This window comes from Hyperolius riggenbachi, chromosome 5 (genome assembly GCF_040937935.1).
Source record: "Hyperolius riggenbachi isolate aHypRig1 chromosome 5, aHypRig1.pri, whole genome shotgun sequence".
In the NCBI taxonomy this organism is placed as follows: domain Eukaryota; kingdom Metazoa; phylum Chordata; class Amphibia; order Anura; family Hyperoliidae; genus Hyperolius; species Hyperolius riggenbachi.
Window position 1 is genome coordinate 55,684,434 of NC_090650.1, and position 1,023,866 is coordinate 56,708,299.

Here is a 1,023,866-nt window from a genome sequence, read left to right on the forward strand (position 1 = left end):
ATATGTTTGAGCAATTTATTTCATTGTTTCAAGTTGTACAAGTCTGCATTTATTTCATTGTTTGAAGTTTTATAAGTCTGAAGAATTTCAATCAATCTCATTACAGCATGGTAGTGTAGCAAATCATAGCCCCCTTATCTTGCAGCACTGGAATTGTATCATCTTGGCCAGGACACTGTTTGCTATTAGCATGGATTTTGTATATTCTCCCTGCGTTTGTGTGAGTTTTCCGTGGGCTCTGTAGTTTCCTCCTCCATCCCCAAAACATACAGATAAGTTAGTTGGTTAAATCCCCCATCCTCTCTTCAGGGTCCTCCTCTAAGACCCCTGTCTTCATCTGCCTCCTGCATGTTGCTAGAAGTCTTCAATGTCCTTCTGTGGGACTCCTCTATCCATTTATCTCCCACATGGTTCTAGATGTCTTCAGGGTCCTCCTTCAAGACCCCTGTCTTCATCTGCCTCCTGCATGTTGCTAGAAGACTTCAGCGTACTTCTCTGGGATCCCTTTCTTCATCTGCCTCCCACATGTTGCTGGAAGTCTTCTGCACCCCTCTCCGGGATCCCTGTCTTCATCTCTCTCTGACATGTTGCTGGTAGTCTTCAGGGTCCTTCTCCAAGACCACTGTCTTCCTCAGTCTCCTGCATGTTGCTAGATGTCTTCATGTCCTTCTCTGGAACCCCTGTCTTCATCTGTCTCCCACATGCTGCTAAAAGTATTTAACGTCCTTCTCTAGGACCCCTCTATCCATTTGTCTCCCACATATTGCTAGATGTCTTCAGGGTCCTCCTCCGAGATCTCTGTCTTCATCTGCCTCCTGCATGTTGCTAGAAGTCTTCAGCATTCTTTTCCGGGACCTCTGTCTTAATCTGTCTTCCGCATGTTGCTATAAGTCTTTTGCATCCTTCTTGTCTTCATCTGTCTGCAACATGTTGCTGGAAGTGTTCTGCATCCTTCTCTGGGATCCTTGTCTCCATCTGTCTTCTACATGTTTCTGAGAGTCTTCAAGGTCCTTCTCCAAGACCACTGTCTTGCTCTGTCTCCTGCTTGTTGCTAGAAGTCTTCATGTCCTTCTCTGGGACCCCTGTCTTCATCTGTCTGCAGCATGTTTGCTAGAAGTCTTCAGCGTCAATCTCTGGAACCCCTGTCTTCATTTGTCTCCCGTATGTTGCTATAAATCTTCAACAATCTTCTTCAGCATCCCTGTCTTCATCCGTCTCCTGCATGTTGCTAGAAGTCTTCAGTGTACTTCTCCGCGAGCCTGTCTTTATCTACCTTCCACATGTTACTATGTCTTCTGCATCCTTCTCCAGGATCCCTGTCTTCATCTATCTGCCACATGTTGCTGGAAGTGTTAAGGGTCCTTCTCCAGGATCCCTGTCTTCATCAGTCTCCCATATTTTGCTACAAGTCTTCAGCCTACTTCTCCGGGATTCCGTCTTCATCTGTCTCCTGCATGTTGCTATAAGTATTCTGCATCCTTCTTCGGTATCTCTATCTTCATCTGTATCCCACTTGTTGCTGGAAGTCTTCAGGGTCCTTCTCCAGCATCCCTGTCATCATCATCCAACTTCAGAATGCTGCTAGAAGTCTTCAAGCTCCTTATCTGGAACCTCTGTCTTAATTTGTCTCCCGCATGTTGCTAGATGTCTTCAGGGTTCCCTGTCTTTGTCTGTCTCCCACGTTACTGTTTTCTTCAGGACCCCTCTTAATGCATCTACCGAATTTTGCTAGAAGTCTACTATTTTGGTAGAAGTCTGCTTCTACGGTAATTTGCTTGAAGAATCTTGTCATATTCATAGAAACCTTTTCTCTTCTGTTTTCTATTTCACATGACCCACAAAAAGTCTGTTTGACTTTCCCACATCCCAAATGTAATCATAAACAAAGAAAGCAAAGTTCAAAGGGACTTTAATGGGGTATTAGTCAATAAACATTTTCAAGAAATAGGGTTATAAAAAAAATGAAAATGTTATTAAAAATTATGAATAGACAAATATATGGTCTGCTAACAATACTCTCCTTTCTTCCTCTCTGGTCACCTCGTCACACTCCTGCTTACAACACTTCTCTTGATCTTCTTCCCTCTTCTGGATCTCCCTCGCTTAACACATCTGCCACTCACCCACACTTACATTTTTTTTCGGCACAACCTGAAAACTCAACTCTTTAGACAAGCATACTATTTCACTTGGGACACTTTTGGTTACTAACCATCTCAAACACAACTTCCTTTCCCATATGGAACTATCCCTTAACACGTTAGAATGTAAATGTGGCCATACATCTGTAGGTTTGGTGGCCAATCGATTATCCAATTCAATAACTTTCATTGAAACGGATGAAAATCAGTGCTGCCAAAAGCATGTCCGATCAACAATGCAACCAATTTCGGGCCAAAATAGGTTGCATGTATCGATGGACATGCTGGAAAATCTGGAGCCGACCTGCTCAATCGGGTGCGCTGTGGTAACAGCGTGCAATAATCACGAACGTTGAATGTAACAGAAGCCCCTAGTGTACATGTACACCCTGGTGCACCATGCAGTTATACCTTTCCAGTGTCTGCAGCTGTGTCCGCACTCCTTTTCCGGATTCCATCCCAAGTGGTTTCCGGCGCTTTGCACGCGGGGCACGTGTGTGACTCCACTGTAACAGTGGCAGCCACATGGGGCTCGATTCCAGAAGAGGAGTGTGGACACAGCGGCAGGTAAAGTATAACTGCATAGTTGTATACAATGAACAGAGGCGCCAAAAGTATAAAATTAGATGAAATGAGCTTAAAAACCAACTCAAATGGCAAAAATGAAGGAGGAAGTGGTGGTCTTATCTCCCTCAAGCAGACACGACAACGACTGCGATTCAGAGACAGTCAAACACATTTATTAGAAACTCAAAAACAATTTTGCAACATGTTTCGCATGCTCAATCCAGCTTCATCAGGCAATACAGGGAGGAGTATCAAGCGATCTGCACAAGGATTCAAGTTAAGCACCTCACATAGGGCAAGCAACGAATACGTTTCGAGAGAGGCCCTCTTAGGGCATATGGACTTGATAAAGAGAGGCTCTCCTCTCAAAACATTGTCATTGCTTGACCTATCTCCTGTTTTTGCCTTGAAGACTGTGCTGGCTAGGTCCCTTCTCTTCACATTCCAACTGCCAAAATATTTCACGCTGAAATTGATCGAGAATCGGCCTGTGCTTTATAGCGGCCAACAGATTTCTCTCTGATCAGATTCGATCAGAGGGAGATCTGTCTATTTGGCTACTGGCACCAAAATCGCTAGATGTATGGGTACCTTAACCACTTCGCCGCCCGGGTACAGTATATCTACGCTCCTTTGGACTTCAGTTCCCCGCCCGGAGCGTATATATACGCACCCCCCGCCGCTACCGCCGCTGTCCGCGCGCACTCCCGCGATCGTGCACGCCGCCGCCCACTCGCTCGGAGATCAATGAACGGGAAAATCCATTCCCGTTCGTTGATCTCTGCCCCTGCAATGATCGGCATGCTTCTATGAGAAGCAGCGCGGCCATTGTGAAAAAACTCAGTTTCCCAGCCTCCCTTCCTGCAAGCGTCCTTCCGACGCTTGTAGGACGCCTGCAAAAAAAATGTGGCCATCTTGTGGCCAAAAAGTAATACTACACCCAAAAACATTTTTCACATACACATACATTATTTTCACTATTAATTTTAACTCATTAACTCCCACACTCCCCAATTGTTACCAATATTTTTTTTTGTAATATTAAAATAAATTAAACAAAATTACAATAAAAAAAAACTTAAATAGTTACCTTAGGGACTGAAATCTTTAAATATTTATATCAAGAGGGTATAACACTGTTACTTTATAAATTATGGGCTTGTAATTAGGGATAGACACAAAACAGAAAAAAAATGCACCTTTATTTGCAAATAAAATATTGGCGCCAAACATTGTGGTAGGGACATAATTTAAACGGTGTAATAACTGGGACAAATGGGCATATAAGTTACATGGATTTTAATTATAGTAGCATGCATTATTTCAAAACTATAATGGCGGAAAACTGAAAAATAATGTTTTTTTTTCCAAATGTTTTCCTATTTTCCCATTAAAACACATTTAGAATAAAATAATTCTTGGCATAGTGTCCCACCTAAAGAAAGCCTAATTGGTGGTGAAAAAAACAAGATATAGTTCATTTTATTGTGATAAGTAATGATAAAGTTATAGGCGAATGAATGTAAGGAGCGCTGAAAGGAGAAAATTGCTCGGACGCTGAAGGGGTAAAACCCCTCAGTTGTGAAGTGGTTAAAGGAAACCAGAGTCAGTGATAGCTAAAGATCTGATACTTACCCGGGGCCTCTTCCAGCCCCATAAGCACATCTGAGTCCCTTGCCGTCCTCTTGCGGTCTGCCGTTCAGCCGCAATCAGCCCCGTAACAGCTCAGTCACGTCAGCCGCCTTCTGCGTTATTGTACAGATTTAATTAGACTTCATGGACATATACCAGCACTCCCCAAAAATATCGTAGGTGGAGGGAAATTTCCCTGAACTTTCTATGTAGATACTTAGTAATTAGCCTACTAATTTTTACTCACAGTACTCACAACAGCTTTTAAACATCAACCCTATGAAAATGTTTGCTTTACTTTTAAATAAGAGAGTGGTATTTGCACCTGATCCTTTCTCACCGCTCTGCAGAAGGCTGGGGTACTAACAAACCCAGGGACCCTGCCCAGTGCATGTCATAGAGAGGTCATTGCAGGACTTTTGTGAGTATTTGAGGGTGGTTTCTGTTTTTAGGTAACGGGAAGTAAAAATCTCTCGGCCATCAGCTTTAAACGTTTGACTATTTGGAACCTATTTTGGAGCCGCCTGACTTAGCACTTGCTTTGTCCCCGTTGTGTTGGTATGTGAAAACCGCTGCTTTCTGCTGATCCTAATTGCTGTTTTGTGCTGTGGCCAATGTAAATGTGACTCTAGCAGCATTCCACTTCATTCACGCCTCTCTAGTAACTTTCATGGACAACACATCTCTGTAGATCAAAGCAGCACATTACAACTAAGTGGCTGTTATAGAAGAGCAGTGTATTTATTTTCAAGCACACCTAAACTAATACTTATTTAAGGGCTTAGTTTCATGAGTCAGGTAATAATAATTCTCAGAGTATATTTAGCCTCTTACCTAATCATTTTTCACCAAGGCATCCTCTTGCCCAGAATGAAGGATACCATTTTGCTCGGTGTGTAGCTTGCTCAATGAAGATTTTCACAGTAATGAACAAGCAAGAACTGGGCGGAGCTGGCATCAGAATTTTCAAGGCTGCATACTAGGTAAACCTCTGGGACTCAATCCGCAACTCATTCCCTGCTACTATTAAGATAGCCGTACATCACTCGGTGTATGGGCAGATTGACTAGATTGACTATGAGATACATCCTTTTCTGATCAAATCTGATCAGAGAGGGATCTGTTGTCTGCAGGGGCGTATCTGGGTACTATAGCACCCATTGCAAACACTAAAACTGCACTCCCTCCTTTCCCCCCACCCTCCAAGTTTATTAAGTGAAAGAGTGTTAAAGGACAACCAAGGTGGCAAGTGACATGAGGAGATAGACATGAGTATGTACAGTGCCAAGCACACAAATAACTAGGCCGTGTTCCTTTTTTTCTTTCTCTGCCCGAAAGAGTTAAACATCAGGTATGCAAGTGACAGTTTCTGACTGGGTCGGACTGGGTCAGACAATAGCATAACCCTCACTGATAAGTAATTACAGCCTTAAAACACTTTCCTGTCAGCAAATGGCTTCTGAGAGCAGAAAAGAGATAAAAAGATTCAATAATTCATAGATTTTAGCTCTGGCATATTTCAATGAAGGTGTCATTGAGCAGAGACAATGAAACAGTAAAAACTTAAAAACTAGACTTAACCTCTTCACCTCAAAGGGTTTTTCTGCTCAAAAAACCAGAGCAGTTTTCACCCGTCAGCGCTCCTTCCATTCATTCACCTATAACTTTATTACTACTTATTACAGCGAAACAATCTATATCTTGTTTTTTTTGCCACTGTATAGGCTTTCATTGGGGGGTACTTTTTGCTAAAAATTATTTTCTTCTAACTCAGTTTTAATAAGAAGAATAAGAAAAAAATTAAAAAAAAACATTATTTCTCAGTTTTCAGCCATTATATTTTCAAAATGAAACATGCTACCGTAATTAAAACCCACACATTTTATTTTCCCGTTTGTATCGTTTATTGCAACGTTTAAACTTTTTCCCTAGTACAATGTATGGCGCCAATATTTCATTTGGAAATAAAGGTGCATTTTTTTAAGTTTTGCGTCTATCCCCAATTACAGGCCCATAATTTATAAACTAATTGTAGTATACAGTTTTTGTATACATATTAAAAAAGTTCAGTCCCTAAGGTAACTATTTATGTATTTTTTTTTTTTATTTTGTAATTTTTTTTTTATTAAAAAAAATAAATTAAAAAAAAAATGGTAACTTTAGGGGAGTGTGGGAGGTCAGGGGTTAATAATAATAATAAAAAAGGTAACTAGGGATAAAAAAAAAAAAGGGGGATGTAATATTACATTTTGGCCACAAGATGTCCTCAGTAGTGACTTCAGCTCCGTACTGTTTGTACGGAAACGGAAGCACTACGCATACGGAATGAATGAATGGCCGAGCCGTCTGTATAGACGGCTGCAGCCATTCACACGGGGAATTAGATCAATGAATGGGATTTGTTTTCCCATTCATTGATCTAGCGGCGGGCGATCGGCGGTAATGAGCGGTGGTACCGAGCGCGGGGTGGGCAAGTGGGGGGGGGGCGCAGCGGGAGGGGCGTAGTACCTACGTCCCTGCACAGAGTTATGGCAGTTTGCAGGGACGTAGTTACTCGTCCCGGGGGAGGGGAAATGGTTAAATATAAAATAAAAATGTAGGATTTCTAAAAAAAAAAGGTAATTTTTAGGAAAAGGAGGATAGATACAATTGTGTTTCTCATCAGTTTATTTTCACCTTGGATGTCCTTTAAGGCAAGTTGGAATATCTCAGTCCAAAATGCAGTGGGAAACCAGAATTCAACACTACCAGAGAGACAGTTTAATTTTTATCTTTAGGCCACACTGCTGTTGTAACACAGTTGTGTTGTCTCTAGATACAAGAATTAAAGAGAACCCGAGGTGGGGTTCTGACAATGCTATCCACATACAGAGGCTGGGTCTGTTTATATTGCCCAGCCTCTGTTGCTATCCAGATCCCCCCTAAGCCCCCCTGCGCTCTGCTATCCCCCATAAATCACAGCCGCGCTGCCGACACGCAGTGTGTCACAGCGGGCTATGTTTACCTCTGTACTATCAGTCTCTGTGCTCCCCCGCCTCCTGCATAGCTCCGGTCCCCGCCCGCGTCCCTTCCCTCCCCACTGATTGGAGGGAAAGGCCGGATTTGTGCTCTTTACCGCCCTAGGCCACAGTCACCAGCCGCCCCCCTTTAGTATAGGTAGCGAGATGACCCCTCCCCTTCCCTCTAGCATAGGTAGCCTGATGACCCCCTCCCCCCAGTATAGGTAGCCAGATGACTCCTCCCCACTTTCCCTCCAGTACAGGTACAGGTAGCCAGATGCCCTCCCCCTCTTCCCTGTAGTATATGTAGCCAGATGACTCCTCCCCCCTCCCCCTTTCCTTCCAGTATGGGTAGCCAGATGACTCCCTTTATCCCTCCTCCCCCCCCCCCTTTCAGTAAAGGTATGTAAAGGTGTCACTCATTTCGTCTTGTCTCCAGTGCCAAAGCTTCCTGTTCCCTTCCATCTCCAATGCTGTCCAAGTCCATAGCCGCCGGCCACAATGCAAACGTGCACAGAAAGCAAGGTGGCTGCTGCATAGGCAGCTAACAGCAGAGTACCGCGGGTCTCCTGCATTGCACCAGCTTAGCCTGCTGCTTTGGTGCCCTTGCTCCTGTGGTGCCCTAGGCCATGGCCTAGGTGGCCTTGGCCTAAATCCGGCCCTGGATGCACGCACAGTGCGGCTGTGAATTATGGGGGATAGCAGAGCGCAGGGGGAACTTACGGGGGATCTGGATAGCAACAGAGGCTGGGCAATATAAGCAGACCCAGCCTCTGTATGTAGATAGCATTGTCAGAACCCCACCTCGGGTTCTCTTTAAGCAGCTGGGTTACCCAAATAACAGAGTTTAATATGCCTCCGGTTACATAAATTGAGAAGCCATGGTCCCCTAGATATTCAAATTAAGTAGCTACGTGCTTCACAATTAAATTAATAAATAGTCACATTGTTCCTGATAAAAGAAAACTTTTGTCACATGCTTCCAGATTAAAGAATCAAATAGTACCATGCCTCCAGATAAAAAAAATGAAGCAGTCACATGGCTCCAGATAATTCATCAAGTAGTCACATGTCACCCAATAAAAATATTAAATTGTCACAATCATCCAGATAAAATAATGAAGTAGTCACACTCCTCCAGAAAAAGTAATCAAGTAGTCACACTCCTCCAGATAAAGTAATCAAGTAGTCACACTCCTCCAGATAAAGTAATCAAGTAGTCACACCTCTCCAGATAAAGTAATCAAGTAGTCACACTCCTCCAGATAAAGTAATCAAGTAGTCACACTCCTCCAGATAAAGTAATCAAGTAGTTACACTCCTCCAGATAAAGTAATCAAGTAGTCACACTCCTCCAGATAAAGTAATCAAGTAGTCACACTCCTCCAGCTAAAGTAATCAAGTAGTCAGGTGTCTCAAGATAAACAAAATAAATAGTCAGGTGAGTAAAGATAAAATGATTAAATAGCCAAGTGTGCCCTGTATACATAAACTAAGTAGCCATGTTCCCCAGATAACAGAATTATTCTGATCTGAGGTCTGAGTGATGGGGATAGACGGAGGGCATTTCAGTGCAGCCCAGGGGCAGGCAAGACCTCCATGGTGCTGTGGTGCCAATGGCACGAGCCATGCCTGCACCCCTCTAGATACGCCACTTGTTGCCTGCCCATATACTGTAGACCAATTTCTGATAGACTTCAGCATGAAATCTATCAGAAATTGGCCAAGCACTGCCACCTGCTTGGCTGCCCCCCAAGAGTCAAAGTGTCCCCCCAGGTGCCTGTGCTCAGTAAAGTTTCTCCTGTCCGATTCCTAGCCTTCTTCAGTGTCACCATAAGCGCCTCTACCAAGTGGCACTAGGCACGTGGTACAGTAAAGTTACACAGGCGCCTGGTGCCGATTGTTAAAGGGGCTCGTGGTGACGGTGTGACTCATGGTGACGGACATTGTGGCGGAGAGCAGGTGAGACTTTTACACTACACACGGTCACAGGGGAGAGACACTTTTACACTTGGGGACAATAGCTGGGGGTACGTCAGTCGTCGCAATATCAAACACCATTAAAGCCACGCACCCAATCAAGCACTTGCAACCGAGATTGTCCAGCATGTTCGATCAATCCACTCGAACGGTCAAATATTGATTGAGAGATCTATCTGGTGGCCATGTTGCAACACAGATTATCGAATTGAAAGATCAATCAGGACGCAATATTTTGGTGTTTGGCCACCTTAGTGGTGTATGGGCACATTAGCGTCAAGCACACACCACACTAGGTATACCTAAACTGAGAGGTATATGGAGGCTGCCATTTTAAATTCCTTTTAACCTCATTGCCGTTCCAATTGTGTCGGCAAGGGGGCGGCGCAGCACTTTTTTTAAAAAAATGTTTTTTTTTAATTCATGTAGCTAGCCTAGCGCTAGCTACATGATAGCCGCTGAGAAGCGGCATCCCCCTACCTAAACCGATCGCCGCCAGCGCTCTCTGAAAGCAGGAAATCCCGTTCAGAATGGGATTTCCTGCTGGGCTTCCCCCATGGCGACGGGGCGGGATGACGTCACCGACGTCCGGACGTCAGAGGGAATCCCGATCCACCCCTCAGCGCTGCCTGGCACTGATTGGCCAGGCTGCGCAAGGGGTCTGGAGGGGGAGGGCGGCGCGGCGGGTAGCTGCGAATCGGCGGGCGAGCGGCGATCGAAATATGCACGCAGCTAGCAAAGTGCTAGCTGCGTGCAATAAAAAACAAATTTGTGAAAATCGGCCCAGCGGGGCCTGAGAAATCCTCCTGCGCAGGTTACCCCGAGCTGAGCTCGGGATAACCGACAAGGAGGTTAAACAATACCAGTTGCCTGGTCTCCTGCTCATCTCTTGGGCTACAGTAGTGTCTGAATCACACACCTGAAACAAACCTGTGGCTAATCCAGTCAGACTTGAGTTAGAAACAGCTTGTTCAGGGTGTGTGGCTAAAAGTATTAGAGGCAGAGGATCAACAGGATAGTCAGACAATTTGTATTGTTTAAAAGGAAATCAATATGTCAGACTCCATATCCTTCTCAGTTTAAGTGTACTTTAAGGGACAACAAATCATTTAAACTCTTAGCCTTCAATTCACCTTCCCTCCCAATAACAATGAGTTCTGGGTCACCATGACCTTGCTGGTTAGTCTGTGCCTCTATTATTTCCTCAGGGGAAATCACATCTGACTTGTGCTGGATACACACCATGCGTTTCCGCATTCGATGCGGCCGTCGATACGCGTCGATTCGATTATTTCTGACATGTCCGATTCAAGCTTCGATGGATCGTTAGGTAGATTTGCCATACTTTACATGGCAATCGAAATAAAAATCATCGAAATTCGTTCGGAAATGCTCGGAAATAATCAAATTGACGCGTATCGACGGACGCATTCGACGCGGAAGCTCATGGTGTGTATCCAGCATTGCCATTGGGAAGTCATTAGCTCTATGAAGCAATTACTCAATGACCCGGGGAACATTCTCATTTTCTACCAACTCTCCACAAAATACAATATTCTTATACCACACTTCAACATTTGGTCAAATGAAATACTTTATCACCCATACAGTAGGGCTATAAGGCGCTATTAATTCACTTTCTTTCCATCTTACTATATACTCTCTTCCATGTACGCATCCCAGAGGGACCAAACCTCCTCCAATGACTAGAGTTGGGCCGAACGGTTCGCCTGCGAACGGTTCCATGCGAACTTCAGTGGTTCGCGTTCGCGTCCCGCAGGCGAACGTTTGCGGAAGTTCGGTTCGCCCCATAATGCACATGGAGGGTCAACTTTGACCCTCTACATCACAGTCAGCAGGCCCAGTGTAGCCAATTAGGCTACACTAGCCCCTGGAGCCCCACCCCCCCTTATATAAGGCAGGCAGCGGCGGCCATTACGGTCACTCGTGTGCTGCCTGCGTTAGTGAGAGTAGGGCGAGCTGCTGCAGACTGTCTCTCAGGGAAAGATTAGTTAGGCTTAACTTGTTCCTGTCTGGCTGCATACCTGTTCTGTGAACCCACCACTGCATACCTGTGCTGTGAACCCACCACTGCATACCTGTGCTGTGAACCCACCACTGCATACCTGTGCTGTGAACCCACCACTGCATACCTGTGCTGTGAACCCACCACTGCATACCTGTTCAGTGAACCCACCACTGCATACCTGTGCTGTGAACCCACCACTGCATACCTGTGCTGTGAACCCACCACTGCATACCTGTTCAGTGAACCTGCCACTGCATACCTGTTCTGTTCAGTGGACCCGCCACTGTATACCTGTTCATTGAACCCACCACTGCATACCTGTGCTGTGAACCCACCACTGCATACCTGTTCTGTGAACCCACCACTGCATACCTGTGCTGTGAACCCACCACTGCATACCTGTTCAGTGAACCTGCCACTGCATACCTGTTCTGTTCAGTGGACCCGCCACTGTATACCTGTTCATTAAACCCACCACTGCATACCTGTGCTGTGAACCCACCACTGCATACCTGTTCTGTGAATCCACCACTGCATACCTGTGCTGTGAACCCACCACTGCATACCTGTTCAGTGAACCTGCCACTGCATACCTGTTCTGTTCAGTGGACCCGCCACTGTATACCTGTTCATTGAACCCACCACTGCATACCTGTGCTGTGAACCCACCACTGCATACCTGTTCTGTGAACCCACCACTGCATACCTGTTTAGTGAACCCGCCACTGCATACCTGTTCTGTTCAGTGGACCCGCCACTGTATACCTGTTCAGTGAACCCGCCACTGCATACCTGTTCTGTTCAGTGGACCCGCCACTGTATACCTGTTCAGTGAACCCGCCACTGCATACCTGTTGTGTTCAGTGAACCTGCCACTGCATACCTGTTCTGTGAACCCGCCACTGTATACCTGTTCTGTTTAGTGAACCCGCCACTGTATACCTGTTCTGTTTAGTGAACCCGCCACTGCATACCTGTTCTGTTCAGTGGACCCGCCACTGTATACCTGTTCAGTGAACCCGCCACTGCATACCTGTTCTGTTCAGTGGACCCGCCACTGTATACCTGTTCAGTGAACCCGCCACTGCATACCTGTTGTGTTCAGTGAACCTGCCACTGCATACCTGTTCTGTGAACCCGCCACTGTATACCTGTTCTGTTTAGTGAACCCGCCACTGTATACCTGTTCTGTTTAGTGAACCCGCCACTGCATACCTGTTCTGTTCAGTGAACCCGCCACTGTATACCTGTTCAGTGAACCCGCCACTGCATACCTGTTGTGTTCAGTGAACCTGCCACTGCATACCTGTTGTGTTCAGTGAACCTGCCACTGCATACCTGTTCTGTGAACCCGCCACTGTATACCTGTTCTGTTCAGTGAACCCACCGCATCAGTGCGCATACCTGTGCAGTTAAGTGAACCCACCTACCCACGTGAGTGCACGCAGTGTGATATACCACTCCGTGCATACCCGATATGGACAAAACAGGTAGAGGAAGAGGTAGTGCCAGAGCCAGAGGAAGGCCACCCGGCAGGTCTGCGCGAGGTCGTGTAAATGTAATTTCGTGTGGACCTGGCCCACAGTACAGTGCTCGGAAGAAGGCACGTCCCATCACCTCCCAAGATTGTCAGGACGTGGTTGAGTATTTAGCGACACAGAACACCTCATCTTGCTCAGCCACCAGCGCTACTACTAGCACCACTTCCGCTGCATTTGACACTTCGCAAGAATTATTTAGTGGTGAAATCACTGATGCACAGCCATTGTTGTTACAGCCAGATGAATTTTCACCAGCTCATATGTCTGAGTTACGCGGCAACACTATGGATGTAACGTGTCAGGAGGATGAAGGACCTACTGATGGTGCAAGTTTGGATTTGTCTGAGGCAAGTGAAGCTGGGCAGGATGACTACGATGATGACGGTAATAGGGATCCTCTGTATGTTCCCAATAGAGGAGATGAAGAGGGGGACAGTTCAGAGGGGGAGTCAGAGAGTAGTAGGAGGAGAGAAGTTGCTGAAAGAAGCTGGGGCAGCTCTTCGTCAGAAACAGCTGGTGGCAGAGTCCGGCACCATGTATCGCCACCTATGTACAGCCAGCCAACTTGCCCTTCAGCATCAGCTGCTGAGGTCCCCATAGTGCCCACATCCCAGGGTGGCTCAGCGGTGTGGAAATTTTTTAATGTGTGTGCCTCAGATCGGACCAAAGCCATCTGTTCGCTCTGCCAACAAAAATTGAGTCGTGGAAAGGCCAACACTCACGTAGGGACAAGTGCCTTACGAAGGCACCTGGAGAAAAGGCACAAACAGCAATGGGATGGCCACCTGAGCAAAAGCAGCAGCAGCACACAAAAGCAAAGCCACCCTCCTTCTCCTCTTCCTCCTCCATCAGGTGCATTATCTGCTTCTGCCGCTTTCTCCCTTCCACCTTCACAGGCACCCTCCTCCACTCCGCCTCTGCCCTTGAGCGGTTCCTGCTCCTCTGCCCACAGCAGCAGTCAGGTGTCCGTGAAGGAAATGTTTGAGCGGAAGAAGCCAATTTCGGCCAGTCACCCCCTTGCCCGGCGTCTGACAGCTGGCGTGGCGGAACTGTTAGCTCGGCAGCTGTTACCATACCGGCTGGTGGACTCTGAGGCCTTCCGTAAATTTGTGGCCATCGGAACACCGCAGTGGAAGATGCCAGGCCGCACTTATTTTTCGAGAAAGGCCATACCCCAACTGCACCGTGAAGTTGAGAGGCAAGTGGTGTCATCTCTTGCGAAGAGCGTTGGGTCAAGGGTACACCTGACCACGGATGCCTGGTCTGCCAAGCACGGGCAGGGCTGCTACATTACCTACACAGCCCATTGGGTGAACCTGGTGGTGAACGATGGCAAGCAGGGCGCAGCGCACCAAATTGTGACACCTCCACGGCTTGCAGGCAGGCCTCCTGCCACCTCCTCTCCTCCTGCTACATGCTTTTCGCTGTCCTCCTCCTCCTTGGCTGAGTGGCAGTTCTCCTCTCCAGCTACACAGCCCCAGCTCCGCAGGGCCTATGCTGCATGCCAGGTAAGACGGTGTCACGCCATCTTAGACATGTCTTGTCTCAAAGCGGAGAGTCACACTGGAGCAGCTCTCCTGGCTGCTCTTAAGAAACAGGTGGATGAGTGGCTGACCCCGCACCACCTGGAGATAGGCAACGTGGTGTGCGACAACGGCAGCAATCTGCTTGCCGCTTTGCATATGGGGAAGCTGACACACATACCCTGCATGGCACATGTCATGAATCTAGTGGTTCAAAGATTTGTGGCAAAGTACCCTGGCTTAGCGAATGTCCTGAAGCAGGCCAGGAAGTTCTGTGGGCATTTGAGGCGGTCTTACACAGCCATGGCACGCTTTGCGGAAATTCAGCGCAAAAACAACATGCCGGTGAGACGCCTCATTTGCGATAGCCCGACTCGCTGGAACTCGACCCTGCTCATGTTCTCCCGCCTGCTAGAACAGAAGAAAGCCGTGACCCACTACCTCTACAACTACAGTAGAATGAAACAGTCTGGGAAGATGGGGATGTTCTGGCCTGACAACTGGGCACTGATGGAAAATGCATGCAGGCTCATGCGGCCGTTTGAGGAGGTGACCAACCTGGTGAGCCGCAGTGAGGGCACCATCAGCGACTTAATTCCCTACGCTTACTTCTTGGAGCGTGCTGTGCGTAGAGTGGCGGATGAAGCTGTGAATGAGTGTGACCAGGAACCGTTACGGCAGGAACAGGCATGGGACCAATTTTCATCAGACCCAGCTGTTTCCTCAACACCTGCGGCAGCACAGAGGGGGGAGGAGGAGGAAGAAGAGAAGTCGTGTGCAGAAGACGAGTCAGACTCAGAGGATGATGAGCAAGGTGTTTCTTTGGGGGAGGAGGAGGAGGAGGAGGAGGAGGGGACAGCGGCAGGAGAACAACCTCAGCAGGCATCGCAAGGGGCTTGTGCTGCTCAACCTTCCCGTGGTATTGTTCGCGGCTGGGGGGAGGAGGTTGACTTACCTGACGTCACTGAGGAAGAGCAAGAGGAGATGGAGGGTACTGGATCCGACTTTGTGCAGATGTCGTCTTTTATGCTGTCCTGCCTGTTGAGGGACCCCCGTATAAAAAACCTCAAGGGGAATGACCTGTACTGGGTGGCCACACTACTAGACCCTCGGTACAGGCACAAAGTGGCGGACCTGTTACCAACTCACCGGAAGGTGGAAAGGATGCAGCACATGCAGAACAAGCTGTCAACTATGCTTTACAATGCCTTTAAGGGTGATGTGACGGCACAACGCCAGCAAGGTACCACTGCCACTAATCCTCCTCCCGTGTCCACGCAGTCAAAGACAGGACGCTCCAGCGATCTCATGGTGATGTCAGACATGCGGACGTTCTTTAATCCAACGCCTCGCCGTAGCCCTTCCGGATCCACCCTCCACCAACGCCTGGAACGGCAGGTAGCCGACTACCTGGCCTTAAGTGTGGATGTAGACACTGCTGTGAACAGCGATGAGGATCCCTTGAACTACTGGGTGCGCAGGCTTGACCTGTGGCCAGAGCTGTCCCAATTTGCCATCCAACTTCTCTCCTGCCCTGCCGCAAGCATCCTGTCAGAAAGGACCTTCAGCGCAGCTGGAGGCATTGTCACAGAGAAGAGAAGTCGCCTAAGTCACAAAAGTGTTAAGTACCTCACCTTTATCAAAATGAATGAGGCATGGATCCCGGAGGGCTGCTGCCCGCCCCAAGACTAAGTCAGTCCCCGCACACACAGCATCTCTGCCTGCACGCCGTGTGACTGGCTGCCTGGCCTGCCCCAAGAAGACTAAGTCGCTCCCAGTCCCTCCACACAGCATGTCTGCCTGCAGGCCGCTTGACTACCTTCTCTGCCACCACCAACAGGGTGCGGGACTCCAGGCGGATTGCTGAATTTTTTAGGCCGCTGCTAGCAGCGGCCGCTGTAATAATTTTTCTGGTGCGTGTACATGACTGCCTAATTTTTCTGGCTGCACTGCGGGCAGCTGCAACAACAAAAGAAAAGGCATGTACATGCGCCCATTCCCCTTCGTGATCATTACCTTGCCGTGGTGAAGGGGCTTGCGTATCACAATGAAGCAATGACCGGCGCCTAGATGAGTGTCTCGGGGGGCACACCCACGATAATAAGGTCGTTGCCTCATTGTGGTCAGACCAAATTTGATCAGCTGGACAGTCACTGTTCTGTCATTCAGCTACATCAGCCAGGCGACCATATGGGCTGTAAAGCCACCAAAACCTGCACTCTCGCCATGGTGCGCACCAGTCCAGCACGGCCGTCACTACACAAACAGCTGTTTGCGGTGCGTTACACGGTGAGTTTGGTGTGTCAGTGTGAAGCAGTACCTTAATTACACTACCTGATTGATGTATACACATGCAAGATGTTTGAAAGCACTTTAGGCCTGTCATTTAGCATTCAATGTGATTTCTGCCCTTAAAACGCTGCTTTGCGTCAAATCCAGATTTTTCCCCGGGACTTTTGGCATGTATCCCACTCCGCCATGCCCCCTCCAGGTGTTAGACCCCTTGAAACATCTTTTCCATCACTTTTGTGGCCAGCATAATTATTTTTTTTTTCAAAGTTCGCATCCCCATTGAAGTCTATTGCGGTTCGCGAACTTTAATGCGAACCGAACCTTCCGCGGAAGTTCGCGAACCTAAAATCGGAGGTTCGGCCCAACTCTACCAATGACCCATAAAAAATGGCCAAACCTAAATGACTGACTGTTGGGAACACTTATTGTTAATTACAGGTTGCTGCATTGTTAAACATGTCATTAAAGAGGCACTACAGCGAAAAACTGTAACATTTTAAATATGTGCAAACATAGACAAAATGGAAGTACAATAGAGTACAATAGAGTAAAATGAGCCATACATTACTTTTCTCCTATGTTGCTGTCACATACAGTAGGCAGTAGAAATTTGACAGAAGTGACGGGTTTTGGACTAGTCCATCTCTTCATAGGGGATTCTCAGCAAGGCTTTTATTCTTCATAAAGATATTCCCGAAGAATGATTGAAACAATGATGCTGGCCAGCCTCCCTGCTCATTACACAGTTTTTTGGCAGTTGGACAGAGCAACTGCCATTCACTAAGTGCTTTTGAAAATAAATATATCCCTGAGAATCCCCTACAAAGAGATGGACTAGTCCAAGACCTGTCACTTCTGTCAGATTTCTACTACCTACTGTAAGTGACAGCAACATAGGAGAAAAGTAATTTATGGCTCGTTTTATTCTGGAAAAAATTTACTTCTTATTTGTATATGTTTGCACATATTTTAAATTTTACAGTTTTTCGCTGTAGTGCCCCTTTAACAAGGAATTTAGAGAGAGAGGCAATTAAAACTGATGCATGGGACACGAGTCTCGACTCCCTATTAATATTTCTCATTCTGACAAATATTCCCCCAGACTAATGAGTTGAGTAAAATGTTTCAATCCTACACCGAACCCTGATCTTGTCCTGTCATTCACATGATATGGCTATCCACACTGGCTTGGCTGAAAACCTATGACCTGAAAACGCTTCAAGCTAAAGGAGGGCCGGTTCTAGACTTTTAGGCCTTATATTATGCTTTGCTATTTCTAGTGTGTGCCAGCCCTTACTCTGATTGCACAACTACTTGCAGAAGCGTAACTACAATTCATGGCCCCCCCAATGGTCACACCCCTTCCTTTTCCTCCTATTGGTGACCCTCACAGCCTTGGGGCCCATATTACAAGGATCACAAAACAAGTGTAGCCTTCCTGATCTCCACACCCATCACAAGTGTAGCCACAAAAACACCTGATCAGAAGTATAGCTCCCTGTATCAAAGGAGTGAAGAGTAGTTGAACAGCTCTGGGCTCCCTGCTATGCAGGTGCTCCTCCCCTCTAGTTACGCCCAGGACTACTTGATGCTTCACTTGACACTATGGGCCCGATCCAATTCACTTTTTCTCCTAAGTTTTCTTCTAGGAGATCATTTTCACCTGCATGATATACAGTAACTTTTGCACTCTGCAACTGAAAAAGTACCCGAAAAGTACTATTAAAATTTGTTGTATTATACTGATTTTATTATTATTATGATTTAGTATTTATATAGCGCCAACATCTTCTGCAGCACTGTACAGAGTATATTGGGCTTGATTCACAAAAGAGTGCTAACTGCTAGCACGGCGTTTTCGCGCGAATTTACGTGTTTGCGCGCGATCGCGAATTTTTGCGTGCAATTAAACTTTTCGTGTGCAAACGAACATTTTTGCATAAAATCGTTATCGTTTTCGCACGCAAATTCACAATAACAATTTTGCGTGAAAATTCGCGTTTGCGCGTGAAACCGTTTAATTGCGCGCGTAAATTCGGGATCGCTCACAAATGCGAAAATTGGTGCGAAAACGGCCGTGCTAACAGTTAGCACTCTTTTGTGAATCATGCCCATTGTCTTTTCACTAACTGTCCCTCAGAGGGGCTCACAGTCTTATCCCTGCCATAGTCATGTGTCTATGTATGTATTGTGTACTGTATGTATCATAGTCTAGGGCCAATTTAGTAGGAAGCCAATAAACTTATCTGTATGTTTTTTGTATGTGGGAGGAAACCAGAATGCCTGGGGGCAGGGCCGACCTTAGGTTTCACAGTGCCCTGAGCGTAACCAGATTTTGGTGCCCCCCCCCCCATTCATCCTCTTCACACACACACACGCATGCGCACGCACACACACACCTGCCCATGTGCAAGATCTCCTTTAGTGTATATAGCAGTGTTGCCAACTCATCCCTTTAATTACTGACACATATGAATTATACAGGTTTCGTGGCTAGGTAGATGCAGTTAAGGCAATGATTATGTGTAAGTAGCCCCAGAACCTGTATAACTTAGATGTGTCAGTAATTAAAGGGATGAGTTGGCAACACTGGTATATAGGCAGAGCCCCCCTTTCACTGGCGCACGCAGGGCCGGATTCACTATAAGGCACTGTAGGCACGGGCCTACAGGCGCCTGATGTTGGAAAGGCGGCTCACTCTCCTCTCTGAGTGCCTCCCTCCTTCCCTATGCAGAGTCCTGCTGAGAGTATAAATGAGAGGCTACTCACCCTGCTCTCTGCATTCCACTGGCGAGATCTCCCTTCAGTCAGGGGCACCTCTAGCTACTTAATACTGAGGTTCCTCTAGCTACCTAATACTAAGGGACATCTGACAGCCAGTACACTTGCGTTGTGGTTCAGTGGGGGTTTGTAGGTTCATGAAGGGCAAAGTTTACGGCGCCAGGACATCTGTGCCTATAGGCTCCTGTGAGGTAAATCCGGGCCTGGGCGCACGGAAGGGGGTGTTCCGGGTGTCTGGAACCACCCCCTCGCACCTAGACCGGAATTGCCTCCGGAATCTGAGCAGCGGCAGCCACTGAATGTTATAGTGCAGCTGCCGCCTGCTCGTGTGTGTGCGCAGCAGGGGGGTCCGGGGCCCGCCAGCCGTGTGGGGGGGAGTGCTGTCACCCTCCCGATTGAGGGACCCCCCAGCCAGATATACTACTTCTTCACCGCAGCCCCGCAGTCTCCCGGAGGCAGAGCAGGGCTACGGCAAGATGGCTGCCGAAGCCCTGCTCTGGAGACTATTTGTGTCTCCAGTACAGGGCTTCGGGAGCCATCTTGTCATAGCCCTGTCAGCGCGGGAGATATGCTGCAGGAGGATCGTCGGGGAGCTGTGTGCCAGATGCCAGGAGAGGAGAAGACTTCTGTCAGGTAAGCGAATTGTGTTTTTTTCACAGGTACATTTTTTTTTTCTAGTTTCTGCTGCCTACATTGTGATTTTCAGGTGTCTGCTGCCCACATTACGATTTTCAGGTGTCTGCTGCCCACATTACGATTTTCAGGTGTCTGCTGCCCACATTACGATTTTCAGGTGACTGCTGCCCACATTGCGATTTTCAGGTGTCTGCTGCCCACATTGCGATTTTCAGGTGTTTGCTGCCCACATTGCGATTAGCAGGTGACTGCTGCCCACATTGCGATTTTCAGGTGTCTGCTGCCCACATTACGATTTTCTGGTGACTGCTGCCCACATTGCGATTTTCAGGTGTCTGCTGCCCACATTGCGATTTTCTGGTGACTGCTGCCCACATTACAATTTTCAGGTGACTGCTGCCCACATTGCGATTTTCAGGTGTCTGCTGCCCACATTGCGATTTTCTGGTGCCTGCTGCCCACATTGCGATTTTCTGGTAACTGCTGCCCACATTGCGATTTTCAGGTGTCTGCTGCCCACATTACGATTTTCTGGTCACTGCTGCCCACATTGTGATTTTCAGGTGTCTGCTGCCCACATTACGATTTTCTGATGACTGCTGCCCACATTGCGATTTTCAGGTGTCTTCTGCCCACATTGCGATTTTCTGGTGCCTGCTGCCCACATTGCGATTTTCTGGTGCCTGCTGCCCACATTGCGATTTTCTGGTGCCTGCTGCCCACATTACGATTTTCTGGTGTCTGCTGCCCACATTACGATTTTCTGGTGTCTGCTGCCCACATTGTGATTTTCTGGTGCCTGCTGCCCACATTGTGATTTTCTGGTGACTGCTGCCCACATTACGATTATTTTCTGATGACTGCTGGCTGCTGCCCACATTACGATTATTTTCTGATGGCTGGTGCCCACATTACGATTATATGTATACACTGGCTGTATGCAGGGGGATCTGGCTATATACACTGGCTATATGCAGGGGGAGGCATCTGGCTACATACAGTGGGTATATGGGTATATACAGGGGGGATCTCTGGCTATATATACAGGGGATCTGACTATATACACTGGCTATATATACAAGGGGGATCTGGTGAAATACAAGGGGGAATGTACTGAACGGGGAGTTATCTGGCTATATACTATAAATGGGGATCATGTGGTTACTTATCCTAACTGGGGGGGGGGGGGCTCATCTGGCTACCTGTGTGATAAATGGGGGTCATCTGGTCACCTATACTAAAGAGGGGTGGGGTTTTTTCGTTATCCATAATAAAGGGGGGTTATCTGGCTACTTAACCACTGCCACATTATATATATTTTGGCGAAACACTACTGCATCATGTGTATTTTGTAGGGAAACACTGCGCATTGTCTGTATTTTGTGGAGAAATGCTGTGCATCATGTGGATTTTGTGGGCAAACGCATGCGCGGTAGTGTGCGGCTTGCCAAAAGAGACCTATCAGGAATCCCCCCCTTGAAAATCCTGGATTTGCCCCTGCCCTTTTGGTGTATATGGGCAGATTTCCCCCTTTAGTGTATAAAAGCAGTTCCCCCTTTAATGTGTGTGTGACACACACACACACACACACACCACATACACATGCAGATCAATTACACACTCAGATCACACAGACGCAGACCACACACACAGACGCAGACCACACACAAAGACACAGACCACACACAGAGACAGACCACACACACACAGACGCAGACCACACACACAGACGCAGACCACACACACAGACGCAGACCACACACACACAGACGCAGATCACACACACAGACGCAGACCACACACACAGACGCAGACCACACACAAAGACACAGACCACACACAGAGACAGACCACACACACACAGACGCAGACCACACACACAGACGCAGACCACACACACAGACGCAGACCACACACACACAGACGCAGATCACACACACAGACGCAGATCACACACACAGACGCAGATCACACACACAGACGCAGATCACACACACATCCGCAGATCACACACACAAACACACATGCAGGTCACACACAAGCAGATCACCCCTCTCGCAGAACGTCTCCCTGGAGTCAAATAAGAGGCGCCTGCTGCACCTCTTCCCTCCCTCCAATTAAAATATCTCCCCCTGGCACACAGCTTCCTTCCCTCCGATAAAACTGTCCCCCAGTGACTCAGCTTCCCTTCCTCCAATAAAAGTGTCTTCCCCGCCGCACAGCTTCCCTCCCTCTGATTAATGTCCCCCGCTCTGAGCTCCTCTCAGTTCCCTTCCCTCCCTCCCTCCGATCAGGGCCGGTTCTAGCTACAATGGGGCCCTGGGGCAAAAGTAACCGGGGGGGGGGGGCCCCTGACCCCCGCCTTCCCGGCAGCAAATTCACCCCCCAGGGTCCCCAAACTGGCTGTTGAAGTGCCCCCTCTCCAGGCCTTCTGATCCCAGGGCCCACTGCAAAGTTTTTGGCAACACAGCAACTCACTTGTCTCTGTAGGTGTGCTGCTCTATTAGTCCGAGCTCTCGTCTTCATCCTCGCAGGGACGCCTCTTCTCAATGGCCTGGCGCATGTTATTACATAATGACATGTCACATGTGCCAGGTCACTGAGAAGATGCATCTAATGAGGATGAAGACATGTAGCAGGGAAGAGAAGCTGTGCGGCGGGAAAGCACTTATCGGAGGGAGGGAAGCGATGCCTTAAGTGACTCCAGGGGGATGTGCGCCCCCTGGAAACCGGCGCCCTGAGCGACCGCTCCGGTCGCTCAGGTCAAAGGCTGTCCATGGGGGAAACCCACACAGACTCTGTCTGTAAGAACATACAAACTCCATGTAGATAGTGCTCTGGCTGGAATTCAGACCGATAACTCAGCACTGCAAGGTGGCTGCTAAGCAGGAATAGTGGTAATGTAACTTGTAGGAGCGTAACTATAGGGGAGTAGTCCCTGCGACTACAGAGGCGTCTAGAGCTGTGGAGTGGGGGGCCAACTACTCTCCATCCATCCCTCTGATACAGAGGTCCATCCTCTGAGCCACATGTTATGCATACCTACCAGCTTTTTGAGATCAGAAAGAGCCACACCCCTGCCACACCTCTAATCACACCCCTAACACACCCTTAGTCACGCATACTATAAAGATGTTATAAGAAAAATATGTATGTTTTAGATTTCATACCACATTGGTCTTTTCTATCCTTGTTCTTTTCCCTTCATATTAACACTTGCAAATAAGAGATATATCAAACGGACCTGAACTCAGAACTCCTCTCTGCGATAAAAGATACACAACAGCATAATAACCGTTAAACAAAAAACATTTCTTTGTTACAGCTGATACAAATCCTAACATAAATCTGCGCTGTTTCTACTTCCTGCTTCGTGGAAGCAGACATATTGCTAACATCCTGTGCTTTCATATGGGCTTATCTGTCTTATCTGCCACAGGCAGTCATCATGACACAGAGGGAGATCAAATTACAACTAGTGATTAGGCACAAATGAGGGGGCATTAAACAGGCTAAACTCTCTAAATACATACAGGGTGCATTTCTGTTATGTTTTCCTTGTGTCCTGAGTTCAGGTCCACTTTAAAGGCTGGGAATAAACTAAGTTTTCAGTAGGAAAATATATTTACATACATATGTACATCAGTCCTGAAAGAGGGACAAATACAGAAGAAATAGGGACAGAGGGATTTGGTTCCCAAAGAGGGACAGTTGTGAGCAGTTGTGAGCTATGGACTATGGCTGTAGAGATCCTGATGTTCACGCTTGTATTATGACTCTTGAAAGATGTTCCCCCAGGCTCTGAAGGTCATCAAGGGGAGGCAAGGGGAGGGGTGTGGACATGAGGGCAGGGCCGGCGCTACCATAAAGGCAAAGGAGGCAGCTGCACCAGGGCCCCAGAGCTTGTAGGGGCCCCGAGTGGCTACAAGAGGAAAAACATTTTTTTCAAATCGACCTTATAGTTCTTGAGAAAATCGATTTTAAAGTTTCAAAGGAAAAAAAATACACATTTAAAAGCCAGGCGACTTTAATGGTTAATAACAAATCCACCTTAAAATCTAGAAACCCTAAATTCGCAGGATATGTTAAGGAGATCATTGGGAATAAGAGGAAAAAACAATTTTTCAAAAAGACCTTATAGTTTTTGAGAAAATCGATTTTAAAGTTTCGAAGGAAAAAAGTATACTTTTAAATGCGGTAAATGTCACTTTTAGTAGCAAACCTAACGGTAGTGTCATTTTACAGGTATCAAAAGAAAGCGCAATACATTTCCAGATGGGGTTTCAAGGGGGTCCATACGCAGCCGCAGCACTTTGGCCAGGGATCGCTGTACAGCCGCAATATGGCTGTATGAAGATCGCTGGCATTTTTTTCCTATTTTCCCCCCAAAAAAAGAGTGTGGAAATTTTTTTTTAATTATGTGGGGTCCTCCCTCCTGAAACTTTTTAACCCCTCGTCCCCCTTGCAGGCCGGGGTAGCCAGAATGTGGAGCTCCGACCTATTGGGGCTTCAAACCCTGACTATACCAGCTGCAAAAAAGGTCCCTTAATGCCAAATTTTTGCTCCGGAGTATCTGTCGGGGGGGGGCAGGTTTATTTTGCCCTGGGGCCCCATTGTTGCTTAAACCGGCCCTGCATGAGGGGAGGGGGGGCATCGAAGGTTTGCAGTGGGACCAGTTGTTTAAAGCTACTCCCCTCACCATGTAGTAGTTTTGTTGTACTTTCACTATGCTGTTGTGGGCATTGTTGAACTGTCTCAGTGAAATATGTCCCACTCTCTCACCATTATATAATGCTTGTCTACAGTAACTTGTCTGCGGTCTACAAAGATTTATGATCTCAGTAAAACATTTCTTACAGTCTGACCGTTGAGACAAACGCTTGCAAGTATAATTTCTTTAAAGGTTTTCTCCTGCCTAGATGCCTTATATTTCACAAATCACATCACTGCTCTATAGATGTAAGAATTTTCATTCTTCTGATAATTTATTCCTACAAATAAGGGGCAGTGGAATGCCTGGCGCATGATCATCCAGCAGCATAAATCTAGTGGGGTGATTGAGAAGGTTCCTGTTGAAACCTGATATGTTATCAAGCGTCGCAAAGAAGTCATACATTAGTGATCTTGTCAATATCAGGAAACTATCAATCATTTACCTGATCAACAAGAAAACACATAGTGCATGGCAGGCGCGTCAGTGACGTCACTAGGAAGAAGAGATCTAGGGCACGGGCCCTGAATCTCAGTAGTGGTGCCCGACCCTTCCATGGGGCTGGGCGGTGGTGCCTGATCCTTCCACGGGGCTGGGCAGTGGTGCCTGATCCTTCCACAGGGCTGGAGAGTTGTGCCTGATCCTTCCATGGCGCTGAGCAGTGGTGCCTGATCCTTCCACGGAGCTAGATAGTGGTGCCCGATCCTTCCACGGGGCTGGGCAGTGATGCCCGATCCTTCCACGGGGCTGGGCAGTGGTGCCTTATCCTTCCATGTGGCGTGGCTGAGCAGTTGTGCCCAATCCTTCCACGGGGCTGAGCAGTGGTGCCTGATCCTTCCACGGAGCTAGATAGTGGTGCTCGATCCTTCCACGGGGCTGGGCAGTGGTGCCTGATCCTTCCACGGAGCTGGGTAGTGGTGCCTGATCCTTCCACGGAGCTAGATAGTGGTGCCCGGTCCTTCCACGGGGCTGGGCAATGGTGCCCGATTCTTCCACGGGGCTGGGCAGTGGTGCCCAATCCCTCCACAGGGCTGGGCAGTGGTGCCTGATCCTTCCACGGGGCTGGGCAGTGGTGCCTGATCCTTCCATGGGGCTGGGCAGTGGTGCCTGATCCTTCCACGGAGCTAGATAGTGGTGCCCAATCCTTCTACTGGGCTGGGCAGTGGTGCCCGATCCTTCCACTGGGCTGGGCAGTGGTGCCTGATCCTTCCTTGGGGCTGGGCAATGGTGCCTGATCCTTCCACGGAGCTAGATAGTGGTCCCCGATCCTTCCACAGGGCTGGGCAGTGGTGCCCGATCCTTCCATAGGGCTAGACAGTGGTGCCCAATCCTTCCATGGGGTTGGGCAGTGGTGTCTGATCCTTCCACATGGCTGGGCAGTGGTGCCTGATCCTTCCACAGGGCTGGGCAGTTGTGCCTGATCCTTCCACGGGGCTAGAGAGTTGTGCCTGATCCTTCCATGGCGCTGAGCAGTGGTGCCTGATCCTTCCACAGAGCTAGATAGTGGTGCCCGATCCTTCCACAGGGCTGGGCAGTGATGCCTGATCCTTCCACGGGGCTGGGCAGTGGTGCCCGATCCTTCCATGGGTCTGGGCAGTGGTGCCTTATCCTTCCATGTGGCGTGGCTGAGCAGTTGTGCCCAATCCTTCCACGGGGCTGAGCAGTGGTGCCTGATCCTTCCACGGAGCTAGATAGTGGTGCTCGATCCTTCCACGGGGCTGGGCAGTGGTGCCCGATCCTTCCACGGGGTTGGGCAGTGGTGCCCAATCCCTCCACAGGGCTGGGCAGTGGTGCCTGATCCTTCCACGGGGCTGGGTAGTGGTGCCTGATCCTTCCACGGAGCTAGATAGTGGTGCCCGGTCCTTCTACGGGGCTGGGCAATGGTGCCCGATCCTTCCACGGGGCTGGGCAGTGGTGCCTGATCCTTCCACGGGGCTGGGCAGTGGTGCCTGATCCTTCCATGGGGCTGGGCAGTGGTGCCTGATCCTTCCACGGAGCTAGATAGCGGTGCCCAATCCTTCCACTGGGCTGGGCAGTGGTGCCCGATCCTTCCACTGGACTGGGCAGTGGTGCCTGATCCTTCCTTGGGGCTGGGCAATGGTGCCTGATCCTTCCACGGAGCTAGATAGTGGTCCCCGATCCTTTCACAGGGCTGGGCAGTGGTGCCCGATCCTTCCATAGGGCTGGACAGTGGTGCCCAATCCTTCCATGGGGTTGGGCAGTGGTGTCTGATCCTTCCACATGGCTGGGCAGTGGTGCCTGATCCTTCCACAGGGCTGGCCAGTGGAGCCTGGTCCTTCCACGGGGCTGGAGAGTTGTGCCTGATCCTTCCACAGGGCTGGGCAGTGATGCCCGATCCTTCCACGGGGCTGGGCAGTGGTGCCTGATCCTTCCATGGGTCTGGGCAGTGGTGCCTTATCCTTCCATGTTGCGTGGCTGGGCAGTGGTGCCCGATCCTTCCATGGGGCTGGGTAGTGGTGCCTGATCCTTCCACGGAGCTAGATAGTGGTGCCCGATCAACAAGAAAACACATAGTGCATGGCAGGCGCGTCAGTGACGTCACTAGGAAGAAGAGATCTAGGGCACGGGCCCTGAATCTCAGTAGTGGTGCCCGACCCTTCCATGGGGCTGGGCGGTGGTGCCTGATCCTTCCACGGGGCTGGGCAGTGGTGCCTGATCCTTCCACAGGGCTGGAGAGTTGTGCCTGATCCTTCCATGGCGCTGAGCAGTGGTGCCTGATCCTTCCACGGAGCTAGATAGTGGTGCCCGATCCTTCCACGGGGCTGGGCAGTGATGCCCGATCCTTCCACGGGGCTGGGCAGTGGTGCCCGATCCTTCCATGGGTCTGGGCAGTGGTGCCTTATCCTTCCATGTGGCGTGGCTGAGCAGTTGTGCCCAATCCTTCCACGGGGCTGAGCAGTGGTGCCTGATCCTTCCACAGAGCTAGATAGTGGTGCCCGATCCTTCCACTGGGCTGGGCAGTGGTGCCCGATCCTTCCACTGGGCTGGGCAGTGGTGCCTGATCCTTCCTTGGGGCTGGGCAATGGTGCCTGATCCTTCCACGGAGCTAGATAGTGGTCCCTGATCCTTCCATAGGGCTGGACAATGGTGCCCAATCCTTCCATGGGGTTGGGCAGTGGTGTCTGATCATTCCACATGGCTGGGCAGTGGTGCCTGATCCTTCCATGGGGCTGGGCAGTGGTGCCCGATCCTTCCACTGGGCTGGGCAGTGGTGCCTAATCCTTCCATGGGGCTGGGCAGTGGTGCCTGATCCTTCCATGAGGCTGAGCAGTGGTGCCTGATCCTTCCACGGGGCTGGCCAGTGGTGCCCGATCCTTCCACGGGGTTGGGCAGTGGTGCCTGATCCTTCCATGGGGCAGGGCAGTGGTGCCTGATCCTTTCACGGGGCAGGGCAGTGGTGCTTGATCCTTCCACGGGGCTGGGAAGTGATGCCCGATCCTTCCATGTGGCTGAGCAGTGGTGCCCAATCCTTCCATGGGGCTGGGCAGTGGTGCCTGATCCTTCCACGGGGCTGGGCAGTGGTGCCTGATCCTTCCACGGGGCTGGGCAGTGGTGCCTGATCCTTCCATGGGGTTGGGCAGTGGTGCCTGATCCTTCCACGGAGCTAGATAGTGGTGCCTGAACCTTCCACTGGGCTGGGCAGTGGTGCCCAATCCTTCCACGTAGCTGGGCAGTGGTGCCCGATCCTTCCACAGGGCTGGGCAGTGGTGCCCGATCCTTCTACGGGGCTGGGTAGTGGTGCCCGATCCTTCCACGGGGCTGGGCAGTGGTGCCCGATCCTTCCACGGGGCTGGGCAGTGGTGCCCGATCCTTCCACGGGGCTGGGCAGTGGTGCCTGATCTTTCCATGGGGTTGGGCAGTGGTGCCTGATCCTTCCACGGGGGTGGGCAGTGGTGCCTGATCCTTCCACGGGGCTGGGCAGTGATGCCCGATCCTTCCACGTGGCTGAGCAATGGTGCCCAATCCTTCCACGGGACTGGGCAGTGGTGCCTGATCCTTCCATGGGGCTGGGCAGTGGTGCCTGATCCTTCCACGGGGCTGGGCAGTGATGCCTGATGCTTCCATGGGGTCGGGCAGTGATGCCTGATCCTTCCACGGAGCTAGATAGTGGTGCCCAAGCCTTCCACAGGGCTGGGCAGTGATGCCCGAGCCTTCCATGGGCTGGGCAGTGGTGCCCGATCCTTCCACCGGGCTGGGCAGTGGTGCCTGATCCTTTCATGTGGCGTGGCTGAGCAGTGGTGCCCAATCCTTGCACGGGGCTGGGCACCATGGACCATCAATGGACTATCAATCATTTCCCTGATCCACAATAAAACACATAGGGCTTGATTCACAAAGCCGTGCAAACTGTTTAGCACGGGTGTGCTAAACAGTTAGCACGTGAAGTGCCGTCCGCGACACTTTGCGTGCACAAAAGTCCGCGAACGGCACTTCACGTGCTAACTGTTTAGCACACCCGTGCTAAACAGTTTGCACGGCTTTGTGAATCAAGCCCATAGTATGTATGGTGACATTGATCAACAGATTCTGCACCTTAGGCCCCCTTCACATTAAGTAACGCTGTTGCGATGTGTCGTGATTTTTTGGGCATTTGCGGTTTGTGATTCTCATCCAGTGATTGAGAATTGTGACACAATCGCATGGAAAATGCTACATGTGGCACGCTTGCAACCATCGGAAATCGCAAATGTGCAGCAATCACTGCAGTGTGAGTAATCCCATAGGATTACTCGGGCAGCAGCGCTTTGCTGCTCACCGACAATCAACAAAGCAGGCAAAAGGCGCCGAAGTGAGAACTTATCCTTAATACAAACATCCCCAAATCCTACCTATCCCAGTCCCTATATGTGACATTGAGCTCAGATAATTATTACTGATTCTGCTGTTTCCATCTCCTGCAATATGTTATCTTTTGCATCCTTTTGTGCAGAATGACAGTAGTGCTGCTGGTGGCTCTTGCTTTCCTAAGCCTATTTTGCCATCTAGTGGTGATGTTGGGAAATGCATTACTGCAATACAGTGTACTGTAGTATTCATAAATATGAATCACACTGTTTTCGGTGTATTGCATTACTGCAATACAGTATATTCAGAATAAGAATCGCACTGTTTTTGGTCTTTGATTTAGACTTTCTTTCCACGTGTTTCCACTCCAGGCGAGTCAATTTGTGTGCAGACACACATGTCCGCCCCCCAACCTAGTTAAACAGCATAAACCCCAAACAACATAATAATAACCTTGCTCCCTTAAGCAACATAATTATACAATACATCCACCAAACATCATAGTAAGGCAACACCATGTAAACAAAGTAGCATGAGTATGCTCTCCCCCCCCCCCCCCACCCCCCCACAACATAATTAGACAGCATAGACCCCAAACAACATAGTTAGGAACCTTGTTCCCCTAAGCAACATAATCAGACAATCATAGTAAGACAACCACAAGGCTGCATACTCTCCAATCAACAGACTTAGGCTGTTTGTAGACTTTAATAATATAATTGGGCAGTATGCACCATGTTCCTCAATAATATAAATCAGGCAGTGTCCTCCTTTACATAATTAAGCTGTGTGACACATGCCTCCATATTACTGGAGTTGTAATGGGCAGTCAGCCTTTTAATTCTCGGACAATATGAGTTTTTTCTTGAAGGGTATTCAGTATTTAGCATCTTTGGTGTAAAATTGCTGATGCATATTGTACTCTTTCGCTACCAACACTGCTCATACAGCCAGCTTCCTTTCCATGGGCCGGCCGGCATCCCCAGAGGCCACGCCTGCATGGCCCAGCATCCCTTTAGAGAGGGCAGCTGCTCATCCCTCTTATGCCCTGCAACAGCGTTGTTAGTGTCTGGAGGTGGATATTGAAGTGGCCAATAGGCCACTCTGTTTCTGAAGCAGCCAATAGCTGCTGGGACTTGTTGCACCACATGATTGATCCTGCCCATTAACATTTGCCCTAGCTGGTCCTTTGACCAGCTGTTCCAGCCACCTGGACTGACCTTTGCTATTGAACCCAACCTGATCTTATCTATCCCTCTGGATAACATGGTTTGTTTGATCCCCTGTGTATGACCCTGGCTTGTCACTGGATTGGCTTCCACTCTGTATTTGGTACTGTGCTGTGCTGAATAGCCATTCCTGACTTGGACTTTACTGGTGGAGGCGCCCGGTATCTCTATAGCAGATCTATAGCTACAGTATATACTATATAGTTCCATGGAAGGTATAAAGAGATAACTGCTTACCTCTCTAGAAGATATGACATCGGTAAACTGGAAAAAGATTTATTCAACACAAAAGATAAGACACCGGTCGCGTTTCATGGGTACTCACTTCCTCAAATCAAAAAAGTTGTGCCTGTGTATATAGCAGCAGTGAGCATGAGTGCATCTGAAAGAGGTAAGTGGTTACCTCTTTATACCTTCTATGAAAATGTATAGTATATACTATAGCTATCAGGCCCACCACAGTAACCAATCTAGTTCTAGACCCCCAGAGGAGGTATTTATAGCTTTACAGTTGTTAACTATAAAGTCTTGTAGGAGTGCGGCCATTCAGCAGCATCCAGTTCCACATGGACAACCGAGTGGGGTCTTTTTTTAACGCAAGCCTGTATGGTGACATGTGCTAGGTGCCACGTGACATGTGGCAAGTTCCACGTGCCACTTGACACATGCAAAGTGCCAATTGCAACGTGCCACGTCCGGCATGCTCCTGGCACACATTACACCTGCTGCATTGCCCTGCTCCTGCTGCCTGTGCAGCCCCCACTGCCATGCCAGGGTGCCACAGGCCACTGATACCATCTATATTTAACCCAAAACACAATTGCGGCATAATTTTTTGGAGGTGTCTTGGCTGAAAACTGCCATGTCCCAGTTGTGCGGTTGGACTTTGGACACAATGTGGGCTGCATGACCGCTGTCTGGAACCTAGGCCTAATGTAAATTGACAGCCATTTTTTTTTTGGGGGGGGGGGGGGATTTTAAGTCCCCATATCATCAATTAGTGTTCCCCTTTACAATATAATGATGCTACTTGCCTCATATACCCTAAAAAACGTTTTCCCAGATACTAGGGTCGAATATCTGATTCGGATTGGAAAATTTTAAAATCGGATATCCGACCCGGATCGGATATCTGGGTATCCGGATCCGGGTCAATACGGATTTTGAAAAGGGTATCCGCACAGCACTGGTTAGGGTATTCCAAGTTGTCTCCCTCAGAGAAACTTAGAAAACATCATGAAGGGTTGTGTATGTACTGTGGTAAAAAGGGGTATTTTGTTCAAAATTGCTCAGCAAAAAGGAAGGCGGAAAACTTCCGCGCCTAGGTGTAGTTGGGGAATCTCACCTGGGCGAGCAGATTCTTCCCCTTAAAGGGATACTGTAGGGGGGTCAGGGGAAAATGAGTTGAACTTACTCGGGGCTTCTAACGGTCCCCCGCAGACATCCTGTGTTGGCGCAGCCACTCACCGATGCTCCAGCCCCGCCTCCGGTTCACTTCTGGAATTTCAGACTTTAAAGTCTGAAAACCACTGCGCCTCCGTTGCCGTGTCCTCGATCCCGCTGATGTCATCAAGAGCGCACAGCGCAGGCCCAGTATGGTCTGAGTCTGCGCAGTACACTCCTGGTGGCATCAGCGGGAGCGAGGACACGGGCGCACAGGCGCAGTGGTTTTCTGACTTTAAAGTCAGAAATTCCAGAAATGAACTGGAGGCGGGGCCGGAGCATCGGTGAGTGGCTGCGCCAACACAGGATGTCTGCGGGGGACCATTAGAAGCCCCGGGTAAGTTCAGCTCATTTTCCCCCGACCCCCCTACAGTATCCCTTTAAAGTAAAAAAAAATATTATTGCCAGTAACTATTTTTTGGAGTAATCAGTCTAGTTCTGCTCAGGTCTTTGTTGATTCTGGGGTGGTGGGTAATTTTATTGTTTTTGTTTTATTGATTCTGAATTTGACGCAAGTTTAGGAATTCCAGCCTTGCCATTGCTGAGCACACTGTATGTTACTACCATAGACGATTCTCCTCTGCATAGTGGTCAACTCATTGCTATTACTCCTGAGGTTTCTCTACAGATTGGAGTGTTTTATTCTTAGAATGCCGTCTAGTCCCTTGGTTCTAGGACTCCCGTGGTTGCAGACACACAACCCACACATTGATTGGTACTCTGGTCAACTTACCAATTGGTCTTATCTGTGCTCCGAGAATTGTCTAAAAACGATTCCACTACATTACGTTGAGATCGTGTCTGATCAGTTACCATGTCATTATACATTTTTTTCTGATGTTTTTTATCCTCAGTCTGCTGACAAGTTGCCGCCTCACAGACCCTATGACTATGCCTTCCCGGGGACTTTTATATAACCTCTCTGGCCCTGAAAAACAAGCTATGAGAGAGTATATTAAAAAGAACCTCGACAACGGTTTTATTTGACCTTCTACCTCCCCAGCTGAGGCAGGTTTTTTCTTTGTTGAGAAAAAAGATGGTGGATTATGTCCGTGCATAGATTACAGGAGCCTGAATGAGATTACTGTAAAAAACAGATATCCGTTACCTCTTATCAATGATTTGCTTTCTCAGGTATCTGGCGCAAGAATTTTCAGTAAATTGGACTTAAGGGGGGGCATATAATTTGATCAGGATATGTCAGGGTGATGAATGGAAGATGGCTTTTAACACCCAGGATGGACATTACGAGTATCTCGCAATGCCCTTTGGCCTATGTAATGCTCCAGCCGTCTTCCAAGACTTTGTTAATGATGTATTCAGAGATGTTCTGGGCAAATATGTCGTGGTTTATTTGGATGATATCTTAATCTACTCTCATTCATTGTCAGAACATCGGGAACACGTTAAATGGGTTCTTCAGAGGCTTAGAGAGAACTCCCTGTTTGCAAAACTAGAAAAATGCCTTTTTGAGGTTACTCAGGTACCTTTTTTGGGGTATGTGATTTCTGACTCTGGTCTGTCTATGGATAAGAAAAAAGTATCCACAGTTTTGGATTGGCCTCAGCCCGGAGATCTTAAAGGTAACCTTAACTGAACGGGGGTAAAGAGTTTCAATTACCTGGGGCTATTACCAGCCCCCTGCAGCAGTCCTGTGCCCTCGGAGCCGCTCTGGAATCCTCCGGTCCCCCGCTGTCACTTAGTTTCGTTTTTGATGACTCACCAGTCGGCCGGCCACCATGCGTATTATTGGACGCATTCCCTACTGCAAATAGCGCTGTTGCGGGCCGCAATGCGTACAAAAATACGTGTTGCCGCATATCTACGCATGCGGAATGTGGCAACGCGTATTTTTGTACAAGTTGTCTGCAACAGCGCTAATTGCAGTAGGGAATGCATCCAATAATACGCATGGCGGCCGGCCGACTGGTGAGTCGTCAAAAACGAAACTAAGTGACAGCGGGGGACCGGAGGATTCCAGAGCAGCTCCGAGGGCACAGTACTGCTGCAGGGGGCTGGTAATAGCCCCAGGTAAGTGAAACTCTTTACCCCCCATTCAGTTAAGGTTCCCTTTAAGGCCTAGCAACGTTTTCTAGGTTTCGCCAATTATTATAGCAAATTTATTAGGAATTTCTCCACCTTGGTGGCACCTTTGACAGACCTGACTAAGAAAGGAGTTGATCCTTCTAATTGGCCAGTTTCGGACTGTGAAGCCTTTGTTACACTGAAAACAGCTTTTTGTTGCACTCCTATATTGACGCACCCTAATGTTTCATTGCCTTTCTGTGTGGAAGTTGGTGCTTCTGAAGTGGGAGTGGGGGCCGTTCTCTCACAGTATTCGGGTCAGCCAGAACATTTACACCCCTGTGCTTTCTTTTCTAAAAAGTTTTCACCGGCAGAGTGCAATTTTGATATAGGGAACAGGGAACTCTTGGCAGTCAAAATGGATTTTGAAGAATGGTGGCATTGGTTGGAGGGAGCTGAACATCCCGTCACGGTTTACACCGATCATAAAAACCTAGAATATGTAGGAAAGGCCAAGAGACTCAATCCCAGACCGGCACAATGGGCATTGTTCTTCTCACGTTTCAATTTCACCATCACTTATAAACCAGGAAGTAAAAAAGTGAAGGCCGATGCTTTATCCAGGTGTTTTGATTCTGAAATTTCGCAACCTAAGTCTCCTGTTTCTATTATACCTAAGCACTGTGTGGTCGCCGCCACAGACACTCAGGATTCCTCTGATTTGTCTGGAGTATTGTCTTTTTTCCAGGAGGACTGTCCACCTGGAAAACCTTTGAATGTGTACTATGTACTGATTTATCTTCGTCTACAGGTGCTTCAGCAATTCCATGATACCAAACTGGCAGGGCACTCTGGCGAGGCGAAAACTTTAGCATTACTAACTCGTCATGTATGGTAGCCTACTGTAAAGAAGGACTGTAAGGTTTTTGTTGATGCATGCAGCATCTGTGCCAGAAGCAAAGTCTCTAGGAACGCTCCTAGAGGTAATTTGATGCCTTTACCCATTGCTCAGGTCCCTTGGACCCATATTTCTATGGATTTTGTGGTCAATTTGCCTTCCTTTGTTGGGAAAAGTGTAATCTGGGTGATCGTGGACAGGTTCAATAAGATGGCTCACTTTGTCCCATTGTGAAAATTGCCTTCTGCCAAGGAGTTGGCAGAATTATTTATAGAACATATCTTACATGGTATTCCAGAAAATATTGTGTCTGATAGGGGAGTTCAGTTTATCTCCCAATTCTGGCGGTCCTTCTGTTCTCGTTTAGGTATCTCCTTGTCGTTTTCATCTGGTTTTCATCCTGAGACCAACGGTCAGATTGAAAGAACCAACCAATCCCTGGAGCAATATCTCTGGTGTTTCGTGTCTGACCAGGAGACCTGGCTGCAATTTCTACCTTTTGCTGAATTTGCATTCAACAATCTTCCAAGTTCTTCTACCAAGTTGTCACCCTTTCAGGTGGTTACTGACCAGAGTCCTAAGTTCTCCTCATTTTCCAGTTCACATTCTATTTTGGAAGATTGGATTTCTCTTATGCAGTCGGTCTGGTCTCAGGTCAGGCAGAATGTGCAAAAGGGGGTTTCTCAACAAAAAAAATCATGCTGATCATCATCGAACCCCTGAGTGGGAATTTACACCTGGAGATCTTGTTTGGGTTTCGACTCGTAACATTCCTCTGCACCAGCCTTCTGCCAAGCTGGGGCCCAAGTACACTGGCCCTTATCCTGCTTCAGAATAAAATAATGAAGTCATTTATCGAGTAACCTTGCCCCAATGTAAGTTCTTTTCATGTGTCTTTATTGAAGCTGGCGGCCAATGTTTCACTGTCATCCGCCCCTCCACCTCCGATTGAGGTGCATGGTTAACCTGAGTATGAGGTGGAAAGAATTCTCGACTCCCGGAAAGTTTGTAACTCTCTGCAGTACTTGGTGGACTGGAAAGGTTATGGGCCTGAGGAGAGGAGTTGGTTCCATCACGGCAGGTTCATGCCGACGATTTAGTTCTGGAATTTCATTGTCAAGATCCTGATAAGCCAAGTAAGGAGTGTCCGGAGTCCACCCCTTGAGGGGGAGGGATAATGTAACAAACTTATCTGGTGTTGTCTCTGGAGGCTGCTCTGACAATGTTGAGCAGCTGCAAGAAGCTTCCTCCTCATATTTGTTCAGATGCATCCCCAGCTCCCCTGTAGATGTGAGTCAGCCTGTTGTTTCTGGCAGTCTCTCTAGGAGGACGCGCGCAGCTCAGAGCTGCCTTTATAGGTTAAGGAGGCGTGTCTGAGGTGTGTCAGCTGATTCCTGATGTCAGCTGACACTTGCTGTAGGGATGTTGCTGATTGGTCTGATTCTCCTGGGGGCTTGGTCTGTGATTTATTCCTTCTATTTAAGCACTGTGCATTCAGTTACTTGCTGTCCGTTATAGCTATCAGTTCGCTGAGCGATGGACCTTGCTTTGCTATTGTGCCTAAGTCAGCTAGTTTTCAGAGCTATATATATATATATATATATATATATATATATATATGCTGACACTGCCGATATATATGTACTCTAGTTAGATCAGCCTTGTATATTGTATATTCTCCTGTTTGTTTTCCTGTGTATGACCCGGCGTGCCCATCACTCTGTCTTTGCCTCATCCTTCCTGTACTGCAGATATCTGATACTCGGTTTTGACCTCGACCTGTTGTGTTCTACTCTGTCTCTGCCTCATCCTTCCTGTACTGCAGACTTCTGATACTCGGTTTTGACCTCGGCCTGTTTACGACTCTGTCTCTGCCTCATCCTTCCTGTACTGCAGACATATGATACTCAGTTTAGACCTCGGCCTGTTAACGACTCTGATTTTGTCTGACTCCTGGTACCTCTGTTTCTGATACGTGTATAACCTTTGGCTATCCCCGACTTCTCGATTTCTATATAAATGCTAGTATTTAGTGCCCAGGCATTACAAAGGCCTTAAAGCTCTTGTGGGCCACATAAAATGGCTGTGGATTGCATGCATTAAGTTTGACACCTTTACTGCTGGTACAGTGACAGCCTCTGCCAGCAAATCTCGTTTGGCTGCCTAGTGCAGCCAAATCAGTGCGTGGCAGTAAGAAGTTATATTTACCTGCTCTGGATGGCTTCTTCTCTTCCTCCACCGGTGGTTCTGAACTTCCGTCAGGTCTTCTGGGTCCCGATCACATGATATGACTTGTGATCGGGATCCAGGAGACCGTGTCAGCCTTACAGCACCACCTGGTGGTGGAAGACACTCTTCTGGCGCTGTAATTCGAACATGGTTTCCTGGATCCTGATCACGTGATCTGATATCATGTGAACAGAACCGAGAACGTAAGAGGAGTGAATCGCCGATATGGTGAGGAGGAAGAAGCTGAACCAGCCATCTAGCCAAGTATGTAAGAGAGCTCCCTGCCACCACATACCCCGCCGAGCCTGCCAGGCAGGGAAAGGCACACTTACTCGACGGCAGGAAAATTTCGACCTTGCAGCCAAATAAAGAGGAACTGTAACCAAGGATTGAACTTCATCCCAATCAGTAGCTGATACCCCCTTTCCCATGAGAAATATTTACCTTTTCTCAAACGAATCATCATCAAGGGTCTCTGTATGGTTGATATTGTGGTAAAACCCCTCCCACAGTGGGATGTCAGCACCAGGGCGTTTTTTTTGCGTCTGTGTTTTTTTTGCGCCTGTGTTTTTCCATGTGTGTTTTTATGTGTTTTTCATGCATTTTCATGCATTTTTGTTTGCATTTTTTCATTAATATTCATTTTAAGTAAAAATAAATATTTTTTTAAATTAGTTTTACCTTATTTGTGCAATAACGCATCAAAAAAAATTTTTTTTACCATAGGAAAGTATAGCATGCATGCGTTCTGCATACAGTATGCAGAAAGAATGAACTTGTTGAGCGTTTTAAAAACGTATCGAAAAACACTTTAAAAAATGCATACCCATGTTTTTTTTTTGGGGGGGGGGGGTTGCTGCCCTTAGACTATTATTATGTGCATTTTTTCATGCATTTTCTAAAACGCATGCGATTCAAAAAAGTGTGACCCTGCCCTTATGCATTTTTCGTGGACATTTTGTCAGTTTTCTAAATCAATTACATTAGCTGCTATGAAAAAATGTGTGGGTTTTTCTGCATACAAACACTCAGGGCCCATTCTCACCTGAGCGGGAATTGCGTGATTCCCGCTCATGGCAAAACGCTAGCGGTTTTACGAAAACCACTACACATAGTAGCAAGTGGCAGTGTTCTGACTGCTGCGTTTGTGGTTAGCGATAACCGCAAACGCGCTGCATGCAGCGGTTTGGCGGCGATTTGCGATCGTGATTAGCGCGATCGCTCCAAAACCGCCGCAGTGTCCTGTGATTTTTCCAGGTTAATCGAGGGAAAATCACTACCGCAAAGCGCGACATTTTGCGATTATAAGTGTGAACGGGCCCTCATGGTGTTTAGAAAACGCATGCAGAAAAGTGCAGGCAAAAAACTTAAGGATGTGTTTGTCCCCTGACTTACAGTAAGTACTTTAGAAAAAAATCTGATCAAATGCACCTTGATTTACAATAGACTTCATTAAGATTTTTGAACTCCAGGTGTGACATTTGTAATTGTAATTGTTGGAAGTTTCAGCTTTGGCAGTTTGGCAGGGAGCGCTTGTTTCAAAAGAAAATTCAGTGTGAGCACTAGAGGGCAGTGTTGCCTGCTGAAAATCTAATGGTTACATAAAAATCTGCTGTACATATGAGATTCATCAAAAGGATAAGGCTACCTTCATAGTGAGCATGTGAGAGTCGCACCACATGTTATCCATGCCGTATGAGGAACTAAAGTGAAAATAACATAATTAATTAACTCAGAGTGTTTGCTCATTGTAAAATCTTTCCTCAGCCTGATTTTACACATCTGAAATGTATCGTTGGTGATGACATCTTTCGTCCTGCCAGGTGATGTCTGTGCATAGAACTCTCAGTAAACGAACATTCTGCAAAGGGAGATAATGCTTGCATGGCAGTTGGAAATTGCCGTTATTTCCCATAATTCAATGAGGTTCACAGACAGCAAACTGTCCTGACATCACACTGTGGGTGGGGTGGGGGGTTGTATCAGCCACACAACCACCCCCCCCCCCCCCCCCCCCCTCCCTTGATGATCTATTCGACAAAAGGTACAGATTTCCTGTAGGAAAGGGGGTATCAGAAACTGATTGGGATGAGGTTCATTCCAAGGTTGAAGTTCCTCTTTAAGATGGTCTCATGCAGGGCAATATATTTCTAGAAGTTTCAGAAACTTTATTAATTGCTCTTGGCTGTAAATTTTTGTGCAGGGGGTGGGGTTCAATCAAGCCTCTGGCTGGGCGCATGCTTAGGATGTGCAAAAAATGCAAATGTTTTGTTGAAACAGCATTTTTCAGTGTTTGCGTTTTCATGAATGAAGCCCCACCTCCCACAGGTGTTCAATCACTTACTTCTGCTGAATATGTGCAGCAGCAGGATATTCAGTGTTCTGAAGAGCAGCAGCATTGTCCCAGGAGAGCAGACATCACAAGGTCCGGATAGTGCAGGTTGCAGGCAGCTTCAACTGTGTCCCTCTGTGCCACCTCTCCCCCCTGTGCATCCCGCTGTGCCTCCTTCTGTCCCCTTTTGTGCCTCCTTCTGTCCCCCTTTGTGCCTCCTTCTGTCCCCCTGTGCCACCTCTGCCCCCCCCCCCCCCATGTTTTCCTCTGTCCCACTGTGCCTTCTTCTGTCCCCTTGAGCTTCCTTATATCCCCATTGTCAGGGCCGGATTTGTACACTTTACTGCCCAAATGCCTGGGATGCAAAGTCACCAACCTTTGACACTGCTCCAGATTTGCCAGAACTAGTTGTGCGAAGTTGCAGCTTCCACGATTTTCACCTACCAGTATTTTACAAATTATTGTTTTTCTGCAAAACTTAAAGAGACTCTGAAGCGAGTCTAAATTCACTTTTTAACATGCAGTTATGTTAAAAACTATAATCCCTGCTAAACCGCCGCCATCCCGCGGCAAAATGAGGGGTTTATACCGCCAAATCCCCTCTCCTACCTCTGGGGAGCGCTTCCTGATGAGGCAGAGCTTATAGTTGTAGCTCTGCCTCTCAGCGCGTCAATCCCCGCTGATCGCTGCCTCTCCCAATCTTCCTTCACAGAGAGGGGCAGGGGAGAGGCGTAGATCCACGAGGCGATTGAAGCGCATGGAGGCAGAGCTGCAGCTGAAAGCTCTGCCTCCATGAGCAGCAAAATCCACGACCAAGAAAGTCGTGGATTTTGCAAGGGGGATTTGGGGGGTATAAACCCCTCGTTTTGCCGCGGGATAGCGGCGTTTTAGCAGGGGTTATAGTTCTTAACATGGCTGCATATTAAAAAGTGAATTTAGACTTGCCTCAGAGTCTCTTTAATGAAACTTATCTATAAAGAAAAGTTTATTTTTACTTTTTGACTCCACAATTTTAATTTTTTTTAATTTCATGTTCCATAAAACCATAAACAATCATATACTCATTTATATTACACAGACCAAACATGGGACTAGGGTTAGGTGCCCTCAGGGGATCAGGGGAGGGGTGGTTTAGGTTAGGCACCACGGAGGGGGGGGGGGGGGTGGTAACGTTAGGGACCACCATGGGTGGGTTAAGGTTAGGAACAACCGGGGGGGGAAGTGTTTAAGGGGGGGGGGGGTTAAGGTTAGGCACTACCACTATTGGTAAATTAAATGATAATTTTACAGTGAGGAATAGTAAAATATCAGTATTATAAACTATATTTTATGGCATATCCTGGCACCCATTTTACTGACAAATATCTTCAATATTGTTTTTACCTGGTTTATATCTTGTGCCTTCTTAACTGCAGCTTTTTTTATATGCACACCTCCGGCTCCTGTAATGGTTTTTTCTAAAGTCTTCCACAGCTCTGCACAGCCCCGCCAGCATCTGTGGCCTAATTGGTAGCTGCCAAGCTGGGGGCGGGCCACGGCAATGCAGGTGAAGGTGGCCAGTACTTCGGAAGACTTCTGAAAAAATGGCGACTACTTTCTTCTTGTCCTCAAGGCCCACCAACAGTTCATGTTTTCTGGAAACTTGAGGCCTAAATGACATAGCTAGTCATAGTGACTTTTTGTAAAAAATCTGCTTGCCGAAGCTCTGGCCACGCCCACCTGCGTGACTGTGGCCATGTTTTTGTCAGTCTTCAGAAACATAGCCACAGCCACAATGTCTTGTACCCCGAAGCCTTCAGAACAGGTACATATTTAACCTGCAACCTTCCCTCCTCCCCTTCCATCCTCATTAAAACAGAGCTTGTCATTTACTGTCTCTTTAATGAGCATTCTTGAGACCCTGGATTAATGATCCCCATTTGTGAGTGTTTGTAGTCTCCTTGAGGACAGGGTTAGGAAATATTGGTACTGTCAGGAGCCACCTGCAGTCAGAAATAGGAATTGATATCCTACTTCCTCACAGGCTGAAAACAAGCACTAGATGTTTAAAACACACCTGTCTTGTACAGCAAAAGAGGAAAGAAAGAAATGGGAGAACAAACTACTGTAGTACAATAAAGTCAAAAATCTGTTGAAGTATAAAATTAAGCAGAACTACTTGCCTGGTTACAGAGCTGGAAGTTAGGCAACCACGGTGTGTGTGTTGCAGAAACCATTGGTTTGTTTAGTGGCACTTTCACTGATGTACTGCATGCTTGTAAGTAGGGATGATCGGAATGAGCAAATTCTGTTCTGCCGGAAATCACGGATTCCGTCAGTGTTAAATTCCGTCGCTATGAAGAGCAGCAGCATTGTCCCAGGAGAGCAGACATCACAAGGTCCGGATAGTGCAGGTTGCAGGCAGCTTCAACTGCGTCCCTCTGTGCCACCTCTCCCCCCTGTGCATCCCTCTGTGCCTCCTTCTGTCCCCCTTTGTGCCTCCTTCAGTCCCCCTGTGCCACCTCTGCCCCCCCCCCCTCCACATGTTTTCCTCTGTCCCACTGTGCCTCCTTCTGTCCCCTTGTGCTTCCTTACAGTATATCCCCATTGTCAGGGCTCGATTTGTACACTTTACTGCCCAAGGCCACTGTCACCAGCCGCCCCCATTCGGTATAGGTAGCGAGATGACCCCTCCCCCTTTCCTCCAGTATAGGTAGCCAGATGACTCCTCCCCTCTAGTATAGGTAGCCTGATGAACTATGTCGCTATGAAAATTCTGCCGGATTTGTACGAAATTCTGCGGAATTCCGAATTCTGTTGGAAAATTTGAAATTATCGCTAAAGTAACCTTGTTTGTCCTATATCGTAGCCCATAGCCCCTATTAACCCTTACTCCCTTTTCCCTCCTCCCGGTAGTTAACTCACTTAACCACTTCAGCCCACAGGGTTGAGAATTTTTTACATCTGAGCAACTTTCACCTCCCATTCATTTGCCAATAATTTTATCACTACTCATCACAATGAATTGATCTATATCTTGTTTTTACCGCCACCAATTAGGCTTTCTGTGGGTGGTACATTTTGCTAAGAGCCACTTTACTGTAAATGCATTTTAACAGGAAGAATAAGAAAAAAACTGAAAAAATTCATTATTTCTTAGTTTTCAGCCATTATAGTTTTAAAATAATACATGCCTCCATAATTAAAACTCACGTATTGTATTTGCCCATATGTCCCGGGTATTACACCATTAAAATTATGTCCCTATCACAATGTATGGCGACAATATTTTATTTGGAAATAAAGGTGCATTTTTTCAAATTTGCGTCCATCACTATTTAGAAGCCCATAATTTAATAAATCATATTGATATACTCCTTTGACATGAATATTTAAAAAGTTTAGACCCTTAGGTAACTATTTTTTTTTATTATTATTATTGTAATTTTTTATTTTATTCTTTATTAAAACTTGTATGTGGGTATTTTTTGGTGTGGGAGGTAAACAGGGGATTTTACATGTATAAAAATGTATTTTATTCAATGTAAGGTGATTTTGGTGTAGTTTGCTATTTGGCCACAAGATGGCCACAGTCAAAAAGTCCTGGGAGCGATCGAGCTCGCTCCTAGGAAGAAGATAGACCACAGGGGAACTTTTTGATCTTAGAAAAGCAGCAGCGTCTGAAGAGACGCTGTCGGCTTTTCTCCGGGGGGGGGGTCCGATCAGTGAAAGGGATTTATAATCCCTTTCATTGATCTCTGGGCTAACGGCCCCCAGCGGGAGCGCGCATGGGGGGGCCCGCGGGAGCGTGCGCGACCCGCGGGAGTGCGCGCAGCCTAACTGGACGAAAATTTTCATCCAGTTTATGCTTAAGTGGTTAACCACTATACTACCACCAACACTACATGCCGACGCCAGCCTAGCATGAACCATTGTGATATACCCAAGAGAAAAATGATCTCTCTCTCTCTCTCTCTCTCTCTCACACTCTCACTCTCACTCTCTCTCTCTCTCTCTCTCTTTCTCTCTCTCTCTCTCACTCTCACTCTCAGGCGGCTGGGGGGACCCTCTTTCGCCGCTGCTCGCGGCGGATCGCCGCAGAGCGGCGGCGATCGGGCAGCACGCGCGGCTGGCAAAGTGCCGGCTGCGTGTGCTGCTCTTTATTTCATAAAAATTGGCCCAGCAGGGCCTGAGCGGCACCCTCTGGCGGTAATGGACGAGCTGAGCTCGTCCATACCGCTAAGGTGGTTATAACCATAAACGGATACCGGCAGAATTTCACAGGCAATTTCGGAATTCCGCCAGATTGAAAAAGCAATTCTGTTCCGACCATACGACAAATGACCAATTTCCTCCTAAAAATTCAGGAAAATACAATTCTGTGGAAAGCGGTGACCATCCCTACAAAAGAGAGAGAGAGAGATTAATCTACCTGGCTATCTGGGGTTCTCTTCGGACAACTGTTGAACACAAAAGGCAATGCCATGCCTGGGTGGGCTTGAACCACCAACCTTGCAGTTAACAGCCAAACGCGCTAACCAATTGTGCCACACAGACTGTGTACCACAAAGACAGTGCATGCAGTTGCTGTTGAATGATTTTATGGTGATGTATGTGTGTCTTTTGGAGGGAGGTAGTAAGTCTGCTCCAAGAAGTTTTAGCATGTAGTGTTGGTGGTATAATGGTTAGGATAGCAGCCTACAGAGCGGTAGGCCTGGGTTCTATTCCCAGCCAATGTGAGTTGGCTTTTGACATGCTACAAATCCTTAAGCAAGCTATTTTTTCTCTTGGATATATCATAATGGTACATGCTAGGCTGGCTTCAGCATGTAGTGTTGGTGGTGGTATAGTGGTTAAGTGAGTTACCTACCACACACTTAGACCTGGGTTCTATTCCCAGCCAATGTGAGTTGGCTTTTGACATGCTACAAATGCTTAAGCAAGCTAATTTTTCTCTTGGATTGATCATAATGGTACATGCTAGGCTGACTTCAGCATGTAGTGTTGGTGGTGGTATAGTGGTTAAGTGAGTTACCTACCACACACTTAGACCTGGGTTCTATTCCCAGCCAATGTGAGTTGGCTTTTGACATGCTACAAATCCTTAAGCAAGCTAATTTTCTCTTGGATTGATCATAATGGTACATGCTAGGCTGGCTTCAGCATGTAGTGTTGGTGGTGGTATAGTGGTTAAGTGAGTTACCTACCACACACTCAGACCTGGGTTCAATTCCCAGCCACGGTATGTAAGCTGGCTTTTGAAATACTACAATTCCCTGGAAGACGAGACGAAGGGAGGAATTAGTTAGATGAAGAAGTAAATTTTAATTCCGTAAAATTCCGCAGAATTCCGTTTTAGAGCTATAGCAATTCCGTTCCGTTATATCGGAAACGGAATCACCAAATTCCAGCCGGAATCACGGAATTTACAATTCCGCGGAATCCAGCGACCATCCCTACTTGGAAGGCCTGACAGGTTATGTCCCCAATCAGTCTCTATGCCCCAATCTAGTGCCGTAGCTGTGAGCTCGGCCCCCGTCTTCACCTATAGATAAGTCCCCGCTTGAACAAGACACTGAATATGTCTCCTGACTTTGGTTACCCCCAGGTCTTAATGTGCAAGGCATACAGACTGAAGTAGAGAGGACAACAACCCGCCAGAACCTAATGAGGCTAGTAACACAGTTCAAATAGTTCATAAGTATCATACAGGGCTATTAACTTGATTCAGGAGGATGGGGCCCTCAACGTCAATTGCCAGTAATGACAGATGTACCAGGAACAGGCAGTGAGGGATCCAGGCAGATATGAGAGAGTTCATACAAGGTCCATATGCAAGGTTATTCAAGTTGCCATGAATGATCCAGGCAAGGAGAGAGTTCATGCAGGATCCAATGCAAAGTTATTCAACAGGCAGTGAATGATCCAGGCAATGAGAGAGTTCATGTAAGGTCCACATGCAAGGTATTTCAACAGGCAAGGATTAGTTCAAGCTTACTTAGAGTGTCCGGTAACTTAGCAATGGTCGGTCCAGGCAGCATGCAAGAGAATGTGCGGCCTGTGTCTCAGCAGTAGCGACACCAGCTGGGAACAAGCGCCGAGACCCAGAAGCAAGGATTCCGCCCAGGTCTCGGTAGAATCATCATCAAGAGCAGGCAGATTCCTTATACTGCTGCTCCTTTAAGATACAAGGTGTGTGTGATAGCTTCTACAGTACTGAGTGTCCATATGCAGTTCCATGGAGGAGAATATCCCTTGATATTTTCACCAAAAAGCCCACACATTGGTTGAATTTACGTTGATGGACAACCAACCCTTCCCATAGACATGTTTTTATTTTAATCCCTAGTTTGGGCTCATCACAAAGAAAAATTACATTGAATCCAGACTTGGAGCAATTATTAAACAGAAATATGTATGATGTTTATATATAATTTATTTAACAGGATTTAGACACAAATATTTTTAACAACCTAGTTCAGCCACCCTTCTTTGAATGCTTATGAAAGTAATTTTGCATGAATTAGTAATACACAATCTTTTGCACATTGTAGATTTTTTTTTCTTGTTTGTTTGTTCGTTTTTTTTCAAAAATATATTTACCACACCAGGCTGGATCAGTCCTGTAGCTTAATTTTCCTATTGAAAGCTGTCCTGGCTCCTCCTTTATCCCATCATCATCCATACAAGAAGGAGTTGGAGGGATGCTGGGAGGAGGAAGCAGCCAATCTCACTGAGTGCATAGACCAACTGACCTCTACCAACCACTCTCTTCACTGGGAAATAAACTCTTTGTAGCCAGCATTGCAGGCTCAGCTGTGCCTTTTAACCACTTGCCGGCCGCCTACTTCATATTGGCGGCGGCAAAGTGGCAGCCCCAGGACCACGTAACGCAGCGCATCCGCCGGCAATAGGCTCCGCCCACCCGCGACGTCAACCCGCCGGCCAATCGGAAGCGCCGGCGGGTTGTTAACCCGACGATCGCCGGATAGGAAGCGTATAATACGCTTTGTAATGTTTACAAAGTGTATTATACAGGCTGCCTCCTGCCCTGGTGGTCCCAGTGTCCGAGGGACCACCAGGGCAGGCTGCAGCCACCCTAGTCTGCACCCAAACACACTGATCTTCCCCCCCCCTGCCCCCTGATCGCCCACAGTACCCCTCAGACCCCCCCCTGCCCACCCCCCAGACCACCGTTTGCACACAATCAACCCCCTAATCACCCATCAATCACTCCCTGTCACTATCTGTCAACGCTATTTTTTTTTTTAGTCCCTAAACTGCCCCCTGCTCCCTCCTGATCACCCCACACCCCTCAGATTCTCCCCAGACCCCCCCAGACCCCCCCCCCTGTGTACTGTATGCATCTATCCCCCCTGATCACCTGTCAATCACCTGTCAATCACCTGTCAATCACCCGTCAATCACCCGTCAATCACCCCCTGTCGCTGCCACCCATCAATCAGCCCCTAACCTGCCCCTTGCGGGCAATCTAATCACCCACCCACACCAATAGATCGCCCGCAGATCCGACATCAGATCACCTCCCAAATCCATCGTTTACATCTATTCTCTCCTCTAAACACCCACTAATTACCCATCAATCACCCATCAATCACCCCCTATCACCACCTGTCACTGTTACCCATCAGATTAGACCCTTGCGGGCACCCAATCACCCGCCCACACGCTCAGATTGCCCTCAAACCCCCCCTTATCGATTCGCCAGTGCATTATTTACATCCGTTCTTCCCTGTAATAACCCACTGATCACCTGTCAATCACCCCCTGTCACTGCCACCCATCAATCACCCCCTGTCACTGCCACCCATCAATCAGCCCCTAACCTGCCCCTTGCGGGCAATCTGATCACCCACCCACACCAATAGATCGCCCGCAGATCCGACATCAGATCACCTCCCAAATCCATTGTTTACATCTATTCTCTCCTCTAAACACCCACTAATTACCCATCAATCACCCATCAATCACCCCCTATCACCACCTGTCACTGTTACCCATCAGATTAGACCCTTGCGGGCACCCAATCACCCGCCCACACGCTCAGATTGCCCTCAAACCCCCCCCCCCTTATCGATTCGCCAGTGCATTATTTACATCCGTTCTTCCCTGTAATAACCCACTGATCACCTGTCAATCACCCCCTGTCACTGCCACCCATCAATCACCCCCTGTCACTGCCACCCATCAATCAGCCCCTAACCTGCCCCTTGCGGGCAATCTGATCACCCACCCACACCAATAGATCGCCCGCAGATCCGACATCAGATCACCTCCCAAATCCATTGTTTACATCTCTTCTCTCCTCTAAACACCCACTAATTACCCATCAATCACCTCCTATCACCACCTGTCACTGTTACCCATCAGATTAGACCCTAATCTGCCCCTTGCGGGCACCCAATCACCCGCCCACACGCTCAGATTTCCCTCAGACCCCCCTTTATCAATTCGCCAGTGCAATATTTACATCTGTTATTCCCTGTAATAACCCACTGATCACCTGTCAATCACCCATCAATCACCCCCTGTCACTGCCACCCATCAATCACCCCCTGTCACTGCCACCCATCAATCAGCCCCTAACCTGCCCCTTGCAGGCAATCTGATCACCCACCCACACCAATAGATCGCCCGCAGATCCGACATCAGAACACCTCCCAAGTGCAGTGTTTACATCTCTTCTCTCCTCTAAACACCCACTAATTACCCATCAATCAGCCCCTAACCTGCCCCTTGCAGGCAATCTGATCACCCACCCACACCAATAGATCGCCCGCAGATCCGACATCAGAACACCTCCCAAGTGCAGTGTTTACATCTCTTCTCTCCTCTAAACACCCACTAATTACCCATCAATCACCCCCTATCACCACCTGTCACTGTTACCCATCACATTAGACCCCAATCTGCCCCTTGCGGGCACCCAATCACCCGCCCACACCTCAGAACGCCCTCAGACCCCAGCCCTGATCACCTCGCTAGTGCATTGCTTGCATCTATTTCCCCCCTCTAATCACACCTTGAGACACCCATAAATCACCTCCTGTCACCCCCTAGCACACCTACCCATCAGATCAGGCCCTAATTTGCCCCGTGTGGGCTCCTGATCAATCGGCCAAACCCTCAGATCCCCCTCAGACCCCCTTCCGATCACCTCCCCAGTGCATTGATTGCATCTATTTTCCCCTCTAACCGCCCCCTGAGACACCCATCAATCACCTCCTGTCACCCCCCTAGCACTCCTATCCATCAGATCAGGCCCAATACATCCTGTCATCTAAGAGGCCACCCTGCTTATGACCGTTTCCACAAAATTTGCCCCCTCATAGACCACCTGTCATCAAAATTTGCAGATGCTTATACCCCTGAACAGTCATTTTGAGAAATTTGGTTTCCAGACTACTCACAGTTTTGGGCCCGTAAAATGCCAGGGCAGTATAGGAACCCCACAAGTGACCCCATTTTAGAAAGAAGACACCCCAAGGTATTCTGTTAGGTGTATGATGAGTTCATAGAAGATTTTATTTTTTGTCAAAAGTTAGCGGAAATTGGATTTTTATTGTTTTTTTCACAAAGTGTCATTTTTCACTAACTTGTGACAAAAAATAAAATCTTCTATGAACTCACCATACCCCTAACGGAATACCTTGGGGTGTCTTCTTTCTAAAATGGGGTCACTTGTGGGGTTCCTATACTGCCCTGGCATTTTAGGGGCCCTAAACCGTGGGGAGTAGTCTAGAAAACAAATGCCTCAAAATGACCTGTGAATAGGACGTTAGGCCCCTTAGTGCACCTAGGCTGCAAAAAAGTGTCACACATGTAGTATCGCCATACTCAGGAGAAGTAGTATAATGTGTTTTGTGGTGTATTTTTACACATACCCATGCTGGGTGGGAGAAATCTCTCTGTAAATGGACAATTGTGTGTAAAAAAAATCAAAAATGTGTCATTTACAGAGATATTTCTCCCACTCAGCATGGTTATATGTAAAAATACACCACAAAACACATTATACTACTTCTCCTGAGTACGGCGATACCACATGTGTGACACCTTTTTGCAGCCTAACTGTGCTAAGGGGCCCAAAGTCCAATGAGTACCTTTAGGATTTCACAGGTCATTTTGAGACATTTGGGTTCAAGACTACTCCTCACGGTTTAGGGCCCCTAAAATGCCAGGGCAGTATTGGAACCCCACAAATGACCCCATTCTAGAAAGAAGACACCCCAAGGTATTCCGTTAGGAGTATGGTGAGTTCATAGAAGATTTTATTTTTTGTCACAAGTTAGCGGAAATTGATATGTATTGTTTTTTTTTCACAAAGTGTCATTTTCCGCTAACTTGTGACAAAAAAAAAAACCTTCTATGAACTCACCATACCCCTAACGGAATACCTTGGGGTGTCTTCTTTCTAAAATGGGGTCACTTGTGGGGTTCCTATACTGCCCTGGCATTTTAGGGGCCCTAAACCATGAGGAGTAGTCTAGAATCCAAATGCCTCAAAATAACCTGTGAATAGGACGTTAGGCCCCTTAGCGCACCTAGATTGCAAAAAAGTGTCACACATGTGGTATCGCCGTACTCAGAAGAAGTAGTATAATGTGTTTTGGGGTGTATTTTTATACATACCCATGCTGGGTGGGAGAAATCTCTCTGTAAATGGACAATTGTGTGTAGAAAAAATCAAATAATTGTCATTTACAGAGATATTTCTCCCACCTAGCATCTGTATGTGTAAAAATACACCCCAAAACACATTATACTACTTCTCCTGAGTACGGCGGTACCACATGTGTGGCACTTTTTTGCACCCTAAGTGCGCTAAGGGCCCAAAGTCCAATGAGTACCTTTAGGATTTCACAGGTCATTTTGCGACATTTGGTTTCAAGACTACTCCTCACGGTTTAGGGCCCCTAAAATGCCAGGGCAGTATAGGAACCCCACAAATGACCCCATTTTAGAAAGAAGACACCCCAAGGTATTCCGTTAGGAGTATGGTGAGTTCATAGAAGATTTTATTTTTGTCACAAGTTAGCGGAAAATTACACTTTGTGAAAAAAAAACAATTAAAATCAATTTCCGCTAACTTGTGACAAAAAAAAAAAATCTTCTATGAACTCACCATACTCCTAATGGAATACCTTGGGGTATCTTCTTTCTAAAATGGGGTAATTTGTGGGATTCCTATACTGTCCTGGCATTTTAGGGGCCCTAAACCGTGAGGAGCAGTCTTGAAACGAAATTTCTCAAAATGACCTGTGAAATCCTAAAGGTACTCATTGGACTTTGGGCCCCTTAGCGCAGTTAGGGTGCAAAAAAGTGCCACACATGTGGTATCGCCGTACTCAGGAGAAGTAGTATAATGTGTTTTGGGGTGTATTTTTCCACATACCCATGCTGAGTGGGAGAAATATCTCTATAAATTGACAATTGTGTGTAAAAAAAATAAAAAAATTGTCATTTACGGAGATATTTCTCCCAACCAGCATGGGTATGTGTAAAAATACACCCCAAAACACATTATACTACTTCTCCTGAGTACGGCAATACCACATGTGTGGCACTTTTTTGCAGCCTAACTGCGCTAAGGGGCCCAAAGTCCAATGAGCATCTTTAGGCTTTACAGGGGTGCTTACAATTAGGCACCCCCCAAAATGTCAGGACAGTGAACACACCCCACAAATGACCCCATTTTGGAAAGTAGACACTTCAAGGTATTCAGAGAGGAGCATAGTGAGTCCGTGGCAGATTTCATTTTTTTTTGTCGCAAGTTAGAAGAAATGTAAACTTTTTTTTTGTTTTGTTACAAAGTGTCATTTTCCGCTAACTTGTGACAAAAAATAAAATCTTCTATGAACTCACCATGCCTCTCACTGAATACTTTGGGATATCTTCTTTCCAAAATGGGGTCATTTGGGGGGTATTTGTACTATCCTGGAATTTTAGCCCCTCATGAAACCTGACAGGTGCGCAGAAAAGTCAGAGATGCTTGGAAATGGGAAAATTCACTTTTGGCACCATAGTTTGTAAACGCTATAACTTTTACCCAAACCAATAAATATACACTGAATGTTTTTTTTTTATCAAAGACATGTAGCAGAATAACTTTCGCGCTCAAATGTATAGGAAATTTTACTTTATTTGAAAAATGTCAGCACAGAAAGTTAAAATAGTCATTTTTTTGACAAAATTCATGTCTTTTTTGATGAATATAATAAAAAGTAAAACTCGCAGCAGCAATCAAATAGCACCGAAAGAAAGCTGTATTAGTGACAAGAAAAGGAGGTAAAATTCATTTAGGTGGTAGGTTGTATGACTGAGCAATAAACCGTGAAAGCTGCAGTGGTCCGAATGGAAAAAAAGGCTCTGGTCCTTAAGGGGTTTTATGACTGCAGTCCTTAAGTGGTTAATGATGAACACAAGGGTTTTTTTTTGGAGGAGCCCAAAAAACATCCATATAGTGCAATAATTAAAAATGAAATAAAAAGAGATATCTTACCTCTCCAGATGAAGAAACCCCACAGAAAAAGGGGATTTTTATCTTAGAAAGAGTTATTCAAGCACAAGTTAAAAGACAACGAATTTCATGGGTCTCAGTCCGCTTCCTTAAGTCAATATAGTCAATACAACAAGAAGTACGTGTGTTGTGTATGTTGTATAGAGCAGTAGTATTGTGCTACCCCCAACTGCAAAGGAATCAAGGAGCATGACCATCCAGTTCCAGTACAACCTGGACTACCGACACAGTAATTTCCCCACAGGCGATATATAGTGGTTGCAGGAACTGCAGCCCACCTTTGTGAGTTTAATCATTAATAAAAATTAGAGCATTATCTAACACCCCACGGTACTGCACCATTTGGCTCCTGGTCTCTCTGTATTGCATAAGTGACTATAGATCCTCCCTGAAGAGAAACCACAGTAACCTCTTATACACCATAATGATAAAATACCATTTAGCTGCAGTGATGCTTACATGCCTAATCTCTCAGCAGTACAGGGAGGAGTCACTCCCCTGCCAGCTCTATGCCCGCTGGAGAGAGCTATGAGTCACATGACTGCCTTTTCCAAAGGGAATTTCTCTAGAATAGTTGCATCAAATATGAAAATTGTGTGAAAAATGGCATATTCACCTACATAGCTTTATTAGCAATGAAACATCAGGACAGGTGAACTAGTGCCTTTCAGGAATCCAGCTAAGCCTATTGGGACGCGTTGTTCCCCGTCAGTAGATGACATACAGTATGACTGCTTCTGCTGTAATGTGAGGCTGATAGAAGCAGTCCTGAAATAACCAAATAACCTGTGATGTCATTTTCTCCTGATAGTATTCAGTTGTCTGCGCATTGAACAGCTCGAGGCTTCATGCTGCTGAGTAGGTAATGAGAAGAAGCAGCGGGGTATTATAATGTAAACAGTTTGCTTCCAGCGCTCGCCCATGTCTCATCACACTTCTACCAAACAGGCAAAATTGACTTGGTTAATTTGTTTCAAGCACATCTCAGGGTAAGCGGGACGGAACATTATCCATGCAGAGGCATTAAGAAAAAAATACCGAACATCACTTAACATTTCAGAAAATGTAGATGTAGGCTTTAATATGCAATTTCAATGAAATAATATGTTGAGACACTTGTTCAAATAACTGCAGTATGATGTGAAAATACAAGAGACCGTGAAATTGCTACAGAACCAAGTAGCAATTTGACTTGCTTTTCTTGTACTGCTAGTGTGCTGCCTATTGCCTGAAGCCACAAGACGTGTTGGGCATGAAGAAGAGTCTCCCAGGCTTGAGAATTTTTGTAGGACATAAGTGATTCGGAAAACCTGGACTGGATTTATTAAAGCAATAGGGACGGCCACACTATCCCAGGAAAAAAAACATATATAAGTAGATAAATACTTGTTCTTCTTACATAACATTTCGTATATATTGTACTGTCCACGTTTTGATTTCAGTAAATTTTATATAGTATATAAAAAGACAACTGTTCCAGGCATTTTCCAGTTTTACTTCTTCTGATTGAAGCCAATCCTGATGTCATTTCCTCCCTTACTCTTTTTTTTCTCCTAGAAACTTCACTGTTATATTTAGCTTGCTTTGTAAACACTGTAAGCACAGCATAGATCATATTTCAGCAGCTTCTCCCTTCTCAGCCTCGAGTGTCACTGAACTGCCCAAAGCCAATCAGTGAGGAGCAGGAAAGGGGGTGGGGAGATGACAAGCTTCCTCTCATTGGCAATGGCAAAAATTTAGAGCCAGGCTGACTGAAATAAGATTCATGTGAGTAGAAACCGTTATGATTAGATTGGAGTGCTTGCAATGCAGGGTGCATAATAAACACAGAGCAGTGGTTCAATGGAATTTGTTTTTGTGGCTGACAACTGCCTGATATTGGGTGGCACAAGTTTTCAGCCCTTGATTGATAATTTTGTACCATACTGAGAGTTTGCTGCAAACCTCAGTACCCATGAAGTGAGATAATATATGGTGGATTAACCCATGTAAGCAAGGTTACCTGTAGTTTTAAATATCAAACCATGCTTGTTCTTTCTACCATGACTATTTTTCCCTCACATTAACATTTCACAACAAGAAATATATTAATTTAAAGTGGCCCTGGCCAGGATTGAATGTCATCCCAATCAGTAGCTGATACCCCCTTTCCCACAAGAAATCTTTACCTTTTTTCTAAAAGATCATTAATACTCTGTACGCAAAATTAAAGTGCACCCGGATGTCCAACCAGTGTGTCAGTCATGACAAATCGGCTATAGTCCACAAGACACCACAAAGTCCACTGCCTCTAAGATCCTCAGTTGCTAAGACAGTTAAAGAGCAAAAAGATAAAAGTAAGACATATACTGATCTGAAACGCAGTACTAGAGAAGTCCACTTTCAGCCTGGATTTCTAGTTAGAGTTAAGAGACCTGGAATATTGAAGCAGGGACAATACAAATTTTCTAACCTACTTAGGGTGTCAAGGAAATGAGGACCCTACACCTATGAACTGTGTGATATGGAATGCCAGTCATCTTGCACTTGTTAAAGGAATACTTAAGGGGGAAAAAAATGATCTTTACTCACCCGGGCAGGGCCGGATTTAGGCCAAGGCCACCTAGGCCATGGCCTAGGGCAGCACAGGAGGAAGGGCACCAAATCAGCAGGCTAAAGTAGTGCAGCATTTGCAAACTTGTTAATACTGCAATGCAGGGAGATCAGGCGACTGCCTGACCGTGGTACTCTGCTGCCAGCGGCCACCTTGCTCCCTATGCTGGACAGTGGCTGGATAGTGTAATGGTTAAGGGCTCTGCCTCTGACACAGGGGACCTGGGTTTAAATCTCAGCTCTTCCTTCCTAAGCCAGCACCTATTCAGTAGGAGACCTTGGGCAAGACTCCCTAACACTGCTACTGCCTATAGAGTGTGTCCTAGTGGCTGCAGCTCTGGTGCTTTGAGTCCGCCAGGGAAAAAAAAGTGTTTGTATGTGTTTATGCACATTTGCATTGTGGCCGGTGTCTATGGACTTGGGCAGCAATGGAGATGGAAAGGAAGAGGAAGCTTCTGCACTGGAGATGAGCGGAGAATTAAGTGGCAAAGATGACTACTGCAGTGTGAAGGCGAGCTGGCTACCTATATGAACGGTGGGGGGGGGGGGGTTGTAAAAGGAGGGATTAATGGAGTCATCTGGCTACCTGTACTGGAGGGAAAGGGGGAGGAGTCATCTGGCTACATATACTAGAGGGAAGGGGGAGGGGTCATCTTGCTACCTATACTGGAGAGAAAGGGGGGGGGGTCATCTGGCTACCTATACTGGAGGGGGAATCATCAGGTTGTAGAAAAAGGTGCTGAGTCGGCACTGCTGCAAATCGTGTTTTAATCCACAAGTGGTGATACATCACATAGCGTATATCAAAAAAGTTGTAAACATACCATTTGATGGAGGCTGTTATTGGTGGGCTGGTGGTGGGTGCTGGGTGCGGATGAAGCCTGACGTCCCTTTCGCGCTATCTGAGCGCTTCTATGGAGGCGGGTGCGGATGACAGCCACCGTAGAAGCGCTCAGATAGCGCGAAACGGCTGTCAGGCTTCATCCGCACCCAGCACCCACCACCAGCCCACCAATAACAGCCTCCATCAAATGGTATGTTTACAACTTTTTTGATATACGCTATGTGATGTATCACCACTTGTGGATTAAAACACGATTTGCAGCAGCGCCGACTCCGCACTTTTTTCTACACCTATTGACTCTTGCCATATTCAAGTCAGAGCACGCTGCATGGCGTACGTACAAAAAGGGCGCCTGGACAAAAAGGGCGCGGGGTGTAAACTCTAAATAATAATTAATCATTAATAGGGTTTATAAAAATAGTGTGCTATATTTCGTTTACAAATAAAGTTTAACAAAATTATAAATCATTAAATAATGTTTATAAAATCGGAAATTGTGAAAACGTTAATCTTCCCTATTTGTAAAGTTAAACTTATAATTACGTTTATTAAAAAAACAATAATATATGTTTAATTGTTATAATTGTATATTATTGTGAATAACCTTCATTTATGGTTTGTTCTTATAATAAAATCTGAAAATATTCTTTATAACGATGATATAAATATAAGTACATTCGTAATAAGTGTTGTAAAACATTAGTAATTATTACTAAAATTTTACTAAAACTATACCTAAGCCTACTCTTACACAGAACCCTCCCTGTACCTATCCCTAACCCCTAGACCCCCCTGTTGGTGCCTAAACCTAAGACCCCCCTGTTGGTGCCTAAACCTAAGACCCCCCTGTTGGTGCCTAAACCTAAGCCCCCCCCCCTGTTGGTGCCTAAGTAACCCTCCCTGTACCTACCCCTAACCCCTAGACCCCCCTGTTGCTGCCTAAACCTAAGACCCCCCTGTTGGTGCCTAAACCTAAGACCCCCCTGGTGGTGCCTAAACCTAAGACCCCCCTGTTGGTGCCTAAACCTAAGACCCCCCTGTTGGTGCCTAAACCTAAGACCCCCCTGTTGGTGCCTAAACCTAAGACCCCCCTGTTGGTGCCTAAACCTAAGACCCCCCTGTTGGTGCCTAAACCTAAGACCCCCCTGTTGGTGCCTAAACCTAAGACCCCCCCTGGTGGTGCCTAAACCTAAGACCCCCCTGTTAGTGCCTAAACCTAAGACCCCCCTGTTGGTGCCTAAACCTAAGACCCCCCTTTATTATGTGGATAATAATGTTTTACTAATTATGGATGCAAAAAATATTTTGCAATTTACGTAACGTACTGATCGCTTTATTTTGTGAATAATAATGTTTTTTATTATGTGGATAATAATGTTTTACAAATTGTGACTCCAAAAAATATATTCCAATTTACATTACGTACTGATCGCTTTATTTTGTGAATAATGTTTTAAAAACAGTAAGGGATAAAACTTTAAATAAAAAAATATACTGCAATTTACATTACGTACTGATCGCTTTATTTTGTGAATAATGTTTTAAAAACAGTAAGGGAGAAAACTTTAAATAATGTTTTAATTATTTAAATAAGATAAATACCGGTATATTTAGTATTTTCATAAACGTTATTCGGCACGGGTGCATTTTATAAACGTAAATCAACACAAGCTCAGTTATAAATCATTAAACAGCTCCGGGCGCCGTTTGTAAACTTTATTTAGCTCCGGGCGCCGTTTGTAAACTTTATTTAGCTCCGGCGCCCTTTTTTCCTGCTCGGCGCCCATTAAACGTTATTTATTATGGGAGTGAATGGCGGCGCCCTTTTTGTCCACTAGCTGCCTGCGCCCTTTTTTCCAAGCTCCCGCTGCATGTGCCACAAAAGAGACTTGCTGTAGCCCCGCTGGTCCTCCGCATTGGATGTGGATCCCGCTGTAGTGCCGACCTCCCCTCTTCCCCCTTTCCTCTACCAGTGCTCTTCTTTGGAATCATCAGACTACCTATACCGCGGGGGGTTATCAGGCTACCCATACTAAAGGGGAGGGGTCATCTCGCTACCTATACTGAAGTGAGGTGGCTGGTGACAGTGGCCTAGGGCGGTAAAGAGTACAAATCCGGCCCTGCACCCGGGGCATCCCTCAGCCCCATGAAGCTGGATGGTGCCCTCGCAGCCCCGCGCCGATCGTCCTGTCCCCGCCGGCGGCTACTTCCGGGTTCGGCGACAGCTGCCGACAGGCTGGGAGCGCGGGTGATTCTCCGCGTTCCCAGCCGCTATATCACCCTCTATGCTGCTATAGCATATATATACGCTATAGCTATATACTATATACGCTATAGCAGCATAGAGGGTGATATAGCGGCTGGGAACGCGGAGAATCAGCCGCGTTCCCAGCCTGTCGGCGGCTGTCGCCGAACCCGGAAGTAGCCGCCGGCGGAGACAGGACAATCGGAGCGGGGCTGCGAGGGCACCATACAGCTTCAGGGGGCTGAGGGATGCTCCAGGTGAGTAAAGATATTTTTTTTTTCCCTTAAGTATTCCTTTAAGCAGAAGTTGTTTGATGTTTCATTTGATGAAGAACATGGACATTTCACGACTGATGATGACCAAGTTGGAGAACCATCAACAGAACTAACCAGATCTACTCAAAGAGTCAGAGGATAACCTGTGTGGACAAAGGACAATGTGATGTAATTACCTTGCATAATATTGCTTTGTGTTATAATTAAATATTTGCATAGTTGACATTGGCTAATGGCCCATACTCACGAGGGACTTTTGTCGCCTCAACACACGGCGCGCGCGTGTTGCGGTGACAGGTCGCCCGTGAGTATGGGCCGTTGCACGCGCGCGCACCCCGAACTGTCGCCCGTCGCTCATGTCGCCATGCGATTGAAAGTTTCAATCGCATGGCGACAGTCGCCGCCGCACCCCCGCCGCAACTGTCGCTAGTCCGCGTGAGTACGCGGACTAGCGACAGCAACCTCCATTAAAGTATATGGAGCTTCTGGCGGAGGGAGGAGGAATGTCGGCGACAGCTTCCGCCTCGCCGCTGGTCCCTCTTCCGCGTGTGTACGCGGAGGGACCTGGCGAGGAGCTGTCGCCGGCCTGTCGCCCACACGCTCACGTGTGCTGGCGACAGGCAACATTTGCAGCCCGTGAGTACGGGCCATTACAGAAGCTTTTGTAACAAGAGAGGAAATGTGGTGTTCAATACTTCTGGCCTGTAGATGGCACTTGTGATACTGCACGATTGCATGGGAACAATCTGGGCTGTTCTAGACTAAAGTTATACATACATTAATTCAAATTCCTGCTGATATACAGCAGATTCGATTACTGTGATCAAATCTGTTGTGAAATCAATAACGCAAATGCTGACCGATTGCCATCTGACATTGATCGATTCAGTCGATCGGTCCGGATGGAAAATTTTGATCAATGGACGGTGGGTCGGGAGCGCATCACTAGTTGCGTTCGATTCGGTGATGACCGACGCAGTATAGCGGCAGCAATATTACCTGTCTGGCGGAAACGAGTCCCTGGGATCCGTTCAGTCTCAGTTCTTCCGGTTGGCCTTCTTCTCCATGTCCTCTTCACTTCCTGCCACATCCTGTGACAATAATGTGCGTAATTCATGTAGCGCTATAGCGTTATTCACTACCGCTGTTTAGTGAGTCAACCCCCTTGTGTCCAATGTCAACCAGATGTAAAAGGATACCAATCCGACATCAAGCCCAATTGTCAATATAAATGCAGCAAAATACATTTGCATCCACTTTTTTTCCTGGCACTTCTCCTGGCATCAGGATGACAACCAAAAGCTAGCATTTGCCACCAATGTAAACTAGACCTTACTTAAAAGCAGAATTAAACTCTGTTTCAAATAAGATAAAAAAAATAAGGGCTACTTCACAGTGCTTAGTTGTGTTGCAGAAATATTCTGCATGTCCAATCGAGAGCTGGTCCACACTAGGTCCGGAAACGTATCCGTGGCTGCGTTTTTCAAACCTGATGAAAAACGGAGTCCCGGATACTAATGTTTAAAATAGCAGCCAGCCTCACCCAAGTAAAAAACGGATCCGTCTGCGTTTGCGGGGACCCGTTTTGAAAACCTGAACGGAAGGTCCGGATCTGCTGCATTTTCACGCAACGGATCAGGACCACGGATACACGCAGGGGTAGTGAAAGCAATGAGAAAACGCATCTCCAGCTCCACAGGCAAAAAACGGATGTGAAAACGGATAGCCTGAGCTTTATGATTGGCCCAAAAAATCCTCCCACTCCTTCCTAATGATAGAGACGTTTTCTGTCAGGGAAAAACCTGAACGGAAACTGATACAAAACTGATGCAAAACTGATGCACTTTCATCAGTTTGCAGTACGGTGGGTACTTCCCCTGATCCGGACTGCAGGGTCCGTCCTGCAACCGGGTCTAGTGTGGACCCAGCCTTACTGCCCATACAATTCCATGGGCCTGCTCACAGTACTGTGTTATAACAGATCACGTTATTCAGGCTTTGTATTAAAGTCTATGTCCAGTCTCCATTAAAGTTCACATTCATTATAATGTGTGCATTATGCAATAGACCACTGTGAACCTAGCCTAATTCTACATTGATTAAAATGTAAATAAATCATTGCCCCCCCCCAATAAATCATTATTACACAGTCAGGAGAATGTACCTGTTTGAATCTGCAGTCCTTTATTTCTGAAGCCGAGAAAGAGGAAGTCGTTTTTTTCAGCATTTGCGATTTGGGGTGCGGTTCTGATTTGCCAATGCGGTCCCCTTTGTCAAGGCATTAGCAGACTGACAAAGGGGACCGCATTAGCCCCGAAACGATCGTCGGTGTAGACGACTGTTGATGTCTTACATGTGTGCATATGGAACAATAAACACAGTTTGTTCCTGAAGTCTGTGTGCGGATCCCTCTTTGGATTACTGCAAGCTCAAGATGAACGCTCAGCCAGGATGAATATAGAGAACAGAAAATAATTTACCATGATGCCAGGCAGGCTTCAAGAGAACCCGAGGTGTGTTTAAAGAATGTCATCTGCATACAGAGGCTGGATCTGCCTATACAGCCCAGCCTCTGTTGCTATCCCAAACCCCACTAAGGTCCCTCTGCACTCTGCAATCCCTCATAAATCACAGCCATGCTGTGAGGCTGTGTTTACATCTGTAGTGTCAGTCTCAGCTGCTCCTCCGCCTCCTGCATAGCTCCGGTCCCTGCCCCCGTCCTTTCCCTCCAATCAGCAGGGAGGGAAGGGATGCAGGCGGGGACTGGAGTTCTGCAGGAGGCGGGGAGAGCAGCAGACTGACACTATAGAGATAAACACAGCCAGCTCTGACAAGCTGTTTGTCAGCAGCGTGGCTGTGATTTATGAGGGATTGCAGAGTGCAGGGGGACCTTAGGGGGGTTTGGGATAGCAACAGAGGCTGGGCTGTATAGGCAGATCCAGCCTCTGTATGCAGATAATATTCTTCAAACCCACCTCGGGTTCTCTTTCAGATACAGAAAAAAAGATGTTACAGGTATACTAATGTCCAGCGCTGCGTAATATGTTGGCGCTTTATAAGTACAATAAATAAATAGTGCATTTATTGTGAGGGTGCCAAATTATTATTTTTTTTATTTATCATGTGTAAGTTTAATCCTGTTTTAAAGAGAAGCATTTTTGTAAAAAAAAAAAAAAATGTTACCTGATCCTGTAGCATTAATTACCACCGCTTCTGTGTCTCTAAATCACCAATTTTCCATAAAAAAAACCCCAAACACATAGCCACGACCTCTGAGGTCACGATGCTGCCAGCTCTTGCTCTGTGTGTCTCCGCACAAAGCAGGGAGGTGGGGTAGCGGCGGGGAAGAGGCAGAGCAGGCCAATCAGAGTTGGGGAAGGGGCATTCCTAATGCCAGAGTGGGCATTTTGCAGGAGTGGCTCTCCTGCAAGGGACACCCTTTCCCCTCAAGAGCAGCTTGTCGCCAAATTTGGGGGTGACAGCGCAGTGCAGAGGGGGCTGAGAGCGGCGCATAGGGAACACAAAGGCATGGCATAGAGCAGGGAACATGTCCCATCTGCCCCCCCTGCGCCCACTTTAAAACCATAACAGAGAAAAAAGGGCAATTGGATCTCACCATCCTCAGGCCAGGTACCAGATTGTGAGGAGTGGTGATGTTGGTTTCCACAGTAGACATCATTCGATTTATTTTCCATAAATGAAATGTTTCATTTACATTAGACTGAAGGGGAATATGCTAGAGCTGCATGCAAAACTCACCGTTCCCTCAAGTTCCATAAAGAGCTGGTTTTACTGTGTAATATTTCTATAACTTTAAGAAATCCAGACAGGTTGAGAATTTGAAAGACATGCCAAGTGCTTCCCGTCTGATCTCTATTCCCCGTAGTTCGCGAGCCCTTGATATGGAGATTAACCTTGAATGGGATTTCCATGGCGTTTCATTAGGAGTGAACAGTATCACATCTGAGCAGCTTGCGGCACAATCAAACGAAGAACGTCCCAGTCCTGTAACATTATGTAAGACGCGCTGAAGGATTAAAGCCCACAACAATAGACCAGGCTGCTGCTGTGCGAATATAAACATGATGCTGCAAACCTGAATGTATAATACAATGGCTTGCTAGTATAAGGTTTAATTTAAATGATTGTGTGGCCAATTTAACATGGCCCCCGAGCAGAGGATTAACATCAAAATCTGAACTCACCTGGGGCTTCCTTCAGCCTTCCGCAACCCGCGAGGTCCCTCATCATTCTCTAAGTCCCCTCTATGCTCCCGCTAGCAGCTCTGTTAAATAGGCGACTTAGGCTGAAGTTGTGCGCAATTGCACATGCACGGCTCATCTGCACACCCAGCCCAATCATGCACCAGTCGCCGTAAGCGCTATGCGCAGGCATGGTTCATTCTTTTGTGAACTTTGCATGCGCAGGATGCTTGCGGAGATGGGCGCATGATTGAGCCAGGGGGACGGACGCATGACTTTGGTCGAAGTTGCACACTTAACAAAGCCAGCGGGACCAGGGAGGGGTCCCAGAGGACGTCAAAGGACCTCGTGGGCTACAGGGGGCTGGTGGAAGCCCAAGGCAGTGTTGCCAACCGCCCGTAAATTTACGGGCAGCCTGTAAATTTTGATACAAAATGAGCTGCCTGTGAATTCCGTAAGGAATTCAGCACCGTCCGTAAGGGCGGCCAGACGGCCGCCCACCCTGTTCCAGGAGGACAGCAGCGCAGTGGAGGAAGAGCTGTCGGCAGCGGTGGAGAAGGGGGGCAATCTCCCCCCCCCCCCCCCCCTTCTCTCACCTTAGTGCTTTCCCTCCCTCGCTGACTGTCCCCTCCTGATCTAAGTGCGGAGTGGCATTTGGCAGGGGGCGGGACTTACCTTCCGTCTCGCTCCTGCGCCGGAAGTTCTGCTGCTCTGGTCTGGAACAGACCAGAGTAGCGGCAAATCATCCCGCGCCGGCGACGAGACGCAGGTAAGTTCCGCTCGCTGCCGCCTGCCAGCCACTCAGCACTTACATCAGGAGGGAACAGTCAGCGAGGGAGGGAGAGCACTAAGGTGAGAGAAGGGGGGTAGATTGCCCCCCTTCTCCACCGCTGATGCCACAGCTCTCCCTCCACTGCGCTGCTGTCCTCCTGCTGGGGGGGTCACCTGGCTACCTATTGTGGGCACATAAACCTCTGGCTACATATACTGGGCACATATAACCCTGACTACATATACAGGGACATATACCCCTGGCTACATATACTGGGCATATATAACCCTGGCTACATATACCTGTGACTACATATACTGGGCACATATACCCTGCCTACATATACTGGGCACATATACCCTGCCTACATATACTGGGCACTTATACCCCTGGCTACATATACTGGGCACATATAACCCTGACTACATTTACTGGGACATATACCCCTGGCTACATATACTGGGCACATATAACCCTGGCTACATATACCTGTGGCTACATATACTGGGCACATTTACCCTGCCTACATATACTGGGCACATATACCCTGCCTACATATACTGGGCACATATACCCCTGGCTACATATACTGGGCACATATAACCCTGACTACATATACTGGGAAATATACCTGTGGCTACATATACCGGGCACATATACCCTGCCTACATATACTGGGGACATATAACCCTGGCTACATATACTGGGCACATATACCCCCTGGCTACCTATTGTGGGCACATATACCTCTGGCTACATATACTGGGCACATAAACCCTGACTACATATACTGGGACATATACCTGTGGCTACATATACTGGGCACATATACCCCTGCCTACATATACTGGGGACATATACCTCTGGCTACATATACTGCGCACATATATCCCTGGCTACATATACTGAGGACGCTGGCTGTTTGCCATTATGTGCATTTACTGGTGAAAAGCTGTCTCTTATTATGTGCACTTACTGGTGAAAAGCTGTCTCTTATTATGTGCATTTACTGGTGAAAAGCTGTCTCTTATTATGTGCATTTACTGGTGAAAAGCTGTCTCTTATTATGTGCATATACTGGTGAAAAGCTGTCTCTTATTATGTGCATTTACTGGTGAAAAGCTGTCTCTTATTATGTGCATTTAATGGTGAAAAGCTGTCTCTTATTATGTGCATTTACTGGTGAAAAGCTGTCTCTTATTATGTGCATATACTGGTGAAAAGCTGTCTCTTATTATGTGCATTTACTGGTAAAAAGCTGTCTCTTATTATGTGCATTTACTGGTGAAAAGCTGTCTCTTATTATGTGCATTTACTGGTTAAAAGCTGTCTGTCATTACGTGCATTTACTGGTGAAAGGCTGTCTCTAATGTGCATTTACTGGTGAAACGCTGTCTCTCATTATGTGCATTTACTTGCCATGCCCTGCTTTGTTGCTGCAAATTTCCTCGAATATGTTGCCCCTACCCATTTGACTGCCCCCTCGTATGTGCCAGTCTAGAACCGTCCCTGTACCCCTGCCTACATATACTGGGCACATATACCCCTGGCTATCTGTTCTGGGGACATCTATACCCCTGGTCACCTATTCTGGGGACACCTATAGACCTGGGGCTACCTATTTTTGGGGAACCACTGCTGTCAGATTAAATGTATTTTGGGGAACTGCTGCCAGATTATGTGTATGTTGGGGGAATCGCTGCTGCCAGATTACATCTATTTTTTGGGAACCACTGCCATATTGTCTGTATTTTGGAAGAACCTCTGCCAGATTACGTGGATTTTTGGTGAAATGCTGTAAGATTACCGTACATGTATTTTGGGGGAAGGGGGGAAAACACTATGGCAGAGCTCAAACTTCCCTGGCAGACCTTTTACAGCAATACTAAAATCATGTATATTTGGCCCCACCCATTACCACACCCACATTCTGTTGCGTGACCACGCCCATTTTTCGGCGCGAGATTTTGTCAGTAAAAAAAATCTTTTGTCAGTAAATTTTTAGGTATTTGTCAGTAAAAAAATAACATGAAAGGTTGGCAACACTGGCCCAAGGTGAGTTCAAACTTTGATTTTAATTCCCTGCTCAGGGTCCCTTTAAAGAGATGTTGGCAAATCAATGTAAATTCACCCGTTTGCATTATCCCAAGTTCACCTGTAATTATAGTGTAATTATAGCAAAAGTTCCTGATGAATGCGGGCAAGCCCAGCAATTGGCATGTGGAGAAAATGTAATAGTAATGGCGTTTAAAGCGTTTAAAGCACACCTGAAGTGGAAATACATTGATGACATAAACAATTGTATCTAGAGTCCTAATCCTAAATGAAAGTTTCCGAGAACTCCGTGCTTTTAATTTGGTTTTAAATGCAGCAGATAAATGATGATGTTTATTCAGAGGCCACATAGACAGATCTTCAATGACTGAACTTTGTATCTACTTTTTCCGGAATTTAAGACACACTTTTTCTTCCCCCAAATTGGGTGGAAAAATGAGTGCGTCTAATATTCTGAATATACAACAAACATAGGTGCAGAGTGTGCAGGGAAGCACTTACCCATCCGGCCACCGCGCTCCACTCCCCCTCACTCCAGCAGCTGTAAATGGGATCCTCTTCTCCGCGATCATCTGCTGATCACTTCAGCCGCCCTGTTGCTGCCACTGTACACGTCTGTGTCCTTCATTCCTCGTGGCCTCCTCTGTACTTCCTGCTCATGCCCTGGGATGTGCGCTGCACGGCGCTCGTGCGCTGGATCAAGGAGGCACACATCTTGGTCAGCGCTGTAGTGCCCGACTTAGCTGAGGCGCGGACTTTACCAGGCCGCACAGCAGATCAATGAAGGGACCAGGAGGACAGCGCGGGACCTACAAGACTGCAGGGGCCGGAAGAAGCCCCAGGTAAGAAAAAGCATAATCTTTAACTACAACTCGGCTCTCCTTTAAAGGACCCCTATCGCGAAAAATATAGGCAGTTAAAATCTGACAGAACCGACAGGTTTTGGGCCAGTCCATCTCTTCAAGGGGGATTCTCAGGGTTTTCTTTGTTTTCAACAGCATTTCCTAAACAGCAGTAGCACAGTCTAACTGACAAAATAGTGTGCAAGTGAGTAGGGAGGCTGGCTGGTATCTTACTATTTTGGCAGTTAAACTGCTGTTCAAGAAATGCTGTTGAAAACAAATGAAACCCTGAGAATCTCCCATGAGGAGATGGACTGGCCCAAAACCTGTCAGTTCTGTCAGATTTTAACTGCCTACTTGTTTCGCGATAGTAATCCTTTAAGGCTGAGTTTTCATTTGTGCAATTACCATCCGTTTCCCGCTCACAAATTCAAATACAAAATTACAGCACATTGAAATTAATTAGCTGCTTCCAAACTTGCATGTGGGGAAAAAGTTGGAGAGTCTGCTGCATTTTCTCGGACTTCGCATCTGAATCCCTGTAGCCATACATGCCATTTTGCATCAGCACAGGTGCCGTGTCTGATTCAAAAACACCCTAGCGGAAACATAGCCGTAGGTTCCACCTTCATTAGCTTGATGCTGAGCGCGGCCTACAATAATCCTTAGTGATGTCTGTGTACAGTAGGGGTGACCAATTTTTCCATACACATTCTCCTTAATAATAATTCTTGGAGAAGCATGTGATCAATCTGGTCAAATAACTGTCTTGCCAAGGCTTTGCCAAGTTTTTGATTGGCATGATCACGAGACTATGACTAGCCTGTCGGCTAATGTATGAATCAACAGCAGGGCATTATCCCACGATCAAGGCCAGCTGTTCAGAATCTCTTAAATCAGTCACTTTATCATATCACCAGATGAGCCCCCTCACTGATCTAATGTTACGCACAATCAGGGGCATAACTAAAAAATCAAGGGGCCCCAAACAAACCTTTTATGGGGCCGTCCTTAATGCTCACAATCATTCCTTGCCTCCCATTAGTGACACAAACAGCCTGGGAGCCCAGGGGTGTAACTAGAGGGGAGCAGCACCTGTCATCGCAGGGAGGCCCAGAGCTGTGGGGGGCATCCAACTACTAACCTTCCCTTCCTCTGATTCAGGGGACTGTACTTCAGATCAGGGATGGATCTAGACCAAGTTGCGCCTGGGGCAAGGTCAGGTTTTGGCGCCTAAAGGCCAGGTTTTGGCACCTAAACTGCCATTCCCCATCCAAATTTTGCAGCCTTTTTAAGAATTCAACAAACTGCGCCCGGGGCAAGGGACCCGCCTACCGACCCCCCTAGATCCGTCCCTGCTTCAGATCAAGTATTTTTGTGGCTACTCTTGTTATGGGTGTGAAGATCATCATGGCCATTGTTTTATGACCCTTGTGAGATGGGCCCTAAGACTGTGAATGGGCACCAAGAGGAGGGCGCAATGGAAGGGGAGTCAATAGTGGATAGCCCCATCAAAGTTTTGCATGGAGGCCCCAAGAATTGTAGTTACGCCACAGTGGGGGCCCATCTTACAAGGCTCATAAAGCAAGTGTGGCCATCAGGATCTTCACACCCATAATGTGTAGCCACAAAAACACGTACAGTTAAAAATGGCGCTGAGTGAAAAATGGCGCACCGTTCTGCCGATCATAAAACGATATTTACCGTTTTAATGTAAATACATTAAAACAGTAAATAGCGTTTTATAAATCATTTATTAGCGGAACGGTGCACCTTTGAAAATGCAGGGGGACTAGTGAGGCAGCGAGGATCGGGGTGGAGAGACAGTGGGACACTAGGCAGCAGGGGGGGGGGGATCGAGGAGAGAGGCAGCGAGGTGGAGGGGGGATTAGGTAGCATTGACATACATTACCTTGTCCCGGCCGGCGATCGCTCCTTCACTTTATAGTTAGCTTGCAGGAGTCCTTCATCCAGGCAATCACCATGCACCTTCAGTTTCCACATGGTGATTGGCTGGATGAATGTTAATTTCTGCGGCGCCATTTGTATACTGTTGGTGCAGTGCGCCATTTTTGCCTGTTCCGACAAAAACGCCTGGAGTATCGAGAAAGGGTAGGTAAATATCTGTCCCCCCACCCACATCTCTGGACCCCCCTAGTTACGCCCCTTTGCACAATGATAAATTCTACAGCTAGGACATTGCTGAACAGTTAACTACCACAAGTGTCCTACAAGTTATTTGGTATTTAAGTAATTACAAAAAATGTATGAATCATATAACTGTATTAAAAACATAAAGCTTTATTTAAAACTGATTTAGAAAACAAATCAGCAAAGGATCACATTTAAAATCAAGACACGCTGGCAATTATAATATGCAAACATCCTGATTAGCAGTCTACAACACTGTTTAGCTTCTGACACATATGAGCCCCAGAGATTAAACATAAATGGGGGGTGATCTGCCCAACAAATAAGAGATTAAATCTCAGCTGTAGAAAAAATAGTTACAAAAAGGTCACGGAAGGTAATTAAAAGAGCCGTGATATGCAGTATTAATGTTTGTACTAAGTTGAAAAGATGCAGTTATGATATGTAAAATGCTCGTTCCAACATTTGTCTTAGCTAGAGTTTAAGATACTATAGATACCTTTATTCTTATTCTTGATCATATTATGTGTTTATATAGCAATGACAGCACTTTACAGAGTACACTGAATAAGTCAGGTGTCACTAACCTTCACTTCACTTTCATTGAAATCGCAGTAAATCGACGCGATTAAAGTGAATGGGAGCGATTTTTAAAAAGTGCTCAGAAAGCACTAATCAATCACAAGAGCTCAGAAAAGCACTTAGTAGTGGCTGAGCCCTAAGAGAAGCTCAAAGTCTAATGTCTCTACTGCATTTATAGACTAATATCCCTACCCTAGTCTGTTTGAGGAGGGAAAAGGGGGGGGGGGGGATTTTGGGGGGAATATATGAGAAAGCAGAGTGCCCAGAGGAACCCCTGTTCTGTTGCTATGGATGGGGGAGCCGATGACGTGGTGCATGATGGAGCAGGCAGGAAGTGAAGGAGATAATTCCTTTGGCTAGCGCTTAGGGCCTGAGCCCACTATAGTAGTTGTATCCACTTCTGTCTGCTTTTCAGCATCTGTAAAATTGATGTGTTGCTGAAAAGCGGACACAACTGCACACTCACTGATGCAGTTTCATAAAAAAAATGTTAACAGGGGCATAACTAGACTTAATAGGGCCCCCCCTGCAAAAATTATAGCATGGGGCCCCTTAGTCCCCGAACCCCATGAGGGGAATGTGATCGGGAGTCGGCGAATGTTCTGCTGTGAAGCAGCTTCTGGAACCAGAAATAAAAAATTACAGCTCTCTATTCTGCATGGCGGGATGAGGTGGCAGGGAATTTGTTTGAGCGTACGGGAAGTTTTTTTGCTAATTGGCTGCACTTGCGGTTGAGGAGAGGGAGGAGGAGGGGCCCTGCAATGGCAGGGGTCGCAGAGGTAATTGCTACACCCATGAATGTTAACTTGTACACACACTACATGTCCTTAATGGCTAGCTCTGTTGAGTTTAACCACTTGAGGACCACAGTGGTAAACCACCCTAAAGACCAGGCACATTTTTAATAAAATGGCCACTGCAGCTTTAAGGCCAAGCTGCAGGTCCGCACAATACAGCACACAAGTGATTTCCCTCCCCCCTTTTCCCCCACCAACAGAGCTCTCTGTTGGTGAGGTCTGATCACCCCCCAGTTGTTTAATTTTTTTTGTAAATATTTATTTTATTTTGCTATTATTTATTTATTTTTTATTTTTTTTTCCCACTCAACCCCTTCCTCCCCCCAGCTGGCCAATCACAGCAATCGGCTGTCATAGGCTTCTGCCTATGAGAGCGATCGCTCTCTTGTCCCTCAGGGGGACAGCCGTGACACACGGCTGTCCCCAGTACAGCGCTGCTGCTGATCCCAGTGCTGTACTAACAGTAAAGATGGCAATCGCCGCTCGAAGACTGAAGGCGGGGCGGAGCTCCGTCCCCCCGAGCAGGAGATGTGCGCGCAGCCTGCGCGCAATCTCCTGCAAACGGCAGCCCCAGGACTTGACGCCGATCAGCGTTAGGCGGTCCTGGGGCTGCGGCCATGGCCACGCCCATCGGCGTTAGGCAGTCCCCAGGAGGTTAATGCAGCATGCGTACATGCATACGTATGAAATCGCTGTCGGAGAGTTGGGCACAGGATACAGCCGATATATGGCTGATCCTGCTGCTGCACATGTCCCGGTGCTGTTAATTATTATTCTCCCTCCAGGTCCACGTGGATGGTGGGGAATGGTGTAATTCAGCTTCCAGCTATTGCTGGCGGCCGACTTACAGTGTTTTAAAAGTAACTTCAGCTCCGTCTTCTGATGGCGCCGAAGTTACTCACTGTGCGCTGTTACAGCAGTAATTCCTATTACAGTCTATGGTGGAACCGGCTACGCACAAATCTCCTGCGCTGGATTCAACGTGCTTGTGTGTACATAGTTCAAGGGCAATCTGGGGGGGAGGGGAGTAACAGTGCCCCTTATGATGACATCACAGGAAGCACTGATACCTTGAGACAGGAAGCTCAGAACTAAGGAGAAAGAAGGATATGTGGCGAGTGGATCACGGGAGGTGAGTGCTCACCCACCTGCCCCTCCTTGCCTACCCAAGAGTGGGGCTCTCTGGCTTCCCAACAGTGGGGCTCTCTTTCAACTTAAATGGGGGGACTCTCTGGCTACCAAAGGAAGAGGGTGGCTCTCTGCCTACCCAATAATGAGACTCTCTGACTACCTAAATGGGGGGACTCTATGAATACCAAAGGAGGGGGGTGGCTCTCTGCCTACCCAACAATGAGGCTCTCTGACTACCTAAATAGGGGGACTCTCTAGTTAATAAAAGGGGGGGGGAGTTGGCTGTCTAAAGGGAGGAGGCTCTCTAGCTATCTAAAAGGGGGCTTTCAGGCTACCAAAAGGGGAGGGGTCTTGCTGGGTGCCTAAAGGGGGCGGGCTTTGGCTACCTAAAGGGGGGTGGGGCTCTCTGGCTAACTAAGGTTTGGCTCTCTGACCTAAACAGGGACTCTCTGGCTACCTACAGTGTGTGTGGGGTGGGGGGCTACATCTGGCTAAATAATACTGTAGCCTCTGGGTGCTACCTAATACTGGGGCAAGCCTCTGGATGCTTGATTGCAACAGTGTGCATGAGTCTGTATTTGGAATGGGGGGGGATGGGGAGGCGCAATAAATATATCCTCGCCCGGGAGCTGTAAGGCCTAGACACTGCCCTGCCTCTACACAAAACATAAACCAGCTATGTAATGGAGAGCCAACATAGTACTAGGAAAGCATTTACGCCCGCAGTGGGCTTAATAGATGGAATATCTAAATGGCACTGACCTGAAATCCTCCAGCGAGATATTTGGCCACTGACTGACCCTCAGGGACACAGATTACCTCCTGCTATATTTAGCTGGCTGTAACACAACACTACACAAAGAAGGGCACACATGAAAAGAGAAATCCCTTTTGATTGCTCTGTGTACAATTCTGTTGTTCTGGATTGGCTGCTTCTCTGTAACAGGTCTTTCCAGAAAGAGAAGAAATACCACCTGAAAGTCAGTGTAACTAAGGTATGCACACACGGACTATTAGGCTTTCCACATTGGTCCCCACTGCTGCAGCTCATGGACCCCTGGAACATATTCAACAAGAGCTTGTCAGATATGTTAGTATAGCAAAATTCATCAGCACACCAGTCTCCTTTCAAAATGCAACGCACATTTTATTGTGCACTAATCCACATGGAAGAATCGACAATTGTTTCGGGGGCCACGCAGGGTCCCCCTTTCTCAAGGCAATGTGGCATAATGTAAATATCCAAACACAAGCAGTATATATAACCAACAAATAACACCCAGGTGCCGCCCAAATCCCATAGTCCATGACATCACAATTGATAGACGCCTCCCAAAATTGTATATAAACAAAGCCCTTGATATGCCAATTTCAGACAATCAAATACATAAATAGTATGCATAACATCATCATATCTTGATTCCGTTCTGTACCTTTAAATTCTGGGTAAGTGATTCCTCTTATCTTGCTTGGGTGCGGAGTGGTGGCTCCTACGTGCCTCCTAATGTCCGTTGCCGCCTGAAATCTAAAGTCCGTTGCACGGTGACTGACAGTCACCTCAGCCGGTGGGAGACACATTGTTCCAGTGTCCTGCCTCCCAAGTGAGACGTAACGTTACTGTATGGCCAGGGGGTGTGGCTACGCCGCTATGTATCAAGCGTAGCGTTGCTGAGCAGCCGGGGGGCGTGGCTGAGCTGCTATGCGTATCTATTGATAGGCACATCTATTGATAATAAAATGTGTGTTGCATTTTGAATGGAGACTGGTGTGCTAATGAATTTTGCTATGCTATGTTCCTAAGGTGACGTTGCCTGGTCACCAGATCAAGCACCCAGAACAGGATGGTGTGCCCGCTTTACTCTTTTTTGAACTACAGTCTTTTGGATAAATATCTATTTTTTATTCTTCGCGCAGTTCTACTGCACAGTTGCAGAACCCTCCCAGCCATGGTAGCGCGATAGGGGAGCGCGTATGGCTAGACCAGACATGGGCAAACTTGGCCCTCCAGCTGTTGAGGAACTACAAGTCCCACAATGCATTGCAGGAGTCTGACAGCCACAGTCATGACTCATAAAGGCAAATGCATTGTGGGATTTGTAGTTCCTTAACAGCTGGAGGGCCAAGTTTGCCCATGCCTGGGCTAGACTGTACCTGCCCCTACTGGCCCCGACTGAAGGAGTTTCAGGGCCAAATTACAGAGGATACAAGCGGCGCTGGGGGACGGTGAGAGAGTGATCAGCCTGGAGGGGGCTGGATGAAGTCCCAGATATGTAACATTTTTTTTTATCCCCTCGAGGCAGAGCAGGATCATCCACCAGGCAACCTAGGCAGGTGCCTGGGGCCTAGTGGGTTTGAAGGGGCCCACCTGCCACCTTCTCTGACCTCTCTCCACTTCAGCTTACCAAAAAGATCACAATGGTGGTGCTTAGGGCCCCATTACATCTTAATGCATCTCTGCCCCCAGGTACACTTTAACCTCCCCCTTTAACATTAATCCATTTCTGATGCCTAATCCTAAACTTTCCTCTCCTAATCTTAACCCCTTGCTGATTCCTAACCCCAACTCCCTTTCTACACCCCCCCCCCCCCTCCAGTTTAACCTATTCATCTATATCTAACCCTAATCTGCTGACAGAAAGCATTACTCAATATTGCACGCCCATTGACCTTCCAATTTGATAATTTTATTGAATCGGAGGAAGAGAATTGGTGGTACAACATGGCCATCTGGCCAACCTTTCGATCGACTTCTGGTTCGATCGGGAATGCTGGAAAATCTTGGTCACAAGGGCTGGATCAGGTGTGTAGTGGCAATGGCGCTTGATAGCACCACCAACAATAGACCAACTGCCCAGTGTCCCCCCAAGTGTATATGTATTTCCCCCGAGCCCGTGTGCAGTGCCCAAGGCTCACCTGCCAAGCCTTCCATATGTTTATCACGGCACTGATTCCAATCAGAGCAGGATCATCCACCAGGCAACCTAGGCAGGAGCCTGGGGGCTAGTGGATGTCAAGTGGCCCACCAGCCACCTTCTCTGACCTCTCTCAACTTCCAATTACCATAAAGACCACAAGAGGGCCGCAAATCTATTACCTTGCCTGAGGCCCCATTACATCGTAATCAATCTCTGATTCCAGTTGTTGGACGATACATATATACAGCCAAACATGAGTACCGAAAGCAACTTGCAAGGTCCGATATACAGGGAGGCAATTATTCGCCTCCATGTATAGCTGAATACCGATACCCAATTTAACCACTTGGAACCAAAGTATGAGGTACCAGAGCTCCGACTTTGTGTATCTGTATGCCAATGCCCTAATTACGTGCCTGGGGCCAAAGAACTGTCAGCAACCAAATTAAGCATCTAGGGCTAAGTGCCTTGTATTAGCTAACCCACAGCCAAGTGCTGACACCAAAATGGACTACCCCAAAATAAACTGGTTTGCACTCCTACCTTCTAAATTACTTCTTTATTTCTCCCACTTAGCATCTCCTCCCTGGCCTGTACTGCGCCCCACCAGGCACAGATTTGTACTTAAAATAAGACTTTGTTCGTTCTTCTCAAAAAAAAAAAAAAGGGGGAAGAAAGGAGAAAAGGTGACCCACAAGGCAAGTCTGTTCTCCATCACTTTCTCATAACGCTGTATAATCACAGCTGAAGACATGGCGTTTGTCTGACGTTCTATAAATATCGTTGTCACTTGCCAGTGAATGAAACAAGCAAAACCCTCAGCTATGAACAAAGCTCCACTCAATGCGCTCTAATTTCTCCTTATTATAAAACTCATTTATGACTTCCATAAAAGCATTATTGTTAGTAGGGGCCTTTCACACAGATAGGCTTCTGTTTCCTCTCATCACATCAGCCCCAGTCCTCCTCGCACAATTTCCACAAGTGAACTTCAAGAATTAAAAATAATCTGCAGAGGCCGTACCCTAGGAAATGTCCTGGTGCCATGGGAAATGGTCACCGCATGAGGGAAATGAATGCGGAGAGTATTGTGTCTGCTTGCTTAAAACAAATTGAATTACTGCAAGATTGTTGACTTCTTGAGCACATTAAAGCCTAAGGCCTCGTTCACATCAGGGCCGTTTCTGTGCGCTTTTTACAGCGCACTGCCCTGTGCGATCAGCAAGGTATTTACTTTCCCATGTAACTAAATGTAGCTGGTTCACATCTATGCGCTGCGCTGCGCTGAGCAGCGTTACAGAAACGTAGGGTTGCATGCATTTCTGTGCGTTGAGCTGGAAAGCGCACATCAATGCAAGTGAATGGGTGCGCTTTTTTAGCGCATAGGAGCGCGTACAAGCGCATAGAAGCGCATGCGTTTTTTACCCCTAATTGGAGAAAAAAATACATTTACATACAAAAACAAAGTTTTATTGACAACTGCTGCTGGTACAACAAGCAAAATGTGCTTTAAAGAAGCGCAGCGCAACGCACAGAAACGCACACTAAAGCGCGCACAAGCGCATGCGTTTTTTACCACGCGCTTTCATGCGTTTTTCAGCGCAGCAGATGTGAACGAGGCCTAACTCCCGGCACTGTTCCATCTGGTGGCTTAGTAAGGCGAACTCTTAAATGTTACCTTTTTGTGTCAAACAAAGTTGTTTGGCCCATGACCAGAAACCTTTCTCCGGTAGGATAGTGCTAGGAGGCGCACAAAGGTAAAAAGAGCCAAATTAAAAGGCTATATAAAAAAACTCACAAGGAGTGTCTCTATAAAAACATTTTTAAACTTTATTTCATAAGCACTCTGACAACGCGTTTCTCAGCAACAGCCTCTTCCTCAGGTCAAGTCTGTGGTCAGTAAGCCCGAGGTTTAAAGCCTGTTGACAGGGGAAGCGCATGATTTGACTCATGAGCTTCCCCTGTAAAATACCCTACATTACTAGCCAGCCAGACTTGCTAGGGTTAAAACTTGGTGTTAGAGCACGCATAAATTTCCTCAGGTAAGCATTACTAGGGCTTGTACCACACAATTTAATTGTGAGATGCAATCTTTTTTGGAGCAGTGACCTATCCTCTACACCTGAGACCGAGTGGAGATGGTATATCTCTACATGCCCTTAAGCACCCATTCACACTGGAATCGCTTTTCTGAACGTTTTGCGATTGATTAGCATTGTTTCAAATCGTCGCATTCACTTTCATTAAAATCGCGGTAAAAATCGTGATCGCATACGCAAAAATCGCAGTGATTTTTCCACGCTTTTAATGAAAGTGAATGGGAGGTAACCCACACTTGTGAGTAAATATTTGTACCATTTATTCTCACCCTACACAATTAAACAATACTACACCAGATTGGGCTCCCAGTGTACCAGTGTCTCCCTGTTTTTACAAATACAAATTTTCTCCAGTAAGACCCAAAATGCATAAGCTTGTTTCAGATCAGTACATATTGATGTGTACAGGGGGTAAAGTTATGAACCATAAATTCAAGACTAAACAGGTGGCTTTTCAGTTTGACTTTAAACGAGTCCAAGGTTGGCGCTCTCTTGATTATGTTTGGAAAGGCATTCCACAGGGTAGGGGCAGCATGACAGAATGCTCTGGCTCCAAAGGTTTTTAGTTGAACTCAGGGGGTGGTCAAGTTATAGGATCCTTTTGATCTGAGGTTATGGGAGGTGTGCTGCATTTGTTGCAACAAATCCTTCAGGTATCTAGGGCTAAGGCCATGTACGGATTTGAATGTTAGCATGTCAGTTTTGAAAAGGATTCTCCATTTTATGGGTAGCCAGTGTAGTGAGAAAAGGATTGGTGTTATGTGACTATGACAGGGTTGGCTTGTTAACAGTCTTGCAGCAGCATTCTGTACTAGCTGCAGGCAGTGTAGGTCTTTATGTGGAAGGCCGGTGTTATGTCTGATTACGCTGCCTGTTAATTTGCGCTGCCCCGCATGCGCAGTAGGAGACTGTGCGGCCACAGTTCCTATTTAATTATGCTGCTGGTGGTAAAATACTAAATATCTCTGTTTCCTCACATCCTACACTCCCCACATTTTCAGGGTAAGGATGGGACCCCTTAAACGACCTCTATGCCAAATTGCAGCCCCTGAGCCCCACTGCTTCCCGAGATGGGTCTCTCTAATCTATCTCCTGAACCAGCGGGGCTCGGGGGCTGCAATTTGGCATAGAGGTCGTTCGGGGGATCCTCTCCCTACCCTGAAAATTTGAGGAGTGTATGATGTGTGGAAGCGGAGATATTTATTATTTTACCATCAGCTGCATAATTAACTTCACACTGAGCATACGTGCTACTCAGTGTGGAAGGGAGCATCCGGGCAGCGCAATCAGACACACCAGTATAGAGAACATTGCAGTAGTCCAGCTGTGATGTGATGAAGGCATGAACTGGGGTTAGAAGATCCTCTGAAGGAATGAGGTGCTTAATGTTTGCAATGTTCCTTAGGTGAAAGGAGGAATGTTTCACAACAGCTGAAATTTGATTCCTGAAACGACTAAAAAAAGTTAGTGTAATTACCGGTATTATTATTATTTCAACCTACTGACAAAAACATTGAGAGCAGTAAGTCTGCAGCCTTTAACGCGGACCTGAACTCAGAACTTCCTCTCGGCTCTAAAACATAAGCAACAGCATAACTTTTAACACCCCATTTCCACTAGAGGCGAATTCGGCCCAAATCTGCAGCGTTTCCCCGCAGAGGAGTGGCATGGGGAAACACTGCCTATTTGGCAAATGACTTGGCATCCAGATCGCATGCCATTGCAGCCAAATCCCTATAGCCGTGTATTGCTTGCCTTAGCGATTTGGCCCGTGTCTTCGCAGCAGTAAGAAGCCGAATCAGAAACGGATGTGGCTCCTAGTGGAAACCGGCACTTTAGAAAAACATTTCTTCGTTACAACTTATAGACATCTTGCATAAACCTTGCAGTGTTTCCTTCCTGATATCCTGGGAGCACAGAAAGGGTTAACCGCCAGTGTTTACATATCAGCACAACACAATGGCCTCAATTCACTAAGATTTATCAAACCCTTTATCAAACGTTTGATAATTTACCTCATGTGTAAAATCTAATTTTGAATTCACTAAGGTATTATAGATTATTTGAACGTTTTAGTGATAAAACATTCGATAAATATATAACATTTTAGTGAATTCAAAATAAGATTTTACCCATGAGGTAAATTATCAAACGTTTGATAAAGTGTTTGATAAAGCTTAGTGAATTGAGGCCACTGACACACCACAGCACTTCTTACAGCCCTGATTTAAACTTGCTGATTACTTGCATATAAGGGAGAATTTGACAGGCTGTTTTCTCTAAACACGCACAGGGTGAATTTCTCAACAACTATATGTGTGTTTCCCTGTCTGCTGTGCAAGAGTTTAGGTCTGCTTTAAAGGGGTATTTACGTAAAAAAAATGATTTTAACTTATCTGGGGCTTCTTGCTGCCCCCTGGAGTCGTCCTGGGCCCACCATGTCCTCCTGATCACCTCCGGCCAGCAGCGTCGGCCCCTGCAAAGCTGCCCTGTCGCTGCCAGTTGCTGGTTCTCAGTTTAACACTGCAGAATGGGGGGGGGGGAGGGGGTGGGCATTTAAACAAATAAAAATAAATAAATAAATCTAATAAACTGGCCCATTGTTTAAAATGTTTGAGGACCCCTGCTTTAAACATAATATATTGGACCTTTACCCTAGCAAAATATGAATGAGGATTGTGTAACAGAAATCAAAGCAAAGGAAGTTCTGCCTCCGTACATGAAGGCTTTTCCACGTGCCGTGCTCATTTACTCCCGTGTTGGCGCTCAGGAACTCTGACACAGATACATTTTGGTCATCCTGGCTTAAGCTGAAAATTAATCTACTGTATGTTTATGTATTTTGTAAAAGCAGAAAACTTTCACTCTAGACTTAATCTTCTAAAAATAATCCCTCTAGTTAAACAAGAAAATTAATGACTGGCTCCGGCCACACTTTGTATAGCGGCTTACAGGATTTGGGGATATCCTGACAAGTTCTCTCTGAAAATCCTGTGAAAATAAGACTCTCTGGAAGGGAGTCAGAAGCATGCAGGAGCGTAATTTGTAGCCATAATTCCCGGTCACTGACATCCCGGGATAGGCATAATATAGACTACCGGTCTGGCCGCTCACCGAGAAAACGGCTCAAGCATAGCCAGGAAAACCAGGTGCTTCCTCCTCTGTCACTTTAGATGCTGTTATGACATTATTTCTTAATGAAGGAATCTCTAGGCATTACAGCTGGTAATTAAGTAATAACAGTCTACCTAATATTTATACCGTTATTAGTATTTATAGTGAAAGGTTAGCTACTGGCTTTCAGCCTCTGTTATTGTAAAATATAGCAATGCCTCCTTGAAACAGAAGCTATTTGCATGTCATCCTCTTCATTGCAAATCTAAAAGGCAGGTTATTAAAACTTTAGGCAAGGACAAGGGGAACCTTGCAAGTCATTGCTTTGCAGTCCTGTTGTAACGATCGGTGAAGCACAGAGAGGTCCTATTACCGGTGATCTGCAGTATCACGGGAAATACAGACGTATACCAGATTATAAGTGATCTGCAGTATCACCGATAATCCGATATACTAGCTAACCTCTGTTCACCTGAGTAGAGTGTAGTGTTTTGGTGTAACAGTAACACTTTGAGGACGAGCCTCAGCGCAGTCAGAAGCAGGGGCGGACTGACAACTCATGGGGCCCCCGGGCAATAGGAGAATATGGGGCCCCCATACCAGTGTTTCCCACCTTTCACGTTATATTTTTACAGACTAAGATATAATAATTTATTGACAACAGTAAATATGTTATATTGTGATATTGTACACTGCCAAAAACCCCTGCGCCGCGCGTAGCGCGTCGCGCCAAAAAATGGGTGTGGTCACGCAACAGAATGTGGGCGTGGTCATGGGTGGGGCAAAATATACATGACCTTAGCAGTGGTGTAAAAGGTCTGCTGGGGAAGTTTGCACTCTGCCATAGTGCTTCCCCCCAAAATACATGTAATCTGACAGCATTTCACTAAAAATCCATGCAATTTGGCAGAGGTTCCTCCAAAATACAGATAATATGGCAGTCGTTCCCCCAAAATAGACGTTATCTGGCAGCAGCGGTTCCCCCAAATACACATAATTTGGCAGCGGATCACCAAAAATACATGTAGCAGCAGTGGTTCCCCCAAAATACACAGAATCTGAAAGCAGCAGCAGGTCCCCCATTATACACAATCTGGCAGCGGTTCCCCAAAAATACACATAATCTGGCAGCTGTTTCTCAAAATACACTTAATCTGGCAGCAGCAGTTTCCCAAAAATAGTTAATCTGGCAGCAGTTCCCCCAAAATAGGTGCCCCCAGTATAGGTAACCAGGTCAAAAGGTATCCCCAGTGGAAGTATCCAGGTCTATAGGTTTTCCCAGTGCAGGTATCCAGGTCTATAGGTGTCCCCAGTATAAGTAGCCAGGTCTATAGGTGTCCCCAGAATAGATAACCAGGTCTATAGATGTCCCCATTTAAGATAGCCAGGTCTATAGATGTCCCCAGTTAAGATAGCCAGGTCTATAGGTTTCCCCAGTATAGGTAGCCAGGTCTACAGGTGTCTCCAGAATAGGTAGCCAGGCCTATAGGTGTCCCCAGTACAGATAGCCAGGTCTATAGGTGTCTCCTGTATAGATAGCCAGGTCTTTAGGTGTCCCCAGTATATGTAGCCAGGTCTATAGGTGTCCCCAGTATAGCCAGGTCTATAGGTGTCCCCAGTATATACAGTCAGGTCTATAGGTGCCCCCAGTATATACAGCCAGGTCTATAGGTGCCCCCAGTATATGTAGCTAGGTCTATAAGAGCCCCCAGTATATGTAGTCAGGTGTATAAGTGCCCCCAGTATATGCAGCCAGGTGTATAGGTGCCCCCAGTATATGCAGCCAGGTGTATAGGTCTCCCCAGTATATGCAGCCAGGTGTATAGGTGCCCCCAGTATATGCAGCCAGGTGTATAGATGCCCCCAGTATATGCAGCCAGGTGTATAGGTGCCCTCAGTATATGCAGCCAGGTGTATAGGTGCCCCCAGTATATGTAGCCAGGTGTATAGGTCTCCCCAGTATATGCAGCCAGGTGTATAGGTGCCCCCAGTATATGCAGCCAGGTGTATAGGTGCCCCCAGTATATGCAGCCAGGTGTATAGGTCTCCCCAGTATATGCAGCCAGGTGTATAGGTCTCCCCAGTATAGCCAGGTGTATAGGTGCCCCCAGTATATGCAGCCAGGTGTATAGGTGCCCCCAGTATATGCAGCCAGGTGTATAGGTCTCCCCAGTATATGCAGCCAGGTGTATAGGTCTCCCCAGTATAGCCAGGTGTATAGGTGCCCCCAGTATATGCAGCCAGGTGTATAGGTGCCCCCAGTATATGCAGCCAGGTGTATAGGTGCCCCCAGTATATGCAGCCAGGTGTATAGGTGCCCCCAGTATATGCAGCCAGGTGTATAGGTCTCCCCAGTATATGCAGCCAGGTGTATAGGTCTCCCCAGTATAGCCAGGTGTATAGGTGCCCCCAGTATATGCAGCCAGGCTTGTAGTGTTTCCAGGAGGGGAGACAGCCAGTGAAGGAGGGCGATGGGCACAGCAGCGGAGAAGGGGGGAAGTCCCCCCCCCCCTTCTCTCACCTTGGGGCCCCCCTTCCTGGCTCTCCCCTCCGTAATCTGCAAAGTGCAAACAGCTGGAAGCGGCTGACAGCGGGCGGAAACTTACCGCTGTTCAGACACCGGAGGGAGCGCTGATCTGTGTGCCGCTAGTCTGGGCTTCTCAAGCCCACACTAGCTGCACACAGATCAGCGATCCCTCCAATGGCTGAACAGCGGTAAGTCTCCGCCCGCTGTCAGCCGCTTCCAGCTGTTTGCACTTTGCAGATTACGGAGGGGAGAGCCAGGAAGGGGGGCCCCAAGGTGAGAGAAGGGGGGGGGGAAACTTCCCCCCTTCTCCGCTGCTGTGCCCATCGCCCTCCTTCACTGGCTGTCTCCCCTCCTGCTCAGGGTTCTCTTGCGGGTGGCGGGCCCCCCCTGACCACGGGCCCTCGGTCCGTGCCCGAGTGCCCTAATGGTCAGTCCGCCCCTGGTCAGAAGTACTACGCAGATTCCTTCTGCAGACCTGAGCTCTCCAAGATGGGAGGAGTCAGACTGACAGTAGGAAGGATTGTCTGAAAGTGACACTCAGGAGGAGGTGCCACTGACAGGACGGGGAACCGCCTCCAATAGTGAGGTCGGTTCTCGAGGTCGGACAAGCCAAGTCGTACACACACGGACAGATAAAGTACAAGATCAGGAGGCAGAGGCGGAGTCAAAATACAAGCAGGGTTCGGCAACAGAGTATCAGAAATATCGAGGTACAAGATCAGAAGGCAGAGGCGGAGTCTAAGTACAGGCGGGGTTCGGCAACAGAGTATCAGAAATATCGAGGTACAAGATCAGAGTTTCAGGTGGATGGTCAGGCAGGCAAATAGGTCATAACAGATAATCACAGTCAAACTAGTACTTTAGCTATCAACAAAATCTAGCTAAGTGTAGGATTACAGCTCCAGCTGGTCCCGGCACACTTGCGGATCTGACTACGGATCTGGGTGCTCCCACGTATGTGATCGCAACGCCAGACACCAAAGGAATGACCAGGTGGTAGTATATGTACCCAGGTGTCCCCCCAGCACCTCCCTAAGTGCTGGACCAATGACGAGTGGAGCTAGAGTCAGCTGACCAGCCTGGTTAGCTGACTCCTTCCTGGGTGCCATAAATCTTCTGCTTGAGTGCGCGCGCGCGTGTCACTCTAACACCAGAGGGACTACGAGTCCCAGCCACAGCAGCCCCGCTCTGCGGTGTCTCCGCAGCGGGGGTATGCGCGCTAACCGCCGCGTCCAACGCGGCGGTTTCTCCGCGCTCCATGGGTCCCTGCACGGAGACAGCCGCCTCATGCTGAGAGGACGTGGCTGCCTCTCCGTGTGTGGAAACACCGTGCACGGAAAGAGCCGCCTGCCGCTGGCTCATGGCGGCGGCTCCTCCGCGTTTTCTTACACCTGTAATGGGTGGATTTATAGCTTTGGCTTCCCTTCATTAACTTGCTGGTGCCTACGGAACTCAGCTATTCCTGACTATGAAACTCCATGACTCAGGGTTACCAGGGATGGATTTAGGCCAAGGCCAACTAGGCCACGGCCTAGGGCACCACAGGAGCAAAGGCACCAAAGCAGCAGGCTTAACTGGTGCAGCAATTGCTAGCTTGCAAATGCTGCAGTGCAGGGAGATCAGACAAGCGCTTGACCGCGGTACTCTGCTGCTAGCCGCCTGTGCAGTGAATGCCCTGCTCTTTGTGCATGTTGGCATTGTGGCGGGTAGCTACAGACAGGCAGCACTGCAAAGTAGCAAAAGGAGGAAGTGCAATAGCAGATGCCAGCCACTCACATCTCCGCTTGTCTCCAAAGTAGAAGCTTCTATTCCCCTCTGACTCACTTGTAACAGGCCGATGAGTCAAATGTGAGAGATGCCGATTGGAGGGATAGATGCACAGCGGCTGATGGAAATGGAGGGGAAGAGGAAGCTTCTGTGCCGGAGATGAATGGAGATGTGAGTGACACTGATGGCTGCTGGGGTATGGAGGTGAGCTGGCTACCTATACTGAAGGGGGGGGGAGTGGGAAAAGGAGACATTAAGTGAGTCATCTGGCTACTGGGGCCGGATTTGTACTCTTTACCGCCCAAGGCCCCTTTAGTATAGGTAGCCAGATGGCCCTCCCCCCAGTATAGGTAGCCCGTTGACCCTTCCCCACCCACCTCCAGTATAGGTGGCCAGATGACCCTTCCTCTACCCTCTAGTATAGGTAGCCAGATGACCCTTCCTCTACCCTCTAGCATAGGTAGCCAGATGACCCTTCCCACACCCACCTCCAGTATAGGTAGCCAGACGACCCGACCATATAAGTAGTCAGATAACCCTCCTCTAGTTTAGAGTGCCTGATGATCTTCCCTTCCCTCCAGTATAAGAATCCAGATGACCCACCCCCCCCCCTTTCCATATATGTATAGCTTGATGACCCCCCCTTCTCCCAGTATTGCCTGCTGCCCAACCGCCCTTGATCCTGTGGTGCCCTAGGCCATGGCCTATGTGGCCTTGGCTTAAATCCGGCCCTGCTGGCTACCTATACTGGAGGGAAGGGGGAGGGATCATCTGGCTACCTATACTGGAGGGAAAGGGGGGAAGGGTCATCTCGCTCATTCTCTAAGTCACCGATAGGGCAATCCCTGGGGCCGTGACCTGGTGACTATTAAGCAGTAAAGATATCCCTTGCGGGCTGATCTGGTGAAGACTCATAGCCGCCTAGACTCCACGGCTTGGGGGAGCCCATGCCTACCACTGGTGGGGAAGTCAAGTGTGCCCGTGAATCATAACACTCCTGTAGCAAGTGTATTCATGCCTGTCATATAACAAGAATCTACATAGTGTACCCTGTAACACATGCAACCGGGGTCCCCTTTTAATAAATGTTGCCATAATCCTCCCTTATACCAAGTGCAACCTCATAACTCCAACTAAAGTCATGGCTACAAAACAAACCCAGGTTCACCCATACGAAGTGCCATCATTCTGTAGTTCTAATTCCACACTGCTCTTCCACGCTTACCTTTTTTTTATCTTCTTTTTTCCCCATCTACGTCTCTTGGTCTTCTTCTTTCCTATATTCCTCCATAGATATACAGATCTTCATGATGTGAAGAAGGAATGTAAACATTTGTACAGCTCCCAGGCCTGGTTATTGTTCTGGATTGGTTTACAAGATGCTCCTGCACTGATGTTTGTAATATTGCCTTAAAAATGTTGCCAATAAAAACTTCCATGAAAAAAGAAACAATGATTTTGGCTTATGAATTCCTCATAATCATCTTACATGGACATGTTGTTGTGTTGGGGTAAGGAGGGAAGGGAATGTCCTTTGCCTAAATAATTTTACAGTGAAAAGTGTCCCTCTTTCCAATTTCAAAAGTTGGAAGGTATATTACTGGCAATTAACTTACTTGCAGCTACTAGGGCAGGCAGGTGCACAAGATGAATGCTGGATTAGCAAGAGTTTCAAGTAACTATAACCTTAAAGAGAACCCAAGGTGGGATTTCATTATGTTAGTGGGGCACAGAGGCTGGTTGGGCACACTAACACCAGCCTCTGTTGCCCCATGGTGTGCCTCCATGTCTCCCCTGCGCGCCGCTATACCCCCGCAGTGCTGGCGACACGCAGCGTGTCGCCAGCACAATGTTTACCTAAGTGCTGTCAGTCAGCGCCACTCCCCCTCCTCCTCCGCATCGGCGCTACCCGCCCGCGCCCCTTCCCTCCTGCTGATAGGAGGGAAGTGACGCGGGCGGGTAGCGCCGATGCGGAGGAGGCGGGGGAGCGGCGCTGACTGACAGCGCTTAGGTAAACATTGTGCTGGCGACTCTCGCTGCGTGTCGCCAGCACTGCGGAGGGGATAGCGGCGCGCAGGGGGGACATGGAGGTACACCATGGGGCAACGGAGGTTGGTCTTAGTGTGCACAACCAGCCTCTGTGCCCCAGTAACATAATTAAATACCACCTCGGGTTCTCTTTAAGGGGCCATCAATCGATCAATCAATTCTATAGAATTGATCAATCAGAAATTGATTCTTTCAAATCTATCGATCGATCGATTTGTGTCCGATTTCGATGGATTTGATCTATCTGACAGGATGGAAGATCTAGGTCGATCTGCTGCTGGTAGCAGAGCCATGGCCCACAGAGTTGCATTGGATCTAATGTTCCAATAATGCATTTAGATAGATTTCCAATAGATTTCATTCTGAAATCTCTTGGAAATCTGTTCCTAGTGTGTGGCACACATCAGATACATTCCTGTCAGATTCGACTTGACAGGCATCTGACAGAAATCTATTTGATGGTCGAATCTGCTGCAAATCTATAAGTGTATGGCCACCTTTAGTCTAATCCATCAGCCAATTTAAAGAGGAACTTTAACCAAGGATTGAACTTCATTCCAATCACTAGTTGATACCCCCTTCCCCATGAAAAATACTTATCTTTTCTCAGCTAGAAAATGGATGGGGGGGGGGGGGGGGGGGGGAGGGGTCTTTGTGGCTCATATTGTGGTGAAATCCCTCCCACAGTATGATGTCATGACCATGGCAGGGCCGGTTCTAGGTGACGGGGCCCTGGGGCAGAAAAAGAATAGGGGCCCCCTAGATGACAACCCTCCCCCCCCCCCCCCCCCCCCGCCTGCACACATCAACATGTTATTACTATAACATACATAGAGGATTGCCTGACTGACTTACCATTAAGATTTACGAGTCAGTCAGGCTCCGGACACAGACAGGCTCTCCGCACGCTGATGCCGCCACTCCAGTGATGACGCTGAAGACGTCACGTGACAATGTCCTCTCCTCTTTCCTCGCAGGCATGGACGTCCACACACTGATGTCCATGCCTGCGTCTGATGTGCATCCAGGAGGTGGAGCCGGCAGCGCTGAGTGGAAGAGAGGACGGCTCAGGAGTCAGGACGCCAGGTGGTTTCCATGGAGACCCGACGCTGGAACCGGCGGTAGCGGTATGTATCTCTTCCTTCCTCCCCGCTCCCCAGCTCTGGCCAGGCTCAAGTTTTATAACTCGCGGTCTCCGCAAAACACCCGGCCGGCACCCACACACCCAGTCAGCAGCCCAGGACACAGGCAGCAGCAGCAGGCATGATGCACAACGCACAGCACAATGTCCCAGGCTGCGCAGATTTTTTTATGTTTGCTGCCAGCGGGGGCCGGGGCCCCCCAGGCGGCCAGGGCCCTAGGGCAGCTGCCTTCCCTGCCTTAATTGTAGCGCCGGCCCTGGACCATGGTCCTGACAGTTTGCTGTCTGTGAACCTCATTGCATTGTGGTAAATATCAACTTTTTCCAACTGCCAAGCAAGCAACATCTTCCTCTGTGCATAGAACTCTCAGTAACGAACATTTCATACAGATCATCTGGCAGAGCTAAAGCTGACTCCACTAGTGATAACATTTCAGAAGGTAAATCAGGGAGAGGGAAGATTTTACAATGGGCAAACACTGACTAAATAATCTATAAATGAATATTGTAAACTATAAGCAATTTTATTTATTACATTATTTTCCTCTTTAAAGTGAATGGGAACCGCATTTAAAAAAATGAGACAGATACTTACCCAAGGAGAGGGAAGGCTCTGGGTCCTATAGAGCCTTCCGGCTCCTCTCCTGCTCCCCTCGTTCCGGTGCTGGCTCGCCTGGTAGCAGTATTTCACTAATTTAGTCAAATACTGCTTTACCCGGCCGAAGGAGGCTTCAGTAAGCCAGAGTGCTCCTGAAGAAGGGCGGCCCTGTGCTGCGCCTGCGCAAGCACGCTCTCTTGCACGCTCACGCCTGTGCAGTATGGAGCCGCACGTCTTCGGGAGGACACGGCTCCCGAAGACTTCCAAATACCCTTTCGGTGGGGGATTGAAATGGGGGGGAGCAAGCACAGGATAGAGAGCACCGAGAGAGGAGACGGAAGGCTCTATACAACCCAGAGCCTTCCCTCTCCTTAGGTAAGTATTTGCTTCATTTTTTTAAAATTGCGGTTCCCATTCACTTTAAATGCAACATATTCAGTCTGCTTGCAGTGTAACATAGCACCGGACAAATAAAATCTTTGTCACTCCTATGCGTGATATGTCTTTAAAGCCTTAATATATTATGTGTTTACTACTTTGTTGACTAAAATACAGTGGTGTGAAAAACTATTTGCCCCCTTCCTGATTTATTATTCTTTTGCATGTTTGTCACACTTAAATGTTTCTGCTCATCAAAAACCGTTAACTATTAGTCAAAGATAACATAGTTGAACACAAAATGCAGTTTTAAATGATGGTTTTGATTATTTAGTGAGAAAAAAAACTCAAAATCTACATGGCCCTGTGTGAAAAATTGATTGCCCCCCCTTGTTAAAAAATAACTTAACTGTGGTTTATCACACCTGAGTTCAATTTCTGTAGTCACCCCCAGGCCTGATTACTGCCACACCTGTTTCAATCAAGAAATCACTTAAATAGGAGCTATCTGACACAGAGAAGTAGACCAAAAGCACCTCAAAAGCTAGACATCATGCCAAGATCCAAAGAAATTCAGGAATAAATGAGAACAAAAGTACTGTAATTGAGATCTATCAGTCTGGTAAAGGTTATAAAGCCATTTCTAAAGCTTTGGGACTTCAGCGAACCACAGTGAGAGCCATTACCCACAAATGGCAAAAACATGGAACAGTGATGAAACTTCCCAGGAGTGGCCGACCGACCAAAATTACCCCAAGAGCGCAGAGAAAACTCATCCGAGAGGCCACAAAAGACCCCAGGACAACATCTAAAGAACTGCAGGCCTCACTTGCCTCAATTAAGGTCAGTGTTCACGACTCCACCATAAGAAAGAGACTGGGCAAAAACGACCTGCATCGCAGATATCCAAGGCGCAAACCACTTTTAAGCAGCCTTACTAAGATGTTAAGAAAAACAAAAATTTGCTTTCCTAAAACAGAAAGAATTTGCGATAATTCAGGTTGGAGTGAGCTCGAGATGTCTCCCAGAGCACCACTGCTGAATATATGCAAATTAACCATTGTACCCTTAGAAGCTAAACACACCTCCAGAACCGCTGGATTGCAATGATGTGTCAGCTTGTTAAATTGTACAGAGCCATAATAATCCAACATGCATACAGACTGTTTCGGATTGTTTGATCCTCATCAGTGCATGGCATGGATTAATTTATGGCTCTGTACAATTTAACAAGCTGACACATCATTGCAATCCAGCGGTTCTGGAGGTGTGTTTAGCTTCTAAGGGTACAATGGTTAATTTGCATATATTCAGCAGTGGTGCTCTGGGAGACATCTCGAGCTCACTCCAACCTGAATTATCGCAAATTCTTTCTGTTTTAGGAAAGCAAATTTTTGTTTTTCTTAACATCTTAGTAAGGGGGCTTTTAGGACCATTGTAGTCCCTTACACACTCCAATGAGTTCTGGGTCACCATGAGCTTGCTGGTTAGTCTGTACCTCTCGGTTTACAAGCCCTACTCCATAGAGCCAAATTAATCCATGCCATGCACTGAAGAGGATCAAACAATCCGAAACAGTCTGTATGCATGTTGGATTATTATGGCTCTGTACAATTTAACAAGCTGACACATCATTGCAATCCAGCAGTTCTGGAGGTGTGTTTAGCTTCTAAGGGTACAATGGTTAATTTGCATATATTCAGCAGTGGTGCTCTGGGAGACATCTCGAGCTCACTCCAACCTGAATTATCGCAAATTCTTTCTGTTTTAGGAAAGCAAATTTTTGTTTTTCTTAACATCTTAGTAAGGGGGCTTTTAGGACCATTGTAGTCCCTTACACACTCCAATGAGTTCTGGGTCACCATGAGCTTGCTGGTTAGTCTGTACCTCTCGGTTTACAAGCCCTACTCCATAGAGCCAAATTAATCCATGCCATGCACTGATGAGGATCAAACAATCCGAAACAGTCTGTATGCATGTTGGATTATTATGGCTCTGTACAATTTAACAAGCTGACACATCATTGCAATCCAGCGGTTCTGGAGGTGTGTTTAGCTTCTAAGGGTACAATGGTTAATTTGCATATATTCAGCAGTGGTGCTCTGGGAGACATCTCGAGCTCACTCCAACCTGAATTATCGCAAATTCTTTCTGTTTTAGGAAAGCAAATTTTTGTTTCACTTTTAAGCAAAAAGAACGTTAAGGCTCGTCTCAATTTTGCTAAAAACACATCTCAATGATTGCCAAGACTTTGGGGAAAATACCTTGTGGACCGACGAGACAAAAGTTGAACTTTTTGGAAGGTGCGTGTCCCGTTACATCTGGCGTAGAATTAACACAGCATTTCAGCAAAAGAACATCATACCAACAGTAAAATATGGTGGTGGTAGTGTGATGGTCTGGGGTTGTTTTGCTGCTTCAGAACCTGGAAGGCTTGCTGTGATAGATGGAACCATGAATTCTACTGTCTAACAAAAAATCCTGAAGGAGAATGTCCGGCCATCTGTTCGTCAACTCAAGCTGAAGCGATCTTGGATGCTGCAGCAGGACAATGACCCAAAATACACCAGCAAATCCACCTCTGAATGGCTGAAGAAAAACACAATGAAGACTTTGGAGTGGCTTAGTCAAAGTCCTGACCTGAATCCTATTGAGATGTTGTGGCATGACCTTAAAAAGGTGGTTCATGCTAGAAAACCCTCAAATAAAGCTGAATTACAACAATTCTGTAAAGATGAGTGGGCCAAAATTCCTCCAGAGCGCTGTAAAAGACTCGTTGCAAGTTATCGCAAACGCTTGATTGCAGTTATTGCTGCTAAGGGTGGCCCAACCAGTTATTAGGTTCAGGGGGCAATTTCTTTTTCACACAGGGCCATGTAGGTTTTGAGGTTTTTTTCTCACTAAATAATCAAAACCATCATTTAAAACTGCATTTTGTGTTCAATTATGTTATCTCTGACTAAAAGTTAATGGTTTTTGATGAGCAGAAACATTTAAGTGTGACAAACATGCAAAAGAATAATAAATCAGGAAGGGGCAAATAGTTTTTCACACCACTGTATGTCACTTTTTTGCTTGATTTCATGCCAGTGATTGTACTTGTGTCTGCTATTATATTCTAGGTATTGATGTGCTATATAGTCCTCACGAGTTTTCCCAGCATACACCTGATGTGATCCAGTCACCTGACACCTGTGAGATCCAGACAGGACAGCTGTAACAGAACACTGTGTTTTCTATACTGCTATGCACACCTCTGTTTCTCATGTGCTGGGCCTATACAGGAACAAAGACACAGAAATCCAGGGGATGGGAGTGGCAAATTGAAAGAGAATAAAAGTAAAGAAAATCAAAGTGTTAGGACTGTTTACCACTGGCTGTGATTTGCTGCATTTTTGCAGATTATTTGTGATTCGTAAAGCGCAAGAACACTTTTGATGCATATGAGGCATATTGTATTGTACTTAGCACTTTGTATGTTTTGATAAATTATTTGGCTTGCATCACTAAGACAAATAGCATGTTTTATCAGAGCTAACACACCTTATCCAAGTTAACACGCCTTATCAGTGTTAACATGACGTATCAAAGTTAACACACCCTATCAGAGTAGCATAGCGAGCGCTACAAACGTATGCCTGCTAATTGGTAATGATGAGAGCCCAAAAGGCTGCCTGTCACTTGACAGGAAACTTCACAGGCAGCCTATTGGGCCAATCAAAGTGCAAGGATAATGTCCTTTAAAGGAATTGGACCCGCAGGGGCTCAGGGCAGGACGAGTGGAGCTTTCCTCATTGCTAATTAGCAGGCATAAGTTTGTAGCGCTCGCTATGCTACTCTGATAAGGCGAGATAACTTTGATAAGGTGTGTTATCTCTGATAAGACATGTTAATTTGGATAGGGTGTGTTAACTCTGATAAGGCATGCTATTTGTCTTAGTGAATCAAGCCCATAGTCTGATACAGCCTCCTCCATATCTCTTTCACATCAGGTGTGTTTTAATCTTTCCTACCAGTCCCAGGCAGCTGCATCACCCTCTGACCCAAATCCTCCCCAACCATCAAGAAAGGAGATGAGGGAACTGAGCCGTAGACATCCGCTGTCAGCTCTCCACATAAGCAGCCTAGCCTGCTTCTCCCCAAATGATATACTTTCTGGTTAAGTTGCTTGATTACAGCTGTTTTCATAAGGAATATAATTCCCTGTACTGAGACAGGAGACTCCTGGAACTGTGTTCCTATTATGCTGCAGCTGTGAGTAATTCCCAGTGCAAAATCGCTAAGATTGTGATTAATTATCTAAACAAATACAGTTCTAATCCAGGCACTTGGCAGAAGAAAAAGCAAAGAAACCCCCCTGACTTCAGATGTATGTAGGCACAGACAAGCGCAGCTTTATCATCATTATTAATACATATAAACAAATGGAGCGTTATTATTATTGATGAATGGCATGGTACAAACTAAGGATGAGAAAGAAGGGTGAGGAAATACAGATTGCACACGAAATGAAAGGGAACCTAAAGGGAAAAAACTGCCAGATTTTCTGGAAAGGCCAGGGCTTTGGGCAGCTGCAGATTGTGGGGCAGCTGGATGTCAAATAGGATGAATGAGAAGGCTGCAAGTGGGGAGCAACACATGAAAAAGGGAAGCTGATATCCAAGCGAGCTGTACATGAAAGAGGGGCTACAGTACATGGATGATACACATGGAAGAGGGGGCTGCACATGGAATGGGAGGGGCGCTGCAAATGGAAGGGAGCCCCAACATACTGGGCCTCAGGGCGAAAAAAGTATAAAGCTGGCCTTGACTGGGATACTTAGCTCAGTAGAGGGAAGCCTCTGAGTCTGGATGATCCAGAGGCTTCACCTGTCAGTCCACCTCCCCATTCCAGCAATGGGACCCTCGTAGCTTGTCGACAAGGGCTTGTTAATGGATCTTGGCCTCACTAGCACAGTAGCACAGAGCCAAACACAGAGCACAGAGCTAAACAGACACAGTTTTTTCCGCTGAGCCCAAGCAGCAGTTCCTTGCTACTGCACATGCGTGAGCTGTCCTGCATCTGCGCAGTGCAGCTGTGCTTGTTCACGTAAAGAACATAGCCCTGAGCTTCCAGAGGATCCTGGCGCCCAGCTATGGTTTGAAGGAGGACGTGGGGAGCCTCTAGAGTTTTCAGAAGCTTCCCTCTACTGAGGAAAGTTTCTAATTTTTAGCCTGGTTGCACACTTAAAGAGAATCTGAAGCGAGAATAAATCTCGCTGATTCTCTTATATATAGCAGGGGCATGTTTGCCCCTGCTAAAACGCCGCTATACCGCCGCTGAACGGGGGTCCCTTACCCCCCAAATCCCCTCCATGCAGCGCGGGGATCACTTCCTGGTGAGGCAGGGCTAACGGCTATAGCCCTGCCTCTTATCACATCTGTCAGCGCTGATCGCTGCCTCTCCCCGCCCCTCTCAATCTTCCTTCACTGAGAGGGGCCGGGAGAGGCGGAGATCCGCCGCCTGATAGACGAGCTGAGAGGCAGAGCTACAGCCATTAGCTCTGCCTCCAGCAGCAGCAAAATCCACGACCAAGTTGGTTGTGGATTTTGCAGGGGAGGGGGGGATTTGGGGGGTAAGGGACCCCCGTTCAGCCGCGGTATAGCGGCGTTTTAGAAGGGGCAAACATGCCCCTGCTATATATAAGAGAATCAGCGAGATTTATTCTCGCTTCAGATTCTCTTTAAAGTGAACCAGAACTGAGTAAAGTTATTTAAAATAAACACATGAGGTAACATCAAATGAGCCTTACATAGTTACCTTGCTATCAGTTCCTCTCAGAAGCTTACCATTTTCTTCTGACAACTAGTAAAAAGGCCCACCCGTTAAAAAACGGGCGCTAGGTCACAGCCCCCACCACTGTCTGAAGTATATGTACACAGGGAGCTGCTTGCTTGTTGGCAGTTGGAAAAAGCTGTTATTTCCCACAATGCAATGAAAACCTCTGTGAACCACAGACAGCAAACTGTCAAGTCCGGCCCTGTGTCCTAACTGCCCTGGCTGCGCACATGCTCAGTACAAAAAAGCCAGGGACACACAGCCATTCAGTTGATGACGCAAGGACACTTGCATTTTATTGTATAGGATGATCCTTTAAAGGTCTGACAACATTTTGTCAGAACTGAAATATATCAGTTGCTGTCAGTTATATATCAGTTGTTGACAGTTATAGCTGAGAGGACAACTGATGTGCCAGGTAATGTCCATGTTTCCCTATGGCTCAAGTGGGCGATGTTACAGTTTAACAGTGTGCTGACCTGAAAGCTGTTATGGGGTAATGGCCATTTTCAAAATGGAGGACGGAGAATTCCTTTGATCACAGTGGACAAACAGGTCGCGGGAGAGGAGAAAGAGATTGATGAGACTACAGACTACACGGGAGGTAAGTATGACTTGTGTATGTTTATTTTGACTTTTAATTTTCAGTTCAGGTTTTCTTTAAGATTAGCAGTGCGATGCGCATCGTACCACAGAAACCAGCCGATATATGATTCTGAGCAATGGTGCGGCGTGCATCAGGTCCCTGGTCACAGTGTGTGTGTGCGTGTGTATGAGTATGCCTACAGTCCTGTGTACAATGTACCATATTTTGATACTTGTGTCCAATTAACTGTTCCGGAGATAATTGGCAAAGGCCATGGTCTCACTGGGATTTCACTCCAGACCAGTACAGAGCTCCAAAAGTTCCTCAGTAATTTCCGACATGAGCGCCATACAATAATTGGCAATACGTCAACAGGCTCATCCGGGGTAATGACCCTATGGTGAAATATCCCAGTGAGTATAATGCATGCCGATTGCTGCGGGCAACTATTGATTGTTCTGTTGGATTGCCAGTTGTTGCATGGCGCTCATGCTGGAATATTCTCAGGACCGTTTGGAGATCTGTTCTTTTATGATTATAGCTGGCAGGGGCAAAAATGAACAACGCTATAAGCACATGCTTTTCTGCTACGTTATTGTCCTTCCTGGACACTACTCTGGCTTGTAGCTATCTGCCATACTAACCCTGTGTGCATTATCTTCTCTCTTCCCCTCTTGTCTATCACAGATCATGGCCATGATCTAAGTGTGTGAGGTGATATATGACTGCTGCTTGAGGTCGACCTTTATGATCTTAGTTGCACAATTTTAATTGGCTTTAATGTGTGTTGTATTCAGTGGATATGCTGTTCCATACCTAAACACGGAACATATAGCAATAACGTTTTTCTACTTTTTTCTTACCCATTTAGAGGCTAGGATTCAAATATCTTTTCCTTTATAGTAAGGGCCCTTTCATATAAGCAGTTGATAGGCAATGAAAAGACTGTCGAACTCTCACAACTGCTTGCTGCTGCCTGGTAAATGCTCACTACTGCTTAGTAACTGCTCACTGAAAGAGCCCTAAGTGTCAGTCAGCCGTCATACCAATCCTGCCATGTCCAGCCTGTCAGCCCTGTCACACCAGCCGGTCAGTCCTGTTATACCAGTCCTGTCACGCCAACCTGTCAGTCAGTCCTATCATACCAGTCCTGTCATGTCCAGCCTGTCAGTGAGTCCTGTCACACCAGCCTGTCAGTCAGTCCTGTCATACCAGCCGTTCAGTCCTGTCATACCAGTCCTGTCATGTCCAGCCTGTCAGTCCTGTCACACTAGCCGGTCAGTCCTGTTATACCAGTCCTGTCACGCCAGCCTGTCATACAAATTCTGTCACGTCCAGCCTGTCAGTGAGTCCTGTCACACCAGCCTGTAAGTCGGTCCTGTCATACCAGCCGGTCAGTCCTGTCATACCAGTCCTGTCATGTCCAGCCTGTCAGTCCTGTTATACCAGTCCTGTCACGCCAGCCTGTCATACAAATTCTGTCATGTCCAGCCTGTCAGTGAGTCCTGTCACACCAGCCTGTAAGTCGGTCCTGTCACACCAGCCGGTCAGTCCTGTTATACCAGTCCTGTCACGCCAGCCTGTCAGTCCTGTCACACCAGCCGGTCAGTCCTGTTATACCAGTCCTGTCACGTCAGCCTGTCATACAAATTCTGTCACGTCCAGCCTGTCAGTGAGTCCTGTCACACCAGCCTGTAAGTCGGTCCTGTCACACCAGCCGGTCAGTCCTGTTATACCAGTCCTGTCACGCCAACCTGTCAGTCAGTCCTGTCATACCATCCGGTCAGTCCTGTCATACCAGTCCTGTCATGTCCAGCCTGTCAGTGAGTCCTGTCACACCAGCCTGTAAGTCGGTCCTGTCATACCAGCCGGTCAGTCCTGTCATACCAGTCCTGTCATGTCCAGCCTGTCAGTCCTGTCACACCAGCCGGTCAGTCCTGTTATGCCAGTCCTGTCACGCCAGCCTGTCATACAAATTCTGTCACGTCCAGCCTGTCAGTGAGTCCTGTCACACTAGCCGGTCAGTCCTGTCATACCAGTCCTGTCACTCTAGCCTGCCAGTAAGTCCTTTCATACCAACCAGTCAGTCTTGTCATACTAGTCCTGTCACACCAGTGACAGTCAGTCCTGTCACACCAGCCGGTCAGTCCAGTCATACCAGTCCTATCCCCCCAGCCTGTGAGTCAGTCCTGTCATACCAGTCCTGACACACCAGCTTAATTGCTAGTTGCTTATGCAGCAAGACCGGAATTTTCAAGCAGACTGTAACGATCGGTGTCAGCACACAGAGAGAATCTGATCATTGATGATCTGCAGAATCATCAATAATACAGATGTATACTTGATTATGGATGATCTGCAGAATCACCAATAATGCAAGTATGACTAACCTCTGGACACCTAATAAAGTGTAAGTGTTTGGTGTAACACCAAACACGGCTATCTCCCGTGAGGCGGTAGATACAGGCAACTCCGCCAAGAACCACCTGAGGGGCAGGTGGCCCTGGTGAGTGCTGGAACTATCTCCTTGAGAGAGGAAATAGTGAGAACCTGGCAACCAGGGATATCTGGAGATCAGATAATAGACTGTACTGCAGCCAAGGGACTCCAGGGGAAGAGGCCACTGGCTGCTAACAGGCCGGACTCTCTGAGGAGCAGGAGTCCTAGCTGCAACTGACACTTGGTGGAATTGTGTCTCTGCTAGTACAGATAGACTGAGCATTTAAGGAGTGAGTGACAGTGTAACGATTATGCCACTACTCAGATGACTGAATGTTGGTGATCTGCGGAATAATGGTTTTACAGGACCTTACCACAGGAGTTGGCAAGGAACACTCAGGACACCAACAGAACAGACCAGACACAAGGCCCCTCAGTGGGGCTGGAAGGTACAGACAGATAAATACGGTTCTAACGGTCACCTGTGGAGCAGGTGATTCAGACCTTACTGCAGTCTCAGAGATACAAATGACGCGGCTCTAATGGTCATCTGTGGAGCAGGTGATTCAGACCTTACTGCAGTCTCAGCGATACAAATGACACGGCTCTAATGGTCATCTGTGGAGCAGGTGATTCAGACCTTACTGCAGTCTCAGAGATACAAATGACACGGCTCTAATGGTCATCTGTGGAGCAGGTGATTCAGACCTTACTGCAGTCTCAGCGATACAAATGACACGACTCTAATGGTCATCTGTGGAGCAGGTGATTCAGACCTTACTGCAGTCTCAGCAACAAGTTCCTTCCGTAGTCTGGACTCTCCACGGGGAGGAGTCAGACAGGGAGAGGGAAGGACAGAACGTGAGTGACACCAGATAGAGGGTGTCACTAACAGGTCTGGCGTTCTGTAACGATCGGTGTCAGCAACCAGAGGGAATCTGATCCTTGGCGATCCGCAGTATCCCCAAGAATACAGATATACCCGATTATTGAGGATCTGCGGAATCGTCAATAATCAGATATGTCTAACCTCTAGACACCAGGGAGAGTGTAAGTGTTTGGTGCAACAGTAATGTTTTGAGGGCTGCACCTCAAGAGCAGGTACAGGGCAGCAAGGAGTACTGCGCAAGTACAGATTCCTTCTGAAGGCCTAGACCTCCCCGAGGGAGGAGTCAGGCTGAGCGCAGGAAGGACAGAGCGTGAGTGACACCAAAGGTAGTGTCACTAACGGATCTGGGAACTGCCTCTAACAGTAAGGTCAGTTCTCGCGGTCGGGCAAGCCAGGTCGAAAACACACGGACAGACAAAGTACAGATTCAAAAGGCAGAGGCGGAGTCTAAAGTACAGGCAGGGTTCGGCAACAGAGTATCAGAAATATCGAGGTACAGAATCAGGAGTGCAGATGCGGAGTCTAGAGGCGAGCCGGGGTTCGGCAACAGAGTATCAGAATAGCAAAGTACAAGATCAGAGTTTCAGAAGAATGGTCAGACAGGAAAACAGGTCATGGCAATAATCACAATCAAACTAGTACTTTAAACTATCAACAGAATCTAGCTAAGTGTGGATCCCCGGCTCCGGCCGGTTCTAGCACACTTTGGGATCTGACTATGGTCTGAGTGCCTTCACGCAAGTGTTAGCAATGGCAGACAACCAGCAACTGACAAGCAGCAGAACATATAGTTGCTGGACTCTGCTGCCCCGCCCGAAACATTCAGCCAATCATGAGTCCTGCAAGAGTCAGCTGATCTTCCTGATCAGCTGACACTTCCCCTGCTAGTATAAAGGTCCTGCATTCAGGCCCGCGCGTGCATAGCTCTCCATCTGTTTAGGTGTACTAACAGACCCAGCCACACCAAGCACACGCTGCCGCATGCAAACAGCCGCTTTGCTGTCAAGACATGCGGCGGCTTTTCTGTGTTCCACCACACCGCCAGACGCGTGCAACCGCTGCGTAGGACGCGGAGTCAGCCGCCTAGCGCTTGGCACATGCGGCGGCTTTTCCGCGTTTCCTCACAGTACCCCCCCCCTGAGGCGTGGACTCCGGACACGCCCCAGGAGACAATGATAGCGACGTCCTCATCTCATACCCACACTCTTCACCTGATCAGATACCAAAGTCGAGGACCGTCCTGTGTCAGATTCAGAATTTTGGAACAAGGTATAAATGTAACAGTCACTAAATTTCTCGCATTCCGAACTTAAATAAAAGCTCTCACAGGTGCGAAATTTCTCATGCGTGACAACCGGTACATCAGGCGAAAAACATTTCCCACACTCAGAACATGAATAAGTTTTCTCATCAGTGTGAGACTTCCAATGACTGAGAAGTTCAGTGTTATTTACAAAACATCTTACACACTCAGGAGATGAATAAAGCTATCCCCCGCAGTGTGAGTTTCTACGATTGACAAGATTTATGTTATGTTTAAAACATTTCCCACACTCAGAACATTAATGTAATTTCCCATCAGTGTGAGACTTCCCATGACTGAGAAGTTCTTCCTCACATACAGAACACCAGTACAACTTCTCACCAGTGTGAGATTTCCCATGAGCAACAGGTCGCAGTTCAGGTACGAAAAAGTCCCCACACTCAGAACATGAATATGATTCCTCATCAATGTGAGACTCCTCATGACTGAGAAGTTCTTCCTCACATACAGAACACCAGTACTGCTTCTCACCGGTGTGAGATCTCCCATGGGCTACAGGCGGTAGTTCGGATACAAAAGGGGCCCAGCACAGAAAACATGAATACTTTTTCTCATTGGTGTGAGACTTCCCTTGACTGAGAAGTTTCTCCTCACATACAGGACACACGTATAATTTCTCACCTGTGTGAGATTCCCCATTAGTCACAGGTTGTCCCTCAGGTACAAAAGAGTCCCCACACTCAGAACACGAATATATGTATCCCTTAAAGTGGGGCCTACTATGGTTGACAAGATCCAAACCATGCTCAGAACCTGAATGTGGTTTCTTGTTACTTAGAACCTGGTCAGATGATGGAGCTGAAGACTGTACGGTTTCAGACTCCTGAACTCGATTTGCTGCAATAAGCAAGCTTGACCCTTGCACAGCAGATTCATGACTATAGATAGAGCCATCACTCTCATAAAGTTCGGAAATGTTATCCGCATAATAGCTCTCTATCTGTTGTTCCTCAAAACTAATCTCTGATCCCAGTGAGGTCGCACTTCCCCTATACGAGTTCTCATCAGAATGCAATTCCTCAGGAATAATAGGGGGTGCAAGATGTACGTGGGACTTTCTATGATTGAGGAGATCTGCATAATATACAAAATCCTGTTTACACTGTGAACACGGAAAAGATTTTTCAGACGGACGGGAGATATCTAAATCGGGGTGATATTTAAGCGACAGATTTCCCACCATAAGTTTAGTTACACCAACACATGGTTTCTGGAGGCCAGGATCTGAACTAGCACCAGAACCTATATTTCCCGGGGATGGCGCAGCAGACTCCTTAGAACTCGGGCCTCTCACCGTCCCCCAAAAAATTTTTCTTGGCTTTTTCCTGCAATTTCGTACCCAGTGGTCATGTTGTCCGCAATAGAAGCAAAGACCCTCTAGGCGTCTTCGCGTCCTCTCTGATTCAGATAACCTAGAGTGGTGCCCTACGAATTTCCCTGGTGAGGGTACTCTAGATTGAATTACAGAGGGGGGTGACACTGATGCAACAGAGTTTAAAATACACTTAATTGACTCAGTCAGTTGGTTAACCTGAGTCTGTAATGTATCAACCGTTTCCCTAACCTCCTTAAAGGGATACTGTAGGGGGGTCGGGGGAAAATAAGCTGAACTTACCCGGGGCTTCTAATGGTCCCCCGCAGACATCCTGTGTTGGCGCAGCCACTCACCGATGCTCCGGCCCCGCCTCCGGTTCACTTCTGGAATTTCTGACTTTAAAGTCAGAAAACCACTGCGCCTGCGTTGCCGTGTCCTCGCTCCCACTAATGTCACCAGGAGCGTACTGCGCAGACACAGACCATACTGGGACTGCGCTGTGCGCTCTTGATGACATCAGCGGGATCGAGGACACGGCAACGCAGGCGCAGTGGTTTTCTGACTTTAAAGTCAGAAATTCCAGAAGTGAACCGGAGGCGGGGCCGGAGCATCGGTGAGCGGCTGCGCGGGCACAGGATGTCTGCGGGGGACCATTAGAAGCCCCGGGTAAGTTCAGCTCATTTTCCCCCGACCCCCCTACAGTATCCCTTTAAGAGTAGCGGTTAACACATCGATCCGTTCATCAAGTGTCACCATGTTTTTTGGTTCTGCCATTCTGTAACGATTATGCCACTACTCAGATGACTGAATGTTGGTGATCTGCGGAATAATGGTTTTACAGGACCTTACCACAGGAGTTGGCAAGGAACACTCAGGACACCAACAGAACAGACCAGACACAAGGCCCCTCAGTGGGGCTGGAAGGTACAGACAGATAAATACGGTTCTAACGGTCACCTGTGGAGCAGGTGATTCAGACCTTACTGCAGTCTCAGAGATACAAATGACGCGGCTCTAATGGTCATCTGTGGAGCAGGTGATTCAGACCTTACTGCAGTCTCAGCGATACAAATGACACGGCTCTAATGGTCATCTGTGGAGCAGGTGATTCAGACCTTACTGCAGTCTCAGAGATACAAATGACACGGCTCTAATGGTCATCTGTGGAGCAGGTGATTCAGACCTTACTGCAGTCTCAGCGATACAAATGACACGACTCTAATGGTCATCTGTGGAGCAGGTGATTCAGACCTTACTGCAGTCTCAGCAACAAGTTCCTTCCGTAGTCTGGACTCTCCACGGGGAGGAGTCAGACAGGGAGAGGGAAGGACAGAACGTGAGTGACACCAGATAGAGGGTGTCACTAACAGGTCTGGCGTTCTGTAACGATCGGTGTCAGCAACCAGAGGGAATCTGATCCTTGGCGATCCGCAGTATCCCCAAGAATACAGATATACCCGATTATTGAGGATCTGCGGAATCGTCAATAATCAGATATGTCTAACCTCTAGACACCAGGGAGAGTGTAAGTGTTTGGTGCAACAGTAATGTTTTGAGGGCTGCACCTCAAGAGCAGGTACAGGGCAGCAAGGAGTACTGCGCAAGTACAGATTCCTTCCGAAGGCCTAGACCTCCCCGAGGGAGGAGTCAGGCTGAGCGCAGGAAGGACAGAGCGTGAGTGACACCAAAGGTAGTGTCACTAACGGATCTGGGAACTGCCTCTAACAGTAAGGTCAGTTCTCGCGGTCGGGCAAGCCAGGTCGAAAACACACGGACAGACAAAGTACAGATTCAAAAGGCAGAGGCGGAGTCTAAAGTACAGGCAGGGTTCGGCAACAGAGTATCAGAAATATCGAGGTACAGAATCAGGAGTGCAGATGCGGAGTCTAGAGGCGAGCCGGGGTTCGGCAACAGAGTATCAGAATAGCAAAGTACAAGATCAGAGTTTCAGAAGAATGGTCAGACAGGAAAACAGGTCATGGCAATAATCACAATCAAACTAGTACTTTAAACTATCAACAGAATCTAGCTAAGTGTGGATCCCCGGCTCCGGCCGGTTCTAGCACACTTTGGGATCTGACTATGGTCTGAGTGCCTTCACGCAAGTGTTAGCAATGGCAGACAACCAGCAACTGACAAGCAGCAGAACATATAGTTGCTGGACTCTGCTGCCCCGCCCGAAACATTCAGCCAATCATGAGTCCTGCAAGAGTCAGCTGATCTTCCTGATCAGCTGACACTTCCCCTGCTAGTATAAAGGTCCTGCATTCAGGCCCGCGCGTGCATAGCTCTCCATCTGTTTAGGTGTACTAACAGACCCAGCCACACCAAGCACACGCTGCCGCATGCAAACAGCCGCTTTGCTGTCAAGACATGCGGCGGCTTTTCTGTGTTCCACCACACCGCCAGACGCGTGCAACCGCTGCGTAGGACGCGGAGTCAGCCGCCTAGCGCTTGGCACATGCGGCGGCTTTTCCGCGTTTCCTCACAGACAGCCTGGAAGGTCGGGCAGGCCAGGTTGGCAACACACGAGCAGATAAGGTACAGAGACAGAAGGCTGATTCGGTAACCGGGTACAGGCAGGGTTTGGCAACAGGTAGGCAGATATGCAGAGGTACCGAATCAGAAAGCAATATAGAGGTCGACAGAGCAAATAGTCATAACAGAAATAGAGCAGAGTCCTAGTCTGAGGTGTGAGGTCCTTGGTCTCGACACCCAGGAACTAGTCTAAAGTATAACACAGCAATGACACAGTAATCCTAAGCTTGGGTGTGAGGTCCTTGGTCTCAACACCCTGGAACTGGTCTAAAGTATAACACAAGCGTAATCTGGCTAAGTGTGAATTCCCAGGTCCACCTGGTTCTAACACACTGTGGGATCTGACTGAGGTCTGAGTGCTCACACGTAAGTATTCGCAACGGCAGACAACCTGAGAATGACCAGCGAGATCTATATATAGTGCAGCGCTCCCCAGCACCGCCCAGAGCCGCTCAGCCAATCACTAACTGCGCTGGGATCAGCTGATCGACCTGATCAGCTGATCCCTCTCCTACTGGCATAAAGGTCCTGCCTCCCAGCGCGCGCGATCGTAGCTCTCCATCTGTGTGCACTAGAAGGCTCAGACAAACCAGACGCATGCTGCTGTGCGGAAACCGCCGGTCTGAATGCGGAGACAGCCGCCCCGCTGCCAATCCATTACACAGACCATACTTCTTAGACAGAATAGCTGCTTAAAAAGGTCAATTTCTGCTAATAGTCACATTTTGGAAATCCAACATGACTTTTAAGAATATCTAGTTATAAAAAAAGAAAAACACTTAAAAAAACCCCTATTTTTTTAAATACTAAAATTAAGGTGGTAATAAATCTCACAAATTCCTCACCAGAAACAGAAGCACCTATTAATAGGTGCAACTGGTGTTTTTGTTTCCTTTGAGGAGTTTGTGAGATCCAATTTAAGAAAACATTTTACACTGTACATTTTACATTGGTTATTTCTTGCCTTTGCCAGTAACAGAGGAAGAGGCTGCTATCTTAAGTGTGCTGCTGATAAAATATAATTGCATAGAGGAAGGAGTGTCAAGCAGAGCCACCCTGATAAAATCTTCCCAGGAGTAAGCAGGAATGGCCCTGATTTGTAGTTTTATTCAGGAAGAAATTCAATGAAATGGTCGCGCATCTAACCAAGATGCACCAGACAAACACTCACTGCATCGGGCTAATAAGCCTCACAAAGCCACTACTGTGCTCATTGCAGTAGAACAGGTGCATCAAGCAAATGTATGCATTGCACATTAATACAACATAATACAGCTTATTATTGGGGAACCTTATCCTTCTCTTTTGGGGAGAGAAATCAGTCCCACGCGACAAAGCATGTTAGCAGGGGCACTGCTCGTGCGATTCTGGACAGAATGCTGCAGTTTACCACTGCATGCATCTAAATCCCTATTGCCATGCTGGCAGGCTAGAGCGATTCAGCTGCGGCTTCAGAGCAGCATGGATTCTGCGTTCAATTCAGAAACGGACGTGGCACTTGAGTTAAAATAGACCCTAAGGCAGGGTCTCTTCTACATATTAAGTTTATTAACACAACACAGGTTTTTAGATTTTCATTTTTTAGAGTTTAAAGTACCTGAGATGAAAATAAACTAATGAGATAAACTACTCCTAAAAATGACTTTCTTAGCTATTTCATGGCTTTATTTCATGTATTGTAATGATCTGCTCAGCTGCCTGTGCAGGCAGGCAGCTTTTTGACCATTGTTTAGGTTTGCATGCTGCAGGACTCTGGAAAGAAGAGCTTCTGTCAGTTTTGCAGCTTGTGCTTGCTGAGGAATTTGAATACGTTGTCATGCAAATTGCCTGGCCACATTCATTGGAGGCGTGTACTATAAGTACTATGTGTTTCCCACAATGCTTGGCTGTTCATAAGGAGTCTTCCTGTGAAACACTCTGGAGAGTGTCAGCCCTGCTCTTTGTTTGAAGATCAGCTTAGAGTAATTCCTGGAAAACTGCACTAGGCAGGTTTCCTTAGTGCAGTTAGGATTGCTTATCTGTTTGTTTGTTCTGTTGCTATTGTCCTGTCCCAGCGGTGGTCGACAGGAAATGGTTCTGATCTCTGTTCTTGGAGTATAGCTGGTGCAGCGGTTGCTACCAGCTATCTCTTCTGTTCTGTCTCCTTGGATCGCGCTAGCTACTTTTCGCTAGCGCTGTGGATCCTTCTGTTCTGTCTCCTGGGATCGCGCTAGCCACTTTTCGCTAGCGCTGTGGATCCTTCTGTTCTGTCTCCTGGGACCGCGCTAGCCACTTTCCGCTAGTGCTGTGGATCCTTCTGCTCTGCTACTCTGTACCTGGATCGCGCTACCCACTTTCGCTAGTGCTGTGGATCATATCTCTCGCTTGTCCCTGTTTTCGTGTGTCTGTCTTGTCTGCTACGAACGCTTGCTGGAGGCTCGGTGAGGTAACCGTTAAGCAAGCGCTCGCGTCCTCTGTTACATGTTTGTCTTGTCTTACTTAGTTAGGCGTGCTTGTCTCTATTGTGCTTATCACGTGGAGACCGCGCACGAATGCGTGCACTGTTGCGAATGAGTGCGGTGTTCGCATTCAGGTAGCGTTTGTTATTTCCCTTGTTATTCTCATTGTATTATTTGCTGTGCCTTTGCTAACCTCGTATTCTGTTCTGATCTGCCTTGTGTCACGTCTGGCGATCGCACCTCTCCCGATCGCGTTCCTATTTCATGTCTGCTGTTGTGTGTGCACTGTCGCGGGGTGGCGACTAGGTTGGTGCGCACACACATACAACCTGTCCCTTTGCTCGTTCTCATTCGCAATCGCTTCTCTTGCGATTGCGTTCTGCGCTTCGTACAATTCCTGTCTGGCATTTGTGGAGGTACAGAGGATTGGTTCCTCTGCACTCCCCAACACCATCTGCCGACAGGAATTTCCCTCTACGGTGCGTAGCACCTTTTGCTGGGTTCCTGCAATTATACGCTTGTGGAGGATTTCCGCCGTATCAGTGCACGCGTTGTGCGCTGATCACGGAGGAAGTTCCACAATCGTTACATGTATAAACATTTACAAAGCAGATTTAATGTTTTATAGTCTCTGCTCAATTGCAGTGTCTCAGGAGTCAAAGGAAAGATATCGCAGTCTTAGAGCAGATGCAGAGACGAGCAACAAAATTGATGCGTGGGATGGAAGGTCTCGCTTACCAAGAAAGGTTAGATAAACTGGGTTTATTTAGTCTAGAGAAAAGACGCCTTAGAGGGGATCTAATTAACATGTATAAATACATCAGAGGGCAATATAATAGCTTGGCGGATGAGCTTTTTGTCCCTAGGCCTTCTCAAAGGACTAGAGGATATGATCTGCGCATGGAGGAAAAACGTTTTAGCCATTTATTTAGGAAAGGGTTCTTTACAGTAAGAGTGATTAAGATGTGGAATGCATTGCCACAGGAAGTAGTTATGGCAAACTCTATACCTGCATTTAAAGGGGGCTCAGATGCTTTCCATGCGTTGAAAGACATCCATGGCTACAATTACTAGGTAATGCCTAATGATGTTGATCCAGGGATTGTATCTGATTGCCATCTGGAGTCGGGAAGGAATTTTTTTTCCCTTTTGGGGCCAATTGGACCATGCCTTGTAAGGGTTTTTCGCCATCCTCTGGATCAACAGGGATATGTGAGGGAGTAGGCTGGTGTTGTACTTTCTTCTCTGGTTGAACTCGATGGACGTATGTCTTTTTGGCTGGATAGTGTACTGGTTAAGGGCACCGCCTTTGACATGGGAGACCAGGGTTCAAATCCTGGCTAGGTCAAGTACCTATTCAGTAAGGAGTTCAAGGCAAGACTCCCTAACACTGCAGGGTGGCCTCCTGAGCGCGTCCCAGTGGCTGCAGCTCTTGAGTGCTTTGAGTCCGACAGGAGAAAAGCGCTATAAAAATGTTTGGATTATTTGGATTATTTTTTTCAACCCAAATAACTATGTAACTATGTAACTATGAGTCCCAGAGTGAAAATACATAAACAATTTACCTTTTTATCTTTCCCTTGCAGTTAGAAGCCCAGTTGTCTACTTAGGAAAATGCTTTATAGCTGAATTTTGCTATCAGTGAGCCCTACTGGGTCTAGACTGGAGAAAAGCTGTCAGGTGCAAAGCTGAATATTAACTCTTTCAGGCAGGAAAAAAAAGAAAAAGAGCATAGCATAAATGTATGTATGCTTGCCACTGTATATATTACGTATCTCATCATGTCACATGTCATCTCCGGTACACTTTAATACCACTTTAATAGGTAAAGATGGCAGTTCTGTTTTTGAGAACCAGTTTAAGAGAACCTTACCACCAGCTTTTAGTTTCGTTTCAAAGAAAAATTAAACTAAATCTCTTGAAAGTCAAAATATGAATAAAAGATATAAGTATATCTATGGTATCCCCTTAACATCCATAATGCATATATATAGTAATGTACCATTTATTTTCTCTTTCATATGCTGTAGGCTTTAGCGGCCACTTCTGAAAAAAATTGTCATCTAGAGTAATCTCCCTGCATACATTCTCAGCCTTGTTCATTCTTACATCTCAAAAACCTTCTTCATCTCACCATCAAAGGCCAAGACTCCGCCACATACATTATAGATTACTCCGCAGCAGCTCCTGGGTACATTCTGTTCTCTGGTTAAAATTCTACAGAGAACCTGGCAGGCTGTGACTCTCTGGGTGCCCTTACACAATAACCCCTCCATCCTTGTCTAGGTGACCCCAGAACATCTCTGGTTAGTTCTGTTATGTTTTATTTATAAAGCATCAGCATAGCATGCATCATCGGACATTAAAGGATCACTATCGTGAAAATTAGTCAAATTTAAAATACACGTGTATTAGTTGTACATTTGTCACAGAGTAAAATGTACTATAACTGCCCGGCGATTAGCATGCGATTACCGCTAATCGCCGAATCACGAAATATTAAGTATATGGCAGTGATCTCACTGCTGCGATTGCCGCCGATCGCCAGCAATTCGCGATGAGCGGCAATTGCAAAATGCGCTACATGCAGCATTATACCGTAATTTTTAGAGCGATCGCGATTAGAATGCTAATAAGCGCTGTAAGCCTATGGTCCTGAACGGGTTAATAGAACAGGAAGTGAGTGAATCTAGGCAGTAGTAGTGTAGGCTGCAATAAAAATCTGATAAAGGCTGTAGCTAGTAATCAACACTATTAAAGTGTGTGTTTTATTGCTGTCAGTATTGCCAAACCAAATAAACCTGTCTAAAAAAAAGGAGTAAGGAGTTCTACAAGAAACTTTACTGAATGTAACCTGATTATTAAAATTTTGCGTTATTCATTTATAAATGATTTAGTCATGTTTACCTATTTTAAAATCTTTCCTCACACTAGTTTAATTTATCACAGATGGCGACACCTTTACTGCTGCAAAGCAGAATCTCTGCGGAATGGTTGTGGAGTGTTCTGAAGTGAGCAGAAACAACACCTTGTCTCCCAGAGTGCTCTGGGACAGAGGGCTATGTGACATCATATCCTAGGCTAAACACGTACCTCCCAACATCTGGAGCCAGCAAAGAAGGACACTTAGCCACAACCCTTCCACACCATTAGCCATGCCCTAATTTTACACACGGGTGCCCCTCTCTCCCCCATACAGTGATTCCTGACTCCGCAAAAAGTTCGGTTCGCACGAACTTTTTGAACCGCAGTAGACTTCAATGGGGAGGCGAACTTTGAAAACTAGAAACATTTATGCTGGCCACAAAAGTGATGGAAAAGATGTTTCAAGGGGTCTGACACCTGAGTTTTTGCATGGGGGAGTGGGATACACGCCAAAAGTCCCGGGGAAAAATCTGCATTTGACGCACAGCAGCGTTTTAAGGGCAGAAATCACATTGCATGCTAAATTGGAGGCCTAAAGTGCTTTAAAACATCTTGCATGTGTATACATCAATCAGGTAGTGTAATTAGTGTACTGATTCACACTGACAGATCAAACTCACTGTGTAACGCACCGCAAACAGCTGTTTGTGTAGTGACGGCCGTGCTGGACTGGTGCGCACCATGGCCAGATTGCTCTTCCTCAGCGATATCAGGTAATGTCTGACTGCCTTATCAACTTTTGATGGTTCTTTCTCTACCATTGTTAAAGGATACCACAACCGAATGGTTGTGGTAAAATTGACTGCAGCACTGTGTAAGGTATAAGGAGTACATACCTTCTGTGCCTCCAGCCCCCCTCCGTCTGCCGCTGTTCTTAGTTTATAAATGCCGGTGTCCGGCGACTTTTCTCACCCTTACCCCGGACATACTGCGCCCTGTGTGCGCAGTATGTCCTTCCCCCTTGCTTCTGGCCAGCGCATAGTGCGAGGCTCAGAAGCACGCTGTCCCCTTTCTGCTGCGTGTGCGCTCCATTACACCGAGCGTCACATGATTAGCATGTGACGCTCGGTGTAATGGAGCGCACACGCAGCAGAAAGGGGACAGCGTGCTTCTGAGCCTCGCACTATGCGCCGGCCAGAAGCAAGGGGGAAGGACATACTGCGCACACAGGGCGCAGTATGTCCGGGGTAAGGGTGAGGAAAGTCGCCGGACACCGGCATTTATAAACTAAGAACAGCGGCAGACTGTGGGGGCTGGAGGCACGGAAGGTATGTACTCCTTATACCCTACACAGTGCTGCAGTCAAGTTTACCACAACCGTTCGGTTGTGGTATCCTTTAAAGCTTACATCTGTTTTTTTAATTTACATTTTCTGCTGGCTGTTCAGTACCTTTAACGAGAATCTGTTATGGAGGGCAAGTCTGCCATTCATTGAATTGTGTGAAACTTTCGATTGTACTTTCTCAGTACCATGGTGACCACGGGTAATGGCCGGGGAATCAGGGTTCGATTTCGGTCCGGAGTGGAAGCCTGAGAAACGTCTACCACCACACACCCAAGGAAGGACCCATTGTGCTGTATAAGTAATGTACCTGCCCTGACCGTGCTTTGCAAACCAGGCACCTGTGGTCACATGGACCCTTGACCCAACGCTGTGTGCCAGAGATGACACCACTTGCCTTTAATGAGAATCTGTTATGGAGGGCAAGTCTGCCATTCATTCAACTGTGTGACTAATAAACAAGTTTCCATATTACTTTCTCAGTACCATGGTGACCACGGGTAATGGCCGGGAAATCAGGGTTCAATTCCAGTCCGGAGTGGGAACCTGAGAAACGTCTACCACCACACATCCAAGGAAGGCAGCAGGCACGCTGTGGGCAAAGGAGCAGGAACGGCTACCACAAGGGTTGCTCGTCGGATTCCGCGGAATGGAGATTTCCACGATTCCGGTCGGAAATTGGCAATTCCGTTCCAGTGAGCCAGAACGGAAAAGCTATAGCGGTAATCGGAAATAGCGAAATTTCTATGCAGAATTCTGTCTGAATTTAATCAGAAGCGTGTAAATGTTCTGGTCATGAGGAACCTGGCCACTACTGGTGCTGCTGCCACTAGCTTCAAGTTCCTCACACTGGGTAGAGGGTTCCTGATCGAAATAATCAACTACTCTGTTCGCCTGCTGCTCTGTCAAAATTTTCCTGCGTGCGAACAAAGGGAAGACATCTCTGATCAGGGCGGAGCGCTTTCTGCTGCTGCTGCCACCCTCAACCTGATCACGTACTTCACGTGATCCACCAACACCACCATCACTCCATTTTCTTTTAGGAGTGGCAGGAAATTGCTGCTGCTCTCGCTCCATTGTTTTGGGGCCAAAAACTTTATTGGGGAAGGGGTATGAGCGACAGAACCAAAGTAAATTAAATCCACCTAACTTGAAATAAAAAACAGATAAGAAAATAAGGGAGTGAAATAAAGAAAGTAAATCAAAAACAAAATAAAGAAAAAAAAATGAACTTAGAAAAAAAAAAAACTTGCAGTACACTCAACTAATCAACCACCTAACTCTCTCACTTTTACAGCTTCTGAACTGTCCCCTTGGTCATCATGTCTAAAAGGATCCTAGCTGTCACACATGTGCAGTTAACAGGTATGCACGGACTGGTATATTAACCCTCCTAGCGGTCTATTAAAAACCGCCAGGGGGCAGCGCAGCAGTTTAAAAAAAAATTAAATTAAAATCATGTAGCGAACCCAGGGCTCGCTACATGATAGCCGCTGTGCAGCGGCATCCCCCCGCACGCTTTGATCGCCTCCGGCGATCTCCGATCAGGAAATCCCGTTTAAAGAAAGGGATTTCCTGGAGGGCTTCCCCAGTCGCCATGGCGACGGGCGGGATGACGTCATCGACGTCGTGATGTCATTGGTCATTGATCCACCCCTCAGCGCTGCCTGGCACTGATTGGCCAGGCAGCGCACGGGGTCGGGGGGGGGGGGGGGGGGGCGGCGCGGCGAGCGGCGGGTAATCGAGGTTACCGCCAGGAAGGTTAAACAGCATGCGGTCACACAGGTACTGCGAACAATTATGCAATGACTAGTATTACAAATTTGCAGCTGTCACACACACAGGTACCGTGAACAGGTGCAGTATATAACACTGCATGTGCCCACATAGGTAGGTAGGTGCACTGAACAGGTGGGTATGCAGTGATTGGTATTACAAATGTGCAGCTGTCACACACACAGGTACCGTGAACAGGTGCAGTGACTGGTGGTATATAACACTGCGTGTGCCCACATAGGTAGGTAGGTGCACTGAACAGGTGGGTATGCAGTGACTGGTATTACAAATGTGCAGCTGTCACACACACAAGTACCATCAACAGGTGCAGTGACTGGTGGTATATAACACTGCGTGCGCTCACGTAGGTAGGTAGGTGCGTTGAACAGGTGGGTATGCAGTGATTGGTATTACAAATGTGCAGCTGTCACACACACAGGTACCATCACCAGGAGCAGTGACTGGTGGTATATAACACTGCGTGCGCTCACGTAGGTAGGTAGGTGCGTTGAACAGGTGGGTATGCAGTGATTGGTATTACAAATGTGCAGCTGTCACACACACAGGTACCATCACCAGGAGCAGTGACTGGTGGTATATAACACTGCGTGCGCTCACTTAGGTAGGTAGGTGCACTGAACAGGTGGGTATGCAGTGATTGGTATTACAAATGTGCAGCTGTCACACACACAGGTACCGTCAACAGGTGCAGTGACTGGTGGTATATAACACTGCGTGCGCTCACGTAGGTAGGTAGGTGCGTTGAACAGGTGGGTATGCAGTGATTGGTGTTACAAATGTGCAGCTGTCACACACACAGGTACCGTCAACAGGTGCAGTGGCTGGTGGTATATAACACTGCGTGCGCTCACGTAGGTAGGTAGGTGCGTTGAACAGGTGGGTATGCAGTGATTGGTATTACAAATGTGCAGCTGTCACACACACAGGTACCGTGAATAGGTGCAGTGACTGGTGGTATATAACACTACTTGCGGTCACGTAGGTAGGTAGGTGCACTGAACAGGTGGGAATGCAGTGATTGGTATTATAAATGTGCAACTGTCACACACACAGGTAAACACTGAATGTGCTGGGCCTGGCAGTGGCACAGTAGGAATTACCAAGGGGCCAAGGTCCAGCAGCTGCGACTGACTGACAGGGCTGTATATGCAACACAAGTGTCTGTGGGACACACACACAAAAAAATAGATCACAAGAACAGCATTAGCTCTCAAAAGAGCTGTTGAGGATGAGGAGTGCTTTTTAGCAATAAGTATCAGCAAGAAGGAGCAACCTAACAAGCCTGACACAAGAGCCTAACTAAGCTTTCCCTGTGTCAGCAGGTTCTCCCCCTTCTCTAATTACTGCTGCCACACGAGTGAGTGCCTACCCCTGTGTCTGCTGACTGTGATGTAGAGGGTCAAAGTTGACCCTAATGATGTAGTATAGGGGGTGGGTCGAACTCGCATATAGTTCGAGGTTCACCGTAAACTCGAACCACCGAAGTTCGCGCGAATAAGTTTGGGCCATCTCTACTCTCTCTCTCTCTGCCCGGCATCAGTCTCTTCACATGTAATCACGCAGGAGGAGATGCTTGGCAGTAGAGCAAGAGGTCAGAGGTGTCGGGAGTTTGTAAATCCCTGGAGCCCGGCTGTAGGGGGTTAGAAAAGCCTGGCTAACTCTGCAATCTGCCCATACAGCATGGAAGCAGCATGTCGGGACACAGGACTAGCTGCACAGGACCGCGGGACATCTCTCCCAACCTGTGAAACTCCAGCTCAAATCAGGATGGTTGTGACCTATGTAAACATAACTGGGAGGGTGGTTTCCATACTAATATACATAAATATATAGATACAGGAAGTATTTAGGATGCTGAAACCAGGATACTGTAATTAACATAAAATTGGGTATCCCGAATAATGTATTACATTCTACTATATTTTTTTTGCGGTGCCTGTTTAAGATAGTTACACATATGATGTAGGGAGAGAAGCACATTGACCAAAACTGGTTTGTAATTTAAGAGGTTGGGGATGAAATATACAACAAGTATGGGTGGTGGTAGCAGTTGTAGGTATTGGAAATTACCTGGGGGGAGGGCGCCAATTAAAGAGGAACTTTAACTAAGGATTAAACTTCATCCCAATCACCTGCTTTTTGGTACTTTTTCAGCTGCAAAGTGCTGAAAAGTTATTTTAAACAGAAGATGAAAAATTATCTCCTAGTAGATAAAGTGAACTGCATATGGCCCCCAATACCAGGTAATAGACTAATCCATCACAAATAAACTATTCGAAAGCACACTTGTTTCAGCAGAAGAATGGTAGCTGCCATTGCTAAACTCTTAAAAAATGCTTGATTTTGGATTGTTCAAAAGGTGGTCATGTGACCATGTGCCAGTTGTTGCTGATAAAGTGTGCACAAGAGAGAAAGTGGATGACGGAGAGTCAACCCACTATGGGGGCAACGGTGGGCAAGCAAAGCGATCGGTTTTTAGTGATCTGAACTGATGGGTCAGTAATGATGTCACCAACAATGCTGTGGACATCTGTACCGATGATAGATTCTTGCCTGAGATGGTCACCAATGGTTTTCCTGAGTGATGAAAAGCTAATACAGCAAAGTCCCAGGTATTCAGCACAGGCGGGGTTTGCCCGATTCTGGATATATGTGTGCGTGACAGTTGCAACCGGCCCTAAAATGACACTAACTTGCCCTTGTGCAGAGCGATGTCCAGCAGATATGACTTACAAAGTCTCTGGGTGCCATCGCCTGCACTTCCTGCAGCTCTGGTGATGTCATTACTGATCCATCAGGTCAGATCACCAATGACTGATCGCTTTGCATGTCCATTCTCTTCCTCTCCTGTGCCCTGCAAAACAGGATCTCTTCTACCCCGCATTCTCCCCTCCCCCATGCATGCCGGTTGGTAAAGACAGCCAGATGCCTGGGTTCCGGATAGCCGGGACTTTACTGTATCTAAATTTATTGAATGTTCTCTACAAATACAAAGAAGAAACTAATCTGAGGTGATTTGCAAAGGCACCAAAATACAACTTAGTTGTAACGATCGGTGTCCGCACGCAGAGAGAATCTGATTATTGGTGATCTGCAGTATCATCAAGAATACAGATCTATACCTGATTATGGATGATCTGCAGAATCACCAATAATACAGATATAGTGCTAACCTCTGGACACCTCTAGATATGTATGGTGAGTGTTTGGTGTAACAGTATGACTTTGAGCAACCCACCTGATGAACAGGTGACCCTAAGCAGTACAGAAGATACTGCTATGGAGAGTACAGAAACCTTCCAGCAGCCTGAGACTCTCCAAGGGGTGGAGTCAGGCTAAAGGTAGGAAGGACCAGAGAGTGAGTGACACCTGAAGGTGGATGTCACTGACTGATCTTGGAGACTATGGCCTCAATTCACTAAGATTATCTCCTGTCTTTAATAACTCTTCTAGAGTTGTTACCATGGTGATAAGGCATGTAGTACTCAGGAAACATTTTACCTCAGGCAAACCTAAAGTTAACTCTTCTGTCTTTAAGTTAACTCTTCAATCCTTAAAATAACTCCAGAGTTAAAGACAGGCTGTTAATTAACTGCATGTGAAAATAACTACAGAGGAGGTAAATTAACTACAGAGGAGGTAAATTAACTACAGAGGAGGTAAATTAACTACAGAGGAGGTAACTTAAGGAACTCTCTTGCCTTATTATCTCCAGCATGATCTTAGTGAATTGAGGCCAATCTCTTAAGTGGAGAGAGATAGCTCTCGAGGTCGGGCAAGCCAGGTCGGCAACACACAGACAGATAAAGTACAAAGACAGAAGGCTGATTCGGTATCCAAGTCAGGCAGGGTTTGGCAACGTGATATCAGATATGCGTGGTACCGAATCAGAAAGCAGAGGGATAGTCTGGAAAGCAACAGGTCATAACAAATATCAAACAATGCCTAGTCTTGGGTGTGAGGTCCGTAGTCTCTACACCCTGGAACTAGTCTGATGTATAACAGAATGATAACACAAGTTCCCTAGTCTTGGGTGTGAGGTCTGTGGTCGCTACACCCTGGAACTAGTCTGATGTATAACAGAATGATGACACAAGTTCCCTAGTCTTGGGTGTGAGGTCCGTGGTCTCTACACCCTGGAACTAGTCTGATGTATAACAGAATGATAACACAAGTTCCCTAGTCTTGGGTGTGAGGTATGTGGTCTCTACGCCCTGGAACTAGTCTGAAGTATAACAGAATAATAACACAAGTAATCTGGCTCAGTGTGAATTCCCAGGTCCTCCTGGTTCAAACACACTGTTGGATCTGACTAAGGTCTGAGTGCTTCCACGTAGTGATCGCAACGGCAGACAACCAGAAACTGACAAGCAAGCTGTATATATAGTTGCAGGACTCTGCCGCCCCGCCCGAGCTACTCAGCCAATCAGGAGTCCAGCAGGAATCAGCTGATCGTCCTGATCAGCTGACACATCTCCTGCTGGCATAAAGGTCCTGACTTCTGGCGCGCGCGCGCGCGCGTAGCTCTCCATCCAGGTGCACTAGAGATCACAGCCGACCCACACATGCGTTGCTGCGCGGTAACTGCCGCGCTGGACGCGGAATCAGCCGCCTTGCCGCCAGTACACGCGGCGGCTTCTCCGCGTTTTCTCACATTAGTATTACGGTATATAGCCAGCCTGTAAACAACCAATACTGAACACATAGCTTCCATCTGTCCCTCTTTTGGAGGGACAGTCCCTCTTTGGGAGCCCAATGCCCCGGGCCCTCTTTCTTCCTCTTTGTTCCTCTTTCAAGAGTGATGTACAGATCTGTGTAGATATTTGTATTTTTCTACTGAAAAATGTGTTTACTTGACTCTAAACTTTATTCCTCTCCTTTAAATTTATATATTTTTTTATTTTCAAATGTTAATATGGAGGAAAATGAACCAGCATTGAAAGGACCAGTGTGGTTTGAATTGTAAAACAACATATTTTTCCTATGAACTCTTTACGATATGCATGACTAGAAGTGTGGTTAGGGGTGTGACATGGGTGTGGCTTAAGTGTCCCTCTTTCTTATCTCAAAAAGTTGGGAGGTATGTGCATATACGTGACCAAAATCTGTTCATGTAATTTCAGCCACTACTGTAGTCTCAGTGGGAATCTCTGAATCCTCCATCATATGCCAGCCACATTCTGCTGATTTGTATTCTTAGAACACATATTTGCATTAGCAAATATGAATTTACATAATGGTCATTCCCTCCTCGGGGCTAATAACCTCTTCTGTCTGTAAGGCCAGGGAGAGAAGAAGTCCACGGAAGATAAAAAAAAAAGCAACAGACTTATATACAAAGGGTGGTTTTCACAGGCGTCTAAATACGGCAGTTGTGGCACCTGTTGTTCAAAAGTAATCAAGCGCTGTTCATTCAAATGAACAGAATCGCTTTTTAAATGAACATAATGGCTTTTTGCATTGTTCATGTAAAATGTAGCATTAGATACTGTCATCTTGTCTCGTCCTGGAAGCTACATGTAGATCGGCTATGTTCATGCTTCTGTGTCCTCTAAGGCAGGGGCGGACCTACCATGATGCAGTCTGAAGCTCCTGCTTTAGGCGGCATATTACCTTGGGGCGACACAGTGACAGTCCATACAACAGCAACAATCCACAAGGACTCAACCCTCCAGAAGTGTAATACAGCGAAGTATTTATTTTTATATAGCGGTGATACAGCACACTGAACAGCACAACGTTTCGGGCAGAGGCCCTTTCTCAAGTGCTCAAGTCATCTGGTCACATCTTACAATTATATAAAAAACATAACTTACACTCCACACCCAAATCAATTAGAGGGGCGGGCACATGCTTAAAGTTACATTAACCCTTCCAGAGACAGAGAGCGGCAAAAAATTCACAAGAAGCATCTAAGACTAAAATCTTCGTTAAGGCCATAGGGTGACTGAGTCCCCAGTTTTTCCATCCACCACGCCTCACGTCTTAGTAGGGTGGACCTGCGATCCTGGCCCTCATAGAACTGCACAACCTCCAAAACCAACCATCTCAGCTGACTCACCCTATGTCCAGCTTCCTTAAAATGTCTTGCTAGGGGGGAATCCTGATTTCTTTCCTCCTCCCCCCTTTTTTTGGTTTTATTGGGGTTCTGTATATTGCTCCTATGTTCGTTAAGTCGAGACTTCACGTCTCTCTTAGTCTGCCCTACATAGGCCAGTCCACAGGGACATTTGATATAATATATCTCCCCTTTAGTGTCGCATGTCGCATAATTTTTAAGGGGTATTGGGGTACCCTGTCGGGGATGTCTCACCTCTGTCCCCCTGATGATACCATTACAATTTTGACAATGCAGACAAGGAAAAGTACCCACTCTTGGTGGTCCCAGGAACATTTGTGTGGGCCCCCCTGTTCTCCCTATGTCAGCACGGACCAAGTGGTCCCTAATGGATTTCCCCTTTCTGTATACAAATCTGGGTGGGTTCCTACAAATGGTGGATAACTGGGGATCGGCCTCAATCACCGGCCAAAACTTAGATATCGTGTCTCGCAAAATCATCGACTCTCTACAAAAAGTAGTCACAAAATTAACTTCATTTCTCTCATCCTGTTTTTCACTATTATATGTTCTTAATGCTTCACGATCCAATCCTCCCACCTCTGCTGCTATTTCCTCACATCTTTCTTTACTGTAGCCCCTTTTAATAAAATCCTGCGTTAGGAGCTGTGCCTGTTTAACATACAGTTCATCTGAGGATGTGATCCTCCGTACTCTAACGTATTGGCTCTTAGGGAGCCCATTCACCAGTGGCTTAGGGTGACAGCTACTAGCCAATAGATATCCATTTTTATCGGTCGCTTTCCTGTATAAATCGGTTGCTAAATGTCCCGACTTTTTCCTCACCTCCACATCAAGAAAATGCAGTGAGTGGGCATTATACTCCATTTTAAATTTAATAGTTTCGTGTACGCCATTCACTGCACTGAAAAACTGGCAAAGCTCCTCCTCTGTACCTGACCATCCGAAGAAAAGGTCGTCAATAAACCTGCAGTAACCCCTGATGCCAGTGGGGGCCCCAGCACCAATGAAATGTATTCTTTCAAAATCCGACATTACCAAATTAGCTACACTAGGTGCATAAGGGGCCCCCATTGGCACCCCGAGGATCTGCAGGTAAAAATCGTCCCCAAACCTAAAATAAGAATGGGAGAGGCAAAATTCAAGCAAAGTTACAATGAAAACGAGCATCTCATTCGTTACCCTGCAATCTCTCTGTAGCCGATTTTTCACAGATGTCAAGGCTTCCCTATGGATGATGTTATTATAGAGATTCACCACATCCATGCTCACCAGAAAATCCACACAATCCGCATCAATCTGATCTAACATCTTAAGAAAATGAGTTGTATCTTTGAGGCAAATTTCATCAGCTTTCACAATTGGTTGCAACCATGTATCTACATAGATCCCTAATGGTTCGAGCAAAGAATCCACCGCCGACACGATCGGTCTGCCGGGGGGGTGAAACAAATCCTTGTGCACTTTCGGTAGGGTGTAAAACACTGGGACCCTTGGTGATTCCTTTATTAAGACCACCATCAGATCTCTGCTGATAATACCTGTATCAGCCGCGTCTTTCAACAATTCATCAATTTCAACCTTAAAGCGTCCTGTGGGGTCATTTGGCTACCACCTATACATATTCTGATCACTTAATTGCCTTTTGATCTCATCAACATAATCTGTACGATTTTGTATAACGATGGCCCCCCCCTTATCCGCCTTTTTTATAATCACTGCATTGTCGTTCTTAAGTTTATTTAATGCTAATTGCTCTACCCGGGACAGATTGAACCGCTTCTCCTTTCTTTTTTCCACCTTTGTCTTAATGTCCCTCAGCACCAATTTTTCAAACAGTTCCAATGAACTACTTGTAAATGGTGGATCTGCTTTACTCCGTGGTTTAAGTTTACTGGGGATCTCTTGGATACTGATGTGTGGCACTATATCCAGGTTCCCTACTGCCTTTGTAGGTCTATTCAGGCTGTGCCACACTTTAAATAAACTTAAGAACGACAATTCAGTGATTACAAAAAAGGCGGATAAGGGGGGGGGGGGGGGGGGGCATCGTTATACAAAATCGTACAGATTATGTTGATGAGATCAAAAGGCAATTAAGTGATCAGAATATGTATAGGTGTTTGCCAAATGACCCCACAGGACGATTTAAAGGATACCACAACTGACATGTGGCATACTGAGATAGACATGGGTATGTACAGTGCCCAGCACACAAATAACTATGCTGTGTTCCTTTTTTTCTTTCTCTGCCTGAAAGAGGTAAATATCAGGTATGTAAGTGGCTGACTCAGTCCTGACTCAGACAGGAAGTGACTACAGTGTGACCTTCACTGATAAGAAATTCCAACTATAAAACACTTTCCTAGAAGAAAATGGCTTCTCAGAGCAAGAAAGAGATAAAAAAGGGGGAAATTCTTATCAGTGAGGGTCACACTGTAGTCACTTCCTGTCTGAGTCAGGACTGAGTCAGCCACTTACATACCTGATATTTACCTCTTTCAGGCAGAGAAAGAAAAAAAGGAACACAGCATAGTTATTTGTGTGCTAGGCACTGTACATATCCATGTCTATCTCATTATGCCACATGTCAGTTGTGGTATCCTTTAAGGTTGAAATTGATGAATTGTTGAAAGACGCGGCTGATACAGGTATTATCAGCAGAGATCTGATGGTGGTCTTAATAAAGGAATCACCAAGGGTCCCAGTGTTTTACACCCTACCGAAAGTGCACAAGGATTTGTTTCACCCCCCCCGGCAGACCGATCGTGTTGGCGGTGGATTCTTTGCTCGAACCATTAGGGATCTATGTAGATACGTGGTTGCAACCAATTGTGAAAGCTGATGAAATTTGCCTCAAAGATACAACTCATTTTCTTAAGATGTTAGATCAGATTGATGCTGATTGTGTGGATTTTCTGTTGAGCATGGATGTGGTGAATCTCTATAATAACATCATCCATAGGGAAGCCTTGACATCTGTGAAAAATCGGCTACAGAGAGATTGCAGGGTAACAAATGAGATGCTCGTTTTCATTGTAACTTTGCTTGAATTTTGCCTCTCCCATTCTTATTTTAGGTTTGGGGACGATTTTTACCTGCAGATCCTCGGGGTGCCAATGGGGGCCCCTTATGCACCTAGTGTAGCTAATTTGGTAATGTCGGATTTTGAAAGAATACATTTCATTGGTGCTGGGGCCCCCACTGGCATCAGGGGTTACTGCAGGTTTATTGACGACCTTTTCTTCGGATGGTCAGGTACAGAGGAGGAGCATTGCCAGTTTTTCAGTGCAGTGAATGGCGTACACGAAACTATTAAATTTAAAATGGAGTATAATGCCCACTCACTGCATTTTCTTGATGTGGAGGTGAGGAAAAAGTCGGGACATTTTGCAACCGATTTATACAGGAAAGCGACCGATAAAAATGGATATCTATTGGCTAGTAGCTGTCACCCTAAGCCACTGGTGAATGGGCTCCCTAAGAGCCAATACGTTAGAGTACGGAGGATCACATCCTCAGATGAACTGTATGTTAAACAGGCACAGCTCCTCATGCAGGATTTTATTAAAAGGGGCTACAGTAAAGAAAGATGTGAGGAAATAGCAGCAGAGGTGGGAGGATTGGATCGTGAAGCATTAAGAACATATAATAGTGAAAAACAGGATGAGAGAAATGAAGTTAATTTTGTGACTACTTTTTGTAGAGAGTCGATGATTTTGCGAGACACGATATCTAAGTTTTGGCCGGTGATTGAGGCCGATCCCCAGTTATCCACCATTTGTAGGAACCCACCCAGATTTGTATACAGAAAGGGGAAATCCATTAGGGACCACTTGGTCCGTGCTGACATAGGAAGAACAGGGGGGCCCACACAAATGTTCCTGGGACCACCAAGAGTGGGTACTTTTCCTTGTCTGCATTGTCAAAATTGTAATGGTATCATCAGGGGGACAGAGGTGAGACATCCCCGACAGGGTACCCCAATACCCCTTAAAAATTATGCGACATGCGACACTAAAGGGGTGATATATTATATCAAATGTCCCTGTGGGCTGGCCTATGTAAGGCAGACTAAGAGAGACGTGAAGTCTCGACTTAACGAACATAGGAGCAATATACAGAACCCCAATAAAACCAAAAAAAGGGGGGAGGAGGAAAGAAATCAGGATCCCCCCCTAGCAAGACATTTTAAGGAAGCTGGACATAGGGTGAGTCAGCTGAGATGGTTGGTTTTGGAGGTTGTGCAGTTCTATGAGGGCCAGGATCGCAGGTCCACCCTACTAAGACGTGAGGCGTGGTGGATGGAAAAACTGGGGACTCAGTCACCCTATGGCCTTAACGAAGATTTTAGTCTTAGATGCTTCTTGTGAATTTTTTGCCGCTCTCTGTCTCTGGAAGGGTTAATGTAACTTTAAGCATGTGCCCGCCCCCCAAATTGATTTGCGTGTGGTGTGTAAGTTATGTTTTTTATATAATTGTAAGGTGTGACCAGATGACTTGAGCACTTGAGAAAGGGCCTCTGCCCGAAACGTTGTGCTGTTCAGTGTGCTGTATCACCGCTATATAAAAATAAATACTTCGCTGTATTACACTTCTGGAGGGTTGAGTCCTTGTGGATTGTTGCTGTTGTATGGACTTCATGGTGAGGTGTGATGGGCCTCTGACTGCATTGGAATCCCCGTGTGAGCAAAGATTCCTCTGTGGCCGGCAGGTACACTGTGTTCTAGGACACAGTGACAGTGCCATCGGGAGCGGGGGAGCGGGCTTGGGAGGGGTGATAACCGCCTGGCAGAATAAGGAGGGGGGCTGCCGGCATCATACCTCCCTCCGTCTCCATGGGCCCCCATCCTGTGTCCCCTTGCAAAGCATGCACAGCTGTGCATTTTTGTAAATCTCTCACCTGTCCATGCAACGTGTCCAGCCGTCCATGCTTCTCGGCAGCCAGCTCCTCTCTACTTCCTGTTTCCCTACGTGTCATGCAGGGAAACTAGAGTGACCAGACGTCCCGAATTCGGGGTCCGCTGTCCCAGGCAGCATGAGGTCCCGGAAAACGTCCCGCTTTCAGCAGCGGGACGTCCCGGCCTCGGGACTCTGGCCACTCTCTCCTCGTGAACTGGCAGCGGCGTCTATAGACGCCGTGCCAGTTCATTGCCCGCAGCCCCGCTCCAGCCTCCTGCTTCTTCCGGTGTTTTGACACCGGCTGGCGAGCAGGGCTACGGCAAGATGGCTGCCGAAGCCCTGTACTGGAGACCTATTTGTGTCTCCAGTACTGGGCTTCGGGCGCCATCTTGCCGTAGCCCTGTCAGCGCGGGAGACCAGAGAGAGCAGGAGGAACAAGACGGTCCCGGGACGGAGCAGCGCGCCAGAGGAGGACTTCTGCCAGGTGAGTAAATGTTTTTTTTTTCAGGTGTACTTTGCCCGCATTGCGTTTCATTTGTGGTGAAATGTTTGCCCATATTATGTTTCATTCCTGGTGAGATGTTTGCCCGCATTGCGTTTCATTCCTGGTGAAATGTTTGCCCGCATTGCGTTTCATTCCTGGTGAAATGTTTGCCCGCATTGCGTTTATCTTCTGGTAAAACGTTTGCCCGCATTGCGTTTCTTGTCTGGTGAAATGTTTGCCCGCAGTGCGTTTCTTGTCTGGTGAAATGTTTGCCCGCAGTGCGTTTCTTGTCTGGTGAAATGTTTGCCCGCAGTGCGTTTCTTGTCTGGTGAAATGTTTGCCCGCAGTGCGTTTCTTGTCTGGTGAAATGTTTGCCCGCAGTGCGTTTCTTGTCTGGTGAAATGTTTGCCCGCAGTGAGTTTCTTGTCTGGTGAAATGTTTGCCCGCAGTGCGTTTCTTGTCTGGTGAAATGTTTGCCCGCAGTGCGTTTCTTGTCTGGTGAAATGCTTGCCCGCAGTGCGTTTCTTGTCTGGTGAAATGTTTGCCCGCAGTGCGTTTCTTGTCTGGTGAAATGTTTGCCCGCAGTCCGTTTCTTGTCTGGTGAAATGTTTGCCCGCTGTGCGTTTCTTGTCTGGTGAAATGTTTGCCTGCAGTGCGTTTATTTTCTGGTGAAATGTTTGCCTGTATTGCGTTTATCTTCTGGTGAAATGTTTGCCCGCAGTGCATTTCTTTTCTGGTGAAATGTTTGCCTGTATTGCGTTTATCTTCTGGTGAAATGTTTGCCCGCAGTGCATTTCTTTTCTGGTGAAATGTTTGCCTGTATTGCGTTTATCTTCTGGTGAAATGTTTGCCAGCAGTGCGTTTCTTGTCTGGTGAAATGTTTGCCCGCAGTGCGTTTCTTGTCTGGTGAAATGTTTGCCCGCAGTGCGTTTCTTGTCTGGTGAAATGTTTGCCTGCAGTGCGTTTATTTTCTGGTGAAATGTTTGCCTGTATTGCGTTTATCTTCTGGTGAAATGTTTGCCCGCAGTGCATTTCTTTTCTGGTGAAATGTTTGCCTGTATTGCGTTTGCCCGCAGTGCGTTTCGTGAACATTCGTGAAATGTTTGCCCGCAGTGCGTTTCTTGTCTGGTGAAATGTTTGCCTGCAGTGCGTTTATTTTCTGGTGAAATGTTTGCCTGTATTGCGTTTATCTTCTGGTGAAATGTTTGCCCGCAGTGCATTTCTTTTCTGGTGAAATGTTTGCCTGTATTGCGTTTATCTTCTGGTGAAATGTTTGCCCGCAGTGCATTTCTTTTCTGGTGAAATGTTTGCCTGTATTGCGTTTATCTTCTGGTGAAATGTTTGCCCGCAGTGCGTTTCTTGTCTGGTGAAATGTTTGCCCGCAGTGCGTTTCTTGTCTGGTGAAATGTTTGCCCGCAGTGCGTTTCTTGTCTGGTGAAATGTTTGCCTGCAGTGCGTTTATTTTCTGGTGAAATGTTTGCCTGTATTGCGTTTATCTTCTGGTGAAATGTTTGCCCGCAGTGCATTTCTTTTCTGGTGAAATGTTTGCCTTATCTTCTGGTGAAATGTTTGCCCGCAGTGCATTTCTTTTCTGGTGAAATGTTTGCCTGTATTGCGTTTATCTTCTGGTGAAATGTTTGCCAGCAGTGCGTTTCTTTTCTGGTGAAATGTTTGCCCGCAGTGCGTTTCTTTTCTGGTAAAATGTTTGCCCGCAGTGCGATTCTTTTCTGGTGAAATGTTTGCCTGCAGTGCGTTTCTTTTCTGGTGAAATGTTTGCCCGCAGTGCGTTTCTTTTCTGGTGAAATGTTTGCCCGCAGTGCGTTTCTTGTCTGGTGAAATGTTTGCCCGCATTACGTTTATTTTGTACTGACATGTTGCCCGCATTGCGTTTATTTTGTACTGACATGTTGCCCGCATTGCGTTTATTTTGTACTGAAATGTTTGCCCGCATTGCGTTTATTTTGTACTGACATGTTGCCCGCATTGCGGGTTATTTTGTACTGACATGTTTGCCCGCATTGCGTTTATTTTGTACTGACATGTTGCCCGCATTGCGGTTATTTTGTGCTGACATGTTGCCTATTGCGTTTATTTTCTGGTGTCCGGGGTAACTGTTACTGCACTTATTATTTAATGGTCATAGATGGCTATGTTTGCTGTTTTGTGGTTACGGTATACTATTAGCATCACACAGTTTCTGCACACCCATGATGCAAAGTCTCGTTTGTCCACATCATGGTGTAAACACTGCTTTCTTATGCCTCGCTGTTACATCATTACGTTAGCTCCGCCCATACAATGTCATGGCCACGCCCATTTTTCACCGCGGCGCACTATGCGCGCCACAGCCTCCCTCCCAGTCTTCGTCGCTGCGCGCTCCTCAGTCCTCCCCACTTTTCGCCGCCGCCCCCCACACGCCCCCCTCCCCGTCCCAGGTTGGACCCACAAAAATATGGTCACTCTAGGGAAACAGGAAGTAGGGAAACGCCGGCTCCTGAGAAGCATGGACGCGACGCATAGACAGGTGAGAGATTTACAAAAAGCACTGCTGTGCCCGCTTTCAGAGTGCCTCCCTGAGGAGCAATTTCTGATAAACATCTCTTCCTCTTTATCATAAATTGCATTCTAGATCATGCTGCTAGAATTTCGTATTCCAGATGATTTAAATGCGAGGTGGGATTTAAACCTGATCTTTTGATCTATGGGTTTATTGACCTTTTTGCTCTTTTTCTATTATCTACAGCATTTTAATTTAACCTACCTGGCGTTCTGGGTAATGCGTACATAAGTACGCTTTACCCTTTTTGTTAAATATTTTTTTTCTGCTTGCTGTAGCTAGCGTATTGCTAGCTACAGCAGTACGCCACACCGTCTGCGTCTGCATCCACCCTCCCAATCCCCACCGACCATACTTACGCGTCCGAGATCCCGCGAGAAGCGTGACTTCCTATCGTCACTTCTCCCGTCGCCATGGTGATGATTGGACATGACGTCATCGACGTCATGACATCATGGGGAGCTCCGATCCTTCCCATTGCGCAGCCTGGCAGTGATTCGCTAGGCGGATCGGCGGGTAGCGTCGGCGATTGGACAGAACATGTAGCTAGCAAAGTGCTAGCTTCATGTTCTGAAAAAAAAGTAAGTAAAAAGACCCTCCAGGGGCTGAGCAATCCTTCTTGGCGTACATGGACGAGCTGAGCTAATACCTTGCTTAATAAATTTGATTTTATCTTTTGTACTTATTCATCTTTTGTATCCATATTAGCATTGATAAAATCTTGATCTGTCACTTTAAAATGTTACAAGATGTGTAGGACACACCTCCAGAGGGTGTGTCTTAGGATACTTAAAGGACTCACGAGGCGAAATACTCAAAAAAAGTTAAATACCTGCATGACATTTTAATGCATGGAGGACGCCATCCGCGCCCTCCGTGCCATTCCGCCGGGTTCCCGCTGCTCAGAAGCCCCCCGGGCCGGCTCCCGACCCCACAGCCTGGGTTGGGCTCTCCTGCCTCCATTAAAATGGCCGCTTGAGCTGGCTGTGACTGCGCAGTCCGCACAGACGCGAGTGCGGCTGCGCAGCTTTAGGGCCTCCCCTCGATCCACGCTACAAGCTGTCTCCTGTAGCGTGGATCAGGGGAAGGCCCTAGAGCTGCGCAGCCGCACTCACGCATATGCGGACTGCGCAGCCGCGGCCAGCTCAAGCGGCCATTTTAGTGGAGGCAAGAGAGCCCAACCCGGGCTGTGGGGTCGGGAGCCGGCCCGGGGGGCTATTGAGCAGCGGGGACCCGGCGGATTGGCACGGAGGGCGCGGATGGCATCCTCCGTGCATTAAAATTTCAATCAGGTATTTAACTTCTTTTGAGTTTTTCGCCTCGTGAGTCCTTTAAAGTGATCTAAGCAGCTCCTGGCTTCAAATAGCTGAAACGGCTGCCATGTTTCAGGAGTTCAAAAACCCCTGCTGCTTTTATACTGTCTTATCCAGGGCAGGCTAGGTGTGAAATTCTTCAAGTGCGTCTTATGTTTTCTGTTTGAAGTACAATGGGGAAGGCTCAGGGTTTGTTTGTGGTCAATTAAGTCTAATGAGGTGATTTCTTACCAGCCTTCCATCATCTGTTGCTCTCCGTCCGCACGGATGCAAGAAGTGTGTATTTTAACCCTTAAATGTAAAAAGATGAGGCAAAATGAAAGGTTTTTTTAAATAATAAACCACATTTTTAGAATGCATTTTTAATTTGCTATAGAGCTGCACTGGGTGTTAAAAATGATGCTCCGTTCACTGTGAGCAAATGTTGTAAAGTTGGGCAATGAATAAGGACACCTTGGTCCGAAACATGTCAGCCTTTTACCTCTGTCTTGTGTTTGCTAAATAAAAGCGCTTGGATGCCACCCGTTGGTGAGTGCGGATGTCTTTTTTCCTCATTGATACTTTTTCACCAACTTTTAGGTAATTTTCAATTCTAAAATATTTAAAAATAATTTCAAAGAGAATATGAAAACTATCTCCTAGGTGATAAGTCAGAAGAAAAGGTTAATTGCATATGGACCTATATGAGAGAGTTGTAAGCAGAGTAAATAGAATGTTTTTTTACTTACCACTATTCAAAACACATAAGGCTGTGACCAGGGGCGTAGCAATAGGGGGTGCAGAGGTAGCCACCGCATCGGGGCCCTTGGGCCAAAGGGGCCCCGAAGGGCCCTCCCTCAATTACAGTATTAGCTCTCTATTCCTCCTGTGCTCATAAGAATCACGTCTATAGATACTTTGAATAGTAGGGATCATTAACAAACAGCTCCCCATCCCCTTCTTGCACCTCTGACACTGTAGTTGCCATTGGGAGGTTTTGGTGTTCCGTATCAATTGTTATGTATATAGTGCTTGGGGGGGCCCCATTGTAAAACTTGCATCGGGGCCCACAGCTCCTTAGCTACGCCACTGGCTGTGACCATTACCCCTACAGTAATATAGAGCTAATGCAGCAGCTGAATGAGGACACCATGTGTGGCCATCTGGTCTAAGGGCCTTGGTGCGGTCACAACCTCTGCATCGCATATGGCACCGTTTCCTGGTTTCTCCTTGGATGTAGATAAAATCCTTTTAACAGAACAGAAGAAAGTGCAGACCACCTATACCATAGCTCCCAACTGTTCCTCTTTTGGAGGGACAGTCCCTCTTCGGGACCCCTGTCTCTCTTCATTTGTCTCTCTTTCAGGACTTAGTGCCTCTTTTTATGTAAATATATATATTTCTCTACCAAAAATGTGTTTGCTTGACTCTAAACTTAATTCCCATCCTTTAAATTGATATATTACTGATTTTAAAATGTTAATATGAAGGGAAATGAACCAGGATAGAAGGACCAGTGTGGTTTGAATTATAAAACAACATGTGTGACACGGGGTGTGATGGGGGCGTGATCAGGGGTGTAATGGGGCGTGGCTTAAGTGTCCCTCTTTTTCATCTCAAAAAGTTGGGAGGTATGCCTATCCAGTGGCATAGCAATAGGGTTTGCATAGGTCTCGACTGCACCGGGGCCCGCAGGGCCCTCCCTCAACTGCAGTATTAGCTCTTTATTGGTCCTGTGCTTGTAATGATCACTTCTATAGATGCTTTGAATGATATTAATCCTTAACAGACTGTTCCCCACCCCCTTCTTGCACCTCTGACACTGTGTTGTCTTTGGCAGGTTTTGGTGCGCCGTATCAATTGTTATGTATAGAGTGCTTGGGGAGGGGGCATGCAAAATGCGCACAAGGGGCCCATGCAAAATGCGCACACAGGGCCCATAGCTCCTTAGCTACGCCACTGCACCTATCTGACAATATGAAAGAGAACCTCAGCCTTATGGTGCCTGAAAAAAAATTCTTTGTGGTGAATTTGTAAACATTTATAATTGATATTGCTCCAGAGGCTACAGGGGTGCAGGTATTGCATATGCCATGGGCGCCTCTTACTGGGGACGCTGCTCTGTAGCATCCTTGGTGTTCTCCACACAGATTCTAATTTGTATGTGGGGGGCATGCTGCTGCCTGGTTAAATATATTTGTGGGACAAGCTGCCTGTTATTTGGGGGATATGTGTAGGCTAGCCTATTGCAATATTCTGCTGTTAAAGTTCAGGCTTTATTTCAACATGAACACAACCAATCCAACCGAGACTACACATTAAAATATTTGGAGGGGTGTGTGTGTGTGTGTGTGTGTGTCCCCCCCCCCCCCCCCCTTCCCAGGGGCAAATTTCAATGTTTGCCATAGGCGCTGTTTTCCCTAGATACGCCTCTGTATTGCTCTTTTCCTACAGGTAAACCAAAAGCAGGTAACTTTTATAAAGTGATGAAGATGTTGTAATTCCTGTTGGTTGCTAGGGGTTGCTACATGGTCCGATTCCTGCAAGGACACCTGGAAATGCTCCATTGGAGACAGGCAACTCCATGCAAAAAAATCACCTTAAAGGGAACCTGAAGCGAGTAAAATTATTTTAAACAAACCCATGACATAGTTGCAAATTAATATTACATACTAACCTCACCGTCAGTTTCTCTCAGAAGCTCACTATTTTCTTATTACAGTGATCCCTTCCAGTTCTGACAATATTTTGTCAGAACTGAAATATACCAGTTGCTGTCAGTTATATACAACTGCTGTCAGTTACAACTGAATGTGCAAGGTAATGTCCATGTTTCCCTATGGCTCAAATGGGTGATATTACAGTTTAACAGTGTGCTGACCAAGATGCTGTTATGTGGTAATGGCCATTTTTAAAATGGAGGACAGAGAATTTAATTGAATACAATGGACAAACAGGATGCAGGAGAGGAGAAGGAGATTAAGGAGTAGACAACACAGGAGGTACGTATGACATGTGTATGGTTGTTTTGACTTTTTATTTTCAGTTCAGGTTCTCTTTAAGGACCCTTGCACATGAGCAATGGATGCAAGGTGCAAGTCTATGGAGCCCTGCACAGTTAATGATGTCCATTGCGATTCACCAGAAGCTGCCGATTCGACTCAAGGGCTGCAGCGCATTACAGCAAGCACCATACTCAATGCATGTAGCCTGCTGTAATGCAAGTCTATAGGCGACATAGGAAGTGTGCAATGTTAGCGCGCTGCAAGGTGTGGTGGCCGTGTTCCCTGTAAGCTAACCTCCAGAACCGCTGGAATGCAATAGCCCCTTAAACACTCCTAGGAGTTCTGGGTCACCATGAGGTTGCTGGGTAATCTGTAACTCTCTGTGTTACAAGCCCTACCCCATAGAGCCACATTAATCCATGCCGTGCACTGATGATGGTCAACCAATCCAAAACAGTCTGTATGCATGTTGGATCATTGTGGCTCTGTACAATTAACAACCTGACACATCATTGCATTCTTGCGGTTCTGCAGGTGTGGTTATTAACAGGGACAACAAATGATGATTTGCACATACAGCGCATTCTTGTGCGGGGTGGGTACATGCCCATGCATGCGCAAAAGACGCTTCTTAGAGGCTGCCAGAAGGACACTGGAGAGGACCGGAGAGGTGTCAAAGGACCCTAATGACTTGTGTGGCTGGAAGAAGCTCCAGGTAAGTAAAACTGCATTTCTTTAGTCACCTCGGAAGTCCTTGAATTACTTCATGCTATAAGCTGAAGGGTTCAAATGCCTGTGCACTTTATTGGAATAGTTGGACTTTTTTAAACGTCCTATTAGCTCCCACTGTAACTTAGCACTCTGTACTACTTAGCACCCCCTGCCACTTGGCACTCTATCCTACTTAGCTCCCACTATAACTTGGCACCCAATGCTGCCAAGTAGTGCTCTGTGCTACTTGGCACTTGCACACATTGCAACTTGGCACTCTTTGCTACTTGGTACCGACTACAACTTGACACTCTATGCTACTTAGCACCCACTGCATCTTGGCACCCTATGATACTTGACACAAACTGCAAATTGGCACTCTACGTTACTTGGCACTATATGCTACTGAACATGCTCTGTAGTTTTGCTCCCAATGCTACTTGGCATCCATTGTTGCTTAGCACCCACTGCAATGTGACACTCAATGCAACCTAGCACCCACTGGTCTTTGGCACCATTGCTTCACACCCACTAATATACTTGGCACTTACTTCTTGTCCATCCCATCCTGTCACCTACAGCCTAACTATCACTTCTCACCTGCCACTTGAATCGACTGATCACTACTTGCCTGCTACTAGAATCTACTGATTGCTACCTGGAGAGGGAAGACTCTGTGTCCTTTAGAGCCTCCCCATTCCTCTCATGGTCCTCTTGCTTCAGTGCTGTCGTCCACGTTTCAATATGTGGCACAAAGGCTTCAGAAGCCCAAGTGCTTCTGTAGAGCTACCTGTCTTCGGGAACACCCAGGCTCCCCAAGTCGGCTGTGTGAAGTTGGCCCCCCTACAATCAGCACAAATAAAAATTCTAGCATGTTTGGTTAGTGCTACGTGTGTGCCCATTTGTGCTGCAAAAAAAAAAAAAGATTTGTGCTGCTTTTGGTTTGAAGTTAATAGCTTTTATTTTTTTCCCAGACGATGACACCACCCAGCCCCCCTACAACAGTGCATGGGCATGAAAATGGTGTGGTTGGTTAGCGCTGGGTTTGTGCCCGTTTGTGCTACAAAAATCACTGTTCTACCTGTTATCGTTTTCGAGATATTAAAGGTTTTTTATAAAGGTCAAAAGTTCACCCAGCCCCCCTACAACAACACACGGACACAAAAGTGTTTTTGCAGCACAAACGGGCACAAACCCAGCGCTAAACAACCACACCATTTTCATGCCCATGCACTGTTGTAGGGGGGCTGGGTGATGTCATCGTCTGGGAAAAAAATAATTGCTATGAACTTCAAAACAAAAGCAGCGCAAATCTTTATTTTTGCAGCACAAATGGGCACAAACGTAGCACTAACCAAATACGCTAGAATTCTTATTTGTGCTGATTGTAGGGGGACAAACTTCACACAGCCCCTGAAACCTCCTGTGGCGGCAAAGAGCAAAATTTGACCTACTTAAAGTGAAGGTCCGAGGTGATTAAAAAACAAAAATCAACTTACCTTGGGCTTCCTCCAGCCCCTTGCAGTCGTCCTGTGCCCTCGCCGCAGCTCTGTTCCCCGCCAGTGGCCCAGGGTCCCATCCGGTACAAGAGGCCTACTTGCGCTCCAATGTGAGGCTAACGTAGTCACGCTGACGTCATCTGGACTGTACAGCGCAGGCGCAGTACAGTCCGGATGACGTCAGTGCAACTCAGGGAGCGGCATGATGAAGCACAAGCAGATGCCGACCTGGCGAGGTCGGTATCTGCACCGGAGGGGACCAGGACCCACCAGAGCTGCAGCGAGGGCACAGGAAGGCTGCAAGGGGCTGGAGGAAGCCCGAGGTAAGTAATTTTTGTTTTTCAATCACCTTGCACCTTCACTGTAAGGGTTATGCAAACCCATGCAGCTTGAAAATTGACCTATTGAATCCCATCAAGGTAGAACTTGATTGCTTGATTGGTCCATTTTCTAGTTGCATACATTTGCAAATCCCAGCATCAAGTCAGAATTAATTGCGTATCATTGACCAACCATACCGATTTGGGAAACAACGTGCAACTGGTCCTTTTTTAAGGATGACCAATAGGATGCAAATTTCTCCTTGCATTCACGTTTCATGCAATGGTAGGACCAATAAAAATTGTTAGGAAGCGTATTGATCAAATTTCGAGCAGCATATTATTTACAAAAAAAATTTAATGCAACTGTTTGCATCTCAAAGATCATCCCATTTTTTTTCTTCTGTTCATTTCATAATAGCATCTAAAAATATAAAAGACATTTCAAAGCGTGTACAAACAGTCTAGCATAGTGAATGTGTGTACATTCATTCATAAAGATAGACGAAGGATAACTGAGGAGGGGAAGGGAGGACAGAGCGAGGGCTGCGCAGGGATCTGGTGTGACAGGTGCAGCTTTCTCCTCTCTCCGCAGCCTAGTCTCCACGCGGGGGACCACTGGAGCCGGCCCGTGACGTCGGCTTCCCTGGGAAGGCGTGGCCCTCCAGAGAAAGAGTAATGCTCGGCGTGGTGGGCGTGTCCAGGCTGGAGCAGCCAGTGTAGGCGGCTATGGCGCTAGGTGGGCGTGTTTAGCAGCAGAGGGAGTGACGCAGCGTGTTCTGGCGCCGCCCGCTTTCCGCGCTGTGTGTCGCTGCGGGATCCAGGATCGCACTGTGGGCTGCTCGGTGCTCCGGTGAGTGACTGGCGTGAGGGGGATGCGCGGCGCTTCCCCGGGACGCTCGTGATAGGTGCGCGAGAGGCGGGGCGCCCCGGGCGGTGACAGGTTCCTGGCTGCGGGGATGGAGGTGAGAGATCACAGATCAGGCAGGATCGTGTTTACTGGGTGTCAGCGTGTGGTCACGTGACCCCGCCTGCCTGCCGGTCTGCCAGTCCAGCTGCTGCCACTGCACACATGGGGCACCCCGGCCACCTCCACCGGCAATATTGCAGCCACTGCTTCCCTGCATTATGTGCTGACTGTGGGTACAATGGGCGCCCTTACTATGTGCTCTATGCAAATGTACAGTGTGTGTGTGTGTGTATATATATATATATATATATATATATATATGCACACCTAAACCTATTTGCATATATATTATTTATACATGTATATACAGTCTGCTAGGTCCTGTTACAGCTGCATTTTATTATGGGTTGTTTATTATATTGTAGGACTTGTGAGGATCTAGTAATTGGTACTTGTGTGCTGCATCCATTTGTTTTTCCAGGGACAGGTGCTCTGTGCTCATCCCTGTAGAGGGTGAGGATGCTGCAAGGCATCGCTCTGACATTTCTGTGCTTGTCTTGTGTGGGACGTCTACCTTTCTTTTATTCCGCATCATTGGGTGTTCTATTCAATTTCTGGACAGATACACAATGTATTCACTTGCCTGAATCCAAGTAACGTACAGATGTGTCTATTATGATGATTTGTGAAAGGAGTTTTTGGGAATGCAGAAATATTGGCTTTGATTTAATGGATTAAACTTCACGTTTATCGGTGCTAGTGTGCTGGCTCCTTGCTTTGGCCTTACTTTACAGTGCCAGTCCTGAGGTGCACCGTCGTACATGAGTGGGCAATGTTTTGTTTGCAGAATCCATGTATTTATTTTCAGTTACATAATAGGACATGTGCATGTCTACATTGCTGCTGTTCTTCCTAATATAGATGTATATTGTTTATGCATGTAAAGTATTATCCATGAGTAGTGGCATAGAAATAAGGGAAGCAGAGGTAGCGGCTGCACCAGGGTCTTTGGTTCAGAGGGGCCCACCTTCAACCACAGTATTAGCTTTCTATTGGTCCTAAGCACTTCTATAGATGCTTTAAATAGTAGTGATCGTTAACAAACTGTTCCCCATCCCTTTCTTGCACCTAGAACACTGTGGTTGTCTTTGGCAGTTTTTGGTGCGCTGTATCAATTGTTATGTATGGAGTGCTTGGGCAGTCAACTGTAAAATGTACACTGGGGCCCATAAGAATATTTGTTCCTGCTATCTATTTTACTGCTTAATAAATGAAAATACTAAATTGAATAACGAATTTGTATGTCATTACTTTATTATGGAATTTCTTTGGAAATATCATTCATGCAAATTGCTAACTTTGTATAAACAAGAGTGACATTAAATAAATCCAATAGTGCTATTATTTTCAACGAAGTGTCTGTGAAATGTATGGATCACAACAAAATTGTGTTTAGGTTTCGGAGCCAGTATGGTTGAGGTGAGCCAATGACAAAGTCCACAGGGAACAGTTCTCCAATTACAGCAACGTCTACAACGTATGTAGAGGGAAGCCTTTGGATACCAGAGAGCCTTCCTGGTCTTCGGTCCTTCCCATCGTTCCAGAGTCACTCCCCATGGAAGTTACGCGACTGACTGTGTTTTCGGTGCACCTCGGCAGCCTTCAGAAGTACTTGTGCCCCCGTGCACTTCTGAAGAATTGTATAGAGGTGGCTGGCACTTGGTGCTGGGTACCATCCAGCAATCTGTCCCATGGGATCGTAGTGTGCTCCAACTAGACGTTTCATGGGTAAACCGCGATTACCTGTGAAACGGCTGTAAGACCTAACTCTCCCTTTGCATAACCTTGTACCTGTATCTGTCTAAATAAATCACTAGTAGCAGACGTCTTGGTGTCCAGCGCTTTTTGAATCTACCTTTGGCATTTCTGAAGAAGGGGGCATCGATCTTGCTGCTGTTGGTGCCGCAGAATCCAGGGCTTTGGAGTCTGTACAAAATTCATTTAAAGCGGATCCGAGATGAAAAACTAACTATAACAAGTAACTAGTCTATATATCTTATCTAAAGTTTAGATAGTTTACACAGCAAATCTAGCTGCAAACAGCTTCAATAGAATATGATTATTTCTTCCTGTGATACAATGACAGCAGCCATGTTGTTTGTAAACATTACACACAGGCAAGTTTATCTGCATCGTCAGCACTCAGCCTGTGAAAAAACCTAATTCCCCCACCCCCCCTGCTCCTGCCTCTGAAATCTCTGGCTAGTAATACCTCCCCCTCCTCCTGCCCAGACTGAGCTCCCATGAGCACTTGCTACTGTCTGAAAATGCAAAGGCAAGCACGCGTCCCTTCCTGCTAGGCTGGTGTAAAGACAGGGAACATCACGTACTAGCGCAGTGTTCCTTGAGTGTCTGTTTCTGGTGGTGCGATGCGGTGGGTGTGATGCACTGCATCGCTGCTGCCAGTTTGCAGTGTGAAACCGGCCTCAATCTAATGCTTACCAGGGCTGTGGTGTTGCTACAAAAATCATCAGATGACTCAGTTTATGAAACTACCAACTCCGACTTCAGGTGCCCAAAAATTGCTCTGACTCCGCAGTAGCAGGTTTGAAGTACCTGCGGTACTTGGGAATACTTTCAAATTTTCTTTTATGTCAGAATAGTTACTGACATTTTAGTTTGGGGCGTATAACCCAACTTTAAAAGGATATTTGGTTGAGCAGTGGTCTCATTGTATTTGCAGAGGCTGCCATTTTAATTTCCTTATAAACCATGCCAGTTTCCAGGCTATCATGCTGAGCTTTTGGCTTCAGTTGTTTGAGTCACATGCACCTGCAGTACGCAAGAAGCCACGGAAGTCACACCAGAATCAAAGCATGTGTTCTGTGCTTATTCTGAGCCACCTGCTGCCCCCACATCCACTTGTCCCTGCACTTGGTTTGATAACCCGGTGCCATTATATCAATCATATTGGGCTCTATTCATAAAAGGTTACCGCAAGTTTTCCGCTCAAAACAGCGGATTTTCCCGTCCATTTAGCAAAGTGGGCATTCATAAAAGCTGTTCCCGCATGAAAATCTACAATCCCCCAGCAGAGCGAGAAATTTCCGCCTTCTCCAGTGTTTTTCTAGATTTATCTAGAAAAAAGTAACAAAATGGCCATTCATAAAGATTAGAGGAAGCGGTATGTGGACGGGAAATACCGCTTCCTCTGATTTTGCGGATTACATACAAGTGAATGGGACAGACCTCCCAGAGAGAGCAGCGCACGGAGGGACTCTGCCGGCTGAAGTGTTTCCGCATGCCTTCCGACAGTTTACCGCCAGCCTTCAGCGGGAGATCTCCGCACTTGCATCGCAGCTGGCAAGATTTTTATGAATGACCACCCAGAAGTGTAAGGCCCGGGTCACATTAGCGTTCGCTATCCGGATTTTCCGGATCTGATCCGGACCGCATACTGTACAAACGGAACGTACGTTCCGCATAGCAATGTAAAGTCTATGCGGACGTTCACACGTGTCCGTTCCGTACAGTACGGAGCTGGATCGGATCCGGACTCCGGACTCTTTTCCAACATGCGCTATTTTTGTGGGTCCGGCTCTCCGGCCCACGCACCCGGACCGGAGCCGGACCTGAGCCTGACAGCGCCATCAGGAACACAGAAACCAATGGGGGAACGGAAGGCACAGAACACACTGCCTACAAAAACCTGACGTTCTACCCCACTTGCTATGCGTATCCAAGCGGGCCATTTTGGATGGGGACACATGGGCCAAGCATGTCTGGAGTAGAGCAGCAGTGACAGACGTGCTGGAGCTGTTTGGCAGAATGTCGGAGGTGGAGGTGAGGCCTACAGCGGAGGAACCTGATTCTACAGGTGCACCAGGTGCACCTTCTGCTGACCCCAACGTTTTTTTTTTTTAATTTCGCTATTTTTTGCCCACGGATCCAGATGGCAGCCTGATGCATGCCTGATACAAACGGACCGGATCCGGATCGGAACCGTACGGTTCTGATCAGGTCAGGATCAGGTCAGGATCTGGTCCGTTTACTTGCCAAAACGCAAGTGTGAACGGGGCCTAAAATACCGCTGCGGTATTTTACCTCTACGAGTATTTACGCCACAAGTTTTTTATGAATAGAGCCCATTGTGTCTTCATTTTTATCACTTTGTATTGTTGCTTGTAACTGGTGTATGCTATTTTTAACTAAAGTGACATATTAGAGTAGACTTGGACCTTCCTGTAGCTCCTAGCGGGGTCCCGCATCCTTGCACGGCAGGCCATGTGACCCAATGCGGGTCAGGTGACACCCGGGAATCATGCATGGAGGACACCAGAAAGCTGCCAGGAGTGATAGGAAGGTGTTGGATACTGGAGACTTTGCTGTATTATACTTTACTGTGTATGTTGCTACTGGCTGCTTTATTCCTTCTTGGATGAATGGATGCATGTACTGTGTATTCATTCTGATATCTCTTACATCAGCACTCTCTATTCATGCTTGCCATTTTGCATTGCATTGGTAAACAGCATTCCTTCTATGATTGTAATCTTACAGCGCTTGCTGTGTGGAAACTCCTCTTCTTTTTTACCAGTGGCAACCTACTAACTTCTAGCTTCCAACAGATTGCAAGATTGAAGTGAGAGGGGGTATGGAGGCTGCTATATTTATTTTATTTTAAACAATGCACATTGCTTGGGGTCCTGCTTATCCACTGCCTCTAATACTTTTAGCCATAGCCCATGAACAAGCATGCAGCTCGAATATTTGATTCAGGGTTGACTGGCTTTGCTGTGTGCTTGTTTCAGGTGTGTGATTCAGACATTGCTGATGCATGACAGATTAGCAGAATGCCAAACTAGTATTGTTTAAAAGGAAATTAATATGACAGCCTCCATATCCCTCTTATATTATCTGTTGTTTAGATATGGAATCTGGTTTCTATGGGCAGCAGTAGCATTCTTCATTTAGGGCATAGTTTATACAGACAGGTGTAAGCAGTAATGACCTGTAGGAACTCTTAGCAGCCAATTAGATTTCACCATGCTTGTCTTATACCTTTAATATAGGGCTGACAGTTTTCTGCAGTGCTATTTAGAGGATTTTCATCTATTCATATAGTGCCTGTGGCCAAAGGAACTTGCACTTTAAAAGCATTAATGCTGTAATGCACAAAGGTAGAATTTATGTAGGGCTACAGACACCCCTTGGTGCAAGATGATTGGCTTGATCTCTCATGATCTCAGGTGCACACAAGCAAGGGAAGCTATACTCATCCTTTCAAGGGTCCAGGAATTACATGGGAAAAGCGGTGCTTAGGGCAGTGCTTAGGGGAGTGGCCAATATACCTACAATAGTTACCACTTGCACGCAAACATTCACAACAAGATGGAACTCAAGTAATGATATAAATGACTTGAATACAAATTACATTCTGTTGCACTAAATTTACTTCCAAAATGATTTGCATGCAAAAGCATTCCGTACTAGACCCTTTCACCAGCGTTGAGGTTTCTCCAAGTTGAAAGGTCCCCTACTCTACCCACATCACAGGTGAAGATGACTATTGTTGGATGGAACAGCAACTATTTGGAGAGTTTAGCAGACATTTCCTAATCATTGTTGTATCTCTTGGAGTGGTAATGTTTGCTCCCTATTCATTATTTTTTTGCTTTCCATATAACTATTAATGCTTCTCCAAGTCCAGTCCAAATCCAATGCATGGCTAGTGTTTTGGGCTGCGGCTACACAGCAGAATAGGAGTTGCATCCGAAACAGAAATGACCGCAGCTCTTAAGGGTGAAAATAGGCCCTAAAGGTTTGACTATCTCAGGGACTGGTAAGAAGGTAGTTTTCTAAACATAGATTTTAACCTTTAGATACAAAATAAGGGCTAGAACCCAGTACAGCTATTTTTTTATTTTTTTTTTGCGTTTTCCCTAAATGTTCAGCTAATGTTAATGGATGGGCCAAATTCCATTGGAGTGATTACCAAAATCACAAACGGAGGACATGCAGCATTTTTTGAGCATTATCATTTACACTGTGGCTGGATAGTGTAATGGTTAAGGGCTCTGCCTCTGACACAGGAGACCTGGGTTCAAATCTCGGCTCTGCCTGTTCAGTAAGCCAGCACCTATTTCAGTAAGGAGTTTCTTGGGCAAGTCTCCTTAACACTGCTACTGCCTACTGAGTGCGCTCTAGTGGCTGCCTCGCAAGCGCTTTGAGTCCGACAGGAGAAAGGCGCTATACAAATACTGCCATTATTATTATTATTATCATTTGCGTTTCTGTAATGTAAAGTCTATAAATGCTGGTGTAATCGTTTATGAATCGCTATGCAGAGCGATTTGCTAGCGTTTTTAAATTACTGCACACTGTAAAACAAAAAATTAAAATTAATTGAAAGGACCAATCAGAATTAAAAACGCTAATTGCAGATTGCTATCGCAATCGCTGGCAAAAAGCTTACACTTTTTCAAATCGCTACCAAAATCGCCAGAAACCGCTCATGAAATCGCTTACAAAAAGCTCATTAAAAATGCTAACGATTGCGATTAGCGATAGCGCTTTGTAGTGGGTTCCAGGCCTACGACTGTGAGATTCTAGGAGACTCCTGTTTAGGTTTATGACTTTAGAAGCAATTGTTTATCCCAAGTTTTCTTTAAAGGGAACCCAAGGTGAGAGGGGAATGGAGGCTTCCATATTTATTTCCTTTAAAGCAATACCAGTTGCCTGGCTGTCCTGTTGATCCTCTGCCTCTAATACTGTCAGGTGTATATTTTTCCATGATCTCTGGTTATTTACAGCCTTGTCAGCGGTGCATGTATTCCGCACACGGATATCTTATGTTTATGGTTGCTATTTCCATAGAGATGTGTTTTGAGTGCCAGTGTCGTTTTTCTTGCCTGGTGCAGAATGAGTGCATTGCCTGCTACAGTGTTTTTATTTATAGTGGCCTGTTATTGATTTCTTTCAGTGTTCTTGACTCAGGGCTCAGTTTGTGCTGAAGCTACAACTCTGTCGTAAAACCAACGATGTCAGTTCAACCTGCATTCTTCTGCCTGAAAGCTGCACTATTTATGTTGCTCGCAGCAATTCATTGTATTTTCTTTTGGATGTCTTCGGAGCTTGCGAGTGAGAAGAGGAACTTGCTTCCGGCAGGCAGCACAGACCGTTCTCCTTGCAGCTATGTTTCTGCAAGGTGACCAGGGCTGTGTAGTCGGAGTTGGAGTCAGAGTCGAGGAGTCGGAGTCGGGGCAATTTTGGGCACCCGGAGTTGGAGTCGGAGTCGGCTGATTTCTGTACAAAATCCACATCCCTGTTAAGTATTAGACTAAGGAGTCGGAGTCGAGGAGTCGGAGTCGGAGTCAGAGCTATTTTGGGTACCCGGAGTTGGAGTCGGAGTCGTGATTTCATAAACTGAGGAGTCGGAGTTGGAAGATTTTTGTACCGACTCCACTGCCCTGAAGGTGACTGAGCTATATGTGATGTTTAGGGACGGTCTGTGAGTTGCTAATGAGCTTTGCTTGATTGCAGATTTAAAATAAACCTGTAAGGAAAAAAAAAAGTGCCCCTATGGGGTACTTAACTCTGCAGGGCGAAGCCTCTGGATCCTAATAAGGCTTCCCCCATCCTCTTCAGCCTCAGGGGTTCAGCTCTGACAAGCCCTGAAAGCATGCAGGCGCAGTAGGAGTGCGCAATGCACACACCTGCTCAGGAGCAGTACAAGCTTTTCCTAGGGCCCCATCAGAAATAGCTGAGCCCGATCGGGTCCGCTCTTCTGCGCAGGCAACTCACGTCTGTCCAGTAGAGCGGACCTGATCAGGCTTGGCTATTTCCGAAAGAGGACGGGGTAGCCTCATTAGGATCCAGAGGCCTCCCCCTCCTGAGGGAAGTACCCCCCCCACGTGTACTTTTTTCCCTTACAGGATTACTTTAAAGGAAACCCGAGGCGAACCTTGGGTGAAAGATCAAATACTTAACTAAGAGGAGTGAAGCCTCTGGATCCACCAGAGGCTTCCATCGCTTTCCTCCGGACCACCGCCACTGCCTGGGACCCTCCGGAACATTGGAGGCCACGCTACTCTTCTGGTATGTGCGTGGCCATTGAGCGGCTTACTGCGCAGGCGTAGCAGTACTTGCGCAGCCGCAGTATGGCCGCGCTAATGACTTAATTGCAGTATGTCCTTTGTTCATTACAACAAGCCCATGTCGGAATTTTTCAAAAACATTACCTGATGCATTTAGTCTTCTGGGTCACAACCTACCGCTTTTCGCCCTTCTCCGCTGCTCCGTTCTTGAGATAGGCATTATAAACAAAAGAAAAAATCTTTGTAAAATAAAAATGGCCACGACCCCGGAAGCACTTCCGGGTCATATCACGTCTTCATGTCTCGGCTCTCTCTCCTTCAGAGCCGAGATGCTGTCAGCCTCTTTTTTTTGCCTTCTAGGTCACCTGGAATATGTGAAGGGGCAGAACAGAAATGTATGTTCCGGCAGCTGCATTTTGCGCAAGGTAATCTAGGACAATATAACAAATATATTCCCCTACTGATTACCTAGCCTACTCTCAGTGGTGTAATTCTCGGTCCATATAACACCGTCACCTGAATTACAGAGTTTTTGTCTTTCTACCTGCACTGCTATAGCCGTAATTAACATTACGGTCTATGCCGGAGCCCAAGTCAGACACGGAGCAGGCGCCGCAGCGACCAGTCTTGCAGAAATGCACCTAATTTTTACTTATTTCTTTTTTTTCTTTCTGGTTGAACTTGATGGATGTGTGTTTATTTAAGCAAACTATCTACCGTATGTAGCTGGGTCCCTATAGAAGACTAGGAGACTACTGTGGCGGTGAAGTGTAAAACACCATGTAACTTCCACTTACTTAATGCTCAGGAAGTGTTGTACATTGATGATCTGCAGTGTTCTCCCCAGAGATTTTTGTCCTACCGGGTCACATAAAAAAAAGTAGCCAGGTGTGGCACGACTGGGGAATGCAGGGACGGCACAACTCTGCTTTCAGCATAGGAGGATGAGGAGGCGAGCCGATGACAGCCGGGTGCTGTCCAAAATTAGCTGGGTGGAGCACCCGGCTAAAAGAGCCTGGGGAGAACACTGATCTGGCTATAGACAGGTTGCTAGGGTGACAGTCATCTCACGTATGTAGGTGCCTCCCACAGCTTTTTTTTTTTTTTTTCTCTCTCCCCCAACTTTGACTCACAGGACATTTGGATGCAGAACACACAGGCTAGAAAACCATTCTGCTGATGGCTTATGGCTGTGCAGGTTTTCAGTTGCCTGGGAGCCGTAATAAACGCCTCTACACATACAGGTGCTCATTAGAGCTTCCTTGTTAATCCCCGCGCTACCTAATGATGGGAGCTGGAAGCCATCCGATGGCGTGTGAATATCAGGCTGCGTATGGCGGCTCATTAAAGCGAGAGGGATGAGAGGAATATGGAGGAGGCCATTTGCTCAGTTTTCAGTCTGATCACCAGGGATTTTTAACCCCTCCCCTCCCCCCCACCCCTTTTGTGATGACGCTATCACTTTATAAACTCTCGGTAACGGCTGTAACACCATCCAGTATTCCTTCAGTACACAAGGGGAGCTATAATCCTCCTGCGTAATGTTCTCTTTTACGGTACGATCTTCCAACCGATCAACTATACGATCCATTAGATCAGGTGCAGTTAATGATGCGAATTGATGACAAATGATTGTTCCATAGGTCCGAGTTTCCAAATAGTTCTTTTAGTCTGATTGCGTTGGTTGTCATGTTCCCCTTTGTTGGTTTGCCCAAACTATCATTTCAGGGATATCGCAAGGATCGGATTAGACAGACCAACCTTCAGAAAATCTGTTCCTTAATGGACACCTTAAGGGAAACACGAGGTGACAATTAAAGCGGAATATAACCCTGCATTTCAACTTTGCTCTAAAACATTATTTACAGTATATTCTATGCAACCAGCATTTTTTTTTTTTTACTAGACCAGCATTGGAAGGGTTACACAGAGTTTTAAAGTTCCTGGAGATATCTGCAGATGCATCCGAAGCTGAAATAGATACATTTTGTTTACATAAATGTATCTAAGTGTTGAATGTGACTCTCTCTCTGACTGAGCTGGAGGACAGCCAAAGTGTGTAACATTCAACACTTAGATACATTTATGTAAACAAAATGTATCTATCTGAGCTTTGGATACAGTTCTTTCCAGGAACTTTAAAACTCTGTGTAACCCTTCCAATGCTGGTCTAGTAAAAAAAAAATGCTGGTTGCATATAATATACTGTAAATAATGTTTTAGAGCAAAGTTGAAATGCAGGGTTATATTCCGCTTTAGCTGATGAGATAAACAATTGTGTGTATCCTTCTTCTCCTAAAAACGACTTTTTAGGTATCCCACATTTTTATTTTATATTTAAATCTACTTTGTAAGTTTTTACTGCTTCATTGCCTAGGCTCAATGACATATTTATTGAAGTCTGCCGGAGCTAAAATCTATGAACTATTAACCCACTTCTCTCTTTCCAGCTCTAAGGCCTGGTGCACACTGAGCGGTTTTTGAAGCGATCCGCAAACCGGTTCCGCCTTGGAAAACGCTTGGCTAATGTATTTCAATGGGATGGTGCACACCAGCGATTTGCGTTTTTAGAAGCGTTTCTGCCTCAATGTAAAGTATAGGAAAAGCTCAAATTGCTATTGAAAACGCCAGATCAGAGTGGTTTTCCAGGCGGTTTTGTTACAGAATCTGTTCAGTAACAGCTTTACTGTAACAATATTTGTAATCTGCTACACAAAAATGCTCCCAAAAAACACTAGGCAAGTTTAGAAAATGTCTCTAAACATGCCTAGAATTGCTCTGAAATCTGCTCCAAAAACCTCTAGCGGTTTGATGGGCCCATTTCCACTAGAAATCGCTAGCGATTGCGATTCAGCAAAGTCCTTTTTTCCCCCCCGACTATTGCGATTTTGCTATGCACTGCATAACATAGCAAAATCGCGGCAATAATCGCTCCGCGGCGCGATCGCATTTTTGTAAAAATCAAATCGCGGTAGTGGAAATGACCTACTGCGATTCCTATGTTATTTAGCAAACCCTAGTGATTTTAAAATCGTTAGCGATTTGCGATTCAGCAATCGCAAACGCTCTAGTGGAAAAGGGCCCGATCTGCTAGCGGTTTTGGTGTGCACTGGGCCTTAGAAGCCATTTACTGCTAGGAAACTGTTTTATGGCTGTAATTCCTTATCAGTGAGGGTTACTCTATATCCGACCCTGACAGAAACTGTCACTCCTGATGTTTAACTTTTTCTGTCCGAGAAAGAGGGGAAAAAAAAAAAAGGGAACACAACATACCGTTTTTTTCGGACCATAAGGTGCACCTTTACTCTCCCAAAAGTAGGGGGGAAGATGTCAGTGCGTCGTATGGTCCGAATAAGATGATTTGGACCAGTGCAAAGTTGTCCCCCCACCAGTGCCATCCACCATAACCCAGCTGTTCTGGTCCCCATGTCCTCTTCTAACCCTCCTTAAAGGAAACCAGAGATGAAGACTAGTGAAAGTTTTATATATAGCTGGGCCTTCCTCCTGCCCCATCTGCACAGAACGCTTCCATGCCGCAGGCCTTAGCCTTATCCAGATCCGGAACGGGGTCCCGTAACTTTGGCAAGTCGTGGCCAGTCTGAGCATGCAGAGAATCTCTCTCTCCGGCAGAGAATCGTACTGTGCAGGCGCAGAACTGTTCTCAGCCAGAGAGAGATGAAGAGAGCACACTGTGCATGCTCCGACTGGCCGAAGTTACGGGTACCGGTACACTTTAACTGCTCGGAATACTTGCAATCTGTGTCCTGCGTTCGTGGCTCTGTCTTCTTCTTCTGAGCAGTGTACAATTGGGCACGCCGCGGCTCCATCTTCAGCGTCTAGACAGGAGTGGCCAATCAGGCGCCTGCTTGCATGTAATTAGACCCGCTCTGCTTGTTAACTGGAGCTGACTGTTTCGGAGGCGGGACCATCAGCCCCATTGACAGAGCCATGGTCCCTCCTCCTAAACCGTCGGCTCCAGTTAACAAGCAGAGCAGCAGCGATGGGTTCAGATACCCGTGCACGAGTTTCCGTGGTGCTCTGACACTTTTTAGTTGAATGCTATTACACCCTATTTGCATTAAAGGTGCACAAATTGCATGTTTATAAATATACATTTTGCAGGAAGTTGTTAAACACAGCATTAAACTAATAAAAATAAAAATAAAAAAAAGATTTGACTGATTTTCAAGTTTCTGAAAGGGTTGATACTCAAACTTCCATTTCACCCAGAAGCAAACTGATGAGATCGCCATTGCTCTGGACAAAATAATCAGGTTATGTTGAGCTGGATACAATAGGGACCCAGACAACTTTCTCTGTTTTATTTCCTCTGTGATTAATTACAAGACGATATGATAATTTGTCCTGCAACAGGCAATGTTCTCAATTAGCTTCTGTAAAGTGTAGAGGCGCGCACACACTTTATACTTTTGCAAACGATGGGCCTGTCAGATCCTACCGTGGAGTGGGCCTTCTGTCGACAGTTGCACGTGAGTACTACCTGTCGGCAGACTTATAAGACTGTTTTTGACTGATCCAGTCTTATCAGTCTGCCGACAGCTTGTACTCGCGTGCAACTGTTGGCAGAACGAACGCCCTGCGGGAGGGTCTGACGGACCCCGTCGTTTACAAAAGTACGGCGTGTGTATGCGTCTTATGCTGGGTACACTCTGAGATTTTATGGTCGATTTACTGTCAAATCGATTTGTTCAAACAGGTTCAATTTGCTTTCTGATGAATTTCCGATCGATTTCCGTTAGCTGTAATAGGAAATACATCGGAAAATGCTCGGAAATCGATCGGAAAGCAAATCGAACATGTGGGAAATAATCGATCTGACAGTAAATCGACCATAAAATCTCATAGTGTGTACCCAGCATTAAAGCCACATACACACGCTCAACAGCGGTTTTTTATCCTTTTACTACTTATGTTGTGAAACAAGTTGAAACAGCTAAAAAAAAAGTACAGTATTTTGCTATTGTTCAAATAGCTGATAAGAAGTCACTCCAACTGTTGGATTGACTTCTTATCAGTCTTATCAGCTCTTTGAACAATAGCAAAATACTTTTTTTTTTTAATAGGTGTTTCACTACAAAAGTTGTGAAAGCATTAAAGACGTATGAGGCTTAACTGTGCTTTCCAATTCATTAATACCAGTATTTCTTTATTGCCTGATGGTTTTATGCTGTTTTAATGTTCTAGTGCAGAAATGCAGTTACTTATAAACCATATCTAACTTAAACTGCCTCTTTTGTTTATCTGCATTGGTGCATCTGTCTTGTTGGTGCCAGCAGCACTGTGCACAGAACAGGTAGAATCCTGTGCATTTGTAGCCTTTGTGCACAGTTACAGTACCTAAACCAGGTATCTGACAGTGTTTACAGTCACAATAGGTAGAATCTTATTACTCTTTTGTTCCTAGAAAGGAGAGTTAAATCAGTGGATCACCTTTCATTGGCTGCAAACTAAATATACTTACAGATGCATGCTTTTCAGGAAGGTTTGAAATCTCTTCTAGTACTTTAAGAGTGAAATGCATTAAAGTGACACTGAAGTGAAAAAAAAATTATGATATAATGAATTGGTTGTGTAGTATGGATAATTACTAGAACATTAGTAGCAAAAATACTCTCATATTTTTATTTTCAGTTATATAGTATTTTTTTTTTTATAACATTGTATCATCCTCTAATATTTGCAGTTTGCACACTACTCAGCTTTCTAAATGATTTTACAGAGCAGGCTAGTGAACTTTTGAACTGTGTTCTGCAGAAAAGCAAACAATACAGACAGAGCTCTCTGCCACTTTGAAAGTTGTGGAGCTCAATGGCTCTTTTGCATAGATAACTGGAGTTTCTTAACTCTTCCTGTAATGTAAACAATATTAGACTTATGTGTCTGCTCCTAATGTTTTATTTCTTAGCTGTGCTACACATACAAATCATTATATCATCATTTTTTTCCCCGCTTCAATGTCTCTTTAACCACTTCAGCACCACAGGGTTTTTTGCTTAAAAACCAGAGCAATTTTTTACATTTCAGCGCTCCTCCCATTCATTCACCAATAACTTTATTGCTACTCATCGGATGTAAATGATCTATATCTTGTTTTTTTCGCCACAAATTATGCTTTGTGAGGGTGATATTTGCTTTTAGTAATTATGTTATTATCTGTGCATTTTAAAGGGAAACATTAGAAAAAAAAAAGAAAAAATACACTATTTCTCCATTTCCATCCACTATAGTTTTTAACCAGCTGAGCGGTCTGGACGAGCTCAGCTCGTCCAACACCGCCAGCGGCTGCCGCTCAGGCCCTGCTGGGCCGATTTTGATTAAATAAAAAGCAGCACACGCAGCCGGCACTTTGCCAGCCGCGTGTGCTGCCTGATCGCCGCCGCTCTGCGGCGATTCGCCGCGAGCAGCGGCGAAAGAGGGCCCCCCTAGCCGCCTGAGCCCTGCGCAGCCGGAACAAAAAGTTCCGGCCAGCGCTAAGGGCTGGATCGGAGGCGGCTGACGTCAGGACGTCGGCTGACGTCGATGACGTCACTCCGCTCGTCGCTATGGCGACGATATAAGCAAAACAAGGAAGGCCGCTCATTGCGGCCTTCCTTGTTTATTCTGGGCGCCGGAGGCGATCGGAAGATCGCCTCCGGAGCGCCCTCTAGTGGGCTTTCATGCAGCCAACTTTCAGTTGGCTGCATGAAATAGTTTTTTTTTTATTTAAAAAAAACCCTCCCGCAGCCACCCTGGCGATTTAATCAGAACGCCAGGGTGGTTAAATAAACAATGTTACCATAGGTTAAACCCACATATTGTATTTGCTAATTTGTCCTGGTTATCTCAACATTTAAATAACGTTCCTAGTACAATGTATGGCGATAATATATTAGTTTCTGGTTTGTGTTTTTTGTTTTCTCATTGTACTCAATCAGTAATTAAAAGCCCTTATCTTCATGATTAACAGTAATACACTCTCATGGCATACATATTTTAAAAGCTAAGTCCCTAGGGTAACTATGTATTCTCTTTTCAATGCTGTCACTTGTTTTTTTTACAAATATTTATTTAGGGGTATAGAGTACATGAAAATAACAGTTTATTGCTTTTCATTCAGTTTTCCGGTGAAAAACAATCACATGACTTAGCTCTCAGTTGTCAAACAACACAAAATCTATTCTCTCACTTGTCACGGTTAAAATGATACCCTATATGCATAATCAGATAGCTTATTGGGCATACAGCACACTGTTTACCACAAGTACGCATATTTACTCCCCTGAGCTTCAGATGAAGTTTTGTGGGGAGTAGATAAGCGTAGCAAGGGATTCAAAGTGGTTAATGATCTTCCGAGGCAGATCTCAAGAAGAAAAAAAAGTGTTTAAAAATGAATTATGATATCTCTTATAACTTGGCGGATGCTTTTATTTAATGCATCATTAAGTTTCCCTGTAATAGTTTTTATTGGGGGGCCTTGTGAGAGTTCTCCAGTAGCAGCTGCTTTGATTGTTCTGCTCTCTGATGTGAATTTGCGTCTGGCTTTCGTATTGCATTTTCTGTGTGTGTCCTGTGGACAGATACCGGAGGGGCGGGTCTCCCGTGCACCTGCTGCTCTGTGCTGGGGACAATCTGGGCTCTCTGGGGACTTATTAGCCTTGCCATTTACTAGCTGGTGTGTGGCAGGCACATCTCTCTGCACAGTCATTTGTGTTTCTGCCTTTGCCATGCAGTATACAGTGTTGTGTTATGTACAGCATTTGTTTTGCTAGACTTTGATGCCTTGTATTAAGCCCAATCTACACGATACGATTCTTTGTGGGATTTGATTACGATTCTATTTACGATCCGATTAAATCCAACATGTCCGATCAGGATTCGATTCAATTTGATTTGCCATTGTTTTTCAATGGCAAATCGAATTGAATTGAATCCCGATCGGACATGTCGGTTTTAATCGGATCGTAAATAGAATCGTAAACTAATCGCACAAAGAATCGTATCGTGTAGATGGGGCTTTAGGTTTAGGGAAGTGATTTCATTGTACAGCTGTTCATCTTGGTTATGCTAATGGAATAGCAATCTGCAGAAGGCATAAGATATAGCTGTGTGTATCAGATATAGAGAAATTGAAAGCATCAGTTGACCATCCACTTCAGTACCAGGAGTCTCTGTCCCTTTAAGGATCAGAGACCGTTGGTGGGAAATACAGAACATACTGACATCACACTGCACGGATTTGCCACTAAAGCCAATCGCGACACTCTCCCCTCGCTGAAGCTCACTCACTCTGCTGTCCCTATGACAGCAGAGCTCTGTGATCCTGTCAGGAGCCGATTTAATTGGCTCCTGTCCAATGCGAGCCAATGAGAGCATGTAAAACAAATAACGTTTTGGCGGGGAGCACGCTTTACAGAATCGCCAGCATTTTTTCAGGCGTATGGAAAATGTATGCGATATCACACAATTGAAGTAATTTGGCCCCATGGTAAAATACATATCTCTGTGTTTTCCAGTGTGCGGTTTTAAAATGCGCAACTTGCTTATTTTTGCTTCTGTGTACAAATTTGCGTTTCGCATGAATTTTTAATCAAATCAATATAATACTGTATTTTTTCTCTATTGAGAAAAGGAGAGTACTGTATTGAATAAACGCAAACGCACAAAAAATGCATGAAAGATGCAAAAGCGTACAAAAACTCACAGTGAAAACACACAGAAATGCGCAGACAGGTTTGCTCTCAGCCTCAAGGATATATAAGATAAAAGTTGTGATGGTAATATGGCCCTGTATAAATCACTGGTGAGGCCACATCTGCAGTGTGGGGCTCAGTCATGTTTGAGCATCATGTCACAGGAAATTCAGTGTGAGAACCCAGTGTGTTGAAGATCCTACTTAGGCCTGGGACACACCAGAACGTTTTTTTCGAGCGATTTTAGAGCTTTGAGGATCCCCGGAGCTTTTAAAAACGCTTTGCTAATGAAAGTGTATGGAGGTGAGAGCAATTGTGATTTTGAACATCACTATCGCAGGACATACAGCATTTTGTGAGTGCTTTCGCTTCAATGCAAAGTCTAGGAGTGCAGGCAAAGCATGCATAAATCGTAAATGTAAGCGATTCATGTGATTTTTAAAGCGCTGTAACTGCCCAGGGGCACAGTGCATTTTAATCCACCAATCAAATTGAGAATCGCAAATGCTATGAACAGAGCTGTGGCATCGGTACAAAAATCATCCAACTCCTCAGTTTATGAAACCACTGACTCTAACTTCAGGTACCCAAAATAGCTCCGACTCAGACTCCTTAGTCTAATACCAGGGCTGTGGATTTGGTACAAAAATCATCTGACTCCGATTGCCGACTCCTCAGTTCATGAAACAACCGACTCTTAAGTACCCAAAATTGCTCCAACTCTAACTCTGACTTCACAGCCCTGGCTATGAAACCGCTGACACTCTTGCCAAATCGCTACTTTTATCGCTGGAAGTTGCAGTTGCCTGAAAAGCACTTACACAAAATGCTAGCGATTGCGTTTCGCAATTTCTAGCGTGTCCCAGCCCTTATAGAGACCCCCCCTGCCCCCCCCCCCCCCCCACAGTCTATGGGCACCTTAAAGTGATCTGAAAGTCAGCATTTCTACTTTGCGCTTGAAAGCTACTGTCCAAGAATTTTTCTTTTTAGCAGAACATCACTGAAATGGCTAAACAAAGCAGTTTGTCCTGCTATTTAGCTTCAAATCCGCATCCAAACTGAAGATAACAGTATCGTTGTTTGCATTCCAATGTTTACACTGTGTTTACACACATGTATCACAAGTGAAAATGAGCTCTCTGTGAAGTTCTCTGTGCTTCAGGCACACACACTTCAGAACAGCTAATTAGAAGATGTTAAAATATAATAAAAAGCAGTTTGAATAAAATGCAATGGCAGGTTTCAGGGCAAGATAAACTACACTTTGGAAACTTGTAGTTTGTAAACAGACAATATTATGCACAAAAGCAAATATAACTGTATGAGTAATAGAAAGTAGGAAAACACATTTTTATTGAATGTTATGTCAGAGTTTCAGACCACTTTAAAGGACCACTATTGCAAAATATTGTAAAATGTAAAATACATGAAAATTCATAAATAAAAAGTAAATTTCTCCTGGAGGAAAATGAGCCATAATTATAATTTATTTATTATTTAGTGTTTATATAGCGCTGACATCTTCTGCAACACTGCACAGAGTATGTTGTCACTTAACTGTCCTCCAGATGGGCTCACAGTCTAATCCCTACCATAGTCCTATGTCTGTCTGTATCCTGTAGTTTATGTATCGTAGAGTAGGGCCAATATAGGGGGAAGCCAATTAACTTATCTGTATGTTTTGGGATGTGGGAGGAAAATGCAGTGCATGGACGAATACACACTCCTTGCAGATATGCCCTGGCTGGGGTTCAAAATGGGGACCCAGCGCTGTAAGGCAAGAGAGCTAACCACTACGCCACCGTGCTGCCATGAATTACTTTTCTCCTGTGTTGCTGTCACTTACAGTAAGTACTGTAGTAGAAAATTGACAGGTTTTGAACTAGCCCATCTCATGGGGGATTCTCTAGGTTTTCTTTATTTTCAAAAGAACGTAGTGAATGGCAGTTGCTCAGTCCAATCGCCAGAATAGTGGGCAAGCAGATGGGGGTGGGTGGGGGGACTGCATGTTTGTATAGATACTTTGCAGGGTGTGCTTTTGTAAACAATCAAATGGTGAGAATCGCCCATGAGAAGAGGAACGAGTCAAAAACCTGTTAGTTCTGTCAGATCTGTCAGATTTCTGCTAACTACTGTAAGTGACGGCAACATATGAGAAAAATCATTTATTTATTGCTCATTTTACTCTGGAAGAAACTTAGTTGTATGTGTTTACATGTATTTTACATTTTTTTTGCATTAATGTTCCTTTAATGAAAATACGTCTGTGGTTGTCATAAAGTCAATTGATCATTGATTCATTCTTTAGTGTGTGTGTGTGTGTGTGTGTGTGTGTGTGTGTGTGTGTATATATATATGTGTGTGTGTGTGTGTGTAGCAGCATGCGATCAAGAACTGCATAATTTTATCTCCATCAAACCTGAAACCCACTGCAAAACGCTATCACTAATCGCAAGCGCTAGCATTTTGTATGAGCAGTTTGTCAGCGGTTTCATGAGCGTTATAGGAAGTGATTTTACAGTGTATCAATTTGCCAGCGATTTTGTAGCAATTAGCGTTTTAAAGTCTGATTGGTCCTTTCAATTAATTTTAATTTTGTTAGTGTGTGGTAACGTTAAAACGCTAGCAAAATCGCTTCATGCAGGTTCTGATGAGTGATTACGCCAGCGTTTATATACTTTACATTGAATCGCTAAGGCTCCCAAAATGCTGCATGTCCTGCGTTTACGATTTGAGGAATCGCAAACGCTCCAGTGGAAGTTGCCCCATCCATTTACATTAGCTGAGCGTTTTGGCAAAACGCTAGCGTTCTGTAACGCTCTAAAAATGCTCTCAAAATGGCCCTTGTGGGTTCCAGCCCTCAGACAGTATAAAGCTTGTCACTGCAACAGTGCAATTGATGAAAGACATTTCTGTTATCTTGTGCAATATCTACTGGTGCAATGTGGTAGACCAAGTAAACAATATCCAGAAATATCGATTGTAATATCAATTGTTTACCTGATTTACCCCCATTGTATAGTTAATGTAGCTCAATATAGTCGCTAACATCTGTATATGCCGAATCACGTTTTTATTATTTTCCAACACCCTCGGTAGTTCTGTACGCAGTGCTGTGTAAAGTCGCTACTCTGTAACTCATTCAGGATGTGAGGGCTTAGCTTCTGTTTTTTGTGGATTGTGCCAATGTTCCATTTATAAATAAATAAGGTCTGCAGTGATGAACTGATACGCTGGCGATAGCGGGATCCGACAGGGCAGCACAGCGGGGACGGCCTCGTATTGAAAGCTGAGTTTCCATTGTTTTCTTAAGCAGAATTTATGATAACAATTATGCAGCGATCAGACTTTGTTATTGTTTGACTGTCTGGATGAGATTTATCCCTTTGTGCAGCCCTGTTGGCAGGCCGAGCCGCTGTACTGAGGTTACAGCTGTGCTAATGGCTGCAGTGAATCGCTGCTCACCGGTGATGACTTTGTAGTAGGTAATGGCTACTGAATATAGATACAGAATTTCATTTCTTCAGAGAGTGCAGTCAAAAGCAGGGCTGTGGAGTCGGTCCAAAAATCCACCGACTCCGACTCCTCAGTTTAGGATTCCTCCGACTCCGACTCCTCGACTCCGACTCCTCTAATTTGCATATTACAATTTTGTTGATTAAAAGTATGTAACATGAAATTCGTCTCTTAACTGCCAACGCATAGGAATTTTACAAGACAACTGAAGTGAGGATATGTAGACTACTATATTTATTCCCTTTAGACTAAAACTAGTCCTTGGTAAGAGTACTTGTAAAAGGTACAAACCGGAACAAAGAACATCTATCAGGCCCTAGGCAATGTAAGTGTGGGTACATGTAAGAATGATGTGCAGGTACTCTGCAGGGGAATGAGGAGATTGTAAACAGACAACACCTGTGTTCAATGTGCACAGCATTCTCAGTGGATTCCCTGCAGCTCTGTGGGGAGTGCATATGTAGAGTATAGTACTACTGTGTAACAAAGTAAACCTGAGACAGATGAAATTAAAGTTTTATACATACCTGGGGCTTCCTCCAGCCCCCTTCAGGATAATCAGTCCCTCGATGTCCTCCTCCACCACCTGGATCTTCTGCTATGAGTCCAGGTACTTGAGCCAGTCTGGCGTAGTGCACATGCACACACTCCGCTGCCAGGAGCATACTACACCTGTGCAGCACTATTGCGCAGGTGCAGAATGTTCCTGGCTGTGGGAGCGGCATGCGGCCGGACAGCGCTGACTGGCTGAATTACCAGGACTCATAGCAGAAGATCCGGGTGGTGGAGGACAGCAAGGGACTGATTAGCCTGAAGGGGGCTGGAGGAAGCCCCAGGTATGTATAAAACTTTACTTTTCATCCGTCTCAGTTACCCTTTAATTTGTAGTCACCAAACCAAATTTTAATAACATATCAAATTATTTGATTTCATCAGCAAAGAGAGTGCATACATTTGCATAAATCAGCATCAATGCAGAATAATTTCCATCTCGTTGACCATCTCTATTAGTGACACAGCTACACATCAGGCTTTATTCTTACAGCATAGATGTTATTTAGTATATATGTTACGGCCAGAACCCGAAGTGTGGCCACTTCTAGTTCTGGCCGGCCACTTCGGGTTCTGGCCGGCCAATATGCGAAGTGGCCGCAGCGCAGCGGCCAATGTGAGAAATGGAATGTTTACGGCCGTCTCGCCGCGGCCAAATTGATGACAAACTTGCTTAATTTTAATGAAATGTAGCCGGCGGCAATGTCATAGAATAGATGAAGCCGCCGGCTTTCGCGCACTGCCTCTCCCCGATCCCCACTCCCTCCTCTCCCCGCCTCCCATTACAATACGTAGCAGCCGGCGGGGACATGCAGCCGGAGAGTCGTTCGTCGCAGCAGGGGGCAGCAGAGCGGGGGAGGCTGCAGACATCGCTTCTGCCAGCACCCGCTCTGCAGGAACGGCAGGATTCCCCTGCCGCGACGAACGACTCTCCGGCTGCATGTCCCCGCCGGCTGCTACGTATTGTAATGGGAGGCGGGGAGAGGAGGGAGGGGGGGAATCGGGGAGAGGCAGTGCGCGAAAGCAAGTTTGTCATCAATTTGGCCGCGGCGAGACAGCGTCAACAAAACATTTCTCACATTGGCCGCAGCGCTGCGGCCACTTCGCACATTGGCCGGCCAGAACCCGAAGTGGCTGGCCAGAACTAGAAGTGGCCACACTTCGGGTTCTGGCCGTAACATATATAAGAGATTCCTGTGTACACATCATATATACAGTCACAATCAGATATGTATATCTGACCTTAAAAATACGGGGACTGCTTTATTGAAGCAGCACAAGTAACTAATTTTAAATGGTTTATTTCATTTTTGTGGACTGAACACAGCTATTACTGTGTATATACTGTATATATACATTATTTTTAATGACTATTATCTGAGAAATAGAACATTTTATCATATTTTCTATTTTAATTACAGTTACAAATTCATTAGGAGTCGGTGCATTTTTTCCCGACTCCGACTCCAGGCACCCAAAATTGCCCGACTCCGACTCTCCGACTCCACAGCCCTGGTCAAAAGCACATAGTATGTTACAGCTCATAAAAATAAGTAGCTGAACAGTGATGGTGACAGCAAAATCTCCAGCACACTGCAGATCAATGTTCATAAGTTAAATCTTAGTGACACTAAATACACACAAACACATACGGTATAGCCCTATTAAGAAATTATCTGAAGTTCCTTTCTTTCCTTTGTTTTGCAGTACAGCAAGAGTTTGTCGACAGCTTTTCAGTTCAGTCAGGTTTGCTGAAAAGTGTGAGGGAGAAGGAAGATAATAAAGTTTTACTGCAGGAAAGTTCAAGAGGTCATTACTTTTGTTTCTGTTTCAGCTTAAAAGGCAGAGTGTGAATTCTAAATCGCAGTAGTGACAGACGGATGCAATCGTAAAAATAAAGCTTTAAAGCTGAAAATAAGAGTCTCTTTTCTATATTACTAATAACGTTCTATTTATTATCCATGCTACAAATAGAATTCTTTATCACATATGATTATTTTTACTTAAGGTTCACTTTTAAAAAAAAAAAATGTCAACAATAATGCTGTCTTTAAGGGCTTTTTCACACTGCACGCAATTTCCAGTGTTTTGCGATCTGTTACCAATCTTTTACAGATTGCTAAACTAAAGGGCGCTGTCTTTGTTAATCACATGGGTACCTTCCCATAAGTGCAAGATCTAGTCCAAGTGACCCAAACTCTTGATAATTCCTGCCCTTAACCACTTCACATCCAGACCTTGTTTCCCATTTATGGACCAGAGCAGTTTTGACAGTTTAGCTATGTCTTTATTTAATCAGCAATAACTTTATCCCTACTAATCACACAGAAATGAAATGTATATTGTGTTTTTTCAAGACAGACTAGGTATTTTTTTTCCTTGGACAATTTTGTTTTCTATGAAGTTTAATGGGAAATCAAGGAAAACATTGAAAAAACACATTACTTCTCAGTTTTACCAATTCCAGTTTAAAAATAAAACTGCTACTGTAGATAAAAAAACACAAATTTTGTTTCACTATTCTTACCGCTTATCACAATTTATGGTGAAGATAATTGATTCTGAAATAATGCTACAGAGTGTAATTTTTCACAATGAACTGAGAAAATAAAAGTATTTTTAATGGTAAAAATCAATCTCATTAGCTCAGGGAACATATATTCCTGTTCACCAATTAGTACTGCATCAGATAGTGCCAGAAATATGCACACGAGCAAACTCAATCCTGCACAGCACTGCTTCTGCTACAAGACGTATATCTACTGACTCGTGGCTTAGATGAAGTCACAGAGGACGTAGATAAAGTGGTTAAGCAGAGAGCCGCACAACATAATGACTGGTTATCTTTAACCCAAAGCTATGTACAGATACCCCATTACTTTTTCCAGAAGCGATTTTAGGTGATAGTTTTAGGTGTCCGTTTAGAAGCAGGTGATCTTCAAACACGCCAAGCATCCCGCTCTGTTGTGTGGAAAAAGGAGGGGTAACAACATTTTCTTGTGCATATGTGTAACAATATACCATGTGGCCCGTTCAAGCATAGCTTTGTTGGGGCCCATCTGTGTTCACACCTCCTACCCTCTATGGTAATCTTCATGATGAGGGGACCATTTGGCACAGGCCATGTAACAAATTTGGGCACTATAATTGTACATCTATGAAAACTGTTTTGCCACGACAATACCTGCTTTGGAGGGGGTTACCATGATGGGGTCCCCAACTGCCCAGCCCCCCGTAACTCCATAACTTGCGCTTCCAGCAGTTGTCATGTTATCTGATTCAGGGCAAGAGCCTAGACCTGTCAGGTGTCATCTGTAGAGAGGGGAGGAGCTTGGACACATGGAAGCAAAGAGGCCAGGTCTCAGCAAGTCATGAGGGGTTAGAATAGGTGACCCAAATGGCACAGGAGGATCAGACACTTCTTGAGCATCATGAGTTAAGGGGGCAGAGCTTATTAAATTATAATTATTTATTGTAAGTAAAACAAGGTCTATACTGTACAGTGTTGTAGTAGATAAGTTTCACTTAGGTGGTCTGCCACCTTGCATCACTAGATACTGGAGATGATTTCAGGGCCCACTCACACGAGAAAGTAGCAAAACTATCTACCGATTTGCGCAGGTGATTTTACCGTGATTAGCTCTGTAAAATCACTGTACACTCTTGCGATTCCCGACGATTGTGATCAGCGTTTTATAGGCACTGTATCGCGATTGCTCCAGAATCGCGTGAAAATGCTGTAGGCAAAACGTTTTGCGAATGCCTTTAATTGCGAAAATCTCACGATCTGCGGCAATCGTGGCAGTGAGATTACTGTGATAGGGTTACAATTGCGTTAGCGCTTTGGCGATTAGCGGCAATAACCCGCTAATTGCTCTAGTGTGCATGGACCCTAAGTGTACGCTTCTTATTTCCACCCTGCTAGATTGTAAGATTGCAATGACCGGGTTCTCCCTTTTGTGTCACATAGGTTGCTGTCTATTTTGTTAATCACTACAGAACTGTCACTATAACTTATTATATATTGTCTAACAGGGGCGTAACTCCAAATCATTGGGCCAAATGATGGTCAGTCCTGTTGATCTATTTGGCTGCAGTAGTGACTGTATCACAGACCTGAAACAAGCATGCAGCTAATCCAGCCACAGCCCCTGTTGAGGGGCTGTGGCTGAAAGTATTAGAGACACAGGATCAGCAGGTGAGTCAGGCAACTGGTATTATTTTAAAAGGAAAAATCCATATCCTTCTCAGTTTAGGTTCCCTTTAATGTTCCCAACCCTTCCTTTGCCCACCTTGGTGACCCTCAAGCCAGTTTCACACTTTATGTGGTTTGTGTGCTGTGGTGTGATGATCGCATTCGGAGATGACTGCGGTAATCTCCCTTCTGGCTGCAAGCAGGAAGTGAGGGTCTCTAGCGCTCACTTCCTGTGGCCGAAATTAGAATTGCGCGGAAGTGTATTTAAAAAAATTACGCTTCTACGCATGCGTGCAACACTATCGCCAGACTGTTTGTAAAAAGCTGCATTGCCAAAGACTATTTCCTGTCACCGCGCATGCTGACCCCTACCATGCTGTTGCCCGCACATCAAATTGGAGCCTTCCAGCGCATTGCCAGGTATGAAATGCCCCATAGACTTGCATTGGTTTAGCGTTACCCGACGGCTAACAGGATCACGCAATGCGTTAGAGTAAAAGGGGCATCACAGCCTAGGAGCCCATCTTACAAGAATCATAAAGTGTGGCCATCAGGATCTTCACACCCACAACCAGCATAGCCACAAAACCACCTGATCTGGAGAAAGGGAAGGTTAGTAGTTGGAGGTCCCCCACACCTCTGGGCCCCCCTGCAGTCGCAGGGGCTGCACCCCTCTAGTTATGCCCCCGGTTGTATACCATTTTTATAATTCATACCAAAGTCTGTATGTTTATATACACCATTTTATGAATCATGTTTGTTTTTGCTCAGTACAACGCCTTGAAAGATGCTATATAAACTAACTATAAGAATACATTTTCTCTAATATTGATGACCGTTTCAATGCTGCACTATGCAGTACAAATCTGTACAAATGTCAATTTTGGGCTAGTGCTCCCACTTGTGGCTGCCTGTAGACCTGCCAACTACAGCCGTCCTGAGAATGGGCATGTCTGATAAACAGTGAATATCATACATCAAAATACAAACACATTTTGTATAGTTTATGATAGACCAAATAGTGTCGCCATACATTGTATTAGGGACATTATTTAAACGTCGTTCTAACTGGGACATATGGGCAAATAAAATGTGTGGGTTTTATCCACAGTAGCACGTTTTATTTGAAAACTATAATGACTGAAGACCAAGAAATCATTTATTTTCTTATTACCATTAAAATGCATTTAGAATAAAATAATTCTTAGCAAAAGGTACCACCCAAAGATAGCCTCACTGGTGGTGAGAATACAAGATACAGATCATTCTGATGTGATAAGTAGTGTTAAATTTATTAGTGAATGAATGGGAGCAGCGAAGAAAGGTGAAAATTGCTCTGGTCCATAAGGGGAACACAGCCTGTAGTGGTCAAGTGGTTAAGTATGGGGGGGGGGGGGGGGGGTTTCAATGTACACATGAAATCACCATTTTGCAGATTGTAAGCAATAATTGCTCGGATCCACTCTACAAGAGAATGGACAGGCTGCTGAAGGGCTGCTTTTCAGAGTTTGCCCTTTGACCCCATTTATTAGCAGATAACCCGCAATGATTTTGGACTGGTGGCACCACTAGAGAAATCGCATTGCGGTCCCCTGTCACTCATGAGATGTCCATCTGTGGCCTCAGCCGCCTGCCTCTCTGGATTTCAATGGCTGTCGCCACTTTCCTGTTGTCATGGTTTGTTTGGAATTTGTAGACATTGCAATCATTGTTCCACATTCCACTTGTGCTGAGGATGTCGCCCTTTTATTAGTTCTTCAGTGATTGTTTTTCTTTGGAAAGTTGCCTTGGGCACCGTCCGCCTTTGCACATGCCAGCACTGAGGAGAAAGCGCTGTTATTTCACATCAGCATCCCTCCCTTCAGGAAGATATTGATCTGGTACCTTCTAACGGGAAGAGATAACGCTTTGTGAGGAGATAATTAACACAGTATAGAAATACAGCTTCCACCATGGTCTCATCCTACAGCAGTATGAATGTTCAGGGTGCTCACGCTAATGTGTCAGCTTCCCTCGCACCATGCTGGAATACACGTAGAACCTGTTAAATGCATTTGTATCTATAATAAATATGTCGTATTTTCCGCCATAAAAATAATGGTGAGAAAAAGTCCCGGCATCTTATATGGCAAAGGCAGGGAAGCACCGCGTATATGAACCACCAAACCCACGCCACATCATTGCCTGTGTGCCTGACTCCCCCAAGTGTGCCTCCGCTCCCTCCCCATGTCTCCTGCCCACCCCCCTTGTGTTTAGCAGCAGCTGGAATACCTATCTGCCACACCCGTCGGGATTGCAGACATCCTTCTTCTCTATGCAGCGCGCTTTAGTAAACGGCTTGTATTGATGATGTGATCTATACAAGCCGAACACTAGAGGGAGCCAGAGGAAGAAGGATGTCTGCAATCCACACGGGCATGACCGATTAGGTAAGCAAGCTGCCGCTACTGCTGCTACACACATGGGGGTGCCCGGACACACAGGTGGGCGGGGGATGGCGGGGAACCCGCACACGCTGGGACAGAAGCGGACACTTGGAGATCCAGGAGGACACTTTGGGGAGACATGGGTAGGCCTGAACGATAAAATAAATTTAAACCGGAATCGCAATCACCAAGATCATGTTTTTGGAATGGTCAAAGCTGCAATTTCCACGATTGTCATTTCCACGTGCGGCCTGCAGCATCGGCAGTGTTTGACATACCTTACGCACGAGTCCAACGCGTCCGGCCTCTGCTGACTCTTGTGCACCTCATACTTCTTTTTCCTGTATGTCACATGACATACAGGAAGTATGCCATGCATTAGAGCCTGCAGGAGGCGAAGTGGATAGACAGGTATTGCTGGACTCTTGCTGGAAGTCCAGCACTTCCGCAGCTTGTAGGGCAGAGAGACACAGCGGGCACAGAGGAGACACACAATGGGCACAGAGAGACGAAAGGGGCACAAAGAGAGACACAGGAACAGAGAGGCACAGAAGGGGAACAAAGCTTGATTTGAAAGAAATCGGGAATTTAATCGAAATCGCAATTTTAGACAGAAATCGCTCAATTCAATTTTTTCCTAAAATCGTTCAGGCCTAGACATGGGGGATACAGGAGGACACAAGGAGAAGACTTGGAGGAGAACATGTACAAGACGCTCCTGGAACACTGGACGCACCAGGTTTAGTGTATAATTTTTTTCCCACTGGTTTTTGCCCTCTAAGCCTAGGTGCGTCTTATACATCGGCAAATACAGTAATTTTCAGTGCCACCTTGAGGGAAGCTTATTTTTTTCTTAACTTTATTTTTTTTTATTGTTTTAGTTTTATTACACTAGGGGCACCTCCACAGCATCCAGTCACTTGTGATCATTTTGGGTGACTGTAATTGAGCGCCGTCTAGTCCAAGGCTTTACCCTGCATATATTGTGTCCTGGCCGGCAGCTGCTGGAGTAGCGCTTGCTGCTGGAGTAGCGCTCTCACAGTCGTCTCCCCCTGGAGACCGGGGAATTGTCTGCATCACCTGGTGTCATCTGCATGCAGCTTAGGCAGAAGGGATAGATTGGAGATAATTCAGTCCTCCTCAGCGCTTTATTAGATCATGAGGCAGTAAATCACATTATGTCACCAGGTTCTCTGTCACCCGATGAATCAGTGCTGTTATTACCGCTTGCTTCCAGAGCTTCTCCTGTTCATCATGTCCTTTTTATAAGACCAGCAGAGAAGACTCTGCAAATGATCAGAAATTACACTGCCTTATAAACTGCATTGTCTTATATTGATTCTGAAAGGACTAATAGAGAGATAATCAAGTGATTAGCTGCAGAATAGCTTCATCTGAGAGGACAGCCGGCGGGTTAAATGGTGTTCAGGAAACAGCAGGTTTATTAAAGCCGTTAAACAAAAGATGCTTTGATGGGACTTTCGTGTTCTTATTTACCTGTAAACATGACTAGTGCTTCATACACACTTGAGATAAAAGTCTTTGGAAAAGGCAAGATCACAGACCAATTTTACCTCCTTCCATGTAGTATGAGAGCCATACTCTACACAGTCTATTCTATGGAGCTGCACTCCCCATCAAATAAAATCTTTGCAGGATGCTGCACACAAAGATGCTGTACACACTAAAAAGATCATTATCTGCAAATGATCCATTCCTGCAAAATGCATTCATAGTCTATGAGATCTGCAGATCCTCATACACACCCGGTTTAACAGACTTCATCTGCATATCTGACAATCATCTGCAGATCAGATCCACCAGGATGGATTTTCAGATCTGCAGATGATTGCCAGATATGCAGATGAAGTCTGTTAAACAAGGTGTGTATGATGATCTGCAGATCTCATAGACTATGAATGCATTTTGCAGGAATGGATCTATTGCAGGAAGAGATCTTTTGCAGATAATGATCTTGTGAATGTGTACGGGCATCTTTGTGTGCAGCATCTTGCAAAGATTTTATCTGATGGGGAGTGCAGCTCCATAGAATAGACTGTGTAGAGTATGGCTCTCATACTACATGGAAGGGGGTAAAATTGGTCTGTGATCTTTCATTTTCCAAAGACTTTTATCTCAAGTGTGTCTGAAGCTTAATGCATGGTACTCCCCATGCAATTTCCTCTCAGATCGATGGTTCGAAGTGTTCATTTCTGACAGGTCCGATCTGATTTTTGATCATTTTTCTGATTGATTTTGACAGCAAATTGCATGGTGTGTACCAGGCATTAGAGGTTAAAAGGAACCCGAGGTGCGAGACGTATGAAAGCTGCCGTATTGATCTCTGTCCTGCTGATCTTTCTGGTCAGTATGGTCTAAATCGCATACCTGAAACAAGCATGCAGTTAATCTTGTCAGACTTGTCATAGACCTCTAATCTGCTGCATGCTTGTTCAGAGTCTATATAGTATTATGTTGGGAATACACAATGAGTTTTTCACCAGATTTACTGACCGATCAATCTTCTGATCGATTTTCTGACATTTTTGTCATCGATTTCCATTCACCTCCATGAGAAAATCGATCAGAAAAACGATCAAAATCAGATTAGAGCTGTTGGAAATTATCTACTGAGCCATTTATTTGCCAAAAAAACCCTCATGGTGTATTCCCAACATTAGAGATAAAGGAACAGCAAGACAGCCAGGCAATATGCAATAATTAAGGGGAAACAAATGTCAGCCTCCATATCCCTCTCACCTCGGGTTCCCTTTAAGTGTACCTGAGACAATAATAGCACAGGCATTTATACTTACCCAGGGCTTCCTCCAGCCCCCTGTAGTTTAGCATCCTACATGTCCATCTGGTCCCCCTCATTCTGCCGCTGTGGAGGCCGCAAGCCAGCCGGGCTGCTGGCCACTGTGCATGCGTGGTCCCAGCCACTGTGCATGCGTGGTCCCAGCCACTGTGCATGCGTGGTCCCAGCCACGCACCCCCGGTTGCGCTTGCATTGACGTTGGCACTGAGCCAAAACGTTCAATGTACCAAATGCATTTTAGATGTACGCAGCAAAGGAATAGGAGGGACGCAAAAATAGCTATAGATGTCTGCTGCAGGTGGACGTAAGTTTGTGTTAGGCCCCTTTTCAACGAGTAAGTGCAAAGCACCGCGTAGCTATTGCTCCATGAAGCTGTTGGAAACAGAGCGTAATTGCACTAAAAATCGTGCAGGCCTGCAATTAAATAGGAGACACCGAGAGCCCAATATAGTGTAGTATGTATTGGAAACCGTGGATAAATGTAAGTGTGAGATGAATATACTCACAAGCGTGGGTTACCTCTTAGGCAACCACTGTAGATGCAGGTGAGGAGATTAGACCTGTCCTCACTCAGGATTAAGATGTCGCTCTCTGTAGATCAGGAAAGTAGGGGTAGGTCACCCCTCCACCAGGGGTGGACACAGTATTATCGTAAGAGAACAGAGGCGCCAGCAGGATAAAAGGTAATAAAAATTTTATAATTTGCTGGGAGGTAGTGGTGGACTTACCTCCGGAAAGCAGACTCAAAATACTGTCTGAATTAAACAAATACATTTATTATTGGTACCCCAAAAGATGCAACGCGTTTCGCAGGCACAGCCCGCTTCATCGGGCAATAAGGTAGGGGACAAACAGTAGCTCGTCAGTAGCACGAATGGCACCTCTGTCAATACAGAGGTGCCATTCGTGCTACTGACGAGCTACTGTTTGTCCCCTACCTTATTGCCTGATGAAGCGGGCTGTGCCTGCGAAACGCGTTGCATCTTTTGGGGTACCAATAATAAATGTATTTGTTTAATTCAGACAGTATTTTGAGTCTGCTTTCCGGAGGTAAGTCCACCACTGCCTCCCAGCAAATTTTAAAATTTTTATTACCTTTTAACCTGCTGGCGCCTCTGTTCTCTTACGATAATAGGCCTGCAATTAGGATTTGGGCAAAAATGTATCTCACTAATGGAAATTGAGCACTGCGTGGTGATGCTGTGATTTGCAAAATGGCTGCAATCAGCTGTTTGAAGCAGACTGCAGCTAGTGGAAAGAGCCATTAAAGAGCCTCTGTAACAAAAAATACATCCCTTGGGCTTGCCCCTCCCCTGTAGCTGCAGGCACTCCAGCGATGGCTCCCCCGAAGCGTCCAGGCATCCTCCCCCGACAAGCCTCCTAAAAAGCGCTGATTTATTCACCTTCCCTGGCTCCAGCGGGGGAGCTGTTGCGGCTCTTACCGTCGGGTCCACTCTACTACACAGGCGCAGCAGACTTGCGCCTGCGCAGTAGAGCGGCCCGACAGCGATCGCCTATTTCTGCCTAACTCAGAGCAGAGTGCCGATCCTGCGTTGGAGCCGGGAAGGTAAATATTTACATCCCAGATGTTGGAGGGCCACAGCGAGACCGCCGCCGTGGGACACAGAAGGATGAGGGAAGCCTCGATAGGATCCGGAGGCTTCCCCCACCCGAGCAGAGTACCCCCCAGGGGAACTGTTTTTAGTTACAGGATTTCTTTAACGTGTACCCGAGCCGAAGCTGAAGTCGACGTGGAGCTGCATTTCCCCAATGTGGAGGGGGGAGGCTGCGCTCTGCAATGGGGGGCTTTTAACAAGCGAGGGAAGTCTCAATAGGTTCTTGAAGCATCCAGGGACGGATTTGTACTTTTTTCCGCCCAAGGCCAATTATACCATCTGTATGGTTGTTATCTCTTTGTGCCCCAATGAGAATTTGCCTTACTTTCCATCATTGATGTCACAGACAATAGCTATTTTAGTAATATGCGTATAGATTAGAAGTTATATTTTGAAATTTTATGTCATGCTTGCCATCTCATTAATGATGGACCCATTGTGTCACCATGAGAGTTATACTGATGTATACCTGCAGGATAGAGCTAACAGGTCTTGCAGGGATGGCACAAGTACAGGACAGAGAGTTCAAAGGTTAAAGCTGTTCTTGTAGATAGGGATGACTGCATAGAACAGCTTTCCTGCCCCTCACTGAGCCGCCCTTAAACTTCTGGTGCCCTAGGCCATGGCCTATGTGGCCTTGCCAGAAATCCGGCCCTGGAAGCATCCCTCTCTTTTGTAAGATCTTGTTTTGAATCAGAGCTTCGGCTCGGGTTCACTTTAAAAAGCTTTTAGACGTCCACAGAACATATGAAACACAGAAGACAAGACAAAGACAAGACACAGAACACCTATAGACATTGGCGGCAGTCTAAGGGTTAAATTCTACTTGAAAACAGCCAGGCACTGGAGCATCCAGTAAAGACAGACTTCGGTTATATTCCGTTTCTTCTCATCGGGGGTCTCTGTCAGGGCTTCTGTGTGATTCCTTGCAGACAACCTCTCCGTTTCCATTTGCCGTCAGTAAAGGCAGAATGTGCTGACTGGCAGAGATATTAGGACATGTGATATTATGCAGGCTCCGGCAGTCTCCTTCACTGATATATATGAGAGGAGACACCTGAAGGGAAATAGACATTTCTGACACAAGCTCAACTCTTCTCTGTGAAGTTTAGGAGGCTGTTGTTGTATTACAGAGCTGGTGACCGGTTTACAGCTGTATGACCTTTCTCTGAAGTGTGACACCTCTGTGACATGCCGGCCGACTTCATCACGCTGGACAAGTGTAAAGCTAAATACTCGCCTCACGAGGCCGGAAGATGTATGCCAGCAACGCCCCACAACGACGAGCGTTTCCTGATCCATCTTCCTGGCGGTGGGAATACGCAACGACACACGATGGACGCGAACGAGAGTTCAAGAGATCGTGGCACTTTGCGTAGGAGTCGTCAGGGATCCTAGAGATCTGATCTGCCATGATGGTCACTGTCACCGTGTGTTGCCAAACGTTTGCGTAATTGTGAGCCTGTACCCATGTTGCAAGATTGCGAGAAACTAGTGCTCGTCGCTCAAAAATTCGCCGGTGATCGGAAAAATCACATAGTGGGTATGGGCCTCTAAGCCGAGATTCAGATTTTTTTTTTCCCCCTGAAAATATTCAAAATATTTAAATATTTTATCTTTTTGATCCATATAAAATTTTATTTAAAAAGGGACTATAGTGGAAATTAACATAATTAATAAAATTGCTTATTTTTTTACTATAATCATTTATATGTTATTTAGTTAGTGTTTGCCCATTGCAAAATCCTTCTTCTCCCTGATTTACATTCTGAAATTTATAACAGGCGGCAGCTTCTTCAGTCCTGCCAGGTGGTGTCTGTGCATAGAGCTCTCAGGAAGAGCCTATTTCCACTACACACGGATTCTGAATGCAGAAAACTGACTCCAATGAATTCTTGCATCAAGAGAAAAGAAAAAAATGTTGTGTGGCACATCCCAATACAATCAGAAAAAGCAAGCTGATGGTCTACTAGGGCAAAAATGCTATCAGTCGCCCCGCAGCACCTTTTTCTTGTGTAATATGACTGTAGCACTAGCCTCTTTTTGGCTGTTTGTGTGATGGTTAAGGGCTCTGCCTCTGACACAGGAGACCTGGGTTCGAATCTCGGCTCTGCCTGTTCAGTAAGCCAGCACTAATTCAGTAGGAGACCTTTGGCAAGTCTCCCTAACACTGCTACTGCCAATAGAGCGCGCCCTAGTGGCTGCTGCTCTGCTCTGGCGCTTTGAGTCCGCAAGGAGAAAAGCGCAATATAAATGTTATTTGTCTTGTCTTGTCTCTTTAGGACGTGTGCTCCGCTCAGTAGAGGAGAAAGTCACATGAATAGTAGTAATCACAAGAAAAAAAAGGAACAAGCGTGCACCTTCTGTCTTTTGAAATGTACTGGCGTGATATTACAGTCTCAATACACATATACATGATGGACACTTCGAATGCATGCAAACCAAGTGTACAACGGTGTGATGCCGGAAATTTCTTACAAGACCGGACCAAGCAGGTTGGACGGTGTAGGAGGTGGGTGGAGGCTCAAAGCGGTGGAGCACCAGCCGTTTCGCGTCTGAACTGATGCTTGATCACGTGTACCACTGTGGACAGACAGGAACGGTGCCTGTCTATGACAGAGCCAAGCCCTGCCTCTTCCCGGAACCTTGCTGCATTGTGGGAAATAGCTGTTTACAGCTGTTTCCAACTGCCAAAAAATTATGCAGCAGCTACATCACCTGCCAACAGTAAAAATGTCACCATGTAATAAATGTCAGAATATAAATCGGGGATTTAAAAGATTTTACAACGGGCAAACACTGACTAAATTATTTATACATAATTATTGTAAAAATGAAGCACTTTTTTTATTACATTATTTTCACTGGAGTGCCTCTTTAAATGTTCCCTTTCACCAATTAGTACTGCAGCTGGCAGTGCCGGGGCAGGCACAGCAGGGCTACAATGTAAATCTACGTCTTTGTGGCTTTGATGAGGTCACAGAGGACATATATATACTGTATTGGTGGAATAAGTGGTTAACATCTTGAGATTTTATGATAAAAACATAATTAAAAACTTTAGTTCATGGGATAGGAAAATGTAAATAATAGTAATAGAAAGTGATATACTTGGTGTAGCAGTTGCTGGTTGCTGGTTTCCACTGCAAGCTTGTACTTCCTCTTCCATCATTCATAGTTCAGCCTCTGCACCGTCAGTAATTAGGGAGGAATTTGATAGAAGAGCTGCTCTGACCCCACCTTCATAAGTGACTGTAGGGGGCTGAGGTGAGCAGAAACTGCACCTCAGAAGTAAGGAAACCAGCATCAGTCATCTGCCACAACAGGTGTTTTACAGTATCTGAGCCAAAGCTCGGGTACACAATACCAAATACCTAAATAGAGGGAATCCTCAGGACCTTATTGAGCCTTTCCCCGTCTGTTTACTGTCCCCGTTGCTGAGCGCGGCCCCCTGAAGATTAGAAACAATGCATTGTCGCTAATCTTTTCAGGGCCCGTGGCTCTGCTACTGCGCAGGTGGGCTCTATCTTACAATGCACAGCCATGTTTGTGGAAGAGGAGCCGCGCGGCCAGGACTAGGAGGAGGCCGCACTCAGCATGAGGGGGGCTGTGGACCACTGAGGGAAGCCTCTAAAGCAGGCATGGGCAAACTCGGCCCTCCAGCTGTTACGGAACTACAAGTCCCACAATGCATTTGCCCTTATGAGTCATGACTGTGGCTGTCAGACTCCTGCAATGCATTGTGGGACTTGTAGTTCCGTAACAGCTGGAGGGCCGAGTTTGCCCATGCCTGCTCTAAAGGATCCTGAGGCCTCCCTCTCAGAGGGTGATTATTCATTTTGAACCCAAGCTTTGGCTCTGGTTCTCTTTAAACTTGACTGCAGTGCTGGGGCAGATCTGTCAGTCAGCACTGCAATGTGATGCAAAATAGGAAAAGTACTTGCAGTACAGAGCAGCTTTGTGTATGAACATTACATTGTATGCACTATATGGGTCTTAATGTTGAATCACAGCTGCATGGATGGGATGAGTACTCATAGTTGATAGTTTTACTTTGAAATTGCAGTTAATAATGACCTGTCCTCTTACCACACTACTTTATCCCTGTTTGTACTTAACCTCAGGCATTGGGGATACAGTCATCTGAAAAGCAAAATGTTTAGCTCCAGCTGCACTACTTCCCCGACCACTAGGAGGAGATGTTGAGAAGGCAGCAGACCATCTTTCTCTTCATTTCAGTAGAGATGCGGTTTATTTCCTACTGCAAAGTAGACCCAGTGGCCAGGATGGATGTTAAACCAATATCCGGCTGCTTGGATCACTCAGTGCATGGATCACTCAGTCCTTGGTGTCTGCAGGTATGGATGAGGGGGTAGCAGATTCTGGAAGGCTGGGAGGGACTTTTTGGTAAACTTATTTTGTAAGTGCATGTTTGAGAATTATGCCTATCTGTATAGCCAGAAAATTGAGGCGTTCCTCTGCAGTGTCCCTTTCACATGCTCAGTAGTAGGAGGATGCATACAAGTGGGATCTAGGAATGTATGTGTCATTTGATTTCTCATCGGCTGATCTTTTATATCATTTACTTTTAAAGAGGAACTCCAGCCTAAACAAACATACTGTCATTAAGTTACATTAGTTGTGTTAATTAAAATAGATAGGTAATATAATCTCTTACCCACGCTGTTTTAAAAGAACAGGCAAATGTTTGATTTCATGATGGCAGCCATCTTTTTGGTTGAAAGGAGGTGACAGGGAGCATGAGACACAGCTCCAACTGTCCTGTGTCCTGAGCGCCTCTCCCAGTTGCTAGGCAACGTGAATAACAACATAGGAAATCCCATCATGCTCTGCACAGCATCAGGAAAAAAAAGCCCAGGCTTTTTTTCTTTGATGGGTGGAGCTTAGATAAAAATGCAGCTAAAAATGATGCTTTGGTAAGAAAAACAAAGTTCTGATGCTGTGAAACTGTTAAAGAAACCCCAAGCCTTTTCAATTCTGCTGAGTAGATTTTTTAGTCCAGAGGTTCACTTTAAGTGCACGTTCAGCTTTCTCACACTGCTCATTAATCCCGGATTTCCAAAATAAGGTTTTTATTTGGCATAATGAACTATCCATGTTGAAAAGCTGCTCATATTCTCATATTTTCTTTTTTTTTTTTTCTCTCCGTCTCATTTCTAATACCGTATATATTCGCATATAAGCCGCCCCCCCTCCCCCAACTTTTACCCCCAAAACGGGAAAAAATGATTGCCTCGAATATAAGCCGAGGGTACAAAATGCAGTGGCCTTATAGCATAGAACAAAGTCAAACACTAATACAATGAATTATGATGACAGTAATAAATTCGCCAACAAATACACAGTTCAAACGTATACCTAGGAGCGCAACTTAATTAATATATGAATAATGCATTTGTAAACCTTCCCTATAAAGTGCAATGTGCTTTAGCAGCATACATGTCGATGTAAGATGAGAGGCCAATCTCAAACAAACAACAACACATAAGAGGCAGTGATAGAAAGCAAGGTTAAAATGCCAGACCAGAAAAAAGCCCAGTGGTGAAGTTATAGTATAGTTAAGTGCAGCCATACCTTTAATGTGCCCTCTGTGTCCCGCCTGTGTCCATAAGAATAGAGCCCAAGTGGAAGTAAGGAGACAGCATGAGCTTCCAAAGGAGAGAGGGGGGAAGCTCGACTCCATCACCATGGTGACTCACCGCTAAGGAGCGGCTTCTTCTTCCCAGGTATATGCAGAACGAGCGTCCAAAGAAGAGAGGGGGAAGAGCGACTCCTCCATCACCATGGTGACTTGCAGCTAACGAGTGGCTTCTCCCCGACGGTATATGCAGAGCAAAGGTGCGTGCGTATCACTTGCCGGTCTACTTCCTGCTTCCTGTCTATGACACAGTCCAGTGCGCCACTAGAGAGCGTCATTACAAGTAGCCTGCAGCTGGCCAACAGAGGCCTCAATTCCCTAAGCTTTATCAAACACTTTATCATGGGTAAAATCTAATTTTGAATTCACTAAAGTGTTACAGATTTATTGAACGTTTTATCGATAAAACATTTGACACATATACAACACTTTAGTGAATTCAAAATTAGATTTTACCCACGATAAAGTGTTTGATAAAGCTTAGTGAATTGAGGCCAGAGACATCAATACGCAGACCGGCAAGTGATATGCACACACCCTCGCTCTGCATATCCCAACGGGGGAAAAAGCCATTCGTTAGCAGCGAGTCACCCTGGTGACGGAGGAGTTGCAGGTTGCGAGTAATACAGGTACCTTAACCAGCTGGGCGGCATGGAAGTACCGCCGGAGGCTGCCGCTCAGGCCCTGCTGGGCCGATTTTAATGTAATAAAAAGGAGCACACGCAGCCGGCACTTTGCCAGCCGCGTGTGCTACCTGATCGCCGCCGCAGCGCGGCGATCCGCCGCGTGCAGCGGCGAAAGAGGGTCCCCCCTAGCCGCCTGAGCCCAGCGCAGCCGGACCAAACAGTTCTGGCCAGCGCTAAGGGCTGGATCGGAGGCGGCTGACGTCAGGACATCGGCTGACGTCCATGACATCACTCCGCTCGTCGCCATGGCGACGAGGAAAGCATAACAAGAAGGGCTGCTCATCGCGGCCTTTCTTGTTACTTCTGATCGCCGGAGGCGATCAGAAGCACGCATTCGGAGCGCCCTCTAGTGGGCTTTCATGCAGCCAACTTTCAGTTGGCTGCATGCAATAGTTTTTTTTTTTTTTATAAAAAAAAACCCGTCTGGTCGCCAGCCTGGCGATCTTAATAGAACGCCAGGCTGGTTAATGACTCGCATACAAGCCGAGACCCCCACTTTTGGGCCACTTTTTTGGGGTAAAAAATTTGGCTTGTATGCGAGTATATACGGTAAGCTTTATTGGCAATACCAAGAAACACATTGACAGTTGCGTCCTGTGATGTGAGGTAGGGATAGAGCTATGACAGGCGCACAGTCTGTGGTCACTATGCTTTTTAAAGTAAAGCTGTTATTTTGATAAAGCAAACCTGAAGCAAAGATAAACTTATAATGAATTGTAAGCTAAGAAATAGAACATTTGTAGCAAATAAAAAAGTAGCATGTTGTTTTCCACTACAGGAACAGTTAAAAACCCCTCAGTTGTTACCTATGCAAAAGAGCTTCTCTGAGCTATTCGACCCAGTAGGCTGAACTCAGTCCTGTTTTCTGAAGCACTTAAACAGCCAAGAAACAGTGAGTGATAGCTTGAGATAAGGTTTTACTGCAGCAAAGTTTGAAGGGTCATTATTTATGCTGTTTCTTTATAGCTTAAAATACAAAGTATGATTTCTAAACTGCAAATTTGTCAGATGATGCAATAGTAAAAAAAAAATCTATATAACTGAAAATAAAAATATGAAACTCTTTTCTTTGCTACTAATGTTTTATTTATTATCCATACTACACATACAATTCATATCATAAGTTAATTTATTTTTGATACAGGTTTGCTGTAAAAAACAAAACAAAAGTTTGATACTTGCCTCAATAGAAGGAAGCCTCTGGATCATTTTTAGAGTCCTCCTTGAGACCATCTCTCTAGTGCTGGAACCCTCTGGAAGTTTGCAGCCTGTCTTCTATTCTTGAATGAGCGCAGCAGCACTGCAGTAGCACAGAGCTCACTCTGGATTAGTGAAAAAGCCTAGCCCAATCTGCTACATGCTACTGTGCTGGCAGGAGGTGGCCTGTGCAATGAGGCTATGCTCATTCACCGATGGGAACACACACACTCACTCACTCACACACTCACTCACACACACACACTCACACTCTCTCTTTCTCTCTCTCTCTCTCTCTCTCTCTCTCTCTCTCTCTCTCTCTCCTTATCTAAGATGTTGGATGGGTCCCAGTGGAGGTGAGGGTGGTGGTGGAAGCTTCTACTGAGGCAAGTATCCATTTGGGGCACTTTTTTTTCTCTTCCGGTACACATCAAGTTTCTTTGCTTTACTCTGTGGCATGCTAAATATAAATTTACCTTCTTAAAGGGAACCAGAGATGAACGTTTCACACAAAATAAACATATCAGTTGATAGCTTGTAAATAATAAATGCTCTACCTGATAATTTTGCCGCACTGGTGTGCCTTTTTTAGTGTTTTTTATCCATTATTGCTCCAGGAAAAATCAAATATGGCCGCCGGCTCATATCACTTCTGCTTCCAGGTTATGAGGTGTTCTGGATGTGCTGTCTAGGCTATATGAGACTAGGCTGCTATCTAGGCTAAATGCAGCCTTTCATCTATGTGCTTTCATATTGGTATGATCTGCCTGTAGGAAGTGTCACTGATAATAACTGCATTTTCATTCCTATGAGAATCTAGTGCACACAGAGCACACAGGGATCATATTACAGCCACAGAGCTTCTCTCTCAGCAGCAGCCCTTCCCATCTCATCACAGCTCTCAGTATGCAAAGCAGAAGATCTAAGCCAGGAGGGGGAAGGCTTGGGCTTGAAAGGACTTCACAGAAGAGTGACTCAGCTATAATGATTCCAGGTCAAACCTCGACTGAATTGTCGGTGGATTCTTATCACAGTTGCTAATAGACTAATTAAGCAGATAACAATGAAACTAAAAGCAGGGTAGGTGTTTACTGTCATGTTCCCACTGATAAATGTAATAAAATACATGAGGGTGCTTCATCTCTGGTTCTCTTTAAACAGAAGGCATTTGCAATTATTCCTGTGAGAAAGACTGGACTCCCATGAAGCATCATGTCTGCTCAGTGAATGAATATGCAGATCAATTACTTATGACTCTGAAAAGCTAGGCATGCACCCAGTATCGCTGGTGTACAGTGTGAAATCTGGGATTAGTTGGTAGAGACGGTGTCCCTGGTTGTAGGTTTCTTGGGGCGTTGCAGCAGGAAGTGAGCCTCATAGTCAGCCACATAGTCACATAGTTATTTTGGTTGAAAAAAGACATACGTCCATCAAGTTCAACCAGTATAAAGTACAACACCAGCCTGCTCCCTCACATATCCCTGTTGATCCAGAGGAAGGCGAAAAAACCCTTACAAGGCATGGTCCAATTAGCCCCTAAAGGGAAAAATTCCTTCCCGACTCCAGATGGCAATCAGATAAAATCCCTGGATCAACATCATTAGGCATTACCTAGAAATTGTAGCCATGGATGTCTTTCAACGCAAGGAAAGCATCTAAGCCCCCTTTAAATGCAGGTATAGAGTTTGCCATAACGACTTCCTGTGGCAATGCATTCCACATCTTAATCACTCTAACTGTAAAGAACCCTTTCCTAAATAAATGGCTAAAACGTTTTTCCTCCATGCGCAGATCATGTCCTCTAGTCCTTTGAGAAGGCCTAGGGACAAAAAGCTCATCCGCCAAGCTATTATATTGCCCTCTGAGGTATTTATACATGTTAATTAGATCCCCTCTAAGGCGTCTTTTCTCTAGACTAAATAAACCCAGTTTATCTAACCTTTCTTGATAAGTGAGACCTTCCATCCCACGTATCAATTTTGTTGCTCGTCTCTGTACCTGCTCTAAAACTACAATATCTTTTTTGTAATGTGGTGCCCAGAACTGAATTCCATATTCCAGATGTGGCCTTACTAGAGAGTTAAACAGGGGCAATATTATGCTAGCATCTCGAGTTTTTATTTCCCTTTTAATGCATCCCCAAATTTTGTTAGCTTTAGCTGCAGCTGCTTGGCATTGAGTACGATTATTTAACTTGTTGTCAATGAGTACTCCTAAGTCCTTCTCCAAGTTTGATGTCCCCAACTGTATCCCTTTTATTTTGTATGGTGCTAGACCATTGGTACGACCAAAATGCATGACTTTACATTTGTCAACATTGAATTTCATCTGCCATGTATGTGCCCATATAGCCATCCTATCCAGATCCTGTTGCAATATGACACTATCTTCCTGAGAGTTGATGATTCTGCACAATTTTGTATCATCTGCAAAAATAGCAACATTGCTCACTACTGCATCTACTAGGTCATTAATAAATAAATTGAAGAGACCCAGAACAGACCCCTGTGGGACCCCACTGCTAACAGTCTCCCATTTTGAGTACGATCCATTGACCACAACTCTTTGTTTTCTGTCCAGCCTCAACCTCTATGGTTCTCTGGTCAAAATTCTGTCGCAGGCTACACTCCCTGGAATGTCTGTGGCTCCCTGACTCGAATTTCAGGTTGTGAGCACTCTAGACACTCAGGAATTGCCTCTCTTTTTGGATGTTTTCTTAGTATGGTGCCTGTTTATGGTCTCTCTTTAGTGACTGGTATATTGCGAGCTTCTGTGACGGTTTTATTTTGTTGTGTCAGAATTCTTATTACTATTTTGCTCCTCCATGAATCCTGTCCTCTTTTCTGTCTCTCTCTCTCATCCGCATTGGAGCAGGCTGTCTGCATCATCTTTATGGAACATTTTTGCGATTTACTGACCTGGTGATAATTCCATATTATGTGGACGTCTTGAACAAGCGATTGTGTGTTATTGCCGGATGCTGGGTTACATTGTGCCAGTAATCCTTATTACACTACACAACTGGGGGGTGCGGGTGGTTTTCACACTCTCATTACAGTTTGCTTTGAAGTGGCTTGTAAAATTCAAGAAGCAAGGTCCTTTATGGAATATTCTGTCCATATCTCAGCCTGCTGTGGCGGTCTGCTGTCGTGCGGAGAGGGAATTACACAGCGCACAGGCCATGCACTGCAGACAACTAGATCATACTGTTCTAAATTACTGGCCCTCTGAAGACAATGGGAAGCCCATAGATTTGACGAGCTCTATATGGAGCAGTTGTTCTCCCATCTGCCTGGGTGATCTGCTGAGAGGAAGGAACACAATTAGTAATGATGGGGAAATGTTCTGAATGGCCGAACATCTGCCTGGGATTAGACGCATTGATAAGTGTGATATACATAGGGTCTGTTTCTGTGTCAGGCATATACTGTGTACTGTTCTATGGAGAGAAGATAAGTGCCATTAGTAGGAGGAATCCTTACGTACCTTGCTGAGGGGAGATGCAGTAGCAATCAGTTGAACAAATCTAGCACAGTCCCTTAATAAAGAGTCTGCAGCTGATGATGGGCAATAGTAATCGGGCTACTGTCTGTAGTAGTTTTAAGTATTGTGTGTGTGTAGCCAGCTTTGAGAACCCCTCTACAGGAATTAAAAAAGTATTACATTAAAGCCTCGAACATAGGATCGGAGCTTGATCCCTTGGGTGACAATGCAGAGCTGAGGCTGTGCAGTGTCAGGAGTATCTGGGTATCTCAAATCGCCTGTGCCAAATTCACACCAACACTAATTCTCTTCAAATTGATGATAATTTTATGGTGCAGTAGTGGCATGTAATTGGTCTGTTTTCCAACTGCATACATTTGCATAAAATGTGCATGAACTTGGAATTCTTAGCATCTAACAGGCCACCCCTCATATAGGACTATCTCAATGGCACCCCAGTAGACACAGTAGGGGCCACATCTGAGGAACCTCACGGTTTCTACCAGCTGCCTCCTCTTACTCACATGCTGCTGCTTCTGGGTCTCTTTGTATCCTTGAGGGTCCCATTTGTGGGATCCCATCATGTTTTACTTCTCTGCTTTGAGATGTAAAACAGAAGAATAGTGCTGCTCATTAGTGATCCAGCATGACTGAGCACTAATGAATATGTCAATGACTTTGAAGAAAATTTGTGATCGAGCTATATTTTCACCCAAGTTGATCATGATTGTTTTAAAGGACAACTGTAAGGAAAGTGATATGGAGGCTGCCATATTTATTTCCTTTTAAACAATACCAGTTGCCCGGCAGCCCTGCTGATCTATTTGCTGCAGTAGTGTCTGAATCGCACCTGAAAAAAGCATGCAGCTAATCTTGTCAGATCTGACAATAATGTCAGAATCACCCAATCTGCTGCATGCTTGTTCAGGGTCTATGGCTAAACGTATTAGAAGCAGAGGATCACCAGGACAGCCAGGCAACTGGTATTGTTTAAAGGAATACTGTAGGGGGTCGGGGGAAAAATGAGTTGAACTTACCCGGGGCTTTTAATGGTCCCACGCAGACATCTTGTGCCCGCGCAGCCACTCACCGATGCTCCGGCCCCGCCTCCGGTTCACTTCTGGAACTTCAGACTTTAAAGTCGGAAAACCACTGCGCCTGCGTTGCCGTGTCCTCACTCCCGCTGTCACCAGGAGCGCACTGCGCGGGCACAGACCATACTGAGCCTACGCAGTAAGCTCCTGGTGACATCAGCAGGAGCGAGGACACTGCCACACAGGCGTAGTGGTTTTCCGACTTTAAAGTCGGAAATTCCAGAAGTGAACCAGAGGCAGGGCCGGAACATCGGTGAGTGGCTGCGCGGGCACAAGATGTCTGCGGGGGACCATTAGGAGCCCCTGGTAAGCATAACTCCTTTTCCCCCGACGAACCCCCCCCCCCCCACCCCCCTACAGTACTTCTTTAAAAGCAGGGCTGTGGAGTGGGAGCAATTTTGGGTGCCTGGAGTCTGAGTTGGGAAAAATGCTCCGACTCCTAATGAATTTGTAACTGTAATTAAAATAGAAAATATGATAAAATGTTCTATTTCTCAGATAATCATTAAAAATAATGTATATATACAGTATATATACAGTAATAGCTGTGCTCAGTCCACAAAAATGAAACAAACCAATCAAAATTAGTTACTTGTGCTGCTTCAATAAAGCAGTCCCCGTATTTTTAAAGTCAGATATACATATCTGATTGTGACTGTATATATAATGTGTACACAGGAATCTCTTATATATACTAAACAACGTCTATGCTTTAAGAATAAAGCCTGATGTGTAGCCGTGTCACTAATAGAGATGGTCAATGAGATGGAAATAATTCTGCATTGATGCTGGTTTATGCAAATGTATGCACTCTCTTTGCTCATGAAATCAAATAATTTGATATGTTGTTAAAATTTGGTTTGGTGACTACAAATTAAAGGGTACCTGAGACGGATGAAAAGAAGAGTGTTTATACATACCTGGGGCTTCTTCCAACCCCCTTCAGGCAAATCAGTCCCTCGCTGTCCTCCTTCACCACCTGGAACTTCTGCTATGAGTACCGGTAATTCAGCCAGTCAGAGCAGTCTGGCTACGTGCCGCTTCCACAGCCAGGAGCATTCTGCACCTGCGCAATAGTGCTGCGCAGGTGTAGTATGCTCCTGGCGGCGGAGTGTGTGCATGCGCACTACACCAGACAGGCTCAGGTACCTGGACTCATAGCAGAAGATCCAGGTGGCGAAGGAGGACAGCGAGGGACTGATTAGCGGAAGCCCCAGGTATGTATAAAACTTTAATTTCATCTGTCTCAGGTTTACTTTGGTACACAGTAGTACTATACTCTACATATGCACTCCCTACAGAGCTGCAGGGAATCCACTGAGAATGCTGTGCACATTGAACACAGAGGTGTTGTCTATCACCCATAAACCTGGTTCAGATTGTGCATGAAGAATGTGTAATAGAGGAAGAATCTCCTCATTCCCCTGCAGAGTACCTGCACATCATTCTTACATGTACCCACAGTTACATTGCCTAGGGCCTGATAGATGTTCTTTGTTCCGGTCTGTACATATAAGTACTCTTCCCAAGGACTAGTTTTAGTCTAAAGGGAATAAATATAGAAGTCTCCACATCCTTCTCACTTCAGTTGTCTTGTAAAATTCCTAAGTGTTGGCAGTTAAGAGACGAATTTCACGTTACATACTGTTAATCAACAAAATTGTAATATTCAAATTAGAGGAGTCGGAGTCGAGGAGTCGGAGTCGGTGGAATCCTAAACTGAGGAGTCGGATTCGGAGTCGGAGGATTTTTGGACCGACTCCACAGCCCTGTTTTAAAAGTAAATAAATATGCCAACCTCCATATCCCTCTTGTTACATTTGTACTTTAAGTCCGAGTTCCCCAACCCTGTCCTGTCCTCCACCATAGGCCGTAATAGGAATTATGGCTATAGCAGCACACAGGGAGTAACTTCAGCGCCGTCAGAAGACGGAGCTCAAGTTACTTTTAAAGCATCATAATTTGGCTTCCAGCAATGGCTGGAAGCCGAATTATTTCATTCCCCACTATCCATGGCGGCCTGGAGGGGGAATAGTATTTAATACGGCCGGGACTTGTGCGGCAGCAGGATCAGCCATATACCGGCTGAATCCTGCGCCCAAGTCTCCAGCGCCGTTATCTCTCGTACGCAGGATTATCTACCTCTGTGCATTTCCACAAAACATGCACTGTTGGTGGGCCCTGAGGACAAGGTTGGGGAACACTGCTTTAAACAACAACAACAACAACAACAACAAATAACATTTGTAAAGCGCTTTTCTCCCGTGGGACTCAAAGCGCATAAGCATGGCTCCGACCATCGTGGTACAGAGGAAGAATTTTATAAGTCTGGAAATGCCAGGCTAAACAGGTGGCTTTTCAGTCTGGATTTGAATAGCTCCAGGGATGGTGCTGTCTTTACTGGGTGTGGTAGGGAGTTCCAAAGAGTAGGGGCAGCATGACAGAAGGCTCTGTCTCCAGATTTTTTTGAGGTGCACTCTGGGAGTGACCAAGTTTATAGAACTTGCTGATCTGAGGTTGTGAGAGGTGTGGTGCAGCTTCAGTGGTTCACTTTAAAGTGGTATTGTCACCATAAAATCAAATTTCTACAGCAACTGGTCTGTGTATATTAAGTGATAAAGATGCTAATCCTGCATTCAAAACTTGCAAAACTTTTTCTGCTGTTATGGTTTGGCGTTATCACATATTTCAGGAGCACTGGCCCTAGTGCCAAACAGTTGAATGCTGGGAGTTCTTTTTATCTATAATATATTCCACCTCTTCCATTTATTTCCCTGCCTAGCTGCTTATCAGAACCACCCTCTGATTACTTATGTTTACAAGCAAGGCTGAGGTGACTCAGCAATTGGATGTGTAAATAAAAAAAAGACAGTGCAGTTCCTAGTATACACCTCAGTGGGAGTGTCTGAAGACTCTGGGAGGAGGGCAGCTAATGAATACACAATGAGCAAGAGAAAGGAGGGGGGAAAACAAGAGTCGGGGAGGATAGGATGTCAGCATTAGCTTGGCAAGATGGCCACTGCCTAGAATAGGATTTTCTTCTTTTCCTTTATAAAATTCACAGGAATCATTACGTGGATAGCACAATTAATCTGTTATGTAAGTAGAAGTAGTACTTAACTACTTATATATATGTTTTTTATTTCTAGGTTAGCATGGGTTTCACTTGTTCTTTAGGCTGCTTCCACACAGGGACGTTACAGGTGCACGTTAGTACAGCCTGTAACGCTCCCCCAACGCACAGCAATGCAACACAAGTGGGCTGTTCACACTGCCCACGTTGCGTTACATGTAACGCTGCACGTTGTAGTGTAAGTGCAGCATGCTATGCGTTCTAGCGGCTTTAGCCGTGTTAGACTGTTTGCACATGCTCAGTGGGGGGCGGAGAGGAGGCGGGGAGATGCTGCTACAGTAGCCGCGCACATGGCTACTTAATATGCACTGCACTGGCGGCCGCTGATTGGCCGGCGGGACCACGTGATGCGGAGTGTCTCGCTCCGCATCACGTGGTCCCGCCGGCCAATCATCGCCACTCTGGGAGACCTTATGCGGATAGAGCCACCTAACGCGGCTCACTCTACCGTCCTCTCCCGCACCACCATGCGTTGCGTTAGGGGCACGTTATGCGACCGTAACGTCCCCTAAAACGCAACGTCTTGGTGTGTAAGTAGCCTTTAGTGACAAAAATATAGCATCTCTATGCAGCTTTAGCTCAGTTCATCATTGCTTCTGCTCTGCTCCGGAGTTCAGACACAACCAATAAATAAATTAGCATTTTATGGTAAGGGCAGACATGAATAGGAATTAATATAGATAAATATGCAGCGTCTGGTACCGCCCCTGGCAGCCCTTACTCCCTAAGCTGCGACCTTTCCGGCCTCTGTCCATTCTCTCCCCCTCTCATAAATGTCTAGATGTTAGATAGGGGAGGAATGGAGCTTTCCTAGGGATGGTATAGGGGTTGTGCTGACTTTTAAACACCAGAAAGATCGTAAAAACAAAGTATCAAACCAACTTGTAGCATCCTGTAGCTCGGAAATGAGTGCGTTATTGATGATAGAAATTATTTCAGAAGTTACATCAGCAGGACTGAACAGGATTGCAACATGCTGTCCAAGCTCTTCTCCTGCCAAAACACCATTTCAGAAAATGACTGCACAGGACAAATGCAGATCTGGTTTATGAGTGAAGGATGGCTGGTTGGGCAGATGGCTGGAGTGGACAGCTATAAAACTGCTGCATGAGGATAAATAGGCATCTGGTGACAGCTATACTGCCTGAGTCAGGGTACCAGAGATGACCTCATCGCCTAATGACACCATTATCCTGGATCCAGGCACAGATATGGGACTCTGTGAACTATCATTGTGTAATATGTGTGATCTCATGCTGCCCATGCAGGCATGACACCTCAATGCCCCGGCAGTGGGTTGCCTGATCAGTGCCAGATATAGCTCTTGGCAGCAGGCAAGGCATCCTTCCAGGCATGAAGCTTTCGTTAACCAAAGTGATCCTTTCTCATTGTTTTGTGTGACAATCCTGTCGGTACAGGTGACCCTGTTTTCCGCTGTGAACCTGGCTGTTCTGGGAATTACTTTAGTGTTTTCATCAAGCAGTATATCTGTCTGTTGTTTCAAAGAGGATTGATTGGCACATAGGGATGAAGTGAAAGTGGGGCATGGCCAAAATTGGGGCAGGGTTACATGCGCCAAGTGTAATATGCCAACGTTCTAGGGCCTGCAGTAGAGCATTGTGGATCTTCAGTGCCTTCACACTGTTCCACAGTTTCCTAATATCTCCCACAGTGTATCTCCTCTTTCCAGCGCCTCCACTCTCCTGTGGCTCCATATTGTGCCATATCTTTCTAGTGACACCTCCTCACCCCTCCATGTCTCCTCACATGCACAGCTTGCTAGTGCTCCTCCCCCACTGCCTCCACACTGCCACAGCTTGTTAGTGCCCCCAGTGCTTCCACCCTGTCTTAGCTTTCTAGTACCCCTCTCTTTGTGCCTCCACATTGTGCAACAGCTTTCTAGTGTCCCTTCCCCCACAGTGGCACCACAGCTTTCTATTGCCCCTCCCCCACTGCCTCCACACTGTGCCACAGCTTGCTAGTGCCCCCAGTGCCTCCACACTGTGCCACAGCTTTCTAGTGCCATTCGACACTGTGCCACAGCTTTCTAATGCCATTCGACACTGTGCCACAGCTTTCTAGTGCCCCTCCCCCAGTTCCTCCACACTGTGCCACAGCTTTCTAGTGCCCCCCCCCCCCCCAGTTCCTCCACACTGTGCCACAGCTTTCTAGTGCCCCTCCCCCCAGTTCCTCCATACTGTGCCACAGATTTCTAGTGCCCCTTCCTCCCCCCCCCCCCCCCCCCAGTTCCTCCACACTGTGCCACCGCTTTCTAGTGCCCTTCCCCTCTAGTGCCTCCACATTGTGCCACAGCTCTCGAGTGCCCCTTCCCCCCAGTTCCTCCACACTGTGTCACAGCTTTCTAGTGCCCTCCCCCCAGTGCTTCCACATTGTGCCACCGCTCTCTAGTGCCCTTCCCCCTCTAGTGCCTCCACACTGTGCCACAACTTTCTAGTGCCCCTCCCCCAGTTCCTCCACACTGTACCACAGCTTTCTAGTGTTTGACATGGGATCCCCTCTAAAAAGAGTCCATTCTTGATGCCTAACCCTAACATCCCCACAATCATTAACCCCCTTCTGAATATATAGCCTCTTCACTTCCCGCTAACTGAAATTTCTCCTAATCAATGCCGAATATTACCCAGTACTCCCTTACCTCGCTCAATCTGTGACACATCAACTGCATTCATTCACTGCAGTGATCTGAGTCTCTAGTGTAAACATTGTGCTATAATGGGAGCTTACGATTTGGGATGTAACTCTTTAGTGTCTAGAGCAAGTGTTAGATGTAACATAAAAATCTCATAGTAATTTTTACACTTTGCCAGAAGCAAGACCTAGTCAAACAGGAAAATCAGATTCTGCAGATTTGACCGGGAAAATGAAATAGCCTTGTGCACCAGTAAAACTGCTGCTACTGGTATATAGAACATGTCAGAGATGACATTAAGTGGTTGAAAGTACCGGTAAGTGTTAATAACAGTGACTCTGATTACTCTGACTTTTTTTTTTATATCCCTCCGACACTCACCTTCCCCCCCCCCCCCCCCATACACACACACACACACATACACGAAAACTCTTGCCAATAGCTGCAGTAAGTTCCATGTCTGTACCTAGCTGTAGCCAAATTTGACAGATATTGGTTGGATGCCAGATGCTTATGTCATGTCAGGAACAATGAGAGTGGAATGTTCATAATGAGAACTTCATAAACGTGCCAATGTAGCCATTCCGTGACAACATCTTCCTTCCTGTTGTTTTTAGGTTATTCTGGAGATCTGCTATATAAATTGTTAAGTTATCACTTTAATGTGAACGGTCTTATCAATGTTTAATGTTGCTTTATTCTATGTATAGTTTTCACGCAGCGGCACCAGCATGACTGCAACTTTGACACTGAATTAAAGGGGAACTGAAGAGAGAGGTATATGGAGGCTGTCATGTTTATTTCCTTTTAGACAATACCAGTTGCCTGGCAGCCCTGCTGATCCTCTGTCTCTAATACTATTAGTCATAGCCCCTGAACAAGCATGCAGCAGATCAGGTGTTTCAGTGGTTCAGACTTATAAGTCTGATCTGACAAGACTAGCTGCATGCTTGTTTCTGGTTTTATTCAGATACTACTGCAGAGAAATAGACTAGCAGGGCTGCCAGGCAACTGGTATTGATTAAAAGGAAATAAACATGACAGCCTCCATATACCTCTCTCTTCAGTTCCCCTTTAAGAGTAGTGTTCTCGCTTAATTTAGACTCAGGGCAGCGAGTGGTGGACGGGGGTGTTTCTGCCACAGAGCTTAAAGCGGGATTGTCACCATAAAAATCAAATTTCAACAGCATCTGGTCTGAGTGTATTAAGTGATAACGATGCTAATCCTGCATTCAAAACTTGTTCTACTGTTATGGTTTGGAGTTATCACATACCTTAGGTGCGCTGGTCCTTTAATTGCCGTCAGCTGGCACAACAGTTACATGCTGAGGGGTCTTTTTTATCTATAATCTATTCATCCTATTTCCTTTATTTCCCCCTTCTTCTAATGACATAAGACTTCGTGCACTTCCTAGTATAGACCTCAGTGGGAGGGTCTGAAGACTCTGGGAGGAGGGCGGGCAACGAATACACAATTGGCAAGAGGAGAAAAAAAGAGTGAGGGAGGAAATTATGTCAGGATTAGCTTCATTCAAAGGTAACCGAGATGGAAAGTGTCTAGAATAAGATTCTCTGCTTTTCCTTTATAAAATTCACAGGAATCATAACACGGACAGTGCAATACATCTGTTATGTAAGTAGAACTACTATTTATCTACTTATATATGTGTTTTTTATTTCTAGGTTAGCATAGGTTTCACTTGTTCTTTAAAGTAGACCTGAACTCGCAATTAAAGTGAAATTGCATTTTGTTAAAGGAAACCTGTAACTTAAAAAAGGGGCCCTTTCCACATATCCGACGAGTTTGTCAGATATGGTCTTGTGGCCCCTGTGCCATTTGTGTGTGAGTGTGACTGTACTGCACATAGGCGAGTACTGCAGTGACTCCTCAGTAAGCCAAATCCTCTGACTTTGCACGACTGCACAGGTATGACTTTAAACTCATGTGTGCAGTATGGCTTTACTTGTACACGGTAGGAGGAAAAGAAGAGACTCTGGATCCTCCAGAGGCCTCCACCTGGCCGTTCCATTGCTGAGACCCCCGAAGCTTGTGGTTGCCTGCGTAGGATGGCGTGTCCCTGCCCAGTACCATGGTCTTGGCAGAAAAAGCGGAGTCCCTTTGGCTACATGCTGCTGCGCAGTTCAGCCGAGTACCATCAGTAAATCCTTCTCAAGACGCTTTGGGAGGTGGGGGACGCATGTGCCTCTATGCTGAAACAGGGAGGAGGAGGGCGATGGAGGAAGCCTCTGAATTATCCAAAGGCAATGTACCCATTGGGGGGCACTTTTTTTGTTACAGATACTTTAACAGTTGAGCCTCTTGATAAAGCCATAAAGATTTTATTACCTGTCTCTCGTTTCTGTAACTGAAAGATTTCTAGAGTTGTGGTGTAGATCGGGCTGTCTGCTCGGTGCCAGCCTCGGGCTCCTTGCCAAGTTACGCCTCTTGGGTGAGCAGTTCAGGTCATTTCTGGAACTCGCAAGTCTCTCATCTGAACCCCCGAGCTGGCTTGATGGCTCTGAATTATTCAGCAGAGCGGTAGTTAGCATAAGAACGATCCATTTCCACCACCACTTTCCAGGAGAAGGACACAAAGTCACTCGGCAAAGCAGCATTACATTACATGGCTTTTATTTTCTCGCACAGTAATCACCGCTGTGGTCACCCCAAAGCCCTGTGTGCTAGAGTTGGTCTGATGCATAAAAGCAGGCAGATAAAACCCCCACCTGAGCAAGCTCTGAAGCTCAGTCATCCGCCTGTCTGCTGCATTTACTTATCCTAATCCTAACATTTGTATAGCGCTTTTCTCCTGTTGAACTTAAAGCGCTCAAGAGCTGCAGCCACTAAGGATATGCTCAAGGGGCCACCCTGCAGTGTTAGTAAGTGTTGCCAAGGGACTTCTTACTGAATAGGTACTGACGCTAGCCAAGATTCAAACCTGGTCTCTCGTGTCAAAGGCAGAGCCCTTAACCAGTACACTATCCAGCCACTTACTGTATATCAGACCTATACCCAGGAATGGAAGATTGCACGGAGCAGTGCGGGCTGTGGAGTCGGTACAAAAATCTTCCAACTCCGACTCCTCAGTTTATGAAACCATGACTCTGACTCCAACTCCGGGTAACCAAAATGGCTCTGACTCCTCGACTCCGACTCCTTAGTCTAATATTTAACAGGGGTGTGGATTTTGTACAAAAATCACCCGACTCCGACTCCCGACTCCGTCTCCTCAGTTTATGAAACCACAACTCCGACTCCGAGTGCCCAAAATTGCCCCGACTCCGACTCCTTGACTCCAACTCCGACTCCACAGCCCTGCTTTTCGGCACTGCTAGATTTGGGCGCTGCCGGCACCACCATAGACTATAACAGGAATCACAACTGAGCAGCGCTCAGTGAGTAATGTCGGCTCCGTCAGAAGATGGAGCCAAGGTTGCTTAAAAAAACACAACAATTCGGCCTCCAGCAATCGCTGGAAGCCAAATTATATCCTTTCCCCCACTATCCATGGGGCCTGGAGGGGGAATAGTAATTAATATGGCCCTGACTTGTGCAGAAGCAGGATCAGCCATATACCGGCTGCATCCTGTGCCCAAGTCTACCGGCGCTGATTTCAAATGTATGCAGATTGCATATTACATTATTAGCAGCACTAGTTAGCATTTTACATACTTGCTTGCAAATTTATAATGTCCCATATTTAATCCACCACTATAGGTAACATCTAAACTTGTAAGCTGCTGGCAAGTCCCCTGCAGCAGGGCTGTGGAGTCAGTACAAAAATCATCCCACTTCAACTCTGACTCCAAAGTTTATGAAACCACCGACTCACTCCAACTCCAGGTACCCAGAATTGCTTCGACTCCTTGACTCCGACTCCTTAGTCCAGTGATCTGCAAACTTGACTCTCCAACTGTTAAGGAACTACAAGTCCCACAAAGCATTTTTACCTTTATGAATCATGACTGTTGCTGTCAGACTCCTGCAATGCATTGTGGGACTTGTAGTTCTTTAAGTTTGCAGATCACTGCCTTAGTATAATTCTTATCAGAACTGTGGAGTTTGTACAAAAAAAAAATCACACTTCAGTTTATTGAAACCACCGATTCCGACTCCAGGTACCCAAAATTGCTCTGTCTCCACCTCCTTGATTCCAACTCCCTGCCCTGCGGGTACATATACCCTTCATACACAGGTTTATATGTGTGCAGGTGATCCCCTACTTTCAAACAGGCTCTGTTCCAGGAGATCTGTTTGTAAGTTTTTAAGCTGTTTGTAAGTTGAGTCATGTGTTATAAATCGTGAAAACCAGGGCTGAGGCTGAGCAATGTCTGGGTACCTGAATTCGAAGTTGTACAAAAATTCAGTCTCCAACTCCTAATAAATTTATACTGCAGTTAAAAAAAAAAATATGATACAATCAGGGCTGTGGAGGCGGTACAAAAATCATCCAACTCAGACTCCTCCGTTTATGAAACCAGTGAAGCCAACTTTGACTCCAGGTACCCAAAATGGCTCTCAGATTCCGACTCCTCGACTTCTTAGTCTAATACTTACCAGGGCTGTGCATTTGTTACAGAAATCATCTGACTCTGTCTCCAACTCTGACTTCAGGTACCCAAAATTATTATTACTAATAACTAACTTGTATATACAGTAAGAACAGTGCTTAGTCCACAAAAATGAAATAATAAACCAATCAAAAAACAGTTACTTGTGCTGCTGCAATAAAGAAGCCACCATATTTTTAAAATCCGATATAGATATTTGATTGTGACTGTATAACTAATGTATACGTAGGAATCTATTATATGGAATAAATAACAGATCTGCTGTAAGAATGAAGCCAGAGGAGTGGTTGTGTCACTAGTAGGGATGGTCAATCAGATGCTTATAATTCTGTGTTGATGCAAGTTTAAGCAAAATTTGTATGCAAATATATGCAGCTTGAAAGTGGACTTAATTATATTTTACCATTGCAGGAGTTAATTGGCCCATTTTCAAGCTGCATACATTTTCATACAAAATTTGCATAATCCTGCATCAACTCAGGATTATTTGCATGGTGAAATAACAAAACCTCTATTTTCTGGCACAAAAGGTCAGTTTTTAACCTCCCTGGTGTTCAATTTCCCCAGGATTTCTGTGCAAAAAGTGATCCGATTAATTTTCATAACCTTTATTTTCCTGTAACTTGCCAAAATGTGTCAAGCAAGGGTCTAGTATACAGTGCAGGAGAGTAATGATGTGTATGCACATCAATACTGTACACAGCATGTTTTGTATTGGCGTGTATAACGGTCAGTACCGCTAGGGAGGTTTTAAACATGTATTCATGCTACTCTATTATCACTTCTCTTGACTGTGCTGATAGTGTGGAATTTATTTTTACATTTTAGGTGTGCTTTAAGGGTTGGGACCCACAAGGGATTGAAATCGTAAATGATAAAATAATTCTAACGTTTGTATATCGCTTTTCTCCCAATAAACTCCAAGTGCTTGAGAGCTGCAGCCACTACTCTCAGTAGGCCACACTGCAGTGTTAGAAAGTCTCGCCCAAGGATTCATTTCTGAATAGGTACTGCTTTTGACTGCAGATGGAACTATAGCCACGCCCCCATCCTCTGCATTGCCATCCAACCTTGTATTGTGTTAGTGGACGGATGGTTGAAAGGGGGAGTGGGCATACCCCATGAAGCTATGCCACTGCCTGCCCATCTGAGATTCAAGCCAGGTGCTTAGATAAGGATGTGGCTACAACCCTTACAGTACCAGGACATATAAGATCATGTGGGGTCCTGATAGCTATCTACATCCACATTATCTAAAATATGCACTCAAGGGAAGCTTACAGGTTTGACACTGGGTTGCAGTAATGTCCATTTTACTTTTACTGGTAAATTTGAAATTAAGTTGTAAGAAACGTCTAGTGTTTGCAATATGTCCTGCCTATTCCTAAACCCCTATTCTATTGAGGTATGGATGTGGCAAGTATCGTAGCTGGACCTGCCTACCTTTGTATGAGATGGACCAGTAAACACAATCTCCTGGGCTTTTCAGGCTCTCCGCTCTGTTCCTAGCAGTGTTTTATTTGGTCTACCTTCCATGGCAGAGGTGTTCCCAGATAATTCCTTCCTCCCCGTTGAGCTCTGTCATGAAAATGCATAGCTGTCCTTTTGGATTTGTAATGCTTGTGGCTATTGGTATTTGCTTTCTAAATTAGTGTGACATAGACATCTTCCATTTTAGTCTATCCCCTAGCCTTAGGGCAGTTCTGTTGTTCCCTTGTGTAATGACTTCATTTCTTTTGAACATGATGTGGTAGTTATGGAAGGGAACAGGTTAACTTAAAATTACTACTCTAATAAATTGTTACTTATGCAGCAAACAAGATCAAGTGAAGACAAGTCATTAAACTGGCTTCAAAACAAAGCGTCATGAATGCCACACCTAACAGGGTACACAGCCATTCATTCCTGTGCTCCAAAAAGGCATCTAGGAGTATCCTTCAGTGACCCAATAATACATACTGTATATGAAAATGCTAATATAGGTTGTTTGTTGAGAGGTTATTTTTGTGTACTTTTTTTTTTTTTTTATACCACCTATTGAACCCAGGGCTGTGGGTCGAAATCGTGGTGTCAGAGTAATTCTTGGTTACCTGGAGTCGGTGGTTTCATGAACTGCGGAGTCGGAGTTGAAGTCGGATGTTTTTTGTACCCACTTCACAGCCCTGTAAGGTTGAGAAGTCAAGCAATTTTGGGTACCTGGAGTCAGTGGTTTTATAAACTGAGGAGTTGGAGTAGAAGTCGGATGGTTTTTGTTCGAACTTCTCAGCTCTGATTAAACCTGTATGGTTCTTAACTTGGAAAGTGCCAACACCTTAATTTTCGCCTTCTGAAAATGGACTCCTTGCATTATTCCACTAATTTCATTTGAGGGTTTTAGGAAACATGGCAGAAAGACATTTTCTTTGATTGTGTCCATAGACATGATTTGCAGGTATCTCCTGTGAGGATGTTAGGAGATATGGCGAGAAAGCATTTTCTATGTGTGGGGTAAGAGACCTGTCAGGTAGTCATCTCCTGTGAGGCTAAAGAGAGGGGTGGCAGGAAGGCATCTCATGTTATGGCAATGGGAGACAGGGCAGGAAGGCATTTCCTATGTGTGTGTTGGAGGTAAAGGTATTTAGACGTATTTCATGATGGGCTCAGGTGCCATGATTGGTAGACCTTTCCTATAAAGATTGTAGGAGACATGGTGAATAGCCATCTCGTTTCAGGCTTACAGGAAAAAGGACGAGTATTAATTTCCTAAATGTAGTTTTTCCTTCTTAAAACAAAATCTATTTGCAATAATTCAGCTGTAAGTAAGCAAATGGAGTTTTCTATTATTCCTTAGGCAGGGAACACACTTGACTGTTTCCGTGTGTGTTTTCTGCACAGAAAAACTGAGAACTCATGTTAATCAATGGGCTAGTACACACTTAATGTTTTTCGCACGCAGAAAAAAAAATGCGTGCGTTTTCCTGCACAGAAACACACTTAGGCCTCGATTCATAAAAATGAGTACCGTAGTTCAGAGACGGGTGGGAAATTACTGCCAGCAGTAAATGAGAGTTTTTGCAGTGAATTCATTAAAAAATTCAGAGTGTGAGGTGATTGTGATAGCAGTCGGTAAGTGTGTGGTGTGGTGCGGAAAGCTGTCAGTGTCATTAGCTGAGTGCACTAGTTTGCCGCTGACTTCCTAATGATAAGGTGCATGCTGGGTAGAAGTGGGCAGTTTTAGACACACGTGACTATATATATATATATATATATATATATATATATATATATATATATATATATATATATATATATATATATATATATATATATATATATATATTATTATAAATTATCTAACTGTACGATTTCTAAAAACCTGGGTGATATTACAACCACCCTTCCTTCTCTGTATCCTTAAAAGTTCCATTACATTAACCACTTTACCCCCGCCTGTACGAATTTCTCCGTCCCTTTTTCCATCCTTTAACCCCCAGGGACGGAGAAATCCGTACTTTCCGCACTCCCGCCGCTGCCCGCGCTCCCGCTCGCTCTAGCGCGCACTCCCTTGGGTAAACACGCCGCCTGCTGCTCGCCCGGAGATCAATGAACGGGAAAATCCATTCCCGTTCGTTGATCTAAGCCCGCAATGATCCGCTGCTTCTCCGCTAAGCAGCGCGATCATTGTGAAAAAAACCCCGTTCCCAGCCTCCTAGTACTTCCTTGGAGGTCGCATTAAACAGAAAGTTACTGTTGCCATCTTGTGGCCAAATAGTAAAACTACACCCTAAAGCAATTTTCACATACAAATACATTACTTATACACAAAAAATTAACTCATTACCTCCCACGCTCTTTTTTTTTTTTTTTTTTTTTTTTTTTTTGTAATTAAAAAAATAATTAAAAAATGTACAATTAAAAAAAAAATACATAAATAGTTACCTTAGGGACTGAACTTTTTAAATATTTATGTCAGGAGGGTACAACACTGTTACTTTATAATCTATGGGCTTGTAATTAGGGATGGACGCAAAACTGAAAAAAATGCACCTTTATTTCCAAATAAAATATTGGCGCCAAACATTGTAATAGGGACATAATTTAAACGGTTTTATAACCGGGACAAATGGGCAAATACATTTCATGGGTTTTAATTACAGTAGCATGCATTATTTAAAAACTATAATGGCCGAAAACTGAAAAATAATAATTTTTTTCCCCACATTTTTCCTATTTTCCCATTAAAACATATTTAGAACAAAATAATTCTTGGCATAATGTCCCACCTAAAGAAAGCCTAATTGGTGGCGGAAAAAACAAGTTATAGTTCATTTAATTGTGATAAGTAATGAAAAAGTTATAGACGAATGAATGAAAGGAGCGCTGAAAGGTGAAAATTGCTCTGGTGCTCAAGGGGTAAAACCCCTCAGTGGTGAAGTGGTTAAGTTGAAATGGCTCCATTTGTCACCTAAAATTCTACATGCGTTAAATTTCATGAATCCACTATTAACACACCATGCGGTAATTTACCGCTTGGGCGATAACGCATGTGGTAATGCTTTATAAATCAAGGCCAAAGAGGGCATTAGAAGTAATAGGGGTTAAGGTGGCTACTAACGATCCAATTTCTAGCGAAAAATCATTCAAGTGATCAAATAATTCTGATTGGAAGTGAAATTGTTCACTACACCACCAACGAACCAATCTGTGCTTCCTATCTATCCCAACTGACAAGAAAATCCAAATCTTGGTTTGACGAAAATACAATCATTTGTAATCGATTGTGCCCATCAACGGAGATGATTTACAACCAATCTGATCAGAATTTTGGATCACTCTAACTATTTTTCGCTAGAAATTGGACCGCCAGTGGCCACCTCCTTTCTGAGGGTGCTAAACATAGCAAAATGGCATCTCCTGTGAGGTTGTTGGGAGAAATGGTGGTTTGGCATTTCTTGAAATGGTGTTGGGAGACTTGGTATTTCCTATGAAGTTGTGAGGAGATGTGGCAGGTAGGCACATCTTGTGTTAGGCGTAGGTTGTTTGGAGTCACGGTGGGTAGAAATCTCCTTTAAAGGGAACCTGAAGGGAGAAGTACAGTATTTGGAGGCTGCCATATATATTTCCTTTTCAGAAATGCCAGTTGCCTGGCAACCCTGCTGCTCTATTCCCCTGCAATAGTGTTTAACACCAGGAACAAACATGTGGCTAACCCTTAACAATAATGTCAGAAACGCCTGATCTACTGCATGCTTGTTCAGGGTATGTGGCTAAAAGTATTAGATCACAAAAAGAAAGAAACAGTAGTCCCCTTCATATCTCTCATGAATATGATACTCAAGTCATAGTAGTGCAAAAAATCAGTTCCTTATATTTAAACAATGTCATAATTAAAAACAATTAAAAACAATGAGGATCCCCTGACCTCTTGCCAATTGCCATCCATAATTTCCTTCGTAATATAATACAGTATATTTGCAGATCCACTCAGTAGAAGTGGATCCCGGGTGCTCGGTGATCCTAGTCCCCAATAACATATGTTTGTTCCTCACAGGACATGGCTGTCAGTGGATTTGACTAGACAGTGATTTTTGGGCGTAATCTTTTGAGAAAGCTAAAAGTATTAGAGGCAAAGGATCAGCGGGACAGCCGGGCAACTGGTATTGCTTAAAAGGAAACAAATATAGCAACCTCTATATCCTTTCACGTCAGATGTCCTTGAAGACTGGGCACCCACTGCAGAATGCTAAATGTAATCACTTAGCTGTTTTACAAGCGTTTTGTACATCGATTTCTAGTTATTTTAATACTGCAAGACCTGCATTTCGTGATTTCCCTAATCGCAGTCGATCCTATGGGCTCATCTCCATAAACTTGCATTAGCCCAGTACTCTTGAAAACGACGGCAATCACCAGCGATTCCAATGCACGACTAAAAGCACTCTAGCAGGCCACAGCCCTGAGGGTGGTTAAAGTCATGATGGGTAGGAATCTCCTTTGAGGGCTCTTTCTGTGAAGAACAGATTACAAACCAAACATAAGTTAGAAGCTATAAAACTGGAGATGAGGAGGACCCTTCTCAGCTTATATTATAACAGAATTTTCTTCACTCAATATTTTATGACTCCTGACTGAATAATTCAGAAAATACCCAAACCCAGAGCTGAGGGAATGATGGAAAGGGTTTTTATAAATTGAAAGTAGAACTTGGAGTGGTTTCTAAAATGTACTCGCTAAAAGCAAAGTTTATACTCGCCTTGTGTCTGGCAGATTTTACTTCTTGTGTCCCAGGGCGCTCCTCCCAGCCGTCCTTGAGAGATACTGCCTTTCCTCACAGAGAAGAGGAATAAACCATAGTTCTTTTCTCAAAGGGAATTTTTTTTTTTTTTTTTTTTTTTTTTTTATCCTTTCATGTTTTAATATTTCCTAGTGAGATAAATAATGTACTTGTTCATTTAGCATGAGCTCTGCTGGCAATCAGTGGCAGGTGCACCTGGTCTGCACACAGCGATACATTGCCCCTAGTCTGACATAGTCTGCCTAATAGGTCCTGCAGGGATTTGCAGTGCGCTCGCAGTAATACATGTAGCTGAGGGCTGACATGGATGTCTCTTGATCTGCGCAGCTTTATTTTCCCCGAGCAGATGTATTATTAATTCCTGTGACAGGAATGGGCAGCCAGCGTCGATCCAGTTTTTCCAAGTTCAAGCTGAGAAAGTTCTTGTTTGATTGTCACGATACCCTTGTTAATTTGTAACTGAAGTTGTATGCTGTGCTTACCGACTACAATGACTTACAGAGGAACTGTAAACAAAATTATATAATGAATAACATTGCTTATTTTTGTATTTTTACAATATTCATTTATACATAGTTTAGTGTTTGCCTATTGTAACACCTTTCCTCTACCTGATTTACAATGTGAAATTTATCACAGGTGGTGACATGTTTAGTCCTGCCAGGTGATCTATTCGGAATGTTTGTTTACTGAGAGTTCTAAAGCCAGTAGAAAAGATCTTTCAGAATTCAAATGTGTAAACTATTTGAAACTGAAAGTTTATTAGTTGGCCCTGTGGGAGTCATTCAATCACCCCCCCCCCCCACACACCCCACCCTTCCCTTTGCATAGGTGATTATTTGGGATCTTTGTTAGGTTGAAATTAGGAGTAGTATGAGAGTTTGAGGAAAAATATCCTGGAACCAGTCTTTTAACTTAAAGTGGTATGAAACTCAACATTCACTGCTGTAAGAGATTAATTACAGCATAAAAACCCCACTAGGGAAAAAAAAAGTACCAGAATGGCCTTCAAACAATTAAACACGTATTTTCTTCTTCAGTGTGAAGCTTTGCATGCTTTGCTGAGGAAGTGATTACTTGGTGTCTTGTTTGTTTCCTTATCCGCTACAATTGGTCAACATTCCTGGCAGTGCTTTATCTCAGCTGCAAGTTTCACAGAAGCTGGAAAAGGAGAGAAATGGTCACTAGATAGTTTATAATATAAATGCAGCAGTTATGCAATAAATGTAATCCCAGCTTTCAGAACAGCAAAATTGTACTGTGGGAACTTGTAAACATATGAAATTACTTGTACACAAAGGCAAATATGAAAAATGTATGAGTAATAAGTAGGAAATCCTGCTTCAAATTATACTTCAAGGGTACCTGAGATGAGCCCAAACATTTTTATACATACCTGGGGCTTTCCTCTAGCTCCCTTAAGGCTGATTGGTCCCTCCAGGGCTGTGGAGTCTGGAGTTGGATTCGGAGCAATTTTGAGTACCTCGAGTCGCAGTCGGTGGTTTCATGAACTAAGAAGTCGGAGTCAGATGATTTTTTTTTGTACCAAATTCACAGCACTGGTAAGTATTAGACTAAGGAGTCGGTGTCTTGGAGTCAGAGCCATTTTGGGTACCTGGAGTCTGAGTTTGAGTCGGTGGTTTCATAACTGAGGAGTGGGAGTCAGATGATTTTTGTACTGACTCCACAGTCCTTGGTCCCTCGCCGTCCTCCTTCGCCGACTGGATCCTCTGCTATGGGTCCCTGGTTAGGGCTGGTTTCCCCTATCCAGTGTTCATCTTGCAGGACACACGCCTAGTATCCCCACTAGGGATGGTCGGAAATGCCAATTTCCAATTCCGCAGTAAATCCACACTCCGCCATTGCTAATTACCGATTCCGCTTTCCGCTACCAATTTCCGCATTCTGATGCGAAATTTCCGTCGGAAATCGCGGAAATTCTGCCCGACTTTAACATCAAGTTTTCTCAAAAATTATAAGGTCTTTTTGAAAACTTTTTTTGCATCTTGTTCACAAGATTCAGTTTAATAAACCCTGAAAATTTGGTGTTTCTAGGACTTCTAGGACTTACGGGGGCTTACGGGGGCTTTGCTATTAACCGCTAAAGCCAGCGGATTTTTACTGTAATGTGAAATGCAGAAAATAGGCAGATGCAGGGTTTATTAAACTGAATCTTGTGAACAAGAAGCAAAAAAAGTTTTCAAAAAGACCTTATAGTTTTCGAGAAAATCGATATTAAAGTCGGCGGAAATTACCACGGTTTCCGGCGGAAATCCGCCTACCGTGCTTGCATTACTGATTTCCGCATTCCGATGCAGAAATGCAATTTCCGATCGGAATTTCGTAAATTGCATTTCCGCGGAACCCGAATGAGCATCCCTAATCCCCACCCGACTTTCCTGTGTAGATTTGCGCCACATTTGGGCCTAATCGGAAATGGGCCCTAACTCCCTTGTTCATATGTGCACATAAGGCTGGTCTGTACTGTGTTCTCGTTATCATAGTTACAAATGTAATTACTAATATACAAAATATAGAAAAAAGGCGTCTTTTTATCTCCCGTGCATAACTTTCAGACTGATGGTAAAACCCCATGTAGGGGATGCTAAAAATGCACCATCTTCTCTCTGCAGTACTTGTGAAGGAAGATAAAACTCTGTGGTGCATAAACATGAGTGCAAACTGTACTCCAAACAGTATTGTTGCCATGGTTGCAAAGGGGTAATTGTGCTTTCAGGTTGTACATTTGTAGTATTTTCTTTTTTCTCAATAAATAAAAATGACAGAAGAGCTTGTATCGCACTCAGGGCAATGGAGTTAGTCGAGAAGTCGGAGCAATTTTGGGTACCTGTAGTTTGAGTTGGTGGTTTCATAAACTGAGGAGTCTGAGTTGGATGATTTTTGTACCAACTCCACAGCCCTGATCACACTGACCAGTGCTGTATAGCTCTATCTGGACTCTCGAATGGGGTGCAGTGGGCATAACTGGCAACTTCCCATCCTTGCAGTGTTTATACAGGTAGAGAAATTGATCTGGGAATCGTGCCTCCGCTCCGCCACCTCTCACTGTTGAGCGCTTTCATATTTTTATTCAGTATGTGCTGTAATTCAGCAGCATGCAGTTTCTCTGTGACAGATTACCTGCTCTTTCCTAGGAGTGTAATTATTTTGATTGTACTTCTATGACAGCACTATATATAGTCGGTGCCATGGTTACAATGTGCATTCATGCAAAACTGGTTGCACTGTGCGAATTAATAAACCCTCCACCTTTCACCGGCTTTTTTTGAAAGTGTTATTTGTGTTCAGCTGACTGACAGCTTTCCCTCAGAACTCTCTCGGAGCTTTGGAAGAGGCAGTAGTACATCATTATTCTCCTCATCAGTCAGTATGACAAATAAGTTTCTTATGCTGCTCTGCACAGGAAGTCTGTGAAACCTCTCTGGGCAAATCCTGAAGTATTACTTGCTTGAGGAGACGTTATGCCCCCAGCTCTCCTCTTCTCTGCCTTGGATTCCTCTTCTCCTTGGTTATGGGTGTTTAGAATTGTACACTCTGCAGCGGACACCTTGCTTATTATTAGATAACTGTCCTACCAGACAGAGCGGCTCCTATTACCATCCTACAGTTGGGAGAATAGTTGGGTTATGGTATTCATGCAGGGGCGGCGCTAACATAGGGGCAACCTGGGCAATTGCCCCAGGGCCCCAAACAGGCTACAGCCCCCCCAGGTTACCCCCTCCAACCTAACTAGGGCCCCCTGCAGAGTCTTTGGCAAAGTAGCATCTCAGAAGACTCAGCGGGTGCGCTCCTCTGTCAGTCCGTGACTCAATGTGCTCTCCCACCTTCACAGGGGCGCTTCTCTTTCGTGACTCGTCACATATTATTACGGAATAACATGCCATGGGTCACAGATTTCTTTTTTTTTTTTTTAAGTTTCTTTTTATTTCGTTTTTTTTTAGAAACCTACAATCAGAACAACAGTCCCCAAAACAGAAAGGGAATTTTAAACCAATATGAGTTAGAAGAAGCTTACAGTAAGACCACTGTGAATACAAATTGTTGTACATAGAAAGCAGTGAATATAACTGCATCCCATTGCAAAAGTACAGTATCATAAATTACAGTGCATCTACTGAGTGCGCAGATATGAACCATTCTTAATACATTGTTGCTCCCATTCCCTTCCCCTCCCCCGAATGATATAAGCAGAGTATAAAGGCTGTTCCTTCAAATGCACATTTTAGGATGGTCTAGGGTTTATACAATTGATTGTACTTCCAGATTGTACAAAAAGTGAGAAAACCCATTCCCCCTTGTCAAATTTCGTGTATTATTTAGTCTGAGGTTATTCTATCACGATTCTTAGTCCATACACCCCAAACTTTTTGGAATTTGGTGGGACAATGTATGCTGCCTTGTATAAGTGCAGAGATGAATTAAGGGTCCCATACACTGAGCCGATTAGCGGCCGCTCGATTAAAATAGATCGATCGCAAATCGATTGACCAATCGATCGATTTGCAGCCGATTTCAATCGATCTTACATGCTGGAAAATCTAGTTCGATCTGTTGAGATTGCTTATTATTTTGCATTGGGCCTAATGGAAAACTGATGGCAAATACATGCCATCAGATCGGTTTTCAATAGATTTCATACTGAAATCTATTGGAAATCTGTTCCTAGTAAAAAATGTTCCTAAACACATCAGATAGATCAGAAATCTATCTTATGCTCTATCTGCTGCTAATCTTATGAGTGTATGGCCACCTTTAATAAGATTTTTCCAAAACGGGATTGTTGGCGGGTCCTGCTGCTTCCAATGCAGCAGCATTGATTTCCTGTAATAAAACAGCAGGAGACCCAATAGCACTCTTTGGGCTCTAGTTGGGGCTAAGGCTGTTACCTCTCCGAGAAGACAGTGGAGAGGTTCAGGAGAAACCCTTAGTTTAGTTAATTGTGAGATATATTTACGTATTTCCTCCCATTTTGAGACTATCGCAGGACAAAGCCAAAAAATTTGATCAAAATTTGCCAAGTCAACCCCACATCTCCAGCATCTGGAGCCCTCCGAAGATCGAAAGTCTGGAGGGTGTCATATAGGCTCTATGAATTATTTTAAATTGGATCAATTTGTCTTTCGAGGCTATTAAGTATTCGAATGGTTTTATGAGAATGTTTTCCCAATCCTCATCATCCATGGTAGGAATTAAACCAGTCCATGGCTGCATGTAGATCGTGGAATGGGGTTCTGTAAGCAATATAATGTGTTGATATACAGAGGAGAGAGCTTTTTTTAGATTCTCGTTGCAGAGAATATCTTCTAATTCAGAGCTCTGTAGACTAATCCGGACCTCGCTGTACCGGGACTGAAATGCATGTCTCAGTTGGAGATGGCGAAAGAAGTAGTTATTAGGCAATAAGAAGTTTTCTTTAAGATTGTCAAAAGTAGTGAGAGTACTGTTAGAAATAATGTGTCTCACCTGAGAGATGCCTTTCCTTATCCAAACAGGGTCTCGAATAGTATAAAATTGTCCGAGTGTGGGGTTGTTCCAGATAGGGGTGTTGGGAGATACTCTGTTGATTGGGGCTTTGTACCAAGAGTGTACTGTGTTCCAGGCCTCGATTATAACTTTCATATTTGATGTTAGAGGGTAGGGTGCTTTTATACCCCTGTAGAGGATCTGAGCGAGAGCTTCGAACGACCCCAAGCACGCCGCCTCCAGTACCGTAGATGAGTTAGAGTGATCCTGAGGGAGCCACCATTGAGCAGTCACCAATTGACTAGCTAAGAAATATTTGTAAAAGTTAGAGAAGGCAAGCCCTCCCTCTGTCCATGGCCTCTGTAACTTCCTTAAACTAATTCAGGGAGTTTTGTTATCCCAAATAAAGCTGCACATTAATGAGTTGACTTGTGCAAAGTAGTTTTTGTTTGGTCGTATAGGGGAGTTTCTGAATAGATATGTATATTTAGGTAATAACTTCATTTTAATTAAGTTGATTCTGCCTGCAAGAGATAAAGGGAGACATTTCCAACTGGTCAGTTTGTTTGGTTTCCTGAAGTAAAAGCAAGAAGTTTTAAATCAGGATGATACCATTTATTGGCTAACTACAAATGAATAAGAATAAACAAGCTTTCGGCCTTGCAGCCTTCGTCAGGTTTACATCCTGTTAGTTTGCAAGCTGGTGGTACAGACAGCTTATATACATGCAACATCAAAAGGAAAAACAGATATTTTTTTCAAGCATAAATACATCATTAAGATGCCTTAATACAAACAGACCATCTAAATGGGGTAAAATAAGGATCCTTGTTTACTTTATTGCTCACAGACCTGGTATTAGGATTGACCCAGAGGTATCGTAAATTCTTAGTTCACAAGTTCAGCTAGGGTGGCTGAGACAGTTCATGTATCATCAATCTCATACCAATATAGAAAGTTGTTGTCCTTATTCAGACCCTTCTGCACAGCTTTGAAACAATTTATAAATTTTGTTTCTGCTATTAATCGGTCATTTGACGTTTTGAAGCCGCCCTTCAGGGCAGTGACACGAAGATCATCCATGCTGTGTCCGTTGGACCGAAAGTGTGTAGCAACTGGGAGTCCAGATTTGGTATCATTAATAGTGTGCCTGTGTCCATTCATACGTTTGCGCAGAGTTTGTCCAGTTTCTCCCACGTACATAACATTGGGGCATTTAGCACACATGATCAGATATACCAGATTGGTGGACCCACAAGAAAATTTACCTTGTATTCTGTACTCCTGTTGTGAACCTGGTATCGTTACCCTGTCAGTGGAGTAAATGTGTCTGCAGGTCCCACATATTTTTTGTCGGCAGGGTGACGTTCCGTTTTGTTGAGGCCTATTCAAAGAGCTCCTGACAATCATCTGTTTTAGATTGTGTGGTTGCCGATATGACAAGAGTGGAGGTTTAGGGAATATCGTTCTCAGTCTGTGATCCTTGTGTAAAATGGGATGAAGTTCCTTAGCAATCCTCCTTAAGATTTCCAGGTGTGGGTTGTAGGTGACAACCAAAGGGACACGTTCCTCTTTCTGGTTTTGCTTATATTTCAGGAGTTCAGTCCTGGGGATGTTGCTGGCTTTCCTGATTTGGGCCTCAGCCATGGGAGGACTGTAACCTTGTTTAATGAAAGTGTTCTTAAGGTGATCCAGGTGCTTGTCTCTGTCCATCCTGTCAGAACAAATCCGGTTGTACCTTATAGCTTGGCTGTAAATTATAGAGTTCTTAATGTGTAAGGGGAGGAGGTTATGCTGGTAAAAGTCCAAAGTATTATGGGTTATCCAAAGCCCCAAGTATTTAAACTTGCTAACTGAATCTAATGGTGTATGAAGCTGGGAATTCTGAGTAAGAGGAAGTATCTTTAATTTACTCCAGTTAACACATAATCCCGACAGTGGAGAAAAGGAATTGAATATGTCAAGTACTCCATTTATGGAATTGTTAGTCTTTCAGATATAGCACCATATCATCTGCATAAAGGTATACCCTCTCCTCCAGCCCTCCTACACGAAAGCCCCTCATAGAGTTGTTGGCATATTGCCACTGCTATAGGTTCGATTGCTATCACGAAGAGGGCTGGAGAGAGAGGGCACCCCTGCCTAGTGCCCCTTTGTAGGTGAATATCCTCAGATAACATTTGGCCGATTTGGATGTTTGATTTTGGATTACTATATAGCATTTTTAGTCCAGAAATAAATTTGGGACCAAATCCAAATTTGGCCAGGGTCAACCAAAGATACTTCCACTCCATGGAGTCGAAAGCTTCCTGTATGTCAAGAAATGCGAGTGCTCGTGGTACCTCAGTCTCAGGAGACAATTGGATATGTGTGTGTATCCGGCGTAAATTGATATCTGTTGTCTTCTGAGGCATGAATCCTGTTTGGTCAGGGTCAGTTATATTAGTAATGGATTTATTTACTCAGGTGGAAAGTATTTTGGTGAGAAATTTTTGGTCATTATTTAGATGGGAGATTGGGCAATAGGAGCTACATTCGATGGTAATCTTATCTGGTTTAGGCATAAGGATTACATGTGCCTGAGAAAAGGTCTCTAGAAAACAGCGAAAGCCAGACCATGATTGTATAGTTTGGTTAAAGATGGGGCCAAAATTCTGATATATCTTTTATAAAATTCGATGGGGATCCCCTCTGGGCCTGGGGATTTTTTAGAGGGGAAAGATAGTTACTTCCAGTACTTCGTCTTCTGTAATGTCGTTGTCAAGGGTTTGGGAAGTCTCCTCATCTAGTGTCTGGGTCTCTAGTTGGGATAAGAGGTTGGAGGTTTGTGCATCTTCGCCATTGAATTTAGAAGCATACAGATCTGAGTAGTAACAATGGAATTGCATTAAAATCTCAGGCGGATTTGCAATAATAGCTCCTGAGTCAAGTCTAATCTCAGGGATATTTGAATGTTCAGAGGGGTTACGGGCTATGTTTGCTAACAGCTTCACATTTGTATCACCCTGCTCAAAGGTAGCTTGCTGCCATTCTATGAGAGAGGTTTTAGTTAAGTCAGTCATATGTAAATTTAGCAATATTTTGCATTGCAACATTTCACTATAAGTATTGTCATCGGGGTAGCTGCATAAGCACTGGTGGCTCGCTCTTCGCTGTCAACTAGTTTCACTAGAGTTAATTCATATTCTTTTCTACGGGCCAAAATTTGATTAATATATTCCCCAAGAATTGTGGCCTTAAAAGCATCCCAGGTGATTTGTGATGAGGCAGTTCCTGTATTAGTATCCCAATAGTTTTGAATGGAACTAGAGATTGCATCTCCTATGTCCTTATCCTGTATCCACTTGGGGTGAAGCTTCCAGAGGGCTTTATTCTTATAAGCACCAAAAGAACGGGAGATTTCAAGAGGTGCATGGTCAGAAAGTCCACTGGGCAAATATTGAGCTGATTGTATATGCGATAATAGTTCAGCATCCCCAAATGCTAGATCTATTCTCGCAGCTGATTTATGTGTAGATGAGAAGTGGGTAAAGGCAGTTTTCGCTTTGTTTTTCCATCTCCGTATCTCTGTAAAGCCGCATCTACACGCGTAGATGCGACGCCGATGTTGCTTATCAATCGAGCTGCTGATAAGATCCGACAGGACGGATCTTTCCACCGCCGATTCCCTGCTCGCTCCGCGCGAGGGTACAATGGCAGGGAATCGAGCGGAAGATAAGCGGTGCGGCGTGGGGACGAGCGGGAATCGAGCAGGTATTGATTCAAGCGCACGCGCGGCGAGCGGGGATGCAGAAGAGGCGATCCGGCGGCTAATCGAGCCGCCGGATCGCCGCCTCATCTACACGTGTAGATGAGGCTTAAGGGACATAGCATCTGCCCATTGGACTAAGTCAGAACTAGCCATTCTAGGCTAAAAAAGCAATATTATTAATTACATTATTTTCAGTACAGTTCCTCTTTAAAGCAAATCAGTAATGTTGTTCTGTCACACAACGACAATAAAGTGCTTGAATTTAGTGAAGGTAAAGTCAGATACTTACCTGTGGAGAGGGAAGGCTCTGTATAGGAGCCTTCCCATTCCTCCCTCTGTGTCCTGGTTTCAGTGATGTCACCACCGTTCACACACGATACAATAAAATGATCCGATTTTACGGCAATTCAATATATATGATCGGATCTCCCGAAAAAAAACGAACGTTTCTTTTTGGTTCAACTGAAATATCCGATCACATTTCCCGTTTTTGTTCCGAATTTTATAGATCCGGAATGCTGGAAATTTTTCTAAAGATTGTATGGTGTGTGTTAGATTTTCTGTTTATTAATTTACACCCCCTAACAATTTTCTCAGAGTTTCCAATAATTTTTACAATAATTGGGGAAAAATTGAACACAGGTGGGTGGTACATTGGTCATGTTTTTGAAATGTTACAATCAGTCAGAAAAAATGATTGCAATTCTTAAATTGAACAGATATTTAAAAATTGTATAGTGTGTGGCAAGCTTTAAAAGGATCTCATTATAGTAAAACTCTGAATAGTATACTCAGTCCTCAGGTCCCAGCTATACACCTGTATAAATATATAATATATGACCAATTATGATATATTAAACTTCTAATATAGTAAACTACTTTTCCTGGCCCCTTTTAGCTTACTATAAAGGGATTCTACTGTATGTACCCAACACACCTGTAATTGGCTGGTGCAACATTGTATTTGCCTAGCAACACTTGGCAGAGACCTGAACCGACCAATCAGGTATCACCTAGACCTAGCTGACTCAGTCTTTTCCTGTACAGAGGGCTGCAGCCAATCAACAAGGCCCTTACCTCAGAGAGGGAAAGTATGAATTTTACCTCATAAGGGGAAAGGAATTACCTCAGGCAGGATTACCACAGACCCATGGAGAGCCTGCTATTACCCTCAGGTAGGATTACCACAGACCCATGGAGAGCCTGCTATTACTTCAGACAGGATTACCACAGACTCATGGAGAGCCTGCTCTTACCTCAGGCAGGATTGCCACAGACCCATGTAGAGCCTGCTATTACCTCAGATATGATTGCCACAGACCCATGTAGAGCCTGCTATTACCTCAGATAGGATTGCCACAGACCCATGTAGAGCCTGCTATTACCTCAGGCAGGATTACCACAGACCCATGTAGAGCCTGCTATTACCTCAGATATGATTGCCACAGACCCATGGAGAGCCTGCTATCACCTCAGGCAGGATTACCGTAGAGCCTGCTCTTACCTCAGGCAGGATTTCCACAGAACCATGGAGAGCCTGTTTTATACTATACGGCCCTTTTCATTCCGAAGGGTTCTTGGAGGTGTATTTGACCAGTTAGTTAAATAGCTCTAGCAGGGATGACAGCGCTGCAATGAAGGGACTAAGAGGGGACAGGGAAGGCTCAGAAGGATCCATAGGCAAGTATCTGACTTTTTTTTTTTTTTTTTTCCTTTTTTTTATTTACTTCAGTTTAAAGGACAACTGTAGTGAGAAGAATATGGAGGCTGCCATATTTATTTCCTTTTGGGCAATACCAGTTGCCTGGCAGCCCTACGGGTCTACTTGGCTGCAGTAGTGTCTGAACCACACCAGAAACAAGCATGCAGCTAATATTGTCAGATCTGACTAATGTCAGAAACACGTGACCTGCTGAATGCTTGTTCAGGGTCTATGGCTAAACGTATTAGTCAGAGGATCAGCAGGGTGCCAGGTAACTGATATTGCTTAAAAGGAAATAAATATAGCAACCTCCATATCCCTCTCACCTCAGGTTCTCTTTAACTATCATATGAAACTATATACCATGAGGCTGCCTTCAGTGAACTATGTCGCTCTCCTCCCTGCGTTCCCTTGTGACGGACAGGGCAGTGGGTTTAGACTGGCTACAGAGGAATTGATGCAGCGCTATAATTTTTTTTTTTTATTTATTTTACAAAAACCTGTTTTGTTTATTTTTAACAACTTTTGTATGCATAATTAATTTAAATTAATTTTTTCTGAAATGCATATACCAAAACTGCACCTGGAACCAATACTAAGACTCCGTAACAAAAATTGCATCCTGTTTTTTATCATCCTACAAGTTGCAAAAGCTATTCTAATGTGTTCTGGCTTACTGCAGCACATTCTACTGTCACCATCTCTGTAATAAATCAACTTATCTCTCTCTTGTCAGACTTGTCAGCCTGTGTCTGGAAGGCTGCCAAGTTCTTCAGTGTTGTGGTTCTGTGATGCATCTCCCCCCTCCAGGCCCCTCTCTGCACACTGCCTGTGTATTATTTAGATTAGGGTAGCTTCTCTCTTCTCTCTTATCTTTTACAAGCTGGATAAATCCTCCTCTGAGCTGGCTGGGCTTTCACATACTGAGGAATTACATACAGGCAGAGCTGTCTGCACTCTTCCACTGAAGTGTCAGGCTGTTTCTTCCTGCAGATAGCTGCAGGGGGAAAGAAACACACAAATTATCTCTTGAGATTCAAAAGGAAGGGTGTATACAGCCTGCTTGTGTATGGATGTATATTCTATGTGTGGACATACTGTACATCAACCTACTTCCTGTTTTGGTGGCTGTCACGGACGGTTGCGGGGCCGCAGGCGCGTCTTGTAACCGCCCGTGAAGAAAAGCGATCGCACTCGATTCTCTGCATCGATTGCGCTTCAAATCGATACAATCTGGGTTGAGTGTGTAGGGGCAGCTGAAGTCTTCTCTCAGCAGAGAGATAGCACCAGCCCAAGTGCTGGATGGCTCTTTTGATATGCTAATGAGCCTGGGCCCAGAGAGTCCCTGGCTTCAAGCTGTGCTGATGGCCCATCCATCAGGTATAGACCATGAGGGCCCTTTTCCACCAGCTGAATCGCAAAACCGCAAACCGCTAGCGATTTTACAATCGCTACGGTTTGCTTTTTAACATAGGAATCGCGGTAGGTCATTTCCACTACCGCGATTCGCTTTTGTCGGGGACGCGAACGCGCGGCGGAGCGATAATTGCCACGATTTTGCTATGCAGTGCATAGCATAGCAAAATCGCGGCCGCAAACGTCGGGGGAATCGCCGGTTTTGCGATTCAGCAATCGCTAGCGTTCAGCATGAACGCTAGCGATTGCAGGTGGAAAAGGGCCCTGACAGAAGCAATCTAGTTGGGAGAAAAGCCAGACCCTCCGGCTCCCTCCCAGCAGGGGAGCTGACACCTAGCTAGCTGCCCCAAACTTCAAAGAGCCTTTGCCTGGGAATGACCTGCTATCAATCCCAGGGGTATCTCATATTCCATAAACTGCTATATGTATCATATTTTCTGTGTTGCCAGGCTGGCAGACCCTCCAAACTAACAGAGCATGCTTGGCCCTATCTGGTGCTGGTTCTGAAGAAATTTCAGACCATTCTGAGGGAAAGACTGCCAGTTAGGCAGTTCGAAAGTGCCCTGCTGATACCACAAGGGTCCCACCCCTCATGTTTGGTATCAGGCTGCTGGGTACATCGAGGCAGACCTAAAAATATTAGTAAATCTGCCCTGACCTGTACGGTTCTGTGAGATAGAGCCCATATATGGTTAAGGTATGATTTCGGGTTCCCAGGACAAGGGGAGGACTCATCTCATGTTCTAAGGGGGTGTGTGGCTCCCCGCCCTCACTCCCTCCTACTGAATCAGGGGCATAAGAATGGCAGAGGAGCCAAACTCAGTGTCCTCCACCCTGAAAACATCTTGAACTCATCGGTGCCAGCTTGAGGATATGCTGGCATCCACCTGGTCTGAACTCTGAACTTTGATTGAAACCCAGAACTCTGATTTTTCCCACAAAAAGGACATCTTTCCAGGAACTAAGTATTTTTCTCCCTTCTTTTTTTTTTTTTTTTTTTTACTATTAAAGTTTATTAACAGATCAATGAACATAAAGGATGCTTTAACAATAATCTATAAGCGTTAGCGAATAGATCCAAAGTGAGAACTGTAACATGAATCTATACATTTGTTCATTATTTTCATCAGCTCTTGATAACAGACTGTCAGTGTTAAGTATATCATGTCTTAGCGTATTGAGGTATTCTTGAGTGTAGGAAAGCTTAAAAACAAATAAAGGGCAGTTGCAATTGACAGCTTGTATGCAGCATAAGGTAATAGCATATGAGTGGTCACAAGTATCATAAAGCATTAGCCTGTGACAGGACGGTCATAGTTCGGTCTTCCTTCAACTCTGGGTAATAGGTGAGACTAGTAGGAAATTCTAATATCAGAGCTTCTAGAGGGGTTAAAATATAGCGGGGTAAGCAATTTTGTAAAGAGCAGTGAGTATTTGAGGCCAAGTATTATTGACCCATTAGGAGTTTATATTTTTGGGAGACTTGAAATTCGCTCCATAAGGCCCACGTGTAATTGAAGCGATCCATTTTATCAGAGGCACAAGCAATAATCCTCTCCATAGACTCCACAGACTCAACCCTTCCAATCCAATCCTTAACTGAAGGAATATTTGTTTGTTTCCAGAAGGTGGGAATAAGCGCTCTTGCTGCGTTGAGCAGGTGGATTGTAAGTGATTTTTTGTAGGATTTGGTTGGGCCTGGGGTGTCATGGAGGAGAAGTGAAGCAGGTATAAAATCTACCTTTTCCCAGGTTATTTCTTCAATTAGTGAGTGAATCTGTGTCCAAAACCTCTTGATGTTTGGACATTCCCAAAAGATATGTAGGAGTGAACCCTCTTCTTTTATTTTTTATACTGGCTATTACTGTTTTAATAATTGTTGATTTTAATAATTGTCTGTATATATTAATTATTTATATTGCGTGAATAAACGACTTTCTCCAAGTCATTCACTGTCCGCTACCCTGCTTATCAGCACACACAAAACTGATCCCGGGTCTCTGAAGATACGCTACTGTTTGTTTGTTGTTGGCTAGACAGAATACCGTGTGTTTAACCGTTTTATTCGCAGGACTAGTCAGTTAGTAAATCGGGTCCACTGGCCCATACCAGTGGTGGTGGCAGATACCGCGGAATCGTGTGTACGTTGTAATTACCCGTGTCTCACAGGCCCCCTTCTGGGTTGTCTGCGGCTAATTCTTAACGGTTCCTGCTCATTGACTGCGACCAGAGTTCGCACGATCTGTGCGCTGGCACCGTTTAGAAGGCTAAGTGTGGTCAGACCACTAGGGCTCCTGTGACAGTGGCCACTTTGTTTGTTTATAAACACACTTTTTAAAACTGTTTTTTACCACTTTTAATGCGGCGAGGAGCGGCGAAATTGTGACAGAGGGTAATAGGAGATGTCCCCTAACGCACTGGTATGTTTACTTTTGTGTGATTTTAACAATACAGATTCTCTTTAAGTGGTGATTAAGAGCTTGTATCTTTAGAAGCAGGTCAGCTATGCCAGTTCCGGGGGCTCCCATATTTATATTCTGACAGGTTCCCTTTCAGTACAGCAGAGCGAGGTGGAGCCTGGCAGCAGCGTTCTGTGTTCAGCTGTGTGATTAGCGGCTGCTGGTGCCAGGTTTGCACGCTGCTACGAGCTGGCGCTGATGCCAGGTGACGTCTCCTGTGGGCAGAGGCTGGCGCAGGGCTCTGCAGGTGACTGTTCATCGGCTGCATGCTTGAAAAGCTTCCAAAGCAGCACAGGATTTCTGTGATCACTTACATGCCAGGGCTGATATTTAGTCAGTAGAGATCAGGGGAGGGTTGTGTTCTCCCTAAGCCTGCACCTCAGATGGCAGTCGCAGTGTGGTATGTGAAATATGCCACTGCTCTATGGGAATCCTGTATGTCAGGCTTTGTACCGGGTGTTTGTATTGATTGCCCGTGTTGTAATAAGATCTTCGTTTGCAAAGAAAGCAGTGAAATAGAAGGCTGGAACGACGCACGCACGCACGCACGCACGCACACACACACACACACACACACACCTTTCTTTTCCTTTCTTGAAACTCCATTTTATTAAAGGCTCCTGGAAGCTTGCCTTTAGTGTGTGTACATACGTACGGGCATGGCCAAATTTTTCTAAAGGCTGAGAATTCCAGTGTGGTATTAAAGTGGCATGCTCTTAAAAGATTTGTCTTTTTTGTTTTGAATAGTGTGAGAAAGGGTTGCAAACTTTTTTTTCCCCTACACTACTGTTTGTATGCCCATTGGAGTTTTTTTGTTTTTATTTTTACCTCACTTCCTTCCTATGGGACCTCCTGGTTTCTTTTTGTGTTAATGTGGACCTGAACTCTTGCACAGGACAGAAGCAAAACCTAGAGAAATGCACCCTGTATGTATTTGGAGAGTTTAGCCTGTCTAATTCCCCCTCATCTGTGATTAATCACCACCGTAATTTGATCTCTCAAACAAACAAACACAGAACATTTATATCGCGCTTTTCTCCTGGCGGACTCAAAGTGCCAGAGCTGCAGCCACTAGGACGCGCTCTATAGGCCGTAGCAGTGTTAGGGAGACTTGCCCAAAGTCTCCTACTGAATAGGTGCTGGCTTACTGAACAGGCAGAGCCGAGATTCGAACCCAGGTCTCCTGTGTCAGAGGCAGAGCCCTTAACCATTACACCATCCAGCCACAGCTGTGTCCACTCAGGTATCTCCTCTACCATGGCAGAGCAGCTAATTTGTAAACACAGGATGTTGACAATCTATCTGCTTCAATTAAAGCAGGAAGTAGACACACTGCAGATTTATTGCAGGATTTCTATCAGCTGTAGCAAAGAAATGTTTTCTTTAAAGGTTATAATGCTCTTGCTTATCTTTTACAGCAGAGAAGTTGTTCTGAGTTCAGGTCCGCTTTAATAGGAAAACTAGTGAGAAAACGAATGCCTCTGAGGGTGTGTCCACACAGGGCAGTTGGCAGTGTTACTTTCACCACTTATCAGTTGCTTGTGAGTCTGTTAGTCACTTGCAGGTAGCAGCATGGCAGTTATATACAAATGTGGTAATTTGGACACCAGGGGAAACTACTATTGGAATATTGGTAAAATTACCGATATTCCAGTCAGTTGCTAATTACGATATTAAAATATCAGTAATTTTTACAGATATTTTACCAACACCGAACCTAACCCTGTTCACACACACGAGCCCTTCCTCTACCAATGCCTAACCTTAACTGACCCCCAGCCACAAAATCTGCTGATAATTAACACGCAGTTAAAGAGACTCTGTACTGAAATAAACATCCCCTGGGTAGTACTCATCTTGGGAGGGGGAAGCCTTAGGGTCCCAATGAGGCTTCCCCTCCCCTGTAGCTGCTGGCAATGCAGCGCTGACTCCCCCGAAGTCACCCGCAATCCTCGCTCGACAAGCCTGACAAGGCTTGCTATATTTACCTTTCCTGGCTCCAGCGGGGGCGCTGTTGTGGCTCTCAGCGCGGAAATAGACGGAAATAGCCGATCTCTGTCGGGTCCGCTCTACTACACAGAGCAGGAGACTTCTGCCTGAGCAGAAGAGCGGACCGACAGCAATCGGCTATTTCCGCATAATTCCGAGCGGAGAGCCGATACTGCGCCTGCGCTGGAGTCGGGAAGGTTAATATTTACATCCCCGCTGTTTGAAGTGGCACAGCGAGACAGCTGTGGGACACAGGAGGACGGGGGAAGCCTCAATAGGATCCGGAGGCTTCCCCCACCCGAGGTGAGTACCCCCCTAGGGAACTTTTTCCCATTACAGGTTTTCTTTAAGACATTAGTAACATTGATAGTACACTTTAAATCCCAATCGCAGGATTCATTTTTCCTTTTTAATGTGTTTCTCTTTAAGGGCTGGTTCACACGGACGTCTGCATGGCGTCGCGTTTGGGGCGTTGCTGCGGCTGCACGATCAGGCTTTCAGCAGCCTTCGCGTCGCATTCGGATGCGGTGGCGTTTTTTCTTCCCCTAGGGGGACATTAGGCGTCGCGGTTTGCCGCCCCTGGAAGCTACATGTAGCTTCCAGGGCGGCCACGAACGCAAGCGAAAATCGGGACCGGAACGCAGTGTTAGTGTAAACGCGTGTAAAAGCTCGGTGCAAACTCTCCCATTCACTTGAATGGGAGCGTTTAAGGCGTCGTTCCGAACGCTTGCGGTAAACGCTCCGTAAGCGTCCGTCTGAACCAGCCCTAAAGATGCAGCATGTTTTTACATTTCTGGCCACTTCCTCTGATCCCAGACTGCTGGGTAAGGTCCTGCACCTTGGGAGTCTGGGCCCCTCCCCCTCTCAAAAGGTACCACGATGTCCATATCATTTTGTTTGTTTACAATGCTTCTTCTCTTGTGTCGGGAGTGACACAGGGTGTGCTTTAAACAGCGATAAAGTATTTATATCTCCTTACCCCCTCACTTTCTTTCTAAGTTCATCAATGCTGTATCTTGGCTGGCATAGGGCAGTTGGGGGTTTGGTATGTAGGAATAATAAGCCTAGAACTAAGGTTTAACACTGAACTCCAGGCAGCAACTAAATGCACAGTAGAAGTAAAGTATGTAAACCATTGAGTATTTATCACTTACACACACTGCAGTGTTTCGCAGTGCTGTACTTGAAGCTAGAACAATGGGAGATGCTACAGGCAGAACTGTACGATTTATTGAGCCTTCCCAGCTTCCACTACTAATCACTGGCAAGACGAAAAGAGGGTTGTGACATTCACACCTCCAGCTGTATGCATTGATCTGTATGTGGAGTACACAGGCAACCGGATCAATGCCTGTTATTTATGTTATGCATTTGGTGAATACTAATTAACACACATTATAAACGAAGCTGTCTAGTATGGAAAAAATATATATGCTTATAAAGGAAGCACGTTCAGTGAATTACAGATCATTATGCAACTGGTCAGAGTTAAACTATTTAAAGTGAATGGGAACTAATAAATAAAAATCAACCAGATACTCACCTAAGGAGAGGGAAGGCTCTGGGTCCTAATGAGCCTTCCCTCTCCTCTCCTGGTGCCTGCATTCCAGCGCTGGCTCCCCATACTGCTTTCTCTGCCGCCGAAGGGAAGCTTCGTAAGTCTTCCGGAGCCCGAGTGCTCCCAAAGGCGGACAGGTCCATACTGCACACGCGCGAGCGCCCTCTCTTGCGGACTCACGCATGCGCAGTACGGAGCCGCCCGTCTTTGGGAGCACTCGGGCTCCCGAAGACTCCCAAAGCCTCCATCGGCGGAGGATTCAAAGGGGGGAGCCAGCACTTAACGGAGGGGACCGTGGGAGGAGCAGAAAGGCTCTATATAAGACCCAGAGCCTTCCCTCTCCTTTGTTAGGTACCTGGTTTATTTATTTATTTTTTAACTTCCCATTAGCTTTAAAGCAAACCTGTGAGATCATTGGGAAAAATGTAAGATACTTACCTCTGTAGAGAATCTTCCCGACCACCGCTGGACACTGCCCCCTTTCCCCAGTCCCTGGAAGTTTGCGGCCGCGCTCCTATCTGTATATAGTGCGTGGTCGCACTGCGCAGGCACAAGACATCTTGCACCTGTGCAGTAGCACAAAGCCCGTTTTGGAAGAAAAAAAGCCACGCCCGATCAGCTCTGTTCTTCTGTGCAGAGGTCTCAACTGTAAGGATGGTCGATGTGATGCATCATGCAAATAATTTCAAATTGATGCAGGATTATGCAAATTTTATATGCAAAATTTATACAGTTTGAAAATGGACCAAACAAATTTTTCCTTCAGCAGGATTTGACTGGTTAATTTACAAGCAGCATACATTTGCATACATAATTTGCATAATGTTGTACCAACTTGAAATTATTTGCATCTCAATGCATTTCCATCCCTACTCGGCGGTGCCCCTAAATTGTCTTAACTTTTATACTTGTCCTGCGCTTCTCCTCGACATGATGTCACACCTGGCCTGCTACTTACCCTCCATGAGCTCTGTGGGCAGAAGTGCCTGCATGCCCTGAGAGTATGGCATAAAGGATAATCAATGTACAATGCATTCAGTAAAAACACATGGGTTCTTGATATTGTATTATCATTACACAGCTGCACTCAGTGAATGGAGGGGTGAGCTGCACTGGCAGTCAGTGAAGCTCTTCTTCTGGGCACAGTACAGTTATTCTTGGGCTATGGCACTTATTGGCAGAGACTTTGTAGCTGTTGTGTAAAATATGTATATACAGTAACAAGTTGCTCTAGTGTGCTGTAGTTATTAGCAGGTGCATTAGATAAAATTAGCAGCAACCGTTACAAGCAATCCTTTAACCCCGTAACTCATACACTAAACATTAACTGCCGTGTTGTAAAAATAAAAGGTTCATAAATACTTGAAGTTGTTTCGTCTGCACAGACACATGAGCCACACACAGTTTCCTGCTGGGCTCAATTCACTAAGCAGTTTAGACTAGTCTTCAAATGGTTTTTAGTCTACTGATGGTTTGGTGTAATGTTTTAGACCTGTTTTTAGACCTGGTCTAACATTCAGTAATTACACAATTCACAAAGGCGAGCAAGGAGTGACCACGCCCACTTTTTCTGACAGAGATTAGACCAGCTGATTTCTGTCGGTAACGTAATTCTGTGAGGTATTTCTGATGTGAGGATGGACCCTTTTGAATTAATTATGCAGGAGATTAATTGTATCCAGAGGAGAGTTCATCAGAGGAGGAGGATGTCAGTCATAGCTACCTGTTTGTGAATTGCATCTTTTGATAATTTCCCCTGCTTTACCCACCTAATTACTAAATGGTTTAGACCAGGTCTAAAAACAGGTCTAAAACATTTGGTAATAGTAAATTCCCCTTTGATGCAACTGACCAAACCATCAGTAGACTAAAAACCATCAGTAGACTAGTCTAAACTGCTTAGTGAATTGAGGCCAATTCTCCCCATTCCCTTTAAGGTGAGACTCCTATTGTAGTGCTTGCCATCGCCTTTCAGTAGAAGCTGTAGTCTGGGTTCCTGCTCACCCTCCTCCTCTCCTCCTGAAGTGTTTTATCGGAGGATAACAAGGTCCAGGCTGCCACTTACCCTACTCACCCTACCTCCAGCAGTGCCTTCTGGAAAGGATGTAGTCTAAACTACCACTAATCCTACCTGAAGTGTCTTCTGGGAAGGATGTAGTCTGGGCTACCACTACCCCTACCTGCAGCCATGTCTTTTGGGAAGAATATAGTATGGGCTGTCACTTACTCTACCTACAGCAGTGTCTTCTGGGAAAGATGTAGTTTGGGCTACCCACTATCCCTACCTCCAGCAGTGCCTTCTGGGAAGGATGTAGTCTGGGCTACTACTACCCCTACCTGCAGCAGTGTCTTTTGGGAAGAATATAGTATGGGCTGCCACTTACTCTACCTGCAGCAGTGTCTTCTGGGAAGGATGTAGTATTGGCTGCCACTTACCCTACCTGCAGCAGTGTCTTCTGGGAAGGAAGTAGTTTGGGCTACCACTACCCCTACCTGCAGCAGTGTCTTTTGGGAAAAATATAGTATGGGCTGCCACTTACTCTACCTGCAGCAGTGTCTTCTGGGAAGGATGTAGTTTGGGCTACCACTTACCCTACGTGCAGCAGTTTCTTCTTCTGGGAAGGATGCAGCTTGGGGCTACCCACCATCCCTACCTGCAGCAGTGTCTTCTGGGAAGGATGCAGCTTGGGCTACCCACTATCCCTACCTGCAGCAGTGTCTTCTGGGAAGGATATAGTTTGGGCTACCACTTACCCTAAGTGCAGCAGTTTCTTCTTCTGGGAAGAATGTAGTTTGGGCTACCCACTATCCCTACCTGCAGCAATGTCTTCTGGGAAGTATATAGTATTGGCTGCCACTTACCCTACCTGCAGCAGTTTCATCTGGGAAGTATGTAGTATTGGCTGCCACTTACCCTACCTGCAGCAGTTTCTTCTGGGAAGTATGTTGTATTGGCTGCCACTTACCCTACCTGCAGCAGTTTCTTCTGGGAAGTATGTAGTATTGGCTGCCACTTAACCTACGTGCAGCAGTTTCTTCTGGGAAGGATGTAGTATTGGCTGCCACTTAACCTACGTGCAGCAGTTTCTTCTTCTGGGAAGTAAGTTGTTTTTGGCTCCCCACTATCCCTACTTGCATCAGTGTCTTCTAGGAAGGATGTTTCTCTGGGCTACCATTTTCCCTTCCTCCAAAAGTACAATCCAAGGGGTCCGCACAAAGGTAGAATAAAGCCTTGTTTATCCACAAATCAAGACAACAGTCCATTCACAAAAGATTTTGTAAATGGACTGTTGCTACAATATGTGAATAAACATAGCTTTATTCTACTTTGAGTGTGCGGACCCCCTGTATTGTACTATTGAGTACTTTCGTCCAGCACCCCAGGAATGGGGAGCAACTCCTACCCTATTTACTTCCTCCGACAGTGTCTTCTGGGTAGGATGTACTCTGAGCTAACACTATCCCTTCCTTCTGAAGTGCCTTCTGGGATGGTTACATTCTGGCCTTCCACTTACCCTACCTCCAACAGTGCTTTCTGGGAAGGTTGTACGCTGGGCTAACACTATGCCTTCCTCCAGCAGTGCCTTCTGGGATGGTTACAGTCTGCGCTGCCACTAACCCTCCCTCCAGCAGTGCCTTCTGGGAAGGATGCAGTCTGGCCTACCATTAACCCTTCCTCCAACAATGTCATTTGATAGGGTTGTAGACTGAGCTGCCAGAATAAGTATTATTAATGATTCATATAGCGCCACAATCTTTGGCGCTGTACAACAGTAACAATACAAAATAAACAATACAACAGTTAATACAAGACAAGTGTGAATAACAGCTGTGGCAGTGAACAATTTAAATACATATTTTACACAGAGGTGGGAAGTATGTACACCCATTACACAGCATTGTGAGACAAAAGGGGAGGAGAGCCCTGGCCAAAAGGCCTTACAGTCTAATGCTGGGTACACACACGTTTTTTTGTGCGATTTAGCCACCCGATCGTTTTTCGGCACTCGATTTCGTGCTCGATTCTCTTATCTATATTCGTTTTTCTTATCTTTTTCCATTCACCGCTATGAGAAATCGAGCGTGGAAACGATCGGGAACAATATCCGACAATATCTGATCCATCTATCGCACAAAAAAACATAATGTGTGTACCCAGCATAAAGGTTCAAGGTATAGGACAATAGGTAAAGGGAAGCAGTGTATGGGGTGGTAGAAATGGTGGTCAGTGGGCAAAGTGTCCTAGGTAGGAGAGTATGCTTCCCTGAAGAGGGGAGTTTTCAGATTGTGCCTAAATAGAGTGAGGGTGAGTGGTGGATGTTTTGAGAGGGAATGTTCCAGAGGAGAAGAGATGATCGAAAGAAGTCTTGTAAGTGGGAGTGAGAAGAGATGACCAGGGAAGAAGGACAGAAAGCTATTGTTTGTAGAGCGGAGATTGCGTGTAGGATAGTGATATCTGGAAATAAGTTGATTTAGATAGGAAGGGTCAAGGTTGTGAAGAACTTTGTAGGCGAGGATAAAGGTAGCCCTACACTGGTCGATTTGCCATCAGGTCGACCAACAGAGATCCCTATCTGATCGAATCTGATCAGAGAGGGATCGTATGGCTACCTTTACTGCAAACGGATTGTGAATCGATTTCAGCATGAAACCGATCACAATCTGTGAAGCTGAACCAGAACCCCCCCATACATTACCTGATCTGGCCGGCGCAAGTCCCCCGGTCTCCGCTGTCTTCTTCTCTGCACTCGGCTCCAGCTTCACTTCCTGTCCGGGGAAGTTTAAACAGTAGAGGCTGCTCTACTGTTAAAACTTCCTGCCGGGACAGGAAAAAGTGAAGCCTACCAGACTCTGAGCCCAGCGGAGATGGAGCAGCGGTGACAGCGGGAACACGCGCTGGCGGAACAGGTAATGTATTGCCGCTGTATTCTATTGGTCGTCGGACATTCGAACGCTGCTATCGACGCACTCCCGACCCGCGGGCGATCGAGCGAAATCTTCCGCACGGACAGGAACGATGGGAATCGACGGGAACGATAGATTTCGGTTGGAAATCGATCGTTCGGTCAACGTTTGCGCAACGATTTCACAGCAGATTCGATCACAGTGATCGAATCTGCTGTATATCGGCGGGAAAATCGTTAGGTGTATGGGCCCCTTAAGGATTTTAAAGAGTAACTGTTAAGCATAAAATCCAAAACAAGTTCTCAATTAGTAGCTGTTAAATATTGAAAATTGATGCTATCCAGGCAATTCAAAAGCTTAAAATCAATCTAATTTTTTTCCCCAGTAAATTATCTCTGCTCATGCCCCCAAGCTCTTATATCGTATGCACGGCCGCAGAAGGGAAGTTGCAGTGTATACTAACGCAGCTTCATTGGCTGAAACCTCTATGCCTCCAGTTCTCCCCGCCCACATCTCTCTCCTCCTCTCTCATTGGCCGCCTAGTCTCTTTCAGTGGCTGCAGGCAGCCAGCTGCTAGGATGCAGGGGGGGGGGCAGCACCTGTCCTTGGCCCCCTCCTTTAGTGTGCCATGTCTGCCCCTTCTCCGCACTCCAGCCGCATCCGCCTCCCCCGCGTCCCCCATCGGTATCTCCTCCCTGCACTATTACAGAGCTCAGCGGGGAGGAATAAAGGCAGCACACACAGACTCACCTACTAATAGTTCCGCTGGCGGTAGTGCAGAGATTGTAGACCGTAACTCCAGTGCTTGGAACCAATAGTAGGTGAGTTTGTGTGCACTACCTTTATTCCTCCCCACTGTGCTCAGTAAAAGTGCGGGGAGGAGGGGAGATGCGGAGGGGGGAAAGTTTCAGCCTGTGGGACAAAGATGGCCCCTGCCACAAACAGAATTCTCTTCATTTACCATTTTAAATTCTTGGAAATCAAGATGTGGACAGTACAATACATCTGCTATGTAAGTAGAGCAAGCAATTATCTACCTGCCTATGTGTTTTTTTTCCAGGCTATTAGTTGCTGTTTAAAGAGGAGCGGTCAGCCATACGATCTAAGAAAATAACAAAAAATAAGTAGATAAATTCTTGGTGTGCTTATAGAACATGTGTATTGCACTGTCCACGTTTTTATTTTAGTGATTTTTCTACTGTAAAAAAAAGAGAAAACCCTTCTTAGCATTTCCCATTTTAAGTGTGGCTATTTTGAAGCCAATCCTGATGTAATTTCCTCCTTTACTCTACTCTGCCTGATTTGCCCACCCTTCGCTATAGAAAGTGCATTGTCTCAGCATGAGAAATATTGGCCAGAGAGGAGCAGAGGTGTGGGAGGGGAAAACAGGAGGGAAAGAGGCTTCAGCCAATCATGCTGCATTCGTTAAGTCTGAAGGGAAGTAGAGAAGCTAAAGATGACAACCCAGCATGCCTTGCAACTTCCTTTTTGTGTACCAAATAAGAGTCAGGTAAACTGGGGAATGATCATTTATCAACAAGAAAAGTAATAGTGATTTTAACTGTTGGATTGCCTGGTTAGCATCCTTATTACTTGTTTACCAGATAAAAATAAAGAATTGATTTTTGATTTTATGCCCGACAGTTACACTTCTTTAAAGGGGTTCTTTCGCGAAAAAAGTAGGCAGTTAAACAATGTGACAGATGACAGGTTTTGGGCCAGTCCATCTTTTTAAGGGGGATTCTCAGGGCTTTCTTTGTTTTCAACAGCATTTCCTGAACAACAGTTGCAAAATCTAACTGACATAATAGTGTGCAAGTGATTAGGAAGGCCGGCTGGTATCTTGCTATTTTGGCAGTTAAACTGTTGTTCAGGAAATGCTGTTGAAAACAAAGAAAGCCCTGAGAATCCCCCTTAAAGGGAAGGTTCAGGGAGGGTGGGTAAAAAATAAAAATCAAATTCCACTTACCTGGGGCTTCCTCCAGCCCGTGGCAGGCAGGAGGTGCCCTCGCCGCCGCTCCGCAGGCTCCCGGTGGTCTCCGGTGGCGCGCCCGACCTGGCCAGGCCGGCTGCCAGGTCGGGCTCTTCTGCGCTCCAAGGCCCGGAACTTCTGCGTCCCACGACGGCGCTCTGACGTCATCGGACGTCCTCCGGGCTCTACTGCGCATGTGCAGAACTACTGGCCAGGTCGGGCGCCCCACTGGAGACCACCGGGAGCCTGCGGAGCGGCGGCGAGGGCACCTCCTGCCTGCCACAGGCTGGAGGAAGCCCCAGGTAAGTGGAATTTGTTTTTTAGTTTTTGCCCACCCTCCCTGAACCTTTCCTTTAAAAAGATGGACTGGCCCAAAACCTGTCATCTGTCACATTTTTTAACTGCCTACTTTTTTCGCGAAAGAACCCCTTTAAATTGTATCCTTTGTGTAACTGGCAGCCAATGAAGGGACTAAGGGCCCATTCCCACTACAGCGAATTCGCATAGCCAATACAAGTGGATGGGACTGTTTGCACTTGTAAGGATTTCTGAGCATTTTCGTCCGTGTCAAAAATTCGCATGGCAGAGCCATTGAAAAGCACACGGGCACTGCCATGGTTAAATTCGCATACAGCATCATTCATGCGAATTTGCATGAAAATTTGCATACAAACGAATTTTTTCCGCTGCGATTCGCACCGCACAAGTGGTAATGGGCCCTGACAGAGGGGGACTGGGCTGGAGAAGCAGGAGGAGAGGTGGGTGACTCGTGCAGCAGAGTTCATGATGGACTGTAACAGGGCTAAACTGTTAGCAGGGAGGCCACAGAGCAGAGAGTTGCAATAGTCTAGTCGTGAAATAATCAGTTCTAAAAACGGTGTAGGAGGCACCCTAATGGATCTAATAATGGCTTAGTATATATAGTAGTATATAGATCTCTCCTCTTCAAGGATAAACCACAAAGGTAAGTATACTTTTTATCCATACACATTAGACAAAGCGTTTCACGGGTGCTCCCCCGCTTCCTCAGGTCAACACAAAAGGTGCCTTCATAGCAGTATAACACAGAAGTGAATGGCTCTCTAATCTTGGAGGTGATTTCAACCACCAGGATTCACACCAGTGAAATAACCAGGGCATGCACCAGACGTTTTGTAGTGTCCTGTGTGAGAAAAGGGCGGATGCAGGAGATGTTTTTTAGGTGGAGGCGACAAGAGGAGGATAGTTTGGCAATGGGCATTATTCACAAAGCTTTTTCACCTGGTTTCCTCTGTTTTCACCTCATATGTGTTACATTTTAAGCTTCCAAAGAGCAAACATTTTATATTATTAAGGTAAGAAAAGTAATATTGAAATTAAGTTAATCAGGAACAACTTACTTTAGATGATTATTTTGCTTTTAAATGTGTTGAAAGGTTATTTTGATCTATTAGGAGATACATAAGTCATGTATGAGAAGTTTTGTGAATAGAGCCCAATGTGTGGCTTGAATGAGAGAGAACGAAGTCCAATAGTATCCCTATCTCTAGCAGTGCCTTCTTGGACGGTTGTAGTATGGGCTGCCACTTGCCTCCCTCCAGCTGTCCTCTAGGGGAGATGAGCTTGGCATAGGCTGCCACTATTCCTCCCTCCAACAGTGCCTACTGGGATGGGGTGTAGTGTGAGAACAACATCACTGATATGCCAGTACTGTTATGCAATAGGAGTGGTGCAATGATGATAACTTCAGCATAGCGTGAACTGACATGTTTACTTTGGCATTGCTGTATTATTGTTGGAGGCTTTAGATTTACTTAGGAAAATGTGTTTGGGTAGATGGATTGATAAGGTGATACACTGTTTGCACCACCGATCATTTAAAGCTGAAAGTACTTTTGAGAAGGGTGACAAATATTAAGTGCAATTTGTACAATGTCAATCAGAAATACACACAGGTGCATGGACATGTTGGAAATCGATTTGACTCGGTCTATCTGTGAAGAAATTGCATGGTGTGTACCAGGCATAATACTTATAGCCATAGCCCTTGAATAAGCATGCAGATAAGATGTTTGACTGGATCTGCCACATGCTTGTTTCAGGTGTGTGAGTCAGACAGGACTGTGGAGTCGGTTCAAATATCATCCAACCCCTCAATCTATGAAACCTCTGACCAGGGCTGTGGAGTTGGAGTCAGAGCAATTTTGGGTACCTGGAGTTGGAGTCTGAGTCTGAAGATTTTAGTGCTGTATCTAGAGCCCTGGTAAGTATATAGACTAAGGAGTCGGAGTCGAGGAGTGTGAGTCATTTTGGGTACCTGGAGTTGGAGTCTGAGTCGGTAGTTTCATAAACGTCGGAGTTGGAGTCGGATAATTTTTGTACCGACTCCACAGCCCTGCCTCTGCCTCCAGGTACTCAACAATCAACTGACTTCTCGACACCAGAACCCTGGCAAGGCTGTGCAGTCAGTACAAAAATCATCTGACTCCAACTCCCTCTCCTCAGTTTGTGAATCCACAGACTCCAGGTACCCAAAAATTGCTCCGACTCCACAGCCCTGGATTCAGACACTTGTGATGCAGCGAAGATCAGCAGGATGCCAGTAAATGGTACTGTTTAAAGAGACACTGAAGTGTCAAAAAAAGCATCTTTTTATTTAATAAAAGTGTCTAACACTTTACGCTGTACACTATCTAAATCCCCTCAAACTCCCCCCTCCCTCTCCCCTGCAAAATCCACAACTTTCTTGGCCCTGCCTCACATGTGTCTGTCAGTGGCGGATCTCTGCCTCTCCCCCGCCCCTCTCAGTGAAGGAAGGCTGAGAGGGGCGGGGAAGAGGCGGCAATCCGGGTTGACAGACGCGTGTGAGGCAGAGCTGCGGCTCATAGCCCTGCTTCACATGGAAGCGCTGCCCGGATTGCCCCCCGGCGAGTTTGGGGATATTTATTTAGATTAGAGCGGCGGGGATGCAGCCGTTTAGGTAGGGTTATTATGTTAAACCATACATGTCAAACTCCAGCCCGCGGGTCAGATCTGGCCCTCGGAGCCATTAAGTGTTTTCCCCACTTTGCATTATGTTTGGCCCTCTCTGACCACCATGGAAGCCATGTTGGAGGTGCAGCCTTAGAAAACCAGGGAAGTCATATGGGGAAGTAGGGGAAAGCACTGAACACTAGGGAACTGTATAGGAGAGGGCGGGGGTTATTAGACACCAGGGAACTTTATAAGATGGCCACTAGACATAGAGGTTGGCCCGCGACTAGGTCTCAGCGCGCAATTTCGGCCCACTTTGTATTTAACACCCCTGTGTGAAACACTTTTATTAAATAAAAAGATTGTTTTTTTGAGACTTCAGAGTCTCTTTAAAAGGAAATAAATATGGCAGCCTCCATATCTCTATCACTTCAGGTTAGGGCTGCTCAAACCCGGATTCGGGAGACACCCGGATAGTTTGCTATCCGGATAGCTCCCAGTAAACCTGTGCGGGGTGGGCGGGGAGGGGGTTAAGCTTACCTGTCTGACGTCTTCTTCATCCGTCCCTGGCGCCTCCCCCGATGCGGTCCACGCGCACCACATGACTACAAACACCTTCCTCCTTCAACCCAGAAGGAGGAAGTGTTTGTAGTCATGTGACCGCCGCGTGGAACGCATCAGGGACGGACAAAGAAGACGTCAGACAGGTAAGCTTGACCCCCCCGCCCACCCCACACAGGTTTACTGGGAGATATCCGGATAGCAACTATCCGGGTGTCTCCCGGATCCAGATTTGAGCAGCCCTACTTCAGGTATTCTTTAATAGTGGTTGCTGATCTGCTGCTTTGCTTACCTGTGTTGGCAATAGGTAAAATTCTCTGCTTTGCATGGCCTAACCATATAGTGACTGAAGCTTATATCCAGTTGCTTTATTTTTCTTAAAGAGGAACTCCATTGAAAATTATGTAATAAAAAAGTGCTTCATTTTTACAATAATTATGTATAAATGATTTAGTCAGCGTTTGCCCATTGTAAAAGATTTCCTCTCCTTGATTTACATACTGACATTTATCACATGGTGACATTTTTACTGCTGGCAGGTGATGTTAGTGGAAGGAGATGCTGCTTTCTTTTTTGGCTGTTGTAAAACAGCTGTAAACAGCTATTTCCCACAATGCAATGAGGTTCTCAGACAGGAAACTGCCAGGGCCATGGTCCTCACAGTTTCCTGTGGGAGGGGTTTTACCCCAATATCAGCCATACAGAGCCGTTTGTGAAAAAAAATAGATTTCTCATGTAAGAGGGCGTATCGGCTACTAATTGAGATGAAGTTCAATTTTTGGTCACTGTTTCTCTTTAAGTGATTTAAAATATAATATTTTCGTCTTTCTACTGGTGAACTTTAGCATTTAGGGCCCATTCACACTAGAGTGTTTTGCGGTTGATTTTGGCGAAACGCTCAAATGCTACTGCTTTTTAAAAACGCTAGTGTAAAAAAACCCTATGGGCCCGTTCTTACTTAAAGCAGTAGGCAGCCATATTATACCAGAAAAAAACCTACATATAAGTAGATAAATACTTGTTCTTCTTGCATAACTTGTGTTTTGTACTGTCCGCGTTTTGATTTCAGTGAATTTTTTATAGTAAATGAAGAGAAAACTCTTTCTGGCATTTTCCATTTTTACTTCTTCTGACTGAAGCCAATACTGATGTCATTTCCTCCCTTACTTTTTTTCTGTACTTTCATATCTAGCTTGCTTTGCAAACATGTGAGCACAGCATAGTTTGTGTTCCAGCAGCTTCTGCAGAGGGGTGAGGTGTATTTCCCTTCTCAGCCTCGTGTGTCGCACTGAACTGCCCTCAGCCAATTAGTGAGGAGCAGGAATGTGGGAGGGGAGATAACAAGCTTCCTTCTTGTCTACAATGTACCAAGTAGAGCCAGGCTGACTGAGATAAGATTTATTACAGCAGAAACCTTTATGATTAGATTGGAATGCTTGCAGTGCATAGTTGGGCTGCAGGCGGCATAATAAAAAGAGAGCAGTGGGTAAATGGAACTTGATTTTCTGGCTGACAGTCCTGTTTAAAAAGAAAAAAAAATAATTCAAGCAGAACTCGTCCGATCTTAGCAATCGGACAGGACTTTTTTTTTCTTGATGGTCGGGGTTGTGGCTTTATCTATGCGGTGGGGAGGAGGGGAGGTGTTCCTACAGTCTGTGACGCGTCCCCGCTGCTAATGCTGCTCTTCCTGGGGCTCTGTGCAGAGTATTAGTGCAGCGAAGCACTCTGACACTCACCTCTCCAGCTGGTGCACACCTTCCTCTGTGCTGTTGTTATCTCCCAGTGCCCACACTCTGTACTGTCCTGGCATCTCATCTAGCAACTGCACAGCAGCCGTGACCAGGAGAGTTGTGCGCATGCACGGCCACAATTCTTTCCAAACCTTGCATGCGCAGATCTCTCCTGGCCATGGCTGCAGGAGCGTGATCGAGGAGGCACATGGATGGGACAGTGCATGAGCTGGAAAACTGCTGGGGGACAGCAGCATGATGAAGGGGTGGCCAAACAAATTGATGGGCCACTTAAATTATCAGGGGGCTGGAAGAAGTTCTGGTATGAATTAATCTCTGTTTTGTTTTTTTTTTCTTTCTTTTTTTTTCTTTCTTTACTTTAGTTCAGGTGTGCTTTAAGTTGTCTGACTGGTGTTCAGCATTCAAGTCACAGAGGGGAAAACAAGTTTTTCCAGTTGCGTAAATATGTGCGATTACATCCGCTGTGTTGTTAGTAGTACTCTGGGGATTAAGCAGCGAGTCGGCTTTTGTGCTGTGTAAAGTGCGCTCAATTTTTACCGCAGTGGCCCATTATACTGCGTGCAGCTTCGCCGCCTGGTAATAGAAACGCTCTTTATTTAGTGCACGCTCGCAATTAAGTCTGTCTGCAGTAACCCGGGCTATGTATTCTGTCAGTGTTTAAATGGAGAACAAATTATACTTAATGAAGCACTTCAGCTCATTTCATGGCCTCTCTTATATCTTCGTCAGGTTTCATTACCAGCTGCGTTCTCGTGGTGCTTACATGAGCTTTCGAGGGCAGTAAATTGACTTGGAGCTGTGGGTTATTTAAGGTTATGCGTTGTTGTAATATCGACCCCAGTTAAACTTACTGATTGGAGACAGCAGTTAGTAAACACATTACCGTGTTATACAGCTGATCTAAGGGTGGTTGTTAAACATTGAACTCAAGTCACAATGCAAAAAAAACTCCAAAAAACGAAAGCAGGCTACAAGCTATGCTAAACCGATCAATCCCAATCTGATTGGAATTAGATCAGATAGTGATCGAATCTACATCACATGGTGAACTCATTTTTCATAGATTTCAGCAGAAATTGATCTAGCATCAATCAAATTGTAATCAGTGTGGCCATTGATCAGACTCCAAATCGATAAATTGGCAGAAATGAATTGATTGAAAGTGAATTTTTCAGATATTTTTGGTACAATAGATGGTGTAAACTGAAACGACCTGAGTCGATTAAAAAAACGAATACGTCTGTGGGCAGCATTAGTTGTTGTCGTAAAAATGCTAAGCAGCTTCCACTAACAGGACATAGACACACAACATTTATATCGTGCTTTCCTCCTTGTGTACACAAAGTGCAGCCACTAGGGCACACTCTGTAGGCAGTAGCAATGATAGGGAGTCTTGCCCAAGGTCTCCTCACTCACTGAACAGGTGTTGGCTTACTGAACAGGAAGAGCTGAGATTCCCAGGTCTCCTTTGTCACAGGAGGTGCCCTTAACTAGTACACTATCCAGCCACTGGATCAATAGCAGAATTACAAAATATGCCCTGCCCCTTAGCCCACGTCTTGCAATGGTGACCCCATAGTCAGGTGGGCCAAATGCCTGGAATCCTATACCTAGTTCAGTCAATGAATGGCGACCGTTACCGCTGCCAAATACAGTGCCATGTTGCCTTGTACCTCAGCATGCAAAACCACAACAAACGTGGAAAACGGTCTAGGCAACAGTATGGATCCTTTCCATGTGTCCGCCGTGTATATGGTGTCTGCTGCGGTGCAATATAACCAAGCTGGTGTGAACCAAGCATAATCATAGTTTAGTTTTAAATTCCTTGTTAAAGTTAAACTTAAAAAAGAGCTTCAGGTAGTTTAGTTAAATTCGGCATTAACCACTTCCGGACCGGGCTAGTTGAAATCTATGCCCTGTTTGGGACCTGTTATCCCTGCCAGGGCATAGATTTCATTTAACCCGCTGCATCCTCCTGCCGATTCCGCCAAACGCGCCACTCTCTTGTCGCTAAAGCCACTGGCCCTGCTTTCGGTATGACAGCAGAGCTCTGTGTGCCGGTCAGTAGCCAATTTCATTGCTCCTAACCCCGTTATTACTGTGAGCCAATCTCAAGATGTTTGCTTGTAAGTAGGGGGCTGTCTGTAGTTATGTATCACTGACATCTTCCATAGCGGTGTACAGAGTATACATACAGTCCTGTCACTAACTGTCCCTCAGAGGCGGTAACAATATAATTCCTACCATAATCATATGTCCATAGCAGTCTAGGGCCAATTTAGGGGATGCCAATTAATGTATGTTTTAAGGATGTGTGAGGAAAGATGGTTGAAGGGTGGAGCTTAACTCCTTTTAGAAAAGACAACTGTGTGATGGTATTTCAGCAGCTTGCGTCTTTGGAGCTTATTGTTTTCACTGCAGTTTTCTGAAGGCAGCAAGTCAGACGACACTTGCCTTTATATTACTTTTAGTTCTGATCTGATATTGTTTGATTTCTCCTTAAAATAAGAGGGCGAAAGTATCCTGAGTATCCCTGCCCAAGCAAGGAACACCCACATAGGTTAGCTGGCATGACAGCAGGGCAAGGGTGGAAGAGGGAATTTTCATGCCAGGGAGAAGCCAGTGAAAGCTACTGGAGAAGAAGAATCATCTTGCAGTGTCTCCCTGTGTGCTGTTACAATAAGGACACTCCCCTAGTGGTAGCTTACACATTTTGGAAAGTTGGGTACAGCTATTTATTGTTTTGATTTTAATCTAAAACTGTATAAGCTTCAATTTAGCTCATTTACAATGTACTTCATGGGAAGATAGAGCAGCTGGTAGTGTTACAAACTGTCCAGATGATTTAGATGAAGATAGTTGAAGGTAGGACTGCAGTACTACTACTAACCATTAACCATTAGAGTGCAAAGGTGTAAAAAAAAACAAAACAGTGCAGCTAGAATTGTGTGCTACCTCTAAACCTTTTGTCCTTTTCTAAAATTAAAGAACCAGAAATGACTCATTCTGACCGGAGTGCCCCGGGCCATCTGCTATCCTGAAGATAAAATGTGTAAAAAAAAATCACTTGATTCATTACAAAAAAGGCAATGACAGATTTGTTTTCACTGAGTTATATAACCTCTGTTTGGCTCCGTGAAGTTGGCCCCTCTACAATCAGCACAGATAAAAGTTCCACTGTGTTTGGTTAGTACTACGTTTCTGCCCATCTGTGCTGCAAAAATTAAGCTTTGTGCTGCTATAGCTTCAAAGATGATGGCTATTATTTTTTTCCAGATGGTGACCTCACCCAACTTCCCCACAACAGCGTACAGACATGAAACCGGTGTGATTGGTTAGTGCCGCGTTTGTGCCACAGAGATGACTGTTCTATGTCTCTATTTAGAACTCTTCAAAGCAGGATTGTATGCCACCAAAATCAAATTCCATTTACCCACTGCTCTGTGTTTATTATGCATTCTACAACTTGACCCTGCATTGCAAGAATTCCAATATAATCATAAATGTTTCTACTGTAATAAAACTAATATCAGTTAGCCTAGCTCTATTTTGTACATTACCGGGCAGAAGGAAGCTTATCTTCCCTCTCACATTCCTGCTCCTCACTGATTGGCTGAGGGCAGTTCAGTGTGACACAAGGCTCAGAAGAGAGAAGCTGTTGAAATATGATCTGTGCTGTGCACACATGTTTACAAAGCAAACGCAGGTTCTAGGGGGAAAAAAAGAGTAAGGAAGGAAATGACATCAAGTTTGGCTTCAGTCAGAGGTAGTAAAGATGGAAAATGGCTGAAGTAGTTTTCTCGCATTTTTTTTTTGAGGCTTCAGAGTCTCTTTAAGATCCTCACCTACTCTGCACAAAGTACCCCGGGTACATGTGATATCGTATGACGTTGCTTTAAGCTTCCGGCAGGAAGATGGATCGGGGACGTCGCTGGGATCCATCTTCCTGCGTCGTTGGGTGAACATTCAGCTTTACAAGGAAGTCTATGGATTCTGCAGTCTTTTCACTTCATCCTGGCCCCCACTATAGCCACGTGGGGGCCACCATCCTACATTTTATTTTATTTTTGTTGCCAGCAGAAGCTGCTGACAGCTTCTCGGTTTGAACAGGCTTTGCCTTGAGAAAGGCATCCTGTGCGGTCCCGAAACATTGGCTTTATTAACGGTTGGTATGAAGCAATGAAGGTTGTATACGACAGGAGGCGTCGTCCTCCGTGTAGCTGTAGCACTCCTGCAACTAATGACAGCAGCTGATCCATCTGTGAGTGCGAGACAACTTTTGATTATTACATGTAAAGGTAGCAGTCCTCATGCCCACCGCTCCCCTCATTCTTCTCCGCCCCCTCCATTGGCTTGCAAATGCCCCTGTAACTCCTGCCTGGTCAGCAAAGTCCCGCACTACCGCGCAAGTGCTGGCCAGGCGCTGCACATCCTGGATCCCTTCTGCGCATGCACGACATATTGCGCATGCACAGAGTGCAATCAGGGATGTGTGAGGCAGTGGGGCGATTGTCAGCCACATAGCTTTGTATTAGATCAGGCTGGTCACAATTGCAGTGTATTTGGCCGGTTATATAGTCCTGTACATGTCTGCCTCCTATTTAGCGTCTGGCGTGGCGTCCAGCTGCGAGGAAACGGATGACAGATACTCATTAGTACAGAGTATAAAAGGAGATGGATGGATTGTGCAGTAAATGTCCTTGGCGTACAGAGGATCAATAATAATCACAGGCATGGATTTCCCATATTGTTACATCTGCATGCCGTTGTGACTGAACACGTGTATGAGGCAATACCCGCCTCTGCCACTTAATAGAGGCAATTATGAAGTCGGCACTCTGAGCGCAGCTGATAACCTTTATGGCTTGACGTATTCCGAGCGCTCCATGCAGCCACGAAGCCGCGTTAGATAAAGTCTTTCATTATACAAATTGAATTTTGCCTTCAGATTCATCTTCCCTTTCATGTGATTCCGGATGGTATATTGGTCTGTGATTTACGACTCAGCTGTGAATTCCACATAAAGGTGCTCAGCAAAGCTAAGTAGGAATATTCTATTGGTTCTCCGTCCATGTTTTGCTTTTATGATATGGAAATGTCCCTCTGGAGTACACAGGCACCTTATGCAAGAGATTCTTTTCATTTTCAGCATTTAATTAGTTGTCTTGGCCAAATATTAAAACCAAAACCCCCTTGCGGCAGATTCCAGGAGGTTGCTGTCGCGGTTAGAGCTGTGTGTTTAGCTCTGCGGTGGCATCAGGCAGAAACATTATTTTATCTTTCCAGTATGTGGATGATATCTTTATTACTGATGCAATCTGGATCGCTGCAGATGTGTGAAAGCAGCGTTAGGAAGTCATTAGATATCTGTTTTGCACAGTGTAGAGAGGTTAGAACCTGAGGTGTAACTAATAGCTGAGGGGGACGACTTTTTTTTACACTTCCCGTCTCCCTCCCTGCCTACTTTCCCGATATGAAATGTTGCACTGCAATATAAAACCTATGGGACGTTCACAGTGGTGCAGTCTAACGGCAATGCACGCAGTGTGTTACCTCCAGGGCTGTGGAGTCTGAGCAATTTTTGGGTGCCTGGAGTCAGTGGTTTTGTATAATGAGGAGTCCTCCGGGCTGGTGCACACCAGAGGGTTTCCGGAGTTCCGTTTTTAAAAACGCTAACTGTTTGAAAACCGCTTGGGTAATTTAATTCAATGGCTGGTGCACACCAGAGCGGTTCGTTTTTTCCACAAACTCAGGGCTGGTGCACACTGGAGCATTTTTTAAAACTCTTGCAGGGTGAAAACCGCTTGGCTAATAAAAGTGAATGGGATGGTGCACACCAGAGTGATTTGTTTTTTCCACAAAGGCAAACTCGGGGGCTGCAGCATTTTTTTTAGATTTCTGAGGCGGTTTTGCCTCAATGTTAAAGTATAGGAAAGTGGAAAACTGCTCTGAAAAACGCTAGATCAGAGCGGTTTTCCAGGCGTTTTTGTTACAGAAGCTGTTCAGTAACAGCTTTACTGTAACAATATTTGTAATCTGCTACACAAAAACGCTCCAAAAAACGCTAGACATGTTTAGAAAACCTCTCTAAACATTCCTAAAATCGCTCTTAAAATCTGCTTCAAAAACCTCTAGCGTTTAGCGAATCTGCTAGCGGTTTTTGGTGTCCACTGGCCCTCAGAGAAGCATGTGTGATGTTTGTACCCATTTCAAGCCCTGGAAGGGCTGTGGAGTCTGAGCAGTTTTGGGTACCTTGAGTCGGTAGTTTCATAAACTGAGGAGTTTGAGTCAGATGATTTTTGTACTGACATCACAGCACTACAGAGACTTTCTAAGAACAGTGGCAGTAAAAGCATACTTTCCATTAACTTCAGTGGGATGCAAAAATTTGGGCAACCTTGTTAATCGTCATGATTTTCCTGTATAAATCGTTGGTTGTTACAATAAAAAGTGTCAGTTAAATATATCATATAGTGCCTGGATATATGTATGTTCTTATCATTGACCCCTGTGGCTAGGGTCCAATTCGGTGCACTCCCCCCTTCCCCTGTATGTTTGTCAGCATGCAGACAGCTTATGCTGGTGTATGCGCATGGTGCACATGGACACATAACGTTAGCTCGCTTGTGCGATTGGTAAGATGCACTGTCTTTCCCAGGAGAGGAAGTTAGGATGTGTGCTCCTAATCCATTGATAGGTTTGATGCAATGAATGTGTTTGCATGTCTGCACTATGCATGTTACAGGGCCAGAGTTAGGACACCTATGTTTACCTGGGTACTTCTACGCAGTATAGGTGACTAAGCATAAGAATGCATTCTACTGTGAACTAAAACCCTGCCTTTTAATTTAGCTGTAGGGATAACAGTTGTGCCTGGATGAGTAAATATGTGAATGCATTTGTTTGAACATTTGCATGTGAGTGTGCGAAGGGTTAATTGATTTTTAAATATATCATATAGGAGACACACAGTGATATTTAAGAAATGAAAGTACGTTTATTGGATTTACAGAAAGTGTGCAATAATTGTTTAAACAAAATTAGGCAGGTGCATAAATTTGGGCACCCCAAAAAAGAAATTAAATCAATATTTAGTAGATCCTCCTTTTGCAGAAATTACAGCCTCTAAACGCTTCCTGTAGGTTACAATGAGAGTCTGGATTCTGGTTGAAAGTATTTTGGACCATTCCTCTTTACAAAACATCTCTAGTTCATTCAGGTTTGATGGCTTCCAAGCATGGACAGCTCTCTTTAACTCACACCACAGATTTTCAATTATATTCAGGTCTGGGGACTGAAATGGCCATTCCAGGACGTTGTACTTGTTCCTCTGCATGAATGCATTAGTGGATTTTGAGCAGTGTTTAGGATCGTTGTCTTGTTGAAAGATCCAGCCCTGGCGCAGCTTCAGCTTTGTCACTGATTCCTGGACATTGGTCTCTAAAATCTGCTGATACGGAGTGGAATCCATGCGTCCCTCAACTTTGACAAGATTCCCAGTCCCTGCACTGGCCACACATCACCACAGCATGATGGAACCACCGCCCTATTTTACTGTGGGTAGCAGGTGTTTTTCTTGGAGTGTCGTGTTATTTTTCCTCCATGCATAACGCCCCTTGTTATCCCCAAATAACTCAATTTTGGTTTCATCAGTCCACAGCACCTTATTCCAAAATGAAGCTGGCTTGTCCAAATGTGCTTTAGCATACCTCAAGCGGCTCGGTTTGTGCTGTGGGCAGAGAAAAAGCTTCCTCTACATCACTCTCACATACAGCATCTCCGTGTGTAAAGTGCGCCGAATGGTTGAACGATGCACAGTGACTCCATCTGCAGCAAGATGATGTTGTAGGTCTTTGGTGCTGGTCTGTGGGTATACTCTCACTGTTTTTACCATGCATCGCTTCAGTCTATGCAAGATTTTTTTTTTGGTCTGCCACTTTGAGCCTTAACTTGAACTGAGCCTGTGGTCTTCCATTTCTCCAATATGTTCCATAACTATGGAAACAGACAGCTGAAATCTCTGTATCCTTCCCCTAAACCATGATGGTGAACAATCTATGTCTTCAGGTCATTTGAGAGTTGTTTTGATACCCTCATGTTGCTACTCTTCAGAGAAAATTAAGAGGAGGGAAACTTACAATTGACCCCCTTAAATACTTTTACTCATAATTGGATTTACCTGTGTATGTAGGTCAGGGGTCACTGAGCTTACCAAGCCAATTTGAGTTCCAATAATTAGTTCTAAAATGTTTTCACACCCCAGTTTGCATTCTGACATTTATCACAGGTGATGACATCTTTAGTCCTGTCAGGTTCAGCCCTGCGGAATTTTTTCTTCTTCTGAGAATTCCAAAGCCAGTAAAAATGCCAGATCTCCTAGAATGCTGGGGTGGAAAAGGTGCCTTTTTAAAGAGAACCCGAGGTAGGCTCTTGAAATAAAAAAAAAAACAACTAGGCTACCTTATCCGGGGTTTGAGCAGATCAGATGGCTTCCAAAACTGCCGCTCCTGTGGACTGCAATGGCCCATTTTCACTTTCGTGAGCTCTGGGTCACGACGCTGGAATGAAAGGTGATTTATCTTAATCACAGTGTGTAGGAGAATGGGGATCGGCAGGGGGCACGGCCAGGGAGAGAGAGCTGCCCAGTGGCAGTTATAGCAGTCCTGCAAGAACGCCCCTGGCGGGCGTTTTGAACAGGGAATCTCACTCCCCTATGTTTACCTCCGAGATAGCGACAAATATTGTTGCTAACCTCGGGAGGCTATTGCGCGGTGGGGGAGGGGGTGCAGAGAGCGGTGGTTGGGGGACACAGAGGCATGTCATGAGGTGGAGAACATTCCTCTGTATCTTCTCTGCTCCCCCAAAAACCCACCTCGGGTTCTCTTAAAAGGCTTCCCAGCTTATATGCTAATTGCGTGCTGCTTTTTCTGGCATAGTAGCACACACGTTATTTTGGTTTATGTAAAGCTTGGCTTTAGCATTAGGTCCAGTTTAATCTGTCGTCTTGTTAGATGACGGCACACGGGTTATTTACAGCCTGACACGAGAGCCCGATTATCCCATTTAACACTGTAGCTTGTTTCCTGAAACTAAATACCCTCATTTGATTCTATTTCTTTTTAAGATGCTTAAGCTCAGAGATTCCTGATGACTGATGAGCTGTGGGTGGTGGTCAGGGTGTCCCCAGCTGTATGATTGCATAAAGCTTCATGTGTTATTGACATTTGTTCCTTAGCACTGGACTGCTGGTGTCTGCTGCATGGGATTAGCGTTCACCCCACGCTGTCTGGTTTTGTTGTGCGGTGTATAAGCACTCTAATGGCTGATACACACCATCTGATTTTGCCATCAGACCGATAATTTCTTCTGATCTGCTTCCAGTTGAGAAAGGGATCAGTTTTGTTTAGTACTGATCTTAAAGTGTACCAGACATGGTTCACTAGCACTTATTTATATACTTACCCGGGCTTCCTACAGCCCCATGAGCAGCGCTGAGTCCCTCGTTGTCCTTCTCAGCTCCTCCATTTTGGAGCTACGACTCCTGGTAATCTTCTGGGCAGCCGCGGCTCAGCTGTGCGCGCACCCCTCATCGTGCTCCATCCCCTAAAGCTTTCTAAGTCTTAGCGCCGAAACGGAGGAGCCATTGAGGACGACGTGGCACTCAGCGCGGCAGGGGCGTGCATGTGGTCAAGCCGTGGATGCGCAAAAGGCCGTGGCTGCTCAGATTACCGCCAGTCATAGCGCCAGAACAGAGGAGCCAAGGAGGATGACGAGGGACTCAGCGCTGCTCATGGGGCTGGAGGAAGCCCTTGGTATAAATAAGTGGTATAAATAAGCGGTAGTGAACCATGTCTGGTACACTTTAAGCCTCTTGTTTGTGGAGAGGCTTCCCCTGTTCTCCTCCCCATTACAGTGCTGAGACCCCACAAAGGGTGCTTGTGGACACTCGTGCATGCGCAGTAGTCTGGACCCACTCGGGCTCCGGCGGAAAAAAGCTGTACCACCGATCCGATTGGGCTAGGCTTTTTCCGCTGGAGCCTGAGTGGGTCCGTACTACTGCACGTAACAGATTTTTTGCGGGTCTCGGCACTGGAACGGGCTGGCTGAGGAGGATAGGGAAGCCTCTTAAGGATTGTATTAAGTATTCAAATTTGCTGATGGCAAACCTCACATGTTTGTTTTCTCATAGCGCTTTTGTAATTTATCACTGGTGGTGACATCTTCAGTTCTGCCAGGTGATCTGTACAGAATGTTCGTTACTGAAGTCTGTGCGCAGAGGGAGATACTGGTTGCTTGGCAGTTGGAAAAATCTATGATTTTCCACAATGCAATGAGGTTTACAGGTAGCAAACTGTCAGGTCCATGGTTATGACATTAGACTATGGGAGGAGTTTCATGACGATAACAGCCATACAGACCTGGGGAGATGAGCTATTCAAGAATAGGTAAACATTTCTTGAGGGGGTTTGGCAGTATCAGCTACTGATTGGTAGGAAGTTCAATCCTGGGTTAAAGTTCCTTTTTAAATTGGTTAAATTGTTTTGGTAAACTAACAATCCTAGATTGTCCAAAGGAAGCTGGATATAGTTTGTATAGGGAAGCCTTTGTGTAATACGGGTAGCATAGCAAGACCTGCTTGGTGTGTTGTCCAGGTTTTTGTGAACTGCTTTATTCCTACAGAGATATTCAGCTGGCTGGCACACTGACCCTGTCACATTCCAGGCTGTTTGGAATGTAAAGTGGGAGGATGCTTCTTATTAATAAATACTGTCACAACAAGCAGCTTCCAGTGTGCTGTCCCTCGATGTCCCTCACACTGTCTGTGGAGGCTGAGGTCATGCTTAGCATTCTTGCACTCAGCAGCATTACAGCCACCTGTATGACTTTCTTTCTGCACATCACAGGAACTGAACAAAACGTTCAGAGTGTGAAAGGAAAAAGAGTGTGTTTTTCTTACTGGAGAATAGAAATACAGACAGTCACCAGATGAGATGGAGACTGTGGCTCTGTTACTAAATTACATTTGTATGCAAGTCAGAATACTGAACCCCCCTCGCACTGGGTGGTACTGTGTCCACCTTCGTGCCTCCAGTGTCCCTGCACTGTCCCTCTGTGCCATGTCCTTTCATCCTGTGGAAATAATTAAAAAAAACGTCCCATTTCAGATAAGACAAGGACACTATGACCAGAAGGTAGTTGAATGCAAATAATAGAAACTTCACATTTCAGATAAGATAAGGGCACTATGACAAGATGGTAATTGAACAAACTGCCACCCCCTCCCCCCCAAAAGCTTAGACAGTGATGTAAGCATGTTATCTAGATAAAGTTTGCTGTGTGAGCAGCAGTAATATGTAGAATTGGCAGTAAACTAACATTCAGCTGTAATAAATACATAACTAACTTCTAATTGGATGATATTTTGTTATATTTTTTTTCAATTCATCTGGAGTTTTATCCCACTTTAAGGCTTATACACATGCAAGATGGAACTTGGCCGAGGGGGCAGATAACAACCTCCTTTACCGAGAATCCAGCTTGTGTCCAACAAGCCCCCAATGTCCCCTGACCGCTTGGCCAGCATTCCCCTTCAGCTGAGCCTCCGTGAGAAATCACTCCTGCTCATCCTCTCCTACTTACACTGCCTGCACAGTCTCCATATCCTTCTCACATCAGGTCCACTTTAAGTTTGAGCTTGGGTCTCTAAATTTTACTATGTTTCTCCAAGTGAACCTAGAAGGCAGACAGTGCTCTTGATTAGTAAAGCGCCACTACAGTACATAATGAGATTGGCCCTCAGAGAAACTGGTCACTGTTGTCAAAGGGCGTTTGATCCTTCAGATGGTCGTATGGATGAGACCTGGTGATCTGCGGGAGGTAGCAAAGCAGCATGAGGATTTGCATTGCTTTTAGCAGACTGTATATGTCACATCTGTCACACAGTAGAAGTGCTGGCAGGCTCTGGCTAATTATAGGGCCTGTGACACCCAGCTGGTGACAGAGAGCTGCTCATCCTAGGCCAGCTGGAGTCGGTGACATTAGGGCCACTGAGCTTTATTTAACTCTGTGAACTCCTGTAACGTACAGGCCTGGAATGAAAGCTGATCATTTGTACTGGCTGCCCCCAAGACCCCTCCGATTAACAGACTGGCACATGCTGCGGGATCCTCTAAGCTGCTGAACAACCACGCTACAGCTGGTTCCTGTCAGCCCCCCAGGGACCCTGCAGCTCCTGCGCAGCACAAGGGAAACCCTGACTATTCATCACAGAACATTACAAAAATCATACTTGCTTAAAGCAGGGATGTCGAGCTCCAGTCTTCGAGGTCCTCATGCATTTTTGGCACAACTCAAAATAATTGGTGGGACAGGATCGGGAAAGGTGTGGTTCATCAAGTAGAACACGTCTCCATATCTCAGTTCACCCTCAAGGACTGGAGTTTGACACCTGTGCTGTAAAACAATCTTGAATCAGGGGGGGGGGGGGGGGGGGGGTAGTTGATCTTGGAGGCCTGAAAGGCAGCTTTTGGACCCTGGGGGATTTCATGTTGAAATCTATTTGCACAAAGAAGACAAAATGGAAACCAAGAGCTCACAATGGTGTATGTTAATGGCAGAGGACCAATGTTTAAAGTGAATAATAAATTCTCAAAACCACGGGTTCCCACTGAGGCAACCACTGTATAGACAGACGGGGAGATTAGACCTGTCCCAACTCAGATTAAGAAATCGCTCTCTGTAGCACCATAACACCCCTCCACCAAGGGTGGACTAGACAATTAGCTGATTGTAGGAACAGAGACACCAATAAAAGGATGAAATGTACTAATAACATTTCCAAAAAAAGACAAATGCGCTTGGTGTACTATGGATATAATTTAGTTACTCAGATACTTGCTTGATGAAGCAGGATTGTACCTGCAAAACGCGTTGCTTTGTGTTTTACTCTAATAAAGCAAATTGTTGAATAAAATCAACAGGATCGAGTCTACTTTTGGGGAGGTAAGTCCACCTTTTTTTTTTTTTTTTTTTAATATTTTATCCTTCTGTGATCAGATTCCGATCAGAGAGGGATCCCTCTTTTGTGCACTTGGGGTGATGATCTGTTCATCTATGGCTTTCTGGGCTTTCATATTAATCACTGTATAGTATAGTAGTTAGATGGTCTTAAGATCATTTTGCTCCTTGTAATGTCTCATAGTACAGCTTCAGACAGGCGTGATGTTAGCGGCTGGTATAATTGTATGTCTTGATAACGAGCAGAGCTGTAATTACAGGCGGTGTACAGGATGTGTATGGTGTCTGGTGTGTCTGGTGTGCACAGATCTGCAGGCCGGCCCTATAACCGCTTGTTGTAGTTTTGTGCATGATTATACATTTTTTCGTAGCGGATGCTTTCAGTGTCCTTTGCGACTCGTCCCTTCTTAGATGATGATGGTAGGTTATAAATAAGGGAGGATTGCTGGAATTGAAGGATGCACAATCATTCCTAACATAATAATTAACATAAAAGCAAACAAGTCCTCTTCCGATTGAATTTCTGCTATCTTATTATAAGTAGGCGTACACACGCTAGTAGCTGGATAGTGTAATGGTTAAAGGACAGCTGAAGAGAGAGGGATCTAGAGGTTGCCATGTTTATTTCCTTGAACATGAACCCAGAACGTCCTCTCTGCTCTAAAAGATACTCCACAGCATAATAACTTTCAAAAGAAAACATTTATTTGTTACAGCACATATAAAGACTGAAATAAATCTGCACTACTTTCTACTTCCTGATTCTTGGTAGCAGACCTATTGTTAACATCCTGTGCTTTCAAATGAGCTTATCTGCCATCTCTACCATGGCAGTCAAGTGACACAGGGTATAGATCAGATTACAACTTTTGAATAGACACAGATGAGAGGGAGTTAGACAGGCTAAACTCTCTAAATACATACAGGGTGCATGTCCTGTGCAAGTGTTTAGGTCCACTTTAAATCATAATAGTTGCCTGGCTGTCCTGCTGATCCTCTGCCTCTTATACTTTTAGCCATAGACCCTGAACAAGCATGCAGCAGATCAGGTGTTTCTGACATTGTCAGATCTGACAAGATTAGCTGCATGCTTGTTTGGGGTCTGATTCAGACACTGCTACAGCCAAATAGACCAGCAGGGCTGCCAGGCAACTTCCAGGCAAAGAAGATAAAAATGCTAGCCTCCATATACCTATCACTTCAGTTGTCCTTTAAGGGCTCTGCCTCTGACACACAAGACCTGGGTTCACATCTTGGCTCTTTCTGTTAAGTAAGCCAACACCTATTCAGTGAGGAGACCTTGGGCAAGACTGCCCAACACTGCTACTGCCTGCTGAGCGTGCCCTAGTAGCTGCAGCTGAAACGCTTTAAGGCCTAGTGCACACCAGAGCGGTTCGGCAGCGTTTTCAGATCCGTTTGCGGATGTGGAAACGCTAGGGTAATGTATTTCAATGCGGTGGTGCACACCAGAGCGGGAGGCGTTTTGCAGAAACTCATACTCCCGGGCTGCTGCAGATTTTGGATTGCGGAGGTGTTTCTGCCTCCAATGTAAAGTATAGGAAAAACGCAAACCGCTCTGAAAAACGGCAGTTCAGAGCGGTTTTGCAGGCGTTTTTGTTACAGAAGCTGTTCAGTAACAGCTTTACTGTAACAATACATGAAATCTACTACACCAAAAACGCTTCCCAAAACCGCAAAATGCTAGGTGAAACGCTACAGAAAAAGAAGAAAAAGCGTTTCAAAATCTGCTAGCATTTTGCGGATCTGCTAGCGGTTTTTGGTGTGCACCAGGCCTAAGTCTGCCAGGAGAAAAGCGCAATATAAATGTTGTCTTGTCTAGAAGTTATTAGTGGATCCAGAATTAAAAACAATGGTGCATGAGCCAGCCTGGGGCCCCGGGAACTCTCACTGCCCGGGGCCCCAGAACCAGCATCCAACACCATATGTGAGCGCAGCCAAGACCTTGGAGCTGCCACCTCCAAGGCTTGTCTCCTACTGCTCTAAAACTTACCAAACACACAATTGGAGAACCTCACTCCCAAACAGTTCTCTGCTGCTTTATAAAGCCTGCAGGCTGCTTATAAGCCAATGAGAAATGCACACATAATACACCTAGCCTGCAGTGATAATCAAGCAAAAGCTGAGCAAGTCAGCCAATTAGTAGGAGAGGGCTTCAGTTGCATATAGACAATGGCTATATGACCAGCAGGGGGCACCAGCGTGCAGGATATTCCCTCTCATCTGCCCCCCTCCTAACTAAACTGCATGGGATACTACAATAATTAAAAACAATGGTGCATGAGCCAGCCTGGGGCCCCGGGAACTCTCACTGCCCGGGGCCCCAGAATTAGTGGATCCAGAATCTATTGAGAATCTGTTAAACCTAGGTCACGTTTCATGTGATATGTCAAAATGTCCATCGTGTATCATTTGGGAAAAGCCATTCTTTTATCAAGCTGACACCAGTGTGGCTTTCTAGCAGTTTTATACAGCCCAGTACTGCATTGAGTAGTACAAAGCTACGGATGACAGCGGTCAGATGTCTGCACTCAAATGGTTAACAGCGGTAACCAAGAAATTGATATCAGTCAGATATTAATTGTACGCTTGATGTATAGCCTACCTAGCATTGTATGGTGGGCCTGTAGGTGCCCGTGATCTGTGAAACATGCCCCAGCAGATTCGATCACTGTGATGAAATCTGCTGTAGATTGTTGCTCCAAAATATCAACAGATCACAATTTTGGTCCATTTCTAGCAGACCAGAATTACTTAATGGAGATGACACCCCCCCATAGCTGCTCCCAGGCTCCCATGCAGAGTATTAATGCAGCGACGCGCTTTCACACTCGCCAGCGCGTTCCTTCCTGTGAGCTTCTGTTGTCTCCCACTGACCCTGTGAGTGTACGTGAGTGCTGTTACATGCTGCTTGTCAATTCGCTCTACACTTGGCATATATGCTCTACATGTTCCTTTACCAAGGACTAGTTTAGATTTCTATTTAACTATTCTATATTCTAAGTGTCGTTAAAGTGCATCTCTGCTGTACGTAAAAAACACAGAGGTACGCTAATGCTTTAGTGCCCTTTTTCCACTAGCAATCGCAATCACATACGCCAGCGATTGCTTTTTTTTTTAATTTACATTGCAATATACCTCTTAAAATCGCTCCAGAAAGCAATTGCGATTTGTGATTTGCAAATCGAATCACTGTAGTGGAAAATACTTCTCATGACTTCTATGATAAAGTAGCAACCCTAGCGATTTACAAATCACTAGCGATTTGCGATTCAGCTGTGCACTGGAAAAAGGCCCTAAGCATTGCCTGCTTAATTAGATTCTAGAACCCCATATCAGCTGAGTTCCGGTGCATATGTCCGTTGCATATATATAACAAAGGCAGAGACCTTTTTCTGCAAGGTGGCAAGACTGCACACCAGAACCCAGCAGATATGTGGCTCAGGTGAATTTTTTATTTTTTTTTATACAGACCACTTGCCAGGGAATTCAAGTTGACAATGATAGGCTGGGATAGACAACAGGGTAGAGTTTCAACTTCATGGCCAGGATGTTTGCTTTGTTCCCAATAGCAGATGCCATCTTAATATAGTTTTTAAATTCCTAAGCTTTGACAATGATGAAATGCCTTTTTATGTTACATACTTTCAATCAAGAAGATTGTTATATGTAAATTAAAGTGCGTACACACGCACTACTAAATGCAACGACGGCACCGCCGGATCCTCCTGCTGGGCGGTCTTTAGCCGACAGTATGCGCGTGTGTACGCGCTGTCGGCGGACTGATAAGGGGGACAGGGGGAACAGAGGATCATAGAGGATGGCGCGGGACAGGACAGCTGCAGGGGGCCGGTAGAAACCCCAGTTAAACCCAAACCAAACATTTTTTTTAATTAAAAATATTTAGTTGCACCACTCTGACACATACAAAGATAAATAAACACTCCTTCAAACCTATGATCATTTCAGAGCATGCTTTTCACCGTTCTCTTTTCATAGCTAGGGTTATACTGGGGGCAGCCATTAGCAATTCTTCCATTGCCGGACACCATCTACTCCACCAGTTTGCCGGAAAAATCCCGGCAATTTGAAAGGAAGGGAGGGGTTCCTCTAATAAATGTAAAATATTTTACATTTGTCATCATGCAGCCGAAAAAAGGCTGCTATTTATTATTATAATTTAGAAAATAGATTTTATTTCTGAAATCTTGTATTTTTAATTTGGGTCCACTTTAAGTGTCAGTTTTTGTTTTTAAAATACCCTATGGAACCCCTTTAAGTGACAAGACAATATATACTCTCTACAGCGCTGCAGAAGATGTTGGTGCTATATTATTACTAAATAATAATATGTCGATGTTGCTACAGTAGCAGTAAACATTTGACAGCTCTGACAGGTTCTTGTCTACCCCATCTTCTCACAGGGTTTTCTCAGCATTTCATTTATTCTGTAAAAAAGCACTCTATGGAAAGGATTTATATAAGGATGTCGGCCCACCTCCCTACTCCCTTGCATGCTATTTTGACAGTTGAAATGCTGTTCAGTTAGTGCTTTTGAAAATAAAAAAAATCCTAAGAATCCCATGTGAGGAGATGGTCTGGTACAAAACCTGTCAGATTTGTACTGCCTACTGTTAAGGGCCTGTTTCCACTACACGCAGATTGGATGCAGAATGGATGCAGAAAAACTGACTCCAATGAATGCCTATGGGAAAATCTGCATCAGAAAAATCGCGTTTCGTGGAAACAGGCCCATAGGCATTCATTGGAGTCAGTTTTTCTGCATCCAATCTGCGTGTAGTGGAAACAGGCCCTAAGTGACCACAACATGGAATACTAGCAGCACATTTATTTAGGAACAAATGCACATCTTACATGTAAGCATACATATGCATTTTAAATGTTACAATTTTTTTTTCCAGTAGGTCCTTTAACTGATGTATGTTTGGAATGCATTACTTGACATTCCAAAAGGTGAGGAGGCAAAAACTGTATCTCTGAGCAGATTGCAGCCTGTAGCACTGTGGTTGCAGTAAGTCCCCTGTGTCTGGTCTTCCCAGCTAGGTATTTGACTTGATCAACTAATCCAGCAGCTTCTATCCTGGCAAACATAACCTTTGAAATTGAAAGTACGGTACGCGTTTAGTTAGTCAAGCAGATTTATGTAATGTACCAACAAGGATGTGAATGGTGTTTTTACTTGAAATGCTTTAACATTCATGACTGGATTGCATGACTGCAGAATTGCTTTTTGTAGGACCGTATAAATGTGCATTCCTGTTTTTTTTTGTTTTACCCTTTTTTTTGTTGCATTTAAATTGCTTTGCTAAATGTGCTTAACCTCCTGAGGACTGCAGGGCTAACCCATGTTTATTTTTTTTAATAATTAATATTATTGTTCGTGTTTTTTTGTTTTTTTTTTAAAACCTGTTTTTTTTAAAACCCTTCCCTCCCTCCCTCCCCACAGCCGGCCAATTACGTCGATCGGCTGTCATAGGCTTCTGCCTATGAGAGCCGATCGCTCTCTTGTCCCCCAGGGGGATAGCCATGTCACACGGCTGTCCCCAGTGCAGCGCTGCTGCTAATCGCAGCGCTGCACAGTGTAAATAGACGGCGATCACGTCGTCTAACAGTCTGCCGAGCAGCAATAGCCACTCGGGGACTAAAGGCGGGGCGGAGCTCCGCCCCCCAAGCAGGAGATGCGCGCACAGCCTGCGCGCGATCTCCTGTTAAACAGAGCCCCAGGACTTTACGCCAATCGGCGGTAGGCGGTCCTGGGGCTGCCGCCGTGGCCACGCCCGTCGGCGTGACGCGGTCGGCAAGAGGTTAATTCTGCTGTCGAAGGTTGCAAATGTTACCTGCTAAGTGTTTTGGTTTTTTTTTTTTTTTTTTTTAATTAGACCCAGACCAGGTGGACAGGATCTTGTCTTATCTCCCGTCAGGGATGCTCAAATACTGACTTCGGATGAAATCCGAATAGGTGTTATTCGGAGTTCATCCTGCTAATTACATCACCTGTGCGGGTGGGCGAGGGGGGGTTTAAAGCAGGATGAAATCCGAATAACACCTATTCTGATTTCATCTGAAGTATTTGAGCATGCCTGTCTCCAGTATGCTTCAGCCCTAACAAGTCTTATTACATCAGGCCACCACTGTCTATAATGTCTTGGTTTGTAGTAATCTGATCTGGGGAATATCTTGAAGAAAGTTGCTCTGTGCTGGTCTGATCAGGTAGGCTGCACCATGCCGAGTAGGTCAATAGTATCAGATGATGGCGTACAGCACTCGCTGCCAAGGGGTGCGGCTCTGCTGGAAGGACTTAAATGAAACAGATCAGGGTTGTGATCAACGCATACTTTTTATAGACGTGATTATAGAGGGATATATGATAAACCCTGGATATGTAATGATATCCATGCAACAGAATCACTGCTGGAGTGGGCTGTATCCTGGGCTTTAGCTTCCTTCTAACCTTTTCCATTCTGTCCACAGCTAAAATAAACCATTGTGGCTATAACACCACTGAAACGCTACTGGAATATTTATCTAGCATGGCTGGGCAGGGCTTAATGCGGACCTGAACTCAGAACTTCCTCTCTGCTGTAAAATATAAGCAACAGCTTAATAACCTTTAATGAAAATCTGTATAAAAAATGCGCCTGGGGGCTAATCACCTTGGGAGGGGGAAGCCTCTGGATCCGATCAAGGCTTCTCCCGTCGTTCTCCATCCCACGGCAGTCTCGCTAGAGGTCCACAGCGCAGACGCAGTAGCGTCTCTCGGCTTGCAAATAGGCTGAAATAGGCGATCCCGGTCGGGTCTGCTCTACTGCATAGGGAGTAGAGCAGACCCGACTGGGATCGGCTATTTCCGAGCCGATAGCCACAACAGCGCCCCCTCTGGAACACGGAAAGGTAAATATTACACAGCCTGTCAAATTGTCGGCTGTGCATTCCGAGGGCCAGAGCGGCGAGACCACCGTGGGAAGGAGGACAACGGGGAAGCCGCCATAGGATTCAGAGGCTTCCCCCTCCCGAGGTAAGTACCCCCCAGGCGCACTTTTTTTGTACAGAGTCTTTTCAACCACTTCAGCCCGCAGGTGTTTTCACCTTCAGGACAGAATCAATTTTCCCCTGTCAGCGCTCCTCCCATTCATTCACCAATAACTTTATCACTACTCATCAGACGTAAATGATCTATATCTTGTTTTTTTTCGACACAAATTAAGGTTTTGGTGAGCGATACTTGTTTTCAGTAATGAATTTATTTTCTATGCATTTTGAAGGCAAATACGCTCACACACAAAAAAAGAAAAATACTCTATTTCTCCAATTACACCCACTATAGCTTTAAAATAAGCAATGCTTCTATAAATAAAACCCACCCATTTTATTTGCTCATTAGCCCCTGCTATCACAACATTTAAAGAACTGTGTTCCTAGTACAATGTATTTTAGACAATAAATTATTTGGAAATAAAGGCGTAGTTTTTCTGTGGTTTTTTTTTTTTGTGTCCCATCAATTCTAAGCCCTTATTTACTAAAATTAATCGGTGTTCTCCCCAGAAATTTTTTCCAGCCGGGTGGCATGAAATAGTAGCCAGGTGGCATGAAAAAGTAGTTCGGGTGGAGCGATATGAGAGAATGCAGGGCCGGTGCTTCTCTGCACAATTCTGCTTACAGCATAGGAGAAGGTGAGCCGATGACAGCCGGGTGCTCATCAAAACTAGCTAGATGGAGCACCCGGCTAAAACAGCCTGGGGGGAACACTGTTAATATAATTAAATAACTTCCAAAGCCCCTCCCGCCTCCCCCAGTTACCAAGCAAACAATTTAAAATATTTAAAAAACAAACCACAACAAAAAATCCATTAATAGTTGCCTTAGGAACTTATCTTTTTTAATATGTATGTCATGTGGATATTTACAGTTTGTTTTTTTTAATACAAAATCTGTTTAGGGTAATTTCACTTTTTGCCACTAGATGGAGATAAACAATCCTTGGTTTACAATGCAGTGTTTTAACGTTACATTCTTATGAATGGACATGGCCTCTGATCGGGTCATGTCCTTTCATCACAGGAATTGCAATTGGTTCAGAGAAGAGAAGAGCTTTCTTTCTCTTCCCCAATCGCTGGCACCGAAAACCACCGGGGTGCGCAGGCTGCACCCCGCGCACCCCGCAGGTACCACTGTTAGCAAATTTTCGTCCAGTTGGCCTTTAGCTGCGCCTATCTGGACAAAAATACTCATCCGGATAGGCTTAAATGGTTAAGGCCTCCTTCACACATGAAGTGGTAAATCCACACATCTGAGCGGAGGGCAGTGGACAATTCCATTCTTTGGAAGCTTGTGGAATCTGGCCACAGATGGCCATAGCCTGGATCACCTTTGCTAGTAAAGCAATCAGTACATGCGCTCTGTACTTCATCACTGTCATGCAGTTGTTTGGGGTTGGGAAGAGAATGTAGATAGGAGTGCTTGGCACTGGCTTCTCTCTGTCACAGCATCACTGGCAGCTCTTTAGTGAAAGGGGAATCATGTGAGCTTTCTGGAAATGTGCTGCATCAGGAGTGATTTTCCATCGCCTGACAGGTATGATGTTGGCTGGAAACAGAGTTTACATAAGTTGTGCACTGAGAAGTGACTGCTGCGGGCTTCTCTCTCCTCTTGTGGTGTTTGTAATTGTCCACTTATGCAGCCAGCTTTGTGTGGGAACAGCACGTCCTTCATTTCCCTATACAAATATCATGGACCTTCCGTGTATAGCTTAGAGGAAAGACAAGTGGATGTTGATTCTGGCTCATATTCCACTTATGTGCATTGCACTGTTAAAGTCACGTCTTGCAGGTGACAATGAGCTTCAGTAATTAAGCCTCGTACACACATTAGATGGTTCCTGCCTAGGGCAACTGGTCAGCAAGGGGATCAGTTTGGTGAATTGTGTCTGGTGAGCAGAGGCTGAGGGCATTGTTGTCCTGCTCAACCCTCCTGATCCGTGCTTCATTTTATGTGGTGCCGTGGGTCCTCCTCCACCCTCCATAGCAACAAGGCATTGGTAGCCAGAAGACTAGCGACACATCTGTACAGAACTTGGCCCCGAACTGTCATCTGAGAGATCGAGCCTAGATCCCTAGGGGCATCAGTCCCCAAATATGCGTTGATGCTGCTCCCTAATCATTGCTTTAACTATTTCAGCCTGCAAGTATTTTTCACTTTATGGACGAGAGGAATCTTCCCATTTCAGCGCTCCTCCCTTTAATTCGCCAATAACTTTATCATTTCTTATCACAAAGAAATGATCTATACTTTATTTTTTCCGTCACTAATTAGGCTTTCTTTGGGTGGTTTATTATTATTATTATTTATTTATTTATTTATAAAGCGCCAACATATTCCGTGGCGCTGTACAATGTAAGAAAACAAACAAGGGATACATAATGATACAGACAATGATATACATGAAAATATGAACACTGATACAAGATACAGCACTGCTGATTACAATTTGATTTGATTTCTAACAGTGTGCAAGCAATTGAATTAATAACATTCCATGACACAAAAGGGTGAGAGCCCTGCCCTTGCGAGCTTACAATCTAAAGATTGTTATTGTACATTATGCTATTCTAAATGCACTTTAGCCCACAGGTCATGTGACTTTGATGTAGCCTAAAATCCTGTATTTGTTCACACTTTTAGGCTCAGACCCACTTGACCATGCAGAAAATCATGCATTTTAAGGCATGTGCATTTCTACGTTTTTGTCTGTGGCTGTGTTGTTGTGTACATTTTGTAGGTATGTTTTTTTTTGTTATTTTTTTTACTTACCTTATATACTTGCATATAAGCCTAATTTTTCAACACAAAAATGTGCTAAAAAGTTACCCCCTCGGCTTATATGCGAGTCAGTGGAGCAGAACGAATGGATGGTGCAGCAGGATTTGTTACTTACAGAGGAGTGTAAGGTTTTTGCACTAGTGATCCTGCTCTTTCCAGCTGGCAACCTGCTGTGTCCCTGCTCCCCCACCCTCTGCAACATGGTGGCAGAGTGCGCTGCTCAAGACTACCTGTGTCCCCTGGCTTGTGGAGCAGAGCATGCAAGCAACATATCGGCGGTGCAATGATCGTGGATTCTTGCTGTGTGGCAATTGCTGTGTCTCATATCTGTGATACCATCTAGTCGCGTCTTGAGACAAAGCTGTATCATCCTTGGGGCACATCTGGCTACTGGGGAGAGGGGGCTTATACATGAGACAATCACTGTTTCCTGGTTTCTGAGAGAAAAGTGGGTACCTTGGCTTATAGGCAGGTTGGCTTATATGAAAGTATATACGGGTATCTGCCTTTTCAACAAGAGAGAAAAAATACGTTCTATGGGGAAAAAGGAAATTGCTGTATAATTTAAAATGTGAATAAAACCACATTGTGGATTGTGGATTTATGCAATTTCAGTGTAGCCAATAGACTTTCTTTAGATGTCTTTTTGCATGTGTTTCCTCTATGTGATTCAAATACGTCTACTCCCTGCCTTCAAACCTTTATCCTTCTTTTATTATTTTTATGTCAGGTGGACAATTAAAAGTTTGCCTGCAGAATGGATTTGCTAAATATCAAATATGTCTAGATTAAAAAAATGAAAAATGGCAATAGGCAATGGTGTACTATTAACATAAAGGCCTCAATTCACTAAAAGCGGTTAAATAAAATAATTTAGATTGGTAAAATACCGCATTTTATTATTTAGTATTTATATAGCGCCTACATCTTCTGGAGCGCTGTACAATATAGTCTTGTCACTAACTGTTCCTTAGGAGGAGCTCACAATCTACTCCCTACCATGGTCATATGTCTATATTGTGTAGTATATATATTGTAGTCTAGGGCCAATTTAGGGGGAGCCAATTAACTTATCTGTATATTTTTGAGATGTGGGAGGAAACTGGAGTGTCCAGAGGAAACCCACACAGACACGGGGAGAACATACAAACTCCTTGCAGATGTTGACCTGGCTGGGATTCCAACCGGGGACCCAGCGCTGCAAGGCCACTACACCACTGTGCTGCCCCATTTGCTTTTTTCCGCATTACCAAATGCAGTAATGCTTAGTGAACTGAGGCCAATGCCCTTAAAATAATTCCTGACTCTCTAACAATACCTGCATAAGTTTGAGGATAGCAAATCACACATGTGTGATCCCTGCCTAATACTATACGTCACTGGCCCAGGAAAAGAATGCAGATCAGATGCTTTGACTCTGCTCTGACTCCACTGGCGGCATGCGTGTTGCTTATAATGGAATGAGAATGGCAGTCACCATATTCCCCTCACTTTAGGTTCCCTTTAAGGGCCCGTTTCCACTTGTGAAGTGATGCAAGTGCGGTTACCTAGCCGCATCATGTCACTTCCGCGTCTCCCGATGTGGCAGTGATTAGAGGAGACAGAACGCGGGATGCAGCCGTGCGAGAATTCGCAGCATGCTGCAGATTGCAGATTCTCGTATCGCTCCGTACTGCTCAGCATAACCAGCACACAATGGAAACATGCTATGTAGCCACATTGCACTGCATACAGTGGAAACAGGCCCTAAGAGCAGTACCTGGATTTGGGCACTCATTTTCCACTGTTAGTTGCGTCAGGATGCAGTATGTATCCCTCCCTGCTGTGTAATGTGGCGCTGTGAAGGAAGATTATATCACGCCATCCTCCCAGAGTGTTGGTGTGTGTAAATGTAAATAATAGTGTATTTTAAATCTCAACAGCTTAATTTTGCAATTTCCCAGCTATGATTGCCTTTTCCATCTGACAGAGTAACAGAAGTAAATAATGTCTGCTCACACAGCGTAAAGATATTTGATTTATGCATATGATAGTCTTCTTGAGCATTTCATTGCCCTTTAAAAACACCTCGCTACTTGCCTTTAAAGTTAATTTGAGTCACTGATGTAGAATGGAGCGTTGATGATTTTCTCCATTTTTCTTATTTTGGTATTTTGTTTAGTCTTATAGTGTATAAATCACTGAACATTGAAAGCATTGCTTGGTAAAATGACTGCGTAATATGAGTTACAGTGTAACTCCACACACACACCTTCTCCAGAAATGCCTGCTTCCAGTGTGCTTCTGCAATATTACCATAATACTTCCTGTGTGACCAGGGTGAAATCTCACAGCCCGTCACTTGATTTTTCACCACCAATTAGGCTTTCGTTGGGTGGTACATTTTACTAAGAATGTTTATTCTAAATGCACTTTCAATGGGAAAACTAAGAAAAAAATTTTTTCACCCATTTTAGTTTTAAAATAACACATACTGTAATTAAATTACCCCCAAATTTTATTTGCCCATGTGTATCGGTGATTGCAATGTTTAAAATATTTCCTTAGTACAATGTATGGCACCAATATTTTATTTGGAAATGAAGGTGCATTTTTTCATTTTTTTGAGTCTATCCCCATTTTCAAGCCCATATTTTCTAAATTAACAGTAATATACCCACTTGACATGCATATTAAAAATAATTTCATTCCCTAAGGTAACTATGTATTTGTTTTTTCATTGTAATTTGTGTGTGTGTGTGTTTATAATAAGATAATTTGGGAGGTAAGGTGTTCATTTTAAATGTAAGTGTGGGTCTTTTTATTAAAAGAAATGTATATAGGTGTAATTTTACTATTTGGCCACAAGATGTCCTCACGCATTATTTCCTGTTGTCGTACTATACATACGCCAAAAGGAAGTAATGCGTGGACGTGTTACTTCGGAAGTTACAATGGATCGCAACATCTCATTGATGTCGGCGATCATTGACACAGGGACTTAGATTATTCCCATATATTCCACTCCCTTCTAACGATCGGCTGCGAGAATGCGCGTGGGAGCAAGCAGCGGCTGTCGGCTTCAATAGACTATTATCTACGTCCCTGAGCAGGAACTGAAGTACTGCAGGGCATAGATATACAGTCTAAAACCAATGAAGTAGTTAAATAATACCAGTTACCTGGCTGTCCTGCTGATCTATTAGGCTGCAGAAATGTTTGAATCACACACCTGAAACATGCATGTGATAAATGCACTCAGACTTAGATACTCTGGGTCCCAGCGCTCAGGGCTAAGGATGGGGGGAAGCCTCATTAGGATCCAGAGGCTTCCCCCTCCTGAGATGAGTACCCCACTTTTTTATTTAAAGAGACACTGAAGCGAAAAAAAAATGATATTATGATTTGTATGTGTAGCACAGCTAAGAAATAAAACATTAAGATCAGATACATCAGTCTAATTGTTTCCAGTACAGGAAAAGTTGAGAAACTCCAGTTGTTATCTCTATGCAAACAAGCCATTAAGCTCTTCGACTAAGTTAGTCGTGGAGAGGGCTGTTATCTGACTTTTATTATCTCAACTGTTCCTGAACTATTTACTTTTCCTCTGCTAGAGGAGAGGTCATTACTTCACAGACTGCTCTGAAAGACTCATTTTGAATGCTGAGTGTTGTGTAATCTGCACATATTACAGAATGATGCAATGTTAGAAAAAACACTATATACCTGAAAATAAAAGTATGAGAATATTTTCTTTGCTGCTAATCTTCTAGTAATTATTCATAGTACACAACCAATTCACTATATCATATATTTTTTTTTCGCTTCAGTGTCTCTTTAAATACAGATTCTCTTTAAGGCTACTTTCACAGTAAGACGTTACAGGCGCACGTTAGTGCAGCCTGTAACGCATCCCAACTCACAGCAATGATGAATGGGCTGTTCACAGTGCCCACGTTGCGTTACATTGTAACTCAGCACGTAAGTTGAAAGTGCTGCATGCTGTGTGTTATGCGCGGCTAAGCCACATTAGACTGTGTGCACATGCTCAGTAGTGTTGGAGGAGGAGGTCTTCCCTCCTCCTCCTCGGCCAGGCACATGGCTAATTAATATTCACTGCACGGTGTGACGTGCAGTGTTTACTTCCTGGAGCGGCCGCTCCGTGCGGCGATTGGCTGGCGGGACCACGTGATGCCGCATGCATCCTAGAGTACGCATCACGGACGCCAGAGTGAGCTGCACAATGCGGCTTACTCTGACATCCACATCCAAGAGCAACAGGTGTTGCATTAGGGGCACGTTATGCGACCATAACGTCCCCTAACCCGCAACGTCTTGGTGTGAAAGTAGCCTAAATCAAACATCTGTATGCCTGTTCAGGGTCTATGGATAAAAGTATAAGAGGCAGAGAATCAGCAGGACAGCCAGGCAATGTGCATTGTTTAAAATGAATAAATTAAGGCAGGCTCCATATCCCTCATTATTTCAGTTGTCCTTTAATAAAAACACAGATCAGGGGTGATCCTCCCCACATCTTTTAAAAAAGATGTATAGGTTAGAATTAAACAAATGTCGTTTTGCCCTGGTTTAATATATAATGTAGCACCTAGTTCCAAATGCTAGATGGGGTAGTATCCACTTGCCACAATTGGTGTTTCCCAACGGATAATGTGAAGTGTTTCCTCGTGAATCTTGTTTTTTCCAAGTCAGAAACGTGAACGCATCAGTATGTAGTGATCATTATCCTCTGAGCAACCTCCAGTAAGCTAACTAAGTACCCCCAATTAGCGTTATAAGTTTGACTTTGGTAAGGAATAATAAAAACAATACAATATCAGTGCAAACAGTCCAAATCAAGAAAAACATGCAGCCAAATGATTGCTTCTCGACAACAGTTCCATATATAGATCCAGAAATTCAGTGCACAGTTTTTCAAGATATATTTAGATTGCTTTCACCACTGGTGTTTCAGCACATACCAAGTCCGGACCACCGAGGAAAGTCTTAGGCTTACCAAAACAGTGGTGACCCGAATGACAAGGTCCTATTATGTATGTGAATCTCCGTGTGGCTTGGCTGGCAGCATACCGATTAACTTTTCCACCAAGTACTGTATATACTCTCACATGAACCTAATTTTTGAGCATTAAAAATGTGTTGAAAATTACTCCCTTGGCTTATATGCGAGTCAGTGAAGCAAAACAGATGGTGGAGCAGGTTTTGTTACTGGCAGAGGAGCGTAAGGATCGTGTGCTAGTGATCCTGCTCTTACCAGCTTGCACCCTGCTGTGTCCACACCCTCCATCCCCTGCTACATGGTGTGCAGAGTGCGCTGCTCAAGACTACCTGTGTCCCTCGGCTTGTGGAGCAGAGCATGCAAGCAACGTGTCAGCGGTGCAATGGTCAGGGATTCTTCCTGTGTGGCAACTGCTGTATCTATGATGCCATCTAGTGGCTTCTTGACACAGCTGTATGATCCTGGGGCCCATCTGGCTATGAAGAGGGGGGCTGACTTGTACTGGGGGAACATCTGGCTGCTTGGGAGGGGGCTATACTGGAGAGGGGGCTTATACGCGAGTCAGTCACTTGTTTCCTGGTTTCTGAGGGAAAAGTGGGTACCTCAGCTTGTACGCAGGTCAGCTTAAATGCGAGTATGCATGGCACTTGTCAGCATATCCTCTTATAGCATTAGCTCCAAAAATGTCCAGAGGAAAAAAATAAAATGATCGAAGTGTGGTTTTTACTTTAAACACTTTTAATATCTCTTGTTTTTGTCAAAACGTTGAAGATAAAAGGACACACAGAATCTGCATAAAGTCCACTGATAACAGGCCGTTTTGCCCTATCCAGTCGGCGGATCAACCTGCCCAACTAACATGCATGTTGGCCACATGTCTACAAGATGTTTGAACGATATTTTTTTTGGGTTGTGGACATGTTGGTGTGCACGTAGTACTTCAATGAGTTGGTTGTTTAGTTGATTGTAAACAACAAGTCGTGCAGCCGATCATTTTGTGTGGTTGGTTGTGCATTAAGTTGCACATGAGTAGGAGCCATAAGACTATCCTAGGTAGTGGGCAGTTGTTTTGTGCTGTAATGCTAGTGACGAAAGCAATCTATATAAGAATTAGATTGTGAGCTCCTCTGAGGAACATTTAGAATCAGGACTTGTTTGATGTACTCACTGCAGAATGTGTAATTGTTAAAAAACTACACAGTAATAATATGTTTTTTTTTCTTTTTCTAGGTTCAGATTCGGAGTATCTGATGATTCCCTATAGTCCTTCCATAGCTGGCACACATCTACTGTACTGTGGGCAGGTCCAGGTAAGAAGATTACTTAAATCTCTACTAGCTCTTTTGTGATCATATCCAGTTTACTACTTGTTATCTGTTATTTTATTATTTAAAGATAATCTGTACTCTAATATTCTTACAATAAAAAGCATACCATTCTATTCCTTATGTTCTCCTGTGCCCCTCTGTGCTGTTTCTGCCACTCCCTGCTGCAAGCCTGGTTTGTAATTAACAGTTTTAGGCAGTGTTTACAAACAAAAGACTGGCTTCTAACCAGAGTATCATAGGCTGAGAACTAGCTTACTGTGTGACTCATGCAGAGCTTGGAGGGTGTGTAAAGCTTCTGCCAATGACAAGCAGTGCTGCACATTCCACACATTCCAGCCTCAGCCAACAGACACAACAGGGGAAAGGAGATAAGATTTATTACAGAGACAGTGCAACTAGAAAAGGTTGCAGTATGCCAGACCACATTAGAACAGGCATAGGAACTTATAGCATAGAAGAAATAAGGCTCAAAATTGTGTTAGTCTCTTTAATGTGTTTTAGCACTTGTATATTTTACAGCATGTCTTCTGGCTCATGAAACCATTTATATATGTTCCTGAAAGATCTCACTGTGTTAGTTATTTACTTTATTGCCTATACAGTTATCCTGCTTGCTTTTGTACCAAAATAATATAAATTGTGTAAAAATCACAAGGTCCCTCCAGCATAGTATATGGCAGGGCTGGGATCTGCCATTGCAATGGATGAATTATGTCAGATTTGTTCAGAAAACTCGTAAGGTGCTCATACATCAGGCGACTTTGGCAGCCGATAGACCAACCAATTTCGATTACTATTATCGAACTGGTTGAAAATCGGTTCCGCCCATTGCAGGCTCAATCGAGGATACAACCAGTTTTGGGCCAAAATGGGTTGGGTTATTCGATTTCCCCCCCATGCGTTATTCATTAACTGTCTTGTATCAGCCTCTGCGCAGTGTTGGTAACCTCCATACACGCTACATGCACATAGCGTCCAACGTCGGCGCATAGCGCTTGACGTCAGATTTTATGCACCAGTAGTGTGTATGGAGAACCACCCGGAGGGTACAGACACTGTGTTGAAGGCTGCCACAGGACAGGTAATGTATAAATGCACTGGGGGGGCACATTTATACATTGGGGTGCAGCGGCGTGGCGGGCACAGCCGACTCCCTTAAGACTTCATGCTGAAATGGGAATTGGCCTGCAGTATATAGACAGCTTCGACCAACAGACACATTTATCTCTAAACAAATTCAATTATAAATACATTTTTCTCTTTGTTGAATCTACTGATGTATGGGCACCTTTAAGGTGGGGAAAACTTCCTCTTCTTTGCTTACAGTCACACTAAATCCTGGAACAAACTAAACTTCTTTGTTTGCACACCCTTATCAACCAGAGTTAAGGTGCCCATACACTCGTCAGATTGGCAGCAGATAGATAAGAAATGCATCTGATGATCTATCTGATGCGTTTTTAGAACATTTTTTACCAGGATAGAATTCCAATAGATTTCAGTTTGAAATCTATTGAAATTCGATCTGATGGCATTTTTTTGCCATCAGATTTCCATTAAGGCCAATGCAAACTGATAAGCAATCTCATCAGATCGACCTAAATTTTCCACCCTGCAAGTTCGATGGAAATCCATCGAAATCGATCGAAATCGGCCGTCGATCGGTCGATTGGCCAAACGATTTGCAATCGATCGATCGATCGATCGGGATCGATCGGTCGGCCAGAAAATCGGCTGAGTGTATGGGCTGCTTTAGTCATCAAAAAATAATCAGAGAAGCTGTGTAGTAGATTACTGATGAGCTTCTGATGGTTGGCGGTAATAGAATGTGACTCTGAAAATGTTCTCCACACCAGTTCAGTTTGTCAATTAAAGTAGGGATCACGAAAAAAAAATATCGTTTAAGATAATTTTGGAAAAATGCATTGAAGGTTGGTGCAGCACATCACCTGTGTGATAAAGCAGCAAAACATTCTCCAAAATGATTTACATTCCAACATTAACTATAAAGGCAGAATTTATGATGGGGCCAATCCGTTTCATATTCTACTGAGTCCTTTATCAAGCATTTGTAAATTGCAGGAGGTATTCGGTTTAGTCCTGTAGGTCGAAGAAAGCGGAATTCAAAATCGAAAAATGCAGCCCATCAACCTTTTGCAGTAACAATATAAAAATTAATTTTGTCAAAGTTGTTAGGCCTGGGACCCACTAGAATGCTTACAGCTGCACTACACTGATGAAAGCCAATGGTGGTGAACCCATAGGAGCACTTCTCTATTTGGAGATAGTGAAGGCCTATGACTTCGTGTGGTAGTGGGCGGGGCTACACACCGTAAGCCAGTGGAAATTAACCTTGGGGGACCCAGGAAGTAGTTTAAACTTAATCAACACAGGATTCTAAAGTAGAAAAAAAGTAAATCGAAAGCACTGTACAAGCAATTGATTGTACAGGGCTTCCAAAAGCTGGATACATTGCCCTGGAAATTGTTTTAGCAAATGCTAGCAAAGTATTGGCTATCTGTAGTTGGCCCCAGGCCTTATGGTGTGGCTGAGATATTTTGATTACAGGTCCACTTTCAAATGATCTATTGGACAATGATTGTGTTTTTTGGTCCTCTTGATGACCTGTGAAAAACTGATGCTGCTGGTATCATAATGTACTTTGCTGCAGGCACATTTTTGAAAATTGTGGTATGCAGAGATGGCTCCTGATAGCTGTAATGTCTGATTGTTTCAGCTTTTTGTTGTGATGTCGCTACTAGAATGTCCTTTCTTTGAGAAAAGCAATTGTCTGCAGTGGAATTTCTCAGCCAATAGCCTTTTTCCCAACAGCCGCCAACTCTTCCTCTACATTCCACAGGACAGTACTGGGCACCGTAGCAGAGCGTGTATGATTGCCACTGGCTGCTAGCAGAGCGCCAGCTGAAACAAATCAATTCTGCAATAATACTGAACTGTCTGTACACAGCTTTAGGCCTGGTTTACATTGGCTTACAAAATGGAAGGGTTAACGCAGAGTTCCCCAACCCTGTCCTCAAAGCCCACCAACAGATCATGTTTTGCAGAAAACCACAAACATGCCCAGGTGGAGTAATGAATGAGATGATTAACTACCTGTGTAGATTTCCACAAAATATGCACTGTTGGTGGGACTTGAGGACAAGGTTGGGGAACACTGGTTTAGCGGACTGGAACAGAACGGATGCGAATGGATCCGTTCACATTGGTTCGTTTCAACAGATCCGCTCAGCACATTCCGCTGAACAGACAGCAAGTTTGGGTCTGCTGCGATTTTTCCCGAGCAACGGATGCATCACATGACAAAACTGAGGGTCACGGATAGAAAAACAAATTCTTTTTGAAAACAGATCTGTTCCATCCGTGCCACTTTGATGATTGTTTTGCCAATCAGTAAAGCGTAACTTTGTGGGAGCATTCTCACTAAATCCTAATGCCAATAATTTAAAGTGTACCCAAGGCAAAACCTGCAAGAAAAGAGATGCTTACCTAGGTAGAGGGAGGCTTCTGGATCTTCGAGAGCCTTCTCGTGTCCTTGTTGTCCGTACCGCCACCCGGGACCCTCTGTAAGTTCACAGCCAGGCTCCCCTACATACACAAAGTGCCATATGGCCGCAGGGGGTGCACCCATGATAACATATCTGACAAGCACTTGTCGGGTATGTTCCATGTAGTGATGGTCAATGAGATGCAAATAATTTCGAGTTGATGCAGGGTAATGCAAGTGTTGTATGCAAATTAATGCAGTTTGAAAATGAACCAATCAAATTTTACCTCAGCAGGATTTTTGAGGCTGCATAAATTTGAGTAGTGCAGCATCAACTGGAAATTTGCATCTCATTGACCGTGCCTAGTCCCGGGGGTCCAAGCGTGGCAACGATGGGGGGGGGGGGGGGGAGTCGGACACAAGAAGTCTCTGGTGTATTCTAGGTAAGTATGTGTTATTTATAGTAGGTTTCGCTTCGGGTACTCTTTAGGTCTGGTAAGGTGTTTTTTTTTTTTGCTTTTGTTTTTTTTTCTTCAACTAGAGAATGTTTGAGAAGTGCTGGTGCAAATGATTTCCATTCCCCGGGCCAGTCCTCTGACCCAGCAGGAATGAATATGACAGTGTATGCATGCAGCCATTACCTCTGGAATGCTGGGAAATCTTCACGCTACTTAATATACCCCAGAGTAACTAGCACTAGTTCAGCCCTGACCATTGGTCGATATTCCCATCACCTCTTAAGTGTTGGCAGAGGCCCGCCGGGGAATATGAATGCAGCTTTTCAAATCATTTTCAAGTCATGTCATGTATTTGTTGAGCACGCTTGCAAAGCTCTACCGCATAGCGGCTCAGAATAGCCGTGTAATTATAACCCCTCCAGATGTCCAGAGTCGTCATCCACGGGACAATCCTGGTCCCATGTCAGTGTCTCTGAGGTTACACCTCGTCAGTGGTGATACCTCTGCCCTCATTACATCTCCTGCTAATGATATGAATGAGTGATGTATTGACGTGTAGTGGAATGCGTCTTCACAGTACAAGTCAAAGCAAAAGTTGTTTTAGATTTGGGTGGCATTAGAAGGTGAATCATTTTTTTTAAATCACTTTTTGTTCTTGTATTGAGAAGCATTTGAAAATGTTTTAAAGCCTGTAGCAATGACATGATTTTCACGGTGATGTGTCAGAATGTAAATCAGGGGTTTAAAAGATTTTACAATGGGCAAACACTGACTAAATCATTTATACGTAATTATTGTAAAAATGAAGCACTTTATTACATTATTTTCACTGGAGTTCCTCCTTAAGAAGAGATTCAGGGGAAGAACAAACCTACTGTCCCTATCTAGTTAACTGAGGAATTCCTGTTCTCAATACACATAAATATCCCTTAACTAGGACTAAAATGTAACTTTTATTAGTAAAATTAAAAGGAAGAGCTGCTGTATAAAAACATCAGATGTCTGAGTGGGTAACGATATGGGAGGATACTATGGTAAGTATTTAGTCATCAGAGAAATCAATCTCACAATCCTCCTTCCGTTACCCAATTATATATACATTTACACTACCCCCACCATAAAACCCGACATGTTTCACTTCCCGAAGGAAGCTTTTTCAAGGGAAAAGTACATAAGTGCAGAGTGCTAAAAACGTGCTAAGGTGCATATATACACATTAATATTCAATCCGTACATCATGTAGCATAATGGCCATATGATAGCAGCCAAAAAGGCTGAATAAATACCTACCATACTAGTATCCTCCCATATCATTACTCGCTCAGACATCTTTGATGTTTTTATACAGCAGCTCTAAATTTTAATTTTACTAATAAAAGTTAAATTTTAGTCCTAGTTAAGGGATATTTATGTGTATTGTAACCTAATCAGGTCTTTGTTGTTGAATTCCTGTTCTCCTCAGATTCGGACAGATTCCCTTTAGAAACTTTAGAAAGTATCAGCAGACAGTATGCTGGCACTTGTGGTTCCTTGGCAGCTGAGAAGCAGCTGGTCTGCTAGCCCCATTATAATCATGCTTGTGTGGGCATCGTCATGGCACTATCAGGAATTGGCAGTAGCACTAGGAGCAGCAATATGCTGCAGTCTCTTATAAAATTGTGTTTTGAACAAAGCACTATATATTTTCCAGTCATCAAGAGGAAAAAGTGTAATTTTTCTCCCAGATAGAATTAAACGTAGCTGAACAGCAGAATATTTGCTGGCTTCTCTATGTAATCCCAGCGCTTTCACGGCTGGCGGCCCGTAGAATTAATGTAGATTATTTATTTGGCCTTAAGGCAATCCATTTGCCCAGTCGCTCTCAGGCAATGGGTTTTGGCATTCACAAAAGAAATGACACATTTCTCAATACAAATTGCAGCGTCCCTGTAATGTGACTGCCGCCCCGGGCATGAAATGATTGTGTTTTATTTCTCCGGAATGGACTATACAGTGCCTTAGTGGCATATATATACTAGGAGGGTGGCGGAGGATACTTCCAAGAATGCTGTAGTAATAAATGCTATGAATTTCTAATATTTATGGGCCAGTTCCTTGTATATTTTAAAGCCAAATTCCAAAGTTTTATTAAGTAATCCCTCCGCTTCGACCTGTAGCTTTCCTAACCTGTTAAATTGCAGCTTGAAAAAAAATAAGTTTATTTGACTTGTAAAATGTTGGTTATGTGATAACTTTAGCATCCTTCCCTGTAGCCTAGACTGCTATGCTGTTTCCAGTGTTATGTCTGACCGTGCTGCCCGGAAGCTTCCTTCCACACTGCCTTTCACGCATGCTCAGTGTGAAGTTTATTATGCTGCCGGTGGTAAAATACTAAAGATCTCCTCTTCCACACCTCATACACTCCCCAAATTTTCAGGGTAGGGAGGGGAGCCCCCAAACTACCTATATGCCACATTGCAGCCCCCGAGCCCTGCTGGTTCCAGAGATAGATTACAGAAACCTCTCTTTGGAATCAGCAGGACTTGGGGGGTTGCAATTTATAGTTTACTATAGCCAGAGGATTACTATATCAGAGTGTATTATAACGAGATTCTACTGTATATACTACAGGACCTCCCGATGGGCAGTTTAATGACGGGAGATCACAATTACGGCTGAGACCGGAAGTGACGTCAATTGTATTGAGCGGCTCAATCAGCATAAAGAGAGCTTTGGAACAGACAGGACAGTTAGCTGGTACTCCTTGCCGTTAGGCTATGCTTTGATTACAAATGACATTATAAATGTTTTTTTTATATATTGTTTATGCACTGTTGCACTTAGACCACTAGACACCAGGGAACTGTATAGAGGAGGGCGGAAGACCAGTAGACATCAGGGAAATGTATAGGAGAGGGAGGAAGACCAGTAGATACCAAGGAATTGTATAGGGGAGGGAGGAAGACCAGTAGACATCAGGGAAATGTATAGGGAAGGGAGGAAGACTAGTAGACACCAGGGAACTGTATAGGGGAGGGAGGAAGACCAGTAGACACCAGGGAACTGTATAGGGGAGGGAGGAAGACCAGTAGACACCAGGGAACTGTATATATGAGGGAGGAAGACCAGTAGACATCAGGGAAATGTATAGGAGAGGGAGGAAGACCAGTAGATACCAAGGAATTGTATAGGGGAGGGAGGAAGACCAGTAGATACCAGGGAAATGTATAGTGGAGAGAGGAAGACCAGTAGACACCAGGGAAATGTATAGGGAAGGGAGGAAGACTAGTAGACACCAGGGAACTGTATAGGGGAGGGAGGAAGACCAGTAGACACCAGGGAACTGTATAGCGGAGGGAGGAAGACCAGTAGACACCAGGGAACTGTATAGAGGAGGGAGGAAGACCAGTAGACATCAGGGAAATGTATAGGAGAGGGAGGAAGACCAGTAGATACCAAGGAATTGTATAGGGGAGGGAGGAAGACCAGTAGATACCAGGGAAATGTATAGTGGAGGGAGGAAGACCAGTAGACACCAGGGAAATGTATAGGGAAGGGAGGAAGACTAGTATACACCAGGGAACTGTATAGGGGAGGGAGGAAGACCAGTAGACACCAGGGAACTGTATAGGGGAGGGAGGAAGACCAGTAGACACCAGGGAAATGTATAGGGGAGGGAGGAAGACCTGTAGCCACCAGGGAATTGTATAGGGGAGGGAGGAAGACCAGTAGATACCAGGGAAATGTATAGTGGATGGAGGAAGACCAGTAGACACCAGGGAAATGTATAGGGGAGGAAGACTAGTAGACACCAGGTAACTGTATAGGGGAGTGAGGAAGATCAGTAGACACCAGGGAAATGTATAGGGGAGAGGAAGACCAGTAGACACAGGGAACTGTATAAGGCAGGACGGTGGCCACTAGACATTGAGGTTGGACCATGGCTTTATCCCAGTTTTCAATTTTGACCCACTTAGTATTTGAATTTTGCACCCCTGTCCTATGCCATTAGGACACTGACCACTAGGGAAAGTTTCTGTTTAATAGGAACAGGATTCCTGACTTGGTGGCAGAGAGAAAAAAAAATCCTTGCCACCCACTGATGACAGGTTTGCTTTATAAATCAGCTACTGATGAGGTGTTTTTTGGTTCATTTAATACTGTTCAGCAATACGTTGACGATAAAAGACTTTATAAAGTCTATTCATTTAATCCATTATATGAATTAATGTTCAGGCAGTGTGCTAAGCTACTTTTGTCATTAATCCAGGAGGATTTTCCTCTCTTGCTTCACATTACCGACAGCCAACATCAAGCTTTGTACAAGGCTAATTAAATTAGTCCAGCTAATTGATTAATTCCAAAGGTCGCAGGTGTCGGCTTTCCACTTCTTCTATTGAGCTGAAATTTATGAGTAACCTTCATAGCTGGATCAAATAGGAACCTATTCTGTAGCTTTTCCCTATGATGAAATGTCTCCTGGCTGGAGAAATCACGCATTTTGTATTTGCAATGCTGCTTCTCAGTAACTGTTGATTTAAAGCACAGGTGCCAAACACAAGGCCCGCGGGCCAAATGTGGCCCTCCTTGCCATTTTATGTGGCCCTCAAGAGCCTCATATATGCATCATTGTAAGCAGCTAAAGAAAGACCACACACTGCCTTCCTGTCCAGAGCAGAACACCGATGACTGTGGTTCTGATTGAAACTCTGTCAGTTTGAGGCGGGGTGCAGCAACTACCCACAGGACTCCCTCCAGTGAACTTTCTGGATTTAAACCCCCCATGGTTACTGGTAAGACACACACCTTTTCCCCCATCTCCCCACATACAGTAGCAGAGTAGTGCAGCTGAACTGTGTAATATTTACCTGCTCCAGTGATACATTCTCTTCTATTCCTCCTGGCAGTCGCATGCGCTGTCCTTCTACACCTCCTGCTCCTGATCACGTGACCTACCTCAGGAGCCTGTAGAGGTATACAGCATAGTGCATGTGGCTGTCAGGAAAATCAGAGGAGATCTGAAGTAGCATTGCAGAAGGTAAATATTAAACTGTTACAACGGGCTACTCTGCAGAAGGGGGAGGAGCAAACCCCCCTCTCAACCAACCCAACCACTATAGTTACACCACTTGATTTGAGACTGTTCAATAAATGTTAAATCCTAATAAACCATTTGGCCCGCGACTAGGTTTTAGATTTTGGCCCCTTATGTGATCAACTTTGACTCCCATGACTTAACGTGTAAGTGCAGCAATGAGATGCAGATTAATTCAAAATCCCTCCAAATGAGTTGTGCAGCTACATTGCATTGTAGATTTCCGTATCTGGAGCAGGGTGTGAAACTAGCACTTTCCATTGTCTAAATTTTGTCTAGAAACATTTTTTCATATCATCAAATGCCTGCTGGTCTGTTGTGTCTCCATGCTCCACTTTGCCTCTCCTAGTACAGTCTGGCACTCCACTCATAGATGGTCATAGATGGTTTGATTAAACAGCTAGTTATTGTCTGATGCAATCACAGCTATCAAATGTTCTCAAAATCTTCCATTTGATTGAAGCTCAGTCAAGCTTCTAATTGGTTTCCAGGGTCTGCTCATTTGAAATTGTGATTGGATGAATCTGAAAATTTGATTGACTGCTAACCGTACTTATTGTCTCGTACTACATTGAGAAATACACAAAGGATTAGGTGAGCAGCATGATTGGAAGTGAGTGGCATTTTGATTGTCGCACACATGTGTCTTTAATGGCTTGACACACTGAGTCTGCTAAAATGTTGATATGATCCTGGTGAGAGGGCTCCTGAACTCTGCAATATGCTGCACTTCCTGGTACAGAAAAGCATTCGCTGCCTACATTTGTCCCCCTTACCAAGCATCCTACATTGGAGCAGAGTCTGGCTTCATGAATCCACATCATCCACCACCTACCTGACTCAGCTGGGTGGGACATGGCTGTGAGGACAGTGACCACACCCTCATTCCACCTACATCACAGGTGTTATTGCCCACTGAGCCATACTGCAGCCATGTTACATTGTTCAGGAGGAGCAGAGGAGGACACAATACAGGGAGTCCCCGACATTGCGGTTGCTTGGCGGTTTGTATCGGCAGGCGTTCGTAAGTTGGGGACTCCCTGAATCTGGCATATGATGCAGGGACTTTTCCTCACCATTTTGAGTGGAGAAAAAGTGCGTCTTTTATGCCAAAAAATAGGGTAATTGGCTTCCCCCTAAAACTGATACATACATAGACATATGACTATTGTAGGGCCTAGATTGTGAGCCCCTCAGTTAAGTGACGAGACAACATACACTCTGTACAGCGCAACAGAAGATGTTGGTGCAATATAAATACTAAATAATAATATTTAAAAATATTAATTAATAATGATATTGAAAAAAAAAATGAAAAAAAAAAAAGGGAGGACGTTGCCAAGGACGAACAGAAGAAGCAGATCAGTGAGAAGCGGTTTGGTTCTTGGAAATGCTTGTGTCACTGATGAGCGTAGTTTATTCCTTTCCATGATCTCCCTGCTATTATCTTGCAATTGACATGTAATGCATACCTTCCTGCTAGAGATTTCCCAGAATGGATCTACAGGGGATTAATCACCCGCTCTGCCTCAGTGCATTGTGTGGTGCACTCTGTTGTCACTGCATCCCGATTCTAGAACGTTTACAGCAGAACTATAGCAAAAATAGACAGTCTGACAGAATAGGAATGAGAGAAAGCGGTATAGCAAAACTGTGCAGACGTGTTTGGGGACACGGTCCGGGGATGACTGGGTTACCGTATATTTCAAACCATAAGTTGGGAGTAAGTCAGTGTGGCTTATGGACCGAATACAGGGAGTCCCCCACTTACACACATTTGGCGATCCGAACGCCCGCTGACCCATTGCATTTAACAGTCGGGTAGTCCCTTTCCTGTGCTCTTACAGCCCCTTGCAGAGTATAATGGGCAGGGAAGCGTATGTGTGTATCTCACCTGCTCCGGTGCCTCTGTGCAGTGAGTAACGTCTTCTCTCCCTCACAGGGAATGTAATACTGTATATTCTGGCGTATAAGACTACTTTTTAACCCTTGAAAATCATCTGAAAAGTCAGGGGTCGTCTTATACGCCGGATGTCCTTGATGCCGGGTGATACGCCCTATCCTGTTACCGCCTCTCAGATCTCATTGCTGAGGACTGAGTGAAACGGCGCAGACACACATGTGCGAGATCCGAGAGGCAGAGAAGGAGATAAATAGTATACAAGGGCGAGCCAGAAGGGGGAAAGAGGCGTGTTTTATCCATCCAATCCATCCAATCCGCTTAGGGAAAGGGAGAGTTGACCAATCCAATCAGTCAATCCCTTGTAAAGCGTTATATACTGGGTACAACATGCAGTACAGCACCAGTATCTGTTCATAAATAGCACCAGTATATCATTTTTTAAAATTTGTATTTGGTGTGCTTTGGAAGAGCGGTAGTCTTATATGGCGAGTATATCCCAAACTCTATATTTTAACTGGAAAAGTTGGAGGGTCGTCTTATACGGCAGAATATATGGTAATTGGGGTGAGAAGATCTATTCCCCTGCACCATGGACAGACCAGGCTTAGGGCCCTTTTCCACTTGCAATCGCTAGCGTTAGCGCTAAACGCTAGCGATTGTGATTCAGCAAAATCCTTTATTTTCCCGGCGATAGCGTTTGCGATTTTGCTATGCACTGCAGGGCATAGCAAAATCGCAACAATAATCACTCCGCCGCGCGATCGCATTGGTGTAAAAATCGAATTGCAGTAGTGGAAATAACCTACTGCGATTCCTATGTTATTTAGCAAACCCTAGCGATTTTAAAATCGTTAATGATTTGCGATTCAGCAAACACAACCGCGCTATTGGAAAAGGGCCCTCAGTATAGATTTTACTGTCCCATTCCAGCTCAGAACTTGGCTGTCTTTTCTTTTTTTTTTTCTTCAGTATACGGTTATAGGTGCCCATTAGTGGTGCAGTTTTAAAGCAGTCATCAGCCAAAAAGAATATATTTTTGGCTGATGACTCCTAGCGAACAATCTTACTTTCAAGATCATTGACAGAAAAGATTGTATATAATCAATTTACAGCATTACAGAAACGAACAAATATCAAAACAAATTGCAATGGTATCTATGAAAAAATCTGATCGACTAATCCTTTAACCGGATCCGGTCCAAAGTAGGTTGAATCTACTTCCAGCAGGTGGCGCTGCGGCCATGACTGGACATAGGTTCAACATCCCATTAATTGCTCACCCCCGCCATTACCACCGATCTCGCCGCTTTGACCCCACCGCAATTCGCTCGCCCTGCCGTCTCTATGACGGCAAAGCACTGTGTGCAGGTCAGGAGCCGTTTTCATTGGCTCCTGGCCCTGTCATCACTGTAAGCCAATCCCACTGGCTTACATTGATTGACAGGGTCAGGAGGCAATGAAAGTGGCTTCTGACAGGAGCACAGCGCTCTGCCGTCATAGAGACAGCAGAGAGGGGAGCCTGCGGCGGGGACAGAATGGCAGGAACGGCGGATTTTTACACCGATTCATCGGGAAGCTGCGTTTTAGTGTACCAGCAGCCTCTGGTCCTTAAGGGGGCAGAGGCTGTTGGTACCGAAGTGGTTAAAGGACAACTGTAATAAGTATATGAAGGCTGCCATATTTATTTCATTTTAAACAATACCAGTTGCCTGGCAGTCCTGCTGGTCTATTTGGCTGCAGTAGTGTCTGAATAACACCAGAAACAAGCATGCAGCTAATGTCAGATCTGACAGATAATGTCAGAAATATCAGATCTGCTGCATGCTTGTTCAGAGTGTATGGCTAAATGTATTAGAGGCAGAGGATCAGCAGGGATGCCAGGCAACTGGTATTGCTAAAAAGGAAATACATATGGCAGCCTCCATATCCCTCTCACTTCAGTTGCCCTTTAAGGAAATAGATAATGCGATTGTTCAGGATCGATTGGACCTATTTAGCGTCTCTGTTTTTATGGTGTAAGATCTGAAATATCTGATACAAAATTAGATCATTCATGAAAAATTGTACTGTTCATGGGCACCTTAACCACTTGACCACCAGAGCAATTTTCAACTTCAAGCGCTCCTTCCATTCATTTGTCTATAACTTTATCATTACTTATCGCAATGAAATAAACTATATCTTGTTTTCCCAGAACGTCATTGGACAGCACCCCTGGATGAGACTTGTCTCCCTCCCAATCGTGGACAGGAACTGCAAAAGAAAGATTTGCATAACAAATAGGCAGCCATATATAAGCTACTAGCTTACCCTCAGTACTTCAGTTCAGTTTCCTGTCCCGGACGGAATGCAGAGGAGAGGTCTCCAGAGTGCTATCCTTGACAGGTGTTCAGGGGCAACGTCTTTCAGGGCTCCAGTTAGGCTGATTCAGGTGACAGTGGGAGCCCTGCAGCGTGGAGGAGGCTTCTCCGTGCAAGGCAGCGGAGATATAGCGCAGGCGCGCTTGGGAGACAAGGTACTTCCGGGTCTTCCCGGAAGTCGTCACGCGCAGCGTCCAGTGTGACTCAGATCAGGCGGCAGGCGGCCGCGGCGGTCATTGCGGATCAGCATCAGCTGATCCGCTAAGGTAACGGTTTACATGCGGCAGGTGCCGCAGAAGGAGGATAATTATGCTAATACGCTTAAGCAATTAAGCGGCAGGTGCCGCGGCTGGCTAACCTTTGAAAGGCTTATGCAAATGAGAAACATGCTAATGAACTGAGTATTCAGGTGGCTGTTTGCATTTCTTTGTGTCATGTGATGATTATTTAAATCTGTTTCCTGACTCACTCTGGTTGTCTAAAGTGAGCATGGAGGACGCTTCTGGGTCAGCTCCTGCGCAGTCTGCCAGGCCAGCCCAAGATACCTCTCTGGCAAGTACTTATGTACAAATTGTACAGTGTGTATATATGTGTATTTTTATATATACTAGAGAGGGTACTAATGGTTGGTTTGTTATTATGTTTTTTAGCCAGAAAAACATGAAAAGCCTGGAAAACAGGACAAATCTGACAAATCTTCCACACAGTCTAGTGGATCTAGTAAATCTCTGAAGAAATGTGCCATTTGCTCCTCTCGCTTGTCATCCTCTACCTCAAAAAAGCTGTGCCAGGATTGTACAAACAAACTGGTTAAGGATGAATCACCAGTAATCTTTAAGGATCTGATGGGATGGATGCGGTCAGAAATGTCTTCAGCCATCAAGGAAATTAAAGATTCTGCCATTTCTTCTCAGACTGTAGCTCCCAGCCCTGCTGAAATGCCTGGTCCTAGCAATGAGGTTCCTGTTAACCTTAATGTCAGTGGTTTATCTCCAATTCCTTTATCTCGTACTCTTGTGCAGGCTAGGAGAAGCAGAGATAGTGAGGTAGAAGGTTCTCAATTTTCTGAGGGAGAAATTTCTGCATTAGATGAAATATCTGAGGGGGAGGAGATGGATAAGACTGAAAAACCACAAAAGTTTGCTTTTTCTACAGAATTAATGAAGGATCTTTTGACATCCATGCATGAAACAATGGGTATTAAATCAGAGCAAAAACCCTTGTCACCCCTTGACCAAATGTATGAGGGATTGGCGGACCCCCAATCCAGGTTCATCCCGGTCCATTCTACTCTTAAAACTTTGATCAAGAAAGAGTGGCAAAATCCTGAGAAAAGGGCCTTTTGGCCAAAATCTTTATCTAAGCGTTATCCTTTTTCTCCTGATGACCAGGCTTATTGGGGCCCTCCGCCAAAACTAGATCCGTCCTTTTCCAGGGTTTCAAGAAAATCAGACCTTATGTTTGAGGATTTCGGAAACCTTAAAGACCCAATAGACAAGAAAATGGATAATGTTTTGCGTAGGGCTTGGGAGTCTGCTTCATTAACTTTTAAACCGGCAGTAGCATCGACAGCAGTGAGTCGATCTCTGAAGTCTTGGTTGGCAGAATTACAGTATAAAATAGCAAATGGGGTGTCTAGGGAAGAAATCCTTAATGACTTTCCTAAAATCACTAATGCCTCAGATTTTATGGTTGATGCAGCAGACGATACGGTTAAATTAACAGCCCGTACCACCGCACTAGTGAACTCAGCTAGAAGGGGAGTATGGGTTAAGACATGGAATGGGGATAACTCATCCAGATCTAAGCTTTGTGGTATCCCCTGTGAAGGAGATCTTCTGTTTGGGTCTAAGCTGGACGATACACTAGATCGTACAGCAGATAATAAGAAAAATTTCCCAAAGAAGCGCCCCTTTCAGAATAAACGGCCATTTCGGGCCCCCGCTAAAAATGAAACGGATAGTAAATCCTCCAGGGGTAGAAGATGGGCTCCTTACAGGCAACAAGGACCCCGCAATACCGCTACTAATACTAAAAAGACAAACAAACAATGACGCCATCATTCCGGTGGGGGGGAGAATCACCAACTTTTACGAAATATGGCAACAACTATTCACCAATCAATGGTTACTAAACATAATATTAGAAGGTTACAGAATAGAGTTCGAACATCTCCCCCCTCAAAACTTTGTCTTAACACCTTGTCCAAAAGACCCAGCCTTATTAGTAGCCCTCCAGTCAGAAGTAAAGTCTCTTCTTCAGAAAGGAGTAATTCGACAGGTTCCAGCATGTCAAAGAGAACAGGGATTCTACTCCCCAATCTTCCTGGTAAAAAAGCCTCAGGGAGCCTATCGATTGATTCTAAACCTAAAGAAATTGAATCTAAAAGTCAAATACAGGAAATTCAGGATGGACAATATTCGATCTGTGGTTCATCTTTTACAGAAGGACGATTTTTTGGCATCCCTAGACCTGAAGGATGCGTATCTACATCTACCAATCCATTTATCCTGCCAACAATACCTGAGGTTTGCCGTGTGGATGGAAGGAGAGGTAAGACATTTTCAGTTTAATGCCTTGCCTTTCGGACTATCGTCTGCCCCATGGCTATTTACTAAGGTTATGTCTGAAGTATTAGCTCTTCTCAGGTTAAGACACGTTAATATTGTCGGTTACCTTGATGATTTTTTATTATGGGGTTCTTCTGAAAAATCCGTTAATGATCAGCTTTTTATAACTCTGGGCGTCCTCCAGGAGTTAGGTTGGTTAATTAATTGGGAAAAGTCTGCTCTGATTCCTTCCCAGTGTCTAGAATTTTTGGGTTTCAATATTTCTACCAGAGAAGAGAAACTGTTGTTACCTGATAGGAAGATCATTGCTATTTTTAATAGTATTTTCTCATTTCAGAAATTAAGAAGCATATCGCTAAGAAAAGCCATGGCTCTTCTAGGACTTCTAACCTCTGCCTTTCCGGCGATCCAGTGGGGACAGTTCCATGCGAGATTTCTACAAATATGGATTTTGAAATCTTGGAACAGGTCTCTGGTGACTCTAGACAAGAAGATCATCATTCCACAAAGTGTAAAGACTTCCCTTATCTGGTGGCAACGTCTGGATCATCTATCTCCAGGTCATCTATGGAATTATCCACAACAGAATACAATCACAACCGATGCCAGTTTGTGGGGTTGGGGAGCCCACTTCAATTCTCTGCCGGCTCAAGGATCATGGAATATGACAATAAGGTCACAGTCATCGAACAACAGAGAGTTGCAAGCAGTATGGCAAGCCTTACTACATTTCGGCCCCCTAATAGAGAATTCTCATGTCAGAATAAGAACAGACAACAGGAGCGTTGTAGCTTTCCTGAACAGGCAAGGGGGCACGAGGAGTCAATCCTTATGGGAAAAGACGGCAAAGATCCTATTCTGGTCGGAGAGAAATCTTTTATCATTAACTGCGATACATTTAAAGGGAACCTCAAACCACTTGGCGGACTACCTCAGCAGGAGGAAGTTAGACTCGAACGAGTGGTCACTAGATCTGGAAGTTTTTCAGCAAGTGACGTTACAATGGGGTTGCCCAGAAGTAGACCTATTTGCAAGGAGAGCGAATGCGAAATGTCAACAATTTTGTGCCCTGTTTCCAGAGGACCTACCTTGGAAAGTAGACGCCTTCTCGATCAATTGGGGAGAGTTACTGATGTATGCATTTCCTCCAATACCATTGCTACCACGAGTAATAAAAAAGATTATTCAGGACAAGGCTCGAGTAATCCTGATAGCTCCACTATGGCCAAAGAGACCATGGTTCACGTCACTAAGAACACTAGCGGTTACAGATCCGATAGTCTTTCCTCCCATACCTCACTTGTTGTCCCAGGGTCCAGTGTGGCATCCGAGTTTAAACAGCCTTCACCTTTCAGCCTGGAAGCTGAATGGGGCATCCTGAAGTCCAAAGGCTTTTCAGACGAATTATCAGAAACTTTGATACAGAGTAGGAAGAAGGTGACTCGAGTAATATACCAAAAGGCCTGGAGAGTGTTTAACGAATGGTGCTCGGAAAGATCTTGTGACAATACATCACTTAAATCCGTATTAGAATTTCTTCAGTGTGGATACAAGAAGGGGCTTAGTATAAGCACTCTGAAGGTACAGGTATCTGCTCTAAGCGTATTTCTAGAAAGACGGCTGGCAGAAGAAAATCTAATTTTAAGATTCTTCCAAGCTTTAAAGAGACTGAAACCAGCAATCAGGTCCAGAATACCCTCATGGGATTTAAATACTGTCTTACAGGGGTTATGTGAAGCCCCTTTTGAACCATTATCACAGATTTCGGATAAATTTCTTACTCTAAAAACCATTTTCCTGCTAGCTATTACTTCAGCTAGAAGAATAGGTGAATTACAGGCATTGTCTATTAAAGAGCCCTACTGCGTCATTTCTGAAGATAGAATTACGTTACGCACGGATGCAGCGTTTCTACCAAAGGTTGTTTCCTCATTTCACAGGAATCAAGAAATCTTCCTTCCTTCCTTTTGTGAGAATCCTAACAATGACAAGGAAAAGAGACTTCATTGCCTGGATGTGAGGAGATGTCTTATACAATATATGGAGAGAACAGGTCCATGGAGAAAAACTGACGCAATGTTCATTCTATTTGCTGGGAAACAAAGAGGCAACAAGGCGTCCAAAACGACTCTAGCACGATGGATCAGACAGGCTATTACATTGGCATATCAAGCTCAAGGGAAGCAGTTAGGGTCTTCAATTAGAGCTCATTCTACAAGAGGAATATCGACTTCCTGGGCAGAGAGGTCAGGGGCATCAATAGAACAGATATGCAGAGCTGCTACCTGGTCAAGTCACAATACCTTTGTGAGGCATTATCGCCTAAACATCTCAGCCGCAGCAGATTTATCTTTTGGAAGAAAAGTACTGCAGGCAGTGGTCCCGCCCTAGATCTCATATCTGGTACATCGTCTCATCCAGGGGTGCTGTCCAATGACGTTCTGGGAAAGACAACTTTACTTACGGTAACGTCTTTTCCAGTAGTCAGAAGGACAGCACCCCTGCAACCCGCCCTATTTTTGGGTGGAATAATAATTATGTAAGTAGGCATTTATACCGGTCCGTGTCATCTTTTGTATTAACTGAAGTACTGAGGGTAAGCTAGTAGCTTATATATGGCTGCCTATTTGTTATGCAAATCTTTCTTTTGCAGTTCCTGTCCACGATTGGGAGGGAGACAAGTCTCATCCAGGGGTGCTGTCCTTCTGACTACTGGAAAAGACGTTACCGTAAGTAAAGTTGTCTTTTTCCGCCACCAATTAGGCTTTCTTTGGGTGGTACATTTTGCTAAAAGCTACTTTACAGTAAATGCATTTTAACAGGAAGAATAAGAAAAAAACTGAAAAAGTTCATTATTTCTCAGTTTTCGGCCATTATAGTTTTAAAATAATACATGCCTCCATAATTAAAACCCACGTATTGTATTTTGTATATAAATTATGTCCCTATCACAATGTATGGCGACAATATTTTATTTGGAAATAAAGGTGCATTTCTTTAAGTTTTACGTCCATCCCTAATTACAAGCCCATAGTTTATAAAGTAACAGTGTTATACCCTCTTGACATAAATATTTAAAGAGTTCAGTCCCTAAGTTAACTATTTACCGTATTTTTCGGAATATAAGACGCACTTTTTCTTCCCCAAAAATGAGGGGGAAAAGTGGGTGCGTCTTATATTCCAAAGATGCGGTAAATGTGGCTCTGGAATATACTTACCGGCTCCTGTTGCCGCGATCCTCTCCTCTTCGTCTGGCGCTCTTCATCCCAGGACGTCTTGTCATTCATTGTGAACGTCTTCAGAGCCCCAGCTGCCCGCGCGCCTCTTCACTGCAGTCTTCGTATAGACTGCAGCCTTTCGATATACATGTGCTGCCGCCGCCATCCTTCCTAGTTACAGCGTCCTCCCCCGATGTCCTCCCTAGTTACAGCGTCCTCCCCGACGTCCTCCCTAGTTACAGCGTCCTCCCCTGACGTCCTTCCTAGTTACAGTGCCTCTGACGTCACGCGCACATGTGCGTCTCAGATCTACCAGCAGAGGGCACTGTAACTAGGGAGGACGTCGGGGAAGGACGCTGTAACTATCGAGGACGTCGGGGAAGGACGCTGTAACTAGGGAGGACGTCGGGTGAGGACGCCCTAACTAGGAAAGATGGCGGCGGCAGCACATGTATATTGCAAGGCTGCAGTCTATGCTAAGACTGCGGCGAAGAGGACCGCGGGCAACTGGGGCTCTGAAGACGTTCACAATACATGACAAGACGTCCTGGGATGAAGAGAGGAGACTGCAGCTGAAGAGGAGTGCCGCAGCTTGGACCCTGAAGACCTGCATCCTGAATGACGGGCGCCCTCTGATGAAGAAAGCCAGATGGGGGAGGAGAGGATCGTGGCGACAGGATCAGGTGAGATGTTTCATCAGGGTTTAGCTAGTGTAGTGTATTTGGTGGTGGCAGAAGGGGTTGGTTAGTGTAGTGTAGTGTAGTGTAGTGTAGTAGGTGGTTACAGCAGCAGGGGTTAGTAAGTGAAGTGTAGTGTAGTGGGGGCAGCAGGGGTAAGTGAAGTGTGGTGTGGTATAGATGGGCAGTGTAGCTTAGGCCAGTGTGGTGTAGATGGGCAGTGTAGTTTAGGGAGAAAGGGTCCATAAGACGCCCCCTGCACCATAGACGCACCTAGGATTCGTTTTTTTTTCTTTGATTTTTGCCCCCTAAACCTAGGTGCGTCTTATATGCCGGAGCGTCTTATATTCCGAAAAATACGGTATGTATTTTTTTATTGTAATTTTTTTTTCATTTTATTACAAAAATAAAAAATAAAAAAAAAATTGGGAAGTGTGGGAGATAATTAGTTAATTTATAATGTAAAACTAGGTATTTATATATGAAAAATGTTTTTGGATGTAGTTTTACTATTTGGCCACAATATGACCACAGTACTTTTTGTTCATGCGACCTGTAAGCGTCGGAAGTACGTTGGTAAACATTTTTTTTTTCCTCACAATGATCACGCTGCTTCTCATAGAAGCAGCCGATCATTGCTGGGGGCTGAGATCAACGAACGGGAACGTTTTTTCCCATTCATTGATCTCTGGGCGAGTGGGCGGTGGCGTGCACGAGTGCGGGAGCACGCACACGAGCCAGCGGGAGTACGGACAGCGGCGGTACCACCAGGGGTGGTACATGTTTCTATGCCCCTGGTGGTAAAGTGGTTAAGAATCCAGGCCTTGAAATGACCGGTTCTCTGCAATTAAACTGTAGCATGACTCTCACAGTCACACAAATATACAGTGGCACCAGATTAGAGCATATGTTTTTAGTGACTTATTGTAACGGTCTATGTTTTCTTTTCAATATAATAAATTAATAAATATTTTAATACTTTTTTTTTTTAAAACAAATGGAGTGGTGCTTTATATATGGTTGACCTTTACACCTCTACTATCCATCCATGTCTAATATACCCATAGCACACCTCCTTTAGTTGAGTGCGGTGATACACACCCCTCCCACCTATAATAAACTAGTTATCCGTTTCTGCACTCAGATTTATTTTCTCAGCCACACTGAGTTTTGCAGCCTCCAATCTTCTATTGGAGGCTGCAAAACTCAGTGTGGCTGAGAAAATAAATCTGAGTGCAGAAACGGATAACTAGTTTATTATAGGTGGGAGGGGTGTGTATCACCGCACTCAACTAAAGGAGGTGTGCTATGGGTATATTAGACATGGATGGATAGTAGAGGTGTAGAGGTCAACCATATATAAAGCACCACTCCATTTGTTTTAAAAAAAGTATTAAAATATTTATTAATTTATTATATTGAAAAGAAAACATAGACCGTTAAAATAAGTCACTAAAAACATATGCTCTAATCTGGTGCCACTGTATATTTGTGGCACACTAGTGTGTTCAGATGAGAACACGCTGTGTTGTCAGAGCCCAGGTTGCTATCCAATAAAGTGAAAAAACATGCTGTTAACAAAAAAAACTGTGCAATATCATTATAAAAGCCACAAAACACATGACACAAATTTGTTAGCCAAACAACCACTCACATATCAGACCGAACAATAATGAACACAAAATTGTGCTGAAATCTCCCCTGCTGAATAAAGCAGGTGCTGGTGACCATTGCAGGGTCTTTCCTTGATAAAGCGGGGTTATGCCCACGGGAGCGGTGGAACAGTCCACCCGGCATCCTAACTGCTACCTACCCCTCTCCAGCGCTTGGTGTCCTCTTGTCCTACTTGGGTGATGTGTGCACTTCTCATTGCCTCACGCTGTCACCAGCATCTTATTCAATTAACCCCTTGATTGCACCAGCACCTACTTTATTCAGCAGGGGATATTTCTAGCACAATTTTGTATCCAGTGTTGTTCGGTCTGATATGCAGGCTTCTGTCAGCATAAGCGTTGTGGGCCTGCGCAGATGCAGAACACCTCTGGTCATAGGAGCGTGATGGGAGCGAATGCGCAGAGCGCCCCAACTGGCAGCTAGAGTTCATGGGGCCGGTGGTAGCCTCAGGTAAGTATTGATTCTTTACTTGTCTCAGGTTCACTCTCAGGGAGTTTTATATGTCGATACTGAAGTGGTTAAAGAGAACCCAAGGCGGTTCCATGGGGGGGGGGGGAGATGAGACACAGAGGCATGTTTCTCTGCCTCATGACATGCCTCTGTGCCCCCCACTGCCGTGCTATGGGCCACCGAGATTAGCAACATGGGGAGAGGGATTCCCTGTTTAAAACGCCCACCAGGGGTGTTCCTGTAGGGTTTCCAGAGTGGCCACTGGGAAGCTTTCTCTCCCTCGCCACGCCCCCTGCTGCTCCCCGCCTCCCTGTATGCTGTGAATAAGAGACATTCTCTCATTCCAGCGAAAGTAAATGTGGGCCAGTGTGGCCTACAGGAGCAGCGGTCAGCAGCAGTTTTTGCGGCTACCTGATCCGCTTAGCCCCCCGGATCAGGTAGCTTACGTTTTTGTTTTTTTTGTTGTTTTTTTATGAGCCCACCTCGGGCTCTTTTTAAGAACCACAATAACATAATTTTTCCTAAGACGAAACAAAAGTAGTAATAGTAACAGAAAGGGAAACCCAAGAATGCCAGAGAGAATTGTACAATGAACTGTGAAGGACGGACACAAGGGTGGTTAGCGATGATGAATTAGCAGCATGTACCTGAGAAAAGATCCACTGATCTGTGCATTAGTGCAGAGCTGCTGTGAGAGGGTCTAGATGGGCCTGTGTATGCTGGATCTATAAATAATTGTGTGCATCAAAGCCAGAGCGTGCTTTAATGTCCCAGATGATGTATTGCATGGCTCAGGCTCTCTGCGGCGTTCATTCTGAACACAGGCGGGAACGTTTTCTGACAATTATCTATGTACAGCATCGGGGGAACGGCATTTGTCAAGGTTACTCGTCTTTTGTATTCTGTACAAAGTAACAGAGGAGCGCTGAGTGCTGGGTAACCCATTCACAATACAATTTCCCCATATAGTATCAGTGGGACAATGTTCTGGTGATATTCTTACCTTGATGTGCAAACCTATGAATCCAGTGCTTGGCATATGAATGTGGGGATAGTGGCTGGGAAATGATGCCACAATTCTGTGCTATTGAGTTCTCCCAGCTTCCCTACTCTGCCCCACCCTTGCCTAAGGGCTGGTTCAGACGGGCGTTTTTGTGGCGTTTAACGCAGCGTTTCAGACGCAGCGTTTTTTGGGATCTACTGCCATCCCATGCAAGTGAATGGGAGCGTTTAGAGCTGGCTTTTGCAGGCTTTCATGAAAGCCTGGCAGTAGATCCCAGCATTGCATCTAGTCTCAAAAGCAACATGCTGCTTTCAGAGGCAGTAAACACAAGGAAACAATAGCAGAGACCAGAACTGCTAGCCTTGAACGCTTTTCAAAAGCTTTCAAAAGCTAGCTTTTAAACGCTGGCGTTTAAACGCTGGCGTTTGAACGCAATGCCAAGCAAAAGCTCAGCAGACGCCCGTGTGAACCAGCCCTAACACTAATCATGTCTCCTTGCTTATTCCTTACCCCTACCTCCCCCCCCCCTCCATATCAGCCTTAAAGGCAATGCGAGGTGAGACATATGGAGGCAGACATATTTCTTTTCTTTGAAAGCGGACCTGAACTCAGAACTTTCCTTTCTGCTCTAAAAGTTAAGCAAGAGCATTTTAAATATAAAAAAAAAAATCTTGATTACGGCTGATACAGATACTGCAATAAATCTGCAGTTTGTTTACTTCCTGCTTTTATGGAAGCAGATATAGGTTTAACACCCTGTTTTACAAGTTAGCTGCTCTACCGTGGCAGCCAGCTGACACAACTGAGAGATTAAATTACAACTTGTGATTAGTCACAGATGAGGGTAACTAGACAGGCTAAACTCTCTAAATGTATACAGGGTGCATTTCTCTATTTTTCTTCTACACTTGGCATACTTAAGGTCCACTTTAAACAATGCATATTGCCTGGTTGTCCTGCCAATCCTCTCCTAATACTTTTAGCCATAGACCTTGAACAAGCATGCAGCAGATCAGATGTTTCTGACAAAAATCTGACAAGATTACCTGCGTGCTTGTTTCAGGTGTGTGATAAAGACACTAGTGACCAGAAGGATCAGCAGTAGTAATATAGTTAGGAGTATGGTTTTTTTTATATAAAAGAAAAAAAAGCAGAAAAAACTTTAAGTCCTTTTTAAAGGGAACCTAAACTGAAAAGGATATGGATTTTTCCTTTTAAAATAATACCAGTTGTCTGCAGCAGATCCACTTCCCCCCAATGAACTCTATGTATTAATAGAAAGGCACTCTTGTTCTAGCTGCCTGGCTTCTGGTTACTGGTGTTTCTGATGCTCCTGCCATATATTGCCAACAGGGTTAATAGAAAGTGCTTTATGCAGTAGCCTGACGAAGGGCATTGTACGCCTGAAACGAGCATGTCGTTGCCTAAATATTATTGCTGAATGCATTAGGCCTATACTACTACTGATTGGTTATATCCCTGTTCTGGATGAATGTTTATACAGACAAGGATCTCCTTACATAGACTTTTCATGAACCCCTTTGTATTTGTGTCAATAACGATTTGTTATATTTTTGTACCACAAGACCTTGCAAGAATTTGTTTTTTCCTATATTATGGTCTTTTCTATTAACCTTCTGCCGACCGCGTAACGCCGATGGGCACAGCCGCGGCGGCAGCCCCAGGACCGCCTAACGGCGTAAAGTCCTGGGGCTCTGTTTTGCAGGAGATCGCGCGCATCTCCTGCTTGGGGGCGGAGCTCCGCCCCCTCTTCAGTCTCCGAGTGGCGATTGCTGCTTGGGAGACTTAGATGGCGATCACGCCGTCTATTTACACTGTGCAGAGCTGCGATCAGCAGCAGCTCTGCACTGGGGACAGCCGTGTGACACGGCTGTCCCCCTGGGGGACAAGAGAGCGATCGGCTCTCATTGGCAGAAGCCTATGACAGCCGATCGCCATAATTGGCTGGCTGTGGGGAGGGAGGAATAATTAAAGAAACGTGTGTTTTTTTTTTAAATAAAAACAACAATAATATTTAAAAAAAAATAAACATGGGGGAAGCGATCAGACCCCACCAACAGAGAGCTCTGTTGGTGGGGAGAAAAGGGGGGGGGGGGAAATCACTGTTGTGCTTTGTTGTGCGGATCTGCAGCTTAGTCTTAAAGCTGCAGTGGCACATATTACTAAAAATGGCCTGGTCACTAGGGGGATTTAGCACTGCAGTCCTCAAGTGGTTAATACAGAAGGATCAGCAGGACAGCCAGGCAACTGGTATTGTTATTAAAACAAGGAAAAAAATATGTCAGTCTCCATTTGTCTCTTATCTCAGGTTCTTTTTAAAGGGAAGGTCCAAGCAAAAAAAATAAATGAGTTTCACTTACCTGGGGCTTCTACCAGCCCCATGCAGCCATCCTGTGCCCTCGTAGTCACTCACTGCTGCTCCAGTCCCCCGCTGGGAGCTTTCTGACCTCGGAGGTCAGGGCCGAATTGCGTACATTTTTACACATTCCCGCTAGTGCAGGAACATTAACGCATACATTTTTACGCGTTAGTGGTGCAACGCGTAAATTTTTGTTCCTGCACTAGCTGGAATGCGTAAAAATGTATGCAATGGGGCCCTGACCTCCGAGGTCAGAAAGCTGCCAGCGGGGGACTCGAGCAGCAGTGAGTGACTACAAGGGCACAGGATGGCTACATGGAGCTGGTAGAAGCCCCAGGTAAGTAAAACTCATTTTTTTTTTTTTTGCTTGAACCTTCCCTTTAAGGCTCTATTCTCGCTGCTCTTTATCACCTGCTGAGACATTCAAGCTGCCACCTGTAAGTTGGCTGCTGGGTACTGCCCTCTCCAAGCCACCGTATTATGGGATTATTTCAGGCCCCACCTTGTTTTGCCATTGTCTTGCATTCAAAGTGGATCGCACATTGCACATGGAAAAGCGGACCTGCCGAATGGATTCCAAAAACAAAAAAATTGTGAACGGCAAATTGAGTATAAACGCATTAAAATTGCGACACCAATTAAATTAAATGTGCGGTGGTTGCAGTTTGTAAATGTAAAGCCTAAAGTGTGAAGAACCTAGGCACTATGCCACTGTGTCACAGATCAGGTTGCTTGGGTAGCCGTTGCGGCAGGTGTCTCATAGACGCCAATGCAAATATCAGGTAATGGGCACCCAGATGGTGATTTGGGTGCAAAATATGCTGAAAAGTATGTAGCCAATAACATAGAGTAAAATATGGGTTAGTTTCAGCAGCCAATCCGCTTCTAGTCTCTATAGCCAATTGGTTACCATACTTAAGGTGGCCATACACTGGTCGATTTACCATAAGATTCGACCAACAAATAGATCCCTCTCTGATCAGAGAGGGATCGTATGGCCACCTTTACTGCATACAGATTGTGAATCGATTTCAGCCTGAAACCGATCACAATCTGTGGAGCTGCCGCTGCAAACGCCTCCCGCCCCCCCCCCCCCCCTCCCCGCATACATTACCTGTTCCGGCCGGCGCGAGTCCCCCGGTCCCTGCTGTCTTCTTCTCTGCTCCGGGCTCCAGACCGTTCCTGCAGCTACTGAACTTCCTGTCCAGGGGAAGTTTAAACAGTAGAGGGCGCTCTACTGTTTAAAATTCCTGCCGGGACAGGAAGTTCTGTGTAACTGCAGCCGGTCCGGAACCCAGCGCGGAAAGAAGACAGCAGGGACCAGGGGACTCACGCCGGCCGGAACAGGTAATGTATACCCGCTGTATTGCGTCGGTCGTCAGGCATTCGAACGCCGCTATCAACGCACTCCCGACCCGCCGGCGATCGAGAAAGATCTTCCGCACGGACGGATCGACTGGAACGAACGATTTTGGACGGAAATCGATCATTCTGTCAGCGGTGTGCGCAACGATTTCACAGCCGATTCCATCACTGTGATCAAATCGGCCGTATATCGGTGGGAAAATCATTAGGTGTATAGGCCCCTTTATTGTTGTTTAGGCGCCAGTGAGTTTTAGGCAGCATTGGGATGGGTGGGGGGTGTTAGGCACTGGGGAGAGGGGCTAGTGTGAGAATAGGGGCTGAGTAACTCTGTAGTCAAATATTGGAAATGCATATTATCAATTTTTTTAAACTGATTACTCCACCTGCCCAACTAAAACACGGCAATTCGATATGTACTCCACTGCATCACCACCAGCATGCATGCCAGCATGATGCTTTGCACAGTTATATCTCACTCAAAGGACAACTGTAGTGAGATGTATGTGGAGGCTGCCATATTTATTTCCTTTTTAAGCAGTACCAGTTGCCTGGCTGTCCTGCTTTCCTCTGCCTCTTATGCTGGGCATACACGGGTCGAAGCGCCCTTATCAATCGAAGCCGCTGACGGCTCGATTGATAATTTCCGACAGGTCCGATGACCCGCCGGATCGATTCCGCACTCGATCCCCGCGGGCGGACAATAACGGGGTATCGAGTGGAAGATAAGATTAGCTGCATGCTTGTTTCAGGTGTGATTTAGACACTACTGCTGCCAGGCAACTGGTATTGTTTAAAAGGAAATAAATATGACAGCCTCCATATTCCTCTAACTTCATTTGTCCTTAAACAATTTTCTCTGCTGTGTCAGATCTGATAAAGTGAGGTAGATAAACATGTTTGCTATATTCAAGTTAAAAAACAATTTTTTCCAATGTGCAGGTCTGAGAAGGTGAGGTGGAGAAGATTGTTTAGTAGAATAGCGCTGAATATTCCTGTACATTCCAGTATCTAGGCAACCGCTGAATTCTGAACAGGGTCACTACAAGAAATCGCTTGTGTCACAAGGCTGAGTTTAGTTATTATGTATGAGAGAAAGTGAGACATTCTCTGTGAATTTACTAAATGACCCGGGCATCAATTGTTTATTTTATATCATTTCATTTCTCTTTGCCATAAATACCATCTTCAGGCACAGTAGTAAATACACCATATGATGCTTTTAGTAATCAGTCTACAAAGTGTGTGTGTGTGTGTGTGTGTGTGCGTGCGTGCGCGTGCGTGCGTGCGTGCGTGTGCGTGCGTGCTCTCGAGCCCGCAGCACCGATCGTGATTACAGCAGGGCGATCAGACTTACCCCCTTTTTTGCCCACTAGGGGGATGTCCTGCTGGGGGGGTCTGATCGCCGCCGGCTGCTTGCGCTTGCGGGGGGGGGGGGCTCTCTTCAAAGCCCCCCTCCGCAGCGCTTCCTGGCCTCCTTCCCCTTCCCTCCCTCTCCCTCCCCCTGTGAGCGGCGCAGGACGGAATTCCGTCCTGCGCCGGATAGGATAGGCTTCAGCCTATCAGGTGCCGGCCGATCTCTGCCACGGCGCTGCTGCGCAGCAGCGCCGTATACATGTAAAAACCGGGGAAGATCTTCCCCGTGTGTTTACATTTACCCTGCAAGCCACGATCGACGGCTCGCAGGGTGTTCACGGAGACACGCTCCGTGAACTGACATGGAACGGCCGCTCATACGAGCGCACTTCAGGATTCAGGGGCGTAGTTAAGCGTACGCCGAATCCTGAAGTGGTTAAACATTTGGTTGTTTGACGTGAAGCAGTTGAGGTGAAGGCATTAAAGGAAACCCAAGATGAGAGAGATAATAGAGGATGCCATATTTATTTTCTTTTAAACAATACCAGTTTCCTGGCTGTCCTCCTGATCCTGTGTCTCTAATACTTTTAGCCATGGACCTTGAACAAGCATGCAGCAGATCAGATACTGACTCAGCTTTTACCGGATTAGCCATATGCTTGTTCCATGGTCAATGGGGTTGCCAGGCAACTGGTATTGTTTACAAGGAAATAAATATGACAGCTTCCATGTCCCTCTCACCTTGGTTTCCCTTTAAGACTTGGGCAGGGCAATGGCTTCATCTTGGCGTACACTGTTCTGACAAGTGGCAGAAAACATTGGAAGTGTTTGGTGCAGGAAGGAATCCTGAAGTGATCGCAAACTAGTACTGTGAATGACACCCAGGAAGATATAGAAGATATTTGGTTGAATGCAGATACGCAAACAAGAACTCCAGACTACCCCCCCCCCCCCCCCCATTCTCGTTATAAAAAAAATAATAAACACGGGTGATTGCACACATCACCAATGACACAATAAACCATTGGGGTCGGGAGGGTCGATAACATCCGAGTGTGACTTGTGGTACCTGCTTGTAGGCATACATGGCAGTTTGGCACCCAGGACTTTTTGGCGCAGGGTGAGCGAAACAACGGCTCACCCTGCTGCCGCACAAATACCGGGAGGGGGGGGTTGTTGCAACTCAGAGCGAGAAGTAATTTGTGATCCCGCAGTCGCCATATCCCCGAATAACCCGTGCACAGAGCGCGGACTATAGCATTACTGTTATTGCCACACTAAGCTTCGGTGCTACACGTCCGGCTCCAAGAAGCCCTGTTTTGTGCTTTAACTCCCTAAAAGCTGTACTTGCATTGCAGTGGATAAACATGCCAGAAAATTATACCGGCTGTCATTTACCTTCAAATTAATAACTAGATCCGCCAATTGTCATTATCTACTCTCTTTTATTTCTCATTTGTAATGCACATCCTGCTTTTAGGACAATAAAATGGGTCATATGAGAAGGTTGGCTTGTTGTCCATGGGGATTTTGTGTTTGCAAATAAGTGAATTGATGCCTGTTTGTTTAATGACCATTAGAGACCAGTAATGTTCTTCTTGTATGTGAATGATCCCAAATATATTATCTGGGTGTTGCCCCAGCACTGGTTAGTAACATGCTCAGATAGCTTGAGCTTTGTATGCTTGTGTTGGATCCTGCATCTGACTTTGGTAGAGTTTGTTTTCAGATTGGAGTTGAATGGCAGCCTCTATCACGGGCCGTGGCATGTCTGTCTGTTGCAATGCATTCACTTCTTTTAGGATGCAAGATAAAAAGGTACCATAAGCCACACAAAATATTATTGTGTATTTGCAGATATGTGTAACAAATGCCAATGTTTTTAATGACCAGGTTTTTATTTCGGACTTGCAGGGTTGAGCTGAAGTTTTTTCCTTTTTGTATTTGGTTACTCAAGTAATCCTGAGCGAGATAAACTGGGCATACGATTATGTACATAATCCTAGTTTACTTGTAACGAAAATTGCATTGCAAAAGGAATTTTGGTTCTATAGCAACACACCGGTGATATATATCTAAGTTGAACTTTTTCTATGTGACACGAGCTGTTTTCTGGGGCTGGGAGCAGCAGTCCAGTTGGACGCATGCTTTCTTTTGGACACAGTTTATTTACACTACATACGGAGAAGTTAGATGCAATATTACTGCGGGCTTTCCCAGTATCTGGTAGCAGATGCATTGTTTTGTCTGAGGATATTGCATGCTTTTGCCCTGCAGACAGTGTAAGCACCATCAATGTGTCACCAGAGTGGACAGCACATCGGGTACAACGCTTGCTCCTGCTTGTCCATCACAGTGTGACACATATTCACACTTCTTAAATGAACTAAATGTTGTTAATTGTGTGGGCTTTTGCGGGTGCAGCAGGCATTTACTTACCAATTGGGGTGCTGCTCCGTAGCCCCTTGTCTATATGAACGCGGCCACACAACTTAGCAGACATATGAATCTGCCCACTAACAGATTTCTGTGTGTCGTCTGATTGCTGCTTTAGGATTTTTTTTTTTATGAATTTATTTCATTTTTATTAAAAGTGTGTATTTTTTTTTTCTATCACCTCCCTCCCTCCCCCGATGGCCAATCAGGACGATCATCACTCATAGGCATCAGCCTATGAGAGGGGATTGTGTTTGGAGCCGCTCCAGGGGACAGCCAAGTGACAGGGATGACCCCAGTACAGTGCTGCGGTAGATCGGTGCGCTGTACGACAAAAACAAATGGCTGCTTTTTGTTGTTTTTTTTAAGTCTGCCAGAAACAATCGCCACTGGCAGACTGTTGACAGAGCAGATGTCCGTCACTGAAGCGGGGATGCGCGCACATCCGCACGCACGATCCCTGCTAATCTCCTCTCCAGGACTTGATGCCAATCGACGTTAGGCGGTCCTGTGAGAGCCCCCTTACAGCCACCAATCGGCGTTTGGCGGTTGCAAGGAGGTTAAACAGATGAAAACAGATTGCTAGGACTGGGAATACCTCTGACCATGTGATGGGACTGTAAACTTTGTTATGACTGTGAGAACACAATACACAATCCTCTTTGGCTTTGGACTGGCTGTTGGCACTTTGCCTCCCCTTAGAGGCGTTCATAGTGTTGCTGTGGCCAGGTGTGCTCTGTGCACTGCTGTGGGAACAGGATGGTACATTCCCTGCCATGTCTGTGTTTACATAAAAAACAATGGAAAACAACAATTTGCTTTCTTAAAACAGAAAGTATTTGCAATAATTCAGGTTGGAGTGAGCTTGAGATGTCTCCCAGTGCATCACTGCTGAATATATGCAAATTAACCATTGTACCCTTAGAAGCTAAACACACCTCCAGAACCGCTGGAATGCAATGATGTGTCAGCTTCTTAATTTGTACAGAGCCATAATAATCCAACATGCATACAGACTATTGGTTGATCCTCATCAGTGCATGGCATGGATTAAATTGGCTCTATGGAGTAGGGCTTGAAACTTTTTTTTTTTCCATAACATTTTAGTAAGGGGGCTTTTAGGACCATTGTAGCCCCTCACACACCCCAATGAGTTCTGGTTCACTATGAGCTTGCTGGTTAGTCTGTACATAAAAAGCAGTGATCCCTATTCCCAGCTCTGCCCACACTGACCAATGCCAGTTCTGTTGATGCTGATTTAATCACATCACTAACTAATCTTTCCTAGTCAAAGAAATCCTGATAGAAAATCAGAGATTACGCTATTACAGCGTTCTCCTTTATGAAATTGCTTGCCTGAAATACAGGGCTGTGGAGTCGGAGTCGAGGAGTCTGGGCAGTTTTGGGCACTCGGAGTTGTTGATTTCATAAACTGAGTCGGGAGTCGGATGATTCTTGTACAAAATCCACAGCCCTGTTAAGTATTAGACTAAGGAGTCGGAGTCATGGTTTCATAAACTGAGGAGTTGGAGCTGGAGTCGGAAGATTTTTGTACCGACTCCAAAGCCCTGCTGAAATATCTGGTGAATGGACCTGGCAAAGCTCCAAGGATTTGTTATATTTAGAGTAAATGTTAAATACCTGTGATGTATCCCTGTTCTGTTTTGGGATGTATTGGGGATAGTATCAGACATTCTATAGACTTCTATAGACTTCTGGCGCCCTCTGCTGCACAAACAAGAGAGCTGCAGATCTTTATTAGTTACAGTCTCCTGCAGAACCATTTATTTTGAGGCCTTGTTTACATTATAAATCGGAAACGCTGAGCGATTTATTGTGTTATTTTGAAAGCGCTTTTCTAAGCACTTTCAGAGCGATTTCCGCTTAGAAAAAGTGCTTTCCTAAGCTCTTTTATGTAAAGGGGCCCAAAGTCTAATGAGCACCTTTAGGCTTTACAGGGGTGCTCACAACTTAGCCCCCTCAAAATGCCAGGACAGTAAACACACCCCACAAATGACCCCATTTCAGAAAGTAGGCACCCCAACATATTCACTGAGGGGCATGGTGGGTCCATAGATTTTTTTTTTTTTTTTTTTTTGTCACAAGTTAGTGGAATTTTCTATTTTCTAGAGTGTTTGAATTCCTCTAACTTGTAACAAAAAGTTCAATCTTTCTTAGACTCAATATGCCCCTTAGCAAATACCTTGGGGTGTCCTCTTTCCAAAATGTGTTTATTTATGGGGTGTTTGAACTGTCCTGGCATTTTAGGGTCTCTGCAATCATTACGTGTATGGCCAGCATTAGGAGTTTCTGCAAACTCATTATATGGGGCATACGAGTAAGGCCCTGACAAACCTGATTTGTCCATTCACATTGATCGATGTGGATGAAGAAATCGTTGCCATTATTGATGCAAAATGTTTGCTAAAGCATATGAACTCCAACCCCGCCCCTCAGCTCATATTCCTCAGCAAACTATCTTTTTTTTACTGCGGAGGAGAAATCTCGTCCTGCAGCACCGCATGCACTGGCTTTGTGTAATCTGACAGCAGTGCAATGCTTCTGTCAGAATTCTAATGCCCTCAATTTACGGTTCACTTCCAGTTGGCATGCTACCTCTATAGATCATTTAGATATTACTTTGGTGGGTGACCCAATTAGAGGGATAGTACATACTAAAACGTACCGGAAACCCTGTAGTGGGAATACCACCCTCCGAGCCACGAGCTGTCATCCAATGTATACCATTCGCGGGGTCCCCGTCGGGGAGTTTATTAGAGCCCGCCGCAATTGCTCGGAGGCAGCCTGGCTCGGAGAAGAGTTTGGTAAGGTGGAGGTGAGACTGCGTGAGAGGGGGTATCCAGAATGGATAATTAGGAGGGGCAAAATGAGGGCCAACTCTAGGGACAGAGACCAACTTTTGGAGGGTGTGAGCCGGAGTGATGGCAAAAACTCTAAACCCACATTTGTGACAACATATAGCGTCGAGTATAATAGGATCATTTCGATCCTGAAGAAATACCTCCCAATTTTGGAGGGGGATGATGATTTACGTGGTGTCTTACAGCAGGGTGTTCGATTTGCAAGTAGGCGCGCCCCCACCCTGGCCCAATCATTATCCCCAAGTCTTTACAACTCTAGGTCGAGGGTCCCCACTTGGCTTAACACCATAGGCTATTATTGCTGTGATGTTAGGACCTGTCACTATTGTAATGTCCATACCCGGACCCAGGAAGCTATTTCTGCCTCTAACGGCCGTAGGTTCCCCATAAAACAGTTTATCAATTGTGGCACCCGTTATGTTATATATCTGGTTACCTGTAGTGAGTGTGCCCTGCAATATGTAGGGTGCACTACCAGACCTCTGCGTGCCAGAATTGGGGAACATTACTGCGGCCCTGGGTGGCTGGTTTCAAATGTGGCTAAACATTTTCGCCAGGTACATCATGGCGACATGTTCTCCTTCTCCTTTCATGGCCTAGAAAGGATATCTCTGAATGTGAGGGGTGGCGATGCATCCAAACAGCTAAAAAGCCGCGAGGCTTTATGGATTTTTAGGCTGGGTACAAGGCTCCCTCGAGGTCTGAATTCTCAATGGGACTTAGCTCTAATTACATAATATTGCCCATGAGCCCGCTTTTTCTCTTTTTATCTTTATATAAAGTTGATTTTATCATTTTATCTATATATATAAAATCGTATGTATGTATGTGTGTGTGTATGTGCCGCGATCACGCGAAAACGGCTTGACCGATTTGAACGAAACTTGGTATACAGATCCCTTACTACCTGGGATGATATGTTCTGGGGGTCTCGCGTCCCCCCTGCACACCTGAGCGGAGCTACAAACAGCAAATCAGATTTCACCCATTCAAGTCAATGGAAAAAATGTAAAAGGCTGCCATTCTCACAGTAATCAAGCCAGAGTCCCCACACTTGGCACAGTTGGTCACTTGGTGACCGAGGTTACGAATCCAGGAAGAGTGGGAGGAGCATAAAACAGCCAATCAAATTTCAGCCATTCATTTTAAATGGGAAAATGTAAACCGCAGCCATTCTTACACTGGTAATCGCAGGGTTCTCAAACTTGCCACAGTTGGTCACTGGGTGAATACGATTAAGATTCAAGAAAGTGGATGGAGCCTGCAACAGCCAATCAAAATTCACCTATTGATTTTCAAGGGGAATATTAAAACTGCTGCCATTCTTACACTGTTAGTGGCAGAGGCTTCAAACCTAGTACAGTTGGTCATTGGGTGACTGGGGTCCAAATTCACTAAAGGGGCAGGGACACAAACAGCCAATCAGATTTCCTTGGTGGATAAACTGCTTCCATTCACACATTTTTGATGCCAGGAACCTGAAAGCTCACAAACTTGGTCATTGAGTGACTGTGTGTCAAGGTTACAAAAAGTGGGCAGAGCCAAAAATAAAGTTCACTAGGAAAATATAAACTGCAGCCATTCTTACACTGTTTCTGGCAGGGTTCTCAAACTTTGCACAGTTGGTCACTGAGTGAATGGGATGAATATTCAAGAGAGTGGGTGGAGCCTACAACAGCCAATTAAAATTCACCTGTTGATTTTCAAAGGGAATATTTACATTGCTGCCATTCGTACACTGTTAATAGCAGATGCTTCAAACCTGGTACTGTTAGTCACTGTGGTTCAAATTTGGAAAGGGGGCAGAGCCACAAACAGCCAATCAGATTTGTTTAATTTCAATGGGAATATACAAATAACTGATACCAAAAGCCCAAAGCTCATAAACTTGATCATTGAGTGACTGTATGTTAAGGTTAGAAAAAGTATGTGGAGCCACAACTACATTTTATTCCAGGGGAAAATATAAACTGCAGCCATTCTTACACTGTTAATGGCGGGGTTCCCAAACTTGACACAGTGGGCCACTGGGTGACTGGGATTAATATTCAGAAATGTGGGTGGAGCCAACAACAGCCAATCAAATTTCACCTATTGATTTTCAAGGGGAATATTTACATTCCTACCATTCTTACACTGTTAATGGCAGAGGCCTCTTAGCTGATAGGTGACTGGGGTCCAAATTCACTAAAGGGGGCAGAGCCACAAACAGCTAATCAGATTTGTTAGATTGATTTCAGCCATTCTGTTATTGGTAGGGTTCTCAAACGTGACACAGTTGGTCAATGGATGAATGGGATTAATATTCAGGAAAGTGGGTGAAACCTACAACACCCAATTTAAAAGTCACCTATTGATTTTTAAGGGAAATATTGAAACTGCTGCCACTCTTACACTAATAATGGCAGAAGCCTCAAACCAGCTACAGTCGGTCATGAAGTGGCTGGGGTTCAAATGCACTAAAGGGGTGGAGCCACAAACAGCCAATCAGATTACTTTACTGGATAAACTGCTTCCATTCACACAATTTTGATGGCAGAAACCCAAAAGCTAAAACTTGGTCACTGGGATTTTTTGGGATTAATATTCAAAAAAGTGGGTGGAGCCTATAAAGAAAATCAAAATTCACCTGTTGATTTTCAAGGGGAATATTTACAATGCTGCCATTCTTGCACTGTTAATGGCACAAGCCTCAAACCTGGTACAGTTGGTCATTGGGTCACTGGGGTTCAAATTCAGAAAAGGGCTGGAGCTACAAACAGCCAATCAGATTTGTTTCATCTCACTGGTAAATTACAAATTATTGATGCCAAGGACCCCAGAGCTCACAAACTTGGTCATTGAGTGACTGTGTCAAGGTTACAAAAATTAGGCGGAGCCAAAAACAAATTTCACTAGGAAAATATAAACTGCAGCCATTCTTACACTGTTAATGGCAAGGGTTCTCAAACATTGCCCAGATGGTCACTGGGTGACTGATATTAATATTATGGGAAGTGGGTGGAGCCTAAAATAGCCAATCAAAATTCACCCGTTGATTTTCAAGGGGAATATTTAAATTGCTTCCATTTTTGCTCTATTAATAGCAGATGCCTCAAACCTGCTACAGTTGGTCATTGGGTGACTGGGGTTCAAATGCCGGAGAGATGCAGAGCCACAAACAGCCAATCTGATTTGCTTAATTTCTATGGGAATATACAAATTATTGATGACAAAGACCCCAAAGCTCACAAACTTGGTCATTGAGTATTTGTGGGTTAGGGTTAGAAAAAGTGGCCGGAGCGAATACCAGCCAAATACATACCCGGGCAATGCCCATTCATCAGCTATTATTCATAAAAGTGGATGGAGCCTACAAAAGCCAATCAAAATTAATCTATTGATTTTCAAGGGAAGTATTTCATTACTGCCATTCTTGCACTGTTAATGGCACAAGCCCCAAACTGGGTACAGTTATTTATTGGGTGACTGGGGTTCAAATGCAGAAAAGGGGTGGAGACACAAACAGCCCATCAGATTTGTTTGATTTCAATGCAAATTATTGATGCCAAAGACTGCAAAGCTCACACATTTGGTCACTGAGTAATTAAGTAATTGTCTATTACTATTACAAAAAGTGGGCATAGCCATCACCAGCCAAATACATACCCAGGCAATGCTGGGTCATCAGTGGGCGGAGACAAATAGAAAATTCACTGGGAAAATGTAAACTACAGCCATTCTTACACTGTTAATGGCAGGATTCTCAAACTTTGCACAGTTGGTTACTGGGTGACTGGGATTAATATTCATAAAAGAGGGTGGAGCCTACAAAAGCCAATCCAAATTCATTTATTGCTTTTCAAGGGGAATATTCAATTGCTGCCATTCTTGCACTGTTAAGGACACAAGCTTAAAACCTGGTACAGTTGGTCATTTGGTGACTGGGATTCAAAATAAGAAAAGAGGGTGGAGCCACAGCCAATCAGATTTGTTTCATTTTAATGCAAATTATTGATGCCAAACAATGCAAAGCTCACAAACTAGGTCATTGAGTCATTGTGTGTTAGGGTTAGAAAAGTGGGCGGAGCCAACACCAACCAAATACATACCCGGGCAACGCCGGGCAATCAGCTAGTTGTGTATAATATTGGAGTGGGGTTGTTATTTGTTCGTTTTTTGGATATAATCAATTGGTTTGGCATTGAAGCAGATTTTCCACATTTTGCAACCCTATACCCATTTTTTCCTGTTAATATCCCCTCCCTTCTGTGAAGTTTGAGGGCGTATCCCCGGCCATTGGGGCCGCCCCCTTCTCAGGGGGTGGGTATATATGGGTTCTCTGTGTCAGTTTTACTTCAGCTATGATTAAGGACCAGTAGGTCTGAAATATGTCAGCTGCAGATGCGTGATTTGGTGTTTTGATTTCCGATACGTCCATAATAAAGGATTCATTTTAGGACATGTGCGGACCCCTTTCCTTTTGCTACAGATTTTTGGATTTGGCCTTCCTGGTTCCAGCACTGTCCCAGTCTGAGTGAGCGGTGTCCTGGTGCTTCTCTTTTCCCAGTGCTGCAGCTGGTCGTTGCTCCACCTGGAAGGTTAATAGTTGTTAATCACATTACAAAGAAACAGAAACAAAACAAACAAAACAAAAACAAGCAACAATGTATTAACTTCGTAATATTTGAGATTTTATTACATTTGAAACCAATGTTTTTTGCTCACCTGTTTTTTTTTTAACTTTTATTTAACCTTCCAAGGAGAAACCTCTTCTTCCCGATGGGACAATGTGCAAAGCGCAAATCGCACAGAGCTGTGGTGAACTACATTATACACCTTGTCCAAGGTGAAAGGAGAGGTTTCTAGCAGCCCTGTGCGTTAGGGTACCCACCTGTGCAAAGGGCTAGATGTGCCCCTTTGCTCCCTCCCTCCCCAATTTTGCAGCCAGATGTGCTCCCTTATCCCCCTCCCCAGTATTGCAGGTTCAGCTGTGAAGTGAGGCTCTGCCATGCCCCCACTATGCCCCCCTTATCACCCAAACCAGTGCGAGCTCTGCTAATTGCTGCTGATTTACTCTTACAGGTTTGTGTGATGGGCTAGGGCCTGGCAGAGTTTCAAGTTCAGAGCTGAAAAAAATATCACAAATATAATAGGACTTTGACCAAACACCTGAGTTCGCAATATGGAACCCTGGGGCTCCTACCTCTGCAAGCTCAGCTACATTGGTAAATGTGGCTGCCGTGTCATTTCTGAGCCGGATCCACACTATGACCCCACCCTCCCCGGAATCACACAAACCAGCAAGAGTGCACGCTATTGGCTGCTTGTTCAGGTTTATGTGGTGAGCGAGGTGCATAAGAAAACTCTATCTGCAGAGCTTTATTACAAGCCACAAATACAGCAAGCAAAAGCCCAGGTATATGACTTTGGTCAAAGCCTTTAACTCACAAAAAGGGAAACCTCTTAGGGCCGGTTTCCACTAGTGCGGTGCAATTTCTTTGTAAAAAACGCATAAACGAATTTGCATGCGGATGCAAATTTGTATGCACATCTTCATGTGTTTTCGTGTATCTTTGTAAGTATGCAATTTTAAATATATCAGTGCCTGTGCGCCTTTTCATTAATTTTACCGGAAAACGTATGCAAATTTCCTATTGAATACATTACATGCGAATCGCACCATAGCCTTGCAGTGTGCGAATTCTGTTGGCTCTTCAGGTTTTTTCTGAACAGCACACCGCACAGATTTTCTGACAAGTGCAAACAGGCCCATTGACTATTATTGGCTATGTGAATCTGCATGCAGAAAACGCATGCAGATTCTCTCTAGTGGAAACGGGCCCTTACGAGCCTGGGCTGATGTAACTGTGACCAGGGCCTCACCATCACTAGAGGAGGAGATTCCAAAGTGCTGCCCCAAACTGTGCCCACCCCAGTATAGGTAGCAAACCTGCCCCCAGTATTATCTCCCTCCCCAGTATAATAGCCAGCTGTGCCCCCATACAGCATTAGGCAGCCCCTACCCATTAAGGTAGCCAGATGTGCCCACTCCCCAGTATAACAGCAAGATGTGCCCCCTAATCCTCCCGCCCCAATGATGCAGCCAGAGGTGCTCCTTATCCCCCCTCCCTCCCCAGTATTGCAGCCAGATGTGCCCCCTTATCCCCCTCCCCAGTATTGCAGGATCAGCTGTGAAGTGGGGCTCTGCCATGCCCCCACTATGCCCACCCTTATCACCCAAACCAGTGTGAGCTCTGCTAATTGCTGCTGATTTACTCTCACAGGTTTGTGTGATGGGTGAGGGGCTGGCAGAGCTCCAAGCTCACAGCTGAAGAAAATATCACAAATACAATGGATGTGCCCCTTATCCACCTCCCCCCAGTTTTAAAGCCAGATGTGCCCCTTTCCGTCCCTCCCTCCCTAGTATTGCAGCCAAATGTGCTTCTTATCTCCCTTTCCTCCCTAGTATTGCAGCCAGATGTGCCCCATATCCCCCTCCCCAGTATTGCAGCCAGATGTCATACTGGTGTATTTGAACCCCAATCGGAAGCCGTTCTAAGTGAATTTAGTGGGAAACCAGTTTGCGTATAGAATTGTTGTCGCTTCATTTTTTGGCACATATTACCGAAAATTGATTTCCAGCAATATGTTTCTCATATTCCCTCTCCTATTCTCACACTAACCTCCCCCCTCTTCTTGCCTAACTCTAGCCTCCCTTCACTACTCCTAACACTAATGTACCCCCTCAATGTTCCTAACACTAGCCTGCCCCTCTCCTCTGCTAACACCACTCCACAACTAAAATCATATCACAGTCTATGGCGTAGCCGAGAAAACCCATGCGCAAAAAATAACTGGTTTAAAACAACCTGAAAATATATTTTTTTAGGATGTGGGAGGAAACCGGAGTGCCCGGAGCAAACCCACACAAACACGGGGAGAACATACAAACTCCACACAGTTCATGTTCAGGCTGGGAATTTAACCTGGAACTCTAGTACTGTGAGGCAAGAGTGCTAGCCACTATGCCTCCGTGCTGCCCACAGCTGTTGGAAAAAATATTCACTGCAGGAGATGTAGGAGACAACCACTGCAGGAGAGGAGTCACTGCTGGAGATGGGATGAAATGCATGGTGTTTACTGCAGGAGATTGGTTACTGCAGGGAATAAAATGTTAGGTAAGCCGTTCACTGCAGGAGAGGAGCCCCTGTAGGAGAAGAGTTAATGCATACAGCCAGGAGAACCTGGCAGTCGCGGTGGCAGATGTTAGCAGGTGTGGATGAAAATAGTCATTTCAGAGGAAAGAAGTCTCAGGAGCTACATGAGAGGTCAGGAGCTGGATGAGGAATGAGGAAAAATGTTCCAACGCCGACTCATCCACAATATGGAAATCTCTACATGAAATTACAGACTACAGGAAGAAATCTCCCCGGTCACTACACAACCTGCAGCTTGCAAATGAACTGAATACATTTTATTGCAGGCTTGACACTAGCAACAATAGCCAAACACACCAAGTCAGTCTGCATAATTTCCATCTGTATAACAGGCAAACTGAGCACTCCTCCAGCCAGCCATCGTCTCCACCCCCTGCAGTGCCTCAGTATGTACACAACACAGCAGACCAGACACAATCTGCTAACCTGTCCCCAGATGTGCATGCTCTAACAATATGCCAATCAGATGTAAATAGACTCTTCAGAAGACAAAACACTAGGAAAGCAATGGGGCCAGACACTGTTTCTGTGAAATGCTTGAATCTCTGTGCCGATCAATTAGCGCCTGTATTCACAGACATATTCAAAGCATCTCTAGAACTCTCAATTGTTCTTGCCTGTTTTAAAAGCTCAACTATTGTACCAATTCCAAAAAAAACTAAATCTACATGCTTAAATTATTACAGGCCTGTTGCCCTGACATCACTGGTCATGAAAGCATTTGAAAAATTGATAATGACTTATCTGAAATTCATCACAGATCCCCTGCTGGACTCTTTGTAATTCGCCTACAGGCCTAATGGATCCACAGACGATGCCGTGAACATGTGTATGCATTATGTACTACAGCATCTAGACACCTCAGGGACCTACAACAGGATTTTATTTATAGATTTCAGCTCTGCATTTAATACCATAATTCCATCACTGCTGCACAGCAATCTCTCCCAGCTACACATACCTGAACTGCAAATGGATAACTGATTTCTTAACCGACAGAAGACAGCGTGTTAAGACTTGGTAAACTCACATCAAGCTCTCTGACAGTCAGCACTGGTGCACCCCAGGGCTCTGTGCTTTCCCCATTGCTCTACTCACTTTACACCAAAGACTGCATCTCCACAGATCCATCTGTTAAGGTTCTGAAGTTTGCAGACGACACAACAGTAGTTGGTCTCATACAAAACGGGGATGAGTCTGCATACAGGCATGTGGTGGGACAGCTTTCCTCCTGGTGCAGCAGCAACAACTTGCAACTAAACACTCTCAAAACTATGGAGATGATAATAAACTTTAGGAGATCTTCCCCCAAGCACCTCCTCTTAACCATAAATGGATCCACAATAACCCAGGTGGAGTCATTCAAGTTTCTTGGGTCCACGATCTCAAACGACCTAAAATGGGATAACAACACTGCCACTATTGTCAAGACGGTGCAACAGAGAATGTACCATCTACGGCAGCTGAAAAAGTTTTGCCTACCTCAAAATTTAATGGTGCAGTTCTACACTGCAATCATTGAATCCACCATAACATCATCTATGACTGTATGGTTCGGCTCCCGCTCATCATTAGAAAAGGTGAGGCTGCAGCGCATCATCCGATCAGCGGAAAGGATAATTGACTGTAGCTTACCTTCCCTGCAGGATCTTTAGGCTAGCAGGTGCAGAAAGAGAGCGACCAAAATTGCCTCTGACCCCTCTCACCCAGCTCACTCCATCTTCCAGCGCATGCCTTCAGGAGTAAGATTCCGATCAATCACTACCAAAACTCTAGACACAGGAACAGCTTTTTTCCTCAAGCGGTAGCCATACTTAAAGGGAACCTTAACTGAGAGGGATATGGATGTTTCCTTTTAAACAATACCAGTTGCTGATCTGTCCAGCTGATTTCTCTGGCTGCAGTAGTGGCTGAACCACACACCTGAAACAAGCATGCAACTAATCCAGTCTGACTCCAGTCAGAGCATCTGATCTGCATGCTTGTTGAGGGGCTGTGGATAAAAGTATTAGAGACACAGGATCAGCAGGAGAGTCAGGCAACTGGCATTATTTTAAAAGGAAATATCCATATCCTTCTCAGTTTAGGTTCCCTTTAATGCTGAACCACGTTAGAGCTGCTAGGACTTGATAGTAATCAGCACAGAACTGAAAATAACCAATTCTCACATTGCTTACTGCCACTATACTTATGATGTCCTTGACTTGTAATATACACACTGTCTGTCCTTGTACTGTTTTTGTTTGTGTTTGTTAAGCAACTGCCAAGACAAATTCCTTGTAGGTGCAAACTTACTTGGCGAAAATAAATTGATTCTGCTAAGTCAGAGGCTGCAGGAGGTGACATTCATTGCAGGTGGTGGTAGTAATTGAGAAGAATGAAGGGAGTTGGAGGACATGGATTCAGCGGCAGTAGAGGACAATCACTGCAGGATGCAGCAGGAGAGGCAAGACCTGGATCTGAGACACTGATCACAGGTGTAACCTCTTCCTGGTTTCATCAGAATCTTCTCCCTTCTGGTCAGTCTGGAAGCGTGAATGGCCACACCGTGATGGGCCATTCTCTTCCGCCTCCATGCCCGGTGGAACTGCCTGCTCATGACCTAAAACAAAAACAGATAAATATGTTAGTAATTGTAGACAACAGTTTTCGTACACAATTTCTGTAGAGGGAAATGCATTTAAATAGAGAACCACTGTTAATCAATTGGGCTGTTCACAAATGCGGTTTTGGCATGCAGAAAAAAACTTATAGCAGATCAAAATGTTACACTGTGTGCATTTTCTCACTTGCAGTCCAGTACCTCTTATTGTTTATTAACCCCCTTGGTGGTATTCTCAGGTGTAACTTGAGGTTACTTTTCACTATAATTAGCGGTAACCGCAGATACACTCGTGGATAGCGCTAGGAGGGACATGTGCAGAGTGCCCAGGGGAGCTGTAGTGCCACTTATCTCCCTGTGGCCCAGCAGCAACAGTCTGTCTTCTCCATGTCCACCCTGGGGCCCCATCACTATGCAGGGATCGCAGCCTGTTACAGAACAACAGAGAGTGATCTCAGTATAGAGATGCAGCACCCCCTGCATGAGAGGAGGAAGACTTGCAGGATGAGGCTGGATCCTTGGAGGTAAGTGATCTAGGCTCCGCAGCACACTCTGCATAGGAAATGGGGACATTATCTAGTGCCCTGTTCTGAACGGGGAGTGGGGGCACTTCTAACTATACTGTGAGAGGAGGAGAGCACTCTCTGGCTACCTTCACTTGGGGGGGGGGGGGCTCTCTGGCTTACCTGTAAGGGGGGAGCACTTTCTGGCTACCAATAGGGAGGGGGGGGGGCGCACACAGCCTACCAGTATGTGGGTCACTATCTGGCTGCCTAAACGGGCGGGGGAGGGGACTGAATCTGGAAAGAATCATACTGCTAAGGAGGTTGGTCCCTAGGATCACATGTATTGTTAGTGGTGGGATAGTATTTTAAATGCACTTTATTTACAATTTGTAATTATTTTATACTGTATGAGCCCATTTTCATTGCTGTGAATTTGCAGCATTTTCCTGCATGCGATTCAGATGGGGAAATGCAGCTTATTGAAGTCAACAGGCTGCCGTCCGAAGGGCATTGGGGAGGGGGGGGGGGATTTGGACAGCATGCTGCATTTTCTGCATAAAGCATCCGAATCCCTCTAGCTGTGCATGGCGTGACTACAGGGATAAGGATGGGCCTCGCAGCACAGTTGTGCCGGCATCATGTCTGGCAAGATGCACACTATGGGGTAATGTTTAGGATTTAAGCTTTTATACTTACCTGGCGACACTCATCCCGACTGACCCGAGCCCAGAATCCCATGCGCGCCACAAAGGTCCACGAAGCCTCGTAGAAGTCGTCCTTGCTGCTGAAGTACGGGGCGGCGAACTCATAGATGCAGCGGTAGAAGGGCATGTCTTCCTCCATCTTGTTGGCGATGTAGCTGTAGACATAACAGGGTTATAAGGATGTGCTAAAAAACCATAATTGTATGTATTGCTAAGCTGTAATATGTACCTATGTACTCATGTAGTCTTTCTTATATGTGCACGAATTAAGCAAGTAATAATATGTCCGCAGTCTGTCCGTTCACTACAACGTACACAACTTTGGTACTCAGCACTTTCCTCAATCCTGCCAGTCCTCTCTAGCAGTCTCCTGTGCCCTGCCAGTAGTCTCTAGCAGTCTCCTGTGCCCTGATATCAGTCTCAAGCAGTCTCTAGTACCCTGCCAGTATTCTCTAGCAGTCTCCTGTGCCCTGCCAGTAGTCTCTAGCAGTCTCCTGTGCCCTGATATCAGTCTCTAGCAGTCTCTAGTACCCTGACAGTATTCTCTAGCAGTCTCCTGTGCCCTGCCAGTAGTTGATATCAGGGCACAGGAGACTGATATAGGTCTCTAGCAGTCTCCTGTACCCTGCCAGTAGTCTCTAGCAGTCTCCTGTGCCCTAACAGTCCTCTCTAGCAGTCTCCCGTGCCCTGATATCAGTCTCTAGCAGTCTCTAGTACCCTGCCAATAGTCTCTAGCACTCTCCTTTGCCCACATCGTAGTCTCTGGATGTCTTCTGTACCCTGATAGCTGTCTCTAGCCTTCTGCTACACCCCAATAATAGTCTCTATATGTCTTTGTATTCTAGTGTTGTCTCCAGAAATTATTTTAAGTTGGGTGGCATGAAAATGTAGCCAGGTGGGAGAAAATGGGGATATTTGGTGGTGGGGAAAATTGAATGTAAACTATTTTTATTAGATTGAAAAATCAATTCCTCCCAAACCTTATTTCCAGACATAATCACAAATAAATAAATAAAATATATGAAAGGGTTAGGTAGTTAGATGTACCCCACAAATTATTAGATAGACATATGTGCTCTCCAATACTAATAGGTGTACCGGCCGCTTTATAGAGCGAGAGCTGCTTCTGTTTTTAGGTATCCTGAGGTTTCCTCCCCAGTATACATTGCTAGAGTATCCCCGCAGTATAGGTATCCAGAGGTGACCCCCCAGTACAGGTATCCAGAGTGACTTCCCCGGTACGGGTATCCAGAGGTGTCCCCCCAGTATAGGTCCCGAGATGTAACCCCCACTATAGATATCCAGAAGTGTCCCCTCCAGTATAGGTATCCAGAGGTATCCTCCCCAGTATTGGTAGCCAGAGTGTCTCCCAACTATAGGTATCCAGAGGTGTCCTCCCAGTATAGATCCTCAGATGTAACGTCCCAGTTTCGGTAGCAGGAGGTGTCCTCCCAGTATAGGTCCCTAGAGGTAAACCCACAGTATAGGTAGCCAAAGGTAACCCCCCAGAATACATAGTCCCTTGATTGTCAAGTTTGCTCTCTCATCTATGAACTCATCCTTATTATCAATTAGGTCTGATATGCCTAGCTGATCAGTCATGATTCCATTCGATTTTGATTAGATAGGAATTGACTCCTATCACGGCAAGCTCAATTTTAATACATTTCCACAGAAATCTATTAAGCTTAAACCAACTGCAAGCTCTGTATTGCTCGATGCAGGGCAACGCTAGAAGCCTTCAGTCTTTCACCAGTTCTTTCCTCCACAGTGAATTTTGATATTGGAATACCCGCCTATGGCAGTGCCCATTCTTCTGTCACTATCAGGCGTCCATATTTCCTGTGTCTGTCTCCTAAACCCTTCTAGTAACCTCTAGTGTTGTCCTGCCCCCCCCCCCCCCCCCCCCGATACTAGTTACCCCTTTACAGACAGCTGTATGAAAATATACATGAGAAGAGAACGCCATATACTTACAGAGCAGTGTAAAAGTTCCTGATGGTGTATTCATCAAAGGAATGCCCGGCTCTGCTAAAGTAGATAAGCACCATGGCTAGCAGGTACTGTAATGGGAAACAAAAATACAAAGCCGATTAGCATTTACTGATAGGAAATGTTTTTGTTAAGGCTCATATAGATGTACCAACAATCTGTCCAACCATCTTCCAAACTTGTCTGTTGGAAGATAAGTTTGGCATGTGTACTGCTGGCAAACAACCAGATGAACAACTGATAACAGGCTGTTTGCCATATCCAACCGTTGGATCAATCTGCCCAACCATCATGCAGATTGGAACGTGTGTACAAGTCTTTTGAACAACTTTGTTTTTGAATGTGGAGACATGTTGTGCATTTTGTCATTTAGCTTGTATGCATAGTGTGTGTGTGTGTGTGTGTGTACGTGTACGTGTGTGTGTGTGTGTGTGTACGTGTACGTGTGTGTGTGTACGTGTGTGTGTGTGTGTGTGTGTGTGTGTACGTGTGTGTGTGTGTACGTGTGTGTACATACGTGTGTGTGTGTACGTGTACGTGTGTGTACGTACGTGTGTGTGTGTGTGTGTGTACGTACGTGTGTGTGTGTGTACGTGTGTGTACGTGTGTGTGTGTGTACTTGTGTGGGTGTGTGTGTACTTGTGTGGGTGTGTGTGTACTTGTGTGGGTGTGTGTGTGTACGTGTGTGGGTGTGTGTGTGTACGTGTGTGTGTGTGTGTGTGTGTGTACGTGTGTGTGTGTGTACGTGTGTGTTTGTGTGTACGTGTGTGTGTACGTGTGTGTGTACGTGTGTGTGTGTGTGTGTGTGTGTGTGTGTGTGTACGTGTGTGTGTGTGTGTGTACGTGTGTGTGTGTGTGTGTGTGTGTGTGTGTGTGTGTGTGTACGTGTGTGTGTACGTGTGTGTGTGTGTACGTGTGTGTGTGTGTGTGTACGTGTACGTGTGTGTGTGTGTGTACGTGTGTGTGTACGTGTGTGTGTGTACGTGTGTGTGTGTGTGTGTGTGTGTGTGTACACGTACGTGTGTGTGTACACGTACGTGTGTGTGTGTGTGTACACGTACGTGTGTGTGTGTGTGTACGTACGTGTGTGTGTGTACGTACGTGTGTGTGTGTGTGTACGTACGTACGTGTGTGTGTACGTACGTACGTACGTACGTACGTACGTGTGTGTGTACGTACGTGTGTGTACGTACGTGTGTGTGTGTGTGTGTACGTACGTGTGTGTGTGTGTACGTACGTGTGTGTGTGTGTGTGTGTGTGTACGTACGTACGTACGTACGTACGTACGCGCGTGTGTGTGTGTACGCGTGTGTGTGTACGCGTGTGTGTACGCGCGTGTGTGTGTGTACGCGCGTGTGTGTGTACGCGCGTGTGTGTGTACGCGCGTGTGTGTGTACGCGTGTGTGTGTGTACGCGTGTGTGTGTGTGTGTACGCGTGTGTGTGTGTGTACGCGTGTGTGTGTGTGTACGCGTGTGTGTGTGTGTGTGTGTGTGTACGTGTGTGTACGTGTGTGTACGTACGTGTGTGTGTGTGTGTGTGTACGTGCGTGCGTGCGTGTGTGCGTACTTGTCATGTAAACCAGGGCTGTGGAGTCGGAGTCGGAGTCATGGAGTCGGGCAATTTTGGGTGCCTGGAGTCGGAGTCGGGAAAAAATGCACCGACTCCGACGCCTAATGAATTTGTAACTGTAATTAAAATAGAAAATATGATAAAATGTTCTATTTCTCAGATAATAGTCATTAAAATAATGTATATATATATATATACAGTAATAGCTGTGCTTAGTCCACAAAAATAAAATAAACCAATCAAAATTAGTTACTTGTGCTGCTTCAATAAAGCAGTCCCCGTATTTTTAAGGTCAGATATACACATCTGATTGTGACTGTATACATGATGTGTACACAGGAATCTCATAGATACGAAATAACATCTATGCTGTAAGAATAAAGCCTGATGTGTAGCTGTGTCACTAATAGAAATGGTCAATGAGATGGAAATAATTCTGCATTGATGCTGATTTATGCAAATGTATGCACTCCCTTTGCTGATGAAATCAAATAATTTGATATGTTGTTAAAATTTGGTTTGGTAACTACAAATTAAAGGGTACCTGAGACGGATGAAAAATAAAGTTTTATACATACCTGGGGCTTCCTCCAGCCCCCTTCAGGCTAATCAGTCCTTCGCTGTCCTCCACCACCCGGATCTTCTGCTATGTATCCTGGTAATTCAGCCAGTCAGTGCTGTCCGGCCGCATGCCGCTCCCACAGCCAGGAACATTCTGCACCTGCTCAATAGTGCTGCACAGGTGTAGTATGCTCCTGGCGGCGGAGTGTGTGCATGCGCACTACGCCCGACTGGCTCAAGTACCTGGACTCATAGCAGAAGATCCAGGTGGTGGAAGAGGACAACGAGGGACTGATTATCCTGAAGGCGGCTGGAGGAAGCCCAGGTATGTATAAAACTTTAATTTAATCTGTCTCAGGTTTACTTTGTTACACAGTAGTACTATACTCTACATATGCACTCCCTACAGAGCTGCAGGGACTCCACTGAGTATGCTGTGCACATTGAACACAGAGGTGTTGTCTGTCACCCATAAACCTTGTTCAGATTGTGCATGAAGAATGTGTAATAGAGGAAGAATCTCCTCATTCCCCTGCAGAGTACCTGCACATCATTCTTACATGTACCCACACTTACATTGCCTAGGGCCTGATAGATGTTCTTTGTTCCGGTCTGTACCTTTTACAAGTACTCTTACCAAGGACTAGTTTTAGTCTAAAGGGAATAAATATAGTAGTCTACATATCCTTCTCACTTCAGTTGTCTTGTAAAATTCCTAAGCGTTGGCAGTTAAGAGACGAATTTCATGTTACATACTTTTAATCAACAAAATTGTAATATGCAAATTAGAGGAGTCGGAGTCGAGGAGTCGGAGTTGGTGGAATCCTAAACTGAGGAGTCGGAGTCGGTGGATTTTTGGACCGACTCCACAGCCCTGATGTAAACAACTTGTAGTGTGCTTGGTCATGTTGTACGGTTGGCTGTGCATTAAGTTGGACATGTGTCTGAGCCTTTATAGCTGCAGTTAGTGTTTGTAAAAGAAAACAATAAAAAGTCTTAATAATAATTGCCTTATCTGACACTCTCCGGCATCCGTCGTGGGGCAGGAAGTCCCGGATGGAGCGCTTCCCTGTGGTAACACACAAAACAGTCATATTAGAGTTGTGATGTTTTACACATACATGACTTAGTTATAGAGAAGTCTCTACTGGCTATGTTTAGCAGCTCTGAACTACCAGCCTTCCCATATATTCCTCAGAATAGGAGGACTCTTATAATATAAGGCATATCATATGATTATGTGTGATATATGTATCATGGGAATGTAGGTAACCAGATATGGCAATCTATATTCATGCTTAAATGACTGTTTTTCCTCCTTTTCGCGGTGGTGCTGACTTTCCTGACTTCACTTCCTTCTCTTTCTTGCGTTCCAAGGTGGTATCTGCACTCTTTATATGCGTCTGCAGTTCACTTCCTGGTTGTGTGTTCCAGCGTGGCTATACAATTTGCTGGCCAGTTTCCTGTCTCCTGATGTCATTTCCAGGCAGACACACAGGCGTCCTGACTCACGCCCCCCTTTTCTCTTTATTTAAACACCACATAGCCGGTGATCTGACACGGGTGTTCCTCCTCCCCTTGAAAAAGATCCATCTGAGGGGGTCCTCCATCTATCCTTGCCGCACTGCTGACCTGGGCTAAGTGTTCATTAATTCACTATACTTCACTGTGCACTATTTATCTATTGGCCGCTCCACTGTCTCAGCGGAAGAGGTTTTGAATGTATACATGTCACTAGGCTGCACTACTGAACCCTGGGTCACCCACCTGAGAGATCCTGGTTAAGGGCTCTGCCTCTGACACAGGAGACCTGGGTTCGAAACTCAGCTCTGCCTGGTCAGTAAGCCAGCACCTATTTAGCAGGAGACCTTAGGCAAGACTCCCTAACACTGCTACTGCCTATAGAGCGCGTCCTAGTGGCTGCAGCTCTGGCGCTTTGAGTCCGCCAGGAGAAGAGCGCTATATAAGTGTTTGTCTTTGTCTTTGTTTGTCTTTTAGTTTTTCTTTGATCTCACTGTGTGGAGACTATTGGTGAATACATGCAGTGGTATGATTACTATTACATAGGCGATTGGCTATTATCAGCATTGAGATTTTATGGGGAACAATTTGAATATGAATTTAATCATTGAATCATTATGAAGGGTCATTTGTTGTATTTGTTATCAGTGGGACGCATTTACACTGTCAAACAGAATGCAAATTCACGACTCAATCGCCAGACTGGAAATAGAAAATGCTGCACTTTTCCACAACTGTACCACAAACGGCAGACCGCAGACTGGACACAATGCAAGCATATGGGAACAGACCGTGTCCGTTCCCACTAGGCTTCCTGCTGCACAGAAAACGCATACCTGAGAACATTTTCATTGGTTCATATGGACCAACGAGAATCCTCCCTGTTACTAGGCAGGATCCACATTTTTTTTTCTTTTTTTACAAACCAAGAGAAAACCCCATGATTCCTGGTCTCCGGGCGAGCAACAGGAGGGGGGCAACAAGTGGGGATGATGAAAAAAGTGGCAGAAATACCAGGTGAGCCGACTGGTAGCCACACAGCGGTCATTGTGAACGACGTCAGCGCATCCGCTCAAATCCTAAGCAGATGCACTTACCACACCGTTTACAAATGTGCTGCATTTGCATTGCTTGGACTTGATGGACGAATGTCTTTTTTCAACCAAGCTAACTAACTATGTAACAATTACAATGATTTATCAACACAGAATGCAAAGGAAGTAAAAATGGAGTAGCTGCAAATGGCAACCAGTCAGAGCCTTTCTATCAATTAATATTCCCAAAAACAAGCTTTTTGCTGTGGATAACTGCTCCATAGTTGCTCCAGTCATCTTTGCACTGTCTAGATCAGGGGTCCCCAACCTTTTTGAGCCTGGGGCCCACTATCCCGACCAAAATTTTCTCCAGGGCCCCCCTGGGGGTGGGGTGGGGTGGGGTGAGTGGGCGTGGCTAGTGTTAGCGGCAGCAGCCCCCCCTTTTTTCTTAGATTCCACAGTATAGCAAGTACAGTTTCCACAGTATAGCAAGTACAGTTAGCCTGGTATAGCAAGTATAGTTACCCCAGTATAGCAAGTACAGTTACCACAGTATAGCCAATACAGTTAGCCTAGTATAGCAAGTATAGTTACCCCAGTATAGCAAGTACAGTTACCACAGTATAGCAAGTACAGTTACCACAGTATAGCAAGTACAGTTACCACAGTATAGCAAGTACAGTTACCACAGTATAGCAAGTACAGTTACCACAGTATAGCAAGTACAGTTACCACAGTATAGCAAGTACAGTTACCACAGTATAGCAAGTACAGTTAGCCTAGTATAGCAAGTACAGTTACCACAGTATAGCAAGTACAGTTAGCCCAGTATAGCAAGTACAGTTACCACACTATAGCAAGTGCAGTTAGCCTAGTATAGCAAGTATAGCTACCCCAGTATAGCCAGTAGTTACCCCAGTATAGCAAGTACAGTTAGCCTAGTATAGCAAGTACAGTTACCACACTATAGCAAGTACAGTTAGCCTAGTATAGCAAGTACAGTTACCACAGTATAGCAAGTACAGTTAGCCCAGTATAGCAAGTACAGTTAGCCCAGTATAGCAAGTACAGTTAGCCTAGTATAGCAAGTACAGTTAGCCTAGTATAGCAAGTACAGTTAGCCCAGTATAGCAAGTACAGTTAGCCCAGTATAGCAAGTACAGTTAGCCCAGTATAGCAAGTACAGTTAGCCTAGTATAGCAAGTACAGTTAGCCTAGTATAGCAAGTACAGTTAGCCTAGTATAGCAAGTACAGTTAGCCTAGTATAGCAAGTACAGTTAGCCTAGTATAGCAAGTACAGTTAGCCTAGTATAGCAAGTACAGTTACCACAGTATAGCAAGTACAGTTAGCCCAGTGTAGCAAGTACAGTTACCACACTATAGCAAGTACAGTTACCACACTATAGCAAGTACAGTTAGCCTAGTATAGCAAGTATAGCTACCCCAGTATAGCCAGTAGTTACCCCAGTATAGCAAGTACAGTTAGCCTAGTATAGCAAGTACAGTTAGCCTAGTATAGCAAGTATAGCTACCCCAGTATAGCCAGTAGTTACCCCAGTATAGCAAGTATAGTTAGCATAGTATAGCAAGTATAGCTACCCCAGTATAGCAAGTACAGGTAGCCTAGTATAGCAAGTATAGCTACCCCAGTATAGCAAGTACAGTTAGCCTAGTATAGCAAGTATAGTTACCCCAGTATAGCTAGTACAGTTACCACAGTATAGCAAGTATAGTTACCCCAGTATAGCAAGTACAGTTAGCCTAGTATAGCAAGTATAGCTACCCCAGTATAGCCAGTAGTTACCCCAGTATAGCAAGTACAGTTAGCCTAGTATAGCAAGTATAGCTACCCCAGTATAGCAAGTACAGTTACCACAGTATAGCAAGTACACTTAGCCTAGTATAGCAAGTATAGTTACCCCAGTATAGCAAGTACAGTTACCACACTATAGCAAGTACAGTTAGCCTAGTATAGCAAGTATAGTTACCCCAGTATAGCTAGTACAGTTACCACAGTATAGCAAGTACAGTCAGCCCAGTATAGCAAGTACAGTTAGCCTAGTATAGCAAGTATAGTTACCCCAGTATAGCAAGTACAGTTACCACACTATAGCAAGTACAGTTAGCCTAGTATAGCAAGTATAGTTACCCCAGTATAGCTAGTACAGTTACCACAGTATAGCAAGTACAGTCAGCCCAGTATAGCAAGTACAGTTAGCCTAGTATAGCAAGTATAGTTAACCCAGTATAGCAAGTATAGTTAGCCCAGTATAGCAAGTATAGTTAGCCCAGTATAGCCAGTAGTTAGCCCAGAATAGCAAGTATAGTTAGCCCAGAATAGCAAGTATAGTTAGCCCAGAATAGCAAGTATAGTTAGCCCAGAATAGCAAGTATAGTTAGCCCAGAATAGCAAGTATAGTTAGCCCAGAATAGCAAGTATAGTTAGCCCAGAATAGCAAGTATAGTTAGCCCAGAATAGCAAGTATAGTTAGCCCAGAATAGCAAGTATAGTTAGCCCAGTATAGCAAGTATAGTTAGCCCAGTATAGCAAGTATAGTTAGCCCAGTATAGCAAGTATAGTTAGCCCAGTATAGCAAGTATAGTTAGCCCAGTATAGCAAGTATAGTTAGCCCAGTATAGCAAGTATAGTTAGCCCAGTATAGCAAGTATAGTTAGCCGAGTATAGCAAGTATAGTTAGCCCGCAAACAAGCCAGCAAGAGGTGGATCAAAAACTGCACAGAACTATGATCACTGCGTACTTGTTAAGTTGCATGTGTAACAATCCCAGGCCTAAGGCCTGACCTATGCAGCACAGAAGTATCGGAACAGGTAGTGAGGCTAGATTCAAAGGTGGAAAAACGCTGGTATATAGACAGCCGCCTTACCGAGAAGAGAATGTATTTTGAATACGGTCCGCCACGGCCACGCTATCACGGCACGCTATCCCCCTGTCTCGCTGCCTCACACTGCCCGGGAAAAGCGCAGCTGCATAGGCTACACACGCTGACGCCAAGAAAGATGGGATGGGCTGGGCTGGGCGTGACTTCCGGCTTCTGCGGCTGCGCTCTAATGCGTGCAGGCGGAGATGTAGCCGCGTGCACTCGCGGCTAATGAAGGAGGGAGCGGGACGGTAGTCACCAGCAAAAAAATCATTGTGAGGCAGGGGATTTGCCGCGGCCCGGTGCGAAACGCCCCGCGGCCCGGTATTGGGTCGCGGACCGGGGGTTGGGGACCCCTGGTCTAGATAATCACACTTACAAGTTTTCTTGATTGTGAAAACGTCAAATATCTCACCAAGAAGCCTGTAGAAAGCTCGCCTCATCTCAGCCGTGATGGTGGTCCGCTTCTGAGGGTCAAATGGAGCATCGAAGGCCTCTGGTTCAGGGTGGATATCCATCGCCCACGTCACCCTTCTGAAGACAGAAAACAGTCATTAGTCAAAACCGTTAGTCAAAACAATTGCAGTTCATTCATAGTCTTTTCAAATGCATTTATTTCTACATACCGTGCCTTCTTAGGTGGACAAAATGAGGTACGGGAGACATGGTGTGGGGTCTTCTCTGCTGCTGGTGGAGCGGATGGTTCTGCCCCATCTACAGATGTTTGGAGCAGAATTGGAACATGAGGCCCAGACCTGACTTTCTCTCGTGCTTTAGCTGGCTCTGCATGCCGATCTGTGTGCTGAGCAAATGGCAGAACTGAGAAAGCCAGAATGGCAAACTTTTGATCCGCAGAGGATGTAACCAGTGCTGCCGGATCATCAGTTGGTGGTGTTACTGCCACTGCAGAGCCTGCCAAGTGTAGCGGAAAGGGAAGCTCTGAAAAGGCCAGAATGGCAAACTCCTGACCTGGAGATGTTATCTCTGCAGTTGGTGCAGCCAGATCACTGGTGGGTGGTGGAGATTGCCCATCAAACCCATCCAAAGCTTCCGCAAATGGCAAACTTGCCAGAGCAAGGAAGGTGAAGCTATTGTTGGCAGTTGCTGCAGGCACAGCTGGCTCAGCATCTTTAGATATAGGGCATGCAGGCACAGCTAAGTCACGAGGTGGTGGTATGTCAGGCACAGCAGTGACGTCAGTCACTTGCTGTGATGGGATGTTCCAATCCTGGGAAACATCTGTAGCGAAGCCGATGGTGTGTGCTCTGTAAGAGATAATATAAAATAAAACATGCAAGTTATAATCTTAGCATCATAAATTGACAACATCACAGCAATACCATGTCACTATTCATCACTCTCCCTGCAAAGTACTTAGCATAAAGCATAGCTACAAGACTATGGCCTACCACTCCTATCCTGCCCACGATCAACCTAAGGCCCCGTTCACACTGCACGCATTTCCAGCCGCGTATTAGAAACGCGTGCAGGAGGCAGACACGCACGACATCAGACAGTGCATAGAGTGCACTGTCTGATGTTCACACTGCATGCGTTCCGGACCTGTGCGGTCCGGGAACGCATGCTGCACGCATTTTTTGTAAAAACGCGTGGCTGTCCCATTCACTTTTCAGTGATGGGATCAGCCACGCAACGCACACAAACGCGGATGGCGTGCGTTCGCATGCATTGCGTTCCGCACGCATGGCCATCCGCGTTTGTGATGTGAACGGGGCCTAAGTTTATTGTCCTGTCTGATTGATACTTTGAATTTTCCATTAAAGTTGATAGCAGATCTGTCAGATATTTTAAAGGTATCTATTACAAACAAATGAATCAAAATCTGCAGAGAATCTTACTGGAAAATCGATGAGTGTAACCTTAAAGGACAACTGAAGTGAGAGGGTTATGGAAGCTGCCATATTTTTTTCCTTTTAAGCAATACCAGTTGCCTGGCTGCCCTGCTGATCCTCTGCCTCTAATACTTTTAGTCATATACCCTGAACAAGCATATGCAGATCAGGTGTTTCTGACATCATTGTCAGATCTGACAAGATTAGCTGCATGCTTGTTTCTGGTGTTATTCAGACACTTCTGCAGCCAAATAGATCAGTGGGACTGATATTGTTTAAAAGAGAAAATACATATGGCAAGCAGCACCCCTTTAGGTGGTGGGTGAAGGGGGGGGGCAGAGAAGCTAAAAACTTCAGCACTGGGGGGGGGGGGGGGGAGTGCAGTGAGAGGCAGGACCCCTTTAGATAGTGGGAGAAGAGGGAACAGAGAAGCTGACAACTGGCACTACGGGGTGGAGGGTTTACACAGGAGGACAATGAGAGACAGCACCAGCTTTAAGTGGTGGGAGGGGTGGCCAGAGAAGCTGACAACTGGCACTGCATGGAGGAAGGTTTACACACGGGAAGGGCATCAGCACCCCTTTAGGTAGTGGTGGGTTGGAAGGGGGGTGAAAATAGGACAGTGTTGACTGCTGCATATGGGCACATAAGTATACTATACCGCTCCGGTGAGGGGGAAGCCTCTGGATACTAATAAGGCTTCCCTTGTCCTCTTCATATTCTTGGATCCAGCGCTGGCAGCCCCCAAGCAGGGTGCATCAATATTTACCCATCTGCGCTCCTGAGCATGCGCAGTACAAGCTTTCCTGTGGGCTTCGGCGGAAATAGGCGATCTGTCGTGTGATCAGTACAACATTCTTATCAAATATGTCACCAGGAGGGCCAGCCTACACTGTGCATCCAACAAATATGGCAAAATTGTGCTCAGTGTCATTATTTTGTGTGCCTATTACTATTTTCCAGCACTGCCTTAACTCCCTTAACTACTTCCCCTCCCCCGGGACAAGTATCTGCGTCCCTGCAATTTCCCACATAACCTCGCAGACATAGATTGTTTCGTTGTGATAAGTAGTAATAAAGGTATTATTTATTTATTGTATTTATAATGCACCAACATATTACGCAGCGCTGTACATTAAGGTTACAGCCAATATTTAGGGGTGACATACAGCAATAAGACAATACATGAATACATGAAAACGAGATCACGCAGCACAGTATGAGTACAAGGTAATGCTTAGTCAGTCACTGGAGGGGAGCATGGAGATTAGGCAAGTCGAGTTCACTCAGATCCATAGGATGGGTGTATGGTGATGGAGGTGCATGATCAGGTAGCAGACATAAGGAGGAGGACCCTGCCTGAAGGCTTACAATCTAGAGGAATGGAAGGAGCGCTGACAGGTGAACATTGCTCTGGTTTTTTAAGGGGTAAATCTCTTGGAGGTGAAGTGGTTAAGCATGGATTTCACTAGAGCTTCGCAGGTTGCTGCTGGAATCCTATTTCACTTCTCCATGATGACATCAGGAAGCTGTTGGATGTTAGATATCTTGCACTCATCCATCTTTCATGTAACAATGCCCCACAGAGGCTCAATAGGGTTTAGGACATGCTCTGCCAGTCCAGCACCTTTACCCTCAGTGCAGCAAAGCATTGGTCGTCTGCAGCACTCATGCAGCCCCAAACCATGACATAACCACCATGCTTGCCTGTAGGCCAGACACACTTGTCTTTATACTCTTCACCTGGTTGCTGCCCCACACGCTTCCATCTCTTCTGCAGCTGATGACTCATTGTGATCCGGAGCATGGGCAATAAGCCATAGCTCCCAACTGTCCCTCTTTTGGAGCCCTGTAAATATATATATTTCTCTACTAAAAGTGTTTGACGCTAAAATGTATTCACATCCTAAATTGATATATTACTAATTTTAAAAAGTTAACATGAAAGAAAATGAACCAGGATAGAAAGGACCAGTGTGGTTTGAATTATAAAGCAACATGTTTTTCTTACAAAATCTTTATAGTAAACGTGGCTAAGGGTGTGACGGGGGCGTGATCAGGGGTGTGGCAGGGGCATGGCTTAAGTGTCCCTCTTTCTCATCTCAAAAAGTTGGGAGGTATGAATAAGCTACTGGACCACAGGTCATGTTATATGCAAGGAGGACAGCAGTGAGGAAGCTGCCTCCACATAGGTGGGACACATTACTGTGCATGGAAAGCTGCTTCTGACATCACTTGCAGAGAGAGTGAGGGAGTTGGTTCTGGAGGACCAGTGGTTGCAGCACATGGCACTCTCCTAATAGTAAATGATTGCTGCTACCAGCAATCATTCACATAAATGTGGGACAATTAAATAATATATTAATAAAGTGACAGTGAGCCCGTTAAAAAGTTTTTTTTTTTGGTTTTTTTTTTTAACTATCTTTAACCCCTACCAGACTGTTAAACCCTTTGTGTCACCTATAAAAGGTGCCTTAAGGTGGCCATACACTGGTTGATTTGCCATCAGATTCGACCAACAAATAGATCCCTCTCTGATCTAATCTGATCAGAGAGGGATCGTATGGCCACCTTTACTGCAAACAGATTGTAAACCGATTTCGGCCTGAAACCAATCACAATTTGTGGATCCCCCCCCCCCTCGTACCGCATACATTACCTGTTCCGGCCGGCGTGAGTCCCCGCTGTCTTCTTCTCCGCTCCGCCTCCGCTCCGGCTACTGAACTTCCTGTCCAGAGGGCGCTCTATTGTTTAAACTTCCTGCCGGGACAGGAAGTTCTGTGTAGCTCTGGAGCCCAAAGAGGAGAAGAAACGGTCTGGAGCCCGAAGCGGAGAAGACCAGGGGACTCGCACCGGCTGGAGCAGGAAATGTATTACCGCTGTATTGCGTCGGTCGTCGGGCATTCGAACGCCGCTAACGACGCACTCCCGACCCGCCGGCGTCCAAGAAAAATCTTCCGCACGGATGGGTTGACAGGAATCAACAGGAACGATCAATTTCGGACGGAAATCGATCGTTCTGTCAACGGTGCGCGGCGATTTCCCGGGCGGCGGCGTGTTTACTAGCGGCGGGCGGCGTGTTTACGAGCGGGAGCGCGGGCAGCGGCGGGAGTGCGCAAAGTACGGATTTCTCCGTCCCTGGGGGTTAAAGGATGGAAAAAGGGACGGAGAAATCCGTACGGGCGGGGGTAAAGTGGTTAATGATCTATCCTCTTCTTACTCCGCTGGATGCCGCTCACTTGTGCATGGCGCTGTCATCCCTATTCCCTATACACTAAAAAGCACTCGCACCATTTTTATCATTCATTTGTGCTAGCTGGGGCTCAAAGCCTTGTTTACATGGTTCTGAGGGTGGTAATAGACAGCATTTTATTTCCTTCTAACACCAGCAGTGTATTAGCCAATGGGCTTGTAAACCTGTACATGGTTAGGGCAGAAGGAGAGACCGTGACAAAACAATGGAGTGCTGCATACCAAAAATTAGTCAAGACAATCCATTATAGAGAAGCGCAGCAGAAGCGCACACCCAATAAATATGCACTTTATTGCAAAACAGTCCATTGTAGGAGAGCCACAGTAGAGCTACTTTGCTATAGTACCACTTGTAGGAGGAGAGAGTAAGTCGGGGCAATGCTGCCTGTCTCAGGTGGTGAGGTGACATGCAGAATGATTCTGCAACACAACTGAGCACTGTGCACTAGGTCTCAAACATGTGATCTGCAGGCTTGTTCAGGGCTTATGGATAAAATAAGATGTTCAGGGGGAAAGTCAGGCAATGTGCATTGTTTAAAAGGAAACAAATATGGCATCCTCCATATCCATCTCACTTCAGAGGTCCTTTAGAGGAATCAGAGCAGCTGTGAAGTAAAATATATAAAATAAGCATCTTCATACTTCATCTTTAGTTTCATTGCTGCAGTGCCACAGTGGCCGCAGTTATAGCGTGTGGCCCTTACTGCCGCAATGCATGCTGGGAAATTAGTCACATTGGGGTACTATGTCTCCTGGCATGCATTGTGGTGGCTGAGGCTGTGCTCCCTCACTGTGGCCACTATGCGCTGCAGCAGTGACACAGAAGATGGAGACTGAATACACGTGGGGGCTAGGGACAAGGTAATTATTGCTGGCCGCCCCCCACCTTGCTTCCCATTGGCCCACAACATTTATGAAGCTCCCTAATCAAAATATTGCTCTGGCGCCCCATGATCTCCAGCTCCACCCCTGCTAGTAATGATTATCTGTCCCCCACTCTGTGTTCAGGCACCACAGGGAAGCCAGTTCTGTGGGGTGGGGAGGAATGCACAGTGTATCGGGTTGTCAGTGTTAATATTATGGCATTTTTGTAGCATGGCATGGATGGCGAGGCTTTACAGCATGTGACACATAGTGCCGAAGCTTGGCACTGCTATAGCAGTCATGCAAAAAAGCCTCGTGCCAAACTGCAGCAGCAGCAGCAGCTGTGGGGTCTCCTGGGTTCCATCAGGGATTTCTGCTTATCCTCTATCAATAATAAACTTGCTGTGGCTCTGCGCCATCTTTACATGGACTAAAATCAGTAAGAAAAAAAATAATTGTCATTTATCAGAAACCGGCTTTAAAATAAGTATTATAATTAGTATAATTCATTAAACTAACTGTTATAGGCTTAGATGAAAATTGACAAAACTTAGTACAATCAATGTAAAGACTTAGGCAATAAAGGCTCATATACAGGTACCAACGATCTTGTCTGTTGGAAGATAAGTTGGGCGTGTGTACGGCTGGCAAACAACCAGATGACCAACTGATAACAGGTTGTTTGTCAGATCCAACCGGAGGATCAATCTACCCAACTATCACGCAGGTTGGAACGTGTGTACAAGTCTTTTGAACAACTTTGTTGTTTTTGAATGCAGACATGTCATTTTTGTTATAATTCACCTTTTTGCTTCGACACCAGCAACTTCTTAGAGTTGCACCTCACAGACTGTGAGATAACTGACTCTCACACAGCAAGCATTATTGGAGATAGACCGTTCTCTGTCGTCTTCAAAGTACAAGTTGTTTATTCAGGAAACAGATATACAGATACAGTTCGTTACATCTTAGCCAAGCCATTCTCATGCTGCATTACAGCTCTTGACTAACCTTCCTCCTGAATGTTAGTCAGGTTATATTCTTTCTATACTAAGTTACATCATCTAGACCAGGGCTTTTCAATCTTTTCACTAATTGTACCACTTTTATCACCTGAAAATGTACAAGTACCACCCGTGTGCCTGTGCAGTAGAGCGCACCCAATCATGCTCTGCTGTTTCCACCAGAATTCAAGCTGAGAGCTGCTATTGCGTATGCGCGTATGCGGACAAGGAGATCTTTAGGTGTCCTATCACTGAATCCCCTCTACTGTGGAGGAATGGGGAAGCCCCTTTAGCCCCCGAGGTCCTCGCTGTGCTGCCCTGCAGAATAGTTCAGACCTCAGATCAGCAGTAACCCGACTGACACTATGCATCATTCGCCTGGCTGTCTCTTCACTACTGATCTGAGGTCTGAAGTATGCCACAGGGCAGCACAGCGAGGAGCTGAACTTTGTGGAGGCAAGATGGGACCAGGACAAGTGACAGGCAAACCTGAGGTGTACCACCTGGCCACCAGCAAAGTACCACTGGTGGTACGCGTACCACAGGTTGAAAAGCCCTGATATAGACTACCTATGTACAGCATACATCATATCAGAACAGAAATGGATTATATAAAGGTTTAAGCCAGCAGGGACAGGTAGCAAGACAGAAAAAGTGCTACTCCATACTCCGGCTCTGGGTTTTATATGAACCAGAAAGAGTTAAATATGACCCCATCTGATCCATCTACATCTATGATTGGTTCAGATCCCTTGTGATGTCAGGACACACACCTACTCGATTAATATTGTATAAGATATTATGCCCTAGTTGCAGGAATGTTATGTTTTATAAATATGGCCTATGTTGATTGTTCCTGTAGTCCATTTGTTTGGGGCAGTGTAGGCCTAAGACTTTGGACTAGGAACATCTTCTCAGTATCTGCTTGTATCATCTGCTTCAAGCAGACACTGAGATGCTTCTGCCTGCATCACAAAAACCTCTATTTAAAGGGATACTCTGCGAACAAGCCTTTTACCTAAAACTCAGTCCAAATAACTGAGGCTTACTTAAATGATAACAATCCCCCCTAAAATAGCTTGCTCCGCAGATCCCAGCTTCTGAACCCAGCAGTATCTGGTTTCTTTTCTGTATGTTTCACTTTTCGTTGCTCGTGCTCACACAACTTCTCTGCTCTAGGCGGTTATCCCTGGGAGAGAGGGCAAGACCTCTTGGTCTTCCTGTAACCAGGCTATCTGGGAATGCCCTACTTCTAAGTCCCTCTACCCCACATTCTCAGCATTTGCGTCATTGCGTATCACTCACAAACTTGCATGATCACAGAAAAGTGAAACTTGTTTGTCTGTTACACGACGAAGCAGTGCCAGGTGCCTTCTAAAAGAACGCCTTTATACAATCAGCTCCATCTTAGGTACTGCTACACCTATACCCGTAACCCTGTATATCCCTTCATTTGGAAATATTTGTTCAGGAGATTGTTTATGAGGTACCAATCTCTTGACCAGGTTAATTTGTTTTGCGTAATGTAACACCCAACCTCACCTGGATAAGGATGCTCAAAGTTGTCATCCCCATCCCGACGACCAGTGGGTGGAGGAAGAAATTTTGAACTGCAGAGGCCCCGTACGAGTGTCCCTGGAACATTGCCGGAAACCTTTTCCACCAGGTCAGACTGGAACTCACCTGCTTATTTTTGTATTCTACCTCATTAAGATCACCTGTATCATGGTGAAATCTTACCTCTAACTTAGTGTTCTGTTTGTTTAACCATTGTAACAAAGTGTGGTCGTCTTGGGTCAAAACCTGTTCCCAATTGTCCCATTTCGTGTTATCTTCAGTATGGGAACTCCCCCTGAAGTTTTGAACTTTAGAGTTCTCTTAACAATTGGAGGAATGACGTCATCAAACTTTGATGACTTGATCCATATGGGATCTCCGCTCATAAAATAAGCTCCCCTCAAAAAATCTACCTGATCGGAACAATTATGAAAATGTACCTTGAATGTGTCATTAGACATTATGTTTAAAAAACAAACCTTTCCTTCAGCCACCGGAACTATTGGTTTGGCTTCAGGGCAGATCTTTTGAATGGGAGCCGCGCATTCTGTGTTATTGAGCCAGCAGGCTTCTTCACTAAATTTGACTTGCCCCGGCAAACACAGGTACCTCTGTGAGAATTGCTCACATGAGGACAACTCTCCTTGTTTCACTTCCCCGTCTAGCACCAAAAACCGTTGACCTCTCAGGTCATGGTGCAAGACATGTGTTGAGGTGGGAACTAAGGAAGTGGCGGTGCCTAAAGAAGTGTTGCACCCTTTCCATTTGTTCACCGAAACATCTCGAAGCTTCCATGCAAAAGATCCTTCTCCAGAAAAATCGATAAACCTCTCCTTGTCCAATCTCAGTTGTACAGGATCTTTTAGCATCTCCCTGACAAAATATGTCCCCAACTGTCCTGATTGGACCTCTTCCACCCCTTATGTCCTGAGGCAAAATGTGTACCTGAGGTCGGGAAGCCTGTACTCTCTGCAATATTTCAATTAAGAGTACTTCTTCACTTACCCAACTAGCATGAGGATAAGTGGCTGCATATGGACTGTGTAATATTGTCCCCTGTTGTGACCCGTGTAGTGAGAATGGGTTTCCCTGTCTTGGCTTTCCCTCCCTCAGGATCGCTTTCCCCACCCTCTTTGTCACCTGGAAATGTGGCTTGATCTCAATTTTTACTTCTTGTTTCGAGAACCACAAACCCTCGGCTTTCCAGCCTTTACGTCTGTATAGTTGTTTCAGAGCCACCCTCTGTTGGTAATCCCAGAGTGTGATGTTGTCCCCTGCGTCTCTCCTGCAGGAGAATTGACGCCTCCTGCTCGTTCCTCTCCAATCTGGAACCATCTCACTCTGGATAACCAAGACAAGGTACCCCTGAATCACACACCCCACCTTTTGCATGTACCCACAGTGATCTCCCCAGAATTCTTTTCCAGCCGGGTGGCATGAAATAGTAGCCAGGTGAGAGCAGATGAGAGCATGCAGGGCTAGCGCTTTTCTGAGCAACTCTGCTTACAGCATAGGAGAAGGTGAGCCAATGACTGCCGGGTGCTCACCAAAACTAGCTGGGTGGAGCACCCGGCTAAAAGAGCCTGGGGAGAACACTGCCCCATTGTACTGCACTGTACCTTTTAACAAAACTTTTGATTGGTGCATCGATTCTGGGAGTGTGACATTCAAGAGCAGATTTACACTGCCGTTAAATTCAAACTTCCAGCACACCTGACCCTTCAGACCTTTCACCAACATTGTGCCATAAAATTTGTTTCCACCTGGCACGAGTGCTCTCTTCCTCCATCCCTGCTTGGTCCATCTGTGCCAATCAGAGGGAGGTGGGAAAGGATCAGTACCTTTGTCTCCAAACATTAACATGCTTGGGCCTTATGTTCTCATTAACCCCTTATTGTTCATGAGAATGTCCTCTCTTCGGTCTCCTAGGACGAAATGGCAGCCTAGGATCACCATCAGCACGGTACTCTTCATTATAAAAGCACCTCCTTGGGAAAGAAAAACATTAGCAATTTGTTTTATGCTTTGCTCAGTCAGTTTTTTTTAGTCTCTTTCCGATCTCAGGAATCTCGCTGTTCTCCAAACTCGGATTGGCATCTGGAGCCTTTTGCTTATCCGACTGACATCTGTCTCGGCTGCCAGCACCTCAGCTTTCTTGCTTCCATATTGCCAAACTCCTGAAATCGAAATACAAACACATCAATTCTGATTAATGATTTGGGTTTCGCCCTGCGGCTTGTAATCTGTACACTTTAAATTGATCAATATATACCGTAATTGATCTCGTTGCTTTATGGTTCTCATGAACTCTGTTTACTCTTTTTGGTAGATTGGAGTTAAGCTTCTCTACCCTACCTAACTACTATCCTTACCTGTTTAAAATATGCTCCCACGGACTTCACCTTTGGAAGCTCTCACCTCATTGCAAGCTCTCTCCACATCCCCCCTTCTGTACATACGTGGCCGTCGTATGCACAGAGTACGGATGCCACACACCTGTTGCTGCTTTGCAGGTGAGCCTGCAATGCTCTTGCTCATTTTCGCATTTACTTACCTAGAACTTTATTGCGATACCAGCTCTACTAGAAGTCCTGTGTGTTGTACCCTCTGACCAATGTTTGCCGTGCTACTACCCCCAGACTACAAAAAAAATGGCTTCCTCCCTGTAGGAAGGAGCACTTAAACTACACAGGGTGCAGGGCTAAGCATTCCAGCGTCAAATGCCTGTATGCAGATCCCTGAATGCCCACTTGGTAGGTAGTCATATGGCAAACACTGTACTGATACACGGTCACTCAGTAAATGGCAATTCCTTCATCTTTATAATTGCCCCATGAACTGCTACCAGTTCTTGTTCTTTGTGCTACACTTGGTAGGAGCTGGAAAAAAAAATATTTGACCAATCGGTGGACGAGAAAACGCACAAACAGCCCCAGCCCCGCACTGACCTCTTCGTCAAGCTCTGGCCCTGTCCACGACAAAAAACGGGAAAAAACGTTACCACTCTACAGCCACAGCGACGGATACCTGGATTGGTCAACTCCCTTTTTTTCCAACTCCGGCACCCCCTGATGCACTGTCCCCCCTTTTACTCTCTTGGGAACTCATGCTGCACCACCCGTTAAGGTGCCTCACTTAAAGGAATAATCCCATAAGTAACCTAGTACAGATACTTCCCTGATCTGCGCTGCGCTTGCAAATCACTCCCTGGGAAATATCTGACTTCTACGTTTCTCCATGCCCCTAGCTGGGAAACCCTTCCTATCCGTGACCATGCTAGTCTCACAGCAACTGCTTGGTGCACATATTCTGACATTCCTTTCCCTGGACCCAGGCTCTGGGGAAATACTCAGGGATCCGAGATACTCAGTAGAGTGTCTCATTATCTCTACCATCCCTTCCTCTCAGCTGCTCTGCCCGTTGCCGTGAGCACAGCCTGACGTGACGTGGATCCCCCAGCCCCTCCTCCCCCCCCCCCTGCCATGACGTGTGGGGGCCATGACTCGTGGGGGCGGGCCCTCCCCAATGCTGCCATTTTGAGTCCTGAACTGCCAGCTAAGATCGCTGCTCTGCAATCTCCCATAGCAACCTCTTAATCCTATACACATTAGGAAGAAAAAAGAATCAAACGGAACTAACATTTTATGCCTAGCTACACACAGCATATTTACACATTGCAGAACATCAGCATTCCGCTACATACACTCTCGGATGCCTGCAAAAACCTTAGAAAAACCCCAACCCAGCTGTAATCCTAACTGCTTCATACATTAGAATCCCCAGTGACGTGCGAATCTCTCCACAAAACAGCCATCCGCTTACCTCAGACATAACTCAGAACTACTAGAGCGTGCTGTGTCCTCTTCGCACACAAAACCCATTGCTGTATAACTCTAAACAACCCTTAACCGTTACCATCCCAGTTACAAACTTATTCTGAGACGAACATCCATCAGCCGCTACACTCCAACCCCCCCCCCCCCCCCCCGTCCACCTATCTCTGCTGCGGGGGACGCTACACACACATCTGAACTAAAACCCAGCTGGCATCACTCTCAGACCTTCTCTGTGAAGTGAAAGAAAGAGAAAGAAAAAAAAAAACCAGTTAACATCTGACCAGCGACAGAAAACATGCCTGTGACAAATGTGGATATAACCACTATTTAAACCGTAACATGCAACACAGAAACATTAAATCATAAGAAATCCTCACCTGCACATTAAAGCACATAACCTCTGAAGACAGCACTATGTACGCTCTACACCGGAGCTGCAACCGACCTTCTTCCCCCCCCCCCCTCACGGGAGGGGGAAAAAATACGCAGCCTCCAACCTAACATAGCAGCTGCACATAACACAGAATGCATTATCAACTCCTTGTACAACTCCAAATACAATAAAGATAATGCAATATAACAACGTAAACCACACTTGCCTTGTTCAGCGGACTTCTTTCGCTCGCCAATTTGATCAGCTGTAGCAACTTTCCCACGAAACTTCTGATAGGACACACCTGGAGCTCCTGAGCGAGCCCCCCTCCGCTCAGTGGACTGGTTTCTCCCGCGGCAGCTGCCAGCCGGCCTCGGAGCGCTCCCACAACTTGCGATCCTGTTTAGGCTTCTAACTGCATGTGCACCTGCAGCTTAATTTTAACGTCCAAGAGATTCGCCGCTCTTTTCCTCGAACTGCAGCCCGTGTGCTGGCTCACGCACACCACTTATCAGCTTGATAAGCTTTCCAGTCCGCGTCTACTCCGCTTGTTTCGCTGTGGAATGTCACGAAAACTTCGGCCCCTGGCCGTTGTCCGCCTGTTTCACTAGACAGTGAAGCGTTTAACAGCACCACTGTTATAATTCACCTTTTTGCTTCGACACCAGCAACTTCTTAGAGTTGCACCTCACAGACTGTGAGATAACTTCACTCTCACACAGCAAGCATTATTGGAGATAGACCATTCTCAGTTGTCCTCAAAGTACAAGTTGTTTATTCAGGAAACAGATATACAGATACAGTTCGTTACATCTTAGCCAAGCCATTCTCATGTTGCATTACAGCTCTTGACTAACCTTCCTCCTGAATGTTAGTCAGGTTATCTTCTTTCTATACTAAGTTACATCATCTAGACTACCTATGTACAGCATACATCATATCAGAACAGAAATGGATTATATAAAGGTTTAAACCAGCAGGGACAGGTAGCAAGACGGAAAAAGTGCTACTCCATACTCTGGCTCTGGGTTTTATATAAACCAGAAAGAGTTAAATGTGACCCTATCTGATCCATCTATGATTGGTTCAGATCCCTTGTGATGTCAGGACACACACCTACTCGATTAATATTCTATAAGATATTATGCCCTAGTTGCAGGAATGTTATGTTTTATAAACATGGCCCATGTTGATCCCGTAGTCGTGTAAACAGCTTGTTGTGCGGTTGGTTGGGCATTAAGTTGGACGTGTGTATGAGCCTGAAAGCAGAACTGAAGATAGCATAAAACCAAAGTGTACATTTACCTGGCGCTTCTTCCAGCCCCTTGCAGCCTTCCTGTCCCGCGCCGGTCCTTCACAATCCTCTGTTCTCCCGCCGCCTGTAAGTTGATGGCAACTGCACCTGCGCGTCCCGGGCAACACGTATCTTTCTTCGCGTTCCTGCCCGCAATAGCATTCCGCTGTTAGCGCAAGAAGATATTGCGGGCAGAAACGCGAAGGATACGTGTGGCTCAGTGGCATCCTGGCGCAGTTGGCACGTCGGCGGTAACCAAACTAGCTGGCGGTGGAAGAACGGCGATTCGTGGAGGACTGGCACGGGACAGGAAGGGTCTGTCAAAAGCCCGAGGTAAGTTTTAATGCAATCTTCAGTTCTGTTTTAATCAATCATGTATTCAGCAAACTAGAAGGAACTTTCTAAATGTATATGTTAGTCAGATCCTGAAGTTGGGGACTTGGCCAGCCACATTGAGTTCTGGCCAGCCAAAGTCTGCAAGAAGTCTGCGTTTCACATGTTGGCTGTATTAGGCGGCTGTTTCCAGCATTGGCATTACGCCGAGAATGCAGTGCAGTACCTCATAATGCCTACGGTAACCGTGGCAGTGAAACTGTTGCAGCACAAGTATAACGTGCGATGAGACTTTTTCCTCTCATGCGTCGTGATCCTGTTTTTACATGAAACGCACCGCAATGTGTCACTGTGATCATAGCCTAAGGCCCTGTTCACACTTGAAAACGAAATTGCGATTTTGCTTTTATTTTATTTTTTTTAATGATTTTTCATCGTTTTCGTTTTGTGATTTTGATCCTACTGAATGAGAGAGTCAGCCTCACACATAGGTTCTGATCTCCAAACCTAAACTGTCATTGCAGCAGGCTATACAAAATGTTATTGCTGCAAATGTGTGAGTAAATTCTGCACAGCTCTCTAACATCTCATGGCTGTGAGGCTCAGACAATAGGAAATAACTGGGATACAACAGTGTAGTAATGCTAATATAGCCTGGTGATTCACTGCACCATCATATGGTTCTGACCATTAAGAATTTCCTAAAACATTTTCAGTGACTCGCAATTTATTTATTACAGTTCAGAACACTGTGCTACCAGCCCCTGAATAGTGTGCAACAATATTAACCAATCCGCGCTCCTGCGCATGCGCAGTACAAGCTCCCCCTCGGGCTCCGGCGGAAATAGCCAAGCTTGCACCTGTGCAGTAGAGTGGATTTGCAACGACATATACTGTAATTGCGTTCGTGTGCGTAATGCAGGACAAACTGGAAAGCTGTGCAATTTAAAATGCCTGGAATATTGTGAACAGTCACAGCGAGCGTTTCATGAGCGAGGCTATATATTTTAATAGCCTGCAGAGTCGTGTGCATTTTGCTGTCAGCGGAAAAACGGGCACAATGACATCTAGTGTGTTTCTGGCCTTAATCTAGATCGGTTCTCTGATAGCTTTTTAGATATTTAACACTAGTGGTACCCACTGACCATGTAGCCTACAGCGCTCATACATTTAATCTGTCACATCCGTACAACATCCTTATCAAATACAGGGCCAGGAGGCCGGCCTACACTGTCCATCCAGCAAATACAGGGCTAGGAGGCCGGCCTACACTGTCCATCCAGCAAATACAGGGCCAGGAGGCCGGCCTACACTGTCCATCCAGCAAATACAGGGCTAGGAGGCCGGCCTACACTGTCCATCCAACAAATACAGGGCCAGGAGGCCGGCTTACACTGTCCATCCAGCAAATACAGGGCCAGGAGGCCGGCCTACACTGTCCATCCAGCAAATACAGGGCCAGGAGGCCGGCCTACACTGTCCATCCAACAAATATAACTGAATCTCTCCCAAACAAGCAATAAATAACCGCCATGTAGCCCCAGACTCACTAGCTGGGCTATCCTTGCTGACCTTCCATCAGCCACAGCTCTCTGCTGTCCTCTGCTGGCTCTACTTACCGCTCGCTGTCTGGTCCTGAGTGCATCTTGGATTCGTTCAAATGACCAAAAATATGGTAAAAAATACCAAAAATATGGTAAAAAATACCAAAAAATATGGTAAAAAATGTCACTGGATATAGCTAGTCGCTAATAGATCAGTTGTATTAAAGAAAATCGCAGACTGGAAGTCCAAAGAGCAAACTAACAGCAAAAAAACCAGGAGAAAATGTGATAGACTCCCTCTTGGTCAAGAGCTGGTTAGTGAGTGAGGGTCACCTGCCACTGTCATCTCATGGCACCAGCCACTTAGCCCCGCCCCTCAGGTCACCCGCCCAACTGCCAAATGGCTGCAGCAATATGGTTATTTCACTGTACAGATACTGTAGGCCCTACAGTATCTGTACAGTGAAATAACCATATTGCTGCAGCCATTTGGCAGTTGGGCAGTGTAGGGTATTCAAGAGCTTGCTAGTGAGTGAGGGTCACCTGCCACTGTCATGTCCTGACACCAGCCACTTAGCCCCGCCCCTCAGGTCACCCGCCCAACTGCCAACAAGCTGCAGCAATATAGTTATTTCACTGTACAGATACTGTAGGGCATTTCTACTGTTATAATTACATCTAATATGGGAATAAATGAATAATTATGCATCTATCTGGCCTACCTATCTAATCTTTATTCCTGCTGTCTCATTTTTAAGATGTTACAATGTTACATTCTTTAGTTTCTCAGAAAATTGACTACACCTCTCACATTTTTGTAGCTATTTAATTACATCTTACATGGGCAGGGCCGAGCCTGGGCGGGTGCTGCGGGTGCAAGGCACCCAGGCGCCTGCCTCTGAGAGGCGCCGCCCGGCCCCGCTCGCCCGGCCCCGCTCTCCCCCTGTGGCCGCCGCTTCAAGCTCCCTCCCTCTAGCCGCCGCGTCAGACCTCCATCAGGCGGGCGGGCGCTAGGACCTAGCACGCCGCACTGATATGCGGAAGTGACATAACTTCCGCATATAGAGCGGGTGCGTCCGGCGCCCTTTTCCTGGTCGGGTCGCCCGCTGATTGAGGTCTGACTAAGGGCTGCTGAAAGGTGAGGGGGGAGCGGAGGAGGGAGCGGCGGCGGCGGCGGGGCGCGCTCCTGTCCGTCACTAGCTATCCTGGGCACAGATACCACCTGGCTACCTATCCTGGGCACAGATACCACCTGGCTACCTATCCTGGCGCACATACCCCCTGGCTACCTATCCTGGGCACAGATACCACCTGGCTACCTATCCTGGGCACAGATACCACCTGGCTACCTATCCTGGGTGCACATACCCCCTGGCTACCTATCCTGGGCGCACATACCCCCTGGCTACCTATCCTGGGCGCACATACCCCCTGGCTACCTATCCTGGGCACAGATACCACCTGGCTACCTATCCTGGGCGCACATACCCCCTGGCTACCTATCCTGGGCACACATACCCCCTGGCTACCTATCCTGGGCGCACATACCCCCTGGCTACCTATCCTGGGCGTACATACCCCCTGGCTACCTATCCTGGGCGCACATACCCCCTGGCTACCTATCCTGGGCGCACATACCCCCTGGCTACCTATCCTGGGCGCACATACCCCCTGGCTACCTATCCTGGGCGCATATACCCCCTGGCTACCTATCCTGGGCGCATATACCCCCTGGCTACCTATCCTGGGCGCATATACCCCCTGGCTACCTATCCTGGGCGCATATACCCCCTGGCTACCTATCCTGGGCACATATACCCCCTGGCTACCTATCCTGGGCGCATTTACCCCCTGGCTACCTATCCTGGGCGCATATACCCCCTGGCTACCTATCCTGGGCGCATATACCCCCTGGCTACCTATCCTGGGCGCATATACCGCCTGGCTACCTATCCTGGGCGCATATACCCCCTGGCTACCTATCCTGGGCGCATATACCCCCTGGCTACCTATCCTGGGGACATATATCCCTGGCTATATATTCTGGGGACACTGTCTGTTTGTCATTATGTGCATTTGCTGGTGAAAAGCTGTCTTCTTATGTGCATTTTCTGGTGAAAAGCTGTCTTCTTATGTGCATTTGCTGGTGAAAAGCTGTCTTCTTATGTGCATTTGCTGGTGAAAAGCGGTCTCTTGTTATGTGCATTTGCTGGTGAAAAGCGGTCTCTTGTTATGTGCATTTGCTGGTGAAAAGCGGTCTCTTGTTATGTGCATTTGCTGGTGAAAAGCTGTCTCTTGTTATGTGCATTTACATGGGGAAAAGCTGTCTCTTATGTGCATTTAGTGGGGAAATTTTGTCAGTAAAAATAATCTTTTGTCAGTAAATTTTTAGGTATTTGTCAGTAAAAAAATAACGAGAAAGGTTGGCAACACTGGCAGGCTGCGCGGCGCAACAGGAAAGATACAGGCAGCCCACCTCACGCTTGGGCTTGGCGGGGGGAGGAGCCTACGACAGCGAGAGTAGGGTGGCCGCAGGCAGCCATAAATACGCAGTGTGTGACTGCGTCGCACTCGCAGAGCCTCTCAGCCTGAGTCAGTCCAGAGACTAGCAGACTCGCAGGAAGCCAAAGCCAGCCAGGAGCAAGCCCATGGAAGAGGGGTAGGAATGGGGTATCACATGCATGCGGAAAGAGGTGGAAGGTGTGGGTGTGATTAGGCAGGACACTGGTGTGGTTATGTTGTTGGGCGCGGTAAATTTAACCACTCCCATAGGCGCCAGAGAAAATCTTGCACCCAGGTGCCAGGCACCCCAGGCTCACCCCTGTACATGGGACAACACTGAAGATATGACACTTTGATATAATGTAATGTAGTCAGTGTACAGCTTGTATAACAGTGTAAATTTGCTGTCCCATTAAAATAACTCAGCACACAGCCATTAATATCTAAACCAGTAACAGTGAGTACACCCTTAGGGCTTGTTCACACCTAGGGCCTTTCACAGAGTTTTTTTAAGCGCCAGTGATTTTCAAAATTGCCTTAGGAGCGCTTGTGCAATGATTCGCTATGGGACAGTTCATATTGGCGCGTTTCATCCGCTTTCCGCTCAGCAAAGCGCTGCATGTACCACTTTTAGGGCAATTTTGCTAAAATGGAAGGTATAGGAAAAACCTTCAAATCGCTTTATTCTTCGACTGCGTTCACAATTTTAAGAATAAATACATTGTATTTATTATTTTCCAGGTGAAAGCGTTCATTTCCTGACTGACGTCAGGAAGTAAAAAAACAGAATGGCTGTGCAAAAGCGCTTTGTACAAAATCGCAGCGCGCAGTGGAGGCACAAAAAAACGAAAATCGCTGCCATCAGCGATTTCGATTTTAGATGTGAACAAAGCCTTAGTGAAGAATAGGGATGGCCCAGCTTTGGAGAACTCATGGAGAAGCACATGATCAGTTTGATCAGCTGATAGATTTATAAGGCTCTGATTTGCTGGTCATGATCATGTGTTACACCAGGAAGTCATCACAGCAAATCAGTGGCTTACAAATCTTTCAGCTGATCAAACTGATCATGTGCTTCTCCATGATTTCTCCAAGGCATCTCTAGTGATGAATGGCAAAATTGTGCCCATAGTGTCAATATTTTGTGTGGGCACCAATATTTTCCAGCACTGCCTTAAGTGGTTCGGCCTATCTGGACGAGCTTTCTCATCCAGATAGACACTGCTGCTTTGCCTGCGTGGTGCGCGGCTGCGCGCACCCGCCGCTAGCCCCCTGATCAGTGAATGGGAATATAATTCCCAACAGATCTAACTTCCCTGCAGAAATACCGACGCTTTCTATCCAGAGAGCGCGGTATTTCTGCCCCCAGGAAACTTCTCCTCTGATTTTTAGTTCCTGGATGCGAGATCGTTCACATCCAGGACTTTTTTCACTGTGGCCATCTTGTGGCAAAATAGTAAACTGCACCCACATACATTTTTAACCACTTGAGGACCGTGGGCTTTACCCCCTTAAGGACCAGGCACTTTTTTTTCCATTCAGACCACTGCAGCTTTCACGGTTTATTGCTCGCTCATACAACCTACCACCTAAATGAATTTTGGCTCCTTTTCTTGTCACTAATAAAGCTTTCTTTTGGTGCCATTTGATTGCTGCTGCTATTTTTACTTTTTATTATATTCATCAAAAAAAGACATGAATTTTGTCAAAAAAATGATTTTTTTTTAACTTTCTGTGCTGACATTTTTCAAATAAAGTAAAATTTCTGTATACATGCAGTGCGAAAAATGTGGACAAACATGTTTTTGATAAAAAAAAAAAAACATTCAGCCTATATTTATTGGTTTGGGTAAAAGTTATAGCGTTTACAAACTATGGTGCAAAAAGTGAATTTTCCCATTTTCCAGCATCTCTGACTTTTCTGACCACCTGACAGGTTTCATGAGGGGCTAGAATTCCAGGATAGTATAAATACCCCCCAAATGACCCCATTTTGGAAAGAAGACATCCCAAAGTATTCACTGAGAGAAATAGTGAGTTCATAGAAGATATTATTTTTTGTCACAAGTAAGTGGAAAATGACACTTTGTGACAAAAAAAAAAAGTTTCCATTTCTTCTAACTTGCGACAAAAAAAAAATGAAATCTGCCACGGACTCACTATGCTCCTCTCTGAATACCGTGAAGTGTCTACTTTCCAAAATGGGGTTATTTGTGGGGTGTGTTTACTGTCCTGACATTTTGGGGGGTGCTAAATTGTAAGCACCCCTGTAAAGCCTAAAGGTGCTCATTGGACTTTGGGCCCCTTAGCGCAGTTAGGCTGCAAAAAAGTGCCACACATGTTGTATTGTCGTACTCAGGAGAAGTAGTATAATGTGTTTTGGGGTGTATTTTTACACATACCCATGCTGAGTGGGAGAAATATCTCTGTAAATGACAATTGTTTGATTTTTTTTTACACACAATTGTCCATTTACAGAGATATTTCTACCACTCAGCATGGGTATGTGTAAAAATACACCCCAAAATACATTATACTACTTCTCCTGAGTACGGCGATACCACATGTGTGGCACTTTTTTGCACCCTAACTGCGCTAAGGGGCCCAAAGTCCAATGAGTACCTTAAGGATTTCAAAGGTCATTTTTGTTTCAAGACTACTCCTCACGGTTTAGGGCCCCTAAAATGCCAGGGCAGTATAGGAACCCTACAAATGACCCCATTCTAGAAAGAAGACACCCATTGGCATTCCGTTAGGAGTATGGTGAGTTCATAGAAGATTTTTTTTTTTTTTTTGTCATAAGTTAGCGGAAATTTATTTTAATTGTTTTTTTTTCACAAAGTGTCATTTTCCGCTAACTTGTGACAAAAAATATAATCTTCTATGAACTCACCATACTCCTAACGGAATACCTTTGGGTGTCTTCTTTCTAGAATGGGGTCATTTGTGGGGTTCCTATACTGCCCTTGCATTTTAGGGGCCCTAAACCGTGAGGAGTAGTCTTGAAACCAAATGTCGCAAAATGACCTGTGAAATACTAAAGGTACTCATTGGACTTTGGGCCCCTTAGCGTACTTGGGGTGTAAAAAAGTGTCACATGTGGTACCGCCATACTCAGGAGAAGTAGTATAATGTGTTTTGGGGTGTATTTTTACACATACCCATGCTGGGTGAGAGAAATATCTCTGTAAATGACAATTGTTTGATTTTTTTTACACACAATTGTCCATTTACAGAGAGATTTCTCCCACTCAACATGGGTATGTGTAAAAATACACCCCAAAACACGTTATACTACTTTTCCTGAGTACGGCGGTACCACATGTGTGACACTTTTTTGCAGCCTAGGTGCGCTAAGGGGCCCAACGTCCTATTCATTTTGAGGCATTTGTTTTCTAGACTACTCCTCACGGTTTAGGGCCCCTAAAATGCCAGGGCAGTATAGGAACCCCACAAGTGACCCCATTTTAGAAAGAAGACACCCTATGGTATTCCAAGGTATTCCGTTAGGTGTATGGCGAGTTCATAGAAGATTTTTTTTGTCATAAGTCAGTGAAAAATGACACTTTGTGAAAAAAAAAAAACCAATAAAAATCAATTTCCGCTAACTTTTGACAAAAAATAAAATCTTCTATGAACTTGTCATACACCTAACAGAATACCTTGGGGTGTCTTTTTCTAAAATGTGGTCACTTGTGGGGTTCCTATACCGCCCTGGCATTTTACGGGCCCAAAACCGTGAGTAGTCTGGAAACCAAATGTCTCAAAATGACTGTTCAGGGGTATAAGCATCTGCAAATTTTGATGACAGGTGGTCTATGAGGGGGCGAATTTTGTGGAACCGGTCATAAGCAGGGTGGCCTTTTAGATCACAGGTTGTATTGGGCCTGATCTGATGGATAGGAGTGCTAGGGGGGGTGACAGGAGGTGATTGATGGGTGTCTCAGGGGGTGGTTAGAGGGGAAAATAGATGCAATCAATGCACTGGGGAGGTAATCGGAAGGGGGTCTGAGGGGGATCTGAGGGTTTGGCTGAGTGATCAGGAGCCCACACGGGGCAAATTAGGGCCTGATCTGATGGGTAGGTGTGCTAGGGGGTGACAGGAGGTGATTGATGGGTGTCTCAAGGTGTGATTAGAGGGGGGAATAGAGGCAAGCAATGCACTGGCGAGGTGATCAGTGCTGGGGTCTGAGGGCGTTCTGAGGGTGTGGGCGGGTGATTTAGTGCCCTAGGGGCAGATAGGGGTCTAATCTGATAGGTAGCAGTGACAGGGGGTGTTTGATGGGTAATTAGTGGGTGTTTAGGGTAGAGAACAGATGTAAACACTGCACTTGGGAGGTGATCTGACGTCGGATCTGCGGGCGATCTATTGGTGTGGGTGATCAGATTGCCCGCAAGGGGCAGGTTAGGGGCTGATTGATGGGTGGCAGTGACAGGGGGTGATTGATGGGTGGCAGTGACGGGGTGATTGACAGGTGAACAGTGGGTTATTACAGGGAAGAACAGATGTAAATATTGCACTGGCGAATTGATAAGGGGGGGTCTGAGGGCAATCTGAGCGTGTAGGCGGGTGATTGGGTGCCCGCAAGGGGCAGATTAGGGTCTGATCTGATGGGTAACAGTGACAGGTGGTGATAGGGGGTGATTGATGGGTAATTAGTGGGTGTTTAGGGTAGAGAACAGATGTAAACACTGCACTTGGGAGGTGATCTGACGTCGGATCTGCGGGCGATCTATTGGTGTGGGTGGGTGATCTGATTGCCCGCAAGGGGCAGGTTAGGGACTGATTGATGGGTGGCAGTGACAGGGGGTGATTGATGGGTGATTGACAGGTGATCAGGGGGATAGATGCATACAGTACACAGGGGGAGGGTCTGGGGAGAATCTGAGGGGTGGGGGGGTGATCAGGAGGGAGCAGGGGGCAGTTTAGGGCTTAAAAAAAATAGCGTTGACAGATAGTGACAGGGAGGGATTGATGGGTGATTAGGGGGGTGATTGGGTGCAAACAGTGGTCTGGGGGGTGGGCAGGGGGGAGGGGTGTGAGGGGTGCTGTGGGCGATCAGGGGGCAGGGGGGGGGGGAAATCAGTGTGCTTGGGTGCAGACTAGGGTGGCTGCATCCTGCCCTGGTGGTCCCTCGGACACTGGGACCACCAGGGCAGGAGGCAGCCTGTATAATACACTTTGTATACATTACAAAGTGTATTATACACTTTGTATGCGGCGATCCGGGTGCTAGTAACCCGCCGGAGCTTCCGAACGGCCAGCGGGTTACAGCGCGAGGTAGGCGGAGCCAGTCCCCGGCGGCCGATCGCGCCGCCCATGCTCTCAAAAGGACCGCCGCCATTTGTCTATACGACGGTCCTTGCGGGATCCACTTTCCGGCCGCCAATTGTACAGTGGAGGAAATAATTATTTGCCCCCTCACTGATTTTGTAAGTTTGTCCAATGACAAAGAAATGAAAAGTCTCAGAACAGTATCATTTCAATGGTAGGTTTATTTTAACAGTGGCAAATAGCACAGCAAAAGGAAAATCGAAAAAATAACCTTAAATATAAGATAGCAACTGATTTGCATTTCATTGAGTGAAATAAGTTTTTGAACCCCTACCAACCATTAAGAGTTCTGGCTCCCACAGAGTGGTTAGACACTTTTACTCAATTAGTCACCCTCATTAAGGACACCTGTCTTAACTAGTCACCTGTATAAAAGACACCTGTCCACAGAATCAATCAATCAAGCAGACTCCAAACTCTCCAACATGGGAAAGACCAAAGAGCTGTCCAAGGATGTCAGAGACAAAATTGTAGACCTGCACAAGGCTGGAATGGGCTACAAAACCATTAGGGCCCTTTCACACCAGAGGGATTTTTCGGCGTTTTAACGCCACGGCCGAAGTTGGCGTTTTGCTAGGTAAAAGAAAGTCCATAGACTTGCATTTTACCTTTCACATCTAACGCGGCGTTTTGGAGCGTTGCGTTTCAACGCTCCCAGGAGCTTTTTCAGGGCGGTTTACAGCCGAAGTTGGCTGTTGGCGTTTTAATGATAGTCAATGGAAAACGCCAACTTCAGCGTTTTCAAAGCCTTTTCAAAGCGTTTTACAGCTATCTTGTTCACTGATTTTTATAGAAGAAAAAAAAAAGGACGTTTTCATATGGGCTGTAAAACTCTTTCAAAACGCTTTGAAAATGCTTTGAAAACGCTATGTATTGGCGTTAAGCAAAAGGCTGACTTTCAGCCTTTTCTACCGCAGCCTCTAGTGTGAAAGAGCCCTTAGCAAGAAGCTGGGAGAGAAGGTGACAACTGTTGGTGCGATTGTTCGAAAATGGAAGGAGCACAAAATGACCATAAATCGACCTTGCTCTGGGGCTCCACGCAAGATCTCACCTCGTGGGGTGTCAATGGTTCTGAGAAAGGTGAAAAAGCATCCTAGAACTACACGGGAGGAGTTAGTGAATGACCTCAAATTAGCAGGGACCACAAGAAAACCATTGGAAACACATTACACCGCAATGGATTAAAATCCTGCAGGGCTCGCAAGGTCCCCCTGCTCAAGAAGGCACATGTGCAGGCCCGTCTGAAGTCTGCCAATGAACACCTGAATGATTCTGTGAGTGACTGGGAGAAGGTGCTGTGGTCTGATGAGACCAAAATAGAGCTCTTTGGCATTAACTCAACTCGCTGTGTTTGGAGGAAGAAAAATGCTGCCTATGACCCCCAAAACACCGTCTCCACCGTCAAGCATGGGGGTGGAAACATTTTGCTTTGGGGGTGTTTTTCTGCTAAGGGCACAGGACAACTTAATCGCATTAACGGGAAAATGGACGGAGCCATGTTCGTGAAATCCTGAACGACAACCTCCTTCCCTCTGCCAGGAAACTGAAAAAAAATCGTGGATGGGTGTTCCAGCACGACAATGACCCAAAACATACAGCAAAGGCAACAAAGGAGTGGCTCAAGAAGAAGCACATTAGGGTCATGGAGTGGCCTAGTCAGTCTCTGGACCTTAATCCAATAGAAAACCTATGGAGGGAGCTCAAGCTCAGAGTTGCACAGAGACAGCCTCGAAACCTTAGGGATTTAGAGATGATCTGCAAAGAGGAGTGGACCAACATTCCTCCTAAAATGTGTGCAAACTTGGTCATCAATTACAGGAAACGTTTGACCTCTGTGCTTGCAAACAAGGTTTTTTCCACTAAGTATTAAGTCTTTTATTGTTAGTGGGTTCAAAAACTTATTTCACTCAATGAAATGCAAATCAGTTGCTATCTTTTATTTAAGGTTATTTTTTCGATTTTCCTTTTGATGTGCTATCTGCCACTGTTAAAATAAACCTACCATTGAAATGATACGGTTCTGAGACTTTTCATTTCTTTGTCATTGGACAAACTTACAAAATCAGTGAGGGGTCAAATAATTATTTCCTCCACTGTATATATGGCAGTCGGGAAGTGGTTAATTAAAGAATTATAATATTTTACATTTAAAATAGGCAGTTTCCCTCCCACATCAAAAATTACCCACATACATTTTTTATAAAAAAAAAAAAAAATACAATAAGAAAAAAAACAAAAACAACATAAATAGTTACCCAAGGGTCTGAACTTTTTAAATATGCACGTCAAGAGAGTATGTTATTATATTATTTAAAATTATAAGCTTATAAATAGTGATGGACGCAAATTGAAAAAATGCACCTTTATTTCTAAATGAAATATCGGCACCATAAAATGTGATAGGGACATCGTTTAAACTGTGTAATAACCGGGACAGATGGGCAAATAAAATACATGAGTTTTAATTACGGTAGCGTATATTAATTTCAAACTATAATGGCCAAAAACTGAGAAATAATTATTTTTTTCATTTCTTTCTTAATCTTCCTGTTAAAATGGATTTAGAAAAAAATAAATCTTAGCAAAATGTACTACCCAAAGAAAGCCTAATTAGTGGCAGAAAAAACAAGATATAGATCAATTCATTGTGATAAGTAGCAATAAAGTTATAGGCGAATGAATGGGAGGTGAACGTTGTTCGGATGCATGAGATTTTCGGCACTGCGGCGCTGAACCGGTTAAGGAACAAGCGACACCCAAGGTAACCTAGAAATGAAAACGCATATATAAGTAGATAAATACTACTTCTACTTACATAACAGATGTATTGTGCTATCCACGTAATTATTCCTGTGAATTTTACAAAGGAAAAGCAGAAAATCCTATTCTAGGCAGTGGCCATCTTGCCAAGCTAATGCTGACATCATATCCTCCCTGACTCTTGTTTCCCCCCCTCCCTTCTCTTGCTCATTGTGTATTCATTAGCTGCCCTCCTCCCAGAGTCTTCAGACACTCCCACTGCGGTGTATACTAGGAAATGCTCTGTCTTTTTTTGTTTACATATCCAATCATTGAGTCACCTCAGCCTTGCTTGTAAACACAAGTAATCAGAGGGTGTGTCAGATAAGAAGCTGGCAGGGAAAATAATGGAAGAGGAGGAATATATTATAGATAAAAAGAACTCTCAGCATTCAACTCTTTGGCACTAGGGCCAGTGCTCCTAAAGTATGTGATAACTACAAACATAACAGCAGAAAAAGTTTTACAAATTTTGAATGCAGGATTAGCATCTTTATCACTTAATACACTCAGACCAGTTGCTGTTTAAATTTGATTTTTATTTTGACAATACCGCTTTAATAATCTTGGGATGTAGTTCTCTGTAGCGTCACAGGTTACCGCTGGAATCCTCTCAGATCGGAGGGTACATGTGCATTGCTGGTGAAGGTAGGATCTGGGTCTGCAAAGCATTTTTCCAGGCAAGAGCAGAGCTGCTATGATAGTGTGTTGGGGTCACACTTGTGCCATGATACTAGATAAGGCCACAGCGTCTGGCAGCAAGTGATGCTCAGAAGGGCGGCTATTTTTATCATTCATTTGTGTTAGCTGGGCCTCAAAGCCTTGTGCACATGATTCTGAGGGTGGAAATGCCAGGATTTTATTTCCTTCTAACCCCAGCAGTGTATTAGCCAATGGGCTTGTAAACATGTACATAGTTAGGCGGCAGCGGGGTTAAAGTGACACTGAAGCGAAAAAAAAAAAAAAAACTTATGATGTAATGAAGTGTGTGTGTGTGTAGTATGGAACATTAATAGAACATCAGTAGCAAAGAATAGAGTCTTATATATATATATAGAATATATATATATATGTGTGTGTAGCATGCTGCCATATTTGCAATTGCAAACCTCACACTGTATTTTAAACTATGAAACAGTGCAGAGCTAATGATCCTTTGAACTCCCCTGCAGTAAAACCTTATCTGAAGCTCTCTCAGGCCTAGTGCACACCAGAACGTTTCCGCTGCGGTTTGCGATCCGCCTGCGGGTGCGGATCCGCTAGGGTAATGTATTTCAATGGGCTAGTGCACACCAGAGCGGGAGGCGTTTTGCAGAAACGCATACTCCCGGGCTGCTGCAGATTTTGGATTACGGGTGCGTTTCTGCCTCAATGTTAAGTATAGGAAATGCGCAAACCGCTCTGAAAAACGCCTGTTCAGAGCGGTTTTGCCGGCGTTTTTGTTACAGAAGCTGTTCAGTAACAGCTTTACTGTAACAATATATGAAATCTACTATACTGAAATCCGCTGCAACAATCCGCAAAACGCTAGCAAAACGCCATAGAAAAATAACAAAAAGCGTTTCAAAATCTGCTAGCATTTTGCGGATCTGCTAGCGGTTTTTGGTGTGCACCAGGCCTCACTGTTTCTTTGATGTAGAAGTGCTTCAGAAAATAGGACTGTCTCTGACCCAAGGATGCAAGTTGGGTCAAATGGCTCAGAGAAACTCTTTTGTATAGATAACTACTGAAGTTTCTTAACTTCCTGTACTGGAAACAATATGAGACTCTTTTCTTTGTTACTAATGTTCTATTTCTTATCTGTTCTGCACATATAATTCATAATCTCATAAGTTTATTTTCACTTTAGAGTCCCTTTAAGGGCAGCGAGGCAGGTTCTAGGGCCTAGAGATTGTATTTCTCACACATGGTACAGACACGTCCAGCTCAGCTAGAGACGCCTCCACTCTAACTCAGGTGAGGGCGAGTTTTAGTACTCTCTCCTTTTTGTGCGGAGCAGTTAAACAAGCATCAAACTTCCAGTCTGGTTCTTACAGTACTGAGGAATGTGGGGCGATAATATAAAAATCAATATGAATCACTAAAGCAAACAGTATTGTAATAATATTATTCATGATTTGTAATGAACACCTTACTGCACTACAGGGTATTTTTTACTTCTTCCCGGAGTTCTGCTTTAATAGCCGTAAAAGAAAGCTAAGCATACACTATAAACCCGCTCACGTATGGCGTATTGTAGAGATCACACAGCTAGATGGGCGTCACCAGCAACATGGCTTCCTGTCTGCTCTTGTCATTGATTGTTAGAACACCATATAACTTTCATGGCTGAAGTATCTTTATAGATTTTCCAGATCTGAATCCCTCACATATATATATATAGGCAGAATATCAATGCCTTTACTGTCCTTACAGGTTTTAGGATCTTGGCAATGGGATCATGTGTAGTTAATGCTGTCTAGACTAAGATGGAAGTCTCTGTGATTAGGTAGACATGGGCTGTTTCACAGAGGTGGGGGGATTGGAGGGGTCTGCATAGGAGAACATTACACGGTTGCATTGGCGGGTAATCCTGCGAGAGTTTCTGTGGAATCTGCTCTTCACAAAATTATAAAATATGTATCGCTGTATGCAAGTTACATGGATTTCACGATTTCGTTCTCCTTTCTGTTTTTTAAATAGGTACTGCAGTGAAAGTCGCGTAATGAAAAAAAAAGTGCTTAATTTCTCAACAATTATTTAAAAATGATCTAGTCAGTGTTTTCCGTTTTAAACTCTTTCCTCTCCGATTTACGTTTTGAAATTTGTCATATGGGGACATCTTTACTGCTGGCAGGGGATGTCTGTGGAAAGAGTTGCTGCATTTTTTTGCAGTTGGAAACAGCTGTTATTTCCCACAATGCAACAAGGCTCGCACAGTGTGATGTCAGTACCAAGGTGCTGACATCACACTGTGGGAGGGGTTCTGCCGCAATATCCGCCATACAGAAGCCCCCTGATGATCAGTTTGAGAATAGGTAAATATTTCTCATGGGGAAGGAGGTATCAGCTACTGATTGGGATGTGTGAATGGTCTGTGTTTATTAAAGGATATCCGAACTGAAATGAGACATAATGAGATAGACATTGTGTATGTACAGTGCCTAGCACACAAATAACTATGCTGTGTTCGTTTTTTTCTTTCTCTGCCTGAAAGAGTTAAATATAAGGTATGAAAGTGGCTGACTCAGTCCTGACTCAGACAGGAAGTGACTACAGTGTGACCCTCACTGATAAGAAATTCCAACTATAAAACACTTTCCTAGCAGAAAATGGCTTCTAAGAGCAAGAAAGAGGTAAAAAAAAAGGGAATTTCTTATCAGTGAGGGTCACACTGTAGTCACTTCCTGTCTAAGTCAGGACTGAGTCAGCCACTTACATACCTGATATTTAACTCTTTCAGGCAGAGAAAGAAAAAAAGGAACACAGCATAGTTATTTGTGTGCTAGGCACTGTACATACACGTCTATCTCATTATGTCACATTTCAGTTTGAGTATCCTTTAAGGCATCTTAATGACATGTATTTATGCTTGAAAAAAATATCTGTTTTCCCTTTTGATGTTGCATGTATATAAGCTGTCTGTACCACCAGCTTGCAAACTAACAGGATATAAGCCAGACGAAGGCTGCAAGGCCGAAAGCTTGTTCATTCCTATTCATTTGTAGTTAGCCAATAAATGGTATCATCCTGATTTAAAACTTCTTGATTGGGATAAAGTTCAATCCTTGGTTACATTTCCTCTTTAAGCTTCTTTGTAGATTTTTTTTTTGCGTTACAACTAACTCTCCTTCACTTGATCTCATCTATGTCATTTTCTAAATACCTTTGTAATATTGTTTTGTTAAAACACAAGAAGAGAACAGAAATCTGACACTAATGCAGTTTAATGATCAGTTGTATCAAGCAACATACAATGAAAGTGCAGGTGCATGTAAACAGATGGAATATCCTTTTAACTTTCAAAAGGTGCTTATCCGCTACTTATCTTTACAAAAGCCTAAAAAATGATTAAAAAAGTGGAAAATTGAAAAATCTGTCATTTGTGCAAATGCTACGCTTTAATTCCTATTTTTCCTGTCATTTGAGGCAACCCCTGGAAGTAGCAGGTTGCTTTCAGGGTCTTTTACCACCACACCTTCATGTTCCCCTGCAGGGGTGAACAAAGCAGATTGTTGCTTTGAGCTGCCGAAAGCTGCCAAATGCTCTTCTGCATGCTTGCAAAAAAGCAATTCACTGGCTATGCTGCTGATTCACTGCGTTTAATATTTGTAGCCACAGGCCATGAACAAACATGCAAGTCAGATGATTCTGACTCCAGTCTGACTGGATTACCCACAAGCTTGCTTGCAGGTGTGTGATTCAGACACTATTGATGCCAGAAAGATCATCAGAACTGCTAGGCAACTGGTATTGTGTAAAGGTGAACAAATATCGCACCTTACATATCCCTCTCACCTCAGGTTCCGTAACATCCAAAAATATATATGTAAACCATTTTTTGTTTAAACTGGTCCCTATATATCCCCTCATTTTCTTTCCCCCTGGTCTGTGTGCCTTTTATGAACTGTGCCAAACTGTGCAGTGCCAACAGGATTGAGGGAAGTCCTTTTTTTTTCTACTGTAACAAGCTTATTTCAATATGCAAATAACAGAAGCTTCCCAATTCAGATAAGATAAGGACACTATGACCAGTAGATAATTGACTCCCTTTCTACCTTAGAAGAGTTTACACAGTGATACCAGCCTGTTATCTAGGTGATGTTTGCTGTGGGAGGGACAGTAATCTGTAAAATAAGCAGTGATTTACAATTAACACTAAGCTGGGTTTAAAAAAAGGGCAGAAGTGATGTCACTTTTGGCATCAGAGAGAACCAGTAAGATGTAAGCTGCAGAAAAGTTATATTCTTTTTTTTTTTTTTTTTTTTTCCTTTCATATCACATTTCTCTTGAATCTGACAGTGAACACTAAAAACAGCATACGTAACTAAATAAATATTTTTTATTAGATGATTTATGTTATTTAATATGTAATTTTATTCCACTTTAAGAAAAACACACTGATCTATCTCACCAAAAATACATGGTGCCAAGCTGTCGAAAAACCAATCTTGTTTACTAAGGCAGACTTTAGTTGTGCACTTTGACACAGAAGACCGGGGTTTGACTCCCGTCTCTTCCTGTTCAGTAAGCCAGCACCTATTCAGTAGGAGTCCTTGGGCAAGACCCCCTGAACACTGCTACTGCCTACTGAGTGCATCCTAGTGGCTGCAGCTCTGGTGCTTTGAGTCCACCAGGAGAAAAGAGCAATATAAATGTTATTTGTTTTGTCTAGCAGTATTTATGAACTCCACCCTATGGAGCTACCGCACTGAAGGTCACTGAGCTCTGCGATACAACGCCTTGCGCTCCAATTATTTTCCTAAACATACTACATGGCGGTATGGTTGATCCCATGTAGTTAGTGGATGTGGCTGGTACATTTAAAGAGACTCTGAAGCGAGAATAAATCTCGCTTCAGAGCTCATAAATAGCAGGGGCACATGTGCCCCTGCTAAAACGCCGCTATCCCGCGGCTAAACGGGGGTCCCTTCACCCCCAACCCACCCCCCGCAAAAGTGTGTCGTAGAAAAAGTCGCTGGCTGTCTCTTCCTGGAGGCAGGGCTAACGGCTGCAGCCCTGCCTCCAGTCGCGTCTGTCAGCGGCGCATCGCCGCCTCTCCCCCGCCCCTCTCAGTGAAGGAAGACTGAGAGGGGCGGGGAGAGGCGGAGATACGCGCTGACAGACGCGCGTGGGGCAGGGCTGCGGCGGTTAGCCCTGCCCCAACCAGGAAGCGCTCCCCCGGTGTATCGAGGGGGATTTGGGGGTGAAGGGACCCCCGTTAAGCCGCGCTATAGCGGCGTTTTAGCAGGGGCACACATGCCCCTGCTATTTATGAGGTCTGAAGCGAGATTTATTCTCGCTTCAGACTCTCTTTAAACCTTTTAGTCAGTAGGCGTGTCTGTATTCTTTGGATCATGTAACAAGTCAGTGAATGATAAAATATATGCCAATTTTTCCCCCCAATAAACATTTAATTGGACAGTATTACAGAATGTCTTTCCAGCATTACAAAGACATAACCATTGTTTAGGCCGATATGTCCAGTATGTTTTATGACAGGTGCTTTCAGTCGAGGCTCCAGGACAATAAGTTCTGTCTTTTAAAAAGTACCCAAACTATTACAAACAGATGTGATGTCCTTTAAATCCCTGTTTGGAGGCTTGTAGATGCAGCGGCGGGATGGCCATGGCTGCCAGTGTTTGTAATTGTGGATTTAGGACAAATAGCAGGGATTTGTAAAGCGGTTGTGCTTGCTTGGACAAGCCAAGTAGAGCGATGGCTTGCGGAGGCCATTAGATCTCACTAGAGGTGATTCATATGCTTCGTCGGCGGTGCAGTCAGTGTGGAATTGCTGCAATGCTTGGATGCTTTTCAAAAACTTGCTGCCTATTATTTCCTACTTGAGAATAAGAGCGGTCCCGCTACTACAAGTGTGTGGTTCTAGCTGAATAGCAGCAGTCCTGTGGTTTTGGAGAGGCCATCCTTTGTCTAATGGTTGCTTTGGTTCTTTGGAAGGAGACGTTCTTTGGGAAGTGGTTACGCTTTGAAGTTCTGTAACTGAGCCTACCTTTATACTTACATTTTTAATATAATATGTACTCGTGTTGTATGAAGCCATTAAGTAAAAGCATGCAGGGCAGTTTTGTACCACAAAACAATGTGGTCTTAAGAAAAATGGTAATTTACTAACAAACTAGATTCAAAAACCGAAAATATCTTCTGGCTTCAAATCAATATTTTGTTTTCCATTTTTGAAGTTAGGTTTCACAAGCTAGCCAATAGAGAGGTAAAAGACTGCATGCATAAAGAGGGGGTGGGCTGGCCAGTGTCCTGAACCGGGCACAGGATATTATATTATATACCAAATCAGATTAATGCTGAAAAATATACAGTGGTTTGCAAGAGTATTCGGCCCCCTTGAAGTTTTCCACATTTTGTCATATTGCTGCCACAAACATGAATCTATTTCAGTGTTCTCCCCAGGCTCTTTTAGCCGGGTGCTCCACCCGGCTAGATTTAGTGATCACCCGGCTGTCATCGGCTCACCTCCTCCTATGCTGTAAGCACAGTTGCCTGCATTTTCATCTCGTCCCACCCGGCTGCTTTTTCATGCCACCCGGCTACTATTTCATGCCACCCGGCTGGAAAAAAATTCTGGGGAGAACACTGTATTTTATTGGAATTCCACGTGAAAGACCAATACAAAGTGGTGTACACATGAGAAGTGGAATGAAAATCATACATGATTTCAAACATGTTTTTAAAAAAAAGGAACTGCAAAGTGGGGTGTGCATAATTTTTCAGCCCCCTGAGTCAATACTTTGTAGAACCACCTTTTGCTGCAATTACAGCTGCCAGTCTTTTAGGGTATGTCTCTACCAGCTTTGCACATCTAGAGACTGCAATCCTTGCCCATTCTTCTTTGCAAAACAGCTCCAGCTCAGTCAGATTAGATGGACAGCATTTGTGAACAGCAGTTTTCAGATCTTGCCACAGATTCTCGATTGGATTTAGATCTGGACTTTGACTGGGCCATTCTAACACATAGATATGTTTTGTTTTAAACCATTCCATTGTTGCCCTGGCTTTATGTTTAGGGTCGTTGTCCTGCTGGAAGGTGAACCTCCGCCCCAGTCTCATGTCTTTTGCAGACTCCAAGAGGTTTTCTTCCAAGATTGCCCTGTATTTGGCTTCATCCATCTTCCCATCAACTCTGACCAGCTTCCCTGTCCCTGCTGAAGAGAAGCACCCCCAGAGCATGATGCTGCCACCACCTTATGTGACAGTGGGGATGGTGTGTTCAGAGTGATGTGCAGTGTTAGTTTTCCACCACACATAGCATTTTGGCCAAAAAGTTCCATTTTGGTCTCATCTGGCCAGAGCACCTTCTTCCACATGTTTGCTGTGTCCCCCACATGGCTTGTGGCAAACTGCAAACAGGACTTCTTATACTTTTCTGTTAACAATGGCTTTCTTCTTGCCACTCTTCCATACTCCTTCCATTTCTGAATGATCGCTTGAACAGTGCTCCATTGGATGTTCAAGGCTTTGGAAATCTTTTTGTAGCCTAAGCCTGCTTTAAATTCCTCAATAACTTTATCTCTGACCTGTCTGGTGTGTTCTTTGGACTTCATGGTGTTGTTGCTCCCAATATTCTCTTAGACAACCTCTGAGGCCGTCACAGAGCAGCTGTATTTGTACTGACATTAGATTACACACAGGTGCACTCTATTTAGTCATTACCACTCATCAGGCAATGTCTGTAGGCAACTGACTGCACTCAGACCAAAGGGGGCTGAATAATTACGCACACCCTACTTTGCAGTTATGTATTTGCAAAAAATGTTTGGAATCATGTATGATTTTCGTTCCGCTTCTCACATGTACATCACTTTGTGTTGGTCTTTCACGTGGAATTCCAATAACATTGATTGATGTTTGTGGCAGTAATATGACAAAATGTGGAAAACTTCAAGGGGGAGAGTGGCAGGGGGGGGGGGGGGGGGGGGCCTGTCATGGAAGCGGCGATGCTGAGGAGGCTGACTGACAATCCTCAGGTAAACACAGCAGGCTAGCGACAAGCAGATTGTCGCTAGCCTGGCAATATTTTTAGGGGGGGCAGCATAGTGCGGGGGGCTGGCAGCGGCAATAGAATGACACAGAGGCTTGTCATTGTGCATATGATTTTAATATTCCACCTCTGGTTCTCTTTAAGAACCATCCTATGCTGATATGACTATATTAATTTATGGTTTTAACCGCCCTTTCTCACGTACTAACAGGATGAAAAGGCGCCCAGAAAATAATGAAATTAATTTAAAAAAAATAAAATAAATTTTGAGGTGGCTTAGGCTCGGATCACATTAGCTTTTGCCATACGGTTCTGTTGTCCGTTCTGCTTAAGGGACAAAAAAATGCAGCAGGACCCAATTTTCCGGACTGTTTCGCTCAGCAGAACGGAAACGGAAAGTTTTTCAGCTACATAGGAACAAATAGAAAGCTGACAGTTTTTACTTGATCCTGATGGCCTGATCCGTATGGCTGGCTCCGCAAATACCCAGATGTGAACCGGGCCTTACCTCAGTGAAGACATATAAAATAAACTTTAATAGCATCATTTAATAGCAATCTTTTTTTATATGAATTTGTCTTCATTGAGGTACGCCACCTCAAACTTATTTATTTTATTGCTTTTAATTAATTGTATCATTTTCCGTGTGCCTTTTCATCCTGATTGTGCATTATATACCCACCCCCTGCTCAAGGTAGGGGATACCCTCGGACCCCCACTCAAGGGCCTTTTTTTCCTCAAAAAGTGCTACCGCCTCCGGCTAGCCTGGACCCCCGAGTGGAGTTGGGTTTATTGATCTCCATCTGCCTGCAGTGGTTGGTTGCCCCTTTGCAACCTCCCTTTGTGAGTACCCTCTGTTTTTTTTTTTTTTTTGCTTTTTCTATTATTTGTGACGTACTGCAACATTTGGGCTCCTGGTGTGTCTGTGTTTTTTCGTTCCAGGATGACTGTTCACCCTCCACTTTGTCTTTCTCACATACTGCTTACCTATGATATTAAGCCTCTGAAGAAGGGGCCATTCTAAAGACGGCGAAACGTGCGTTAGGCAATTGAATGTGACATGTGTAATAATGACGATTTTTCATATTATGTCATATGTGACCAATTATTAATATTGTAATAAAAGACCTTCTAGTGTTTAAGCCTTGTACACACACCATATATACACGTGTGTAGGTTACCCCCAACTTTTGATCCTCATAAAACCAAATAATGTGGGACTCGCTTATGAACACCTGACTTTTATTATCTCAACTGTAAGTGAACTGTTTACTTTTTCTTTGCCAGAGGAGAGGTCATTACTTCACAGACTGCTCTGAAAGAATCATTTTGAATGCTGAGTGTTGTGTAATCTGCACATATTATAGAATGATGCAATGTTAGAAAAAACACTATATACCTGAAAATAAAAGTATGAGAATATTTTCTTTGCTGCTAATCTTCTAGTAATTATTCGTAGTACACAACCAATTCACTATATTATATTTTTTTTTCGCTTCAGTGTCTCTTTAAAGGGAACCTGAAGCAAGGAAAATTATTTAAAATAAACACATGATGTAGCTGCAAATGAATAGTACATACTAACATCACCATCAGTTCCTCTCAGAAGCTCACCATTTTCTTCTTACAGGGATCCCTTCCAGTTCTGACAATATTTTGTCAGAACTGAAATATACCAGTTGCTGTCAGTTACAACTGAATGTGCAAGGTAATGTCCATGTTTCCCTATGGCTCAAGTGAGTGATATTACAGTTTAGCAGTGTGCTCACCAGGAAGCTGTTATGGTGTAATGGCCTTTTTTAAAATGGAGGACGGAGGAGACGCAGGAGAGGAGAAAGAAATTGGTGAGTAGACTATACGGGAGGTAAGTATGACCTGCGTATGGTTATTTTGACTTTTTATTTTCAGTTCAGGTTCTCTTTAAAGCGGATCTGAACTCAGTACTTCCTCTCTGCTCTAAAAGATGAGCATCAGCATAAGAACCTGTAAAGAAAACCTTTTATTTGTTACAAGACTTATTGGCATCTCCTCGACCCCCGTTATTGGTTAATGAACTGCAAGTTAACTATATGCCAGCTGTGTGATCGACAGCTGTTTAATTGTCCCAATTTATTTTACCTCTTGGGTCAGTGAAATGAGGATGTGTACGAGAGGTTTTTGTTTTTTTCTGTTCCCGGAAGATGATTTAAATCAAATTTTTGTTTGATAGGAACCTAAATCTGGAGGATTATACTGGAAATTTACTAATCCTACCTAAGAACTGCAGGAGCTAATTCAAATTCAGTAACTGCAGATCAGTTGACTGGCACTTGACTTATATTTGTATAACATATACATTTATTCCTAGGTAAAGTGTTCTAAAAATTACTTTTTTCCCCCATGTCGCTCACAATTACAGTAAATTGCCAAAAATCTGACTGAACTGAAGGGTTTTGGACTAGTCCATCTCCCTCATGATGTACCTGCAAATGAATAATACATGCTTAACTCGCTGTCATTTCCTCTCTGGCTGGGAGCACACTAGGCAGTGCAATTTTGTTTTTTTTACTGCGTTTTTGTATGCATTTTTGTTTTGCATCCTAATGCAATTTTTTAATATGTGCGTTTTAATTAACCTCCTTAATGGAATAAAATAGTTACATATTTAAAATAATAAAGAAAAGCATGTAAAAACGCATTCCTCTGCATCACCATTGAGATAGATCACGTGCAAATTATGCAGCAAGTTGTGCATTTTCAAACACCCTCAATGTAAAGCACACATACATTCCTTGGTATTGTAGCCTTTCTCCTCTCAGGCTGCTTATATCTTCCTGGCCACTAGATGTCACAATTACTACAGGAGCCTGACAGGTTACTAAGGGCCTGGTGGAAATTCAACTATGTATCACTGCATTTAATATATCACTGTTTCCACATAGTATACGCCAGAAAAAATCTGATACAGTGTGATATATAGAAGCAAGGAACAACTGGAATAATGAAATTTCAAAAAGAAGTCTTTTTTAAAGGCTGGTTGTAACAATTCTGCAGGGTATTGTAAATGCCTCAGGTGCACTTGATACTGCCGTTACGTTCCTGGCGTCCGCATATAGTTTTTATGGAAAGATGGATTGAAGTTCAATTTAAGAATATTCGGTAATCCCTCTCAGGACATACTGTAACAGCTGCTATTTCTGCGCTGCAGCAAATCGATTCCATACAGCAGTCACTAATACTTGCGACTGGCTTCTGATACAAAATTCCAGAGGGTACTCGACTGGCCGGGCCAAAGAAAACAGCATCATCGACGCAGATATGTAGCCTCATTTGCAGCAATGGAAATACGTCCATTCCAGTCTAGGACTATATTAACATTTCGCGAGCCCCTATTTCATCAGGTCTTTCCTCTGTCTCTGACAAGGGCTTCATTCTGTACGCTTTACAGCAAAACGGTAAAAGGTGCCTCCTTACTAGGCTGCCTCTGTAATCTGCTACACATTCTAAAAGTTGGTGTTGTTGTAGTGTGCTTAAAATAACTTAACATGAGTCTCTGTTTAAATATGCAAAGTATTTGTGTTAAAGGACCACTATTGCAAAAAAAATAATAAAAAAAAAAAAATACATGTAAACATACCAATAAGAAGTATATTTCTTTCAGAATAAAATGAGCTATAAAGCACTTTCCTCCTATGGTGCTGTCACTTACAGTAGCTAGTATAAATCTGACGGAACTGACTGGTTTTTGACTAGTCCATCTCTTCATGGGGATTCTCCCTATTTAATTTATTCTTTACAAAAGCACTCCCTGGAAAGGATTTACTATAAACATGCAGGCTCCCCCCTACCTGTTTGCACACTATTCTGGCAGTTGGACAGAGCAAATGCTGTTCACGAAGTGCTTTTAAAAATAAAGATAACCTTGAGAGTCCCCTATGAGGATATGGGCTAGTTCAAATCCTATCAGATTTTTACTACCTACAGCAACATAGCAGAAAAGTAAATTATAGCACATTTTACTCTGGGAAAATGTGTTTAAAATTTTACATATTTTCACAATACTGGTCCTTTAATGATATTACTTTTGGTGTGAAATACAAGCTTATCTCTGCCAGTGCTTACACTACAAAACTGAGCCAAGAGCAGCCTAATGCTGGGTACAGAAGATAAAATTTCCCATCCGATTGAAGGGATCGGATAATTATTTCAGACATATCATCCTTAAATCGATCCTGTTATGATCAGGAGCAATTTGGACATGTACACACGATACAACTTCCTGTTAGATTACCCGCTGATGGGATGGAAAATTTCATCGTGTGTAAACTGCATTAAAACACCAGTTCTCACTGCTTGTTAAATGTATCACTTCAACAGTCATGCTAGTGTGTTTACTGTTTGCACAGTCTGGGAGCACACTTGTCTGCACAGAAAAGCATATTAATCACTTCTCTACCACAGGTTTTTTTCCCCTTCAAAAGCTCTCCCCATTCATTTGGTAATAACTTTATCACTAATTATCACACTGAAATGATCTATTCATTATTTTTTTGCGGGAAAAACTAGGCTTTCTTTGGGCAGTACTTTATGCTAAGAATAATATTATTTTGTATGCATTTGACAGGGAAGAAGAAGCAAAAAATGAAAAAAGTCACCATTTCTTAGCTTTCAGCCATTGTAGTTTAAAAATAAAATGTGCTATTGTAGATAAACATTTTATTTGCCCATTTGTCCCGGTTATTACAATGTTTAAATTGTGTCCCTAGTGCAATGTATGGTGATATTTTATTTTGGGTTAGGGGTGAAGGCGTTTCAAAAATAATGAAAATGTATTTAATGTTCCTATGGTAAGTGAATAATGGTGTATTTGGAAGTAGTTTTACTTTCTGGCCACAAGATGGTGCTCTACGTACTCAGTTTTTTAAAAATAGAAAACAGAACCAAATATGTACATGTGTTTATAGGTGTTTGTAAACAATGGCGTAGAAAAGCGTTGCAGAAGTTAGGTGGTTAAGGCTTGACGGATCGCTCAAGTCCAGTCTTATCAGCTGAACGACAGACTGTACACACTCAACGTTCAAACGTCCAAACGACGGGTCGCTTGCGAAAATCCGACGTGTGTATGTACCTTAAAGGTGCGTACACACGCACTATTGTAATAAAGATGGGCCCTCCCACTGGGCGGATGTTCTGCTGACAGGACGTGTGTACAGTCTGTCGACAGACTGTATACATGTCCTACTGTCGCTGTCGGCAGAACGTCCGCCCAGCGGGGAGGTTCTGACGGACCCGTCGTTTGTTACAGTAGTGCGTGTGTGCGCACCTTTAGGCTTGTGCATTTCTGCATTTTTCTCTGCATTTGCATTTTTGGTTTTGCGTCTTTGTTTGCTGTTGCATTTTTCATTTGTTTTGAAATAATAAAAAATAACCTACCTTTTTAACAAGAGTAAAAATACAGTACTAGATCTATTTTTACAAAAATGCATCAGAAAATGCATGCCTTTGAGGCTCCATAGGAAAGCATTGCATGTGTCTCTTGCAATTTATATACAGTGTGTGGGAGAAAGGAAACCGCTGTGCTGTTTAACAACACGCATAAAATCACATTGTGAATCGCACACCAATGCGATTTTTTTATGCAGCCCACAGACTTGCACTCTATGAGATTACACATGCGTTTTCTGCTTTGGGGCAAAATGCATGCAATTCTAATAAAGTGTGATCCCTGCCTAAGCCTGCAGGTGTATGTGGCCTGCTTAACACCATGCAATTTTAACTTCAGATCTTGCTGTAACGAGAGGTCAGATCGACATTCAGTTATAACGGCAAAGTGTAAACACATATGCAGTTTTTTCAAATTTTGATAGTTTTTATGATTAGATATCGATAGAGAATTAATCAAGAAGAGAAATGTTACCGGAGTTGGATATGCACATTGAACAATGTGCGATCGGAAGTAAGATCTAAACAGAAAATTGAATGGTGTGTACCAGACCTGAGAAGTGAGGATCATATAAGCAGAGATTAGCTCAGATTGCAGCTAGTTTACTATCAGTATAAGCATAGATTAACACCTTATACTTTACATACTGGGGATGACACCCCTGAATCTAAGAAATGTTATACTATACCTTATAGGTATATTGCTTCATTGATTGATAACTCTTTGTTTTATTTAGAACACACTAAAGTGTAATTATACTAAAACTTTAAAGCTATTTACAGTAAATCTCACATCATTTGCTACAATTCTCTTTCCTTTTCTTCATAGGCCTCTGCTGTGTTTGATATAATTTTTATTATTCCCTTAATTCCATAAAGTATCAGCATATTATGCTGTGCTGTATAATATATGATTTAAAGGGATACTGTAGGGGGGTCAGGGGAAAATGAGTTGAACTTACCCAGGGCTTCTAATGGTCCCCCGCAGACACCCTGTGCCCGCGCAGCCACTCCCCGATGCTCCGGCCCCGCCTCCAGTTCACTTCTGGAATTTCTGACTTTAAAGTCAGAAAACCACTGCGCCTGCGTTGCCGTGTCCTCGATCCCGCTGATGTCATCAAGAGCGCACAGCGCAGGCCCAGTATGGTCTGTGTCTGCGCAGTACACTCCTGGTGACATCAGCGGGATCGAGGACACGGCAATGCAGGCGCAGTGGTTTTCTGACTTTAAAGTCAGAAATTCCAGAAGTGAACTGGAGGCGGGGCCGGAGCATCGGGGAGTGGCTGCGCGGGCACAGGGTGTCTGCGGGGGACCATTAGAAGCCCCGGGTAAGTTCAGCTCATTTTCCCCTGACCCCCCTACAGTATCCCTTTAAGTGGAACTTTTTTCAAATGATCCCCTTTGCTATAAGTTACATCCTAAAAACCTGTAAGGATAAACCGTTATTTCATAAAGTTACCGAGAGGGTTAATAGACTGTGTTTCACTTTGCTGAGGTGGTTATCAGTCATGAGCTGTAGAAGCTGCCACGGAAGATCCCCAGATGGAACACCAGCTGCCACGGAAGATCCCCAGATGGAACACCACCGACAGTTTAAATCTCCCCTCCCACGTTCCTGCTCTTCCTTTATTGGCTGGGGCAGTTCAGTGTTACACAAGGCAGAGACACTTTGCAGAAGTTGCTGAAATACTATCTGTACTATTCTTATATGTGTTTAAAAAGCAAGCTAGATATGACAGTGCAGTTACTAGGAGAAAGAGTAGAAGATAACGTCAGAATTGGCTTCAGTTAGAGGCAGTAAAGATGGAGAATGCCTGGAACAGTTTTCTCTTTATTTACCATTTAAAGTTCACTGAAATCAAAACATGAACTGTACAGTACATATGTTATGTAGGTAGAACAAGTATTTACTTATATATGTGTTGTTGTTTTCCGGGGATGGTATGGATGTCCCTGCTGCTTTGAGCTTTTTAGATGTTCAAGTAAAGTTACTCCAGCTTCCTCCTCCTCCATGTGGTATTGTCACTCCCCCTTCCTCTGCGTTGGTAAACAGCTCAGAGTACAAACCGCTATTGTGGTCAATGACATCATATAGGCTTCACAAATAAAATGGCTTCCAATGTGGACTGCCTGCAAGCATTGAACTAGCACAGTAACATTTCTATTTCTTTAACATATTTTGTAATTAAACACAGATGTGTAAATAGTCACTTGAAAGCAGTGTCCTCCCCCAATTATTTCCCATTTATGAGGCCATAATGCTGTATCAGATATTTGTATATCCGTCAGATTTGACAATGAAAACGCAGTGGGATTTTTTTTCCATCATGAAATGTGAGCACGGCATGCAGCTCTGCTCCGACCGTACAGCCTGTCCTTGGCGCTCCGCGCGGTTTTCTGGACAGAACTCTGGGCCTTGTTCTGTAGGCCTAACAAAGTACAGAAGCCTTTGTCACCTTCCAGTGGTTGCCAGTGGTGCTTCCGACACTGCAGCACACCTTCCTTTCCAGGCTGAGTAACTGCGTTGTCATTGCATGGAGGAAAACAAGCCTTTTCCTAATAAGACTATTCAGGGGAAGCGAAGGAATGAATCACAGGCTTAGTCAAAGTCTATGTGGTTCTTTCCTTGTTGTGTGGCCAAATCGCGTTTACATTGAGTTCCTCCCTTCGTCCTCCAGGACGGCCCCTCCTGAGATTGTGTAAGTCCCCCCTCCCAAATCGGAAACACCTTAAGAGAATTAAAATAATTAATTGATGCAGTATAAATCCCACCTCCTCACAATCTCCCACAGTTTTTTGTTTGTTTCCCAGACCTCACCACGGAAGCACCAGGGAAGGTTGTTCCTTTCAGTAGGGGAGCCTGTTGGCACCTGCTGCACCATTTTTATTGTTTTTTCTTAGTTTTTTTATTTTTTTTGTAAAGTATAATTTAGGCTTGTTACTGGTGTGCGGCCTAGAATAGGAAGCTAAGCAGGAGGTTACCTGTTTTTTTCCTATTTTGAATGAAGGGGACTGGAGAGGTTCCCTCTCTTCATTATACTTTCTGCGGGCATGGCGGCGGTAAGCAGAGATGCCGGATTTTCCGCATGCCCGAATATGACGCAAGTTTGCATGATAGGTCGCATGTATGCATCATTGGATACGCGTGAGCGCGTGGTGCGTACTGCGTCATGCATAAAACGTCATGCGTACTGAGCGTGTTAGACGGCTGAAAGTGCGAGTTTTGTAAACCGCCATGGCCACGCTATACACGCTGACGCTACAGCTCTGAGGGGGTCATGGTGCAGTCAAGTGGGCCCACCACAGAAGCTCAGGAGAGTGCTGCAACTGGTGAGACTGAGCAGTCAGGTCACATCCACCGGTAAGCAAACACATTTCAGTGTTTATTGCAGACTCCTGTCATATTGTTAATGGGTACATGTTAGTAAGACTCTTGGTGTTTGAGTTGTTTTGTACTACAGAAACTCAAAAGCACTTCAAAGTCTAGCTGATGTACTAAATGTGGTTACAAGTTGCCTGAAGGAACCTCTAAGACTTTGTTTGGTCTGTTATATCAAGTCTAAGTCTTATGCTCCTAGACCTGAAAGTACCACAGTAGCTTTATTTGACCTGATGAAACCCATGAAACAGGAAATGGCTACAACTTTCTCAGCTTTCGGGGCAGCTTTACCCTCTTGCCCTATGCAGGCTACACCTTTTTGTTCTGGCAATTCCCTCAAATTCAAGCGTTCATACCACAGGGGAGCAGCCATATACATAATCAATTGCTTGATTGTTGGAATCATTTAAATCTGGGTCTCAAAGTAGATTTTTCCACAATCAGGGATTGTGCATTTTGATTGAAGCATGGCTGATTACAATGAATGGCTGTGGTGCGGATTATGCAAATACATGCATACATATTTTGGTTGGCCATATTATTCTGAAAGCAGTTATACTTTCATGTAATGATTTGTGCACAAATGTTATAACAAGTTTGGGTTTTCTGTTAATGATTTGTGTGCATACATTTTCAGACAATTATATGCATGCTTAGTTTATCTGCCAGCAGGTGTGCTTTACAGATCCTGAATGCAATGCTACTTATCAGATAAGAATTATGTGCAGGGTTTAGCACATGGATATTCTGAATGCAATGGTGCATTTCAGATAGGAGTTATGTTCAGGGATTGGCACATGTTCTGAATGCAATGCAGAATTACATGCAAAAAATATGCACAGAAACCTTCAGTTTGCAAGGCTAATTTTCAGATAACAATGGTGTGTAATAATTATACACAGACATTCTGTTTGCAATAGCAAGTGCTCTTTTCAGATAATGATGCTGGTAGCAGGTGTGCTTTCAGAAGATAATTTTGTGCAGGGAATATGCACAGGAGTCAAGCTATTAGCAGATGTGTTTTTACTTATGTGCAGGGATTCTGCACATAGACATTTGAATTGCAACACTGTTTTTTGCATATAAATAGATGCAAGGTTGATGCATAAGTTATTCTGATGGCAAGTTTGTTTGAAAAAAAAAAAAAAAAATTTTTTTAAAGGGACAGTTGCTAGTGTGGTGGTTAAGGGCTCTACCTCTGACACTGGGGACTGGGATTAGTACCTTAGCTCTCCCTGTTCAGAAAGCCTACACCTGTTCGGTAAGGAGTCCTTGGGCGAGGCTCTTTGGAACTGCTACTGCCTACTGAGCGTACCTTATTGGCTGCAGCTCAGACGCCTTCCGTCCGTCGGGACAGAAGTGCAACATAAATGCTGAGGCAGCAATTCAGGATTCAATCACAAGTCTTTTTCATTTGCAGTCCTGAGTACTTCATTGATGGGTTACAAGTGTTCCCAGGATCTTTATGAAAGAACATGATTTTAATAGCAGCAATCTGAGTATACAGAAGATATTTTCTAGCTTTACCTAGCTGTGAAAATGAAGTAAGAACGAAGATAATATGCAGGTTGTTTTACAACTGTAGAGTATTTAGGATGGATCTGCAGAAAGGATTGGATCAAAAACACTCTGATAGTTTTTCAGAGCAAATGCGGTCACAGACAAGCTATGTCTTTCATTTTGCCTGTATTCCAGTTGTTGCTTATGCACAAGCTGTCTACAAAATATTTCAAACAGCAATTCTATGTCAGTGGTTGGATAGAGAAATCGATCTGGATGTCAGATCCAGTGACACTCTCCCTAAAAATGGACTTCTCAACCAAATCTGCAATCGAATGGATTATAAAATCCATTCGTTATTACGACAGATGCAAGACTATGGAGTTGTACAGAGCATCGGAATCTCAATTAAATGCATGACAGGTGTGCTTCACTGGAGAAAATATTCTCTTTAATCTACTGGCAGTCTGGAGTACTCTCCAGAAATGAGAGAATCGGTTGGAAAACAGATTCGTGAATCTTCACACTGGGAATTACACTTGTGACTCAATTTAAACTAACAAGTGGGACTTATAGTCCACCCATAATCTTAAACTTCCTATGCTCAGACATTCTGCTGGGCAGTGAACAAGGTGCTTCCTTGAGATCAGCTTATCTCAAAGGAAGGGATATTATTCTAGCATGTAGGTTGAGTTGCAAACAACCATTTCAGAACTGGTGTCCAAACAAATATGTTTGACAATTTGCAGCTACCTGGTTTCTGCTTGGAACAATATTGTTCGTTTTTTCTCCAGAGAGTGTGAACACTTTTTTTGCGGCACAGGGGGGAGCATACGTTTTTTCCCCCTTGAAGGGTACTTCGAAAAGGGATGTAGGATCAGACCACAGGTATTCTTTTTGCGTCAGACTGACCAAAACAGGTTTGGCATCTGCTGTAGCCCTACCTTTGGTAAAGGTGCTATTGTTCTTGCAGATCTTGGATGATCTTTGTGAAGCAGGGTCAGGCCATTTTATAGTGGCCTCTCGATATCTGAAGGCATGGTCTGTGTAAGAATTTTATATGCTGGTTGCCATTGGCAACAGCACCACACACCTTTTGCTCCGGCACCAGAAACTCATCAGCATACAGGGGATAGAGCGGAGACAGCCTTCTTCACCTTTCAGAGGGCTTTATTAAGCATTCTTGTGTTGGCATGGGCATGTGACCCACCTCATTAATTAATAAGCCATTGCTTTATAACCTAGTTACAAAGAATGCAATGTTTTGTAAATATCGGCTTTGTTTACGGTGTCCGTCGTCTAACTGTCGGGGGCAGTTAGACCTGATAACCCATTATGTGGCCTTCCAAGAGGGACCTGTTCCTGGTACATGACTGTATCATTTCTCTCCGAGAAACTCTGCTTAAAGAGACCTTGTATCTCAAGTCTTTACTAGACTTCAGTACCTGAGACTAGAATTCAAGTATACTTACATTCCAACAGTCTGCTCATCTTAAAGTGAGGCTGCCATTCGTCTGAATTAGTAAGGCTATCACTATACAGACTTAGTCCTTAGATGTTTGTTGGTGGTGACAGTGGTGGCTAGGTGTATTGGAGAAATACAGGCCCTATACATTTAACCACCATCCATGTCTGTCCTGAAAAATAGAATTGATTTCAGGTTACCGCTCTTATTTCTACGAAACTTAGGTCTGATTTCCACAAGGATCAGGGAATCTTTATCTTTTCTTTATGTGCTAATTTCTCAATTAAAAAAGAGGTAAATTAAGCTCACTGGATATGAGGGTGAAGCTACCGCATGGGCCTCTTATGTCACATTCAAAAAGCTCTATCGTTTTGGATCTACCAAGAAATCAATCCTTGGAGTGGTCCTATCCTGAGAAGAGGTTATATTCTAACTCTCATTGGTCACCTATGGTGGAGGCAAGCAGAAGCCAAAAAGTATGGTTACCGGTAATTAGTTTTCCACGTAGCCTCCACAACAAATGGATATACCCACCTAAATCCATTGCTAAATCTCCTACTGATTCAAGGTAATATTCAATGCACTCAGGATAGGTAGAATGAGGTGGTACTTATATTGCATCTTAGACTTCATGTCCCATTGGGAAGAACCAAGGACTGAAGAAATTCAGCTAACCTTCTGATAGCTTTCGGAGGTTCTAGAACAGGAGTTCAGGTCTCTAGAGCTACGGTGTCTAGATGGATTAGGGAGGTTATTACTCTTGCTTACTCAGAAGCTCAGGTAATAGCACCTGCTCATATTACAGCACACTCGACCAGATCTTTATCGACGTCATGGGCAGAAAGGTCGGGAGTCTCTTTGGAACAGATTGTCGGGCTGCGACATGGTCCAGGCATTTGACATTCGTTAAGCATTACGGAGTTAAACTCCTCTCCATTCAAGACCAATCTTTTGGTTGTAAAGTTCTGCAAGCAGTCATCCCACCCTAGGGTAAATTTCTCGCTAAATCTCAGGAGGGGCCGTCCTGGAGGACGAAGGGAGGAAGTGCCGGCTGCTTACCTGGTAGCAGTGTTCCGGCGAGTCCTCCAGGACGGCCGCCTAGTTCCCAACCCTGACTTTTACCTTTTATTTATAAGGGGAGTGTGGTTCGTTATTCTTCTCTTTGCATAAACTGTGGGAGATTGTGAGGAGGTGGGATTTATACTGCATCAATTAATTATTTTAATTCTCTTAAGGTGTTTCCGATTTGGGAGGGGGGACTTACACAATCTCAGGAGGGGCCGTCCTGGAGGACTCGCCGGAACACTGCTACCAGGTAAGCAGCCGGCACTTTCCTGAGTTTCTTCCCTCATTCCAGCCGTAATTATTAAAGACAGTTTTAAATGCAGAGCGTTTGGGCTTTTACATGATGTCATGTCACACATTCTGTCCTGTGAAGAATCACGTTATTATTCTTGCAAGGCTTAAAAGCGCTGAGAGCACCGTCCTTAGTAACAGATGGGTTTCCCCCGCTGCACGTGTGCCGAAGATAAAGCCTGAATGCTGGAAATGCATCTTGGACACCCTGTGCTCCATTTGTGTTGGGCACTGGTAGAGGAGCAGTATCAGAAGAGGGTTAGGTGTTAGTAAAATATGTGGTCTACCAAAAAGCAGACTGGCACCTCTCCAATCCCTACTAAACTCTGCGGCCCGTCTAATCCACCTCTCTTCTAGATCCTCCGAGGCAGCCCTCTCTGCCAATCCCTCCATTGGCTACCAGTTGCCCAAAGGATCCAGTTTAAACTTCTCACACTTGCATACAAAGCTCTATACAAGCTATCGCCTCCATACATTTCCTCTTTAATCTCCAGATACCTCCCCGCCCGGAACCTCCGTTCCTCACAGGAGACCCTTTTGTCCTCCAGCCTAGTCACCTCGTCTCACTCTCGCATCCAAGACTTCTCACGGGCTGTCCCTCTCCTTTGGAACTCTCTCCCTCAGCCGGTTCGTCATGCCTCAAGTCTGGAAACCTTCAAACGTACTCTGAAAACACACCTGTTCAGACAAGCCTATAATTTGCTATAGGCAGCACTGAAGGCACACTGGCTCACCCACTAATCCTTGTGTTTCCTTCCCTTTTGTTTCCTCCTCACTACCCTCTAGATTGTAAGCCCGCAAGGGCAGGGACCTCCTCCTAGTGTTTCTCATACTGCTGTTATTTTAACATATGCAAGAAGTTTTAAATCAGGATGATACCATTTATTGGCTAACTACAAATGAATAAGAATAAACAAGCTTTCGGCCTTGCAGCCTTCGTCAGGTTTATATCCTGTTAGTTTGCAAGCTGGTGGTACAGACAGCTTATATACATGCAACATCAAAAGGAAAAACAGATATTTTTTTCAAGCATAAATACATCATTAAGATGCCTTAATACAAACAGACCATCTAAATGGGGTAAGATAAGGATCCTTGTTTACTTTATTGCTCACAGACCTGGTATTAGGATTGACCCAGAGGTATCGTAAATTCTTAGTTCACAAGTTCAGCTAGGGTGGCTGAGACAGTTCATATATCATCAATCTCATACCAATATAGAAAGTTGTTGTCCTTATTCAGACCCTTCTGCACAGCTTTGAACCAATTTATAAATTTTGTTTCTGCTATTAATCGATCATTTGACGTTTTGAAGCCGCCCTTCAGGGCAGTGACACGAAGATCATCCATGCTGTGTCCGTTGGACCGAAAGTGTGTAGCAACTGGGAGTCCAGATTTGGTATCATTAATAGTGTGCCTGTGTCCATTCATACGTTTGCGCAGAGTTTGTCCAGTTTCTCCCACGTACATAACATTGGGGCATTTAGCACACATGATCAGATATACCAGATTGGTGGACCCACAAGAAAATTTACCTTGTATTCTGTACTCCTGTTGTGAACCTGGTATCGTTAACCTGTCAGTGGAGTAAATGTGTCTGCAGGTCCCACATATTTTTTGTCGGCAGGGTGATGTTCCGTTTTGTTGAGGCCTATTCAAAGAACTCCTGACAATCATCTGTTTTAGATTGTGTGGTTGCCGATATGACAAGAGGGGAGGTTTAGGGAATATCGTTCTCAGTCTGTGATCCTTGTGTAAAATGGGATGAAGTTCCTTAGCAATCCTCCTTAAGATTTCCAGGTGTGGGTTGTAGGTGACAACCAAAGGGACACGTTCCTCTTTCTGGTTTTGACATATGTACATATTTTAACATATGTACATGTACCAACCACATATCAACTATGTATGTATCTGTATTTACTATATTCAATGTCATGACGGTACAGTGTCTTGTATTTCTTATGTATATTTGTTCTACATTATTTGTTTGTACTATTTACAACGCTACGGAAGATGTTGGCGCTATATAAATAAAAAATAATAATAATAATAATATCAGTAAAAATGACCAATACTTTACTAACAGAATTAGGCCCTGCCAATAGTAAAATATTGGTACTTTTGAAATTAAAGCAGACCCAAACCAAAACATTTTTTTTAATTAAAAATATTTAGTTGCACCACTCTGACACATACAAACATAAATAAACACTCCTTCAAGCCTATGAGCATTTCAGTGCATGCTTTTCACCCTTCTCTATTCATAGCTAGGGTTATACTGGGGGCAGCCATTAGCAATTCCTCCATTGCTGGACACCATCCACTCCACCAGTTTGCCGGAAAAATCCCGGCAATTTGAAAGGAAGGGAGGGGTTCCTCCAATAAATGTAAAATATTTTATATTTGTCATCATGCAGCTGAAAAAAGGCTGCTATTTATTATTATAATTTAGAAAATAGATTTTATTTCTGAAATCTTGCATTTTTAATTTGGGTCCACTTTAAATATCCAATCAATTGCGCTCCCGTGTCATCAAACAAACAAAAAAAAGACAAAAACAAACACTTATATAGCGCTTTTCTCCTGGCGGACCCAAAGCCCCAGAGCTGCAGCCAGTAGGACACGCTCTATAGGCAGTAGCAGTGTTAGGGAGACTTGTCTAAGGTCTCCTGCTGAATAGGTGCTGGCTTACTGAACAGGCAGAGCCGAGATTCAAACCCTGGTCTCCCATTTATCTCACAAGTAACTAAACTACGGGTTCCCCCTAAACCACTTCATTGCCTTCTAGGTGAAGTATCATCCTTAGCTCCAACTAGAGCCCAAAGAGCATTGGTGGGTCTCCTCCTGTTTTATTACAGGAAATCTATATTACTGTCTTGGAAACAGCAGGATCCTCCATCAATCCAATTCTGGAAAAATCTTATCAACTCATCTCTACATTTATACAAAGCAGCCTACATTGCTAGGGGTTGTGCCAATAAATTTCAAAAGGTCTGGGATGTATGGACCAAGAACCGAGACACTTTATCTTCAGAATAAAGTATCCTGCAAAGAGTTTGTATGTTCTCTCTGTGTCTGCGTGGGTTTCCTCTGGGCACTCCGGTTTCCTCCCACATTCCAAAAACATACGGATAAGTTAATTGGCTCCCCCTAAAATTGACCCTAGACTACAGTACTTACACTACATAATATATAGACATATGGCAATGGTAGGGATTAGATTGTGAGCTCCTTTGAGGGACAGTTAGTGACAAGATATATATATACATTGTACAGCGCTGCGTAATATGTCGGCGCTATATAAATACTAAATAATAATAATAAATAATCCTTAACCTCCCTGCCGTTATAAAAAATTGCTGCGCACTGCAGGGAGGGTGTTTTTTGGCTTTTTTTTTTTTTCTTTGCATGTAGCTAGCCTAGCGCTAGCTACATGCTTCCCCCCTCCCTGCGGCGTCCCCCCGAATGCGCCGATCGCCGCCGGCGCATATACCCATCCGGAAATCCCGTTCTGAACGGGATTTCCAGGAGGGCTTCCCCCGTCGCCATGGCGACGGGCGCGATGACCTCACTAACGTCATCGACGTCGTGACGTCAGAGGGAGTCCCGAACCACCCCTCGACGCTGCCTGGCACTGATTGGCCAGGCAGCGCACGGGTCTCGGGGGGGGGGCACCCTCTGATGCGGCGGGTTGCGGCGAATCGGCGCGGAGCGGCGGCGATCGTAAGTTACAAAGTGCTAGCTGCATGTAACAAAAAAAAAAATTATGCAAATCGGCCCAGCAGGGCCTGAGGAATCCTCCGCGGCAGGTTACCCCGAGCTGAGCTCGGGATAACCGGCAGGGAGGTTAAGGTCTGGCTAGGAAGAGTGAGATCTATCTATCATTTTATATATACACCTTAAAAGTATTCTATTACACAAACCATGTACATCTTTATCGTGGCATTAGATGCAACCCCAGAAATAACCTATGTACGCTGTTGGGGTGAGGGAGTGAGGGGAGTCAGCACTGATCTGATATCTAGGTGAGGTTGTTGGTTGCACTGTATTGTACCTTCTTAAATGAGACGATGGTATAATTACTGCTAAATGTTTTGCATCTCTGATGAATATCGACATGTACTAATGACATTCCGTATGTAAGCTTCATCTTGATGTTTTATATGTTGTTATCCCCTTCTGTTTGGGGGAATGTTTTGTTTAATATATGTTTCTAAAATCAAATAAAAAGAAACTTAAAAAAAAAAAAAAAAAAAAACCCTGGTCTCCCGTGTCAGAGGCAGAGCCCTTAACCATTACACCGTCCAGCCACTATCAACATCAACCCTATCCAGTCCAGGCTTGCAGCACTCCTCTTAATATGCTACATGCACATTTTTTGCAATTCTAGTTTTATAAAGTGTGCTTCCTACCACAATTCTCACAAGTCACAGTTCTTATGAAGTTCTTGTGTTCAATTCCAAGTAGCACCCGACACTTCACAAAATCTCTCCACCGCAGAAACCACGATCAAGCGATGCAAAAAACATAAGCGGTCACATAGGAAGGTAGGATAGAAAGGTGCTGGCACTGCAGCTAGGGTTTCAGGGAGGGTTGCAGGGGTGCAGACCAGGTATCCGGTGAGATGCAGATAGACCAGCGTGCTCAGGCTCAGATAGACATAATATGCAGGCAGAGAAAAGGATGAGAAATGCCGGAACTGCTGTAAACTGCTTGTTTATTCATAACACATGGTGCAACATCGTGGATTCAATTGTATGCATATTGAGACGTAACATACCGGTTTGCTGGTAAAGCTGTTAGGTAGGGTAACCACCACCCTATGGGATTCCCAGTGAGGGAAGGTTTTATTGTTGGGCCACCTCCGCCACCCGCTTCTCCACCTTATAATTGGCATGCTCACCTTATGGCAAGGCTGCCACGCCTCACAGACAGCAACCTCACTTTATTATACTCCACTGGATCAACTCCAATCCCCTCAAGATTCGATATCTCAAAAAACATAAAAATTGCGTATCATAGTGCAGAGGTTCTTATCACACCTGAGTATTAAAAACAGAACCCACACAAGCTTCCTTGCTCACCCTCTTCAGCTGCTGCCCACCCTCACAGACAGCTGTATTCGCCTGAATATGTGTGGAAACTCCCCGGTATGTTTGCCTTCTGGCCACCTCTGCATCCACCAATGGATTAATCTACAGACTAAAAGCCTCCAATAGTGTAAACCAGACACTTTATTTTGGATAATAAAAAGTAGTGTACTCACAAATATCAGATAAAAAGCGCTTTGTATATTTAAAACTCCAGAGGACGTCTCCTCCTGCTGCTGGCGATCACTTCCTGCCTGCTCAGCTTGGTACTTTTACTGATATTCTACTTGCTGCTTTCCCCCTGGTGCCCAAATTACTGTGGTGCCCTTTTTAAATGTACACCTCCAAGGATTAGACTTGTGTAACCAGCAGATCCCTCAGACGCTCAGTCAGATGGAGATTTGGAGAATTAGGAGGCCTGTTCCCTAGTACCTAGGTTCTCAACGTGTGGTACGCGTACCCCAGGGGGGGTACTTCTGATGGTTCCAGGGGGTACTCTGGCTTGGTATGCTTAACCAAGAATACAAAAATTTAGAGCTTTAGAAGATGATAAATCTTAGTTAAACAACACCAAATTAGTGTTTTAGCTAATTAAAAACAATAGTAAATACTTGGAAATTGTTTAGAACCAATTATCATGTACGAAGATTAAATATATATTTGTCAAGGGTTACTTGTGATAATGTTTACTATGCTAGGGGGTACTTGGTGAGTACAGGGTTTTAAAAGGGGTACATACCAATAAAATGTTGAGAAACACTGGCCTAGTACACACCATGCAATTTCCTGTCAGATTTCGGGTCAAAACAATAATGTCCGTCGGGTCCAATCTGATTTCCGATCATTTTTCTGATTGGTTTTCTGATCACTTCTGTACAAAATTGATCAGAAAATCAGAAGTCAAATAGGACCTGTCAGAAAATATTGGTTCGTCCTGAAACCTGACATTTCATTGCATGGTGTGTACCAGGCATAAAAAACCTGATTTGTCAGACCAGGGCATCTTCTTCCATTTCTCTGTGGTATGGTACAGTTCTCTTGCGTTCATTGTGGAAGCATTCCACAACGCACAAGATCAGCATGGGCGCATATCGCGGCTGAATTTGATGATAAACAATTCTATGGGTGATGGGAATACAGAATTTTGGTGACCAGAATGTTGAATTTTATGAGCATATCTGAAGAGAAAAAGTGTTCTAATCATCCTGTTTATGGAAACAATCGATAATTACCTTCCGATTTACATTCTACTATATATAGGATGCGACTTTTGGGCCTTAGCAGGGTGTCTCTTAGGCCCCAGGCCCCAAAAGGAATCGCTCCTAGTTAACCTCAGATTGTGTATAAGTGCTCCTACTCAATATACTTCTAAAATATGAGGTTAAAAAACCTCATATCCATATGTCCATGTATACTTATTCTTGGTCCATTATATGGAAAGATCACAAGCTTTAACCAGCCTGGCGGTATGGACGAGCTCAGCTCGTCCATTACCGCCGGAGGCAGCCGCTCAGGCCCTGCTGGGCCGATTCTCATCAAATAAAAAGGAGCACACGCAGCCGGCACTTTGCCAGCTGCGTGTGCTACCTGATTGCCGCCGCAGTGCGGCGATGCGCTGCGTGCAGCGGCGAAAGAGGGTCCCCCCAGCCGCCCGAGCCCAGCGCAGCCGGACCAAACAGTTTCGGCCAGCGCTAAGGGCTGGATCGGAGGCGGCTGACGTCAGGACGTCGGCTGCCGTTCATGAGGTCACTCCGCTCGTCGCCATGGCGACGAGGAAAGCAAAACAAGAAGGGCTGCTCATCTTGTTACTTCTCCGACGATCAGAAGTACGCATTAGGAGCGCCCTCTTTCAGTTGGCTGCATGCAATAGTTTGTTTTTTTTTATTAAAAAAAACCCGTCCGGTTGCCAGCCTGGCGATCTTAATAGAATGCCAGGCTGGTTAATGTATACAATTGTACTTACGAATATAACAATTACTTGTTATTTCTTTTTCTCAAAAACCCAATAAAAATTATTGAAACACAAATTACCTTCCGATTGCTTACAATCCCGCAAATCTGATCAAATGATTGCATCTGAGGAAAATATTTATTGTCCCGTTAATGGGCACCTTTAGACTATGAATATACGAGCGATTCGATTATGGCCTCTCCTGAAGGACAATTAGTTTTTGTCTGTGTATTCTGTAAAGTGCTCTGGAAGATAACGGCGCTAATTAAATAAACCATAATAAAATGATAATAATGATGAATTGTAGTGCTGGACATTCCACTGAAGGTTTGAAACTTTTCCACCCAACTATCGTCCAAACTCGGTGTCTGCTGGACAGTAGTTGGGCACGCATTGTTCTCCCCAGAATTTTTTTCCAGCTGGGTGGCATGAAATAGAAGCCGGGTGGAATGAAAAAGGACCCGGGTGGGGCGATATGAGAGAATGCAGAGCCGGTACTTCTGTGTACAGGTGGTGAGCTGATGACAGCCGGGTGCTCACCAAAACTAGCAGGGTGGAGCACCCGGCTAAAAGAGCCTGGGGAGAAAACTGGGCGTGTGTAAGTATGACAAATGATTATACGAGCGACTGATAATAGGTGGTTTGCCTGATCCAACCAGCAGGTAAACTCACACGACTGTTGGGCTGATATCTTGCAGTAGGCCACGTGTGTACAAGTCATCTGAACAATTTGTTCTCGTTTTGGATGCGGATGCTCAGATGTAATGTGAAAGTATAAATTGCATTATAATTCAAGTGGACAGCGGGGAGGGAAGGGACGCGGGCGGGGACTGGCCCTATGGAGGAGGCGGGGGAGCGGCAGACTGACACTTCACATGTAAACAGCCGTCGCCAGCACGGCGATGGATTTATGGGGCATAGCAGAGCGCAGGGGGGCCTGGGGGGAGACGGTATAGCAACAGAGGCTGGGTATTATATGCAGACCCAGCCTCTGTATGCTAATTGGATTCTTAGAACCCACCTCGGGTTCTCTTTAAGGTACGTACACATGTCCTTATTTTACGCCCAACTTGTCGTCCGACTTGTTGTTTGAACGACAAGTTGGACGTGTGTACGCAATGTTGAGCGACTGATTTATAACAGCCAGTTTGCCCAATCCGCTTGGCAGATCAGTTAGACCAAACGTCGTTCAAACGACTGTCAGGTCCGTATGTGTACAAATGACTTCTAGTCGTTTGTCCAACTAGTAGACATTCAAACATAGTCATTTAATCTAGTCCATTGTTCTATCCAGTCCATTGTCCATTATCAAGTTGGTTAAACCACATATAAATTAGGATATCAGCCACTTTGTTTTATCAGTGAGTACAGGACGTCTGAACGACTTTTTGTTTGCACTTCAAATCATTCAAATGACCAGTTTAAACGACAATCAGGCAGAAAGTTGGATGTGTGTACGCATCTTTAAGAGGATTCTGCATAGCTAAACCGCCTAGGCTTGTCATCACTGGGAGGGTGTGGCTACATACCAATATACAGCAATGTATAGATCATTAGAAGTGTTTCTAATGCTGAAACCAGGAAAAAGACCATAAAAGCTGGTAATCTGAATAATTTATTACATTGTACTATATGTCAGTACGGTGCCTCTTTAACCACCATACGACCGTTCAACGCCAATAGGCGGTCACAAGGTGGCAGCCCCAGGATCACCTAACACCGATAGGTGTCAAGTCAGATGGGGATTAGCAGGGAACGCGCACGAGCATTCCCTGACGAGTCGCAGAGTTCCGTGATCAGCCTGCTAGCTGCGATGGTGGCTAGCAGGCTTTTAGTAAACAAAGGGGAAAAAAAACACACCTTTGTTTACATTTGTACAGCACTGCGATCTAGCGCAGCCCTGTACAGGGGACACTCGGCTGTCCCTCAGAGGGGCTTGCAATGTAAGCCCCCTCATAGGCTGATGCCTATGAGAGGCAGAGAAGAGGACAGATTGCTTTTCCTAGCTCAATTAAGAAGGGGGGGGGGGGGGGGGGGCGCAGGAGAAATGCTCATTTTTTATTAAAAAAAAAAACACAATCGCAGGAGCGATTGGAGACCTCCAAATGCATGTCCTGTGAAGGACAAGAAAAGGAGGAAAGATTCATTTGTATTTAAAATGACATCAGCGCTCAACAGGTCTTATCTGTGTAAATATTCAGTGTATTAACCCACCGTTTGTATCAGCCCTCCAAAAACATTTGTGGCCTATTTACAGCAAGAGATCTCAAGCTCCAATCCTAAATTATTAAAGAGAACCAGAGGTGTGTTTAAAGAATGTTATCTGCATACAGAGGCTGGATCAGCCTATACAGCCCAGCCTCTGTTGCTATCCCAAACCCCACTAAGGTCCCCCTGCACTCTGCAATCCCCCATAAATCACAGCCGTGCTGTGAGGCTGTGTTTACATCTGTAGTGTCAGTCTCAGCTGCTCCCCCGCCTCTTGCATAGCTCCGGTCCCTGCCCCCGTCCCTCCCCTCCAATCAGCAGGGAGGGAAGGGATGCAGGCGGGGACTGGAGTTCTGCAGGAGGCGGGGAGAGCAGCAGACTGACACTATAGAGATAAACACAGCCAGCTCTGACAAGCTGTTTGTCAGCAGCATGGCTGTGATTTATGAGGGATTGCAGAGTGCAGGGGGACCTTAGGGGGGTTTGGGATAGCAACAGAGGCTGGGCTGTATAGGCAGATCCAGCCTCTGTATGCAGATAACATTCTTCAAACCCACCTCTGGTTCTCTTTAAAATCGGAATTAGTATTGCATCAATATACAACCAATTAATGGCCTAGTATCAATGACCCAACTGCTCTACCTAACCTGGGATCTTGTTTTCAGGAACCCTTGAGGCTATGATTGCACAAAATAATTTTTAAGATTTATTTGTGTGCTAAGTTGTATGGCTTTGCAGCTAGCTGTCAAAGCTGCACAGCACTGAATTGTGAAAAAGGGCCTGATCACTAGGGGGGTATAAGACTATGGTCCTGAAGTGGTTAAAGGACAACTGAAGTGAGAGGTATATGGAGGCTGCCATATTTATTTCCTTTTAAGCAATACAAGTTGCCTGGCAGCCCTACTGATCCTCTGCCTCTAATACTTTTAGTCATACACCTTGAACAAGAAACAAGATTAGCTGCATGCTGGTTTCTGGTGTTATTCAGACACAACTGCAGCCACATAGATCAGCAGGACTGCCAAGCAACTGGTATTGTTTAACCATATTCTTCTCACTTCTGGTGTCCTTTAAGCTTTCAAGTAAAGGCCCAGGACCTCTCTAAGATCTTGTTCCTAATCCTTAGTGCTGTGTCTGCAACGATTATTGATACAAAATTAAATATTCCATCAATCTCAGTTTATAAACAAGCAAGGTCGTAATATTTATGTTCACAGGGCTCTTAGTTCTGATACCAAAGCCAAGCATTGATGCCCATTATGCTCTCAGGAATCCATTTCCCTGGCTCTCCTCAGTCCGTGCCTGGCTCGGAATAATGAGCTGTAAGTCAGAGACGGCACGTTTGCCAGAGGTGTCCTGCACCTGGCCTGCTCTGGGCTAGCTTGGCATCTCAGCTCATTCACTTCAGAATTTCTCTGAGCCTGTGTCCAGGCTCCTTACCGGTGATCCCAGGAGATAGTGTACAAACTCCTGGCAGCTCAACATTCTGCTCTGTTCTTTCTCAATCACCAAGTCAATGTTGATGACCAGTGGGAACATCTTGGCCCACTTTTCTACCATTTCTTTTCTTGTTAGCGTTTCAAACCAAGACCGCTGTGGGCATTTCTCATGAAGGTTCTCTAGGCCTGCAGAGCACTAGAGAACTTAAGTGATGCAGAAACTATGGTCTAAATGTTAAAGGGAACCCGAGGTGAGAGTGATATGGAGGCTGCCATATGTATTTACCTGTAAACAATACCAGTGGCCTGGCAGCCCTGTTGATCTACAGGCATGCAGTGTCTGACCCAAAACCCTGGAACAAGCATATGGCTAATCCAGTAAAATCTGAGTCAGCTGAGTCGGAGTATTTGATCTGCATATGCTTGTCCAGGGTCTATGGCTAAATGTATTAGAGACAGAGGGTGAGGACTGCCAGGCAACTGGTATTGCTTAAAAGGAAATTAATATGGTAGTCTCCAGATCACTCTCACTTCTGGTTCCCTTTAAATTTTCTTAAATGAAACCTAAACCAAAGTGTAAAAAAAAGAGTATCACTTACCTGGGGCTTCTACCAGCCCCCTGCAGCAGCCCTGTGTCTGTGCCGTCCTGGAACGATCCTCCAGTCCCCCGCCATGGCTAAGTTTTGGTATCGCCGACTGGCCAGTCGATGGCCACTGCGACTACGTGACCCCGGCCGCGCACGTCCTCGTTCATGCTTCTGTCGCCAGGAGTGTCCTGCACCTGCGCAGTATGCGGAAATCTCGTACTGCACCTGCGCAGGATGCTCCCAGTGGCGGGAGCGTAAACGATGACGTGCATGGCCAGGGCCACACAGGGCAGTGGCTATCGACTGGCCAGTTGGAGAAAAACTAAACATAGCCGCTGCGGGGGACCGGAGGACCGGTGAGTGATGGCGCGGGCACAGGACGTCTGCAGGGGGCTGGTAGAAGTCTCAGTCAAGTGAAACTCTTTTTCTACACTTTGGTATAGGATCACTTTTACAAACCATAGGGATGTTTGCTGAAAGGTTAAGCTACGAACACACACTAGATTTTCGGTGGCCAATGGGATCGTTCAGAAATCTAGTGTAATGACAGGTGACATTCTTGTGGTCACAGAGGTGGATTTACCTCACATCACCACTAGCTTAATAATTTATTAGCTCAATCAGTGACGCGTTTTGCAGGTGCTCATCTTCACTTCATCAGGTTGAAATATTGAGAGCCACAGTGAAGAAAACATACAGGCTCCTTGAGCTCTTTTAAAGTGGTATTGTCACCATAAAAATCAAATTTCACCAGCAACTGGTCTGAGTGTATTAAGTGATAAAGATGCTAATCCTGCATTCAAAACTTTTTTTTTTTTTTTACTTTTTCTGCTGTTATGGTTTGGAGTTATCACATACCTTAGGAGCACTGGCCCTTTAACAGCCATTGCCATTCAGTTGAATGCTGGGGGATCTTTTTAACTATAATATATTCCTTTTCTTCCCTTTATTTCCCTGCCTAGCTGAACCATAATCCTCTGCTCACTTGTGTTTACAAGCAAGGCTGAGATGACTGAGCGATTGGAGGAGAAAAGAAAAAAAAGTTAAGGGAAGAAATGACATCAGGATTTAGCCTCAAACTGTGGGCAAAAGACATGGTTCCCACTAGGAACAGAATTCTGTTAACCTCCTTGCCGGTTATCCCAAGCTGAGTTCGGGGTAACCTGCGCAGGAGGATTGCTCAGGCCCCGCTGGGCCGATTTTCACAATTTTTTTTTCTTGTACGCAGCTAGCACTTTGCTATCTCCGTGCATAACTCTATCGCCGCCGCCGCAGATTTACCGCTACCTGTCGCGCCGCCCCCTCCCCCAGACCCCTTGCGCAGCCTGGCCAATAAGTGCCAGGCAGCGCTGAGGGGTGGATCGGGACTCCCTCTGACGTCCCGACGTCCATGACGTCACCGGTGACGTCATCAAGATCGTCTCCATGGCGACGGGGGAAGCCATGCAGGAAATCCCGTTCTGAACGGGATTTCCTGCTTGCGCAGATCGCCTGAGGCGATCGGAGTGGGTGGGGGGATGCCGCTGCTCAGCGGCTATCATGTAGCTAGCGCTAGGCTAGCTACATGATTAAAAAAAAAGTGCTGCGCTGCCCCCTTGCCGCAATAATTGGAACGGCAAGGGGGTTAATTTACTATATAAAATTCACTGAAATCAAAATGTGGACTGTATAATAGATGTGTTATGGAAGTAGATTAAGTATTTTCTACTTATATATGTGTTTTTTTTCCCCTGGCATAGTATGGCTTATCCTCCTGCTTTAAAAATTGGCTTTGTGGTGTTATATACCGTAAATGGGTACAAGACCACTTTAAAACGTTCAACCTCCAACATCCATACTCTACAGCAACTCCGGCACTCAAGTGCAGCTTGTTCTTTGTCTTGCCTGACTGGTGCCTGTATGCAGCCCGGGTCTGTAGTTCTGCGGATCGGGCTCCTCCAGACATACTGTACAGGTTTGAGTAGTGTCTATTACAAGCCTGCTGTTTGCTTTGTCAAACGTTAATGTACGGCTCCCATCACGGGGTGTTATTTTAACCTGTTGCTCGAATCGCTGAGCAAATTTTTACTTGTCCATTTAAATTATAACTTTAATGGAGCTAATGCAGCGAACAATCCGGCCTTTGAAGCGAAGTGATTCATTCATTTAGGATGATGATGAATATGCTCGCCTTTGACGTCCCGACAACGAAATGATAAATCAGGCGCTCTATTGAGTGACTGAAAGACGGGGAAAAATTGATCAGCCGACAAGGCTAATTCACTTCGGCCCCTACATTCCTCTTCCCTCCTCGCTGTGTCTGATCCATCCAGTCACACGTCATTTCTCCTTCCTTGATTTAAGTACCTGGACCCAAATGAGATGCATTTCACTGCACACTTACTTCAACAAGATAATTGGCCCCTTCATTTCACCGTGATGTATTTTTCTGTGGGCCATCGAGTCATGGAACCTATAAAGTTTTATAAAGATTTTTGACGTGCCTAAAGAGCTGAGATTTACTGCGTTAACAAGTCACTCTATGTTGTACAAATTATGTCTGTGTTCTCTCTAGGGGAGAGGAATCTGGCCGTCTGAACTGCTGGGCTTCTACCGCTGACTGCTGCCTTGTGACGGTGGACCTGCGTTCCTTCGGTGCTGCGGTACGGAGAGCTTGCCATCATGCCGGCCTTGTCAACGGGAGCTGGAAGCGACACAGGTAAGCAGAGATGCTGGAGGTGGAGTCTAGCAGTTTGATGCCTGGGACAGCACAATAAATCAGCTGAAATTAAGTTAGCGATTACTAGTACTTTTTCTTATCAACCACTTCAGCCCACGGGTTGTTTTCACATTAAAGTGTACCAGAGACCTGGAAAAGTAAAGATTTAATACTTACCTGGGGCTTCCTCCCGCCCCACGCTGTTCAGCCGCTATCAGCCCCGGTACCTGGCTGTTGCGTCAGTCCGGGTCTACTGCTCATGCACAGTCGACACGGACTGACGCGACTGAGCCAGTTACTGGGCTGATCGCGGCTGAACGGCAGACAGCGGGAGGAAGGCGAGGGAAGTGTTTATGAGCAGGGGCGTAGCAATAGGGGGTGCAGAGGTAGCGACCGCATCGGGGCCCTTGGGCCAGAGGGGCCCCGAAGGGCCCTCCCTTAACTACAGAATTAGCTCTCTATTGGTCCTATGCTCATAATAATGACTTCTGTAGATACTTTGAATAGTGGTAATCATTAACAAACTGTTCCCCATCCCCTTCTTGCACCTCTGACACTGTAGTTGCCATTGGCAGATTTTGGTGCGCCGTATAAATTGTTATGTATAGAGTGCTTGGGGGGCCCCATTGTAAAACTTGCTTCGGGGCCCACAGCTCCTTAGCTACGCAACTGTTTATGAGGCGGGAAAAGGCCCCGGGTAATTATCAGATCCTTACTTTTCCAGGTCTTTGGTTTATTTTAAGGACGGAAGCAATTTTCCCCTGGAGCACACCTCCCATTCATTCGCCAATTATTTTATCACTACTTATCACTCCTAAATGATCTATATGTTGGTTTTTGGGGTTTTTTTGCCACAAATTAGGCTTTTTGGGGATGATACTTGCTTTCAGTAATTACTTTATTTTCTATTCATATTATAGGGAAATACAGGAAACAAAACGAAAAATTACTGAATTTCTCCAATTTCATCCCCTATAGTTTTAAAATACACAGGGCTACTATAAATTAAACCCACCCATTTTATTTGCCCAGTTGTCCTGGCTATCACAACATTTAAATTATGTTCCTACTACAATGTATGGTGACGATGTATTATTTGGAAATAAAGGTGTATTTTTAACATTTGTTTCTTTTGGGTAGCTATGAGGGTGGGGGGTTTGCCACTTGTTGACCCAGCCTTTACCCCCCCTTAAGGACCAGCGCTGTTTTCGCTGATCTGTGCTGGGTGGGCTCTGCAGCCCCCAGCACAGATCAAACACCAGGCAGAGCGACCAGATCGCCCCCCTTTTTTCCCCACTAGGGGGATGTGCTGGGGGGGCTCTGATCGCTCCTGCCTGCGTGTGGCTGGCGGGGGGGGCGCCTCAAAGCCCCCTCCACCGCAGGATTCCCCCTCTCCCTCTCCTGCCTCCCTTCCCCAGAGATCGGAGGCTGCACAGGAACGGATCTGTCCTGTGCAGCCTCTAACCGGCTCCTGCCTGTCATGTGACAGCGATCCCTGGCCGCTGATTGGCCGGGGATCGCTGATCTAGTACAACGCTGCTACTGTTAGCAGCGTTGTACAAATGTAAACAAAGCGGATTATTTCCGCTTGTGTTTACATTTAGCCTGCGAGCCGTGATCGGCGGCCCGCAGGCGATTCACGGAGCCCCCCGCCGTGAATTGACAGGAAGCAGCCGCTCGCGCGAGCGGCTGCTTCCTGATTAATTAGCCTGCAGCCGGCGACGCAGATCTGCGTCGCTGGTCCTGCAGCTGCCACTTTGCCGACACGCGTTATGAGTGTGCGGTCGGCAAGTGGTTAATAAGGTTTTATTAAATGTATTTGTTATATATTTTTTTTTTACTTTAACCTTTTGGCCACTAGGTGGCACTATACACTCTCTTGGTAGTTACAGAGAGAGACTGTCATCTCAGGCTCTATCCTAATTATACAGAACTGGGGAGTCTCAGGGTTAAGTACTTGATCTGTACCTAAGCTGTACAAAGCAGCCCATGCCATTCTCTACATTTCTTTAATGACAAATCAATGAATGAATTCAGATGACAGGGTCTTTACTGGGGTTGACGAATCAGGACAGAAGCAAGATCTGGGTAACAACATAAGGGCCCTTTTCCACCGCCTGTGCTCCAATTCAATAATCAGAGTGCTCCTGGTTAGCTGATAGCAATTATCATGTTAATTGCGCTGCCCCATTTCCACCAGTGCAATCGACTCAGAAATTGGGAAAAACACCTGCCACAGTCCCTATTCTGAGTGGGAAAAAAACACATATATCCAGGCACATCTCCGCTAGTTAGGACCTTAAATAAGTTAAGGAAAGGGAGGTGCTGAAGGGGGTGTGGCCAGAAAACTGCAAAAATCTATTAACCCTTCGCACTCTCGCATGCAAATGTTCAAACAAATGCATTCACAGATTCACTCATCCAGGCACCACTGTTATCCCTACAGCTAAATTAAAAGCCGGGGTCTTAGTTCACAGAAGAATGCATTCTTTTGGTTAGTCACCTACACTGCGCAGAAGTACCCAGGTAAACGTAGGTGTCCCAACTCTGGCCCTGTAACATGCGTAGTGCAGACATGCAAACATTCATTGCATCAAACCTTTCTAGGGATTAGGAGCACACATCCTGACGTCCTCTCCTGGGACAGATAGCGCATCTTACCAATCGCACAAGGGGGCTAACGTAATGTATCCATGCACACCATGCACATACACCAGCAGAAGCTGTGTGCATGCTGACAAACACATACAGGGGAAGGAGGGAGTACACTGAATTGTGCATACCCTACTCCGTCCTGTGGTGACTAAGCAAAAGAATGCATTCCCCCCCCCCCCTCGGAATAGGGACTGTGGCAGGTTTTTTTTTCCAATTTCTGAGTCAATTGCACTGGTGGAAATGGGGCAGCACAATTAACATGATAATTGCTATCAGCTAACCAGGAGCACTCTGATTATTGAATTGGAGCACAGGCGGTAGAAAAGGGCCCTTATGCTGTTACCCAGATCTTGCTTCTGTCCTGATCCGTCAACCCCAGTAAAGACCCGGTCATCTGAATTCATTCATTGATTTGTCATTAAAGAAATGTAGAGAATGGCATGGGCTGCTTTGTACAGCTTACATGTTCTTGGATGTTATGGGGATTCTCTGGTTGGTTGAAGCCACACTAGGGCTCTGGGGCAAAATAAATCTGGGGGGCCTCCTGACTAACCCCCCCCCCCCCCTCAACTGCTCCCGAGCCAGCTCTAGGTAACTTCTATAGGTATTTTTATGCGAGTCAGGTAAAAATGGCCCTACCCCGCTGAGGACATTTGGGCGCGCCGCCTTAGGCCGTGATGTGAATAACGGCTATAGTGGAGCTCAGACAGTAATTTGGGCACCAGGAATAGACAGAGCCCAGATTACATAAAAACAGTGCAGTTTGGCAGCCAGCAATAGCTGGAAGCCGAATTGTATCTAACTCCCACTATAAAGAAGGGGAATAGTAATTAACGCCGCCAGGAAATTTGCCACAGCAGGGTGAGACGTTTTTCATCTTTACCCTGCGTCCAAATTTCCCACTGCCCTTTTACATGTATGCATTTTATGTCCCTGTATTCCTGCACCACGGATGACTAAAGGCATTAAGTACAAAGCTCAGATCAGTGCCAACTTGGCTTGAATGTTGAACAGGAACCACTATACTGCTCTCAATTTCAAGAAGAAAAAACTATCCTGGATAGTGTAGTAAAGGGTTAGAACCACTTTTGCATTTTATTATTATTTATTTAGCACCAACATCTTCAGTAGCACTGTACCTATGTCCCTGTTCCTGTCAATTGTAAATTGTCTGTGTTGTGCTTCTTGTCAACCTGTACTATGTCTATGCCATGTGTACCACAACAAATTCCGAATATGGCGCTTGCTGTATTTGGCGAAATAAATCTGATTCTGATTCTGACCTAGAACAAAACTGGTACTTGTTCACATGATCAATTGCATCAGAATCAGAAAAACTAGGAGGCGGTCTCTGCCCTGGCAAGCTTACAATCTAGAGGGTAGTGGGTTGGAAACATTAGGGGAGGATACACAAGAGTATTAGGGGGTGAGGCAATAAACCTTCAACGCTACTTGTAGCAAATTATTGGCTTGTCTGAACAGCTGTGTTCTGAAAAAGTGTGTTTGAGGCAGGGAACACACCAGGCAGAAATGCTAGCATTGCGGAAAATGCTTGCCTTTTTGGCGCTAATGAAAGTCTATGGGCTGAATTTAGAAGAATTTTTTTTTGTGTGTTTTTCAAACGCAAAACTTGCTGCATAATTTTCAAAAACGTATGTAAAATGCATGTAATGTATCCCAATTGAGAGGCAGAGGAATGCGTTTACATGTTTTTGCTGTTTTTTTTTTTTTTTTTTTTTTAAATGGCACAATATTTTATTCTATTGATAGAGGGAAAATATTGAAAACGTGCAAAACCACCAATAACACATGAGAAATGCAAAGTCATCCAAAAATGCACCAAAAAACGCATGAGAAATGCAAACATGGAACGCAATGGCAAACAGAAATGCACCCCCCCCAAAAAAAAACACTCAATGCAGTGCAGAAAACCATGCATTCTCTGCACTGTGTTACCGGCCTAAAGGTTTCCAGGCTCGGAGCATGATGGACTTGGCTGTGGGAGAACGTTCCAAAGGAGAGGTGATACTCCTAAGAAGTCCTCATCTGTGCGCTTTTCTGTTGCTTCCTGTTCAGAAAGGAAGCAGGGAAATCCTTCAGAGAGCTAGGGAGACAATAAATAAAACCTTTTACGTAAAGTGCGGATATATTAGAAATCTTGACTAGTTTTTATTGCAATCTCTCACTTCCTTCCCCGGGACTAGCAGTTTTCACATTAATACCACAAAGCTCGATGGTGGTCTCAGGAACAGGAAGTCAGGGGAAATCTTTTCAATGAGTACACAGATTTCAAAAAAAATACCCCCACATTTTCTAACTCCTTTGCCGACTAGTGAAAACTAAAAAATTAAAAAACAAAATAACTGGATTTGAGCTTTTTTTATTTTTTAAATGGTATTCTTCTTCTATGGTCAGCTTGCTGTAGTCTCTATGCTACACGGCCTAGCTACTAGGATCCAGCTCCTTTGAGGGCGGTCCAGCGATTCTGCCCGACTTTCAGAAACACGGAATCTGGTAACACTGACTTACTTTTGACCAAGTGGAAAAATGTAAGCATTGCTATGTATGCCTTTTTATAAACACTATTAAAGTTTACAGTGTTGTTCTGGGCTGGGGATCTGTGTTCCTCGGTGTTTAATACCCCCAGGTTGCTGTAAAAGGATCTCCGCTCTAGCTGAATGTCGGTGTATCTTACATAAATACAGACAAATATTCAATGAAAACACACAGACCTGTGTTTTATAAGGTAGCCGCTCGGACGGAGCCCTTGCTTTCGGCGCAGGCAAAGTGACGTAACCTCTCAGCCGGTATTTTTAATCATTTAGCAGCATTTTATAGCTTCCACAGACCTGCTCTAATAATGAAGCTATGAGGGATATGACAAGAATGGCGATATTGGGTTTCTCTAGACTAACAGTAAATTTTTCCACTCTGATGTCAAGAATGCTGAGCATCTGGAAAGGACGGAGAGAGTGAATGAATGGCTTGCTGGAAGATGGCTTTTTTTTTTTTTGCTGTTTTTAGAATTCTTTTCACAAAGGAACAAGCAGTTTCGTAGTCTTAAGATTCCTGTGTGTGGCGACATGTTTTGGCTGTACATGTTCCGGGGCGTTCGCAACATTTCATTTATTTATGGTTATCTGCATTTCAGCTGAACTAAGGTCAGGTAAAGCAGACTAGTATAAAGCAAGCCAGCATTCGTACCAATGTTTATAGGACGACTAAAGCAAGAGGGATATGGAGGCTGACGTATTTATTTACTTTTAAACAATTCCGGTTGCCTGGCATCTTGTTGATCTTTCTGGCATCAGTAGTGTTTTAATCACACACCTGAAACAAGCATGTGGCAAATGAATGGTAGATAATAGGTAATAACAGAGGCGCCAAATTAGAATAAAATGGTTAAAAACCGTTTAAAAGGAGGGGGGTAGGTGGACACCACTCTCAGGTATATAATGACCAGCCAGTGAGTCGTTATAAATAAACAATAGAATTTATTACAAGCTCTCCAGGTACGCAACGCGTTTCATGGGTCAATCGCCCGCTTCATCAGGCAATCAAAGTTTGGAGGTACACACTGCTGTATCGGTCAATGGGCCAAGCACCTACTGTCTGACAGTAGGTCTACTGATCTAGTCCACCCTTGGTAGAGGGGTGTATCCCCAACTTTTCCGATTTACAGAGAGCGACTTCTTATACCTGAGTGGGGTCAGGTCATAATTCTCCCCACCTGCATATCCAGTGGTTGCCTTTGTGATAACCCAGACTTGTGAGTATATCATTCTCATACTTTGTGTTATACCCCTTTTTCTTGACATACTACACTATATTGGGCTCTCAGTTTTTCACCTTTTGTATCCCTCCAAGCTATGTGGCAAATGAAGTTCAACTTCAGTCAGAGTACATGATCAGCATGCTTGTTCAGGGTCTGTAGGTGTGTACACGCCTTTCACCTATGTTGTGCGTCGGCGATCAGGACTTGATTTCCTTGGGCAACATCACAGTCCCAGCCTGTACAGATGCATGTTAGCTGATAACGCATTCTGTTGCTATGCGGGAGGGGGTGGAGGGCCAGCGGTGCTGCGTCTCCGTGACATCACACGATGGGCGGAGAAGCAGCATGCACAAAGGATTTGGCCGTCGCCTGGCCATAGTTGATCCGGTTGACAGATCTTTTGCGGAGCCGTGGTCGGGGACTACTGTACACATGTTATCGGCGAACACCGGCGCCACCATAGACTATAATAGGAATTACGGCTATAGAGGCGCACAGTGAGTAACTTCGGCGCCGTCAGAAGATGGAGCTGAAGTTAATTTTAAAGGAGAACTGTAGTGAGAGATATATGGAGGCTGCCATATTGATTTCCTTTTAAGCAATACCAGTTACCTGGCAGCCCTGCTGCGCTATCTGCCTACAGAATCACACCAGAAACAAGCATGCAGCTAATCTTGTCAGATCTGACAAAAATGTCAGAAATACTTGATCAACTGCATGCTTGTTCAGGGTCTATGGCTGAAAGTATTAGAGACAGAGGATCAGCAGGATAGCCAGGCAACTGGTACTGCTTAAAAGGAAATCAATATGGCAGCCTGTATATACCTCTCACTACAGTTCTCCTTAAAAACACTGTAATTCCCTACCATCCACGTTGACCTGGAGAGGGAATAGTAATTAACGCCACTGGGACTTGTGCATGAACAGGATAAGCCGTATATCAGCTGTATCTTGCGTCCAAGTCTCCCTGCAGCGATTTCATCCGTATGCCGTTATCAGCCACCTCAGCGAACTTCAGCCAAGTGTGTGTATGAGCGTTGTTTCTAAAAGTGTTATAGGCAGAGGATCAGCAGGACAGCCAGGCAATTTTGCATCATTTAAAAGGAAATAAATATGGCAGCCTCCATATCACTCACACTTCAGGTGTCCATTAAAGTAATCCTGTTGTGGCTGGCTGTGTACAAAGTTTGAGGCCTGAGTATAAAAGGGGGGGGGGGGAGAAGAATCAATTACTTTCTGATCATAGTGTCCTTATCTTATTTGAAATTGGAAGTTTCTGTTATTTGCATTTTGAGATGAGCTTGTTACTGTAGCTTAAAGAGACACTGAAGCGAAAAAAAAATTATGATATTATGATTTGTATGTGTAGTACAGCTAAGAAATAAAACATTAAGATCAGATACATCAGTGTAATTGTTTCCAGTACAGGAAGAGTTAAGAAACTCTAGTTGTTATCTCTATGCAAAAAAGCAATTAAGCTCTGCGACTTTCAAAGTCGTGGAGCGGGCTGTTATCTGACTTTTATTATCTCAAGTGTTATTGAACTATTTACTTTTTCTCTGGCAGAGGAGAGGTCATTACTTCACAGACTGCTCTGAAAGAATAATTTTGAATGCTGAGTGTTGTGTAATGTGCACATATTAGAGAATGATGCAATGTTAGAAAAAACACTATATACCTGAAAATAAAAATATGAGAATATTTTCTTTGCTGCTAAACTTCTAGTAATTATTCATAGTACACTACCAATTCATTATATCATATATTTTTTTTTCGCTTCAGTGTCTCTTTAATAAAACTTCTTCCCTCTATCCTGTTGGTACTGCATGGTTTGGCCAAGTTCAGCAAAGGCACACAAGCCAGGTAAAAAGGAGGAAAAGTCCTTTAATCTAGCATATGTACAGAGCTTTACAGCCTGCACTGTTTCCTGTTGTGCACTTTGCATTTAAAAGGAATTAGAAATGAGAGGAATATGGAGGCTGCCATCTTCATTCTCTAATAAACAGACAGTTGCCTGGCTGCCATGCTGATGCTCTGCTTCTAATACTATAGGTCACTAGCCCAGAATGAGCATGCAGATCAGATGCTTTGACTCTGGAGTGACTCCACTTGTTGCAGATGTGTGATTCAAAAACTACTAAAACCCAAAACTCAACACAACAGCCAGACAACTAACATTATTCATGAGGGAATGAAAATGGCAGCATCTGTATTCCTCTCGTTCCGAGAGAATCTGTAAAAAAAAAAAAAAAAAGCCCCTATAGTGTACTTACATCCAGAGAGGTTGCCTCCATATCCTAATGAGACTTCCCCCGTCCTCTTCACCCTTCGGGATCCTGTGGAAGCCCCCGAACAGCGGCAATGTAAATGTTTACCTTCCTGGCTCCAGTGCATTTCCAATGGGCTGCGGCGAGATTGGGTCCGCTCTACAGTGCAGGTGACTTACACCTGTGCATTAGAGTAAACATGACCGGGCTCAGCTGTTTCCGTCAGAGCCCAGCGTAAAGCCGCGCCTGCGCTGGAGCTGGGAAGGTAAATACTGCAGGTGCTGCCACAGCTGAGACAAGCTTGTCACCTGTATTTTCGGGAACTGCCATCGCTGGATTCCGGAGGGTGAAGCGGATGGGAGAACCTCATTAGGATCCAGGGGCTTCCCCCTCCTGAGGTAAGTACCCCCAGGGGCTGTTTTTTTTGTTACCGTTTTACTTTAAAGAGACTCCGTAACGAAAATTGCATCCTGTTTTTTATCATCCTACAAGTTCCAAAAACTATTCTAATGTGTTCTGGCTTACTGCAGCACGTTCTACTATCACCATCTCTGTAATAAATCCACTTATCTCTCTCTTGTCAGACTTGTCAGCTTGTGTCTGGAAGGCTGCCAAGTTCTTCAGTGTTGTGTTTCTGTGATGCATCTCCCCCCTCCAGGCCCCTCTCTGCACACTGCCTGTGTATTATTTATATTAGGGGAGCTTTTCTCTTCTCTCTTATCTTTTACAAGCTGGATAAATCCTCCTCTGAGCTGGCTGGGCTTTCACATACTGAGGAATTACATACAGGCCGAGCTGTCTGCACTCTGCAGGAAGAAACAGCCTGACACTTCAGTGGAAGATAGCTGCAGGGGGAAAGAAACACACAAATGATCTCTTGAGATTCAAAAGGAAGGGTGTATACAGCCTGCTTGTGTATGAATGTATGTTTTATGTGTGGACATACTGTACATCAACCTACTTCCTGTTTTGGTGGCCATTTTGTTTGTTTATAAACAAACTTTTTAAAACTGTTTTTAACCACTTTTAATGCGTCGAGGAGCGGCGAAATTGTGACAGAGGGTAATAGGAGATGTCTCCTAACGCACTGGTATGTTTACTTTTGTGCGATTTTAACAATACAGATTCTCTTTAAGACTTGGATCTGAAGCGGTTCAATGTGTAGCAATTGCGTGTATTGTATCACTTTCTTTGTTTAAACCAGAGCGGGGCTCTTCTTTAAGTTGTAGAAATGTGCTGACGTTAAGTAGGCTGAGATGAAAGCTTTGACAGGCCACTCCATTATAAGTCAAGGCATATGTGTGCATTTCCATGTACCTGCCAGAAATCTTTTGACTCGATGTCCTTTGAGGAGCAGATGAAACATTCCTCTTAATAAGCTGACCTGCATTCTTTCCTACAGCTCGTAGTGATGACGGGTTCACAATCAGTTTAGAGGGATCATGGTTGTCCAGTGAAATGCATACTAGGGGCGGCTGATGGTTTTTGTATGCATATTTTTGGTATGCAGCTGCTTCTGTTAGCGGATTGTCCTGTAGTTCTTTCACTACTTCCATACATCTCTCATGTTCTCTTTAGAATGTGCTTTTCAGTCCTCCGGAAAATGGTATGAGAAATGATTAGGCGTGATTGTAGACTCTGTAGAGCAGTCACTGGCTGTTAGTGTGTAAATTACCTCTACTGGTGTCTGTGTTACGATGGATCTCTCATGTTGTTTCATTTACAGATTGAGAGTTCCTGGAATGTGTTTTGGGGTGAACACACAGGGCTTGATTCACCAAACCGTGCTAACGCAATCAAACGCGTGTGAAGGTTTACACGCATAAAGATTTATGTGCGTGCGCTAACGAAGGTGTTCGTGCGTTAATGCCCGCACTTTACTGCGGTAGCGCGCGCATGTAAATCTTTACGCATGTAAACTTTCACGCGTGTTTTATTGCACGCTAAACGCATAGCACGGTTGGACTGGAGTCCAGTTAATTCACAATGTAATAAGAACTTGTAGTATACTGTAACATGAGGTGTGTATATATATATATATATATATATATATATATATATATGTATATATACACATACACACATATATACACACACACACACACACGATTTTTGTTTGTAAACACTGCCTAAAACTGGCGATTAAAAGTCAGGATAGCGGCGGCGGGAAGTGGCAGAGGCGGCAAAGAGGGACCCAGGAGATCACAGTGACTCGATTGGTATGTTTGTTATTGTACAAATCAGACAGTACAGATTCTCTTGGCGACCGCCCCACGCCAATTGCCGCTCGGGAGACTGTTAGACGGTGAGATCGCCGTCTGTTTACACAGCGCAGTGCTGCGATCAGCAGCAGCGCTGCACTGGGGACAGCCATGTGACAAGGCTGTCCCCCTGGGGGATAAGAGAGCGGTGGAGATAGGCTGAAGCCGATAGCTGTGATAGGCTGGCTGGGGGAGGCAGAGGAAAGTTTTTTTTTTTTTTTGTTTGTTTTTTTAAAGCAAACATAAATATTTATTTGAAAAAAAGAAACAACTGGGGGGCGATCAGGCCTCACCAACAGAGAGCTCTGTTGGTGGGGGGAAAAGGGGGGGGGGTAAATCGCTCGTGTTCTGTGTTGTGCGGCCCTGCAGCTGTGCCTTAAAGCTGCAGTGGCCATTTTAGCCAAAATGTGCCTGGTCTTTACGGGGGTTTACCACTGTGGTCCTCAAGTGGCTAACATTGAGTCTCAAGCAACCAGAAAGCACACTTATCCGGAATCACCCAGTCCCGGCCTGTGCCATATTACCAAGACTCTACTGCACTTTTATCCAGAATTGCATCCCCCCCCCCCCCCCCCAACTTCTTTTTGCTTTTCCCATTCCAGATCTGTGCTACTGCCTGCTTCCATCTTGTCTTTGCCCACAGGCATCGCGGGTTATGTGATGTCCATTTGTTTACTTCAGCTTCACCGCTCCTAGTTCACATAGCCTTATCATGTAATTGTGCGAACAGGAACTGCAATACACTCCACTCTCCCTGCTCTGAGGAGATCTTCTTATATAACTAAGCCCAAAACAGACACAGAAAAATAGCATATTGGGTGCTGAACTGGTTGTCCTCAGATACGCTGGAGATAGTCCACAGCTATTTGCAACCTGTTTGCAGCCATTTATTGAGCTAAGCTGCACTGACTAGCGTGAATCTGAGGTGTTCTGTTTATAATGGCTTGCTGCGTGCTCTGAATCCCTGTGTGAAAGGGTCACATTATTACCGTACATGTTATGGGAAGACATTTTAGCTTATTTCATGGTCTGATCACCTTAACACATCCCCACAGGGCAGCATGCAGCATTACGCTTAAATTAATGAGTTCCTCATGGTACTATGAAGCTAATCCCCGGAAAATTGAGCAGGTCCTGTGGTGAAGTGTGCCGCTCACTTGGGCTTTCTAGTTGCTGCAGTGAATGTGGTCATGGGCTTGACATCATGGAAGATCACAGGCCGGCTGAATCATGACGTCGGCCCGATAATAAGCTTTGCACATGGTGACTTGTCTCACCAAATCATTTTTCCAGAGCCCTCATGGTCGATTATTTCTGCCTGTCTTTCCTAAAGAAGCAGTGATCTCATCGTTACTCAGGACATGCAGACATGAGACCTTCTACACATGGGGTTCTGGGTATTTTGTGCCCATGTCGCTTCTAGTGAACACTAAATACTCAAAAAATTAGCACCACCTATATTTGTCCTGTCTATAGTTCCAAAAAAACATGTATTATAGAAAAGGCACAAAAGGGGATCTGGTCTACAATTAGGGGATGTAAGCTGAACAAAAATATTGTTTATCAAAAATGTTTTAATGGGCCTACCTAAAAGAGAGAAGTGGGGTAGGTTCACACTATAGGTTGAATAGTTTATTTCACAGAATGGACAACAATGGCCAACGAATGTGTAGACCGATCCAGTGGCATAGGATCCATTAAGATGTGCTGACATGTTTGTTACAGTGACGGAACGCAAAGTTACAACCTGCACATTTTTGAGGGGCACCCTGGGCGGAAGTTGGGCATGTCACGGATGGCATGCTATCTAAGAAATGTCCAATCCAATGAACGGAACAGAACTTCTATGAACAATGAATTTGTAGTGGTGCTGTGACAGCTGGATCTTTAAAACACCTGGGCCCATATGCAATTCACTTTTTCTCTTGCCTTTTCTCCTAGGAGATAATTTTTCATCTTCAATTTAAATGAACTTTTTAGCACTTTGCAATGGAAATAGTACCAAAAGGTAGTTGAAAAAGTACTATCAAAATTATTTTGAGTATTCGTTTGTTTGTTGGTGTAAAAGGCATTTTATTTACAATTTAAGAGAGAGAAGAGGCACCCTGGTTGTATAGAAACTTCTAAAAAGAGTTTAAAAGCGAAAGGGATAACGAGGTGATAAATACATAAATAATAATAAATATAAAATAATACATAAATATGTATGTATTTATCTATGCAATGTATATGTGTTTTATACTGAGGAGTCCTCCTTGCTATTATAGGCACTGTTATTGGCCTGAGGAAGCGGGCTCAGACCTGCGAAACGCGTTTCTTGTGCTAAATAAAAATCTTTTGTAATTTACAAAGATTTTGTCATTGAGGTAAGACACCTTGTTATCCTTTTCACTTTTAAACTGTTTCTTGAAGTTTTTATACAACCAGGACACCTCTTCTCCCTCTTAATGAATGTGCATAATACATCCCATACATAACCTGTCCGAGGGGTGGTGACAGTACACCCATGGTTTCCATCACGGTGGACAACTGTCCCGTTTTTTCTTCAGGAAAGCGACCATTTTCAGGACCCTCCGGGACCACCCCGAGTGGAGTTGGGTTTACGGTCTCCACCTGCTTCCTGTGGTCGGTTGCCCCTTGCAACCCTCCTTTGTGAGTAGCAATCTTCTCATTACTTTTACACTATTAATTGACATACTGCACTACTGGGCTCTTGTCTTTTGTCTCCTGTACCTTCATAAGGGGGTGTCTTGGCACCATAGGGTGCTAAGACACCCTCACCCCATTATTTTATTTACAAGCTGTGAAAATATCACCTAGGAAAAACTCAAAAGTGAATTGCATGTGGGCCCTGAAGTGAGAGGGATATGGAGGCTGCCATATTTATCTGTTTTTAAACAATACCAGTTGCCTGGCTGTCCTGCTGATCTTTTTGGCTGCAGTCTAAATCACACACCTGAAACAAGCATGCAGCTAATCCAGTCAGACTTCAGTCAGGAACACCTGATCAGGATGCTTGTTGAGGGTCTATGGCTGAGAGTATTAGTCTGAGGCTCAGCAGAACAGCTAAGCAATCTGCATTGTTTTAAAGTAAATATATATGGCAGCCTCCATATCCTTCTCAGTAAGGCATCTTCGTGTTGCTTGTGTACTGTCATTCATTATTTTCCTAATTCTCCTATACTTACATTATCATTTTCTGTACTTCAAGTTGTTTTTATATACTTCTTCCTACTTCTAAAAAAAGAAAAAAAACTGCATATTTTCAGGCTTCACAGCCCAGCAGACCTAGTACAGAACGGGCCAAAAAATATACATCGTAAAAGGGAAAGAGTGAAAAAAAAATCCAAAAAGCTTTCCAATGACATAAAACTCTGGAATGCAAGGTAACATTTTGGGGGAAATTTAATGTAATATGTGTTGGAAAGCTTGTGAGTGATATTTTATTTCCCCTTCAATTAAAAATGTCTGTAATTTAAATGGGGGATAGTTTATTAACAGGAACACCAGTGCTGGTCGGGTGGATTATAGGTGTTCTTTATAAGTGTAACATGTGTATAACACAGGATGAAGGTGCTTCCAGCTTCCTACAGCCACACTCGGGCGCAGGTGAGCCGGCGTATTAAAAGTACGCTTGTTGTACCCAGATCTGTAGACGATATACGTGCAGCAGATAAAGTGTACCTGAGGTGACGTTTGCAGGCAGCACGGTGGCGCAGTGGTTAGCCCTCTCGCCTTGGAGCGTTGGGTCCGCGGTTCGAATCCCAGCCAGGGCCCTATCTGCACGTAGTCTGCATGTTTCCCTATGTCTGTGTGAGTTTCCTCCAGGCACTCCGGTTTCCTCCCACACCCCAAAAACATACAGATAAGTTACCTGGCGTCCCCCTTAATTGGCCCAAGACTACAATACATACATAGCTATATGACTATGGTAGGAATTATATTGTGAGCCTCTCTGAGGGACAGTTAAGTGACAAGACAATATACTCTGTACAGCGCTGCAGAAGATGTTGATGCGATATAAATACTACATAATAATAATTTGTACAAAGGGAGGGAGCAGGCACGTATGGGCAGCAGTCCTTACGCACATCCCTCCCCCATTCTCCTCCGTCACCCCTCTGTTCCCTTGTAAATACCTCCGTAAACACAGCCAGATCACGCACTACTGTGCAGGCCAGGCGGTGCATGTCCTTGGTCGCGCTCCCGTGGCTGGAAACTCTCTGTATGCGCGCTACAAGTCACTATGTAGAATGCTCCTGGCAAGCTCCTGCGCAGTAGTGCCTGACCTGGCTGTGGGGCATTTCCAAGGAAATGGAGGAGAACGGGGGGAGCTGTGGGCATGGAGGACTGCTGCCCATACATGCCTGCCCCCTCCGTTTGTACACATGGCTTCGCTTCAGGTATCCTTTAAGGGTTACCTTAAGTGACATCTAGCATGATGAGAAAATCACCTGTGTATAGTCCCAATCCTACTTAGAACTAACCTGTGTTGCTTTTTTTCCCCTTTTTTCTCATTGTAAGGGTTGAACATCCAGGACTCTAAATGTCAATCTCTCTGCAGTTGAAACGTAACTAGTTACTGCAAAACAGACATTTTAAAACATCCTTTTTTAGCACATTTCATTGCAAAATGGACATTTAAAAGTTATCAGTTTTGCAGTATGGAGAATCGGAATACATCTGCAAGAGCCGCACATACACGCGACCACTTTCCCCCGCCTATGGGCTGTTGGGAGGTGGTTAAAGTGGAACTGAAGTAATTTTTTTTCTCCTTATAGGAACACTGCTTCCTGCAATTCTGCTGTAAACACTTCAAAAAAAAAACAACTTGTGATTTCTAGTGAATAATCACCAGTGTTTGAAAGCGTTCAAACGCAGCACTTTGCAGCCATCTATCTAAACTAGCCCTTAATGACTTACACAAGAAACAGTAATATTTATATTTTCATGTAAAAATATATTTTTACCTTAAAAAAATTCAAATTTTTAGCTTTGGCCTCCCCCCTTTCTGCATTTCCTTCGTAATATGTTACATGTGTTACACATTGTTAAAAGTAACTACAGACCCTTCATGAGACCATTGACACTTGTGTCACCCAGCTCCACCTTGTGGTAAGCTGGGGAAACAACATATGCTTTCACCTTTGTAACATAAGGGTGATTCTATTACAAATAGTAAATGTGACTGCAAAGCCACTTTAATTTAAAGTTTCGTAAACATGCACAAATTTTGTTTGCCTTCAAGGATCGGGACTTGATCCATTATGTGAGAGTTTGGAATGGAGAAAGAGACAAGTGAAGCATAGGATGTGAAAGGTAGATTAGTGGCAGGAAGGGGGCCCTTTTCCGCTAGAGCGATTGCGATTGCTAAATGGCAAATCGCTAGTGATTTTTTAATCGCTAGGATTGTTACTTAATCATAGAAATCACAAGAAGTATTTTCCACTACAGTGATTCGATTTGGAAATCGCAAATCACAATCGCTTCCTGGAGCGATTTTTACAATGATAATGCAATGCAAATGAAAATCGCAGAATTAATGAAAAATCTCTTGCGTTTGTGATTGTGTTTGCTAGTGGGAAAGAGCCCTAAGCTTTGAGGAGGTCAGTGAGGGTTAGGTAATCAATGCAGTAATTGCTTTGTGTACACTCTGGTTATTGGTCCTTTTTAGATTGGGGGGAAGGGAGGCAGACTGATTGTCAGTCTTTTTCGGTCCCCAGACTAACATTGCAATAGGTGGGGTGGGGTGCGAGGTTCATCTGGGTGTAGATGAGTATTACCTTTTCTCCTATAGGTTAATTTTTAGATTTTTCCCAGAATGTCATTTAATGTAATGCGCAGTTGCAATAAAGAAAAAAATATTTATCAACAAAGTATCTATTTTATGTCTGCCTTGGATAGTTTTCAGTTCACCTTTTTAATTTCCTTTAATCACTCAGTGCAAGTCTGTTCGGAGAACGGAGAACATCATACAAGACCTTATTTATTGTCTGTACACTAATGTGCTATTAAGTGTCCCCACTTGGTTTTTGAGTCTTTCAGCTGCAGCGCCGACGCCCGGGATAACCCGCGTGCCTGGCTGGTGTCTAAACTTTGTCTGCATTTCTGTGTAATTGTGCATGCTTCACATCCATGCATCCATCACAGCATCCATAGGTAAATAGACACACTCAGACATCCATTAAATTTGAAACGCTGGCTCGGTAATAACAAACGGGGCCTTTCTTCCAGATGTTCCTCATCACAGTAAAGATGATTGGCAGGTCACGTATGATTATCCCTCGTACCCAGCTGAATGGATGGCAGAAGACAATAATCCAAGTCATTTGCATGGAATCCACCCCACCATGTCGGACTGATTCCAAACAGATGCCAGGAAAGGCACAGATCATTTTGTGCCATTGATGGAGCTCGTAGGCTGTAAGCTGCCTGACGTGAGGGCAATAAGGATGGCATAAATATTTATGTTCGGTGCAGCAGATGCACTTTTACATGATATCGGTAAACAGGAACGGGAGGCATGTAATCCAACTGCAATTACCGGTGTCTTGCTTCCACCTGTATTCCTACATTAGTATTATTCAGGACAAGTCTAATTTTTGTGAAGCCCTTGCTCAGGATCAGGTTTTTAAAATACCAACTAGAATTGAGACTTAACCCCTTCCCCACCACTTGTAAGCATATTTACGCCCCTGTAAACTCAACAACCAGGGGAGTAGACATGCGTACTCCCTTATTTACCTCGTCGTTCCCGATTGCGGCACCGCTGCCATTTGTTTTCAATGCAATTTCGCTGTTCCGTGATCGGTGAATGCGAACAGCTTGTTCCCAAACCCAGTCACAGTGCCTGTGATGAATAAAAGCTGGTGTCAGCGAGACGCCGGCATTCACTTACGAAGTGAAAGTAAAACTTTTACACATAACACTGTGGGTGGTTTACAGTATCCGGGAATTAAGTATAGTACCATCTTGTGGCTAAAAAGTATAAATGCACCCACATACACTATTACAAGGGTGCCCACACTTTTTCAACTTGTGAGCTACTTAAAATTTGCCGAGTCCAGGAGATCTACCAACATTTACAGTATAAGTAGCTAGGTATAGGTGTCTTCAGTATAGCTAGCTAGTTTTAGGGGCCTTCAGTATAGGTAACCAGGTATAGTATAGTTAGGTATGGGGCCTTCAGCATAGGTAGCCAGGTATAGTATGGTTAGGTATTGGTGCCTTCTGTATAGATAGCTAGGTGTAGGTGCCTGGGTGCACTTACCTCCCTCCAGCGGCGGTGTCTGTGGCTCGTCCTGGTCTCCCCTTCTTCAGCCACGGCAGCCGGCGGCTGAGGGAAAGCTGTGGTGGGCGACAGGCAGCGTGCATGGATGCGTTGTGCCTGGTGCCACCCCAGCCATGATGTCGCGTCATGGCAGAGCCGCCCCTGGCCTCTCCTCTTCAGATTTAATTTCTGCTTTATATTTAATTTCTGCTTTATACAGCTGCCGGCGACAAAATTTTATGTGACACGGCCATATGGCTGCGATCTACCAAATAGGAGGTCGCAATCTATCGGTCCCCTTTCAAGAAAAATGTAAAAAATTACATAATTTAAAGAAAATACATAAATGGTTACCTTAGGGACTTTTTAATATGTTTGTCATGAGAGCATATTATTGTTATTTTTGTAAATAAAGGCTTTTAATTACTGATATAGTATAAAAAAAAACCTTTCCAAATAAAATATTCTCTCCATACCGCCATACGTTGTATTAGGGACACAATATAAATGTAATAACTGGGACAAATGCGAAAAAATAAAACGTGTGGGTTCTATCTATCGTATAACATTTTATTTTAACCACTTAGGTCTATTTGGACGGATATATCCATCCAGATAGCCTGCCCTGCTGCCGCTGCACCGGGCGCGCAATCCTGCTGCCTTCTGTTAGTCCTGAGATCAATGAATGGGAACATGGTACTCATTCATTGATCTAAGTTCCCGGCAGAAAAACTGACTTCCTCTTAATTTACTACAACCTATGTAAAACCTAGCAGTTCGAGGGGGTGCTGTCCACCCAATCACATTAGCGAAATTTCCCTATGAGGATTCCTGCTGGGTCCCCTAAATTAGAATAGCCCACTTTTTAATGAGCAATTGTATTTTTGATGCGCTTATTCAGATCTGCAGAGATGTACAGAGGCGCCAGGAGGATAAAATTCACAAAAAACGTCTAAAATGTTCGGGAGACGGTGGTTGACCAGCCAACCCAAAACAGACACAATGCTGTCGATTTCAGTAGAAAAATATTTATTCACATACTCCCAGAACAATTGGCAACGCGTTTCGCAGGCAAAATCCAGCTTCAGCAGGCAATAAACAAGTAACAGACAGCTAGGGGTCCAATCTATGCTTGGCACCTCTGATCATAACTGGTGGGGATATGATTGCAAGTTAATTTCTTTAGTGGTGTGGGTAGATTAAATATCTGAGTAGTAAATATCTGAGCCAATTGAACAGCGCATTACCATCAGACTTCCATGGTGACGGAATGCATGGAAGTCTATGGACAACTCATACATTTTAAATATGTTGGCGACGGCAATGCGGACCGCATGTGCGGAACAATGCAAATACGAGTGGGAAGCACTTACTGTCCAGCAGGGAGTACGTCACCGGGTGAGGGGTGTGCGGTGGATGCCATGCTTATGACCCTTTTGGCGCACTCTGCCGCAGGGTCATATGAATGTAGTTTTTTGCGAGGGGGGGAGAGCATCACACCGCGATGCTCTAGCTAGGTGTAACACCGGCCTCAATCAGTCCCTCCTTAGAAAAGTGTCTCCTATCAAGAAGACCTAGTGAGTTCAAGCGACTTTTGCTATTAAGTTGTCATGAGATTTCCCTCAAAACATTTCCACTGCAGAATACAGCGTTCCCTAATAGCTGGTTCTGCAAGCACCGTCTCAATATGTGTTTTTTGGGTGCTCTCATTGCCACTGAGACCACAGCTCCACTCGGCAAATAATAACACTGTACACATTTATGTTCCTTTTGGCTAAAAATAAATAAATATCTATTAGTTTGAAAAGCCTTTTCTCTACTTTCAAGGCTCCGACTGTATCATATTCAAAGTTTATGAACAAGATTTTGAGAAGGCGCTTGTGATAAGATCTCCTCTTTGACCTCGGCAAACTAGATTAACCTCAGCGCGCATGTTTACGTATTAGCGAGAGGACCTTTATGTCCCGCGCCAGCCGACGAAGGAAAACTCAAATAAGAACAGTGCGTTTTTATAGCATAGGATTACGTTTTTAATGGCACGAGGAAGGTCGTGAAAGTTTGGCCATGGCATCTCATTAATACAATATTTAGATTAGCCTGCAGAATTTGGAACCGCCTTTTATGACTTATCGTATGACCAAGACTTTTTTTTTCCTCTCGGTCCAAAATCTTGTAAAGCTGCCCTTTTGATGAATGGTAACGGTGATCCAGGCTAAAAATAATGGGAGCATGTAGTGGGAAGCCCTCTGAGAGTTCTCCTGTTTTTGTAGACAGCAGACAGGCCGGGGGAAAAAGAAAACAGATTTGTCCTCTTTACCCCCCAATAATCCCCCTTGGAAAATGAACCATGTGCTGTGAATTGATAGCGGCTCATGGCGTGGTAGCTCCCCGTAGAGCGCTCGCGCAGTCAGCGTGGCTGCATTCCTGGCCTGCAGCATGATAGCTTGTGTGTATGATGGATCGGTTATGCTGTACGCTACTGTAGAACACTGTGCTTCTGTTTGCTTTTTTCAAGCTTGCTCAACGATGCCTTTAATAACCAGTTACTGCAGCATGTTGAGCTAAACTTATTAGCAGAAATTAAATCTAAATGCCAAACAAATATACATTTAAAAAAAAAATGAACTCATTTATTTATTTTAAAGCTCTTTTCATGAATGAATACTGTATATACTTAAAAATGCATACAGGCCAATTCACAGGTAAGCTCAACCTTTCCTTTTATACTTTTCATACAAAAAGAATAAAATCACCCTGGGCCACGGCCAGCTGCTCACAGATAACTCCCCGGGCCCCGGCCAGCTGCTCACAGATAACTCCCCGGGCCACGGGCAGCTGCTCATAGACAACTCCCCGGGCCACGGGCAGCTGCTCACAGACAACTCCCCGGGCCACGGGCAGCTGCTCACAGATAACTCCCCGGGCCACGGGCAGCTGCTCACAGATAACTCCCCGGGCCACGGGCAGCTGCTCACAGATAACTCCCCGGGCCATTGGCAGCTGCTCACAGATAACTCCCCGGGCCACGGGCAGCTGCTCACAGATAACTCCCCGGGCCACGGCCAGCTGCTCACAGATAACTCCCTGGGCCACGGCCAGCTGCTCACAGATAACTCCCCGGGCCACGGCCAGCTGCTCACAGATAACTCCCCGGGCCACGGCCAGCTGCTCACAGATAACTCCCCGGGCCACGGCCAGCTGCTCACAGATAACTCCCCGGGCCACGGCCAGCTGCTCACAGATAACTCCCCGGGCCACGGCCAGCTGCTCACAGATAACTCCCCGGGCCACGGACAGCTGCTCACAGATTACTCCCCGGGCCACGGCCAGCTGCTCACAGATAACTCCTGCTGACAGATAACTCCCCGGACCACTGCCAGCTGCTCACAGATAACTCCCCGGACCACTGCCAGCTGCTCAAAGATAACTCACCAGGCCACTGCCAGCTGCTGACAGATAACTCCTCGGGCCACTGCCAGCTGCTGACACAACTTCTCGGGCCACTGCCAGCTGCTCACAGATAACTCCCCGGGCCACTGCCAGCTGCTCACAGATAACCTGGGCCTCCATATATATAAGTAGTAATATCTTACTGAAACTGCTGTAATAAAAAATTTGTATCCGTCAGGGAATGCTGTATGTCATGATTGTGTTTTTTTTTTTACATGAGCTTCCTTGTTCCCAGTGCAGAATGTCAGATTTAGAGGCTATAATATACATTTAAAGAAAATCTGTAATGAGAGGAAGGTACTTAGCCCAAAACTTTGATCTGAAAGGACTGACGCTGTTCCTTATTTTATCCGGCAACAGTGCCCCTAATGGCAGCCATGTTTCCTGTGTCAAACTATGGACCCATTTTGGAAAGTTCCAACATTTGGATTTGAAAGGGTTAAATACATTTGCCAGCAAAAGTGTGTTTTATTATAATTTTTCTTTAATTATATTGAATAAAAAAAAAATAAGCTCCTCCTCCTAATATTTACTTAGCACTGAAGATCTGTAATTATATTTTTCAAAGAAATACATGCACGCACGCACGCACACGCACACACACACGCACGCACGCACGCACGCACGCACACACACACACACACACACACACACACACACACACACACACACACACACACTTGTTTTTCCCTTTAACATTTTTAAAAGTTTTAACCAATAGAAAAACGTAATAAGCACATGGTTTCACTGCCAAAACTGTATTGAAATTGTGAATTTAGCTGTCTGTCTGGAGTTCAAGTTAAAAAAAAAAAATCATAAAAGTTGCAAATGTGAAAAATTGGAAATAAAAGTCTTACATTTTTACTTTTCTGAAGTGTTTTCATACCTTCCGTCTGTTTCCCCTCCGTATTGTTCATTCCTTGAATGATGCTGTGGAACATATATATATATTTTTATGGGGCATTTGAAAATACAAACCTTAATTGAGCAATAAATTAGGAAGAAAAAAAGTTTTATTTCAAAGGACCTGTAGTCACAGTTCCGCGGACCACCCCATTTGGTTTTTGGAAGTCGTTCTGTTTGGTGAGTCATTTCATTCATTGGCTGGCCTCGGTGGAAATGGAAAAACGATTAAGTCACCAAGTATGTTGTTTAAAAAAAAAATTGAAGTAAATAAAAAAAAAATATGCATCAGACTGATAAAGGTTAGAACTGTTGAGGAAGAAAATATTCTGTGTTTTTGCCTGACTTTTTTACCCAGTTACATACTATATATATATATATATATATATATATATATATATTTTTTTTTTTTTTTTTTTTAAAGAAACGTTTGGTGCTTATGGAGGCTTGCTAGGCAAGCCATTGCACAGAGCTGTTGCTTGAGATTAATACGATTACACTTTCTGTTTTATTTTTTGTTTTATAGGTCTGTATGAGCTCTTGGCTACGCTGCCGGCCCAGCTGCAGCCGCATGTGGACAGCCAGGAAGACCTGACCTTCCTCTGGGATATGTTTGGTGAAAAGAGTCTGCATTCACTGGTGAAGGTAAGCCATGCTGGAACGCCATCCTAGACCCAAAGAACACATTATAAAGGATTATGTTTTGATGGCCTCAGAAGGTTTGAGACATGGGAATAGTGTAGTACAGAAATGACAAATGCACGTTTGTCAGGGCTGCCGTGCCAGCAGTGAGCAAGGGTTTAATACCTGAAGTTTCTACTGAAGAGTGTAAGAGAAAAGTCACCTTACTTGACTGTTGGCAGCTTGGATCATTCTATAGACTGTGGACTGTTTCCTTCTGAAATCTGTTTGGTTTAAAGAGAAACTCCGACCAAGAATTGAACTTTATCCCAATCAGTAGCTGATACCCACTTTTACATGAGAAAAATAATGATTTTCACAAACAGACCATCAGGGGGCGCTGTATGACTGATTTTGTGCTGAAACCCCTCCCACAAGAGGCTCTGGTACCGTACGGTACTCTGGGCAAACTGCCACAATGTAACAATGTTCAGACAGGAAATAGCTGCTTACAGCTGTCTGTTAAAGCCAGACCAGCTACATAATCTGCCCATAGTAACAATGTCACCATGTAATACATGTCAGAATGTGAATCTGGGAGAGGAAAGATTTTACAATGAGCAAACACTGACTAAATCATGTATACATAATTATTGTAAAAATGAAGCACTTTTTTTATTACATTATTTTCACTGGAGTTCCTCTTTAAGAACCGCTCTGTTAAATGAACTGGCTATGCCAAGGGGTGTTTACCCAAATAAACATTTCTTTCTCCTGTCCCCTACACCAGGAAGAGCTTCCAACACTCCAACCACCGCCTCATAACTGACTTATACTATGAGGAAGCACTAGTAGAATACGCTAATAAAGGTAGCTGCAACAAAATATAGGGGAACGTAAAATCACCACGTGACTGAAAAACGTTTTATGATCTGAAATTGTATTTTATGTGTTTATAGAGTGAGACCAGACATAAAGCAACCCCGTGGCCCCTTTTACACTTGCCTTGTGGCAATGGGGTCTAGCATACTTAGTGTCACGTTGCAGCAGAAGTGCCCGATCAGCCGCCGACTCATCTCAAAGTCAATAGTGCGTTACTGGCGGAGTTCCGCGGCGGCATCAGTGCGGTGCACATGCACGGAACAACGAAAACACAACTGGAAAGCTGGGAATCCCAGTGACATGTTTCCTGTCCAGCAGGGAGTACGTTACGCGGCGAGGGGTGTGCAGAGGGGCAGCGGTACATGACCCTGTCAAAGCACTCTGCCACAGGGGCATATGAATTGCCTTTTTTTCGCAATGCGATGGAGGCGGAGCATTGCACTGCAAACGCAAGGACCAGGTGTAAATATGGTCTGAAGCGTGAAAAAAAAAGACTAGATACTTACCTAAGAAGACAGAAGGCTCTTAATCCTACAGAGCCTTCCGGGGTCCTCTCTACATGTCCTTGTTACAGCGCTGTCCCTCTTAGATAAATATCTATTTTGTTTCTGGTCCCTTAGGGTTATTGGAAATCGTTCCCACTGTATTAAGCCCCTCCCATTGACCAACCATCACAATTTAAAGTCATGCGATATTGTTGGCAGGATTAACAGGAACTTGGTACACATCATCTTGAGAGAGGTAAAACTACAGCCCACAGCCACTTGAATGAGAACTTTTTATGTTTATTTCCTTTCACAGCCAGCCATATTTCTTGTTTCATTGCAAAACCACACTGTAGGGTCCTTTCACAGTACACAATACAAAACACTGAAGAAGAATGCAATCTTTTTGCACTTGCTCTTTGATAATGCAATGGTGCAATCTTTTTATGTTGCAATTAAATAAGGCCCAATAAATAAGGCTGAACCACAATCTCACCCAAAGATGCAGCAGTCAGTGCTATACTGAAGCACAAACAATTGGATCGCTGCAGGGATGTATTTGCGAAGCATAGGGCAAATATCAAAATTGTGCCTCCCAAGTCATTACAGCATCCTTTTTCACCTACATTTGTTATGTTGCCTGTGTTTTTTGGCTCAGGATATTGCCAAAGTTACTTTTTTTGAAATATCTCTTCTTATTCCCTCTCCGTACTCTACTCTAACACTAACCTTCCCCTCTTTTACCACCGAACACTAACCTCCCACTCCAGTTATAACCTTCTTCCTTGACTCCTAACACTAAACTCCCCTGCTCTCCACTCCTAACACTAACCTTTCCCCTCACCATTACAGCATCATGATAAACACATTACAGTAAATAGCCTTCAAGATAAAATAATTGAATAGCCAAGTGCCCCCTATATACATAAATTAAGTTGCCATGGTCCCCAGATAACAGAATTTATCTGATGTGAGGTCTGAGTGATGACCAGGCACAGGAGCAAGCATGGTGCCCATGGCACAAGCAACGCCTGTACCCCTCTTGATACGCCACTGGATTACTGCAGCGGGAACTGTGTACCACGATTCATGTTATTGCGCCAGGATATTTGCAGTCAGGAAAGCTGCAACCATTCCAAAAATTGAATCAAAATGATTGCAGTGTGAATGGGCCCTAAGAATAGGTATTTCAGGGGAACCCAACAATCCTTTCCACATACATTGAGGAGGTCAAATATGTGGGACGGACTTCCTGTGTTCTCCAGTGAAGAATTCAATATGTGAATTAGAAGCCCTACAACAGCAGGCAAACCCTTAGTATCACTCATTATATCGGTACTCATATGTAACTTATTAAACACGTTTGATACAGGTTTGCATTAAACAAAGAAGAAACAAAAGTTCTTCACTGGTCTGAATCCAGAATGTGTTTTGTTTTATATGCCTCCTGCAATTCTCAACTCAAAAAGAAAAATCTGTTGTTCTCAGTTTAAAAGTTCTGTAGACCTGACCCTTGGCTGAGCGAGAGACGGGTTAACACGCTACCTCTGACAGCGGCCGCTTATCCTGCGTCTACAAATGTTTGCTTGCCCTTGTTTGGATGACCAACTAGGCCGCTAGCACAGAACATTGCCGACTTTTTTTTGTATGGTTAGCATTAAGAACTTGGAGTTAAGCTTAAATAAATAAATGTTCACAGAGAAAAATTATAAGGAATATATATATGTATTTTTTTGAGGTCCCACATGGCAGTGGTTCAGTAGCCACATTAATTTAAAATAATTTCCTTTAACAAAGTCAACTGAAATTCTAGTAAGTTGTTTCATGTGATGGCTCTATTCCACAAAGCAGAACTTCAGTGTTTCAGGGGACATGAAGAAGAAACATGAACAAGACTGTGGTGTTTCTGTTTTTCTTTGCATGCTTAGTAACATATTTTCTTGTTCTTTTACTTTTTTATTTATTGGAACACTAGTCAAAACTATAAGAGTTAAAGTGTAACTGTCGGGCATAAAATCAAAAATCAATTCTTTATTTTTATCTGGTAAACAATTAATAAAGATGCTAACCAGGCAATGCAAAAGTTAAAATCTCTATTACTTTTCTTGTTTACAAATTATCATTCCCCAGTTTACCTGACTCTTATTTGGTACGTTGCTGCACAAAGGTAGTTGCAAGGCATGCTGGGTTGTCCTTTTTTGCTTCTGTACATTAGTTAAGTCTGGGGGGAAATAAAGAAGCAAAAAAGACAACCCAGCATGCCGTGCAACTTCCTTTGTGCGGCAATGTACCAAATAAGAGTCAGGTAAACTGGGGAATGATCATTTATAAGCAAGAAAAGTAATGGAGATTTTAACTTTTGGATTGCTTGATTACTTGTTTACCAGATAAAAATAAAGAATTGATTTTTTTTTTTTTGCCCGACAGTTACACTTTAAAAAAGGGTAGGGGACACTCACAGGTTTTTATTGTTGTCTGAGATCATTTTAAAAGGATTTAAACTTATTTCCTGTTAGGCTGGTTTCACACTTGAAGTGTGTGTGTTGTGGTGTGATGCCCTGCAACACAAACATATGATCCTGCGGTAGAGTACGCTGACAGTGTCATATGCATACTGCGGCCCTTTGCCCAGTGACGTACTCCCTGCTGGACAGGAAGTACGTCACTAGGATTCCAAAGTATCCCTGTCGTATTTCTGTCGTTCCGTGCATGCACGTCGCTGCTGCCGCCAACCGTTTTTAAAAGTTATGCGTCACTCATTGACTTGATGGCCATGATTACTTCAGCCTCCATGGTAACACAGTGTTGTCTCTGTGTCAGGTGAGCAGCGGATCAGACACTTATGCTTCCGATGGGCCGCAGGAAGTGTGCAAGGTTCCATAGCCTGGAATTGCTTTTACGGCCCCTTGCGTCAACAGAGAGTAACGCAGAATCCTAGATTAGTGCGAAAGGGGACTTAAAGAGACTCCGTAACAAAAATTGCATTCTGTTTTTTATCATCCTACAAGTTCAAAAAGCTATTCTAATGTGTTCTGGCTTACTGCAGCACATTCTACTATCGCCATCTCTGTAATAAATCAACTTATCTCTCTCTTGTCAGACTTGTCAGCCTGTGTCTGGAAGGCTGCCAAGATCTTCAGTGTTGTGGTTCTGCTATGAACTCCCCCTTCCAGGCCCCTGTAATGCACACTGCCTGTGTGTTATTTAGGATTAGAGCAGCTTCTCTCTTCTCTCATCTTTTACAAGCTGGATAAATCGTCCTCTGAGCTGGCTGGGCTTTCACATACTGAAGAATTACAGACAAGGGCAAAGCTGTTTGCAGGAAGAAACAAGCAGCCTGAAACTTCAGTGCATGAGAGCAGAAGGGGGAAAGAAACACACAAATAATCTCTTGAGATTCAAAAGGAAGGCTGTATACAGCCTGCTTGTGTATGAATGTATTTTCTATGTGTGGACATACTGTACATCAACCTACTTCCTGTTTTGGTGGCCATTTTGTTTGTTTATAAACAAACTTTTTAAAACTGTTTTTAACCACTTTTAATGCGGCGAGGAGCGGGGAAATTGTGTCAGAGGGTAATAGGAGATGTCCCCTAACGCACTGGTATGTTTACTTTTGTGCGATTTTAACAATACAGATTCTCTTTAAGGTTACTTCAAACATTTGGGAAGAATGTGAGGGAAAGCTTAAGATTAAGTGTACAGACAGCAATAAAAACCTGAAAGAAGTTTTCTGTTCTCCTCCTGTGGGAATGCACCATATAAAAAGTCAAAATAGCCATACACAGGTCATACTTACCTCCCATGTAGTCTACTCCTCAATCTCTTTTTCCTCTCCTGGGTCCCATTTGTCCACTGTGATCAATGGAATTCTCCGTCCTCCATTTTAAAAAAATGGCCATTACCCCATTACAGCTTCCTGGTCAGCACACTGTTAAACTGTAATATCACCCACTTGAGCCATAGGGAAACATGGACATTACCTTGCACATTCAGTTGTAACTGACAGCTGCTGATATATAACTGACAGCAACTGGTATATTTCAGTTCTGACAAAATTTTGTCAGAACTGGAAGGGATCACTGTAACAAGAAAATGGTGAGCTTCTGACAGGAACTGACGGTGAGGTTAGTATGTAATATTAATTTTTAACGATGTCGTGTTTATTTTAAATCATTTTACTCGCTTCAGGTTCCCTTTAAAGTGGTATGAAGCGCAGCATTTCCTGTAAAGATTATTTTTTACACCATAAAATCTACTATCACAGAAAAAAAATGTGTAGCGGAACAGCATTCAAACAGTTAAACAGAGTACTTTGTTATTCATTGGAAAGCTCTTTGCTTTAGTGGGCAGCTTCTGACCTCATCCGAAGAGGTGATAACATTATCTTTAGTTTACATTCCCTTGTCGGATACATTTGGTAAACATTAACAAACTGCCGAAACTGAGCCATCCTGAGTTGAGAAGCAGAAAGAGTTGAAAAGTAATCACTTTAGATCGATTGTAATATACAAATACAGCAGCTATGCAATAAAATGCAATGTCGGCTTTCAGAGCAGATAAACTGTACTTTGGGAATTTGCAATTTGTGGACAGACCATATTACTTGTGCACAAAAGCAAATATGATAACTGTATGGGTTATAAAAAGGAGGAAACCGCATGTTTATTGAATGTTATGTCAGAGTTTTATCCCACTTTAAGTGAGACCATTCTGGAGATTGCCATCTTTACTCCATTTTAAATAATGCCAGTTGCCTGGCTTCAGTTGTTTTTAAATCACACAGCTGTAACAAGCATGTAGCCAGTGGAGTCAGACAAGAGTCAAAACATTTAAAGGACTACTGTAACGTTGTAAATCAAAAAGTGAGAAACTCACCTAAAATATTGAAGGATCTGGATCCCTTTGAGCCTACCTGTTCCTCTCTGCATACCCTTGTATAGGGGCTATACAAGGGTATAGGTCGCTACAGGTCATTATGGTTTTAAGCTAAAAAAAAACAAAATGATAAATGTATTAGTGTAGCAATGGGAAATCAAGGTGGTGATACACCAGCCAATCGCACTCCACCCCCCCCCCCCCACCACCACCACCACACATGAGGGGCTCACATAGAGTCCTTTTTTTAGTCACTGTAGTAGCTCTTTTTTGGTGCTGTAGTGGTAATGAACGCCTTTTATATGTGCTTTCAATAGTGGTAAACATTAATAAAACCTTTATTTTCCACCTCTTACCCCTCCCTCACACAAAGGCTGTCTTTGGACAGCTGCTTTTGATGGTTTGTATCATGCGATTATTATGGATACAGTGCTAGAGATGGAGACCAATGTAACATTTGCACAGGGGGTCATTTTCTGTAGCCACCTCACTGGCCAAATTATATATAAATGAACCTAAATAAGTATTTTTAGTCACTCAGAAGCATTAAAAAAAAGGTTTGTCTGTGAACCTAGTTGCATTATGGGAGATTATGTATTGTTGCTAACTGCCAACCAAGCAGTGTTTCTTTCTGTGCATATATATATTATAATCCTACCTAATAAAACCTGTGTCCCTGCATCCTCCTCCTGTGTCCGTGCTTTTGCCGAACCGTGAATGCGCGGCATGCGGGCGGCTAGGGGCGGGCGTGTGCACGGGCCATGCGTACTGACATGCGGCAGGAGGGGAGGGAGGGGCTAAGGGAGGCCTAGCGCCCGTTATGTTAAGGGGCCTTAGGTATAGTTGATTGATAAAGCGCCAACATATTCCATGGTGCTGTACAAGGTAAGAAACAAACATGGGATACAAAATAATAAAAACAATGGTATACACCAATAAACAAAATACAGAATTGGCACAAAATACATAATTAGTAATTAAAATGACAAAAGTAACATGCATGATAAATAAAATGTATAATAAATTCTAAGATAAGGTAGAAAATGTTAAGGCCCCGTTCACACTTGCGTTTTGCCATGCAAACGGACCGGATCCTGATCGGATCAGGCATGCATCAGGCTGCCATCCGGATCCGTGGGCAAAAAATAGCGAAATTTAAAGAAAAAAATGTTGAGGTCAGCAGAAGGTGCACCTGTAGAATCAGGTTCCTCCGCTGTAGGCCTCACCTCCACCTCAGACATTCTGCCAAACAGCTCCAGCATGTCTGTCACTGCTGCTCCACTCCAGACATGCTTGGCCCATGTGTCCCCATCCGAAATGGCAGCTTGGATACGCATAGGAAGTGGGGTAGAACGTCAGGTGTTTGTAGGCAGTGTGTTCTGTGCCTTCCGTTTCCCATTGGTTTCTGTGTTCCGGATGGTGCTGTCAGGCTCAGGTCCGGCTCCGGTCTGGGTGCGTGGGCCGGAGATCCGGACCCAAAAAATAGCGCATGTTGGAAAAGAGTCCGGAGTCCGGACAGGGAACGCTAATGTGAACTGGGCCTAAGACAGACAGTCCCTTCCCTTACGAGCGAGCTTACAATCTAAAGATATATATATATATATATATATATATATATATATATATATATATATATCCTTTTATTCTATCACGTAGTTAGTGGGTGTGTTTATGTGTTTGTAGAGGGCAGTTTGTGCTGTCCATTTTTTTTTTTTCATGTCTGCCAGCAGTAAGGATGATCACCTGCAGGTTCACGGTGGGGAAATCAACATGAATGCATTAGACAACAAATATCAATCATTCCTTGATCTATTGTCTACTTTTTTAACTTCTGACTTTACAATGCCTCGATGTCTTGATTCATTTCTTTTTTCCCTACTCCTGTTTTCCTTTCCCTAAATACTCATTTTAAGTTATCTAATCTAATGGAATGGATGTGTGTGTGTGTGTGTGTGTGTGTGTGTGTGTGTGTGTGTGTGTGTGTGTGTGTGTGTGTGTGTGTGTGTGTGTGTGTGTGTGTGTGTGTGTGTGTGTGTGTGTGTGTGTGTGTGTGTGTGTGTGTGTGTGTGTGTGTGTGTGTGTGTGTGTGTGTGTGTGTGTGTGTGTGTGTGTGCCTCAGGGCTTTCCTCCCCATTTAGTAAGAGATGTCACACACACCCCAAAAATAGCCAGATACGCAGCCAACTAGTGATGACGATCCAGTAATGAAGTAATGAGGTCACGCATCCTCTGGTCTGGTTTCGGGGGTGTTGTAGGAGGGCTGCTGAGGCATTGCAGCAATATAGACTTCTTCTGGGCCATAAGGGATGGGGTGTGCCACAAGCTCCGCTCACCATCTAGCTCTAGGACTTAAAGGGTGTTGAGCGGCCATTGCTGAACACTGTGAAGTACTATTCCATGCCTGTTATTTGCTGTTGGTTAATCTCTGGCGGCAGTCGCTCACATGATGGAATTGGACTTGCGTCAGCAGTTAGCAGAAATCCTCCGCAGAATGAAGCCTTTCCTTTTACTATACTAAGCCCTTCACTGTCACCGCCCAGAACTGTTTTCCAGAAGGTTTATTTTTTCCCCTTTGGATTATAAACTTCTGATTGCAAACACAAATTGGCGCTTGTTGCCCAGACCATAAATAATTCGATAGCACGAATTTCACATTCTGCAGTCTGAGCGGTAAAGTCATCACGGTTAACTAGAATGAACTGGCGACAAGGCATTTTAACTACCCATTCCTGCGTATTTGTGTTGGGAGGTGAGCTTGGCGATGAAACAAATTGTCACGTCAGTAATTTAGAGCTTATGTTTTTGCGAATTACTTTTGTAGCTCCCATCTTGAAAGGATATTATCGCATCCCTTTGGCTTGATGCGCTCGCTCTGTGGTCAGCATTGAAATGTGTTCTTTATCTCAGTGCATCTCCCAGGGTTAGATGTCAAGTAATCCTGTGTAAAAGTGGGAAAGAAATAGATAGAGTTACTCGGAGAAGTACAGAGCATTGTTAGGCTGTGTGCTTTGCTAATGGCCTGCTGCCGTCTCTGGGGTATAGTTCGGTCAGAAATTATTTTTTAAAAAGTTACTCAGGATATCCCCCCCCCCTCCCTGGAGTGCGGTTACACGCACTATGCACCACTCCCGGCTTCTGGTGCAAGGTGATCGCAATACAAGGTTTCGAGTTATTATTTGTGGTTTACTTTAAAATTCCAAGTTTGTTGATGGTACTTTTTAGCACAATAATACATTTTCCCTTAAAAAAAAAGAAGTCATTGTATTAAAGAGAACCCGAGGTGTGTTTAAAGAATGTTATCTGCATACAGAGGCTGGATCTGCCTATACAGCCCAGCCTCTGTTGCTATCCCAAACCCCACTAAGGTCCCCCTGCACTCTGCAATCCCTCATAAATCACAGCCGTGCTGTGAGGCTGTATTTACATCTGTAGTGTCAGTCTCAGCTGCTCCCCGCCTCCTGCATAGCTTCGGTCCCTGCCCCCGTCCCTTTCCTCCAATCAGCAGGGAGGGAAGGGATGCAGGCGGGGACTGGAGGTTCTGCAGGAGGCGGGGAGAGCAGCAGACTGACACTATAGAGATAAACATAGCCAGCTCCGACAAGCTGTTTGTTAGCAGCGTGGCTGTGATTTATGAGGGATTGCAGAGTGCAGGGGGACCTTAGGGGGGTTTGGGATAGCAAGAGAGGCTGGGCTGTATAGGCAGATCCAGCCGCTGTATGCAGATAATATTCTTGAAACCCACCTCGGGTTCTCTTTAAAGTTCGCAAACCTTATATGCAAAGTTTATTGACATATGATCTCCCAGAATGCCTCTTATTCTTCCCCTCTACCTGGTATTTTTGGCCCCGCTCACTTTGCACGTGTTGTCGTCCGGATTTGGGGAACGTGTGCAGGAGGCAGACGGGCACGACATCAGAAGTGCATAGACTGCACTATTTGATGTTCACACTGCATGCGTTGCGGACCACTGCGGTCCGCGAACGCATGCTGCACGCATTTTTTGCCCAAACGCATGGCTGTCCCATTCACTACAGTGTATGGGAGTCAGCTATGCAACACATGCAAAAGCAGATGGCGTGCGTTCGTTTGCGCTCCGATCGCGCAGCCATCTGCATTTGATAATGTGAACGAGGCCTTATGTGCGTTTCACAATCATATTTGCTTTCTAGTGGTATGAAACTGAACATCTCCTCTTTGTTCTACAATATTATTTATAGCATACAATCTAATGCCACAAAAAAACACAGCACTTTGTTCTTCAGTGGAAAGCTCCGTGCTTCAGTGGGCAGCTTCTGGCTTCATGGGATGAGGTGATAACGTTATATTTTGTTTACACTCCTTTGTCAAATACGTTTAATAAAAATGAGCAAACTGACGAAACTGATCTGTACTGAGCTGAGAAGCAGAAAGAGCCGTGATCACTTTAGATAGATTTTAATATATAAATACAGCTAAATATAACAGCTATGCAATAAAATGCAAGGGCAGCTTAACTGTACTTTAGGAATTTGTAATTTGTAACAGACAATATTACTTGTGCACAAAAGCAAATATGATAACCAGGTCAGTTTCTAGTCTAAAATACACCCAGGGCGAGGGTTAAAATTGCCCCCCCCCTCCCCGCGAAGCCAGGTATACATGTCTGCAGTGTAGGTTAGCCAGGTCTAGTTGCACTCAGTATAGGTAGCCATGTATAGGTCCCCCCAGTATAGGTAGCCAGGCATAGGTGCCCCAGTATAGGTTAGCCAGGTAGGTGCCTCCAGTATAGGTAGCCGGTATAGTTGCCCCCAGTATAAGTTAGATAGGCAGGTGCCCCCGGTATAGGTTAAATAGGTAGGTGCCCCTAATATAGGGAGTCAAAATAGTTGCCCCCATCCTAGGTTAAATAGGTAGGTGCCCCCAGTATAGGTTAGTTAGGTATGTGCCTCCAATATAGGTAGCCAGTATAGTTGCCACCAGTATAAGCTAGGTAGGTAGGTGCCCCCAATACAGGTTAGATAGGTAGATGCCCCCCAGTATAGGTTAGATTAGGTAGGTGCCCCCCAGTATAGGTTAGATTAGGACAACTTGAAGAAGGGTAGGCCGGCACTCAGAGTAAACTGTGATGGCAATATTGACAGCTGTATGACTCCAGCAAGAACTACGTGCTCAAGACAGAAGTGAAGACATGGCATCAAACACATGGGAGGAAGCAGTTGTGATGTCTGGCACTGTAGTTTAATAAATCAGCAGCAAGTGTACAGCAGTGACAAACAAACGTCCATGAAAAACATGAGTAGATGGTACAAGATGTGGCTATGACGCCAACGAACTTGAACTCGCTATGAACGAGGCCTTGAAAAAAGATAGATCCGATCTGTTTACAAGGGGATACAACTCTAGGCGACCGAAAAATGTTTCGGGGGTCTTCACTTTTGGTTTCTCACCAATGGAGAGAGAGATCAAGAGAGTGATGATCAGAAACTGGCCCATCTTGCTTCAGGATCCAGTTCTTAAAGAATGTTTACCATCAAAACCCTTGGTTACTTTCAAAAGAGCACCTACTATTGGCGATCTCCTTGTCCATAGCGACTTTCGCGAAAATCCACGCCACACATGGCTGGACGATGCAGCTACCACAGGTAATTATCGGTGTGGGGCATGCAAAGCATGCCCACACATGAGGACCGGCAAAGTTTATCAATTGGGTCCCGTTCAATTTAAAGTCCCATTTTTTGCAACCTGTAGGACTAGCTATGTCGTCTATGCCCTTTGGTGTCCATGCCAACGTTTCTACGCTGACATGACTACCAGAATGGTGAAGGACAGGATTCTGGAGCATATCCGCCTGCTGCCGAAAGGCAAGGGATGCCCCAGAGTGGTGGAACACATGGCTACTGCCCATGGCTCCGACCCGAGTCTCTTGTCATTCGCATGCGTGGACCAATGTAATCTTCCACGGAGAGGAGGCAATAGGAAGAAATTGCTCCTCAGGTTGGAATCTAAGTGGATTTTCAAAACAGACGCTATGGGCCCCTTGGGCCTTAATGATTATGTAGACATGGCCTGCTATCTTGAACCTTAAGGGTGTTTGTATAAGATGCCCTGCCTCTACCACCCCTGCCCATGCCTTGTTTTCACATGACCATTTTTGATTCTTTTTCTGCTTTTTACATAAGTTGAACCATTTTTCTATATTAATACATTTTCGCCATTAATATATTATATGATTAAAGTATTTTAACTTTTATTACCATGGCCATTTGATATATGCATGGGCAGGTAGACCCTTATCATGTTACTACCTCTAAGGGTGATCTAATTCCAGTTCCACTTCCCCACCCTCACTCTCTATGAGTCTCTACTCTTAGGACCCGTGTCCCGCTCACCACCCCTTTACCCTCTTCCTCACTTTTACACCCTTCCCTTCCTCACTTCTTCCCCCCCTTCTTTCCCTCCTTTTTCCCCCTTCCCCCCCCCCCCCCCCCCCTCCTACCCTACCTGGGACTACTTGTCAGATGCTTTATATAGCACCTGTTTGAGCAGCAATGCCTTTAGCTAATAAGCTTATGTAGGGGCAATAGACCCCACTTAAGGCACTTAACACATATGGCCCTGTCGACTTCTAGCCCCCCGAGTGCGACCCCGGCTGCTGGACGTCTTCGCCCTATAGCCTCTGTTGCTGCACCGGAGGGCGGATTCCGTCTAGGACTATGGTTGTTGTTATGGAGGTTCCATGGCAACCAGAGCGTGCACGCTCACACCCGCCCTCTCGTCCCTGGGTGGCTGTTGATGCTTGCGCCGCCTCCCGCGTGACTTAGGGGCGGGAGGTGTTGCCATGGTTGCACCTCCCCGCTTTGGTTACAATGCGCATTCAGACAGCGCATACCTACGTACAGCGCTGTCATACAGCGCAGCCTGCTCTGACCAACCAAGTGGCCCCACGTCATAGGGCGTCCGGGCGGGATCCTACACGGAAGTAGGCTATTTTAATGGCCTCCTCACTCCAGTATTTGTGCACGTCAGGCCTCCGAGGAAGATAGGCTCACCCCAAACGAAACGGTCGTAAGGCCGTGCACCCACTGGCGCCCACAGTGCCTCCCACCTCCAGCATAGAGCACGATAAGTACCACATCTTGTACCATCTACTCATGTTTTTCATGGACGTTTGTTTGTCACTGCTGTACACTTGCTGCTGATTTATTAAACTACAGTGCCAGACATCACAACTGCTTCCTCCCATAGGTTAGATTAGGTCGGTGCCCCCCAGTGTGGTTAGATTAGGTAGGTGCCCCCCAGTGTGGTTAGATTAGGTAGGTGCCCCCCAGCATAGGTTAGATTAGGTAGGTGCCCCCCAGTATAGGTTAGATTAGGTAGGTGCCCCCCTGTATAGGTTAGATAGGTAGCTTCCCCCCAGTATAGGTTAGATTAGGTAGGTGCCCCCCCAGTATAGGTTAGATTAGGTAGTTGCCCCCCCAGTATAGTTTAGATAGGTAGCTGCCCCCCAGTATAGGTTAGATTAGGTAGGTGCTCCCCAGTATAGGTTAAATAGGAAGCTGTTCCCCCATAATGTAGGGGGGAGCCCCAGCCGCGGGGAGGGCAGCCCGACCTCTCCCTTCCTCTCCTCTCCGGGCGCCCTCCGTGCTCCCCCCTCCGAGTCTGACTGCACAGGAAGCGCTGCTGTGTACAGAGCGCATTAGCGCAACTCCCCTCCCTCCCTGGTTCCAATTGCCGCCGGTCTCCTCTTCTGTCTTCTCCTCATAGCCGCTGACACGCTGCTTCCGGGTAAACCGGAAGCAGCGTGTGTATGATCAGCTATGAAGAAAAGAGGAGACCGGCGGCGATTGGAACCAGGGAGGGAGGTGAGTTGCGCTAATGCGCTCTGTACACAGCAGCGCTTCCTGTGCAGTCAGACTCGGAGGGGGGAGCACGGAGGGCGCCCGGAGAGGAGAGGGAGGGAGAGGTCGGGCTGCCCTCCCCGCGGCTGCGGCTCCCCCCTCCGTTACTGCGCCCACAGTCCTTCGGCGCCCAGGGCGCCCGCACGGCCCTGGAAACGGGCCTGATGATAACTGTATGGGTAATGAAAAGCAGGAAAACACATCTTTAGGGGAATGCGATTTAAGAGTTTACTCTCATTTTAATGATCACCAGGCAAACTTGGACTTTAGACTGTAGATTGACTTACAGTATTTGTACATTTGCTTATACTTTAACCTCTCTGGCGGTATGATTCTTTCCTGATTTTAGGGTCTAAGAGCGGTACAATATTTTCATTTGCTTTTAGATCCTAAAAGCAAGAAAAAAATCATACCATGAGAGAGCCTGGAGCAGCCCCTGCACTTACTCACCTGTTCTCGCTCCATCCTCCAGGTGGCGCTGTAGCCCTATAGTGAGATTGCCGGCTGTTGTCATGATCACAGTTGGCGATCTGACCAGGGGGATGCAGAGCCTCCGTGGACAGGAAGAGGGATGGCCGCTAGTGTCTGGATCGCCTGGGAAGTGAGTGAAATTGCCCGCTGTGCGCTATGCTCTGCATGGACCTCCCGGCGGCTACCACGAGTGTAGCTCAGGATTACTGCTCTGAGCTGTGGTTTTCCACCCCAAGTCTAGCTTGTGGTTACTGCTGACGTCACAAATGCGTCTTTCCGTTGTCCCTCTGCTCATTTGAAAACACTTACCTGGGGCTCCGACCCGCCGTTTCCTGCCGCTGTCACCGGGCAATTATTAGTTTGACAAGACGAATAAAGTGCGCTGCCGCTCGCGTCATCGGAAGCTTACTGCGCAGGTGCAGTACAAGGTTTTCTTGTACTGCGTCTGCACAGTAAGCTTCCAATGACGCGGGTGGGAGCGAGCAGGCGCGCGGCCATAGTTTGACGGCATGCCGTGCTAGACCGGGGCCGGCGGCGGAGAACGGCGGATCGGAGGAGGACGGCGTGGGACTTTACTGCTACAGGGGGCTGATAGAAGCCCCAGGTAAGTGGCGGTTTTTATCCTCAGCACCCGCCGTCAGAACTCCTTTAAACAGAGAGATGGAGCTGTCCTAATCTGTTGAGGTAAGGAGTTCCATAATGTAGGAGCAGCATGACAGAAGTCTCTGGGACCAAATGTTTTTAGGTGGACTCTGGGTACGACTAGATTATTAGAACATATAGATCTGAGATTACAGGGAGTGCTAAGCAGCTGAAGCATTTCTCTCAAGTATCCAGTGGCCCAGATTATGAAGTGACTTAAATGTCAGTAGGCCGATATTGAATAGGATCCTCCATTCTATAGGTAGCCAGTGAAGGGAGTGCAGGACTGGCGTTATGCGGCAGTGACAGGGTTGGTTGGTTAACAGTCTGGCAGCAGTATTCTGTATCAGCTCTAGGAGGTACAAGTCCTGTTTTGAAAGGCCAGTGTAGAGAGTAGAGTTGGGCCGAACGGTTCGCCTGCGAACGGTTCCATGCGAACTTCCGTGGTTCGCGTCCCGCAGGCGAACCTTTGCGGAAGTTCGGTTCGCCCCATAATGCACATGGAGGGTCAACTTTGACCCTCTACATCACAGTCAGCAGGCCCAGTGTAGCCAATTAGGCTACACTAGCCCCTGGAGCCCCACCCCCCCTTATATAAGGCAGGCAGCGGCGGCCATTACGGTCACTCGTGTGCTGCCTGCGTTAGTGAGAGTAGGGCGAGCTGCTGCAGACTGTCTCTCAGGGAAAGATTAGTTAGGCTTAACTTGTTCCTGTCTGGCTGCATACCTGTTCTGTGAACCCACCACTGCATACCTGTGCTGTGAACCCACCACTGCATACCTGTGCTGTGAACCCACCACTGCATACCTGTGCTGTGAACCCACCACTGCATACCTGTGCTGTGAACCCACCACTGCATACCTGTGCTGTGAACCCACCACTGCATACCTGTGCTGTGAACCCACCACTGCATACCTGTGCTGTGAACCCACCACTGCATACCTGTGCTGTGAACCCACCACTGCATACCTGTTCAGTGAACCTGCCACTGCATACCTGTTCTGTTCAGTGGACCCGCCACTGTATACCTGTTCATTGAACCCACCACTGCATACCTGTGCTGTGAACCCACCACTGCATACCTGTTCTGTGAACCCACCACTGCATACCTGTTCAGTGAACCCGCCACTGCATACCTGTTCTGTTCAGTGGACCCGCCACTGTATACCTGTTCTGTTCAGTGGACCCGCCACTGTATACCTGTTCAGTGAACCCGCAACTGCATACCTGTTCTGTTCAGTGGACCCGCCCCTGTATACCTGTTCAGTGAACCCGCCACTGCATACCTGTTCTGTTCAGTGGACCCGCCACTGTATACCTGTTCTGTTCAGTGGACCCGCCACTGTATACCTGTTCAGTGAACCCGCAACTGCATACCTGTTCTGTTCAGTGGACCCGCCACTGTATACCTGTTCAGTGAACCCGCCACTGCATACCTGTTGTGTTCAGTGAACCTGCCACTGCATACCTGTTCTGTGAACCCGCCACTGTATACCTGTTCTGTTTAGTGAACCCGCCACTGTATACCTGTTCTGTTTAGTGAACCCGCCACTGCATACCTGTTCTGTTCAGTGGACCCGCCACTGTATACCTGTTCAGTGAACCCGCCACTGCATACCTGTTGTGTTCAGTGAACCTGCCACTGCATACCTGTTCTGTGAACCCGCCACTGTATACCTGTTCTGTTTAGTGAACCCGCCACTCTATACCTGTTCTGTTTAGTGAACGCGCCACTGCATACCTGTTCTGTTCAGTGGACCCGCCACTGCATACCTGTTCTGTTCAGTGGACCGCCACTGTATACCTCTTCAGTGAACCCGCCACTGCATACCTGTTGTGTTCAGTGAACCTGCCACTGCATACCTGTTCTGTGAACCCGCCACTGTATACCTGTTCTGTTCAGTGAACCCACCGCATCAGTGCGCATACCTGTGCAGTTAAGTGAACCCACCTACCTACGTGAGTGCACGCAGTGTGATATACCACTCCGTGCATACCCGATATGGACAAAACAGGTAGAGGAAGAGGTAGAGCCAGAGGAAGGCCACCCGGCAGGTCTGCGCGAGGTCGTGTAAATGTAATTTCGTGTGGACCTGGCCCACAGTACAGTGCTCGGAAGAAGGCACGTCCCATCACCTCCCAAGATTGTCAGGACGTGGTTGAGTATTTAGCGACACAGAACTCCTCATCTTGCTCAGCCACCAGCGCTACTACTAGCACCACTTCCGCTGCATTTGACACTTCGCAAGAATTATTTAGTGGTGAAATCACTGATGCACAGCCATTGTTGTTACAGCCAGATGAATTTTCACCAGCTCATATGTCTGAGTTACGCGGCAACACTATGGATGTAACGTGTCAGGAGGATGAAGGACCTACTGATGGTGCAAGTTTGGATTTGTCTGAGGCAAGCGAAGCTGGGCAGGATGACTACGATGATGACGGTAATAGGGATCCTCTGTATGTTCCCAATAGAGGAGATGAAGAGGGGGACAGTTCAGAGGGGGAGTCAGAGAGTAGTAGGAGGAGAGAAGTTGCTGAAAGAAGCTGGGGCAGCTCTTCGTCAGAAACAGCTGGTGGCAGAGTCCAGCACCATGTAGCGCCACCTATGTACAGCCAGCCAACTTGCACTTCAGCATCAGCTGCTGAGGTCCCCATAGTGCCCACATCCCAGGGTGGCTCAGCGGTGTGGAAATTTTTTAATGTGTGTGCCTCAGATCGGACCAAAGCCATCTGTTCGCTCTGCCAACAAAAATTGAGCCGTGGAAAGGCCAACACTCACGTAGGGACAAGTGCCTTACGAAGGCACCTGGAGAAAAGGCACAAACAGCAATGGGATGGCCACCTGAGCAAAAGCAGCAGCAGCACACAAAAGCAAAGCCACCCTCCTTCTCCTCTTCCTCCTCCATCAGGTGCATTATCTGCTTCTGCCGCTTTCTCCCTTCCACCTTCACAGGCACCCTCCTCCACTCCGCCTCTGCCCTTGAGTGCTTCCTGCTCCTCTGCCCACAGCAGCAGTCAGGTGTCCGTGAAGGAAATGTTTGAGCGGAAGAAGCCAATTTCGGCCAGTCACCCCCTTGCCCGGCGTCTGACAGCTGGCATGGCGGAACTGTTAGCTCGGCAGCTGTTACCATACCGGCTGGTGGACTCTGAGGCCTTCCGTAAATTTGTGGCCATCGGAACACCGCAGTGGAAGATGCCAGGCCGCACTTATTTTTCGAGAAAGGCCATACCCCAACTGCGCCGTGAAGTTGAGAGGCAAGTGGTGTCATCTCTTGCGAAGAGCGTTGGGTCAAGGGTACACCTGACCACGGATGCCTGGTCTGCCAAGCACGGGCAGGGCCGGTACATTACCTACACAGCCCATTGGGTGAACCTGGTGGTGAACGATGGCAAGCAGGGCGCAGCGGACCAAATTGTGACACCTCCACGGCTTGCAGGCAGGCCTCCTGCCACCTCCTCTCCTCCTGCTACATGCTCTTCGCTGTCCTCCTCCTTGGCTGAGTGGCAGTTCTCCTCTCCAGCTACACAGCCCCAGCTCCGCAGGGCCTATGCTGCATGCCAGGTACGACGCTGTCACGCCATCTTAGACATGTCTTGTCTCAAAGCGGAGAGTCACACTGGAGCAGCTCTCCTGGCTGCTCTTAAGAAACAGGTGGATGAGTGGCTGACCCCGCACCACCTGGAGATAGGCAACGTGGTGTGCGACAACGGCAGCAATCTGCTTGCCGCTTTGCATATGGGGAAGCTGATACACATACCCTGCATGGCACATGTCATGAATCTAGTGGTTCAAAGATTTGTGGCAAAGTACCCTGGCTTAGCGAATGTCCTGAAGCAGGCCAGGAAGTTCTGTGGGCATTTGAGGCGGTCTTACACAGCCATGGCACTCTTTGCGGAAATTCAGCGCAAAAACAACATGCCGGTGAGACGCCTCATTTACGATAGCCCGACTCGCTGGAACTCGACCCTGCTCATGTTCTCCCGCCTGCTAGAACAGAAGAAAGCCGTGACCCACTACCTCTACAACTACAGTAGAATGAAACAGTCTGGGAAGATGGGGATGTTCTGGCCCGACAACTGGACACTGATGGAAAATGCATGCAGGCTCATGCGGCCGTTTGAGGAGGTGACCAACCTGGTGAGCCGCAGTGAGGGCACCATCAGCGACTTAATTCCCTACACTTACTTCTTGGAGCGTGCTGTGCGTAGAGTGGCGGATGAAGCTGTGAATGAACGTGACCAGGAACCGTTACGGCAGGAACAGGCATGGGACCAATTTTCATCAGACCCAGCTGTTTCCTCAACACCTGCGGCAGCACAGAGGGGGGAGGAGGAGGAAGAAGAGAAGTCGTGTGCAGAAGACGAGTCAGACTCAGAGGATGATGAGCAAGGTGTTTCTTTGGGGGAGGAGGAGGAGGAGGGGACAGCGGCAGGAGAACAACCTCAGCAGGCATCGCAAGGGGCTTGTGCTGCTCAACCTTTCCGTGGTATTGTTCGTCTCTGGGGGGAGGAGGTTGACTTACCTGACGTCACTGAGGAAGAGCAAGAGGAGATGGAGGGTACTGGATCCGACTTTGTGCAGATGTCATCTTTTATGCTGTCCTGCCTGTTGAGGGACCCCCGTATAAAAAACCTCAAGGGGAATGAGCTGTACTGGGTGGCCACACTACTAGACCCTCGGTACAGGCACAAAGTGGCGGACCTGTTACCAACTCACCGGAAGGTGGAAAGGATGCAGCACATGCAGAACCAGCTGTCAACTATGCTTTACAATGCCTTTAAGGGTGATGTGACGGCACAACGCCAGCAAGGTACCACTGCCACTAATCCTCCTCCCGTGTCCACGCAGTCAAAGACAGGACGCTCCAGCGATCTCATGGTGATGTCGGACATGCGGACGTTCTTTAGTCCAACGCCTCGCCGTAGCCCTTCCGGATCCACCCTCCACCAACACCTGGAACGGCAGGTAGCCGACTACCTGGCCTTAAGTGTGGATGTAGACGCTGCTGTGAACAGCGATGAGGAACCCTTGAACTACTGGGTGCGCAGGCTTGACCTGTGGCCAGAGCTGTCCCAATTTGCCATTCAACTTCTCTCCTGCCCTGCCGCAAGCGTCCTGTCAGAAAGGACCTTCAGCGCAGCTGGAGGCATTGTCACAGAGAAGAGAAGTCGCCTAAGTCACAAAAGTGTTAAGTACCTCACCTTTATCAAAATGAATGAGGCATGGATCCCGGAGGGCTGCTGCCCGCCCCAAGACTAAGTCAGTCCCCGCACACACAGCATCTCTGCCTGCACGCCGTGTGACTGGCTGCCTGGCCTGCCCCAAGAAGACTAAGTCGCTCCCAGTCCCTCCACACAGCATGTCTGCCTGCAGGCCGCTTGACTACCTTCTCCGCCACCACCAACAGGGTCCGGGACTCCAGGCGGATTGCTGAATTTTTTAGGCCGCTGCTAGCAGCGGCCGCTGTAATAATTTTTCGGGTGCGTGTACATGACTGCCTAATTTTTCTGGCTGCACTGCGGGCAGCTGCAACAACAAAAGAAAAGGCATGTACATGCGCCCATTCCCCTTCGTGATCATTACCTTGCCGTGGTGAAGGGGCTTGCGTATCACAATGAAGCAATGACCGGCGCCTAGATGAGTGTCTCGGGGGGCACACCCACGATAATAAGGTCGTTGCCTCATTGTGGTCAGACCAAATTTGATCAGCTGGACAGTCACTGTTCTGTCATTCAGCTACATCAGCCAGGCGACCATATGGGCTGTAAAGCCACCAAAACCTGCACTCTCGCCATGGTGCGCACCAGTCCAGCACGGCCGTCACTACACAAACAGCTGTTTGCGCTGCGTTACACGGTGAGTTTGGTGTGTCAGTGTGAAGCAGTACCTTAATTACACTACCTGATTGATGTATACACATGCAAGATGTTTGAAAGCACTTTAGGCCTGTCATTTAGCATTCAATGTGATTTCTGCCCTTAAAACGCTGCTTTGCGTCAAATCCAGATTTTTCCCGGGGACTTTTGGCATGTATCCCACTCCGCCATGCCCCCCTCCAGGTGTTAGACCCCTTGAAACATCTTTTCCATCACTTTTGTGGCCAGCATAATTATTATTTTTTTTCAAAGTTCGCATCCCCATTGAAGTCTATTGCGGTTCGCGAACTTTAACGCGAACCGAACCTTCCGCGGAAGTTCGCGAACCTAAAATCGGAGGTTCGGACCAACTCTAGTAGAGAGCATTGCAATACTCCAGTCAGGATGTAATGAAGGCATGAACTAAGGTTGGGAGATCTTCTGGCGGATGAGGGGCTTGATTTTTGTGATGTCCTTTAGGTGAAAATAGGATGATTTCACCACAGCAGAGATGTGAGTTCTGAAGGTAAGTTCCCCATCAATTAGAACTCCCAGGCTCAGAACTGCATAGATCTGTTCCTCCTATTCCAAGTGGTGAAAACTGCGATTGAAGTTGTTTTGTTGTCATGCATAATGACTGCGAGGGAGTAGGATGACTACAGGATTCTGGAAGAAGCTAAAGGTACGGTAATTTAAATTGGCTACCTTAAGTTCCCTTTAAAATAATTTATTTGGCATCGGCAGACCTGAAAACTTTATACAGGTAGTCCCCGGGTTACGAATGCCCGACTTACGAACGGCGCGCCGATACGAACGCCCGCCGCGATGACGTCACACAGCCCGGGGACTACCTCTTGTGCCCCCTTTCCTAATGCAGCGGAAGGCACAACAAGTCTCACCTCTTCCATGGCGGCTCCGGGCCAATCAGCGGCGTCCTCTCACCCCTCAATGTTCCTCCCAGCGGTTTCCCTAGCGCCGCGTAATGACGCAATCAAGAAGAGCCCCACGGCTCCTTCTGATCGCATCATTACGCGACACTACTAGTGAAGCCGCTGGGAGGAATGGTGAAGGGAGAGAGGACGTCGCTGATTGGCCCGGAGCCTTCATGGATGAGGTGAGACTTGTAGTGGCTTCTGCTGCGCATACTCTGCATTAGGGGGCACGAGACGGCACAAGGAGACACAGAGGGGGGCAGAGATGACCCGGGGGGGGGGGGGGCACTGGAAGCACAGTGGACAGAGAAGGCACAGTGATCCGACTTAAGGACGGAGTCAGGTTAAGAACAAGCCTGCAGTTCCTATCTCGTTCGTTAACTGACTTTTTGATGGGCACTTGTCCCAGATGTTAATGGGTTTGCTTTGCAATAAAGTGCTATTTAAACCCTGGCCCAGAATAGCTGTTGGAGCAGACAGCATCTAGCAGTTGCTGTGATTGAGGTGCCTGGGCAGAGAAGCTGTCTTATAAAATCTAGGAGTAAGCGACGTAGAGGTGTGACTGTAACCAACCAATCAGATTCTGGGCTTCATAATATCAGCTGAAGAAAGCTGAATGGGCTGACCATCAGAGTTTTTGTAAAGCAGTAACATGTACTGTAATCATGCAGTATGTGGACAGAATTGTACTGCCTTCCTCCCATGGCATGTAAACAGTCTATTCGGTATATACAGTCGAGGAAATAATTATTTGACCCCTCACTGATTTTGTAAGTTTGTCCAATGACAAAGAAATGAAAAGTCTCAGAACAGTATCATTTCAATGGTAGGTTTATTTTAACAGTGGCAGATAGCACATCAAAAGGAAAATCAAAAAAATAACCTTAAATAAAAGATAGCAACTGATTTGCATTTCATTGAGTGAAATAAGTTTTTGAACCCCTACCAACCATTAAGAGTTCTGGCTCCCACAGAGTAGTTAGACACTTCTACTCAATTAGTCACCCTCATTAAGGACACCTGTCTTAACTAGTCACCTGTATAAAAGACACTTGTCCACATAATCAATCAATCAAGCAGACTCCAAACTCTCCAACATGGGAAAGACCAAAGAGCTGTCCAAGGATGTCGGAGACAAAATTGTAGACCTGCACAAGGCTGGAATGGGCTACAAAACCATTAGCAAGAAGCTGGGAGAGAAGGTGACAACTCTTGGTGCGATTGTTCGAAAATGGAAGGAGCACAAAATGACCATCAATCGACCTCGCTCTGGGGCTCCACGCAAGATCTCACCTCGTGGGGTGTCAATGGTTCTGAGAAAGGTGAAAAAGCATCCTAGAACTACACGGGAGAAGTTAGTGAATGACCTCAAATTAGCAGGGACCACAGTCACCAAGAAAACCATTGGAAACACATTACACCGCAAGGGATTAAAATCCTGCAGGGCTCGCAAGGTCCCCCTGCTCAAGAAGGCACATGTGCAGGCCCGTCTGAAGTTTGCCAATAAACACCTAAATGATTCTGTGAGTGACTGGGAGAAGGTGCTGTGGTCTGATGAGACCAAAATAGAGCTCTTTGGCATTAACTCAACTCGCTATGTTTGGAGGAAGAAAAATGCTGCCTATGACCCCCAGAACACTGTCCCCACCATCAAGCATGGGAGTGGAAACATTTTGCTTTGGGGGTGTTTTTCTGCTAAGGGCACAGGACAACACCGCCGGAGGCTGCTGCTCAGGCCCTGCTGGGCCGATTTTCTTCAAATAAAAAGCAGCACACGCAGCCGGCACTTTGCCAGCCGCGTGTGCTGCCTGATCGCCGCCGCTCTGCGGCGATCCGCCGCGAGCAGCGGCAAAAGAGGGTCCCCCCAGCCGCCCGAGCCCTGCGCAGCTGGACCAATCAGTTCCGGCCAGCGCTAAGGGCTGGTTCGGAGGCGGCTGACGTCCATGACGTCACTCCGCTCGTCGCCTTGGCGACGAGGAAAGCCAAACAAGGAAGGCCGCTCATTGCGGCCTTCCTTGTTTATTCTGGGCGCCGGAGGCGACCGGAAGAACGCCTCCGGAGCGCCCTCTAGTGGGCTTTCATGCAGCCAACTTTCAGTTGGCTGCATGAAATAGTTTTTTTTTAATTAAAAAAAAACCCTCCCGCAGCCTCCCTGGCGATCTCAATAGAACGCCGGGGAGGTTAAGGTCATGGAGTGGCCTAGTCAGTCTCCGGACCTTAATCCAATAGAAAGCCTATGGAGGGAGCTCAAGCTCAGAGTTGCACAGAGACAGCCTCGAAAACTTAGGGATTTAGAGATGATCTGCAAAGAGGAGTGGACCAACATTCCTCCTAAAATGTGTGCAAACTTGGTCATCAATTACAAGAAACGTTTGACCTCTGTGCTTGCAAACAAGGGTTTTTCCACTAAGTATTAAGTCTTTTATTGTTAGAGGGTTCAAAAACGTATTTCACTCAATGCAATGCAAATCAGTTGCTATATTTTATTTAAGGTTATTTTTTCGATTTTCCTTTTGATGTGCTATCTGCCACTGTTAAAATAAACCTACCATTGAAATGATACTGTTCTGAGACTTTTCATTTCTTTGTCATTGGACAAACTTACAAAATCAGTGAGGGGTCAAATAATTATTTCCTCCACTGTATATCTTTACGTATACTAAAGCGAAATTAAAATCTGGCATGAGATACAATAAAAACTTTTATTACCTATAAAGTTATCCTATTTGCATTTGTCCAGGGTAATGCCATATGTTTTAGAACCACAAGTCCCCCCAGCTCAGAGTACAGCAATGCTAGTAGTTGACATAACATGGAGAAGCAAACTCAGTGCTGTTTACTCAGTGGGGCCTTCCTCCCATCGCTGCATTAGGTTTTTTTTTGGTGATGCAGTGTTAAGGTGCGCGCGCACATTCAGCATTGATTGGTTACTGAATGGCAAGTTTTACCACTTCCAGTTAACGTCAGGGACAACATATTTTGAATACTATGAATATATTGTATAGGTAAGCTCTCCTACTACATTGAAGTGGTAGAATTGCCCGATCACAATTGGATTTGTGTGCGCTCCTTTAGGCTGCTTTCACAATAGGACGTTGCATTTGATGCGACATTAAGGTCGCACAACGCAGCCCTAATGCAACACATGTATACGTCACAGTGCGACGTTAAAGTTGCACGTTAGAAAATGTATTTACTATGGAACAAAAACGGCGCATGCGGAACATTTGAAAAAATGAGAATAAAAACATTACTGAGCGTGTGCAACACGAGTAACGCAGCAGATTCATTGCTAAACGCACAGCATGCAGCACTTTTTAATAACGCTACACGTTACACATTAACGCAACGTGTGCAGTGTGAATGTCGCACAGACTTTCCATTGCTGTGCGTTACTCTGCGGTACAGAATATTATAACGTGTGACTTTAACGTTGCACTGTGAAAGAGCCCTTAAAGAGAACCCGAGGTGGGAATTACTTTTACTATTGGGGCACAGAGGCTGGTTGTGCGCACTAAGACCAGCCTCTGTTGCCCCATCGTGTGTCTCCATGTCCCCCCTGCTCGCCGCTATACCCCCCGCATTGCTGGCGACACGCAGCGTGTCGCCAGCTCAATGTTTACCTTGCGCTGTCAGTCAGCGCTGCTCCCCTGCCTCCTCCGCATCGGCGCACCCGCCCGTGTCCCTTCCCTCCGGCTGATAGGAGGGAAGTGACGCGGCGGGTGGCGCCGATGCGGAGGAGGCGGGGGAGCGGCGCTGACTGACAGCGCAAGGTAAACATTGAGCTGGCGACACAGCCAGCAATGCGGGGGGTATAGCGGCGAGCAGGGGGGACATGGAGGCACACGATGGGGCAACAGAGGCTGGTCTTAGTGCGCACAACCAGCCTCTGTGCCCCAATAGTAAAAGTAATTCCCACCTCGGGTTCTCTTTAATAAGGGTTTCTGATCAATATAGGGATTGATTTTGCAAAGTTTATCATCCGAAAATCGATCCCTTTATCGATCAGGAGCAGTTTAGACCTTTACACACGATACAACTTCCCGTCCGACTACCTGTTGATCAGACAGGAAGTTGTATCGTGTGTACCCAGCATTAGTTGCTGTATCATATCATTATTATGCATACAGTATTAGGGATGGTGTGGAGGCAGAAGGAAATTTCCACTGGGGCCCATGGATTTGCAGCTACACCACTGAGGCAGTGGTCTCACTTGAGTCCATGTAAAACAGCGCATTTCTGCTAACGAAGCTGCAGTGTTGAGAATAGGGACTCGCAGCAGGAAAAAGCACATTACTCCCACTGCAATTGTGCTTTGGGAAGCATGATGTGCCTTTTCCGGTGCATTTTCGCTGTGCAGATAAATGGCTGTGATTTTGGTAAATGTAGCTTCTGCCTGAGACCAAGCATGCACCCAGAGCTATTGGTTAAAGCAGACCTGAACACAGAACTTCCATTCTGCTCTAAAAGATAAGCAACCACATATAACCTTTAACCTCCTTGGCGGTAAGCCCGAGCTACAGTCGGGGCAGAAAACCACAGCTCAAAGCCGTAGCCCCGACCTACACTTGGGATAGCTGCCGGTGGTTCTATGCAAAGCAATGCACGCAGCGGGCGGTTTAACTCACCACCCGGGGGATCCCAACGTCGGCCGCCATTCTTCTTCCTCCTCCGAGGCTCTGCTTCCCCCTGGTGAGATCGCCGTCTGTCATCATAACAGCCGGCTATCTCACTACAGGATTACAGCGCCACCTGGAAGACGGAGGGAAAACTGCAGCGCTGGAGCCCAGGGAGGTAAGTGCTGAGGCTGCTGCAGACTCTCTCTCATGGTATGATTTTTTTTCATGCTTTAAAGGATACCCGAACTGACATTTGACATGATGAGATAGACATGTGTATGTACAGTGCCTAGCCCACAAATAACTATGCTGTGTTCCTTTTTTTCTTTCTCTGCCTGAAAGAGTTAAACATCAGGTATGTAAGTGGCTGACTCAGTCCTGATTCAGACAGGAAGTGACTACAGTGTGACCCTCACTGATGAGATTTTCCCCTTTTTATCGCTTTCTTGCTCCCAGAAGCCATTTTTATGCTAGGAAAGTGTTTTATTGTTGGAATTTCTTATCAGTGAGGGTTACACTGTAGTCACTTCCTGTCTGAGTCAGGACTGAGTCAGCCACTTACATACCTGATATTTAAAGGGAAGGTTCAGGGAGGGTGGGTAAAAAATAAAAATCAATTTCCACTTACCTGGGGCTTCCTCCAGCCCGTGGCAGGCAGGAGGTGCCCTCGCCGCCGCTCCGCAGGCTCCCGGTGGTCTCCGGTGGCCGACCCGACCTGGCCAGGCCGGCTGCCTGATGACGTCAGCGCGCCCGCGTGGGACGCAGAAGAGCCCGTCCTTGGAGCGCAGAAGAGCCCGACCTGGCAGCCGGCCTGGCCAGGTCGGGTCGGCCACCGGAGACCACTGGGAGCCTGCGGAGTGGCGGCGAGGGCACCTCCTGCCTGCCACGGGCTGGAGGAAGCCCCAGGTAAGTGGAAATTGATTTTTATTTTTTACCCACCCTCCCTGAACCTTCCCTTTAACTCTTTCAGGCAGAGAAAGAAAAAAGGGAACACAGCATAGTTATTTGTGTGCTAGGCACTGTACATACACATGTCTATCTCATCATGCCACATGTCAGTTCGGGTATCCTTTAAGGGTCTAAAAGCACATGAAAAAAGTGTACCGCTTTTCGATCCTAAAATCAGAAGGAATCATACTGCCAAGGAGGTTAAAGAAAAACATTTCTTTGCTACAACTGATACAAATCCTGCAATAAATCTGCAGTGTCTATTATGTCTTTCATGGAAGCAGAAGTAGGGTTAACATCTTGTGTTTACAAATTAGCTGCTCTGCTGAGGCAGCCAGCTGACACAGCTGAGAGATCAAGTTACAGCTTGTGATTCATCACAGATGAGGTGGAATTAGACAGGCTAATCTTACTAAATACATACAGGGTGCTTTTCTCTAGGTTTTGATTCCATCCTGTACAAGAGTTCAGGTCCACTTTAAGAGCACACATACAGCCTAAATTTTGCAGAGCAATTTGTTCCATCTTGCACACAGCTGTCACAGGCTTTTTCACTCACCTCAGTGTAAAGTACTTAACACAATCAATTAACTCTGGGGCTTGTGGCAGTAATGTCATAGGGTACGCTATGTTCTCATGGAAAACCACCAGTAGTTTGTAATTATGTCGAAAAAGTCCAGCATGTACCACATGGGAGTCTCCTAGGGCCGGTGCAGTGCAACGTGGGGGAGTCTGCTTTGAAAAATATCCTATGAGATTTACAGATTCTCCTTCCAGTGTCTTATCTGCTTATCAGGCGGTGTATTCCACATAGCCAGGAGTCTGAGATCCCGCAGAATGACCAAATATGGAATTGATGCCTTGATCAAGAAGCCGGATTAATAACAACTTATTTATGACCACCAGAACCGTAACTTATTCCGAGGACTGGAGCCCTTCCCGCTTCCATATCACCACAGTGTAATCCAGTTGTCAGAGTTTGCTACAGAAAAAAAGTCATAAATTAATACTTCCCTTTGAAGTTTTTTCCAAGACGGCCCATTTTTGGAGCAAAGGGCGAGCCGTCTTAGCGTGTTTTTGATAGGAAGTCCTGGAAAACATGTTGAAATGAGGAAAATCGTACAGCATTGGCCTTCTTTTCTGCATATGTTTAGCGCTCCGCACATACTGATGTTACATAATGTTAGAACACTGTGTTCATAATCTAATGAGCCTGACGTTTAGCAGAGCCATCACCAAGATCAAAAAGTCATTGAGAGGACTCTGACGTTAAAGAGAAGTTCAAGTGTAGCTAAAATAAGAAAATGGATATAGAAGGTATTATTGGGATTAGGTGCTTCTGTCTAGCTTTTGTTTTGCTTTTTGCTAGCATAAGCTGTACATTCCTTTATGGCCATAATTTCATAATAAGTGGTCTAACAGAAGCGGTGCGTGGTTTTCTGAGCGCAGGAGAACAAGATGGATGAGGTGATGCTATTAGACGCAAGGAAGAAAAAAATCTATCAAGTGTTGCCAATTGTACCTTGTGCTCCCCATCTGTGTCCTTTGCATGTCAAATTCACATTTGGCGTTCTTGTATATTTATCAGCTGCTTACATTAGCAGTGCAGAAACGTTGTCTATGGACATAAGAGGGTAATAAGAAGAGCAACCTTGATCTGAGTGCCCCAAGGCTGGCTGAGGCTTACGTCCCATTCACACTGGGGTGCTTTTTTTGCAGCATATTAGAAGTGGGACTATCACATATCCTCAAATACAAGTTGACCTCGTGTATAAGTCGTATCCAATATTCAACCCTCTTAAGCTGGAATTTTTTATTGACTCAAGTATAAGTCTACCCAGCAAAGTTAATGGCTGCACTTGGGGCTCAGGTGGGGGTTAATAACTGCACTGCATACAGTATTGCAGCCATTAACCCCCCCCCCCCCCCCCCCCGTCCCTTAAGTGCAGCCTATACCTGATCCAGGCCCCCAAGTGCTGCAATTATTAACTCCCTTTTATGCAGCCCTGTATCCCCCCCCCCCCCCCTTCCTTGTTAATTGTTGTGGCCAGGACTTTCAGACCTGTGTTTTGTTAGCATTTCTTTTCCTCAAATGATCACTTACCACGAAGTACATTGCTGCAAATGGGAATGTCACTATTAGTTCACACATTACTCAGTGTGGTCAGTGTTGCCTGTGACTTGTCTATAACTTATCTGACACCTATACTTTTATGAAGTGAATCGGACCTAAATTTCTAGACTTATTCTCGAGTATATACTCATAAATCACTAACGTACTGCATGTAAAATTGTTAAACCGATTGTGATTTACGTTCCCCGAATGGGAATCACAAAGGGCAATTGCCCAAAAAATGGCCAACAAATCGCTAGGCAAAATTGCAATCACAGGAAGAGGTTAAAGTGGTATGAAACTCAGCATTTCTTCTTCGCTCTAAAATATTATTTACAGCATAAAATCTACAACCACCAAACAAAAATTATAGTAGAACAGCATTCAAACAGTTAAACACTGCACTTCTTCAGTGGGAAGCTCATTACTTTCTGGCTGCATCCGGAGAGGTGATAACGTTATTTTTTGTTTACATTCCTTTGTTAGATACATTTAGTATACACCCAGCAGTGTACCGAAACTGAACTGCTCTGAGCTGAGAAGCAGAGAGAAGTGAGAAATAACTAGAAGATTGTAGTATATAAAAACAGCAGCTATGCAATAAAATGCAATGGCAGCTTTCAGAGCAGATAAACTGTACTTTGGGAGCTTGTAATTTATAAACACACAATATTGTTCACAAAAGCAATTATAGTAACTGAATGGGTAATAAAAAGTAGGAAACACATTTTCATTGAATGTTATGTCAGAGTTTTATCCCACTTTAAGCATAGTTTAATACTTAAAACTCAACTTTTCCTTACCCATATTGGTCAGCCCCAACAGATGATAGTGCTAGTTATTCTAGGTCAAACGTATGAGGAGGCAGGGCCGTGTTTACCATAAGGCACTGTAGGCACGTGCGCACAGGCGCCTAATGAGGATAAGGCAGCTTACGTGCCTCCCTCCCTCTCTCCATTCCTATACAGAGTTCTGAGGGGAGTGAAAATTAATTACTCATCCTACTCTCAGCATTTCACCGATGAGATTTTCCTTCAACTGGGGGAACCTCTATCTACCAAATACTTTGGGTCACCTCTAGCTACTTAATAATGAGGGTACCTCTGGCTACCTAATACTTAAGGGCACCTGTAGCTACCTATGCTGGGCAGGGGAAGTAAAGGAGAAGTGACACCTGGGCCAGTCAGCACACTTGTGGTTTTGTTCAGTGGGGATATTGTAGGTTCATGAAGGCGAAGTTTAGGGTTACAGGACATCTGTGCTTATAGGCTCCTGTAATGTAAATCCAGGACTGTGAGGAGGTACAAGGTTGAGTAGCCATGCTTAACGCAGAACCACACTAGATCTGCTAGGACTTGAAAGCATTACAGCATAGAACTGAAAATGAACACTTCTCAACCTGTTTAATGTCACTATAACTAACATACTGTCCTTAACTTGTAATATATATATTGTCTGCCCTTGTATTGTTTAGTTTGTCTGTTAAACAACTACCAAGTCACATTCCTCGTAAGTGCAAAAGTATTTGGCCAAATAAACTGATTCTGATTTTGAAAACATGAATTACAGTATTTACAGACCACAGATAAAAACAAGGATACCTGGCAAGTCCATATTATCCCCCATTACCTTTATGTATATGCGTTCAGCTTATTACAGACATTTTGACACAGGTTTGCTTTAAGCTATGCGATCAGAAATTCTTTTTTTAAGGGAATTGTTGAATCAAGTCCACACATATAAGCACAGCTCTTAGTGTCATGTCTGGAAAATATTCTTAAAGTGTGAATGTAAATGTATTGCTGGCACAGAGAGCAGACTGGTCTCTCCTCTGCAGTATGTGTAAATATCCACAGGATGCTGCACATGTATTTGGCACAGAAAGCTGCTCTATATTTCCTGGCTTCTAATGCCCTATAAGATGCTCCATCTGTTTTCCTGTTTCTATGGACATCGCTGAAACCTGTGTGGCTTTCCTAATAGGAGAGCGAGCTATGAATCATCCCACTCTGGCTCTGCTGTAATGAGTGCCCGCTATAGTGTACCAGAAGCCGGGGAGCCCAAGTGGAAGAAACAAAAGATTAAAATAGTGGCAGAATTAAAGGAAGAAGTGGGAACTTACCTACCTAAATACTATGCAAGTTTTTTCCTATACCTTCCATTGAGACGGAATCGCCTCAAAAATGGTCCGTACAGCGCTTCTCTGAGCGGATCGGAAACTAACGGCTCAGAAGTGAACTCTGTCATAGAGAATCATTGCACAAGCGTTCTTAGGGCGATTTTGAAAATCGCCCGCATTTGAAAAAAGGACAAAAATGCCCTCGGTGTGAACGAGCCCGTAAAGTGTCATTTTACTCATAAAGATATTGGTAGAAGTTTAGTAAATTAAGGCCTCTTTCACAGTGTGACGTTAGTCGCACGTTAGAAAATGTTTCAACACAGACTAAAGCACAGCAATACTAAAGCTGGCCACTAACGGTCCAATTTCTAGCGAAAAATCGTTCGAGCGATCAGAAATTCTGATCGGACGAAAAATTGTTCACTACACCATCAACTAACCAATCATTGCTTCCTATCTATCACGACCACCAAGAAAATCCAAATTTTCGTTCGACGAAAATTCATTCGGGCGACATTTTTTTTCACTCGTTCATAATCGATTGTGTCCACCAATGGAGATTATTTACAACCAATCCGATCAGAATTTCTGATCGCTCGAACCATTTTTCGCTAGAAATTGGACCGTTAGTGGCCAGCTTAAGTCTGTGCGACATTCACAGTGCACACGTTGCGTGTGTGTGTAACGTGTAGCATTATTAGAAAGTGCTGCATGCTGTGCGTTATACACATTATTAGCTGCATTGGACTGTTGGACTGTTTGCACATGCTCAGTAATGACTTGGAAGCATACTTTTCATTGCCTGTACGCTCTATTGTATGCGACGATAACAGGGCATTAAGTTGCATTGCAACTTTTTGGGGGCGTTGTGTTGTAATTTGCGTTGCGACTTAAACGCAACGTCCTACTGTGAAAGAGGCCTCAAAGTGCAGTCATGTGTGCACACACATGCAGCATCAAATTTTTTTTTTTTTTTAATTGAATGAAGGCTGTCCTGAATTTATCAAACGAGATTCACAATCGCTTCAGAAAAATAAACCATTGAATGCTAAGTAATGCCATGCTGACATTTACCATCTGATGTAAAATCTGTTTCAATTAGCTTCAAAATAAACAGAAATTATCCCTCATGAACTTTTCAGCTCCAAAATGATATAATCGGTGTTTTTTCAGCCAGATAGAAGTGTTTTGCCTTTATTTTCCAAGACAGCTGGTTGAATTTAACCAGTTGTTCCACTGGCTCATTTGCATAGATGAGAGCAATTTTTTTTTTTTACTACTTGCGATGCAGGAAAATGCAGGGACTTAAGATAATTTCTTAGTAGGACTTTTAGGCCTCGTTCACACGTACGTTTTTGTGCGCTTTTCTGAGCGCATTGCACTGTACGTTCTGCAAGGTACTTCCCCATGTAATTTATATGCCTGGGTCACATGTATGTGCTGCGTTGAGTTACAAAAACGTAGTGTTGCATGCATTTCTGTGCGTTGAGCTGTAAAGTGCAGATCAATGCAAATGAATGGATGCATATTTTTAGGGCATAGAACCGCACAGAAATGCATGTGTTTTTTTACCCCTAAATGAAAAAAAAACAAAACACCATTTTCATTTGAAAACAAATCTTTGACAACTGCTGCAGTAAGCAAAACATGCTTAAAAAAAAGTGCACCTCAACGCACTAAAACGCGCACCAACAATGCTTTTTTTAATCATACGCTTTCACACTTTTCTGAACGCACCCAATGTGAATGAGGCCTTACTATATTTACCTATTTTTTTATCCTATCATGTCACATGTTCATTTAGGTGCACTTTTCTCACAATGTACCGGGTTCGGTGAGTAGGGCAACAAAGCCCCCGGCTTACACTAACCACTCTGCCTATGCAGTGTTCACCCCAGAAGTTTTTTCCAGTCGAGTGGCATGAAAAAGTAGATTGGTGGGGTGAGATGAGAGAATGCACGGCCGGTGCTTGTCTGCACAACTCTGCTTACAGCAGAGGAGGAGGTGAGCTGATAACAGCCGGGTGCTCACCAAAACTAGCCGGGTGGAGCACACAGCTAAAATAGCCTGGGGAAAACACTGCTGTGTCCAAGAGATCCAATCGTTGCTGTACACATATTAGATTCTTGACAGAGATTGTCCCAACTGGCCACCTTTGCCGAGAACCATCTGGCAAGTATACATGTGTTCGATCTGATGGTCGATGTATAGTCAGATCCACTATTAGATAGATTCAATTCTGATTGAATCTGATCAGAGGGGGATCTACTGCCTACCATGCACTGCACAGTGATTTCCAATAAATTTTAGCATGACATCTATTGTGTGAGCCCGTGCTGGGTGTTAAATGCTCACCTATCTGCTGGTGTGACTCATGATTTGCTCCTGTGTTCACGTCACTGCAAGCGCCTTTACCCCATGGCTCAGCCGTGTCACGTGGTAAAAGTGCTTGCAGTGACGCCATACACTGGAGGAGGCCAGGAGTCACACCGGCAGATAGGTGAGCCTTAACACTGCATTGGGGGGGGGGGGGGGCAGGGTCACCATAGGGAGGTCCATTGGTCAGCACAATATGGAATGCGGTTACCACTGCTCACCTGATCGAGCCCTTGTGACCGGGATTTTTCCGCCATTCCTGATTGACACAATTGACCGAGAGATTGACAACTGGCCATGTTGCGGGCGTGTATGTTATGGCGCCACCGGTGAGCTGGGTTAAGGGTGAGTCGAATGATGGCTCACCCTGCTGCCACTGAAATTCCCCTCTATTCCCCCTTAAACTCGGAGGGAGATCGAATGATGGCTGAATTATATTTCTCCTCCAACTCGGAAAGAGGTGTAATACGGAGTTTAGCAATCACAGGATCCCCAAATTTCTCTTGCGCAAGGCATGCATAGCAGTAGTGCTTTGATGGCGCTCAGCTTCATCGCTGAGCGTTGAAATAACCATCTTCGATGTTGCGGCACCAGTTATCTTCTGCTTCAGTAAAACTATCGAATCAGAAAGTTGATCTAGGCATATGTATGGGCACACAAAGAGTCTGTGTTGGACAGATACAAAGTAAACAAGATGAAGCTGTAAATCCTAATTAGGTAATCTCTTCTATATAGAACATTTATTGATGTTAACCTTGGCTTATGTGTATTCAGCTTTTTGTCTTACAATACATTTTCTGAGGACCGAGTTGTGCTTTTAGCTGCAACCTTGCTTGTGAGCAGCTGCCATTGATGGGTAGACTTTCGGGGGGAGGGGTCACATGCTTGTCCTGATGATGCAGCAGAAGAGTGAATAAATGAAGGCAGCAGGACGTCTCAACTCAAAACAAGTGTCATTGACTTGTACATGGCATACAGAAGCTGGAATGTCTGCATCATCCTGTAGAAAAGAATAATGTGCAAGTTTACGGGAAAAGTTATGCTAAATCTGTGAAAGCATACCTTACATATTGCCTCTACTCAACCGCCTTTACAATCACTCCAATTCATGTTACTACAGTTCAAGCAGGTTTGTTTATACAGAGCTATGAAAGGAGCACAGTGGCCTGTTTGTATTTCATGAAAGTAACACTAGGTGGCGACCTCTTATCAAAACAATTTAATTCCTAGTTATGTATGTTTATGTAGATGCTGTGGCAGCTCTGCATTTCAGAAGCTGCTTTACACACTAAAATTGATTGATGTATTTAGAACTTAAATATGCTAAGTTGATGCTAAATTGGTGCAGCTTGATAATACAGTCATAATCCATTAGAAATGTTATTTCATAAAGGGAAGATCCGAGGGAAAAAGGAAAAACAAGTTCTACTTACCCAGGGCTTCCTCCAGCCCCTGGCAGCCGATATGTCCCTTGCCGCAGTTCCGGGGTCCCTTCCGTTGCAGATGCCGACTTCATCAGGCGGGCATCTTCTGCACCTGCGTGTTACCGCGCTCATGTGGACTGGAGTGTTCTGCGCAGGCCCAGAAGATGCACCGGAGCTGCGGCAAGGAACATATTAGCTGCCAGGGGCTGGAGGAAGCCCTGGGTAAGTAGAACTTGTTATTTTTCTTCCCTCGATTCGTCTTTATTCCGTTCAAGGCAGTCACTTGTGGACATTGTAATTGCTATATGGGCCCGAAGAATTTTTATTCTTAAAGTGGACCCAATTTAAAAATACAAGATTTCAGAAATAAAATCTATTTTCTAACTTATAATAATAAATAGCAGCCTTTTTTCAGCTGCATGATGACAAATATAGAATATTTTACATTTATTGGAGGAACCCCTCCCTTCCTTTCATATTGCCGGGACAGAATCCGGCAGACTGGTGGAGTAGGTGGTGTCCGGCAATGGAGGAATTGCTAATGGCTGCCACCTGTATAACCCTAATAATGAAAAGAGAAGGGTAAAAAGCATGCAGTGAAATGCTCATAGGCTTGAAGGAGTGTTTATTTATCTTTGTATGTGTCAGAGTGGTGCAACTAAATATTTAGAATTAAAAAAATGTTTGGTTTGGGATCGCTTTAAGTTCTTGAATAATAGGAGTGCACTCCAATCGGAACTTATGATGCTCTATTAGCTTCCACATGTTTTTAGCTACAAGGGGAGTATTTTAATACATTATTGTCTGTAATTTACATATTGATCATTGATTAAAGGTTTTGCAATTGTATTACCTCTGTGCTCCCTATGTACTTTAATTTGTACCTGAAATTTTAATAGGTGAGACGAGGGAAAATTTTAAAAGGTTGATATCACGTAGCTTGTTTTTTGTTCTAATGAAGGTGATGGGCCTGTATAAATGAATAATATTAATAAAGCGGAATATAACCCTGCATTTCAACTTTGCTCTAAAACATTATTTACAGTATATTATATGCAACCAGCATTTTTTTTTTAGTAGACCAGCATTGGAAGGGTTACACAGAGTTTTAAAGTTCCATGGAGAGATATGCAGAAGTTCAGATAGATACATTCTATTTAGTTAAATGTATCTATTGATAAATGTTACACACTCTTTGGCTGTCCTCCAGCTCCTTCTCAGTCAGAGAGATGAGTCACATTCAACACTTAGATACATTTATGTAAACAAAATGTATCTATGTAAGCTTCCGATGCGTCTGCAGAAATCTCCAGGAACTTTAAAGCTCTGTGTAACCCTTCCAATGCTGGTCTAGTAAAAAAAAAAAATGCTGGTTGCCTATAATATACTGTAAATAATGTTTTAGAGCAAAGTTGAAATGCAGGGTTATATTCCGCTTTAAGGTCCCATAATGTTTCTGTGGAGATGGAATGATTCAGCTGCTTTGATATGTAATGTTATTCTTCCAATGGCGTGTTTGCTGTCAGCAGCACCCAGATCATATTGCCTGTATTGCGTTATCATTGCCTGTTGAGAAACGCGCACCTGCTGACAAGATCACTGAACAGTTCCTGCTGTTGTTCGGTCGCACTGTTCTGTGCTGTCGCAGGCTGGGCGGCGATCTGCATCATCCACATGCATGTTGGGGCTTAGCCTGCACTTCAAGCATCTCTTTCATCTGTGTCCACGTTCTGGAGAGAGTGGAATTTCCAGTGATATTATGTAACAGCGACGTTTCGTAATTCCACAGTAAGAACATTGCCACACGCTTGCCATAAGACGAGACACATCTGATGCTGATTGGGGACTATGAACAGAGATCACTCTGTCTTTTAAAATGTGTTCTGTGCTCGATCACGGAATACCATTATTCAAAGTTGTGAAATCAGAAGCACACAGCATCCCTGCTAACGGGCTATGCAATGTGTGGAACTGATGTCTCCCCTAAAAAGTGAAAGGTGAGGTCCCCTTTAAAGGATAACTGAAGCGAGAGGGATATGGAGGCTGCCATATGTAATTCCTTTTAAACAATGCAGATTTCCTGGCTCTTCTGCTGGTCCTCTGCCTCTAATACTTTTAGCCATAGACCCTGAACAAGCATGCAGCAGATCAGGTGTTTCTGACATTACTGTTATATCTAACACGATTAACTGCATGCTTGTTTCATGTGTTATTCAGACACTACTGCAGCCAACTACTGCAGGGCTGCCAGGCAACTGGTATTGTTTAAAGGATACCCGAAGTGACATGTGACATGATGAGATAGACGTGTATGTACAGTGCCTAGCACACAAATAACTATGCTGTGTTCCTTTGTTTCTTTCTCTGCCTGAAAGAGTTAAATATCAGGTATGTAAGTGGCTGACTCAGTCCTGACTCAGACAGGAAGTGACTACAGTGTGACCCTCACTGACAAGAAATTCCAACTATAAAAAACACTTTCCTAGCAGAAAATGGCTTCTGAGAGCAAGGAAGAGATAAAAAGGGGAATTTCTTATCAGTGAGGGTCACACTGTAGTCACTTCCTGTCTTCAGCGCACGTTAGAGCAGCCTGTAACGCAGCCCAACTCACAGTAATGAAAAATCAATAGGCTGTTCACAGAGCCCACGTTGCATTACAGTGTAACGCTGCACGTTCAATGAAAGTTCAGCATGCTGTGCGTTATATGCGGCTTTAGCCGTGTTAGACTGTTTGCACATGCTCAGTGATGTGTATTGTGAGTAGCCACATGGCTAATTAATAATCACTGCACTATGCGGACGTCACTGGCGGGACCACGTGATGCAGAGTGTTCCGATCACGTGGTCTCCAGTCTTTTGCCGCATGTGCCATTTTTGTCCTATAGTTTGCGTCAAAAAGTATGCATCACGAACGCATTAAGAGACGCATAACGCGGCTCTATATAACGTCCATCTTCAAAGCTCACATGCGGTGCGTTAGGTGCATGTTATGCGACCTTAACGTCGCATCTAATGCAACGTCTTAGTGGGAAAGAGCCCTTAAAGCAGTTTTAAACTCTGACAAAATATTCAATGAAAATGTGTTTTCCTACTTTTTATAACCCATACAGTTATCATATTTGCTTTTGTGCACAAGTATTATTATTCATTTAGAAATTATAAGTTCCCAAAGTTCAAGTTCAGTTTATTTACTTTGAAAGCTGCTGGTGCATTTTATTCATAACTGTTGTATTTTTATTTTAAACACAGCCAGTAATGATTTCTGAGCAGTGTTTCAGTTCAGGACTCATTAGCACAAGTTTCTGCACAGTCAGAGAATGTTTACTTAAGGCCCCGTTCACACTTGCGTTTTGCCATGCAAACGGACCGGATCCTGATCGGATCAGGACCTGATCCGGATCGGAACCGTACGGTTCCGTTCCGGATCCGGTCCGTTTGCATCAGGCATGCATCAGGCTGCCATCTGGATCCGTGGGCAAAAAATAGCGAAATTTTAATTAAAAAAATGTTGGGGTCAGCAGAAGGTGCACCTGTAGAATCAGGTTCCTCCGCTGTAGGCCTCACCTCCACCTCCGACATTTTGCCAAACAGCTCCAGCACGTCTGTCACTAATGCTCCACTCCAGACATGCTTGGCCCATGTGTCCCCATCCGAAATGGCCGCTTGGATACGCATAGGAAGTGGGGTAGAACGTCAGGTGTTTGTAGGCAGTGTGTTCTGTGCCTTCCATTTCCCATTGGTTTCTGTGTTCCGGATGGTGCTGTCAGGCTCAGGTCCGGCTCCGGTCCGGGTGCGTGGGCCGGAGATCCGGACCCAAAAAATAGCGCATGTTGGAAAAGTGTCCGGAGTCCGGATCCGGTCCGGCTCCGTACTGTACGGAACGGACACGTGTGAACGTCCGCATAGCCTTTGCATTGCTATGCGGAACGTACGTTCCGTTTGTACAGTATACGGTCCGGATCCGATCAGGCGAATCCGGACAGGGAACGCTAATGTGAACCGGGCCTTATTGTATCAAGTGAAGAATGTAAACACAAGATAAGGTTAACACTGCCCCTGCAGGAGAAAAGGTCAGTCCTGTGATTTAACCCTTTGAATGTTGTTTTACGTAAAAAAAAAATTGTGTTAGTATATTATATGCTGTAAATGATCTTTTAGAGCAAAGAAGAAATGCTGGGTTTCATTCCACTTTAAGCGGCTGTGCAGCCAGTGTCAGTCGGGTGCAACTTAGCAAGATGTGCTGCCATTTCTTTTCTACTCTGTACAAAAATATTATGTAACAGCGACGTATCGTAATTCCACAGTAAGAACATCGCTACACGTTTGCCATAAGACGAGACACATCTGATACTGATTGGGGACTATAACAAGAGCTTGGTTCTGTGCTTAATCACGGAATGCCATTATTCAAAGTTGTGAAATCAGAAGAGATGATGTGACGGCCCGCTGTGTTATTCCCCCTCCGCTGTAACAATGCAGAGGTTGAAAAAAGTGTCTCCAGGGAACATGTAAAATCAATTAGGGAATTGATGATGTTATTCAAGATACGCTGAAACTATGCCAAGGTCAAAAAGTCCCCGCAAAGTAGATCTTAAAGAACAAGCGACGCCCATGCTAACCTTGAAATAAACACATATTTAGTAGATAAATACTACTTCTACTTACATAACAGATGTATTGTGCTATCCATGTAATGATTCCTGTTAATTTTATAATGGAAAAGCAGAAAATCCTATTGTAGGCAGTGGCCATTTTGCCAAGCTAATGCTGACATCATATCCTCCCTGACTCTTGTTTCCCCCCTCCCTTCTCTTGCTCATTGTGTATTCATTAGCTGCCCTTCTCCCAGTCTTCAGGCACTCCCACTGAGGTTTATACTAGCAACTGCACTGTCTTTTTTTTTTTTTTTTTTTCTACTCCAATCGCTGAGTCGCCTCAGCCTTGCTTGTAAACACAAGTGAGCAGAGGTGTTTCAGATAAGAAGCTAGGCAGGGAAATAAATGGAAAGCCCCATCTACACGATATGTTTCTTTCTGCGATTAGATTACGATTCTATTTACGATCCGTTTAAATCCGACATGTCCGATTGGGATTTGATTCAATTTGCCATTGTTTTGCAATGGCAAATCAAATCGAATCCCGAACGGACATGTCGGATTTAATCGGATCGTAAATAGAATCGAAATCAAATCGCACAAAGAAACGTATCGTGTAGATTGGGCTGAAGAGGAGGAATATATTATAGATAAAAATAACTCCCACCATTCAACTGTTTGGCACTGACCACTAAAGGGCCAGTGCGCCTTTAGTATGTGATGACTCCAAATCATAACAGCAGAAAAACTGCAAACGCACCTTGAACCCAAACAGAAGCTCTGCATATACACCAAAAGCAAGGCTGCTAAGTGGGAGCAGCTGACTAAAAATGAATTAAATTAGTACATAGCAAAGAAATGAACAGCGCTACTTAAAAACAGATAAGTGCCTATCTGCAAGAGAGTGCAAGCCCCACTTGTAAAATAAAATACTAACCTATGCATATGCATAGCCTGGGTGCGCTACCAAATAAAATTGAAAATTGCGCAAAAGGTGGATCAGCGCATCACCAGGCGGCCTGGTGATGCGCTGCTGATCCACCTTTTGCGCAATTTTCAATTTTATTTGGTAGCGCACCCAGGCTATGCATATGCATAGGTTAGGATTTAGTTAGTGTTAGGTCCCCTCCCATAGGGGAATGACTTCTCCGCAGTGGGAGGGACGAGTACTTAACAAGTTGCATGCAAGCTGTTACAGAAAACCAACATCCTCCAGTGGTAGACGGGTTATGTGTATGCTAGGCGTGTATTTTATCCCTCAAGTGGGGCTTGCACTCTCTTGCAGGTAGGCACTTATCTGTTTTCAAGTCGCACTGTTCATTTCTTTGCTATGTATTTTAAAAAAAACCTGCGTCGCTACAGACTAACATGACTTCTAGGCCAATGCAGGTTGCCGCGGGTCCCGCATGGTAACATAGTTCTGCGCTAGCATTAAATTGGGCACTTCCGGCGCAGTGTACCTCAACGTTGGAAGTATGAACCCCCCCAATAGGGTTTCATTAGGCTGCGGTAGCAGTGCCGCAATTTGCCGCCCCACACCAGTGGGAAAGGGCCCTTAAACTGACACAATTCTCATTGACGTACCCTGTGTGATTATAGAGCGTGTATGAAAGTTTGTAGCAAAGTATCCTTCAAAGTAAACCTAAAGCCTTAAAAAAAATTTAAAATAAAATAAAGAATACTTGCTACTGTAGAGGGAAATCCTCTGCCGGCCGGAACCCTCTTCCTGTGCACAGCCAGGCTCCCCTCCATATACGAGCATGGCCACACTACGAAGTCGCTGGTAGGGTTTGCCCCTGCACAGAAGTACAAAGCTGCTCGTGCACGTAGAAAGTTGTGCACAATCGGCTCCGTGCTACTGCGGAGGTGCGGTCTGCGCAGTGCAGCCACGCTCCTATATGTAGTACGGCTGCGAGCGCAAAATTCATCATTAATGTTGCATATTTTGGGAAGGTCGCAGAAGAGGAATGGATGGGTGTAGAGCCTCTGGACTATCCACTCTACTGAGGTAAGTATCTATCTTTTGTTTGGTCTGGCTTCAGGTAAATTTTCTTTCCCCCATATTGTTCCTGTTGAAGTGAAATTGTAGTAACACTTGCAGTTTAGTTGTGATTTTTATATTCGAGTTCAGGAATGTTTTATAGGCTGCTGGGAAGCAAAACAAATGTTATCATTGTTGGATCAATGATTAAACCATTGAGCCAAATGACGTCTTTCACACATTCCTAATTCCTTTCCTTTGATAAAACAAACTTAGTTTTACGAGTAGTAAATTATATAAAAAATAAAATCATTAAGAGCTGAATTTTCATTTCAATTAATTTCTTTTTATATTTTTGTGTAACCAACAAGGTACATGTTGAGAATTTTAAATTCCTGATGGTACGCAGGCTTACCTAAACCTACCGTCTATTATAGACTGTAGCAGGATGCCTCTAAATCAATTATTGTAAAGTGGCCAGGTTGAAATACGTTAGGCTTAATATTGGGCACTATGGGTCAGCAGAAGGCCATAATATAATCAGGAATAGTAGTACTGTTCTTCTGATCAGCAATAAGACAATACAGGAATACATGCAAACCAGGTGACGCAACACAATACGAGTACAAGGTAATGCTTAGTCAGAGGAGGTAGGGAGTTCCATAGTGTTGGAGCAGCTCTTGAGAAGTCCTGGAGTCGAGCATATGGGACTGGGTGATGCGGGAGGCGATCAGGCGAAATTCATTGGAGGTGCAAAGCGAATGTCTAGATGTGTACCTCTGAGTAAGAACGGAAATGTAGGTTGGGCAGGTTTTATGGACAAATTTGTAGGCGTGCCACAGCATCTTGAATCTGATTCTGGACTTGATAGGAAGCCAGTGGAGGGATTCACAGAGGGCAGCCGCTGTGGTGGAGCGATGGGAGGAGTGGATAATTCTGGCTACCGCATTCATGACTGCAGCGGGCAATTCGGGTCATAGGGAGACCAGACAGAAGGTGATTGCAGTAGTCAAGGCCGGGAATTATGAGGGCATGATGAGGAGTTTGGTGGTGACAGAGGTCAGGAAAGGGCGGACCTTGCAGATGTTAATCAATATGGCAGCCTCCATATGTCTCACTTCAGGTTCCCTTTAAATTGACTTTCATGTAATGTTTTTATGCCTCCAAGAATGAGGGCCAGTGCACACCAAAAAGCTCTAGCGTAATCGCAAATGCTTAGCACTTAGCGCTTTTTGAAGTGATTTTCCTAGGCGATTCTAGGCATATGCTTAGTGATTTTTGGAGCGTTTTGGTGTAGTGTTTGTTTTTTTTTTGTTGTTGTTGATTCTGTAACAAAACGCTTGGAAAATTACTCTGAACTAGTTTTTTTAGAGCGATTTTCCACTTTCCTATACTTAAAGAGAAACTCCAGTGGAAATAATGCAATAAAAGAAAGTGCTTTATTTTTTCAATAATTATGTATAAATGATTTAGTCAGTTTTTGCCCACTGTAAAAGCTTTCCTCTCCCTGATTTACATTCTGACATTTATCACATGGTGACATTTTTACTGCTGGCAGGTGATGTCACTGCTTGCTTTTTTTTTTTGGCATTTGGAAACTGCTGTAAACAGCTATTTCCCACAATGCAAGAAGGTTCACAGACAGGAGACTGCCAGGACCATGATCCTCACAGTTTCCTGTGGGAGGGGTTTTACCACAATATCAGTCATACAGAGCCCCCTGATGATCCGTTTGTGAAAAGCAATACATTTATCATATAAAAGGGGGTATCAGCTACTGAAGTTCAATTCTTGGTCACGGTTTCTCTTTAGCACTGAGACTAAATCGCCTCAGAAATCAACAAAAATGCTTCAGGACTTGCATTTGGGAGAAAAGCTAATCGTTGTGGAAAAAAGCTCATCGTTCTGGTGTGCTCCATCCCATTCAAACACATTAGCGTGTGCACCAGCCCTGACTTGTAGCTTCTCCCACAGAGTCCAGCCATTCTGTTACTTTTAAACATAGCATAACTGTTCTTGCATCTTCTGACTTTTCAGAGTTGTACAGCGAGCGAAAACTTTTTAGGCCGGTTTTTACACCTGGCCTGTGCGTTTGCAGTGCAATGCTACGCCCCGCAGCATCTAAGTGCACAAAATGTCAATCATATGACCCTGCAGCAGAGTGCAGCAACAGGGTCATATGCATAACACCCCCACTTCCCACAACCCCTCGCCCAGAGATTTTCTCCCTACTGGACAGGAAGTACGCCACTTGGATTCTGGGGCTTCTTCCGGTGCAACGCGGCAATTGGGCTAGGCCAATGCATTGCCAATGCGGTACCCTGCGGTAAAACAGGGTAACGCAGCGCAGCTTTCCAAGACAAGTGTAAAAGGGGCCTAAAGGAAAAAAAATTGTTGTTAAAAGACATCCGATAGTGAAAATAAACTGATGTGAAAAAGATACAATTGTATCTCAATCACACCTTCATTGAAATATGCCAGAGCTTAAATCTATGAATTATTGACCTTGTTATCTCTTTTCTGCTCTCAGAAGCCATTTGCTAACAGGAAAGTGTTTTATGGCTGTAATTCCTTATCAGTGAGGGTTATGCAATAGTCTGACCCAGTCCGACCCAGACAGAAACTGTCACTTGCATACCTGATGTTTAGTTCTTTCAGGCAGAGAAAGAAAAAAAGGAACACAGCATAATTATTTGCTAGGCACTGTACATACACTTCTATCTCATCATGTCACAACATGTCACCTCGGTTGTCCTTTAAAATGAAAACAATTCTATTCCTATTTGGTTATCCAATCCACTGATGCCTCATGCAGTCGGGCCATGATTGTTATGTAATGGGACTGCTGTATGGCTGTGGCTTCCTTTGCGCACCTAGCGGAGAATGTAATTAGTAGCTAACTTTCGTCTTACGTTTAGCGGTCCTTCCGTGGAAAACCGCAGCCAGTAAAAGTTCACAACATGTAGACAGAGTTGAAACCACTCTGTCTGGTAACCCAGAACACATCTGCTTTTACCCCATCTGTGACCAGCAGAGGATTTTTATTAAATACCTGCAGATAGAGCGAGAAACGGAAGCAAATGAGGAAACGCTCCACCGCGTTTAATCCTACGCTCCCGCCACTCGTTCCTTCCTAAAGCAAATGACGCAATGTAATCCGGTATCCAGAAGCCGCGGCGCTCTGTAACATGCAGTGTAACAAGGACACCTGGTTTTCCTGCCCCGTCAGATGGACAAAGCAGACGGCTCGTGATTGCGTTACTTTATCCTCTGTGTTTGGAAATGCCATTTTCCTGCTTTATGGTAACTGCAGTGGGGACATTTATCCCCTGTTTTCCCTCATGGAGGGTATTGTTTCAGATTTATATTAAAAGCAAATCTATCTTACTTGCCTGAAAAGCAATAGCTAGGAAGCTTTGCATCTGATACTCAAAAACAAATAAAGGTGAAACTCGAAAAATTCAAATATCTTGCATAAGTCCCATTCAACTTAAAGTGGACCTGAACTCTTGCACAGGGCAGACGGAAAACAGAGAGAAATGCTCCCTGGATGTATTTTGGGAGTTTAGCCTGTCTGATTTCCCCTCATCTGTGACTAAGCACAAGTTATAGTTTGATTCCTCTGCTGTGTCAGCTGACTGCCACGGCAGAGAGATAATTGGTAAACACAGGATGTTAACAATATGTTTGCTTCCATGAAAGCAGGAAGTAGACACACTGCAGATTTATTGTAAGATTTGTACCTGTAACAAAGTAATTTTTTTTAAATGTTATTATGCTGTTGCTTGGAGCAGAGAGGAAGTTCTGAGTTCAGGTGCGCATCTAATTGTGATGCTCCGTTTATTAAAAAAAAGTTTAAAAAAATTATTAAATATAAAACCAGTTGGTGCTTGACAGCGGATTGGGAGAAACCGATGTCATTTCCCGTCAAAAAATTACTAGCTAGTTGAATAAAAGTAACTTTAAGACAACATTTGCAAGGGGTATGAATAATTATGGGCAGCACTGTAAATACTACATAATAATAATAGATTACTGGTTCAATCAAAGTGATCTAATTTCCTGGAAAAATTAATATGCGTGTTGGGAGCCATACACCAGCCCCATTTAGCCACAATCTGTGAGGACAGCATGGTGGGTTAGTGCATCGTACTCTCACCCTGCACAAGATTGAACATCACCACCAATGTCATTATCGACATAGATTCTGTGTTCTCATGTTTGCGCGGGATTCGTGTGGGTGCAGTTTTATTTTCCCACAATGCTTGTGCTGAAGGGAAGAAACTTCAGATGTCCAAGAATCTCACATCTGGATGCTGACTTTGGATCTATCCTGTGGACACAGGTCATTAAAGTACTTGCGGAGGTCCTACAGAATATACATAGCTGAAGAGTTGTAAGACATGTGTTCGTTTTTTTCCTTCTACCCTATATTGTTTTGTTTTTAGCTTAATTATTTTTGAGGTGTCCATATTCAAGAAGTTACTAAACATTATAGACATAGTGGGCATTACTCACTTGCTGAGACTAATGTATAATGTTATACTGTCCTGTCATACAGTAGTAAGAACAACTGCCTGACTGTATAGCGATTTGCCATGAGGAATTGTGAATCAACCAGCAAGCCTGATGTGGTCCCTTTGTGTGCCTGGCCCCCTCTCTCATTCTGTCCACTCCGAGCCCCTCTTTGTGTGCAGTTCTGTACGACTGTGTTAAACAGCTGCCACCTTAGAAGCGTGCTGGGCCAGTGCGGTTACTAATGTTTCCAAACCGCCCTTGTCAAGGACACTCTAGTCCACAACTGTTGTGCACAGCCCTTCAGGTGCACAATTTATGTGGTGAGTCAGGTGTCTGCGCCATGCTGCCACAGGAGACAGACAACAGCAGCCAGCCATCTTAATCGGCCAAGTGGCTGGCTGCAGTTCTCAAGCTCTTTGTGTCCAATAGGAGAAAAGCTTTATACTAGTGTAACCATTGTATTTCGTTTCAGATCAGTAGATTTTGTCTACCATATGATTATTAGTAGTGAACAGTGTGTATTAAAGAGAAACTGTAAGAGTAAGTTTCCTCCCAATCTGTAGCTGATAGCCCCTTTCCTTTTCACAGACAGATCATCAGAGGGGTCTGTATGGCTGATATCGTGGTGAGACTCCTCCCATAGAGTGATGTCAGCACCAAGGTTCTGACATCACATTGTGGGAGCCTTGTTGCATTGTGGGACATAACAGCTGTACAGCTGTTTCCAAATGCCAAAAAAGCAAGCAGCATCTCCCTCCACTGACATCACTTGCCAGCAGGAAAAATGTCACCATTATATAAATGTCAGAATGTAAATCAGAGAGAGGAAAGATTTTACAATGGGCAGACACTGACTAAATCATTTATAAATAATTATTGTGAAAATTAAGCACTTTTTTAATTACATTAATTCACTGGAGTTCCTCTTTAAGCTTTCCCTTCTACAGCGCACACGATCCCTGGCCAGTGCGCCTGTCCGTCCATCTGTCAGTACCATGTAAAGCCTGCAGACTGTAGCTCACTGCCACCTCAACCATTTACTGCATTACTTTACTCTCCACGCTTTTGTCTTCCAACTTTTTTGCTTTCATTCTTTGTTGGGAAGCATGAAATGCCAAGAAATAAAACTGAGCAGAGAAACTATTCCAGTGCTGTCTAAAAGCAATAAGGAGTGGGATTAATACCCAGTTATTTCACTTTGCGCGGAACCGATAGGAGATCAATCTGAGGCTGCCATCTGTGGTCCTGGCAGGCTCTGGTGATGTAATCCCAGGAACACAGTGCTGTCATCTTCATCCTGTACTTTTCCTAATAAGCTCCCCACTGCCAGACATTAATGAAATCCTATGTGGGCCACCAGCATGCTTTCAGAAATCCATCACAATGGAGTTCTTTGGAACTACATTACAAGTTTAACCACTTCTGATGAGTGTCTGTGCAACTATAGAGTTTGAAAAAAACCAGGCTAGCTGCATGCAGGCCAATGACAGGCGCTGAGAGCACTGGTGAGAGCAATGGCGGAACAGTTGATTCCAGCAACCAATCAGAATCTTTATTTCAATCAAAGCATTGATTCAGCCTCCCGTTATTTAAAATCCATTACATAGTACATTTCCATTGATTTGTTTGCACGTCTGTGCTTTTTCCAGGACATACGGTATATTGAGAGTACCTGGCTGGCTGTGTCCTGCAGCTCCTTCTTGGCATGAGTGTGGGAATTCCTTTTCCACCACAAAGAAAATCACTGGCACAGCCCAACTACTCCCACTGCTGAGAGATTTCTCATCATCAAAAGTACTAAACCGTAATATCAGACCATTTTAGATAAAAAGGGTTTGAGTATTTGTTAGTTTCGCAGCAGGCTGGAAAGTTATTGATAATCTGCAAAAACTCTCCTTTGAAAAAACTAAGGACAGGTTTTAGAATTTTTGCTGCCGCAGGCAAACTTGTGAGGATATCTATCGGGAGAGGAGGGGGGGATTGAGGACGCGCAAGGAGGGGGATCCAGGTGAGGAGGGGGGGGGGGGTCTTTTCCGCCACTGTGCTCTCTGCCCTTCCTTCTTGCTCTGCAATTTCCCCTCCTGCTCATGGCAGGAATGGTGGTGCTCTCTTCTGCGCAAGGCCTGGGGCAATCATGCCACCCTGACGCATGATGCTGCCTGAGGAAGTGGCGTCACTTGGCGTCATGGGTGGTCCGCCCCTGAGGATCCCTTACCCACTACAGAGTGATTACTAATAAGAGTACCCGCCCAGTGGAAGCTCCTCTCTTGTGCTCCGCCTGTCTTACCTTCTCCCCTTTCCATTGAGCAGAACATGCTACTTAACTATAGCAGAGTGTCTGTATAGCACTTGTTTCCAAACTGTTGCCCTTTCAACCACTGCACAGCTTAGGGCAACCATTTTTTTTGTGTGCACATACATTTAGCCTACCGCAAAGCCCATATACAAAAAAATGACATTGTAAACAAGCATAGGTAATCTACGGCCCGTGTGTGCTTTTACAAACGTATACTAAAGCTGCATACACAACTTGGATCTTGCATTGTTGCCTAAAACATTCATTACTGATAGTTTTGGGTGTCAGCTTAGGAATTATTGCTGTACAAATAATCGGGTTGCTGGCTGAGCAGTGTGTTCTGTTCTATAAAAAGCAGTGGGGATAGTGCCCTGCCACAGGAACAACAGTAGTGTTGGCCAATGTATTTCTGTCTTTACCAATCACCGAAGGGGAATCAGCTAACAAGTAACTTGTCTATATATCTTATCTAAAGTTTAGATAGTTTACACAGCAAATCTAGCTGCAAACAGCTTCAACAGTATATGATTATTTCTTCCTGTGATACAATGACAGCAACCATGTTGTTTGTAAACATTACAAACAGGCAAGCTTATCTGCATCTTCTGTGAAAAAAACCTAATCCCCTCTCCTCCTCCCCTCTGCCTCTGAAATCTCTGGCTAGTAACCCCCCCCCCCCTCCTCCTGCCCAGACTGAGCTGCCATGAGCCCTTGCTACTGCCAAGGCTCTCTAAAAAACTGTGGGCGAGGCTTGTTTAGTTTATAGGGAATTAGAGTGTTAAAACAAAAACAAAAAAGCATTTGGCTTGAGGAATGCCCTATAAACAATAGTAAAGGAACACAATTCTACAATGAGTAAAAGTACACCTCGGATCCACTTTAAATTGGTCTGAAAGTCAGCATTTCTACTTTGCTCTTAAAGGTTCCTCACAGCTTTATAAGCTACTATCCCCCCAAAAAATTTTTAAGCAGAACATCACTGAAATGGCTAAACAAAGCACTTTGTCCTGCCATTCAGCATCAAATCCGCATCCAAACTGGAGATAACAGTATCTTTGTTTACATTTCAATGTTGATACATGTGTGTTATAACAAGTAAAAAACACTTCTGAGAAGCTGTCTCTGCTTCAGGCACACACACAGTTCAGAACAACTCATTAAGAAGATTTTAATATATAATAAAAAGCATTTGGAATAAAATGCAATGGCAGCTTTCAAGGCAAGAAAAACTACACTTTAGAAACTTGTAATTTGTAGACAGACAATATTACTTGTGCACAAAAGCAAATATGATATCTGTATGAAGAATAAAAAGTAGAAAAACACATTTTTATTGAATGTTACCTCAGCGGACTCAAACTCTTGCACATCACACACATCACACAAAGTCTTTATTTCACATATAGTTGGTAAAGAAATTCATTTCTCTGTGTTTGTTTAGGCAGATCAACGTGTCTACAGTAATTAGTTTTTATGGGCAACTGTGATTAGACTGCAGGAGAACTCTGCTGTGGCTGCTCTCCATGTGGTTAACACTGAAGCTTAACCCTTTTAGAGTTTGCTGCAAAAGTGAAACCAAGTAAAACTTCAGATTTTTTTAGGATTTCTATAAATTGTAATTATTTTTTTTTCTATAAAGTTTATCCTGCTGTGGCTAATCTCTTAGAGCGGATAGGATGTTCTGAGTTTAGCTCCACTTTAAAGAACAAGCGACACCCATGCTAACCTAGAAATAAAAAAACACATATATAAGTAGATAAATACTACTTCTACTTGCATAACAGATGTATTGTGCTATCCACGTAATGATTCCTGTGAATTTTACAAAGGAAAAGCAGAAAATCCTATTGTAGGCAGTGGCCATCTTGCCAAGCTAATGCTGACATCATATCCTCCCTGACTCTGGTTTTCCCCCTCCCTTCTCTTGCTCATTGTGTATTCATTAGCTGCCCTCCTCCCAGAGTCTTTTTTTTTATTTACACATCCAATCACTGAGTCACCTCAGCCTTGCTTGTAAACACAATTGATCAGCTAGGCAGGGAAATAAATGGAAGAGGAGGAATATATTATAGATGAAAAGAACTCACAGCATTCAAAAGAACTCCCAGCATTCAACTGTTTGGCACTGTTTGGCACTAGGGCAAGTGCTCATAAAGTATGTGATAACTACAAACCATAACAGCAGAAACAGTTTTGAATGCAGTATTAGCATCTTTATCACTTAATACACTCAGACCAGTTGCTGTTGAAATTTGATTTTTATGGTGACGATACCGCTTTAACACCTGTCTAGTTTTAAAGTGGACCTGCACTCAGAACTTCCTCTCTGCTCTAAAAGATAAGCAGTATCATAATAGCCTTTAAAGAAAAACATTTGTTACAGCTGATACAACCCCTGCAGTAAATCTGCAGTGTGTCTACTTCCTGTTTTCATGGAAGGAGACATATTGTTAACATCCTGTGTTTAGGAATGAGCTGCTCTGCTGTGACAGAGGAGATTCCTGAGCTGACACCGCTGAGATATCAAATTACAGTGGTAATTAGTCACAGATGAGGGGGAATTAGACAGGCTAAACTCTCTAAATACATACAAGGTGAATTTCTCTGGGAGGGAACACACTTGTCTTTCAGTTTTGTGCGTGCGTTTTCTGCACACCAAGTGTGTCTCTATGCAGGAGAACACACACATTTTTTCACAGCAGCTGATGTAATTGATACAGAAAACTGAGAAAATGTGCAGAATCATGGTGCAGAATGTCAGTTTTTTTTCTGCGCACGAAAAACACTTTAAGTGTGAATTAGCCCGTTGATTAACATGAGTTCTCCGTTTTTCTGTGCAGAAAACGCACACGAAAACTGTCAAGTGTGTTCCCTGCCTCTATGTTTTTCTTCTGTCCTGTGAAAAAGTTCAGGTCCACTTTAAGTGGATCCACCCTAGTCTTGGCTGGGGATACATTTTGCTAGTTAGAGTAACAGCTTGAGCGGCGAGCTAACTGAAATGACAGAAGGTTGTCTTTAACATCCAGAATAACCTATATCTGGCATATAGTAGTTCAGGATGACATCATCGTCTGCCTGCATGGCAAGTCACACTTTATAATATGAGCAAATACCTCCCAGACTCAAGACATCAGCCCCTTACACCGAACTAATGGAGGTAGCCAAGTGCAAGGAAAAAAAGGCCTGGAAATGAAATAATGGCCCGTTTACTAGGTAAGGTGGTAATCTCCCATAGAAGGTAGAACCATAAAGCCTTGTAGCCTCAGATACTCTCTTGGAAATGATTGCTTTTGCAATATGGTGGCATGACCCAGAGAGCGCTCATATTCCCCATTACTCTAAAGCTTGATGGACATAGCACACATTCCTTCCGCCTGACCTCATCGCTAACACTTCAGCAGACGCTAATGATAGATGGGAGTTGCTGAGCTTCCCATGGTAGATCTCTACCCAGCGACTTCAGTCCTCCAGGGCGGTAGTCCCGCCATATCCAGAATCACATATTAAAATCATCTATAAACCAGGGTGGCTAACTTCAGCGTGGAAAAGTCTCCCTTCATTTTAACAAGAATTCTGCTTTATATTCATTCTCACTTCACTAAAATCCGGAATGGTGGAAGCGAGCGCCGCACGTGAATTTATTCATAGGCTGAATACACCGTAAAGACTCCGATATAGGATGATATATCCCAGTTACATTATGCAGGCCTGTGCTCAGTCAGTCCTCAGTCCTCTCTCAGTCCATCCTAAACACTGGCATGGATCTGGCCCTCCAGTCCTGGAGTTCGACACGTGATTTAGGGTAATTCTGAACCAGATTTGGGCTGAAGATACACTGTGAGCGCTTTCTTACAGCTTTTCTGACTGTCAGCGCTTTATGAGTTGTTGTTTTTTTTTTAAATGCTCCCATTGACTTTCATTAGCAACATGTTCACAACCTTCAGCCTTCCGTGTGAATGAAAAGAAACTGGAGAGGAGGCAACAAATAATATAAAAATAATAGAATAGCTTACCTCTAACAAGGACAAAGCCTGGGTGAGGTAATAAATATGTATTGCAATTCACATACTGATATTATGCATTTTGCATATCTCAGTCCGCTTCTTCAGATCAAAAACAACAGTGTCTTAGTGTACTATATGCAAGCAAGGCCCTCCTTGCTCATATATACGACTTCACTAAGATATGGTTGTAATTAATCTGAAGAAGCGGACTGATATTCACAAAACTCGTAATATCAGTGTCTGGTTTGCAATAAATTTTAATTACCTCACCCAGTCTTTGTCCTTGTCAGAGGTAAGCTATTCTATTATTTTTTTTTAATATTTATTCATTGCCACAAAATTACTTTTTGGAGCGTGACCCACACAACCCAGAGACCCAAGAACCTGAGTGAGGATGGCATTTCCTCACTTGCGATTACACTGTGGTAGTTGGTCTTGCAAACCTCGTTTCTGAGTAACATCCTTACCTTGCTTTAATGCAAACCATCACTTTCAGCATACTCCATAAGGTGCTCCCGGTGTGTCTGTTTTTTCCTAGTCTCCCTTCTGAAGGTTAACGGATCTCTTAGGAGTACTGAACAACGCTTTTGTGTCAAAGACGCCTAAAAGTTGTCTTTATGATTTTTTTTTTGTTATTTCATTGCTTAATGCATTATGATTTATTTTTCTTTCTCCCCTCCAGATTCATGAGAAGTTACATTACTACGAGAAGGAGAACCCACAGCCAGTCATACACAGCGCCACAGCTTTGGCAGAAGATGTGAGTATTTTTATTATTATTTATTGTATTTTTAAAGTGCGAGATCATGCACTGGAGTGAAGGTCTTATAGACCAAGTAATTCAAGTCCAAGTTAGTCTATGGGAAGGGTGCACGATGATATGGGGCCATGATCAAGTTGGATACACTTAGGGAGACCCTTCCAGAGTCTTGCAATCAGAAGGGATGGAGGATAGGGTGCTGCTGAATAAGTTCTCAGCAGAGCAAACTAGGGCATAGGTGTAGCAGGGGGCAAGCAATTTTGGAGGTGGATTTTGAGGCCTTGTTTGAAGATGTTGAACAAGGGGTGAACCAGATGAGTTTTAGAGCAGGTGCAGAGACGAGCATCAAAATTGATACGTGGGATGGAAGGTCTCACTTATCAAGAAAGGTTAGATAAACTGGGTTTATTTAGTCTGGAGAAAAGACGCCTTAGAGGAGATCTAATTAACATGTATAAATACATCAGAGGGCAATATAATAGCTTGGCGGATGAGCTTTTTGTCCCTAGGCCTTCTCAAAGGACTAGAGGACATGATCTGCGCATGGAGGAAAAACGTTTTAGCCATTTATTTAGGAAAGGGTTCTTTACAGTAAGAGTGATTAAGATGTGGAATGCATTGCCACAGGAAGTCGTTATGGCAAACTCTATACCTGCATTTAAAGGGGGCTTAGATGCTTTCCTTGCGTTGAAAGACATCCATGGCTACAATTACTAGGTAATGCCTAATGATGTTGATCCAGGGATATTATCTAATTGCCATCTGGAGTCCGGAAGGAATTTTTTTCCCTTTTGGGGCTAATTGGACCATGCCTTGTGGGGGGTTTTCGCCTTCCTCTGGATCAACAGGGATATGTGAGGGAGCAGGCTGGTGTTCTACTTTGTTCTCTGGTTGAACTCGATGGACGTATGTCTTTTTTCAACCCAAATAACTATGTAACTATGGGGGAAGTGAGTTCCAGAGTAGGGGCTGCTCTAGAAAAGTCCTGCAGTCGCGCTTGGGAGTGAGAAATGCGCTGGACAATCAAAGGAAGGTGATCAAAGGGGGCGTCAGTTATAAATATGTGGAGGAGATCAGAGATGTAGGTCGGACAGGCCCTAGGTACAGACTTGTAGGCCAGGTACAGAATCTTGAAACTGAACCTGCATCACTATATATGCTCATATGCTTATCCCCAACACAAATAGATGTAAGTTGTTCCCAGCACTAAAACTCTGTGCTGCTGAGAGTTCTGCACAACAAGCTGTCATCGCAGCCCGCTCGCTGACACGGCTCTAATTTGTGTCCGCCGCCGTGCAGCAGAAACATGGCACCTCTGGATGCCAGGACGTGGTAGCTGCGTTATTAAAATTACATGTTGCAGTCCCGCAGAGGGGGCCTGAGAACCGACCACTTGCCAGGGATTTGGAAAAAGTCACAGACAAGACGAGTTTTCTTAGAATAATAGACAAATGAGACGTCTGTTTTGCTGACAAGAGAAGAAAAATGGCAGTTAATACAACAGAAATGAGGAATATAAAATCCAGGCGGGGGCTGTCAGAGCCCGCTGCGGAGTGCTGGAGCAATGATTCATGTCAGACGGCTGTCCAAACTGCTGTCATAATCGAGAAGTAGCGTTCAATGATCACGTTGATTGAGTAGTCAATTTCCTGTGACTATAATTCTATTAGAAGAGGGAAAAAAGTGCACCTGTTATTCAATGCGGCTACTTTTTATTACACGTGAGAAAGCGAGTTTGTGTGTTGCTGGGTGCCAGCACTGCGACAGTGGAATGTATAATAGAGTCCGGGAATTAATTTATGTAGTGTTTACAGTGAGCACAGTGAAAAAGTCATTTTGACTCTACATACATCAAGTGTACAGACGTTTCCAAGATGATTTTCATGTGTGCTCCGCTACACTTATATACATATTTGTCAACTATAAAAAAGGTAATATACCTGCTATTTAACTGCTTCAGGACTGACTCAATTGAAATGTACGCCCTGTTTGGGACCTTTTATCCCTGCCAGGGCGTAGTTTTAAATATTTTGGGCCGTACACTTCCACCACTACCGCCGATTATGCCGCTTTCCAGGCCCTGCTGGCCACTCGCTCTGCTGTCACTATGACAACAGAGCTCTGTGAGCCAGTCGGGAGCCAATGCAATCCGCATAGTGAGGGCAGAGCAAGTGGGCCTCAGCGACGGGTGAGCGGCAAGAGTGACGGGTCTGCACGGTGCTGCATTTGTACCAGCAGTTTCTGGTCCTTAAGAGGCCAGAGACTGTACCGACATATTTGATATGTGGCCAGCTTTTTTAAACAAATGCAATAAGAGTGTCTAACAGACTGCAGGAATCACCCTTTCCTCCTCTGTTGTGTGGCAGCCCACTTTGTTAATCTACCTGTGTGGTAAGTGCTGGGTAGATATAGGGCCCATTCACACTTAAAAGTGCAAAACGGTAGCCCTTAGGGCTCATTAAGACTATACGTGCTGCCGTGCGCATTTTGGCAGTGCGCATAGTGTGCGACACGCAAGAACAGTAGAAGGGCATAGAAAGCCCTTCTACCGTTCTCATCATACGATTGCGCGCACAGCCATCTGCGCTAAATGATGTGAACGAGGCCCTAGCACGGTAAAATCACCGTACCCTCTCGCGATTCAGAGCGATCACGATCAGCGCTTTTATAAGCACTGTATTGCGATTGCTCCAGAATTGCGGCATAATGCTGCAGGGAACACGTTTAGCGATTGCCGCTGATCGCGAAACACCCGCGATCGGAGGCAATCGGGGCAGTGAGATCACTCCCATTGGTTAATATTGTGCTATAGGTTTAAAATGCGCTAGCGCTTCGGGGATTAGCGAACAGGCCCATAAAGAGGTGGCAGTAAAACCTCTTTCAGAAGGACTACTGAACTGTGTGCTTGTCAAGCAGTTCAGTCTCCCGCCTGACGCCCAACAGGGCAATATGGGTACTAGCAAGTCTGAATTATTTGCATCTCAATGACCACTGACGAGCAGTCAAAATTGTGCTTTATAATAGAGCTAAAGTCAGTAATGCAAATGTATTTCATTATGTCCCATTTTAAATCGTCCCTAAAGTGAAATTATGTGAAAACCAAGGAGTTATATAGTGCTAGCCCTGCTGAGAAATAGTCTGAAAGAGTACTAAGTGTGAGTTATTAATTGTATTAATATTGTGTATACGTGTATGTGTATGTATGTGCCTGTATGTGTAATTTTACTTATTGGCCACAAGATGGTGCTAGTGAACATTTTCCTGTTTAGGAAGTGTTCACTTTTTTTAATTTAAAATTTTACTGAACTGTGATGGCTTCCTGTTTTATGAATGGACGTGGCCGCTGATCGCGGTCACGTCCATTCATTCCAGTAATTGTGATTGGGTAGAGGGCCTCTCGATCCTCTTCCCCAATCACGGAACATGGAGACCCGACGGGTAATGGCGGCGGGAGCGGCGCCCACACGTGCAGAGCGGCGGCGGGAGCGAGCTTATTAAAATGTCCTGTTGCAGTTAACAGGCTCAAACAGGGTGTTTTAATAAGTCAGTTTGCCATTAACTGGTTAAAGAGAGCCCGAGGTGGGCTAAAGTAAAAAAAAAAAAAAAAGTAGGCTACCGGATAAGGTGGGGGGGGGGGGGGGGGGGCGGCTGAATGGATCAGGTAGCCGAAAATAAAGCTGCTTCTGCGGGCCGCACTGGCCCACTTTCATGACCTATAGAGCACGACACTGCAAGGAAAGACTTTGTGTGTCTTGCAGCGTGAATGGAAGGGGGAGTGGCAGGGGCCGTGGCCAGGGAGAGAGAGCTTCCCAATGGCAACTCTGGAAACCCTGCATTAACGCCCCTGGCGGGCGTTTTGAACTAGCAAGCCCTCTCCCTGTGTTTACCTCTGAGATGGCGACAAATATTGTCGCTAATTTCTGGGGGCTCTAGAGCATTGGGGGGGGGGGGGGAGAGCAGAGAGTGGTGGTGTGGGGGACACAGAAGCATGTCATGAGGCAGAGAACATGTCTCTGTGTCCCATCTGCCCACCTCGGGTTCTCTTTAAGTCATCTTAGTAGAAGTGGTGTAATACCTGTGTAACTAAATATGCCCCTTTTTGGAGCCTGTTAAAGAGGATCTGTAAGAAAAAAAAAAGATCCCCTGGGGTGTATCCCAATCAGATCTGTTTTACTGTGCAGGCAGCGCAGTAGAATGGATCCGACCGGGGTGGGCTATTTCTGCTTGAGTCCAAACGAAAGCCGCTACTGCGCCTGCACAAGGCTCACACAGGATTGCTGTGATCCTGGAGCCCAGCACCGCTGCTCTGTTACATGCTTGGCTCGGGATTTCTACTCGTTCTGTAGTGGCAAAACAAGTGATACCGATATACTGCTAAGGCAGTTGGGGAGGCGTTCTAATAGGTTCCTTGAGGAGCACGTTTTGTTCCATAGGATTCCTTCCACCGACAAACACTTTCTGCATTCTGTATAACTGACTGGTGATAATTGGATTCAAATGAGCAGTACGTGAGTGTGAACTGCAAAATTTCCCCTTCAAACCCAAATTATGTCACAGCTTCCATGAACATTTCTTTATTGTATAAAGCCATGTTGTTCTGTTAGCTAAGGTTTAGGCCTTAAAGTATAGATCTTAATGGAGTATGGGTGATTGTGGTTATGCCTCCTCCCCACATTCTCCGAGATCCCCGTGATGAACTGTGCGTCTTACAGAATGTAACTATATACTTACAGTACTTACAGTACACTGCCCCGAAGCAGATGAAGGCTATTACTATTAAGTCTGTAAGATAACGCCTTGTCTTTCACTCCTATCTATTGCACACGGCATCCAGATCCCTTTCATTTACATTACTTTGGTATCGCTTGACTGGATAAGGCTATACAGGGCTGACTATCATGGAAACCATTTGCAAACACCCCCCTCCCCTTCCCAGTTTCTTGGCAAGAGTTTGGCAGCGTTTAGCGAAAGCGATGATGGTCCAACAGCAGATTAAGAAACAAAACATTATGTACATTAGTGATCATAAAACATTGCAAAAACAACCCCCCCCCCCCCCCATCTCCCAGATGACGACTTTGCACATCTTCTGTTACATGTTCTTAAACCAACACTAAAAAGTGCTGAAGAGTGAGGATTCCGAGCACAAATTGGCCGGACCCGTAGCTCCTGGTCGCAGGCATGGAAATCGACGTTCCTATAGCTAAAGCCTAACCGCTGACATATTTTTGTTTTTATGGCCTGTATTAACCCCTCGTGTAACAGTTGGGGCAACACATCGTGCTTTCGAGCATCTGGTGGTCGGTTAGCTGGTGCTGAAAGGGTCCTTGTTGATTAGGACATTCTAAGAGAGAATGAAGTGAAATTTAATTCATCTGGCATGTAGCGCCATCCCCATTCCTATACAGGAGAACGGAGAAGCAAGACTTTGGATTTTGGAAACCCCAAATAATCCACAATCAAGTAAATTTATGGTTCTGTTCCACTTGCGGTTCCGCTTGTGGTTTTGTCTCAAGCCTTATGATGTTTTCCTTGCAGGAGGTTTTTCTTGTGCACATGTCGATCTGGGTTGTTTAAAGAAAAAAAAAAAAACTGAAAAAAACCTCAGTTTGAGAGGCAGACGGGATCCCAGTGACCCAACGGAAGTAGAGGAAATAGCCACTTTAGGGATTCAGCTTCCGCTGGATTATTATAGAATGTGTATCTATGTGTATCTACACTTTAAAGCCCAACTCTACTAACATTTTACTCGTCTATTATAGGCAGTGTGTGGCAACTCCTTGTTTAGCTGATGACAAATCATTTTTTTTTAAAGAACTTGGCCTTCAACTGCTACTTCCTGTAGGACAGGCTCCCACAGTTGTAGGAAGCAGTCCAATCAGAGAGTTTAGTCTGTTTCTCACCCTCTTGCAGTGCTGAGTAGCATGATTACGCTAAGCTGTGGAGGCGCAGTAGCTGTTGCTGTTTAAGGACACTTTAACTCAAAAGTGTCCAAACTAGTTGAACCAAGGGCCATATAACCATTCTTGAAATAGTTTGGGGGCCAGACTAGTAAAATAAACACAATGTTTGCCAAGTGCCGCTTGGTACATTATGCCTATTGTACAGGTAATCTCTAATTAACGAACTGGGAGCGCGCCAGCCGCTGCTGTAAGTGTGGAGCAGCAGGGGTTAGTGTATGGTAATTAGTGTAACAGGTGGGCCAGCAGGAGTTAGTGCAGGGTAGTTTGGGTAACTGTTGGGGCAGCACAGGAGTTAGTGCAGGGTAGATGGGGTAGCTAGTGGTGCAGCAGAGGTTATCATATGGTAGTTAGTGTAACTGGTGGGGTAGCAGGTTCTCTGAATTTTGTCCTTGATAAATCTTATGGTCCAAAAAATACGGTACTTTATTGTTGTGGAGCGCTTCAAAGTTGCCGCTGGTGAAGGCTTGGCAGGGCCAAATTTGGCCCGTGGGCCAGATTTTAGACACTGCTGCCTTAGCTGGAAGGGAGGGGGAGTGTAGTTACATTTTTGCCTCAGTAGTGGGAAGCCTCTGCATGGTCCAGAGGATTCTTGGATTCTGCTGGAACCCACCGATTCAGTATAAGGACACTCTATACCTGTTCGACTTAGTGCAAGACGAATAGGTTTCTTCCAGCTGTGGACTCTCATATCCCCACTGGGCACGATCGAGTAGAGTCACTTGTCCCTGTGTTATCCTCAGTGCATGTGTGCTTTGTTCTATTGGTGTATGTATGAGGCGTGTACCTCACTAGAGAACAAGAGAAGTGCAGGAGGAGAACAAAAGACTGAAGATTATATTACTTATATTTGTTTAATTTTCAACAAATTTGAATATAACCAGATAAGAATATAACCTGAGCCACTCAAGTAAAAATGGTTATTAGAATTTAGCATTTATATAGTTCCACCATCTTCTGTAGCGCTGTACAGAGTATAATGTCTTGTCACTTAACTGTTCCTGAGAGGGGCTCACAATACCATAGTCATATGTCTATGTATGTATTGTGTAGTGTATGTATCATAGTCTAGGGACAAATTAGGGGAAAGTCAATTAACTTATCTGTATTTTTTAAGGGTATGGGAGGAAACCAAAGTGCCTTAATGAAACCCATGCAGAGACAGGGAGAACATATAAACTCCTTGCAGATAGTGCTCTGACTGGGATTCGAACCAGAGACCCAGCGCTGCAAGGCGGGAGAGCTAACCACTACGCCACCGTGCTGACTTGATTATAAGCAAAGGACTTTTCCTTGTCCACTGTTGCTCCCATCAGCACCACTTCTAATCTTGTGTCCTCACTGGACCCCTTGCTAGTGTCTCTCCCTAACTCTTCCCCAGTCTTGTAGACCTCCCCCCGCCCCCTTCCAATGTTGTTTGGTTCGCAGTTCTGTGTAGAGTGTCAAAGTGCTCACTGCAGGAAACACATATATAGAGATTGATTCCTGATTTGCCTAAAAAATAGCAAGATCCAGCAACGGATATGTCAGTGCCTCAGAATCAGAATATTATGCTCGCTTCTGAAATCCTGGCATGGAGACCTTAGAATCTTTAGACATGTAAAAGGGCCCTTGCTGAAGGTTTTCAGGAATCCCAGCCAAGGATAGTTTAAAGGAATGATAACCATAGAGGTCAACTCAAAGCCAATGTGAGGCCATTTGCCTAATATGTCATGCAGTTGCTTGGTAAATGTAACCCAAAACATCTGTCATCATTTAGGGTGATAGAAGTCTATTAGTATACTGGTATACTGATGTGTGGCCCTTTATGACTTTTGAAATGGTTTGGGAGGTGTGTGTGTGTGTGTGGGGGGGGGGGGGGGGGTAGGTAATGTAGAAAATAAACCAAAAGTCCCACTTTAGTTTTCCATGGGAACTGCTAGAACTGCTTCAGTAGTGGTTGACCAAGAATAAACCAATTTAGCAGATTATTGAATGAGTGGACCTTGACGTTGAGTGACAGCTGTACACTCAGTGGATTGTCGACTAAAACAAGCCTACTTGTTTGAAAGAAAATCCAGCATTACTCTGGAGGACTTCTGTGTCCAGGAAGTCGGCCATCACAGCTTTAAGATGTAGTTTATAGTAGCTTGACACATCTATGTTAGCTGGCATGTATAAACTTTTCTGATTGACCTTGTTTTACACTAACGAGCAAATTACCATGTGTATAAACACAACATAAGGCCCATACAGTATTGCCTCTCGAAGGTTTGCTGTTTCCCTCCATCATTACTTAAATCCCGAACAGCACATCCTCTGTGGCTTATTGGAAGCCCTTCAGCTTTTACCACCTCGTTCAACAAGCAGCTTTCTCTATTGAAACAGACAGTGTCAAAGACAGATCCGCCACTTTTTTACAAGCAGGCCTTTGTCTGCACGCAGGGAGCCATCCCCCTAAGCGAAGTGTACGATTTTGCCCCCGTAGCAATAAATCAGAGTGCAATTTGACTACCATGCTGCCAGATCCGATTACTCAACTTAAAACTCCGCAGAAAAACTGGCTTCCATCAGGTCCGCTGAGGCCGCCTGCAGAGCGCGAGTGATTAATTGTCTGTTTTCGCTCACGCTGGCTTCTGTTTTAAGTACACTGGAAAGCAGCGCTCTCAGACAAGATAGATTCGGGGCTGTCAGTGGCTGCAATGGGTAGAGGATGCATTCAGCTGATGCTCACGCTGTCATTTCTGTCTCTTTCACAGCTGGCTGAGGAACTGCAGAGCAAACCGCTGAACAGCGAGATCAGAGAATTGCTGAAGCTTCTGTCAAAACCAAATCTCAAGGTGAGGACGTGTTACACCTGCGGGAGAGACACGGAGCTGCGCATTAAGCAGAAAACGGGGGATTATTTACTTGGAAAGTAGAACGACACTTTTCAAGGTGCCTTGTGTGCTGTTAGGGTTCCGTGCCAGAAAATATACGGCCTTCGGATTGTAAAAGTGAAATTGTAATGTTGTAACAGCTTGCCACGACTGCAAGACAAAGACGCTGTTTGTCGGTTTTTAGTCCATATGTGAGCGAGCCGTGATGGGTCACCCCAGGTGAAGATGTAGCCCCTGCTGGGATGGAGATAACCTCCATAGCTCCCATTACAGCTTCCATTACAGGTTGCCATGAAGCCACCCATTTATAAAGAAGTCCTGAACTGCTTACACATCTCCACTTTGTTTTTAAACTTAAAAAAAAAAAAAAAAAAAAAAAAAGACCACTCCAGCAAAAAAAGTAAGCATTCAAAGAGAAACTCTGACCAAGAATTGAACTTCATCCCAATCAGTTGCTGATGTCCCCTTGTACATGAGAATTCTATTCCTTTGCACAAACAGACCATCAGGGGGCTCTGTATGACTGATATTGGGGTGAAACCCCTCCCACAAGAAACTGAGGACCGTGGTACTCCTGGCAGTTTCCTGTCTGTGAACCTTGTTGCATTGTGGGAAATAGCTGTTTACAGCTGTTTCCAACTGCCAAAAAAGCATGCAGCAGCTACATCACCTGCCAACAGTAAAAATGTCATCATGTAATAAATGTCAGAATGTAAATTAGCGATTTAAAAGATTTTACAATGGGCAAACACTGACTAAATCATTTATACATAATTATTGTAAAACTGAAACACTTTTTTTTATTACATTATTTTCACTGTAGTTCCTCTTTAAGATCTGAAAGAACCAACAGATTTTGGATTATTTCACCTCCTTTAAAGGGTTTCCTTTGTTTTCAACAGCACTTCCTGAACGGCGGTTACTAAGTCTAACTGACAAAACAGCGTGTAAGTAAGTAGAGAGGCTGGCCGGCATCTTACTATTTTGGCAGTTAGATCTTAGCAACTGCCATTTAGGAAATGTTTTTGAAAACAAAAAAAAAAAACCTTAAAATCCCCATGAGGAGGTGGACTAGTCCAAAACCTGTTGGTGCTGTCATATTTTTACTGATTACTTTTTTTTTTCTTACTGGAGTGGTCCTTTAAACATCCGGTTGTCTTTTGAACATGGAAACCAGAAAAACAGCCCTGTAATCTGCAATACAGTACATCATGGATGATAATAGAACTCATTAAAGTATATCCACTAATATCTACCAGTACATACACTATATTGGGCTCTCGGTGTCTCCATCTTTGTGTTCACCTGTATTTGGTCCTCACAGGGTTTATATTGTGTGAACATCACAGTGAGACAGCACTAATCTTTCTTACGGTGTTTAGTTGACCGAAATGGACAATATCCGCCATTTTGGCCCATCAAACTGCTGTTTCTATTGGTACCTTATTTCTCTACTAGGAGATATCTGAGATGATTCAAAACGTCATGCTTACATCTGAGATAGGTGGCCTTTTCCAGGCATGCGCCATTGCATACCTTGACTGTATTGCTGTGGTTAATTCTACTATTTCGGTATAGCAGATTTTAAACTCTAGAGATTGAAAGTTATGTGTTATTACTGGGATTTAGATTTAAGGCATTTTGCCTTTTTTTCTGTTTTTTCAGTTACACAGTATTTTGCTTTTCATAAAATGCAGGATGATACCATCTCTATTCAGAAATACTAAAAGTGCAACAGTCCATGTAGTCTCTATCAATGGACAACATCCGGTCTGTGCTTTACATGTACAGATTTTTCTCCGACTGAATCAATCATTTTTAAATCTGTTGCACCCAACCTATTCAAGTGATTAACCTTCGATTTAATTCGTACAGTTAATTGATCAAAAGTGTGAATGGGCATGCTGTAAAAATAATGTTTGTGTTTGCCGGTTCTAGCTACAATGGTGCCCTGGGACAAAAGTAACTTGGAAGAGGGGGGCTGACGCCCCCCTTCCAACCCAATCACCCCAGGGCCCCTAAGCTGGCTGCCAAGCCCGATCCAATCCCTTCCCTTAGACACAGTATTATTAGGTGTCCATCATATGTCCCCTAAAAAGTATTTTGGTGTTTCCATTATTCACCTCTTCCTTTTCCTAGACACACAGCACCCCCGCCCTCATGGGTCACCATAGCTAGGGGGGAGGAGGGGCACCTTGGAGAAGCCCCTACAGGCATTGTGGCCCTGGGGCAGTTGCACCCTTTGCATCTATGGAAGCGCAGGCCCTGGGGAATTAATGGGTGCATAGCATTGCTCTACAATACATGGCTTACAGTTTTGTTAAAATCAGTCGAGATAAAGCATGCATTGTGCAGTAGGAGTCTCCCACTATCCAATCCTTTTTTGCTCCGAGAGGGATCGATTGGCTTGGCATATTAGACAGTGATTCAAACGTATATGCCCAGCCTTAGGCTGGTGATGCATGTAACCACCCTGGTAAAGTTCAGCACTCCCGATGACAACATTAAGATCACCTCCAGCGCAACATGAAGATTAACGTCAGGAAATTACAGCAGCTGAGCTGAAACATGTTTTGACAACTTTCGAAGGAATAATAAATGACGGCAGTTATGTGTTTGCCCGGATCTGTTCTTTAAAACAACATCCTAATGGACCACATAGAGATAGACTGGACATTTGATATGAAAGAACAGAACAAATTATCCTGTGGAAAAGGTAACCTATACCTTGCACTTCCTAATAGCCCGCGATGGGTGTTTGGGAGAATTGTGTACACCATTATTTATAGATGCGTAACCCAAGCTTGCATTTTATTAATCTCCTTGTCTATGTGAGGATGAAGCTTTTTCGCTAAATGACATTTTCTGGGCATTTAGACCTCTCGGTCGTGTAGCCGCGGCAGGGCAATCACTGCGTTTTCCCGCAAAATAATAAAAATTAAGCGTATTTTATAGCCGGTGTTCTTGTATACTATTAAAACGCCATTGAGAAAAAAATATCTGGTTACAAACAATTTATTGTGATTTTAATGGGGAGTAAGCAAAAGGCAGTAAACTGTTATGTATGGTAATGTATTTTACTGAGCTGAAGCAGGACTGGCCTGAAGCAGCCATGGTTATTTGCTGGAAGTGGCCAAGAAGTTTGGTTTAAAGTGGAACTAAACTCAGAACTTCCTCTCAGCTCGAATGCTGGCCATTAACCTTCTAGCAGCAATTGGCCACAAGTAGGAATTTTTCCTGCTGCTGGGAAAGTGTGCCTTCCCCAGCTTTGCATGTATGCAGAGAAGGAGGTAGAGAGATTTTGTACTTACTTGTCCGGACGGCTGGTTCTGCTTCTTCTTCCTACACTTTGGTGGTGATGTAACCCCCGACATATCATCTCAGTACCAATTACATGTGATCGTGATCCAGTAGACCGTGTCAGCATTACAGCGTCACCCGGTGGTGGAGTCTCTTCCATCATCCTTCTTCCACCATCTGGTGGTGCTGTAATGCTGACACGGTTTCCTGGATCCCAATCACGCTATATCATGTGATCAGAGCCCAGAAGACTTGTTGGAAGTTTAGAGCTGCGGGTGGAGGAAGAGTAGAAGCAGTCCGGAACAGGTAACTGTAACTGCTCCCTACCGCCCACTCGTTTGGCTGCACTAGGCAGCGTCAGGGATATCACACACTCGCCCATGTTACTCTGGCAACCACGTGGGTTGAGGATGGAAAGTGGAGCCAGCAGCAGCCACAGACAGGTAATGTATACCGCACTGGGCAAAGGGGGGGCACATTGGACATTAGGGGAGACAGCACCGGGGTTTCATCACATTCCTCACTCATCCCAATATCACTCCCAGTTACCAACGCATACCTGATCGACCACAATGGCCCAACATCTTGCAGAATGTCAGATCAACATGCTCAGCCCAAAATTGGTGGCATTGTCAATCGGACGTGTACTTGGCGGCACCAATTTTCATTTGATTCAATAATTTTTTAATCGGATGGCCGATCAGCCGCCAAGTCGATAAATGGATGGGCACCTTAAGAAATTGCTCATGTAGAATGTTCAGGTTTCAGCTACAATCCTGCTGTTAATCCTTCGGTGACACATTTTCTCGTTTACATAGAATAACATAGCTGAATACCATAATCCTACATTCAGCCTCTACCTGAGCGCCTCCGCCTCCTGCTGCTCAGCTGTCGGGATCAGTAAAACTGATTGAGCTGCGGCGGCCCTTACAAACCCCACCTGACTCCCCCGCTGCAGCGTAATGATCCTATCTACACCGTGTGCGTGAACAAGTCTGCACCATGCGAGCGTGAGTTATGGCTCTCCAGAACAAGACATGTGTGGTGAGGAATCACGGAGAGCACATTCCCCCCGCCTTCCCCTCCGCGTTGCCCAGATGCACACCGAGACGTCAAACAATAATCATAAAAAATCAAGATTTCTTGAATGGGATTGGAATGATCCATTAAACACATGTGGAGAGCACGGAAGACTCAGTGATTGGATTTGCAGATCAGGCAGCACTGCCAGAGGTCAGGTATAGATGAGGGGGGGATGCTGTATATTCCAGCCCAGTATCGGGGAAGAGGTCAGAGAGCGTGTCCTCCATTAGAAGAGAGTTGCAGGTTTTATATTCCTCCTGGAAGCCCCATCTAACACCAACAGCGCTGAGAAGTAACTAGTCTGCCTTCTGTTTCTTGCATGATTTACTCTCTCCTCTCTCTTTTGGATGATATTCGGAATAATCCATCCAGCCAGAGCATCAGACCATAAAATTGCACTATTTAAACGAGGAGGTCAGGGTTCAGCTGAATATGAGGTCTAGGAATATGCGCTAAACATAACTGAGAATATTACTGACTCTCTCCATGTAGGTGTCTGTGTTTTACCTGGACCGGAATGAAAGAAAACATAAAATCATTGGGTGAGCTGTTAATCCCGTGCAGGAAACATTGTAACTGTCTTCAAGTTACAAATTGTCTTCAACTTTTTAAATAACTTGTGGTCTTCTCCAACCAGCTGCATTGGGCTTTCAGAGTGGTTCTGTGCAGACCTGCGGCCTCTTGGCTGTCATTCTCCTCTCTGTAAGCTCCTTTCTTCACAAGTGTGAATTATTGAGACAATCTTTTCAGAGCACTTCTTTCCTGCAGGAGTTAGAGTGCGTGTACAGCTAAAGAGAGTAGCCAGGGCCTGATTTCTGGAAAGGCCACAAATGCCCTCTTGTGTGGCTGCAGCCTGAGGGGGCACCTGGACATGAAATAGGGGTTGAAAAGGCTGCAAATGGGGAACAACACATGAAAATGGAAGCTGATGTCCAAGAGAGAGCTGTACATGAAAGAGTGGGGCTGCAGTACAGGCATGATGAAACATGGAAAAGGGAGTGGCGCATTGAATGGAAGGGGCACTGCTGAGATTGTAAGGGGAGCTCCAAATTACTTGGCCTACGGGCGAGAAAAGTATAAATCCGGCCTTGACAGTAGTGCCCCACTTGGAGCATACTCAGTAAGTTACCCTAGTGGGATGTGTATTGCGTGTATCTAAACATACTCCAGTCAGATATCCAAAAAAGCTGGGAGGAAGTGGTGGAGGTAGCACTGCAGTGTGGTGAGGATGGAATATTAACACCGGGAACTTCTGCCTTATCTGGTGTCCTCTGTGGGCGAATCATGAGATGAGAACATTCATAACGACTAGCGGAATGACAGCCCAGCACCACCATAAATAGGCTTGCTCTTAATGCAAAGTCTTCACACTGTTGTTGAGCTAGTTTCTTAACGGGTTTTGCAGAGGAGGGTGTTCATTGGACAGTGGATGTTGCCTTGGAAGAAGCACGTAAAAGCAAGACGGCCATCAGGCTCTCCATTACCTGGCACCCACTGCTCCACTAACTTTGTGGAGCTTGTATTTCCCAACTCCTACCCTTTGAGCCACGTCAGACTATACGTTGCACTACAGAAGTTTAGAGAGGAACTTTAGCGAAAAGGGGGAAAAATAAATCAATACATTGCAAAGTGAGTAGTTAAACATGGAAGAGAGATCAAGAAATGATTGATATCGGCCATGTAATTTCGTCATATTGTTTGATCCACAATTAGCCTGCACGTCATCATCCTTACTACTGGCGGACATGAAAAAACCAGCACCAACTGCCTTTATCTATAACCACACCCCCTAACAATGTTAAAAGGTTGCTTTTTTTTTATAGATATATGTACGCACAGAAAGAGATACTGTTTTTTGGGGGGAGTTGGAAACAGCTGTTATTTCCCACAATGCAACAAGGCTCGCAGACGAGAAACTGTCAGGCCCTAGGTCCCAACTACAAATCAGTTAGACAGACAGTGGTAAGACAAGTCCTGGATTTGCTGGGTCTTGTAGTTCACCGCTGCAAGAAAACCACATGCAGTGTATGGCAGCTGTAAGTTTTCGTGAGCATTTTTATTCTCTGCCCATTCTTGTGTTGCACATTTCTAATGGTACTCAGTGTTAAAAAGCTGCCACTTTAATGATGTTTTTGAAAATACACTCTTTACTGGGCTGCAAAATTGATTGGTTGCTTGTGAATGTACAGTATTTTCGCACATCATTGCCGCCCCTTAGATTAATGTGAGCAGTGTAGTATTACAGCGCAACCTTAATACGCAGCAGGCAAATAATTCACATGTGCTTGTAATATGGACATTTCTATAACTTGGCGGCTTCCACATTATTTTTAAGCAGTGTTTTTTTGTTTGTTTTTTGTCGATTTTATGTTTTGGGGACAGTTCAAACAATAGCTGAACCTGGACTGCAGACATAAGTAGTAATTAAATTTTTACATGTGGATTCCGTCTGTATTACAAAAGGAACTATTTTGCCACCTTGATCCCTCCATTTTTCAGTGGGTTGCCAGCCTCTTTTTGCAAGCTTGTTAGGTGCTTTAAGACAAGTAATAATCAACCACTAATCAAACATTAGTGACCTGAGCACCATTTTTTTTTTACAACCCTCCTGATAATGGTTTGTGCCTTTCGGGAAGGTGTTTTCGAGGGGGGGGGGGGCATCATAACTACCATCCATGGACTACATCTCCCGGCATGCACGTCACGTGACACCACCAGGAGCTACAAAAGCCAGTCGATGCTGCCGGCTAACTGGAGAAGATGGCACATTTTGAACGGGCCAAGGGCCGGAGGAGTTGCACCCTGTAGGTAAGTAGTGATGCTCACCCAACCCCTGATGTTGTTGTTTATATAGGATAATCATTTTCTAAAACTCTAAATTTGTTATACTTCATTAATTACATCAAGCCTTTTCAACGTTCTCCATGTGACTTAAAGGGAACCAGAGATGAACGTTTCACGCAAAATAAACATATCAGTCGATAGCTTGTAAAGAATAAATGCTCTACCTGATAATTTCTCCGCTCTGGTGTGCCTTTTTTAGTGTTTTTTTATCCATTATTGCTCCAGGAAAAATCAAATATGGCCGCCGGCTCAAATCCCTTCTGCTTCGGGGTTATGAGTTGTTCTGCATGTGCTGTCTAGGCTATATGAGACTAGGCTGCTATCTAGGCTATATGAGAAAGGCTGCAGCCTTTCATCTGTGTGCTTTCATTTTGGTATGATGTGCAGCTGTAGGAAGTCTCACTCATAGGAATGAAACTGCAGTCATCATCATTTTCTATGCAGAGGGCACACAGAGCACACAGGGATCATATTGCAGCCACAGAGCTTCTCTCTCAGCAGGAGCAGCCCCTCCCATGTCATCACAGCTCTCAGTATGCAAAGCAGGAAATCTGAGCCAGGAGGTGGCAGGCTTGGGCTTGAAAAGACTCCACAGAAGAGTGACTCAGCTCTAATGATTCCAGGTCAAACCTAGACTGAGCCAGTTGGGGACTCTTATCACAGCTGATAATAGACTAATTAAGCAGATAAGAATGAAACTAAAAGCAGGGTAGGTGTTTACTGTCATGTTCCCACTGATAAATGTAATAAAATACATGAGGATGCTTTGTTTCTGGTTCTCTTTAAAGAGACTCTGTAACAAATTGTTTATCTTTATTTCTTCTATGCTATAAGTTCCTATGCCTTTTCTAATGTGGTCTGGCTTACTGCAGCTTTTCCTAATTGCACAGTAGCTGTGTTATCTCTGTTATATGATCTAATCTTCTCTCTACAGTCGGCACAGTCAGGCTGAGGCAGTCAGACTGGAATGTGCAGGGCTGCTTGTGATTAGCTAGAAGCTGTACACACCCCCTGCAGGCTCTGTGTGACTAACACACTCTGCTTAGCTGAGCCTATTAGAAGCTGGTTAGTTTGTTTGTAAACACTGCCTAAAACTGGCAATTACAAGCCAGGTTTGCAGCAGAGAATGGCAGAAACAGCACAGAGGGGACCAGGAGCACATAATGAATAGAATGGTATGCTTTTTATTGTAAGAATTTCAGAGTACAGATTCTCTTTAAAGCGGACCCAAACCAAACATTTTTTTAATTCAAAATATTTAGTTGCACCACTCTGACACATACAAAGATAAATAAACACTCCAAGCCTATGAGCATTTCAGTGCATGCTTTTCACCCTTCTCTTTTCATTACTAGTGTTATACAGGTGGCAGCAATTAGCTATTCCTCCTTTGCTGGACACCTCCTACTCCACCAGACTGCCGATTTCTGTCCCTACAATATGAAAGGAAGGGAGGGGTTCCTCCAATAAATGTAAAATATTTTATATTTGTCGTCATGCAGCTGAAAAAAGGCTGCTATTTATTATTACAATTTAGAAAATAGATTTCATTTCTGAAATCTTGTTAAGTCCACTTTAACCTTACAGTGTCACTCATCAAGATACCCCATGCACAGATGCACTGCGTTAGTATGTGTCAACCATGCTTCGGGAGACACAAGGGTTAGGGTATTGGGCAGTCATCCAAGAGAATTCACTTGGAATGATGTTAAGTATATTTGTTCAGTTGACAAGCTGGCCGCCCCATCGTATGACACCAGCAAGCCCTTTGCATAGTTACATGAGTGTGCTGAACTGTATAGTAGGTTTCACTAGGATCTGCATGCTAGGTTGAAGCACAGCTTCCCCTTCATGTCAGTGAAGCATTGACAGGGGGTAATTGAAGAGTAAATAGAGTAATTGGACAGTCCTTTGAAGGATTCTTTGCCTCTGTTTTCTCTTTCTGCCATCTCTCCTCTGTTTTCCTGCCTGCGCCGGGCGGCTGACCTGTCGTGCTTGTGGCTTGCTGTATTTCTCCCAAACAAAATAAATAATGGATTAGGAACTACTTAGCTCCTTCAGGCTGAGCCAATTATGTTGTCCTTCTGCTGTTTGGCTTTGGGACAAAATGGAAGTGATTGGCATTTCAAGCTGTAATCACAATTAAAGTTGTTGTTTTTTTATGAGACCGTTTTGCTGCCAACTTTCTGGAGAGAGAAGGGGTTTTTTTTTCATCAGTATCTTGGTTGGGTTCCTACATTACTGGAGAAGTGAGATGGTGTCATACAATCTCTATGGCCAATTTTGTCATTCATTAATTTTGGTTGTCTAATCTAGTCTTGGTGGTATTAATAAGCAAGGGATTAGCAAGCCAAATATTGTATCATCTAGTATGCTATTATGTGCTCTTATAACTTATAAAATGACTATGAACACGATATATATTATTGGGAGGGGGGGATTCTAATCCTGTGAACTTGTTCCTGGACGCTCCACGGCAATTGGTGTGAAGTCCTGGGGGCGGAGACTGCAGAGGATCGCGTGTGCCGATGCGCGCACATCCCCGCTTGAACTCTCCCAATGGCGATCACCACTAGGAGACTTTTCGCCGTCTTTTTATACTGTACAGCGCTGCGATCTATGGCAGCGCTGTACTGGGGACAGCCGTGTGACACAGATGTCCCCGTGGGAGGCACAGGAGCGATCGGCTGTCATAGGCTGATGCCTATGACAGCCGATCGATGTCATTGGCTGGCGGGGGAAAAAATAAATAGGAAAATGTATTTTAAAAAAAAAATATATAAAAAAAACAAAAACCTGCCGGCGGCATTCAGAGGCCACTAACAGAAAGCTCTGTTGGTGGGCAGAAAAAGGGGGGGGATCACTTGTGTGCTGAGTTGTATGACCCTGCAGCAAGCCCTTAAAGCTGCAGTGGCCTGAATTATCTCAACCATCGAAATCTATACTCATTCCAACCTCAACAACTAAAATAAATCATGATGACTGTCATCATCTATTTCGGGGCTGTGCAATTGGTGGCCCACGTGCCGCACTCGCTTGCCCAGACTAGTTTATGTGTGGCAGGCCCCTTCCTCTGGCAGGCCCACCCGGGGCTGGTTCAAGTAACAATTAGGCCCTTCGGCAAAATTAGCCTGGGGGCCCCCCAACAGACACCCCCCCCCCCCGACCAAAAAGCGCCATTAGAGGCCCTTTGTAGCAGCCAAATTTCCCTCCTGGGCCCCTGAGCTGGCTGCTGACCCTCCCCCAATCACCTCCCAACTTAACAGACTCTGCAGAGTCCCTGGGGACCAACAGTTAAGATGGTGGAGGGACACCTTGGGGGTCCCTACAGGCTCTGGGGCAATTGCCCATTTTTTCCTATGGTAGCTCCGGCCCCGGGCCCACCTTTTGTTTGCACTTGGCTCTGCCCCAAAAGCCAGGACATTGATGCTCTGCCCCCTCCGACCGATAAATATGGTGCTAGACACGCCCCCTGACCATAAGGTTGAACAGCATCACTACAAACTAACGTGTCCTATTAAAGTTCTAGTGATTTTGTTATGCAATGATCTAAGATGAAAACTACAGAGCATATCTCAAACCCATTATTGGGCCATATCCTATTAACGAGTTTTCTCCAAGGAGATAATTTTTCATCTTATCTAAAAAAAAATGTAAAAAATCATTTTTCAGTACTTAGCAATTGAAAAAAAAAAACTAAAAAGTACCGGTAGGTAAATGGGTAATATCAAACTCATTTTGAGTACTTTCTTGTTTGGTGTTAGCTCTTAAAGTATTTTATTGATAAGGTTTGAAAATATCTCATTGGAGAAGGATATGGACCATAGCGAGCAAACCACACAAGTGCACAAAATAAAATGTCTAATACACCCCCAAAAGCACAAAATGTTGCCATGTACTGATAAAAACCTTGCTTTGCCCCCAGATGTGTCATAAACATATACACAGTGCCAATATATTGTACATCCATAGGCTGTGTGTTAGAATGCGGAGTGAAGCCTCATACAGTACCATTCCAATTAACATTATATATCTTTGGCTTTTGAGAATTTTGTATTGCTAATTTGAAAACCTCTCAGCATCCCCGATTATGATCTCGATATATGTAAACCAGGTTTGCTGGATTAGTATTCCCTCCACTGGAGATACTTCAGTGACCAATGCCCCGTGCCTCTCGTAATAAAAAAAGCCTGTTTTCCTTTCGGTTAATCCTCCCTACAATGGAAAAAAAATCTCCTGCTCATCTTTTCTTCAAAATGAGTCACAACGTTTTTTTTTTTTTTCCTTCTCAGACGTTTTTGTAAATAGCTTTCATCTGGTCTCGCTTTATTACAGCGTTACTGTTTTGTCTATGCTTTACTTTCCTTAAGTCTTTTTTTTTCCCCTTTAAAAACTCAATTATATTCCTCTAGATTAACTATAAGAGTGTGTGGAAAACATATAGAACAACTGGGATTCTATTTAGAATTGCTTTATGAGAGCAGGACACACACTGCACTGGCAGATTCACTCTTGTTTTCTTTCCAGTTCAATTTTTAAGCTGAAAAACAGGCAGTGTGAAGACCTTTACTACTTATTTTGCTGATGTGTATTTATATGCTACAAAAAATGTCCTTGATTCTGTCTTTATATGGGTTCTGTGTTATTGTACAACTGTATGCATAGTGTAAGGGGGAGGGCCAAACTGTGCACCAGGGAGGCTCCAAGGCATTAAGTACCACTGTTAAGGCTCATTTTCACCGGCTACAGTGGTTTGGGTCACTTCAAGCTGCTTGGTTACTCTGTTGTACTGGTCCAAGCCCTATCCCATACAGCCATATCAATCCCTGCCATGTACTGATGAGGGCCAAAAGTCCGAAACGTGGGGTTGATGTGGCTGTGTATAATTTAAAGCTATAGGATTGCTATACACCAGCGGTTCTGGATGCTAGCTTTCAGGGGCGAAAAGAGATAATTTGCATATTCAATAGTGGTGCATTGTGGGTAACCACAAATGTTCACTTACAGCTGAATTATTGCAAGTTAAGAAGGCTAATCACACCAAGCATTGCTTTTTAGTAGGAGGGCTTTTCGGTCTCTTTTAGCCCCCTATACATTCCTAATGGTTTGGATCACCCTGAGCTGCTTGCTTACTCTGTTAACATGTTTAACAAATTCAATGACACAAAAGGGTGAGAGAGCCCTGCCCTTGCGAGGTTACAATCTCAAGGAATAGGGAAGAAACAAGAGGAGGGATAGTATAAAATAATCATACCTAGAGGTAGTGTGTTTTAGGATATCTAGTAGGAGTGAAACTTGAGCAGAGGTCAAAGAAGGAATGGCCTAAGGTAGAGTGTATGTTTTTTGTAAAAAGTGAGTTTCGAGAGAATGAAGATTGGAGAGTAAATTATGCAAGAATGTGTGTTCAGGTAGTCCACCACTTATAAAGGCCCGACTTATGAAAGACCTGCCGATACAAACATTATGGTTTCTGTGGCAACAAGTACATTTTTTCAAATTGAACCTTTTTTTTTTTTCTTTTTTTTTGAGAAAATTGATTTTAAAAAATTCAAACAAAAAATGGCTTTTAACTTTGTATAAGCAGGTACAGGGGACAGGGTTTGACACTGGAGGCACAGGGAGGGGGGGGGGGGGGCACTGAGGAGGTACAAGGGACAGAGATGGCACAGTGTTCTGGCTTAAGAATGGGTATCGGTTAAAGTGAACCTCCGTACTAAAAATCGACTCAGCAGCACTGAAAAGGCTTGGTGTTTCTTTAACAGTTTCACAGCATCAGAACTTTGTTTCTCTTATACAAGCCTCATTTTTAGCTGTACAGAAGAAAATTGCCCGGGCTTTTTTCCCCTGATGCTGTGCAAAGCAAGATGGGATTTCTGATGTTGTTGTTCTCGTTCTGCTGTTTTGGTGCAATTTTTTTTTTTTTTTACATTTTGAATTTGACATTTGAAGCCTAGCATGTGCTGCTGGGAGGGGTAATCAGGACACAGGACAGTTGGAACTGTGTCTCCTGCTCCTTGTCATCTCCTTTCAACCAAAAAGATGGCTGCCCCCATGACAAAGATGGCAGCCCCCATGAATCACAAACATTTGTCTGTTCTTTTAAAACAGGATGGGTAAGAGATTATATTACCTATCTATTCTAATTTAACATAACTAATGTAACTTGATGACAGTATGTTTGTTTAGGCTGAAGTTCCCCTTTAAGGATGAACCTACAGTCCCTATCTCGTTTGTTAACTATGGACCACCTGTATATTTAAAAAATAGAAATAGTATGTTATGTAATGTGAAAATTATATCTATGGAAAGGGATTGTTGGGTAGGATAATAATAAAATATAACTGTACTGTACTTGGTTTATTTTAATTAATAAACAGGAATCAGTAAGTGGTTGCAGAGGGAAAAAAGTGTATTAAATTACATTTTAGGTAACAATGGTGGTATTGAGTGGTAAATGTAATGCTAACCAGAGAATGATGATGGCATGAGATACTGATAGATGTACAGAGATGTTAAATATGAAAAATCCATGTTTAAAAATGGTATTCAATGTTGTTCAATACAATAAACGTTTTTGCCATATGGCACAGACTAACCAGCAAGCTCATGGTGACCCAGAACTCATTGGGGTGTGTAAGGGACTACAATGGTCCTAAAAGCCCCCTTACTAAGATGTGCCATATACAATCTTTTTTTATGAAATTGTGGCAGTCTCAAACACACGTGTGTTTTACCGTGAACAACGTTCTGGGGACTTTCAATTACCGGTAACCAAAAAAATGGATCAGTTTTGTCGTATAAACCAGGCTATTGCTTTACAGCTTTGTACAGACAGGATAGATGTTTTGAAAAATTATCCATTGCAGTTGTGACATTATGTGAGGTTACTGGCTGGAGGTGTTTTTAATCCACTGTAATGGAGTTCTTTGTTGTTTTGTAGGCCTTACTGTCAGTGCATGATACCGTGGCTCAGAAAAGCTATGATCCTGTCCTGCCTCCCATGCCAGATGACATCGATGATGATGAAGACTCTGTGAAAATTATCAGACTTGTGAAAAACCGAGAACCACTGGTGAGAGCTGCCTCAACTTCTGTCATTATTCCAGAGCTCAAATATCAACCTGTTGCTTTCGTGGTTGTCAAAGAACAGGAAGTGAAGGAATTTCTCTAGAGACCTGGGCCCACATGCAATTCACTTTTTCTCCTTTGCTTTCTCCTAAGTGATATTTTCACAACTTGTCATCTAATGCATTTTAATCCACCAGCGAGCAAAAAATACTCAAAATAATTTTGATAGAACTTTTTCGACAACTTTTAGGTACTTTTTTCATTTGCGAAATGCTTAAAAGTTATTTTAAAGAGAATATGAAAATTATCTCCTGGGAGATAACTCAGGAGAAAAAAATAATTGCATAAGGGGCCATAGATCACAATGTATAGATAAGTCTAAACCTCAGGCTTTTATAATGGTCTGTAACCCTGTGGGAGGCGATTTCTCTCAATTTCGGTGACGTTCATATTTGACAGATCAGACAGGAAATGAAAGAAAATCGTCCTAATTTGGGACACAATTAGCAGTAGTTCACTGATAGGGATTCTAATTATTTCCCACTCTGAGTCTGGGTTCATGCTATGCTGGGCAGATGCTGTATCCATATTGACAGACAGTGGACCAATTGCAGGTTCCGCTGCCATGCGATCTGAGGCTCAAGAAAACGCTTGCACTGGAATTTTTCTACAGTGTACCACAACAGACAACATCCCAAAGAACATATGAAAGGGGAAAATCATAGGCACTTTTTGCATATCCATTTCCATCCATTGTCTGCTGCAGTAAATTGCAGGGCAGTGTACAGACGACAGTGTAAAGTGAGACTGACCAAAACATTGGGGGAGTTTTTACACCTCAATAAACATACTGAAGTTTTTATAGTTTGAAAAAATGAAAAGTCAACTTCCTGCCACTTGCCAGTCCGGTCCAAATGTCTAAAAAAAAACAGTTTTACAGTGAAAAAAACTATACACTCAGTGCTATTGTTTGACTTACCTTAAAGAGAACCTAGGGAATGTGAAGCCCTGCTAATCTATTTGGCTGCAGTAGTGTCTGATCACACCAAAAACAAGCATGGAGCTAATTTTGTCAGATTTTTGTCAGAAACACCAGATCTCCATGCTTGTTTAGGGTCTTTAGCTAAAGTTATTAAAGAGAAACCGTGACCAAGAATTGAACTTCATCCCAATCAGTAGCTGATACCCACTTTTACATGAGAAATCTATTCCTTTTCACAAACGGATCATCAGGGAGGCGCTGTATGGCCGATATTGGGGTGAAACCCCTCCCACAGTGTGATGTCAGAACCATGGTCCTGACAGTTTCCTGTCTCTGAACCTCATTGCAGTGTGGGAAATAAGTGTTGTTTACAGCTGGGTCCAACTGCCAAAAAAAGCAAGCAGCATCTCCTTCCACTGACATCACCTGTCAGTAGTAAACATGTCACCATGTGATAAATCTCAGAATGTAAATCAGGGAGAGAAAAGATTTTACAATGGGCAAACACTGACTTAATCATTTATACATAATTATTGTAAAAATGAAGCACTTTTTTATTACATTATTTTCACTGGAGTTTCTCTTTAAGGCTTGTACACACACTTGACTAAAGTCAATTGGCCAACTGTCCCTAGAGAGGTGCTAACTATTATAGTGACAGCTGGCCAGATAAACTGAATGCTCACCTTGCAACAAAGGAAGATGGATCACAGCGACATCCCACGCTGAGTGCTCCCCGATCCATCTTTCTGCCGGCAGGTATGCACGACTGCACACAATGACCGCAAACGAGACTTCAAGCCATCACAGCACTTTACGTGGGAGTTGTTGATGATCTTAAAGTGGTCTAACACCCAGCATTTCAACTTTGCTTTAAAAGATTGCTTACAGCTTATAAACTATTATGCCAGATTTTTTTTTTAGCAGAAATTCACTGAATGGATTAAACATGACATTTTAGTGCTGCATTTAGCTAGAAATTCTCCTCTGTGCTTGCTTGTTTAGTTACAAATGTATCTATCTACAATGTAACAAACAAACACTGTTCTGAGAGAACAAAGAGGGCTTCCCCGGCAGGCTTTTCAAAGATCTATTTGTATTCCAAAAAAAGATACATTTGTAACTAAAAGATAAGAACGGATGCGGATTCCTAGTTGAATCCAACACTAAAATGTCATGTTTAACCCATTCAGTGAATTTCTGCTTAAAAAAAAATCTGGCATAATAGTTTGTAAGCTGTAAGCAATCTTTTAAAGCAAAGTTGTAATGCTGGGTGTTAAACTGCTTTAAAGAGTTGATCCGCCATGACGGTCGTTGTCACAGCACGATTCTCAATGAAGTCCGCGTGATCGCCTGTACCCATGGTGTGAGATTGCGGAACCGACTGCTCATCTCTCAAAAAAATTGCCGGATGTCAGGGAAGTCGTTGGAAGAATCGTGAGGTGGATACAGGCCTTTAAAGTGGCTTGACGAGGAAGGAAGGAGCGGGCGCAATTTATAACTCTGGCGATAAATAGTTGGACACAGGTTCACTTTAAAGCAGTAGGATCAGCCATAATATGCCAGGGAAAAAAAAACACATATATAAGTAGATAAATACTTGATCTACTTACATAACACATGTATTATACTGTCCACATTTTGATTTCAGTAAATGTTATATAGTAAATGAAGAGAATTCTGTTCCTGGTGGGGGCCATGTCTTTTGCCCACAGTTAAGGCTAACTCGTGATGTCATTTCTGCCCTTTACTTTTTTTCTTGTCTCCTCCAATCGCTGAGTCACCTCAGCCTTGCTTGTAAACACAAGTGAGTAGGGGATTAGGTTTCAGATAAGCAGCTGGCAGGGAAATAAAGGAAAGAGGAGGAATACATTATAGCTAAAAAGAACCCCCAGCATGCAATTCTTTGGCACCGACTACTAAAGGGCCAGTGCTCCTTAAGTATGTGATAACTCCAAATCATAACAGCAGAAAAAGTTTTGAATGCAGGATTTGCATCTTTATCACTTAATACACTCAGACCAGTTGCTGTTGAAATTTGATTTTTATGGTGACTATACCGCTTTAAGACATGTTCCCGCTACCCACACCCAGTCTCCTCTCGCATCCATTGGTCCACTCTGCAAGCCCAGTGTAAGTGTCTGTTTCCATTGTGATGTCTCCACCTGCATTCTGTCTCACAGCACAAACACACAAGGAACATAGATTTATTGTCATACTGTAATTCACTTGCATTATTTAGTCAGCGGAGTCGTAAAAGGAAGTGTCCGCGTCCTGTTTGTAACCTATTCAGCTACATGATTGATAACAGTAATTCTAAGAGACTGGAAGATGCCTGCTGAGTGGAGTAGGTGTATTGTGCTGCAATATCCAGGACCAAAGCTGGCTCAGGCCTGGATCATCATCAGCAGAAAGCTGATAGCAGCACTGGGATATCTGGAAAATGTGAAGAGCAAGAATCAAGCGTATGATATTCCCTGTGTAAACACATTTCCGCAGTCCCCAGCTCAGACGCTCAGTGTGTTACCAGCGCTGTCATCCGCTCAGGAGGATGTTAAGGAATAACTCCAGTTATGTTTTAAGGCAGCACATTGCATTACAAGGAAGCTACTGTGCATTGAAGTACTTTGAATTGAAAACTTTTGAAGAAATCTTAGTGGGTTTCCACTGCTTAAATTGGGTGTACTGTTGTAAAGACATACATTCATTACTGTTATGTATCACTAACACTTTCCACAGTGTCTTAGGGCCGGTTCACATGGTATCGGTGGCTTGTTTTTACTGATGTCAAACGTTTTTTTGGTTCCCGAGACATCACTTCTCACTTCCCATTAGTTTGTTGCCACAACGCGCTTTAAGGCCCCGGGGGCATGCAGCGCCTCAAAAAACTCCCATCAGCCCCGGCGCTTGCGCAATCATTGCTAAACTAATTGAGATGAATGCTCCCATGCAGGACGCAGTGGATCCCGGCAGCAAATGATGTGCACGGACGCCGGCAGACATCCGATTGAACCGGCCCTTTTGATTGGTTCCTGCATAAATCTGTACATTTCCAGTTCTGGCAGTTTTGCATTAATTTACAGTTTTTACCTGACAGGATTGGAACTGTACACCTTTTATGTGTGAACACAGCTATAGAGAACTGATACAAAGCTGACTGTTCTTGACTGAAAATGTATACCTTTTATGTGTGAGCCAAGCCATAGAAAATTCATACAAACAACTGATGTAAAACTGACAGAACTGGACTGGAAATTTACAGATTTATGTGTGAACCAAGCAACAGAAAGAGGCATTTGGCTTGCATACTGACCCTGTTGCTACTACTACGTTTTTTGCCTGATGAAGCAGGTTTACATCTGCGAAATGCGTTGCAAATTTGGAGTGTTATGACAAATTGTTGTTTGTTTAAAATCAACACATTTTTGGTGTCTGCTTGGAGGAGGTAAGCCCACCTTTACCTCCTTTTTTTAAACTTTTTTTAATCGCTATCATACTACTACATAGTATATCATACTACGCTATACTATATAGCGACTTCTTCACCTGAGTGGGGTCAGGTCTAATCACCCCAACTGCCATTACAGTGGTTTCCTTTGTGGTAACCCTTGTTTGTTAGTATAACTTTCTATTGATTACTCCTTATCTCTGTGTGCTCATTTTTCATACAAAACTGATGCCAGCTGTCATAAACTGACAGGACACCTTTTATGTGTGAACCAGTCCTTACAGAGTATATAGTCCTGTCACTAACTGACCCTCAAAGGCTTTCATAAAGTAATCCCTACCATACTCTCCGGCCTGGAACCCACTACAAAACGCTATCGCTAATCTGCAGTTTGTAAGCGATTTCATGAGCGTTTTAGGGAGCGATTTTTCACAGTGTAAACAAATTGCCAGCGGTTGTGTAGCGATTAGTGTTTTAAAGTCTGATTGGTCCTTTTATTTATTTGTAATTTTGTTACAGTGTACATCAACTTTAAAATGCTAGCAAAATCGCTCCATGCAAGTTTTGATGAGCGATTACGCCAGTGATTATATACTTTACATTGAAGCGCAAACTCTAACAAAATGCTGCATGTCCTGCGCTTGCGATTTTTGGAATCGCAAACACTCCAGTGGAAGTTGGCACATCTGTTAACATTAGCTGAGCGTTTTTGGAAATCGCTAGCGTTTTCAAGAGCTCCTTTAATGCTCTGAAAAGCGCTCTTGTGGGTTCCAGGCCTAAGGCCAGTTTTGTGAGCAAACTGATCAGTATTTTTCTGAGATGTGGAAGTAAACCAGAGTGCCCAGAGGAAACCCACTCAGAACAGGAAGAACATAAAAATGCCATGCAGATACCGGTAGTTTCCTGGTTGAGACTCAAAACTATGACTCAAACGCTCCAAGGCAAGAGTTCCATCAACTACACCACAATCCCACCCATATACATTCCTATATTGGCACTGATGATGAAAAATAACCTAAAACCTGTCTTTGAAAGTTGGAGTAAGTGGATTTGGATGTCCAGCCCTGTACAGTTTTCAGGGTAGAAATCAGATCATGCTGGGAAATGTAATTGGTTTCATCTGACCCTGCATTAAAGTGTAACTGTTGGGCATAAAATCACAAATCAATTCTTTATTTTTATCTGGTAAACAATTAATAAGGATGCTAATCAGGCAATCCAAAAGTTAAAATCACTATTACTTTTCTTGTTGATAAATGATCCTTCCCCTGTTTACCTGACTCTTATTTGGTACACGCAAAGGAAGTTGCAGGGCATGCTGGGTTGTCTTTTTTTGCTTCTTTACTTTGCTCTCAGATTTAACTAATGCAGCCTTATTGGCTGACGCCTATTTCCCCCGTCTTCCCCTCCCACACCTCTGTTCCTCTCTGATTGGCCAATATTTCTCATGCTGAGACAATGCACTTTCTGTTGCAGAGCTGGATGGGAGTGCCTGAAGACTGGTAGGAGGGCGGGCAGTGCATACACAATCAGGCAGAGGAGAGTAAGGGAGGAAATGACAACAGGATTGGCTTTAAAGAGACACTGAAGCGAGAAAAAATTATAATATTATGATTTGTATGTGTAGTACAGCTAAGAAATAAAACATTAAGATCAGATACATCAGTCTAATTGTTTCCAGTACAGGAAGAGTTAAGAACCTCCAGTTGTTATCTCTATGCAAACAAGCCAGTCTTGGAGAGGGCTGTTATTTGACTTTTATTATCTCAACTGTAAGTGAACTGTTTACTTTTTCTCTGCTAGAGGAGAGGTCATTACTTCACAGACTGCTCTGAAAGACTCATTTTGAATGCTGAGTGTTGTGTAATCTGCACATATTATAGAATGATGCAATGTTAGAAAAAACACTATATACCTGAAAATTAAAAGTATGAGAATATTTTCTTTGCTGCTAATCTTCTAGTAATTATTCATAGTACACAACCAATTCACTATATCATATTTTTTTTTTCGCTTCAGTGTCTCTTTAAGATAGGCAGAGTTAAAATGGAGAATCCTAAGAAGGATTTTCTCTTATTTTACTATGGACAAATCACTAAAATCAAAACGTGGACAGTGCAATGCATATGTTATGTAAATAGTGCATGTATTTATCTACTTTTATATATACATATATGTGTGTGTGGGGTGGGTCTGAGATAGTATTGCTGATAGCTCCTCTTTAAGGCCTCTTTTAGACGCATGGCTGAACTGTGCTCTTTTTGAGCAGTTTAGTGTTCCGTCTGACAATAACATTCAGGGGCAATTTAAATGCAGCTGCATAGCAGTGGTTGCAACACCACCTGTATCAATGACTTTACCCTTGGTGGCATTACCGGGCAGCAGACAATCACGCCATATCACGCCTGAGCATCGCTGCGCTTAAATGTGACTCCATGGTGGCCTTGCCAGTACCAAACTCTAAAAAACGCCTGGCTGGTGCAGGAGATCAGATGACAGGCAATGAATTACAAAGGCAAACTTATCCATTGGAAGCTAAATCAGGCAAAAAGCTTGAGTGTTAACCCTTTCAGTACCTTGAAACATATTCACATAGTTTTAGCAGTTCATTTTACATTGTGTTTAATGTTTTTAGACCATAGATCAAATTTGAGTACCACTTTAAAAGGATGAGTACAGATCTGGGTTTTCAGAGCACCCCATTACATCGCTACTTAGATGATAACAACCATTTCAGACAATAAGACAACTGACGCAAATATTTCAAAGCCCATAGCAATTAAATTAGTGCCAGTGGTTTGCAGGTGTTTAAATGAAACTATACTGTCAGATTGGGTCACACCTCTTTAGCACCTTCCTGAATTCAGAAAAATAACATACCTGGCCAGTCCAGATAAAAAGAGCTATTTCACACAACTAATGGCAATTGGGGTGATTTTAATTATTTCTCTGTCTGTAGTAAAAATATTAGGATTTGAAGCCAGTGGTTGGCAGGTGCAAGCTGTTAAAACAGTACAACCCCCCCCCCCCCCCCCCCCCCCCCTCCCAAACAATAGACTCTAATGAATGAGACGCACATCTCTGGCCTTAGCATTAACCATTTACTAATCTCCCAGGAGCAGTTTTGTTTTTTGTTGGGGGGGGGGGGGGGGGCAGAGAGCTCTGCATTAACCCTTTAGTAATCTCCCAAGTGTGTGTGTGTTTTCTGCATTCGCAAGCCCTTTAATTGCTGTTTTCTGCTTTATAGGCCAGCAAATATCCTGGAAATGTTATCCGGGTTGTGTAGCGTATTTGTTCTGGTGAGGAGGAAGTGAGAAGTGATGTCTGTGAAGTCACTTTTGGAGCAGCGGTGCGCTGTACTCCGAGGGGGAGAATGCTCGGCCTCTGTGACTCACACAGTGAGAGCTTGTCTCCAGATAGACATCTCTGGCGTCGGACAGCGAGAATCCAGCCCTGCTGTTTACTGAGGGGTTTTATTTTCTCAGCTCCGGGGTGTAGTTAAATGTTGTCTGTGCGGAATCCATGCAAAGAGAAGGTTTTGTGCGCCGGGCTATGAGCTGATGTGTAAAACCGGCACAGGCGCGCTCTGATAATTCATCACTGTAATTGGTGTTCTTCTCCAGAGGAAGCCAAACATGGAAAACATAAGGCATGTTTTTTGGAGAAAACAACGTTGGTCTTTTCATTTTGAATTTGTGTTATGGCTTATTCAGGCTTCCTTATGCTACTGGCTGTGGCGAGTGGTAACATTTAACCTCTTGAGGGCCAGAGTTTTATACCCCCCTAGTGACCAGGTCCTTTTTGTTTACAATTTAGCACTGCGCAGCTTTATTGCTCAGTCATACAACTTGAATTTTCCTCCTTTTCTTCTGAATAGGGCTTACTTTTGGCGAAGTTCGATTGCTGCTGCAATTTTTTTTTTTTAATTAATGAGAAAAGACCTGATTTTATTTTTTTCAAAAGCACTATTTCTTGCATTCTCCCCTTCCTCCCTCCTTAAATTGGCCCTAGACTGCGATCCGTACACTACACTACAGTCTCATAGGCATCAGCCTATGAGAGGGATTAGATTGTGAGCCAATCAGAGGGACAGTTAAGTGATAGGGCTGTCCCTGTACAGTGCTGCGCTAGATCGCAGTGCTGTACAAATGTTTATTTTCCTTTTTGTTTATATTGCAGCCTGTCAGCTCTGATTGCGGCTGGCAGGCTGATGACTGATCCCCGCTTATCATAGCTGCAGGGAAAGGGTGCGCAAGCGATCCCTGCTAACCCCGCCTTTAGGACTTTGACGTTATTCGGCGTTAGGCAGTCCTGGAGGCGCCATTTTCCCATCTGCATGAGGCGGTCGGGAGGTGGTTAAAGGAAATTCCCCTTTTCGCCATAAAATTTCAGTATATGTTGACCTGTACAGCACCCGTTTTTATACAATTTCAATGTTAATAAAAAATATCTTACCATTTCAACCAACAGGCGAGCTTCAGCTTGGGATCATGTTAAAGAGCCTGTACAGTGAAATATAAACTCTTTACCATTCTTCTGTATGACTGTCCACGTCCGTTTCTCCAATGCAATCCCCTAGCCCTGTGTGCACCAACTTCTGGCGCATTGCCCCGCCTCCTTATAGACGAGTGCCATGGCAATTCCATTATATGATATTGAGTGCCACAGAGGCACCACAGCATGTCTCTGGAAGGGGGTGAGGCTACATGCTTGAAGTTGGCACACACTGGGTTTAGGGACTGCATTACAAAAAATAGACCCGGCAAGTCATTGTAACTTTATCTGAAAAGCTTATATTACACTGTATAGCCTTTTTAATCCATTTAGGACTGGCAGGCTCTGGCCCCTTAAAGAGACACTGAAGCGAGACTAAATCTCGCTTCAGCCCTCATATATAGCAGGGGCACGTGTGCCCCTGCTAAAACGCTGCTATCCCGCGGCTAAACGGGGGTCCCTTTACCCCCAACCCACCCCCCGCAAAAGTTGGTCGCAAAGTTGGTCGTGGACTTTGCTTCCTGGAGGCAAGGGCTAACGGCCGCAGCCCTGCCTCCAGTCGCGTCTATCAGACGCGCATCGCCGCCTCTCCCCCGCCCCTCTCAGTGAAGGAAGACTGAGAGGGGCGGGGGAGAGGCGGAGATACGCGCTGACAGACGCGCGTGGGGCAGGTCTGCGGCGGTTAGCCCTGCCCCAATGCGGAAGCGCTCCCCCGCATTACGAAGGGGATTTGGGGGGACAGGGACCCCCGTTAAGCCGCGGGATAGCGGCGTTTTAGCAGGGGCACACGTGCCCTTGCTATATATGAGGTCTGAAGCGAGATCTATTCTCGCTTCAGACTCTCTTTAAAGAGAATCTGTACTCTAAAATTCTTACAATAAAAAGCATACCATTCTCTTCATTATGTTCTCCTGGGCCCCGCTGTGCTCTTTCTGCCACTCCCTGGCTTGTAATTAACAGTTTTAGGCATTGTTTACAAAAAGCTTACTGTGTGACTCATGCAGAGCTTGGAGAGGGTGTGTATAGCTTCTGCCAATGACAAGCAGTGCTGCACATTCCACACATTCCAGCCTCAGCCCGACAGAGCCGACTGAGGAAAGAAGATAAGATTTATTGCAGAGACAGTGCAACTAGGAAAGGCTGCAGTAAGACAGAGCACATTAGAACAGGCATAGGAACTTATAGGATAGAAGAAATGAGGCTCAAAATTTTGTTACAAAGTCTCTTTAAAGACCTTACATTTACTCACATAATAATGTGATTATGTGATAGTAGGTGCTCCGCAGGCAGGCTGTCTCAAGCCCCATCCTAACACCTCTTTCCGGCGTTACCCAGGTGGTGAGAGCACTTGGGGCACTGCTTGTGCCATCCAAGCCCACCACACAGACAATGGAGGTGTAGTTGCGGTTAGGTGAGTGCTTGGGGCACTGCCCCTTCCTTTAGTTAGGGCACTGCCCCTTCCTTTAGTTAGGGCACCTTCCATGATATTTTGTAATGCATGTAAATTGTCTTTCCTTTAACAGATACAACACCATGGCAGTGGGTGTGACTCCATCCACACAACAAATGTTATTGGAGATGATTTAGTGTCATTGTGCACCAGCTTACAGAAATCAATCTAAAGTGTAATACCGGAACATGCATCCTTCATAAAGTGTCCTTTTGTTTTGCACATCACTTTGTTGTCTATTTCAGGGAGCTACAATAAAGAAGGACGAGAAAACGGGGGCCATAGTTGTGGCACGGATAATGCGGGGCGGAGCTGCGGACCGAAGCGGTGAGATTTGTTGCCAATGGAGACCTGCAAAAAATGTAAACAGTAAATCGGGCCTTTTCACCTGATCTGTCTTTGTTCCTCCATTAGGTCTCATCCATGTGGGTGATGAGCTGAGGGAGGTAAATGGAATAAGCGTGGAAGATAAAAAGCCAGAAGAAATCATTCATATTTTGGTAAGTATTGTATATCCCAGAGAATGGCTGGAATTACTTACCTGGGGCATCTTCCAGCCCCCTGTATTCTGTCAGGTCTCTCTGTGTTGTTCTGGTCCCCACGGCTGTGTTGCTGCCCTCATGAAAGATCAGCGTTATGGCTCATACACACGGGGTACGGCTGTCGCCGTGGCACGCGCGTGTTGCAGCGACAGGTCGCCCGTGTGTATGACGAGCGCGACCCGAACCGTCGCTACTCAGAGCTGGCGCCGGGCAATTGACTTGGTCGTGCACGTGTCCCGTATGCGCCAGCGACTAGCCACTTTTGTCCCCCATGTGTATGTAGCCTTACTGCACTCAGCAGTCTCACCAAGAGCATTCTGTGCATGAGCAGTTCTCACAAGAGTTGTATTGCGCATGCCCACAACGCTCATCTCTTTTTCAATAATGCACATTGCTTGGCTGTCCTGCTGATCCTCTGCCTCTAACACATTAAGCCATAGCCCCTGAACAAGCATGCAGATCAGGTGTCTATGGACAAAGCTGACAAGATTAGCTTCATGCTTGTTTATGGTGTGATTCATACACTACTGCAGCCAAAGAGATCAGCTTAGCTGCCAGGCAACTGGTATTGTTTTAAAAGGAAATAAATATGGCAGCTTCCATAGGTCTCACACCGCAGGTTCCTTTAAATAAAAGGAGGTGCATGCAATATCATGGTAGGCATGCCGCATTCCAATTTTTTTAACCCAGTTCCTGGCATTAAAATCAAAGTAATCGTATCTTTAAAGCAGACCTGAACTCAAAACTTCTTCTCTGCTCTAAAAGATACGCAGCAGCATAATAACCTTTAAAGAATAAAACATTTCTTTGTTACAGCTGATACAAATCTTGCAATACATGTGCAGTGTGTTTACTTTATGCTTTCATGGAAGCAGACATTGGGTTAACATCCTGTGTTTACCATTTAGCTGCTCTGCCGAGACAGCCAGCTGACACAGCTGAGAGATCAAATTACAGTTGTCATTAGACAGGCTAAGCTCTCTAAATACATACAGGATTCAATGTTCTATGTTCTCCTTCTATCCTGTGCAAGAGTTCAGGTCCACTTTTTTTTTTTTCAAATAAGTTTTATTGATTTTTACATAATAGGTCCACTTTAAAATAAAAAGAACTCAAGGTTCTCAGTTTTAATATTTGCTTTGTGGTGTTTGGACTATGTTCAGTTGAATATAGAGTATAAATAATTTGTATATCGTCACAATCTGTTATTTTTTTTTTTTACAGAACATCACAACTTTATCAATAGCAAAGTTGTATGCGATACTTTTTTCTATGTATAGAATACTGCTTTACATCCTACATAATACTTTTCATAAGAAAATACGTTTTCTAACTTACTGCTTTGATTTTTGCATATTCCAGGCACAGTCCCAAGGTGCAATTACGTTTAAAATCATCCCTACTATCAAGGAAGAATTGACAAATAATGATGGAAAGGTAATCTATCTTGTAAAAGGGATATGTTTTTAATCTAACTTATAAAAGGGATATTTTTTTTTTTATCCTTTCCAAACCACGAGCAGGAAGTAATTTTCCAGAGAATTGCCTCTAATCTGTGCCTATTATATAACTCGAGAGCAGGATTGTCCACCTAGTAATGCTTACTGTGAAAAAAATGATGTTTCTAACATACATCTATATTAAGATGGCTGCACCTGCAGCAGCAAAAACAGTAAATGCTGAAGAAGGGGGAGGAGGAGCAGATTCCCAGCGACGGGAAAATTCACCATCTTCATCAGATCATGAGAATTCACACTGAGATTCTGACCCTTCAATACGCGGATATGTAGAGGCACTGGTATCATTTGGTGCAAAAATTTAGCACAGGGCCATGTAAGGTCTAGGATGGACTGAGAAATGTGTTGTACTTGATGAACCACGCCTGAAGTAATTCCTGACCCTCACTGATAAGAAATTCCAACTATAAAACACTTTCCTAGCAGAAAATGGCTTCTGAGAGCAAGAAATAGATAAAAAAGGGGAAATTCTTATCAGTGAGGATCACACTGTAGTCACTTCCAGTCAGCCACTTACATACCTGATATTTAACTTTTTCAGGCAGAGAATGAAAAAAAGGAACACTGCATAGTTATTTGTGTGCTAGGCACTGTACATACACGTCTATCTCATCATGTCACATGTCAGTTCGGGTTTCTTTTAACACTGAGCTAGGTTGAAAAAGAAAAGAAAAGTGCAGAAGTGATGTCCCTTTTGACATCACAGAGATACCGTAAAGATGGAAACCAGCAGAAATTATTTTTCTTTTCATCACACATTTTTTTCTTAAATCTGACTGTACAAAAAAAAAAAAGTACATTTTTTTATTGGATATTTGTTTTATTTTTATTAATATGGAGTTTCATCCCACTTTAAAGGGAACCTGAGGTGAGAGGGATATGGAGGCTGCCATACTTATTTTCTTCTAAACAATACCAGTTGCCTGGCAGTCCCTCCTTATCCTGTGTCTCTTATAGTTTTAGCCATAGACCCTGAACAAGCATGCAGAAGATCAGGTAGTCTGACTCTGGTTTTGCTCTATTAGCTGTATGCTTGCTCCAGGGTGTAAACTCGCACTACTTATGCCAGAAGATCAACAGGGCTGCCAGGCAACTGGCATTGTTTACCAGGAAATAAACATGGCAGCCTCCATATCCTTCTCACCTCGGGTTCCCTTTAAGTAGACGATGTGATGCAGGTCATTGGAATAGGAAATGCACGTTGTGTGTCTCACATATTGCAGGCGGTAGTCGCAGCCATATTTATCATGACTCCTTCAGCCACCCTCTACACACCACTGCTTGCGTTTCCCTTTAATATGCTTATGTTGTTGGTGTAATATTCATTGGGATCAGGCATTTTGTATTGATGTTATGAATACTATGCGCAGTTATCATCTCTTGCAGATGTTTGTTAAGGCTCTGTTTGACTACTGTCCTAATGAGGATAAAGCGATTCCTTGTAAAGAAGCCGGGCTTGCGTTCAGAAAGGGAGATGTACTTCAGATCATGAGCCAGGATGATGCAACTTGGTGGCAGGCCAAACATGAAGGGGATGCCAATCCCAGAGCTGGACTGATCCCTTCCAAACAATTCCAGGAGAGGTTAGCTCCGCGATGCCTTTCTCTGTTCCTCCATCTTTCCCCATCTCTCTCTAGTCTCACCTTTCTTTTTTTTTGCTTTCGCTAATGCTTTCTCTATTCTTCTATTCTCTTCTTCCTCTTCCTTCCCCCCCCCCCCCCCCCCCCCCCCCCCCGTTTTCCTCTATTTTGCCATTCTTTCTCATCACTTTTCTATTTTCCCACTTCTTTTTTCCCCTTTGTTTCTTTCTCTATCCCTTTCTCTTCCTTCCTCCCTTTGCTTTTCTTTTTCCTTTTGCAGTTTCTTTTCCCTTCTCTTTCCCTGTTTTCTCCCGATCCCACTCTTTTTTTTTTTTTTTTCTCCCCGTTTGTCTCTCACCCTTTTTCTTTCTTTCCTTCATTCTTACGTGTAATAAAATAAGCAGCTGTAAATATAGTCATGTTGTAGATAGTTTACCAATCCCTCTACGTAAATATCAAAGGGTCGCAAACAGCCAAAAATGAACTTAAAAGCCCCTTTCCCAAATATTTCTGCCTTCCTCGCCTGTCTGGCCAAAAAAAGACTAATGACGGTAAAGGATCGCATTTGTTCTGATCCAGATTGGAACAAGACCATATGGAAAAACAGCACATCAGTATCACAGGCCCATTGATGCACTCTACAGGGATAAGTACTGTAACATTTTGTTGGACCAGTCTCAAAAAACAGAAACTGACGGTAACAAAATATAAAAAACAAAACGCTACGCTGCTGGTTTTATTTCTTATCACAGCCCGGATAGATTATCCAGCGCTTTTAGTTTTTTTGATTTTTCTTCCAAGAGATTTTACAAAATAAAAATAAAGAAATAACAGAGGTCTTTTGTCAGATGTGTTTCATAAAAATCCCTAATCCAGTAATGGAGATGTTGAGTTTCATTGTTTTTGATGTACTCTCTCTTTCGACTGCAGGAGATTTGCACTAAGGAAGCCAGTCGTCTTGACGCAACCACAGAAAACCTCCAACAGAAAATCATGTAAGTTTATTCAGAAGGCAAACAGGATATCGCACAAGTTTTATACCGCTTTCAAATTCCCTGTGGTGGGTTTTTTTCGATTTTATTTTTTTTTATTTGGTCATGTTGTTTATGACAGAGGAATTTCACTTACTGTAGGAGTGATTTCCAGACAGCAAGGAAATATGTTGTGTTTTATAGTTTCATGTTAATGTCATTTTTCGGGGTTATGATTTTTTAAAAGCATTTTTATGCATAGATACATTTGTGTCTCAGCAGGTCTGCAAAATATGTCATGACTTCTTCAAAACTAACATGAACACATTGTTAACTGGCTTGTGTAGGAAAGTCAGACGGCTAAGCACAGAGGAAAGTAACTCATAGAAATTACATCACCCATCTTTTCTCTCTGGTCTGGTTGTAGTAGCTCCGCTTTAAGGGGAACTTAAATCAGAACTGAAGTCTCCCTAAAACAGAGTTTCACTTACCTGGGGCTTCTGCCAGCCCTCTGCAGCCCACCTGTGCCCACGCCATTTCAAAATGATCCTCTGTTCCCCCACCGCAGCTCATTTTTACTTCATGCAGTAGGTGTCCACTCATCCTCATTCATGCTTCCTTTGCCGGGAGCATACTGCACAAAGATGCCCCTGGTTACGGAAACGCTTATGAGGATACGCGGGGCCAGGGCGCAATGGCCGGGAACTTAGAAGTCGGCTTCTACCGCATGAAGAGAAGTGAGCCACGGCGGTAGAACGGAGGATTGTTTTGAAACGGCGTGGGCACAAACTGGCTGCAGGGGGCTGGCAGATACTTCAGTTCCGCTTTAAGCCATCTTGAATAAAAAAAAGTTTCACTTACCTGGGGCTTCTACCGGCCCCCTGCAGCCATTGTGTGCCTGCGCCGGTCCTCTACGATCCTCCGTTCTCCCACTGCAGCTTAGTTTCATTTTCACAAACTCTGAATCGGCGGGCCACTGCGCCTGCGTTGCCCTGGGAACATGTATTCTTGCTCACATTGCTGTCCGGCGCTGGACGTTATTGTGGACGGCAACGTGAGCAAGGATATGTGTTGCCAGGGCTTCGCAGTGACGGGGGACATCAGAGTGGCGAGGGAAGCCTAAATAGGATCCTGAGGCTTCCCTCTCTTCAGGTAAGTATCTTATTTAGATCCCTAGCTCTGGCTTGGGGTCACTTTAACTTCAACGTAAAATTGTTACTGCAGCAGCAGTGCTTGTCAAGCAGTGTTTATCTCTTGGTGGAGGGAGGAGGTGGGTGGAGTCAGGTGTTCTGTGCTTACAGGAAGAGACTGGCTGCTGTTCCCCAACAAGAGTGCAGGTCGTGCTCCTATGTAAAAGAAGCTTAAATGACGGTTTTATTCAGTTAGCAATCACTTTAGTTGGGTTCAGTTTACCCCCTTAGCCCAATTAAATATGATAAAATGACAAAAAATGTAAGCTGTTAAAATCTGATAGAACTGACAGGTTTTGGACTAGTCCATCTCCTCATAGGGGATTCTTATGGTTTTCATTGTTTTCAAAAGCATTTCCTGAAAGAAATAACAAACGAACAAAATAGTAAGATGCCAGCCACCCTACTCACTTGCACAATATTTTGTCACTATTTTGACTTAGCAACTGCTGTTCAGGGAATGGTTTTGAAAATAAAAAAAAACTGATAATCCCTCATGAAGAGATGGACTAGTGGAAAACCTGTTGGTTCTGTCAGATTTTATTTGCTAACTTTTTTCGCTGGAGTGGTCCTTTAAGGATCAGTCAGACTTCCACCCCCACTATTGTTTTATCACTTGAGGTAATATAATGCTACGCGACTATCAATGTCCCATTTGTGCAACAGAAATTTACCACCATTCCTGATCACCCTTGTGACCTTTAACTTGTCCAGAACCTTGTTGGGGATCAGTAAATCACAGACATCCTCAACAAGAGAGAGTGAATGTGCTGGATAGTATATTAGATCCTGTCTGTGCCATCAAGAGGATGGTAGATCAGAGCGGTTTATGACAATTGAGGGAGGTGACAGAAGAAAACCTGCTGCAGAGACTGAACATCTGGAACCCTGCAGGAGAGGTAAGTATCACTCTAGTGCCTTGTCTCAAAGGTAGTCTGCCTGAGACACTCAGCAGTGTGACTGTATTTATAAAGTTTTCCCTCATTGATTTGACAGTAAGCAGCGTGATTCCTTTTGCTAAAGTTGAGTCTTTGTAGTGAGAGCACTTTGTTCTGTAAGTGGCGTTTCTGTACTTCCGAGTTCCACAAGGTTTGTGTTTTTACAAACGGTGAATGAACACCATGGTGCTGCATTACAAGACATTCGAGGTCTAATAAGGATAAAATAGGACTGATTTCATACATTTTATCTGGACAGCTGTTTTTGCTTTAAAGGAAGCTTATGTAAACCGATCTAAGTAACCACCCACTTAGGTTTCTTGTTTGCATCGCTAAACCGGCAGTGTTCTTCAAAACTGCTATGGCAATCTTCTTAATCTAAAATCATTGTGCCTATTTTAATTAGTGGTGGCAGTTAGTTTGAAGCCTGCTTTAATGGCCTTTTGGAGATACGCTCAGAATTCCATTTCCACGGAGAGAAATTGGATTAAGGTGATTGCACTACCACACAACGCAGTCATGCACCAGGAGCTATGACCACTAGTGACTCATCAAGGAGCTGGCGCAAATCCCTTCCGCACTGCAAGCGCCTTCATCTGCAGACAAATTAAGGCTCTTATGAGAAACATATCTTGTTTGTTCATCCTTCCATACAACCACATCTTAAATTACTGGACATGGTAAAAAGATACAGCCCGAGCTGCAGCTTAGGGAGGTTTTCACCAATTTATGTATCCTCCAGGAACACTTGCCGCATAAATGTTTTTGCTTATAACCCGGCTCGTGCTTACGTTAGCAGTAGTGTTTTTCTCTCAGTTTGGAGATACTGTTGGCAGAGATTCAGTCATGTAGTTAAGTGTGAGGAGAACAAAATGGAGGTAACACACCTAATGTCTGTTCGGTGTAGTGAGTAACCCAGCAGAGGTAGCCATGTTACAAAACAACAATTTGGTTGAGAAGCTGCTAAAATTGCTTTTTAAGTGTTGTAAAATATACCATATACCATATATACTATATATCACATACCATATATACTGGAGTATAAGTCTAGAAATGTAGGTCTGACTCTGACTAAATAAAAGTATAGGGTCGACTTATACACGAGTCACAGGCAACACTGAGCACACTGAGTAATGTGTGTACTATTAGTGACATTCCCATTTGCAGCAATTTACCCAGTGGTAACTGACACATTCTTTATAATGGAAATACCAAGAAAGCACAGGTCTGAAAGTCCTCGCTGCAACAATTTAACAAGGAAGGGGTGAGGGGAAAATACTGGGCTGCAGGAAGGGGAGTGAATAATTTCTGCACTTGGCGGCCTGGAGGAATTATTGGTTGCGCTTAAGGGACAGGAGGGGTTAATGGCTGCACTACTGTATGCAGTGCAGCTGTTAATTCTTCCTGGGCCCCAAGTGAAGCCATTAACTTTGCTGGGTAGACTTATACTTGAGTCAATAAAAAATTCCAGCTTGAGAGGGTCAAATATTGGAGTCTACTTATACATGAGGTCGAAATTGTATTCAGTATATACAGTAATTATATTTTAAGTTAAAATGGGCAGGGAAAAAATGCCCTGTAAAGAACGGGATTTAGCATGTCAATATTGAAGTGGTTAAAGCTGAAACCCCTAGAAACACCCTTATAACATGCATTAAAAAAATCAAGGGTAGGTCACTGTCACCAAAGTGGCAGTGCCTTCTGGGAATGTAAGAGGTACTTATTGCTCTCCCCTCCAGAAAAAAAATCATGAGCTGTGGTGATGAGGGTCATGGGAAGTAGCACAACCAACCTTCTTCTCATGTTTCTTCAGGAGCATGTTTGTGAAGGTGTGTGTTTGGGGTGTGGGGGTAGGTGGTAGGGAACCGTGAGCAGGTTCAGAGAGATTCCTAGCTGACGTGCAGTATAGCTTAGCAGCAGCGGTAGGATTCCTGCTCCCCATTAGGGGAGTGCAGCAAACTTTTCTGTGCAAAGGGTCACTTGCAAACTATTGTATTCTTTGATTTTGTTTTTTATGACTTATTTTTCTTTTTCTGCTTTATTTGTATTTATTTATTTATTTGGAGGGGGGTATGTTCCCTTCCTGTCACAGTTACAAGTGTCAGTGCATTAATAGATTGCAAGGCATTACAGACCTTGACAAGTTTTTATGCCCATTTGTGGCACAGCCAGTGAAATGTCATCACATCCTGTCCCGCTTCCTAAACATGTTCTATAACTAGCAATGGAATCCCAAGACTTGCTAAAAGCTTATTTCTGATTGGTTCCTGTTAATGGCATACCATTTCTCTTTTAGTCTGTTGTAGACCTGTATGTATGCTGTGACCTTGCATTCACTCATGTCTGTACTCCTCTTCTGTTCTAGGTCAGGCATGGGCAAACTTGGCCCTCCAGCTGTTACGGAACTACAAGTCCCACAATGCATTGCAGGAGTCTGACAGCCACAGTCATGACTCATAAAGGCAAATGCATTGTGGGACTTGTAGTTCCGTAACAGCTGGAGGGCCGAGTTTGCCCATGCCTGTTCTAGGTACTGTACACCCCCAGGCAGAGAGTTTATTACTTAATTTTGTGTCTCTCTTGCACCTCACCTCCTAGGCAGAGAATTTATTATTGCTACGAAGACTTTTCTGTATCTCTAGCGTATTATGTTATGCTGTACAAGGAAACCGTACGTAATACAAACAGCTTGTACAATTAACAAGCTGACACATTGCATTCCAGCAGTTCTGGAGGTGTGTTTAGCTATCAGGGACAACACAGGGATGATTTGATGCGTTGTGGGAGACCTGAATAATCACAAATACTTTCTGTTTTAAACTTCCTTTTTTGCATAGCATTTTAGTAAGATGGCTTTTTGGTCCTTTGTAGCTCCTTACACACTCCTAGGAGTTCTGGTTCTCCATGAGCTTGCTGGTTAATCTGTAACTCTGGGTGTTTCAAGTCCTACCCCATAGAGCCACATTAATCCATGCCGTGCACTGATGAGGATCAGTCACTCCGAAACAGTCTGTATGTGTGTTGGATTATTGTGGCTCTTTACAGTTAACAAGCTGACGCATCATTGCATTTCAGCAGTTCTGGAGGTGTGTTTAGCTTATGGGAAAAACAGGATGATTTGCATATTCAGTAGTGGTGCATTGTGGGAGATACTGTATCATATACGCTCTCTAGCCTGAATAATCACAAATACTTTCTGTTTTAATCTGAGACAGGTACATAGTGGTCTGTGCATCGCTTTCTGTTGGTCCTGCGAGGCAGGGAGGGTGGAGGTTGTTCTTAGCTTTCTGCTGAAAAGATCCTCTGAGGTGAAGAGAAAGGCTCTGCTTGGTTTTCTACTGAAAAGATCCTCTGCGGCAGGGTGAGAGGGGGCTGTGCTGCTGAAAGGATCATCTGAGACAGGGTGAGAGGGGGCTGTGCTTAGTTTTCTGCTAAAAAGATCCTCTGAGGCAGGGTGAGAGGGGGTTGTGCTTAGTTTTCTGCTGAAAAGATCCTCTGAGGCAGGATTAGAGGGGGCTGTGCTTAGTCTTCTGCTGAAAAGATCCTCTGAGGCAGGGTGAGAGGGGGCTGTGCTTGGCTTTCTGCTGAAAGGATCCTATGAGGCAGGGTGAGAGGGGACTGTGCTTGGCTTTCTGCTGAAAGGATCCTATGAGGCAGGGTGAGAGGGGACTGTGCTTGGCTTTCTGCTGAAAAGATCCTCTATCTGTGGCATTTGGGGAACGTTGTATGTCTTAACTAGTCTCAACGTTTCTAATGCCATAGACACTCCTGTGATGTGGAGTTTGCAATTGCTGGTCCTAGTTCTACAGATGCACCAAAACAGCTCCAATAAAGGCCTTCATGGTTTGGATTTAGATTTGGTTCCTGGAGCCAGAGCAAACCAGGTTTTTAAAGAAGCAGTATGACTTGACACTACATACATTTCGCTGACAAAAGTATTAACAGTATTGAGCTGAGGTCTGGAGCCTGGAGACCTTCTGTGGTCCTCACTGAAGCTCTAGGTTTTTAAGCTATAAAGCAATATAGAGACTGGAACTCAAATGGACCTTCTCCAGAGGTCTACCAATCCTAGTTGTAGAGTCCCTCCTTGTAAAACAGTTTTTATACTATGTTTATTTATTGTAACATTTATATTATAGCAAGGGACATGGGAGCGCCTGTATTGTAGTTGTAGAGATGCTCTGGATTTAACATTGCCTACCTAATGTTTAGAATCTTGTTTAACAATGTTGCAAAGTGTTCTTGCCATTGGAGCCTGATCAGTAAATGCTTCAACAGCACCTGAGTAAATCAATTGTTTAAAGGAGTACTGTAGGGGGGTAGTGGGAAAAAGAGTTGAACTTACCTGGGGCTTCCAATAGTTCAACGCAGACGTCCTGTGCCTGCGAAGCCACTCACAGGTGCTCCGGTCACCGCCTCTGGTTCACTTCTGGAATTTCCGACTTTAAAGTCGGAAACCACTGCGCCTGTGCAGCCATGTCCTTGCTCCCGCTGAAGTCACCAGGAGTTGTACTGCACAGGCACAGACCGTACTGGGCCTGCGCAATACACTCCTGGTGACATCAACAGGAGCGAGGATGCGGTGGCGCAGTGGATTTCCGACTTTAAAGTTGGAAATTCTGGAAGTGAACAGGAGGTGGGGACTAGAACATCAGCGAGTGGAGCAATTTTACTTTAAAGAAATGTGCACAAAATGCACATTGCTTCTAAAATCACTAAGTACTCAGCGATTGTGTTTTGTAGTGTAAACTTAAACCCAGACCCGGTCTGCTCATTTCCAAGTGAGGCGGCTTCCTCAGGCAGCAGAAGTCTGGGGGCAGCACCAAGCAGAAACAGGAAGTGAAGAGAGTGCCTGACCAACCTATACTGGGGGCAACTGTACCTGGCTAACCTATACTGGGGGCATCTGTACCTGGCTAACCTATACTGGGGGCAACTGTACCTGGCTAACCTATACTGGGGGCAACTGTACCTAGCTACCAATACTTGGGGTACCTATACCTGGCTACATACCTATATTGAGGGTGTTTTTTGTGAGGCTCACTGCAGTTATAATGTGCGGTGCACATTTTTGGCAGCTCTGCGATCATTCAAATGTGATCATTCTGATTAATTCTGTGTTACAAGTCAGCTCAGTGTTCATATTCGTTTTGTGACTGGTATGTATGTAGTATATAATTCCTTGTCACTTTTATTATCTTTGTACAAACTCTTAAAATTTACTCACTGACTAGTGGATATTTTTTTTAAAAAGAGAACCCGAGGGTGTGTGTGCGTGGGGGGGGGGGGGGGGGGGGGTTCCTGCATCCAGCATTGTTTGGTAGCTCCTCTACGCACAGCTCCTATAATCCATTGCTTTCAATTCATGACCTTTGGGGTCACGATGCTGGAGAAGCAGTGTCTGTGCTCTTTCTGATTGAATTGGAGGGGGTGGGGGAAAGGCAGGGAGCAAGCAGCGGAGAGCCAGTTAGAAGGCTCTGATGGGCAGGGAAGGGGCAATTCTAGGAGTTCCTATCCTGCATAGGGACCCCCCTTCCCCGTTAGTTTGTTGACACACTGCATGTTGACAAATTCCGGGGGGGGGGGGGGGGGGCAATATAGGCGGGGCACAGGGGGCAGCCGAATCAGGTACACTTTAAGCACTCTCAGGATTTGTAGTCACAACCTAAAGTTTGTCTGTATAAACAGTCACAGTTGTATGAGCAGCCTCAATGCTTGATACCCAAGTGAGAGGAGTCCGGCAGCCATTCTGCACCATACACAGAGTATTGTTTTCCTTGGTATTGTGTAAAACTTGAGTAATAGTGTGTGGAGCCAGTGCTGCTAAGAACAGTAGAGTCATGAAAGAATAATGGAAGATGGGTAATAAAATATATATACCATAAATGCACAGAAAGAAGGCAGTCAAATGGAAACTTGGTATTATACCCTTCCCAGCATGGATTTCCATTGTTAACGTCTTTCTCATAGGTACTTTCTTCCTGTTATTTTTCCTGCATGGGAGTGGCTATCTTGCTGGTGATGCCAGCTCTATGCACACAACAGGGAGAATTCACCGTATTTTAGCGTTTTGTGTGTCACCGCAGTCTGTCATCTGAAATAATGAATTTGTTGCAAAAAATTGAGTTCTTCCACTTGTTTGTACGACTAAGCACGTCCTGAACAGTTTTAGTGTAAACAGAATAGTGGATATAATTCTGAATTTGGCTACACCATACTGCACAGGACTTGAACAAATGTAAGTCTGAACTTCTGTGTAGTTAGTCTGCTAGATTTTTTTTTATCCTAGGTATACAATCAGATGTACAGAAATTTGGTATAAATACATTAAGTTGCTTTTCTTACCTTCTATTCACACGCATTTACATTCAGTGCATTTAAAAATGATGTCTTTTTCTTTTTGGCTGTGCTAAGATGAGGAAACTGTTGAGTATGGTAGGTGGATAGTTTCTGTTACAAATCTAACATTTTCTTTTCTCCACTTTTATCCTCAGCCCATTTAATCATTTCCTTTTCCTTTTTGCCCCCGTTTTTTTTTTTGCTTCTCAGAGGAAATTGAAGGTACATGTACAAAAGTTTATTTGCTTTGCCAGATCACTTTATTCAGGCAACATGTGTTCAGACTCTGATGTAACCGAGACCAGAGACTGCAATAGATCTAGACTTGCCATCTTTCTTTTACGAGGGCAGTCAGTGCTGTCCTTATTTTGTCCTTTCATTTTGGTATATGTAGTGGTGCGTGTCCATGAAGTCTTAATTTTCATTTACCTTTTTTTTCAGGTGTTTTTATTGTTTTCTATTGTGTGTTCTGTTTTTGTGCTGAATGTAGTACTTGTTAAAGTGGAACATTAATCTGCACTCACTGGGGTTTTCATTTGTGGGTTGAACCAATGCAGTATTGTCATAGGGGCCAGTGGCACATAAGTCAGGCACCTACCAATTAACATTGTGAAATAGATCAGTTCCAAATCCCTGTAGGGATTGCAAATTAAAGAGTTAATCCAGTCTGCTAGAAACTCTCCCTTATCCAGCCTGACCCCACCTTAACTAAGTCTACTTTAAGCCTTAAAGGAAAACGACATTTGTGTTTTCCCTAAGAAAAATAAAAACTACTGTGCATACAGCTAGGCTCTGTATATTGCTAGGTTTAATGAACAGCATTTTCTTTGTCTTCTGCTATGTGCAGCCTATTGCTCCTGTAGCAAGGCTGCACTCCTGATGACACTGATCACCGCTTTGGTGGGAGATAGGTTTAGTGTGCTTTAAATTATTCAAAGCCTTTTGGGAGCTATTATGGCTGAGGTGAGCCTTGGCGAAAGACCATAGGGAACAGTTCTCCAATTGCAGCAATGTCTATTTGAAGCTCAATGGAGCAACAGACACTGGCAGTAGATGCAGCTGGCGGTATGGCCCCACACCACTGGTACTACTGAACCGTGCTTGCTGAGGCATACATCCATTCAATAGTGAAAAAGCAGCACTGGATCAGACAATACAGTACACTTATTGGGGTTCTGTGGGTACAGACAACGTGGTATGCAGTGGGGGTAGAGAGAGCCTGACAGCTGTTTTGCGCAGATACGCTTCTTCAGAGGCTAATACATAAGAAGAGTATCTGTGCAAAACAGCTGTCAGGCTCTCTCCAACCCCACTGCATACCACGTTGTCTGTACCCACAGAACCCCAATAAAGGTACTGTATTGTCTGATCCAGTGCTGCTTTTTCTACTTTTTTACTATTGAATGTCTACTTGAAGTATTCTAATTGGACAAATATTGTGGTTGTATTATTGCTACAACCTGTTGGAAACCTAGCAGTTCGAGAGCGCGCTGTCCACCCAATCATGTTAGCGGAGTTTCCCTATGGATTTTCTTGCTGGCGCGCCTCAACCAAACCAGTTCCCACTTTTGCACCAATAATCTATGTAAAGACAGTGAGAAGAATTGATGCTGCCTCCAATTCCCATAGATCCCTTCTGGTTACTACTAATACTCTACTACTGGGAGTACTATACTCTACTATATGGGAGTTTGTCAGTATTGGCTGAGCAACTGGACAACCAACTTTGGTGTAAAGTTAGGGTTGCAACACTGATTCCCAATGGTTGATGTCTTTTTGTAGTTGTGGTGGCCATCGGGTGGTAATAGAAGTAACAGAATTACAGTAACACACTCCTGTTAGCATCCTAACACAGGAAATTGCAGTCATATTTTTTTTAGACACTTTTGGAGGAAAATACAAGGGATGGCAAGCAATAAATATATGTATGTGTAAAATAATTGCTTTTGTTTCGCCTAGAGTTCCACTTTTAAAAAAAAATTGCTATTTTTACAAAGTAAACTAGTAAATTTACTGTTGCCAAAATTCCCATCTTCGCATGTCTTCCTTGTCATTGTCCGACTGGCTGCTCATAACCTTTCTGCTCCTCCCTTGTCAGTCTAAAGCCCTGATAGGCTGTCGGGCAATATGAAGGTGTGGTTTCAGCTGACACAGCAACCCTCAAGGCAACGAGTTGTCCCAGCAGTGTTTATAGCTTTAGACCTGAGTTCAACGATAAAGCCACTTTGTTGTTCAGCCAAATAACATAGTAGTACTGTTTGATCTAGAAATAAACCACACCATCAGGAGAAACTAGCACAAACAGGCAGAGAGCAGACAAATGTAATGTACACTGACCCCTGGTGGGAAGTAAAACCAATAATAGGTAGGTGCTAACCACTCATCCACTGTGTTCATTTTAAATGTGAACCAAGCATCATTTTTAGCACCCAAGGCATCTCAATAGCACATTCAAAATGTATACTAACAAACAATGTGGCACATTATTAAAAAAAACCTTCAATTTTTTTTACCCTTTTTTTTTTACATTTACAAGTTTAGCAGAGGCCTTTTCTTACCTTACTTACGATGCCTGCCCGAGCACCGAAATTTCAGGAAGATGAGAACTGATGTAATTATTTTATTGCACACATAAGCAGAGAGCAAACAAAAGTTTTCATCAGCAGATCGTTTACTATGCTTCAAAGAGTTTAGAGAAGCCACATCTGCTATCTATACATATGCTATCTATACAGGGACTTTTGTTATCATTGGACCGTTGTTCTCTTATGTTTCTGAATATTGGTTTTGCCCACAACATGAATTTCTCCATTGCTTGCAAAACATTGTGTCCACTTTAATGTAAAAACCTTAGCAAAGGGTGCTTTAGTCTTTCCCATCTTCAGCAACAAACAAGCAAATCTATCTTATTGGAACCATAATTCGTACGCAGTATACAAACACTGCATTCATTTTCTCTAAAAACATCAAAGACTTTATCCGAGGATTTTCCTCTTTGACTTATAAAGTCCTGCAGAAAGCGAGTTAAAGCGTAATAAAGGAAATCATTTGGAGCCATATTTTGAGACTTTTCAGCTTGTTTGTCAGGAGACATAAAGACTAAAGCACTTTCCAGCTTCTTTCTACACTTGTCTGTTCTGTTTCAGCTTCCAGTTGAGTTGCAGAGTTTGAGTTACAGCGGAGCAGCAGGCATTACACATGCTGCATACTATACAGTCCTCTCTTCTGCAAGAAGAACTTTTCATGTTATGAATGTAACCGTGCTGCCCCACATCCGCAGCTCTAAGCTCCACCCCCATAGCAAGCCCCTCCCTGGTTTACATGTACACTGGATTTGCTCCAGTGAGGGCCATAGGCTCCTACAACACTCTCTATAGCAAAAAGTGAAGGATTGACATACGGTACGTTGTATAGCCACTATGTATTTGCAGGTCTTAATAATCGGCAGCCAAAATGTACCCAACAGGCAGAGTAGTGACAGCATTAAAAAATAATGATAATACTAATGGCGGCTCATCCATTTCCATCCTGACAGGTGTACTGTAAAGGGAAATTTTGTATTTTTGTTTTTTCTTGTTTTAGTTTGCTATTAAATATATTTTTTTATAAAGTTGCAAAGTAAGGGTTAAGTTTAAAAAATAAAAAAAATTTACCAGGAAAACATTACTACCAAAAATAAAAATGTCATTTTTAAAAAGTAATGCATAAAGTTTTTGTTTGTTTTTTTCGAATTCAAGAAACCATAAACATGACAAATAAAAACATTTATTTAGAGCACCAACTTCTGGTTATTATTATATTATTATAATTGTATTATAGTAATTATAGTAACAATATATTACTATAATTTAAAGGGAACCTGTAGTGAGAGGAATATGGAAAATGACCTATATATTTATTTTTAAGCCATACCAGATGCCTGGCTGTCCTGATAATCCTCTGCTTCTGATACTTGTAGCCATAGACCCTAAACAAGCATGCAGATCCGATGTTTCTCACAAAAAAATCTGACAATATTAGCTGCATGCTTCTTTCAGGTGTGTGATTCAGACACTACTGTATCCAAAATGAGCTGCTGGATAGCCAGGCAACTATTTAAAAGGGAATAAGTATGCCTCCATATCCCTCTCATTTTAGGTGTTTTTTAACAGGGGCCTATTTATAAATGTGTGAACAAGGCAATTTGGGATTTTTTGTTTTGTTTACCTCTCGTGTAAAGATGCTAGGATAGGCAAGTTATCCTCACCGATCTTTTCTTTATACCTTATTTTTTATTGGCGTTCACCATTTCTCAGTTGCCCATTCTTTATCTGTAATATGGTGCATATTGCCATACTTTAAAAAAAATGAAATCATGTTTTTGCGGTGGAGAATAACAAATCTTTATCATCCTAAGCAGGAGAATTTTTTTTTTTTTTTTAACTTCTCTGCCTCTTGCAGATATTTATGCCTTTTAGCCACATTATTTCAAATCATTGGGCCTATTATTCACTTATTTTACAACTTTTTTTTTTTTATCTTCAAGATATTTTAGTGGAGACTCTTTTTTTTGCACTTTACGGTATATATGATACGTATTTTCTCCACTTTTGGCTGACTTCTCATGCAGAAAATCCCCAATTTAGCCTAAAGAACCCCCAACAAGATTTAAAAAAAAAGTAAAAAAAACACCTATCCTTGCACAGATCAAGTATTCTTGAAGAAGGGACCACATATCACAAATTAAATTGCAATATTTACAAAACCTTCTTGTTTGACTTACACATTTGTAAGTATAAAAGAGACCTTTTGTTGCTATGTAGTTATCATATTTGGGGGTTTCAGTTCTAATTTTAGAGATTTAGACCCTGATTTACCAACCTACGTTTAGATTTGCATGCGCAGGTAGGGCACGGTACATTTCCTGTTACTACCACCTACAGCGTAGGGTATGTTGTCTAATTGGCACCTCCCCTATTTACCTAAGTAACATGCGTAGTAACATGCGTTACCCTTGCAATGCTTGCGTTTTGGTAAAACTGCTCTCCCTAATAAGCAATGCGCGCAACACTGTTGGTGGTAGTAATAGTAACATTGCTCACAGCAATCTTACCACAGGTTAGTAAATCAGGATCTTATTTACTACAAAAGTAGCGCAGCCGTCTCCCCTACTGAGCATGTGAAGGTGTGGGAGAAAATTACAAAAAAATTTTTTTTGTAAAATGTCATGTTTGTAATTAGGCATTTTTCTAATTTTAGTTTGTGATCCTATCTAAACTAATTAAAGGACACCCGAGGGGAAAGAAACTAATGAAGTAAACAATTGTATCTCATCTTCCTTCTCCTAAAAATGACTTTTTAAGATATTCCACAGTTTTATTTTATGAGTAAATCTACGTTTTAAGTTTAACTGTTTTTTATTGTTTTTGCTCAATGACACATTCTTTGTAGTGTGCCAGAGCTAAAATGTATGAACTATTGACCCCTTTTATCTCTTTCCTGCTCTCAGAAACCATTTTCTACTAGGAAAGTGTTTATACATGGAATTTCTTGAATGAGGGTCACACTGTAGTCACTTCCTGTCTGAGTCGAGACTGAGTTTCTGTATAGGAGGATCAATGTTGATAAGGTGAAGCCACAAACCAGTAGTCTGATTCCAAAATTTTAGTTTCACACTTTATTATATTCAAAAAATCTTTTTTTCTTCAAAAACGTAAAAAAAGCTTTTTGTAAACAACAATAAAAATTCTTCATGGTACAGACATAAAAGATCAACATATTAAGCAGATCGTAGACACTGTGTGCTTTGTTTGATGAAACGATATGTTTGAGAAATATTAATTCAGGCAACAACACTAGTCCGTTTCGTGTTGTTAACCCTTCGTCAGGCCTTTACAAAGCATAAAGAATATCTTTACCAAAGAATATTCACAGTCTAGAAGACCATAAGTATGTATATTTTTGGGGAATCTGTTCCAACCAGACACAACCCGGCACCTGACTGATGGCTGGCATAGAGAAAGTCAGCTGCAAAGGCACACAGTGTCTACGATCTGTTTAATATGTTGATCCTCTATGTCTGTACCATGAAGAATTTTTTAGTTTGTTTTTTGTTTTACTTTTGTTTATTGAAAGCTTTTGAAACCTACAGAAATTGAGCTTTGAACAGTAGGAAAAAGTCAATTCAATAACGAACAGGATTAATCGCATATACTGTCTTGGGTTCAATAGCAAACAGTTTATGAGTAGTCAGTTGTTGGGAGACACGGAGTTCCATAGAGGTTAGGAGTCTAATGGCATAAGATTAAGATGTATAAATGCCTAACCAAAAAGTGGAACACATGGATATTCCTGTTTAATTTTTTAGGATAGCAAGTATAAAGTACTACAGATCAAATAAACATAATCTGGGTTAATAGGTGAAATGGTTCTGTTAACCTAAGAATTGATGGGCGTGAGGGAGAACTGAGGGGAATCACACTAAGGATCGATGGCTATTGAAGTGTAGTAAGTAAGGGGTAGGAGAAGAACACCAATTGCCTACAGGTGATAAAAAGATTAAGGTAAATGGAAGCAGGGGCTTAAGGGGTAAAAAAAATGGTGAAGTGGAAAGCCTAAAATGTAATGAACCAGTTTCGTCCGTACGATAAAGGGAGGTGGGTGTATCTGATGTAAGTACCATGAAGAATTTTTATTGTTGGTTACAAAAAGCTTTTTTACCTGTTTGAAGAAAAAAGATTTTTTGAATATAATAAAGTGTGAAACTAAAAAAATTGGAATCAGACTACTGGTTTGTGGCTTCACCTTATCAACATTGATCCTCCTATACAGAAACCTGGTATTATTCGGAGCATAGTGGTGTGCTCAAGTGTGGATCATTATATACATACATTTTTTTCCCCTTTCTTTGTTTGGGGCTCATTCCCAATAATATTGAAACACATGAGTCAGGACTGAGTCAACCACTTACATACCTGATATTTAATTTTTTCAGGCAGAGAAGGAAAAAAAGGAACACAGCATAGTTATTTGTGTGCTAGGCACTGTACATACCCATGTCTATCTCATCATGTCACATGTCACCTCGGGTATCCTTTAAGTAAAATAAGTATACAGGGTATTGAAATTTTCAAATTGCAATACCAGTTTATAAGCAGATGGGGGGATATGTCTAGGATACTGTATGAACAGATGGGGTCAGAAACTGTGGTGGCCTTTTTATACTAGATAGCTTCTTTACATGTAGCAAAAGAAAAGGAAAATAAACCATGTGCAGGCCTATTCTGTGTCCTGTTACATATAAATATTTATGGCTGCAGCACAACTAAATCTCTCAGCATGTTCTGCCAACCACTGTACCAAGACTGTTTACAGGACAGAATAATAGACAAAAAAAAGCACACTGTGCTTATACCGGCAACTGTCATACTGGCCACCCTAGCTTAACTTTTTTTTTTTTTTTTTAAGTTTTTTTCTAATAGAGCAATTTCTAAACATTTTTTACTGTAATCACTAGACCGGATTGTGCAGTTGTAGTGAGACTAAATATATTTTTCTTTTATCAGTTGGCAGTGGTATTTGGCACCTTATGCAGGTGTTAAAGGGGCACTACAGCGAAAAACTGTAAAATTTAAAATATGTGCAAACATATACAAATAAGAAGTACATTTTTTCCAGAGTAAAATGAGCCATAAATTACTTGTCTCCTATGTTGCTGTCACTTACAGTAGGTTGTAGAAATCTGACAGAAGTGACAGACTTTGGACTAGTCCATCTCTTTATAGGGGATTCTCAGGTATATAGTTATTTTCAAAAGCGCTTAGTGAATGGCAGTTGCTCTGTCCAACTGCCCAAAAAAATGTGTAGGGGGCAGGGAAGCTGGCCAGCATCATTGTTTAAATCCTTTTTAGGGACTATCTTTATAAAGAATAAAAGCTTTGCTGAGACTCTCCTCTGAGATGGACTAGTCCAAAACCTGTCGCTTCTGTCAGATTTCTACTACCTACTGACCTATCATTGCTATGCTGATGACACCCAGCTATATTTGTCATTCAAACCTGACGTCACAGACCCTACTCCACAAATACACGCATGCTTAGCTGAGCATCAGGAGTGGATGAATAATAATTGGCTAAAACTTAATGCTGACAAAACTGAGGTTCTTGTTATCGAGGGCCAGGGCTCAACAGCAAAGCAGCCCAAGTCTCAACCAACACCGCTAAGGATAGGGAGCTCAGACCTTAACAACTCAGACTGTGTGCGCAGCCTGGGAGTACTGATTGATGGGAAATTAAGCTTCAGGAATCAAATCTCAGCTGTTGTGAAACATTCCTTCTTTCACCTAAGGAATATTGCAAGGATTAAACACCTAATTCCTTCAGAGGATCTTCCAACCCTGGTCCATGCCTTCGTCACATCAAGGTTAGACTACTGCAACGTCCTCTACACAGGCCTGCATAAGAAAGACTTACGCCGCCTGCAATTAGTACAGAATGCCGCCGCAAGGCTGTTAACGAGCCAACCCCGCCATTGCCACATAACACCAACCCTGAGCTCACTCCACTGGCTACCAATAAAATGGAGCATTCTTTTTAAGATTGGCTTACTGACATTCAAATCCTTGCACAATCTGGGCCCTGGATACCTGAAGGACTTGTTGCAACTACATCACACCCCCCACAATCTTAGATCAAAAGGACGTAACACCTTGGTCACCCCCAGAGTCCACCTCAAAACCTTTGGAGACAGAGCCTTTTGTCATGCTGCCCCTACACTTTGGAACTCCCTGCCACACCCAATCAGGACAGCTCCATCCCTGGAAGCATTTAAGTCTAAACTGAAAACCTACCTCTTCAGTCTGGCATTCATGAACATCTGACTATCTCCTCTGTAACAAAACCCCGCCTGCAACCCTGTATTAATCTGAGACACAGCTATGCGCTTTGAGTCCTATGGGAGAAAAGCGCTTTACAAATGTTATTGTATTGTATTGTACTGTAAGTGATAGCATTTATGGCTCATTTTACTCTGGAAGAAACCTACTTCCTATTTGTATATGCACATATTTTAAATTTTACAATTTTTCGCTGTAGTGCCCCTTTAAAGAGAACCAGAGACGAAGCACCCTTGTGTATTTTACCATATATATCAGTAAGAACATTAGCGAAAACACTTACCATGCTCTTTGTTTCATCCTCACTGCTAAAAGTGTCTGGTATCAGCTGTGATAAGAATCCCGGACTGCGCATTCACTCTGGCTTTGCAGGGAATAATTATAGCTGAACTATTATAACAGAGCCACAAGAGGGCAGGCTTGGGCTTGAAAATACACCAGGGAAGACAGACTCAGCTATCATCTTTCCGTAGAAAAGGTAGACTGAGCTCAGTCGGGGATTATTATCAGAGGTGATAACAGTCAGATTAAACAGAGAACAATGAAACAAAGAGCAGATTAGGTGTTTACTGTCATGTTCCTACTGATTTATAAGGTAACATACAAGAGGGTGCTTCATCTCTGGTTCTCTTTAAGGTTGAAGTGTCCCCCTTTTTAAAAACAAAAAAACAGTGTTTATTAAATATGAACATATGGCATGACATACAATTGTTAACTCAGAGAATTAAGCATTCCAATCCATGCAAAAAGCCGCAATCACATTGTGAATTTGCATTATACAATCAAAATGAAAGGCTTCAAAGGCTCTGCGTAAATAGCAAAAGACATCATACAGTATATTAAAAAAAGCATATAATCGGGCACAACGTACAGTGCATGTTACGCACAATTTTATTTATTACACAATTAAGGATAAGTGCCCCACTTTTTAATATCAATATTTCCTAAAGAGAGGAAGATTCAAAACCTTGGTCAAGTTTTTATGGTTGTACAGTCCCCAGCAGGATGGTCACTCCACGCTTCCTGGCCCAGAAACCCAAGTCTGTCGCTGGGAAAGTTATTTTTGTCTGCAGTTCCCGGATTACTGATCAGCTGTAATATTTTGCAGCTCAGCCTAAAAAAGGACATACACAGTAGTAAAATCCTAGCACCGTTATATCCAAAGCAAAAAAAAACCAAAAACTTGTTGTATGAATCACACTTTAAAGCGCTATTTAAGGTTAAAAATGGCGAAGCCTTTAAGGACAGTCTCTGGCTGAATAAATGAGGATGGGGGGGGTTACGGGGTTAAATACCGTACATACCTGTCCTGTGCACAGGTGACACTTCGGCCCCCTCCCCAGCAGTGCGCTGGCCATGTTTCCGAAGACTGACAAAGCTCTTGGAAAATTTCTGCATGTGTGCCTGCCTCTAGCTCGGCAGCTACCAATCAGGCCGAGGCTGTTAAGATTGAGGGCGGGCCATGGCTACGTAGGTGGGCGTGACCAGAGCCTCTGTAGTGAATTTTTAAAAAAAATGGACGGAGTGGAGCAATACCCTTTCCTGGAGGGAAGGACGTCCGAACAGGTATTTAACCCCACAATGCCCTCCCCCCCCCCTTCATTCAGACACATAAAAAAGATAAATAACACAAATGTATACAGAGCATCACCTGCTGGTTTGGCTCGCAAGCTTTGCATGTACAGAATGGCTCTTTTTTTCTACAGTGTAGTGATTTACCCTAAAACATTTTAATTAGTATTTATAGTGCCATACATTTGCGAGGTAAAAATCGGCATACATCCCTTTACCGTGAACCTCTAAGTATAGAAATATGGGAACTAGCATTTTCAATTACTTATAATTCACTGAAAAGGAGATCTGATTGGTGAGCAGAAAAGTAGTGCTTGCAGCAAAGTTTTCTTGTTTGTATGTTTGTTTGTTTTTTCCCCTGTATGTGGGAATCGCACTTATGTGAGCCAGCACATTGATAAACGTGGGCTGTCGCCTCTGAATCGTTCCTGCATGCTGTCGGGCGTTTTGTCAATGTTTGTATAACTTGTTTAAAAATAAATATAAAATCAAAAATGTAAATGTAATGCTCCTGGGAAAATAGGAGGAGCTAAAGATACAAACATACGCCTAACTGTGTGAGCTTGTTTTCCGAGGTTTTACAGTACTGGTTTAAACATGCAAATAAATGTGGACCAATTTATAAAAATATCAATTTAATATCGAATAAATATTACAATATCAAAACAATATAATATTGCACTTTTGATATAAAACAAAACTCATAAGGTCATTCTTATAATAAGCAATGAGCTGGATAATAATTTCAGTAAAACATCAAAATGTTATTATACTTATTCACCAATACAAAAGGCTTAAACCAATTAGCAGTCAACTCAAATACAGTGCAGAGTTATGACTCATCAAATATGGCCGTCGGCCCTGTTACTCAATTTACCACAGGGTCTCTGGAGACAAAATGGATGAATTGAACGACAACAAAATGGCTGTTATCAAAATCAAAATGGCTGCTATCAAAAACAAAATGGTGGCTATCAAAAACAAAATGGTGGCTATCAAAACAAAATGGTGGCTATCAAAATCAAAATTGCGCAGTCCAAAATCAAAAATGCGCTATCCAAAATAAACTGGCTGATGTCAGCTATACCACTCAATATAACAAATTTAGGATGACTCAGTGGATCTGACGACTGGGCGTTGCCCCACAATCGCTATGCAATCAACTATAAATGACAGGAATTTTCCCTCTGTCTACACTTTAACCTCCGCTGGCCTGTGTTACTACACAGAGCAGGCGGGTAAAATACATATAATTTTGGAATAAAATATCTATTGAGTCGTCCTAAACTTGGTTAGGTGTGGCTTGCACATGCTGCGGCAAAGTATCAAAATATCTAGAGGAGGTAGCTTGAAAGGTCTAGCTTTTATCCAAAAAGAAAAATAAGTTATGGATTTCACAGTCAGCGATTCTTGAACGATTGATTGTGTCAATCTAAAGAAAAATATACCCACTGAATGGGTTTTATCAAATATGCGGAATGAGTAATTCCTGTGCACTGGAAGAACGCACTCCCTTTGGCTATAAATGACTATAAACTTAAGAAAGACAATGGTCAATAAATCAAACGTTCAGATATTTGTGCTGTGATAAGCCATATGCTTAAAAAGAAAAATCAGAACTGGTTTCAAATATAGTCACCAAGATGGCCTCTGGGCGTGTTCCTTTTAGGCGTGGTTGCGTTCAGATGGCATGAATCCTCTATGTCCTGGTCTGCCCAGATCTCTTGATGGTCTGATCCTCTCTCATTGAATGACCCCTCTCTTCTTATTCCCCTCACTACCTATGGTCCTGCCCAGGAGATTAAATCTTCTAGCCTATCACTGGGCAGTGGGAGTGACCAATGGGAGCTTTCTGTGACTAATCTTTAACCCAAGTGTAATACTGGCTTTCACCCTTTGTAGGTGCTGTTGGCTAACTAATCACAGACTTACTGGGATATTTGGCAAACTAAAAACAAAAATCATGTTTTATTATAACCCAACAGTGAATAAATCAATGTTATAAACATTTCATATCTTATGGATAGCTGATCTGGATGGGATCACTGGTTATTATTTATTATACAGTGACCTTTTCTACCATATTTAAGATAGATTGGATTTGATCCAAAAATCATAGTGACATATTGAAAACCACCATGGACCTCTCCTTTATAACATTGTTTTTGTTAGCATGGTTTTATATCTCTAACATTATTGTTTAATATACAACACTGGTAACCATATAACATTTCTATACCATTCTGGATATATTCATTCAGGGAATCTTTATATTAACACGTATACATTTTCAATACATTTTCATATTGTTACTGGTTTGCCCAGCTATAAGAAAAATAAAGGTATTTCCTAAGCCTTGTTTTATCCATTAACTAAGGAACCTGTGTTTCTCAGCTGACATTGTCTACCCTTCACAATGAGGACATCTGGATTTACTTGGATTAAGATGTAGACACTCAACACAAAGGGGTTTGAGCAATTGCACACAAAAACTGGTTCATTTATAAACAAAAGTTAGTGAAGGTTCGTCTGTTTTTCATTGTTACTTAACTTCTTGTTTGGCCATTGTTTGTCCTAGCAAGGTACAACCTGATATCATTATTCCTGCAAGTTGCATAGGATTACCTATTGCAAATATTACAGCAGCTGACTGCCTGTTATTCCCAACTAATCTTTCTAGAGGGACACATACTGTGCAATTCAGTATTACTTGGCAATATTATATCGCCATATGAAAATATGCTCTGCCTTTCTCAATGATCAATGTATATATTAACCTGCAATCACCATACATTAAAAAGTCTTTGTCTCCTGTACCTTAGGGGAAGGAAATTAATTAGGTTTTATTTGTATTTGATCATACATAGTTCAGTTTATCGGAAAAACGTTATTTCGCCATATGGAAATCTCGACAATGCGAGAAACCCACATATGATTCCCCCTAGTTTTATCACAGCCTGAGAATTTGATATAACTGCAGTGCTGACAACAAAGAGTTTATCTCTTAAGTAGAGAAAGGAGGTCTGTGCTCTCAGAGAGAAACTGTCACTACAGAGGGAAGGATTTTTTTTTATCATAAATGCATAATAACATTGAAATAGCACTAATATCAGGATTGCTACTTTTTATTATTTTTGAGAATATCAGTTGAAAGCGCAGAACATAACAACTGTAATCGATATTGAAACAACAAAAGAAATGAGCATTACAAAAGAACGTTACTGTTTTTGATTAAATTGCAAGTATTTCTCCGAGCTCCAGTTAGCTAGAGCTGCCATTCCACAATGCCAGTATCCCTCGTCATTTTGTTTGGATATATTGTGTTAATGAATGCTTACATGACATAATATTAAAGTCAGCCAATATTAGAACCATAAAACTGAACAAAGAAAAATAAACCCTCCAGTAGAATTTTCCAACAGGGAAAAGAGTGGTGAGGAAATTACAGGCGGCTTGAAAAACAAAAGTAACCTCAATTCACTTTAAGCTCTTAGGTCATGTTTATACTGAACAATTAAATAAATCACTTCCTCCCTACAAGACTGGCAACTGTGCACGGTCTTCAGTCCAGAGAGTTGTTTTTCTGTTTGTTCATTAGTGTAATGTGACCTCATATCTTCATGTTCCTGGGAGGATTAAATAGTGGAAATTATGAGTGTGAGTACCTGTTACCATACCAAGCAACAAGGATTCAAGTTATGGACTAGATTAGTATTTAGGAAGTTCTGAGTAGTGACAGTTCTAAGATTAGCAGTAGAGTTTGTACCATGTAGGCCAACAGTGAAAGCAAGAAGTTTTGAATCGGGATACCATTTATTGGCGAACGTAAGCATCAGGCCGGTTTCGCACTGCATATCGGCAGTGATTATCGCGCTAATATGCAGTAATCCCCGTCTGGCAGGAGGCTAAGCAGGAATTGACGCTCACTTCCTAAGGTCGAAGCAAAGACATGCGCAGAAGCGTATTGCTAAAATATGCTTAAGTGCGAAGCGTAAAACTTGCGGTGGTCATTTTTAAAAACATGCGTCGCCATAGACTTGCATCACTTCCGGTTCACCACACGGTAACATAGGTATGTGTTTGCGTTAGATAGGTTACTTCCAGCGCAGCGCACCGCATGCCATGTGAACTTCCCCATAGACTGTCATTGCCATAGCGATAGGCTGCAGAAAAATGCCGCACCGCCCCAGTATGAAAGGTCCCTCAAGCTGCATACTCACCTCGTGACCCTGGAAGATGGATCCCAGCGACATCCCACAACGACAAGCACTCCCCGATTCATCTTCCTGCCAACTAGTATGCGCGACGGGGATCTTAATGATCTGTTCCGCTTACACGGTCGTTATGGCTGAGCATCGCTAAACGACGTTTGTGTGATGACATGCCTGTACCCACGCTGCGAGATCACAGAAACGATCGCTCGAAGTATCACCGGTCGTAGGGAAAATTGCGTCGTGGGTAGGGGTCTTAAGAGAAAGAAAAAGAATATTAGCCAAAATTTACTCTTTTTCTTTTAAAGGCAACTAAGCACAGATATTTTTTTTTCCACATTGAACCTCCCTATAAGGGAGGTTTATAACACTGAGTGCCAGGGTAGGGGTGTTAGGAAGAGCACGATTGGTTACCTACGGGGGCTGCTCATGTAGCTCCCCTGTCCCTGTGATGGTGACCATTCCATTCTCAGCCATCCCCACTTCAAAGGACCCACATCTGAAGCTCGTTCCTGGCCACAATGCATGCTGGGAGCTGTATTCCGCAATGCATGCTGGGAGCTGTATACCGCAATGCATGCCAGGAGCTGTAGATGTGTGTGCATCTCCCGCTGGGATGTTATACATATTACAGCTCCCAGCATGCATTGCAGCCAGGAGCAAGCTTCAGATGCGGTGAGATGATGACTATCACAGGGACAGGGGACTACATGAGCAGCCCTGCATAGGCAACCAATCTTACTCCCCTAGTCCCCTTCCATGGCAATCAGTGTTACAAATTTCCGTTACGAGGAGGTTCAATGTCTTTTTTTTTTTCTTTGGACAGTTCCCTTTAAAGAGGCTATTCAGTCTGAAATGGCAATTTCATTTTCTGTAAGACGTCTGTAGGAGAAAAAACTTAAAGTTATGAAAGCTTGCAAGAAAACCATTTACATTTGGTCATTTAGGCCTCTTTCACAGTGCGACGTTAAAGTCGCACGTTAGAAAATGTTCCAACGCGGACTAACGCACAGCAATACAAAGTCTGTGCGACATTCACAGTGCGCACGTTGCGTTGTGTGTAACGTGTAGCAATATTTAGAAGACGCTGCATGCTGTGCGTTTAGCAATACATTTGCTGCGTTGTGTATTGCACATGCTCAGTAATGTTTTTGTTGTTTTTAAATGTAATGCATGCGCCGTTTTCGTTCCATCAGTATGCAACGAAAACGGCACACCAAGAGACACATAACGTAGTACAAAATAACGTCCAATTTTATAACCTACATGCGCTGCGTTAGGGGCACTTTACCGTCGCATTAAACGCACCGTCCCACTGTGAAAGAGTCCTAAAGGCTTAACCCAAATCCGTGTTTGATGGGTTCATCATCAGATCTGCTCTATAACCGACTCCAGATCATACCATTTCAGCCTAATTAGAGGACTATGCCTATGGCATTGTCAGCCCATACCCAACTTATTACTACTTCTCCAGTGACATAAATGGGGTTGCCTGACTGCCCCAAGCTTACGTGTTTGTTGAGTACTCTGTAGACATTTTTTTTTTCCCCTGAGCGAGGTCAAATCATGCTTATCATGTATCCACCCACTTTCTTTAATTGTGAGTACCTTCTTATTGATTGGTGCTCATAGGGATTGTATCATTTGCCAAAGCATAAAGTTCAATAACGCTATTTACCTGTAGAGACACTGCATGTCATATCTGACATTGCTTTTATCCGATCTCAGTAAAACAAGACTACTTTTACATGAGTAGGGCTCAAGCAGAGGTCAGCATTTTACATCAATTGTAGTTTTGGTTTTTATTTTTATGTTAATATTTTATTTAATAAAATTTTATTTTTCATTTCTATTTTTTCACAAGAAAATTCAGGATGTAGCCATATTTCTAATCACAGAGGCCAGCTCTGCTTCTGAGTTTAGGAGCATTAAAGTAAAGGAACAGTCCACTTTATTTACTTTGGGGACATTTCTTTGTGTGTAATCTGATCTCAGAATAGTGGGCAGGTGGCAAATATTTAGGAGAATGTATTTAGCACTGTGGGCAAATGGTAAGTTTTAAATTAAAAAAAAATATTTTTTTCATATTTATTTTAACATATAATTAACCCTTTAGCAGCCATTTTATTTAGAGAATTGCAAGTGCTCCAGTCCAATTTATTTCAACATATTTTTTTATTTCTTACTTGTGACATTTCCCTACTTCTAATTAGTAGTGCTGTAATGTGTATTTATGGCCACTTGTCACTAGGAGGCAGTGTGAGACAATAACAGAGGACTTCTGCTTTCAGTTTCTATATTTTCTGCTAGTAGACAGAGATGAAAGCATTCTAAGAATTTACTGCACAACGAGTTCTGCTGACTGAGGTCAAAAGCAGTGCAATTCTCAAACAAGATAACTCTATTGAAGCTGCTAATAGGATAAAAGGTGAAATAAGTAGTATGAACATGAAAAAATATAATAGTTACATATAATAAAAAAACAAACAAACAAACACAGAACATTTATATGGCGCTTTTCTCCTGGCGGACTCAAAGCGCCAGAGCAGCAGCCACTAGGATGCGCGCTATAGGCAGTAGCAGTGTTAGGGAGACTTGCCCAAGGTCTCCTACTGAATAGGTGCTAACTTACTGAACAGCCAGAGCCAAGATTCGAACCCTGGTCTCCTGTGTCAGAGGCAGAGCCCTTAACCAGTGCAGTTTCCAGCCACTGCAGGAAGGACAACAAATAGTCCCTTTAAAATGCGAGGTGTTTTTTATTTTTGCAAGTCAATGAGCGTCAGTGAGAGAGTATTACACTGATGGCAAACAGAAAAAAGAGATTTCTCATGTGAGTGTATTTTTTTTTTCTTCCCCTTTTTTCTGCTTTCTTTTAGTGTGTGTATGTTGTGCTTTTGTCCTTCAGAATGTCATTTTGTTATGTAAGTTTTCTTTTTTGCTCTTGGGCTGGCCATCTAACTGTTCTGCTTTATTTCTTGGCTTTTGGTCTGTGCGCTTTTATTCCTCATCCAGAAGATGCAGAATGTGCCGCTCATTACTCTGGGACCTATCTAGGTGAGCAAATGGACGCAGCAGATTTTCTTACTTATCATCATTTAAATCCTCTCTTGGTCTTTGTCTTTTTGTTCTCTTTCTTTTTTCCCCCTCCCTCTTCATTTTGCCAATACTTTAGGAGCAGACGGGAGAGAGAAAGGTAGGCCCGGTGGTTTTGTGGCGTGCTGTCATGTCTTGTGTGTGTTAGGATCATCTCATTTCACGCCAGTCACATGTCTGGTTATTGTCTTGGCATTGGAACTGTCGGAATGTTTATGAATAGTACAGTAACTGGAACAGTACTCCTCTATCTCTTGCAGGACATTTGCAATGTTATAAGAGTCAGTCCAACCAAAAAAAACCATTTCCGTTTTATGGATGTCTAATGAAGTAAACAGTAGTTTGACCTCTACATTTCCCAAATCTGTGCACCTGCTGCAGCCATCATGAAGGGCCCTTTCACACTGAAAATCATGATCAGCAGCGCAAACCAGCTGCCAGTTTTGATGTTCAACATTTAAACAGGAACTTTAGCGAAAACATATAGTTTGATCCACAATCAGCCTGAATGTAATCATCTCTACTGCTGGCAGACATGAAAAAGAATAGACAGCACCAACTGCCATTACCTCTAACCACACCTCCTAACAATGTGACAGGCTAAAAGGTTGTTGTTTTTATAGCTATGCACAAAGAGAGATACTGGTTGCTTGGCAGTTGGAAACGGCTGTTATTTCCCACAATGCAACAAGGCTCACAGACACATCACACTGTGGGAGAGGTTTCACTTCAATATCAGCCATAGAGACGATCTATTCGAGAAAAGATAAAGCTTTCTCGTGGAAAAAAGGGTATTAGCTACTGATTGGAGTGAAGTTCAATCCTTGGTTAAGCTATGTTCACATTATAAATAGCAAACGCTGAGCACTTTTGTGTGCGGTTTTTTTCAAGTACCTCCCGGCGTTTTCTGAGCGTTGGGTGATTTTGTGTAATCGTTTTCTAAGCGCTTTTGATGAGTCCCAGTCACAGTCCCTTTTTAAACAAGCTGGTGTTTATCGGCAATATTCTGAAGCTATTCTAAAACCTAATACACACCACAATCGCACAGAAGATGCAGCATGCAGTGCTTTTGCCACTGGGCAAAACATAAATTGTACTGGTGGAAAAGAGACACCACAATTACCTTGTTAAGTGTGGTGCTCTTGTGATCAGCAAATCACAAGAATTCAAAAACACAATTGCAAACATTGAAAAATGCAATGAGAGGAATGCAGACATCTGGGGAAATCAAGCCACTATGCAATATTGCCACAGGGACTAACAAAAAATCTCTTTTTTTTTTTCTTTGCTATGTTCTAATGCATTTATAGCTAGAGTTTCAGTCTAGCCAATCAGCAGGTAGTATGTTTGATGCCATTTAGGGCTGATTAACCAGAACTACTGAGCAATGAGAAGTCAGTATTTTAATGTTGCATGCCTGATATATAGACACCAGGGATGCAAAGTAGAGACTTCCAGATCGAAAAGCACCCGCAGAGGGGGAAGGGGCGTGCTTTCTGAAGCACATTACCTCCATACTTAGACGGCAAGATTTATGATCCCAAAATCTTCAAAACTGGTGTCAAGTTGAATCCATTTATTTTCATGCTGGGCCTACAAGATGGAGCAGAAATTCTTGCATTCAGTCAATGTTTATAGAGGGCATCTTTGAAAAGCGACTTCTATCTCATGTGTTTAGGTGCACCTGGCAAACCTGACCACCAGTAAATGGCACTACTGTTTTGGATGGACTGACCTTTTGAAATAGATGAGCAATCTGAGTCAGAACTTTCAGATCCTCAGGTGCCCACATTTGCATTAAATTGTATTTGTTTTTCCAGCACACTGACACTTGGGTATGATGGAGCAAGACAGACACTTCTGATATCATTTCAAACTCTTTAGTGAAAAAAATATTGTACAATTAGCTTTGAAGGTTTAGCCAAAGCAACATTGACCACTCATGCTTGTAGGCTTAGTAAAAATAACATAGGTTTGGTTATAGTGTTGAGCGGAACATTTGCTCTGATCTGGGACTCCAGGCAGATCTGGACCATTTGGTCATCTGCCAGGTAAACCGACAGCACATTCTGGTAAGGGCAGGAAATCTCATAGATTGACATGTAACCAGAGGATACTCCAGAATAAACACGATAACCTTCAATAACTAGAATCCCTAAGGCTTGGTTCCCACTTGTTCCAGATCACATTTGGCCAGCGGTAGCGGACTGCTCCAATGGCCTGCTGTGGTCCAGTTGAAGGATGGGGCAGATGCTTTACTGCCATAGGCTTTATGGGTATTGCATCTGCTCTTTCAGGATTGTCGTGGACTGCATAGAAGTGTGGGCCGCTTACCGCAGCTGATCCGATGGATCCATTGCAGACCAACAAGTGCAAACAGCTCCTATATATAAAATAGGAGTTGTTCACTGTCAGTTTTGTGAAAAATGGACACAAAAAGTCCGTTCCCAGCAGTGGGAACACAGCCTAAATCAGGGAACATGTTTGAAGGAGGCAGGTTGACTGAACTGGATCCAATGAAAAATCTAGTTATTATTATTATTATGTCAGTATATTTTGTTAATGGCAGTTGATGTTTTAGTAACTTCCAGCTGAATATATTGCAGTAACCAGTATATTTAAAAAGATCTGGCACCTCACGTTGTAGAGTTTTTCGTACTGGCGTCACTGAATGCTTATTTGGGTGTTTCAATGATTATTTTAATGTCTAAGCTTGAATCAACTCCTACATGAACTCATTTCGGGCTCTCAATCCTCTGAACTTTATTTCCACTTGTTTAACAAGTAGTTGGTATGTTAGATGTGACTTTATCCAGTGATACTTCACCTTTGTGTGAACTGGGTCTCTCTGAGTCAGTCGCTAGTTGCCAGAGAGTAGTTTATAGTGTGTGCTGCTCCTCCTCGAAGGTTCCTCGCTGCACTGCCAAACTATTTCACTTTATTTCCAGCACAAGATGCTCGCTAGATCAGAGAGGGATATCAGTGCCAGATTCTGTGCAACACCTACATGAACTGATTTTGTTGTTCTTTCATTATAGGCATTGTTTTATGCATTCTCTTTTATTGCTCTAATGTTACCGAGAGCATGATCAAGAACCTTTACTAGTGTCCCACTACTACAGACTTTGCAGCTTGCTTTTTAGTACAATCTATTGCTGATACTGCCCAATTAGATTTACAGCATAACGTTTTTGGAAATTGTATCAAAAAGATGACACCTGACTGTAAGAGAAAAAAAGATTGAAAGGGCTACAGCCACTTTCCTGACATACATCAAAGTAGACCTTAATAGACTCTTAGGACACACAAAGTCACAAAGGAGGCAATTGCTAAGAGCAAAGCAGCTCAATCTTCCCATAGAAACAATAAAGTCCATAGAGCAGCCAAGCAAAATAGTAGGTCAGCTTTGGGAAATATTGGTATCTCACCAGCTCCTCAAGAAATGCTGTCTCTGGATGTGTATGGCTGGCCAACCGTTCATCTCGGTTCCAACCGCCGCTTGTACATAACTGCTCGGTGCGGGACACTCACTCCTCATTCCTTCGGCAATCAGACTAGCGGAGACATCCCAGGGATTTGCATGTATGGAGACAAGGCATTCGCTCCAGCTGAGCTCTGGCCACCTTCACCAAGCGTTTCACATCCCACAGGACCTTAGATTCGAATAAACAACAGTGCCTAGAGTTTATTCAGTATGGTGCAAAAACATGCAGTAAGTGGCAGTTCTGTGGACAGAAATATCTTGTTGATTAGAGAGGTCAGAGGAGAATGGCCAAACCAGTTTCAACTGACAGGTATGGTAACTCAGATGACCACTCTTTATAACTGGCAGGAACAGAAAAACACCTCAGAATTGTGGCTGGTCCGTCTATTTCAACATTTTTAGACTGTACTGTTGTCCAGTGAAATGTCTGGGAAAACTTAATTTTTGGTAGGACACACGAGGACTAGAGGGCCACTGGGTTGAGTTCAAGTCATAGAACATGATGTTGTCAAATAATGTGACCAATAAATACTCCTTTAACTTCTAGCTTCCTTAGGGGGAGTTTAATTCATTTTGCTTGTTTTGTTAGCACAAAGTTCTGATATTGTTACTTTAAAATTGTCCTTTTAACCCACACAAACCTACAGAAGCATGTTCATCATGTTCCCTTTGCTCTCTGTGGTATCCCTCCTGCATTTCATACTGTGAGGCGACTTTCACTGACCTAAATTGAATATGACAAGAATACAGTAGCTGCTGTTGACATTAGTTTTACTCCATTAATGAGCCAGTGGCCTGGTAGAAGCAAAGTATAGAAGTTAAGAATTTTACAACTGTTTGGCTACATGCTTGTTTCAGTTCAGCGACTCACTAACAAGTAAAAGGTATCCTTTCTGCCTTTGTCCTCATAGGTTTATGTTAATGGGGTTGTGACTAAAATAAGTGCTAGTAGAAAATAAAGACCGAATAGGAACTTTGATAGAACCATGGCTCCTCCACACCCAGGAACCTTCAAAACGTTTTCAAACTTGGCAAACCATGGACTTCATCTGTGGTAAACGTCCAATTCAGAACTTATTGTTGTGTAATTGTTCCTAATATGTACCCATACAGAAAATGAATACATTCTTTGCTCTTGACTAAGATCCTCGGTCAAGCACACAGTAGAGTTCAAATGGGGCTGTGGTCTATAGTAAGTCTATTTACAGGTCATAGAGCTTGGCTTAGACCCGAACCCATAAATAACCAGTATTATTTTCAAACACAAACATTTAGGCTGGTGACTGATGGTAGTAGTATTCAGAGACCCAAATTCAGTACTCTGTTGATAAGGGTATTAAAGTAGGCCAGAAGTTTCCTCATCTTCGCTGTAAGTGTAAAACTGGCCATACACTGGTCGATGTGGCCAACAGATAGATCACTCTCAGATCATCTATCTGAATCCCTCCACACAATGTGCACAGATTTAGCTTTCAGTGTGAAATCCACTGATAATCTATGGCTGCTGCCTGCCGGGTATCCCCATTTTGTTCTTCAAACCCTGTCCGCTGGTGCTTCCTACCATGTCTTCTCCTTGTCTCTTCACTCCTGGGAGCTATGTATTACATGACTAAACACTAGAGGCCAAACACTGGGGGCACCGTGATACATACCTTACGTGGCCACTAGAGGCCTACAGTATTTGTCATGCGACACAGTGCTCACGGGAGTGAAAAGACAGGAAGAAGCTCTGGGGGTGAAGAGAAGACACAGGAGGAAGTGCTAGTGGACAGGTGAATGTAAGCTCCACTTCTGCATCGCTCATTGGGAAATTGAACGCCACTAGTGGCACGCTCCTGACCTGCTGCCGCTGCTCAATCTTTCATTTGGCGCAATCAATTTTCACTGAAAATTGACCTATTGGGTATCTGTACACTGCCAGCCAGTTCCTCCCATCTATGGGGCTGCATGCTTTTTCCGGCTGTATGACTAGGGCAAGATGTACATCTAAGAAGCCTATAGGCTCATAGATAATGCATCTCTTAGCACACTTGCACCTCTAGGCTTAATTTAAAGTTTATCAGAGCTGAAATAATAGCAAGAATCAAAACTTACCTGGGGCTTCCTCCCGTGCATGTGCAGAAGGCACCGACTGACATGTCTGAACCTGTTACTGGGGCTGATCACAGCTGAGCGGTAGACCGCGGGAGGACAGCGAGGGACTTAGACATGCTTATGGGGTTGGAGGAAGCCCCGGGTTAGTATCGTTTCTTGCTATTATTTCAGCTCTGGTTTACTATAAGTGTGCCTAGTGCTGAAGCCCAGGCCTGTGTGTGACTCAAATTTCTAAAGCCAAAAGATCACGATGGCAGCCAGGTAACTTTCATTAAATAAAGGTGTCTGCCTCTATGTGTTGCTCAGAGTTTTGCCTTTCTTTAAGCCTGTTATTAAAAAATGATCTGTAAGCTGATAAAAGGACATTTGTGCAAGAACATGCTCTCATTAGCCAGGTCGTTAGTATAACCTCCCAACAAGAGGCTTTTGTTAACACAGGGCACCCGCGGATGAAACTCATCTGTTTACTGTTCTCTGAGATGTTTTCTTATTCGCTGAAGGCTCATCCAGAAATGTTATTAACACAGCTGAAATCTGCACACTAGGAATTTCTCCAGCAACAAGGGAAGTTTCTGCACTGTGTTTGTGTAGACTAATTTAGGTAAGGAGACATGCAGCTTGGATGTTTGTCTCCCGCTGGGTGGTGGGTAGCGTACACATGAAATGACTGTGACAGGTTAAGCCAATGACTTGTCTTGACTGCATTTACAATGCCTGTAATTTTTTTGTGGATTTGGTTTGTATAATGCAGGGCTGTGGAGTCGGGACAAAAATACTCCGACTCCTCAGTTTATGAAACCACGACTCCGACTCCGGGTACCCAAAATGGCTCTGACTCCTCGACTCCGGCTCCTTAGCCTAATACTTAACAGGGCTGTGGATTTTGTACAAAAATCATCCGACTCCTCAGTTTATTAAATCAACGACTCCGACTCCGGGTGCCCAAAATTGCTCCGACTCCTCGACTCTGACTCCACAGCCCTGGTATAATGTACAATGGCGGCCATCTGCTTATCGTAACAAAGGTCTCTCTCTCTCTCTCTCTCTCTCTCTCCAAGCGCTGCTCTCCATACACTCTGATACACGCTGCTTCACGCTGCTTCCTGTTTAGCCGGAAGCAGCGTGTGTGTGTGTATCAGCATCTATGGAGAGATGAGACTGGCGGCGAGAGAGCAGCGCTTGGAGCCAGCGAGGTGAGTAGTTATGCACAGCGCTTCCCTGCTGCATTACTCAGCAGTCCGAGGGGAGATCGCATTGAGAGCGGCCCGGGGAGAGGGAGGGCTGCCCTTCCCGCGGCTGCGGCTCCCCCCTCCATCATGGGGGGCAGCTACCTATCTAACCTATCCTGGGGGGCACCTACCTATCTAACCTATACTGGGGGGCACCTACCTAACCTATACTGGGGCAGCTACCTATCTAACCTATTCTGGGGGGCACCTACCTATCTAACCTATACTGGGGGGCACCTACCTATCTAACCTATACTGGGGGGCACCTACCTAACCTATACTGGGGCAGCTACCTATCTAACCTATCCTGGGGGGCACCTACCTATCTAAACTATACTGGGGGGCACCTACCTATCTAACCTATACTGGGGGGCAGCTACCTATCTAACCTATAGTGGGAGCATTAACTTATCCAACCTGTATTGGGGGCACCTACCTACCTAGCTAGCTAGCCTATACAGGTAACAACTATACTGGCTACCTATATTGGAGGCACCTACCTAACTAACCTATACTGGGCATCTACCTATCTAACCTATGCTGGGGGCAACTATTCTGGCTACCTATATTAGAGGCACCCACCTAGCTAACCTGTACTGGGGGCACCTACTACCTAATTTATACCGGGGACGCCTGCCTATCTAACCTATACTGGGGGCAACTATACTGGCTACCTATACTGGAGGCACCTACCTGGCTAACCTATACCGGAGGCAACTATACTGGCTCACCTATGCCTGGCTACCTATACTGGGGGGACCTATAGCTGGCTACCTATACTGGGGTACCTATTCTGGGGGAATCTATACTGAGTGCAACTAGACCTGGCTAACCTATACTGCGGGCACCCATACCTTGCTGCGGGGGGGGGGGGGGGGGGGGCGAAATTTTTACACCCCCGCCCTGGGTGCATTTTAGCCTAGAAACTGCACTGCTTGTACGGTGTTAATCAATGTATGTGATTATCCAGAGGCTTCCCCCTCCGCCTCACCAGTGCTGGGACCCATGAAGTTTGCTAACTGAGCTTCGCCGTACTGCGCAAGCATAGATGGCTTGGCTTTTTCTGCTGAGCCCAAGCTGCGGGACTTTACTACTATGCAGGCGCAACCCGTCTTGCATAGTGCAGCTGCGCTCCTTTGCATACAGTAGCTGAGCCGCAACTCTGAGGGTCCTAGTGCTGGATTGATGGTCGGGTGGAGTATGTGAGGATCTAGAGCAGCGCTGGGCAAACTACGCCTCACGGGCCGTATCCGGCCCACGGCCACTGTTACTCTGACCCACCGAGGGGTGGCTGGAACCCTCTCCTTCACCCCTTCCTCCCTGCAGAGTCACAAGTGGGCGGTAACGGGGGAACTTTTAACTGACCCTGTTACCGCCCGCTCGGGACTCTGCATGGAGGAAGGGGGGAAGGAGAGAGGAGGGGTACTATTTCAGGAATGCGGTCCGCAGAATGCAACCTTTGCCCAGCCCTGAACTAGAGGCTTCCCTCTACTAAGATGAGCATCTCATTTTTTCCTGTCTGGACCTGGTTTGTTTTTGATAGATCTAGTACATCTGTTGTCATTTTTTTATCCATTATTGCATGCCTTTTTTTGTCAATTCAAGTTTCATAACAGGTAGCTAGTGATGAGCGAGCACAGTTTTACAAGAAGTTAACTAACTATAACAAGTAGCTTGTCTATATATGTTATCTAAAGCTTAGATCGTTTACACAGCAAATCTAGCTGAAAACCGCTTTAATAGAATATGATTGTTTTCCTGTGATATAATGACAGCAGCCATGTTGTTTGTAAACATTACACAGAGGCAAGCTTATCTGCATCTTGAGCAAAAAAACCTAATCCCCCTCCTCCTCCCTCCCTCCCCTCTTCCTCTGAAACCTCTGGATAGTAATACCTCCCCCTCCTCCTGCCCAGACCTAGCTCCCATGAGCCCTTGCTACTGTCTTATAGTGCCTTGGCTCTCTGAAAACCTGTGGGTGTGGCTTGTTTAGTTTATAGGGAATTAGAGTATTACAACAAAAACTAAAAAGTATTTGGCTTGATGAATACCCTATAAACAATAGCAAAGGAACGCAATTATGCAATGAGTAAAAGTTAATCTCGGATCCACTTTAAACTGTACCCACACGTGTGCTAGGAAAGGGTCGCGGCAAAGAGGCTTTATCTCAATACCTTGTGCCACCATGTTCCATCCTGTCGACACTTCCTCCTTCACTGCTGGAATTTCCGCTGGGAAGGAGGAAATGTCGGGAAGGTGCAGTGACAAGAGGTGGTGATACATGTAACTTACCCCTCTCTGCATTTTACTGTTACTAGCGCAGGAGGAGCAGCAGCTGTTAACCCATTAGTGGTATGTGTGTTACCATGGTACCCCGCCCATTACCATAGAAATGAGCGTGTTAACCTGGTATTGTGTATGCTGCTAATGGATTAATAGCCAGTGCTCCCCCTGCACTAGTGATAGGTAAATTGCCTTGCGCTCCTTGCTAACAGCAACTTCACCTTAAAGCGCAGTAGTGGCAGAAGGGTATCCGGCTCATTGTCACTAGGTCTTGGGTGACATTGTATGAAGTGAGAATGTCTGCAGCCAGTGACTTCCAAGCATCACTGAGGTAAACTGGATGTAAAGCTTGCTGGTTTTGATCTATTCTTGGCTGCAGCTTGATTGTTTTCCACGTCTGTAAGGTGTTTCCCGTTTTTAGACAGCTATAAGTTATTGCTGTGTTTGGGCCCTCTGACAGGGTCCTCTGCATGCATTACTTCATCTTTTCGGCATTCGTCTCTGTTTTGTACTAAAACTGGAATTATCTGTTTTGTTTGTGTTGCATGTGAGTATGACTTCTCTGTGTTCCTGTCCAAGCCGTTTAGGGTTTCCCATAGTTTTCATCTTTTTTTATTTTTTTATTTCTCCAAATGTAAATAATTTCCTCTTGTTCCTTCTGCAAGATGCCACCAAACCTCACAGATGTGGATATTTCCTGCCCGCTTTGCCCGCTCCAGGCCATTACAGTTCATTTACTGCTCTAAGAAAGTGCTTCTGAGCAGCCCAGTTTAACTTCTTTGCCTTTTTTAGTGAGGATTCAAATTGATAACACAGTGACTAGATTACAGAAAGAATTCTTATTATACTGGGTTGATTTGGGAGCTTGGCTCAGTCCTGGAAGGAATAAGATACTGTCAATTCCAAAGAGGCATTGGGAGGGGTCAAGTAAGGATAGGTTAGTACAAGGAGGTCAGTCTATAGTCAGTATAGATGATAACATTTATTTAAATTAATACTGTAGCGTTCTTCATGATTTCACTTACTCTTTAAAACACTAGCTCAGGCTGATTTTTTTTTTTTTTAACAAATCAATTTATTGATTTTAAGCATGAACATTGACAGAAAAGACATTACAGTCATGGACCCAAACACAGGGTCAGCAAGCTGGCATATCAATTAACATTGAAAATTAAATACATCCTAATGTGTCAGGTGCAGCAATGTAACATTGATTCAATGTAGAGTCAAGACAATGAGAGATAAGTTCCATGTAGATCTGAGATACAGTAGTTGACTTGATATCAAAATATGTAGCTAGATTAAGAGTCCAACAACAACAAATAACATTTGTAAAGCACTTTTCTCCCGTAGGACTCAAAGCACATAAGCATGGCTCAGACCAATAACTGGTTGATTGATACAATGAGGTACAGAGGAAGAACTCTATAAGTCCAGAAATGCCAGGCTAAACAGTTGGCTTTTCAGTCTTGATTGAATAACTCCAGGGATGGGGGTGTCTTTACTGGGTGTGGTAGGGAGTTCCAAAGGGTAAGGGCAGCATGACAGAAAGCTCTAGCTCCAAAGGTTTTGAGGTGCACTCTGAGAGTGACCAAGTTTATGGAACCTGCTAATCTTGAGGTTGTGATGGGTGTGGTGCAGCTTCAGCAAGTCCTTCATGTATCCAGGGTCCAAGGGGATTTGAATGTCAGAGCCTAATCTTGAAGAGTAGTCTCCATTTTACTGGTAGCCAGTGCAGTGAGGGAAGGATCGGTGTAATGTGACAGTGGCGAGGCTGGTTTGCTAGTAATCTGGCAGCAGCATTTTGCACTAATTGCAGGCGGTACAGGCCCTTTTTTTGGAAGGCCTGCCTAGAGGGCATTGCATTAGTCCTGCCGTGATGTGATGAAGGCATGAACTAAGGTTGGAAGATCCTCTGGGGGAATCGGATGTTTAATTTTTGAAATGTTCTTTAGTTGGAAGTAGGAAGATTTGACTACTGACGAAATTTGGTTTCTGAAGCTCAATTCCCCATCTTTTAGCACACGGTTGGAGCTGTTTATGTCTGAATTCCCAATCCTGATTGGTGTTGATTTAGGATAGATAAAACAAAGGACACCGAGAGCCCAATATAGTGTAGTATGTATTGAAAAATGTGGAGTAATTAAATTGTGAGAAAAAGATACTCACAAACCAGGGTTACCTTCCAGGCAACCACAGTATATGCAGGTGAGAGGAGATTAGACCTGTCCTCACTCAGGATTAAGAAGTTGCTCTTTGTAGAAAAGGGGTAGGTCACCCCTCCACCAAGGGTGGACAGAATACGATTGCTAGAGGAACAGAGGCACCAGCAGGGTAAAATAATCTAAAAACTCTAAAATTGCTTTGGGAGGCAGTGGTGGACTTACCTCCAAGAAGCAGACACAATAGCTGTCATTTCGAATAGTTATATACATCTATTGTATACTCCCCAAATAGATGCTACACGTTGCACCTATTTGGGGAGTATACAATAAATGTATTTAACTATTCAAATTGACAGCTATTGTATCTGCTTCTTGGAGGTAAGTCCACCACTGTCTCCCAAGCAATTTCTAGAGTTTTTAGATGATTTTATCCTGCTGGCGCCTCTGTTCCTCTAGCAATCTTGATTTAGGATAGAGCTGTTTTTATGCCAAGTGCTGGCTTTGGACAGCAAGGACCTCAGTTTTGTCAGCATTCAGTTTCAACCAGTTGTTATTCATCCACGCCTGTAGCTCAGCTAAGCAAGAATTTATTTTTATAATAATGATCTCAACCACTGGAGGACTGAGCCATTGATGCCACAGTACTCCTGCAGTCTGTTGACCAAGATTTCATGGTCGACTGTATCAAAAGCCGCTGAGAGATCCAACAGGATTAGGATGGAGCATTCCACTCTGTCCCTTGCCATGAGCAGATAGTTGCAGACTTGGATGAGGGCTGTTTCACTGCCGTCGTGTTTCTAAAAGCCAGACTGTCCAAGACTGTATAGAAAAGTAGGAGAATAAGAAAAGGGGGGGGGGGGCTGAAGAAGAAGAGAGAAGGAGGTTGATAAGGAAAAAGAGAGGAGAAGAAAAAATGGCTCTTGGGTGCCACCCCCCAGGGGACCCCCCCCCCCCCCCCGTATATATATACACACACACACACACACACACACACACACACACACACACAGCAACAAGGGGTATTTGACAGGATTAGGTCAGTATGTTGGGCATTAGACTAGTTTACAGTTAGTCCGGATTAAAGCCTGTTGCACTGTTTTTGTACCAGAGGGCCTAGATCTTGTCAAATCTCTGACAGTTTTTATTTTTGTATGCCATTCAATATAGTGGGGGGGCTCTATTAACTGTGCATTTCCAATAGTTAATAGATGGCAAGGTATCTTCTTTCCATACTCTTAAAATGTCTTTACGTGCATAATAACATAAAATTTGTGTAAGATTTTGTTTGTGTTTACCATGCGGTATGTTATCCAGTAGGCCTAACATCGCCACCCTTGTGGAGCATATAAGTTGTGAGTCTAGTATATAATTTATGATCATCAGGCTGATCTGTTTAGTGCATACAGAGTAGAACATATTGTGATTTTTTTTCAATACTGCATCAAATATGAACATTGTGGTAACTTTGGGTTAAGAAGTTGCTCTATGTAGTAGAAAAAGGGGGTATCTCCACTCCACCCAAGAAGGACAGAGTACAGTGAAACAATGGTTAATGGCACCAAAAAGTATAAAATAGACCAGTTTAACCACATAAGGACCACAGGCTTTACCCAAACCCCCCCCCCCCCCACCCCCCCCCCCCCCCCCCCCCAGTGACCAGGCTATTTTTCACAAATTAGGCCACTGCAGCTTTAAGGACTTGCTGCAGGGTCGTACAACACACACGTGATCTCCCGCCACCCCTGTTTCTGCCCACCAATGGAGCTATCTGTTGGTGGGGTCTGATCCCTGCCTGAGTGTTTATTTATTTTTTTAATGTAATATATTTATCTTTATTTTTTAAATAAAAGGCATTTCTTTTTCTTCTGTAGCAAGCCCGCCCTCCCTCCCAGCCCAGCCGATCACCCCTGAGCCTGCCAAGGGACAACCGTGTCAAACGGCAGGCTCCACAGTACAGCGCGGCCTTAGATCGCAGCGCTGTACAGAGTAAATAGGCTGTGTCTAACAGTCTCCTAGCGGCAATCGGCGTTAGTCCGTCCTGGGGCTGCCACCGATTCCATGCCAATTGGACTGGTGCGGTCGTTAAAAAGTTAAATAAAACCAGTTTAAAATCCAAAAAAAAGAAAGGGTGGACTTTCAGTCAGCGATGACATGGCACCTGTGTTGTCAAGCCGCAGCCAAAATCTTACAACTAGGCCATGTTCAGCTGTAGGGATTTAGATGCATGCCATGGAAAGCTGCAGCATGCCATCCAGAACCGCAGCAGCATGTGATTTGGTTGGCATGCAGGGAAAAACTACGTATTCTACGTAGTTAGTATTTTTGCAAGTACACATAATTACATTGCTGGGAGGTAAGTCCACCTTTGCCTCTCTTTTTAGGCTCTTTTACACTACATGCGATTTTGATTTTGATGTGATTTTACATGCAATTCCAATGATGCGATTGCATGCGATTAAAAAACAAGTCCTGCATTATGTTTTTTTTTTCTACGGTTTTCTTCTTGTCTTGCTAGCATCCAGTAAAAAATGGAAATGCAAATCGGAAATTGGAATTGCAATTTGTAGTGTAAAAGAAGCTTAAAGAGAGCCCGAGGTGGGCTCAAATTAAAAAAAAAAGTAGGCTACCTGATCCGGGGGGCTGAGCGGATCAGGTAGCAGCAAAAACCGCCACTCCTGTGGGCCGCACTGGCCCACTTTCACTTTCGTGACCTATAGGTTGCAATGCTGGAATGAGAGATTGATTCTCTCTTCCAGCGTGCAGGGAGGCGGGGGAACGGCAGGGGGCGTGGCCAGGGGGAGAGAGCTGCCCTATGGCACCTCTGGAAATCCTGTAGGAAGGCCCGATGGGCGTTGTGAACAGGGAATCCCTCTTTCTGTGTTTACCTCCGAGATGACGACAAATCATTTTGCCAATATCGGGGGGCAGAGAGCGGCGGTGTGGGGGACACAGAGGCAGGGGCGTAGCAATAGGCCCTGCAGCACCTGCGCCCGTGGGGGGGCCCGGCCCCCCCCCCCTGGGGCCCGCTCGTGGCCGGTTTTTGGGTGCTGGAGGGGTGGCAGCATGAGGGGAAAGCCTTGCCCACAGTCGGCGGGAAGAGGGGAAGTTCCCCCCTCTCACTCACCTCGGGGCTCTCCCCTCTGCGCTCCCCTCCAGCTAGTTAGTGTGTGGGCAAAGGCCAGTGGGCAGCGAGCGGCGGGCAGATACACACCTTCTTCCGTGCGTTCCATCGGAGACTTCTCGCTCTAGCGGCTGACGTCACTTCCGCTTCCGGAAGTGACGTCAGCCGCTAGAGCGAGAAGGCGGCGATGGAACGCAAGGAAGAAGGTATGTATCTGCCCGCTGCCCACTGGCCTTTGCCCACACACTAACTAGCTGGAGGGGAGCGCAGAGGGGAGAGCCCCGAGGTGAGTGAGAGGGGGGAACTTCCCCTCTTCCCGCCGACTGTGGGCAAGGCTTTCCCCTCATGCTGCCACCCCTCCAGCACCCAAAAACCGGCCACGAGCGGGCCCCAGGGGGGGAGGGGGCCCGCTCTGAAAATCTGCAGGGGGGCCCGGTGGGGCCTAGTTACGCCCCTGCACAGAGGCATGATATGAGGCAGAGAACATGCCTCTGTGTCCCATCTGCCCACCTTGGGTTCTCTTTAGGCTTCTTTTACACTGCAGATCGCAAATCCGATTTCAGATTTGCAATTTTTACTGGATGCCAGCAACACAAGAGAAAAAAAACACAGCATGCAGGACTTTTTGTAAATCGAATCAAAAATCAAAATCGCATGTAAAATTGAATAAAAATTGGAATTGCATGTAGTGTAAAAGAGCACTACAGGACTTTAATTGCATCAAAAATCGGAATTGCATGTAAAATCACATCAATCACTGTAAAAGATACCTTAAAGTGGACCCAAATTAAAAATACAAGATTTCTGAGATAAAATCTATTTTCTAAATTATAATAATAAATAGCAGCCTTTTTTCAGCTGCCTGATGACAATTATAAAATGTTTTACATTTATTGGAGAAACCCCTCCCTTCCTTTCAAATTGCCGGGACAGAATCCGTCAAACTGGTGGAGTAGATGGTGTCTGGCAATGGAGGAATTGCTAATGGCTGCCACCTGTATAACCCTAGCTATGGAAAGAGAAGGGTGAATAGCATGCACTGAAATGCTCATAGGTTTGAAGGAGTGTTTATTTATCTTTGTATGTGTCAGAGTGGTGCAACTAAATATTTTGAATTAAAAAAATGTTTGGTTTGGGTCCGCTTTAAACTGGTTCTTTAAGGGCTCTTTTCCACTATGAAATGCGATCGCGATTCTGATCGCAATCGCGTTTTAATTTCCACCATGCGATTGACCTACCATACTCATTATAGTACAGCTCAATCGCATACAAAACGCGGCAGGACGACGATTGTGCTTTGACCAAAATCGCATCGCAATCGGATCGCACAAATGGAAATTGCTGCTGCAGTTTCCATTCGTTTAATGTACCTTGCGATTTGCGATCAGAATCAAATCGCAGGCTAGTGGAAAAAGGCCCTTACACTGCAAATCCTATTTCCGATTTTCACTGGATGCTTGCAACACATATGGAAAAACGCAGCATGCGTTACTTTTTTTCAATCACATCAAAATTGGAATTGCATGTTGTGTAAAAGCCCTTATACATGTTGGCGCGCTGTTTAGCCATTGTTTCATCGAAGAGAATCTGTACTGTCCGATTTGTACTATAAAAAAAAACCCATCGAGTCGCTGTGATCTCCTGGATCCTTCTTTGCTGTTTCCACCGCGATCCTGGCTTTAGTCGCCAGTTTTAGGCAGTGTTTACAAACAAAAAACATGGCCGCTAACCGGGAAGTGATGTTTGTGTATACACACACACACTATGCATTATATATATATATATATATATATATATATATATATATATATATATATATATATATATATAAAAGTAATCATGTTACAGTATACTACAAGTTTTTATAACATAGTGAATTATCTGCACTTCAGTCTGGGATTCTCACAGTTTCTCAGCATGTGAAAGGTAGCTCCCTCCCCCCTCAGCCTCACAAACTGCATCAGGCTAGAAACCCACTAGGAGAGCTTTTCTGATCGCTTTGTGATTTGAAAAGCTCTAGCTAATGTAATGCTATGGGTGTGATCCCACTTGAGTGATGTGATTTTATAAAAATCCCCCGTAGCATTGCATTACCAAGAGCTTTTTCAAATCACTCACGCTTACAAAGCACTCCCAGTGGGTTTCTGGCCTCACAGACAAGCTGAAACTGAGAGCAGAGACGCCGTCTGTGAGGAGTAAACAAAGCACACAGAGCCTGCAGGGGTCGTGCATAACTTGTATACATTACAACAGAGCCAGCCCATTCCTCCCTGGGTTGACAAAGCTTGACAAAGAAAAGATGATTAGATATATTACAGAGACAGGGCAACTAGAAAAGGCTGCAGTAATCCAGACCACATGAGAACATGTATAGGAACTTATAGGAAAGAAGAAATAAGGCTGAAATGTTGTTACAGAGTCTCTTTAAAACAAAATGTATTTTTGCATGAATATTTACCTGCTGATCTTGCAGCAGTGAGCGTTGTTTTGCACTCTATATCTGTTCTCTAGATTCTAGAACATAACCGGCTACGCATAAAGTGTTGTTTTCCAAATAGATCCCAGGTCTCCAGTTGCCTGTTTATACAGCAGTAGCCCTGGATTTCCTTGCACATGATGTCCTCAGTCTGTTGTTTTACACAGCATGTTGTCCTATACCCCATACATTTGTAGAAACATTCACAGGGATGGATGAAGGAGAAGACTTGTTCTGAAGGCATAGCTGCAATTGGTCAGGGCTACTCCCCCCTCAGCAGCACTTGAACTCCTATCCCTAAGTGCTCAGTAATCGGCTCGCATGGCTGCTGTCTGCAAAGGAAGCACTATGTCAGCTCTATAAACGAGGGATTATGTTTGCACATATTTTGTCAGCAAGGCGAAGTGCTTCTGGAAGGATGTCAGAAAAAGTGAGATAAGATCTGTTCTTGTAAATTCAGCCAATTCACAGAATTGCCATACATGCCCCTTCTCAGTCTGCTTGAAATAAAAACCCTGCTCATTTGTATTCATTAAGAAGCAGGGAAAGCGATAGGGCTCTAACGCTATCACTCTTCTGCTGCATGGAAATATTTAGTCTACACTTTATGCTGTAGGAAGCAATGAAATTCAGCACCACCTGCAGGCTGAGTGGTGGTCTTGCACTTGTTTAGTTTTTCAAGGTAGGCAGCAGTTCATCCACAGGTCGTATACTGTTAAAGCGGACCTGAACTCAGAACTTCCTCTCTGCTCTAAAGATAAGCAACAGCATAATAAGCATTAAATAAAAAAAGTTATTTGTTACAGCTGATACAAATACTGCAATCAATTTGCATTGTGTCTACTTCCTGCTTTCATGGAAGCAGCGATATTGTTAGCATCATGTATTTACAAATTAGCTGCTCTGCTGTGACAGAGGAGATTGCCTGAGCTGACACAGCTGAGGGATCTAATTAGGCTTGTGATAAGTCACAGATGGGGGAATTAGGCTAAAATCTCTAAATACATACCGAGTGCATTTCTCTGTGTTTTCCTTCAGTTATGTGCAAGAGTTCAACCGATGCGATAAACAATTGTATCTATAGACCTACTGCTAAATAGGACTTTTCACAGTCTTGTTTCATATTAAAAGGGTTAAAAATCTAATGTTAAAGAAGTAGAGGAGGTAGCACACCATCCAAAGTGTTGATAGTATTATGTGCCAAGTTATCCGGTCACCAGACGGATACACATGTTCCAATAGAACAGGGGTCTCATTTGCCATTTGCGGCCCTCGGTACAATATTTTGTGGCCTGCGTCGGCAAAAGCAAAGAGACACGGAAGCGACACGGAAGAGCCCCCAAATCCCCCGGGCAAACATCCACGACTGCACTGAGGGGCAGAGCTTCCAGCTGTAGCTCTGCCCCTCCTGACGTCAATCACCGCACGGATCTCCGCCTCTCCCCTCTATTCTCTGTGAAGGAAGAGTGAGAGGGGCGGGCAGAGGCGGCGAACCGCAGCGATTGACATCAGGAGGGGCAGAGCTGAAGCTGAAAGCTCTGCCCCTTCCAGGAAATGCTGGCGGATTACCCCCTCCCCCCCCCCCCCCCGGGCGATTTGGGGGCTCTGCAGGCCTCGTTTTGCGGAGGGGACACGGCGGATTACTTGTAATGGGAGCACTGAAGCGAACTATATGGTAGGACGCTTAATGTTCAGAAGAAATAATTAAGACTGTTAATAATGACATTTGAGGACTTTTTTTGTGAAATCCCTTATGTGGCCCAGCCTCATCTTGACTTTGCCTCCTGCGGCCCCCAGGTAAATTGAGTTTGAGACCCCTGCAATAGAAGAAGCCGGCACCATCCCATTGTATTATGCTCTTTTATTGATTTATATAAAAAAGTTTGCTTTCTTAAAACAGAAAGAATTTGCGATAATTCAGGTTTGAGTGAGATTGATTCATATAAACAGACTGTCACGGTAAAACGACGTTTCGGAGCATACCGACAGTCACCAGCTTGAAAAAGGAGCGGTATGCTCCGAAACGTCGTTTCACTGTTATAGTCTGCTTATATGAAACAATAAAAGAGCATAATACAATTGGATGGTGCCGGCTTCTATTGAAAATCTAATGTTAAAGAAATACTAAAGCAAATCTGAAAAAAAGGTTAGAGACTCTCCTATGGAGAGAGAGAGAGAGAAGGCTCTGTATCCCATAGAGTCTTCCTGGTCCTGTCTCTGTGCCCGCGGTCCACCACTATCCATGCGTGAAAGTGGTGGAAACTGGTAGAATATGCCTTTGTGAGTCCCCGTGAAGGCTTCAGAAGTAATTGTATTCTCAAGTACTTCCAGAGATGAGCAGGTGCATAGTACATGGCTACCTCATGCGTATTACTGATGTGCATGTCTTTGGAAGAACTGGGCAATGTGAGTGCTTCTGAAGCCTTCCAAGGACTTTCACGAGAGGGCATGGAGAGAGGACCGGGGATGCTTTATGTAATCTGGAGCCTTCATTCTCCATAGGTGACTATCTAACTTTTTTTTTTTTAAGGTTCGCTTTAGACTTGCAGATTAGATGTTTCTGACAAAAATCTGACAAGATTAGTTACATGCTTGTTTTTGCTGTGTGATTCAGACACTACTGACCAGCAAGGCAATGGGTATTGTTTAAAAGATAATCAATAAGTCAGCTTCCATATGCCTTTCACCTCGGGTTCTTTTTAAAGAGACTCTGTAACACAATTTTTATCCTTATTTCTTCTATCCTATAAGTTCCTATACCTGTTCTAATGTGCTCTGTCTAACTGCAGCCTTTTCTAGTTGCACAGTAGATGTATTATCTCTGTTATATGATCTAATCTTCTCTCCTCTGTCGGCTCTGTCGGGCTGAGGCAGTCAGGCTGGAATGTTCTTTGTTGCTTGTGATTGGATAGAAGCTATCAGGGCAGGGACAAGGTCCTCCAGCACCCAAGGCTGAGACACCAAAGTGCGCCCATCCATCCCTCCCACCCCAGCCGTCCCACACTGATTGCTATTAGAGTAAGAGGGCAACAGGGCCCACAACCTCCCCAACACCTTAATATCTAGTTATCTGGCTTGCAGTCACTGCTATGTATCTCCTTTTCTTATTTCTTTCTGCTTCATACACAATTAGGAATGACAGCTGAATGAATTGTGCGCCCCCTCCTACACTGCGCCCTGAGGCTGGAGCCTCTCCAGCCTATGCCTCGGCCCGCCCCTGGAAGCTATACACACCCTCTTCAGGCCCCCTGCACACTCTGTATGACACACACACTAAGCTACTCTCAGCTTATCACTTGCTAAGTCTTTTGTTTGTAAACACTGCCTAAAACTGGCCAGGATTGCAGCAGGGAGTGGGAGAAACAGCACAGAGGGGCCCAGGAGAACATAATGAATAGAATGGTATGCATTTTATTGTAAGAATTTTAGAGTACAGATTCTCTTTAATGCTGTAAATATGCATAAATACAAAGTGTGCAGTTACAGTTCTGCTTCCCAGTAACTTTGAGGAAGTAAAAAATCTTCACGTTTCCAGATTGCCCCAAAGAGATTTTTTTTTTTTGTACTTTGAAATGGGTTATGTTTCTGAACTTGTATTTGGGTATGTTGTGGTAAGCTTAGATACAGGCAGTGCTTAGCAGAGGTCTGTAGTTTATTATAACACTTCATAGTTTGTTCTTTAGTGGTTACCCCACCCCTCTCTCAGGAGCCTGATAGCTCTGGCAGTTTATGGCAGTGGATGGATGGTGCGGTGTACACAGAGGACATTTTTGCCGTGTACATAACATTCCTTCGGCAGCTGTGTCTATGGAAGTAAATGATCTGACTCCCTTGATTTCCTCCTCTCCCCTCAGAAGTGGCTGTTCTGCTGTGTGCTTTTATTGCTCCTTTAGTATTTTTATTTTTTTGAAGAAATCTGATCTGCTTTGGGTAGACCCTCTTATATAGGCGAAGCATTGGAAGCAACCCCAACCAGTCAAAACACTTCATATAACCTCCCAGATGCATTAAGAGATGTAGAATGCCTGGTGTGTTTTCACCATGACAACATGAAAGCTCCCTTCAGTTTAACTAAACCCTGGGTTGTGCCATTTAGTAATGACAAACCACTGACTGGAACAAAGCATGCTAAGCATTGTACATGTCTGTATTATGGGCAGTGGCCGCCATAATGAAATTACAACCTGTCCCCAACAGCGTCCAGAAGTCCTCTTTCGTCCACATGATCGTCCTTGTGCTTCTGGCGTCTGATGATGCCCTCCTGACAATCACTCTCTTGCATCTAGTGTCTGATGGTGCCATATTGATAATCCTACTTGTGCTCCTGGCATCTGATGGTGCCATCCTGCCAATCACTCTCTTGCACCTAGTGTCTCATGGTGCCATATTGATAATCCTACTTGCGCTCCTGACATCTGATGGTGCCATCCTGCCAATCACTCTCTTGCACCTAGTGTCTCATGGTGCCATATCGATAATCCTACTTGCGCTCCTGACATCTGATGGTGCCATCCTGCCAATCACTCTCTTGCACCTAGTGTCTCATGGTGCCATATCGATAATCCTACTTGTGCTCCTGACATCTGATGGTGCCATCCAGCCAATCACTCTCTTGCACCTAGTGTCTCATGGTGCCATATCGATAATCCTACTTGCGCTCCTGACATCTGATTGTGCCATCCAGCCAATCACTCTCTTGCACCTAGTGTCTCATGGTGCCATATCGATAATCCTACTTGTGCTCCTGACATCTGATGGTGCCATCCTGCCAATCACCCTCTTGCACCTAGTGTCTCATGGTGCCATATCGATAATCCTACTTGTGCTCCTGACATCTGATGATGCCATCCAGCCAATCACTCTCTTGCACCTAGTGTCTGATGGTGCCATATCGATAATCCTACTTGTGCTCCTGACATCTGATGGTGCCATCCTGCCAATCACCCTCTTGCACCTAGTGTCTCATGGTGCCATATCGATAATCCTACTTGTGCTCCTGACATCTGATGATGCCATCCAGCCAATCACTCTCTTGCACCTAGTGTCTGATGGTGCCATATCGATAATCCTACTTGTGCTCCTGACATCTGATAGTGCCATCCTGCCAATCACTCTCTTGCACCTAGTGTCTCATGGTGCCATATCGATAATCCTACTTGCGCTCCTTGCGTCTGATTTTGCCATCCTGACAATCACCATCTTGCACCTAGTGTCTCATGGTGCCATATCGATAATCCTACTTGTGCTCCTGGCATCTGATGGTGCCACCCTGACCATCATCTTAAGGTTTCTGGCATCTGATAGTGCCATACTGGCAATCATCCTCTTGCACCTTGTCTGATGGTGCCATATTGATAATCCTACTTGAGTGTCTGGTGGTGCCATATAGACAATCACATCCAGTGTCTGATTGTGCCATCCTGATAATATGAAGTTTAGAAATTACTCTGGAATTACCAGAACGGGAAACACAAATTCAATATTACAACTTACATCTGGCAAAAAAATAAAGTGTCCCCCCGGCTTAAACTGTATAAAGGGAAGTTCCGCTTTCCTTATAAATTACCATAGCTATACATTGGTGCTGCTCAAGTCTTTTTGCAATTTAGTGCAAAAAGACTTGGGTGGCGTAGCGGTTAGCATTCTCGCCTTACAACGCTGGCTCCCCGATTCGAATCCCAGCCTGAGTGACATCTGCAAGGAGTTTGTATGTTATCCTTGTGCCTGCATGGGTTTCCTCCATTCACTATGTTTTCCTCCCATGTTCTGAAAACATGCAGATAAGTTAATTGGCTTCCTGCCTAAAAAAAGACCCTAGACTATGCTGGGCCTATGACTATGGTAGGTATTAGGTTGTGAGACCCAGTATCAATAACAATGATGACAATGATTATTAATGTAACTGTAGCAGGGCACTGCATTGCTATTTAGCAGTTACGCTGCACATTATGCATCTTTACTACCTGAGCAGTGCTGGCTACTGTCAATGGCACAACTATATACTGCATAAGTATAACTAACCCACACACTTGATGCGCACAAGAATTACAATAAAAGTATTAAACTGAGGATGGCCTGATGTACTGGTGCCTGTGGTTACATTCATTTCGTCATTCCTCCTCATTCGTTTAGTAGATTAATCCTGCTATCAAGTTCTTGGCTAGCTCAACTGTCAGTGCTTTTGCTGTGTTCTTTACCCAGAAGCTGTGCCAGCCTCTCTCCTCTCTCAGCATTATGTCAGCTCCCACTCATTTTCCCTTTTCCAATCAGTTCAGTTGTGCTGTGAGGAGAGAGAGTAAACTGGGCATGACATCACAAAGCCGGTGGAGTGAACTAGGGTGGCACTGAATTTTAGTAGCTTTCCAAGTTTCTGCCCTGACGGTCGCATTTGCCTGCAGCTTACCAAAGGACATAATTCCACTGTACCAAGGAGGAGGGTTGAGGGGGATATAAGTGTAGGCACCCCCTGCAGGGTGTCTTTCTTTGTTTAGTACATTTACCTCCACTTCAGGTAGCTTTTAACAAAAACTGGTGCACCAAGTGATTAGCCTGTCCATCTAATGAATTTAAAAAAGAAAGAAGATCCAGCACTCTCCAAGTGTGAACAAGAGTAGTCCTGTTTCATCAAGCAAGTGCTAAAGTTGTTCACACTTGGTTAGTAGTGACTTTTGTTGGTCTTCCGATTAAAAACTAAAATATCAGTTCTCTATCACTAGTGTCGGTGTTCTAATTCAGCATAGGCATTTCGAAACACCTGAATACTCCCGTCTGCCAATGTTCCGCATCAAACAAGCAGACAGGGTCAGGAGGTGATCACTGTTGGCTGATGGTGTAATGGTTAAGGGCTCTGCCTCTGACACAGGAGACCAGGGTACAAATCTCGGCTCTGCCTGTTCAGTAAGCCAGCACTAATTCAGTAGGAGACCTTTGGCAAGTCTCCCTTACACTGCTACTGCCAATAGAGCGCGCCCTAGTGGCTGCTGCTCTGCTCTGGCGCTTTGAGTCCGCAAGGAGAAAAGCGCAATATAAATGTTATTTGTCTTGTCTTGTCTTGTCACTGGCATGCATGTTACGTTGTGTTTCGCTTGACTCTGATGCTTCCTTCTACAGAAGGAGGAAGAATCAGTCACGTGAAGGGCAACGTGACTTGCAAGCCAGTGACCTCCTGACTTTGTCCATTATGCTTAAAATCTAAATTCTGCATCAATCTGCTTTATTGGTATGCAACTGATTGCATTTCCTGGCTGTATGCTTAAAATCTAAATTCTGCATCAATCTGCTTTATTGGTATGCAACTGATTGAATTTCCTGGCTGTATGCTTAAAATCTAAATTCTGCATCAATCTGCTTTATTGGTATGCAACTGATTGAATTTCCTGGCTGTATGCTTAAAATCTAAATTCTGCATCAATCTGCTTTATTGGTATGCAACTGATTGCATTTCCTGGCTGTATGCTTAAAATCTAAATTCTGCATTAATCTGCTTAATTATAAGTGTTAACAATTGGGGCTTCTTCCTGTGTTACCATTTGCCTACTTCATTTCATTAGTCACAATTTGCATATCTTTAGACTGGCCCTGCCCCTGTGTGGCTAGAGACCAGTGTCTAGTATATTCACAGCTGCAAGCAGTCTGTTTGTTAGCATCTATCTAGTCAGTGGATATATTAGTAGATCATATAGTCAGCATGACCTTGGTCAGCAGGGTATAAATTTAATTGTATAAATTTAAAGGGTATTAATTTTAAGGGTACTTTAGACAAACCGAATTATACCAGAATTGAGCCAGAAGGGAACAGAAGTGAACTAGCACAGAACTCTGGGCTGTTGTTCATCTGCTGATCTTCTACACCCTGCATAGAAGTACCCTCAATACTATATTGAACATACACCAGCTAAACATACAGCCAGCTAAATTTAAGCACTGTACATCCGCTTACCAAACTACTGATGGTTTCACCGTGCCTCACCAACCACACTACTGCTGATCTTCGCTAACTGCTCCACTGCTGAACTCCCTATCAGCTGATCCATCGCCGACCTCCAGATAAGCTACGTCATTACCAACCAGACACCCCATCTACCAATCACACACAGCTGGATTTTTTTTTTTGTGTGCCATCGTTGATGATCTGCGAACTTCACTGCTGATCTCCTGTGGACTGCTCCTTACCAGATTGATTACTGATGCAACTTTGCTGAACCCCCTTCAGCCACATCATTGGTGACATTTATCTCATCTTGGTCTAACTGCTGTCCCCCGTCTATGCTTCCACTCTCCACACCCCATCCTACCTTATCCCATCAGTACAAAATGTTCCCTCCTATTCACTCCCTTACCCCTCCACCATTTCCAAGCTATCTCCCTCCCCATCTCGCTCTCCCCCATCACCCCATGCTGTACCTCCACCTCCTTCTACACCTTGTCCCCCTTCTGTTTCCCCGCACCCTCTCCCCTTTTGTCCTTAGACACTCTCTTTTGGTCCTCAACCCCCATGCACCTCCCTTCCCTCCCCCCCAAACTCTACCCACACACCCCCTCGGCATAACCTTATTCCTATCCATCCTACCCCTAGGCATTCGCTCCCTGTTTCCTGTGGCCTCTGGAATGCCAGACCCACCCTCAATAAGCTGCTCTCTGGAACTCTCTCCCTCCAGCCACCAGACTCGCCCCAACCTTTAATACCTTCACACAAGCTCTCAAGACTCACCCTTTCATGCTCGCATACCCCCCTACACCAGCACCATAATATGTTCTGTTAGACACCCTCTCGCAAACACACCTATTGTCTCCACCCCCACCCTTTAGATTGTAAGCCTCTGGCAGGGCCATCTCCCTTAGTGTTTCCAGCTTGATTATGCAATCTTACTGACAATCACCCCTCTTGTGGACTAGAACAGTCTCTATTTTGACCTATGACACTGTATTATCAAATCATTTGCATGATCTTGTTTTGTTGTGAGTTTCCTGTATGTCCTACCTTGTATGTTAACCCTTTTATCTATTGTGCAGCGCTGCGTAATATGTTGGCGCTATATAAATACAATAAATAATAATAATAATAAAGCTCAACAACGGCAGACCGGAGTATACGGATCCTTATAATCAGTTATGCCAAGTTCGAACAACACTCCCTATCACCACTTCCTACCTGACATCTATCTGCACTTAGTATTGGTGTAGAGAGTAGACAATGACATGACTAGGGTAGAGTACTGCACACTCCATGTAGATATGTAAACCGTTTATTCACAGCATATGCCAGATGTCCATTCAGTAATCAACAACCATTTCGGGGCCACAAGGGGTTCCTGTTTTCAAGATATGCAACAGAATGTTACCATTCTCTTGTATACCTTGACAAAGTGGACCCCTCTTGGCCCTGAAATGATTGTAGGTTATTGACCGGACGTCTGGCATATGCTGTGAATAAATGGTTCATATCTCTGCATTGAGTGTGCTGACTTCCTGGATTTATCAGTCCAGCACCTCAGAACTTTTCATGGTGTGCAATTCCTGATCTGTATTGTGGTCACTAGGGAAGAGGGCATGGCTGGTATGAGTGGGGAGCGTGCCAGAGGTGAGAAGATGCCTAGCACCGGGCAGTCGGACGTTAGGTAGGGTGACTGACTGGACTTCCAAAACAGACGTTTTAGTGAAAGACCTGGACTCACTAAGCCTCATTAAACTTTACAGTCATAGCTAAATACATACACACACCAAGAACAAGTTTCAGTTACCGCAAAGTGGCAGTAAATGTTTTGACACACGTTCTTTAACATTTGATTAATATCACATTAGCTCTGTCTTCACATGTATCTTGTATCAGAGTTAAAATTGACTTTCTTTTACAATGAACTTTTCCAATTCTTGACCTTTTCAGCTGAGTCTTATTTCCCACAAGAGGGGAAATGCCATTTCCCACCACTTGTGTTGAATATCCTAAACTCGTAAACTTCCCCTCAGTAACAGATATTCACCTGGGAGTTGTTTATAAAATTTGATGTTAACAAGTAAGTAAAAGGGGTCTAGACAAATTTATAATTTCAGGGAGATTTGGATCTAAGTGAGACCACATTGGTTTTGACAAATGACAAATATTCTACATGAGTAGTTATGCTCGTCAGTAACTGATCCACATTCCCAGATAACATTTTTACACTGTATTTTATGGAAACTGTAATTCATTTCACTCAGTACGCTAACATTTTTCCATTTCATCTTCTGACAGAATTTTATTTTATTTATTATTTTACTTTTTAACCACTTCACGCCAAAGGCATTTTTGCCCTAACGGACAGGAGCGATTTTCACCTTTCAGTGCTCATCCCTTTCATTTGCCAATAGCTTAATCACTACTAATCACTTGTTTTTTCATCACCAATTTGGCTTTTTGAGGTTGATATTTGTTTTCAGTAATTACTTTATTTTCAATGCATTATAAAGGGAAAAAACAAGGAAAAAATGAAAAAATACACTTTCTCCAATTCATCCTCTATAAATTTAATATAAACAATGCTACTGTGCATAAAACCCACACATTTTATCTGCCTATTTGCCCTGGTTATCACAACATTTTAAATATGTCCCTAGTACAAAGTATGGAGACAATATAGTATTTGGAAATAAATGTGTATTTTTTTTCTTTTGGTGGGTTTGTTTTTCACTATTTTCACGTGCACGCGCGCATGTGCACGCCCACAGCGGCAGCAGCGCTGTCTGACTTATAATAACGTCATGGAGCCATTAAGAGGCCCTAGCAGGACTTTTTTTTATAAGTCAGCTTGTCATTAAGTGGTTAAATTAGGTTGTTTTCTTGATTTGCAGTGCTGCTTAAAACAATCCTAAACTTTAAATTCCAAAATGAAAAAAAAGAGAGACATTTGCTATAATGAGAAATAAAGAATATACACAATATTAATAGGAAAGGCTTTACGTATTTGGCATGTTTCAGTGTTGTTTTAGTCAGTAACCATTTCTGCTCCTGAATACATGGACAAAAATAGCCCTGGGATTCAAGTGTCACTTATTTGGAGCACCTGACTCTCAGGCCAGGGGCCCACTACAAATCACCAGTCGCACAGCGTTTTTGGTAGCGTTTGCTACAGCGATTTCCAGCACAATGCATACAGTGACTTCAAGTGCTGTACAATCTACTGCTGGCAATTATACTGCGCTTCTGATTTGATTTTTTTTTTCTGTTTGTATCCCATGTAAATGAAGCTTTACTTACTCAGCGAGTCTCCTGAGGACAACTTCGGCCTGCTTCGGGTGTGTAGTCCCACCCCCTAGCACAAGAGATCATCGGCGCTTCTTTATCTCCAAATAGGGACGTGCCGATGACCTCTTATGTTAGGGGGCAGGGCTATGTTCTGGAAGTCCGGAATAAAATCATTTATTTTCAAAAGCAATCCCCCCCCCCTTGCTCCACCTCCTCCATTGTGTGCCACACATTATCCCTCTGCTGCCTTCCATAGTAAAAGTCTGGGCCTTCCATAGTGGCAGCTGTCGCCCGAGGAATGGTGTCCCAACCCTTACCCGACAGCAGTAGTCTCAAGGGCTTCAATATGAGGAAAATTAAAATGATAAATGATTATCTTCCAATCCCAGAAACTTAAAGGAAATGTCCGAGGTAGAAAAAACAATCTACTTACCCGGGGCTTCCTCCAGCCCCTAGCAGCCGTACTGTGCCCTCGCCGCAGCTCCAGTGGCTTCCAATCCCCTACGGTGCCGATGATGACCTACTGCGCCTGCACGAGAGCCTCTTGCGATTGTGCTGACGTCATCTGGGGTGTACTGGACGTTCAGCGTCACCTCGAGGAAGTGAGATGGATTGAAATGGGGAGATGACTGAAATAAATACTCGAGGAGCTGGGGATAAATGTATGGCCTACCTGGATTCTAGAAGAAGGAATACTTGGAACAATCTAAAACCTAAGAGTAATGGCTAAGGCTAATTATATGGTGTCATTTTTATGAGTGTTTCTAGAAGCCTTATTTATATTGCTTGATTTTACAGTATCTTGTTTGGGTATTTTTTTCCCACCCTTTGCATAAATATTTTGTAATCTTTTAATGTTAGTTTTTTTACCTTTTTGCAGAAGCTTTTCTTACAACGAAGTCTCTTGGCAACATCTAACCTACCACTAATGCATTGTGGGAAGGCACTGCTGTGTGCATTTTTGTGAATTCCCTATTTAATATAATGAATAGGGTCAGCATCACAGTGGACAGTACCACAGACACGGCCCCCACATTACCCTACAACACCTGACCCGAGGAAAAGCTACCTAATGTAAGCACAGAAGTATGTTCATGCTGGACCTTCATACCTCTGTGCGGTGTCTGTTCCTCTCCTTCTTCCTCTTTGCTTTACTTATGTAGCTTCGCCACAAGTCGGCCTTGTGTTACCCTATTTTACTCCAAGGGATCGCAAAAGCAATGAAAGTCTATGGAGACTTTCACACTTATTGTGGTTCTTTGTGGTGAGCTAGAAGTTTCCAATCTGGCGCCAGGGCAACAGGGCAACAGTGCATTACTGCAAGCACCTCGCTTAACCTAACTCACGGTCCTGGGGGTAATGGAAGACTATGGGCAACACATTATGTGTAAATGATGGAGCGTGGCGTGCCAGTGCGGACCATCAGGAATCCCAGTGAAGTACTTCCTGCAGGAATCCCAGTGAAGTACTTCCTATGCGGGGGCGGCATTATGCACATTCTGCCGCAGGGTCATATGATTGTCAATATTTTTCATTGCGGTGGGAAGCGGCAGGAGCATCCATTCCCACCGCAATGCAAAAATCAGGCGTAAAACCTGCCTAAAAGACTTTCTGCTTCAAATGTAAGCTCTACTCACAAATTACAACCAGGTGAAAATGAAAGGAGGGCAAACATGTATTTGTAATGGTTTTAGTTACATTTTTACTTTCAATTATTTAGGCAAGGCATAGTAAATAATTGAAAGTAAATAGAGGAACAAAACAAATACGCTATGCTAAAAATCTAAACAGGAAGTACCTTTTAATCAGTTTTAGTGGTGCGACTAGACGCTATTTGTATCACATGGAGCTATAGCAATATAGAAACCAGAGCTCCTTCTATGAAAATGTATATATTTAGCTGTACCAAATCTGCCTGTTCATATTTCACCATAAAATTCTTATAAAATCTAGATCTGAGAAAATATGTCCTACCTGCACCATGCAAATGTTTTATGTGTGAGAACAGTTGATGTATCAGCAGCCAAATGTGTTCAAGATGTTGCTGAGCGCACACATCGGGCCGCTATAGGAGGACTCCTGTGATCTGCCAGCAGTTTACATCTATGCATTCAGCCAGGATCTGAAGCTATGCCCATATTCCGCATCTGTAGTTTAAATCTGCTGTGTTGATAGCTGCAGCTTTTTATATTTAGAAAGTCCAGAAAGTTAATTGACATTTGAAGATCAAAAGTGGGAAAGTGAACTTAAAGAGGACCTGTAACAATTCATAGCAGCACATACAAAATTATTCAAGATACAATTATTTTTATGTTAATTATAAAATTATGTTTATATTTATTATCCTGGTTTCAGCATCAGAAACGCTTCTTCTAACTATATATTGCTGTATATTGGTATGTAGCCCCGCCCTCCCAGTGATTTTTTAGCTTAGGCTATGATGTCATGCAGCCCTCTGCCTCAGAGCACCCTGGGTGATCAACTGACATTCCTACTCACTACACAGAAGGGGGAAAAAATATCCAATAGTGATTTACTTTACTGCAGTGATTGGCCCCAATGACAAAGCCCTGGTCCTGCACTGGAGACTGTCGGCTGCTATTAGGAAGGGAGCAGAGAGGGCTGTGATTGGCTGCCCTGGTCCCGCACTGGAGACTGTCGGCTGCTATTAGGAAGGGAGCAGAGAGGGCTGTGATTGGCTGCCCTGGTCCCGGCCTCAAGACCGTGAGCTGCTATTAGGATGGGAGCAGAGAGGGCTGGGATTGGCTGCCCTGGTTCCGCCCTCAAGAACGTGAGCTGCTATTAGGATGGGAGCAGGGAGGGCTGTGATTGGCGGTCTGGGGCAGCACCCCACACCTGATTTGTTGATCTTTTCCAAAGCGTGGCTACTTCCGTTGCCTAAAGAAATTTTAGTGTAACAGCAGTCTTCATTGTAACAGGCGGTGGACAACGCAGGGGACGAGATAAGAGACACTCACTGGAGGGGACAAAGGGGGTGGGGGACAGCAACATTGGAGGGGACAGAGGAGATGGGACAGTGGACACTGAAGGGGAAAGTGGGACAGGCATACCAAATGACAGAAAACACAGAGGGGCAGGGGACACTGGGGGACAGAACGACACAGGGAAACAGAGGACAGGGGGAAAGAGGACACAGGAGGAAGGGGGTCACAAGAGGTTCAAGAAAGGCACAAGGGGGACAATAATTGGTGAAGGTCCACAAGATGCCCCTGCACCATGGACGCACCAGGTTTAGTATAACTTTTTTTTTCACTTCGTTGTCGTCTAAACCTGATTGCGTCTTAGGGCTCGTTCCCACTGTTGCGACGCGATTTCGGCCGCATTCCGACGCTTGTAAAAACGCATGCGGATGAGTTTCCGCATGCGTTTTTACCCGCGATTTCGCATGGCAGGGTGCCATGCGAAATTAACTATGACACTGCCAGGGCTAAATAAAATTGAAAAGGTGCGAAATCGCGGGTAAAAACGCATGTAACAAACGCATGCGTTTTTACTATTAAATACATTAGCGGCGATTCGCACGGATTCCCGACGCAGGCGAAATCGTTGGCTCTTTTGTGCGTTTTTTTTCACGCTGAAAAAAACGCACCTCAACAACGCTACAGTGGAAACAGGCCCATCCACTTGCATTACATGTGCGGATCTGCATGCGTTGGACGCATGCAGATTCGCGATAGTGGGAACGAGCCCTGATAGTCCGGTGTGTCTTATAGTCCGAAAAATACGGTACATCTGTACACCTGCATATACAAAATAACCTAACATTAGCTTTTGACTATATAGCCGTCACTGCAGTAGGTGTTAATAATCTAACAGCTCTGAATCTCATTTTAAAACGTTTGTACTAGCACATTTCCTTATGGGGGATTGTCCGTTCCCTGTATTCTTTCAACCCACTCCCTGAATGGCAGTGGGCGCAGTCCAACTGATAGAAGAGGCAGCAAATAATTGGTAGTTCCTCAATGAGGCTGATAACCATTATATGAGGAGCTTACAAGGCTGTGCTAATAGACAAAGCAAAATTCCCCTCTAGGAGATTGGCCTTGACATCGGCAGAGGAGCTTTAACTCACATGCCTGTTGGTTATGTGACACTAACAGTCACATTTATTTTGGAATGTTGAGTTAGCGGCTGACTATCTGTGAGTTTTAAACCCAGGTCCCCAGAGCTGCGAAGTCCGAGTCAAAAAGTCAGAGCAAATTTTGGGTACCTTGAGTCGGTGTAAACTGAGTAATCAGAGTTGGAGTCAGATGATTTTTGTACCCATTTCATAGCCCAGTAAGGGTTGTGGAGTCAGAGCAATTTTGGTCACCTGAGGTCTGAGTCGGGGGTTTCATAAAACTGAGGGCTCTTTCACACTGACGCAGTGCTGCATTTTATCGCAGCATAGTGCTAGGGCAATGAAAGTTTATGGGGGAGGTTACATTGCCTGCAATGCGCTGCGCTGGAAGTACACTATCTAACGCAGCGCCTAACTACGTTATCATACAGCTTCTGAGGCGACATGCGGCGGACCGGAAGTCATGCAAGTCTATGCCGATTTGCTTGTAGTTTTACGCATCACGCATGTGTGGAAGCATATTTTAGCAATTGCTTCCGTGCATTTGCCCGCTTCGGCACAGGAAGTGAGAGTCATTTCCTGCTTGGCTGGCTGCCAGATGGTATTACCGTGTACTAATGTAGCAATCCTTGAAGGCCTGTTTTTGGTGGTGCGGTGCGACCGCCAAGCTGCATTGGGAAACCCGCCTGGGGAGTTGGAGTCGGTAGTTTTATGTACTGACTCCACAGACCTGCAGGTCCCTTTAAAATTTGCTGTGATAAAATAGTGGCATAAGTAGGCAGGCTGGAATCATTGTACAAGTCCTTGCCAGGAAACAGCATTTGGAAACCAGAAAAGAAAATTGATAATCCCCCATAAGAAGATGGACTAGTCCAAAACCCTGTCAGTATGCGGGTCAGATTTCATAGCAATATGTAGCAAAGTTGGAATATCAGAAAATCACATTACAATGTTGAAGAAGGATGTGTTTTGTACTGATGAATAAGCTTCAGATGAAATATGTTCCTAGGTGTTGGGTATAATGGCTTTCTGGATTTAATTCTGTAATGTTCAGTAAGAACAGTCTGATCATTGTTAGTCCTGCTGAATTTGTAGACCACCTCCAGGAATTGCGCAGAAGAATACTGTCCACGTGTCCCATTTGTCAACTGGATTAACCTTTCCGAGACATTCGTTATTTAGGGAACAACTTGTGATTGTGAGATCACGATTTGTCTTCAGTATTAATCTCCTCTTATTACAACGCTGTGTGAAGTTATTTTTTCCATTGTTTGTCACAATGACAAATAGGCTCAGGATTGCCAGAAAGTTATGCTTTAAAGAAATAAGTAGATGTGATGCTGGAGTCACAAAGGAATGCTGGAGGGCTTGAAGAGATCTTCTATAGTCCATGATGGTGGAACAGTGATAGGATTTGATAGATCAGTTGTGAGCACAGACACCAGTACGGCCCAGACCTCCCACCACAAGGCTTTTTGGTTTAACTGCTTCCAGACCATGGTAATTGAAATCCACGCCCTTTTTGGGACCTGTTATCCCTGCCAGGGCATAGATTTCAATTACCGTGACACATGCTCCCTCCGATCTCCCATCGCTTCAGCACACTTGCTCTTCTATCGGCATGACAGCAGACCTCCCTGAGGCAGTCAGGAGCCGACCCTGTGATTGGCTCACATTGATCACAGGGTCATGAGCCAATGAAATGGGCTCCTGCCTGGATTGTAGAGCTCTGCTGTCATGCCAAAAGCAGAGTGAGTGGGCTGCAGCAACGGGAGAGCGGCATGAACTTGAGAGAGACAGGTCCATGCGGCATGACGTCACTGAGTCCCGTTGTTTGTTTGGTTTTTTTTTACCAAGGAGTCTCTGGTCCTTAACTGGCCAGAGACTTCTGGTACTTGAAGCAGAACTGTAAATTGGAGAAAAATAAACTGTTTCACTTACCTAAAGCCCCCAGCAGCCGTCCGGGCCTGCACGATCTTCCGTTCTGCCACCCTCAGCTCGTATTGTTACCGTCGGCTTGCAAGTCGACGGCAACTGCGCCTGCGCGCCCTAGGCGCAGGACGCTATTGCGGGCTGGAATGCAAAGACCACTTTGCTTAGCCCGGGGCCCGCAGGCACAGTTGCCGTCAACTTGCAAGACGATGGTAACAATACGAGCTGGCGGTGGCAGAACAGAAGATCGTGCAGGACCAGGACAGGACGGCTGCTGGGGGCTTGGGGAAGCCCCAGGTAAGTGAAACAGTTTTTTTTTCCTCCAATTTACAGTTCTGCTTTAAGTGGTTAATATAATGTGGATTCAGCATTTTTGCAAATAACCGATTTGCTTCACACTCTTTATTCGGGTTTATCCTGTTTTCTTGACTATAGAGCCCTTAACTGGTTAACCAGCTATAATGCTCAGCTGGCTTTGGGAAGGACTGATTACTAGTAGGGATGATCAATGAGATGCAAATTGTTCCAAAATTATGCAAATCTTTATGCAAATGTATGCAGTTTGAAAATGGACCAATCAATTTAAACCCAGGTTTAAATTGATTGGTCCATTTTCAAGCTGCATATATTTTCATACAAATTTGCATCAACTTGAAGCAATTTGCATAGTTGTGATCATCCCTAATTACTAGGTGCTCTGACATGTAATAGGCACATGTAAGTAACGATTATTTGCCCAGAAGCAGTTGCTTTGAAAGCAAGACTTGTTAGATACATGTCATAGCCACTATAGGCATGTTGTAGCCAGTGGCGTAGCAATAAGGGGGTGTAAAGGTTGCGACCGCAGAGGGGCCCTCCCTCAACCGCAGTATTAGCTTTGTATTGGTCCTGTGCCGTTAGTAATGACTTCTATAGATGCTTTGAGTAGTAGAAACTGTTCCCCATCTTCTTCTTGCAACTTTGTTGCTGGTTGTCCTTAGCAGGTTTTAGTGCCCCTTGTTAACTGTTGACAAGACAAGACACAGAACATTTATATTGCGCTTTTCTCATAGCAGACTCAAAGCACCAGAGCTGCAGCCACTAGGATGCACAGTATATACAGTAGCAGTGTTAGGAAGTCTTGCCCAATGTCTTCTCACTGAACAGGTGCTGGCTTACTGAACAGGAAGAGCCGAGATTCGAACCCTGGTCTCCTGTGTCAGAATATCTGTTTCATGGGCCAAATGTACCTGGAATTGCAATCCAGCTTGCTTCCTGTCTTCTCTGGATTCAGCTGCTGGGGAGAGTCAGGTGTGTGAAGATGTACTTTCTAGTGTGTTCTTCATGCACAGACCTGGTTTACTAAGCTTGGATAGTCTGTGTGATCCACCATAACTGGACTAACTAAAAATTAGCTGTGCAGTTTTTATCCATCACCTGGGTCATATTAAATAATAGGGAAGTTTGCTAAAAGGTTTGTGAAAATAGCAGTCACGTGCTTGTGCTCATAGTCGTATGCAGTACCTGTGATGCCGTTTGAAACATATAATGTGTAACCACTTCTGGATTTATTACAAAAGCTCTGCAGCTGTATATATTGTACCACAATAGTACATATATATATATATATATATATATATATATATATATATATATATATATATATATATATATATATATATATATATGTAATTGTAGACTAAAATGTATAGGAACATTTTTAAAGCTTGTTTTAACCAAAAACATGGCAAATTCTGCAAGCATGCATGGGGCTTGTTTCACAAAATGGTGCTAACTGTTAGCCCGCTGTGAAAAGTGCTTCGCGCAAAATTTAGCGTGATAAAGTTTTTTCGTGTGCAAAAATTCGCGTTTAACGCAAATTTATCGCGCGTTAAACGGCCGCATTCACACGAAAAAATTTGCGACAACGGTTTTTTTTACGTGAAAACACGCAAAAACCCGTGCTAACAGTTAGCACCATTTTGTGAATCAATACCATATTGTCCGGTTTCAAATATTTATTTTTCCAATGAATTTTCTAATTTAGAAGTCTGTCTTGTAGCGGTGGTTACCTGCAGCTCTAAACTTTTTCATATGGTTGCAAACTCAACTACATTCTACAAAGGGCGGTCAGAAATCTGTCCCGGATGTAGAGCAGGCTGGCCTGTATAGTGATGTCATAAGATCCAGCCAATCCAAAAACAGCTTTATTGGCAGGACCAAATACATTTAGCCCATCTCTAGTGTATGACAGGCAGGGAACGCAGGGCAAGAAGTCGCTTCCGTCCCCATAGTAACCGTACGTGCCACTTTGCTTTACCGAGGGATGCGTCTGTCTGTGCTCATGTGCTCTTGCTCTAGGGATTGGGGTTCGATCTCTAGAGGCAACAGTTATTGATGTTCATTGCGTAATCCTGGGACTTGTAGTCACCTTCTATTATTTTTACCTAGTGTCACTGTTGCTCGGTCCCATCAGAATGCCTCCCCACCAGGTCATTTAGGCACCGGCATTGCTTTGGTAAAATGGGCGTCACATAGACCATAATGGTTATTTTGGCTATAGCAGTGCACCAGCGGCACCCAACAATTTTCATTTTTAGTTGACGCATGTATCGCTGATATTGTATCGGCTGAGAGCTTTTTAGCAGCAAAAGCAGTGCAGATATCTGTGGATGTTGTATTGGGGGTCGATTAAGAGGGTCAAGTCTAGCTGTAGACTAAATTTAGCATAACGTCCATTATTCTACTATCCTATTACCCATTGGCCAATAGTATAGTATCAGTAAATTTACAGCTATTCTACTGATTGCTAAATCCTCGGTGCCCAAATTGCTGCTGCACATTTTTTAGCATGTATGCTCACCATCGGCTGGATTCCTGAAGAGACTGTTGTAACCTCAGCTTGAGTTCTAATCACTTTGCTCTTGTGAAAAAGGTATTTTGCTCTCAATTTCACTTCTTTGCACTCGTTTTTCCTTATTAAAAGGCACTTGTACTCAGAACTTCCTCTCTGCCCTAAAAGATAAGCAACAGAATAATAACCTTTAAAGAAAAACATTTCTTTGTTACAGCTGATACAAATCCTGCAATAAATGCAGTGTGTCACCATCCTGCTTTCATGGAAGCAGACATAGGGTTAACATCCTGTATTTACAAATTAGCCTCTCTGCCGAGGTAGACAGCTGACATAGCGGAGGGATCACATTACAACTTGAGATCAGGCACAGATGAGGGGGAATTAGACAGGCTAAACTCTCTAAATACATAAAGGGTGGATTTCTCTGATTTCCTTCTGTTCTTGTGCAAAGAGTTCAGATCCACTTTAACCTAATTTCTGTTAGATGTTTGCCTTGATCAATTGTACGTTTTAATTGCACCACTACAAAATGATTGTGTAGGTAGCATTTTGTCAAAAAATGTTTTGAACTATTTTTAAGGTTTTGAAAAGAACCAACAAAAGACTAGAAGCATTGTGAGGATGTTATTGCTGTCTGTATCTTTGCAGACAGGAGAGGAAATTCCATCATTGAATATTGTTAGCAGAACAGTTGCCCCAGTGGGAAATTAATTCTCAATTTGTGTTCTAGCAACAGCCTTGCCATTTATAAATTCACCTCATTTTCTGTCTAGAACTAAGGTTATAGTTTAGCATATTTACAGTAGAGTCAAATATTCAGATTCCTTGATGTTCACCCAGCATTTAGTGTTTTTGTATTCTTGTCTTACGTGTCCCATATTTTTTTTCCATCAAGTTATCTGTTCTGTGTTATTACAGCGACATTAAATATGAAATGTATTTCTTGTATAACATTTCCAGTATTAACAGCACTCTTACTACACCAAGGCAGCTTTTTTTTTTTTAAGATCCCTCCGACTTTCATGACAGCAATATTTGCTTTATATTCGCCCCATAAACCCAAAAAAAGTGTGCCTAACCGTTCCATAAGTGCTGCATTTCTATAACCGCTGGCGATTTATAGGCAGCCTTTCAGCAGGCTGTACATGGAGGAATAATCGCTCTAAAACCGTACCTAAGTAAAAGCATACGCGGCCGTGTTTTCTTCAGGCCGCCCCGTAATGGTTTTCTTTGCCGCTACATTTGTTAAAATATTTATGAATATTATATTTATGAAATGGCTGTGCAGACATCCAGGCTTCCCCCAGTTTCTGATTTGAAAAATGTGTTTTCGTTTCAGCCGGGTTTCGGAGAAGTTTTCGTCTCAGCAGGAAGGACAGGAAAACAAATAAATTCATGTACGAATGTAAGAAGAGCGACCAATACGACACAGCAGATGTTCCGACCTTTGAAGAGGTGGCATTGTTTCAACGGCAGCCTAACGAGAAATACAGGCTGATTATCTTGGTTGGTAAGTGCAGGCTTTGTTCAACTTCACCCAACTTTTTTTTAATTTTTTTTTAAAGCTGTTACTCTTGCTATGATGTCAAAAATCCAGTCGTTCCATCTGCTAATAATTTTCCAGCGTTTTCCCAATTTCTGAGTTAAATCGTTCGAACGCCTGAGCTTTCGAGGCTCGGGGTGTTTATACAGCCAACCTAATGTCACGTTGTAACTTGGAAAGTATGGAGTCGACCACAAATAACAAAACGTAAAAACTGATAAGCGGTTAGACAATATGGCTCCTGTTTATTCTGCTTAGGACATGATTAGGTGTTGAAATCTAATCTTGTAATAATAGTGGCATGGACCTCTCACCACAATCTCACTTAGGCTTTCTGGAGACTGTTTCTGAAGGTGGGCTGTGAGCGGGCACGGGTAGGGCTTTATGTCGGCAAGCTGGGGCTGATGTGCTTTAAGAGCAGCTGGATGAGGTTGTAAATAATGGGGACGTCAGCTTCTTAGAGCTGCTTTCAGAGATTAAAAAGAAAAAATTGAATCCAGCGGCTTGAATAAGTTAGTCATCTGTTTAAATACTGGTGACATTTGAAGAACCAAGCTTGGCCTTCACCACTTATTCGTATCTGATCTTACAGGTTTTTGGATATATTTAGGCTTTTTTTTTTTTTTTTAGTTTTGTAATTGGTTTGCAAGGCCAGATGTATACTTTTTTGCCCCAAAGCCAAATATATTAGGGCTCTGCTTCCAAGTTGAGCAGGGCCCCTCCCATTCCATGTGCCGCTCCCTCTTCTATCAGTATCATCCCTGTAATGCAAACCCTCTCTTTCATGCACAGCTCTCTGGGACATCAGCTTCCGTTTTTTCATGTGTTGCTCCCTATTTGCAGTCTTTTCTTTCATATGTAGCAACCCCTATTTCATGTCCAGGTGCCCTTTTGGCCCGCAGCCTTCCAAGGCCTGGGCCTTGCCGGCCTTTCCAGAAATCCAGGCTTGTTGGTTTGTAATCATGATAAATTTATTATGAAAAGCATAATTGAACACAATATCAAAACGTCTCTTCTCCGGTCACCACCGAGGGAACATAGTGAGCTGAATAGGAAGTGCCACCCAGCATGCCCATCCCAGCTCTCTGTGCTCTCGGGGCAGTGATTTCAGCATTGCTCTAGGAAGGTGAGCGCAGGCACGACAAGGGGGTTGATGGTTGTGTTGGGATTGCCAGGAAACAGCAAAGCATGCTTGCTGTGCTGTTCGTCAGATGAACCATTTTGAGCAGTGGGTTGGCTGCCGGCTGACAACTGAAGTGAGAGGGAAATGGGGCTGCCAAATGTACCTTGTTTTAAACAATACCAGTTGCCTAGCAGAACTGCTGAATCACACACCTTAAACAAGCATGCAGAAACTCCAGTCAAGCTTAAAGGGAACCTTAACTGAGAGGGATATGGATGTTTTCTTTTAAACAATACCAGTTGCCTTGCAGTCCTGCTGATCTCTTGAGCTGCAGTAGTGGCTGAATCACACACCTGAAACAAGCATGCAGCTAATCCAGTCTGACTTCAGTCAGAACACCTGATCTGCATGCTTGTTCAGGGGCTGTGGTTAAATGTATTAGAGACACAGGATCAGCAGGAGAGTCGGGCAACTGGTATTATTTTAAAAGGAAAAATCCATATCCTTCTCAGTTTCGGTTCCCTTTAAGTCAAACACCTGAACTACGTGCTTGTTCAGGGTCTAAGGCTAAAAGTATTAGAGGCAGATGATCAGCAGGACACCCAGGTAATTTGTATTGTTTGAAAGGAAATGAATATGGCAGCCTCCATATCCCTCTAACTTCAGGTTCCCTTTAAAGAAAACCTGAACTGAAAATTAAGTCAAAATAAACATAGACAAGTCATACTTACCTCCCATGTAGTCTACTCAATCTCTTTCTCCTTTCCCGTGTCCTGTTTGTCCATTGTGATCAAGGGAATTCTCTGTCCTCCATTTTGAAAATGGCCATTACCCATAACCGCTTTCTGGTCAGCACACAGTTAAACTGTAACATCACCCACTTGAGCCATAGGGAAACATGGACATTACTTGGCACAACAGTTGTCCTCTCAGCTATAACTGTCAGCAACTGATAAATAACTGACAGCAACAGATATATTTCAGTTCTGACAAAATGTTGTCAGAACTGGAAGGGATCATTGTCAGAAGAACATGGTGCTTCTGAGAGGAACTGATGGCAAGGTAACTATGTAATGTTCATTTGAAGATACCTCATGTGTTTATATTAAATAATTTTAGTTTTGCAACTGCTGTTCTGGAAATGCTGTTGAAAACAAAGAAAACCCTGAGAATCTCCTATGAGGAGATGGACTGGCCCAAAACCTGTCGATTTTTGTCAGATTTTAACTGCCTACGTTTTTCGCGATAGTGGTCCTTTAAGAAAATAATAGAATAGAAAATATACTAGGATCCCAGGCAGGTGAGACTGTATTAGATCATTTCTGTGAGGGGATAGTTATTTTTGACTGGTTTTCTTTAAGCCAAGCCAACATTGTAAAATGTTTTATTTCAAATGAAACAATAACCGTTCCACCCCCCTTACAACCGCAACGATAGTGAATCCAGCCCCAGGCAGCATATAATACTCGGGTATTCTATGACATTGCTGTCATTTCACCAGCCCTTTGCTGGCAGAACATTTAGAACCAACATCATTCCAGTAATAAAGGATCCTCGTAACAAAGCAATAGCAAAAAGCAAACACTGTATATTACCACTCAACCCCATTCTATTGGAACATTAGTTTGGTCAAGGACTGAGTTTTTTTGTGGCCAATAACATGGTTTATGCCGATATTACTTAACAGTATAATAACATACGAATTGTGATGATTCCATGCCTATTTTCTGTTATAGAGCAAGGAGTGTGATGAGGTGTTTCATAAGGATCACACACACATACAGATTTTGCTCCCGATGTGTAGAATAGGACGAAGCAGGTCATTTCGGCACTCAGCACAGAACGCTGAGGCTGGTTGCCGCGCTATAGCACTAATCATGGGCGTAACAATAGGGCCTGCAGGCCCTGCTCCCGCGGGGGGGGGGCCCGGGCCCGCTCAGGGCCGTTTTGGGGGGCTGGAGGGGACAGAGCATGAAGGGAAAGCCATGGCCACACTCGGCGGGGAGGGGGGATGGTCCCCCTCTCCCTCACCTCTGGGGCTCCCCTCCAGCATAAATTAGTGTCTGGGCAGCGGGCAGATACATACCTTCCTTGCGTTCCACCGGGAATGTTCCTCTTTCTAGCATCTGACATCACTTCCTGTATAAACAGGAAGTAGCGTCAGACACTAGAGCGAGGAGTATCTGCGGTGGAACGCAAGGAAGGTATGTATCTGCCCACTGCCTGCCGCTGCCCAGACACTAATTTAAGCTGGAGGGGAGAGCCCATGGTGAGGGAGGGGGGTGTCTGTCCCCGCTGAGTGTGGCCATGGCTTTCCCCTCATGCTGTGTCCCAGCCCCTCCAAAACGGCCCTGAGCGGGCCCCGGAGGGGCCATCAGAATCTCTGCAGGGGGCCTGGTGGCTCCTAGTTACGCCCGTGGCACTAATACTATAGTGCGCTCCCTGTGTAAGGGTAATTTGGGGTTCCAGCGATTGCCAGACCCCGAATTACATCTCCCTCTGAGTTGCTATGACTCAGAGGGGGAATAATATTTTGGGCTCACGCTGCCTAAATACTATTCGGCTCACCCTGTGACCAGCGCACCGGCGACCTTACAATACGTACGTGAACAGGACCCCAAGAACTGCTTACCAAAATTGTACCATGTACTGCAATCATTTGGAGAAGCCATATACTGTATAGAACTTTCTTTGCATTTCTTAAAGTTTTGTACACGCTCTAGATTCTCATCCCCCAAACCTATAATTCATCATAATTTTAGGTGAAGTATAAGTGTGAAAACGGGTCCCCAGGGTAAGAAATGTACCATCCGTTGTTTAACTCAACCAACCGCTTTTGTAGTTGCAGCTGCAAGCCTTCCGTGGATAATCTTCTGCTCCTTCTTCCTTTCTTTTGACAGAAAGGGAATCTCAGCAGGGATCTGAGCAGCTTATCAGTGAACTGTCACCCAAATTGATCACGAACAATAGTTTTGAGCAACCTTAATTCTATGTATGTACATAACGATAGCCTTCATGGGCTTCATTCACAGGCATATGGCGTACATATGGAGTAAAGTCTGTGACTGAACCCTCAAAATGCTCCTCGGCCTATTTTTGTGACAGCTTTCTAAAGCATTGTAACTCACCTCTAGAGAATGAGTTAAGCTCTGCCTTGACGCATTTTTGAAAGGTATTTTTTATACTTCAGTTGAGCTGTTTCCAGTTGAGGTTTTGAAATCACGAAACATGAGTCTAGAACATGATTTAGGCAAGAAGAAGATGAGTTTAAGTCTCAAGTCTTGGCAGGTTATTCAAATTGGCATAAAAAGCTCATACAAACGCATGGAAAAATGCTTAAATTGTATTAATTTGCATGTAGAACGCATGCGTAATGTGAATTTAGTTAAATACACACGTTGAAATGGGCCTTAAAGCCTGCAGAGATGTAATCTTAGGAAGGAACGTGATTAGATTATGACAATCAAACCTGAAAAATACAGCATTGCCTTTTTACAGCAGAGGTTTTCGTCATGTCCTCAAATGAGGGTTCACTTCAGGGCAATGTGCAGAAATTTGTTAGCCATTCTTGTATAACTGAATGGCCACTGTTTACACTCCTGATGAGTCAGAGCTAATGGCGAAACGCGTAAAAGGTTTGGGATGTTTTTAAACTTTGAGGGACACACAGATTGGACTTCATAGGTCTATGGAGGCATGGACTATGGGTGATTGTGGGGCACTGCGGGAGCCCAGGCCGGAGGATTGGAGATACAACGGTGATGTACATCCTGTGTTTGTAAGTGCAATCCCATTTTTATCTTTATTAAATTTACTGTTGGGTACCCTATGATCAGCTTTATCTCTCTTTTGTACAGAGACAACTTTTTTTTCTCATTTTGATTCTGTACATCAATGCAATGAAATTTCAATGGAACAACTTAGATGCAGTTGAAGTGCAGGCTTTCAGCTTTAATTCAATGTGGTGAAGAAAGTGATTGCATACAAATGTGAGGCAACTAAAGCATCTTCTTTAACACAATCCCTTCATTCAGGGGCTTAAAAGTAATTGGACAATGGACTCAAAGGCTATTTCATGTGCAGGTGTTGGCAAGTACTTTATGTCATTATCAATTCAGCAGATAAAAAGCCTGGAGTTGTTTTGAGGTGTGGTGCTTGCATGTGGAAGATCTTGCTGTGAACAGACAACATGTGGTCAAAGGAGCTCTCCATGCAGTTGAACGAAGCCACCTGTAAAAAAAACCTGTACTGAAAAAAAGTTCTCCTGGGGGGTACTCCCCTCAGTAGGGGGAAGCCTCTGGACCCTATTGAGGCTTCCCCCGTCCTCCTGAGTCCCACGGCGGTCTCTCTGCAGCCCACGGCTGTGCAATATTTACCTTTTCTGGCTCCAGCGGGGGCGCTGTTGCGGCTCTTCCCACGGAGATAGGCGAAAATAGCCGATCTCCGTCGGGTCCGCTCTACTGCGCAGGCGCAGGAGACTAGCGCGTGCGCAGTAGAGCGGACCGACAGCGATTGGCTATTTTCGCCTATCTCCGTGCAGAGAGCAGATACTGTGCCTGCGCTGGAGCCAAATATTTACATTGCCGCCGCTCTGGGAGGATTTTCGCCGCCACCGTGGGACACAGGAGATCGGGGAAAGCCTCAATAGGATCCGGAGGCTACCCCCACCCGAGGTGAGTACTCCCCAGGGGAGGTTTTTTCATTACAGATTTTCATTAAGCTGTAAAAGCAGAAAAACCCATCTGAGAAATTGCTGCAATAGTACGAGGGGCAAAATCTACAGTTTGGTACATCCTGAGGAAAAAAGCCAGCACTGGTGAACTTGGCAACGCTGAACTCAGCCACTTTGAGGAGTGCGATCTAGCTAGGTCGTGGGTCACTGCGTACGTGCGTCCCGTCCCTGTGTTTGAAGTAGTAGAGGAATACAGGAAGCACTATACTAATACAGGAAGCCCTATACTGCGTTGGCTTCTTAAAACAGAAGCATATTTAAAGTTATGATGATAGACCTTCAATCTGGTGCAGGCAGCATAACCAGATCGGCAGTCACCTTACAAATAAGAATTCTTGGAACCCCAATGTCACTTGTCATAGACAGCCATTGTTATAATGGATTTCGTATGTGCTGGTGGATTTTAATAGGTGACAGAAAACGCATTCGCCTTTGCCAACAGATAATGTTTCATACGGTGCACAGTTCCTTATTTTGAGTTAATTAAAACAAAATAGTAATTGTAACAATGTGCGATCAAGACAAATGAATTTAATGAATTGTTTGTATAGATTAAGGTTAAATTCCGGCCAGAATAATTTCCCCCAAATTGCAAGCTGTTGCCAGCTTGTAAACCGAGTATCTAAAAATGAAAATAATGAAGTTAAGTATATATGACAGGTGTAATATTGCCATTATAGTTTTATTGCGAAGCAGTGAATATCTTAGAACTAAAAAGAAGATAAAAAAAATAATTGCAAGTAAAATAAAAACTGTTCGTATCAAAAAAGGCAAAATGACCTTAAGGACAACCGAGGTGACATGTGACATGAGATAGACATATGTCTGTACAGTGCCTAGCACACAAATAACTGTGCCGTGTTCCTTTTTTTTCTTTCTCTGCCTGAAGGAGTTAAATATCAGGTATGCAAGTGACAGTTACTATCTGGGACAGACTATAGCATAACCCTCACTGATAAGTAATTACAGCCCTTTCCTATCAGTAAATGGCTTCTGAGAGCAGGAAAGAGATAAAGGGTCAATAATTCATAGATTTGAGCTCTAGTATAGGTCTATGAAGGTGCCATTGAGCAGAGACAATGAAACAGTAAAAAACTTAAAAACTAGATTTCCAATATAAAATAAAACTGTGATCTCTAAAAAAAAAAAGTTATTTGTAGGAGAAGCGGCTAGATCAGTTTATTTTCACCTCTGATGACCTGAGATGGTTCACTTGCCCCTATTTATACTTACCTGGGACTTCCTCCAGCCCCATGAGGAAGCCGTGGCTTCCTTCGCCGTCCTGTTCGGCCTTTCCGTTCTGACGCTATGACTCTTTGTAATCCGGACAGTCGTGGGCTTCTTCACATGCACACCGCACACACCCCTCATTGCGCTTCTGCGCCTTGGAGCGTTCTTCGCAGAAGCCCACCACTGGCAGTGACTGACCAAACTACCGGCATTCGTATCGCCAGAATGGAGGGGCCGAGGAGGACGGCGAGGGAGACCACAGTGCTCCTGGGGCTGGAGGAAGCCTCAGGTGATTATAAATAAGGGTCAGTATACCATCTCAAGTACACTTTAAAGCACACCTGCAACAAGGCAAAACTATAAAAGGTAAGCACAGAGGTATGTTCATGCTGTTCTGTGGAAAGGGGGAGAAGAACATGGATTGCAACAGGAACTACCGTAAGAGACGGCCAAGAATTTATTGTTACAGGCAGTGAATATGTAGCATCTTGTACATTAGTTTTCATACAAAAAAAGTCTGCATTCTAGTGGCTGGAGGGAGCTCACAGGAAGTGACATCAGCAATGCGCACATCTGACAGGATTACAACATATCTGGGGTCAAGCACAGGGAGGTTGGGAAAATCCAGGGGCTGTAGGAGATATTCACCTGGAGAAATGGTTTATGCCCACAAAATGCATTAAGTAGTGTTTCAAGCTGACACATCATTGCATTCCAGCAGTTCTGGAGGTGTGTTTTGCTTTCAGGGACAACAAAGAGATGATTTGCATATTCAGCAGAGATGCATTGTGGGAGACACCACATGCTCACTCCAATCTGAATAATCGCAAATACCTTCTGTTTTAAAAAGGCAAGCTTTTGCTTTACATAGCATTATAGTAAGAAGGCTTTTTGGTCCCTTTCAGCCCCTTACTCACTCCCAGAAGTTCTGGCTCACCATGAACTTTTACTGGGCAATCTGTAACTCGGTAGACAATTTGGTTTATCCTCCTTTTTTAGTGAACATTTAAGATGTTATTTTTTTCATTTCCAGAGGGTGCCTCCTGCCTGTGCTTGATTTTATCCATACAGTTCCATTGCAGCAGAGGTAGGGAAGTGTAAAAGTAAGCTGTCTGAGCCATTAACCTATTCCAAAGCTGCTGCTGCTGCAGTGTAACTGGGGCCCTGTTTCCATATGTAGTGCGCGTTTCTGCGCATGTCTTTTGCATGTTTGGCTCTCAGGGACATCATGTGTTTTCGCGTGCGAAAAAAAAAAAAAAAGTTCAAATCTTCCACAGCCATACAAAGTAATTTCATAAGACAAGCGTGCATAGTTTCTGAAAGCAGCCCATTGATTTTACATAGGCTGTCAGTTCTAATGCATTTTTCTTTTTTGCACGCAGAAAAAAGGGCTGTTTTCCATTACTTGCACGTTAATCTGTTTTTTTGGATCACATGCATTTTGCAAATTGCAAGTACACTGGCAAAATAATGTAAATTTTGCTGCCCCTTTTCCACTGCTGCATTTTGTTTTTTTTTGTGCGTTTTAAAGTGACCTTGAACAGACCTAAAAAGTGCAATACTGAACTTACTGGGGTTTCCCCCAGCCCCCCATAGCCTGCAAGGTTCCCTCGGTGTCCTCTGGGTCCCCTTTGTTCTCCCGCTGTCGCCTACATTAGCTGCGCGACTTGGCCGGGAGTCACGCACAACCTCGCATGTTCGTCTGCATGCCCAGCTTGACCATACACCCATCTCCCTGAGCATTCTACGCATGCGTGATTCTTGAAAGAATGAGCCGCGCCTGCGCAAAGAATGCTCATGGCGATGGGTACCTGATCGCGCCAGGTGGGGATGGGCCTTGTATGTGTAGTTGTGCACGATTCTCGGCCAAGTTGTGCAGCTAATGGAGCCGCCAGAGGATGCCGAGGGACCTCTCTGTCTACGGGGGGCTGGAGGAAGCACCAGTTAAGTTCAATATTGCATTTTTAGGTCTGTTTAGGGTCACTTTAAGGAATGCAGCTTACAGTTTACCCTTGTGTTTCAATTGAGTTAAGTGAATAATGTTTTGCGATTTATAGGGGAAAACAGCCCAAACACAGACGGCTGTATAAAGTGGAAACCGGTCAAAATCAGTGCTGCAAGCATATTGCATTTTTCATTTTGGAATCATGCAAAGTAATTGGGTTAACTAAAATTAGATTTATTTATTTGCACTGTCGTTTATTTTTTTAATTAGCTGGCATTCTAATTCTACATACCATAAACATATTGGTCAGGAGTATTATGAAACTTTTTTATTAGTTGAAGGTCATGTTGGGTATTGTATATTCAGTCATGCAGTCTAAGAATATCTTTATTTTATATATCCCGAACGCTTCCATACCTCCGTGGGACCATGGCATGCCGTGATATTTTTTGTGTTCGCACTCTGGTGGTAGGATCAGCTGAGGGGCTCTGGGGAGACTTAAACTTGACAAAGAGGGGATGTAGACAAATGCTGGAACCACTTCATTCTTTACTCCTCCTGTTTAAACAACCTTGAAGAACAACATTGAAAGTGTCAGTGAAGTCTTACAGAACAGCACTCAGCAGTTGGTGAATAGCTCATGTTGTTACATTGATCCCAATGTGCACGTTGTTCAGGGTCACACAGTTCAGACTCATTTTCTGCCTTGTTCTTTGAACATTGTGTTCTACTTCCTTGAATTTCTTCTGCAGTTATGGCTCTTTTTAAGCATAAGTGTAATTTTTGGAATTATTTTAGAATGCTGAATTTTGCATGTATAACAGCAGTTTTAGCCATTAAGCCCTTTCTAAATGTGTTACGTGTACCTGCCACTAGAGGTCACTGTTCGGAGATAAAGAACAGGCTCTTTGTTATTCTAAATAATTGTCCTGTCTCCTAGTTTAGATCTCTACTGAGATCTCTACTAAAATAAATCAGTTTATGATTAAGAAGTTGAGTTTCTTTTAACTTTTAAATGTTTTACTCTATGCATAGCAGGTGAACATCAGCAGTTCCTGGCCTGAGCATGGTCAAGGAAAATCTGATTGGCCAGTGGCCACTTTATAGTCATGGAAATCCAAACATACTGTTAAGAAGATACAGATCAACAGTGGGTGCAGAGCACTGGAGTGAGCCGGACGGCTATGTCTTTCGAGGCTGCCTTGGAAGAAGCACCACTGAAAGAGAAACTGTAACCAAGGATTGAACTTCATCCCAATCAGTAGCTGATACACCCTTTCCCATGAGAAATCTTTTCTTTTTCTCAGATAACAGATAACCACATCACACTGTGGGAGCCTAGTTGCATTGTGGTAAATAACAGCTGTTTCCAACTGCCAAAAAGGAAGCAGCATCTTCCTCCACTGACATCACCTGCCAGCAGTAAAAGTGTCACCATGTGATACATTTCAGAATATAAATCAGGGATAGGAAATATTTTACAATGGGCAAACGGTGACTAAATCATTTATAAATAATTATTGTAAAAATTAAGCACCATATTCATTGTTATTTTCACTAGAGTTGGCCGACAGGCTCACGCTATTGCCTTGCACCCATTGTTGATCTGTATCTTCTCAACAGTATGTCTGGATTTTCATGCATCATTATTATGAAGTGTAATGTACATGTGCCACCTGTTGAATACATTTAAAACAAGCGGTCTAAGCAGTGCCAGGTGTTCATTGCTCTTTTTCACAATCATTATTGATCTTGCTTATCTAAAGTAACGCCAGAGAATGCCCAACACCACCAAGACAAAAAAAAAAAGGGTGCTGTGGGACCAAATCAAGAACCGCTGTAGGCTATGTGAATTACGGTGATAGCGACCCTCTGTGAGTAATTTGAGCTCAGGCAAAATACAGAGCCCAAATTACAATAAAAACAGTGTAATTCAGCCACCAGCAATAGCTGGAATCCGAATTGCATCTTACCTCCACTGTACGATGCCCTGGAGAGGGAATAGTAATTAACGCTGCCAGGAACTTTGCAACAGCAATGTTGCAAAAAAAAAATTCCCCTGCAGCCATCCTGTGCCATCGCAGTCACTCATGGCTTCTCTGGTCCCCCGCTGCCAGCTCGTTTCTTTTTTGCCGACTGGCATACGTTTTTACGCATTCCTGCTGGTGCAGGAAGCTATTGCAGACATCAACAAGTACATTTTTACAGTTCAGGTTCCCTTTAACCGAGTGCCCAAATTTCCTGGCACCCTTTTATATGTATGCCAACACTACGACATTGTGATCACCGTAAATATGACTGTTGCTACCATTTTCTTGGATTGGTGATCTCTTGTAGTGCCTTTTTATTGTTTCTACCTTTTTGATTGTCTGTTGGCTCTTTAACTGGTTCTTGAAGCTCAGTCAGCTGTTGCACATGCTCTCTCTGTTTCTGGTGCTTTCAAGTTTTTGTCTGTGAATTCTTGCTGGGTCTCCAAAAAGTTTACAGTTTAGATTAAAAGCAAAGATAGCTGCCGTCTTGTACCACAAAGACTGTCCAGCTACACAGACACCTGACAACTCTTGCTTTGCAGAGAACATTGAGCAATTCATGTTAGTATCCATTAGTGGACTTTACAATCCAGTGTCTGCATCACACTCCAGGGAAGAATCCATAGACTTAACAACAAAAGTTGTTTAGGTGATACCTTTAATGATTAACTATACAAGATGTCTTTGCAAGCTTTCGAAACCTTAAGTTTCTTCTTCAGGCATGTTTCAGAACTGGATCAGAACCATACTTAAAGTGTACCTTAAGTGTCCCAAAAAAATTGAGTTTTACTCACCTTGGGCTTACCTCAACCCCCTGCAGCTGATCGGTGCCCACGACGAGTCGCTCTGATGCTCCGGGTCCCGCTGGCGGCCACTTCCGGTTTCGCCGTCAGGACCCGTCAGGCCGGGGAACGCGGCTGATACTACGCGTTCCCAGCCAAAATAGCACCCCTATGCGGCCATATGTCCGCATACGGGTGCCTATGCGGGGGCTGAGGTAAGCCCCAGGTGAGTAAAACTCAATTTTTTTGGGACACTTAAGGTACACTTTAAGGTTCTGATTCAGTTCTGAAACATGCTTGAAGGAAAAAATTAGTTTTGAAAGCTTGCAAAGAAATCTTGTACAGTCAGTCACTCACCTAAACAACTTTTGTTATGTTTTCGGATTCTCTCTCCATGATTAAGACTGACCACACGCAACTGACTCTAGGGGAGGTAACTGGTGTGCCCACTATGGATCCATACAAACTCTATGCAGATGGTGTCTTGGCCAGGATGCAGACCTGGGATGTTTTGCTGAAAGGCACTATGCTGGCCCAGTAATAGTCTCTAGTTTTGTGTAAAAAAAAATGCCTTTTATTGAGAAGTATTCAAAAAGTAGTATGAATTATACAGCTGCAGGACACCCTCTTGTTGCTGTAGATGACATACCATGTTAGGGAGGGCCGATGGTTCAAAAATAAGCGTTGTAGTAGAATAAATAGTTCAGTAATTGACAGTCTAATAATATAAACTTCTGTATAACAAGATCAACATTTTTTTTATCATGCCTGTCTCCTTGGATTGGAATAAGTCTAGTATTGTATCTTCTGTCTGCTTTTCTTCTATGAATAATGTATTTAACCCAGAGGTCAGGGCTGTGAGATCCTCCCGGTGGACCATGGAGGAGGTTAAGGGTAGGAAGAGAATGAGATTTAAGACCTACATGCTAAATTTTTTACACACTGGGTTTTGCTGGAAGCTTGCATGCGGCTGCCGTGTTTATACTGAGATCATGTGTGTTTTCCTACTGTAGAAAGTTAGGCCTGAGTGAAGACATTGTTGAAGATATAGAAGAAACTGTGGACTTGACCTCTCCCGACTGTTTACTGTAATGTTTTCAGTCACTTAATGAAGACCGTAATCTGGAGAAAGGTTTCCACAAATAGGTTCTGTGGGGCTTATATGTATTTGTTGCATCTAAAGGTAGATATTAACTTCATCAGTCCTTAAAAGGCTGAACAAAGAGATACAGTTGAAGCCAAGATTATTAGCCCCAAATTATAAAATTACAACACTCTTGATTTCTCCATGAAAATGACCATTTACAACTGTTTAAAAGTGTTTTTTATTTTGGAAACAAATACACTATAAAAAAAACATTGCCTTCTAAGTTTAATTAAATTAAAGGGCAAAAATTAGACATCCAAAATGATTAGTCTCCTGGCCATTAATAGTCAATACTGTGCCCTTTCTGAGCCACATCTGACAACAATCTCTTAGGGCCTGAGCCCACTAACACAGTTGTATCTGCTTCTGTCCGCTTTTCAGCATCTGTAACATTGATGTGTAACTGAAAAGCGGACACAACTGTGTGAGTGGGCTCAGGCCCTTAGTGTAGTTCTTTACTAGGTTGGCACATGTCTCCTAAGGGATTTTGGCCCATTCTTCCTTTGCAAATTGTTCTTGCCGGTCCAAACTGCATGGTTTCTGAGCATGGACATTAACTTTGAGCACCTCCCACAGATTCTTAATAGGATTGCGGTCTGGGCTCTGTGTGGGCCATTCTAGTATCTTGGTTTTGGTATCCTTGAGGAACTCTTGGACTAATTCTGGTGTATGCTTTGGGTCATTGTCTTGTTGGAAGACCCAGCAACGAGCCTACAGTACGAGCAGATTTCTGCATATTCCCCTGCATAAAGTCAACATAATTTTCTTTTTTCATGATGCCATGATACCTGAACGAGGCTCCCTGTGCCTGAGGCTGCAAAACAGCCCCACACCATGATGCTCCCACCACCACCATTTTTAACTGTGGGAAATGTGTTCCTAGGGTTTAAGGCCTCTCCCTTTCTTCGCCAAACATAAGCAACATTCATGTGCTCAGACAGTTCCAGTTTAGTGCCAGACCAAATCACAGACTTCGAAAACTCATCTTTACCTTTCAAATGTCCATGGGCAAACCTCAGTTGGGCTGTGATGTGCCCCTCTTTGAGTAAAGGGGATTTTTCTGGACATTGGTCCTGAAACCCACCACGATGAAGAGCCTTCACAGCTGTGTTCCTTGAAACATCAACTTCAGAAGGAGCCAGGACAGAAACAATCATCTTGGCAGATAACTGGGGCTTCTTACTGATCTCTCTGACTAGAAATCTTGCTCTTACGGCCACGACTAGGTTAGTTTCTTACAAAATGTGTCTCCTTGTACTTGGCAATGATGCACCACAGTTCTAGACACTGTGAATCGCTTGGAAATGGCAGTGTAGCCTTCCCCCTAATTATGGGCCTCTGCTATCTTCTTTCTAAGCTCCAGACTTATTTTCTTTGTCCTTGGCATGATGAGTAACAGTAGTTCCTCTTGTGTGTTCTGGTGCCCTGTTCCTTGGAAACTTTTTTTTTATGCTGATTGAATGTTGGGAAGCCAATTGACTGCAGGTGTTGTTAGGAAGCCAATTGACTGTACAGGTGTGGTTTCAAAGCTGATTGGTTAATTACTGTAACCTTGTGAGGGCCATGATATCCAGTCTTTAAGCACAGCAGAGCCCACAAAAAGCCTAAGAGGTTTGCCTTCACCACTGTGAGTACTGCCGAAGATTTGTTCTGGTTGGTTGAGACTTCTGGTTAGTTGCATTCTGGATAACTGGGACTGCTGTATATCAAATTTAATCATTGCTGTAAACATTGGGAAGAAGTTTAGAAAAATGTTCCATAATTCCTGGGTGGCTAATAATTTTGGCCTCAACTACAAGACTATATTATGGTCTTCACCATTATCAGAGGAGTGTCAGTCACTGTAATGAAAAAGAAAAAGCATACAAACAATCTTGAATTAGATGCAGTGCGAGAGCTGTACATACTGTGCCAGAGCTGTCGCATCCATACTGTACAGATGATGTGTACCACTCAAGATGAAGGGTGGGGAAGAGGCGGAAATGGGAGAGTGATACGAGGGAACATCCCTGCAAGCTTACCTGTCTGTCTGAAATTTTTTTAGGGAGTGATTATGTGGAACAAGGAAAAGAACTAACAATGCACAAAGGTAAGTGGATGCCACAGGAGCATACCTCTGTGTTTACTTCAGGTAGCTTTGCCTCAGGTCGGATTTAAAGGACACCTGACCCGAACTCTACTTTTTAAATTAAGCGCAGTTATGTTCACATAAACGGTACGTACCTTTGTGCACTCTTAGCTGCCCGGTCTTCTCTCCCTGGTCAACATAATCCCCAGCGGAAAAGTCTGACTTTCAGAGAAACTCAAACTTTTAAGCCAGAAGGGGCCGGCTTCCTGGCGTCACCCACTCCCACCCCTGTCCCATCCGACTAAGCTAGCTCCCTAGTCTCCTAAGCAAGCATTTTGATGCTGAAGAAGCACTCACCCCAGGGGAATGTCCAAGGCCAGCACCATTTTCAGTATGGGGATGCCAGATTTATGATGGTTGAGATATTTGTAGGTTAGGTTTAGGAGTTTGAACAGTATTGCCACTCGTAAATATCAGTAAATGGAGAGACGGATTAGTGTAATATAAAAAAAAAATATATATAAATCACATTAGAATAGGAACTAACACTAGTAACTGAGCAAGACAAGTTTTCTTGTGAAGATGAGTTAATATTTGGATGCTTATACAGTATTTAAGGACCACTATAGCAAAAAAAAAAAAGTAATGAGTTCAAATTTGAGAGAACCAACAGGTTTTTGACTAGTCCATCTCCTCATGAGGGATTCTCAGGTTTTTTTGTTTTTTTTTTTGTTTTGTTTTAAAGCACTTCCTGAACGCCAGTTGCTTAGTCTAAGTGCCATAATAATAAGATACCGGCCAGCCTCCCTGCTTGCACGCACACTTTTTGGGCAGTTAGGCTGAGCAACTGCCGGTCAGGGAATGCTTTTGAGCACAATGAAAAACCAGAGAATCCTTCATGAGGAGATGGACTAGACCAAAACCTGTTGGTTGTGTCAGATTTTAACTGCCTGCTTTTTTGGCTGTAATGGTCTTTTAACTGAGGCAGTCATGGCTGTGCCTGAAAAGGTAATTCTATATTTTAGAAAAGTAATGTAAAACGACTGTAGACCTAAAGCAAAATGCTTTCCCGGTGCAAAAACGTCCATTCATATGTTCAGCTGAAGTGTTAATTGAATTAGGTATGGATCAGTTTTATAGCTGAGGCATCCAGCACTGGCTGCCACACTGGGTGAAATTTACTGGTTCACAAGGCGAACCGTGACATTTATACTGTAGCATAGCAGGTCTATTGCGTAGGTGTTATGCCGTCTTATCAGCAGTGTCAATAGACAAGTGCTCCTTTTTTTCCATTTCTTTTGTTTTAAACCTCATTGACTTCATCGCTGCGATACCTCCTCCCCCTCCGAGTCTTTGGCTACCACCATTCCCGAGGTGTTAAATCCAGCCTCATGTGTCTTAAAATACCTTCACAAAGGCCTCATTTGAGTGCAGTTGGTTCCACTTAGCCAAGACACATCTTATGTCTTTGTTCAAACCAACGAGTTCAGACCAACTTGAAGCAGTTACAGGAGAAACTGTTAAATTGCTCATGTTCCCTGGGAAAGTTTGCCACTCACATATTGATCTGTAAGTAAACAAGACTTGATTGCTTTACTTAGTGGAACGGAACAGAGGCACCAGGACCAATAAAATACATTTAAAACACTTTTTAAAAGGAATATAATGGTTGACTTACCTCCTTAAGGTGCGTACATACGCACGACAGCAGCCAACGACGTGTCCATCGGCACCTCCCGCTGGGCAGGTTTTCAGCAGACTGTAGTGCGTGTGTACGCACTGTCGGCAGACTGATCAGGCTGTTCCTGAACGATCCGCCGGGCGGATCATTCAGGAACAGCCTTATCAGTCCACCGACAGTGCGTTAGGGCAAATACAATTACAGCAGAGAATGCAATATCATCTACTATAATAGTTGTTTTTTCATTACTAGGGTGTAATTTATAGTGGTAGCATTCTGAAATTCTCAGTATCTAGGTTTTTTGGGGTGTTTATCAAAGATATATATATATATATATATATATATATATATATATAGCCCCATCTAAAGCGTTTTCTTTATTTACTGCAAAGCCCGACTTGAGAAATGACACAATTGTATGTGTTGGTGAACAGAGAATGGAAGTCAACGTAGTGTCATGGATGAAGCTCTAGTTTAGGCACATTTTTATAGTTTCTTTACATAGGAATTTTGGGATGGACAGCAGAGCATGCTGGGGTTTTTAGCAGCCTGATCTATCCTTGCAATGCGTTCCATTCCCTCCAATCATGTGCTCCAGCCCCCTGTGGCCCCCTACAGCGTTGTCACTGTTCTTAATCCACCAGCATGTTTGTACAATACCAGATGATCGGCAGACAGTGGAGGCCAGGGTACTACTATTGAGAACAGTAGCTGCTATAACTTGAGTTAATAGAGTCGGGCACTACTGTACTAGGAAGCAATAGAGGACACTACAATAGATGGCAACCCCATAACTTAGGTTAGGGCATTCAACAGTTTGTGGTAAGGTCTTCCAGCACAGCCCTGATATAAGCCAATAATTTGTAGGGATGCTCAAGCCAATCAGTGAGGGTGCATGACAACACCCTCTTCTGCCTTCAAGACAATCAAAACATAAGCTGGCTCTTAACACATTAATGTGTTTATTGTTGCAGACCAAGCCAACGTTTATGGCACACAAGTCCCTTCATCGAGGCATAACAAGTCTATCAGTTTGAATCACACTGACCATATCCAGGAAGTCTGTAAAACACACATTGCTTGCTAGCGAGTATTTAGAGACTTGACGGCCTGGATATTGGCCTGTGTGATTGACAAACTTGTTATGCCCTGAGGAAGGGACCTGTGTGTCCCGAAATGTTGGTTTGGTCTGCAACAATAAACACATTCATTTGGGAAGTGACAGCTTATGTTTTGATTGTAATAATTTAGGGCATAATGTAGTCCTGCAACTGTACCTAATTTATGCCTGAATATTATGTACGGTAACCCTCCGCCTAAAGAGGAGCTGTCAGCCTTACTATCTCAGAAAAAACACATATATAAGTAGATAAATACTTGCACTACTTACATAACACATGTATTGCACTGTCCACGTTTTGGTTTTCGTGACTTTTCTACAGTAAAAAAAAAGACAAAATACTTCTTAGCATTTCCCTTTTTAACTATGGCTCTTTTGAAGCCAATCCTGATGTAATTTCCTCCCTTACTCTCCTCTGCCTGATTTGCTGGCCCTTCACTATACAAAAGTGCATTGCCTCAGCAAGAGAAATATTGGCAAATCAGAGAGGAACAGCGGTGGGGGAGGGGAAAGAGGCTTCAGCCAATCAGGCTGCATTAGTTAAGTCTGAAGGGAAGTAGAGAAGCAAAAAAGGACAACCCAGCATGCCCTGCAACTTCCTTTTTGTGTACCAAATACAGTAAGAGTCAGGCAAACTGGAGAATGATCATTTATCAACAAGAAATGTAATAGTGATTTTTAACTTTTGGATTTCCTGGTTAGCAACCTTATTACAGTACTTGTTTACCAGATAAAAATAAAGAATTGATTTTATGCCCGACCGTTACACTTTAATTATCTACTCTCCTAAACCATTTATAATATTTTGAGTTTCTTGTGTTTAAAAGAGGGTTGGTAATCCTTCCAGTGTAAATGTGCACGTCGTACTATAGTGCAAGAGTATCCCTTGTGTTATCCTGGTGGAACCCGTTGCGCTTCCCTGCAACTATCATTGCATCTGCGACACACAATGCAACTATTTTGTGCACTGCGACACCAAAGTGTGAAAGGACCGTAAGTAATTTTGTCTGTCTATCATAATTAAGATGATACATTTCTTTATGGTGTTATAGAGTTCTCTTTTAAATATTTTTCAAGAATTTCCTGCGTCTATTACGTAGTTTTATTATGAGTTTCCCTAAGCCACCTGTTCTGCGCCCTAAAATCACAGTGCATCAAAAATGGCCACATACCAAAAAAACAATCATCGGACACATTACTTGAATTGAATACACACGAGATCCAACTGCGTTGTTAGGAAAATAACTTTTTCTCTGAGTCCATCATATGACTACACGCTACTCTGATCGGCTATCCATTATTATCACGAGGCACCAGCCTCAAATTCACACATAATGGAAACATCCTCCAAAAATTGTGCCATTTATCTTCTTTTACACAAATACCTTCTGTCTCAAGAAGGCAAATTTACAAGGCTATTAAAGGGTCCAAAAAGTAAAGTTACCATCAAGCGATTTTAGCGGCCAATCGACCAAGAGACAGATCTCTCCATGATCTAATCGGAGAGAGATCTATTGGACACCATAAACCGCAGGCCGATTCCCCTACTTCAGCATAAAATCTTGCGGGAATCGCTCTTCTGTCACCGCCTCGCCACCCCAGACCACTGCCCCCCTAATGTTTTATATCCCCCCGCAGTGTATTGAAGTATAAAACGGCAGTATGTTCCCCTGTAGTTTTATACTTTATCTGCCGCCATCTGCGCTGCTGCCATCCTCGTACTTCCCCATTTGCGCCCCCCACGTGGTTGCCAGCGTTATAGCACGTGGGTTGCATGTGTGACCTCAGCCACGGACCCCATGTGCGTTATGCTGGTGGTCACATAGGGCCATAATGCAGACACTAGCAGGCAGGGTGACCGGTAAAGTATGACTGCACGTGGCACCATGTGGGGACATAAAACATTGGGGGGGGGGTAGCGGCTAGGGGTTTCTCTCATGTTCACTGTTCGCAATTATCACACGCTGTTACTGCCACGCACCCGATCAAGCATGTCGGCCCGAGATTTTCTGATCAATACATGCAACCAATTTCAGGCCAAAATTGGTTACATCGTCGGTAGGGCATGCTTTTAGTGGCAATGATTTTCATCCGGTTTGATTATAATTATTGAATATGATGGTCGATCGGCTACCAAGTCGAGTAATCAGCGGGCACTTTAAGAGGGCTTTTAAGTCCCTTATAATATCCTAGCGGTTCTAGGTTACTGTGTGCTATCTGGGTACTCTGCAGTCTACAACGAGTGTGTTGGGAGCAGTACACAAGCAGTTAATGTTGCCACTCTGCTCTACATTAGCTGGAACCCGGTCATACTTTACTGCCGAGGTCTGCATGGTTCTTGCAGAGACCGAAGGCGACAGACAATGTTACTGCGAATTTCTTCCATCACAGTCACTTTCACTTTACAGTCCCTGCTCCACCTCCGAGACAGAAGATATTTATAAGCAGCTCTTCCGAATAGCAGGCGTGGGGTATTTAGGTCGCCACATGCTAATTAGTCCTAATCTGCAAGACACCTTCCAGTTTTGTGGGACGTTTTACAAGCTATTAAATCCAAGTGTCCTCTGAACCACCGCCAGATGTTTGCCTGCACAGCCTATCCAAACAGCTGCACTTTATCCTTCACTCCTCTTTGCCATAGAGAGATTTACAAAGGCCTTTTTCACAAAGAATGTGCAGAGTGCAGTGACTGATAGGAGACAAGTAGAACTCTCCTCTCAACTGACTGCAGACAGCCCAGACTTGATTAGATGCAGATTCCAGTTCGTTAAATTTAGGTCCGCAAAACTGAATTGCGATCACCAGGATTGGATGTGCTTTGTGTTTTTTGTTCTTTGTTTTTCTTTTTTGAGACTATACTGGCCTGAACATACTACCGTAGAATCCCTTTAGAGTAAATTTCAAGGGACATGACCAAGTTGTTTGCTATATCAGAATTGGTCATACATTGTATATTTTGCAAGCTCACTTGCTGAATCCTGCGGATAGAGTTTAGTATAGCCAGATCTTTACTATTTGAGATGATATAGAGATTCTACTGTACAGTTCAATAACATCTGTAAAGTGCTTTTCTCCCTTAGGACTCAAAGTGCATAGATATGTTTCAGATCAGTACAGGGTTGCAGGTGTTACATAGGAAATAGGTGTTCATAAATGCAGACTAAACAGGTGGTTTTGTCTGTTTGGACTTAAATGCTTCCAGGGATGGAGATGTCCTGATTGGGTGTGACAAGAAGTTCCAAAGTGTAGGGGCAGCATGACAGAAGGCTCTGTCTCAAAGGTTTTGGGGGTGACCAAGTTACTAGATGATTTTGATCTAAGATTGAGGGGGGGAGGGTGATGCAGACCATTTTAAAAAGACAGAGCGTTTCACATTTTGGTCAGGAGTTAATTCCATTGGCTCCCGGGCCTATGATTACTGTGAGCCAATCACAGGAATCACAGAGCATAGTAGGGGAAGGAAGACTCTGGTCCTTAAAGAAAACCTGTAATGAAAAAAAAAACCTCTAGAGGATACTTATCTCAGGAGGGGGAAGCCTTTGGAACCTAACAAGGTTTCCCCCGTCCTCTGGTGTCCCAGAAATCCAGCGTGGCGACCCCCAAATATCGGCTACTGCGATTCTGCGCAAACGCACTAGCGGCTCTTCGGGTTAAGGCGGAAATAGCTGAAACCGATCGGATCCGCTATACTGCGCAGGCGCATGTCCTTTGCACCTGCACAGTAGAGCGGATCTGATCGGATTTGGCTATTTCCGCCTCAACCCGAAAGAAGCGGTAGGTAAGTATTGCCTGCACCCTTGTCGAGCTTTGTCGAGGGACTTTTGGAGGAGCCAGCGCTGGAGTCACCTAAGTTACAGAGGACGGGAAAGCCTCATTGGGACCCTGATTCTTCCCCCTCCCGAGGTAAGTATCCCCCAGAGGGGATTTATTTTTTTTTATGTTAGTGGACCCAAATAAAAAATACAAGATTTCAGAAATGAAATCTATTTTCTAAATTCTAATAATAAATAGCAGCCTTTTTTCAGCTGCATGATGACAAATATAAAATATTTTACATTTATTGGAGAAACCCCTCCCTTCCTTTCAAATTGCCGGGACAGAATCCGGCAGACTGGTGGAGTAGATGGTGTCCGGCAAAGGAGGAATTGCTAATGGCTGCCACCTGTATAACCCTAGTTATGAAAAGAGAAGGGTGAAAAGCAGCCACTGAAATGCTCATAGGCTTGAAGGAGTGTGTATTTATATTTGTAGGTGTCAGAGTGGTACAACTAAATATTTTGAGTTTTGGGTTTGGGTCCGCTTTAAAGTGTCTAAGGGGCCAGAGCTGTTCGGTGCCGAAAGGGTTAAACTCCCAATAATAATGAGAAGTCGGTGTTTGCCTTTATGTCTCTACAGTTGCTCTTACAACCTTCCGTATATGTTCCAGAATCCGCTGTATGCTGTATTTCTCCAGGTTTGCTCATTTTTTAAGCACTGCATCCAATGTATGACGTAGTCCTGCAGAACGTGGCAAGGCTTTGTGCAAGTAATAATAATAAAAATAATAAATAAATAACCGCACATAGAATGAAGTCATTTTGGGTAATGTTTCTTCATCTATTCCTTGTGCAGCAGGCAGAGGAATCCCAGCGAGTATTCTCCGCGTTCCCCATAAACCTGAACACCGGTCTGTGATTATACCGTAAGCTTCTTGCCTGACTTTACATGGATTAATAGGGAGTTTTATTTTGCCTGTATTTTTTATTATTTAATTACAGAGCTGAGCAGAGGACTAAATAAAAGCTTTGGAGACATGATGGGAGTCTTTAAGCTCTGCTCTCCGAGGACAGATGAATAGTTAGACTTGGAAGAGATACAGCTTTTAGCTGATGAGCCAGTGGAGCTAATGCAAAGGTTGCTTTATATTCTATTTATAAGCAGGATATTTAAAGCTTCTCTGATTAAAGGAAAAGCCTACTTTGGTTAAATGTATATTTTGTAGTTTTAAATGCAACTCAAGAGCATAAATGTTGCGGTGGGTTGTTGTCCCTAGGCTTGTATGCAGAGATGCTCTCCCAGCTATTAAGAAGCCGTAATCATTCTGACAGTGCTGCACTGACCTGCTAATATTCTCCAGTTCGAATCAGGAAAAAAGGCACTGGAGCCCTTAGCGAAAAAAGGGCACTGCCATAGGCGCTTTTCATAAAGGCCATGATTTGCAGCATCACAAGGGAAATTTGGCACACAGTGGTGCCCGCTATCGAGCACCCCCAGTTGCTGAAATGTACCATCTTTCTTTACCGCAAATCATGGCTTTTATAATGGCCACAATTTGTGGAAATTAGTAAATGTCTGTGCCCTATAGAATGGCGGGCATCAAGGCATATGGATATACAAATTGCAGCAGGTCTTAGGGTTAGGCATCGGTAAAGGGAGGTCTTAGTGTTAGGTATCACTAGAGGGAGGTCTTAGAGTTAGGCATCACTAGAGGGAGGTCTTAGTGTTAGGTATCACTAGAGGGAGGTCTTAGAGTTAGGCATCACTAGAGGGAGGTCTTAGGGTTAGGCATCACTAGAGGAGGTCTTAGTGTTAGGTATCACTAGAGGGAGGTCTTAGAGTTAGGCATCACTAGAGGGAGGTCTTAGGGTTAGGCATCACTAGAGGAGGTCTTAGTGTTAGGTATCACTAGAGGGAGGTCTTGGGGTCCTACATCAGTAGAGGGAGGATTCTGTGTGAGAATAGGGTTAGGTTAAGACATAGTAAAGTATCAGTAAAGATTTCCAATATTTTACCATTGGAATTAAGTAGTAGAATATCAGTAATTGTACAGATATTCTACAAGCGGCAATCCCCTGCACCACTCTAGTTGCTATCCGCACAACTAACCCAGGAAATGATGACCCCTAAATGCAGCCTTTCCTGTTTGTGCCACACTCACTCTACACAGCTGTGGAGAACACAGGATGCTGTGGATGTACCATTTTTTTGAAACCGTGGGGAGGCAGAAAAAGTTAGGTACTTACCTTAGTACTTAAACGTTTCTGGATGATGCATAGTCTTTCGGGATCTTCACAAAAAGTGCAGGGTCCCTCTTTATCTTCTGGCCATGCTTCCGACCATAGATGAGCACATCTGAACTTCACTTTAGTGGGCATACGCGGGGCTTACTTGCACATGGCTGTTTAAATGAGGTCACTCATACACTTCTTTTTTTCCTCTGTGGACACGTGCTTCATTCTACTGGGCATGCATGCACAAACTTAATCCGGATACGCTCATCCACTGCAACACTCCCAACCAGAAGAAACCTATTGGACTACAGAGGGACCCTGCACTGAAACGGTGGGCTGTAGGAAGATCCGGGAAGTTTACCATGTGCTGTAAGAATTGATCACTATCTGACTGCATTCCAGTCAGATAACAATCCATTAGTTTATATCAGTATTATGGTAGAGAACAGAGGCGCCAAAAGGATAAAAACAATATTTAAAAGTTTTAAAATTATTGCTTAGGAGGCAGTGGTGGACTCACCTCCCACAAGCAGACACAACAACTGTGTATTCACAAAAGGGACATTTATTGGTATACTCCAAACAAGGTTGCAACGCGTTTCGCAGGTCAAACCCGCTTCATCAGGCAATTACAGGAAGGAGCACACAACAGCAGTATGTCCAGATAGCACCTGGCGCCTCAGTCTCAGTCCCACTGCAACACTCCCAACCAGAAGAAACCTATTGGACTACAGAGGGACCCTGCACTGAAACGGTGGGCTGTAGGAAGATCCGGGAAGTTTACCATGTGCTGTAAGAATTGATCACTATCTGACTGCATTCCAGTCAGATAACAATCCATTAGTTTATATCAGACTGTAATCAACCTGCATATGTGTATTACCATTTTAAGTATTCAGTAACATCTTAAAATTATTTCATGGCCTGTATGTAGCCATTTTCTCTCTCCCTAAGCCATGGCATTGAGCTGGCCTGGTTTACCAACCACGTCTAATTGCCTCTTATGTAATAGGGGATATAATGCACTTGGTTTCACTTATTATAGGGTTCAGTGGACCCCATTAGTGCTGCCAGGCCATCTCTGCTCTCCCAGGAGCCCCTTGTACACTTAGCTTCTAACTGTTACCATTAATAACCCCGTGTCAGCAAGTGTTAACAGCCTTCCTAGGGAGTCATCCACCAGTCTGCTTCAGGGATGTCTGGCATCTGGGTCAGATTAGCCTTCTTATTTTCCTTTCCATTGTGTCTTCTTCACAAAACCTCTAGAGCTGCTGTCAGTCTGTCCACCTGAGGTCTCCGGGTGATCATCCTGTCTCCGTAAATAATATTCATAGTAAAAGCTCTGGATCTTGGGAGGTTACACATGACTTCACTGCCTGCTACCTGCTGACTTCTAAATCTCTAGAAAGCTTCCCCCTCTTCCCCTGTATTGGGCAGGCAGGGGCTCTTGTCAGGCTACCTCAGCAGTATGGCTGTCACAGCCGACTGATCCATGGCTTGACCTCTGGTAATTACTTCATCTTCAACAGCAGCTTCTTATTTCCAAAGTCATTTATGAACTGTCAGTTTGCACCTATCCAGCTACACATTGATTTGAAGAAAACGAAAAACTAGATGGAATCTAAGCTTACACTGAACTTGACATGTCTGTAAAAATTCCCTCAGTTTTTTTAATCAGTAGTTTATTTTCTGGCCTTGTTTATGGGCTGCAAATCTTTCTCTTTCCCTACCCACCTTGTTCTCCTTCCTTATCTACTGCTCCTGATTGGCTTTTTTCCTTTATTTATTTCCAGGCTTTTTCTCTCATTTTTTTCCCCCTTTTTCTCTTTATTTCTCTTAGTATAAATTTACATGAGAGAGAGGGGCTTGTCATGGAGGAATAGGGCAATCATTTTTTCATCTGTAGTGTACCATTTATTGGCTAATAAGCCTTCTTCAGACTTGATTAATGTATGCTAACAAGATGTTAGAACAGGGAACTTATATACACTGGACATTCAGACTAGAACATTCTTTTGCAAACATAAATAAATGTCATTAAGTATCTTAAAGAGAGTCTGAAGCCAATTTAAATATTTGTTTTTACCTGTTATTTATGTTAAGGAATATGAGCAGTGCTAAAACGCCGCATTCCTGCGGCAGAACAAGGTCTTTATACCCCCAAATCCTAGGGCAAAATTCCACAACTTTCCAGGTCGTAGATTTTGCTGCCTGGCGAGGCAGAGCTTTGTGCTGTAGCTCTGACTCTACTGGAGTCAATCTCTGTGCGGATCTCTGCCTCTCCCTGCCCCCCTCAGTGAAAGAAGATTGAGAGGGGCGGGCATAGGCGGCGATCGGCGGAGTTTGACTCCAGTAGAGGCAGAGCTACATTGCAAAGCTCTCCCTCTACCAGGAAGCGCTCCCCCATTTTTGCCCCAAGGATTTAGGGGGTATAAAGCCCCCGTTCTGCGGCGGGAATGCAGTGTTTTAGCACTACTCATATTCCTTAACATAAATAACAGGTAAAAACAAGTATTTAAATTGGCTTCAGACTCTCTTTAACCACTTAATGACAAACTGACTTACAAAATGTCCTGCTAGAGCCTCTTAATGGCTCCAGGGCGTTTTTATAAGTCAGACAGTGCTGCTGCCGCTGTGCGCGTGCACGTGCATTACTGTGCATGTGAAAATAGTAGGGAAAAAACTACCAAAGAGAAAATACACCTTTATTTCCAAATACTGTATTGTCACCATACTTTGTACTAGGGACATAATTAAAATCTTGTGATAACCAGAACAAACAGGCAGATCAAATGTATGGGTTTTTGTACAGTAGCAGTGTTTATATTAAAACTATAAAAATAGAGTATTTTTTACTTATTTTTTTTCCCATAGAAAATAAAGTAATCACTGAAAACAAATATCAACCCCAAAAAGCTCAATTGGTGGTGAAAAAAACAAGATATAGATCAATTCATTGTGATTAGTAGGGATTAAGCTATTGGCAAATGAAAAGGATGAGCACTGAAAGGTGAAAATCGCTCTTGTCCGTTAGGGTAAAAACACCTTTGGGGTGAAGTGGTTAATTACAATATCAAGAGGGTCTCACAGGGATGCTAGCTAATTTATGACAAATAGATAAGGCCACTTGTTTTCTTAAGCCTCACCTACACGGGTAGATGAGGCTGCGATCCGGCAGCTCGATTAGCCGCCGGATCGCCTCTTCCGCGTCGCCCGCGCCGGATTCGATTCCCTGCTTGTCCCCACTGGCGCCGCTTATCTTCCGCTCGATTCCCTGCCATTGTCCCCTCGCGGGCAACGAGCAGGGAATCGGCGGTGGGGAGATCTGTCCTGTCGGATCTTATCAATCGAGCCGCATCAGCACCTCGATTGATAAGGAACATCGCCGCCGCATCTACGCGTTTAGATGCGGCTTAAAACAACACATACCAGAGAGTCCGGGTGATAACAGGACGTTGTAAATCCAAAGTTCACTTGCAATGTAGGCAGAGTACATACCCATCGTACCAGCACAAGAAATTACATTCCCTGTTTAAACAGATGGGGAGCAAAGAGAAAAGAGTGTGTGTGCGCGCGTGCGTGCGTCTGTGTCTTATTTTCCACTAAGGTTAGGTTCCCACTTGAGCCAGACTCCAACGGCCAGTGGGAGCAGACAGTATTACGCCTGTTCCCATGCTCCATTTGTGGACCAGTTCGAGCTCAGAGCCAATGTGTTTCCACCATAGCCTATATGAGAAATGCATCCGCTCTCCGGGAAAAATCACAGATTGCACAAGAGTGCGTTATGCTTAGCACAATGGATCCACAAGTGTGAACAGATCCTATTTATAAAATAGGATCTGTTCACTATCCATTTTTAATTGCAGTTAAATGTACATAAAATGTCCATTTTCCACTCTGGTGGGATCTGAGTTTCAGGATTGCGGTGTCCGGGTGCGTCTTTTCAGGTGTGTCTCTTCAGACACCGCACCTGTTCGCTTTGTAACATGCTGGTCATCCAAAGCTGTCCATGTTCGTCAATGGACAAACCTCTGTGGCTTCCAGAAAAAGTGACATGCTGTTTTTTGGGGGTCCCCCTCACACAAAGGTGCATTAAAAAAAATAACATGAAGAGAAACGGCTTATTGTGTTTAAAATTGTGTTTAAATGGGCTTTCTGCTCTGACACTTATGTTTCCTGGAAAACTGTGTGCATTTCCATCAGGGCAGGCCAATCAAATTTTGTTTTTAGTCTGTATTGTTATTATTTATTCATAGATCTCCATGACATTGTACAATAGATGGTGCATGACAAGAGATGACTAGATAGAAGAATATAGTGGGGGTTCATTGTCTCTATTCCTTTTTCCCTTTCTTCTTTTACCTTCATTTTTCCTCCTCTCCTCCTATAACCAAACTCCATCTTTCTGCACTGGCACCTCCCCTTCCTGGCACTCTGTCACTTCCCCTTCCTGGCACTCTGTCACTTCCCCTTCCTGTCACTCTCTCCTCCAAGTCACTCTTTCTTCCCTGTCACTCTCTCCTCAGATACAGACACCAGTAAATGCCTACAAATGCAGGCAGTCCCAAGCAGTGGCAGATGGAAGAGAACTTTTATCACTTGAAATTATTTTTATTTTTTTACTTGACCATGTAGTGTCATGATTGCTTAGAAAAACAAAATAAGACGTAAACAATACATACCAGCTTTTGTCTCCGGAATGTGAGTTTACTCTACATATGCCTAACCAGTTAATGACAGACTAGGGTTTTATTATAAAGCAAAGGTTTAAATGATGAAGGCCGCATTTTGCATTCTTTTCATTGCATGGAAGGGTATCTGGCATCCTGTGTGTGCCCAGGATTTAATCCTCCAGTCTGGATACGCAACCGAAATAGAATTTTAGGAGTAAAACCATTTTACAAATTGATGAGAAAAATCTGTTCCTCCATGTAGCGTGCCTTGAAAAAAAATGGTGTTTTAAAGGCGTAAGGAAGATTTTATCCAAATACGCCTAAAACAACATTTAAACAGTGTGGTTTACTAGGAATATATATTGGTTTTCGCTGCAGACCGTCTAATTGCGTGAATATGTCTGAAGCAATTAAAGCGTTTACATCTTTTACAAGCGAGCTACTTCGAATGTTCCTGTTACATTGTGCCTACAGCACATCCCTCCGCTTGTGAAATGACGGGTCCAAATGTACCGCTGGTAGAGAGGAAATGAAATGTAACTGGTGATTGTTTTGGAAAAAAAAAACATATATTGGTCTCATTTAAATGAACTGGAACCTTTTTTTTATAGTTTTTTATTGACTACAGGAAGATTGTCAACAAAATGAGGCTTTTTTTTTCTCTTGTGACGGGAGAGACAGAAGTGAAATCTCGCCAAACAGGACCCAGACAGTAAATAAACAAACAAGCTGAGGTTCTAAATCTCCCCTGTACCCAAAACTAAAGCAAACCTTAACTGAAAATTAAAAGTCAAAATAAACATACACACATCAGTCTCTTTATCCTCTCCTTTTTCCGTTTGTCCACTGGAATTCTCCGTCCTACATTTTGAAGATGACCATTACCCTACAGCAGCTTCCTGGTCAGCACACTGTTAAACTGTAACATCGCTCACTTGAGCCATAGGGAAGCATTGACATTACCTTGCTCATCAGTGTTCCTTCCAGTTATAACTGACAGCAAATTGACTTATAACTGACAACAACTGATATGTATTTCAGTTCTGACAAAATCTTGTCATAACTGGAAGGAATCGTTGTAAGAAGAAAATGAAACGGACGGTGAGTTAAGTATGTAATATTCATTTGCAGGTACATCATTTGTATGTTAAATAATTTGACTCAGTTCAGGTTCACGTAAAGAAAAATAAGTAAAAAAATCATCTTTTGGTTGCAGTGAACTATATTATAGAAGGTATGATTGCTGTCATTATTTTAGAAGATACTACCAGTCACCTCACTCTTAGACCTGGGACCCACTATAGATTGCTGATTGCAATTGATCAGCGTTTTTTCTTGCCTTTTGTAAAGTAATTTTTAGCAACAATTTCAACGTTTTTTGTAGTGCTTTTATTTTTAGTGCTAGTGATTGCAAAAGCGATTGCGATTAGAGATGTTCAATTTAAAATTTTTAGTGGGTGGTTCAGGTAGTGAAATCACGGCAAAATTGCTTTGGTAGGGCGATTGCAAAGCAGTTTTGCAGCGATCCAATACTTAACATTGAATTACAATCGCTAGGAAAATGCTGCAGACAGAGCTATTGCTATTTGGGCAAATCACAATTGCCCCAGTGGGCTAACCTCCATCCACTTTCATTGGCATAGCCTCTATACGCACCCACTTTGCGATTTTGTGCGCATTGCTTCTGACGACCGGTAATGTTTGGAGCGACGAGCGATTGCTTACATCATGCTTACATGATCTCGCAACATGGGTAAGAGATTAAACGGATGACGTTTTGCAACCCATGGTGGATCGGATCTTTAAGATCCCTAACCACTGCTGCGCAAAGTGCAGCGAACGTTAAAACTCTCGTTCGCACCTATCGTGTACTGTCACGTTCCCCCGAGCAGGAAGATGGATTGTGGAACATTAATAGTCAAGGGGACATCGCTGTGATCAATCTTCCTGCATCTTCAGGTGAATATGCAGCTTAAGAAATAGAGCCATATGGTCCTGAGGAGGTTAAATTCACTTAAAAGGAACCCAAGGTGTGAGACTTATGGAAGCTGCCATATTTATTTCCGTTTAAACCATACCAGTTGCCTGGCAGTGTAGCTAATCTTTCTGATCAGTAGGGTCTAAGGGCCCGTTTCCACTAGAGCGAATCTGCATGCGTTTCCTGCATGCAGATTCGCATAGACAATACAAGTGGATGGGACTGTTTCCACTTGTCAGGATTTCTGAACGTTTTTCTGTGCAGAAAAAATCTGCATGGCAGAGCCATCAGAATTCGCATACCGCTATGCGATTCACATACAATGTATTTAATAGGAAATTCGCATGTGGTTTTGGTATGCGAATTTTCATGCAAATTTGCATACGATTTCGCATAGAAACAATGGAAAAGCACACAGGCACTGCCATGGTTAAATTCGCATACATAGTCATCCATGTGAAATCGCACGCGAATTCGCATGAAAATTTGCATACAACCGCATGCGAAATTCACATCCGCGTGCCAATTTTTTCCCCACCGCACAAGTGGAAACGGGCCCTTAATCACACACCTGAAACAAGCTTGCAGCTAATCTTGTCAGATTTGAGCTGATCTGCATGCTTGTTCAGGGTCTACGGCTTAAAATATTAAAAGCAGAGGATCAGCAGGACAGCCAGGCAATGTGCATTATTTAAAAGAAAATAAACATCAGCCTCCATATCCCTCTCACCTTGAGTTCCCTTTAAGGTTCACTGTGAAGAAGAGTATAAAACTGCAGAGGCCTCATGTGATGCAGACAGCATAGCATTTGAGCCCTGTGCTTAGCAATCTGTCAGATGGAATATTTAGGTTTGCGCATGCTGTTGGGCTTTCGTAAGAGAAGGCAGTCCTTCCTGCCAGAGCTGAGCTGTGTAGGTGATGAAGCCTGCATAGAAATACAGCCCGGCACTCTCTGGGGACTTTGTGCATCTGTAACAAGTCAGTATATATCCATGCTGTTGCCACATTCCATATTGAGTTTTCTGTTCCATGTTTCCAGGAGCAGACATGTGCCGGGCATATGTCTTGTACTTACACGTGTTCTCTTGTGTTTATAGGGCCTGTGGGTGTTGGACTAAATGAACTGAAGAGGAAAGTGTTGATTAGTGACACCCAGCATTATGGAGTGACGGTACCACGTAAGTGCTTACCTATGTGAATGACTATTTATTGAAGTCTTTTGTTCAATTTAAGTCGTATAATTACACATGTGCCATACAACCTGGATGTGTGAGACACACTGCTTTCTACATGTAATTAGCTGCAATGTCTGACACATTCCCTGCTGCATAAATGATCTTATGAGGGCAATGGGAGGGGCTAGGGCTACAAAGTGGCAGCTGTGTGCTGTAATTTGATTGGGTAGCCAAGAGGTTTCTGGATGGTAACTAACTTCTACTCCCGCCATATAGATTTGTTTTCAGAACAAAACTACCTAATGTTGCTCATTATACTAGAACAGGAACAGAGACGCCAATAAAAGGATAAAATGCATTAAAAACTGTTTAAAATAGGAGGTAGTGTTGGACTTATCTCCCCAATCAGAAGAGTCAGCTTCTGTTGATTTTTTTGATTAACAACAATTTATTTGACAAAAAACTCCACAACGCGTTTCGCAGGTTAATTCCCGCTTCCTCAGGCAACAATGGGTGCATTTGATCCTGTTATTCGCGCCTCTGTTTCTGTTCCATTATATTGTCTAGTCCCTAGGTTTTCAACGTGTGGTACGCGTACCCCAGGGGGTACTTCTAATGGTTCCAGGGGGTACTCAGGCTTGATATACTTAACCAAGAAAACAAATTTAGGGTTTTAGAAAATTATAACTCTTATTTAAACAACGCAAAATGAGTATTTCAGCTAATTAAAAGCAATAGTAAATGCTTGGAAATTGTTTAGAACCAATTATCATGTACTACAATTAAATATATATTTGTCAAGGGGTACTTGTGATAATGTTTACTATGCTAGGGGGTACTTGGTGAATACAGAGTTTTAAAAGGGGTACATACCAATAAAATGTTGAGAAACACTGGTCTAGTCCACCCTTGGGGAGGGGAGTTACCCCATCTTTTTCTACAGAGAGCTACTTTTGAACCTGAGTGGGATCAGGTCTAATCTCCCCACCTGCCTTTACAGTGGTTGCCTATGCGGTAACCCTGGTTTGTGAGGATACTTTGTCACCGCTTTATATTTGCTCTACCCACCCATAACATACTACACTATTGGGCTCTCGATTTCTTTTTTTAATGTTGCTCTCATTGGCCTAGATACCCCAAACCACCTTGTGAAATGCATTTATCTGTAGTGGGTACCATCATGAGCATCCCCCTGTGCTACCTCACACTCCAGTCAAACAGAAAAGAGAAATTCTGGTTAACGTGGGATTATACTCCCAAAACTAACATTTCAGTAACTATTAGTTACAGTACTTACAAGAACATTTGAAAACATTCCAAGTATTCTACTCAAAGAGAATCTGTAAAAAAAAAAGAGCCCCTATGGGGAGTATTTACCTCAGGAGGGGGAAACATCTCGATCCTTATGAGGCATCCCCCATCCTCTGCAGTAGCCCCGGCCTAGCACTGGGACCCCCGGACAGCTACAGATGACAGTATTTACCTTTTGGAGCCAGTGCAGGGGCAGTACCATCTTCCTCCTCAGGCTCCAGCGGAGGAGCACTATAGCGGACCTGATAGGGCTTGGCTTCCGCTGGACCCGGAAGGAGAAGATGGTAGTGTGGCTGCACTAGATCCAAAAGGTAGATATTGCTACAGGCGCTATTGCACCTGCGCACTTGTCAGCAGACTTTCGGGGGAAGCTGGCGCTGGATCAGAGCTACTGCGAAGGACAGGGGAAGCCTCATTAGGATCCAGAGGCTTCCCCGTCCTGAGGTAAGTACCCCTATTCCCCCCCGCCCTAAACCCCATTCCCCGGGCGCCCCCCGCCGGTTCTTTTTTTTTTTATTACAGATTCTCTTTAAAGCGATAATGTAGGGGGGTCAGGGGAAAATGAGATGAACTTACCCGGGGGTTCTAATGGTCCCCCGCAGACATCCTGTGTTGGCGCAGCCACTCACCGATGCTCCGGCCCGGCCTCCAGTTCACTTCTGTAATCTCTGACTTTAAAGTCAGAAAACCACTGCGCCTGCACGCCCGTGTCCTCGCTCCTGCTGATGTCACCAGGAGTGTACTGCGCAGACACAGACCATACTGGGCCTGCGCTGTGCGCTCTTGATGACATCAGCGGGATCGAGGACACGGCAACGCAGGCGCAGTGGTTTTCCAGAAGTGAACTGGAGGCGGGGCTGGAGCATCGGTGAGTGGCTGCGCCAACACAGGATGTCTGCGGGGGACCGTTAGAAGCCCCGGGTAAGTTCAACTCATTTTCCCCTGACCCCCCTACAGTATCCCTTTAAGGCAGTCAAGCGAATGAATGACCTGTGTATGAGGAGCTCCCAGGACAGGGCATTTAGTTACATACAGCAAATTATAAGCTTCATGACTTTTTACCACTGCTGTATGACGTTTCCTGTATTCTATAGTCTGCATTCTTGTGGTCACGAGTCAGTTATAAGTGATCTTGTGGTCTGTGATGAACAACAAGACAAAGTGTGTGTTCCACATTTCCACTAATTACCGGGCAGTGTGCCTCATTTGATTGGCACTTCCTCCTTACCACTATGATGTGTGTGCCGGCAAGAATAGGGGCGTGCCCAGTATTGTTTTATCCATTCGTCATGTTTCTCTGAACATATTGCCTGACCGTAGCTTTGATGTTCAGATTTTAGTAAGCGGATATGAAAGTTGCTCTTCCAGTGACAGACAGCTGAAGCCTCTTCACCATTTGGAGAACAGCTGTTGTCTCCTTATTTCTAAACATATACAATAGATGTTAAAGCAATCACTCCACAGTGGAGCTCTGTACAGATCAACAAATTAAGAATAGAAATGCATACATCTGATGTATTTTACTAAGTGGAACTCCAAACTCCTCCTAAAATTAACCTGTGGATAAGATAGGTGATAACTTCTCAGGAAAGCTCTCTGGAGACCTCACTGCTTCTCATTTCTTCTACGACTGGTCCATTGTCACCCAACACAGCAGCCACCACATTGAAGGAGGGTTAACACTGGTCTGGGCAGAAAACGCACATGACTTTCGGATACTATGTGCGTTCCCCTGTGTTAAAGGGATCTGAGCAGCTCCTGCTTTCAAATAGCTGAAATGGGTGCCATACACACACACACACACACACACACACACACACACACACACACACACACACACACACACACACACACACACACACACACACACACACACACACACACACACACACACACACACACACACACACACACACACACACACACACACACACACACACACACACACACACACACACACACACACACACACACACACACACACACACACACCTTTCACTGCCATCAATTAGGGTTAGTGTGAAGTTCATCAAGTGTGACTTATATTATCTGTTTGAAGCACAGTCTTCCCCCTCCTCCCTAATGCTGGATGGGTTTGTTTGATCTCAGCTTTTGGGCATTTAAATCTAATTTGAAGGATTTTTATCTGCCTTGTAATTAACCCTTTAATGTAAAAAGATGAGGTAAAATAAGTGTTTTTTTTAAATAATGAGCCACATTTTTAGCATGCATTTTTCATTTCTGATTGAGCTGCCCTGCGAGTTAAAAATTATGCTCCGTTCCCTTTAAGTTCAAATGCGAATTTGCATGTGACAAGTGTGAATCCTGCCTCAAGATCAAGCGCTTCAGAGCTGCAGCCACTTGGGGTGCGATCCACGAAAGGCCAGGATCATTAGGGAGCCTTGCCCAAAGACTCCCTACTGTTTTATATACTGGCTTGAGGCGGGATTCAAACCATGGTCGAAGGCTCCAGCCTTACATCAAAGGGCAATAGCCTTACCAGTACGCTATTCAGCTGTAGCCACACTTATGCGAGGGGGGGGGTTGCCGAGGCAAACTATTGGTGAGGTCACCTTGGCGTGTAGTTATGGCCTCGTTGGATAAATAGCGGTAATCATTATTTAGACATAAATGCTGCCTGGTTGTCAGTTTGTTTGGCTTTTCCCTTCAGCAGATTGAAGTGTCTGCTTGTCTGTTACATAGGAAAGCCCACTCTAGCTCCCACTCTATGGCTTTGAACTGTAGATTAGGCATCTGTGTTCCCCATCGCCCTGCTTGGGCTTCCAGGCGGGAGATGGGCCACAGCTTAAGGTGTAGCGGTCAAGCAGACAGCTCCGGCTGTCCAGTTTCCGCTTACTTTGGAACACTCATTACACACCTTTATGTTTGGTGAACTCGACAGCATTGTCTTTACGGTCCCCACCGGGCCTTCCATGGAATCAGTATTGTCTGCAGCGTTTCAATCCGTGCAAACAAATAAAGCGATCATTTAACACGCCGTAAAAAGATATTTGCTTAACAATGACATTAATAGGCCGGAGGCTCCATAAACCTGCAGATACCTTACATGCAGGCACAGCTGCTAAATGAAAAGGCCCAAACACTTGTTTCCGGATGGAGATATTGGTTTAATATCCTCCTGGAATATTGTCGTTCTCTCAACAACCCGTTTTACAGCTAAACAAGATACTTGCCCCAGCTTCAAAGCTTTCTAATTCCCAGAGCTCTGCGTAGTGAAATATAACTAAATAAAAGTCTGACAATGGCTTGTTTTACTGTTTATTTAAAACAAACCTGGAGTGAAAATAAACATGATTTAATGAATTGTATGCGTAGTACCGCTTAGAAAAAGAACATAAGTAGCAAAAAAGAATCTCATATTGTTTCCAGTACAGCACCAGTTAAAAAAAAAAACTTCAGTTATCTATGCAAGAGCTTCTCGGAGCTCTCTGACCTAACTGATCAAATACAGTCCTTTTTTCTAAAGTACTTAAAGAGGAACTCCAGTGAAAATAATTTAATAAAAAAAGTGCTTCATTTTTACAATAATTATGTATAAATGATTTAGTCAGTGTTTGCCCATTGTAAAATCTTTTAAATCCCTGATTTACATTCTGACATTTATCACATGGTGACATTTTTACTCCTGGCAGGTGATGTAGCTGCTGTTTGCTGTTTTGGCAGTTGGAAACAGCTGTAAACAGCCATTTCCCACAATGCAACAAGATTCACAGACAGGAAACTGCCAGGAGTACCATGGTCCTCACAGTCTCCTGTGGGAGGTGTTTCACCACAATATCAGCCATACAGAGCCCCCTGATGGTCTGTTTGTGAAAAGGAATATATTTCTCTTGTAAAAGGGGGTATCAGCTACTGATTGGGATAAAGTTCAATTCTTGGTCGGAGTTTCTCTTTAAAGAGAAACCATAACCAAGAATTGAACTTTATCCCAATCAGTAGCTCTTACCCCCTTTCCCATTAGACATCTTTTCCTTTTCACAAACTGATTATCAGGGGGCTCTGTATGGCTGACATTGTGGTTAAACCCCTCCCACAGTGTGATGTCAGGACCATAGTTCTAACAACACACTGTGGGAGCCTTGTTGTATTGTGGGAAATAACAGCTGTTTCCAGCTGTTTCCAACTGCCAAAAAAGCAAGCAACATCTCCTTCCACTAATATCACCTGCCAGCTGTAAAGATGTCACCATGTGGTAAATGTCAGAATGTAAATCAGGGAGAGGAAAGATTTTACAATGGGCAAACACTGACTAAATCAATTATACATAATTATGGTAAAGATGTCATTTATACATAATTATGGTAAAGATGTCATTTATACATAATTATGGTAAAGATGAAGCACTTTTTTTATTACATTATTTTCACTGGAGTTCCTCTTAAGTTTTTATTGTTTCATTGTCTCTGCTCAATGACACTTTCATTGAAGTATGCTAGAGTTCAAATTATTGAATTATTGGCCCTTTTTATTCCTTTCCTGTTCTCAGAAGCCATTTACTGTCAGGAAAGTATTGTATGGCTGTAATCTCTAATCTGTGAGGGTTATGCTATAGTCTGACCCAGTCCCGACCAGGACAGAAACTGTCACTTGCATACCTGTTGTTTAACTCTTTCAGCCACAGAAAGAAAAAAGTAACATAGCCTAGTTATTTTTGTGCTAGGCACTGTACATACACATGTCTATCTCATCATGTCACATGTCACTTCGGTTGTCCTTTAAAGGGAGTCTGAAATGAAATAAAATAAAAATAAAAAAATAGATAATCACCTAAGAAGAGGGAAGGCTCCCATTTCTCTCGCAGGCCCCTCGTTCCAGCGCTGGCTCCCCCATTAAATTCCCCTATGGCGGGAGGCTTTGGAAGTCTTTGGGAGCCTGGGTGCATTAGGGGCCCTTTGCTGCTGTTAAATTCCACCACCAACCCCCAGGGCCCCCGAGCACTGCCGAGCTTCCCCCAGGTCTCCCCCTAACTTTATAGAGGTCCCTTGAGCCCCTGCAAAGTTTTCTGCAAGTAGCTACTCCTCTATCAGTGCACTCCTGCACTACTGTCTTCCTCGCAGGGGCACCTGGGTAATGGCATGAACATTGCCAGTGAGTCGGAGCGCATTGCTTCACATTACTGAGAATCACCCGTCTCCAGCCTGGCCACCGACTCATTTCTCTTGATTAGCATCTGCTGCAGCCAGAATGTGAGCTCCACGCATCTCCTGAGAGAAGGAGAAAGAGCGCTTTATGTCGTACATCTTATTTACAGCAAGAGGCCTTTCAGATTAGTGCAGCGTGAGATAAATTACACTCATTTATATTGGTATGTTACACTGGCATGAAATGCGCTCTATGTTGCTGCGTACTGCCCTCCTCTCTCAGTGACATTCCTGTGTGCGACTCTGTAGTGAGCACATCATTCATTCTCTGCAAACTAAACACGGCTGAGGCCAGCCTGAGTGACAGCAGCCTGAAACATGCTGCTTGTGCTAATCATTTTCAGAACAAGGTTCTGATTCTTGCTGAAACAAGCTGCTGTCTCCCAGTTTCCAGCATCCAATATATCAGAGGCTCTTTTTTCTAAATATTTTTAGTGCTGAACATTACAGGTTAGAGGTAAACAACTTTACATTCCCTTTGAAGTGCTAAGTGTACTTATACTTCAAGAGAAACGGTAATGACCTATGGTAGGATGTAATAAATTATTCAGGATACCAATATTTACTTACATGTTTCTGGTTTCAGCAGTAGAAACACTCCTGGATGTGTATATTGTAGTGGTACGGTGGCGTAGTGGTCAGAACTCTCATCTTTTCGAATCCCAGCCAGGGCACTATCTGCATGGAGTTTGTATGTTCTCTCCGTGTCTGCATGGGGTTTTCTCCCACATCCCAAAAATATGCAAATAACGTTTATTGGCTTCCCCCTAAATGGGCCCTAGACCATAAATGTCAAACTCCGGCCCGCGGGCCAAATCTGGCTGTCAGGTGGTTTCTCCACTTTGCATTATGTTTGGCCCAATTTAAACCACCAGGGACGCTATATTGGAGGTGAAGCCCTAGAACACCATGGAAGCCATATGGGGGAGATGGAGGAAATAACTAAACACTAGGGAACTGTATAGGGGAGAGAGGGGCCTCTAGACACCAGGGAACTGTATAGAGGAGGGATGACCACTACACACCAGGGAACTGTATAGGGGAGGGAGGGGAGCCATTAGACAGGGGAGGGATTACAATGTGAGCCCCTCTGAGGCAGAATTAAGTGACCAGACAATATACTCTGTACAGCGCTGCGGAAGATGTTGGCGCTGTACTGTAGATCAGGTGTTGTTCCTGCTCGCTTCATAAGGGGAAAAAAATCCACAGTGATTCACCTTGCTAGCAGTAATGATGCTGGCATGTTTGATACATTTTAAGAATGTAAATCAGGGTGAAGTAAGATTTTACAATGGCTAAACATTTATTAAAGAATTGATAAATGAATAGTGTAAAATGAACAATTGTATTCACTAAAGGAAACCTCAAGTAATTGAAAAAAAGCTAGTTCAACTTACCTGGGGCTTCTACCAGTGCCTGCACCGGTACTAAACGAGCCTATGGTGCCCTTGAACGTGCTCACGGGATCGTCCTACGCATGCGCAGTACAAGATTTTCTCATACTGCGCATGACGGGAGCATTATTTTCGCTTCAGGTTTGCTATGAAGCTTTTATTTCAGTATATAGCTGAGAACTCATACACACGGACCTGTTACAGAGTCTATTTATAGAGGATCTGTAATGGAAAAAAAACCCTCTGAAGGATACTTACCTCAGGAGGAGGTAGTCTCTGGATCCTAACGAGGCTTCCCCTGTCCTCCTCCTTGCCTCCATTAGCCTGCCTGGGTCCCCCAAGGTGCGGTGAGGTAAATATTTACCTACCACAATCCTGCGCAGGCGCACTAGCGGCTTTCTGTTCGGGTTAAGGCGGAAATAGCCAAACCCAATCGGATCCACTCTACTGTGCAGGCGCGAGTCCTTTGGTCCTCTGCAGTAGAGCAGATAGGATCAGGTTTGGCTATTTCTTCCTTTACTCGAAGGAAAAGCCGCTACTGCACCTGCGATGGATCCCGGAGAGGTAAATAAATCTTAGCTTGTCAGGGGAGGATTCGGGGGAGCCAGTGCTGGATTCCTGCAGACTTCAGAGGTCAGGGGTGCCTCATTGGGACCCTGAGGCTTCCCCCTCCCAAGGTAAGTATCCCCCAGAGGGTTTTTTTTAAGTTAGAGAGTCTCTTTAAAATAATGAAGCTATAGGAAGAGTGTGCCAGCCTGGGCACTGGGATTTGTGAAATACTTTTTTAAACTTTTTTTTTTTTTACTGTAGAATTTATTCAAGTAAAACAATTTAAATAACTTTGCCAGGTGTTAAGCTACATAACAGTTATATTAGAGAAAGGAAAATAACAAAAAAATCATAATATTACAATGGTAAAACAATTTAATCAGTTCACTGTGTAGCTATGAAGATTTTCAATACAAACTCATGACTTAGACTCCTGGAAATCTTGAATTCAACCTTCCCATAATTATTATTATTATTGATTTATGCAGCGCCAGCATATTCCGCAACGCTTTACAAATGATATCTTCACACATTGATTTTGTGTTTCCTTGTGATATTTCTCATAGGAATTTCAGTAATGTATCGTTTTCCAGTAACGTATCCGCAGCAATCTTGCTGCAGCCATTATGTGACAAGTCAGAGCTATGTAAATAATTATTAATATTTAACCAATAAGAATAGTTAAACATACACTAACAAGCAGTGCCAATCTAATACAGAAACCTTAAATTCACCAATGTCTCTTGACACCATACAATTGTCCTATGAGTTCGCTGTCGGGGTATCCAGTTGAGTAAAATCAATAGCAAAAGTCCACTGCACTCTCATTCCAGTTAACCACTTGAGGACCTAGGGCTTTACACCCCTTAAGGACCGGCCACTTTTTTTCCATTCAGACCACTGCAGCTTTCACGGTTTATTGCTCGCTCATACAACCTACCACCTAAATGAATTTTGGCTCCTTTTCTTGTCACTAATAAAGCTTTCTTTTGGTGCTATTTGATTGCTCCTGCGATTTTTACTTTTTATTATATTCAGCAAAAAAGACATGAATTTTGGCAAAAAAAATGATTTTTTTAACTTTCTGTGCTGACATTTTTCAAATAAAGTAAAATTTCTGTATACATGCAGCGCGAAAAATGTGGACAAACATGTTTTTGATTAAAAAAAAAAACCCCATTCAGTGTATATTTATTGGTTTGGGTAAAAGTTATAGCGTTTACAAACTATGGTGCCAAAAGTGAATTTTCCCATTTTCAAGCATCTATGACTTTTCTGACCCCCTGTCATGTTTCATGAGGGGCTAGAATTCCAGGATAGTATAAATACCCCCCAAATGACCCCATTTTGGAAAGAAGACATCCCAAAGTATTCACTGAGAGGCATAGTGAGTTCATAGAAGATATTATTTTTTGTCACAAGTAAGCGGAAAATGAAACTTTGTGACAAAAAAAAAAAAAGTTTCCATTTCTTCTAACTTGTGACAAAAAAAAAATGAAATCTGCCACGGACTCACCATGCCCCTCTCTGAATACCTTGAAGTGTCTACTTTCCAAAATGGGGTCATTTGTGGGGTGTGTTTACTGTCCTGACATTTTGGGTGGTGCTAAATTGTAAGCACCCCTGTAAAGCTTAAAGGTGCTCATTAGACTTTGGACCCCTTAGCGCAGTTAGGCTGCAAAAAAGTGCCACACATGTGGTATTGCCGTACTCAGGAGAAGTAGTATAATGTGTTTTGGGGTGTATTTTTACACATACCCATGCTGGGTGGGAGAAATATCGCTGTAAATGACAATTTGTTTTTTTTTACACACAATTGTCCATTTACAGAGAGATTTCTCCCACTCAGCATGGGTATGTGTAAAAATACACCCCAAAACACATTACACTACTTCTCCTGAGTACGGCGATACCACATGTGTGGCACTTTTTTGCACCCTAACTGCGCTAAGGAGCCCAAAGTCCAATGAGTACCTTTAAGATTTCACAGGTCATTTTGCGACATTTGGTTTCAAGACTACTCCTCATGGTTTAGGGCCCCCAAAATGCCAGGGCAGTATATGAACCCCACAAATGACCCCATTTTAGAAAGAAGGCACCCCAAGGTAATCCGTTAGGAGTATGGTGAGTTCATAAAAGATTTTATTTTTTGTCACAAGTTAGCGGAAAATGACACTTTGTGAAAAAACACAATTAAAATCAATTTCCGCTAACTTGTGACAAAAAATAAAATCTTCTATGAACTCACCGTACTACTACCGGAATACCTTGGGGTGTCTTCTTTCTAAAATGGAGTCATTTGTGGGGTTCCTATACTGTCCTGGCATTTTAGGGGCCCTAAACCGTGAGGAGTAGTCTTGAAACAAAATTTCTCAAAATGACCTGTGAAATCCTAAAGGTACTCATTGGACTTTGGGCCCTTTAGCGCAGTTAGGGTGCAAAAAAGTGCCACACATGTGGTATCGCCGTACTCGGGAGAAGTAGTATAATGTGTTTTGGGGTGTATTTTTACACATACCCATGCTGGGTGGGAGAAATAACTCTGTAAATGGACAATTGTGTGTAAAAAAATCAAAAGATTGTCATTTACAGAGGTATTTCTCCCACCCAGCATGGGTATGTGTAAAAATACACCCCAAAACACATTATACTACTTCTCCTGAGTACGGCGATACCACATGTGTGGCACTTTTTTGCACCCTAACTGCGCTAAGGGGCCCAGAGTCCTGAAATTGGAGGAAAGATCCAAAAGCTGTTGTAAACTGCCAATTGAATCAGATAAAAAGACACTTTCTTATACCAGCGTCTTGTTTTCCGGGTAATTAAATAGGGCGCTAACCTCTGGTCATTGAAGTCCACCCCTCCCATGTTGACATTATATTCGTGGACGACAAGGGGCTTTTCAATGACCTTAGTTGCCCGTTGAATTTGGACTGTCATGTCTGTGTGAATGGTGGACAGAAAGTAAACGTCCCTCTTGTCCCTCCATTTCACCGCAAGCAGGTCTTCAGTACGCAAGGCGGCCCTCTGCCCCCGTTCAAGTCTGGTGGTAACGAGCCGTTGGGGGAAGCCCTGGCGACTAGGCCGCGCAGTGCCACAGCATCGGATTCCTTCTAACTTTAAGTGCTGAAAGAGGGCCACACTTGTGTAATAATTGTCCACAAAAAGATGGTACCCCTTCTGGAACAAGGGTGACACCAAGTCCCACACAACCTTTCCACTGCTCCCCAGGTAGTCGGGGCATCCGACCGGCTCCAATTTTGAGTCTTTTCCCTCATAGACCCTAAAACGACATGTATAGCCTGTGGCCCTTTCACAGAGCTTATACAGTTTCACCCCATACCTCTCTTACTTGGGATGTACTGTTTGATGCCAAGGCGCCCGGTAAAGCGTAAGAGGGACTCGTCTACGCAGATGTTCTGTTCAGGGATATAAGCATCTGCAAATGTTGATGACAGGTGGTCTATGAGGGGCTGAATTTTGTGGAGCCGGTCATAAGCAGGGTCTCCCCTTTCATGACAGGTTTTGTCGTCATTGAAGTGCAGGAAGCGCAGGATGGACTCAAATCGTGTCCTGGACATGGCAGCAGGGTACAAGGGAACATGATGTACTGGGCTCGTAGACCAATACGACCGCAATACATTCTGTTTCATTAGTCCCAAGTGAAGGATAAGGGCCAAAAAGATTTTAATGTAGGAAACTTGGACTGGTTTCCACCCGAAAGGCTGGGCATACATGCTCTCCGGGTGCTCTGTGATGAATTGTGTGGCTTTACGGTTGGTCTCAACCACAATTAAGTCCAAGAGAACCTGGGTGATGAACAGCTGCAAAAAGTCTAGGGCCGTTCCTAGATGAGCTGTCGCCACCTGGACTCCAGACTGGGCGGTGAAAGTGGGCACTACGGGTGCGGCGGAATCAGGGGATTGCCAATCTGGTTGTGCCAGCACCTCTGGGAGTCTATGGGTACTACGGGCCCGTCTTCTTCTTGGTAGCTGCGACGGGGGTACTACTGCACTTGCCACCGTACCAGTTTCAACTTCCATGCTGACGCTCACCACTTCGCCAGGGTCTACAGAAGTACTGGTACCAAGTCTAGGAGATGCTGCGCTGCTGGTGCCTGCCTCACCAAGAAAACTATCAACAGCGCTAGCACCACCCTGCTGCCCTTGAGGCGGATCCTGCGCCACCTGCGGTCTAACGACTTGGGGTCTCTAGCCGGGACCAAAGCCTCGTCATCACTTTCGGTCAGGGAACCACTGCAATCGAATACAAGCGCAGCACAAGCGATACAATCACAGCACAGTCAAATACAATGCACTTGGACGGTGATTAGGGGGGGGGGGTCTGAGGGCGATTTGAGGGGGTGGGGGGTTGATCAGGAGCCCTCACGGGGCATACTGAGTCCTGATCTGATGAGAGGCAGACACAGGGGGTTACTGATCGCAGATCAGTTAGTGATTGCTGGGGAGGACAGATGTAAACAAAGAGCAGGGGATGTAATCAGGAGGGGGGTATGAGGGCAATCGAGGGCCTGGGCAGGTGATCGGTTACCCCCGTGGGGCAGTTAGGGTCTGCTCTGATGGGTGGGGGTGCTGAGGGGTGATGGACAGGTGATAGACAGGTGATCAGAGGGGGATCAGGGGGTAAGGTAGCTGTATACAGATGTATACAGTATACAGGGGGGTAGTCTGGGATGGGGTCTGGGGGTGATCTAAAAGTAGGGGGGGGGGAGATCAGGGTGACTAGGAGGCAGTTAGGGACCTAAACTAAGGGACAGCGTTGCTAGTTAGTGGCAGGTGGGGGGGGGGGGGGGTTATAGGGGTGCAAGGGTGCTGGGCAGGGGTCTGCTGGGGTGATCAGGTGGGGTATGAGGCATGGGGTGGGTGATCAGGGAGGCTGACGGCAAAAAAACCTTTGTGCAGTGTATACTCACGAGTGGTTCCTCCTCGCTGGTGGTCTCTGCAACAATGAGACCACGAGGCGAGGAGGAAGCACGTATAAGGCACTTTGTTTACCTAACAAAGTGCCTTATACTTTCTGATTGGCTACTGCAACAGATTCCTCCGCTCGCCGGCGCTGCTAAGTGGCCAGCGAGCAGAGGCAAAATGCCGGGCTTCCGACTCCCGGTGGAGGATCACGTCACTGATGACGCGAACGCTCCGCCCATGCCCATACAAGGACCGCCGCATTTTGTCAATACGGCGGTCCTTGCGGGGTCCACTTCCCGGCCGCCATTTGTCAATACGGCGGTCGGGAAGTGGTTAATATGACCTAGAATTAGAAACAACACTGTACATTGAGTGATACTGCATTCAGGAGGTTCAAGCACTTCAAACACTTCACAAGCCCGTGCAACGTGAATAAACAGTGCCTCCACTCGTGACATCACCACCCGTAATTGGAGAGGCTCACCAGATCCAAAGCACCTCACTTTTTCATGTGGATCTCTCACTTTAGTATTCTGCTTCACTAGGATACATCAGTGAAGCATACCAATATGTTGATACAAGACTTGTTTAATCTCTTCATAAAAGCTTCAATCAAAACACAATAAAATTCTCATTGCGCAACATGCTGTAAAAGTTGGCTCACAAACGCGCTTCTCGCGCCAACTAATTACTCACAAGCTCCACAGTAGCAGATAAAGCATATCAGAGTGGTGCTCCTAGGGCCTTTGTTAATGTCTAGGTGGCTTCCAGTAAGGTGGCATCCAATAAGAATAGTGCTGATTTTTGGTGCTAGTGTTTTTTCGGGATTTCACCTTTAAGGACCGCTATCAAGGAAATTATGTAAAATTTTAAATAGGTTTATAAACATAGACATAAGGAGTACTTTTTTCCCCAGTGTCAAAAGCACCATAAATTCTTTTTTTTTTTTTTTCCTATGCGCCTGTCACTTAGGGCTGGTGCACACCAGAAGAGCTTTTCTGAGCACTCTGTGATTTTAAAAGCTCTTGCTAATGTTATATATGTGTGCACACTGGAGCGATGTGATTTTGTAAGAATCCTCAATAGCATTGCATTAGCAAAAGCTTTTAAAATCTCTAGCATTTAAAAAGCTCTTGTAGTGTGCACCAGCCCTTACAGTAGGTATTATTAATGACCACTATCGCGGAAAATTGAAAAATGTAAAAAGCATGTGTATCAGAAGTAAAATTTTCCCACAATAAAATGCTGTATAAATTACTTTTTTCCCACGTTGCTGTCACTTACTATAAGCATTTAAAATCTGACATATCTGCCAGGTTTTGGGTTAGTCCATCGCCTCATGGGGGATCCCCAGTACCTCCTTTATTCTTTACAAAAGCATTCCCTGGAAATTATCTATAAAAAGTTGTCAGGCAATCACCCTACTCGTTTGCACACTATTTTGGCAGTTGGACTGAGCAACTGCCATTCAGTAAGCACTTTTGATAATAAAGAAAATTTTGAAAACTCACCATGAGGAGATGGACTAGTTCAAAACCTGTGTCAGACATTTACAAGCTTTTATAAGTGACACAACATAGTGAAAAAAAAATTACAGTGTATTTTACTCTGAAACAAATGTACATTTTAGACATAGGCATACACATGCAATTTACATTTTAACATTTTTCCCGATAGTGGTCCTTTATTCTGATGGCTCCAGATATCTTACTGACAGGTTTTGGAATAGTCCATCTCCTCCTGGGGGATTCTCAGGATTCCCTTTATTTTCTAATGCACTTCCTGTAAGGCAGTGGCACGTTCCAACTACCAGAAGAGTGTACAGCAAATAGGCAGGTTGGCCAGCATCTTCGTCTTTTCTTGGAGTGCTTTTTGAAAAGAATAAAGGAAACTTTGATTATTCCCCATTAAGAGATGTACTAGTCCAAAACCTGTCGGTAAGAGGCTTATAGGTGTCAGAATAATCAGAGCAGCTGCATGTGACAGTAACATAGGAAAAAAGTAATAGCCCAAGTTACTCTGGGACAAATGTACATCTTACATGTACATGTGTATTGTTTTTTTTGTATAATTTTTTTTTTATTGAAGTTTTCAAAAACTTTAACAACTTTGTTAACACATATAACAAGCAGGTTCTTATAGATGCTGAAGTTACATCTTAAAGGATACCCGAACTGACATGTGACATGATGAGATAGACATGTGTATGTACAGTGCCTAGCACACAAATAACTATGCTGTGTTCCTTTTTTTCTTTCTCTACCTGAAAGAGTTAAATATCAGATATGCAAGTGGCTGACTCAGTCCTGACTCAGACAGGAAGTGACTACAGTGTGACCCTCACTGATAAGAAATTACCCTTTCTTGCTCTCAGAAGCCATTTTCTGCTAGGAAAGTGTTTTATAGTTTGAATTTCTTATCAGTAAGGGTCACACTGTAGTCACTTCCTGTCTGGAGTCAGAAATGAGTCAGAAACTTGCATACCTGATATTTAACTCTTTCAGGCAGAGAAAGAAAAACAGAAACACAGCCTAGTTATTTGTGTGCTAGGCACTGTACATACACATGTCTATCTCATCATGTCACATGTCAGTTCTGGTATCCTTTAATTGAAACCACAAAGCCTCATCTACATGGCTCGATTAGCCGCCGGATCGCCTCTTCCGCGTTCCTGCTCGCCGCGCGTGCACCGGAATCAATACCCGCTCGATTCCTGCTCGTCCCCGTGCCGCTTATCTTCTGCTCAATTCCCTGCCATTGTCCCCTTGCAGGGAGCGAGCAGGGAATCGGCGGTGGGGAGATCCGTCCTGTCGGATCTTATCAATCGAGCATCAGCGGCTCTATTGATAAGGAACATCGCGGCCGCATCTACGCATGTAGACGCGGCTTTAGACAGCATTGAAAGAACATAGATATAAACTGCAGATAAAAGGCAGGTAAACACATATGATGGAATAACCGTGTTAACTTAAATAGGAACTCCAGTGAAAATAATGTAATAAAAAAGTGCTTCATTTTTATAATAATTATGTATAAATGATTTAGCGGTGTTTACCCATTGTAAAATCTTTCCTCTCCCTGATTTACATTCTGACATTTATCATATGGTGACATTTTTCCTGTTGGCAGGTGATGTCACTGGAAGGAGATGCTGCTTGCTTTTTTGGCAGTTGGAAACAGCTGTAAACAGCTCTTATTTCCCACAATGCAACAAGGCCCCCACAGTATGGTGTCAGAACCATGGTCTTGACATTGCACTGTGGAAGAGGTTTCACCCCAATGTCAGCCATACAGAGCCCCCCGTATGATCCGTTTGTGGAAAGGAATAGATTTCTCATGGGAAAAGGAGTATCAACCACTGATTGGGATGAAGTTCAATTCTTCGTTATGGTTTCTCTTTAAGTTCTAAATATAAAACTTCTTATAGAAAGAGGGCAACTAAGCGAGATAGGCTAGGTCAGATCTGATTTATTTTTTATGACCACTTTAGGCTGAGAAAAGGCCCATTCACACTGGGATCGCAAAATGCCAGCAAAATCGCTAGTGTTTTGTGATGGATTTTTGGTATATTTTTCATTGAACAATTTCACGATTTTTTAACATTTCAATCACAATCGCTGTAAAATCGCAAAAAAACAAAACAAAATATTGCTGAATGAAGCGTGTTGTCGTTTACCACAAAACGCAAATTGCCGGCGATCGCTGCAGTGAGATTGCTGCTATATATTTTTACGTACACAAGTGGTTCTCAAAGAGCTACCGATCGCTGGGGAATTGGGAATCGGCAGTAAACTACGCATTTGGTCAAAATTTGTGGCAATTTGTATGAGGAGGGATTGGAAAAGTTACGTGACCTGATATTACATTCTATTTGAAGGTTGCCTCGTACAAGTGATATCCAGTGTGATCATGCGATTGGTACATGTGTGATTTAAAGTGGACCTGAACTCTTGCACAGGACAGAAGGGAAACAGAGAAATGCACCCTGTATGTATTTATTGAGTTTAACTTGTCTAATTTGTATCAGCTGTAACAAAGAAATGTTACATCTTTACAGGTTATTATGCTGTTACTTATCGTTTAGAGCAGAGAGAAAGTTCTGAGTTCAGGTCTGCTTTAAAGTTTACAATTTTATTCAACAATGACCCTTTAAAATTAATCGAACTTAAATCTAGAGGAAAAAAGATTGCATCTGATAAATCTCTTTTATATAGTATCCCGGTAGTTAATACAACGCAAAGTTTTTATTTTTCAGAATAAGGCTTGTTGGAAATCAATCTTGTTTTTATATGTATAGTCTGGATAACGGGGTATTATTATTCATTTTTAATTCATAATTAAAGAAGAGAGAGAGAACTCCCTTTACTCAAAACCTCTGTGCATTCCGAAAAATGAAAGAATCTCTAACAGCTTCACTGTAAATTAGCATGAACACGGGTTACCGTCTATTGGCTGTGAACTGTAGACAAAACTGTCTGATTTACACAGAACAAATTCAGACAGACACATCTATGATTCTCTCTGAGGTCAAACTGCCGATATTATTACCATCCCGTCATCCTGCAAATAATGTCTTCTATGTTTTCCTGACCGCGTTCCGTGATTAATAAGCCATTTTCAGAATAAGGTCATTAGGTAATTACTTTGCCACATTTGACCCCATCATTACCGTGGTGGCCTCCACTCTGCCCTTGTTGCGTTACCATCACACATGTTCGGTAGTAGTTTAATTTAAAGGTGGAAGTTGACACAGTAAAACGAAACTGGTGTGCATCTCGGAAAGCACATGTGCGCCCGCGCTCTGTTCCGTTAGCGAGCTGTCTGACAGACGAAAACATCTTTAACAGTCCGCCGCGCTCTCGCTCCCATGATGTCCCATGTGTTAGAATGTTCTGTTCGAGACGTACTTATAAAGATGATTTCCTCTCAGGGACTTTTACCTTTTCTGTCCTCCGCAGGAGGCTGAGAGTTTAACGCAGGTTAACATATGTTATCCCATAGGGAAGCATGGTCTCTGTTGTCAATTAGACCCCATCAGCAGACGGCCGGTGAGCACGCTGGAAATCTGTACGGGTGAGAGATGGAAAAAAAATACCTTTTATGACAAAACCAGATTTAGACCATCTAATAAACGCAGGCTTGATTTTCCAAAATGTATACTTTGAAATGGGGTTATGGTGCAGCAGCTGTTCCAGGAACTGTTAAAGAAGCGGGCAGCGCTGCGCGTAACATCTTATCGATTTTTTTAGGCAACTGATTTTAACACGTTGCAGTGTAGGGTAGATGATGGAGGTGTCCAGAAACAGAAGCGCAGAGTCGCCTATCATGGCTTGCCTTTGGATGAGCTGGCCAGTAACCTAGTGGTCAGAAGTTTATAGAGGAACTGCAGTGAAAATAACATAATGAATACAATTTCTTACTTTTTACAATATTTGTTTATGGATTGTGTATTCAGGGTTTGCCCATTGTACAATCTTTCCTCTCCCTGATTTACATTCTGAAATTTATCACTGGTGGTGACATCTTTACCTCTGCCAGGTGATCTGTACGGAATGTCCATGACTAAGGCCTCGTTTACGCTTAATCAGTTGCTCTCAGTTATAACTGAAAGGACAACTGATTTTCAAACTAATGCCCATGGTTTCCTATGTCTCAGTTCACAGTTTAAAGGGGAACTCCAGTGAACATTTTAGTGTTGGCAGGTGATGTAGCTGCTGCATGGTTTTTGACAGTTGGAAACAGCTGTAACAGCTATTTTCCACAATGCAACAAGCTTCACAGACAGAAAACTGCCCAAAAAAGTACGTACTTTTCTTGTGGGAGGGGTTTCTTGTGGGAGGGGTTTCACCACAATATCAGTCATACAGCGCCCCCTGATGGTCTGTTTGTGAAAAGGAATAGATTTCTCATGTAAAATGGGGGATCAGCTACTGATTGGGATAAAGTTCAATTTTTGGTCGGAGTTTCTCTTTAACGCGTTTTAACTGAAATCTTTTTCACAATGCACTGCTATGTAGAAGAAAAAAACGCATACCAACTGATTAAGTGTAAATGGGGCCTTAAGCTGGCCACTAACGGTCCAATTTCTAGCGAAAAATCGTTCGAGCGATCAGAAATTCTGATCGGACGAAAAATCGTTCAGTACACCATCTACTAACCAATCATTGCTTCCGATCTATCACGTCCACCAAGAAAATCCAAATTTTCGTTTGACGAAAATTCATTCGGGCGACATTTTTTTCACTCGTTCATAATCGATTGTGTCCACCAATGGAGATTATTTAAAACCAATCCGATCAGAATTTCTGATCGCTCGAACAATTTTTCGCTAGAAATTGGACCGTTAGTGGCCAGCTTTAGAGTCCTATGCACAGAGGGACATACTGTTGCAGTGGAGAAAAGCCGTTATTTCCCACAATGCAACAAGTTTCACAGACAGCACACTGTCAGGGCCATGGTCATTACATCACGCTGTGGGAGGGGTTTCACCACAATATCACTCAGCCATACAGACCCCCTTGATGATTTGAGAAAAGGTGAAGGTTTCTTGAGGGAAGTGGGGTATCGGCTACTGATTTGAATTAAGTTTTGTCCTTGGTTAACGTTCCTCTTTAACCTCAAAGCTATGGAGCTTTGCTGCATGACTATAAGTGCTCCAGTCTCGCCCCATGTCCCTAAAACACTGGTAGGTTAAAAACAATGGAACCACCCCACCCCTCCCCTGGATGTACTATTATTCAAGGCAGTGGATGGTTTCTAAAGACCGGTGCAAAGAAATCAGGAGTAAAAATGAAGCTGCTGCCCAGAGCAACTAATCGAGTTTCTGTTAAAGTTTCCCAGTGTTCAAACGATGTACTCGCACCATTATAACTTCCCAGATTACAATGTTGTTGTTTTTTTTTTGTTTTTAAACTGTTAGTGTTTATTGTTTAATAAAAGCAATTTTACTTTCCTCCTAGAGCCTTTTTTACGTAGTTGAATTGAAGCTATGCCACTCTATGGCCCAGGGCCTACTACAAGCACTTTTGTAGCACTTGCCAATCGCCAGCGATTGGCAAAAAGCTATGGCAGTGAAACTCTGTGGGGGTGGTTCCACTGTCAAAATCGCCAGTGCTTGTGATCAGTGATTGGGCTACAGCATTGTTGGTGCGATACAGTTTGAGGGAATGCAGGCAAAATAGCATTCCTTCAGCAACGCTTCAAAAATCACTGTTAAATTAAATTGGGATATGCCAGCCCTTTTCTTTTCCTTTGACCTACAAAGCTCATGCAACAAGCTTATTTGTTAAGCAGACAAAAGAAGAATCTTATCTGAATGAATGGTGTAACAACCGTCTTCTGATATCTCATAAAAATGACTGTATTTGCCTTCCTAATTGGGTGGACACTTTCCCTGGAACCCTTTTTGCATGTACGCCTGATACTGACCCCTGCAGTGGTGTAGAGCCCCATGTATGAGCAAGTATGTGCTTCCATAACAGCACATATGCTGTTATGCGCCTTCCATAACAGAAAGTCTGGCCAAGATCAAAGACCCATTAAGGCTCAGTATAGCGCTTTTGTGCTGAGCAGATGGCGTTAATATGATGATGATGCACTTTGTGACCTTACCACCAGTTAAAGTGAACCCAGAAGCATTCTTAGCCCCACCAGGGCATCTCAAAAGCACATTAGAAATGCATGCTAACAATGTGGCTCATTACTTTAAAAAATTCCATTCTACTTCTTCTTTTTACATATAAGTGTGTTAGAGGCTTTTATTACCCAATTTCCATGACCTGCCCTCTGCAGACAGATAAGGACTGCTCCAATTAGTAGTAGCAGTGAGCAAACAAATGCTTTCATCTGCAGGGTGGATAGCGCACTGTGCTTCAAACAGTTCAGAAAAGTCACACTTCATTATATTCACACCTTCCCCTGGATAAATTAGTGCAGATGGAAGGGGAGGGGGGCAATGGCAGCTCCTACAGCTATTAGAAACCAGGACAAACTGTAGAAAAAAAAAAGCTGCTTGGAACCCTTAAAGAGTAACTGTTAGCCCCCAAAGTGAAATTTAAATCTCTACAGCAATGTTTTATTTAGTATTAAAGTGATCCAAAAAGCCAATGCAGAACTTAAAAATCAATATAATTTTGTTACTATGTAGCCTTTTGCCCAAGCTAATGACGCAAAGCCGCATATCTGATACTGATGAGCATGCAGAGCATGCCTATGTCTGCCCGACCCCCTCTCCCCCCCAGGACCAGGTGCCGATCTATTTGCACCACAAACAGCTGACCGCTCTGACAGGGAGAGAGAGCGGCAGCACTTCCAGTGCAGCCACGCAGAGCAGCCGCTGCCGAGTCACATGTGAGACATGTGAGAGAGATGCACGGTGGCAGCTGCTCTGCCGTGGCTGCGCTGGAAGTGCTGCCGCTCTCTCTCCCTGTCAGAGCGGTCAGCTGTTTGTGGTGCAAATAGATCGGCACCTGGTCCTGGGGGGGAGAGGGGGGAGAGGGGGGTCGGGCAGACATAGGCATGCTCTGCATGCTCATCAGTATCAGATATGCGGCTTTGCGTCATTAGCTTGGGCAAAAGGCTACATAGTAACAAAATTATATTGATTTTTAAGTTCTGCATTGGCTTTTTGGATCACTTTAATACTAAATAAAACATTGCTGTAGAGATTTAAATTTCACTTTGGGGGCTAACCGTTACTCTTTAAAGACTGCTATGACCCTCTATATAGGATCCCTTTATCTTTTGTCAAACACTTCCTGTAAGAGACATTTCATTTCTACTTAACTAAAAGTTGGTTATTAAAACTCAGCAATGTTTTGATCATATATGTATTTTCTACTAAACTGTGCTCATCCCAACTTGTCACCCTGAATAACAGATACGACACGTGGGAAGAGGAGTCAGGAGTGTGACGGCGTGGAATACATATTTATTTCAAAGCACTTGTTTGAAGCAGACATTCACAACAACAAGTAAGTTAGTTGGTCCATCTCAGCAAGTTGTTTTCTTATTTTTTCATTGGGATAGAATGTTTTGCAAAACTGACTTTAGCCATTTTGTGTGATTACCTGCTGCTTATTATTTTGTTGCAACTTTATAAAATGAAAAAGACATGGGTCAAATATTTTGCATTTGCTGTTTTCTGAAAAGCTGATAAGTTCACTGCGAGGGATTGTCAATGAGATGCAAATAATTCTGACTTGATTCAGATTTTATGCACATTTTCATGCAACTTGTGCAGCTATAAAATGTACCAAACAAATCCTGGAATAGCTTTATTCTGTTAGCCGCGATCGCCGCTAGCAGGTTGTTTATGTAGCTCCGCTCCGCTCCATAACTCAGCCGGGATATACACGCATCAGCGCGAGCGATCCCTGCTTATCTCTGCCCACGGCTCTTGACTCCGATCAGCGTTTAGGAGGTCCTGGGGCTGCCACCTTCCCCATGCCTATCGGCGTTAGGCAGTTGGTAAGGGGTTAAAAAAACATACCGAAAAGTTAATTTGTTTTATCTCAAATTAGCCATAGGATTAAAATACCTGCTAGATAATTCTCAGGGGAGGTCATCGGTCTGGGCCATCTCTGTAGAGAATCTTGCATATGTAGAGCTTCCCCAGTACATCCAGAGTGCTGGATCATTCCAGCCGAGCACATTGTTCCCCTCCTTACCCATCTCGCCCAATGCTGCTCCATTATACTCTGCACTGTGGTCCAGATCCCACCCTCCATAGCAACAGATTTGTTGCTAGCCTTCAGGTTACCCAACACTTCTGTACAGCACTCTGACCTGAACAGTTGTCTGGGGGATTCATTCCCAATCTCTGCTGGTGACATTTCTTGTGTTTAAATGCACCTTTACGGTAGGACAGGGACACTAGAACATGACTATGGTAGGCAGGGGCATAACTAGGGGGTCCAAAGGTGTGGTGGGAGGGGGGACTATTAACCTTCCCTCCCTTCAATACTCCAGATCAGGTGTTTTTGTGGCTACATGTTATGAGTGTGAATATCCTATTGGACTCACTTGTTTCATGAGCCTAGAAAGAATGGTCTCCAGGCTGTGAGGGACACCAAGAAAAGGCAAAGAAAGGGTTGTGAACATTAAAGACTCTGTAACAAAATGTTCAGCCTTATTTCTTCTATCCTATACGTTCCTATACCTGTTCTAATGTGCTCTGTCTTACTGCAGCCTTTCCTAGTTGCACAGTGGCTGTATTATCTCTGTTATATAATATAATCTTCTTTCCTCTGATGGCTTTGTCGGGCTCAGGCTGGAATGTGCTGTTCTGCTTGTGATAGGATAGAAGCTATACACACCCTCTCCACGCCCCCTGCAGGCTCTGTGTGAGTCAGACTGAGCTTCTCTCAGCCTATCACATGCCATGTCTTTTGTTTGTAAACACTGCTTAAAACTGGCAATTATAAGCCAGGATTGCAGCAGGGAGTGGCAGAAACAGCACAGAGGGGCCCAGGAGAACATAATGAATAGAATGGTATGCTTTTTATTGTAAGAATTTTAGAGTACAGATTCTCTTTAAGGGGCCAAATCAAAATTTTCATGGGTGCATCATGATTTGTAGTTATGCTTCTTATGGTGAAGTTTAGATGGTAAGCTGTTCCAGGGGACAGCCAGTGACATGACTTTGGACTCTGCAAAAGATGTCAGAACTGTATAAATTTGAACCAAAACACACCCAGCTATTTGATCAAATGATCACATGGGTAACAAAGAGTAATTTGAATGGTATTTTGATAACCCCCCAAAGACTCCAGACAAGATGCTAATCTTGATATTGGGAATTAATTTGGGAACATCAATATATACTAGATGAATCCCAGTTAGAATGAATTTGTATTGAGTCAAATCATTTGATAATCCATAAAAACATGCATTTTATTACATCTTAAAAAGCACATAATTGCACTTTTGATTTTTTTACATAAATCATCACAACACACACATATACATTTTTCATATTCTGCCACAGTAACAAGATCATCCAATATGGGTGACTTAATAACGGAAGAAATGTCCCTATATTTCCTCCTAGACCTTACAAGGTCTGCTGGTTGAACCCTGAAGGAACATTAGTGCCCGTATTGCATTCTATTTAAATATTTGTGATATGCCTGTCGAGACCATGAACAAATATTCTCGAGGCGTTTCGTGAACCATAGAGCTAGTATTGTTCACTTCTTCAGGAGTATAGCTTTTTCCCGGCTACTTAAAAGTCGTGCAAATATTTAATGCCCCATTTGTATCCACCTATAGTAAAACCTTTCCCACTTAATTGTTCCATAGAGATAAAACTCAACATAGATGATCAATATAATCCCTCATATCCATAGAGATATCAACTCCCTGGACATGATTAGTCCTGTTCACATATGAATTCACTGGACAGCTGATGTACATCAGAATTTCCCAGCTTCAATAATATTTTTCTTGCCTTGCTATCTGCATGGCAAGATGGCGTGAGTGGATGGGCTTTAGCGTGCGTTTATACTGTATAAACGCATAATAAAATAACTGTAGGTATTCAGGCAAACACAGCTTATGATATTAGTACACAGCAAACCAAAATATGAAAAACTCTTCATTTAAATTTTTTTATTGGTGACTCGTTATCTTTAAAGAAAACCTGTAACAAGAAAAAGTTCCCCTGGGGGGTACTCACCTCGGGTGGGGGAAGCCTCCGGATCCTATTGAGGCTTCCCCCATCCTCCTGTGTCCCACGGCGGCGGCAAAAAAGCTCCCGAAACGAAGTGGGATGTAAATATTTACCTTCCTGGCTCCAGCGTAGGCATAGCATTGGCTCTCCGCTCAGAGATGGGTGGAAATAGCCGATCGCTGTCGGGCTGCTCTATTGCACGGGCACAAATCTCCTGCACCTGCGTTGTAGAGCGGCCCCGACGGAGATCAGCTATTTCCGCCTATCTCCGTGCTGAGAGCCGCAACAGCGCCCCCTCGGGAGCCAGGAAAGGTAAATAAATGTAGCTTGTAAGGCTTGTCGAGGGAGGATTCCGGGACACTTCGGGGGAGCCAGCGCTGGATTGCCTGCAGCTACAGGGGAGGGGGAAGCTTCATTGGGACCCTGAGGCTTCCCCCTCCCGAGGAGAGTACCCCCAGGGGAACTTTTTTTTGTTACAGAGTCTCTTTAAGCTGTTGCCTTGAAGGAATCGTCTTGGAAATACTAATGAGCTTTTAAAGGTCATGCAGGATCATAGGCCTTAGCAGAACTTGGTCGCGTTCCACTCTGGACAGTGCCAGCAATACCAGAGGCTGTAAGGATTCTCTTTATCCTTATGCATTATTTACAGAAATGTTACAAATACACGACTGTTCTAGGCTTGTTTAATGGAATAAGTTGACTTGATGATCTGTGCTCGGGAGGAGAGGGGGTGACTGTGGAGATTATGGGCAAACAGCCGGGTGTTATTTTTCACATTAATTGCACATCCCCGAAAGCTGGAAGTTGACCCTGGCAGCCTCCATTCAGAGCCACTAACAAGTTTCATTATGTGAAACATCAACACAGTTTGTCATTTCTGTCAACAGGACATCAGTATAGATGATCTTATTTTTGTGCAGTGACTCATTGACCGTGGCAAGTCTTGCGGGCTTTACCCTTTGACTTCTGACATTTCAAAATGACTTAAGAAAACCTGTAAAAGGAAATAAGAATAAAAGTAAAAGGGTAGATTTCTAGTTACCTTCTGTTCCTGATTTCGAGGACTGAGTCCTTCGTTTCAGTGACTTGACCCCGGTAGCTTAGAACTTTCCCAGCCAATGCAGTATAACATATTCACCCGCCTCAACTGATTACAGCCAATTTGTACAAAACTGGGAGCATGATAAAAATACACACAGTCAGAGGTGGATGCATTTGATTTTGGCGCCACACATTAGGCCGCCAGCAAAGCGTTACCTCTGTGGGACTATTATCGGCAAAGATTTCATAATTTGTTCCCTGTCATTCAACTATCCCATCCCTGTAATGAAATCCCCTTTCTCAATGCCCAACCTCCCAACATTAATGTTAACCTGTTATTGACACCTTATCCTCACCGTTCCCTTAAAGTGAACCCGAGGTGAGAGTGGTATGGAGGCTGTCATATTTATTTCCTTTTAAGCAATACCAATTGCCTGGTTGTCCTGCTGATTTTCTGCTTCTAATAATTTCAGCCATAGACCCTGAACAAGCATGCAGCAGATCAGGTGTTTCTGACATTATTTTCAGATCTGACAAGATTAGCTGCATGCTTGTTTCTGGTGTAATTCAGACACTACTGCAGCCATATAGATCAGCAGGGCTGCCAGGACACCGGTATTGTTTAAAAGGGAATAAATATGGCAGCCTGCATCTCACTCTTATCACGGGTTCACATAAAGGACAACTGTAATGAGAGTGATATGGAGGCTGCCATATTTATTTCCTTTAAACAATACCAGTTGCCTGGCTGTCCTGATGAGCTACTTGGCTGCAATAGTGTCTGAATAACACCAGAAACAACCATGCAGCTAATCTTGTCAGATCTGACAATAATGTCAGAAACACCTGATTTGCTAATGCTTGTTCAGGGTCTATGGCTAAAAGTATTAGAGGCAGAGGATCAGCAAGGATAGCCAGGGAACTGGTATTGCTTAAAAGGTAATCAGTATGGCAGCCTCCATATCCCTCTCACTTCAGTTCCTTCCTTTAATGTTAACCACTTTAACCCACTCTTGGCACAAAACCCTTATGCTTAGTACACACCATGCAATTTCCCATCAGATTTCAGGTCGAATCGATCATTTCCAACAGGTCCGTTCTGATTTCCTGATTTTTCTGATCATTTCTGTACAAAATTGATCAAAATGACAATCGAAAATTAGATCGGAACTGTCGGAAATTATCAATTCGACCCAAAATCTGACGGAAATTGCATGGTGTGTACCAGGCATTACACCCACCTTTTAACATTTACATCATCCTGATGAACAACTCTAACTGTTAATACCTATCTCGCCCAGCCCTATCGCCTCATCTTCCTAAATGATACCTAATTAATAACCCTGACTGATAATCACCTTTTGTTGACTTTCTCCTCAGCGCTGTATCCAAAAATCTCAATAATTAGCGCTTCAGCTGCTGTATATGATAGTCATGCACAAGTCACCTTATGTTCTTGCAGCAGATAATCCCCTCCCACCAACTACCAAAGCTGACTATTAAGTAGCCATAACCAGGGCCGGTTCTGGACTTGTGAGGATGTGCCTCCCCCGAATTGGAATGATCACACAGCACCCGACAATTTGCCTCCAAAAAACACCCTCAGTATAGGTAGGTAGCCAGGTATAGGTGCCCCCAGTGTTGGGAGCTAGGTACAGTTACCCCCAGTGTAGGTTAGCCAGGTGCAGTTGCCCCCAGTATAGGTTGGCCAGGCACTCTCTTCACTTCCTGTTTCTGCCTGGTGCTGTCCCCAGACTGCCGCCTGAGGAAGTCGCCTCACTTGGCATCATGGGCGGACCGGGCACGGCCAATAACAAGCATGCTCAGACATGACTATCAGATGTAACTGATTGAAGAATCACCTGTCACACACCACCACAAATCCAGCCCTCCTCATGTGTCCGTGTCACCGTACCAGGTGACAATGGCGCATGTTGTGATGATGCTTTATGCGCCAGTGCCACATGGTACAGGCACCTGCTTTTACTCGTGACACTGGGGGATGCCAGGATTCACAGCGACGTGACAGGTGAGCATTCAGCACTGCACATGGGCTCGGGGGGGGGGGGGAGAGGGCACGCATATACACTTGGGAGGACACTGGCCGGCGGTCCGTTGGTAATCGTTGTATCCAACATCCTTGCCACTGCTCGCCCAATCAACCAAGATTTTCCATCATTTCCAAAGTATCCCTTTGATGGATTTAGTCTGGAGATAGATCAAAAAATCAATCCGGATGGCCATGTTGCGGCACCATTTCTCTTTCAATCTGATAAAATTATCAGATCGAAAGGTTGATTGGCCAGCAAAATTGAGTGGTTTATGGGCACCCTAGGGCCAGTCTTTGGTATCGGAGTTTCCACCTATCATTTGTCTCGGTAGAGTCGCAAGGTTCCGCCGTGATATTTATTTGCTTCACTGACCTGCTCATTAAAGTGTACCAGAGACGATTAACAATAAAAGTTTTATACATACCTGGGGCTTCCTCCAGCCCCATAAGCTCAGATCACTCCCATGCCGCCATCCTGAGTCTTCTCCAGCTCTGGTATCAGACACCGTAACTTCAGCCAGTGCGGCCAGTTTGCTCAAGAGAAGTGCGCTCTCTACGTATCTCTCCGTCAGGTATGTATAAAACTTTTTTTGTTAATAGTCTCTGGAACCTGAAGCGAGTAAAATTATTTAAAATAAACACATGACGTAGCTGCAAATGAATATTACGTACTAACCTCAGCGTCAGTTCCTCTCCGAAGCTCACCATTTCCTTCTTACAGTGATCACTTCCAGTTCTGACAATATTTTGAAATATACCAGTTGCTGTCAGTTATATATCAGTAGCTGTCAGTTACAACTGAATGTGCAAGGTAATGTCCACGTTTCCCCATGGCTCAAGTGGGCGATATTACAGTTTAACAGTGTGCTGACCAGGAAGCTGTTATGGGCTAATGGCCATTTTCAAAATTAAGGACAGAGAATGAAATTGATCACAACAGACAAACAGGATGCAGGAGAGGAGAAAGAGATTGATGAGTAGACTATACAGGAGGTATGTATGACGTCTATGTTTATGTTGAATTTTATTTTCAGTTCAGGTTGTCTTTAAGGCTGTGTTCCCACTTGTGCCAGTGTAGTGTCCGCACCGATGGTCCGGCTGTAGCCCAGGACAGATGCGTTATCCACCATAGGCTGTATGGGGGAATGTATCTGCCTGGCCAGGATTATCTCGGCCTGCACAGAAGTGCTGTCTGCTTACTTCACGGATCTGTCGTAGTATGACAAGTGTGAACAGCTCCTATTTATAAAATAGGAGCTGTTCATTGTTCATTTAACAAAATGTCCATTCTCAGCTCAGGTAGGGACACAGCCTTAGAAGCTATGGATAGCTGAGGTCAGAGACCATAACAGAGCTCTTGTTTCCAGCAATGTTCAGAGACTTTTTGCTGGATCTACTGGTTTCATACGGGGCTTCTTGTTTTCAACCTGGCCACACTGACAGCCATGAGCAGAGTTGCCCTTTAACAGCCGCCACCAAGTAAGAGCTTGCCCACCCCTAGGATCCAACACTGGCTTGGCAGACCGCGCTCTGCAGATCATGTGTTTCATATCTTACCTTATCTTGTTTTGGTTTTTAAGCAGCAGATAAGCGTTTATGGCAGATAATCTGCCATCTTCTCTCTGTCAACAGTTCCAAAGCCTTCCCGCTTTACTTGCTGGCAGCCAGAGGCAGCTATACCTCAGCGTGCAATGAAATTTCAGTAGTTTCAATTGTTTAACTTCTCCAGCCTTTTATTGCAGAGCATTAGCTCAGACAAAGAGGTGATGGAAAACATTAGTGGGCTCTTAAGCCGAAGTGTTTTTTCTTTGCCGGTTAACTGTAACACTAGCAGGTGTTACTGATTTTAAAATGTAAAATACAAGGTTTATATATATCTATATATACGCTGAAAAAAGAAGAAAGAAAAAAACTGACACGCTAAAGGACTTGGCAGGGCTTTTTTCTTCTAAAACATGGTAAGATAACATAGAAATCCTTCTGCTTCTAATTTAACTTTATGAAAGATTTAGCAAACTTCTCTTGCCTTTGCTCAGACTAACCGGGTTTTATTTTTCTTCTCGATTCGATAAGGTTTATTGAGTACGGCGAGTATAAGAACAATTACTACGGCACAAGCATCGACTCTGTACGCTCCGTGCTGGGGAAAAACAAAGTGTGCTTACTGGATATACAGCCCAGTGTAAGTATCATTCATGTAATAAATACCTTACTGACTGATGAAAGAATTGCCCAGCAGTTTTGTTCATGAAAAAATAAAGTTTCTGTGAAGAGAAGGGGGGGAAAGCATTATTGGCTATATCAGCCAATTAGAAGTATGCTTTCACGTTCTAATGTACATTGATCAAGTGGAAGTTGGGTTGTGATTGGTTTTCTTGTTTTTTGCCCTTTTCGCACTAAAACCGGAACCACAGTCTGGAATCACATACAATTAAAAATCTGTACCAGATCCTTAGTGACAATATACTGTATTTTTCAGACTATAAGACGCACTTTTTCTCCACCAAAAGTGGAGGGAAAAAGTCAGTACTTTTTACAGTCCTAATAATACATATTCTGACCGACGCCTATGTGTGTCCTCTGTCCCCATGTGTCTTCCGTTTGGGGCCATTCCATGTTTCCTGCCCCCTCCCATGTCCCCTGTCCTCTTTTCCCCTTCCTATTTCCCCCGGTGTCTGTTTCCTGTGTACATACTTACACAGCTCAGATCAAAAGGAAGTAGCCATAGGAGACATCTACCAATCAGGCGGGGGGATGCTTCCCCAGACTGCCAATTACGGCCACTCACTGCTCCTGTCCTAATTGGAACCGTTGGTCTCAATGGCGTAACCATGGCTCCATAATTGGGGCCAATCAATGCACTCCCTCAGTAGCAGAGGAGGACACGGGGGACAAAGGACACAGGTGGACATGGGGATACCAGAGGACAGAGGGGGAGCACAAGGGGGACCTATTAATTTGGGGGGGGAAGGTCCATAAGACGCCCCTGCACTATAGGCGCTCCAGGTTCCGTATATTTTTTCCCCCTGATTTTTGTCCTGTAAATCTAGGTGGGTCTTTTAGTCCAGAGCATCTTATAGTCCGAAAAATAAAGTAGTTATCCTCCTTCCTGCCTTTGACCCAAAGTAATATCAACATGTCACACGCAATAAGCACGTTGCATTAATTCTTTTTTTTTTTCTTGCAATCAAAAATAAACTAACAATCTTTTGTGGCTCAGTGCGCCCACAGATGAGGTTTCCATGGAAATATGAACTGAAATATACTAACCCTCATAGACTTTCATAGACCAAAAAAAAAAAAATGTTTTGTGAACTTATAGTGTTGCCAATCTGTTGGAGCAGAGGAGAATTTTGACTGTAGCTCCACTTTAAAAACCTCCTTCAGGCTCAGTTTTTAATAACATTACTTATGCATGTTATCATGCATGAAATAATAACACACACACGTCCTGGTTAATCATTACCATCAACTAACAGGCACTTATGGGGGCATGCCTCTCTCCCACTAATGGAGAGCAGCGTGCAGTGGAAAAAGCAGGGCGCCAGTCATCCTCACTCCTTGCTCTCCATGCTGTGCTGCATCTTCCATAGGCTCCAGATGTGTGTCATCTGGCCTACATTTGATCATGTGCACGCATTGAGAGCCTATGGAATGTGTGTCATCTGACCTGCATCGGGAGCCTACGGAGGATGCAACAGAGCAGCCGGCAGCTGTATGGAGTGAAGAACGGTGACCGGAGCTGTATGGAGTGAAGAACGGTGACCCGAGCTCCGGTTTATATATACTGTGCTGCATTAGTGGGACAGAGGGGGGGTAAACCACTGATTGCTTGAGTTGTTAAGCATTATATGTGGTATTAGGCAATACCCCCCCCCCCCCCCAATACCAGATAACAGAGAATACAGTATATTGTATGTATGTACCACGTGAGGTATTCTTTCAGTGTAATGTAACCACTTTCGTGTCATGGGGCGAAGGCTTGCATTTGTCAGATTGACTTCTCTCCTTGCACCACTTGTCACATGACTGCAGAATGCCAATTACGGTTTGTTCAATAGCATTAACATGAAGGCCTTGGTCTCTCCAACTATGTGAATCACTGCACTGTGATTCCATGTGATTAAGTCAGGTGTGCTCCTAAAGGCCTGGAAATGGAGGATATAAGGCCTACACAGTGTCATTTTTACAGATGGGCTGGACAGCAAACTCAAAACAGACAGGTTAAGGACAGCAAATATTTTCTGTGAACCAGTTCACAGATAACTCTTCCGGTTTCCTCTGTTACATACTAGCCCAGAAACCTCCTGCTACACATTTTTCTTTCTGGACAGTTCTGTGGAATGGCACACTTTTTGTTTTGAAGCAGGGGTCCACTTAAACATATTACATTTTGAACGATTTAAGACAGGTCTCTTAACTCCTGTGTTTATGTCACATAGGCCTTCAAGGATAAATGACTGAAGGAAGGATCATAGCAAGCCATTGACAATAATGTTATGACTGACAAGCATACACATCGGGGAACATGCAGAGAGAGGAGGGGGCTGTTGAGGTCCCCTGGGGATGTGGGGGTGGGGAGAGCAGCGGTGAGTAATACTAAGGTCACTTAGACGCTCATTCCAGATATAACCTTTTGGCACACCCATGATATTGAATATATTTCACAGCTTTTTATAGGAGGTTCTTTTAAAGACTGAAAGGGAACCAGAGAGGAACATTAAAAAAAAAAAAAAAGAAAAAGCTTTTATACATACCTGGGGCTTCTTCCAGCCCCATAAGCCTGGATCGCTCCCACGCCGCCATCCTCCGCTTCCTGGATCGGCGGTACCGGGTCCCGTCACTTCCGGCGGACGCGGCCAATTGTCCGCATCACAGGAGCTCCCTCCATACCCGTATGCATGCGGCTGCGCAGTAAGCAGCCTCACGCGTACGTATATGGAGGGAGCCCCGTGTGATGCGGACAATTGGCCGCGTCTGCCGGCCGACTGGCGGCAATGACGGGACCCGGTACCGGCGGATCCAGGCAGCAAAGGACGGCGGCGTGGGAGCGATCCGTGCGTATGGGGCTGGAGGAAGCCCCAGGTATGTATAGAATCTTTTTCCTGGGGCCTCTGGTTCCCTTTAACACTCTAAGATCGGAATTTAACTTACCTAGACATGCTCTATTCAGATATTTTCAACAGAGACATGCCATCAAGACACAATTAGGAACGGCCAATGTTGTGCTGACACCTTCAAACTTAAAAAGACTACTCTTAAGTCAGGAAAAATCTAAACAAATCAACACCTTCCTCATGACCCAAGGTAATGATCAAAAAATACAAAACATCAGGGAAAAATGGCAAAAGGCTGACCCCTCCTTGATACAAGAGCATTGGAAAGAATTAGTGGAAATCTTCCCCAAAATAGTCATAACATCTAATGATAGGCTCATCAACATAAAATGGCTACATCAGGCATACATCTCCCCAGCACGTTTGTCCAAAATGAGTCCAATCCACTAAAATCGTTGTTTTAAGTGTAAAGCTCTTAATGCAGACTTCTTGCACTGTGTATGGCAGTGTTCATTGGTCAATAAGTACTGGAAGTAAGTGATACATTTTATTAGAGACTAGTGACCTTAGCCTGTTTAAAAAAGGGCTAGGTCTGTCACTGCGCGCCTGCCGCACGCATGTGCGCACCCGCCCATCGCACACACCTGCTGCGCTTGCACCCGCTGGTCCACTGCACACACGCCCGCCCCGTCCTCCCCTTCAGTTGGGTTTTATTATAGAGGATAAGCTTTCTCTACCAGTTATCCTTGACTTTAAACTTTGCATGTTGGGAATGGTGGAAGATCTGGCCTATTCTAAGAATCAGCTAATCCTGCTAAGAATTTTATTATTTTATGCTAGGAAAAATATAGTCTTGAAATGGAAATTACCATCTCCCCCCTTTCTGGTGGAATGGAAAAGACTAATTAACCAGCCCTACCGCTGTTTAAGCTCATATATCAAGTGAGAAACCAATTCACAAAATTCAACAAAGTTTGGAATAGATGGATTGACGCCTTAGATTCCATGATTCCCAATTTGGATATTAATATTTCAGTCCCAGACTACCAGTGATATAGCTAGAAATGTTAAAAGCTATACTGATTGAATGCATATACTTTGTGTCGGATTTGCCCCAAGAATTATAAATTATATGTCAATATTCCACCTTGCTCAATAACTAGTCAATTGCTAGTAATACTGTACACTTACTATGTCTTTATTGGTCACCAACCGGACAGACTGTAGTTTTTACTTGTTTTATTTTATGTTATGTTCTTTTTACTTATGTGAAAAATACAAATAAAAATTCTCTTATAAAAAAAAAAGGTCACTCAGACGCACCCTCATTGTTAATAGAGACAGTATAGCTGCCCTTTAAGCGTATTCTTGAATGAGAAGTCTAATACTTATGGAAAATGCTGAGGTAGCATGATGTTAATAGTCAATCAGGAATATAGCTCTGGGGGAACAGTGGGATTATTTCTGCTGACTGGATAGAATAGCACAGCAAGTGGCCTGACCTGCCCAGATAGCGAGAACAATACGCTGGGGTTCATCTTGAAATGTAATAAAGGGTGTATTCGGCTTTCTGACTGCAGGTGACACATCATAGTCCTCTTCATCGGCTGCATTTATCTGACAGGACATCAGTATGAATGAGCTCTCCCTGCTGCCGGTATAATGGCTGCGCTCTGAAGAGATGGATAGGCTCAGGCCAGCATTCCACAGGGCTGTAACATTCTGCAGACACTTGCTGCGGTGAAAGGTGTTCCCTCCATATTCTCTCTGTATAGCTTCACCTCATGTCTCACAGCAGCCCAGCCAAGGATCGCATGCTAGTAATGTTATCCAGGACACAGAGTTCCTCTAAGGCAAAACACCTGAGCGATTACAACTTTATCTTTTTCTCTTTGCCTTATTTTCAGTGGATATTAAAGTGGAACACAGAAAATGATTCATGGATACCCACTTTTACGTTAAATAACTTGGGTTCAGCATTAGAAACTCTTCTTATAACTATATATTGCTGTGTATTGGTATGTAGCCCGGCCCTCCCACTGAGGCTTAGCATAGACTATTTTGCTTCTCCCCTCAAGCATTCTGGGAGACCAGAGACCTTTTTTACTGGCTTTAGAACTCTCAGTAAATTTACATTCCGCAGAGATTACCTGCCAGTACTAAAGTTGCCGCTTGTGATACATTTCAGAAAGTAAATCAGATGGAGAAAATATTTTACAATGGATAAACTCTGACTAAATAATTTATTAATGCATATTGTAAAAAAAATTACAATTTTATTAACTATTATTTTGATTACAGTTCTCCTCTTTAAAGTGTGTTTTCAGGCACGGAAGTCCTTATCTGGTCTCCCGTAGTCCTGACCTGGTCTCCCGTAGCCCTGTCCTTTTCTCCCGTAGTCCTGACCTGGTCTCCCGTAGTCCTGACCTGGTCTCCCGTAGTCCTGACCTGGTCTCCCGTAGTCCTGACCTGGTCTCCTGTAGTCCTGACCTGGTCTCCCGTAGTCCTGACCTGGTCTCCCGTAGTCCTGACCTGGTCTCCCGTAGTCCTGACCTGGTCTCCCGTAGTCCTGACCTGGTCTCCTGTAGTCCTGACCTGGTCTCCTGTAGTCCTGACCTGGTCTCTCATAGTCCTGTCCTGGTCTCTCGTGGTCTCCCGTAGTCCTGTCCTGGTCTCTCGTAGTCCTGTCCTGGTCTCCCGTAGTCCTGACCTGGTCTCCCGTAGTCCTGTCCTGGTCTCCCGTAGTCCTGTCCTGGTCTCCCGTAGTCCTGTCCTGGTCTCCCGTAGTCCTGTCCTGGTCTCCCGTAGTCCTGACCTGGTCTCCCGTAGTCCTGACCTGGTCTCCCGTAGACCTGACCTGGTCTCCCGTAGACCTGACCTGGCCCTCTTTAGTTCTTATCTGGCCCGATGTTGTGCTGGTCTGCCACTCCATATTTCTGATCTTATCCTCCTAAGTTCTCATCTGATCCCTCATATCTTTGATCTGGGTCACTGTAATTCTAATAAAGCTCTCTGTAGCCCTGTTGTTTCCCACTGTAGTCCTAATCTGGGTCTCAGTTGTACTGATCTGGTCTTCTGTAGTCTTGATCTTATACCAGTACTGATATCTCTTTTTAAAAATCTTGTTTCACTCTAATCTCAATATAGGCAAGTACCACTTGCGAAGATCTCACAGATGCTGTATAGACACAAAAGATCAGTATCTGCAAAAGATCTGTTCCTGCCACAGATCCGTTCCTGCAAATTGCATTCATAGTCTGAGATCTGCAGATCATCATACACACCTTGTTTAACTGACATTCATCTGCAGATCTGAAAATCCATCCTGGTGGATCTGATCTGCAGATGAATGTCTGTTAAACAAGGTGTGTATGAGGATCTGCAGATATCATAGACTATGAATGCATTTTGCAGAAACGGATCTTTTGCAGATACTGATCTTTTGAATGAGTACAGCATCTGATTGTGCAGCATCTTGCAAAGAATTCTGTCTGATAGGGAATTCAGCTCCATAGAATAGACTGTGTAGGTATGGCTCTCATACTACATGGAAGGGGGTAAAATTGGTCTGTGATCTTTCATTTTCAAAAGACTATGGTCTGATGTGTGTATGAGCCTTTAGGCTCAGAATGCCAAGGCACTCTGGAGAAGCTGTGGGTGTGGTTCGTTTAGTTTATAGGGAATCAGAGTATTAAAACAAAACCAAAAAAGTATTTGGCTTGATGAATAAACTATATGAAAGGAACACAATTATGCAATGAGTAAAAGTTTATCTCGGATCCACTTTAAGAAGTTCCTTGTCCAGCAGGGTGGCATTGGGCAGCACCCTGCTAAGCCTGCTCCCATGTCTATCCATTGCTATATACTCTCCACTGTAGACGCTCTCATTGTTTTAGTGTAGAGGCCTTCAGTAGCCCAAAAAAATTGTGAAGTTTCACATGCAGTTGATACTTCCTTGATTTAAATGTAAACTGAAGTGACAGAATTTGTACAGTGTTGTTTTCATGTTAGAACAAAACTCCTGGCTTTTGTACTGATTCTTTGCTTGTAAAAATGTTTCTGAATTATTTCCTCAGCATGAATGAACGAAGAGTGTGTCCTGACTCCATTGGCTGCTTGCTTCTTCCAGTTGTGACCCAGAATGCACTGCAATAAAAGGATTACCATGACAGCCAGACATTTAACATTTTTAAAAGGCAATAAAGATAGCAACCTCCATATTTCTGGCTTTAGGTTACTTTAATTATAATTAGAGACAGGCGCTCTCGCTTAACACTTAATGCAAGTGACCAGCTGCTCTCCTTCATGTTGCACTTTCTTGTTTTTACACGTTTATATTTGACGAGAGTTTTGCTTTCCTGTGTAGGCCTATCAAACATGAGGCATTGGGCACTTCAGGCACATCTTTCCAGTCCGAGCGCAAGGCACAGAGGAAAACGTGGTTGTTTGGCAGGTGGAGCCGGGACTTGTTTCTCCTCAGCATCTGGAAGGCCTCATGTCACCTGATTGGTTCAGCACCACACGGCTTCTACATTTCCCGTTCTCCTCATACCTGCTAGTGGTTGCTTCTTGTAAATGTCCTCTGTGATCTGTGCTGATCCTTTTATCCCATTTATAAGGTTCTCAAGCAGCTACTCCATAAGAGCTCACTTGGGAGGCTGTTAATTTAGTCTTAGTAAGATTTTATGGCCATTGTAGCGCAATTCCTCAGTTTTATAGTGCCCACCTGACTCAGCGAGTATTGGTCTCCTTGCGCTTACTCAGCAGTATCTCTCCTACTTGCCAAGGTTCTTGGATGGAGTTTTGAAAGTTATCATTATCCGTAGCTTTGAAGTCAGCGGGCGGCCGTCTTTAAAGAGCTGTTAAAGCGCACATCTAGCACGGTTACTGAGGCCTGCCTCTGCTCTGATGTGTGACAGTTCTGCGCTGTAGGAATAACTTGCTTATACCTAACACATATTTCTATGTGCTGAGACTTTTCACCACAGCCTGTAAACCAGAGAGCCCCATCTTTATAATCAGAGCCAGCTTTACATCAGAGGAGCCTGTAGCTACAGAAAACGCAGCACTTTAAAGTGTCCCTGAGGTAAACTTTGGTCATCTCTACTGAACATAAGATGGGGAAGTGCATCATGGGACATTACCACATGTGAAGACTGTACAATAAACTGATTTTGCTTCTAGATCACACATGTCAAACTCTGGACCGCAGGTTAAATCTGGCTCACAGAGCCATTCAATTTGGCACCCAAGAGTTTTCCCACTTTGCATTATGTTTGACCCACTGTAGACCACCAGGGAAGCTATATTGGAGGTAAAGTCCTAGATCAAAAGGGAAGCCATATGGGCAGGGAGGGGAAAAGCAATAGACGCCAGAGAACTATATAGGGAGGAGGGGTCACTACATACCAGGGAATTGTTTAGGGGTGTGAGGTGGGGGACCACTAGACACTAGGGAACTGTATGGGGAGGGAGGGGCCACTACACACCAGGGAACTGGATAGGAGAGGGGCACTAGACACCAAGGAACTGTATAGAGAAAAGAGGTCACTAGACACCAGAGAATTGTTTAGGGGATGGAAGGGGGCCACTAGACACCAGGGAACTGTATAGGGGACGAAAGGGGGCCACTAGACACCATGGAACTGTATGTGGGGGGCATTGAGACCAGGGAACTTTATAAGGGAGGGAGGTGGCCACTAGCCATTGAGGTTGGACCTCAACTTGATACCAGTGTTCAGTTAAGGCCTACTTTGTATTTGAGTTCGACAACCCCTGTTCTAGCTATACTCCCTGGAGATGGCTTCACTGACCAACAGAGAAGCTCAAGAGCTCAGATTACTTTACTCTCAGCTCCACTTACATGCTGCATAATATGTTCGCACTCCAATCTCATCAACTGCTAAAACGTGAGGCATACACATTGAGATTTCCAGATCCTTCCAAAATTGCTCCACAGCCCTGCTAGAACCCAGTCTGGAGGATATGATAGTATCTAAGCTAAATTGCAAAGAAAGGAGGAGTGATTGGCCAGCAGATTTTTTGACAAAATGGAATTCCACCTGAGTTAAGTGCCACAAAGACCCCTTGATTTGCCCATGTAGTCTGACTGTTTGGAACTTTTTTAATCTGAACACAGTTCATTTAGAGCTTGCCTCCACTGGGAGCCGCGGCTGTTTCTGTTTCAGCCGCGGCTCCCGTTCTGCTGCATAGCTCCAGCACAAATCACTAAGCCGTTCTAGGCACAGTTATAGTGATTCAGCTGCGTGCTGCAGAAATCTGCAGTATGCCATCCAGATTGGCAATGTAGTGTGATGTGGATGGCAAGCCACTGAACAGAGAAGCAGCGTTTACCCGTGCAGCTCACAAGCGAGGAAACTATGCTGATCTGATTATAGTGGAAACGGGCCCTTAATCTTAATATCATTTTGTGGTCGTGAATAGTTGTCTTCTTGCACCTAATATAAAGCATGCATTTGAAAGTGGCGTATTTGAGAGTGGTGGGCATGACCCAGTCTCCCTCAGGTTGTCTTTGGCAGAACAAACAGGATTACTGAACCAGCTTATTACGAGGGGAAATTACTGGATAAGGCTTTCTAGTCTTATTACCTTCACCGATGGGCATGAGGGAGTTGTCCAAAAGAAGTCATCACTGACCCCGTGTGCTCCACATGGCACATAGCCATACATGTGAACACTTTTTTTTCCCCTTAAAGTGAACCAGAGATGAAGCACCCTCATGTATTTTACCATATATATCAGTGGGAACATTAGAGAAAACAGCTGCCTTGCTCTCTGTTTCATTCTTCTCTGCTCTGATAAAATCCCTGACTAAGCATTCAGTTTGGCTTTGCTATAATGATTCAGCTATAATGATTCCTGAGCAAAGCCAGACTGAATGCTCAGTCAGGGATTTTATCAGGGCTTATAAGAAGCAGGCTGAGCAGTGAAAGATGAAACAGAGAGCAGGGTAGGTGTTTTCTCTAATGTTCCTACTGATATATTTGGTAAAATACATGAGGGTGCTTCGTCTCTGGTTCCCTTTAACTATAGTTCTGAATTGAGGCATTTCATGAGTGTGTGAAAGTAGAGTTGTACTTTAAACTATACTTTTTTTTTTTTTTTTTTTTACTATTGTAACCACCAAATAATGGTCACATATCTATTCCTCTGCTGTCCAGTTTCCGTTAAAGTTGCTAGTAGGGAATTGTCCCCTCTGTAGTAGCACACCGGGATATTACTGCAGAATAGGAATCCTCTTCTCTTCTCCATCAGATCATTACCAACTTCTTCTGCGTAGCATAATTCCCTCCCCAGTCTTGATTATTTTTGTGTGAATGTGCTTATGTGGGTATTTCCCCCAGTCAGGGGAAATAAAAACACCATCAGATTAGTTAAAACTAGCATGACATTTTTCTGACCTGCTTACTAAAAAACTATTAAAGAGAACCCGAGGTGGGTTTGAAGAATATTATCTGCATACAGAGGCTGGATCTGCCTATACAGCCCAGCCTCTGTTGCTATCCCAAACCCCCCTAAGGTCCCCCTGCACTCTGCAATCCCTTATAAATCACAGCCGCGCTGCTGACAAACAGCTTGTCAGAGCTGGCTGTGTTTATCTCTATAGTGTCAGTCTGCTGCTCTCCCCGCCTCCTGCAGAACTCCAGTCCCCGCCTGCATCCCTTCCCTCCCTGCTGATTGGAGGGAAGGGACGGGGGCAGGGACCGGAGCTATGCAGGAGGCGGGGGAGCAGCTGAGACTGACACTACAGATGTAAACACAGCCTCACAGCATGGCTGTGAATTATGAGGGATTGCAGAGTGCAGGGGGACCTTAGTGGAGTTTGGGATAGCAACAGAGGCTGGGCTGTATAGGCAGATCCAGCCTCTGTATGCAGATAACATTCTTTAAACACACCTCGGGTTCTCTTTAAGTGAGTAATACACAACATATTGCATAACAGAGAACTTGTGTGCAGTGGTGTTTTTTTTTTCTTTTTGCTACAGCCATAGTTCCCAACTGCCCCTTTCTTGGGAACCCAGGCCATCTGTCCCTCTGCCTCATTTGTCCCTCTTTCAGGACTGATTTACAGTTCTATGTAAACATGTATTTTTCTATTCAAATGTGTTTAATTGACTCTAAACTTTAATCCTTTAAATTGATATTTGATATTTTCAAATGTATTATTATTATTATTTATTGTATTTATAAAGCGCCAACATATTACGCAGCGCTGTTAACATGAAGGAAAATGAAGCAGCATAGAAAGGACCAGTGTGGTTTGAATTATAAAACAACATATTTTTCTTATGAAAGGTATGGGTGACTAGGGGTGTGCCGGGGGCGTGGTTAGTGTTTGGGCAGGGGAGTGGCTTAAAGAGAAACTGCAACCATCAGTAGCTGATACCACCTTTCCCATGAGAAATCTTTTCCTTTTCACAAACAGATCACCAGGGGGCTCTGTATGGCCGATATTGTGGTGAAACCCCTCCCACAGTGTGATGTCGGGACCATGGTTCTGACATCACAGTGTAGGTGCCTTGTTGCATTATGGGAAACAGCTGTTTACAGCGGTTTCCAACTGCCAAAAAAGCAAGCAGCATCTCCTTCCACTGACATCACATCACCTGCCAGCAATAAAAATGTCACCTTGTGATAAATGTCAGAATGCAAATCAGGGAGAGGAAAGATTTTACAGTGGGCAAACACAGCCTAAATCATTTATACATAATGTAAAAATGAAGCATTTTTATTTCATTATTTTCACTGGTGTTCCTCTTTTAAATGCCCCTCTTTCTTTTCTCAGAAAGTTTGGAGGTATGTTACAACTTCAGGATTACATGGACATAATTACTTGTCCTGATAGGCTATAAGACTCCAGCCTGGCCAAACAGAAAGCCATGTTGTAAATGCAGGTTGTCTTTACATGTGACTGATACGTACCAGTCATTCAGTCGGAACAAGCTCTGTAACAGAACTCTTGGGTCGCACATACTATTCCTTCACGGTGCTTTTCTTGACCTATTTCAACCAAATTCCACGTAAACTATGTTTCTGCCAGAAGACCAACACCATTAAAAAAAACTGGTTGATCTTCACGCTGGATAAACATCCCAGAAAGGGGAGCAAACACAACTTCTGAATTAAAAATTCTTGGACTTTCTATTCACCGAACGAGAGTGAGATCTAGAGAAAAAAAAAAAGAAAGAAAAATCGGTAAAAATTTCCAGGCCTTTCATTTTAATGTGACTTTCTGTCCAGATATGACATCACCCGGCAGAGTTGAAAGGGGAATTATTAACAGGCAGCAATGGTGGCTGACAGTGAACAAACGGACCCTGGACTTAGTACGAAATGAAAATATCCATTCCGTATGTTTACATAGGTCTGCTTGAAATCTAATTGCCACCAAATTCAAAAAGCAGAGTGTAAGCTTTGGGCATCGGCATGCCCTACTGGCTGTGGTACCCGCAGAGCCTGCCAAGCTGATCAGACTTTCCAGCACTGGCAGGCAGCGTGGAAATTAAAGCCTTCTAACCATTGAAATAACAGCAGATACAGTAAGTGTTTTAATGTTAGCCTACTAGCGTACATATTTGAGACGTGTAATATGTTTCTTATTACTGAATTCCTACGTTTCAAAGAGGGGGGAAAAAACACAACTGATATGTGATTTTTTTTGTCTTTCTGTTTTAATCCTCTGCAGAGCATAAAACACTTGAGGACGTACGAGTTTAAGCCTTACGTGATATTTATCAGTCCGCCATCTATCGAGCGCTTGCGGGAGACGAGGAGGAACGCCAAAGTCATCTCCAGCAAGGACGATCGGGCAGGGTCTAAACACTTTACAGTAAGTGGTGTGAAAATGATAATTAATGATAATAATAATAGTGATAGTACTTACTACAGCAAGCCTGGAGTGAAAAAAAGTATGATATAATGAATTGTATGTGTAGTACGGATAATGACTAGAACATTAGTAGCAAAGAAAAGGGTCTCATTTTTATTTTCAGTTATATAGCTTTTTTTTTTTTTTTTAGATATACATTGTATCGTACCGTACCGTACCGTTAAGCTATAAAACAAAGAAATAATGATCCTTTGAACTTTTTCTGCAGTAAAACCTTATCTCAAGCTGTCTCTTGCTTTTTCTTGGCTGTTTCAGTGCTTCACAAAACAGGAACTGTATTTGACCCAGAGGTTCAAATAGCTTAGAAAAGCTCTTTTGTATAGATAACTGAAGTTTTTTTAACTCTTCCTGTACTGGGAAACAATTTGTGACTCTCTTCGTTGCTACTAATGCGCTTTTTACACCCTGGGGGACGATGTCACACACCCGATCTAGCAGCTTCGACCACGATTTTGCAACATGCTCAACTGATGCATGCATTCAACGGATTTACTTGAATTATTGATTCGACGGACATGTTGCATCACCACTGATAATCATCCTGCAAATTCAGTCAGATAGTCTGATCTGCATGCTTGTTCAGAGTCCATGGCTAAAAGTATTAGAGGCTGAGGATCATCAGGACAGCCAGGCAATTTGGATTAGCTGCTTCTGGACCATGGTAATTGAAATCCACGCCTTGTTTGGGACCTGTTATCCATGCCAGGGCGTAAAGTTCAATTACCTCTCCGCACACTCCTGCCGATCACGCCGCACTCCCGTCGCTGCACACACTCACTCTACTCTCGGTATGACGGCGAAGCTCTGTGAGCTGGTCAGGATTTCATTGGCTCCTGACCATGTGATCACTGTGATTGGATCCAGGGCTGTGGAGTCGGAGCAATTGTGGGTTCCTGGAGTGGAAGTGGGAGTCGGTGGTTTCATAAGCTGAGGAGTCGAGAGTTGGAGTCGGATGATTTTTGTACCAAATCAACAGCCCTGGTTAGTATTAGACTAAGGAGTCGTAGTCGAGGCGTCAGAGCCATTTTGGGTACCTGGAGTCGGTGGTTTCATAAACTGAGGAGTCGGAGTTTGAGTTGGATGATTTTTCTACCGACTCCACAACCCTGTCAGAATCACCGGGTCAGGAGCCAGTGAAATCCATTGAGAGAACCGGGTCCCCTTAAAGGACTTACGAGCCCAAATTAAAAAAAAAAGTTGTGCACCTGTATGAAGGCACGGAGGACGCCATCCACGCCCTCCGTGCAGTTCTGCTGGTTCCCCGCTGCTTAATGGCCCCCCCCCCCCCCTCCCCCTTGGCCGGATCCCGACCCCACAGCCCGGGTCGGGCTCTTTTGCCTCCTCAAAAATGGCCATGGCTGCGCAGTCCGCACAGACGCGACAGGAGACCGCCTGTAGCATGGATCGGGGAGGGAGGCACTAGAGCTGCGCAGCCACAACCTCCACCGGCAGCACTTTGAGAGGAGGCAAGAGAGCCCGACCCGGGCTGTGGGGTCAGAATCCGGCAGGGGGGGACATTAAGCAGCGGGGACCCGGCGGAACTGCACGGAGGGTGCGGATGGCGTCGTCCGTGCCTTCAAAAATCATACAGGTACACAACTTTTTTTTATTAATTTGGGCTCGTAAGACCTTTAAGGGGCCAGAGACTTCTTGTACTTAAGTGGTTAAAAGGAAATAAATATGGCAGCCTCCATATCCCTCTTACCTTTGGTTCCCTTTATGAGCTAATTGTGAGGGATAGAAGCAAGCAGCTCTAAGGTCCTGTCACAATGCCTCCTAACATAACTACATAACCTACAACTATCCAATAATAGTACAACTCCAAGGCCTGAGAATTGCTCTGGTTCCATAGAGAATATAGAAGTAACATCTTAAAAGTCTTGTGTGTGGATGAGGATAATGCAGTCAGATCAGTGGAGGTTGTGTTTGCCTTTCTTTTCCACATTCACACAGAGATCTTTTCATTACTGTGCCTTTCACCAACATAAGTCCATTTTCCCCGCTTCCTAGTAGGATTGAACATATCCAGCCCCCTGAATATAGCAGTGTGAAAAGTAAACCTTTAACGCTGTAAACCTTTAACCTTTAATGTACTCTCTCCATGCCACGGTGGTTGACCTTTCTGCCGGTACACAGATCTCCCCCCGCCTCCTCCCCTTATGGTACAATCCATCGCATTTATCAGAGTAGTGTCTATTAAGATTAAAGTAGCTGCAGATTTTTATGCCACATATTTGTAGAACAAAATGTTATTATTTCATAAAACGTTGTTATCTTAAACATTCTCAAGTCTTGCAATAAAGAGAAAAATGAGCATTTTACAAGTGCAGAAAATGTCCAATTTACTCTGAAACTGGCATTACAAAGGTTAAGCAAATACTCCTTCCTGGATATAGTGCTTAGTATAAAGTATATGGACAGGTTCCCAGCTTCAGCTACTAGTGCCTTCCTTTCGCCCACACGGGGTAAATACTGCAGATTCCATTTGAGATATATATAACTTCTGCTGTTCTTAACACCAGCTTAATTGAAACTGAGGTGCTTGTATTCACAACACAGGATACATGTAGGCTACCCCTAAGAGCTCGTTCCCATATGCATGCTTTCAGCCACGCTTATGGATACACGATTGCAGGGACATCAGACAGTGCATAGACTGCACTGTCGGATGTTTCCATATAGGCAATGTGATTCACCACTGAATCGCAGCGCATGCTTGCACGCATTTTGGGGTGATTGCGCCCGTGATCCCATTCAAGTACTGACGCATGGATCCTGTGCTGTGTAATGGAAATGAGCCCTAATGGTTATTCTTGATCTTTTAAGGTGACTGTCTACTGTGTACATTTTCCTTGATATGCGTTTCCTCCTATACAGCCATTCTCTTCCCTCCCCGCTACATAAAACAGTATATGTTTTTGGAATGTAGCCCAATATATCAATACAGCTATCATTCATTAGGCAGTAGTGTTAAGGACCACAATCGCAAAAAATAAAAACAGATAGAAATAAGAAGTACCTTTACAAGTATGAGTATGGGTAAAATGAGCCATAAATGACCTTTCCCCTATGTTCCCCTATTTTCCCAGAAGTCACTTACAGTAGGTAGCAGAAATCTGACAGAACTGATAGGGTTTGGACTAGTTCATCTCTTCATCATGGGGGATTGTCAAGACTTTTAGTTGTTGATTAAAAAAAGCACTCCCTGGAAAGGATCTGTACCAAGATGCCACTCGACCCTCCTTCTCGCTGCACACTATTCTGACAGTTGGACAGATCAACTTCCATTCACTAATGGCTTTTGAAACCTTGAGAACCCCCCGTGAAGATATGGGCTAGTCTAAAACCTGTCAGATTTGTCATATTTTACTACCATCTGTAAGTGACAGGAACCTAGGAGAAAAGAAATGTATAGCTTATTTTACTCTGGAAGAAATGTTCTTCTTATTTTTTGTGTTTACATGTATTTGAAGTGTTAAGATTTTTTGCAATAGTGATCCTTTAAGGCTTTGATCAGTAATGCAGTGTACCTGTATTACTGATTTTCTTTGAGCTAAAATGCAAGCTTATCTCTGCCAGAACTGAATCGCAATCGCACTGCCCGCTGCATTATTTTATGACAGATTGTGATTCTCTCCTTTTCAGTACAGCAGAATGGTACTTTCCAAACACACCAAAACTCACCTACCAAGTACATAGGAAATACGATTGCATTTTTACTCTGTGTGGAAACCAGCCCTGAGAACTGTGGAGAGAATGTATGCCAGAAAAAAAAACATTGTGTAGGATTACTTATTTTACCATCAACTCTAATAGAGCTGTGACTACTCAGGTTGCGATTTGATTTGGGAACATTAGTTCCACTTTAAGGTTCTGCTATTGTATTTACTCATCGTGGCTTATTTTAGTTTCCTGTCTGTGGATAAACACTCTCATGTAAGCCTGGCCAGTGTGATGACTGCCAGCCTGCTAGAGTGAAATCCCTCAAGCGGAGTCATTTCCTCTGTCGGGGCCCGGCGCTCCCTAACCACTAGCTTGTCCTGGTGAGTCATCCCTTTATTGGCCGAGCTGTTAGTAAACACTGGGAGGTGCCAGCAATGTGGTCTTGTTTGCAGATGAACCCATTGACATAGAGGACATAGGTCTTCAATTAGCTGGTGGTCGTTTGTGTTTGTGCTTTCGGCTTGATTGGTATTAAGTCATTAAATATGGAGGAGGGCACATGACCACTGGTGAATGGAATCTGCTGGAATTAGATGCAGGGAGATGGAAGTAGTTGGGATAATAAACAACTGCCAGTCTTGTTCTGAGATGCCCTTTGTTTGGGGGGTGATGGGGACACTGTACAAGGGATGGGCTGGGAACCTGTTTTCAAGTGCACTGATCCACAAATGGAAAATTGTGTTGTTTTGGATAATTTCGAACAGGGCTGTGGAGTCGGAGTCGAGGAGTCGGAGCAGTTTTAAGTACCTGGAGCTGGAGTCAGATGATTTTGTACCAACTCCACAGCCCTGGTAAGTAGTAGACTAAGGAGCTGGAGTAATTTTGGGTACCTGGAGTCGGAGTCTGTGATTTCATAGAGTAAGGAAGCTGAGTTGGATTATTTTTGTACCCGACTCCACAGCCCTGGTTTAAAATGGAGTCAATTACAATTGTTTTTTTTCTTTTTGGAACCAAAAAACCTTTTTGCACGACCTTGTGAATAGCGTCTGTCTATAAGAATGTTAGAACTCATTTCCACTTTTTTTTTTTATAATCTATACCCTCCCCTCTCCCACCCACTCCTGTAACTTTGTACCCTCCAGAATTCCCCCTGTGCTCACATGAAGGGTCTTCAACTTTGGAGTCACAAAATCCCACCGTCTTGCCTGACAGCCATGAAGCCCTAAACCACTCTGGACCACTTTCGCTTTTATCAGCATTGTTGCCCCTCCCCCAGGATTACTCCATCACTGCCACCTCCCCCATCACACTGGTCTGTATACTAGGGGAGAAGTCAGTGGAGCAAAATAAGATGAGGCCGTGTTTGGAAAAGTAGTGCCTACATTTTGTTAAAAATATTTTATTGCATTTTTGTTAGTGAAAACATACAAATCAATAATAACCCCGCTCTCGCCCAGGAGGCAGTCCGACCCTCCAACAAGAAAGCAGCAGTAGTGCCTACCTTAGTGATAGTCAGGGGGTTGGGAGGGAGCAGTGGACAAATAGAAAATGTCTGGAAATGTAGTCTGGGTTCAAAGTGGAATTGCATGATTTTTCTTTATACATGGGTGTGGTTCCCAGCTCCCGCAGAGTCGACAATGTACAGACACATTGCTAGCTTGCAAGCTAGAAACATGTCATCCTCGGAGCTGCATGGTTGTGATGTCATGCGTCGGGTGGGGCAAGTGGAAGGAACAAAGCTCTTGGCCAAAGCGATCTACCAAGCAGGTAGATGCACATGACGTGACAATGTAGGACGCAAGCACCCGGGCAAGCGCAGGAGCAGTGATGCCCGCCCCAGGTGACCAGAGGAGGGTGTGCGCGGAGCGCATTTAGAAGCAGAGGAGGGGGAGAATGGGCAGAGCAGCAAGCATCAGGACGGCTCCACATACATGCCTGCTCCCCCTGTTTCTCATATTGATTTTGGCTCTGGTATCCTTTACAGAGTTCCCCAACCCTGTCCTCAAGGCCCACCCAACAGTACTTGTTTTGCAGAAAACCACAAACATGCTCAGGTGTTGTAATTAGTGTCTTAGCAAAGCTGATTAACTACCTCTGAGGGTTTCCACTAAACATGCACCGTTGGTGGGCCTTGAGGACAGGGTTGGGAAACACTGCTTTAACACAGTATAGAGATTCTACAACAGAAAAAGTATGCAACTTAAAGTGGCCATACACTATACAGTTCGTTATTTTTTACTTGTTGATTGTATTGTTTGCTATTCAACTTCTTCTAAAAATGTATTAAAATTTTCCACCAAGGACGCTAGATCAAAAGATTGAAAATGTGGGACATTTTTGGTAAAGTTGGGCAAACCTAAACGGAAAATACATTTATGAGATAATTAATTGTATGCGTTTTACTGAAGGTAAATTAAGCATAGAAGAAAGTCTCATGTTTTAATTTTCAATTTAAGGGCTGCATTTTTAAAAATAATTTAAACAGAAGCTGTGAGTGTCTTAATTTAATGTAGCTGCAAAACAAACAGAAGTAATGACCCTTTGAAGTGTTGAGCACTAAAACCTTATCAGCATTGTACCCTCATTCTGACAAAAGTATTTTGCATTCTATTTATTTTTTAGGATTTCTGCATAAATCAAATTTTCTGTGTGATTTCTCGTTTAAATAGATAACAGAACTATTTGTTTTTAACACTTCCTGTACAGAGAAACCGGAACTTATGCCAATTTCTTAGTAGGACTAGTACTATATGTGCCTATGTTTATCTCATAATGTCACTTCAGGTATCCTTTAACCTGCTGATCACTAAATATTCCTTATCGTCCCCAATGTAGGATGAAGACTTTGAAGAGATGATCAGGTCGGCACAAGTCATGGAAGCTCAGTATGGCCACTATTTTGACAGAGTTATCATAAACGATGACCTCACCACAGCATACAATGAACTGAAATCTACCCTGGACAGGCTGGAGACGGATCGCTTCTGGGTCCCAGTATGCTGGCTCCATTCCTGAACCTCTCGGAACACATCTCCAGTACTTTCTATTTTATGTCATTTTTTTAAAGAAAAGAAAATATATCTGTATAAATGACCGGTGCGTTGCTGCAGGAGTTCGCCTGCCCTTTGGTCAAATATGTTTTAAACCCATTTTTGTTTTGTTTCTCCTCAGAGACTGCTTAGTAAGTTTTCACAGCGGAGAATAGCGCCCTGTGTGACTAGTATGGGCTGATCAGATCAAACAGCAGCTAGATGTGGTGGGGTCTGTGTGTTATGTTGTCACAATGTCGTTTGCTCTTTACTGCTTAGTGTGCACCTGCTGCGCGTCCACAATGGACATGCCGTTTTGTTGGCTTCAGGATGCTTACAGGTCGGTTTTTTTTCATTCATGTGAACCTATTCACAATGAAATGTATCCGAAGCTTTGCAGCAAGTCCCCATAGTCATGGTACGCAGAATTTCAGCGTGGATCTAAGAAGCAGTAGACCCGCACACTGAGCCTGCTGTTAACTCCTTCATTTAGGCTGCTTCAGGTTAAATGACCACATATATTTTTTTTAAAAACAGATTTTTAACCCGGAACCTCCGTTAAGTTCTGGGTGTTCTGATGATGAAGTTATTAGATAGTGTACTGTAAACTCTGTCTTGACTCATCTCGTCTATCTCACTGTTCCTTCCGCACTGACCCAGACAATAATATAAATCCTTAGGGACTGTGTCACACACTGGAATAGCCTTGTCCGCTGTAAATCTCCAGCTGAAGTTGCTGCTAATGTTATCCAATGGAATTTCTTCTAACTCGGTCACACTGGTAGCACCTTGTATTGGTAGAGCTTTGTATCAGGCCGCGATACAAGTCAATGGAGTTTCAAGTTGCTACTAGATTGACCGAGTTGTTAGCGACCCCATTAAATAATATTATTAGCCGTTGCCAGTAAAAATTTGTAGTCCTTACACTATTAACTGTAATTTGCACATTAATTGTCTCACTAGTCTTCACCCTCATGTTTAACCCTCACACTTCTGCTACAGACACATTTTGGATACGTGTCACCCTAAACCTTTTGTCATGATCACTTCAGGTGTTCTATTGGGAGGGGTAAATAGAGATATTCCACTGCATCTCACAATGGGCACTACAATAACTGTCTTGCATGTGGCATCTAGCTGGGTGGATCACTGAAGGAGAGGCTGCCATCTTCGAGAGGCCCCTTGTACCTGCACTAGATTCTTACCAATGATCCTTTGTCTGATCACTGCCCAGTGTTTGATAGCTCCAGATTTCTGCACTTCCCTCCTGTAAGCTGTCTGGATTAAGTGAGCTACTACTTTTCTAGAAATTCATAGAGATTCCCCGTGTCCTCACAGTAGTGCACAGTACTGGGTGCTTCTCACTGTGCCCGCACTGCATTGTGGGATACCTGGGAATATGTCTAGACACTGACTTGTTGAATAGCGAGTGTCTGCATATGAGCTCAGGGGCTCCCAGGTGCGCTGCAGCAGTTTTGGAAGGTGCTAGAATCAACTGCATGCACCTGACCGCACTTGAATTCCACTCACAGGTTTGATGCTTTCCCTTTACAGAAGGATTACTATCAAACCCAGTGCAAGGAAGATTGGTCCAAAAGTGGAGCACATGACCAGAAGAAGGATTCTGATTGGTCATCCTGAGCAACTGCTTCACTGTTGCACCTATTTTTCCCCAACTCTCTTTGAACTAATTTTGATCATTCTGCACAATCAAGTGCACTTGATTTTCCCAAAGAGGCATACAATCGGACATTAATTCTGCATGCAAGTTGTAAAAACCAGTGAAGTGTGAACCCTGCCTAATCCAGCTGCAAGATCAGCACTAAAGCATGAGAAGCCCTGTTCCCACTGCATCCTGATTCCTGCATAGCAACTCACTCTTGCAGCTTATTTAGTGGTAATACAGATATGTCAGCCATGATGCTGGTTAGGAGGGTTTTTGTGATATTGCTATAAATCTCTATGCGCAGGCATGTAGAGTTTGGCCAGCTGGGTGGACTTGCAACAGTACACAGAGCACCTTGTTAACTTGTGTAGCTGTGCTTTCTTTCCACATTAGGATGGTCTGCTAACCACTAGGCCGGCCTCGGGCACAACATTCTTTGTTATAAGTGACTTAATTTATTTGTTGAGTGTCGGTGAGCATGGTTATATGTATTGGCTTCACATAACGGCTGTCTGCACACTGTGCTGGAAACACAGCCCTGCAGGAGCACCTAAACAGGAGCACCTCAGTGACGGATGATATGATGATATTGAATAAGCCAGTCACCTCCCCCCCCCCCCAGCCTGCAGGACCACCTAAACAGGAACACCTCGTTGTTGGATTATATTGAATAAGCCTCCTCCCCCCCAGCCTGCAGGAGCACCTCACTGACAGATGTCATGATCTTGAATAAGACACCCCCCCAGCTGCAGGAGCAACTGGTTGAAGAATGATATTGACTAAGCCTGCGGGATTAGTTTAGGCAGTCATACTTACGTTTGTCAATGCTGCGCTTTTGAGTGTGGCCAAGGTCACTATGTATTAACACATCAGCTACATACATAATTTAAAAAAGTCTTCTGAAACAACCATCGAAGATTATGGACATTGTACAGATGCATGGTTTTCTTCTTGGCTAAGTAGCATGTTCTGTTTTTTATGGGGGATGGAGCCAAACAAGTGTCAGAAGTCAAGCAAGTGTCAGTCTACTGTGGGAACTTCAATAGAAGTTCTTGCAAGGACCTCAACTGCCAGTCATTGGTGATCTAACACAATGGGTCACTAAAAGCCTTGCCAGCGGTATTGAGGGACTCGTATACACTCTAGATCAGACTTTCTCAACCAGGGTTCCTTGAGGACTCTGCAGGGGTTCCTTGGCATTTTACCCCATCGTGGGGGAAGTATAATAGAGCACACTATAATAGGTGGTACTGTAACAAAAAGCACTAAATTGGGGGGTCAGGAGACAGTATAATGAGTGGCAGTGTAATAGGAGATAGTGAAATTAGCAGCCTAACCTATTTAAAGACCATGCCTCCTGAAAAATAAATATAGGGGTTCCTCGAGACCAAAAATTGTATGCAGGGGTTCCTTGAGATCCAAAAGTTATTTACAGGGTTCCTCCAAGGTAAAAAGGTTGAGAAAGGCTGCTCTAGATTTATGACCAAGGCAATCACAACGTATCGTTTCTTCAGAGGAAAATGTAAAATGTGTAGATAGCTTTCATTTTTGTTTGTGATCGAAGCTAGTGGTAGTCAATGTTTCACTGACCACTTTGTCCTACACTTCTCGAAGGTCCAGACTGGTTTAAACAAGCTGTGAATGAGAGTTGACCACTGCATTGGGCGTACCTTCTGTGCCTCAGTGCCGGGCAACGCAGCTGCTTTTGGAGAATAGAGAGTCTCGAGTATGTGAGAGTCTATTGATTCAGATTTCATTGCTTGAAAGAACTGCCATGTATTTTAGTGCACTGAAGGTTTCGGGTGCCAGAGGAATAATTGTCAAGTTTTTCTTGGTCAGAGACACTTGGAAGATGGTGCTAGATCCTCTAGGCAGCCAGTAAGTTATTACAAGGAGTTTATACACTGGAAGAAAACTCTACAAATGGATTTGTGTGATGTAATGTTGTTTATGTGCTGATTTTGAAGCAAGTGTTATTGTCCTGCCTGCTGGACGTCATTAAGGAACTCTGTAAGTTGGAAGATTGTTGAAGGCCTTCATCTATATCTTATGAGTAGTTGACTTTAGTTATTTTAATGGGTCTTTATAGCTTCTCAGTTCAGTGGATTGTAGCTCGCTCTCATTGTTATTAGAGGTTCAGTTTTGATGTCCAGCCATTAAAGACAGATATTCGAATCTGAAAACGAATTACTCAGTCTTCATAATGCTGTTAAGGGATTGCTGTATTGTATTGTGCTTACCCTTATTTAACTGGCCTGGAATAGTTATACTTACCTCACCTGAACAATGCTGGTGGGGGTTATTGCTGCTATCTTCTGATGTCTTGGGGAAAAAAAAAAACAAGCACATTCTTCCAGCCACCAGAGGGCACTGTGCTATAAATACATTTTGTTCCATAGGAATTGAAGTAGATACTTCTAATAATAAAACACTTGGAGACCAATTGTTATTCCTCTTGCTATGTATTATAAATACAATTTATTACAAAATACAACATGATCCCTCTTATTGCACCAAACCTTTCTAAAATCCAGGAACAATGCTGTTCAATATGTATAACGAATGTCAGGCTATGCCGGTTCTCTATCAACCTGCTGACTATTGCACAAGTGCAGGCTGTCGCCCTATATTTGGCTAACAGTCTCAGTTCCGAACTTTAATGTCTGCAAAGAACTGTACAAATTCTTCACTGGCCAGCCCATCAATAGAACTCTCGTGCTCCTGTGTACTGGAGGATAAATAAGTTCACGTGGGAGCGGGTCAGAGATGGTTTCCGCCTGAAGGAACTTGTTTATCCACCAGTACAGTACAGTTCTCTGCAGGCATTAAAGTTTGGAACTGAGACTGTTGGTCTCCAAGGGTTTTATTATTAGAGATATGGATTGTGTTATACACAGAAAATGTTAGGTAGTTTTGAAGTACATACTTGTCTCATTCTCTGTGACCTTTGGTAGCCAGAAGATTGTGTGTGTTTGGTTGTTTTTTTTTCAGAAAGTGGGACTTACAGGGCTGGATTTCTGCAAAGGCCACATAGGCTTAGGGGATAGCTGGACAGTTGAAGAAGGGTTGCTGCATATGGAAGACAAGGTTGCAAATTGAAAAGGGAAGCTGCAAATAAGGAGCAACACAAGGAAAACGGGTGATGCTGCTCAAGAGTGCTGTAAATGAAAGAGAGAAGCTGCTGTACGTGGATAGTGCCTATGGAATGGGGATGCTGCACATGGATAAAGGGGTTCTGCTACACATGGAAGGGAAGCAAAAAGAAAGTTGGCCAAGGGGCGCTTAATGTATTCTTACTAGGCCTGAACGATTTATCGTTTTTAAACCAAGATCGCGATCACGGATACGGCGATTCCGTGATCGTTGGAGTAGATTTTTTACGATATCCCGCGCCCTTCCGCTCTGTGTACAAGTCGCGGCTTCTCAGCGACTCTCATTCCCGGCGGTTCGCCTGCAAACCTTTGGCTTCTTCCTCTGCCTAGCGTGTCATCAGCTGGGCAGGCGCCGGGCATCAGACTCCGCCCACAGGCTCTCGTTTTCCTGCGCTGTGCGCCGCCTCTCCTCCGTCATCAGCTCTGCTGGCTTCTTCCTCTTCTTCCTCTGCCTAGCGTGTCATCAGCTGGGCGGGCGCCGGGCATCAGACTCCGCCCTCAGGCTCTCACTCGTTTCCCTCTGCAGGACAGTGGAACATCAGAGCTGCCTCAGGTAGACTTTTGGTGGCTGGAAGAAGCCGGTGCACCGGCAAGTAAAGCTTTACTTTATTTTACCTCAGAGCCTCCACACACTTGTTTTCCCTCTCCCTCCAATGCTAGCTGGGCCTGTCAGTTAAAAATAGTGAGGAAATGGAATTACAGGATCACAGTTCAGCGCCCGCCTCCTTTGCACAGTAGAATTCTGAATGAGGCTTACAGCCTCCTAAAGCTTCATTTGAAGAAAATCGTGGATCGAATCGAAATCGCAATTTCTGACAGAAATCGTGCGATTCAATCTTTTCCTAAAATCGTTCAGGCCTAATTCTTACCATGAGTACTTACCATGAGCTTCCCCCAGTTAGGATGATGGGTGGTATTCAGATGAAGGGATTATGGCTTTTATTTACATAGACCTGTGCCAGTTAAACAAGGTAAAGTCCACTTATCCTTTTAAAGGTTTGTACACACATGCAATTTTGCCACCCAACTATCGTCCAAACTTGGTCTGTTGGACTATAGTTGGGCATGTGTACACTTTACAATTGACTAGATGACCGACAGTCAACAGGCAGTTTGCCTGATCCAACCGATGCATCAACTCACATGACTGTTTCACGTATCACGCAGTCAGTTGTTCTGCTTGCGTGCTTAGTATGCAAATGAGTTGGTCGTTCAGTTGGTTGGTGCAATTGCTTAGTCGTGCGGTTGGTCATGTAGTCTGGTTGATCGTACGAGCCTTGAGTCATAGAGTAGGCCTGTTAAACCCCCCTCTCCCCCCCTCCCCCCCCAACGGTATGATTATTTTTGGATTTTAGGGTCTTTTTAAAAGGTTACAGACCCTAAAATCAGGGAAAAAAATCATAATGCCAGCAAGCAGCCCCTTCTCTCACTCACCTCCCTGGACTCCAGCACTGCAATTTTACCTCCGTCCTCCGGGTGGCGCTGTAAATCTTTGGTGAGATCAATTACTGCGATCTCACCAGAGTGATTCAGAGCATCGGAGGACAGGAAGGAGAATGGCTACAGACGTCTGGATCCCCCAGGAGGTGATAAAAAATGCCTGCTGCACGCTATACTCTGCATAGAGCGACCGGCGGCTAGCCCGAGCATAGCTCAGGATTACCGCCAGGGAGGTTATTCAGAACTGCAATAGATTCTTGCAGTGTGCAGGATTGTTGGTCAGCTGAGAGTGACACAGGGTAGTAGTGCAGAAAGTAAACAAACTATCAGGATCATGTGACCCGCTGCTGTCATGTCTTGTTATCTACAGTACCGTGAAACTCGCTAGGTCAGTTAAAGGAAGAAGTTAACCACACACATTACATTTAGATTGTATGGTCTATAAATTTAGGTTTTATTTTACAGAGATCTTCATTCCAATCAAAATCTGGGGGCTTAGTGAATCTGTGAACGGATTGGTTGCCTGTATACCTTTCAGGCTGTCAACAAATCTTGTTGCTCAGTACACAGCTTAAGTCACAGCTTAAACAAATTTTAGGGAAAAGGTCAATTCACCTAATGTTGTACAAATCAGCTAACTTTTTCACTGCCGTTGTTTTCCCTAATATTTGTTGTTCAGTTCCCTGATCTTTGCCATTATCTCTTACAGGCCCTATCTATACACTTAAATAGTTGGAAAAGGACATTGTTCATTATTCAATTCACTTTTTTCTTCTAAGTTTACTCCTCTGTGAAATTTTTATGTAATGCAATATGCAATTCACCTTCTTACCTGAGTTTTCTCCTAGGTGATATTTTTAAATTTGTCAAAAAAAAAAAATACCCTTTAAGCCACCAGCAAGAAAGAAAATACTCAAAATAATTTTGATAGTACTTTTGCAATTTTTCAGTTGAAAAGTGCTGGAAAATTATTTAAAATGAAAGATGAAAAACTAAACGTAGGAGAAAAGTGTAATTGCATATGGCTCCTTATCCATAAAATGCCCTTTAAGCCACCAGCAAGCAAGAAAACATTGAGAATCATTTTGATAGTATTTTTTCACCTTCTTTCTGGTACTTTTTCAATTGCAGAGTGCTGAAATGTTATTTTAAACAGAAGATGAAAAATTATCTCCTAGGAGAAAACTTAGGAGAAAAAGTACCCGTATATTCCGGCATATAAAACCACTGGGCGTATAAGACGACCCCCCAACTTTTGCAGTTAAAATATAGAGTGTGGGATATACTCGTCATATAAGACTACCCCTCTTCCAACGCACACCAAATAAAAATGATAAAACAGCATATACTGGTGCTATGTAGGAACAGATACTGGTGCTGTACTGTACGTGGTGCCCAGTATACAACAGTATACAGGGGATTGACTGGTTGGATTGGTCAATTCCCCCTCTCCATAAGCGGATTGGTCAGCTCTCCTTGTCTCCATGTTTGTCAGAGTGGTAGGGAAGAATAGATTGCGCTGTGCCCATAAAACACGCCTCTTTCACCTGTCTGGCCCGCCCTTGTATCCTATTTACCTCCTTCTCTGCCTCCCAGATCTCGCACATGTGTACAGCTGCGCCGCTTCACTATAGTCCCCAGCAGCGATATCTGAAAGTCGGTAACAGGATAGGGCATATCACCCGGCATCAATGACACCAGGCATATAAGACGACCCCTGACTTTTCAGAAGATTTTCAAGGGTTAAAAAGTAGTCTTATACGCCAGAATATACTGTAATTGAAAATTCGGCATTGGAAAATTAATCCTATTAAAAAAAAAACAGGCAGCCATACGTAAAGCCTTCTCTAGCCCAAAATGGTTTCTGACATAAACCTGCATTATAGCCCTGAATTGTAACCTAGCTGTAAATGTATCAGACTGTGAACCCGGAAACATTTTTGTGACATATTGTTACACTGTTCTGTCTACTCTTTTGCTTAAAGGACAACTGTAACGAGAGGGATATGGAGGCTGCCATATTTATTTCCTCTTAAACAATACCCGTTGCCTGGCAGCCCTGCTGATCTATTTGGCTGCAGTAGTGTCTGAATAACACCAGAAACAAGCATGCAGCTAATCTTGTTAGATCTGACAATAATGTCAGAAACACCTGATCTTCTGCATGCTTGTTCAGGGTCTATGGGTATTAGAGGCAGAAGATCAGCAGGACAGCCAGGCAACTGTTATGGCTTAAAGGGAACCAGAGACGTTGGGGGAAAGCTGTTATACATACCTGGAGCTTCTTCCAGCCCCATACGCACGGATCGCTCCCACGCCGCCGTCCTCCGATGCCTGGATCCGCCGCTACCGGGTCCCGTCATTACCGCCAGTCGGACGACAGACGCGGCCAATTTTCCGCATCACAGGGGGTTCCCTCCATATAAGTACGCGTGAGGCTGCATACTGCGCAGCCACATGCGTACGGGTATGGAGGGAGCCCCTGTGATGCGGACAATTGGCCGCGTCTGCCTAAGGTGACGGGACCCGGTACCGGCGATAGAGGAAGCGGAAGATGGCAGCGTGGGAGCGATCCAGGCTTATGGGGCTGGAAGAAGCCCCCTGGTATGTATAAAAGCTTTTTGTATTTTTAATGAAGGTTCCTCTCTGGTTCCCTTTAAAAGGAAATAAATATGGCAGCCTCCATATCCCTCTCGCTTCAGTTGTCCTTTAAAAGCTCTTTGAGGGTTACTGGCTCATTTACTGTTCTCTCAGATTGAGTTTTGCACATTGAATTGCTTTTAAAGGGAAATCTTTTTGTATTTTCATTAAGCACTTATTTGAGTTTTTTTTTTTTTAAATAAGTCATTTTTCATGTAACTTTCACATTTAATTTGCTAATTACGTATTTTCTTGCTGGGTTTCTCATAGAGACTTACATAGATACTCCCTCTAGTGGCTATCTGTACGGTCCTGTTGTCGCTCACACTGGGTATAGACAGCAAAGTAATAGGCCAACTCATAATTGATATTTGATATTGATAGCTGACTGGAGTTTTCTTTAGCTAGTTGTATGTCTCCCAAGCACAGTGTTTCCCAATCTGTCCCTAAAGCCCCATTTGCAGTGCATGTTTTGCAGGTAATTTCATGTATACAGTAACGTGAGAGCCTAATTATGTGGCTATTGGCCAAAAGTAATGATAGCGTTTGTAATGCTCTGACTACTGCTTTGCAGCAAATAACTTGAAGAGAAAAACATTAAAAATAGTTTTAACATTATTCTCATTCAGTACCCATCACAATACAGCTTCAGGAATTCCATCTTTAAAGTAAACCTAAGGGCTTTACAGTTCAAGGATTTATACTTACCTGAGCCTTGCCCTTTTCCCCCATCATCACCACACAGAGGCCTCTGCATTGGTGCGGAAGTTGGAGGATGACATCACGTAGGGGCGTGTCCACACTACCACTGCTTACGGAAGGGGATGTGACTGTGCATATATTTTTTTAAACACTTCCACTAAAGCTGCAGTAAGTAAGGCTGACCTTAATTCAACCTTGCTATCATTTTTCATAATTAAAGTTCAGCCTACTTAATTATACCTGCCATTTAGTATCTTTATTTTCTGGGAGCTGGTGATATGTAGCCATGCTTCAGTACTGCAGCTAGTTCCTGATGCACTGCCTTGCTGGAAACTAAGATATGTAACTCACACAAGAGGGGAAAAACATAAACATGAACGGAGCATGGGTGTAACCGATCTCCCATATAGTATGTGTGGATGTTGTTATAATGCAATCAGAGGGAGAATTATTTGTAGTGCATGCTCCACATCAGCGTGGTGAAATAACTCACCCGTTAGCATTTAAGCAGATCGCTTTGCCAGATGTCAACAATTAGCGGCGCTCGCCGTAACGCTGATCCGATCTGACATACGTACACACAGAGAGGAACTCTTAAAACCATTTTGCAGGCAAACCGTCTCGCGCTTTCCTATCAGATATCGGAAACTGTTAAATAGCCATTTACCGCTCACTGTCATCGGAGAAATTGTATTTAAACAGAGATTTATGAGGTCAATAAATATGCATTATCTTTACATTCCATGTATATAAGCTCTGACGGATGTCATGCCGTCTGCACACGCTCACTGACGAGATCAGACCTTTATTGGGGCAGCAGTCTGTTCCTGGATTCATAGCGCAGACTGCCTTATCTAGAGATATAGTTGAGTTATTTTTGTAAATAGCTATGATTGCTTTAGGTATGAATTGAGGACTTGACTGTCTGAAATGTGGTCTCAGGTCAGCAGTTTGCAGGATATTTTTTTTGTGGCATTAAAGGTAAAGGTTGCCCATCTCATCCGCCCATTGCTATTTAGTACTTTTAATTGGTGGGTTAGATACCTTTTTTAATGCTGCATACACACTTGAGATAAAAGTCTCTGGAAAAGGCAAGATCACAGACCAATTTTACCCCATTCCATGTAGTATGAGAGCCATACCTTCACAGTCTATTCTATGGAGCTGCACTCCCCATCAGATAAAATCTTTGCAAGATGCTGCACACAAAGATGCCCGTACACATTCAAAAGATCATTATCTGCAAAAGATCTCTTCCTGCAATAGATCCATTCCTTCAAAATGCATTCATAGTCTATGAGATCTGCAGATCATCATACACACCTTGTTTAGCAGGCAATCATCTGCAGATCATCTGCAGATCAGATCCACCAGGATGGATTTTCAGATCTGCAGATGATTGCCAGATATGCAGATGAAGTCTGTTAAACAAGGTGTGTATGATGATCTGCAGATCTCATAGACTATGAATGCATTTTGCAGGAATGGATCTATTGCAGGAAGAGATCTTTTGCAGATAATGATCTTGTGAATGTGTACGGGCATCTTTGTGTGCAGCATCTTGCAAAGATTTTATCTGATGGGGAGTGCAGCTCCATAGAATAGACTGTGTAGAGTATGGCTCTCATACTACATGGAATGGGGTAAAATTGGTCTGTGATCTTGCCTTTTCCAGAGACTTTTATCTCAAGTGTGTATGCAGCATAAGTGAAGATATTGTAGTCATGTGATTGCTTTGGTGCTGCTTATAGGTCTGTAGCAAGGCTTCACAGAAGCCATCACCTGCCATTATTATCCCTGCATCTAGATATTGGACCTATGGGAATGTGCAGCCCCAATAAATTAAAGCCAGTCCTTTTCCCCCTCACAGTTCCTATTACTGTAAGGGGTAAATTGCTGTCACCATCTTGGAAAAGGAGTCAGAGGAATTGTCACCATGTCATCAGGGAGAAGAGACATTTGAATAAATGGCGATGCAGTCTAAAAATTATCAAGAGCCTTACTAGAGATCTGCTTTAAATCCAGGCTATGCAGGAGTTAATGAAGAGATACATCACAGCAGAACTACCAATTTAGATCCTCCAGAGCCAGGAGAAAGCGAAGGAGGAAATGGCTCCTGCAGTCACTGCTGAATTTGCAGCTGTGTTAACTTCCTCCCTACGTGATGATGCAACAGCTTAGTCACATATTGCGTGTTGGGGGAGAATGGGGTGCATGTTGGAATAGATAACTGTTACACTTTCATGTGTCTACAACTGGACTGCTGGCAGAGTAGGGCCATAGAGGTTGATAGAAGTTAACCAAGGTGCATCTCCCCACCGTATACCGCTAGCGATTTCATTCTAGATACAGGCGAGACCTAATGATCAGCAATAATCCATCATTTGCAGTGGGTGAGCATTGATATGTAGCTGCCCAGGAAACTGGAATACAATCTGCCCTCTACTTTGAAAATACTGCTGTATATTCCTTACATGTAGCCAATGCTGAGCTCTGATGCACGGTTTTGGATGCTATGGTTCCTGGTTAATACTTTTCTGGTATAAGGACAATTTGTAACACTTAAAGGACCACTATCACAAAAAAAATGTAACATTTAAAACACATGAAAACACATAAATAAAAAGTGAAATTCTCCCGGAGTAAAATAAGCCATACATTACATGTCTCCTGTGTTGCTGTCACTTACAATAGGTAGTAGAAATCTGACAGAACTGACAGGTTTTGGACTAGCCTATCTCCTCATGGGGGATCCTCCGAGTTTACTTTGTTTTCAAAAACATTTGGTAAACGGCATCTTTGTGTACATCCTTTCCGGGGAGTGCATTTAGAATAAATGAAATACTGGGAATCCCCCATGAAGAGATGGACTAGTCAAAAGCCCGTCCGTTTTGTCAGATTTCTACTAGCTACTGTAAGTGACAGCAGTATAGAAGAAAAGTAATGTATAGCTCATTTTACTCTGGTTGAAATGTACTTCTTATTTGGATATGTTTACGTGTACTTCACAATTTTTTGCGATGGTGCTTTAATAATTAAGCCTCTACACTGATCCCTAAATAATTAATGCTATGAAAATAAAGGATCTCAATGTTTTATTTTTTTTTACACAAACTGTCTTCCATGTTCCAGTCCTCAGAACTTGCTTGAGAAGCTTGCATTGCAGCAGCTGTGAAAGTGCAAACCGCACTCCAGGCCTTATTTATCAAAGTGCCTGAAATCCGAACTACACATGTTGCTCAGCAGCAACTGTCATTTCCAGATCAAACGCTCAGAAATGATTTTCCAAAATCTAGATGGTCTCTATGCACAGCACAGTGTCTCGGATTAGCAGAGTACACCGTTGGAATAACGCAGATAGGAGGGATATGTAATGGAAACGCCACTACTAGCATTGTTATATTACACAAAAAGGGTGTTATGTTCATTGCACACTTTGTCTTATTTCTGCTCACATCATCTCAGAAGCTTATGCTATCAATTGTAGAGGATTTGTTTTTCTGGTAATGGTCCTGTAATGGAGTTAGAGGTCTTCCTTCCTTATTCGTCCCTTCTAGACAAGCCAATACAGTAACGCTGAAGTGTGAAAAAAAATGTAATGTCAGGTGAGCCTTGTAATTTATCAAAAGGAACAGACCACAAATACAGCGCTATGAACTCAGGCTATCTTCCCTGCAGTTGACCAACAAATTCTCCCCCAGCCTGCTGATTGGATGGTGAAGAGCAGAAGTATGCCAATGAAGTCATCATTCTGCTCCATCCTGTTAGAGGAACAGCTCTGTGAAATGCAGTCAACCCTGATTGGTTCACACTGCTGCTAATCCCTCCCCCGGTCTGAATGATGCTATGCAGGGGACTACGAGAAGCTGATAGAGAGATGGAATCATAAATGTGTACAGGGACAAAGATTAACATACTGTAGTTTTCCACCCACAGAACTAGATTAACAGGTATTTGGTGGTTTTGTTTTTTTTCTGAGTCAAGGCCTTAAGTATACCTATAGCAGAAACAAAGTGTCCCTAGTGGGCACTTACCTCGGGAGGGGGAAGCCTCTGGATCCTAAAGGGGCTTCCCTCATTCTCATCCGCAGCACCATCCCACTCGGCTCTCTTCTGAAAAAGCCGGATCGGGTCAGTGCTTCTGTGCAGTTACAGGGACCTGATAGGCTCAGCTATTGCCGCTGTACCCCGAGCAGGACTGTGCTAGTGGATATGTGCAGGGAGGCCACTCTTCAGGGTTCCCAGTGCTGGGATGGGCTGATGTACGAGGACAGGGCAAGCCTCTTAATCCCCTTCCGGGGTAAATATCTAGATTTGCAGATGACAAAACGAACAGGTTTGCTGTAGGACAACACAGGGTTATCCTTTAATATAACTTTTAACAGCAACAAGTTTGCTTAAAGGACCACTATCCCGAAAATCATAAAATGTTCAATGCATGTAAATACTTTCAAATAAGAAGTACATTTCTTCCAGAGTAAAATGAGCCATAAATTACCTTTCTCCTATGTTGCCGTCACTTACAGTAAGTAGTACAAATCTGACAGAATCGACATGTTTTGAAGTAGCCCATCTCCTTATGGGGGATTCTCAGGGGTTTCTTTATTTTTGAAAAGCACTTAGCGAATAGCAGTTGCTCCGTTTAACTGCCAACAATGTGTGCAGTGAGCACGGAGTCTGGCCAGCATCTTTGTATAAATCCTTTTCAGGCAAAATCTTTATAAAGAATCAAGGCCATGCTGGGAATCCCCCATGAAGAGATGGACTTGCCCAAAACCTGTCAGTTCTGTCAGATTTCTACTACCTACTGTAAGTGACAGCAACATAGGAGAAACGTCATTTATGGATCATTTTACTCTAGAAGAAATGCACTTCTTGTTTGTATGTTATTACATGTATTTAAAATGTTACATTTTTTTTGCAATAGTGGTCCCTTAAAGTGTTTGCAGGTGAAGAAGGTGGCTCTTTCTAAGAGGAGTGATGGTGGTTACCAGGACTAAAGGAATATAGGAGGAATGTCCCATTATGGGCACCATAGACCTGATTTTACTTAAAGGAATACCAAGGTGAAAATACAATGTTGAGATTAAAAATTGTATCTATTCTCCTTCTCCTAAAAATGACTTTTTGAGATATCTCACAGTTTATTTTATGTTTAAAATCTACTGTTTTAAATCTACTTTTTTGATATTTTTGCTCAATGACACAGTCTTTGAAGTGTACAATCTATAAACTATTGACCTTTTTATCTTGTCTGTGCCAGGAAAGAGTTTTATGACTGTAATTCCTTATCAGTGAGGGTTACGCTATAGTCTGACCAGGTCCCAACTGGAGAAAAAAATGTCACTTACATACCTATGTATGTTTGGCACTGTAGATATACATGTCTATCTCATCATGTCACATGTCACCTCAGTATTCCTTTAAGTCCTCCTACACAGGAGAACATAAACCGTTTTGCAAATCAGGCTAGAATATATTATACATTGTCTGCTATTATTAGGTGTTAAGAGTTAATTAACAATGGTTACTGAAATATTGACTTGACAGTTTTGTATGTACTGTACTGTGCTTTAAAGTGAACTTGAGATAGGCAGGAAGGGAAAAAAATATACATACTGGGGCATCCTCCAGCTCCCTCCAGGCTAATCGCTCCCTCGCCGTCCTCCTGCGCTGTCTGGAGCTTCGGCAATTTGCCCCGGTAAGGTGGGAGAGCTATTAGCTTGGAGGGGCTGTAAGAAGCCCCAGGTATGTATATATTTTTTCTCCACTGCCCATCCCAGGTACCCTAAAAAAATCCTTTCTACCAGTAATTGCCACTTAATAGTCAACATTTTTGAGTACCACAAGTCCAGATTGTGTTTCCAGGATCACTAGTGTTTCCTAATCTGGATAACCTTAGTAAATAAGGCCCATGTATCAGATCTAGCCAATGAAGTTAGCCATTGTGACTGCTTGAACAAGATTTTGGACAGACTGACAGATCCTCTCGCAATTAAGTGTTCTCGTTTGAAAATATGGGGAAAGATAATTTAATGTTCACGTTGTCTTTGTAAATAAATACATGGTCGTTTTATTTCTTTGTTGCCTTATTTTTGTTATGGAAATATTTGTTAAAATGTTTTATTATATTTGTGGATGAAATTTTCGAAGAACAAATACTGAAGACACTACCGGCGCTGGTCATACAAAGGGATCTTTGGCTCTCCGCGTGGCCCGACCACATTCGCTTCTGATGCTTTGCGTCCGTCACTTGGTCCTCTGTAGAAATTGTGTGTGAGGTGATTCTAGTGTCTTTGTATAGATTTGTCCTGGTTGTGAAATGCTGTTCCTAGAGCTATTCACTGTTTTTACAATTTAATTATAACAAACAGGAAAAAAAGCTATTTAATTGTAAATTTACTGTTTGCCATGCTAGGACAGTGGTTCGTTCATGTTTTTGTACGGTTGTCTGCATCTCCATACTTGAATTTAATTTACTAGCCAATGGTATGTTTTTAAATTGGAATTCTACTTCTTATACAGGACAATAAATTATTGACTTTACTTACTCATTGTAGCAGACTTTTCTTCCAACTTTAAAATACACCTAACACTAGTTTTTGCGTTGGTTAAAGATGATGTTCAAGTTTTAGGATCCTTATTCGTAAAGGGCTCTTAAAGAGACACTGAAGCAGAAAAAAAAATATGATATAGTGAATTGGTTGTGTACTATGAATAATTACTAGAAGATTAGCAGCAAAGAAAATATTCTCATACTTTTATTTTCACTTATATAGTGTTTTTTCTAACATTGCATCATTCTATAATATGTGCAGATTACACAACACTCAGCATTCAAAATGAATCTTTCAGAGCAGTCTGGGAAGTAATGACCTCTCCTCTAGCAGAGGAAAAGTTAATAGTCCAGGAACAGTTGAGATAATAAAAGTCAGATAACAGCCCTCTCCATGACTAACTTAGTCAGAGAGCTTAAGGGATTGTTTGCATAGAGATAACAACTGGAGCTTCTCAACTCTTCCTGTACTGGAAACAATTACACTGATGTATCTGATCTTAATGTTTTATTTCTTAGCTGTGCTACACATACAAATCATAATATCATCGGTTTTTTTTCGCTTCAGTGTCTCTTTAAGGAATTATTTGTACAGGTGAAGCACGTAAAATTAGAATATCGTGCAAAAGTTCATTTATTTCAGTAATTAAGCTTAAAAGGTAAAACTAATAAATGAAATAGACTCCTCACATGCAAAGCGAGATCTTTCAAGCCTCTGTTATAATGTTGCTGATTATGGCTTGCAGCTTATTAAAAACCAAGAATCAAAATCTCAGAAAATTAGAATTTCACATGAAATCAAAACAAAGATTTTAAATTGAAAAAATGTCGGAACTTTGAAAAATATACAGGTCCTTCTCAAAAAATGTGCACATTGTGATAAAGTTCATTATTTTCTGTAATGTACTGATAAACATTAGACTTTCATATATTTTAGATTAATTACACACAACTGAAGTAGCTCAAGCCTTTTATTGTTTTAATATTGATGATTTTGGCATACAGCTCATGAAAACCCCAAATTCCTATCTCAAAAAACTAGCATATCATGAACAGTGTTGCCAACTCATCCCTTTAATTACTGACACTTCTAAGTTATACAGGTTCTGGGGCTATTTGCACATAATCAGTGCCTTAACTGCATCTATCTAGCCCCCAAACCTGTATAATCCATATGTGTCAGTAATTAAAGGGATGAGTTGGCAACACTGATCATGAAAAGGTTCTCTAAACGAGCTATTAACCTAATCATCTGAATCAACGAATTAACTCTAAACACCTGCAAAAGATTCCTGAGGCTTTTAAAAACTCCCAGCCTAGTTCATTACTCAAAACCGCAATCATGGGTAAGACTGCCGACCTGACTGCTGTCCAGAAGGCCATCATTGACACCCTCAAGCAAGAGGGTAAGACACAGAAAGAAATTTCTGAACGAATAGGCTGTTCCCAGAGTGCTGTATCAAGGCACCTCAGTGGGAAGTCTGTGGGAAGGAAAAAGTGTGGCAGAAAACGCTGCACAATGAGAAGAGGTGACTGGACCCTGAGGAAGATTGTGGAGAAGGATCGATTCCAGACCTTGGGGGACCTGCGGAAGCAGTGGACTGAGTCTGGAGTAGAAACATCCAGAGCCACAGTGTACAGGCGTGTGCAGGAATGGGCTACAGGTGCCGCATTCCCCAGGTCAAGCCACTTTTGAACCAGAAACAGCGGCAGAAGCACCTGACCTGGGCTACAGAGAAGCAGCACTGGACTGTTGCTCAGTGGTCCAAAGTACTTTTTTCGGATGAAAGCAACTTTTGCATGTCATTCGGAAATCAAGGTGCCAGAGTCTGGAGGAAGACTGGGGAGAGGGAAATGCCAAATTGCCTGAAGTCCAGTGTCAAGTACCCACAGTCAGTGATGGTCTGGGGTGCCATGTCAGCTGCTGGTGTTGGTCCACTGCGTTTTATCAAGGGCAGGGTCAGTACAGTATTTGGGTATGAACAACGTGGCAGAGCGAAGTTCAGATTTGTTTTAAAAGTTAACATTTGCTAAAATGAGTCCTGTTTCAAGGCAAATCTGTAAGTTTAACAGAAAAATCACATACTTGTGTTGGTAGAGGGAAGCCTCTGGATCCTTCTGAGGCTTGCAGCATCCTCCTTCAGACCAACTCTTCTCGCCGGGACGGCCTGTGCAGTAGCAAAGAGCTGCTTGTGCTCAGCGGAATAAACTAAGGCCAAGCGGCTCCATGCTACTTCACAGGTGCGAGGTGGTCGTGCTCATTTATGGAGGCGCTCGCGCTCACCCCTCCAACAAGCTCTTGTCAAGGGGGCTTGAGGGGTCCTAGCGCTGGAACAGTGAGGTGGAGAGGGATGGGGGTAGCCTCTCGATTATCCAGAGACTTCCCTCTACAGAACTAAGTACCAATTTATAGGCACTTTTCATCCCCATGGGTAAACGTTAACTGTTTTCTCACAGCAGATGTCTTCTTGTCATATCTACAAAACACTTTTTGAGCACCCAGTAAGTGAAAAAGTAGGTAAGAAAATAGTCTCAGACTTAAAGAGGAACTTTACCATATATAATAATTATTACACTTTTTTTCTTACAAACCATGTTCATTTAGAAATCATATTTTCCTTGGAGGAGTGGCTGTTACAATCATTTTCCTAGTCCCTCTCCCATTCGTTTGTATGGAATGGGGTGTGGCTGGAGCATAAGAAAGATAAGAGCATTTTTGGATGCTACATAGGAAGAATTGGGATACAAAGTTTTGATGCTGTGGGAGCGAGTAATGCTACCATTGCCACTTACCCTACAGCAGTGATGGCTAACCTTGGCACTCCAGCTGTGGTGGAACTACAAGTCCCATGAGGCATTGCAATACTCTGACAGCTCTAAGCATAAATCAAGAAGGCAGAGGCATGATTGGATTGGTAGTTTTGTCACAGCTGGAGTGCCAAGGTTAGCCATCACTGACCTACAGTGTTGGGCTACAGAGGGAGGTGTCAGGTTGGGGGCTGCCATTAGACAGCACAACTGTGGCTGATGTGAGGAGGAATAGTGCAGTATGCTCAGAGGGCAGGCGGACACATCCTGAAATGGATTACTCTATAGGTGAGTTTGAGGTGGGTGTTCGGGGGTCGAACTACCCTACTCTCTGATATGTGCAGGGATGGACAGTGGTCATGGTTTAAAAAATATATATGAATTTGGGTTTCAAAGCAGAAGATCAGCACAGCAGAGGAAGCGGCATTTTCCTGTCATTTCACATTCCCTTAAGCCATAGTTCAGGATTTTAGTTGAAAGTAACATTTAATAGGCCAATACCTCCGACTGATGCTCAGAAATTCATGTCTGAGTGTTAGAAATCCTATAAATTGGTAGTGTCTTCCGTCGTAAAGCGTGGTATAAAGCCCTCGGAGAGGACCTCTCTGGCAGGACATAAATATGAGATATATTCTGAACTCCTTGAACCGGCAGATGCAGCAAGGATGTCCTGAAAGACTACGGCCTGTGAAGAATGATGTAGATACACCACATGTTCATAAATGTGATTAAATGGCTTATAATTGGCCACCTCTGGAGGTTTAGAAATCTGCTCTTTCAATTACCTTGGACAAGCATCAATTATTAATTTTGTGGAGTCCTCAGAAGAAAGGGAGGAAGCTGTAATGTGTGTGTGATGACAGACAGGTAATGGGGTACAGCAGACAGCGGGAATTCTCCAGCTGGATCTCTGTGGACTTCGAGAGACTGCAAGTTCAGCTCACAGTGTTTATTAACTCAAATCGATTCAGCTCATTTAAATAGTGGTAAAAGACGTGAGTCTGAAGACTTGATGACCTGTAGAATTCTCTCTCGGCAACTCAAAAATATTCTGCATGATTCAAATTAAAGGACAACTGTAACGAGCGATTATGGAGGCTGCCGTATTTATTTCCTTTTAAAGTGTACCTGAGGCGACATGATGAGATAAACACGTGTATGTACAGTGCAAAACATATTAATAACCAGGCTGTTTTACTTTTTATTTTGCTGCCTGAAAGAGTTAATTTTCAAGCATAAAAGTGGGAGTGCTTCTGTCTTGTCGGTACCTTGTCAGGAATATAGTTAGCATCACTGATAAGCAAATTACAGCCATAAAAGTTTTCTTGGCAGAATTCAACTTCTGAGTGCAGGGGGAGATTTAAAAAAAAAAAGGGTCAATAATAGTTCATGTATTTCAGGGGCTTAACTAGAAATCACTGGGGCCCCCTGCAAAGTTTTTTTATGGGGCCCCCTCACCTCCCACTTTCTGCGCAGGTAAACTGAGAACCAATGTTATTCAATTGTCCATTACACACTTGAATGTGTTTCCCTATGCAGTTAAAAACAGACAGAAGACCAGCAGTGCACACATTTTCTCTATCGATTACATTAGTTTCTGTGATAAAACGTGCGTGTTTTCACGCATACAGACACACATGGGGCTTGATTTACTAAACTGTGATAACTCCAATATCACACCTTATCGAAGTTAACACGCCTTATCAGAGTAGCATAGCAAGCGCTACGAACGTATGTCTGCTAATTGGCATTGGCACTCGTCCTGTCCTGAGCCCCTGCGGGATCGTAGCGCTCGCTATGCTACTCTTATAAGGCGTGTTAACTTGGATAAGGTGTGATATCTTTCATAAGGTGTGATATTTGAGTTATAACGGTTGTAGAAGTGAATCAAGCCCAAGGTGTGCAGAAAATGCATACAGAAAACTGACAGACGAATATGCTCCCAGCCTCAGCTTATTACACTAACTCTGTTCATCTCTGATGGAGCAGAACTGGCTCTGCAGACTTCTCCAGCATCACTACAGTACACAGCACTTGGGGAGGGGTAGAGAGGGGGGCTGGGCGCTGTACACAAGACAGGAACTGTCTACAAATCTTTGTCTACTAAACTTTGTATGATGCCTTACCAGTAACTGAGTAGATGCAGTCATTACAACAATTGTGCAGAGAGCAGAAAGCTTTTTCTCTCTGTGCCCTTAGTTGTCAGTCTCTTAAGAAAGGGATAAGAAACTTGTCCCCACACAGGGCCCACTGCAGCTTCTGGGGCCACCGTGCGGCTGCATCACTTGCAGGGTCTATTGTTACGCCCCTGATGTATTTTCACTTAGGGACACTTAATAGGGCAGAGACAACAAAACATTCAATCTACTAAGTAAACATTTAAATACAAAATACAACCATGGAATATCTAAAAAAAAAGTGTCAGGAGGATGAATACAACTGTTTAGCTCGTCAGTTTATTTTCACCTCGGATTCACTTTAAGCAATACCAGTTGCCTGACTGTCTTCTTGATCCTCTGCCTCTAATACTTTCAGCCATAGACCCTGAACAAGCATGCAGCAGATCAGATGTTTCTAACATTATTGTCAAATCTGCATGCATGTTTTTGGTGTTATTCAGCCAAATAGACCAGCAGAGCTGCCAGGCAACTGGTATTACTTAAAAGGAAAGAAATATGGCAGCCTTCATATTATTCTCACTTCAGTTGTCCTTTAAACATTGAAGAGGAAGAATGGGTCAAGGTCAGAAGGGGATACAGAAGTTGGGATTGCACAACGGCCCCTGGACCAAAGGGGCCCTCCTTCAACCACTGTATTAGCTCTTCATTGGTACCATGCTGGCAATGATCACCTCTTTGAATAGTGGTTTCAAGCAAAGCTTGAAGTGAGGACATTTAGTACAAGTTTGATACTTACAATGGGGTGCAAAAGTTTGGGCAACCTTGTTAATTGTCATGATTTTCCCGTATAAATCGTTGGTTATTACGATAAAAAATGTCAGTTAAATATATCATATAAGAGACACACACAGTGATATTTGAGAAGTGAAATGAAGTTTCTTGGATTTACAGAAAGTGCGCAATAATTGTTTACACAAAATAAGACAGGTGCATAAATTTGGGGACCACAAAAAAGAAATGAAATCAATATGTAGTAGGTCCTCCTTTTGCAGAAATGACAGCCTATAAATGCTTCCTGTAGGTTCCAATGAGAGTCTGGATTCTGGTTGAAGGTATTTTGGACCATTCCATTTTACAAAACATCTCTAGTTCATTCAGGTTTGATGGCTTCCAGGCATGGACAGTTCTCTTTAACTCACACCACAGATTTTCAATTATATTCAGGTCTGGGGACTGAGATTGCCATTCCAGAATGTTGTACTTGTTCCTCTGCATGAATGCCTTAGTGGATTTTGAGCAGTGTTTGGGGTCGTTGTCTTGTCGAAACATCCAGCCCCGCCGCAGCTTCAGCTTTGTCACTTATTCCTGGAGATTGGTCTCCAGAATCTGCTGATACTGAGTGGAATCCATGCGTCCCTCAACTTTGACAAGATTCCCAGTCCCTGCACTGGCCACACAGCCCCACAACATGATGGAACCACCACCATATTTTACTGCAGGTAGCAGGTGGTTTTCTTGAAATGCTGTGTTCTTTTTCCTCCATGCATAATGCCCCTTGTTATGCCCAAATAACTCATCAGTCCACAGCACCTTATTTCAAACTGAAGCTGGCTTGTCCAAATGTGCTTTACCATACCTCAAGTGGCTCTGTTTGTGCTGTGGGCGTCCTCTGCATCACTCTCGCATACAGCATCTCCTTGTGTAAAGTGCGCCAAATGGTTGAATTATGCACAGTGACTCCATCTGCAGCAAAATGATGTTGAAGGTCTTTGGTGCTGGTCTGTAGGTTGGCTCTGACTATTCTCGCCATTCCTCGCTTTTGTCTATCTTGGTCTGCCACTTCGAGCCTTAACTTGAACTGAGCCTGTGGTCTTCAATTTCCTCAATATGTTCCTAACTGCTGAAACAGACAGCTGAAATCTCTGAGTCAGCTTTCTGTATCCTTTCCCTAAACCATGATGGTGAACAATCTTTGTCTTCAGGTCATTTGAGAGTTGTTTTGAGACCCCATGTTGCTACTCTTCAGAGAAAGTTAAAAGAGGAGGAAAACTTACAATTGACCCCCTTAAATACTCTTTCTCATAATTGGATTCACCTGTGTATGTAGGTCAGGGGTCACTGAGCTTACCAAGCCAATTTGAGTTCCTATAATTAGTTCTAAAGGTTTTGGAATCCATAAAATGACAACAGTGCCCAAATTTATGCACCTGCCTAATTTTATTTAAACAATTATGGCGCACTTTCTGTAAATCCAATAAACTTAATTTCACTTCTCAAATATCACTGTGTGAGTCTCATATATGATATATTTAACTGACATTTTTTATCGCAACAACCAATGATTTATACAGGAAAATCATGACGATTAACAATGTTGCCCAAACTTTCGCATCTCACTGTACCTAAGTAGAGGGAAGGCTCTGGGTAGTATAGACCCTTCCAGTTTTTCCCTCTGGTTTGTCATTGCAGCATTGTTCCTAGTTGTAGCTATTCCACCAAATAGCTGTTCAGAACTCCTCAATGGCAGCACCAGGCAGTCAGCCTGAAGAAGCTGTAGCCCGGCAGGACTAGCACTGGCATCCTGGCCCTCCATGGCCGCGGTAGTGGAGCGCCACCTGTGTAGAATCCAGATGATCTGCGTAGTGCGCACGCATCAGTCTCTTGAGAACGGAGGTGGCTACTTGCATGGAGCCACTGATGTCCGTGTAGGTGGTGGCCGGAGCTCAGCTGATCGTGCTCCTGTTGGTGGTGGTGGAGGTAGCGCTCCGAGACCTGGCATGCCCGGGTCCCCAGGAGGGGAGAAATCCATTCTAGAGATGTCACTCTGATGACAGAGCGGTGAGCCACGCCCCCTGAGGAAACGAGCAGGAAGCTTGTGAAACATGTCGGGGCTATAGCTGGCATCACCGCGTGTCTGCCCGACTCTCCTGCTGCTCGGACCACTTGGACTCCCTCCATGCACACTGGCCCATACGATCTTTAGGGGCTATATACAGCAATATTGCCCCACTGCCAAAAGACACTCTGGAGTCTGGAGATTAACCAAGCACACAGCAACCACTATCAGGACGCCATCTCTAAGGTATTCTTGGATGAGAGACTGCTGTTTACTGGCTGAAGGCATGTATGCTTGTACGGAATGTACTCAACCAATGTATACCTGTACATTGACAGTGCGCCTATGATGCTCAGCTGACATGGATGATGTGATGCTTCTGCTGTTTGCCACTGTTTAACTGCTTGCTGCATCCTTTACCTAGAGGAGATTCCTGTGCTATATGTGCTGCATCTAACCAAGTTCAAACTTGCATGACTCCTGCTGTGACTAATGCTGCTTTGATACTAGTCTGTGCTGACACTTTGTTGCTGCATATGCTTGCCACACAGTCGCTGTTTAGAGGGGGGACTGTCATTACTCTGCAACCATTATAAAAGTGGAGAATTTCAACTTCATCTTGACATGTACCCAATGATCTGGCAATATATGTGGAGGAACTCAAGCGGTCATATGAACTATTTTGACGCATATTGAGGTGCTCCTCATTTATTTGTTAAGGGATTTTTCTGTATGATATGTTGTAGGGTTGCACGATTTTAGGGAAAAATCGAAATTGGGGGGGGGGGGGCTGTTCCGCACTGCCCGGTCCGCTGTCTGTAATACCTTGCTTCTGGCCAGAAGCAGTGAATATGTATGAGTGTTAATGAGCGGGGGGGGGCGGATCCACTCGAGCAAGCGGCCGGGGACAGACAGCATTACTGGCTAGCGATGGAATGACGGCAGCGGTAGGCGGAGCTGTATGCTCTGTACAGCTCCGCCTACCACTGCCGTCATTCCACTGCTTCTGGCCAATCCGGTCCGCACTGCCCGGTTCGCTGTCTGTAATATCTTGCTTCTGGCCTAGCTGTGCGCGGATTGGCCAGAAGCAGTGAATATGTATGAGTGTTAATGAGCGGGGGGCGGATCCACTCGAGCGAGCGGCCGGGCACATACAGCATTACCAATCACTGGCTAGCGATGGAATGACGGCAGTGGTAGGCGGAGCTGTACAGAGCATACAGCTCCGCCTACCGCTGCCGTCATTCCATCGCTAGCCAGTGATTGGTAATGCTGTATGTGCCCGGCCGCTCGCTCGAGTGGATCCGCCCCCCACTCATTAACACTCATACATATTCACTGCTTCTGGCCAATCCGCGCACAGCGGGGCCAGAAGCAATGTATTACAGACAGCGGACCGAAAAACCGGAGGTACTGACGATCAGCAGATCGTCTTGCCACGAACCGCGGTTTCGGTTTTAAACCGAAAAACCGTGCAGCCCTAATATGTTGGATGGATGGATGTAGGGAGCTCCTAGTAGTGGATATAGGGCAGTTCAGGTATTGAGGTTTGGGCAATTTTAAGGATTTGTTGTATGTTGTTCGATACTATTAAAGTTTATACAATTTTTGATAAAAAATACTCTTATGTGCATTTTTGGTATGTATCATCCACCCTGTGGTTCCTTCCTTTAAAGTTTTGCTCCATCCTAGAGAGTAGACCATAGGAAGAAGGGCCGAAGCCCTGTGTGCCGTCGTGGCCTGCTAAGGCACCACCTTGTTACCTGAGCTTCTGCAATGTCACAACATTTCTTTGCATCCAGAGCTGCTGCATTCTTTTTTTTTTTGCCAAGATCTTTGTTCTTCTTCAGCACATTCCAAAGATTCTCAATGGGGTAAGGGGTGGGCAATGTGGTGGCCAATCCACGTGTTAGAAAATGTCTCCTGCTCCCTAAGCCGCCCCGTTCACAATTTACGGCTGATGAATTCTTGCATTGTCATCTTGGAATATGCCTGTGCCTTCAGGGAAGAAGACATTTCACATATGGAATAACTTGGTGTGTTCAGTACATTCAGGTAGTCAGTTGACCTCATTCTTTGTTCACATAACATTGCTAAACCTAGTAGTAATCCAGTGGGAGTCTCTTGCCTATTTGTTAAATGCAGGTGGTGACCTTTTTTAATACAAGCAGTTTATCTGCAAACAGAACTCCTTGAAGTCCCATCCAACGTCTTCTGCCTGTGCTAAGAAGATGAGTCATTAAAGGACAATTGAAGTAAGGGATATGGACACCGCCATTTTTCCATTTTACACAATCAAATTGGCTGTCCTGCTGATCTCTGTCTAATACTTTTAGCCATAGATCCTAAACTAGCATGCAGATCAGAGGTTTCTCACTTAAAGGGAAGATCATTGCAGACTATAAAAAAACAAACTGCGCTTACCTGGGGCTTCTTCCAGCTCCTGGCAGTCGATCGGTGCCCTCGCCGCAGCTCCTCTCCCTCCCGGGGTCCAGCGGGGAAGAAGCCGACCTCGCCAGGTCGGCTTCTGGGTCGGCTTCATTTGCGCTCCACGGCGGGGGGTCACGTGGTGTAAGTGACGTCATTGGGTCTCTACTGCGCAGGCGCAGTAGAGATCCAATGACGACCCTACACCACGTGACCCCCCGCCGTGGAGTGCACGAGGTCGGCTTCTTCTCCGCTGGACGCCCGGAGGGAGAGGAGCTGTGGCGAGGGCACCGATCGACTGCCAGGAGCTGGAAGAAGCCCCCAGGTAAGCGCAGTTTGTTTTTTATAGTCTGCACGAACCTTCCCTTTAAGTTTAGCTGCATTTGCTGCATGTTTGTTTCAGCTGTGTGATTCAGACACTACTGATCCATGAAAGATCAGCAGGATGCCAGTAACTGGTATTGTTTAAAAGGAAATAAATATGGCAGCCTCCATATCCCTCTCACTTCAGATGTCCTTTAATGAGGAACACAGACCTGAAGTTGGTGTCATGCTGCTTGGTAAGTTCTATTCTGACCTTATCCCTCCTTCAAAACATTTCATAAAATAAGGGGGCTAATGTCCCCAAGACTGCAACAGGTGGTACTCTGTGAGATCCATGAAATATACTTTGTATACCTTTTCCATTTAACTAAGATTGAGCTGTGCTTTAATTATTGGGACTTCCAGAAGGAAGCTAAACACGGTTAGATCACATTACCTTTCCATTTCTTTTTTACATCCTTTGATCAATTTGGACACAAATGTTTAGCCGAGGTAAAAGGAAATGAAGGTTGAGTCTTGATTGCTTGGCATTGGATTTCTCAGAGTGCTGTAAGTGAACAATAATCTTACAGAATAGGAGAGTTGCAGATGGATCTGGTGTACTGAAATGAGAAAACAAGAACATTTGTGTAGACAAATAAAATGTTATCCTAGCAGGGCACGGTGTATGTCTGTTAGGGTGGGGAGACTCTGCGTTTATTAAAGGGGTTTCTTTAAAGGGAATCTGAAGCGAGCTGATCGCCGCGAACAACGGCTCTGTACTACTTCTGGGTCACAATGATCCGGAGTAGTACGCCTGCCCGTGTCTGCACCCGTCCTGGCCGCCCAGTGCACGTCGTTGCATCAGGGATGCGCACCGCCGGGCCACCGCATGCGTACTAAATGACGCATGCACATACGTGCGGGCATTCTACTCTGGGACATTGCGACCCGGAAGTAGTACAGGGACAGAATGCCCATAGAGATTCGCTGGCGGGCTGTTCGCTAGCATCTCTACCTGCGGCTTGTCAATCCATCAACAGGCTCCCCCCACCGCCGCTAGCTTCCGATTGGAGCAAGCTAGTGGCGGCAGGGGGGAGGTGGGGCCTGTTAATGGATAGCAGGCTAACGACAAACAGATTGTTGCTAGCCTGGCGGTATTTGGCACTGGCTTTGCGACTCGCCAGTTGCTGAGAAAACGAAACTGAGCCATGGCGGAGGACCAGATGATCGATGAGTGATAGAGTGGGCACAGGACGTCTGCAGGGGGCTGGGGGAAGCCCCAGGTAAGTGAAACTTTTTTTTTTATTACTTCACTTTAAGGCAGGTATAGGCTTATTATAATTTCTGTTTAATGCTTGGAGTATAGAGCTTCCAGGCCTTTGTAGTTTCCGTTTAATGCTTGGAGTATAGAGCTTCCAGTGTGGTCAGTGGCTGACGTCACTAATACACCATTTGGCCAGAGAAGGCTCCATTACACTGCTTGGTAGGAATTGATTACACCATGCTGGTTGGAAGTCATTCGTACAGTACGTATGAACAACTCTTCACCTGGAAATGCAGTCATTAATGAAATAACCAAACGTTTCACTATACAGCCATATAGGATCAGCCACCTGGACTCCTCTTCCACCATGACTCATGCTGGCTCTGTAGAGCACCGAGTGCAGCTCACTGTTACAGGATATTCTATAGAAGTCATGGGAAAGTGACTGCCTCTAGTAGGGGCCAAAGATAAGTTTAGCTCTATTTTCTGTTAAGCTGAAATCTGATTTGTTGATGTGATCACCATGATTAAGCAGTTATTTACTTAAAGTAAACCTGAGATGGGGGGGGGGGGGGGGGTTTGGGAAGGAAGAAACTTGTTTTTTACCTACCCGGGCATCCTCCAGCCTCCCCCCCCCCCCCCCCATAATCTTCCAGCAACCCTGGGCCCCCTTCTTGTGCTGCGGTCAGCCCCGTTAAAGTCCTCTACTGTGCATGCGCTGCCCGGTCCACACGCCTTCTTGATCACACTCCTGTAGATGGGCACATTCCTGCACATGTGCAGTTGCAAACCTATATGAACTGCACATGTGCAGAACGCTTCCGGCCACAGGAGCGCAATCAAGAAGGCACGCGGCTGGGGCAGTGCATGTGCCTTGGTGCGCAACTGAGCCAGTAGCAGACTTTAACAGGGCTGATAACAGGACAATGGAAAAGTCCCGGAGAACACCAACCGAGCTATAAAACTTCGGGGCAGGCAGAAGCCTCAGGCAAGTAAAATACAACTTTCCTCCCATCTCAGGTACACTTTAAGGCAGTGTTTCTCAACATTTTACTGGTATGCAACCCATTTGAAAGCTTGTGCTCACCAAGTATTCCTTGGTATGGTAAAGATTGTCTCAAGTACCCTTGACAGTTATAGTTAGTAGTTGTACTGTACATGTTAATTTTCTAGTAACAGTTTACTAATGGCATGTAAATAGCTAAAATAGGATTTTTGTGTTGTTGCTCATATAGGATTTATTTGACTCTACATTTGCTATATTTAATTAGCTACATCAAGTCCGAGTACCCCCTGGACCCATCAGAAGTACCCCATGAGGTATGCGTAGCATACGTTGAGAACCTAGGCATTAAAGGATACCTGGGCTGGAGCATATTGTAAAAACTGAGGGGGGGGGGAAGCAGGTATGTATAGGAAGCTGTAAAGAGAACTGTGTGGACACTTAAAGAGGAACTCCAGTGAAAATAATGTAATAAAAAAAAGTGCTTCATTTTTACAATAATTATGTATAAAAGATTTAGTCAGTGTTTGCCCATTGTAAAATATTTTAAATCCCTGATTTACATTCTGACATTTATTACATGGTGACATTTTTACTGTTGGCAGGGGGTGTAGCTGCTGCATGCTTTTTTGGCAGTTGGAAACCGCTGTAAACGGCTATTTCCCACAATGCAACAAGGTTCACAGACAGGAAACTGCTAAGAGTACCACGGTATCTTGTTGGAAGGGTTTCATCACAATATCAGTCATACAGCGCCCCCTGATGGTCTGTTTGTGAAAAGGAATAGATTTCTCATGTAAAAGGGGGTATCAGCTATTGATTGGAATAAAGTTCAATTCTTGGTCGGAGTTTCTCTTTAACTGTCCCTCCTAACGGCTCACTATCTGAGCCCTATCATAGGGATATGCCTATGATAGAGTAGTGTAGTGTATGTTACGTAGTTTAGGTCCATATTAAAGGGTAAGAGGGTTATTCCTACTAATATAATAAATGGGAAAGTTCGGATGTTTGGATGTTTGTTACTCGATCACGCAAAAACGGCTGAACGGATTTGAATGAAATTTGGCACACACATAGTACATTACCTGGAATAAAGTATAGGATACTTTTTATTCCCATAACCAAAAAGGGGGCGGAGACAAATACAAATTTCACTGGAAAATGTAAACTGCAGCCATTCTTACACTGTTAATGGTAGGGTTCTCAAACTTTGCACAGTTGGTCGCTGGGTGACTGGGATTAATATTCAGAAAGGTGGGTGGAGTCTATAAAAGCCAATCAAAATTAACCTATTGATTTTCAAGGGGAATGTTTACATTGCTGCCATTCTTGCACTGTTAATGGCACAAGCCTCAAACCTGGTACAGTTGATCATTGGGTGACTGGGGTTCAATTTCAGAAAGGGGGAGGAGCCACAAATAGCCAATTAAATTTGTTTCATTTCAATGCAAATTATTGATGCCAAACACCGCAAAGATCACAAACTTGGTAATTGATTCATTGTGTGTTAGGGTTAGAAAAGTAGGCACAGCCAACACCAGCCAAATACATAAATGGGCAACGCCGGGTCATAAGTGGGCGGAGACAAATACAAATTTTACTGGGAAAATGTAAACAGCAGCCATTCTTACACTGTTAATGGTAGGGTTCTCAAACTTTGCACAGTTGGTTACTGGGTGACTGGGGTTAATATTCAGAAAAGTGGGTGGAGCCTACAAAAGGCAATCAAAAATTACCTATTGATTTTTCAGGGGAATGTTTCATTGCTGCCATTCTTGCACTGTTAATGGCACAAGCCTCAAACCTGGTACAGTTGATCATTGGGTGACTGGGGTTTACATTTATAAAAGGGGGTGGAGCCACAAACAGCCAATTAAATTTGTTTCATTTTAATGCAGGTTATTGATGCCAAAGACAGCAAAGCTCACAAACTTGGTCATTGAGTAATTGATTAATTGTGTGTTAGGGTTAGGAAAAGTGGGCGCAGCCAGCACCTGCAAAATACATAATCGGGCAATGCCGGGTCATCAGTAAGCGGAGACAAATGCAAATTTCACTGAGAAAATGTAAACTGCAGCAATTCTTACACTTTTAATGGTAGGGTTCTCAAACTTTGCACAATTGGTCACTGGGTGACTGGGATTAATATTCAGAGAAGTGGGTGGAGCCTACAAAAGCCAATCTAAATTCACTTATTGATTTTCTAGAGGGAATATGTAATTGCTACCGTTCTTGCACTGTTAATGGCACAAGCCCTAAACCTGGTTCAGAGAAAGGGGTGGAGCCACAAACAGCCAATCAGATTTGTTTAATCTCAATGCAAATTATTGATGCCAAAAACCGCAAAGCTCACAAACTTGGTTATTGAGTAATTGTGTGTTAGGGTTAGAAATAGTAGGCGGAGCCAACACCAGCCAAATACATACCTGAACAATGTTAGGAAATAGGTGGGTGGAGAAAAATACAAATTTAATTGCGCAAATGTAAACTGCAGCCATTCTTACACTTTTAATGGTAGGGTTCTCGAACTTTTCACAGTTGGTCACTGAGTGACTGGAATTCATATTCAGAAAAGTGGGTGGAGCCTATAAAAGCCAATCAAAAACCACCTATTAATTTTTAAGGGGAATATCTAAATGCTGCCATTCTTGCACTGTTAATCACCTGTACCTGGTACAGTTGGCCATTGGGTGATTGGGGTTCAAATTCAGAAAAAGGGTGGAGCCACATCCAATCAGATTTAATTTTTTTATTGCAAATTATTGATGCCAAAGACCGCAAAGCTCACATACTTGGTCATTAAGTAATTGTGTGTTAGGGTTAGGAAAAGTGGGCAGAGCCAACACTAGCCAAATACATACCCGGGCAACGCTGGGCGTCCAGCTAGTAAAAAATATATTTAAAAGAAAAATGATACGTTTTTATTAATTTTAAAAAATCTAAAAATAGCAGCAGCAATCAGAGACCACCAAAAGCAAACTCTGTGAGAAGAAAAGGAGCTAAAATACTTCTGGGTGCTAAGTTGTATGACGGAGCAATAAATCATTAAAGCTGTGAATTGTAAAAAATCACCTGGTCACTAGTGGGGTATAAACCTCTGGTCCTCAAGAGGTTGAAGAATAGTATTTTCAAAGTGTAAAAAAAAAATCAACTCAACCCAAAACATGTCCTGTGCCTGCGCCGGGACAAACTGATCTTCCAGTCCCCCGCAGCGAACCAGTTTTGTTTCAGCTCACTGACCAGCATGAGCATGGATGCAGACGCAGTAGCCTGCCAACTTTCCAGTTGGGTGAAACAAAACTGGCTCGCTGTGGGGGAACGGAAGATCGGTTTGTCCCGGGGCAGGCACAGGACATCTGCAGGGGGCCGGTAGAAGCCCCGGGTAAGTTGAACTCTTTTTTTGGGGGTGCAATTAAGGTTCCCTTTAACCACTTCAAAATGAGAGCAATTTTCACATATCAGCACTGCTCCCATTCATTCGTCAATAACTTTATTACTACTAATCACACCTAAATTATCTATATATTGTTTTTTTCAGGACAAATTAGGCTTTTAGTGTGTGAAAATTTTGTTTAGTAATTATCTTATTTTCTATGCATTTTAAAGGGAAATTAAGGTAAAAAATAGAAAAAAAACACACTATTTCTCTATTTACATCCAATATAGCTTTACAATAAACAGTGCTAACGATTTTATTGATATATATTTTCTCATCCACCCTGGTTATTACAACATTTAGATTATATTCCTAGCACAATGTATGGTGACAATATTGTATTTGGAAATAAAGGTGTATTTTTTAACTCATTGTACACTATCGATGATTATGAGACCATATTTGCAAAAATTATAGTAATGTACCCTCATGGCATACATATTTAAAAAGCCAAGTTCCTAAGGTAACAATACATGTTTTTTTTCTGTTTCAATAAGTTTTATTAACAGGTACAAGTAATAACAACCATTTTGATATTTGTTACAGAAGAGTTTTAACTACAGATGGAACAGTTTAGTTCTAAGAAAGGGGTATCAGGTGTATATATCAAGTCAAAGAAAAAATTACAGATTCTCTTGCAAATTTTTATGATTTTTAGAATCAGTTTAAAAGACAGTAGAATAAGATTATAAGTAATACATGTTTTTTTTTATTTTCTATTCTACACTTTGTTTTCATTTTACAAGTATTTTATTTTGGTACAGAATATGCGAAAATGTAATTGCTTTTAAATTCAGTTTGTGACTAAAAAGAATACACAAGACATGGGCCTCAACCCTAAAACTCAATTCTGCAACTTATCAGGGTTATATCTCTTGTAGTTTTGCTAAGACTTTCCCAAGTTTGATCATAATTTTGAAAATTACTTTTTTTATGTTGTATTGAGTTTGTCCTTGTCCCTACCCATTTTTATGTGACATGCACCCAAGCTTTAAGACACGCCAAAATGTATTCTACAACTCTTCACGGTTACAAAGGTACCACATGTGCCTCATTTAGTAACAAACTTGTGGTACAGTCTCTACAACTACACTGGAAAATAGATTCATCCAGTTAAGCTAAAGTGGTTAAAGAGAGTCTGAAGCGAGAATAGATCTCGCTTCAGACCTCATAGCTAGCAGGGGCACGTGTGCCCCTGCTAAAACACCGCTATCCCGCGGCTTAACGGGGGTCCCTGTCCCCCCAAATCCTCTCCGTAATGCGGGGGAGCGCTTCCTGGTTGGGGCAGGGCGCTGTGAGGCAGGGCTGCAGCCGTTAGCCCTGCCTCTAGGAAGGGATAATCTACGACCAACTTGCGACCAAGATTTGCGGGAGGTGGGTTGGGGGGTCAGGGACCCTCGTACAGCCGCGGGATAGCGGCGTTTTAGCAGGGGCACACATGCCCCTGCTATGTATGAGAGCTGAAGCGAGATTTATTCTCGCTTCAGTGTCTCTTTAAAATCATATCCTCTCAATATTTTTCATAAAATTGCATAAGTGAGGAGCTTGGGGCCCTTTGCGAGTTTTACATAGGGCCCCAAGCACTCTGTTGATATGAAGCCCCAAAGCCTATACACGACAGTTTCATTGTCAGAAAGGTGTAATCAAAGTAAGGGAACGGCTAGTTATTACTAATATTCTATTCACATATAGGTGTGTTTATTACCAACATAACACCAATGAAAAGACCATAAGATGGATGAAAGAGGCCCCCCTCTGGTCCAGGAACCATGGTGTGGTCACATCCAAATCCAAAAAAGCATTATTGGCATGACCAAATCCAGTTAGCATTGCCAAAGCAAAACTTTAGCATTAAAGTGGTCTGAAAGTCAGCATTTCTACTATGCTAAAAGATTCCTCTCAGCTTGAAAGATACTATCCCAGAATTTATTTTAGCAGAATATCACTGAAATGTTTAAACAAAGCACTTTGTCCTGCTCTTCAGCTTCAAATCCACATCCAAACTGGAGATAACAGTATCTTTGTTTGCATTCCAATGTTGATACATGTGTGTAAACACAGTGTAACAAGTGAAAAGGAGCAATCTGTGAAGCTCTCTGTGCTTCAAGCACACGAACAGCTCAGAACAGCTAATTAGAAGATGTTAATATATAATAGAAAGGAGTTTGAATAACATGCAATGGCAGGTTTCAGGGCAAAATAAACTACGCTTTGGGAACTTGTAATTTGTAAACTGATAATATTACATATGCAAAAAAGCAAATTTGATAACTGTATGAATAATAAAAAGTAGGAAAACACATTTTTATTGAGTTTTATGTCGGAGTTTCAGACCACTTTAACATGGGGAGGGGGGGGGGGGGGTACATAAGGGAAGGGTGTAGGGGTACAGTGTGCTATGCCACTACATGCCAGTACTTCTGCTTTACAGGGAACCCAAGGTTAGAGACATATGGAGGCTGACATATTCATTTTCTTTTAAACCATGCAAATTGCCTGGCAGCTCTGCTGACCCACTGCCTCTTATCCTAAGCCTTAGCCCCTGAACAAGCATGCAGATCAGATATCACTGATTAGCTGCATGCTTGTTTTTAGGTGTTTGAATCGGCCACTACTGACCATAAAAATCAGCAGGATGCCAGGCAACTGGTATTGTTTAAAAGGAAATACATATGGCAGCCTCCATATCATTGGGTTCCTTTTAACAATAAATAATTGGTCAGTAAGAGGCCGGCCCTGCCAATAAATATGAGAACATTTCTATAGAGGGTCTCCAGTTTTCACTCTGAATCCCACCGGAGTGCTCAGTCAATAACCCCACTGATGCCATCACTGATGAACCCATCTATTCCTGTTCCAGCCGCAGTCACAGGCTGCGATATTACTTTGCACCTTATCCAGTGGCTGACTAATAGTCTAAGAATGCTGTTATGTGTAACATATATTTCTCCAATCTCACTTTAAACAATGCATAAATCTGAGTGTGATAAAACATGTTAGAGTGTTGATGTAGCATTTATTCTTATTAAGCTACATGAATCATACGCTGATATTGGTGAACACGGGGGGAGCGCTCACTTTTCCAGCTACGCAGATGTTCCTGCGAGTCATTCTTCAGCTCCGCTGTCTTATGAGTCACTGTTCAGCTATAGGGCAGGCAGTGGATTTACAGGAGAACTCTCAGCTTCGCCAATTGCTCAGCTCCAGGCTTAGTGTTACATACACCACCTGACAGATTACTCAGCAGCAGCATCCGCCAGGCAACCTAGGCAGGTGGCTGGGGCATAGTGGGTGTGAGGGGGGGCCACCTGCCACAGTGCCACCTTCTTTAACCTCCTTTCCTTTTCAGCTTATCAAAAGGAGTACAAGAGGGTGGCAACTCTACTACCTTGCCTAGGGCCCCATTACATCTTACTTAAGGACCAGCAGTTTATACCCCCCTAGTGACCAGGCCATTTTTTACAATTCAGCATTTCGCAACTTTAACAGTTTCTTGCTCAGTCATACAAATTAGCAACCAAATGAAATTTGCCTCCTTTTCTTCCCACAAATAGTGCTTTATTTTGCTGGTATCTGGTTGCTGCTGCGATTCTTAGTTATTTGTTGTTTTTTTATTTAAAAAAAATGATTTTTTTTTTCATATTTTTTGTTTCCCTCCCCCTCCCCCCCTAAATTGGTTCTACACTACGATACATACACTACACATTACATACATAGGCGTATGCCTATGATAGGGATTAGATTGTGAGCCCATCAGAGGCATAGCTAAGTGACAACTACATACTGCGTTAGATGGAAGCGCTATATACATACGTTTATTTGTGTAAATAAAGATCACAGCCTGCCAGTGCTGATCAGCTGCTGGCAGGCTGATCGCTGTGCCACGCAATGTTTATTGATGGAAGCTCGCGCTCGTGTGAGCTCCCATCTAATCTGATCTGATGCTCAAGGGAGCTGTTCATGGAAGAAAGGGGCTGCTGTATACAGGTAATACACATGGAAGAAGGGACTACACATGGAAGAAAGGGGCTGCTGTATATGGATGATACACATGGAAGAGGGGACTACACATGGAATGGGAGAGGCTGCTATATACGGATGATACACATGGAAGAGGGGACTACACATGGAATGGGAGGAGCTGCTGTACATGGATGATACACATGGAAGAGGGGACTACACATGGAATGGGAGGGTCTGCTGTACATGGATGATACACATGGAAGAGGGGACTACATATGGAATGGGAGGGGCTGCTGTACATGGATGATACACATGGAAGAGGGGACTACACATGGAATGGGAGGGTCTGCTGTACATGGATGATACACATGGAAGAGGGGACTACATATGGAATGGGAGGGGCTGCTGTACATGGATGATACACATGGAAGAGGGGACTACACATGGAATGGGCGGGGCTGCTGTACATGGATGATACACATGGAAGAGGGGGCTGCGCATGGAATGGGAGGGGCTGTTGTACACGGATGATACACATGGAAGAGGGGACTACACATGGAATGGGAGGGGCTGCTGTACACGGATGATACACATGGAAGAGGGGACTACACATCGAATGGGAGGGGCTGCTGTATACAGATGATACACATGGAATGGGACGGGCTGCTGTATATGGATGATACACATGGAAGAAGGGACTACACATGGAATGGGACGGACTGCAGTATAAGGATGATACACATGGAATGGGACGGGCTGCTGTATATGGATGATACACATGGAATGGGATGGGCTGCTGTATACGGATGATACACATGGAATGGGAGGGGCTGCTGTATACGGATGATACACATGGAATGGGAGGGGCTGCTGTATACGGATGATACACATGGAAGGGGGGGCTACACATGGAATGCGAGGGGCGCTGCTGCACAAGAAAGGGGAGCCAAAACATACTTGGCCTAGAGGCACAAAAAGTAAAAATCTGTCCTTGCACTCGCAGTAGCACAGACTCGATTGGGCTCGGCTTTTAGAAACCATAGCCTGAGAAGATCCATGCTACTGCACAGGCGCAGTGCAGCCACACCCCCGCAATCTTCAGGGGTCTCAGCGCTGGACTGACCTGACAGAGAAGGACTGGAGAAGCCTCAGGGGGACCCCAAGGCTGGCCCCTCCTGAGGTATCACGATGTTGGAATTGCAAACCTAATAGGTTTGCTTTAAAATGTAAAATACATTCTGTACACATACAGAAATCACCCCACAATAAATGAACTGTAAATCACTTTCTTCTTATGTTGCTTTCCCATTTAGTAGGTTTCATACACTCCCTAAATTGCAGTGGCACCGTCTAACTGGCAGAATAGTATACAGGTCAGTAAGGGGGGCAAACGTATCTGTGTATAAGTCCTTGCAAGTGAGTACTTTTGAAAAGCATAAAGGAAATTGTGAGAATCCCACATGAGGAGATAAACTAATCCTGGAACCTACGGGGGCTCCTTTAAAGGGAAACTATAACCAAGGATTGAACTTCATCCCAATCAGTAGCTGAGACCCCCTTTCCCATGAGAAATCTTTACCTTTTCTCAAATAAATCATCAGGGATGGCTGCGTGGCAGTGGCTGATATTGTAGTGAAAGCCCTCCCACATATACTGTATATATAACATTGTTAATGGATATGTTTATAGATAAGGGCAGTTGATGCTGTCTTTTTTTTCCATGCCTGCCAGCAGTAAAGATGATGTCCTGTGGGCTCATGGGTGAAAAATATCAAACAACATGGACAAATTACACAACGAGTATCAATCATTTTGTGATCTATCTTCTATTTTTTTTTTAAACTCCTCCACTTTGCAATGTCTTGATTGATTTTTCCCCCCTACTACTTTCTTTTGGTAAAGTTCCTCTTTAACTACTTCCCGACCGCCGTATGCACAAATGGCGGCCGGGAAGTGCACCCCGCAAGGACCGCCGCATTGACAAATGGCGGCGGTCCTTGTAGGGGCATGGGCGGAGCGATCGCGTCATCAGTGACGCGATCCTCCGCCGGGAGTCGGAAGCCCGGCATTGTGCCTCTGCTCGCCGGGCACTTAGCAGCCCCGGCGAGCGGAGGGATCTCTGGGATCCACCAATCAAAAAGTATAAGGCACTTTGTTAAGTAAACAAAGTGCCTTATACATGCTTCCTCCTCGCCTCGTGGTCTCATTGTTGCAGAGACCACTAGCGAGGAGGAAGCATATTGTAAGTATCCATCACACAGCGTTTTTTTGCCACAGCAGCCCCCTGATCACCCACCCCAGGCCTCATACCCCCCCTGATCACCCCAGCAGACCCCTGCCCAGCACCCTTGCACCCCTATAAAACCCCCACCCCCCCCCCCCACCTGCCACTAACTAGCGATGCTGCCCCTTAGTTTAGGTCCCTAACTGCCTCCTAGTCACCCCTGATCCCCCCCTACCTTTAGATCACCCCCAGACCCCATCCCAGACTACCCCCCTGTATACTGTATACATCTGTATACAGCTACCTTACCCTCTGATCCCCCTCTGATCCCCCTCTGATCACCTGTCTATCACCTGTCCATCACCCCTCAGCACCCCCACCCATCAGAGCAGACCCTAACTGCCCCGCGGGGGTAACCGATCACCTGCCCAGGCCCTCGATTGCCCTCATACCCCCCTTCTGATTACATCCCCTGCTCTTTGTTTACATCTGTCCTCCCCAGCGATCACTAACTGATCTTTGATCAGTAACCCCCTGTGTCTGCCTCTCATCAGATCAGGACTCAGTCTGCCCCGTGCAGGCTCCTGATCAACCCCCCACCCCCTCAAATCGCCCTCAGACCCCCCCCCTAATCACCGTCCAAGTGCATTGTATTTGACTGTGCTGCGCTTGTATTTGATTGTGCTGCGCTTGTATTTGATTGTGCTGCGATTGTATTTGATTGTCCCGTGATCTGCTTCGATTGTCCCGTGATTGTTTGATTGCCTGAGACCCCACTTCCCACCACACCCAACCCCCCCCCCCTCCCCCCCACCACACCCAACCCCACCCTCCCCCCCCCCCCACCACCTTCCGAGTGCATCAGATTTGCTTGTGCTGTGATTGGAGTCGATTGTATTTGATTGTCCCGTGATCGACTTCGATTGCCCCGTGATTGTTTGATTGCCTGAGACCCCACTTCCCGCCACACCCAATCCCACCCTCCCCCCATCACCTTCCGAGTGCATCAGATTTGATTGGGCTGTGATTGGATTCGATTGTGCTGTAATTGTATTTGATTGTCCTGTGATCGGCTTCGATTGCCCCGTGATTGTTTGATTGCCTGAGACCCCACTTCCCGCCACACCCAATCCCACCCTCCCCCCATCACCTTCCGAGTGCATCAGATTTGATTGGGCTGTGATTGGATTCGATTGTGCTGTAATTGTATTTGATTGTCCCGTGATCGGCTTCGATTGCCCCGTGATTGTTTGATTGCCTGAGACCCCACTTCCCACCACACCCAACCCCACCCTCCCCCCCACCACCTCCAACCACCACCTTCCGAGTGCATCAGATTTGCTTGTGCTGTGATTGGAGTCGATTGTATTTGATTGTCCCGTGATCGGCTTCGATTGCCCCGTGATTGTTTGATTGCCTGAGACCCCACTTCCCACCCTCCCCCCATCACCTTTCCGAGTGCATCAGATTTGATTGTGCTGTGATTGGAGTCGATTGTGCTGTAATTGTATTTGATTGTCCCGTGATTGTTTGATTGCCTCTGAGACCCCACTTCCCACCAACCCCAATACCTCTCAAATACTCCCTTTTTGCTAGGTAGGTGCTCTTTTTTTCTGGGTAGTCTCGGAGGAAAACCCCATAAATTTAGCAATCCAAAATGGCAAGAAGGGGGCTTTCCGATGACGAGGTATACAGGTACATGGACCAGTCGGATGAGTTCTTTTGGGAAGAATCATCCGTCGAATCTTCCGGGTCCGAATTTGAACCTGTAGAAAGCAGTGGTTCCCTGACCGATAGTGATGACGAGGCTATGGTCCCGGCTAGAGCCAGGCGTACCAGACCCCAAGTCGTTAGACCGCAGGTGGCGCAGGATCCGCCTCAAGGGCAGCAGGGTGGTGCTAGCGCTGTTGATAGTTTTCTTGGTGAGGCAGGCACCAGCAGCGCAGCATCTCCTGGACTTAGTGCCAGTGCTTCCGTAGACCCTGGCGAAGTGGTGAGCGTCAGTATGGAAGTTGAAACTGGTACGGTGGCAAGTGCAGTAGTACCCCCGTCGCAGCCACCAAGAAGAAGACGGGCCCGTAGTACCCATAGACTCCCAGAGGTGCTGGCACAACCAGATTGGCAATCCCCTGATTCCGCCGCACCCGTAGTGCCCCCTTTCACCGCCCAGTCTGGAGTCCAGGTGGCGACAGCTCATCTAGGAACGGCCCTAGACTTTTTGCAGCTGTTCATCACCCAGGTTCTCTTGGACTTAATTGTGGTTGAGACCAACCGTAAAGCCACACAATTCATCACCGAGCACCCGGAGAGCATGTATGCCCAGCCTTTCGGGTGGAAACCAGTCCAAGTTTCCGACATTAAAATCTTTTTGGCCCTTATCCTTCACTTGGGACTAATGAAACAAAATGTATTGCGGTCGTATTGGTCTACGAACCCAGTACATCATGTTCCCTTGTACCCTGCTGCCATGTCCAGGACACGATTTGAGTCCCTCCTGCGCTTCCTGCACTTCAACGACGACGAAACCTGTCTTGAAAGGGGAGACCCTGCTTATGACCGGCTCCACAAAATTCGGCCCCTCATAGACCACCTGTCCTCAACATTTGCAGATGCTTATATCCCTGAACAGAACATCTGCGTAGACGAGTCCCTCTTACGCTTTACCGGGCGCCTTGGCATCAAACAGTACATCCCAAGCAAGCGCGCCCGGTATGGGGTGAAACTGTATAAGCTCTGTGAAAGGGCCACAGGCTATACATGTCCTTTTAGGGTCTATGAGGGAAAAGACTCAAAATTGGAGCCGGTCGGATGCCCTGACTACCTGGGGAGCAGTGGAAAGGTTGTGTGGGACTTGGTGTCACCCTTGTTCCAGAAGGGGTACCATCTTTTTGTGGACAATTATTACACAAGTGTGGCCCTCTTTCAGCACTTAAAGTTAGAAGGAATCCGATGCTGTGGCACTGCGCGGCCTAGTCGCCAGGGCTTCCCCCAACGGCTCATTACCACCAGACTTGAACGGGGGCAGAGGGCCGCCTTGCGTACTGAAGACCTGCTCGCGGTGAAATGGAGGGACAAGAGGGACGTTTACTTTCTGTCCACCATTCACACAAACACGACAGTCCAAATTACACGGGCAACTAAGGTCATTGAAAAGCCCCTTGTCGTCCACGAATATAATGTCAACATGGGAGGGGTGGACTTCAATGACCAGAGGTTAGCGCCCTATTTAATGACCCGGAAAACAAGACGCTGGTATAAGAAAGTGTCTTTTTATCTGATTCAATTGGCAGTTTACAACAGCTTTGCTCTCTACAGTAAGGCTGGGAGAACTGGATCTTTCCTCCAATTTCAGGAACAGAACATTCTGGACATCCTGTATCCAGGAGGTGCCAGCCCCCCCCCCCCCCCCCCAGATGCAACTAGCCGACTGCATGGTAGGCATTACGCCTATCAGATTCCGTGTGCCCCAGGTCAACGCATCCGAAGAAAACGTTGTCGTGTCTGCAGCAGGACTGGAAGAAGGAATGACACCAGTTTTTATTGTCCCCGCTGTCCTGACTAGCCTGGCCTATGCGTAGGGCCGTGTTTTGAGAGGTACCACGAGCAGGTACACTATTAGAACCTAGGGAACTCCAGACACAGGAGTAGGCACACACTCAGTGGTCTTTTGCACATTGTCGCAGGGAGAGGAGAGGTAAGCTTGAAGACCAAACGGGTAAGCATAAAAGTGGGAAGAAGGATCGGTTTCCATGCTTGATATTGCTGATCTGTCCTGGATTGGCGATATAAGACGGCATGTTTGAATTTCCCTTGAGTGTGGACACCCCCGGTTTATATGTGATTTGGGCCGATGATGATGCTTTAATGCCACACAGAGTCATCTCTATTGGCAGGCATATTGCTGTATCCTACAGGCATAATGCTGTATACTAAAGTTCTGAGGCCCAGTCACATAAGTTGGTGGCTCACCCTGAGTGCAGGGTGGCACGGGGTGTCTCTCTCCTGAGGTTATCACTGCCATTGATGTGGAGGAAGATCTGCCATTGATGTGGAGCAAGGTAAGTTTGCCGTTCATTTTTCCTTTCAGCCCAGAGTGCATTACTTGTATACCCAATATAAGGAGTATAGCAGAAACTCCTAATACTGGCCATACATGTAATGATTGCAGAGACCCTAAAATGCCAGGACAGACTCCACAAATGACCCCATTTTGGAAAGAGGACACCCTAAAGTATTATGTGAGGTGCACGGTGAGTTCATAAAAGATTTTAGTTTTTGTCACAAGTTAGCAGAATTTTTTTTTTTATTTTTTTTTAACAAAGTGTCATTTTCCGTTAACTTGTGACAAAAAATAAAATTTTCAATGACCTCACCATTACCCTCATGGAATACCTTGTTGTGTATTCTTTCCAAAATGGGGTCATTTGTGGGGTTTGTTAACTGTCCTGGCAAGTGGGCGGGGTGCTAAATTGTGAGCACCCCTGTAAAGCCTAAAGGTACTCATTGGACTCTGGGCCCCTTAGAGCAGTTAGGGTGCAAAAAAGTGCCACACATGTGGTATTGCCGTACTCGGGAGAAGTAGTACAATGTGTTTTGGGGTGTATTTTTACACATACCCATGCTGGGTGGGAGAAATACCTCTGTAAATGACAATCTTTTGATTTTTTTACACACAATTGTCCATTTACAGAGTTATTTCTCCCACCCAGCATGGGTATGTGTAAAAATACACCCCAAAACACATTGTACTACTTCTCCCGAGTACGGCGATACCACATGTGTGGCACTTTTTTGCACCCTAACTGCGCTAAAGGGCCCAAAGTCCAATGAGCACCTTTAGGCTTTCACAGGTCATTTTGCGGAATTTGATTTCCAGACTACTCCTCACGGTTTAGGGCCCCTAAAATGCCAGGGCAGTATAGGAACCCCACAAATGACCCCATTTTAGAAAGAAGACACCCCAAGGTATTCCGTTAGGAGTATGGTGAGTTCATAGAAGATTTTATTTTTTGTCACAAGTTAGTGGAAAATGACACTTTGTGAAAAAAACAATAAAAATCTATTTTCCGCTAACTTTTGACAAAAAATAAAATCTTCTATGAACTCACCATACTCCTAACGGAATACCTTGGGGTGTCTTCTTTCTAAAATGGGGTCATTTGTGGGGTTCCTATACTGCCCTGGCATTTTAGGGGCCCTAAACCGTGAGGAGTAGTCTGGAAATCAAATTCCGCAAAATGACCTGTGAAATCCTAAAGGTACTCATTGGACTTTGGGCCCCTTAGCGTACTTGGGGTGCAAAAAAGTGCCACACATGTGGTACCGCCGTACTCGGGAGAAGTAGTATAATGTGTTTTGGGGTGTATTTTTACACATACCCATGCTGGGTGGGAGAAATAACTCTGTAAATGGACAATTGTGTGTAAAAAAAATCAAAACATTGTCATTTACAGAGATATTTCTCCCACCCAGCATGGGTATGTGTAAAAATACACCCCAAAACACATTATACTACTTCTCCTGAGTACGGCAATACCACATGTGTGGCACTTTTTTGCAGCCTAACTGCGCTAAGGGGCCCAAAGTCCAATGAGCACCTTTAGGCTTTACAGGGGTGCTTACAATTTAGCACCCCCCAAAATGTCAGGACAGTAAACACACCCCACAAATGACCCCATTTTGGAAAGTAGACCCTTCAAGGTATTCAGAGAGGGGCATGGTGAGTCCGTGGCAGATTTCATTTTTTTTTGTCGCAAGTTAGAAGAAATGGAAACTTTTTTTTTTTTTTTTTTTTTTTGTCACAAAGTGTCATTTTCCGCTTACTTGTGACAAAAATTAATATCTTCTATGAACTCACTATGCCTCTCAGTGAATACTTTGGGATGTCTTCTTTCCAAAATGGGGTCATTTGGGGGGTATTTATACTATCCTGGAATTCTAGCCCCTCATGAAACATGACAGGGGGTCAGAAAAGTCATAGATGCTTGAAAATGGGAAAATTCACTTTTTGCACCATAGTTTGTAAACGCTATAACTTTTACCCAAACCAATAAATATACGCTGAATGGGTTTTTTTTTATCAAAAACATGTTTGTCCACATTTTTCGCGCTGCATGTATACAGAAATTTTACTTTATTTGAAAACTGTCAGCACAGAAAGTTAAAAAAATCATTTTTTTGCCAAAATTCATGTCTTTTTTGCTGAATATAATAAAAAGTAAAAATCGCAGGAGCAATCAAATCGCACCAAAAGAAAGCTTTATTAGTGACAAGAAAAGGAGCCAAAATTCATTTAGGTGGTAGGTTGTATGAGCGAGCAATAAACCGTGAAAGCTGCAGTGGTCTGAATGGAAAAAAAGTGGCCGGTCCTTAAGGGGTAGAAAGCCCTAGGTCCTTAAGTGGTTAAATTAGACTAGAGTGTTTTCTATAAAAGCTCTCTTGCAATATAAATGATGTTTTAAACCAGAGAGGGGGAATACCCCTTTGTTTCCTAACGCTGTGGGTGCCGCGGAGGTGATGGATTGCGGCAGGCAGGTTTGCCCCCGTGAACCGCCTTTAATAAGAGATGTATCAAAGATTAATGTGACAATTCTATGAAAGGCCATTGTTATGCACCTTATGAATTTTATCCCCGATACAGGATAGGAAAATAAAGGAAAGTTAATTCGTCCTGAATCTGATGAGAGCAACATAACAGCTGGCTTCGTCAGGGACTCTTGATGCATTTTATCTGCTTTCGGCTATAAATCATTTGTGTAGATTAGCCAGGCCTGGCCAGGTTTACTTGCTTTCTTTCCAAAGTGTTTTCTGTGCAGTGCGTAAATCACGCACACTCGCTCAGCATGCGCAGCCCCCCTCCCCCGAACACGAGTATAAAACTCCCATTACGAGAGTAAATGGGGAGATACTGCTGGAGACTACAGTGAGGTCAGACAGTTACGAGAGTCCGGTGAATTGTGAAAACCCGGTTTGATGTACTGTGACATCATCTGACGGTCTGACCAATGTGCCTTGATATTAGATCATTGTCCCAAAAATGTTAAATCCTCGAAGCTCACATGGTAGCATTTTACAAGGCAGATTTTCAGGCAGCAATCCAAACACACACAAACAGATAATAAGTACATGCGCCTTTATCTGCAGTTAAAAGAACAATTCCGCAAAGCATTACGGTACATAAAAATGTAATCAGTTATTGCAATTCATTTTCAAACACATTTTATTCCCTCAGTTATAATCCACTTAAAATGCTCACTTAAATATTCAGTTTCTCAGTTTGAAGAGTCATTGTGTTCACATGGGCGTCCGCAGAAAAATTTCCAGGGAGAGGGGGCAAGTCGATCGGTGTGCCAAAAGATGGATGTGGCCATGGAACGTGGGTGTGGTCATGGGTGGAGCCAAATTTACACAAATTTAGCAATGGTGGGACATTAGATTAGGACTATGGTAGGGATTCGATTTTGAGTGCATGCAACACAGGTGCTGGTGACGGGTGCCCTCCAGTTTAGGTAGTGACAGGGACCACCCTAGTTTAGGTTGTGACAGGTGCCCCCCACATTTAGTGACAGGGACCCCCACCCCACTCACCATGATGTCAGACGTCAGATCAGCGCTGCCCGTCTGCAGTGTCCCATTCCCGCTACCTATCATGTAACAGGCAGCGTCGCTCAGACCTTTGATCAGTCGGGGACCAGTGAGAAGCGGCGCATGGTATCCCTGTGTACACAGCGCTGCACATGCGGAAGTGACATATGACGTCACTTCTGCATACCAGTGCGGTGTCCGCGAGGTACAAGCGCCCACTTTTCGCTGATCGCCAGCTGATCGTAGGTCTCTGTGACGATGCCTGTTACATGATAGGCAACAGGGAGGGGACACAGCAGATGGACACACAAGGTGGCAGCAGTGGCGGTACAGGATGGGGCAGGCATGGCGCCCGAGCCATACCTGCACCCCTGAAGATACTGGTTTGTTTAGCCGGGGGGGGTGATCCTTTTTGCCCTATGCTGCGGACGCCCATGTGTGTGTTGCTGTCAGTTTCAACGGCCAGAAGGCATCTACACTTCTCCATTTGCTAACAAAAAAAATAAAGCTAGTCCTCACAGGCAAAGTCTATTGTTCTTCAGGGTGATTGGACACTTGCAGTAGCCAGACAGGTGAGAGATTTTAGTGCACGGGGGGGGGAGAGGGGTGTTCGGGGTACATGAATATTTGCGGTACAGTGGGTGGTGAGTCCACCATGTTTGTCGCTCGTCCTGATATCAGGACCACGTCTGCCCGAGATTTTCCAGATCCAGTTCTGTATGATGCCTGAAGAAGAAACGTAAAGTTTCGAAAGCTTGCAAAGAAATCTTGTACAGTTAGTCATTAAAGGTATCACCTAAACAACTTTTGTTGTTATGTCTTTGGTTAGATAGTAAATACAGAGTAGTTGGTACTTGAAATGTGATTTTATGGCTGACAATTCCGCTTTAAGAAACACAAAGGACTTGATTCACAAAAGGGTGCTAACTTAGTTAGCATGCCTAAAAGCCCCTTAGCACGCCTAAAGCCCTTTAGGGCGTGCAAAGTTTTGTGCGCCAAGGTTTCGCTGCCCGCAGCGCACGACGCGTCGCACCGGGTGCGCCTAAACCGTTGCATCGTTTGCGCGCTAAGGGCAGCGCTAAACTTTGCGTGCGATCAATAAAAGCTTTAGGCGTGCTAACTGAGTTAGCACCCTTTTGTGAATCAAGCCCAGAGTAATTGTAGACCAGTATATCACACAGAGGCACTTGGCTCTTATGCAGACCTTTACTAATTGTTGCTCCCTTTATTGCCTGATGAAGCAGGATTGAACCAGCGAAACGCGTTGCATTGTCAAGTACATGAATAAATGGTATCATTGTTGAATTTATACCAACTCAGTCTGTGTTTTCTTACACGGGAGATAAGACCAACACTATCTTCCCCCCCCCCCCCCCCCCCCAACATTTTTATCCTACTTTGGCACCTCTGTTTAAAGCTCTCTTCTTACCTGTAGATCAGGGATATTTTATTATCTTAGAAATGCTGTATTTACATTATGCAGGAGGCAGAGAAAGAAAGCAAAGACAGAAACCACTGGGATACTGTCCATACACTTAAAGGGGAACTAAAGAGAGAGGTATATGGAGGCTGCCATGTTTATTTCCTTTTAAGCAATACCAGTTGCCTGGCAGCCCGGCTGATCCTCTGCTTCTAATACTATTAGCCATAGCCCCTGAACAAGCATGCAGCAGATCAGGTGTTTTGGACTTTAAAGTCAGATTTGACAAGACTAGCTGCATGCTTGTTTCTGGTGTTATTCAAACACTACAGCAGCCAAATAGATCAGCAGGGCTGCCAGGCAACTGGTATTGATTAAAAGGAAATAAATATGGCATCCTCTGTATACCTATTACTTCAGTTCCCCTTTAAGTATATAATCCTCTGAATTTCATCCAGGGGAAGATATATATTCAGATTTCTGGGTGTCTCCTTCTATATAGGCTGCACATCCACAGTTGACAAGACATGGATTCTTGTGGTACAGAAAATAATCACCTGGGAGAGATGTAAGAAAACATAACCGAGAGACCCCTGATTTCCATAGCGGCATGACAGGCAGCAGAGGTAGTCCTGACCAATGATTGATCACATGACCTCTTGTCAGGTCCTATGTCTGCAGGCTTCCGCTGGGGGTCACCTCATCAGTGAACCGTACATCTCACTGCTGTATTACCTGTTCTCCTCTGTTACCCGGAATCCCACAAAGTGACAGGCAAACCACAGAGAGAACCTGGAGAGGCTCGTCAGGGACTCGGGAGGCTGGGGGGGAGGTGGGTGGTTGACAAAATAAAAATATGAGCATTGGAAAATACTTGCATGATTTACAACGCTTGCGGTGAGATCCTCTCTCGCTGTCACGGATGTCATGCTGCAGATTTGGAAGAGGAATTGTTGAGATTCACATTGTTTTCATACAGCCCGGTGTGTTAAATCACTTACCAAAGAGACCTGAAAACAACACAATATCTGTTATCCATAAATATTGCACAATCAAATACGACAATCATTTGTGAGACATTTAAAGGTACCCATACATCTAGCAATGAGGGGCAGATTTGAACAAGACAAAATTTCTCTCTGATCGAATCTGATTAAAGAGAGATCTGTCAGCTGCCCATACACCACAGGCCGATTCCCAATCAATTTCATGCTGGAATCTATCTGGAATCGGCCTTGTGACACCGCATCCGCTGCCTGGCCATTGACGCTGTCCCCCTAATGTCTAATACATTACCTGTCTGTGTCCGCCGCTGAGCAACCACGTGGGACGGGTGTTTGAGCACAGCTTGGAGCCAGCAGTGGACACGGACAGGTAATGTATAGTGCACTGGGATTTGGGAGGGGGGAACAATGGACATTATTGGGGACAGCGTCGGGGGGGGGGTTGTCGCTTTGGTCACTCATCCCGATAGCTGTTACCGCCATGCACCAGATAGACCACAAAGGCCCAACATCTTGCAGCATGTCCGATCGACATGTTCAGCCCGAAACTGGTTGCATCGTTGATCAGGCATGGACTTGGCGGCACCGATTTTTATCTGATTCGATAATAATTATCGCTGATTATGCCCAGATACATTGAAAGCCAAAAATCCATGGAAAGCTACACCAGAGAAGCATATCATTAAAAGAATAAAACATCTGGTAGTAGGAGGTGTCTCAAGTACTTAATTACTATTATGGAAAAAAAATAGATGTACTTGTTACAGAAGCCACTACTATCAGAATGCGTTTCTTGGGCTCCCACAGATGCATGTGTTATGACATGTCCATGGAGGTGTTTAGATGCTTTTATAGCTGCAAAGGTAACTAACCACTGGAATTTTAAAATACATATACTGTACCTGAAAAATTACAGCTTCTCCTACTGTTTTATGCCGAAAAACTCATTACCTTGCACTGGAATCAGCCTAATCCGCCCACAGTTGCGGAATGGATATCTTATATAAATAGGGAGCTCCTAATCCTTAAAGAGAACCCGAGGTGGGTTTGAAGAATATTATCTGCATACAGAGGCTGGATCTGCCTATACAGCCCAGCCTCTGTTGCTATCTTAAACCCCCCTAAGGTCCCCCTGCACTCTGCAATCCCTCCATAAATCACAGCCACGCTGCTGACAAACAGCTTGTCAGAGCTGGCTGTGTTTATCTCTATAGTGTCAGTCTGCTGCTCTCCCCGCCTCCTGCAGAACTCCAGTCCCCGCCTGCATCCCTTCCCTCCCTGCTGATTGGAGGGAAGGGACAGGGGCAGGGACCGGAGCTATGCAGGAGGCGGGAGAGCAGCTGAGACTGACACTACAGATGTAAACACAGCCTCACAGCACGGCTGTGATTTATGAGGGATTGCAGAGTGCAGGGGGACCTTAGTGGGGTTTTGGATAGCAACAGAGGCTGGACTGTATAGGCAGATCCAGCCTCTGTATGCAGATAAAATTCTTTAAACACACCTCGTGTTCTCTTTAAGGAGGTATATGAAAAACGAGGTGCAAATAAGAAATTTGAAAAAAATCTGGTTTTGCTGGTTAGATGTAAATGACATTGACCTTAGTTAAAATGTAAACTATCCTTAGTGATACAGCTATGACTGGGTAATTCAACCTCATGTTATCCTTAACTTGGGGGGGGGCTACTATTGTGTTGTTGTATTGTTTATGTTCTTTGCCAACTGTTTCGGCTTTTGTTGTACTATAAAATGTAAAACTTAATAAAATTTGCCTTAAAAAAAAAAAAAAAAAAAGAGAATAGGCGAGGTTATCTTTATTAACGTGACATGTCTATGTTAATAAAGCTTGTTTTAGGAAGTACCGCTAGGTTCCTCTTCATTGCTATCTTACCATTTTCATTATCAATTTAACTATACGCTCTGTTCACAAAGAATATGAGAAATATAAAACTATAGCAATTTTTTTCCTAACCACATTGGCATTGCTTGAAACTCAAAAACAAAGGTTTCAAACAGCAGCAGTTTTACCACCAGGTGGTGTTTTGAGATGAATTAACTAACAGCTGTTTGTGAGGTGACTGGGAAGTGGAATGTGAAGGCATTTGATGTGTTTTATTATAATTTAAAGCTGTTCTGAGGAGAAAAACATCATGCAATTAAATACCTCAGAGTCTCACAGAATACTTCACATTTTTGTAAGCTAAATCTGATTTATCGTTAGGGCACCTCTTTCAACCAGTTGATCTACTGCATTTTTTTTTACCTTGTGTGTTTTTCAGGAGTGTTTTTACACTTCCCCTTCCATTTTCCTGGAGAACAAACATAAAGATCCTCTGATCTTGAATTCCATTTCAAAGATCTTATTTTAGGCAACCTCGATTAGACAGAAAAAGAACACTATCTACAAACACGAACAAGCAATTTTAAACAATTTACATCTACAAAAATACTACTATGATTACACTGAGGTCTGGTTTTCTTCTTGTACTCTTTCTAGCTGAAGGCCTCTGGTAAAAAATGAAGCCTGATTGGTTGCTTCTGGTCACTGCTCCTTTCACATTGAGCTTTGTTCTCCTAAAAAAAAAACCCAAACAGATATTCACATTGAAGGGGCAAAATACATTAAGCTGCTTCATAGGCCTTTTCTATTTTACAGAGCTGTACTGACATTGAAGGAGATGTAAAATAATACATTTCACCCGGCTTTACAACGTATCCAAATATTTTGATCAGACTTAGTTCTACTTTAATGTTCCTAAAGCCACAGTCAGTCAGGGTAAGGCGGCTAGCCCTGTTCTGTGTTCACTTGAATTTGCACATCGGATAGATGTTTGGTTTGTAACGTACACCATACTGTATAAATAAAGTCCCATGGCTAGATTCTAGGCTGGTCTAAAGCTCTTCTTATCCCAGATGCCCCCATAAAAACGTACAGTGCTTACTGATCCGCGGAGTTTAGAAAGTGCTTGTGGAGTTTCAACAGGATTGCGTCACAATGGTTGGATTCGAGAGTGGGGTGGGGGGAAATGTCCTAATCTTTCTAGATCACTTGAGCAGAAAAATATGCTCTCAATGCAACAGCTCTTCAATATTGGCCGGCTCTTTTTGGCAGGTTTTTATATGTCTTCCAATAAAGCTAAAAACACCCCCCAAAAAAGAAGTCTTAGTATACTAGGGAAAATAATGTTAAGTAATGAAGTGTTGGTGCATTAAGGGTCCTCAGATGTGAAGCAAAGCTAGTTTAAAAGCGGGTTTCATTGGCAATCCCATCTGTTCTTCCATTAAACGATGGAGGCAACTCTCTGATTGGCTAACATTAGGCATGTTTACTGGATACTGGAATGTATACCTGTTAACACAGAGCAGTACTTAACCGTAACTGCACTCACAGAAATGGGACTTATCAGCATCTGATGGGACCAGGCTGAACTCCCAAGAATCCATTAAAATGTCATTATTCTCAATAAATGGAAATTGAGGGCTTCTAGACTACCCCTCATACACATTCCCGACCCTTGTTCGATTAGCTTCACTTTATATTTTTTACAAAATTGATTTCACAAATACATAACAATTGTTATGAATATCCTGATGATCCCATAATGCTAATCCCACTGCACTATAATAGCAGCCAGACAGCTCTGTTTGGTTGGGTTGGGGCTGATGCTGCCTTCTGCATCAATTGTCTATTAGACTACACTTCCCAGGATTCCTAGCTGGGACTCATTCCAAAGATCAGAGGAAAACGTTTTTTTTAAACTTCACATTTTTATAAAATTTTTACATTACACATCAATGCTCAGTATGCAAAACAGTGATATCAGAAACAAATATCAAACAATATATGCAGTGTATGCAGAACACAATCAGAAATGGTGAGATAAATGGTAGATTGTACAAGGAACATGCTGTGGCCCGATGTGAAGGGGGCATGAAAAACACTGTCCAAGCCACTTAAGCTTCACAACTACACTCTCAACCAAGTCCCGGGTACCACCCATCAGGTATAAATCCGGTAATGTCAACCTTCTACACTGTAGGATTATTAGTGATCCAAGAGGACCAATTTTCTCAAACCTGTAGATATTTAGTGGGGTGATTTAACCTTTCTGAAGTAATCTTTTTCATCACATAAGTAAACTGAATTCTCCTAAGTAATTCTACACAAGTTGTGGGCGATGACCTCCAGGACCAGATTAAGAGAGCAGCATCAGCAGCATTACAAACATGTGACACCAATGCGTTGTCAGCTTTAGATAGTCCAACCACTTTCTTGTGAAATAAGGCAGTACCAAAGCAACACCAGTTTATGCTCCCCCTGTGTTTGCTACCTAACCTTTTTGGAAAGGAGAGAAATAGAGAAGGGGTTAGAGAGGAGGTGTCATCCAGGGCTGTGGACACCAATCAGGAACTAGGTGTCCTGTGAATGAATGAATGAGCTCTGTCTAGGCAGGAACCATCTCATGGCTATAGCGACACCTCAACTGGAAAAAGGAATATGCGCTCATTGTAGGAAAAGTCAGTGGAGTCCTCGATGTTGAGATGATTTGTGTCCTGTGTTACTACATGTAGGACACAACATTTTAGAATGCCTTCAAAAGCTCTGGTCTCCATATGGAGGGTAGAAATAATGAATTAGACAGAACCAGCCCGCAGCTGCGACAAGCGCCGGCTTAGTCCTAGACCTGCATTGCTGTACACCGCATACCTATTGCCTGATGAAGTAGGGTCATTCCTGCAAAACGAGTTGTACCGAATCTTAAAGTGTATAAATGAATTATTTTGTTGATACAACTTTATTACAATTTTTTGTCTACTTGGAGGAGGTAAGTCCACCTCTGCCTCCTCTATTTTTAAACATTTTACCGTTTTTATCCTACTGGAGCCACTGATAACCTTGGTGGAGTGGTGATACTTCTTTTTCTGATCTACAGAGAGTGACTTCTTAATCCTAAATGGGGACAGGTCTAATCTCCCCACCTGCTTACACAGTGGTTGCTTGGTGGTATCCCTCGTTTGTGAGTATAACAATACTTACTTTTCATTATCTCATCCATAACCATTACATATTACACTATATTGGGCTCTTGGTGTCCTCTTTTCTGTATGCAACTTTGATTTAGACCAATCTAAGCCTGCAAGAAGTGCATGTGACTGATCTGATTACAAGCTGCATACAATTTTCATGCGAGATGGAATTATTACCATTATTAGCATTGACCATGTCTATTCTAGGGTGAAGTTCAGTAATTCAGCTTAGGCTGCACAAATCCCTTTGTTCATGTATGCTTTGAGCTACAACAGGCTGATTCATGTGTAAGCAGAAGCAGTAGGCTAGAGTGAGCAGAGAAATCTAAGCTGCTGGTTATTTCCCACCAGCCAACAGACTAGACAGTTATCCAGTTGGCATTATTTTCATATGACAGGGCTCCATCAGAACCAGACAGCAAGCTTTTCAGCATCAAAGGTAAACTTTTGTTTTCTGTCTATCTAATTGAATTTAGTTGCCCTGAGCATGGAGACTGAGTCATCCGTAAGCATTTAGGTCCATTTTAATAAATACAGGATGTCCTGGATTTATTCAAGGGCTGGTAGGGCGTGATTGAGCCCAATTTAGAACCCCTGGAATTCCCATTTAATCAAAGTTCCAATCTAATAAAAGTTGCAATTGTGAAAGTCTTACCCAGAAATAAGAAACTTTACCTTCAGTTTGCAGAGGAAAAAAAGGAAGAGAAAATTGGTTCTATTTGGTATTATAATTCTAATTTGTCTGGATTCTTCATCTTCTTAGATCAGATCAAGGAAAATGTTCTGGAAGGCGATCCAAATATTTAGAGAAACCGAGACGTCCGTAGACTGAAATTACTGAGCAATCCTGTCAATTTATCCCAGTCAATCAGAGGGCGGCTTACCTTTCTGCTGTCTGTGTATAGTAGAGGAAACACTATACTGAGCTGGAAGCTGGATGTGGTTAATGAGAATAAATAACACTGTGTGATTGGAGCAGTTATGCAGCCCTGTATTAGCCGGATTTGTGCAGACATTGTGACAGGTGGACTGGCAGTGTGTGCCTGGGCTGCCACCAGCAATTACAGGACTGGAAAATCAAAAAAATAGAGTACGCTTCACCATTCAGAAATTTGTATGTTGATGTCTTACAAGCTGTATCACAATTAAATATTTGTGTTATACTGTATTTATCTGTCTGTTAAACAGGGTTGTTCCAGTGTCAGGCCTGGATTACATCACAAGAGTTTATAGGCACAGATGTCCTGGCACCCTAGCAGTGGCGTAACTAAGGCGCTTGGGGCCCCAGTGCGAGCTACAGGTGCCTCTTAGTATTAGGTAGCCAGAGATACCCTCAGTATTAAGTAGCTAGAGGTGCCTCAGACTGAAGGAAGGTCTCTTCAGTGGAATGCCAAGAGCAGGGTGAGTAACCTCTCATTTACACTCTCATCAGGATACTGCATAGGGAAGGAGGGAGGGAGGCACTCGGGGAGGGGAGTGAGATTCCTTTCCATCATCAGGCGCCTGTAGGCACGTGCCTACAGTGCCTTGTAGTAAATGTGTAACATTTCAGATGTTGGCACACTTGGGTTTGGAAGGATGGAAGGTGAGAAGGGTTATTGGCTAGGATTATGATTCTTGTAGTAGGAAACTCTGGATAAATGTGTGATCTGTAGTTACATCCCTGACCCAGTTCTGCCAATGCGTATTATCAATAATATGTGCCTTCTCAGGGCAAGCTGTACTGTTTGGACACAAGCATTCTTAGCTATTGTATTGTGGAATGACATATTGGCTATAATGCTCAGCCTAGTGAGCAGTCTTCTATTGGCCTGTAGAGGGGAGTGCTCAAGAGGCCCCCCCTGCAGTGTTAGGGAGTCTTGCCTAAGGACTCCTTACTGAATAGGTACTGACTCTAGCCAGCCTAGCCAGAACCCTGGTCTCCCATGCCAAAGGCGGTGCCCTTAACCAGTGCACTATCCAACCACTGTCCCACTATCCAGCCACTACACGATACATACATCGCCATGTCACTATGGTAGGGATTAGACTGTGAGCCCCTCTGAGGGACTGTTAAGTGACAAGACTATATACTCTGTACAGCGCTGCGGAAGATGTCAGCGCTATATAAATGCTAAATAATAATCATATTTCTCCAATACACTAAGAGATGAGAGAGTGTGAAGTAGGTGAAGGTTCTACAGCTTTACATTCACATTTCTGGTACTTACGTTCAGAAGTTCACTTATCCTTTAACAACCTTGCAGCGTGTGCTGACAATTGTGACTCAGCCGATATCCCTCATTAGTGATACTTTGTACAGTAATGGTTCCATTCAGTGTCTGCTTTATAACACGGTTTAGTATCAAACACCTGGGGAATAGTTTTTTCAGTTTTCTCTCCCTTGAGCGTTCTTTAAGCCTTTCTGTGTGTTTTTCTAATATGCAGTTGAGACTCTTGCGACACACAGACGTATCAAAGGCTTCCACAGCTGGGCGCCGCTTGATGCTTTTATTTCACAATTTCTCTGGCACAAAAGCGGGAATTAAGAAACACAGTGGATGGAACAGAAGTTAGACTAAATAACGGTGATGTCACCAGAGATGAAGCTGGTTATTCTTTGTCTTCTGTATGATAACAGCTCTCTCTATTATGAATGATGCCTTGAGGCAATAATGCTTCCTCTCTACAATCGCCGGATGACATCAGTATTGGACACACCTGACAAAGAGGTGATTATCAGTATCTGTAGACTGCTATGTTCTAAAGGACCATATCATTTTATAGCTCCGTGCATAGCCGGATTTCAGGCAAGGCCAAAAAGGTCATGGCCTATGGCACCAGGAAAGCAAGGGGCGGGCTGTGGGAAGCAGGGTGGCAGTAGCAGTTAGCCTGCCAAACATTTGTCCTTCTACACAGAGTTTGCACATAGCGATAGGCAGGTACCAACAGCCGGTTCTGCCACACAGCGGATGAAGGGGCAGTGAACGGGCACTTACAGTGATCTCTAAACTGCCTGTCACTCAGCAAATGTGCCAGTCGCCAAGGAGCTTACAATCTAATCCCTTCCTATAACTACACTAACTGTCCCCTAAAGAGCCTACAATCTAATCCCTGCTGTGTTGGGTGGGCGGGGGGAGTTTAGGATGTGGTTAGCCCATTGGAAGCTAGTTATAACGGGCATTTGGGTGGTAAAAAGTACAAATCCGGCCCTGGCTCCTTGGAGTTGACTTGAGTTGGACACCAAATGACACTTCTACATATTTCTGTGTCCTCCAGAAGTCTGTAATATTCCTTAGGCTTGTTTGACTGAGGCTAAGGTGAGAGGAAAAAGCATGGCACTTGCTTAAACATTTATTGCCGTTATATGTACAAATGCAAAGAATCCACTCATTGGTGAAACAGAATGCAGGTACTTATCGTGGCTGGTGCATGGGTGCAGGATCATGGCAGTGGGCGCCGGATGGCATGGCCTGACAACTGTTTCGCTGCTAGTCAGAGCTTCTTCCGAGACGTCAGTGCTCACCCCCAGAGGTGATTCTGCCAGTTAGTTCGGTGGCAGCCGCAGAGGCTCTCCAGATGGATAGGAAAAACTGTTTTCCTGGGAATGGGCACTTAATATACTATTTTAGAGATGTAATGCATGCGTACTTATTTTGAAAGTGTTACTTTTTGCAAAAAAAGAGCAAAATAACAAGCTCAGCAGTTCTCAACCAGACCACCTTAAAAAATAATACTATATTAAACATCTAGAATAGTTTCCTAATAAATACAACAATATAACACGTCCCTGAATTGGAGTTTAACTTGTTGCGGACATCCACAAAACATGCAATAATGGTGGGATTCGATGACAGGTCTGGAATACAAAGTGGAATAACCAATTTTGGGTGGTATTCTGTAGACGCCAGAACCATGAGGAGAAATGTCCTTGGCTGGCTGGGATGTGACAACAACTCTCTCTTCCAGAGCTTCTCAATGCTATTATGGTCGTTCTTTTTCTATGTCTATTAGTATGATTGTTCTTTTATGGTTTCTCCACCGATTTCAAAACAACTTTAATATCTATTGTGCTTTGCCAGAACCGCAGGTGGGCGATCGGAAATTATTTTTTTTGTGCAAAGCAAAGGGGAAAATAAACCAACCAAATCATTCGACCCAAAATGCTTTTTTTTTATTAGCGTTGAGGGTACCTAAATACGGAGTCGACATGAAAATTGTTTTCAGACTCACGTACTCTTTGTGCTGATCTTGTCACCTTGGCTGGGATGATGGAACATTAGCGTTTGTTGGCCATCGGTGGGGAATGAGTTCCATGTCTAGCAGTGCGGAGTTCATAGTGATCTCAGGGACTGGCCTGTGCAGCCTTGTAAGGTGTGATAAGCTTGTGTAAACAGGCCACATTAACGAGCTTACTATCAGATCTTAGAGGAATGGCTGACATCTGGAAGTGCTTGTGGAGGGCTACACACACCAATCCTCCGACCTGTGTGGTCAGATTTTGGTCTTTTTAACGAATAAAACAGCTAATCTGCAGCTCCATATTGTATGACGCACAATTAGCAAATTGGCAGGAGAGGGCCAGGAAAGTGGAAGCAGATGTCATCTGGTGCAGTGTTTGGGATAGAAGTCTTACCTATATTCCAGGTCTTTTTATCGTCCTTGCCCGGAAGTGCTGAACTTGTGTTATTTCCATTCGGATGCCGCTGATTTTACTTTTATCAGCCAACCTCCGCTTAGGTCATAATCACTGAAAAAATAATAGGACCTTTTTTGTTGTTTCATTCCAGTTGGAGTACAGTAACTATGGAGGCCCATTGTAGCAAAAATGTTGACATTCTGCTGGCTTTTTGTTTATTTGTTTTTTTTTATGTAAGGAGGGCTGGTTCTTGGTAAAATGAGGCTTGGGGCAAAGATGAATATGTCCCCCTCCTCATAAATGTAGCATTAGGTGCCCTTCCTATCCAACCCGAATGGCAGAGGTGCAGCTAAGCCCAAGTGAACCAAGCTGCTGCTTAGGGCCTCACCCACAGCAGGAGCCTCCCATGCTGCCAGGCTGCCCTGTCTGTGACTTGTATGGCCACTGCTCATTCTCCGTCTCACACAGACCTCAAATCAGTAGTAATGTGAACAGAGGGGAGAGCGGCGCAGTGACCAAGGAGTACTCCTCAGATGCACCCATTTCCTGCATCTGAAGTGTTCCCGCACAGTTACCATGTACTGCTCTCCTCCTTTTGGATCACTGACTATATGCAAATTTACGAGTGTCAGGGATGGGGAGCCAGAAGAAAAGAATGCTGTATACTCCCACTGACACCAATGCAGGGAGGGGGGGGGGGAGAGGTCACCTTTCACTACTATGGGGACTCCTTGGCTATCTACCTATACTGCAGGACTACCTATCTGGGGGGGGGGGCACCTTTGGCTACCTACTGTAATGGGAGAAGGGGCCTCTGATGAGGGGGAAGGGCAACAGATCATGTGCCGCTTGGGGCCACAATCACCTTAGCAGCACCGAGGCAAATGGAATGCAGTGCTAGATGCCAAAGTGTCCCCCCCTCCAGATAGTGGAATTAGATGGCCCCTTGGTTCCTACCCCCCAGATAGTATTAGGTTGTCCCCCAGGGCCACAGACCAAATTAACACAATTTTCAGGTCTCCCCCAAAACGTATAGTGGTACTGCAGAGTACACGCAACGGAGTGAACTTACTTGCCCAGTTGGTTCCAATCAATGAGGTGACAAGTGGAGAGTTTAATCAATTTTACTAGAACTTTAGGAATTCCTATGCAGGCCAATTCACCTTTTAGAATGTCAGACAACCCATTCCAAAAAGGATATTCCATGTGCTGGGTTGCTCCACATAGTATCACAAGTTCATCCTCGAATCTGGACATGTAAAATTTGAACAGCCGGTGCCCTTTTTGCATAATATGGATAGAGTGCTTTACAGGCACTAACTGGTAATTAACAGGCATTGGCTGTTGCATTTAGAAGGCGTTGACTGTTTCCGACTGGTGTTTTTGCTGATGATTTTCATTGACTTCAGTGAATAACTAGTCAGCACCACCAAAACCAAGACAAATAATAAAAACAGGATGCCAAGTAAATATAAACAATGTAGACAAGCAAAAGTGATGGACAAAATATATATTTCATGGGCCTGGTGTGGTAGCAACCTTTACATCCCCTTTGTCACTGTCTGCTCTCCTACTGCATAGCCTGAGGGCAGCGCTTAGAGTTACCAACTACAGTTATTACTGTCTTGGCAAGTAAAAATCGTTTACATGTATGAACTGCAGCTGTGATGTTTGCCTGTCTGGCAGAAGTTACGCTTAGAAAGGCATCAGGTAATATGTTTAGGCTGGATTTATCAGGGTTGAACTTCGCCATGCAGAACCGTGTCAGTCTTCAGCCAGCTGATGTCATTGTGTACTGGTACTTCCTGTGCTATGTTCCCATTCAGCATTGCGCGGTATGGTCAGAAACAGATCCGCATCACAAGAACCAGCCCTGGTCTGTTTACATTGTAACCTCCAGCCCATGCCGCTAATGCCTTAAAAACCGCCTGAGATGCCGAAGGGGAAACCATGCGCAGAACCAATGTCCTGGTCACAGCGGGCTTTCAAAACCAATTAGCAGAATCCTAAACAACACCAGATCTGATGATTTTTATTTTCATTTACAATGGATAGACTGGAATGTTTGGAATTACTATGGAAAATCTGCGGAGCGCAGGATTCCTGTACGGGGGAACACCTGGTCTGAGGACAGACAGTGTACAAACTCTAAGCTGGTTATAGGAAAGACTGTGGCACTTATGGAACTATTCGAATAAATGTGTTTGGATTCCGCTTCCTATATTTGAGTCTTACGTGTGGCCACATCAGTAATAGAAGAGACAGAAAGCTGTCGGGTTAAAGCAAACCTGAAGTGAAAATAAACTTAGGAGATAATGATTTGCATGTGTAGTATAGCTAAGAAATATAACATTAGTAGCAAAGAGAAGAGTCTAATATTGTTTTCCAGTAAAGGAAGATTTAAAGAGAATCTGTACTGTTAAAATCGCACAAAAGTAAACATACCAGTGCGTTAGGGGACATCTCCTATTACCCTCTGACACAATTTCGCCGCTCCTCGCCGCATTAAAAGTGGTTAAAAACAGTTTTAAAAAGTTTGTTTATAAACAAACAAAATGGCCACCAAAACAGGAAGTAGGCTGATGTACAGTATGTCCACACATAGAAAATACATCCATACACAAGCCGGCTGTATACAGCCTTCCTTTTGAATCTCAAGAGATCATTTGTGTGTTTCTTTCCCCCTGTTCTCTTGCACTGAAGTTTCAGGCTGCTCTTTTCCTCCTGCAAACAGCTTTGCCCTTGTCTGAATTTCCTCAGTATGTGAAAGCCCAGCCAGCTCAGAGGATGATTTATCCAGCTTGTAAAAGATAAGAGAGAAGAGAGAAGCTGCTCTAATCTAAATAATACACAGGCAGTGTGCATAGAGGGGCCTGGAAGGGGGAGTTCATATCAGAACCCCAACACTGAAGAACTTGGCAGCCTTCCAGACACAGGCCGACAAGTCTGACAGGGGAAAGATACATTGATTTATTACAGAGACTGTCATAGTAGAAAGTGCTGTAGTAAGCCAGAACAGATTAGAATAGCTTTTGGAACTTGTAGGATGATAAAAAACAGGATGCAATTTTTGTTACGGAGTCTCTTTAAGAAACTTTAGTTGTTACCTATGCAAAAGAGCTTCCCTGAGCTCTCTGACCCAACTGTCCAATACAGTCCTGTTTCCTGAAGTCTTTATGCATCAAAGAAACTGTGAGAGACAGGTTGAGATAAGGTTTTACTCAAGGGAAGTTCAAAGGATCATTATCTCTGCTGTGTTTCAGTTACATACTGTACATACAGGGTGTTGTTTGTGAACTGTGACAGAATGCAATGTTATAAAAAAAATGATCTCTCCTCATGATGCGACCCTTCCGGACCCCCAAAAAATAGCCCTGAGTGGGCCCTAGAGGGGCCCTGGGCCCTACCGCGGATGCAGGGGCTACAGCCCCTATTGTTACGTCACTGCTAATCGGGATGCCTGAGGGGATAACATGGACTTTGTTTTCAGTGGGTTTTGAGGATATTTAAATACTTTCCAAGCCTCCAGCGATGTGTAGCAGCCTTCCTGCATCACCTAGCAGGCTCCCAGTGGCTTTCGGCATCCGTGCGTGCAAGTCGCGTGTCATGTGACCCGAAGCTGACCACTGACGTGCCAGCTTGCATGCACAGGGAAGCCAGAAAGTCGCAAGCAGCCCGCTAGGTGATGCAGAAAAGCTGCTACAGGTCGCTGGAGGCTCAGTAAGTATTTGGGGGAGGTTTGTGCATTTTAGGCCAGTTGCTCATGCAACCGGCAAGCACATGTTCCCGGCATCAGGCGATCCCTGCTGGTGCCGGATATTAGGAACTCTGCTTTACTTACCTAAGAAGAAGAAAGCCTCTGGATCCTGTAAAGGTGTCCCATGCTGCCCTTTGGTTACCTATCCCGCTCGGGGACCTCAAACATTTCCAAAAAAGGCTTGTCGGAAATCTGATCAGGGCCGCATTCCTCCTCAAACACAAACGCAGCCGTACTGTGCTTGCATGAGTATGGCCACTCCTGCGCAGCCGGATTCGCTGGGGGACACATCTGGCTACCTATTAGTATTGGTGGGGTTTTGGGAGAGCAATTTCAGTATTTGCCATGGGCACTATATAGCTCAGATACGCCGCTGCATAGTTCCTTATGGCTCTTGTCTTAGGTGTTGCTGCATGTCATGTGACAGAAACCCTGGGAGCTGCACGGAACTATGCAACTGCATGCCAGGCTGTGCTGTGAAGAGTGAAGAGCAGATGTAGCCCAGCAAGCCAGTAGCGAACACCACTCTTGGAGCAGATGTGGCCCAGCAAGCAAGTAGCGAACACCACTCTTGGAGCAACTAAGAAGCTGGCACTTCCTGCTGTACCTACTCAGCCTCCCCTGTTGAGGTGTAGGAGGTGTTGTTACACCTACTTTTCTACCACGGCCCCCATGATCTGTTCTGGAAAAAGTACTCCCTAAAAACTGGGTACCTTTTCCTTATTCGTAGCTTCTAACTGGGGCGTAACTATGAATCATGGGGACACACAGCAAAATTTTTATGGGGCCCCTTAATATTCATAACTCTTCCCTTGTTTTCCCTTGGTGACCCTCAGCCTGGAGCACATCTCACAAGGCTCATAAAGCAACTGTGTCCACCAGGATTTTCATACCCATAACATGTGTAGCTATAAAAACACCTGACCTGGAGTATTAGAGAAAGGAAGGTTAGTAGTGCATCCTCCCCCCCCCCCCCCCACACACACACACCCCTCAGGGCACCCCTGCAGCCATCCTAGTTACGCCACCGGCTCCTAAGTTAGGATCAATGCAAGACATGATAATGTTGGTCTCCTGGAAAACAAGGAAAGGAGTTAAATCCAGTCCCAGTGTGTCCGGTATAGTTTAGGTTGGGGATTCTATATCCTGTGCAGAGGTGTGTGCTGTTTTTCCTAATAGCATTTAAGGATGTGTTTCTGGTGTTTTGTGTTAAGAATCCCATAGAAGGACTGTAACTTAAGTGAAAAAAGAAAACACTTGTGCAGTAATTTGAAAATGCAGAGAATAAAGTGTTTAGCAGGATGAGACACACCACTGCGTATATCTGAGCCTCATCCACTCTGCTCACTTCCTGCAGAACCTGTTTCAAGAATTCTCCCAGGAAGCCTGGATTCAGTAACACAAGCATATCGAATGAAACGTTTCAGGAAAAATCATAAGAGTGAAGGTTTCTGAACTTAAAAACATAGGACGCATCCAATTGTTTAAGCAGAATGAGAGGGTCTGTTTTCTGGCGCATGAAAGAGTGCACAGTCTAGCCCTATAGCACAATACAGAGGAATGCACTAGAACAGAGGTGGCAAACTCAAATACACAGTGTCCTGAAACTGAAATATGGGACCAACCAGTGGGCCAATCTTGTTGTCTACCTTCCTTATGCATTTTCCTGGTGTCTAGTAGACCCCCTCCCTCCCCTTTAGAGTACCCTGGTGTCTAGTGCCTCCCTACCTCCCCTATACTGTTTTCTGGTGTCTAGGCCCCCCTCCCTCCACTATACAGTTCCCTGATGTCTAGTGCCCCCCTTCCTCCCCTATTCAGTTCCCTGGTGTCTAGTGGTCCCCTCCCTCCCCTATACAGTTCCCTGGTGTCTAGGTCCCCCTCCCTCCACTATACAATTTCCTCATGTCTAGTGCCCCCCTCCCTCCCCTATAGGACCGGATTTACTATAAGGCGCTATAGGCACGTGCCTACAGGCGCCTGATGATGAAAAGGCGGCTCACTCCCCTCCCCGAGTGCCTCCCTCCTTCCCTATGCAGAGTCCCGATGAGGGTGTAAATGAGAGGTTACTCACCCTGCACTCCGCATTCCAATGACGACATTTCCCTTCAGTCAGGGGCACCTCTAGCTACATAACACTGAGGTTCCTCTAGCTACCTAATACTAAGGGGCACCTCTAGCTACTTAATATTGATGGTACCTCTGGCTACCTAATACTAAGGGGCACCTCTAGCTACTTAACACTGAGGTTCCTCTAGCTACCTAATACTAAGGGGCACCTCTAGCTACTTAACACTGAGGTTCCTCTAGCTACCTAATACTAAGGGGCACCTCTAGCTACATAATATTGAGGGTACCTCTGGCTACCTAATACTAAGGGGCACCTGTAGCTACCTATGACGAGCAAGGGAAATAAGGGAGAAGTGACAGCTGGGACAGCCAGCACATGGTTGCACTGTGGTTGGGTGGGAGTTTGCAGGTTCATGGAGGGTGAAGTCTAAGGCGCCAGGACATCTGTGCCTATAGGCTTCTGCGGGGTAAATCTTGGCCTGCTCCCCTATTCAGTTCCCTGGTATCTAGTGGTCCCCTCCCTCCCCTATAAAGTCCCCTGGTGTCTAGTGCCCCCCCCCCTGCCCTATACAGTTCCCTGGAATTTAGTCCTCACTCCTTCTCCTATACAGTTCTTTGGTGAGATCTAGTGCATGGGCACACCCACGATCTAGTGCATGGGCACACCCATTTTTTGGCACAGCACATGCAGGTTAGCTCCACCCTGGTGCCTCAGATCTTCCAGGATCCTAGTAACAGCCTCACTCTGAGGCAAATTTAAGCCTTATACGTAGGTGTACACATGTATTTTAAATTTTACAGTTTGTATGATAGTCATAGCTCCCAACTGTCCCTCTTTCGGAGGGACAGTCCCTCTTTGGGAGCCCCGTCCCTCTGTCCCTCTTTCCTCCTCATTTGTCTCTCTTTCAGAACTTTTTCCCTCTTTCTATGTCAATATATATATTTCTCTACTAAAAATGTGTTTGATTGACTCTAAACTTTATTCCCAACCTTTAAATTGATATATTACTAATTTTAAAATGTTACTATGAAGGAAAATTAACCAGGATAGAAAGGACCAGTGTGGTTTGAATTATAAAACAACATATTTTTCTTATGAAATCTTTATGGTATGCGTGACTAGGGCCCGTGACCAGGGGTGTGGCATGGGCGTGGCTTAAGTGTCCCTTTTTCTCATCTCAAAAAGTTGGGAGGTATGATGATAGTGATCCTTAAAGAGAACCTGTACTGAGTAAAAATATTTAAAATAAACACATGAGGTAACTTCAAATGAACATTACATAGTTACCTTGCCATCCGTTCCTCTCAGAAGCTCACCATTTTCTTCTGACAGTGATCCCTTCCAGTTCTGACAATATTTTGTCAGAACTGAAATATATCAGTTGCTGTCAGTTACATATCAGTTGCTGTCAGTTATAGCTGAGAGGAGAACTGATGTGCCAAGTAATGTCTATGTTTCCCTATGGCTCAAGTGGGCGATGTTACAGTTTAACTGTGTGCTGACCAGAAAGCTGTTATGGGGTAATGGCCATTTTCAAAATGGAGGACTGAGAATTCCCTTGATCACAGTGAACAAACAGGACGCGGGACAGGAGAAAGTCACTGAGGAGTAGACTACACAGGAGGTAACTATGACTTGTGTATGCTTATTTTGACTTTTAATTTTTAGTTCAGGTTTTCTTTAAAGGACCACTATCGTGAAAAAAATTGTAAAATGTATAATACATGAAAACACAAATAAAAAGTGCATTTTACTTATAAAATGTGCTATAAATTATTGGTACTTTTGTTCTGATTCTGTCACTTACAGCAGGTAGTAGAAATCTGACAGAACTGACAGGTTTTGGACTAGCTCAACTGAGGGCTCATTTCCACTATAGCGAATCCGCATGCGTTGTCCGCATGCGGATTCGCACAGCCAATACAAGTGCATGGGCCTGTTTCCACTTGTGCGTTGTACGGAGCGTTTTTGTGTGCGGGGAAAATCTGCATGGCAGAGCCGTCAGAATTCGCTCCCCGCACACCGCAAAGCGAATCGCATACAATGTATCTAATAGGGAAATCGCATGCGATTTTGGCATGCGTTTTCCCCCGCGATTTCGCATGCGATTTCGCATAGGAGGTGATGTTAATTTACACAGGCAGTGACATGGTTAAAATCGCCCACCTACTACCCTATGCGAAATCGCATGCGAAATCGCGTGAAAAAAACGCATGCAAAATCGCACCCGCATGCGATTTCGTCTGCGGTGATTTCCCGGCGATTCCGCACCGCACAAGTGGAAATGCAGCCTCATAGGGGATTCTCAGAGTTTTCTTTATTTTCAAAAGCACTTAGTGAAAGGCAGTTGCTCATACTGCCAGAATAGTGTGCAAACAGGTGGGGGCATCATCTTTGGATAAAAGATGGAGATAGTCCAAAATCTGTCAGTTCCATGAGATTTCTACCAACTACTGTAAGCAACAGCGACATAGGAAAAAAGAACATACTTATTATTTTTATGTAACTACATGTATTTTAAATTCTACAATTTTTGCATAATAGTCATTTAAATAGTGTAAACACCCCCCTGAAGGGGAAAAAAATGTGCAGTGCTGTTACGTATAGGATCAAGTCAGAAATAAGCTTTCAATAGTGTTGCACGGATTGGCTTGAGCTTCATTATTCCTAACTAGATCACATGGGCTCATGATCTTCAGGACCACCATAGCTGTTCCTTCAAAGGCTGAGCACAGCAGGTCAGCAATGTTGGCTAAAGTGAACCCGTGTTTGGTCACTAGTCCATGACAGGAGGGCTTTTCGCCTTTTCATTAATATGGGAAGCCCCTTTAAAAGGTACCCGAGGTGTAAGACCTGTCTCACCAACAGGTTCCAAGTCGTCAAGCTGAGGGACATCTACTCACGAGAAATGAACACCAACACAGGCGCACCCCAAAGCTGAATTCTGTCTCCGCTGCTGTTCTCCCTTTACACAAATAATTGGAGATCAACGGAAGACTCGGTCAAGGTAATTAAGTTTGCTGACAACACCACCATTGTCAGCTTTGTCACGTCAGGATAATGTCCAGGCGTACTGTCAGCAGGTCACCTCATTACTTATGTTACTTATGTTAATTATGTATTTATACTACAATATAAAGTGTTCACTCAGACTAATGATGTACCACTATTGTTTGCACAATCATATGTACATTGCAGTTCTTTGACATGCTTCCATCTCTGTCATTTGTAGTGATACTCCGTATGTCTATTTCCTGATGAAGCGGGATTGTGCCCGTGAAACGCGTTGCAAATTGTTTGTGGAGTATTTAATTAAATTGTCTTTTCCTCAAGTGACAATTTCGTGTCCTTTTTGGAGTGACCGGTCCACTACCCCCACCCGAATATTTTAAACTTTTTAGCATACTTTTATCCTTTTGGCGCCTCTGCACAGCTTATGATCAAAAATTCCACCCTGGTGGAAGGGTGATATACCCTCTTTTCCTTCTACAGAGAGCGACATCTTAATCCTGAGTGGGGACAGGTCTAATCTCCCCACCTGCCTATACAGTGGTTGCCTATGCGGTAACCAATGTTTGTGAGTATAATACTTACTTGTCAATTATTCTTCTGGTTCCAATACGTACTACACCATACCGGGCTCTCGGTTTCTTTGTTTTATTTGTCAGCAGGTAGAGAGAATATGCCACAGGTGCAAACAGAACAGGCTGGTGCTCAACACCGCCAAAACTGTCGAGCTAATCATAGACTTCAGGAAGTCTGCCCACACCCCACTTCTAATCTACACTGACTGCATTGAGGTAGCTAGAGTACCCTATGCACGACTCCTGGGCACCACCATCTCCAGTGATCTCAGCTGGAAGCCCAACATCACTGCCACCCAGTGGAAAACCCGGAAGAGACTTTTCTTCCTCCGCCAACTGAGGAAGTTCGGTATGGCCCAAGAGATTCTGACAAGTTTCTACTCCACCACCATTGAGTCGACCCTCTGCTCCTCCATCTTGGTCTGGTATGTTGGAGCCACCGCTGGTGACAGGCACAAACTGCAGAGGGTCATCAGGTCGGCAGAGAGGATCAATGGAAAGCCCCTCCTCTCACTTGCCCTTCTATATAACACCAGACTGTGTTCCAGACAGAGCACAGAGGATTGCCAGTGACCCCTCTCACCTAGGTCACTGCTCCTTAACCACTTGCCGACCGCGCACTCATACCGCGCGTCGGCCAAGTGGCAGCTGCAGGACCAGCGACGCAGTATTGCGTCGCCAGCTGCAGGCTGATTAATCAGGAAGCAGCCGCTCGTGCGAGCGGCTGTTTCCTGTCAATTCACGGCGGGGGGCTCCGTGAATAGCCTGCGGGCCGCCGATGGCGGCTCGCAGGCTAAATGTAAACACAAGCGGAAATAATCCGCTTTGTTTACATTTGTACGGCGCTGCTGCGCAGCAGCGCCGTAAGGCAGATCGGCGATCCCCGGCCAATCAGCGGCCGGGGATCGCCGCCATGTGACAGGGGACGTCCCGTCACTGGCTGCACAGGACGGATAGCGTCCTGTGCAGCCCGGATCTCCAAGGGGGGGCCAGGTAGGAGAGGGAGGGGGAGGATTTTGCCGCGGAGGGGGGCTTTGAGGTGCCCCCCCCGCAACACCCGGCAGGCAGGAGCGATCAGACCCCCCCAGCACATCATCCCCCTAGTGGGGAAAAAAGGGGGGCGATCTGGTCGCTCTGCCTGCACGCTGATCTGTGCTGGGGGCTGCAGAGCCCACCCAGCACAGATCAGCTACAACAGCGCTGGTCCTTAAGGGGGGGTAAAGGGTGGGTCCTCAAGTGGTTAAGCCGCTCCCATTGGGCCGGAAGCTCCGGGCTATTTCCACCAGGACAGCTAGACACAAGAACTCCGATTCTCCCTTGGCTGTCGGCCTCCTGAACTCCCTTCACATTCTGCCCCCCTCCCCCCAAGCTGCGGCTACCAGTCAACCTGCCCACAAGGCTAACTGATCAGACTTTTCGTGTCACTTGTGAGAACTGTTCATGAGAACTGTTGTATGTTGTATACTGTTGTTTTCTTGTTTTATTAACTGCATGTGTGCATTTATCTTTCTCTCTATCCCCTACTTGAGCTTTTTTATTTTTTTTGCTAAACCCAGTTTCTGGCAGGACCCAGTCATGCTTGCCGAAAATAAATAATTTTGCTTCTGATATTTATTTCCTTTTAAACAATACCAGTTGCATGGCAGTGCTGCTGATTTTTTGGGTCAGTAGGTTCTAAATCATACACCTGAAGCAAGCATGCAGCTAATCTTGTCAGATTTGTCATAGACCTCTGATCTGCTGCATGCATGTTCAGGCTCTATGGCTCAAAAAGTATTAAGGGGCCCATACACCTAACTATTTTCCCACAGATATACAGCCGTTTCGATCACAGTGATCGAAACGGCTGTGAAATCGCCGTGCCCACACCGCTGACAGAACGATCGATTTCCGTCCGAAATTGATCATTCCCGTCGATACCCGTCGACCCATCCGTGAAGAAGATTGTTCTCGGTCGCCGGCAGGTCGGGAGTGCGTCGTTAGCGGCGTGCGAATGCCTGACGACCGACGCAATACAGCGTTAATACATTACCTGCTCCAGCCGGCGCGAGTCCCCTGGTCTTCTTCTCCACTTCGGGCTCCAGAGCTACACAGAACTTCCTGTCCCGGCAGGAAGTTTAAACAGTAGAGCGCCCTCTACTGTTTAAACTTCCCCTGGACAGGAAGTTCAGTAGCCGGTACGGAGCAGAGAAGAAGACAGTAGAGAGGGACTCGCGCCGGCGGAGCAGGTAATATATGCAGAGGGGGGGCCTCAGCAATGGCATCGGTTTCAGGCTGAAATCGATTCACAATCTGTTTGCAGAAAAGGTGGCCATACGATACCTCTCTGATCATATTCGATCAGAGAGGCATCTATCTGTTGGTCGAATCTGATGGAAAATCGACCAGTGTATGGCCACCGTTAGAGGCAGAAGATCAGCAGGACAGCCAGGCAATGTGCATTATTTAAAAGGAAATAAACATGTCAGCCTCCATATGCCTCTCCCCTCGTGTTCCCTTTAAGCGAGTTTAGTTTGGCTAATTTTGACAAACTGCCTGGGTCAGAGCTGTAAATAGGACATGTCAGTTTAATGTACTACAAATTAGCAGAAGATCAGATGGCGCGATTAAGAAGGAATGACCAGTGGTGGGAGTAACTATGGAAAATAGCATGAATAAATAATTAGAACTATTTAGGTTATTGCTTGTCTTGGGGAAGAGGAGGAAAATATAATCCCATTTACCAGAAAATAATATTATGCTTTGCAGGATTAAATTTAATATATCCACATAATTCTAGCTTAAAATTCACTTTAGAAAGAAAAAAATAGCCCCAAATTCAGCCAAATGGAGTGGAAAATCCAGTGCTATCTGAAACCAGAGTGACACTTCCCAACTCCTGCTCTGTCTAGCTATGCTAGGAAAACCTGACTCCAAAGCCCAGTTTAGCCTATAGGAAAGAATATTATGTAACATTCATAAATGTGTTTACTTACAGCAAGTTTGTGGTTAGGATAAACGACAGTTTTATATTCGACACTATAATGATGTAATACTGCCTATGTATAGCATACCTTCAAACATAAAGATGTTCGCCAGATCTGCGTACTCCTGGAAGGGGTATAGAGGCTGGTTAGTTTACAAGAGGTGAAGAGAGAACCTGTCTCTTACAGGGGAACTGTAACCAAGGATTGAACTTCATCCCAATCAGTAGCTGATACCCATTTAACCACAAGAAATCTTTACTTTTTCTCAAATACAGTGGGATGCGAAAGTTTGGGCAACCTTGTTAATCGTCATTATATTCCTGTATAAATCGTTGGTTGTTACGATAAAAAAATGTCAGTTAAATATATCATATAGGAGACACACACAGTGATATTTGAGAAGTAAAATGAAGTTTATTGGATTTACAGAAAGTGTACAATAATTGTTTAAACAAAAATAGGCAGGTGCATAAATTTGGGCACCACAAAAAAAAGAAATGAAATCAATATTTAGTAGATCCTCCTTTTGCAGAAATTACAGCCTCTAAACGCTTCCTGTATGTTCCAATGAGAGTCTGGAATCTGGTTGAAGGTATTTTGGACCATTCCTCTTTACAGTTCATTCAGGTTTGATGGCTTCCGAGCATGGACAGCTCTCTTTAACTCACACCACAGATTTTCAATTATATTTAGGTCTGGGGACTGAGATGGTCATTCCAGAACGTTGTACTTGTTCCTCTGCATGAATGCCTTAGTGGATTTTGAGCAGTGTTTAGGGTTGTTGTCTTGTTGAAAGATCCAGCCCTGGCGCAGCTTCAGCTTTGTCACTGATTCCTGGACATTGGTCTCCAGAATCTGCTGATACTGAGTGGAATCCATGCATCCCTCAACTTTGACAAGATTCCCAGTCCCTGCACTGACCACACAGCCCCACAGCATGATGGAACCACCACATTTTACTAAAGGTAGCAGGTGTTTTTCTTGGAATGCTGTGTTCTTTTTCCTCCATGCACAACGCCCCTTGTTATGCCCAAATAACTCAATATTAGTTTCATCAATTCCACAGCACCTTATTCCAAAATGAAGCTGTCTTGTCAAAATGTGTGAGGGACCAATCAGCCTGTAGGGGGCTGGAGGAAGCCTCAGGTATGTATAAAACTTTTTTTACTCATCTCAGGTTCTCTTTAAAGCAAACCTGCATTGAAAATAAACTAATAAGATACAGAATGCAATTTTAGTCTAATGCTAAACTGGACTTTCCAGGAATCCCATACTCGGGCCATACAGGTATAGATTGCTACCTAACGGCCCTGATGCCTGACCTCGGACTACTGGCAACATTGCTGTGGGCAGGTGGTAATATTTCTGATACTAATGCCGCCAGAGTACCAGGTGTTATGTGATTAGCGTGACCTGCGGTAAATGGGTAACACCAGTACCTGTATTGCTATGGTCACACTAGTAGTGCACTGCACGGTACTCTGTTGGAATTAGTGCTGGTAATATCGCCCTGACAAAACAATTAATCAGAGAGGAATCAATTCCTATCGCATGCTGTGCATTGATCAAGGCCAGTAGCACTAACAATGGGGCGGCTAGGCAAAATTAACATGCCCCCCCCCCCTACCCCAGCAAACCTGAACCCCTCTTCCCTAAAGCAGTGTTATGCAAAATTGTCCTCAATCCGCCTGCAGTGCCCTCTCTGGTCACCCCCCTCCAAACATAATTATAGTCCACGGAACCCGCACAGAATCTTCTGTAATGTAGCATGTCCCGGTGGGCATGCTGTCTGTTAGTCCATAGCTCTGTGCATTCCCAAGTTCATCCTCACAAAGGTGCCTCTGCTCCCTGACCCATGAGGTACAGACTAACCAGCAAGCTCATGGTGACCCAGAACTCATTGGAGTGTGTAAGGGACTACCCTGACCCATGGTATGATATTATGGCCTCCATTCTGGTAGCTGTGTGAGGTAAAAAAATTATGTGTGAAAAATACCGCAATCTGTATTTTCCGTTTTTTGGGGCAATTCTGAAAGATTTTTCCATATGTGACCATTTTTGAAAATGTTATGAAAATGCGATAAAAAGTGCATCAAAAAGTATGGAAACTTTTGGTATTTCAGCGGTAAGCATGCTGTAAATAATAGTAATAGACTTTTAAAGGACATCTGAGGTGAAAATAAACTGAAACAATTGTATCTGAGAAAAACTATTTTATCTATCCTCCTCCTAAAAATTACTTTTTTTAGATATCCCACAGTTTTATTTTATACTTAAAACTAGTTTTTAAATTTTACTCTTTCGTTGTCTCTGATCAATGACACCTTCATTGAAGTATGCCAGAGCTCAAATCTATGAACTATTGACCCTATTTATCTCTTTCCTACTCTGAGAGGCCATTTATGGACAGGAAAGTGTTTTATGGCTGTAATACTTATCAGTGAAGGTTATGCTATTGTCTGACTCAGTCTGACCTGGTCCCGACCCGGACAGAAACTGTCACTTCCATACCTGATATTTAACTCTTTTAGGCAGAGAATGAAAAAAAAGGAACACAGCTTAGTTATTTGTGTGCTAGGCACTGTACATACATGTCTATCTCATCATGTCACATCGGTTGTCCTTTAATTGTATTCCATTGGTAAAGATTGTTTTTTTTTTTTTTGTTGTATTTGATTATATAGCAACCTATTGAAAGTATATTTACAGGCATCCCCTATAAAAAAAAATCCAGTAAGTATTTGGTGTTTTATTTCTGCTGTTTTATTCTATTACGCAGGAATTCCACTAAAAACTGCAAAATACACACAGATTGACTGATTTACCGCATTCAGCAATTTATGACTAAAATCTATCAGAATTGCAGAATGCATTTACAGAATGTGGTAAATTACCGTGTATGCGGTAAAACGCATGCTAACCCTACCAGAATTGAGGCCTGTGTAATAACATGCAACGGATCAGAGAGGAAAGGCACTTCTGTGAGGATGAAGTCAGGAGTGCACAGGGCCACAGACTGACAGATGAGTGCCCCCACCAGGACAGGTAAGATGCTACTCTGCCAAAGACTCTGTGTTGCCTCCAAGGAACATAATTAAATTGAGGACTGACCAGGGGCCCTGCAGCCAGCTAGAGGCCCTGGGGCAACTGCCCAGGTTTTGTCTATTGTAGCACAGGCCCTGGCATTGATTTTCAATATATTTTAGCAGGAATGTACCCAGGAATGGTTACAGTGGGTTGCAAAAGTATTTGGCCCCCTTGAAGTTTTCCACATTTTGTCACATTACTGCCTCAAACATGAATCAATTTTATTGGAATTCCACATGAAAGACCAAAACAAAGTGGTGTACACGTGAGAAGTGGAACGAAAATCATACATGATTCCAAACATTTTTTTTTTACAAATAAATAACTGCAAAGTGGTGTGTGCATAATTATTCGGCCCCTTTGATCTGAGTGCAGTCAGTTGCCTATAGACATTGCCTGATGAGTGCTAATGACTAAATAGAGTGCACCTGTGTGTAATCTAATGTTAGTACAAATACAGCTGCTCTGTGAGGGCCTCAGAGGTTGCCTAAGAGAATATTGGGAACAACAACACTGTGAAGTCCAAAGAACACACAAGACAGGTCAGGGATCAAGTTATTGAGAAATTTAAAGAAGGCTTAGGCTACAAAAAGATTTCCAAAGCCTTGAACATCTCACGGAGCACTGTTCAAGCGATCATTCAGAAATGGAAGGAGTATGGCACAACTGTAAACCCACCAAGACAAGGCCATCCACCTAAAATCACAGGCCCAACAAGGAGAGCGCTGATCAGAAATGCAGTCAAGAGGCCCATGGTGACTCTGGACGAGCTGCAGAGATCTACAGCTCAGGTGGGAGACTCTGTCCATAGGACAACTATTAGTCATGCATTGTACAAAGTTGGCCTTTATTGAAGAGTGGCAAGAAGAAAGGCATTGTTAACAGAAAGCATAAGAAGTCCCGTTTGCAGTTTGCCACAAGCCATGTGGGGGGCACAGCAACCATGTGGAAGAAGGTGCTTTGGTCAGATGAGACCAAAATGGAACTTTTTGGCCAAAATGCAAAACGCTATGTGTGGTGGAAAACTAACACTGCACATCACTCTAAACACACCATCCCCACTGCCAAATATGGTGGTGGCAGGATCATGCTCTCTTCAGCAGGGACAGGGAAGCTGGTCAGAGTTGATGGGAAGATGGATGGAGCCAAATACAGGGCAAACTTGGAAGAAAACCTCTTGGAGACTGCAAAAGACTTGAGACTGGGGCGGAGGGTTACCTTCCAGCAGGACAATGACCCTAAACATAAAGCCAGGGCAACAATGGAATGGTTTAAAACAAAACATATCTATGTGTTAGAATGGCCCAGTCAAAGTCCAGATCTAAATCCAATCGACAATCTGTCCCAAGATCTGAAAACTGCTGTTCACAAACGTTGTCCATCTAATCTGACTGAGCTGGAGCTGTTTTGCAAAGAAGAATGGGCAAGGATTTCAGTCTCTAGATGTGCAAAGTTGGTAGAGACATACCCTAAAAGACTGTCAGCTGTAATTGCAGCAAAAGGTGGTTCTACAAAGTATTGACTCAGGGGGCTGAATAATTATGCACACCCCACTTTGCAGTTATTTATTTGTAAAAAAATGTTTGGAATGATGCATGATTTTCGATCCACTTCTCACATGTACACCAATTTGTATTGGTCTTTCACGTGGAATGCCAATAAAATTGATGCATGTTTGTGGCAGTAATGTGACAAAATGTGGAAAACTTCAAGGGGGGCCGAATACTTTTGCAACCCACTGTATGTGAGTATTTTGGTCAACAAAGCAACAGCTTGTAGCCTGGAGATGAACCACAGAATTCCTTGGCCTGCAAGGTTCATCCATACATTACCATTTTCCATCTCCTCCTCAGGTCTCCAGCATACTCTTATCATCTTACCATGCTGCTGTGATCTGGGTACCTCCATACATTACCATTTCCCATCTCCTCCTCAGGTCTCCAGCACATTCTTACCATGCTGCTGTGAGCTGGGTTCCTCCATACATTACCATTTTCCATCTCCTCCTAAGGTCTCCAGCACACTCTTACCATGCTGCTGTGAGCTGGGTTCCTCCATACATTACCATTTTCCATCTCCTCCTCAGGTCTCCAGCACACTCTTAACATGCTGCTGTGAGCTGGGTTCTTCCATACATTACCATTTTCCATCTCCTCCTCAAGTCTCCAGCACATTCTTACCATGCTGCTGTGAGCTGGGTTCCTCCATACATTACCATTTTCCATCTCCTCCTCAGGTCTCCGGCACACTCTTACCATGCTGCTGTGAGCTGGGTTCCTCCATACATTACCATTTTCCATCTCCTCCTCAGGTCTCCGGCACACTCTTACCATGCTGCTGTGAGCTGGGTTCCTCCATACATTACCATTTTCCATCTCCTCCTCAGGTCTCCAGCACACTCTTACCATGCTGCTGTGAGCGGGGTTCCTCCATACATTACCATTTTCCATCTCCTCCTCAGGTCTCCGGCACACTCTTACCATGCTGCTGTGAGCTGGGTTCCTCCATACATTACCATTTTCCATCTGCTCCTCAGGTCTCCAGCACACTCTTACCATGCTGCTGTGAGCTGGGTTCCTCCATACATTACCATTTTCCATCTCCTCCTCAGGTCTCCGGCACACTTTTACCATGCTGCTATGAGCTGGGTTCCTCCATACATTACCAATTTCCATATCCTCCTCCTCAGGTCTCCATCACACTCTTACCATGCTGCTGTGAGCTGGGTTCCTCCATACATTACCATTTTCCATCTCCTCCTCCTCAGGTCTCCGTCACACTCTTACCATGCTGCTGTGAGCTGGGTTCCTCCATACATTACCATTTTCCATCTCCTCCTCAGGTCTCCGGCACACTCTTACCATGCTGCTGTGATCTTGGTTCCTCCATACATTACCATTTTCCATCTCCTCCTCAGGTCTCCAGCACATTCTTACCATGCTGCTGTGAGCTGGGTTCCTCCATACATTACCATTTTCCATCTCCTCCTCAGGTCTCCGGCACACTCTTACCATGCTGCTGTGAGCTGGGTTCCTCCATACATTACCATTTTCCATCTCCTCCTCAGGTCTCCGGCACACTCTTACCATGCTGCTGTGAGCTGGGTTCCTCCATACATTACCATTTTCCATCTCCTCCTCAGGTCTCCGGCACACTCTTACCATGCTGCTGTGAGCTGGGTTCCTCCATAGATTACCAATTTCCATCTCCTCCTCCTCAGGTCTCCATCACACTCTTACCATGCTGCTGTGAGCTGGGTTCCTCCATACATTACCATTTTCCATCTCCTCCTCCTCAGGTCTCCGTCACACTCTTACCATGCTGCTGTGAGCTGGGTTCCTCCATACATTACCATTTTCCATCTCCTCCTCAGGTCTCCGGCACACTCTTACCATGCTGCTGTGATCTTGGTTCCTCCATACATTACCATTTTCCATCTCCTCCTCAAGTCTCCAGCACATTCTTACCATGCTGCTGTGAGCTGGGTTCCTCCATAAATTACCATTTTCCATCTCCTCCTCAGGTCTCCGGCACACTCTTACCATGCTGCTGTGAGCTGGGTTCCTCCATACATTACCATTTTCCATCTCCTCCTCAGGTCTCCGGCACACTCTTACCATGCTGCTGTGAGCTGGGTTCCTCCATACATTACCATTTTCCATCTCCTCCTCAGGTCTCCGGCACACTCTTACCATGCTGCTGTGAGCTGGGTTCCTCCATACATTACCATTTTCCATCTCCTCCTCAGGTCTCCGGCACACTCTTACCATGCTGCTGTGAGCTGGGTTCCTCCATACATTACCATTTTCCATCTCCTCCTCAGGTCTCCAGCACACTCTTACCATGCTGCTGTGAGCTGGGTTCCTCCATACATTACCATTTTCCATCTCCTCCTCAGGTCTCCGGCACACTCTTACCATGCTGCTGTGAGCTGGGTTCCTCCATACATTACCATTTTCCATCTCCTCCTCAGGTCTCCGGCACACTCTTACCATGCTGCTGTGAGCTGGGTTCCTCCATACATTACCAATTTCCATCTCCTCCTCCTCAGGTCTCCGTCATACTCTTACCATGCTGCTGTGAGCTGGGTTCCTCCACACATTACCATTTTCCATCTCCTCCTCCTCAGGTCTCCGTCACACTCTTACCATGCTGCTGTGAGCTGGGTTCCTCCATACATTACCATTTTCCATCTCCTCCTCAGGTCTCCAGCACACTCTTACTATGCTGCTGTGAGCTGGGTTCCTCCATACATTACCATTTTCCATCTCCTCCTCAGGTCTCCGGCACACTCTTACCATGCTGCTGTGAGCTGGGTTCCTCCATACATTACCATTTTCCATCTCCTCCTCCTCAGGTCTCCGGCACACTCTTACCATGCTGCTGTGAGCTGGGTTCCTCCATACATTACTATTTTCCATCTCCTCCTCAGGTCTCTGGCACACTCTTACCATGCTGCTGTGAGCTGGGTTCCTCCATACATTACCATTTTCCATCTCCCCCTCAGGTCTCCGGCACACTCTTACCATGCTGCTGTGAGCTGGGTTCCTCCATACATTACCATTTTCCATCTCCTCCTCAGGTCTCCAACACACTCTTACCATGCTGCTGTGAGCTGGGTTCCTCCATACATTACCATTTTCCATCTCCTCCTCAGGTCTCCGGCACACTCTTACCATGCTGCTGTGAGCTGGGTTCCTCCATACATTACCAATTTCCATCTCCTCTTCCTCAGGTCTCCATCACACTCTTACCATGCTGCTGTGAGCTGGGTTCCTCCATACATTACCATTTTCCATCTCCTCCTCCTCAGGTCTCCGTCACACTCTTACCATGCTGCTGTGAGCTGGGTTCCTCCATACATTACCATTTTCCATCTCCTCCTCCTCAGGTCTCCGACACACTCTTACCATGCTGCTGTGATCTTGGTTCCTCCATACATTACCATTTTCCATCTCCTCCTCAGGTCTCCAGCACACTCCTAACATGCTGCTGTGAGCTGGAGTCTTCCATACATTACCATTTCCCATCTCCTCCTCAAGTCTCCAGCACATTCTTACCATGCTGCTGTGAGCTGGGTTCCTCCATACATTACCATTTTCCATCTCCTCCTCAGGTCTCCAGCACACTCTTACCATGCTGCTGTGAGCTGGGTTCCTCCATACATTACCATTTTCCATCTCCTCCTCAGGTCTCCGGCACACTCTTACCATGGTGCTGTGAGCTGGGTTCCTCCATACATTACCAATTTCCATCTCCTCCTCCTCAGGTCTCCGTCACACTCTTACCATGCTGCTGTGAGCTGGGTTCCTCCATACATTACTATTTTCCATCTCCTCCTCAGGTCTCTGGCACACTCTTACCATGCTGCTGTGAGCTGGGTTCCTCCATACATTACCATTTTCCATTTCCTCCTCAGGTCTCCTGCACACTCTTACCATGCTGCTGTGATCTTGGTTCCTCTATACATTACCATTTTCCATCTCCTGCTCAGGTCTCCGGCACACTCTTACCATGCTGCTGTGAGCTGGGTTCCTCCATACATTACTATTTTCCATCTCCTCCTCAGGTCTCTGGCACATTCTTACCATGCTGCTGTGAGCTGGGTTCCTCCATACATTACCATTTTCCATCTCCTCCTCAGGTCTCCGGCACACTCTTACCATGCTGCTGTGATCTTGGTTCCTCTATACATTACCATTTTCCATCTCCTGTTCAGGTCTCCGGCACACTCTTACTATGCTGCTGTGATCTGGGTTCCTCCATACATTACCATTTTCCATCTCCTGCTCAGGTCTCCAGCACACTCTTACCATGCTGCTGTGAGCTGGGTCCCTCTATACATTACATGATCACCATTTTCCATCTCCTCCTCCGGCACTCTTACCATGCTGCTGTTAGCTGCCTGCAGATTATCCTGAGGACAAAGGGTTAACAGAAGGATGAGGTCACTTCTGAGCTATCCTAAAACAAAATTAATGAGTTAAAACCAAGGGGAAAGGAGTGGCAGAATGTCATGTCAGGAAACCTGTTAGGCATAGTTTACTGGAAATAAATCAGGATACAATTAGCAAAATTAACATAAAACAAGAGGCCTGCAATTCATCCTCCCAGATACTGCCCAGGACTGCTGTCTGCTCCGAGACCAACTCTTAAATGATGTTGACATGTCCAAAACACAATCAGGATTAATTTTCAGGGTTTCGTTTTCTCTAGAAAACCTTCGCCGTTAACAATGTATGGCACTTTGCATAATAAATAGACTTCCAGAGTAAAATATCATATTTTGTTGTTATTACACAGAGAGGGTTTATAGAATATGGCAAGTAGGAACAAAATGGAGCTGGTTTGGATCTGCCTGTCATGAACACCTGTTTCCTGGAAGCCCATCGTTCTCCGAGCAAGCTGAAGACTTCACCTTTTTTGGTGCTTTTTAAGGAGTTATTTCAAAAGATTTAAAGGTTTTAGTTTCATCTGCTATTAATATTCACTAACAGAAGACACATTTAAAGTTCACATTACGCAAATTGCTATTCTTAGAGACGTGATTGAGACAGCACTTGTCTAACCATAGGAAAACTCTCTTGTGAAGCCTAAGAGCCTTTGTTTTGCCTTAAATTGCTTTGTCTACTGTTTTAGTTGTATAGTGCAATGCCCTGTTCACCTAAGTGTATATCTCTCCACAGAAGAAGCACATTCAGAAATCAGAATGCTAATGGGAACATCAAAACCTTGGCGGGACTTAATGCTCTCAAGGAAATATCTGGGTATTCTTAACCACTTCCGGGTTTTCAGTATCCCCCTGGAAATTTTACTTGCGGATCAGGGGTGTATATATATATAAAGTTCCTTGTTTCCGCTGCCATGTGCATTCCTGACACGTGTTCCCAAAGCCAATTAAATTGCCTGTAATAAATGGTCATTGGTATTGGTAAAAAAAATATGTAAATTGTTACCTTAGGGACTTAGCTTTTTAATATTTATTTCATGCGTATATATTACTGTTATTTTTAATATGTATGTCATGAGGGTACTTTACTGTTATTTTTCAAATAAGGGTTTGTAGTTACTGATAGAGTACAAGGATAAAACCAAAAATGGATCAACAAGGATATGTGAGGGAGCAGGCTGGAGTTGTACTTTGTACTGGTTGAACTCGATGGACGTATGTCTTTTTTCAACCACAATAACTATGTAACTATGTAACTATGTATTTTCTAATAACATTTACAAATAAAATGTTGTCATCATACATTGTACTAGGTACATAATTTTAATGTTGTAATACCAGGACAAATGAGCAAATAACATTTGTAGGTTTTATCTACAGTAGCACTTATCCAATCCCTCAGACAACATTGCTGGGCTGAGGCTATGCAGACGCATAACTCCCTTGCAAGTGGGCAGAGCGGCGTTAGGGATGACTTTGCGTGGTGGGCGGGGTAAGTGGGGGTAAACAATGCTATCTCCCATTGCTTGGCCGAAGTGATCTGCCAGGACAAATCCCTGACTGAGCTGCCAGGGGGCAATTGGTTTCTCAGGAAAGCTGAGTTTCATCTGGGGTGTGTATGGCCTTTAAATGTCTACCTTTTTGATGGGGTCAGGCAACCACATTTGGTAGACCACATCCACTCCTGTAGATGTCCCTTTTAGAGGTAGCTAGACCAGAGTTTTCTTTACCAGCACAGCATGTAACTGTATGTAACAGGGCCATTAAATGGGGCCAATGCTTGACTGTACAATACCAACAACAGTTTAATAGACATAATGACTTCTCTACAACTTAGTTTTTGGTATTAAACACCCTATTTCTCAATTAGTGGGCTGGTGTCCAGAACAAACCTTTTAAAAATTGGCACCCCTGCTGTCTATAAAAAAAAATCCATGTAAAATGCATAGTACTGAAAATGCTGTAATGACTGTGGCAGTCCCATTTAGTGCTCCTTCAATAAACATTTTTACTATATGATATAAATAAATCACAATGTTTTTAGAATGGTATGCTTTTATTGCTAAATAAATTACATTGATGGGTGTGTTAAATACAAGCTATAAATTGCTATTTATGACTGTGTGCTGTTCTTATATACAAACACATTAGCAAAAAAATAATATAAGCTATAGAAAAAGAAAAAAATATATATAAGTGCTATATAGTTTACAGAAGTAAAACATTTTCTTATGCGGTTACATTTGTGGACTTTACTAGGTCTGTGATGTATGTGAGATCCAAAAGACTAAAAAATGTTAAAGGTTACACATAATAATATACAACAACCTACATAGCCAATGTTTATACAAATAAAGTCAGTTTAATAACAGAATAAATCTCACTCGTACAAATGTAATGGTAAACTCTTCTGCTGGCTGACTGCATTGAAGAAATATAGAATAAAAGAAAATAAAGTAGGGTATAAAAGAAAAATTATAGAAAGGTTAAATGTTCAAGATAAATTATATGTATAATGTAAAAAAAAAAAAAGAAAACACAAAAATCATGCTGTACCCATTTATGAAAAGTTGAATCAAAGTGTTATTGAGCAATGGCTTACCCTGCTCCTGCAAAAGACAATGGCCTCAATTCACTAAACTTATCTCCTGTCTTTAATAACTCTTCTAGAGTTGTTACCATGGTGATAAGGCATGTAGTATTCAGGAAACATTTTACCTCAGGCAAGCCTAAAGTTAACTCTTCTGTCTTTAAATTAACTCTCCAATCCTTAAAATAACTCCAGAGTTAAAGACAGGCTGTTAATTAACTGCGTGTGAAAATAACTACAGAGGAGGTAAATTAACTACAGGAGAGGTAACTTAAAGGGATACTGTAGGGGGTCGGGGGAAAATGAGCTGAACTTACCCGGGGCTACTAATGGTCCCCCGCAGACATCCTGTGTTGGCGCAGCCACTCCCCAATGCTCTGGCCCCGCCTCCGGTTCACTTCTGGAATTTCTGATTTTAAAGTCAGAAAACCACTGCGCCTGCGTTGCCGTGTCCTCGCTCCAGCTGATGTCACCAGGAGTGTACTGCGCAGACACAGACCATACTGGGCCTGCGCTCTGCGCTCTTGATGACATCAGCGGGATCGAGGACACGGCAACGCAGGCGCAGTGGTTTTCTGACGTTAAAGTCAGAAATTCCAGAAGTGAACAGGAGGCGGGGCCGGAATATCGGCGAGCGGCTGCGCGGGCACAGGATGTCTGCGGGGGACCATTAGAAGGCCCGGGTAAGTTCAGCTCATTTTCCCCCGACCCCCCTACAGTATCCCTTTAAGGAATGAAGAGGTAAGATAACTCTCTCACGTGTGGAGGTAAATTTTCTCTTGCCTTATTATCTCTAGCATGATCTTAGTGAATTGAGGCCATAGGCTTCAATTCACTAAGCTTATCTCCTGTCTTTAATAACTCTTCTAGAGTTGTTACCATGGTGATAAGGCATGTAGTATTCAGGAAACATTTTACCTCAGGCAAACCTAAAGTTAACTCTTCTGTCTTTAAGTTAACTCTTTAATCCTTAAAATAACTCCAGAGTTAAAGACATGCTGTTCATTAACTGTGTGTGAAAATAACTACAGAGGAGGTAACTTAACTACAGAGGAGGTAAATTAACTACAGAAGAGGTAACATAAGGAATGAAGAGATAAGATAACTCTCTTACTGTGTGGAGGTATGTTTTCTCTTGCCTTATTATCTCCAGCATGATCTTAGTGAATTGAGGCCATTGTTAATTACTATTCCCTGTCCAGGCCACCATGGCATGACATGCTGGCAGCCGAATTATGCTGTTTTAAAAGTAATTTGGACTCAGTTTTTTAATGGCGTCCAAATTACTGTCTGAGTACTGCTATAGCCATAATTCCCATTACGTCCTATGGTGGCGCATGATGCACCCAAATTTCCCTGCACCGTTTTGCGCTGTTTGGTTGTGGTACCTTGGCTTTTTAGTCTTCCACTATAATGTATAAACTGTAGCAAAAACAACAACAGGCTGCATTTCCTATGTCAGGGCTGCAAAAAGAAAGAACTTATATATGTCTGTTTTATATAGGCCATTATTCCCTAATTGGGTGCTGGGTAGCTTTATATGAGGTGCCCTACTTACCTGTGCAAAAAAACAAAAAAAAGTAGTTTGTTATATGCAGATCCCTTTAGGCTGCTTACACACTAAGACGTTACAGGCGCACGTTAGTGCGCCTGTAACACTCCCCCAACGCACAGCAATGTAACACAAGTGGGCTGTTCACACAGCCCACGTTGCGTTACATGTAACGCTGCACGTTGTCCGGAAAGTGCAGCATGCTACGGCGTTAGACTGTTTGCACATGCTCAGTGGGGGGCGGAGAGGAGGCGGGGAGAGCCAGCTACAGTAGCCGCGCACATGGCTACTTAATATTCACTGCACTGGCGGCCGCTGATTGGCCGGCGGGACCACGTGATGCGGAGTGTCTCGCTCCGCATCACGTGGTCCCGCCGGCCAATCAGCGCCACTCTGGGAGACCTTATAGGGATAGAGCCGCCTAACGCGGCTCACTCTACCGTCCTTTCTTGCAGCACCATACGTTGTGTTAGGTGCACGTTATGCGACCTTAACCACTTGATGACCCACCCTTTACCCCCCCTTAAGGACCAGCGTGGTTATTAGTGATCTGTGCTGGGTGGGCTCTACAGCCCCCAGCACAGATCAGGGTGCAGGCAGAGAGATCAGATTGCCCCCCTTTTTCCCCCCCTATGGGGATGGTGTGCAGGGGGGGTCTGATCTCTGCTGCCTGCGTGTGGCTGGCGGGGGGGGGGGCACCTCAAAGCCCCCCTCCGCGGCGAAATTCCCCCCTCCCTCTCCTACCTGTCCCCTACCCGGTGATCCGGGCTGCACAGGACGCTATCCGTCCTGTGCAGCCAGTGACAGGATGTCCCCTGTCACATGGCGGCGATCCCCGGCCGCTGATTGGCCGGGGATCGCCGATCTGCCTTACGGCGCTGCTGCGCAGCAGCGCCGTACAAATGTAAACAAAGCGGATTATTTCCGCTTGTGTTTACATTTAGCCTGCGAGCCGCCATCGGCGGCCCGCAGGCTATTCACGGAGCCCCCCGCCGTGATTTGACAGGAAGCAGACGCTCTAGCGAGCGGCTGCTTCCTGATTAATCAGCCTGCAGCTGGCGACGCAGTGCTGCGTCGCTGGTCCTGCAGCTGCCACTTTGCCGACGCACGGTATAAGCGTGCGGTCGGCAAGTGGTTAACGTAGCACCTAACGCAACGTCTTGGTGTGCAAGTAGCCTTAAAGTGAGACCATTGACTAAAGACACTACCTTAAATATTGTTAATGTGAAGTAATTTTTCAAACATTTTTTATCTCCTGCTCTTTTATTAAAGTAGACTTTTCACACTTGGAATTATTATTTTTAAGGATTTACTTCAAAGGAGGTTCATATTTTGCTCCTGAAGAAGTGGGTGTTGATGCACAAAGTGCATTGATCTTAGATTTTCTTAAAATTGTTTAAAGAGAGACTGAAGTCTTGCAAAATACCTGTTTTTCTTTTAAAATCATCTTTAATATCAATGCCCTAACGAAACGCTGCATCTCCGTGGCTGAACTCGAACTAAATCACCCCAAACTCCCCAGGGCACACTGCGGGGAATGCTTCTGTGAAGAGGCAGAGATTTGGGCTGTAGCTCTGCCTCTACATGCGTCCATTTGCGCGGATCCCCGCCTCCGCCCGCCCCTCTCATCTTCTTTCACTGAGAGGAGCGGGGGAGAGGCGGAGATATGCACGGATTGACGCGCATGGAGGCAGAGCTATAGCCCCTCTATATTGTTTATTAGTTTAATTATTTAACAGTACATCTGATGATCTTACTCAAGGACATTGCCTACAACAATTTTATTACCATAGATGTATCTATATAGATTGCACAACTTAATCAATCTTAGTCAATAAAGAGTGTTTTTATATCAATACATCCCATAAGTGGTAGCACCTTAGTGACCTTATGACCTTGCAATACTCCAGCTCCAGTTTTCTCTGTGCTTTATATCTATGCCTTCCTTTTTCACACAATGGCCATCAAAACCAAAAAATAAAAAATAAACAACACTAGCCATTGGGATTGTCATTAGTGTATTGGTCATTGCTAGGAATCATGGGAAGTGTAGTTTTTTGTCCAACATTGGAGGAAACAGCATTAGCCACTCCTGATAGCCCTACTTCTAGAATAGTTCACTGGTTCTAGGATGAGAATGTCATATGCAACAAAAATTTTCAAAAGTTTTAAAGCACATCCGAGGTGAAAATAATCTGTTGAAAAGAACAATTGTATCTATCCTCCTCCTAAAATCTTTTTTTTTAGATATCCCACAGTTTTATTTTATATTTAAATTTAGTTTTTAAGTTTTGTTTTATTTTCTCTGCTCAATGACACCCTTCATTGAAGTGTGCCAGTGTTGAAATGCAGGGGCGTTTCTAGGGTCCTTGGAGATCAGTGGCACCTGTGGGCACCAGGCGGGGAGGTACATGCGGCGCGCGCAGCGCGCCGCGGCAAAAAATGGGTATGGCCATGCGGTGAGTGGGCGTGGCCATGGGTGGGGCCAAATGTACATGAACTTAGCAGAGGTGTAAGCTACGGATAAGGGGCCTGCCCATCGAAATATTGGACGGAGCCCCCTGTCCTTTATTTCGATCATTTACAATCAGTATAGGCATAGATCAAAGATGTATACGCACATACAATTTTGATTGGTCAATCACTGACCCCCAATTTCCCACCCCCGTGCAGTAAGTGGGCCAACAGACAATGAATTTTATGAACAGAGCTAAAATTGGCTAATCAAAATTGTATGTGTGTACCAGGCTTTACAGCTAATACTGTACATACTGAAAGTAGCAGGCATCAGCATACAATACAGCTGGTTTACAATCAATAAAGGCACAGAGTAACACCTTACACTGTACACACTTAAGGTAAATCAGCACACAGTGCAAGCACTAGAGAACAGCGTATACTGTACATACTGTAGGCAGCAGAATTCAGCACACTGCAGCTAGCGTGGCAAAAATATGACGATCACGTTGTGCGGCGTGTTTATCGCGCCGCACCAAAAAATGGGTGGGCCATGGACCAGAATATAGGTGTGGTAACGGGTGGAGACAAATTTACATGAACCTAGCAATGGTGGGACATCAGATTAGGACAGTGGTGGCGAACCTTTTGGAGGCCGAGTGCCCAAACTGCAACCCAAAAGTCACTTACCGGTATCTATCGCAAAGTGGCAACAGCAATTTAAACTAAATACTGTACAAACGTTTTAACTCATACATGAACATTATGGAAAATCCAAGTTAAAAATAAACTGTGAAGATAAACAATTTCATCCATCCTACTCCTGAAAAATGTATTCAATTTTTTAGAACCTCCCAGTTTTATTTTCTGTTTTAAAACGCTAAAAAAGTAGGTTTAATGCTATTGTCTCATATGATAAGGATTCAGCTTTTCCCATAGTCTCGCAGTTAGCAATCATGTGACCCCCAACAAGACATATTCAGCAATCATGAGGCCCCCAACAAATCAGGAGGCCCCCAACAAGACAAATTCAGCAATCATGAGGCCTCCAACAAATCATGAGGCCCCCAACAAGACAAATTCAGCAATCATGAGGCCCCCAACAAGACAAATTCAGCAATCATGAGGCCCCCAACAAATCATGAGGCCCCCAACAAGACAAATTCAGCAATCATGAGGCCCCCAACAAATCATAAGGCTCCCAACAAGACACATTCAGCAGTCATGAGGCACATAAATAGACAGCATTTCACATAAATAGGCAGAATGCCCCCTTAATATGGTAGCCCCCCCAAGTTAGGTAGTGAGTGACAGGGACCCCCAGGTTAGCTAGTGAGTGACAGGCGCCTCCAGTTAGGTAGTGAGTGACAGGGACCCCGATAGTGAGTGACAGGGAGCACCTTTAGGTAGTGAGTGAGTGCCAGGGAGCCCCTTTAGGCAGTGAGTGAGTGACAGGAAGCCCCTTTAGGCAGTGAGTGAGTGCCAGGGAGCCCCTTTAGGGAGTGAGTGCGTGCCAGGGAGCCCCTTTAGGGAGTGGGTGCGTGCCAGGGAGCCCCTTTAGGGAGTGAGTGACAGGGAGCCCCTTTAGGGAGTGAGTGAGTGCCAGGGAGCCCCTTTAGGGAGTGAGTGCGTGCCAGGGAGCCCCTTTAGGGAGTGAGTGAGTGCCAGGGAGCTCCTTTAGGGAGTGAGTGAGTGCCAGGGGAGCCCCTTTAGGGAGTGAGTGAGTGACAGGGAGCCCCTTTAGGGAGTGAGTGAGTGACAGGGAGCCCCTTTAGGGAGTGAGTGAGTGACAGGTAGCCCCTTTAGGGAGTGAGTGAGTGACAGGGAGCCCCTTTAGGCAGTGAGTGAGTGACAGGGAGCCCCTTTAGGGAGTGAGTGAGTGACAGGGAGCCCCTTTAGGCAGTGAGTGAGTGACAGGGAGCCCCTTTAGGGAGTGAGTGCGTGCCAGGGAGCCCCTTTAGTGAGTGAGTGAGTGAGTGAGTGACAGGGAGGCCCCCCCTCTAGCCACCGCCGCTCCCCCCCTACCTCTCAGCAGACCTCAGGATCAGCGGCGACCCGACCAGATGTACGAGCGGGCGCTGGACGCACCCGCTCGATATATGGAAGTGATGTCACTTCCGCATATCAGTGCGGGCGCTGGGTCCTAGCGCCCGCACGATTGGTCGCCGGCTCGCCGCCTGTTCCTGAGGTCTGAGACTGTCAGTGACGCGGCGGCTGGAGGGAGCCGCTGAGTCTTGACAGAGGGGGCGGCCGGGCGGATATCCGTGGCACCCCAGGAAAGATTGGGGGCACGTGCCCCCCTAAAACAGGGCTAGCGACGCCCCTGTTGAAATGTATGAATTATTGACCCCTTATATCTCTTTCCTGCTCCAGGAAGCCATTTACTGGAAAGTGTTTTATGGCTGTAATTACTTATCAGTGAGGGTTATGCTATAGTCTGACCCAGTCCCAACTCAGTCAGAAACTGTCACTTGCATACCTGATGTTTAGCTCTTTCAGGCAGAGAGAGAAAAAGGAACACAGCCTAGTTATTTGTGTGCTTGGCACTGTACATACACGTCTCCTCATGTCATATGTCACCTCGGTTGTCCTTTAAAGTGAGCCTAATCAAGGTGCCTGGAGCTCTTTTATAAAGTCCCATGCCAGGAAAAAAAAGGGTTATTGAAAAGCGTGAAAGGGGGTTTTAAAAGTTCCCATCTGTCATTTTCCCTTCATTCCTAAGGCTTGTTTCTTGTGCTCAGGACCACTAGAATTCGAGACAGTCAATGAGATGCCAATAATTCTGTGTTGGATGTAAATGTTATTGCAATTATATGGAAATATATGCAGCTTGGAAATAGATCAATTAATTACAAGCAGCTGCTTGATATGGCATGTGGAGAGGTGCACAGATTGGTAGAATGTAATTATTGCATTGTGTCTGCACACTTGTGAAGAGAAAAAATAGCTTTGGAGGCCACATCTTGCACTACAAGTTGCTAAATGTGAGATATACTGTACTTAAAGTTACCAACATTGAAATTGTAGTTGATGCAGAAGCTGGCACAGGGCAATTCAAGTTCTGATTAAGCCAATCAAGCAGTAAACAAGACACAGATATTGCACTTTTTTTCCTGGCGGACTCAAAGCACCAGAGCAACAGCTCAGGGAGTCTTGCCTGAGGTCTCCTTACTGAATAGGTGCAGGCTTACTGAATGGGAAGAGCCGAGACTTGAACGCTGGTCTCCTGTGTCAGAGGCAGAGCCCTTAGGGTCTGTTTCCACTACACGCAGATTGGATGCAGAATGGATGCAGAAAAACTGACTCCAATGAATGCCTATGGGCCTGTTTCCACTAAACGCGCTTTTTCTGATGCAGATTTTCCCATAGGCAGTTTTTCTGCATCCATTCTGCATCCAATCTGCGTGTAGTGGGCTTAGGCCCTAAACCAGTACACTATCCAACTGCTGCAGTAAGTAATCATAAAAGAACTGGATGAAATGTGGAGCATTTATAATTTGTATTTATGGCTATAATGTAATATTGTATTATACATATGGTGGAGGTAGCAGTAGTTATTGCTGTATCTATACAAATCTCTGCCTTTTCTCAAAAAGATCATTGGGGACATCTGTATGGCTAATATTGTGGAGAAACTCCTCCCACAGTGTGATGTCAGGGCTATGGCCCTGACAGTTTGCTGTCTGTGATCCTCATTGCATTGTGGGAAATAATGGCTTTTTCCAACTGCCAAGCAAGCAGTATCTCATCCTGTGTAGCACTCAGTAAACATTCTGCAGGTATCACCTGGCAGGACAAAAATGTTGCCGCCAGATTTTACAATGGGCAAATGCTTACTAAACAATTTATTAATGAATATTGTAAAAGAAAAAACAAAACAATTTTATCCATTATGTTATTTTCACTACTTTTTAAGGCTGTGCTGAGAACAGGAGAAATGGACAAGCACATGGACCTGAGGGACAAAGACAAATGCCAAATTATTAAAAAACAGCAGGTCTTGTGGGTTGTTGCAGTGGGCGGTGCCCATTAAAATTGGTCCAAGGAAGGACAACCAGAGACCCAGCTACGGGACAGACAGCGGGAATGGTTAGGACAATTCTGAAGGAGAAGTATGTGGTCTGACACATAGGATGGATAGGACAACTTTAAGCAGTGGTGTCCTGCAAGTGTCAGTATTGGGTTCAGTTCTGTTCATTTTCCTTATTAATAACCTAGTAGATTAATTAGAAAGCAGCTTGGTGGAGTAGTGGTTAGTGCTCTTGTCTTGCAGCACTGGGTCCCTGGTTCGAATCCCAGCCAGGGCACTATCTGTATGTTCTCCCCATGTCTGTGTGGGTTTCCTCCGGGTACTCTGGTTTCCTCTGACATCCCAAAAACATACAGATAAGTTAATTGCCTTTCCTCTAAATTGGCCCTAGACTGTGATACATACACTACACGATACACACTATGGTGGTAGGGATTAGATTGTGAGTTACTCTCAGGGACAGTAAGTGACAAGACAATATACTCTTTATGGTAATGTGGAAGATGTCAGCGCTATAGAAATACTAAATAATGATTATACTTATTTCCATATTTGGCACAAAATTATGCAGAATTATCAACGCTGAGCAGGATAGTGACATAATATAGAGGGATCTTGACAGGATGGCTATATGGGTGGGTGAATGTCAGATGAAATTAAATGTCAATAAATATAAGATTGTGCATCTTGGCCATGCCAAAGGCATAGTACCATATAAACTAAATAGGATACAGCTGGGCCTTCAGACTTGAAGTAGGACTTGGAAGTATTGGTTGGTAAGTTAGGCAGCCATGTTCAATGTTCATCAGCAGCTAAAGCAAATACAATTTTGGAATGCATAAAAAGGGAAATAAAAACATGCGGCGCTAGTATACTACTGCCTCTGTATAAATCTCTTGTAAGATCACATCTGGAATATGGAATACAGTTATGGACGCCACATTATAGGCAAGATAGAGTTTTAGAAAGGGTACAAACAAATATCGGTAGGCTACTAAATGAATCAAAGGGATGGAAGGTCTCACTTAGCTTGGAAAACGGACAACTTAGAGGCTATCTAATCAACATATATCAATACATCCAAGGTCAATATAAAAGCTTGGCAAATGGGCTTTTTATTCCACTTGACTAGAGGGAGAGTTTGGAAAGTTGCAGCTAGCTTTTGAAGCAAAGAAACAATTTAAAAAAGTAACATTTACAAATGTTATTCCTGTTCGGTGCCCAAACCAACAACATTTTATAGCGTTTTCCCTAAGACTGATTTGCTATAAATCTGCCTACTATCCTAAAGTTCTGTATTGCGTTCTTACTTTTTGGACACGTGGAGGCGATGACTTGCTTTTGCCTTCCGTGATATGACTTCCAGCAACCTTCAAAAGAACAAGAACACCGGTACATGGAGAGCCCAATATAGTGGTATAATCAGTAGTACATTGTAGATGCAAAAACAATGAGAGGAAGGGTACTTACCAACTTGGGTTTACATTCTAGGAGCCACCATTAGTGCGTGTAGGAAAAACTTGAATAAAAAGATACTCTTCTTGTCCGGTCATTCTTCAAAACAACAATGTTTATGATGAATGGATCACAAAATATTGAGCCTCCCAACAAAGGTTAGAAAACACAACAAAACTCAAGATGGTGCCCAATGAATACCTAAATATTTAAAAACATATGATAATTGTTGAGGTTGTTCTCCAAAGAAGTCATACCTGGCACTCACCAAAATGGACCATTTATTCAGCACAAAAAGACAGCATGTTTTGTGAGTCTTACTGTCTTCCTCGGGTCATTGAATACTCCATGTAATCCCATGGAGTAAAGTGCAAGCTTTTACCTCTGGATTACCATTGGAGGTAAAATAACAGATGGGATCAGGGGCGTAGCAATAGGGGTTGCAGAGGTTGCAACCGCATCGGGGCCCTTGGCCAAAGGGGCCCCAAAGGGCCCTTCCTCAACTACAATATTCGCTCTCTATTGGTCCTGTGCTCATAATAATCGCTTCTATAGATACTTTGAATAGTGGTAATTATTAATAAACTGTTCCCCATCCCCTTCTTGCACCTCTGACACTGTGGTTGCCATTGGCAGGTTTTGGTGCGCTGTATCAGTTGCTGTGTATAGAGTGCTTGGGGGGGGGGGCATTGTAAAACTTGCATCGAGGCCCACAACTACTTAACTACGCCACTGGATGGGATGAAAATCTATATAAGCAAAATGTGTCAATTTTGTAAAATAAAACTATCTTATTTTGTAAAATAAAACTATCTTATCTCAACCAAGAGCATAAGATATTTTATTGGACACTCAACAGGATGCGTTTCACGGGTCTTACCCGTCTTCAGGTCAAGAATAAACAGTGTATTGGCAATGCATTACCGTCCAGATAGGGGTGTTCCTCTGCGACTTTGTCGAATAGTCCACACCTTTTTGGAGGGCGACTGAGAATAATTCTGAAGAAGTCTCATCCATAGATCTCTGTGGATATGGGATTCTCTATTTGCTCATTACCGGGGTTGCCTTTAGCAACATGAGTTTGTAAGTAGTAATTTACTTAACATCTTATCCAATTTATATTGATACTATGTAAGTGCTCCTGGTGTTTTCTGTCTCTTTTCTCTCTGCAACCATCTTAGGAGGTAAGTTAACACTTATTGTGCATTTTTTGTATGCTTCTGTTGTGCTATTGCCTTCTGTTGTAGAGTCGGCACACACCAGGCACACTCCCGGACCATTTTCCAGAGCTAGCAACAGCAAAGCAACTGACATGTAGAATGGATTTTTGTACCTATGCTATCCTACGACTCTTTCACACGGATTGTCTGCACCGGATATGGCAATCCCAACCTGCACCATTATACACTGGTAGTGGATATGTTGCCATATCTGAGAATATGGCATTCTTCTGCCCCATGGTATGAGCACCTCCACTAGACCACCAGAGTAGGTGCAACACATCATGTACCAGTGTGACCCAAGCCTTAGGAAGGTAACACTGCACTAGAGAGAACATGAGAAAAATTCAGCTTACCCTTAGACAGGGCCGGGTCTAGATTTTTTGCTGTTTTGCTGCCTGAGGCAAACATGTGAGGAGGCGCCCCCCACCCAATTTGGAATGATCGTACAGTACCCGACAATTTACTCTGCTTCAATTAATGTTCTCACATGACATGCTGCAGCTCAACACAATAGCACACTGTCTGTCTGTGAGTCTCATTCCCCTACTACTTTTCATGCTGTTAGTGTAAACACAGTACAAAAATTGTGCCCGTCATCTCTGCCACCTGATGCAAATGTTTCACCTTGCCTCATGAGAGAAGCGGCCCTGCCCTTAGACTGCTTGTTTCCTTTTTCTTTCCTCCTTTGCTTAGATTTTTTAATTTGTCTCAGTTTTTGAAAGGTTCCTTCAGCGTTTTAGAGTTTTAAATGTGCCAGCTGTAATGAGAAAGTCCTTTGCAATTGTTCGCATTCCTGTAATAATGTTTATTGTTCCTGACTGAAAGGACTTCTGTGTCCCGTGTAGTGTTTACTAAATTCATTAAGGGAATAATTTCTGTCAGCACGTTCTGAGGAGCCATGGCACAGGCCCACGTTCCTCCTGCATTAGGCAGACTGGGAGCCAAACATTTATTAAGACTGTAATTTTTAAACCTACGGCTCTTATCATCCAATGTTTTTATTAATGGGAATGTAATTTCTTCACATCGCTTGCATCATTGCAAAGAGGTCAGTGTTTCCACTATTGTTTTTCCAAAGAATAGGAGGCGGCCCTTGCCAAGTGTTCCTACATATTTAATTACATATTCCACAATATTTTCCACCTTAGCATGCTCTGTTTTGTCTTTGTCTCTGACTTTGACTTATCACAGGGAGGTTAAGACCCTGGAAGAGTCTACTGCTTGTGCTCTGCTGCGAATATTGAGTCTTGACGGATGTATCAAGGCACATAAAGTGTGTATTTGGCTCAAGCGGTCTATTTTTTATTTGCTGCTGAAAGATGCTTGTGTGCTCTGAGTCTATGGTTTGGAACAGAATGTTAGACAGAGATATTTCCTCTATCTCCTAATAGATTATAGCTTACTTCTAACAGGGAGATAGAAAAAGAGAGAGATAGAGATGAATGTACAGATAGAAAGATCATTTTTGATAGGTAAACTAAAAGATAAATAGGTAGAATATTGAAAGATAGATTACATTTATCTATCCATCTGGTAAACAGAAAGAGATAGATAGATAGATAGATAGATAGATAGATAGATAGATAGATAGATAGATGTGAGGATCCACTCGGCTGCCTGCGCAGGCAGGCAGCCTTTTGACCACTGTTCAGGTCTGCATTCTGCAGGTCTCTGGAAGAGAGACCTTTTGTCAGTTTTGCAGCTTGCTGCTGAGGAATTTGCATACGTTTGTCATGCAGATTGCCTAGCCACATCCTTTGTAGGCCTGTACTATAAATACCATGTGATATCACAGACCTGGGCTGGTCATAAGGGTTAGTCCTGTGTAACACTCCTAAGTGTCAGCCTTGCTCATTGTTTGAAGATTAGTCTAGAGTAATTCCTGGGACTGCACTAGGCAGGTTCCCTAGTGCAGTTAGGATTGCATATCTGTTTTGTTTGTCTGTTGCGATTGTCCTGTCCCAGCGGTGGTCGACAGGAAGTCGTTCTGATCTTTGTTCTTGGAGTCTAGCTGGAGCAGCGGTTGCTACCAGCTATCTCATCTGATCTGTCTTGCCAGGATCGCACTCGCCTTGCGCTAGTGCTGTGGATCCGTTTGATCTCCATCTCTCTTTCTATACTTGGATCGCACTCACCTTGTGCTAGTGCTGTGGATCCTTCTGTTCTGTCTTCCTGTATCGCACTAGCCTCTTGCGCTAGTGCTGTGGATCCTATCTCTCACTTATTCCTGTTTTCGTGTATCTGTCTTGTCTGCTACGAACGCTTGCTGGAGGCTCGGTGAGGTAACCGTTAAGCAAGCGCTCGCGTCCTCTGTTTCATGTTTGTCTGTCGGTGGTTAGTTAGGCGTGCTTGTCTCTGTTGTGCTTATCATGCGGAGACCGCGCATAAACGCGAGCACTGTTGCGAATGAGTGCGGTGTTCGCGTTTAGTTAGCGTTTGTTATTTTCCTTATCTTTTCATTGTATGATTTGCTGTGCCTTTGCTACTCTCGTGCTCTGCCTTGCTGTAGCCTTGTGTCACCTCTGGCAATCGCTTCTCTCGCGATTGCGTTCCTACTTCATATCTGCTGTTGTATGTGCACCGTCGCGGGTTGGCGACTAGATTGGGGCACATACATACATTCTGTCCCTGTGCTCATTCTCTTCCGCAATTGCTTCTCTTGCGATTGCGTTCTCACTTGGTTTCTTCTGTTGTGTGTCCACCGTCGCAGGTTGGCGGCTAGATTGGTGGACATACATACATTCCTCATCTGCGCTTATTCGGTCTTGTGTCACTGTTAGCAATCGCCATCTCTGGCGATTGCCTTCTCACTTTATCTTCATGGTTGTGTGTTCATCGTCGCAGGGTGGCGACTAGTTTGGTGGACATACCCTCTGTCGCTTTGATCTCTCTCTTTCAGGGCTATCTTGCCCTGCGTTTCTTCCCTTCGTGCAATTCCTGTCTTGCGTCTGTGGCAGGGCAGAGGAGCTGTTCCTCTGCACTCCACAGCTCCACCTGCCGACAGGAATTTCCCTCTAGAGGTGCATTGCACCTTTTGCTGGGTTCCCTCAAAGTATACGCTTGTGGAGGATTTCCGCAGTGTCAGCGCACGTCTTGTGCGCTGATCACGGAGAGAGTTCCACAATCGTTACAATAGATAGATACGGTAGATAGATAGTTAGATACGATAGATAGGCATCTTTGTTTCTTCAGATTAATTTTGGGCTGATACAGAATTATGCAAATATACGGTATATGAGGCTTGAAAATAGACCAATCAAAAGCTTTCACTACAAAATGTAATTAGGAAAGAGGGGATATCCAGAGAGCACCAGCACATATCATAAACAATCAATAGGACAAGTGTGCATATTAGGAAATTGAAGTCGTATAACGTAGAAAAAGAGCCTGATAACGCATCAACTGGAAAATATACAGTGCATCCGGAAAGTATTCACAGCGAATCACTTTTTCCAGATTTTGTTATGTTACAGCCTTATTCCAAAATAGGTTAAATTCATTTTTTTCCTTAGAATTCTTTACACAACACTCCATAATAACAACATAAAAAGAAGTTTAATTGAAGATTTGGCAAATTTGTTAAAAATAAAAAAACTAAGAAATCACATTTACATAAGTATTCACAGCTTTTGCTCAATACTTTGTCGATGCACATTTGACAGCAATTACAGCCTCAAGTCGTTGTATATAATGCCACAAGCTTGGCACAGCTATCCTTGGCCAGTGTCGCCCATTCCTCTCTGTAGCTCCTCTCCAGCTCCATTAGGTTGGATGGGAAGTGTCGGTGCAAAGCCATTTTAAGATCTCTCCAGAGATGTTCAATCAAATTCAAATTGAAAAAACAAGCATGCCTACATTGCCTAGCAGGTGATGTGACTTTTCATCACCAACAATACTGTGTGCTACCTAAGGGTCCTTTCACACTGTGCAGTTTGTGTTGCAATACCAGGTGCGACTTTACAGTGAAGCATACAGTACAGTTAAATTCTGCTTCTCTGCCACTGTAAACACAAGTTGTCTGGTAAATGCATAGCATGCTGTGCATTACTGCGAGGGTACCCACCGCACGGCACCCGATGTCAACATACCATAGAAATATCATTACATTGCGTTGGAGTGCGATGATGTTGTCCACTGCGGCAGAACACAACAGATTCAGTGTGAACCGACCCTTAAAGAAAACCCCACTTTTTTTATAAAATTGTTGTGCAAAAGGATCACTGCTTACACCTCATTCTGCAGTTTAATTTTATATAATTAAGTATTCTGTTACAAACACCTAGGTATGACTTATATATGCATAGAAACAAAGTCATCCGGATAAATAACATTTGCCAAATGTCTGTAATAATTAGAGCTGAAGTGAAAGTCCTGAGTTTTTCTTAATAAAAATGGGATTTCCCTTTAAGTTATATGACCACTTCTATTCAAAATCCATCACAATTGATCAGAACCAGATGCTGCTCCTTGCAAGAACAAACCAATGACTTTAATTAAATAAATGTTTTGATAAGGTTACAGCATTATGGAAACTAGAGAAATCTTTAACCCCTTGTGTCTGGAAAATGCAGAATAGTTTGATTTAAAAATTGCAGAAAAACAGAAGAAAAATAAGGTCTAAAAACAGAACTTACCTTAAAGGGAGGGTGCAAGGTGGATAAAAAAAATCAGATCTACTTATCTGGAGTTTCCTCCAGCCTCTGTGTCCCTCCCCGCAGCTCCGCTTCCATCCAGTGACCCGGGGTCCCCTACGTTGCAGACGAGGGACACATAGGCGAGGTTGGCATCTTTTGTGCCGCTCGCGCTCATGTGGCTTGGAGCGTTCTGCGCAGGTGCAGAAGTACTGCACCGAATGCTCCAGACCATGTGAGCATGATCATGAGTGGCTCTGCCACACGCTCCTGCAGGGGCAGAAGATGTCGAACTGGCAAAGTTGCCATCTGCATGGAGTGGACCCCGGGCCACCGGCTGGGAGCGGAGCTACGGCGAGGAACACATGGGCTTCCAGGGGCTGGAGGAAGCTCCAGGTAAGTAGATCTTAGTTTTTTATCCAGATTCCAGCCTGCACCTTCCCTTTAATATGTGTGGCAAACAGCTACCGTAGTTACTTAAACGGAACCTGAAGCACAAGTGATATGGAGGCTGACATATTCAATGTGTAGTTTAGTTTGCCTTCTTAAAATAGAAGGTGCCTGCGATAATTCAGCTTTAAGTGAACATCTGTGGTTACCCACAATGCACCCGCTACTGAATATGCAAATTATCTCTTTATGCCCCTGAAGCCAGGCTTACATCCAGAACCACTGGTGTATAGCAAGCCTATAGCTTTACATTTTACAGAGCCACACCAACTCAACATGCAGACAGCCTGTTTTGGACTTTTGGTCCTCCTCCATGCATGGCAGAGATTGACATGGCTCTATGGGATAGTGCTTGTCCCTGAAGCCCGGGTTACATCCAGAACCACTGGTGTACAGCAAGTCTATAGCTTAGTTGCTTGGTTACTCTGTTCCCCTATACTTTCTTTGTGGTTATGGGTCACTCCAAGCTGCTTGGTTACTCGGTTAAATCCAATGTATGTCGCAGCATTTTTCTATTTGTGCTATTTTTCTATTTTTGCTTTCTCTATTTGTGCCGTGCTACCGGAGACGAAAAAAGCAACACCCCACTGTGAACATAGCCTAATCTTCAAGTTTCAAGTCACAACTGATTTCGCATACCCCCTCCCCCAAATATGGCCACAACAACAGAGGTACCTTTCATAATGGGAAGTTTTCATTGCAGTGCATTACTCTTTTTTACACAGGGTAACGCTAGGGCAATGAAAGCCTATGAGGCGTTTCACACTGGATACAATGCAATGCACTGGAAGTGGCGCATCTGCCGCAAGAGCCTCCATGCATTGTCAGGCAACACATGCGGCAATGTGTGGCGGACCAGAAGTCATGTCAATCTATGGTGACGCAGGGTTTTTTTAAATGGTTTTCGCATCAGCTTTGCGGCGCACATGCGTGGAACAGTATTTTTAAAATACACTTCTGTGCACTTTCTTATTTCCGCCACAAAAAGTGAGTACTAGAGAGCCTCCCTTCCTGGGGGATGTCTGCGTATTAACACGGACATCCCCAAAGCCTATTTTTAGAGCTGCGCTGCAATCATTCGATTGCACTGCTACCACTGGTTTCTAGTGTGAAACCTGCCTTAGGCACCGTCGGATTGCTGAAATTAACAGGTATGTGATTTCAATTCTCATGGTAAAGGGGGCATCAGCTACTGTTTGGAATGAAATTCAATCCATGGTTAAAGTTCCTCTTTAAGAAGTAACCACAGGTGAGAGGTAATATTTTTTATTCAATTTAAAGGAGAATCCACCTTAAACTCCAGGAAACCTGATGTGTTTTACAGCTGGTGAGTGCACAAAGAATATGGAGAAACTAGAGGCAGCCAAACATGTTCTTTAGCCAAAGATTCGTACAACAACAGCCATCAAAATGCACATCTACAGCAATTATTACTCAGAAGAGGGGTCTGGGTCTTGTAAACTGTCTGGCCACGTTCCGAACCTCTCAGACTCGCTAAACTTGCGGTGAGCTTCTGAAATAGTGCGTGGCAGATAAACATCACACACCAAATGGGACCATGAATCAAACACCAATGAGAAGCTGCAGCGGTCAGCTCGGAAAATAAAAACATTTTTCATGTTCGGCTTCTGGAGAACTCAGCGGGGAAATGTTTGGTCTCTTGTTTAAAATTACACAGTAACTTTCCTTTGCGTACAACCAATTCTTTTTATGTAGGACTGAGAACAGGAAGCTGATCTGGGCTGTAAAATCTGTTACCCAATATTTGTGGATAGCCCCCAGAAGGTCAGGGATGTTACAGAGGACACTGCTAGTTCCTTGTGCAACAATGCAAGGTTGACACTACCCACAGAGGGGTCTGGAACCAAGGGCCATATGCAATTCATTTTTTCAACTGATTTTTCTCCTAGGAGATCATTTTTCCTTTTCAATTTAAAATAACTTTCCTGCACTTTTCAACCAAAAAAGTACCGAAAAGTAGGTGAACAAGTTCTATCAAAATTATTTTGAGTACTTTCTTGATTTCTGCTGGCTTTAAAGACACTTTATTGAAAGGTTAAAAATATCACCTAGGAGAAAACTCAGGAGAAAAAGTTAATTGCATATGGGCCCAAGTCTTATGTCCTTTGTGCTCCAGCACAGGAGACGTCAGGCAAGGCGTGACCATCTGCAGAGACATGGCTCAAACATATACACTAGATTATTGATGGTTAGTCGGTATATTATTAGACTGAGAAACATTGATAGGTCAGATGGCAGTTTCCTCTTGCCTGTGGGCAATCAATCAAGACAAGAACCCCTCTGCTGTTTGCAATCTACATGTTACCACTCAGTACAATTTTCCAACAATATGGCCTGACGTACCACTGCTACCCCGATGACACACAGCTATACCTGTCCTTCAAACCTGGTGGAACAGACCCTACTCCAAAAATAAATTCTTGCTTAGCCAGCGATCGCCATCAAAACAGCTCTATCCTAAATCAACACCAATCAGGATTGGGAATTCAGACATAAACAGCTCCAACCTTGTGCGCAGCCGTGGTGTGCTAATCGATGGGGAATTGAGTTTCAAAAAACAGATTTCATCCATAGTCAAATCCTCCTACTTTCATCTGAAGAACATTGCAAAAATTAAACATATGATTCCCCCAGAGGATCTTCCAACCCTAGTTCAGGCCTTCATCACATCACGGCTGGACTACTGCAATGCCCTGTATGCTGGCCTCCCCAAAAAGGACCTGCGTCGCCTGCAATTAGTGCAGAATGCTGCTGCCAGATTGCTAACAAACCAGCCTCGCCACTGTCACATTACACCGATCCTTCGCTCACTGCACTGGCTACCAGTAGAATGGAGAATACTCTTCAAGATTGGACTGCTGACATTCAAATCCCTGCACAATCTGGGCACTGGATACATGAAGGACTTGCTGAAGCTGCACCATACCTCTCACAACCTCAGATCAGCAAGTTCTATAAACTTGGTCACTCCCAGAGTGCACCTCAAAAAATCTGGAGATAGAGCCTTCTGTCATGCTGCCCCTACTCTTTGGAACTCCCTGCCACACCCAGTAAAGACAGCACCATCCCTGGAGCTATTCAAATCCAGACTGAAAAGCCACATGTTTAGCCTGGCATTTCCGGACTTATAAAATTCTTCCTCTGTACCGCTGATGGTCTGAGCCATGCTTATGCACTTTGAGTCCTATGGGAGAAAAGCGCTCTTCAAATGTTATTTGTTGTTGTTGAATTCAGACATAAACAGCTCCAACCTTGTGTGCAAACTTGGCGTGCTAATCGATGGGGAATTGAGCTTCAGAAACCAAATTACATCCGTAGTCAAATCCTCCTACTTTCATCTGAAGAACATTGCAAAAATTAAACATCTGATTCCCCCAGAGGATCTTCCAACCCTAGTTCACGCATTCATCACATCACGGCTGGACTACTGCAATGCCCTTTATGCTGGCCTCCACCTGCAATTAGTGCAGAATGCTGCTGCCAGATTGCTAACAAACCAGCCTCGCCACTGTCACATTACACTGATCCTTCGTGCACTGCACTGGCTACCAGTAGAATGGAGAATACTCTTCAAGATTGGACTGCTGACATTCAAATCCCTGTACAATTTGGGCCCTGGATACATGAAGGACTTGCTGAAGCTGCACCACACCTCTCACAACCTCAGATCAGCAGGTTCTATAAACTTGGTCACTCCCAGAGTGCACCTCAAAACCTTTGGAGACAGAGCTTTCTGTCATGCTGCCCATACTCTTTGGAACTCCCTGCCACGCCCAGTAAAGACATCCCCATCCCTAGAGTTATTCAAATTCAGACTGAAAAGCCACCTGTTTAGCCTGGCATTTCCAGACTTATAGAATTCTTCCTCTGTACCACGATGGTCTGAGCCATGCTTATGCGCTTTGAGTCCTACGGGAGAAAAGCGCTTTAGAAATGTTATTTGTTGTTGTTGTTCTTGTATGGACTCAAAGCCACTAGGGTGCTCTCAGTCTTGCCAAAGGACTCCTAACTGAATAGGTGCTGGCTTACTGAACTGGAAGAGCTGAGATTTGAGCCCTGGTCTGATGACTATGTACGCAGTGCTACTTGGGTAAATACCAGTAATTTTGCTGTATCCTCTCAGTACACAGTACCCAATTGTGTGCCCTTCTACAGGAGCAGGGGCAATTGACACAAACCTTGTTAACCAGCTGGGCGGTATGGACGAGCTCAGCTCGTCCATCACCGCCGGAGGCTGCCGCTCAGGCCCTGCTGGGCCGATTTTCATGAAATAAAAAGCAGCACACGCAGCCGGCACTTTGCCAGCCGCGTGTGCTGCCTGATCGCCGCCGCAGCGGCGAAAGAGGGTCCCCCCAGCCGCCTGAGCCCAGCGTAGCCGGAACAAAAAGTTCCGGCCAGCGCTAAGGGCTGGATCGGAGGCGGCTGACGTCAGGACGTCGGCTGACGTCTATGACATCACTCCGCTCGTCGCCATGGCGACGAGGTAAGCGAAACACGGAAGGCCGCTCATTGCGGCCTTCCGTGTTACTTCTGGCCGCCGGAAGCGATCAGAAGAACGCATCCGGAGCGCCCTCTGGTGGGCTTTCATGCAGCCAACTTTCAGTTGGCTGCATGAAATAGTTTTTTTTTTTATTAAAAAAAAAACCCTCCCGCAGCCACCCTGGCGATCTTAATAGAACGCCAGGGTGGTTAAGGAAAAAAGGGTTAAAGGTAAAGTGATTTTGTAGAACAGATGTCAGGCTCATGTCCCGATGCTTGTGGTGAAAGGCATCTGGTTGTGCATTGAAATAGGTTATCAGTTCAGATAATAGCCCATGGTCTTCCTCTCAGCTTGCTGGTACATAAATGTGGAATGTGCAAAAATCTATGTCCTGGATTGGGCTAAAAGGTACATTTGTCACAGTTTAGCCAATGCATCATAAGCAAAAGAGAAAAAACACACCTTGATTAGGAAATGCACCACGATGGTGTTTAATAATTATTTACTATAAAATACAATCGGTAATAAATTAAAACAAAAGGTGATGTTACTGGTTCCTAGTTCGTTGGGACATCCTCCCTTCCCTATACCAATGCATGCCCCAGAAAGTAGGCAGTAGTCCTCTGGGGCACAGTGTATGCTTCGTTAGCAGAAACGTCTTTGTTCACTGTTTACATCTACAGTTGCTAACCTGTTAAACGTTTATTGGCACAGATTATTTTATACGATGACTTCAATTGCAATATTTGCCACAATTATTTTGATGTTTTCACAATATTGCTGTAAATTTTAAATGACAAAAAATAAATAAAAAACAACTCGGTAAACCTTTTGAAACTCAAATAAAAAAATGTAAATGAAAAAAACAAAACAAAACTCAATAAAACTTTTGAAACACAAAACACAAGGTGATGCCCAAGGCGATTTATAAAAAAAAAAAAAAATTACATAGGTAAAGAGAAACCTCTGGATAGTCCAGAAACTTCCTGCATCCTCCTTGTTCCCACCGTTGCCGGGCACTGACTCACACAACATATCCAACAGGTGAGGTGGGGGATGGAGATAGGGTTAAGCATGTGTGGGAGAGTTAGTTAGGGTTAGGTATCAGTGGCGGGGTTCATTTAGGGTCAGGCATCAGTGGCAAGGTTTGGTTAAGATTAGGCATCGGTGTGGGGGGGGGTCTGTTAGGTTTGGCATCGGTGATGGGTCGGTTAAGGTTAGGGATTGGTAGAGGGAGAGCTCATGTGGGAATAGGGTTAGGTTTAACGACAGTTAAATGCCTATAGTTTTAGTAGATATCCTTACTAGTAGGTATTTCCAGCACCCAAATGTCTACTGTGTCCTTTTTACATGTACACGCCCTCCCTGAAATATTCCTTGAGCTCTATGATATCAAGTTTAGCTATAGAACACCAGTGTCTGATTACAAGTAGAAATTCAATTAAAAAGCAAAAAAACTGTTCTGAGGTTTTTAACCACAGATTCAGGTTTTGCTTTGTCTCGATTACACTATTTTCTTTTCTGTCTTCTCTGTAGCCTGGCATGATAGCCATCATTAAAGTTCTGCAACTGATGAAACCCTGGCATCCGAACAGACAATGGCGATGTGACACGCAGGACATGAAAGAAAGCAAAAATGAAATGATGGGGGAGGGATTAAAATAAAACCAGCAGTAAAAAAGCGTAAACAAAATAGATATTGTGGCATGGCGAAAGAAAAATAATAAGAAAAAGCAAGCATTGTGGAAAATTCATAAAAAATGCTGGTGAGCAACAAAGAAAAATCAAATAAGGAGAACAAAAGAAATATATTTAGGCAACAATGAGACCAAATAAAACAAACCATTATTTTGGTTTGCTGACAATTTTTAATCTAACCAAGACTTAAACCTGAACGCTGGGCTCAGCCTGGGTTACTCTCCCCCATCTATGATTAAATGACTGCATTTTCAGTTTAAATGATTCAAATGTTTTACAGAGTACAAAAATATACTATTCACATCTGTTCCTGTCTCTCAAAGAAACTCACAATTCAATAATAACTATAAGAAAATAAATAATAGATCAACACAAATGATAATAAAATAAACATATATGATATAAAACAATTACATTTAATGAAATCATTTATAGATAGATGTCCCGAGTATGGCCTCGCTTTGCCCCAACACAGCCTCAGTTCTTGATGGCATGGATTCCACAAGATATTGGAAACATTTCTTTGAGATTCTGGCCCGTGCTCACATGACTGCATCACACAATTCCTGCAGACGTTGCAATTGCTACAAATCTCACATTCTGCCACATGCAGAGCCACCATCACCCTGCACTGTTGACCTGTTCAAACTCCCTACACTTTCCTCCAACATCTGCCATCAACAAAGCATTACTATATTGTTCTGAGTGAACTCTGGAGACTGTCGTATGCAAGAATGTCAGGAGATCAGCAGTTGCTACAGAGGCTTTCCAGAACCTTTGCGATCCCACTGCTTCGGAATGCAACCCTGTCCATCCCCATGGCCACGCTTCTATTTGTGTACAACCAGGAAGGTTAGGCAAACCTTTTTTTCAATTAACAATCTGGGTTTATTCAAGCATCAGCAAACTGCAAAAACCAACAATTGTTTCGGGTCCCCTTCTTTAAAGAGGAGCTGTTAGGTATAAGGTCTCAGAGAAAATAAACACATATATCAGTAGCTAAAGATTGGCTGTACTTACATTACATATGCATTTCACTGTCCACGTTTGGATTTCACAGAATTTGTATATAGTATATGCAGAGATAGATGCTCCTGACAGCTCATGGCAGGCTCAATGTTTTTCTGTCAAATGTGTCGTCATGTCCTGCCTGCTTCCTGATCACAGAAAAGCTGGTACTTGAACAACACAGTGTGCAGTGAATATTAATGAGCCATGTGGCTAGGAACAATAGCTGACTCCTGCAGTGTACTCTGCCCGGAGATTTATCAGTGCTACGCGCTGGACTGATTAGAAGCTGCTGTAACGTCTCATTAGCAGCCGAGGGGAGGGCCCCAGAATGCTTTGCAGTTTAGTATGCGGCTTGCGTCCTTATGGGTCTATAACAGCCTTTAAGATAAGCACACATCAAAGGTAACTGAGATTTTTATCTTCACTAATGGCTTTTGGGCTTCCTTCTAAACTGTTTAACACAGGAGAATAGAGGTTTAAATTAGCTTCTGCAGCCTGACAGTTACTCTTTAAGATATGCAAATACGAAAAGCAAAAGTTTTAGCAGGTTCAGGGGCGTAGTCCCTGTACTTGTTATTGCATACCTGCATATCTTTACGAAGGGGACCCTGCAAGGCCCTGAAACAGTTGGTGGTTTTTGCTGAACTCAAATAAACTCAGATTGTTTATTACAAAAAGGTGTGCTGACCTTCCTGGTTCTACTTTATGATTGTAGAGTTTGCCAGTCATCCACCCTAAGCCCCTGGATTGATGGTGTGCCACTGTAAAGAATACTCAGTTTGTCTACAAACTCGAACGTACTGTGCATGCTGCTTCCTGCTACTGGGCATGTGAAAATCATACTCACACATGTGCAGTACCAGTCACATTCATACATGATTGGGAGCACGGCCAAGAAAGAATATTCAACAAGCCTATGCTCAGAGCACATGTGTCGAACTCCAGGCCTGGAGGGCCAGATCCATGCCAGTGTTTAGGATGGACTAAGAAAGAAAGGAATGTGTTCTACCTGATGGACCACACCTATCCTGATTCAGACCCATCAATTCATTTGAGCGCTATCAAAAATGTGTGAGGATCTCGGCCCTCGTAGGACCAGTTTGACATACCTGGCTTAGAGGGATGCAGTGCTGTCCGGGCCACCGAACAATTGGGGAAGCCACTGGACCATCCGGAGTCTTCCCTGTACTGAGGTACGTATCTAAATTAATTTTCTAATTCCACTTCAGGTGCACTTTAAGTCTGTATGAACAGGTGCACTGATACAGGCAGGCTACACAACAGATTCTTGATCTTGATAAGTTCCACCTCAATGGTTATACGTCAAGAGGAACTGATCATGTTCCTATTGGCTCTCTCCTCCTTTCTTTTCATTTATGGGCTATCATACACTGAAGGCATGCGGAAGCTGGTTTTCGCCACATCAAAGTTTCCAGTAATTACCGAACATGTTTCTGGGCTTTACAGCATCTTCTAATCTTTATGAATTGATATTTACTGACTTTACCGCATAAGTCAGTAATTTACCTCACTGGTCGGTAATTTCTGCTTGCCATGCGGTAACAGTCTTCATGAATTGACATTTACTTAAAAATAATGCTTGGTAAAATCAGCTGTTTTCGAATCGAAGCCTATGCAGGAGATAAGTATGACGTGTGTATTGGTGGCCATACATGGTACAATTTTTTCATACAAATTATTCATTCAAATTATCCTTTCAGTGTATTCACTTAACCACTTCAGCCTTCAGTCGTTTTCACTTTATGCATCCGAGCAATTTTCACCTCCCATTCATTAGCCTATAACTTTATCACTACTTATCACAATTAACTGATGTATATCTTGTTTTTTCCGCCACCAATTAGGCTTTCTTTGGGGGGTACATTTTGCTAAGAGCCACTTTACTGTAAATGCATTTTAACAGGAAGAATAAGAAAAAAACGGAAAAAAATCATTATTTCTCAGTTTTCAGCCATTATAGTTGTAAAATAATACATACCTCCATAATTAAAACTCACGTATTGTATTTGCCCATATGCCCCGGTTATTACACCATTAAAATTATGTCCCTATCACAATGTATGGCGACAATATTTTATTTGGAAATAAGGGTGCATTTTTTCCGTTTTGCATCTATCACTATTTACAAGTTTAAAATGAAAAAAAATTAGAAATATTTCATCTTTACATTGATATTTAAAACGTTTAGACCCTTAGGTAAATATTTACACGTTTTTTTTTTTTATTGTAATGGCTTTTTGTTTTTTTTTGTATTAAACATTTTATTTGGGTATTTTTGGGAGGGTGGGATGTAAACCATAGTTTTATAATGTAAATGTGTCTTGAGTTTTATTTTTTTCACTTTTAGTTGTAGTTTTACATGAGTTTGTTTACATGACGTCACTCTAAGCATAACATACGCTTAGAGCAACGCATGGGGGACGTTACAGCCAGAAAAAGCGAAGCTTCCGAGAGAAGCTGTCGCCTTTTCAGCGGGGGAGAGGAATCAGTGATCGGGCACCATAGCCCGATTCACTGATTGCCAGGCTAACGAACCGCGGCCAGGAGCGAGCGTGCACGCGCGCAATCGGCCGCGGTAGCGCGCGGACGCACACATGGCCTCCCGGGCGTAGCTAGTACATCCAGGAGGCCAAAGTAGTTAATTTACCCTTATACTACATAAAAATGGTAAGATTGTATGAAAAAAATTGTACCATGTATGGCCACCATATGTTTATTTTTCCATTCAGTTTGCTTTAATGGAGGGTGTGACGGTTCATTACAAAACAATACACTTTCCCTTACATGAATGACTGCAAGTTACTTTATTTCCTCTGCTTATAACCCAGGGTGAAAAATCTCTAAAACGGTCTGTACTGCCCTTTGTGCCTTAGCCTAAGTTTGAACAATAACGGCTGTGTGTCTGTAATGACAATGATAAGCAGTTTATTCCAGGCAGGGCCTAACATTTCATGATACTGGCCATTTCTCACTCTATCGCCTTTGAAACTCATGGCCAACCATGAAACCGGCCAATCCTTTGAGTCTACCCCTGCCGATCAAGCACTGAAGAAGCTCGTCTGACAGCTTCCAGGAGAGATGACCAGCCAGACACTTTTGAGAACCTTACAAACATCTGCAGCTAATACCTTTCAAAGGACAGAAAAAATACAAATATAAATTACACATTTTATTCTTATTCAGTGTCCAGTCCAGGAAAACTGAAAAAAAGAACTTTACTGAAAATAGAGTAAAATGCTTACTGTATTTTTTTTACAGCATTCCTTTTATAAATTACTGTATGTAGTCAGGGTCTGCCCAATGTAAAATCTTTCCTCACTCTAATTTACAATACATTACAATTAAACTTATCAGTGATCCTGGCATCTTTACTGCTGGCTAGGCGAATCACTGTTGGATGTCTCCCCCCCCCCCCTTTCTGTGTTGTGAGCAGTTGATCTCCCAGAGTTATCATAACTAAATAGCCTAGGCTAAATATCACTGGAAGGGCAGGGTTACTTACCAATATGAAGCAAAGTATATATATAAGAAGTGATTCTGCTTCTACCTACATGATTCTGAAACCATAATAATTTTGTATGTTCTGCTATGAGTCATTATAGGTCCACATTAACATTTTTTTTAAACTGAGCATCCCCTTTAATTCCATTTAACTCATTTCAAATCTATGTTGGACTATGTCTGACATTAGAATTTTCCTCTATAGGCCCAATGTAGGACAATAGTCCATCATAGGAAAAAGTGGCAACCGCTAGACGGGGCTGTTGACGATTAAATCTAACAGCGTCATCCTATTCAGATTGCTTCCAGCCATCACCTCTGCCGCTATGTCATATTAAGTGGGCACATTTGAGACGATCGTAGGGGCGCAGCTGCTATGTGGATCCAGCAGCACGGAGTGCCATGCAATAACGAAATTACGCTGGCAGAGGGGGTGGAGCTACAGCATGCAAGCTGAAGCTGGCCCCGCCCTCACCACTGACACGTCCTCACTCTAGAGTGAAGTGATACAGAGCCTCTGGATCCCTACACCACTGATCCTTTTCCCCTATCACCCATGTCCCGCCATCCATACCCCCCCCCCCCCCCCCGGAAAAAATTAAGTGCTGGAGGGGGCGTGGGTGATCAGGGAAAAACGATTGGAAGGGGTTAAGCTTGCTTGAAGACGTGCTTATAGTAGGGCACATACTGAGGACAGTGTCATAGAGTTGGCTACCTCTACAGGTGAACTTTAATTTAAACACTCCAGAATGCTTTATTCACCCTATAGTGGGCATCGGTCCAAACCACCAGCATGCTGCATATAATCTGTCAGGACTTGGCACGCAGGCCAGCCCATAGTCTGCAGGAGGGTCAGGACTTAGCAAACACAGCGACTAAATCACCCCCCTCTTTCAGCAACAGTAAAAACCCAAGCCTTACATTCTACCTGCTTTTACTACTGTAAATTGCGGAAGCGTATCGCTGTCTAGCTTTCCAGATACAACATTCTTTAATTTCAGTAATATTGACTTAAAGAAAGAGGTCATGTACGAGGGGAAATAGTCTCACACCCCGGGGAAAATAAACATGTTGAAATTCACTATTATAACCTGGCTTACTGCAACCTAGACGCAGCCAGTCCGTAACGGCTTCTGCAGTGGAGATGTGTTTTTTTTTTCTGAGCACATTTTCAGACAGACATGAAAGGAATTCTTATAATCAGTTTTTTCCTCAAGTTAAGTGAGTTTCCTCCCAAAAAGACCCAACAAACTTGTTTCGGTGTTTAGTGGATCGTGTTTAAGATAGGTAAGGCCACATTTACAAAGATGCTGATGGGGCTTATTTAAAGGGAACCTTAAACGAGCAGTAAAAAAAAAAGTTTCACTTACCTGAGGCTTCCACCAGTCCCCTGCAGGCGTCCTGTGCCTGTGCAGTCACTCACCGATCATCCGGTCTCCAACCGAGGCTTTGTTTCGTTTTCGCCGACTGGCCAGTCGCTGAGCGAGCCACTGCGCTGCGCAATGGCTCGCCAAGCGTGTCCTCAAATGCTCTCCCCTCCCTGTGGCTGTCCTGTACATGCAGGAGAGGGAACTCTCCCCAGCTAGTGAACAGCTCACACTACTCACCACAGATCACCTGACTCCACCCATTACCTCCATCTGCTGCTGAGAAATATACTCTTCCACTCTAACACTCCTTCCTGATTCCTGAACCATTTGGGCTGCTAAAACCAGACAGCTTCTCGGGCAATGGCCGGCCGCAAGAAATGGGTGGTCCCACGACATGCACCAACGTGTTCTGGGAGTTCGTTTGGCCGCCTACTAGCCTCTACAGGTATTCCCTCTTTTCTTCTGTCCATCCTTACTTTCTTGGCAACTTTCGCACTGGTATACAGTGCTTCCTCTACTTATACTTCCTATACTTATGCTGATATTATACACACTTATACTTGTTTGGAATAGGCCATTTGCTGCATATCCAGTATATGTGCCCTTTGATGCCAGGGGCTTTTTTATTCACATGCACATTGTCTCTATTGAACTGTAGACACACCCTTCTTCTATATATACCCTTTTATATATATATATTTTTTTTTCATTTGTTCCTCACTTTATATCTTACTTTGACACACTATAGGGATATCCAGGTTGGCCATTATTATGTACATTTAGGAGGTATAGGAATAGTTGCTTTTGTACCTTTGCCTTATTGCTTGTACATTTTTGGGATTTTTACCTGGATGTAGTCTATTACAGCACTATTTATAGGTTATACCACTAATGGATTATTACTGCTGGCCAGATCATTTACTCTTGGTACCCCCGTTTCCACCATTAGGCACATTTTTAATTGATGTTATCATTGATCTTAGGCTGGTTTGGTGCTGTTCTTGAGCTGCTTTTTTGTTTTGGGTAAAAAATGAAAGAGAACACTTAGGGCTGGGACCCACTTGCAATGCAGTATTTTTGTTGGTTTAACATTTCACTACCGATTTTTGAAGAAATACACACTTTTGTGGGATGCGAACCATAGTCTCCTGTGTTACAGGCAGAGCCCTTAACCAGTATAATATCCAGCCACAAGCAATGACAAATTTAGACATTGTAATAAAAAGCAGAGACGTCATCTTGTTAAAAAAGGTTCATATACTGTAGTCAAAGCTATGGTTTTTCCAGTAGTAATGTATGGCAGTGAGAGCTGCCCCATAAGGAAGGCAGAGCACTGAAGAACCGACACATGCAGATTGTGGTGCTGGAGTACACTTTTGAGAATCCCTAAAGGTGGCCACTAATGATCCAATCTTTTCCATCCAATTGTACCAAATCTATGTAGAATAAGGGTAAATTTAATGAATATATTGAATGGATAATTAGCCACTTCACCACTGAGGGGTTTTACCCCTTGAGCACCAGAGCAATTTTCACCTTTCAGCGCTCCTTCCATTCATTCGTCTATAACTTTATCATTACTTATCGCAATGAAATGAACTATATCTTGTTTTTTTCGACCACCAATTAGGCTTTCTTTAGGTGGGACATCATGCCAAGAATTATTTTGTTCTAAATGTGTTTTAATGGGAAAATAGGAAAAAAATCATTATTTTTCAGTTTTCGGCCATCATAGTTTTTAAATAATGCATGCTACTGTAATTAAAATACATGACATTTATTTGCCCATTTGTCCCGGTTATAAAACCATTTAAATTATGTTCCTATCACAATGTTTGGCGCCAATATTTTATTTGGAAATAAAGGTGCATTTTTTCAGTTTTGCATCCATCCCTAATTACAAGCCCATAGTTTATAAAGTAACAGTGTTATACCCTCTTGACATAAATATTTAAAAAGTTCAGTCCCTAAGGTAACTATTTATGTATTTTTTTTTTTAATTGTAATTTTTTTTATTTTTATTACAAAAAAAAACAACAAAAAAATGGGAGTGTGGGAGTTAATGAGTTAATTTATAATGTAAAATAATGTATTTGTAAATGAAAAATGCTTTTGGGTGTTTTTACTATTTGGCCACAAGATGGCCACAGTAATTTTTTGTAAATGCGTCCTGCAAGCCTTGGAAGTACGCTTGCAGCAAGTTCAGGGAGGCTGGGAAACATTTTCTTTTTCACAATGATCACGCTGCTTCTCATACAAGCAGCCGATCATTGCTGGGGGGCTGAGATCAACGAACGGGAATGGTTTTTCCCGTTCATTGATGTCCGGGCGAGCGGTCGGCGGCGTGCATGAGCGAGCGGGAGCGCGGTAGCGGCAGGGGGTGTGTGTATCTACGCCCCTGGTGATCAAAGGGTGTTTAAAGGGGCGTAGATACACGCACCCATGGTGGTAAAGTGGTTAAGGCAGTTCCCTTATATTACATAGAAATGGTAAGATTGGATGAAAAAGATTGGATCATTAGTAGCCACCATTAGACTGTAAGATTCATTCAGTCAATCCTTAACCCTCCTGGCGGTTTATTAAAATTCGCCAGGGGGCAGCACAGCCGTTTATTTTATTTTTTTTATGTAGGGAGACAAGGTCTCGCTACATGATAGCCGCTGCTCAGCAGCCATGGCGACGGGCGGGATGACGTCCTTGACGTCAAAGGGGACTCTGATCCACCCCTCAGCGCTGCCTGGCACTGATTGGCCAGGCAGCGCACGGGGTCTGGGGGGGTGGGGGTTGGGCGGCTGCGGCACGACGGATAGCGGCGGATCGGCGGGTAGCGGCGGCGATCGGATTGCACAAGCAGCTAGCAAAGTGCTAGCTGCGTGTAGCAAAAAAAAATTATGCAAATCGGCCCAGCGGGGCATGAGCGGTGCCTTCCGGCAGCATAGCCCGAGCTCAGCTCGGGCTTACCGCCAGGAAGGTTAAAGAAATGAACCCTGACTGTTCTTTGGATGGAGCAATACTGAAGCTGAAGATTAAATACTTCGGACGCAATAAAAAGGCTGGACTCAAATTGGGCGCTGGAGTTCAGCTATTATATAGCTGAAGCACGACTATCATGCAGCGGATGTGACAATTGGCGCCATAGCTGAACTCCGGAACAGCTTTTGCTGGATTGTTACAGTGCTGACCATAATTATTCATGCCCCTGCCAAATTTTCAAATAAACATAAAACCTGGCGCTCCTCACTACCTCCTTGCTTTCCTCTCTCCTATATCAATCTGGTTCGCTTACTGCATAAAAAGTGTGTGTAACACTCACAAAAATATTAAAAACATAAAAGCAGAGCGATCAACAGTAACATGAACTGCAACACTAATGCTGCTAAGTAATCAATGTCCTCTTTGGCGTAAGCCTAATGCTGTCCAAACAAAGTTCATCCACATTTGATAAGTATAGGCTCTTCACTGTAAAACTTCCTCCAAAAAAATTGATAAATTTCTGTCACAGCGCTTATCACTATACGCTCACCAGATCGGTTGGCCAATCTTTTCAGATCAGCAGTCAGCGTTTTTGGCCTTGCCAGCAAGAGATTCCTCCGATCACTTCACCAGCCTCTCCAGGAATCCGACCATAAGCTCAGAATAAAACAAGGGAAATGCAATAGTGTGATACCATTTGGATAGAGCTTAATACTATCACCAGTGCACCCCTTTTCCAGAACAGTGCCACCAACGTGCTTCCACCATAAACAGATACACAAGGCGCTCACCAGATGCACTGGCCGACCCGCAACAGACCAGCAATATAGCGTGTTGTTATAACTTCAGTTTTTGGGATAAAGGACATCCTAGGACTCAAACAAAGCCGACCATAGCATAATTCCGTTTGATTTTAATAAGTAATAAAAGTAGTGCACTTACAAATTTGCAGTAAAACATGCGCATATAAAAAACGTAGCATATATGCGCATGTTTTACTGCAAATTTGTAAGTGCACTACTTTTATTACTTATTAAAATCAAACGGAATTATGCTATGGTCGGCTTTGTTTGAGTCCTAGGATGTCCTTTATCCCAAAAACTGAAGTTATAATAACACGCTATATTGCTGGTCTGTTGCGGGTCGGCCAGTGCATCTGGTGAGCGCCTTGTGTATCTGTTTATGGTGGAAGCACGTTGGTGGCACTGTTCTGGAAAAGGGGTGCACTGGTGATAGTATTAAGCTCTATCCAAATGGTATCACACTATTGCATTTCCCTTGTTTTATTCTGAGCTTATGGTCGGATGCCTGGAGAGGCTGGTGAAGTGATCGGAGGAATCTCTTGCTGGCAAGGCCAAAAACGCTGACTGCTGATCTGAAAAGATTGGCCAACCGATCTGGTGAGCGTATAGTGATAAGCGCTGTGACAGAAATTTATCAATTTTTTTGGAGGAAGTTTTACAGTGAAGAGCCCTGCCAAATTTTGACTTAAAGTTACTTTTATTCAACCAGCAAGTCATTTTGATGGGAAATGACATTGGCATCTCCCAAAAGATAATAAGACAACGTACAACAGGCATTATTGTGGGGGGAAAAAAAAACCTTTTTTCAGCTTTATTTACACTTGAGCAAAAAGTGTCCAGTCCAAAATTATTCATACCCTTCACAAACTGTCACAGTCTGTGGGTAAATCTAAGGTTCTATACCATTCCAAATAGTCCAAGCTGTTCTAAAACATCCTAATTGCCCTGATTAATTGGGAACAGCTGTTTTAATCAACTCAACAGGTGAAAAACAGCACCTCTGCAGTTGGTTTGTGGACAGTCATGGCTAAGACAAAGGAGCTCAGTGAGGACCTGCGACTGTGCATTGTGGCTGCTCACAAGTCAGGAAAGGGCTACAAGGCCATTTCTAAATGTTTTCAAGTTCCAGCGGCTACAGTGCAAAGTATTATTAAAAATACAAGATGTTCCGCACTTTGGGAAATCTCAGAGGACGTGGTCAGAAGCCAAAAGTGACACCTGTGCTGGCCAGTAGGATAGTGAGAGAGGTGAAAAAGATTCCAAGGATGGCCACCAAGGCTATCCTGGTGAGTCTGGGCTCTGCTGGTGGCAATGTCTCAAGGCAGGCAATCCAACAGACACTGCACGCTGCTGGGTTCCTCAGATGCAGACCAAGGAGGATGACACTTCTCCAGATACGGCACACAAAAGCTCGCTTGGCCTTTGCAAATGCTCATCTGGACAAAGAAGAAGACTTCTGGTCTTCTATGGTATGGTCAGATGAAACAAAAATTTAATTGTTTGGTCACAATGATGTTTCCTTCATTTGGCGTAAAAAAGGAGGAGCCTTCAACCTGAAGAACACCATCCCCACTGTCAAAAATGGTGGTGGGAACCTAATGCTTTGGGGGTGTTTTTCAGCCAATGGATCAGGGAACCTAATCACAGTAAACGGCACTATAAAAAAAGAGCAATTCTCAACGACTACATCAGGCAGTCTGCAGAGAAACTTGGCCTTGGGCAGCAGTGGACATTTCAGCATGACAACGACTCAAAACACACAGCAAAAGTGAGAAATGGTTAGCAGACAAAAACATTAACGTTTTGGATTGGCCCAGCCAGTGTGCTGACTTGAATCCAATTGAGAACCTGTGGAGGGAGCTAAAGATCAGGATGATGGCAATAAGACCCTACAACCTGAAAGATTTGGATCTCATTGCTATAGATGAACGGATAAAAATACCTGTGGAGACATGCAAAAAGCTGGTCTGCAATTATAGGAAACGTTTGATTGCTGCAATAGCCTATAAAGGCTTTTCTATTGATTATTGAGAAGGGTATGAATAATTTTAGACTGGCCTTTTTTTCTCAAATGTAAATAAAAGCTGAGAAATGTTTTTTTTTCCACAATAATGCCTCCTGTACATCGTTGTTTTATCTTTTGGGAGACACCTATGACAATTACCATCAAAAAATTACTTGCTGGTTGAATAAAAGTCAAAATTTGTCAGGGGTATGAATAATTATGGGCAGCAGTGATTGACCTTATCAGTGCATTGTGATTCTATGCATTTGTGTTTTGTATTTTATGGCTAATACCATTCTTTAAATAAAAATTAGTGTTACAAAAAGCGACAAATGTAGCAGCAGGCAAATTCTTGATACTAACAAACAAACAAACAAGCTGCAGCCACTAGAACGCGCTCTATAGGCAGTAGCAGTGTTAGGGAGACTTGCCCAAGGTCTCCTAACTTGCCCAAGGACTCCAAAGTCTTCATTTTGTTTTTCTTCAGCCATTCAGAGGTGGATTTGCTGGTGTGTTTTGGGTCATTGTCCTGCTGCAGCACCCAAGATCGCTTCAGCTTGAGTTGACAAACAGATGGCCGGACATTCTCCTTCAGGATTTTTTGGTAGACAGTAGAATTCATGGTTCCATCTATCACAGCAAGCCTTCCAGGTCCTAAAGCAGCAAAGCAACCCCAGACCATCACACTACCACCACCATAATTTACTGTTGGTATGATGTTCTTTTGCTGAAATGCTGTGTTTCTTCTACACCAGATGTAACGGGACACGCACCTTCCAAAAAGTTCAACTTTTGTCTCGTCGGTTCACAAGGTATTTTCCCAAAAGTCTTGGCAATCATTGAGATGTTTTTAAGCAAAATTGAGACGAGCCTTAATGTTCTTTTTGCTTAAAAGTGGTTTGCGCCTTGGATATCTGCCATGCAGGCCGTTTTTGCCCAGTCTCTTTCTTGTGGTGGAGTCGTGAACACTGACCTTAATTGAGGCAAGTGAGGCCTGCAGTTCTTTAGATGTTGTCCTGGGGTCTTTTGTGACCTCTCGGATGAGTTTTCTCTGCGCTCTTGGGGTAATTTTGGTCTGCCGGCCACTCCTGGGAAGGTTCATCACTGTTCCATGTTTTTGCCATTTGTGGATAATGGCTCTCACTGTGGTTCGCTGGAGTTCCAAAGCTTTAGAAATGGCTTTATAACCTTTACCAGACTGATAGATCTCAATTACAGTACTTTTGTTCTCATTTGTTCCTGAATTTCTTTGGATCTTGGCATGATGTCTTGCTTTTGAGGTGCTTTTTGTCTACTAATCTGTGTCAGATAGCTCCTATTTAAGTGATTTCTTGATTGAAACAGGTGTGGCAGTAATCAGGCCTGGGGGTGACTACAGAAATTGAACTCAGGTGTGATAAACCAAAGTTAAGTTATTTTTTAACAAGGGGGGCAATCCCTTTTTCACACAGGGCCATGTAGATTTGGAGTTTTTTTTCTCACTAGATAATAAAAATCGTCATTTAAAACTGCATTTTGTGTTCAATTATGTTATCTTTGACTAATAGTTAACGTTTTTTGATGAGCAGAAACATTTAAGTGTGACAAACATGCAAAAGAATAAGAAATCAGGAAGGGGGCAAATAGTTTTTCACACCACTGTATTTGTTGCATAGGCCTTTTCCCAGGCAGCCTCTACTCTATGAAACGCATAAAAGTGAATGGGTCAGCCGCGCGTTTTGGTAAGAAATGCGTGCAGCATGCGTTCCCGGACCGCACTGGTCCGAAACGCATGCAGTGTGAACATTAGACAGTGCAGTCTCTGCACTGTCTGATGTTGTGCGTGTCGACCTCCTGCACGCGTTGCCGAAATCCGGACGGCAATGCATGCAGTGTGAACGGGGCCTCAGAAAAAAATAAAAAAAGATACTCTCCTGAGAAGAGGGAAGGCTCTGGGTCTGTTCCCCAACCCTGTCAAGGCCCACCAACAGTGCATGTTTTGTGGAAATCCACAGAGGTAGTTAATCAGCTCTGCTGAGACACTGATTACTTCACCTGTGCATGTTTGTGGTTTCCTGCAAAACATGTACTGCTGTTGTTAGGCCTTGAGGACAGGGTTGGGGAGCTCTGCTAGAGTCTTTCTGTTCTCATGGTCCCCGCTTTCCAGGGCTGGATCCCCCATTAGCAGACTTCCAAAGCCTCCCGCTGCAGATTTGAACCATGGATTCAGCGCTGGACCGTGAGAGGAACGGGAAAGCTCATTCGGACCCAGAGCTTTCACCTTTCCTTAGGTAAGGATCTGTTAATATGTGAATTCACTATATTCAAATGACAGCAATACCCAGGTTAGCCTGTGGCAGAGGTCAGGGACTGAGTTAGGGTATGTTCACAGTGAGTGGTGTGTTGCGGGGCATTGTAACACGCAGGGGTCGAGTGGGGCGTGGACGCGCGTGGATGGCGTCCACTTACTATTTCCCTAGGGTGGACGCCGTCCACGCTGGCTTGAGTGGAGGGAGCAGCGCAGTGGAAGGAGAGCTGTGAGCAGCGGTGGAGAAGGGGGCCATCTCCCCCCCCTTCTCTCACCTCGGGGCTCTCCTTCCCTCGCTCTCCCCTCCACAAGTATGTGCGGGCAGCCGGCAGCGGGCGGGACTTACCTCTCGTCGTTCCGGCGCCGGATCTGCGTGCCGCTGCTCTGGTCTGAACCAGACCAGACTTGCGGCATGCAGATCCGGTGTTCCGACGACGAGGAGAGGTAAGTCCCGCCCCCTGCCGGCTGCCATCACATTACTTGTGGAGGGGAGAGTGAGGGAAGGAGAGCCCCGAGGTGAGAGAAGGGGGGAGATGGCCCCCTTCTCCACCGCTGCTCACAGATCTCCGTCTTCTCTGCGCTGCTCCCCTCCTGCTGGGGGGGACACCTGGCTACCTTTTCTGGCACATATACCCCCTGACTACATATACTGGGGACATATACCCCCTGGCTACATATACTGGGCACATATACCCCCTAGCTACATATACTGGGCACATATACCCCCTGGCTACATATACTGGGGACATATACCCCCTGGCTACATATACTGGGGACATATACCCCCTGGCTACATATACTGGGGACATATACCCCCTGGCTACATATACTGGGGACATATACCCCCTGGCTACATATACTAGGGACATATACCCCCTGACTACATATACTGGGGACATATACCCCCTGACTACATATACTGGGCACATATACCCCCTGACTACATATACTGGGGACATATACCCCCTGGCTACATATACTGGGGACATATACCCCCTGGCTACATATACTGGGGACATATACCCCCTGGCTACATATACTGGGGACATATACCCCCTGACTACATATACTGGGGACATATACCCCCTGGCTACATATACTGGGCACATATACCCCTGGCTACATATACTGGACACATATACCCCCTGACTACATATACTGGGGACATATACCCCTGGCTACATATACTGGGCACATATACCCCTGGCTACATATACTGGACACATATACCCCCTGACTACATATACTGGGCACGTATACCCCTGGCTACATATACTGGACACATATACCCCCTGACTACATATACTGGGCACATATACCCCTGGCTACATATACTGGGCACATATACCCCTGGCTTTATATACTGGGACATATACCCCTGACTACATATACTGGGCACGTATACCCCTGGCTACATATACTGGGCACATATACCCCTGGCTACATATACTGGGGACATATACCCCTGGCTACATATACTGGGACATATACCCCTGACTACATATACTGGGCACGTATACCCCTGGCTACATATACTGGGCACGTATACCCCTGGCTACATATACTGGGGACATATACCCCTGGCTACATATACTGGGGACATATACCCCTGGCTACATATACTGGGACATATACCCCTGACTACATATACTGGGCACGTATACCCCTGGCTACATATACTGGGGACATATACCCCTGGCTACATATACTGGGGACACATACCCCTGGCTACATATACTAGGCACATATACCTCTGGCTACATACAGTGGAGGAAATAATTATTTGACCCCTCACTGATTTTGTAAGTTTGTCCAATGACAAAGAAATGAAAAGTCTCAGAACAGTATCATTTCAATGGTAGGTTTATTTTAACAGTGGCAGATAGCACATCAAAAGGAAAATCGAAAAAATAACCTTAAATAAAAGATAGCAACTGATTTGCATTTCATTGAATGAAATAAGTTTTTGAACCCTCTAACAATAAAAGACTTAATACTTAGTGGAAAAACCCTTGTTTGCAAGCACAGAGGTCAAACGTTTCTTGTAATTGATGACCAAGTTTGCACACATTTTAGGAGGAATGTTGGTCCACTCCTCTTTGCAGATCATCTCTAAATCCCTAATGTTTCGAGGCTGTCTCTGTGCAACTCTGAGCTTGAGCTCCCTCCATAGGTTTTCTATTGGATTAAGGTCCGGAGACTGACTAGGCCACTCCATGACCACCTTAACCACTTCGCGTCCCTGGGGTTTTCCCCCTAAAAAAACAGAACAGTTTTCTACATTTCACACTCTTCCCATTCATTAGCCAATAACTTTATCACTACTTATCACACATACATGATCTATACCTTGCCGGGACCCGGTTCACTCAGCATAGTGAGGCTGACAGCGGGACTACAGGGAGAGGATCGCGATCGGCGCTGGAACAAGGTCAGGTAAAGATTGATACATTGTAATCCTCCATGCTGCCCGATCGCAGCATGGAGGGGGAAGGGGGGTATTACAGAGGATCGGGCGGGGGGTGGGAGGATCAGAGACCCAGGAAGGGATGCTAGTGTAGTGTAGTTAGGGGGAGGGGGGTTAATGAGCCCAGGAGCGTGCTAGCACGCCCGCTGTGCTAGCACGCCCGCTGTGCTCATTAAATGACAGCAACTTATAATCACGTCATGTGGCTTTCAGGAGCCACTTGCAATGACGTGATTATACTGTATGCGGGATGTAAACTGGTTAATGTGCTTCTTCTTGAGCCACTCCTTTGTTGCCTTTGCTGTATGTTTTGTGTCATTGTCGTGCTGGAACACCCATCCACGACCCATTTTCAGTTTCCTGGCAGAGGGAAGGAGGTTGTCGTTCAGGATTTCACAATACATGGCTCCGTCCATTTTCCCGTTAATGCGATTAAGTTGTCCTGTGCCCTTAGCAGAAAAACACCCCCAAAGCAAAATGTTTCCACCCCCATGCTTGACGGTGGGGACGGTGTTTTGGGGGTCATAGGCAGCATTTTTCTTCCTCCAAACACAGCGAGTTGAGTTAATGCCAAAGAGCTCTATTTTGGTCTCATCAGACCACAGCACCTTCTCCCAGTCACTCACAGAATCATTCAGGTGTTCATTGGCAAACTTCAGACGGGCCTGCACATGTGCCTTCTTGAGCAGGGGGACCTTGCGAGCCCTGCAGGATTTTAATCCATTGCGGTGTAATGTGTTTCCAATGGTTTTCTTAGTGACTGTGGTCCCTGCTAATTTGAGGTCATTCACTAACTCCTCCCGTGTAGTTCTAGGATGCTTTTTCATCTTTATCAGAACCATTGACACCCCACGAGGTGAGATCTTGCGTGGAGCCCCAGAGCGAGGTCCATTGATGGTCATTTTGTGCTCCTTCCATTTTCGAACAATCGCACCAACAGTTGTCACCTTCTCTCCCAGCTTCTTGCTAATGGTTTTGTAGCCCATTCCAGCCTTGTGCAGGTCTACAATTTTGTCTCTGACATCCTTGGACAGCTCTTTGGTCTTTCCCATGTTGGAGAGTTTGGAGTCTGCTTGATTGACTGATTCTGTGGACAGGTGTCTTTTATACAGGTGACTAGTTAAGACAGGTGTCCTTAATGAGGGTGACTAATTGAGTAGAAGTGTCTAACCACTCTGTGGGAGCCAGAACTCTTAATGGTTGGTAGGGGTTCAAAAACTTATTTCACTCAATGAAATGCAAATCAGTTGCTATCTTTTATTTAAGGTTATTTTTTCGATTTTCCCTTTGATGTGCTATCTGCCACTGTTAAAATAAACCTACCATTGAAATTATACTGTTCTGAGACTTTTCATTTCTTTGTCATTGGACAAACTTACAAAATCAGTGAGGGGTCAAATAATTATTTCCTCCACTGTATACTGGGGACTACTATACTCATGGCTACTTATACTGGGGACACCTATATACTTGGCTACCTATGCTGGGGGTACCTATTTTGGGGGAACTGCTGTCAGATTATCTGCATTTTTGTGGAACCGCTATTATGTATTTTGGGGAACTGGCTGCTAGATTATGTGTATTTTAGGGGAACGGCTGCTGCCAGATTACGTGTATTTTGGGGAACAGCTGCCAGATTATGTGTATGTTACGGGAACGGCTGCTGCCAGATTATGCGTATTTTGGGGAAATGCTGCCAGATTGTGTACGTTTGGGGGACCACTGCTGCCAGATTATATGTATTTTGGGTGTTCCGCTGCCAGGTTTCGCATATTTTGCGGAACTGCTTCCAAATTGTGTATGTTGGGGGAACTGCTGCTGCCACATTATCTATTTTGGGGGAACCACTGCCATATTATCTGTATTTTGGAGGAACTTCTACCACATTATGTGTCTTTTTGGTGAAATGCTGTCAGATTACATCTATTTTGGGGGGATACACTACGGCAGAGCTCAAACTTCCCCGGCAGACCTTTTCCTTTTACATCACTGCTAAGGTCATGTATATTTGGCCCCACCCATGACCACGCCCATTTTTTGGCGCTACACGCGGCGCATGGGTTTTCTAGGTGAGTCCACTCACTTCTTTTCCCAGGACTAGACCCCTGGTAACACAGCTTTCTGCACTGCAATGCACCATTTACAGAGTGACTGGTGCAGTAGAACAGTGTGCTGCATCTAAACGCAGTGCGCTACTGCAAAACTTGCATGGTAACAGTCATATTTTTCATTCACTGAATGCAACGCAATGCGCGAATCGCGTGCGGCGCAACTAGACCATCAGGATATGCCCCTGCTTCTTTTAACTAGCAGGACAACTCGATATAGTCAGGGGCGTAGCAATAGGGGTTGCAGAGGTAGCGACCGCATCGGGGCCCTTGGGCCAGAGGGGCCCCGAAGGGCCCTCCCTCAACTACAGAATTAGCTCTCTATTGGTTCTGTGCTCATAATAATCACTTGTATAGATACTTTGGATAGTGGTAATCCTTCACAAACTGTTCCCCATCCTTTTCTTGCACCTCTGATACTGTAGTTGCCATTGGCAGATTTTGGTGCGCCGTATCAATTGTTATGTATAGAGTGCTTGGGGGGCCCCATGTAAAACTTGCATCGGGGCCCACGGCTCCTTAGCTACGCCACTGGATATAGTAGCATATTTTGACACATACTCCCAGGGGCATAGCAATAGGGGTTGCAGAGGTTTGCGACCGCATAGGGCCCTTGGGCAGGGGCCTTCCCTCAACTGCAGAATTAGCTATCTATTGGTCCTGTGCTCATAATAATCATTTCTATAGATGAATTGCACCTCTGACACTGTAGTTGCCATTGGCAGGTTTTGGTGCACCGTATCCTGTTGTTTCAGGGTTGCGGGAGAGTCGAGGGGAAGACCTAAACTGTAGCGTTTAGTAGTTATAAGCTGGACACCTCTCCCACAAGGCAACCTATGTTGCTTTTCATAGGCTCCGAGTCCTCGGACCTCTTTCCTGCCTAGAGCACCAGCTACTGCTAATGTACGTCGCTCCACAGCACTGCTGTTCTATATACTGTTCTGGGTGGTCACAGGAGGGTAGTATTCTCTTTCTATCATTCCCCTCTGCACAGTGCACAACAAACGCTTCCACGCCTACAGCTGACCGACCCTCATTATTACTAGAAACCCTCTGTCTGTGCTCAGTGCGCTGCTGCGCAACGCAAGCTTCCCATCAGCACACCATTGGCTGCTGTTCCATAGCCCCGCCCATTCAATAACCGGGCAGCCGTAGAGCGCTGTGCGCATGTACAGGTCTATCTCCATGGTAACCAGTAACAAGCGGTGGTTATTCAGCGTGCAGTACGAGAACCCCGGTGCCATCCTGCTACGTGATCGCCCGTTCTGCCTGGTAGGTGCCCTTCTGACGCCTGCGTCATTACATCGTGTGTGACGTCATTGTTAATGCAGGTGGAACTGTTAACAAAATATACTGGTTTGTGGAACTACAAGTCTCAGCCTAACCAGAGAGGTTAAGGCATTCTGGGACTTGTAGTTCTATCCCAGCTGCTGAGAACTGGTTGGCTTGCTGCTGCAGAACCTCTTGGCCTGTGTTTGAGTTTCACTTTAAAAGTGATATGTTACATTCCTTTTGGGACAAATGTGCTAGCAAAACTTTTTCACTTGCGCCCTGTGTTGCGCTTTCCCCCATCGCAAGGGCCATGCAGGTCTGTGGAGACTTGCACACTTCCACGTGATGCGCCGGAAGTATCCAAAGTGCCGCAACGCCGACGCAGCGTGGTGCGGCATGATCTGTGCCTACCGCAGCAAGGCAAGTCAATGGGCGATGCAGTAAGTGTAAACAACAGGTGTGCAATGCGACACGGCACGCATGCAGGGACTGACAGGAATCGCAGCGACGTTTCACTGCCCAGCAGTGAGTATGTCACTGTGCAGGGGGCGGCGCTATGCATGTGACCCTATCGCCACACCATGGCTCAGGGCCATATGAATACTGATTTCTGCGGTGCGGAGATGCGGTGGCTGGCACAGCGTCGCTAAGGTGTAAAGGGGGCATAAAGAGGAACTGTAACAACATATAGTAAAATGCAGTAAATTATAAAAAATACCTACTTTTAGGGTAATTGTTTTCTTTGTGATGAGCATTTGTATTGTTCCTTTACCAGCTTTATAAAGCAACAAGAATTTCAGCATTGTGGGCCCTTTGCACACTACCGGTATATGCTTTTATGCACTCACCACTGCAGCGCAGGACACATAATGTAAAGTGAATCCATTATTTTAAATTGATTCCTTCACAATGCACAATTATAGTGTGAAAGTGCACACATTTAAGGCGACTGTGTTAAATTGGGCACCGGGTATTGCTGATAAGAAGAATATTAGTAATTTCATATTACCAATATTCTAATATTGGTTTTCTTAACGCCTATGCTAACCCACCCCTCAAACCAAGCCCCCTACCTAAACCCCTAATATTATCCATCCCATCAATATCAATCCCATTCTAAACACCTGCGCAGGTTAGCTGGATTCACAGTAGTCCGTTGCATAATGCACACATTATAATGAGTGTGAACTGCAATGGAGACTGCTACCATAACAAATGAGCCTATTCAATATTAAAGGACAACTGAAGTGAGAAGAACGTGGAAGCTGCCATATTTATTTCCTTTGCATATGCAATAAAGAGGTAGCGCTCAAGGTTTTACAGATATTTATTTCCTTGTAAACAATACCAGTTGCCTGGAAGCCCTTTTGATCTATGTGGCTGCAGTAGTGTCTGAAAAACACCTGAAACAAGCATGCAGCTGATCTTGTCAGATCTGACAATAATGTCAGAAACACCTGATTTGTATATGGAAGCACCAAAGAAATCGTACTTCCCCATGATATACTTACCCGGGGCTCCCTTCAGCCCCTTGCAGCTGACATGTCCCACACTGACATCTACGCTCGCACCCGCTGGCCCGGGCTCCCTGCCTGTGCAGAGGCTGACCTCTTCTACTGTGCCTGCACAAGCACCGCTTTCAATCATGTCCACGTTGTCTATGGCGTACTGCGCAGACACAGCAGTTTTGCGCAGTACGCTGCGGACACTGTGGGCTTGATAGACAGCAGCACTTCACGCAGGCACAGTAAAGACGACCTCGAGGTCGCCCTCTGCACCAGCAGAGACCCCGGGCAAGCAAAGCTGTCAGCGTTGGACATGTCAGCTGCAAGGGACTGGAGGAAGCCCCAGGTAAATATATAATGGGGAGGCACAATTTGCTTGATGTTTCTATGGCTAAACTAATAGAGGCAGTTTTACTATTTTTATACTGGTATTGGAAATAAATATAAATATATGCTATAGTTGTCCTTTAAACTCAAAAACACCCTGATAAGTGCCGCCATGGATAAAAAGGGATACAACCCTAATTATATAGAAAAGTAACAGTGGCATAGCTAAGGAGCTGTGGGCCCCGATGCAAGTTTTACATGGGGCCCCCTAAGCTCCTAGGTGTTTTGCGATTGGCGGCGCTTTGAAGTGCTGTACAGTACAACACTTACAATTGCTGATTTGTACCTTTTTGTACCTGTAAATAAAGTTAGTTATGCTCATCGGGCGTCCCCATATCTGGCTGCCATCTGTAGCTCCGCCCTCTAGCAAAAAAGGTCATAGATGCTTCTCTAGGACCAATCAGAGAGGCGTCTGTGACTTCTTCTGCTAGAGGGCAGGCCGATGGGCAGAGGCCGGACATAGGAACACTCGGTAAGTAAAACTAACTTTATTTTAAATACAAAAGGTTTGGCCTCCAAATCACTGCAAAATTGGTTTGAAAATTCCAATGCGTTGAGCACAGAAACGTGCCCAAAATGTTGCAATGTTGCATGTCTATGCGACTGTAATACATTGGCAAAGCAATTTTTGGAATAGCCGGCGATTGTCGATGATCCAGAGCCGCTGCCAAAATTGCTCTAGTGTGCCCCAGCCCTGTAGTGAAAATAACATAATGAATAAAATTGCTTATTTTTTACAATATTCATTTATAGATTATTTAGTCAGTGTTTGCCCATTGTAAATCTTTCCTCTCTCTGATCTGATTTACAGTGGTGTGAAAAACTATTTGCCCCCTTCCTGATTTCTTATTCTTCTGCATGTTTGTCACACTTAAATGTTTCTGCTCATCAAAAACCGTTAACTATTAGTCAAAGATAACATAATTGAACACAAAATGCAGTTTTAAATGATGGTTTTTATTATTTAGTGAGAAAAATAACTCAAAACCTACATGGCCCTGTGTGAAAAAGAAATTGCCCCCTGAACCTAATAACTGGTGGGGCCACCCTTAGCAGCAATAACTGCAATCAAGCGTTTGCGATAACTTGCAACGAGTCTTTTACAGCGCTCTGGAGGAATTTTGGCCCACTCATCTTTGCAGAATTGTTGTAATTCAGCTTTATTTGAGGGTTTTCTAGCATGAACCGCCTTTTTAAGGTCATGCCACAACATCTCAATAGGATTCAGGTCAGGACTTTGACTAGGCCACTCCAAAGTCTTCATTTTGTTTTTCTTCAGCCATTCAGAGGTGGATTTGTTGGTGTGTTTTGGGTCATTGTCCTGCTGCAGCACCCAAGATCGCTTCATCTTGAGTTGACAAACAGATGGCCGGACATTCTCCTTCAAGATTTTTTGGTAGACAGTAGAATTCATGGTTCCATCTATCACAGCAATCCTTCCAGGTCCTGAAGCAGCAAAACAACCCCAGACCATCACACTACCACCACCATATTTTACTGTTGGTATGATGTTCTTTTGCTGAAATGCTGTGTTACTTCTACGCCAGATGTAACGGGACACGCACCTTCCAAAAAATTCAACTTTTGTCTCGTCGGTCCACAAGGTATTTTCCCAAAAGTCTTGCCAATCATTGAGATGTTTTTTTTAGCAAAGTTGAGATGAGCCTTAATGTTCTTTTTGCTTAAAAGTGGTTTGCGCCTTGGATATCTGCCATGCAGACCGTTTTTGCCCAGTCTCTTTCTTATGGTGGAGTCATGATCAATTTCCTTAATTGAGGCAAGTGAGGCCTGCAGTTCTTTAGATGTTGTCCTGGAGTCTTTTGTGGCCTCTCAGATGAGTTTTCTCTGCGCTCTTGGGGTAATTTTGGTCTGCCGGCTACTCCTGGGAAGGTTCATCACTGTTCCATGTTTTTGCCATTTGTGGATAATGGCTCTCACTGTGGTTCGCTGGAGTCCCAAAGCTTTAGAAATGGCTTTATAACCTTTACCAGACTGATAGATCTTAATTACAGTACTTTGTTCTCATTTGTTCCTGAATTTCTTTGGATCTTGGCATGATGTCTAGCTTTTGAGGTGCTTTTGGTCTACTTCTCTGTGTCAGATAGCTCCTATTTAAGTGATTTCTTGATTGAAACAGGTGTGGCAGTAATCAGGCCTGGGGGTGACTACAGAAATTGAACTCAGGTGTGATAAACCACAGTTAAGTTATTTTTTTAACAAGGGAGGGGGGCAATCACTTTTTCACACAGGGCCATGTAGATTTGAAGTTTTTTTTCTCACTAAATAATAAAAACCATCATTTAAAACTGCATTTTGTGTTCAATTATGTTATCTTTCACTAATAGTTAACGGTTTTTGATGAGCAGAAACATTTAAGTGTGACAAACATGCAAAAGAATAAGAAATCAGGAAGGGGGCAAATAGTTTTTCATACCACTGTACATTCTGAAATATATCACTGGTGGTGGTGACATCTTTAGTTCTGCTAGGTGATTTGTATGGAATGTTCGTCACTGAGAGTTCTATGCACAGAGGGAGATACTGTATACAGTATATTGCTTGCTTAGTGGTTGGAAGAAGCTGTTATTTCTCCCAATGCAAAGAGGTTCACAGACAGCAAACTGTCAGTACCTTGGTCATGACATCAAACTGTCGGAGGGGTTTCACCACAATATCATATCAGCCATACAGACCACCCTGGTTATCTATTTGAGAAAAAGTGAAGATTTCTTGTGCTAAAGTTCCTATTTGAAGGACCTCTGTCGCAAAAATCTTAAAATGTAAAATACATGTTAACATACAGTATAAAAATAAGAAGTACGTTTCTTCTGGAGTTAAATGAGCCATAAATTACTTTTCTCCTATGTTGCTGTCACTTGCAGTAAGTAGTATAAATCTGACATTACTGATTTTGGACTAGCCCATCTACTCATAGGGGGTTCTTAGGGTTTTCTTTATTTTTAAAAGCACTTTGTGACCCATCCAACTACCAAAATGTACGGTGAGCAGGGAGGCTTGCCAGCATCATTATATAAATCTTTTTAAGGGAATGTCTGAATAAAGAATAAAGGTCATGCTGAGAATCCCCCATGTAGAGATGGACTAACCCAATACCTGTCGGTAATGTCAGATTTCTATTAGCTACTGTAAGTGACAGATTTCTACTACCTACTATAGGTGACAACAACATAGGAGAAAAGTCATTAATGGCTCATTTTACTCTGCAAGAAATGTACTTCCTATTTGTATGTGTTTTAAAATTTTAAGATTTTCGGGACAGTTCCTCTTCAAACTTAGTATCTTACTGAATACTGTTTAGGATAAAATACATCTGAAAATATGATACATTCATTAAACGGGAAAGTACAAAAGTTTAAATGCATTGAATGAAGTCGATTGTTTTTAATGTGAAAAGTTGTTTCCATGAACAGCTTAAAAAACCTTCAGCAGGCCAGACATGTCACACAGACCGTATTTTATCTCGGTGTTTCGCTCTTTTGCCCGGGGTTCAGCTTTAATAAAAAATGGTCAGAGGAGGTAGAAAAACAGATGAAAAGTTCAGAAAAGAGAAAGCAAACACCAGCTGAATTATAGCTTGTAGCACTTAAGCTCCAAGTATTATAACAATGTCATAATTTTATAGCAATTTTCCAGCGCTTGGACAATTACATTGGTTTATCTTTTTATATAACTTGGCGGTGTCTTTTTGCCTCTTTTAAAAGGTGACATCCCCGTAAAGCAGCACTTCCAATGGGCGTGGCGCTGACAAGAGCGGCTCAGTGGACCAGCGCTGGTTCTGGAACTGGCAGGCTGGAGATCACACCTCTGAATGAATCTCTGCTAAACGACATCATAAAGTATGTGGAGCCGTTCAGCTCTCGGCATCCAGAAGAGGCGGAGTTTGTCTTCAGAGAGCCTCTGCAATGGAAAACCAATTTGGAACCGTCCGCCTTTGGATCTGGTTATGATATTAGGTGAGGCTAGACCCGGAGAGAAAAAAAAATAGCATTACTTGAAAAGCATACCGATGAATCTAAATTACTGGCATTTTTTCAGCACTGAAATGTCTATGGCATTTAGTACAGCGTTACTATTTCACATGCTGGGGAATAGTGCGAATGTGGGCTTGCTTAAAGGAGAACTACCGTCAAGGTGGAAATGCCAAGTGATAAAGCAAACCTAGGGGGCAGAGGTGTGAGGAAAAACTATGATCAGAGGTTACAGAGAGTAAAAACTGAATAACTAGGATTTTCATGAATTGCGGAGGATAGTGGTGTTGTAATAAAGCAGGTATAACTGAGACTAAGGGCTGGTGCACACCTAGAGCGCTTCTGAGCACTTTTGAAACCGCTATGGCTTTGAAAAGCGATTGGCTAATCTTTTAGAATGGGATGGAGCACACCAGAGCAAGGATTTTTTCCCAAATGCAAAACACGGATCCTGCAGTATTTCTGAGGCGATTGAGCCTCAATGTTAAGTATAGGAAAGTGTAAAATGACTCTAAAAAATGCTAGTATAGAGCGATTTTCCAAGAATTGCTTAGAAAAAGTACTTCTAAAAACAATGAGCATTTACGATTACGCTAGCGAGTGTGCACCAGCCCTCAGATTCCTGAGTTCCGTTATTGGTCTCTGTAGCCATCTATAGTGTTCCCCAACCCTGTCCTCAAGGCACGCCAACAGTGCATGTTTTGTAGAAATCCAGAGAGGTAATTAATCAGCTCTGATGAGACACTGATTACCCCACATGTGCAGGTTTGTGGTTTTCTGCAAAACATGTACTGTTGGTGGGCCTTGAGGACTATAGTATTTAAAGATAACCCAAGGTGAGAGACATATAGAGGAATGGTTTATCCAATTGGTTTATTTTCAGCTTAAAGAGGATCTATAGTGTAAAAAATGGTGAATACTTACCTTGCGAAGGGGAAGTCTCTGGATCCTAATAAGCCTTCCCCCTTCCTCCTCTCTCCCTTGGTTCAAGTGCCAGGGTACCCTGAAGTGCGGCGAGGTAATATTTACCTACCCCAATCCTGCGCAGGCGCAGTAGCGGCTCTTCTTGCGGGTGAGGCGGAAATAGCCAAACCCGATCGGATCCGCTGTACTGCGCAGGTGCAAGTCCATTGCGAGTGCGCAGTAGAGCGGATACGATCAGGCTTGGCTATTTCCACCTAGCCCAAACGGAGAGCCGGTACTGCGCCTGCGCGGGATCCCGGAGAGGTAAATAAATGTTCTCTTGTCAGGCTTGTCCGGGGAGGATTCGGGGGAGCGATCGCTGGATTCCTTCACGCTTCAGAGGTTTGGGGAAGCCTCATTGGGAACCTAAGGCTTCCCCCTCCTGAGGTAAGTATCCCCCAAAGGTTTTTTTTTTTTACATTACAGAGTCTCTTTAAGTTTGCTTTAATATACCAATAGAGAGAACTGAAATGTCATAAGTCTTTCAGGAGTCTCGGGCTGGGTTCACACTGGAGGGATGAAAAACTGATCAGTTTTCCATGGACCAGTTTGTTACATTGGACATCCGTTTTCCTTTCATTCTCTCCGCTCTGTTTCACATTGCCATCGCTTGGTCTTATTCGCTGTCCTCCGCCTCCTCTGACATCACCGCTCGGGTCCACTGCACCGGGTGAAACACCGGTGTACATATTGAAGCCACAACAGAAGCATGGAGCAATAGGCAGTGCCGAATTTACCATAAGGCACTGTGGGCACATGCCTACAGGCGCTTGATGATGGAAAGGCGGCTCACTCTCCTCCCTTAGTGCCTCCCTCCTTCCCTATGCAGAGTCTTTATGAGAGTGTAAATGAGAGGTTACTCACCTGATTCTTGGCATTCCACTGATGATATCTCTCTTCAGTCAGGGGCACCTCTAGCTTCTTAGTATTAGCTATCCAGAGGTACCCTCAGTATTAAGGGGCACCTGTAGCTACCTATTATGGGCAAGAGAAGTAAGGAAGAAGTGAGCAGGCTAGCCAGCACACTTGCTGCGGGGTTTGTGGGTTAATGGAGGGTGAAGTCTGGGGTGCCTGGACATCTGTGCCTATAGGCTTCTGTGATGTAAATTTGGACCTGGCAATGAGAATACTGCCTCAAACCAGGGCGATTCTCATTGGTCTGTTGCAGTCCAATGGGAGCCTGATGCTTCTGATTGGGTTTGAATCTGAATACTGTCGCTTCACCCATGCAGTAGACCGAGCGGTGGTGGCACAAGCAGCGACGGAGGACCAGGATGTGATAGAGTCAAGTGAATGGAAACAATGGTATAACATGACACTGTCCGTCCTCATAGACTTTCATCTATTCCGCCAGCATTCGCTTTATCCGGCTGATCCGGAAAAGGAGTGCAGGACCCATACTTGCCTTCCGTTCCTAACATAATAATGAGAACAGATCCTATTGCTTTGCATAGGATCTGTTCGCGTCCATGCCGGTCCATTCTGTTTAGTTTTACTATACGGAAAGTTTTTATGTGTAGTGTGAACCTAGTCTTGCCAATACTACCACCGGAAAGAGAAAGAATGTTGCAGCTACTAAATTTATATAGAGACTTGCGAGCGGAGTGATTCTGGAACAGAAATAAAGGTGGCATCCATGTGGTGGTGCTACAGTGGAAGTGTAATGCCTGGTACACACCATGCAATTTCTCTGCAGATCGACAAGCTGAATCAAAATGTTTTCCGTCATGTTCGATCTGATTTCCGATTGTTTTTCTGGTCACTTCTGTAAAAAATCGTTCAAAAAATGATCAGAAATCAGATCAGATGTGTCTGAAATTATCGATTCAACCTGTCGAGCTGAAATTGCTTGCTGTGCACCAGGAATAACATACACAATAGCTGTGATGTACTTAAAGAGGAACTCCAGTGAAAATAATGTAATCAAAAAAGTGCTTCATTTTTAAAATAATTATGTATAAATGATCGAGTCAGTGTTTGCCCATTGTAAAATCTTCCCTCTTCCTGATTTACATTCTGACATTTATCACATGGCGACATTTTTACTGCTGGCAGGTGATGTCACTGGAAGGAGATGCTGCTTGCTTTTTCGGTAGTTGGAAACAGCTGTAAACACCCTTTTTTCCCACAATGCAACAAGACTCCCACATGTGATGTCAGAACCATGGTCCTGACATCACACTGTGGGAAGGGTTTCACCACATTATCAGCCACACAGAGCCCCCTGATGATCCGTTTGTGAAAAGGAAAATATTTCTCATGGGAAAAGGAGTATCAACTACTGATTGGGATGAAGTTCAATTCTTGGTCATGGTTTCTCCTTAAAGGACAAGCGAGGTGAGGAAATAAAACTATCTTTACTTACCTTGGGCTTCTTTCAGCCCCTACAAGTCAGGTGTGCCCCTCGCCACAGCTCCGGTCTTTGGGGTCATCGGGAGCATGGGCAGTACACTCCCGATGACGTGGGTGAGTACGCCCACGCATGCGCAGAAGACGCCGACCCATTAGGGGTCGGCGATCTTCAGAGGCTGCCAGCAGAAAACAGGAGCCACGGCAAGGGACACACGTGACTTGTAGGGGCTAAAAGAAGGCCCAGGTAAGTAAAAATCAGGGGCGTAGCAATAGCCATAGCAACTGCTATGGGGCCCTGGAGAAAAGTGGGCCCAGGTAGTACTTGATGTGTTCTCTATTAACTTTCCTTTGATTCTCCACCCTCTGACTTTGTCTCATTGCCCAGGTACTAAACACAGTGTACATTGCATGGAAATGGAAATTGCCCAGTCTACTTATATCCAGGGAGTAGAGGCAGGTGGCATTGCTCAAGTGTCTAAATCAGATGGCCCCATAGTCCCTAGCTACGCTACTGGTAAAGATAGTTTTATTTTCACACCTCGCTTGTCCTTTAAAGCATATTGATATTGGCCATCTATCGTCTTTACACAATGGACACTGTATATCTGAATAATCAATTATGCAAGTACTAGTGGACCTAAGCCCGTTTAAAAACGGGCTAGGTCTGTCACTGTGCATGCACCCACCGCGCACGCACATTGCCACCGCGCACGCCCGCCGGCCCGTCCGGCCCTTCGCCCATCATCGCTCACCATGCGTCACTCAATGTCTCTGCATCCCTACACATGCGCAGAGCGCATGTGGGACACACACAGGGACATGGGACGCAGAGACAGTAGGGTTTTATTATAGAGGATTTTGCATTACTGATCAGGTCTGTTTGAAGCAGCTTTATTTAAAGTAACCCTGAACTAGACTTAGTACAACGGGGAAAAGAGGCGCCCGAGTATGATAAAAGCGTCTAAAATCAGCTTAAAAATGATAAGTAATATGAGGTATCTTACCTCGATGAAATCTCTGTAATTAATACAAAAGATTTTTATTAGCACAGGCAATGCGTTTCACTGGTCTCAGCCCGCTTCATCAGGCCACTAGCAGTGCCAAATAGAAAAAAATCCTTTAGCCTAGGGAGACTCCCTATGCTGGTGGTTTAAAGGGCATTTTATTGACAGGTTGTGAAAATATCACCTAGGAGGAAACTCAAGAGATAAAGTTAATCGCATAAGTTAAAATACATGAGAGTTGAAATACATGCACTATTGACCTTTTTCTATGTCTCCATGCCCACAGAAGTTGTATTTTGCCAGGAAAACTTTTATGTCTGTAATTTGCTTATTAGTGATGTTTAATATATTCCCGACAAGGTACCGGCAAGAGTGAAGCTGTCACTGGCATGCCTGAAAATTAACTCTTTCAGTCAGCAAAATAAAAAAAGATAAACAGCCTGGTTATTCATATGTTTTGCACTATACATACACATGTTTATCTCATCATGTCACATGTCACATGTCACCTCGGGTACACTTTTAAAATTTGCGTAGGAGCAATACGTACATATGTTTTTGCTTTTGTATGTCATATCTGCATGCAACATAAAGCAAAAACAAATATAATTATTTTATAAACATGCCCTGTTACAGATGGTTTATTGCTATTAGTTCTAAAGTTTGTTGTTTATTAATTAAATAGCAAAACTTGTTTTGAATGTAGAAGAAGTTTAGTCTGGTGGCGCTGTTTCAGCTGCCAAGCCTCAGCCAAAGGTTTAGTGGTGATGGTAGGAACTCCATTCACTGCTGTGTAAAATTTGGCTTGAACACCCACTTCTCAGCCAAGAACGATTATTTGCTGGCTGTGACAGCTATTGTACACACTTAAAATAATCAGCCTACTTAGTTGTTACCAGACATTTTGCTCGACCACAGTATCAAATCTGTGGGGAGTTTATGGGATGCAGGGAGGAGAAGGGGTTTCTGGGATGCAGGGAGGAAAAGGGGTTTCTGGGATGCAGGGAAGAAAAGGGGTTTCTGGGATGCAGGGAGGAGAAGGGGTTTCTGGGATGCAGAGAGGAGAAGGGGTTTCTGGGATGCAGGGAGGAGAAGGGGTTTCTGGGATGCAGGGAGGGGAAGGAGCTTCTGGGATGCGGGGAGAGGGAGGAGTTTATGAGATGCAGGGAGGAGAAGGAGTTTCTGGGATGCAGGGAGGAGAGGGAGTTTCTGGGATGAAGGGAGGGAAAGGAGTTTCTGGGATGAAGGGAGGGAAAGGAGTTTCTGAGATTCAGGGAAGTGAAGGAGTTTTTGGGATGCAGGGAGCAGAGGGAGTTTCTGGGATGCAGGGAGGGGAAGGAGTTCCTGGGATGCAGGGAAGTGAAGGAGTTTCTGGGATGCAGGGAGCAGAGGGAGTTTCTGGGATGCAGGGAAGGGAAGGAGTTTCTGCGATGCAGGGAAGTGAAGGAGTTTCTGGGATGCAGGAAGGGGAAGGAGTTTCTGGGATGCAGGGAAGTGAAGGAGTTTCTGGGATGCAGGGAGGTGAAGGAATTTCTGGGATGCAGGGAGGGGAAGGAGTTTCTGGGATGCAGGGAAGTAAAGGAGTTTCTGGGATGCAGGGAGGTAAAGGAGTTTCTGGGATGCAGGGAGGTGAAGGAATTTCTGGGAAGAAGGGAGGGGACGGAGTTTCTGGGATGCAGGGAGGTAAAGGAGTTTCTGGGATGAAGGGAGGGGACGGAGTTTCTGGGATGCAGGGGGGTAAAGGAGTTTCTGGGATGCAGGGAGGTAAAGGAGTTTCTGGGATGCAGGGAGGTAAAAGAGTTTCTGGGATGAAGGGAGGGAAAGGAGTTTCTGGGATGCAGGGAGGCAAAGGAGTTTCTGGGATGCAGGGAGGTGAAGGAGTTTCTGGGGTGCACAAAGGAGAAGGAGTTTCTGGGATACAGGGTGGTGAAGGGGTTTCTGGGATACAGGGTGGTGAAGGGGTTTCTGGGATGCAGGGAGGAGAAGGGGTTTCTGGGATGCAGGGAGGAGAAGGGGTTTCTGGGATGCAGGGAGGAGAAGGGGTTTCTGGGATGCAGGGAGGGGAAGGAGCTTCTGGGATGCGGGGAGAGGGAGGAGTTTATGAGATGCAGGGAGGAGAAGGAGTTTCTGGGATGCAGGGAGGAGAGGGAGTTTCTGGGATGCAGGGAGGAGAGGGAGTTTCTGGGATGCAGGGAGGAGAGGGAGTTTCTGGGATTCAGGGAGGGAAAGGAGTTTCTGGGATGAAGGGAGGGAAAGGAGTTTCTGGGATTCAGGGAAGTGAAGGAGTTTTTGGGATGCAGGGAGCAGAGGGAGTTTCTGGGATGCAGGGAGGGAAAGGAGTTCCTGGGATGCAGGGAAGTGAAGGAGTTTCTGGGATGCAGGGAGCAGAGGGAGTTTCTGGGATGCAGGGAAGTGAAGGAGTTTCTGCGATGCAGGGAAGTGAAGGAGTTTCTGGGATCCAGGGAGGGGAAGGAGTTTCTGGGATGCAGGGAAGTGAAGGAGTTTCTGGGATGCAGGGAGGTGAAGGAATTTCTGGGATGCAGGGAGGGGAAGGAGTTTCTGGGATGCAGGGAAGTGAAGGAGTTTCTGGGATGCAGGGAGGTGAAGGAATTTCTGGGATGCAGGGAGGTAAAGGAGTTTCTGGGATGAAGGGAGGGGAAGGAGTTTCTGGGATGCAGGGAGGTAAAGGAGTTTCTGGGATGAAGGGAGGGGAAGGAGTTTCTGGGATGCAGGGAGGTAAAGGGGTTTCTGGGATGAAGGGAGGGGAAGGAGTTTCTGGGATGCAGGGAGGTAAAGGAGTTTCTGGGATGAAGGGAGGGAAAGGAGTTTCTGGGATGCAGGGAGGCAAAGGAGTTTCTGGGATGAAGGGAGGGGAAGGAGTTTCTGGGATGAAGAGAGGGAAAGGAGTTTATGCGATGCAGGGAGAAGGAGTTTCTGGGATGCAGGGAGGTGAAGGAGTTTCTAGGGTGCACAAAGGAGAAGGAGTTTCTGGGATACAGGGTGGTGAAGGGGTTTCTGGGATGCAGGGAGGAGAAGGGGTTTCTGGGATGCAGGGAGGAGAAGGGGTTTCTGGGATGCAGGGAGGGGAAGGAGCTTCTAGGATGCGGGGATAGGGAGGAGTTTATGAGATGTAGGGAGGAGAAGGAGTTTCTGGGATGCAGGGAGGAGAGGGAGTTTCTGGGATGCAGGGAGGAGAGGGAGTTTCTGGGATGCAGGGAGGAGAGGGAGTTTCTGGGATGCAGGGAGGGAAAGGAGTTTCTGGGATGAAGGGAGGGAAAGGAGTTTCTGGGATTCAGGGAAGTGAAGGAGTTTTTGGGATGCAGGGAGCAGAGGGAGTTTCTGGGATGCAGGGAGGGGAAGGAGTTCCTGGGATGCAGGGAAGTGAAGGAGTTTCTGGGATGCAGGGAGCAGAGGGAGTTTTTGGGATGCAGGGAAGTGAAGGAGTTTCTGCGATGCAGGGAAGTGAAGGAGTTTCTGGGATCCAGGGAGGGGAAGGAGTTTCTGGGATGCAGGGAAGTGAAGGGGTTTCTGGGATGCAGGGAGGTGAAGGAATTTCTGGGATGCAGGGAGGGGAAGGAGTTTCCTGGATGCAGGGAGGTGAAGGAATTTCTGGGATGCAGGGAGGTAAAGGAGTTTCTGGGATGAAGGGAGGGGAAAGAGTTTCTGGGATGCAGGGAGGTAAAGGAGTTTCTGGGATGAAGGGAGGGGAAGGAGTTTCTGGGATGCAGGGAGGTAAAGGAGTTTCTGGGATGAAGGGAGGGGAAGGAGTTTCTGGGATGCAGGGAGGTAAAGGGGTTTCTGGGATGAAGGGAGGGGAAGGAGTTTCTGGGATGCAGGGAGGTAAAGGATTTTCTGGGATGAAGGGAGGGAAAGGAGTTTCTGGGATGCAGGGAGGCAAAGGAGTTTCTGGGATGAAGGGAGGGGAAGGAGTTTCTGGGGTGCACAAAGGAGAAGAAGTTTCTGGGATACAGGGTGGTGAAGGTGTTTCTGGGATGCAGGGAGGTGAATGAGTTTCTGGGATGCAGGGAGGTGAATGAGTTTCTGGGATGCAGGGAGGTGAATGAGTTTCTGGGATGCAGGGAGGAGAAGGAGTTTCTGGGATGCAGGGAGAAGTAGTTTCTGGGATATAGGGGAAGTCGTTTTTGGGATGCAGGTAGGAAAAGGAGTCGGGAGAACACAATGTTGTGTAGCGCTCATATTGAAAGAAAAACTTGGTTCAAAAGGTTAAAATTTAAAAAAACATATATAAACATAAAAAAATATATAAATGATTAAGTAAAATTAACTCTGTAGTAGACCACAATAGCTAACTGTGAGCGCCCTCTTGAAAAGAAGTAGGATAGCAGGCTGGTCTCCACGTCTGGACAGGAAGTCCAAAAATCTCTCCAAAAATTTCACTTATGGACAGGAAGGGCAAAAATCTCTCCCAAAAAAACCAAAAGTGACAAATTAAACATTTTTTTGTAGGGTGCGGAAGAGTTGAAATCAGTGATTAATTTTTGTATCCTGTCCCTGGGACTACCAGTTTTCACTTTGATGCCAGAAAGCTCCATGGGGGTATAGAGAACAAACAGGAAGTAGAAGAAATCTCTCCAACAGGGACACATGCAGCAAAAAAGTCCCCAAAATTTCTAACTTCCTTCCACACTACTCATACGAAGAAACATTTCCTGGAAATGGGCTAATCATTGGTGATTTCTTTAAAATCCATTATGAGAGCTTGAAAGATAACATTACAGGGTCCATTTTATATCAGGGTTTTATGCTGAATATTCAATAAAAAGTTGTCATGCAGTGTGACAGCGTATTTCCTGCTTGGCGTTATTAAAATACCACGAAATACCATGAACGCCTTTTTGGAAGTCTTTGCCAGTACTTTAGCAATCCATATGTGTTTATGTTTATATTTAACGTGTTTACATGACAGAGATCCAGTTTGGACTCCACCATTGTTCCATGTGACCCGCGTCACCCAGACAGCTTCCGGGATTGGAGCCCTCCACCCTACTCGTAAAAAGTACAGGGTGGGAAAGTGTCGGGGTGATTTCAGGGCAGTTAATAAGCATCTTTCTATGTGTTATGTGTTAGGGAGAGACATAGTAATTGCACAATATAGATTCTCGGGATGTAACAGCTGTCATTTATTTCACGGAGAACAATTACTGACTCCAGCTGTTATCCTAGTGACAACGAAGTGAAGTCTGAAGATAAAGACAAAGATGGGATTCCTCTGTTCCTCCTGTCATCATCTATGGTGAAGATCCGTAATTTCAAGCAAATTACACGTTTTCTTCAGGTCGCTCGGGACAAAAAGTTAAAAGAAACACAGGCTTGCCTGGAAGGTCAGTTACAAACAACAACAACAAAACATGTGTAAAGCGCTTTTCTCCCAGAGGACCCAAAGTGCATAAGCTTGTCTCAAATCAGTACATTGTGATGTTGGGTAAATGTTATGTGATCATAAATGGCAGACTAAACAGGTGGCTTTTAAAGCGGATCCGAGATGAAAAACTAACTATAACAAGTAACTTGTCTATATATCTTATGTACAGTTTAGATCAGGGGTCTCAAACTCGCGGCCCGCGGGCCATTTGCGGCCCTCGGGCCATTTGCAGCCCTCGATACAATATTTTGTGGCCCTCGCCGGCAAAAGCTTCCTTATAGTTCGCTTCAGTGCTCCCAAGTAATCCGCCGCATCCCCGCCGCTAAACAAAGACTGCAGAGCCCCCAAATCGCCCGGGGGCAATCCGCTGGCATTTCCTGGAAGGGGCAGAGCTTTCAGCTTCAGCTCTGCCCCTCCTGACGTCAATCGCCGCACGAATCGCCGCCTCTCCCCGCCCCTCTTTGTGAAGGAAGAGTGAGAGGGGCGGGCAGAGGCGGCGATGCGCCGCGATTCGTGAAATTCCTTGTCCTGACTTTGCCTCCTGCGGCCCCCAGGTAAATTGAGTTTGAGACCCCTGGTTTAGATGGTTTAAACAGCAAATCTGTCTGCATACAACTTTAATAGAATATGATTATTTATTCCTGTGATACAATGACAGCAGCCATGTTGTTTGTAAACATTACACACAGCCAAGCTTATCTGCACCATCAGCACAAAACCTTATCCTCCTCCCTCCTCCCCACTGCCTCTGAAATCTCTGGCTAGTAATACCTCCACCTGCCCAGACTGAGCTCCCATGAGCCCTTGCTACTGCCAAGGCTCTCTGAAAACCGTGGGCGGGGCTTTTTTAGTTTATAGGGAATTAGAGTATTGAAACAAAAACAAAAAAGTATTTGGCTTGAGGAATGCCCTATAAACTATAGGAAAGGAACACAATTATGCAATGAGTAAAAGTTCATCTCGGATCCACTTTAAGTTTTGATGTAAACATGTCCAGGGTAGGAGCTCTCTTGATTATGTTCAGCAAGGCAGTCTACAGGGTAGGCGCAGCATGACAAAAAGCTCTGGCTCCAAAGGTTTTTAGTTGGACTCTGGGGGAGGTCAAGTTATTGGATCCTGTGGATCTGAGGTTGTGTGGAGGTGTGACACAGTTGCAACAAATCCTTCAGGTATCCGGGGCTTAGGTCGTGTAAGGATTTGAATGTTAGCATGCCAATTTTGAAACGGATTCTCCATTTTATGGGTAGCCAGGGGTAGTAAGCAAAGGATTTGTGTTGTGTGGCAAGTTAATAAAGTGCTCCCCTATTTTGGCTTAGTATTGTACTACTATCAATATCTTTACAGTGTATGATTACCACCCGAGCTATTAAAAGAGCCAACCAGAGTTCCTGAAGAGCTTTTATGATACCTATTTATAAAGATGGCCATCATGCTGATCACCAGAAATGTGCTGCTATTAGTCCCAGAATAATGACATTTTTCAGAGCACCATATTTCTGAAAGCCATCAGAAAAGTTCTTTATTTTTAGGCTCTGTTGCCACTTGTATTTTTTTGCCAATTTACACAGAAATGTAAATTAAAATATGTGATTGCCATGTTTACAGTGATGATCAGCCACTTTATAGCAGGGGTCTCAAACTCAATTTACCTGGGTGCCGCAGGAGGCAAAGTCAGGATGAGGCTAAGGAATTTCACAATCGCGGCGCATCGCCGCCTCTGCCCACCCCTCTCACTCTTCCTTCACAGAGAGGGGCGGGGAGAGGCGGCGATCCGTGCGGCGATTGACGTCAGGAGGGGCAGAACTGAAGCTGAAAGCTCTGCCCCTTCCAGGAAATGCCGGCGAAGTGCCCCCCGGGCGATTTGGGGGCTCTGCAGCCCTAGTTTAGCGGCGGGGATGCGGCAGATTACTTGGGAGCACTGAAGCGAACTATAAGGAAGCTTTTGCCGGTGAGGGCCACAAAATATTGTATCGAGGGCCGCAAATGGCCTGCGGGCCGCGAGTTTGAGACCCCTGCTTTATAGACTGGCAGAGTAAAGATCACTACTTTCGCTTTGGCATTTTTTCATAGCGTACCTCTGGTTACTAATGAAGTACCCCATTAATACCCAGTCACATTGTGTTTGTAATAAGACTCACCGGATCCTCGTTTCATCCGAGGTCCGCAATATAGCTCCACTTCCTAAAACAAAAAGCCTAAATGCTGGAGATAGCGAAAAGGTGGAGACCTTTTTTCAAGGGGCAGAGCTATGCACGGTGAGCCTTATTACGAACACAATGTGTTGGGGAATTATGAGTCTACTTCATTACAGTATCGTTTTGGTTTTTTTTTTTACCAGAGATTTTGCTTAAACGGGGAACATCAGCCTAAACAAAGATACTGTCATTAAGTTACATTACCGTAGTTATGTTAATAAAAATAGATACAAAATAAAAAAGAACAGGCAAATGTTTGTGATATCATGGGGCAGCCATCTTTTTCATGGGGGAAGCCATCTTTCTAGTTGAAGGAGGTGACAGGGAGCATGAGACACAGTTCCAACTGTCATGTGTCCTGATCACCCCTCCCAGCTGCGTGCGCTAGGCTTCAAATCTCAAATTCAAAATAAAAAAAAACAACAAATTTGCACCAAAACAGCAGAAGGAGAACAACATCATTAGAAATCTCATCATGCTTTGCACGGCATCAGGGGAAAAATGCCCAGGCAGTTTTCTTCTGTGCAGCTAAAAATGAGGCTTGGTTAAGAAAAACAAAGTTTTGATGCTGTGAAACTGTTAAAGAAACACCAAGCCTCGTCAGTGCTGCTGAGTAGATTTTTAGTCTGATGTTTAACAGAGGAACACTGCTGTCTTCCCTGGCAGCCAGCGAATAACGACTCACTGGCTTCTATGTGGTTGGGTGGTCCCAGCACTGCTATTCTATAAGAGGCCGACAATCAATGGGCCGCATCTATAAGTAATACATTTTGTGTGTGTGTGTGTGTGTGTGTGTGGGGGGGGGGGGGCGGTGAAAAAGTCTCAGCGGGCTGAATTTGGGTCATGGGCCATAGTTTGAGGACCACTGCTCTAATCCTTTAGAGAGACTCTGTAACAAAATTTTCAGTCTTATTTCTTCTATCCTATAAGTTCCTATACCTGTTTAATGTGGTGTGTCTTACTGCAGCCTTTCCTAGTTGCACAGTGGCTGTATTATCTCTGTGATATAATCTAATCTTCTTTCCTCTGACGGCTTTGTCGGACTCAGGCACTCAGGCTGGAATGTGCAGCTCTGCTTGTGATAGGATAGAAGCTATACACACCCTCTCCTCACCCCCTGCAGGCTCTGTGTGAGTCACAGACTGAGCTCCTCTGAGCCTATCATATTCTGGTAACAGCCATGTCTTTGTTTGTAAACACTGCCTAAAACTGGCAATTACAAGCCAGGATTGCAGTAGGGAGTGGCAGAAACAGCACAGTGGGGCCCAGGAGAACATAATGAATAGAATGGTATGCTTTTTATTGTAAGAATATTTTACAGATTCTCTTTGGAGTGGATCTTTAGCAAATTGTTTGCAAATCTGTTTTTTGCTTACCCTCATCTTGTATACATGGAAGAGAAGCTTTAAACTTTAGCTTTGCCTCACTGCTTCCCAATGTCCACAAACCAATGAAAGCATCATCATTGGCAGTTGAGTTGACCTGACTGGTTTGTGGACTGTAAGAAGTGGCAGGCAGAGCTGAAGTCCATCTAGTTAGCTCTATAATAGAGGAAATGGGGTCATTTTGTTAGCGGGATTCACTTTGTATCCAATCCAGATTTCTTCACAATTACTACAGTGAGAAAAGTAAGCAGTTAAAATCTAACAGAACTGACAGGTTTTGTACTAGTCCATCTCCTTATGGGAAATTTTCACGGTTTTCTTTGTTTTCAAAAGCATTCCCTGGATGGCAGTTGTTTAGTCCAACTACCAAAATAGTGTGCAAGCAAGTAGGGCAGCTAGCTGGTATCTTAGACTTAGCAACTGCCGTTTAGAAAATGCTTTTGAAAACAAAGAAAATCCTGAGAATTCCCCATGAGGAGATGGACTAGTCCAAAACCTATGAACCTGCTTTAACTGATGATTTTTTTTGTTCACTATAGTGGTCCTTTAAATGTAAAATTTTGATGAAAATCCACTGCTTTATCAACAGCTAACAGAGATCCCATGGCAAAAATCCTGGGTGCAGGTTTTGCCACAGTAGAAGGCGAGGACCTGTCTGTGCTCCGCCTGCTGGACAGAATGAGTCAGAACAAGGACGAGGAGGCCGAAATCAAGATGAAAATTTACCTCCTCTTCCAACAACTCGATATGCAGCTGCTTGACAGTTCTTTAAAACACATTTCACAGTAAGTACATTTACAAACGATGATCTTTCCAGTCTATCAGTGCAAAACCGTTTCCCCTTTTAATGAGCAGCAACATCTGCTCCTTATGGCATAGGAAAAAATAATGACGGGAAGGTGAAAGATATGAAAATCATTACATTGAGTGATTTAAAAACATAGAAGCTGGCAGACCTAATTGAAATGGAACAAAAAGTTGTTTTCCAGTTCTCCGGCGGGATGCAAACTGTGTACATGTGTTTCGTATTTCTGGTTAAGATATAAAATATTTTAGTTGACGTCCAGTCAATTGCCAGTGGCTAAAAAAAGAATCTATTTCCAGTTGTTAAATCAACACCCACCGACTGCCTTTAGTAAGTGTGTGGCACACACTTATTGGGGCATCTTGTGGTTAGTGGCTCCGTAACAGAACATTTGAACATCTCTGAGCGCCGGGTGGTTATCAGTGTGTAAGAATCGTAAGCTGTGCACTGTTCCCACATTGGCTTGGCTGGCTCGCCAGTCAAAAGAACTTTATGTAGAGGCAAGCCAAGGACAGGATATCACTTTCCACTGCCAGAACAGACCTCCTGTCTTCAGCAGTTTAGACTTATACCCACTTAATCAAATACTAATGTTTGGGCTTTTGCTGCTTCATGTGGAATCTGCTTGCTGCATGAAGGCAGACCTAGTACTGTGCTACTAATCTAAAAGTTTTAATTACTTTGGCGCCATATCTTTTATTTATAAAGCACTATTAAAGGACTACTATCACAAAAAAATTGTAAAACAAGCAAACACATAGTAATAAAAAAGTACATTTTGCCCAGAGTAAAATGAGCTGTAAATTACTTTTCTCCCATGTCGCTGCCACTTACAGTAGCTAGTAAGTATCTGACAGGCTTTGGACTAGTTCATCTCTTCATGGGGGATTCTCAGGCTTTTCTTTATTTTTAAAAAATACTTACTGAATAGCAGTTCTTTAGTTTAACTCCCGAAATAATGTGCAAACCGTTAAGGAGGCCAGCCGACCTCTTTGTATAAATCCTTTCAAGGTAGTGCTTTTTGTAAAAGAAATACTGAGAATAACCCGTGAAAAGATGGACTAGTCCAGATGGGTCCAATATTTACTAACTACGGTAAGTGACAGCAACAAAGGAAAAAAAGTAATTTATATCTCATTTTACTCTTAGAGAAATGTCCATTTTATATATTTGTATGCATTTTAAATGTTAAAGATTTCTGCAGTAGTTATTCCTTTAACACTGTAATATTTCAGTACTAAAATAAAATAAAAATAGCATGTGGCAACATAAGAGCAAACATACAGTAGTATACAATATACTGTATAAAATGCTCGTCCTGTCTTTTCTTTGGAGTGTTATTTTCATTCTTACTTGAGATGTTTATAGTGGAACACTTTGAAAAACACATCTGGGACCATATTGTAGTCACTGCTTTTTTGAAATTTTCTCCTAGGAAAAAAAAGGTGATGAAGTACCGTCAAAATTCTTCTGAGTATTTTCTTGCTTTCTGGTGATTTGAACAGCATTTTATTGATACGGTGTAAAAATATCACCCAGGAGAAAACTTAGGAGAAAAAGTGAATTGAATTGAAGGGCCCAGATCTCAAAGGGAGAAAATTATGTTGGCTAACTATTGAAAATCTACATCATGTTTGCTGATTTTTTTTTTTAAAAAAGCAAGAGGTTTGCAGCACTCCAAACTCTTTATTCAGCAGATAAACGGATATACAGAGCAAGCTTTCGGACAATCCCTGTCCTTTGTCAAGCTAATTCAAACAGTGAAACATCAATGTATTTAAGCACACAGCAGGAAATGACATCACACCAATTAAGCATAATAAAGAACCAAAAATTAACCCTGTGGGTACAAAAGTAAATCAATGGACATTCACGCAATCCTGCAGTTTTCCCTTGCAAAATGATGAGTCCATATTCAATCCCTTCTTTCCCTTTCATAATAGTGGCAGAGGCGGACATAGGCCTGTGTAGGCCGTGCAGCTGTACAGGGGCTCCATGCCCTCTAGGGCCCATGCAGCTGCACCAGAGTTAGGACATGATTATTCTGTAGGCTCTTGTGTATTTCTCTCTGAAACCCAGGAGGAACAGTGTCTGAAACCCAGGAGGAACAGTGTCTGAAACCCAGGAGGAACAGGGATAATAGCTTGTGGCCAGTCATACACAAGTATGAAATGTGTGCTGCATTAACACACTGCCTACAGAATGTAACCTAGAGCCATGTACTTTTATGTTATCAACATTATTTGGATCCAACCGTAATCTAATCTGATTTGATCATGGCCACTCCTATGGGGGCCCTTCATTTATTCTGCACAGGGGCCCACTGTTGACTTTGTCCGCCACTGAATAGTGGATCATATCAGTTCAACCTGCAATCAGAGAAACAGATGCAAATCAAAATCACGATTAAGTCCTGTGGGAAAAAGCGTATTCAATTAATTTATCCAAAAAAACCTATTTTCTCTTTAAAGCCAGTTTGCTGATTTTAGTTTCTGACATGGCGTACATTTTCATAGCAGTGGTCCCGCTGTCCTTGTCCCGCAACTTCTCACTCCTGAGTCAGCGAGGGAGCAGGGACAGCTATGAAAATATACATCATGTCAGAAACTATCATCCACAAACACCATGTAGACTTCAACAGCACGGTTAAGGACCGTCAACCTTCCTCTGTCCAGCTCTCCTAGAGTAACTGCCTGTCTCCTAGAATCTCCTCCATGCCCTTGAGACTGTCCTGGGAGACGAGGCAAAACTTGAGGCTATGGAGCAGGAGTTGTACTACCTGTGCAACCTCTGTAGGCTCCAGGTAAAACTCCATGCTACCATTAGTGACAGACTGTAGCCACTTGCAAAATGAGTGAAATAGTAAGATATGACAAGGGAGAAACATCAAGGTTTTGTTTTTTTTAACAATAAACATCTATTGAAAACGCCCAAGAAATGACAGCGGCAATCCTCACAGAAGTTATCATATAAAGTACAGATATCAGAATCAGAATTATTTATTTCGCTAATTACAATTGGGGTTGTACCTGGAATTATTTTTGACACATACAGGTGAAGGTACAATAATCAGCATACAGAGAATATAACATAAGTAAGCAGTTACACAATACATATAATGTCCCAAGGGGGTAATTCGAGCGCTATGTGAGCGGAGCTGCCCCATTCTTGGTATTTGAACTAACTACATGGAATCAGTATCGCTATTAGTCCCCAGTACTTGGGACCGATAGGACCGCATCCGAGCAAAGCATCTCGGTTTATAACACAAATTAATAAGTATAATAAAATAACTAGGATAGACATATGTTCATTTGGCACACATCAGTACCCACTGCCTATAAGAGCAAGTGCGAATAAACCCTATACAGGGTATGTAGTGAATTGAATGTCAAACCATTACATCTCAATACATTGTTGTCTCATACTGTGATTGAGTAAGGAATTACTACACGCTCTGAGAGTATTAATCTTCTAGTGTGAGAGATAAGAATGAAAAAGAGAAAATAGGAAGAAAAGAGGGAGAGAGGATTAAAACAGGGCGAGTGGGGGAGGGGGGTGAGAGAGAGAAGAAAGGAGAATTGGGCATGGGAAGGCCTAGTCCGGCCAAATGGATGTCAGTGGAAGGAGATCTAGTCCAGCCAACCGGATGTCAGTGGAAGGAGATGCAGCTGTTATTTCCCGCAATGCAACAAGGCTCCCACAGTATGATGTCAGAACCATGGTCCTGACATCACACTGTGGGAGGGGTTTCACCACAATATGAGCCATACAGAGTGCCCTGATGATCCATTTTGTGAAAAGATTTCTCATGGGAAAGGGGGTATCAGCAAGTGATTGGGATGAAGTTAAATTCTTAGTTACGGTTTCTCTTTAACACCAAAACAAGTGAAAATATTGACTTTCCCCTCTGCTACTTAAAGTGTACCAGAGCTAATGAAAATAAGAAGATTTATACATACCTTGGGCTTCCACCAACCCCATACGCACGGATCGCTCCCACGCCGCTGTCCTCAGTCTTCTCACAGCTCCGATACCGGGTCCCCGCACTTCCGTCAGTCAGAGCCAGTCTGGCGTAAGAGAAGTGCGCCCTCTACATATCTCACCAGCAGCTGCTTGAGTCACACACCTGCAACAAGCATGCAGCAAGTGTATTCAGACCAGAGTCGAAGCAGCTGATCTGCATGCTCATTATGGGACAGTAACTCAAATTATTAGACACAGAGCATAATTACAGAAGTCAGCAACTGACATTGTTTATTAGAGAATGAATATAGCAGCCTCCATTTTCTCACACTTCAGGGTTCCTTTTACTGACCAGATCAAAATCCCAAAAGTTTCATTGACTTGATGCCATACTAAAAAGTGTTCCTTTATTTATGTATTTTTCGGCAGTTTATGCCTGTAGAGTTTGGGTTTTAATCGCCTACTTTATCCTTTCAGAGACGTACGAGTTACTCCTGCTGCAGTAAAGAACGAGATTGAGCTCATCCAACGTTTCTGCAAAAACGAGGAAAAATCTGTGCTGAAATCAATAGAATATACATCAGGTGTGTAATAATCCTATATACTGTAATCCTATATATAGTAGATATGGTAGATCAATAGCCAAATACAACAACAAAATCAGAGTCAATCTGTAGTGTTGCAAATCATGTCCAAACTAAAAAGACTGAAAGGTTGAAGAACGTTACGGTAACTGGTTCTACCTGCAACGATCGTCACCTTAGGAATCCTCATCTCAGTGAAATACCTGATATTGGATATTGTAGACGGTGTAAGAGCCTTTTTGAGTTTTTTTTCCCCTGTGTCCTCATATGGAGGAATCTCACTGATGTGCCTCATTTCTTATCCCTAGGAGACACAAGGCCATGAAGGTCTCCAAGATAGGAAAGGAGGAAAAATCAATAACACATTTAAAGATGGTTTTAAAGGGTACCCCAGTGTTTCTCAAATCTGTCCTTGTGACTCCCCAATGGTCCATGTTTTGCAGGCAACCTCACCTATTCACAGGTGGGGTAATTAGTGTCTCATCTACATGAAATCCACCTAGCTGCGACACTAATTACCCCACCTGTGCATAGGTTAGGTTGCCTGCAAACCATGCTCCGTTGGGGAGCCACGAGGACAGGTTTGAGAAACACTGGGGAACCTGTTACCTTTCAAAAAAAATAGATACATCAGTAGGGGGAAGGCATCGAATGGCTTTCCCTGTCTCCCTACACCCCTCCTGCACTGTGCTGGGAACCTCTGAACAATCTTTGACGTTAAAGTTGTAGACTGCTCATCTCTGTAAAGAAGCAATGCTGCACTGCACAGGTGCAAAGTATGGCATGCGCCTGCATGGTAGCATGGAGTCGCACAAGTGGCTCCACCCCACTGCGCAGGCATGAACCCACTGGCGCCTGTGCAGTGCAGCTACACTCATACATGGAGGGAAGCGTGGCCGCGGAGATAAGGGGATCATGACCAGCACTGGACGGATCGCGGATGTTCAGGGAAGCCTCTGGATCATCCAGAGGCTTCCACCTACTGATTTAAGTATATAACTTTTTTTTTTACAGGCTTACTTTAATCCCTTTCCACGATATGCAAAAGTAAAGAAAATACTACAGTTGTGAATAAACGGTAGTTCTCAGGATAGGAATGGGTAAGGCTTTGCTCGTTCGTAGACTTTTCTGTGAGGGAGACATGCTGCTGGACTTCTTTTTCCGCGATGCCTAACCCTAAGACCCGCCTGCTGATGCATTACCCTAAAGCCCATACAGCCCCCCAAACTTTGTGTAGTGGGCCACCCGGCTATAAACATAGGTGCCTACGGTGGCGTCCATATTACCTGGGCGCCTCGGCCGCCTGAGTTATCTGCTTCATCCGTAGGACCACATGTTACAGTTATTTGATTTTCTTCAAATCTGGAACACCACAGAATTATTATCTGAGGATTATAGGAAGTACACAGAAGCACTTCAAGGTTCACCCTGGGTCATTACATCATTTATTTATTTTGCTGAATTATTTTAGTAGTATATGCTGCACTTACATCTAACCTGAGCCCTCGAAACCTTTGTACAATTTCCTTTCAGATTATGAATTCTCGAATGGGTGCCGCACTCCGCCATGGCGGCAAGTCCATGGGGAAATCTGCGACGTGATAGTGACACCACACGACCAGGAACCTTTCTGCGTGACGTGCACCACTTCAGGTGCTTTTATGAGCGGGGTAAGCTTGCTCCGCTGGCAGTGGATCACTGAAGCAGGGCAGCTTTACGAACAGTTCATTCATCAGCTCATGTTCTTTGCTTGCAGGGTAAAGTGAAGGACAACGGTGAAATTAACTTTGACGGACAGAGTCAAATGTATAAAGACCTCATCTCATTGTTGAAGGATAAATCACAGCGGTTTGCAGAAAATATCAGCAAGCAGGTAAAGTGTCTTGTCAGAGAGGAGTTTGGTTTATGGTGTGTTTTGACAGTCTGTAATGATGTTGGATGAACGCAGAGCTCCAGGGGTACTGGATCCCTATTTACTCTCCACTGAAGACTTGGTTTTTCATACTTTATCCACAATGCGGCTAAATGTGGCAGTACCATGAACAACAAGCATGTGCAATTATAATGTAATATTTATATAGTGCCAACATTTTCCGCAGTGCTGTATGGAGTACATAGTCTTGTCACTAACTGTCCCTCGGAGGGGCTCACAATCTAATCCCTACTGTAGTCATATGTACATCATAGTCTAGGACCAATTTAGAGGGATGCCGATTAATTTATCTGTATGTTTTTGGGATGTGGAAGAAATCTGAGTGCCCATAGAAAACCTACACAGACATGGGGAGAACATACAAACTTCATGCAGATAGTACTGGGTATCAAACCAGGGACCAAACGCTGCAAGGCAAGAGTGCTGTCCACTTCTACTCCAAGGGACTTGGTCAAGTAGTTTAAACTATCAGAAGTTTACTATATCAGGATTTATCATATATTGCATATTCATACAGGCACATGGTCAGGACCTGGGCCAGCCGCCAGAGTTGACTATAGTCAGAAGCTTACTATATCAGAGTTTACTATAATGAGATTCTGCTGTAGTAATCTGGAAGCTCCCAGTCCCTGCCATGTTAGTGGGCCAGTTCTGTTTACTTCTTGACCCTACCGCTATCTTCCTATCTTCGTCTGTTGTCCTAATGCTAGGAATACACTATACAATTTTCTGGCAGATTTACCTGCCAGATCGATATTTTCCAATATGTCCGATCTGAATTTCGATCGAATCTCCGATCGATTTAAGTTCACTTTTATGGAAATCGATAGGAAAATTGATTTAAATTCAGATTGGACATGTTGGAAAAAATCGATCTGCCAAGTAGATCTGCCAGCCAATTGTATCGTGTGTACCTAGCATTAGGCATGCACTTGCACCTTCAGCTAACTGATACAGTAGAATCTTGTTATAGTAAACTCTGATATGGTAAACCTCTGCTTATAGTAAACTTAGCCCTCAGGTCACAACCTTGTGCCTGTACGAATATGATGATGAATCCTGATATAATAAACTTCTGATAGAGTAAACTAACTGGCCAGGTCTCTTGGAGTTTACTATAAAGGGATTCTACTGTATTGGGAATTTCATACTGTCAGTGGGCTTCTGGCATAACATACTCATGTTGCTGTAAAAATTAATAAATAAAAATAAACCGAATGTGATGATGACTTAGGAAACTGTTTGGGATTCACCTGCAGCTGGGAGAGTCACCGCTAAAGAATATGAGGGGATATAGGGCCTGATGCACAAAAGAGAGGTAATATTGCCGTGCACAGACATCGCATAGCAATATTACTCTTACTACTGGCACTGTGTACCACGAGTTACACTATAAGCGCGACCTCCGATACTCGACTAGTGTGACCATTGCTAAGGTAATGCTACTAACGGTAGCATCCACCAGTAATGCCATATACCATGTTTCCCCTAAAATAAGACCTTTCCAGAAAATAAGACCTAGCTTATATTTCCCCTGAAAAAGAATATGACAGTGTCTTATATTTGGGGTAAAGCGGTAGCTGAGGGGCGGGGGTTGAATGGATAGATGTTTGTGCACCCTCCAGGAAACCATCATCTCGTGAAATGTAGAATTTTGTTTTTATTTTGTTCACTCCTTTTTCTTCTATCAGAGAAGGATGGAATATTTTGCCACATCAATTGGCAATCTATAAGTGTATGGCTACCTTAATCTGCTGTGCTACTCTAGTCAGCGAGAGTTCCACAGCAGGCCACATGTAGGAACAGATACTTAGTAAGTCTACCCCACCTGTCCTTTAAGTAATGTTGATGTTTGAATTCAGGAACATTGTACTGAATTCACCTGAACATCACATTTCACCATCATTCAGCACTGAACTTGCAGACAGGGCCAGGGGGAGTTCACTTACGTGGGTAGAGTAGTAGTGGTGTCTCAGCACCCTAGAGAAAAAGACACAGGCGATAAAAAAACGGGAGCCCAATAGCGCAATATGTTTTCATATACAGAATATCAACAGGTAAGGTAATTGTACTACTCCACAAAGGGGGGTTTCAGAGGGGCAACCGACCACAGGAAGCAGGTGGAGACAACAAGCCTGACTCCACTCGGGGTGGTTTAGCAGGGCCTAGGTGTGGTCACTCTCCTTGGTAAAAGTGACATATTGTCGCTATGGTTTAAACCATGTATAGTGTGTCTAGACCCCCCCAACAGGGTGTGTTGGGGGTACGTAAAGCACAATCTGAGTAAAGAGGCACCCCAGTGTGAATAAAATTGGATTAAACACAAGATAACAGCGAAAAAAAAATGAGCTGGCTTATCTTAATGACGAGATCTTTGTATACACAAATAAATATTTATTAAGCACAGGCAACACGTTTCACGGGTCTAAGCTCGCTTCCTCAGGCCAATAACAGTGCAAATGAAATAGCCGATCAGCAAAGGGAGCCTCTTTACCCAAATTGTGTCACTTACGTGGACTTCACGGCGGGTTTCATGTGACTTCATACTTCCTCATTCCAAAGTCAAAAAGAGGAAGTATCGGAGTCACGTGAAACACGATGTGAAGCGCAAGTAAGTAATCCCCCTCTGACCCTGTCCTTATGTTCAGTGCTGAATGGTGCTGAAGTGTGATGTTCGGGTGAATTCAGAACAATGTTCCAAACTTGATCACCAACACTACTCTTGAGTATAGTGTATGTGAAGATTGGACAGGCAAATAATTGTTCATTATACAGCATCTGTGTCCACTGGCTTTCTCCAAGGTACATGTGGTTTTGTGTCAGTGTACTGAATTCCGGGAAGTATTGACTAATGACTATATGCCTTTATTTTTGTGGAAGCTGTTAGCGAGGCAGAGCATTTTCTGTTGTTTTCAGCTATCTGTCATTTTGCTGATCTCACCCATCACCTAGCCATTATCTTCCTGTCTTACATTTTAAAGGACAACTGTAACAAGAGGGATATGCAAGCTGCCATATTTATCTCCTCTTAAACAATACTAGTTGCCTGGCTGTCCTGCTGATCCTCTGCCTCTAATACTTTTAATCATAGGCCCTGAACAAGAATGCAGCAGATCAGAGGTTTCTGACATTATTGTCAGATCTGACAAGATTAGCTGCATGCTTGTTTCTGGTGTAATTCAAACACTACTGCAGCCAAATAGATCAGCTGGGCTGCCAGGCAACTGGTATTGTTTAAAGGAAATAAATATGGCAGCCTCCATATCCTTCTAGTTACAGTTGTCCTTTTCAACTCAAACCAAAAGCCGCTTTTCCAGCTCCCTCCTAATAACTAATACTAACTGATTACCTAACCACTTCACTTCCTGATACCTAATCCGACCCTCAAAATTATACCTAACCTTAACCTATTCATCTGTGTGATGCATAGTGGAACCTCATAACTCCTAAACCAAGCCGATTCCGCAAAAGAATGTCCAACGCTATCCTACAAAGCTAACCCTAACCTAACCCTAACTTTGCCTAACCCTAACCCACCTATACTTGTCACCTTCAGTTCTGCTAAGTGTTGGTGCCCAACCCACTGGTGCAAATGCCAGTATGTGTAAGATCAAAGCATAGGTGCTGATTTGCTCTCAAGATGGTAATATGACTATTATCTATCCACAGGACTTTACATTTTTCAATGAGCCGCCAGTGTCTCAAACTATGGAACATGTGGATGTACTTGAAGCAGAGGAACCAAGCCAAAATCATTGGTCTAATGAGTATCCCGAGAAGAAAGCTCAGGAGAAGACAAGGCATTCCCTTGTAAAAAGCAAGACTAACAAAGCCAAATTAGAGCCGTCTCTGAAATGGAAGAACCTTAATGGTCACCAAGAGTATGTTGTCTTTTCAGTTCTCATATGCTGCAATTCTCATAGTTTATGGACATTTGAAATTAACTAGAAATATACACAGAGGCCAAATTATTTTCGTTAGTTGCGGTAATTTTGCAAATGGAAAAAATTCAGTGGAAACCTCAGTAAAATTGAAGATTGCGTGTCTTTGTACATTCGAGGAAAGAGGACAGGCAGGAAAGATTATTAAATTCGTCCATGATTTACGTTGGAGTTACAATCCACTAATCTAATAAAGATGAAAAATTAAAGAGGACTGAATTCCTTAAAGAGTAATAAAATACGCTGAAAGCCTACAGATATTTCATTGCCGTATAATTCTGTAGATTGGAGAACATTGGTCTGCAGCTCCCTCTACATTCTAGCTTTTTGGAGAATATTCTTAAAGCCTACATGTAAAATCTATACACTGAATCAACCCATGGTTTTCGTTGATCGGTAATGTAGTTATAATGCTCCTTGAGGCATCTAACAATCACATTGTTGTCTGTTGTTTACAGATGTTCCCTTTAATCAACAGCCTGTACACATGCACCAATTACTGTTGCAGTGTTGCATGCTGGTCACAAGCATTCTCCATGCCTCCACCTACTTTCTGTAACACTCTATCTGCCCCCAACTCCCGCAAAATCACAATTTGTTTTCCATGGATGTGTGAAGTAACATGACTCAAATCTGTGAGCTGTACATCAGGTCTGTTGCTTCTCTCTGTGACCCATTCCCATCCTGTCCTGTCCTATCTGACCTAACATGAAAATCTACAACTATTTAGGTACCCGTATATACTCAAATATAAGTCGACCCAAATATTTGACCCTCTTAAAGAGACACTGAAGCGAAAACAAATTATAAAATTATGAATTGTGTGTAGTATGGCTAATTACTAGAACATAAGTAGCAAAGAAAATATTCTCATATTTTTATTTTCAGTTATAGTTTTTTTTTGTAAAATTGCATCATTCTTTAATATTTGCAGTTTATACACTACTCAGCATTCTAAATTATTTTACACACCTGACCTTCCTCACAGAGGCGCTCACACGCTTTATGGACCTGAACCAGTTTTATATGCTCCTGTACTGCCTGATGAAGCGGGATTGTTGACCGTGAAACGCGTTGCGATTTTTATGGAGCTGTGAATAAATTGTATATTTTTACTCTGCATTTGAGTATATGTCCACTACCAGAGGGAGGTAAGTCCACCTCGACTTCCCTCTTTTTATCATTTTTAGAACATTGTTTTTCTCTGCTTGGCACCTCTGTTCGTACATATTACAGCACGATTAAGTCCACCCCTGGTGGAGGGGTTCTTTCCCCATTTTCCTATCTACAGAGAGCGACTTTTATACCTGAGTGGGGTCAGGTACTAATACTCCCCACCTGCCTGTCAAGTGGTTACCTGATGGTAACCCACCTTTGTGAGTATAAGAACCTTTGACATTACATTATATATTGAGCTTACCAGACAATATTGCACTATTGGGCTCTTGGTGTCCTCTGTTTTGTTTTTACAAGTAAATTATTTTACAGTGCAGGCTAGTGAACTTTTGAACTGTTCTCGGCAGAAGAAAAAACAATACAGTGCCAGGCACTTGAGATAACAAGCTTCAGAATACAGAACTCTCTGCAACTTTGAAAGTCGTGGAGCTCAATGGCTCTTTTGCATAGATAACAACTGGAGTTTTTTTTTAACTCTTCCTGTACTGGAAACAATATTGGATTTATGTCTCTGCTCCTAATGTTTTATTTCTTAGCTAATTTTTTTTCGCTTCAGCGTCTCTTTAAAGGGAACCTAAACTGAGAAGGATGTGGATTTTTCCTTTTAAAATAATACCAGTTGCCTGACTCTCCTGCTGATCCTGTGTCTCTAATATTTTTAGCCACAGCCCCTGAACAAGCAACCAGATCAGGTGCTCTGACTGAAGTCAGACTGGATTAGCTGCATGCTTGTTTCAGGTGTGTGATTCAGCCACTACTGCATCAAGAGAGATCATCAGGAGTGCCAAGCAACTGGTATTGTTTAAAAGGAAACATCCATATCCCTCTCAGTTAAGGTTCCCTTTAAACTGACATTTTGTTGATTACTCAAGTATAAGTCGACTCAGAAAAGTGAGCCATTTAAGGCTTAAAAAAATAAAGGTAAGTTAAAAAAAAATAACTGCCAGTGTGTAGCTTCTGTCCGCTTTATCAGGGAAACAATACAATACAATAGAGTGTTCAAGGAGAGCGACCATCCAGTATCCTGTTTGGCCTGGATAACCGAGCGGGAAAGGTTAATTTCCCACAATCCTACGGTGGTTGCAGGGATCTGCAACCCACCTTTGTGTATATAAATTACATTTTCTGTGATACTATCCTTTACACCTAACGGTACTGCACCATTAGGCTCCTGGTTTATCCATTTCTCTTTAGGGGATCCCGAGTACCCGCCACAAAGATCACCTATACTTAGTCATTAAAAGTCAGTCTGAATTACAAAGATAAATTTACATCACAAATGTATAATCTCTCATTTGAAACATGTCATTCTGCAGACACCAACTAAAAATAAAGGACTGACATTTTCTAAGAGTAATGGCTTTAATTGAAAGACTTAATTTGGCAGAAATGAAATTTCATTGTGAATGAGAACTGTTTTGCTTGTGTCTGACTTCTAGCACACTTTATTTACCCAGATCCATCATTAAAACCAAGGACAATAAGGAAGGAAAATCTGCAGACAAAAAAGATCAGAAGACGGTGAAACCTACAAGCTCTGAGAGTAAGAAAAGGTCCAACTTACTGACCTCTTCACTAAGACGGCATTCAGCATTAAAAAGGTAGGAATAGGTTTACGTATTGTGTTCACATCTCACCAAGGCACATAATGATTATTAACCCTTTCGCACCCATTTTCTTAGATTCCCACAACTCTTACTTTTTTCCGGTTTGTTGGGTAGGGGGGTAATGCAGGTGATTGCGGGAGTGCTAAGTGATGGGGATCTGGTAGGGTCTCTACCTATTCGCAGTAGAGCAAGAAGGCGACTTGGCATCAGCGGGAAGTGAACGGGACTGGCTGGTGACAAAAAGTCCCTTGATCTTTCCCTGCTGTGCAGCTACCGCCCCATTTCTCTTCTTCCTTTTGCCTCCAAGCTCCTTGAGTGTCTGGTTTACAAATGACTGACTTATTTTCTCAACACTAATGCTTGATTCAACCCCTTGAATTCTGCCCTGCTGGCTCCACAGAGACAAAAACCTCACCCTGGCCAAATCGAACAGCCACCATTCCATCCTTCTCCTCTTGGGCCTCTCCTCTGCCTTCAGCACTATTGACCATCCGCTCCTACTCCAAATACTACACTTAGTTGGTATCCAAGACTCAGCCCTGACCTTGATTTCTTCCTCCCTTTTAGATTGCTCCTTCCAGACCTCATATTATGGATCTACCTCCCTATCCACCCCCCTCACAGTTGTAAGTCCCCCAGGACTTTGTCCTCTCCTCCCAACTTTTCTGTACCTCCTCCCTTGGCACACTCATTTCCTAAATTTGCCTCAACTACCACCTCTATGCTGATGAAACATAAGTCTACCCCCCCCCCCCCCCCCACACACACACACACACACACACTTTGGTTAAAATTTCCTCTTGTCTTTCACCACCATCTCCATCTAAATGTCTGACAGATTTTTGAATTCAACCTGGATAAGACTGAAATCATAATCTTCTCACTTCATTGAGTCGTTTCCCCAACCTCTCTATCGCTAGCAATCACACATCCAGCCGCCCTGTCCCTCAAACTCACTGCCTGGGTGTCATCCTTGACTTGGCACTCTCCTTCACCCCCCACATTCAGAATGCCTCGAGGTTCTGCCACTTCCATCTTCACAACGTAGCCAAAATGTGCCCCTACCTAAGCCCTGACAACGCTAATGCTCTGGTCACCTCCTGTCTGGACTAATACAATGTCATCCTGGACTTCCTAAGACTACACTCTAATCTCTGCAATCTGTTTTGAACACAGCTGCCTGACTCATTTACTGCCAATTCTCTTCAACTGCCCCTCTTCACAAGTTCCTTCATTAGTATTAGCTCAATTTCATTGGAGGCAGCTACAAGATGATTTAGCAGAATCCAGATCTGCAACCCAGGTTACATTTCTCCCCCTTCCAAGTGAACATTCTCTCTCCAGCTGGGAGACACAGACCACAAACACTCAAGTTGGTGGAACAGCATCTGAAATCTTTATTTACAGGTCAATCTTATATACGGTACACACTGATATTGGGGGAGAACCAGATTAAACCGGAGTGCCCATGTGAAGTATTTGAGACAATAGCACAGACATAGTACAGACAGCAAAGACAATAGGATTTGTTGTTCTGTAAACACTGGCAGAGGTAGAACTTGTTACATGTGTTAATTGTCAATAGACCAGGTTCTTAACAACAATGCATGAATAGGTCTGAGTCTTCAGATCTCTGTCACAGTGGCTTGTATGGTAATATACCAGGTGGGTATTCAAATACAGGTTTGTCTCCTGTATGGCACAATAATGTGTTTCTGGCCAGACAGAAGACAAAATGAAAATTTGATGTGCTGTATATCTTTTAATATCAGGGTGGTTCAAGCAGCACATTAATAAAACCTTTCAATTAGCTTCCTTTTCCCCTCAGAATTGAATTTAAACAGCTTTGCCTGGCATCTAAATCAATTTACTATACCTTCCCTTTGTACATCTCAGATCTTATCCAGAGATACTCCCCAACCTGCTCTCTCTGCTCTGCCAAAACTATATGGATGTCCACCACTCATATCACTTGATCACTTGTGAGGACTTTCCCAGAGCAGCCCCTTCTATAAGTAACTCCTTCCCCCATCAGGCTCCCCCCCCCCCACACCTTCAACTCATTCAAGCAAAACTTAAAGACCCATCTTTTCACCATTGCTTACCTATCATCTTCATAGCTTCAGCCCCTTCCCTTGGGCACACAGCCCCTCCCCTTATGTGGCCCTCTCCCCAAAACCCTTAGATTGTAATCTTATTTGTCAGGGCTCTCCTACCACCTTCTCCACCACTATCTGGACTTGTCTGCTACATTTATTACTACATTGTTACATCCCTATTTTGTGAGCCATTATTTATCCCTGTGTAACATTGTTCAATGCTATAATGTCTCCCCTATCTATTGTACAGCACTGCATAATATTTTTGCACTTTATATATAAAGTTTAATAGTAAATACAAGTACCACCTGTTTCAAGAAGACACAAATATATTTAGTTACCTACACACAAAGATGCAATAATGGAGTATCTTCCAAATAGCATTGTACTATGCTGGTCATTAGACAAAGCAAATTTTTTGGATTAAAACTGTTATACATACATACATACATACCCAGCATTGAACTGTAAAAGAAATGTTTATCTTTTCTCCAAATGATCATTGGGGGGTGGGGGGCTGGGTAAATATTGTGGTGAAACCCCTCCCATAGTGTGATGTCAGTACCATTGTCCTGTCAGTTTGCTGTGTAATCATGTTGCATTGTGGGAAATAATAGCTGCTTCCAACTGCCAAGCAAGCCATATCTCCCTCTGTGGAATGTTCTTTACTGAGAGTTCTATGCACAGAGATCACCTGACAGGACTAAAGATGTCGCCACCTGTTATAAATTTCAGAATGTAAATCAGGGTGAGGAAAGATTTTACAATGGGCAAACATTGACCAATTTATAAATGAAAATGCTAAAAAAATAAGAAATTGTATTCATTATGTTAGTTTCACTACAGTTCCTCTTTAAGCATGCTTAACCACTTGACCACAGAGGGGTATTTACCCCTGTAGGGCCAGAGCAATTTTCACCTGTCAGTGCTCCTCCCATTCTTTCACCAATAACTTAATCACTACTAATCACAACAAAATGATCTATATCTTGTTTTTTTTCACCACCATTTAGGCTTTCTTTGGGAGGTACATTGTGCTAAGAATTATTTTATTGTAAATGCATTTTAATTTGAATAATAAGAAAAAAAAGGAAAAAAATTACTATTTATCAGGTTTTGGCCATTATAGTGTTAAAATAAAGCGTTCTACTGTGGATAAAGCCACACATTTTATTTGCCCATTTGTCCCGGTTATTGCAATGTTTAAAAAATGTCACTAGTACAATGTATGGCTCCAATATTTTATTTGCAAATAAAGGTGCATTTTTTCAGTTTTGCGTCCATCACTAATTACAAGCCCGTAAATTAAAAATTAACAGTAATATACCCTCTTGACATAAATATTAAAAATGTTTAGTCCCTTAGTTAAAGTGTACTAGAGATGACATGTGACATGATTAGATAGACATGTGTATATAAAGTGCCAAGCATACAGACACTTTGCTGTGCTCCTTTTCTTTTTTCCCTGCCTGAAAGAATTTATAATTAGCTATGGAACTGGCATTTTTTTCTCCAGTCAGGACTCAGTCAGCTCACTGATAACAAATTACAGCTATAAACCACTTTCCTAAGCAGATACCTGGGCTTTTTACTGTAAGAGGAAAAGATAAAAAGGTCAATAGTTCATGTATTTTCAAAACTCTGGGACTCTTGAGACACTGCAATTGAGCAGAGACTATGAAACATTAAATCTGCTTTGTAAATGTTTATACATAAAAGAAAACCTTTAGATATCTAAAAGAGTCATTTTTAGGAGTAGAAGGACAGATCCAATTGTTTATCTCATTAGTTTATTTTCATCTCTGGTTCACTTTAACAATGTAAAGGTACCAGTATATGTTGCAAAAGTGTAGAACTTTCTTCACGTTTCTTTTTTTTTTTCTGCTTGGCGCTAAATGTGATCCACATCTGAAGCGTGTATTTATTTCGGATACCTTATTTTGAGTACTTTCTTGCTTGATGGAAGCTCAAAAAGAATTTTATTGTCAAAGTGCGAAAACATTTCTTGTGGGAAAACCTAGTAAAAAAACTGCAATGAATCAAAGCCTTTATCTTTTTTAACTGGTTAACATTTCTACTGTTTTATACACCCTTTTTAATAGCAATAAAACTCAATTTTTCCTCAAAATAAATAAATATAAGAAATGAAATCCTGTTATGTTTAGTTGAGTGCAGGAATTAGCAGACAAGGTAAGTTATTGAATAATCGTAGTCAACTTGTTCCTACGCTTCATTTATGATTGGATAATGGGATATTTATTTCATATTTAGAGTATTTATGTACAGAAGACTTAAACCATTCATAAAGAGTAAATCCAGACTAAGGATAAGTGGGAGGCTGCCATCTGGATCCATTATTTTGTAGGCATTGGATGTAGCATTTGACTTGACTTGTCCTGATGAACTGGAATATGTCTAGCACTCAGGACTAGACTTAAAAAAACCCAAAACAAAACAAAAAAAACAATATAATGATCCTTGCCCAAAGATTAACTTTGATTGATGTCAACCAAAAACAGATGGTAATAAATCGGACAGATAATGAGCGTCAGCCAGCGATTTGTTTAATTTCTACAGGGATATCGTACTCCCCCTCATGTAAATTTGGAAACTTTAAGATGAAGAAGATTTAAAGAGAAAAGAAAAAAAAACTTATTATTGGTAACAAAGATTGGCTCTTGTTGAGAGGTAATACGGAACAGATGTCGCCTTCATGCTGGTACATCTCCCACATCTAGGTATTCGCATAATTATTTTTCTATCTAATTTCACCTTGAGACGTACCAAGATTTCAATCAGATTCTGCAATCCAACACTGGAAAATAATTGCTCGTGGAATGTGAAGCTGCACCGAAAGCCCTATTTCATGTACTGTCCAGTGTATTCGCTCACGTTGCTTCTGAATCCCCAAGTTATTATATATTTATGTAACACTGACACATTTTCCGCATTACTTAGAATTTATCAGACACTTTGGATCATAAACTGTCTCATTGTAGGGTTCGCATTTAATGTTCCTTCAGCATCCTAGTGCCAATTTGTGGAAGGAAGTCTTGTAATATGCCAATGTGTTTTTAGGTTGTTGTAGGAAGCCCAAATGTCTGGAGGACATGCACATAAAATCGTCTTTATCTTTAATATTAAAAAATTGCAAAATTACATCGATAGTGTCTTCAATAGCGAAAAATATATTCATCCAATAATGGTAATAAACAACTCAAGCCCATTAGGATATAGAAAGATATTAGGCTTGTATTTTTCTTAGACGACAACACCATCTTGTTTTACATTGGATAACCCTTCTTCCGGCCTTATAAATACAATGTATTTCTGAATAGTGCAAAAGCAATACAAGAATGCATCTGGACAAAATAAAACCAGGAAAAGCCATGCCTGAGGATGCCAGCAACTGGATCCGTTATGAAGCGGAATTGCCTTGGTTTACCGTGCTCCCGATGCACCACGTTGGCCCGACATCTTGCAGCATGTCTGATCAATACATTTGACCAGTTTTGGGCTGCAATCGGTAGAATTGTCGATTGGGAATGCTCGTGGTGGCACCGATTTGCATCTAAATCGATAGTAATTATTGAATCAGATGTTTGATTGTCCACCAAGTCGAGTGATATATGGGCACCTTTAGTCGACTGAAATTGAGCAGAGACAATAAAACATTTATTCTACTTTGTAAATGTTTAAATATAAAATAAAACCATGGGATATCTAAAAAAAAAAAAAAAAAAGTATTTTTAGGAGTAGTAGGACAGATCCAATTATTTATCTCATCAGTATATTTTCATCTCGGGTTCACTTAACGGGAACCCGAGGTGAGGGGGAGATGGAGGCTGCCATATTTATTTATCTTTAAACAATACCAGTTGCCTGGCAGTCCTCCTGATCCAGTGTCTCTAATACAGGGCCGTGCCAACACAGAGGCCAGCGAGGCTGGAGCCTCAGGGCGCAGGTCATTAGCACTCTGAGTGGGCGGAACTTGCAGTCTGTGACTCTGCGACGTCTGCATTGCCTTTGGCTGGCCGCCCCCCGCTGCATTCATGCTGCCTGCTGTGCCTTCCGGCGCCCGCTGCCGCTATTTAAACAATGCTGGCTGGAGCAGGAGCGGAGTGTATACATATTCCACTCTCCACTACACTGTTGCCATGGTCACCGGGACGCCTCCAACGTGCGCCGCCGCCAGCCCCTCTCTCTCACACAGAGGCCAATCAGCGTGCGCCTCTCTGTGTGACGTCAGCAGCCTGTGAGTCCCGCCCCCCTGCGGCTGGCTTAACGTGCCTCTCGGCGTCGCGCTGTCTCCTGTCCTGTGAATCAGCAGCTAGGGAGGAGTTAGGCAGGAGACAGTAGTGTGTGGCTGTGTTGACGTGATGGTGGAATTGCCTGCCCTGTGTGGCCCGCGACCTGGCTGTCACTTCAAAACTAAAAGTAAGTGTGACATGTTGAGGCAGAATTATTATGGATATTGGACAATATTATAAAAGCTCCCAATGCCTCCCATAATGCATTCTATTTTAGATATTTTTATTACTTTAATGTGACAAGCACAGCTTAGCTCTGGTCTGTTCTGCATTATGGATAATATTAATAATAATATTAATATAGGACATACTTATGTGTGACAACTGACAAGCACATCTATATCAGCTGCTAATAATACGGTATCCATTTATGGTGCATTATATGAAGGATAATATTAGTGTGTCTGTGCACTGTCTGTCATTAATCATGTCACTCAGGTGTCTGCTATCCATGGGTTTGAACAATGCACCTTATTTTGGTGTTAAAGAAATCATGAGGTAAAAAATTAGCTTTACTCACATGGGGCTTTCTCCGCTCCGCTCTCCGCCACTGTCCCGGGTTCCCCGCACGGTCAATCATGGCCACAATGTCCGCTGCGCAGGCGCAGTAGTTCTGCGCAGTGCGCAGCGGACATTGTGGCCATGATTGACAGCGGCGCTTCACGCAGGCGCAATAAGGACGACCTCCGTGCGGCGAACCCGGGACAGTGGCGGAGAGCGGAGCCCCAAGTGAGTAAAGCTAATTTTTTACCTCATGATTTCTTTAACACCAACATAAGGTGCATTATTCAAACCCATGGATAGCAGACACCTGAGTGACATGATTGATGACAGACAGTGCACAGACACACTAATATTATCCATGATTGACAGGACGATACATCTGATGAACATAATAAAAAATGAGATTCACTTACCTGGGTGGGGCCTTCCTCCGCCCCTGGCTCTGAGCCTGTGTGTCCCTCAGCGCAACTCCGTTTCCAGCCCGCCTCCTGTGGTCCCCTCCGTAGCAGCACACAGCTAATCTGCTTGCTATCATGCTCCCGTCAGCAGGACCATTCTGTGCAGACACAGTACTTTTCCGCCTGTGCAGAATGCTCCCGGCAATGGGAGCTTGATAGCAAGCAGATCAGATGGGCGGCTGCGCAATGGATGCAGGGACGGATTTCTACTTTTTACCGCCCTAGGCCAACTGTGAACCAACGCGCCCTCCCAACGTGTGTGTGCCCACACACACAATACTATACTAACAGGACAGGTCGAGAGTGGGTAGTGAAAAAGACAGGGACACAGAATGAGAGAGGGGGAAGAGGAAGAGACAGGGAACACAGGCTGGTAGAGTGGGGAGAGGAAAAGACAAGGAGCATGGAATGGGAGAGAGGGAGAGGAAAAAACTGAGAACACAAGATATGAGAGGGAAGTGGAAAAGACAGAACACAGGATGGGGGGGGGGGGAATACAGGGAGCATTGAATGGGAGTGGGGGAGAGGAAAAGACATGGAATACAGAATATGAGTGGAAAAGACAGGGAACAAGAACAAGGGATGGGAGGAAAAGACAGGGAACACAGGATAGGAGAGGGGGAAGTGGAAAAGAGAGGGAACAAGGGAAGGGAGAGAGGAAAAGAGAGGGAACATGGAATGGGAGAGAGGAAAAGACAGGGAACATGGGATGGGATGGGAAAGACAGGGAACATGGGATGGGAGCGTGGAAATACAGGGAACATGGGATGGGAGAGTGGAAAGACAGTGAACATGGGATGGGAGTGGGGGAGAGGAAAAGACATGGCATACAGGATATGAGTGGAAAAGACAGTGAACAAGGGATGGGGGAGAGGAAAAGACAGGGAACATGGGAAGGGAGAGAGGAGAGGAAAAGACAGGGAACATGGGAAGGGAGAGAGGAAAGGAAAGGACAGGGAACATGGGAAGGGTGAGAGGAAAGACAGGGAACATGGGATGGGAGAGGAAAGACAGGGAACATGGGATGGGAGATGAAAAAGACAGGGAACATGGGATGGGATATGAAAAAGACAGGGAACATGGGATGGGATATGAAAAAGACAGGGAACATGGGATGGGAGAGGAAAGACAGGGAACATGGGATGGGAGATGAAAAAGACTAAGCTAGTAAGCTGCAGTCAGCCAGGCAACACTACACTACCAGGTCTATCTGCGTAGTGACTCGTTTACTGAGGTGGGGGGAAGGATTGTCTCTGAGGAGACAGAGTGCAGCAGGCAGCTGGGCGGCAATGACTGAGTGTCTGAGCGTGTTGGGGTCAGGTGCTGATCATCAAATCTCCCGCTCTGCTACTCGGCACTCTGCCTCTCCACCCAGTGTAAGAGGGGAGGGGCGGGATGGGTCAGTGCACACAGTGTGCTGTGCATGGGAGAGACTCCAGCAGCAGCAGCAGAACGTCCCTGCACAGAAAGGTGATTGTGGAACAACTGATCTCCTGGCTGCAACACCGCCCCATTTCAAGCTCCGCCCTAGTCCCGTGCCTATTCGGCCTGCCCACAAATCCGGCCCTGAATGGATGCTGACCTGCCAGTTCGGCATTTGCTACAGAGGGAGCCACAATAGATGGGCTGGGAGCGGAGCTGCGCCCAGGGACACACAGGCTTTCAGGGGCTGGAGGAAGACTCATGTTTCTTTTTTAATTTGTCAGATGTATCCTTTAACCACTTGCCGACCAAGTGGTTTCCTAATGATCTGTGCTGGGTGGGCTATTCAGCCCCCAGCACAGATCGTATTGCAGGCAGGGCGATCAGACTTCCCCCCCCTTTTCCCCACTAGGGGGATGTCCTGCTGGGGGGGTCTGATCGCCACCGCTCTGCTGTGCCTTGTGGGGGGCTCCTCAAAGCCCCCCTCCGCAGCGCTATTCCCCCCTCCTTCTCCTTCCCTCCCTCTCCCTGGCTCTGTGGGCGGTACAGGACGGCGATACGTCCTGTACCGCCTCTGATAGGCTTCAGCCTATCAGACGGCGGCGATCCCTGGCCTATCAGAGGCCGGGGATCGCCGATCTCCTTTACGGCGCTGCTGCAGCGCCGTGCAGTGAAAACACTGGGGATTTCTTCCCCGTGTGTTTACATTTCGCCTGCGAGCCGCGATCGGAGGCTCGCAGGCAGTTCACAGAGACACCCTCCGTGAACTGACATGGAACGGCCACTCGAACGAGCGGCCGTTTCCATGGAAACCCGCAGACAACCAGTTTACGCCAATCGGCGTTAGCTGGTCGTCAAGAGGTTAAAGAGACTTTGAAGTCTCCAAAAAATGAGGTTTTTACCTTAAAAACCTCGTTAACATAATTGCCCCTCTTAAATCGCCGCAACCCCGTGGCTGAAAACACCCAAAATTACCCCAAACGCTCTGGAGTACATTGCGGGCTCCTTCCGCATAGAGGCAGAGCATTTGGCTGCAACTCTGCCTCTATGCGCGTCAATCAGCCCGGATCGCCGCCTCTTCCCTGCCCCCTCTCAGTCTTCCTTCACTGAGAGGGGTGAGAGAGAGGTGGAGATATGCGCTGATTGACACGCATAGAGGCGGCAGCAAAATCCACAACCAAGAAAGTTGTGGATTTTGTTGGGCGAGTTTGGGGTGGTTTAGAGTGTTTTCAGCCGTGGGGATGGAGCAATTTAAGAAGGGCAATAATGTTAATGAAGTTTTTAAAGTAAAAACCTCATATTTTGGAGACTTCAGAGTCTCTTTAAACTAAGTACTCACCTAACGTGTCATTAGTCGACAAGCTTGATCGAACGTTCAAGCGATCGTGGTACTTTGTGCGAGTGTCTTTGAGGATCTTAAAGATCTGCTGTGTCTGTAGTTTGAGAATGCGCAATTGCCACAGGGTGGGGGTGTGTGGGGGGGGGGGGGTGCACTTTGGCAGCTCAGCCTCTGTTAACGGTGGACCTTGTCCCGGCTCTGCTCTAATACTTTTAGTTTGAAAACATCTCTTTATTCAGAAGAGGACGAAAAGCAGGCATTGACAAACATGTGCAAAGAGTATATGTAAACAGCGCAGAAATAAGATGATCGACAGCCATCCATCAAATACAAACAATATAGTACAGTTTAAAAGATAACATTGTTGAATGTTAATTTCGACTACCACTGACCTTAGGTGCAAGGCAGTAAGGGTCAAGGAGTTTGATTGCTATTAAAGACCATTGTTTAGACCAAAAGATTCAAGGAAGGACACCCCCTGCTATCCAACCAAGGTGTCCAGGTTTTTATGAAGATTTCAGGTCTATTGGCTAATTTTGCATTGATTTTTTTTCAGATACCATAGTTGAGTCTACACATTTACTAACATTTGTAACAGATAAGACTCTATACTATAATATGTGTCATGGCAGCATTCAGGATGTGTTGCATTAGCTTGTTCTCTGGATGTCCGAGTGATGTCGAGTTATGACCCAGTAGAATCTACCAGGGATCCTTGGATATAGGTTTTTGCAGGGTTTGTGAAATGAGTTGAATGATTTTGTTCCAAAAGTTGGATATTTTGCTGCAGGACCACCTTATATGGACAAGAGAGCCCAGGCCATAGCAACCTCTAAAGCAGCCATCAGACACAGAGCTTGTCAAAGATGTGCAGTCTTTAAGGAGTGAGATAGGTGTGATGAAGAAGTCGAAGAGGGACTTCAATGTGGATGCTATAAAGACTCCCTTTAGCCAGTGTTTCTAAGGCCTCTTCCCAGTTGTCCTGGTCAGGTTCTGAGCTCAAGTCACATCCCCTTTTGGAAATATAGGGGAGCTTGGAGTCTGAGGGAGGATGGTTTTGGTCTGAGTAGAGCTTGGTAATTAGCCCTTTACAGAGTGGATCATGGGCACATGTTGACTCAAACCAGGAAGGGCGAACTTCCAATGGATGAGGTATTATTGACCTAATGAAGTGATATATCTGTAATGCTCGATAAGTCTCTCTTTCTGGAACCTGGAAGGTTGTGCATTGCTGAAGGAGTGTGGGGGTCTTATCATTAACCATCAGATCTTGTAAATTATTCAGTCTATGGGAAGACCACCACTGGAATGCCAAAGGGTCCAGTCCACTAGGGAAGTCCAGGTTGCCCCAGAGATGCAAAAATTGAGTGGGAGATCGGAATGAATATTTGAGCCAAACCCTGCTCCAGACAGTCAATCAGTGGAAAGTTATTAGGGACAATAGCTTGACAGCTTTATGTGCCTTGTTAGAAGCCCAAATAAGGCCCTGCCATGAAAGGTAGAAAACCGAGAGCCCAATATAGTGTAGCTTGTATTGGAGGAGTGCGAATGATAATGATGAAACGTAAGTATTGTACTTACAAACCAGGGTTACCTCCAAGGCAACCACTGAAAAGGCAGGTGGGGAGACCAAGCCTGTCCCCACTCAGGATTAAGACGTCGCTCTCTGTGGATAGAGGAAAAAAAGAGGGTGTACCACCCTTCCACCAAGGGTGGATTCTTGATGTGTAGAGCTGTACAGAGGCGCCAGTAGGATAAAAGTCACTAAAACGTTTAAAACGTTCGGGATGCGGTGGTGGACCAGCCAACCCAAAACAGACACAGGTACTGTCGATTTAAAGGGACTCCGAGCAGTGCAGAAACTATGGAAAGATGCATATCATTTTAAAGCTCTCTTTCTCCTCTCTCCAATGATATATAAACCACCACCCTACGTCTTTTAGTTTTCGCTATTTTCGCGATTGAAATTGCCGCGACCGCGATTTCGATCGCGAAAATAGAGAAAACTAAAAGGCGTAGGGCGAAGATTTAGGTGTCGTCAGAAAGAGGAGAAAGAGAGCTTTAAAATGATATCCATCAAGCCATAGTTATATTGTAATACACAGGCCGACACTTTCCCCAGTGTCAGCAGCTCCATTCTGCTGCATGCAGCTGCTGACTTTGACAAAAAGTTGCCCTGTGTAATACAATATAACTATGGCTTGATGGATATCATTTTAAAGCTCTCTTTCTCCTCTTTCTGAAGACACCTTAATCTTCGCCCTATGCCTTTTAGTTTTCTCTATTTTCACGATCGAAATCGCGGCCGCGGCAATTTCAATCGCGAAAATAGCGAAAACTAAAAGGCGTAGGGCGGCGATTTATATATCATTGGAAAGAGGAGAAAGAGAGCTTTAAAATGATATGCATCTTTCCATAGTTTCTGCACTGCTCGGAGTCCCTTTAAGTAATAAATCATTTATTTATATACTCCAAAGACAAGTTGCAACGCGTTTCACGGGCAAAATCCCGCTTCCTCAGGCAATAAACAACAGGAGTGATACACAGCACGGAGTCCAAAATACGCTTGGCAACTCTGTTGCCATGAGTATGGGGCCAGGAGTCTGAAAATATTAAGGGGAGTTGGGCTAGCTGAGAAGCTACTTTGTACTTGGCTAGGTTTGGTACCGAAAGGCTACCTTCTGACTTATGCCAGTGCATGCATTTAGTTGGGATCCTTGGACGGGCCCAGATAAATGAAAAGATTTATTTCTTTAGGCTAGCAAGGTCTTTCCGAGGGACTGGAATTGGCAGGACTGTAAAAAAGTATATGAGCCTTGGGAGGAGCGTCATTTTGACTGCTGAGATCCTACCTAACCAGGATAGGGAGTATGGATCTCGGATTAAAAGCGGTAATGTTTGGGTGTAATTCCACTCATAGAGGTCCTCATTCCTGTTACAAATATGTACCCATAGGTATCGGAGGTAGTGCGGCTGAAGTTGGAATCCAAAGGTGGACATGATGCGCATCTCCTCTAAATGTGCAGTGTTACAAAATATGGCTTCAGATTTTTGAATGTTAATTTTAAGGCCGGAGACATCGCCAAACCTCGTTAATAAGTTTAGTAGGGCTGGCACAGACATGTGGGGTTGCTGCAGGGTCATAAGAATATTGTCAGCAAAGTCTCTAATACTTTGAGCCATAGACCCTGAAAAACCACCTAACCAAGCATTTTAAAAGTGATTTTTTTTATATCAATTATCCAAGCAGCTGATGCACAGATCAGAAATAGCTCAACTACTAAATGTGCCTGTGCAGTACTAAGACACCATTTTTGCCAGGGAAAGGCTGTTAAAACATGACTACAGCAGGTTAATTGTGTGTTTTTATCTTGTACTATATGTTTTACTGGTACGATCGCAGTTGGGAGTAATAAAACTCAATACACATGATCTCAGGTGTAAGTGAACTACTGTAAGGTTGCTGAAGAATTTCTACAAGATAGCTTCCTGACAGCTACATCTGTCTCTGTTCCCAGCATGCACGGGGGCGCCGCTGCCTATCAGAAACACACTTGTTATCTTGACACCAGACTAATAGCTTGACTTCTCCCTCTGAATCCTCATGTCTAGTCAAATGTATGGCTTTGCCATTACAACTCTTTCTATTAATTCCCTGTCAGACGTTTCAAAGTTAGCAATGTGAAACATTCGAGAAGGCCTGTAACAAGTTTTGTGCCAGACATTCGTTCAAGCTATGTAACTTTTTTTTTGCTATACAATTTAAATGGTTCTAAATATAGTCCTGTCCATTTTATCTGTAGCAAAACACCTGGAGCAAAATCAGAAGAGTTTAGTGAAAGTTCTACAGAGAGTGAAGAAGATGAGGAGCAGCCGGAGCGGCGGCAGGAGGGGAACATGGACCTCCCCACTGAGTATTGGCATATCCAGAAACTTGTTAAATATTTAAAGGTAACTTATATGAGTTTGTGATGTGACTATGTAAGGGCTGGTTCAGACGGACGTTTGCAGAGCGTTTACTGCCAGCGTTCGGGGCTTGGCGTTAAACGCTCCCATTCAAGTGAATGGGAGCGTTTGCACCAAGCTTTTACGCGCGTTTGCACAAACGCGGCGTTCGGGTCCCGATTTTCACTGGCTTTCAAGGAGCCCCTGGAAGCTACATGTTGCTTCCAGGGGCGGTTAACCGCGACGGGTAATGTCCCTCTAGGGGAAGAAAAAACGCGACCGCATCCGAACGCAATGCGAACGCTGCTGAAAGCCTGAACGCATCACGAACGCAACGCCAACGAACGCGACGCCTCCAAACGTCCGTCTGAACCAGCCCTACAGTAGGTAAAGCCCTGCGGAAGGTGTCAGCGCTGTATAAATACACAATAATGATGTTGAGGTCTCTACATGATCTAGAGAAGAAAAATTGCAGAATGTATCCTATTCCTCTTTTTTCAACTCTTCAGTGACTTCTGTCTACTGTAAGAATTCCCTCTCCAGCTCCTATATACAATGCCCTACGTAAAGCAAACCTGTGATAATTATAAAAACAAAAATGAGATGCTTACCTTGGGAGAGGGGTCCTCTGTTGGCTTCCCTTGTTGTCTTCCATCAAGCCCCTCCAGACCATGGACACCGGAAACATGGCCGTACTGTGCCTGCGCAGTATCGCAGACACACTCAGGCCTCCTCCTGGACAGGCACAAGCTGGCATTTTCTCGATACTCCGTTCCCCTATTACCTTGCTGGCCAGCAGTGCAAGGCAGTTGTCTGCAAAGTAGGTAATTTCAGTGCGTGAGGTGCCAGGGAGGTTTGGGCATTGCCATGGTCGCCCATGTTAATAGCCGCAATTTGCAGCTATGACTGGAATTTTGAGTGCCTGATAAAATAGCGAGTGCCAGGGCCATCGGCTATAAGTACCAAACTCATGGTGTTAGCCAAACATCCCCAACGCCTCTGACAAAATGCAAACGACGCCGAAGGTGGTGTGGTTAATGTCAGGGATTGGGGCCGGTTCGGGTAGGGGGGGGGGTCAGCTAGGGTTGGGCATCGATAGAGTTCAAGTAAGAAGGGGGTCAGGTTAGGTGAGTACCAATATTCTACTATCATAATTACGTAGATCCTAATAGTAGAATATTGGTAATTTTACCGATATTCTACTAGTGGTGGTTTCCGGCACCCAAATTAGTTGTCTGTCCTTCCACAATGAATCAAAGATTGCCCATATAAGAGCTGTGGATTGCAGAGTAGAAGTAAAAACAAAACATTTGTAAAGCAAACCTGAAGCGAAAAAAAAACCCCACTGTATGATATAATGAATTGTATGTGTAGTACGGGTAATGAATAGAACATTAGTAGATGTCTCTCACCGTTTCTTGGCTGTTTAAGTGCTTCAGAAAACAGGAGTGTATTCAACTCAGTGGATCGAACAGCTCAGAGGAGCTCTTTTGCATAGATAGCAACTGAGATTTTTTTCTTTGCTACTAATTGTGAGAGATCGCGGAAAAGCCGCCGCGAGTACTACTGAGCAGGCGGCTGATTCCGCGTCCAGTGCGGCGGTTTGCACGCGGAAGCGTGTGTCTGCCGGCAGAGCGGAACGCGGAAAAGCCGCCACATGCAACAACAGTCAGGCAGCTGATTCTGCGTCCAGCGCGGCGGTTTGCACGCAGCAGCGTGCAGCTGGTGTGGCTGAGCCTGTTAGTTCACACAGGTTTAGGGCTACATGCGCTCGCGCCAGAAGTCAGGACCTTTATGCCAGCAGGAGATGTGTCAGCTGATCAGGATGATCAGCTGATTCCTGCTGGACTCCTGATTGGCTGAGTGGTTCGGGCGGGGCGGCAGAGTCCTGCAACTATATATACAGCTTGCTTGTCAGTTGCTGGTTGTCTGCCGTTGCGATCACTACGTGGAAGCACTCAGACCTTTAGTCAGATCCTACAGTGTGTTAGAACCAGATGGACCTGGGAATTCACACTTGGCCAGTTTACTTGTACTGTTATCTGTGTTATTATTCAGACTAGTTCCAGGGTGCTGAGACCAAGGACCTCGCACTCAGACTAGGCATTGTTTGATATCTGTTATGACTTATTGCTTTTCTGACTACTCCTCTGTCTTCTGATTCGGCACCTCGCATATCTGATATACCGTCGCCAGACCCTGCTTGCCTTGGATACCGAAATTGGCCTTCTGTCTTTGTACTTTATCTGCCATCTCTGTTGCTGAACCTCTGCCTGTCTGACCATTCTCCCTTCAGTGGAACGTCTCCCACTGGAGGGTTATCTCTGAGGCTTGCCTCTCCGAGACGCCTGTCCCAAGCAGACGATTACTGCTAGGGGTCGAGATTCCTTACTCTGCCTGGTTAGAGGATCTCACGCACGGGGTTCCCATTCAGAGGTAACCACACCTCTGAGGAATTGCCGTGTGGTGGATATTTCCACACTTCTGTGATTTATATTACTGTCTTTATTGTGTTCTTTTGCTGGTGCCCAGAGGTTAGCAATATATCGGATTATCGGTGATATTGCAGATCATCAATAATCGGGTATATATCTGCATTCTTGGTGATACTGCAGATCACCAATAATCAGATTCTCTCTGCATGCTGATACCGATCGTTACACTAATGTTCTATTTCTTAGCTGTACTACACATGCAATTCATTATATCATAAGTTTATTTTTCGCTCCATGTTTGCTTTAAATATGCCCCCTTTTAAAACCCAACCTTCCTCCGTGAAAAATATGAGGCAACAGGATAGATTTAGCCACTCATCATGATAGTGTTGCATATCTACGACAACATCGCCCAACAACAGATTCACTGCAGCATCTTCACCCAAAGTTTATTGGTTGAAGCAGAGTTAATTTGCTTGTCTTTTACAGGTACTGCCCTACAGACTAGTCTGCAGATGGTAGATTGGCTAAAGGTGCTTAGTTTACTGACCTACAAGCAGCAGACCAAAGATTCAAGATTATGGCCAGCTTTAGGTTCACATAGCATAGCACAGAACTTCGGAACATTGGTTTTTGGACAACTCTTGCGGGATCTAATAATAGTAGGCTATTGAATTTCAGCCTGGCCACACTGAAATCTGTACTATTCCATTTCTGAGACAGGAATTCTATTTTTTGTTTGATTTTCCATCATTTACTCGGTTTCTTGTATGACAGATTTGCGTCACTGGCATCTTGCAAAGAACTATGATAGACTAGTCTGACAAATGAAAGAATCTTTGATTTGTTGCTGTTGTAACCCTTTCCTGTTGCTTTTGCCTAAGCAAATATGTTTAAGCAGAACAGTAGGCTTAAAAAGTAGCCTTTAGGGAGAAAAATAAATACCTCAGCAGGAAGGCTGCTGATAAGGTCCTTGGTCTCCTAACTCAACATTGTTAAAAGGTGTTTGGACAGTGTCCCTGTCCACCGTTGTCCATCTGCCCAGCATCTTCTGGTCTTAAAAATAGTATGCAGGTAGCAGCTCTAGCAATTAGTTTGGCTCTCTTAACTTCGTATGGAAACGTTAAAGAGCAGAACTTTGCACTTATTTTGGAAAACATGGCTAGAAGACCTACACCACTGTCATAGTGGTACTGGGCATCAAGACACTAGAAAAGTAAAGAAGAGGAGAACTGGGACCAGCGGTAGTAGCATCTGATGGAGGCATTTTGTCTGGTGACACCTTTGGACTAGCACTTATGCTAGGTACAATGCAATTTTCTGACAGATTTACTGTCAGATCGACTATTTCCAACATGTCCAATCTAATTTCCGATTTATTTTCCGTTCACCCCTATGGAAAATCGATCGGAAATCAAACCAGACATGTCGGAAGTAGTCAATCTGACAGTAAATCTGTCAGAAAATTGCATTAATGTGCTTACATGGGGGTTTGAATTGGATCCCTCTTGTTCAGGAGAAGATGTGATTAACCATTTTTCCCTAATTACCGTAGTTCTATGGTCTTTATTGAATAAACCTTCCTTGCATTTTAAACAACACTGATATCGCTCATTGAATTATGTGGTAATGGTCACTGTAATGGGTTTTTAATGCACTTTGCATTAGTTCACAAAATAAGCACAGGAGCACTCTAATTATTCAGCTATAGAGGCAATTGTTTTTTGTAGCTGGATGCAAATTTGGTTGCAATTTATATTTTTTAAGCACACTGAAAATTGACTTTTTTTTAAGCAAAAGTGGAATTTTCAGTTTATGCTCCGCCAATGATGGGGCATGGACATTAATGTGCAATTTGGATTTAATTTAAATTTCACTTAGGGGATTGGTAATGAAAAATGAGAATTGGCCTTTGTGGGATTTCTCTACCAATAAGCTTTAAGAAGCAGAAGTTATAATTTTTACACGCGGGCAAAATTGTAGGACATTTTATTTGAGTTTGGATTTCTATGAAAATCTTAATATAAATTGATGCATTAAAAGTTTATGGCCTGGAAGAGTTGAAAGCTGGAAAGTGATTTCTCCTCATTTACATTCCTTCTGCTCACACTTTGTTTTGACATCACTGAGAGGCCTCATTACAATGTCATAAAAGTGCAACAAAAATCAGGGAAGCCAACTGATGCCCAGGGAAAGGTATAACTTATTATTACTTCAAGCTGTACTCTCGACGTCTATCAAATATCATAAAGACAGAAGTGGCGATCAATGAATTCTACAGATATTGTCCTTGAAGAACACAAATAGGATGAAAAGACGCCCAAAGGATAATAAAATGACTTAAAATCTATCAAATAAATAAGGTTTGAGGTGGCTTACCTCAATGAAAAAATAAATTAACAATCTTTAATAGCACTGATAATGCGTTTCCTGGGTCTCCGCCCACTTCCTCTGCCGCGCTATGGTCAGAGCCAGGAATAAGGCGCTCTATTCCGGCTCAGAACATAACGTGGCAATCGATTTGGCCTGAGGAAGTGGGTGGAGACCCACAAAACTTGTTAGCTGCAAATGAATATTACATACTAACCTCACCGTCTGTTCCGCTCAGAAGCTCACCATTTTCTTCTTATAGTGATCCCTTCCAGTTCTGACAAAATTTTGTTAGAACTTAAATATACCAGTTGCTGTCAGTTATATATCAGAAGCTGTCAGTTACAACTGAATGTGCAAGGTAATGTCCATGTTTCCCTATGGCTCAAGTGGGCGATATAACAGTTGAACAGTGCGCTGACCAGGAAACTGTTATGGGGTAGTGGCCATTTTTAAAATGGAGGATGGAGAATTCCATCGATCACAGTGGACAAACAGGACGCAGGAGAGGAGAAAGAGAGAGGTAAGGATGACCTATGTATGGTTATTTTGACTTTTTATTTTCAGTTCAGGTTCTCTTTAAAGTGAACCTTAACATACGAAAAAAAAAAAGGAATTTAACTTACCTGGGGCTTCTACAAGCCCCCTGCAGCCGCCCTGTGCCCGCGCCCAAGCTTCTTATGGGCCTCTAAGTGAGGAGCTGCAGAGGTTACAATAACTTTGGTACATTATTAAAGAGGAACTTAAAGAGAAACCGTGACCAAGAATTGAACTTCATCCCAATCAGTAGCTGATACCCCCTTTTACATGAGAAATCTTTTCTTTTTCACAAACGGATCATCAGGGGGCTCTGTATGGATGATATTATGGTGGAACCCCTCCCACAAGAAACTCTGAGGGCCGTGGTAATCCTGGCAGTTTCCTGTCTGTGAACCTTGTTGCATTGTGGGAAATAGCTGTTTACAGCTGTTTCCAACTGCCAAAAAAGCAAGTAGCAGCTACATCACCTGCCAGCAGTAAAAGTGTCACCATGTGATATATGTCAGAATGTAAGTCGGGGAGAGGACAGATTTTACAATGGGTAAACACTGACTAAATCATTTATACATAATTATTGTAAAAATGAAGCACTTTTTTATTACATTATTGTCACTGGAGTTCCTCTTTAAGCGAAAAGGGGGAAAAAATAAAACACTACATTGCAAAGCTAGAAGTTAAAGCCCCACTATCACAAAAAAAGTAGGCAGATAAAATCTGACAGAACCGACAGGTTTTGGGCCAGTCCATCTCCTCATGGAGGATTCTCAGGGTTTTCTTTGTTTTCAACAGCATTTCCTGAACAGCAGTTTAACTGCCAAAATAGTAATATACTAGCCAGCCTCCTCCCTAATCACTTATGTCAGTTATACTTTACAACTGCTGTTCAGGAAATACTGTTGAAAACAAAGAAAACTCTAAGAATCCCCCATGAGGAGATGGACTGTCCCAAAACCTGTCGGTTCTGTCAGATTTTAAATGCCTACTTTTATCGGGATAGTGGTCCTTTAAAAAATACATCAAGAAATGATTGATATTCACCATGTAATTTGTTAATATTGTTTGATCCACAATCAGCCTGCACAGTAATCATCTTTACTAATAGCAGACATGAAAAAGAAACAGACGCCAACTGCCATTATCTATAACCACACCCCCTAACAATGTGATAGGCTAAAAGATTTTTTTTTTTATAGATATACATATACACCTGCACGTAATCATCTTTACTACTGGCAGACAGAAAAATAAAACAGACAGCACCAACTGCCATTATCTATAACCCCACTCACTAGCAACGTGAAAGGCTAAAAGATTGTTGTTTTTTTATAGCTATAAATATGCACAGAGGGAGATACTGGTTGCTTGGCAGTTGAAAACAGTTATTTCCCACAATATAACAAAGTTCACAGACAGGAAACTGTCAGGAGCTAGGTCCTGGCATTACACTGTGGGAGGGGTTTCACCGAAAGCCATACAGACCCCCTGAGTGATGATCTATTTGAGAAAAGGTAAAGATTTCTCATGGCACAAGGGGTATAAGCTACTGATTGGGATGAAGTTCAATCCTTGGTTAGAGTTCCTCTTTAAAAATATGAAGGACCTCACATTCTTTTTTTCCCAGTGTCCCAGTTTGCCTCAATCTTTCCTCGGTGATAATATTCCACAGATCATAAAGAATTATTATTTTTCCATCTGCAGTACACAAAACCGTGGACTTTCCTAAATGAGACAAGACATACATTGATATTCATAAGATAAAATAGATTTCTGTAGTCTGGTGGACCTGGCTGAGGCAGGTTAGTGCCTTCCGGAACCAATTATTAGGCAGCGCCGTTTGCCATTTGTAATTATGTTCCTCATGGCAGAATCTATACGAGGTGTACTCTCAGAATATTGTTTTTGGTCGGAGTGCAGGAGGCTACTTTAAACTGCACCAGTATAAAGAAACAAAGGATTTTCATCTGTTACTTTCAGAGCAGCAGGAAATTAAGGTGGTCATTTGCACATCCATACTAATATATCCAGATACAAAATATCTGCTGTAAGACATAATATTTAATCAAGTCTGCAATATCGCTGCGTGACTGACAAGCCAGAGGTGGCGTAGAAACTACTGAATGCCGGGGGTGTTCCCTACAAAGGTTTGTGTTGCTCTGCCCCAAGGATACTTGCTCCAGCTTATGTGACGTTGAAAAAGAACTCTACTTCAAACGCCTGAATAAAGGTATCACTCCAGTGGTGTACCTATGGGCGGAGCCAGAGATGGATTGCGATGAAATGGGTCTCTATGCACGGTAGTAGCTTTAGCTTCTCCTTCTGGTAATCTAAGATTGGAGAAGGGTCAGAAGAAGGGGCAGCTGGGCCCCCTGAGCACTCAAAGCTGTTTACTACTACGAACCCGGCACAGTTTACTGACCTGAGGAAGTGTCTGTAAGCTGAGAAACGCGTTGTCATTTTTGTGCAAAATAAAAGTTGGAATTATATGTTCAGTGAAGTCAGTAAGGTAAGCCTATTCTTACCTTCCTTTTCAATTATTTTGAACACTTTCGTTTTTTGGGGGTTTTATCTACTAATCATATAGACCATCCTTATGATAACCACGTCTCTGCAACATTGTTTGTGGATAGTGTTACCCCTCGGGTACTTACCCTATGGAATAGTCCTTTTGAAAGTACTGTAATGAGGTGGATATTTTTCCAATACCCACATGGAGGCATCTATAGATGTCTCTATTCAGTCATGGACATCTGCACCATTACTACACGCCTTTGAAGAAGTGACCCTTCATGGTAACGAAATGCATTTCAGGCTGAGTTCAGTGATATTACCGTGATGTATTTCTTTTTGTATTTGCCTGTCCAATGGATTTTTTTTGCGATTTATTAGATATAACTATGCGCATTGTAAACCCTCAGGTTTGTTTTTTCGATATCTCTTTGTTGATGCACTTGGTTTACAGGTTACAATACACAGGGGGATGTGAAAGTTTGAGCAACCTTGTTAATCGTCATGATATTCATGTATAAATCGTTGGTTGTTACTATAAAAAAATGTCAGTTAAATATATATATATATATATATAGGATAGTGATATTTGAAAAGTGAAATAAAGTTTATTGGATTTACAGAAAGTGTGCAATAATTGTTTAAATAAAATTAGGCAGGTGCATACATTTGGACACTGTTGTCATTTTTATTGATTCCAAAACCTTTAGAACTAATTATTGGAACTCAAATTGCCTTTTTAAGCTCAGTGACCCCTGACCTATATACACAAGTGAATCCAATTATGGGAAAGAGTATTTAAGGGGGTCAATTGTAAGTTTCCCTCCTCTTTTAACCACTTGAGGACCTAGGGCTTTCTACCCCTTAAGGACCGGCCACTTTTTTTCCATTCAGACCACTGCAGCTTTCACGGTTTATTGCTCGCTCATACAACCTACCACCTAAATTAATTTTGGCTCCTTTTCTTGTCACTAATAAAGCTTTCTTTTGGTGCTATTTGATTGCTCCTGCGATTTTTACTTTTTATTATATTCATCAAAAAAGACATGAATTTTGGCAAAAAAATTTTTAACTTTCTGTGCTGACATTTTTCAAATAAAGTAAAATTTCTGTATACATGCAGCGCGAAAAATGTGGACAAACATGTTTTTGATTAAAAAAAAAACCCATTCAGTGTATATTTATTGGTTTGGGTAAAAGTTATAGCGTTTACAAACTATGGTGCAAAAAGTGAATTTTCCCATTTTCAAGCATCTCTGACTTTTCTGACCCCCTGTCATGTTTCATGAGGGGCTAGAATTCCAGGATAGTATAAATACCCCCCAAATGACCCTATTTTGGAAAGAAGACATCCCAAAGTATTCACTGAGAGGCATAGTGAGTTCATAGAAGATATTATTTTTTGTCACAAGTAAGCGGAAAATGACACTTTGTGAGAAAAAAAAAAAAAAAGTTTCCATTTCTTCTAACTTGCGACAAAAAAAAATGAAATCTGCCACGGACTCACCATGCCCCTCTCTGAATACCTTGAAGGGTCTACTTTCCAAAATGGGGTCATTTGTGGGGTGTGTTTACTGTCCTGACATTTTGGGGGGTGCTAAATTGTAAGCACCCCTGTAAAGCCTAAAGGTGCTCATTGGACTTTGGACCCCTTAGCGCAGTTAGGCTGCAAAAAAGTGCCACACATGTGGTATTGCCGTACTCAGGAGAAGTAGTATAATGTGTTTTGGGGTGAATTTTTACACATACCCATGCTGGGTGGGAGAAATATCTCTGTAAATGACAATTTGTTAATTTTTTTTACACACAATTGTCCATTTACAGAGATCTTTCTCCCACTCAGCATGGGTATGTGTAAAAATACACCACAAAACACATTATACTACTTCTCCTGAGTACGGCGATACCACATGTGTGGCACTTTTTTGCACCCTAACTGCGCTAAAGGGCCCAAAGTCCAATGAGTACCTTTAGGATTTCACAGGTCATTTTGAGAAATTTCGTTTCAAGACTACTCCTCACGGTTTAGGGCCCCTAAAATGCCAGGGCAGTATAGGAACCCCACAAATGACCCCATTTTAGAAAGAAGACACCCCAAGGTATTCCGTTAGGAGTATGGTGAGTTCATAGAAGATTTTATTTTTTGTCAAAAGTTAGCGGAAAATGACACTTTGTGAAAAAACACAATTAAAATCAATTTCCGCTAACTTGTGACAAAAAATAAAATCTTCTATGAACTCGCCATACTACTAACGGAATACCTTGGGGTGTCTTCTTTCTAAAATGGGGTCATTTGTGGGGTTCCTATACTGCCCTGGCATTTTAGGGGCCCTAAACCGTGAGGAGTAGTCTTGAAACGAAATTTCTCAAAATGACCTGTGAAATCCTAAAGGTACTCATTGGACTTTGGGCCCTTTAGCGCAGTTAGGGTGCAAAAAAGTGCCACAGATGTGGTATCGCCATACTCGGGAGAAGTAGTACAATGTGTTTTGGGGTGTATTTTTACACATACCCATGCTGGGTGGGAGAAATATCTCTGTAAATGGACAATTGTGTGTAAAAAAATCAAAAGATTGTCATTTACAGAGGTATTTCTCCCACCCAGCATGGGTATGTGTAAAAATACACCCCAAAACACATTATACTACTTCTCCCGAGTACGGCGATACCACATGTGTGGCACTTTTTTGCACCCTAACTGCACTAAGGGGCCCAAAGTCCAATGAGTACCTTTAGGATTTCACAGGTCATTTTTGTTTCAAGACTACTCCTCACGGTTTAGAGCCCCTAAAATGCCAGGGCAGTATAGGAACCCCACTAATGACCCCATTTTAGAAAGAAGACACCCCAAGGTATTCCGTTAGGAGTATGGTGAGTTCATAGAAGTTTTTATTTTTTTGTCACAAGTTAGCGGAAATTGATTTTAATAGTTTTTTTTCACAAAGTGTCATTTTCCGCTAACTTGTGACAAAAAATAAAATCTTCTATGAACTCACCATACTCCGTACGGAATACCTTTGGGTGTCTTCTTTCTAGAATGGGGTCATTTGTGGGGTTCCTATACTGCCCTGGCATTTTAGGGGCCCTAAACCGTGAGGAGTAGTCTTGAAACCAAATGTCGCAAAATGACCTGTGAAATCCTAAAGGTACTCATTGGACTTTGGGCCCCTTAGCGTACTTAGGGTGTAAAAAAGTGCCACACATGTGGTACCGCCGTACTCAGGAGAAGTAGTATAATGCGTTTTGGGGTGTATTTTTACACATACCCATGCTAAGTGGGAGAAATATCTCTGTAAATGACAATTGTTTGATTTTTTTACACACAATTGTCCATTTACATAGAAATTTCTCCCACCCAGCATGGGTATGTGTAAAAATACACCCCAAAACACATTATACTACTTTTCCTGAGTACGGCGGTACCACATGTGTGACACTTTTTTGCAGCCTAGGTGCGCTAAGGGGCCCAACGTCCTATTCACAGGTCATTTTGAAGCATTTGTTTTCTAGACTACTCCTCGCGGTTTAGGACCCCTAAAATGCCAGGGCAGTATAGGAACCCCACAAGTGACCCCATTTTAGAAAGAAGACACCCCAAGGTATTCCGTTAGGTGTATGGCGAGTTCATAGAAGATTTTATTTTTTGTCACAAGTTAGTGAAAAATGACACTTTGTGAAAAAAAACCAATAAAAATTAATTTCCGCTAACTTTTGACAAAAAATAAAATCTTCTATGAACTCGTCATACACCTAACAGAATACCTTGGGGTGTCTTTTTTTCTAAAATGGGGTCACTTGTGGGGTTCCTATACCGCCCTGGCATTTTACAGGCCCAAAACCGTGAGTAGTCTGGAAACCAAATGTCTCAAAATGACTGTTCAGGGGTATAAGCATCTGCAAATTTTGATGACAGGTAGTCTATGAGGGGGCGAATTTTGTGGAACCGGTCATAAGCAGGGTGGCCTTTTAGATGACAGGTTGTATTGGGCCTGATCTGATGGATAGGAGTGCTAGGGGGGTGACAGGAGGTGATTGATGGGTGTCTCAGGGGGTGGTTAGAGGGGAAAATAGATGCAATCAATGCACTGGGGAGGTGATCGGAAGGGGGTCTGAGGGGGATCTGAGGGTTTGGCCGAGTGATCAGGAGCCCACACGGGGCAAATTGGGGCCTGATCTGATGGGTAGGTGTGCTAGGGGGTGACAGGAGGTGATTGATGGGTGTCTCAAGGTGTGATTAGAGGGGGGAATAGATGCAAGCAATGCACTGGCGAGGTGATCAGGGCTGGGGTCTGAGGGCATTCTGAGGGTGTGGGCGGGTGATTGAGTGCCCTAGGGGCAGATAGGGGTCTAATCTGATAGGTAGCAGTGACAGGGGGTGATTGATGGGTAATTAGTGGGTGTTTAGGGTAGAGAATAGATGGAAACACTGCGCTTGGGTGGTGATCTGATGTCGGATCTGCGGGCGATCTATTGGTGTGGGTGGGTGATCAGTTTGCCCGCAAGGGGCAGGTTAGGGGCTGATTGATGGGTGGCAGTGACAGCGGGTGATTGATGGGTGGCAGTGACAGGGGGTGATTGATGGGTGGCAGTGACAGGGGGTGATTGATGGGTGATGGGTGGGAAGGACAGATGTAATTAATGCACTGGTGAATTGATAAGGGGGGGTCAGAGGGCAATCTGAGCGTGTGGGCGGGTGATTGGGTGCCCGCAAGGGGCAGATTAGGGTCTGATCTGATAGGTAAAAGTGAGGTGATTAGGTAAAAGGTGGTGATAGGGGGTGATTGATGGGTAATTAGTGGGTGTTTAGAGGAGAGAATAGATGTAAACAATGGATTTGGGAGGTCGGATCTGCGGGCGATCTATTGGTGTGGGGGGGTGATCAGATTGCCCGCAAGGGGCAGGTTAGAGGCTGATTGATGGGTGGCAGTGACAGGGGGTGATTGACGGGTGATTGACAGGTGATTGACAGGTGATCAGGGGGATAGATGCATACAGTAAACAGGGGGGGGGTGGTCTGGGGAGAATCTGAGGGGTGGGGGGTGATCAGGAGGGGGCAGGGAGCAGGGGGGGGGGGGAATAAAAAAAATAGCGTTGACAGATAGTGACAGGGAGTGATTGATGGGTGATTAGGGGGGTGATTGGGTGCAAACAGGGTTCTGGGGGGTGGGCAGGGGGCGGGTCTGATGGGTGCTGTGGGCGATCTGTGGCAGGGGGGGGGATGAAATCAGTGTGCTTGGGTGCAGACTAGGGTGGCTGCAGCCTGCCCTGGTGGTCCCTCGGACACTGGGACCACCAGGGCAGGAGGCAGCCTGTATAATACACTTTGTAAACATTACAAATTGTATTATACACTTTGTATGCGGTGATCGCGGGGTTAACATCCCGCCGGCGCTTCCGTATAGCCGGCGGGATGTTGCGGCGGGCGAGCGGTGACAGGCGCCGGCGGAGGATCGCGTCACGGATGATGCGATCGCTCCGCCCATGCCCTTAGAAGGACCGCCGCCTCTGTGGGTGAGCCGGTCCTTCAGGGCTCCACTTCCCGGCCGCCCCTGTGCGTTAGGCGGTCGGGAAGTGGTTAAGTTTCTCTGAAGTGTAGCAACATGGGGGTCTCAAAACAACTCTCAAATGACCTGAAGACAAAGATTGCTCACCATCATGGTTTAGGGAAAGGATACGGAAAGCTGTCTCAGAGATTTCAGCTGTCTGTTTCCACAGTTAGGAACATACTGAGGAAATGGAAGACCACAGGCTCAGTTCAAGTTAAAGCTCGAAGAGGCAGACCAAGAAAAATCTCGGATAGACAGAAGCGACGAATGGTGAGAACAGTCAGACTCAACCCACAGACTAGCACCAAAGACCTGCAACATCATCTTGCTGAAGATGGAGTCACTGTGCATCGTTCAACCATTTGGCGCACTTTACACAAGGAGATGCTGTATGCAAGAGTGATACAGAGGAAGCCCACAGCACAAACAGAGCCGCTTGAAGTATGCTAAAGCACATTTGGAAAAACCAGCTTCATTTTAGAATAAGGTGCTGTGGACTGATGAAACTAAAATTGAGTTATTTGGGCATAACAAGGGACGTTATGCATGGAGGAAAGAGAACACAGCATTCCAAGAAAAACACCTGCTACCTACAGTAAAATATGGTGGTGGTTCCATCATGCTGTGGGGCTGTGTGGCCAGTGCAGGGACTGGGAATCTTGTCAAAGTTGAGGGACGCATGGATTCCACTCAGTATCAGCAGATTCTGGAGACCAATGTCCAGGAATCTGTGACAAAGCTGAAGCTGCGCCAGGGCTGGATCTTTCAATAAGACAACGTCCCTAAACATTGCTCAAAATCCACTAAGGCATGCATGCATGCAGAGGAACAAGTACAACATTCTGGAATGACCATCTCAGTCCCCAGACCTGAATATAATTGAAAATCTGTGGTGAGAGCTAAAGAGAGCTGTCCATGCTCGGAAGCCATCAAACCTGAATGAACTAGAGCTGTTTTGGAAAGAGGAATGGTCCAAAATACCTTCAACCACAATCCAGACTCTCATTGGAACCTACAGGAAGTGTTTAGAGGCTGTAATTACTGCAAAAGGAGGATCTACTAATTATTGATTTCATTTTTTTTGTTTGTGGTGCCCAAATGTATGCACCTGTCTAATTTTGTTTAAACAATTATTGCACACTTTCTGTAAATCCAATAAACCTTATTTCATGTCTCAAATATCACTGTGTGTGTATGATATGATATATTTAACTGAGATTTTTTTATCGTAACAACCAACGATTTATACAGGAAAATCATGACGATTAACAAGGTTGCCCAAACTTTCGCATCCCACTGTATGTGGTGCCCCCTCCAGCAGATGTCACCCCAGTTCTCTGCTTGGTTTGCCTGTGTCTGAAAACATCCTTGTGTTCCTACCCAGAGCAACACCTGTTTTGGAGGTATGACTATATCAAAGGGACTGCTCCTCTTAAAGTTACACCTCTGCCCCCCTTTGCCCTAACCACAACTGTTTTATTATTATTCTTTAGTATTTATATAGCTCCAACAATTTCCACAGCCACAGCGCTTTACAGAGTATATAGTTTTGTCTATAACAGTCCATTAGAGGAGCTCACAATCTAATCTAATCCCTACCATGGTTATATGTCCATTGTAGTCTAGGGCCACATTTTAGAGGGAAGCCAATTAGGTTACTTGTATGTTTTTGTGATGTGGGAGAAAACTTGAGTGCCCAGAGGAAACCCACTTAGACACAGGGAGAACATACAAACTCCTTGCAGATAGAGCCCTGGGTGGGATTCATACCAGCGACCCGACGCTGCAAGGCCAGAGTTTTACTGAAGGTTGCAGTGTCAGCAAAGACATTGGTGAAGGAGCGTTGAGTCCTCCCGAGACATGTCCTCCCTGGCAAGGCATGCTGGAATCTGTTGTTCCCAAGCAGCTAAAAATCATGATGCAGTTTTCCACCAGGGGAGCATCTTGTGCTTTCTACATGCTGACCTCAGGTCTGTCCTCAAATTCTAACTTGTTACATTTCTCTAGTTACTGCTACCTCTGAGGCTGACAGATTAATTGAAAATCAAGCTGCTCACATGTGTCATGTTGTGATAAGCTGCTCTAACTAACCCAGCTTCCAAAAATTTCAAAGTGAAAACATAACTTAAGCATTTTGGCCATGCTGGTGAAACTGAAAGCCAGCAGAGCTAACAAGTGTCATGTGTGGCTGGAAAGAGATAGTGCCATACCACAGCCAATCAGGCAAGCTCTATTGATGAACTGTTATATCAGCTCACACATGCTTTTAATTATTTGCTGAGAAATAAGTAAAGCACATTTGCCCAAGCTAACAAAAAGAATTGGCTTGCACGGTGCTGGGAAAAAAAAAACCTTTATGATATATGAAGTTAAAACTTAAGAGCTACTTTAGAGCGACAGCCTGTTTAGCTGCTTATACCTATGAGTAATATAAGAGTGAACAGAGGCGCCAGCAGGATAAAAAGTTCTAAAAGGCTTAAAATCCCTCAGGTGGTGGTGGTGGACTCGCCTCCCCGAAGCAGACAAGATACCGTCAGTTTTATGACTACAGGTTTATTATTAGACTCCAAAACAAACAGTGCAACGCGTTTCACAGTTATGTTACCACTTCCTCAGGCAATAAACAGATAGGAGTACACTGTAAATAGATAAGTTGACTTTTTTACAGATTCTATGTAATCTATAGGATGCGTTCAGACTTGTCCATTGCACCATTAATGTTCCGAATTTGGCATATCAAATTTGGAACACCCGAATACTCCCAAGCACACTTCAGAGCCATTCCAGTAATTAACAAGTGGACAGGGTAAGGGGGAGGTCACTTACTTGTGCTTCATGGAGCATTTCATGTGACTCCGATACTTCCTCCTTCCTGCTTTGGGAGGAGGAAACCTCAGAGTCACGTGAAATGCGCCATGAAGAGCAAATAAGTGACCTCCTCCTGAACCTGTCCGCTTGTTCAGTACTGAAATGGCTCTGAAGTGTGTTCGGGAGTATTCGGATGTTCCAAATCTGATATGCCAAATTCGGACACTAATGGTGCAATGGACAAGTCTGATTCTAAATATTACACAGAATCTGTAAAAATGTCCATTTATTGACCTCTGTTACCGACAACGGTTAGATTTTAAAGAGGAACTCCAGTGAAAATAATCTAATAAAAAAAGTGTTTTATTTTTACAATAATCATGTATAAATGATTGAATCAGTGTTTGCCCATTGTAAAAGCTTTTCTCTCCCAGGTGGAAACAGCTGTAAACAGCTATTTGCCACAATGCAATGAGGTTCACAGACAGGAAACTGCCAGGACCATGGTCCTCACAGTTTCCTGTGGGAGGGGTTTCACCACAATATCAGCCATACAGAGCCCCCTGATGATCCGTTTGTGAAAAGGAATATATTTCTCATGGGAAAGGGGGCATCAGCTACTGATTGGGATGAAGTTCAATTCTTGGTCACAGTTTCTCTTCAAAGTGGATCCAAGATAAACTTTTACTCATTGCATAATTGTGTTCCTTTCATATAGTTTATAGGGCATTCCTCAAGCTGAATAATTTTTTGTTTTGTTTTAATACTCTACTTCCCTATGAACTAAACAAGCCTCGCCCACAGCTCCTTTTGTATCTTGGCACTGTAGCAAGGGATTATAGGAGCTCAGTCTAGGCAGGAGGAGGAGGTTACTAGCCATTGATTTCAGAGGCAGAGGGGAGGAGGAGAGGGGACTGAATTTACATACAGGCAAGCTGATAGCATCTCCAGCCCTCAGCCTGTGACAATGTGACAAACAGAACATGGCTTCCCTCGTATCACAGGAATAAATAATCATAAACTTTTGAAGCTGTTTGCAGCTAGATATGCTGTGTAAACTATCTAAACTTTTCATAAGACATATAGACAAGTTACTTGTTATACTTAGTTTTTCATCTCGGATCCGGTTTAAGTGCAATGGGAACCTAGCCTTTGCATACTTCACCTGCGTCATAACAGATGGGGAGTGAAATAGCAGTTGTGCAGTTGCATTATAATGTACACAACTGCAATGTAAATGTTTTGTCAGAAATACAGGACTACCTAGATATAATGCACAAAATGTAATGGTTAAAGGACAACTGAAGTGAGAGGTATATTGAGGCTGCCATATTTATTTCCTTTTAAACAATACCAGTTGCCTGGCTGTCCTGCTGATCCTCTGCCTCTAACACTTTTACTCAATATCCAAGTAAGTGATTTTCCACTCGATGATCCAGGAATTAACAATCTTTATTGAAGCAGTAAAACACAGCACAACATGTCTGCTAACATGTTTCGAACACACAAGGGGGTCGATTCACTAAAGTTTGATAATCGCTATCACAGCAGTTATCACGTGAGCTACCGTGTGTAAAGGTTTGCGCGTGAACAGCGTTACTTCGCATGATAAGCGAAGGTTTGCGCGTGATCACGTGTGCTTTTCACATGCTATACCTTGCTATAAATACGAACCATTATGTGTTTGAAACATGTTAGCGGACATGTTGTGCTGTGTTTTACTGCTTCAATAAAGATTGTTAATTGCTGGATCATCGAGCGGAACATCACTTAGCTTGATATTGACTGTTCGAGGTTGAGCTGCCTCGTTCCTGCTGTGACTCTGTTGGGTGGTCGGTTGAGCGGACCTCACTTCACACACATAACACTTTTTAGCCATAGATCCTGAACAAACATGCAGCAGATCAGATGTTTCTGACATTATTGTTATATCTGACAAGATTAGCTGCATGCTTGTTTCTGGTGTGATTCAGACACTACTGCATTCAAACAAATCAGCAGGGCGGCCAGGCAAATGGTGTTGTTTAAAAGGAAATAAATATAGCAGCCCCCATATTCTTCTCACTTCAGATTCCCTTTAAAGGGACACTTAAGTCAAAAAAAAAAAATGAGTTTTACTCACCTAGGGCTTCCAATAGCCCCCTGCAGGTGTCCGGTGCCCTTGCCGCCTCCCTCCGATCCTCCTGGCCCCGCCGGCAGCCACTTCCTGTTTCGGTGACAGGAGCTGACAGGCTGGGGACGCGAGTGATTCTTCGCGTTCCCAGAACCATTAGCACCCTCTATGCTGCTATATGGTATATGATATATGCTATAGCAGCATAGATGGCGCTATTGTGGCCAGGAACGCGAAGAATCACTCACGTCCCCAGCCTGTCAGCTCCTGTCACCGAAACAGGAAGTGGCTGCCGGCGGGGCCAGGAGGATCGGAGGGAGATGGCAAGGGCACCGGACAGCTGCAGGGGGCTATTGGAAGCCCCAGGTGAGTAAAACTCATTTTTTTTGTTCGACTTAAGTGTCCCTTTAATGAGATACTACTAATTCTGAATTGCATTCCTGCTGTTACTCTGTGAGCATAGACTAATACATGTTTGAGATGCCAGGGTTGTTTCGGAAACATTCTATTTTCCATTTTGTTAAGGAACATGTTTATAAAATAACCTGCATGTTTTTTTAAAAGCAGCGTTGTTAGCCATTCGCTGGCCATCACTGCTTCCACTGTTCGCATGATAGAGATGGAAGTAAATATCCAATGTACCACCATGGGGCTTGATTTACTAAAGCGTGCTAACATAGTTAGCACGCCTAAAAGCTTTGCACGTGCAAACTAGGGTGCTAAGTAGTTTGCACGGGAAAAGCTGTTACTGATCGCGCACTATTTGGTGCGTGCAAAACGTCGCACCGGTGTGCACGAAACATCGCACCGTCCTCGTGCAAAGCATGCTTATCAGGCTATTGTGCATGCGGACGGTGCAAAGTTTCGCACGCTCCGGTGTAATGTTTTGCACGCAGCGCTAAACTTTGCGCGCGCAAAATTGTGCACGCATATTAGCGCATGCAAAGGCACTTTGCACGTGCTAAGGGGCTTTTCACTGGCGTGCTAACACTTCGCACACTTCAGTGAATCAAGCCCCTTGTGGGAAGTGGACCTACCAGCAGCCCAGTTTTCATTAGCAAATCCAGGTTCAGATTTTTTTTTCCTAATCGAAGATACCCTAAATCAGGCCAATAGTGTGTCAAACATTCGTACCCACCAAAAGTAAAAAAAACGATTACTACTGGAACTTAACTGAACAAACTTTAGTTTTGTGCCAGCTGTGATTTTAGGCTTAGAAGTGACATTCATGAGATTCTTCCATTGAAAGTGAACCTCTGTTTTCTCTCGTCTTTAATCTGAGCACTGACAGATTCATTAATGTGACACATAGACATTTGTGATCCTCTAGATCTTCACTTCTAAACTTTTCTAATAGTGCAGGTTTACTGATTTGGAATAGATCATTTTCCAATTATTTATGTTTTCAGTCACTTTCAGAAGATTCTTTTCCTCATTCTACTAAAGGCTAGTACACACGCCTGACTGCAGCCAACGACGGGTCCGCCGTCAGCAGACAGTACAACGTGTGTACAGTCTGTCGGTGGACTGTTAAGGCTGTTTCTGAACGATCCGTCGTTCAGAAACAGCCTTATCAGTCCGCCGACAGACTGCTGAAAACCCGCCCGGCGAGAGGTGCCGACGGACCCGTCGTTGACTGCAGTCAGGCGTGTGTACTAGCCTTTAGAGCCCAATATAGTGTAGTATGTACTGGTAATGTATAATTGGAAGAGTAATAATATTAATTTAATACTCACAAACCAGGGTTACCAAGTAGGCGCTCAGTGTTGATGATACTGGCAGATGCTGTTTACTCCTATCTGTTATTGCCTGATGAAGCGGGTTTGTATCCCGTGAAACGCGTTGCACTTTATTTGGAGTATCCAATAAAATTGTTTTGACTGAAAATCCACAGTCGTGTGTTCTGCTTGGAGGAGGTCAGCCCATCACTGCCTTGCCTCCTCTATTACCAAGATGGGTTTTTAAGTTCTTTTAGTGTTTTTTATCCTGTTGGCGCCTCTGGGATCCTATTATTTATATCCTTCTTGAGCTAAGTGGGACCACTTAGCTTCACTTTTCAGGAAGAGAAAACATAATTAATAAGACAAACTGTCTTATAATATACAGGGCCGGTTCTCGTATGAAGCATGGTGAAAAATTTGCATCAGGCGCAGAGATTTCAGGGGCAACATTTTTGTATTGCGTGTACCTTCCTGAGGAGGAATGTAGTGGCTGAGGGTGAGCAGTTTGTTTGTCACAGATTCATAGCCAGCCTGTGTGATGGTGTTGAGCTGCAGCATGTCATGTGAGAACATTAAATGAAGCAGAATAAATTATTGGATTATGTGCGATTATTCCAAATCGGGGTGAGGGGCGCATCCTTACAAATTTGCCTCAGGCAGCAAAAAGTCTAGAACCGGCCCTGATAATACACATTTGGCATAAAGTGAATGGCCAGAAATGTATTTCTCTTAGGCATCAACCCAGAATTTCCCTCTTTATTTTAAAGTCCCCTTCATAGTTCCCCTTAAATACTGACTAAGGCCCTGCAAATTGTCCTGCAGTGACATTACACGGATGCTCCTAGCCAGTATATTGGTGTCTTCTGGAGACAGGCCACCTCATGAGGGCAGCAGCCACATTCCTGTGCATATTGCATACATTTTTCGGCAATCATGAATAAAATAATTGAAAGCTCAGAAAAAATTGATTGGAACTGTAGACCAAGTAATTGACAGTCCATCACACACCATACAATTCTTGATAAAGTTGGTCTGAAATTCATAGCTCCCAACTGTCCCTCTTTTGGAGGGACAGTCCCTCTTTGGGAGCCCTGTCCCTCTGCCCCTATTTCCTCCTCATTTGTCCCTCTTTCAGGACTTTATCCCTCTTTCTATGTAAATATATGTATTTATCTACTGAAAAATGTGTTTAATTGGCTCTAAACCTTATTCCCATCTTTTAAATTGAGATATTTCCTATTTTCAAATGTTAATATGAAGGAAAATGAACCAGGATAGAAATGACCAGTGTAGTTTGAATTATAAAAACAACATATTTTTCTTATGAAATCTTTATGGTATGCGTGACTAGGGGTGTGTCGGGGCGTGATCAGGGGGTGTGGCAGGGGCGTGCCTTAAGTGCCCCTCTTTCTCATCTCAAGAAAGTTGGGAGGTATGGGAATTTCCAACATGTCCAATCTCCAAAAATCGTACAAAACCCGGGAAATTCGATCGGATTTATCGATCGAAAACAAAGAAAAGCTCTCGATTTTTTGGGATAACCGTTCAAAATTATTGACCTGGTGAAAATGTGGATCTTTTAATTGTATGGTGCGTGGCCACCTTAAGTTTGCAATCTACACTGTGTCAAGTTAGCTTTGGAGTAGAAGGATGAAGATATGGCCACTGCATCAGGACTCCGGAACCGGAGGGCCTACTTAATTGCGGTGGCTCATCATTAGTGCTGTAGTGTTAATGTTCACCTCCATATGTGCTTTGAATAGTGGTAAAAATTAACAAACTGTTTTCCTCCCTTTTTATAAATACCTCACAGTGAGGCTTCCCCTGAAAAGCAGCTTTGCTGTTTGTATCTTGTAGTCATTGTACAGGGTGGCGCATGAAAGACTGGTCAAGCTGCCTGTCACATGCACAAGCAGCCAGCCGCTCCCAGTGCACCTCTTATCCTTACCGTGTGTCCTCCCTGGATCTATTGAGCTTGTCCTCACCTGCATTTGCTGCCGCATGAGAACATTACCCATACAGCAGCAAATGCAGGAGAAGACAGGTTCAATAAAGCTGGTGAGGACACAGCAGGAATAGAGTAAGAGGTGATCAGGGACCATCTGGCCACTTTCCAGTCCTGTATATCAACGCACGTGGCAGGCAGCCAGCCAATCTTGAGTGCACCACCCTGTATAAAATTCATTGTAAAATTTGCATCTAGGCCCAAATTTGCATTTCTCTTCACGAGGAGATGTTATCTAAAAAACAAATGCGATGAAGGTAGAAGGTGGTCATCCTCAGACCTTCTTACAGGAAACCTGTGGTTGAAATAGCCGGTGTCAGAGAGCATAACACAAGACTTATACAGCAGTTTGTGGATAGCAGTAATTCTAATGAAAACAATAATAGTAGCACAGCAAGGGTGAAGAGGTGCCCAGGATGGATAAAACTTTGTTAAAAGCACAATAAAATAGGAAAATAGGAGGTGCCTTACCTCTCCAATTACACTAACGAGGATTTAACAACAAAAAGATTTTATTTGCACAGGCAACATGTTTCATGGCGATTGCCCACGAGATTAATTTCAGAAAATAATGGCATATTGCGCTATTAGGCTCCCGTTGTCTCTGTGTTTTTTTTCCCTAAGGTGATCCCTCACCTCACCCCCCCCCCTTCCCCCAGTTGACAATTATAGTAGGTTAATGGATTTTATTCCATTCATGTAAAGGTTATATCGATATGGATTTCCCTAGGACTGTCTGTGCCATTGGTTATCCTGCATCATGTGATACAGAAAACCTGGAAGTGTTCAGTGTAATGCCATTGCAACCTTTAGTGACAATCCCATAATTCAGAGCAATCTTCCTATTATATTTGATAAACCATTGAATATTGGCCAGAGAAGAGCTGTTGTCCAGCTACTAATGGAAATCTCCCTTAAAGTGGCGACTGAAGATTACTGCTAAATCCCATTTGTGACTGGTTCTCTTTAGAGAGTGTGCGGAAGTTCATTTTGATGTTTTTGCTTGCCACACCCCTTCTAGCACCTCCCCATTGAATCTGCAAGTGTTTAAATGCCCTAGCTGGAGGTGAGGAGCCTGGATTTTGTGGTTTTTTTTAATTGTATTTGATCCTTTGTAGCTAGAATTTTATCTAGTGCTCTCCCTCTTCCTCTATTAGTGATCCTAACACACACAGCTTGCTGGTGTGTCCGCATAGTACATATGTAGGTACTAGCAGCTCCCTTGCAGGATTAGTTAGATGCACTATCTGTCCCAGGGAGGACGTTAAGGATATGTGTTCCTATTCCTTAGATAGGTTTTGATGCGCTGAATGTGTGCATGTTTTTGCTATGCATGTTACAGGGCCAGAGTTAGGACACAAACGAAACTGTGCTAACTCTACGCGGTGTATGTGACTATGCAAGAGACTTTATTCTTGTAACGAAGATCCCAGCTTTTAACTTGTAGGGACAGCATTGATTGCTGCATGATTTTTGTGAATGGATTTGCATGAGGATTTGCATGAGTGGGTGGAAGTTCATTTTGACTTTGCTGGTTCTCTTTAGTGCTTGAACTGCTTGCATGCTGAAATGTTTGCCTCTGATTCCCTTTTTGAATCCATCTCTGTTCTAGCCTAGGCCTCACCCAGCTTGTTGTGCTCAATAAGTTAATAACTCCTTCAGATTGCTGCCTACACTGGGAATGTGTGTTTTGGTATAGGCTATGTTTTGTCTGTTTGCGCACCAGCAGAAAACGATTTCAGTTGTGGTATTTTTGGGAGTTCTGTTGTCATGGCCGTCTGCCATAGCCTTTACCAAATGACAACCCTCTCCCCCCACAAGGCTTCTACTAAATTTTAAAAAGCGATCAATTGCATGATCAGGTGCCAGGATTTGGCTTCTCTAAGATCGCATTTCCCAGTGTTTAACAACAACAGCATGTCGGCACTGTGGGAATTTAACTGACAGCAAAGTCTTTTCCACATTGAGTAATGTGTGCGCTGTGCCACTTGTACAAGCGGTATGTCCTGAAATGTCAGCGCTAACCACTTGCAGTAGAGACTTTGCTGTAGACTTCATGTTCTATCTAGAACACATGAAACCATTTCATTGTGGTTTGCTTGAAAGTCGAACATTAGGCTTCATAAGCAATTTATTACAGAGAGGAGCAAAAAAAAAATAGATTTACCATTCATTCGATGATTGAAATGCGCTACAATTTTTAGATAGGCATGCAAAAGAAGTCAGCTACAAGTGGATCTCTGAACGGATATTAAAAAATATTATAGTTACGGGCCTCTTCCTTAACCACTTGAGGACCCACCCTTTACCCCCCCCTTAAGGACCAGCGCTGTTTTAGCTGATCTGTGCTGGGTGGGCTGTGCAGCCCCCAGCACAGATCAAACACCAGGCAGAGCGACCAGATCGCCCCCCTTTTTTCCCCACTAGGGGGATAATGTGCTGGGGGGGTCTGATCGCTCCTGCCTGCCTGGGTGTTGCGGGGGGGGGGGCACCTCAAAGCCCCCCTCCGTGGTGAAATTCCCCCCCCCCTCCCTCTCCTCCCTCCCTTCCCCGGAGATCAGAGGCTGCACAGGAACGGATCTGTCCTGTGCAGCCTCTAACAGGCTCCTGCCTGTCATGTGACAGCGATCCCCGGCTGCTGATTGGCTGGGGATCGCTGATCTAGTACAACGCTGCTACTGTTAGCAGCGTTGTACAAATGTAAACAAAGCGGATTATTTCCACTTGTGTTTACATTTAGCCTGCGAGCCGCGATCGGCGGCCCGCAGGCTATTCACGGAGCCCCCCGCCATGAATTGACAGGAAGCAGCCGCTTGCGCGGGCGGCTGCTTCCTGATTAATTAGCCTGCAGCCGGCGGTCCTGCAGCTGCCACTTTGCCGACGCGCGTTATGAGTGCGCGGTCGGCAAGTGGTTAAGGTGGCCACACACCATACAATTTTTTTTAATATCTGTTCAATTTAAGAATTGCAATCAATGTTTCTGACAGATTGTAACATTTCAAAAATATGACCAATGTACCACCACACCTATGTTCAATGTTTCCCCAATTATGATAAAAATGATTGGAAACTCTGAGAAAATTGCTAGGGTGTGTATATTAATAAATTGACAATCTAACACCATACAATCTTTAGTGGTGGCTGGATGGTGTAATGGTTAAGGGCTCTGTCTCTGACACAGGAGACCAGGGTAATCGACGCAAATCACCGTAAACCGCCCAAGTAAGAATGGGCCCATAGGGTTTTATTACACTAGCACTTTTAAAAAGCGCTAACGTTTGAGAGTTTTGCCGAAATGGCAGCAAAACGCTTTAGTGTGAATGGGCCCTAAGGCTCAGTTCATATTGTATGCATTTTTACTGAAGCTTTTTCACAATGCACTGCTGAAACACCTGATCAGATTTGTTTTTTAGAGTTTAATGTGAACAGACCTGTAGTGCCTTCCGATTTGAAAGAAATTTGGATGGCTTGCAGCAGATTTTCATACTTTGCATCTGTTTACCATGTAATCATTGTCAATTAACGCTATATGCATGCAATAATTTGCAGTGAAATAATGCCAAAATTTGCATTCCGAAAAACGTATGTGAAATGTAATACCCTAGTGGAAATCGGCCCTTAGATGTGAAAACGGATACAAAAATTTGCATTGGAATTGAAATTTGCATGCGAGACCATTGATTTTCATGGATCAAAGTTCGCATGTGGGACAGTGCATGGTGCAGAAATCAGCAGCATGCTGTCCATAGTTCTTTGCGCATTTTGAAAAATGCATTAAATAAAAATGACTCCATTGAACTGCTTTGGTTTCAGTGTTAAAGCGGATCCGAGATGAAAAACGAACTATGACAAGTAACTTGTCTATATATCTTATCTAAAGTTTAGATAGCTTACACAGCAAATCTAGCTACAAACAGATTTAATAGATTAGAAATCTAAATGATTATTTCTTCCTGTGATACAATGACAGCAGCCATGTTGTTTGTAAACTTTACACAGAGGCAATCTTATCTGCACCATCAGCACTCAGACTATGAGAAAAACCTAATTCCCCCTCCTCCCTCCTCCCCTCTGCCTCTGAAATCAATGGCTAGTAACACCTCCTCCTCCCCCTGCCCAGACTGAGCTCCCATGAGCCCTTGCTACTGCCAAGGCTCTCTGAAAACCTGTGGGTGTGGTTTATTTAGTTTATAGGGAATTAGAGTATTAAGACAAAAACAAAAAAGTATTTGGCTTGAGGAATGCCCTATAAACAATAGGAAAGGAACACAATTATGCAATGAGTAAAAGTTCACCTCAGATCCACTTTAAGCAGAAATTCCCATAGTGATCAGCTTTCAGAGCAGATACACTGTACTTTGGGAACTTGGAATTTGTGAACGAATGATAATGCAAAAAAAGCAAATATGATAACTGTATGGGTAATAAAAAGTAGGAAAACACGTTTTTATTGCATATTATGGCAGTTTAATCCTGCTTTAATGTGAAATGCAATTTTCGCTAATAAATTGCTTTAAATGTGTATTTTTGACCTGCACAAATGTTTTTGTAATGCAAAGTTACTAAAAAATATGGTAGAGCCATAGTCAAAATATCCCCTCAGCTCCAATAGGTTATCCACACAGCTTATATTCTCTCAAATGATGAACAAACTTGGTTAAAGGAACATTATCAAACCAAGTGTTCTAAAATGACAATATACAAATAATGTCTACGTAGCTGTGTAAACATTTTCCTACTTTTCATGTTAAATTTCAGAGGCAAAAGCTTTAATTCACTGTGTGTAGATTTTGGCTGCATTTGAAATGTTTCATTTGCAAAGGTATGAATCTCTGCAGTCTGAAATGCTAAGAACAGTGTAATATTGAAACAGAGTTATATGAAAAGCCTGTCAGGTTTCACACACACAATTACAAATATTTATGTTGCACATAAGATACATTTGCGCTGCTCTCTGCATAGAGTTCAGTCAGAGAGAGGCAGAGATTTCTCTCACACACACACAAGGTTAACAGATGAAGTGTGAGGGAATTCCCCCTCCCTTCATGGCTCAGTCTGCCGTCAGATTTGCCATTAGAAATGTGCGAAAGGAATTAGAAAACAGTAAACAAGGAGATAAGAATTCAAATGTATACACCATCACTTAGTAGCACTTCCCAAACATTTCCTATCTCAATTGAAAAAAAACATTTTAATCGATAGTGTTCCTTTAAGCACTGTAAGATATATATGGTTGCCTAAAGGTGCGTACACCCCTTTTGACGGATTTCGCCATCGGCGATCAGGAGCTGATCCCTTTGGGCGACACCGCTGGGCCAGGCTGCACACGCGTGTCAGATGTGTAGACAGCTGACACGCATGACAATGGAATTGGCGGAGGATCTGTGTCACTGGGGGTGAGTAGATCCGCTGGGCAGATCACTCGCAAATTGGAAATCAGGGGCTGCACATGCCTGATTACCACATCATACATGCCTGATTACCACATCATACATGCCTGATTAACGTCTAAGGCAATCGTTATGGTCTGCCTCAGCCGACTTAACTCAGACGTGAGTACGGGCCTTAAAGTGAACCAGAGATGAAGCACCCTCATGTATTTTACCATATATATCAGTGGGAACATTAGAGAAAACACCTACCCTGCTCTCTGTTTCATTGTTCACTGATCAGCTTGCTTGTTACCAGCTTTGATAAAATCCCCAACTGAGCATTCAGTCTGGCTTTGCTCAGGAATCATTATAGCTGAGTCTGTCTTCTCTGATGTGTTTTCAAGCCCAACCCTGCCCCCTTCTGGCTCTGCTCAGGAATCATTATAGCTGAGTCATTATAGCAAAGCCACACTGAATGCTCAGTCGGGGATTTTATCTGGGCTGATAACAAGCAAGCTGAACAGTGAAGAATGCAACAGAGAGCAGGGTAGGTGTTTTCTCTAATGTTCACCACAATTAAAATTACTCTTTATGCTAGGTACACTCTAAGTTAGCCAATAAATGGTATCATCCTGATTCAAAACTTCTTGCTTTTACCGATGGCTAACACGGTACAACACTCTACTGCTTCTGCTAGGTACACAGGATACGTTTTTTTTGGTCGATTCTGCAATTCGATCGTTTTTCGATTTGTTTTTTCTCCTTGATTTCCCGCTCTATTCTCTTATCTTTTCTTATCAATTTCCATTCACTTCTATGAGAAACCGAGCGGTAAAATGATCAAAAGTAATATAGGACATGTCGGAAATTATCTATCAAACGTAGAAACATATCATGTGTACCTAGCATTAAACAAAACAGCGATTCTAAGCCCTACAGCTTCTGCATATTCTAAACCTATTTCGAATGTATTGCGTAGGAACTTCTTTGTATAGAAATAATTTGTTCGAGGATGTCTAAAGTGTTTATTGCATCTACCTGCCTGTGGGCAGCACGGTGGCGTAGTGGTTAGCCCTCTCGCCTTGCAGCGCTGGGTCCCTGGTTCGAATCCCAGCCAGGGCACTATCTGCAAAGAGTTTGTATGTTCTCTCCGTGTCTGCGTGGGTTTCCTCCGGGCACTCCGGTTTCCTCCCACATTCCAAAAACATACAGATAAGTTAATTGGCTCCCTCTAAAATTGGCCCTAGACTACAGTACTTACACTACATAATATAGACATATGGCAATGGTAGGGATTAGATTGTGAGCTCCTTTGAGGGACAGTTAGTGACAAGATATATATATATATATATATATATATATATATATATACTGTACAGCGCTGCGTAATATGTCGGCGCTATATAAATACTAAATAATAATAAAATAATAATAAAATACCTACATGATTCCCTTTAGAAAGAAAGGCAAATAATAACATGAGCAGGGCCACCAGTCAGATTTCTCTGTGCATCCGTTTGTAGCACTCAGTAGGATGATAGATGATTGGCAGTTGACTGACTGATATTGGCAATGCTTTCTATAAAGGTTTTGGTCCTCAGTGGAGTTCCTGCCTGTGAATAAACGCAAGCTCTGTTCATAATTCCTGAGTCTTTTTTCCCCCTGCCGTATGACAAGCATTAGCATTTATTAGATAGAACGAGAATGAAACATTTAACCGCAGTCGAGAACAGTTTCCCTTCACTGGGAACGGCTTATTGGACGGCGCACAATGCAAATAGATGGTGGCCACCTGGTTTAGATCTTTTGCGGTGATCGTATGCAAATGCTCCAGCAAAATTACAGTTTCCCATAATGTTTTTCCAAGTTTCTCCATTTTCTTCTATCAGTTTGCACACTGGAAATGTGAAACGTGTGTTCAGTGTTAGATTTGTCAACACATTGTACAGTGTGCGTCTCGCAGTAATAGTTAAATCGCTGTATGTTTCTACTGTGGAGCTGCAAGAAGATTGGAAAACAAAATCACTTGTATAAACCATGGATGCTTGCCCATGTTTTCCTGTTAATGCTCTAATGAGGAGATGGTGACAGCATGTTGGCCTCCAGATTGTCAGCTGTTGGGAAGGGCAGAACTTGCAGGTCCTCAGCCCCATTGCTAATACCTAGTACTCTGTATCGCAATCTCCAACATGATATGTGAACATGATTTGTGACTTGATAAGATCAGATATTCACAGGTGTTAAGTCTGCAACGAGAGATTGGAAATTGGTGGGGAACCCTTTACCAACCAATTTAATTTAGCACATTTTTTTATTTCTTATTTAGATTTACATTTTCTTGCTTCAAATTAGTACTATTGTAATGTGTATATGGCCACTTGTCATTGGGGGGCAGTGTGGGACAATAACAGAGGACTACTGCGTTCACTTTCTATATTTTCTGCTAGTAGAGGGAGATCAAAGCATTCCAAGAATTTACAGCACTACCAGTTTTGCGACTGAGGTCAAAAGCAGTGCACTTATCTCAAATGAGTTAACTCTATTAAAGCTGATAATGGGTTAAATTCACTCTATCTGTACTAACCAGAATGGAGAATTTGAATGAAAGGCAATTTATAGCCTGTATGCTGTATGTACAGAAAATCCACTTACTCCAGACAGCATAATCCAAATTATACAAGTTAAACAGATGTTAAAGGACACCTGATCCAGATCAAAGGTATCTAAGGTATGCACAGAGTTATGTTCATGCTGGCTCCACATACCTCTGTGCGTTGTCCATTCCTCTCCTGGTTTCCCCCTGGTCCTTGTAATTACACCTTGAAAATTTTGACTTTTGGCTGAGGTCAAATATCAGACAGGAAGAGGCAGGCTTGTTGTGATGCTTCTCCCTATAATCCTCCCAATTTCCTTATTTTCCACACCCCATTTTACTCCATTTAAAACAAGGGAATGGGACAGCGATAGGAGGGAACATCGCCAGAAGCCTGCCTCTTCCTGTCTGAATATTTGATTCCAGCAAAAAGTCATATTTTCAAGGAGTTATTGCGAGGACTGGTGATGAACCAAGTTAGGTTTACCTTAGGTAGCCTTCCTCAGGTCAAGTGCCATTTAATTGTCTAATTATACTACTAAAACTAAAATTTCAGTAACTACGCTTAGTCACCTAAAAGAACATTTAAAAGCATTCCCAAGCATTCACTGGGCTCGATTCACAAAGCGGTGCTAACCCAGTTAGAGACTTTAGGCATGACAACCATTGCACCATGCTGGTGAAAAGTCAGTTTAGGCGTGATAAGTTTAGGCATGATAAGTTTAGGCATGCTAAGTTTAGATAAGTTTAGATCGCACACAAAGTCCCGCACGCAAAGCAGCGCCATTAAACTCTATGTGAAGGGCACCAGACTTTGCTAGCGCAAAACTTTTGATCAGCTGTGCACTGCGGTGCTAACCCAGTTGGTGCTTAAACTTATCATGCCTAAACTTATCACACCTAAACTTATCATGCCTAAACTTATCTCACCTAAACTTATCATGCCTAAACTTATCACACCTAAACTTATCATGCCTAAACTGAGTTTGGGCATGATAAAGGGCTTTTCACCATCGTGCTAACTGTTAGCACCGCTTTGTGAATCAGGCCCACTGTGTGGAAAATTGTTTATTTTGACTGCAGAGAGCCGTAGAAGCTTGCTTATCTCTGGTAATCCACAAATGTAATGTGTCTTCATGCTTTCCACTCCATCCGCTGTATGGACACATCGCCCCAGCAACAGCAGTGTCACTTCAGCAGAAAAGAAGGGAAGAGAGTGAAGACACAGGCACGGGGAGATTCTTGCCTTGGTTGCTGATGACAAGGGATATGAAAGCTTCTACTGTTCTCTGCAATGAACATACAATTTTACACACAGGGAATATGTGGGAATGCTTAAAAATGTTATTTGATGTAACTAAGAATAGTTACTGAAATTGTAGTTTTGGGATTATAATCCTACTGTAGAGCACTAGTTTGGGCACATGTTATTCCATGCATATTGTGTGGAATACATCTAAACGTGCAGTACACTAAATTTAGTGTGTTATACATAAACCATTCCTACATTACTGTATTCATTTTTATTATCTGACTGGCTGAGTTCTGACAGTTCCAATGACGTGTTGTGAAGCAGTGCATTATTGGAATGCTGCATAAATTTTTATCCTTGTTGCAACACTGTCCCATTTGATGTCACTGACTGAGACCAGTGCTCCATTGGTGCTGTGCTGGGCTGAATTCACCATAAGGCACTGTAGGCACATGCCTACAGGCACCGATGATGGAAAGGCGGCTCACTCCCCTCCTCAAGTGCCTCCCTCCTTCCTTCCCTAAGCAGAGTCCTGAGTGGAGTATAAATTAAAAAAAAATACATATATCCAGGCACATCGCATCTAGTTAGGACATTAAATAAGTTATTAAGGAAAGGGAGGTGCTGAAGGGGGTGTGGCTAGAAAACAGCAAAAATCTATTAACCCTTCTCACTCTTGCATGCAAATGTTCAAACAAATACATTCAGAGATTCACTCATCCAGGTAAACATGGATACATTACGTTAGCTCCCTTGTGCGATTGGTAAGATGCACTATCTGTCCCAGGAGACGATGTCAGGATGTGTGCTCCTAATCCATTGATAGGTTTGATGCAATGAATGTGTTTGCATGTCTGCACTATGCATGTTACAGGGCCAGAGTTAGGACACCTATGTTTACCTGGGTACTTCTGCGCAGTATAGGTGACTAAGCATAAGAATGCATTCTTCTGTGAACTAAGACCCCGGCTTTTAACTTAGCTGTAGGGATAACAGTTGTGCCTGGTTGAGTGAATCTGTGAATGCATTTGTTTGAACATTTGCATGCGAGAGTGCGAAGGGTTAATAGATTTATAAATTAAAAAAAGGTTACTCGCCCATGTCTCGGCATTCCACTGACCAGATCTCCCTTCAGGTGGAGACACCTCTAGCTACCTAATACCTGGCTCAAGCTACTTAATACTTAGGATAGCTCTGGCTACCTAATACTAGGGGCACCTGCAGCTACCTATGACATGCAAGGAAACTAAGGGAGAAGTGACAGCTAGGCCAGCCAGCACACTTACGCTGCGGTTCAGCTGGTGTTTGTAGGTTCATGGAGGGTGAAGTCTAGGGTTCCAGGACATCTGTGCCTATAGGCTCCTGTGATGTAAATCCGGGTCTGGTGCTGTGCGTTTCTATATAACGCATATCTGCTGACGTTGTGAAGTGATAGTGAGCACTAAGGGAGCTTTTAGATTTGTGTAAAGTACTAACAAAAGCAAACACAAGTTTAAAAAGAAAAGTTAAAAACAAAAGCTCAGTATAATATAGTAAAATTTTAGTTCCTGCTAAAAATGCTCTCAGTACACCCTCTCTGTTACAGAGACCCTTGGAGTCATCTTTTCATGTTCTACCACCGTGTTGTCAGGAACACCTTGTTCATGTGGCTGTAATAATGAAATAAATCAGTAACAATGGAACTTCGGGAAATGTGATTAAGAATAGATCCCGACAACCTTTCAGAATTCCCAGAATCGGCAGTGGTCCACCCCATTATTATTAGTCTATCAGTAAACTGAGATGTATGTAGAGCTTAGCATGGAGAAGGCCTGTAATCAGAGTGGCTATCACATGGCCTTCATCATCCAGCAGGTCTGAGTGACAGAGCACCACTCCCGTAGCTTTCCAGCTCCTGAGACTCAAAATTGCTTAAATGTTCCACTCATTTGGTGCCCAGACAAAGAAAGATCAGCTTTCTTTTTTTAATCATTTCTAATGATCTGTTTGTGGGTGTACCTCCACATTCTTTTCCTGGCTTCTCAATCTTCTTTCCATGCATCTCACTAAGCAACCTGTATTGCACCTCCTGTATAATACTATACAAAGTAATTAGTTTTCTTATTTCTGCTGTGAACTGAAGGCTATGCATTTAAAGTAGGGTGAAACTCAAATTCCATCCATCATCTAAAGCAGTAGTACAGCATAAAACTAGTAGGAGAAAATGTATGAATGGGTTAGAAGCTACTGGAAGGGTTAATGCTCAAACTTCTACTTCCTTCACAAGCTATTTGCTGAATTGATTCCTGTTACTGTACTGAAATTATCTACCCTACCATACCCTACTGAAATTATCAGATTGTGTTCAGCTAATAATCAGCTGTGTTAACAATGCAGAAAATCTTTTGTTGTATCCAGAGGGGAAGTGAAGAATTTTCTACTTTGTATGCTTAGTAATTACTTAATTACAAGTCAATCTAATAATTTGTCCTGCAGCTGGCATTCTTATTAATTAGCTGCAGTTAATTGTACAGGTGCCTTGGAATGACATTGGAACATTGGAACAAGGGTGTCATGGGAAGGACTATTCATGTATAATGCTTAGAAAAACATTACTGGGCATTGCAATGCAGGAGCACTGTACAATTACTAGATAAATGTTGTTGGGGTCCTGGTCACCAAGCTTTGCAAATTCTGGCAAGGAATAGAGAAAGATGCACTGTTTTCCTATTTGTTTCAGTAGAACCATGTGGAACTCTCAGAGTGCAGAGGACCGTAACAGCCCACAATTGTTTATCTACATTATAGCTGGTTGAGGATGGCAGATACATAGGCATCCAACCTAGCAATTATGGCAACAGAAACCTGAGTGCTAACACATTGCAATGCCTTGGCTTGTAAAATCAGGTCCTTAATGTTGGCATCAACAGGTGACAATTTTGTATTTTAACCCTTTCGGGACTGGGCGGCTCTGGGACCTTAAAGGGAAGGTCCAAGCAAAAAAAAAAAATGAGATTCACTTACCTGGGGCTTCTAGCAGCCCCATGTAGCCATCCTGTGCCCTCGTAGTCACTCACTGCTGCTCCAGTCCCCCGCTGGCAGCTTTCTGACCTCGGAGGTCAGGGCCACATTGCATACATTTTTACGTATTCCAGCTAGTGCAGGAACAAAAATTTACGCGTTTCACCACTAACGCGTAAAAATGTATGTGTTAATGTTCCTGCACTAGCGGGAATGTGTAAAAATGTACGCAATTCGGCCCTGACCTCCGAGGTCAGAAAGCTGCCAGCGGGGGACTGGAGCAGCAGTGAGTGACTACGAGGGCACAGGATGGCTGCATGGGGCTGGTAGAAGCCCCAGGTAAGTGAATCTCATTTTTTTTTTTTTGCTTGGACCTTCCCTTTAAGGACCAGAGCCGTTCTTTCCCTATTGAGCCCTGTGATTACTGTGATTGGCTCACAGTAATCACAAGGTCAGGAGCCAATGAAATTGGCTTTTGACTGGGATGCCGAAGCTCTGCGGCCACTGAGACAGCAGAGGGAGTGGGTGCAGGGACAGAACAGCGGTGTGAACGACGACGACAGTGTGAGTGCATGGTGGTGAATAGTTGGAGTCCACATACTGTCAGAGCGGCACAGCCACCAGCAGGATGTAGATTCCAACTATTTTGGACCAAAAGCGGTTAAGTTTTGTAGCTGTCTGGCCTTGCCAGTTAGGCCTCTTTCAGATGGCAGGCTGAGCGCTAGTTAGCGCTTGGTACTGGCGGTCAGTACCAAGCGCTAAACAGCCCTTAGCCGGTGCAAGGGAGAAACTGCAAGTCCTTCATCTGCCCATGTGAACGAGGCCTAAATTTCTCCTTATGTCCCATTTCACTTTACCATCTTAAATATAAATAAATATAAATAAAGTCACCTTAATCTCGTTTTTTACTTCCTACCTTCAGTTTCTCACAGCAGATTTGTTTTTCCCGTAACAGAACAGCCTAGATCACAGTGTACTGCAGAGAATCCAAACACATCTACCCAAAATAACATTCCGTAATTAGGTTATAATAATTTAATTACGCCTAATTGACGCGACTCTTCTGCCGCAACAACTCAATTGTCATTTCATGCGGCCTTGTTTCTTTCTAAATTTTAAATTCTCACAGTTTTACACACGGGGCCTTCTCATGCAGATGCAGCTTTTATTTTACCTCAGTTACTTGAACCTTTTCCTAGATTCCCAAAATAACACAAGTAAGACCTCCTGTACACACGAAATCAAATTAACTGAATGAGCTCATGACACGCTGTGGTCACAGCATGTTCTGTTTAGGTAAGCTGGTATAATTTAGGCTTCCCCACAAACGTTTCATGACTCAATCTGTTTGTTAGCTGCAGAAGGGCTTATTGACAGGCTTATTGAAACCTTAACTGCCACTCTGTGTTTGCTGCACTTTGAGACAACTGTCTTCCTCTTTTCGTTACCTCATAAATCCCCTTCGGTCACGTGACCCCACTACGGGTCAAACAGGGGGCCAGTTTCCAGTGCTCACTTTGCAGATTACTCTCTAGGGTCCCACAACACAGTCTTAATGCTTATTAGACAGTGTGAATTTGATACTGTAAAAATGTTCCCATAATTACACTCAAGCATGTAATTCTCATTCCTGAAGGCTTTATTAGTTAATTTGATATTGTGTTGGTGTGATGCATATAAAAGTTTGTCTAGGCTGAGTAGCACTTAAAAGGATCCTGTAGTGGATGGCATAACTGGAGCGAAGATGGTACACTTAAGGCCCCTTTTACACTAGGCCATTTTCTTTCTGTTGTGTTATCCTTTTTGCATGCAGGGTAACTCAACAGCAAAGAAAGTCTATGGGGCCTTTTACACTTACCCCATAGCATTGCGCCGGACGTTTCCGACCCGCAGCAAAGTCAACAGTTCATTACTTTGCAACGTCCGCTGCAATGTGGTGGCAGAATGCATGGAGGTCAATGGCCATGGCAAAACTATAATTTTTTTGGGTGGAGATGCAGCGCCCATGTGCAGAACGACGCAAATACGACAGGAAGCTGGAAAGCCCAATGATGTACTTCCTGTCCAGCAGGGAGTATGTTACTGGGCGAGGGGCGGTGACGTGGGGCGAAGGGCGTGCTATACATATGACCCTGTTGGTGCACTCTGCCACAGGGTCATATGAATCTAGTTTTTAAGTGTTGCAATGCGATGAAGGCAGAGAAAAGCACCGCAACGCATCTGCCCAGGTATAAAACCAGCAAAAAGTGTGATCATGATGTCTACTAAGTCCCAGGAAAGAACTCCAGATTTGGATGAAAATTTAATTTCTTGACTGTGGGTGCATCCCGAACCTTAGCAAGTGTTCCCTAGTCCTTTGGTTGGATTACCATAGGTTACCATAGCAAGACATTCAGCTGAGTATGAAGAGAGCTTAGTTTAAGGGTAAATCAGTATAGAGATAGTAATGCACATGATGCAACCCTGAACCTGTTATTATTAAATCAACTTCTGAATTTCCTGACAGGTGTCCAGATTGAAAAACACACGATTGGTTCGCACGATGACCAGGGGCCCCGGACCTCTCTCACTGGCCGGGGCCCCAAGGCCAATATGTGATACCTGGAGGGGAGTGCAGGTGGGCCTGGACCACTCACACAGGTGTCCAGATTGACTTAGGATAATTGTCTGCCTGGGTACTGTTCTGCTAATCCGCAAATGTAACCATTGCCAGCCAGGATAAGCTCTCTGCCTAGTCTCTTCACTCTGCTCCCTCTTCCTCTTCTGCTGAATAGACTCATTGCGTGGCAACAGTTGAGTCACTTTAGCAGAGGAGGGGAGCAGAGTGAAGAGACCAGGCAGAGATCCTCTCCTGGCAGGCAATTATTACATTTGCCAGCAGGGCCGGTTCTAGACTTCTTTGTGCCTGAGGCAAATTTGTGAGGATGTGCCCCCCCCCCCCCCATTTGTAGTGATCGCACAGCACCCAACAATTTGCTCTGCTTCATTTAATGTTCTCACATGATATGCTGCAGCCCAACACAGTAGCACACTGGTTGGTTGTGAGTCTGTGCATCTTTCTTCTCCTCCTCCTCTGACTGCATGCTGTTAGTGTAAATACAGTACAAAAAGGCTGTCCCTGTAATCTCTTCGCCTGATGCAAATGTTTCACCTTGCTTCACAAGAGAACCGGCCCTGTTTGCCAGTTGGCAAATGTACAGTAGATCTCTACATTAAAAGTAAAAAATATTACACACAGGGACTATTTTCAAATCTACTTTTATGTACACAAAGCCTGGAATACATATCCAATTTTGATTGACCAATAATTGGCCAAATTTACTTTTTTATGTTCTATGAGAGCCCTCATGCTACATTGACCAATCAACATGACCTGTGTATATACACCCTAAGAGTGGGTATTTAAATTTTAGTTTAGGGAGTTGATTTGTGCAGCGTATAGGATCTGAGGCCAGGGAAACCAATGCAACACCAAAAACCAGAGGAAAAGGTCCAGGAATGAGGCCAAGGTCGTGCACTGGAGGTCACATGACTAATACTCCAAGGGATAGACAAGCTCAAAGTCAGTTACTAGCCAGAGGGCAGCTAAGCAGATAAACCAGGGATGACACGAGAGCGTAGTCAGAACAAGCAGAGGTCAATACAGGCAGTGATGCAAAAATATGGTCAAAGGTACAAGCAAGGTTGTCACACAAGAGCAGTCTGAAATCGCACCCTATCAGGTTAGGCACGCAGCAAATAAATGCTATCATGGACAAGGATGTACTGGATGAGGCAGGACTTTATAGGGGCAATGATTAATCTTGCAAGACTACAAGTCCCAATGGCTGCTCCATTGCCTTTTGGCCACCTGTTGGGCATTTCAATTTAACAACTCTCCTCCGGCAGTTAACAGCAGAGGAAATAAGACACATGCGTGGCTATAGGCTTCCATCTAAAGGGACGTGGACCCATGCATGCAGACAGACTCTAAGCATGATTTTCAACCATGGCAGCCTGAAGAGGAAACAGCTAATTGAGCTGGCTCTCGGAGGAGCCGGAATTTTTGCTGGACCATTGGGTAGGTAAGTTCATGACAGAATGAACATAACATTTTGAGGGAAAGTTGTGTATATAATGTCATGATTATAAAAAACAGAGCAGTGGCGCACGAATGGGCAAAGAAGCAGCCTGGGTTAAAACTCAGGGCCAGTCCTCAAGCCCTATTGTGGAAGTCAATAGTAACAAACTGGAGAACCCGGCGCTTTAAAATATTCAATTCCACAAATCCCACTCAACCAGGAAAAATCCACCATTGTGGTGAAAATGTAAATGACAGTACCTGCATCCAGTGTACAACGTTAGAATGTCACCTCCTAAGTGATGGTCCATTCCCGCTCTGACTGTGTGGCAAGGCTCTCTGGTGTCAGTGGCTGCAAACCGCATGCAATATTATCTCGTGCTCTGTCGGCGAGTTTCCTGGATATAGTGGCAGAGAAGGGACACCGCAATAATGCAGACTGCGCCTATAGTTGACAAACTGCACGCGTACTATGTACTTACTGACAACTGCTTGGTTTATTTGCATATAATAAAAATTCCGATCCGGATTTCAGCTCTCAGCCTTCAGCATTGGATAGCAGCATCATAATATATAATGTCATGATATTGACACCCCACACACTCAAAGATGATTATTAAAACAGTGAACTGGGGTGAATACGACACTAAATGCTCAGCAGTAGGCTACAGTATATATGACATACAGAAGCCAAATTCAATTCAAGACAATATTGAAAATGCTCAAGGACATTCAATAGCATAATAAAATATACCCTTGAAGCAAAGGTACATATACAGTAATTGGCTTGATAAATGACTACAATTATTAACCATCCCTTTGAGGTGGATCACAACCATAAAACACTCAGCCCCTTGCTTGATTGTAATGTGTATGCAAGGCAGGGATGTTGCACCTGTGTTGGCTGGTGGAGAGGGGCGCAACATGGCGGCTCCTAGCATGTGGCATTGCGGGTTGTAGGAGTGGGAGGAGTTAGGGTAGCGCTGGTTGGTGTTAAAGTTGCTCATCGTGCTACATTTCTGTCCTGCTAGATGGTGGAGTTATATGTAAACTCTTGGTGGTGAGTATGTGGATGGGGGGAGTTTTAACAAATTCTGAAAATGACCTTTAAACTGGATTATTTCTTAGAAATAAGCACATTTATTAGACGACTAGAGTTGCAAAACGTTTGGCAACTGTTTATCCAAGTTAAGATTTTTGTTTTCATTTTTAATAGGATTCTTGAAATTCAATTTCATTGTGTTTGCAGCAAAGTAACAGCCTGTGAACCATTGCAAAATCATCCCCTTAGGCTTGGTCCTGTGGAGTTTCTGGAGGAAGCAATGGCCTGCCACTCAATCGAGATTTTTTTTGTGTGGTATTTATGAAAATCCATGGAAATGTGCTATCTGTCTTACTGTATTTTAGTTCCAATAGTAATTGCTTTTCATTACAGTAGATTGTTTTAGCAGCTCAACTCCCCGTGTTGCAATTTTCTGGGTCAAAAATAAAAGTGTTCATTTAGAGGCATTTAACTTCTGGAGCGCTTACAGACTGGAGCAAACAGCCTGTCTGATTGGTCGGGGTCAGAGGACGTACCACACAGAGCTATTTTCTGTTTTCTGTAACTGCCTGAGGTCAGCTAGAGTTTAGGCTTGAGGATCAGCTGCCTGGACTGAATGGTAGGTTTGGCATTTTTGCTTTCTTGCCGGTTCTTTTTTAGCATCAGGAAGCGGACCAGCATTTCAGAAGTAATGCAAGCTGTTAAGGAATTGGACGTTACTAGTAATGTTCAGGGTCAAGAGAGTCTGTATTAACTTGAGAGTGTGTTCTGGACCAACTGCTGAAGGTGAAAAGCAGCTGGCGTTAAAGGAAAAGTCTAAAAAGAAAAATGCTCTCATTTACCGTATTGTACCAGGATATTAATAATAATAATAAATATAATTAGCAGTGGTAAAACATTTGTTTTGCAGATACTATCTTTTGGTTATGCCTAGTTATACATAAAAATACCATAAAAGCATTGATGAAGCCAGATTTTTCATACGATCTCTCTCTTTATCATTTTCTCACCTTATTCATGTAATAGTTTTCAATAGCTAATAAGTAGGAGCGTAGCTATGAATCATTGGGTCTCTCAGCTGAATTTTGATACGCCAACGTTCAAAATCCTTTACCTGTCTCCAGTTGGTGACCACTTTGAAAGTTTTTTTGCCATATTTCATATTTCAAGTGTGGCCATCGTGATCCCCTCCCAACAACCTGCACACACCCTCCCCCCATACACACACACTTTCCATAACAAGTGTGGTCGCAGCAACATGTGATCTGGAGGCAGGCCCCTTGTAAGTAGTTGAGATCCCCCAAAAGCTCAGTACCCCTTTGTCTTTAGTGTAAATTCATGCTTCCTGTTCACTGATAAGTCATATAAATGAGGTGAGAAATACATAAGGTGAGAAATCACACAAGTTGTATACATCAGCACCAATATCGCCTTTTTTTTAGGTTGTGCATTTTTAAATGAGATTGAAAGACAATTGTCGACCATTTATGAGAGAATTACATGATAAGCCATTTTATGTAGACCTTCATCAGGCCATTTGATTTCGGATTGAATAATTGAGAAGACAAATAACTTTTATATTGTGCTTGTCTCCTGGTGAACTCAAATCTCTTCAGGGCTGCATCCACTTAAAGAGGAACTTCAGCCTAAACAAACATGCTGTCATTAAGTTACATTAGTTATGTTAATTAAAATAGATCGGTAATATAATCTCTTACCCACCCTGTTTTAAAAGAACAGGCAAATGTTTGATTTCATGAGGGCAGCCATGTTTTTGGTTGAAAGGAGGTGACAGGGAGCATGAGACACAGTTCCAACTGTCCTGTGTCCTGATCACCCCTCCCAGTTGCTAGGCAACGAGAACAACAACATAGGAAATCCCATCATGCTTTGCACAGCATCAGGGGAAAAATGCCCGGGCAGTTTCCTTTGATGGGCGGAGTTTAGCTTCTGTGCAGCTACAAATGAGGCTTACATAAGAAAATCAAAGTTCTGATCCTGTGAAACTGTTAAAGAAACACCAAGCCTTTTCAGTGCTGCTGAGTAGATTTTTAGTCTGGAGGTTCACTTTAAAGCACGCAGGATCAGTAGGAAGTGTTGCCCAAAAGAAGCCAGTTTTATGTACTGGCTTGAGCTGGGATTCGAACCCTGGTCAAAGGCTCAAATCCTACATTAAAGGCAACAGTTTTATCAGTACGCTATCCAACTGAGCTAATTGATTGTTGTATTGGTTTATTTATAGTACAGACAGTCCCCTGCTTACACAAAGGTTCAGTTCCGGGAGGTTGTTTGTAAGTTGAATTTGTTTGTAAGTTTATTCATCTTGTTACTTTTTCTTTTGGACACCTCTGGATTTAGGCATATAGTAGTAACAATGTTATTAGTTAATGCACTTTCTTTAATGTGATTTGTATTATATCACTTACAACAGTTTATACAATACGGTAGCATGTAACAACAAAAATATTTAATAACAAAACAGTACTGTATGTTTTGTCTGTGGAAACAACTTTGTATGTGTGAAATGTGACTCAAAATCAGTAGTTTCTAGGTCACCTGACTTTGATCTCATCCTCTTCAGCTTATTTTTAGTACTTTTTGTTTTTTGGGGGTTCTAAAAAAAAGTGTTGGGTATATATGAGATGAGAAGACGCTATATAACTCATGAAACAAGCTATTGCTATAGATTGCAAATCAGTATTTCCAAGCACTTTAAAAAAAATGTTTTTGCCATTTTAGGGAGGTAACCAAACTGCCACTGTTATTGCACTGTGCTCCATGAGAGATTTTAATCTTACGCAAGAAACATGCCAGCTGGCTATAAGAGATGTTGGAGGACTGGAAGTGCTCATCAACTTGCTGGACACCGAAGAGATCAAGTGTAAGGTATGAAAAAGAAATATGACTTTGGCTAAGCTGCAGGGTCACGATATACCAGACCAGCTGGAGCAGGTAGCAAACTCATGCACTGTATGAGCTTGATTCACTATACCGTGCTAACACATAGCATGGTCGCGCTATGCGTTTAGCATGCAATGTGACGTGCGCACATGTTTACGCAAGTAAAGGTTGCGCTTACTCGCTAACAAAGGTGCTAACTGTCTTTGCGTGTTAACTGTCGCTTTAACACGCAAACACCTTTGTTAGCGCACGAGCTCAAGACTTTACACACGTTAATAAGTCGCTAAACGCATAGCGCGACCGTGCTATGTGCACGGTATTGTGAATCAAGCCCTACATGTTCCAGTGATCTGCTGCAGGTGTTCACACTATCTAAGGAGTGGAAATGTGCCATATGCTCAGATATGGCAACACATCCGCTACCCACTAATTATCATACAGGTCTGGGATGTCCTCTGTGATATCGCAATGGACATTCCCGTATTCAGTGTGAACGGACTGTATGAACAAGCCCATACCAAAGCATGGATCTGTCTTACATGCACATTGGTACTCTGCCATCCATTCCAAAAATTAGTGTGGCTACCTCACTCTTTTGTAGTAAATATAGTTTATGTAACTAACTGTAGTTTAAGCTCTTGCTAAATCTGTATAATTCTCAGACTGGTAAGAATATCTGGATGGCATCTTATGAGGTGTCCAAATTCCGCCATAGTTCGCCCACATCGGCATGTGTGGAAGTTGTTACCCTCATCTTCTCCTGTCCACAGAATATGGAGATTTACCACTTGTCCTTGACATGGACAAAGATGCTTTGCAAGAATGGATTAAGGATTTCTTTCTCCCGTTCTTGCAGAAGCCCCTAAAGAACAGAACTAAGTTATGTGGGCCACTTATCCTACGAGGAATCTTGACAAATCTGGCCATAGCTGATATCCAGCTATTATAGAAAGCAGTGGAGTAGTCAATCACACCGGGCTTCACATACCTGGGCAGCAAGTGCACTATCATTCTGTGGGTCCCCAGTCCGGAGCTGGGAAAAAAGGGCGCATGCCGCTAGTGGACAAAAAGGGCGCCGCCATTCACTCCCATAATAAATAGCGTTTAATGGGCGCCGAGTAGGAAAAAAGGGCGCCGGAGCTAAATAAAGTTTATAAACGGCGCCCGGCGATGTTTAATGATTTATAACTGAACTTGTGGTGATTTACGTTTATAAAATGCACCCGTGCCGAATAACGTTTATGAAAATAATAAACATATTTATCTTCTTTAAATAATTAAAACATTATTTAAAGTTTTATCTCTTACTGTTTGTAAAACATTATTATTCACAAAATAAAGCGATCAGTACGTAACGTAAATTGCAAAATATTATTTAAAGTTTTATCTCTTACTGTTTGTAAAACATTATTATTCACAAAATAAAGCGATCAGTACGTAACGTAAATTGCAAAATATTTTTTGAATCCACAATTAGTAAAACATTATTATCCACATAATAAAGGGGGGTCTTAGGTTTAGGCACCAACAGGGGGGTCTTAGGTTTAGGCACCAATAGGGGGGTCTAGGGGTTAGGGGTAGGTACAGGGAGGGGTACTTAGGCAACAACAGGGGGGGGTCTTAGGTTTAGGCACTAACAGGGGGGTCTTAGGTTTAGGCACCAACAGGGGGGTTTTAGGTTTAGGCATTAACAGGGGGGTCTTAGGTTTAGGCACCAACAGGGGGGTTTTAGGTTTAGGCATTAACAGGGGGGTCTTAGGTTTAGGCACCAACAGGGGGGTTTTAGGTTTAGGCATTAACAGGGGGGTCTTAGGTTTAGGCACCAACAGGGGGGTCCTAGGTTTAGGCACCAATAGGGGGGTCTAGGGGTTAGGGGTAGGTACAGGGAGGGGTACTTAGGCAACAACAGGGGGGGGTCTTAGGTTTAGGCACTAACAGGGCAATTATAACAATTAAACATATATTATTGGTTTTTTTATAAACGTAATTATAAGTTTAACTTTTGAAACAGGGAAGATTAACGTTTTCACAATTTCCGATTTCATAAACATTATTTAATGATTTATAATTTTGTTAAACATTATTTGTAAACGAAATATAGCACACTATATTTATAAACCCTATTAATGATTAATTATTATTTAGAGTTTACACCCCGCGCCCTTTTTGTCCAGGCGCCCTTTTTGTACGTACGCCCCCAGTCCACCCAATAATCCACTGAAATAGAAATGAAGGAGGCACTGCATGGGCTAGCTAAACTTCAGATACACTACATGTTTCGGGGCTTCCTCCTTCTTCAGATCTACATGCAATATTGGAACACAGCAAACCTATGTACAATAGTGCACCACTTCCATAATAGGATGTCTACCCACAGTGGGTAGTCTTCAGTTATATGTAGTGCCCGGTATGATACAGACTTTTTACCCTTAGGGGGTAACCTGGACTGTGGTGTCACTTTGGTCAACTGACCAAGAGTAGGTCTACCTATTATGGGAGTGGTGCCCTAATTGTACGTACGTTTTCTGTGATCCAATTTTACATGCACATCTAAAGAAGGGGAAACCCCAAAACAGGTGGTCTGTACATGCAGATAGACACCCAATATATCAAGCAAGAACATTTTAATGAAATAAGCGTGCAGAGATTAAATCATACACAACCAACAGATAATGCAGCTTGCTTTGAACAGACAAAGATTACAGAAAATCAAAATACCATAGAGATCGTTGCAACTTAGTACAGACATTGACATCTTGTGGTTGCTTTACTATACTGCAGTTTAGGTAATTCTGTTGATACTGCCCACAGAAACAAGCTACTTGAAAAACTACTTTATACATAAATGCAAGTTTATCTAGCCACCTCCTTCATTTCCATTTCACGGCTTATATGCAGGCCGCATAATGACTTTTGCAGCTTTTTTTCTGTTAGTATTTATATAATATTGAATGTGTTTATTGTTTAATTACTGTAGCTGGTTTTTATTTCTATTCCTACTAGATTGGATCATTGAAAATTTTAAAGGAAATTAGTCACAATTCCCAGATCAGATCTACTATTGCTGACCTTGGAGGGCTGCAGACAATGGTGAACATACTTGACTGCCAGGACAAGGATTTGAAATGCCTGGCAGCAGAGACCATTGCAAACATTGCAAAATTCAGGCGAGCCAGGCGAACTGTGAGACAGTATGGGGGCATCAAGAGACTGGTAAGAACATGCTGGCCTGTTCTGGTAAATTCTGTATAATGACTGTTGTATGGAGGATGACAGGATACGCATAGAAGAATTGTTTCATAACTTTCTATACTGCTCACGAAAAATGTCACTGAACTGTACATTGTCCATCGTAATATACTATTTGGGGAGTTTCTCAAGAACCTTTGTAAACACCCCAAATCTCCATTACCTGGAGTTTAAAGCTTGTATGGATGGGGATCCTTCAGTTTCAGATGCTTGTCCAGTGTTTAAAAAACAGTTGTTTATTTAAGATAATCACTAGTCGTATGGGCTTTCTAAAGTGACAGACTGTATACTATGCTTGCTATGCCACTGTTTTCTGTAGCCCATGTAGGTGAAAAGATATCATGTGAGGCGCTAGGAGATTTTTCTTTCTTTAAATGCTCAAATTGTCCTGAGAAACTTGTTGCAATTTATGAGAGTTTTGTATATTTAGATCAGGGGTCCCCAAACGTTTTGGGTCGAGGGCCGGGTCAATATACTTCAGACTGCTGGGGGGCTGGAGTATACATAAAATGATGTAGAAGTCTTTGCGGACCAGACAGTGAAGCATACCCAGGTGACAACCTGCAGTGGACAGCAGTGTCACCTGATGTGGAATTTGATTGAAAACCAGCGAATTACTGCTTTCTGGCTGCCATGTGGATGGGTGGTGCCAGTACTGCTATTCTATATGCATACCACCAGTATTTAAAGATGTAGCTGACCGCCTCTATTATTAATATATTTTGTGAGTAGGGGCCGGTAAAAAAGCTTCAGGGGGCCACATTCGGCCCGCGGGCCTTAGTTTGAGGACCACTGATTTAGATCAATAAAATAACAGTTCTTAACCATACCATTGAGGTTTTGTTTTTGTTTTTTTGCCTGAGAGGAGGTAAGCTTATCTTTTCCTCCTCAGTTTTTAATAATTTTATTTCACTTTGGCACATCTGAACCACATACATAATCATACCACCTCGTGTGGAGTGTATTTCCCTTTGTTGTTTTGTCCATAACTGCAGAGAGCGACTTTCAACCGTGTGGGGTCAGGTGTGTTCACCCCACCAGCCTACTTTTGTGCCCCTGCCCTGGCACACAAATGTAGGTATAATTATTCACATCAACTTAATCCCTGTGTCCCAAACTTACTACAGTATCTTGGCTCTTGGTTTTCTTCTCCCACATCCCCCTCTCCCCTTTTTTCTACTTTGTGTTTATACAGAGCTGCTCACCATGATTTCTGAATGAATTTGATGAAATACTATACCTGCCAAGGCAGCTAATAATGCTGTTCTGTGAGCTTGGGGAACTTGTGATTTTTTTACATAAATGATGTTACTTGTGAACAAAAGCAAGTAGGATAACTCTATGTGCAATAAAGAGTAGGAAAACTAGCTTTTACTGTATGTTATGCCAGACTGTAATTCTGCGTTAACTTCTATTGTAGAAAATTCTATTTGCCCTCCAACCCCAGCAGCCTCCTCTCTCTGGTGCAAAAAGATATTCCATCCTAAAAAATATAATATAACCTCTATTGCAATGAAAACTTTTCACCCTCTTAACATAGCAACCCCCCCCCCCCCCCCCTACACACACACCCACGCACACCCATACACACACAATAATATTTTCACTGAAAACTTAGCATTACAAGTAATTGCATTGTCAATCAATGGGGCAATCTGGGAACGATTTACTGTATTTGTTATTCCACAAATCCGACTACAGTTTTGGTTATGAGCATAGTAGAACAATGTTGCATTGTTAGCAAAACCAATATGTTCTGGCCAAATATTCCTGAAGCTTTGAAAATACCTTGGTGGTTGGTTTTATATTATTTCAAAGTAAAAAAATACTTAATCTCAGAAGAACTGTAAAGTTTCTATACATTATATAGGGTACAGGACCAATGTTTTTAAGCCCAGTACCACGGCACAACCCTTCTGCACGCGCTCATAAAATTGACAGTACATGTCCAGTCCTACGATTATGTTTTGCCAGTTTTTAAAATTTCTGTTATTTTCATTACATCGGGATTCATGGCTGGCAGATTTATAACTTGTAAAGTTTATGAGCAGAATTAATTAATCATTGACGGCGGGGAAGTATACTGCATTAGCGCAGGCCCCTCCCACTTTTGGCCCAGGCTTCTAGCTTTTCAATAAGTAATTTTCCAGTTCCATAACTCAGCTCCATTTGAAATGCTTTGGAGGAATAAAAAATTCCATTTCAGATCTTTAAAATGAATATCGGGAAGGGGGGGCCGGGGGAGTCTGGAATGTGACTTTCGTGGGTATGTTCAGCATCTGGAAAATGCCATTTGTTTTAGAGACATTTAATAAAAATTAATACATGCCTGATGAGAAGACAGTTGTATTTCATATAAATAAAAACAGCCACTAGTAAGCTTTCTGTGCAACTAGCAGAGACAAAAACAACAACTGTATGTTGAGCTCAGATCTGTAGTTTATTGAGTAATCACTTACAGTTTTTATGTAATACCTATATACATATTACATATAAGTATATATCCAGATTTATCTTACATAACAACAGAATCCCTTCCAGGATTGATATATGCATTCTCAAGATTTTAGCGATTGTCAAGAACTAGAAAACACCCAATCACAGCTCTTTGATTAAGTTTACTTTAAAACATTTAAAAAAATGGATATCGCTCTTTACTTGCAGTGCTAGGGTCCCCGGGTTCATATCTGGGTCAGGATATAATCTGTGTGGAGTTTGTATGTTCCCCCCATGGTTGCGTGACTTTCTTCCGGGTATGCCGGTTTCCTCCCCCATCCCAAAAACATGCAGGTAGATTAATTGGCTCCCCAAAAGAAATTTGCCTGAAACCACAATAGTAACATGAGATAATGACTGTCTATGGTAGAGATTCAAATAGGAGCTTCTCTAAGGGACAGGACTATACACACTCTGGATTGATGTAGCCTGGCGGGGATTGGGACCCGATCCCTCGGGCAACATTGCTGGGCCGAGGCTGTACAGATGCATAGTTAGCCTACAGGCTGACAATGCGTTCTGCAGCAATCCAGGGGGCAGAGGGCCAACAAAGCGGTGCAGACGTGACATCATATGGCAGGTGGGGGAGCAGTTAGAACAAAGCTATCAGCCGCCACTCTGCCAAGTTGAGTCTCCTGGCAGATCGCTGGCAAGGTGGCAGCTGGGGGCTGCTGTACAAATGCCGGATTATCATAAGAGGTGGTCAGTATCGGCCACCTTAACCGACTTTAATCTGGCATGTGTACAGGCCTTTAGTGTGCTGACTTTATACACCATCTAAAGCACTGAGGAAGAAGTACTATACAAATACACAATAATAATAATAAATACATATCCTGATGATATCATCATTATACCCCCACTACACTATCCAAGCAGCAGGGTGATTGGGATTGATTGGATACTATATTACACTTCCAATGGTGCCCAGCAGTGGTTGCGAACCACTGATGCCCTGATGACAATGTTGATTCCCGATGACTGATGTGTCAGTTTTGCTAGTTATCACATAACAAAAAAATAAGTGGAATCACAGTAACTTACTTCCATTGTTGTCCCAAAAATTGTGGCAAAAGTGGACTGAAATGTAAAAGTCTGTTTAAGACAAATTACAAAATTACTGTATTTGTTAGGCTATAGGGATAAGAATTACCGGATTCCGATTTTGTCAGAATACCAACTTTCCATAAGGTTTTCTAACCTATTACAGAGTTTCTTCAATTGAACAAATTAACCTTCTAAGTCAATTGCAAGCACTCAAATATGGCGTTGTCACCAAATTTCATACATATTTCAAAGCCACTTATGGGAATGTCATAATAAAAACAATAAAAAAAAAAGATGCTGCCTTGGTGGCAGGGACTCCTCCTGCACTAGTGTTGGTGTTCGAATTTGGGATCATACATTTGGAAACCCGAATCATGCCGAACACCCCACGTCACCACCCAATCTAATGGACAGGGTCATGCGGAGGTCACTCACTCTACACTTCACATGACTCCGATGCTCAAAAAGAGAAAACACCAGAGTCATGTGAAGGGCGATGTGGACCACAACCGTGTGATCCTGTCCACTAGCTTTCTGTGCTGAATTGCTGTGTTCGGCATAATTCGACTTTCCAAATACAGGATCCGGAATTGAAACACCAACACTATCCTACACATTAAAGTTTTGTCAATTCCAAGTCAATCCCATTGAAGTATAAGGCATTGAAAAATGAATTGCAAGCTCTCAAACATGAAGTTTTGATATGTATGTCAAGGCCACCTTAGGGTATGTCATAATAATAATAATAATAAGACACTGCCCTGGTGGCAGGCACTCCTCTTTCACATTTAAGGTGAACCCGAGGTGAAAATAAACTGATGAGCTAAACAATTGTATGTATCCTCTTGCTCCTTAAAAATTACTTTTTTTAAGATATCCAATGATTTTTTTCATGTTTAAACATTTACAAAGTAGATTGAATGTTTTATTGTCTCTTTGGCAGCCTATTAACTGTCCCAGCGTTAAAATACATGAACTATTGACCTTATTCTATCTCTCTCTGCCCTCATGAGTTATATTTTACCAGGAAAACTTTTATGGCTGTAATTTGCTTATCAGTGAGGCTTTCCATATTCCTAACAAGACTGAAGCTGTCACTCACATGTCATAATTTTGTTTCTTTCAGACAGCAGAAAAATGATGCATGATTTTGGGGGGCAGCATGCATTACTTACTCACAGGGGGGTGCTCTCTTGCCTGCCCCCCATCTATTCACACGTCTCCATCTTGCATCTTGCTACTCGAATACAAGTCGACCTTGTGTATAAGCCGACTCCAATATTTGACCCTCTTAAGCTGGAATATTTTATTGGCTCGAGTATAAGTCTACCCAGCAAAGTTAATAGCTCACTTGGGGACCAGGAAGAATCAACGTCTGTACTCGGGGACCAGGCGAACTTAATGACTGCACTGCATAAAGTATTGCAGCCTCCTGTCCCTTAAATGCAGCCAATAACTCCTCTGGGCCTCCAAGTGCAGCAAAGATTCACTCCCCTTCCTGCAGCCCAGTTCCCCCTCCCCCCACCCTTTCCTTGTTAATTGTTGTGGCCAGAACTTTCAGGCAGGGGTCACACTTGTCTTTCAGTTTCTACACTTTTCAGAAAACTGAAAGACAAATGTGACCTCTACCTTACAACAGCTAATGTAATTTATAGAGAAAACTGACAAATTGCGCAAGATGTCAGTTTTTTTTTCTGCATGCGAAATCTGCATTAAAGTGTGACCTAGCTCATTGATTAATATGAGTTCTCAGTTGAAGTCAGTTTTTCTGTGCAGAAAACGCGTACGAAAGCCGGTAAGTGTGACCCCTGCCTCAGACCTGTGCTTTCTTGGCATTTGCTTTATCAAGTGTCACTTTCCACTGGGTAAATTGCTGCAAATGAGAATGTCACTAAATAGCACACACATTACTCAGTGTGTTCAGTGTTGCCAGTGACTCATGTATAAGGTGACACCTATACTTTTATTATGTGAGTCAGATGTAAATTTATAGACCTGTTGATGTCCTACGTCCCCATGCATGCCAGGAGATGTAGTCCATTAATGTGACTACATCTACTGGCTGTGAGATGTAATCAAAATTATGGACTTAATTTTCTGGCATGCAAAGCAGTGGCCAGTGCTTTGAACTGTGGTTCTGTGGCACACAAAAAGTTGGAAGTTCGTGTATAGATGGGGTTGCTAGAGTGCAGAGCTCGGTAGGGAAGTAAATGTTCCCTGTCCCCCCAACACACACGATTTATGAACCTTCCTTAGGGGGAGTCTTGTTTGATTTCTGTTAAGCTTGGAGGTGTAATCTCCACAGTCAGCATGCAACACATAAGCTGACGTGAAGGAGGTACACACACCAGCACAAGGAATCAGGATATCCCCAGTTTAGTGGAGGAGAGGACTGACTTCAATAGGAGATTGTGGTGCACAGAGCCGGTGCAGATCCGAACAGCCACAAACAACACTTTCGTAATAACGTCTCAGCGCAAAGTAGCGCTGAGCGCATAAACCAGGACTGAGGAGATCAGGACAGGTAGACAGAATGAACGCCTGCTTAACTAGCCACTACTTAGTGACAGCAAGCGTCCACAACAAGACAGACTGGAATGAGGCAGCCAATGCGTAGCAGCGATGGCGTGCCTCACAAAGACAGGACAGGATAGCCAGGAAATAGGAGGATCAAGATAGATGAACGTAACACAGACAAATATACAATAAGTATGTTTTCCTAGCGTATTACAATTACAGCTATCAATGAAACTATTTGTAACGTCTGACTAACATATGTATATATCGGCAATGAACCGATATATGACATAAGCAGGAACACTGACTAGCACTGGAGCAATACAGGGAACAGGACTCAGAAGGATTCGCTATCTCTTCGCAGAGATGAACGCAATCCACAAACGGTAACAGGACAGGATTCAGAAGGATTCGTTATCTCCTCGCAGAGATGAACGCAATCCACAAACAGGACCAGGAGCAGGATACTAGCTCAGCACGGGTGATCACGATACGCGCAAACTACCAAAACGTGCTGGAAGGCTGACTAACTGAACACAGGAAATAAACAGTTCGTGTACGTATATATCAGCGACACTGATGTATCAATGTAACACGAATACAAGGAAAATAACAAAATGCGCAAGTATGCGTATATATTGGCGATGAACCAATATATGACACAAGACAAACAGAGTAACAACTTCTAGAACAAGAGCAGAACTAGGAGGACTCGCTGACCCCTTCGCAGGAGTCAGCGCAGTCCACACGGACTAGGAACGAGGTGGGGCACGAGCAGAGTAACAGACAGAATCTGAGACTATGGTAGCCCATCAAGCATTGCAGGAAGCAGTTCTTTATACTGAGGTCATCCAATGGGAGCAGACCTGCAGATTCCCACACAAGTGAATGGTAATTAATCACAGGCTGACAGCAGGAAAAGGCAGACAATGATATGCAGCCCGCAGGAAAGGGATTGCCCCTCCATTGCAGCAGACAATGTTTGTTTACACAAAAGCATATTAAACTGTCATTAACTTCAGAGCGACTGCAGATGGAATCAGCAACTAGTTTAAGTGCAAACCAAACTATGCAAGCAAATGCATGTAATGACATCAGAACTGCTTGGGTTGCAATACCACTGCAGCCAGCAGTAAACGCTGCAGACATGATCATAACAATTTCTTGTTGGATTCTGTTGCTCAGGTCCGTTTAACTTTATCATCTTGCCTTTAAGGTGGGACTATTGGACTGTGTTCCTATGAGATCCTCTAACCTAACTCCAGAGCAGGAGAAGGATATCGAGGTGGCGCGGTGTGGAGCACTTGCACTGTGGAGCTGCTCTAAAAGCACAAGGAATAAAGAAGCCATTCGCAAAGCTGGAGGAATCCCACTGCTGGCAAGACTGCTCAAATCTCCCCATTCAAACATGTTGATACCCGTGGTGGGCACATTGCAGGAATGTGCTTCAGAGGTAAGTACCTATACTTGCCTGTGCAAGCAGCTTCATTATGACAGATTGATTAATGCGTGTCCTAAATCTTCATTGTGTACTGCAGCAAATGGAAAATGGACTAGTTGCTATGGCTTGGTCCAATTTGCGAATCTGACTATCAAACTTAATTGGCTGATTAAATTATTGAATCTGCACGTTGTGGTTCTTGTTTTTTTTTATATAATATAGTCATAGGTGTCACCACCAGTAACCAATATGCCCTGATATATGGTAGTGCACTTCATGTCTTGCCTTTGGTTTTATTATACCGTATATACCTCTGCATCAAAAGTGGGATGTGTTTATTTCATAAAAACAGTAACAATAAATGAAAAAGAAAGAATTATTTATGGAATTTAAAATGTATATTTAAAAAAAAGTTTTTGTATAATTAACTTCAAAATTATTTGAGAACTTTTAAATCTTGAAAAGAAACCAAATTAATTAATGTAATTTCTGTTCAGGTAGAATATGTATTTTTTTTTTCATTAGATTAAGTGGAAAATATTTTTTAAGGTTTTTTTAAGTTAATATTAAATACTTTAAGGGGAAATGTTAGGATTACAGCAAACCTGAAGCGTAAAAAAAAACCTTATGATATAATGAACTGTATAAGTAATGAATAGAACATTAATAGCAAAGAAAAGATAATCATAGAATAATCATAGCAAAGAAAAAATAATCATATTTTTATTTTCAGTTATATAGCTTTTTTATAGCATTGCATCATTCTGTCACAGTTGAAATGTTAAACAACAGCCTGTCTTTTAAGCTATAAAACAAAGCAGAAATAATAACCCTTTGAACTTTCCTACAGTAAAACCTTATATCAAGCTGTCTCTCACTGCTTCTTGGATGTTTATCCAGTTCACCCCCAAGGGTTTTACCCTAATAGACCAGAGCAATTGTCACCTGTCAGGGCTCCTACCTTTTATTCCCTAATAACGTTATTACTACTTATCACAACAAAATGATCTGTACCTCATTGTTTTCGCCACCAATTAGGCTTTCTGAGGGTAGTACATTTTGCAAAGAATGTTTTTAACCTAAACTAGTAGACCCAGCCCGTTTAAAAACAATCTCTAGGTCTACGGCCGCCGCCGCCAGTGCGCAAGTGCGCGCACACTGCGCACACAACCGCCGTGCGCCCGCACCGCCCACCTTGCTCGGCTGCACCTGCCCACCTCGCACGCCCGCACCCGCCCACCTCGCACGCCCGCACCCGTCCACCTCACTTCACCCGCACCCGCCCACCTTGATCGCCCGTCCAGCTCCCTGGTCCCAGCTGTCAGTTACTGCGCACATGCGGAGTAACAAAAACCCTGGGACACAGGGACAAAACTGCTGGACGCAGCGACAGTTAGCTTTTATTAGGTAGGATGCATTTTAACAGGAAAAATAAGAAAATAATGGAAAAAATTATTTCTTAGTTTTCGGCCATTATAGTTTTAAAATTAAATGTTCTCCTGTGGATAAAACTGACACATTTTATTTGCCCAGTTGTCCCGATTATTAAACTGTTTAAATTATGTCCCTATCACAATATATGGCGACAATATATTATTTGGAAATATAGGCTTTGTTTTTTTTTTGTACGGTCCATAATTACAAGCCCCTATGAAGTAAAGTAAAAGTAATTTTCCCTCATAAAATATAGATTAAAAAAGCTGAGTCCCTAAGGCATCTATTTATGTATTTTTTTAAACTGATTTTTTTTTACAAGTGATTTTTTTTTTGTATGTATGTATGTGCCTGATGTGTTATACTTTTTGGCCACAAGATGGCGCTAGTGAACACTTTCCGTTTGATAGGAAGTGTTCACTTTTTGTTTACATTTAACTACACTGTGATGGCTTCCTGTTTTATGAATGGACGTGGCCACTGATCGCGGTCACGTCCATTCATTCCAGGCATTGTGATTGGGTAGAGGATTGCTCGGTCCTCTTCCCCAATCACTGAACACCGAATCCCGATGGAAACAGGGGTGGGAGTGGCGCGCACACGTGCAGAGTGGCGGCGGGAACGAGCGACTTAATAGAACCTCCTGTTGCCGTTAACAGGCTCAAACAGGACTATTTAATAAGTCAGGATGCCATTAACTGGTTAAGTGCTTCCAAAAACAGGACTGCATTCGACCCAGTTGGGTTAGAGGGCTCAGAGAAGCTCTTTGGCATAGTTAACAACTGAAGTTTTTTAACTCTTCCTGTACTGAAGACAATTTGAAACACCTTTCTTTGCTACTTATGTTCTATTTCTTAGCTGTACTACACATACAATTCATTATGTCATAAGTTTATTTTCACTTCAAGTTTGCTTTAAAATCAAACTTCCAAACAAAAAATGGAAAGCCATCTGACAAAATAAAACATTTTGTAAATACCTTTTTTAAGATGCTTGAGTTGAGTCCATGGTCAGGTGACTGCTGTTGGACTCTCTTCTTGACCCTCTTTAGTTTAGACCACCAGTACACTACACTTTGGTGTTCTTTGTTTTGCTTTTAGTCTGGAGAGCCTAATTAGACGTTCTTTTTTGATTGAATAAAACAGAAAACCAGTGTAGTTTCCACTTAAACATAAAATATAGCCAAAATAACTAAGGTAATCATGTGGTGGAGGGGATAAAGTTTTCTTTTTGATTCTGAAGATCCTATTTAATTGTTTTTCTTTCATTTAAAAATACATAAAAAGGATAGTTTCCATATATAGATTCATTTTAGTCAGATATCAAAATCTGAAAATACAGTATGTGGTCAATAAAGAATGATTAAATGCATTAAAAAACTAGACTATCTCTAATTGTCAACATCATCATGTAATCCCATTCACTAGCTACTCGCACAGTGAGTGAGGGCTTAACTACTTCGGGACGGCAGACTCTGGCTTCTATAAGGACCAGGGCTTTTTGGTTGTTTTTAATCAGTACTTCCTGATCACTGTGATTGGCTAAGTGTAATCAAGAGGTCAGGAACCAATGAAAAGGGCTCCTGACTGAAGAACAGAGCTCAGCTGTCTTTGGACAGCTGAGTTCTGCACCAGCGGGCACACGTGATCGTGTCCTCTGCATGGGTGCCACCGGTGTTAAAACTACACCACATCAGGCTTAGGCAGCCACAAGTGTGGCAGGGTTTTCACATTTGGCAGTCCAGAACCAGTTATAGGACCACAAAAAAATTAAAAATATATAATACATATAAGATGTACATTTCTCCCAGAGTAAAATACTCTATACATTACCATGTTGCTGTCACCTACAGTAAATACTGTATATTCTGGCATATAAGACTTTTTAATCCTTGAAAATTTTCTGAAATGTCAGGGGTTGTCTTATACGCCGGGTGATATGCCCTATCCCAGGGGTCCCCAACTTTTTTGAGCCCGGGGCTCACTATCCCGACCGAAATTTTCTCCGGGGCCCCAGGGGGAAGGAGGGGGGTTGGTATGGGTGTTGGTTTAGGGGGCGTGGTTAGCGGCGGCAGCCCCCCCTTTTTTCCATGATTTTGAGCTTGTATATAGGTAAGTAGGTATCTAGGTATAGTTGCCCCCAGTATAGGTAGCTAACACAGTTGCCCCTGTATAAGGACTATAGTTGCCCCAGTATAGTTAGTTAGGTGGTATACTTACCCCAATATAGTTAGTATAGTTACCCCAGTATAGCTAGTACAGTTACCACAGTATAGCAAGTACAGTTAGCCCAGTATAGCAAGTACAGTTACCACAGTATAGCAAGTACAGTTAGCCCAGTATAGCAAGTACAGTTAGCCCAGTATAGCTAGTACAGTTACCACAGTATAGCAAGTATAGTTAGCCCAGTATAGCAAGTACAGTTACCACAGTATAGCAAGTATAGTTAGCCCAGTATAGCAAGTACAGTTACCACAGTATAGCAAGTATAGTTAGCCCAGTATAGCAAGTACAGTTACCACATTATAGCAAGTACAGTTAGCCCAGTGTAGCAAGTACAGTTAGCCCAGTGTTGCCATTACAGTTAGCCCAGTGTAGCCAGTAGTTACCCCAGTATAGCTGCCCCAGTGTAGCTAGGAGAGGTGACCTCTCCTCCCCCCGCGGCCGCCGCTCCTGTTACCTTATGAGCGGGCGGTCGCTTCCTTCCTTATATTCCCCATAGCTCCTCGTTTCAGCATCTCGTATTACAGCAGTGCTTCCTGAGTGGCTGCTGTAAGGAAGGGAAGGAAGCAGGGCAGCGGCTTCCTGTAGCGGCGATCGCCGTTTCCATGGGAACCACTGCCCTGCCTCCTTCCCTCCTTACAGCAGCCGCACCGGAAGCGCTGCTGTAATAAGAAATGCTGCAAAGAGGAGAGGGGCTATGGGGAATATAAGGAAGGAAGCGGCCGCCCGCTCATAAGGTAACAGGAGCGGCGGCCGGGGGGGGGGAGAGGGAGAAAGACCAGATCCGCCGCGGCCCCTCAGAAATCTGCCCACGGACCACCAGGAGGCCGCGGCCCCCAGGTTGGGGACCTCTGCCCTATCCTATTATCGCCTCTCAGATCTCGCTGCTGAGGACTGTAGTGAAGCGGCGCAGGAGCACATGTGTGAGATCTGAGAGGCTGAGAAGGAGGTAAATAGGATACAAGGGCAGGCCAGACAGATGAAAGAGGTGTGTTTTATGGGCACAGCGCAATCTATTCTTCCATACCTCTCTGATAAATAGGGAGAGCTGACCAATCAGCTTAGGGAGAGGGAGAGTTGACCAATCCAACCAGTCAATACCCTGTATAGTGTTATATACTGGGTACCACATACAGTACAGAACCAGTATCTGTTCATACATAGCACCAATATATGATTTTTTAACATTTTTATTTGGTGTGCGTTGGAAGAGGGGTAGTCTTATATGGCAAGTATATCCCAAACTCTATATTTTAACTGAAAAATTTGGGGGGTCACCTTATACGTCCAGTCGTCTTATACACCGGAATATACGGTAGTTAAAAGCGGAAAGATCTGACAGGTTTTGGACTAGTCCATCTCAGGATTCTCAGGATTACCTTTATTCTTTACAAAAGCACTCCCTGGAAAGGATCTATAGAAAGATTTCAAACAGCTTCCGTAATTATTTGTACACTATTTTGGCAGCTGGACTGATCAACTACAATTCGGTTAGTGCTTTTGTGAATAAACAAATAACTGAGAATCTTCAATGAGCATGGACTAGTCAAAACCTGACAGATTTGTAAATTTTTCACTACCTACTGAAAGCAACAGCGACATAGGAAAAAAGTAATGTATAGTGCATTTTACTCTGGAAGAAATGTACATTTTATGTGAATTATTTTTAATTTTACATTTTTTTGCGATAGTTGTCCTTTAACTGTGAGACAATCATTTTCTTCCTAATTCTGAGTGTGGTCAGTCTTAACAGTGGGAATTTAATTACAAGAGAAGAAAGCAACTTGATGACTAGCACCTCCCACCAGGCGCGTAGCAATAGGGGGTGCAGAGGTAGCGACTGCATCGGGGCCCTTGGGCCAAAGGGGCCCCGAAGGGCCCTCCCTCAACTACAGTATTAGCTCTCTATTGGTCATGTGCTCATAATAATCACTTCTATAGATACTATGAATAGTGGTAATCATTAACAAGCTGCCCCCCATCCCCTTCTTGCACCTCTGACACTGTAGTTGCCATTGGCAGGTTTTGGTACGCCGTATCAATTGTTATGTATAGAGTGCTTGGGGGGCCCCATTGTAAAACTTACATCAGGGCCCACAGCTTCTTAGCTACGCCACTGCCTCCCACCATCAGCCCGGGGGAGTGGCTTTGTCATGTTGGTCATTTGCAAAGCAAGGAAATAAGAAAACACAGTGCTACTTATTCTTGCTGAACCTCCTGGCTTTGTGTTGTAGACTAGAGCCATATAAACCAAAAAAACGACTGTACAGAATTTAAAATCGTTTGGATTGTTATATATTTCACATGTACAATATTTCATATGAACATTTACCTTTCGGCCTGAAGTCCCAAGTTAAACCCGTTACCAAAAAAAAACCCCACCAATACGCATTGTAGACTAAAGCGTAATTTTAAACAGCTTAGCAAATACAAGAAAGTAAAATTTGATTAAAAAGGTCAGATGGGAGCGTAGATTTTAAAATGCTCCTCAAGTTTATATTCATAATATTATTATAGTATAATATCTAGCGAAAACGTTACCTATCAGTCGATTTTCTCTTGGCACAAGTCTAGTGTGTAATTGTGGTTTTATATTTTTATGTTTTTGACTTTTCTTCCCCCTGAAGTGCATAAAACGAGGCTAGTATATTTTTTTACATTAAGTAACCAGGATCCAGCTTTCCACATAAGCTCTAAATGCGGTGTATCGGAAGGTTACCGTCCCCAGATACGCCGAGGATTAAACATCTGTGCAAAATCTAATTGAAACTTCTTCTGTTAAATCCTCCATTAGTATTTATTACGGAATAGCCAGTTATAAGGTTACCAGCCAAGCAGTATGGTCTTCTGATTAACCTTTTGTTTGGTACTTAAATAATTAAACCAGTATGGTGATGTCAGATTTGGACGGTTTTCGGCAGACAATTTCAGCCCGAACACTTTTATTAAGCAATGTAACGTGATAGCGGCTCATACACTTTTTTGTGCCATTAGCATATTATGAACCTATGCTTAATGTGTTAAGATATGTATTTGTATAGTATACATTGGCATGGTTTTTACACAGGGATTTGCCTTAGCTTTATTACCCTACGAAAACAGAACAGAATGAGTTTATTACTATTGATTTATAAAGTTCCAACATATTCTGTGGCACTGTACAAAGTAAGAAAGAAACATGGGGTACAAAATAATACAGACAAATGGTATACACCAATATACAAAATCTAGAATTAGTGACAAAATACGGAATCAATATAGAATTAGTAATTACAGTGACAAAAGTAACCCGATGAATAAAATGTATAATGAATTCCAAGACACAAAAGGGTAAAAGAGCCCTGCCCTTGCAAGCTTACAATAGGGGTGGGGGGGGGAATCAAGAGGTTTTCTTCAAAACCAATAAACGGTAAGGCCTTGTACACAGGGGCATAGCAATAGGGTGTGCAGAGGTTTTGACCGCATCAGGGCCCTTGGGCCAGAGGGGCCCCGAAGGGCCCACTCTTAACTACAGTATTAGCTCTCTATTGGTCCTGTGCTCATAATAATCACTTCTATAGATACTTTGCATAGTGGTAATCATTAACTAACTGTTCCCCATCCCCTTCTTGCACCTCTGACACTGTAGTAGCCATTGGCAGGTTTTGGTGTGCCCCATCAATTGTTATGTATAGAGTGCTTGGGGGGCCCCATTGTAAAACTTGCATCAGGGCCCACAGCTCATCAGCTATACCACAGCTTGTACACACCAGCCAATACTCTACTCACTTCCAACAGAGGCACCATCCAATCAAAATAATAGAACTGTCAATTGACAGGAAGTGAATACTTCTGTTGCCCGCTGAAAAAAGCCAGTGAACTAATTTTTAAAGGTCAAAGGTGGTAAAAGCAAATCAGTCATGCAAATATCATACTATGTTGATGCACAAATAACCAATAAATATAATATGACAGTAACAAGAAATATGGTATATTTGGACGATTGTTCCTTCGTACAGTGGCTGGATAGTGTACTGGTTTGTACTCCCTTTGACATGGGAGACCAGGGTTTCAATCCTGGCTAGGGTCAGTACCTATTCAGTAAGAAGTCCTTGGGCAAGACTTCCTGACACTGCAGGACATCCTCCCAGTGGCTGCAGCTCTTGAGCACTTTGAGTCCAACAGGAAAAAAGTGCAATACGAATGTTTGGATTATTATTATTATAATTATTATTACACAAGTGTACTTTTGGCATTCCCATCTGAGTGGTTATTGAACAGAATTATTGATTGCCTGAAATGTTGGCTGGGGACCTGCTTGTTTTAAAGTACAAAGCCTAGATGCTTTTAACATATTCTTAAAACAGTAACTGTATAATACCCTGGCAAAATAGGGTGCTTAACCACTTCAGCCTACAGCTTCGAAAATCTTATGCATCCGAGCAATGTTCACCTCCCATTCATTCGCGAATAACTTTATCGCTACTTATCAAAATTAATTGATCTATATCTCGTTTTTTCCGCCACTAATTAGGCTTTCTTTGGGTAGTACATTTTGCTAAGAGGCACTTTACTGTAAATGCATTTTAACAGGAAGATTAAGATAGAAATGGAAAAAAATCATTATTTCTCAGTTTTTGGCCATTATAGTTTAAAATTAATACATGCTACAGTAATTAAAACCTATGCATTTTATGTGCAAATTTGTCCCGCTTATTACACCGTTTAAATTACGTCCCTATCACAATTTATGGTGCCGATATTTTATTTAGAAATAAAGGTGCATTTTTTCAATTTGCGTCCATCACTATTTACAAGCTTATAATTTAAAAAAATTTAATAAGAAACTCTCTTGACATGTATATTTAAAAAGTTCAGACCCTTAGGTAACTATTTATGTAGTTTTTTTTTTTTTTAATTGTAATTTTTTTTATTTTTTTTAATACAAAAATGTATTTGGGTAATTTTAGTTTGTGAGGGAAACTGCTAATTTTAGATGTAATATAATGTATTTTTTTATTTAATAAAAGTATGTGGGTGCAGTTTACTATTTGGCCACAAGATGGCCACATTCAAAAAATTCCTGGATGCGAACAATGTCGCATCTAGGAACTAAAATGAAGACAAGAAGTTTCCTGGGGGCAGAAATACCACGCTCTCTGATGAGAAAGCGTCGGTATTTCTGCCGGGGACTTAGATCGGTGAATGGGAATTACATTCCCATTCACTGATCGGGGGGGCAGCGGGAGCGCGCTCGGGCGCGCGCCCGATCGCGCGCACCACACGGCTGCAGCACCACTGCCTATCTGGACGGATATATGCGTCCAGATATGGCGAAGTGGTTAAAGGATGCGCTTATCTACATGCGTTACGATGCAGTAACTGAAATGAAACAAAAAATGTATAAAAGGAATACATAGGCCTCAATTCACTAAGCTTTATCAAACACTTTATCAAACATTTGATAATTTACCTCATGGGTAAAATATAATTTTGAATTCACTAAGGTGTTATATATTTATCTAATGTTTTATCGATAAAACGTTCAATAAATCTATAACACCTTAGTGAATTCAAAATTAGATTTTACCCATGAGGTAAATTATCAAACGTTTGATAAAGCGTTTGATAAAGCTTAGTGAATCGAGGCCATAGTTTACAAGTCCAATCTCACACAAAAAAACCCTAAAAAGAAATACCTCAGACTGCACTTGCCCTTGGTTGTTCTGAACACTGAAGCTGCTCTGCTATTGTTCACTGTTGGTATAGCTCAGGAGTGTCAAACTCAAATACGAAGGGGGCCGAAAGTTAAACACTGGAGCCAAGTCGCGGGCCAACCTCATGGCCACTTACCTCACTTGTAAAGTTCCCTGGTATCTAATGGTCGCCCTCCCTCCCCATACAGTTCCCTGATATCTAATGGTCACCCTCCCTCCCCTATACAGTTCCCTGGTATCTAATGGTCGCCCTCCCCTATACAATTCCCTGGTGTCTATTGGTCCTCCCTCCCCTTTGCAGTTCCCTGGTGTTTATTGATTTCCCCTCCCTCCCCTACACACTCCCCTGGTGTCTAGTGCTTTCCCCCTACCTCCACATGTGGCTTCCCTGGTATTCTACAGCTTCCCGGGTGGTCTAGAGTGGGCCAAGTGGGGAAACCAACTGGGGGCCAAATCTGATGGCTTTGAGGGCCGGATTTGGCCCACGGGCCGGAGTTTGACATGTATGGTATAGCTACATACTGCCAGATACTCTCCTTTTTAGTATGACCAGTGATATCTGCCTTCACAGTCACAGGAATTTTGAGAAGACAGAGTGGTTTTAGTTGAGAAAGCTGCTATCCTCTAACCTTTCCGTGAATTCTTGTGACCAGGTGCAGCATTTGATTAAAGGATAGTTGCCAGGACTCAGAAGCAGCCTGAAGCAGCATATATATGCTATAATGCCCCTTTAAAGCTCCTTTTAGGTATTAATAGCTAGCAGTAAACTAAAATGTAAAGATCACTTTTAATACAACTAATTTACAAAATGAGTTGTGAAGCATTGATACATATCATAGTCCCGTGTAGGCTCGTAGTATCAGAGCTTGGTTTTTTGTCTTTGTTTTTTTTTTTTTGTTTTTTTTTTTATTTGAAAGAGGCTTCCTAAGTGTCTAAGTCCAAATAGCATACTTTGTTGGGAGCCCATACGATGGCTTCTTCCAGTTCCAGCGGTGTTCATTCCTAAAGGCTACAAACGTCTCAGAGGGATTTGGTCTGTGCCTTACCCCTTGCAGTCTAAACAGAAGGTTAATGCCATTCAAACAGAGGTAGCCCCACCCACAGAATCTGCAGTCTGCCTGAGCTCAGCTGCTACTGGTCATGTGATTAAATTTTTAAAGGCAACCTAAAGTCTAATATAAACAAGTCAGTTTTACTTACCTGGGGCTCCTACCGGCACCCTGCAGTCGCCCTGTGCCCGCGCTGGGACTCAACGATCCTCCGGTACCCCCGCCACAGCTCAGTTTCTATTTTGGCGACTGAGCCTGTTGATAAGCACTGCGCCTGCAAGGTCTGTGGCTAAAACTGGCTTTTTTTTATTAATCTTTAGGTTCGGCTTACGTTAGGTAACATCTGAGCACTTTGACTGGCAAAATGTTCAATACTTTTATTAAGCTCTCTGCCTGGAGATGGGCTATAGAATATCCCTTACAGCAATTGATGTGATTAGTTCTATATTCTCTATAAAATGTGACAAAAAAAAGAGAAAAGAGTCAGCATTCCATCATAGTATAAAATACATTATGGAGCCTGCCTGTCTCTAAGATTGTTAGTTGATAACATTTTATGTCAGTACAAGTTTGCGTTAAAATATGTAGAAGTGCAAAACACAAGCCAAGAACCATTATTTTGTTTTTCTTTAACATCTCCGTTTTCTCAGCCAAGTTACAGAATTGCAATTAAGACAGAGAGGATGATTGAAGACCTTGTGAAGAACCTAAACAGTGAAAACCAAGAGCTACAGATGCATTGTGCCAGTGCAATCTTCAAGGTGAGTCTGCTTTCTGGGGCGGATTGTTATAACGCTGCTATTCCCATCCCTGAAGAAGAATAACAGGAATCTTGTATCTCTTGTATTTCATTGTGATGATGTACAGTATTTATTATTATGGAGATTATGGATGTGTGCTGTAGTTTTGCTTGGCTGTGAAAAGTAGCAGCGTGAACTCTGCCAGATGACCTCATAAAAGCAAAAGCTGAAACTTGATTGTTTAAAGGGAGCTAAAATGTATTTAAAAAGAAGAATGGAAAGAAGATTGGCTGCAACTGTAGGGTCTGTTCAAATAAAGGGTTAGTAGCTGATTGTATTAAAGCTCCATGAAGCCTTAAAGTGACACTGAAGCAAAAAAAAAAAAAACTGATATAATGAATGGTATGTGTAGTATTAATAGAACAATAGTAGTAAACAAAAGAGTCTCATATTTTTATTTTCAGTTCTATAGCTTTATTTTTATAACATTGCATCGTTCTCTAATATTTGCAGCTTACAAACTACACTCTGTATTTTAACCTTTTCATCTTGAAGGATTTTTCCTCTCAAAAAACCAGAGCTATTATCACCCGTCAGCGCTCCTTCCATTCATTCATTTATAACTTTATTACTACTTATCACAACGAAACAATCTGTATCTTGTTTTTTTTCGCCACCAATTAGGCTTTCTTTGGGGGGTACTTTTTGCTAAGAATTATTTTATTCTAACTCAGTTTTAATGGGAATAATAAGAAAAAAATTGAAAAAAAATCATTATTTCTCAGTTTTCGGCCATTATAGTTTCAAAATATACTTCAAACAGTCAGGAGCACCACTATAGGCTCCGAGTAGAAGGTATAGGTGTGCCAAGATCCTCACCCCGGTACCCAAGGGGTCACAACATCCGCTTCACATAAAGGACCGGCACCACACCAGGTATTTTATAGCTCTTCAAGGTTTAATCAAACAAACATGTTAGCAACGACAGACTGCTGTTTCGACCCTCCTGGGCCTTTGTCAAGTTGCAAGAATGATTCTTGCAACTTGACAAAGGCCCAGGAGGGTCGAAACAGCAGTCTGTCGTTGCTAACATGTTTGTTTGATTAAACCTTGAAGAGCTATAAAATACCTGGTGTGGTGCCGGTCCTTTATGTGAAGCGGTTATAGTTTCAAAATAAAACATGCTACCGTAATGAAAACATACACATTTTATTTGCCCATTTGTATTGGTTATTGCAACGTTTAAAATTTTTCCCTAGTACAATGTATGGCGCCAATATTTTATTTGGAAATAAAGGTGCATTTTTTAAGTTTTGCGTCTATCCCTAATTACAAGCCCATAATTTATAAAGTAATTGTAGTATACAGTTTTTGTATACATATTAAAAAAGTTCAGTGCCTAAGGTAACTATTTATGTATTTTTTTTTAATTGTCATTTTTTTAATTAAAAAAATAAAAAAATGGTAACTTTAGGGGAGTGTGGGAGGTCAGGGGTTAATAAAAAAAAAAGTAACTAGGGATGATAAACTGAAAAAAAGGGGGGATGTAATACTACAATTTGGCCACAAGATGTCCTCAGTGGTGACTTCAGCTCCGTACTGTTAGTACGGAAACGGAAGCACTACGTGCACGGGATTCATGAATGGCAGAGCCGTTTGAATAGATGGCTGCAGCCATTCACATGGGGAATTAGATCAATGAATAAGATTTGTTTTCCCATTCATTGATCTAGCGGCCGGCGATCCGCGGTAATGAGTGGTGGTACCGAGCGCAGGGGTGGGGCAAGTGGGGGGATGCGGTGGGTGGGACGTGGTACCTACGCCCCTGCACAGAATTGTGGCATTTTGCAGGGGCGTAGTTACTCGTCCTGGGGGAGGGGAAATGGTTAAACTATGAAACAGAGCTGAGCTAATGACCCTTTGAACTTTCCGGCAGTAAAACCTTAACAAACAAGAAACATTGTGCTTCAGAAACCAGCACTGTAGCCGGCCAAGCTTGGTTGGAGAGCTCAGAGAAGCTCTTTTGCATAGGTAACAACTGAAGTTTTTTAACTCTTACTTTACTGTAAACATTATGGGACTCACATCTGTGCTACTAATGTTCTATTTCTTAGCTGTACTACACATACAATTAATTATATCATACATTTATTTTCACTTCAGATTCCCTTCAAAAGTGCTCCTACAGGAGTTTTTGTACCATCTCTTGGCCCATCCATAAAATGTGCTCCCCATATTTGTTGGGCTTCCCAACTTTTTTTGTGAAAGGGTATTTTTATTTATTTTTTGCTTAGAAACAAATTTACAGCAGCGAACAATTGCCGTAACAAAAACAACAGTCCTGGTAACAACTTTACAAGGCATAGCCCCATGACCCTTTCAGAACCGTGGGAGTCCTGGTCTGGTTGCCCCTACTCCCCTTGAAATCCATATTGTCATGTAAACAGCTGTATGATTGTACAATTTAATCGTCTAGCTTCGGCTTATAGGATGAAAGCCACTTAGACCAAATTCTCCTAAACTTTTTGTGGCTTTTACGTTTAGTATGTAGTTGGTTTATTAAGGCTAATTCCTTATGATTGTAGGCTACCCAGTTCTTTTTCAGGGGGCTTCCCAAGTTTGCAATGTGATATCACCAACATCCAAGCAGATCACACATTTCCTATCCTTTAAATGGTATCTGAACTGACATGGCATGATGAGAAAAACTTAAATGTACCAAGCATACATATAACTAGGATGTGGTCCTTTATTTCTCACTGAAAGGGATAAGAATTCAGCTATGCAAATTACAGTTTCTCTCTAGTGGGACCTATAGTGTAAAGGTGGCCATATATCAGGCGACTTGGCGGCCGTTCGACCATCCGATACGATTATTATAATCCAAATCGGATAAAAATTGGGGCCGCCAAGTGCATTTCCCCGATCCACTATGCGACCAATTTCGGGCCAAAATTAGACGCATTAATCAGTCGGACATGCTGCATGACGGAGCAGTTTCTGGTGGGTGGGTTAAGAAGGAGAACAATGTGCTCTGATAGGAATTTGAAACAATGACCATATGTGAGTATGCTAACGCTCTTCTGTATCTGATCGATGTCAGATCTGAATATAGATCTGATCACTTGCTCGAATATTATTATTTAGTATTTATATAGCGCCGACATATTACGCAGCGCTGTACAGTGTATATATATATATATCTTGTCACTAACTGTCCCTCAAAGGAGCTCACAATCTAATCCCTACCATTGCCATATGTCTATATTATGTAGTGTAAGTACTGTAGTCTAGGGCCAATTTTAGGGAGAGCCAATTGACTTATCTGTATGTTTTTGGAATGTGGGAGGAAACCGGAGTGCCCGGAGGAAACCCACGCAGACACGGAGAGAACATACAAACTCTTTGCAGATAGTGCCCTTGCTGGGATTCGAACCAGGGACCCAGCGCTGCAAGGCGAAAGAGCTAACCACTACGCCACCGTGCTGCGAATAGGATCTGAAGTGAAAATTGCATGTTGTGTACCAGTATTAAGACACACATCTGAGAGCTGGTAATGCGTTTAGTACTTCAGGATTTGTCTGTGTTGGAGCTGAATACATTTTAAAAACTGCCATCATTTACCTGAGACTGTCAAAAGTTTAACAAGGATCCGTAATGAAAAAAAGCACCCTTGAGGGTTTCTTACCCCAGGAGTGGGAAGCCTCTGGATGCTAATGAGGATTCCCCATGCTCCTCACCCCCTGGGATCCAGCGCTGGCAGCCCCCCTAACACCAGCGATGAAAATATTTACCTACCGCGATCCAATGCAAACACAGTAGCGGCATTCCAAATGGGTTCAGGTGGAAATAGTGAGCCTGATTGGGTCCACTCTACAGGGCAGGTGCAGGCAGACTCGATCGAGCTTGGCTATTTCTGCCTGAGCCGCTGGAAAGCTGCTACTGCACCTGCGCTGGATCATGGTAGGTAAATATTGCAAGCGCTACTGTGCCACAGCCAACATCCTATTTTTTGTCACAGATCTTCTTTAAGGAGTGGGAAGCCTCATCCTAATGAGGCTTCTCATGCTGTCCTCTGCCACTGCCCAGGACCCTTATGCTGATCAGGGAGTCGCTCTTCTTATGGAATGAGCATGCCCGTGCCTACGCAGTAAGCTAGTGCTGCTCATTCGCGCAGGTGCAGTACAGCTGTGCTCGTGCTTGAAGAGGGGCGCGGCCCCTGATCAGACTAAGGACGAGCCCTTCGTTGGTAATCTCTGGAGGGTCTGCGAGTGCCAACTGGGGACCGGAGGAAGCCGTGAGAAGCCTAATTAGAATCCAGAGGCTTCCCTCTTTATAGGTAAGTATGTGAGTTTGTACCCGAGTTTTGGTTCAGGTATACTTTAAAGGGATACTGTAGGGGGTCGGGGGAAAATGAGTTGAAGTTACCCGGGGCTTCTAATGGTCCCCCGCAGACGTCCTGTGCCCGCATAGCCACTCACCGATGCTCCGGCCCCGCCTCCGGTTCACTTCTGGAATTTCAGACTTCAAAGTCTGAAAACCACGGCGCCTGTGTTGCCGTGTCCTCGCTTCCCCTGATGTCACCAGAAGCGCATGGCACAGGCACAGACCATACTGGGCCTGCGCAGCACGCTTCTGGTGAAATCAGCAGGAGTGAGGACACGGCAACGCAGGCGCAGTGGTTTTCAGACTTTAAAGTCTGAAATTCCAGAAGTGAACCGGAGGCGGGGCCGGAGCATCGGTGAGTGGCTGCGCGGGTGCAGGATGTCTGCCGGGGACCATTAGAAGCCCCGGGTAAGTTCAACTCATTTTCCCCTGACCCCCCTACAGTATCCCTTTAATATTAAACTTTAGAGACATTTTTTTTTTTATGTGACTAGTTTACTCACATCTCGTTTGCATTAACATAAAAACGGGTAGTCCCGGGAACAGGTGTAAAATACAGAAAATAAAACTAGAGCTCTATTTAACAAATAATATTTATTTAAAGGGTTACTTAAAAAAATCAGTTTAACTTACCTGGGGCTTCTTGCAGCCCCCTGGAGTAATCCTTTGCCTACGTTATCCTTCCAAGTCCCTCCATCGAGCAGCTGCGATACCCGCAAAGCAGACCCAGTAGTCCTGCTGCCAGGAGCGCTCTAAGTTAAAGAGGAACTTCAGCCTAAACAAACATATTGTCAATAAGTTACATTAGTTACAATGGCTTGCAAAAGTATTCGGCCCCCTTGAAGTTTTCCACATTTTGTCATATTACTGCCACAAACATGAATCAATTTTATTGGAATTCCACATGAAAGACCAGTACAAAGTGGTGTACACGTGAGAAGTGGATCGAAAATCATACATGATTCCAAACATTTTTTACAAATCAATAACTGCAAAGTGGGGTGTGCATAATTATTCAGCCCCCTTTGGTCTGAGTGCAGTCAGTTGCCTATAGACATTGCCTGATGAGTGGTAATGACTAAATAGAGTACACCTGTGTGTAATCTAATGTCAGTACAAATACAGCTGCTCAGAGGTTGTCCAAGAGAATATTGGGAGCAACACCACCATGAAGTCCAAAGAAGACACTAGACAGGTCAGGGATAAAGTTATTGAGAAATGTAAAGCAGGCTTAGGCTACAAAAATATTTCCAAAGCCTTGAACATCCCACGGAGCACTGTTCAATCGGTCATTCAGAAATGGAAGGAGTATGGCACAACTGTAAACCTACCAAGACAAGGTCGTCCACCTAAACTCACAGGCCGAACAAGGAGAGCACTGATCAGAAATGCAGTCAAGAGGCCCATGGTGACTCTGGATGAGCTGCAGAGATCTACAGCTCAGATGGGGGAATCTGTCCATAGGACAACTATTAGTCGTGCACTGCACAAAGTTGGCCTTTATGGAAGTGTGGCAAGAAGAAAGCCATTGTTAACAGAAAAGCATAAGAACTCCCATTTGCAGTTTGCCACAATCCATGTGAGGGACACAGCAAACATGTGGAAGAAGGTGCTCTGGTCAGATGAGACCAAAATAGAACTTTTTGGCCAAAATGCAAAACGCTATGTGTGGCAGAAAACTAACACTGCACATCACTCTGAACACACCATCCCCACTGTCAAATATGGTGGTGGCAGCATCATGCTCGGGGGGGGGGGGGGGGGGGTGCTTCTTTTCAGCAGGGACAGGGAAGCTGTTCAGAGTTGATGGGAAGATGGATGGAGCCAAATACAGGGCAAACTTGGAAGAAAAACTCTTGGAGTCTGCAAAAGACTTCAGACTGGGGCAGAGGTTCAGCTTCCAGCAGGACAACGACTCTAAAAATAAAGCTAGGGCAACAATGGAATGGTTTAAAACAAAACATATCCATGTGTTAGAATGGCCCAGTCAAAGTCCAGATCTAAATCTAATCGAGAATCTGTGGCAAGATCTGAAAACGGCTGTTCACAAACGCTGTCCATCTAACCTGACAGAGCTAGAGCTGTTTTGCAAAGAAGAATGGGCAAGGATTTCAGTCTCTAGATGTGCAAAGCTGGTAGAGACATACCCTAAAAGACTGGCAGCTGTAATTGCAGCAAAAGGTGCTTCTATGAAGTATTGACTCGGGGCTGAATAATTACGCACACCCCACTTTGCAGTTATTTATTTGTAAAAAGTGTTTGGAATCATGTATGAGTTTCGTTCCACTTCTCACATGTACTCCACTTTGTATTGGTCTTTCATGTGGAATTCCAATAAAATTGATTCATGTTTGTGGCAGTAATGTGACAAAATGTGGAAAACTTCAAGGGGGCTGAATACTTTTGCAAGCCACTGTATGTTAACTAAAATAGATAGGTAATATAATCTCTTACCTACCCTGTTTTAAAAGAACAAGCAAATGTTTGTGATTTCATGGGGGCAGCCATCTTTTTGGTTGAAAGGAGGTGACAGGGAGCATGAGACACAGTTCCAACTGTCCTGTGTCCTGATCACCCCTCCCAGCTGCACGCGCTAGGCTTCAAATCTAAAAAAAAAAAAAAAAATACAATTGCGCCAAAACAGCAGAACGAGAACAACAACATCAGAAATCCCATCATGCTTTGCATAGCATCAGGGGGAAAATGCCTGGGCAGTTTTCTTCTGAGCAGCTAAAAATGAGGCCTGGGTAAGAAAAATACAGTTCTGATACTTTGAAACTGTTAAAAAAAAACACCAAGCCTTTTCAGTGCTTCTGAGTAGATTTTTAGTCTGGAGGTTCACTTTACACTGATTTTTTTTTACACTTCAGATTTCTTTTAAGCATGTCTTATTTGTTAGTTCTGTCACTTTTTTTTCTTTCTTTCTTTTTCTTTCTTTTTTTTTTTTTTTTTTAACTGTAAGGGGTAGAGTTCTACCAGAAGTCAAAATAAAATCCCAAATATACAAGCACAGCTAAGACATCGTAGTTTATAGACAGTGAAGTACAATGGTGTTTTAGTTATACCCAGCAGTTCATGTCCAAGCCAAAATGTTTGCTGAAATGAAACATTTTTTTTCCTCACCTCATTTGGCATACCACTCTGTCATTTTCTCCCTTCCAACCATCCCCATAATGATGTCCGCACATTATGTTTGTTATTTGATTTTGCAACTTACATATGTTGCGGTTTAAGTGACGACAAAAATTTTACTCTCTTATTTCTTTTTTTTTTTTCCAAGACATCTCGGCGTACCGACATCTCGGTGTTTGTCTGCCTTTTCTTATTTATTTTATAGCGCTGCTCCCTTATTTCTTACCCTTCTTAGAGCTTCGGCCTTGTTTATGACATCAGGTTTTCTGATTAATTCTCCTGCCAGCATTCCTCTCTGTTTAACTCATCCACCGTGGACTTTTTATAATTCAAGTGGCAGCAATGATCTTTTTTTATTTCTACATTTTTGTAATTGATGTCATATTAAATGTCCAAGAATTATGAAATGGATCTTATGAACAGAGATGCGTTGGCAGGACTTCAGAAGCCGCAGGCAAGGCATAATCACCAATTCCCAATCCACAAAGGCAATTCATATTACCAAACGCTTGCGAATCTTATTGCTTAAGCGGGTGATTCGCAAACACGAAAAACAATAATGTTTTCTGGAAAATGAATGCTGCGAATGAGACGGTAAAGGGGGAATCTTTCTCAAATGTCTCTCCGTTTGTGATGTATAGTGTGCCGAGGACGAGGAGACCCGCGACTTGGTGAGACAATATGGAGGACTGCAACCGCTAGCCATGCTGCTCAACAAGTTTGACAATAAGGAGCTATTAGCGGCGGTAACCGGTGCCATCTGGAAGTGTTCGATCAACCGGGATAATGTGACAAAGTACGAATAACAGTTTGATTTTGTCTTTTTTTTTATGACGTTGAGTTGATGTGTGTCTTGCATGATCTAAATCCCAGACGGCGATAATGTTCAATTTAAAAGCCGTTTTGGGCCGCTGCTGGCCAGCTGGTAGAGTTGAACGAAGGTCGCGGGCAGAGGTGAGGGATTTCGATCAGAAAAAAAAAAGAGAGAACAAGATGCGCGGGTAATGAAAGTAGCAGGAGGGAGCCGAAATGAGGTCTTTGGCTGGAGGGAAACAAGTGCCTAGACGGCAAGTATCAGATAGATTGACACAATAAGCACCTTTCAGGAACAGTTATATACATCAGACCATCTCAAAGGGAATAGTTGATAGATCAGGTGCGGTGATAAGCAGCTGCTGGCTAAAGAGCGTAGACAACAGACCATCTCCAGTACTCAAATCTTCACATAAATTACTGCAAGCTGACATATTAACTTAGGAAAATATATGGCCTGCTACGTCGTCTGCTGTACAGCTTAGCAGAGAAGTCATCTAATTGGCTTGCTGCTGCTGATGGATGGCGTGGTACATTGCAGATAAAAAGGTAATCTCTACTTAGACAAATAAGTTGACGCCCTGACGATTTAGAGCATCGTACCTTATTTTTTATGGACTTTCATTCTGGGTGTTGGAAGCCTATACAGATTCATGAGAGCCCAATCCCTGGAGAGCCAGTAGCCGAGTGTTTTATGTGTGAGGAGGAACACAGAGAGTTGTGAGTCACCGGATTTCACTCCCCCATATTCAGGCAGCAATTCCACAGGTTCTCTCCATGTAGAATACTTTATTCAATTGATAACTTTACATTGAAAACAGAACCAAGAGAGTCACGTAAACAAAGCAAACCAGCTTACGACAAAGTGATTGTAATAACAATATATAAAAAGTACCTCTAGTATAAAAGACAGAGCCTGCCATGTCAGGCTCTGGGGAGTGATTGGTCATAATTCAGGTGAGTGCTCCGCCTCCCTCTAAAATGCGGTCGTGGAAGGTTTTCTCATACTTCTGCCGAGGCTCTGGACACGGCTCAATTGGTGGCTGCCAAGGTTGGGGCGTGCCACGGCAACACAGGCGGAAGCTTTGGAAACAGGGCCGTGACTGCATTGCCAAGGAGGGGGGTGGAGCATCACATGTGTAAGAATTACAGCCAATCAGGGAAGCAATTGACCCTGAGACACGACAAATTCTGCATCATTACGACAGAGCCTGATATGATATTTAAAGTGTAACTCAATGGCTTCACAGAAAAATTGTTCTATCATGACATATATCACTAAATAATCTATTTTGCAATTAAAAAAGTACCTGAGCTGATGTCACACAATGAGATAAGCATATGTACATATTTTGCCAATCCTACTTACAACTTTCCTGCATTCCATATTTACAGCATTTAGGGCTTGATTCATTAAGCTGCACTACTAAAGCAGCACACCTTAATGTGAAGGAGAGGCCACTATGTACACCTTACATAGCAGTGCTCCCTGCTATGTAGGGAACATGCCTTCCTTAGTAACTATAGTTAAGGCACACTCCTATCTAAGGAAGGCATGCTTCTTACATAGCAGCGAGCACTGCTATTTAAGGTGTACATAGTGGCCGCTCCTTAACATTAAAGTGCACTGTTTTAGCAGTGCAGTTTAATGAATCAAACCGTTATTTAATTGAAAGGCAAGACTTAATAAACCAGTGCTTTGTGCAGTTGGAGAAGTTGAACTGCAGTGGCAACTCTTTTGGGCAGCAATTAGAGGTCACAACACTAGTACTCCAAACAAACAGTCCAGTATTTTATCTTCATAAACGCCTTGTATCTTTGTGAATCAAACATATAATTTTTTGACATCTTTATCAAAGGTTTCAAGAATTCAAGGTCATAGAAACGATGGTCACCCTACTGTCGGATCAGCCCGAAGAAGTTCTTATAAATGTGGTCGGTGCACTTGGAGAATGCGGACAGGAACCAGCTAACCGGGCCATCATCCGTAAATGTGGGGGCATCAACCCTCTAGTTAACTTACTCACCAGTACTAACAAAGCTTTGCTGGTAAATGTCACCAAAGCCGTAGGAGCTTGTGCATCGGAGCCAGAGAACATGGCGTAAGTACCAACTAACATGTAAGAACACCCTTCTACAAATATTGCTTTGCTCTTCAGTCTGTTTTCTCGGTTAGCTGCCATCCCTTTCATTATATAAGCATAGATCTTAAAGGAATACCAAAGGTGGGAAGGGGGGCGGGGGGGCGGTTCAGATGTACTTACCTGGGGCTTCTTTTAGCCCCCCACAGTCTATTTGGTTCTTCTCTGTATTTCCGATCCCCTCCAGGCTGCAGATAACCCCTCCAAAACAGCTGATAATTGGCCAATGTCAGAGACTATTGCGCATACGTGAGCCCTCAGCCCATCCGTGCACCTGCTCGATTGCACTCCAGTGGCCAGGTGACAAACACTTTGGGCTAGTACACCACAAAATTGCTATCGCTTAGCGATTTGTAATAGCAATTTTGTGAAGCGATTTTTAGAGTGATTTTTAAATGAATGAGCTTTTTTGCACATTCATTCAATCTGAATCGCTCCCAAAAATTCTACATGCAGCGAATTCGCGATTTTCAAAAAATCACAACGCAGCTGTGGGAACACCGTCATAGGGTTTCAGTAGCCAAGCACTTTTCAGAGCGCTGGCGATCTGAAAAGCACTGAGAAGCGCTCTTGGTGTTCACCAGCCCTTTAACTGCACATGCACAGAACATTAATGCCCATGATTGAAGAGGCATGTGAACGGGCCTGCGCATACGCAATAGCCAGAATGTTTGGAGCAGACAGCGGTACCCTGGAGAGGATCGGAATTACAGGGAGGGATCTGATAGACTGCAGGGGGCTGGTAGAAGCCCCAGGTAACTAAATCTGATCTCACTTCCCCCATCCCCCCTCCTTGGTTCATCACAGACAGGTCAATTTACCCAGGCTGGACAATGATGGCCTAAAGACCCTAAGTCACAGGAGTCCAAACTTTTTAGGCTAAGGGCCATATTGCCATTCATGAGAGTGCTAGGGGGCCGAACTAGAAAAATTAAACACAATTTTTGCTGATTGCCGTTAGGTACACTACAGTATACCTGTGACATTTTGCCAAATAAAACATTTCCACAGGACATAACCCACATATATCATGTGCAGTTGCAGCTGCTAATCAGTGGTCGATACTGCTGCTGCGGCAGCTGCTAATCTGGTTGTTACTGCTGCTGGCCCCTGCATGCTGCACCACAGCTATGCCCTTCAGGATGCATAGAATTAATAACCGTAGAGACCTTTTGGGGCCACCAGAAATGGCTCTGCAGGCTGCATTTGGCCCCCGGGCCAGACTTTTCACATTCTTGACCTAAGTGATTTTTGTTCTACAAAAAAAGTACCTTGTTACAGTATGGGTATGGTGATGTTTACACTCGTCCTTTTCCATTGATTTGGTGTGCGTGTCTTGTGGGCTTTCCAAACATACAAACCGGACCTTCAAGTTTTTTGGGGGAAATTAGATGTGTTGCTGTTCATCTCATAAATTGGCATGCATACAGTAATAGACCGTCAGAGCAGAACAACATACCTGTACTATTTACATTCCACTGCTCTAGCTCCAATGAGCCTTTTGCCTTATTCAATTAATTTTAATTCTGAGTTTTCTTCCAGGAGTACATTTTCATCTTGTCCACAGCATAATGTTTCAGCACTTCAACTAAGTACAAAAAATAGTTAAAGAAGTAATGTCCTATAACTTATTTTGAGTACTTTTTCTGTTGTCTCGAGGCGTAAAAGTTGTTTTATTGACACATCTTGTGTGAGAAAACTCAGGAGAAAGTTAATTGAATAGAGAGACTCTACCGTGAACCAAGCCTTATATCACAGAATGCACGGAGAAGTGAGTATGCATGCCGTATTTCACACGGAATTCTTTCACTATGAGTTTGAGCTGGACGGTGAGAGGCAAGAAGACAAAAAAGAGGTTCTTGGTACCAAGTTGAGGAATAGCTTTGTGCTAAATATTCCCACAGCCATTCAAATTGTACAAAGGAAAGTATACAAGGGTGGGTGAAACAAATTAGCACCAACACAAGTAACACATTTTTGTTTCTTTCACAAGACTGTAGAAACCTTGATTACTTTCTCTATGTCCATTGTCACGTTAAATATTTTGAAGATACGCCCGTCCTCTAAGGCGTATCTTCATCCTCACGAGGGCAAAAATCATCCGAAATGAACGACAAACTCATTGTTCAGATAGCAAATAGAGCATTAACCGACAGGTTAGATGAATGATCTACAACGTTTCTCATTCTTTTTAACTGAAGTAGGTGGTTTCAGCACCAGTACAGACTAACCAGCAAGCTCATGGTGAACCAGAACACCCCAACGAGTTCTCGTACACCATGAGCTTGCTGGTTAGTCTGTACCTCTGGGTATTTCAGGTCCTACTTCATAGAACCACATTAATCCATGCCATGCACTGATGAAGACCAACCAGTCGGAAACAGTCTGGATGCATGTTGGATTATTGTGGCTCTGTACAATTAACAGCTGACACATCATTGCATTCCAGCGGATCTGGAGGTGTGTTTAGCTTCTAAGGACAACAATGGTTAATTGGCATATTTCAGCAGTGATGCACTGGGAGACATCTCAGAGCTCACTCCAACCTGAATTATCGCAAATACTTTCTGGTTTAAGAACGCAAACATTTGCTTTTCCCAGAATGCTATTCTTTTTATACAGAAGCAAGTTTTTGCTGCACACCAACCGACCTGTACTTCATTTTTGTAGACAGCAAGGAGAGGCCACTTTAACTAGTGGTTAGGGTCCCTTCCAAAGTGATGGCCTCATCGTGGTGGAAGGGTCCAGTACTGAACTGTTAATCAATCAGATGCGGCATGTCCATCTTTGGATGCGCAGCCCTCCCCCTTCCTTCTTGTTTTAACCTGTACTTCATGCTTAGTGTACTCTTGCTGACTGTATTTGCAGAGGTTAAGCCGCTATGTTCTCAGTAGCAGATAAAATCCTTTCCATTTCGGGCTGAAGTCTTTCAAGCTTACTTCATATCTTTTGACAAGATGTAGCTCTGCAGCGTCTCTACACAAAGATAGGTTTGTAAGGGGATATTAGGTTTAGTCTGGCTTGCTGCTCGGTTTAAAGATCTCCGCGGAGCCTGGAGAAAGTTATGATCCCCTTTCTGATTGATGTATAAACACAAGACAGATGGTGCCGTGATGATTCTGATGATAATTCATTCTTCAGCTCCTCCTGAAGATAGTTTGATTAGTGTGTGTTTAAGTAATTATGAGCCAGTATTTAAAGGCGGTCCTGTTAGCGGGCAGCACATGGAAAACAAGTTAAACATTATACATTCCCAACAAAGGATGCTCTGTGGGTTTTATTCGGACGTTTAAAGCTGTATCAGTATTACAGATGGGTTTCCTTCCCCGCAATGTGCCGCGGACATCACCCTCAAGTCCACCAGAATCCGTGCTTCAGAAACCTTATTTAAAAAACACACACATCCTTTTCTAGTAATAATGTCCTGCAATAAATATTTGTTTTGGAAAATGCTTGCTTGTTACGCAGTGACTGGGCCCTTATGACCGAGTGTGTTTGGATTGCATTAAACGTTCTCAGCTAAGGAAAAGACAACCTGGCTTAAAAGGACGAGTAAGCCTGAAATATGTAAAACAGCTCATGATACCATTGGCTAGTATGTATGTAAAAATATTATTACCAACTGTACCCAATTTACAATTTGTTTTTAAACTCCACTAATGAGTTTGTTTTCACAGTTCAGCGTAGCTCTGACTACTTTGGCAATAACTTTTTCACTAATTATTACACCTAAATTATCTATATACTGTATTGTTTTTTGTTTTTTTTCAAGAGAAATTAGACTTATAATACAGTGGGATGGGAAAGTTTGGGCAACCTTGTTAATCTTCATGATTTTCCTGTATAAATCGTTGGTTGTTAGGATAAAAATGTCAGTTAAATACAGTGGGATGTGAAAGTTTGGGCAACCTTGTTAATTTTCATTATTTTCCTGTATAAATCGTTGGTTGCTATGATAAAAAATGTCAGTTAAATATATCATATTGGAGACACACACAGTGATATTTGAGAAGTGAAATTAAGTTTATTGGATTTACAGAAAGTGTGCAATAATTGTTTAAACAAAATTAGGCAGGTGCATAAATTTGGGCACCACAAAAAAGAAATGAAATCAATATTTAGTATATCCTGCTTTTGCAGAAATTACAGCCTCTAAAGACTTCCTGTAGGTTCCAATGAGAGTCTGGATTCTGGTTGAAGGTATTTTGCACCATTCCTCTTTACAAAACATCTCTAGTTCATTCAGGTTTGATGGCTTCCAAGCATGGACAGTTCTCTTTAACTCACCCCACAGATTTTCAATTATATTCAGGTCTGGGGACTGAGATCCACAGCACCTTATTCCAAAATGAAGCTGGCTTGTCCAAATGTGCTTTAGCATACCTTTGTTTGTGCTGTGGGTGGAGAAAAGGCTTCCTCTGCATCACTCTCGCATACAGCATCTCCTTGTGTAAAGTGTGCCGAATGGTTGAATGATGCACAGTGACTCCATCTGCAGCAAGATGATGTTTTGGTCTATGGTGCTGGTCTGTGGGTTGACTCTGACTGTTATCACCATTCGTTGCTTCTGTTTATCCGGGATTATTCTTGGTCTGCCACTTTAAGCCTTAACTTGAACTGAGCCTGTGGTCTTCCACTTCCTTAGTATGTTCCTAACTGTGGAAACAGACAGCTGAAATCTCTGAGATAGCTTTCTGTATCCTTCCCCTAAACCATGATGGTGAACAATCTTTATCTTCAGGTCATTTGAGAGTTGTTTTGAAACCCCCATGTTGCTACTCTTCAGAGAAACTTAAAAGAGGAGGGAAACTTAAAATTGACCCCCTTAAATACTCTTTCTCATAATTGGATTCACCTGTGTATGTAAGTCAGGGGTCACTGAGCTTACCAAGCCAATTTGAGTTCCAATAATTAGTTCTAAAGGTTTTGCAATCAATAAAAGTATAACAGTGCCAAAATGTATGCACCTGCCTGATTTTAATAAAACAATTATTGCACACTTTCTGTAAATCCAATAAACTTCATTTCACTTCTCATATATCACTGTGTGTGTCTCCTATATTTTTAACAATTTATACAGGAAAATCTTGAAAATTAACAAGGTTGCCCAAACTTTCGCATCCCACTGTATATGATATAGGAGACGCACACAGTGATATTTGAGAAGTGAAATTAAGTCAATTGAGCTCTCTCTGCTGTAGAAGCAGAGAGATTAGAAGTGATCACTAAATACATTTTAATAAATAAATTCAGCACCTATACAATTAAATGCAATGGCAGCTTTCAGAGCAGGTAAACTGTACTTTAGAAAGTTGTAATTTTTAGACGGACAATATTCTTGTGCAAAAAAGCAAATATGGTAACTGTATGGGTAATAAAAAATAGGAAAACACATTCTTATTGAATGCTATGTCAGAGACAATCACTAACCAGCTTGCTTGCCAACTCAACTAGTCAGAAGATCAATAGAGAAACATGTTTATTTGTATTTACAAGTTGAAAGATGATGATGTTACTTTCAAACACAATGCTGTATCAGGCAAAAGCCGCATATTAATAACAAGGCAGGAGGCATAATGAAACGCATTCTGAAAGTGTTATGCAAAGGAGCTGGGTGAAGGCTAGTGTTAGAAGAAATCAGTGTTAAGAAATCAGAGGGGTTGGGATAGTATCAGGCTACTGTTAAAGTTAAGGTTCAGTGCAGGCCAGATGGCATGCCTTTTTATAATATTAAATGTTAAAACTTGGCATACATGTGCATTCAGCACAAGATTTCTGAGAAGCAGCTCACCATTGTTTACAAATTTTTGTTGCATTCATCATCCCATCATTTCCTAACCCTATCCAATCCCCCTAATGCCTAATTAAGACGTTGCGTTAAATGCTACGTTAAGGTCGCATAACGTGCGCCTAACTCAACGCATAGTGGGCTAGAAGCTGGACGTACGATCGAGCCGCGTTAAGCGGCTCTTCATGCGTCCTGTGATGCCGTGATGTGTACTCTTGGACGCATGCGGCATCACGTAGTCCCGCCGGCCAATCGGCGCACAGAGCGGCGCACCAGCTCACACCGTGCAGTTAATATTAATTAGCCATGTGGCTGGCCGCGGAGGAGGAGGGGAGACCTCCTCCTCCAACACCACTGAGCATGTGCAAACAGTCTAATGCGGCTTAGCCGCGTAGAACGCACAGCATGCAGCACTTTGTTTTTAGCTGCTGCGTTACAATGTAACACAACGTGGGCACTGTGAACAGCCCATTGATCTTTCATTGCTGTGCGGTGGGCTGCGTTACAGGCTGCTCTAACGTGCGCCTGTAACGTCTCGCTGTGAAAGCAGCCTTAACCACTTTGTCCTCCACTACAGTATATCTACGTCAGCTGTGGCACCCTCCAAGCCACAGTGACGTAGATATACTAACCTCCTTGCAGCCCTGCTGTGCACGGTCGGGTGCGCTTCAGAGCGCACCCTCCGGCACTGTCAGCTGCAATACTAATTGGTGGAAGGGAACATGTTCCCTTTTGGCCAATTAGTATACCCTCCTCCCATGAATGATCGCTGCAGTAGTGAACTGCAGCGATCCTTCATCTGTCCCCCCTCGGCGCACAAATAGTTAAAAAAAATGCACAAGCAAGCAGCCACACTCACCTACCTCGTTCCTGCGACTGTCCTGAAGGCTGATCCTCCGATCACCGCTCTGAAGTCAGCCGCATATTGCCGGAAATCCGGGTCCTGGCTTGATGACGTCATCAAGCCGGGACCCGGGTTACCGGCAATATGCGGCTGACTGCAGAGCGGTGATCGGAGGATCAGGCTTCAAGACAGTCGCAGGACCGAGGTAGGTGAGTGTGGCTGCTTGCTTGTGCATCTTTTTTAACTATTTGTGCGCCGAGGGGGCTGCCTAATGGGGGGGGGGGGTGCATCTAGATCTATAGATTATTGGGGGGAGGGGGGGATATGTAAAGGGGGGGGTGCATATGCACGGGGGGACATCTAAGTAACCAAGGGGAGGGGGGGTTTACACATTTTGCACATCTGGGCACCTGGGGGGCCCATAACTTAATACTGGGGGCACATTTGGTTATAATGGGGGGCAGCACTAATCTTGGGGGTACATCTGACTATAATGGGGTAATCCTGATCCAGGGGACACATGTGGCTATAAAGAGGGGCACTATTCTTGGGGGTGCATCTGTCAATCGATTCTGGGGGTGGCAAACACAGGGGGCACATTTGGCTATGCTGGGGGGGGGGCTGATATTGGGGACACATCTGGCTATACTGGGGGGGGGTGATACTGGGGACACATCTGGATATCTATACTGGCGGGACTTTAACTGGTTGCACAGTTTTTATGTCAATCGCACTTTTTATTTTTAAACAAAAATTTGTCAAAATTGAGAAATGATGCATTTTTTTATTTTTCCCCCTCTTTTTCCCATTAAAATGCATAGAGAGGAACATTTTATTTGGGACCAAATACCCCCCAATGAAAGCTTAGTTTGTCTTGAAAAAAACGATATATAGATCATTTAAGTAGCACGAGTACAGATGAAGTTATTGGTGATTAAACAGGGACACCGCTAAAGCGTCAAAACTGCTCTGGTCAATAAGGGGAAAACAAGAACTGGATGCGAAGTGGTTAAGGAATGCTGTAAGGAGGCTAGGGGAAAAAAGAGTTGAACTTACCTGGGGCTTCTAATGGTCCCCCGCAAGTCGCAAACCCTCTGCACCTGCGCAGTCGCTTCCTCGCTCCCTTTGACATCACCGGGAGCGGTCTGCGCAGGTGCAGTATGGTTTGCGACTTTAAAGTCGCAAATTCCGGAAGTGAACCAGGGGCAGGGGACCATTAGAAGCCCCAGGTAGGTTCAACTCTTTTTTCCCCTAACCCCCTACAGTACTCCTTTAAGCCTTCCCCCTAATGATATCTCCCTTTCTGAAGTCTAACCTAAATTTCCCCTTCTTAATGAAAACCTTCTCTTAGGCCATGTTCACACTACAAATCGCCAGCGCTATCGCAAGCGCTGATGATTTGGTAAACGATTTTCCCTGCGCTTTTCGCTTAGAAAAGCGTTTTTCTAAGCTCTTAGCTCAGCGATTCATTTTTTCACTACCTAATGTCAGTCAGGAAGTGAATTCTTTGACCCTGAAATAAATAAATACAATGGGCTCGATTCAATAAAGCGTAATAACTGCGATCACAACAGTTATCACGCGATCTGCCACGCGCAAGCCCAATGCATTTATTCATTAAAACACTCGGTAAATACCAATTCAAATCGCTTTTTCAAGCGCTTTGCGGTTTCCCTATACTTTCTATTGAACTCAAATGATCAGAAAATGGTGCAGGAGCCGCGTTTGTGATTCAATAGAAAGCGGATTGCTTAGGTGAGAACACTCACATAAGCGACTATTGCACTAGCGCGAAATCGCTCTTGGGGCTTAAGTCACTAAGCTATGATAAATCATATCACAGCCGCGCTAGCTTTTTTGTGTGTGTTTTCGCGTGCAATCACGAATTTCCATACGCAATCGCGAATTTTAGTCCTCAATGTCTAACCATAATGTACTTCATTAATCAAACCTTTCTTAACATTTCTCGATAATACTAACCTGTTCCTGCCCTAACCTTAAAGTGCACCTATACGGAGAGGGATATGGATGTTTTCTTTTAAACAATACCAGTTGCCTGGCAGTCCTGCTGATCTCTCTGGCTGCAGTAGTGGTTGAATCACACACCTGAAACAAGCATGCAGCTAATCCAGACTGACTTCACCCAGAGCACCTGATCTGTATGCTTGTTGAGGGGCTGTGGCTAAAAAGTATTAGAGACACAGGATCAGCAGGAGAGGCAGGCAACTGGTATTATTTAAAAGGAAAAAATCCATATCCTCATTTTAGGTTTACTTTAAACCTCTTTTACAACTCCTCATCCTAACCTCTACTTACTTTGTTATCAACTTCATTTCAGTGGTTTTTGCATAATCTACCCCTGCACTGGTTATTCATCTCAGGCCCAGTGCACACCAAAAACCTCTAGCAGATCCGCAAAATGCTAGAGGTTTTTGAAGCAGATTTCAGAGCGATTCTAGGCATGTTTTCTAAACATGCCTAGCGTTTTTTTGGAGCGGTTTTGTGTAGCAGATTGCAAATATTGTTACAGCTTCTGCAACAAAAACGCCTGGAAAACAGCTCCGAGGCCTGGTGCACACCAAAACCCGCTAGCAGATCCGCAAAATGCTTGCAGATTTTGAAACGCTTTTTCTTAATTTTCTGTAGCGTTTCAGCTAGCATTTTGCGGTTTTGTGAAGCGTTTTTGGTGTAATAGATTTCATATATTGTTACAGTAAAGCTGTTACTGAACAGCTTCTGTAGCAAAAACGCCTGGCAAACCGCTCTGAACTGCCGTTTTTCAGAGCGGTTTGCCTTTTTCTTATACTTAACATTGGAGGCAGAAACACCTCCGCAATCCAAAAAATGCCTCACCCCAGGTGTATGCGTTTCTGCAAAACGCCTCCCGCTCTGGTGTGCACCAGCCCATTGAGATACATTAACCAAGCGTATCCGCAGCCGCAAAAATGCAAAAAAAACCCGCTTGGTGAGCCCCAGCCCTGATTATTGCTTACTGGTACAATGTGTATCACCACCGAATCCCCCCCCCCCCCTTTTTTTTAGGGAATCTGAAGTGAAAATAAACTTATGATATACTGAATTGTATGTGTAGTACAGCTAAGAAATAGAACATTAGTAGCAAAGGTATGAGTCTCATGTTGATTCCAGTACAGAAAGAGTTAAGAAACTTCAGTTGCTATCTGTGCAAAAGAAATACTCTGAGCCCTCCATCTAATTTAGTCGGCTCGAGTGTAGTGTGTAAGCTGTAAATATTAGAAATTGATGCAATGTTATACAAAAAAAAAGCTATATAACAGAAAATAAATATATATGGGACTCTTTTCTTTGCTGCTAATTTTCTACTACTTATCCGTACTACACATGCAATTCATTATATCATAAGTTTTTCTTCACTTCAGTGTCACTTTAGTACTATAGTTACTTACGGATTCTGTGATATTTTGCTGGTCAAACAAACGTGATTCTTTACACTTGCGGTCGTAAGTTCCCGCTGCTATAATCAATGTTTATTTCTTCAACGCCTGCAGGGTAATTGACCGGTTAGATGGAGTCCGTTTGCTGTGGTCGTTGCTTAAAAACCCTCATCCAGATGTTCAAGCGAGCGCGGCGTGGGCCATCTGTCCGTGCATCGAAAACGCAAAGGTGAGAACACATTATAACCCAGACTGCCTGTTTCAGGCATCCAATGTGCTGCTTCTCAGATTGCCTGCGATCCCATGGAAAACAGCGCATGATTTATATAACACTACATTCCACAAACTGCTCTTACATGTGGTTTTCCCCTCAGCGGAGGACTTCTATTTGATATAAAATATAATTAGACAATTATAAAAATTTATAAGCAGCCGAAACTCTACTCAACTAAATAATGGTTTAGTTGCCCCATTCCTGTTTATTATAATACGATAGCCAGACTTTGTTTATAAGGTGGCCGGCATCTTAGCAATCCGAAGAAAAAAAAAAATCAGAATGTTTAATTTTGTTGTTGATTATTTTTAGATTTTTGACTTTTTTGTAATTTCTGCACCTTGCATTCAGCCATTCCATTTTTTCACTTTTTGATTAGATGGAACTGCATTTTGCACCCCATAAAATGCAAAATTAAATTATCCTGGATTTTGTTTTGAATATTTTTTTATTGCTTCGTTTGCATCTTTTATTCAGAGCAGATTTTTATGAAGCGGTAACGTGTGTGTGTGTGTGTGTGTGTGTGTGTGTGTGTGTGTGTGTGTTGGTTATAATTACAGCAAGGTGATTTAATGATGGTGCATGATAAGTGCCTGCTAGCGTAGGGGCATAAAAGAGTGGTGGTCCAGGGTTAAGCAGCAGGGGTGGAGTGGCTGGTTATAATTACGGCAAGGTGATTTAATGATGGTGCATGATAAGTGCCTGCTAGCGTAGGGGCATAAAAGAGTGGTGGTCCAGGGTTAAGCAGCAGGGGTGGAGTGGCTGGGGTTAGGCACCTGTGGGTTTTAGGATTAGGCATAGGTTCAGTGTGAGAGTAGGCATGGCTGTAGGTATACATGACCTGGTACCGGGCGATCGTGTGTCCTCCACTTCCTAGTTAGTTTGCCGCTGTCCTGAAGCGGCTCCAGTCCCCAAATCATGATTGGCTGCAGGATTCCTGCAAACTAACCAGGAAGTGGAGGAGGAGACACATATCCAGTATAGCTCTTCCGGATGTCCCACTCCACCTTCTTCAAAATTCACCCCTTCCCCCTTTTCTACACAGTCATTCACTATATCTTAGTGAGAGGGGGTATAGTGCATGCATCAATTGCCGCCTTCATTTATCAGTGATAGATTGTAGGGGGGCATGGCTATTACAGCTGCCAATCCCACCTCCTATCCTAATCTGGCAGGGGGCATATGGCTTGCAGGTATGAGGGGTTGTGGGGAGAGGTGCAGTCGGGCCAACATTTTAACTCCTTGACAGTGTTCCTTATGAGAGGGAATTTAGGCATAGGATAGGATTAACATTAGAAGACATCTCAGAACTGAGCCCCCCCCCCCCATTTAAAAACACCTGCTTATGTGGGGGCTCATGGGTTTTACCTTTACTGTATGTAGCAGGGGGGGGGGGGTGATTAAAACCTGCAAATTTGGCTTTAGTAAATTCTTTTATGCCACCTTCCGGATCTACAGTTTTTGACGTTTGCACAAACTGTATAAATATGTGATAATATAATTGGAGAGTCAGGGTCTCAACAGGAATTTGTAGCAGTGGAAAAAATATATATTTGTCGCAATGTATATCTATTTAGAAAATGTATATTGTTGCCGGTGATGCTGTAATTCTGAGGATCACTTTCATGAGGTAATTTTTGGATAAACCTCACCAGTGATTGTGTTGTCAGAACAAAAAAGCAGTGACTGGCACCAGCAAAAATGTTTCCCGAAGAAAATGTGTTCACCTTTGTAATTAGGGATTCTGCCACTAACAGCTAAGTACAGGACGTCAGGAAGTCCCCATGTTTGACTAGACTTCCTTGTCAGAATTTTAGCCATGTCCATTAACAGCCTGCCATGCCGTGCCTCCTCCTGCCTATGTTACACTCTCCACACATTACTTCTCCAGCCATCCCTCCTCTTGCCTTTGGTACACCCTGTTTCTCCAGCCATGTCTCCTCCTGCCTATGGCACTTCCCCACTTACTAGCCATGCCTCCTCCTGTGTATGGTACACCCTCCTTCTCCAACCATGCCTCCTTCTGTCTATGGTACACCCTCCTTCTCCAACCATGCCTCCTCCTGCCTATAGCACCTCTTCACTTACCAGCTCTGCCTTCTCCTGCCTATGGTACACTCTCCTCCTTTGCTATGCCCCCTCCTGCCTATGGTACACTCTCCTCCTCCAGCTATGCCTCCTCCTTCTTATGGTACACTCTCCTCCTCCAGCTATGCCCCTCCTGCCTATGGTACACTCTCCTCCTCCAGCTATGCCTCCTCCTGCTTATGGTACACTCTCCTCCTCCAGCTATGCCTACTCCTGCTTATGGTACACTCTCCTCCACCAGCTATGCTTCCTCCTGCTTATGGTACACTCTCTCCTCCAGCTCTGCCTCCTCTTGCCCATGGTACACTCTCATCCTATGGTACACTCTCCTCCTCCAGCTACGCCCCCTCCTGCCTATGGTACACTCTCCTCCTCCAGCTATGCCTCCTCCTGCTTATGGTACACTCTCCTCCTCCAGCTATGCCCCCTCCTGCCTATGGTACACTCTCCTCCTCCAGCTATGCCTCCTCCTGCTTATGGTACACTCTCCTCCTCCAGCTATGCCTCCTCCTGCTTATGGTACACTCTCCTCCACCAGCTATGCCCCCTCCTGCCTATGGTACACTCTCCTCCTCCAGCTATGCCCCCTCCTGCCTATGGTACACTCTCCTCCTCCAGCTATGCCTCCTCCTGCTTATGGTACACTCTCCTCCTCCAGCTATGCCCCCTCCTGCCTATGGTACACTCTCCTCCTCCAGCTATGCCTCCTCCTGCTTATGGTACACTCTCCTCCTCCAGCTATGCCCCCTCCTGCCTATGGTACACTCTCCTCCTCCAGCTATGCCTCCTCCTGCTTATGGTACACTCTCCTCCTCCAGCTATGCCTCCTCCTGCTTATGGTACACTCTCCTCCACCAGCTATGCCCCCTCCTGCCTATGGTACACTCTCCTCCTCCAGCTATGCCCCCTCCTGCCTATGGTACACTCTCCTCCTCCAGCTATGCCTCCTCCTGCTTATGGTACACTCTCCTCCTCCAGCTATGCCCCCTCCTGCCTATGGTACACTCTCCTCCTCCAGCTATGCCTCCTCCTGCTTATGGTACACTCTCCTCCTCCAGCTATGCCCCCTCCTGCCTATGGTACACTCTCCTCCTCCAGCTATGCCTCCTCCTGCTTATGGTACACTCTCCTCCTCCAGCTATGCCTCCTCCGGCTTATGGTACACTCTCCTCCCCCAACCTTTGCCTCCTCTTGCTTATGGAACACCCTCTTTCTCTAGTCATGCTCCCACCTGCCTTTGGTACTCCCTCCTTCACCAGCCATGCCTCCTCCGGCTTATAGTACACCATTTTTCTTCAGCCATGCCTCCTCCAGTGCTGGGATAATGCAGCAGATGAATGGAAAAGTGCGTAGGTTTAAGTAGTGTAGCCCTTGGTCAGATTTGCATCCAGCTATGGGTAGTCCAGTAGGACTCAGTAGCCAGCACTGCAGAGCTAGTTATGGCTGCATGGTTTGCAGATTTACTACCAGACAAGCATGCAGTCATCTGCAACACAGCAGCTATAACTGCACAATAATGAATGATGATAATAGTAATAAAGCAGGCTTCAACCAAAATGCTTCAAACTTTTTTGCTGAAGGGTGATGAGAGAACAAATAAATGAAACTATACCATCAATGACTACTACTAAAACCAAAATGCCACTCATTTGGTTTTATTTTTTATTTTAATCATGTTTATTGAAAACGAATTGCAATGTGAGTAAATTCTAACTGTTTTTTAATAACCTTTTCTCTTGCGCCCACCCCCCCTCCCCCTCCATCTGCCTATTGAGAAAAGAAATTCAGCTATTTTTAGGTCTGTCCTTTAATTTCTAGTGGGAAAATGATGCAGAAAAACAGTACCATTTTTATCACTGTAAAGCATTTGTTGTCAGTTTTTATTTCATATTGTTAAGAAAGTAGAGAAGAAAAACTCCTTTTAGCACCTTCGTGGCAGGGATGCACAACGTTTAACCACTTCAGCCCACAGGGTTGAGATTTTTTTACATCTAAGCAACTTTCACCTCCCATTCATTTGCCAATAACTTTATCACTACTCATCACAATGAATTGATCTATCTCTTGTTTTTTCCGCCACCAATTAGGCTTTCTTTGGGGGGTACATTTTGCTAAGAGCCACTTTACTGTAAATGCATTTTAACAGGAAGAATAAGAAAAAAACTGAAAAAATTCATTATTTCTCAGTTTTCAGCCATTATAGTTTTAAAATAATACATGCCTCCATAATTAAAACTCACGTATTGTATTTGCCCATATGTCCCGGGTATTACACCGTTAAAATTATGTCCCTATCACAACGTATGGCGCCGATATTCAATTTGGAAATAAAGGTGCATTTTTTCAATTTGCGTCCATCACTATTTAGAAGCCCATAATTTAATAAATCATATTGATATACTCCTTTGACATGAATATTTAAAAAGTTCAGAGCCTTAGGTAACTATTTATGTTTTTGTTTTTTTAAATTTTTTATTTTTTTTTATTAAAACTTGTATGTGGGTATTTTTTGGTGTGGGAGGTAAACAGGGGATTTTTCATGTAATGTAATGTATTTATTTAATACAAAGTGAGTTTTTGGTGTAGTTTGCTATTTGGCCACAAGATGGCCACAGTCAGAAAGTCCTGGGAGCGATCGATCTCGCTCCCATGAAGAAGAAAGAAGAACAGAGCTCAGAAAAGCTGCAGCATCTGAAGAGACGCTGTCGGCTTTTTCTCCGGGGGGGGGGTCCGATCAGTGAAAAGGGATTTATAATCCCTTTCATTGATTGCTGGGCTAACGGCCAGCGGCGGGGGCGCACATGGGGGGGCCCGCGGGAGTGCGTGCGACCCGCGGGAGTGCGCGCAGCCTAACTGGATGAAAATTTTCATCCAGTTAGGCTGAAGTGGTTAAAGTGGACCCGAACTCTTGCACAGCACACAATAATTTATTCCATGTATAGTTGCTAAAGAAATTCACTGCACTGTGCTCTCTGTTTGCTTAGCCAGATCAAAGGGTCCAGTTAACTCTCTTCAGCAGCTGTCTCATTAAGGCTTAACCCTTTCAGTGCTTTCAGGAAAATGATGCCAAGTCTTCAGGTTCTTAAGAATTTCCAAACATTTGAATTAATATTTTCTTCCCCTTAAAGGTTATCATTCTGTGGTTTGTCTTTTAGAGCAGAAAGGAAGTTCTGAGTTTAGATCCACTTTAAGGCATAAAAAATGAATAGTAATCCAGAATGAAACTCTTTTTTTTCTCTTGTGTTCTCTCCTCCCTCCTACTCTTTATCTCAAATGGCAAGATGCTTTAATCACTCCCTCAATGGACATCCCTCTCCTCTGTTAATATGACACAGATATAAAGGTGCAGTTAATGCGACCATATCTGAATCGAGAAGAAGAGCATTGAGTAACTGTTAGATAACCTTTAAAATTCCCAAAGTACCTTGTGGATCATCCATGCGGTACTGTAATGTCAGGCTTGGCAAGTTATCAGCTCACAGCTCAGCTCCTATGCTCCAATCTATCCCCACCTTCTTCACCCTGTGTGACGCGTTCCCACTTGAACGGGAGGTGAGGAAACAACACCTGCCCGACTTCGGTTACACCCAGGCCTTGTAGGTGCAAGGTATAGGAGCTGAACGTAGAGTGAACTATGTAACTCACCAGAACCTAACAGGAGATAAGCAGAGTCCAGTAACAATCCGAGGTCATACACGTATAATCAGAAGTATTGAGGTACACAAGGAGCAGGCGAAATCAAGGTCAGGTAATTCTAGGTCAGTCCGGGCAGAGATCAGAGAGTAGTCAGGTAACAGGCAGAGGTCGGTTCTGGCGGCATGCAGAGAGTAGTCAGATTCCATGCAAAGGCCGGTTCACAGGTAATCAATAAGCAGCAAATCACACCCAGCAGAAGCACACAGCCAAAGCTATCATGGGCAATGACAGAAAGCACTCAGCAGGTTTAAATACTTCATACAACCAATCAGCGGTCGACCACATGCACACAGCAGCCAATCACATGCAGGCAATAATCCTGTTTAAGTGTCAGCTGAAGAGATCAGCTGACACAGGTAGCAATACATGTTAGCTGACTAACCACTCAGCTGACCTGCAAAACCTCCTGACTGTGTGTCAGTTATAGCATACGGGTCAAGGGCATCGCCCCCGACGTGAGAGACCAGGGCTCAATCCCGGCCAGGGTCAGCATTCATTATTTTATATTTATTAAATAAACCCCTGCCTAAGTGTCAGCTGACTATCCTGTCAGCTGACACTACCTCTGTCGCCACTTCAGACCATACTATGGCCGAGAGGAGCGAGACATCCACCCACCAGTATGCGCAGAGCGATCCCCAGTGCACGCATCACCAGCGGAGGACGGCCGTCGCCATGCGGAAGTGGAGGACCCAACGCGACTCTCGTCAGGAGCGGTCGCATTGCGGGAACTTCCAGGTGAGTTCCTAACAGATACCAGGACAAGTTCACTGTATTTATTTGGCTCCATTAAGCATACATTTCTTTCTGTGAAAAATAAAGGGTTTCTATTTAGTACATTTTTCTTCTCCTAATGATTCAATATGATAAAATATCTCCTCTTTAACATATCGTAATTGTTCATGCTTGGCACTATAGGGTAGATCAGTTCTGTTGTATGAGAAGCTGTCTATGGTAATTCTCTATTGACACTACTTGCCTTTTGTATCATGAGATGGGGGCATTTCCATTTCCAAGGGCAGGTCTACCTTCTTCTATCTACATTTGGAAATTGTAGTATTTGGTGGGTTTTCATAGTACAAGTCAAAAATCCATTTGAAAAATAGGACTCTTTCCCACACTCTTTGATAATGCATTTCCACCACCGTTTCCTTCCACAATTTTTAAGTGTATTTTAAGTGTATATCCGGACTTGCACATTTTATTCCCCAGGATCCCTCCTCGCCGTTGTGAGGCAATCTCTAGTAGGCCTATATAAAATATTGGCAAAGGGGTAGGTGGCTCATTTAGTTTTTGGTGGGCACTCTTAGTTGCCGTCCAGCACCAGCGATCAATGACCGCATTTTGTCTCTTATCAATTTGGACATTCACACTGCTTTAGCAGAGCGATGTAGACCGTGGATGCTCATGGTCTACATTTATTGGCTTCACTCAGAAATACAAGGTGCTCATGTCATCATCAGTCCTCTTAGTTACAGGAACAAAGCAAGAAGATGAATTTAATTGCAGTTCAGCACTACTAAACTGAGCTACGTTCGGCATCAGGAAGCTGCCATCATAAGTAAGCTAAACAAGGCTACACAAACTAACATACAGCAAAGAGAACGTAAAGTAAAAAGTGAAGTGACGTACTCATAAAACTAGGGATCGATCTTATATAGAGAAAGACCTCACGTTTACCAAGGGTTACTTAGTGACATTCCACTGTAAGTGGGCTAGGAGTGTATTATAGATGTTAATCACATTAGAAGCTTTCTATTGGCTTCCATGATTAAATGATTGACAGCATATACACGGGGCAGGATATGAAATTTCAAGCTATACTTGGAATTGTTCTGGTCCTACCCTGATTTTTTTGTAACTGTTATGGTTCTGAAGGAATCCTGGTGTCTTTCAGATGGCACAACCAGCTAGATTAGAAAACTAACTGACCCTTGACACAGCATGATTGCTGCTTCCACTCCCCTCTTCTCCATTGTCACCAGCATGTTTCCTCCTCCACATAGGAAGATTAGTGCATGAATCTGGCAGTCATAACCTTTTTTAATGGACCTGTCCACAATGATCTACCTGTAATGTCCGTCCTAGATGAGCACCTATGACATTACATACAAGCACCTGGGTTGACTTGTGTCACTATGCACCTCAGTATTGGTAACTGGTACCGATGCTTCAGCCTCTCTGCATATAGGTGGATAATGTCTAGTAACTGTGGATTGTCAACAAACTGCAACTAAGCTTTGGCTACAAACCTCTGTTGGATGATATAACAGTGGATACATCTTCCTAGATCCAATGCAGGTGCACTTTAACAGAGCTGGAAGTGTGAGATCTAATACATTTTATTTAAAGCAGACCCAAATAGCACACTATGCAAATTGTTCATTCCACATATAAATGCTGTGAACTCCACTGCACTGAGCTGTGTGTGTTTGTTTAACTACATCAGAGCTTTATCAGTAGCTGTGACTCACAGCACCCTGGTTCTGCCTGTACAGAAAAAGACTGAGGCTTTAACCCTTTCTGTGCTCCCTGAAAGTCAATCCAATTGAAACTGGAAAAAGTTTTTTTAGTAGTTCCATAAATTGTAATGAAGATTTTTTCCCCCCTAAAGGTTATTACACTGTGCCTATTCTTTTAGAGCAGAGAGGAAGTTCTGAGTTTAGATCCACTGTAAGCTCACATCATGGCGACCAGTCTTTGGCAGGGCAAAATATGCTGTTTATAGTGACCTTTCGCCGCAAGAAGCAAAGAAAAACGTGCTGAAATATAATAGCAATAACCAAGGATAGTTTTGTTTAATGCTGGGCGGAGTCCTCCTTTGAAAAGACATCCATTTGTTTCCCTTGCTTTAAACCCCATTAAACAAATCTTATTTTCTGTTATTGTTAACCATTATTTACAGCAAGCCAGCAATTTACTGTACTTTTAACCGCGATGGCGAAGGAAGGAAACATTTTACAGGTTCTTGCAAATGTAAAAAATCTGACAATTCTATTGTTTAAAATGAGACGACTGAATTTCCAATATATAACAATGTCAGGCATTTTTATTGTCCTTTCTTTCCCCATAGCCAGCATATTGTGTTATTAGACGTTTCATCTGCTAAAAGAGACATGAAATCTACAATACTGGTGAAAGCTTGTCATTTTAATGAATCCATTCAAACTATTAGACTGCATGTGTTAAAATATATGTGTGCATGTATATATATATGTATATATATATATATATATATATATATATATATATATATATATATATATATATATATATATATATATATGCAGGGCCGGATTTGTACTCTTTACCACCCAAGGCCACTGTCACCAGCCGCCCCCCTCCAGTATAGGTAGCCAGATGACCCCTCCCCCCTTCCCTCTTGTATAGGTAGCCAGATGACCCCTCCCTCTAGTACAGTGATTTTCAAACTTGGCTCTCCAGCTGTTAACCACTTCACCACTGAGGGGTTTTACCCCCTGAGCACCAGAGCAATTTTCACCTTTCAGCGCTCCTTCCATTCATTCGTCTATAACTTTATCATTACTTATCGCAATGAAATGAACTATATCTTGTTTTTTCCGCCACCAATTAGGCTTTCTTTAGGTGGGACATTATGCCAAGAATTATTTTTTTCTAAATGTGTTTTAATGGGAAAATAGGAAAAATGTGGGGAAAAAATAATTATTTTTCAGTTTTCGGCCATTATAGTTTTTAAATAATGCATGCTACTGTAATTAAAACGTATTTGCCCTTTTGTCCCGGTTATAAAACCATTTAAATTATGTCCCTATCACAATGTTTGGCGCCAATATTTTATTTGGAAATAAAGGTGCATTTTTTTCATTTTTGCGTCCATCCCTAATTACAAGCCCATAGTTTATAAAGTAACAGTGTTATACCCTCTTGACATAAATATTTAAAAAGTTCAGTCCCTAAGGTAACTATTTATGTATTTTTTTTAATTGTAAATTTTTTAATTTTTTTTTAATTACAAAAAAAAAAAAATGGGGAGTGTGGGAGGTAATGAGTTAATTTTATGTGTAAAAGTCATTTATTTGTATGTGAAAAATGTGTAGGGTGTAGTTTACTATTTGGCCACAAGATGGCCACAGTAACTTTTTGTTTTAATGCGACCTCCAAGCTTCCTTCCGGAAGCTTGGAGGAAGTATAAGGAGGCTGGACACGTGAGTTTTTTCTCACAATGATCGCGCTGCCCATAGGAGAGCAGCTGATCATTGCGGGGCTTAGATCAACGAACGGGAATGGATTTTCCCGTTCATTGGTCTCTGGGCGAGCGGGCGTCGGCGTGTTTACTAGCGGCGGGCGGCGTGTTTACGAGCGGGAGCGCGGGCAGCGTCGGGAACGCGGAAAGTACGTGTTTCTCCGTCCCTGGTTGTTAAAGGATGGAAAAAGGGGCGGAGAAATACGTACGCGCGGGGGTAAAGTGGTTAAGGAACTACAAGTCCCACAATGCATTTGCCTTTATGAATCATGACTGTGTCTGTCAGACTCCTGCAATGCATTGCGGGACTTGTATTTCCTTTACAGCTGGAGAGCCAGATCACTGCGTCTATAATAGGTAGCCTAATGACCCCCCAGTATAGGTAGCCAGATGATCCCTACCCCCATTCCCTCCAATATAGCTAGTTAGATGACTCACTTAATCCCTCCTTTTCCCACCCCCCTTTTCAGTATAGGCAGCCATCAGTGTCACTCAATTCTCCACTCGACTCCAATGCAGAAGCTTTCTTGTCCTTTTAGTCTCCAAAGCTGCCAAAGTCCATAGCCCTTGGCCATAATGCAAATGTGCACAGAGACAAGATGGCTGCTGCACAGGCGGCTAGCAGCCGAGTACCGCGGTCAGGCGCTCGCCTGATCTCCCTGCCTTGCAGCATTTGCAAGTTTGCAAATGCTGCACCAGTTTAGCCTGCTGCTTTGGTGCCCTTGCTCCTTTGGTGCCCTAGGCCATGGCCTAGGTGGCCTAGGCTTAAATACGGCCCTGTATATATATATATATATATATATATATATATATATATATATATATATATATATATATATATATACAGTGGGTTGCAAAAGTATTCAGCCCCCTTGAAGTTTTCCACATTTTGTCATATTACTGCCACAAACATGCATCAATTTTATTGGAATTCCACGTGAAAGACCAATACAAAGTGGTGTACATGTGAGAAGTGGATCAAAAATCATACATCATTCCAAACATTTTTTACAAATAAATAACTGCAAAGTGGGGTGTGCGTAATTATTCGGCCCCCTGAGTCAATACTTTGTAGAACCACCTTTTGCTGCAATTACAGCTGCCAGCCTTTTAGGGTATGTCTCTACCAGCTTTGCACATCTAGAGACTGAAATCCTTGCCCATTCTTCTTTGCAAAACAGCTCCAGCTCAGTCAGATTAGATAGACAGCGTTTGTGAACAGCAGTTTTCAGATCTTGCCACAGATTCTCGATTGGATTTAGATCTGGACTGTGACTGGGCCATTCTAACACATAGATATGTTTTGTTTTAAACCATACCATTGTTGCCCTGGCTTTATGTTTAGGATCATTGTCCTGCTGGAAGGTGAACCTCCGCCCCAGTCTCAAGTCTTTTGCAGTCTCCAAGAGGTTTTCTTCCAAGTTTGCCCTGTATTTGGCTCCATCCATCTTCCCATCAACTCTGACCAGCTTCCCTGTCCCTGCTGAAGAGATGCACCCCCCAAGCATGATGCTGCCACCACCATATTTGACAGTGGGGATGGTGTGTTCAGAGTGATGTGCAGTGTTAGTTTTCTGCCACACATAGCGTTTTGCATTTTGGCCAAAAAGTTCCATTTTGGTCTCATCTGACCAGAGCACCTTCTTCCACATGGTTGCTGTGTCCCCCACATGGCTTGTGGCAAACTGCAAACGGGACTTCTTATGCTTTCTGTTAACAATGCCTTTCTTCTTGCCACTCTTCCATAAAGGCCAACTTTGTACAGTGCATGACTAATAGTTGTCCTATGGACAGATTCCCCCACCTGAGCTGTAGATCTCTGCAGCTCGTCCAGAGTCACCATGGGCCTCTTGACTGCATTTCTGATCAGCGCACTACTTGTTTGGCCTGTGAGTTTAGGTGGATGGCCTTGTCTTGGTGGGTTTACAGTTGTGCCATACTCCTTCCATTTCTGAATGACCGCTTGAACAGTGCTCCTTGGGATGTTCAAGGCTTTGGAAATCTTTTTGTAGCCTAAGCCTGCTTTAAATTTCTCAATAACTTGATCCCTGACCTGTCTTGGACCTGTCTTGTGTGTTCTTTGGACTTCACGGTGTTGTTGCTCCCAATATTCTCTTAGGGCTGGTGCACACCGAGCGGCTTTTTGGGCGTTTTCAGATCCGCTTGCGGCTGCGGATCTGCTTGGTCAATGTATCTCAATGGGGTGGTGCACACCAGAGCGGCAGGCGTTTTGCAGAAACGAAAAATGCCTGGGTGAGGCATTTTTTGGATTTCGGATGCGTTTCTGCCTCAATGTTAAGTATAGGAAAAACGCAAACCGCTCTGAAAAACGCCTGTTCAGAGCGGTTTTGCAGGCGTTTTTGTTACAGAAGCTGTTCAGTAACAGCTTTACTGTAACAATATATGAAATCTACTATACTGAAAACCGCAGCAGCAATCCGCAAAACGCTAGCAAAACGCCTCATAAAAATAAAAAAAAGCGTTTAAAAATCTGCTAGCGTTTTGCGGATCTGCTTGCGGTTTTTGGTGTGCACCAGCCCTGAGACAACCTCTGAGGCCCTCACAGAGCAGCTGTATTTGTACTGACATTAGATTACACACAGGTGCACTCTATTTAGTCATTAGCACTCATCAGGCAATGTCTATAGGCAACTGACTGCACTCAGATCAAAGGGGGCCGAATAATTATGCACACACCACTTTGCAGTTATTTATTTGTAAAAAAATGTTTGGAATCATGTATGATTTTCGTTCCACTTCTCACGTGTACACCACTTTGTATTGGTCTTTCATGTGGAATTCCAATAAAATTGATTCATGTTTGTGGCAGTAATGTGACAAAATGTGGAAAACTTCAAGGGGCCAAATACTTTTGCAACCCACTGTATATATATATATATGTATGTATGTATATATATATATATATATATATATATACACACAATGTATGTGTATGTATATATAAATATATGTATATATAAATATATGTATATATATATATATATATATATATATATATATATATATATACTAATAGGTTGAATTCAAGTGCCAGAATGGTTCCAGGTTCCAAGTCTGTTTTGTCTATGTTTACTTTTGTGCGATTTTAACAATACAGATTCTCTTTAAAAATGGAACTTTAACCAATGTTTGAACTTCATCCCAATCAGTAACTGATACCCCCTTTCCCATGAGAAATCTTTACCTTTCCCCAAATAGATCATCAGGGGGTTCTGTGTGGCTGATATTGTGATTAAACCCCTCCCACAGTGTGATGTCATAACCATGGTCCTGACAGTTCGCTGTCTGTCAGCCGCGTTGCATTGTGAGAAGTAAAGGCTGTTTCTGCCAAGCTAGCAATATCTCCCTCCTGTGCATAGAACTCTCAGTAACGAACATTCCATACAGATCATATGGCAGAACTAAAGATGTCATCAGCAGTAATACATTTCAGAATGTAAATCAGGGAGAGGAAAGATTTTACAATGGGCAGAAAAAAAATTATTCATTATGTTATTTTCACTGCAGTTCTTCTTTAGGTCCGACTCGTGTACAACTCAACCCCTATTTAGTGAGTCAGACCTACATTTCTAGACTTATAGTCGAGAGGCGGCCTTTGGGGGTGGCAAGTGGGGCGATCGCCCCAGGCCACGCACATGAAGAAGGCCCCGCATGTCAAGCCTGCCATACCATGCTAATTTTGGTGGTGGTGAAGGAAAGGTCTACAGAAGTCTAGCTGTATGTGTTCTGAGCAGTGTGTCATTTACAAATACTCAGATTTTCCTATTTTGTTTTACATACCTTATATTTTGCACCGCCCCCTCCCCCCCTTTTATTGCTTAGGTTTTCGTCTTCAGCATGCTTTACTGTACTATGCCGTTTGCATTTTTGTAACGAATTTCTGCACTGACATGAAGCTTGCCAAATGTCAGATTAAGGTAACATGCAAGAGCCTCAGCCTGAGGGCCCCAGGGGCATTTAGGTCAGTCAAGCATGGACTGGAGCTAGAGGGGGCTCAGACTGGAGCTTCCAGACTGGCTGGGGATTGGTGATCGGTTTCATGGGGAGCTAGGGATAGGTAGAGGCTGGCTGGGAAGCTAGGGACAGGTACAGTTTGATTACATTACGTATTGTAATTGTTCCTGTATTGGTTGGCTTAGGGGTATTTAACAAGTTTTTAAACAATAATAAGGCATACTGCTTTAGAGGTGGACAAGCCTGTGACTGTGGTGGTACGGTACATAGCCTTCACTTATGCCTCTAGGCCCCGCATATGACACTCGACCCAGGCCCCGCGTACTCTAAGGCCGGCTTTGAGTCGAGGATATTTATTGGCTCAATTCACTGCCTAAATTTGAAAATAAGATAACAATTTAATCAACTCAAAATGATTAGCTTCTTGTTCACCATTTCGAGCTGCTATGTGTTTTTTTCCCTACTTTCCAGGTTTTTTTTAATGAAATAAGTCAGTTTTTCTTATATATCCTTTCACCCTTATTTGTTCCTAGAGAAGCGGGGGATATCATCTTATAATTTCTTACTCTCTTGAAATTTGTAAAATAAAAAAAAATCCCGTCTTGTACCAAAACAGCTTAATTTTATGGTTGAAATGTTCTAAGCATTTACAAAACAGATTTAACATGAACCAGCTGGTAGACACATATCTAGACATAATAACTTTTATATACCAGCCCTGTTCATTGTGCTCAGATTCCAGCGGTACTTTCTTCCCCAAATTGCTGCAAAGAAGAAAAACATTTCCTCATTTGTAAAGAAGATCAGCTCCACGCTCATTTATCATGAGTGAAGGGCTTTAAAGATGGCACTACTGTTTACGGTGTCATTACTGTACATGGTTGAAATTTGCTGAATATTAAACAATTAGCTATAAAGGAGAACTTTCACTCATGATGAATTTCACATGCCAAAGCACAGCAGTGTAATAATAAACCTCCTAGCATTCCTTTACTGTTCTGTACCTTTATGCTTGTATGCATTTATGTAATGGGAATCTTTTAGTTGCTATTACTAACTTATCTATACTTATTGCTTTTCGACATAGTTACATAGTTTGTTTGAAAAAAAGATATCCGTCCATCAAATTAAGCAGAAGAAGAACGAAATACAGAGGTATTTCATAGGCGTGGCAGAACACGCCAGGCTGCTCTGTCTTTAGCGCTGCTCACTACTTCCTGATTAGCAGGAAGTAGTAAGAGTAAGTAGTGCTGGAGACAGAACATCCCTGTGGCAGTAAACCTTGCGTAGAGCCCAAAAGGTGCTCCCACTGCCTTAAATATTTCTCTGCAATGGAGTGTGGAGCACAGAGGGGAGGGGGGCCCAAGGAGAGGGAGGGAGGATTTGGGCCCCCCTCCCTGTGGCTGAGTCCCAGTGGGGCACTGCTCACCCCTCCATGACTGCGCCGAGTGCACCCTCCTCCCTCACTGCGCCCCAGATGGACAGGCGGCTTGCCCGCCCCTATAAAAAGGCTCTACCTGCACAGGGGTACATTTATTACCGTCACAGGCTGTTTCGGCACAGAGTGAAGCTGAAAGACGGCTCACCCTGTTCCTGTACAAAGACTCCTGCCCGACAACAATTACTATTCCCCTTCTGAGTTGTAGCAACTCGGGGGAGACATGGAATTTGGGCACCAGCTACTGCTTTTCTTCTAGCTAACCTCTGCGGTGCCCGAAGTAATTATGCAGCACTGGCAGCGATATGATTGGTGCAGCGCTGCGTCAAAATCAGCTGCGGAGGGCTGTAACAAGAAGTATTGGCGCTCCCAAGCAAAATCTTTGATGGTGCCTTCCCTACAGTCACACCTTGTTCTTCTGTGGTGACCTCCACAGCCTGGAGCGTATCTGTTTAGTGTGGCTAGCGTAATCCCTTCCCATAAAAGTATGGCTACCATGACTCCCTCCACCCAGAACAAGTGTGGCCACAAAAATACCTGCTATAGAAAGGGGAGCTTCTTACTGAAGTGGAGGTCCTCGACATCTGGGTACACCTCTACTCACTAGAATTTAACCTGGAAGGATCTTAACCTCCTTAGCGGTTATCACGAGTCCAGCTTGGGGTGTAAAAAACGAGCTAGGAGCGGTTATCCAGAGCTGGACTCTTGGTAGCTGCCGGTAGGTCTATGTAGAGCAATGCGCGCAGCTAGCATTTTTCACTCACCTCACGGGGGATCCCAACGTCGGCCGCCATTCTTCTTCCTCTCCTCCGAGGCTCTGCTTCCCCCTGGTGAGATCGCTGTCTGTCATCATGATGACAGCCGGCAATCTCACTATAGGGTTACAGCACCACCCGGAGGACGGAGGGAGAATTGCAGCGCTGGATCCCAGGGAGGTGAGTGAGTGCTGGGGCTGCTGCAGATCTCAATGATGTGTAATTTTTTTCCAGGTTTTAGGGTCTAAAAGCATGCTAAAAAAATGCACTGCTTTTAGACCCTAAAATCCGGAAAGAATCAGACCGCCATGGGGTTAAGCCGCCATTTGGGGCTAGGAAAATCTATTAGGTATATGTAGCTTGAGAGCGCAACTTCTCCTTATGAGTGAGACAATACTCAGACACTTAAGGTACCCATACTAGCCATGTATGGGCAGATCGACCAAGAGACAGATCTCTCTCTGATGCAATCTGATCAGAGAGAAATCTATTGGCTGACAATATATCGCAGGCCAATTCATAATGGATTTCAGCATGAAATGTTTCGGGAATCGGCCTCATGACGCCGCAATCGCTGCCTCTGCCGCTGTCCCCCCAAATGTTAAAGCGGAATATAACCCAGCATTTCAACTTTGCTCTAAAACATTATTTACAGCATATTATATGCAACCAGCATTTTTTTTTACTAGACCAGCATTGGAAGGGTTACACACAGAGCTTTAAAGTTCAGTGGAGAGAAATGCAGACTCATCCAAGTGGTGAATTTGACACACTCTCTGACTGTGCAGGAGCTGGAGGACAGCCAGAGAGTGTGTAACATTCCTCACTTGTTACATTGTGTTTACTTAAATGTATCTATCTAAACTTCGGCTGCTGCAGCTTTTCTCTCCACGAAACTTTAAAGCTCTGTGTGTAAACCTTCCAATGCTGGTCTAGTAAAAAAAAAAATGCTGGTTGCATATAATATGCTGTAAATAATGTTTTAGAGCAACGTTGAAATGCTGGGTTATATTCCGCTTTAATGGGGGGAACAATGCTGAATCGTAATGTGAAATTTCAGGAAAAATCATAATAAATTTTTGTAAGCATAATCAGGTACTGCAATTTCAAACTTTCACGTAATTTTTGCGTAATTTGGTGCCAAATTTAGTGGTTAATAACAAAGCTGCCATACGTGGTCTCATCACCAAAATTTCTACGTATGTTGCGGGGAATAGTAGAAATAAGTAAAAAAAAAAATAATTCAAAAACATCTTGTAGTTTTTGAAATAATTGTTTTTAAAAATACTTAAGAGCAATCATTTTTAACCACTTCAGGACCACAGGCTTATACCCCCCCCCCTCCCCACCCCAGTGATCAGGCCATTTTTCACAACACAGGGCTGTGCAGCTTTGTCAGTGAGCTGCACAGCCCTACAACGTAGCACACAAATTAATCTTACCTCCTTTTATTGTCCTTAACAGGACATTGTTTTGGAGGTGTCTGATCGCTGCTGTGATCCTTTGTTTTTTGTAAATTCAGTTTTACACAGTGTGACTTTCCCTCCCTTCCCCCTCCCTCTCCTTCCCAACCCCCTTCCCTGTCCAGGATTGACTAGGATGGCGATTCGTCCTCTTCTCCACCTCTCATAGGCATCAGCTTATGAGAGGGCTTACATTGCCAGCCGCTCTGAGGGACAGCCGAGTGTCCCTTGTACAGCACTGCACTAGATAGCAGCGATATCGAAGGGGACTTCTTTCCCCTTTCGTTTACTAATGGCCTGCTAGCCGTGATCACAGCTAGCAGTCTGATCACAGGCAGGGAACGATCATGCATGTGCGCCTGCGTTCCCTGCTAAACTACAGCGCCAGGACTTGACGCCAAATCGGTGTTAGCTGGGGCTGCCCCCTTACCGACGCCTGCTGGCGTTAGGCGGTCTGGAAGGGGTTAAATTGTCTAGTTGTTAATCCCACTATTCCCCTTAACATACTTAGCAATGTGTCCTTGTTCCGCTTTCTTATTTATTGTATCTTGATGCCAAACATATTACAAGCATACATACAGTCTTGATACGTCAAACCTGTTGCAGATGTCAGCGCTGAGGTGTGCCAGGGTGTGGGTGACCAGGGTAAGGGGACTGCACAACGCCGTTTCGCGCCTGACTGGCGTTTGTTCACGTGCTGGTATCCTGTGTTCCCTGTGTTGGAACACAGGATACCAGCACGTGAACAAGCGCCAGTCAGGCGCGAAACGGCGTTGTGCAGTCCCCTTACCCTGGTCACCCACACCCTGGCACACCTCAGCGCTGACATCTGCAACAGGTTTGACGTATCAAGACTGTATGTATGCTTGTAATATGTTTGGCATCAAAATACAATAAATAAGAAAGCGGAACAAGGATACAGTTGCCCGGTTTGTTTTGATGTACCATATCCATTTAGACTTTCTTCCCAGTGATTGCACCGGTTGCACGTTCCTTTGCTTTGGTGTACATGTTGCCATATGGAGCGTAGAGGTGAAGAGAAGGGACTTATGCAGGCTGTCTTTCTGTCCTCCCTCAAGAAACAGTACTGAGTGCCGGGTGGTGTGTGTTGCTACAGTGTACTAATACTTAGCAATGTTATCATTAGCAATGTTATCAGAGCAATCAGAGGCGCTGAGATTTGCAGCAGACCTATCTGAGTTTTATGCTCCATCTCTATTGCCTGATGAAGCGGAATATGCCTGCGAAACGTGTTTCACGTGCACTTTCTGGAGTATGTAAATACATTGTTGTTACTTTTGTATATACACAATACTAGTGTGTGTCTGCTTGGGGGAGTAAGTCCACCTCTGCCTCCTCTCATTTTAAACGTTTTAGAATATTTTATCCTTTTGTCGCCTCTGTCTGCTTATACAATAGCAATTTTGGTGATGATAACATGTATGGGGCTTTGCTATTAACCTCTAGAGTCTGCCAATAATTATGTGAACGTTCCATAATTATGCAAAATTACGAATGGCTTACGCGTAATAAATTGAATTTTCTATTTATAGTTATGTATGGCCTTTACTGCCAAAATTTCACGCAATCGTAATGAGCAGATTACAATCATCACTAGCTGTGAGTCAATAAAGAATACACGAATCAGGATTTGGATTGAGAATACTTACCTTAGTAGTGGGAAGCTTCTAGATAGTCCGAAGGCTTTTCCCATCGTTGTTGACCCCACCGATACAGAGCTGAGACCCGCTAAGGATGTATGACAAGAGCTTGCCAGATATGCTCTTGTGGCCACGCTGCCATCTATGTATGAGCAGCATATCCATATTGCACATAGTCCTCACATGCCCGGTAGCATCAAGCTGCTCGTTCACAGCTTCTTCCTCCTGAGCAGCTGCATGCTCTACTGCGCATGCACAGATTGTACTCTTACATTATAGTCCGGCACTCGGACATGAACAAGAAGGGGATCTGCGCAGCAGAGGTGGGGTCGCGGAAATTCTGGGAAGCCTCTGGAGCAGTGGTTCCCAAACGTTTTGGGTCGAGGGCCGTGTCAACATACTTCAGACTGCTAGGAGACATCATAAAATGATGTAGAAGTCTTTGCGGGCCAGACAGTGAAGCATACCCAGGTGACAAGCTGCAGTGGACAGCAGTGTCACCTGATGTGGAATTTGATTGGAAACCAAATTACTGCTTTCTGGCTCCCATGTGGATGGGTGGTGCCAGCACTGCTATTCTATATGCGGACCACCAATATTTGAAGATGTAGCTGACCTCACCTATAAGTAATACATTTTGTGTGTAGGGGGCCAATAAAAAAACCTCAGGTGACCACATTCGGCCCGCGGGCCTTAGTTTGAGGACCACTGCTCTGGAGCATCCAGAGGTTTTCCACTACTGCTACTACTAACTTGTCATATTTTCTTTATCATAGGTTTGCTTTACAGCACACCTGAACTGAGATGGATATGGAGGCTGCCATAATTATTCCCTTTTAAACAATGCAGATTGCCTCACACAGTCCTGCTGGTCTCCTTGGCATCAGTAGTGTCAGAATCACACACCTGAAACAGAAGACCCATGTAGCTCATGGTGACCCAGAACCACAAGAATGCAGCTAATCCAGTCAGACTTCAGTTAGAAACATCTGATTTGCATGCTTGGTCAGGGTCTATGGCTAAAAGTATTAGAGGCAGAGGATGAGCAGGATAGCCAGGCAACTGGTATTGCTTAAAAGGAAATAAATATGGCAGCCTCCATATCCCTCTCAGTTCAGGTGTCTGTTAAAGTTGGTCTTTAAAGGAAACCTTAACTGATAGCAAAAAAAAAAGTTTCACTTAGCTGGGGCTTCTACCAGCCCCCTCCAGTGACCGCGCACAAACCGATCCTCTGGTCCCCTGCAGCGAGTCAGTTTTGATTTGCCAGCTGGCCAGTCGATGGCCACTGCGCGTGTGCGACCCTGGCCACACATGTCTTCCATTACGCTCCCCTCACCGGGAGCGTCCTGCGCATGTAGTATGAGATTTTCTCATACTGTGCATGCACAAGACAATCCTGGCAGCGGGAGCGTGATGGTGCAGTGCCAATCGACTGGTCAGTCAGCAAAAATGAAACTGACTCTCGGCAGGGACCAGAGAATCATTTTGTACCGGTGCAGGCACAGTACGGCTGCAGGGGCTTCTACAAGCCCCAGGTAGGTGAAACTTTTTTTCTTGCTATCAGTTTAGGGTCCCTTTAAGAGTTTAAGGGCTCACATTGCAAGCTATGTAGCATTCATTCAGTTCTTTTGTTTTAATAAAAAAAAAACCTGACACAGAAGCAAGCTATTGTTTCAATGCATTTTGCTTCTTTTAAGCGGTAGCCCCCAGATGATTTTTGTTGATAATCACAGTTTATTTCTACAATCATACCATCACATTTTTGGGCACCAGCGAGCCTTATTGACAAATTGTTTCTGACATTACAAGCTTTCTACAAGGTCCAAAAAACCACCGCGAGTAGATGTCTGAAAACCATTTATCGACGCTGCCCAATGCTCTGTTTATGTAGTTGTAATCTATAAAATAAGAAAAATATTTGGCTTTGGAAACAAACGAGAACCTGATTTAGCTTTGGGATTATTTTTTCCTGGCTGAATTCTGTTTGCTACTATTTTTTTTTTTTTTTTACTCTTTTCAACTTGATGAACTCCACTTTGTCCGGAGAGAGCTGGAGGGTTTCTTTCGCGTTCTGGAAAATAGATCTCTCTAAATTTATTTTCTTTTTAATGCAGAATAAAGTCTTGCTGCTTATCCTGATGCCACATTCGGCCCATTTTCAACCTGTTCCAGATGCCTGAGCACTGCGAGAGCTGAGACAGGCTAGGAACATAAAAGAACGTCGGACAAATCATAAAAAAGTAATACGGGACCGTATAAAATATTAAAGGCGTGATTTGGTACGGTATATAACGCAAATCAAAATACATTTTCTGTAAACTGTTGCCATGTGGCGCTTTTTTGTCCAGTGCAGATTAGAAACAAAGAGGGATTTTTTTCACATTACAAGACAGATAAATGATTTTCAATGGGAGGGCAGCATTTTCTTCCCTGATTATCTAAATGTATATTTAGGGAAATCTCCACTAAGAGAATAATGAGGTTATCATTGCTGATTGCCTTTAAAGTGGACCTGAATTCAGCGCTTCCTTGTTGCTCTAAAAGATAAGCAACAGCATATAATAACCTATAAAAAACATTTTCTTGTTACAGCTTGTACAGCTCCTACAGAGACGTTGCAGTGTACTTACTTCCTGGTTTTCTGGGAGCACAGAAAGGGTTAAACTCCTGTGTTAACATATTAGCTCTCAACTCAGCAGACAGCTGGAAGCTAAAATTACACTCGCTTATTACTTGCAGATAAGGAAGAATTAGACAGGCTGTTCTCTATAAACACACACAGGGGGACACAGTGTGGATTTCTCTGTGTTCTTGTCTCAATTTGACTATAATAAGGGCCATACCCTGCAAGACCCTCTAAGGATCTTACACACAGGAGAAAAGAACACAGAGAAATCCACACTGTGTCCCCTTGTGCGTGTTTATAGAGAACAGCCTGTCTAAGAATTCAGGTCCACTTTAAAGCATATCATAATCCATTCTGTCTTTCTAGCTGCTGTTTTGACTATTCCTTCAGGATCATTGGGGCTTAGTCACTAAATAGCAGTAAAATTACCATAAGCAGGTAGTGCATGACAATTTTACTAGTACTTACGCCACTAACATAGCACATGTTCCACAGATAGAGCAACCTGTGTTACCTAGGTAACACTTGCATTGCTAATGTAATGCAAGTTACGCTATTCGCGTAGCACATGCCATGCTAGCAATGCAGGTGCTACTTGCACTGTCTGCATATTTACCGATATTTAGTGAATATGGCCCATTTACCTGCAACAAGTATGCAGCATGTGTAGTCGGACCATCTGATGAAGATATGCAGTCACAGTCAGTGATCAAAAGGCAAGACAAAGAACATTTATATTGTGCTTTTCCCCTGGTGGACTGAAAGCGTTTCCAGGACTCCAGGCTTCATGGGCGACCAGGATCATTAGGGAGCCTTGCCCAAAAACTCCTTACTGTTTTACGTACTGGCTTGAGATGGGATTCGAGCCTTGGTCATAGGCTCAAATCCTTACCAGCACTGGGTCCCTGGATCAGCCCCCAACCTCAGTTATCAGTATTATGTAATCTTTAGCCCCGCCCCACTCCAATATCATTGTTAGATACCTCTTTTACCTCCCTCTTCCCAAGTCCTAGTTAGTAGTATTGGGATAATATTGTGCCCCACTCCTGCAAGTATCAGAATTAGTTACCTCAATATATGACCAAACAGTTAAAAGTCAGTTCTGCCAAAGACATTTATATATAGCATATCTGCACTTGTTATGCCAGAGCACAATGCCCTTTCCAAGATGCAGGTATCTGAAGACAAGCAACTCTGTTGTTGCAGAGAACTTTTACCCATTATCTTAACAAAAACAAATATTTTTCAATACATCACTGTCTGATAAGGCAAGTAAAAAAGTTTACATATATGAAGATCTCTCTCCTCTCTCTCTCTCTCTCTCTCTCTCTCTCTCTCTCTCTCTCTCTCTCTCTCTCTCTCTCTCTCTCTGTGTGTGTGTGTGTCTCTCTCTCTCCCTCTCTCTTTCTCTCTCTCTGTGGCCCATATGCAATTCACTTTCTCCTGCGTTTTCTCCTAGGTGGTATTTTCACAACTTGTCATAAAATGCTTTTTATGCCACCAGCAAGCAAGAAAATACTCAAAATAAATTTGATAGTACTTTTTCATCAACGTTTGGGTACCTTTTCAATTGTAAAATGCTGAAAATGTAGTTTAAAGAGAAGATGAAAATTATCTCCTAGGAGATAACTTAGGTGAAAAAGTGAATTGCATATGGGCCTGTATCCTCAACACAGTTTATCAGTCCCATATCTCTGCAAAGACACAGTGCATTGGGGTAAAACCATCCTAAACGTTCTTGTTTGACAAATCTAATTTTATAGGTTACAGAGAAAAGTAACAGTGTTATGCTCATTAAATTAATTCAATATGTAAAAAAAAAACCTGTTCGTTCCCATCATACAGTGAAATTCCACCTCTGTTATAGAAAAGTCCTTAAAACGAGCCTGTGTATCTTTTTTTTTTACTGCATGGGTTAAGAATCCAGGGGACATATGCAATTCACTTTTTCTCCTAAGTTTTCTCTAAGGTGATCATTTTTTTTTTCAAAATATTTTTTATTAATTTTTCAAATTAACCCATAACATAGAGATTAAAAACCATCACATTGCTAGCCTCTCAGCATCAAGCCTGCCTAAGCATAGCAATCGACCCTTAGAATAAAAGTAGTTTACTCAGCTCATTACACAGTATAGATTTCCCCTACGTTCCATTGTTTGGTGGGCGGTACTCAAGAGCTCCCAATAACCCTCCAGTATCCTCCAAACAATACCATGAGGTTAATACAAACTTTACCGTTAAATCATTTATTTCAGTAGGCGAAAATGTATCTAAAATATACTTCCTCCAGATTTAAAAAAAAAACCCTTGGCCCTTTTCTCCAGATTTTGCGAGACCTGCAGATTTTCCAAAGTGAAAAGGGATAACCTTTCTTTTCGAAGCATGTCCGTGATCATTTTTTATCTTCTCTTTAAAATAATTTTTCAGCATTTCGCAATTAAAAAGTACCAAAAGTAGTTAAAAAACTAGTATCAGAATGTTTTTGTGTATTTTCTTGCTTGCTGTAGGTTGAAAAGTCATTCTATTGATAAGCTGTGAAAATAGCAACTTGGAGAAAACTAAAGAGAAAAAGTGAATTGCATATGGGCCCAGGGCTCTAAATGACAGTTTCTCTGGGCTTTAGACTCATTGCAAGAGTTAACAAACCATTGCTTTATCTATGCAGTCAGAGGAGGGTCCCTCCCTCCTGGAAACTAATTAGAGACCATAAAACTTCTGTATGGCCTTGCTATAAAGCAGGGGTCCCCAAACGTTTTGGGTCGAGGGCCGGGTCAACATACTTCAGACTGCTGGGGGGCCGGAGTATACACAAGATGATGTATACGTTTTTGCGGGCCATACAGTGAAGCATACCCAGGTGACAACCTGCAGTTCAATTGGACAGCGGTGTCACCTGATGGGGAATTTGATTGGAAACCAGCGAATTACTGCTTTCTGGCTTCCATGTGGATGGGTAGTGCCAGCTCTGCTATTCTATATGCAGACCACCAATATTTAAAGATGTAGCTGACCACATGGATAAGTAATACATTTTGTGTGTGGGGGGCCGGTAAAAAAGCTTCAGGGGGCCACATTCGTTTGAGGACCACTGCTATAAAGGTTGAAACTTCAACACTTAGGCGTTCTTGCTAATGTAATGCTTCTAATGTAATGCCGAAGCTCGGTACTTACCTAAAGAGAGGGAAGCATCAGGATCCTGTTGAGGCTTCCCTCTCTATTCTAATGTCCCCCGTCGTTGAGCGCAGCCCCCCAGAAGATTAGTGACAAGACATTGTCGCTAATCAGATCGGGCCTGCACAGCTCCTCTTCCGTGTACATGACCAAGCAATAGCCGACAGAGCTCGCCAGCGCATGCGCAGTAAGCCAGAGACCCGCAAGCTCTATCCTACTGCACATGAGCTGGCGAGGCTACAGTGCAGCCATTAATATGGAAGTGAAAGTGCACAGCCCCGATTCGGAGGGGGGGGGGGGGCGCTCTGCAACGGGGGTCTGCTGATAGTAGAGGGAAGCCTCAATAGGATTCTGAGGCTTCCCTCTCCACAGGGTAAGAACTTGTTTTGAACCCAAGCTGTGGCTCAGGTTCACTTTAAGGGATGGGGTTTTCGAAGAATTCCCCCATAGCATTACATTAGCAAGAGCTTTTCAAATAGTGTGTCCCAGGCCTTAAAGAGACACTGTAACATCAAAAAGATCCCCTGGGGGGTACTCACCTCGGGTGGGGGAAGCCTCCGGATCCTAATGAGGCTTCCCACGCCGTCCTCTGTCCCACGGGGGTCTCGCCGCAGCCCTCCGAACAGCCGGCGACTGTGCCGACTGTCAGTTCAATATTTACCTTTGCTGGCTCCAGCGGGGGCGCTGTGGCGACTTTCGGCACGGAAATAGACGGAAATACCCGATCTCCGTCGGGTCCGCTCTACTGCGCAGGCGCCGGAAACTTGCGCCTGCGCAGTAGAGCAGACCCGACGGAGATCGGGTATTTCCGCCTACTTCGGCGCCGACAGCCGTCAGAGCGCCTGCGCAGGAGCCAGGAAGGTAAATATTACGTCACCGCTGCACGGAGGGCTACAGTGAGACCCCGGATGGAGGACGGCGTGGGAAGCCTCATTAGGATCCGGAGGCTTCCCCCACCCGAGGTGAGTACCCCCCAGGGGCCGTTTTGTCGTTACAGTTCCTCTTTAAAACAATGATAAATGGATAATGAATAGAACATTCGTAGCAAAGAAAAAAAGTTTCATATTTTTATTTTCAGTTATAAAGCTTTTTTTTTTTTATAACATTGAATCATTCTATAACATTTGCAGTTTACAAACCACACTTTATTTTAAGCTATAAAACAGAGCACAGCTAATTACCCTTTGAACATTCCTGCAGTAAAATCTTATCTCAAGCTGTCTCTCCCTGTTTCTTGGCTGTTTTAAGTACTTCAGAACACAGGACTGTATTCAACCATAGTTGAGTCGAATAGCTCAGAAAAGCTCTTTTCTTTTTTTTTTCTTTTGCTACTAATGTTCTGTTTCTTAGCTGTACTACACATACAGTTCATTATCTCATAAGTTTATTTTCGCTTCAGGTTTGATTTAAAATGGAAATAAGAATCAAGGATTCCAGGAAAGTTCTTTTTAGGATTAGTACTACAGACACAGGTTACTTATCTCATCAGTTTATTTTAACTTCAGGTTTGCTTTTAAGTATAGAGAAGGACTACGCAGAGGCTGAAGTGAAGCACATTCCTCAAATCTGTGAAGTTCATATTTAATCTTCAAACCATAACAAGTCGGCGCTAAGATGAAAAATGAAGTTGAATTTAGTTTATGGACAGCTGCTTGGCGAGCCAGTTTCGTGACCAGACACAGGTTGCATAATAAGAGAGCATGACCGTACAGCGTTCAAATTTATACGAGCATCTTATGAAGTTTGTCCAGTTATTTTAAGATTCATCTGCTGTGAGAGAAAACGTCTATCTGCACTTGTAACAGAGCGCAACAGGAAGAATTACAAGCACATAGTTTACAAACCTATATGAGAAACGTATTGTGTGTAACCAGAGGAACTGCAAATAACGTGCCAGCGAAATTAATCAGCAGAAAACAGCCGTGCAACGCCACAGCGTTTACTAAGAGAGAAATGTGCCTTGATGTGGGCACGCTAATAAGCCGGGGGAAATTGGAGAAGCCTGATCCAGACTTACATTAGGACTATGAACACCTTGTAAGCATTCCTAGAGGAATTTATGATGATCTCGAATAAAAGGCTAATCTCGAGCATGTTCTTTTGGGGAAATAAAACCGTGCCATGAAGATCCCTTGTTCCTGGCTGGGATGAAACACGTAAAGAAGAGGAACATATTATGTTCAGAAGGGATAGAGGTGATAACGTAGTTGTCATGTAGGATGGTGTAAATAAGGAGACTAAAGTTCTACTCAGATCACCATGAGATGCAGGGATGGATTGCTATACTTAAAGGACAACAATTGGAAAAATGTAAAATACATATTTATAAAAAGTACATTTCTTCCAAAGTAAAATGCACTATTCGTGACTCTTCTCCTATGTTGCTGTCGCTTATAGAAGGCAGAAAAATCTGACAGATCTAACAGGTTTTGGACCAGTCCATTTCCTCACAGGGGAATCTCTGTATTTTCTGTATTGTTTAGAAAAGCACTCGATGGAAAAGACTTACAGGTGAAACTCAACAAATAGGAATATCGTGCAAAAGTTATATGAATATATGAAACAGGAGCCGTTTGCAGGTGTTTTGGATGAATTAGCTGATTAGCGTCTGACAATTTGAGCTTAGAATATTGAACCTTTTCACAATATTTTAATTTTATGAGATTTTGATTTGGGGGCTTTCATAAGCTGTAAGCCCTAATCATCTAAATTAGAATTAATACAAATATTTTGCTTTGCACGTAATGAGTCTATTTCCTTTATTAGCTTCCCTTTTTAAGTTGAATTACTGGAATAAATGGACTATTCTAATTTTTCGAGTTTCACCTGTATGTAAGGATGCCGGCTATCCTCTCTACGCGCTTGCATGCTATTTTGGCAGTTGGACTGAGCAACTGTCATTCAGTAAGTGCTTTTAAAAATAAAGAAAGCCCTGAGAAACTTCCATGAGGAGATGGACTAGTTCAAAACCTGTCAGATTTCTATTGCCTACTATAAGTGAAAGCAACATATGAAAAAGTAATTTACAGTGCATTGTATTCTGGAACAAATGCATATCTTCTACATCTGCATACACATGCATTTTACATTTTAAAAAAATTACTTTAGTGATCCCACGCCGCTCAATGCAGCACTCACAGAGCTAGGACAGATTTTTGCCTGGAGAGGGACTTTATTTAAAAATCCATTTAACTCATGGTGGTCTGTGTAAGAGTTTAGTTTCCTTATATAAGGCCCTACGTGATAACTATCCCCTCTATCCCTTAGCAACATAATATGTTCATGTTCTTATCATGTTTCTCCCCAGCCAGGAACAAGGGGCCTGCATGCCAGAGCTTGTTTTTATTTATAAGCTCCTTCAATAATTGCTTGCGGACCGCATCAGTTGAAACCTATGTCCTGCAGGTGGCAGTGCGGCTCTGACAGGAAGTAGATTTCAACATCTTGGCCGCTACCGATGATCGTGCTGCTCTGCACCCGCCACGGGCCCCTCTCTTTGCTGTCTCTATGATGGCAGAATTCTGTGAGCTTGTCAGGAGCCGTTTTTATAGGCTCCTAACCACGTTATCACTGTGAGCCAAGTATTGGTGCACATTGATGGACAGGATCAGGACCCTCCTGACCGGCGCAAAGGGCTCTACCTTCATAGCAACGGCAGAGAGAGGGGCCTGCGGCGATGGGAGAATGGCAAGAGAGAGGCGCGTATGTGCGGCGATTTGACGGTAAGCACCACTTTGTTGTACCAGCAGTCTCTGGGCCTTAAGGGGCCAGAGACTGCTGGTACGCAAGGGTTTAAGCAATTTCCATCATGCTATTTACTAATTTTAATATATGTCCATAGAGCTTCTGTTTATCAATTTATTCATTGACTTAATAAACCATCATCAACGATCCAAGGAATGGATATCGTTAGTGATCCCGCAAACCTGGACTGGATATTTGAATCATAATTATCTGCTATTAAGTGTTAAAGGACTGCAGCTTGGATTTGGCCCTATTAAATACAGCAAGCGATTATTTTGATTGGTCTATTTACAAGCTGAATACATTTGCATAAAATCAGCATAAGCTTTGTATCAACTCAGAACTGTTAACCTAACATTGACCATCCCTAGTGACTGTGGATAATAGCGGGATCTACTGCCCAGATAAAGCTGTGCTCAGTTTATCAAGCGCCAGGATTTGCTGAATCAGGGAGGGGTTGCGTACAATAAAATAGTCCTCAGAGCTTCATTACACTACATTTCTTTGTAGCAGTGAAACGCTAGCGGCTTAATGTAAACCCTGTTACCTTTGGAAGCCCGATCGAGTCCAATTATGGTTTTGTATTAGTACATGCATGTCTTGGATCGACAGGAAAAACATTTGTACTTTCTCATTTGTTCTGTCTGGTTTTGGGTTTGCAATCACTTTGGCTCCGCTGATACAATTCTCTCTGTCAGCTGTGATTTAAATCATCCACATGTATTTTCATAAAGTACTGGTTTTGACAGTTTTTAAACAATGCAATTTTGGAAGCCAAACAAAAAGGTGCTGGAATCCCGAAACTGAAGACAGAGGAACAGCATCAGACTATCCCCGATCAGGCATGAGCTTCCGATTTCCGCGGAAGCAAATTTTCCAAAATTCCGTCGGAATTGGGGTTTCCGTATTGGAATGCGGAACGCGGAAATTAGTAAACGGTAATCGGAATATGCGGAATACCGTCAATTCGGAATCGCAATTTTTTGACCAATCAGGAGATGCGGAATTAGTTGACCAATCATGATCAGCGGAAGGTTACCGCGCTAAAATAACGTTTTTCACATTTGGATTTTACGTTTCACCGTATAAATATAAATACATATATATATATATATATATATATATATATATATATATATATATATACACACACACAGGGCCGCCATCAGAAATTTTGGGGCCCCTCACACATCGTCAAGCCTCCCTGGGCCCATCCACTGGTTGCTGTGCCAGCCCACTAGCCACCCCACCCCCGTGTCCGTGCATGTCTGTGCGCAAAATGTGTGCTGCGGCGAAAAACGTGCATGGCTCCGACACTAAAGAAAGCGGCATGTACAGCGTGATGGTGCAAAAAGTGGGCGTGACCATGACAAGTTGTGGGTGGGTGCTAGCAAAATACGGGTAGTTCCCGATGACTACAAATGAGATAGGGACTTGTAGGTCTGTTCTTATCCTTTATCGGTTCTCTTTTGTCCCCCTCTATTCTTCCTGTACCTTTTTTGTCCCCCTCTGTCTCACCTCAGTTTGTGCCTCTTTTGTGTCCCTCTGTGTGACCTCATGTTCCCGTATCATCTATTTTCTTCCTGTGCCTCTTTTGCCCACCTCTGTTCCCCCTGTGCCTCTTTTATCCCCCTGTGTTACCTCCTGTCCCCTTCTGTCTCAGCTCATCCCCCTGCCCTAGCCAGGTATAGGTGATCCCAGTATAGGTATCCAGGCATAGGTGCCCTCAATATAGGTAGCCAGGTAAAGGTGGTGCCCCAGTATAGGTAGCCAAGTATAGGTTGTGCCCCAGTATAGGTAGCCAGGTATAGGTGGTGCCCTCAGTATAGGTAGCTAAGTATAGGTTGTGCCCCAGTATAGGTAGCCAGGTATAGGTGGTGCCCTCAGTATAGGTAGCCAAGTAAAGGTGGTGCCCCACTATAGAAAGTCCGCTGTAGCAGGCTTATTCATCTGCTCCCCACGTTCAAGCGCTGATGTCACTCTTCTCTTAGTGCTGGAACGAGATGTGCTGGTTAGTGAGCCACAGGCCCGCAGCCAACACATGCGACCCTTCCAGCGCTTTGGGGGGGGCTAGGGCCCCCAGAAGCCCTGGGCCCCTCACTGCAGTGTCAGTTGTCGTCCCCCCCTCCCCTGTAGGCTGCCCTGTATATACACATTAATACACTTACCAAAAAGCTGGAGAAATCACTTGAAATCAATGATGCTGGCGTCGCTTCTGGTCACACTGTTCACTCTCGCCGTCCACGTGTACTCAGTGCTCACTCAGGGACTCCTGGAAGTGACATGTGCGAACTTCCGCCTAGTCCACATTACAAAATAAACGGATTTCCGCAAACAAAGGCGGAAATTTCCGAAAGTGTGTTTTTCACTTTTTTTTTTTGTCAAATTTGAATACAGATCAACTTTATTGACAATAGACTGTAGATCCTCAACAGTATTGATGATCATCTTACAGTGCGGAAACGAAAACGATGTTTCAAATGAGCCTTTGAGTAATACCTCGGAAATTTACGGAAATCCTTTTAAATTTACGGAAATTGTACCATCAGAATGCGGAATAACGCGGAATGCCGCGGCATTCCATTGGAATGTAGCGGTAGCGGAATTTCGTTATTACGGTAGGCGAAATTACCGAGGAATCGGAAATCGCCTCTTCCGACCATGCCTGCTCCCGATACCTTTCAATAAATAACATGGACACCGTTTGTGGATGTTCCAGGTTTAGCTTTAATGATTTTGTGATCACTTTATAAAATTTCAAGGATGCTAGCAAGACAAAAAACTGAAATCCATCCTTTTGGCACGTTTGCTTATTTAATGTAGAGCAGTAAACTAAAACTAATCAGATGTGCAAATAGTACTTGCCCTGTTCTCTTACAAACATATACAATGGCGTATAAATAGGTGATGCATAGTTAGTGACTGCACCAGGGCCCTTGGACCAAAAGGGTCCAGTAGGGCCCCCCCTTCAACCACTTTCTTAGCTTTTTATTGGTGCTTAGCTGGTAATTATCACCTCTATGTGTGCCTTGATTAGTTGTAGCTATTAATAGACTGTTCTTACACCACTCTGAGAGCTCGTTTCCACCATAGCGAATCCGCATGCGGCGCCGACATGCGGATTCGCTTGGTACATTGAAGTGGCCGGGGCTGTTTCCATATGTGCGGCGTGCGGGAGCGATTTGGCGGCGGGCCAAATCTGCACGACGGGACCCACAGAATTCGCCTTCGTCGGGAATCCATGCGAATCGCCGCTAATGTATTTAATAGGAAAAACGCATGTGTTTTTTACATGCGTTTTTACCCGCGATTCGCGTACGATTTCGCACCTTTTTCAATGTTATTTTGCCCTGGCAGAGTCATGGTTAATTTCGCATGGCACCCTGCCATGCGAAATCGCACGCAAAATCGCGGGTAAAAACGCATGCGGAATCGCATCCGCATGCGTTTTTACAAGCGTTGGGATGCCGGCAAAATCGCGTCGCAACAGTGGAAACGGGCCCTTACACTTCAGCTGTACTTGGCAGGTTTGGCGCTTCTTATCAATTGTTATGTATAGAACACTTAAAGGGGGCACCATGTAAAACTCGCACTGGGACCCAGAGCACCTAAGCTATGCTGCTGCACTTTTAGTTATACAAATGTTTGTAGTAGAAAATGACAAGGCCAGGAAGGTACATCCAGAATGGTATTTATTGATTAGGTTGCTTTCTCCCACCCCATATACATAGTGGGAGGGTGACAGCTTTCAATTAAAGAGGAACTGTGACCAAGGATTGAACTTCATCCTCATCAGTAGCTGATACCCGCTTTCCCATGCTTTCCCATGGTCCTGACAGTTTCCTGTCTTTGAACCCTGTTGCATTGTGGGAAATAACTACTGCCGAGCAACCAGCATCTCCCTCTGTGCATATGTATATCTATAAATAAACCACCTTTTAGCCTATCACAATTTTAGTGGGCGTGGTTGTAAATGGCAGTTTGTGCTGTCTAGTTTTTTTCATGTCTTCCAGTAGTAAAGATGATGACTAGCAGGCTCATTGTGGATCAAACAGCATGAACAAATTACATGGCAAATATCAGTCATTTCTTGAGCTCCTATTTTTTAACTTCTCACTTTGCAATGTATTGATTTATTTTTTCCCCTTTCCACTAAAGTTCCTTTTTAATACAGTACAAATACTGTATATAGAAAGGTTATTATTGTTTTTTTTATTTATATAGAATCAACATCTTCTGTAGCATTGTACAATGTACAAAAACATATAATAATGGGGAGCATAGATACATCAGCAGTTCAACATACTATACAATCAGGACAACTTGTGATACTAGTACAGATACATACAACTGATGTGTGCTTTGAAAAACATCAATGCTGATGGATGATAATTTGATAAAATGCAAAAAGACAGGAAACACAAGGGACAGGTCCCTGCCCTTGCAAGTTCTCAATCTAGTGGGGTGGAGACACTCGGGGAATAGACAAAGGGGTTAGCAGATGAGGCAGTGAGCTTTAAATTATAGCAATAGCAAATTATAGGCTTGCTTGAACAGGTGTGTCTTGAAGGTATGTTTGAAAATTTACAGGCTTGTAGCAAGATGGACAGGCTGTGGGAGAGAGTTCCAAAGGAGAGGGGACACTTGTGAGAAGTCTTGGATGAGGGAGTGAGAGGAGGGTGGCCAAGCTGGATGACAAGAGAGTCTCTTGGGTGGAGCAAAGGTTCTGGAAGGGATGATATTTGGAGATGAATAAGGAAATGTATGGAGGGGATAGCCTATGTAGAGCTTTGAATGATAGTGTTAGGAGTTTGAACTGGATCCTTTGGGTGATTGGCAGCCAGTAGAGGGATTGGCAAAGAAGGGTGTTATCAGAGGAGCGAAAGGAGAGGTGAATGTGATGAGCAGCAGAGTTCAGTGCCTGGAGAGGTGCCAGTCAGTTTTTTAGGAAGAGAGTAGCATGTTACAGTAATCAAGATGAGACATGATTAGAGCATGTACAAGCATTTTAGTAGCCTCTTGTGTAAGTAAGGGACAAATTCTGGAGATATTTCTGAGATGGAAGTAACAGGAAGTAACAGGAGGTTGTTAATGTATTAATATGTGGTTTAAATGAGAGCTCCAGAATGACTCCCAGACAGCGAGCTTTAGGAGTTGAGGTTATTAGGGAATTTTCTACATTACTGGTAACTATAGGTGGGGAGCAGAGAAAGACGGAGGAAATTTCACAATCTCTGTTTTGCTCATGTTAAGTTTGAGGAAACAGGATGACATGAATGCAGAAACAGCAGACAGACAGTCAGGTCAGGTGTCCATAGCTCCCTGGAAACTATTTAAGTGACTTTTTTACACACTGTAACTAGGGCTTATTTTTGGAGTAGTGAGTTTATTTCGCACATCCTCAAAAATTCTGAAAAATCCTGCCAGAGCTTTTTTTCAGGGCAGCTCTTATTTTCAGGTAATAATAATATAATGTATATCCATAAACAGTAGCCAGTGCTTCCATACAGGTAAAGGGGGCAATTGCCCCAGGTGCCCCTACTCCCCTCCATCTATAGTGAACCATGACAGTGGGGTTGCTGTGTGTTTACCCTGTATAGGAAAAGAAGAAAGTGAATAATGGGAACACCAAAAATGCTTTTTAGGGGACATATGAGGGACAACTAATTATATTGTGTGGTGGGGGAGGGGTTGGATCTGGTCTGGCACCCAGCTCAGGGGCCCTGTGGGTGATTTGGTTGGAAGGGGGCGCCAGTTACTCCCAAAGTTACTTTTGCCCCATTATAGCTAGAATTGGCCCTGTATAGTACATATCAGACCAACATGACTGATAGCTGAAGAGGAAAGAGCAGACACTGGGAAGAATCTGTACACGCCCTAGACAGTCATCTGAAAAAACATCACAAATTTGTATTTTTGGGGTCAATAAAAGTCTACTGTTTGTATACAATTTTAGTGAATAATGCTCTTACGCTTATAAAATTTAGAAAGCCAAAACTGAACAGGGATTCATTTTCCGTGACTGTAATTGACACGTTGATGGCAAACGCTGCCCCTTTCGTTCCAGCAAACACCTTCCCAATTTCTGGGACAAAGGGAAAAAAGAAGCAGACGCAAATCTAGGTCTAAGTAACAGAATACAGCCCAAATCCCAGCACAGGGCACAGCTGTAAATAAAACAAAAAACCCTCCGGGCACATTATCAATTACACAATGTTGAGTTTCTCTGTAATGCCAATTGTTAGAAATGAAACCAATGTTCGGGAGCTGTAACTCATCCACAAATGTCAACGTTGTGGAACATAACACCCAGGAGAACATGATTCAGCCTGAAACGTTACTCAGATCCCGGCCCAACAAAAATGTAATTTAAGATGGTGGCGATAACATTCTAAATCAAACAATGTTTATGGACCCTGCCTACGACTTTAGTGGAAAAAACATGCTGATAATAACCCAATTAGGACAAGTTCCTAAGCAGATTTGTGCCGTAAGTCTGCGGCAAAATTAGCCATGGCAAACAAAATCTAATTTGGAAAATGTAAATAGCTTAATCCGTTTAAGGCATTGCGGGGCCTGCGTTTGATTATTGCCATTTAGAAACGTAACATGCTAGTTTACAGTAATAAATGAGTTCCCCCAAGATGGAATACTGTAATGGCCTTTGTTATGTCTGCTGGAACGGACAACAAGGCATTTCTTTCAAGGCCGTTCTAAATATGCTTTGATATGATCGCCAGTTATTTGTCTTATGACTATGGTATGGCTGTGTATATAAATTGCTTTTTTATGTGCTTTGCTTTGCTTTGCTTGATGTGCATTCAAACACTCAACACAGCGCTGCAGCCTCACAGAAAATATTGAAGGTTTATTGGAGGTACGGACCAAGTTGTCCATCCTGTCTTTCCATTTAATGTTTCTTCTAGGCTAGGGGGATGAGCTACGTAATCAAAGGGCTGTGCAGCAAAGCAAATGAGTTTGAACATGTAACAGACGAAGCTGAAATACATTGTTCATGATAATTTCAGCTAGAGTAGGAGTGTCAAATTCAAATACAAAGTGGGCCGAAATTGAACACTGCAACCAAGACATGGGCCGACCTCAATGTCTAGTGACCACCTCCCTCCCTCATAAGAATCCCTGGTGTCCAATAGACTCCTTCCTCCCCTATATAGTTCCCTTGTGTCTTGTGGCCCCCTCTCTCCCCTATACAGTTCACTGGTGTCTAATGCCACCCCCCTTCCCTATACAATTCCCTGGTGTGTAGTGGTCTTCCCTCCCTCCCCTATACTGTGGTGTTTAGTGATCATTTCTCCATACTCTTTGCAGTTCCCTGGTGTCTAGTGGTCCCACTCCCACCCCTAAAAAAATCCTTGATGTTTAGTGGGCCCGACTTGCACCCCTGCCAGGGAACTGTTTAGGGGTGCAAGTCGGAACTTTTTAGTATCCGAGTAAACTTGGATATCCGAACCCAATATCCTGGATATCCGGCCGGATTCAGATATCCGGATAGAAAACCGGAAGTGACCTGAAAATGGCTTAAATTGTTTCCGAAAATCTCTTCAAATGGCAAAAAACCTCTCTCTCTCGCGCGCTCTCTCTCCCCCCTCCGAAAGGGATTTTTGCCATTGAGGGTGATCTTGGCTTCTGCTCGGATATCTGGACTAACTATCCGCCCGGATTTCGGATTTCAGGTGGGAGTTTGTCGGATAGTGCTATTCGGATTTAAAAAATATCCGAATTGCTATTTAAAGTTCGGATAGTGGAAAAAGTTTGGATTATCTGGGTAGTTCGGATACCTGAATATTGGATGAGCACCACTATTCGCTGGTGTCTAGTAACCCCCCTCTTTCCCCTAAATAGTATCTATTGACCTCCCCCCGCCCCCATACAGTTCCCTGCTGTCCAGTGCTTTCCCCCTCCCTGTCCCATATGGCTTTCCTGTTGATCTAGGGCTTTAACCCTTTGATCTAGGGCTTTACCCCCATTACAGATTCCCTTGTGGTCTGTAGTGGTCAAAATATAATGTAAAGTGGGGAAGACACTTGTGGGCCAAATTTGATAGCTCTGCGGGCCATTCAGAGTTTGACATGTATGAGCTAGAAGATTGCCAGCAGCTATTGATAGTCCATACTTGCTGTTGATGGAGGAATGGCAGGAACAGTACTATGGAGAGAAGAGGGAAAAAAGCAGGAGTTCTCTCGCTACAAAGTAGTTAGTCTGAAAAGTCTGCTCGTCATCCAGGCTTTGATAGGCATAGAAGGTGGGGGAAGCCTCACAATAAATGATTTTGGCCATTAGATGTCTGACATCTGTGTGTACACAAATGCTAGATTGTATATAAACATCAAATATAATGAAAATCTTATGAAACTATTTCATTTTTATCTATAATTCACTTTCAGTCGATATGTTGACTAAATGTAGAATAAACATGCCTGGTCTTTTGTGCAATTGAAGTGGTTAGCAGCAGTCAGGGGTGTAGCTAGAGGGGGACCCAGAGCTGTTGGAGGGCCCCAACTTTAGTTCTAAGCTTCCCTCTGATATAGGGGTGTTTTTGTGGCTACACTTGTTATGGGTGTGAAGATCACGATGGCCACACTTGTTTTATGACTCTTGTGAGATGGACCCCAAGGCTGCGAAGGGCACCAAGGGGAGATGAGGAAAGGGGTGTGACCATTGGGGATGCCCCATGAAAGTTTTGCTGGCAGGGCCCATGAATTGTAGTTAGGCCAGTAGCAGCAGTGCGCAATTGATGTCTCCCAAAGATCTGTACTGCATTGAGCAATAGAAAGCTAGAGTCTGCAGCAGTTGGACTGAGGCTGTAATTACGAATGATCGTTCTATTGACCGCTCCATCGATCCAAATTTCAGACCGATTTTTTTAGTCTTATGTGTTGATGGGCCCGAACAATCTTTCGGATTGATTGCAATGATAGGATCAGATGGTCGATCGTTCGGGAAATTAAGTTAATGGACATCTTAAAGGACCACTATCGCGTAAATTGTAAAATTTAAAATACTTGTAAACACATACAAATAAGAAGTCCGTTTCTTCCTGAGTAAAATGAGCCATAAATTACTTTTCTCCTATGTTGCTGTCACTTACAGTAAGTAGTAGAAATCTGAGAGGTTTTGGACAAGTCTATCTCCTCATGGGGGATTCTCAGGGTTTTGTTTAGTTAGTGAATGGCAGTGAATGGCAGTTGAACCATACAACTGTTAAAAAGGTGTGCAGCACGCAGGGAGGCTTGGCAGCATCATTGTATAAATCCTTTTCAGGGAATGTTTTTTATAAAGAATAAAAGCCTTGCTGGGAATCCCCAAAGAAGAGATGGACTAGTCCAAAACCTGTCGGTAATGTCAGATTTCTACTACCTACTGCAGGTGACAGCAACATAGGAGAAAAGTAATTTATGGCTCATTCTACTCTGGAAGAAACATACTTCTTTGTATGTGTTTACATGAATTTTAAATTTTTCGCAATAGTGGTCCTTTAAGTGTTGATGGGCCAGAACAATCATTCGGATTGATTGCAACGATAGGATCAGATGGTTGATTGTTCGGGAAATTAAATCATTGATGGACATATTAATATCAAACAGTGCAAAGTAGTGCAATCTGGAAGATATTGATCTTATACCTGATCTACCACTAATCGCATAGTGTATGGACACCAATACAGTGGTGCTTAAAGATTGCACTAGATATTATATTTGTATTTAGCATGCCATCTGCCAGTGTTAGCTAAATTTGACAAAAGAAAATGTGGATTGCCCAGCAAGCTCATGATGAACCAGAAATCCTAGGAGTGTATAAGGACCAAAAAGCCCTCTTACTAAAATGTGATTCAAGTCAGAAGTTTGCCTTCTTAAAACAGAAGGTATTTGCGATTATTCAGGTTGGAGTGAGCATATGATTTCTCCCATAATGCATCACTGCTGAATATGCACACCATCCCTTTGTTGTCCCTGAAAGCTAACCACACCTCCAGAACCGCTGGAATGCAATGATGTGTCATTAATGTGGCTCTATGGGGTAGGACTTGAAACACCCAGAGCTACAGATTGCCCAGCAAGCTCATGGGGTTCCAGAACTCCTAGGAGTGTGTAAGGGGTTGCAAAGGACCAAAAAGCCCTCTTACTAAAATGCTATGCAAAACAGAAGTGTGCCTTTTCTAAACAGAAGGTATTTGCCATTATTCAGGTTGGAGTGAGTATTTGAGGTGTCCCACGGTGCATCATTGCTGAATATGCAAATCATCACTTTGTTGTCCCTGAAAGCTAAACACACCCCCAGAACCGCTGGAATGCAATGATGTATCAGCCTGTTAATTGTTTAGAGCCAGACTAATCCAACATGCATGCAGATTGTTTCAGACTAGTTTATCCTCATCAGTGCATGGCTTGGATCAACAAGGCTCAATGGGATAGAACTAGAATCACCCAGAGTTACAGATTACCCAGCAAGCTCATGGTGAACCAGAACTCCTAGGAGTGTGGAAGGGGCTACAAAGGACCAAAAAGCCATCTTACCAAAAGGAAATTAAGATTTTCACACAGATGACTTTACTTTGGGTCAGTTTACTATACAGTCAATATTGAATTAGGAGACAGATTGTGAAATGTTATGCTATACTGTGGTTCCACAGTGAAGTGAAGCTATTGTTAAACTGGGACTCTTTTCCTCCCTTTGCTTACAAAGGACGGAGAAGAGGAGGAGGTAAGTGCTGGATTTAAAGCATTCAAGTCCTACGAAAGTGTCAAGGGTTTACATTTTAACTGCTAAATTTTCAGGGATTTTTTCTGTTGCTAAGTACAGCTGTCACTATAAGTACCCAAAGCTAGGAGGTCTGTAGCCACAGGTACTATTGAAGTTTGTGCAGCTTAGGCCCCGTTTACACTTAATCAGTTGCTCTAAGTTATAACTGAAAGAAAACTGATTGTCAAAGTAATGTCCATGTTTCCTATGGCACCTTTCACACTTAACGCGTTTTAACTGAAATCTTTTTCACAATACATTGCTATGGAAAAAACACGTACTAACGCATACCAATGCGTACTAACGCACACTAATTGATTAAGTGTAAACAGGGCCTTATTCAGAAGGTCCAGCCTTCTGTCTCCCAATCATCCTGCTCTCAGGTGCGAGACACAGGGAACAGGACAATACTCAGGCTGAATGTTGAGCTCGGCTGCTGAGATTAACAGCCTGGTATTCTGAATAAGCAAAACACGTTTCAGTGTTTCCAGCACATTACATCTGCTCCACACATTAGCCACCACTGTTATGGTCCCTACCTTTGAGCAAGTGATAGTGATAGGGGGGTGGAGGAGTGCACAAGAGGGGGAGGGTGGAGGAGTGCACAAGAGGGGGAGGGTGGAGGAGGGCACAAGAGGGGGAAGGAGGAGGAGCGCACAAGAGAGGGAGGGTGGAGGAGGGCACAAGAGGGGGAAGGAGGAGGAGCGCACAAGAGGGAGAGGGAGGAGGAGCGGACAAGAGGGGGAGGGTGGAGGAGCGCACAAGAGGGGGAGAGTGGAGGAGGGCACAAGAGGGGGAGGGTGGAGGAGCGCACAAGAAGGGGAGGGAGGAGGAGCGCACAAGAGGGGGAGGGTGGAGTAGGGCACAAGAAAGGGAGGGTGGAGGAGCACACAAGAGGGGGAGGGTGGAGGAGGGCACAAGAGGGGGAAGGAGGAGGAGCGCACAAGAGAGGGAGGGTGGAGGAGGGCACAAGAGGGGGAAGGAGGAGGAGCGCACAAGAGAGGGAGGGTGGAGGAGCACACAAGAGGGGGAGGGTGGAGGAGCGCACAAGAGGGGGTGGAGGAGCGCACAAAAGGGGGAGGGTGGAGGAGCACACAAGAGGGGGAGGGTGGAGGAGCGCACAAGAGGGGGTGGAGGAGCGCACAAGAGGGGAAGGGTGGAGGAGCGCACAAGAGGGGGTGGAGGAGCGCGCAAGAGGGGGAGGGTGGAGGAGCGCACAAGAGGGGGAGGGAGGAAAAGGGCACAAGAGGGGGAAGGAGGATAAGTGGGCCACAATCATAGGGTAGCGGGGGCTATTATTATGCCACTGGTCACAAAGGGAAAAAAGGAAGATTACTCCCAGGCATGGTCGGAATAGCCGATTTCCGTTTCCGGCACAATTCCGCATTCCGACATATAGAAATTCCGTTACCGTTCCATTCCGACGGTATACCGGGTCAGTTCCACGGAATTCCGTCGGAAAAATTTTAAAATCTCTCTCTCTCTCTTCCATCCAATGCAGTAGGGAATTGCAGATTTTCAAAACAGCTTATATACCATAGCTGGGATTTGAACCCAGAACCTAGTGTGTAGTAGGTATCTGTCTTACCCTCTAGACCATGACCCACACTACATGCTAAAGCTGCCGGTAGCATAAACCATACTTCCATTATGATCAATTCGATAGAAAAAGTAGCATGATTAAGGATTTGTACTTTTTGAAAAGCATGCTTATTTATATACCATAGCTGGGATTTGAACCCAGAACCTAGTGTGTAGTAGGTATCTGTCTTACCCTCTAGACCATGACCCACACTACATGCTAAAGCTGCCGGTAGCATAAACCATACTTCCATTATGATCAATTCGATAGAAAAAGTAGCATGATTAAGGATTTGTACTTTTTGAAAAGCATGCTTATTTATATACCATAGCTGGGATTTGAACCCAGAACCTAGTGTGTAGTAGGTATCTGTCTTACCCTCTAGACCATGACCCACACTACATGCTAAAGCTGCCGGTAGCATAAACCATACTTCCATTATGATCAATTCGATAGAAAAAGTAGCATGATTAAGGATTTGTACTTTTTGAAAAGCATGCTTATTTATATACCATAGCTGGGATTTGAACCCAGAACCTAGTGTGTAGTAGGTATCTGTCTTACCCTCTAGACCATGACCCACACTACATGCTAAAGCTGCCGGTAGCATAAACCATACTTCCATTATGATCAATTCGATAGAAAAAGTAGCATGATTAAGGATTTGTACTTTTTGAAAAGCATGCTTATTTATATACCATAGCTGGGATTTGAACCCAGAACCTAGTGTGTAGTAGGTATCTGTCTTACCCTCTAGACCATGACCCACACTACATGCTAAAGCTGCCGGTAGCATAAACCATACTTCCATTATGATCAATTCGATAGAAAAAGTAGCATGATTAAGGATTTGTACTTTTTGAAAAGCATGCTTATTTATATACCATAGCTGGGATTTGAACCCAGAACCTAGTGTGTAGTAGGTATCTGTCTTACCCTCTAGACCATGACCCACACTACATGCTAAAGCTGCCGGTAGCATAAACCATACTTCCATTATGATCAATTCGATAGAAAAAGTAGCATGATTAAGGATTTGTACTTTTTGAAAAGCATGCTTATTTATATACCATAGCTGGGATTTAAACCCAGAACCTAGTGTGTAGTAGGTATCTGTCTTACCCTCTAGACCATGACCCACACTACATGCTAAAGCTGCCGGTAGCATAAACCATACTTCCATTATGATCAACTCGATAGAAAAAGTAGCATGATTAAGGATTTGTACTTTTTGAAAAGCATGCTTATTTATATACCATAGCTGGGATTTGAACCCAGAACCTAGTGTGTAGTAGGTATCTGTCTTACCCTCTAGACCATGACCCACACTACATGCTAAAGCTGCCGGTAGCATAAACCATACTTCCATTATGATCAATTCGATAGAAAAAGTAGCATGATTAAGGATTTGTACTTTTTGAAAAGCATGCTTATTTATATACCATAGCTGGGATTTGAACCCAGAACCTAGTGTGTAGTAGGTATCTGTCTTACCCTCTAGACCATGACCCACACTACATGCTAAAGCTGCCGGTAGCATAAACCATACTTCCATTATGATCAACTCGATAGAAAAAGTAGCATGATTAAGGATTTGTACTTTTTGAAAAGCATGCTTATTTATATACCATAGCTGGGATTTGAACCCAGAACCTAGTGTGTAGTAGGTATCTGTCTTACCCTCTAGACCATGACCCACACTACATGCTAAAGCTGCCGGTAGCATAAACCATACTTCCATTATGATCAATTCGATAGAAAAAGTAGCATGATTAAGGATTTGTACTTTTTGAAAAGCATGCTTATTTATATACCATAGCTGGGATTTGAACCCAGAACCTAGTGTGTAGTAGGTATCTGTCTTACCCTCTAGACCATGACCCACACTACATGCTAAAGCTGCCGGTAGCATAAACCATACTTCCATTATGATCAACTCGATAGAAAAAGTAGCATGATTAAGGATTTGTACTTTTTGAAAAGCATGCTTATTTATATACCATAGCTGGGATTTGAACCCAGAACCTAGTGTGTAGTAGGTATCTGTCTTACCCTCTAGACCATGACCCACACTACATGCTAAAGCTGCCGGTAGCATAAACCATACTTCCATTATGATCAATTCGATAGAAAAAGTAGCATGATTAAGGATTTGTACTTTTTGAAAAGCATGCTTATTTATATACCATAGCTGGGATTTGAACCCAGAACCTAGTGTGTAGTAGGTATCTGTCTTACCCTCTAGACCATGACCCACACTACATGCTAAAGCTGCCGGTAGCATAAACCATACTTCCATTATGATCAATTCGATAGAAAAAGTAGCATGATTAAGGATTTGTACTTTTTGAAAAGCATGCTTATTTATATACCATAGCTGGGATTTGAACCCAGAACCTAGTGTGTAGTAGGTATCTGTCTTACCCTCTAGACCATGACCCACACTACATGCTAAAGCTGCCGGTAGCATAAACCATACTTCCATTATGATCAATTCGATAGAAAAAGTAGCATGATTAAGGATTTGTACTTTTTGAAAAGCATGCTTATTTATATACCATAGCTGGGATTTGAACCCAGAACCTAGTGTGTAGTAGGTATCTGTCTTACCCTCTAGACCATGACCCACACTACATGCTAAAGCTGCCGGTAGCATAAACCATACTTCCATTATGATCAATTCGATAGAAAAAGTAGCATGATTAAGGATTTGTACTTTTTGAAAAGCATGCTTATTTATATACCATAGCTGGGATTTGAACCCAGAACCTAGTGTGTAGTAGGTATCTGTCTTACCCTCTAGACCATGACCCACACTACATGCTAAAGCTGCCGGTAGCATAAACCATACTTCCATTATGATCAATTCGATAGAAAAAGTAGCATGATTAAGGATTTGTACTTTTTGAAAAGCATGCTTATTTATATACCATAGCTGGGATTTGAACCCAGAACCTAGTGTGTAGTAGGTATCTGTCTTACCCTCTAGACCATGACCCACACTACATGCTAAAGCTGCCGGTAGCATTAACCATACTTCCATTATGATCAATTCGATAGAAAAAGTAGCATGATTAAGGATTTGTACTTTTTGAAAAGCATGCTTATTTATATACCATAGCTGGGATTTGAACCCAGAACCTAGTGTGTAGTAGGTATCTGTCTTACCCTCTAGACCATGACCCACACTACATGCTAAAGCTGCCGGTAGCATAAACCATACTTCCATTATGATCAATTCGATAGAAAAAGTAGCATGATTAAGGATTTGTACTTTTTGAAAAGCATGCTTATATACCATAGCTGGGATTTGAACCCAGGACCTAGTGTGTAGTAGGTACTGTCTTACCCTCTAGACCAGGGGTCCCCAAACATTTTGGGTTGAGGGCCGGGTCAACATACTTCAGACCGCTGGTGGGCCGGAGTAAACATAAAATGATGTAGAAGTCTTTGCGGACCAGACAGTGAAGCATACCCAGGTGACAATCTGCAAGCCAATTGGACAGCAGTGTCACCTGATGTGGAATTTGATTGGAAACCAGCAAAATTTCTGCTTTCTGGCTTCCATGTGGATGGGGGGTGCTGCACTGCTATTCCATATGTGGACCACCAATATTTAAAGATGTAGCTGACTGCATTTATAAGCAATACATTTTCTGTGTGGGGGGCCGGTAAGAAAGCCTTAGGGGGCCACATTCGGCCCGCGGGCCTTAGTTTGAGGACCACTGCTCTAGACCATCAACCACACTCAGGGCCAGGCTTTAGCATGTAGTGTGGTCAGAGGTGGGACAAGGTCCTTCAGCACCCAAGGCTGAGACAGCAAAGTGCGCCCCCCCATCCCTCCCACCCCAGCTGTCACACACTGATTGCTATTACACTAAGAGGTGCCCCAGCCCCCCCCCCCCCACCCCCAACACCTTAATCTCTACTTATCTGGCTTGCTGTCGCTGCCATGTATCACCTTTTCTTATTTCTTTCTGCTTCAAACACAATTGGGAATGACAGCTGAATGAATTGTGCACCCCCTCCTACACTGCGCCCTGAGGCTGCAGCCTCTCCAGCCTCAGCCTTACTAGTGGGTAAGACAGATACCTACTTCCATGCAGTGTGGTTCATGGTCTAGAGGGTAAGACAGATACCTACTACACACTAGGTCCTGGGTTCAAATCCCAGCTATGGTATATAAATAAGCATGCTTTTCAAAAAGTACAAATCCTTAATCATGCTACTTTTTCTATCGAATTGATCATAATGGAAGTATGGTTTATGCTACCGGCAGCTTTAGCATGTAGTGTGGGTCATGGTCTAGAGGGTAAGACAGATACCTACTACACACTAGGTTCTGGGTTCAAATCCCAGCTATGGTATATAAGCTGTTTTGAAAATCTGCAATTCCCTACTGTGATGGATGGATGGATGGAGGAGGAGGAGGAGAGAGATTTTTTTATGTAATTCCGTCGGAATTATAAAATTTCCGCGGAATTCCGTTTGAGAGGTATAGGAATTCCGATTTGACTACCGGAATCGGAATTGACCTAATTCCGGCCGGAATCACGGAATTTATAATTCCGCGGAATTTTCCGAGCATCCCTAATTACTCCTATAAAAGTACACTGTACATCCACAAATGGTTTAAGCTTTGTACACAGTAAATTATTGGCAGATGTGTCCCCTAGAGGTGGCTGGATAGCATACTGGTTAAAGGGAACCTGAAGCGAGAAGTATACAGAGGCTGCCATATTTATGTTGCCTGGTAGCCCTGCTGTTCTATTTGGCTGCAGTAGTGTCTGAATCACAACAAAAACAAACATGCACCTGATCTGATGCATGCTTGTTCAGGGTCTATGGCTAAAAGTATTAGAGGCAAAGGATCAGCAGGACAGCCAAGCAATTGGTATTGCTTAAAAGGAAATAAATCATTCTCACTTCAGATGTCCTTTAAGGGCACTGCTTCTGACACAGAAGACCAGGGTTTGAATCCTGTTCAGTAAGAAATCCTTGGGCAAGACTCCCTAACACTGCAGGGTGGCCTGCCTGCAGCTCTCAAGCACTTTGAGTCAGACAGGAGAAAAGCGCTATACAAATGTTAACATTATAATTATTACCTATCTAGCATGTGTGCAGTTAGGCACATAGTACAGTTGTTTTTTTTTAGATGCTGGGATGACATGCCAATATCATAAAATGAGTTAGGTATGTATAGCGCAGTACTGTGGTCAGAGCTGTGTTTGCAGGGGCGTAGCAATAGCCGTAGCAGCTGCTATGGGGCCCTGGAGCATTGGGGCCCAGGTGGTACTTAATGTATTCACCATTAACTTTCTTGTGTTTATCCACCTTCTGACTTTGTCTCAGTGCCCATGAACTATGCGCAGCGTTAGTTGCATGAGAATGTAAATTTCTGTAGGGTAGAGAGCAGGTGGCATTGCTTAAGTGTGCCTACATCTGAGGGCCCCATTACATTTTTGCTATGGGGTCCCATGATCTCTAGCTATGCCAGTGTCTATTTAAATACATTTTAAAACCCATTTATTAGAAGTTCACCAACACTGCAGCTAATGCCTCTATTTTCCCATCAGGATGCTGGAGAAATGGTCCGTTCATTTGTTGGTGGGTTAGAACTGATTGTAAATCTGCTGAAGTCTGAGAACAGGGAGGTTCTAGCCAGCGTCTGTGCAGCCATCACCAATATAGCCAAAGATGAGGAAAATCTAGCAGTGATAACAGATCATGGGGTGGTGCCTCTGTTATCTGCACTGGCCAATACGGTAAGTCTCTGTAATTACATGTATACAGAAAAAATGCGCTGTGTAAAGTGCTGCAAGAGGGGAGCAGTTACCCCTATGACATCATGTCTCAATTGTTACTTAACCCCACGGATTTAGATTTAGATGCCCAGTGTGACTGTTTCAGCTTTTGTCCAGTAATCTGTGTACCTGTGCTGGTAAATCATGCCACAAAAGATGCCACAATTTATTATTATTGTTATTATTATTACTGTTATTATTATTACTGACTCTACATCTTCAGGTTAAGTATTAGGCCCCAGTGATGCTCGGATACCCCTTTTTATTATTTGAGTTAGGTCGAATTCGAATAGTAAATTATTCGAGTTAGGTCGAATATTCGAGTCGCATATTTTTTATGTTTCAAAGTTTTTATTGAAAATTTTGAAAATTTTACATTAACAGCGGACAACAAGAGGGTAAGAGGGAAAGCTCTTATAAAACAAGATTTTGTACACAGGGTGATCATAGATAACAAAACGGTCATATAACTTGAAAGAGTCGCATATTTTTTACTATTCGATTCGACCTCGGTATTCGAGCTCACGATTCAAGTCAATATTCGAGCTCATTATTCGAGCTGACTATTCGAATTGGCCTTAAATAGCTTCCAACACTTGTTTTGGGGGTGAATGATGCAAGAAACATCCTTTTTTCCAAGTAACAGCAGCAAGTGATTATGTGGGGATGTTCCTTTAAAAAAACAAAAAACAGTTTGAATGAGAAGGTGTGTCCAAAGTTCTGTTCAGTACTGTATATACTTCTTCTTCTTCTTTATCTTCTATATCTTCTTCTTCTTCTTCTATATCTTCTTCTTCTTCTATATCTTCTTCTTCTTTATCATCTTCTTATTCATCTTCTTCTTCTATTTCTTCTATATCTTCTTCTTCTATTTCTTCTATATCTTCTTCTTCTATATCTTCTTCTTCTTCTTCTTCTTCTTCTTCTATATCTTCTTCTTCTATATCTTCTTCTTCTTCTATATCTTCTTCTTCTATAGCTTCTTCTTCTTCTTTTTCTATATCTTCTTCTTCTTCTTTTTCTATATCTTCTTCTTCTTCTTCTTCTTCTTCTATATCTTCTTCTTCTTCTTCTTCTATATCTTCTTCTTCTATATCTTCTTCTTCTATATCTTCTTCTTCTTCTTCTTCTATATCTTCTTCTTCTTTATCATCTTCTTCTTCATCTTCTTCTTCTATTTCTTCTATACCTTCTTCTTCTATTTCTTCTATATCTTCTTATTATTATTATTATTAATCTTCTTCTATATCTTCTTCTTCTTCTTCTATATCTTCTTCTTCTTCTTCTTCTTTTATATCTTCTTCTTCTTCTTCTTTTTCTATATCTTCTTCGTCTTCTTCTTCTTCTTCTTTTTCTATATCTTCTTCTTCTTCTATATCTTCTTCTTCTTCTTCTTCACTTCTTTCTCTTCTACAGTGGTGTGAAAAACTATTTGCCCCCTTCCTGATTTCTTATTCTTTTGCATGTTTGTCACACTTAAATGTTTCTGCTCATCAAAAACCGTTAACTATTAGTCAAAGATAACATATTTGAACACAAAATGCAGTTTTAAATGATGGTTTTTATTATTTAGTGAGAAAAAAACTCAAAACCTACATGGCCCTGTGTGAAAAAGAAATTGCCCCCTGAACCTAATAACTGGTTGGGCCACCCTTAGCAGCAATAACTGCAATCAAGCGTTTGCGATAACTTGCAACGAGTCTTTTACAGCGCTCTGGAGGAATTTTGGCCCACTCATCTTTGCAGAATTGTTGTAATTCAGCTTTATTTGAGGGTTTTCTAGCATGAACCGCCTTTTTAAGGTCATGCCACAACATCTCAATAGGATTCAGGTCAGGACTTTGACTAGGCCACTCCAAAGTCTTCATTTTGTTTTTCTTCAGCCATTCAGAGGTGGATTTGCTGGTGTGTTTTGGGTCATTGTCCTGCTGCAGCACCCAAGATCACTTCAGCTTCAGTTGACGAACAGAGGGCCGGACATTCTCCTTCAGGATTTTTTGGTAGACAGTAGAATTCATGGTTCCATCTATCACAGCAAGCCTTCCAGGTCCTAAAGCAGCAAAACAACCCCAGACCATCACACTACCACCACCATAATTTACTGTTGGTATGATGTTCTTTTGCTGAAATGCTGTGTTTCTTCTACGCCAGATGTAATGGGACACGCACCTTCCAAAAAGTTCAACTTTTGTCTCGTCGGTCCACAAGGTATTTTCCCAAAAGTCTTGGCAATCATTGAGATGTTTTTAAGCAAAATTGAGACGAGCCTTAATGTTCTTTTTGCTTAAAAGTGGTTTGCGCCTTGGATATCTGCCATGCAGGCCGTTTTGGCCCAGTCTCTTTCTTATGGTGGAGTCGTGAACACTGACCTTAATTGAGGCAAGTGAGGCCTGCAGTTCTTTAGATGTTGTCTTGGGGTCTTTTGTGACCTCTCGGATGAGTTTTCTCTGCGCTCTTGGGGTAATTTTGGTCTGCCGGCCACTCCTGGAAAGGTTCATCACTGTTCCATGTTTTTGCCATTTGTGGATAATGGCTCTCACTGTGGTTCGCTGGAGTCCCAAAGCTTTAGAAATGGCTTTATAACCTTTACCAGACTGATAGATCTCAATTACAGTACTTTTGTTCTCATTTGTTCCTGAATTTCTTTGGATCTTGGCATGTCTAGCTTTTGAGGTGCTTTTGGTCTACTACTCTGTGTCAGATAGCTCCTATTTAAGTGATTTCCTGATTGAAACAGGTGTGGCAGTAATCAGGCCTGGGGGTGACTACAGAAATTAAACTCAGGTGTGATAAACCAAAGTTAAGTTATTTTTTAACAAGGGGGGCAATCACTTTTTCACACAGGGCGATGTAGATTTGGAGTTTTTTTTCTCACTAAATAATAAAAATCGTCATTTAAAACTGCATTTTGTGTTCAATTATGTTATCTTTGACTAATAGTTAACGGGTTTTGATGAGCAGAAACATTTAAGTGTGACAAACATGCAAAAGAATAACAAATCAGGAAGGGGGCAAATAGTTTTTCACACCACTGTATATCTTTTTTCTTTTTCCTTTTATTTTTCTTCCTCTTATTATTATTATTCTTATAATTTATTTTTTTTAAAGAAGTACAGCTATTTTTGAGCGTAATAAATAGCTGGTGGCGCATGGTGGAAACGCCATTGTATGTGCTCCCTGGCAGTGGAAACACACAGACAGCAGGAGGTAAATTCAACAGCAGGAGGAGGAGGAGGATGAGAGTGTGGCAGCAGGCAGTCAATGAGGCAGGCAGCGAGACATAATAGGCTGTGGTACCTAGCGGTGGTACCAGGCCGTTAATACACAGCATGAGGTTCCAGACAGCGGTCGTGAAGCCAACATCATGTCCAATACACAACTGGGACATCACAGTTTTCAACCCGGACACCTCTAAAAATAACTTTAAAACAAAAACATGGAGCGCTCCATAGTGCATTAACATAAAAACTTCTTTATTCCGCAATTTAAAAGTTATACTCACAAGATATGTGATAAAGATTCGCTTATCAGCGGCAAGCCCCTCTGCTTAACTCCCCGGCGGCTAAGACACTCGCACTGTGGCCAGCAGCGCGGTCCGATGGTTTCCGTAGCTCGTCTCTAGGGGGTGGCTTACTCTGGACGTGCTTGTAGCGTCATTACGCGTTTCGGCGCTCTGCGCCTTTGTCAGATCTTCGTCACACACCCCTGAGAGCGGAGCTGAGCCGTGCATTGGAATATAAGGACAGCAAGGATTGGTGGAACTGTTTTGAGACCAGGATTCGAGCGCAGGGGTTTTTTGTGGACCTCTGAAAATAATATCACAAAGTATTAAAAAGTATATATATTTTTTTTTTTAAAGAAATGCAGCTATTTTTGAGCGTAATAGCTGGTGGCGCATGGTGGAAGCGCCATTGTATGTGCTCCCTGGCAGTGGAAACACACAGACAGCAGGAGGTAAATTCAGCAGCAGGAGGAGGATGAGTGTGTGGCAGCAGGCAGTCAATGAGGCAGGAAGCGTGACATAATAGCCCTGGTACCTAGCGGTGGTACCAGGGCGTAAATACACAGCATGAGGTCCCAGACAGCGGTCGTGCAGCACACATCGTGTCCAATACACAACTGGGACAACACAGTTTTCAACCCGGGCACCTCAGAAAAATTAAACTTTTTTTTTTATTTTTTTAAAGGTAAATATACAGGCAGGCAGCTATTGTTAGACGTAATAGCTGGTTGCAGAGTGGCAGCAGAAGGTAATTCTGTGTACCCTGGCAGTGGGAAACACAGACAGACAGCAGCAGCAGGAGGAATGGAGGAGTGTGAGTGTGGCAGCAGGCAGGCAGCGTGACATAATAGCCCTGGTACCTAGCGGTGATACCAGGGCTGTAAATAAACACAACAGGAGGTCCCAGACAGCGGTCGTGCAGCCCACATCATGTCCAATACACAACTGGGACAACACAGTTTTCAACCCGGGCACCTCAGAAAAATTAAACCTTTTTTTTTATTTTTTTTTTAAAGGTAAATATACAGGCAGGCAGCTATTGTTGGACGTAATAGCTGGTTGCAGAGTGGCAGCAGAAGGTAATTCTGTGTACCCTGGCAGTGGGAAACACAGACAGACAGCAGCAGGAGGAATGGAGGAGTAGTGTGAGTGTGGCAGCAGGCAGGCAGCGTGACATAATAGCCCTGGTACCTAGCGGTGATACCAGGGCTGTAAATAAACACAACAGGAGGTCCCAGACAGCGGTCGTGCAGCCCACATCATGTCCAATACACAACTGGGACAACACAGTTTTCAACCTGGGCACCTCGGGAAAATTAAACCTTTTTTTTTTATTTATTTTTTTAGAGGTAAATATACAGGCAGGCAGCTATTGTTGGACGTAATAGCTGGTTGCAGAGTGGCAGCAGAAGGTAATTCTGTGTACCCTGGCAGTGGGAAACACAGACAGACAGCAGCAGCAGGAGGAATGGAGGAGTAGTGTGAGTGTGGCAGCAGGCAGGCAGCGTGACATAATAGCCCTGGTACCTAGCGGTGATACCAGGGCTGTAAATAAACACAACAGGAGGTCCCAGACAGCGGTCGTGCAGCCCACATCATGTCCAATACACAACTGGGACAACACAGTTTTCAACCCGGGCACCTCAGAAAAATTAAACCTTTTTTTTAATTTTTTTTTAAAGGTAAATATATAGGCAGGCAGCTATTGTTGGACGTAATAGCTGGTTGCAGAGTGGCAGCAGAAGGTAATTCTGTGTACCCTGGCAGTGGGAAACACAGACAGACAGCAGCAGGAGGAATGGAGGAGTAGTGTGAGTGTGGCAGCAGGCACGCAGCGTGACATAATAGCCCTGGTACCTAGCGGTGATACCAGGGCTGTAAGTAAACACAACAGGAGGTCCCAGACAGCGGTCGTGCAGCCCACATCGTGTCCAATACACAACTGGGACAACACAGTTTTCAACCCGGGCACCTCAGAAAAATTAAACCTTTTTTTTTATTTTTTTATTTTTTTTTACAGCAACTTACACATATAGCTATTGTTGGACATAATAGCTGGTGGCAGAGTGGCAGCAGAAGGTAATTCTGTGTACCCTGGCAGTGGGAAACACAGACAGACAGCAGAAGGGCAGTACACAGCAGCCCACTGTAGGTGTAAAATGTGTGGCTGCAGGCGACGTAATAGTCAAAATGAACCAGGCTGGCTTAGTGAGCAGGAGCCAGGAGGTGGTAAAGGGTGGTAAGGCATATTAACGATGGTTCCGGCAGCCACTTCATGTCCCCCTCTCGCCGACAACAGGGGCCAGGAACTCGCCTTCCACCCACGCCTGGTTCATCTTGAGAAACATCAGTCTGTCCACAGACTTTTGAGACAGATGTGAGCGTTTCTCTGTGACCACGCCACCAGCTGCACTGAAGCAGCGCTCGGACAGCACGCTGGAAGGGGGACAGGACAGCACTTCCAGGGCGTACTGCGCCAGCTCGCTCCAGATCTCCAGGCGCTTGACCCAATACTCCATGAGATCAACGGGCATCGCTGTCAAGCCCGCTGTAGGACCCCATGTAGTCAGCCACCATGCGGGTCAGGCGCTGGCTTTGACTGGAGGAGGATGCTGCTGCATGCACCTCCTCTCTAGTCACTGCTGGAGCCTCTACAGTCCTGTAGAGCTCGTTGCTGAGAGACAGCAGGTCTGTGGTGCGCTTGCTGCTGGATGCAGGCACCTGCTGCTGCCTCTGTGCTGGCTGGACAGTGGGGGTGGAAGACTGGGGGATGGCTTCCTCCAAGCGCTCAACAAGGGCCTGCTGCAAGCTCCTTATTTGTTGCGCTGGGTCTCCTCCTGCAGGAGGCAGGAACTGGCTCAACTTCCCCTTGAGGCGTGTGTCCAACATCATGCTGATCCAGATACCCTCCCTCTGCTTCATCTGGATCACCCTGGGGTCCCTGCGCTGGCACGTCAGCATGTGCGCTGCCATTGGGAAGAGGCGGGACACGTGTGCTGGCACATTGACGGCAGTGCTGTCCTCATCCTCCTCCTCTGCCTCCTCAGCCTCATCCTCTCTCCACCCCCGCACCAACTCAGCTGCGCTGTGCTGATCCCCCTCATCAGCAGCAAGGTCAGGGACCTCCACCAAGTCCTCCTCCCCCTCAGACGTGGACTGTGCAGCTGCATGCCGCTCCTGCTGGGTCGCTCCCTGTTCCAGCAAAGCATCGAGGGCCCTGTTCAGCAGACAAACCAGGGGCACCCACTCGCACACCATAGCATGGTCCCTGCTCACCATGTTGGTGGCCTGCAGAAAGGGAGCCAGCACTAAGCACACCTGCTGCATGTGTCCCCAGTCGTCATCGGGGACGATGGACGGGATGTTGCTGGTCTTGTCCCTTTTCTGAGCGGCGGACACAGTGGCCAGGGCAAGGTACTGGTTGACAGCGTGCTTCTGTTCAACCAGACGCTCCAACATCCAGCGAGTTGGATCGTCAAGGATCAGCCAATGGCGTGGAAGCTCCAGCTCCTTTTGCACGTCTTCCAGGCTCGCAGAGGCTGCAGGCGAGCGCCGGAAGTGACGCACAACATTCCTTGCCATTTCCAGCAGTTCGTCCATCCCCTGGTAGGTGCGCAAGAACTTCTGCACCACCAGGTTCAGCACGTGGGCAAGACAGGGGATGTGGGTCAGGTTTCCCCTGCCGATTGCAGCAACCAGATTGGCCCCATTGTCGGCCACCACCTCTCCGACTCTGAGGCCTCTGGGGGTCAGCCAACTCCTCTCCTGCTCCTGGAGTTTGGCCAACACATGGGTTGCCGTCAGTTTGGTCTTCCCAAGGCTGACCAACTGCAGCAGCGCTTGGCAGTGGCGTGGCTTCATGCTGCTGCTGAGGCGGGGGCTTTGGCCAGGTGTGCCGGAGGATGGCAGAGGATCGGAGGAACCTGCTGCAGTTCCCCTGACCCTGCGGGGTGGCACCACCCACTGTGTTGCTGCTGCTTCTGTGCTGCTGCTCTCCCATCCTCACCCCCTTCCACCAAGCTGACCCAGTTGACAGTGAAGGACAGGTAGTGGCCTGTCCCGAAGCGGCTGCTCCAGGAGTCCATGGTGACGTGGACCCTTTCACCAACCGCGTGCTCCAGCCCTCGCTCCACATTGGCCATCACAAAGCGGTGCAGTGCAGGCATGACCTTGCGGGCGAAGAAGTGTCTGCTGGGGAGCTGCCAGTCTTGAGCTGCACAAGCAAGCAGTGCACGCATGTCGCTCCCCTCCTGCACGAGCGTGTACGGCAGGAGTTGGGAGCACATGGCCCATGCCAGCAAGCCGTTCAGCTGCCGCACGCGACGGCTGCTGGGAAACAGAGCCCTAACCACCCCCTGGAAGGACTCGCTCAAAAGGCTCTGGCGTCGCCATTTGCTAGCACGGGAATCAGCGGAGACAACAGAGGAGGCCACTGAGGACTGGCTGCCAGAACAGGCCTCAGTGTCGGCGGCAGGAGTTGCAGAGGGGGGAGGAGCAGTGCGTTTCCGCACTCCTGCTGGTGGTGCTGGAGGAGCAGGAGGGCGGGTGGCTGCTGTTGCTGCTGCTGCTGCTGAAGGCTGTGCAGTGGTGGGTGTGGTGCCACTGCCAGCGCCAGATGCCTTCAGCCTCTTGAACTCCTCATGCTGGTGGTAATGTTTAGCAGCAAGATGGTTCAGAAGAGAGGTGGTGCTGTACTTTAAGGGGTCTGCACCTCTGCTCAGCTTCCGCTGACAGTGGTTACAAGTGGCGTACTTGCTGTCAACTGTGGGCATGGTGAAAAATTGCCAGATTGGTGACGTGAAAGCCCCCCTACGGACTGGAGCCGCTGCTGCCTGTCTCCCTGCGGTGGTTGGGGGGGGGGGGCCTTGGGTGTGGCTGGTGGTGGTACTCTCAGATGCTGCTGCTGCTGAGCCTGAGACACCAGCAGGCTGTGGGACCTGCCTACTGCTGCCAATGCTTGCAATGATGCGCCTCCTTGGAAGGCCCACAAGCGCATCCTCCTCCTCCTCCTCAGAGCTGCTGCTGATGACATCCCCAGGAGCTGGTGGCACCCAGTCTTTGTCCGTCACCCTGTCATCATCATCATCCTCCCCCTCCTGAAACATGTCCTGCTGGGATGATAACCCCCCAAACTCCTCTCCTGATGCATGGATGGGCTGCTTGACTGTTGCCACAGTCTTGCTGTCCAATCCCTCCTCCCCAAAGTGCCCATCAGCATCTCCTCCTCAAAATCGCCAACAACAGCAGACAAATCCCTCATGATGCCTGCGGTCAAAATACTGCTGAATGACAGGTCGTCAACTTGTGACGGTGAACTGGCCTCCTCCCCAGGCCCTGCTGGGCGGCTGCTGCGAACAGGGATGGTGGTGGTGGTGGTGGTGAGGGTGGAGGCCTCGGATGCACAGCTGATGGCGGGCTGCTCATCCTCCGTCATCAGTTGCATCACAGTGGCTGCATCCTTTTCCTCAATGGGACGTTTCCGACCCGGCTGGAGGAAAATAGGAGCAGGTACTACACGCTGCTGCTGCGTCTCTGCAGCGTGAGTTGCAAATGGTCCTGCTGGGCACTCAAGGCGTCCACGGCCAGTGGCTATAGGCGGAATGTTAGCCACTGACGCAGCTGCTGCTGCTGCGGAACTGTGCATGGTGGCGCAGCTTGCCACATTGCTGCTCCCTCTCCTCCTGATTCCCTTGCTGCCCTTCCCCTTGCCCAAACCGTGCTGGCTGCCACTTCCAGACATCTTAGATGTTTTTGGCGTAAACAAAAAAGTTTTTTAAAAGGGCGGGTGAAAAAGTGGGGTACTTTAATGGAGTGGGTTGGTGGGTGAGGTGACACTAATCACTAAGTGATTAGATCGCTAAGTGATTACTAGTACAGTACAAATACAAAATACAATAATCAGTAATCAGTGAGTGTGAACAGTGAACAGTGAGTGTGTCCCCTAGTACACTAGTACAACTAGAAAATACAATAATCAATCAGTAGTAATCAGATTCAGTAGAAGGAAATAGAGTGTGTGTACTGTACACTACAGACAGTGCACGCACACACACACGCAGGAGCTATGAACAGTGACAGTGAGTGTCCCTAGTACAGTACAACTACAAAATACAATCATCAGTAGTAAAGGACAAGACAGGGTAGAATACACAGCACAAACACAGGTATAGATGAGAAATAAACAGACGACAGGAGGACAGCTGCCCACACAGGCAAGGCCCTGAGGCCTAAAGCTGTAAGCTTGCCTGCAGCAGCAGCTGTCTCTATGTAACACACAAGCTACTAACTAAAATACAATCTCTATCTAGCTAACAACAATATAGGTGTGTATAGGAGGTGTATGTGAGCAAAAACGCTAGGTGATTGACCACAATAGAGCACTTGCTAAGCCAAAGCACAAAGGAGCAGATCTCTCTCTGTATAAGTCTCAAGCAAGGACGAAAAAACCTGACATGGCGGCCGCTATTTATAGGGTAGGGGCTGGCCAGGGTCCCCCTCTGTAATTGGCTGCTGTCAGAGGGCCTGGAAGCCCTCTGATTGGCTCCAAGGACATCAATCTGGGCTATGACGCTATTCGAGCTCGGTATTCGAGCTCGAATACCGCTGTTTGCTCGAATAGCTCGAATAGTGAATGGGCTATTCGAGTTCACTCGAATAGCCCATTCGAATAGCTGCAGCTATTCGAGCTCGAATACCGAGCTCGAATAGCTGAAAAATAGCTCGAATATTCGAGCTACTCGAATATTCGAGCTCTGCTGAGCAAGCCTGTTAGGCCCCATTCACACTTAAAAGCGCAAAACGCCGGCGATTTTTGCCAGCGTATTGCGGGAGTGATTTTTCCACGATTTCACGTGGAAAAAATCACTGGACCGTGCAGCGATTTCTCCGTGATCGTGTTTGGCGCTTCTATAGCACTGAAACCCGATCACCGGAAATCGCATGAAAATGGTGCAGGCTACGTGTTTGCGTTTGCCGATTTGCATTAATCGCCGGCGATTAATGCAAATTGCCCAAGTGAGAACAGGCCCATAGATTTCTAGTGCACTAGCGCTTGATCGTTTTCCCGAAATCGCCGGCAAAACGCTCTAGTGTGAATGGGCCCTTAAAGAGAAGCTTCAGCCTAAACAAACATACTGTCATTAAAGGGACACTGTAGGGGGGTCGTGGGAAAAGGAGTTGAAGTTACCCGGGGCTTCTAATGGTCCCCCGCAGACATCCTGTGCCCGCGCAGCCACTCACCGATGCTCCGGCCCCGCCTCCGGTTCACTTCTAGAATTTCAGACTTTAAAGTCAGAAAACCACTGCGCCTGGGTTGCCATGTCCACGATCCCACTGATGTCACCAGGAGTGTATTGCGCAGGCCCAGTATGGTCTGTGCCTGCGCCGTGGGCTCCTGGTGACATCAGGGGAAGCGAGGACACGGCAACGCAGGCGCAGTGGTTTTCTGGCTTTAAAGTCTGAAATTCCAGAAGTGAACCGGATGGGGGGGCCGGAGCATCGGTGAGTGGCTGCGCGGCCACAGGATGTCTGCGGGGGACGATTAGAAGCCCCGGGTAAGTTCAACTCATTTTCCCCCAACCCCCCTACAGTATCCCTTTAAGTTAAATTAGTTATGTTAATTCAGTGGTGCCCAACCTTTTTTGGCCCGAGGGCCGAACATTAAATCAAGAAAAATCTCGAGGGCCGGAACACATGCATACAAATTTTCGATGTAAAACTTTAAACGTTTTTCTAGTAACAGTTAACATGGTGTTGGAAATGGAAAGAAAACGACAATATAAGAATTTTTGTACTCACCATTTGATGCACATTTTCTTAATGAGAAGTTTGCGGCTGTTTTTCAGAAACCAATTTCTGGATATTTGGCTCCAAATTTGTAACATTTATTCTTAATACAGAATGAAGATGATCATCTGTGATGCGAGAACGTGAGCCAGTTTCTGTGTGGGGCTGCCCGCTCTGTGTGGGGCTGAGGGGGCTGTCTGCTCTGTGTGGGGCTGAGGGGGCTGTCTGCTCTGTGTGGGGCTGAGGGGGCTGTCAGCTCTGTGTGGGGCTGAGGGGGCTGTCAGCTCTGTGTGGGGCTGCCCTGTCTGTGTGGGGCTGAGGGGGCTGTTAGCTCTGTGTGGGGCTGAGGGGGCTGTCAGCTCTGTGTGGGGCTGAGGGGGCTGCCCTGTCTGTGTGGGGCTGAGTGGGCTGCCCTGTCTGTGTGGGACTGAGGAGGCTGCCCTGTCTCTGTGGGGCTGAGGAGGCTGCCCTGTCTGTGTGGGGCTGAGGAGGCTGTCTGCTCTGTGTGGGGCTGAGGGGGCTGTCAGCTCTGTGTGGGGCTGAGGGGGCTGTCAGCTCTGTGTGGGGCTGAGGGGGCTGTCAGCTCTGTGTGGGGCTGAGGGGGCTGTCAGCTCTGTGTGGGGCTGAGGGGGCTGTCAGTTCTGTGTGGGGCTGAGGAGGCTGCCCTGTCTGTGTGGGGCTGAGGGGGCTGCCCTGTCTGTGTGGGGCTGAGTGGGCTGCCCTGTCTGTGTGGGGCTGAGGAGGCTGCCCTGTCTGTGTGGGGCTGAGGAGGCTGCCCTGTCTCTGTGGGGCTGAGGAGGCTGCCCTGTCTGTGTGGGGCTGAGGAGGCTGCCCTGTCTGTGTGGGGCTGAGGAGGCTGCCCTGTCTGTGTGGGGCTGAGGAGGCTGCCCTGTCTGTGTGGGGCTGAGGAGGCTGCCCTGTCTGTGTGGGGCTGAGGAGGCTGCCCTGTCTGTGTGGGGCTGAGGAGGCTGCCCTGTCTGTGTGGGGCTGAGGAGGCTGCCCTGTCTGTGTGGGGCTGAGGAGGCTGCCCTGTCTGTGTGGGGCTGAGGAGGCTGCCCTGTCTGTGTGGGGCTGAGGAGGCTGCCCTGTCTGTGTGGGGCTGAGGAGGCTGCCCTGTCTGTGTGGGGCTGAGGAGGCTGCCCTGTCTGTGTGGGGCTGGGGAGGCTGCCCTGTCTGTGTGGGGCTGAGTGGGCTGCCCTGTCTGTGTGGGGCTGAGTGGGCTGCCCTGTCTGTGTGGGGCTGAGTGGGCTGCCCTGTCTGTGTGGGGCTGAGTGGGCTGCCCTGTCTGTGTGGGGCTGAGGAGGCTGCCCTGTCTGTGTGGGGCTGAGGAGGCTGCCCTGTCTGTGTGGGGCTGAGGAGGCTGCCCTGTCTGTGTGGGGCTGAGGAGGCTGCCCTGTCTGTGTGGGGCTGAGGAGGCTGCCCTGTCTGTGTGGGGCTGAGTGGGCTGCCTGCTTTGTGTGGGGCTGAGGAGGCTGCCCGAGGAGGAGAGGATCGGGTGGTATTGCGTAGTAAAGTATCGGCGTAGTCCTGCGCATACTTGAGAATGTGCTGGTATTCAGCCCCGGGTAGCGCTGGGATAGTTAGAAAGCCCCGCTCATTGGTTAGTGCAGGAACCTTCCTCCAATAGGAATCAGCCTAATTCCTATTGGAGGAAGGTTCCTGCACTAACCAATGAGCGAGGCTTTCTAACTATCCCAGCGCTACCCGGGGCTGAATACCAGCGTGTATGCGTGGGACTACGCCGATACTTTACTACGCAATACCACCCGATCCTCTACCCCTTCACGGGCAGCCTCCTCAGTCTCCCCCAGCCTCCCCCTCCGCAGGACACCGCCGCGCGGGCCACAGAAACTGGCCTCGCGGGCCACAAATGGCCCGCGGGCCGTAGGTTGGGCAAAGCTGTGTTAATTAAAATAGATAGGTAAGATAGTCTCTTACTCACACTGTTTTAAAAGAACAGGCAAATGTTTGATTTCATGATGACAGCCATCTTTTTTTGGTTGAAAGGAGGTGACAGGGAGCATGAGACACAGTTCCAACCGTCCTGAGTCCTGAGCACCTCTCCCAGTTGCTAGGCAATATGAATAACAACATAGGAAATCCCATCATGCTCTGCACAGCATCAGGGAAAAAAAGCCTGGGCTTTTTTTCTTTGATGGGTGGAGCTTAGCTAAAAATGCAGCTAAAAATGATGCTTTGGTAAGAAAAACAAAGTTCTAATGCTGTGAAACTGTTAAAGAAACACCAAGCCTTTTCAGTTCTGCTGAGTAGATTTTTAGTCCGGAGGTTCACTTTAAGGTTAAATTCTAGGATTTCAAGTCTCTTCTATCCCCCCCCCCCCTCCCACTGAGGGCGTTTTAGAAATCGCCCCAAAAGTGCTTGTGCAATGATTCCCTATGACAGTGTTCACATGTTTTTACTAAAATCGCAAACCTGCTACATGTACCATTTTCTGAGCGCTTTGGCTCAATGGAAGGTATAGGGAAATCGCAAAGCTCTTGAAAAAGCGCTTTGTATAACGATTTCCCGAGCGCTTCTATGAATAAATACATTGTATGTATTAATTTCCGGGTAAAGGAGTTCACTTCCTGACTGAAAAAACATCGCTGAGCAAAAGCGCTTATAAAAGTGCTTTTCTAAGCGCAAAGCGCAGGGAAAAGCTCTTTAAAAAACTCTCAATAAATCACTCAGCGCGTGCGACAGTTCTGGGGATTTATAATGTGAACAGAGCCACAATCCTGTAAGGGAACCAAGTTCAAATAAACCAGATTCTCACTTAAAGTGACAGTGAAGCAAAAAGAAAAATGTATGATATAATGAATTGTATTTGTAGTACAGATAATGAATAGAACATTAGTAGCAAAGAAAATTGTCTCATAATTTTATTTTCAGATATAAGCGGTTTTTTATTACATTGCACAATTCTGTCATATTTGCAATTTACAAACCACACTCTGTATTTTAAACTATGAAACTGAATTTTCGCTTCAGGTTTGCTTTAAGTAGTGGGAAGCGTGGATGCTCCAGAGGGTGTTTTAGTCCCTTTGCTGCTAACTGTTCATAGCCTTATTCCCAGTACTGTACTAGCGCAGCTGTATTGCGCTTGCGAGACAATAGTTCCTGATCGTATCCTCTCCCCGGCTAGAAGGGCCTGCTTCTACCAGTTGCAAACTTGTGTGGATTTGCTGCGCACAAATTTGCATATCAATGCATTTCAATAGACCTGATCACATTATGGGCTTGATTCACTAAACCGTGATATCTCAAATATCACACCTTATGAAAGATATCACACCTTATGAAAAGATATCACACCTTATCAAAGTTAACATGCCTTATCAGAGTAGCATAGCTCTATGGACCCGCAGGGGCTCAGGACAGGACGAGTGCCATTGCCAATTAGCAGGCATAACTTTGTAGCGCTGGCTATGCTAATCTGATAAGACGTGTTAACTTAGATAAGTTGTGATATGTTTTCATAAGGTGTGATGTCTTTTCATAAGGTGTGATCTTTGATAAGGTGCGATATTTGAGTTATCACGGTTTAGTGAATCAAGCCCTATATGCGGAATTCTTATACAGGAAAAATCTGGATAGCAGTTCTAAAAGTTTCTGGATGCTGCATGCGATTGTCACTTACACACAGAGGCGTCCGAGCCATTAGGCAGCTATAAATTTTTGCCTAAGGCGACAGGAAGAGGCAAGGGCGCTTCTGCACTGAGTAGTGAGAGAAGAAATGCCTCTCAGCTGACTCAGGTGTCAGTTTACAGAGCAGCAGCAGCGGGGCTGACTGGACTTCAGCTCAATGATTCAAAGAACCACAGTAATGAATGAGTCAGTGAGAGAAGGCACTCATCCTAGTCAGGGATCCGAGGAGTACAGCATCATCAGCTCCTGAGTCCGACTCCTGAGAATTCAGTCCCTCTCTCTCTGCTACTGGTAACTGCGTGGATGTAGAGACTGTGTAGCAGCCAGGCATTGACTTCCCCCCAGGGAAGTCCTTTCATTCAATGATTTAGGGTTGGTCCTGTGTCTGCTGTATTCAGGTTTGTTGATGTAAGGCAATGTAAAATACTAGGCTAGCTGATAAAAGTGCAATTAGAGGGCAGGCTAGCTGGTAAATATACACAGCATGATGTAGAACTCGTCTGGAGGGTCAGTGGGAAAAAATCTGTCTGGTCTCTCCCCATTGTTATAATGACTGCATGTGCAGATAAGGTCTTAAACAGGTTGAAAAGTTTTGACAGTCCCTAGACTCCAGGAGGGCTGCTTGCTGACTTGTGTAAGAGATTGGCAGGGACAGCAGTCCTATTACCAGCAACTAGTCTCTGTGTAATGTGGGACTGCAATACAGATAAACTGCTCCATCTCAGGCTATTCTCAGTCTCACTCCACTCCTCCTATCTCTGTATGTGTATAGTGTATGTCTACTGTGTGCTGTGTATAGTGTGCTCTGTGTGTGTGTGTGTGTGTGTGTGTGTGTGTGTGTGTTGTGTGCAGTGTGTGTACTGTGTGTATGTTGTGTGCAGTGTGTGTACTGTGTGTGTGTGTGTGTGTGTGTGTTGTGTGCAGTGTGTGTACTGTGTGTGTGTGTGTGTATGTTGTGTGCAGTGTGTGTACTGTGTGTGTGTGTGTTGTGTGCAGTGTGTGTACTGTGTGTGTGTGTGTGTGTGTGTGTGTATGTTGTGTGCAGTGTGTGTACTGTGTGTGTGTGTGTGTGTGTGTGTGTATAGTGTGTGTACTGTGCTGTGCATGTCTAGAGTGTGTGTGTGTGTGTGTGTGTGTGTGTACTGTGTATGTTGTGTGCAGTGTGTGTACTGTGTGTGTGTGTGTGTACACTGTGTGTGTGTGTGTGTGTGTGTGTGTGTGTGTGTGTGTGTGTGTGTGTGTGTGTGTGTGTGTGTGTGTGTGTGTGTGTGTGTGTGTGTGTGTATAGTGTGTGTGTGTGTACTGTGTGTGGTGTGTGTGAGTGCATGCCGCAATAAGTATATTTTATGGTGAAACGCTCTGCTGCATAACAACTATTTTCTGGTGAACCCATGCCGCAATAGGTACATTTTCTGGTGAAACGCTGCTGCATTATGATTTTCGGGGGTCTTGGGGGTGGGGTTCACCACAGGAGTGGTGTTCACCATGAGGGGTGCGGGGTATGGGACTGGGGGCAATCACGGGGGGGGGGGGGGTTGGGTGCCACAGGATTTCTCGCCTGGAGTGACAAAATGGCTAGAGACGCCCCTGCTTACACATTTCCGTGCATATTTTTGTGTGTTTTCGCATGCATCTTCGTTAATGTCAATAGAAAATGAAAAAAGCAGCAATTACACATTCGAATTTGCATCTAAAAAACAGACCTATACGTATAGTGAATTCGCATTGGCATGCAATTTTGCGTCCCAAAAGCAGCATGTGAATTTGCATGTTTCTGGTGGAAACGAGCCCTAAAAGGGAGAAAAAACTTCCAAAGCTCCAGAACCTTCAGCCAATTCATTAAAAAGTCCATCATCAAATTTGTGGCACCAAATCCTCCCAAACCACGCACTGAAGCCACCCTATCCCGAAATGAACGGTGTTCAGATTACACTGAATGCTATATAACGTATATGTCAAACTCGGGCCCGTGGGTCAAATCTGGCCCTCATAGTCATTAAATTTGGCCCACAAGTGGTTTCCCAGCTTTGCATTATGTTTGGCTCACTTTAGACCACCAGGGAAGCTATATTGGAGGTGAAGTCCTAGATCACCAAGGAAGCCATATGGGGAGGTGGAGGAAAGCACTAAACACTAGTGAACTGTATAGGGGAGGGTGGGGGCCACTAGACACCAGGGAACTGTATAGGGGAGGGAAGGAGGACCATTGGATACCCAGAAACTGTATAGGGGAGGGAGGTGGACCACTAGACACCAGGGAACTGTATAGGGGTGGCAGGGGAGCCATTAAACACCAGGGAACTTTTGTAAGGGAGGAATACATATTATATATATTATTGTATTGTATAATGTCAGCAGTACACATTGAGCTTGGTCTGTGAGTAGGTTTCAGTGTTCAATTCCGGGCCTCTTTGTATTTGAGTTTGACACCCCTGCTGTATTATCTTGGTACCCGAGGAGAGATGGGCAGTCTATCTGTGACACTTTTCTTGCGTTTGACACCTTAAAGCTGAAGGGAGCATTGAATCTACCAGGTTTGATCTCAAGGGGATTTGGCAAGTGACTGGTTTGGGAAATTGAGGGGCCATAAGCATTCGGGAAGGCAGGAAGAGAAAACCTATGCTGTGGGTGGGATTTAATTTTGACCACTGAAACTATAGTAAGCAGTGCACTGAGTAAGTGTCAGGACTTGAAGAGAAACTTTTTCATTTTAGCTTTAAATAGTATATATTTTAGAAAACATAGAGGGGCTTGTATGGGGCTCTAAGTTTAGGTGGTACGCTGAATCCTAAGTTAATATGTGAGTTCATAATTGAAAAAGAATCTGCTTGGTAGTAGTAGTGAGGCCACAATGTCTCTAGCTCCTATCACTCCCATGACACCTGGCTGCTAAACACTGTTTAACAAGTCAACCTCTTCATCCCCGAATGGATAGACAACAAGCTGCAAACAGCTATAAAAGCTAAGATAACATTTCACTTCTCGGAGTTTGATGGCACCCTAGTTCCAGCAAACTTTTCTTTCCTGGTCATGGAACGCCAACAACATAAATACCTTCTTTACCGCAGTCTGTAAAGCGCTCCATACTTTTTAAGCATTATACCAAACATCAAGGGACCTTTTAAGCAAAATATAACTTTAAAAAAAGAAAAAAATGTAAAAGTCTCTTGTAGGTTCTCGAGCCCCCGAGCAGCTTTTAAAAAACTCACCTCTCTTATTTTCTACAGACAGATGACAAGTTGAGACGCCATTTGGCAGAAGCTATTTCACGGTGTTGCAGGTGGGGGAATAATAGGGTGGCTTTCGGAGAAGCCAATGCTGTGGCCCCTCTTGTACGGTACCTGAAGTCCAGCCACCCGGCGGTCCACCGTGCAACGGCGCAGGCCTTGTACCAGCTGTCTGAGGACGCCAACAACTGTATAACAATGCATGAGAATGGAGCAGTGAAAGTAAGTGATGATGATCTACACAGCTCCCACACAGGGCTTTGTGTTGTGAGAAAGATATATTCAGTAGTGATGAAGTTGATATAATAGAGCCAATCAGAAATACATTTTCATAAAAGGACCACTATCCTGAAAAACTGTAAAATTTAACCACTTCCTGTCCCTATGACGTGAAAATAAGTCTCTGCACTCTCTTCCCTGCAAAATCTTAGATAACACTGTTTATTTATCTCTGACCTGATAACATCACTACAGATTTGAAAAGGAATTACAGCAAACCCCTCTCTTCCTCTCCGGGAATTCAATGGCAGAGTTCATTATTAAACAAGTTTAAAATACACCTTCCCAGGAGCAGACAGTAGCAGACTGTATACATTACTTAAGGCTGCCATACACTGGTTGATTGCCACCAGATCAACCAACAGTCTGATCAGAGAGGGATCTATTGGCTGCCCATACACTGCACACAGATTTTGAATCGATTTCAGCATGAAATTGATTCACAATCTGTGGAGCTGCCGCTGCCTTTGCCTACCTCGCCTCCCTCCGGCCAGCAGCAATACATCACCTGTCCACCAGCATGAGTCCCCGGGTCCATGCTGTCCCTTTCTCTGGCTGGCCATCTTCTCTTCACTTCCTATCCAGAGCGGAAGTTCAAACAGTAGACGGCGCTCTACTGTTTGAACTTGCCCTTCTCACAGGACGGGACAGGAAGAGAAGATGGAGAAGAAGGCCAGCCGGAGAAAGGGAGATCACAGACCCGGGGACTCGAGCCGGCGGACAGGTGATGTATTGCTGCGCCGGTAGTTGGCGAATGGCGAATCGAACGCTGCTAACAACGAGCTCTGGACCCGCCGGCGATCGTGCAAAATTTGTAATCTGCACTGAATCGATTTCGGATGGAAATCAGACGATCGGTCAACATTTGCATTAATTTTACAGCAGATTCGATCACAGTGATAGAATATGCTTTATATCGGCAGGAGATCAACGTAGTGTATGGATACCTTTAATTGTTACATCTAATTCATTATCAAAACAAATGAACTGTTTAAATAAACAGGAAGGATAGACAATTAAAATGTTTGGGTTTAATGTACAATAGAACTATTTACATTTAAGCTATAATGTATGAAAGTGGATAAATTGTGTTATTTTGTCTCCTTATTTTCCTTTTAAAATGCGTAGAAAATAAGGTAATTACTAAAAACAAATAGCCACAAAAAGCCTAATTTGTCCTGAAAAAAAATAATATATAGATCATTTAGTTGTGATAATTATTGATAAAGTTATTGCCAAAGTAATCAGAGCTGAGCTGAACGGGGAAAATGACCAGGGTAGGCAAGTGGTTAAAATACATGTAAACACATACAAATTATAAGTATGCTTCTTCTAGAGTAAAATGAGCTATAAATTACTTTCCTCCTATGTTGCTGTCTCTTACAGCAGTTAGTAAAAATTTGACGGAACTGACAGGTTTTTGACTAGTCCATCTTTTTATGGGGCTTCTAGGCATTTAATTTATTCTTTACAGAAGCTCTTCCTGGAAAGGATCTATACAAAGATGCTGGCCTGCCTTGCTACCTGTGTGCACGCTATTTTGGCAGTTGGACTGAGCAATTGCCGTTCACTACGTGCGTTTAAAACTAAAGAAAAGCCTGAGAAGCCCCATAAAGAGATGGGCTAATCCAAAACCTGTCATTTCTGTCAGATTTCTAACACCTACTGAAAGTGACAGCAACATAGGAAAAAATAATTTATACCACATTTTACTCTGGGAGAATTTTTTAAATGAATTTTATATACATTTTTTTTTTTTTTTGCGATAGTGGTCCTGTGTGTGTCTGGTTTTCCGTAATAAGTGAACTTTGACCACCGCCTCCCCCTCCCCCATTTACTCAACCTCTTTTCTTCAGTTTTACTGTAGTCTACATTTTCTTTCTTTCAATGGCCCTGTTATAGTCATAATTAAGCGTTTTCTTATTTTGTGGTGGCGAACAGAATATATTATTATGTGCTGTTTATATCTGTTTGATGTTAAAGTGTACCCGAGGCGACATGTGACATGATGAGATAAACATGTGTATGTACAGTGCAACACATATTAATAACCAGGCTGTTTTATTTTGCTGCCTGTTGGAGTTAATTTTTAGGCATGGAAGTGACAGCTTCTGTCTTGTCGGTTAGTGATGAGCAAATCCGATCCGGATGCTACTCGGATAGTAGCTATCCGGATTTCTCCCAGTAATGCACTGCGGCCTGGGCGGGGGATTTAATCCTTACCTATCATGACGTCTTCTTCGTCCGTCCCTCGGCGCCTCCCACGATGCGTTCCGCTCTGGCGTCACGTGACTAAAAAACACTTCCTCCTTCTGGGTTGAAGGAGGAAGTGTGCAGTCACGTGACGCCGGAGTGGAACGCATCGTGGGAGGCGCTGAAGGACGGACGAAGAAGACGTCATGATGGGTAAGGATTAAACCCCCCGCCCAGGCCGCAATGCATTACTGGGAGAAATTCGGATAGCTACTATCCGAGTAGCATCCGGATCGGATTTGCTCATCACTGTTGTCGGTACCTTGTCCGAAATATACCAGTAGTAAACATGATAAGCAAAGTACAGCCATAAAAGTTTTCCTGGCAGAATACAACTTCTGAGAGCAGGGTGAGATAAAAAAGGTCAATAATTCATGTATTTTCATTTAGGGACACTTAATAGGCTGCCACTGAGCAGAGATAACAAAACATTCAGTCGGCTTTGTAAATATTTAAATATAAAATAAAACAATGGGATATCTAAAAAAAAAGGTCATTTTTAGAAGTAGGAGGATAAATACAATTGTTTATTTATCTTATCAGTTTATTTTCACCCCAGGTTCACTTTAATGTTATCTCCGTATCTATATTATTTAATACTAGCGCGTTGCCCGGGTATGTAATTGGCTAGTGCTAGCTCTGTCCACTTTTTCTAATCCTAACACACAATTACCTAGTTTATGAGCTTTGCGGTCTTTGGCATCAATAATTGGCTGTGGCTCCACTACTTTGAAAATCAATAGGTGAATTTTGATTAGCTTTTGTAGGCTCCACCTACTTTTCTGAATATTAATCCCAGTCACCCACTGTGCAAAGTTTAAGAACCCTGCCATTGACAGACAGTGTAAGAATGGCTGCAGTTTACATTCTGGCAGTTAAATTTTTATTTTTCTCCACCCACTGATGTCCGGATGTTTCCCGGGTATGTATTTGGCTGCTGTTGGCTGTGGCCACTTTTTCTTATCCTAACACACAATTGTCAATAGTCAATGACCAAGTTTGTGAGATTTGTGGTCTTTGGCATGAATAATTTTCATTGAAATGAAACACATCTGATTCGCTGTTTGTAGCCCCACCCCTTTTCTAAATATTTAACCCCAGTCACCCAATGATCAACTGTACCAGGTTTGAGGCTTGTGCCATTAACAGTGCAAAAATGGCAGCAATTAAATATTTGCCTTGAAAATCAATAGGTGAATTGTGATTGTTTTTTGTAGGCTCCACCCACTTTTCTGAATATTAATCCCAGTCACCCAGTGACCAACTGTGCAAAGTTTTAGAACCCCACAATTAATAGTGTAAGAATGGCTGCAGTTTACATTTTCCCAGTGAAATTTGTGTTTGTCTCCGCCCACTGAAGACTCGGCATTGCCCAGGTATGTATTTGGCTGGTGCTAGCTCCGCCCACTTTTTCTAACCCAAACACAAAATTACTTAATGACCAAGTTTGTGAGCTTTGAGGTCTTTGGCATCAATATTTTGCATTGAAATAAAATAAATCTGATTGGCTGTGGCTCCACCCCTTTTCTGAATTTGAACCCCAATCACCCAATGGCCAACTGTACCAGGTACAGGTGATTAACAGTGCAAGAGGCTTGTGCCATTAACAGTGCAAGAATGACATCAATTAAATATTCCCCTTAAAGATTAATAGGTGGATTTTGATTGGCTTTTGTAGGCTCCACCCACTTTTCTGAATATTAATCTCAGTCACGCAGTGACCAACTGTGCAAAGTTTGAGAACCCTACCATTAATAGTGTAAGAATTGCTGCAGTTTACATTTTCTCAGTGAAATTTGTATTTGTCTCCGCCTACTGATGACCCAGCATTGCCCGATTATGTATTTGGCTGGTGTTGGCTGCACCCACTTTTCCTAACCCTAACACACAATTACTCAATTATTCAATGACCAAGTTTGTGAGCTTTGCGGTCTTTGGCATCAATAACCTGCATTAAAATGAAACAAATCAGATTGGCTGTTTGGGGCTCCACCCCCTTATATAAATTTAAACCCCAGGCACGCAATGATCAACTGTACCAGGTTTGAGGCTTGTGCCATTAACAGTGCAAGAATGGCAGCAATGAAATATTCCCCTGAAAAATCAATAGGTAATTTTTGATTGTTTTTTGTAGGCTCCACCCACTTTTCTGAATATTAACCCCAGTCACCCAGTAACCAACTGTGCAAAGTTTGAGAGCCCTACTATTAACAGTGTAAGAATGGCTGCTGTTTACATTTTCCCAGTAAAATTTGTATTTGTCTCCGCCCACTTATGACCCGGCGTTGCCCGCTTATGTATTTGGCTGGTGTTGGCTGTGCCCACTTTCCTAACCCTAACACACAATTAATCAATTACTCAATTACCAAGTTTGTGAGCTTTGCGGTGTTTGGCAACAATAATTTGCATTGGAATGAAACAAATCTGATTGGCTATTTGTGGCTCCACCCCCTTTCTGAAATTGAACCCCAGTCACCCAATGATCAACTATACCAGGTTTGAGGCTTGTGCCATTAACAGTGCAAGAATGGCAGAAATGTAAATATTCCCCTTGAAAATCAATAGGTGAATTTTGATTGGCTTTTATAGGCTCCAACCACTTTTCTGAATAATAACCCTAGTCACCCAACGACCAACTGTGCAAAGTTTGAGAACCCTACCATTAACAGTGTAAGAAAAACAAAAGTTTGCTTTCTTAAAACAGAAAGAATTTGCGATAATTCAGGTGGGAGTGAGCTTGAGATGTCTACCAGTGCATCACTGCTGAAAATATGCTAATTAACCATTGCTACCCTTAGGGCTCTTTCACATCAGAGCTTGCGTTGGAGAACGCTCAAAGCATACGTTTTGTTGTATGCCTTTTACTGCGTTTTGATATGCGTTGCACTGCAGTGAGTGTGCGTTTTTAATCCGTTTTCAATCCGTTACTGCACATAGAAAAACGCAGGTAATTTTTTTTTCTTTTAGTTGTCAACTTTCTACATTGTTCCTCTGTTGCATTCTGGGACTGATTGCCTGCGTTAACGGATTAAAAACGCGCATAGTGTGCGTTTTACATTGACTAACATTGTAACGCATAAAGCTAGCGTTGGCCAAAAAACTGCGCCTGGGTGCAGTGGAACGCAACGCACAAAAAGGCTGCGTTATATGTGAAAGCTAAAATGAAAGTCTATGGACTTTCATTTCACCTTGGGTAACGCAAACTTTATCCTTTGCGTTGAAACGCAGAAAATCTGCCCTAATGTGAAAGAGCCCTAAGAAGCTAAACACACCTCCAGAACCGCTGGAATGCAATGATGTGTCAGCTTGTTAAATTGTACAGAGCCATAATAATCCAACATGCATACAGACTGTTTTGGATTGTTTGATCCTTATCAGTGCATGGCATAGATTAATTTGGCTCTATGCAGTAGGGCTTGTAACACCGAGAGGGACATGCTACCCAGCAAGCTCATGGTGACCCAGAACTCATTGGAGTGTGTAAGGGACTACAATGGTCCCAAAAGCCCCCTTACTAAGATGTTAAGAAAAACAAACGTTTGCTTTCTTAAAACAGAAAGAATTTGCGATAATTCAGGTTGAAGTAAGCTTGAGATGTCTCCCAGTGCATCACTGCTGGATATATGCAAATTAACCATTCTACCCTTAGAAGCTAAACACACCTCCAGTGTAACAGTGTATGGCTGCAGTTTACATTTTCCAGTGAAATTTGTATTTGTCTCTTTTTGGTTATGGGAATAAAAAGTATCCTATACTTTATTCCAGGTAATGTACTATGTGTGTGCCAAATTTCATTCAAATCCGTTCAGCCGTTTTTGCGTGATCGAGTAACAAACATCCAAACATCCGAACTTTCCCATTTATTATATTAGTAGGATTTGTTGTTATTGGACTTAGAATGCATTTGGGGGGGGAAAAACAGCAGAATTTTGAAACATAAAAGACTCATTCAGTCATCTCTGCTCTGATTCAGAAATTAAAAAGTACTAGGAGGAAAACCACCGGCAAATCTCCGGATCACAAAGAATTTTTGTCTTGTCTCCTAGCGACACGTTAATTACGACCAATTACTAAAAAGCCACAGTTTCTTTTTATAACTTCTAGAAGCGAGGACATTGTGGCTGCACAGTGGCAAGAGGAGCGTAAATTAAGGTGACGTCTGTCAGTTGATATTAATTAGTCGTTCTTTATGCCTCCGAAAACAGAGCCGCTAGTTAATCCATCATCCGCAGAGAAAACACCTCGGCTGGACTTTTCTGCAGCGGCCTCGGCTAGTGCATCAATCATATCACACTCAAGAAAAGTTCACCCAGACAAGAGACCAAATGAAACTCCCTCCCACTTCTTAGCCTCTATTTGTTTTAGGAAGGGGCTACTGTACTGTAAAAACTTTTAAGCGTAATTTAAACTGTGTTTAACTGGGTGTCAGGTGCGAACGTTTTCTCAAAGTCTAAAGGAAATGGCAAAGTGAACCTCAACGCACAGAGGGCTTCGTGGCGAGAGCGCTGGAAGAAAATATGTGTTGCTCAAGGCGGCCAGTCAGATTCCACGCTGTCATTATGCTACAGAAATTTAGAAAAATGCATATTCTCCCATTGGGGGGAAATCTTGGCGAAGCACATGATCAGTTTTATTCGGGGGTGTGGAGTTGAGGAGTTGAAACAATTTTTTGGTACCTGGAGTCGGTGGTTACATAAACTGAGGCAGAGCCGGGACAAGGTCCTCCAGCACCCAAGGCTGAGACACAAAAGTGCGCCCATCCATCCCTCCCACCCCAGCCGTCACACACCGATTGCTATTAGACTAAGAGGTGCCCCAGGGCCCCCAACACCTTTATCTCTAGTTATCTGGCTTGCAGTCACTGCCATGTATCCCCTTTTCTTATTTCTCTCTACTTCAAACACAATAGGGGAATGTTAGCTGAGTGAGTTGCGCGCCCCCTCCTACACTAGCCCCCTAGGCTGGAGCCTCTCTCACCTCTGCCTCGGCCCAGCCCTGAACTGAGGAGCCGGAGTCGGATGATTTATGTACCCACTCCATAGCCCTGAAAGGGCTGTGGAGTCGGAGTCAAGAAGACAGAGCAATTTTAGGTACCTGGAGTCAGAGGTGGTGGTTTCATAAACATCGGAGTTGGATGTTTTTTGTACTGACTCCACAGCCCTGGTTTCATCACATGATGAGATTGATACTACACTGGGCATGATCACAGTTTTAGTGCACAGGAAGCAGAACTGAATAATCATCACGTGATCATGTCCAGCCAGTCAGAGACTTATAAGTCTAGCACTTGATCAAATCGATCTCGTATATTTCCATGATTTTTCTCATATAGACATGATCTGATACTGAAAAAACATACAGGAATTGAGAACAAATAAGGCATATTTGCCAAAAGCTTATTTGTTTTCTTTTAAGTTAGCCAATAAAAGGTATCATCCCAATTCAACTTCTTGCCTTTACTTAAAAAAGGAGATTGTTGTCATTCTTGAAAGCTCATTTGCACAACAAAACAAGTTACTGTTCCATCTTTCCCTACCCACACAAAGAAGGGCACCTCATTTCTTATAAACAGCCTCATGCTCACTTACAAAACATTACAAAGCTCCTTAACACACACACTCACACACACACGCACACACACACACACACACACACTCACACGCACGCACACACACACACACGCACACACACTATTGCTGCTTACCACACCAGGGCTGGGTTTGGGCCACACCTCCTTTTAACCTGCTGCACACCACTTCCCAGAGGCCCCCACACCACGGCCACACCCACTCTAGTCTCAGCAAGTGAGTGAGTATCACATGGCCCATAGAGATGGGAAGTTCGGATCTTTTCAATGATCCGGATGATTCGAATCGGATCATTGAAGAGATCCGGATCTTTGATCCGAATCTCGGATCATTTTACTACCGGAAGCATTCGGGGGTGAAATGAACAGCAGGACAGGTCTGTGGACAGGAGAAGGGGAGGGAGTGGACACACAGAGAAGGGGAGAAGATGGACAGAGGGCAGGGAGTGGACAGAGAAGGGAGGAGGGACGAGCAGAGAGCAGAAATGTTTGCACGTAATACCCACATGCTGCAATCATATGCATTACATGTATTTCACCTATATGTTCATCTGTATACTTTGAAAGAAAAGGTCCCACAGTGAAAGAAAGCATTCCCCCAAAGTATTCCCAGAAGATAAGTGCAGCTGTTTAGTGCCCAGTGCAGGAGGATCAATCATACTGTCTGCAAAGTTACTGAGCTGTGCTGAGCCAAAAGCTTCCCATGTGTTCACTGTGCAGCACTAAGGAACAGACAGCCTATAATGAGCAGCACATTATAGCCAGTATGTGTGCTCTACACATATCTGGCAGTGGCACCCATGTCCCCTCTCTCCCATCTACCTGTCTCCCTGCAAGGCTGCCTCCCTTCCAACAGAGTGATCCATCTCTGCTCTGCTTCCAAGACCCCGCTGCCCGCTGGGAGGGGGCGTGTCGCTCCTGGCCCCGCCCCTTTTGCGATCCGAATCACTCATTTTGATGATTCGGATGATCGACTCATAAAATAGATTCGGATCAAAGATCCGAATCGTTCATGATCCGGACAACACTAATGGCCCACACCTACTCCCTGAAGATACTATGAGAGACCAAGCTACTGCTATGGTGCAGAGGACTTCCTCCACTAAATATTAGAGCCTTTGCTGAAAGCCCTTAAATAATGTCTTTTCTGGAGCTTTGGGAAGACCCTTTTTGCTGAAGTACCAAGTTTTGTGTTAGGGCAAGAAGTAGGGAGGGAAAGTACATACACTTTTTTGTGAATGAAGCTTTAATGCAAACTTTACAGCAGACTGCTAGTGAGAGAATGTAGTAACTACTACAAACCCATGTAAATTTTTTTTACATGCCATGGCCTTTTGCCTGGGCCCTCGAGTCTCACAGTGCTGAGAGCAGTTGCGCTGTCTGCATTCCTTGTTACATTTCTCATAGTTTTGTAGGCAAGCCCCGAGACACTTAATTTGACCCTAGAACTGTCATTTTGTTTGTTTCTTATGCACAGTGTACATAAAACGATTCATCTTTACACGTGACCGGTGACCATGTCTGAGGGTCTTTTCCTCAAGGGCTGCTGAGTACTTAGTGCTATGTCATCCACGGTAGTGTTGTCCTAATCTGATCTGGATTGATTAGAACCCGCTTGCAACAGAAACAAATTCAGTTGTTGTATAAACCTGCCAAGTGGGAAAATGTGTTTTCATACATTTTTTTCCTGCTGAGGTCAAACAGGCTTGGAATCTGTGTGTATTATACGTCTGACTGGGGGTTCATTTTTCAAAAACTAGAGTAAGACTATCAGATTACTTGGCGTTTGGAATACACAACAAGTGCTGCATTATACTTTCTCTAATCCCATCTGTGGAAAACCTCAGCAAAGGTAGACTGGCTTATCTTTCCCCAGCAGCAAGACATCACATTTATCATTAGTTGGATCCCCTACTGGCTGGCTGGCAAGAAAGCCTCGCTTTGGCATTCGTCAGAGCATATAAAGAGAAGCAGGAGCTCGTACTATGAAGCTGGTGAAACAGCCTTTTTTTTAACAAGTTCCCCATGAATCCATTCCATGAAGTAATGAGCCAGTTCTAATTAAAAGCTAGGCACTAGTCACAAAGGAGAGTCATTATACAATACGCATAGACATATGCAAATATGCTCTTGATCGGGTTCTTGGTGGTAACTGGTAAGACGGAGCAGCAATCCTTTGTCCTTACAGACATGGTTGTAGCAGTGCAACATTGCACAACTGTCTAAAATTCTGACTTCTGATTTATTTTTCTGGAGTAACTAGATTTTGTTTTTGATTAGGATAAAGAATAGATTGTTATTACCATTGTGTATTTATAGAGCGATGCCATCTTCTGTTGCACTTTATAGAGTCCATTGTCATGTTACTAAGTGTCCCTTAAGGTAGCCATACACTGGTCGATTTGCCATTAGATCGACAACCTGACAGATCCCTATCTGATCGAATCTGATCAGAGAGGGATCGTATGGCTACCTTTACTGCAAACAGATTGTGAATCGATTTCAGCCTGAAACTGATCAGGTGGATCAGGATTTACAGAGCGGTGCAGCGTGGAGAAGATGCCCTGGAGCCAGCGTCAGGTAATGTATATCTGTTTCGGATCGGCCGCCGCTAGCGACGCGCTCCCTACCCGCGGGCGATCGACGGTAATTTCCCGCACGTCGCGATCGACGGACCGATCCGATTTCGGGAGGAAATCGGATCGGCGGGTGAGTTTAGCACGAACGATTGGCAGTAGATTCGATCCCAGTGATCGAATCTGCTGTCGAAACAGCGGCAAATCGGGCCAGTGTATGGCCAGCTTTAGAGGAGTTCATAGTCTGATCCCTACCATAGTCCTAAGGTGGCCATACACGTATAGATTTACAGCAGATTCGACCATCAGATAGATTTCTGTCAGATGCCTGTCAAGTGCCACACACTTGGAAGAGCCACACACTAGGAACAGATTTCCAATAGATTTCAGAATGAAATCTATTGTAAATCTATCTAAATGCATTATTGGACCATTAGATCCAATGCAACTCTATGGGCCATCGATCTGCTGCCAGCAGCAGGTAGACCTGCTTTAGATTTCTGATCGATTCTATAGAATCGATCAATCAATGGCTAAAATCGACCAATGTATGGACCCCTTTAAAGTGACTCTGTAACAAAAATTACAACGTTTTTTCTACCATCCTACAAGTTCCTAAACCTATTCTAATGTGTTGTGGCTTACTGCAGCACTTTATACTATGACAGTCTCTGTAATAAATCAATGTATCTTTCCCCTGTCAGACTTGTCGGCCTGTGTCTGGAAGGCTGCCAACTCTTCCGTGCAGATCTGTTCCTCTATGCACACTCCAGTGTGTGTGTTATTTACATAAGCCAGCAGCTTCTCTGCTATCTTATCAGTGATAGAAGAGAGCTGGATAAAAATCCTCCTCTGGAGGCTGTGAAAGGAGCTGGTCTGTCACATACTGAGGAATTAACCACATAGGCAGAGCTGTCTGCAGGAAGCCTGTCACTTCAGTGGGTGAGAGCTGAAGGGGTCAGAAGGTAAACACACACAAGTGATCTCTAGAGATTCAGAAGTAAGGCTGTATACAGCCTGCTTGTGTATGGATGTATTTTCTATGTGTGGACATACTGTATATCAACCTACTTCCTGTTTTGGTGGCCATTTTGTTTGTTTATAAACAAACTTTTAAAAACTGTTTTTAACTACTTTTAATGTGGCGGGAAACGGCGAAATTGTGACAGAGGGTAATAGGAGATGTCCCCTAACGCACTGGTATGTTTACTTTTGTGCGATTTTAACAATACAGATTCTCTTTAAGCTGGCCACACACCATACAATTAAAGGATCCAATTTTATACCAATTTTATAAATACGATCGGTTGTCCCGAAAAATCAAAAGCCTTTTTTTTTGTTTTTGATCGAGAAATCCAATCAAATTTCCTGTTTTTTTTCTCGATTTTTTGGAGTTTGAACATGTTGGAAAATTCAGACCAATTTTATCAAGAATTGTATGGTGTGTGATGGATTGTGAAATTGTATTCAACCAGAAAAAAATGATGTAATGATATGTAACTATTCAGTAACTATTTTTCTAACCAACCATTTTTTTCCGAGTTTACGATCTTTTGTCCTGAAATTGCAGCAATCTAGAAAATATGTGTGTGCTACCTTGAAAATTCTGATCGAAACTTCCAATCAATCAGAAAATTGGATTAGGATGCCCAAATCGAATCAAAATAAGAAAACATGTATGGTGTGTGGCCATCTTAAAGGATCGGATTTTTTGCACAAATAAAAAAAAGCTTTAGATTTTTCGGGACAGCTGATCATTTTCACCGAATTGCCCTAAAATCGGATCATTTTAATGTATTGTGTGTAGTCATCTTTACGCCAATTTTTGGAGAAAACCAATTAAATTAGTATGTTTTTAGAATGTGGGAGAAAGCTAGAGTACCCAAAGGCGACTCACACAAGAACAGGGAGAACACGCAAATGGCATGCACACGGTGTCCTGACATCAATGTGTTTAAAGGAATACTATCGATGTATGCATTTATTTTTAAATGCTGTATGTTGTAGCACACATTAGGGCAAGTACTAGGAGCAATTTGATTCCTCTCACAGCTGTTCCTCTCAGCTGTAAAATCCTCCGTCAGTTTTGGCGTCAGTGTTGGATACAAAATGTATCTAATACTGAGCTCCCAGAGGGCTAGACCATATCCTCTGCACAGGGGAGTTGCTATCAACTCCTCAGTTTATAGTTTAATTATCACCTTGCTGAAAGAATCTTGTTGATATGGTGGTAAGGGGTTAAAGATTCTAGCAATGTGTGTTTATTATCTTTGCTTCTCTTTACTGATAAAGATACTAATAATGCTAATTGTAGACAGTGGTCTGCCCCTCTCAGCAGCTTGTAAAGTGGATGTAGCCTGGAGTGAATCACCTCAAGCAGACAGCCAGTCTGAGTGTAAACACAGACTCCTGGTATAGCTAGTTATATTCCAGCAATATTCCAGCTCCTTTAGTTACCTGTTACCACCTCAGATCAGCCTATTTCTCCTCATGTCTGCTGCATTCTGTGAGTGACACAGTGAAATATATTTGTGAGCTGTGTGACAGAGTAACCAAGCAGCTCAGGGTGACCCAAACTACTATGAGCTGTGTGAGAAATAAATTTTTAAGCAGGGATAGTGAGAGAGAGACCTGGGTGAATAAATAAAGTGCCCCTAGCACTAGTGGTAATGTGTACACTAATATAGAGTATTAAAAAAAAAAAGTCGTTTCAATCGATAGTACTCCTTTAACTCCTCTTGTTGCATTGCCACATTGACATGAATGGGGATTTCTCAAAAGAGCATTTTGAGAAGTTTATAGCATGGCATTTAAAGGCCAGGAAAGCACGGGGGAGTAGGCAGAATTTTGGTGGGAACATGGCAGTACTTGCTGGGGATTCAGAACAGAGAGGAGCACATGGTAATGTTAATGCTGGTGACATGGCTATACTAGTGGTGGAATATGGCTATACTTATTTATACTTATTGGTGGACATAGTGCCTGTACTTGTTGGGGAACATAACAGTACTTGTGAAAGTGATATAGTTGTACCTGTTGGTGAAAATGGCAATACTTATTTCGGGGGCATGCTAATTCTTATGTGTGTATATGGGGGGCATAGCTATTCTTGTTGGGGGGACATGGCTACACTAATGAATAGCAGATCCATATCCTTGTTTGGGAACATGACTGTACTTGTTGGAGAGTATGTCAATATTTTCAAGGGTGAAATGGCTATACTTGTTTAGGAAAATTACTGCACTTGTTGGGGAATTTTGCAATACTTTTGTAGGAACATGTCAATACTTTGTGTATGTGTGTGAGTGTGTGTGAGGGGGAGCATAGTTATACTCGTTGGGGGGATTTGGCTACACTTTTTTGAATGGGAGACACCTATGCATGTTGTGGAACATGTCTGGAGAGCATGTCAATGCTTGTGCGGGTGACATGGCTATACTTGTTGGGGAACATGGGTAATCCTGTTGGGAATTGTGGCAGTGCTTGTGGGGTATAGTTATGCCTGTTGGGGGGGACGTAGTTATACTTGTTGGTGTTACATGGCTACATTTATGTTGGGGACATACCTATACTTGTATGGGATCATAGCTTCACTTTTGGAGGAACTTATAGGGTATATGGCAAACTTGCTGATGAGGAACACAACTATAATGGTTTCTTGTATCAAAGTCAAAATTCTCAAAGTTTGTAGGTTAAAAGGATCAAATGCTAAGGAGCTGGCTTATACTGAGAGTTAACTTTATTTATTATGCATGACAGTTTGCAAAATTGCCACAAATGGGTGCTCACTTGAATAGAAGGAAGCCTCTGGATAATCAAGAGGCTTCTCCCGTCCTCCTCCACCATTCCCATTCCCCGCTGTCCCCTCTGCAATACCGTCAACAAGCCCTTATTGGTGGGATGTGCCATAGCTCAGTAGCTCAGTCTCAGTCGAGCTAGGCTTTTCCCCCCGAAGTCTGAGCAGGTCCCTACTACTGCACATGCGCAAATCATCAGTGCCTGCACACAGTAGCATGGACCAGCTTGGGCTCTGCTTTTTCCACCAAAGCCCAAGCAGGTCCGTGCTACAGCCCAGTTCGGCCACGTGCCCCACGATTTTCAGGTGTCTCAGTACTGGAATGGCCTGGCGGAGGAGAACGGGAGAAGCCTCTGGATCCCCCTGAGGTAAGTATTGATATTTTTGGTTTGCACAACTCACAGGTTTGCTTTAATGCCTTGCAGAGTCCTTTTTTAAAGCATTTCTAGACTTCTGTGTTTTTTTTCTTATCGATATTTTCAACAAAGCCATAACTGAGTTTTAAAGGAAGTGATGGTGTTCCTTTAAATGAAACATATAAATAGGCATGCTTAAATATGCGCAGCTCAATTTAATGGAAAAGATTGCTACCGCGCTGTGTCTGCCAGCTCCACGCTGCGCCAGAAGAGAGGAATCTGGCACTGTCCGCAGCAAGCAACTTCATCTTTCATCTGCATTTCTCTCTCTGTATTTATCTTGCTGCAAGAAAATTCAGAGAATGTCTTTTCCTTCCGACTTGGCTCCCCTAACAAGCCACAGCAATACTCTGAGCAACGTCTTGCAATTGTTCAGCTTTATGTTCAGAACACGGCATGGGCTTCTGCTTTATAACAAATGTATATTTAATTTGACAGCAATAAAACAAAAAATAGAGCACTACTAAAGGCGTGTTCCTGCGTAGCGTAGATACATAGCGAGGCTCTGATTCCCAACTTCAATTGTCTGGATGACCTCACTCTGAGGCCTGCTAATGTTCAGTTTTTCTTGTTATTAAAATGATTACAGCATCAAGCATTGCTGTCCTGAACTGTATGTTTCAGTGTTGTCTAGTCTTTATACAAAGAGGCTATTGCCATTAGCAACCAGAAATTGGCCTCAATTCACTAAGATCATGATGGTGATAAGGCAAGAGAAAACTTTCCTCCACACATCGATCTTGCCTTATTAAGGTGTAGAAATAAGTTTTCACAGTGAGAAAGTTATCTTATCTCTTCAGTCCTTAAAGAGAAACTCCGACCAAGAATTGAACTTTATCCCAATCAGTAGCTGATCCCCCTTTTACATGAGAAATCTATTCCTTTTCACAAACAGACCATCAGGGGGCGCTGTATGGCTGATATTGTGTTGAATCCACTCCCACAAAGAAATTCTGAGTACGTACTCTTGGCAGTTTCCTGTCTGTGAACCCTGTTGCATTGTGGGAAATAGCTGTTTACAGCTGTTTCCAACTGCCAAAACAGCAAGCAGCAGCTACATCACTTGCCAGCAGGGCTGCCATCAGAAATGTTGGGGCCCCTCACACATCATCAGGCCTGGGCCCCCCCTCTTTGGGCCCACCCACTGGTTGCTATGCCCGACCACTAGCCACCCCACCCCTGTGTCCGTGCACTGCGGCGAAAAATGTGCATGGCTCCGACACTGAAGAAAGCGGCATGATGCAGCAAAAATTGGGAATGACCATGGCATGGTGTGGGTGGAGCCAAATACTATCAAAATACAGGTAGTCCCCGGTTAACAAGCCAAGTATAGGTGGTGGCCCAGTATAGGTAGCCTGTAGCCAGATATAGGTGGTGCCCCAGTATAGAAAGTCCCCTGTAACGGGCTCACTCAGATGATGTCACTCTTCTCTCACTGATGTCACTCTTCTCTCAGTGCTGGAACGCGGTGTGCTGCTTAGTGAGCCACAGGCCCGCAGCCAGCACATGCGGCCCTTCCAGCGCTTTTGGGGGCCCAGGGCCCCCGGAAGCCCTGGGCCCCTCACTGCAGTGTCCGTTGTGCCCCCCCCCCCCCCCCCCCCGATGGCTGCCCTGCTTGTCAGCAGTAAAAATGTCACCATGTGATAAATGTCAGAATATAAATTAGGGATTTAAAATATTTTACAATGGGCAAACACTGACTAAATCATTTATACATAATTATTGTAAAAATGAAGCACTTTTTTTATCACATTATTTTCACTGGAGTTCCTCTTTAAGTTTCCTCCTCTGTAGTTATTTTCATATGCAGTTAATTAACAGCCTGTCTTTAACTTTAGAATTCTGAAGTTATTTTAACCACTTGCCGACCGCACGCTTATACCGTGCGTCGGCAAAGTGGCAGCTGCAGGACCAGCGACGCAGTACTGCGTCGCCAGCTGCAGGCTGATTAATCAGGAAGCAGCCGCTCGCGCGAGCGGCTGCTTCCTGTCAATTCACGGCGGGGGGCTCCGTGAATAGCCTGCGGGCCACCGATGGCGGCTCGCAGGCTAAATGTACACACAAGCGGAAATAATCCGCTTTGTTTACATTGTACGGCGCTGCTGCGCAGCAGCGCCGTAAGACAGATCGGCGATCCCCGGCCAATCAGCGGCCGGGGATCGCCGCCATGTGACAGGGGACGTCCTGTCACTGGCTGCACAGGACGGATAGCGTCCTGTGCAGCCCCGATCACCGGGGATGAGCAGGTAGGAGAGGGAGGGGGAAATTTCGCTGCGGAGGGGGGCTTTGAGGTGCCCCCCCCGCAACAAGCCTGCCCACCAGAGCGATCAGACCCCCCCTGCACACCATCCCCATAGGGGGGAAAAAAGGGGGGCGATCTGATCGCTCTGCATGAAACCTGATCTGTGCTGGGGGCTGCAGAGCCCACCCAGCACAGATCACAAAAAATAACGCTGGTCCTTAAGGGGGGGTAAAGGGTGGGTCCTCAAGTGGTTAAGGATTGAAGAGGTAACTTTAGAGATCTTGCCTTAACTTAAAGACAGAAGAGTTAACTTTAGGTTTGCCTGAGGTAAAATGTTTCCTGAATACTACATGTCTTATCACCATGGTGATAACTCTAGAAACGTTAATAAAGACAGGAGATAAGCTTAGTGAATTGAGGCCATTGACACTTTACTACACAGAAGTAGATATGTTACTCTTGTAAGGCCATCACCCCCCCTCAATTTAATTAGGATCTATTAATCATTTTTGACATTCTGGATTTTGCCACAAACTTACGAGGGGCTTTACATACCGTAATTAAAACGTGTAGTGAATTATGGTGATTAAGGCTCAGCTTCGGATGACGTAGTTATTGTGAAAGTTAAGGCCAAAATGGGCAAGACGAAAAATGTAAGTGACTTTGAACGAGGAATGATCGTTGGTACAAGAAATGCTGGTGCTAGCATCTCTGAAATGACTACTATTTTAGGATTTTCTCGCCCAACAGTAACTTGTGTGTTTTCGGTTAAAAAAGGCTGGCGAATGAGAGAGGTGAAAGGCAAGTAGCATGCATAGTCCGCAGCGACAGAAGGGCAACAACACAACAAATTACAGCTGAATTAAATGCTGGTGCATCACTAAGCATATCCCAATGCACAACAAGATGGACTTTGCAAAGGATGAGCTTTACCAGCAGGAGACCTTCAAGAGTGCCTTTGGTGTCACAGAAAAAGTAGGAAAAGACACCTGTTGTGGACCCTGTTCTCGATCAGTCTCAAATTGGTTTGAGGAACATCAATCAGAATGTAACCTGCTTCCATGGCCAGCTCAATACCCTGACCTTAATCCTATTGAGGATTTGTGGGATGAAGTCAAAATGACCAGGTGGCATGTACGTACTCTTATAACACCACTGGGACACAAAATATGGGCATCGGGAGATGTTGAAAGGATGCAGGATGGAGCATGCCAGTTGGACAGGTGAGTGGTGAGAGCGTTCCACTGCCACTAATACTCTGCGGGGCCCAGGGGAGCAGTATTAGCTGGGGGAGACCTGGAACCGAGTCACTGGCCCTAGGTCTGTGGCATACTTACCATTATTCAACCACAAATTTATTGTCCTGTCCAAACTATACTTTTAACCAAATTCAGCCAGAAATTGAAAATTACGATCGGGTGGCCATGTTGGGGCATCGATCTTTGTAGAATTTGATCACAGTGATTAAATCTGCCGTGGAAAATCAAATTTACAGACCCATTTTGAATAGGAAACCCACAGATCTAAGAGAGGGAGAGATTACTTAATTTGCTGGATGAATGAATTGTCTGCTTACTACTTCATGCAAATTTCAACTTGCAAAATCCATGAGCAAAATTACTCATCTGTATTCCTAACTCGTCCCCACGGTCATATGGGGTTTTGCTTGGACCTCCACTATACACAAGTGATAGAAAAAAACAACATCTACCTGTGCTCCATCACCTGATTTTAGTAGTCAGCTAGTGGGTGGATGATGGACATGATTAGGACTGCTCATAAGGGTTGCTGTGAGACACTTGTGTTCAAAGCAGCATTTTTTGCAGTTATTTGATTGGGTGAGATCTGCACTCAAACAATTATCATGAGTCTCCATTCTCACAGAAGGTTTGAGGGGTTAGTTTTAGTTTAGCAACAGTTTAGGGTTTACTTAACTTGACTTAATTCCTATGTCTCCCACTGGAGCAAAGGGCCTCAATAAATGCTTTCCACCGTGTCCTGTCCTGAGCATTCTTGCCTATCTTGGTCCATGATGTCTTTGCATTCTTTATTTCCTTCTCTACACTTCAACAGGTTGCTTTTGGTCTTCCTCTTTTTCTTCTAACTTGGGGATTCAACCTTAAGACTTCTTTCGCAGTGGTGTTTTTTTTTTTTTGAAGAGTGTGGCATATCCAACCCCACTTTCTTCATTTGATCTGTAAATCCACTGGTTCTTCTTTGGCTCGCTCCCACAATTTGTTGTTTCAAATTATGTTTGGCCACCAGATATTAAGTATTCTTCTAAGGCTTCTTGTTATATTCATTCTTGTTATATCGATTGTCACCTTTCATGTCTCACAAGTTAGGGTTAGACTAATAGTTTGAGTAAAGTATGGGGTGAGGTTAGTTATAGTGATACAGCAAGAGGTTGGCTAGGCATTGTTTAAGGGTTGAAGATCAGAGTTATGTTAAAAGTTAGACTAATGATAGACATATGGGAGAGAAGGTGTTAAGATTAGGTGTAAGATTAACGTGGGCGCTTAATTATAGACAGGAGGAGAGGAGGTAGGCATTGGCTATGTAGGGAGGTTGGGGACAGGAAAAGTCATTGAAGGACTAGTCCGGGGTAATGGTAGGTCAAGGTTAGGCCGGAGAGTCATGTGGGGGCATGAGGAGCTCAGATGTCTCAGTTGTTCTGCTTCCCTGAAGTCTCATGGTGAATTAGACAATTCAGTGTATGCTGGTAGCTTACTTCTTTCTCAGCCTGCTAACCATGTCCTTATATGTCCCTCGTGTAACCTGGAATGCGCAGATTAATTTAGAATCTCCCTAACACCTCCACTACTGAGAATACACCTGAAAATGCACTTTTATCTCGGCAGTCCTGGGATGTCAGACAAAGCCCATGTCTGCCTTCAATTTATTCCTGTGTTCAGCAGTTCAGGACTCTGGGCTGTGTTTTAGCCATAAAGAAACTATGCAGCTGGGCTGAGTGATAACAGATTTCCTTGTGGTTATCAGCCACATTGTCAGTATGAGTAGATCTGCCGTGTTTTATCGCAGAGGAAGACTTTCACCGGAGCACTTAACATAAAAGAATGTTTACGGCGAGATTCAACAGACCTGTCATTGTCAAACGCCATCCAAATATTACCTTTTTGGACAGTTTCAGTGAATTCCATTATGGTCTTTCAGTAGAGAAGGGACTGGTCCAATCTTTCATTTGTTGGCTTGCCTTTGTTGCCTACTGAGAAAAACGCCATCTGGGATTTAACATATTCCTGTTAGTCATCCAGCCAGAGTTAATATTATAATATTGGTTAGATGCCTTCTTTTGTCCACCTCTAGAATCACCTCCTCCCATTCATTTACACAAGATTTTGCATGCGCTTCACCCCTCCGCTAACCATCCGTCACTCTCCAATCTTTGATATCTTTAAACGTGCCCTCAAAACTCACTTTTTCCGTCAAGCATACGCTCTACCTTAGGCCATTTCTCCTTGTGACCTCTGGCCAAGTTGTACTCCTACTAGATATCCTACAACATACTGCCTCTAGGTATGAATATTGTATACTACACCACCTCTTGTTTCCCCCCTATTCCTTTAGATTGTAAGCTCGCAAAGGGCAGGGCTCTCCTCCCCCCCCCCCCCCCCCCCCCCCATTTTTTACACATTTATTCATATTCATTTTAAATTCATATTTATATTGCCAATGTAATTACCAATTCGGTATTTTGTACTGAATCTGTATTTTGTACCAACTTGTATTTCATGTATTGATGTACACCAATGTCTGTAATATTTTGTACTCTATACTTTGTACAGCACCATGCTATATGTTGCCGCTTTATAAATGAATAATAATAATGTCACTTACGATTCACTTACTGCGCCTGAATTATTATGACGGTGCTAGGAGTCCATGTCCTGAGTCGGGAAAAAATCCTGAATAGACTTCCGAGAACCTTGCACTCCTTATTGGATACAATACTTAAAAATGTAGCATATATTACAGCACCTCCAAAGTCCCAAAAATGTAATTAATCCAGATAGTGGATTCAAGAAATTAGTAGTACCACATGCTGCACTATGGTGGGACAGCAGACAGATGGACCAATCAGAAGCCGCCTCAACAAATACAAATATGCTGATGCAGGAGCTCCTGGTTGGCTGAAGAAGGGGATTGCAGTGAGTACAGGCGGGGCAACGTTCTTCAATCAAGCAAGAATATGATTGATGAAGAAAAAAAAAAACAGATGGGGAAAAGAATACTGAAAAATAGGCACAAATTATGACGATTGATTTAATAAAATGTTATGCCAATTTCATAAAATATTTTTACATTGCAATTGACAGAGTAATAACGTACTCTTATACCATGTGGTGTAAATCTTGTTTTCAGCAGTAGCTCCTGTGTATGTATTTCAGAATCTTTTTTTATGGGTAGCACGGTGGCGTAGAGGTTAGCACTCTCACCTTGCAGCGCTTGGTCCCCGGTATGAATCCCAGCCAGGTCAACATCTGCAAAGAGTTTGTATATTCTCCCTGTGTCTGTGTGGGTTTCCTCCGGGCACTCAGGTTTCCTCCTACATCCCAAAAACATATAGACAAGTTAATTGGCTTCCCCCTAAATTGACCCTAGACTATGAAACATGCACTACATGATACATACATAGACATATGACTATGGTAGGGACTAGATTGCGAGCCCCTCTGAGGGACAGTTAGTGACAAAACAATATACTCTGTACAGCGCTGCATAATATGGCTATATAAATACTTAAATAAATACAAATAAATCTTATACAGTTTACACACGCCCCACTCTGAGGTGCCCTGAGGCATTGCAAGTGCTGCTGGGAAAAATACATCATGTGGGTAGTGTCACATGGACACGATGGGACATGTTGGAAATTCGAAAGGAAAACTGGTTGATGACGGAAGAGTCCAACCACCACTCCTATTCTGCGAACTCTGAAATGGGGATAACAAATGTTTTTACACTACCAGGAAGGGAACGTAATTGCAAACGTTAAGCCTAAATACCATCGGACATCATTTTTTTATTTTATAGCTTAGGCTGACTTTAGCCCTTTATGAGAAATTTCCAGGCGTTATAATATTGTTATTATTATTGTAATAATTATTATCATTATTGATATTATTATTATTTAGAAGTCAGCTGAGCTAACATAAAATGTCACCTTATTCATTAATTTTACTCACAGGTTAAGACCTTTTTGCAGCGCATTAGGAGTAATTATGGGGTTGATTTACTAGAGAATGTTAATTTTAATGTTTCGTAGCGACTTACGCAAATTGTGTAGCACACTATATACATGTGCTACAAGCTGACACATCATTGCATTCCAGCGGTTCTGGAGGTGTGTTTAGCTTCTAAGGGTACAATGGTTAATTTGCATATATTCAGCAGTGATGCACTGGGAGACATCTCAAGCTCACTCCAACCTGAATTATCGCACATTCTTTCTGTTTTAAGAAAGCAAACTTTTGTTTTTCTTAACATCTTAGTAAGGGGGCTTTTAGGACCATTGTAGTCCCTTACACACTCCAATGAGTTCTGGGTCACCATGAGCTTGCTGGTTAGTCTGTACCTCTCGGTGTTACAAGCCCTACTTCATAGAGCCAAATTAATCCATGCCATGCACTGATGAGGATCAAACAATCCGAAACAGTCTGTATGCATGTTGGATTATTATGGCTCTGTACAAATTAACAAGCAGACACATCATTGCATTCCAGCGGTTCTGGAGGTGTGTTTAGCTTCTAAGGGTACAATGGTTAATTTGCATATATTCAGCAGTGATGCGCTGGGAGACATCTCAAGCGCACTCCAACCTGAATTATCGCAAATTCTTTCTGTTTTAAGAAAGCAAACTTTTGTTTTTCTATACATGTATCACTTACGTTGCTTGAATAACATGCAACTCAAGTGGTGCATTTATATAGCGCAATATGCAGTTTGTCTAACTCTCTATTAAAATTGGGTAAATTCTAGTAATCTTAATGTGAGCTTTCTGCACACGTTAAGATTAACGTTCTTTGGTGAATCAACCCCTATATGCTTAGTCAGTGTGTGAAGCAGATAAGAGTAATTCTGGAGAAATATGTTGTAGAAAAACGATGGTCTAAGCAGGGTAGGCAAATTTCTTCAGATGACTCAGAGTCTGCATTGCTAACTACAGCCCTTGCTCTCTGCCAATCCTCCTGGTATTGGAAAAAAATATGCAAATGTGTAACCTTGTGTACAGGTGAAACACGAAAAATAAGAATATTTAGCAAAAGTTCATTTATTTTACTATTTCAACTTAAAAGGTGAAACTAAAATATGTATATAGCTATTGGTCTGACACTAACCCACATTGGATATACATCCCTCCAAGACTGTTGGAACAAAACAATTGATAATATGGTGTGGTATATGGGGTACAAATATAGTGGGGCCATTCTTTATCAATGGAAACCTCAAGGCCACTGGATATAGGAAATTGCTACATGATGATGGGTTTCCCTCTTTATGCACTGAAGCTGGCACGTTCCCTGTGTTTTTTGAGCAAGATGGTGCACCACCACATTATGGTTGTCAGGTCTGAGCATTCCTAGATGAAAGTGGATTGGTCGTCGTGGGCCAGTTGAATGGCCCCCAAGGTCTCCCGATCTGACCCCCTTAGACTTTTATCTTTGGAGTCATCTGAAGCCAATTGTCTATGCTGTGAAGATACGAGATGTGCAGCACCTGAAACTACGGATACTGGAAGCCTGTGCTAGCATTTCTCCTGCGGTGTTGCTATCAGTGTGTGAAGAGTGGGAGAAGAGGGTTGCATTGACAATCCAATACAATGGGCAACACGTTGAACACATTTTATAAGTGGTCATAAACTTGTAAATAACTCATGAAAGAATAAAGTTACATTAAAACCAAGCACACCATTGTTTTTCTTGTGAAATTCCCAATAAGTTTGGTGTGTCACATGGCCCTCTTCCTATTGAAAAAAACAAAAGTTGGATTCAGAATGGCCGACTTCAAAATGGCCGCCGTGGTCACCACCCATCTTGAAAAGTTTCCCCCCTCACATACTACTCATACTAATGAGCCACAAACAGGAAGTTACTATCACCAACCATTCCCATTTTATTAAGGTGTATCCATATAAATGTCCCACCCTGTGTAACTGAAAGCAACTGCTATATTTCTTGTCAGAACTGGAAATGATCATTGTCAGAAGAAAAGAGAGAGCTTCTGAGAGGAACTGACTGTGAGGTAAGTATGTAATACTCATTTGCAGGTACATCATGTGTTTATGTTAAATAATTTTACTCAGTTCAGGTTCACTTTAAGCTTATCCATTTTTTCTGCTTCCAACAAATCACCTTCAATAGCTGATGGTTAACTGACTGTTTAATATATCACGGCTCCGTGAGGACGCCATTGCTAATAGATCAACAATGTTATTTACTTCACCTGTGGTTTGACGTTGTGGTTGATCTGTGTAAGTCCCTAACTTTACATTTCCCAACATTATATCCCAACATTATATATCATTTGCCACTTAACAGTCTGTCCTGCCAATTCTGCAATCTTTTGTACAAAAATAATATCTGATGTAAACTGTGACCTGCCTATAGCAGCTCAGTTAAACTACAGAACCTAAATTGAAAAATAATTTCACAGTCTCTTAAAAAATCTATTTGCGCACTAAAAGATGTTTTTTTAAATGTATTTTTTTTCTATTTGTCCAGACTCGTGTTGCGTTTTAAGAAACCTAGTTATTAGTTATTCCAGAACTTCAAGTCTTGTCACGTACAGTCTGAATGCCTCCATTTATTTAGAAGTTGGAATAGATCTGCCAAAGGTTACTTTTTTCATTGTAATTCTTTTTATTGCGTTCTTAATGCGCATAGGGGCGAGCAAAGCATAGTTGTTTAACTTGCTAAATGCAATAAGATGAATTTCATATACTGAGACAGTATTTAAATAGTAATTCTGCCCCACAGACTTAATCTCATTAGACCACGCTGGCTTTGAGTTACACTTCAGTTGAGTTTTTACAATCTCTGTGCTCAGTAATTTTGTGGTGGAAAAGCAGGCATGCTGCATATTTACATGATAACATAGCTGGTGAGGTAAAGCAGAACATGAAGCCACACTTTATACTGGCTTCTATTCATAAAGGAGCAGCTATAGTATTCCCCACGTCAAAACAAACTACAGTTAAAAAAGGAAACAGAAACAATACAAGCTCTAACTCGCTACAAGTAGGCCCGAGTGTTTAAACTCTATTTGGTTCAGTCCACCCAAAAGCCATATTTCATTTTTGTGGTGCAGCATGGTGTCCTGGTCCACCCTCTGATGTCTTGGACCTCTTGGAGATTCTTGGGCTAACATCAGGCAGCCATAGTTGCTGGATGTGTTCCCACCTACTTTGATGTATTGGGTGTTTCTACATAGATTGTTTCTCCTCAAGTTGCATTCTTCAGGAATACATTCTGGCCAGGCAGTTTAGCAAATATTTAAAAAAAAAAGGTGTGGAAGTAATCTTATATTACCTCTATACTTCTTCTTGCAGCTTCCTCTTTTCTGTGTTGATTACTGATTCTTTGTGCATGCCTTTTTAATTAACATTATATAGTGCTGACAGGCTCCTCGGCAGAGGATCCAAACACTCAAACCCCCTACAGGAGGACCGAGTTAGCACAGCTCACTGGAACATATGCAAAAAGAAGGTCCACAAAGCTCAGATGAGTACTAAAACCCAGTTACTTTATTTCTTCAAACGGACACAGGATAGCAAAGGCATCCACAGAAACAAGTGACACACAACTATAATGCAACTATATATCCCAAAGAGCGTTCAGGCCAATCACATCACTAAGAGGTTAAAACTTGATCTTTATTATCATTCCATAAAAGTATTTTGGCTTACAATGCCACCATCAAGAGAGCACGACCAAGCAATCAGATTGCCAGAGCAGAACAATTCAGAGGTGCAAAGGAGGCTGACGATTGTTTGCACTATAATAGGGGCTTTCTCAAGATTGCTTCAACTTCTTGAGAAAGAAGAAATAAAACAGCAGCAGTTGCTATTGCCACCATAGTTGTTGCTACACTCCTGAGGTGAAATTATCTTTCAGAAAATGCATCCAAGTTTTAGTATTAGTCTTAATCCTTCTGTTTTGAAGAGTCCATAGCCCAACATTAAATCTAAACAACGATGATCCCCCATTTTTTTTGTTCTCTTCATTGCATCAAATGATCGCAGAATAAACTTACAAATACATACAGGATCTTCTCAAAAAATTAGCATATTGTGATAAAGTTCATTATTTTCTGTAATGTACTGATAAACATTAGACTTTCATATATTTTAGATTCATTACACACAGCTGAAGTAGTTTCAAGCCTTTTATTGTTTTAATATTGATGATTTGGGCATACAGCTCATGAAAACCCAAAATTCCTATCTCAAAAAATTAGCATATTTCATCCGACCAATAAAATAAAAGTGTTTTTAAAACAAAAAAAGTCAAGCTTCAAATAATTATGTTCAGTTATGCACTCAATACTTGGTCGGGAATCCTTTTGCAGAAATGACTGCTTCAATGCGGCGTGGCATGGAGGCAATCAGCATGTGGCACTGCTCAGGTGTTATGGAGGCCCAGGATGCTTCGATAGCAGCCTTAAGCTCATCCAGAGTGTTGGGTCTTGCGTCTCTCAACTTTCTCTTCACAATATCCCACAGATTCTCTATGGGGTTCAGGTCAGGAGAGTTGGCAGGCCAATTGAGCACAGTAATACCATGGTCAGTAAACCATTTACTAGTGGTTTTGGCACTGTGAGCAGGTGCCAGGTCGTGCTGAAAAATGAAATCTTCATCTCCATAAAGCTTTTCAGCAGATGGAAGCATGAAGTGCTCCAAAATCTCCTGATGGCTAGCTGCATTGACCCTGCCCTTGATAAAACACAGTGGACCAACACCAGCAGCTGACATGGCATCCCAGACCATCACTGACTGTGGGTACTTGACACTGGACTTCAGGCATTTTGGCATTTCCCTCTCCCCAGCCTTCCTCCAGACTCTGGCACCTTGATTTCTGAATGACATGTAAAAGTTGCTTTCATCCAAAAAAAGTACTTTGGACCACTGAGCAACAGTCCAGTGCTGCTTCTCTGTAGCCCAGGTCAGGCGCCTCTGCCACTGTTTCTGGTTCAAAAGTGGGTTCATGCTTCCATCTGCTGAAAAGCTTTATGGAGGTGAAGATTTCCTTTTTCAGCATGACCTGGCACCTGCTCACAGTGCCAAAACCACTGGTAAATGGTTTACTGACCATGGTATTACTGTGCTCAATTGGCCTGCCAACTCTCCTGACCTGAACCCCATAGAGAATCTGTGGGATATTGTGAAGAGAAAGGTGAGAGATGCAAGACCCAACACTCTGGATGAGCTTAAGGCTGCCATCGAAGCATCCTGGGCCTCCATAACACCTGAGCAGTGCCACAGGCTGATTGCCTCCATGCCACGCCGCATTGAAGCAGTCATTTCTGCAAAAGGATTCCCGACCAAGTATTGAGCGCATAACTGAACATAATTATTTGAAAGTTGACTTTTTTTGTTTTAAAAACACTTTTATTTTATTGGTCGGATGAAATATGCTAATTTTTTGAGATAGGAATTTTGGGTTTTCATGAGCTGTATGCCAAAATCATCAATATTAAAACAATAAAAGGCTTGGAACTACTTCAGTTGTGTGTAATGAATCTAAAATATATGAAAGTCTAATGTTTATCAGTACATTACAGAAAATAATGAACTTTATCACAATATGCTAATTTTTTTAGAAGATCCTGTATAACAGCGCAAGCTAACTATCTAATCTGCTGGCCTGAATAGTAAAGCTACAATGCCATGGTTTCACCAGTAAGTTGCATTGCAGGTGAAATTTTAACCTGAAACGCCTGCTCTTGGGTAACAGGAAGACTTTGTGCTGCCGTAATGCTGCACTGAATGGTCAAAATTAAGATCGGTTGTAAAGTGAAAAGCTGCAAAATGTTTAAATTCAATTGACACAATTCTTGATCCCAGAACAGATTTCAAAGGGCAGAAGAAGAAATGTTAAAATGTATCATTTAAATTTGCTTATTAAGGCTGGATTCACAGTGGTCAGTTGCATAACGCATGCGTTAAAATGTGTGTGAACTGCAGTGGAGACTGGCCATAGACTTTAATGCAAAGCCTGCTTGCAGCAAGTTAGAGTAACATGATCCATTGCTGTGAACAGGCCCATAGAATTGTATGGGCAGTAAGTTGACACGCAGAATTTTTCTGCAACGCAACTGAGCACTGAACCTAGCCTAAAGGAATGATGTATGGTGTTTTAAGCCCTGTTTTATTTTTATGTCACTCTGTGCTGCATATTATGGAGAGATCACATTCTTGTACATTAGATTCTTAAATGTCATGATTGGTGTTTTTCAGCTCTTGATCGACATGGTTGGCTCCAAAGATGACCTTCTTCAGGAAGCTGCGGCTGGATGTATAGCCAATATTCGGCGACTGGCTCTGGCTAATGAGAAAGCGCGATATGGCTAATGCCGAGGAATGAGTTCCATCGTTTGATCAATCTTCATTCACAATGCTCTATTAAATAAAATAGACTTTGTCCAAACATCTTGTGTGGAGATGTACGTATGTGTGTGAATGCTAAGTACTTTCTTTTCCTATCCGCTAATTCGGTACTTTACTGCAAATACACACCAGGCCAGACATATAGTAAAAAATAAAACTTATAAATAATCACACATCACTAATTCTGGACCATCGTTTTGGGAAAAATTGTCTCATGGTGGAAGATCAGCCCCAGTCTGACATTGTGGATGTTTTAGTGGGCTAAATATTCTAAAAAAAAACAAAAACAAAAAAAACTTAGGACATTAAAATTGAAAAGACAGTCTGCTTCAAAAATCATTGAAAAAAAATTGTGGTTGAGGGGGTGTGGGGTACAAATAACTGTATGTTTTTGGAATTTGGGTGGAAACCAGAATGCCCAAAGGAAACATAGGAGAACATACTAAAGAATACCCAGGAAGATCATGATGACCCAGAACTACTAGGATAGTATAAGGGGCCAAAAGAAACCAAAAAGCCCTCCTACTAAAAAGCAATGCTGAATGTAATTTTGCCTTCTTAAAACAGAAGGTATTGGAAATAATTCAGCTTTAAGTGAGCAAGTGTGGTTTCCCATGATGCATCATTCCCAAATATGCAAATCATCTATTTATGCCCCTCAAAGCCAGGCACACATCCAGAACCTCTGGTGTATAGAGAGCCTATAGCTTATACAATTTACAATCCACCATTTGTACAGCCTGTTTGGCACTTTCTTGTCCTCATCAGTGCTTGGCATGGATTGATATGGCTCCATGTGATATAGGGCTTGGACTAGTGCTACAGAATACCTAGGCCCAGAACCAACTAGGAAAGTATACTTTCCTAGTGGTTTTGGGTCACCATGAGCTATTTGGGTATTCTGTAGAACTACTTTAATGTAACTGTCAGGCATAAAATAAAAAATCAATTATTTATTTTTATCTGGTAAACAAGTAATAAGGATGCTAACCAGGCAATCCAAAAGGTAAAATCACTATTACTTTTTTGGTTGATAAATGATCATTCCTTAGTTTACCTGACTCTTATTTGGTACACACAAAGGAAGTTGCAGGGCATGCTGGGTTGTCCTTTTTTGCTTCTGTACTTCCCCTCAGACATAACTAATGCAGCCTGATTGGCTGAGGCCTCTTTCCCTCCTGTTTTCCCCTCCCATACCTCTGTTCCTCTCTGATTGGCCAATATTTCTCATGCTGAGACAATGCACTTTCTATAGTGAAGGGCGGGCAAATCAGACAGAGGAGTGTAAGGGAGTAAATGACATTAGGATTGGCTTAAAAATAGCCAAGAATAGCCAATGCTAAGAAGGATTTTTTTTACTGTAAAAATATCACTAAAATCAAGACGTGGACAGTTCAATGTATAGGTTATGTAAGTAGAGCTGCAGTAGACAGTGGGATGTGGGGAGATGGGTGGAAAAACAAGGGGTGGGGGAGAGCGCACTCAGGTTGTCATTCAATAAAAATGGCCAGCCGGCCGTGGAATATTCTCACCTGGATCTGTGGCTGACTGTCCCATACGGGGTGGCCAGCAGAAAGGCTTTGTCCCACTTGGACCGGGGACCAAGTCTTGGCAGAAGTCCTCCTCCACAAGGCTTGAAGACAATAGCCTCTTTCAGAGCTGTAGTAGCAGGCTGCTGTTAAGCGATTTGCCAGTGCAAGTGTATGCAAGTAGGAATTAGACGGCGGCTGCCGTGTAAATCAAAAGTAAAAACGTTTATTGTAGCTAAGCAACGCGTTTCAGAGGGCCTGATGAAGGAGGGTTGAGCCCTCTGAAACGCGTTGCTTAGCTACAATAAAAGTTTTTACTTTTGATTCACACGGCAGCCGCCGTCTAATTCCTACTTGCATACACTTGCACTGGCAAATCGCTTAAACTCAAATTTCTTAACCCACCCACGACTGCCTGACAGTGCAGCCGCCTATAGTGGCTTTCTTAACCCACCCACGACTGCCTGACAGTGCAGCCGCCTATAGTGGCTTTCTTAACCCACCCACGACTGCCTGACAGTGCAGCCACCTATAGTGGCATCACAGCACTCAGGCTAGGTGGAAAATATACCAGAACAGCAGCCTGCTACTACAGCTCTGAAGGAGGCTATCGTCTTCTTGTGGAGGAGGACTTCTGCCAAGACTTGGTCCCCAGTCCAAGTGGGACAAAGCCTTTCTGCTGGCCACTCCGTATGGGACAGTCAGCCACAGATCCAGGTGAGAATATTCCACGGCCGGCTGGCCATTTTTATTGAATGACAACCTGAGTGCGCTCTCCCCCACCCCTTGGTTTTCCATCCATCCCCCCACATCCCACTGTCTACTGCAGATTATATACCACCTAGAGTGGCACCCAAGAGAGCAGCACCCTTCGATGACAACTACACAGACTTGCACAGTATTGTCAAGATCGCTCCCTCTGTCCAACACAGGGGTTTAGGCTCCTTTCCTCTTCAATGTAAGTAGAGCAAGTTTTAATGTCACCACTGTGGAGATGGTTGTAGCTTGCTTTCAGCAAACATGGCTGCTCCTCTCATGTCCTATTGAATCGTAGGACTGTGAACTACAGTTTTATACCTGCAATTATTGTGGAGATTTAAATACCCTACTCATGACATGAGTCCCCTTAGTAAAATGTAACGAATAAAATTGCTTATGTTTTACAATATTACTTTATAAATTGTTAAGTCAGTATTTGCCCATTGTAAATACTTTCCTCTCCCTGATTTACATTCTGAAATGTATCACAGGTGGCAACATGCAGGTGCATCACTGCAGAATGTTTGTTTACTGTTGTTCCGTAGCCAGTAGATACAACACATGGCCCCCTAGAATGCTCTGGGTGGAGAATTCTGCATAACTAAACAGCCTAGGCTAAACATCACTGGGAAGGTGGTATTACATACCAATATATAGATATAGGAAGAGCTTCTGATGCTCAAACCAGGATAATTAACATAAAAGTGTGTATCCTGAATACTTTACTACATTTTACTATAAGTCACAGGAGTTACCCTTGAAGGTGGTACTAATACCACCCCTGCGTTCATCTTTTACATCTCTCCGTCCTGCTGTACAAGTTCACCTCTGCCAACATACAGGGAAAGTTCTGTATGTTGGCAGAGGAGTCCCTCTTTATCTTCATTAGTCAGAGTTCAGCACAGAAAGTGGCTCCCCAGTGTATGTTAACATCTGTTCTACCTTAAACTATTCCGTTATAAATCCCTGGTTGTACTCAAGATGTTCCGAGAGTGCTCAGGCTGTGTTATGTACATTTCCCAGTATGCATCAGTACTAGTAAAATCCATAAAACGTAATATGTGCACTGTGTGTCTCCTTATGTCAGATGTGATGTGCAGCTCACAGTGTGTTACCGCCCTGGATAATATAAACCTGTCATTGTGTGCTGTGGGGTATTTTTAGACCTGAGAAGCTCATTGACTGACGATCAGACCTGACATCTGGCAGCACAGACAAAGTGAAGCTGGGACTTTCACTTCATTCCAGTGGAATGCTGTCACTTCGTCTGCTGTTACAATGCTGCCTAAGTCTAATATCTAATTACACCAAAGTAGCAAACATAAATTACAGGTATGCAAAGGCTTCTGTGGCTCTGTCCTAGCCGGCTACCAGGAGTACACCTTCTAACCATCTCCAGCGGATTAGGTCAATTGGGCACTGTGATCGGAAGACGTCTTAACAGACATTTGTGTTCATTTTTGGCAATGGGGCACTCAGGCCGTCATTTGGGCGCCTAGTGCGTCTAGTAGCCAATTGGTTACTGTATAGAATTTAATAGTTGTAGCCGATTTAAAATGGGGGGAGGGGGTTTAAGCTCCTTTCTCTCAGCCAATGACTTTGCCAACAATACGCAAGAGAAATTACCCTCCTCCCATCCCAGCTGCTCCCTTGTCTCATCCACCCCTCACGTCTTTTGCTCTTGCCACCATTGATGAAATCAGCCTGTTGCTAGCGGCTTCCCCTCCCACCTCCTCCCCCCTTGACCTTGTACCCTCAAACACTCTTCGCCCCCACTTCCCTGACCTGGCCCCATTCCTCACCTCCTTGTTCATCCTCTCCCTTTCCACAGGCATCTTCCCCAAAGCCTTCAAACAGGATTCTGTACTTCCCCTGCTAAAAAAAACCCTCACTCGACTCATCCCTACCCTCAAACTACCGCCCAATCTCCCTCCTTCACTTTGCCTCTAAACTCCTTGATCGTCTGGTCCACCAACGCATTATCCAATACCTCAAAACCAATACCCTACTTGATCCCCTAAAATCTGGATTCTGACCTGCACACTCAACTGAAGCAGCCCTCACCAAGGTGGTCAACGACCTAATTATTGCAAGGGCCTAAGGCAGTTATTCCATCCTGCTCCTCCTTGACCTTTCCTCGGCATTTGATACTGTAGACCACCCCCTCCTCCTCCAATCACTACAGTCCATGGGCATCCATGACCTTGCCTTGGCCTAGATCTCCTCCTACCTATCCAATTGCTCCTTCATGACTTCCTTCAATGTCTCCTCCTCAACCCCTGCCCCCCTCTCAGTCGGGGTCCCCCAGGGCTCTGTTCTGGGCCCCCTCCTGTTCCCATATACACTTCCTCAATTGGCAAACTCATCTTTTCCCTGGGCATACCACTTTTATGCCGATGACATTCAGATTTACCTCCATACCGCCAATATCTCATCCACCATCATGGACATGGTCTCCTCATGTCTTTCAACAATATCCTCCTGGATGTCAGCTAGGTTCCTGAAGCCTAGATAAAACTCCTGATCTGTCCACCCCATGCTGCTGCACCCCTCCCAGATTTCCATCTCACAATCGACAACACAACTATTCGCCCTACCTCCCAGGCCCACTGTCTGGGGGTGTCACTCTGGACTCTGACCACATCCAAAACATCACCAGAACCCGCCATTTCCACCTCAGTAATATCTCCAAGATCTGCCCCTTCCCCTTGATCTCTTAGCTGTGCAAGCTGGCTGCCTCGGCAGAGCAGCTAATTTGTAAACAGAAGATGATAACCCTATGTCTGCTTCCCTGATGATACACTGACAGATTTATTGCACAATCAGCTGTAACAAAGAAATATTTTTCTTTAAAGGATATTATGCTGTTGTGTATCTTTTAAAGTAGAGAGGAAGTTCTAAGTTCAGGTCCGCTTTAAGAGTAATAAAAACTCGTCCATCTCATGACTTTTGAACGACAAACGTTCTTTGTAAAGGTTTAATTTAAGTTACAAATATTGTTCTTTTTCGGTGCCTGAGCCAATGAAACTCTGCAGAGTTCTCCTTTAAGAGACGCTGAAACTGACTAACATAAATGAAATTTGCCCTAGTTGCCTGGACCCCCCTAACGATCTGAGTAATATAAACACTGCTCACAGAACCCCCTAAAATTAATTATGATATGCAACTCTTGATATAGCTGTGAATAAAGACAATTTCCATATCACATAAAAAGTAATCCAAGCAAAACACCAAAACGCAGCACTGTAATAAATGATACACAAAAATGCTTACTCTGAAAACCAGAATTCCCTCGGAACGGGCCTGCTGGAGTCCCACACGTTTTTATTTTTCTAAACTCGATGTTTTATTACCATTCCTGAAAAGAGCAGGTTTATGAGGTCATTACACAAACCAAGCAGCCCTGACCACAAAAAAGTGCTGATTTACTATAACATAAGTTCTAGCACATGCCAAACAGAGTAAAATCAGCATCATTAGGCCAATACATCTGAAAGTACACTGCTTAACACAATATGTTTTACTGCACGGCGAAACATGTTATGCTAAAGTATGTCATTATAAGAGAGGAGTTAAGCCGGGCTCACCAGATTGGCTGGAAATTTCTGCTGACAGTCAGATCTTACATCTTACATTATACATAATGCTGATTTTTATCCTCCCCTACTTAGGGTTGTATTAAAGAGAACCCGAGGTGGGTTTGAAGAATATTATCTGCATATAGAGGATGGATCTGCCTATACAGCCCAGCCTCTGTTGCTATCCCAAACCCCCCTAAGATCCCCCTGCACTCTGCAGTCCCTCATAAATCACAGCCACGCTGCTGACAAACAGCTTGTCAGAGCTGGCTGTGTTTATCTTTATAGTGTCAGTCTGCTGCTCTCCCCGCCTCCTGCAGAACTCCGGTCACCGCCTGCATCCCTTCCCTTCCTGCTGATTGGAGGGAAGGGACGGGGGCAGGGACCGGAGCTACGCAGGAGGCGGGGGAGCAGCTGAGACTGACACTACAGATGTAAACACAGCCTCACAGCACGGCTGTGATTTATGAGGGATTGCAGAGTGCAGGGGGACCTTAGTGGGGTTTGGGATAGCAACAGAGGCTGGGCTGTATAGGCAGATCCAGCCTCACTATGCAGATCACATTCTTTAAACACACCTCGGGTTCTCTGCCTGAACTGTCGTTGGATTGGGCAGCACCGACTACATGGGCCAATAGTAGCCTAGTTCTGCACTCACGGCTAGATTTAAGGCAAGGCCACAAAGGCCATGGCCTAGGGGACCAGGAAGCAAGGGGTGGGAAGTGGGCTGGCACACTCATGCAGGTAAACTGTCAAACATGTAAACCACAGTGGTCACAGACCTGGGTAACGGCCACCCTGCTTCCATGGGGCAGAGTAGTCAAGCACAGGATGGGGGAAGCAAAGGACAGGGTAGCATAGGATGGGGGTGCTCAAGTTCAAGGGAGACAGAGTGGGTGGGGTGGGGTTGACAGTGGGCCTTGGGTGGTTAAATGTACAAATCCAGCCCTGTTGCACTTGATTGCTCTGCTCAGAGTCTTGCATGCTGCATTTTTTCTGTGTTTTTCATCATGTGTTGCTAGCATCCAGTGAAAATCGCAAATTTGCGATTTGCAGTGTAAGAGCCCGTTTTCACTACACACTGTGTAAAGTGATCATCGCACCACACCGCATTTAAACTGCAGCTCACGTTAGTCAATGGAACAGTTTAGATTTACACAAATTTCCCGGTGTGAAGCGGCGCGATGCGAAGGGGAGAAAATTATGGATAGCATTCTTCAGATTTCCGCAGCACGCATCCAAATCCCCATTGCCGCTAACAGGAAACAGCATGACGTCGCATCCGGTTGTTTGGGCGACAATCAGAAGTACCTGTGGCGGGACGCGAAGCTATGCGTTGATCACATCACAGCCCAAGCCCAGTGGAAACGGGCCCTAAAAGAAATCTGAGAAATAGTTTTAGTAAGTTGCAGTGAAAATCATTAGAGGAAATGTACTGAATATAATGCAATGAAAAAAAGCTTATTTTTTTACAATATTACTTTATAAAATGTTTTAGTTGGTGTTTGTCTATTGTAAAATCTTTTCTCGACCTGATTTACATTCTGAAATGTATCACAGGTGGCGACATCTTTAGTGCTGGCGGGTGCATTCACTGCAGAATGTTTGTTTACTGTGTGTTCAGAAGTCAGTAAAATGAACACCTGGTCTCCCAGAGTGCACCGAGAAAAGAATTCTGCATAATAAAACAGCCTAGGATATGAGAGTGCTGCGTAATATGTTGGCGCTTTATAAATACAATAAATAAATAAATAAAATTATTAAATAAGGGTGGAGACACCTAAGAATAAATATCTCTCAGAGTATACCTTATATACACCAATAAATACATGAGAAATCTTACCTCTGCAGATGAACCAACCCAGAAATACAAGGGTTTAGATCATACGAGGATTATTCAAGCACAATTAAAAAAGCCAACATGTTTCTCAGGTCACTGCCCACTTCCTCAGGCCAATAAATTGCCTTAGGGAACACAGTTTGTAGCCTGTGCGCCAACAGTTTCAAGCGTTTGTATTGCATTGATACATACTGTAGTAGAATGTGGTGCATTATTCAGGATACCATTTTTTTGCATTACCGTATATTCCGGCATATAACTGACTGGGCATACAGTATAAGACGACCCCCAACTTTTCCAGTTAAAATATCAATTTTGGGATATACTCGCCGTATAAGACTACCCCTCTTGACTGTTGGACATTTGTACTGGTGCTATACTGTATAAACAGGTATAGATACTAGTGCTGTATTGTATGTGGTACTCAGTATACAACAACCAGCCAATCGTGGCAAGCAATGTACCTTTCCAGCGAGTGGCTGGTTGTTGTATACAAAGCCTGCTTGGATTGGTCAGCTATCCCTGTCTCCAAGACTATCAGAGCAGTAGCGCAAACACGCCTCTTCCAACCGTCTGGCCCACCCTTGTATACTATCACCTCCTTCTCTGCCTCTTAGATCTTGCACATGCGCATCTGCACCGCTTCACTGCAGTCCTCAAGAGCAAGTGCTTAGAGGCAGAGAAGGAGGTATGATAATAGGATACAAGGGCGGGCCAAACAGGTGAAAGAGGCGTGTTTTTCTGGGCACAGCGCTGCTCTATCTCTTTTTTCCATATTCCGGCTCCCGGACGCCTGCTCCACCCTTCACTTACACCTTCCCAGTGAGATGCCCCCTCATCTCATCAATGGGACCGCGTTAAGTCATTTCCTTCCACGAATCCTGATGAGTGGATTTTCTTCTACCATACTTGTACAGCACCGCCCTTGCTGCTTTCATACAGTCGCTGCCTATGGCTGGGTAGGCTCCCGTGGACGTTTTTGAGCTTGGACGTTTTTGAACTGGGAAGTTTCAGCATCCCCACCACATAAGACACCCCCTGACTTTTGAGAAGATTTTCCTTGGTTAAAAAGTAGATTTATATGCCAGAATTATCCAGAAACACTCGCTATATATACATATTTCTCTCACCAGCAGCACTAATTTGCTTGTTAACTGGACATCCTACTGCATGGCCTAAACTGAGTTTTTTTTCATAAACGGTGCATGCAGCCAGCTAGCACATATCAATCCTTCAGATTAGTAAATACAGCCCTCTATGTCGTTGTGATTCTATACTGTACACAGAAAAGTGTAGAATTGGAGCACTCAGGCAGAAATTGGCAGTGCACAACAGTCTTCTAACAGAAAGCCACATAACTTATAGAAAATGTAAGCACAATATTTTTATGCAATCAATACCTCAAAGAGCGTCACATGCTGGATGTGCCATAAATTGTTATAAAAATACGCATATTGCTATACATGTTTGTCTTGGCAGCACATTCAAAGCCAAGTGCACATGCTTAACATTAACTGCCACATTTTTCACGTAAATGACTAAATTATAGTGTCTATGTTGGTACAGTAATAATAAAAACATAGGTTTTTTTTAATCTTTCAGTTATGGTATTCTTTTCACTGTTGTGAGAGAGAAGGAAATAACTTAGGAATTAAATTTGCTTCAACAAATATTTGGCTCAGAACAGCATCTCTGACTCGTCTTTGAAAGGAAAATCCACTCAGAAATTAAAAGGATTATAAAGTGAATCTAATATATTTATCTATTTATGTGATTTACAACTAAAAATATACCATTCAAAGACTTAAATTAGGAACATACTAAATATTACAAATAAAGCTTCATTTTTTTACTTCTGCCTGTGGTTAGGATTCAGAAGTTTTGTTAGGAAAAAAGTTGTTTCTTACTGCTGAGGAAAACAAGTCCCCAAAGTTACAAAGGTTAAAGTGCACCGGAAGTGACATGTGACATGGGTCTCGATTCTCAAAATGGTGCTAACTCAGTTAGCATGCCTAAAAACTTTGGGCGTGCTAACTAGGCTGCTAAGCAGTTAGCACGCCCAAAGCTTTTATTGATCGCGCGCAAAGTTTAACGTTGCGCACAGTGCAACGTTTCGGGCGCACCTGTTTTAGGGGCACCTGGTGCGACGTTTTAGTTGCACCAGGTGCGACGTTTCGCACGCACAGCGCACCGCTGAACTTAGCGTGCGAAACTTTGCGCGTCCTAAAGGGCTTTAGGCGTCCTAGGGGGCTTTTAGTTAGCCCACTTTTGTGAATCAAGCCCATGATGAGATAAACGTGTATGTACAGTACAAAACATAATAATAACCAGGCTGTTTTTGTTCAAAAAGTTTTTATTGAGAGAATGATTATGCATACAAAACATTTGACAAGTCTTCATCAGGCATGCTCAACTCCAAATTCGGGAGATACCCGGATAGTTCTATCCGGGTATCTCCCAGTAAAGCTGGGCGTGGGGTCAATCTTACCTAAATTACGTCTTCTTGCTCCGTCCCTCGGCGCCTCCCACGATGCGTTCCACGCGCTGGTCACGTGACTCCAAACACTTTTTCCTTCCGGGTTGAAGGAGGAAGTGTTTGGAGTCACATGATGCGCGTGGACCGCATCGTGGGAGGCGCTGAGGGACGGAGCAAGAAGACGTCATTTAGGTAAGATTGACAACCCCCCCCCGCCTGCCCCCCGCACAGCTTTACTGGGAGATATCCGGGTATCTCCCGAATTCGGATTTGAGCATGCCTGGTCTTCATAGTCATATTATTTATCAACACTTACAATACATTCAAGTCTTATCCTGCAAATTATTATAGTTGGGAAACATGGGAAAAAGCAATTTAAGATTGTGCTTTATACAGGACTACAGTTATGGAAATTAATGCAAAATTGCATTCCTATTGATTCTCGCATAGTATTGTCGCTCACAACGTTTTTTTTTCCTTTTTGTTAAGCATAATAGAGAAAAAAAGGAGAAAGAAAATAAAGAAATAGCACCACATTGTTAAAACATATAGAAAATATTAACTAAAACGCAATAGGTAAACTTTCTGTTCTCTCCAAGAAATCATTCCAGTTGATTTCTTGGAGAGAACAGAAAGTTTACCTATTGCGTTTTGGCTAATAGTTATTTTCTATATGTTTTAACTATTTATATAAATAATTAAATGAATAAATAAATACAAAAATAGTTGGTTGATTCACTTATTTTCTTCCTCTTTTTTTCTCTATAACCAGGCTGTTTTACTTGTTTTATTTTGTTGCCTGAAATAGTTAATTTCTAGGCATGGAAGTGACATCTTCTGTCTTGTTGGTACCTTGTCAGGAATATAGTAAACATCACTGATAAGCAAATTACAACCATAAACGTTTTCCTGGCAGAATACAACTTCTGAGGGCAGGGAGAGATAAAATACATGAACTATTGACCTTTTTCTAACTGTGGGACCCTTAATAGGCTGTCATTGACTAGAGACAGTAAAACATTCAACCTGCTTTGCAAATGTTTAAATATAAAAGAAAACCCTGGGCTGGGATACTTAAAAAAGTTGTTTTTAGGAGTAGGAGGATAAAAATTATCTTATCAGTTTATTTTCACCTCAGCTTCACTTAAAGTCTTCTAACTTGGTGACTGATACTAAAATTGTTAAAATGCCCATTAATGGGACAATTTTTTTTTTTAACAGGTACGTTTTTATTGAATTTTAAACAAATGTTTTTATACAAACCCAAAGTAACATACAACTCATAAGAAACATTTATCTATGGTATAACTAACCATGGCAATAATAGGAAGAAACTTGAAAGGAGAAGATAAGAAGAGAAGGAAGGAGACCCCATTAGGGATCCCTGAAGGAGGAAGGAAAAAGGAGGATTAGAGCATTATCGTGTACATAATCCATAGCACATTACAATCATCATATCATTATATAGATATTACATTTCAAAAAGTTCCTGGAGCAATACTAGGTGAGATATCAGGCTTTTTCAGAACTGAAGCTTAGACCTGTATGGTTAAGTTGTGTCATTAGGTTATGATGCAGCATTATTTTCTTTGAGAATATACAACATAGGTTTGCAGAGGTAGTCCAGCCACACACAGGAAGTCACCAAGCATAGGGATACTTAGATCTAAAATCTGTTTATCCACCCGCACTGACCCATATCAGGATGAGTGATAATAAGGTATTTTTCACTTTACTTTCAAAGACTTTTATTGAGAAAAGCTTGAAAACAATGGTACAGGTAACAGGCATAAGCAGCATGAACAGTTTCTTTCAAACAACATATAGTTTAGTAACAGTGAACCTAGTATGCCATAAAATTGCAGGAAATCTACCTAGAAGGCGGCTTTAGGTGGTAACTCAACAAAAGTTGAACATTAGACATATAGAAGGTGGAGCTGTAGAACAATCCCTAGAGTAAAGTACCCAGGGGAAATTTCCGCATTGATTTGCGGTATAAGAACATAAGACTATATATTCAGGAGTCCCTCAGATGACAAAGGGGGGGGGGGGGACTCCAGAGTGGCACAGAGACAACTTCCGTCAGGACGTCGGAATGTTGTATTGGAGGACCAGGACTCAGGACTTGCATTTGTATAGACTAATTTAGTTGCTGTTTGATATTTAAGACATCTCTCTCTTTTATTTATTCTTTTTTCTGTTGCATTAATGCTTCCTTCAACAATGACGTAGTAGTTGAGCTGTCCCTTTGGAACAGGATGAGTCTAACCATGGCTGCCATACTCTCTCGAAGCGATCTAGGCAATCCGCTATTCTGGCGTTTAGTTGTTCACATTGCATTATATAGTTTATTCTATCCAGAACCTGTCGATATCTAAGGTTTGGTTGTAGCCATAGATGGGCTATATGTAGTTTAGTATTTTTCACTTTAAAGAGTAGTCATCTAAGTACATATGCAGGTGAATTTGCATCTGTAGGTGGGACTAAGCATAGTGCACAGCTGTGAGTATTTAGAGCATATTAAATGTCCACCATTACAGATTTGCAATATTTGTCGCACCAACCAGACCAGATATTGTCAAATTTATTAGGGCAGTTTCGACTTTTATACGTTAATTTACATAATAGTAGAATTTTATTGACCGCATTGAGCCATTCCATCCTAGAAGGCAGGACAGCCTGGTTCCAATGCGACAAGATCACTTTTCTAGCCATATGACATGGCCTCAATTCACTAAGCTTTATCAAACGCTTTATCAAACATTTGATAATTTACCTCATGGGTAAAATCTAATTTTGAATTCACTAAGGTGTTATATATTTATCTAATGTTTTATCGATAAAACGTTCAATAAATCTATAACACCTTAGTGAATTCAAAATTAGATTTTACCCATGAGGTAAATTATCAAACGTTTGATAAAGCGTTTGATAAAGCTTAGTGAATCGAGGCCAATGTGAAGATCATTGCTTTTTTATATTTACTGTGGCTATCCTTTTCAAAAATCCCCAGCATTTTCATTTTAGGTTCCAGTTTAAATGGCGTGTCTAACACAGCCCCAATACCCTTCTCCACTTGATCCCAAAATCGTTCCAGTGCTGCTGGGCATGTCCAAAACGTGTATGTAAGTTCCCTCTGCCGCCCCACATCCAGTACATATACTGTATTTGAGTGAGCAGTATGTGAAGTCTACTGGGAGTAAAATATACTCTGTGTAGGTATTTCAGATGAATCAATCTGTCCCTGGACGAGATCAAGACCGCAGCACCTTTGCCCAGGGCCCCCTCCCATTCTTCATCATTTATTTCACCTAGGTCTCCCACCCATTGTCTATGGATTTTATCCGTATTATGACCCAATTGAATGAGAAGTTCACCGTATATAGCAGATAATGGCTTAGCTAACCGTTCCATTATAAGTAGAGATTCAAATGGGTCGGATTCCAATTGGAATCTTTCCCTCTTAAACTGAGCAGTAGCTGCATGGGCCAGTTGGAGATATCGAAATCCCATGTGGTCCGGGAGATTATACGATGACTTTAATTCACAGTATGATAGAAGGACCCCTTCAGGAGCTATATCTTTCAGTATTTTTATTCCGTGTCGCACCCAGATTGCAGGATCAGGGACAGTAGAGAAATGAGAAATGTTAAGGTTACCCCATAACGGAGTGTAAGGGGACCACTTATGGGGCGAAGCAAATTTATGTAGAAGATACTGCCATGCACGAATAGTAGTTTTCATAACAGGTGTAATGTCTGGAGAGGAGTTCAGACCCCTAAAAAGGTGACTTCAGGAGGGCTTCATAAGAACCCATTATAGCTGCTTCTAGCACCATTGCTGGATTAAATTCATTTCTCGAGAACCACCATCTTATAGTGACCAATATCAATGCCAAAAAGTAGTAAAAGAAATTGGGCATAGCTAGGCCTCCCCCTGATGTAGGTAGTTCCAGTGTTTTAAGTGACATACGAGGAAGTTTATTTAACCAAATGAAAGGAATCAGAACTTTATTTATTTCAGTAAATAATTTTTTAGGTATGCAAAGTGGAGAATTATAAAAAATATATGTGAACTTAGGAAGAATTTTAACCGCATTAACTCTCCCTACTAATGTTAAGGGTAGTCGCTGCCATGCATGGCATTTATCTCTAACTTTTTTAATAATTGGAATAAAATTGTTAGTTAGGAAAGTTTTATTGTCTTAATGGGACAATTTTTAGCAAATAATCATATTTTCTATCAGGTTATTCAGATTGTATTTTATGAAAACAGAGAAGCCAGAGGGCCCAATCAATCGTGAACAATCGCATTACCGATCGCTTCCTTAAAGGAGATTTTTTTTATAGATACGATCACTGGTTTTGATGTCGGGATTAGTTTGGATTCTTGAAAGTCACTCTAAATGCTCTTGTTTTCTAAAGTCACTTTGTTAATGGGCACTTTAGTGTATACTTAAAGTAAACCTGAACTGAAAATAAACTTTAGAGATAATTAATTGTATGTGTAGTAGCAATAGCAAGAGTATATAAATGTTTCCTAAATTCTCATATATTATGGGTTAAATTTTCACAGCTGCCATTTCAATGTGACATAAAATCTGGTTCCTTCAGCTGCCAACAAAAATAAATAATGGACTTTTAGTATTATCCTTTTATCAGGATAGTTTGCTTAGCCCTATAGAAGTGTTTTGTTTCTATTGACGTTTCAGGAGAGCTACCTCTGCATTTAACTGCCTCATTTGAATACATAAAGTAATAGATTTCTTAACCTTTTCATGGAAAACAAAGTGAACATAGGCTATTTTAAGTAGACTTGGCGCTATGTGTATCCATGTATCCATCATGGGCCTGCTGTGCAAAGCAGTGGTAAAATTGCTGTGCGCAGGAAGCGCAAGACAATTTCACCAGTAGTAATGGCAGGGGAGCCGTGTTACTCCGGTAATGTGCATTGTGATAATAGGCTAACAAGCATTGCTCTCCTGTCATTAGTACTGGTAAAATCGCTGTGTGATGCCTGCTTTGTGCATCAGTCCCCAGGTCCCCTGTCAATTCAGGTGTTCTCTGAGTGTGGTCAAAATGAAGTCTCTGATTAATAACATGGTATACTAGCCATTTGACCCATTTCAGGTTGTGCCCCCCTGCTGCCCACGCCCTTTCTATCATACTGCGCTTAAAGAGGGCTGTGGTTGAGCCCCTATGTGCGCTGTCACAGCTGTGGCCGTGCACATGTGCAGTAGACCAACACACACAGATGTATGGATGCAAAAAACAGCCATCTTATTAAGTAGGATGTGCATTATTGATTTTAACCTTGGCATGCCACTCTCTTTATTTATAAAGAAAATGGCTCATGGGTTTCTTGCATCTCAAGTGTTGTGATAAGTTGCCATCAGTCTGGTGACAGGTGTCCAATTGGAGTAGCTCAATGAAGGAGGAAGGGGCGTGCGCACAGTACCAAACAGGCCCGAATATTACCCTGTAAACAGTGGGACACTGGTTCTTTTTCATTTTCTTCAACCTAATCTTGTTAAAGAGAATCTGTACTGTCTGATTTGTACAATAAAAAACATACCAATCGAGTCACTGTGATCTCCTGGATCTCCCTTTGCCATTTCCACCGCTCCCTGCCGCGATCCTGGCTTTTAATCACCAGTTTTAGGCAGTGTTTACAAACGAAAAACATGGCCGCTGACCAGGAAGTGATGTTTGTTGGTATACTGTATATATATATATATATATATCAGGGGATGAGCAGCACAAACCAAATTGTATGCAATACTATGCAAAGCATGCACGCAGCACTGGAGAACCCCAATCTCCATAAGAAATATATAAATGCAGAGGGGCTGCAGCATACAACAGGAAAACAGTGACAGGGGCTCTTGGTTACGCTTTAACGCGTTTAAGCTCACCAACTGCGCCAAAGTGTCCCCAATCTGGTGAGTCCTACTCTAACCAGGCGAAAATGCTAGTTTTAATCAGCGTTCTAGTGGGAACCATACCAAAAGCCCAAGGGTCAACTAAATGGGAGAAATGAAATTAAAAACACCTTACCTTCTACTAGCTACTAACTGAACTATAAGGTGTTTTTAATTTCATTTCTTCCATTTAGTTGACCCTTGGGCTTTTGGTATGGTTCCCACTAGAACGCTGATTAAAACTAGCATTAGCATATACGCTAATATGTGTGTGTGTATGTAGTGTGTGTGTATGTACTGTGTATATATATATATATATATATATATATATATATATATATATATATATATATATATACATATGTATATGTATGTATATATATATATATATATATAATGTTACAGTATACTACAATTTCTAATTACATAGTGAATTGTATGCATCCCAGTCTGGGATTCTCACAGTTTCTCAGCAGGTGACAGGCGTCTCCCTCCCCCCTCAGCCTCACAAACTGCATCCCAGACAAGCTGAAACTGAGAGCAAGAGCAGAGACGCTGTCTGTGAGGAGTAAACCAAGCACACAGAGCCGGCAGCCCATTCCTCCCTGGGTTGACAAAGCTTGACAAAGAAAAGAAGATAATGATATATTACAAAGACAGTGCAACTAGAAAAGGCTGAAGTAATCCAGACCACATTAAAACAGGTATAGGAATTTTTATAGGATAGAAGAAATAAGGCTGAAAATGTTGTTACAGAGTCTATTTAACAAGTATGGTTTTTATTTTTACCAGATACGAGTGCGTCAACTTTAGCTGTGTGCTATACTCTTTTTTTTTAAACTTTGTTTTTATTATTTTCTAAAACAATTAACAGGATTACAGCATTGTTCATTATACAGTGTGCTATACTCTTAATGTGTTATATGTGTTACTATAATCTTAACAAAGGTATCACCAACAAAGGGATTATTTCCTTGATTGTCATTTTCAGAGTCCATGTTTTATTTTACCCTGTCAATCCCAAAAGCAGGAGGTACGAGAATATTAGGTTCCTCAGGGCCAGTTTGTACATTTACCTCCCAAGGCCCACTATCACCAGCTGCCCCCGGACCGGCAGCATCCTAAATTTCCCTCCAACGTGGCAGGGATTAGATTGTAGGCTCCTCTAAGGACAGTGAAGTGATGGCAGGGATTACATTATAAGCTCTTCTGAGCAGTGGCGGCGCTACACTGGGGCTTGCCCAGGCTTCAGCCCCAGCTGGCAACTTGCTAGCCCCTCTTAAAGCCCCCCCCCCCCCCGCTGGCCGTGGCCACCGCAAGTCTGTTAGCCAGCCGCGCTAATAAGGGATGCGGGAGCCTGCTTTATTCCTCCCTCCCTCCCTCCTCCCTTCCTCTGAATGCCCCCACCTGCTGTGAATGTCCCCCCCCCCGTAGGCAGTGTGTGCGGACGGAGCAGAGCGGAGCGGTAGGTCCTCTTACAGCAATCCATGCTCACCGGCAACTAGTCTCCTGCTTCCTGTGACGTCATGGTAAACAGGAAGCAAGAGACTAGTTGCCGGTGAGCATGGATTGCGGTAAGAGCACCTACCGCACCGCTCTGCTCCGCACACACTGCCTACGGGGGGGGGGGGGGGGGACATTCACAGCAGGTGGGGGCATTCATAGGAAGGGAGGAGGGAGGGAGGAATAAAGCAGGCTCCCGAATCCCTTATTAGCGCGGCTGGCGCCTCGATCATTTTCTTCCTGTCTTCTCTCCCCAGGGCAATCTCCTCACACACAGGGGCACCTTCCTCCCCACCCACTGGCACCCTCCTCCTACCCACTGAGACTATCCTCCTACCCACTGGCACCTTTCTCCCCCACCCAGTGTCACCCTCCTTTCCACCCACAGGTACCCTCCTCCCCACCCACTGGCACCCTCCTTCTACCCACTGACACCCTCCTCCTACCCACTGGCACCCTCCTCCCCACCCAGTGGCACCCTCCTCCCCACCCACAGGTACCCTCCTCCCCACCCACTGGCACCCTCCTCCCCACCCACGGGCATTCTCCCCCCTCCACTGACGACCCCCCTACCCACTGGCACCCTCTTCCCCACCCACTGGCACCCTCCTCCTACCCACTGAGACTATTCTCCTACCCACTGGCACCTTTCTCCTCCACCTAGTGTCACCCTCCTTTCCACCCACAGGTACCCTCCTCCCCACCCACTGGCACCCTCCTTCTACCCACTGACACCCTCCTCCTACCCACTGGCACCCTCCTCCCCACCCAGTGGCACCCTCCTCCCCACCCACAGGTACCCTCCTCCCCACCCAGTGTACCCCCAGCCCACCACCACCAGCCAGGCCTGAGCTGACCTGGCGCCCCCAGCCCACCACCACCAGCCAGGCCTGAGCCCTTCCACCCAGCCCACCACCACCAGCCAGGCCTGAGCTGCCCTGGGGCCCCCAGCCCACCACCACCAGCCAGGCCTGAGCTGCCCTGGGGCCCCCAGCCCACCACCACCAGCCAGGCCTGAGCTGCCCTGGGGCCCCCAGCCCACCACCACTAGCCAGGCCTGAGCTTCCCTGGGACCCCAGCCCACCAGCCACGCAGGCATGAGGCCTCCAGCCCACCACCAGTCAGGCTTGAGGTGCCCTGGGGCCCCCAGCCCACCACCACCACCAGCCTGACTACATATACTGGGGACAGCTATACGCCTGGCTACATATACTGGGGACATCTATACACCTGGCTACCTATGCTGGGGACACTGTCTGTCTGTCATTATGTGCATTTACTGGTGAAAAGTTGTCCCTTATGTGCATTTACTGCGGAAACGCAGTCTGTCATTATGTGAATTAACTGGTGAAAAGCTGTCTCTTATGTGCATTTACTGGGGAAATGCTGTCTGTCATTATGTGCATTAACTGGTGAAAAGCTGTCCCTTATGTGCATTTACTGCGGAAACGCAGTCTGTCATTATGTGAATTAACTGGTGAAAAGCTGTCTCTTATGTGCATTTACTGGGGAAATGCTGTCTGTCATTATGTGCATGAACTGGTGAAAAGTTGTCCCTTATGTGCATTTACTGCGGAAACGCAGTCTGTCATTATGTGAATTAACTGGTGAAAAGCTGTCTCTTATGTGCATTTAATGGGGAAACTGTCTGTCATTACATGCATTAACTGGTGAAAAGCTGTCTCTTATGTGCATTTAATGGGGAAACTGTCTGTCATTACATGCATTAACTGGTGAAAAGCAGGCTCTTATGTGCATTTAATGGGGAAACTGTCTGTCATTACATGCATTAACTGGTGAAAAGCAGGCTCTTATGTGCATTTAATGGGGAAACTGTCTGTCATTACGTGCATTAACTGGTGAAAAGCAGGCTCTTATTTGCATTTACTGCGGAAACGCAGTCTGTCATTACGTGCATTAACTGGTGAAAAGCTGTCCCTTTATGTGCATTTACTGCAGAAACGCAGTCTGTCATTATGTGCATTAACTGGTGAAAAGCTGTCTCTTATGTGCATTTAATGAGGAAACGCTGTCTGTCATTACGTGCATTAACTGCTGAAAAGCTGATTCTTATGTGCATTTACTGGTGAAAGGCTACCTGTCATTATGTGCGTTTACTTAATTTTTTTTTCATGTAACTACGTTAGCTGGTACAACTACATTACAGTTAGCCCCGCCCACATGACATCATGACCACGCCCAAATTATCCCCCCCCCCCCCCCCCAAGCCCAGGCTGCCAGCCCTCGTGCCCCCTTTGAGCCCCCCCAAAAATCTGAAGCTGGAGCCGCCACTGCTTCTGAGGACAGTTAGTGACATGATGGCAGGGATTAGAGTGTAAGCGCCTCTGAGGACAGTTAACGACACAATGGCAGGGATAAGATTGTAAGATCCTCTGAGGACAGTTAGTGACATGATGGCAGGGATTAGATTGTAAGATCCTCTGAGGACAATTAGTGAAGTGATGGCAGCGATTACATTATAAGCTCCTCTGAGGACAGTTATCAACATGATCGTTAGCGAGCAGCACATTTTTTAAGTGACAGGCAGCTCAGAGATCACTGTAAATGCCCGTTTGCTGCCCCTTCATTCCCTGAGTGCCAGATCTGGCTTTTGTTAGCCTTCCACCACTATGTGCAAGCTCTGTATAGCAGGACAAATTTTCATCAGGCTAACTGCTACTGCCCACAGCCCGCCCCTTGCTTTCCTTGTGCCCTATGCAATGGCCTTTGTGGTCTTGTCTGAAACCCAGCCATATGGCTCCCATAGACAATCATACAGAATCAAATGTAAAATAATATTAATAGCACATGTAGAACTTGTATTCCAACAACGAGCCACCATCAGGGTCGGCAATACTGAAATTGCAGGATGAATACGAGTTCTGTGTCCAGAACTGCTGTAGGTACCCAGCTTGCTGATTCATTGATGGTGAAAGCCCATTTTTCATGCTGCAGTTGGCAATTTTATAGGCACTTGGGGGTCTAGATTGTTTTCATCCATTCAAGAAGAAACTTTATTTTGCTGTTACAGGACTACATTGAGGCCTCACAAATCTGTCACACGGACCCCACAGCAGGCCTTCCGAACCCTAACAAATTGCAGCCTATCTTTATAGCCCATGTGCTAGCGATGACTTAAAGGGAAGTCTTCCACACAGCCGGCACGGAAATATGCAAATAGGGGCTGTGGAGGATATTATGTAAGCCTGACCTATCCTTACAGGCAGCCTGTATTACCAGGAGAACACTAAAACGCAGGTGTCACAGGAATATTCACATTACAAGGCTTAGATTTTACACACTGCAGAAAAATATCAGAACCTCACAGAACACAAATTCTTCCGTCACTCACTCCATACACAGCCAGAAGCCTGGAGAAGAAGGCTGGTTGCTTAAAGAGAACCTGAAGCGAGTACAATTATTTAAAATAAACACATGATGTAACTGCAAATGAATATTACATACTAACCTCACTGTCAGTTCCTCTCAGAAGCTCACCATTTTCTTCTTACAGTAATCCCTTCCAGTTCTGACAGTATTTTGTCAGAACTGAAATACACCAGTTGCTGTCAGTTATATAACCGCAGCTGTCAGTTACAACTGATGTGCAAGGTAATGTCCATGTTTCCCAATGGCTCAAGTGGGTGATATTACAGTTTAACAGTGTGCTGACCAGGAAGCTGTTATGGGGTAATGGCCATTTTTAAAATGGAGGATGGAGAATTCCATTGATCACAGTGGACAAATAGGATGCAGGAGAGGAGAAAGAGATTGATGATGGGACTACACAGGAGGTAAGTATGACCTGTGTATGGTTATTTTGACGTTTTATTTTTAGTTCAGGTTCTCTTTAAAGACTATTGCTGCATGGCAACATTTGTGGCAAACTATGGCCTCAATTTGCTAAGCATTACCGCATTCAGTAATGCAGAAAACAGCTGATTTTACCAATCATCTTCCCAAATTCCAATTCACTAAATCTATTACTGCACAGAAAATTGAAATTACCGAAGAAGATGAAGAAATAAGTACAGGTCATTTACCCCTTTGAGCGCCTTACCTTGGTCCTATCCAGTAAGCCCACTAGATTTGACGATGTGTGGGACCCCTGGTCTACCTGGTATTCTTCACATGGCATTACGTAGGAACCACATGCCCTGTCATCATTTTCTACTCCCCTTTGCGGTCTTGTCTGACTGTGCTTTGGTCTCTGATACTGTGCCTGCTTCCACGGCACCTTGTTCTCCAATGTGTCGACTGTTACCTATGTTTATCATGCTTTTCTTGTTCTTTGATAACTATCTAAGCAATGCATTTCTGCTTTTATGAATGTACTTGTGTATTTTGTGTTTGTATAAACTGTTCAATGAAAAAGTAAAGTAAAAAAAATTCAAAGATTTACGCATTCGGTAAATTGGGCAACAGTATTTGGTATTTTTCTCCAGCTCTTACCAGCCAATTACTCACCCTCTCCATGCTCTTTCCTTGTGGTAACTTTGACAGACAGCCAAAAGGAAGAGCGGGGCAGTCAATTGGGAGAGCCATACAACCCTGCTTCTCACTTTGATTCGGTCCGATACTCTGGGAGGCAGGACTTGACACTCAGAGAGCATGGGAAAGCAACAATTTTTTAAGCTTTTCTGCATCCCTTTAGATGTGCATAGCTGTATTCTGGCATACAGAAGAGCTCCCCCTGGTGGCTGCAGCACATCTAAAGGGATGACGGGGATGCACTGCACAGAAACCCCCCAACTCATGCACACAGCGTCCTGCCTTGCAGCTGACCTGCTCCACAGCTGGTAAGTGAGACTTACCGAGCAGGGCTCAGTGAGTTGAAGCATGTTTGTACAGTAAATTACCGAACTTCTATTGCATGTGATGAAATGTTAGTGAATTTGGCAAAAAAAAGTTTAAAATACTGAATGCGGTATTTTACTGACCAAAATTATTTTATAGAACTACCTTTAAAAGGATTGCATTAGCTTCAGCATAAGTTGTGCACAAATGAATCCCTACTTTTGTGCACTATTTATGCTGATGCTAACGCCCTCCTTTTACTGTACCTGTTTTGAATGCAAGGTGTGTAATCTGCCCCTTCTGCGAGCTCTGCACACTTGTGCAGGTAGACATCTAATGCAGCATCTGTTTGGAAGCGCTGCTATTACCTTCTGCTGTACAAAAAACACAAGTATACTTTAGGCTAGCTGCCTTCAGTTTGCAATCAAATTCTTAGAATAGTGCTTAGTGCATAATTCGCATCTGTGTGTATTTAGCCCCAGGTTTCATTTCATTTGCAGCCCTGAGCGTTGCCCATCGCTTGCTGTCACTCATGCAACATTGTGGGATTGGCACAGGCGGTTGTAGGAAGAGTCAGTACTGCCTTCAGTGCCTTGGCAGTTAACCCCTTCCAATGCTAGGGTGTTAAGGAAGCTTTGTCCTGGGGTACAGGGGGTGGAGTCCGGATACAGGAAGCTGGCAGATATAAAGAAGAGCAATATAATCTACGCAAAGGATAGGCCACATCACCCCAGAGGTTGTGGGTCCCAACAGATAAGTGTTATTGTGATTAGGAGTAGTTAGAGTCCTCTTTGTGAAGGACTATAAAGAACAAAGTCCTAAAATAGGTCCTTATTTTATTCACATTTTCTCCTACATTTTCTCCTAGGTCGTATTTTCACATTAACCTTTTCTCCTGAGTTTCTGATAGGTGATAATTTCACTTGTCAATAAAATGCCTTCTAAACCACCGGCAAGTAAAAAAATACCAAAAATGGTTATAGTACCTTTTTACCTAGTTTTAGTATTTTTTCAATTGCAAAGTGCTGAAAAGTTCCTTAAAAGAGAAGATGAAACATTATCTACCAGGAGAAAGAGTTAATTGCATATTTCCTTTTTAACCTCCCTGGCAGTATAATGATTTCCGGATTTTAGTTGTTTTTTTTTTAAAGTTTCAGACCCTAAAATCAGGAAAAAAATCATTCCGCCAGAGTCTCTGCAGCAGCCCCAGCTCTCATTCACCTCCCTGCGCTCCAGCGTTGCAATTCTACCTCTGTCCTCCAGGTGGCACTGTAACTCTGTGTTGAGATCGAAGATGGCGATTTCACCAGAGTGATTCAGAGCATCCGAGGACAGGAAGGTGAATGGCTACGGACATCTGAATCCCCCGGGAGGAGAGTTATAATGCCTGCTGCCCGCTATACTCGCTTTCAGCATTCAGCTCCCGGCGGCTAGCTCGAGCTACACTCAAGATTACCGCCAGGGAGGTTAAAGTGAACCTAAAGCCTAGGAAAAAAAATGAGATTAACTCACCTGGGGCTTCCCTCAGCCCCCTGCAGCCGATCGGTGCCCTCGCAGCCCCGCTCTGTCGCTCCAGGACCCGCCGGCGAACACTTCCGGTTTGGCCGTCACCGGCCGACAGGCATGGGAACGCGAGTGATTGTTCGCGTTCCCAGACTGTATATCACCCCCTATGCTGCTATTGCAGCAAGGAGGCCGCAATAGCAGCATAGGGGGCGATATACAGGCTGGGAACGCGAACAATCACTCACGTTCCCATGCCTGTCGGCCGGTGACGACGAAACCGGAGGTCGTCGCCGGCGGGTCTAGAAGCATCGGACCGGAGCTGCGAGGGCACCGATTGGCTGCAGGGGGCTGAGGGAAGCCCCAGGTGAGTTAATCTCATTTTTTTTTCTAGGCTTTAGGTTCACTTTAAGCAACCAACAAACAAGAATATACTCAAAAAAAATTTGATAGTACTTTTTTACTTACTTTTTTTAAACTTTTCAATAGCAGAGTGCTGGAAAGTTATTTATAACAGAAAATTAAAAACTATCTCCTAGGAGAAAAAGGGAATTAAATAAGGGACATTGGGTTTAAAATCAGACGGTGTCTAAATAAAAGGAAGGCATACAGAGATGGGCGTAACTAAGGGGAAGCAGGCCCTGCAATCGCAGGAGGGCCCAGAGCTGTGCGGGGCCCCAACTGCTAACCTTCCCTTCTCCAATACAGGGGACTATACTTCAGATCTGGTGTTTTGGGGGCTTCACTTGTTATGGGCATGAAGATCCTGATGGACACACTTGTTTTATGACTCTTGTGAGATGGGCCCCAAGACTGTGAAGGGCACCAAAGGAGAGGGAAGGGCTGTGATCATTTAGGGGGGAGGCACAAAGATTTGCTGGGGTCAGGGCCCATTAATTGTAGCTAAGCCACTGCGTACAGCATAGTTTTCAATTCCCAAAAACCATCAATGTACTCTCCAAAGTGTTTTGGAAAACATATTGGCCCTTATTACCTTAAGCTTAAAGAGAATCTGTATTGTTAAAATCGCACAAAAGTAAACATACCAGTGCGTTAGGGGACATCTCCTATTACCCACTGTCACAATTTCGCCGCTCCTCGCCGCATTAAAAGTGGTTAAAAACAGTTTTAAAAAGTTTGTTTATAAACAAACAAAATGGCCACCAAAACAGGAAGTAGGTTGATGTACTGTATGTCCACACATAGAAAATACATCCATACACAAGCAGGCTGTATACAGCATTCCTTTTGAATCTCAAGAGATCATTTGTGTGTTTCTTTCTCCCTGCAGTTCTCATGCACTGAAGTTTCAGGCTGCTCTTTTTTCTCCTGCAAACAGCTTTGCCCTTGTCTGTAATTCTTCAGTATGTGAAAGCCCAGCCAGCTCAGAGGACGATTTATCCAGCTTGTAAAAGATAAGAGAGAAGAGAGAAGCTGCTCTAATCTAAATAATACACAGGCAGTGTGCAGAGAGGGGCCTGGAAGGGGGAGTTCATAGCAGAACCACAACACTGAAGAACTTGGCAGCCTTCCAGACACAGGCTGACAAGTCTGACAAGGGAAAGATACATTGATTTATTACAGAGACTGTGATAGCAGAAAGTGCTGCAGTAAGCCAGAACACATTAGAATAGCTTTTGGAACTTGTAGGATGATAAAAAACAGGATGCAATTTTTGTTACGGAGTCTCTTTAAAGACCTTGAAGACTGGTTGTGCCTATATTATACCGTACATAAGGCACACAGAAAGAACCATATTTTTGAAAGCGCCAGATTTGGAGTGCCAGGAAATGCTCGGCAGGTTGGAAAACAAGCAGCGTCACAAATATTAAGAGGTGGACAGAATCCAGAAACAGCACACACACAAATAAAACTCTTCTATATAGCAAATAAACCCCAAAAGTCGGAAGGATTTTCTAGCAAAAAAAAAAAAAAGCTAAAGCTCAGGCAGCTTGTATTTATTTACATGTGACACTTCTGGTATGTGTCTCACAAGAAGCCTAAGTGAAGTGCTCCACAAGGAACTCTGTTGATGCTGTTGTGACGGGGAAGTATGCGCTATTTATATAGAGCTGTTTTCACTTGAGAATTCCATAAACATTCTGCAAAACATACTGGCTGGAAGCCGTGTACACAGAGAGCCCTATTTACTGCCACGCTTACACCGGTGCAGATGAGCTCAATGAGATTCTTCACTCTCTGCCTGATCAAAACAACTGTAATATTCCGAACAGAAGAATAATACCTCCGTACGCCGAAAATAGAACGACACATTTTTCATAAATGCTGCTTTTGTGAATGGCCTTATTTATTTTTGTAGATGTTAATTCTTATAGTGTATCCGAGGCGGGGCAGGGGTGGCAGATGAGACACAGAGGCATGTTTCCTGCTCCATGACATGCCTCTGTGTCCCCTATGATCTGCTCTCTGCCCCTCCTGCACTGTGCTGTCACTCCCTGAAATTGCCGACATGCAGCTTTTTAGCAATCTTGAGGGGAAGGGGCATCCCTTGCAGGAGAGGCACTCCTGCAATATGCCCACTGGGGGCGTTCCTAATGCCCCTTCCACAGCTCTCATTGGGCAGCTCTGCCTGTTCCCCGCCTCCCTGCACTCTGCTCTGTGATGAGACACACAGAGAGCAGAGCTTGTAGCGTCATGACCCCAGGGGTGACTGAAGCATAAACTAAAGGATTTCTGGCCACAGGAGCGTCAGAGAGCGGTGGTAATTGAGGCTACCTGATCAGGTAGCATGTTTTGTTTTTTTAAATGCCCACCTTGGGTTCTTTTTTTATAAAAAAAAAAAATTGAAAGCAGCAAGAAAATACTAATCATGAATTTAATTATTTATAGATGTCACTATCTTTACCCCAGAGGAGTTCACAATGTAATCCCTACCATAGTTGAGGGCCAATTTTTGAGGGAACCAATTAACTGTAATTTTTTGGGGATGTGAAAGGAAACAAGAGTGCCCAGAGTAAACCATATAAACATGTGGAGAACATACAAACTCCATGCTGGGAGAGTCCTAGCACAAATCTGAGACATTTTAAGCAGGCCTACAGCCAAAATCACACATCACATAAATCATGACAATGTGTCCAAATTACATTGTTATTTTGAGTTCATAGTCGTGTCACTGAGTGTTCCGTAGAAGGGCTCAAAGTCTAATCCCTACCCTAGTCATAGCCCAATGCCCCTGTCATAGTCTACGGCCAATTTCTGGGGGAAACAGTTTACTATGCAGTGCATTTTTGTGGATACAAAAGGAAATCAGAGAGCCCATAGGAAATCATGACTAGCATGGGGGGAACATACAATCTCCATGCAGATGGTTTTCTGACTGAAACTCAAACTCAAAACTAAAAGATGAGAGTGCTGTCCAATAATGCCACCATGCTGTCAGTAATTTGGATGTTCTTCCTACATGAGAGAGTTTTAGGCTACTAGGGATGCTTTTTAGGATTCTATGGAAATTACATTTCTGCATTTACGATCAGAAATTGGAAAACGGAAATCATATTTCTGTGGAAATATTGCATTACTGCAACTCAACAATTTTAGCCCAATGAAAGGACTCGGAAGCAATGGACCAATCACAGAATGCAGAGCCAACTCGGAAGTATTTGGTCAATCAGAGAATGCAAAAAATTACCAAAAAAAAAAAAAGACTACTCAGAAATCGGAATACAGAAATCGGAAATCCGCAGAATCAGAAATCTTCATTTCCAACCATCCCCATAATGGCTACCTCTAAACGGAATCCCCCCAAAACTGGCTCTAGACTGCAAGACATTGGATTAGAATCTTCTTTGAAGTAAAGTGCAAATTCTCCTTAAAGGGAACCAGAGACGAAATAAAGAAAAGATTTTATACATACTTGTGCTTCCTCCAGCCCCATGCGCACAGATCGCTCCAACGCCGCCGCCCTCCGCTGCCTGCAACTACGAGAACCGGCTCCCGTCACTGACGTCATCGGAGCCAGCTACGCAGCAGAAGTGCGCCCTCTACGTATCTCTCGCAAAGAGCGCACTTCTCCTATGCTAGACTGGCTCCGACTGAGGGAAGAGCGGGGAGTCGGTTCTCATAGCAGCGGAGGACGGCGGCGTGGGAGCGATCCGTGCATATGGGGCTGGAGGAAGCCCAGGTATGTATAAAATATTTTTTTTATTTCGTCTCTGGTTCTCTTTAAACTGTTGAAGGCTGGGTGCACACATAACAGAGTGTGAAAAGTCGTGCTTTCTGTCATGTGCGGGGTTTTTTTGTGCGTTTTTAGTGTGTCTGCGTTTTTTCCGCGTGTGCATTTTTCTAGCGTGCATTGTTATGTGTTTGCGGTTTGCATATACAAAACGCATATGCATTTTGTATGCGTTTTTATATTTCAATTTATGCAAATCACTAGGAAGACAACAGGAAGTGAAAATACATCACAAAACATTTTTTGGGGGAAAAAACGCATACAGAAATGCGTGAGAAATGCAAACATAATGCAATACATTGTGTTCCCATTGACTTACATTATTTTTTATGCATTTTTGAAAACTATGCAACAAAACCGGCGGTTTTCAAAAACGCACGCATACAAAACGCATATACGTTTTTTCATGCGGCCCATAGACTTCCATTACCAGCAAAAATGCATTGTTTTCCGCAACACTTGCTTTTCTGCTAAGTGTGCACCTAGCCAAAGAAACAATTCTGCTATAGATATGTAACATAAAAAGACATTTTCATCAGCAGAGTTCTGCTTCAAACACTGTAACAGTCTTTGCACCGCACCTTGCATGCCCGTGTGCCCTGGATCCACCTGTAACTTCATCCGGCTTTATATACAGAAATCCTAGAGAGACGCTATTACTATATGGAAGAATGGGAGGCTGATAAATATAAGAAATGACTGCTCCACTTAACAAGCTTTTGTCTGTGTGTGGAGGATCTCAGCCAGCTGTCAAACAAGCACAGTCTAGCAAGGAGAGCGGAGGGGAAAGCTCTGTGCAGAGAGAAGCAAGTTCATGTAAATACAATGATTGCCTGTAATAAGTGAAAAATAAAACCTGAATAGCATAGCAGCCTAAACAGAATTCTAGTTCACCTCCGTATAATTAACGTTTTAAGGCATAGGCAACATAGGCAGATGCCTGGGGTGACAACTTCAGGAGGGGACCCTGCAGGAAAAAAAAAATCATTGTACATATTGGCCTTTAAGGAGTTAACCGGGCAATTTTAATAAAATAAATACTACTTACCGGGGGCGTCCTCCAGCCCCAAGCTCCCAGGACCTCCCTCGCCGCATCTCTGCTCTCAGCCGTTCGCCGGAGCTCCGACCCGGTCCCCGGCGATGACGTCAGAGCGACCTGGAGGTTGCTGTCAATCACCGCCATGTGGGCCGGAGCGGACTGCGCAGGCGCAGAACTACTGCGCCTGCGCAGTCCGCTCCGGCCCACGTGTCGGTGATTGACAGCGCCGATCGCGAAGGCGCAGTACAGAGCGACCTCCAGGTCGCTGTGACGTCATCGCCGGGGACCGGGTCGGAGCTCCGGCGAACAGCTGAGAGCAGAGATGCGGCGAGGGAGGTCCTGGGAGCTTGGGGCTGGAGGACGCCCCCGGTAAGTAGTATTTATTTTATTAAAATTGCCCGGATAACTCCTTTAAATAAAGGGATAATTTCCACATTTCTCCCATTGTCCTGAAATGACAATTTATGAATAGTTTAAATTTAGTCAGTGCTTGCCAATTGTAAAACCTTTTCTCGCCCTAACTTACATTCTTACATTTTCACAGGGGGGTGAAATCTTTACCGCTGGCAAGGTGCATCACTGTAGAATTTTTGTTTGTTGTGTGTTCCGAAGTGAGCAGAAACAACAACTGGTTTCCCAGAATGCTCTAGGAGGAGAAGCCTTTGTAAAAGTGCAGGCTAGGCTAAATATCAAAAGGAGGGTAGGATTACCTACCAATATACAGCAATATGTAGATATAGGAAGTCTTTCTGATGCTGAAACCAGGATAATCAGCATAAAAGTGGGTATCCTGAATAATTTGCTATGTTCTTTTATGTGTCGTTATGGAGCCTCTTTAATTAGATGTGTGACTGGAGATGGGATATAAAATCTAATATTATTGTTATCTCAATAAATGACTCAACTTACAACGTTTCAGAGATACAAACAAAGTTGTCTTTATGTACAAATTATACAATACTGTTTTTTTCATGTATGTTTTATTGTTAAATGTTACAATTTTTTATAAAAACACTTAAAAAGCACATTAATAACAACAACAAAAAACATGGTTTACACTATACATGCCCAAATCCAGTCCAAAAGCATTTGATTTATCCACGTTTTACCATGTTTAACACAGGACTCAACTTACAAACAAATTTAACTTACAAACAATCTCCCAGAACATAACCTGTTAGTAAGTAGGGAACTGTCTGTAGACCCTCAAATTCCAAATGTTTATAAGGGCTCAAACCCACTAGCAGCATTTTTGCCATTTTGAAAATGCTCTTCCATTCACTTGAATGGGAATTGCAGTAAAATCACAGCAACACCATTTTTGAAACGATTCTGAAAAATTGCATCGATTTTGTAGTGATTTTATTACAATTCTCATTTAAAGAGACTCTGAAGCCTCCCTAAAACCATGTTTTTATTTTAAAAACTTCTTTAGCATGATTGCAGCACCTAAAACACTGCATCCCCGCGGCTGAAAACTCAATTAATCACCCCTAACTCCCGGCGCTAATTGCAGAGAGCACTTGCTAGTAGAGTCAGAGCTTTGGGCTGTAGCTCTGCCTCTACTCCATCAATCTGGGCGGATCACCGCCTCACCCCGCTCCTCTCAGTCTTCTTTCACTGAGAGGGGTGGGGAGAGGTCAGCACAGATTGACACAAATGGAGGCAGAGCTACAGCCCAACGCTCTGCCTCCTCGGGCAGCAAAATCCACGACCAGGGAAGTCGTGGATGTTTGCCCCGGGAGTTAGGGGTGATTAATTGAGTTTTTTGAACCCTAAATCAGTATACAATAACCAACAATTCATTGTAGATACAGTAGAGTCCCAGTTAGGGCCCTTTTCCATTGATAAGTGAAGCGAATGCGGCAGATTCTCGGATCGCTCCGCACGCAATGCACAGAATGGAAACTGTTCCATTGCCGTGCATTGGGTTCAGAACACCCGCGTTGCGATGCAGCTATGTAGCCGCATCACACCGTATCTTATGGAAACGGGCCCTTATCCAGAACTCAACCAACCAGCACAAATCACCGGAAGTACTCACATTGGTGAAAGCCAAATTCTTATGCTGTTTCTAGGCTCTGATGTGCTTAAAGTGTACTGGAGCCACAGCTTAGATACAAAATTAGATACTTGCCTAAAGAGAGGGAAGCCTCAGGATATTATTGAGGCTTCCCTCCCTGTTTTGATGTCCCCCCCCCCCATCGCTGAGCCCGGCCCCCCAGAATTTTAGCAACAATGCATTGTCGCTAATCCTATTGGGGCTGCACAGCTCTTTTTCCTCCAGCATGGTTGCACAATAGCCAACCAAGCCTTCCCGCGCATGCACAGTAAGCCAGGGCCGCGGGCACCATGGTACTGCGCATGCGCGGGTGGGCTCGTGTGGCTCCTGTGCAGCCACAATTCAGGAAGAGGAGCTGCACGGTCCCGATTTGGAGAAGGGCTAAGCTCAGCACCGGGGGGCTTCAGATCAGTGAGGAAAGCCTCAATAGGATCCCAAGGCTTCCCCACTCTTAAAGTGAACCTAAACCAAATAAAAGTATTTTAGACAAAATAGACACATAATGTACCTGCACATGAATATTACATACTTACCTCTCTGTTCAGTTCCTCTCAAAAGGTTACAATTCTCTTCTTACAATGATTCCTTCCATTTCTGACAAGATTTTGTCAGAACTGAAAGATAGCAGTTGCTGTCAGTTATAACTGAAAGGACAACTGATAAGCAAGGTAATGTCCATGTTTCCCTATGACTCAAGTTGGTGATATTACAGTTTAACAGTGTGCTGACCAGGAAGCAGTTATGGAGTAATGGCTATTTTCTTAATGGAGGAGGGAGAATTCCCTTGATCACAGTGGACAAAGAGGAAGAGGAGAGGAGAAAGAGATTGATGAGTTGAATCTGGACCCAGATGCAATGACCAGCTACAGACCTGTCTCTAACCTCCCCTTTCTGGGCAAGCTAATTGAAAAAGCTGTTTACCTCCAGCTAGAAGCCAAAATCGTACAAAACAACAGTTATGACCCATTCCCAAGGGCGTAGCAATAGGGGTTGCAGAGGTAGCGACCGCATCGGGGCCCTTGGGCCAGAGGGGCCCCGAAGGGCCCTTCCTCAACTATAGTATTAGCTCTCTATTGGTCCTGTGCTCATAATAATCACTTCTATAGATACTTTGAATAGTGGTAATCATTAACAAACTGTTCCCCATCCCCTTCTTGCACCTCTGACACTGTAGTTGCCATTGGCAGGTTTTGGTGCACCGTATCAATTGCTATATATAGAGTGCTTGGGGGGCCCCATTGTAAAACTTGCATCGGGGCCCACAACTCCTTAGCTACGCCACTGCGGCCATTCCAGTCTGGCTTCAGGAAACACCACAGCACTGAAACTGCCCTCATCCAAATATGCAACCACCTGCTCATGGCAAGAGACAGAGGAGAGTGCTCGATCCTCATACTGCTAGACCTTTCTGCAGCCTTTGATACAGTTGACCATGACATCTTGATAAACAGGCTACAGGAATACTGCGGCATTGATGGCATAGTTCTTCAGTGGTTCCAATCCTTCTTGAGTGGCAGAACCCACAAAGTGTCTATGGGGCCCTTCCTGTCCACCCCTGTATCACTTAAGTATGGGGTGCCCCAGGGCTCAACCCTCTCTCCCCTGCTTTTCACGATTTACATGTTACCGCTGGGAAAACTAATCCAAAAACATGGCCTGGCATACCACTGCTATGCAGACGACACCCAACTATATCTTTCCTTCAAGCCTGGTGTGACAGACCCAAGTCTAACTATAAACGCCTGCTTACGTGATCTACAGAAATGGATGAATGACAACTGGCTGAAACTAAATGCAGACAAAACTGAAGTCCTTCTGATTGGAGGGCAGAGCGTGATAACAAAACAACTTAACTTGCAGTCTTCACCACTGGGAATAAGAGGCACGGATCTACGCATCTCTAATCATGTGCGTAGCCTGGGAGTTCTAATTGATGGGGATTTAAACTTCAGAACTCAAATCTCTGCTGTGGTGAAATCATCCTATTTTCACCTGAAGAACATTGCAAAAATCAAGCACCTCATACCCCCAGAAGATCTGCCAACCTTAGTCCACGCCTTCATCACATCCCGACTGGACTACTGCAATGCTCTTTACACTGGCCTTCCAAAAAAGGTCTTGTACCGCCTACAGCTGATACAGAATACTGCTGCCAGACTGCTAACCAACCAACCCCGTCATTGCCACATAACGCCAGTCCTGCACTCCCTTCACTGGCTACCTATAGAATGGAGGGTCCTATTCAAGATCGGCCTACTGACATTTAAATCCCTGAATAATCTAGGCCCTGGATACATGAAAGATATGTTGCAGGTGTGTAGCAATCCCCGCATTCTCAGATCAACAGGTTCTAATAATCTAGTCATACCCAGAGTCCACTTGGAAACTTTTGGTCCCAGAGCCTTCTGTCAAGCTGCCCCATCGTTTTGGAACTCCTTACCTCAACAGATCAGGACAGCTCCATCCCTGGACGTGTTTAAATCCAGACTGAAAACCCACCTGTTCAGTTTGGCATTTGCAGAAATATAACTTTTGTTGTGTGAATACTTCATCCTACTAATTACTGAATCTGAAAGAGCCTAAGCGCTTTGAGTCCTATGGGAGAAAAGCGCTATAGAAATGTTATTGTATTGTATTGTATTGAATACACGGGAGGTAAGTATGACCTGTGTATGTTTATTTTGACTTTTAATTTTTAGTTCAGGTTTCTTAAAGGTAAGTATCTGATTTTGATCCTGAGCAGATCATTTTAAAGACTGGGTTCCACTACTAGTTTCAATTACTGTAATTTAACATTTAATACAGAGTTCATGGTATCATGTACAGTGTATAGAGTGGGGTATAGTACTGTATTAGCTGGGCCTATTTTTACCATTGAGTCTCAAGCAACCACAAAGCACACTTATTCAGCATCACCCAATCCTCATCGGTGCCGGATAACCGAGACTCTAATGTATTGTGTTAGTGCTATATAAATGAATATATAAATATTATTATAGACTGTAGAATAGCATAAATACAAATACCAATCTGTATTACAATTACATTACTCACCCATTTCAATGTTTTGTAAAACTACTTTGTGCACCAAACGCTATGACACTGTATAACGTTGTTTAATGCTGTAATGTCTCTCCCATCTATTGTACAGTGCTGCGTTAGCATTTTTTAATAAAGTTGAATCATAATTATAAAAAAATAAAAGGAGCGGTGACCATATTTCCATTCCGATTTCAAACGATTTGCTGTTCATCCAAAGGGCAACGTTCTGCTAGTGTTGGTGAATTGCCTTGGCGGGATACAGCGATGTACCCACTGCTTGATGTGTGCTTAGTCTCACATATCGCTGCCCCATTCCCGATTAATTACCCTCTCATTATCAGCATGTTAATAGGCACACCGTACAGAATAACACCGTACAGTACAACAGACTCACTATTCTCTGCAATAGACACAGTAAGACACATTAATCAAAGAGGGAATTAGCCAGTTTATCTACATTCCCAGCAGACTTCCTTTCTCCCAGATTCACCAATTAATATTAATTTATGCTCACTTCTAAAGGGATGATTCACCAAAGGAAAAAGGTTTCCTCTGTTAGTTGGATTCACTTTAATCTACCCAGTTATTATTGTAATTCTTTTTCTAATTACCATGTAGTACTCCATTGCTTTCTTAAAGCAATGAAAATAAACTTATGGGACAGGTAATTGTATCTGAAGATCTATATACTAAATAGAACTTTTCTGGAGTCCAGTATGCTTGGTATCTTTCTAATGCCTGATAAGAGGTCATAAAACACCTGCGGGACTGATAGGATTGGTTCCCAGCAGATGTTCCGTCCATTTTCCATCCGCACTCTGCCCTCTGCTCTGTGTCCGCCCGATTGCCATTTCCAGCCACCAATCGCCGCCGCTCAGTCACTGTTCTTAAAGAGGAACTCCAGTGAAAATAATGTAGTAAAAAAAGTGCTTCATTTTTTACCATAATTATGTATAAATGATTTAGTCAGTGTTTGCTCATTGTAAAATCTTTCCTCTCCCAGATTAACATTCTGACATTTATTACATGGTGACATTGTTACTGTGGGCAGGTTATTTAGCTGTTTCTAGCTGCTCTGTCTGTTACAGACAGCTAATAACAGCTATTTCCTGTCTCTGAACATTGTTACATTGTGGCAGTTTGCCAGCAGTACCGCGGTATTCAGAGCCTCTTGTGGGAGGGGTTTCAGCACAAAATCAGTCACACAGCGCCCCCTGATGGTCTGTTTGTGAAAATCATTGTCTTTCTCATGTAAAATGGGGTATCAGCTACTGATTGGGAAAAAGTTCAATTCTTGGTTGGAGTTTCTCTTTAAGCCAGCAAATGCATGGGGCTTTCCATAGGCTGCACTAGACCAATTCCCCCTAGCAAAAGGAGAATTTTCATTGGTCTACCATAGGGATGATCAATGATATGAACATTTTTCTGAGTTTATGCAAATTTGTTTGCAAATATAAGCAGCTTGAAAATGGACCAATCAATTCAAACCCATAAAAATTGGCATAAATTTCCACCACGAACCAATGCGAATTCTCAGTTTCTGAAAGATTCCCATTGGTGATCCCCATGATTCCTTTGTACAGGTACCGAGCGGTGATGGGACAAGTAGCCAAGGGAAGGTGGGTTATTGCCATAGGCTATATGGGGGAACACATCCGCCTGCCCGGGATTATCGCTGATTACACAGAAGTGCGGCCCGCTTACCGCAATGGATCCCACAGATCTGCTGCAGAGTGACAAGCGTGAACGGCTCCTGTTTATAAAATAGGAGCCATTTACCGTCTGTTTTGCGATGAGCGAAGAACGGACATAAATTGTTTGTTCTCTGCTCAAGTGGGAACCGAACTTTAGAGCCACTTCTGACACCATGAAGGGAGCACAGAGTGAGGAGAAAAGTTCAATAAGTCATTCCTCATGATTGGGAACTCAATAACATTAGGAGCAGGGGTAAAGGCAAGTACCCCTTATCTTATTCTGCCATATTTCACTGCGAGTTTGCATTAAAGTAAAACTGAAGCGGAAAAAGTCACATATTATGGATAGGGGAGGCAGGGCCGGCCTTAGGTTTCACAGCGCCCTGAGCGAAATCTGATTTTTGTACCCCCCTTCATCTGCTTTGTGCGTGCCCACACTTACGCATGCACATGCACACGCACACACACACAGGCCCATATGCAATTCTAACCTTCATTTTTTTTTTTATAAAAACAAACAATCAGTGGGACAGTTAGCCCCCCCCCAATTTGGAATGATAGCACAGCACCAACAATAGCACCACACGTTATTGCCCCAGCGCGCCCCCCCCCCCCCAAAAAAAAAACAAAAAAAAAAACCCCATCAGATTCAGTATAGGTAGTTAGCCATAGGTGCCCCCCTTGGAAGCCGGCACCCTGAGCGACCACTCCGGTCCCTCATATCAAAGGACGGCTATGAGGGGAGGCTCTGGGAGGATCTTATACAGTCTTCCCAGTCCTCTCACAGTCCCCTTGTTCTAGCGCCGTCACTCCCATTGCAGGTATTCAACCAACTGGTTGACTACACCTTCAGGGATCTTCAGAAGCCTTCAGAAGTACTCACGTCCCCATGTGCTTCCGAACAGTCCGAAGGGTGATGAGTGGTCACACCTTCCAACTAGCTTCGGGTGCTTGATATTGTGTCATAGGCAATGCCGCAGACAAATCAGCAGTTCAGTATATCAGCACATCATTTTTCAAAAAAGCACGCACTTTATTGAGTCATTTATATCCCTAGGAGTAAAGCCGACAATTGTTTCAGGGGCCGCGCAGGGTCCCCCCTTACCAAGGCGTAGGGTTCCCCCTTACCAAGGCATGTGGTCACCACACGCCTTGATAAAGGGGGACCCTGCACGGCCGCCGAAACAATTGTCGGCTTTACGCCTGTGGATATAAATGGCTCAATAAAGAGCGTGCTTTTTTGAAAAACGGTGTGCTGATATACTGAACTGCTCATGTGCTTCCGAAGACAGGCTGCTCCGTACTGCGCATGTGCGAGCACGCACTCCTGAGTAGTGGAAGAAAGCCCTTAGGGCTTGTTCACTCCTAGGGTGTTTCTGCCCTTTTTGACAACAACAACAACAAATAACATTTGTAGAGCGCTTTTCTCCCATAGGACTCAAAGCGCATATGCATGGCTCAGACCATCGTGGTACAGAGGAAGAATTTTATAAGTCTGGAAATGCCAGGCTAAACAGGTGGCTTTTCAGTCTGGATTTGAATAGCTCCAGGGATGGTGCTGTCTTTACTGGGTGTGGCAGGGAGTTCCAAAGAGTAGGGGCAGCATGACAGAAGGCTCTATCTCCAGATTTTTTGAGGTGCACTCTGGGAGTGACCAAGTTTATAGAACTTGCTGAGGTTGTGAGAGGCGTGGTGCAGCTTCAGCAAGTCCTTCATGTATCCAGGGCCCAGATTGTGCAGGGATTAGAATGTCAGGAGTCCAATCTTGAAGAGTATTCTCCATTCTACTGGTAGCCAGTGCAGTGAGCGAAGGATCGGTGTAATGTGACAGTGGCGAGGCTGGTTTGTTAGCAATCTGGCAGCAGCATTCTGCACTTATTGCTGGCGACGCAGGTCCTTTTTGGGGAGGCCAGCATAAAGGGCATTGCAGTAGTCCAGCCGTGATGTGATGAAGGCGTGGACTAGGGTTTGAAGATCCTCTGGGGGAATCAGATGTTTAAGCTTTGCAATGTTCTTCAGATGAAAGTAGGAAGATTTAACTACAGATGAAATTTGGTTTCTGAAACTCAAATCCCCATCGATTAGTACGCCAAGGCTGCGCACGAGGTTGGAGCTGTTTATGTCTGAATTCCCAATCCTGATTGGTGATTTTTGAAGTGCAGGCGATTTTCAGAATCGTCCTAAAAGCACTTGTGCTTCTGCAATGATTCCCTATGAGAGAGTTCACATCTGAGTGGTTCATTCCTGATCCGCTCAGCAAATCGCTGCCTGTACCATTTTCGGGGCGATTTGCCTATAATGGCAGGTATAGGAAAATCACAAAACGCTTAAAAAAGCGCTTGGTATAGCGATTTTCCCCAGCCAGCGCTTTTAAGAATAAATACATTGTATTTATTATTCTCCGGGTGAAAGAGTTCACGTCAGGCTTGCGTCAGGATGTAAAAAACCAAATCGCTCACAAAATCGAAGCGTGCAGGTATGCGCCGGGAGGAGGAAAAAACGCACAAAGAAATTGAAAATCGCTGGCGTCAGTTTTAGTTGTTAACAAAGCGTTACTCCGCCGTGTTGTGCGTAGGGGCGGACCGACAGGGATCCCAGTGACGTACTTCCTGCACAACAGGAGTATGTGACTTAGCAGGGGGTCGCACTATGCAAAACCCTGTCCGGCCCACTCTGACGCAGTGTCATATGTTTTCCATTTTTTGCGTTGCAGTGGAATGCGGCGGGAGAATCCATTCCCACCGCAACGTAAAAAATAAATGTAAAACAAACCTCAAAGTTGGGCTGGATAGTATAATTTTCATATATGATACAATTATTTTTCATTTGTGATCATAAAACAGTGATGCTTCCAGGACACCTACAGCAATTCTACATACAACCACGAAGCCACAGTCACACTACATCTCCCCAATGGACAGGACTGAGGTCCACAGAGAGAGGAAAAGAAAGCCTGTTCTTTGATGAATGCGCCCCACTGTCCTGCATAACAGGCAGCCTATCTGTCTGTGTTTATCTTCCTACAAGAGTTTCCACTCTTCCTTTCCATACATAAGAGGCAGCCTCCTGTTCTCTGCTTATTATCTTGTAGAGGGGCTGCGGGAAGAGCCTGGCTCTCATTACAGCGGATGGGATTGTAGAGCAGCAGCAGGGCTGGATGGAGCAGAGGGGAGGATTGCTGTAGTGAGGACAGATCCATTCCCCATGTCTGCAGCTTCAGCACCGGTAGGTCTATTCTTCATCATCTCCAGCACTGCTCTGTCTGCTGCCTATCACTGCTCACTACCCTAGCCAGCCTGCCTGTAGAGGGGAGCACTGGCAGCACGCTGCACTCACTCAGAGTCACCTTACTTTTCTAAGTTTTAAGCCTTATAACTATGGTTATTATTGCAGCACAGAACTTTACTTGCAAGTCTGAGTACATCAAAACTTATTCACTTGCGAAGTTGCGATGCTGAGCAAACAACGTTTCATACCAAACTGCTTTATCTGTGAAACGTTTACACACCAATTCCTCTGCCCTGTACAACAAAATCTCCTGCATAGACAATACTATTTGTCAGGACTGCATACATAAAACAGTTTATACGATATACACACAAGTGCCTTATTTACTTCACAAGCCAAATTACATATACAATACACACCACAAGTGCCTTATATACTACTCACCTCAACTGACTTATATACAATATACACCACAAGTGCCTTATATACTACACACTACAACTGACCTATATACAATACACACCACAAGTGCCATATATATTACACACCACAACTGACTTATATTATACAATACTCACCACAAGTGCCTTATATACCACACACCACAACTGACTTATATACAACACAACTGACTTATATACAACACAACTGACTTATATACTACTCACCTCCACTGACTTATATACAATACACACCACAAGTGCCTTATACACTACACAGTCCAGCTGACTTATATACAATACACACCTCGAGTGCCTTATATACTACACACCACAACTGACTTATATACAACACAACTTACTTATATACTACTCACCTCCACTGACCTATATACAATACACACCTCAATTGACACATACTACACACCAAAACCGCCTATATAAAATATACACCAAAACTACCTTATATACTGCACACCTCAACTGACTTATATACAATACACACCAAACTGCCTTACATACAAATGACACCAAAACTTCCTTATATACAATACACACCACAACTGACGCATAAAATACACACCACTACTGCCTCATGCACAATACACACTAAAAATTACGACCTAAAACTATCCTATAAAAAAATACACACCAAAATAGCTTTATATGCACTACGCACCAAAAATGACTTATGTACAACATTATAACACAAATCTGCTTAATATACACTACAGTAAAAACGGTTTTATATAGAGCATATTTAATCCAAAACTGCCTAAATAGACTAAGTACAACAGTTTAAACAAAATGCAGAAAAATTAAATGAATAATATTTACATATAACACTAGGAACAAAACATTTCTTAAAATAACGCTTATACACCAAAAAATAGTTATTGTCTGCTAGTCATCAAAGATAATCTGCCTGAACAAATCGCTGATTTTTAGCAATTATTTTGGAGCGGTGTCGTATAAGAATAGTACTAATACAAAAATAAGACTGAATAAATATTAAATATGATTAAATAAATGCTTACTGAAAATAAAGGGGAAAAAGCAATTCATCCTTTGAAATCTTAGCAGGAAGCGACCTCCAATACTTGCATATATATATATATATATATATATATATATATATATATATATATATATATATATATATATATATATATATATATATATATATATTAAAACAAAAAGATCATAATTTGTGCAGATATTTAAGTTATTTTTGCGTTGTTTTTTTTTTTACAAAAATAATTTTAATGAATAAGTCTATTTTATATTTCGACTAAAAATATGGAGGCAGATGGATCTATTCCCCTAACCAATACCTATTTGTAGATGAAACCAACACAGATCGAGACTGAATCTCCTGTGCTTTGATTAATCCTTTGTAAAGAGGATCTCTCTCAGTATAGGATTATTCGTTTATGCTCGATCCCGGCTGCTAACGCTTCAGTTCAGTGCTCCTCCATACCGATCTATCACATTCATTTTAAGCTAACGAATAACTTCTGCGATGTTCGCAAATGCACCTGACAGACAGCTGAAAGAAATTATTTTAATTCATGGCTTTATGTAACGGATATTCTTTACCTATTTGCTGTACGCGATCCCATCTATTGTGTACTATATCTCCATCTGATAGCAAAACGAATACATGTTAAAGAAATATTACTATGCTAGAACTGGATGCGAGAGGGCGATAGAATCAGAGGAACGTCGGGATTCTGCAATAGACTTATCAGTATCCAGAATATCTGCGGAAATCTGCAGTTTAGCCCAGTACGTGCTGCAATTCTGTCTGAGCAAAGTGCTAAATACACATAATAACATCATTACTATCAACCTCTATGTCTGCATATAGTAGAATGTAGTAAATGATTCGGGATACCCATTTTACACTGGTTAATCTGGTTCCAGCATCAGAGACACTTCCTGTATTTATATATTGCTGTATAGTGGTATGTAGCCCCACCCTCCCAGTGATGTCACAGCCTAGGTTGTTTAGTTATGCAGATTTCTTCTTCCAGAACATTCTGGGAGACCAGATATACAAACATTCTGCAGAGCTGCACCTGACAGCGCTAAACATGTCACCACCCATGATCAATTTCAGAATGTAAATTCTGAATGAACCAATCTTTGCTTCCTATCTATCACAACCAACAACCAATAGTCGTTCGATTGGATTCTTGTCAAACCAAAATTTGGATTTTCTTGTTAGTCGTGATCGATAGGAAGCAAAGATTGGTTCGTTGATGGTGTAGTGAACGATTTTTCATCCGATCAGAATTTCTGATCGCTCGAATGATTTTTTGCTAGAAATTGGACCATTAGTCGTCACCTTTAGGCCACTTTCACTGGACGTTGCGTTTTGATGCAACGTTTAAGTCGCAACGCAAAATTACAACACAATGCCCCAAAAAAGTCACAACGCAACTTAATGCCCCTATTATCATCGCATACAGTACAGCATACAAGCAATGAAAAGTATGCTTCCAAGTCACTACTGAGCATGTGCAAACAGTCCAACGCAGCTAATAATGTGTATAACGCACAGCATGCAGCACTTTCTAATAACACTACACGTTACACACAAACGCAACGCGTGCACTGTGAATGTCGCACAGACTTAGTATTGCTGTGTGTTAGTCCGCGCTGAAACATTTTTAACGTGCGACTTTAACGTCGCACTGTGAAAGCGGCCTAAAACTTACTAAGTCAGATTGACAGTAACTTCACAGATAGAATCCTTGTACCTTCCAGCAGAAGTGTTGAAAACAGAACTGAATTCAAGATCTAAAATTAATCAAACTCTGTCTTTGGGGGTAACAGATTTGCCTGTGGTTCCACAATCTTCTTTTATGATATTATTATTAATGTACATAGCACTGATTATATTATCCTCAGTACTTCATTTACAGAGTAAATGGAGCAATTAATGTAACCATCTGTGTGTCGGAGGAGTTTACAGTCTAATCCCTACCACTGCCAAATGTACCTGTATAACTAGTCAAAAAGATACAAATGATTCATAGCTGATGCAGAATTATGCAAATGTATGCAGCTTGAGAATGGAAGAATGGACCAATCAAATTCCACCAAGGTGGAATTCAATGGATCCACTTTAAAGCTGCCAATGTTTGCATACATAATTAGCAAAATCCAGCATTCACTTAAAATGATTTACATCTCTAAAGATTGCGGCTTTGCAGCAGGCGGTAGGTTAAGGTTAGGAGTGGGTTAAGTGTTACGTGCCTGGGGGGAGTTAAGGGGTAGGCATAGGTAGAGGGTAGGTTAACGTTTAGGCATCAGTAGAGGGAGGGTTAAGGGTTAGGCATCAGTAGAGGGCAGGGCCGGGCCGAGGCATAGGCTGGAGAGGCTCCAGCCTCAGGGCGCAGTGTAGGAGGGGGCGCACAATTCATTCAGCTGTCATTCCTAATTGTGTATGACGCAGAAAGAAATAAGAAAAGGAGATACATAGCAGTGACTGCAAGCCAGATAACTTGATATTAAGGTGTTGGGGAGGTTGGGGGCCCTGTGGCCCTCTTAGTCTAATAGCAATCCGTGTGTGACAGCTGAGGTGGGAGGGATGGAGGGGCGCACTTTGGTGTCTCAGCCTTGGGTGCTGGAGGACCTTGTCCCTGCTCTGGTAGAGGGAGGCCTTGGGGTTTGGCATAGGTAAAGGGAGGGTTTTAGGGTAAGGCATCGGTAGAGGGAGGTCTTAGGTATCGGTAGAGGGAGGGTTAAGGGTTAGGCATCAGTAGAGGGAGGTCTTAGTGTTACGGATCTGTAGAGGGAGATCTTAGGGTTAGGCATCAATAGAGGGAGGTCTTAG

At 44.1% G+C, this 1,023,866-nt stretch overlaps 3 protein-coding genes across 7 annotated transcripts; 2 read left to right on the top strand and 1 right to left on the bottom strand.

Annotated features, from left to right (window-relative positions):
* The first annotated feature begins 132,354 nt into the window (after window positions 1-132,354).
* On the top strand, window positions 132,355-640,949 carry MPP7 (MAGUK p55 scaffold protein 7). 4 transcript variants are annotated; one of them, XM_068235721.1, is made up of 18 exons: window positions 132,355-132,443; window positions 252,756-252,835; window positions 368,941-369,084; window positions 392,192-392,310; window positions 445,988-446,065; window positions 454,764-454,844; window positions 469,051-469,182; window positions 479,798-479,879; window positions 479,967-480,052; window positions 481,457-481,531; window positions 482,998-483,194; window positions 484,122-484,186; window positions 548,639-548,809; window positions 580,439-580,519; window positions 602,739-602,832; window positions 610,696-610,804; window positions 623,386-623,529; window positions 630,088-640,949. In XM_068235721.1, exons 3-18 carry the CDS (start codon window positions 369,048-369,050, stop codon window positions 630,265-630,267), a joined length of 1,731 nt encoding a protein of 576 aa, XP_068091822.1. In that variant the 5' UTR covers window positions 132,355-132,443; window positions 252,756-252,835; window positions 368,941-369,047; the 3' UTR covers window positions 630,268-640,949. The 4 variants fall into 4 exon arrangements, with proteins under 4 accessions (XP_068091822.1, XP_068091825.1, XP_068091824.1 ...); XM_068235723.1 differs by lacking the exon at window positions 132,355-132,443 and adding an exon at window positions 132,491-132,555; XM_068235722.1 differs by lacking the exon at window positions 132,355-132,443 and adding an exon at window positions 203,486-203,567.
* Window positions 290,126-322,983, bottom strand: LOC137519617 (uncharacterized). The gene is made up of 8 exons (XM_068238591.1): window positions 322,717-322,983; window positions 307,358-307,996; window positions 307,147-307,265; window positions 302,306-302,364; window positions 299,150-299,235; window positions 297,165-297,327; window positions 295,656-295,962; window positions 290,126-290,734 (listed from the first exon to the last, which is right to left on the bottom strand). Exons 1-7 carry the CDS (start codon window positions 322,740-322,742, stop codon window positions 295,783-295,785), a joined length of 1,272 nt encoding a protein of 423 aa, XP_068094692.1. The 5' UTR covers window positions 322,743-322,983; the 3' UTR covers window positions 290,126-290,734; window positions 295,656-295,782.
* A 113,229-nt stretch (window positions 640,950-754,178) lies between the features above and the next one.
* On the top strand, window positions 754,179-980,457 carry ODAD2 (outer dynein arm docking complex subunit 2). Of its 2 annotated transcripts, XM_068235727.1 has the most exons (21): window positions 754,179-754,294; window positions 759,909-760,160; window positions 769,679-769,836; window positions 774,047-774,242; window positions 778,706-778,812; window positions 780,346-780,482; window positions 780,569-780,685; window positions 784,415-784,626; window positions 787,320-787,463; window positions 801,405-801,552; window positions 843,648-843,794; window positions 846,813-847,022; window positions 854,335-854,571; window positions 865,611-865,721; window positions 873,860-874,014; window positions 875,891-876,133; window positions 886,332-886,446; window positions 933,253-933,441; window positions 951,643-951,864; window positions 975,995-976,054; window positions 980,268-980,324. In XM_068235727.1, exons 2-20 carry the CDS (start codon window positions 759,937-759,939, stop codon window positions 976,004-976,006), a joined length of 3,084 nt encoding a protein of 1,027 aa, XP_068091828.1. In that variant the 5' UTR covers window positions 754,179-754,294; window positions 759,909-759,936; the 3' UTR covers window positions 976,007-976,054; window positions 980,268-980,324. The 2 variants fall into 2 exon arrangements, with proteins under 2 accessions (XP_068091828.1, XP_068091827.1); XM_068235726.1 differs by lacking the exon at window positions 975,995-976,054 and having other exon boundaries at window positions 980,268-980,457.
* The last annotated feature ends 43,409 nt before the right edge of the window (window positions 980,458-1,023,866 follow it).

Bases quoted from the DNA above. Each gene is read 5' to 3' on its own strand.
- LOC137519617 (XM_068238591.1), bottom strand. From the start codon at position 322,742: ATGCACTCAGGACCAGACAGCGAGCG. The intron at 302,365-307,146 runs GTGAGATATTTG...GTGTTACCACAG, and splicing joins AGCTTTCTACAGGCTTCTTG to GGAAGCGCTCCATCCGGGAC. The intron at 297,328-299,149 runs GTAAGTATATGG...TTATGTCTACAG, and splicing joins AGGAACTTTTACACTGCTCT to CTACATCGCCAACAAGATGG.
- MPP7 (XM_068235721.1), top strand. From the start codon at position 369,048: ATGCCGGCCTTGTCAACGGGAGCTGGAAGCGACACAG. The intron at 602,833-610,695 runs GTAAGTTAGTTG...CGATTCGATAAG, and splicing joins GCAGACATTCACAACAACAA to GTTTATTGAGTACGGCGAGT. The intron at 610,805-623,385 runs GTAAGTATCATT...AATCCTCTGCAG, and splicing joins TACTGGATATACAGCCCAGT to AGCATAAAACACTTGAGGAC.
- ODAD2 (XM_068235726.1), top strand. From the start codon at position 759,937: ATGGGCGTGGCGCTGACAAGAGCGGCTCAGTGGACCAGCGCTGGTTCT. The intron at 780,483-780,568 runs GTAAGCTTGCTC...CTTTGCTTGCAG, and splicing joins CAGGTGCTTTTATGAGCGGG to GGTAAAGTGAAGGACAACGG. The intron at 854,572-865,610 runs GTAAGTACCTAT...CCGTTTTCTCAG, and splicing joins TGCAGGAATGTGCTTCAGAG to CCAAGTTACAGAATTGCAAT.